Raw genomic sequence first — 1,138,341 nt, forward strand, 5'->3', positions numbered from 1 at the left:
GTTTGCGTTATGCATCCACTAGATGTGCTAAAGGGAATGCAGCGAGTGCGCGGCGTCGGAGGTGAGGCGTTTATTTAGTAAGCGTGAGCGCGCTGGGGCGGGCACGTAACTTACATTAGCAACCTGACTAGCAGACAGCAACAGCTGTTGAATGAGACGACCCCGTTACTGTGAACGGGGAGCGCTTTATGCACATTCTGTGACGCCGGGGACAGTGTGTCTGTTCGTGTGTGTGTAAGAGTGAGCGCTCGTGAGCGGGAGACACACATAACCTGATTTATACGAGGTTAAACTGGCCATGTGACAAAGCGGGCATAAGATGGACACGAGCGCGAGCAATTGATCCAGATATAATGCGCTCCGGATTATAAGGTTTGAGAAAAGGCCGGATTGAGAAAATTAAAGGCTTTTAAGTGCGCCTTATAGTGTGGAAAATACGAGTATTACTACTTTCGCTTTTAGACCAGCATGCGACGTGTTTAATATAGACGCATTTTACACCAGATTTTCTCTCAAATGTTTGCTTTCACTTTAGACACAGCCAATTCTGTTAAATGTAAACATTGTGTGTATTTAACAGTATTAGCATAATAAGACTCGAAAGATAACTTAGTCCAGTATTCAGGCGCTGTTTGAAAGGCGCCTGTGAGCGTCGGGGGTTTGCCGCGCGCTCAGGAAAGCGCACGTTAGAACAGCGCATGAATTAATGTTTAACCGGCGAGGCTTATGCAAATAATGAACTTTTGTGAATTGCAGTGTCCCGTATCTATTCCTTAACGTGTGATGTGTAGGGTACGTCGCGTTGTACAGTTGAGACAGAGGCGCCAGAACTGATCGAATGCAAACACGATAGCCTACCATATTTCTTCAAAAGCAGATCGTGGAGACATTTACTATTCGTGATATCGCACACCCCTAGAATAAACCATGTAACGACTAGTCGACTAGTTGTCGACTGTTATGCAAAACTAGTCGACTAGCAAAAATCAGTAGTTGTGAAACCCCTAATGTCTACGCCATTAACGTCCGCGTCATTCCGCGTGTCTGTACATGCAGTCAAATCTCCAGTCATAAATGCCATTAACCCCAGTGACGGTTAGGTTTAGGGACGGGGTTGAGGTAAGTCATATATTTATATAACGTTAAGTCAACGGTGTTCATAAACACGCTGAAAGGCGATTATGCGTGGCGATTATTACGCCATTTATTATTGGCGATTATTACGCCAAAAATGGAAATACGAATTGGCGTGGCATACACACGCTACTTCATGAGATCAGTCTGGGTATTCTGATAGATTCAGCAGATGGGCACGAGCACTGTTTTGATGTGTTTGTGCTCCGATCGCGTTCATACAGCGCTCGATGTGTCATGTTCTCCCAGCAGGAACGTGACCATCGCAATGTAACGGTCGAGACCCGATGAGCTTAATAGAGCGAGAGTCACCTCATCCACACCCGATCTATTTTTCTCCACGTGAGATAATACTTCGGCTGGTGGCCAGGGTGACCTAAGACGGCAGGTCTGGAACTAAACCGGCTGATGAAGTCATATAAATCGCCGCATCACAAGGTGAGCTGGAGTTCTCTGGAGATGATGGTGATGATGATGTGCTAGCATAGCGAGTCTGATGCAGAGTTGACAGCTATGCTTTCCTGGCCCGCCGCGAGTGTCGGGCTTGTGTGGAACCATCCGTCATATCCCGAGCACTTAAAGCTGATGATTGGTTTTTGGGGGAGGCGAACCCAAATCCTTTCTACCCGGACGTGCATGAAGAGGTCATGAGATCGTGGGAGTCTCCTTGACTGTTCGGTCTCCTTGACTGCTTAGCGGCCTCTTCCGCCTTCTCTACCCTCGCAGTGTCGCAAGGGTACACTGGGGTGGAGTGTTCTGTGGCAACACATATGTGTCCCCACAGCGCCTCCACCTGGCGTGGTGACCCTAAGCACCCCTCTAATACCTGCAGGTTTTTGTCTTTTTTGGTGGCAAGGACCTATAGAGCTGTGGGGCAGGATGCCATCCTTCTGGGTGCTCAATGACAAACTCTTCCGCCAGATACAGGTGGTGAGCATGCAAGCACTGCCCCAAGGGAAGGCACATCCAGCCTTGGCATTGCTCTGTCCAGTATGCGCTCTCTGTGCCTACATAGACAGGACGCAGTGTTTCAGGACCTCAGACCAGCTCTTTGTCTGTTATAGTGGAACGCTGAAGGGAAAGGCACTGGATAGTGGACGCCATTGCTTTGGCATACCAGCAGCAAGGTTGACCGTGCCCCCTTGGTGTGACTGCCCACTCCACCCGGAGTGTGGCGTCCTCTTGGGCTCTAGCACATGTCGCCTTGCTAACAGATATCTGCAGAGCTGCAGGTTGGGTGACACCTAGTCTCATGTAGCCAGACCTTCAGACTGACGGCTGAAGGTCTGTAATTAATAGCAGCTTTCTTTGGCCAAGGCCCGCCCATTAGGCCGTTTGACAACATGTCAAACAACCAATTACAGTTCGTTTTGTTCAGCGTCCCGTTTCAGAGCGTGGAAATGTCCTCACAACAACAAAAGTCAGTCAGCAGCAGTCACTGGAGGTGCTCCGCCTCATATATGGATCAATTGGTTAACAACGCTCCACGTTATTAAATTCACCCACAAACTCGCGCTCATGTCCATCGTCACACGGCCAGTTCAACCTCGTATAAATCAGGTTATGTGTGTAACACATAACATATATATATATTATATATAATATATATATATATATATATATATATATATATATATATATTATTCTATATTGTATATAATAATATAATATATATAATATATTATTATATATATTATTTTATTTCTTTTATTCTTTTTATTTATTTGCACCTTAGAATTAGAACAACAAAAAAAGACAATGATAATAATAACAATACAAAATATATAAACAAAAAATTAGATAAATATTATAAAATTAATGATGTGCAGGAAGAGGCAAAAAAACCTAACTGGGCTTATTTAACGCCTCTACCCATAGACAAAATAACAATAAAGTCGGAAAAAACAACCAAAAAAAACATTAAAAACAAAAAAACAACAACATTTTACTGCATAAAGTAGCAACAAACTAGTGAGATACATATATCTATAACACACACACAATACACGCATGCACATATATGTGTACACACACATGACATCAACAAAATTTAATAACAATATAGTAATAGATACAAATAAAATAAAAATAAAAAATATACATAATCAGAACATAAAAATAAAATAATTTCTATATTAAAAAATTTAGAACAGCAGTTAAATGGGCTTTTAAATATCTTTTGTAACATTTATTTATATATATATATATATATATATATATATATATATATACAGTTCAATATTTCTTTAATATGATCCTCCATGAAATCCTCAACCGCTGACCCGAGGGCCGACCCTCGTTACACACGGCAGTGGAGGTGAGAGACACAACACACACACACCTGAGAGCATTACTCATCAGCACTGTGACGTCATGCTGGGGTGAAGAGGAGCTGTTCTCACACACAGGTGCTTCACTCACACTCCAACACCATCATGAAGGTCACGGAGACAGCTTTTCTCATCGGTGAGTACAGGAACTATATGAAGGATTAGTGAGCTTTCACTTCTGTGCTTCATTGACCCTGGAAGATCTTTTGATGGAGTTATTGACTTTTCACGTGCTTGTGTCTGAACATTTGTGTTTCTCTGTATTGAGCTTGAAACTTAATTTAAAATGAGAAAGAAAGAAAGAAAGAAAGAAAGAAAGAAAGAAAGAAAGAAAGAAAGAAAGAAAGAAAGAAAGAAAGAAAGAAAGAAAGAAAGAAAAGTTTTAGCAGAAAATATAAGAAAGTTTGACAGTGAAAACATCTGATTCCCTTTCTTCTACATTGTAAAGTTTATTGGAATACGTCTTTCTCCTTCAAAAAGTCGTGTTTAATTCAAAGTTTTACTTGCCTTTTCTTTGTAATTATTTATTAAATTTACAAGCAGTTTCTGAAGTGATTTCTAAATCCCACACTTTTTTCCTCAGTGCACCAAAGAGAAAGATGCTTTTATGACGTTCTCAAATTAAAATGGATGATAAGGATCATGAGCTTTTGTGTTTTTTGTGCACGCATCAAATACAAGCACACTCTGAAAGTCAGTTTGTCATGCATATATCTATAGCTGATATTGCTTTCAAAGGGAACATTATTTACGTTACCCCCGATGCCTCCAGAACAGATAGACGTTGTTTCTCGTTGCATTAAGGGTAAGGTACTAATTATGCATGCTATTTTCTGTTCCAGCGTGTCATCTGCTGTTCCAGCTAATTGCCATTAACTCATCAAGAACTACAGACTGCACTTCACATATGGCCGCTTGTGTTAAACGCATCTGCAGAAGTGAACAGGCTGTCCTCAGAGATGTCTGTAATTATAAAGGTACAGGTTTCTTATTTAAACTTCTGAAGCAAACAGAATGCCATCCATAATGCAAACACTTGTTTAATAGGATGGGACCGGGGCTGGGTGTCATAACAGTGTCAATCTTCTTGATTCATAGTTGATTTTGCATTAAAAATGAAAGGCTTCTGAGGTGAGAGGGGGAAATTGGGACACTGGTGTAACGATTGAGAGTAAGATTAATAAATCATTTATAGCACATTTTAACATTACTTCTACATACACACAACAACCAAACGTAAAAGTAAAACTATTTTAAAAAATTGTTTGTTTTTTTTTCAACTACTTGCCAAAGCAACATTTCTCATTTTAATTTAGTTTAACTGGGTGTACTAAAAAGAATGAAACTATATACACTGTAAAAATGAATATGCCTTATCTAATCAATAAAATTGTGGCAACAGATCACAAACAATATTATTAATTGCACTGAACAAATTACACTGTAAAAAAATATTGTTGGTTTAATTAAAAAAATTAAGTAACCTGCACTGTAACAAATGATTCTGTGGTGATGTAGATTTTAATTAATGTTTTTGGTTAAAATGTATTCAATATAATTGTGTTTTTGATTTTGAGGCAAATATTTAATTAAATTTCAAATAAAAATGTTTGGAATAAAAACCACCCATTGTTGTTAATTAAAACTTAAACATTTTTATTAATTTAATTCAAATAAAAATGTTTGGAATAAAAACCACCCATTGTAGTTAAATGAAACTTAAGCATTTTTATTAATTTAATTCCAAATGGAGAGAATATTGAGTGAATTCAAATTAATGTAATCAGGCAAAAGCACTTCCTGTCAAAGTGCACCAGACGGCAGAAGAGATACGTTAAGCTGCCTACAGACGGTGAATGTTCGTCGTCTTCCACTTGCTCATCTTGCAGCTGGTTGACTAAGGTAAGAAAACTTATTTTGTTTTCACTGGACTAGTAAAAAGAACGCATGTAGTGGTTATATGTAAGGGATAATGTCGAGCGAGGCGTTGTTATGGCAAATAAAAAACCTGACAGGCTGATTTATGACCGACGCGAAGCGGAGATGAAGACGGGGTTGTATTCGCTATAACAACCACCTTGCTCTATATTTTCCTGCTTATTACATGGCTACTTACCAAATAAATAAATAATTTGACACGATTTACTGATTTAAAAAGGAGTTTATTGATTTAAAAACGATTGTATTGCTTCCGCTAAAGAAAATAGTCCGTTCCGTCTCTACGGTTAAACTCCATATGGCGCCGCCATATTGAGGAGATGAACTTTCCCATGCCTCTCATACAGGGAATTGAGAAAAATGCCTCTTTTGTGCGCTGCTTGGGGCTGTAAAAATCGCCACACAACTGAAAACAGCTTTCGAGGAAGTACCTTTCACAAGCAAGACTGAACGTTTGTTTTTGGTTGTATTTGGTCATGATATAATTAGTAAGTAACGTTTAGAGATTAAATACTACTGTTATTGTGTCACGCAATGTAGTTTTAATAGTTTTTCAGTCCACAATGTAGTTGTTTAAAGCTCAAATATGTGGTTTGTTTATAAAGATAGAGCCTATTTAAAAATTTGATCTGAAGTTTTCGGAGTTGCCGCGCCCCCGCCCAGCGCTCGTCTCCCCCGCCTGGAACAGCCGTACCACGGCCAGTGCTTCTGACGGTTGCCGCTGGCTCGGATGTCTCTAGTCAAGAGGTTAAAATGAGACATAATTCGTATAATTTGTGTTTATCTTTGGTCTCATTAATCTATTAAAGTCCCCGTGAAATCAAAATTGAACCTATTTACTTTGTTAGCGCATATTACTAGTCTTGTGGTGAACAATTAATCCGTGCAAGTGAATATATATTTAAAAAAATGTTTTACCTTAGTAATCTTTAATCAAAATCTGAAAAGTTACTTCCGGTCTGGAACGGTTTCTTTTTCTGATGACGTAGGCTTCACAGTTTGGGTGGGGAAACGCTTAACCACTCCCCTCAAACCGTTAGTTTGCTATGAGCGAGAGATGGAGAGGAGGAGCGCTAGAGTAAAATCCTGCCCTCTGTTCAATATTCCGTTTCACTTGGAAATACGTCACTGCACTGGAGAAAAATCGTTTGCAACTTCCGGTTCACGGGGACTTTAATGGTTCCCTGGTAAATAGTTTTGGCTGAAGGCAAAGTAAAGTTTCATAACTTTATATTTAGGCTATTTTAACAGTATGTTTGACTGAAGCTACTTCTGTTATAATGGCTAGCCTATTACTGATCAATAAAACTGAAATTTAGCACAAAGAGCTAAATATTAAATATATTTTTTGTGTGTGTTTATTCTGTAGAAATGTCTTATTCTATTGCTATTATTATAGAATTATTAATAAACTATTATCAATATGTTTACATGTATTCATTACCATTTTATTTGCTGTATACTATTTGTTTATTTTATTGACTAAACTATTTACTAGTACTTTTCACTTTATAATTACTATTTGCATTGCACTACAGTTGTACCACAACATATGTATTATCATAAATGATCCATCAGTTATCAATGTTATTGCTAAAATCTGGTTAATCATATAAAATGCTTTTTCCACAATGAGCAAACTTAAATATCTCAGTATGGGGATCTTCACCATTCTTATCCAAGAATGTTTTTATCCAGAAAAACGCAGCTCACCCGTTTACTTACATTTAATTACAATGCAGTCTTGACCTCCGCAAAATGGCGGACCCGTTGACGTATCGCAGCAACGTTCCAAAGCGGCCAATAGGGCGTCTATGTATATATTATGTCTATGGATACTGTAGCCTACATAGAGAGGGATATAATAGTAGTAGAACACCATAAATCCCTCATTACAATGGAAGAACATTTGTAGACTACAACAAACATAAAAAAAATAGAGAAAAAAACATCAAAATAGAGAAGAAAACAATTTGAGACCAAGGCCTGAGAAAATAAAATGTAATAAAATAGATTTAAAAGCTATGAAAACCATAATGAATGTATTGTCTAGTTCTGCTATATGCTTGCAATATACTTCTGACAGTTTTATACTAAGACACTACAATTTTATGTTGCAGGACACTGAGAACTTGAAGGAACAGTTCATAATGGCCATTACTCTGACCCCAAAACCTGAAGCTTCTACAAGCAACTACCCAAAGAACATTGGAATCGTCATCACAGGACTTGGAAATATTGCAGCGGCCTTGCTCTGTCCTCCTTGGCGTGACCTACGCGCTGAATCTCGATTATCACCTTTGTACACCTTTGAGGTATTCCAAAAATGTTTCTTGGAACTGGATCAACAAAGTCCAATCCCTCAAGAGCAAACTTCAGGCTTGAAATGAGACTGTATTGCAGTGCAGACTTTTGTGCTACACAATGTCTTACTTGAGAATTGCACATTGATGTTTGTAAGTTAGTACTGATTTTTCCCACGAATGTCATGACATTTCAATTGTTGTAAGTTCAAAGTACAAATGTATTTTACTCTGTACAAATTGCACTTTAAAGGTCCCATTCTTCTCGATTCCATTTTTTAAACTTTAGTTAGTGTGTAATGTTGCTGTTAGAGCATAAATAATACCTGTAAAATGATAAACTTCATAGAACAAGTAAGTCAATCGGGCCGTTTTTTGGACAGTGAAAACAGCAGTATACAGATAAGTAAATTGTGTGAAAAATACAGTGTTTTTTACACGCGAAACAAACACAATCAAAGCTTAAAAAAAAACATGGAGAACGGGACCTTTAAGGATTTATGGAGTATTTTTATTTTAAGATCTTTATTGACCCAATTTAGTGGCTATGTGAGGTGAAAAGGCATGGAAACGGGTTTATGGACACGTGTATGGCATTTATTTTTGTTTTTACTAAATAGTTTGAAGTCAGTATTATGTCCTTTTTAAATGTCTGGTTTGAAATGCAAGATCCTACTTTTGTCTTGAAATGAAACTGTGAATGCAGTGTACAATGATGTGCTACAATGCGTTGAAAGCACAAAAGTGAATTGTTAATAAAATTGTCATTTGAGTATTTGTTAAGTTCTGTACTTTCTGGGCCATTATTTCTAGGAAAGGAATATTTAGATTTAATTAATTGCATTGATTAACTCAAATTAACTCAACATTTTTGTTTAGATTATAATTAATTCTGTTCTGTTTTCTATTCGAATCTACTCATTTTAAATGGATAACTTTTAAGAGTCTCGTTTAATTAATATTTACTCAATACCAAACCTTGTAAAATTTAATTAATAATATTGCTTGTAATCTGTTGCCTCATTTTTATTGAGTAGATTTGGTGTATCTTTTTTTACAGTGTGGTTGCCTTAAAATTTTAAGTTGATTGAACTGTAAAAAGTGAGTTAATACAATGAAGGAGATTAATTTAATCATCAGAAACTCAAAATAATAAGTTATCTCAACTAAATAAGTTATTTAAGTTGATTTGACGAAAGAAAAAGTGTTGTGATAACAATTCTTGAAAATATATTTTTTTTTACAGTGTAGAATTGATAATTTATCGTTAACCATTTACAATGAGTAAAGTTTACACTAAAAAAAAAAAACTAAAATATCTGAATAACAGACAGACGTCAAAGATTAATTAGGAACTGTTTATTTTATATTTTTAACATTGAAGACACCTGATGTTAACAAGCAGAATCACTGAAGGAGAAAACAAACACCGATCACCATAATGGTGACTTAAATGTATGTTTTTTTTTATACATTTCACTCAATTTAAATGGTTAACTTTTAAGGAATTAATTTAATTAATTATTACTCGATTCTATTGTTAAATTGAATTAATAATATTGTTTTTTTTCACATTTTTTTGATTAGATAAAACACATTAATTTTTACAGTGTATCTTTTTTATAAACTAAAATCAAGAGCTACATTCATTCGAAAAACATACAAAAGTTCAAAATATTAATTAGAAACTATACTTTAGTATCTCAGTTATACTAAAATAACCCTGCAGAGCTATACAGGATTAACTATAAATCTATTATTCCAACTGAGTTGGGTTATTCTGAGATATTCATCTAGCAGAACACTTTACGATAAAGTCCTATTTGCTAACATTAATGCATTTGTTTACCTGAACTAACTATTCTATGAGAAATATATTATTACAACATTTGTTAACCTGTGTTAACGCCAATCCCTGTCTCCTCTTGTGAAACGTCCCGTCACTGTGTTGGCAGTAACTGGATTAAAGCGCAATAGCCGTGAGCAAACTGAGGCCGTATGTGCACCGAGGAAAGGGGAAAGGACTGGCTTGAGGGCACGTTTAAGTTGTTTGTTGGTTGTGCTTGAGTGTGTGTGTGTGTGTGTTGAGAGAGAAAGAATATTGGCCTCAGGGAAGCAAACGGAATAACAATGTATGAGATCATCAGTTCATTCTCACATCATGTGATATTGACTGTGATGTTGATACATTTTAACATCTGACGTAATGATAGTTTTGGACACTTTAGAAATCATATAGATAATTATTCAGCTCAATTAAAGGATTAAAGGCTTGATAAACAATCAGTACCGCAGCTGTTAAAAATTGATGAGCGCATTGATCCAGATGAATAGAGTTCACTGGTGTGAAAGTGCGTCTGCTTGTGTCCGTGTGTAAAGATGGAGGCTGCCACACGACTGACGCAAAGCTCTGTAACGCCACCCTTCAGATGATGTTGAGCCGCTCGCCGGCGCTGGGAGAGTGTGTGTGTTCTGGGCCGGATCCGTGCCGAGCTCTACAACAGCTGTCCTCTCAGTGCCAGCATCGCTTGGGTATACACACGAACACACACATTACACACTGCAACATTAATCATGGAAATATGAAACAAGCTAAGCTCTACACAGACAGTTAGGAAAAACAAAAAATGTCATGTGTAGTAATGCACTTCAGTCTAAAACAATGTGTATTGTGTAAATCTATAATGTGTAAAACAAAGCAAATTTACCGAAATTAATTTTTTTTTACACCACTTTAATGCCCTATTGTTGACATTGAGCAGTTATGGTATGCAATCTCAGTGAAATGTGCATCTATTGTAAGTGCATTAATGTAAATGTGATTTTTACTAATTGAACTTTCAAAGAACTCTTTAGATCTCAGACAATCTTTTTGCAGTTTTTCAGCATTCAGCTCTTCTCCATACGAATCAAAGTGACTATATGGCTGTCAAGCCCCAAAATGGACACAAAGGAAATTAAAAATAAAAAGTAATCATGAAAGTATCATAAAGGTATTGCTAGTCACTATGACTTTTGCACTATCCCAGCTAACAAAAGCATGTTCTAAGATAGTTTTGTTAACATTCCCATTAAGTTATGAAAAGTTAGTTCTATTCAAATGTTTTTAAACTTTCAAAACGTCCCATGTTTTTTTTTTTTTTATTAATTAAGAACATTTCTTCTTTAAGTTTGAGAAACATTCCATTCTATAATTTTGAAAACATTCTGAGAAGATGATCCTTCTAATGATTAAATGACTTTCTGAGAATAATGGTAAAAAAACAGGAATATTTCACAAACATCATATGGGTTTTCCATGCACTTTATTGTCACAATGCTTTCTGCTAACATTACAAGAACATTCAGCGAATATTAATAACATCATAAGGACATTTCTGAGAACATTATTTAAGAACATTTCTTCTCAAAACTGCTATATTATCTGTCATAACATTGTTCGAAAACATAATTTTAAGAATGTTTTGTCCTACTCTGTAAAAAAAAAAAAAAAATGAATTCAATTTACGATAAAATACTGGCAGCTGTGGTTGCCAGAAATTTACCGTATAAAATTTTGTGTAGCAAGACTTTACGGTAACAAGGTTTTACAGTCTTAACTTAAAATTTACAGAAATAAACCGTATTTATTATCTGATATAATGTTAAATTAACATCCAATTGAAGTATTAATATCTGTTTTGTACCATTGTAATAATTGAACCAATCATCAAATTAAGTTCTTCCACAAGAAACTTAATATTAATATATAGAAAGCTGCACAGTGTCGTTCACTCAAACATTAAACACCATCATGGTAACACACCTGGAATTTTCAATAAACATTAATTTAACAACATTAAATGTCACATAAAACCCTAATGTACATAACTGATTAGAAAACGAGAATTGTGGGAATGTCAATTTGCGTTTTTTTCGCTGTAAATTATACAATGAGTTTTTCTTTATTTACTCTAAAAACTGTAAATTTAACGGTATTTTACAGAAAAATGACATGAAATTTACCACTAGATCTATCACAGTAATTTACCGTATATAGTAAGGAAAGTTTCTGTTAACCTATTAACAGTTTTTCACTGTAGCATTTTGCAGTCTTTTACCATTAAAATCACGATAATTTTTTACAGTGTAACATTTTCATACATTATAAATACTTAAGTTATAATTTATAATTTATATTTATAATTTATAGTACATTTATAATTTAGAAGATTTCTGAGCTTTTTTTTTTTGTAAATTAGGACTTACATACATGTTTTAATGGCATGAGGGCAAGTAAATGCTACTCTAAGGTTTACTTTAATGTTTTCCAGCTCAAAAAAACAAGAAACTGGAGACAGAATGGAAAGCCAGTGGTAAGATATCAATCTGTACACAGAGCATCAATGCCTTCTGATCTCCTCATTGGACACTCTCATAAAGTGTTGTCAAAAGTACTGACTTCGGTACCAAGTTGGGACTGAAACTCTTTGAGCGGAATCATGAACACCTCTGATTCCGTTCACAAGCTCATCGGATATGTCTGCGATTGGCTACAATGATCAGACAAACCCTCTGGCCAATCAGAGGTGTTCATGATTCCGCTCAAAGAGCCACATTTTTTTAAATTTCAGTGCGAACTTGGTACCGAAATCAGTTCTTTTGACAATATACTCTCATCCAGTGCACCACACGAGCAGATCCTGTCTTGAGGAGACGATGGCTTGTCTCGGGGAGGAGTCCTGCAACAGACGGATGGTGCCGTTTGTCCAGGAGTGTAACGCATACCAATGCAACCTCAGCCGCTGCAGACAGGCAACGAGGCAGTTTTACTCGGCTCTTCCTCACGGTGTGGCGGAGAGACTGGTGTTCTGTGAGTGTGATGGAGAAGACCAGGAGTGCCAGCAGATGAAGGCCTCTCTACACTCTGGATCCTGCGCCAGCGACCCGTCACACACTCCCTGGACCTGCCTGGAGGCGCTGGACACATGTTCTGGAGATGCATCGTGCCGGTGAGTCCTGAACACTGATGGCAAATCAACGTGATTTACACTTGGACATAACTAGGGATGTAACGAGACCCTCATGTCACGATTCGATACATATCACGATACTGAGCTCACGATATGATATTATTGCCATACTAGCGAAGATATATGGTAAAAGGTTAATTAATGTTGATTAAAATGCTAATTTTGATATTACACTGTTTGTGTAAATGAATAGACTTGGATTTGGTGCTGAAACCCAAAGCACAGACAATAGAGACACCAGAATAACAATATTCATGATCATGAAGCTGAAAATACACAAGTATTTTAGACGAATTGCTTTCACTGTCACTGACTAGATATATTTAAAATAATGTTGGCCACTACAGACATCTGGCATTATCAGGACACACAAATATTTCCCCATTGCATTATTACACATTATATTCAACATTATATATAATAGTTTAAAGGGGTGATGAACTGAGAGATCTAATTTTCCTTGAGCTTTTGACATCTAAGAGGTCGTCATATTATAAGAATATCCTGTAAGTTTCAGAACTGAAAACGTCCTTGTTAGTCCATCAAAAGCTTTTATTGACACCAGGCTCAGCAAACGACTCGTTTTTCAAAGTAGGGAACTATGAGGTCAAAGAGGATAAAACCACACCCCCGCAGAAGATGATCAACGCCTACTTCAACTCGGCCGGTCCTTAGCTTTGTGCATTACACGCATAGCTAAATAACATAGATGCCTACCTCGTACCTCGTGATGACAAACCGGATCGATCTACCGAGCGATACAGAATATTGTGCAGCGCCTGGTTGTGGAAGAAGACAGTCGCTGCATAAGCTTCCTCTGGACTCCAATAGGACTAAACTTTATTTTTAATGACGTTCAGCTGATGAAGTAAAACATTGTCCCTCTGCTCGCTTCATTTCACTGGATTTCTATTAAGAGTAAAGAACGGTGCTGTGCCGTCTATATTGGATCTGACAGGAATGGTGCAACACACGGACTCTGGGTCCAACATGTATGGGCCAATCACTCCGGTCGCCATTTTACAAAATTAGACGTTTTCAAAACAATTTCCCCCCAAGTGCATCGACAGGTGAGTCGAAACTCATTATAATATGCAAAACTGTTCTCCAATCACAGCAGTGGGCGTTTACTTCCAAGTCTTCAGTGCGAGACGCCCATAAAAACCCAGCGTTTCTCAGCTAGGCTCAAAACTAGGCTAGAAAATAGCTTATTACTTGTTCATTTGGATGTTTTTGAATGCAAAAACCAAGCGAACGTCATAAGTCGACCTCAGACAACAATATAATACAATTTAAAAAGCCAGTTCATGACCCCTTTAAAATTGTCCCATTCGTTTATGGTTGATTCTTTTCATAGTTGTGTATGTAATCATGTTTCTTTGCTGAAAAAACCAACATGGATTTACATTCTGGCCTGGGCTAGGATTCAAACATACAACATGTAGATAAAACGTGACTCTTCGTACATGAGCAGAGACGAGTTTCTAAAGATATGCCACAAATTTGGAAAATCGTGAAATATTCACAGATTAGTGTTGGTATAGATGTGGTTGACAAGCATGGTTGACTGGAGAACTTTTAGGTAAGATTGATGACGCTGCTGATAAAAAGCACCTCTTTGCTATTCACAGGCAGATATTTAACAGGTACCTGTCCAAGTGTTTTGGGGAAGAAGACGCTGCATATGATTCGCCCAGTGAATGGCTAAACCATATAAACCCTGACCTCTTTCTTGGGGAAGACCTCCAATGCAGGGTGGCATTTGTGGAAACAATGGGTTCAGTACTTCATCACCCATGCACTTGTGATGGATTACATCATCATGACCAATATAAGTGCAATGAGCTGAAACAAATTTTCCAAGACAAGTCCTTCTTCAGTAAGTACTCCCAGAGGTCGTTGGCTAGTTTAACACTGCAGTTGTATTCAACATAGTCTCGTTGTGATTGATGTGTCCTCTCAAATCGCAGAGCTCTCAAAAACCAGACGTGGAGAATCAAAGACGAAGCGACAACCAACCAATGAGCCAAGCGCTGACCAGCAATGGTTAGAAACTGTCCGACGTGGGCAAACCGACGATTTAAGCAACGGGCAACAACCAACCAATGAATCAAGGGTTGAGCAGCAGTGGTTGAGCGGTGAGATGATTCACTTAAAAAGTGGGATTTCGCCTTAAACATGCACTTTTCCTTTTATGTAATCAACCATATTGTTTGTGTTTACACCAGATCAACTGTTGCACCTACTCATATACGTCTCTGCATTAACGGTAGTGGTGTTGCTCGTTGTCAGCCTGCTTTTGTTCAGGCTGAGGTAAGTTGTTATTATTTTTTGTGCATTATAACGCATTAAACTAAATAAAAATTTTGTATGACATAGTAATTATTAATTATTATTTTTTTTGCCTTTATTTTAAGGAGAATACACCAAGCTGCTGGTAAACCAAAGTCAAAGTCTCTAACGCTGTCATCTGTTATTATTTGAGAGCTTTTATACATTTCTGGTAGTGATATTCCTGATACTTTGCACACTGTAGTACTTCCAACGCTGACTTTATCACTTCCGTAACTTAAAGGAAACATACCGTAGAACCAAAAAAAAACGCTAAATTAAGTGCATCATGAGCTTTTAAATGAGTTGCACTCTCGAGTAATAAACAAGTTATGCTTGCTTTGTGTAATTCAATATTGCAAAATATTCTTCAGCATAGCCAATTGTTTGTTTCTCTGGTTCGGTTTCAGGGCATAAATAAAGTGTTAATGAGCAACATTTAGAGTCTCTCATTCAACTTTATTAAGTTATGGAAGATGAATGAGGTCATATATGTTCCAGTCCATCTGATATTCATCAGGGTACATCAGTCTGTCTTGTCTCCTTTCCTGCCGACACTCGACACCTCGATCCAGATGTGTTTGAGTCTAATGATGTGTTTCCTGAACCCCAGTGTCAGGAGCACACTAAATCAGCATTAGGAACTTCACCACAGACATTAATGAGGCCTTTCACCAAAGCCGTTGTCTTACCCCTCGTGGTTAAACTTTTATCCCAAACAGTGTTGAAGATGAACATGCTTAACTCATTTACTTGCATATACTGAAATAAACACACGTGTTGCAATAAACTAAAAAAATGCTGGGTTGGTTTTACCCAATTTTGGGTCAAATATGGACTAACCCAGCCGTTGGGTTACATTTAAATTTAAATTAAATTGCATTTTTAATCCAACCTTTGGGTTTGTCCATTAACCCAAAATTGAGTTAAAACAACCCAGCATTTTTTAAGTCTGTATGCTTTTATAAAGATTTTATTTTTAATAATACACGTTAATGACTTATATGGTTAACATTTAAGATTACATTTCTATTATCTATTCATGGTTACAACTTTTAATTAATGCAGTATAATATATACACTCTAAAAATGCTGGGTTGTTTTAACCCAATTTTGGGTCAAATATGGACTAACCCAGCCGTTGGGTTACATTTTTAAATTGCATTTTTAATCCAACCTTTGGGTTTGTCCATATTTAACCCAAAATTGAGTTAAAACAACCCAGCATTTTTTAAGTCTGTATGCTTTTATAAAGATTCTATTTTTAATAATACACGGTAATGACTTATATGGTTAACATTTAAGATTACATTTCTATTATCTATTCATGGTTACAACTTTTAATTAATGCAGTATAATATATACACTCTAAAAATGCTGGGTTGTTTTATCCCAACTTTGGGTCAAATATTGGAAAACCCAAACATTGGGTTAAAAATATAATTAAAAAAATGTAACCCAATGGCTGGGTTTGTCCATATTTGACCCAAAGTTGGGTCAAAACCCAGCAATTTTTAGAATGTAACTAATGAAATGTGTTTTGTGCTGTTCAAAGTTATAGGCAAAGGCAAAAATAACAATTGTATTCATGATAACATTAATACACTGGGATGTATCTTTTGAAATGCATTATAGATGCAGGCTGCGAGTAAACTCTTACTCTTCCACATTATCTCTTTGTGTCGTTCCCATTAACTCCGTGTGCCTAAAACTAAATTGCCCCTCAGGGATTACTAAAGGTTAGAACAAAAGTTCAGGAATGAAATTGAGATATGCAATTTAAAATAACAGGACATAGTTTTATTTTATTAATAAAATTTAGATTAATCTTTAATAAATGTAAAAAAGTTATTTAGTCAAGAACAGGGAGTGGTTTTCTTTTTCTTTTGTTCTTTGATTCAAATTCATGGATTATGGTTTAGGATTAGGCTGCTGTCACTTTAAGACTGAATGCACTGATCCAATGTACTGTTACACATGCGTTTCCCTTCCACTTTTCACGTTTACTTAAGAAAAAACCGACTGTGTTTATGATATTTTGTCGATAATTTTGTGCATACACTCTAAAAAATGCTGTTTTTTTTAAACCCAAATTTGGGTCAAATATGGACAAACCCAAATGTTGGGTTAAAAATTTAATAAAAAAATTACAGTTGAAAGTGAAAGTTGAAATTAAATTTTTAACCCAATATTTGGCTTTGTCCATATTTGACCCAACCCAGCATTTTTTAGAGTGTATGTGTCTGTTTGATCACAAGAAGATGCGAAGGAGAACTCAATGCGAGCTAGTGCCAAACTGTTCTCAAACAAAATGCAAATATGGGAATTGTTAAACAAAATTAAAACGTGCATGTCTTATCAAATCCCCAGTTATTGGAAATTTGTAACCGGTTCTTGATACCCAACCCTACACTTGGGCAGAAAATTAAGGTGTAAAAAAAAAAAAAAAAAAAAAAAAAAAAAGAAGGAATGCAGAAGAAATAAATGAAATTTACACATCAATTTGCTAAGTCAATAATCTTCTCTTGTTAAATCAGGCGGGGATCAAGTTATGGCAGTGTGCTGTAATAAACTGCTGTGTCCATATGTTTGCTTTCGCTTGTATACAGCTGAGAGTGAAAAGGGCTGAATATCTATTACCTTGGCAGATATGAGCATTATACAGGCAAAGAGAGCTGGTTTAACACTCACACAAAACAATTAAAGCCCTTGATAAACATGGCAAGGAGAGAAGAGTTAATTATAGGCCGCGAGAGATCAAGTCAAACATGTTTGCTCAGAGTACACCCACCTGTATTTAAACCAGATCTAAAGAAATAAAGAGATGCAAACCGTCAGTCAAATAGGCCGACTCATGAATGTTTTAAAAACTGGTTTATTCACCAAATGCAGCATTTACTAACAAGAAACGATGGCTTCCAAACGCGTCCAACTACAACAAGACAGGTTAAAAAGTTGGAAAAGACATTGGTAAAGATATGTGGTGTTAGTACAAAGACAGGAATATGATATTAGAGTAAATCAGACATTGTTAAAGCTCAAATGATTTGCACTATATATTTATAAAGTGACTTTTACAGTTCATCACAAAGTGCTGATATAGCTGCACATTAATGTGATTTAAATATAAAAAGCAGCATATGCAGGCTATATTACTTGGTGGAAGAATTCATTATTATAAGTATTAATATTAATAAACATACAGATTTAATACTTATGTCTTATCATACTGCTGCAGGCAGAGTTTTTGCTAATACTTTGAACATGACAGTATACATGATAAGGAAGATAATAAGAAAACTCCTACTGCTTTAATAACACTTGTGGTAACCAATCTCACTCTCTCTCTCTCTCTCTCTCTCTGCAGAACTATTACAGTATTAAGCAGGATATGAATCATGAAAAAAAATGATTACTCGTAGAGTGGGTAATGAGCCTCTGATTATGTATAAACGGGGGATATTATCTTGGCTATCTATTTTCTTTTTGACAGAAAAGGCAGTGGCTCATTTCTTTGGTGTAAAATACACACACACACACACACAGAGATATTATTAATTTGAATACTGCATCAGCAGCTCTTAAAGGGAAAAAAATATTTTGTTTTGTTAATATACCCATTCAAATCATTAGCATCTGAATGTTATATATATATATATATATATATATATATATATATATATATTATTTAAGTGTTTTTTTATTTATATTTTTTATTTATATATATATATTATTTAAGTGTTTAACTACTAACTAAGGGAACATTCCATTTAGTTAGTATTTAACACTTATTATATATATATATATATATATATAATTTAAGTGTTTTTTATTTATATTTTTATTTATATATATATATATATATATATATATATATATATATATTATTTAAGTGTTTAACTACTAACTAAGGGAACATTCAATTTAGTTAGTATTAAACACTTAAATTATATATATATATATATATATTATTTAAGTGTTTTTTATTTATATTTTTATTTATATATATATATATATATATATTATTTAAGTGTTTTTTATTTATATTTTTATTTATATATATATATATATATTATTTAAGTGTTTAACTAAGGGAACATTTTCCATTTTCTTACAAACTTTAAGGGAAAGTTAATTTTGAATGATCTCTGAACATAATCTGTAAAAAAATATTTTCATGAATTGTAATCACAACATTTTTTCTTTTGTCAAATCAACTTAAATAATTTATGTAGTTCAGATAACATAATATTTTGAGTTTCTGATGATTAAATCAATTTCTTTCATCGCATTAACTCACTTTTTCCATTTCAATGAACTTAAAATTTTAAGGCAACCAGGTTACTTCATGTTTTACGTTAAACCAACAATATTTTTTTACAGTGTAGTAACATTTAAGAAACGTTAGACAAAAGTCCAATTAAATCGTTTCTGAAAAAACAACAAAAAACAACAACATTCAAGCCATTTATAAATAATGATTTGTGTGAACCTTATTAAAGAGCAGATAACTTTGGACGAACATGCTATAACTTTGAGCAAACCCGTTTTTGGCGTATAAATGCCACGAGAAAAGACAATCGTGGTATAGATACACTCTAAAAAATGCTGGGTTGTTTTAACCCAACTTTGGGTCAAATATGGACTAACCCAGCCGTTGGGTTAAATTTTTACATTACATTTTTAACCCAACATTTCGGGTTTGTCCATATTTGACCCAAAATTGGGTTAAAACAACCCAGCATTTTTTAGAGTGTACACACTTTCATGAGCGGAATATCAACGATTTCTTCAACATTTCACTTTTCTTTTTCTTTCAAAATGTTTGTTGTTGTTTAATAGGGTCTTGGATGTTTGGGCTTCACTGTATGTATTTGTCCTCAGAATAAAGAGGCTAGATGTTTATAGCGGCTCGGCTGACCTTGGAGTTACTGGTTCGCTTCAAGGCTCGGCAGATGAAATCTCCTGCTTCCATCACCTTCAGCAGGTCCACCCCCTGCATCACAAACACAAACAGGCTCAGCTGAGCTGGCGTACACACCAGGGGGCGCAACAGCAAAAGAAACTGCAAGTCAGAGGTTAGTGTCGCTGAGATGTTATCTGTGAGAGGATTAAAAAGAGGAGGCAGTTAAAGGGTGTGGATAAAACATGTGAGAGAAACTGTAGAACATAATTACGGCCACCAGAATATCAGGTATATCAGGACTGTTACCCACAATTTTACCAAATAATGCCCTCCGGACACACTCTCACACACCCATGCATATATACTATGACAGAAACAATTTTCCACATTCTGTTCAAATGTTCTTGAGACAACAGGGAAAACTGAGTAATGGAAAAACTGGGAGTGTAGTCAAAGTGTGTGTATAAACATATAGTGTGGTCTCAGAAAGTATGTGGATACAAAAGCCAAACATAGAACACATGCATGTCTTTGCATGATGTAACGAGACGTCAGACCAAGTGGTATTTATTTAAAAAAGAAAAATGTCTCACAGTTATACAATATGCATGCCATAAAATGATGCCAAAACGTATCAGGACACTTTCTAATTGTAGAAATGTGTAGAACTTCTTGATTAAAGTGCTGAACTCCACCTGTGGTTTCTCTGCTTACACATGCATCCGCCTGACTCATACGTCCACAAAGAAGATCACCATTACTAAAATAGCTCAGGAGAGTAAAAGCTTGTGGAAACCATTTGTTTGATTCCAGTTTGATGCCAGCATTTGATTGACACCAGTTGTTTGGTTATTCTAAATATAATGATATTCAGACATTTTTGGGGCATATACTTCAACACTGGCCAAATGGGCTTTCAATAAAACTATCTGTCGAGAGAAAACGGAGAAATAGGCTGTTGTCTTCCCTTTTGCCAAATATGTTGGAAAACATCAATACCCATAATGCACTGGGCACGTTGCCGTCCAAGGCTACTCCCACCAATCTGCCATGGATACGAGAGTCAAACACTGCCTTTATTTAATAGAAATGACCTCTTAGCAAACTTTTAATCATAATGGTGTCGACTTGTATTATTCCCGGGTGTTGGGAGCGAGTTACTCTCAGTTTCAGTGAAGGATCCAGCGTAGGTGGATAAGACACATGCCTTTGGTGTGAGAGACCCGGGTTCGAATCCACTGTGAGACACCAATGCGTCTTAACCCCTAGTTGCTCCAGAGGCGTGCGACCTCTGACATATAGAGCAATTGTAAGTCGCTTCGGATAAAAGCGTCAGCTAAATGCATAAATGTAAATGTAAAGGCTGCAAAGACTCGAAATACGGAGAGAACGCCCCGATAGGAAATATGAAATCTGATTTCTCAAAATTGCGATTTTATATCACTCAATTCTGAGGCAAAAAGTCAAAATTGAGAGATATAAAGTCACAATTAACTTTTTAATTTTTTATTCTGCGGCAGAAACAAGATTCCATAGTTTAAGGCCAAACGGCGGGGAAAACGTTCTGTCAGTTCCGCCAATCAAAACGCATGTTGTGTTTGTACGCATGGAAAGGCCCTTGCTCACCGAGTCCAAAATTCAAACACACGTTAAAAAATATATACGACCTCACGTTGTCAATCACGCTTGCACACTGCCTCCGAAACTCACGTCCGTCATTAAAAAAATCAGATCGGGTTCGATTTTCTGTGTTTTTCGCATCTGTAGCAAGCAGTTTGAATGGTGTTTTGACAATTCAGAGCCACCGAATCACGGAAACGGTAAAACACTTACGAAAATTTCAGACTCAGGGCACCCCTTGCTAATGAATTCATACACTGACGCATGTATCATTCCTATTTTGCACGCGCGCAAATCGGGCTTTTCCCTCCACAGACGCACGACGGTAAACTAGGAAATGAACTTGCGCTCCCTGGGCGGATCGGCACAGAAAGGAGGCGTGTTTCGGCGCAAACATTCCCTGGTGCTATTTTACACTTCCAGAAAACAACTCCGCCACTGACCAGAAAAATCCCGGTCTAAAGTCAGAATGTTCAAAATGCTATTTTAAGCGCGCGTGCTTGGCCATAATGTAGACTACACTTTGATTCTCTCATCAACACAGATGCAGCAGTTTTTATTTTTGCAAATCATACATTATAACAAGGAAAAATATTAACACATGAGGGAAATCATTGTGGTTTACATGAAGACGTAAAAACATGTAGGCTTAAATCTAGCTTACACATTTACTCAAATTTTTCAGGCTAATTGGAGTAATGACGTATTAGACCTGTTTGCCCAATAGTGGCAAGACACGTGTATATAATGTTTAACCGATGCTGATGTGCGAGGGTTTATCCGTCCCCATATAACGTCACTTCTGTCTTTCACGGCCCTGACGAGAGCGCCGGTCTCCTCGGCTGTGAACGCTCCAGGTAAATTCGCCATTATAATTACAATCCGCCATGCAACGTGCACACCTGCTCTTAAAGGGTACGATTGGTTTATTTCACGTTACGCCTAAACCACACCTATGAATAATGAAGCTATTTCAGACCAACCCCTTTTAATCTTGCGTCGGGCGCTAGAGTCATTTCTCCCGCCGGTAAAATAGCGACAGCGCCCAAGACCCGCCCACAAAGTTACTTGCGCTTCGCGATTGATACTTGCGTTTCAGATCGTTAAAATAGGGCCCTCGGTGTTCAAGGACCTTCATTTTTTTGCCATAGGGCTGTTTAAGGAGTAGACAAAGATGATAAACCTACTCTTATAATAACGGTTCTGTTAATAACCCTCTGCTGATCCGACTCGCCTGGTGCTGGGATACAAACATGCGGAAGTATGATCTACAATTTTCACGAAAGACACAGAGCTGTCAGCCCAGAACATAAAGTATATCCATGTACATATAGAACATAAGCAGGTTGAATATTGGCGACTGTACACTTTTTTAATAACGTAACATTCTTGATGATCAATATAGAAAACCAAGACTCACGGTTTCAATTCCAAGACCATGTAGCATATATAAAACATCCTCTGTAGAAACATTGCCAGACGCTCCCTTGGCATACGGGCATCCTCCGAGGCCGGCGACCGAGGAGTCGACCACAGAAACCCCCATCTGCCAAACAAATGAAGAAGGCCAGTTAAAACCAACCGACGAGTACAATAGTGTCCATTATCGCAAGGCATTTACGTGTTACTCAGTTTCCTGGAGATTGGCACATCTGGTACATTATAGAGCACCTGTACCTTCTACTGGACTGCATTTTTCTTGGAAGTCCCCTTTAACCAGGCATTACTTGAACCAGGATATGATGCTATGGTAATTCAACCCTGGGTATTAATCACATATTAAAGAAAACATGAGGGTGAATGAGGAGATTTATTTTAATGTAATAAATGTGTTCTTTCAGGGTCGAAAGTGAGCACAAAATGGGAAATAACAATCGTAAATGACCTCTGGTGGGACAGCACTCCCTTTTCCAAAACCAGATTTGCTAATGTGAAAGATACTTGTTTTTGGCAAACGGGAGATCCGTTTGAACCCAAGGCGAAAAAAATAATTCAACGTTAATCACGCAGAGGCACTATGGTTTAACCTTGAGTACAATGCCTCAGTCTTCAGTGGTCCTGAATAAATACAGCTCGTACATATGAAAAAATAATCACCTGTAAATGCGTCCACTGTCTCCGTGAACTTGCACAATGTTCATAATCAGAGTAATTGTAGATTTTCAACGGGGTGTGGAAAAAAGGCATTTTTTACACTGGACCACAAGTGTCTGGCCTCCATATGAGAATTAATGATGCGTTTTGGGCCAGTTTTGCACGTCTGCGCTTTTGTTGGAGCGCTTAGCCAAACACCCAGAAGATGTTGCTAAGCAAAGGATTAGACATGGGCCTACTACTAAACTGCAGTGAACTTCACTGAACTCTGTCAAGCTGCTGATACGACTCCCTCAGTTTATGAAACATGAGTTAAAGTCCTCCTTATAAGAACCAAACTGGACTCTGATCACATTTGGGTTCACTTGAGTTGTGACCGGGTCTCAGTCCGTTGTCTTTTACACTTTCACTGTTGTATTTGAGTACAATTAGGGTTGTTGAATTGTTGGACTAAGGCAATGGCAAACTAAGAACTCTGAATATGTTGCTTAACTTACAGTACATACTCTACTAACACACTTTTTTTGTGCTAAATGTTTTCCAGTGATCCTGAAGACATTGATTGTCTCTTCAGGTCTTGGATTAGGATAAACTTGCAGGATAGTGGCCCTCCATAACCGAAGTTGCCCATTCCTGAGGCATATTTAGTCATGATAAACTAGTTATGGCATTAACTATTAATGTCAGAACTAAAGCTGTTATTAGTGCTGAATACATTTCTGTGTTTTCGACAATAATGAAAATCTTCATAGAAATAAAATAAGCGAGTGATCTCTTTCTCTGTACGCCATCATTACCTAACCTGTAACCTGTTTTTGTTTTGTTTTGTTGCCTCTACCTACATTTTTGCAAAACATTAATGAAATAAACCTGAAAATAAACTCTAGTGCCAGTAAAACTTTTATTTCTTTTTGGTAACACTTTATTTAACAGTTACGTGTACGTACTTATAAATGATGCATAATTGCATGCAACTGACCCAAACCCTTTAACCCTGCAGTGAGAACGTGTTGTTAATTGCAAGTTATTAAATACTTAAATATAATTATACTCCAACATAGACACCTTAAAAAAGACACCTTTTTACACAAATAATGATTGCATGGTCAGATAAAAGACTAAAAAAAAAGATTTTCAGCAGTTTCTTGCACAATACTGTTACACATTTACCATAGTGCATGGTTTGTTTTAAAACACTAAAACACACAAAAAAAACCCATCCATGAACAGTCCTGTTCCCATGTACACACTATACTTATTATAGTAATTGCAATAACTACTAACCCTGAACCTGTTCCTAAACCTAACCTGAACCCACGTGATTACCCAGTTCTTTCTTAGTTAAGTACACTGGAAGTACACATGAGTGCATGTACTGTAAAATAAAGTACAACCAGATAATGCTTATGTGCTTATGTTTTGAGAACATTATTAAAGACCCGATCATTTTTGAACTAACAATCTGTTAATGTTAATGGAAGAACGTTCATTCATAACTTGCTAGAATGTTAAGTAAGTTCTGAGAACGTTCCCTGTGAGCTTGGACAATATTTTTAAGCGTGACAGAGCATTAACCTTTTAGTGTCACCTGTCCCTGTTACATACAACAACCAACATAGTAAAAAGGTGCACGTCTATATGTTTTGAATAAAACTGAACCAGCTTTTAGCACCACTGACTGGACATTTCACTTTGAAAATGCTGTAAAACATGCAAAATGTAACCCCTCCACCCGGGTCCTACTCGACCCGCTCCGAGTGGGCCTCGAACTCGGGACTCCGGCATGAGAATCAGGCGCTTTAACAAGGGGGCTAAAGACTAGAGCGCCTATTGAGATCAGAGGAGTGAGGTTTACTTGCACAGCAACTACTAGCTGGCCTCCGTTACACTCACCCCCCTAAACCTCACTCCCATCCGGGTCACGGCACCAACGTAACCCCTCCACCCGGGTCCTACTCGACCCGCTCTGAGCGGGCCTCGAACCCGGGTCTCCGACATGAGACTCAGGGGCTCTAACAAGGATGCTAATGACTGTCCCTAGAGTACCTATTGTGATCAGAGGAGTGAGGTTTACTTGCACAGCAACTACTAGCTGACCTCCGTTATATTCACCCCCTAAACCTCACTCTCATCCGGGTCACGGCACCAACGTAACCCCTCCACCCGGGTCCTACTCGACCCGATCCGAGTGGGCCTCGAACTCGGGACTCCAGCATGAGAATCAGGTGCTCTAACAAGGGGGCTAAAGACTAGAGCACCTATTGAGATCAGGGGAGTGAGGTTTACTTGCACAGCAACTACTAGCTGGCCTCCGTTACACTCACCCCCCTAAACCTCACTCTCATCCGGGTCACGGCACCAACATAACCCCTCCACCCGGGTCCTACTCGACCCACTCCGAGCGGGCCTCGAACTCGGGACTCTGGCATGAGAGTCAGGCTCTCTAACAAGGAGGCTAATGACTGTCCCTGCCTATTGAGATCAGAGGAGTGAGGTTTACTTTCACAGCAACTACTAGCTGGCCTCCGTTACACTCACCCCCCTAAACCTCACTCCCATCCGGGTCACGGCACCAACGTAACCCCTCCACCCGGGTCCTACTCGACCCGCTCTGAGCGGGCCTCGAACCCGGATGGGAGTCAGGCGCTCTAACAAGGATGCTAATGACTGTCCCTAGAGTACCTATTGTGATAAGAGGAGTGAGGTTTACTTGCACAACAACTACTAGCTGGCCTCTGTTACAATCACCCCCTAAATCTCACTCCCATCCGGGTCACAGCACCAACGTAACGCCTCCACCCGGGTCCTACTCGACCCGCTCTGAGCGGGCCTCGAACCCGGGTCTCCGACATGAGAGTCAGGCGCTCTAACAAGGATGCTAATGACTGTCCCTAGAGTACCTATTGAGATCAGAGGAGTGAGGTTTACTTGCACAGCAACTACTAGCTGGCCTCCGTTACATAAGCAACACAACATCATTGTGCAGAAATGTCCACCACAAGTTTTCCCAATGAGCCTGGGTTGGGAAATGGATTTAACGTAGATCACTTTGTGTTTACAATGCATGATTTAAAATTAAATTAAGCAAAGCATTGACCTGCTGTACAGTAAACAGTACGCCCAGGACACAAAACAACCTCTTGCTGTGCTGTCGAGCAGAAATTGACAAAAAAGCAACAACAGCCCCAAATAATTAAGTTACCGTATGGCTTCAGAAGATTTAGAATATAGAGCACAAGCGGTATGGATATTTCAGGACATGGCAAAGAAATGAAATTCACCTTTTTTTTTTGTTCCAAGGGAAGTTTGGAACAACATGTAGGTGTGTTAATGACAGAATTTAGATTTTGGTCTGATCTCCCTCTTTAAATCTGTAGACAGCGTATTCCCCGCTGGAGCAAAGATTGGCAGGTGTGTGATGTATATCGAAGAGTCTTGGGTACTCAGAAGAGCTTCTGAAAACTACAAATTAGAAAGCCAAGCATCTATCCGCCAGCCGCTCTCTTTCTGTTTTAGAAGCATTGCAGATTAAGGTATTACAATGTTTTCCATATGTCGTCCTGACTGTCATGAGAATATTAAAGACGTTTTCCAGCTTCCCAGGCAAAGCCAGATGTCGGGAAGGGGGGTGAATGGGGACGGTATCCAACAGAGCGCTGAAATTAACGCTCCTATCCTGCTTTTGACCTTGATATAGCATCGGTGGACATCAATAAGTTGTTGTATTCCGTTCAGGCCTTTGGGGCATGGCGAGCTGACCAAGAAAATAATAAAAGCTGCTTTCCTTTGCTGAACAATGCTCCCTAATCGCTAGCTTTTCTCAGCAACAAGGCCCTATTTCATAGCTGGGCCGTCTGAGTCGCTAGTAATTGTTGTTTTTGTTGGCGAGAGGAAAGGGACCCATGCCGCTTTGCGCCGTACTTCAGATTTCCAGACACGGGCTTTTGATTTTTTGCGCCAGGGCAAGATATTCTGCAGTAAACACGGAGTGGTAATTTGCTACGTCGCCAGTCCTTTCTGCATGTGTGATGGCAGACCAAAACGTACTCGCTCCAGATTTGCTGAATACTGTGCATGGACATGATGTTCAGCAAACAGCGGTCAGGAACTGCAAATTGATGCCGCTCAATTAGTTTAGCTTGGCTGAAATAATCCCAGCTCATGCCTTGGTGTTGCTCTCGCTCAGACCTGCGTACGGCTGGGAGGAAAGAAGACGAGGAACTTTGGAGGAAGCCAGACACGAACAATGACCACCTCAGTTGACACGTTCTTGCGAGTAGGAATGGGAAGTCTGACAGGCACAATGCAGGACGCTCTGTTTTCTGTGAGTTAACTCTGACATTTCCACAAGAGATTACGTTTGGTGGGAGATCCAGAGTGCCGACAGCTTGCCGGATTTACGCGGTAAATAAAGAAAGCGGTCTCTATGAAACCAAGACACAGCTTTTCCCTGGTAACATATTTCTCAGCAATCTCATAGCAAGACAAAACAGAAAACAAATGACTTATTTTAAAGTGAAGATGGAAATTATATTTCATAGCGGCCTACAGCATGAATGCCCTCTATGGTTTAGGATCACGGTCTCAATGCCAAGGTAAAGAACTTCCCACCTGCATATATGTGACTCATGTAAACACCTCTATGACAATAGTGACAATAGTTTCTTTGTACGATGAGCTTGCATATATCCACATACAGGCCAAGAGAGAGAGTATTTGCCTTTAATGACCCTACAAGTTCAATTAAACCAGCAAAATATGAGGAGGAAAGAACAAAACCCTAAACTTGGTATTGATCTGACAGAATTATTTGGCATAAGAAGGCAAACTACAGCTATAGGTTTTATTTTACTATGCAAAAAAGAAAATGCATAGAAAAGCAAAAAGCTCACAGGATTGACCATAACATAATCAGTTATTAATATTTTGTCGGTTCTCTCTTGTTTTTGCACGTGTTCATCATTTTTTTGTGTGACAATCTAGACAAAAACAAAAACTTGACTTCAAGCACAACTGCAATATGCTTACAAAGTCTTGAAAACATTTTTGATAATATTTGAATAATGGATGAAAATGTCGATTTTCCTAGGTCGGACATCACTTTTGGCCATACTGTTGGAGAGTCCAATTCAATCTATTGGTATTGATAAAAAAAATATATATATATATATATATATATATATATATATATATATATATATATATATATATATATATATATATATATATATAATAAAAAAAGCATAAAAGAAGAATTCAGATAATCTGAAGTCTAAAAGACACTGCAATGTTTGTAAAATAAAATGTTTCTGAAAGTATAGTCTTTATAACTGTAAACTCTAGTGCATTGCTTTAGAGAATTTCCCAGCAGCTTTGGAGAAAAACAATGATTGCTGAATGTGGTTCCATAAACTAGAATATCTTTCAGATTTGTTCATTTTGTTTTGAACTGTCCAGAGAAATGTGTCCCCTCACTGACCAAGGCATTATTGTCCTGACATGACCTTTCACGAGAGAGAGTTGACCTGCCCTCGGGCCTGTGGGGAACGAACATTTCAAGCTCTAGCCAATGACCTCTTGCTATGGGACACGACCTCCACAAGCTTTTGGGACCAACAAAAATTATTTTTATGAAAAATAACATTTTCTTTCCGAAGTCTCATATTTAAAATTTTATAAAACTAAATTTGAATTGTAGTTCCACCATAGTCTATGACATGAAAAAGTCTAATTTGCTCGATCTTTTGACATATTAGAGGTCTTTAAAACTATCTGTGAATTTCATAGCATAAAACATTCTCCTCATTATAAACAAAGCATTTATTTAATCAAGCCTCAAAAATGGCTCGTTTGGATATGATGTGTTCTGGCGCAAACATTCCCTAGTGCTATTTTACAGTTCCGACCAGAAAACAACGCTCTGATTGGTTTATTTCACGTTACGCCCAAACCACACCTATGAATAATGAAGCTACTTTAGACCAACCCCTTTTAAACTTGCGTCGGGTGCAAGAGTCATTTAGACACGCACAAGACCCGCCCACAAACTTACTTGCGTTTCAGATCGTTAAAATAGGGCCCTTACTCACTTCAATAGTTTTTCCACTTATATATATTTGGACGTTTGTGCAAAAAAAAAAAAAACAAAAAAAAACTTGTAAAGTGAATCTCAAGGAACAACTTTTGTGTCTCAAGGAACAACAAAAAAAATAAACTTCTGAGTTTTTTTTAATTTGTAATTGAAAAAAAAAATTCAATTACACATTTATTTATTTCTTTATTATTTATCATTTTTTTTAAAGGTTATCTTTAAATGTTATGTTAAAAGTTATATTTTTCGTTTTTAGTAAGATATAACAAATACACACAATTTTACTTACAATTTAAATAATATATTAATAAATCTTTGCATTAAAGAATAATTTCTTGAATAGAGCAGACATCATTGTATGACCTGGATCTCCAATGCCGTGAGCAGATTCAATTGCATTTAATCAAACAACTTAATAAATAAAAAAAAATGTGCACACAATATTACATAAATGTAGTGTTGGTTTGTCCATAATAATGTAATCTGTGTCACTCACAGCATCATATAAACTAAATGAGCCAGTCTTTGTAAAAACCGCTCAAAAATCAGAAAAACATTGCATCTCAAAAGACACATCGTGATTTTTTGTTTTGTTGCGAGGAACAGAATACATATTTTGGAAAAAAATCCCTTTAGGCATCCTAGTTCTGATAGAAATTGTTAAATGAATATAAAGTTAGAGAACACACAAGTCGCAGCAGATGTTTTATAATTAGATAGTTTGAATTGATTTGCATCGCTCAGTTCACTTACAACAATTATTGGATTATATGTTGAATTGGTTACATTTTTCAGTTCTCCTTCAACCACTTATGTTGCAGCTGCTACCAGCCAGTTGGCAAGTCACTTTTTTTCACATGCATTTGGCGAGTGTGAATTTTGGACTCTTCTAGACGTCGTTCCCGGAATGGCTGTGTGAAAAGCGTGTGCGTTTCCCAATCTGTGGGGTTATGCTTCATTTACTGCACTCTAGATGACAAAAGGCTGGCTTTCATTCTGATGTATGTCTCTAGTTGAGTTCTGATGTATGTCTTGAGTATCCTCCAGATGCTTCTGGAGGACATTAAATAAGTCATTTTAACATGGAAGATGGTCGAAGCATCCTTCCGTGGTTAAGTGTCATGATCTCCTTCATATTAGGTTGAAGGAGAGGGAAAGTGCGTTTGTTTGTTTCCCAGCCACAACCACAGGACCTCTGGGACGGCTCCGAGTCTGTGTGCTGACCTTCCACACTTCAGACCATGGCTGTATAAACACAGGTCAACGCTTCATGCTCAGGTCAGACACTTCCTGAGAGAACAGGCACCCTACCAGCTGAGATATATGTGCGTCTCCACAGGAGTCAAAGCTGTGACGAGTTTGTCAAAACCTCCCCTGTGTTTTCATGCATGTTTTCACAGTAATGGGAGCTGTGCTAATCACTCATCAGAGTCTATTACAAAGATCTCCCAGTGACACTGAGCCTCATAAAACCCATGCAAACAGTAAACGGCGTCGAATTTCATTATATAACGTGGTGACCTAGGGAAATTGTATTTTGAGTTCTCTGTAATTATTCATTATACTAATATAAACTTTATTTATGATGTTTCTCATGAAATAGACAACTGAGAATTTTTTTAGACATCAAAGAAGAATGTGTGTGTGCATGTAAAAGAAATATTCTTAAATCCAAAATTGATATTGGCAAATGTTGAAAGTAAAAAAGTAAAAATCTAAATAATCATCTTAAAAATTTTTTCCCTTAAATTTGTTCTTAGAACATTTTTAAAATATTCATGGGACAATGTTATGGAACATTAACAATGTTTTAAAACCTTTGTTTCTTGGTTAAACAAACATTCCATTTTATCACTTTGCGAACTTTATGGGAATGTTACTTTTAAAAGTTCACTGAACATTCCAAAAGTAGTAACATTCAAAAATGTCCAACTAAAATGTTTCAGAAAAAAAAAAAACATCAGAAAACGAACCGGTAACACTTTACAATACGGGTGCACTAATAAGCATTAGTTCATGCTTAATTAATGCACAGATAATACTGAATTAATGTGTAACTAATGATTATCTAAGCTATTAATTAGTGATTACCACATTAGGAACTAATTAAAAGTCTGTAAGGTTAATGTATTAGTTAAATATGTAATTGTGGATTAATTCCATAATAACAAATTTTTTAACTACTACTGTTAATTAATATGTTAAATACCAGAATGAGCCAAAACCGTGTATTTCAGTATCCAGATAATATGACAGGCACACTAATTATGCATTAATACATGATTAATCACTTCATTGTTAGTGCAAATTCATGTGCAAATTACTAAATGACTAGTTAATAATGATGTGCCCCAACAAGTAAAGTCATAACATAATGATGCCTTTGCAAATCATTAGCTGATGATTAATTAAAGCAGACAACTGGAAGTTGAAGTGCATAGCTTTGACCAATTGTGTTAATTAACACATTAATTTACACTATTAGTTAATAACATAAGTTATTAAGGAATTAATACACAATGACACATTGAATTAATAGCAATTCATGTATTACTTCATCTATTAATCATATAGACTCTTTATTAGTTGCTGATGCAGTGATCATGAATTAATGGTTTAGTTCTTCATTAGTTATACATTAACTCATGATTGTCTGTGCATGAATTAATGCATATTAGTGCACCCGTATTGTAAAGTGTTACCAACGAACCTCCTGTAAACATTACTGGAATAATGTTTGTTCATAATTGCGACAACATCTCCAAGATGCTTGAAACAAGTCAAAGACGACTGCTTTATCAACCAGCCAGACATAAACAAGAGTGCACCTTTAACATCACATCTTAGAAAATACGATGTTCTTGTACCTAATGATTTATTTAGATTTAGGACAACTTCTTCCTCATAAATTACAGGTTTCCTGAGGTTTTGACTTGATTTATGATAGGAATAGATATATCATGGCATGCTGTGTCAGGAAGGAACACTCGTTCTGGCTTTGACCATCAGTAAAACTGTCAGACTGGCGTTAGTACGGCACAAATCTGCCTATCTGGAGCAGTCTGAGCCAGAATAGGAGAACTGCAGTCCATATCACCATCTCTCGAAACCCAATAAATAACCAGAGCAAACCTATTTGAGCTACTATCTGAGGGAGTTCATTTTTTTTTCACCCTCAAGTCCCTGAGAAAAGCCATACAAAGTGTTATAACGTCTTTATCGTGAACAAAAGCTGGGGTGACTGTGAGCTGACAGGGTTAGCGAAATTCATTTCTGGCTCAGCTGGTGGCGGAGACGACTGGCGAGCCCTAATGAAAAACTATGATAAAATCTTTCATTTCCACTATGTTGTGCTAGGGGGTCAGTGGAGAAGGACAAATGACAGAACGTTATTATTTGCTCTCGGGGTGTCTGTGAGATATCGCTTCAATGCTGATTCACCTTCAGGAATTTCAGTCTCCTCTCGTTGTTGTCAAAGTTACTTAACTTGACGTTAAAACAGCTGCTGCGGCCTACACAATTGTTCCCCTGTTGGAATTTTAAACCGGTCGAAATTTCGTTTAGCAAGTACTGTTAATTGTTTGTGAAAACAAATGCATAAAGGTTTGGAAAAAGAGGAAAAAGAGATTCCCAGACAAAGATTATCCCAGTCTCACATCAAATAAGCCTGCAATCTCTATATTACTGTACAAAAATATTGTATCGTTGGTTCTCGCAGAACCTTAAACGTGCTGCGTGACACGTGAATGAACCTCATTGGTTCTTGCTGAAGCTCAAATGTGCTGCGCAACACGAGAATGAACCTCATTGGTTCTCGCAGAACCTTAAAAGTACTGCCTAACACTAGAATGAAACTCATTGGTTCTTTCAGAAGCTAAAATGTGCTGTGTAACATGAGAATGAACCTCATTGGTTCTCGTAGAACCTTAAATATGCTGCATAATACAAGAATGAACCTCATTGGTTCTTGCAGAACCTTAAACAGGTTGTGGGGACTACTAATTATCTCTGTGGGAACCACTAATTATTTGGATCCGTATTATCCGTATTACTAATTAAACTCTATGGGAATTACTAATTATTTGGATCCGTATTATAAAGTGAAGATCATTGGAACTAACTAGTAATAACTCAAGTGTTACTACATGATCTAGTCATGATTTGTGCAAACATTTGAGATTTTTGGTGAGCTTTAGTATACTTTTAGAAAATGTCTTTAGTAACACTTGAGTCATTACTAGTTAGTTCCCATGGTCTTCACTTTATAATACGTAGGGTTGGGTATCGTTTGAATTTGAACGATTCTGATTCCGATTCCGATTCCTTGTTTCGATTCCGGTTCCTAACGATTCTCGATTCCGATTCTTTTAAGAGGCAGGGTCAAAAAAGTTGAGCTAACCTTGCTAACCAACGGCCTTTCTGAAGGAAATACTCCTTCTGTAAAAATACTCCTTTTGTCACAAATTTTGCATTTTGCCGAGATTTCGTTATTTTTAGAAAAGTGAAGCCACACTTTGGACCGCCGACGTAAGCTACTCATGTTCGACTCGCGCGGTCATGTCAACACTTCCGGTAGACGCTTCTTCGTTGGTGTTGTTCAGCGGTTTCTTCTTCCGCTCGGCGGACTGTGAATATCGAAACTAGGAATCGAAATTTTTACTTTTGAACGATTCCGGGAAAAACGAAAAGTTAGTCCCGGTTCCAATCGATACTCGATTCTCGATACCCAACCCTAATAATACGAATCCAAATAATTAGTAATTCCCACAGAAGTATCTAGTAACACTTTCATCTGTGAGCTATTACTTACTAATTCGTTAATAAGAGTTTCTTTTAGTTAATAGTTGTTACTAGATTGTCAATAAGCTTTTTCAGTAGTTCTCTGGGAAGTATTAAAACAAATAGTAGTTATTGATTACTTAATAGTGAACTACCACTTTCGTCTGTGCGCTATTACTTACTAGTTCGTTAATCAGAGTTTCTTGTTAGTTAACAATAGTTACTAGATTGTTAATATTGTGTTACTCACTGTAGTTATTCATTAACGAAGGAAGCGTATTCTAAAGTGTTACCGAAAACTACGTCCATAACATTAAGTAAAACGAGTTTATTTTATATTATTAATTTAAAAAAAGGAAAATTAGTTTGAATTCCGTCCTCTTTTCTACAACACATTAAAAACAAACAGACAGCCAGAGAGTTAAAGAGTCAATCAAGTGTGGGTTTCGGCAGTGGTGGGATGTAACGAAGTACAAATACTTTGTTACTTTACTTAAGTACATTTTTCACGTATCTTTACTTTACTTAAGTAGAATAAATAGTGCATACTTTTTACTTTTACTTCGTTACATTTTGCCGCAATTATTCTACTTTCTACTCCACTACATTTCTACAACTTCTGTTACATTTTCATTACATTTTCTGATCAGTTTTTTCCCTGCCAAAACGTAATCTGACCGTCCGTCCGTTGCACGTTTGTCTCACCAGTGACGTTTGGTTGCCATAGATAAATCAACCCGGTCACACTAAATGCGTCTTGTACGCAGTGCGTTTATCGTGCAATTTATACGCGACAATTAGTTTTTACATGCATAGGAAACGCACTTTGTGTAATATACATTTGGTTAGGATTATGGCAAGCCAAGAGGTTCAGAATAACACCATAAATTAATCGCGTTTACTGCCAAAAATAGTTATTAACATTTAGTAAGGATAAGCATGATGTGTAGCTATATTGCCTAATTGCAAGCTTGTTTCAGAAATGGTGACAACAATTTCTTTCCATCATTATTGAACATCATTATAGGAGTATTAGGTTGAATGAGTTAGAATGTTTTAGAATGTTTTATTAATCATTAGAAAATATACATTATGAGAATAAATTGTTATGCAAGTACTTTTACTTTTAATACTTAAAGTACATTTAAAATCAGGTACTTTTTACTTTTTACTTAAGTATGACTGTCTTTGTGTTACTTCTACTTTAACTAAAGTAAATATTTATCTAGATATTTGTACTTTTACTTAAGTACTGAGATTCAGTACTTCCTCCACCACTGGGTTTCGGAGTGCTTTGTTTTCAGTCGGTGGGGTTTCATCGCTCATTTTCATGTCTTTTGAAAAAGGACCCCTGTCATGCCACACAATTCACAGAGAAAAAGTGAAGGGAATTCATGGCCATTTCTGTGGCGCACCGACCTCAGTTAGGATTACACCGTTACAGCTGGAAAGAGACGGATAAACAGTCAGGCTAAAAAGGGGTGGGAGCCGAGGATGGAATATACTAGAGCATGGGGTTTTCCTTTTCCCCAGTCTGCCTCTGTTTAGTAGCGAGTGATGAAAGGATAATTTTCCCCTTGCCCTTTAAGCGCAGCATTGTCACAGAGTTCAACGGCCCTAGCGACAGATGAGTTCGAGCCCCCGAGGGCCCCGCTCTAGCCTCACATCTCGTGGGCTTTGTCAAGGGCCAAGCCACTGTCATATGAAACAGACATCTAATAGGTAAGCCTTTGTGTCCACCCCTTCACATCTGCTGACCCGCCCAGCCCCCAAAGAGCATTGGCGTTCTGCGAGGGAAGACAAACTCACATCAGAGTTCACAAAGAGCTGATAAAGCCATGCCAGTGTTATTTCTGAATTGCGACCGCGCTCTGTGGTTTAAGGTTCATGAAAATTAAACCACAGGAAGCAATTGTCTCATAAAAGCGTATAGTCGACACATTCAAATACGCCTGGCAGTGTTGTGTAAGCATATTTTGGGTGGTATCTGTTGTTGTTGTTGTTCTGTGCTTTTTTTAGGTGAAAGTACAAAAAAAAAGCGTTTAATCGCTGCATGGTGTTTCAGTAGTTTTTGTTATGCTCCCTGGAGTGCTGTGTGTGTGTATGTGAGGGAAGGTGGTGAGAGACTGTGAACTTGCGGTTTAAGTTTCTTTATTACTTCCCAACTAACATGGAACGTTCTCTGAACTCTGGCAAACGGGCTGCAAGGTTCTCTATGAACAGTTATGAAGGTTAATAAAATGTTTAGTCGATTATAGATTGCGTTTCAGGGAACATTCAATAGTAACGTTCTCATGATGTTCGCTAAATTATAAAATTGAACGTTTTTGAAACAGTACGATTTGAACGTTCAGAGAACATTCGGAAATAACGTTTTCATAATTTAATGGGAACATCAGAACTCATTCTCATGCATAGACCCGAATGCATGCCTTGAGATTTGTTTTGTATTTAAGCCTGAAATGATATGCTCCGACAGTTATTTTAAATAGTTGTGATTACACGAGTACTGCACGAGTACACAAAGGCAGATGTGAATGTGTTCACATGCATATTTTGTGATGCTTTCATTTTTGTGGCACTAACAAATTCAGTACTCGTAGGGCAACAGAGTTACCTTCAAATGCCTGTGCTATTAAACTGTATGTTTTATTGGGGAGTATAACATCCCTTGCGGCAACATTAATATTGCAATGTGTACTTGTGTTGCGTTCTCAAACTGACAATAGAAGAAAACAATTTCCTTCTATATTGCCCATGGCATGTTTATAATGTGATTTGTGATTGTTGCATTATGAATTGTGTTCAAACTGGGTGAAATCGTGCTTGCGTAGCAGGATATGTATGCATTCAAAGTCTGATATCAGGCTTATAACATATGCTGTTTTATTGTGATGTACACTGTAAAAAGGTTGCTGTAAATTTTACAGTAACAGTAAGTTACTGTAAAAGTGTTTACAGTATCGCTACTGTAATTTCATTTACAGTATGAGAACAGTATATTTATTTACTGTACAAGTACCATATTTGAATTTACAGGAGTAATACTGTATATTGTATTCATTAGTACAACTACTGTATTTGTATTTACAGTATAGGAGTTGATTTCTTATTTACGATTTACAGTAGAAAAATAATTACAGTAGTAAACACATATTTCCCATAATCCTTGGCTAGTTACAGTTGGCACATTTAACAGTATTATACTGTACATATTACAGTATAATACTGTTCAAATGACAAAAATCCGCTAGAGTGTACAATCAAAGCAAAAATTATTCAGACACCAGATATAATTTTTGATATGTTTGCTAGTGGGGTGGGTGCAGGACACTATAGTTAATTTAAGTGAGGATAGTAAAAATGAAATAAACTGTGACATTATTATAAACTGTACATTATATATTATACCCAGAAATTCTTCATAGAGTGACTACCAGTAAAAATGATAAAAATCGGCACTTTGAGCTGATCAATTGCTAATGCTCTTTTTACACACAGACTGAACAAGCTTGGTCACTGGTTGAGCTAAACTGGTATTAACTAATTGTGTAGTTAAATTTACCAGCTGACAGATTTTCAACATAACTCATGTGTGAGACAGTCTAACAGAATAACCATATACTGTAGCCAATAAACTGTGATAATGTGAGAATTTGGAAATTTTGTTTGACTGTATATGATGTTTTTTCTAACACAGACCACCATACGTCAATATCCGCCTTTTTAGGGCCCCCTCAAACGTCGGGCCGGGCCGTCATACAACTGACGCTTTACCTTTAACGTCAGTTAGGTGACGGGTTAGGTTTAGGGTTAGGTTTAGGTCTGGGGTAGGGTTAGGATCCCATAACCTCATCTACCGACGTTTAAGGGGGCCCTAAAAAGGCGAATATTGACGTATGGTAAAAAGACGTCCCAAAACGTCAGTTATATGACGTCTTGGGATGAGACCGGGTTGTTTTTTCACAATATCCCCTTCTCCCAAAACCCTTGTGCATGCATGAAGAAGGCAGCGCATGATTGTGCGCACCTCACCTGCAGAGCAATGAGAATATTGGGCAGCGCCTGACCGTAAGTGTCGTGGCAGTGCACCGCCAGTGCGTCGACGGGCACCTCTGTCAACACATCGCTCAGCATCTTGGCCATGGAGCCCGCGGTTCCTACGCCAATGGTGTCCCCCAGGGATACCTCATAACAGCCCAGCTCAAACAACCGCTTCGCCACCTGGGCCGGAACAGAGGAAAGCCATGAAAACACTATCCCCTCTGGAAATATAAACAACATGAAGGCCTGCACACAGAGAGCTCATTCTGAGCACTGCCGTGTTTCAAGCGTCATGCAGGTTTTTTAGCAAACATCGTAATAAGGGCCTTGTGGGACTATGAAAATTGTGGGAAGGAAAAAAAATATGCGGAGAGCTCAACACCCAGAGAGATTTATCACGTACTGGAAGGCCTATTTAATTTCGCTTCGGGCTAATTCTATTCGGACTGAACGATGCACCGTCAATACCTTTGTGACTTGTGACGGTTTTACTTGTCCCTCATACGGACAGCCGAGAGCACAGGAAACGTACCTGGAAAGAAGAAAAAGAGTTGTGGGGATGTACTTTGACAGTACAAACAGTCATGCAACATATGGGAAATAAGGTCTCACTGCAACCACAAGTAGAAGAGTCCACAGCGGCCTGAACTGCTCTTGCAACGGATTACATCTATCACGGAATAGAAGCAGCAGGCTAAACATTTGTGAAACGGTTGTGACAAATAGTACCAATAGCGTTGACAGTAGGAATGAGAAATGGTGGAGAGCAAACGTACAAGCTATATGTGCTTTCCATATGTGACGGAAACAGTGAACAAATAAGTGAAAAGTTGAAAACGTTCCTCTCGGGCTTGTGGTCGTCAGACGATACTTCCGTGTGCTACCAGGATTTCCGTGGTGTGGAGTCTCTTCTTGAACGATAGGTGTCGAGTCACATTTGCCAGAATGAGTTCGTCAGACTGAAGCGTTTGTTTTTGATTGGGTAAAAAGCAGAGGCTAAAAACTCTGCGCACATCTGGACTTGTACTTGAAACTGATACAAAGCACCACGCTGCATGCACATCTGGAACTTGAATTATTTACTCATTAATTCTGGAATAATTTCATGCTGCTCTGGTGCCCCATCTCAAAACCTCAAAGGAGAACAGTCCAAAAATATAAGTACAACAATAAAAGAAACCGCAGGTTAAACCAAAGGAACTTGCTTATATAACGAATGGCTCCTGAAAATGTGTCTGAGACAGAGACAATCATCTGAATCAAGTGACTCACTCAGTGTCATTGTATTTTGCCTAATTTATGAAGCATTCAGTTACTAGTTGGAATTATGATTTAACGATCAGCATTGCAGAACATACAATCAAGTGAGCTTGGGTCAAACCTACAGCCATCCAGTAACTACTGCACCCCTTTAATTAATGGTGTATGCAAAAATCTCTGCCAGTTTTGAAAACATGCCATTTTCAAAGTTCCTCCAATGGGGTTTTCAAAACCTGCTGACAAATCCAGCATTAATTCCATGTTGGTCCCTAGTTTATGCTGGTTAGAGCTGGTATATTGCTGGTTTAGGTGATGGATCAGTATAGTCATGCTGTTCTCAATCAACACTGGGCTGGTGTAGCTGCTCTGCCAATGGTCCCACTTCCCATGCTGGAAACCAGCAAATCGGCATCCCATGCCAAACATACCTTGTGATGGTGTCTTGCCTACAATCATTCCTATACCAGTCCAGATCATTGTTTGCTTTGAGTAACTATAGACCTCTTTTCAGTTGGTAAACATGGGGACGTTTTTTGTGGGCGGAGCTTAGGTGGAGGCAGAGCCCCCACTTCACTAACGCTAGTTAGCAAGGATTGTTAGCTTGTTTTTTTAACAATGACTGGAGAAAATCTGATATTATCTTAATGTGTAAGGTCACTCAGTGTCCAGGACCGCGATTGTTATTTCCAAAAGTTACCACATTGGCCGACCCGTAGCCGCCTACACGCTCACTCAATGCATGGACGATCTGACAGGATTATAACGTTACGTTACCTCGGGTGAGTCGCCTGACTTCTACAAATAAAGAAATCTAGAAATAGTGGAGGTGATTGGGTCAAGGAGGGATGCTAGTAGGATTGTCGCTTGGACGGAGCAATAATTTTATTCTTGTAATCATGATTGACAGAACTGAATTATTTTAACCAACATTTGGAACTAATTTAAACACAGTCTTGGATCATTACCTGGATCGGAATCAGTACCTGACAAATGCTGACCAGGGGTGTGTTTCCCAAAATCAGCGTTAACCAACTATGGTCGCAAGTTCCGTCCTTATCAGCATAGTTCAACGAGACGGTCCCAAAACCATAGTTCTAACAAACATTCACAAACAATATCGCAAATTTGTCAAAATAAAAGTCACAACAATGAGTGCGGCTTACGTCACTTCAGAGGTCCTACTGGCGGTGCGAATACAATAGGAAAAGTTTCCTATGGGAACTTTTGGGTCACCTGATGGAGTTTTAGGACACCATAGGGTAACCTGATGGAGTTTAGGACATCATTGGGTCACCTGATTGAGTTTAGGACACCATTGGGTCACTTGATGGACTTTTAGGACACCATAGGGTAACCTGATGGAGTTTAGGACACCATTGGGTAACCTGGTGGAGTTTAGGATATCATTGGGTCACCTGATGGAGTTTTAGGACACCATTAGGTCACCAGATGGAGTTTTAGGACACCTTTGGGTCACCTGATGGACTTTTAGGACACCATAGGGTAACCTGATGGAGTTTAGGACATTATTGGGTCACCTGATGGAGTTTTGGACACCATAGGGTCACTTGATGGACTTTTAGGACACCATAGGGTAACCTGATGGAGTTTTAGGACACCATAGGGTAACCTGATGGAGTTTAGGACATTATTGGGTCACCTGATGGAGTTTTGGACACCATAGGGTCACTTGATGGACTTTTAGGACACCATAGGGTAACCTGATGGAGTTTTAGGACATCATTGGGTCACCTGATGGAGTTTTAGGACACCTTTAGATCACCAGATGGAGTTTTAGGACACCTTTGTTCACCTGATGGAGTTTTAGGACACCATTAGGTCACCTGATGGAGTTTTGGGACACCATAGGGTCACCTGATGGAGTTTTAGGACACCTTTTGGTCACTTGATGGACTTTTAGGACACCATAGGGTAACCTGATGGAGTTTAGGACATCATTGGGTCACCTGATGGAGTTTAGGACACCATAGGGTCACCTGATGGAGTTTTAGGACACCTTTTGGTCACTTGATGGACTTTTAGGACACCATAGGGTAACCTGATGGAGTTTTAGGACATCATTGGGTCACCTGATGGAGTTTTAGGACACCATAGGGTAACCTGATGGAGTTTTGGGACACCATAGGGTCACCTGATGGAGTTTTAGGACACCTTTTGGTCACTTGATGGACTTTTAGGACACCATAGGGTAACCTGATGGAGTTTAGGACATCATTGGGTCACCTGATGGAGTTTAGGACACCATAGGGTCACCTGATGGAGTTTTAGGACACCTTTAGGTCACCTGATGGAGTTTTAGGACACCATAGGGTCACCTGATGGAGTTTTAGGACACCTTTAGGTCACTTGATGGAGTTTTAGGACACCATTGGGTCACCTGATTGAGCTTTAGGACATCATTGGGTCACCTGATGGAGTTTTAGGACACCATTGGTTCACCTGATTGAGTTTTAGGACACCATTGGGTCACCTGATTGAGTTTTAGGACACCATTGGGTCACCTGATTGAGTTTTAGGACATCATTGGGTCAACTGATTGAGTTTTAGGGCGCCATTGGGTCACTCGATGGAGTTTTTCATTTCCTTGCCACTGTTGCCTTTGGCTTGCTCAGTTGGGGATATTCAAATTAATTAACCAATCATTAATACCATTGATCAGCTCTACCAAATGTTGATGTTTTTCCAATAAGAAACAAACATTGTTATTATGTTTTGATCGATACTGTGAAGCTGCTTTAATGCAGTCTATACTGCGAAAAGCGGTAAATATACTTGACTTGACGTCACGGCTCTCGCCCTCTGTTCGTTGATTGGCCGGCTGTTTTCAGGTTGGAGGAAAACTGAGAGATAGGACGCTATCTCAGACTGAGTACAGAAGCGAACTGAAATTGAGCGGAAGTATGAAGTCTGGCGTAATCAGGCTCATGGTAGTGAGTTATGTCATTTTACGGGAAACACACCCCTGATTTGCTTTCGATGTTAGTGTCAAAGTGGAAGCGCACATAATGAGCACTGGTCTAAACACTTAGAAGGAAGCTGGTTTCCACTGAACACACCCGCGCACTGGAATGCCTTCGTGTTTGGCTGCAGAGATGACCTGCTCGAACCTCAGCAGACTCTCCTCTATAGAGCAGTTGATGTTCTTCCAGCTGAACGTCTCCGAGGCAGAACCGAACACTGCCACTTCAGTAGCTCCTGCTGCAACCTTTAACAGGAAACATTTCATCAAGTCTGTGCTTATAGATGTTGGCTTGTGAGTACAACCTGCTTGATTAGCAAGGAAAGCAATTAACAGAAATGAGCTAAACATTTACAAGATGCAAAGGTTGCTTACTTATGCAAGGTAAAGGGGCAGTGGACGCGTAGGCAGAACGCACGCATAAATAAAGTGGTTTATTATACACTAAAAACATCATTGACCTGGCATGGAAGGCTAATTGGAAATGTCACTTGTAAATAAATGTAAATGATGCAAATATTTACTTACAGCTGCCTGGAAGCCCTGAATATTGGGAGTCAGAACCGGGTATCTTACGTCAGGAGACCTTTTAATCCCTTTCAACACTGCACTGTGGTCTGCCATCTGAAAAACAAAATTATGCTCAAACTTTATCCCACAGATCCCGCAGTGTTTTTGAGCACCAAACCCAGGGCTTTTGTGCGGATAGAAAAGCCAAAATGCCAACACGTCCCGAGGATCACAGTTGCACCTTATTACCTGAGCAACCCACTTTGAAGACACAAAGCTAGTGGCTTCGATGACAGGCAGACCGGTCTGAGAGAGCATGTCTATCAGCTGGATTTTGACTTCTGTCGGCACTATTTCCTGCAGAAACACAATGACACAAAAGTCTTGGGTTTCTATGAACACATCCATCTGTGAGCCTCAACAGCACCACACTATTGAGATGAATCATTTATTTGCCACTGTTACTGAATGAATCGTTTTCCTGTGAATATGTACAATAGGACAGTACCTACTAAACTCAGAGCAGGCTCAATGGAAAAACATGCAACATTTTTGAAAAATGATACTTCATTGCTTCATGCCCATTCACAACACTTTCACAGTGAAATGTCCTGTGAGGGATGTTTATAAGCGTATTCATTTTTATAAATGCACTTACAAACACCAACATACATTCACAGCAGTTTAGAAATGAAATGTTAATGCTTTATCGCATTTAAAAAGAGACAACCTACATTAAACCCTACACTCTTAAAAATAAAAGTTCTATATTTGCATCCATGGTTCCCAGTGTTGGCGGTATCGCATTACAAGTAACTTGAGTCACGTAAATTGGGGAACTTGAGAGATGAAACCTGGTCTGTGGTGGAGTAGTGAGTTTGATGATATTAATCTCGAGGTTCTGGGGTTCGGACTGGATCGAATCCGTTCCTAGAGCTGTCGAACAAATGGGTTTTTAGGGGTTCGGACTGATGGGGAAGTGAACCGAGGTTACCCCGTGAGCCAGTCCTAGAGCTCCTCCGGTCCGATTTTAGGGGGAAATCGGGTCCATCGGAGACGTCCAATAGATTTATTATAGGCGTGCCGAAAGAACACCACAGACACAGTGTGATCGTCCAGCGCAGTCTCACCCCAAAAAGTCATATAACTGACGTTTTGGGACGTCTTTTGACCATACGTCAATTTTCGCCTTTTTAGGGCCCCCTTAAACGTCGGTAGATGAGGTTATGGGATCCTAACCCTACCCCAGACCTAAACCTAACCCTAAACCTAACCCGTCACACGTTAAAGGTAAAGCGCCATCTACCGACGTTTAAGGGGGCCCTAAAAAGGCGAATATTGACATATGGTCAAAAGACGTCCCAAAACGTCAGTTATATGACTTTTTGGGATGAGAATGTGTTGGATCGCCATGGGGAAATCTCAGAACTGGGAGTTGTGAAAAATATGACACACCATTTTGCCTGATGAGAACTATCTATCGATCGACCGATCTATCTATCTATCTATCTATCTATCTATCTATCTATCTATCTATCTATCTATCTATCTATCTATCTATCTATCTATCTATCTATCTATCTATCTATCTATCTATAACTGTTTTCATTTTCCTTGCTTTTATTTTGTGACTATTTTAATTCCTTTCTGTCCATTCCTTCTTTGAATTGCCATATGAAATGTGCAAAAAAATAAAATGTATGACACAACTGCTCAATATATTTATGTCTTTGGGTTTACATTTCGATTTTTCTTTTATTTGAAAGGAGAATGCTAAAATAAAACACATGCAAGCATTTTAGAATTGTGAAATGTCTACCTTCTCATTTTGAAGCCCATCTCTTGGTCCAACCTCCACAATTTTGACGTGAAGTGGAAGCTTGGGCAGTTCTGAACACTGTGAATTGAAAAACAATGAGGAAGGAAGGACCATATAACAATTTCACAGAGCTGTGCGGAAAATCTGAGATGTGGATTAAGATACTTCCTTTGTCAAACGATGCGTTCAACATCATGTTTTCAAACTGCTCTGCAGATCCTTGGCAGGTCATTTATGACATAATGCGCACTGGACGCAAGCGTTTCCTCTCTTTCAATAGTAAAACCAAAGCTTAACCTTTGATTTCAGTGAGTAGCATAACCAAGGGCCAATGCTGTGTTTATAGAAGATTTGAATGGCTATAAAAGCTCAGCCTCTTGATACTGAAACGCTCGCTTTGAGGAACCGCACAGTTTCTTCAGAGTCGAGGTTGATTTAATTGTGCTGTCGAGGAGGGAGGAAATGGATGTGTGAAAGAAATGATAAAAAAGTTCTTTGTAAGAAGTTTCTGTTGGCGGAGGAGGACCGGTGAGGTTTGTCCCGTTATCACTCCAGGCCTGCCGTTACGACAGCCTATTACATTCACTCATAAATCAAACTCGCTCTCTTTTAACTCGCCGCTCAAGACCGAAATGCAGAAATGGATTAAGCTTTTTCTTCTTATCATCTAAATAAATTAGATAATTAAAAAATTAAAAATCATTTTTATATTTGTCTAATCGAAATTTTGGTTTAAACCTGTTTTATTAAGTTTGTATTCAAAAAATAGGAACACTCCCTATATGTAGAAATATTTTTTAAAAAATGAAAATATTCTGTTTAAATAGTATTTTTGTTTGATATCATGCAGAACAATTACTGACTGTGCATCATATTTTAATTTGTTTATTGAATTATCTTTTTAGTACATAAAAGAAATTATGATGCATAATAAAAAAGACATCACAATAAACATGAAGTTCTTTCTAAGAGAATACCACTCTCTATGTATAAATAGTGCACTAAATCAGTCATTTATTAACAGTGTGTGTCTGTGTGCGTATTCAATCATGTTTTGATTGCAGAGTTTTCATGCCATAAAGAATATGTTATTGTGCACTATAGTACTATTAGTGTGTGCTATTGCATGTAAACCATCAATTATTAATGAAATCGAATTATATTTGAAATCGAATTAATGAAATCCTGCTTGGGGACCTGCAGACTATACTTCATTTGATGATGTGAAGTTATATAACAGACTGTGATTATTTAAATACTGTAAATCCAACACACTTTTTTCCCACTGTATAGCCTTTATATATATATATATATTAAATGTTGGTGTTAAATTAGTGTTAAATTAATACTGAATCAAAATGTAAGGTTCGAACAAATACAACTTGAGAAAAAAAAACAATCAAAAATCTTGCTTGAAAAAAAAAATCAGTGTTTCAATCCCAGATGAACCGTGCAAGTGACATCTAGACCTGCCACTGTGTCATTATACAGTGAAAATTCACAATTTTTGAAGTGGGAAACAATGCCATTGGACATAAATAACATTCACATTGCACCGACTTGTGGAAAAGCACCATTTTATAATTAAACACAAGTACAAAGAAAATGTGAGAGCTCATCTGGAGATGAGAAGTGAATAAAAATGATATATGCACAAATAACTTTCTGCCTAACACTGTGTTTCACATCATTTTCAGCTGCTCCTCCATTGCAATATTTCCATGTATAAATCTTGCACATGCATAAACAGACCCCCACCTTCTCTTCCCACAGGAGCCGTGGCAACCAGGGATGATCCCGCAGGAAAGTCTCATAGCTCAGACAGTGCTTGACCGCAGCGGAGACGTTACCCATCCGGCTAGCTCGACCCGCTAGCCCAGCGCTGACACCTGTGGAGATCAGAGCGCAGATGCCTCTCAGGATGACTCAGCTGTTACCATGGCGACCGCATCCCTGCCTCCTGCGCACAGTGATGTCAGGAGGGGGCGTTTCGTTGGCTTTAGACTGACAGCTCCATGCGAAGCACGAGCCCCGCTGGGATTCTCGGCTCTAACCACAAGCTGCTTATGTTCCTGCGCTCGGCTCCCCTTCCCAGCGGAAATCTCCCGCTCCGGGGAAATAGGCTCTCTGCATTGATCTCCTGTGACCGCGGAGCTCATGCTTCTCAATGGCCGGCCGTGGCTCTCCTGCCAACGTCAACTGGGCTCTGTTATAAAATCTCCCTGTAAAGCCCGGCCGCAATTTACTTGTGAAAGAGCCATTCTTCCTGGCCCAGGTGCTCACACTGTAAAAAATTTACTGTAAAATTTACAGTAACTTACTGGCAACGATTAGCCAGTAAGTTACTGTGAATTCTCTTTACAGTAAGGGTACTGTACTTCCATTTACAGTATTTTATGTTTATACTGTGAATTCAAAAACAATTAAATACTGTGATTTTAGTTGTATTTACAGTAACTTACTGGCTAATCGTTGCCAGTAAGTTACTGTGAATATGTTTTACAGTAAGGGTAGTGTACTTTTCACAGTATTTTATGTAAACACTGTGAAATCAAAAACATTGAAATATTTTGATTTTAGTTGTATTTACAGCATTGATTGTTTTACTGTAGAAGAAAATTTCAATTTAATTTACATACAAAAAACATTAAGCACTGTTTTTTATGTATTGTATGCAACACAGTACTATAAACAGTAGATAACGGTTAAGCACTGTAAATTCAGTTTCTCACTGTACAATTTAAATACTATATCACTATCATTTAATATCAGCCATCATTAAAAGAAACACCCATTTTTCTAAAACATTGCAATCAACTGCAGACAATAAGAAAATTGTTAACAGTTATTTATTTAAAAAGATTTGGTGAACAGAAATGACAAAACAGGTACAACAAAGGGATAATGGACATTGGACAACATGCCATTATACCATCCAAAGTTAATGCACGTTCTATGCAAGTAATGTGGCCACAACACCCAGCGGAGTGTTAACTTTAGATAGTCTAATGGCGTGAAGTCTATTATCATGCTTATTCTACTGTTGCTATATTCAAAGGAACACTCCGACTTTTTGGGACTTTAGCTTTTTCACCGTATCCCCCAGAGTTAGATAAATCCTTACATACCTTTTTCATCTCCATGCGTGCTGTAACTCTGTCTGACACACCCACCGCTAGCCTATAGCTTAGCACAAAGACTGGATGTAAATGGCTCCAGCTAGCATACTAATCCCAATAAGTAACAAAATAACGCAAACATTTTCCTATTTATGTTGTGATTTGTATAAATCAGAGTGTACAAATAACAAGGTCATATGAGACACAGCCATCATTTAACCGCATATTGGGAACTATAGTCTCAGAAGGCGAACCACTGCTAGTGATAACCGCAGCACCTGAGACGCGCCGTGGAGAGGAGCAGAGAGTTCGTTCAGAGTTGGATTAATAGAGTCAGCAATTACTAGATAGTGAAAGCATAGTTTACAATCATGGGTGTTCGCTGTATTTTAAAAGAGCTGCGACAATAAATGGGAGACCAGGTAATGCCATGATGTTTCATAGAATTCCAAACAAAAATGCTGACCTGTGATATTTATTAGTCAGGATGCATTTTTGTTCGGAATTCTTTGAAACATCATGGCATGACCTTGTTTTTTGTACACTCTGTGACTATACAAATCACAACATGTAAATAGGAAAATGTTTGCGTTATTTTGTCACTTATTGGGATTAGTATGCTAGTTGGAGCAATTTAGACCCAGTCTTTGTGCTAAGCTAGGCTAGCGGTGGGTGTGTCAGACAGAGTTACAGCATGCACGAGATATATCTAACTCTGGGGGATACAGTGAATATGCTAAAGTCCTAACAAGTTGTCGTGTTCCTTTAATTTACAACTGAAGAAAATTTTACAAAACGTTTTTTTAAAGTTACAGAGCAAATTGTTATTAGTTCATTCAATAGTTCTGTATGACAGGTTGCTATGACGGAACAATAGGCTAATACAAATTGATACAACGAGCCTATTTCATTACAAGATTTGTAAAGTTACAGAGCAAACTGTTACTAGTTCATTCACTAGTTCCGTATGACTAGTTGCTATAATGGAACAATAATGCAAATTGATACAATACAGTCAAAAAATTTAACTACTTTGAAGTTGTGCAAATAACTGATTACCCCATTCTAAAGAGCAATAAATAACATTATGGCAATATTGAAATAAAATAAAACATTGAACATTAAAAAAATATATATTTAACATTTGCATGAACATTTAAAACAGAAAGGAAAATAAACTTCCCCTGCCACTTGGCAAAGGTCTATGGCCTCTTGCATGCCTTGACCTTGGAGACAGAGAATCCTATTTGGAGCCCTGAAATTAAAGAAGAAACATTAAATCGACTGAATGGTTTCGAAAACGGTAAAACTCAACTGTTTAACTCTGGGAGAGTTGTAGAGCCAATAAAAAACAAAAGTGGAGTGTTCCTTTAACAAATACAACTTATTTAAATAATTTAGGCTACTAGTAAATGGTGAAATTAACATTTAGAAAGTTTAATAAATGCTGTAGAAGTGCAGTTTATTAATAGTTAATGTTAACTAATGTAGTTAACTAGAGTTTAATAAATGTAACCATATTGTAAAGTGTTACCAATTTGTTATACACCGATTCAGACGTCTCGTGACCGATCAGTTATTTTAACTAGAGCCCGACTGATAAAGGATTTTGAAGGCCGATACCGCTACAAATATTTGTTGGTTTTAAAATCTGATATTCCTATATATCGGCCGATATATATATATATATATATATTAAGAAACACGCAACAAAACATAACAGATTACCCTAACATTAGTTATTTGTAGTTATTTATGAGTTTTAACTAGTATAGATGGTATAGCATGGTAAACGTGCGTGCCAGTGATGCAGAATTGACCACGCATGGTCAAGATCAACCTCTTGAAAGCAGATGGACTCTGACACAGTGGGCATCGCAATTCAACAGCCATACTGACACCTGTTAGCATTTCAAACCCGCTCTTCGCCCCAAACCACCACCGGTGGTGGTTACATAGCAACGTAACTTACATGGTGTTGCTCTACATAGCAACGTAACTTACATGGTGTTGACGAGACGGGAATATGATGGCAGACATCGTGAACAATGTTTGAACACGTGAACACAGTGCAGATTGTCAACATAACATTAGACATTGTCTTTTTGTCTAATAACTGTACCTAACATTAGTCGTCCGCGGTCAAAACACTGTGGTGTAAACAGTTTGATGTTGGGATATTCACTGCCCAAAGCCTATTAACTAAAGCCAACTAACCCCGTTACGTCACATGTTAGAATACTGCGCAATGGCGCCACCCTGGTGGCGAAAGATATTAAGTTTTTACTTTTTTTCTTTTATATGTTTACATTTGTCATGTGTCTTATATAATTGTTGATTATAGTGGAAATCCATCTAGTAAATCTTGTAAACTTGATTGACTGCTTAATTTTCCCTTTAAAGGATTAGTTCTTAAAGGAGAACTCCAGTGCAAAATTAACCTTTGGTCTAATAACATATTGGTACCTAGTCGACCATTCTCTGAGATTTGTTTTTATGATAATCGAATGTAAAGAGTTTTATCTCTAAAAACTGTTTAGTGTATAACGCTAGTATATGGGGGCATTGACTTAGTAAAAAGAAATCGCTAGTTAATACCACTAACAAGGCTCAAAATAGCCCCACACTAACATAGTAACATAATGAGGGTCCCTACATCCAAAACGAAGCATTGAGAACTTTGTAAGTGTACAGACAGTATAATAAGAAGATATTTTATCAAGACAGTCCACTTCGCGTATACAGGCAGGAGCCATCTTGGGAAAACAGTCTCGACAAGTCGAACCACGAATGCCGTTTGGTGTTAGTGTGGGGCTATTTTGAGCCTTGTTAGTGGTATTAACTAGCGATAGATCTTACTTATTATATGTCCCCATATACTAGCGTTATAATCTAAACAGTTTTTAGAGATAAAACTCTTTACATTCGATTATCATGAAAACAAATATCAGAGAACGGCTGACTAGGTAAAAATGTGTTATTAGACCAACGGTTCATTTTACGCTGGAGTTCTCCTTTAAATTCTTTTCCACTGAAGAAAGAAAGAGATGGATTTCTTGGATGCCATTGGGGTGAGTTAATTATAAGGAAATTTACATTTTAAGGTGAACTAATCCTTTAGGTTTAAAATAAAAATGTTTAAATGTAATATATTTTTCTCATGGTCCTTATTTTAAATAGGTCATAAAAATATCAATAATTGTCGATATCAACCAATATGAAACACTTATATCGTGATACAGTTTTCAGACATATCGCCCAGCCCTATTTAGAGCCCTATGATTTCCGCGATAACGAAATCGCGGACGGAATCGCGGAATTGGCCAATTAACGCGGAATCTAGTGTTAACACGGAATTTCGTGGATTTTTACATATTTGGTTTGAAATTCTGTTTTTGTGTGGGAGAAGAACGTATGTCTGTTGAAAATGCAGACCGGGGGAAGCAAATCTGGGCGACTCAACCCCCCAACCCATCATTTCAGCTCCAATGACGAAATCAAAACAATGAAAGCATGGCGAAGCGGCTCTCCTTTCGTCGACTAAAAGTTAAGAAACTCAACGGTATAAGCCGTCAGTGCCGAGCAGTTCGCACGTGACTTATGCAGTGTTTCCCACACTTAATTCGCCGCCACATACTGCGTTTCGGTTTTTAACACTATTTAAAACACGCAGCGTATTCATTCAGTTGTATTTCCCCGCTCTCCCTCCGTCTCTCTCTCACTCACGCGTCTCTCACACACACACACACACACACGACGTGCACACCACGTCTGTCTGAGGCGCCGGACTGGACAAAGGCGAAGCGAACTCCATGAGAGACAGAGTGTGACTTTATTTAAACTTATAAACTAATATAATTTATATTACTGGACAGTTTAAAGCTCATAACCATATTTTGTTGTTACTTGAAGAGTGCAGTGTTATGTTGCATCATGCAGTATTTGTCCTGAAAAGGCTACTGAGTAATTGTCTGTATTACCTCAATAAATTTAAGGTCATTCCTAATTTATTTTTATTTTTTTAATAGATTTTTATCATTAACTTTAAAAGCATACTATTTTTTACAACTAAAATAACAGTCAAGGGTAAAAAAAAACCTAATTCCCTAAAATTAAAACGGAAAAAACGAAATTTGGGAAAAAATAAAACGGAATTTGGGAAAAAATAAAATGGATTTCATAGGGCCCTACCTATTACATAACATTTTAAAGGGAGAAGATGATTTTGAACAGCTTTTCAATTGTCAATGTGCTTTTACATTGCAATCAAATTATTTAATATAAAAATACCTCTGATCAAACTCCAGTGTTGTGCTGGCTTCCACCTAATACTGTAGGTTGAATACGTAACAGGCGAAGAGAGCGGCCAAGGCAGTGGTGAAGTCCACCATGTGAGCACCAGGTGGGGTTACGACCCTCCCCTTGATCGACAGCATCCATTTTTTTGCAGTCTCTCCTTAGTAAAGACAAGAGTCATCACAAAAATTATATTTCATAGCGATACATTCAATAAAAGATTTTTTCCACATAAATTATTGTAAAAACAGGGCAGGGAGCATACATATCTTTGAAGCAGTGGATTAAAGGATTGATTAGTTCACCTCAAAATGAAAATCTCCTAATAATTTACTCACCCTAATGCCATCCAAGATATCCATGTCTTTCTTTCCTCAGTGGAAGAGAAATTAAGTTTGAGGAAAACATTTCTTGATTTTTCTTTGGATAATGGGCTTCAATTGTAAACAACGTTTTAAAGTCCAAATGAATGCAGTTTCAAAGGTCTTTGAAGTACTTCAACGCACTATACAGGTTCCCAGCTGAGGATTAGGGTCTTATCTAGCGAAATGATCAGTCATTTTCTGAAAAAAAAATTATAATTTATATACTTTTTATCTACAATTGTTGGACTACTGGAGCCCATTATTCAAAGAAAAATCTAGAAATGTTTTCCTACAAAAATGTCATTTCTCTTTCATTGAGGAAGGAAAGAAAGACATGGATATCTTGTAAATTATTCGGAAACTTTCATTTTGAGGTGAATTTTAAGGATTTTAAGGATTTTAAATAGCAGTTACTGGTTTGGTGATAGAAAAACAATGAGTGACACAGGCATAGCAAGCAATCTGAAATAGTAATCACAACATTATAGGTGGCTACTAAAAATAAGAGAGTAACTTACTCCACATAACTTAAGTTTTTGAAGTGACTGCTGACTAGTGCAGAGAATGGCACGACACAAACTCTGCATTCACTAGTGTTTTCCAGAAACGTTGCTTTGCTTGTGCATAAAGTTAATACATTAAGGATTTGTTAACAGTGAATGTGAAACTTACCAAGCATGATAATCCTTGGAGTGATAGGGAGGAGACAGCTGGGCCTCTTCTACATCTGAGGGAGTGGTAGCTACCGTTAGTCTCCTATGCCAGCAAAGATAAAGAGTCACTCGAAAGAAGGTAACTAACTAGGATAGAAAAAGCTTTATAAAAATTGTTGATAAGAAAGCAATGAGCCTTTTTTTTCTCTTTAGGTTTGTGCATGTTTACTCATAAAAAAACTAAGTAACTTACCACAATAACTTTATCAATTACCACTCTAAGTTACATCAATTTTCTCTTAATTAAAATATTGTTCACACAGTGGACAACAGTGACTTTAACTGTTAAGTTACCCAGCATTTAACCAATAATTGAGATAGACGTTAGCACCATGTTATAACTTAACGTTATTATTGTGAGGTGAGGTCTATTAAAGAAAAAATGCTCAACCACCAAAACCTGACACAAACAAACCTGTATTTACTTGAACAATTGGAGGCTTGTCAACCTGCATTATGTTGGGGGGTGTAAAATGGTACGTAAAGTTAACGTTACTTACTGATTTTCTGGAAGTCCCGAATCCCCATTAGCAGTTGGTGAAGGATCCGCGATCCCAAGATGGAAACTCCGGCTGAGGCAACGGGTGGGGGAAAAATATTCTCCTGGCTAGCTAGCTACCGATAACTAGGTAAACTGTTGGCTAACTAATACTAATAACGTTTAAAGGCTGTAAAAACGTCTCCGTCGGCGCTCTCACGGAAACGTTTTCGCTGAATTCCTCTCAGGCAAAAAGTGAAAGATATCAACACAAAGACGAAAACAAAATAAATAACGTTACAACCACAAGACAAAGCCGTGTATAAAGAAACGCACATTTGAAAAATACTAGACTTATTAACGGAGCTTAACGTTAAAGGCTGTTACGAAAACGTAAATTCGACTATTAACTTAGCTTTTCTGTCACTGACGACGAAACAGAAATTCAAATGCTTCTTTCGCGCTTTTTTCTAACAGACTCTAGCTTTGACTGCCTAAACCCCGCCCACTCTGACGGCGTTTTGATTTCGCCTTGCAGCTCAGAAACAGCTCTGGAAACTTGCACATTTATCTCTCCTGCTTTCGAAAATATATATATACATATAAAAACACTGATTTTTGTAAAATAAAAATCCCATGTTACGTATTTATGAGTTAACCAGGCAGCCCCAATTTTGGAAAGTAATGCACACATAACCTACACATAATAAAAAGGTTTCTTCATTCTGAATAGATACATTAATCAAAACATACTTAGAAAGCTTGAGAGTTTTGGCTCAAATTCAAAACTCATGATTAATCAAATGTTATTAATATTGAAGTATATAACGTTAAGCTAAAAGATAAAAACAACCAACATTAAGAATATATTTATTAAATGTATATGTTAATATTTATAGAAAAGTGTGAATACTATTGCAACTTATAACCAATGGTCATGCTTCATTTCAAATCAGAGGATGATATGATATCTCAAAAAATTATGCATTTATGAAGCCTATATTGTTAGGGGAGACTTTGGAGAAGTTTAAGATAAGGATTAAATATGTTTATGCCCTGTTAACACCCATTTACAGTCACAAATACAAACAAACAAAAGATATTTAAATTATTTATATATAGTATATATATATATATATATATATATATATATATATATATATATATATATATATATATAGAAAGCTCATGCAGCAGGTGCATCAGAGTACAAGTTACAACACAAGGGTTACAAAGAAAGATATGATAAAAAAAGGAAAATTACAGTAGTTTACTTTACTATTTACAGTACTTTAGTGGCTGTATTGTGATTTTTTACAGTAATGCTTTGACTACTGTGATTTCCACTGTAATGCTTGAACTACTGTGATTTTTAAGGTCTTACTGTAAACTTTACAATATTCTACTGTAAAAATCTTTTACAGTATTGTTACTGTGACATCTACAGTAAATAACTGTAGATTTCACAGGCATTTTTTACAGTGCACAATAGAGAGGTTTAAGGAAGCTCTTGTGCTGAACTCGTCCTCAGTCAGACGCTGTTGTGTGTCGTGAGAGGGTCTGGCCTCTCTCTCAAGGGGGGGAATGAATCGGACGCATTTATTAAGTATCAGCATTTCTCACGTGGCAGAAGCTGATAAATCATAAAGAATATCAAAACATGTTCAGGGTTGAACACCTCTTGGACGATGAATAGCCATGACTTTTCCATGACCTCTGAAGTCATTTCATGAAGTATTTTTTTTATAAATATCTAATTTTCGAGTCGCTGCGACCTGTAAACCACTTCGAAGACTTTGAATAGTTGCAAAAACAAGCTCAACCTGTGCTTATAGTTAAATGTCCACTTCATATATTTTTTTTTAAAACTTCAGATAACTTGCGGATCAGATGATATTATCAAAAAAACGTAAGAGATTATACTTTTACAACTTTTTCTTAGCAAACAAAGTGCACTTAATGTCAATTTTTTCAGTTCATTTTAAATTATTGTTTTAATAATAATTTATCTTGCTATAAAAAAGTACACTTTAAAATCAGTTTTGATTTGTTGTCTAACTAAAGCACAAGTTAATATATTTGAAATCTTCATCACAAATGCATAAAACATAAAAAAAACACTGAGTTTCAGCTAATTGCATTTAATATAAATATAAACGGTTACAATTGCTATGAAGTCCATGCTTATAACGAATTATAGCCCCATTTATACTTGAAGAGTTCAGATGCAAAAGTCTCTAAATGCCATTTGAAATTTTCTTCTAAAATGACCATTTTTATCAAGCTTGTATATTCAAGTTCAGTAATTTCACTTAAATGACAATTAATAGGTAATCTTCATTGCCATTTAAGTGAAATTTATGAACTTTAATTTACAAGCTTGATAAAAATTATCATTTTAGAAGAAAATTTTGCATCTGAACTCTTCACTTATTAAGAAGCAGTATTACCATTCTATACTTTTATAATACTTATTAACAAAAGTTTATAATACTTGAAAACAAGTTTAAAGGGATCTATAATTCTTTATAAGCATGGACTTCATAAAAAAGTGTTACCATATAAACTATAATACATTTTAATTGAACTTGCCAAAACACACCGCATTCAGCTCGCAGTGAAGGGCATTATTTTATAATATATCTGTAATAAGGACTTTTTAAAAACTTCTTTTACACATGTGGTTTCTTTGGGTACATGTACATGAAAATGTTGTACTATGCATTTTTCACGTACGCTATTGAAAGCATGAACCCATAAAGACGCTGTATTACACATGCCAGGCCAGTAGATGGCGATGCCACTTTGTACACAAACACTACACATCTGTAGACTGAACCCGTGATACGCATGCGCATGACGTCCCTGTTTTCACTAATCCATGTTTTTGTAGTTTAGACAGAGACAACAGCCGTATCTTGTACTTTGAAACCATCGAGCACCCAGAAAATTGCTATATACATGTAACAGATTATTAGTAAAAACCCATCTTCAAAAGTTAGCATTTTCAGGCCCCCAAAACGACATTGTGGTGTAAATCAACGGCCAAGCGCGTAAAAAGTTGAACGTGTTGAGTGTCGTGTAAACGGCCCCTTTGAGTGTCAAAGTTACGTTGGTACGTAATGCATTACAATATTGCGTTACTCCCTTAAAAAGTAACTGATTGCGTTACTTAGTTACTTTTTTAGAAAAGTAATGCATTATTACTCCATTACTTCCATAGAAGGAAATGCAGGTTCACACCTGTACAGTAGAGGGCGCCGCTCAAACAAACCTTTCAGCAGCAGTCATTCTGAGAAGAAATGTAACACTTTAACAACATTTTATTTTTTTCATTTTTGCTAATGGTTTATATGAATCATCAAAGGTCAGAAGCAAGTACATTGGTCAATAAAGTGAGATTAAATGCATAAAAATATGATTTATTTAACATATTTAGGTATTGGAGGTTTGCATAGTATTCCGATCCTGCATTTCACTGATTTGATTCATTTTGAGGAATACTGAATCTTTCGTTTCGTGCAAGTGAGATGAGTAAATGCACGCTCACATTTAGTCCAGAACTACTATAGCCATCCTCTGCACTTCGATTTCTCAACATGAGGACAAGAGAGCTGTCAGTCAAAATACGGGAAAAAAACTTGCATTACTTATTTTAAAAGTAATGCATTACTTTACTAGTTACTTTAAAAAGTAATCTGATTACATAACTTAAGTTACCTGTAATGAGTTACTCCCAACGCTGGTCACAACAATATTTGCTTTTCCTATGATATGAGTTTTAGGCGGGAAAATCTGTTTGTCTGACATCACATGTTGGACAGTTATCTGATATGTTAGCCAAATTAAATGCAAGGACAAACCATTAATCTTCTTAATTGCATTTACATCCATAGTCTACATACTAATTTGCACAGACTTTCCTACTTATCTCTGAAAGCATGTGATCCTGGAGCTGCCGGGTGTGTGTGTGTGTGTTCAGAATTGCCCCCAGCTGGAGTTTGCCGTATTAGATCTGTGTCCCTACCGAACCATTTAGCGTTTCCTTTCTTTGAATGCTCTCTAACTAAAAGGACCAAAAATGGACATTCATCTTGACAAATACCAGCTGTCGGGGTTTACATCAAAGAGGTGAGCTGCACCTTCAGGGCATGCTGGGTAATGTAAAGTAACACAGCACAGGTGAGCGAGTGTGGGGGTTTCCCGACTTCTTTTATCATCCCAAATGTGCTCTTGTCAACATTTAGCCAGTGACAGCAGGATGAAATGTTAAATAAAGCACGATTTCATTAGCCATTACCTGAGAGCACGGGTTATTTGGCCGTACCAGATGTCCGTCTCTTTTTACCGTATTCCTCTAGCAATCGCAGATGATTTAGGAGCGGACTCCTATGCGTTCTGCACAAACAAATCCTGCTGGGTTAGCTTCGGGCCTCTCGCGAATTAACCTTTGCCTCTGTGAACTTAAATAGGTAAAATATTTATGCTTTGCTGTCTCTTGTAGAGTAATCACTGGTGGACCATCTATGGGGCGCGCCGTGCGTTTTCCCCGCGGGCCGCTAGATTTGTGGGCTGGTTGTAGACACCGAATTTAGATGCAAAGTAAATATGTAAAGATTTTAAAGGGATAAAAGGTCAGACATCATCTGAAACCACAGTAGCGGATCCACAATCACAATCCACAAACATTCGTGGCGGTTTTACAGGATTGTAAGGTTTGAATTTATGGATATTTTATTGCTTTTGTACACTGTAAAAGTTGTACTATGTTGGATCCACATTAAAGAGGTGATGATATGCATTTTTTATTGTTTTTAAATGTTTCTTTGGGGTTCACTTATAAGTTTAAATAAATATATATGCATTTTCAACTCTCATGATCGTCTGTCCGGAATGATCCGTTTTTAAGGCGCGGCTCCTTTAAGGCTTGTCAGTGAACGCACTGTTGTGATTGGCTAACATCAAAAACACTATAAACTTCCACTCTCTGTTGCAGTCAGAAAGTGATTGGGATATATTATCCATTTAAATTTTTCATTTATAGATAAAGAATCATTTATCATTGACTTACAATTTGTGATCCAATACATTTGGCTGCTTCATCTTTCAATAAATGTTCAAATTAAAGCATTGCTTAACTAATGCACAGATAATACTGAATTAATGTGTAACTAATGATTATTTAAGCTATTCATTAATGATTACCACATTAGGGACTAATTAAGAGTCTGTAAGGTTAATGTATTAGTTCATACATGAATTGTTATTAATTAAATATGTAATTGTGGATTAATTCCATAATAACACATTTTTTTAACTAATAGTGTTAATTAATATGTTAATTACCAGACTGAGCCAAAGTCTTGTATTTTAACTTTCAGATAATATGACAGGTACACTAATATGCATTAATACATGATTAATTACTTCATTGTTAGTGCAAATTCATGTGCAAATTACTAAATGACTAGTTAATAATGATGTGCCCCAACAAGTAAAGTCATAACATAATGATACCTTTGCAAATCATGAGCTAATGATTAATTAAAGCAGACAACTGGAAGGTGAAGTGCATAGCTTTGACTAATTGTGGTAATTAACACATTAATTTACACTATTAGTTCATAAAATATGTTATTAAGGATGATTTCTCATGAAAATTAAAATCTGTCAATCAAAACCACTAAAGCACTGGGTAAGAGGGCTGTTGGCGGGTCTCTGGTCTTTTAATGAGGAGGAACGTAGAATTGAAGCAATGGTTTTTGTTCGCAGTCGGCAGTCCATCGCTGTGTGTAACTGATGACATCATCGTGAGTCACACACTCTCAGTCACTCTGAGAAATAAATCTCACTCAAAGATCAAAGTGGCATTTAGAAAATACCTGAAGGGGTGAGTGGGACACAAACTAACACGCGGATAGTTGTCATACTTCCACACATGCAAGCATGATGAAACTTAGTGTATTTACTGGATGCCATGTCAAAACTATATAGAGAAAAAATTGTGCCAAAATTCAGAACTCTTTGGAAGATATCACTGATCATTTATTTAACCATAGCAAAAGTATATGGAATTTTCAAATCTGATTTTTGTGTTTGTTTAAAATAGACACATCTGATGTTATTTTAATCTCCAATTGAGATCTTTCTCTAATGCTGATCTAACCAGCAGACGACACTAATTGGGGTTAAATCCCAGTTACGCCGGCGGGGCATGTTGTCACACTGTGTTACAATGAGCCCCTATTTGAACTATGATATTATGAATTCTATTGAGAAACCATGAGAAAAAGGTGAATAAAGACTTGAGAGTCAATGTTCAGAAATGATTATTATCATGTTTTGTACTATGTTGTATGGCTGTGTTTTCCGGTGTGTTCGTTGTCAAACCGAAACATTTTAAAGTTTATTTTTTTATTATTAAAAATTGCCAATATTTTATATATGAAAAAGTTAATTGAGAAATATTTTAGTTTGTCATTTATACTATAATTAGCTCAGATAACACAGTTTAATCTGTCATGTGGTCATGTGACAATGAACTTCCCCACTTCCATTCTTTCAGAGTAAATCAAGAAAAAAGTATACACTAAAAGAAAGCCACATAATTGTTCTAGACATGTGCCAAAATTAATGTGGGAAAAAATAAATGCTAAAAGAGAAACTCGCTATTTACAACTTTAAAAATCTATTTTTTTTTTACTGTGGAGCGTGCGAGACACTTCCAGGTTTGGGTGCTGGATCTCCAGCTAAAAATAAAATCTCACGGACAAAACACTTTGATTGTCTCCCAGAGCATTAGTTCCAGTGAAATCTATAGTACACAACACCATAACAGACTTTCCCCATGACTGACACTGGCGCACACATCCGTCCGATGACTTTAATGAGGGAAGAAATGGAGCCGTGGATGAATTAAAAAGATAGATGGCAGATGCGACGAAGCCTTCCTCGGATGTTTTATTTGGAGGTCTGGTGTAATCTGTGCCGTCATGTCAGTGAAAGAGTTTAGTTCTTCCCTTAGCATGGAAACACATGTGAGAAATATGCTTCACGGGGAACAGGTTTAGATGAAGCATCAAAGAGGTTTATAAATCCTGAAAACATAGTGGACTGCTCAAAACTCGAGTCAGATTTGATCAATTTTCGTCCATACGATTTCAATTGTCCCATAGAAGCTGCTAGAATAGATTCAAGCTTTGATTGTGACTTCAAACGCTCAGTGGGAAGTGCGTACACGGTGAACACGGCAAGCTTCGGATGAGTTCATAATGACACAAGTGTTGCTCAGACCTGAAGCAATGAAGAGTGTTTCTGGCAGGTGTGTTTAGAATGATATGAAGCGAAACAAATATTGTATTATTTATTATTCCTGAGGGTGAATCTGTAACTCAGTTAGTGTGTGAGATTCAATTTGAAATCATTAACACTTATATGTGCACCAATATTGCATTGGAAATATTATCCATTTAAATTTTTCATTTATAGATAAAGAATCATTTATCATTGACTTACAATTTGTGATCCAATACATTTGGCTGCTTCATCTTTCAATAAATGTTAAAATTAAAGCATTGCTTAACTAATGCACATATAATACTGAATTAATGTGTAACTAATGATTATTTAAGCTATTCATTAATGATTACCACATTAGGGACTAATTAAGAGTCTGTAAGGTTAACGTATTAGTTCATACATTCATTGTAATTAATTAAATATGTAATTGTGGATTAATTCCATAATAACTCATTTTTTAACTAATAGTGTTAATTAATATGTTAATTACCAGAATGAGACAAAGCCTTGTATTTCAACTTCCAGATACACTAATATGCATTAATACATGATTAATTACTTCATTGTTAGTGCAAATTCATGTGCAAATTACTAAATGACTAGTTAATAATGATGTGCCCCAACAAGTAAAGTCATAACATAATGATACCTTTGCAAATCGTTAGCTAATGATTAATTAAAGCAGACAACTGGAAGGTGAAGTGCTTAGCTTTGCCTAATTGTGGTAATTAACACATTAATTTACTCTGTTAGTTAATAAAATATGTTATTAAGGAATTAATACACAATGACACATTGAATTAATAGCCATTCATGTATTACTTAATCTATTAATCATATAGACTCTTTATTAGTTGCTTTAATGGTTTATTTCTTCATGAGTTATACATTAACTCATGATTATCTGTGATTTAAGCTTGAATTAATGCATATTAGTGCACCCGTATTGTAATACACCCGTCTGTATTACAGTACAATATGTTCACCTGTTGGTTTACCTCTCCAAAAAAGCTCTTTTTCGATCCTGTCAAGCATGTGTGGAAGTCCAAAACCTTTCTGCGTCCACCACATCACAGATTGACCATAACATTCAGCGTAGTTTGCTTTCGGATTGTTGGATTACTTCGCTAGAACGCTATGTTAACACACACTGACATTGATACATGTGGACAGATGTTTTAATGTGCTCCTAGATGTATCGGTTGGAACTTTTAATTGCACCATTGAGAGATCCTGCTGGCTCGCTGCACAAAAGTACAAATTCAATGAGTTCAGAAAGGTTTCAGATATATTTCAGCACTCCATTTAAAGGAGCAAAACGAAAAACGAAAGAAGAAAAAAAAAACAGCTGCCAACGGCTAAAGTGTGAAAAAGTAACTCTCTACAGAAAAGGTCTTTTCCTGATCATGCTAAAGTATTTAGACCAAATATTAATCAACTTCAAAATAATATACAGCCCTCTTGGAATGAAATGTAGTGTGAACCACCAAATTCAATGGAGTTTGCGTGAACTAAAGAAGACAAGTTTGAAAGAATGACACGGAGAATCCATGGAAAGTCCCTGCTCAACCGCAGTGTGCAGTGAACACATACAAGCATGAGAGGGAAAGTAAACAATGCGGAAAACGTGAGCCCTTCCACATGGGATGTGAGGTAATATTTGTGTCTGCTGGCCTTTCTGAAAGGACTCTTGTCTGCGCTGCCATGCCTTTACTCTTTACATACACACATAGGCCTGGTTCCACAGACAGGGCTTAGATTAAGTCAGGATTAGGCCTTAGTTCAATTTAAGTAGCTTTTATAAACGTGCCTTAGAAGTAAAGAAAACATTACAGGTGTAACATGGGACTAAAACTTAAAACTACTTACCTCAAGCTCCATTCCCAATCCATAACCTCGTCCATCTATATATATTCCTTTTTCACGTTGTCCTCTTTTTTTCAGTGCACATGAATTGCCGAAGCACCTTGCATTTGTTTACCACTAGTACATGCTGATAACATTTTATTCCTCTATACTAACCTGTCACCAGTCAAAAAATAAAACCGTAAAATGTTTACGGTAAAAAAACAGCAGCTGTGGTTGCCAGAACTTTACCGTCAAAAATACGGTAGCAACGTTATTGGTTTAAAAGGATAGTTCACTTTGAAATTAATTTTTGATATGTTTTATCTCACGTCAAGGGCATCCAAGACGTAGGTGTTTTTGTTTCCACAGTATTTTCAATTTTAATATTTTTAGGTCAAACCGTTCTTGTCTGTCAGTCGTATAATCCAGGTCTATGATCACCACCTCAAAGAGCATGCACAGAGAAGTCCAAATTAAACATGATTTAAATACTATATTAAGAGAGTCACGTTATACTGTATTTCCAAGCTCGTCACAAGCACTCTTCCACAAGAAGATTTATACTTATTTATTGGCACAAACATTAAACACCATCATGCTAAAACACCTGAAATTTAAAAAATTCAATAAACAACATTAAATGTGACATAAAACCCTAACGTACATACATACATACAGTTTGTTTTGAAATGTGCTGGGTACAAATGACGCATTCATTCTTTTTTCTCTTTCGCGAAGGTCATGTTTTCAAAGACGATTTCCTGTAGCTTACTGATGTAAATAAATTAAATGTGTTGTGGTAAAATGTTATGGTACTTTGGGTTTAATTGGTTATATGAGATCGGTTGTAGAAATTGGTTTGGTTTAGATTGGTTGTATGAGTTGTATGAGTTTTAACATAAATAAATAAACAGACTCGTCTATACTGTTTGTAATGGTCCAGTGGCAGAATTTTTGCCAAGCGTGTCGGAGGTTCTGGGTTATAATCCGCACTCGTATAGGTTTTTTTTCCCTCATCAAACCCGTATGTATATTGATATACAACCACTGAAAAACATTATTATTTGTATTGGTACATCCGTGCCGCGAGATGTTTCAAAAGTGGTGGGGATAATATCGACCCTGGCAAAAAGTGATGGGGACATGTCCCACCCGTCCCCCCATAAATGACGCCTATGCGTACATAACTGATTAGAAAAAAAAGAAGAAAACTGAAGAAACAGTTATTTCAACAAAAATACAAAAAATGTGAAGTGTCACGCAGGGAATTGTGGGAATGTCAATTTACGGTTTTTCACTGTAAATTATACAATGAGTTGTTCTTTTTTCACTTTCAAAAACGGTAAATTTAACGGTATTGTACAGTAAAATTCCAACACTATCTCACGACCAATTCGTCCGAATTCGTACGAGTAATTAAAAAGTGGCTAATTTGTACTAATTCAGACGACCTCACTCGTACGAATTCGTATGATTTGTCTAAACCCACGTGATGTGTAGGTTTAGGGGCGGGGTCAGGGGTAGGCCATTCGTACGAATTCATACGAATTGGCCAACTCGTAAAATATGTACGATTTAGCAAAAATTGCTCTAATTCGTACGAGTGAGGTCGTACGAACTGTTACGAATTAGCCACCTCGTAAAATTCGTACGAATTGCTGTGAGATCGGGTTGAAAATTCCATTAAACCTTTCACAGTTATTTACCGTATTTAGTACAGAAACTTTCTGTTAACCAATGAACAGTTTTGCACTGTAGCATTTTTACCTCTCTTACTGTTAAAATCACGATTATTTTTTACAGTGTACGATTCAATAGGTGTCATCTTCGTATGCGTACATGTTGTACCCAAGTTTATTTGATTCATGTCGTACAGAGTGATTTGTAACGATCTTATACAGTAAAATTGGGAATGAAAGGCTGGCGAACACAGGTGTTCCTTCTTACACAGATTGAATGAGACGTCTGGGGTCAAATCTAGTCGTCTCACGCCTCTCTCACACACATACAAATAACACTGGACTCAGAACACATCCTCTGTACTCTGACCGTGACCTTGTCCTGTAACTAGCGTGTAAGAAATGTGCCCCAGATGCTTGACTTGCTCAGGGACGTCTGATTGAGCTGTAATAAGGGTCCAGCCCACCCACTGACGCCAAATTAGAAAAAGGGTATGTGGAAAGATGAAGAAAGTAAACTGGAAAACATTTTGATTAGATCGAGTTTCGGCAGCGCTGTGGGCCGACTGCAAGCGGACACTTTCAAAATAAACCATGAGGCCAGAGAAAAGAAAAATGTCCTAGCGTAGGATAATGGGAGAAGAATTTCACAAATAAATATGACAACGTTGATACTTTACGATAGTGATTGACGTTTTATTTATTTGTGTCAGCAGTGTGTTTGTTTTCATTAATTGTCCACAAACAGAACAAGAAAAAAGTCGTGGGTTTTTTAACGTGTAAAATCACAAAACAAACTCTCCCCTGCCTTTAGGTGTTTCACATCTTCTACTAATGTCACACGGGTTAAGAATCATGTGTTTTCCATTCATTTAAACAAAGATTTGCACGTGTGGAGATTGTGTTCTCTTGGGGTGTAGTGTCCTAAATATTTACCTAACAAGATAAAACACATCCCTAATCATTTTAATGTGTACGGAACAACACAACTGTGTTTCGCGTGTAGTCCACTGTAGGCTGTGGTTTCATTTCAAGCATACCAACGTGTTTTTTTGCAGTGTAACATAGATATGAGTGACAATCGCACACAAAACAACACGCATATGAAGTTCATTACTACAATGAACTCCAAAAGCAGGAACAGCGTGGCTATTTGAGTAAGAATCGAAGCGTATAAGCCGGCACAGGTTTGTGGTGCGGTGTGGGTTCAAAAAACATAAAATCCAATCCCTGAACAATTTCATCACGCACAGCATTTTCCGATTAACTTCCATAGTCGGGTTAAACCTTTTTTTTTTAACTAATAGGGTCAATTAATATGTTAATTACCAGAATGAGCAAAAGCCTTGTATTTTAACTTCCAAAATAATATGACAGGTACACTAATATGCATTAATACATGATTAATCACTTCATTGTTAGTGCAAATTCATGTGCAAATTACTAAATGACTAGTTAATAATGATGTGCCCCAACAAGTAAAGTCATAACATAATGATGCCTTTGCAAATCATTAGCTAATGATTAATTAAAGCAGACAACTGGAAGGTGAAGTGCATAGCTTTGACTAATTGTGGTAATTAACACATTAATTTACACTATTAGTTAATAAAATATGTTATTAAGGAATTAATACACAATGACACATTGAATTAATTGCAATTCATGTATTACTTCATCTATTAATCATATAGACTCTTTATTAGTTGCTGATGCAGTAATCATTAATTAATGGTTTAGTTCTTCATGAGTTCTACATTATCTCATGATTATCTGACCATTACTTAAGCATGAATTCATGCATATTAGTGCACCCGTATTGTAAAGTGTTACCGGAAAGTGTTTTAAAAAATGGCTCCGCACTCATAATTACTTTCATTTGGACATTCACAGATTTAAATAAACAGCTGATTTTCTGCTAACACTTCAGGGACTCGTTTGTTAACAGGTAATGCATTAGCTAAAATGAATTAAACATGAGCAATATATTTGGTAACACTTTATTTGGATTGTCCGCTTTAGATATATTCTACTAGTAGAAGTCCTGCTGAAAGGGATAGTTCACTTTGAAATTAATTTTTGATATGTTTTATCTCACCTCAAGGGCATCCAAGATGTAGGTGTCTTTGTTTCCACAGTATTTTGAATTTTGATATTTTTAGGTCAAACCGTTCGTGTCTGTCAGTCATATAATGGAGGTCTATGGTCACCACCTCAAAGAGCAGCACAGAGAAGTCCAGATTAAACATGATTTAATGACTCGTTAATGGCCTAAGACACGAAACGAGCAGTTTGTGTGAGAAAACGAACAGTATTTATATCGTTTTACCTCGAAAAGCATTTATAAATCTTTGTTAATGTTAGTAAAAAAAAATATTATGCTAGTTCACAGTGAATTAATTTTTAAACAACTTTTAATTTTAATAATGCATTAGTAAATGTTAATATTAATAAGATTAATAAATACTGTAGAAGTATTGTTCACTGTAACTTCATGTCAATTGTTACCACAATATCCATTGTTTATAGAAATCTGTGCATGTCCAAATGAAAGTAATTATACGAGCTACGACCCGAGGCACAGGCAGCTGTGAAAAATCATACAGCCAGGGCATTTTTTATAGAAATAATGAGACAGAATTTGTTATTTTATGTGTTCCACTAGTTATTGATATGCATTCACAATGTATACATGACCCGACATGATTACACAACAGCTGGGTTAATGTGTTTCAAGCATTACCGCTCTCAGAGTGAATTATTTAACCAGCTTTTATTGGCAAATGATATTGGCATGCGAGATCTGTAACTTGTAGGACTTTTATGTTGTAGTTTATTCATTGTTTCTGTGTTCACTTCCATGTTGTCACCATAGTTAGCTTAAATAGCCTACATATCACCAACACCCGGTATGTTTAAAGCTCAGTACTTCAGTTGTTGTTTGTCAGTCGTTATTGCTGTTTGCTGTTCCATGTTTCTTTGTTTGCCCTGGAGTATTGTTTGTATTATTATTATAACAATCAAAGTAGTGCTTGCATGTGGATTCTCTCTGCTTCGTCCCTGCCAACTCGTTACACAGAAGCACAATAACTTGTGAGTTTGTATTAAGAATTAAATAGCATGCACAAACGCTTCTGCGTGAAGATATTAAACCCCAGTGCAGATCTACAGGTGGTGCTGGGGAGGAGGAGGGTCAAAGGATGCAGCTAGCGAACGTTCGTACATCTGGTTAGCTAATCCACTCCAATAGAGGAAACAATCAGTGCTAGGTTACTGAAAGTATACAATATTAATCATGTAAACGTTGTTATTCATGTCGAGCGTGAAGATCAGTGTGCAAACCCAGTCTGATCAATTGTGTGCACGTGTGCTGCTCTCTGCACGGACAGTAAATTCATCTCTGTCCCCTTTCATGTGGCCACGGGGCTTATACTGAGAGAGCCTGCTCACCGGCACAGGACTCCCTAAAATAGCAGCGTTCATACTGGGCCTGCTGTTGTGGAAAGGAAGACATTTAGTGGAATTGGACGGAATCCATGATATTAAACAGTAGATGGGATTGTGAAGCCGCGGGAGTAACCGTGCCGCAGGAATGCAGATCATCCACACCGCTAGCAGTGAGGTTAGCAGGTGGCCTCCGCTATTCATGGGACGTCAACACTCTTCTTAGATCGGGACCACATAACGTCTGCGCACCCGGAGCACTGGTTTCAATTAAGTCCAGCACAGTCATTCCGTTTCTGGCATTCAGCAAAAAATGTACTTCAAAAAACCTTCGTGATCAGATAAGGTCAGCGTAGATTTGCATGCAAAGGTCTGTCTAAATGAAGCAATTTGTTTGCTAATGTTTTTCAAACACATTTTTGCCACAGAATACAAAATACAAAAGGCAACTGCACCTTCTGCATGGTTTCTCACGTAAATGCTTCTATGCATGTTCGTTTTTACATGCATATGAGATGCAGTTTTACGCGTGCATTTGATACGCAGTTCATTTGCGTGTAATACACGCACCCCACACCACTAATTCCACCCAAACGTATAACACACACACCTAAACCTACCCTAACCAACCAATGCGTATCATATGCACGTAAAAACTCACTTAAGCGTATAAATTACACAACAATACACATGCGTGCTATAAAGACACATTTAGTGTGATCGGGTTTGATCGGGTTTTATCCAACCCGATCTCACGGGAATTCGAACGAATTTTACGAGGTGGCTAATTCGACCTCACTCGTACGAATTAGTACGATTTTTGCTAAATCGGACATATTTTACGAGTTGGCCAACTCGTATGAATTCGTACGAATGACCTACCCCTGACCCCGCCCCATAAACCAGCCCATCACGTGGATTTAGACAAATCGTACAAATTCGTTCGAGTGAGGTCGTATGAATTAGCCACTTTTTAATCACTTGTCACTGTAAAAAATAAGCCGTAAATTTTACGGTAAAAAACCGACAGCTGTGGTTGCCAGAACTTTACCGTTAAAAATACGGTAGGAACGTTAATGGTTTTACAGACTTAACTTGAAATTTACGGTAATAAACCGTATTTTATTTTCTGATCAAATGTGGATTTACCGACTTATTGATGTATTGATACCTGTTTTAGACCATTGTAATACACTGACTACCAACAATCATCACAGCAGTGATGAGAGTTACATGAGCAATCACAGCTCATCACAAGTGAATACTTAATTAAAGAAGCTGCACAATGTCATTCACACAAACATCATGGTAACACACATGAAATTTAAAAAAATGCAATAAACATTAATTTAACAACATTAAATGTAACATATAACCCTAATGTACATAACTGATTAGAAGAAAAAAAACAATAAAACTATGAGGAACCATAGTTATTTCAACAAAAATACATAAAATGTGAAGTGTCACACAGGGAATTGTGGGAATGCCAATTTACGGTTTTTCACTGTAAATTATACAATGTTTTGTTCTTTTTCACTTTCAAAAACTGTAAATTTAACGGTATTTTACTGTAAAATTATATCACAGTAATTTACCGTGTATAGTACGGAAACTTTCTGTTTACCAATTAACAGTTTTGCACTGTAGCATTTTTACAGTATTTTACGGTTAAAATCACGGTTATTTTTTACAGTGTACGAATTCGTATGAATTGTTCTCACAATTCTGACTTTTTACTTTTTTTGTGAGATATGGTATAAAGATACAGATATAATTTTATTGTATTTATTTTAAGTTTATTTGAATAGGGACAAGTATGTTACATAAGCTCATGTTCCATACTACAACATTTTAGCCGAGGCTAATTCTCAATGTTAGAAAAGAATAAACTCGCAATTGCGAGGGGAAAAGTCAGAATTGTGAGATAAAAAGTCAGAATTAACTTTACATTTTTTTTATTTGTTTACTCGGTGATCCCAAATGCAATAATGGAGCAAAAAAAAAAAATCAGTAATTGTTTATTTTATTTTTATTTTTTTCAGCAAATTCATGTAAATCCTGCAACAAACATGATTGATCACCTGTGGTAGAGAAAGACACCGAAAATAGATTTAAAAATAGATTTAATGACATACAAACATGGTTCTACAATAATTATGCAATTATTTTCCCACAAAAAAATATATATTACTCAGAATACTAATACAAGTGTACGTATATAAGGAGGAAGAATATTTGCTCAGAAAACCTTAATTTTGCATATCCGCGCACTGATATCTAAAGCAAACTCATATAAACCAGCAGTCGTGGGCTGCAATACTCTGGGCTATTTTAGACATACAACACTACACTCATTTTATTAACAAAGAATTATTGTTTATTGATTTATTTTTGCTAAATCAATATGGCTGTTCTCTTTTTTCCACATCAAAAGAAAAAAAAACAGTAAAAACGTGATTAGCGTTTCAGGCCTTTCGATTTCTTTTATAAAATAGCAGCAGTTCTGTTTTGGAGTGGTTGCTTATGAATTTATGACATAATTGATCCTCTAGTCTATGACTCTCTCTAACTGGTCTAACTCATTAACATATTCGCAGAGAAAGACCAATCAGCCACGGATCTACGGTAAGAGTGGTAACTTTTAACTGATCTACATCACACATTTAAAAAGTTATTACAAAACAAAGCCAAATAAATAAGAGGAATTGTGAGCTAATATATACATAATACTGTACATCAAATGTCAAAAAACTATTTCTCTTGATAGGTTATTTATTCCAGCAATATGACACAGACGCTCCTCTGGCCTCAATGACATCCGCAGGACCTCACCACCATATTCCTGTACTTTTTCAGAATTACGTTTGAGCTGTCGTCAAAATACAGCACTGATATGGCATTGAGTTTGGTTGGTGCACAGCAAGGCTTTGGCACATTATCAGGAAACATTAGATGGACCTGTGAAGGAAAAATGAAAGAGATCTATAATATGTCGGATGAAAACTGGACAAAAAATTGTTTATTATACAGCAAGTAAACAAGAATATCCTGACTGTGCGTTCACACCAACGCGAATAGCGCGTCAAATTCGCATCTACCGAGTCTAGTTTGACGCTTGATCACTTTGTGTTAATTCGTGCGTCAAGAGCGAAACTGACGCGTGTAAAAACAAAAGTTTAAAGCGAAATTTACGCGCGTCAGAATCGAAACCCGTTGGCGGCCATCTTTTTTATATTTATTGAGCATTCATCGAGAGAGTCACCGCTCTGTATTTGCTCTGGAGAGTGGCGTGGGGATCATCCTCGCCGTATTTGTGTCCACCGGACCCTTCCGAGGCGAACCGTTTGGCGAGTTTCACCATTTGCTCGCTCCAGGAGCTGCGCTGGATGACGGTACTTCCGCCTGTCCCGCGGCCAGTTTGATGACCTGTTGTCCCGCATCGGATCGAGGATCACCCTCGCCCTCATCCATCTAATCTGTCATTCATTTTTGTTTTGATGATAAATAGAGCCAGCCTACAAAAGTTATTAAACTGTCCTGTGATTTTTTTCTCTCTCACGTCCAGACACGAACTTATGCACATGTATTTTGGTTGTCTTTACATCAAAATAATATTTCATATAATCTAGATATGGAATAAATAACATTCAATGCAAAATGAACATGTCTCGTATATTGAAATAAAGTTTTAAGTGATAAAATATTTGCTTTGTTGTGCATTTAGTCATATTACAAAATAATTAATTGAAGCATCCAGATCCTTCACCACGTGAGCAAGCAGCTAGGCTCCTGATTGGATAACGCGGATTGGATCTTGTGTTTAGATCCCATTCCCTTTGTTCCCATTAGTGGTTTCCATGGTTACTCATTGGTTAATTGATTATGTTAACCTGAGTCTTGTTTGGTTCCTCATTTATGCATGTATTTAAAGTCCTCAGTTTGGTTCTTCTCTTGGTCCTGCATCGTCGTCTTCACACGTGTGAACCTGTTACTCTGATTTTTGCCTTCTGGAGTGCCTTTTTTTTTGTAAATAAACTAAATTTTCTGCAATTTAGAAGATGTTCTTACTCCGTGTCTGCGCCGTGACAGTTAGTTCATGTATTAAGCAACATTATTTAGTGGGATCTTATTGTAAATCGTCACTTTTAAGCCTTATTTGCACAAAACTGTGACTAATTTGTTGAACCACTACTACAAACAATTCTAGAAGTGGAACGACTTTTCCCGATTTGTTATTGACAACATTGATAAGGAATTTTCTTTACGTTGGGAAAATGTTTTGTTTGGATTTGTTAACGGGGGGGAAAAAAAGAATTACACAAAAACAAAATATTTCTTCTTAATCTTCTTTTTTTGTTGACAAAATGTTCTATTCATAAATGTAAATTTTCAGGTCAGAGACCACTTTTCAATGTTTTACCTATTGAAATACAACACTACTTTGGGACTATCTTTGACTCTTGTCACAAGAAGGCTTTAAAAACTGTTGAAATATGCAAGTCTTTTAATCTTTTCCTTTGATATGTATTTTTTTTCTGATTAGTTATATACCCCTCTCTTGTAGTCTTGTTTTGTTTTGTTTTCTGTTTATTTGTTCTATATTGTGATTGTTTTCTTTGAAAATTTTTCAATTAAAAAAATAAAAAATTCGAGAAATATTAACTCCTTCCTCGCCATTTCTGTTTTTTCACTGTTATACGGTAGGGGGCGCTATTACACATCTACTGAAAGAGTGCAGAATCTCCTGATCAAAACACAGGAGAAGAAGATAGCATACGTAAGCAGATGTACATGTAAAATTTAATGTTTAAATCCAGGACTGTGAAGCTTTGGTGTGTTGATGGACTCGATCTGTGTTTTGATCGTCATTCTGAATCCAATTCAGACAAAAACACGATTTTCTCAGCTTTTTGCTCAAAATTCCCCACTTCTAAGTGTTGATTAAAAAGCTTCTTTTTTTTAATCAGGGGATCTGTTCTTTCTTTTGACACATTGCATGTTCAGATATTCCAACAACAACATATTCTGGGGGCCATAAAACTTTTGTGAAAATGTCTAAAAATGTTGGCGCTGGCTGAAAGAGTTAAAGGGTTAGTTCACCCAAAAATGAAAATTCTGTCAGTATTTACTCACCCTCATGTTGTTCCAACCCCGTAAGACCTTCGTTCATCTTCGGAACAAAAATTAAGATATTTAGGATATTAAAATCGCTCCTGCATACAGTCCATAGGCTTCCTGAGGGACTGGCTCTTGCTGTCCTCGAAAAGTAATTGAAGACATCGTTAAAATAGTCCAAGTGACTACAGGGGCTCAATCTTAAGTTTATCAAACGACGAGAACACTTTTGTGCGCAAAAAAACAACAAAAATAACGACTTTATTTCAACTATTCACTTCCTTCTCCATAAGCCTATAGTCCGTTAACGTAGTGTGATTGCGTAGAGCTACGTCACACGTAGGCTCACTATTGGTCGACGCTGGTCATGTGTGTGTGATGCGTGTGACGTACAATAACAGAAGCTTACGCTATTAAACTAGTTAGCTGACTCGCGCAGAGGGAGAAATAAACGAATAGTTGAAATAAAGTCGTTATTTTTGTTGTTTTTTTGCGCACAAAAGTGTTCTCGTCGTTTGATAAACTTAAGATTGAGCCCCTGTAGTCACTTGGACTATTTAACGATGTCTTTTATGACTTTTCGGGGACGGCAAGAGCCAGTCCCTCAAGAAGCCTATGGACTGTATGCAGGAGCGATTTTAATATCTTAAATATCTTAATTCGTTTTCCGAAGATGAACGAAGGTCTTACGGGGTTGGAACAACATGAGGATGAGTAAATACTGACAGAATTTTCATTTTTGGGTGAACTAACCCTTTAAATAATGCAAAAACGGACACTTACCAAGGTCTGCACAATCGCATGGTTTGTCGCGTTCATATGTGCGTTCAGTGGAAATGAACATTCTCCATCACAATAAAAGGCTGCGTATCCCTCGGGAGCGATAATCCAGTCCTGAAACGAGACGGAGACAGTGATGTGTGTTTTTTCCGGAGGCTTGGAGAAACCACATGCGAGTCGCCACATGCGCTTACCTGCCATCCTAAGTCGCGGAAGCTCACGTAAAGTTCATGCTTCTTGCAGGCTTGCCTCTGTTCACTGGTGTTCAGATCTAGATAACAGCAACAAAACAGACGTTGAGCCTACAAACACTGAAGTCGTCGTGTTGTTTAGTCTAGGAGTGTGTGTGGGCTCAATGTGCTCTACGTTTGCAGCTGGCAGAACGTCTTTGTATATAGACTGTAAATGCAGTAAATACTCAGTGATTTGATCGCATTAAAGAGCCCTACATTCGGAAAACATCAGGTAAGCTCAACATGCACTCATCTATGAAGGACGGAAATGTTGACAACTGCTGCTTATTAAAGGTGCAGTAGGTGATTTTCTTTTCATAGAATAGTTTGCAGAAAATATCACTCGAATCTCTGAAGCCTAAGGCCTTGGCTCTGTAAATGGCAAACTAAATGACAGTGGGCTGATATTGCTGAGCTTCTTCAAGATTGTGGAGTGCAATATAGAGCCACAAGCTTTAATCGTTGAGTTTTCGCCGATATCGGGAACACACTACCAACTAACATTAGAAAGTGTCCCACTTTTCGACAATGTGTTGCCTCTGAAAAATAAGGCTAAAGATGAGCCAAAACATTTAATAATTTAACAACTTGCATTCTAGTGACGTGTTATATTGTTGAGCACTTTTTAATTGTCTTTCAGATCATAGTGCAACTTACTTGTAATTGTATTATTATTACTAGAATTGTATGTTTTTAAATTGTATGCGTATTATTTATCGATGAAAACCTTCAGTTTTAGCCTGGGAAAACCCAGACAACTTCCGGCAAATTTAGCTTTGCTCTGAAAGTTACGGTCCTTTCACACTGGACGCGATTTTGACGCACGAATAATTCGCGCGATGGTTTTATTTTTTGATCAGCTGTTTGTATAATGAGTGCTTCCACACTGAACACGAATGTGCTGCGGTAAAAAAACGACTTTTATTTTTTTTCGCTTCGATGTCGATTTTTTTTTTTTTTACTTTTGAGGCGAAAGAAAAGGCTTCAGCCAATCATATACAAGGAAACAAAAGTGACGTGACCGCAACAATGACGGATCCTCTGATTGCTTGTGTGTCGAGTCGTCTGTGAATGAAAATCTGAAACAAGGACTGGTGGGACGTTGTGCTCGTTCGTTCGTATCGAGCCCAACCGGGTGTTTACAAGGCTTTTCAGTCCATTAGAGCCTTCAATCCGTTTACTTAAAGTGTTTATTTGATTGCATGTAAACGTAGCCCCTGATGAATGGGACGGCTCACCTTCTGCCATTATGTTTCTAGCTCCGGTAGCTCTGTGGGTGCCCCAAACCTTCGTTTCTGCTTTTAAATAAAAATGAAAAGCTTGTCTTCACTGGATGATAATGATGGTGATGAAGAAGCTATACGACCCACAAGTCATAGTATTGTCCCGCATTTAATTTTTGTCTTCATCCTTTTATTTAATCGTCCTTTAAATTACAATTCTACAATAAAAAAATGTAATAAGAAAACATAGAAAATGCGCTTCACAGACGTTACTGGAACAAACAAACTCTTCATGGAGATGGTGTTTGCTTTGATAAACACTGTGGACCTCTTCTAAAAAAAGTGAACTGGTGAAAGTGAGCTACACCTGCCAGTAGTTACTGACATATGTCCATAATTTATGAGAGGGCCCTATCGAAGCTGCCAGATCAGACAAACAATATCAATTCAAGATGCACTGATCGAATCCGGTACATCACTGCAAAAAGACATCTAATATAAAATCTATATTTATTCACCTAGTAGGCTATAATAATAAGTGTATAGTACGTTTTCTCCCTATCCACAAGTTTCCGAGGGGCGCTCCTGTGAAAAATAAAGTGGGTGAAACTTCCGGTGAGGCGGCGGAAGTAGCATTCCAATGGTGTTTTGTGTGTTAGTTAGCGAAGAGGCTAGCTGTTTTTCGGAGAATTATTTTACTATTTAAAGACGCAAATCTTTATGAGAGATGTCGTTGCGGAGCTCAGGGACAACATGTGCTGTTCACGGTTGTATGTATAACCGGACTAAACTAATTTAGTGGCTTAAACGGGATTGTTTTGAACATAAGCTGAAAACGAAATCAGAGTGATCCTGCCAGAGCCCGTCTCTGATCCTGCCAACGACTGTAGTTTCCATCACCTCCCAAAAGACGACGAATCTTCCTGTGTACATTTGTTTAAATTCTTAATATTCTATAAACTCTATCAGCATGTGATTGGCTGTTCGCTACTGATGTTACACCTAAACTCAGGATCAAAGCCTGTGGTGACAGAATACCAAATGTGCCAGTTAATGTATTCAAGCAGCACATTCATTTATAATTTTGAATAAACTCCAAAGCACAATGACTAAGTGTGTATTTTTTAATTGAATTGTTTGTCAGCTCGCACAACTGTCTGTCACCATGCCTTGATGAGTATTGATTATTAATAATGTTATTATAATACTCCCAACCAACTACTGCAGAGGGTAAAGGTACTGTTATTTCACCCTTTTGAATTTCGTTGAGGTTGTGTTCCCACATCGTTATCTAGTTTGGATCGCTATAACTTGAATGACTGTCAACTGTTGAATGAACGAGTGTGAAGTATGTCAAGTTGCGCTTTGTTTACTTCCAACCGGAAGTCGCGCCCACTTTTGACGCAAGGCCTCATGGGGCGTAGGAAACTTGTGGATAGTGTCCGTTAAAATCAGGTCTGCTTTCCTGCAACAGAGCAATAGCCAGATGTTCACCCTCGGCGCGAATGTTGAAGCTCTGAACGTCGCAAATTCGCGTCGCGGCTGATGTGAATGGTTTTGACGCGAACTATTCTGACGCGAACTATTCGCTTTTTCGTCACGCGTTCGGTGTGAAAGGGCCTTAAGTCTGGCAAAGAGCTCATTCAAGACGATTTCCAGTCCGAAGACATCGCGGCACCAATCAGAAACGTTGGGGCGGGCTTTACACGAAGCACTGGGATTGTGAAGCAGATTTTGTAGCCTACATTACAAAGATGGACGCCGCCGTCGAACATCAGTCGCTCGAATCAGCAATCGCGTCTGTTTTTAAGCGATTTGAACGTTTTCTTTTTGTTAAAAACCGAGCAAAGAACAACACTTGGAAATGTTTCTCTGTTTCTCCGCCGGCCGCCGCCGCTCTGCAAACGTCATCTCCTTCATCGCTCTGGGGTGCGTTTCCCGAAAGCATCGTTAGCCAACTATGGTCGCAAGTTCCGTCGTTATCAGCATAGTTCAACGATTCGGTGTTTCCCGAAACCATCGTTCCAACGAACATTCGCAAACAGCATCGCAAAGTTGTGTGGTTTGAACGACAGCTCTCGAGCTGTGGTTAGAGGCATCGTTTCTATATTGCAACACATTTGGAGGTATTAAATCCTTATCTTGAGCATAATGAGCAAGCTGACATTCAGTACAACCGGTGCCTTTTATTTAGAATACTTACAAATAGAATTTACGTCTTTTAGTTTGTCAAAATATTCGAAGTAACGTGTTTGAAAAGTGTGCATGTACGAACGCGCTCCATGTATAAGAACGAGCCAAATATTGAGTCTGGTAATAAAGCAGAACAACTGAGAACAATTAGAAATAGTCCTCAGATGACATGTCTGTAATTTATATAAAACAAATCTAGCGTTAATTGGTTCTCAAACAGTTTCATTAGAAGTAGTTATTACTCCACCACGTGCGAAACCAACAAACGATACTTTGCGACAGTGGGTTTCGGGAAACAGTCGTGACTAGCTAGTTGATTTTTCCAACGATGCATCGTACTATGGTAGTGAAACGGCGAACTACGTCATTGTATGGGAAACGCACCCCTGATTGGTTCTAGGTCTACCCACGACGTCCGCTGGTGACGCCCCTCTGGAAATGAAGCTTTGCCAGACCACATCTCCGTTACAACTGAGAATGGTCTGGTTTAAACCAGGCTACTTCAGTTTGACACCTGACTGAAAGGGTAGATGTTTTGATCAGAATATCAGTTCATCCAGAAATAACACCGATTATTTCACAGACCGCTAAAAAAAACAATGGTATTTCTAGTTGAATTGATGTTTGTTTAAAGCCACTATCCTGACAAATTTAGAAAATCCATAGATTTTTTGCACTTTAGTGTCCTTACTAGGAGTTGCACGACCACAGATTTTTAATATTAGTCGATATCGACTATGACGTCATTAATAAAAACGTAAGAGATGGGAATGCTTTGCAACATGCCAGAATTTGCTAAAGTACTAAATGCTAAAGTTTGTGAACAACTTAATGTTGGCTGGGGTAACCTGAACCTCGAGCCGAGACTCAAACTCGGGTCACCAAACGTCAGAACGCTATTGCTCCTTCATAACAGCTGATTTTTCAGTTGTTTTGTCTATGGGTCATTATATTTCTCACAGATTTCTGATTGCCTGTGTGAATGAATCCTGTGTGTACAGCGCCTCTAATGGTAAAGCTGTGGGTTTTAGGTCGTTCACCTGATCAATATTGATTATCCCTTAACAAACATAACAAGTGGAGTGCTGTGGGAGTGTGCTTTTATTTGTCATTTTAAAGGGGTGATGAACTGAGAAATTCAATTTTCCTTGAGCTTTTGACATCTAAGAGGTCATCGTATTATAAGAATATCCTGCAAGTTTCAGAACTGAAAACGTTCTTGTTAGTCCATTAAAAGCTTTTATTGACACCAGCCTCAGTAAACAACTTTTTCAAAGTGGGGAACTATGACGACAAAGAGGATAAAACCACACCCCCGCAGAAGAAGATCAACGCGGCTGGTTTAGCCCCGCCCACCGATTTGTGCATTACACGCATAGCTAAATAACATAGATGCCTACCTCGTGATGACAAACCGGATCGATCTACCGAGCGATACAGAATATTGTGCAGCGCCTGGTTGTGGAAGAAGACAGTCGCTGCATAAGCTTCCTCTGGACTCCAATAGGACTAAACTTTATTTTTAATGACGTTCAGCTGATGAGGTAAAACATCGTCCGTCTGTTCGCTTCATTTCACTGAGGATTGTTTTGTACTCAAGACTGGATTTGCAGAGCGATTAAGAGTAAAGAACGGTGCTGTGCCGTCTATATTGGATCTGACAGGAATGGTGAACACACGGACTCTGGGTCCAACATGTATGGGCCAATCACTCCGGTCGCCATTTTACAACATTGGACGTTTTCGAAACAATTTCCCCCACGTGCACCGACGGGTGAGTCGAAACTCATTATAATATGCAAAACTGTTCTCCAATCACAGCAGTGGGCGTTTACTTCCAAGTCTTCAGTGGGAGACGCCCATAAAAACCCAGCGTTTCTCAGCTAGGCTCAAAACTAGGGTACAAAATAGCCTATTACTTGTTCATTTGGATGTTTTTGAATGTAAAAACCAAGACCAACAATATAAAAAAATTTAAAAAGTCAGTTCATGACCCCTTAAAGTGACAAGCAAAGATTTCTTATCCTGCATTGGCATTACAGCCGGTGTAAATCAACGGGATTTCAGTCAGAAAGATTTAACACAGTCTTAAGGTCTTCTGCGTTATTAGAGTCAAAATCACACGATCAGCGACTAGTCGACGCCAAGTTTACGGCGTGATGTTGACTACTCTGTGCAACCCCTTGTCCTTACCTAAGGAAGCAATGGGTAATATAAAGTGACTACATGGGTTAAGGGGTAGTACTTAGTTTGCTTTCTTAGGTAAGGAATATAATAAGTACAATAAGCACATGCTGAACAGAACTGTAAAATAAAGTGTTATCATATTAATCTTACTTGCTCTTTCTTGGGTAAAGCTATCAGACAATAAGAAACAAGAGATTGAAAAGCCGCTTTCCAGTTTTTTGTGTCCATGTATCGGACGTAAGTGAACGTTCGCTGGTTTGTTAACATTTCTTACAGCAACTCTGCACTCTAAAGAAATAAAGAGTTGTTTTAACCCAATTTTGGGTCAAATATGGACAAACCCAAGCATTGGGTTAAAAAAGTTATTTTAAAATGTAACCCAACGGCTGGGTTTGTCCATGTTTGGACAACAACCCATTATTTTCCAGTGTGAATGTCTTGAAGTTTGTAAAACTGTACCTCCACTTTTAAGAGCTGGTGAAGATTTCGGTTGTGCTTTGCTTTTGTTTCGGTTGTGACTCTTCCGCTTTCCTCCCGCCGCTCTCACAGACCGAAGCAGAACCTCGCTGGCTTTGAAGAACGCGACCAGGAACGGCTGTTTGGACTGAGGTCCGTTCCTCCCGATGATCCCGGCTGATTTCATGTTGATGCTTCTACCTGATAATCCAACAGATGCATGCGATTAACGTTAGACAAACAGCCATGATCAAGACACGAAAACCTCGTCCTGGGTGGCTAAATCACCACAACGATGTATGACATCTTCTATGATGCTGTAGTGATTGTCTGAACGTCAAACTGAGTGAAACTGATCCTAAAAAGCTGTAACTTCGTGGCATCAGGTTCCCATTTAAGAAAGAGGAAAAACTGGGTGTAGTCGTGACTCAAAGATGATCCTTCTGTGGAGTCTCACGTTGGTAAACCTGTCTGTTAAGAAGCTAATGACTCTGTGAATGAAAGTTAAACCATCTGCATTTCATGGTCCTTATTTCCAGTAAAAAGGGAACGCAACAATAATTGAAAACAACAAAAGGCCGTCTGCAGGAGAGAACACATAGAGATGACAGCGCTATTAAAGTGACCAGTGATGGTTATTATTCAACAAATGAGGAACAGCATTAACCTGGCAGACATCCATTGTAAAGTACCACTAGATGCGAAACACATCCCACATTCACAGTGTGTGTTTAACCACCGCAGTATAACTCATCGCTGTAGCTTTATTGCACATCTGTCATTCGAACCACTAGAGCTGTAGTTAATGATTAATTACAACGGTAAATAAGATTTAATTCATGTCAGATTATGTCCTCTGATGGCCTTTTGATCTTCATGGTTTTGCTTTATTTCCAGATGTTTGATTCGGTTGCAGGTCTCTCTTCATAAAAGGCATTTTAATTCTATTGACAACTAAAGGACGTGTAGTGAAGTTTATATGTGGAAGGACGGAGCTTTCTTATTATGGCCAATATCGTGATCCATTCAAGTCACAAACTATGTTTCTGTATCTGTATTACCAGTAACACTTTATTTAAAATGATGTATTTACTAAGTTTTTTACATGTAATAATAGGAAATGATGGATAATTACCAGTAACTAACCCTAACTGGAACTCTACAAAGTACTTTAAAATAAAGTGTCTCCGTAGTTTACCGCACTCAGAACATTTGCATTTGCGCGACACATAATTTTTAATAATTAACTAGGGCTGTCAAACGATTAATCGCGATTAATCGCATGCAAAATAAAAGTTTGTGTTTACAAAATATATGTGGGTGCACTGTGTATAATTATTTTGTATATATATATATATATATATATATATATAAAAATACACACAAACACACATGCATGTATATTTAAGAAAAAAAACATAATTTATATATCAAAATATTTATAATTTATATATAAATCTATATGCAGTATATGCATGAAAATATGTCTTAAATATATACAAGCATGTGTGTGTTTATTTATATATATATATATATATATATATATATATATATATATATATATATATATATATATATATAATACACAGTGCACCCACATGTATTATGTAAACACAGACTTTTATTTTTGGATGCGATTAATCGCGATTAATCGTTTGACTGCCCTACTTTTGTCTATAGAGTCGCTTTATAAGTAAATCAAATTTTTTTCATATTTGACCAATTTTTGGCAACATCGACACTGAATTGACTCGAGATGAATAATGAGGTAATAACGAAGTAAATAAGTCTCATATTTGATGAAGCTTGCAGCATTGATTACTGTGAAGCGGCTTTGAAACAATGTATTATATAAAGCACTCATTAACAAATTGCGATTATTTTAATTTGTTTTGCATTGACCATGTGACAATTTCATGAGCATTTGTAAAGATGCTTAAAGTATTGGAATTTGACTTTTTGAAATATCAGTTGAAAAACGGTCATTTTTATGAAGAAGTGCTTGAATTATTGAAAGATAATATATGGGAAATTTATTTTAAATATTTTAATGATAAAAAAAAAAACAAATAAAGCCGCAATCCGTCTGATATAGAGGCATTTCATATGCGTGATATTACACTTATAAATATCCAAGTATATGATACAGCTTTTATTCTTCAATTTGATCATATATTCATGGGAGAAATAAATCAGATTGAATAAGGAAAGCGATATCTTTGTCATAATGTCATTGCATGTGCTGCACCATTTTGTTTTATTAGATTATTTTTATTCATCTATTTTAGAATTTAAAGTATTTTTCGTGGAAGCATGAACTCCATCAAAAATCAAGTTAAAACTCATTTTTATTCATTGAGCATTTGATTTGCCATTTTTGATGTTGGTTTGAGCATTTGATTTATACTTTGAGCATTGACTTTATTTATGACAGATTTATACTGGGTTGAGAGTGAAAATTAAAAATCAAATCAGATTGAGAAATTGAGTTTTTTTACTTGATTGATGCTTCCACGAATGAGGAAATAAAATTGCATTCGAGCATTTGATTTATCATTTGAGCAGACGTTGATTTATAATTTGATTTTTAAAGTATTTTAAATTTCATTTGAATCATGTCAGTAAAAAACTTCCATAAAAGATCATAAATAAAGATAGTGTTTGATAAATGAGATCTCTGATTGTAGTTTTTAAGCGACGTTAGTTAGATCCGAAAGTATTTTTTCCACTTATTTCTCCCACAGGGGTTTCAGAAAAGTCTTTGTTATGAGCCAATCAGCTGTGAGGACAATCATAACATTACAAACTTTGATTTGAAGTTTGACGATTGTGAAGAACTACAAAAAGCAGTGCTTGAAAGTCCTGGACTTGATTTTACAGTATGGTGTGTGAAGCTGTAAGGTGAGGAGTGTGTGCGTCCTATACCGTCAGTGGTCTCCACACACAGCTGAAGGCCCATGTTCTGCTGAGGGTTCAGGAGCCAGTGATTGCTGGTGGCCGTGATGTCGAACACCAGCCAGCCTCCGTCAGTGGCTCGCACCTTTTTCCAGTCCAGGAGAAACGTTTCAGGATCCCTAAAGAGACAGGAAGAACGCACTGTGATTTACATTACATTCTCACCCTCCCACGCAAAGAGATAAATGTTAAACAGTGTTGACATGTTTAAAATCCCAGACGAATGAGTTGGATCTTGCTAATTGCAGTCATTCTGCATGTTAATTAGCAGTGTTGATTATACCATACAAAAACAAATCTTGAAATGTGTGCGACTGAGGTCTCTCTCAACTCCTCCTTTTCATCTCGACCACAGCTTTGTCAACAAGCCATTCCTGTTCATCTACTTAACTGATGTTGTACTGAAACAGGGCCACACAGTGAGACAGCGGCCCTGATCACACACACACACACACAGAGACAGTGTCGTGTCCCAGCATGCCACAGTGCGGGCGAGCGCCACACCACAGTCTCCTGCGTGCCGGGGACATCTCAGTGTTCTCGTGTGCCTTTAACTTCATGAGCGATTGAATACAACTGACACAGAGCTGACTCTGTAAAAGCAGATTTTAACAGATGTTATCAAAACTTTCCAAAAAGTACCCTGGTATCCTTTGAAGAGCCCTGGAGTGCCATGGATAATGCTAAATCATTCAGATCCATCAAAGTGAGCATCTGAAAAGCATCTGAGCATCTTTTAATACTTTAGTAAGAGCAATCCCAAGCCATGTTAATTTGTCTTCGACCAAATATTCTAAACCAATACAAAAGACGTTTTTTTTCTGTATTTAATTTATTAAAGCACCATCTGCTGTCAAAAACATTGTTCTAAATGTTGTTGTTTTTTCTGAGACGTTGGTTCTGAAAGCATTTTTTCCACTCATTTCTCCCATAGGGGTTTCAGAAAGGTCTTTGTTATAAGCCATGAAGCAAGCCAATCAGCTGTGAGAGGACAATCATAACATTACAAACTTTGATTTGAAGCAAAAGCTTTTGAAAAGGTACAAGATTGTGAACCGGCTTTAGTGAGGGGAAGAACTACAATCCCATGTGTGTGTGTGTAATATATACTATATATACTGTATATGTGTGTGTGAATACGTTTTTGTGTTGTTTTTTACTCTATAATGTACAGAAGGCACGGAACAACAAAGGAAAGGAAAAAGACAAGGAACAAGGAAAGGAAAGGAAAGGAAAAGGAACAGGAAAATGAAAAAGGAAAGGGAAAAGGGAAAAAGGAAAGGAAAAGGAAAAAGGAAAGGAAATGGAAAAAGGAAAGGAAAGAGAAAAGGAAAGGAAAGGAAAGGGAAAGGGAAAAAGGAAAGGAAAGGAAAAAGGAAAAGAAATTAGGAAAAAGGAAAGGGAAAGAGGAAAGAGGAAAGAGGAAAGAGGAAAGGAAAGGAAAAATGAAATGAAAGGGAAAAGGAAAAGAAATTAGGAAAAAGGAAAGGAAAGGAAAGGAAAAAGGAAATGAAAGGGAAAAGGAAAAGAAATTAGGGAAAAGGAAAGAGGAAAAAGGAAAGAGAAATGGAAAGGAAAGGAAAGGAAAGGAAAGGAAAGGAAAAAGAAAAAGAAATTAGGAAAAGGAAAGGAAAAAAGGAAAGGTAAGGAAAAAGGAAAAGAAAGGGAAAAATGAAAAGAAATTAGGAAAAGGAAAGGAAAGGAAAAAGGAAAGGTAAGGAAAAAGGAAAAGAAATTAGGAAAAGGAAAGGAAAGGAAAAAAGGAAAGGTAAGGAAAAAGGAAAGGAAAGGGAAAAATGAAAGAGGAAAAAGGAAAGAAAAGGAAAGGAAAAGGAAAGGAAATGTTTTTTACTCATTTATCAAAATTAACTCGTTTATCAAAACTTGTTTAACAAAATGAACGAATCTTTTTTCGTGTCATTTGGATGATTCAACGAACAAAATGAACAAGTTGACTCAGAAAAAGATTAGTTAATTTTGATGAACGGGTTTGAACAGGAGAGTCACGAACGCTCATCACAGAACAGAGCAAGGCGAGCATTTGAGCTTATAAAACTTAAACTTTGTTATTTATTTATTAAATGAGCGATCGTTTCGCTTGATAAGACCCTTATTCATCGTCTGGAGTCGTTTAAAGCCCTTTGAACAGTTTGCACTGAAACTGTCTTTTGGACCTTGAACCGTTTGGTTCCCATTGAAGTCCATTATATGGAGAAAATCCTGGAATGTTTTCATCAAAAACCTTCATTTCTTTTCGACTGAAGAAAGAAAGACATGGACATCTTGGATGACACGGGGGCGAGTAAATTATCAGAAAAAGTGTTTTTTCAAAAGTGAACTACTCCTTTAAGCTTGCACAGTAGCATCACAGCACAAAACTGAATAAGTATTGGTTCTCTGTTCCCAATCCCATTCCGTTATCCCGTTCCCTCCACAGTAGCGTTTGAGGTGTCGTTTACCACCGTGTCATTAACACTGGCAGTGGGCAGGCTATATGAAGCCCGTGCTAAACTGTGAAACACTGAATTACATTAATCACAGGTGGGAACGTGAGAAGCTGTCGGACGCGGCTGGCTCGTAAACACGGTCACGAGGTCCAGAGCTTCTGATGGCAGGATCCGTTTTAAACCCTTGTTTCATTGCCCCGGGAGAGCCGTATCTCAGCCGCATTCATTCATGCTCCTGTGTGGGACTCAAGATAAGTCACGGGTCTCCATCTAGATTAGAGGACCATTAGAGCCGTGGAGAGGCAGGTGGGCACGCTTTTAGGAAGCGTTGGAAGTCTATTAAGGCCAGATGGCCCTGTCTGGGGTGCAAGCGCTCTGACAAGCTGGCGAGATATGCAAGGAGTGATAACTGATGGACTTTCAAGACTTTCATAAGTGCTGGAACTTGCAAATGAGCTGTTAATGGAAAGCTTTATCCATGGCCATTACCAGCCAGTCTATCTGGTGAGACTGAGGAAGAACAGGTTTGCTTTGGTTCGGGTGGGAGAACATTTTGAGGTGGTCTCAACGTCACGGAACGAAGCTGACCCGATGTCATGGAGCTTTAGTGGAGCCCGGCTGGCTATATCCTGGAGAATCAGCAAAGCTGGGGTCGTTTTCCTAGGAAAACTGTTCCCATACATCATTCCACAACGGCTGTGCAATCTTCCACATCTGCATTAACTGCGCAGGTTTGAAGATGTCGAGAAGGACTCGAGTTACTATTCTAACTCAAACCTTATTGAGCCACGCTGGCATGAGCAGTGCAACACTGGAAAATATCTCAATTAAGTCAGAAATATTAGTTAACATCACTGAACCAAAATATAGATATTCGATTAATCGCATCCAAAATAACAGTTTGTGTTTACATAATATATGTGGGTGCACTGTGTATTATTTTGTATATATATAAATACACACACATGCATGTATATTTAAGAAAAAAATATTTATATATAAAATATAAATTATATATATAAATCTATATACATGAAAATATTTCTTAAATATATACAAGCATGTGTGTGTGTATTTATATATATAAAATAATTATACACAGTGCACCCACATATATTATGTAAACACAAACTTTTATTTTGGATGCGATTAATCGTTTGACATTAACTCTTTCCCCGCCGGCGCCAATTTTCACATTTTCACAAAACTCTCATGTCCCCCAGAATATTTTATATCTGAAAATTCAACTTATCAAGAGAAAGAACAGAGTTTTTGTTTTTACACAAACATACTAAGACACAAAACTTTTATCAAGACTTGAATGGGGGGAAGTTTCATTAAAAAAGGCAACATTTTGAACATTTGCATTTGTTGTCAAAGACTTCATATGGATGGGATTCAGAAGTATGAGGGAGTCGTTACCGTCACAGTCGTTTGCTCTTCATGGGTTCAAGATTTCACTCAGTGACGTTCGTCAGTTTTGATTTATATGCTGTTGAATGCTTAATGATTGTGTTATTTTACTTGGGTGTCTATCGCTTGTTTCTGCTTCTTCTTTACTTGTTTTGTTGATGTGTAATAGCGCCCCCTACCGTATGACACTGAAAACCCAACCCCATCTCACGACAATTCGTACGAATTTTACGAGGTGGCTAATTCGTAACAATTAGTACGACCTCACTTGCACGAATTAGTGCGATTTTTGCTAAATCGTACATATTTTACGAGTTGGCCAACTCGTATGAATTTGTATAAATGACCCATCACGTGGGTTTAGACAAATCATACAAATTCGTACGAGTGAGGTCGTATTAAGTAGTACGAATTAGCCACTTTTTAATCACCTGAACTGGGAAGCCTGAAAATTCCAGCAATGACGGGAAAATGTTCATTTATAGCAACAAAACTAATTTTAACACTGTAAAAAACTTAAAAAAGTAAGTAACCTGGTTGCCTTAAAAAAATTTAAGTTGATTGAACTGGAAAAGGTGAGTTAATACAATGAAGGAGATTAATTTAACCATCAGAAACTCAAAATTATATGTTATCTGAACTAAATAAATTATTTAAGTTGATTGGACAAAAGAAAAATGTTGTGATTATTACAATGTAAAAAAATATATTGTTGGTTTAACTTAAAGTAAGTCACCTGGTTGCCTTAAAATTTTAAGTTGATTGAACTGGAAAAAGTGAGTTAATACAATGAAGTAGATTAATTTATCCATCAGAAACTCAAAATAATAAGTTATCTCAACTAAATAAATTATTATAAAGTTGATTTGACAAAAGAAAATATGTTGTGATAACAAATCTTGAAAACATTTTTTACAGTGAATGGGTTAAATCAGGTGGAATTCGCAGTATGGTTACCACATTTTACATTGCATTTTAAATGTCTACGATAATTAATAATAATTGGTAAAACTTTGCAAGAAGGTTCCATTCATTAACATTATTTAATGCACTAACATGAACTGACAATGAGCAATACATTTGTTACAGTTTTTATTAATCTTTGTTAATGTTAGTTAATAAAAAATACAACTGTTCATTTTAGTATACATTCGCTCCATTAAATAATATTAGCAAATACAACTTTTATATTTGAATAATGTTTTATTAAATGTTGAAATTAACATTAACAAAGATTAACTAAGCACTGTAAAAAATATTGTTGGTTTAACTTAAAAAAATAAGTAACCTGGTTGCCTTTAAATGTTAAGTTGATTGAACTGGAAAAAGTGAGTTAATACAATGAAGGAGATTGATTTAATCATCAGAAACTCGAAATAATAAGTTATCTCAACTAAATAAATTATTTAAGTTGATTTAACAAAAGAAAAAAATGTTGTGATAACAAATCTTGAAAAAAAAAATTATAGTGAGTATTTGAATTGTTAATAACAATTAATTTCCATGACAAATGTTTATGAAAGATAATTATAAAAATATTATAAAACATAATATTTTAGAGCTGAGATCTGAAACTAAGTCATCTTCATGATATTTCAAAAGTTCATACTCTAAACAATGCTGGGTTGTTTTAACCCAAATTTGGGTCAAATATGGACAAACCCAAATGTTGGGTTAGAAATGTAATTTCAAATTTGATCCCAACTTCAACTTTCACTTTCAACTGCACATTTTTAAATTGCATGTTTAACCCAACATTTGAGTTTGTCCATACTTGACCCAAAATTGGCTTCAAACAACCCAGCATTGTTTAGAGTGTATAATACACTCTAAAAAATGCTGGGTTGTTTTAACCCAACTTTGGGTCAAATATGGACTAACCCAGCCGTTGGGTTAAATTTTTACATTACATTTTTAACCCAACATTTCAGGTTTGTCCATATTTGACCCAAAATTGGGTTAAAACAACCCAGCATTTTTTAGAGTGTACTCCAGTATGATAAAGATGAACAGAACTGGCTGCCTCAACTGGACTTTATTAAAGTATTAACATTAAGATTAATAAATGCTATTTTATTCTGCTAAGTATTTTTCATTATGAGTATATTTTAACTGTTAACAAATGGAATCTTATGGTAAAGTGTTACACACCTTTTACAATAAACACGATGGCAATCGTTTGATTAATGGGTGTTAATTAGTTTATGATTAATATTTAGTCAATCAAGTCATTTTTCCGAGCCGATGAAGATGAGCAGAACGGGTTGTAGACCCGGACTGTGTAACACCAGATTTAAGGCAGGAGACGGGGTGATGCTGGAAGAATCATCATGGATGAGCAGCGCAGATGTTTATACACTCTCCTGTAATGATTGACAGGATCCGATGAACGAGATCCTCCTCAGCCTTGCTTTTAAAACTCCATAAAGTAAATCTTCTTAGTGGAATACTCAGAACGATAAAGTCTTGCATCTGGATGTTTTACATTCGGTTACATATTAATAGATCCTGTAGTAAATATGTAGTTGTAAAAGCATTGTGTTCCTGAATAACGTCTCACGTATTTAACGTCCTCCATCATGTCCTGAAACTGCGTGATGGATCACCCGAGGCGGTGTGTGATATCATCAGCTCTTCGATGGTGACAGACGACAGTCTCCACAGATCCTGACGCATGCGGTTTCATCGTCACGAGGGAAACCTCCAGACAGACTCCAGACGCGCTCGCGTAAACAGGATGTGCTTTTATTTTCCGCTTGATTTCCTGCCTAAAGTGTTTCCCAGACCAGGCCCGGCTTTAAGAGACTTTCCTACAGGTTTAATTGGAAGTCAGGTTTCATTTAAACTCAGCGTGTTGCTCTATGGTAAAAACAGCTTTAAACGTGTTTTATCGTCATCTCATCTCATTAGTATGCATGAAGCAAGATTCATTTTATATGCAGTATTTCCTTTTATGACTTTTAAAGACAAATGCTTACAAATCCCAGTTAGTTTGTGCCATTTGGATTCAGTTCATTGAAAGTGTCTTTTTTCTGATAACATTTCTCCATCATTTAAAGATTAAAGCTTGCATATAATATAATATAATATAAGTTTAATGTTAACTGTAAATGAATCTAATAATTGTGTTGTATATTATAAAAACAGAGTTTGTTCAAACGTATCCATTGCAGTTTTGGTATACCATGGTAATAATAAACTACAGTTTTATATGAAATGTATCATTTTTTCCAGCAAGGACATGTTAAATTAATCTAGAGTGTCAGTAAAGACATTTATGATGTTATATTTTTAGTCATTTACTGCTGTTCTTTTCAACTTTAGGGATCCACAAAACTATTAAGCAGCACAACTGTTAAAGCCTGCTAACATGAAAAATATTATATTTATTTCTAATAAAAGACTTCAAATTGAATAATATTTCACAAATCTGATACTTTGATGGTATTTTTAAACAAATAAAAGCACAAGAAACTTTACATAACATTTTTGAACATTATGATGTATTTCATCGTTCTTTGTGTTTGGAGTGTGAAAATACAGGCGGATTATTTTTGGAAAGCCAGCGCTTGCAACATGATCATTCTTTGACCATTCCACGCCACCTGTCAAAATACACGTCTAAATCTTTATTTTTACTATTTTCTACATTTAAGAATAACAATAAAGTAACAATGGAACTGACACGGGGCGGCTGCTGTGATGAGAGTAGTTGCAGGATCTATAGCAGTCACTTTATTTCACAACTATAGTCGAAATAACAAACACATGAAGAAGAAAAAGAGAAACCAACAAAAAAACCAACTCAAGGAGTAGCTCACTTTTGAAAAAAAAACTTTTGCTGATAATTCACTCACCCCCATGAACAAATCATTTCCCGAGTCATTCAGTTCATTCAACGAACGAAACGAACGAGTTGACTCAAAAAAAGATTTGTTCATTTTGATGAACGAGTTCGAACAGGAGAGTCACGAACACGCGTCACAGAACAGAGCAGGCGAGCATTTGACCTTCTAAAAGTTAAACTTTGTTATTTATTTATTAAATGAGCGATCGTTTCTCTTGATAAGACCCTTATTTATCGTCTGGAGTCGTTTAAAGCCCTTTGAACAGTTTGCACTGAAACTGTCTTTTGGACCTTGAACCGTTTGGTTCCCATTGAAGTCCATTATATGGAGAAAATCCTGGAATGTTTTCATCAAAAACCTTAATTTCTTTTCGACCGAAGAAAGAAAGACATGGACATCTTGGATGACATGGGGGTGAGGAAATTATCAGCAAAAGTTTTTTTTAAAAGTGAACTACTCCTTTAACACCCACACAAACTGACAAAGAGCAACTCAAACAGAGGACTATACACACACAAGTTAACTGAGGGAGAAAACAAGCGGCAGGTGGGGCTAATCAATCAAACAATGTAACTATGACAACAAAAGAGAAGCAGGAACATAGGAAACAAAGACAATACAAACATAGATCTAACAGAAACACAACTCTTTGCCATGTTCTCGCTCTACAAACAGATCCGTCTCACTCTTTAACAGATCTGAAGAATGCACTCATTTGCAGCTTTTCTTCACTACTCATCCAAACACTGAATATATCTTGTGGGAAATTCCCCGAGAATGAATTATTTAGAGCTCAAAGGAGGGCAGAATCTGTGATGCTGAATGCCATCTCAATTACAATTGTTACTCATACATTTTCTAACCCCCATATCTTGTGATAATTCTCATGCATTCATACAGTACATACATTTTAGGGTCTTGATGTTTGTCAATAATATGAAATATTTAATTCAGAAAGGACAAAACAAATGGTAATGAACACACTCAGAAAAAAAAAGTACTAAAGCTGTCACTGGGGCTGTACCTTTTTAAAAGGTAAACTTTTGTCCATTTTACGTAGGTGCTAATATGTCCATTTTAGGTGTTAATATGTATATTTTAGGTGCTAATTTTTACATTTTAGGTGCTAATATGTACATTTTAAGTGCTAATTTGTACATTTTAGTTGTTAATATTTACATTTTAGGTCCTAATAAGTACATTCTAGGTGTTAATATGTACATTTTAAGTGCTAATTTGTACATTTTAGTTGTTAATATTTAAATTTTAGGTCCTAATATGTACATTCTAGGTGTTAATATGTACATTTTAGGTGCTAATTTGTAAATTTTAGGTGCTAATATGTACATTTTAGGTGCTAATTTGTACATTTTAGGTGCTAATTTGTACATTTTAGTTGTTAATATTTACATTTTAGGTCCTAATATGTACATTCTAGGTGTTAATATGTATATTTTAGGTGCTAATTTGTCAATTTTAGGTGCTAATATGTACATTTTAGGTGCTAATTTGTACATTTTAGGTGCTAATTTGTACATTTTAGGTGCTAATATTTACATTTTAGGTCCTAATATGTACATTCTAGGTGTTAATATGTACATTTTAGGTGCTAATTTGTCAATTTTAGGTGCTAACATGTACATTTTAGGTGCTAATTTGTACATTTTAGGTGCTAATTTGTACATTTTAGTTGTTAATATTTACATTTTAGGTCCTAATATGTACATTCTAGGTGTTAATATGTACATTTTAGGTGCTAATTTGTCAATTTTAGGTGCTAATATGAACATTTTAGGTGCTAATTTGTACATTTTAGGTGCTAATTTGTACATTTTAGTTGTTAATATTTACATTTTAGGTGCTAATTTGTACATTTTAGGTGCTAATATTTACATTTTAGGTCCTAATGTACATTCTAGGTGTTAATATGTACATTTTAGGTGCTAATATGTACATTTTAAGTGCGTAAATGTACCATTAAGGTACAAAAGTGTACCTTTTGAAAAGGTACAGCCCCAGTGACAGCTTTTGTACCTTTTTTTCTGAGAGTGAATGAACCCAAGGGGTTCCATATAGAACCTTTTTCCTGGTTACAAAGAATTACAAACAAGTTCTTATTATTGAAGGGTTCTGTATAGAACCTCTTAGTGGTTCCAAACACGTAGCGCTGTTAGAACGTTTTAAGGTTCTATATAGAACCTTTTCTTCCGAGAGTGTAGGTGTAAATGCACACAGGTATCCATTTTAATTTAGTTCAGTGAAGAAATCCAGACATTCTACGAAAGTAACTTTAGGAACAGGATCATGCGAAACTGGTGACCAGTGTAGTGTACATGTGGAAAGCTCTCACCTGTTTGGATATTCTTTGATGACTTGGTATATGGTGACCTTGAGCGTGATGTTCTCATATCTGACGGGACTTTGATCCTTATAAATCCTGAACTCGGCGGCGGTCACCGCCTCACCCTCGGGAATCTGAGTGAGGTCGAAGCGAAACTCCCGGTAGTGTCGTCTGTGATGGGAGAAATCCTTATCCCTCTCCACTGCACGGAAACACAAAGCGCACAATGAGAAGCGCAGCCACACTGTAGGACTATCACACACACGCTAAGCGTCAAGAACTGCTTTCTTTAAAAAGTCATTCATCAAAACGGTCAACATTCCTCGCCTAATCCAAACATTTGGACGACCAACAAAAGCAATATCCAGTCCATTACAGCAGGCGTCTGAGCACAGGTAGCAGCCGCACAGGCCTTTCCCTGTCCGTGATGAATGAGCTGTCAGGGAAGAAAAACAGCCCGCCGCTAATAACACACTGCGCTCGCAGAGGACACAAATTCCATGTTTTTGTGAACAATGTCTCACAAGCTTTCTGACCTCCCAAGATTCTCATTTGTAATCTGCAGAAAAGAGCATGTGTGTGAGAGGTTATCACTGTCGGAGATGTAGTGCTACCTCTTAAACATGTCCTAATGGTGGAGACCTTAACGACATATTTGATATATAGGAAGTGCTTTCTTCATATATCTGGAAACTGCTGTGCCAGAGGACTATCACACACTGCATTCCCTCGAACAGACCCGAGAGCGTTCAGGAAAACACAGTATTCATCTCTGAATCACCGAATAATCGCTAATTATCAAGATTACATCATTCTCATCCATCAGTCATTACATGATCAATTTCTTGATTTATTTAAAGTAAATTAGTTTTATTTTGGTTGAAACTATGGAAACTATGGTACATTTTTCTAATGGTGCGTTCACACCGGATGCGAATAGCGCGTCAGGCGTGAATGATTTCGATGTTAAGTCAATGCAAAGACGCGTTACGCGCGGAAAAATTCCCGCGGCGTGAATGAGGCGTAGAGCGCGGTGCGGAATACGCCTTATTTCGAATACGCCTTATTTTTGACCGCACACGCCGCGGTCAAAGTTCAAAATAGTTTAACTTTTGCCGCTGCACTCTGTGACGATTATCAGCGTGGCCAATAGAAACGGGACATGGAAACAAACACGGAAATCAAAATGGATGAAAAGCTTGTACTGTCGGAATTTCCTGAGCCGTACGATACAATTTTGACATCGTCAAAAAAGCTGTCAGGTGTGTTTTAATATATGTAACGTTATAATTTCTTCGTTTGTTTTTTGAATAAATGTTTTATTCTAAAAAAGAACTGAGCTCATGATTCATGTGTTGATTTCGATGTTATATGTGTACACGCACACACACATATATATATATATATATATATATATATATATATATATGATCATACGGCATAGCGCAGCGCAAATCACGTTGTATCTGAAGGGCAACTGTGTGAAAGGCCCATAACACGTCAACTTCGAATGGCGCAAATTGAGCATCTGGCGCGTTAAGCGCGAAAGATTTAATTAGTGTTTTTTGTGTATTCACGGGTTTGACGCGAATTCGCGTCTGCCGCCCGAAAAAATCTGAACTTTGGCATTAACCAATCAGGAGCCTAGCTGCTTGCTCACATGGTGAAGGATCTAGATGCTTCAATACATTATGTTGTAATATGACTAAATGCCTGGTGTGGTTCTAATGCACAACAAAGCAAGTATTTTATCACTTAAAACTTTATTTCACTATACGAGACATGTTCATTTAGTATTAAATGTTATTTATTCCATATCTAGATTATCTGAAATATTATTATGATGTAAAGACAACCAACATACTGTACATGTGCATGGACGTGAGAGAGAAAATATCACAGGACAGGTTAATAACTTTTGTAGGCTGGCTCTATTTATCATCAAAACTAAATTAAATGACAGATTAGATGGATGAGGGCGAGGGTGCGGGACAACAGGTCATCAAACTGGACGCGGGACAGGCGGAAGTACCGCCTTTATTAAAAATAAAACAGAGCAAATACAGAGCGGCGACTCTCTCGATGAATGCTCGATCAACATAAAAAAGATGGCCGCCAACGGTTTTGGATTCTGACGTGCGTGAATTTCGTTTCAAACGTTTGTTTTTACTCTTGACGCGCGAATCAACACAAAGTGGTCAAGCGTCAAACTAGCCGCGAATTTGACGTGCGGTGTGAACGCACAGTAAGGGAATACACTAAATTTCTCTGGTTACATCATTTATTGAAACGTACATGTGTGATTCTGAGTAAATAGACTCGTCTCTGGGGGGTTTTCCAGATATAATGAACTGTGACACTGGAGAACTTTCCTGAGGGAAACGCAACATTGTTCACAAGCTGTTTTATTGGCGTCTTTCTGCGGTTGAAACACAGATTGAGAGATTACATGAGACAGTAAGTTGTACTGTATATTTCAACACACTTTTTGATGCTCATGCATTTGTTTCATGCTGTAACTTGTAATAAAGTGGAAGAAAAGGCTTGAGCTCCGCTCATACTGCAATCTCACGTCACATTTAAGAGAACAAAACGCCATTTATTGCTTGAATTTCAAGATAAAATGGACAGAATTTGAAAGATGAGACTTTGTTTCTTATCAGAAGTAACGCACACAAAGCTCCTGTGATTATGTGATGTGGGAAACCCTGAAGGTGATTCACAGGGTCAAATAGAGCCTGTTTTCTGTGTGTTATTGTCACATTAACTTGCCATTTTCTTCACACACACACACACAGTATGAGTTGTGGTCTCGTTCTTCCACTCGCTTTTGATTGACAGGATATCACCAGCCCTGATCATCAGCTGGTTTTAAACAATCGAGGATTTTTAAATACTTGTTTTTATTGACCTATTTTAATTAAAAGATAGCCTACATGTTTAAGGGGGGAGGCATTTTATTTTGAAAAACACACTTTTAAAATGATTGGACATCTCAGTTTGGAAGAGATGAAACTGAAACTGAACACTAATTGTTGTTGTTACTGGACTAACTCGTGTATCCGTTGCCTAAAGCCTTGCATTCGTGCGATGTACATGAAGCGCAGTGTGTGTGTGTGCGTCCTGATAGTTTATCTACAGTGAAAGTCTGCAGTTACTTAACACGCAGAGGTCAGAGGTCAGGCCACAGTTACAGCAGCTGGCCAGACTCAACTCCAGCATCCTGAACGCTAATGAACAACAGAGGACGATGGGGATATAGAGCTTTCCAGCCAAAACACAGATATTCTTTCATTAATTCAGTGGATTTATTTCAAGAGATTGTTTAAAGTAAAAGTATATTTGAGTGCATGGCAATGATCCAGCTGTGGACAGAGGCTTACGCTCTACTCATAGTTGGGTTGTTTGTCTTCTTATCATTGTTTCCTACAGTTGCACTTTTTGATAACTATACAAGCTATTTTTATAAACCCATACTACAACATCAACACATTGGGTCCTGAAATGCAAGGCCGCAGTTACTATACACTCTAAAAAATGCTGGGTTGTTTGAACCCAAATTTGGGTCAAATATGGACAAACCCAATTATGGGGTAAAAATGCAATCAAAAAAATTTAAGTTGAAATGGAAAGTTGAAGTTGGGGTAAATTTTAAATTACATTTCACCGTATTCACTTTATAGCCCTTAATCCTGTAATGGTGGACAAAAGTGGAGGACTCAGGTGTGATCCTAATTTTTATTTATTATAAATGTTACTGTATATCACTGTCTTCGATAAAGTTTTGTCTATCCATTTATGGTGTTTTTTTTATTTTTGGGGGTATTTTTGAATTTATTTACCATATTTTCTATGTAAATTATGCTTATTTTTATGTTTTAATTTTTTTTAAACTACATTAAAATATCATTCCAATAAGTTCTTAGAGCTAAAACCTAAAGATGAAGTGACTTTGCTGTCACCTGGTGTCTTATTTTGGCTTATTTTAAATTACAGTTTTTCCCATTCATTTCTTTGGGTGCCCATTTTTGACCCAAATACAAGATTAAGGAGTTATAAAAAAAAAAAAAAAAATATGTGTGTTCAGGAGGCAAACTTAGGAAAAGTAGCCAAGTCTTGTACCCCTCAGATCAAGGGAAGTGTTTTTTAAAAATAAATCAAAACTATTTTGCCCACATTTGTCCAGAATACAGTTTTAGGGTTAAACCAACATTTGGGTTTGTCCATATTTGACACACATTTGGGTTCAAACAACCCAGCATTGTTTAGAGTGTACTAGCCACTAGAATTTTATATATAATGCATAAACTCAAAAAAAAAAAATACAGGGTTATTTTAACCCAAGTGTGGGTCAAATATGGACAAACCCAACCGTTGGGTTACAAATTAGCAAATGAAACCCAATGACTGGGTTTGTCCATATTTGACCCAAATTTGGGTTGAAACAACCAAGCATTTTTTAGAGTGTACATTCTTCAATTGTAGTCTTTTAAAAATGCAAGCCTAATGTGGTGTTGACAAAAATATAAAAACATGTCTGATACATATCAACACTTCCAGCACTCATTTTCCTCAGAATCAACACTGAGATCAGCTGCTCTCTCTCTCTCTCTGACAGCGAGTTACACACAAACCCGCCTCCACTCACTCACTCATTTCAATCGCTCCGGATTAGTATTGTTGCAGTTACAGGGTTTGGGATTGTGTGTATTGCGTATACTTTTACTCATTCAAAGTGCACACACACACACACACAGCTGCTTATTTTTTGCTTCTTATTGCACTTAAACATTCAAACACACAAAACAATGACAAAATGCCGGTCTTAATGAGTATTATTCACGTAAACACAGTCAGTTATGTTTTAACATGAAGTTGAGAAAGAAAACGCATGTGTAGGCTAACAGAATAATGCATCGGTGCGTCAGCTCTTAAAGTGACGGCAGACTAATACACCGACTGCAAAATTATGAGATAATATTAAAAATATCTAAGATTTCCTCCATGGTATCGATGCCAGAATCGTGGCCAGTGAAGATGCTGAGTAACTTTTATCACTCAAAAACTCAATATGAAGCCTTTTCCTTTACTTATAGATATAAACGTACAAGTTTACTGAAGTTTAACCTTGCCAGTAGCCTGTACTACAGTTGATTTTAAAGCATTGTCCTGGTCTCATCTACTTATTGTGTGTCTTATGTTGTATTGTGTATTTTTGTATGATATTTTGGTCATGTGACTGGTGTTTAGTTGAAGTATTTGTATGTAGTGCATTACTTTAATATGTCTCAGGCTCCCTATTATAAGCTTTGGAGACCTGATTCACACATGACTATATGTGCCAATTGGTTTGTACCATTTGTCTTGAATTTATGTGTGGGTAAATAAATTGAATTGAATTGAATTGAATTGAATTGAAGCCCTGGCTGATTGTAGATGGAAAGAGCCGAAGCGCTTTAAAAGCAGACGCCGTACAAGCCCTGATGAGTGGAAACACATGGAGCGCACTTCAGGTGATGATGGGGACTACCTAAACACACACACACCGACATATCTGAGCCTCAAACTTTGTTTATACTGAACGTCTGACATATCCATAAAAACAGCATATCCGTTTTTTTTTTTTTTTTTTTGTGATTCATCCGGGTATGAATTTCTATGCTGTGAATAAATCACCTTCAGTGGAAGAACCAACAAAAATATGTCAAAACCAGCGTCTAAGGCGTAAATTAGGTCTGCAAACTGCAAGAGAACGAAAGGCAGGAGCCACTGGCTCCAGATTAGCAGATTTAGAGGAAAAGCGGCCTTTCTTCAAGCTCTTTCCTCTGCTTAACAACAGGAAGTAATTAAGGCAAATTATCCTCAGGTCAGACAGTCACTCGATAAGTTTCCGCGGACTGTGAGGTGAGAGGTCACAGCCACTGAAGTTGTATACAGTTCAATCTTATCACAGCATTCTTCAAATAACAGCAAACGCAGTTATTACTAACGACGGGATATTAGCAGACCCTGCATGTAGACGTCGCGCGCGATTTGCTTCACTACGGCACCGTGCATGCGAGTGTGTTCAGATATAATAACACTCTTTATAGCCACATTTTTATTTTCCCTCTAGAACCTGCAATTGCCTCCGAGTTTCCAGTAACCATACAGTCCTATATATACTGTATATAAATACGCCGTTTATAGGGATTTCAAGGACAGGGTAAATGTGGACGACTATATTCCAGTAATATGAAAAAAAGCACCTGCTATTTTAACATTCTTAGAAATTCATTCAATAACATGATGAATAGCTTTGGAAGGGACCATGTGTTTAATAACTTAAAAACAAACTTGTTGTAATATTGTAATATACATGCACAATCACTTCAGTGCACTATATATATAATCAGATGAAGTCTGAGTGCTAAATTTTATTTTTCAGATAATTCATTCTAGCATTTTTTTTATTTTTTCAATAAGCCGTTTTCACTTCAAAATCATCCAGCAAATGAACATCATCTGAAGGTGTATTTCTTAGTTTGTTAAGTGTGTTTACTCTTAGACTCCAGTGTGTCTGCTGCATCCAACAGGTTATAATTTTACATTTTCTAAACTTGGTGAAGCTCTAAATCTGTAATAGTGCGACGAACCAAACGGTAGCTGGCAATTATCAATAATGAGCATTTAACATCAGGAGCCGGGCTGTAATTGCATTCCTTAAGTCTGTGTTGGTCTGAGAGACCCGAGGCCCGATCTGTCACACACACACACACACACACACACACGCATCACATTGCTATTTCCTAATGTTCTTACTTTTATATAAAAAAAAAGTTTATAAACAAAACATAAGACCCCACCCAGATATAAAACGAATTCTCTGACTGGTATTAGCGCTGTAGAAATGTTTATTTGCATTTGTTTAATTGTGTGACACAACATTCACATTTCTGATAAGCACACAAACACATTTATAGAAATAAGGGGTACACTTTATTTGAACGTGTCTTTGTTACAGTGTATAAGTAATGAGTTATATTAAGTAACTGGTTTAGGGTTGCGTGTAATTATGCGAATGTATATGTTATATAAATGTATAACAGTGTGACAATGACAGAAAATAAAGTATACCGAAATATGGGGATACATATTAAAATTTTAATATGTTTTAATTAGATCAGAGGAACAAATTATGGTAACGCTATGTTTTGCTGGTCCGTTGACTATATAATAGGGTGACCAACTGTCCTGTTTTCCCAGGACAAGTCCTGTTATCAAATAACAATATAACAATTTTCTATCCATACAGAGGAGGCATAACCTACTTTAAATGTATTGAAATTAATAAGGTATCTTTGAGTAAACTTCGAGTATCGAGACTGTGTTGGTTTGCCGGGCCGAGTGTCCTGGTTTTTGGTAATCAAAATATGTTCACCCTACTATATAAGTAACTTTGCAACGACATGTCAACTTATACCAGTCTACTAACACCCTAGTCGACAGAATGTGTTAAAGGGACCATCAAATTAAAGTGAACCCTATTTTAATTGGGAGTAAGTATCGACACACTTCAATAGCAGTTCTACCTACCTAGATTGACAAAGCTCATCACCATGTCCGCGTCATTCAGAAAGTTGTTGTCGTGCGCGCTGGCCAGCGGCGGGCTCTGACTGGTCAGTGGCGTCGCGCGGTACGGCTGATGCGCGGCGCGCGAGTATCCATGTGGAACTCCAGACGCGCTTTTACGCGGCTTCCCCGCGAGCGCCTTCCCGAGTACAGCGTCCTCCTCGTCGGTCGTCATCGCGTTGTATAGGTCCAGCATGAAGAGCGGTGCCGACGACGCCTGTTTCCCCGGGGAGAAGGGCCGGGGACGGTGCGGCAAGCCCAGGATGGAGAGGATTTCTCTCTGGATCTCGCGCCGCTCGTGGTTGCGCAACCGCCTGTAAATAAAGCTCGAATGCACATGGTTGTCTCCTAAACCGCACTGAACCCCGTGAAGAAAACCGAGACAGCTCCACAGAAGTCCAAACGTTGGCGCTCTCATCTTTCTCTCTCAGGATGATGCGTTCACCAAGCGAGAGCTGGATTGATGATGGCGCTCTCCATGGTGCACCATTAATAACTTTGTTTCACTTGCCAAGTCTTTTACTCCGTGGATTTAGATTTCACCCCAGGTCATGCCTATTGCCACTGTTAGGCAACATGTTCTTCTCTAATGCCCTTCGGTTGCATTCTCGATTGAATTATTTAACAAACACGAGAGAGGAAGAACAACTTACGAGGACTCTCTTTCCCCCTGTGTGAGCCGAAGCGCGCGCGCACTCTCAGGAGTCAGTGCATGAACTGGTGGAGTGGAGCGCGCATCCCTGAAGAAGTGCTGGAAGCAGGAGTCCGTCCCACACACTCTGGAGGGTTTGCATCAACCTCTAGCGGTCGTGTATAAAACGTCGCTGACCTGGGGCATGAATGCAGCTCACCGTGAAATGAGAGACACTTGATATATGAGACCTTTCGTGATTAGTCAAAGGAGAAGTCCAGGCGGGCAAACACCTGTCAGCTTTATTTCAGCGTTGCTCGGGCTGTGGCTGATATTAAAGCTATCGACAGCTATCGAGTGCACTTAGTAGTTCGCTATGGCAGAGCCATTCTCTGTAAAAGGGCTTTTGGGAGACTTGTGCGCGTTTGCAATCTCAAATCTTGGAAACGCTGGCTTTAATACTGAAGGATCATGACAGGACTATACAACCAAGCATTCATTTCTTTACTAAACTAAAATTGCTAAAATTATATTTTTACTTTGAGTTTTTAGTGAAGGACGATAATTTAGTATTTTTTCTTCACTGTAAAAAATACTTTCAAGATTTGTTATCACAACATATTTTCTTTTGTCAAATCAACTTTATAATAATTTATTTAGTTGAGATAACTTTTTATTTTGAGTTTCTGATGGTTAAATTAACCTACTTCATTGTATTAACTCACTTTTTCCAGTTCAATCAATTTAAAATTTTAAGGCAACCCAGATTACTTACTTTTTTAAGTTAAACCAACAATATTTTTTTTACAGTGTTAGTAATTACAACATATTTTCTTTTGTCAAATCAATTTTATAATAATTTATTTAGTTGAGATAACTTTTTATTTTGAATTTCTGATGGTTAAACTAATCTCCTTCATTGTATTAACTCTTTTCCAGTTCAATGAACTTAAATTTTTAAGGCAACCAGGTTACTTACTTTTTTAAGTTAAACCATCATTTTTACAGTGTTGTTTTTAGAACATAAAAACGTGGAGAGTTATTGTTGTTGGTGTTAAAGTAGTTCACTTTTCAAAAAAAACTTTTGCTGATAATTTACTCACCCCCATGTCATCCAAGATGTCCATGTCTTTCTTTCTTCAGTCGAAAAGAAATGAAGGTTTTTGTTGAAAACATTCCAGGATTTTCTCCATATAATGGACTTCAATGGGAACCAAACGGTTCAAGGTCCAAAAGACAGTTTCAGTGCAAACTGTTCAAAGGGCTTTAAACGACTCCAGACGATGAATAAGGGTCTTATCAAGCGAAACGATCGTTCATTTATTAAATAAATAACAAAGTTTAAGTTTTACAAGCTCAAATGCTCGCCTTGCTCTGTTCTGTGATGCGCGTTCGTGACTCTCCTGTACGAACTCGTTCATCAAAATGAACAAATCTTTTTTTTGAGTCATGACTAGATAAGACCCTTATTCATCGACTGGAATCGTTTAAAGCCCTTTGAACAGTTTGCACTGAAACTCTCATTGGACCTTTAAACCGTTTGGTCCCCATTGAAGTCCATTATATGGAGAAAATCCTGGAATGTTTTCATCAAAAACCTTCATTTCTTTTCGACCGAAGAAAGAAAGACATGGACATCTTGGATGACATGGGGGTGAGTAAATTATCAGCTAAAGTTTTTTTTTTTAAAGTGAACTACTCCTTTAAGTCCACTCTATAGTGAACAATGACACATAGACAAAACAATGCGATTTTTTTTCATTCACCAATCAATTTTTAGGTTTCATGATCTAAAAAAATGAATGAATTGATATACAATTTAGCTTTATGCTTTAGTTATTGCATATTATTATGTTCTTGGGGCACCGTAATAGAAGTAAGATTTGGCAATAAAACTAATATCTCATAGGAATATAGTTTATTTCCCTATTCAATGGTCGTGTCTCTAAAATGCCTGATTAAACACGCTGTAACTCCACATGTATGAATCAATGCCCTGTTTTGTAACAGAAACGCATATTTTGATTGGAAACTTAGAACATTTTCCTTAGATGTTGATTTATGGCGAGCAATTTGAAAAATTGTCAGATATAAATTGCCATGATAATTACAAAATATTATCACATTTCCATAAGAGTGCTAAATTTGATCACTAAATTAATGTCAGTCATTTTTAAAGACCAAGAGATCATGGTGAAACCTACAAACATCTCTGAAAATGTCCTGTAACTAAATATATATAATCTCCATGCACTATTCCTGGTCCAATGCAAAGCAATGAGAGCAATGAGCGTTTACCTGTGTATTAAATACGAAGCATATTAAGAGTGAGTGAGCCCAAAATTTTGACCGCTGGTCAAAACATGCAGGGAAATCTCGTCATGAACATCCTAACTGTGAGAAAGAGCAACAGCGCCATCTAGGACTGGATTTCAGCGTTTCAACGGGAACAGGTTTGAATATTATTTCATTCAACAAGTACACTCCATAATCTCAGACTAGTTTGATTAGACTGCCTGCTACCTAGAAAATTAATTAACCATAAATATAATTAATGCTACTATATATTAGAGTAGAACTTTAAGAAACATTTCACTTACAATAAAAAAAAAGTGATCAATCCATTGCAGGGCATATATAGATGGAAGTCCAACAGTGTATTTGTGATCTGTGTATCTGTTTTTCTGGTTTCATTTATGAGTTGTGACATAAGAAATAGGGATAATCGGCCAGCACACATTCACAACATCATAAATAATACTGCTATTAAAAGAACATGAAGCAACAACAACACCAACAAAAAATAATAAAAAAAAGGTTTTAATTAATATTATTAAAAGTCATTCAAACACATGAATGTTATAAAAAAATAATCACTGCAAAAATAAGAAAGCGCTCTCACAGGAGAAGCTGTAACTGATATCAGTTCTTATAAATAACAAAAAAATTATACATTTATTGGAAGGTGTGCTTTATTACACTCTTCTACACACCCTTTATCGACCAAGGGTTAAAGAAAGAAAATCACAATTGTGTCTCATTTGCTGTAGAGAAAGGTGGATTAAAAGGTACCATTTCAACATTTAATACAGATATCGAACCACACTCACAAGTGTAATCTGGAAAATGTGTGGAAAAACACTCATGGACATTTCTATAGTGAAGAATATATACTTTTTCTGCTCTAAAATAGGCTAGAAATTACCATTTTTTTAAATAGATTTTTTTTAAATGTTTCCTGCAAATCACAAATACCAGGAAAAGTCATGAAAATCGATGTGGGAACCCTATAAGGGATGAGGACTAGAGAGAGAGACGGAGAAGGCATCATAGACACACACGACGAGACGCTGGTGACGAGTGAGAGCGACGATCTCTCCTCACACACACCGGATGCTTTTCACAAGCTGATGCGTTTCGTTCCTCGTGACAAACATCATGGCACAGTAAGACGAGTGTCGAATGGAGTCGTCGCTGGTGTTAATGTATTATCTACACTTTAAGAGGTACTTCATGTGCCCGTGAGTGCGAGACACTCTTGATCGTCCTGAGATTGGAAAGATTCGCTGTTTTCTCTCATTCACTGACTGTCTGCCTCTTTCAATAGTTTGGGCCTTTACTGTAAGGGTCTCTTCTCATCATTGCAGCGTAGCACATGTTGGGATGGCACACTCCGGGCTGGCCGGGCTCCCCGGGGTGTCCTCTCTTCCCCTCCTCTCCGCCGTGACCCGGTGACCCCGGTTTCCCTGGCGCTCCTGGTTTCCCCACTCCGGCCGGACCCATCGGACCTGCCGTCAAAGAGACGTTCGGTGTCAAAGTGGCTCACTTTAAACTACTGTCCACCATGTAAATAATTATGCCTGCTTATAACATCCACCCTGATTATTGAACTTTTTCCCGGCCAGTGTCTTTGAAAATACACAACAAAAAATAATTTTCACAAAAGTCACATGGCCCCTAGAATTTTTTGTTGCATGAATATCTGAACACGCGATACTTAATCGTAACACTTTACAATACGGGTGCACTAATAAGCATTAATTCATGCTTAACTAATGCACAGATAATACAAAATTAATGTGTAACTAATGATTATTTAAGCTATTCGTTAATGATTACCACATTAGGAGTCTGTAAGGTTAATGTATTAGTTCATGCTATTAAATATGTAATTGTGGATTAATTCCATAATCACTATTTTTTTTAACTAATAGTGTTAAATAATATGTTAATTACCAGAATGAGCCAAAACCTTGTATTTCAACTTCCAGATAATATGACAGGAACACTAATATGCATTAATACACGATTAATTACTGCAAATTCATGTGCAAATTACTAAATGACTAGTTAATAATGATGTGCCCCAACAAGTAAAGTCATAACATAATGATACCTTTGCAAATCATGAGCTAATGATTAATTAAAGCAGACAACTAGAAGTTGAAGTGCATAGCTTTGACTAATTGTGGTTATTAACACATTAATTTACACTATTAGTTAATAAAATATGTTCTTAAGGAATTAATACACAATGACACATTGAATTAATAGCAATTCATGTATTACTTCATCTATTAATCATATAGACTCTTTATTAGTTGCTTTAATGGTTTAGTTCTTCATGAGTTATACATTAACTCATGATTATCTGTGCATTAGTGAAGTATGAATTAATGCATATTAGTGCACCCGTATTGTAAAGTGTTGCCACAACGCCTCTGGCTTTAAAAAAAAAAGAAAGAGACACGATTCTTTTATCAACATTTGAATGAGGGGAAGTTTCATAAAAAAAATGCAGAGCAAAAATCACAGAAAATCTTGTTTTTGTCACAGACTACATCTGAATCAGATGGACGCTTGTTTCCGCCATGGAATAAAATATAAAAAAAGGTAATTGTGACTTTATTTCACAATTCTGACTATAACATTCAATTCTGAGATAAAAATTCAGATTTTTTTTTTGACATTTTCACACTTTTTGGGCTTGTCAAAGAGTTGGTTGCAAAGTAAGCAAGTTTGCACACATCGTTAAGATAGTGTGCGTGTGTGTGTGTGTGTTGTGTATGAATGAGTGTCTAAAGTTGTATTGTGCTATAATGTGCTTAAGATGATGCGATATTGTCTGTGTGTTTGTTGGGGAGCAGTGAAACAGAGAGTAAATAGGCTGATGGTAGACCTGTTATTTACGATGGACGTCACTCTTTTCATAATCAATTATTATTTTAAAATCATTTTAAATTTGTTATACCTGCCCAGGGACTACAGCTGGAAATTAGCAATTGTTGCTACAATCTGGCCTAAGACATATTCTCTTGTTTAACAAGTTTAATGTTTATTTGTGGATTGTCCCTGTTTCAAATAAAATAATTTCCATTCCATTCCATACAAACTCCCAATTCTGCAAGTTTATGCATTGTGGATATTAAAAATTAATCACAAGAAGATGCATTTTTCAGTGATCCAATCACAAAATGTCAGCCGAGGTGCATTACTGTTTCCATCCGGTTGTAAGAGCCATGTTTCATATTTCAGAATTTATATGTTCACATTTTTATAATGTCAATTTAGTTTAATAATTATGTTTGAATATTTTTGAATATATTTCTTTGGTTTATATTTGTTCATAGTGCACGTTCGGTGACGTAATTGCACATGCACAAGTTCAGCATCGTTCAGAACTCAACGTTTTTGACCGTTTATCATAATTAATATAGCATAAATTGGCTCACTTTAGTAAGTTATTGTGTGCAAGAGTATTGTGCATATATAATATATTTATTACAGGATATATATATATATATATATATATATATATATATATATAAGTTTTATTTTGGATGCAATTAATCTTTGAACACACACACACACACACACACACACACATATATATATATATATATATATATATGTGTGTGTGTGTGTGTGTGTGTGTGTGTGTGTGTGTGCAAAGATTAATTGCATCCAAAATAAAAGTTTGTGTTTACATAATATATTTGTGTGTGCTGTTTATACTTATTTTGTATATATAAATACACACACACACACACACACACATATATATATATATATACAGTATTTAAGTGCAAATAATTCATAAATGTATACCATGTACTTACGTATATACAATAATTATACACAGCTGAGCACACACACACATATATTATGTAAACACAAACTTTTATTTTGGATGCGATTAATCTCAATTAATCTTTGCACAGCCCTAATATACATACATATATAATGCTGAATATATTGTATGATAAAAGGTTGGGAACTTAATATTCCAGTGTATTAATAATAATAAAGCATATTATCATTCCAGTAATATTTAACTGGAAAATCATGCTCTGATATTAAATAATTGTCAATACTTTTTAATATTTAAAATGCTTAAATGCATGTCATCAGCGACTCAGCATCCGGTATGTGTCTGCTACTGACAGCTGGATGTGGAGCGTTGTTGCTCATTTCATGGCAGTTAAGGCAAGAAAATGAAAAAAAAATATTTGGAATTGTAAAACGATTCCAAATAAAACTCAAATGTGATCTCAGGGAAAAACTAAAATCATAAAAAAAGCATATGACCCTTTTAATCCACACATGAATGGTCTGTTCAATAATTAGGGTTAGTGGTGGTCAGTGTCTGCTCACCTGGTGGTCCCGGGAGACCTGGGTCTCCGATTAGTGATCGTCCTTGATTTCCTTTGTCACCCTTTTCTCCTGGATCACCTAAACATAGCCAGAAAAAATCATTTTGTGTGCTTCAAAACAGACAAACTAAATGAATATGTAAATGTGCAGGTACAGATTTCAAGGGTTAGTTCAACCAAAAATGAAAGTTATTCACTCTCATGTGGTTACAAACCTGTACGAGTTTCGTTCATCTTAGAATGTAGTAATATCTTCATTTGTGTTTCAGAGACATTTCTGTCCCTCCATTGACAGCTACAACTACCACTCATCATAAAAAGCGATCGTGTCTCTTCAGAAAATTTGGTCTAAACCGCTCAATTCACAAGGATTTGTTTTATAATCTCTTTATGAACTTTGTAAAGCATCAAAATAATTATTGGAGGGACAGAAATCTCTCAGAACATCAGAGGCGGAACCAGAAAACTATAAAGCCTGCCCAAAACCAAGCAGCACTAGCTTCGTAAAAGTCGGAAGTAAGTCGGTGACCGGCACGTAGGAGATAGACGTAGACACAGTGTGATGTGTTGAGCATGTCTGTACCTTGCATGCCAGGAACTCCAGGCCGCCCAGGTAAACCCCGCTGCCCTTGCAGCCCGTTAGAGCCAGATAAACCTGGGAATCCTCGAGAGCCGTGAGGGCCCGGTGGCCCCGGAGGCCCCGGGGGTCCCACGCGTGTGTAGCAGTGCTCGCAGCTTCTGTGGTGATTGTGCTGGCTACTCAACAGAAGACCGGGAATCTCAGCTGGAAACACAAAACAGAATCAGCCTCTGTCAAAACTCATCAATAAATCACATTCAGCGTTTAAAATGAACTGCTAACTCCAGTTTAGGGTCCAATTCTCACTATTAACAAGCTGCGTATTTGGGCTGTTCATATTAATGCCTTATTCTGCATGATATTCGACATACCTTAAATCCACCCAATACATAAACTTAACCTTACTAACGATTAATAAGCAGTCATTAGGAGTTTATTGAGGCAAAATGTTATGGAATGCACACGAGAGAATAGGTAAGATCCAAGTGCAGTTTATTAGGGCAATCTGTATCCAGGCAAAAGGTCAAAATCCATAAAAGACAGTCCGAAAAACAAGAACAGGGACGACAGAAAACAAGGAATCCACAATGAACACAGAAACAGACAGGGTATATACACAGAAATAACAGGGTAATGGGAAACGGCTGTCTGCAATGATCAAATGATGAGTACAGACAAGGATTAAGGGAATTGTAGTTCATAGTGAGTAGGTGAGGAAATGGGGAAGAGTCCTCTAGTGGACACCCAGGGGAACACATACTAGACGCTGACACAAAAGTCATACCCTGCGTCCCAATTCGCTTACTTATACTACGCCCTAAAAGTATGAACTCTTTTTGTGAGGAAAAAGTACGTACTTTTCAGTGTGTAGCAAAAAAGTAGGCAAGCTTTGGGACGTACTATCACGTCATCTTTAACGGACAGCTCACTGTCACCGTAAACTGCCCTGTCAATCATCTCGTCACAGTTAAAATCCTCCATTCAGTATAATTTGATTTCCTACCGTATCGGAGCACGTTAATCTGCCAGTCGTGGGTCTTTCATGCGGATACTTTCCTCGTGTTTTGCAATTTGAATATAATGATGCATTTAAAAAGTAATGGCTAAACGTATCCTTACAAAAGTTCACAATGCTGCTGCAGATGCAATATAATGTGAAGAACATTGATTAAATTAATATTCGTTAGTTTAGATGGTGATAATTAATCACTCAAACAAACTCCTTTATCTAAACCTCTCAACATAACCGCGGGACTCGCGCGTCCTCTGTGTCTGTAGTTTTTTTAACACTTTTTACTCGTGTTTGTAGTTCTAACCGAATCCTCGTCCAACGCGCAATGGGTTGTGGGCAAAATCAGCCTTTAGAGTGTGCATCGGATTCTGACCAAAGTTGGAGTGCTTTTGAATGATAAAAACTTAGATTTTTGATAAACAATCTGATTGTTTTACTTCATTCACAGATGTAGCCTAAATTTGTAAAGATCAAACCCCATTTCAATGGTTGGAAGAATGACTTGAAGTTATTTGTAAAATCTCTTCTTTGGATGACGGACTCAAAAGCCCTGAAATTTCTCTCTGTTTTGGAAATGTTTAGGTTATTGGAATAAGACCCTCACCCTTTTTTTTATTTTTTATTATTATTATTATTATTTATTTTTTTATATGTTTTTTTTTTCTTCTCTCTGTTCTATGTATTTTTTCTTCTCTAAGTGATATATCAGCACGAATGTAACTGTATGATTGTTGATCTATGCCTTAATTGTTTGTACTTGAATTCTATATGGCAATAAAAATAAAAAAAATTAAAAAAAAAACTTCGGATTCTGACCGGAAAAAGTAGACCATCCGGGTATCTTTGAAACACTCATTTCAACATGCTACGATTTGGGACGCACTAATTCTATTTTCGAATACTATTTAGGACGGATAGTATGCGAATTGGCACGCAGCAATAGTTAATAGCAAAGTCCTTTTAGGCAAGTCATGCCACTCGGCCACCATCTTGGCAACTGCAGTTTCACTGGTAACCAGGACATGTATAGAAACAGCAGTAAAATAGGATAAAAATCCCTGAAAAAGCTTGATCACTTTGCCCAAAAAATAAACGCCTTTACCCCCACAGGTTATACTTTTATTATGCATGCGCTCCGCTGTCTCAGACATCAACTGTGCGCATGCGTCGCTGGAAACAGACGATAGGCTTAATTGTTTCCAGGCTTTATTGTTAAAAGCAGACGATTGGGTTTCCGACGGGAGGGGCGGGGCATGTGCATACAACCGCCATATTTGGCGTTAAGGGTTTACTTGTATTGAGGATTCAGGAAGTGGCATGTGTCTATATAAATTGTCTCTGTTAAAAGTTAGTTAAAATTGGACCCTAAACTAAATTACTGGCCATTCAGAACTTCTATAGCAAAAAACAAAAATATCAGAAACAAACTATACCAAAATTACTGCTTAGATTTAAATGTATTTATTATTCTGGATGGCGACCTGAAGAGGATTTCTCACTTGTTTACAATAGATTAAAAATGCCAGATGATTTTGGATACTCACATCGAAGGATGTCTCTGCAAATCTGCTGAATGTGTTGCTCAGAAAACTCTCTGCCCTGCAAAAACACTATATATTAATCTTTCTTCATGTTAGTTCATATAAATCCAGCTGTTCATTGTGTGTTCAGGTTAGTTCACAGTGCATTAACTAATGTTAACAAATACAACCGTTGATTTTAAAAACGTATTAGTAAGTGATTTAAATTAATATTAACCAAGATTAAAGGAGTAGTTCACTTTAAAAAAAAAAAATTGCTGATGATTTACTCGCCCCCATGTCTTCCAAGATGTCCATGTCTTTCTTTCTTCAGTCGAAAAGAAATGAAGGTTTTTGATGAAAACATTCCAGGATTTTCTCCATATTATGGACTTCAATGGGAACCAAACGGTTCAAGGTCCAAATGAGAGTTTCAGTGCAAACTGTTCAAAGGGCTTTAAACGACTCCAGACGATGAATAAGGGTGTTATCAAGCGAAACGATCGCTCATTTAATAAATAAATAACAAAGTTTAAGTTTTATAAGCTCAAATGCTCGCCTTGCTCTGTTCTGTGACGCGCGTTCGTGACTCTCCTGTTCGAACTCGTTCATCAAAACGAACAAATCTTTTTCCGAGTCAATTTGTTCATTTGGTCGTTGAATCAACCAAATGACACAAAAAAAGATTTGTTTTTGGACGCTAGACTCCCTTATTCATCGTCTGGAATCTTTTAAAGCCCTTTGAACAGTTTGCACTGAAACTCTCTTTTGGACCTTGAACCGTTTGGTCCCCATTGAAGTCCATTATATGGAGAAAATCCTGGAATGTTTTCATCAAAAACCTTCATTTCTTTTCGACCGAAGAAAGAAAGACATGGACATCTTGGATGACACGGGGGCGAGTAAATTATCAGCAGAAGTTTTTTTAAAAGTGAACTACTCCTTTAATAAATGCTGTAGGCTACAAGTATTGTTCATTCTTAGTTCATGTTAACTAAAATTAACTTTATTGTAAAGTGTTATCGTAATATTATTGACTACATGATCTTACAGGAGAGGAAGGCATACACACACACACACACACACAGAGTTATTAGGAAAGCTAACACATACAGGTCGTCCCTCAGGTCCCGGTGTTCCCGCGGGCCCGGTTTCTCCGCTCTGTCCCCTGGGCCCCGAGGGTCCCGTCTGTCCTGGCTGTCCCGGGGGCCCCTGGTGTCCGATCGGGCCCCTCTGACCGGGCTCTCCTGCTGGCCCTTTCTGACATGCACACAAACACAGCTCAACACACTCGCACTGGAGCTCATGCTGTTCTCAGATCAGAGATGTGCTCACCTCTCCTTTCTGCCCAGCCGGCCCAGTCAAACCCTGTGTGGAGACCAGTCACACACCAACTGTGTTACAACACAACTACAGCTTTACAGACACACACGTGTGATTTGGCATAGATGTGATGCCAGTTCTTGTTCAAACAGACAGGAAATTAATCTGTGATTAAACACCACCATAAAAATGCAGCAAAATCACCTGAAAATCTAAATGCTTTGTAGTAAATCCATAAAAACTGTATAGGATATTTTTGCTGTCACTGTATTTCCCTATACCTGTTTGAAAAATGAGCCACAGTGGAAAAAGTCCAGACTATTTGGACAATTAAGCCACACTTTTTTAGCTATAAAATAAAAACATAAAATCTTAAGTTCTACTTAGTTATTTGTTTTCTTTTTTTTAATGCAAAATACTACTGTATCACGCAATAAAACTGTTAGAAAATGTCTTGTCTTGCAAACGAGCCAGAGGAACTACTCCACCTTGTGGATGGTTGTGTAATTTCAGATCCAGAAATTGTTACGTATTATTTAAATGTTTATTTTTATTTGTTTAATCTCTTCATCCAGTCCTGTAATTCCTAAATGTATACAATTGAATGCGCTGTAGGTTTTATTTTTTTTTAAATGGTCAAAGTAAAATTTTTCCATTAATATAACATAATAATATGAGAGTGTGTTTATATATATATATATATTACACACACGCATACATGCAAACTTACATGAACACCAGGTCTCCCAGAGTCTCCTCTTTCACCTTTCATCCCCTGTTCAAATGCATAATTGTTTTTTTAGTAACATATTCATATAAATATGTGGAGCTATTCGACTTGTGAATATCTATAGATAAGCATGTCCAATGAAATCACTCATATTGAATGCAACATGAGCTACTTCTGTGTGCATTTGAGTACTTGACATCTTGACAAATTAAACTTGTTTGTTTCATATATTATCAAAAACTTTTATCAAGATCGGATCATGCCATTGATCAGCGTAAAGTCTAAATTCTATTTTTTTTTTGTAATGTTTAAAAATGAATTAGAATACTTGAATTTTTTTTACTTTTTATTCATTTAAATTTCACAGAGTATTTTTATTTTATGCTGCAATAATGTTCTATTTTACACTGTATGCATCCTATAGGGACAGAAACATTCTGCTTGAAGAATCCTCCATGAAGTGAATGAATATGACTGAATCTGAAATAAATGACAATCCTTCTCATCACAGAGATTTTTATTTAAAATATATAAAATATACCCAAAATATATAAGGGCCCTAAAAAATTAGTTTAATTTTTCGCAAATTCCATATTTCCCATCTTTTCTTTTTTAATGGGTTGATAATTATTATTATTTTTTTTTAATCAAAAAGGATTTCTAAATCAACTAAAACTTTGACACATTTATTATTTATTGAAATGTTACCAGAGCCCTTTTCCCAGAAATCCTGTTTGTCTTTTACAATTTTTCTGGATTCTGTATTGTATAATACAAATCCATCAACAAAAAAAGTGGAAATTAAAAGGATGCATACATCTTTAAAAATGTAATTAATCTCTTCATAGTCATATTTAAATATCAGTCTTTATGATTTGATGAAGTCTGCAGCCCTACATTTGATTTATTCATCCAAATTCTGCCAAATTCCATTCTGTGTTATGCAGTAAAATCAAATAGTGACAAAAGCAACATCTTACATGTCATTGTAAGTATACTGTAATTAAATCTGAAAAACGTTTAGTAGAACCCGCAAAGCAGCCACATTTCCACTGGAATCCGAGCCAAAAGACTTTTGCCAATATTTACTAGTGATCAAATGTAAGAAATGTTTTTTTTTTTTTTTTTTTTTTTTTATAAGCAAAAATCGAGTTGGGGAACCATCTCTTCTAACTAAAATGCTTTCAGTCCTTCTATTGCCTAATAACTGAGAGATAAAAAAAAATCCTTATCCTGTAAATGGTGAACTTACATCAGCTCCTCTTTCACCAGCATCTCCTCTTTGACCCTATAAAAAACATTCATGGTAAGGTTAGTCGGAAAAACATGCAAATATATTGTAAGACTTAAAAGTAGCACATTATATTTAAAATATTAATCCTGGTGTTTTATTTGAATATTTCAATGTAAATTCATCAGTATATTGTGTTAAAGTGGATGTTGTTGGAGGGACTTTTATTATGAAGGGGGTACAGAGAGCGGAAGTAAAAGGAGTTAATAAAAAGTGAGAAAAGAGCTCGTCCGTGTCCGATGGTTTATTTGATATATTCATAAAGATATCTTTATATTAAAGCCCCGAAAACACCCACAATCAAATATTACAATATGAACACGTTAAATTTCAATTTCTAACTACATAAAAAAATCAAAATAAAAGCTTTCTATAATTTCACATATTTATTGACAAAAATGTCTTTGTTGGAGAAAACCTCTAGGTCATCAATGGTGATTAAACTGGTAATTCGAGTCTGAAGTTCTGATTGATGGGATAAAAGTCAGGAGTGTGTTTATCAAGCTCAGCCCGACGGAAAGAACAGAAACCTAATAGTCAGGTTTCCCTCAGTGTCTGTCCTGTATCTGTTTTCCCTCGTCATAGTGTTTTTGGTTTAGTCCTGCCAGTTTTCCCGCTCCTTGTTAGTGTTCAGTTCATTCACCTGTGTTTAGTTAATTTGCCCCAGCTGTGCCTTGTTTCCCTAATCTGTTCTCTGTGTATTTAAACCCGGTGTTCTCCCTCACTCCTTGTCCGTTCTCGTTTAAGTCAAGCGTGTGTTAATGATCCTGAGCTCGTCAGTATTAAATATCCTGGTCTTTTCGTGATTCCTAGTATACCACGTATTGTAACAGAAGAACGGACCATAAATATGGATTCGGCAGCAGTGGAGATCAGGAGGACCAGTCCCTCGAGGCCCACAGACAGAGGTATTTGGACATGTTCATTATGATGACACCAGCCTCTGTGTGTTCTTCCGGGCAGGTCTCAACGCTGAGACCAAAGCACGCCCGGAGATGGGCCTCGGGGGAACTTCGAGGCTTTTGTGGAGTGGATGCTGTGGCATAATGGTTCTCCGTTTACCATTGGGCACTGTGACAACCTGCCGTGCCAGAGCTTCACTTCAGGTCCCGTCCAGCCTCCTGAGCACGTTCCTAAGCCTGTCACTCTCCCCAAGAAAATTTTGGGGAGGGATATGGGTCTCATAGGACATCATGACTTTTGCGTAAACATACACGCCACTTTCAAGTCAAGTGAGCTATCCGCGTGTATGCGTGTCGCCGTTAAATGTCCGAGTGATTCCGCGTGGATGTACACGCCATCAAATGTCAGAGCGAAACAAAGCAAAATGTAGATCTACATCTGGGGAGCGCTATTTCTTTTTTCCTAGAATGGTAGGGGAAGACTCATAAATGCCATTAACCCCAGTGACGGGTAGGTTTAGGGACGGGGTTGGGGTAGGTCATATATTTATATACACAGTACTGTAACGTTAAGTCAACGGCGTTCATAAACGCGCTGAAAAGCGATAATGCGTGTTGATAGCACACCAAAAATGGAAATACGAATTAGCGTGCCATACATACACCATTTCATGAGATCAGTCTGTTGGTTTAGTCCTGCCAGTTTTCCCTCAGTATTTCTGAGAACTTCCCAAAAATCATGCTGAAAAAATAAAAATTTCCCATTGTGTTTTTTTTTTATATTCATCATCCTAAAAAATTTGTTAAGCAAAGAAACCTTGCACACAGAGTCGGATGCGTATTAATGAATCCGTTGCGAAAAACTTTACAAAATGGAGTCTTCAAGAAGTGAGGATGATTTTGTTGTCCTCTCTTCTTAAAATATTTGGGTCCTTCCAATCCTGAGGTTGCGTAGAGAGGAAGGAGAGTTCGCCGCGGGATTATCCCGAGAGATTCAAAGTTTACTTTGAAATCAAGACCACCAATTTCCATGAACCTATTGATCTTAAACCGTTCTGGATTTTGGTGTATTTTATTAACAACAACTCGAGTGGACTCGGGAATAAGTCCGAGTCCTAAAAATAAAATGTTAGAGTACGAGTCAATTCCGAGGCCAAATGCACACGAGTCCATGACAAGACCAAGACCATTAAAATATGGTCTCGAGACGAGTACTACAACACTGAATAGGAAGAATCTCCAACGACTCTGTCTAGCACGCTGCGCGTAAACTACGTATACGTTTCCCACGGACTTCTCACGTGAGACTTTTTTTTTTCGACCCGGTTGTGGTCCAGCTCAGATGAAACGTCAAACAGACACGGGTGCTCCTGCCAAACTATTTTTTCTTCCATATCTTGGGTCCAAATAGACCGAAAAGAAGCCTTTTTCTGAAACAACGTCATGCTTGTTTATATGTGATCTATAACTCCTCCCCGAACTCCCCGCTGCTGTATCTTGCTCTCTCATTGGCTGTCGGTAATCGCCGATGTAGTTTTCAGTCAGAACACTTTTCACACAGCAGGATTTTGATTCGATTCTCTCAGATTGCTTCTTTGCTCATTCACACTGCGTGATTGTCCCTCGCTTGAACGAGCGCCGACTTGCCTGTGATTTCAGGCATATGTCGGCGATTTCTCAACCTGTCGGCGAGCCAAAATCGTGCGGTCTGAACTCGGCATAAGGTGAAGTACTGTATGTAGTTTCTGTGACACTATTGGCATCTAGAAGAATTACAAAATAAAGCATATTTTCAAACAACCTTAAAAACGACACGAATGTCTCGCTGTTAATAAACCCATCCAACGTATCTGTTTGCGGCGGTTGACACTGGCCACATCCAAGTAAACATTATAAACGGGTACATTTGTCTTTCTGAACAGGAGAATGATATGCGGTGTGGTACTGAAGCATCCAATGTAGCGCGTTGTTCCCCTTGATCTAATCAAATCAATCCAAGATTTCTAATTTCTCTCATTTCAAGCCCATATTAACTCCCAACGCATTCTCACCCCAAGGCTTCACCTTTGACCATGCTTCAATATTTGACGTTTTAGGCGCCCTTTAGCGTCACTTACATGACGCGATCCTACGGCGTCATCTAACTGACGCTAAAGGAAAGCGTCAGTTAGAGGACGCGGTTAGGTTTAGGTGTGGGGTGGGGGTAGGGTACGCGCGATCCTAGGGCGTCATCTAACTGACGCTAAAGGGCGCCTAAAGCGTCAGATATTGAAGCATGTCCAAATGCTTCCCAAGGCGTCAGTTAGGTGACGCCTTGGGAGTGAGAATGGGCTGTAACTCCCTTGTCCTCCGCCGTTTACTGTGCTCTTCCACCCTCACAACATTACCCATCACTCACCGACCACTTTTAAGCCCAAAAGACACGCAACTCTGCTCCATGTATTCATAAGCTCTTCAACTAATAAAGCAATTCTTATATGCACCATAAGAAAACCCACACAGGAGAACATGCAAAATCCACATGGAAAGACCTCCTGACAACAACCATTGAGCTGCTGAACTGTGTGTGTGTGTGAGAGAGAGATTCCCAAAACACTGAGACATTCTAAAATAATAATAATAATAATAATAATAATTAATTCCATTTATATACTGTAGCGCCTTAAGTTCTTCACATAGAGGGGGGAATCTCCTCAACCACCACCAATGTTAACATATATTTACATTTAAATTACTATGCTGGTAATTTGTAATAAAATTGCAAAATTGCATACCAAACTATACATTATTTATGTATAATGTATCTCTAAACTTGCATCATAAATCACTGAACTTAACTAAAACGAAACGAAAACCTTCTCCAAAGATGAAATAAGTTTCTGAGAAGAGCATCACGTGTAAAGTACCACGTGTGAGGCAGTCACTGAGATTATATTCACAAGACGATGCAAAAATTTTGAATCATAAATTCATAACAAAAATTGCCACTTCTAACAGAGGGCAAACCCATAGTAATTAAGATTTAGCTCTAAATTTAAAAACAGCTGTCAATAATTCATGTTTCACTGAAAGCGGCCAATGCTTGTAAACCACAAGCAACATTTTCTTGAATGCTTTTCTTGTTTGCCACGTTAGATCATTACCTTACTGAAGTTAATAGAGCTACACTTGGAAAATATGCTCACCATAAAGTGGGCTTTCGCCTCCAAGACTGACCAAAAATGCAACGTCAGAGTTTTCTTTCTCATTAAAATCAGAAGAAATAAATGCAATTTGGATGCAGTAACAAAATCATTTTCAGAAAGTTTCATAAATGTATGAGACATCCAAACCCCAGATGTAATGTGATGAGGAATCTTTATGAAGTTGATATTGATTATTCACCTTCTGTCCCTGGGATCCTGGCATTCCTGGATGTCCTGGCTGGCCAGCGGTCCCGGGCTCTCCAGGCTTACCCTTCATTAAAAAGCACAATAAATAAAGTTAAAACATATAAAGATGCAGTTCATAGAGTATGTTTCCTCTTCTTTCAACCACCCGATAAGGTTTGATTTGAATATAATATTTTACCTCGTGCCCTGGAGGTCCTGGTTGACCGGGTCCTCCAATTCCCCCTTTAGTGCCCTAATAATGGAAATTCAAGTTTGGGTGTCAAAGTTAATCAGTAAAAACTTTTGGTAACACTTTACAATACGGGTGCGCCAATATGCATTAATTCACGCTTAACTAATGCACAGATAATCATGAGTTAATGTATAGCTCATGAAGAATTAAACCATTAATTAATGATTACTGCATCAGCAAATAATAAAGAGTCTATATGATTAATAGATTAAGTAATACATGAATTGCTATTAATTCAATGTGTCATTGTGTATTAATTCCTTAATAACATATTTTATTAACTAATAGTGTAAATTAATGTGTTAATTACCACAATTAGTCAAAGCTATGCACTTCAACTTCCAGTTGTCTGCTTTAATTAATCATTAGCTAATGATTTGCAAAGGAATCATTATGTTATGACTTTACTTGTTGGGGCACATCATTATTAACTAGTCATTTAGTAATTTGCACATGAATTTGCAGTAATTAATGATGTATTAATGCATATTAGTGTACCTGTCATATTATCTGGAAGTTGAAATACAAGGCTTTGGCTCATTCTGGTAATTAACATTAATTAACGCCATTAGTTAAAAAATTTGTTATTATGGAATTAATCCACAATTACATATTTAATTAATTTCAATTCATGTATGAACTAATACATTAACCTTACAGACTCTTAATTAGTTCCTAATGTGGTAATCATTAATGAATAGCTTAGATAATCATTACTTACACATTAATTAAGTATTATGTGTATTAGTTAAGCATGAATTAATGCTTATTAGTGCACCCATATTGTAAAGTGTTACCAAACTTTTATTAAATATCCCAAAGGCTTGAGGAGAGGCTTGGGGAGTGGAAAGGGTGTTCATATGTTGGAATGAACCTCATTGGTCCTTGCTGAATAAATGCTGCCTTAATAATGTCTTAAAACATTAACAAATCTTACCGACCCCAAACCGTTTTAAAAGTTGACAGGCCTCAAGTGTTCAGGATATATAGTAAACAATGGAACAGTGTTCACATATGTCTTTCCTCTGCACTCATTTTCTTTTAAATGAAAAATGTCCATTTTGTGTCAAAGTGTTCAATAAGTCATGAAGAAAAGCGTTGTTGGCCTGCATTCTGAAGTTTGACGGTAACCGCACGAGGGATTTGAAATCTGGACACGCTTTGATTTCTCTCTCCTTGGACACAATCTAAAAAACGTGATTTGAAGCGGAACAAGTTTGAAGTATCATACCCATTTATAATCTATGGCTTTTGTTTTGCACAATTACACATCACATGTAGCAATCCACATGCATGTCTATACAAATGATGAAAGGCCACTGAGAAAAACTGTGCAAACGGAACAAAGGGATTTCGCAACTGTCTAGTAATTGCTTTGAAATCACAATAATAATGTAATAGTGACTCCAACTCTGTAATCAATAATGTTTTCCATATGAATTACAACATTACTAAGGCAAACACATGCATTGTGACCTTAGGGCCAGGTTGTCCACTTGAACCAGGCATCCCAGCCAATCCCATCTCGCCCTGCAGAAAGACAAACACAATCAAATACACGGTCTTAACTTTACAGCAGTTAACTTGCGATCAGAATTCACTATTTTGTGTTTTTTTGTTTGTTTTTGAGTTATTTTCTTTTCCAATCGCTATATACGCCCACTTTTCATGATCCGATCAATTCCTGATTGATAAAACCCAGGGAGTCCTGGCCTGATTTTCTTCTCGTTGAATATCCTGTTTCACTCAAAAAGGGTCAGATCGGTGGATTTTATTAATGTCCCCATCAAACAATATGACATATTTTATGTAAACTTTCATGCCACATGGTTTCCCCATGCATAAATGTACCCCATTAACAAAAATCGCTAACATTTTAGTTTAGGGTCCTTAATGAATACTCAAGTTCATGCAGAATAAGGCATATGTGCTTATATAATACATCCCTGAATCCTACCCAATACCTAAACTTAACAACTACCTTACTAACTATTAATAAGCAGTAATTAGGAGTTTATTGAGTCATAGTTAATAGTGAGAATAGGACCCTAATCTAAAGTCTGAAGTTTGAATAGACTGGAAAACTATGTAGGTATTAGTGTAATTTTATTGGCATGGTTTAAATCATACTTATCTGACCGTATAAGTTAATAACATCAGTTAGGTCATTTCCAAACTTACACTGTTTTCACACTCGGGTCTAAATATAAGAATGATTATTGACCGCTAATGATTGGTCAAGGGCTTCGAGTGTGTTTGGGAAATGTCCCGCCCCTTTCCATAACTGCCAGTTTAACACGCTACTGACTAACTCAACCAGGCCCCGCCCCTTTATTATGCGTATTGCTTATTTAAATGAGGAATATTTGACTTGAGACTACAATGGAGGCGTTTCAGGAGTTCAGAAACACTGACACTGATATAGAGGAGAACTCAGAGATTGTTCTTGATCAAACAGCAACATCACACACTAAAGAGAGATGAACATGGGAAAAACCACAATAGGTCCTCTTTAAATATTAGGTGCAGGCACACTAGCTTTGAGCATGGATCAGACACAGGACATGACGACATTATCTAGGACTTCTGTTTTTAATAACTACTCGATCACAAATTACAGGCAAATTCAAAATGTCAAATGTTCGCTGTATTGAGCCAAGAGATCAATAAGTGACGTTGACATTTACATCAATTTGTAAAACATGTTTTCATCAAATACTGTATGAATTCACAGGTTCACAAACATTGAGTACAATCTAAATCTCTTCACGTGTGCGAGTGTTTCCTCTCTCTCATGTTTGCACGAATGGAAGTGAAAGGAAAACACAATTGTATTGCATTATGATTGGATATGACATGATCAGTGGACTTGCATTGGACGTGATCACAAACATATTAAAAGTTACACTCACTTTTGCATTGTGATTTTTCAAGTGTTTACTATATTTTTAGATTTACTTACAGAGTCTCCAGGTATACCTTTGGCTCCTTTTGGTCCTGGCAGGCCATCTTCACCCTTTCAAGAAACCAACAGATGTACATTTTCTATATGTTTAGGATAGCTTAATTTATAGTGAGACTACTAAAAAATACACTGGTATATACAATACACAAAAATACACAAAATTATATTTGGAGACTTTAAGAAAAAGTTAAATGGGTTTTGGATGAAAAAAAATATTGAGAACATGCCACTTAATTATGTTTACCATTAATAGAATTAAGTTGCCTACACTCTCAGAAAAAAGGTACAAAAGCTGTCACTTGGGCTGTACCTTTTCAAAAGGTACACTTTTGTACCTAAATGGTACATATTACCACTTAAAATGTACATATTAGCACCTAGAATGTACATATGAACACATAAAATGTACATATTAACCCCTAAAATGTACATATTAGCACCTAAAATGTATTAGCACCTAGAATGTACATATTAGCACCTAACATGTACATATTAATACCTAAAATGTACATATTAGCACTTAAAATGTATACATATTAGCACCTAGAATGTACATATTAACACCTAAATGTACATATTATAGCACCTAAAATGTATTAGCACCTAGAATGTACATATTAGCACCCAACATGTACATATTAATACCTAAAATGTACATATTAGCAACTAAAATGTACATATTAGGACCTACAATGTACATATTAACACCTAAAATGTACATATTAGCACCTAAAATGTATTAGCACCTACAATGTACATATTAGCACCTAACATGTACATATTAATACCTAAAATGTACATATTAGCAACTAAAATGTACATATTAGGACCTACAATGTACATATTAGCACCTAAAATGTACATATTAACACCTAAAATGTACATATGAAGAGTTCAGATGCAAAAGCCTCTAAATGCCATTTGAAATTTTCTTCTTTAATGATGATTTTTATCAAACTTGTATATTTAAGTTCAGTAACTTCACTTAAATAACAATTAATAGGTAATTATCATTGCCACTTAAGTGAAATCACTTAACTTAAATATACAAGCTTGATAAAAATCATCATTAAAGAAGAAAATTTCAAATGGCATTTAGAGGCTTTTGCATCTGAACTCTTCATATTAACACCTAAAATGTACATATTAGCACATAAAATGTACATTAACACCTAAAATGTACATATTAACACCAAAAATGTACATATAAACACCTAAAATGTACATTAACGCCTAAAATGTACATATTAGCACCTAAAATGTACATATTAACACCTAAAATGTACATATTAGGACCTACAATGTACATATTAACACCTAAAATGTACATATTAGGACCTACAATGTACATATTAGCACCTAAAATCAGTAGCACCTCAATTCAGAACATGAGATCCGGGGAGGAGTTGGATCAAGATCCAAGGGGTGGAGATGGGTATGATTAAGGTTGGGTTTAGGGATCAGGGGGCGGGGTTGGGTAGGATTAGGATTGGGTTTAGGGATCAGGGGGCGGAGTTGGGTAGGTTTAGGTGTATGTAAGGTGGGAGGAGTTGGATCTGGATCCGACTCCTCCTCCCCGTGGATTTCAAGTTCCGCAGTGAGAACCATCTCCCTAAAATGGACAAAAGTTTACCTTTTGAAAAGGTACAGCCCCTTTCAACAGTACTTTTTTTCTGAGAGTGTAGGTACAATAAAACTGTTGCCTGAATATATTGCCTGTGCATGCAACACTAAGTTTGAAATATTGTCCACATGAGCAAAGAAAAGGGGAAAAACATCACCTTAATTCCCATCTGACCATCATTTCCAGGTATACCAGGCATGCCCTGTTAAAAAACAAACTTGCTCAATTCTTGTTTAACTACTTAGAAAACCCCCAGGAGACTTATAACATTCATTAACAGCTCTAAGCACTAGAGACTGAGTCGTTACACTAATGAGTGCATTTGAGAACCTGAGGTCCATGGTGAACGCAGTGGGCTTTCCTGGCCTCTGATGAAGCTAACATGCACGGGATGTCTGGATTAATCACTTATGAAATGCATCCCTCCTGGCATCTTGAAGCTTTGTCAGCCAGAGAAAGTAATAGTTTTAACAGGACGTTGTTAAATTCGGATACTACTGTAATACAGGGAGCAGCTCCACCGGAGATAACATCCGGCCAACCTACACAATCTGTAGGAGGATTAAGATTAAGATCTCAAGGTACTGCAACTTTATCTGTCCTGTTATAATAATTAAAGTGCTATAACATTACAATAATATATAATAAACAACAATGTTTTCAAACATAGATCTAGTAACACATGGGTATTTGTTGGCTATAACACACATGTTCAAACTCTTCCTAATCAAACACGCCTGACTCACTCGGTAGTAGAGACTGAAGACGGGGATTCAGATAAGAGAGACATCCAACATGTGTGCCTCTAGGGACAGGATTAGGTGTTTCAATCGGAATAAAAACAGAGTTTCCTGGTGTTTGTTCATACTTAGCCAGGCTACACTGCTTATTTACTTTGTTTTAAAAAGCAGACTTAATATTTACCTACAGTATTTAGGAGATGACCAGCACAAAGCCATTGGTTTTATTTATCGAGCAGTAAAAACGCTCCGTCCTGCGGCCAAAACAAACCATCTGGATGAGTCTGAAACAACGTCTTGCAAACTCACCATGAGTGAGAACTTTAGAAAAATCTTTCCTTCAACAACAACAAAAGCTTGATCTGTGTGTCAAACATCTAGACACCATTTCTCCAACTTCTCAATCTGATCAAGTGTTTAAATGTCTTTTCAAACAGATTAGAGAAAGGTTTACATCACCCCTCACAATAAATCGAATCTGTTCAATTTATTCCAATTGACATGGTAACATTTGTTTTTTATTCTGACAATGCCAAATGTCTAATCACAAACAGATTATCAGAGTCCAAGTAAACACAGCTACTGATGTAACCCAAAGTATTACAAACAGGCATGAAACTCTTCAACAGGTCAAGCACCTTGTTAAAGGGATCCTTCACCTCTGGAAAGATTTAAAATGTAGTTGATTTGATCGTGATGCGCTCACGGCCATAAACGATATTGGCTTGGAACAGTTATAATGTTATAATGAGACATTCCCACAACGATTACAGGACTCAATGACAGTCAATCTGTTTTGGGATAACGTGCGCTTCTTAGTAATCTATCTGCTTTATGTAAAACTTCAAATTATAATTTGGTACTTTTAGATAATATATTAATCATTATCAACTCCATTTACCATTTATCCATTTATTTAACCAACTCCATCTATATTATCAACTCCAGAGAGCAATCTGACGGAAATCATATTCATGGATGAGCAAATGTATTCAAATGTTATTAACATTACTGTGGTATTTTACACGGCTGATTTTATTGAGTCCTTGGTGTATTAATATATGATTTTGATATATGTATGAATATAGGATTTTGGGCCTATTTGTCAAGATAATATTTCATAGGACTGACTCAATTCAGCCAGCAACCAAATTATAATTTGAAGTTTTAGTTTCCAAGCCAATATCTGTGCTTCTTCATGTATGGCCATGAGCGCGTCACGATCCAATCAACTACAACGGATACACTTGACTTGGTTTATAGACCATAAACCAGTGGTTCCCAAACTTTTTTTGTCTGTGACCCCCTTTTTCCCAAGAAAATATTTTAGGGCCCCCCTTCACATTTAATGATATTATCGCTATTGTAAGCTTGCAGCAAGGATAACAAAATATGTTTTTTTTTCAAACAAACGGTATGTTTATGCACAAATAAAAGCCTATAATATTGAAAATACAATGACTAAAACATCAGTAGGCCCTTTGTAATTTAACAAGGTAAGCCTAGGAGAAGCCTATTAATTGGCCCTATTTGAAATGCAAAAATGAAAATATTCACACTGCTGTTTAGGTTAAAAAAAAGAATATCTGCTATTAAATGACTGTTGTCTGGGGCCTCAATACTTGCATGTTATCTGTGAGGCTTTATCAATGTGAGGCTTTATTTTTACGCTTTTGGTCCAATAGCGAGCGATAATAAACGTGCATTTATTAACAGAATAATGCGTCTTTCGGAAAGAATAGTGTAGCCGGAACTACTTCTCTCTGTGTACGTCTATGACGAGTCACGCAGGTACTGTAGTACTCCGCAGCGGCAGCGATCCGAACCAGTGTAAAATAGTCCCAATGTAAACACTTATATAGGTTCAGGATAAGACAAAAACACGGATTGGAAAATGGATTCATGATGAACTCACTCATTATATACATTTTGTAAATTTTGAACAGAAAAAAGTTAAGGACTTTTATTTAATGCTCATTGCTCAAACCTTCAAAATATGCCGCGACCCCCCACAGAGCTCGCTGAGGCCCCCTTGTGGGCCGCGAGCCCCCTGTTGGGAACCGATGCCATAAACCATTGCTATTGAATGGAATGGTCTAAATGTCCTACATGGTCAAAGGCTCTCGTTAATTTACAAAGGGTTCAGTTGATCGTACACTGTAAAAAAAAAAAAAAAAAAAAAAATCCTGTTGTTTTTACAGATAAAAATTGGCAGCTGTGGTTAGCAGAACTTTGCCGTCAAAAATACGGTATCTCAATGTTATTGGTTTAACAAACTTACAGTAATAAATAATATTTCATTGTCAGATATAATGTAAATTTACCATCCTATTAAAATATAAATATATGTTTTGATTCATTGTTATTCACTAGCGTTCAACATTCATCACCACTTTAACAGATTCACATGAAACTGGGGTTCTGAAACTGGTGGTGCTGCGGGTCTGCAGCTGGATATATCTCTCACAAACAGGCTTCCACAATAATACTCATATAGAAGCTGCACATTGTTATTCGCACAAACATTAAACACCATCATGGTAACACACATCAAATTTTAAAAATGCTAAACATTAATTTAACAACATTAAATGCAATTGGAGTTAGGTAATCTGGCAAGTCCATTTTTAAATAAAATTCTTAACTTGAACAATTCTGCAATAATTATTTTAAATGTGATTTGTTTTGTCTTGCATTAGAACTGTCCTAGTTCCCATAGTTCCCCTCACCTGGGGGTTCTAAGCATGCGTCAAAACCGCCGCCATCTTGGAACAGGGGTTTTGTCATAGGAAGTAGCTAGGTAACGCTGCTATCTCTGCCTTTACTTCGAATTCATTGATGGTGGCGGACTTTTGTGCAGCGTATGGTGTTCACGGATGAAATCTGAACTAGGAAGAATGTTTTTTTTTTTTAAATAATAATTTCTTTCTGGAATTAATGATAAATACATGTCTGACCGTTGGAACAAACCAAAAAAACAAGAAAAATCGCATTCATGATGATTTATGGTGATTTTATTTCCGTTATACCTGTGTCTACTACATAGACGCTGATGCATTAAAGTGGAGGGGCTCCCCTGTTTCAAGATGGCGGTTCTATTGACGCATTCGTTCCAATGAACTGCCGTATCCAAGATGACGTCTAGTGTAAATGTCTATGCCTAGTTCCCACATGACGTCACAACATACGGGTATTTGCCGACCCGGCGCCATTGCTGAGGGCAAAACATTAGAAGAAGCAATACGAGTTGAACGAAGTGAAATGAGTTTCGTCCTATAAAGTGAAAATGGTCATCTCCTGCTGCCATGGATGATAAAATCGTGCCGGAGGTTCAGTTAAATCGGGATTTTACCCGTCATTAGACTCCATGGATGTGAGACTAAGCTTTTGTCCGAACAATGACGGAGATTATGGCAGGCGAGCATAAACAGGAAAGAAACTCACTCGAAACACGCAAGAATTTGTTTGACAAAAGCACAATGTTGTGTTTTATTGCGAGTGTAAACAAATATAAGTTAACACATTGCAGTTTGAATAATGTCCTGTATGAACAAAATAAACAAAATGACGAGGTATTAAAAACATACAAAACAACATTGCTTCCACTGTTTGATCTCACATTCCAGCATTGCAATCTCAGATTATGTCCCTAAAGATCCCGCGTATAATGTAGTTCCGCATTACATTAATTAAATTGCACGCGAGTTATTTATTTTTATCTTCATGCACCGAACCATAACGCCTGCAAGTACATATATATATATATTACAGAAAGCACCGGTGACTGTTTTAAGGGGTACATAGGAATTAAGTTGTACAGGCTATGGCTTTTTATAAGACAGATTATCATCATGCTACTTCGCTATGATGACTAAGTTACTTTTCAATTGATTGCACTTGAGCAAACGTCACCAAACCAACCCCACGTCAATCTGATCGTACACCTCCAGTGATTTCCAGGCTTGGAATTGCTCACATGTGTGAAAACTCCTCACCAATACCAGATAATGGGACACATGAAAATACTGTATCTGAGGCATAATCAGTGCTCAGTGCTTCCTTCGTTACTGCATACGGATCCACACCATTTATGAATGAAATGTTCGCATTGTACCTCTCTCTGTCTTGTTTTAATAGTCTCTTTATAATCTATTTCACTTTGTCTTTTCATGATTTGCATAACAATATAAACAGAAATAAATATTTGTTTGTAAAACGACATTCTCAGATAAAACTTTGTAAACGCCTATGGTAAACACAGCGGTTTTGCCCTCAAAGATGGCGTCTCCGGGGAGGTCACGTGACATTAATTCGCCTGTGGGAACTATTATGTATATTAATAAGAATATGCCAATTCGTCTCTTCAGTTACGTCACGTCCGTTATGTTCTTCTTCGCCCCAATAATATTCGGATTCCAACTAACAGGTAGCAGAGCCCTTTTTATGTTAAAATGGCTTAATCATATAAGTTTATTAATAAATAAACACATCCAGATACAGTTGAAACGACGCCTTAACTTGACACTTTTGTATTTTGATAACAGATCATTTGGATTACGACGATATTATCAACATCTTAAATTCAAAGCCCAGCCGACTCCGACGTGTTTAGAACAGACATCAACCATACAAGGTAAGCTATGGGTATTTTGTTTTTGTTTTTTTGTCTGGCCCGCCGTGGCATGATATTTCCGTTTAATATGTGATCAAGGGGAATGTTTCTGGAAATGTATAAGCCATGAGTTGCTACGGATTAGCAATAGCATAGCAGAGAGTGTATTCCAGAAAGCAGGGTTACTGTCAAACACCCCGAACTGTCGGTTGATTAAACCAAACCTTGCATTTTCGAGATATGCTGGTCCCCAAAACATGACGGGGAGTTCATGCAACACACCAGACATTCCCAACAGAGCGACGACTCGACGAGTCACCATGGAAACAAACGTTAAGCGCGCCATACTAGGCTACTTCTTTCGTTATGGAGCTTACACTTAGCTAGCCACCTATTTGGTAACGTTAGTTGTTCAATCATTTTGAAATATTTTCGTTTAATTATCTTTAATCACTGTGATTAAGAACTGTCGTTTGTTTGCTAATTATATAATAAACAGCGAGACTGATTAAACTTAATACAGTCTGTGCTTGCAAAAGATAACACGTTTGATAAGTTTATTTTTGTCAATTTGCTTCCACATTTCATGAAAGGTAAGATGTATAGCCTATATTTTATTATAGAAATACATTATAGCATAGAAAACGTCCTGAAAAAAAAAAATGTCTGCGTTGTATGGTGATATGCCATTTTGAACAGGGCTTCCATATCAATTTTAGTGTTCTTGGGTTGCATTTAGCAGATGCTGGAAAATACTCATAGACATATACACTAGACTTCACCTTGGGGTTCTAAGCATGCGTCAAAACCGCCGCCATCTTGGAACAGGGGTCTTGTCATAGGAAGTATATAGGTAACCCTGCTATCTCTGCCTTTACTTCGAATTAATTGATAGTGGCGGACTTTTGTGCAGCGTATGATGTTCACGGATGAAATCTGAACTAGGAAGAATGTTTAAAAAAAAAAAAAAATTTCTTTCTGGAATCAATGATAAATGCATGTCTGACCGTTGGAACAAACCAAAAAAACAAGAAAAATCGCATTCATGATGATTTATGGTGATTTTATTTCCGTTAGACCTGTGTCTACTACATAGACGCTGATGCATTAAAGTGGAGGGGATCCCCTGTTTCAAGATGGCGGCTCTATTGACGCATTTGTTCCAATGAACTGCCGTAGCCAAGGTGAGGTCTAGTGTATATGTCTATGGAATATACTTAGGTCATCCAGGTATTCCATGTTTAACCCCTCCGGTTGTACTCGCCCTGATCCAAACGGGTTACAACGGGAGCACACTATACTTAATACTGCAGAAATAGAGTAGTATGCCATTTTGAAGACAGCCATTGAGAAATACTGCACTAAGGGAAGTATACAGGGTACTTCTACTACAGAATTTCAGAGACTTGGGTATGAAATCTTTTTAACTTGGCCTAATAAGCAACCACAGAGTAATGATCTGGCAACCACCTATTCACCCTAGCATTGTATTGCCAAGATGGGCCAACATAAATGTTATAGTGCAAGTGGCCCCACCAATAAAATTCAGTGCAAATAAACTATTGTTCCTGGCAGGAGAGCCCCTGATTGCCCTTCTTTGTGTAAAGCATGCACCTTGTTACTTACGACTGACTCACATCAATTCACAAATGGACAGATTTTATGTTAACACACATCTGAATTGTCCTGTTTCTCCATTGTATAATATTTTACTGGCTAATTTGTTTGCATGATAAAAAAAAGATCAAAAATGAAGAGCATCAAACTTTTTCTCAAAATGCAAAATGCAGATCATTGCACAGATTGATGGCTGTATAAACTGCTTTTAGAAAGCGTGACATTTTAGATCTCTGGAAAGTTAAAGTTGACTGCAGAACATGCAAAGATTGGCCAAGATTCGTCATTCTGTTTTTTTTATAAAGCATCTCTGTGGTCAAGCACATTTCCTCTTTGAATGGTCCATCTTCATGATGTATGAGCGCTTCCATGTAATCTGTAGAAAACATTTCCTTCATGTCCAAGTTTTACAGCTGTTCAAGCTCTGCGTTCTATTTTTATATTAGTGCAAAAAAAATAAAAAATCAGCAATGTGCCTTAAATAATAATCAGGACAGTAAACAAGTAGACTTGTATTTGCAAGAAGTCAATAAACTATTCAAATCAGGACTAGAAATGCCTTATTCACAAAAACATGCAAAGGAGAGTACGTGTTATGAGAAGTTTTACTGTGAGGAATCACCAATAATCTCATTCTGTCATGAGAACTCGGGAGAATAGAGATTGGCATGGTAATGGAAATGGCAATGTTAATGTTAGGGCTGGGTATTGAGACAAATTTCTCAATTCGATTCGATTTCGATTCACAAGCTTGCAATTCGATTCGATTTCGATTTGATTCAATATCGATTATTTTAAATATCAGTTACAATAAATGGCAATTTTGCTCAGTTTGTGTAACAAACTGCCAGTCACGTGATTTCAGTAAATGAGGCTTTAGAACCGACCACTTCGAAATTTCAATGGTTAATCGCCCATTATTCATGAGGAGTTACTGAGAACCAATGAACAAGTATCTGTGGGTTTTACCTGATCTCTGATCAGTTTTGTACGTTTGTAGATGTTTTAATTAGACATTAGTATAATTTAAATGAATAATGGTAGTTAATAGTCATTAATAGAACAAACAAATCAAATTCTGACGCATGATAAAAGAACATATAGACACTTGATAATCTTATTTGATCTTATAATGCCACGTTTGGCCTGGGTTTCAGGTCTGTCCACTAGGGGTCGCCGTGGATTGTTTTGAAGCCTTGACATAATAGGGCACATTTGCTTCAACTGTTTCAGTTCCACGTGCCACGATCTGCTCACCACTAATATAAAACAGCAATGACATACAAGACCTCTGCTGCATAAACACGAACTGCTACTTATACAATATGCTTCAGTGATTCGCTTGTGCACTGTTGACATGATGCTTGTTTAAAACATTTCTAACATGAAGCTAGTTTAAAACTTTTAAAGATTGCTCCATTTAGGAATTAATAACCGGACCAAACAATATGTGCAGACATTTGGGTTGTGACGGTGAGGATATTTTCTCACCGGTTAATCGACACGTGACAACACCGCTAATACCGGTGTCACCGGCGGGGGCTTTTAAATCGCTAATTTAAAGGCAAACGTAAAATGTGCACGTTTTCACGGGCATACATACCGGTGCGGTAGTGCGGGAAAGAACTGTTTTGTTATTGTGCCTTGAATATGCGCAAGTTTGAAAACGAAACTAACTTTTGATTGACAGGTATGTGATCTGACTAGGGTTGAGTATCGTTTGAATTTGAACGATTCTGATTCCGATTCCGATTTCTTGTTTCAATTCCGGTTCCTAACGATTCTCGATTCCGATTCTTTTAAGAGGCAGGGTCAAAAAAGTTTAGCTAACCTTGCTAACCAATGCTCTTTCTGAAGGAAATAATCCTTTCTGAAGGAAATACTCCTGTCACAAATACTCCTTTTGTCACAAATTTTGCATTTTGCCGAGATTTCGTTATTTTTAGAAAAGTGAAGCCACACTTTGGACCGCCGACGTAAGCTACTCATGTTCGACTCGCGCGGTTATGCCAACACTTCCGGTAGACTCTTCTCCGTTGGTGTTGTTCAGCGGTTTCTTCTTCCGCTCGGCGAACTGTGAATATCGAAACTAGGAATCGAAATTTTAACTTTTGAACGATTCCGGGAAAAACGAAAAGTTAGTCTCGGTTCCAATCGATACTCGATTCTCGATACCCAACCCTAGATCCGACCAATCAAAATCCACCATTTTTGTCCGACAAAGCAGTCAGAAGAGTTAGTAGATTAACGTCGTGAGCAACGTCGTAAGTAATAACGAGTGAGCGAATTCGGACAGCTGTTGCTGACAGAGACGCGATCTGACACGCGTCCCATTTTCTCACAAATCTCTACGTTCGTTCAAGACTGCTCTTATGGACATTTTGGCATAATTTGTGTGTTATGGTCTATTCAAGCCTGAAGGAGAACTCTATACCGACGCACGTCTTTTCTGTGGGTCGTGTGTGTGTTAATAGGCAGGATTTAACGACTACTGCGTAATTGCGTTCAATATTTTTAAGGCTTTAAACTTGCGACTGAACACCGGTAACACCGACGACCGTAGCAAGCCTAGCAGACATGTGTAATATAAGACCATTTTGATGCTGATTCCAGATGCGTTCTGAAAGAGCGCTGCAGACAGTAACATCAAACTATGGCAAGTATTTGAATATTTGAGCAGCAAGCTCATTGGCCGTGGATTCAATAGCAACCAATCAGTTGTGCTATGTAGATAATGACATGATTGCTACCAATCAGTTTAAGGTGCCTGGTGTAATGTCCGCCAAAACATCAATTCATACTCCACATTCCATACCAGATGGGGGCAGTATACCAAGTGAGTTGGTCTACTTTAGCATAACAAACGAGAATCAGCATAGTCTCCATGCTCCGCCCCTATCTTCACAACGACCCTAGAGCCATAGCCAAAGCCGAGCCAACTCCTAATTGGTTTTATGCACAGCTGCACTACTTCCTGAACTTCAGCCAACTCCTTGTTTCCTGTCTGCCATTATTGGGCAAACTTGATTAATTCAGGTGTGTCTGATTATTGTTGCCATGACTACTGACGTCAGAGACACCTGAATTAATCAATTTGACTTATATAATGCCAGACAGGAAACAAGGAGTTGGCTGAAGTTCAGGAAGTAGTGCAGCTGTGCATAAAGCCAATTGAGGACATTTTGACTCCAGAGGCACGTTGGTTGATGTCAAGTGATTTTTAAATATGAAATCTTCAAGCTACTCTCATTCACCTTTACCTATGTTCATATTCATTTTGTTCATATTACATTTTTATTGTTAGTTTGAATTACATTAATTTTGACAGACAGCATTCGCTGATGTTGACCAAGCTAGTGCCATTAATAACGCTATTTGAATATAGCGAATTCACCGTGAGACACACGCAATTGACACTTTTCACACACTCTCACTAGTGGAGACTTCTAAATCGGTAGATATAGGCAGGCAATCCAAAACAAAATCTCACAAGTTATTGCTTAGCTTCACACACTAGTCTGTTTTTTCCCCTCCGGTCTCGACTTGGTCTCGGTCTTGGTCTCAACTTGGTCTCGGTCTTGGTCTTGACTTGGTAGCGGTCTCGGTCTCGACTTGGTCTCGGCCTCGACTTGGTCTCGGCCTTGGTCTTGACTTGGTCTCGGCCTTAGTCTCGACTTGGTCTCGGTCTTGGTCTTGACTTGGTCTCGGCCTTAGTCTCGACTTGGTCTCGGTCTTGGTCTTGGTCTCGACTTGGCCTTGGTCTCGGTCTTGGTCTCGACTTGGTCTCGGCCACGACTTGGTCTCGGCCACGACTTGGTCTCGGCCACGACTTGGTCTCGGTCTCGACTTGGTCTCGGCCACGACTTGGTCTCGGTCTCGACTTGGTCTCGGCCTTGGTCTTGACTTGGTCTCGGCCTTAGTCTCGACTTGGTCTTGGTCTCGACTTGGTCTCGGCCTTGGTCTCGACTTGATCTCAGTCTCGGCCTTGGTCTCGACTTGGTCTTGGTCTCGACTTGGTCTCAGTCTCGGTCTTGGTCTCGACTTGGTCTCAGTCTCGGTCTTGGTCTCGACTTGGTCTCGGTCTCGACTTGGTCTCAGTCTCGGTCTTGGTCTCGACTTGGTCTCAGTCTCGGTCTTGGTCTCGACTTGGTCTCGGTCTCGACTTGGTCTTGGCCTTGGTTTCGACTCGGTCTCGACTTGGTCTCGGTCTTGGTCTCGACTTGGTCTCGACTTGGTCTTGGTCTTGGCCTGGTCTCGACTTGGTCTTGGTCTCGACTTGGTCTCAGTCTCGGTCTTGGTCTCGACTTGGTCTCAGTCTCGGTCTTGGTTTTGACTTGGTCTCGGTCTCGACTTGGTCTTGGCCTTGGTCTCGACTTGGTCTCGGCCATGACTTGGTCTTGGTCTCGACTTGGTCTCGGCCTTGGTCTCGACTTGGTCTCGGCCTTGGTCTCGACTTGGTCTCGGTCTTGGTCTTGGTCTCGACTTGGTCTCAGTCTTGGTCTTGGTCTCGACTTGGTCTCAGTCTTGGTCTCGACTTGGTCTCAGTCTCGGTCTTGGTCTCGACTTGGTCTCGGTCTCGACTTGGTCTTGGCCTTGGTCTCGACTTGGTCTCAGTCTTGGTCTCGGTCTTGGTTTTGACTTGGTCTTGGTCTCAGTCTTGGTTTCGGTCTCGACTTGGTCTTGGCTTGGTCTCGACTTGGTCTCGGCCTTGGTCTCGACTTGGTCTCGGTCTCGACTTGGTCTTGGTCTCGATACCCTCTCGTCTGGGTAGTGTCTCGGTTTAGGTGGTCTTGAATACAAGTCTAGCTCTGCACGCCACACATCAATTTTTCACTCAGATTTCTCTCAGATTCTGTCAATTTTATTACACAATTCAAACAATAAATAGAATAAATCTACTAGCTAATGGTAAAAAACAAGAACACTGTTGAAAGACACACTACAACTTACCAAAATGTATTCCTCATACATAATATCGACCAATCGTTTTTTTGCACTCAGTGCAAATTTATCACCGTACATTGCCATTCTTGTTATGATGGAGCCATTGCTTGCTTACATATACATCTGCACTTTACTAGAGTACCCTTTCTAATTTCAGAAGCACCCTTGATTGATTCTTAATTGTCCACCTGACTGTAAAATTAAAATATGATTTTTTTTGTAAATTTGAAACTCAAGTTCTAGTAAATGTCTAAATGTCCACCAGACAGTAAAATTAAAATGTATGAAAAATAAAACCGATTTACATACTTGTGATTTATATCAATGGTGAACAATGGATTGTGATTTTTATCACATGTGTATTTGTTATGATGTATAAATCTCAATTTTAGCAACGAAAAATAATATACAGACAATGATGCATGTGCAACAACAATATAAAAATCACAATGGTTGGTTTCTATTTATATCGAAAGATATATGCTTCATAGATCTGTTTGGCATTCCGGACGGAGTCCCTGCTCTGTTTCTCTATCGCCTAAGGGTCCTTGCCCTGAAAAATGTTGAAGACCCCTGCTATATGTGCATCTTGTAAAATAACTCTTTTAAACGATGTTCTGATTATCTGCATCTCTTTCTTGCTGTTCCTATGTGCTGTAGGTCTGTAAGAAACTTAGAAACAGCTGTCTTGATTTCATCATCTGCCAGGATTTTGGCAGTGCCTTCTGAACATCGTCGTACTGAAGTGAAACGAGAATCAATGTATAAATGTTTTAAGCAACTATTGCCAAGTACAATGTTTAGACGTCAGTGCCACAAATGTTATGTTGTAAATTGTTATTGGCAGACCCTTCTTGAGCAGGGCATAAAACATTATCCACTGAGGGAAAATATAACATAAACAGTGAAGTGGCCCCAAACGTATTTTGACCAACACATGAAACTACAAGTGCCATTTATATAAAACTAAGACAACAACACTTTTCAAAGTTTTTCAAATATATCAAAGTAGTAGGTTTTAATATTTGGACTTTTTTTGTTTGGTAGAAGTTAGTGAAACATGTTTAGAGTTAATATGATGAACTACACCTGTCATTACCCGTTACCCCGCTAGGACACCTGTGTGAACTTGAGGGGAACTGCATTCATGCATGGGGTGTGTCCAAAATCACCCCTATACCCTTAAATATGGCAGTATTTGAGGGGACAGCCATTTGTAGTAGTGTCCGAAACCATAGTGAATGTTATTGAGTGTAGGGATGGCGAAAACTAAAAAATGTTCTTGAGCGACCACCGAGCCTCATTAGCCGGTTGAAACCGGATAACCGATTGGTTTAAAATATGCGACACTATTTGAAATAACAGCCATTTTGAGCCGCGCCTGCAATTTCACACTCACACAAACACACACACACACACACACATACTGCACCGTCCTTCCACTCATGTCACTTTTTTACAAGGAGCTTGTATGTAATCAGAGGACAAATGGCTCCTTTTTAGTTTCGAAATGGTTTGGGTACAAGGTGATCGCGTCGAAAATAAAGGCTAGGTCTAGCGTTACACACCACATGTCCCACTGTTTCTGTAAAAATAAACCAACACACATAACGTTACAGTCAGCTCTGGCCGACGGTGTTTTCAGTGCACAGACATGATTCACTCACAGACATGATAAGCCCCACGGGGCTCACCCCACTCGCTCTCTCTCCGCCTGCAAGCACACACAATCTAAAGACACAGGAGACTGACCAGTTGACTGTTTGTTGATGACTTTAATTTTCGACAGTGCTGCGGAGCTTGTGGCCTCTAGGGACGCTAGACATGAAAGTTACAGGTCGAGCGCCTCTAGTGGCCAAAAGTTCTGCAGTGTGGCTTTAATTATCCTTTAACAATTTCCAATTATGTTCAATTAGTTAAAGCATAAGATATCATAAACAGACAATAAGTGTTACCAATTTTGATAATTCTTTTTGGGGCCATTGCATGTTTATGATTCATTGTTTAAGGTCTGAAGGTTGTATTCATTTAAATAGCCTCAGTATAAACAGTAATAAACAGTTGGTGGTTTATGAATGAACGGCAAAATAAACAATGTTTTACAATTTTAGCATAACCAACAAAGCCACCTTGGGCATTTTCCATGATAAGCGGAAGCAGATGTTTGGTCTGAGTTTGCTCTGCAGGGGCCAGTAAAAGAACATGGAAACTTGTTGCAAAAAGTACCTTCCATTGCTTTGAGGACGTAAATTCTCATGTCCCTGAAAATGACCTTGGAAAAGAATAGTCCAAGAGGTAAAAACTAAACTTGCCTAACAGCGACTATTAATGAATATACTGTATATAGTGGATGACACCCCCCCCCCAAAAAACAATAGTTAAGCACCAATTATCAATTACCAATTACCCGTGCAATGCCCAAGCTTTGACAACATATTTTTGTTTCTGTACTGCCAGTAAAGTACAAAAATTAAACTGAAACTCAACTAAATTAATTGGAATATAATCTCACTAATTACTGTAGGTACAGTAGGACTGGCAAGTAATGTCCACCAAAATTTTGCGGTATTATACGTATAGTTGTGCTTGGGGTGTAAAACTAATGTACGTGGTACGCTTCATTTCAATTGTGTGGATATCACTTTTTCTCTACTTGATAATTTTTTTTAAATATGTATATAGACTTTGTGATGAGTAGTGCAACTGCTCATTGATTATAGGAAACAATTTGTTTTTACTTTTTAGTAAAACTGGCCAAGAGGAAGGAGCCATGTCTAAACCTGGTCAATTCACTTTGGATATTGCTTGTTTTCTGGATGGTCACAATGTCCGTCTGATACCATTTATTCGATGTTTGTAGTATGTTTAGCCACATGATGTTCAATGTAAAATCTGGTTCCTGAAGCAAATGCTGAGGATGAACTAAATCATCTAAAATGAGAGACATTGTATGCATTTAGTCCCAAGACCAGCTAGATGGTTCCAGTTAGTAGACTTTCATTATGCCCAGTAGAGCCACAAAGCTATGGCTCTTAGACCCCATTTCCCTAAAGAAGAGTTCAACTGCCAGCGCTAGTCTGCTGAACTGCCTTGCTGAGTCACTCATGGTTTTTCTCAGGCTATATAGAAATCTTCTTCTGCCCTGTCCAGGTGCAAAGATTTAAACACCAATAAGACTTCAAATCATGTCAATTCAGACAGCCAAACTGGAAAATTGTATTAGATGCAGTAAAAAGAGTGTATTTCTCATGGGTTTCTATGCTCAAATGCAGCCTGGTATTATTTAACAGCTTGCACTTCAATGCGGTCCACCCACTAAAACACCTGGCAATGATCTTAGCTGTTTTAAGATTTACTCACAGGATGTCCCTCTCTTCCATCCACTCCAGGAATTCCAGGCGGTCCTGGATCTCCCTGAAGAGACAAAGATCACATGGTCAGAATAAAAGTGCAACTTTGCAGGTGGATTGGACTGGAGTGTTTGACATTTATTGGAAAGTAGTCATTATTTTTGTCTTTCAGTTTGGTGATGCAGACAATAGGCTACACACACTGAATTCGGGAGAAATAATTTTTTGAGCACATTTTTTCATGCATACGATATGGGGAACATTATAACATATATTTCACAAGCATCCTTTTTCATTATAAACAAGATGCTGGACAAAATGGCACTGAATTTGGGGAATCAAATCAAGAAAGCGACCGTGTGTTTTGCAGATACGTCAATCGTCAAATCTTGGCTTCTCATGACTTTGAGAATGTGTGGCACTGAAAGCGTTATTAATGTCTCTGAAAGCAAGGAGTATGATAGACAAGAAGGTGTCTAAGCAAGGAGTACTTAATCATGGCAATTTTGTCAACATAATGATTATAAATATAAGACATTGACAAGCTGCCCATTGGTGCGTGTATTACTTTTCTAGCTCCATTTTAATGGAGTAGTGCATGTTTATAAAATGTCTGAAACCAAGCATATAATCCAGGATTTATCATATAGGCAACCAACAACATGTTGACGAACAGCTTGGTTTAATGTAAGCCATCTGGAAGCCTGGAAAAAGACGGTGTAGATCAGCATGAAAGAGGAAACGATGGTGCAAACCTTTTTATAGCTTTCCATAAGGAGATTCATGCAATTCATGCAATTCTGTCAAATAATACAGCATTTTAGGGTCTTGCGTAGCCTCCTCGAAGTGGGCTTGCCAAACATTCGCAATGGTCCATGTTCACAGTTCAATGAAGCCAATAAACATGTTCAGTTTTCTTTTTTACTGTGAGAAGAACTAGATCAGTACAGACCTTTAGACCAATTCCTCCTGGAAGTCCGTCTTTTCCATCCCTTCCAGGTATCCCCTTGATAAACACACACACACAAATGGCATTAAAGCATAATTTTTGACCACTCACAAAAATTAAGAGAAATTGAGCGATATACATACAGGCTCTCCTGGATATCCAAGTGGGCCAGAAGGGCCTATACTCCCCTTTTCTCCCTAAGAAAGACAGTACGTCAGTTTATGCAATAGAGAATTAGAACACAACAAACGAATGAGTATGCAGTGACTTGAACATCATTAACAGATTTGTTTTGTGAAAGATATTGTTACATTTTCCAATACATCATGTTTCATTCCAACACTATATCAGCAATTTTCAGGACAGGGACTTATTCAATAACAAGATGATGCAAGAAATGCCCCAGCTGTTCATTAGCTAGTATCCCAGAAGGATTATAGATATGAGGATGGCTAAGGAAATGTCCAATGAAGAGCTGAGGCATAGTACAAATCCAAAGTGAGTGTTTCAGTCTTAGAACAAGAGCACAGAGCATTACTGGACAGAAAATTATTTACCAAATGTATCCTAAATGACATTCTCATGTCAACAGGCAACAGGCATACTTAAAACTGTGTTTGCGAGCTGGAAATAAAAAGGGGAAGCTCTATGCTCTGTTTGGAGTTAAAAAAAATTACCATACCACTTGCCCATCTTTGCCTGGTAGTCCTTGTATGCCTTGAGTACCAGAAGATCCCTTGTAAGAAAACATAACATAATGTAAAACATTTATTTTTAGTGTAAATATACATTAAAAAAAAATGATCTGGGTGACTGTAATTTAAAATTTAGTTCAAAGTCAAACCGGTACATAGTTAAACAATGACCGGATCTAGTATTTTAATAGGGGTGTAATAATTTTCGAACCGAACTGAAAAACCGCGATACTGAACTCACGATTCGAATCGCGATACTGTCATTGCGTACCGAACACGCCCCGCCCCCTGCTCCGCCCAGCCCGGCTTAATGGACCTCATATCTTATGTGTACAGTACACTACGAATTCAGTTTTGTAGTCTAACCACCATTAACAGCGCAGTCTCATCCTAAGACGTCATATAACTGACGCTTTTGACCATACGTCAACATCCGCCGTTTTAGGGTACCCTTTAACGTCAGTTAGATGACGTTATCTAATCCTAACCCTACCCCAGACCTAAACCAACCCCGTCACCTAACTGACGTTAAAGGTAAAGCGTCAGTTGGATGACGCCCCAGGATCGTTAAAAGGTACCCTAAAACGGCGGATGTTGACGTATGGTCAGTTGTATGACGTCTTGGGATGAGACCATGTTACCTCGGATAATGACCTGAGAGAGCAGAGCTACCGGGGGAAAGGGATACAGGCACAGATTGGGTTGTGGGAGTTCTCCTCCAAGGCTCACTTTTCCGCAAGGTCCACTTCTGCTCGCCTGAAGATACTCAGAATGATCTAAACCATCTGGGGCTGGAGTCTTCATTCCCCTGGAGATACCCTGCTAACCCAAACCACAATCCGGGATCAGCCTGCCCAGCACATGCACTGTCCTCACCGAAAGGAGGTTGTGCTGAGCCCACAGCAGGAGACGTCTCCCAAGACTAGGGTTGGGTATCGTTTGAATTTGAACGATTCTGATTCCGATTCCGATTCCTTGTTTCGATTCCGGTTCCTAACGATTCTCGATTCAGATTCTTTTAAGAGGCAGGGTCAAAAAAGTTTAGCTAACCTTGCTAACCAACGGTCTTTCTGAAGGAAATAATCCTTTCTGAAGGAAATACTCCTTTTGTCACAAATTTTGCATTTTGCCGAGATTTCGTTATTTTTAGAAAAGTGAAGCCACACTTTGGATCGCCGACGTAAGCTACTCATGTTCGACTCGCGCGGTTATGCCAACACTTCCGGTAGACGCTTCTTCGTTGGTGTTGTTCAGCGGTTTCTTCTTCTGCTCGGCGGACTGTGAATATCGAAACTAGGAATCGAAATTTTAACTTTTGAACAATTCCGGGAAAAACGAAAAGTTAGTCCCGATTCCAATCGATAATCGATTCTCGATACCCAACCCTACCCAAGACCCAATCTGGCACACCCGGGATGGCTTGCCAAGTCTGACTTCGGGTGGCATGTGCCTGCTGGAGTTTCATGAGCGGCAAGTTGTTGCACTGGGGCGGGAAGATCATGCTTGTGTTGTTGTGAAGAAGAGAAGTGCTCTTTTTTTGAAGTTCTATGCTATAACGCACACATCCGGTGGGGCAAACCCAGCACTGGCCATCACCATCACATCCCTAATCTGGGTAATTCTGAATCTTGAGCTGTAAAAGTGTCAGCTCTCTCAATATATGTTTATTATGTGTCTATCCAGTAGGACAGCATTAGGGGTATGTCATTATGCACCACATGCCACAATTGGGGGTGTCTAGTAAGAGGTTAAAACTGACCTTTTCACCTGGTTTGCCAGGTGGCCCGGCTAAGCCTGGAATACCGCTCTCACCCTAAAGACAAAGACACACACACTGAAAAAATTCATTTCAATAAATTCTACAAAAAGGTTGTACAGCCATTGCCAAAAGCATTGGCAGTGACAAATGTTTGTGTTTCGCAAAGTCCTCTCCTTATCTCCTAATAAGTTTGAAAGACTTTTATTGGCCAAAAATTCTCTGCAATATGGCATGCTGGATATCAGCATCTGGGCCAAATCCTGACTGATGGCGATTTATTCTTGCCTTATTAGTGCTCATACTGGATCACAATTTGTGGACTTCTGCTTGTCCACTTGTCTTTGAGGACTGAACACAGTTTGGAATTAAGATTCGGGAAGTTGCCTGGCCACGGATCCAAAATTCCAACAGTTCATTAGCACTCTTGGCTTGTGACATGGTGCTCCATCATGCTTGAAAATGCAGAAAAAAATGCTCCTGGATTGTTGGGAGAAGTTGCCCTTGCAGGACGTTTTGATAATATTCTTTATTCATGGCAGTGTTTTGGGGCAGAATTTTGAGAGTGCCCACTCCCTTGGATGGAAAGCAACCCCACACATGGATCTCATGGTCTCAGGCTGCTCCACTGTTGGCACAACACAGGACTAGATGGTAGAGTTCACTTTTTCTTTTCTGGACAATCGATTTTCCAGACGCACTTGTGGTAACACGATTCTGTAGCCGACTCCTTAGGAGGAGACGGTCATGGTGCTTCTGGACACTCTGGGACCGCCTTCACTGCAGCTGAACTTCTGAACATGGTTCTTTGGTTTCCAATATTCTTTGCAATTTTCTTGCACGTTGAGGCCAAAGTGATTATGGCTGCACCTCTTTCTTTGGAGGTAACCATTGCGAAGACAAGTCTGCTCTTATAATCCAATCAGAATGATAGTGATTTCACCTGACTAGTACTCATTCACATGATTAGTGAAATTACAGTGAAATGTGTGTTTAAAGCTTTTTGCAATTATTTCAAATGCATCTAATCACTCTGCACAACAATGTCAATCAACCCCACAGTAACTGAAGCAGCAAACTTTGCGAAACACAAAATGTATGACACTCCCAATACTTTTGGCCACATACAAAAGTATGTGTGCATTAAACGTGAACTTAAATGTCAGTCACAATTCACAAATATTGACTACAACATGCAAAAAAAAACCCTTGCAATATACATGAGGTTTCTGGGAGAAACTGACTTTGTTCAGGCAAGAAGGTGAAAGATTTGAACCTAATCTTTTGAGATTTTGGATAGCTAATTTTTCCTGAGCTGTCAGTTTGTTTTAGATATCACTTGTTTATGCCATAGGTATTAGATTAATTTGATGTATTTCATTTTAATCTTGAAGTAGGTTTTATGAAATTTTATCCTTGTGATGTTTTGTAAACTAATCTGCATGCAAAAACTTGTAAAACAGGGCTGCCAACTCTCACGCAATTGAGCCAATTCTCACGCTCTCACGCCACACAACCGATTTCTCACGCTGAAGTGTCAACCCGGTCAGTGAAATGCCTGAAAGATGAGTTTATCTATAGATCTACCTGTTGAGCCTGTTGTAGTTATACGGCAAGTTAGTTAGAATATCCGTAATCTAGAGCGAGCGTGCATGCGAGACAGATGTTGTGCTCGAAACCTCGCTGGCAGAGAGGTAAGCATAGGCGTCAATTTCGGTGGGGATGGTGGGTACGCGTCCCCACCAGATTTCGTCATTTTTGTACCCTCTACTTTTGGAAACATTGAGGCACAGATGTACCTAATACAAATAAAACATTTCCAGTTTACTAGCAGAGCAGAGCAACCCCCTCGTTGGAGAAGTCTCACGCCAAGCTAAACTCAAAAGTTGGCAGCTACGTGCCAAAAAAGTAAGCTTATGAAAGCAAATCTGAATATGTGATGACTAGATATGTTGCCATAATGAAAATGGTACATTTAAGGATAAAAGGGACAAAAATCCGTAGTTCCTTACTGCTTCCCCTGGACTTCCCTTTTCTCCCTGATATCCATCAGCTCCACGAGGGCCCTGCTCAAACAGAGATTGAAGAGTAGCGTGATCAAGTGTAGAGGGAAGTTTATAGGGTACGTCTATGACACATATACACATATACACTCATACCTCCATGCCGGGAAGACCTTGAATGCCAGGACTTCCTCTAGAACCTGGGACACCCTTTAATAAAAAAAGAGTCTTATATTAGTCTGACCCAGTCATACAAATGATTATTAAGCTCAAATTGAAAGAAAAAAAGAAATCATAGCTAATGATCTTTTTCGTCCCAATTCCAAGATGTGCATTTATTGAAACTACTATAAGCTTCAAAAGTGACTTGTGTTAAACTTTGTGATGGCCAGTGTTGGGTAAGTTACTCTAAAAAAAGTAATTAATTAATTCAACAGTGTAATTAGATTACTGTACTAATTACTCTCTTTAAAAAGTATTTAATTACTAATTACTTTCAAAATCCCATATCAATCTCAACCAGCTGAATAATACAAGGATAGACATGAATCTGTTTTAATTCTTTCAAATAAATACTATAAAATTGCTTGAATTATCCTTAAACAGACCAAGGTGGAGAAGGTTACATTATAAAAACTGATGTATAAATACTTTTTAACATCAGATAATACATTTTGATGTTAAACCCACTATTGTTTTATGTCTGATCTCGTGACATTTCACACTTTTTTCATACATATTTTACAATAATTCATACGAATTTGTACGCGTGCGGTCGTACAATTTAGACACCTCATAAAATGCATACGAATCGCTGTGAGATCGGATTGATCTATACACAGTATTTACCTCAATTACATCAGAAGTAACGGTAATTAAATTACAGATAAATGAAGAGTAATCCCTTACTTTACATTTTCAAGGGAAAAGTAATTAAATTACAGTAACTAATTACTTAGTACCCAACACTGGTGATGGCAGACGTTAGTGCATCAACACGTGACTTAACTAAATAACAATTTAAAACTAAGTTTTTTTATTTTTTTTATCAATACCTTTAGCTGACTATGTGAATGAATGGCTTTTCCAGCTTGAATAGCATTTCCCATCCACCGCTATTTTAAGGAACAGGTTTATTGTTGCTAGCATGTTACCAAATGTTTGCTTACATCACGTTTAAAAAGAACCAAAGGCTGACGAAAGTAAAACTTTCGTTCTAGTGAGTCAGGTTAACTGATCCGAGAACTGTTTCCCATACAACAATCTAATTTGCGTCTTGTGCAATGCATAATTGGATAAATGGTCACATGTGTTCCCCAAAACCTTAAGAATAAGAATACTGTCAAAGAGTTCAGGACGCAAGTGGTGACGACTTAACTTTGACCAGTTAATCAGTTTGAGATTAAATTAATTTTGGATTATTGCTATTAATAATGAACATCGCATCTGAGGACTTCTTTGTTCTGTTTTGCTTTATTTTTAGATGTCTGATTCAATTGCAGATTCCTTCTTATTACATCATACTTCGGGGTTTCCCCAGGCCTGTACACTAACCCTCATACATAATCTTCAATAATGGTGTTTTCATTCTCCCTCGCATAGAATGACAGATGAAGATTGTACTACATGTTAGCTTGCTTATTTTGGTTAAAGTTATTTACAGTTAGAAATACAGTGTAATCTGTATCACACGAACAAAAAAATATGCTTATAACCACAGATTGAGAACTGTAGTTTGAACCACACAACTTGTTTGCGAATGTTCCTTGAAACTACGGTTTCTGGAAACATAAAACTATTTTGGTAACATGTGAACTTGCGATCTTTGTGTGTACAGTATGTCCTTTTCAAAATACATTTCACAGCGAGCAAAGACCAGAACTAAAACAGCAAGTTCAAAAGATTGAAAATTTCAGATGTTTTATGTCATGAGTATTATTTATTATTAGTGTGTGCAGTCTGAATGCGCCTACGTGAAACATTTGTGCAGACTCCAGCTGGACGATGACACTCATGTCTTTGTTTTTGAGACATAAAATAAACCCCACGGTTTTTAGTTTTAGTTTTGTTTTTTGTTTTTTTTAATTTTGAAACAATATTGTTGACTTGTGTGAGAATATTGCACGCTTCTCTGAGAAGACTGTACACAATTGACATGGCTAAAAGGGAAATATATTCATACGATTATTCCCAATATAATTATTGTATTGATTTAAACAGCTTTACAGTGACTTGACAATAGACATTTTCACAAAAGAGGGTGGAAAAGGTTTTACTTTAACATTGTATTAGGTACATTAACTGTTGGTTGTCTGCAAATGCTATACGTATAATGAAAATATATGAGGTGAAATATGCTTTACTTCAATAAAAACCTGCTGTTTATTGACTAAACATGCAGGCATATGTGCATAATGTGGACATGTGTTCATAAAGATATGAAGACTTGCAAGTATGGCATCCAGGTGTTGTTATTGCACATTCACCTAATTTTCAGAGCTCTTCCGAGGGTCGTTCGTCATTCATGCACAACAATTTTTTTCAGTCAAACTAGCCTAAATCATGCTGAGAAAAACTGCAGCTGCAGTAAAAATTGCAACCCTACAAATGCCCATTAACTAGAGGCGTTTCCTTCGAGGAGGCAAGGGAGGCAGAGCCTCCTCAAAAAATTGGATGAGAAAATAATCTATATTACAAAAATAGAACAAAGATAAAATGACAACTGAACTGAGAGCCCAGTATTGACAATAAATGCAAAGAACCCGTTTGTAATATTAACTTATCCTATTTATTCATGAGATAAAAAAAAAAATAATCACTTCATAAAACTATTAGAACTATTTAAAAATCTTCAAATCATTCACTCATATATTTAAAAAATTTCAAATCGTTCACTCAAAGTTACATTCAAATTGCATATAAATTATATATTATTGCAACTAGTGGCAATGCTGTTTTGTAAATATAAATGACTACACTGCTTTGTTTTCTAAGGCTATGTTCAAAATCTGATTATTTGTGTATCCGATTGGAAATGATTGACTGTTCACATTGTGTATCAACTGTTCGGATCTGATTCGTGAGTTTGCAATACAGATGTTGTCTTGTTTACAACATGACAATGTGTAGCTGCCGCGCTGGACTACTGCGTCTTCTGAGGCAGAAAAAAATATCATGAAATTAAAGCTGCAAGCAGCGATGAAAAGGGCCCTCGCACCCGTGCCGCCACCTCCCGGGGGATTTTAGGAAGTCAGAGCACGGTGGGCAGTATGTAATGATAATAAATATAGGAGGACTATGTCAAAGGCTTTGTATTTGCACACTTCCTGCTACCAGTAGGTGGCGCTATTGCTATAACCAAATATGAGCATGGTCATGTGTTCAGGACAGGACTCTTATCAAACATGTGAAGTTTGGGGCAGATCGGACATTGCGTGCCTGAGTTACTGCAGGCCGTCTGTGGTTGCCTAGCAACATCGGAACTGCAAGCAATATTGACCTATATGACGCATTCATGCACAAATCACCAAAAGGCTGAAATTAGGTGTACGTTTGTCAGGCCGCCAAGGGCACACCTTTCAACGAAAACTCAAGATCTTCGCAATTTAATGTCGCAAAGGCCTTAAGATTACACACACCAAATTTGAAGAGGATCAGATCAAAACTGTAGGAGGAGTTTGTTAAAGTACAACATCAGGAAATTACGAAAAAATGCACAAAATCTAGGAGGAAGTTAAAAATAGTGTTTAGGGCTATGCTTCAAGAGACTTTTTTGTAGGTATTGGGTCCTTACATGTATGTACCAAATTTCATACCTGTACGTGAAACGTAGAGCCGGGCAAAATGTGGGGCCAATAATTTATAGAATTTGCCCCACCCAATGTTAAAAATAGAGCGAACAAAAGCGATAAAAGCGTTTCTTTTAAGAGAAGAAGAAGAAGAATAAACAGAGCAAAAACAATAGGGTCCTCTCACCATTGGTGCTCGGGCCCTAAAAAAAAACCTCATTATTGATCTCTACTTTTGGAACTCATTGTATATTTACTGACACATTTTAGCTCAAATTACCCGACATACTGTATCCTCTTACATTCCGAGCGAATGAGAATACCAGATTTCTTGTAAGGTGAATTTTGTCTTTGACAATTCTATCCAAACAAACTTGTGGGGATGTTCTGGATACTGCATTGAACACGACACGTGCTCAAGTTAATGTGAGGTTGTATTAAACTGTGTAGTACTCACAGGCTTACCATCAGCACCAGCTGGACCAGTTTGACCCGGATCTCCTGTTATGCCCTGCTCTCCCTAGAGAATGTACAAGTGATGCATTGTAAATAGTATTTACATAATTTCATTACACAATATTGATCAAGAACATAGAGGCGTATCTAAATATTTGTATCTTTGCCAATGGGTAACTTTTTTTTAATTAAATAACTTTTCGAGGCCACCATTAAAACCAGTTAACATAGTTTATTATTTCAGGTGCCTTTATAAAAGACTACAATTGAAAAGCGTAAACATATTATATATATAAAATTCAACCTTCCAAAGTGGCTAGTTAGTTAGTTACTCCTGAAATACACATACATTTGATTGGTTAGCGGAAGTTAATGTAAACCCCTGTATATTTATTTATAAATACTTTGCTTTATATAATAATATGTAATGATCTCTTGAATGTGAAAATGATAAACAGTAGGTTATATTTATAATATTGAATAAATGAATCCATATAAATTATAGTAAAGTTATGTAGTAAATCTGTCTGTAATTTCGGGGTATTTTATGGTGATCAGCAGCATGTGTTTTCAAGCATAGGCTTGACCTTATAAACTTCAGACTTGCCTTTTGGAGACTTTTATGTGCAATGCAATGACTTGATGCAATGAAGAGATTATATAAGTTGTTCTGTTGTATAAGTCTGCCAGAGGGGTTGAGGGATAGGCTATATCGTACCTTCATTCCTGGGGTACCTGGCGGCCCAGGTGGACAGATGCAGGGCTCTGGGGTCGGATCAATGTCACCTGGTACATTATCACACTAAGAAAATAGAAAAAAACATTGTTTACTATGCAGCATTTCATAAAACATAAAGCGTCAGACATTTCCTGTTTGTGGCATAAGCTAAACTTGCAGTTTTCAGCAGGACATTCAGCAGTACGGCCCAGTAGCCAAACGACAATAACAGAGACAGCCTACAGCACAACACTGTTGAACCCGTTTCACGACATTAGCCATTTTAAAGTCACCATGAAATCAAAATTGACAAATCTTATTTTTATGGAATATTTCCATGTTTATTTTGAAATGATTTAACTTATATAGTGTTTTTTTTTTTTCATTCATGTACCCTTGTAATCTGTAATAAAAATGGCTTCCCCTCGCGAGGACTCGATCTGTTCTGATGGCATGATGACGGTACAATAATCCCTCCCCTCCAGCAACCTGTTACTCACATCAATCGCATAACGACATCAGCTAACGACAATGAACCCTAATGGCCTCACCCTACATGTATTCTTGTTGGAGAAGCCAACATAGGTTACAATAGGGAGGAAAATACAGTTGCAACTTTCATTTCATGCTGACTTTAAGTGACCACGTGATACACTAAAAGATTTAGACATGATACCATGACAATGACACAATCCCCCTGTGGCGAAAATCCAGCTTTTAATGTTGTCTATGTGACGCTTTTAATATGGTAACCATGTGTAAGTTCATAAGTTGACCGCATTGCTGAGTATTTTTTGCTTAAAACAAAAGACAGTCTCAAAAATCGCTGGTGTTTCTGACGACTTTATCACAAATGACCTTGTAACCAATCAGATCAACGTGTGATCCTCAACCAATGGATCTCTGAGGGAGTGAGTAAATGGAGGCGTGGCTCATTTGCATATGCGTAGAACCGCGTATACTAAATGAGGCAAGGGTGTCGAGTTACACCGAGCCCGTACACACCGGGACGAATATCAGCGCGCGTTATTCGTCAGCGTTTTTCAACGCGTTTTTTGTGTTCACACCCAAGCGATTTTCGCTGACGATGAGCCGAGTGAACTTGCAAATTCATTCCGTGACACTAGATGGCGCCCATTTGCTCTGCAATACCACTCCATATCAGTTCTCTTTTATCAAGATGTTTGTAGTCGCAGTCGCGTTTGTCACATAATTCTGTATGTTCTAACACCAACGAGAACAGCAGCTCTACTGTACATTCATCTGACGCTACTTGGCGTAGATCTTCCGTATGTGTGCTCGGCAAGACCGTTTTGTGTTTGAGCGCCCCCAAGTTGTTTTTTGCTGTAACTTCAGAAGCTCCAAACACGTGAGCAAAAGCGGCAATCTTATTGGTCTGATAGTTTTTGACGCAGCGCGTCAAACTAAAAAAACGAACCCGAGGCGTTTTTTTTTTATGACGCTTTTACGCGTGGCATTTTTCGCGCCGGTGTGCACACTCACATTGACGCCCATTGTTTAGTAACGAGCCGTTAAACGCTGGCGAATATCGCGTGCGAAATTCGTCCTGGTGTGAGCAGGCCTTTATATTCAAGATATTTTAAGGCACAAAGAAAAAAATGTCAAGGAAAAAACATTTAAATGTGTAATTTTGTTTGAGTTTTAAGGGATGAGTTTGACTACAGGGGGACTTTAAAGTACGGTGGAGAACCATGGCACTTTATAAGCAGTTTTACTTTTTTTTTTTTTTAGCTTTTGTGAGTGAGAAGGTTCACACCAGCATCCTTCAGCTGTACATTCTCAAAGCTGCTGACAGTCCTTTGAAAGATTTTTCCAGCTATGACAATACTTAGAGACTCCGAAAGAACATGAGGCAAATCTTACCTCTGCAATTCAAAACGAGATAAGCAGTAACTTGTGAAAGCGAGCAAAGCCATCTTCAAAAGTACATACCTCTCCATCCTAAAAAATGAAAGGAGTGAAAATACATGAAGGGGCCAGGGCAAAAAACATAATTTCGCTTAAGAGGTGCAAGCCATTACATGCGCAAGCAGAACAGGAAAATAATGTGAAATAAAGTGTTTGTCACAATGTTTATAAATGCCCTAAATCTCTAAACAGTGAGTCTGAAGTCAGGCAAACAACAATGACAAAGCAGGCGATTGACTTTCTAATAAACATTTCTGAGCAAATGTCATGCTCTGTTTGAAGCAAAAGTGCTTTTATCTTGTTAGTATAATTGAACAGATTAGATCAGATTGAACACATTCCAAAACATGGTGGACTGGAATGACTGGAATTAACAAAAATAAATATAAAATGAACAAAGTCCTTTGTGTTTTACTTGTCAGTTTTTAAAGACTTTTTAAAGAATGGTCTGGTAATAAGATGAAATATTTCAAATATCAAGTCACTCCTAATCTGATATGACATTAATAGGTGGAATTTATTTGAATGGGCCAAAACCGAAACATCCAAGAGTCTGGTACTTACAACTCCAGGTATTTCACAGGCTGTTTCCCTGTTATTCTGCTCAGGGTCGCAGTAGATTCTGAGTTTCTGAATTTCAAACTGTTTAGGAAGAGGGAGAGAGTACAAAATACAGGTAGTTTTAGAAAAGTCAAGGCCTGGGGGAAAGGTGCTCCCTGTTGCATATAAAACACATTTGGTGTCAACATGGCATGGTGTCTCCTTTTCCACAAGAACACTGCTGTGTTGCACATGTTGAAAATGTTCCATGATATGTTTATCCTTTGGCAAAAGATCACAAACACACACACACACACACAATCCAATAACCTCCAATATTCCTTCATACAATTATATATTAAGCTTTGTCTTAATTTTGTTTGTAGTCCAAAAAAAGAGTAGTCGAATAATCAAAGTAGAGTTGAGACATATGACACACAAAAAATTAATTTTAAAGGGGCTATATGTAGAATTCAGAAACTCTTGTTACTAGCGACACCAGTGGCTGATAAGTGAACTGCAGCCAGCATCTTATTACTAACATACCGTACAAGCGAGTATGTGATTCAAGGCCCGATATACTCAGTCAAGTTTTTTTTTGTTCTTTACTTAGAAGTAAACCCAAGTTAGAAATACATTTGCAGTAATATATGTTTAGTTGAGGTAAATATGTGCTTCGCACTTTCCTCTCAATAACAAACACAAAAAAATGACTGTGGTGAGAAAACAGCAGTTAAGAAAGCATCTGATCAAAATAATGTGAATATGCTTGCACCAGCTCATGGCGACGGATGAGGTAATTAAAATTACACTGTTATGGTAGTTTGATTATAAAGACTATATATCTGGCTATATGATACTGGTTTGAATTAATATATTTTCTTTGCATGACAAAGTAGCTGCGTTTCCATTTCAGATTTGCGCAAAACTTTTGCCATATTTTCGAAATAGGTTTATTTATATCCTGACTAGCCGTTAGTTTTTAATCAAAGGAGACATAGGCGTGTTATCCAAACATTAATGGCAAGGAAATATAAACTTAAGACGGCACGTATGAGATGTTTCTCTCTCCTATCTGCTCCAAGGTCTTGATAAATTGTGGCATTTCTTTGTTGTCTAGAATCCAGTATTCCTGCAATAGAAGAACTGTCTTGTGTTTTGTCCAAAAATACACGTCATCTTTAAAGAATGATCAACTTTTACGTACGTCAGGTGACCTGTAAATGCGGAAAAGCTGTTTCAAATGCAGTTTTCGTGAAATATTCCTTTTTCGAATTGCATGAATACCATCTCATGCAAGCATAAAAACTTTTTTGCAATATATCAGAATTTTTGCGAAATTGATGAGTTTCCATTGGGCGTATTTTTAATTCGCAGAATTTGAAGGGTAATAGAAACGTGGCTAATGATATTACAGTAAAAAATAGCTGTTTCTGCATTATCCTGAACATTGTATAAGCATTCGTTTCATGCGTCATTAAACGGAAGAGAGGCTCTCGGGGGCGCACCTAAATGTAACTTCCTTTTAATTTTTTTGGCCAAAACATCCTTAAAAATGTTTGGCCAGAACTTAAAAATCAGTCCACAGGCTTTTAAAGACCAGCTAGGAAGTCGGGGAAAGTCTCATGTTTTAAATTTTGTTACAAACTGGTCAAGTACCGGCAATAAAAAAGTGACAAAAACATTACAATTCTTATATATAGCCCCTTTAATGTTAGGTTTCCCTTATAACAGTGTTACAATAAGCTAACTTCAACAATCAAAATACAAAAAATAAAACTCATATATTCATTAAGAAAACAGATATTCATTAAGAAAGTATATTTTATTGGCGCTTATAGCAGGCACTAACTCACACTTTGAGTAAGATATTGAGTGATTATTTGTCATTGATAAAAATGAATATAATGTAATACAATATATACAAGTTTAAGCAAGTCTAACATAACCATAGAGTGCTTTACTAACAAAAATAATATAATAACAGGAACTACAGAGTAAGAACATAACATAATGAGATCCAAGAAGTCATTAACATACTTACAGGTACAGTTGTTTCTTTGCTGACGTACTTCCCAACCTGCGTTTTTCCATTAATAAAAATACCATCAGGAGGCTCGAGTGCCAAGGTTTCAATTTCCAGATCATCGACGTACAGAGTGACGTCTTCCTCTGTTACTAGAAGACGCAGCTGATGCCATTTTTCATCAAATAGTTTCTGTAAAATACATAAAACATAGAAGAATGCAGTTGATGCTGTTTTACATTATATTGTAATAGTTTATATACCATAAAAATGACTATGAGGAAGATAAGAACGTCTTAGTAAACTGTTATTCAGTAGCATTGGCACCATAAAAGAAGGATTTATGTAAATGTTAAATTATAAACATACTAGGGCTCTGTGTCACTCAACTTTGGGTGCTCATGTTTTAAATACTAAGGAATCATTCCATAAAGTGTATCAGAGAATATAAACTAAACGGAAAAGACCAAGTTTATGATGTATAAAAATGATTTCAGTATTTCTTTTCCAAATTCCACCAACGTTTTATCCATATGGGACTAGTGAGTCTGGTATCCAATTTATTTAGCTGCCATGGGCAGTGAGTCCACAGTTAAGGGATGTTCTGTGTGAAATTGTAGTGTCCCTGCTAAAACCAGCTTTGGCACACATTGATTTTAAGGCTGGATAAGTGCTGATATTGCTCATGGACCAAACAATCAACCAGAATGGTCTTTTTGGTGAAGCTAGTGAAGCAGAACCATTGAGACATAGGACATCAATTGAGGTTCCCAAGCATCCAAAACACACAAATGTAGTATGCTGGTGATGATCAGCATGGATTTTCTAGGTGTATGCCTTGGAAATTTGAACTGATGGAGAATGAACGATTACACTTTATTTCGATGGTCCACTTTAGACATCTACTCACTATAATTAACTTTGGAACTTAAAGTCAAATAACATTCGGAACTACATGTTGGGTATCGGTTGGGTTTTATCCGATACCAGTACCTACTCGTTATTTTTTAAACGGTTCCGGTGATTAAACGGTTCTTGAAGCGGTACTTAAAGGGGTGATGAACTGAGAAATCCAATTTTCCTTGATCTTTTGACATCTAAGAGGTCGTCATGTTATAAGATATCCTATAAGTTTCAGAACTGAAAACGTCCTTGTTAGTCCATTAAAAGCTTTTATTGACACCAGGCTCAGCAAACGACTCGTTTTTCAAAGTGGGGAACTATGACATCAAAGAGGATAAAACACCACCCCCGCAGAAGAAGATCAACGCCTACTTCAACACGACTGGTCCTTAGCTTCGCGCATTACACGCATAGCTAAATAACATAGATGCCTACCTCATGATGACAAACCGGGTCGAGAGTGAAACTCATTATAATATGCAAAACTGTTATCCACTCACAGCAGTGGGCGTTTACTTCCATGTATTCAGTGCGAGACGCCCATAAAAACAAAGCGTTTTTGAGCTAGGCTCAAAACTAGGGTAGAAAATAGCCTATTACTTATTTTGATGGGGTTTTTTTATGTAAAAACCAAGCGAACATCATAAGTTGACCTCAGTCAACAATATAAAAATTTTTAAAAAGCCAGTTCATGACCCCTTTAAGAAAATGAAACCGCACACACTTTGTCAAAAAATAATACCCTTTTATTTACAGGGCCAAACTGGACACAACATTAACTTAAATCTTTAAACAATATAAATACAAGTAAAATATGGTAATAATAAACCAATATAAAATAAAAATTCACATTTACATACTATTAAATAAAACAATAATGTATCAACGAATAATACTGGAGATTAATAGAGAGTACTACCAGGTTAATCTAATATCGACATGGCTACAGGTTCCCATGTTTTGTCTGCTTGAACCAGTCATGGAAGTTATCTGGTCATTTTACTACACTCTTAGAAAAAAGGGTTCTATATATGTAGCATAGGGTTCTTTACTCGACTCCAAAGGACATTTTATGCTAAAAAAGGTTCTAAAATGACAAGAAAGAACAAAAGTTCTTTTGGCACAAAAGTTCTTCATAAGCTATTATTCATTCATATATTTCATTATTCTGCAACATTTTGTAGTTGTAATTAAATTATTGTTCATTAAACTGTTGTAGTACTTAATATCACATTTTAATCATGCAGATTTTTGGAGGATTAAAACTGAAATGGCACTCTTCGTGTGATATTGATTAATTACATTTTTTAACCCCCATATCTTGAATTTTGTGATCATTCACATGCATTGCATTTTAGGGGTTTCAAATACGTAGCGTTTTAGAACCTTTTAAGGTTCTATAGAACCTTTCCTTCTAAGAGTGTAGTTACGCAGCACTTAGCTTGTTGAGTTTATTTCGTTCCCTTTGAGTAAACCTATGAAAGAGAACGTCTCTGGATACTAGTGTAACCCATGTTCTCTGAATAGGGAACGTGATGCGACGTGCGCTGCCGACAAGATTTCTTTTACGGCATAAAAATCTGAGGAGCAGATGATGTGCGCGCTAATATAATATGATGACGCAAGAGCATCAAGGCGGCGCCCACTTCATCAGCCAATGGATTGGTGTGATTCTACAGTATATGGGCTTCAGACAATCACCACACTTACTCTGATGTGTAATTTTACACATGAAATGCAGCCAAACCTTGGAGCGCTTTGTCGTTCCGGGACGTTCCAGGAGTCTCCCGCATATTGATAATGGCTACCTGGTGCCCGCAAATTAGTTAAAATCTCCCGGAATCTAGAGCGAGCGAGCGAGAGCGCGCATATGAGATGGAACAGACTGTGCTTCAAACTGTATAGTGCGTGCATGGCAGAGAGGGAGAGACTTTGCGTGTGTGCGCCTCATTACATAGAGACTCGAAAATTCCATTCTTATTCTGTCTGGTTAATACCGTTTAGGTCGGATCCGGTTCCTTATTGACACCGTGTTTCGATACCCAACCCTATTGTCAACTTACATTCATTAAAGTATTTGTAGACTGTTTTGACTGTTAGATTAAGGTTAGGTATAAAGGTTCAGGAATGTAGAATAAGTTGACATGTCTTTACTTGTAGTCAGTAGAATGTCCGTTTGGGGAGCATCAAAATAAAGTGTTAGCAGATATCAAGCAGACTGTCTACGAATACTCTAATGAGAGTTAGCTAAGTTACTTAAAGGGTTAGTTCACCCAAAAAAGAAAAAATAAGTCACCCCCGTTACTTACTCACCCCCGAGACGAGACTTCAAGAGATTTCCACGACGTATGCGCGAGAATTGCGATCTCCTTCAACTACTTCAGTTCAGTTCTCGCGCGTGCATTGTGGAAATCTCTTGAAGTCTCGTTTCAGGCCTACAAGGAAGAAAAGGAATAGTCGAATAAAGTCGTTATTTTTGTTTGTTCACACAAAAAGTAGTCTTGTCGCTTGATAAACGTATTGTTAAACCACTGTAGTCACATGGAATCTGGGCCGTCAAGTTTCGATCCCTTAAGCAGCCTATGTGGTAGTGATACAGCTCTCAAATTTAATCAAAAATATCTTCATTTGTGTTCCGAAGACGAACGAAGGTCTTACGGGGTTGGAACAGCATGGGGGTGAGTAATTAATGACTTAATTTTCATTTTTGGGTGAACTAACCCTTTAAAGGTTAGTGTCTAAAGTAAAGTGTTTCTGAATTAACTGATGGATTTGACTAATTAGCACACAGAGTTCATGATTTTGTTTCAGAGTTATTTTCTCATGCTCTGGATGTACCTTAGCAGGTGTTTTAGTGAAGACCACAGTTTGAATTCCACTCGGTGTACTGCTGGTGGTGGTGGTGAACATCACTGTTCTGTCCAGACCATTTAGAGTAACAGCCATTTGAGGCTTTTCATCCTTAGTCTGTATACGCCACAGATCCCAGTCCTCCATAACCACAGAGCCTCTGTACTTCAGCGTGGCCACAAAAACATAGGATGGAGGAAGTCCGCCTGGAAATAACATCCTACGGACATTAAGGGGAACATGATGTTTCAAATCAAACAGAGTATTCTTGCAAGGATAGAGAAGCTTGATACTGTAAATACCTTTACCTAGTGCTCTCACTCAGGTCAACTCGGGATGTCACCTGGTAGGCTTTGCTGCCATAAAATGATCCTTGCGTCTTTTTGGCTTTTTTAGCCAAGTTGAGATTGAGGAGAATGTCAAATCCTTTCGCATCCCGAGAATTAAATGGAATCTTTGCTGGACACACAGTCTCTATGGTACATTAAATAGAGAAAACAAGGACAACAAATAAGGCCTTCATCGGAATTACGCTACCTAAGCAATACCCTATCATTCCTCTGCCTTGAATTTGCTTTGATATTAATATCCCAACAATATGTGCACGGTGAGATAAAATGGCTGAAAAGGGTTAAATACTTATGGAATGAGGTGGTTTATTTTATTTGGCTTGAAGAATAGTCTAAAAAAAATCATAGGAATACCTTGGAGTGGGACACTGCCTGGACATCGTGCAAATATGCAGTCCGACTGAAGAATGTCCCCGCCATTGCAAATACCAGACAAAAGATGACCTCTTCTATCACAAACTGTCTTAATCATTAACTTTTCCAGTGTCCGGAAAGACTTTCTGTCATGAGCTTAGCAAACTTTTATGGAGGCCTGATTTCCAACCTAATGGCTATATTGCACTCCAGTTTTTAACAAGTCTGTCTGGAGTTGTTGCTGAGTAATCCATCGTAAGAACAGAAAAGCGCCTTGGGAAATATGCTTCCTCCCCATTTCGAGAATTGCGGTTGATCACTTCTTTTCCACCACTGTTACACTTAATATTGTGCTACTTCTGCAAATCCAAATGCAAAATAATTTTGGTTGGAGGGAACTAGATACAAACTTGACATTTGCATCTGCCAAAATAGGATTAACTGTATACATGCATCTCAGAATTACTGGCCGTTTGTAGAACTTTCAAACAATCAAACTGGCTTGTTTTCTTGCTAGAAATTGATGTCACAATCTCTGAAACGTGCTCAGAAATGCATGATTTTAATTTCACACTTTTAGACGATTTATAGCCCTCTCGGTGAACTCGTAACACCTGGATGTTGTAGGACATAAATCAAACTGTAATTCGTGCATTGAGGCGAGAGGCACCAAATTATGCATGCAGCTCAAACATGGAGATGCCATAAACCTGTCTCCACGCGTACATGACATGCTAAAGCAACAAAGTCTTGCTCCCCTGCTGAAGCTCGTGCCATTTAAACTGTATAACTTCAATGTGACACCTGTGAAAAATATTACACAAATGAGTGAGATATGAAAGCCTAGAGACATAGAGGAACATGAAGGCTTACCTTCGCACAGCTTCTGCCTGATAATTTCACGGATCTTTGAGATAGCTTTATAGTCTTCCACAGAAAAAACATAGGCCGAGGATGGTTTGTTGGCAATGGCCCTGAGCTCTGCCTCCTCGGTCTCAGACCCAACGCCAATTGCGAAGAGAATTATCCCCTTTTTCCTTGCAGCTTCTGCAGCTGCCAGCACTTCATCTTGTGACTTCCCATCCGTCAGAACCACAGCAATTTTTGCGATGCCATTCGGACCTCGCTCGGACAGGGCAAAGAGTTTGTCGTTGGCAAACTTGATAGCCTTCCCTGTGTTTGTGTTTCCACCCATGTATTCTATGGACTCCATGGCCTTGATGAGGTTATTGCTCGAGAAATGTTTTCCCAGGGGTATATGTAAGAAGGGGTCGTCGCTATATTGCACCACCCCAACCTGGGTGAACTTCTGACCGATGTTGAAGCTCATGGTGATATTCATCAGCCACCGTTTGACAATCTCAAAGTTTGTGTCATCCACGCTCCATGATCCATCGAGTATGAATACTAAATCACTTGGCGCTGTCCTACAACCTGAAATCGAGGAACGAATACAAGATATTTTGGACACTTGACTCCAAAGTTCTATCGTTATTGTTTCTATGTTTGGGGTAATGGTTATTTTATGAAAGAATTGTCTAGTGTTTCCAATTGGATGACCAAATTGCTCTAAAGAAGTTGCAAAATGGTTGCATTTGCTCTGCATTAAGACAGCCACAATTAGGTCATGTTATTATCTGAGTCAATAGTCTCCATGCAACATTCACTAATGAAGATGAAAGAAGCACGCTTACTTAATCTCATGTCCTCATCTTGTGCTGTGCAAAACAAGTGAAGGAGCATGAAGTAAAGACACCAAAACACAAAATGCATGGATCTCATTTTGCAACCCATGTTCCTGAAGTACCAAGCTCCAGTTTAGCACCTGAAGAGAAATGAAGATAAGACATGCATTTTTTAGATGTCTTCACACGAATGCCATTGGATTTGCAGATGTTTAGTTTTATAGTTTTGTTAAATGAATAACATGCTTTTTGTAATCAATGTAAACATCACAACCAAAACAATTGAAAAGATGCAGTTGCCGTTGCATTTGTTGCGCACAGACTATAATGCGGTTAATTCGGTACATGCTAACAAAGATGGTTGTGCATTTCTAGGCCTGGCTATGAAAACCACAGAATGGAAATGATGGAAGTGTGTAACCTGTTTGTGCAACTGGAATGAGAAACAGGCATATTTTGCAATACTTCTCTATCATTTGAGCATCTAAATTCAAGTAATGACCTCAAGCAAAAATCAAGCTTATGGTGAGACACTTAAAAATGGATTTTTGGAGCAAATGTGAAGTTTGTGGAGCTTGTATTTTATAAAAGAAAGTTTCCTCCATTAACCTGTTCCAATGTATGACTTGAGTTATAAGGTTTGTGTCCCTTTCGGGTTCGTTTTACTAAAAGTAACTGAAAATCTCACTACATTCACTTCAAAATTGACTAGATTTGTAATAATCAACTTTATGGCACAGGTTCTGTCGATTGAGCTTAGCTTGTATTGAGCACTAAATAGTCCAGTTGGGTGAATTTATTATTAGTGCTGCTATTATTTTAGCCTAACAATCTCACCAAGTAGGATCATGTCATGTTTTGAAACATTTCTAACTCTGGCTGCTGGAAACTGTGTGCTGTTTCCAGCAAGAGAAAGAACTGCAGACATTATAAAAAACACCGTAATAAATGAAGACCAGATATGCTCCCTTTGGAAGGGGTGGGGGTGTTTTTTGGCCTACTGATTGCTGCGGTCCAACAAAGATTCCCAATGCAAGTTACCATCCTCACCAGTTGAGAGATCATGAGCATGACTGGAACACGAGTCAAACTTTTATACATCCTTCAACCTTGACTAGTTACGTGACTGGGGTTTTCCAGTCTTTGACCTGGAGGTGGCCAGGGTTGAAAAAGTCTTAACACACCTACGGATTTTTTGTGCAAAGACGCACTTTTAGGAGTTTTGAAAGTCGTCAACTGATTGGTTGAATTGTCTGTCATGTTATTTACGGTCCGCCTGGACACCAAAGCCGTTGTGTTGACAAGAACACCATAGTTTTTATGCCTGACAATGAGGATAAACTGAACTCTGGATTTTCAGACGTATGTGAAGTTTGTGGCTCCATACTTGCAGGAAACTTGCACAACGTTCTTGAATGAATAATTTATTATTCATGCACACTGGTCCGTTATCCTTGGGATATTCATACCCATAAACATGCCATGGAACAAAACAAACTGTGATTGGTTGCTTTACATGTCAGTCAGACATCTTCTTGGGCAGTCCTTGGCCAATCGAAGCTGCGATGGAGTCCAGACCTTCTACTGTCAGTCTGAAGGTCTAGTGACGAGAGACTATGGTAGATCTAGCCCTCACTGCAGTGCTTTGCAGAGCCCAGCACAAGGGGAGGTGTGTGGAATGCTCCATTATTTTCATGAGCATGTCTGCATGCTAAGCACAAGCCCACGCCTCCCCACACACTGTTCCTTGGAACTGGTTATCTTTCTGCCAGAGAAATTATTACTCTGGACAATGACCAAGCTCAAGTTCATGTGACAACTTTGGACCAAAAAAGAAGCCGAATTTGGAATTGACCATTTGGTAATGCACCATTACTCTCACGGAATTAATGGCCATAAGTCTTGCACAAAAACTGGAAAGACGTGTGTCTGCCAGTCTCAACCTCTAACCATATGGCTTTTCTCTGCACCATGACCTACTCATTGACCTTGGAAGTTATTGGGGACCTCCAGACAGTTTATGGTTCCCCAGGTCAAGGATGAAGGAGGCTTTGGAACGGTAACGTAGCTGGAATGCAACGTGTTTAAACATTCTCTGCTACCAAAAGGAATTTCCCCTTAAATTTAGCCGAATGTATCCTTCCAAAACATGACATTTAAATCCCAGTGGAATCTTAGCACACGTAATTCATCGTAGTGATACTCGTTTAAGATTTATTTCACGTCGATGGGTTTTGTCCAACTGGATGTGGGAGGCAGGAAACTCTCGTTGAACAGCTGATTCCTCCCTGTCCTCCAGATTAGGCGTCAACCTCTCCGTATTTTAAGTGGGAAAGCTGCCAGATACGCATGCTTTATTTAGTCGGTTTCCCAGGAAAGGCATGTTTCATGTAGCTCTAATTTCACTCCACATCTGTAGTTACTCTCGATTTATTGTGTATGGCTTGTCTTGGATCGGTTATCTTCATGTTTTCTAACTGGCAGCCATTGTCTTGGTAAAACCTTTCTGCCTGTTTTCCATTGCACAGCTATAAATGTGCTATTGTAATCCAGTGGGTTTCAATACCAAAATCAACAACTGCTGCAAGGCATGTTCAATTAGTCTGCCAACACGAGGGGAAAATAAATGGGGGGCCAAGTTCCTCAGGCTCCAATGAAATAGCCAAAACATTATATCAGAGAGACCGCTGAAACGATTTCACATAATCAAGAACGTAAAGGCAACGGTCTACCGAGGACAGAGCTGTTACGAGGGAGTTTCCACCAAGTTACGTACGTGGTCAAAATACTTGTCTTACGGTTTGTTAGAGAATCTCCCTTTTGAGCCCTTTCCAGCTCTTCTGTGCTGCCTTTTTTTAATCATAGCTGTTACCCGAACCCAAAAAGAAGGCTATATTGTTTCTTAACTTAACTATCTGGACATAGCGTGTCGGCTTTTACCCGTGAACCGGCCGCCGGACAAAGCCCTGTTAAATAATTCCATTCATTCTTCACTTGTGACAGTGACACAAGCCAGAAACTGATAACCATTTCACTATCCATGATCAAAGATGTGCAACGCTGTCAGAAAGGACAAAGCATGGGAGGTTCTATCTTTTTTTAGATGTTTCAAAAGGAAACACATAAACTCAACCCTCCACACACACCAGCATCAAATGAAAAAAAAAAAAAAGCTTTCAAGAAGCCCTGGATCACTTTCAAACAAGCATTTTTTTAATGACCTAACCTGTTGGGGTAGCCTTCACATAATGAGATGTGAAATGCTGGTTGCAGCCTGAGGAAAATTTGCTAATCCCACAACAATAAAGAGAATCAATGCATCGTAACAGTTAAAGAAAGAAAAGACAAAGATTTACCAGAATTGGATGTGCACGGAGCTGGAGTCTTATTGAATAAAATCCCCCTCACTCACTCTGTCTGGTGTCCCATGGTCAGGGTTGTGCGAAGCACAGGGTTGGAGGAGGAGGAGGTGGGTTTGAGGAGGCTGCAGAGTTGCAGATGTGAGCCGGCCCTCTCCATTCACCTTCCAACTCACTCTGTCTCTCCCTCTTGGTTACAGAGGTTGAAATAAGACTCAGATAAGGAGAACTTCACTAAATAGAAGAGAGGACTCAGCCCCCTTTTTTTGTGGAAGCAAAAGGAAAATTATAGTAATTCCAATATTCTTCCAAGGTTTGAATTGTGCACGACAGCAGAGAGGATAACTTTAGCCTGAAGATTAGATAAGGGAACATGCTTTCACATTCTCTGAGTCTAATTTGTGCGGTGAAAGGTTGTACATTCTGGACAATTTTGTGTGATCTGCGTGAATGAAGTAATTCCATGCTTTTGACTGTAAACTACATTTCTTGATGTTTTGGTAAATTTGCAGTTTGCAGTGCATCAGGACCCACATCTTGTCCACTCTAACAACATTTAGACATCACAAGCAGTGTTATGCATAAGACATTACAATTTATTCTCTCCAAAATGCCAGATTTTTTTGAGGTAGATATATTTTTGGAAACAAGAAACGTCTAATATTGAATATTGATGATGTGGTTTTGGCCCGATGTGATTTTTCCAGAACATCTTAATGTTCTTCTCTACTATATTGTGCACAACATTCTGTTGGCCTAATCTTTTAAATACTCTCTTAAATTGGATCATTTCAACCATGTTATTGGTATTTTATGTGGAACAGTGCAGGACTGTAAATCAAATGTAGTCAGTCATTTTAGATTCAAAATCAGAAATATTTGGACACTCATCTACAGTTATTATTATGTAATTGTGACCAATCCTTAATAAATGCTTTTTAGTGTCAGGGTTGAGGAATAAAATCGAATGAATGCAATGCATACTGACTTTATATAGTTACCTCATGAATAGTTCACCCAAATGAAAATGTAATGTCAAACCCGTTTACTTTCTTTATTCTCTGGAATAGTGCATAGAATATACTTTTGAATATCCCATACTCAGCGACTTCAGCAGGTTATAGTACCCAAACTGCAAAACAACGAGGTTGGCTATATTCCAATTTTTCTGAAGCTATGTGATGTTGTTGGAACGGACCGTTATTGTTACTTGCCAGCCTGGTTTCATTGTTAATAATTCTAAGATAGAAAACTTACTTTTTAGTACGTTTGGATAGATGCTGAAACATATAATATAGACGTATCTGCAACATTTAAACGTAACATTATTACGTTTTTACAGCTACAAAACGTAAATTATTTACGTATATTCTATATCATAAAGATATCTATTTCCCTTTTTACCATTTTATAGATAAATGTAAGATCCTGTAACCCTAATCCCAAACCTAAACATACCCATTTTATACTTAATATAAAAAAGGATAAAACGTAACGGACAGATTTGTTGGGAAATAGCAGTTTTATTAACAATAGAGCATTAAATCTATTTTGAGCCACCAATCCTACTCCTACCCCTAAACCTACCCATAACAATTCCTTAAAACTACGTAACAAACTACAATTATGAAGAAAAACATAACTAACAGACAAGTATAATCACAATAATTTATTTTTTTTGCGAAAATGTCAAAACCGATTCCAAAAGCCGTTCACATGACAAGCGTTGCAGTCGCAGTCTTCTCTCTGGCAGTATTGTAATAGTTTTGTATGAAGTACAGAGCAGAAATTAAATTACTAATGAAAATGTTAATCTGGCTTCGGTTCGCGCTTCTCCATTTCAAATGAACTAAACTAACCAACCGTCACAGTCCTTCATGTCGCAAACTGTGACGAAGCAGGGAAGAGCCAATGAACGTTTGATATCACTGCCGTAAAACATGACGTAACAATTTTTGAATTTGAATTGATCACCAGCGCGGGGTTTGACATGTACGGTCTCTGCTGAGAATGGAGAGACTGGATAAGAGGCTGAATTAGGAGTTGTTTCTTCAAACAACTTTAGATTCTAAAGATTTGGATTACATCAAACTAATAAAATTGATGTCTTTTGTGAATTTTTGTTGTGTTTTATAGGAGAAAACGCTTTATGTGTCTCAAGGTAAATAAACTATTACAAAATGGTTGAACGAGTAACGTTAAAGAATGTATTTGTAAGGTTTTATAGTGAATTGTTTAACACCATTCAGGCGAAACGAGCAAAATGTTAATATTTATGAGTATTATATCAATAAATGCGACTGAAAACTTCATTAATAAGACAGTGGAATGCAATTGAGTCAAAACATAATGCTACGATATTAATAGGCATAAAGTGATACGTACAGATGTGTACGTCAGTGGATTTGTTCATACGTGAATAAATACCGTATTGTGCTGTCAATACGTAAATATTTTACATTTTCGTACTCTAAATACGTCAGTATTATACGTTTCTGCGAATATAAAACGTAATTTTATATACGTATGATAGAACGACACTTTACGTACACATACATACGTATTCTCATGAGATCACATTGTACTTGCTGAAGCCACTGTCTAAGTGAGTCACCTTGAAAACTTGACTCATGACAGATCGGTTCGGTTCTTAAAACATAGCTGGACTACATTTATGAGTATTTTTGTAATTTTTGAGCTCGACGCTATGAGCTGTGCCTGTGAGGAAAAGTAGTCTGTGCATGCGTGAAAATTCTTAATATTATTTTATTCATTTATTGCACAGAAGGAAGAAAGCAAATAATGACTGTTGTGTGAACAAGTCCTTTTAAATTTGGTAGATAATTAGTTTTAACAATGGACAAGTTTTATTCTTCTCCCTCCAAAAGGAGAGATACAGAGTTTCCAACATCTGAATTTTGAAGAAATATACGCCCACATCCTCTTGGATTCATTCCCGTCACTGTCAGCATGTTCTTCAAACCCACCTAAGCTTTGCAGGAAGCAAATTAAACACGTCTCCTTTATCAACACCCTCAGAGTAATCAAACTTAAGAGAAGAAAATTTGATCTTGGACTAGGTATTCAACTTCAGCCAATTTTGGGGGGAACACTGTGCAGACTAAGCCCACCTGCTGAAAATCACCTGCCAGAACAGCTCCAGTCTTGACAAATTCTACATCTGGGAATCCTGTGGCCACAACTGATGCGTTAACAAATGGAAGACTGGGGGAATCCTGCTGTGAGTAATGGGTATCCTCCCACTGGGCTTCTTGTAATTGAAAGGTACAGCTGGGCTCCTAATATTCTGTTGGGTTTGGAAAATGGCAACAAAGGCACGACCGTGAAGCGAGGGCCATGTCGGTTCCCTGAGCAGTGAGGTGTCATTGCAAGAATGATGAATTGCAGTGTGGTTATGTAGTTTGGAATGTTTAAGCCAACTATTATCAAATGAGGAAATCGCGGAAAACACTGAGAAGCACACATCACCAAATTATACCACATCATTCATAATAAAAAAAGTAAAAATGTTTTACTGTATGGAACAAAAAATAGCAGTCTAGCAAGTGAAATAGACCTTCATGCTGTGCACTGTAAAAAAATATTGATGGTTTAACTTAAAAAAGTAAGTAACCTGGTTGCCTTAAAAATTTAAGTTCACTGAACTGGAAAAAGTGAGTTAATACAATGAAGGAGATTAATTTAACCATCAGAAACTCAAAATTATGTTATCTGAACTAAATAAATGATTTAAGTTGATTTGACAAAAGAAAAAAATGTTGTGATTACTACACTGTGAAAAAAATATTGTTGGTTTAACTTAAAAAAGTAAGTAACCTGGTTGCCTTAAAATTTTAAGTTGATTGAACTGGAAAAAGTGAGTTAATACAATGAAGGAGATTGATTTAACCATCAGAAACTCAAAATTATATGTTATATGAACTAAAAAAATGATTTAAGTTGATTTGACAAAAGAAAAAATGTTGTGATTACTACACTGTGAAAAAATATTGTTGATTTAACCATCAGAAACTCAAAATTATATGTTATATGAACTAAAAAAATGATTTAAGTTGATTTGACAAAAGAAAAAATGTTGTGATTACTACACTGTGAAAAAATATTGTTGGTTTAACTTAAAAAAGTAAGTAACCTGGTTGCCTTAAAATTTTAAGTTGATTGAACTGGAAAAAGTGAGTTAATACAATGAAGGAGAATGATTTAATCATCAAAAACTCAAAACAATAAGTTATCTCAACTAAATAAATTATTCTTAAGTTGATTTGACAAAAGAAAATATGTTGTGATAACAAGTCTTGAAAATATTTTTTTGGCGTGCAACAATTCTCAAATCCAAGATCATGTCTGCTTAATAGTATGATAAAGACATTTTATACCACTAAAGCAAAGAGACAATACAGTCTGCTTGTTATGTTTTAGCCTAGTTTTAGTTGAACTTTTGGCTAAATAAATAAGCCCTCTTTTTTTTGGCTGGGTTTGTCGGTAGCGCTGTAATGGTTTATAATTCCATGCAATAAATGGCAATTAACGTGATCACTTCTGCGGTGTGCCTGGGAGATTAGTGTGGTGTGTGTGTATAGCAGCAATAAGTTATTATGCTGACAGAAAGACAGAGGAAATAAGAGTTTCCATGGAATCAATTGGTGAAATGTTTTGAGAACACCATCTAGCCATATGAACATGTCGAGTCTCGGGGCAAAGGATCACGACTAGAGGACAACCATAGACTCCGTCACATAGGCTGAGAAATGACTGTTGTGGAAAGCGAACAGCCAGCTTTGTTCTTGGAAAATGTTTGTCATTCTAGTCGTTTCCAGTGTATTATTGCTTCACAGCTATTTCATTAAAAATTTTGGTGGCAGACAGGATAAAGGAGTAGTTCACTTTTAAAAAAAAAAACTTTTGCTGATAATTTACTCGCCCCCATGTCATCCAAGATGTCCGTGTCTTTCTTTCTTCAGTCGAAAAGAAATGAAGGTTTTTGATGAAAACATTCCAGGATTTTTTTTCCATATAATGGACTTCAATGGGGTCAAAACGACAGTTTCAGTACAAACTGTTCAAAGGGCTTTAAACGATTCCAGACGATGAATAAGGGTCTTATCAAGCGAAACGATCACTCATTTAAGAAAAAAAGTTTAAGTTTTATAAGCTCAAATGGTCACCTTGATTTGTTCTGTGATGCGCGTTCATGACTCTCCTGTTCGAACTCGTTCATCAAAATGAATCTTTTTCCAAAGTCATTTGGTTGATTCAACGAACGAAATGGGTCACTTGATGGAGTTTAGTACACCATTGGGTCACCTGATGGAATCTTAGGACACCATTTGGTCACCTGATTGAGTTTTAGGACACCATTGGGTCACTTGATTGAGTTTTAGGACACCATTGGGTCACTTGATTGAGTTTTAGGACACCATTGGGTCACTTGATGGAGTTTTAGGACACCATTGGGTCACCTGATTGAGTTTTAGGACACCATTGGGTCACCTGATTGAGTTTTAGGACACCATTGGGTCACCTGATTGAGTTTAGGACACCATAGGGTCACCTGATTGAGTTTTAGGACACCATTGGGTCACCTGATTGAGTTTTAGGACACCATTGGGTCACCTGATTGAGTTTTAGGACACCATAGGGTCACCTGATTGAGTTTAGGACACCATAGGGTCACCTGATTGAGTTTTAGGACACCATTGGGTCACCTGATGGAGTTTTAGGACACCATAGGGTCACTTGATGGAGTTTAGTACACCATAGGGTCACCTGATGGAATCTTAGGACACCATTGGGTCACCTGATGGAGTTTTAGGACACCTTAGGGTCACTTGATTGAGTTTTAGGACACCATTGGGTCACCTTATTGAGTTTTAGGACACCACTGTGTCACTCGATGGAGTTTTTTTTCAGTTCCTTGCCACTGTTGCCTTTGGCTTGCTCAGTTGGGGATATTCAAATTAATTAACCAATCATTAATACCGTTGATCAGTTCTACCAAATGTGGATGTTTTTCCACTGAGAAACGAACATTATGTTTTGATTGATACTGTGAAGCTGCTTTGATGCAATCTATATTGTGAAAAGGGCTATATAAAAATACTTGATTTGATGTAAAAACTACCTAAAATGGTAGAAAACATCTTTGGAAAAAATGTATTTATAGTGTACTTTGATTTTTGCCTTATGTCCCATTGGAGGGGGCGGGGTTGATGACCTATTCTTGGACCAACCACCGGGGGGTGATCGAGACGCGTTGGCTTCAAGTTCACTTTTCAGGACTTGTGCAGGACGCTTGGTTTATACATACACAAACTGTTCCTTTCACAGCCGTCAGAGGTCATTATATGGAAAGCCATGGACTTGATATTAATGTGATAAGATTTAGATTTAAGATTAAGATTTATGCTCTCACATGTGTGCATAGGTAACACTGGGTCATGATGCCTGTGCCACAATGAAGCCGGAAAGTTTTACATGCACTGGTCAACCGGCCATAAATCGGATCCAGACAGATCCATTTTTTGCTTCAAATGCACGGTCAGCAACCAGTTTTTAATTTACTTTGGCTGATCTCCATTCCGGACCTGCTCACAAACTGCATTGCACTCATTTCCCAAAATGTCAAATGTGTGCAATTGGGGATGGAGGTTTAATTGAGTATTTCGCTGACTGTCTTCAAAAATGTTTCAATGGCATTTTCTTTCTTCTTATCTCTGTATAAAGTAGCGTTTATGACTGCAGGTAACAAAGAAAGCGAGATCGCTGCTGTTCTATAAGTACCACCTACTGTCAGAGAGTGACAATTGATCATGCTGCATGTGTGCACCATCTTCCTTTGGATCGTTATTAAAATGCAGTGGTTTCGTGTAATTTCAAAAGGCTGCAGGTCTTTTTTTTAAGTCAAGTTTTGCTGTTATAGACCAAATAAAACATTTGCTTAAAGAAAAAAAAATTCTGCATATCGTAATTGACCGATTTGCTTGTAAAGCAAATGTAGTTCCCCTTCAAAAGCGAACTCGTGCCGCATCCCCTAGAGGGCTCTGTGGGGATTCAGCATGACTGGTATCATAGTATATGTCAGGGCCAGTTCGTAGTAGTAGCTTGCTCTTTTTGAGCTTTTTTGTTGTTGTTGTTGGCTACTGCCTTTTGGTAAGAACGTTGCTAGGCCTCTTATTGCCTACCTGAATAGAGAACGTAGTTAGGCCTCCTCTTTTTTAGAGTCATTCTGTTGAGGCATCCATTCTTGAGAAGCTCCGTTCTGTCACATTTTTCCCTCAAAGGTGTTTGTAGAAATACCAAGCTCTTGATCTTCCCTTTAAGGGGTCTTATAGCTTAGGAAATGTTTTCAGATTCACACTCTGTGTTCACGTCAAAGCAAATATGATGCCCAGTTCACTGTAACATCCTTTAAATGTGTTTTTTTTTATATCACAAAAGTCTGGGAGCAAGATAGATATACTGATTCAAAAAATATATAAACAGTACTTGGAGAAAAGTCTTATGCTTTATTGAAACACTAACATTAGCCTGTTAACATGTGTTTTGCACGTGATGGAATGGTATTAGAGTGATTTTGGAGTGTGAGAAAACACAGACGCTCAGACTTGCCTGGCTTCTACTTCACACCACTCATGTTCTCTGGCCTCTTTTTGTGCCGCGATTGTACTGCTTTTAAAGATGTACCCATTTAAAGATGTTATGGACATGTTAAGGTTGAGAGTCTCTGATTAAACTCACTGTAATGGTCTAGGTGTATGTTACTTTAAGAGTGTAAATAGCTAGAAATGTCATCTTATTTATTCTAAGTGCAGGCTTAGAATAAAATTCTTGTCATAAATTTAAATCATGCCATGTTATATATATTTTTTTAATTGTATGTTTCCTGAGATGCATTTATAATGTGATATAAAATTGTTCATTCACATATCAAAAATCGCTGTTTAGGCAATATAATTAAAACGTACATGTTGTCGCATGAAAGTCCGTTTGTAAAGCCTATATCGAATTACCAAAGAAATCACTGTGAAATTAAACAATCAAACAAATAATGCCCTACTTTACATCATTGAAAATAAACAGCCACTAGCCTTTCTCTGCGCATGCAGATGTATATTACCCAACAAACTGGAGGAGTCAATTTATCAGCTTGGTTTAAATATATATATATATATATATATATATATATATATATATATATATATATATATATATATATTTGTTTGTTTGTTTGTTTGTTTTTTTACAGAATTTGTTATAGTATGATATCAAAAGAATTTCTTAATTATTTTATTGGCCCCTTTAATGTTTAATGTATTTCAAATCAAGACTAAAAATGTACAACAGTAATACACGTCCAGCTAGATTAAGCAAAAATTAAACCTATTGATGCAAAAAATGCACGTAGTACGTTGCAAGTCGATCGAGAGAGAGAGAGAGAGAGAGGAGGGTTTAGATATTGTTTCATTTTTATTATAAACAGCATTCATTGAAAATAAAACTGAGAAATGTGCAGATCACTTTGAAACTACATACATTGGTTAAAATATGCTAACTTTATCTGTATCTTTAAATTACCTTAATTTGTATTATTATTAAAAGTTGGTCAACTTGTCTTGCAGTTTGTGATAGCTTTGCATTTTTCAGTTTTTGATCAGTGTTTAAGTCTTTGAATGGATTTCATATTTACAGTAATTGCCCTTCACCTCACAATTTCGGTTTCCTTCGGCCATACTACTAAACACACACTGCCATCCAAATGTCACTATGTTTCCTTCAATGGTGCATTCATTGGCGTCCTCTGAACCTCGAAGTTGCCCGTTGAGGTGCCCGTTGAGGTGCCTGCAGAGGTACTTGTGGCGATCCATTAGAAGTAGCATTGAGTAAGGCACACCCAGATGTCAGACAGACTCCAGGAACTCCACGTAGTCCAGGGTGACCCCTCAAACCAAGCTGGCCAACATGGCCTCTCTCTCCCATCCGACCTGGTTGCCCATCAAATGCCTGGCCAGGTCGCCCACGCTTACCTTGTTATATCGAAGAAAAAGTCAAATAAATACTAGTCGTCATGGAAAAGAGAGGTTAATTATTTGGTCGTTATTATGTTACCCTTTGGTCCCTGCTCCCCAATGTGTCCGGGAAGGCCGTAGCCTTTGGCTCCCTTGTCTCCTGGTTCTCCCCTGTCACCTGCGGCAAACATATGTTATTAAAATGAACAACCATCTAATTCCGGCAGGAGCACCTCAAATAGACGTTCTTTATACTGATTAACAGCCATGTGTGTGCTGAGGTCATTACTGAATAAATATATAAAAATTACTTTATTTTTGGCTGGAAACTGATTTTTGACTAAATAACAATGCAAAATAATGCCTTGTCATTTACACTCACCTAAAGGATTATTAGGAACACCATACTAATACTGTGTTTGAACCGCCTAATTGTACGTGACGTTGATTCAACAAGGTGCTGAAAGCATTCTTTAGAAATGTTGGCCCATATTGATAGGATCGCATCTTGCAGTTGATGGAGATTTGTGGGATGAAGCTCCCGTTCCACCACATCCCAAAGATGCTCTATTGGGTTGAGATCTGGTGACTGTGGCGGCCATTTTACTACAGTCAACTCATTGTTATGTTCAAGAAACCAATCTGAAAATATAGCTGCGAGCAGCGATGGCGGGCCCAAGCCGGTGGCACCGCAACCCCGGTTCCTTTAGTTACCTAAAGGCACCCGGGTGGCGGTGCCGAAGGCTTTGGCCCTTTTATGATTAAATGTTAAAACGGCTTGCCATACTTTGTCATTTCGACTAGTTACAATTATGTTACTGATATCTTAAATGATAATACAAACTATCCAAAATGTAATTACGAATAGACAGAAAGACGTTGTTGATATCTACAATGTTAATTCCGGATAGGCAAACTTTGCTTTTAAATTTTAAAAGGGCTTGCCATACAGGGACGTAGGCTCAGAGAGAGGCTCACCATATTCAAACCAAAATATCTGACTTCCTCTTGGTCCGAGCTAATGACTATGTAATAGAAAGTTGTCCGGCTTGAGGAGTACAATGTATATAACGATTTTTGTAACTGTAGATAAAACTAACAACCCCACTTTTGTCAAAAGGTGGCGCTATTTAGTCCTTGCACCATGCCCGTTTCTGAAACTTTGCACATGTCTACTGGCTAATAAATGTGATGTATCTGTTGAGTTTCAAGCAATTTCAATTTCAATTTGACTGTTGAAAAGAAGTGCGCCGATTAGATACTCAGGATCGGTATCGGCTCTGACACTGCCATCTTTGACGAGGCTGATTCAAATTCTATATTGTGCATATATACTATTCTATGTTAGGCACAAAGGCACAAAAACTTTCTAAAGTACCATAAAGTGTTTGTGTACTGTATTATTAGTGTTCTGAAGCTATTATGTGATATAGAAATTAATATTTAAGTCATTAAATTCAAGAACACAAACTTTTCCCTCTCTGCGCCTGTCAGTCATTCTCCATTCAGCATTCAAACAGCACGTCGCATTCGGTTACAGTCAATGATGAAACGATCTTCAATGATTGAATGTTAATCCTATTATACTGGATCTTTAAGATAAAGGTCTAAAGGTCTATATTTTCGAATGAAGAAACTTTTTCTTGCTGGACTTTATTGCTGTAACTTAACCGTGTTACTTTCTACCGGGTGTCGGACGCTGTCGGTTAGATCACAACACTAGAGTCAGAGCACTATAATTGTTCTTCACGCACACAGTAACTGAAATTTAAAACCTTTAAAAGAAAAGGCTCAATAAACTATTGCATAGATAGATAATGTATAATACACTGTTCATAAATATGTATTTCCTTTGTGCTTTGAACTTTTCAATACGGACTCAACGCGCTGTAACTTCATGTGGCTTCAATCACATCATTCTCCGCTCGGGATGCACATAAGTGCTTTGTGCTGCACCGTATTAGAGCCGTAATATCATAATGCAGTGACGTAATGACAGATTATTAATTGCCTTTCAATTATATGTTGCTGCGTCATTAAACATCTGTCCTATGCATTTCAAACATTTATAGCAACCATGGCTATATCTTTTTATGATTTTTGTCATCTTGTTTTTCATGAATGTATTTTTTAAAAATAAGAGCAATGTGTATTATCTATTATTAATATAGTTTATAATAGCATTTTTGTCATAGATTATGACAAAGTAATCATATGATCCACCAGCGAGGAACCAGCAGAACAGAGTGAACATTCTTTCTGTTTAGTTCAATCCTACTTAATAGGAATTTATTTAAAATGCTCGCTCTACTCCACACCATTAATGTCTTGTGCGGACATCCGTATTTTGACTTTTGGTTTTAAGTAAGCGATTTAAAAGCTCCCAAGTCCCAGCGGAGTCACACGTTGATTAACCAGTGGGAATATACACAATAGGCCTACCTGATATTGAACACAAGAGGGCAGTATAGCACTACGTATGACTCAGATTATTATTTTTTTATGAATTTTACAACAATTCTGGCTGTTTTTGAACGTAAACATAATTCTTAAATGAAAAAAGGGAAAAATTGGGGAAGTTATAATATTTGTATAATTTAATTTAGAAACAAATGATGTATAATTACATTTTTAGAAGATATGAGGCTTTTAGTGTTTACTTTTTTGACATTACTTTAATCTTTTGCCATAGTTGCACATGTCTACTGGCTAATAAATGTGATGTATCTGTTGAGTTTCAAGCAATTTCAAGCATGCTAAGAGTCCCAAAAGCATCAAAAAAGAATGTTAAAGTTTGATTCGTTGCCACGGCAACAGTATCAAAGATATCAAAAATTCATTCACAGGTCTATATCTGCCGTGTATTTACATTATACAGATGAAGTTTGAAGCAAATCGGTTAAAAATAAGAGAGTGGTTTCAAAGCATTTTGAAAGTGACACACTTCCTGCTGCCAGTTGGTGGCGCTATAATTTTGACTCACAATAGTCACATCCATGTGATCGGTCTCTTACAGCGAAAACACTGCTGAAGTTTCATCAAGATCAGTTAATGTATGCTGAAGTTATAACACACATCCTGTTTCATGTTTCTCGCCATAATTTCGTTTTCTCGCCACGGCCAAACCGTTCGAGATATAAAAAATCCCTTGGCACCTTTTCATCCTTAATGTCTTGACTTCACGCTGATCGAGTTTTGTCGAATTTGGTTCAGTGCTCTAGGAGCAATACTTTAAATTCCATTGCATGTGTTTTAAACACAACCCTAAATAGCCGTCTTCCTGTTGGGCTGGGGTAAAAAGTAAGAGTGTGAAGTAGGCTATATATGAAACGATGAGATCTATATGTGTACCAAGTTTCATATTATTACATGCAAGTGTGTTTGATTTATGGACCAAATTTTCAGACCAAGTTTATTGACCAAGTTAATCTGATTAATAAACTAATTATATAAAACTATTGTCAATGCACTACAATTAAACTAGTTATATGTCTTTACTTATAAAAAATAAAAATAAAAACTTATTTAAAAAATACCAGGCTTGAGAAATGTATTTTCTTTATGCAGGCCATACACACAGCAGTGAAATGGTTAAGCCCCCTCCCCCTGCACACTCACACACACACAGACAGGCAAAGACAGAGATGTAAGCTCAGATTAAGCAAGACCACATTCAAACAAACACATCTGACTTTCTGTGGGTCCTAGCTAATAAGTTTAAATTAGAAAGTTGTCCGGCTCGAGGAGTACAATATACATACCAATTTTTGTAACTCTAGTTAAAACTAACAACCCCACTTTTGTCAAAAGGTGGCGCTACTGAGCCCTCACCACGCCCGTTTCTGAAACTTTGCACATGTCTACTGGCTAATAAATGTGATGTGTCTGTCGAGTTTCATGCATTTTGAAGCATGCTAAGGGTCTCAAAAGCATCCTAAAAGCATCCTAAAAGAAGGGTAAAGTTTGATGCGTCGCCACGGCAACAGTTTCAAAGATATCAAGAATCCATTCACAGGTCTACATCTGCCGTATGTTTACATTATACATATGAAGTTTGAAGCAAATCGGGTAAAAATAAAAGGGTGATATCAAAGCATTTTGAAAGTGACACACTTCCTGCTGCCAGTTGGTGGCGCTATAACTTTGACTCACAATAGTCACATCCATGTGATCGTCCTCTTACAGCGAACACACTGCTGAAGTTTCATCAAGATCAGTTAATGTATGCTGAAGTTATAACACACTTCCTGTTTCACGTTTCTCGCCATGATTGCGTTTCCTCGCCACGGACAAACCGTTCGAGATATAAAAAATCCCCTCGCAAACTTTCATCCTCAATGTCTTGACTTCACGCTGACCGAGTTTCGTCGAATTTGGATCAAAGCTCTAGGAGGAGTATTTGACATTCCATTGCGAGCGTTTTACAAACAAACCTCAATAGCCGACTTCCTGTTGGGCTGGGGTAAAAAGTAAGAGTGTGAGGTATAGATGAAACGATGAGATCAACATGTGTACCGAGTTTCATATTATTACATACAAGCGTGTTTGAGTTATGGACCAAGTGTTCGGACCCCGTTCCAGGGGGCGCTGACGAGCCGCCCTACCACGCCCGGGTACCAGCTTCAGCCCGGCTCTGATGGCCGCGGGTTCTGACCCGTGTGCAAAGTTTCAAGAGTTTTCGAGCACGTTAAGGGCCCCAAAAGTGCCCAAAAGGTAGTAAAATAATAATTATTATAATAATAATAGTGAAGAAAAATAATCCCAAGGAAAACAATAGGGCCTTCGCCCTTTCAGGGCTTGGGCCCTAATGATTCCAGCTTTGTGACATGGTGCATTATCCTGCTGGAAGTAGCCATCAGAGGATGGGGACATGGTGGCCATAAAGGGATGGACATGGTCAGAAACAATGCTCAGGTAGGCCGTGGCATTTAAACGATGCCCAATTGGCACTAAGGAGCCTAAAGTGTGTCAAGAAAACATCCCCACACCATTACACCACCACCACCAGCCTGCACAGTGGGAACAAGGCATGATGGATCCATGTTCTCAATGAATTCTGCCTCTACCATCTGAATGTCTCAACAGAAATCGAGACTCATCAGACCAGGAAACATTTTTCCAGTCTTCAACGGTCCAATTTTGGTGAGCTCTTGCAAATTGTGGCCTCTTTGTCCTGTTTGTAGTGGAGATGAGTGGTACCCGGTGGGGTCTTCTGCTGTTGTAGCCCATCCGCCTCAAGGTTGTGTGTGTTGTGTCTTCACTGCATACCTCGGTTGTAACGAGTGGTTATTTCAGTCAAAGTTGCTCTTCTATCAGCTTGAATCAGTCGGCCCATTCTCCTCTGACCTCTCGCATCAACAAGGCATTTTGGCCCACAGGACTGCCGCATACTGGATGTTCATTCTTTGTAAACCCTAGAAATGGTTGTGTGTGAAAATCCCAGTAACTGAGCAGATTGTGAAATACTCAGACCATGCCACGCTCAAAATTGCTTAAATCACATCACCTTTCTTTCCCATCCTGACCAGTTTGGAGTTCAGGAGATTGTCTTGACCAGGACTACACCCCTAAATGCATTGAAGACACTGCCATGTGATTTGTTGATTAGATAATTGCATTAATGAGAAATTGAACAGGTGTTCCTAATAATCCTTTAGGTGAATGTATACCTGCAACATGTCTACCAAGCTTTTGAAATGACGTGCAATGCAAGCGGTACTGTTGAACAGCACATGCTGATTCAGTAAAATATGAACAACTAGTGCTATAGTTACATTTCGTTTAGCTGCTTTTCATAGATTCAGTTGTGAACCATCTATACATCCATGCATTTTCCAAAACCATTTCCTATGTCCTATGTGGAGTTGTGGGGGCCCTGAAGCCTATCCCAGCATCTCAGGCCATAGGGCAAATTAAACAGTTTGTTAGTATTTTTTTTTAATTATAACTAGTGCTGTCAAACGATTAAAATATTTAATCGCGATTAATCACATTAATGTCATTGTTAACTCGCGATTAATCGCACATGTCCCATTTTTTTTTCTCATTTAATGCTCTTGTCAACATGGAAAAGTTGATTGGCTTGCTTTGCGCAAACGTTGGCATATACTGTGTTCAATTTCACATCACTTAGAGCAAATAATCTCTCACACAATGTAACTCTGTCCATCAATAAAAAAGTGAAAGAAATACTGACGAGGTCCTGATATTGACGAGGGGGCGGAGAATTCGCATCAGCTGTGTGTGTGTGTGCTTGGCCATCAGCTGGTGTTTCAGACTGGATGTGCTGCGATGATGATCGCTTAGTTCACAACGACAAAACACACAGATCGCTTTGGTCTTGTCAATGGAACCATTTGGCAACTTTTAAAAGTAAACTTTGCATTCAGAATCTTATTGGCATCCATTTCGGCGTCTCGCGCTCGTCATCCACTCAAAACGTAACGTTAACCAACTATTTGGCCAGCTTGCAAGCCCAAACAAACTGCGGCGTCGTGCCTGTTGTTTAGTTTCCGGTCTAGCTAGATCCGCTTGTGCTTTGGTCAACAAAGCAACAAAGCGTCCTGTTGCAAAAGCAAGTGAAAAAAACGACAAAGTTTCCTAGGCCAAAAAGACCGTTAATCGCGCGATAAAAAATTGACGTTGTTAAAATTGGTTTGCGTTAACGCCGTTAATAACGCGTTTAACTGACAGCCCTAATTATTACTATTAAAAAAAATGGTTAAAAAATAAAGTTGTCTTCTGGGAAACATGTAGCTTCTGAAGACCAATAAACAAAAGAAATAAAAAAAATATTCCGACTAAGAACAATTTAAACGGTTCATCCTGTTCAAAAGTTTACACCCCCCTGACTCTGAATTTATCATGTCGCCTTCATGGGCTTCAAATACATGTTTGCAGCTTTTGTAATAGTTGTGTATTAGTCCCTCAATTGTCCTCAGTGTGAAAATCATTCAGTCCCTTCAAAGTAGCTTCCTAAGATACACTTGCAAGCAAGTCATTGTCTATTTTCTTGACATTGTTAACTTTAACATTATTTGATACTGTCAAAACAAGGTAATATGGGTAATCCTTTCTTTAAACACTTTGTTTGAACTATTGCACCTGTATACTCATTTGCCTCATCAATGCTGTTTGGCAGAGTCGCCGCACATCTGCTCATGTTTAATAAAGCTATTACTTTCCCTCCGCTGATGCTTGCAGACTGACATTATTTATGAATTTATTTCATGACACATCCCTTTCCAAAAGACAACAGTTCCTTGTGAAGGTGAATCCGTCATATGGTCTGCTTACTTGGGCAGCTTTTCCAGCTGAGAAGTATTTGTTATGATAGTTAATCATGCATTCACACAGCCAAGAGCAACACTGACAGAGACCCTTCAGAGCATTATTGTTTCTCTATATCTGGGCACATTCCTTATTTGTACCTTTTTACGCTATCTGACATTAAGGCAACCACATATGATTGATGTGAAGGCTCCAACATGGAGGACCACCCCTGTATTGGTGTATGTCCAATAAGCCACTATTTGTACGAGATGCAGTGCAGTGTGAAGATGGTTTACTGTACCTGTTGGGCCCTGTCTGCCCAGGTCACCGGGTTCTCCGTAGAATCCCTGCTGTCCGATTTCTCCTTTAAGACCATCAATGCCAGGATCACCCTATTATAATGGTTTTTACAGAAATAGTTGCACAGTTATTTGTTAGTAATTAGTCATTTAGCAGACAAGCGACAGTATCCTTATTGCAACATGACATCATGACTTTTGCGTAAACATACACGCCACTTTCGAGTCAAGTGGCGTGTTATCTCTACGTATTTTGAGGTATCTGCGTGTATGCGTGTATGTCTACGCCATTAATGTCCGAGTGGTTCCGCGTGTCTGTACACGCCGTCAAATGTCCGAGGGAAACGAAGCAAAATGTAGATCTATATCTGGGGAGCGATATATATTTTTTTTTCCTAGGATGGTGAGGGAACAGTCATAAATGCCATTAACCCCAGTGATGGTTTAGGGACAGGGTTGAGGTAAGTCATATATTTACAGTAATAACGTTAAGTCAACGGCGTTCATAAACACGCTGAAAAGCGATTATGTGTGTTGATAGCACGGCAAACCCCAACCCCCTTGGAACTTGACTTGATCAAGGGTACAATCATGGTAGCTGTGGGAATCAAACCAGCAATTTACCAATTACCAGCTCTGCGCTATATCACATTGAGGTCTGTTCTTTACACAATGCTATTTGATGGCTTCAGGAGACTTTTTGTTGCTTAAAGGCGTAGTTCACTTTTAAAACAAAACTTTTGCTGATAATTTACTCACCCCCATTTCATCTAAGATGTCCATGTCTTCAGTCGAAAAGAAATTAAGGTTTTTGATGAAAACATTCCAGGACTTCAATGGGAACCAAACGGTTCAAGGTCCAGATGAGAGTTTCAGTGCAAACTGTTCAAGGGGCTTTAAATGACTCCAGACGATGAATAAGGGTCTTATCAAGCGAAACGATCACTTGTTTTGAAAAAATAAATAACAAAGTTTCAGTTTTATAAGCTCAAATGCTCGCCTTGCTCTGTTCTGTGATGCGCATTCGTGACTCTCCTGTTCGAACTCGTTGAACAAAATGAACAAATCTTTTTTCGAGTCATGACTAGATAAGACCCTTATTCGTCGTCTGGAATCGTTTAAAGCCCTTTGAAGCTTCACTTAAACTCTCATTTGGACCTTGAACCGTTTGGTTCCCATTGAAGTCCTGGAATGTTTTCATCAAAAACCTTAATTTCTTTTCGACTGAAGCTTTGCTTTTGCTTTTCGCCTTGCTTTTGGCTTGCTTTGAGCTTGCTCAGTTGGGGTTATTTAGTGTTTAGCAATGTTGTTGATCTGTGTTGTGCTACTTTCATGTTATCAGTGTGAAGCTGCTTTGATACAATCTGTATTGTGAAAAGCGCTATATAAATAAATGTGACTTGACTTGACTTGACTTATGTAAAATAGTAGCTTAGACATTCTGCAAAACATGAGGTGTGGTACAGGTTTGGAACAACAAGAGGGTGAGTAAATAATAGTGGTTTCAATAATAACTAAGAGACTCTTTTTTTTTCCTGTAGACTCTTTGCTATGCTGATTCTGAAGTTTACGTTGTGTGCAGGTTTTCACAACTCTCACTTTTACAACCCTTTACATGTTTGAATTTGAGGCTCAGTGAACTTTTATCGGCCTTTGGGCCCCTTGGGTTAAAATGTTCGAGAAGTCTGAAAAAAAGATCTGCCGGAGAAATATGGAAAGGCTTTCCACTCCAGTGAAGGTGGGATTCTCTCCAAAAAACATTCAACACAGAGCAAGTCTGTGACTTCCTATTTGTCTTCACGGGGACTTGGACATTCTGGATGTTTTAATTCCAACCTATACTGCCAAACACTGCTGCACGCTCTCCTGAGGCCTTCACACTATGTGCATATCAAACTTGGCCTGCAGGACAGTTGATGTATGGCGCATGTTCTTCCTTACTTTACTATGGCAAAAACAGGTTTAACATGTGTAAAACAAACCTCTAATCTAAATGCTTTTGTTTCCAAGGCCTACCGTAGCAAATATGAGACTGTTCCAGAGTTGTAGTGGGGTAATTTTTCTCAGGGGTGGGAAACTTACTGGAGGTCCAGGTGGTCCTTTCGATCCTGGGGGACCTGGGGCGCCCATTGGCACGTCTCCATAGAGCGGGCACACGGCTGCACAAGTTCTTTTCACGGAGTTGGCGAATGTGGACATCTGCTCCAGCACCACCTGCTTGCAGACCTCAACAACATGTTGAGCAGGGAGAGGGGGGCCCTACGAGAGAGATCATTACCACTGAAACATGGAGCTCGGTCCACAGCACCAGTAGTCTGAAAATGTGTGGCTGCGTAATGAAGGAGAAATAAATACGGCCAACAATATTTCACCAGCCTCATTATGGATTTACAGCCACACTAAATGAAAACCTTGCCCCGAGCTGCAGAGAAAGCTGCACTAATGAGAAAGCGTTTACTAGCGATCTTGACACCAAAATGGTTACCACATATTTCATGCATGTTACGCCAAGTGCCACAAGGACTGAATCTCCCAGAAGTTTTGAAAGCTTTGTCTAAAGGTGAAGATTGTCAGTCGGCAGATGAAATGCAAAACACTTAAAGGGCGCATATCATGCAAAATCCACTTTTTTAGCCCTTAAATGCATTTTGTTGTATATTTGGAGTGTTTATAAGTACAGAAAAGATGAAATTATTCTCTTCAGGTGCTTCGTTTATATCTTTATATTCTGTTTTGGTCATATTTTTCAACCTGTTCAGATTTTTCTGTTTTCTATGACGTTTTTTGAGCAAGTGCGTCACCGTATTTGCAGCGGAACTGCCAAATAAGGACATCGACTACCGGCCCAACACTTCGAGCAATCCGCCATTATTATTTCTCGCTCCGATTTTGTAGTCCGAGCTCAATGATGCAGAAGTTACGAGAGGGCAAGTCAAAATGTTCGATTGTTGGATGTACGTTAGTGACCTGAAGCACTTCAAGGATTCCCACTTCAACAACCTCCGCCAGTAACGTTATACAGAAGGGTTTGCCGATTGACTTCGTCTGAATGAGGGGTAAATTCCTTCTATCATTTAGCTGCTGTGTTTTCTGACGCTTTCTAAACGTAAGTTATCATATTATTATTATCAATACAGATTGTTTGTGGTAAGATTAGAGCGTAGTCAGTTATCTTGTTTGTGTGCTTGTTTTAACAAGAGAAATAGTCGACTTTCACTAATAACACAACATAGTTAACTACACACCACTGCATCCATATGAAGACGTTGTTCTGCAGGTTCGTCGTCGTCTTTATCGACTCGCTCGCTCTGGCTCGAATATGTAAGGCTTGATGGACGAGTCTTCTGTTGTTGACATTTTGTTAACGTGTGAATAAAAATGTTCTTTGAAGCTATAGTAATCGTATATCTCTAATCAAACTACAATAATGGCCGAACGTGGGGAGTTGAACTGACCGTGAACTCATCGACCTGGAAAGCGGGCGGGGAAAGACGCAACTCCTTTTTGTTTAAAGGGGCCGCTTTGAAACGGGTCGCTCACAGACGCACATCAGAAAAGGGGCCTGTGGAGCTATAATAATGAGGAATTCAGACCCAAGCATTGCAGTTATGCTTTATATAGACCACAAATAAGTAAAAATGAATGATTTAAAAGCATGATATGTGCCCTTTAAAGCCCTAAACCAGGGGTAGGCAAGTTCGGTCCTAGAGAGCCGCTGTCCTGCAGAGTTTGGCTCCAACACTGAACAAAATCTCACCTGCCTATAGCCTTAGTAATCCTGAAGACATTGATTAGCTTGTTCAGGTGTGTTTGATTAGGGTTTGAACTAAATTCTGCAGGACAACGGCTCCCTAGGACCGAACTTGTCTACCCCTGCCCTAAACAGACATTTATTTAAGCTTAACTAGGAAAGTGTGAATTTCAGCTTTCTTATGGACCCTCGGTTGCTTATGGACCATAACAAAAAGTCCATAAAGTCCCTCAGGCAGGTGGCAGCTGTTTGGTCAACATGTCCAGACAGCTATTGTCTATCTAGGTAATAGGACTAGGAGCACAGCTTTTACAAACATATGTCAGTACATCATAATATTTTGGCCAGAGAATTATATTAATACTTAATGATACACTATGTAGCTTTTGGCTCTCTAGCGGTTAAAAAAATTGTGAAAGAACATTGTTTTGGTTGTGCTTTGGCTTTGCTTGACTGTGTGGAAGAAACATGGTTCTTACTCATCATAAACCCAAAAAAGACAGAGATTACACTACTGCTCATAAAACATTCACGACTAGGATTAAGAGATAAAACTGGTTTAGATGGAAAGTATCTCAAGCTGACAAGCTGAAGACATTACTGTTGAACACAGTGCTTCCCTCAAAATAAATTGCAGCGCAGTGCTACAACAACCATAACGAAATGAGCCTTCACAATAGAATATGCTTTACTGTGCGTTCACACAAATTCGCGCCTACCTCGTGTAGTTATACGCTTGAACACTTTGAATCCCTTCGCGTGTAAAGATTGAAATTGACACGTTTAAAAACTAAAATTTGAAGCGGAATTTACGCGCGTCAGAATCAAAACCAGTTGGCGGCCATCTTTTTTATGTTGATGGAGCATTCATCGAGAGAGTCACCGCTCTGTATTTGCTCTGGAGAGTGGCGTGGGGATCATCCTCGCCGTATTTGTGTCCACCGGACCCTTCGGAGGCGAACTGTTTGGCTAGTTTCACCATTTGCTCGCTCCAGGAGCTGCGCTGGATGACGGCCGCCTGACCCGCGCCCAGTTTGATGACCTGTTGTCCCGCATCGGATCGAGGATCACCCTCGCCCTCATCCACCTAATCTAGCTGTCATTTATTTTTGTTTTGATGACAAATAGAGCCCGCCTCCAATAGTTATTAACCTGTCCTGTGATATTTTCTCTCTCACGTCCAGACACGAACTTATGCACATGTATGTTGGTTGTCTTTACATTATAATAATATTTCAGATAATCTAGATATGGAATAAATAATTCAATAAAAAAATAAACATGTCTTGTATATTGAAATTAAGTTTCAAGTGATAAAATATTTGCTTTGTTGTGCATTAGACCCACACCAGGCATTTAGTCATATTACAACATAATTTATTGAAGCATCAAAACACATCACCACATGAGCAAGCAGCTAGGCTCCTGATTGGTTAACGCAGTGCAAATTGTCGTCAAAGTTCAGATTTTTCAACGTGGACAGCAGGCGCGAATTCGCGCCAAACGCGTGAATGCACAAATAGCACTAGCTAAATCATTCGCACTTAACACGCCAGACGCTCCAGAAGCCCGTTCTCATCCTTTGGCGTCATATAGGTGCCGTTATATGACATTTTGTCAACACTACGCTCAAGCGGGACTGAAATATCTGACGCAGGTCTCTAGCCGTGCCTTTAGCAATAATGGCGACTGGCTCTTTGAACTGAAAACATTTTGTACATCCAGCATAGTGAGCCTTATGATTTCTCCAGTTGCCAGTCTCTTCCTCTTTATACTATTTCCAACCAACACGAAAACGAAAGTTATGAGTTTCAGACTTACTGGTGGGCCTGGAGGGCCCTGAAAGCCCACTGGACCGCCGTCTCCTATCACTCCCTTGGAGCCTACACGGCCTTTTCTACCCGGCTCTCCAGCAGGGCCTCGCTTTCCTCTGCTTCCCTGTTGCCCTGGCACACCGGCATCTCCTGTCTGGAAAACAAACAAATACAAACACACCCATAAACAAGCAAGTGCACTTTTGTGTACATATTTCTCAGTGATATCTCGACAGCAACCCTGGAAAGAAATACGAAACGGAAACCCAAAAAAGTATGCTCATGTGGCCATCGCTCGGTTCTTTGCAATCCTGCTGTTGCTGTGAGAGTGGACAGATTAAACCCATCGCTGCTAATGCTTCTACGAAAAAAGCTCCATGGTGATAAAGTAAAATTACAGTCTTACCCTGCCTTTAGGTCCTTTGACTCCCTTTGCACCCTGTGGAAACAATGTGGTGTTGTGAGAAACTAGAACCATGTGATAATGGAAATGTGTCAATGAACTGCATTTGAGTCGATTATTACCTTCTGCCCTGTGCTTCCCTTGATCCCTTGAATGCCGGCGTCACCCTGGAAGATACAAAAGCAAAGTTTGCGATCGCATTCAGGATTTGATGCAACAAATGTGATTTGTAGTTCAAAATAAGTGGTCAAGGTGTTGTGAGAGGAAACCCAGAAATGGTGGTGACGCTTTTCATTCCTTTGTGTTTGTGTGAAAAGCAAACCGAGAAACCATTTGGCGTAATGTGCCCTAATCAGAACATTACCCTGGAATCTAACACATTAGCCTGAGATCTAATTTTGTTTACTCGGACTCTCAACTCCTCTACGATGTTTGCCTCAGTGTTTCTGCAAACAACTACTTTCATAATTCTTCCTGGATGTGTGTGCATTTGACTTCTAGACCAAAGACCCCTTTTCAGGAACAAACCCAATATTTTCCATTGTCTAACTCTTGAATGCTTTCCATTTTCTAAAATGTCCTAACCATGCATTTTACATAACATCAGGAAGACCTGTCATTCGTTGTTCTGGTAAATGTGTCTTTACACTAGCTAAGGAGTCATCAGCACTTATGTCAATATCCACGCGATGCTGAAATAATGTTTAGTTAACAGATGGCCACAAAAGGGAAAAGACGGAGCTCTATTAACACCATGTGATGCTTCATCATCTAACACTGGAGTCCCTGTGGAAATTTGATTAATTTCAAATATGTGGATGACATGTCTTGTCTGCAGTGACATGTTTAAATGAAGTGTGGCGATCTTCTCAGAAGTTTTAGCGTTTGGTTGATGCTGGAGTGAGAACAGAGCAGTCATCAGTTTCTCTGCAGTGTGACTGTATTTGCAGCCAAGATCTGCAGCGCTAACCAGCGAAGAGCTGCGCTGCTCAGACATGACTCCAGTGTGAAAACATGCTGAGGTTCTCTAGGCTTTCAGATGACGGCCGGTGTGTTCTGGCTTACCTCCATTCACTTTTTTTTGTGAATGGGTCAGTTCCCACTTCTCAAGAAGATATTGCAGCAGTGTGTCAAGGCTTCAATGAATCTGATGACAGGTTGTATTAGTATGCATTTCACAAATGTTTAAAGGGGTGATGTTTAAATGTTTTCCTTGAGCTTTTGACATCGAAGAGGTCGTCATATTATAAGATATCCTGTAAGTTTCAGAACTGAAAACGCACTTGTTAGTCCATTAAAAGCTTTTATTGACACCAGGCTCAGCAAACGACTTGTTTTTCAAAGTGGGGAACTATGACGACAAAGAGGATAAACCCCACCCCCGCAGATGAAGATCAACGCGGCTGGTTAAGCCCCGCCCACCGATTTACGCATTACACGCATAGCTAAATAACATAGATGCCTACCTCGTGATGTCAAACCGGATCGATCTACCGAGCGATACAGAATATTGTGCAGCGCCTGGTTGTGGAAGAAGACAGTCGCTGCATAAGCTTCCTCTGGACTCCAATAGGACTAAACATTATTTTTAATGACGTTCAGCTGATGAGGTAAAACATCGTCCGTCTGTTCGCTTCATTTCACTGAGGATTGTTTTGTACTCAAGACTGGATTTGCAGAGCGATTAAGAGTAAAGAACGGTGCTGTGCCGTCTATATTGGATCTGACAGGAATGGTGCAACACACGGACTCTGGGTCCAACATGTATGGGCCAATCACTCCGGTCGCCATTTTACAACATTAGACGTTATCAGAACAATTTCCCCCAAGTGCACCGACGGGTGAGTCGAAACTCATTATAAACTGCAAAACTGTTCTCCACCCACAGTGGGTGTTTACTTCCAAGTCTTCAGTGCGAGACGCCCATAAAAACCCAGCGTTTCTCAGCTAGGCTCAAAACTAGGGTACAAAATAGCCTATTACTTGTTCATTTTGATGTTTTTGAATGCAAAAACCAAGCGAATGTCATAAGTCGACCTCAGACAACAATATAATACAATTTAAATAGCCAGTTCATGACCCCTTTAATTAAATGGTTGCCTATCACAGCAGTTTAGCCCATTGGTTTGCTGCTGCTTACTGTAAATGCTCATTGTAATGATTCAGTGTGTATAGATGCCAAAAGCACAACACAAAAAAAATGTTGGCCTCAGTTTTTTATGGATCCCGGGATATCTGGTTTCAGTAAGGCACATGATCTTATACATCTGTATAAAGATTGATGAACTGATATAGACATGTACTATATTTACAACTAGACAATGATTTGCAGGAGATTTATTTTATGATATACATAATGCCCTGTCTAGCCATTGTGGTGTCTCGCAAGATTCAAAATGCCCACTTTTTTGTCTCAACAAGTTAGTGTTAAATTTGCGCTTCATAAATGAGAGGAGGTCATTACCTTGGGGCCTGGTCTGCCGGGGATTCCCATATGCCCCTATGAAGAGACATGGCATGTTTTAGCATTTTGGAAGATATGAACTTCTATTTCAAAAGTTTTGGAAAATGGCTCACCGTTCTTCCAGGGGGCCCGATAAATCCCGGTCTTCCTGGCTTTGCAGCAGAGCCCTTGTAACCTTGCGGCCCCTGGAGAATATAGCACTTTATAAATCTACCAGAAGGCAGGGTGTATTTCTATGTCGTAAACGTCCAAGGTAAATTTTTTTAGGTGGAATTTACAGAAGTCACATATATAGATCAGTGTGGATCTGAAATAGATCAGCACTTACTGTGAGTCCTGGAAGGCCCATGTTCCCTGGAGGCCCTTGTTCACCTTTCTCACCCTGTGTTAAATATGCAAGCACATTACATAAGCACACACAACAATACCCAATCAGACAGATGCTTCTTTAGAAATGGATTTCAGAGAGTAATTTAGCAATAGTGCACTCTAAAAAATGCTGGGTTGTTTCAACCCAAATTTGGGTAAAATATGGACAAACCCAAATGTTGGGTTGAAAATGAAGAGCTCTTTTCCAAAACGCGTTAAACGACATTTTTTAAAAAAATGAGTTTGTCGTGTCATTCTGCTGCGGACAGAACCCTTTCACTGCTCTATCAACGTTTCATGCCGAATCGCTATATTTCCTTGTTTAAAATGTACTGCAAGATACAGTTTCTTTCCAAACCACGATAAGCGCCAGCCCTGTTTTTAGCCTAAACACGATAAATCCTCAAATTCAATGAGCGCTCTACACAATCCAGCACGGCGGCACTCTGAACAGAGGTTTATTATGTTCATTCATTCCTCAAAATGAGTCCTAGTTTTCTAGTCGACTAGTAGTAGATCATTTAAGCCATTTGTATTATCAGTAATCACATATATTGATTTAATTAAATGGGAGAGAAACCATATGAGCGTTTTTAATTGCATATTCCGCATCTCAACGTATGCATAAAGCTTGCCACAAAGAACCGGCAAAAGTAATGATGGATGAAACATTTGAATTGTTTATTAATAAACTAGTGTTTTCTGTCAGACCCCGTTTACACCTGGTATTAAAATGCGATCTGTATCCAGATAAGTTATCCGGATAATAAAAAACGCATGTTAATGCAAGGTGTAAACGCGTTGTGATCGGATCGCGATCGAATCTGCCTGACCACATCTGGAGGTAGTCTGGCTCGCATTGTGTCCGGATCTTTATAGGTGTAAACGCAATCTGGTTGTTGAAACCACATATGTATATTTTACTCCTCCCAAAAATGCTAAAAAATAAACGAGTGAGAGCGTGTTATATAGGCTATATGTCATGTTATAGCCTAGTCAGATGCGACACGCATCACCGCAGATGAGCAGCTGAGCGTCTATTCAACGTGCAAACATCGAAAAGTAAGTCACAGACGCAGTTAACACATCTTCAAGTAAAGAAACGAAATTATCTTACCAGGCCTGTTGCCACTCTCTCTTATTGATGTCTCTGATTTGGAAATTAGCTGATGATCAATAAAATGCCGCTCAGATCTGTTGCTTTTGGTGGCGTGCAATCCAATAAATCTGCATATAACGCAGGAGGTGAAGATCGGATTTATATCCGTTTTGCAAAAACACATTTATGTGGCCAGGTGTAAATGGAATCAGTACTTATTATCCGGATAACTTATCTGGATACAGATCGCATTTTAATACCAGGTGTAAACGGGGTCTCAGTGTCAGCAACAAAGATAAAGTTGATGATGCTTACTCGCCATCTTCGCAGTGAACGCGCATAGAGAAACGCATACTTCGAATTAGCCTACATACGCAGAGAGTTGCCAATTTATTTTAGTTTTTAATTGTTTTGTTTAAAAGTAGATATTTAAAGCTTTCTGTAGCTTAGTTCTCAGGCCTGTGTGAGGCAAGCATCGCGGTGTTTCGGTTCATATTATGAGACGCGCTCCGGTTCACCTGCGCGCCTCTGTGTCCTGATTATATTGTCTGATATTTACTTCTAATGTATTAATCCAGTCAATTTGTCGATGAAACATTTATTAAAATGAAGATACAATTTATATGAAACGAAATTTACAAGCTTTCTACAAAACAAAACTTAATAAGTGGTCAAAATCATGTCTGACGCACTCCAAATATTTTCCGATATTGGGCAGCTTTTGAATTTTGATCCTATCTTACTAATCTCATGCGGTTCCCTTTTCATAGCCTACTCAACATAGATGAAATAATAAAAATAAGTAATGTAATATTATTAAAAACAAATGTGAAATGTTTATTTTGTTTTTTTGTTTTTTTTAACTTATATTTAAGCGTCATGCTGCTCTGCTTTGCTCACATGTTATGTAGCCTGTGTGTGTGTGCATGTGCTGGAGGGGTGCCCATCCCTTTTTTGAATATCGTTATCATATATTGATCATTTTTAATAATTCGCTTTTTTCATGCATATGTTGAAATTGGTATTAATAATTTGTTTTTTTCATGCATATGCTGAAATTGGTACTATTTGTTTGAGGTTTATTTCGATTTATAGCGTTTTGGAAAAAAATAAAATTAACTTTTAAATTATCATTAACAATATTGTTGTTTGATTTAATAATTATTGTTCAAAATGTTCAGACTGAACCAATAAAACATTTAAACAGGATAATTTGAATATTCACAAAATGTGTGGGTCTAGGTAAAAAATGTAGTTTTCCTGAAAACTATTGAAATGGATTTATAGCGTTTTGGAAAAGAGCTCTTCAAATGTAACTTCAACTCTCACTTTCAACAGTACATTTTTAACCCAACATTTGGGTTTGTCCATATTTTACCCAAATTTGGGTTGAAACAACGCAACATTTTTTAGAGTGTGGTTCTGATTCAGATTTTCACTTACAATTCTGATTCGTTAACCATTGTTTTAGGATTTTTAGTAAATTGAATCAATCAAAACACAAAGCATAAAACAGTCCACACCACAACTATAGCGAAAATATCGTTGGAATCACTTTCAGAACGATTTACTCAGCTGATGAACAATAAAAACATTGACAGCCAATCAAAATCCATCCTACTTTAAAGAGCTTAGATGACAAAATTGCAGCACGTACTTGATACTCAAAAACAAGGACTTCAGTACTATTACTTAAATAGACATCTGACTGTAGTACCTTTACTTGTATTTGAGTCAAATTTAGCAAGGGGTATCTGTACTTTTACTCCAGAAATAAAGCTGTGTACTCAGTCATTCTCTGGTTATAGACTTTCTAGGAGTGAACAGGTCTTTACATTTGTCAGATTATGTTGAGTTCGATGAGTGATTCACTGGAAAGAACTGTTATAGTTTGCTTTACATTCACTTGCTGGATGGCAGATTTTAATCAGTAGTTTAGTGTGTAAAAATTACAGTATTTAGGTGTGCATCAGGGGGAAAATACAGGTCAAGAAATGTTATCAAATGTCATGAAAATCATTCTTTTCCTCTATACTTTTTTTTACAAGAATCGTTGAACTCTTAGGTTTCTGAGGAAGTGTTAGGTTACCCTTTCGCCAACTTGTCCATGTCTTCCCTCGGGTCCCTGTGGTCCTTGATAAGCCTGCATGCCATGACATTTTAAGCAAGCTAGTGAGCATGAAAGCATTGGAAAATATTATTTCTGAACTTTATATGAAACCGCAATCTATACCTCAATTCCAGGGTCTCCGTCTCGGCCTTGCAAACCTGGATCACCAACTATACCCTGATATATTCAAATGAATTATGATTTCAATGATTTCACTTAGTGGTCAACAAATGATTTGTCATTATAACCGGTCGTCAAGTTACCAACCTTTTCCCCCATTCCACCAACTCTTCCTTTTTGGCCTAGAACACCCTGTGGAGAGTTAAAAAGATAGATGTGTGCCAAATAAAAATGTTTTCCATCATTCAACTGACTGGTTAAAGTTTTTGATGAAAACATTCCAGGATTTTTCTCCATATAATGGACTTCAATGGGAACCAAACGGTTCAAGGTCCAAATGAGAGTTTAAGTGCAAACTCGATTCCAGGCGATGAATAAGGGTCTTATCAAGCGAAACGATCGCTCATTTAATAAATAAATAACAAAGTTTAAGTTTTATAAGCTCAAATGCTCGCCTTGCTCTGTTCTGTGATGCGCGTTCGTGACTGAACAAATCTTTTTCCGAGTCAATTGTTCGTTGAATGAACCAAATGACTCAAAAAAAAAACATACGTTCATTTTGATATCGTTTCACTTGATAAGACCCTTATTCATCATCTGGAATCGTTTAAAGCCCTTTGAACAGTTTGCACTGAAACTGTCTTTTGGACCTTGAACCGTTTGGTTCCCATTGAAGTCCATTATATGGAGAAAATCCTGGAATGTTTTCATCAAAAACCTTCATTTCTTTTCGACTGAAGAAAGAAAGACATGGACATCTTGGATGACATGGGGGCGAGTAAATTTTCAGCAAAGTTTTTTTTTTAAAGTGAACTACTCTTTTAAGCACAGCAGCATTATTTTTGGGAATGTAATAACTAGTATACATACTGGCTTTCCCTTTTCTCCAGGTGTTCCTCGCTCCCCGGGATCTCCCACAATCCCCTGTGACCGAGAAGAGACAGTTTATAAACATCAAGTCAGATTCCTATGACATTTGCATCATTTCAAAAAGACTACATGCTTTACTGCTTGGGATGTCAACGGATTGAATTTGGCAGGACGTCCACACAAGCCGGGTCAGAATCTGTATACAAATACTGAATTGAGCTTTAATATTCCCCCAAACCACCATATTTTCAGAGATGACATTTGCAAACAATTTTGTTGATGGTTAAAGATTCCCTGCAGACAATCTCATTCCTCTTCAAACCCCAAAAGATCAGGAATTTGAAGCTTGTGGGTTTTCTTGAAGCTTTGCATTCCTGTTTTCTAATTGTCCCAAAGCAAAAAAAAAAAAAAAGTCTAATAATAGGCATTATGCTTTTTCATCATAATAAAGTTTGTTCTTTTAATTTTGGGGTCCCAAAATTATTCTTTTTATTGAGATTCACCCCCAGAATCCTAAAACGTTTCCACCTAGTCCTCCATGAGATGTGCACATGCAGTAGATAATCCAACAAGGTGTCCGATTTTCAATTTAAGATCGACCCATGGCTTTCAAATGTCATGCAGAAGGTCTTTATACCGTTTGACCCCGTGGTCCTCGAGATCCTTCGGCTCCGGGTAAGCCTTCGTTTCCCTGTTTCAAGAAAGAATGTGAATTGTGAGATTTCCAACCAAACACAGCAACAAATGTTTTCGAGACAAAAACAAAGCAGAGTGAGGGAAGAAAACATACCTTCACTCCTTGATAGCCCACAATCCCCTCGTATCCCCGTTCTCCTGCTGCACCCTGGGAGATGTGGTGGGGAGCAAATGAGTCATTCATATCCCCAATAACACTATCCATCTCGCGTATATTTTATCGAAGCAAAGTGTTTTAGAGGAGAACGTACAACTTCGCCCTGCTGGCCGGTTTCACCCCTCTCTCCAGGTGTCCCTCGCACTCCCTGTGATCAGATGCATACCATTTTAGCACAAAAACCACAATCGACAAAGTTGCATTAGATAAAAACGTCAACCATATTGGCTGTTTTTGCAACCAGTTGGTGTCTAAATGGGATTCTGTGTTTACCTTATGGCCTGAAGCTCCTTTTAGCCCTTTCAGGCCTTTGGGTCCTCTGTCACCCTGTGTGAGAGAAGACCATTCGTCAATGTTAACCTACAAGGCTGTCAAAGTGGGCTTTGCATTTGTTTAATGTATTACCTCCTGGCCTCGAAGTCCTCGCATGCCCTTTTCTCCTTTGATACCCTCTTCACCCTGTGGGACACAAGTTGACCCCCGTGAGTGGGTCTGTACAACAGTGCCAACCCAGATATTGTTCAATATAGCCACTCACCTTAGGCCCAGGTTCTCCTACGTGTCCATAATCTCCAGTCTTCCCACGTATCCCCTGCAATGAGATGAATGCCTTGTAATAGTAAATCGAATGTAATAACGGCAACAGATGCAGACTTTAATTGGCCAATAAGGTTGGCCAAAGACGTAAAGAACTTTGTTTACAGTGCTGGAAAAAGGCTATATGACAGCCTGGAGCTACAGAACGGCTGGAAACGCTTCCCTCCATGTTGGTATAAAAATGCACTTGACCAAACAGGATCCCTACTCACATAATTGAACGACTGCCAGTAGCTTTCTGGGTTATAATGAGAAAAACCTACTCTAAATGGCAAGCGGTGGATGTCTTAACTTCTTATGGTTTTGTTTTCTTGCAAATGTATTTCTTAAAACGTAAATGCATTAACAGTATGTTGGTGATTTAATGCTTCAGAACACTAAACAGGGATTTAACGTGCTCTTGGACCACTGAGGTCAAATTTGTCATTTGGTTGAATCATGTAATGTCTTTCTTCCCTTCATTTGTAAGCCATTATCATGCAGATTTTTATCTGTGAAGTTCTCCAAAATAAATGTAAAAATGTTAAAGGAAAAAAAAACACTTTTGCTGATAATTTATTCACCCCCATGTCATCCAAGATGTCCATGTCTTTCTTTCTTCAGTCGGTTTTGTCGGCGCGTATGGTCGGCGCGTATGGTTGGGTTGCGGAGAGTTCAGGTTAGGGAGAGTTTGTGAGTTATAACGGAAATCATTATGAACATCAGCTATGCTAATTATTTCCCATCTGCCTTTCTGCTGTTATCTCGGGACGCTTGTCCCGAGAAAAATGCCGTTCGTCAGGTCCAGTTTTGTGTCCAGCCTCTCACGGGGATTTCGGATGCCCCAGACGACTCAACGCCTGCGATATGTTATGGCGCCGTTTTATTCATAAACAATATTTATATTTAATATTTATATTTAAACAATATGAATGTAAGCCAGAGGAGAACTGGCCCCCGACTGAGCCTGGGTTCTCCCAAGGTTTTTTCTCCATCCAATCTGATGGAGTTTTGGTTCCTTGCCACTGTCGCCTTGCTTTTGGCTTGCTTTGAGCTTGCTCAGTTGGGGTTATTTAGTGTTTAGCAATGTTGTTGATCTGTGTTGTACTACTTTCATGTTATCAGTGTGAAGCTGCTTTGATACAATCTGTATTGTGAAAAGCGCTATATAAATAAATGTGACTTGACTTGACTTGACTTTTGGATGTAAACACTCCAGGATTTTCTCCATATAATGGACTTCAATGGGAACCAAACGGTTCAAGGTCCAAAAGACAGTTTCAGTGCAAACTGTTCAAAGGGCTTTAAACGATTCCAGACGATGAATAAGGGTCTTATCAAGCGAAACAATCACTTATTTAAAAAAAAAAAAAAGTTTACGTTTTATGATGTCAAATGCTCGCCTTGCTCTGTTCTGTGATGCTTGTTCAAGACTCTCCTGTTCAAACTCGTAAATGAACGAATCTTTTCCAGAGTCAACTCATTCATTTCGTTCGTTGAATCAACCAAATGTCTCGAAAAAGATTCTTTTATTTTAATAAACGAGTTTGAACAGGAGAGTCATGAACGTGCGTCACAGAAGGCGGCGAGCCTAAAAAACGTTATTTATTTATAAAATGAGGGATCGTTTCGCTTGATAAGACCCTTATTCATCGTCTGGAATCGTTTAAAGCCCTTTGAACAGTTTGCACTGAAACTGTCTTTTGGATCTTGAACCGTTTGGTTCCCATTGAAGTCCATTATATGGAGAAAATCCTGGAATGTTTTCATCAAAAACCTTAATTTCTTTTCGACTAAAGAAAGAAAGACGTGGACATCTTGTATATTACTTGGCTAACCTTAAAGTAAATCCATGGTAGGCTAAATGGATTCAGTATCAATACAGATTCTGACTGGATCATTGCACACAGTGTTTCTCCTTTTTGTCAGCGGTGTTTTATCTGCCCTAAACTGATTTAAACTTGACATCTGTGTTCTTCGCTGAACTCAAGCGCTTTTCGCTGGATGTCTTGAGCGAGACGATCAAAGCAATCGCGTCTGCTCTACCGAGCTCGTGCTGCGCTCACTGCCGTTTGGACTTTGAGCCGAGCAGATAAATGCTCCGTGTGGCGCACGCAGTTCAAATGAGTTTCGTTCCGCTTTCGGCGCATAAACATTATCGAACATTTATCGACCTCTTGATATCGTTTTATCGAGAGAAATTATATCGCGATAATTATCGTTATCGTTTTATCGCCCAGCCCTAACGTTATGTGACATAATTGTTCTCCCGCTGTTTTTTGACCTCTTTCCATGGTTTAAAAACACTAATTGGTCGATATTATGTATACTTTCTAGCTGTAACGTTACCTTACCCTTGCCCGTTGCAATGTGCAAATGAGATAAATAATGGACACAAATGAAAAACATGAATTTGTTTATTTGATTTCATTCATTTATTTATTGTTGCCAAATGGACAGATCTTTTTATAGTTTCCTCGTTACCAAACGTTAGCCTAGCTAGCTTGCCAAGCTATTTTCATAAATAATCTGTAAGATCGTTTGTACCTTCATCTGTGGCTGGAGGCCACTGTCTAACATCATCAACCCAACAAGTCATTCTGCCTGGCTGTAGCTGTCATCGAGGGTGCGTTCACGTTATCACCGAGGTTTGTTTACATACCGGTGCATATGTCTATGCCGGTGTAACAGCTCGGTAATGGCGTCGCCACAAGATGGCAGCCTACACAGAATGCTCGTCGGATTCGTCTATAAGGGCAAACCAGGAAACATTATAAAATATTAAACTAATCCCATGTCAGGGGACCTTTAAAGTCCCCGTGAACCGGAAGTTGCAAACGACTTTTCTCCAGTGTTGTGACGTATTTGCGAGAGAAACGGAAAACTAAATGAGGCAAAATAGTGGGCGTGGCCAGAGCCCGTCTAACGGAGAGCCTTGGCACTTCCTATTAGCCCCGTTGTGTATTATCTTGGTTGCAGTTCCATTAGAATTCCACTGGAGGTGATCACGGGCGAGAGCAGAATGAATGGGAGTCTATGGGGCTATAAACGGCTAAAAGTGTCTCTTTCATCTGCTTGTCGTTAAATCAACATACAGTAGATTTTATTGTTGATTCCGCAAGTTCAATATAGATAATAGGCCAAAAGTCGAATGAACGAGTGCTTATGTCCTTTCGATGTCTTACAGGTTAGGCCGTTGTTGGCCGGAGCACGCTAGCATTCTGCTATTGTGTGACGTCATCACATCTTTGAACGGATTTTTAGAACAGATAAGTGAACTTAAAAATGCAATTTTCAGCTGATTGTATTTTCTTAGCCCTCCCTTTTGAATGCAACTTTCAAATTACTTGACAAAAAAATTACATCCTGAGAAAAGTGGATTTCTGGGGGTGAAACCCCCTTGACTCCCATTCATTCTGCACTCGACCGTGAGCGCCCCCGCATGGACAGAGACGCGTTACTGCAGCCAGTCCAGAACCCGGAAGTAACCAGCCAGTGCCAATTCTCTTCAATTAGACATTCTCTGGCGTGGCTTTTTTTCCAACTAGTACCTGATTGGATCTAGAAAAATGGGTGTTTCATTCTGAAGTGGAGGATGACGCAAGTTTACACACGCTGTCAATCAATGCTCGCTCGGCGTTCACAAACACACAGCAGCTGTCAGTTGGAGGGGCGTGGTTATAGATGTTAAGGAAACACCCAAACCGTAAAGCCAACGTCATTGGGCAAGGTCCTCCAATGCAGAGTGGAAGGGCATTTTCAAAATTTAATTAAAGATTACGAAGCCAAATATTTTTTTTTTGTGTGTGGATTGACTTGCATGTATGAATTGTTCACCACAAAACGATCAATTTAGGCAAACAAAGTAAGTATGGTCAATTTTGATTTCATGGGGACCTTTGGTTTCTTCTGGACTGCAGTTTCCAGTGGTGGATCCCATTGCTCCTCTGCATAAGGTTGAACTCTGCTCAACTTTGTGGCATTTAAGTTGCTTTGTTCAAGAAAATGACTAGCCATTATCAAACACTGAGCACAGTTAGCTAACAGCTTCCTCAGTGCATTAAATTCTGTGCTACAGCCACACTTTGCAATTAGTGGAGTAACCTTTGGGAAAAGGGGTTCACAAAACATAGTAAAGACTTTTACAGACTCTTCCAGGTACAAAAGAGACCACACACGGCAGCAGATACACAGTGTGTTTGCACTCAGTCGGGACTAAACACCACATGGCCCCTCCATCAGGCAGATCCTCTCATACCCAGATTATCAAAGTACTGTTTTTGGGAAGATCGTATAGATTCTATGACTGATTATCAGTCTTCAAGTTCAGTAATGGGAAAAGAGCACGTTCACTCCGTCACATGCTCCCGGGGCTGACTTTTAAAGATATTATTCCAGCACACCACAGAGAACTGGAGTCGGATCAAAGAGGTAAATTAGTCATAACTCTGGGGTGGAAAGAATCGAGTGTTCCCCCCAAGGTTGCTCACGAACATGAGCTGTGCTTGCAGACACGTAATTGGATCCTGATGCACTGTGGCATGTCCTTTAATTAAGCTGATCGGCAGACATTGTCTTGTATGTTTGCAGGACCTGTTTAGACTCTAATGGTTTTGCTCCCTTTGACTTCTTCTCAGAGACTGATTTTTTTTCTTCCATTTATTTATTTATTTATACCCGTGCAACTCAAAAGGAAGTGGTGTACCGTAAATATAATGATTCTGGAAGCATTTTAAATAGTCACATTTCTCACGGTGTCTCAGAACATTTCCGACAGGGCAACCATACCGGACGTTGTTTTAATGATGATAATGTGTAAACCTTTCAAGACCTGCCATGAACTATGAAGCTGTTAAGTGCTGATATAGTTTTGTTGGTAACACTTTACAATACGGGTGCACTAATGAGCATTTATTCATGCTTAACTAATGCACAGATAATACTGAATTAATGTGTAACTTATGATTGTTTAAGCTATTCATTAATGATTACCACAAATAAGGTAAGGTTAATGTATAAATATGTAATTGTGGATTAATTCCATAATAACTCATTTTTTAACTAATAGTGTTAATTAATATGTTAATTACCAGAATGAGCCAAAGCCTTGTATTTCAACTTCCAGGTACACTAATATGCATTAATACATGATTAATTACTTCATTGTTAGTGCAAATTCATGTGCAAATTACTAAATGACTAGTTAATAATGATGTGCCCCATCAAGTAAAGTCATAACATAACGATACCTTTGCAAATCATTAGCTAATGATTAATTAAAGCAGACAACTGGAAGGTGAAGTGCATAGTTTTGACTAATTGTGGTAATTAACACATTAACTTACAGTATTAGTAAATAAAATATGTTATTAAGGAATTAATACACATTGACACGTTGAATTAATAGCAATTCATGCATTACTTCATCTATTAATCATATAGACTCTTTATTAGTTGCTGATGCAGTGATCATTAATTAATGGTTTAGTTCTTCATGAGTTATACATTAACTCATGATTATCTGTGCATTAGTTAAGTGTGAATTAATGCATATTAGTGCACCCGTAAAGTGTTGCCATTTCTAGTTTTTGTTTTTTTTTGGAAGCCACAAGTCACTATTATTACAAAATCATGGTATGAGTAGTTCATGTTTTTTTTCCTCCTTTTTTATGTTGAACATGTTGCAAAAAATGTTAGTTCAGACAGTGTTGTTACTGTATAAATCTATATCCATCACCGGTTGCCATTGTAATGAGATAAGAGAGTAGCTGTCAATGTGGAAAGATAAAGAAAACCTGTAAATTTTGCCTCACTCATATACATTAATTTATATACTATTCAAAACTGCTCACGTCACACATTGACCTCTCGATTGAATGCTGCATCCGAGTGTAAATGAGTGAGTCAGACAGGTAGACTCCACTGCACTGTCGGCATAACCATCATGTCGCATCCCGAATGAAGAAAAAAAAAACTACTTGAAATCTGATCTGACCATTAAGACTTTAACGCATTTCTAAAAGTCTGTCTTTAATTAGATTTCAAACCACATATGGATGTGGTGTGGATTGGGTTTGTAAAATTTGGAATCATGTGGGTTTTTTTGCTGTTCGGTACAAACAACTAAAGGGATTTTACAACCACTACAGTAAGTCAAAAAATGCTTGTCTGAACAAAACCAAGACAATCGCCTCGAAACCTTCCAAGAATGCAAGATATTTTGAATTTATATAATTTAGTCAAGTCAAGTCACATGTATTTATATAGCGCTTTTCACAATACAGATTGTATCAAAGCAGCTTCACAGCGGTGATAACATGAAAGTAGTACAACACAGATCAATAATATTGTTAAATATTAAATATCCCCAACTAAGCAAGGCGACAGTGGCAAGGAACCAAAACTCCATCAGATTGGATGGAGAAAAAACCTTGGGAGAACCCAGGCTCAGTCGGGGGCCAGTTCTCCTCTGGCTTACATTCATATTGTTTATATATATAAATATTAAATATAAATATTGTTTATATATAAAACAAGGGCCATAACATATCGCCGGCGTTGAGTCGTCTCTTCACATAATATAATGTAATATAGTTAATATTATATATATGTTTACCATTACCTTTTTTGTGTAGAGTTCTTAAAAACATGAAACAGACTTCTTGTGTCATCAGCCAAACAGCATTATGATGAAGTAAATCTTATTGTGAGTAATCGCATTTACAGCTTAGATTATTGCCTGAAAATCCTTATGGTTTCATGAATTGCAAATCTCATACTTCCAAGGATTACTGCCCCAGCCATTGAGCGATTATTGACCTTCTTGGTTTGTCCTTTGCAATTTTATTCAACACTGCTTTACACAGGTTTTTCTTAATTGTTACGAACGCCACATGCTTCTGACAGGCTTTAGCTATTAGAATAGTTTTAGCCCATCTCTGACAGTGATTACTGCTGCTGTCAGTGAATAAAAACCTCCCACAGGATGAGAGAAGCCACAGTGTTTACCATTTTCCCAAAGCGAGTCGTGACTCTTGTTTCCATCATGCTGTACTTCAGTAATGCTTACCACAACTTCACTTCCCAGAGAGGATCTATTCCAGATTAATTCCCTCTTTCATCGATCTCTTCCTTCCTGAGTGTCCTAAGACCTTAATGACCAGCGGCTACTGTTTGTTGTTTGACCAACTCAAACACACACTATGGTGAGAGATTTCAGACAGGACTCTTACCCAGTTTCCCAGTCTGCCGGGCTCTCCCGTATTCCCCGGCAGGCCTCTGTGACCCTACGGAAGGAGGATACAGCTGTAGAGTTTGCATTGCAGAGTTTATTGTGTCGGAAGAGGTTTCGGCTACGACGTACCTTGGGTCCTGGCCGTCCCTGGACACCCGGCTGTCCATGCACACATTTACAGGTTGCTCTTCCTCTTCCTGCTGTTAAACCAATCTCAGCGTATCCTCCGCACTGTTGAGGATCAAGCCGATGAGAACAGGCTGACCAACAGCTGAAAGCTCAAGCAGAAGAAGCCGACTCACCACGCTGGAGAGCTCACAGCAGCCTTCAGAGGAGGCCTGATCCGCATCACAGGACACTTGCATCTTCTGGAGATCCACCTGCGCAAGAAACAAATACTTACTACATCTATACTGGGCTCATAGACCTGATCCTCCAGAGAAACATGCACTTCTGTTTTTGCAGTAGCGCTGTATATTTCTCTCGCTGGTGAAGTACATTTACTTAATGTAGAGTTAACGGGTTGTTATAAGCCTTGCAAGCCTTTTTAAAAAAAAAAAAAAAAACTTTTGCTGATAATTTACTAACCCCCATGTCATCCAAGATGTCCATGACTTTCTTTCTTCAGTCGGCTTTTGATGAAAACATTCCAGGATTTTCTCCATATAATGGACTTCAATGGGAACCAAACGGTTCAAGGTCCAAAAGACAGTTTCAGTGAAAACTGTTCAAAGGGCTTTAAAACATTCCAGATGATGAATAAGGGTCTTATCTAGTCATCATGACTCGAAAAAAGATTCATTCATTTTGATGAACAGGAGAGTCACGAACGCTCATCACAGAACAGAGCAAGGCGAGCATTTGAGCTTATAAAACTTAAACTTTGTTATTTATTTATTAAATGAGCGATCGTTTCGCTTGATAAGACCCTTATTCATCACCTGGAACCGTTTAACGCCCTTTGAACAGTTTGCACTGAAACTGTCTTTTGGACCTTGAACCGTTTGGTTCCCATTGAAGTCCATTATATGGAGAAAATCCTGGAATGTTTTCATCAAAAACCTTAATTTCTTTTCAACTGAAGAAAGAAAGACGTGGACATCTTGGATGACATGGGGGTGAGTAAATTATCAGCAAAAGTTTTTTCAAAAGTGAACTACTCCTTTAAGTCTCTATGGCGTTTGACTAGCACTAAAACCCAGCCGATAGTGAGACGGGTGATAAACACATTTGCTGAAGTAATCCAGCTTTGAGCTCTTTTATCGTGACTCGTGTTTCACTGGACTCGTACCGCTGCGCTCCACATCGCAATTTTACAATGAAAGCCAAACATGGAGCTGGTCATGTGATGGAGACATCAAAATGTATTTGTTTTTAAATCATGCACTATGGTAAAAGTGTCCTGACGTCATGCTATAGTATTGTGCACGGCACCATAGGCGGATCGTGTGTAAGGCCTAGCCTTCCACTGACCCTGGGTCGAACAATGGCTTCAACGCATTAGCAGTGGCTTCGGCCAAATATGCACCTGCACATTTAAACTAAATCTAGTAATAAAGTGAAAATTAAAATAAATAAAAAGTGTCGACCTGCTCATGTTGCATCATACTTTACGCATTTTACAGAGTTGCACATTATAACCAATCCAGCCCGTTCTCATCCCAAGGCGTCATATACTGACGCTATTGACATTTTGTCTACATCCAACGCACTTGGCACCCTTTACCTCCCAGATACTGTATATATGGGCCAGACGGTGCCTCCTAGTGGTCTAACCCTAACCCCTGACCTAAGCCTACCCATAACCCAACAAAGCTCTGTGCGGGTTATATTGACGCTAAAGGGTGCCATGTGCGTTGGATTTAGACGAAATTTCAAAAGTGTCACTATATGACGCCCTAGGATGAACTAATCACACACGACTCTGCTGAGTTTATGAATGCAACGGCCAATCGGAGGCATTAAGATTATTAATCGCTGAAACGCCAGAGCTTTGATCCGTGCACGAGCTGAACTCTGAACTCTGCACTCTCACGAATACTCTCATAATAATCGGATAAACAAACAGATTTGGTGATTGTGCTCTTGAAAGCGTTGAAACTAATATAGGTTGTTCCATTTACACAAACACTATTACACTTAAAGTACACTAAAATAAAGTGCTACAAACATATCTGATCGTTTTAACAGTCCTGTTCCCCCATGGACACTATGTAGCCTACTTATAGTAATTACAATAACTGGATAATAACATTCTTAGTAAGTGTTAAATAAAGTTTAACAAATATGTTTATAAACTTGTGTGTGGGCAAATTTAATCTAAAACTACTGAATAGTGAACTTAAAAATATATTAATACACTCGGAACAATAAAGTATACTCGGAAAATATGGAAAAGTTTACTTAAAAATATAGCCCTTTTTAATTACTTATCTGCAATTTCATTAAAATTATTAAGTACACTTGACTTAATTAGGAAGCGTCTATAACGCCAACTCTAAAATTGGGCTTTCTCATGCTTGCGTACAGTAATGGTCCGATTATGATATTATTCATCGCAATGTATTGAATCATGATATGTATTTCATTAGTCAGTTACCCATCCCTCACTACTAAACACAGGCCAAGTATACGTTATTGGAATAAAAAAACAAAAACAAACCAACCATAACCATTATTGACCCAAAATTGTAATTGTCATCATTCACTCATACTCATATGACTAACTCATGCCGATGTTTTCCATAAAACAAAAGTGAATGAGTGCTCGAGTTTCAAAAAATGCATTATAAAGTTAAAGTTATAAGTCTAAATCTCATTTGCTACTCATATTCATATGTAGCATGGCGCATTAAGTCATCATGAGTAGGGTTGGGTATCGTTTGAATTTGAACGATTCTGATTCCGATTCCTTGTTTCGATTCCGGTTCCTAACGATTCTCGATTCCGATTCTTTTAAGAGGCAGGGTCAAAAAAGTTTAGCTAACCTTGCTAACCAACGGTCTTTCTGAAGGAAATACTCCTTCTGTAAAAATACTCCTTTTGTCACAAATTTTGCATTTTGCCGAGATTTCGTTATTTTTAGAAAAGTGAAGCCACACTTTGGACCGCCGACGTAAGCTACTCATGTTCGACTCGCGCGGTTATGCCAACACTTCCGGTAGACGCTTCTTCGTTGGTGTTGTTCAGCGGTTTCTTCTTCCGCTCGGCGGACTGTGAATATCGAAACTAGGAATCGAAATTTTTACTTCTGAACGATTCCGGGAAAAACTAAAAGTTAGTCTCGGTTCCAATCGATACTCGATTCTCGATACCCAACCCTAATCATGAGCCTAACAAGAAGTTAGAAAGAAAAAAATCAACTTTTGAGTATACAACATAAACCACATGCTGGTGAGTAAAGGATGACAGCACTCCTGGTAAATCTCTACTGGAGTCTGTCCGTGGTACTCACCGAGACCGAGCGGTCCCCTACAGCCCTCTTGGCGATGGAGGTAAAGCCTTGCCGGATGACCGGCCGCGGCTCGTCCAGAGGCTCCACGCTGACCTCCTCACAGTCCACCAGGAGCTTCACCTGCTCTCCTTTCACACTCAGGGCCAGCTTGTGCCACTCTCCGTCAAAGAGTTTCTCCACCCTCTGGAAGGTCCGCAGCATCTGTGTGCCTTGTGGGCTGGTGTAGAAGAAGTCCAGGGTTTTGGTGTCGCCCTGAAAACGAAGGCCCACCTGGTCCCGTCCTTCGGGGTCACTGACTTGCCACATATTCCAGGATGTTTTAGCAGTGTCCTTGGTTACTTTGAAGGTGGCGATGATAGAGTAGTCTGACGGTAGACCTCCTGGGTAGATGTCGCTGGATGGAGGGATATGTGCCGTTCACGGGGAAAAGAGACGGGAAGAAAATTTCAGCCAAATCAGCAGCTCCAGGCTACACAAAGTACTGGTGTTTTGTTCCTGAATGAATCAGTGACTTCGCCAATACATTGGCTACATGCAGCGTTCAAAACCGGGATATTAGCAATAACCCGGTCGCGAACGGCCATCTAAACACCGGCAAAACTTTAAAACGATTTTAAAAACCGGGATATTATACCTGGGGTACCCCTTTTCTAACCCGAATTTTTGTTCATGTAAACGTGTATCGGCATTAGGGTTGGGTACCGAAACTCGGTTCCAATAGGGAACCGGTTCTGACGTAAACGGTAGTAACCAGACCGAATAAGAATGAAAACTTTGGTGCCTGATTTCGATTCCTGAGTCTATGGCGTGAGGCGCACACATGCAGTCTCTCGCTGTCTCCCTCTCCAACATGCGCGCACTATACGGTTTATTGAAGCACTGTCTGATCTGTCTTGCACGCGCGCTCTAGATTCCGGGAGATTTGAACTAATTTGCGATCATCCGGGAGCCGTTATCAATATGCGGGAGACTCCCGTTCCGGGAGTTATCTGCTGATAGCGAGGAGATTAAACACATGTGAAATGTTTGGCTGCATTTCACATGTAAAATTACGCGTCAGAATAACGATTGTCTATGGATGTAGAAGAATCACCATTCACGCCGCGTTGATGCGCCGTCGTCATATTACATTAGCGCGTGCATCATCTGCTCCTCAGAGTTCTCTGCCGATAAAGGAAGCTTGTCGGCAGCGCGAGATATTTGGCAGCGAACTCAGCGTTTCGTTCTCTATCCAGAGAACATGGGTTACACAGAGACGTTCTCTTTCATATGTTTACTCAAAGCTGCGTATAAGACGCAGTGGGAACGAAATATCAAACTGGCTAAGAGCTTAACTTGTAAATGACAAGATAACTTACATGACTAGTTAAAGCAGACAAAACATGGGAACCTGTAGCCATGTCGATATTATATTACCCTGGTAGTAATCTCCAGTATAATTACATTGTTTGATATAATATTGTTTTATTTGATACTATGTACATATGAACTTTTATTTTATGTTGGTTTATTTATTATTACCATGTTACTTGTATTTATATTATATTGTAAGTTAATATTGCGTCCAGTTTGGCCCTATAAATAAAGGAGTATTATTTTTTTTGACAAAGTGTGAAGTACCGTTTTCTTAAGTACCGTTTCAGGAACCGTTTAGGCACCGGAACCGTTTAAAAAATACCGAGTAAGTACTGGTATCGGATAACCCAACCGATACCCAACCCTAATGGGCATATCCCCATAGTGATTTGTGTTCTGCGCATGTTCTATTCGCAAGGAATCTTGGTCTTTTGAGTAGAGAAACTTCTCGGCGCATACAAAAATCCGCGTTCAGTATACCGGAAGTAAACATGGCGAGACGCAGCACAGGGAACAATCAGTGGCTGACTAAATAGTTTTTGGCCCCACTGTATGTGTAAAACGATGAGATGAAGAAAGATGATTGAAGAAAGTTGGGTTTGTTTTAGGAGCATACACTCTTGGAGCGTTGAAGATTTTCTTATGGAGATTAAGATAAGCAGGGCTTGACATTAACACTCACCGACCCACTAAACGTGTGTGTATTTCAGCAGTGGTGTGTAACGCAGTCACTGTTACTACTTTCCACTTTGGCAGGCTGAATTTTATATATATTTTTGTATTGCAGTCTTAAAAAGGCATCTGAAATAATAAACTAAGTGCAACGTAGTGTTGTCAAAATTATTGATTTTTCGATACGTCAATACTGAAATATTTGAAACGCTTCCAATACTTTCCTCCGAATAGATACTCTCTCATCTCTCTGACATTGAGTTACACACAAACCCGCCTCCACTCACTCGTTTAATTCGCTCCGGATAAATATTGTTATTATTTTTTATTGGGCTTAAATTTCGGTGTGTGATTACACAAATAGAATGTCATTTTATTAATTCCTGCAAATTTGGGCTTACACCTCTTCTTTTTCACTGCTTATTGCACTTAAAGGGGTGATGAACTGAGAGATCTAATTTTCCTTGAGCTTTTGACATCTAAGAGGTCGTCATATTATAAGAATATCCTGTAAGTTTCAGAACTGAAAACGCACTTGTTAGTCCATTAAAAGCTTTTATTGACACCAGGCTCAGCAAACGACTCGTTTTTCAAAGTGGGGAACTATGACGTCAAAGAGGATAAACCCCACCCCCGCAGAAGAAGATCAACGCGGCTGGTTTAGCCCCGCCCACCGATTTGCGCATTACACGCATAGCTAAATAACATAGATGCCTACCTCGTGATGTCAAACCGGATCGATCTACCGAGCGATACAGAATATTGTGCAGCGCCTGGTTGTGGAAGAAGACAGTCGCTGCAGAAGCTTCCTCTGGACTCCAATAGGACTAAACTTTATTTTTAATGACGTTCAGCTGATGAGGTAAAACATCGTCCGTCTGTTCGCTTCATTTCACTGAGGATTGTTTTGTACTCAAGACTGGATTTGCAGAGCGATTAAGAGTAAAGAACGGTGCTGTGCCGTCTATATTGGATCTGACAGGAATGGTGCAACACACGGACTCTGGGTCCAACATGTATGGGCCAATCACTCCGGTCACCATTTTACAACATTGAACGATTTCAAAACAATTTCCCCCCAAGTGCATCGACGGGTGAGTCGAAACTCATTATAATATGCAAAAATGTTCTCCAATCACAGCAGTGGGCGTTTACTTCCAAGTCTTCAGTGGGAGACGCCCATAAAAACCCAGCGTTTCTCAGCAAGGCTCAAAACTAGGGTACAAAATAGCCTATTACTTATTCATTTTGATGTTTTTGAATGCAAAAACCAAGCGAACGTCATAAGTCGACCTCAGACAACAATATAATACAATTTTAAAAGCCAGTTCATGACCCCTTTAAACGGTCAAACACACACACAAAACAATGTCAAAATTGTTTTGGTGAGAATTCACGTAAACAGTCAGTTTTTTTGTTTTAAGTGAACGTAAACAGTGGAGAAAGAAAACACGTGCAACAGTATAACAGATCTGTGCATCAGGTCTTAAAGTGACAGCAGACTTAAATACTATATTAATAATAATAATAATAATAATATAAAAAAATATCCTATGGTACTATTGATGTCAAAATTGTGGCCAGTGAAGATGCAAAGAGGCTGGTAACTTTGAAAAAAAACACTAGCCAGAGCAGCCGTTGAGCAAAGAAGTAGAAATATTATGTCAATATTAGTAATATTTCTAGTTTACTTCAAAATGAAAATTCTGTCATCATTTACTCCCCCTCAAGTTTTTTCAAACCTGTATAAATTTTGTGAAACTCACACAAGTTTGAAATAAGTTGAGGGTGAGTAAATGATGACATAATTTTCAGAATATACTGTCATAATGATGGGTTACCATTTCCAAAAACATGCTTATGTTTGTGCTCAACACTGGTCTTTCACAGTGACCTTACGTGACGTTTTGCATTAATCTAAACCAAATGCTTCCCAATTCCCATTTATGCTCCTGTTTGTTTGTTTGTTTTTTAAGAGAGCCATTTTGTTGAAATTAGCCGTTCATGTTTCCAAGAACAATGCTCATTTACGCACTGTGTGGTAGCACAGCTCTCTTGTTTCCTATTTTGATGTTGTTGATCGCGTTTGGGGGCTGTTTAACAGTCATGTACTCTTTGCTCAAGCAGGGGATGTTAGTGGGAGGTGGTTGTGGACCCACGCACACAAAAGGAAAGACCCAGCATGTGCCATAACCACAGCTGACACCAACAAACAGCTGCTGATGCTTGAGAAAAACATCAGAATATAATACCAACATTTCAGGATGATGACTGTGCTGTTCTGTGATCTGTGCTACACATGATTTGATCAAATCAGATACAAACGCGTGGAAGATTCTGAGAAGCAGGAGCAGGAAATGAGAGATATTGTTTGGAGGCGAGCATGATTACACTCAGTGGAAAAGCAGAAAGAGTGGAAAAGTATTATGTCAGAAGGACGATATAAATACCTCATGCTCTTCTTGAGGTGGAGGGACGGGTTAACGCGGTACGCCACCGCATCGGGTCCGGACCCATTGACCCTTCTCACCCCGCTCGACTCGGACAAGCCGAACTCTTCCAACAGGTCATACGCTGAAGATGAGAGCAAATGGAGCGATCAGAAGGGGGAAAGTCAAGTAAATGGACTTAAGCTTCAAGATTTGCAGTATAAATTAGGTCTGTCACGTTTTATTCACTAGTAAATGAAAGAATAGAAATGATCTGGAGATTGAATTAAGCTGACACATCAGTTTCCAAAAAAAAAAAAAAAAAAAAGCCATGACAGAGTTCAATCTTCATCAAGTAACCCTACGGCACATACTGGCCAGAAACCACTTAAAGTGGTCCGTGCTTCCCTCTACTGGTCAATAAGAGGAGCAAATGTACGCTTTCATAGCTAGATTGACTTTCTGCCTGATCCATTTCATTTACATTGAAACAATAATCCTCATATGAAACTGCATTTTGTGGCCAGTTCGATTCTTACTTAGTAATTCCTGACATCTGACCAGGCCAAAGACAGCCAGGAGGATTGTGAAAACCAGCATTTTGTTCAAAGCTGGAAGTTTGGAAATCAAGACGGTCAGGATTTAAATGTGCCTGGAAAAGAGAGAAAGATAAGATTGAACGAACTGCGAAAACTTCATAGCATTGACATGTAGAGCCTGTATAATCGAACCACAGAAGTGTATAATATGCAGTAAATGTCCGGAAAATGGTAGATAAATGCTTCTATTAACAAAAACAATTGAAACAATGCATTTGAAATGGGAAGGAGGTAAAACATTCACTTCACAAACATTAAATTGCTTGCATCTAATCACATTGTGAACAACTATTTATTTTTAAGGAAAATATTTCCGATTTTTCTATTACTACACTGTAAAAATGAATATGCCTTATCTAATCAATACAATTGTGGCAACAGATTACAAACAATATTATTATTTAAATTCAACAAATTAGAATTGAGTAATAATTAATCAAATTATTTAAAATGAGTAAAGTTTACACTAAAAAATTAAACTAGAATATCTGAATAACAGACAGACGTCAAAGATTAATTAGGATCTCTTTATTTTAAATTTCCAACATTGAAGACACCTGATGTTAACAAGCGGAATCACTGAAGGAGAAAACAAACACCGATCACCATAATGATGACTTAAATGTACTTTTTTTTTTGGTACGTTTTACTCACACTGAAAAAAAATAATATGCTTTATCTAATCAATAAAATCGTGGCAACATATTACAAGCAATATTATTAGTTAAATTGTACAAATTAGAACTAATTAGAATGTTAATTTGATTAACTATTACTCAATTCTAATTTGTTCAATATTACTTGTAATCTGTTGGCACAATTTTATTGATTAGATAAGGCATATTCATTTTTACAGTGCATGTTAAGGAATTAATTTGATTAATTTTTACTCAATTCTATTGCTTATAATCTGTTGCAGCAATTTTTTTTGATTAGATAAAGCGCATTAATTACAGTGTATTTTAGTGAGTTTAGAATACTAGGACAATCAATATATAAAAATAAACAAAAACACACTAATTGATGCAAGAAACAGTACAATAAATTTACTATCAACTTTACAGTATAAAGATTTGAACTGGAATTGCAGCTCACATTTTAAACGAACTAAAGAGTATAAGCTATAAAACACACAGTGTACTTACATATTCCTGTGACGCTGTTCACTGCAGATTGGTCCTGGGCTGTTCCAGCAGTGATCATAAAGGCATTTTTAAAGCAGCATCTCTGGTCCCGATGTGACTGAGATGAACCTCCACTCGAGGCCTTCATGCCTCCAGCACATTATCCTATGCAAACACTGACCTTCACATTCTTCACACAGCCATTCTGCAGTCAAACGTTGCATTTGGGGACGTTTTTATCCATGCTGGTGTGTTTATGCACATTCATAGAGCCTTCGTGCAGTTCGGCACATATTCTATGGCCTCTGATCCCCCAAAATGACATGAAATGCTTTCATAACAAGCCGATTATATTTATTTTCTTCCACTTTGGGCAGACCAAGCATTAATTAATTGAGCATTAATTTGAACTAACTCTGCTAGCTGAACTTTCAGACACCAAGAACAAGAAAAGTCCAACTGTATCTCTGTTAAGCTTTGGGCAGACAGTGCATCACTGTGCAGATAGCGCACTAGGAGATAGATGTAGTATGTCACAGATAGGCACTAGCAGAGCTCTGCAAACATTCTCTAGGCCACAAACTGACCTATTAACCAGACCTCAGTATATGTTTCATAATGTTGCATATATAACAGCAACAGAAAACACTAAGTCAAGCCTTTTTAGTTGTTCACATTTTAAATCCAGGAAGGCTACTATACAAATAGCATTTACTAATTACTTTCAGAGTTGTTTTGCCTTTCTTTTATTTTCTCTTCAGCGATGGCGTTTCTCAGGAGCGATTACCCCAGCTCCTCCTGTCTCAGTCAGGGTTTGGCCTTCTCATTCCCCTCCAATCAGAATACATTCTCCAGTTATGTTGTACTTAAAATATTGACATAGTTATTGAGTAGTTCACTTTTGAAAACACTTTTGCTGATAATTTACTCGCCCCCATGTCATCCAAGATGTCCACGTCTTTCTTTCTTCAGTCGAAAAGAAATTAAGGTTTTTGATGAAAACATTCCAGGATTTTCTCCATATAATGGACTTCAATGGGAACCAAACGGTTCAAGGTCCAAAAGACAGTTTCAGTGCAAACTGTTCAAAGGGCTTTAAACGACTCCAGACGATGAATAAGGGTCTTATCAAGCGAAACGAGCGCTCATTTAATAAATAAATAACAAAGTTTAAGTTTTATAGGCTCAAATGCTCACCTTGCTCTGTTCTGTGATGCTCGTTCGTGACTCTCCTGTTCGAACTCGTTCATCAAAATGAACAAATCTTTCCCCGAGTCAACTCGTTCGCTTCGTTCGTTGAATGAACCAAATGACAAGAAAAAAGATTCATTCATTTTGATGAATGAGTTCGAACAGGAGAGTCACGAACGCGCATTACAGAACAGAGCAAGGCGAGCATTTGAGCTTATAAAACTTAAACTTTGTTATTTATTTATTAAATGAGCGCTCGTTTCGCTTGATAAGACCCTTATTCATCGTCTGGAGTCGTTTAAAGCCCTTTGAACTGTTTGTACTCAAACTGTCTTTGACCTTGAACCGTTTGTTCCCTATCAGGGAACTTGGAGCTGCGTGTAACCGCTATGGGAACGCCCCTGCGTTGTGCGTCCTGAAGCACGTATGGAATCAGTCCAATGGAGAGACGCAACATCCTAGGCGGGTGATGTCATCGACCAGGAAACTATAAATCACCCCGAAAACATCAGCGCAACAGCTTCTGTGCCTTCAGTCACGCTATGCGTGTAAACACTGTGTCTGTCCTTAGTATTTGCTAGGCAGGAGTTCTCCCCGCGGTTCGGGCGACGCTTATCATGGGGATCGCAAATGGATCTTTCAGCGGGGTTAGAGACGGGCTCTGCCTCTCTGCCTTTACCTGTTAGATCCAGTGTCTCAGCCCCGGTTCGGAAGCACGCTCTGCGGTTTCTTTCGTCTCTCCATTGGACTGATTCCACACGTGCTTCAGGACGCACAACGCAGGGGCGTTCCCATAGCGGTTACACGCAGCGTCTCATTCCCTTCAGGGAACTACTCCTTTAATGATATCTGCAATACGTACATGTTGGTTCTGTTCTGGCCACTATCTTCAAATATGATTGGCAATTAGCATACAGTTTGCAGTCTGTTCTGTTGCTCTTATCCATGCTAGGCTAAAGGGACTTATTGGCCAATTTATCGTAGTCCTGACCGAATGATGACTCTAGTAATTACTGAAGGTTTTTGTAAGGTTTTGAATAGTATTTCCTTCTGATGGATTTGGTAACACTTGAGTCTTATAAGTAATTATACATTATTAACATTAATGAATTGGGATGCAACTCGACTCTAAAAAGTAAAATGGTTTCCATTGGGTATGACACCTGCTCCTTGGGATGACCTAAAATCTCAGCTTTATTTATTTATTTGATGGAAAGTGTGTGGTTCCTCCACCTGACCACTGCCTTCTTTACCTTAATAAAACCATTTAACTTAACTTCCCTAAACATTTTCTCATCTGTTGTCATTTCAAGTTGTCCACTTTTTGTGCTTCTATGCATTTCCATCTGCTTTGGCTTTGAGCACATTCTGTCAAGTGACGCCAGTTTTTATTTATTTTTCTCCCAGGGTCCACTTGTGATGGATGTATCAATTGACGGTCTTTAAAGATTCAACCCTTTTGAATAACGCTATTGAAGCCGCCAACCACTCTGCCGGGTTCCTAGGCAATCGTTGCGGATCCCATCAGTCCGTCCCCTAAGACTTGAGTAATCAACATAAGTCGAACCCACCGGATGTGGTGAGAACATCTTTACTGTACTTGAGAAACAGCTGGTAATGCTTTCTGGGACATTGGTGACATAATTAGGCCAGCCTGTGTTCCCCATAATGAATCACCATTTGCAGCACTGTATCTTCTTTTGAACGTGGACCGTTTCGGATGGAACATGGGCCTTGACGGATGTGTTGAGTCATTATGGGCCTCATTGTCATTTTTGGAGGCTTTTGTGGTCCACTGCGAACCTAAAACACAAACTACTGCCAGTGAACTTTACCAAATCCAGTGATTCACTCTTCCCTTGAGCACTCATTATAGATCAACCCGATGCCTTCCACTTCAGCTGTTGGAAAGGGCAAAAGAAGCCAGCAAATCAGGCACTTTTTACTTAGCTACTCAAAGTAGAATAGATTTTATTCATCTATCACTGGGTGGAAGAACTGATCATTCCAATTATACTAATTATTAAAGTAGTTCACTTTTGAAAAAAACTTTTGCTGATAATTTACTCGCCCCCATGTCATCCGAGATGTCCATGTCTTTCTTTCTTCAGTCGAAAAGAAATGAAGGTTTTTGATGAAAACATTCCAGGATTTGATCCATATAATGGACTTCAATGGGGTCCAAACGGTTCAAGGTTTCAGTGCAAACTGTTCAAAGGGCTTTAAACGATTCCAGACGATGAATAAGGGTCTTACCTAGGACCATTTAAGCTTATAAAACGTAAACTTTGTTATTTATTTATTAAATGAGCGATCGTTTCGCTTGATAAGACCCTTATTCATCGTCTGGAATCGTTTAAAGCCCTTTGAACAGTTTGCACTGAAACTCTCATTTGGACCTTGAACCGTTTGGTTCCCATTGAAGTCCATTATATGGAGAAAATCCTGGAATGTTTTCATCAAAAACCTTAAATTCTTTTCGACTGAAGAAAGAAAGACATGGACATCTTGGGATATCAGATTTGGTTATCTTGAGAAGAGACACATTTCTGAGAGAATATATACGTTGACGAGAATTAGCTGATCAAACGCTAGTATTTGGTGCAGAACTCACTTTTTTCCCTTCTCTCTGATGTTGTGGAAGGCTAGGTTGTCCATATCCTATGTTGAGGATTAATTGACCTCACTATAGCTCATCTGATTACACTCTGACATACTAACATTAATCCCAAAACATTAAAGGCCATCTGGCATCTACACAAGATTGTTTTGGTTCTGTTCACGAGGACTGCCAGAGGCTACAAGGCTGATATGGCATTTTATTCCAATAAAACATTTTATTTTCTTCTGAAGACTTGTTAATCTCAGGCCCGAGACATTATTTTGTAAATGTTCAGAAGTCAGATAGTTTGGGGTGAATGAAAACAAGCGAGTCTGTGATTGTTGTGTATATTGTTGAGCTTTCTGCAAGCATATTTATTACAAAAAGTTGAGTAATTTGCATCACTCAGGCAAAAAGAAACCATAAATACACACAGGCATGATTGCACTTAATGAATGTTTTTTAGTCAGAAAGTTTGTGATTTGATGAAATGAACAATAGAGCGGACGCTAGAGACGAGTGTTATAAGTTTAAAGGCCATGATCAGGTTAGTTGTAGTGTATGATTGCAGTGGTTACAGTATTGTATTGCCCTTTAAATGCATAACAGCAGCTTGTCATTGCACTTTAAATAGATGAATAAATAACGGCGGTGTCCTGGCAGAATACAGGGGCATATTATCACCAACAGGAGGAAACGACTGTACATTCAGCTTCTCCCTCGACACGGACATGTGGAAAAGTGTTTGGTAGCCTAACAACGTACAGTCTTGTGTTCGCTGATCTTTCCCAGCGATCAAACTAAATATTAATGACGTTCACATAGAGTACAGGACAAATACACAAAGCCGTTGCATTCCACACACACACACTTCCTTTTTCACCTTCACAACAGAATAATTTACATCTCGCTACGCTTTTTAAAAATGAGAACACTTCGCAGCCTTTAGTGTGGATGTACGCGTGTCCAGTCTGACCAGTGCTGCCAGAACGAGGGCTTGTACCGTGGACTGGACTCTTGACTATCTCTTGCTGGTCTTGGCCAGTTTGCTAGTAGGGGTGCTCCTCCTTTGGGGAGTTGGGATCTTGGAGGGCTTCCCCCCGTGTTGGCGAGAGGATGAGCGCGGCCGTCCTGAGTCTGTCACGTTCTCCGACGCGTCCGAGCAAACTGACTGGATGTCCGAGATATCGAAGTCTGAGGCGTCGCTGCCGCGCCGACTGCTCCCTCGGCTTCCCGCTTTACTGCCAGGCCTGCTCGAGATCTTACTCAACCCTGAGGAGAACGTTTAAAGCCAGTTACAGATCAGTGTTATGATACTCAAATTAACACGACGGCTTGTGACTATTAAGATATTGATATATCTATATGTTGATCCCCCCCCCCAACCCCCAAAGGAACCAGAATCATTTCATCCAAACTACCACTGATGACAAAATGTAGATTCAAAATCATGATTTTCAACACTGCTGTTCGCAAAAAAAATCATATGATTGATTTAATTATTCACAAAACAATACATGGTAATAGACGGGAATATTTAAAGCCGCAAGGGCCCTCCCACCCGGTGGCTTTAGGAAGACAGAGCATGGTGGGCATTGTGCTTTTAGTTAGGTAAATATAGGTGAACTATGTCAATGTCAGTTAAAAAATGTCCTTTATTATGTGGATATTAGTCAGACAAGTGTTGCTAGCATGTTTCTAGCATGTTTAGAAGTCAATGGCATATTTAATATGTTGGTACTACTACATAACGCTGTTAAATATGTCACTTCTTGTTGCCAGTAGGTGGCGCTATAACTATATTTTGGAATTTAGATGTCTTCAGAGTTCAGACTAGGACACTTATAAAACATGCTAAATTTGGAGCACATTGGAAATTGCATGCTTAAGTTACAATTTGCATGTATAGTATGTGTTAAAGTGTTTGCTAGCATTCTAGTATGTTGTTAGCATGTTTGGCATTTGGTGGCACTTTTTTATATGTTTATTAGGAGTCCATAACAGTGTTAAACATGTCACTTCTTGTTGCCAGTAGGTGGCGCTATTGCTATAACTGAATATTGTCATGTAGATGTGTTCAGGCCATGACTCTTATCAAACGTGTGAAGTTTGGGGCAGATTGGACATACCATGCCTGAGTTACAGCAAATTCCTATTTAATTGCAGTTATAGCATGCTTTAGCACTTAGCTAAGTGTTTGCTAGCATGTTTTAGCACGTTCCAAGCATGTTTGGCATTTGGTGGCACTTTTTTTATATGTTATTAGGAGTCCACAACAGTGTTAAACATGTCACTTCCTGTTGCCAGCAGGTGGCGCTGTGACTGTAACTGAATATGAGCATGGTCATGTGTTCAGGACAGAACTCTTATCAAATGTGGGAAGTTTGGGGCAGATTGGACATTGTTTGCCTGAGTTACAGCAACTTCCTGTTTCATGGCGAAACATCGAAATTTGTCAGGCCGCTGAGGACACGCCCTTCGACGAAAACTCAAGATTTTCGCAATTTAACATCGCAAAGTCCTTAAGATTACACACACCAAATTTGTAAAGTCTTTTATAGCCAATATTTTATATTTGTTATCCCCAATCACTCTCTCGTTTTCTTTAAACGTGAGATTAGTAGGATCTAGTGGTGTCGGGATGAAAATCATTTTAGGCAGATAGTGGGTGAACCGTGCAAAAAACAAGTTCTATAGATTCTCATAATAACATGAGACAAGGAAGCAGAGTATAACCAGTCTGTCAATATCAACAGCAAGAAAAGTTTACTGAAGAGCAAAAGGTTTGTCCGCCTCACCCATGGCTTGACCTCTGGCCTTCATGACGGCAGCGTTGATCAGGCTTCCATCCTCTCCCGACTGAAAGCCTTTTCCTGACAAATATCCTGGAAGACGAAGCTTGCTGCCCTGAATGGGGGTGTTCTGAAAGATGATTTAGAAACAAATGGGCCATTTAGAAGAGGATAATGAGGACGTAATTGTTAGTTCACTGTTCGTTGAGAAGAGCAGATGTCTATACCTAACATGCTGGCAATAAGGACTTTTGCACCGGAGGAACGTTTTCATACTTCCTATCATGTTGCTGAAAGTACCCGCTTTTTGGCGTGTTCACACCGCAGGGACTTTAGACTAAACAATGATTTTAGACTAAACTAGAATGTACATTTCCAGAAGAAAATGTTAAGTGGTGCTTGCAGTGGCAAAACTCACCTCTCGGTTGCTAGGGTGTTGTGCATGATTGCATATGAGCTAAAAACGATGTCTGTATGATGTTCTGGTGCTGAGATATGGCTTAATCATGTGTTCCGGTGGTTGCTAGGATGTACTTGGTGGTTGCTAGGGTGTTCTGGGTGGTTGCTATGGTGTTGCTAAGGTGTTCTGGGTGGTTGCTATGGTGTTTCTCGGTGGTTGCTATGGTGTTCTGGTTGGTTGCTAGGCAGTTGCTAGGGTTTTCTGCTGGTTGCTGGTGTGTTGCTTAGCTCCTAGAGCTGGGGTGGGCAAACTTTTTGGCTCAAGGGCCACACTGGGTTTTAAAATTTGACAGAGGGCCGGCCCAGTGGCAGATTATACCAACAAACACATTTACGTGGATCACGTAATTTACGTGGTATATTAATTATGCTATAGATATCCCCATTTAGCAGTGTTATATTTTGGGGTTATTTTTTTATTTAATTTTATATTTATTTTAATTTTATATACATTTATGTTCTTTTTAAATATTGTTTATCCTTAGAATTATTTAATGAGCCTAACAGTAAATTAGAAACAAAACACCAGCAAGTGTACAATTAGTAGAGTACCTTATGGAGTTTTAATAAAGTTGAATTAATGTAACCTTCTCCAATTTTTAATCAAATTGCACTTAATACACAAACGTCATAGATTTGTGAAAAAATAAAATAAAAATAAACAAATTAACCAATTTATTTTAAAAATGATAAATAAAACTTAAAAATCAAAAGCAGATAAGAACATTTATTGAACAAAACCGGTTTCTGTACATGGCAGAGACGGGAGAGTAGTCGAAAGCCGGGCGATAAAGGTCGGTAACCGGAAGCAGTCCAAGAGAGAAATACAGAGGAGCAAAGAAACTAAATATCAAATGAAAAATAAAAAAATCAAATGAAAACTAATCAGGCGTACAAGTGGTTACTAACATTGTTTTTTTTTTTTCTCTGTGAGTTTCCAAAAAAGGAAAAAACATTAATAAGGAGGCTTGTTGCGCTTAAGTCACTGTCTGAAGGAGTGCTGAAATGTCAATGATTCAATCGTGTCAACGTTCTGTTTCCTGGGAAAAAATACACAAAAATACACTGTTTTCCTTTCCATTAGTTATAAAATGCATATAAAAAATTACAAAATAACGGTCTGACTCTGCAGCGTGAGCTTTGCAATGCAACCGTTATTTATTCACTGTATGGTTTCCATGGTGACGCGTTGCTTCACACGTGGCACACCGCAGCACAGCCACAACAGCTCTGAATGAAATATGATCTGATTTATTCAAGTATTGTAGGAAAAAGGCAAAATGAATGTGTGAGGGGAGGTTGGTTCGGTGAATGGGTGATGGAAGGAGACACAGGGTCGGCGAATACTGGGGCTCGTGCACTTTATTGAGTTACTTTCTCTCCCCACAGAGCTTACTCGCGCTCACAAAATTAATTCAGAATATTTCAAAAATAAATCACATATAAAACAGTACTCTTCCCGCTGGATACAGCTTCTCAGGTCACAAATGCAGCAACACTCTTTCCACTGAATACGGCTTGCAGCCCAGCGTTTTCTCTCTCTAGACAGAGTGCACGAGCAGTCTCTCGCTCCCCACTCTGTCAGCACGGCCCGCTTACCGCTCGGCTCCGCTCCCTCGCTCTCCCGCTACAGACATCGCTGAACCATGCCCCCTCGCCATCGAATGCAATCTTTATGACAATATTTTAAATAATCGACGGGCTGGATTAAACAGCCTAACGGGCCGTATGTGGCCTGCGGGCCGTAGTTTGCCCACCCCTGGTCTAGAGAGTCCATTTTTGCACTCAGGTCTAAGTCTCATGGCCCTCTAGCAGAATCCAGAGTTTTGAGAAGATTGGAGAAACTCAAAATTCCCCCCCCCCCCCCGAAAAAAAACAAAAGCGAAATTTTGAGTTTCTCCAGTGTTACCCCTTTTGTTTTTTTTCAGGTCGAAATTTTGAGTTTCTCTGATCTTCTTGAAACTCTGGATTCTGATAGAGGGCCATGAGACTTAGACCTGAGTGCAAAAATGGAGTCTCTAGACCCTTCCTGAGCTGAGATATTGATATCCCACGTGGCACTTATCCCATTATAAAAACAGTGGGTTCGCGGACGGTGGAATTTCGGGATGGCCCTTGGTGCCACAGACTCAGGGGGCCTCCCTGAGTGCAGTAAAATGTTTTTTATCCCAAAATTTTGAAAGCTAAGCTTAAAAACCATGTGTCCACAAACCCACTATTTGTCCAATAACTCACTATTTTTATAATGGCATAAATGGTAAATGGACTGCATTTATATAGCACTTTCATAGACCTAATGGCCACCAAAGTGCACCAAATGGCCATATTGCCTCACATTCACCCATTCATACACTCATTCATACACCGACGGCGGTGTCAGCCATACAAGGCGCCGTCCAGCTCGTCGGGAGCAGCTGGGGTTAGGTGTCTTGCTCATGGACACCTCAACACTTGGTCAGGTGGAACCGGGGATTGAACCACCAACCTTTCGGTTTGTAGACAACCTACATGAACGACTGAGCCACTGCCACCCCTAAATGTTATGTGGGATCTCAATATCTCAGCTCAGGAAGGGTCTAGAGACTCCATTTTTGCACTCAGGTTTAAGTCTCATGGCCCTCTATCAGAATCCAGAGTTTTGAGAAGATTGGAGAAACTTAATTTTTCGCCCGAAGAAAAAAAAAAAACGAAAGGGGTACCACTGTCGTTTTTTTTTTCCGGGTGGAATTTTTGAGTTTCGATATCTCAGCTCTAGAAGGGGCTAGAGACTCCATTTTTGCACTCAGGTTTAAGTCTCATGGCCCTCTATCAGAATCCAGAGTTTTGGGAAGATTGGAGAAAGTTAATTTTTCGCCCGAAAAAAAAAATACGAAAGGGGTACCACTGTCGTTTTTTTTTTTCGGGTGGAATTTTTGAGTTTCCATATCTCAGCTCTGGAAGGGTCTAGAGCCTCTATTTTTGCACTCTAGTTTAAGTCTCATGGCCCTCTATCAGAATCCAGAGTTTTGAGAAGATTGGAGAAACTTAATTTTTCGCCCGAAAAAAAAAAAAACGTAAGGGGTACCACTGTCGTTTTTTTTTCGGGCCGAATTTTTGAGTTTCGATATCTCAGCTCTGGAAGAGGATAGAACCTCAATTTTTGCACTCAGGTCTAAGTCTCATGGCCCTCTATCAGAATCCAGAGTTTTGGGAAGATTGGAGAAAGTTAATTTTTCGCCCGAAAAAAAAAATACGAAAGGGGTACCACTGTCGTTTTTTTTTTCGGGCCGAATTTTTGAGTTTCGATATCTCAGCTCTAGAAGGGGCTAGAGACTCCATTTTTGCACTCAGGTTTAAGTCTCATGGCCCTCTATCAGAATCCAGAGTTTTGGGAAGATTGGAGAAAGTTAATTTTTCACCCGAAAAAAAAAATACGAAAGGGGTACCACTGTCGTTTTTTTTTTTCGGGTGGAATTTTTGAGTTTCCATATCTCAGCTCTGGAAGGGTCTAGAGCCTCTATTTTTGCACTCTAGTTTAAGTCTCATGGCCCTTTATCAGAATCCAGAGTTTTGAGAAGATTGGAGAAACTTAATTTTTCGCCCGAAAAAAAAAAACGTAAGGGGTACCACTGTCGTTTTTTTTTCGGGCCGAATTTTTGAGTTTCGATATCTCAGCTCTGGAAGGGGACAGAACCTCAATTTTTGCACTCAGGTCTAAGTCTCATGGCCCTCTATCAGAATCCAGAGTTTTGGGAAGATTGGAGAAACTTAATTTTTCGCCCAAAAAAAAAAATCCGTAAGGGGTACCACTGTCGTTTTTTTTTCGGGACGAATTTTTGAGTTTCGATATCTCAGCTCTGGAAGGGGCTAGAGCCTCCATTTTTGCACTCAGGTCTAAGTCTCATGGCCCTCTATCAGAATCCAGAGTTTTGGGAAGATTGGAGAAACTTAATTTTTCGCCCAAAAAAAAACAAAACGTAAGGGGTACCACTGTCGTTTTTTTTTTTCGGGCCGAATTTTTGAGTTTCGATATCTCAGCTCTGGAAGGGGCTAGAGCCTCCATTTTTGCACTCAGGTCTAAGTCTCATGGCCCTCTATCAGAATCCAGAGTTTTGGGAAGATTGGAGAAACGTAATTTTTCGCCCAAAAAAAAAAAAACGTAAGGGGTACCACTGTCGTTTTTTTTTTCGGGCCGATTTTTTGAGTTTCGATATCTCAGCTCTGGAAGGGGCTAGAGACTCCATTTTTGCACTCAGGTCTAAGTCTCATGGCCCTCTATCAGAATCCAGAGTTTTGGGAAGATTGGAGAAACTTAATTTTTCGCCCGAAAAACAAAAAAAACGTAAGGGGTACCACTGTCGTTTTTTTTTTCCGGGTGGAATTTTTGAGTTTCCATATCTCAGCTCTGGAAGGGTCTAGAGCCTCTATTTTTGCACTCTAGTTTAAGTCTCATGGCCCTCTATCAGAATCCAGAGTTTTGGGAAGATTGGAGAAACTTAATTTTTCGCCCCAAAAAAAAAAAACGTAAGGGGTACCACTGTCGTTTTTTTTTCGGGCCGAATTTTTGAGTTTCGATATCTCAGCTCTGGAAGGGGCTAGAGCCTCCATTTTTGCACTCAGGTCTAAGTCTCATGGCCCTCTATCAGAATTTGGGAAGATTGGAGAAACTTAATTTTTCGCCCAAAAAAAAAACGTAAGGGGTACCACTGTCGTTTTTTTTTTCGGGCCGAATTTTTGAGTTTCGATATCTCAGCTCTGGAAGGGGCTAGAGCCTCCATTTGTGCACTCAGGTCTAAGTCTCATGGCCCTCTATCAGAATTTGGGAAGATTGGAGAAACTTAATTTTTCGCCCAAAAAAAAAAACGTAAGGGGTACCACTGTCGTTTTTTTTTCGGGCCGAATTTTTGAGTTTCGATATCTCAGCTCTGGAAGGGGATAGAACCTCAATTTTTGCACTCAGGTCTAAGTCTCATGGCCCTCTATCAGAATCCAGAGTTTTGGGAAGATTGGAGAAAGTTAATTTTTCGCCCGAAAAAAAAAATACGAAAGGGGTACCACTGTCGTTTTTTTTTCGGGCCGAATTTTTGAGTTTCGATATCTCAGCTCTGGAAGGGGCTAGAGCCTCCATTTTTGCACTCAGGTCTAAGTCTCATGGCCCTCTATCAGAATTTGGGAAGATTGGAGAAACTTAATTTTTCGCCCAAAAAAAAAACGTAAGGGGTACCACTGTCGTTTTTTTTTTCGGGCCGAATTTTTGAGTTTCGATATCTCAGCTCTGGAAGGGGCTAGAGCCTCCATTTGTGCACTCAGGTCTAAGTCTCATGGCCCTCTATCAGAATTTGGGAAGATTGGAGAAACTTAATTTTTCGCCCAAAAAAAAAAACGTAAGGGGTACCACTGTCGTTTTTTTTTCGGGCCGAATTTTTGAGTTTCGATATCTCAGCTCTGGAAGGGGATAGAACCTCAATTTTTGCACTCAGGTCTAAGTCTCATGGCCCTCTATCAGAATCCAGAGTTTTGGGAAGATTGGAGAAAGTTAATTTTTCGCCCGAAAAAAAAAATACGAAAGGGGTACCACTGTCGTTTTTTTTTTTCGGGTGGAATTTTTGAGTTTCCATATCTCAGCTCTGGAAGGGTCTAGAGCCTCTATTTTTGCACTCTAGTTTAAGTCTCATGGCCCTCTATCAGAATCCAGAGTTTTGAGAAGATTGGAGAAACTTAATTTTTCGCCCGAAAAAAAAAAACGTAAGGGGTACCACTGTCGTTTTTTTTTCGGGCCGAATTTTTGAGTTTCGATATCTCAGCTCTGGAAGGGGATAGAACCTCAATTTTTGCACTCAGGTCTAAGTCTCATGGCCCTCTATCAGAATCCAGAGTTTTGGGAAGATTGGAGAAACTTAATTTTTCGCCCAAAAAAAAACAAAACGTAAGGGGTACCACTGTCGTTTTTTTTTTTCGGGCCGAATTTTTGAGTTTCGATATCTCAGCTCTGGAAGGGGCTAGAGCCTCCATTTTTGCACTCAGGTCTAAGTCTCATGGCCCTCTATCAGAATCCAGAGTTTTGGGAAGATTGGAGAAACGTAATTTTTCGCCCAAAAAAAAAAAACGTAAGGGGTACCACTGTCGTTTTTTTTTTCGGGCCGATTTTTTGAGTTTCGATATCTCAGCTCTGGAAGGGGCTAGAGACTCCATTTTTGCACTCAGGTCTAAGTCTCATGGCCCTCTATCAGAATCCAGAGTTTTGGGAAGATTGGAGAAACTTAATTTTTCGCCCGAAAAACAAAAAAAACGTAAGGGGTACCACTGTCGTTTTTTTTTTCCGGGTGGAATTTTTGAGTTTCCATATCTCAGCTCTGGAAGGGTCTAGAGCCTCTATTTTTGCACTCTAGTTTAAGTCTCATGGCCCTCTATCAGAATCCAGAGTTTTGGGAAGATTGGAGAAACTTAATTTTTCGCCCAAAAAAAAAAAAACGTAAGGGGTACCACTGTCGTTTTTTTTTCGGGCCGAATTTTTGAGTTTCGATATCTCAGCTCTGGAAGGGGCTAGAGCCTCCATTTTTGCACTCAGGTCTAAGTCTCATGGCCCTCTATCAGAATTTGGGAAGATTGGAGAAACTTAATTTTTCGCCCAAAAAAAAAACGTAAGGGGTACCACTGTCGTTTTTTTTTTCGGGCCGAATTTTTGAGTTTCGATATCTCAGCTCTGGAAGGGGCTAGAGCCTCCATTTGTGCACTCAGGTCTAAGTCTCATGGCCCTCTATCAGAATTTGGGAAGATTGGAGAAACTTAATTTTTCGCCCAAAAAAAAAAACGTAAGGGGTACCACTGTCGTTTTTTTTTTCGGGCCGAATTTTTGAGTTTCGATATCTCAGCTCTGGAAGGGGCTAGAGCCTCCATTTTTGCACTCAGGTCTAAGTCTCATGGCCCTCTATCAGAATTTGGGAAGATTGGAGAAACTTAATTTTTCGCCCAAAAAAAAAACGTAAGGGGTACCACTGTCGTTTTTTTTTTCGGGCCGAATTTTTGAGTTTCAATATCTCAGCTCTGGAAGGGGCTAGAGCCTCCATTTTTGCACTCAGGTCTAAGTGTCATGGCCCTCTATCAGAATTTGGGAAGATTGGAGAAACCTAATTTTTCACCCAAAAAAAAAAACGTAAGGGGTACCACTGTCGTTTTTTTTTCGGGCCGAATTTTTGAGTTTCGATATCTCAGCTCTGGAAGGGGCTAGAGCCTCCATTTTTGCACTCAGGTCTAAGTCTCATGACCCTCTACCAGAATTTGGGAAGATTGGAGAAACTTAATTTTTCGCCCAAAAAAAAAAAACGTAAGGGGTACCACTGTCGTTTTTTTTTCGGGCCGAATTTTTGAGTTTCGATATCTCAGCTCTGGAAGGGGCTAGAGCCTCCATTTTTGCACTCAGGTCTAAGTCTCATGGCCCTCTATCAGAATTTGGGAAGATTGGAGAAACTTAATTTTTCGCCCAAAAAAAAAACGTAAGGGGTACCACTGTCGTTTTTTTTTTTCGGGCCGAATTTTTGAGATTCGATATCTCAGCTCTGGAAGGGGCTAGAGCCTCCATTTTTGCACTCAGGTCTAAGTCTCATGGCCCTCTATCAGAATTTGGGAAGATTGGAGAAACTTAATTTTTCGCCCAAAAAAAAAACGTAAGGGGTACCACTGTCGTTTTTTTTTTTCGGGCCGAATTTTTGAGATTCGATATCTCAGCTCTGGAAGGGGCTAGAGCCTCCATTTTTGCACTCAGGTCTAAGTCTCATGACCCTCTACCAGAATTTGGGAAGATTGGAGAAACTTAATTTTTCGCCCAAAAAAAAAAAACGTAAGGGGTACCACTGTCGGTTTTTTTTCGGGCCGAATTTTTGAGTTTCGATATCTCAGCTTTGGAAGGGGCTAGAGCCTCCATTTTTGCATTTAGGTCTAAGTCTCATGGCCCTCTATCAGAATTTGGGAAGATTGGAGAAACTTAATTTTTCGCCCAAAAAAAAAAACGTAAGGGGTACCACTGTCGTTTTTTTTTCGGGCCGAATTTTTGAGTTTCGATATCTCAGCTCTGGAAGGGGCTAGAGCCTCCATTTTTGCACTCAGGTCTAAGTCTCATGGCCCTCTATCAGAATTTGGGAAGATTGGAGAAACTTAATTTTTCGCCCAAAAAAAAAACGTAAGGGGTACCACTGTCATTTTTTTTTTTTCGGGCCGAATTTTTGAGTTTCGATATCTCAGCTCTGGAAGGGGCTAGAGCCTCCATTTTTGCACTCAGGTCTAAGTCTTATGGCCCTCTATCAGAATTTGGGAAGATTGGAGAAACTTAATTTTTCGCGCAAAAAAAAACGTAAGGGGTACCACTGTCATTTTTTTTTCGGGCCGAATTTTTGAGTTTCAATATCTCAGCTCTGGAAGGGGCTAGAGCCTCCATTTTTGCACTCAGGTCTAAGTGTCATGGCCCTCTATCAGAATTTGGGAAGATTGGAGAAACCTAATTTTTCACCCAAAAAAAAAAACGTAAGGGGTACCACTGTCGTTTTTTTTTCGGGCCGAATTTTTGAGTTTCGATATCTCAGCTCTGGAAGGGGCTAGAGCCTCCATTTTTGCACTCAGGTCTAAGTCTTATGGCCCTCTATCAGAATTTGGGAAGATTGGAGAAACTTAATTTTTCGCCCAAAAAAAAAAAACGTAAGGGGTACCACTGTCGTTTTTTTTTTTCGGGCCGAATTTTTGAGATTCGATATCTCAGCTCTGGAAGGGGCTAGAGCCTCCATTTTTGCACTCAGGTCTAAGTCTCATGGCCCTCTATCAGAATTTGGGAAGATTGGAGAAACTTAATTTTTCGCCCAAAAAAAAAAACGTAAGGGGTACCACTGTCGTTTTTTTTTTCGGGCCCAATTTTTGAGTTTCGATATCTCAGCTCTGGAAGGGGCTAGAGCCTCCATTTTTGCACTCAGGTCTAAGTCTCATGGCCCTCTATTAGAATTTGGGAAGATTGGAGAAACTTAATTTTTCGCCCAAAAAAAAAAACGTAAGGGGTACCACTGTCGTTTTTTTTTTTTCGGGCCGAATTTTTGAGTTTCGATGTCTCAGCTCTGGAAGGGGCTAGAGCCTCCATTTTTGCACTCAGGTCTAAGTCTTATGGCCCTCTATCAGAATCCAGAGTTTTGGGAAGATTGGAGAAACTTAATTTTTCACCCAAAAAAAAAAAACGTAAGGGGTACCACTGTCGTTTTTTTTTTCGGGCCGAATTTTTGAGTTTCGATATCTCAGCTCTGGAAGGGGCTAGAGCCTCCATTTTTGCACTCAGGTCTAAGTCTCATGGCCCTCTATCAGAATTTGGGAAGATTGGAGGAACTTAATTTTTCGCCCAAAAAAAAAACGTAAGGGGTACCACTGTCGTTTTTTTTTCGGGCCGAATTTTTGAGTTTCGATATCTCAGCTCTGGAAGGGGCTAGAGCCTCCATTTTTGCACTCAGGTCCAAGTCTCATGACCCTCTACCAGAATTTGGGAAGATTGGAGAAACTTAATTTTTCGCCCAAAAAAAAAAAACGTAAGGGGTACCACTGTCGTTTTTTTTTCGGGCCGAATTTTTGAGTTTCGATATCTCAGCTCTGGAAGGGGCTAGAGCCTCCATTTTTGCACTCAGGTCTAAGTCTCATGGCCCTCTATCAGAATTTGGGAAGATTGGAGAAACTTAATTTTTCACCCAAAAAAAAAAAACGTAAGGGGTACCACTGTCGTTTTTTTTTCGGGCCGAATTTTTGAGTTTCGATATCTCAGCTCTGGAAGGGGCTAGAGCCTCCATTTTTGCACTCAGGTCTAAGTCTTATGGCCCTCTATCAGAATTTGGGAAGATTGGAGAAACTTAATTTTTCGCCCAAAACAAAAACGTAAGGTGTATCACTGTCGTTTTTTTTTCGGGCCGAATTTTTGAGTTTCGATATCTCAGCTCTGGAAGGGGCTAGAGCCTCCATTTTTGCACTCAGGTCTAAGTCTCATGGCCCTCTATCAGAATTTGGGAAGATTGGAGAAACTTAATTTTTCACCCAAAAAAAAAAACGTAAGGGGTACCACTGTCGTTTTTTTTTCGGGCCGAATTTTTGAGTTTCGATATCTCAGCTCTGGAAGGGGCTAGAGCCTCCATTTTTGCACTCAGGTCTAAGTCTCATGGCCCTCTATCAGAATCCAGAGTTTTGGGAAGATTGGAGAAACTTAATTTTTCGCCCGAAAAACAAAAAAAACGCAAGGGGTACCACTGTCGTTTTTTTTTTCGGGACGAATTTTTGAGTTTCGATATCTCAGCTCTGGAAGGGGCTAGAGCCTTCATTTTTGCACTCAGGTCTAAGTCTCATGGCCCTCTATCAGAATCCAGAGTTTTGGGAAGATTGGAGAAACTTAATTTTTCGCCCGAAAAACAAAAAAAACGTAAGGGGTACCACTGTCGTTTTTTTTTTCCGGGTGGAATTTTTGAGTTTCCATATCTCAGCTCTGGAAGGGTCTAGAGCCTCTATTTTTGCACTCTAGTTTAAGTCTCATGGCCCTCTATCAGAATCCAGAGTTTTGGGAAGATTGGAGAAACTTAATTTTTCGCCCAAAAAAAAAAAACGTAAGGGGTACCACTGTCGTTTTTTTTTTTCGGGCCGAATTTTTGAGTTTCGATATCTCAGCTCTGGAAGGGGCTAGAGCCTCCATTTTTGCATTCAGGTCTAAGTCTCATGGCCCTCTATCAGAATTTGGGAAGATTGGAGAAACTTAATTTTTCGCCCAAAAAAAAAAACGTAAGGGGTACCACTGTCGTTTTTTTTTCGGGCCGAATTTTTGAGTTTCGATATCTCAGCTCTGGAAGGGGCTAGAGCCTCAATTTTTGCACTCAGGTCTAAGTCTTATGGCCCTCTATCAGAATTTGGGAAGATTGGAGAAACTTAATTTTTCGCCCAAAAAAAAACGTAAGGGGTACCACTGTCGTTTTTTTTTTTCGGGCCGAATTTTTGAGTTTCGATATCTCAGCTCTGGAAGGGGCTAGAGCCTCCATTTTTGCACTCAGGTCTAAGTCTCATGACCCTCTACCAGAATTTGGTAAGATTGGAGAAACTTAATTTTTCGCCCAAAAAAAAAAAACGTAAGGGGTACCACTGTCGTTTTTTTTTCGGGCCGAATTTTTGAGTTTCGATATCTCAGCTCTGGAAGGGGCTAGAGCGTCCATTTTTGCATTTAGGTCTAAGTCTCATGGCCCTCTATCAGAATTTGGGAAGATTGGAGAAACTTAATTTTTCGCCCAAAAAAAAACGTAAGGGGTACCACTGTCGTTTTTTTTTCGGGCCGAATTTTTGAGTTTCGATATCTCAGCTCTGGAAGGGGCTAGAGCCTCCATTTTTGCACTCAGGTCTAAGTCTCATGGCCCTCTATCAGAATTTGGGAAGATTGGAGAAACTTAATTTTTCGCCCAAAAAAAAAAACGTAAGGGGTACCACTGTCGTATTTTTTTCGGGCCGAATTTTTGAGTTTCGATATCTCAGCTCTGGAAGGGGCTAGAGCCTCCATTTTTGCACTCAGGTCTAAGTCTCATGGCCCTCTATCAGAATGTGGGAAGATTGGAGAAACTTAATTTTTCGCCCAAAAAAAAAACGTAAGGGGTACCACTGTCGTTTTTTTTCGGGCCGAATTTTTGAGTTTCGATATCTCAGCTCTGGAAGGGGCTAGAGCCTCCATTTTTGCACTCAGGTCTAAGTCTCATGGCCCTCTATCAGAATTTGGGAAGATTGGAGAAACTTAATTTTTCGCCCAAAAAAAAAAACGTAAGGGGTACCACTGTCGTTTTTTTTTCGGGCCGAATTTTTGAGTTTCGATATCTCAGCTCTGGAAGGGGATAGAACCTCAATTTTTGCACTCAGGTCTAAGTCTCATGGCCCTCTATCAGAATCCAGAGTTTTGGGAAGATTGGAGAAACTTAATTTTTCGCCCAAAAAAAAACAAAACGTAAGGGGTACCACTGTCGTTTTTTTTTTTCGGGCCGAATTTTTGAGTTTCGATATCTCAGCTCTGGAAGGGGCTAGAGCCTCCATTTTTGCACTCAGGTCTAAGTCTCATGGCCCTCTATCAGAATCCAGAGTTTTGGGAAGATTGGAGAAACGTAATTTTTCGCCCAAAAAAAAAAAAACGTAAGGGGTACCACTGTCGTTTTTTTTTTCGGGCCGATTTTTTGAGTTTCGATATCTCAGCTCTGGAAGGGGCTAGAGACTCCATTTTTGCACTCAGGTCTAAGTCTCATGGCCCTCTATCAGAATCCAGAGTTTTGGGAAGATTGGAGAAACTTAATTTTTCGCCCGAAAAACAAAAAAAACGTAAGGGGTACCACTGTCGTTTTTTTTTTCCGGGTGGAATTTTTGAGTTTCCATATCTCAGCTCTGGAAGGGTCTAGAGCCTCTATTTTTGCACTCTAGTTTAAGTCTCATGGCCCTCTATCAGAATCCAGAGTTTTGGGAAGATTGGAGAAACTTAATTTTTCGCCCAAAAAAAAAAAACGTAAGGGGTACCACTGTCGTTTTTTTTTCGGGCCGAATTTTTGAGTTTCGATATCTCAGCTCTGGAAGGGGCTAGAGCCTCCATTTGTGCACTCAGGTCTAAGTCTCATGGCCCTCTATCAGAATTTGGGAAGATTGGAGAAACTTAATTTTTCGCCCAAAAAAAAAAACGTAAGGGGTACCACTGTCGTTTTTTTTTCAGGCCGAATTTTTGAGTTTCGATATCTCAGCTCTGGAAGGGGCTAGAGCCTCCATTTTTGCACTCAGGTCTAAGTCTTATGGCCCTCTATCAGAATTTGGGAAGATTGGAGAAACTTAATTTTTCGCCCCAAAAAAAAAAACGTAAGGGGTACCACTGTCATTTTTTTTTCGGGCCGAATTTTTGAGTTTCGATATCTCAGCTCTGGAAGGGGCTAGAGCCTCCATTTTTGCACTCAGGTCTAAAGGCCATTGCACACCGAGTCCGAAATTCGCATCCGAAATTTTCGCACGTTAAAAAAAAAATTCGACCTCACGTTATGTCAGTCACGCTTGCACACCGCCTCCGAAACTTTCGTCCGTCATAAAATTAATCGGATCGGGTTCGATTTTCTGCGTTTTTCGCATCCAGAGCCAGCATTTTGAGAGGTCTTTTGACAATTCAGGGCCGGGGGGAGCTCGTCCTCAAATCATTGCACATATGCGCCGTGCTTTCAGTTTCGGTTTTCAATTCGATCAAGTGTTTATGTTCTCTTCTCTATATTGGATTATGAAATTAATAAACCTCCCCTTTCAATCAGATTGAAATTTAGGATCGAATAAGCTGTGATCGAGCAGCCTATTCGATAACTAATGTATTATTTGGGCACAATATACTTAATAACAGCCTAGCTGTTCTGTCTGCCCAGCGCTTCCACCGGGCCGCGCGCGGGTGTGTGTTTGTCCGTGTGTGTGTCCATACCTGGTCCATTTCAGACACACTGCCAGTCTCCGTTCAGAATCGATTGGTTCACGGAAATTGGTGGTCTTGTTTTTAATATGTGGCTCCAGAATCGCTAGCAAAGCATCAAACTGTCCCACTGACATTCTGAGGTAATAATTTTGAATCGCTTAGGATAAATTCGCAACTCCTTGATAAGGAACTCTCCTTCCTCTCGGCGCAATTTCAGGATTGGATGGACGCAATATTTTCTCTTTCTTCCCTTTTCAATAAGAGAGAGGGCAAAAATCATCCTCACTGCTTGACGAATCCATTTGGTATTTTTGCGTTTTTTCCCGCAAAGGTTTAAGAAATACGCAACGGACTCGGTGTGCAAGGTTTCTATGCGTGACGAATTTTTAAGCTGACGAACACGAAAATACGCATACGAATATTTCGTGCTCGGTGTGCAATGGCCTTAAGTCTTATGGCCCTCTATCAGAATTTGGGAAGATTGGACAAACTTAAATTTTCACCCAAAAAAAAAACGTAAGGGGTACCACTGTCGTTTTTTTTTCGGGCCGAATTTTTGAGTTTCAATATCTCAGCTCTGGAAGGGGCTAGAGCCTCCATTTTTGCACTCAGGTCTAAGTCTCATGGCCCTCTATCAGAATTTGGGAAGATTGGAGAAACTTAATTTTTCGCCCAAAAAAAAAAACGTAAGGGGTACCACTGTCGTTTTTTTTTTTCGGGCCGAATTTTTGAGTTTCGATATCTCAGCTCTGGAAGGGGCTAGAGCCTCCATTTTTGCACTCAGGTCTAAGTCTCATGACCCTCTACCAGAATTTGGGAAGATTGGAGAAACGTAATTTTTCGCCCAAAAAAAAAAAAAACGTAAGGGGTACCACTGTCGTTTTTTTTTCGGGCCGAATTTTTGAGTTTCGATATCTCAGCTCTGGAAGGGGCTAGAGCCTCCATTTTTGCACTCAGGTCTAAGTCTCATGGCCCTCTATCAGAATCCAGAGTTTTGGGAAGATTGGAGAAACTTAATTTTTCACCCAAAAAAAAAAAACGTAAGGGGTACCACTGTCGTTTTTTTTTTCGGGCCGAATTTTTGAGTTTCGATATCTCAGCTCTGGAAGGGGCTAGAGCCTCCATTTTTGCACTCAGGTCTAAGTCTCATGGCCCTCTGTCAGAATTTGGGAAGATTGGAGGAACTTAATTTTTCGCCCAAAAAAAAAACGTAAGGGGTACCACTGTCGTTTTTTTTTCGGGCCGAATTTTTGAGTTTCGATATCTCAGCTCTGGAAGGGGCTAGAGCCTCCATTTTTGCACTCAGGTCTAAGTCTTATGGCCCTCTATCAGAATTTGGGAAGATTGGAGAAACTTAATTTTTCGCCCAAAAAAAAAAACGTAAGGGGTACCACTGTCGTTTTTTTTTTTCGGGCCGAATTTTTGAGTTTCGATATCTCAGCTCTGGAAGGGGCTAGAGCCTCCATTTTTGCACTCAGGTCTAAGTCTTATGGCCCTCTATCAGAATTTGGGAAGATTGGAGAAACTTAATTTTTCGCCCAAAAAAAAAACGTAAGGGGTACCACTGTCGTTTTTTTTTCGGGCCGAATTTTTGAGTTTCGATATCTCAGCTCTGGAAGGGGCTAGATTCTCCATTTTTGCACTCAGGTCTAAGTCTTATGGCCCTCTATCAGAATTTGGGAAGATTGGAGAAACTTAATTTTTCACCCAAAAAAAAAAAACGTAAGGGGTACCACTGTCGTTTTTTTTTTCGGGCCGAATTTTTGAGTTTCGATATCTCAGCTCTGGAAGGGGCTAGAGCCTCCATTTTTGCACTCAGGTCTAAGTCTTATGGCCCTCTATCAGAATTTGGGAAGATTGGAGAAACTTAATTTTTCGCCCAAAAAAAAAACGTAAGGGGTACCACTGTCGTTTTTTTTTCGGGCCGAATTTTTGAGTTTCGATATCTCAGCTCTGGAAGGGGCTAGAGCCTCCATTTTTGCACTCAGGTCTAAGTCTCATGGCCCTCTATCAGAATTTGGGAAGATTGGAGAAACTTAATTTTTCACCCAAAAAAAAAACGTAAGGGGTACCACTGTCGTTTTTTTTTTCGGGCCGAATTTTTGAGTTTCGATATCTCAGCTCTGGAAGGGGCTAGAGCCTCCATTTTTGCACTCAGGTCTAAGTCTCATGGCCCTCTATCAGAATTTGGGAAGATTGGAGAAACTTAATTTTTCACCCAAAAAAAAAAACGTAAGGGGTACCACTGTCGTTTTTTTTTTCGGGCCGAATTTTTGAGTTTCGATATCTCAGCTCTGGAAGGGGCTAGAGCCTCCATTTTTGCACTCAGGTCTAAGTCTTATGGCCCTCTATCAGAATTTGGGAAGATTGGAGAAACTTAATTTTTCGCCCAAAAAAAAAAAACGTAAGGGGTACCACTGTCGTTTTTTTTTCGGGCCGAATTTTTGAGTTTCGATATCTCAGCTCTGGAAGGGGCTAGAGCCTCCATTTTTGCACTCAGGTCTAAGTCTCATGGCCCTCTATCAGAATTTGGGAAGATTGGAGAAACTTAATTTTTCACCCAAAAAAAAAAACGTAAGGGGTACCACTGTCGTTTTTTTTTCGGGCCGATTTTTTGAGTTTCGATATCTCAGCTCTGGAAGGGGCTAGAGCCTCCATTTTTGCACTCAGGTCTAAGTCTTATGGCCCTCTATTAGAATTTGGGAAGATTGGAGAAACTTAATTTTTCACCCAAAAAAAAAAAACGTAAGGGGTACCACTGTCGTTTTTTTTTTCGGGCCGAATTTTTGAGTTTCGATATCTCAGCTCTGGAAGGGGCTAGAGCCTCCATTTTTGCACTCAGGTCTAAGTCTTATGGCCCTCTATCAGAATTTGGGAAGATTGGAGAAACTTAATTTTTCGCCCAAAAAAAAAAACGTAAGGGGTACCACTGTCGTTTTTTTTTCCGGGCCGAATTTTTGAGTTTTGATATCTCAGCTCTGAAAGGGGCTAGAGCCTCCATTTTTGCACTCAGGTCTAAGTCTCATGACCCTCTACCAGAATTTGGGAAGATTAGAGAAACTTAATTTTTCGCCCAAAAAAAAAAACGTAAGGGGTACCACTGTCGTTTTTTTTTCGGGCCGAATTTTTGAGTTTCGATATCTCAGCTCTGGAAGGGGCTAGAGCCTCCATTTTTGCACTCAGGTCTAAGTCTCATGGCCCTCTATCAGAATTTGGGAAGATTGGATTAACTTAATTTTTCGCCCAAAAAAGAAACGTAAGGGGTACCACTGTCGTTTTTTTTTCGGGCCGAATTTTTGAGTTTCGATATCTCAGCTCTGGAAGGGGCTAGAGCCTCCATTTTTGCACTCAGGTCTAAGTCTCATGGCCCTCTATCAGAATTTGGGAAGATTGGAGAAACTTAATTTTTTGCCCAAAAAAAAAACGTAAGGGGTATCACTGTCGTTTTTTTTTCGGGCCGAATTTTTGAGTTTCGATATCTCAGCTCTGGAAGGGGCTAGAGCCTCCATTTTTGCACTCAGGTCTAAGTCTCATGGCCCTCTATCAGAATTTGGGAAGATTGGAGAAACTTAATTTTTCACCCAAAAAAAAAAAACGTAAGGGGTACCACTGTCGTTTTTTTTTCGGGCCGAATTTTTGAGTTTCGATATCTCAGCTCTGGAAGGGGCTAGAGCCTCCATTTTTGCACTCAGGTCTAAGTCTCATGACCCTCTACCAGAATTTGGGAAGATTGGAGAAACGTAATTTTTCGCCCAAAAAAAAAAAAACGTAAGAGGTACCACTGTCGTTTTTTTTTCGGGCCGAATTTTTGAGTTTCGATATCTCAGCTTTGGAAGGGGCTAGAGCCTCCATTTTTGCACTCAGGTCTAAGTCTCATGGCCCTCTATCAGAATTTGGGAAGATTGGAGAAACTTAATTTTTCGCCCAAAAAAAAAAAACGTAAGGGGTACCACTGTCGTTTTTTTTTCGGGCCGAATTTTTGAGTTTCGATATCTCAGCTCTGGAAGGGGCTAGAGCCTCCATTTTTGCACTCAGGTCTAAGTCTCATGGCCCTCTATCAGAATCCAGAGTTTTGGGAAGATTGGAGAAACTTAATTTTTCACCCAAAAAAAAAAAACGTAAGGGGTACCACTGTCGTTTTTTTTTTCGGGCCGAATTTTTGAGTTTCGATATCTCAGCTTTGGAAGGGGCTAGAGCCTCCATTTTTGCACTCAGGTCTAAGTCTCATGGCCCTCTATCAGAATTTGGGAAGATTGGAGAAACTTAATTTTTCGCCCAAAAAAAAAAAACGTAAGGGGTACCACTGTCGTTTTTTTTTCGGGCCGAATTTTTGAGTTTCGATATCTCAGCTCTGGAAGGGGCTAGAGCCTCCATTTTTGCACTCAGGTCTAAGTCTCATGGCCCTCTATCAGAATCCAGAGTTTTGGGAAGATTGGAGAAACTTAATTTTTCACCCAAAAAAAAAAAACGTAAGGGGTACCACTGTCGTTTTTTTTTTCGGGCCGAATTTTTGAGTTTCGATATCTCAGCTCTGGAAGGGGCTAGAGCCTCCATTTTTGCACTCAGGTCTAAGTCTCATGGCCCTCTATCAGAATTTGGGAAGATTGGAGGAACTTAATTTTTCGCCCAAAAAAAAAACGTAAGGGGTACCACTGTCGTTTTTTTTTCGGGCCGAATTTTTGAGTTTCGATATCTCAGCTCTGGAAGGGGCTAGAGCCTCCATTTTTGCACTCAGGTCTAAGTCTCATGGTTCTCTATCAGAATTTGGGAAGATTGGAGAAACTTAATTTTTCGCCCAAAAAAAAAACGTAAGGGGTACCACTGTCGTTTTTTTTTCGGGCCGAATTTTTGAGTTTCGATATCTCAGCTCTGGAAGGGGCTAGATTCTCCATTTTTGCACTCAGGTCTAAGTCTCATGGCCCTCTATCAGAATTTGGGAAGATTGGAGAAACTTAATTTTTCACCCAAAAAAAAAAACGTAAGGGGTACCACTGTCGTTTTTTTTTCGGGCCGAATTTTTGAGTTTCGATATCTCAGCTCTGGAAGGGGCTAGAGCCTCCATTTTTGCACTCAGGTCTAAGTCTTATGGCCCTCTATCAGAATTTGGGAAGATTGGAGAAACTTAATTTTTCGCCCAAAACAAAAACGTAAGGTGTATCACTGTCGTTTTTTTTTTCGGGCCGAATTTTTGAGTTTCGATATCTCAGCTCTGGAAGGGGCTAGAGCCTCCATTTTTGCACTCAGGTCTAAGTCTCATGGCCCTCTATCAGAATTTGGGAAGATTGGAGAAACTTAATTTTTCACCCAAAAAAAAAAACGTAAGGGGTACCACTGTCGTTTTTTTTTCGGGCCGAATTTTTGAGTTTCGATATCTCAGCTCTGGAAGGGGCTAGAGCCTCCATTTTTGCACTCAGGTCTAAGTCTCATGGCCCTCTATCAGAATTTGGGAAGATTGGAGAAACTTAATTTTTCACCCAAAAAAAAAACGTAAGGGGTACCACTGTCGTTTTTTTTTCGGGCCGAATTTTTGAGTTTCGATATCTCAGCTCTGGAAGGGGCTAGAGCCTCCATTTTTGCACTCAGGTCTAGGTCTTATGGCCCTCTATCAGAATTTGGGAAGATTGGAGAAACTTAATTTTTCGCCCAAAAAAAAAAAACGTAAGGGGTACCACTGTCGTTTTTTTTTCGGGCCGAATTTTTGAGTTTCGATATCTCAGCTCTGGAAGGGGCTAGAGCCTCCATTTTTGCACTCAGGTCTAAGTCTCATGGCCCTCTATCAGAATTTGGGAAGATTGGAGAAACTTAATTTTTCACCCAAAAAAAAAAAACGTAAGGGGTACCACTGTCGTTTTTTTTTCGGGCCGATTTTTTGAGTTTCGATATCTCAGCTCTGGAAGGGGCTAGAGCCTCCATTTTTGCACTCAGGTCTAAGTCTTATGGCCCTCTATCAGAATTTGGGAAGATTGGAGATACTTAATTTTTCGCCCAAAAAAAAAACGTAAGGGGTACCACTGTCGTTTTTTTTTCCGGGCCGAATTTTTGAGTTTCGATATCTCAGCTCTGGAAGGGGCTAGAGCCTCTATTTTTGCACTCAGGTCTAAGTCTCATGGCCCTCTATCAGAATTTGGGAAGATTGGAGAAACTTAATTTTTCACCCAAAAAAAAAAACGTAAGGGGTACCACTGTCGTTTTTTTTTTCGGGCCGAATTTTTGAGTTTCGATATCTCAGCTCTGGAAGGGGCTAGAGCCTCCATTTTTGCACTCAGGTCTAAGTCTTATGGCCCTCTATCAGAATTTGGGAAGATTGGAGAAACTTAATTTTTCGCCCCAAAAAAAAAACGTAAGGGGTACCACTGTCGTTTTTTTTTTCCGGGCCGAATTTTTGAGTTTCGATATCTCAGCTCTGGAAGGGGCTAGAGCCTCCATTTTTGCACTCAGGTCTAAGTCTCATGGCCCTCTATCAGAATTTGGGAAGATTGGAGAAACTTAATTTTTCACCCAAAAAAAAAAACGTAAGGGGTACCACTGTCGTTTTTTTTTCGGGCCGAATTTTTGAGTTTCGATATCTCAGCTCTGGAAGGGGCTAGAGCCTCCATTTTTGCACTCAGGTCTAAGTCTTATGGCCCTCTATCAGAATTTGGGAAGATTGGAGAAACTTAATTTTTCGCCCAAAACAAAAACGTAAGGTGTATCACTGTCGTTTTTTTTTCGGGCCGAATTTTTGAGTTTCGATATCTCAGCTCTGGAAGGGGCTAGAGCCTCCATTTTTGCACTCAGGTCTAAGTCTCATGGCCCTCTATCAGAATTTGGGAAGATTGGAGAAACTTAATTTTTCACCCAAAAAAAAAACGTAAGGGGTACCACTGTCGTTTTTTTTTCGGGCCGAATTTTTGAGTTTCGATATCTCAGCTCTGCAAGGGGCTAGAGCCTCCATTTTTGCACTCAGGTCTAAGTCTCATGGCCCTCTATCAGAATTTGGGAAGATTGGAGAAACTTAATTTTTCACCCAAAAAAAAAAAACGTAAGGGGTACCACTGTCGTTTTTTTTTCGGGCCGAATTTTTGAGTTTCGATATCTCAGCTCTGGAAGGGGCTAGAGCCTCCATTTTTGCACTCAGGTCTAAGTCTCATGACCCTCTACCAGAATTTGGGAAGATTGGAGAAACGTAATTTTTCGCCCAAAAAAAAAAAAAACGTAAGGGGTACCACTGTCGTTTTTTTTTCGGGCCGAATTTTTGAGTTTCGATATCTCAGCTCTGGAAGGGGCTAGAGCCTCCATTTTTGCACTCAGGTCTAAGTCTCATGGCCCTCTATCAGAATTTGGGAACATTGGAGAAACTTAATTTTTCGCCCAAAAAAAAAAAACGTAAGGGGTACCACTGTCGTTTTTTTTTTCGGGCCGAATTTTTGAGTTTCGATATCTCAGCTCTGGAAGGGGCTAGAGCCTCCATTTTTGCACTCAGGTCTAAGTCTCATGGCCCTCTATCAGAATCCAGAGTTTTGGGAAGATTGGAGAAACTTAATTTTTCACCCAAAAAAAAAAACGTAAGGGGTACCACTGTCGTTTTTTTTTTCGGGCCGAATTTTTGAGTTTCGATATCTCAGCTCTGGAAGGGGCTAGAGCCTCCATTTTTGCACTCAGGTCTAAGTCTCATGGCCCTCTATCAGAATTTGGGAAGATTGGAGAAACTTAATTTTTCACCCAAAAAAAAAAACGTAAGGGGTACCACTGTCGTTTTTTTTTCGGGCCGAATTTTTGAGTTTCGATATCTCAGCTCTGGAAGGGGCTAGAGCCTCCATTTTTGCACTCAGGTCTAAGTCTTATGGCCCTCTATCAGAATTTGGGAAGATTGGAGAAACTTAATTTTTCGCCCAAAACAAAAACGTAAGGTGTATCACTGTCGTTTTTTTTTTCGGGCCGAATTTTTGAGTTTCGATATCTCAGCTCTGGAAGGGGCTAGAGCCTCCATTTTTGCACTCAGGTCTAAGTCTCATGGCCCTCTATCAGAATTTGGGAAGATTGGAGAAACTTAATTTTTCACCCAAAAAAAAAACGTAAGGGGTACCACTGTCGTTTTTTTTTTCGGGCCGAATTTTTGAGTTTCGATATCTCAGCTCTGGAAGGGGCTAGAGCCTCCATTTTTGCACTCAGGTCTAAGTCTTATGGCCCTCTATCAGAATTTGGGAAGATTGGAGAAACTTAATTTTTCGCCCAAAACAAAAACGTAAGGTGTATCACTGTCGTTTTTTTTTCGGGCCGAATTTTTGAGTTTCGATATCTCAGCTCTGGAAGGGGCTAGAGCCTCCATTTTTGCACTCAGGTCTAAGTCTCATGGCCCTCTATCAGAATTTGGGAAGATTGGAGAAACTTAATTTTTCACCCAAAAAAAAAAAACGTAAGGGGTACCACTGTCGTTTTTTTTTCGGGCCGAATTTTTGAGTTTCGATATCTCAGCTCTGGAAGGGGCTAGAGCCTCCATTTTTGCACTCAGGTCTAAGTCTCATGGCCCTCTATCAGAATTTGGGAAGATTGGAGAAACTTAATTTTTCACCCAAAAAAAAAAACGTAAGGGGTACCACTGTCGTTTTTTTTTCGGGCCGAATTTTTTAGTTTCGATATCTCAGCTCTGGAAGGGGCTAGAGCCTCCATTTTTGCACTCAGGTCTAAGTCTTATGGCCCTCTATCAGAATTTGGGAAGATTGGAGAAACTTAATTTTTCGCCCAAAAAAAAAAACGTAAGGGGTACCACTGTCGTTTTTTTTTCGGGCCGAATTTTTGAGTTTCGATATCTCAGCTCTGGAAGGGGCTAGAGCCTCCATTTTTGCACTCAGGTCTAAGTCTCATGGCCCTCTATCAGAATTTGGGAAGATTGGAGAAACTTAATTTTTTGCCCAAAAAAAAAACGTAAGGGGTACCACTGTCGTTTTTTTTTCGGGCCGAATTTTTGAGTTTCGATATCTCAGCTCTGGAAGGGGCTAGAGCCTCCATTTTTGCACTCAGGTCTAAGTCTCATGGCCCTCTATCAGAATTTGGGAAGATTGGAGAAACTTAATTTTTCACCCAAAAAAAAAAAACGTAAGGGGTACCACTGTCGTTTTTTTTTCGGGCCGAATTTTTGAGTTTCGATATCTCAGCTCTGGAAGGGGCTAGAGCCTCCATTTTTGCACTCAGGTCTAAGTCTCATGACCCTCTACCAGAATTTGGGAAGATTGGAGAAACGTAATTTTTCGCCCAAAAAAAAAAAAACGTAAGGGGTACCACTGTCGTTTTTTTTTCGGGCCGAATTTTTGAGTTTCGATATCTCAGCTCTGGAAGGGGCTAGAGCCTCCATTTTTGCACTCAGGTCTAAGTCTCATGGCCCTCTATCAGAATTTGGGAACATTGGAGAAACTTAATTTTTCGCCCAAAAAAAAAAAACGTAAGGGGTACCACTGTCGTTTTTTTTTTCGGGCCGAATTTTTGAGTTTCGATATCTCAGCTCTGGAAGGGGCTAGAGCCTCCATTTTTGCACTCAGGTCTAAGTCTCATGGCCCTCTATCAGAATCCAGAGTTTTGGGAAGATTGGAGAAACTTAATTTTTCACCCAAAAAAAAAAACCGTAAGGGGTACCACTGTCGTTTTTTTTTTCGGGCCGAATTTTTGAGTTTCGATATCTCAGCTCTGGAAGGGGCTAGAGCCTCCATTTTTGCACTCAGGTCTAAGTCTCATGGCCCTCTATCAGAATTTGGGAAGATTGGAGGAACTTAATTTTTCGCCCAAAAAAAAAACGTAAGGGGTACCACTGTCGTTTTTTTTTCGGGCCGGATTTTTGAGTTTCGATATCTCAGCTCTGGAAGGGGCTAGAGCCTCCATTTTTGCACTCAGGTCTAAGTCTCATGGCCCTCTATCAGAATCCAGAGTTTTGGGAAGATTGGAGAAACTTAATTTTTCACCCAAAAAAAAAAACGTAAGGGGTACCACTGTCGTTTTTTTTTTCGGGCCGAATTTTTGAGTTTCGATATCTCAGCTCTGGAAGGGGCTAGAACCTCCATTTTTGCACTCAGGTCTAAGTCTCATGGTTCTCTATCAGAATTTGGGAAGATTGGAGAAACTTAATTTTTCGCCCAAAAAAAAAACGTAAGGGGTACCACTGTCGTTTTTTTTTCGGGCCGAATTTTTGAGTTTCGATATCTCAGCTCTGGAAGGGGCTAGATTCTCCATTTTTGCACTCAGGTCTAAGTCTCATGGCCCTCTATCAGAATTTGGGAAGATTGGAGAAACTTAATTTTTCACCCAAAAAAAAAAACGTAAGGGGTACCACTGTCGTTTTTTTTTCGGGCCGAATTTTTGAGTTTCGATATCTCAGCTCTGGAAGGGGCTAGAGCCTCCATTTTTGCACTCAGGTCTAAGTCTCATGGCCCTCTATCAGAATTTGGGAAGATTGGAGAAACTTAATTTTTCGCCCAAAAAAAAAAACGTAAGGGGTACCACTGTCGTTTTTTTTTCAGGCCGAATTTTTGAGTTTCGATATCTCAGCTCTGGAAGGGGCTAGAGCCTCCATTTTTGCACTCAGGTCTAAGTCTTATGGCCCTCTATCAGAATTTGGGAAGATTGGAGAAACTTAATTTTTCACCCAAAAAAAAAAAACGTAAGGGGTACCACTGTCGTTTTTTTTTTCGGGCCGATTTTTTGAGTTTCGATATCTCAGCTCTGGAAGGGGCTAGAGCCTCCATTTTTGCACTCAGGTCTAAGTCTTATGGCCCTCTATCAGAATTTGGGAAGATTGGAGAAACTTAATTTTTCGCCCAAAAAAAAAACGTAAGGGGTACCACTGTCGTTTTTTTTTCCGGGCCGAATTTTTGAGTTTCGATATCTCAGCTCTGGAAGGGGCTAGAGCCTCCATTTTTGCACTCAGGTCTAAGTCTCATGGCCCTCTATCAGAATTTGGGAAGATTGGAGAAACTTAATTTTTCACCCAAAAAAAAAAACGTAAGGGGTACCACTGTCGTTTTTTTTTTCGGGCCGAATTTTTGAGTTTCGATATCTCAGCTCTGGAAGGGGCTAGAGCCTCCATTTTTGCACTCAGGTCTAAGTCTTATGGCCCTCTATCAGAATTTGGGAAGATTGGAGAAACTTAATTTTTCGCCCCAAAAAAAAAACGTAAGGGGTACCACTGTCGTTTTTTTTTTCCGGGCCGAATTTTTGAGTTTCGATATCTCAGCTCTGGAAGGGGCTAGAGCCTCCATTTTTGCACTCAGGTCTAAGTCTCATGGCCCTCTATCAGAATTTGGGAAGATTGGAGAAACTTAATTTTTCGCCCCAAAAAAAAAACGTAAGGGGTACCACTGTCGTTTTTTTTTTCGGGCCGAATTTTTGAGTTTCGATATCTCAGCTCTGGAAGGGGCTAGAGCCTCCATTTTTGCACTCAGGTCTAAGTCTTATGGCCCTCTATCAGAATTTGGGAAGATTGGAGAAACTTAATTTTTCGCCCAAAACAAAAACGTAAGGTGTATCACTGTCGTTTTTTTTTCGGGCCGAATTTTTGAGTTTCGATATCTCAGCTCTGGAAGGGGCTAGAGCCTCCATTTTTGCACTCAGGTCTAAGTCTTATGGCCCTCTATCAGAATTTGGGAAGATTGGAGAAACTTAATTTTTCGCCCAAAAAAAAAACGTAAGGGGTACCACTGTCGTTTTTTTTTCCGGGCCGAATTTTTGAGTTTCGATATCTCAGCTCTGGAAGGGGCTAGAGCCTCTATTTTTGCACTCAGGTCTAAGTCTCATGGCCCTCTATCAGAATTTGGGAAGATTGGAGAAACTTAATTTTTCACCCAAAAAAAAAAACGTAAGGGGTACCACTGTCGTTTTTTTTTTCGGGCCGAATTTTTGAGTTTCGATATCTCAGCTCTGGAAGGGGCTAGAGCCTCCATTTTTGCACTCAGGTCTAAGTCTTATGGCCCTCTATCAGAATTTGGGAAGATTGGAGAAACTTAATTTTTCGCCCCAAAAAAAAAACGTAAGGGGTACCACTGTCGTTTTTTTTTTCCGGGCCGAATTTTTGAGTTTCGATATCTCAGCTCTGGAAGGGGCTAGAGCCTCCATTTTTGCACTCAGGTCTAAGTCTCATGGCCCTCTATCAGAATTTGGGAAGATTGGAGAAACTTAATTTTTCACCCAAAAAAAAAAACGTAAGGGGTACCACTGTCGTTTTTTTTTCGGGCCGAATTTTTGAGTTTCGATATCTCAGCTCTGGAAGGGGCTAGAGCCTCCATTTTTGCACTCAGGTCTAAGTCTTATGGCCCTCTATCAGAATTTGGGAAGATTGGAGAAACTTAATTTTTCGCCCAAAACAAAAACGTAAGGTGTATCACTGTCGTTTTTTTTTCGGGCCGAATTTTTGAGTTTCGATATCTCAGCTCTGGAAGGGGCTAGAGCCTCCATTTTTGCACTCAGGTCTAAGTCTCATGGCCCTCTATCAGAATTTGGGAAGATTGGAGAAACTTAATTTTTCACCCAAAAAAAAAACGTAAGGGGTACCACTGTCGTTTTTTTTTCGGGCCGAATTTTTGAGTTTCGATATCTCAGCTCTGCAAGGGGCTAGAGCCTCCATTTTTGCACTCAGGTCTAAGTCTCATGGCCCTCTATCAGAATTTGGGAAGATTGGAGAAACTTAATTTTTCACCCAAAAAAAAAAAACGTAAGGGGTACCACTGTCGTTTTTTTTTCGGGCCGAATTTTTGAGTTTCGATATCTCAGCTCTGGAAGGGGCTAGAGCCTCCATTTTTGCACTCAGGTCTAAGTCTCATGACCCTCTACCAGAATTTGGGAAGATTGGAGAAACGTAATTTTTCGCCCAAAAAAAAAAAAAACGTAAGGGGTACCACTGTCGTTTTTTTTTTCGGGCCGAATTTTTGAGTTTCGATATCTCAGCTCTGGAAGGGGCTAGAGCCTCCATTTTTGCACTCAGGTCTAAGTCTCATGGCCCTCTATCAGAATTTGGGAACATTGGAGAAACTTAATTTTTCGCCCAAAAAAAAAAAACGTAAGGGGTACCACTGTCGTTTTTTTTTCGGGCCGAATTTTTGAGTTTCGATATCTCAGCTCTGGAAGGGGCTAGAGCCTCCATTTTTGCACTCAGGTCTAAGTCTCATGGCCCTCTATCAGAATCCAGAGTTTTGGGAAGATTGGAGAAACTTAATTTTTCACCCAAAAAAAAAAACGTAAGGGGTACCACTGTCGTTTTTTTTTTCGGGCCGAATTTTTGAGTTTCGATATCTCAGCTCTGGAAGGGGCTAGAGCCTCCATTTTTGCACTCAGGTCTAAGTCTCATGGCCCTCTATCAGAATTTGGGAAGATTGGAGAAACTTAATTTTTCACCCAAAAAAAAAAACGTAAGGGGTACCACTGTCGTTTTTTTTTCGGGCCGAATTTTTGAGTTTCGATATCTCAGCTCTGGAAGGGGCTAGAGCCTCCATTTTTGCACTCAGGTCTAAGTCTTATGGCCCTCTATCAGAATTTGGGAAGATTGGAGAAACTTAATTTTTCGCCCAAAACAAAAACGTAAGGTGTATCACTGTCGTTTTTTTTTTCGGGCCGAATTTTTGAGTTTCGATATCTCAGCTCTGGAAGGGGCTAGAGCCTCCATTTTTGCACTCAGGTCTAAGTCTTATGGCCCTCTATCAGAATTTGGGAAGATTGGAGAAACTTAATTTTTCACCCAAAAAAAAAAACGTAAGGGGTACCACTGTCGTTTTTTTTTTCGGGCCGAATTTTTGAGTTTCGATATCTCAGCTCTGGAAGGGGCTAGAGCCTCCATTTTTGCACTCAGGTCTAAGTCTCATGGCCCTCTATCAGAATTTGGGAAGATTGGAGAAACTTAATTTTTCACCCAAAAAAAAAACGTAAGGGGTACCACTGTCGTTTTTTTTTTCGGGCCGAATTTTTGAGTTTCGATATCTCAGCTCTGGAAGGGGCTAGAGCCTCCATTTTTGCACTCAGGTCTAAGTCTTATGGCCCTCTATCAGAATTTGGGAAGATTGGAGAAACTTAATTTTTCGCCCAAAACAAAAACGTAAGGTGTATCACTGTCGTTTTTTTTTCGGGCCGAATTTTTGAGTTTCGATATCTCAGCTCTGGAAGGGGCTAGAGCCTCCATTTTTGCACTCAGGTCTAAGTCTCATGGCCCTCTATCAGAATTTGGGAAGATTGGAGAAACTTAATTTTTCACCCAAAAAAAAAAACGTAAGGGGTACCACTGTCGTTTTTTTTTCGGGCCGAATTTTTGAGTTTCGATATCTCAGCTCTGGAAGGGGCTAGAGCCTCCATTTTTGCACTCAGGTCTAAGTCTCATGGCCCTCTATCAGAATTTGGGAAGATTGGAGAAACTTAATTTTTCACCCAAAAAAAAAAACGTAAGGGGTACCACTGTCGTTTTTTTTTCGGGCCGAATTTTTTAGTTTCGATATCTCAGCTCTGGAAGGGGCTAGAGCCTCCATTTTTGCACTCAGGTCTAAGTCTTATGGCCCTCTATCAGAATTTGGGAAGATTGGAGAAACTTAATTTTTCGCCCAAAAAAAAAAAACGTAAGGGGTACCACTGTCGTTTTTTTTTCGGGCCGAATTTTTGAGTTTCGATATCTCAGCTCTGGAAGGGGCTAGAGCCTCCATTTTTGCACTCAGGTCTAAGTCTCATGGCCCTCTATCAGAATTTGGGAAGATTGGAGAAACTTAATTTTTTGCCCAAAAAAAAAACGTAAGGGGTACCACTGTCGTTTTTTTTTCGGGCCGAATTTTTGAGTTTCGATATCTCAGCTCTGGAAGGGGCTAGAGCCTCCATTTTTGCACTCAGGTCTAAGTCTCATGGCCCTCTATCAGAATTTGGGAAGATTGGAGAAACTTAATTTTTCACCCAAAAAAAAAAAACGTAAGGGGTACCACTGTCGTTTTTTTTTCGGGCCGAATTTTTGAGTTTCGATATCTCAGCTCTGGAAGGGGCTAGAGCCTCCATTTTTGCACTCAGGTCTAAGTCTCATGACCCTCTACCAGAATTTGGGAAGATTGGAGAAACGTAATTTTTCGCCCAAAAAAAAAAAAAACGTAAGGGGTACCACTGTCGTTTTTTTTTCGGGCCGAATTTTTGAGTTTCGATATCTCAGCTCTGGAAGGGGCTAGAGCCTCCATTTTTGCACTCAGGTCTAAGTCTCATGGCCCTCTATCAGAATTTGGGAACATTGGAGAAACTTAATTTTTCGCCCAAAAAAAAAAAACGTAAGGGGTACCACTGTCGTTTTTTTTTTCGGGCCGAATTTTTGAGTTTCGATATCTCAGCTCTGGAAGGGGCTAGAGCCTCCATTTTTGCACTCAGGTCTAAGTCTCATGGCCCTCTATCAGAATCCAGAGTTTTGGGAAGATTGGAGAAACTTAATTTTTCACCCAAAAAAAAAAACCGTAAGGGGTACCACTGTCGTTTTTTTTTTCGGGCCGAATTTTTGAGTTTCGATATCTCAGCTCTGGAAGGGGCTAGAACCTCCATTTTTGCACTCAGGTCTAAGTCTCATGGCCCTCTATCAGAATCCAGAGTTTTGGGAAGATTGGAGAAACTTAATTTTTCACCCAAAAAAAAAAACGTAAGGGGTACCACTGTCGTTTTTTTTTTCAGGCCGAATTTTTGAGTTTCGATATCTCAGCTCTGGAAGGGGCTAGAACCTCCATTTTTGCACTCAGGTCTAAGTCTCATGGTTCTCTATCAGAATTTGGGAAGATTGGAGAAACTTAATTTTTCGCCCAAAAAAAAAACGTAAGGGGTACCACTGTCGTTTTTTTTTCGGGCCGAATTTTTGAGTTTCGATATCTCAGCTCTGGAAGGGGCTAGATTCTCCATTTTTGCACTCAGGTCTAAGTCTCATGGCCCTCTATCAGAATTTGGGAAGATTGGAGAAACTTAATTTTTCACCCAAAAAAAAAAACGTAAGGGGTACCACTGTCGTTTTTTTTTCGGGCCGAATTTTTGAGTTTCGATATCTCAGCTCTGGAAGGGGCTAGAGCCTCCATTTTTGCACTCAGGTCTAAGTCTCATGGCCCTCTATCAGAATTTGGGAAGATTGGAGAAACTTAATTTTTCGCCCAAAAAAAAAAACGTAAGGGGTACCACTGTCGTTTTTTTTTCAGGCCGAATTTTTGAGTTTCGATATCTCAGCTCTGGAAGGGGCTAGAGCCTCCATTTTTGCACTCAGGTCTAAGTCTTATGGCCCTCTATCAGAATTTGGGAAGATTGGAGAAACTTAATTTTTCACCCAAAAAAAAAAAACGTAAGGGGTACCACTGTCGTTTTTTTTTTCGGGCCGATTTTTTGAGTTTCGATATCTCAGCTCTGGAAGGGGCTAGAGCCTCCATTTTTGCACTCAGGTCTAAGTCTTATGGCCCTCTATCAGAATTTGGGAAGATTGGAGAAACTTAATTTTTCGCCCAAAAAAAAAACGTAAGGGGTACCACTGTCGTTTTTTTTTCCGGGCCGAATTTTTGAGTTTCGATATCTCAGCTCTGGAAGGGGCTAGAGCCTCCATTTTTGCACTCAGGTCTAAGTCTCATGGCCCTCTATCAGAATTTGGGAAGATTGGAGAAACTTAATTTTTCACCCAAAAAAAAAAACGTAAGGGGTACCACTGTCGTTTTTTTTTTCGGGCCGAATTTTTGAGTTTCGATATCTCAGCTCTGGAAGGGGCTAGAGCCTCCATTTTTGCACTCAGGTCTAAGTCTTATGGCCCTCTATCAGAATTTGGGAAGATTGGAGAAACTTAATTTTTCGCCCCAAAAAAAAAACGTAAGGGGTACCACTGTCGTTTTTTTTTTCCGGGCCGAATTTTTGAGTTTCGATATCTCAGCTCTGGAAGGGGCTAGAGCCTCCATTTTTGCACTCAGGTCTAAGTCTCATGGCCCTCTATCAGAATTTGGGAAGATTGGAGAAACTTAATTTTTCACCCAAAAAAAAAAACGTAAGGGGTACCACTGTCGTTTTTTTTTTCGGGCCGAATTTTTGAGTTTCGATATCTCAGCTCTGGAAGGGGCTAGAGCCTCCATTTTTGCACTCAGGTCTAAGTCTTATGGCCCTCTATCAGAATTTGGGAAGATTGGAGAAACTTAATTTTTCGCCCAAAACAAAAACGTAAGGTGTATCACTGTCGTTTTTTTTTCGGGCCGAATTTTTGAGTTTCGATATCTCAGCTCTGGAAGGGGCTAGAGCCTCCATTTTTGCACTCAGGTCTAAGTCTCATGGCCCTCTATCAGAATTTGGGAAGATTGGAGAAACTTAATTTTTCACCCAAAAAAAAAAACGTAAGGGGTACCACTGTCGTTTTTTTTTCGGGCCGAATTTTTGAGTTTCGATATCTCAGCTCTGGAAGGGGCTAGAGCCTCCATTTTTGCACTCAGGTCTAAGTCTCATGGCCCTCTATCAGAATTTGGGAAGATTGGAGAAACTTAATTTTTCACCCAAAAAAAAAAACGTAAGGGGTACCACTGTCGTTTTTTTTTCGGGCCGAATTTTTTAGTTTCGATATCTCAGCTCTGGAAGGGGCTAGAGCCTCCATTTTTGCACTCAGGTCTAAGTCTCATGGCCCTCTATCAGAATTTGGGAAGATTGGAGAAACTTAATTTTTCGCCCAAAAAAAAAAAACGTAAGGGGTACCACTGTCGTTTTTTTTTCGGGCCGAATTTTTGAGTTTCGATATCTCAGCTCTGGAAGGGGCTAGAGCCTCCATTTTTGCACTCAGGTCTAAGTCTCATGGCCCTCTATCAGAATTTGGGAAGATTGGAGAAACTTAATTTTTCACCCAAAAAAAAAAACGTAAGGGGTACCACTGTCGTTTTTTTTTTCGGGCCGAATTTTTGAGTTTCGATATCTCAGCTCTGGAAGGGGCTAGAGCCTCCATTTTTGCACTCAGGTCTAAGTCTTATGGCCCTCTATCAGAATTTGGGAAGATTGGAGAAACTTAATTTTTCGCCCAAAAAAAAAACGTAAGGGGTACCACTGTCGTTTTTTTTTTCCGGGCCGAATTTTTGAGTTTCGATATCTCAGCTCTGGAAGGGGCTAGAGCCTCCATTTTTGCACTCAGGTCTAAGTCTCATGGCCCTCTATCAGAATTTGGGAAGATTGGAGAAACTTAATTTTTCACCCAAAAAAAAAAAACGTAAGGGGTACCACTGTCGTTTTTTTTTCGGGCCGAATTTTTGAGTTTCGATATCTCAGCTCTGGAAGGGGCTAGAGCCTCCATTTTTGCACTCAGGTCTAAGTCTTATGGCCCTCTATCAGAATTTGGGAAGATTGGAGAAACTTAATTTTTCGCCCAAAAAAAAAACGTAAGGGGTACCACTGTCGTTTTTTTTTCGGGCCGAATTTTTGAGTTTCGATATCTCAGCTCTGGAAGGGGCTAGAGCCTCCATTTTTGCACTCAGGTCTAAGTCTCATGGCCCTCTATCAGAATCCAGAGTTTTGGGAAGATTGGAGAAACTTAATTTTTTACCCAAAAAAAAAAAACGTAAGGGGTACCACTGTCGTTTTTTTTTTCGGGCCGAATTTTTGAGTTTCGATATCTCAGCTCTGGAAGGGGCTAGAGCCTCCATTTTTGCACTCAGGTCTAAGTCTCATGGCCCTCTATCAGAATTTGGGAAGATTGGAGGAACTTAATTTTTCGCCCAAAAAAAAAACGTAAGGGGTACCACTGTCGTTTTTTTTTCGGGCCGAATTTTTGAGTTTCGATATCTCAGCTCTGGAAGGGGCTAGAGCCTCCATTTTTGCACTCAGGTCTAAGTCTCATGGCCCTCTATCAGAATTTGGGAAGATTGGAGAAACTTAATTTTTCGCCCAAAAAAAAAACGTAAGGGGTACCACTGTCGTTTTTTTTTCGGGCCGAATTTTTGAGTTTCGATATCTCAGCTCTGGAAGGGGCTAGAGCCTCCATTTTTGCACTCAGGTCTAAGTCTTATGGCCCTCTATCAGAATTTGGGAAGATTGGAGAAACTTAATTTTTCGCCCAAAAAAAAAACGTAAGGGGTACCACTGTCGTTTTTTTTTTCGGGCCGAATTTTTGAGTTTCGATATCTCAGCTCTGGAAGGGGCTAGAGCCTCCATTTTTGCACTCAGGTCTAAGTCTCATGGCCCTCTATCAGAATTTGGGAAGATTGGAGAAACTTAATTTTTCACCCCAAAAAAAAAACGTAAGGGGTACCACTGTCGTTTTTTTTTTCGGGCCGAATTTTTGAGTTTCGATATCTCAGCTCTGGAAGGGGCTAGAGCCTCAATTTTTGCACTCAGGTCTAAGTCTCATGGCCCTCTATCAGAATTTGGGAAGATTGGAGAAACTTAATTTTTCACCCCAAAAAAAAACGTAAGGGGTACCACTGTCGTTTTTTTTTTGGGCGAAAAATTAAGTTTCTCCAATCTTCCCAAATTCTGATAGAGGGCCATGAGACTTAGACCTGAGTGCAAAAATGGAGGCTCTAGCCCCTTCCAGAGCTGAGATATCGAAACTCAAAAATTCGGCCCGGAAAAAAAAACGACAGTGGTACCCCTTACGTTTTTTTTTTTGGGCGAAAAATTAAGTTTCTCCAATCTTCCCAAATTCTGATAGAGAGCCATACGACTTAGACCTGAGTGCAAAAATGGAGGCTCTAGCCCCTTCCAGAGCTGAGATATCGAAACTCAAAAATTCGGCCCGAAAAAAAAACGACAGTGGTACCCCTTACGTTTTTTTTTTTGGGTGAAAAATTAAGTTTCTCCAATCTACCCAAATTCTGATAGAGGGCCATGAGACTTAGACCTGAGTGCAAAAATGGAGGCTCTAGCCCCTTCCAGAGCTGAGATATCGAAACTCAAAAATTCGGCCCGAAAAAAAAACGACAGTGGTACCCCTTACGTTTTTTTTTTTGGGCGAAAAATTAAGTTTCTCCAATCTTCCCAAATTCTGATAGAGGGCCATGAGACTTAGACCTGAGTGCAAAAATGGAGGCTCTAGCCCCTTCCAGAGCTGAGATATCGAAACTCAAAAATTCGGCCCGAAAAAAAAACGACAGTGGTACCCCTTACGTTTTTTTTTTTTGGGCAAAAAATTAAGTTTCTCCAATCTTCCCAAATTCTGGTAGAGGGTCATGAGACTTAGACCTGAGTGCAAAAATGGAGGCTCTAGCCCCTTTCAGAGCTGAGATATCGAAACTCAAAAATTCGGCCCGAAAAAAAAACGACAGTGGTACCCCTTACGTTTTTTTTTTTGGGTGAAAAATTAAGTTTCTCCAATCTTCCCAAATTCTGATAGAGGGCCATGAGACTTAGACCTGAGTGCAAAAATGGAGGCTCTAGCCCCTTCCAGAGCTGAGATATCGAAACTCAAAAATTCGGCCCGAAAAAAAAACGACAGTGGTACCCCTTACGTTTTTTTTTTTGGGTGAAAAATTAAGTTTCTCCAATCTTCCCAAATTCTGATAGAGGGCCATGAGACTTAGACCTGAGTGCAAAAATGGAGGCTCTAGCCCCTTCCAGAGCTGAGATATCGAAACTCAAAAATTCGGCCCGAAAAAAAAACGACAGTGGTACCCCTTACGTTTTTTTTTGGGTGAAAAATTAAGTTTCTCCAATCTTCCCAAATTCTGATAGAGGGCCATGAGACTTAGACCTGAGTGCAAAAATGGAGGCTCTAGCCCCTTCCAGAGCTGAGATATCGAAACTCAAAAATTCGGCCCGAAAAAAAAACGACAGTGGTACCCCTTACGTTTTTTTTTTTGGGTGAAAAATTAAGTTTCTCCAATCTTCCCAAATTCTGATAGAGGGCCATGAGACTTAGATCTGAGTGCAAAAATGGAGGCTCTAGCCCCTTCCAGAGCTGAGATATCGAAACTCAAAAATTCGGCCCGAAAAAAAAAACGACAGTGGTACCCCTTACGTTTTTTTTTTGGGCGAAAAATTAAGTTCCTCCAATCTTCCCAAATTCTGATAGAGGGCCATGAGACTTAGACCTGAGTGCAAAAATGGAGGCTCTAGCCCCTTCCAGAGCTGAGATATCGAAACTCAAAAATTCGGCCCGAAAAAAAAAACGACAGTGGTACCCCTTACGTTTTTTTTTTTGGGCGAAAAATTAAGTTTCTCCAATCTTCCCAAATTCTGGTAGAGGGTCATGAGACTTAGACCTGAGTGCAAAAATGGAGGCTCTAGCCCCTTCCAGAGCTGAGATATCGAAACTCAAAAATTCGGCCCGAAAAAAAAACGACAGTGGTACCCCTTACGTTTTTTTTTTTGGGTGAAAAATTAAGTTTCTCCAATCTTCCCAAATTCTGATAGAGGGCCATGAGACTTAGACCTGAGTGCAAAAATGGAGGCTCTAGCCCCTTCCAGAGCTGAGATATCGAAACTCAAAAATTCGGCCCGAAAAAAAAAACGACAGTGGTACCCCTTACGTTTTTTTTTTGGGTGAAAAATTAAGTTTCTCCAATCTTCCCAAATTCTGATAGAGGGTCATGAGACTTAGACCTGAGTGCAAAAATGGAGGCTCTAGCCCCTTCCAGAGCTGAGATATCGAAACTCAAAAATTCGTCCCGAAAAAAAAACGACAGTGGTACCCCTTACGTTTTTTTTTTTTGGGCGAAAAATTAAGTTTCTCCAATCTTCCCAAATTCTGATAGAGGGCCATGAGACTTAGACCTGAGTGCAAAAATGGAGGCTCTAGCCCCTTCCAGAGCAGAGATATCGAAACTCAAAAATTCGGCCCGGAAAAAAAAAACGACAGTGGTACCCCTTACGTTTTTTTTTTGGGCGAAAAATTAAGTTTCTCCAATCTTCCCAAATTCTGATAGAGGGCCATGAGACTTAGACCTGAGTGCAAAAATGGAGGCTCTAGCCCCTTCCAGAGCTGAGATATCGAAACTCAAAAATTCGGCCCGAAAAAAAAACGACAGTGGTACCCCTTACGTTTTTTTTTTTTGGGCGAAAAATTAAGTTTCTCCAATCTTCCCAAATTCTGATAGAGGGCCATGAGACTTAGACCTGAGTGCAAAAATGGAGGCTCTAGCCCCTTCCAGAGCTGAGATATCGAAACTCAAAAATTCGGCCCGAAAAAAAAACGACAGTGGTACCCCTTACGTTTTTTTTTTTTTGGGTGAAAAATTAAGTTTCTCCAATCTTCCCGAATTCTGATAGAGGGCCATAAGACTTATACCTGAGTGCAAAAATGGAGGCTCTAGCCCCTTCCAGAGCTGAGATATCGAAACTCAAAAATTCGGCCCGAAAAAAAAACGACAGTGGTACCCCTTACGTTTTTTTTTTGGGGCGAAAAATTAAGTTTCTCCAATCTTCCCAAATTCTGATAGAGGGCCATAAGACTTATACCTGAGTGCAAAAATGGAGGCTCTAGCCCCTTCCAGAGCTGAGATATCGAAACTCAAAAATTCGGCCCGAAAAAAAAACGACAGTGGTACCCCTTACGTTTTTTTTTTTGGGCGAAAAATTAAGTTTCTCCAATCTTCCCAAATTCTGATAGAGGGCCATGAGACTTAGACCTGAGTGCAAAAATGGAGGCTCTAGCCCCTTCCAGAGCTGAGATATCGAAACTCAAAAATTCGGCCCGAAAAAAAAACGACAGTGGTACCCCTTACGTTTTTTTTTTTGGGTGAAAAATTAAGTTTCTCCAATCTTCCCAAATTCTGATAGAGGGCCATGAGACTTAGACCTGAGTGCAAAAATGGAGGCTCTAGCCCCTTCCAGAGCTGAGATATCGAAACTCAAAAATTCGGCCCGAAAAAAAAACGACAGTGGTACCCCTTACGTTTTTTTTTTTGGGTGAAAAATTAAGTTTCTCCAATCTTCCCAAATTCTGATAGAGGGCCATGAGACTTAGACCTGAGTGCAAAAATGGAGAATCTAGCCCCTTCCAGAGCTGAGATATCGAAACTCAAAAATTCGGACCGAAAAAAAAAACGACAGTGGTACCCCTTACGTTTTTTTTTTTGGGTGAAAAATTAAGTTTCTCCAATCTTCCCAAATTCTGATAGAGGGCCATGAGACTTAGACCTGAGTGCAAAAATGGAGGCTCTAGCCCCTTCCAGAGCTGAGATATCGAAACTCAAAAATTCGGCCCGGAAAAAAAAACGACAGTGGTACCCCTTACGTTTTTTTTTTGGGCGAAAAATTAAGTTTCTCCAATCTTCCCAAATTCTGATAGAGGGCCATAAGACTTAGACCTGAGTGCAAAAATGGAGGCTCTAGCCCCTTCCAGAGCTGAGATATCGAAACTCAAAAATTCGGCCCGAAAAAAAAAACGACAGTGGTACCCCTTACGTTTTTTTTTTTTGGGTGAAAAATTAAGTTTCTCCAATCTTCCCAAATTCTGATAGAGGGCCATGAGACTTAGACCTGAGTGCAAAAATGGAGGCTCTAGCCCCTTCCAGAGCTGAGATATCGAAACTCAAAAATTCGGCCCGAAAAAAAAACACGACAGTGGTACCCCTTATGTTTTTTTTTGGGGGGGGGGGGGGGGGGGGGAATTAAGTTTCTCCAATCTTCCCAAATTCTGATAGAGGGCCATGAGACTAAGACCTGAGTGCAAAAATGGAGGCTCTAGCCCCTTCCAGAGCTGAGATATCGAAACTCAAAAATTCGGCCCGAAAAAAAAAACGACAGTGGTACCCCTTACGTTTTTTTTTTGGGCGAAAAATTAAGTTTCTCCAATCTTCCCAAATTCTGATAGAGGGCCATGAGACTTAGACCTGAGTGCAAAAATGGAGGCTCTAGCCCCTTCCAGAGCTGAGATATCGAAACTCAAAAATTCGGCCCGAAAAAAAAACGACAGTGGTACCCCTTACGTTTTTTTTTTTGGGCGAAAAATTAAGTTTCTCCAATCTTCCCAAATTCTGATAGAGGGCCATGAGACTTAGACCTGAGTGCAAAAATGGAGGCTCTAGCCCCTTCCAGAGCTGAGATATCGAAACTCAAAAATTCGGCCCGAAAAAAAAACGACAGTGGTACCCCTTACGTTTTTTTTTTGGGCGAAAAATTAAGTTTCTCCAATCTTCCCAAATTCTGATAGAGGGCCATAAGACTTAGACCTGAGTGCAAAAATGGAGGCTCTAGCCCCTTCCAGAGCTGAGATATCGAAACTCAAAAATTCGGCCCGAAAAAAAAACGACAGTGGTACCCCTTACGTTTTTTTTTTTGGGCGAAAAATTAAGTTTCTCCAATCTTCCCAAATTCTGATAGAGGGCCATGAGACTTAGACCTGAGTGCAAAAATGGAGGCTCTAGCCCCTTCCAGAGCTGAGATATCGAAACTCAAAAATTCGGCCCGAAAAAAAAAACGACAGTGGTACCCCTTACGTTTTTTTTTGGGCGAAAAATTAAGTTTCTCCAATCTTCCCAAATTCTGATAGAAGGCCATGAGACTTAGACCTAAATGCAAAAATGGAGGCTCTAGTCCCTTCCAGAGCTGAGATATCGAAACTCAAAAATTCGGCCCGAAAAAAAAACGACAGTGGTACCCCTTACGTTTTTTTTTTTTTGGGCGAAAAATTAAGTTTCTCCAATCTTACCAAATTCTGGTAGAGGGTCATGAGACTTAGACCTGAGTGCAAAAATGGAGGCTCTAGCCCCTTCCAGAGCTGAGATATCGAAACTCAAAAATTCGGCCCGAAAAAAAAAACGACAGTGGTACCCCTTACGTTTTTTTTTTGGGCGAAAAATTAAGTTTCTCCAATCTTCCCAAATTCTGATAGAGGGCCATAAGACTTAGACCTGAGTGCAAAAATGGAGGCTCTAGCCCCTTCCAGAGCTGAGATATCGAAACTCAAAAATTCGGCCCGAAAAAAAACCGACAGTGGTACCCCTTACGTTTTTTTTTTTGGGCGAAAAATTAAGTTTCTCCAATCTTCCCAAATTCTGATAGAGGGCCATGAGACTTAGACCTGAGTGCAAAAATGGAGGCTCTAGCCCCTTCCAGAGCTGAGATATCGAAACTCAAAAATTCGGCCCGAAAAAAAAAACGACAGTGGTACCCCTTACGTTTTTTTTTTGGGCGAAAAATTAAGTTTCTCCAATCTTCCCAAATTCTGATAGAGGGCCATGAGACTTAGACCTGAGTGCAAAAATGGAGGCTCTAGCCCCTTCCAGAGCTGAGATATCGAAACTCAAAAATTCGGCCCGAAAAAAAACGACAGTGGTACCCCTTACGTTTTTTTTTGGGCGAAAAATTAAGTTTCTCCAATCTTCCCAAATTCTGATAGAGGGCCATAAGACTTAGACCTGAGTGCAAAAATGGAGGCTCTAGCCCCTTCCAGAGCTGAGATATCGAAACTCAAAAATTCAGCCCGAAAAAAAAACGACAGTGGTACCCCTTACGTTTTTTTTTTTTGGGCGAAAAATTAAGTTTCTCCAATCTTCCCAAATTCTGATAGAGGGCCATGAGACTTAGACCTGAGTGCAAAAATGGAGGCTCTAGCCCCTTCCAGAGCTGAGATATCGAAACTCAAAAATTCGGCCCGAAAAATAAACGACAGTGGTACCCCTTACGTTTTTTTTTTCGGTGAAAAATTAAGTTTCTCCAATCTTCCCAAATTCTGATAGAGGGCCATGAGACTTAGACCTGAGTGCAAAAATGGAGGCTCTAGCCCCTTCCAGCGCTGAGATATCGAAACTCAAAAATTCGGCCCGAAAAAAAAACGACAGTGGTACCCCTTACGTTTTTTTTTTGGGCGAAAAATTAAGTTTCTCCAATCTTCCCAAATTCTGATAGAGGGCCATGAGACTTAGACCTGAGTGCAAAAATGGAGGCTCTAGCCCCTTCCAGAGTTGAGATATTGAAACTCAAAAATTCGGCCCGAAAAAAAAAACGACAGTGGTACCCCTTACGTTTTTTTTTTTGGGTGAAAAATTAAGTTTCTCCAATCTTCCCAAATTCTGGTAGAGGGCCATGAGACTTAGACCTGAGTGCAAAAATGGAGGCTCTAGCCCCTTCCAGAGCTGAGATATCGAAACTCAAAAATTCGGCCCGAAAAAAAACCGACAGTGGTACCCCTTACGTTTTTTTTTTGGGCGAAAAATTAAGTTTCTCCAATCTTCCCAAATTCTGATAGAGGGCCATGAGACTTAGACCTGAGTGCAAAAATGGAGGCTCTAGCCCCTTCCAGAGCTGAGATATCGAAACTCAAAAATTCGGCCCGAAAAAAAAACGACAGTGGTACCCCTTACGTTTTTTTTGGGGGGGCGAAAAATTAAGTTTCTCCAATCTTCCCAAATTCTGATAGAGGGCCATGAGACTTAGACCTGAGTGCATAAATGGAGGCTCTAGCCCCTTCCAGAGCTGAGATATCGAAACTCAAAAATTCGGCCCGAAAAAAAAACGACAGTGGTACCCCTTACGTTTTTTTTTTTGGGCGAAAAATTAAGTTTCTCCAATCTTCCCAAATTCTGATAGAGGGCCATGAGACTTAGACCTGAGTGCAAAAATGGAGGCTCTAGCCCCTTCCAGAGCTGAGATATCGAAACTCAAAAATTCGGCCCGAAAAAAAAAACGACAGTGGTACCCCTTACGTTTTTTTTTTTTTGGGCGAAAAATTAAGTTTCTCCAATCTTCCCAAATTCTGGTAGAGGGTCATGAGACTTAGACCTGAGTGCAAAAATGGAGGCTCTAGCCCCTTCCAGAGCTGAGATATCGAAACTCAAAAATTCGGCCCGAAAAAAAAAACGACAGTGGTACCCCTTACGTTTTTTTTTTGGGCGAAAAATTAAGTTTCTCCAATCTTCCCAAATTCTGATAGAGGGCCATGAGACTTAGACCTGAGTGCAAAAATGGAGGCTCTAGCCCCTTCCAGAGCTGAGATATCGAAACTCAAAAATTCGGCCCGAAAAAAAAACGACAGTGGTACCCCTTACGTTTTTTTTTTTGGGGCGAAAAATTAAGTTTCTCCAATCTTACCAAATTCTGATAGAGGGCCATGAGACTTAGACCTGAGTGCAAAAATGGAGGCTCTAGCCCCTTCCAGAGCTGAGATATCGAAACTCAAAAATTCGGCCCGAAAAAAAAAACGACAGTGGTACCCCTTACGTTTTTTTTTTGGGCGAAAAATTAAGTTTCTCCAATCTTCTCAAATTCTGATAGAGGGCCATGAGACTTAGACCTGAGTGCAAAAATGGAGGCTCTAGCCCCTTCCAGAGCTGAGATATCGAAACTCAAAAATTCGGCCCGAAAAAAAAAACGACAGTGGTACCCCTTACGTTTTTTTTTTTGGGCGAAAAATTAAGTTTCTCCAATCTTCCCAAATTCTGATAGAGGGCCATAAGACTTAGACCTGAGTGCAAAAATGGAGGCTCTAGCCCCTTCCAGAGCTGAGATATCGAAACTCAAAAATTCGGCCCGAAAAAAAACCGACAGTGGTACCCCTTACGTTTTTTTTTTTGGGCGAAAAATTAAGTTTCTCCAATCTTCTCAAATTCTGATAGAGGGCCATGAGACTTAGACCTGAGTGCAAAAATGGAGGCTCTAGCCCCTTCCAGAGCTGAGATATCGAAACTCAAAAATTCGGCCCGAAAAAAAAAACGACAGTGGTACCCCTTACGTTTTTTTTTTGGGCGAAAAATTAAGTTTCTCCAATCTTCTCAAATTCTGATAGAGGGCCATGAGACTTAGACCTGAGTGCAAAAATGGAGGCTCTAGCCCCTTCCAGAGCTGAGATATCGAAACTCAAAAATTCGGCCCGAAAAAAAAAACGACAGTGGTACCCCTTACGTTTTTTTTTTGGGCGAAAAATTAAGTTTCTCCAATCTTCCCAAATTCTGATAGAGGGCCATAAGACTTAGACCTGAGTGCAAAAATGGAGGCTCTAGCCCCTTCCAGAGCTGAGATATCGAAACTCAAAAATTCAGCCCGAAAAAAAAACGACAGTGGTACCCCTTACGTTTTTTTTTTTTGGGCGAAAAATTAAGTTTCTCCAATCTTCCCAAATTCTGATAGAGGGCCATGAGACTTAGACCTGAGTGCAAAAATGGAGGCTCTAGCCCCTTCCAGAGCTGAGATATCGAAACTCAAAAATTCGGCCCGAAAAATAAACGACAGTGGTACCCCTTACGTTTTTTTTTTCGGTGAAAAATTAAGTTTCTCCAATCTTCCCAAATTCTGATAGAGGGCCATGAGACTTAGACCTGAGTGCAAAAATGGAGGCTCTAGCCCCTTCCAGCGCTGAGATATCGAAACTCAAAAATTCGGCCCGAAAAAAAAACGACAGTGGTACCCCTTACGTTTTTTTTTTGGGCGAAAAATTAAGTTTCTCCAATCTTCCCAAATTCTGATAGAGGGCCATGAGACTTAGACCTGAGTGCAAAAATGGAGGCTCTAGCCCCTTCCAGAGTTGAGATATTGAAACTCAAAAATTCGGCCCGAAAAAAAAAACGACAGTGGTACCCCTTACGTTTTTTTTTTTGGGTGAAAAATTAAGTTTCTCCAATCTTCCCAAATTCTGATAGAGGGCCATGAGACTTAGACCTGAGTGCAAAAATGGAGGCTCTAGCCCCTTCCAGAGCTGAGATATCGAAACTCAAAAATTCGGCCCGAAAAAAAACCGACAGTGGTACCCCTTACGTTTTTTTTTTGGGCGAAAAATTAAGTTTCTCCAATCTTCCCAAATTCTGATAGAGGGCCATGAGACTTAGACCTGAGTGCAAAAATGGAGGCTCTAGCCCCTTCCAGAGCTGAGATATCGAAACTCAAAAATTCGGCCCGAAAAAAAAACGACAGTGGTACCCCTTACGTTTTTTTTGGGGGGGCGAAAAATTAAGTTTCTCCAATCTTCCCAAATTCTGATAGAGGGCCATGAGACTTAGACCTGAGTGCATAAATGGAGGCTCTAGCCCCTTCCAGAGCTGAGATATCGAAACTCAAAAATTCGGCCCGAAAAAAAAACGACAGTGGTACCCCTTACGTTTTTTTTTTGGGCGAAAAATTAAGTTTCTCCAATCTTCCCAAATTCTGATAGAGGGCCATGAGACTTAGACCTGAGTGCAAAAATGGAGGCTCTAGCCCCTTCCAGAGCTGAGATATCGAAACTCAAAAATTCGGCCCGAAAAAAAAAACGACAGTGGTACCCCTTACGTTTTTTTTTTTTTGGGCGAAAAATTAAGTTTCTCCAATCTTCCCAAATTCTGGTAGAGGGTCATGAGACTTAGACCTGAGTGCAAAAATGGAGGCTCTAGCCCCTTCCAGAGCTGAGATATCGAAACTCAAAAATTCGGCCCGAAAAAAAAAACGACAGTGGTACCCCTTACGTTTTTTTTTTGGGCGAAAAATTAAGTTTCTCCAATCTTCCCAAATTCTGATAGAGGGCCATGAGACTTAGACCTGAGTGCAAAAATGGAGGCTCTAGCCCCTTCCAGAGCTGAGATATCGAAACTCAAAAATTCGGCCCGAAAAAAAAAACGACAGTGGTACCCCTTACGTTTTTTTTTTTGGGTGAAAAATTAAGTTTCTCCAATCTTCCCAAAACTCTGGATTCTGATAGAGGGCCATGAGACTTAGACCTGAGTGCAAAAATGGAGGCTCTAGCCCCTTCCAGAGCTGAGATATCGAAACTCAAAAATTCGGCCCGAAAAAAAAACGACAGTGGTACCCCTTACGTTTTTTTTGGGGGGGCGAAAAATTAAGTTTCTCCAATCTTCCCAAATTCTGATAGAGGGCCATGAGACTTAGACCTGAGTGCATAAATGGAGGCTCTAGCCCCTTCCAGAGCTGAGATATCGAAACTCAAAAATTCGGCCCGAAAAAAAAACGACAGTGGTACCCCTTACGTTTTTTTTTTGGGCGAAAAATTAAGTTTCTCCAATCTTCCCAAATTCTGATAGAGGGCCATGAGACTTAGACCTGAGTGCAAAAATGGAGGCTCTAGCCCCTTCCAGAGCTGAGATATCGAAACTCAAAAATTCGGCCCGAAAAAAAAAACGACAGTGGTACCCCTTACGTTTTTTTTTTTTTGGGCGAAAAATTAAGTTTCTCCAATCTTCCCAAATTCTGGTAGAGGGTCATGAGACTTAGACCTGAGTGCAAAAATGGAGGCTCTAGCCCCTTCCAGAGCTGAGATATCGAAACTCAAAAATTCGGCCCGAAAAAAAAAACGACAGTGGTACCCCTTACGTTTTTTTTTTGGGCGAAAAATTAAGTTTCTCCAATCTTCCCAAATTCTGATAGAGGGCCATGAGACTTAGACCTGAGTGCAAAAATGGAGGCTCTAGCCCCTTCCAGAGCTGAGATATCGAAACTCAAAAATTCGGCCCGAAAAAAAAACGACAGTGGTACCCCTTACGTTTTTTTTTTTGGGGCGAAAAATTAAGTTTCTCCAATCTTACCAAATTCTGATAGAGGGCCATGAGACTTAGACCTGAGTGCAAAAATGGAGGCTCTAGCCCCTTCCAGAGCTGAGATATCGAAACTCAAAAATTCGGCCCGAAAAAAAAAACGACAGTGGTACCCCTTACGTTTTTTTTTTGGGCGAAAAATTAAGTTTCTCCAATCTTCTCAAATTCTGATAGAGGGCCATGAGACTTAGACCTGAGTGCAAAAATGGAGGCTCTAGCCCCTTCCAGAGCTGAGATATCGAAACTCAAAAATTCGGCCCGAAAAAAAAAACGACAGTGGTACCCCTTACGTTTTTTTTTTTGGGCGAAAAATTAAGTTTCTCCAATCTTCCCAAATTCTGATAGAGGGCCATAAGACTTAGACCTGAGTGCAAAAATGGAGGCTCTAGCCCCTTCCAGAGCTGAGATATCGAAACTCAAAAATTCGGCCCGAAAAAAAACCGACAGTGGTACCCCTTACGTTTTTTTTTTTGGGCGAAAAATTAAGTTTCTCCAATCTTCTCAAATTCTGATAGAGGGCCATGAGACTTAGACCTGAGTGCAAAAATGGAGGCTCTAGCCCCTTCCAGAGCTGAGATATCGAAACTCAAAAATTCGGCCCGAAAAAAAAAACGACAGTGGTACCCCTTACGTTTTTTTTTTGGGCGAAAAATTAAGTTTCTCCAATCTTCTCAAATTCTGATAGAGGGCCATGAGACTTAGACCTGAGTGCAAAAATGGAGGCTCTAGCCCCTTCCAGAGCTGAGATATCGAAACTCAAAAATTCGGCCCGAAAAAAAAAACGACAGTGGTACCCCTTACGTTTTTTTTTTGGGCGAAAAATTAAGTTTCTCCAATCTTCCCAAATTCTGATAGAGGGCCATAAGACTTAGACCTGAGTGCAAAAATGGAGGCTCTAGCCCCTTCCAGAGCTGAGATATCGAAACTCAAAAATTCAGCCCGAAAAAAAAACGACAGTGGTACCCCTTACGTTTTTTTTTTTGGGCGAAAAATTAAGTTTCTCCAATCTTAACAAATTCTGATAGAGGGCCATGAGACTTAGACCTGAGTGCAAAAATGGAGGCTCTAGCCCCTTCCAGAGCTGAGATATCGAAACTCAAAAATTCGGCCCGAAAAAAAAACGACAGTGGTACCCCTTACGTTTTTTTTTTGGGCGAAAAATTAAGTTTCTCCAATCTTCCCAAATTCTGATAGAGGGCCATGAGACTTAGACCTAAATGCAAAAATGGAGGCTCTAGCCCCTTCCAGAGCTGAGATATCGAAACTCAAAAATTCGGCCCGAAAAAAAAACGACAGTGGTACCCCTTACGTTTTTTTTTTGGGCGAAAAATTAAGTTTCTCCAATCTTCCCAAATTCTGATAGAGGGCCATAAGACTTAGACCTGAGTGCAAAAATGGAGGCTCTAGCCCCTTCCAGAGCTGAGATATCGAAACTCAAAAATTCGGCCCGAAAAAAAAAACGACAGTGGTACCCCTTACGTTTTTTTTTTGGGCGAAAAATTAAGTTTCTCCAATCTTCCCAAATTCTGATAGAGGGCCATGAGACTTAGACCTGAGTGCAAAAATGGAGGCTCTAGCCCCTTCCAGAGCTGAGATATCGAAACTCAAAAATTCGGCCCGAAAAAAAACCGACAGTGGTACCCCTTACGTTTTTTTTTTTGGGCGAAAAATTAAGTTTCTCCAATCTTCACAAATTCTGATAGAGGGCCATGAGACTTAGACCTGAGTGCAAAAATGGAGGCTCTAGCCCCTTCCAGAGCTGAGATATCGAAACTCAAAAATTCGGCCCGAAAAAAAAACGACAGTGGTACCCCTTACGTTTTTTTTTTGGGCGAAAAATTAAGTTTCTCCAATCTTCCCAAATTCTGATAGAGGGCCATGAGACTTAGACCTGAGTGCAAAAATGGAGGCTCTAGCCCCTTCCAGAGCTGAGATATCGAAACTCAAAAATTCGGCCCGAAAAAAAAAACGACAGTGGTACCCCTTACGTTTTTTTTTTTTGGGCGAAAAATTAAGTTTCTCCAATCTTCCCAAAACTCTGGATTCTGATAGAGGGCCATGAGACTTAGACCAGAATCCAGAGTTTTGAGAAGATTGGAGAAACTCAAAATTTCGCCCCCCCCCCCCGAAAAAAAATGACAGTGTTACCCCTTTTGTTTTTTTTCGGGGGGGGCAAAATTTTGAGTTTCTCTGATCTTCTTGAAACTCTGGATTCTGATAGAGGGCCATGAGACTTAAACCTGAGTGCAAAAATTGAGTCTCTAGACCAGGGGTGGGCAAACTACGGCCCGTTAGTCTGTTTAATCCGGCCCGTCGAGTATTTAAAAAATTGTCATAAAGATTGCATTCTGTGGCGAGGGGAGCGTGGTTCAGCGATGTCTGTAGCGGGAGAGCGAGGGAGCGGAGCCGAGCGGTAAGCCGGCCGTGCTGACAGAGTGGGGAGAGAGAGACTGCTCGTGCACACTGTGGAAAGAGTGTTGCTGCATTTGTGACCTGAGAAGCTGTATCCAGCGGGAAGAGTACTGTTTTATATGTGATTTATTTTTGAAATATTCTGAATTAATTTTGTGAGCGCGAGTAAGCGCTGTGGGGAGAGAAAGTAACTCAATAAAGTGCACGAGCCCCAGTATTCGCCGACCCTGTGTCTCCTTCCATCACCCATTCACCGAACCAACCTCCCCTCACACATTCATTTTGCCTTTTTCCTACAATACTTGAATAAATCAGATCATATTTCATTCAGAGCTGTTGTGGCTGTGCTGCGGTGTGCCACGTGTGAAGCAACGCGTCACCATGGAAACCATTCAGTGACTAAATATCGGTTGCATTGCAAAGCTCACGCTGCAGAGTCTGACCGTTTTTTTATTTATTTTATGTACGTGTAAAATTAACAATGAGTGGACCAAAGAAAAGAAAAGTGGACAGTGAGTGCCGCGTTTTTAATAAGGAGTGGACAGCTAAATATTTTTTCACCGAAGTCCGATCAAAGGCCGTATGTCTTATTTGCCAAGAAACCATTGCAGTTTTCAAAGAATACAACATCAGCCGCCACTTTTCCACCAAGCATGCTAATTATGCTAGCAACCAGTCAGAGCAAGAAAGGAAGGCTACTACTCAGAGGTTAGCAGCCAATTTACAGGCTCAGCAAAATATTTTTCTACTATTCAGGAGTCAAGTACCAAGGCAAGTTATTTTCTGGCATTCAAATTAGCAAAGGCCAACAAGCCTTTCTCCGAAGGGGAGTTTTTGAAAGAATGCATGGTAGAGACTGCGAGTCTCTTGTGTCCAGAGAGCAAAAACAAATTTGAACAAATTAGTTTATCACGGAGAACAGTGACCCGCCGTATACAACTCATTGACGAGGATTTGACCAGCGACTTGAACAAAAAAGCCGAGTCATTTAAGTTCTATTCGTTAGCACTGGAGGAAAGTAACGACATAAAAGACACCGCGCAGCTCTTAATTTTTATCAGAGGGATTGATGATAATTTTGAGATCACGGAGGAGTTTTTGGCCATGGAGTCCATAAAGGGGACAACACGCGGAGTGGACTTGTATGACAGCTTGAATGGTGTCATCGAGAGGCTTAAGTTACCATGGTGTAAACTTGTGAATGTCACCACAGATGGATCGCCAAATTTGACAGGAAAAAACGTCGGGCTTCTGAAAAGAATCCAGGATAAGGTGAAAGAAGAAAACCCAGAGTTGGATGTAATTTTCCTGCACTGCATAATCCACCAGGAAGTCCTGTGCAAGTCTGTATTGCAGTGAAGGTAGTCGTAAAGCTCATAAACTTCATTCGAGCAAGAGGACTTAACCATCGTCAGTTCATTCAATTCCTCGAAGAAACTGATGCTGATCACCAGGACTTACTGTACCACTCCGTTGGTTAAGTTTGGGGAAAGCATGTCAGCGAGTGTGGGAGCTCAAAGGGGAGATAAGAGATTGGAGTTAATGGGGAAGGCTGGGGATTTTCCCGAGCTGAGCGACATCGACTGGCTTTGTGATTTTGCATTCGCTGTGGACACATTGGCACACATGAAAGTGCTGAACGAGAATCTACAAGGGAAAGATCAATTTGTGCATGACATGCATGCAAATGTGAAAGCCTTCAAAACCAAATTGACTTTATTCTCAAGGCAAATTTCAAACAACACGTTCGCTCATTTCCCCACACTAGCGACATCTCAACATGCGAAGAAATACAGCAAATCACTGGATGTCCTGCACAGAGAATTTTGCCGTCAATTCTCTGATTTTGAAAAAATCGAGAAGTCACTTCAGCTGGTGTCATGTCCCCTGTCACTGGACTCTGAAACAGCACCGAATCCTTGAAAGTGGATAAGTTTTATGCTTCACTTAATGAAAACAAGTTTCCAAACATCCGACAGTTGGCACAGAAGATGCTGGTGTTGTTTGGCTCTACTTACGTGTGTGAGCAGACGTTCAGCGTGATGAACATCAACAAAGCATGCCACAGATCCCAGTTAACTGATGATCACCTGAGATCGGTCCTGAGAATTGCCACAACGAAACTGACACCAAACTTCGATTCGCTGGCAAAAAAGGGTGATCAACAGCACTGTTCTCACTGAAACTAGGTAGGTAGGTTGGCTAATCTTTACTTTTTAGGTATTGAGTTTCATATGTAATTTATAACTAATATCCCAGCGTTGGCACGATTGAATCATTGACATTTCAGCACTCCTTGAAAAGACAGCGACTTAAGCGCTAGAAGGCTCCTTGTTGCACGTTAATGGTTTTTTTTTCCTTTTTTGGAAACTCACAGAGAAAAAAAAAATGTTTGTAACCACTTGTATGCCTGATTAGTTTTCAATTGATTTTTTTTTAGTTTTTCATTTGATATTTAGTTTCTTTGCTCCTCTGTATTTGTAGATGTCTCTTGGACTGCTTCCGGTTACCGACCTATCGCCTGGCTTTCGACTACGCTCCGGACCAACGACTACGCTCTGGACCAACGCATGATATCATTCTGTTATACTAAGTTTATACTAATCATGCTGCAGTTTTGTTGTTTGTCACTTTACATGCTCAAACTCTTTAAAGCAGAACTGATTCTGATTGTCTGTCAATGTTTTTATCATTTTTTATTGTTTTTTATCTGCTGGAAAAAAAGAATTCTGAAAGTGATTCAAGCGATATCGTTCCTCTGTGCCGTTATCATGGACTGCTATTCTTTTACATTAAGAATGATTGTTTACAACTATATCTTTATGGTTACAGATACCGTCCTTAGTGTGAATGGGCCTTTATTCTGCAATATTGCATGTTGTACTTTCTTCTGTTCGTAGTAATTTAAGTAACAAACACAGATGTGACCACAGCATCCTCTAGTTGTTTACATCACATCAGAGTTCCTTCTGGCGGTGCAAATGCGAGCAGAAAAATGTCCCTAGGGGAAATGTAGTTCTTGTGGAACCGTCCTAGAACTACTGTACCTGGTGCAAAAGTCCCAAATAAAACTGCACCGAAAAACACAAAATCAGAAATCCTGACTGAAACATTTAAAGAGTAGTTCACTTTAAAAAAAAAACTTTTGCGGATAATTTACTCACCCCCATGTCATCCAAGATGTCCATGTCTTTCTTTCTTCAGTCGAAAAGAAATGAAGGTTTTTGATGAAAACATTCCAGGATTTTCTCCATATAATGGACTTCAATGGGAACCAAACGGTTCAAGGTCCAAAAGGCAGTTTCAGTGCAAACTGTTCAAAGGGCTTTAAACGATTCCAGACGATGAATAAGGGTCTTATCTAGCGAAACGATCACTCATTTAATAAATAAATAACAGTTTAAGTTTTATAAGCTCAAATGCTCGCCTTGCTCTGTTCTGTGACACACGTTCGTGACTCTCCTGTTCATCAAAATGAACAAATCTTTTTGTGTCATTTGGTTGATTCAACGAACGAAATGAACGACTTGACTCGGAAAAAGATTTGTTCATTCTGATAAACAAGTTCGAACAAAACGATAACGATAATTATCGCGATATAATTTTTCTTGATAAAACGATATCAAGAGGTCGATAAATGTTCGATAATGTTTATGCTCCAAAAGCTGAACGAAACTCATTTAAACCGCGCGCCACACAGAACATTTATCCGCTCGGCTCAAAGTCCAAACGGCAGCGCGAACTCGCGCAGACGCGCAATCTGATCGTCTCCCTCACGAGATTCAGATTCTGACTATGGGTGCAACGATACAGTCAGAATCTGAACTGATACTGAATCCATTTAGCCTACCATGGATTTACTGTAAGGTTAGCCTAGTAATATTAACTGCACCATGAAATGTGGGATATACAGTACATATTGAATTGTATAATATTATTAATGTAGACAATGTATTGAATGACTAATGGAATATAAGTACAGTATTTAATAATGTATTTAACAGTTAGGCTACTGTTTTTCATACAAATACCACAGAAACCATAAAGTTATGCCATGATAGTGAGGTGCTAAGTTATAGTCTATGCCTGGTTTTATCAGTGGTTATCATGATCTGAATACATGATACTGACCAATGGTTTATTTTAATAAAACTCAAACAGTCAGAATATTACATTTTACCAAATAAAAATGTGGTCGTTATATTTAAAAAAAAAAACAACAACAACAAAAAACAGATGTTACTGTTTTTGTTAATGAACATAAATTTAACATTAGCTTAGTATTAGCTGCAGATGTACTGTCCACTCACTGTCAAATATGCACTTTGAGACAAAACATGAATATTTTGAATATTGAATTTTTGAATTTGACAAATTTTGAATATTTGACCATTTTAAAATTGCAGCCTGCACTGCAAACTGTGCTGATAAAATATTTTTCTATTCAAATATTTATTTTAAGGAATAATGAAAAATGTTTGAATGTTCTACCTCATATTTGTGAAATGTTCTCTTGTTTGGCAAGTGTCTGTCATGATATGTTCTGACAATAAAGAATAGTCTAAAACCACAATTAACTTTCACTTAGGAGCAAAAAATCTGCCTTTAAACTTGAAATAAATAAAGATTTGACATTTATCATGATAATTATCGATATTGACTGATATAAAAAAAAATTATCGTGATCATTTTTTTGGGCCATATCGCCCAGCCCTACCGTTTGGTTCCCATTGAAGTCCATTATATGGAGAAAAATCCTGGAATGTTTTCATCAAAAACCTTAATTTCTTTTCGACTGAAGAAAGAAAGACATGGACATCTTGGATGACATGGGGGCGAGTAAATTATCAGCAAAAGGTTTTTTTAAAGTGAACTACTCCTTTAACTGGACAGACAGTTTTAGGAGTGATCCCCGTATTTCACAAACATGCACGTCACAATCATGTGGGGAATCACTTCTGAATGTGTTAATTCCCAAACTTTGCAGTGTGTACATAACATGGCCAGCATGATGGAATTAATGCATGAAAGACACAAAAAATTAAAGTTTACACTGCTTACACTGAATCAAATTCAGCCATTCACACAAGAAGAAATAGGGAGAGTTTAGAGTGAGTTCTGGATGTAGAAAAGATCTCACAAGCATCAAGTTTTAGTGGCAACAGTTAGAGAAGGCCCAGTTTGATCAAGCTGATTTAAATGAATTCGAGACAATCACACCAGATGTAGAGAGATTAGAATTATAGGACTTAAATAGCGGAGTCCCGTCCATGCATCACCGCAAAGCCAGAGATAGAGACTGAACTCAATCACAAACCCACACAGGAAGTGATTAGATCAGAAACAGAGGTCAGGAGCAGGAGACGGAGATTAGACGGGGGTTTGCCACTCATTTCTTAAGCACTATACCTCATTGGACGACCCTTGGCTGTCAAAGGAGTCGGATGATTTAAGGGGAGTAGCTGATTTGCTGTTTGTCAGCCAGGGTTTATCATAATTTCGGATTAAATGTTGGGGAGTCTGTGAGAAACAATCGCACATGGGGTAGCAATAGAAACCAAGAAAAGAAAGACAATACAGGAAACAATTATATATCGACAAATGATGATGGGATAGTCAATGGCTCTGTTCCAAATCCTAGTGAGCTCCCTTTGTAGGCAGCACTTTATGATGTCATAGATGCAGATGTTTACGCTGCCTTTCTGAAATATTGTTACATTCCATATCAACAATGAAGTGAGATAAATATGAACGTAATTCATTCACTTCTGAAAAAAATTGATAAAATTTTTTTTTTTAACAACATTTTTGTGTGTGCTATGTATTTTGTCTTAGAAGCTTAGAAAAATACTAACAGCAAACCAAAGTGTCTTTCAAGGAAAGTCTGTTCACTCGTAGGGCTGCAACAAACGATTATTTTGATAATCGATTAATCTAACGATTATTAGAACGATTAATCGATTATTTTGCCAGTTAATCATTAAGTTTGGAACGATTATTCAGCTTTTTCAATTAGTTAAAACATTGAGTTATATATATTCTTACTATGATCAGTTCAGCTTTTGAAATAGTTGTTTTAATGAAGTTTGAGCCAACTAAACAGGTCATTCTCTTTAAGTTTTCAGATTTCAGTCCAACTCAAATCACACACATGCTCTCTAAGCATTGTTTAATAGGACCACTGCTTTTCTTAGATTTGAAACAGGAAAAGGGTCATTACTTCAGGAAACAAAGAATGGTAAAATATTAATCTGCAAACCATTATTATAAATATAAAATTGCAATCTTTTTTTTCATGACAACTGAGCTGACCAAGACGTTCTCACTCAGCTTTTAATTTACAGAATGAAAAAGAAAAAGTAAATGCCATGATATTCTTCCTAACAACTCCTTTTGTAAGTCTTCATGATTATGGAACAAAATACAGGCGAGTGATACGACTATAATAGTGTTACAATAATGAAAACAGCACTGACTCCTAAGCTCGATCAAGCTTTATTCTATGCAAAATAAATCATCACATTACTTTAATTATATTATTATCGATAATATTGTTACTATTATTAGTAGTATTGCATTATCTAATAAAGAGATTTACGTTACCACTCCATCTGGAGAACACTCAGTTCGGATTCATGCAAAATGATTGAAGCGTGTTTCGGTATTTGACAAAACTCACTTGAAATGAGCTGTGACTTTGATCCGTGTGCTGTATGTATTATGTATTAATCATTGTAGAGCGTTCTGAACCAATCAGCAAGGCAGCTCACTAGGTTCTGGAACCGAGCTTAATGATTGGCGACAGGAAATTGTGACAAAAACATGGAGCAGTTTCGGGGTTCCTCTGCAACCCTATCATGGATAAGCGTACCTTGGGTGTGCTGGCGCCCGATGGGTTGGGTTGTGCGGGGCAGCTGTGGCTGGAGTTGGATCTGTTAGGGGAGGGGCCTCTTGAGGAAGGCCGTGACCTTCGACCTCTGTAGCGGAAACTGGCCATCACCTGGGTGGTGCCTTCTGGGAGAATAAACTTCTCGCGCAGCTCCACGTTGGTTCTGCCCTTTGCTGGAGGAAGAGCACGCAGTTTAGTGAGGAGAGACGCGTGACCACACCAAAACCTTCAGCGCCAGTTTAAAGAAACAAGCTCTTCATCTGAACATCTGGGGTTCAGTCCAACTTACGGTCTATGTACAACATATGTGGTACACTCTTAAAAATGAAAGGTTTGGCATTGATAGTACAGAAGAGCTTTAGTTCCCCAAATAACTAAAATAACCAGTTCCCAGTTTTCCTTAAATAACCATTTTTTTTAGTGTGAATGACATTAAAAAAATCAGTTTTCCTTAAATAACCATTTTTTTTAGTGTGAATGACATTAAAAAAATCTGAAGAACATTTTTCCACTATAAAGAACCTTTTGTGAAATGGAAAGATTCCTCGTAGGACTGTAGATGCCAATTAAAAACCTTCATTTTTAAGAGTGTATCGTCGATTGAAAAAAAAATCTGTAAAATGATCTATATCAATTTAATCACCGTACCATATAGTACTGTGAAAAATTTTTGGTTTGTTTGAAATTATTCAAGTCAAAATTATTATTATTTGTAATCAACAATCAAGCCATCATTTATGTTGTTCATAGAGCTCTAAATCAACTTTAACTTTAGTTTCAAGTTTCAGGAACTTATTTCTGAAAGCCAAAGGTTCTGATCTTAGTTATGAAGGTATCATTGACCAGGTTGGGGATTGATGAGCAAAACACACTTCAGTGTTTGATGTAGGGAATGACTTACATGCATTTCACATCACTGGCAAAATAATAATGATAAAAAGATGATGAAAACTGCACACAAATATACAAATAATGCTGCAAACAAATATATTATTGTATAGGGTTAAAGGAGTAGTTCACTTCTAAAAAAAAAAACATTTGCGCTGATGATTTACTCGCCCCCATGTCATCCAAGATGTCCATGTCTTTCTTTCTTCAGTCGAAAAGAAATGAAGGTTTTTGATGAAAACATTCCAGGATTTTCTCCATATAATGGACTTCAATGGGGACCAAACGGTTCAAGGTCCAAAAGACAGTTTCAGTGCAAACTGTTCAAAGGGCTTTAAAAGATTCCAGACGATGAATAAGGGTCATTTGGTTCATTAATCGAACGAAATGAACGAATTGACTCGGAAAAATATTCGTTCATTTTGATGAACAGGAGAGTCACGAACGCGCATCACAGAACAGAGCAAGGCGAGCATTTGAGCTTATAAAACTTAAACTTTGTTATTTATTTATTAAATGAGCGATCGTTTCGCTTGATAAGACCCTTATTCATCGTCTGGAATCGTTTAAAGCCCTTTGAACAGTTTGAAACTGTCTTTTGGACCTTGAACCGTTTGGTCCCCATTGAAGTCCATTATATGAAGAAAATCCTGGAATGTTTTCATCAAAAACCTTAATTTCTTTTCAACTGAAGAAAAAAATACATGGACATCTTGGATGACATGGGGGTGAGTAAATTATCAGCAAAAGTTTTTTTTTTGAAGTGAACTACTCCTTTAAGTCCTACACAACGCATTTTAGAAAAAAAACGTTAAGTTTCAAGTTCATCGTGTATTTTTCACTTCGATGAGTTAATCATATCTTGCATAGATGAGATTGTCAAGCAAGTTTCACAGAGCTCCAGTAAACACATGCAGAGAAAGCGAGAGAGGACACATGACTCAAGACCTCATGCTAAACAGTCCCAGACAGCACGATGGAAAGGGAAGCGTGAGATTAATGTTAATGAGAATACCATTCAAGGATCACTGCAGCACACACACACACACACACAGGGATGCACACATACCACTGGGATTGAGCAAGGAGAGAAAGTGTGAGAGTTGCCAACCTATAGGAGACTGAGTAATTGAAGAGTTTGATTCCGAGCGCAACATTTTACTCCCGTGGTGGTGAACTAGAAGAAACCATAATTGGGTTCACTAACAAAGCAGCAGGAAAAGGGAAATTCTGAAAGAAAAGCTTCATGGGAAGAAACCGGCAAGCTTTAAGAATCTCAGAAACAGCCAATCAGAGTGCAGGAAGAAAAGATTCAGCCAAACACATTATTGCACCCTATCAGCATGTAAATATAAATGGACACTTAACTCTGGATTTACTATGCATACCCAGACAGCAACATAGATGCGTTGAATCCACATGCACCAGATGTGGGCCGGATCTGGGCCGACACTACGTTGGTGTCTGGGTGGGTTCTGTTCCAAAGCCTCGTGAGCTGTTGTGCTTTCTACGGCCTACACTGGCAGTCTTGACTGAGATCAACCTCACAAGTTACTAGATCCCGACCGATAAAGGATTTTGAAGGCCGATACCGATACAAATATTTTTTGGTTTTAAAATCCGATATGCCGATATATCGGACGATATATATATTTTTTTTTTTTCGAAACGCGCAACAAAACATTAACAGATTTCCCTAACATTAGTTATTTGTAGTTATTTATGAGTTTTAACTAAAATATTATGATCATGTATTTTAAAAAGAAACTTTTTTTCTTTTATTGTCATGACAGAACAGACTGATGATAGTGGCATTAGCTAGCTTTGTTATTAGCTAGTCTATAATGAGCCATAATTTAGCAATGGATGACGTCATACTGCAAAGTGTTAAACATACATTTTCAATATAACAGGCCAAGGAGAGATGATGCGTCTCATTGCTATAACTGTCACGCGCTATTAAAGAAATACTTCAGTCACATTGTTAAAAGTTAAAAGGACACTCAGTCAACTACACTGTAACAACGTAACGTAATTATTACAAGCTAATTCCGCTTCACTCTCGGCTTATTTAACTGCAGCGGAACTGGACATGACAAACCTGCCGGAACTACTTTCCCTGAAAATAATTGCACACCTTTAGAACGTTCTCAACCAATCAGAATCAAGCATTCAACAGCCCTGTAGTATAAAACAAGGTCTCTTGGCAGTATTGATAATAAAACTACCTTCGCGTGGGAATGCGTCTATGATGTGTTAAAGCTGCATACGTAGGAAACTCAACTAGGTTTTGGAACAGAACTGTTGGAGCAAAACACTTTACAAATAAATTGAAGAATTGAGTTATTCATGATGTCAATGCCATTAAATCACCCGTCTGAACACCACGGGCTGAAGTTACCTCTGCACGGGTCATTTTTCACCAGGAACTCATCCAGGGCCATCCAGCCCCCGCCGACCCGCACCATCACCGTACTGCGCAGGATCCGCACCAGCCGGAGCTGCTGGGAGTCTCCAAACTGGACACGGACAGAAAGCAGTCATTCCTCCGTGATACGGTCATGTTTATCAGTGACACACACACACACACAGCAGAGCAACGTCAGAAACCTCGGCACCATAACACGGTTAAATGTGGGTGATTAAAACCTCAACAATCTCAGTCCAGTTAGACTATACTTTGGTTTATCGCCTCGTTTCCTTTGTTGCCCTGCTGAGCGATTTGATTTAGACAAAACTATTTTTGATATCGACACAACATTGGTTTCATTCCAGGAGATGTGAAATGAATGGTCAATCCAACTGGGTTCATGTGTGGCTTTGTGCTAATTTAAGACTCACCGTGAGAGAATATTGAGTGTGGTGGTGCTGGTCACTGTATGTCAATAAAAGTGCATAAAGTCAGTCTTTCTGTGTTTTGTTGGCTGATACTATGGTAGTTCTAGACCATATACTGCCCCCTGCAGGCGTGGAGGAAGCATGACGTGAAAGATTTCCATCATAAACACTATTATTCACTAGAATAGATATACTTGATTTGTAGATATATTTATCACCTGTGATTACTTCTAAATTCAAAAGTCTAAATTCTTATGAAAATTCTAAATTCTTATGTCTTTATTACATTTCTCTCTCTAGTTTTTAAGCATAAACAAATATTTTATTTTAACAACATTATATACAAATTTTTATTATGGCTGTCAAACGATTAATCACGATTGATGTGTTTACATAATATATGTGGGTGCACTGTGTATAATTATTTTGTATATATATATATATATATATATAAACACACACACACATGCATGTATATTTAAGAAAACAAATATTATTTATATTTATATATAATATAAATTATATATAAATCTATAGACTATATACATGAAAAATATTTCTTAAATATATACAAGCATGTGTGTGTGTGTGTATTTATATATATAAAATAATTATACACAGTGCACCCACATATATTATGCAAACACAAACTTTTATTTTGGATGCACAGACCTAATTTTTATATAATTGTTTATTTTAAAATTAGGTGGGTATTACTGATATTATACTGAGTCTTCATCTCATATGAGCAATGTTGGCTAAGTTACTCTAAAAAAATAATTTAATTACATATTCAACAGTGTAATTAGATTACTGTACTAATTGCTCTCTAAAAAGTATTGCATTATAACACTAATTACACTGTCCCATATCGACCTCCACCAGTTAAACAATACAGGGATAGACATGAAATTGCTCTTCTAATTATTTCAGATAAATAATATAAAATTGCATAAATTATTCCTGAACAGAACAAAGTATTTAAAGGGAGATGTTTAAATTAAAAACATACATTTTTACATTAGACGTTAACGTTTGATGTTAAATCCACAATTGTTTTGTATTTGATTTGTCCCATAGTCTATACAGTATTTAACCCTCAATCGGGTCTCGACTTTTACTTAATAAAAAAAAGGTTCCCTTCATCTCAGTGTAATAAGATTTTGTGACTTTTCATACATTATCTATCTATACACACAAAAAACTGGGCTTAATTCAGTTGTTCTGAAGGTATGTAAAAAAAAAAAAATGTTTACACTTCTGGTCTTCGGGGTCAATATGACCCCACATTGAAATGAATGGGAAATGTGAAACTAAATATATTTTCTTCATGCGTCAAAAAAAAAAAAAAAAAATCCAGCATAAATCTGAACATTTTTACACAGAAATGAAGGCCTAGAACTAGAGCATAAATGCAATGCATCATAGAAAAATAATATTTCATATGCAAGCTAATGGTGTAGTTGAGTAATTGTGTGGTATATAGATACAAAAGTACTTTATATCTCCAAAAACACAGCATTAATGAATAGATGAGAAGCAAACAAAAAAATTATTTATTATTTGTTTAATTAAAAATGTATATTTTTTTGTACTATTACTCAATCAATTGTTGGGGTCGTATAGACCCCGAAGCCCAGAAGTGCCCAGAACTACATCAGAAGTAACTGTAATTAAATTACAGAACATTAAGAGTAATCCCAGAGAAAAGTAATAACACTGCATGCGAGTGAACATCATTTGTCAGACATATTGCCAATTTCTTTTTTTTTTCTGTAACTTTACTACGCTCTAAAAAGTGACTTAGTGCACATTTAAGACAGTACAGTACAGTGATCAGTGTGTCCACTAGGGTGCGCTCTACACCTCTGTTCTCATACCAATAAGGGCACTGGAGCGTAGGGAACCCTACACAAGCTAAAGAAAACATCCAGCCAGATCATTTGATTGCAAATGATTGTTGCCAGTTGGATTTGGCCAAGGCATACAGATTTCACAGCACAGAAAATTATGACCTCATGCTTTCTGTAAAAAAAAAAAAAAAAAAAAAAGAGAACTTTTTCCACAATCCAACAATACATAAGTTGCACTGTCTAAAACTACAAACTAACATTCTCATAGAGGATGCGTGTTCACACTGATGCTCGACTCCACCCACACACAATATGGAGTAATGGCTGAAATCGACTCGACATGACCTCTCCGGCCTGACAGCCCGCCGTTATTCAAGTGATACCCAGAATGAATCGATACCATTGGTGAATTTGGTGATTGGGAAGATGAATTTTGAAGCATGATCAGGAAAAATCAATAAGGATGACCATTACCAGGATACAGCTTTCCAAAACCGCAACGTGTAGATGGGGGGTTAGATTTTGATTGTCCCTGTTTGTTATAGTCTCGTCGGCGATTAAGGGATCATGTAAGCAGTGAACGAGACCAAACTGTCAAAAGAATGGTTTCAGTTGATGTGATATAAAGTTCTCAATACAAAGGAAGAAAAACGATAAAACCAGCTAAGAGTCACGGATCTTCCCCGAGAAAGCATGTAGCTCATGATTTTATGTGATTTATGTCGGGAAAACCATGCATCTTTCAGCTCAACATTTTTCCTGAAGCTTTAGCTTGTTTGAACATCAGCCACAACATGTGGTTAAAAGCATTGAAGGGGATTAGGCAGGTAGCAGAAGGCAAGCAGACTGTGCTGTGTTGCAAAGCTCTCGCAAATAATAAAGAGAAGCAGAAAGCAGCGCTGCGGGGAGAAATGCGTTTCAACTCAGAAGCAGATAGGGTCATATAATAGTTGACTATAACATTAGCAACCTTTTCCTTTCTGGATTAAACACTGGCAAGATTTTAAAATGACTGCACTATACAGTTACCTAAATAAGGCCTGAATATGCGGATAAACACACACATGTGACCACATTTCAATGTGCTACAGCATGTTGACTGGAAACTATAAACAGCTGCAATTATTAATGTCATCGACCATATTGTTATTGGTCTTATCCACGCAAAAATCACTATTATCGAAAGGCCTCTCGTGGGGTATCGCTTTTGAAAAAGCTTTGGTTGTTCATTTTAATTTTAATTTCAAAAATGAAAATGCTGTCATCATTTACTCATTCCAAAGCTGTAAGACTTCCATTCATCTTCGAAACACAAATGAAGATGTTTTAATAAAATCGGAGAGATTTCTGTCCCACCATTGACAGTCTATGCAACTACCACTTTAAAGCAGTAGTTCACTTTTCAAAAAACTATAAAAAAAAAACTATATTTTCAACATATAAAAAACTATATTTTCAATATATAATGGACTTCAATGGGAACCAAACGGTTCAAGGTCCAAATGAGAGTTTCAGTGCAAACTGTTCAAAGGGCTTTAAACGATTCCAGACGATAAATAAGGGTCTTATCAAGCGAAACGATCGCTCATTTAATAAATAAATAACAAAGTTTAAGTTTTATAAGCTCAAATGAACAAATCTTTTCAACGAGTCAATTTGTTTCGTTCGTTGAATGACCCAAATGACTCGGAAAAAGATTTGTTCATTTTGATGAACGAGTTCGAACAGGAGAGTCACGAACGCGCATCACAGAACAGAGCAAGGCGAGCATTTGAGCTTATAAAACTTAAACTTTGTTATTTATTTTTTAAATGAGTGATCGTTTCGCTTGATAAGACTCTTATTCATCGTCTGGAGTCGTTTAAAGCCCTTTGAACAGTTTGCACTGAAACTGTCTTTTGGACCTTGAACCGTTTGGTTCCCATTGAAGTCCATTATATGGAGAAAATCCTGGAATGTTTTCATCAAAAACCTTAATTTCTTTTCGACTGAATAAAGAAAGACATGGACATCTTGGATGACATGGGGGCGAGTAAATCATCAGCAAAAGTTTTTGAAAAAGTGAACTACTCCTTTAATGCTTCAAAAAGTTCATCAGAAATATCTCAGATTCATTAAAATATGTTAATTTGTTTTCAAAAGATAAACTCTTTTCTTACAGTCTTACAGGTTTGGAACGACATGAGGGCGAGTAAGTGATTTTTTGGGGGGGTCAACAATCCCTTTAAGGTGTAATCCCTGAGACATTAATTAACTACATGTTTAGGGTTTGTTTTATGGTTCGTTGCTTGCAATTATACACAATCTACTATTACTATGGTACTGTATGTACATGTAAGATGTATAACGGGGACACTGTGTTTTTTGAATTACACTCGAATTACACTTGAAACTACTCCCAAACATTTAACTTGCTTTAATTAATCGGTCTAATAATTACTCGCAACACAAAGGACATTAAGGACATATCTGAACTAGACACCATTTTTGGTGTCATTTATTATCAGGGAAGTAGATGTTTCACTCTCTATTTCTAGGTTACTTTCCCTGAATCCCAGTGGAGATTTGCACAGCGCCAAGTCTCAAACTAAACAGCTGGCTTTGGGAAAAGGGTTGAAAACGAGCTTAAATTTGCTTATCGGCTTGTGAGTTTAAGACAGCCTTAAATATTAGGGATCAGATAAAACAAAAAGGGCAGCACCGCAAATCTTTTAAAAGCTCAATGCATATATACCTGGTTTCCGAGGTAGAACTGATGTGGAGAAAAAAAAACAATGAAAAGACAAACATTAGTAAATATCAGTTCACTTAACAATCAATTCTTTTTGAAATCCATCTATCCAGCTTGTCTCCAGACTGGCACAGAAGAACTGTGTTTTTATGAACACCTTCATTATTCCCTCAGATTATGGGCGGTACCAGTGTGACCAAACGGTACGGGATCTGTTTATTAGGAGTGTCGGAGAGAAGTGGACCGCTGGAAAACCCTCACACTTAGAGACTGAGAAATGCAACGGCACATAAAAATGTCATGAAGTCATTCTCTTTGGCATCCACAGCGTCGGGACAAAGAGGTTTGTTTTGGGGACCGGTTTTAACGTGGGCCTGAGGAACACTGCCAACTTTCCAGTATTCATGTTTCCATCTTGTCCTCAAAACATTCCTTATATCGGCTTTCATACTTTTCATTTCAATACAGCCTTTACTATATTGTTTACATCCAATTATGTATTTACTACCAGATAAACAACATATTTTTTACTAGCATCGAGGTAATTTTTTACGATCACTTTGTTGTAAAATGATACTTTCACAGCCATAGTCCAGTGATCGTTTTGGGGATTGACTGACACAATGCACAGGTTTCTATATTTCTCTTGGCTTAGGGATCCATACTGAATCAAGTTTCATAAATATAAAGCTTTTTCTTGACTCATCTCCAAAGCATGAAAAACACGTCACTTACCCGATATTTGTTGGCGCCAATCTGCTCTACTTGGAAGCGCTTGGGACACTTGCACTTTGCAACTTGGCGAGTCACCTAAACACATGAAGTCATAAATCAGAGTGAAAACGACTTCATGAAAGGTCATCTCTAACACTTCCAGTTGCTAGGTTTCCAGAACGCAAGCTGGTAACGTTTACCTCATCTTCAATTTTGTCAGCATCGGTTAAGGGTTTGTAGGCGTCTTTGTTGGGATGTAAAGCAGCCACAAACTCATAGTAGTCAATGTAACCATCGCCGTCCCGATCAAAGATGTCCGCCACGGCGCTCATCTCCAGACGACTGGTGGGAAACTCTACAGGAACAGAGAAGAGTGAGGGTAACGCCCCAAAGACTTAAAGGAGTAGTTCACTTTTGAAAAACACTTTTGCTGATAATTTACTCGCCCCCATGTCATCCAAGATGTCCACGTCTTTCTTTCTTCAGTCGAAAAGAAATGAAGGTTTTTGATGAAAACATTCCAGGATTTTCTCCATATAATGGACTTCAATGGGAACCAAACGGTTCAAGGTCCAAAAGACAGTTTCAGTGCAAACTGTTCAAAGGGCTTTAAACGACTCCAGACGATGAATAAGTTTGCGTTCGTGACTCTCCTGTTCAAACTCGTTCATCAAAATGAACAAATCTATCTTCGTGTCATTTGGTTCATTCAACGAACGAAATGAACGAATTGACTCGGGATAAGATTTGTTCATTTTGATGAACGAGTTCAAACAGGAGAGTCACGAACGCGCATCACAGAACAGAGCAAGGCGAGCATTTGAGCTTATAAAACTTAAACTTTGTTATTTATTTATTAAATGAGCGATCGTTTCGCTTGATAAGACCCTTATTCATCGTCTGGAGTCGTTTAAAGCCCTTTGAACACTTTGCACTGAAACTGTCTTTTTGGACCTTGAACCGTTTGGTTCCCATTGAAGTCCATTATATGGAGAAAATTCTGGAATGTTTTCATCAAAATTCTTAATTTCTTTTCGACTGAAGAAAGAAAGACATGGACATCTTGGATGACATGGGTAAATTGAGTAAATTATCAGCAAAAGTTTTTTTTTTTTTACAAGTGAACTACTCCTTTAAAGAAGACACTGTTTGAAGTCTTTCCTTACTTGAGGACAGGATGCCATCGATGAATTCCTGCCTCGTGACTTTGCCATCCTGGTCTTTATCAATACGACGGAAGAAGTCCATGACGCGTGATTTCTTGTGGTTCATCCAGCGCATGTAGCGTTTCCTCCATACGTCAAAGTCGAAGTTGGCAAACTCTTTCAGCTTAGAGCAGAAGATTGACATAACTGTTACTCAGAGAGTTACTCTGCTGGGTTTTTAAATAAAATATATAGAATTTTTTTGATTAGTTTCTTTTTAATCCACTTGCTGGCACTTATAGAACAGCAGAAATATGGCAGTGACCCTGGTAAACCCTCTATACAACGCAGCTGTGCTGAGTTAGCAGACATGATAAAGACACCGTAATGTAAACATTGTCATAATTCATCAAGGCCGCATCACCATTCCTGTTTTCTGTCCACAAAATGAAGTCAGATTTAATAGCTTCTAAGGATGACTACATTTGACACGGCTCAGATCTGAGGTCAGGTGTGCATGTTCGACTGACCTCCTCTAGTCTGTCCAGAGCATCGTTGAGCTTCCTTCTCCTGTCCAGAGCCAGAAGCCACACTTGCTGCCACTTACTGACCAGCAGGTTCACTCTGGGGTTCTTGGTCTCGATTTGAGCCTGTGATGCTGCGGCGTACATGGTTTGTGTAGGAGATCTCTTTCCTGATGACCAAAAACAAAGGACTTAAACAAACAATCCTGAGAGAGTATGTGATTTTAACACAGCCAAGGTGTTTGTATTAACCCCCTGAGGACCAAAAACGTGTCCCCGAGTTTTGATCGTTTTTTTTTTTTTTTCCACATAGCTGCAACATAGACTTAAAATAATGGTCATATAAATCAATACATGATTATAAACTATAGAGGGTCTTCTTTTTTTGTGTACACTCTTATTAACATCAAAAACTTGTGTTTTTTTAAAATAAATAAATTAAACAGGGTGCGCTTTGAGCTCACTCATGTCTCTGCAAAAATCGTTCTGAAATGCGCCCGAAAAATGAACTGTAGCCTAACTTAGTGAATACTTGTCTCAGAGACATGAAAGATTTCTCTTTATGAAGCTGAAATTCTCTTCTTTTAAATGAAGTAATTTATATAAAAAAGTAGGGCTGTCAAACAATAAATCGCGATTAATCGCATCCAAAATAAAAGTTTGTGTTTACATAATATATTTGGGTGCACTGTGTATAATCATTTTATATATTTAAATACACACACATGCATTTGAGAAATATTTTCATTGATATACTGTATATAGATTTATAAATAATTTATATTATATATAAATATAAATATTTTATATATAAATAATATTTTTTTTCCTAAATATACAAGCATGTGTGTGTATTTATATATATATATATATATACAATAATAATTATACACAGTGCACCCAGATATATTATGTAAACACAAACTTTTATATTGGATGCGATTAATCACGATTTATCGTTTGACAGCCCTATAAAAAAGCAACTTTTCTCAGTTGATGTAATCTGTTTGAAAATGGAGAGATATAAGTCTTTTTCCTTTCACCTAATTATATAGCGTATGACGTGTTAAAGTCTTGTGGACGCATATTTCGTATGTTTTTTGTGGCCTTATTTCAGAAACTTTCTTTTTTAGCTTTTCAATAACCACACATAAAGAATATTCTCTCAAAAATACAAACATGTACATACATGTTGCTCACATATTATGGTAGCCCTGTTTGTGCTAAATATAGTGTAATTTCACCTGTGCCATTAATATGTTTAAGCAACTTAAAAAAACACAAATGTCAGCCATGTCAGAACATCTCAAGGACCCCAAATACACCTTGGACCCCCTCTTAACGCACCTCCATATTTTTAAACATCAACCCTTACCCAAACCTAGATACCAAATCATGCTAAAACAATAGTATTGTTCAAGGAAGGCCAGCTTGGCTGCATGCACATTTATAGTAATGTGATTCAAAGACCACGTGATGCCTGTGCCAAACTGAATTGAAACGCTGTACTCACTGACTGATCGTCCTTTGTGTAGAACAGGGATCTGAGACTGCACCGGTGGGTCTGCTGTGGCTTTCCTTTTATGAGTCTTGGTGATTTTGTCCACATCCGGCTGTTTTCTGGTCATCTCTTCCATGAATGTCTTGTACATAGCAAAGACATACAGTTTGTTTCTACAATTCACACTAATAAACCTTTTGATGTAATGACGCTATACTGAGCTCTTGATGGTACCTGGTGCTCAGCGATGAGGGACTTGACTTGCTCAAGCTCCTGAGGAAGAGGTTCCTTGTCTTTCTCTCCGAGTGTGGTCTCGGCCCACTGGAGCCAGTTCAGGAGGTTCTCCAGCAGTTCCTGAGTGGCCAGCAGGTCGGCCAGAGCACTGGAGAGTCTCTGCTGGTGCTGTCGAGCCCAGGCCGTCACCTGACATGGACACAGAGATCTGATGAGCCTACGCACACTGTGGACCGTGTAGGCCCTGTTTACACCTGGCATGCATTATGTTCTAACCATGACATATTTTTGCAAATGAGTTTTAATCACATGAAATAGCTTCAATCATACAAATAAAAAACTTTTTAACCACAATAGAAAAGAAAATCATAATTTTATAGAAAAGCAACTACTTTTTTTTACCATTTAATTGCACATTTCTTTTCGAAATTTGATAGATGTATATACTTGGAACTCATGCAAACCAATATTAAGTAGATCCCTATCATTCCCAATCATTAGGCTAACTCATCCTCACTCTCATCCCATGGAAGAGCTAACTCTGCACTCTTTCAATCAGAGCTCGACCGATATTGGATTTTACCGATACCGATATTTAGGCCGATAACCGATTATTCAACCGATATTTTTGGGATATTAAATTGGATACTGGATTTAAAACAAACATAACACTCCAAGTAAAACAGTGCTGAACTGAAATGTGCTAAATTAAATAAATAAATAAATAAAAATCAATATATTAAAATGAGAACTTCTACAGAACGAACTAATAATAAAAAAAACGATAGAAAATAATTTAAACATTAAAATATTACAGGTCAAATATGTGTTGTTTTAGCTATACGTATGCTATAAACATTTGTAAATTTAATTTGTTAAATAAAGCTTTCATGAACTAACCATTATGCAATATACGATATAAAGTTTTATGCATTATTATTTGAGAAATACAATTGTAACGTGATTGTTCATTTTAGTTTATAGTACATTATAGGTAATAACAGAAAACTCAATTTAAAATGTATTACTAAATGTTGAAATTAACAAACAGTGAATAATACTAACCCTAGTTAATGCTAAAAATGGAATCTTATTGTAAAGTGTAACCATTTCATATAAATCCAACGAGTCATGCTTAAAGATGGCCATATTTAAATAACTGCAAAGGCCATAGCATTAAAATTACATAAATGTAGACCAATAACCAATAATAAGTAGATCCCTATCATTCCCAATCATAACGCTAACTCATCCCATCCCATCCCATCCAATCAGAGCTCGACCGATATTGGATTTTACCGATACCGATATTTAGGCCGATAACCGATTATTCAACCGATATTTTTTAAATTGGATACTGGATTTAAAACAAACATATAGGCTGTTAGATGTACAGTCTCTCGCTTTATTTGCTTCTCTTTTAGAACACTTGATGATTATCTAATCAAAATAATAATATTGAAGCGATGCGTTTCTAATTTCTGATTTCTGATTTTCTAAACTAATGTAAATATAAGGTAACAATTGCACCATAAAACATTTGGGTCAGGTCTGCGTGTGTTTTTGTCACTATCAAAAATGATCGGTGTGGATTTTTGCCGATAACGATAGTTCCACCAATCAACTATCGGTGCCGATTAATCGGCAAAACCGATAAAGATAGTTTTTTTTTTAGATAGTTTTGGAGGAACATTCAAATGTCGTTGGCTACCTTAACGCCTGCCCTTTTAATTCCCATAAAGCAATGCATTGTATTTTTTTCTGAATGAGAAGGAAACTAGAAGAAATTAATTGTTGCCAAAGGGTTAAGATGTGTTTTGGCTGAGAAATACTTCCAGAAGGAGTGGAAAACGCTTTCGACCGGATTGCTTTCCTAGTCTAAACGCTCATGTGGACAAAGTGTTCTCATCAAACGTATCTGAAACTAGTAGAGATAGACCGACCTCCTCAAAGCGCGCTTTAATGATGGTGTTCCAGTGTTTGATGGTGGTGATGGAGTCTGGGTGGCAGATGGACAGGATTGCCTCTCCCAAACTGGTGGCTTTATTCAGGCCCAGTCTCTTCTCTTCCAGATTCTTCATAAAGTCCTGCATGAATCAGAAGATATTGCATTAGTAAGTGGTCATGGTTCCACACAGAGAAGCCCTTCACAATCTGAGGACATGAACGATTCCTCAGGACCAATGTTGTTCTTGCTCGCCATGATCAGTCCAAGTTCAGACGTTATCCACAATGAACTTGTGCTTTCATTATAATCTAATGACATAATTCAACAAAACTGTCTAGACTGCAAGTGATGCCTATGGGAAATTTAAGCGTATTTGTCAATAAAACAAAACAAAACAAAAAGTTACGGCTAATGTAAAGCTATTATAAACCCCAGTCAAAATAGACCGAGAGGAGATCATTTTAATGACTGTTAGAGGCCTTCTGATTTTGAAGGCCGATACGATACAAATATTTGTTGGTTTTAAAATCCGATATTCCGATATATCGGCCGATATTTTTTATTTTATTTTTTTTTTCAGGAACGCACACCAAAACATTAACAGATTTCCCTAACATTAGTTATTTGTAGTTATGTATGAGTTTTAATTAAAAATAATATGATAATGCATTTTAAAAAGAAACTTGTTTCTTTTACTGTCGCAACAGAACAGAGGAGGAACCAAAGCTCATTAATTAATTAACAAAGTTCATTAAATTCCACTGATGATAGTGGCATTAGCAAGCTTTGTGGTTAGCTAGAATGTGTTACACGTAATAAACGAGTGTTGCCAACAGGGACGGTGTAGAGTGCCCTCTGGTGGACAAACTATACAACTCCATTTTATTTTTGAAATATTAATTTATCGGTCAGTTTGGAAAATGCCTAATATCGGCCGATAATATCGGCCTACCGATATATTGGTTTGGCTCTAATGACTGTATATTATTATTCTGCTTATTACACGGCTACTCACCAAATGAAATAAATAAACATTAAATGAAATATTACGATTATTTTATCAGATATTGATTTACTTGTTATTTAAAAAAAGTTACTATCAAAATCTGTGAATATTTAGTCAAATGTTGGCATCAAGCACAGTTTGTTAGCAACTGATGGTTTTAAAGCCCATCATCATCATCATCATCATCATCATCACCCAGGACGTGTGCTTCCTCCACTTTGGACATGAATAATGTCTCGGTTGTGAATATGAGATCACACTACAAGGGAATAAGGGTTGAACTCTTTCCTGGCAAGCAAAGTTAATAAAGATTTGAAGCCATGTATGGCTTTTGTTACGGAGAGAGACTGTCAAAATGAACCTGGCTTTACATTATTAGAGCTAATAAAAGAAGAATGTCAAAGTTGTGGAAAACACAGACACAGAAAGATTATGATCCCTCTGGCAAACGCTCTGTAGTGCAGAACAGATAAAAGTGTGTGTTTTGTGTGTACTGTTGCCAGTAAATGCTGATATCCTAATGCCATTGAGGTTTTGGGGAGGTAAACATCACCCTGGTTAAATGGTTTGTGGGAAACGTGCCTTGTGCTGCTGGATGAGCGCGCGGAGGGCTTCCTCGTCGTCCGGCAGCGCACCGTGAAACCGAAGACTCTGCTCCGCTTCTGCGAGCCACTCCAGTAAGATATGAACGGTGGAGTGAAACTCCTCAGCCTGAGGAACACAGGACAGACAACTGATTCTAGGTGCCAATAGTTATTGTTTAAAAATCAAAAATCAAACATTTTGGTCATTTTAAGCTTGTTGCTTTTATCAGCATGAATATTTCTAGAATATCCGCTGTTTTTTAGTACTTATACAGCACATATCAATGCCTTATTCTACATGATCATATTCTACATCCCTCAATCCACCCAAAACTTACAGGAGTAGTTCAATGATAATTTACTCACCCCCATGTCATCCAAGATGTCTATGTCTTTCTTTCTTCAGTCAAAAAAAGAAATTAAGGTTTTTGACGAAAACATTCCAGGATTTTTCTCCATATAATGGACTTCAATGGGAACCAAACGGTTCAAGGTCCAAAAGACAGTTTCAGTGCAAACTGTTCAAAGGGCTTTAAACGACTCCTCGTTCATCAAAATGAACAAATCTTTTCCCGAGTCAACTCGTTCATTTCGTTCGTTGAATCAACCAAATGACACGAAAAAAGATTCATTCATTTTGATGAACGAGTTCGAACAGGAGAGTCACGAACGCGCATCACAGAACAGAGCAAGGCGAGCATTTGAGCTTATAAAACTTAAACTTTGTTATTTATTTATTAAATGAGGGATCGTTTCGCTTGATAAGACCCTTATTCATCGTCTGGAATCGTTTAAAGCCCTTTGAACAGTTTGCACTGAAACTGTCTTTTGTTCATCAAAATGAACAAATTCTGTTCATCAAAATGAACAAATCTTTTCCCGAGTCAACCCGTTCATTTCGTTCGTTGAATCAACCAAATGACACGAAAAAAGATTCATTCATTTTGATGAACGAGTTCGAACAGGAGAGTCACGAACGCGCATTACAGAACAGAGCAAGGCGAGCATTTGAGCTTATAAAACTGAAACTTTGTTATTTATTTATTAAATGAGGGATCGTTTCGCTTGATAAGACCCTTATTCATCGTCTGGAATCGTTTAAAGCCCTTTGAACAGTTTGCACTGAAACTGTCTTTTGGACCTTGAACCGTTTGGTCCCCATTGAAGTCCATTATATGGAGAAAATCCTGGAATGTTTTCATCAAAAACCTTTATTTCTTTTCGACCGAAGAAAGAAAGACATGGACATCTTGGATGACATGGGGGCAAGTAAATTATCAGCAAAAATTTTTTTTAAAAATGAACTACTCCTTTAACTATTAATAGCAGTCATTAGGAGTTTGAGGCAAAAGTTGTAGTTAACAGTGATTTGGACCCTAATCTAATCTAAAGTGTGACCGATTGTTTTCCCATGCCTGGTAATCAGCATTTAAATTTCCCTGATATCAGTTTCCCATATAAAGGAACAGTATGTCTTTGGTTCACTGCAGTTTTAAGGAGAAGATACTCAGCGATGGTGTTGATTTATGAAGTTACACATGGTTTGTCTTAAAGCGTATTAAACACACCACAAAGACACATAAACAACTTTAAAAGCTGTATCTTCACCACAGGGGGACTTTAAAAGACATTTACAGACAATATACATTGAAGGGTCATGAAGACTGATGTGTGTGTGATCTGGCCGTACCTGACACAGCGCCTGCTCCAGCCGAGTCTGTTTGGACACAGAGAGGCTACACACCGTCTCCCAGCGAGTGCTCAGCTCTTGCATCTGAACTTTGACCCAGGAAGAGTCATCGTGTGTGTTCTCGATCAGCTCTCGGGCCGAACGCTTCAAGGCCTGCACGCTGCCGGTCCTCTTGCCCAACTCTTTCTGGAACACCTGCAGGTCACGGGACACACGTTTGATCACATCACCACAGGACCGACAACCGCATTCTAGTGTATATACTGTGTGTGTTTATATATTACAGACATGGAGATATGAGCTGTGTGTCAAGATCCGGTCACTGTTCTGCTCCAGTTTTGTGTTCAATGCGTGACTTCATTTTTTCCAGCCAGACTTTAGGACATTAGCATGCAACAGCAGTCACGTCAGCGCTAAGCCATGACTTCTAATCAGCATCGGCCATTACAAAAGAAATGAATATGTTGGCTCTGTGTTTTTTACGATGTGGTGTGAGAAATATGGATCACTTAGGGGATCCGTCCGTGTCTCAAGACTACATAAATGTTGAGATATTTAGAGAATGTTGTCAAAAAGCTGGATTGAGTTCAGCTCTAGATTGCATCGACAGAAATCCGGCGTTAACAGCACCAAACATAGTCAAAGACCGCTGGTGACCGAAGCTCACATTATGATCATGAATGAGGTCATCAGCTCCAGTGTGCTCTCATCTAAACATGTGATTGAGTTTGGACTCGCCAGGACTCCCTCACCCCTAATGGAAACCAGTGCGTTCTGTCATATCACTCTCCCTCTGATCAAACTACAGCATAATTATATTTTATTCTTGCCATAAACTCCAAATACAGAACCAACAGGCTGAAAACACAGGGACTGATATTTTGAGAAAGTTGCTCAATGCTTGAAAAATGCACAGAATGCTTTGGAATATAGACATATAATTGATCTTGTTTTAAAGAAGACATTTTGTCAAAGTGAAATAAATTAAGAAAGTGAAACAGAAAAAAAAGTTATAGAAGTTTGTACAATGTAAAAATATTAATTATTCATATTTTACATAAAATATATATTTTCAAAACCTGGGCTACTCTAAAACTGCAGAACATACAAAGCTAAAAAAGTTGTGTTTAAAATTTTAGGTTGATATCTCAAAAAATGAGCTTTCTGTGAGATTTTGTTTGGGCGCAGTACCGAACGCTTCCACTAGGGCACAACCAGACCATCACTGCCAAGGGCAAGGGCGCCTCTATTTCCATATGTGTTTTGAGTGATATCAACCATCATTTTTCATACAATTTATGAAGTAGAGATCCTATTCAGAAGTAGTATGGGAAGTTTGGCAGATTTTGATATGAATTCAACCTCTAAGAAACATACAAAGAACACGCATGTGCGTTATAGCTTCCTGTCACATCACAAATGGTGAATTTATTATTTTTTCGTAATATTTAAAACATTTTCAGACCTTTTTTTCTAAAATAACTGAATGGATGCAATCTTTTGAACTCTTGGCATGAAAACAAACTGAGGTTTCTACCTTTTTTTCATGATTTTTCATGTTCATTGCTATTTCAAAATAACACGCTTTATGAGTATGAAAATATTCTTGTTGCAAATTGATAAATTATGGCTCCTCTGTAATTTATTTTGAAAATCACCAAATATGGGAACTAAAGATTGTAAGCTTTCAAATGATATATAGATTGTCAATATTACTTAACGTATTTACTAAGATATTATTGTTTTAAAAATATAATGACAAGCGTTCCACCTGTGGTACGGTGACAGTCAAGGACAGCCAAAACAATCATATAATAATACGTATCATCACGTTACAGTAGGTCTTTGTATCAGATTATTACTTCATTCCTTAATATCCCATGTTGTGTAAATCAGTGTAAAGTACCTTATGGCTGTCGATGAGGTTCAGGACGAGGTCTATGTCCCCGTGAACCGGCTGGTCTTCTGCTAGCTGTGGTTCCACTCGATACAGCCAGTCGATGAGGGCCTGCAGCGCGTCTGTGAACTGACCTGAGAACAGCAGAGCCTCCTCAAGCTTGTTCTGCCTGCACACAACACAGCCCATACGGTGTCACTTCAGTCTGTACTGATTACTCGAAAACATTCAGAATTTACACTTCAACTGAAATGCAGAAAGAAAAATATGCATTTTACTGTCACCCTTAACTTTTGTGTCCATTTCACTAAAACGGCACTTTGATATGACAGAGAATAACTAAATTACAAATATAGTAACACAAAATGTAGTTCATTGTCATGATTCCAAAACAGGCTTAATTTTGATATTGCAACACCCATTTATGAATGGATGGACCTATTGTGCTTTTCTCCATGCTCGTCTGTCTTTAGGGTGTGATGTTGCTGTTTGAGTATGAACAATCTCTGAGTGTCAGTGTTTCGAACACGTCACAATATTCCTCATTATAATAATTAATGCGCAGAATAAAGGGGCGGGGCCTGGTTGAGTTAGTCAGTGGCGTGTTAAACTGGCAGTTATGGAAAGGGGCGGGAAATTTCCCAAACACACTCAAAGCGCTCGACCAATCACAACACACTGCTCCAGCCGACCAATCAGAGCACAGTGTGCTTTTCAGAAGGAGGGGCTTCATAGAGACAGGAAGTGAACAGAGCGTTACTGACAGACGCAAAACAATGGAGAATATGAGGAGAATAATCAACCAAAAACAACATCAAGACTGTAAAAGGCTTTTTAAAAGAGGACGGGGGATAAACGTATGTACCTCTCCACAGATTTCCCGCAGACTGTGTCCCATTTGTCCCTGAGCTCACTGAGCATGTCGTCCAGTTTCTGGTTGTCATCTTTCAAGGAAGTCTTGTCCTTTAAAGCTCGGCCCGTGCGACTGGTGGTGTCGTACACTGAATGCTTGCTGCCCAGTGCTTTCTGGAAGTCCTACACAAGACAAACACAGGTGTGAGGTCATCCACATGCAGCTCAAGGGCACACGTCATCCCGCGAGGCCTTCCGGGACGCCTGAGGTCATCGGTGTGACTGACTCATCTGAACGTCTGAGGCACTGCTGAGCTGTTAATTACACACACACTCATCCGCCCACTCGTGTCCTGCTTTAAACATCAAACATGCTCAGTGCATTTACTTCCATTATTCGGCGTTGTGGACCTCGTTAACCCATTTCCTGTCTCCCCCCTTTTTGAGAATGGGGGTTAAAATGCACTATTTGAACTTAAATGGTTGTAATTCAAGTATGCCAAGTTTGGTCTTGTTTTAAAGGAAACACTCAGCAGATTCTTGCTGAAGTGAAAACACTTCAAAAAATGAAAGTAGGAAAAAGTTATGGAAGTTTAAATTTAGGGTGAATCAAATATACTGTCCTATATATTTTTTATTTTATATAAAATACATATTTTACAAAATATTTTTAACTCTAAAATTACTATAAAATCAAAGCCATAAATCTAACCAAGTTATGTTCCAAATTTGAAGTTGATATCACAAAAATTGAAGTTCCAATGAGATTTTGTTTAGGCGCAGTACCAAAAATAGCCACTGGGTGCCATTGAATTTTTTATACTAATATAGTGAAGTAAATTTAGGTTGCCCGTATACAGGCAGGTGACAAGGTAAGGGGTTAAACCTCTAAAAATATCATGTAAAATATCATGGTTATTTCCAATCGAATTATACAGGAGCATAACAGGATGACACTTATAACCCACATTCAGTGAGAGAAACACACCTGGTATTGTGATTCACACACTCCGTTCACCAGCACGTCAGACGCTCCGCACACACACACACACAAAAAAACAGAGCAGCTAATGGTGTGAACAGGAAGTCTACATGACCCCCTTCACACCTGGCATTAACATCCATTTTCTGTTTTTGTGACTGAAGCACAAGCGTCCAGCGCTAAACATGGGTGTAAAAACAGGTTTTATTCGATTCCCTTCCATAAAATGGGTCCGTTCATTTAACGTTTGCTCCCATGGAAGTGATGTCGAGTGTGACAAGATAATATTAAATCAGAAAGCTTTCTCTGTCATTTGTGCTTTTTTCTGTTACTTGTGACATGTTCATGGCTATAGTATTATTACACTGTATTCAGCACAAACTCTGCTACAATAATATGTCAGCAGCATGTATGTAAAATTTAGTAGTTTTGAGATAATGACGTTTATGCGTGGTTTGTGAAAAACAAAAAATTGTGAGCTGGTATCAACGGCAATACCGTGGGCCCAAGGGGGTTAAAGGGTTAAGTTCACCCAAAAAAGAAAATTCTGTCATCATTTACCCAATCTCATGTCGTTCCACAAGACTTTCTAAACACAAATGAAGAGATTTCTGTCCCTCCATTGTAAGTCTATTCACCCAAACACTCTGACGCTTCGACACTCAAGTCTTCTCAACGGTCACTTTATACGCAGAGAAGATTTTATTCATATATAAACTATGATCATATATAAACCATAATCTGAAAATCTCTCAGATTTCAGTCAAATATCTCCGTTTGTGTTCCCGCAGATGAATGAAAGTCTTATTGATTTGTGCCGATATGAGGGTGAGTAAATGATGACAGCATTTCATTTTTGGATGAACTAACCCTTTACTAGCAGCTTAGTCCAGTCTTACTTACAAACTTAAAGTCTTTTTAAGACTAGTCATACATTTTAAGTCAGTTAAAAACATAGATCTGAATCTGACGCTAATTGGCTAGACTAGTTGAGGTGGAAATGGTAATGCACTGGAGTGAACACTGGGTAATGGACTGGGCCAGTCACCTTGTGCTGGGTCAACTGTGTCTTGATCCTGTCCGGATCATTGGCGATCTCCAACTCAGAGTCCAGCGACCTCTCGGACTCGTCCAGCCACTCCATCAGTTTGTTCCAGGTCTCGTGGAACTGCAAAAGACAAGAGTGCGGTCATCCATTTGTGTGGTTAGTCGTATATCACAGCATTTTCTTTTCCCAGCCTATAAATGTTGGGTTGTTTGAGCTCAAATTTGGGTCAAATATGGACAAACCCAAATGTTGGGTTAAAAATGCAAGTACAGTGGAAAGTGGAAGTTGAAGTTGGGTTAAAAATTTAATTTCCAATTTTAACCCAATTTCAACTTCCACTTTTAACTGTACTTGCATTTTTAACCCAACATTTGGGCTCAAACAACCCAGCATTGTTTAGAGTGATACAGTTGCTTTACGGCACTGAACCACAGAGGACTTAATTTGGCTTTTTTTCATTCTAAACAACAAAATATTATTTCATGTCCAACAAGTTTGCTCAGAATCAATTACAGTTGTTTCCATATATATTCACCCCCTCGCCCCAGGACATTTTTTTAATTAGATGTGCCTTCCAGAAGTGTGTATAAAAGGTATAGTATAAAATAGTTCACTTTTAGAAAAACTTTTGCTGATAATTTACTCGCCCCCATGTCGTCCAAGATGTCCATGTCTTTCTTTATTCAGTCGAAAAGAAATGAAGGTTTTTGATGAAAACATTCCAGGATTTTCTCCATATAATGGACTTCAATGGGAACCAAACGGTTCAAGGTCCAAAAGACAGTTTCAGTGCAAACTGTTCAAAGGGCTTTAAACGACTCCAGACGATGAATAAGGGTCTTATCAAGCGAAACGATCGCTCATTTAATAAATAAATAACAAAGTTTAAGTTTTATAAGCTCAAATGCTCGCCTTGCTCTGTTCTGTGACGCGCATTCGAGACTCTCCTGTTCGAACTCGTTCATCAAAATGAACAAATCTTTTTTCTGTCATTTGGTTCATTCAACGAACAAAATTAACGAGTCAACTCTGGAAAAGATTCGTTCATTTTGATGAACGAGTTTGGAGTTAAACGAGTTAAACAACTTTGTTATTTATTTATTAAATGAGCGATCGTTTCGCATGATAAGACCCTTATTCATCGTCTGGAGTCGTTTAAAGCCCTTTGAACAGTTTGCACTGAAACTGTCTTTTGGACCTTGAACCGTTTGGTCCCCATTGAAGTCCATTATATGGAGAAAATCCTGGAATGTTTTCATCAAAAACCTTCATTTCTTTTCGACTGAAGAAAGAAAGACACAGACATCTTGGATGACATGGTGGCGAGTAAATTATCAGCTAAAGTTTTTTGAAAAGTGAACTAACGAGTCTCGCTTTGATGATCAGTGGAACAAAAAGTCCCATTAAGTGGACTGTGATTCACGCTCGCCTCCAGTGACCGCATGCTCGAGTTCGGCGCACCTGCTTGGCCCGTTTCCTGGCGTCGTCCAGCTGGCGTCCTCTCTCCACCGAGCGCTGAACCACCTTCTCCCAGCGGCCCTGAACGCTCAGCAGGAGGTTTTTGATCAACACCACATCTTGTTTCTGACTGAAGTACTTCAGGTGTGTCCCGGTCTTATCCAGCTCGATGATTTGATCCCGATGAGAGTTCACCTCAATCACAAACACCTGCAGAAATACAGCAGATCCAGTTAAAGAAACTGACTATGTCTATCAACTGCAACAACATGGTTGATTAGTCACAATGACTACGTTTACATGCAGCCAATAACCGCTTCAAAAGCAGGATATTAGCAATAACCCGGTCGCGAACGGCCATGTAAACACCGGCAAAACCCCGAATATGCTCATATCCTGGATTTTAAAAACCGGGATATTATTATTAATATATATATTATTATTATTATTAAAGGCGATCGCTATCTGCCCCGAACTATTCATTATGCGCGTGCTGCTGCTGCTGTTGTTGTCTTTGGATACAGGAAGAAGAATCGGAAATGACGCATGTTACGTCTTTAGGTTGTCCGTACGTCTAGACGCTAACCGCGCGTCGCCGTTTACATCGGGAAATTGCAATTCCATGTATACAGGAGAAGCTCTCTCTGCTCACGCATGTAAACGGGTTATTCCTAATGTTTCAGAAACCCGAATAGTGGCTTAACCCGACCATAACCTGAGAATTGGCTGCATGTAAACGTAGTCAGTGAAACCGATGCGACGGATCTTTTCTATGTTATGATGCACATCTGTTTAACATATAAAAACTTAAGGCGTAAGTGATTGGATTTTGATTGGATGTTGATATGTGGGTGTGGCCTCAGCGTGTAACAGATGAGGGTGATGGGCGGAGTTTGAGCACACTAAGGGTACGATTACATGACTACGATGTACTTTGTTGTGTTTTCCGCTCACAGACGACATTCCTACGGATCTGCAGAAATCAGTAAAATCTCTGGTATAAAGTAGTTGGTGATGTCACTTCATAAAGAAACACTACGTAAAATGCTTTACGACCAGAGATGTATAGTAATGAAGTAGAACTACTTAAGTACTAAAATGCTGCATCTGTACTCTACTAGAGTATTGGTTTTTTTCTCATACTTCTACTTTTACTTCAGTAGATACAGTATTTTCGATGAATTTAATACTTTTACTTTGATATTTTTTTAATGTTCTGCTAGTTACTCGTTACAATTATAAAACATTTATGAATCATTCGTTGCAAGTTGGCTTTCATGCTGCCTAAATCACACGCCAGTTTTATAGGGTAATGGTATTTTAAGCCATTCCACCGAAAGGGTGACATTTCTGTCCCCAGGACATTTTATGAATAAAATTGCATGAAAATTATCTCTAAAATACATTTTAATGTCATGCACATTTAATTAACTACAAATTTAAAACGTATAATTAAAAACATTAACAAAAACGACACAGAACACTAAAAAATAGCATTTTCTGCATGTCCCAACTCTATATCTCTAAACTTTACCATGAAATATTATGATTAAAATCCTTCAGAAATCTGATTTTTCTTGCATTGTTGTGTGACTTTATATCCAAACTGCTTTAAAATGAAAAAAGAAAAAACATTTTATCTAATAATTTAGATAAAATACACATTTTAATCATGTCCCCAGGTCAAAACAAAAGCAAATTTGTATCCCGCCAAAGTGCCTTATTTGATTGCTAGTTCAAACTTTTGACTGCTTTCTTTAATAATTACATGACACAATACTTGTACTTTTACAGTAGTACTTAAGTAGTGAATTTTAATAAAAATGTTGAATACTTTAGTACTTCTACTTAAGTGTGGTGCTTAAAGAGCACTTCAACTTCTACTCAAGTTAGAGCACTTGTACTTTTACTCAAGTCCGGGTTTCTAGTACTTTATACATCTCTGTTTACAACACACCATGCACTTTGAAACCTGTTTTCAAAAGTTTTTGTTTTAAGGCCCCAAAAATACAGACGTCATGTAAATAAACGTCCAAAATTTATAAAAAGTCCATTTTTTGTTGAAAATAGGCCCTAAAACCTTACAGAGTCCTGCATTCGTCATCAGAGAGAAAGAGAAGTCTGTCATTTCAAGGTCAAAATATATTTAAATGAAACATATGCATACGCATTTATAAAATAGAAGTGTGTGTTGACATGAAGTGTAATGTGTCGGAGAGCGCCGACCTTATGCTCGTCTATCTGGAACAGGATGGTCTCCAGGATGAGCGAGGCGGGAGATATCATGGTGAGCGTCTGTTCGGCCTGGGTCAGCCAGTTGATGAAATCCTGCAGCGAGTTATGGAAGTCTGTGGCCATCGCCAGAGCTTCCTCCAGTTTCACCTATGGGCAATCACACACAGATTATACATGTGTTTTGCATTTTTAAAATGCTCAGTTTGTCCACCAGATGGCATCCATCTCATTTTAAAAATTGCTTTTATGAGGCCTAGGCTTGACTCTAAAATGAAATACAGCTTTAAAAAAAATTAACAAAAAATTTTTTTTAAATATTTTTCTATTATGTACAATGGGGGAAATTTTGTCATAATTATTGCATTAATACTAATTATATATATTTTTTTTTTTAAATTTTCTCAAAACACCAAAAAAGAAAAGAAAAAATATTAGAAAAAAACGAGTAAAAAAAAAAAATCATGATTTTATTTTTAAATATGAATCCCGCCCTTTGAGTCCATTTGGACCCGAACACCCCGAGTGTGACTCTGAAACGAACAACCCCAGAGGGTTAAGCGGCCTGACATTAACCCTTGTTTGCCAATAGAGGAAGACACTTCTTGAAATGTTGTGAAATATGATGTTAACTATTGGAGCATTTCCCTCCATCGTGGCACTGATAGGCGGAGCAGGATCTGAGACAGGAACTGCAGTGATGTCATCAACACCAACAGCATGTGACTCAGCGAGTGTAAAGCGATGTCTGGTTAGCATCACCTGTCAGGATGTATTCTGCTGGAAGGATGACTTCACTATGTTACAGACGACAAGAACTTGTGTGGTCAAAGTCCTGATGTAAACAGACGTCTGTGCCAATCCCTGACCCAAATCAAACTTACATTAATCAGCCAACAGCCACATCTGATTCGGATATTTAAGAAGCCTTTTGTTTTCTATTAAATATATGATAATTTTGAACTTTGAGAAATTGTACCCTCAAAAACTAAACATTTGCTCATCACTTACTCACCCTTGCTATATGATTTAGCATTTACTCGCATGTGTGTTATAGACCATTTCAAAAGATGTAAACAACACTGGCCCAGAAGCACTTCCTGTTTCAGTTTGTAACCGTTTTCTTTATTTCACATGTAAAGAAAACATCTTAAAGATGTTTGTTTAAATTTTTGATTCAGTTTTAAATGTTCTGTTGGTTGTATTTTATCCCAGCTTTTATGTAATGTTAAAAAACTGAAACAGGAAGTGCTTCTGGACCAGTGTTGTTTACATCTTGTGAAATGGTCTATAAGTCTTATTTTTACTGTACCTTACTTTCTTAAAGTTGTGTTTATGGTGTTTTTGGTCTGTTTTATAACATATGCCTTTACTGTGTGGAAAAGAGTGAATATTCTTTAATACTTTTGTGTGGCACAGAAGACAAAAAACAAATCATACAGGTTTGGAACGACGACAAGGGTGAGCAAACGATGACAGAATTTGTGTTTTTGGCTCATCTATTCCACCTTTATTTCAGACCACAGAAAACTCGACTTTGTTCTGCAAAGATCTGATATCACAGCTACACTTTAAACCAACACCCCACTGATGATGATGATGATGATGATGATGATGATGAAGATGAGTCAAACTGACAGGAAGAACACAGTGAGTAAATCAGACCGTCCTCACCTTCCTCTCCATCACTTTGGCCTGAACACACTCCCACTTGTCCTGCAGGTTGCGTAGGTCCAGTTCAGTGGTGCTGTCCTGACCCTCAGGGGTCAAGGCCAAAATCTGCTGCCCTCGCTCTAGAAGTTGCTTGTATATTTCCTCCTTCACTTCCATTGCACTGCAGAGCTCCTACACACACACACACACACACACACACACACGTTTACTATTCAAAGAGTGTACTATACATATATTCTTTATATTTCAGCAGATATCCTCTTAAATCACTCCATTAAGTTGTGTTTTCATCCCCGTGTTAGATTAAAACTGTTTAAGACTTTTTTTTTTGTTATAATCTCCTAGCTGTTCTTTTCCACACAAAGAAATCATTGACCAGTCCAGCTCTAAAAAGAATCATAAGTGTATTTCAGAAAAATCACACTCTATGTTTCAATATTCATATATTGCTTTTGTTATTGTTAGAGCTCAATTCTGCTCACTATATGCTTCTGTGCATTAAAGACACTTTTGCTGATAATTTACTCGCCCCCATGTCATCCAAGATGTCCACGTCTTTCTTTCTTCAGTAGAAAAGAAATGAAGGTTTTTGATGAAAACATTCCAGGATTTTCTCCATATAATGGACTTCAATGGGAACCAAACGGTTCAAGGTCCAAAAGACAGTTTCAGTGCAAACTGTTCAAAGGGCTTTAAACGATTCCAGACGATTCAAGGGTCTTATGAAGCGAAACGAGCAGCCATTTTCATCAAAATGAACAAATCTTTTTCTGAGTCATTTGATTCATTCAACGAACAAAACAAACGAATTGACTCGGAAAAAGATTCGGACAGGAGAGTCACGAACGCACATCACAGAACAGAGCAAGGCGAGCATTTGAGCTTATAAAACTTAATCTTTGTTATTTATTTATTAAATGAGCGATCGTTTCACTTGATAAGACCCTTATTCATCGTCTGGAATCGTTGAACAATTTGCACTGAAACTGTCTTTTGGACCTTGAACCGTTTGGTTCCCATTGAAGTCCATTATATGGAGAAAATCCTGGAATGTTTTCATCAAAAACCTTCATTTCTTTTCGACTGAAGAAAGAAAGACGTGGACATCTTGGATGACATGGGGGTGAGTAAATTATCAGCAAAAGTTTTTTTTAAAAAGTGAACTACTCCTTTAAGTCATGTTGGTTTGTGTTGTCATGAGGTTGTCAATGTTCAATTTTGGGAGAATGATTCCTCTAAACAAGGCTTTTATGATAAACACTCTCTAATAGCAAACTGTTTTCAATAACAAATGCACATATCTATGAATTGTAAAAGAAACGCTGAGTCCAAGTAAGCTTGCCCTGCGTGTGCAGATGTGTTAAACTCGTACCAGATGTGTGTGTAGCTGCTCTCGGGCCGTGTCTGGTAATCCGCCCAGGGCTTTGGAGGCTAACAGCTGACGCTCCGTGACTTTCAGCCACTGCTGCACGTCTTCAATCTCACCGTGGAAACCTTGAGCCTAGAAAGCAGATCAGCCAGCGTCACAACAATAGAGTTCACACACTCATCACCCGAAGATTGACGAGCGCAGATTATTAGCCTTAAACATGGCCAGTTTGCAGGAATCCTGAAACCAGAACAATGGTGTCTGGAGAGAAAGACTCAACACAATACATGTTTCGGGTTGAAATCTATGAAGCAGGAGTGCAAAAATATACATTGTAAGCAAAAAAAAATTTTTTTGCAATTCATTAAAATTAGGGCGGTCAAAATTAAAGGGATTTACTCTCCCTCAACCTGTGTGAGTTTCTTTCTGCTGAACCCTGCTCGCTCACATCTATAACCTCTTTTTATGTTTTTAAATCATCACTTTTTACTTATCTTTAAACATTATGTTCTTGTTTTTGCCTCCTTTCTTATTCTATTTAGAGATCTGTATAGGTTTATGATGTTCGTAAGCATCTTGATTGTGTATTTCTATTTTCCGCAGATGGTTTATTGACCTGTTTTTGAGTGTGTGTGTGTGTGTTTATGAATGAGAATGTAATGTATCTAAATGTTTGTAATAGTCCAGTGTTGTATTTAATGTAACTATGAATTTCTATTATGATCCTGTTTGTTGTAAAGAAGTGACCCCTTCGAAATGAGATGGTTCATCTCAAGGGGCTATCCTTGAAATAAATAAATTAGGGCTGTGCAAAAATAAAATAAAAGTCTGTGTTTACAAGATATATTTGTGTGTGCTGTATATAATTATTTTGTATATATAAATACAGACATATATGCATGTATATATTTAAGAAAATGTGTTATTCATATATAAAATATTTATATTTATATAATATAGATTATGTATTTATATATAAATACAGAATTTAAGCGCAAATAATTCTTAAATATATACATGCATGCATAGGTATTTATATATACAAAATAATTATATACAGCACACACAAATATATTATGTAAACACAGACTTTTATTTTGGATGCGATTAATCGCAATTAATTTTTGCACAGCCCTAAAATAAATACATAAAAATTTGGGCTGTCAAACGATTAATCGCATCCAAAATAAAAGTTTATGTTTACATAATATCTGTGGGTGCACTGTGTATAATTATTTTATATATATAAACACACAAACATGCTTGTATATTTAAGAAAAAAATATTATTTATATATAAAATATTTATATTTATATATAATATAAATTATGTATAAATCTATATAGAGTATATACATGAAAATATTTATTAAATATATATATATATATATATATATATATATACAAGCATGTGTGTGTATTTATATATATAATTATACACAGTGCACCCACAGATATTATGTAAACACAAACTTTTATTTTGGATGCGATTAATCGCGATTTATCGTTTGACAGCCCTAATAAAAATGAATAAAGCAATATATTTTGAAGAACGAGAGGAACTTTGGCACCATTGACTTTCATAGTATTTTTTGTTTCTTCTACAATGGAAGTCAATGATGCCAAACAACTGTTTGTTCCACTCGTTCTTCAAAATATCCTCCTTTGTGTTCAGCAGACGTTAGAAACTCATACAGGTTTGCAACAACTTGAGGGACAGTAAATGATGACAGAATTTTCATTTTTGGGTGGAGTCTCCCTTTAACGTGTTAAACATGCGATTCATTTGTTCGATTTGCCCTGTTGGCAAGCGTTACATTATACTGTATGATCAGACTCTTAATCATGCAATTCACACACGATAAACATAACAGAGAAGGCAGTGCGGTACTAGCACCCATCTGTGACACACACAGCTTAAACGGACAAAAACACACACAACTATGCCAACATGCCTGTTTTGTCGAGAATCCTTGCAAGCACAGTTAAATAAAGATGCACAATATCTAACATATAGGCTACTGTCTTTTTGTGGTTTCTACATGAATCATTACAATATAAAAACATATTCAAAACTTTAATTAATCACACCTAACTTACTGTATCAATTGACCGGGCTAATTAAAACAAAACAAACTTAGTTGCCATTTAGTTATTATTAATTATTATTAGTAGTAGTAGAGTAGTTCTCTTTAAAAAAAAAAACTTTAATGGGAAGCAAACGGTTCAAGGTCCAAATGAGAGTTTCAGTGCAAACTGTTCAAAGGGCTTTAAACTATTCCAGACGATGAATAAGGGTCTTATCAAGCGAAACGATCGCTCATTTAATAAATAAATAAAATTAAAAAAATACGTTTTATAAGCTTGTTCGTGACTCGTTCGAACTCGTTCATCAAAATGAACGAATCTTTTTCCGAGTCAATTCGTTCATTTCGTTCGATTAATGAACCAAATGACCCTTATTCATCGTCTGGAATCGTTTAAAGCCCTTTGAACAGTTTGCACTGAAACTGTCTTTTGGACCTTGAACCGTTTGGTTCCCATTGAAGTCCATTATATGGAGAAAATCCTGGAATGTTTTCATCAAAAACCTTAATTTCTTTTCGACTGAAGAAAGAAAGACATGGACATCTTGGATGACATGGGGGTGAGTAAATTATCAGCAAAAGTTTTTTTAAAGTGAACTACTCCTTTAAGTCAAAATTAGGAACTTTATGTTCTTTGTATTTTAGTTTTTTGGACGTTCAGGCGTTCACACATTAAAGCAAACTCTTAGACTGAGAGCATGTGGACATCGAACTCTTTACGGCTTCTCTTTCACATTCTTTAAGATTAAGTGAGGGCATTTTTGGCCTCATGTTGAGAACATCATCAATCATATCTCCATTTTAGGAAGCGCTGTGCCTGTGAGAGGCCTGGCTGGTGTTCGCTCCTGACCTGCAGTAAAGCGCTGTCCAGAAGCTGCCATCTCTGCTCCGTCTTCTCCAGGACAGTCTTCCAGCGCTGGTTGAGGTTCTCCAGCTTGATCTGAAGTCCACGGGCCTCCTCTCCAGCGCTGGAGTCCACCAGCTCCCGGCCCGCCGTGTTCACAGCCTCCACCGTGGTCTTATGGGCCAGCACGTCGTTCTGCAACACCTGGAGAACGCAAACACACGACAGATCGTGAGATCCACTATGCTTATTGTTCAATTTACATTTATTTGTATAGTGCTTTACACAATACACATCATTTCAAAGCAGCTTTACAGAAGTCCATGTTACAATTTAGAGAGTGTTAAAGGAGTAGTGCACTTGTCATCACCCCCATGTCATCCAAGATGTCCACGTCTTTCTTTCTTCAGTCAAAAAGAAATGAAGGTTTTTGATTTCAGGATTTTCTCCATATAATGGACTTCAATGGGAACCAAACGGTTCAAGGTCCAAAAGACAGTTTCAGTGCAAACTGTTCAAAGGGCTTTAAACGACTCCAGACGATGAATAAGGGTCTTATCAAGAGAAACGATCGCTCATTTAATAAATAAATAACAAAGTTTAAGTTTTATAAGCTCAAATGCTCGCCTTGCTCTGTTCTGTGATGCGCGTTCGTGACTCTCCTGTACGAACTCGTTCATCAAAATGAAAAAATCTTTTTTACGAGTCATTTTGTTCATCCAACGAACGAAAGGACTCGAAAAAAGATTCATTTATTTTCATACTTTCGTTGAATGAACCAATTGACTCAGAAAAAGATTCGTTCATTTTGATGAACGAGTTTGAACAGGAGAGCTTATAAAAGTTCAACTTTGTTATTTATTTATTAAACGAGCGATCGTTTCGCTTGATAAGACCCTTATTCATCGTCTGGAATCGTTTAAAGCCCTTTGAACAATTTGCACTGAAACTGTCTTTTGGACCTTGAACCGTTTGGTTCCCATTGAAGTCCATTATATGGAGAAAATCCTTAATTTCTTTTCGACTGAAGAAAGAGAGACATGGACATCTTGGATGACATGGGGGTGAGTAAATTATCAGCAAAAGGGTTTTTTTAAAGTGAACTACTCCTTTAAATGTACATAACCACACAGTTAGTGAAAAGGGTATTCATTTAAACAATGTAATAATGTAAGTAATGAATACTAGTTTGTTAACAAATGATTATGATGTTCAGAAAGTGGCGAGTTGTTTAGTCGGGACGTACGTGGTGCTTTGCGAGCTCGATCTCGATGGCTTTGGGGTCGCCACAGCTCTTCTTCTGTTCCCCGAGCAGATCTTCGGTGTGTGTGAGCCAAGCCAGAAGTTCATCCAGAGCGTGCTGGAACTGCCCGAGAGCCAACAGCGCGCCCTCCAGCTTGTGCTACAACAGATCACACACACACACAACAGCATGAGTGTGTAGTGTAGTGAAACACAGGATTGACGTGACAGCATCGGCACATTTGGGGCTGGACTATGTGTTTAGTACCTTGTGTTTCAATGTCTACAATATTGCAAGAAAAAATTCAAGTTTTAAGTGGACATGAGCAGGCCTGCCTTTTTTTTACTTCCTTTTATTCTTTTCTACTCATGCATTTGATGACTTTTCTTCAAACGCTTAAATGTATTTATAAAAAGGACAATCTGATTGATTTAAACTTTAAACTAAAATTAACCATGATCAAACGATTAATCAATAAATGATTTGCTTTCATAATTACAATCCAATCCATTCCCGACGGATCAAATCTGTTCCTTGTTTTCATGAACACACAGACTGAAGTGTAGAGGCGTCCCGGTGTCTGACCTGTCTGTTGATGATCTTCTTGTCCAGGTTTTCCCAGAGCATCTTCAGCTCGTTCATGGGCTCCAGGATGGAGGTTCGGTCGTCTTCCCCACACACCTTCTTCAGCAGGAGCCCGGCCTGATGGTTCAGTCTCTCCATCTCAATCTGAAGCTGGTATGCGTCGCCTTTGAACTCCTTCACACACACAAACACACAATACATGATGAGATCACTCTCACTGTGGTGTGTTTCTGATTTTTGTCCTCCAATCTACAATGACACACGGTCTAGGGAACTGCATACAAATGAAATCTTCACTTGTTCACCATTTACAAAACATTAACGGCTGAACATGTGCAGGCGAGTGAATGTCTCCGTGTAAACACAGCTGCTGTGTGTGGTCTGTCTGCTCTATTATATTCATCAAACTATCCCAAATGAAAGGGACTGGAGATAAATAGCTCTAAACTTTGATCTGGATGCACTATGACTAACATAAAGCAATGCGTCATGGGTATGAGAACGTCTCCCACACACGAACAATACGTGATACCTTCAGCTCCTCGATCTGCTGTTTCACCGTCTCCAGGTCAGTGCCAACGGGCGACATCGAATCCAGTTTGCTTTCCATAATGTCCACAGAGTCGAACATGTTCTGCAGAGAAAGGGAAACTGTTTTTACATCGAGTCGAGTTTCACTCACAGAACAAAAGTCACAGCTAAACCAATAGTTTTTGGAAAACAAGTCCCACTGGTTAATATTCACTTTAATTCCTTTATAAGAGACACTTAAAGGGCTATACGTATATTACTGTCTTGTATTAATCACTTGTCAATGTGTGAACAGCTTGTAACAGAAAACAGCGAGAGCTTCACCAATTTTTTAAGTTATCTATGAAAGCCTCAAGACTGATTTTTATATGAAGGACTTGGGTCGGTTTCACTGGGAAAATTCAGAGATGTTCACGAGCTCCCGAAAGCCTTTCTTCCCTTCAATGACACATGATGAATGCTTATGTTCAGGATAATGCCTAAAGAGCTTCTGTGCTGTAATATCAGTGTCATGCAAACAAAAGGGTTTCATTCAAACTATAAGTGAACTGTTAAGTGAACAGTTCACTTAACGGCCACCGGTGTCACTAATAGCTGTACGTTTCTGTCTCCAGTTCATTTAACGGCCACCGGTGTCACTAATAACTGTGTGTTTATGTCTGCAGTTCATTTAACGGCCACCGGTGTCACTAATAACTGTGTGTTTATGTCTGCAGTTCACTTAACGGCCACCGGTGTCATTATTAGCTGTACGTTTCTGTCTGCAGTTCATTTAACGGCCACCGGTGTCACTAATGACTGTACGTTTCAGTCTGCAGTTCACTTTACGGCCACCAGTGTCACTAATAACTGTGTGTTTATGTCTACAGTTCACTTTACGGCCACCGGTGTCACTAATAACTGTGTGTTTATGTCTGCAGTTCACTTAACGGCCACCGGTGTCATTATTAGCTGTACGTTTCTGTCTGCAGTTCATTTAACGGCCACCGGTGTCACTAATGACTGTACGTTTCAGTCTGCAGTTCACTTTACGGCCACCAGTGTCACTAATAACTGTGTGTTTATGTCTACAGTTCACTTTACGGCCACCGGTGTCACTAATAACTGTACGTTTCTGTCTGCAGACAGAAAAACCACATCACATGATTAATTCATGGCTCACACTTTATTTGGTTACACTTTATTTTAACGTATCGTTGTTACAGTATAATTATATATGTAAGCACATATTATAATATAATATATGTAAGCACATATCATAATGAGTAATATTATTAAAGTACATGTACTTACTATATGATTTGGTCGAGGGTTAGTTGCATGTAATTATGCATAATTTATTATTATTATTATGGTAAGTGCATGTAACATATGTAACAAGGACACTGTAAAATTAAGTGTTACCCTTTATTTTAAGGTGGTGTAGTTACATGTGGTCACTATAGTATTAACAGTTAATTATGCATAATTATAAGCAATTAACTCTAAACCAAACCCTAACGCTATAGTAAGTACACTCTAATAAAGTGTGACCAATCATGTAATACTTGATTTCCTTTAGGAACATTTTCAGGCGATCAGACAGTGCTGACTCAAGAAGTTTCCGACAGCGTGTGTGTGTGTGTGTGTGTGTGTGTGTGTGTGTGTGAGATATTAACCTGGAGACTGTCCTGGAACTGAACCGCAGCCTGCATGGCTTCCTCTAGAGTCTCCACTCTCTCCTTCCATGTCTTGTTCAGGGTTTCCCAGGCGGAGTTCACCTGTGGGCGAGCGAGATGTGGTCAGACAGTGTGACTCGTCCGGCTCCAGCGACACCAACACTTACAGCAGAGTTATCTATTCATTCATAAACTCCATGGAAAATTACACCATAACAAAAGTGAAGAACATTTCTCATGCTTTGTGTGAGTGGAGTGTCACAGAGAGACTAATGTTGGTTCACTCTTAATTATTTATTTAATAATTAGAGCCAGACCGATATATCGGCCGATTTTAGGCATTTTCCAAACTATCGGTATCGGCAGTAATAATGGCCGATAAATGAATATTTCAAAAATAAAATAAAAACGGTCGAAACACGCTTGAACCGTGTCATGAGTGTTGGAGTTGTATAGTTTGTCCACCAGAGGGCACTCTACACCGTCCCTGTTGGCAACACTCGTTGAGTTGGTCACGAGACATACATTGCTTGAATAACAATTAAAAGAACATCCCATCTGTTCTCTTAACTCAAATAAGCAGGACAAAATTTGTGACTATCATTACCAATTTTGCTGCGTAATAGTATCAGCTAGTAATAATCAGCTAGTAATAGTTAAGTTACGTTGTTGCAGTGTAGTTGACTGACTGTCCTTTTAACTTTTGACAATGTAACTGAAGTATTCCTTTAATAGCGCGAGACAGTTATAGCAATGAGACGTGTCATCTCTCCTTGGCCTGTTATATTAAAAAAAATGTATGTTTTACAATTTGCAGTATGACCTAATCCATTGCTAAATTATGGCTCATCATAGACTAGCTAACCAAAAAGAGTGGCTAAACCACTCTTTTTAAAATGCATTATCATATTTTAGTTAAAACTCATACATAACTACAAATAACTAATGTTAGGGAAATCTGTTAATGTTTTGTTGCGTGTTTCTGAAAAAAAATTAAAAAAAATATCGGCAAATATCGGCAGATATATCGGAATATCGGATTTTAAAACCAAAAAATATTTGTATCGTATCGGCCTTCAAAATCCTTTATCAGTCGGGCTCTATTAATAATATAATATAAAAATAATATTTTATTATTTTTATAATAAACATAATTAGGGTTAACCTAAAGTCTAACCTAGTGTTGTCAAAAAACTCGGTACTTCGGTACCAAGTCGGTACTAAAAAAAAAAAAATGTTACGGTACCAGCTTTTCTAGGTACCGAGTACCAGGTTAATCCAGTTCTGTTCTAGACGCGCTGTCTGAAACGTGCACAGTTGCGTCTTCTTCATAACGCTGATATGGCTCTCTCTCTCTGAATCCACTTGTTGAAACGAAAGGAGGAAAGAGCCACATATGGAAATATTTTGGATTAGGCCAATGTCACGTTGCCATAAGAGGCCGATTACATGAAAATTTGCGATTTCAAATATAGGCGCGAGGCAAGCGCGCTCCTAATAAAAACTCGTTGGCGTTGGCGTTGCATAGCAACGACAGACGCCGCGTGAGAGCAAGCGCTTTGGAAAGAATAAGCACGCGCAAAAATATAATTAAAAAACACGCGCGACATGTGAACGGCCTCTAAAGTGCTTTCGGGGTAGTTTTACGAGTAGGTTACATGAGCACAGTAGTATCTACCCGACACCAGAGTACTATGGTATTAGTATTATCATTTAATGTCAATGCCAGTTCTAGGCGTATTCTTGCCTTTATAACTCAGCAGGTTTAAAAAGCCTTTTTAAAATTAAATATGAATGCAGTTTTAGATTAACTAGAAAAAAAAGTTTGATGACACAAACTTTAAGTTGGCTTGAGAAAGCCGGACCAGAGCGTTTGAAGAATCTTGAAGTTTGAATGAAGTTTTAATGATGGCATTAGATAGAAAGAAAGAAAGAAAGAAAGAAAGAAAGAAAGAAAGAAAGAAAGAAAGAAAGAAAGAAAGATGGATAGATTAGTTAGAAAGATAGATTAGTTAGAAAGAAAGAAAGAAAGATAGATAGATAGATAGATAGATAGATAGATAGATAGATGTTTTTGGCAAGAAGCTAACATGATTAGCATGTAGCTAGCTTGATGCTAATATGATTAGCATGTAGTTAAGATGATTAGCATGTTGCTAGCAACATAATAGCATGATTAGCATGTTACTAGCATCATGCTAATATGTTTTTAGCAAGAAGCTAGCATGATAAGCATGTAGCTAGCATCATGCTAGCATGATTAGCATGTTGCTAGCATCATGCTAGCATGTTTTTAGCAAGAAGCTAACATGATTAGCATGTAGCTAGCATCATGCTAGCATGATTAGCATTTTGCTAGCATCATGCTAGCATGATTAGCATGTTGCTAGCATCATGCTAACATGTTTTTAGCAAGAAGCTAGCATGATTAGTATGTAGCTAGCATCATGCTAGCATGATTAGCATGTAGCTAGCATCATGCTAGCATGTTTTTAGCAAGAAGCTAGCATGATTAGCATGTTGTTAGCAAGAAGCTAGCATGATTAACATGTAGCTAGCATCATGCTAGCATGATTAGCATGTTGCTAGCATCATGCTAGCATGTTTTAGCAAGAAGCTAGCATGATTAGCATGTAGCTAGCATCATGCTAGCATGATTAGCATGTAGCTAGCATCATGCTAGCATGATTAGCATGTAGCTAGCATCATGCTAACATGTTTTTAGCGAGAAGCTAGCATGATTAGCATGTAGCTAGCATCATGCTAGCATGTTTTTAGCAAAAAGCTAGCATGATTAGCATGTCGCTAGCAAGAAGCTAGCATGATTAACATGTAGCTAGCATCATGCTAGCATGATTAGCATGTTGCTAGCATCATGCTAGCATGTTTTTAGCAAGAAGCTAACATGATTAGCATGTAGCTAGCATCATGCTAGCATGATTAGCATTTTGCTAGCATCATGCTAACATGTTTTTAGCAAGAAGCTAGCATGATTAGTATGTAGCTAGCATCATGCTAGCATGATTAGCATGTAGCTAGCATCATGCTAGCATGTTTTTAGCAAGAAGCTAGCATGATTAGCATGTTGTTAGCAAGAAGCTAGCATGATTAACATGTAGCTAGCATCATGCTAGCATGATTAGCATGTTGCTAGCATCATGCTAGCATGTTTTTAGCAAGAAGCTAGCATGATTAGCATGTAGCTAGCATCATGCTAGCATGATTAACATGTAGCTAGCATCATGCTAGCATGTTTTTAGCAAGAAGCTAGCATGATTAGCATGTTGCTAGCAAGAAGCTAGCATGATTAACATGTAGCTAGCATCATGCTAGCATGATTAGCATGTAGCTAGCATCATGCTAGCATGTTTTTAACAAGAAGCTAGCATGATTAGCATGTAGCTAGCATGTTTTTAGCAAGAAGCTAGCATGATTAGCATGTTATTAGCATCAAGAAAGAAAGAAAGAAAGAAAGAAAGAAAGAAAGAAAGAAAGAAAGAAAGAAAAAGATTTGTTTGGAAGAATGATGGAATTGTTAAAAAGAAAGAAAGAAAGAAAGAAAGCAAGAAAGAATGAAAGAAAGAAAGAAAGAAAGAAAGAGTAAGGAAAGAATTGTTAGAAAGAAAGATGGATAGATTTGTTAGAAAGAAAGATGGATAGATTTGTTAGAAAGAAAGAAAGATGGATAGATTAGTTAGAAAGAAAGATGGGTAGATTAGTTAGAAAGAAAGATGGATAGATTTGTTAGAAAGAAAGATGGATAGATTAGTTAGAAAGAAAGATGTGTAGATTTGTTAGAAAGAAAGATGGATAGATTAGTTAAAAAGAAAGATGGATAGATTAGTTAGTTAGAAAGAAAGAAAGATGGATAGATTTGCTAGAAAGAAAGATGGATAGATTAGTTAGAAAGAAAGATGGATAGATTAGTTAAGTAGAAAGAAAGATGGATAGATTTGCTAGAAAGAAAGATGGATAGATTAGTTAGAAAGAAAGATGGATAGATTTGCTAGAAAGAAAGATGGATAGATTAGTTAGAAAGAAAGATGGATAGATTTGTTAGAAAGAAAGATGGATAGATTAGTTAGTTAGAAAGAAAGAAAGATGGATAGATTAGTTAAGTAGAAAGAAAGATGGATAGATTAGTTAGAAAGAAAGATGGATAGATTAGTTAAGTAGAAAGAAAGATGGATAGATTTGTTAGAAAGAAAGATGGATAGATTTGTTTGGTAGAAAGAAAGATGGATAGATTTGTTAGAAAGAAAGATGGATAGATTTGTTAGAAAGAAAGATGGATAGATTAGTTAGAAAGAAAGATGGATAGATTAGTTAGAAAGAAAGATGGATAGATTTGTTAGAAAGAAAGATGGATAGATTAGTTAGAAAGAAAGATGGATAGATTAGTTAGAAAGAAAGATGGATAGATTAGTTAGAAAGAAAGATGGATAGATTAGTTAGAAAGAAAGATGGATAGATTTGTTAGAAAGAAAGATGGATAGATTTGTTAGAAAGAAAGATGGATAGATTAGTTAGAAAGAAAGATGGATAGATTTGTTAGAAAGAAAGATGGATAGATTAGTTAGAAAGAAAGATGGATAGATTTGTTAGAAAGAAAGAAAGATTAGGTAGAAAGAAAGAAAGAAAGAAAGACAGATAGATAGATAGATAGATAGATAGATAGATAGATAGATAGATGGATAGATGGATAGATAGATAGATAGATAGATAGATAGATAGATAGATAGATAGATAGATAGATAGATAGATAGATAGATAGATAGTTCATTAGCTCATATAGAATGGTAGTTTAATTGAGTCTAGGGCTTCAGGGAATTTAGATTTGAGTTTTTGTTGTACGCTATTGGGCCACCGTAGTCTTGGCTCATTTTGACCATGCTGCAATGAAAGTCAATGGGATTTTTATGGTTTTTAATATTAATTTTTAAGAAATCTGAAAGTCGAATCAGTCTAAAAAGATATAGCAACTCGAGTCAGAACAGTCTGAAGGTCTGACCCGAGTTTGGAGTTTGTAGAGTTAAAGCTCTAGGAGGAGTAGCAGTCAGAAAATTTTGAGTAAGAAGAATAATAATAACTAGAAAAAAAAGTTTGATGACAAACTTTAAGTTGGCTTGAGAAAGCCGGACCAGAGCGTTTGAAGTTTTGAAGTTTGAATGAAGTTTTAAAGATAGATTAGAAAGAAAGAAAGAAAGAAAGATGGATAGATTAGTTAGAAAGAAATATAGATAGATAGATAGATAGATAGATAGATGTTTTTGGCAAGAAGCTAACATGATTATTATGTAGCTAGCTTGATGCTAATTTGATTAGCATGTAGTTAAGATGATTAACATGTTGTTAGCATGATTAGCATGTAGCTAGCATCATAATAGCATGATTAGCATGTTGCTAGCATCATGCTAACGTGTTTTTATCAAGAAGCTAGCATGACTAGCATGTAGCTAGCATCATGCTAACATGATTAGCATGTTGCTAGCATCATGCTAGCATGTTTTAGCAAGAAGCTAGAATGATTAGCATGTAGCTAGCATCATGCTAGCATGATTAGCATGTTGCTAGCATCATGTTAACATGTTTTTAGCAAGAAGCTAGCATGATTAGCATGTAGCTAGCATCATGCTACCATGATTAGCATGTAGCTAGCATCATAATAACATTATTAGCATGTTGTTAGCATCATGCTAACATGTTTTTAGCAAGAAGCTAACATCATTAGCATGTAGCTAGCATCAAGCTAGCATGATTAGCATGTTTTTAGCAAGAAGCTAGCATGACTAGCATGTAGCTAACATCATAATAGCATGATTAGCATGTTGCTAGCATCATGCTAACATGTTTTTAGGAAGAAGCTAACATGATTAGCATGTAGCTAACATCATAATAGCATGATTAGCATGTTGCTAGCATTATGCTAGCATGTTTTTAGCAAGAAGCTAACATGATTAGCATGTAGCTAGCATCAAGCTAGCATGATTAGCATGTTTTTAGCAAGAAGCTAGCATTACTAGCATGTAGCTAACATCATAATAGCATGATTAGCATGTTGCTAGCATCATGCTAACATGTTTTTAGGAAGAAGCTAGCATGATTAGCATGTAGCTAGCATCATGCTAGCATGATTAGCATGTTGCTAGCAAGAAGCTAGCATGATTAACATGTAGCTAGCATCATGCTAGCATGATTAGCATGTAGCTAGCATCATAATAACATGATTAGCATGTTGCTAGCATCATGCTAGCATGTTTTTAGCAAGAAGCTAGCATGATTAGCATGTAGCTAGCATCATGCTAGCATGATTAGCATGTTGCTAGCATCATGCTAGCATGTTTTTAGCAAGAAGCTAGCATGATTAGCATGTAGCTAGCATCATGCTAGCATGATTAGCATGTAGCTAGCATCAAAATAACATGATTAGCATGTAGCTAGCATCATGCTAGCATGTTTTTAGCAAGAAGCTAGCATGATTAGCATGTAGCTAGCATCATGCTAGCATGATTAGCATGTTGCTAGCATCATGCTAGCATGTTTTTAGCAAGAAGCTAGCATGATTAGCATGTAGCTAGCATCATGCTAGCATGATTAGCATGTTGCTAGCATCATGCTAGCATGTTTTTAGCAAGAAGCTAGCATGATTAGCATGTAGCTAGCATCATGAAAGATGTTAGAAAGATGGATAGATTTGTTAGAAAGAAAGATGGATAGATTAGTTAAGTAGAAAGAAAGACTGATAGATTAGTTAGGTAGAAAGAAAGATGGATAGATTTGTTAGGTAGAAAGAAAGATGGATAGACTAGTTAGAAAGAAAGATGGATAGATTTGTTAGAAAGAAAGACTGATAGATTAGTTAGGTAGAAAGAAAGATGGATAGATTAGTTAGGTAGAAAGAAAGATGGATAGACTAGTTAGAAAGAAAGATGGATAGATTTGTTAGAAAGAAAGAAAGATGGATAGATTTGTTAGAAAGAAAGATGGATAGATTTGTTAGAAAGAAAGAAAGATGGATAGATTTGTTAGAAAGAAAGATGGATAGATTAGTTAGGTAGAAAGAAAGATGGATAGATTTGATAGAAAGAAAGATGGATAGATTTGTTAGAAAGAAAGATGGATAGATTTGTTAAAAAGAAAGATGGATAGATTAGTTAGAAAGAAAGATGGATAGATTAGTTAGAAAGAAAGATGGATAGATAAGTTAGAAAGAAAGATGGATAGATTAGTTAGGTAGAAAGAAAGATGGATAGATTTGATAGAAAGAAAGATGGATAGATTAGTTAGAAAGAAAGATGGATAGATTTGTTAGGTAGAAAGAAAGATGGATAGATTAGTTAGAAAGAAAGATGGATAGATTTGCTAGAAAGAAAGATGGATAGATTTGTTAGAAAGAAAGATGGATAGATTAGTTAGAAAGAAAGATGGATAGATTTGTTAGGTAGAAAGAAAGATGGATAGATTAGTTAGAAAGAAAGATGGATAGATTTGCTAGAAAGAAAGATGGATAGATTTGTTAGAAAGAAAGATGGATAGATTATTTAGGAACAAAGAAAGATGGATAGATTTGTTAGAAAGAAAGAAAGATGGATAGATTAGTTAGAAAGAAAGAAAGAAAGATTAGGTAGATAGATAGATAGATAGATAGATAGATAGATAGATAGATAGATAGATAGATAGATAGATAGATAGATAGATAGATAGATAGATAGATAGATAGATAGATAGATAGATCATTAGTACATATAGAATGGTAGTTTAATTGAGTCTAGGGCTTCAGGGAATTTAGATTTGAGTTTTTGTTGTACGCTATTGGGCCACCGTAGTCTTGGCTCAATTTGACCATGCTGCAATGAAAGTCAATGGGATTTTTATGATTTTTAATATTAATTTTTAAGAAATCTGAAAGTCGAATCAGTCTAAAAAGATATAGCAACTCGAGTCAGAACAGTCTGAAGGTCTGACCCGAGTTTGGAGTTTGTAGAGTTAAAGCTCTAGGAGGAGTAGCAGTCAGAAAATTTTGAGTAAGAAGAATAATAATAATAATAATAATAATAAGTTTAAATAGGATTTCAGTAAGTTGGCTTTCTCAAGCCAACTTAATAAGTTTAAATAGGATTTCAGTAAGTTGGCTTTCTCAAGCCAACTTAATAAAAGGACAGTCAAGTCAAATAAAACATGTTTTATGGTAATGCTACAAAGATACCATTCATAAACATTACTTAGTTATCCACACATTGAGTGAACAATATATTTTTACAACATTAATTAATGTTTGAAAATGTTATTTATTACAAACACCTGATTGTTCATGTTTGTTCACTTAATTCATTGTGCATTAAATAAATAATGGATTAAAACTTTACAAACAACTTTAAAAATGTGTTAGTGTCATTTTATCTAATCTTTTTCTAAAGTGTTTATAATACGAATGTACAGTTTCCATACTTGTAACCGTGATAAACACTTAAATATATGTAAATTTAAACTAAGCTTTGGTACCGAAATTGGTACCGAGAACCGTGAATTTTAACTGGTATCGGTACCGAATACTGAAATTTTGGTACCGTGACAACACTAGTCTAACCTGCTTACACATTTGATGCTGGATAGACTTTTTGAAGTTCCTCATTTTTACGCATTAATAAACACGTAACGGTAACACTTTACAATAAGGTTTCCTTTGTTAATATTAGTTGTTAATATTCTTGTTGTAACTAATGTTAACCAATACAACCTTTGATTTTAATAATATATTAGTAAATGCTGAAATTAACATTAACTAAGATTAATAAATGCTGTAGAAGTGCAGTTCAAAGTTCCCAAAACACTTTTAAAACATGTAAAAGGAAAGCTTATACATATTTACCAATGATAACCATAATATAAAGCGTAGTTATTACAGTTTTTACTATAACAAACTCTTGATACCTGTAACGGTCACCAGGTGGAGTGCCCTTGAGAGTCACCAGAGGGCACTCCACACCAGATGTTCATGTTTCCCTCACAACTACGTTTCCCAGAACTCACTGCCCGGACTCATCATCACTGATCACATCCACCTGTACCTCATTCACTGATTGCATTCACCTGTCTCATCATCCTGTTAGTCTGGCTATATATACCTTGTTCATTCAGTCACTCACCGCGAAGTCTTGTTTAAGTGTTACACTGCATTTCTGAGCGTTTTCCGTGTTTGTTTTCTGGTTTTTGACGTTGGATTGTTCTTGGATTTTGATTTCTGCTGCCTGCCCTGACCTCTGCCTGTTTCCCGGATTCCCACTGTGTATTCTCCATTGTCCTGTCTGCTAATTCTCGACCCTGCCTGTACGACTAATCTTAAATAAAGCTGCATTTGGATCTACATCTCCCAGTCTCGGAGCAGATCGTAACAGAAGACTTCGCCACAGATGAATCCAGCAGCACAAATCCGGGAGTTTGCTGGTCAGATCGCGGCCTTGGCCCTGGATAGCCGTGATCTGTTCCAGTATACCTGGGGGTTTGTTCCTCTCGCTGCCTCCTGCTCTCTCGGTGATGAGGCTATTAAGCTGTGTTACCAGCTAGGGGCTAAGGAGGTCAACCCGAGGGAGCTCCCCAATCTCTCGGGTCTGAACTGGAGAGAGGCCGTCTCCGTTTGTGAAGAGAGTTTCATTCCTAAGCCTCATCACGTCTCAGCAGAGCTTCCAGAGCCTTGTCACGTCTCAGCAGAGCTTCCACAGCCCGCGCTCACCGTCAGCCCTGCCGAGCCCCCGCTCACCGTCAGCCCTACCGAGCCCGCGCTCACCGTCAGCCCTGCCAAGCCCCCGCTCACGGTCAGCCCTGCCGAGCCCCCGCTCACCGTCAGCCCTACCGAGCCCGCGCTCACGGTCAGCCCTGCCGAGCCCCCGCTCACGGTCAGCCCTGCCGAGCCCCCGCTCACCGTCAGCCCTGCCGAGCCCGCGCTCACCGTCAGCCCTGCCGAGCCCGCGCTCACGGTCAGCCCTGCCGAGCCCCCGCTCACGGTCAGCCCTGCCGAGCCCCCGCTCACCGTCAGCCCTGCCGAGCCCGCGCTCACCGTCAGCCCTGCCGAGCCCGCGCTCACCGTCAGCCCTGCCGAGCCCGCGCTCACCGTCAGCCCTGCCGAGCCCGCGCTCACCGTCAGCCCTGCCGAGCCCCCGCTCACCGTCAGCCCTGCCGAGCCCCCGCTCACCTTCCAGCCAGAGACCGTCAAACCAGAGTCTCGTCCCGCCGAGACAGCCCAGCCAGAGTCTCGTCCCGCCGAGACAGCCCAGCCAGAGTCTCGTCCCGCCGAGACAGCCCAGCCAGAGTCTCGTCCCGCCGAGACAGCCCAGCCAGAGTTCCATGTCAGCCCTGCCGAGTCTGAGCCTGTTCACGTCACTTCTGCCGAGCCAGAGACGCTCCACGTCACTTCTGCCGAGCCAGAGACGCTCCACGTCACTTCTGCCGAGCCAGAGACGCTTCACGTCACTTCTGCAGAGCCAGAGACGCTCCACGTCACTTCTGCCGAGCCAGAGACGCTTCACGTCACTTCTGCCGAGCCAGAGACGCTTCACGTCACTTCTGCAGAGCCAGAGACGCTCCACGTCACTTCTGCCGAGCCAGAGACGCTCCACGTCACTTCTGCCGAGTCAGAGACGCTTCACGTCACTTCTGCCGAGTCAGAGACGCTTCACGTCACTTCTGCCGAGCCAGTGTCTCCGGACAAGATGGCCGCCTCCGAGCCAGTGTCTCCGGACAAGATGGCCGCCTCCGAGCCAGTGTCTCCGGACAAGATGGCCGCCTCCGAGCCAGTGTCTCCGGACAAGATGGCCGCCTTCGAGCCAGTGTCTCCGGACAAGATGGCCGCCTCCGAGCCAGTGTCTCCGGACAAGATGGCCGCCTCCGAGCCAGTGTCTCCGGACAAGATGGCCGCCTCCGAGCCAGTGTCTCCGGACAAGATGGCCGCCTCCAAGCCAGTGTCTCCGGACAAGATGGCCGCCTCCAAGCCAGTGTCTCCGGACAAGATGGCCGACCCAGTGTCTCCGGACAAGATGGCCGACCCAGTGTCTCCGGACAAGATGGCCGACCCAGTGTCTCCGGACAAGATGGCCGACCCAGTGTCTCCGGACAAGATGGCCGACCCAGTGTCTGCTCCCGAGCCAGTGTTTGTTTCTGTGTTTGTGACCATCTCTGTTCTAGTGTCTGTTCCTGAGCTGGTGTCTGGTCCCGAGCCGGTGTCTGGTCCTGAGAGGTCTTCTCCGCCGTGGCCGCCCGAAGGGTCTTCTCCGCCGTGGCCGCCCGAAGGGTCTTCTCCGCCGTGGCCGCCCGAGGGGTCTTCGCCGCCGTGGCCGCCCGAGGGGTCTTCGCCGCCGTGGCCGCCCGAGGGGTCTCCACCGCTTTGGCCGCCCTCAAAGCCTGCTCCGCCCTGGCCGCCCGCACAGCCTGCTCCACCCTGGTCTTCCGTCCTAGTCTCCAGGCCCTATTCTGCTCCACAGGCCTGGCCCTCCATCCCTCCCCCGGATCCGCCTCCGCTCCACCTCCCTCCTGAACTGTTTTTGGAGCGTCTGGAAGCCGCTCTTTGGGGGGGGGCTATGTAACGGTCACCAGGTGGAGTGCCCTTGAGAGTCACCAGAGGGCACTCCACACCAGATGTTCATGTTTCCCTCACAACTACGTTTCCCAGAACTCACTGCCCGGACTCATCATCACTGATCACATCCACCTGTACCTCATTCACTGATTGCATTCACCTGTCTCATCATCCTGTTAGTCTGGCTATATATACCTTGTTCATTCAGTCACTCACCGCGAAGTCTTGTTTAAGTGTTACACTGCATTTCTGAGCGTTTTCCGTGTTTGTTTTCTGGTTTTTGACGTTGGATTGTTCTTGGATTTTGATTTCTGCTGCCTGCCCTGACCTCTGCCTGTTTCCCGGATTCCCACTGTGTATTCTCCATTGTCCTGTCTGCTAATTCTCGACCCTGCCTGTACGACTAATCTTAAATAAAGCTGCATTTGGATCTACATCTCCCAGTCTCGGAGCAGATCGTAACAATACCTTATTTTTAGCAAATATAAATAAATAAAGAATCTGAGAGCATACATAAATACATTATGATTTTACAATAGTAACAATGAACTGGTGTTTTGGCAGAAACTGTGAATACTTCGGGAGAAAGTAATGACTTGTGTCCTCCCGCAAAATACACTTATCTAATAACAACAGCATGCAGAAGTCTGTAGTGTGTGTGAGTGTGTGTAAAAATGGAAAAAATAGCCTATAGACGCCCGGAACGAGACTGAATCTAACCAGACTGGGCCTAAACATCGGTGTAAAACACACTCAAGTATCGAGGATACCTTAGAGATTGAGATTGGGGAAACAGGTTATATTCTATATGGTGGAAATATACCAGATTCAGTTCAAAATAGGAATACATATTTACTAGCAGCCGCGATTCCTTGGCGTTAATAAGCAGAACTCAGGGAACAAATCTCACAGAAATGTGTAAAATGGGAAGACTGACATTCAAGTTAAAGGGATAGTCCACTTTTTTATTATGATTACCTCATCTATACTCTTCTTGATCACCGGTTTATCAGGTTCTCCACACGCGGTCATGAGCTCGGCCCCCAGGTTCTGGACCACGTTGAGTTCGTCCTGCAGCCCGTCGATCTCCTCCCTGAAGCTCTGTGGAGCAAACACACGAGTGTGAAGATGTGGAAAGCGTGTCCGGCTGTGATATGAGCTGTACCGTGAGTCGTCCAGACCTCCACAGACTCCTGCTGCTGCTTGACCACCGACGGGTCCACTCCGGGCTCCTCCAGCTCTCTCAGGAGGTCCTGCGAGTCCTTGATGGTGACGATGAGCGCGCAGTGATCGCACCAGAACTTCTCCGCTAAGTCCATGACGTCCAGCAGCTTGGCCTCTCTCTCCTCCAGGAGCGCTTGGATGTCCGTCCACAGGAACACCATCTGGTCCAGCTTATCTTGGACAGCTTCAGATCAAACCACAGAAGAGAGGCATCAGCATGTGCAAAACCACAGCTAACTAAAACTAACCCCAGAAAAAGAAAATGTGTTTAAAAAAAATATCAAGCATTTTAATCCAGTTTAACTTGATCGAAAAAAAAACATTCTGGGCTGAAAATAAAATCGAAAACTTGATTTTTGCATAATTTTACTAATCTTACACATTTTCTTTAAAGGTCCCGGAATATTCTTCGTGATCCCAGTTATGTGTGTGTAATGTTGTTGTTTGACCAGTGTTGTAGTCGAGACCACCTCACTCGAGTCCGAGTTGACACCGAGACCAGAGAGAGTCGAGTCCGAGTCAAGACCGAGTCCATAGAGAGTCGAGTCCGAGTCGAGTCCGAGACCAGAGACGGTCGAGTCCGAGTCGAGACCGAGACCAGAGAGGGTTGATTACCTAATTTACTTTTATTTATTTAGAGAAATACTATATAATAATTTTTTAAATTTTTTTTTTTACTGAATTTACTTAGAGTTTAAAAAATATGATCAGTTTAGGGTAAAAAGGCCACATAGTAGGTGGTGTTAAAAGTAATTTTATTCAAATTTGTCATGCGCAGTTGCGCACTAGAAAATCACCAATCACTGGGCGTTTCAATCAATTTAAAGAAATATTTTATTAACATACATTAATAATCATGAAAAATATTTTTAATTGAACTCGAGTGGACTCGGGAATAATTCCGAGTCCTAAAAAAAAAATGTTCGAGTACGAGTCAATTCCGAGTCCAAATGGACACGAGTCCATGACAAGACCAAGACCATTAAAATATGGTCTCGAGACCGAGTCGAGTCCGAGTCTCGAGTACTACAACACTGTGTTTGACTATAAATAATATCTGTAAAATTATAAAGCTCAACGTTCAATGCCAAGCGAGATATTTTATTTAACAGAAGTGGCCTACATGGAACGGCCCGTTTGGACTACAATATCCCTCTACTTTAATGACGTCAGTAGAACAGTTTTTTGACTAGCGTCGTCGTCCTCCCACAGGAACGCTCCCTCTCCCTCAACTTAACTTACTGTGTTTACTCAGCTCTTACAGTGATTTTCTGAAGTAAAACTGGCGCTTCATCTTTTGTGTGATGTACAATAAACTTATTAAACTCATCACAGTATATGTTTGATCATCATTTGGACCTGGTCCGAAACAGCAGACTTGTAGGCTATTAATAAATAATGGATACATACAAGCAGATGACAAATACGTTATAATAACCGTAATTAAACTAGTAAACTATACCTGTTCCATCTCTATACAGCACTCTGACTCTGTAGGCATTATTGTCCGACTGGAAATGAACACCGTTACTGAGAGTTTCTGAAGAAATTGTCCTGAGAGACTGAGCGCGAGCTCATGAAGCTCCGCCCCCTGTGCCGACGGCAGCAGCTCATTTGCATTTAAAGGGCCACACACTCACACAGTGTGTTTATCTGAGCCCCAAAAAATGACAATTTAAACAAGCTGTAAAAAATGATCTGAGCTGAAACTTCACATACACATTCTGGGGACATCAGAGACTAATGAAAAGGGGCATAATACGGGACCTTTAAATGAAAAATATAACAAATAAAAACGAATTGAAGATTTGCATAACAGCTCACAGTCACCTTTGGCGGAGAGGTCCTTGTGTGCTCCCTCCGAGCGCGCGATCATCTCCTCTCCTCGCTCGCGGAGCGTCTCGTACGACGGCTGGAGCTTCTCCAGGTCCACAGTCACGGCTCGGGTCTCGGAGATCTGCTCTCGGATCTTCTCCACCTCCACAGAGATGGACGGCGGCTGGCGCAGGCGTTCAGAGATGCGCTCCAGAGACTCCAGCATCGGCTCGATCTTATCGTGGAACTGTGGAGAGCGTTCATTACCTTTACACACTTACACCACCGCTCAACAGCTTGGAGTCACGAGGCGTTTTATGATTTTGAAGGACGCCTCTTTATGCCGTATTTATGTAACCCTTAAACAGGCAAGAGTGGAAAATGCTAATTTCATTTTTTATATAATCTGGACTTAAATAAAATATCTACAAAATATATGTTTTTTTAAATTTAAAATATATTTGGGATATATCAAATTATATCCAAAATATATCCCATTCTTCACCTGATCTAATGTTGACTCATTATATATCATTTGAAAGCTTACGAACTCAAGATTCAGCCTGTTTGAAATTGGACATTGTGTTACCGTAGAAACGGTACTCTAAATTCTTTTAATGGGCTCCTCCCCTTTTGGGCATCGTCATGTTTCATAATTGATAACCTTTTTTTAAATATTGACAAAACACATATTGTTAGAAAGGTCTGAGTCTCAAGGTTCCATATTTTGTGACAGAAGTGATATTTGGACAGAAGGTTATTAATTTGTTATGGCAGAATGCATACAATTAAATTCAAAGGAATGTAAGTCACCCGGTGGCTATTTTTGGTATTACGCCTAAACAAAATTTCAATTTTTGTGATGTCAACTTCAAATTTGGAACACAACTTGGTTAGATATATGGCTTTGATTCTATAGTACAAAATATTTTGTAAAATACATATTTTATAAAAAAAAAGAATAAATATTAAGTACAGTATATTTGATTTAATGTAAGTTTTAAACTGCCTTAACTTTTTTATATTTTTTTATTTATTTTTTTAGAACTTGGGTCTATTTTCCAAAGCATTCTTGAATTACAATCATTTAAGTTTGAATAGTGCATTTTAAATAGAGCTAGTTTAATCCCTTTTGTATTCCCTAAAAAGGCAACGTGACTCAGGAGACACATACAATTCACATAAAACATATTTCTTAATTTTCTCCTTCAGCACCTTAAGACAATGTTCACATTTAATGTAAGTATTATTATTTTTTTATTTTATTTTTTTTCAGAAGAAAAGTAAGTTTAATATATATTTACTTATCTAAATATCGCAATGTTCTACGCCATGTTGGATTTAGGTCAGGCTGACTAATTGATCACAAGAATCATTTGAAGCAAATCATGTGACCAGCATACTCAAGACAGACCAAGCTGTCATAAGTGATAAAATACAATAAAAACTATGTATCTCGTGGGATACGCTGCCTGAAATATTTCTGTTTATATTATATTTGTATTATATTTGTATTTTCTCTGTGATTTATAGAGTAAAGTGCAATTTAATCCTGTGATTTCCTTCAGAAAACATGATGATGATTTGCCACTCAAGAAACATTTTTGCTGTGGAAACCATGAATAACTACTTTTCAAAAGTGAAAGATATTCAAAATATCACAAAAGATTTATATGAATGCTGTGCATGGATGCGTCATGAGGACAGAGTAAAGTGAGGCGTACCTGTGTGGATTTGGAGATGGCCTCGTCCAGCACAGCGGCTCGGACCCTGACGTCCACTTTGAGCTGGCCGTACAGGCTGTCGGTGGTCTGGTACTTCTCTCGGATGGCCGTGGCTTCTGTGGGACTCAGCTCCACCAGCTGAGGTCCGGTCTTATTCATCTTGTCGATGTGCGGCTTGTGCTCTGCTATCAGCTCCCTCATTTGCTGAAGGTATGAATAAGCAGAATAAACATGTACAACAGTATCATCAAAAAACTGTTAAGGATCAAAAACAATTCATTCTTTGCACGTGACGCCACAAGCACTGGCTGGCGGACAACAAAACCCAGTAAACTAGTCAAGGATCTTGCCAGGAGGTCGCCAGTTTTTATACAAAAGTTGTTTTTTCGAGGTGTAAATGACACGCCAGATGGTTGTTGTGCGATTGGTTGCCCTAACCAGATAAGTATAACGTTACACGTCCGTGCAGTGATCATTTCAACATTTGTTTGAATACAATGGGTGTATGATCACGTGATTAATCATGTCTTTAAGTTAACCTGTAGTTTCGTCAATCAACGCCGCCAGCTTCAGTGAGTCAGCTGTGTGTGTTATGAGGCTAATGCAATGAAATTCATTGAAAAATAAATGACTTTGGGCACTTTGACACTCTCGCGGAGGCGGTGTAAACGCAGCTGTCGTATTTTGCTAACAACAACAAAAGTGTGTGATAGGTCGTTTTTTAAGGTTTGAGATATCTATGGTTTTCAGTGGAGCTAGATTATTTACGGAGGAATTATTACTGCTCGATTATCTAAAAAAAACTTTACACAATTGAATGCAAATTATGCAGCTAGTTTGCTAACAGACTTGATAGCTATTAGAAAGACCTGGAACTACAGGACTCTACGTAGAAAATACTCGTTTGCTGCCCGCCAGGCAACCATGGTAGTCACGTGACTGCAAAGTGTGAATTAGACAACATTTCACACAGATCTGTCAGGACACTGATGTACAGAATACTTTATCCTCTTAACCCTTCTAATAACGCACTAAGGCGCTGCATTACAGGGATTTTGTGACGAGGCGAAACAGTAAACCATGTGAAATCAGTCTGGAATTGCATTTTGCTTTGATAAAACGCCAGCGACTGCACATCAGCATCTCTACACTGGAAGGATGACCTCATCACCACATTAGGTATGTTCACATGCACTCATTTCAGATTTCAACGTCTGAAAGTTCTGTTTAAATGAAGCTTGCAATCTGATTCATATATTACATGTGTTCTGGACCAAAATCCAGTCAACACGTTGTGAACCTGAGAAAGCTACTGTGAGTGAAACTGTCATCATCGAAAAAGAAAGCTAACGTTTATGTCAGAAGTGACACTATGACCAGTTCATAAGACTTGAGACATTAATAAACGTATGCAGGTTTGCATGATGTAACGAATATGATGTAACGCAAATCAAACCAGCTATTAGGCTAACTGTAGTAAAACCATGCCAATCTCTAGGTGTGGTGAATGGTGTGTGATGATGTGGGGATATTTTAATCCCAAAGGCCAAGGGAACTTTATCAGGATGCATATTATCCTGAATCCATGAAATAACTGGCTTTTAAAAAAAAATCTGCCTGACTCTATGGGAATTTAACATAGGGGTGCCTTGACTTATGCACCCTGTATTTTAAGGAAAAACATTTATTTATTTATGATACATTATTCATTCACAAAGAAAATTGGTGACCTTAAAGGTTGGAGTTTTTCTAATTTTTCTAATTAAGGCATTAAGATCAATATCCAAAAGATGATTTTTTATTCCTCTTTTTAGGCAACTTTTCATGGGTGTCCAAACGTATTCACACCACTGTATCTCATAATTCTGAGATAATTAACTCGTTAATTCAGAAAAAAAACAGATCAAAAAAATTTTTTCATGAAAAAATATCCTGTAATTCTGAGATATTAAACTCATTAATTCAGAAAAACAGAGCAAAAACTTTTTTTCATGAAAAAATACCTCGTATTTTTTTCAAAAATTTTTTTCATGAAAAAAATATCTTGTAATTTTGAGATAATTAACTCATTAATTCAGAAAAACAGATCAAAAAATTTTTTTCATGAAAAAATATCTTGTAATTCTGAGATATTAAACTCATTAATTCAGAAAAACAGAGCAAAAACTTTTTTTCATGAAAAAAATACCTTGTATTTTTTTCCAATTTTTTTTTTCATGAAAAAAATATCTTGTAATTCTGAGATAATTAACTCGTTAATTCATAAAAACAGAGTAATATTTTTTTCGTAAAAAAATATCTCGTAATTCTGAGATAATTAACTCGTTAATTCATAAAAACAGAGTAATATTTTTTTTCATGAAAAAATATCTCGTAATTCTGAGATAATTAACTCGTTAATTCATAAAAACAGAGTAATATGTTTTTTCGTAAAAAAATATCTCGTAATTCTGAGATAATTAACTCGTTAATTCATAAAAACAGAGTAATATTTTTTTTCGTAAAAAAATATCTCGTAATTCTGAGATAATTAACTCGTTAATTCATAAAAACAGAGTAATATTTTTTTTCGTAAAAAAATATCTCGTAATTCTGCGATATTAACCGATGAAAACAGAGTAGCTTTTTTTCCCTCAAGTGAATGTAGTACGCTTCCATAGGATGACTTGACTATATATAATTAAACTGGTACCACTTTATTTTGACGGCCCACTTTAGGCATTCTGTTGACAGTAAGTAACGTTGCCCAACCACTAGCAACTCAACTGAGAGCTAATTGACATGTAGGTGCAACATTACTTGTCTAAAGAGAACTATCAAAAGAAAACGCAACCAAATGATTTGATTTCAGACAGATGATGAGTGTGTGAGTGTGTGTAAGCGTCCTGCTGTTGGTCGTACCCTCAGCTCCTCCTGCTGCTGTCTCAGGGCCTCGTACTCGATGGCTGGTTTGGACAGCTGAGTGAAGCTGGTTCTGGTCTCCTGAAGCCATGGCCAGAGCTCGTCGTGCGTCTCCCAGAACTGGCAGACGAGGGAGTGGGCTCTCTCCAGCTGCAGACAGCGCTCCGAGTTCAGCTGACTGACCACAGCGTACTTCTCCGACAACACCTGGAGCTTCACCTGTACGGGACACAGGGGTTTCAGCCGAGCTGGACAGCGTACGCTCCGGGTCTCTACACATGTACTGTTACTCACCCTCAACGCCTGCCTCTCTGCTTCATCTTTGCTGCTCATAATCGCCTCGCCGGTCTTTACAATGTCATCCACAGCATCTTTATGTCTCATGATGTCCATGGAGAAGCTCTGGAGGAAAGACAATGTGGACTTTATTACCAGGGCTTGACATTAACACCCACCAACCTGAACAACGTGTGTATTTCAGGAGTCATTTTATACATACAATACATACATTTTTCAATTGTAGCCTTTTATGTAATGTATAGATTTTTCGATACATTTTGAAGGTGAAATATCTGAAACGTTCCAGTACTCATTTTCCTAAGAATAGACACATCTCTCCGACAGCAAATTACACACACCCGCCTCCATTCACTCACTCATTTCATTCGCTCCGGATGAATATAGTTTGTGTAACGGCTTGAATTTCAGCGTGGGATTATGCATCATTTCACTCATTCCTGCAGATTTTGAGCTTAAACCCAAAGTGCGGCACATAAAGATGGCTCTCAGTTCTATATTGAGCTGTTTTTTTGCTTAAGGTGGACCAAGGTGTATTTGGGGTCCTTGAGATGTTCTGACATGGCTGACATTTGTGCTTTTTTCAGTTGCTTATAAACATATTAATGGCACAGGTAAAATTACACTCTATTTAGCTCAAAGAGGGCTACCATAATATGTGAACAACATGTATGTAAATGTTTGTATTTTTGAGAGAATATTGTTTATGCGTGGTTATTGAAAAAACTAAAAATGAAAGTTTCTGAAATAAGGCCACAAAACACGTACGAAATATGCGTCCACAAGACTTGACTAATGGATGTTGTGGCCTAGAGTTTTTTCTTCACAATGATCTGAAAATCATCCTCCTAATCGTTCACATAAAACTGTGAATTGGGTTATATTGGGAAAAACATATTTTTTGTTTGCCAAGACAATATGCGAATGGGCGTGAACAGGCCAGCCCACATAAAGATGGCTATCATTTCTACATTGAGCTCTTTTTTCGCTTAAACAGTCAAATACACACAAAATAATCTCAAGTTGCTGGTCTTGGTAAGTTTTCACGTTATGTTTTAAGTGAATGTAAAGAGTAGAGAAAGAAAACACATCTGTAACAGTATAATGAGTTGGTGCGTTAGCTTTTAACCCTCTGGGGTTGTTCGTTTCAGAGTCACACTCGGGGTGTTCGGGTCCAAATGGACCCAAAGGGCGGGATTCATATTTAAAAAAAAAAAAATCATGATATTTTTTTTTACTCGTTTTTTTATATTTTTTCTTTTCTTTTTTGGTGTTTTGAGAAAATTTCAAAAATAAAAAAAAAATTATAATTAGTATTAATGCAATAATTATTACAAAATTTCCCCCCATTGAACATAATAGAAAAAAAAATATTTTTTTTTTAAAGCTGTATTTCATTTTAGAGTCAAGCCTAGGCCTCATAAAAGCAATTTTTGAAATGAGATGGATGCCATCTGGTGGACAAACTGAGCATTTTAAAAATGCAAAACACATGTATAATCTGATTTTTTTGATGTGTTTGTGTATAAAAGTGTGTGTGTGTGTGTGTGTGTGTGTGTGTGTGTGTCTGGATGTGTCTGTTTTGCACTCTTGATGTTTTATAGATTCACCCCTTCACTGTTGTGTGCTTTTTTTCAAGATCGTGGCTGATTTGTAGATTGTACGCACAAAAAAAACTCAGTTTTTTCACATTTTTGCCAATTTCCCATTCATTTACCATAAATGGACCCGAGCACCCAAAGTGTGACTATTTTTTTTACAACCACTTAGACTACTCACATCCTGTCCCCAATTTTTTTGTTTGTTCAAATACCAAATACCAACACAGTCACCAAATTTCGGACCATCCCGAGGAAGCTGTGATTTTTTTTGAAAAAAATTATTTAAATTCTTCGGGTCCATTTGGGCCGAACAACCCCAGAGGGTTAAAGTGACAGCAGCCAAATTATAAGATAATATTAAAATTAATAATCCACATGGCAGTTTTCCCCAATGGTATCGGTGTGGCCAGTGGAGATGCAGACAGGCTGGTAGCTTTGTAAAACCACTATGAGCAAAAAACGTTTCCGTCAAGCCCTGATTATAACGTACGGGTGAGAGACGACCACGCAAACGCCCGACTGACCTTCTGAGCCTGTAGCTGAGCTGCGGTCTGCTCCGGTTCAAGCCTGACGTCTCCAAGACAGGACAACTTCTTCTCTGCCTTCGACAGCCACTCCAGCTCAGTGGCGGCCGCCTCATCCAACTGCACAAAAAACAAGAAAACGCTGATGTGTGACCGTCATATCAGATGTCCATGCGCTTCTAACAGAATGCATTAATATTAATATTCAATTAAAGCGAGATTCATTGAGTTTGATGTACTATGCATACACATGTCCATAATGCACAGCTTCTTCTCCAGTAAACCCTGAGCATTATTGGAAACAAAGCTGCAAAATCAGGCCATTCACACGAGCTCATTAACATATCATTTACATAACAACACAGTGAATATTCAGCAAATGTAGACCGGTTGTTACTTGTTTTACAAGGAAAGAGATAAGCCAATCAGGTCATTTGTATATAAGTCTAAAAACAGTGTGTTTTAGTGTCAGACATAGAGTGTCTGATATTATAATAGTCTAAAATGCATAACATTCCCCTTTATAAAAGCCGGATAACCCACATTAATAATTATATTTATCAAAAATAATTTTAAATGTATTCCTTGTGTTTAAAAAACCCAGGCGAGTCAGCTATGCATAAACTACTCAGTAATAAACCATATAAACACACTAATGTAATGCAAATGTAATCAATGTGGGTCACACTCCATTAGTGTATTATGTAAATCCCATCAAGGCGACTAAAAACTGTGAAGCATTCAGAATTAACACCACAATGAGGCAGCAATCACAGGCGCTTCATTGTTTGGGCCTTTCGTTGTGATGAAGGCTGAGCCTCTGAGGACACCGTACCTGCTGGGATTTTAAGATGGCGGCTCCAGTCTGGTCCACGTGTTGCGTGATGGCATCGCTGGCCGATCGGTAGCGCTCGTTGTGATCTGTGACCATCCTGTCCAAGCCTTCTCTCGCTCGCCAGGGGACCAGTTCCAGCAGAGCACTGGTTACTTCATTCAGAGAGTCCACCAGTGGCTTCTGGTCCTTCACCTCCTTCAGCAGCGTCTGAACGCGACACATACAGATATATAAACCAATTCTGACTATACTTGAAAACAAACATTTTCCATTTTCAAGAATTTGTATGTATTAAGTAGATGTTTCTTTTGGGTTTTAGAGTTTTTGGTGTCTCTTCATATTACAGTGTCCTTGTTAAACAGGTTGCCTGTACTTACTAGAGCAATACCAGTAAGTCATGCATACTTACAGGAGTAGTTCACTTTTCAAAAAACTTTTGCTGATAATTTACTCGCCCCCATGTCATCCAAGATGTCCATGTCTTTCTTTCTTCAGTCGGAAAGAAATGAAGGTTTTTGATGAAAACATTCCAGGATTTTCTCCATATAATGGACTTCAATGGGAACCAAACGGTTCAAGGTCCAGAAGACAGTTTCAGTGCAAACTGTTCAAAGGGATTTAAACGACTCCAGACGATGAATAAGGGTCTTATCATGCGAAACGATCGCTCATTTAATAAATAAATAACAAAGTTTAAGTTTTATAAGCTCAAATGCTCGCCTTGCTCTGTTCTGTGACGCGCGTTCGTGACTCTCCTGTTCGAACTCGTTCATCAAAATGAACAAATCTTTTTCCGGGTTATTTGTTTCATTCAACCAATGAATCGAATGAATTGACTCGGAAAAAGATTCGTTCATTTTGATGAATGAGTTCGAACAGAAGGCGAGCATTTGAGCTTATAAAACTTAAACTTTGTTATTTATTAATTAAACGAGTGATCGTTTCGCTTGATAAGACCCTTATTCATCGTCTGGAGTCGTTTAAAGCCCTTTGAACAGTTTGCACTGAAACTCTCATTTGGACCTTGAACCGTTTGGTCCCCATTGAAGTCCATTATATGGAGAAAATCCTGGAATGTTTTCATCAAAAACCTTAATTTCTTTTCGACTGAAGAAAGAAAGACATGGACATCTTGGATGACATGGGGGCGAGTAAATCATCAGCAGAAGTTTTTCTAAAAGTGAACTACTCCTTTACAAGCAACTAAACCTATAGTAAGTACGTGTCACCTGATGCACCTTAAAATGAACAGATTTTATTCAAAAACATCTTGTATGTTTCTCCTAAATGTTGGACATCATAAATCTGAGAACAGTTTGAGATATTATCGAGTTTATGAAGGAAACCAATGAGGGGGAGACTAGGGGAACATTTACAAGACAATGATGTAGTAAAAACTAAAAACGATGTAAGAATCTGCAAAAACGAGTAAAATGCAGTATTATTCATGCCAGGCCAGTGTATATTTACAAATGCGCATGACGTCACTGTTATTTGTATTTTACTCAGAGATGATAACGATAAAACTCGCACTTTGAAACTCCTTTTTAAAAGTTTGTATTTGCAGGCCCCAAAAAGCAGCTGTCGTGGCCAATAAGTTTTTCCCCATTTTTAGTTGAAAACAGTGTTGTGTGATAGCCACTGAGTTCGATTGGTATTCGAGTTGTCTAGCATTAACACTTTTGTAAATTCTCTTTCCTAAGGATTAAAATGCATCTCCACCATCATCACTTACTTTCTGCCTCTCTTGCAAGCCGGTGAGCTGTTCCCCGACTGGCTCTTCAGCTTTAAACGAAGCCAGCTCAGACTCCACCTTCTCCAGCCAGGAGTCCAGCTCCTCGTGTGTGTTGTGCAGCTTGGTGGCGAGAGACAGGGCTTTGTCCAGAGTCTTTGAAACATCGCCGCTCATTGTGTTGATCTCTGAATACCTCGTCTTTATCCCATCCAGTTTACCTTGGATGACCACAACCTCATCGCCTGAATGACAGTGAACACACACACATGATTCACAGAACATCAAACAGAAAACCTTCCAAATATTAATCTTCTTTAACCCTTGTGCATCCTTATGGACATTTTTGTCCTTTTCAGTTTTGTTGTTAAAGCTAACTTCAAAAAACTTGGCACAGGTGTGTATTTTTATTGGAATTTTACCATTTGACCGTCATTTTCTTAAAAAAAACATTTTTTTTGCATTAGGTACAAAAAATACTCCCTCTCAGCACCTTTTGGACAAAAATGTCCCCATTAAAACTGCCATTTTTAATCCCCGGTTCAGTTAACTATAAAATTATGCAATCTTTGTTAAGAGGCTTTCATTCTGATGGCAAGGCTTCAAAATTTTATTTTTTACTATTTTTTATCAGATGGTGCCATTTTTTTTTTTTTTAAGTTTGGCCTATAAAACAAATATCGCTTTATTCCTGTTTTCTGCTTCGGCATATTATAGAGCCAACTGGATAAATTATGCAATGATATTTGTGTGGGTGTGTTGGTATGGATGTCAGAGTGTGGTTAGTATGTGTGTTATAAAAAATATATGTGTGTGTTTGTAATACTGAGAGAGAAAAACTGTAAATTCAAATCCAATAACATATTTTCAATGGGGAAAATATGTCACTACGCCCAAACAAACTGTTACCCAAAGCTCATTTTTTGAGATATCATCCTCAAATTTGGAACACAACCTATTTAGATTTATGGCTTTGATTTTATTGCAGTTTTGAGTTCAACCTGATTTATAAAATCTATATTTTATATAAAATCTATATTTTCATAAACTTATACCTATATAACTTTTTTTTCGGATTGACTTATTATTATTTTTTCCTTCAGCAATAATCTGCAAAGGGTCTTCTTTAAAATGATACCAAACTTAAGTCTGTGCTCCAAAGCGTCACATTTTTATGACAGTTTTTTGACATGGACATTTTTGTCCTCTTTTTACCCATGTGTATCTTTTTCTAATTGATGCAAAAGGGTTAATCATGAATCTCACCTGTGGACTGTTTCAGCAGTTCTAACCCGTTTAGGACGGCCTGTTCAATATCCTGTTTCCTCAACTCAATGTCTTCATGAAGAGTCTAGACATTGAAACATACATCAGTCGACAGCAATTTCGAACAGAGCGATACAAAATCACAGAAAATGAAAATGAAATGATGAAAACAAGGGAAGGAAGCCTTGAGAGGAGGAGCTTGTGAAGTACCAGCTGTTCAGCGCGCTGTTTCACGAGCACGGCCACGCTGTGGTCTTGGACCGAGACTTCGCTCAGTTTGCAGTGCACCTCATCCAGCCAGGTCATGAGGGACACTTCGTCCTCCCCAAAGAGCTGCGCATTAGCCAGGGCCTGTCGCAGGAGCTCGGCCTTCTGACGGCACTGCTCCTGCAGCTCCATGTATCTGCTGTTGGTGTTGTCCAGCTTTGCCTGAACCAGCTCCTTGTCATCCACACAGCCCACCGCCCGAAGAGACTGGCCCAGACTCATGGCCTGGTACAAGACCTTACCACGGCCCAAAACCTCCTCCTCTAAGGCCTGTTTACCAGGGAAGCCACAAAACCAAGGGAGCGGAAACCAAAATAACAAATGAGAACATAAATGCAGGGAATGGATAAAGTAAAACATGGGAAACAAACTCATAATGGTGACGGGACTATCCGTCTCTACAGACGGCGCCGCACCTTCTGCTGGGAGATCTGCTCCTCTAACTTGGCCGTCTGGGTCCCGATGGGCTCTGAGTTGGCGAGTCTTTTTTCGGTAGCCGTCAGCCACTCCGTCAACGGCTCGAGGGTCTCGTGAAACTGCTGCGCCACCACCAATATATTCTCCAGCTGCTTGTGTCTGTCAAGAACAGGCCGTTAGTTGTATCGCTGGACATGATTGGGTTTGATTATATTGTACAAACACAGTCCTTTACCCATGAAACAAGTAGTTATTGTGATTAGTACAGCTGGAAAATGAGAACTGACTCTTATTTATTTAGATTTGTCCACCAAACTTTAAACTCATTTAAAGCCATTGTAAAATGCTGGTAAAAACATAACAATATAACTTATTAATGACAGAGTAAATTTCATAAAGAATTACAAAGGAGTGCAAAGAAACACATTAAATTAAAAGCTGCACTTTTTTTTTAAATTACGTGCACTTAGGCGTAAGGTAACTACATGGGTTAAAGTTCGGTTCAGGGTTAGTGAAGTTATAGTTATTGTAATTACTATAATAAGTACATAGTATTTACATGGGGAACAGGACTGTCAAATAAAGTGCTGCCAAATTAAACATGACATTTGTTGTGGAAACACTGAAATTTAGCGCTGTCAAACGATTAATCGCGATTAATCGCATCCAAAATAAAAGTTTGTGTTTACATAATATATGTGGGCGCACTGTGTATAATTATTTTGTATATACAGTATATAAATGCACACACAAGCAAAATAATTATACACAGTGCACCCATATATATTATGTAAACACAAACTTTTATTTTGGATGCGATTAATCGTTTGACAGCCCTACTGAAATAAAAGTTTGAGTTTACATAATATATGTGGGTGCACTGTGTATAATTATTTTGTATATACAGTATATAAATACACACACATGCATATATATTTAAGAAAAAATATTATTTATATATAAAATATTTATATATAATATAAATTATAAATAAATCTATATACTGTACAATATATACATGAAAATATTTCTTAAATATATACGAGCATGTGTGTGTATATATATAAAATAATTATACACAGTGCACCCACATATATTATGTAAACACAAACTTTTATTTTGGATGTGATTAATCGCGATTAAACGTTTGACAGCCCTACTGAAATTGTATTTTTAGTACTCAAGGGAATCTACACTTTTTTTTTGTCTGTAGCCCTCAAACCTTATTCACTTTATAGCCCTTAATCCAGTAATTGTGGACAAATGTGGGCACAGAGGACTCAGGTGTGATCCTAATTTTTATCTATTATAAATGTTAAATCACTGTCTTCGATAAAGTTTTGTCTATCCATTTATGGTGTTTTTTTTTTTTTTAAGGTATTTTTGAATTTATTTACTTTAAAAAGTACCATATTTTCTATGTAAAATATTTCTATGTAAATTAATTAATTTTACTACATTAAAATATCATTCCGATAAGTTCTTAGAGCCAAAACCTAAAGATGAAGTGACTTTGCTGTCACCTGGTGTCTTATTTTGGCTTATTTTAAATGACAGTTTTTCCCATTCATTTCTATGGGTGCCACTTAACAAGGTAGAATTGAGTTAAAAGGGAAGGGGTTATCAAGGGAAGTGTTTTTTAAAAATAAATCTCAAAACTATTTTGCCCACATTTGTCCATAATAAGGTTTTAGGGTTAAAGCATTATTTCAGCCAATGGCTATTTGACATGCCAGCTATAGACACTTTATTCCTAGAATTTAAGATGTGTCAATAGATGTACCTGTTCTCCGCTTTCTTCAGCAGGGCATCCCACCGTTGCCCCAGGCATTCAATCTCTCTCGCAATCTTCTCCTTATCAACAGTGTCAGCTAAAGCCGTCATCTTCCGTCCCTCCGTCTTAATCAGCTCCACTGTGGCTCTTCGCTCATCCAGCAGTCTCTGCAGGAGCTACACAGAGCCAATGGGAAAACCAAACGGACATCACCATACGGAAAACCAAAAGATTTCACATCAGCGAAGTGATTCTCATTGAGATAGGGGCGTCACACCTTCTGCTCTTGTATCTGTGCTTTGACCACTTTGAATTCTGCTGACGGAGGCTTCTGATTGGCCACCAGCTCCTCTGTGTCCGTGAGCCAGCTGAGAAGAGACTCCAGTGCATCCTGGAAGCGGCCACAGTGCAGCAGGGCTTCGTGAAGCTGTGCCGATCGCTCCGCAACCTGTGGAGGAGATCACACATGGGAACAACCTTAAAACTGTAGCTTGGCATGATAAAAATGACAACATTTGTTGGTGTAGCATCTAACACTACCGCTACTTGTCCTAAACCATGGATACTGGAAAGGCTACACTCGACTATAGACCATTTCAACGGCTATTTGTTGGTTAAAGGGTTCGTTCACCCAAAAATGAAAATTCTGTCAGTATTTACTCACCCTCATGTTGTTCCAACCCCGTAAGACCTTCGTTCATCTTCGCAACACAAATTAAGATATTTAAGATATTAAGATCGCTCCTGCATACTAGTCCATAGGCTTCTTGAGGGAATGACACTTGCCGGCCTCGAAAAGTCATTAAAGACATCGTTAAAATAGTCCAAGTGACTACAGTGGCTCAATCTTACCACTTTTTGTGCGCAAAAACAAACATAAATAACGACTTTATTTCAACTATTCACTTCCTTCTCCATGGGCCTGTAGTCAGTTAACGTAGTGTGATTGCGTAGAGCTACGTCACACGTAGGCTCACTATTGGCCGACGCTGGTCATGTGTGTGATGCGTGTGACGTACAATAACAGAAGCTTACGCTATTAAACTAGTAACCTGACTCGCGCAGAGGGAGAAATAAACCAATAGTTGAAATAAAATCGTTATTTTTGTTTGTTTTTGCGCATAAAAAAGTGTTCTCGTCGTTTGATAAAGTTAAGATTGAGCCACTGTAGTCACTTGGACTATTTTAACGATGTCTTTAATAACTTTTCTGGGTCGGCAAGTTTCAATCCCTCAAGAAGCCTATGGACTAGTATGCAGGAGCGATCTTAATATCTTAAATATCTTAATTTGTGTTCTGAAGATGAACGAAGGTCTTACGGGTAAACTATCGCATTCAAAATTTCGGTGGGAAATTAAATGTATAAATCAAACACCAGCGCATTTGTTATTGTTTACATCCTTGAAATGGTCTATTCTCAAAGTACTGAAGATTACAGCTAAGGTAGTGGCGTCAGTACTCGTTAGTTACTCACCAACACTGGCAAACATTACGATTGCTATCAAAAGATTATGAGCAATCCAGAATGCAGTAGATAAAGAAATTGAACAATTCATCCATGATATCATTGTAAATCTTCAATTGAAATGTACACATTTTGTGAAACTAGCTGAAGAGTGGGTCGTACTTTTTTGTTGAGGGTGTTCCACCTGGTGTTGACCTCTTCGAGATCACGATCAAGGCTTTTGGTGCTGGTGCCTTTGCCGGCGTTCTGAATCAGTGAATGGCCCAGAGTGTTCAACTCATGCAATTGGCTCTGCAGCGACTCAATGACGTCTTTCTGGAAAACCTGTAAGTGATAGATAATGAAGAACACTAAAAACCAATGAAAGCTATATAGAGTTTCAGATTGAACATAATATCCAATCTTTGAAGTTACACTTTTGGCTATCCAGCTATCCAATGTTTGCTTGAATATTATGAAGTTCAATGAATCTTCAATTATTAATAATAGTCCAATATTTTAAGTTACACTTAAACACTGCATAATGTTCTCAGTTGCGGGTCAATGTTAATGGAGTAGTTCACTTTTGAAAAAAACTTTTGCTGAAAATTCACCCATGTCATCCAAGATGTCCATGTCTTTCTTTCTTGGGTTAAAGTGAATAAGGGTCTTATCAAGCGAAACGATCGCTCATTTAATAAATAAATTACAAAGTTTAAGTTTTATGAGCTCAAATGCTCGCCATGCTCTGTGATGCGCGTTCGTGACTCTCGTTTATCAAAATGAACAAATCTTTTTTCCGAGGCATTTGGTTGATTCAACGAACGAAACAAACGAATTGACTCAGAAAAAAGATTCGTTCATTTTGATGAACGAGTTCGAACAGGAGAGTCACGAACGCGCATCACAGAACAAGGCGAGCGTTTGAGCTTATAAAACTTAAACGTTGTTATTTATTTATTAAATGAGTGATCATTTCGCTTGATAAGACCCTTATTCGTCGTCTGGAGTCGTTTAAAGCCCTTTGAACAGTTTGCACTGAAACTGTCTTTTGGACCTTGAACCGTTTGGTTCCCATTGAAGTCCATTATATGGAGAAAATCCTGGAATGTTTTCATCAAAAACCTTCATTTCTTTTCGACTGAAGAAAGAAAGACATGGACATCTTGGATGACATGGGGGTGAGTAAATCATAAGCAAAGGTTTTTTTTTTTCAAAAGTGAACTACTCCTTTAAGAATCAAATGTATCTTTGATGTTTCTTCTTAGGAGGTTTTACCAAAACCAAAAGAGACAACATGAACAACTACAATCACATTTTGGGAATCAGCATCAAAAACATAAGCTAGTGGCCAGTTACGCTGGTCTTTTACTAGATATGTCTAGCCAGCATCCTTATAAGGTGACGTTCTTCCACTAAAATGGGCACGATGTGCTCCAGCACCAGCCAACTGGTTGTTGTAAGAGGCTTCTCCTCGGTTATAACCAGCTGTGCACCATCACAACATCTGAGTCACTGACAAGCAAATAACGATAAACCCAATTCAGCCGCCTCCTAATCTGATAAAGGCCAAGCGTTTCCCTCCCAGGAAACGCTAATCAAACAATCAACATTATCCAGCTATTTTGGGGTACCTGGGTGGAAGGCAAGGCCGCAAGGTCCATCTGCGAACATTCAGCTATGGATGTTAATAGACTCTCTATGTCTTCATCCTCCATGTGTTTTAGTCCATTGCTGAAACCTGCCTCCCTTTCGACCAACAACAAGAAATCCTCCAAATCTGCCATTTTGGAGTCTGTAGCTCTTTGCTCGTATTCATAACTCTTTTCGTCCTTAGTGGCGTATTGTCCTATACTCGGCAGGCGATGTGAAAGAGTCTTTGGTTCAGTCACCACAACACTGAGAAGCTCACAGTCCTCCTGTGAACAAGCGTCTTCAAGAAGTTCAGCGGTGGGCAATTCCTCGTATCCTGACAAGTTGCTCGGCGTCCTGACATCGCTATTACAAACTGCGTGTCGAGCCACACTGAGGTCCGAGTTGTTATGTTGTTGGCTTCCGAGCGTTGATGCGTCCGTGTAATACAGCGGAGTTGGAAACCTGTCCTTCTTTGGGGAGAAGGGGAAGTCTTCCTGACCGGAGCTGAGGGAATGCCCTGGCTTTAGGTCTCCAGATACGTGCAGTCCCTCGGCAGATGAAAGGCTTCTTGTACCAGGCCCGGGTCTCCTCTGACCTTGTGGGTTTTGTTGTTCTCTTTCCACCGTGGGACTACAAAGGCCCGAGTCGTCCTCTGAGGTAAGAGAGTTGGTCATACTGCGCCCTCTTCCCACTCGACCTGACCCGTCATGGCACAGCATCCCGCTGGAGCTGCCGAACTCGCTGAGGTTGGTGGGAGCGAAGGTCCGCCAGGAGCGCCGGTGCTCCCTCCTCTCTCCCGCTGCCCGGGGCTTACACAGCATGGTGTCTGGACCCCGGATAATATCCCCGTTAAGCTTCAAGCCGTCGAACGCAACCCGCTCATCCAAACGCGCCGCCTCCCTGCTACGGAGCTCAAAGGCACTGGAGGAGGCCAAGACGCCATTCCCACAGAGCGCGTTTATGTCCAGTGTGCGATGGCTATATGGCAAAGTCCCAACGAAGTGTCTCGAGGCCAGGCTGCCCTTCGAGCCCGAGTCGATCTGCTCGTTCAGACGCACGGTGTCATATATGGACCTCTGGGGAACGTAACAGTCGTCGATGTTGAGGTCCTCTTCCTCGCCTTTGCCCACACAAGACGGGTTCTGCCGCAGACAGTCCGGTCTACTCAGAGGTTTCCCCATTATGGCAATGACTTGAGGTAAAAGTTTTCAGTGCAACAATCCCTGACGGACTTTAAATTAAGCCAAACGGGAGTCTCTAGTACCCCTTTTCCACCGAAAAAAGAACTGGTTGGGAACTGGTGCTGGTTCAAAGTTGGTTCGGAGTCGGTTCAACTTGCGAACCCGTTCAGAACCTGTTTGTTTTTCCACTGACTAGAGCGCCCAGGGAACGACGTCGTTACGTCACTGTGCACGTCGCTAGAAACGCTTGCAAGTATTGCTTTGGGATTATCTCTAACTCGTGTACCGAGACATCTTTAAAAACAATTGAAATACGCAAGTCTTTTAATCTTTTCGTTCGATATGTAATCTTTTCTGATAAGTTATGTACCCCTTTTTCTTTCCATTTACTTGTTCTATATCGTGATAGTTTTCTTCTTTGCTTATGTTTCAAATTAAAAAAAATAAAATAAAAACGCTTGCGTGTTTCTGCAGTTTCTCCTGGCTTTGCGATGGTCAGAAAAGATGTTTAGAGCACATCTAAACCCGGCCTAGCCCCCGACGTAAACATGACGTGCTAAAAGAACGGTTCTAGTCCAGCAAAGAGTTGGTGAACCCGTTTTCCCGGCCGAGAACCGGTTCTTTGGCTGTCGAAACAAAAAGAACTGGTTCACGCGCGGGCACCGGCTCCGAACCGGCTCTCAAAATGCTTTAGTGGAAAAGGGGCTTAGGTAAATAAATACAGCAGTACGAGTAAATTATTGACTTAATATGAAAAATACTATGAATTTGTTTAAGTTACTTTTATAGAGATTGGTGAAAATAAAGCTATATATATATATTTGAAAAATAATTCTCTAATACATCACTTCTTCCTCTTAAACATCCTTTTCCAAGATGACAATCCTGCCGGTTTCCATTTCTCCCCATTGTCACAACTTGTCATTGTTGCTTGTTTCCTTAGTTCTGTATAACTCCAACATGCAGTCCTTTTAGAGTTTCCTGAGAGTCATCCACACAGGGGTATCCCGTACACATACTGCTGGCATATCCTGATACAAATCCTCAAATCTGGGAAAACAAAGCCATAAGCTCCAGGAGGAACAAAAAGCCGCTCCTGCCTCTCTTGTGGTCCAACCGGCTATGACAGACACCCTCCTGGCACAGGACTCAAAGCCCCGCCCCCTTCACGTTATTCAGCCAACATCTGCCACCGCCGGCTCATGCTGATTGGTAGACGTTTGACCCTCTTTTAATTCTCCCCTTCTGTCTCCGTGTCCCATTTGACTTAACTTCTTAGTGTGCTTCTGCTCTTGTCAGGGTAGGGCAGAGAGAGAGAGAGAGAAAGCGGTCGGCACCCTTTCAGATGACATCACACAAGGCAGAAATAGATCCGCTCTCTGCTCTCTTGCCCTCTCCGTCCCTTGTTTCTCTTCTCGGGTGTTTTGGAGCCACTGAAGAGCCTGTAGTGTCTCATAATTACAGAGGAATGCTGAGGGAGGAACTAGACGTGGGTAATGAAACACCGTCCGTAACCTCTGCCAAATGCATGACAGGTCCTTTTTCATGGCAAGTGGACAAGGTGGGAGAAGCGATGGATTAAAGGCTAGTCTGCATAAAGAATGCAGCTTTGTTTCTGGTACTTGTCAACGTTACGTCAGCGAGATAATCTCTGGATAAGTTCTAATCGCCTGGCCGTAGTGCATTTTTTACACAAGGGAGTTTCCAAATTGTAGAGAGAGTATATGCTCAGATTTAAAGGGAACGAGTATTTTTTCACCTTTATCCGGGTGGTACTGCATAAAGTGAAAATGATCTCTCACCGACTTGACGTGAAAGCCCTAATCGTGGAGATTCGAGTGTTGCCTGAGCGTATTTCAAGTAAATGACACACTTTCCCTGCTAAGTGTGCGGGGGGAAATGAACGCCAGGCGAAAAGAGGAAACTGTGAAGGTGAAGAGGGTAAAGAGATATGAAGAAATAATCCAGGCAGTGAATTAAGAAAGACATTTGTTTTCATAGTCCACGTCTCTAATGTCTCCGAGACGTGTTTACTGCCGTCGACGTCTCATGAAGCAAATAAAAGGGATTTATCTTTCTATGACGCCACGAATTTCTTTTATAAATGCATTCTTATGAAAAATGTGATAAATCACGTATGAATGATTTTACAAACAATTTTAAGCATCCATTTGCAGGTGGCAAAACTTTGCAGTGAGCCTTTTAAAGGAGTAGTTCACTTTTGAAAAACACTTTTGCTGATAATTTACTCGCCCCCATGTCATCCAAGATGTCCATGTCTTTCTTTCTTCAGTCGAAAAGAAATTAAGGTTTTTGATGAAAACATTCCAGGATTTTCTCCATATAATGGACTTCAATGGGAACCAAACGGTTCAAGGTCCAAAAGACAGTTTCAGTGCAAACTGTTCAAAGGGCTTTAAACGATTCCAGACGATGAATAAGAGTCTTATCAAGCGAAACGATCTCTCATTTAAAAAATAAATAACAAAGTTTAAGTTGTATAAGCTCAAATGCTCGCCTTGATTCGTTCATCAAATCAAACCCTAACGAGTTCGAACAGGAGAGTCACGAACGGGCGTCACAGAACAGAGCAAGGCGAGCGTTTGAGCTTATAAAACTTAAACTTTGTTATTTATTTATTAAATGAGCGATCGTTTCGCTTGATAAGACCCTTATTCATCGTCTGGAATCGTTTAAAGCCCTTTGAACAGTTTGCACTGAAAGTGTCTTTTGGACCTTGAACCGTTTGGTACCCATTGAAGTCCATTATATGGAGAAAATCCTGGATCGTTTTCATCAAAAACCTTAATTTCTTTTCGACTGAAGAAAGAAAGACATGGACATCTTAGATGACATGGGGGCGAGTAAATAGATTTTTTCAAAAGTGAACTACTCCTTTAAATGTGGATGAACAAATTATATAAGCTCTGATGTGACATGCATTAAACCATTCATTTAAAACCAGACATGATGGTAAACAATGCAAGTCTGTGCACAGAAACAGGGCAGGGATGTTTCCCCATCTGAAAACCTCTCACCATTCACACGAACAATACCCACAGGCACTGAAACGCAGAACTATTATTTAGACGAGAACAAAGGTTTGGTTGAGGAAAAAAAAAATCTCACAGTATGCACGGGCTGAGATCCGCCGGGCCAAAAACGTTATCTCTCTCCCTCTTTGTTACCGTCCCATGCAACATGATCACAGTGAAATAACAACTTCATCATAATGCAACAATGTGCATAAGTTCTGGTGAGGGTTTCAGGTTCCCGGCTGGGCGTCTGTACGGTGAGTCAGGCTGATGATTCAGCCAACACAGACCCTTTTCCAATCATCACCTACGGGATTACAAAGAGCCCCCATGATTCAAGAGTCAGAGTTTGCATGAGACATTACCGTCATGTCCAAGTAGTGGAAAAGAAGACAAACAATTCCTTCATTTCTAAACAACTCAATGTGTCTGCTTAGGTATTCTGGGTGGGTTGATTCTTGCTGGCTTTAGTCAAATTAATGAACCCACCTCAAGGTCTCTAATAATATTCTGGTCCAGAATCCATTGAATTGAAATGATAAGGATAAACAAGCAACACATGCATATTCTCATATTTTTAAATGACAAAGCAGATTTCCTCTTTGTGCATCATGATCTGGGTAATTTCCCCGTGTTTAATGGCCGTGTCAGTGAGAACAAAGCAGGTTTTCCAGCAGCAGCTGATGTAGCAGTGATCATCCATCCAGAGATTGAAAAGAACACAAAGCCTGAACAACAAGGGGCCGCGCGGCCGGCTGAACGGCGCAGCGAGTGGATGTCCATACTCGATTCATATCACATGCAAATATAGGTTAAGCTTCTTTCAAGCATTTAAAGGCTTTCTGGACGATGTTTTATCCCACTTTAAGTCTTGACAATGGCTTTATCTAGGACTGAAATTTTAAATCACATGGTTGTGTTTACATGGTTTTCTATCAGTGTTGTGATAATATTACAATCTTATCCATCCTGATATTTTCTATGATATCTCAAAGTAGTATATAAACCAGGGCTGTCGGTTAAACGCGTTATTAACGGCGTTAACGCAAAAAATGTATAAGGGCGTCAATGTTTTTTTAATGGTGCGATTAACGGTCTTTTTGGCCTAGCAAACTAGTTGTTTTGAGTGGATGACGAGCGCGAGAAACCGAAATGGGCAGTGGTGGAATGTAATGAAGTACTTTGTTACTTTACTTAAGTACATTTTTCACGTATCTTTACTTTACTTAAGTAGAATAAATAGTGCATACTTTTTACTTTTACTTCGTTACATTTTGCAGCAATTATTATACTTTCTACTCCACTACATTTCTACAACTTCTGTTACATTTTCTGATCAGTTTTTTCCCTGCCAAAACGTAATCTGACCGTCCGTTCGTCCGTTGCACGTTTGTCTCACCGGTTGCCATAGATACACCAACTAAATGCGTCTCGCACGCAGTGCGTTTATCGTGCTATTTATACGCGACAATTAGTTTTTACGTGCATAGGAAACGCACCGTGTGTAATATACGTTTGGTTAGGATTATGGCAAGCCAAGAGGTTCATAATTACACCATAAATAAATCGTGTTTACTGCCAAACATAGTTATTAACATATATATAGTAAGGATAAGTATGATGTGTAGCTATATTGCCTAATTGCAAGCTTGTTTTAGAAATGGTGACAACAAATTTTTTCCATCATTATTGAACATCATTGGAGTATTAGGTTGAATGAGCTAGAATTAAATGTTTTATTAATCATTAGAAAATAGACATTAAGAGAATAAATTGTTATGCAAGTACTTTTGCTTTTAATACTTAAAGTACATTTAAAATCAGGTACTTTTTACTTTTTACTTAAGTATGGTTGTCATTGTGTTACTTCTACTTTTACTAAAGTAAATATTTATCTGGTTATTTGTACTTTTACTTAAGTACTGAAATTAAGTACTTCCTCCACCACTGGAAATGGACGCCAATAAGATTCTGAATGCAAAGTTTACTTTTAAAAGTTGCCAAATGGTTCCATTGACAAGACCAAAGCGATCTGTGTGTTTTGTCGTTGTGAACTGAGCTATCATCATCGCAGCACATCCAGTCTGAAATACCACTTGATGATGACCAAGCACACACACACACACACACACACACACAGCTGATGCAAATTCTCCGCCCCCTCGTCAATATCAGGACCTCGTCAGTATTTCTTTCACCCTTTTATTGATGGACAGAGTTACATTGTGTGAGAGATTATTTGCTCTAAGTGATGTGAAATTGAACACAGTATATGCCAACGTTGTTTTCAATATAAAACATTTGCACAAAGCAAGCCGATCCACTTTTCCATGTTGATAAGAGCATTAAAATAATAACGGGACAAAAAGAAATCAAGAGACATTTAGAAAAGAGAAAAATGTGCGATTAATCGCAAGTTAACTAGGACATTAATGTGATTAATCGCAATTAAATATTTTAATCGTTTGACAGTACTAAAATAAACTGTAACAAACCCTGAGAAATCTACATCTATTGTTTAAAAAACACACTCTGTTGCCATAACAAAAGAGCAGAAAGAAGGCTTTTTTGAGGATCTGAACAATCCAAAAATTCCTGCAGCCGCACTTGTCCAAATGATGGACCACTTGAAATATGGAGTCAAAAAACATCCAGGAATCTAAACTGACAGGCCAAAACAAATATGTAATTTTTGAGGAATGAAGTCAACTTTTCTAAAAATATCCCCTGGTGAAGTACAAGTCTGGCTTTTTCAACTGCACCGGTGGGACAGAAAACATTTTCGACTCCCTTCAGTTTGGAAAAAATTGAACAAAAATCGCTGTACAAACATACAAAGAGAAATTGTTGTGCATTACATACTTAACTGTCAACATGCATAAAAAAGTAACACTGACAATATAGTTGTATTTTACTGAAACATCCTTTAAAGGAGTAGTTCACTTTTGAAAAAAAACTTTTGCTGATAATTTACTCGCCCCCATGTCATCCAAGATGTCCATGTCTTTCTTTCTTCAGTCGAAAAGAAATTAAGGTTTTTGATAAAAACATTCCAGGATTTTCTCCATATAATGGACTTCAATGGGAACCAAACGGTTCAAGGTCCAAAAGACAGTTTCAGTGCAAACTGTTTTAAAGGGCTTTAAACGATTCCAGACGATGAATAAGGGTCTTATCAAGCGAAACGACCACTTATTTAATAAATAAATAACAAGTTTAAGTTTTATAAGCTCAAACGCTCGCCTTGCTCTGTTCTGTAACGCACTCCTGTTTGAACTTGTTCATCTTTTTTCCGAGTCATTTGGTTAATTCGGCGAAAGAAATGAACAAATTGATTCGGAAAAAGATTTGTTCATTTTGTTGAACGAGTTCGAACAGGAGAGTCACGAACGCGCACCACAGAACAGAGCAAGGCGAGCATTTGATCTTATAAAACTTAAACTTTATTTTATTTTTTTTAAATGAGCGATCGTTTCGCTTGATAAACCGTTATTTATTGTCTGGAGTCGTTTAAAGCCCTTTGAACAGTTTGCACTGAAACTGTCTTTTGGACCTTGAACCGTTTGGTTCCCATTGAAGTCCGTTATATGGAGAAAATCCTGGAATGTTTTCATCAAAAACCTTCATTTCTTTTCGACTGAAGAAAGAAAGACATGGACATCTTGGATGACATGGGGGCGAGTAAATTATCAGCAAAAGTTTTTTCAAAAGTGAACTAATCCTTTAATGCTTTGAAACTAGCTCATAAATATGTATTAAAAGCAACCAGATGCTATAACAAAAAAAGGCTGAGCTGATTTTTTTTTTAAATATAAGTATAATCAAGGTTTTACCAACAGAATCCTTAACTATAGCAGGTTAAAATGCAGAAAAACCTGAATTAGCAAGTTTCTATAAATAAGACATCTATTGTTTGAAGTGAATGGAGAAGGCTGCCCTAGCACTCGCTAACAGGTCAAGGAGCAGAAGTCAGAGCCCGCGAGCTTTCACGTGCACCCCACTGGCCCCCAGCTGGCCCACTGCACCTTCAACAATGCCCCATCAGCTGACAGCCTTTTGTTAGCACCAGATGCTCACAGAACTATCCAGAGAAAGATCTAACACATGGCTAACAGACCAAAACCATCAGGGAGCAAAAATCCTCATGTAAAACTCTGCAGATACTTCACTAAACATTAGCCCCTAAAATGAACACAGTATTTTTTATTTAAAAAAAAAAAAAAAAAAAAAAAAACTAAATATTTTTTGTGAAAAGTTTTGGCATTTGCTTGAGTTAATTATACCATAATTTACTCACCCTCAAGCCATCCTAACTGTATGTGACTTTCTTCTATCAGATTTAAGCCAAAAAAAAGTGCATCCATCCATCATAAAAGTAATTTATACAACTTCTGGGAGTTGATCAAGGCTTTCTGAAAGTATTTATTAAATTCTAATTACTGGCTTCCAGTAACGGCCGTATGAGAGTCGAGTTCTGGAGGAAGAGTGACCTCTGACCCGACGCATGAGCTTAGCTGAGAGTAGACGCCTCTCACGGTTCAAACTAACTCAAGCTCCTCCCACTCTCACTTATTATTATATTTAAAAATTCTTGTTTTAGACATTATTTTTAATAGTTCTTGACCAGTGTTTTGTTTTGCTCTATCCTCGGCGCTTCCGAGGTTTGTCAATACGTCATGTGTCGGGTCAGAGGTCACTAGACTCACGTATGGCCGTTACTGGAAGCCATGATTACAGTTTCTAAAGTAAATATGGATATATTTTTTTTACAAAAATGCATGGCTTCGCTTCTGAAGGCCTTTATTAACCGTTGGGGCCGTAAGGATTGCTTTTAATGATGGGTGGATGTGGATTTGGGGCTTCAAAATCTAAGGTACCATTCACTCCCATTATAAAGCTTGGAAGAGGCAGGGTCTTTTTTAATACAACTACGACTGTGTTTGGCTAAAAGAAGAAAGTCTTACACACCTAGGACGGCTTGAGGGTGAGTAAATTATGGGATTGTTTTCATTTTTGGGTGAAAAACCCTTTAAGTCTGACATAATTTCTGTGCTGCCAATCCAGTCTATTTGATTGAACTGGAAACATAAACAATGGTGTGAGTTTGTCCAAAAAAGGAAACACTGGTACTGAGTGAAACTTGTTTGATGACAGTAAATATTTCTGAAACTCTTTTTCGTGCAACTAGTGGTGTATATATATGACACATTTCACCTGTTCAAATACTGTTCGGGTCCACTGTAGATATAGATCGTGTTCACTAGCTCACATTTGCCTCGTGATCTTTAATGTGTGAGACATCACAGTATATCAATTGTTTAACCCTCTGGGGTTGTTCGTTACAGAGTCACACTCAGGGTGTTTGGGTCCAAATGGACCCAAAGGGCGGGATTTATATTTATATTTATATTTTTACTCGTTTTTTATAATATCTTTTATTATATATATATATATATATATATATATATATATATATATATATATATAATTAGTATTAATGCAATAATTATGACAAAATTTCCCCCCATTGAACATAATAGAAAAAATATATTTTTTTAAAATATATATATATTTTTTTTTTTAAAGCTGTATTTCATTTTAGAGTCAAGCCTAGGCCTCATAAAAGCAATTTTTGAAATGAGATGGATGCCATCTGGTGGACAAACTGAGCATTTTAAAAATGCAAAACACATGTATAATCTGAATTTTTTGGTGTGTTTGTGTATAAAAGTGTTTACGTGTGTCTGGATGTGTCTGTTTTGCACTCTTGATGTTTTATAGATTCACCCCTTCACTGTTGTGTGCTTTTTTTCAAGATCGTGGCTGATTTGTAGATTGTACGCACAAAAAAACTCACATTTTTGCCAATTTCCCATTCATTTTCCATGCGGGTCCATTTGGACCCGAACACCCCAAGTGTGACTATTTTTTTTACAACCACTTAGACTACTCACATCCTGTCCCCAATTTTTGGGGGTGTTCAAATACCAAATACCAACAAAGTCACCGAATTTCGGACCATTCCGAGGAAGCTGTGATTTTTAAAAAAGAATGTATTTAAATTCTTCGGGTCCATTTGGGCCGAACAACCCCAGAGGGTTAAAATGTCAGTGGACTGCTATAGAAGGAGAACAGAACAAGGTAATGAATCTTGATTTTACCTTGAAGGACTCCAGTTGTTGGTTAATGACTTCTGTTTCCAATCCAACAGACCCTTGGGACTCCTCTTGCTTCTCGGCACTGCTTAGTTTGCGGGTAAACTCTTGCGCCTTGCTGCAGAACTCCTCCAGATGACCGAGGGTCTCCTCGACCAGTTCCCTTCTCGAGGTGGCTCTGTCCATCAGCTTTCCACATTGCTTGCCCAGGGCGTCCAAGTCTCTCTTTAGACCCAGGAGATCCGGCGAGGCCTCTGACTCCAGCATCTTCTTGCAACTGTCTCTCCCATTGGCTGTGTTGGTCATCAGATCCTGAAGTTTAGCAACAAAGTCTTGGATAGTGCTTTGCTGATCCCGTAAGGTGTCAAGATCCCTGCCCACTGAGGCCATACCATCCAACTCGTCATCCAGGTCTGCAAAGTTGGCAAACATTTCGCGGATGCTGTTCTGGAATTGCCCGATGCCCTGGAGCTTGTTCTCCAGGGTGGAGCAAGCGTCCTCTACCTTTTTGGTAATTGACATGTGGTCTTTTTCCAAGCTATCTGCCTGAAGGAGAAGGTCTGTCACACCTTCAACCTCAGAGGCATCTACTACAAGACTTTGTGCAAGACTTTTAAGATGCTCAATCTGGTTGTGGACACCCTCTAAGCTGTTCTGCTGGGCCTTCATGTTGGTCAGGTTCTTGTTGCTGTAGGCCTGGACACCCAGGGAAGAGTGCGAATCGAGCTGTTTCCTGGCACCCTCCAGTTGGCCTTTGGCTTCTTTCTGTAAGTCATTGAACTCTTTCAGTTTCTGCGAGATATTTTCTAATGTTTCTCTTTTGAGCATTAAATCTTCCGTCAGCTTATCCAGTCGTTTACCAATGGTCGCCTTCTCCTCCCTAACCATATCGCCATCTGAAGTGACGACCTCCAGGAGGCTATCTGCAGCTGCGTTCGTTATCACGACTTGCCCTCGATGCTTGTCAACATCCTTCTGGATGGCCTTCAACTGCAAGAGGGAACCCTCGATCTCCACCGAGTTCACGCTGAGCTTTACATTCTTCCCCCTGTCTTCAAACTCTTGCAACCACGAGCTCAGTTGCTCTGAATGTTCCTTGTACTTCAACGCCCTCTGCATGGCCCCTTGAAGCTTCTCTGCTTGATCAGCATTGCTTTTCTTCACATCGTCCCAGCTGGACTTTAGAGCAGAGAGCTGTCCCTGAAGGGCCACCTTTTCTGCCCCCTCTGTTCTCTGAAGGAGAGTTTCACCCTCTTTCATGATGGTGTTATAAGGTCCCTCATGGTCACTAATGGCCTTCTGAACTGCACTGTTCTCCTTGAGACTCTGTTTTAGCCTCTCTGCGTATGCGGAGATGGGCTGTGTCTTGCTCTGCTCCTGGAGAGTTTGATTCAGCCAGGCTTGGAAGTCCTTAGAGGTCTGATGGAACTGCTGGGAGCTGGCAAAGGCCGAGTTGAGCTGCTCAATCCGCTTTCCTGGTTAAACACAAGGTACGACATAAGAATGTTAGATAAGAAGTCTCCACGGTTGTCACAATTATGTAATGCTGTGTCTGAGCAGAGCATAACATGACAAGAGTCAGGCATCAAGCACTCTTTCTACCATGACAGAATGCAAAAATGCTGTGTGAAGTGACAAAATCACAGTCAGTTGGGAACTGATGTTTGCTATTGTAACGGAGGCCAGCTAGTAGTTGCTGTGCGAGTAAACCTCACTGCCCTGATCTCAATAAGCGCTCTAGCAACAGGCTGCAGTCTTTAGCCTCTTTGTTAGGGCGCCCGACTCTCACGCAGGAGACCCGGATTCGAGGCCCGCTCGGAGCGGGTCGAGTAGGACCCGGGTGGAGGGGTTACGTTGGTGCCGTGACCCGGATGGGAGTGAGGTTTAGGGGGTGAGTGTAACGGAGGCCAGCTAGTAGTTGCTGTGCGAGTAAACCTCACTCCTCTGATCTCAATAGGCTGCAGTCTTTAGCCTCCTTGTTAGAGCGCCCGACTCTCACGCCGGAGACCCGGGTTCGAGGCCCGCTCGGAGGCACTAAATCTATGTCGCTAACACTCACCAAGCGTCAAATAAGAGTAATGAATCCTAACAATGCATGAATGTGAACAAACGTACATATTCTCTGAGCAGTTAAAGGGCCAGCGCTGCATCGTCATTCGTCACGAAAGTTTAAGCCTTGCCAATTTAAAGCTACACTGCGTGATTTTTACCCCCATCTAGTGGTGAAAAGGTATATGACCATCCAGTTAATATTAGTTTCTGTTCCTCTCAATTCCGATTTCGTTTTAACTCCTACGGTGGCCAAGGTAGTTCAAGATTAACATGGCTTCCAGTTCGACCTCGTCCATGAGTGTTAACTCAAACGTAAACGCGAAAGGCGAAGCTTGAATTAACACGTATGTCCCTCTTTGGCTAATGTACATTCAAGATGGAGGGGCAACATGGCGACTCACGAGAATACTTTATTACTTGAACGAAGTAAATATACATTAATGTGCACATATATTTTTGAAAGAACTAAGTGTTTTTAGCTAAGAATAAACTAAAAGGGTTACACAGTGTAGCTTTAAATATTCATGAGCAAGAAGATGTGAAAGGGAGCTCATTTGTGTAACTACTGTCAGACCGACCAGAAAAACCTAAAAAGCACTGTTTATTTAATTTTTTTTGTTACATTGTATTTATTTGTGCTTTTGCTTGTAATTTGATCATTTGTTCTTATTTTATTGTATCTAGTTTTTAACTATGTTAGGCTAGTAGTTTCAGAATTGGAATAGTGAATAGTTCATGTTCACTTTAAAAAAAAAAAAAAACTTTTGCTGATAATTTACTCACCCCCATGTCATCCAAGATGTCCATGTCTTTCTTTCTTCAGTCGAAAAGAAATTAAGGTTTTTGATGAAAACATTCCAACATTCTCCATATAATGGACTTCAATGGGAACCAAACGGTTCAAGGTCCACAAGACAGTTTCAGTGCAAACTGTTCAAAGGGCTTTAAACCATTTCAGACGATGAATAAGGGTCTTATCAAGCGAAACGATCGCTCATTTGAACCAAATGACACAAAAAAAGATTCGTTCATTTTGATGAACTAGTTCGAACAGGAAGTCATAAGACCCTTATTCATCGTCTGGAGTCGTTTAAAGCCCTTTGAACAGTTTGCACTGAAACTGTCTTTTGGACCTTGAACCGTTTGGTCCCCATTGAAGTCCATTATATGGAGAAAAATCCTGGAATGTTTTCATCAAAAACCTTCATTTCTTTTCGACTGAAGAAAGATAGACATGGACATCTTGGATGACATGGGGGCGAGTAAATTATAAGCAAAAGTTTTTTTCAAAAGTGAACTACTCCTTTAAACATAGCAAAGTGTTCAAATCTGCCATGGTTACGTGCGTGCAATGGTGATGTTGCAGAGGGAAGTAGTAGTTGACGTTAACTGCAATACCTGCTTTGTCCTCAAGTTGTCTGAACGGTTTAGTGACGGCCTCCAGCTGTTTGGTCAAGTCTGCTCTGAGATATTCCTCAGTCACCATTGCAGAGAGCTCAGAGCAAATGTTTTCTGCATCTTTCAGCCTCTTCTTCTCCTCTCGTAGCTGAGCCAGTATTGCATTGGTGGCTTCGATCTGTTTCTTGACTTCGTCAGGTTGGGTGCTGAGAGCCTGCTGGTTATTTAGTTCAGTCTCCAGGCAGGTGGCACTTTTGCTGAGTCTTTGCAAAATCTCCTGGAATTGAGCGGTCTTACCGACGGCCTGCTCGATGAGGGCATGTCTTTGAGACAGCTGACCCGTCAAGGCCTGCCACTTCTGGGAAATAGACGCCAGCTGTTCCTGAACCGGCTCGACAGCAGGGTCCTGCTTCTCGGAGGCACTGGCGATGGCCGCGGCGGCCTCGGTTAACTTCTCATACTGAGGCTTGCGGCTGTCAAACTCCTTGAGGAGAATCTAATCAAAGGAATGACATATGACATTAAGCAATGGGCATTAAAGGATAAGCGTTCTTCAGTGGCATTAGACATAGTACAGTATGTCACTATGTAACTTGAACAGAAATAATTGGTTTGACCATGTAACAAAAACATGTTTGGCAGAATGTTTATAATGCTCTTTTCGATATAATGGAAACTGTTGAGCTCCAAAACCAACAAAAATGCTTATATTAGGTCCATATTTCCAGTGTATTATATTCCAAGTCTTCTGAAGAGAAAAGATCACTTTAAATCACTTATTATTACTAAACATCACATCAAATGTCAAAAGTGTGATGTACAAATATGAGCTACTGCTGCTTTTCAGAGATGACTTAAATGACTTCAGTTTTGATGTGTTCTTCACACAAAGCCATCTAACCCAGCAGGCAATTTTGTGTTGAAAATAAGTCTAATAGCTGTCCAAACCTAGCCCTGAAGTATAGGCTGAAACGAGGCTAAATTTGGGCTGTCAGTGAAAACTTAGTAGACGTCTAGTAACTACTAGACAACATGTCAAATAAATGAAAACAAACACCTTGTAATCAAAATTTTTGTTCTAGAATATTTATTCTTTTTAATTTAGTATTTTGAGACAATTTAATTGAATTAATTTATTAATAATTATTTTTTTCAAAAAAATATGAATGCAGTATTTTAGTTTAATATAGAGTCTAGGCCTTCAGAAAAAAAAAAAATTTTTGAAGAAAATTAGCACCATCTGGTTACAGTATAGAGAAAAAGCGTAGAATCATGGTGTAACCACTATATGGCATGTACAGCTCTCTATGGAGAGGCATGTGAATTCCCCAGCTGTTTATGAACACATTTTTTTTTGTTGTTGGTGGATTTGAATATATGGTTGAAACAATCTTAAAAAGCTATTTCTTATAAAAAAAAAATGGCAAAAAACAAATATTCACAATTTTTTTTTCTTTTTTTTTTTACAATTTCCCATTCATTTCCTATGGGGGTCATTTTTGACCAAAGACCACAAGTGTGACTATTTTTTAAGACCACTTAGCATGCTCAACTCATGACCTCAATTTTTTTGTGTGTTCACATACATAATGCCATAAAAGTCACCAAGTTTCGTAACATTGCGATGAAGCTGTGATTTTTAAAAATTCAAAACATACTTTTTGTAATCAAAATTTATTGGTGTGTATGTGTATAAAAGAGTGTTTGTATGTGTGTGTGTGTGTTGGAGGGTGTGCCTGTTTTCCACTCTTGATGTTGTAGAGTGTCATCCCTTTCCTGCGGTGTACTTTTTTTTATAATTGTGGCCGATTTGTAGATTGTACATACAAAAATTCAGAGAACATTTTTTTTGTCAATTTCCCATTCATTTCCCATGGTCGGTCATTTTTGACAGAAGAGAACTCATTTTTTTACGACCACTTAGCCTGCTCGAATCATGACCTCATTTTTTTTTTGTGTTCACATACCCAATGCAATAAAAGTCACCAAGTTTCGTAACATTCCGATGAAGCTGTGATTTTTAATAATTCAAAGCATAAAGTTTTTTCGGTCAGAAATGACCGAAGAGCATCAGAGGGTTAACTTCAGATAACTTTTAATATTTCTTTCACATGAATTACAGTTCTTATCTATGTTTACGGCATAACTGCCCGTACCTGGACTTGTTGTTTTTGTGTGTTGAGCATGTTGGGATCCATAGACACAGAGCCCAGGACGCCCATCATCAGCTCCTTCTCCTGCAGCCACTGTGAGAGTTGTGGTTGGGTCGTCTGGAAGAGCTCCAGCATCCGGCACGACTCCTCCAGGTGCTGCTTCCCCATCTCCACGCATCCCCTGACCTCCTCCCATCCCGCATCTGTGTGTGGAGCAGAACACACATCGCTTTATCACTTTCGGCCCAACCCCTCCACTATCAGCTTGAGCTTTCACAGCAGCAAAAATGCCCCAGCACAAATCAATTCATTTAAATATATTTTGACTGCGGTGCTTAAAAGTAAATGTAAAAATGACCGATAAGTGGAGATTACAGCATTACATTTAGATCAAAGATCGCCTTTAGCGTTTCTGTTGAGTGCATGAATGCAACGGCCAATCAGAGGCGTTTAAAACAGTCACCAGTGCAGAAGAAATCAGCTGACACGCTTGTTTTGATAAAGCGCGCTGGCCTTATACACTCTAAAAATGCTGGGCTGTTTTAACCCAACTTTGGGTCAAATATGGACAACCCCAAACGTCGGGTTAAAAATGTAATTAAAAATTTTAACCCAATAGCTAGGTTTGTCCATATTTGACCCAAAGTTGGGTTAAAACAACCCAGCATTTTTAGAGTGTAATAAAAAAACGAGTGTACAATGCAAATAAGAGATTCACTGTAGAGCCCGACCGATAAAGGATTTTGAAGGCCGATACCGATACAATCCGATATTCCGATATATATCGGCCGATATTATTATTTTTTTTTTCCAGAAACGCACAACAAAATACTAACAGATTTTCCTAACATTAGTTATTTGTAGTTAATTATGAGTTTTAAGTAAAATATTATGATAATGCATAACTGGCTCTCTCTGCCCGACTCCGGCTGGATCAGCAGGTTGCAGGATGTGTGGCGCGTTATACACGAGTGTTGCCGACAGGGACGGTGTAGAGCGCCCTCTGGTGGACAACCTATACAACTCCAACACTCATGACATGGTTGAAGCGTGTTTCGTCCGTTTTTTTTTTTTTAAATATTCATTTATCGGCCATTATAACTGCCGATATATCGGTCTGGATCTAATTCACTGCACTCTGATTATAACAGTGTTTTTAGAGAAAAGCTGACTCAGTTTTGTTGTTCATGCTACTATGAGTACATTTACACGAAAACGATGTACACATTTGTTTCCTTTGCGTTTTTCGCAGTCACACACTGTCAAAACAATCCCCATTCACACGGACGCCGCGGACATGACCAACTCGCTGTGTTCTACTGCCAGGCCAGTAGAGGGCGATGTCCCTCTGTAAAGAAACACTACGCGACTATAGACTGAAAACGTAATACACATGCACATGACGTCACCGTTATCACAAATTCATGTTTTCACAAGTGTGCACTTTCAGGCCCCCAATACGCCGTTATCGTGAAGTGTTCAGCTGGAAACGGTGTGTTGTAAACAGGCCCTGAGAGATCCAGTGGGACGTCTCGATTTGAGCAATAAACTAAATCATAAACAGCTCTCAGCTTGTTTTGTCTGTTTGTGTGCTATTAATATACATTATTAATGGTGATTACAATATCAAGATTGTTGTTTTAATCTCGCAGCTGTCTGTAATGAGTGCATGTTTTTATATTTATAACATCTTCTGACCCACATCCGTTTAAAGACTCTAAGAGGCATCAGCCTTACACCTTGTTTTTGACCTTATCAGATACAAAGGAAATGTTTAATACATTTAAAATTGAAGAGTTCAGATGCAAAAGCAAAAGTGCCATTTGAAATTTTCTTCTAGAATGATCATTTTTATCAAGCTTGTATATTTAAGTTCAGTGATTTCACTTAAATGGCAATGATAATTACCTATTAATTTTTATTTAAGTGAAATTACTGAACTTAAATATACAAGTTTGATAAAAATCATCATTAAAGAAGACAATTTCAAATGGCATTTAGAGGCTTTTGCATCTGAACTCTTCAATTACATTAATATGTAACATCACATTCGAGGAGCATTAAACAGCTCGTGTAAATAATCATAAATGCCATGTGTGAAAATATAACATTTTACTGGTAACAGCCAAGCCAACATGGCATGCCATTCTTCAGATCGGTTCAATTAATTGATTCATTTTAAGTATTTGGCATAAAAAAGAGTGTATACATACACTAAATAAGGTGAAAACTGCCCGGTTCGCAGTGAGTGAGGGAGATGTGTGTGTGTGCTGGCAGTCCACACCGCAGATGAAAGTAGATTGATGGATGCATACCTATCTGTGCCAGCATGTGCTTCCACTGTTCTGCCTCGGGCCGATCCGGGTTCTCCTCCATTAAACTGAGCAAACTCTCCCTGAGCTGCTGGAGCTCAGCTTGCTTTCCTTTCATATTCTCTTCAAAAACCTGCAAGACAGACATAATAATCAGCTTTTTCAGAGCGTACAGTTTAAAGAATGTTCTTACAGTGGGAAACTCTCAAGGTTTTCATGTAGAATTGCGAGCATGACACAAAGTTTGAGCACTTTTTTCAGAATTTGTGTGCTGATTGTTGAGGAAAATCTGCAAAATTACTGAAGTATGGCAAAAAGTTCTTACTGTAACTCCTCAAACTTCACCAAACTTGCCTTGCAACAGCTTAGCAACCCCTTATATTAGCACATTAGCCAGCATCTAAAGCAGGGTTCCCCTGGGGGTTCGTGAGGGAAGTGCAGGGGTTTGATGAAAAGCTAATAATTAAATTGGATGCAAAATAGATGTGGCCGCACAATTAAGCAAAATAAAACTCAACTCGCGATATAGATTACTGCTATTATCAATCAAAGGCATGAAATAAGTGTATAGTTTATGGAGTGGCACTGTCTTCATCATCTCAGAATCTCTTCACTTCATGTACACGTTTGCATAATTATCAACATTTCTGTGCATTGAAACATATTCCACCAAAATGAACATGTGTGGATTTAAACAGTCGAAAGTGAAGAATTTAAGACATAAATACATTGTTACTTGCGGTGTAAACTAAAGACTTAATTTAAATAATATTATATATATATATATATATGAAGAGTTCAGATGCAAAAGCCTCTAAATGCCATTTGAAATTTTCTTCTTTAATGATGATTTTTATCAAACTTGTATATTTAAGTTCAGTAATTTCACTTAAATAACAATTAATAGGTAATTATCATTGCCATTTAAGTGAAATTACTGAACTTAAATATACAAGTTTGATAAAAATCATCATTAAAGAAGAAAATTTCAAATGGCATTTAGAGGCTTTTGCATCTGAACTCTTCATATATATATAAACATAATTTAGAAATACTATATATAAATTAGGGCTGTCAAATGATTAATCGCATCCAAAATAAAAGTTTGTGTTTACATAATATATGTGGGTGCACTGTGTATAATTATTTTATATATATATATATATGAAGAGTTCAGATGCAAAAGCCTCTAAGTGCCATTTGAAATTTTCTTCTTTAATGATGATTTTTATCAAGCTTGTATATTTAAGTTCAGTAATTTCACTTAAATGGCAATGATAATTACCTATTAATTGTTATTTAAGTGAAATTACTGAACTTAAATATACAAGTTTGATAAAAATCATCATTCAAGAAGAAAATTTCAAATGGCATTTAGAGGCTTTTGCATCTGAACTCTTCATATATATATATAAATACACACACATGCATGTATATTGAAGAAAAAAAATATTTATATATAAAATATTGATATTTAAATAAATTATAAATAAATCTATATACATGAAAATATTTCTTAAATATATACAAGCATGTGTGTGTGTATTTATATATTTATATATATATAAAATAATTATACACAGTGCACCCACATATATAATGTAAACACAAACTTGTATTTTGGATGCGATTAATTACGATTAATCGTTTCACAGCCCTAATATAAATAAAAATAAATCTAAAATTATGAATTAACTATTAAAATTAAATATTTGATGTTTACTTGTCATGTGACCATTAATCAACCAGAGAACCATGAATATAGACCATTTTGCAAGATGTAAACAACACTGGTCCAGAAGCACTTCCTGTTTCAGTTTGTAACTGATTTCTCTATTTCACATGTTAAGAAAACATCTTAAAGATGTTTGTTTAACTTTTTGATTCAGTTTTACATGTTCTGTTGGTTGTAATTTATCCCAGCTTTTATGTAGTGTTAAAAAACTGAAACAGGAAGTGCTTCCGGACCAGTGTTGTTCACATCTCGCGAAATGGTCTATATGTGAATAAACATGTTGTTAAATTGTTGAAATATTAACTTAAAATATGACAGGGTACTTCAAGTCAATATTTTAAGTGCAAAAATTACAAGCCATTCGACATAAAGCACATTAACGTCTTTCCTTCACCTTCTGTTGCTCGATCTGTGATTTGACGGTGTGTTTGGCAGACGGATGCTGACTCCATGATGCCGCCGTGTTCTTCGCGTCGTCCATCCACTGGCGCAGAGACTCGGCCTGTTCACGGACCGCTTGCACTCTCTTCAACACGGCGCTGAGCTGCGAGGATCGGGCCTTCAGGAGCTCCCCGAGATGCCCATAACCGCTGTTAATGCAGGACATCTTCTGCTGCACCAGCGCCAACTCTGACGGCAAACACAGATCATAGAGGTTTACATTAGCCATCATTATAGTTATTTATATCAGCAAAAACTGATGTATGAACTTTCACCTTGGTTTGTTAGATAGGCATGGCTTCCTGGACCAGAACCATTACTGACAGCTGATCCTACAGAAAAATAAATGATATATATATGGAGTTCACTGAGTGATCATGCTGGACTGAGACACGCGATAGATGTTTGTGTAAAATCTTAAAATAGTCCTTGGCAATACCTGAGTTGTGATGTATCTTGGCTTTGGCCGGTGATGTCAAAACACTGATTATGCTACATAGAGCAGATCCTTTGCTATTTATATCCTGGACGGCGGGAGCTTTGGAGGTCCACTCGTCCAGCAAGCCCTGCAGAAACAGTCATGTAGAGTTAGGAGACAATTTGACATTTTCATGATTCTGCGTTGACCTTTTGGATCATGACACACACATTCTTGAATGCTGAGCAATGCTGGAGTAACAAGGGTTAAATCACTGAAATAAACACTTTAAAACACACACACACATGATCCGCTGTGTATCCTCCTTATATGGGTGATTCTTCACAGAAATGCTTTACGAACATTTTTATTCGGGAAAAAAAGGATGGTTCATTTTTGTTTTTAATTACTTGTCAATGTTGATCAGTGTGACTGAATATTTGCTTGAATGATTCTATTTTGGGCTTAAACTTCTACTTTTCTATTTTTATAATACTGTTATGGAAAAAAATACAGACTGGTTGTATTTTTGGACTGGTTTATTGAGTAATTATATTTCTATATGCTCTGTAGCACTGTGAGATTGCCGAAATGTAAAGTGTATTACACACTAATACTCCACTGATACTCCACTGATACTCCACTAATACTCCACTGATACTCCACTGATACTCCACTGATACTCCACTGATACTCCACTGACACTCCACTAATACTCCACTGACACTCCAATGATACTCAACTGATACTCCACTAATACTCCACTGACACTCCACTGATACTCCACTAATACTCCACTGATACTCAACTGACACTCCACTGACACTCCACTGATACTCCACTGATACTCCACTGATACTCCACTGACACTCCACTGATACTCAACTGATACTCCACTAATACTCCACTGACACTCCACTGATACTCCACTGATACTCCACTGATACTCCACTGATACTCCACTGACACTCCACTGATACTCCACTGATACTCCACTGACACTCCACTGATACTCCACTGATACTCCAATGATACTCCACTGATACTCCACTGACACTCCACTGATACTCCACTGATACTCCACTGACACTCCACTGATACTCCACTGATACTCCAATGATACTCCACTGATACTCCACTGACACTCCACTGATACTCCACTGATACTCCACTGATACTCCACTAATACTCCACTGACACTCCAATGATACTCCACTGACACTCCAATGATACTCCACTGATACTAGGGTTGCCGCGGTGAGGAAAATTTCCCACCGGTTAATCGACGTGTGACAACACCGGTAATCCTGGTGTCACCGTGGAGGGCAGGGCGGGGGGGGGTTAAATAGCTTTTAAATGCGTGCGCGTTATACTTTCACTTTCGAAATAAGCGTCAATTGCTTGAATGGACAAAAAAAACAACTCGCTGATAATAAAACTTTTATTTATAGACTTTTATTACTATTAGCATAACGAACGAATAAAAATAGCCCCATGCATAGGCTGAAAAAAGTGAAAATCGGCAAAATGTGGGCCCAAACAAATAAGAACCATAAAACGTTTATTAACGAATAAGAAAATAAAATAGGCCTAAATAAATTACACAAAGTTTAAATGAGATAAAACCAATTAAAAAGAGACGAATATAAAACAAAAACTTCAAAACGGACCTTAGCCTACATAAATGACATACTTTCACTTTCGAAATAAGCGTCAATTGCAATTCAGCGTCAATTGCTGGAATGGGAAAAAAAAAAAAAAAAAAAAACTCGCTGACAATAAACTTTTATTTAGACAGCACTTTTATTAGAATAATAAACGAATAAAATATAGACAGAACTTTTATTAGCATAACGAACGAATAAAAATAACCCCATGCATAGGCTGAAAAAAGTGAAAATCGGCAAACTGTGGGCCCAAAAAAAAAAAAATAAAACGTTTATTAACGAATAAGAAAACAAAATAGGCCTAAATAAATTAAACAAAGTTTAAATAAGATAAAACCAAATAAAAAGAGACGAATATAAAATAAAAACTTTAAAAAGGACCTTAGCCTACATAAATGACAGCACTCTAAAAAAAAGTAAAACACTATAAATTGGCATTTATTAACATTAATATATATTGGCCAAAATATTGCCAAACAGGCGCTTTTGCATTGCGTTTTGACACCAAATCTTCCGCCATTATCTTGCTTTTCTGTAATTTGACTCGTTCTCGTCTCCACACGTGCTAAATGGAATCCTGATGCTTGCTGATCTGTGACGTGACGGCACGCGTTGCGCAGTTCATTTTTAATTATAATGCTCTCTTCAGAACTAAATAATTGAAAATTATTATTTTTAATTAATTCAAATAAATATTTTAGCAAAAACGAATACTTTAAAAAAAAAAAGTCAAGACATCGCGGTGTCACGGTGGGAAAGTGATGTCACCGGTGATGGGGCTTAAAACCGGTAACACCGTCAACACCGTCTATCGCGGCAAGCCTAACTGATACTCCACTAATAATCCACTGATAGTCCACTGATACTCCACTGATACTCCACTGATACTCCACTAATACTCCACTGACACTCCAATGATACTCCACTGACACTCCAATGATACTCCAATGATACTCCAATGATACTCCACTGATACTCCACTGATACTCCACTGATACTCCACTAATACTCCACTAATACTCCACTGATACTCCACTAATACTCCACTGATACTCCACTGATACTCCACTAATACTCCACTGATACTCCACTGATACTCCACTAATACTCTATTAATGCTCCACTGATACTCCACTGACACTCCACTGATACTCCACTGACACTCCAATGATACTCCACTGACACTCCAATGATACTCCAATGATACTCCACTGATACTCCACTGACACTCCAATGATACTCCACTGACACTCCAATGATACTCCACTGACACTCCAATGATACTCCAATGATACTCCACTGATACTCCACTGATACTCCAGTGATACTCCACTGATACTCCAATGATACTCCACTGATACTCCACTAATACTCCACTGATACTCCACTGATACTCCACTAATACTCTATTAATGCTCCACTGATACTCCACTGATACTCCACTGATACTCCACTGATACTAATACTCCACTAATACTCCACTGATACTCCACTGATACTCCACTAATACTCCACTGATACTCCACTGATACTCCACTGATACTCCACTGATACTCCACTGATAATCCACTGACACTCCACTAATACTCCACTGACACTCCAATGATACTCCACTGATACTCCACTGATACTCCACTGATACTCCACTAATACTCCACTGATACTCCACTAATACTCCACTGACACTCCACTAATACTCCACTGATACTCCACTAATACTCCACTGATACTCCACTGATACTCCACTGACACTCCACTAATACTCCACTGATACTCCACTGATACTCCACTGATACTCCACTGATACTCCACTAATACTCCACTGATACTCCACTAATACTCCACTGATACTCCACTGATACTCCACTAATACTCTATTAATGCTCCACTGATACTCCACTGACACTCCACTGATACTCCACTGACACTCCAATGATACTCCACTAATACTCCACTGATACTCCACTGATACTCCACTAATACTCTATTAATGCTCCACTGATACTCCACTGATACTCCACTGATACTCCACTGATACTAATACTCCACTGATACTCCACTAATACTCCACTGATACTCCACTAATACTCCACTAATACTCCACTGATACTCCACTGATACTCCACTGATACTCCACTAATACTCCACTAATACTCTATTAATGCTCCACTGATACTCCACTGATACTCCACTGATACTCCACTGATACTCCACTAATACTCCACTGATACTCCACTAATACTCCACTGATACTCCACTAATACTTGACTAATATTTGACTAATACTCTAATGAGATTTAGTTGACATGTACAAAGTAGGTGCAGTGTTACTTATAGTTAGTATTCATGTCAAAAGTGCAATTAAGTCCATTTAAAAATAAAGTGTAATGTGATAAATGTTTCAACAAAAATTGATTAGAATATATTTCGAGTACCATGAAACTTCAAATAATAACCGAGTCCCAAATAGAACTCTGCTATTTGCATCGTTATCTCAATGAACAACATCTCAACACTAAATTAAAGACCTGTAGACCTGTCTCAAATACGAGCCGGTGCAGTGCAGCGATTGGGGAAAATGAAGTTTGAAGTTTTACGGTAGTCCAGACGAATGTGTGCATGTCGGATGAGTCTCAGTGAGATGTGTGTGGACTCACAGTGATGTTGCGCAGGTGTTTCCCCAGGCCCTGTTCACTGCAGTCGGCCTCACACACCGGCACCTGCTCTTCGGTGTCCTCCAGCCACTTCATTAACACCCCTGCGTCCGCTCCGAACTCCTGCAGCTGCTTCTGGCACGACCCAACCTCCTGCTTCCTAACACACACACACACACACACACACAGCGTTATCAAATAGTCTGACATCTGGTAAAAAGCATTACTAACATTGCACGTATTGTAGCACTGTTTTTTACAGCACATGGTTTCTATAGCAGTCCTAGCTAATCAAAACCCTCACTTTACACAATGAAATTAAAAACAGAGACACGTTACTGTTCAAAATGTTGAGTTCAGAAAGAAAGAGTTAATTTTCTACACTGATAATAATCAGAAATGTTTCTTGAGCAGAAAATCATCATATTAAAGTGATTTCTGACGGATAATGTGACACTGAAGACTGGAGTAATGATGCTGGAAATTCAGGAATAAATTACACTTTACTATATATTCACATAGAGAACAGTAATTTTAATTTGCATTAATATTTCATATTTTTTCTGCATTTTTGATCAAATAATGCAGCCAGGGTGAGCAGAAGACTGGACAGTTTTCTTGCAAAAACATAAAGAAATCTTGCCGACTAGTACACTTTAACAGTAGTGTATGTCAGAGCCAAGAGAAGATTAAACATAAATGAATAAGATCACACTATGATTTGAGGTTAGGGTTGCCAGCCGTTCCATAAAATGAGGAATCGTCCCGTATTTAAGGCATCAGTTTGTCCTGTACACACAGGCATATGCTCTAAATTGAGAATTTATCATTCTTTTGAGACAAATCATTTTGGTGGAGGGCATAGAGAGCCTAAGTCCCTCCCCTTCCGGTCGACCACCATGGGACCTTATTTCGGAAAAATATTGAATGGAAGTCAATGGCGAGAGACAACAAATATTTTGATCTGGTTTGAATTGTGCCCTGAATTACACATATGATGTTTGTCAATTTAAAAAATACATTTTAAAGTAAAGAAAGTCGCCGTTTGATGTAAAACCGTTGGACTGTGAAAATACGTTATTACAAAGACTACAAACCCCAAAGGCGCACATTTTCTCCCAATGAATGAAGCTAACTTTACTGAGGCTGATGTCTGTCATTGTTTCTACAGTCTTACGTTATAATCGTAACGTTACGCCGTCATACCTGAGTGTGTTGTACCAAACGAGCAGCGGATCTCACTCGTTGTTTCTCTTCCAGGGAGATGTAGTTCACAGAGTGATTTTCACATAAAACTAAATGTTACTCTTCTGTTGTATGACAAACTGCGACGTTTTTGACTTTCATAATTATCTTTTAAATTGACAAACATCATATGTGTATTTGAGGGCACAGTTCAGACGGAATAAAAAGAAAAGTTGTCTCTCGCCATTGACTACCATTCATATTTTTCCCGAAATAAGGTCCCATGAGCCGGAAGCGGAGGGGCGGGACTTATGACCCAGGAGAATCCTCTGCCGCTGGTCATTCACATCGAGCGGGACAAATCCCTTTCACTGTCCGTGAATACTCAGTACCTTTCCAACGGGATGACGTAATGCCTCAGACCAGCACAAGACGAACTTATTGTGGTTAAAAACTATATACATTTTTTTTTTTTTCGCTAGATAAGACCCTATTCCTCAGATGGGATCGAAAAGCCCTTTGAGACTGCATTGATTTGGACTTTGGAAGTCCATTGTGTGGAGAAAAATCCTGAAATGTTTCCCTCAAAAAACGTAATTTTTTTTTCCACTGAAGATCTCGGATGAGTAAATTATCCGCAAGTTTTCATTTTGAGCTGAACTAATCCTATAATCACTTACTTCTCCATGAGTGTGTCTTTAAAAGCATTGAAGCTGTCGCAGATGTTCTGCATCTTGCTCTGGAGAAGATCTGCGCTTCCTTCAGGACCGGATCGGCCCAGTTCCTCACACAGTTTCCGTAGGGTTTCCACGTCCTCCGCACGCTCACACAACTCCGCATCTGTGTCCTACACATAAAGACTTTATTATTACAACTTAAACAGATTACAGGACACGCACAGAGAGCTGCCATCTAGAAAATAACCCTTTCATCACTTCACAGCCGTAAACCATGATTTATATCATAGACGAGTGCAAAATGAGCCGTCAATATCTTAATGAGAGAATCTAATGTTAACAAAGAATAATAACTTCAGTAACACTTCACAATAAAGTTCATTAGTGAACAAGAACTAATAATGAGCTGCACTTATTAATCTTAGTTTATGTTAATTTCAACATTTACTAACACTAACATACAATGAATGACTGTATTTAAGTAATGTTAACAAAGATGAACCAATACATGAACAAATGTATTGCTCACGGTTAGTTCATAACTAATGTTAACTAACGTAAAGTGTTAGCATAACTTCTGTAACACGCATTGTTAGCTCATGTTTGCTAATGCATTAAAGGAGTAGTTCACTTTTAAAAAAACTTTAGCTGATAATTTACTCGCCCCCATGTCATCCAAGATGTCCATGTCTTTCTTTCTTCAGTCGAAAAGAAATGAAGGTTTTTGATGAAAACATTCCAGGATTTTCTCCATATAATGGACTTCAATGGGAACCAAACGGTTCAAGGTCCAAAAGAGAGTTTCAGTGCAAACTGTTCAAAGGGCTTTAAACGACTCCAGACGATGAATAAGGGTCTTATCAAGCGAAACGATCGACCATTTAATAAATAAATAACAAGGTTTAAGTTTTATAAGCTCAAATGCTCGCCTTCTGTTCGAACTCATTCATCAAAATGAACGAATCTTTTTCCGAGTCAATTGATTCGATTCGTTGGTTGAATGAACCAAATGACTTGGAAAAAGATTTGTTCATTTTGATGAATGAGTTCGAACAGAAGGCGAGCATTTGAGCTTATAAAACTTAAACTTTGTTATTTATTTATTAAATGAGCGATCGTTTCGCTTGATAAGACCCTTATTCATCGTCTGGAGTCGTTTAAAGCCCTTTGAACAGTTTGCACTGAAACTGTCTTTTGGACCTTGAACCGTTTGGTCCCCATTGAAGTCCATTATATGGAGAAAATCCTGGAATGTTTTCATCAAAAACCTTCATTTCTTTTCGACTGAAGAAATAAAGACATGGACATCTTAGATGACATGGGGGCGAGTAAATTATCAGCTAAAGTTTTTTGAAAAGTGAACTACTCCTTTAACACTGGGACGTTACAGTAAAGTGTGTCCTATATCCACTATAGGCTAATAGAAGTAATATAACTGAAGCAAAGGCTTGACCTGTGTGTGTTTCAGCTCACCTGTACGAGCTGTGAGAGTTCAGCGACGCTCTTCCCGGGTCCGTCGCTCTCCGCCAGAGCCTGTGAGCTCTTCATCACGAACTGCTGCAGCTTCTCGGAGGTCTTCTCCACCCGCTCCACCCGCTCTCTGAGCTCCTCCATCTGAGACAGCTTCCGCTTGTGGCGCTCAGAGGCGTCCGTGAAGCGCTGGGACAGGCTCTCCATCCGACCGCGGAGCAGGCTAGCGGCGGCGGGATCCGCGCTCTCCACAAACGCCTGCACCTTCAGCTTCATGGCGGAGATGCTGCTCTGCCGGATGGACATGTCCTGCTCCACAGCCTGAAACACACACACACACACACACCTTCCATCAACATGCATCCCTTGAGAACAAGTAAAAAGGAATATCCAAATTTGGAGAAATCCAATTTTCCTTGAGCTTTTGACATCTAAGAGGTCGTCATATTATAAGAATATCCTGTGTGTTTCAGAACTGAAAACGTCCTTGTTAGTCCATTAAAAGCTTTTATTGACACCAGCCTCAGCAAACGACTCGTTTTTCAAAGTGGGGAACTATGACGTCAAAGAGGATAAAACCCCACCCCCGCAGAAGAAGATCAACGCGGCTGGTTTAGCCCCGCCCACCGATTCGCGCATTACACGCATAGCTAAATAACATAGATGCCTACCTCGTGATGTCAAACCGGATCGATCTACCGAGCGATACAGAATATTGTGCAGCGCCTGGTTGTGGAAGAAGACAGTCGCTGCATAAGCTTCCTCTGGACTCCAATAGGACTAAACTTTATTTTTAATGACGTTCAGCTGATGAGGTAAAACATCGTCCGTCTGTTCGCTTCATTTCACTGAGGATTGTTTTGTACTCAAGACTGGATTTGCAGAGCGATTAAGAGTAAAGAACGGTGCTGTGCCGTCTATATTGGATCTGACAGGAATGGTGCAACACACGGACTCTGGGTCCAACATGTATGGGCCAATCACTCCGGTCACCATTTTACAACATTGGACGTTTTCAGAACAATTTTCCCCAAGTGCACCGACGGGTGAGTCGAAACTCATTATAATATGCAAAACTGTTCTCCAATCACAGCAGTGGGCGTTCACTTCCAAGTCTTCAGTGCGAGACGCCCATAAAAACCCAGCGTTTCTCAGCTAGGCTCAAAACTAGGGTACAAAATAGCCTATTATTTATTCATTTTGATGTTTTTGAATGCAAAAACCAAGCGAACGTCATAAGTCGACCTCAGACAACAATATAATACAATTTAAAAAGCCACTTCATGACCCCTTTAAGGTAAGATATTATCAAGCTATTATTTCGATACATATTTTGTAACGATGTTTTAAAGTGGTGTTTACTAAGTTAAGATGAAATCTCTTCTAGTCTTTTTAACCCCAAAATCATTTTCGGATGGAGCGGTCCAAGACTTAAAGACTTTTGTTGCACTTGAAATACACATAAAAGAACTGAGGAGTTTATGTGGTTGTAATCAAAATAGTAACAAATCCTTTTTTAACACTTTAACCCTCATAGGAACGAATGGGAAATGGGGAATTATTTATTTATTTATTCTGAATTAAAATCAACATTTTCAAAGAAATATTCTTCAAGGTTTTGATGTTTTTTCCCCCTGCTTTCCAACTTACAAACTTCAGTATAATTACATACACTTCAGAATAAATATATACCTTAAAAATGCTAAAACAAAAAATGATTATATAATCTCTAAATATATCCCCGAAAACACACAGAAGAAAACATTGACTTATGATATATATATATATATATATATAATATTGTTATAATGTGGGTTTTGTGTCTTGTTATTTTGTTATCAGTTGTTCCCTGTCTATTAATTATCCCAGGTGTTTATTATTTCTCACGCCCCCCTCGTTATCTGGTTTAGCTTGTTTTCAATAGCTTTTAATCAGTGACAGTTTTATTGTGTGTCGCCTACGTGATGCTCTTTTCTCTCAAAAATGAGCCAAAACAGTGGCATCTGAAAATGTCATCCAAATCCATCAGTTAAGCCCAATTAAATATGGATATTAGGGTAAGATCATAAGTTTTATCAAGCTGTTATTATTTTACATTTAGATACACATGTGTGTTCAGGGTTGAAGTCTGGAGCATTTATACAGTATTTCACTTAAATAAGTATCTAGTAAAAATAAACAATGTACAATAATAATCAAAACGCTTTCATCATGAGCAGAACACAAAGTTAACTAGTCGTCTCAAAGTTTATGTAATTCCTTGCCATTTACTAATAACCCTGGTTTGAAGGGTCAGTCAGATACGTTTGAATATGCCTGAAAGGTGAAAGGTCACGTACTGCCTGTTTGCTGAGAGCACTTGTGATGGAGTGTGAGTCGAGTGGCACGTGCGGCGTCTCCTTCACGCTCTCCTCCACCTTCTCCATCCAGGACATCATCTCGTCCAGCCCGTCCTGGACACTCAGAGAGCGGGTCAGGGTCACCTGCAGCTTCTCGTGGCGGTCGCTCACACACTTACACAGGTTATCGTATCTCTCCGCCACGTCGTCTACAAACACAAGCAGGTTCACACATGCTTTATTCACGTGTTGTTCAAGCGGCCTAAGCTCTGAAAACTAAAAATACAAATAGAAGGAACTGCAAAAAATACAGGCGAAACTCCAATAATGAGAAGATCCTGCTAAAGTTCAGTAATTCAACTTAAAAGATGAAACTAATATATTATATAGACAAAGTGAGATATTTCAAGCCTTTATTTCTTATAATTGTGATGATTATAGATTACAGCTTACGAAAACTAGAATATTGTGAAAAGGTTTTCATATCTGTAAGACATAATCTTCACAATTATAACAAATAAACAAATAATGGCTTGAAATATCTCACTTTGCACATAATATATTAGTTTTCACCTGTAAATATGATGGAAATAGCTAAATAAATCCTGGTAAGCAATAGTAATTTACATAAACTGAGTATAAATGAATTTCAGGTTGTATAAAGAGGCAGAGCATGCTGGAGTGATGAATGAGGAAGAGGAGTCCACTGTCCTACATCAGCACTGAGAGGAAGCAGAGCAGGCTTGTGTGAATGTGAATGTGCAAATGTTGGTCAAATAAGATGTTTTTCTGCTATTGGCAACGAGATTAATAAAAATGGTTTGGTTTGGTTATAACTCTGATGTGTTTTAGCTTCTAAATGTGTAATTTTATCATGCATAGTTTAAACTGTAACATGTTTAAATATCATGTTTGCACTTAATTTTACAGATTTTGTATGTGTTTTTTTTTTTGTATTCGTGATTCGGGGCTCTGAATTGTGAAGCACCATTGAAACGGCTTGCTACGGATGCGAAAAACGCAGAAAATCGAACCCGATGCGATTTTTTTTAATGCCGGACAAGAGTTTCGGAAGTCTTTAAATATTTCGACTTTAATCTTGAAATTTTTCAACTTTAATCTTGAAACTTTTCGACTTTAATCTTGAATGTTTCGACTTTAATCTCTTAATTTTTCGACTTTAATCTTAATTTTTTTTTCGACTTTAATCTTGAAATTTTTCGACTTTAATCTTGAAATTTTTCAACTTTAATCTTGAAATATTTTGACTTTAATCTTGAAATATTTTGACTTTAATCTTGAATGTTTCGACTTTAATCTAAAAAAAATTCGACTTTAATCTTGAAATTTTTCGACTTTAATCTTGAAATTTTTCGACTTTAATCTTGAAATGTTTCGACTTTAATTTTGAATGTTTCGACTTTAATCTTGAAATGTTTCGACTTTATTCTCGAAATGTTTTGACTTTAATTTTGAATGTTTCGACTTTAATCTCGAAATGTTCCGACTTTAATCTTGAAATGTTTAGACTTTATTCTCGAAATGTTTAGACTTTAATCTCGAAATGTTTTGACTTTATTCTCGAAATGTTCCGACTTTAATCTTGAAATGTTTCAACTTTAATCTAGAAATTTTTCGACTTTATTCTCGAAATGTTTCGACTTTAATCTTGAAATGTTTTGACTTTAATTTTGAATGTTTCGACTTTAATCTCGAAATGTTCCGACTTTAATCTTGAAATGTTTAGACTTTATTCTCGAAATGTTTAGACTTTAATCTCGAAATGTTTTGACTTTATTCTCAAAATGTTTCGACTTTAATCTCTAAATGTTTCGACTTTAATCTTGAAATGTTTCGACTTTATTCTCGAAATGTTCCGACTTTAATCTCGAAATGTTCCGACTTTAATCTTGAAATGTTTCGACTTTATTCTCGAAATGTTCCGACTTTAATCTCGAAATGTTCCGACTTTAATCTTGAAATTTTTCGACTTTAATCTTGAAATGTTTAGACTTTATTCTCGAAATGTTCTGACTTTAATCTCAAAATGTTTCGACTTTAATCTCGAAATTTTTCGACTATAATCTTGAAATGTTTCGACTTTAATCTTGAAATGCTAGATTTGTTTGTTTTGTTTTTTACGTTTCGGTTCAGGGCTTCCGTAATTTATAGTGCTATCACTCTCATGGTAGTATATAATGATGCTTATTTACAGCGTGCTGATTTAAAAAAAAATACTTAATGAAGAAATTAATAATAAAAAAAAACATACTTTGACACCAGAACATATGACGCATATTTTAAAAACACATCGCAAACACTAAAACGTCTTTTAAAGGCGTTTTATAGTGCACTGAAAATAAATGGTAACCTAGTGAAAAACCTAGTGATATTACAGTAATGGCATTTTACATTAAGAGATTGGAGATTTTGCGTTATTGTCTTCACGATCTTAACTTTGGTTTTAGGCCTTTCTGCTTGTGGTGTGTTTTTGCGAGACTTAATGTGGACTCACCAACGGCCTCCTGAATCTCCTCAGGATTGGACAGCAGTTCTCCCTCCGCAGAGATCAGGGCGTCACATGACCTCCTCAGCGTATCCAGCACAGCCTGATGGGATGCCGTTTGCCCTTGAAGACTCTGGAACAGACCAATGCTTATTACAATCCACTAATAAGAGTGCAGTCAATAGCCTGGTTATCTTAAAGCACAGCATCAGTGGTGTGTGTTCGTTGTGTTCACGTGAGACAGTGGCATTATAAAAGGTTGAGAAGGTCAGAAGACAGTCGTACTGCACATTCCTAGAGAAAGTAATGACACATCTCTCTGCGTATCTGATCTCGCTGGATGTGGTCTGAGTGCATCATGGGAGACGAAATCTATTTAAGTGTGATTAGCTTTCTCTGCTTCTCTATTTACCTTCGCAAGAACAACTAGCTTTAGTGCGTCACAAGTAAATTAAATCTGTGCTAAGTCTTCAGAGCTATAAATACACAGAAAAAGAGAAACGACCATGCATTTTTATAATGTTCTACTGGAAAATTATGATTTTGTTCAGTTTATCTAAAAGCATATAACACTCCACAGATACATTTTGTTTAGATGGTATTTTTGATTGACGCATATTTTAAAAACACATCGCAAACACTAAAACGTCTTTCAAAGGCATTTTATAGTGCACTGAAAATAAATGGTAAATGGTTTTCAAGTCAAAAATGTTATTAAATATAGCTGAATCAACCTAAATGCATTCATTTATACAAACAAAATAAATTGAGGCTTTTAAGCTCAAAATTGCTGGTTACCACTTTTTACAGTTTGAGGATGACCTAAAGTTAATACTCTGCAAGTATATGAAATTATACCCATAATATTTAGTTTGAACTCATAATATTTTTATGAGTTCAAACATGATATGTGAACGACACTCAGGTCAGTCAATGGGCCAATGAATGCTGGATCGTCAATAAAGTTTAAGCCTTGCCACTTGAAATATTCCAGTGCAACTGGGTTATCATAATTTACCCGGGGTTAACAAATGACCCTGGGTGTTCATACTCTGGGTTACCCAGGGTTAACGTTCTTATTTGCATATTTGCAGTGTCAGTATCATTGATTGGCACTGAATTCGTACTGGCTCTAGCATTTGTTTCCTCGTATTTCAGACTAGAGCCCGATCGATAAAGGATTTTGAAGGCCGATACGATACAAATATTTTTTGGTTTTAAAATCCGATATTCCGATATATCGGCCGATATATATATATATATATATATATATATATATGTATATATTTAATATATAATATATAAAATATATAAAATATATTTTATTTTATTTTTTTTCAGAAACGCGCAACAAAACATTAACAGATTTCCCTAACGTAGTTATATATGAGTTTTAACTAAAATAATATGATAAAGCATTTTAAAAAGAAACTTGTTTCTTTTATTGTCACAACAGAACAGAGGAACATCAAAATATATTAAAGTTCTGATAAATAAAATAATAATTAGTCCCTACATTGCCTTATAAGCTACCTTATAATTACAATGTCAGGTTAGCTAGTCTATGATGAGCCATAATTTAGCAATAGATAACGTCATACTGCAAATTGTAAAACATACATTTTCAATATAACAGGCCAAGGAGAGATGATTAAAGCGTGTTTCGTCCGTTTTTATTTTATTTTTGAAATATTCATTTATCGGCCATTATAACTGCCGATACCGATAGTTTGGAAAATGTCTAATATCGGCCGATATATCGGTCTGGCTCTATTTCAGACTATCAAGTTTACACTGAATCGTCCTTTCAGACTATAAAGGCAAGAATGAAACGGTCTATTCTTCACTCCAAATGACGTGTTTCCAGTCACCATTTGACATTTTCAATTCGAACACTGAAACGACGGTTTATATTCAAAGCACTGTGTTTTTCATGACTGTCTAAAGCTTGTGAATATGAGGCACGTGATTGGCTGTCAGTGGCTAAGCACTGCATCATTGCGCACTGTATAAGTTTAGCAACACAATGTGGAGATAACAGCACAGAAGAGATGCTACTCCTCATCAGGAGCAGGGTTTCATCACCTGACCCGCTTTTAAATCACCAATGTGAAATGCTCTACGACAGTGTGTTCATGCCTTGGTCTCCTCCAGCTGTCTCTGCAGGGTTTGTGGGTCTCCGGCGATGGGCTCGGACTGCTGTCTTCGGGACTCGTCCTCAGAGACGCTGAGCCACTTCACCAGAACACCACTGGCATCTTCATACTTCTTGAACTTGTCCACCACGTCTTTGAGATTGTTTCCGAGCTGATTACACTGAAACGCACAAGTTTACAGTTTATCATCTCAAACATTTTCATTTTTAATTATTTATATCAAAAACATTGGAAGGAATAGGTCACTTAAAAATGCTAATTCTGACATCTTTTACTCACACTCAAAAGAATGAATTTATTTCTTCTGCTGAACACAAAGGAAGATATTAAGAAGCTGACGACCCCATTGATCTCCACAGTATTTATTTTTCTCCTATTGAAGTCAATGGGGTCCAACTGTAAGGTTACCAACATTTTTCTCTTCTTTATCTTCCTTTGTGTTCAGCAGAAAAAAGAAACTCATACAGGTTTGAAACCACTTGAGGGTGATTTTTTATTTATTTTTATTTTTAAGTAAACTTTTCCTTTAATAATGTAATGACAGGATATGTTTGCTGAATTACAACCATTGAGAGACAAATGCTGCCATCTATTGGTTGTAATTATAAAGTGGTTAATTTCCCATACAGCTAAACTAACTTAAATGTGTGTCTGGAAAATGTGATATTTTTGCAATGTTCCTGAGATAAAAATGGTCTTTTTTAAAGGAGTAGTTCACTTTTAAAAAAACTTTTGCTGATGATTTACTCGCCCCCATGTCATCCAAGATGTCCATGTCTTTCTTTCTTCAGTCAAAAAGAAATTAAGGTTTTTGATGAAAACATTCCAGGATTTTCTCCATATAATGGACTTCAATGGGGACCAAACGGTTCAAGGTCCAAATGAGAGTTTCAGTGCAAACTGTTCAAAGGGCTTTAAACGACTCCAGACGATGAATAAGGGTCTTATCAAGCGAAACGATTCACTCATTTAATAAATAAATAACAAAGTTTAAGTTTTATAAGCTCAAATGCTCGCCTTGCTCTGTCCTGTGATGCGCGTTCGTGACTCTCCTGTTCATCAAAATGAACGAAATGACTCGGAAAAAGATTTGTTTTTTTGATAAACGAATAAAACCCCTTATTCATCGTCTAGAATCGTTTAAAGCCCTTTGAACAGTTTGCACTGAAACTGTCTTTTGGACCTTGAACCGTTTGGTTCCCATTGAAGTCCATTATATGGAGAAAATCCTGGAATGTTTTCATCAAAAACCTTCATTTCTTTTCGACTGAAGACCATCTTGGATGACATGGGGGTGAGTAAATTATCAGCAAAAGTTTTTTTTTAAACTGAACTACTCCTTTAAGTTTAATGGTGGGGTACCTGGACAGAATCTGCCACTGACTCTACATAAGATGGAAAAGAGCATTACCTGTGAGTGCAAGGCTTTGTATCGAGCGGCAGCAGAATCCAGCTTTTCTGTGACTGCAGAGCAAGTCCCGGACATATCAACCACCGCCAGGCCGTCCGTCCCCCCAGATCCCCCGCGGTCGCAGGCCTTCGCCGCGTCCAGCACCTTCTGGCCCGAGATGGTAATGAAGCGCAGGTCTCCTTTATGAGAGATGACGTCTTCAGAGAAACTCTTCTGTCTCTGTAGATGATTCCTCAGAGTGTCCAGACTGGCCGCGGGCGTCCTCAGCTCCTCCACCTGCCCGTGGGCCTGCTGGAGCCACGTCTCGAACTCCTCACAGTCCCCCTGAAACTTCTGCAGCTCCTCCTGAACCGTCTGCATGTGCTTCATCTGCTGCTCGGCCTGCGTGAGAGAGGACTCGTAGCGGCCCTTCAGCTCTTTGATGTCCCTCTGTAGCTTGTCTTTTTCCGCAGGGGACAGGACCTGCGCCTGTTTGTCCAGTAACGCCTGCGCTGACTGTGTGGCGATGATCAAGTCCTGCTGTTGGGACAAGATCTCCTGGTGGTGAGCCTGTGGAGAATGGAGGGCTTAGTAAGTATTAAAAAGTACTGTTGAGTTCAGATATTTGCATTTAAAAAAAAGTAAACTATGATACATTTTCAATATATTACAATTATGGTCACACATGCTGGCTGGTTGATTCAAGGCTTAAAGGTTCACTTTGAAATTAATTTTTGGTATGTTTTATCTGACCTCAAGGGCATCCAAGATGTAGGTGTCTTTATTTCCGCAGTAGTTTCAATTTTGATATTTTTAGGTCAAACCATATAATGGAGGTCTATGGTCACCACCTCAAAGAGCATGCACAGAGAAGTCCAGATTAAACATGATTTAATGACTCGTAAATGAAAGTACACATTAATGGCCTAAGACACGCAACGAAAGGTTTGTGTGAGAAAACCAACAGTATTTATATCGTTTTACCTCTTGTAACCACAGCCACGTCCAACTGATCTCTCGCGCGGTTGCAAAAGAAATTCAACGTTGTCTGTTGATAAATCGAAATCGTCTTCCATTGCGATTTCCTGTCTAAATATGTTCGGATCTTCACAGTGAAGGGCAACACTTCTGAAATCTCTGTGTAAACAATGAGTGACGTACACGCGCGAGAGAGACCACTTCCAGCGCTTGTGCAGACCGAAGCGCCCTCAGATCAGTTGGACGTGGCTGTGGTTACAAGAGGTAAAAACGATATAAACACTGTTGGTTTTCTCACACAAACCGCTCGTTTCGTGTCTTAGGCCATCAATGTGTACTTACATTTACGAGTCATTAAATCATGTTTAATCTGGACTTCTCTGTGCATGCTCTTTGAGGTGGTGACCATAGACCTCCATTATATGACTGACAGACAAGAACGGTTTGACCTAAAAATATCAAAATTGAAACTACTGCGGAAACAAAGACACCTACATCTTGGATGCCCTTTAGGTAAGATAAAATATATCAAAAATTAATTTCAAAGTGAACTATCCCTTTAAAGATCACTTCAAAGAAAGAATCAAGAAGCAAACAGAGATAATCCAATAAACAGACGACAATAACATCCAGGCAGCAACATTAACACAACACAAAGAACAGAAGCTAACTGAGGATATAAACACACAGTCAAACAAAGAGCAAATGAGAAAAGGTGATTATCAAGGCACAGGTCAATGGGATCAAACACACACACACACACGGGGAAAACTGGGTCAAAGGGTCAGAAAATAAACAAGATTCATGACAACTACATTTAGTTTAGTATTTAAATAAAATCAGTAATAATTACACTTGTATGCTGAAGTGTGCTTCTGTTTCACAAGGGTATGAGAAGGAACTAGGGTAAATAAATACTGAAGTGCTCACTTGAACTCGATCATACTGCTGGTCCAGGTCCAAGGCTTTACCGTCTTGCTTTTCGCCGGTATGTAGACTTGTGTTATCTGTAGCGTCTAAGGCATTTCCATTAGGATCATCTCCCTCGCCGATAATCCTCTTCACGGACGTGTACTCGGGCATGTTCCCGTTCTGTTTACCCGTCCGGTCCTTTTGTATTCCACCCATTTCTTTCTCTTTCCCAATGTTGGAGATCCAGCCTAGAAGACCTTCAATTTTGGTTTTACTCTCCTCGAGTTGTTCAACAGCTGCTACCTGTATTGTTGCAAAATCGAAGAAGAAATAACTATGATTTACTGAGAATAGTCACAAAAATCCAAACACACCTTGAAATAGTTAAACTACCACTTGAGTAGTGTTTGGGAAAGTGTTTTCCCCCTAACCTTCTCAGTCTCCTGCTTGATAGCACTTGTCAAAACCTTCTCCAGATCCTTCCTGGACTCTTCTGCCTTCTGGTTGAGCATGTTCGCCTTGCTCTTCAGCTCTTCCAGTTTGTCCTCGAGAGCCGATATCTGCTCTGGAGTGAGTTTACTGCGATTCTCCTCCAGAAACTTCTTCGTGCTGCTGATGACTTCATTGAGGGCACTGGCATTAGCCTGCAGGTCTTTCTGTAGAGCCTGAGAGACCAGCATAGAGAAAGAATCTTTAATATTCAACAGATAAAAACAATATAATACGTAATGAATTGCAACAAGCCACTGTGTTAAAGTAATTTATCCTCGGGTAAAGGGTTAAAGGAGTAGTTCACTTTTAAAAAAAACTTTTGCTGATAATTTACTCAACCCCGTGTCATCCAAGATGTCCATGTCTTTCTTTCTTCAGTCGAAAAGAAATGAAGGTTTTTGATGAAAACATTCCAGGATTTTTCTCCATATAATGGACTTCAATGGGAACCAAACGGTTTAAGGTCCAAAAGACAGTTTCAGTGCAAACTGTTCAAAGGGCTTTAAACGATTCCAGACGATGAAAAAAAAGGGCTTATCAAGCGAAACGATTTTCCGAGTCATTTGGTTAATTCAACGAACAAAACGAACGAATTGACTCGGAAAAAGATTTGTTCATTTTGATGAACAGGAGAGTCACGAACGCGCATCACAGAATAGAGCAAGGCGAGCGTTTGAGCTTATAAAACTTAAACTTTGTTATTTATTTATTAAATGAGTGATCGTTTCGCTTGATAAGACCCTTATTCGTCGTCTGGAATCGTTGAACAGTTTGCACTGAAACTGCCTTTTGGACCTTGAACCGTTTGGTTCCCATTGAAGTCTGTTATATGGAGAAAATCCTGGAATGTTTTCATCAAAAACCTTAATTTCTTTTCAACTGAAGAAAGAAAGACATGGACATCTTGGATGACATGGGGGTGAGTAAATTATCAGCAAAAGTTTTTTTTTAAAAGTGAACTACTCCTTTAAAATCAATAATCGCCACAAATTTAGTTGATTCATCTGCCTCCATTGGAGACGCCATTGGTTGCTATGTATAGCAACGCCCAACTTCCTGCATTCCAATCAATTCCCGATGGGTGAAATCAAGACCCACTTTACTTTTTTTCTCATTTATGTTTCACTTTTGCAATTGGGAAGCAAAGACTTCAATTGCATGCCAACTTTAACAAAGACCTCTAATAACTTCTTTAACTGTGTGTAATATAAGTACAAGTGTGAGCAGGTTGTACCTGATGCTCTTGCTGGTATTGCTGGAGGTCTCCCACACTCTTGGCACTGACCGCCTGCTGCTGGTGGCCAATCAGTCGGTTCTCCGTCTGTGTTAGATCATCAAACAGCTCCTGCAGCTTTTCTGAAAACTCCCTCTGCTTCTCCACAGCGGCCTAGCACATCAGCGTTCAGTTAGAGAAGAAACCACAGCATCAAAGCAAACACAGAGCATTCAACCATTAGCAGGGACTGAGTATGCTGTAAACATGCCAGCCATTCAAAGAGAATTTGGCAATGGTAAAGAGATGTTGGTTAGTGCCGCCTTTACTGCTAGAAAGCATATCCACATGTAATGAAGTTTAGGTCCTTTGGTAGTAAGAGCTGAACAGGGTCAGGCAGCCTGAACAATGCGAAGAAGGTAAGTTGGTGGCAGTGATCAAGCCATGGCTTTCTGTGTTGTACATAAACAAATAGATTCTGATTAAAATCTGCAAAACACAGAGCAACAATTTGAGCATCACACACACACACACACACACAATGTATTCATGATTTGTCTTGACAATATCATAATGAAACTCTTTTGAAAGACCCCATGAAGAAAGAAAAAAATAACAAACAATATTCATTACTCATCTAAAAGGGTGTATCCATGTTTTGGTCAAAAGAATGACATTTTTTAATTTAAATTGGCTCTAGCATAGCAAGTAGCAGTTCATAGTTCATAGCATAAACTAAACACTATCTTTATTTTACAAGAATGGCAAATTATTTAAGATTTCCTCTACCAATTTCTTATTTCAAAATGAAATATATTGGCGCAGGAAAGAAAACTGAACACATGTCACTTTTTGGGTTAACCCTCTGAGGTCGGCTTTATGCGAACGATTAGGAGGATGATTTTCAGAAAAAACTCAAGGCCACAACATCAATTAGTCAAGTCTTGTGGACGCATATTTCGTACGTGTTTTGTGGCCTTATTTCAGAAACTTTCATTTTTAGTTTTTTCAATAACCACACAAACAATATTCTCTCAAAAATACATTTACATACATGTTGCTCACATATTATGGTAGCCCTGTTTGTACTAAATAGAGTGTAATTTCACCTGTGCCATTAATATGTTTGAAAAAGCACAAATGTCAGGCATGTCAAAACATCTCAAGCACCCCAAAAACACCTTGGACCCCAGAGGGTTCACGTCAAAACACACCACACATCAAATCAACCACTTTTAGAAGCATCTCCATGCATTTTCATGTGAAACGTCAACGGTCAGTGTGATCTCTCTCAAACCTGCTGCCGACTCTCATCCTCACGGATCTCCAAGTGGACCTCCAGAGTTTGTCTCCGAGTGAACACTCTGTCCGTGAGGTCTTTGAAAGATCTCTGGGTAGTGCTGAGAGCCCTTAGAAGGTGTCTGCTGTGAGCAGGACTCAGGAACTGAGCATGCTCAGAAATGAAGTTTTGGATATCAAAAGCAGCATCTTCCAGGAGCTGTCGGGTTCCTGACAAGTCCTTCTCTGTGTCCTGAATCAGGAACAATAAAGAACACTAAGTAAAACTGTTCAGATGATGACTTCATTTGATGTGGAAGGATATAATGTCACCCTTGTATTTTGGGCAACTTTATTAATACGTTCCAAGACAACTTACCTTAATTTGCTGAATCTTGATCTTAATTCTTTCTGTGTCATCAGTATCCATGATATCAAGCTTAGACACCCTCGCAGAATCATCTTGTATACAAGCTGATATCTTATCAAGAGAGCTTACCAAATCCTGATAGGAGCTTTCCAATTGGATCTGTAACCCATATGTGAAAAAGTGTAAGATAATCTAATTTGCATTATTCTATATTTACTCTTAAGCCTTCACTAACCTTCACTGTGTCAATGGCTAGTAGAATAGCATTATTTCGCTCAGCTGACAAGTAGCAAACATCTCTGTAAGCATTCTGTATATCTACATAGACCGCAGCCAAATCTTGGTGGATTTGCATGGAAATGAGTTCATCAGCAGAATTCAGAAGTTGCTCTGCTACGATCAAATCTGCTGTTAGTACGTCAGGGAGAGCAGCAATCTGTCTTTCCAGAGACTAGAAACAGAGTGTGTGGAAGTAGTTGAGGAACAAGAGAAAGCAATTGTGAAGAAGAGTGACAGAATAAGAGGAATAGGCAACAGGCTACAGTCTAGAAAGAGAGTATTAGTAAAAAGCAGGAGTATCTGGGGTCTGCAAGTCATGAGAAAGTGAAGAGATAGCCTGTTTATTATTTTATAAGTGACAAACCTGAACTTCCTCAAACTGACAATGCAAGCCCTCAATATTTTCTGCTAAGGAACCACTGGCCAGCAGGTCGCTTCTTATATCTTCAAGAGTATCGCAATGATCCTGAAGTCTCCCGACCCATTCCAAGTAATTCTGGGTGGAATATCTCTGCAAAAAGTGCATCATTATACTTACACCTTGATATCCAAACATGCACTTGGATGATAATGCTTTGGAAATTAGCATTAGTAGCAACACTCACTCTGGGTTTGACTTCTTCTGCCTGCCTTATGTTTGGACAATCGGCCACAGAGACCTGGTAGTTAGAGTTGGTTGAGTTGGTGGTATCATCTGTGGTTGGGATCTTGTTTTTATCATCCATTCTTTCATCTGCAAGGACAGTGTCTCCCAAAAGACCCACATCCTTGAGCACTTCTTGACCTCTACGTGTGGAGATCCCCTGAATCATATCCAGTACATCAGTCTGACGCTTTGATTCATCATAACTCTCAACTTCTTCTCTTGGATCGAGTCCTTCGTGTGCTTTCAAATCCAGGAGGATATCTGGATCCCTGATTCTCTCATTTGAGCTGGGATGATTGGCTGGAAAGGATCCAGAGGGATGCTGAATAATTTCATTAACGCTATTAATGGCTTGGCCTTGTTTTTGAGTTTCGTTCACACTTGCTCCATCCACGAGCTCATTTAAGAAATCACTGCTTCCCATTGATTCTGGTGCACTTTCATCTTTGGCTCTTACCATTTGAGGTAAATGTTTATCTTGGAGTTCAGCTTCAGCAAGCACTGTATCTCTACCCTGAGACTGTTTGAAGATGTCCTCACTATTCTGATCAAGAATGGCTCTGACAGTAGGACTCGGCTTTTGGGGGTCAGTCTGCAATTCATTGGATTCTGTGTGCATCTCTTCTGAACAATGACCTGAAGTTTCTACGAAGTCTTTTACATGTTTACAATTGTCACTTGTAAAGTCAGAATCAGCTGATCTGGCCATTGGAGTGTCCTTTGAGGCTACTTCATAACAACACTTGCTTTGCTCGCTTGGGTGTTGTGTGTTATGCGTACCTCCGCTTGAATCATCTTGACTAGAGTTAATAGCAATTTCAAGAGGTAATGGCTTGGGATTTACTGTTGATCCAGCTAAATCCTTCAAGTTGAGTTGAAGTGTGTTCTCTGATCCTTTGAAACCTATAGAGTTGTCAATGTCGCCATTTTGCTCTACATTACAGTCAATACTGCTTTCTGTACAGATCCCTCTAGGCTCAGGTGTTGTTATTGGTGCATTTCTGAACATTTCGGACATGTCCTCATAACTAGCCGAGACATTTACTCTGTTCTCTGTGCAAAATGGTCCTGGATCCTCATCAGAATGCTCATGATTTGTATTATTGGAGTATTCAGCTTCATATGATTTATTGGTCTGAAATGATACGTTCTCATTCAGCAAATTTTGAGCTAGTACGCAGTGACCATCAGTACTTAAATTCACCTCGGTTGCAATCTCCATTGGTGATGGGACATTTGCTCCATATAAATGTGTTTCTGCAAGAGTTTTAACATTTGGTAGCAAAGTGCTCAAGCTCCCCGAGAGTCCTTTGTCCAAAAGTGTGTTTGTTATCGCAGACTCCACCTTGGACCTCTTGAATTCCGGTTCAGGATTAAGTACACTCTCTGATTTTCTTTGATCAGAGCAAACATCACTTTGTGACGAACATGATCTCCCAGAGCCACTCTGTACAGGGATAACAACTTGACTGGCTATAGTCTCAAGATATGCCCCCTCCCCGACACACGATGAAGGACTTCCAGTTTCACAAGAAACACCAACGACAAAAGTGTCATTTGACCTTTTTGATTCATTTCCTTCCAAAGTGAAAATGCTTTTTCTTTCATTTGTGGTGCTCATCTCATTGTTAGTATCCATAGTCTTGAAACGTACACCACAATCCCCCCCTATTCCAAGAGTCTCAGCTACATCATCATACACAGTATCTTTAGACGGACCGTCACAAATGCTGGATAACAGAAGATCCTGACTACTGCTCACACCTGATATGTCTGTAGATTCCTGCATGGTTTCATCTGATCTTGAGCTTATTTGACCTCCTTTTGCTGAGTCAAGCGCCATAATGTCTAGCCTTTCGTCCTGCTGTGAATGTTGCATTATCTCAGGCTCTTCATCATCCAACATTCCCGACTGGAGGGCATCATTTACACCGAGCACGCACTTTGCCTCTGGATCAATGCTGATTGCCTCTGAACAGGGAACACTTCTGCTAATATCATCAGTAATCAGACCCCTCTCTAAAGCATCACAAACGCTAATGGTTTTTCCAACTGCTGCATCATAGAAACCACGCTTTTCCATGATCTGTAGGGCTATTTTACTTGAGCCTTTGTTGACAAAAGTGTTCAAAACTGACAATAAATCACTTTTGTTATCTTTCAAACCATCCCCTTTAAGCTGCAACGCAAGTATCTCGAAGACAGTCTCTTCATCAATAAGGCCTTTATCAAGAGCACCTTGAAGGTCATACCGTTTTCCAGAGGTGACATCTAAAATCCCATCTTCCTCTACTTGTGCCCTAAGAAGATGGACGGCGTAATCTCTGTCACCCCACACATCGTCTGTATGAGGGAATTCAGAGGGTATATCACTATATTTGGTTGTTTCACTGGCACTCAAATGTTTTTCTCGGCCGTTAACGACATCATCACATTCAGAATCAGCTACTATCGAGCACACACTTGTGGCAGTTGCTGCTATAGAAAAGGCTGTATGTGGTAACTCTGAACATGAACATGCAGAAACCTCAGGCAGTTTGTTCATTTCAATTACAGTCCCATGTTGGAAACCATTCTGATCTGTTGCTAAGGTGTTTCCACCAGAGTCAACGGGTAGAGTAGGCTCAAGGTAATTGTGTAATACGTTTACATTCACTACTTTATGTTCTTCTTCTGTTGGGTTTTCCAAAGGTTCACAAATTTGCAATTCTCCCAACACATCATAATCAGTTTCCAGACAATCGTTGTCAGTCTGGCGAAACTCATGCGAAATATTATCCACATGAAGGCCGCTAATATCATCTGATGCTTCAAAGAGTAATTTAGCCATTTTATTTAACTGGTGGTCCAAGATCAACAGCCTTTGGCCTGACGTTGGATCCATATAGCTATTCATCATGAGGTAGGAAATAAACAACTGTTTGGCCTCAGAGAGAGATGGCGCATCTGTGCTGTTTTTGTCACTCGTTTCTTCACCGGATGTACAAGATCCTTCCGTTTGTAGCTCCCGCATTACCAGCCATGATGAGAATCTGTTATTCAGTTCAGGTAAAACATCTGGGATTTCTATTGTCTTCAACAACTCTTTTGTAAACGTCTCAATCAAGTTATTCTCCACGGCAGAGTCAACATCAACTACCTCAGAGGTTTCAGGTACGTACAAGGCGGTTATGTTCTGCCGGTTATGCAGCAGTTCCCATGCAAGTTTTTCCGTGATTATATTTTGCTGAAGAGAGGTGGAGAAAGAGAGGATTTCACCAGCGTTGGGCCAAAGGAGACCCATGAATGCTTTCTGTCTCTCCAAAACTAACAACGCACTGCTCGAGCTAATTAAGTCACACTGGACGGCCTCGTCGACTGTAAGTCTCGCCCCGTTGCAAGGATTAACGATGCCACCATTTTGGGTCTGATGGCTTAATATCTCACTTGCAGTGTCCAGATCAATCAGACCCTCAGATAAGGCTTCCTCAACGGTCAGCTTTTGGCCGGTGTTGGGTTCAACTATGCCTCCTGCAAACTCGTGCATAGCTTTCATAACATTAATCTCTCCCCCAGATATAGTTCCATCTTTTCCACATTTCAGCGGAAGCAGGCGAAGTCTCGTCGGGTCGTGAATCAGGCTCCTCTTCACGAGCTGACTAAGTGTGACTCTTTCTGCAGTGTTGGGGTCAATCAAGTCCTGCCAAGTGTCCTTTCTCTCTGACATCTGGGTAAAGAGTGAGTCGGGTATCAGGCCAAGTTGAAAAGCCCTTTCCAGATGTAGGATATCACCGGTGTATCTTAACCCTCCAGTCACCAGCTGGATTTCAATGATCTTTATAGCTGTTTGCACAGATATAGCCCCATTTTCCAGGGCTGCAACAACTGGCAATGGTTCTAACGCAAACTGGGGGTCCTGAACACGTTTTTTAGCTTTATCCAAGTCTTCCAGTTGCTTGAACATTGTGTAATCCACAAGATTGTTCTCAAATGCATCCTCCAAGCCCATGCACAAGTGCTGTTCAGGCCAAATGATCCCATTGGTTATAAGTTGAGCCTCTAGTAGACCAAGTCCTGTGTTTTGGTCAATAAGGCCATTGATGACCGAGCAACACACAGACATGACAGCTCCACTTTCAACATCCAGAATCCCTTGAATGACCTGCAGTGCCTGGAAAGAGATTAAACAATGTTCAAAGGATGTTCAAACATAATCATTTTGATAACAATATTGGTTGGAAATAGCATCAAACATACTCACCCATCAGTCATTGTACAAGTCATCAGAAAGAGAAATGGGATGCAATAAAAGCTTACATGCATCTGTGAACAGAACTCTCAGTATTTTGTAGAACAACACAGTTAGAGAAAACACGCAGAGCATTATGTTCTAGTGTGCAGTGTGGTGAACCTCATGTAGACAGGATAAAGAGTATCCTGCTGTGAAGAAAGAGTGAGACTGGCTGACATGCAAGGTATGTTTACAGCATACTCAGTTTTAAAACACACAAAACGAGTATTTTTGCAGTAGTTTTTGGAAACGGTCTTACCATAAGCTGTCAAAACAAATATTAGTCATGCAGCTGGAGAGTTTTTACACACAATAAACGCAGAATATCCCACCTGATCAGCTGAAGACGTCGCATCCGCACACTGTTGCGAGAGCTCGCTGTAGGCCTGATGAAGTGATCTGAGCTGCTCTTTTGCCTCTTGCTTTTCTTCTTCTGTCATTCTAGTAAAAGAGCACATGAAAATGAAAAAAATAAGTTAAACAAAACAAATAAACAATGCCACAATGAAGCCCTGTCGACATTATAACGTACTTGTCACTGTGTTTGGTTAGGATCAGCTGGGTCGTTTTCAACGCTTCTCCAATTTGTTCCTTCTTTGTCACCATCTCCTCCATTGACATCTATAATGTAATATAATAATGCACAGTATGCATTAGATTAGCTGCACTTTGAAAGCCACTTCATCCAACATCTACTGTAGGATATTCAAACATCTGATATCAGATCAATGTTTTTAAGCAACCTCTCGCTATATGATTTGCAGGAAAAAATGAGGATATGCCGAGTTCCATGATTTAATGTTATAATGGGTTTCAGAAGTTTGAGACCACACTCAAAAAACTGGGATTCAAAATCCAAATTAACACAGAAAACAGACGTTTTGGGATTTTGAATATGTTAAAAAATTATGTAATTTCCATCCATTCGCTCTTTTATCCTCTTTAGGATGCTGGAGACTATCCCACACACACCTACGGACAATTTAGTGTCTCCAGTTCACCTGTGGTGCTTGGACTGTGGGGGAAACCAGAGCATGAAACCCATGCAAACACACGGAGAACATGCACACTTCACGGATAAATGCATACAATTTAAATGTAATCATTTATACGTATTGTGACACTGACCATGTAGTATAAATGTATTGTTCCTACTGAAGCACAAAATTCTCTTAATAGCATTCACAAATCATGCTCGTGTAACGGTGTGGTATTCTCAGGAACAGGCTGAAGATGAAATCAAAACGCTTTAATAATAATAATAATAAGAAGAAGAATCATGTAACCTTCAGGGAAACTCACATTAACACAACAGTGTAGATACTAGGTGACCAGACAAGGAGTGAACGCAACAAGGATAATTACTAAACACAGCTGACACACATGAACTAATAATGGCGGTAACCAAGGAGACGGACGAGTAGCGGGAAAGTGAACAAAGAAACATGTGACAGATGAAAACATACTGAACGTGACAGCTGGATATCAAGAGCAACGTGTTTTACACAACCCTGTGGAGTCAGCTTGTGTGCATGACGTTATTAAAGCAAATTTTAAAATCAGAAAATACGAGATACAGGAATTTTCACATTTGGCCTCAAACTTCTGGATCCCACTGTATTTTTAAAAGACATTTTGCCATGTTTATATCAACATCAAGGTTGAGTAATCAATCTTTTGTTAGGAGAATTATATATTCTGTCGTAAGGGATGTGACATTAGGTAGATGAATGGTAATTTTTTACACAACTTTCTAACTTGGGAAACAATATATTTTAAATGGCATTTAAATTGTTCTCTGCTCTTGGTCAATCAACAGCACATTTACCAACTAAACGACTTGGCTCTGACTCCAAAATGATTGGTGTGCAAGATTGTGTTTGATGAAGTGTAGAGATATAGCAACATCAATACTCTATACTGCTGTGATTTAAGCCAGAGTGTAATTTGTACAGTTTATCACACTGTACATGCACATATGATGGAGCTTATGGATACATTTTCATTGGATTATTATTGTTGCCCCATGTGTAAAATGGGACATGACCTCATGGCTGCTCCAGATGTGATATAACAAAAAAGTGATTAGGGTGATTATGTAAATCACAATTTGAAATGAAAGGGTAGATGTATTATGGGTAAATATTTGATGTGAAATGTGGGTGGATAATAAGTATGTGAACAACAAGCAAATGAAGAGATACAAAATAATAATCTTTATTCAGAACAACAACAATGTAATTGTGTTTTGATGTTTTTGACATATTAGCAAAGTTTGGAATTGTCAAAAAATTCAGTTCCCTGTAATGTTGACAAGATGCGGACATTAAAACAGCTACAGGTAGACAAAAACAATGGGATGGTTTGCCTTGTTTACCTGGGGTTTGCTAGTGCTCTCAGTGCTGGGTTTACAATCACTTTGAGCTTTTCCATCTTTGTTCAGATTCGTTTTCATACTGGACAATAACTTGTTAACTTTATCGCCATGTTCTTTCTTCTGGTCCTCAACAGACCTCTAAAATCATTGGAAAGAAATTGTAGTGTAGATTAGAAAACAATTTAGCACATTCATTATTAGCGCAAAGAAATACACAATATACTGTACAGAAAGGAATGAGCAGGTCTATTGAGCTCCCAGCCATTTTACATGGAATCATGCTTGGCAATAAATTAAAAATGCCATTAAAAAGAGAGAAAAAAAATGGATCACATAAGATATGAGACAATTTTAAACAATATCTTACAGTGGAAAAAAATGCCATACAGTGGTGTGAATAAGTTTTGACCCCCATGCTAAAGTTGCCTAAAAAGAGGAATAAAAAAATCATCTTTTTGATGTTGATCTTAATGCCTCAATTAGAAAAATGAGGAAAACTCCAACCTTTAAGGACACCAATTTTCTTTGTGAATGAATAATGTATCATAAAATAATATTAAAATATCCCCACATCATCACACACCATCCACCACACCTAGAGATTGGCATGGGGTACTTTCCATAAGATCATCTTTCAATGCAAATCAAACCAGCTGTTAGGCTAACTGAAGTAAAACCATGCCAATCTCTAGGTGTGGTGGAAGGTGTGTGATGATGTGGGGATATTTTAATCCCAAAGGCCAAGGGAACTTTATCAGGATGCATATTATCCTGGATCCACGAAATAACTGGCTTTTAAAAATAAAAATCTGCCTGACTCTATGGGAATTGTCCTGACTTATGCACTCTATATTTTAAGGAAAAACATTTATTTGTTTATGATACATTATTCATTCACAAAGAAAATTGGTGTCCGTAAAGGTTGGAGTTTTCCTCATTTTTCTAATTAAGGCATTAAGATCAACATCCAAAAGATGATTTTTTATTCCTCTTTTTAGGCAACTTTAGCATGGGGGTCAAAACTTATTCACACCACTGTATTTTAAAGAATCCCATTTTCACCATTTTGACCACTATGTTTTTTTTCTTTCAGGATTAAAATATATATTCTTCTATACTAGATAATGCTCCACCACAAAGGGTTGCTAATATACTAGCTATGCCAATTTACAAAACATTCAGCAAAAAATGGCCCGGTTTTAGCACATCAGAAGTGCCGATAGGTCCAGAAGTATTGGAAAGAAGTATTGCCAGTGCTATGGGGCTTTGTTACTTCAAGAAGGACAAACCCAGTGTGGCTGTCAAAGACACTCTTTTCTAGAGCGTCCTTAAAAGACATTTTTCGCTTGGTTTTGGGGCAAGTGATACATTTCAAATGGGAATTGTAATGTTGAAGATGTGCAGCAGTTGCTTTGTCAATCAAGCAATTCTGTATGCCATCCTCCAATGAGACTCTCTCTTGGCTCTCTGGGTTTATGAGCCCACCGGTTGCCAGTTGAAACTCAAGACACCTCACGGCAACATCCTTTGGGAAAAGGTTCTCTTGCATTGCCTGAGCCACAGTCAAAGTCTTTCCATTTTGAGGGTGAATGATACCATAGTAGGCTTGCTCACATTGCTGGATCTGTCTGGCGAAACCTTCATCCAAGAGTCCTCGATGTAGCGCTTCTGTAATCAGAACCCTTTCGCCAGATGCCGGGTCGCAGATGCCTCCAGTGCAAGCCTGGGCTTCTAGTAACCTCAACGCGGTGAGTCGGTCCACAAGATTCAGCTGGTGCCCTTTAAAAACCGGGAGTCGTTTCTTCAAAGAAACATCCCAGAGTCCAGCGACAGGACCGTTTGAAACCTTAAAGACAACTCTTCTGGAAATCAGAAGATCAGCAAACTCTGAAATGCTGAGCTGACCACTCCGGTAGCTACTGAGCTCTTCCGTTTGGAGGATTTTCAGACTAAGGGCATTTTCAATGGAAAGCTGCCGCCCAGTCTTAGGGTCAGTTAGGATGTGTAGAAGATTCCTACTTGAGTCCATGATTGTTATCTCTTGCCATTCGCTCTCTTGTCTTGAGAGAAACAGGTAAGTTCTCTTGTCAATGTGACCGGCCTTAAAAGCTTCATAGGCTGACATCTGCGCACCATTAGAAGTGTTGATGACCGATATTCTGTGTTTGCTGGAAGGTGAGAGGGTGAAGAGATGCTGGTCACCAAAAGGAAGAAGGTATACTCCACCATTGACATCATATACACAGATTCGGAGCAGTTCGCTGTAGTATGCCTTCTGCCCTGTGTCTGGGTAGTGGAAATCTTTTGGGTTACTAACTGGATCATAGAGACTTTGCAGGGTGCTTTGATTTACGAGCCCCTGCTCTAGTGCGCAATCCATGGGTACTCTACTTCCAATCAATGGATGGATCAAGCCTCCAGTAGCGATTTGAGTTTCTATGATCGCTTTCCCTCTATGCCTATCTAGAATTCTCTCCTCCATAGCCTGAAACACTGACAGAATCTTCCCAGCATGAGGAAAGCCACTGACTGCTTTGTAAGCATCACTTATTTTGTCTTTGAGATCCTCGGTAATGATACCTTTCTCAAAAGCATCTGAAGGAGAGTAACCTTCACCTGTCATAGGATCAATAATGTATCCCGTGGCCGCTTGAGCTTCCAAAAACTCAGTGGCATATGTTCTAGATAGTAACCCTTCTGAAACAGCATCGAGGAAGGACAGCTTTTTCTTGCTCGACTCCATGTACACACCTGCAATTGAGGACGGTTTACCAACAAACGGAGCAAGTGATGCTTCTATCTCCTCCATAGTGATGAGGCCTGTTTGCAACTTGAGTGCAATCTCCTGAGTAATCATTTTAGTTTTTATTAACTTCTTAATACTTATCCGTCCTCTGAGACCTTGAATTTTGTAGGAGGAAGACTCCATTTTTAGCCCTTTCGATTTACTTGCTATAGGCGAGACAGAAGCGGGATCGATGGAGGACTCGGAATCATTGATATTGAACGTAACAGTCTGGCTTTTACCAGACCTGCCTTTATCAATCGAGCTTCTCCTGAGTATTGGGTCAGTGATGTCACTCATCATTTGATGTGTGTGTATTTCAAATGCATTCGAATTCTGGACTGTTTTCTTGGTAGCAAATTCCAGAGTTCCCTCGTTTCCAGAGATCACTTGCATTTTCGTTTGCTTGACCTTTTGTAGCTCCTCCAGCACTTTTTCCTTTTCCAGTGTAGCTATCTGCAAGCATGAGATCATTTATGCAATTAGAGCATGGACTGTAACATCCTATCTACTATATTTTCAGATCTTTACAACTATGATACTGATTCTAAATTGAAATCCAGACTCTATGATGATGATAACACCGTACTGTACACTTATATGCATACATAATTATGTAAGAGTTAAGGTGAAGTGTGTGATTTCTGAACTAATATAACTGCAATGTATAGCTTCCTCTCTACCTCATCTTTTCCTTTCCTGATTTTTATTTACAAAACTGAGGACTATTTGCCGCATGCACTATTACTGTCTGGGCTATATAGGTGGTGAACAGAATTTAAATTAATATAATTTATAGTACCTGTGGCAATAATAATTTTTCAATTGATGATCAAATTATGGAGAAAAGCAGGGAGGTCGACTATCAAATGAACTATGGTGCTTTCAAACTATTGGTGCACACTTGACGTCAGAATTTAGTTTATTTGGATAATCGGAACACTGTTTTTAGATCTTGGATGCACACCCGGAACCCACGACTGAGTCCACCTAAAAAGGTGGTCAGAGGCGAGTTGCATAAACTTAGCTATTTTATTAAGATGTTCTCTTAAGGTCTAGTATGACCCACTAGCAGTTGGTCAAGGGACAAGCCATCTTTGGAAAACAGTCTTGACAAGTCGAACCACGAACGACGTGCTGAGTGAGCTGAACTGTATGAAGTTCAGCGAACTTCTGAACTGTATGAACGGTGTTCGGGGATCGACTTATCGAGACTATTTTCTAAGATGGCTCCTGTCTCTATACACAAAGTGAACTGTCTTTATAAAGTATCTTCTTATTAAACGGTCTGTACACTTACACAGTTCTCAATGCTTCGTTTTGCATGTATGGAGCCTCATTATGTTACTGCGTTAGTGTGGGGCTGTTTTGAGCCTTGTTAGTGATACTAACTAGCGATTTCTTTTTACTTAGTAAATGCCCCCATTACTAGCGTTATACGCTAAACCGTTTTTAGAGACAAAACTAATCTCAGAGAACGGTTGACTAGTTCATTTTGCGCAGGAGTTCTCCTTTAAGCTCCTATCATATGGCCATTGCGCTAAGGACAGACCAGACCCGTCTCTCTCAATGGCTCTGTAACAGATCAGGCTCGGTGATTGTGTAAAGACAGAACTTCAAGCGTTGCTGACTTTGTTGTCCTTTTTAGCAGCCATTGTGCAGTTAAACTCTGCACATTATAATACTGCAACTGCCTATATGCGCAAGAGGCGAGCTATTATTAGAGTAATCGGCAACAATCAATAACTGCTAACACTTGTACGTGCATGCACAGTGTGGTCATGTTACATACGAATGGTGAGTAATGTATCCTGTGGCATAAATAAATGAATGGTCATGTTACATACGTTTTCGGTCGTGTAGTGTGGGCCGAGATCTTTTCTGAAAAGCGGTGGAAACGCCAGTATGGACGAGGATCGTTTTCATTTTCAAAATGCTATGTTAAAACGATAACACACTAGTGTAAACAGGGCCTAAATGTGAGGTGAGTAAACTTTTCTATTTTGCTGCCTTGTCGTTACCATTGGGTAACAAGGGTAAACACCTGCCACTTTAATGATGGAAGCATACTTGGGATCTGACCCACAAAATACCAGTGTGAATAGAAAAGAGGAGGTGCAACTGACTAAACAATGGAACCAAGTGTGAAAGCCGCTTTACTTATAGACCCCTTTTGCGCCGACGTCACAGTTACGTCACGGCGCTAGCTGGAGGTAAAACAAAGTGAAAACTGGAGGCGGCCAATACAAACCAGCACAGATTCGGCTACATAATAAGGAGCTTAAATTATTGTAACTATTATTAAATGTCATCTTGTTGTGTTGTTTGGTGCAAGAATTGATGAAAAATGAATATGCTCATCATTAAAATATTCACATCATTAAAATCGCACTGTAATGTCACTCTTTACATTGTCGTGGTCTCGGCGCTGACTCGGCAGAACTGCGGATCGTACACACAAGTCTTGTACAGGACCATATAGGCATCTAAAGATTTATATGCCCTCAGTTTCTCTTTACGATCAGTTTCTCTATAAGGTAGGTGTAGAAGTCAGGCCACTCACCCGAGGTAACGTACGTTAATCCTGTCAGATCGTCCATGCATTGAGTGAGCGTGTAGGCGGCTACGGGTCGGCCAATCTGGTTCTGCCCGTTAAAAATAACTTTTGTAAATAACAATCGCGGTCCTGACACTGAGTGACCGTACACATTAAGATAAAATCAGATTTTCTCCAGTCATTGTTAAAAAACAAGCTAACAATCCTTGCTAACTAGCGTTAGTGAAGCGGCCAGAGGGATCTTTCTGCCTCCACCTAAGCTCCGCCCACATAAAAACGTCCCCATGTTTACCAACTGTAAAGGGGTCTATAGTTGAAAGAAATCAGACACTTCACCTTTTAATTAAAGTTTTACAAAACTGCGAATGCACCTGAAGTCGTACCTCAGAGCTCATTTTCATTTTCTTTAGTTCCTCCTCCAGGTTCTGTTTCGCTTCTTCGTACGACGCAACGATGTTCTGAGTCAGCTGCAATTCAGTCTTCAGCTTTGCCAGCTCTTCGTCTTTGGCACAGTGATGATTGGCCTGTCCAAGTGCCTCCAATTCTTTTAGATGCTTCTGCTCAGAAATGACGGCCACCTCAAGCTTCAGATTCTTCTCCTGTAGAGACTTCACGTCCTGGATGTATGAGACAATCTGTTCTTTTAGAGATTTGCCTTCCCTTTCCGAGATGCTCAATTTCTGCTCAGTCTCTGCCAACATTTGCTTTAACCTTGATATCTCGTTTGAGCTGTCTTTGTGAATATTGTCAAGTTGAAAGATACTAGACTTCACCCTGATTTGATCAGTTTCCAACTCGGAAATCTTTGATTTTGCTTTGAGAAGTTCAAGGTCAAGAATTCCCCTCTGTCTGTCAGATTCGTCCAACTGGGTGCGAACATTGCAGAGATGTTGTTCAGCCTCCTGTTTGGCGTTTGTTGCATTAGCAATCAATGCCTTCAGCTTCTCCACTTCTTGAGACAGGTGCTTGTTATCTCTCTCTGCCGTTTCCACAGAATGCGAGTGCTCCGTTGATTTCCTCTCATGCTCCAATTTTAAGCGTGATTCTTGCAGCGAAAGCTTTTGCTCCATTTCAGCCTGCACTATCTTCAGTTGAGTCTCATAGCCTTTCTTTTGCAAGTCGAGCTTAACTTTGAGATCGTCAAGCATCTTTTTACAGTTGTCCAGTTGTTCGCCGAGCTTTTGCGACCTCAACTCGGCAGCTGCCGTTTGACTTTGCTTCTGCTTAAGCTCTTCACTGGTCTGTCTCAACTTCTGCTTCAGTTCTGATGTTTGGAGAGATAAACTTGTAATTTTGTCCTCTGCGGCATTCCTATCCTTTTGAAAAGTGACTAGCTCTTGTTTTAAATTCAGTACAGATTTATCTGCGCTCGAGCTCATTTCTCGAATAGCAGAACTTTTCCTTTGGAGTTCAGCCTCAAGTTCTTTGAGTTTGGACTGGCTTAACCTGTTTTCTTCAGTCACCCGCTGTAGCTCATCTTTAGTTCTTTTTAGAGTGGTACTCAGATTATCAAATTCACATTTCAAAGCCTGTAACTTCTGGTCAGCGGTTTGCTTATCCCTCTGAAGAGATGAAATGTCCATTTTCAGGCTTACTGTGGCTTTCTCTGAGCTTCCACTGATCCTGCTAATCGTCTGCTTACATTTCAAAAGCTCATTTTCAAGTTCTCGGACCTTTGTAATACTCTTCTTACCTTCAGATGACTCTCCAATGGATTTTTTCAATGCCACGTTCAGGTTATTTATCTCGACTTTATGTTCCTGAACCTTCTGATTCGCCAGATTCCTCTCGGTGGTTATGGTGCTTAGCTCGGCTTTGAGATTTGAAATATCTTTTTCATAGTTGGCGATGGTCAACGTGAGAGACTTGATCTTCTGCTGTAGCTCGGTGGTCTTCTTGGCTTCTTCGTTGTAGTCTTTAAGTTTGATTTGAAGCTCATGAGATATCTGGGTTTTATTCAGAAGTTCCTCTTCAAATATTTTTACCTGAGATTTCGCACTTTCTGTCTGGGATCTGAGGATATTAATTTGCTGTTCCTTACTGTCAATCTCAATGGACGCTCTATCGAGTTCTGCTTTCACATTTTTAAAGGCACGCTCAGTGTCCATGCTAATCTTCTTGAGTTCTTCTACTTTATTAGCAAGCTGCGTCACATGCAAGGAACTTTTCTGAAGCTCTAAATCGAGGTTTTTGATTTTGAGTTGAGCTTCCTTCTCTGTTCTTGTCTTCATATTGATCTCTTCTTTGGCTCTCTGCAGTTGCTCCTTCAAAACCTCGGCCTCGCCTTTCAGGGTTTTAATCTTTTGGTCGGCATGTGATTTGTCTTGCTGAATCGACTCGATACTTACCTTGAGATGTCGGGTATCACTTTCCAATAACTGATTCTTTCTATTAAGTTCATTGACCTTGAATGCCATCTCCTCTACTTCAGTCTGTTTGGAAGACAACTCATCTTCCATGCACCTCAACTTATGAGCACTCTCCTGTTCCAAGGAGGTCCGCTGTAGAAGTTTCCCTTGGTTGACCTTGAGTTGCTCCTTTATCCCATCAACCTCGGTCTTCTGGAAGAGCACTCTCTGCTCCAGAGCCGATTTGTCCCTTTGGAGAGACTTGATTTGTTCTTGATACACATAGACAGACTTTTTCAGTTCAGAAGATTCTTGTCTCAATTCTTCTGCTTTCTGTCTCATGTTGGACCTATCGGCGTCCATTTCCACTTGAAGCTTCTTCAGCCTGTTGTTTGCCTCGTCTAAGAGCTCTTTGAAACGTTGGGCTTTCTCCTCAGCCACAGTTTTGTGGACAATTAATGAGTTTAACTCAGACTTCAAGGTCTTGATCTCAGTCTCGGCTCGTTTCTTGCCCATAACGAGCTCTTCCATTTTGCGTTGCAGGACATCTGCCTCAGATTCAGAATGGATCATCGAAGAACCGCTTGTAAAAGTGGACAGTTGTCCACCTTCTATGGAGTAACCCAACAAGGATTCACCTTGCTTCATTCTGACTTCGGACTTGTGTGACAGATCCATTTCCATGATTCTCACTTGGCTAAGGAGCTCTGTCTCGGCATCTTCCTTAGCCCTCAGTTCTCGCTCTAACGTACGACTGTGCTCCTCCAGGCCCTGTACGTCACTGTCCTTGCGACGTAAGTGATCTTCCAGCTTCTTACGGGCTAACGTACTTTCCTCAATGCTCTTTTTAAGGTTGCGGAGGCTCTCTTCCAGGGAGGCCTGTTTGGCCTCCGACTGCTGGACCTGTTGCCGAGCACGATTCAGCTCTTGCTCGATGGAGCCTTTGCTTTTGATCACACCTTCCAGTTCAACACGATATTTCTGGGCCTCGAACTCCGCCTTTGACCTCTGTAAGGTCAAGTCCTCAATTGACTTTTTATGCATCTCAAGGTCTGCTCCCAAGATGTCCAGCTGCTGTTGCCTGTTCGACAGTGACGCCTCGAGCTCCAGTACCTGACGGCGGAGCCGGGCGACCTCCTCTTCACTTGCAGCTTTCTGCAGCTCCATGTTCTCAGTCCAGCTTAAGTACTCTGCATTTTCCAACGATTTCCTCCTCTGTAATGAAAGATACAGTCATCTTCCAGTCAGCCACTTGGAAGAGAATAGGCGGTTCTTGCCCACTTACCAACACCACCACCAAGTGTTTCAGTGTGTTTCCAAGACATGCTTTCCCAAGAGACAAGGTCAAACGCAATGATACAAAATACAGCATCATGTGCTATTTTGTATCAAAAATATATTTCCAAGCACAGACCAACATTTTGAATTGCAGGAAAGAGTGTAACAAATATGTGTGCAGCATGTTTGTGTGTGTGATTGCTCTTATGGAACATGGCTGGGAGCAAAGCATTGACAAAAACATGCAAAGAAGCTGCTACATAGTAAAAAACAAGAAATAAAAGGAAACTATAATGCAAATTCTAACTCTATTCGATAAAGAAAAATTCAACAATCGCCTTACCTCATCCTCTTCCGCCCTCTTCAGCGTTTCACCTGCAAACTTAACATACTGTGTCATGAGAGTAACCAGGGCTGTGTAACGTGTACGAAGGTCCATGAACTGAGGAGGGAAACGAAGACATACATACTCAAATGTAGAAAATCAAAAGGATAGCGCTGTAAGCCTATAGAAATGGGTTATATTTCTCTCGTACCTCCTGCTGGATGACATCAGAGGAACTCTGCATCTTCCTCCTCTTCACTGGGGACTTATGCTGAGAGTCAACCATGGCTCTATACGTCATCAACTGCAGTTCATAGTCCTTAAAGAAAGACACGTATGGAAAAAAACACTATAAATAAAAAACACTTTTCTTTGCTATCTGCTTAATTGTTTTTATTTTATTGTTTCCTTGGGGATGAAGAACCTGTTAACCTGTTAACTGTCACCCCCTTTTTTTAAATGCACATTTCGAACTTAAATGGTTGTAATTCAAGAATGCTTTGGAATATAGACGTAAGATTGGTTTTGTTTTAAAGAAGACATTTGGCAGATTTTTGTCTAAGTGAAATACATTAAGAAAGTGAAACAGAAAAAAAAGTTATAGAAGTTTGAGTTTATGGAAATGTACAATGTAAAAAAAAATATTCATACTTTATATAAAATATATATTTTCAAAACCTGGGCTACTCTAAAACTGCAGAAAATACAAAGCTAAAAAAGTTTAGGCTGATATCTCTAAAAAACATTTGCTTTCTGTGAGATTTTGTTTGGGCGCAGTACCGAACGCTTCCACTAGGGCACAACCAGACTCCATCACTGCCCATATAAGGGCGCATCCATTTCCATATGTGTTTGAGTTATCTGAACCATTATTTCCACAATTTTCATACAATTTATGAAGTAGAGATCCTATTCAGAAGTAGTATGGGAAGTTTGGCAGATTTTGATATGAATTCAACCTCTAAGAAACACATACAAAGAACACACATGTGCGTTATAGCTTCCTGCCACATCACAAATGGTGAATTTATTATTTTTTATTAATACTTAAAACATTTTCAGACCTTTTTTTCTAAAATAATTGAATGGATGCAATCGTTTGAGCATGAAAACAAACTGATGATATTGCTATTTCAAAATAAAGGTCTGAACACGCTTCATGAGTTTAAAAATATTCTTGATGCAAATTAATAAATTATGGCTCCTGTGTAATTTATTTTGAAAATCACCAAATATGGGAACTAAAGATTGTAAGCTTTCAAATGAGATATAGTTTGTCAATATTACTTAAGGTCTTTTCTAAGATATTATTGTTTTAAAAATATAATGGCAATGTGACAGTTAAGGGGTTAAGGGTATCCCATTTACACATAACATTACTATAATGGTACTGTAATAAAGTATTGGTGTCACATATGATAAAGTAGTGGTGTCACATGGTAATACCGATGTATTTGGTAGCACTTTACTTTACAGTTCTGTTCCAAATGTACATACATCTATAGTAATTATAATAACTAGATACTAACCTTCAACCTCCCCCTAAACCTAACCATGTAGTTAGTTTTAGGTAAGTACACAATAAAGTGCAACCCAATAATCACATGTGACAGTATACCTCAGTGCCCGAAGACAAAAAAATCGTATTACCATGTTACCATATATTTTTTGTTAACAATTTTGGCTTACTTTCACTCCAACTGCATAATGCTCCGAATACTTCTGGCACTCCTCAATTTTGCTCTGTTTTTGCTCGATTTCTGCAACCAAAACCTAGAAATAAAGCAAATTATTAGGATTTGATGCTAGTAAACTATATGGATATATACATGTTTTGTTTTTGTTTTTTTCGTCATACTTTCTGCTGGTTCAGGAACTCGGCCAATGCCTTGCTGTCCTCAGGTTGATTCTCTTGGGCCTTGAGTTGCTTGACCTCCATTTCTTTGCTCCATTCATCCAGGCTGTTGTATGTGTCTTTGTAATACTTCAGAGATTTGCTGATGCCTTCGAGGTCTCGGAGCCTGAATACAAAGGAACACAAATACATCATCCATAATGAACAAGATAAATTGTCCATTATCAAAACAAATGATCATGATGCTAGCAACCCCTAGTAATGGATTGATTCCAGATGAAATGTATACCCTGCCAAATGCATAAATGTATATGTAGTAAATAAATGAAAAACACAATAATCCCTAAACTTAAAGACCTGTTTTCAATCTGAGAGTGGATGTTCTGCCATCGTTCTTTGAGCTGGTCGGCCTTCTCCTTGTGCCAATCCAAATCAAAGTCTCTCTCGTTGTGCGTTTTGAACATCCGCTCGCTGACCACTCGTGCCTTTTGCAGCTCGTCCTCCAGGTCATGGAAAACCTCGCGTCTTTCGTCGATCTCAGACCTCCATTGCTAAAAAGTACGATCGAAAGTGTTAAATCAAAGACGTTCCATGACTAAACCATCATCGAGTTACAATGAGAGTGTTTTACCTTGAGAGTGCTCACAACACCATCGATAGATTTGATGTTAGCATTGATCGTATCCTCCTCACACAACTTGGCTTCATAAAGTTTGACCAGAGCTTCGGCACTCTGACTGTGTTTCACCACCAAGCTCACCGTCTTCAGCCTGAGTGTAGAAGATGATCAAGTCAAACAAGATCAGCCCTTACTAGTTGATTAAACGCTTCATATTCATCTTTCTTAGTGAGTAATGTTGCTGTTTGAGCATTTCCAAAGTCCCTCCAGTGGGAGTTATTCTCTATATCAGTGTCACTGTTTTTCTTCGGGGGAGCGAACGTCACAATATTCCTCATTATAATAATTAATGCGCAGAATAAAGGGGCGGGGCCTGGTTGAGTTAGTTAGTAGTGTGCTAAACTGGTGGTTATGGAAAGTGGCCGGACATTTCCCAAACACACTAGACCAATCAGAGGACAGTGTGCGTTTCAGAAGGAGGGGCTTCATAGAGACAGGAAGTGAACAGAGCGTTACTGACAGACTGGGAAGAGAGGAGCCGCAACAATGGAGAATATGAGGAGAATTAGGTGTTTTTTGAACATTCAAGCATAAAACCCCCCAAAAATGTATCAAGACTCAAGGAAATGGGCATAACGTAAAACTTCAAATAATAGCCGAGTCCCAAATAGCCGTCTGTCTCTTTTACACCCCTGGTGTGACTGCAGGTTTGGGTGAATAAAAGCCGGTCTCAAATAGAGGCCGGGTCTGCTTTTTAGTTTCGGGTTGTTAATCTTCTAAAACCGTCAGACTGTCTCATAAAGGCCGGTTTCATATAGACGCCTGTCTCAAATACAAGCCTGCACCAGTTTGGGAAAATAAAAGGCTGGGCTGTTATTTGAAGTTTTACGGTAATGGGTATTTTTTTAATAGAGATCGCTAGAATCTTAGCATGTGATCGTTGTTTGATAATAATTATCTTTCTTTCTAAGTAATCTATCTTTTGTTCTTTCTAACTAATGTATCTTTCTTTATTTCTAACTAATCTATCTATCTTTCTAACTTATCTTTCTAACTAATATATCTATCATTCTTTCTTTCTTTCTAACTAATCCTTTCTTTCTTTCTCTTTATTTCTATCTATCTATCTATCTATCTATCTATCTATCTATCTATCTATCTATCTATCTATCTATCTATCTATCTATCTATCTATCTATCTTCTTTCTAACTAAACTCTTTCTTTCTAACTAAGCTTTCTTTCTAACTAATCTATCTATCTATCTATCTATCTATCTATCTATCTATCTTTATTTCTAACTAACTAACTAATCTATCTAACTAACTAACTAACTAACTAACTAACTAACTAATCTATCTATCTATCTATGTTCTTTCTAACTAAACTCTTTCTTTCTAACTAAGCTTTCTTTCTAACTAATCTATCTATCTATCTTTATTTCTAACTAACTAATCTATCTAACTAACTAATCTATCTAACTAACTAACTAACTAACTAACTAATCGATCTATCTATCTATCTATCTATCTATCTATCTATCTATCTATATTTCTCTGTCTGTCTGTCTATCTATCTATCTATCTATCTATCTATCTATCTATCTATTCTTTCTTTCTTGCTAATGTTTCTTTCTTTCTAACTAATCTATCTTTCTTTCTAAATAATCTTTCTTTCATTGAAACAAACAAATCTTTCTATCTATCTATTATTTATCTATCTTTCTACCAAATCTTTCCTTTCTTTCTAACCAATCATTTTCTTTCTTTCTGTCTAATCCATCTTAAAAACTTCAAACTACTTTAAACTTCTTCAAACTCTCTGGTCCGGCTTTCTCAAGCCAACTTAAAGTTTGTCTCATCAAACTGTTTTTTCTAGTTGTATCTTGGAATCATGTCAAGATCCTTTTCGAAGAGAGCAAACAGAGAGCAGAGGAAGAGTCAGATTAAAACAATGCTTGCATGAGCAGCTGAAGCACATCTTGAATCATACGAGGACTCACTTCTCCAGGTAGATGCAGCACATGGAGTACACCTGGTTGGTGCTCTGCGTGAGGATGCTGAGCTCGGAGGAGAGCGTGGGGACGGATGGAGACGCGGACGCTTGCCTGAGGAAAACCTCACACTTCTCCCTCAGGGTCTCCAGGTCTTCCTTCAACCTATCCAGCTCCACCTTCTTTTTCTGGAACGAGTGAGAAGGAGAGGCCAGACGTATTACAGAAATAGTTTTTGTTTCAGCGTCCACATTTTACACCGGACATCCAAAAAACGAAGCTGGAGATCGAACCTCCTGTTCGGTGATGCGCAGAAGACACTCCTGCAGGTCATCTCTGTCCAGCGGCGTCCGGATCTTCCTGATCAGCTGTTCCTCGTGACCCTCCACACGCATGCGGAAGTTACGCACCTCCGTTATGAACAGGTTGTACACGGACTCCTCGTGTTCCTCTGTTGACCACCAGAGGGCATTACGTCAGTGACACATCATGGTCATACAATAACTGCCTGTTTCTGTTTCTTTGAGAAAATGTAGCTAGTGACGACACATCTAAGCCGAACTGATCGAATACTTAAAATATTTAAATAATAAATATTTAAAGTGCACTGTAGATGCATTACAAATGATCAATAATGTAGTTCATCTGTCTGTTGAAACTCAAATGCATACCCTCAAACACTCTCTTTTCTAATATTGATGAGGAGATCTGTGCATGGATAATACAGCATTCAGCCTAATAGGCTTAGGAGAACATGTGCTTCTGGTCCCTTTGTTGTGCAGTCAAACCAAAGTTTATTCAGACTCCTTCAACATTTCTCACATTATCTCAGTTTATTCACTATAGTTTAGAAAATGGTAATAAATATGAGCAGAACTCAGTGGATATTTGACTGGTTTTGTCCGTCCTTCTGTTGGACTCTCACACATGAATTATGTTGAATATCTGTTAAATTTAACTAGACAATTAGATAATACCAGTTTAGCTCAACCAGTGACCAAGCAATGCTTCATGTTGTTCAGTGTGTGTGTGTAATGGGAACCAAACGGTTCAAGGTCCAAAAGACAGTTTCAGTGCAAAGTGTTCAAAGGGCTTTAAACGACTCCAGACGATGAATCAAGCGAAACGATCGCTCATGAACAAATCTTTTTTCGTGTCATTTGGTTGATTCAACGAACAAAATTAACGAAATGACTTTTCGTTAATTTCGTTAATGACTTTTTCTAAGTGAGATTCGTTCATTTTGATAAACGAGTTCGTACAGGAGAGTCACGAACGCGCATCACAGAACAGAGCAAGGCGAGCATTTGAGCTTATAAAACTTAAACTGTGTTATTTATTTATTAAATGAGCGATCGTTTCGCTTGATAAGACCCTTATTCATCGTCTGGAGTCGTTTAAAGCCCTTTGAACAGTTTGCACTGAAACTGTATTTTGGACCTTGAGCCGTTTGGTCCCCATTGAAGTCCATTATATGGAGAAAATCCTGGAATGTTTTCATCAAAAACCTTCATTTCTTTTCGACTGAAGAAAGAAAGACATGGACATCTTGGATGACATGGGGGCGAGTAAATTATCAGCAAAAGTTGTTTTTAAAAGTAAACTAAAACATGGTCAGCTCAAAGTGTCGGAATCATTTCTGGTCCTTTATTTATGTCACTGGTAGATATGTTTACAGTGTATTTTGCTCTCCTCACTTATATAAATGAGCTATAGTTTCCTGCACACACTAGTAAATAAACACTTTTATCAGGTTTGTCTGTATGTGTGTGTGTGTGTGTGTGTGTGTGTGTGTACAGTAACGTGCCTCTCTCTGCAGATTTGAGGAGTTCCTCATAATACTCCTTACAAGCCAGAACCTCCTTCTCCAGCTGAGCACAATCAGCCACGGTGAAGACATCGGACTCATCGCTGTCCCTCAGGAAGTCCTCGAAGTGGGACGTCAGGCTGCCCAGCGCCTGCTCGTGATCCCCAGGCAGTAGGGTCTTGATCTAGGCAGGAGAATGGCCATAAGTTCACTGGGTTTAAAACATGACTGTAGTCTCCAGGCACACACAGACAGAAGACTCGTACCGAGGCGACGGTGCTCTTGCGGATGGCACGGATGTCCGTCATCAGATAGTGCCAGGACACCACGCTCTTCATGTTAACGTGAGAGTGATGCCACAGAGCCAGAACATTCTGGTACAGCTGCTCAATCCTGAAAGAGAACACACTATAACATATTAATAATGGGAATGATAAAGGACAAATATAACGGGCTTTCACAGCCATCAGGGTGTTTCCTCGAGGACTCATGGTTGCGTTCGCACCGTCAGTAGGAACACACGGCTTTTTAAAAATGGCGGGTGCTGGTGTTTCGTGTGCGTTCGGTCGATCAGCGAACACTAACGTCACTGTAGATCCTATAGCGCTGGTTTAGCCAATGACAAAACCAACCACATGATAGTTTAATGTAGTGTTAACCCATAAAGGGTTATGCGATGTCATGTTTATGACATATTTATGCCAATTTATGTTGTATTGGTTATGTCAAGATGTCATAACAAAGACATCTCAAACAATGTCACATTTGCCTTAAAAATGCATTAAACACTTAAAAGGAGTAGTTCACTTTAAAAAAAAACTTTTGCTGATAATTTACTCGCCCCCGTGTCATCCAAGATGTCCATGTCTTTCTTTCTTCAGTCGAAAAGAAATGAAGGTTTTTGATGAAAACATTCCAGGATTTTCTCCATATAATGGACTTCAATGGGAACCAAACAGTTCAAGGTCCAAAGGACAGTTTCAGTGCAAACTGTTCAAAGGGCTTTAAACGATTCCAGACGATGACCCTTCGAGTCATGACTCGAAAAAAGATTCGTTCATTTTGATGAACAGGAGAGTCACGAACGCGTATCACAGAACAGAGCAAGGTGAGCATTTGAGCTTATAAAACTTAAACTTTGTTATTTATTTATTAAATGGTCGATCGTTTCGCTTGATAAGACCCTTATTCATCGTCTGGAGTCGTTTAAAGCCCTTTGAACAGTTTGCACTGAAACTGTCTTTTGGGCCTTGAACCGTTTGGTTCCCATTGAAGTCCATTATATGGAGAAAATCATCAAAAACCTTCATTTCTTTTCGACTGAAGAAAGAAAGACATGGACATCTTGGATTACATGGGGGCGAGTAAATCATCAGCAAAAGTTTTTTTTTTTAAAGTGAACTACTCCTTTAATGTCAGTAGTCATAAACATGCATGAAACCTCCTTCATATTCATGACATGTGTCCTGTCAGTCTTATGCACACCTCTTCAAATAAAGCGTTACCATATTTAAACATAAATTGGTACGCTTCACTCTAAAGTTGGCATGAAATGAAAATTCTGTTCTCTAATGCATGTTATACGTCTTATTGTTAACAATTAATCAGTGCTTATGGTTAATATTATAAAATGACCTCGTAATATTTAATCAAAATGCCATGATCAGACTTCTCTCTCGTGGCGTATGCAGGATTCTCCAATCACTGAGTGCGCTTTAACTCCGCCCCTGCATCTGCATAGGCGTTTGTGTGCCACGCCCACATCTGCGTCAACCAATCAACAACCAATGCACAAAACCAAGTCGTCGCCCTTTATTTCTTTTGGATAATCTGTTATACTCGTATGCAAAGAACACAAGATCCGTCAGTACTTCCGTCTCCCAAAGTAAATAAAGAATGAGATGAAAAGCTCCCAGAATGCCCTCACCTGCTGGACATGTCAACGGCCTCCTTGTTGGGTGGAGGAACGCTAAAGCAGACCGAAGGCACCATGGCCTCGTTTCCCGACGGACTGATCACTTTCCACTTCGCCCGGTGAGAATTACTCACCAGAACACACTCGTCCTCTTTGCCGATGGTGATCTGAGGAGAGACGGGTCACCGAGTGTTTAATGGCAGACACTGATGTCACGGTTCTTTCAAATCACTTCAGACTTCAGATTAATCATCAACTACAAGCACTTTATACGCTTTACAAACTCTAAACACAGTTCTCTACAAATGCCAAATCATTCCCCATTACTTACACCCAATGATCATGTGTGAAAACACTTAGAAATCAAAACTCAGTGTTTTAGAAAGAAAGAAATTATTTTTACCCCCTTTAATTTCTGTTTATAGTGTAAATATATACAGTATATATATATATATATATATATGAAGAGTTCAGATGCAAAAGCTTCTAAATGCCATTTGAAATTTTCTTCTTTAATGATGATTTTTATCAAGCTTGTATATTTAAGTTCAATAATTTCACTTAAATAACAATTAATAGGTAATTATCATTGCCATTTAAATGAAATTACTGAACTTAAATATACAAGCTTGATAAAAATGATCATTCTAGAAGAAAATTTCAAATGGCATTTAGAAGCTTTTGCATCTGAACTCTTCATATATATATATATATATTAAGGCTGGGCAATGATTAATCGTGATTAAAAGTAAAAGTTTGTGTTTACATAATATATGTGTGCGTAGTGTGTATAATTATTTTGTATATATAAATACACACACATGCATGTATATATATTTAATAAATATTTGCAGGTATATACTTTATATTTATTCATTTATACATAATTAATATTATGTCTATAAATAAATATTTTATATATTAAGAACAAATTTTTCTTAAATATATACATACGTGTGTTTGTATTTATATATACACAATAATTATACACACTACGCACACATATATTATGTAAACAACACAAACTTTTATTTTGGATGCGATTAATCGCGATTAATCGTTTGACAGCGCTAATATTTATATACATCCATACATATTACATACACACAGACGGACACACACACACACACAAAGCGCTTTAGAAATAAAGTCGACTTTCTGACTTCTATATATATATATATATATATATATATATATATATTATACATACAAGATAAGATATAGATAGTTTTGATTGTTTCCGCACACTAAACAAGAAAAAGACACTGATGCGTTCGCAGTTTGGTGTGAGTGTGGATAGTCATCTGATGTTTGTGTGTAGAGACTACGTAAAACACCATTTGAAGAGTTCAAATAGTTTTGAATAAAGTTTTTCTGATGTTGTGTGTGTATTTTGTGTTTGAAGAAATGGAGTCATATTTTCATAAATTGTGTGCCGCACCTCGATCTGCCGGTAGTCACAGATGGCTTTGACGGGGATGGAGGATCTGACGGGGTTCTCTGGGTTGCGCGCCTTGAGCTGAACGACGGCCTTGGCCCGACCCACTAACCCGCCCACAGTGCCGCTGTACTTCAGGAGCTGCTCTTTCTCCTCCTGTGAAGAGGAAACGTCCATCATGCACACACATCTACACATCGATGAGGAACTCTCCAGATAACAGTGTGTGAGCGGACTAACCATGGACTCCTGGATCAGGTCCTCGAGCCGGTGTAGACTGCTGCTTCGGTCGCAGCTGTACTTCCTGTGGATGGCGTCTTGGAGGCTCTTCAGGTAATCCAACGACTCTTTGGCGTCGCTGAAGAACTACAAGGAGAGGAACTGTCATGAGCTGTCACGTGTCACGTCACTGTGTCATGCTAAAGCTAGCGGTGTCACTCACGTCGAAGTAGACCGCGTTGTCTTTGAGATGTTGCTCCACACAGTGACAGAGTTGCAGGATCCAGCTCCACTGAGTCTGCATCGCCGCTCGGTACGCCTGACACACACACACACACACACACACACACACACACGCTTACCGGAAAATCCAGGCATTTACTCTTACTTCAGTTCATTTCAGAACGGAGTAGTCAAATAAAAAATAGAACGTTGACAAAATGTTTCAATACAGTTAATTTTATTTATTTATTTGTTTATTTATTTTATTTTGGAATGGTAAAAAAAGAAAGAAAAAAACTGTAATAAAATGTTTTGATTCAGTTAGTGAGAAAAAATGTATTTACATATTTTTTAATGTTTAATTTAATTTAATAAAAAATATATTTTATTTTATTTTATTTTGGTAGAATGGAAACACAAATGTAATAAAATGTTTCCATTCAGTTAGTGAGAAAATCTGTGTTTACATATTTTTAATTTTTAATTTAATAAAAAATATATCTTATTTTATTTTGGGGTGGTAAAAAAAAAGAAAAAAAATGTGATAAAATGTTTCCATTCAGTTAGTGAGAAAAATGTATTTACATATTTTTTTAAATTTAATTTAATAAAAAATATATTTATTTTATTTTGGAATGGTAAAAAAACAAACAAAAAAAATTAAATAATTTTTTTTCCCATTCAGTTAGTGAAAAAATCTGTATTTTCATATTTTTTATTTTTTATTTATTTTATTTTGGAATGGTAAAAAAAAAAAAAAAATGTAATAAAACTTTTCCATTCCGTTTTTTTTTTTTTTTTATATAAATTTAATTTAATAAAAAATATATTTTATTTTATTTTGGAATGGTAGAAAAAAGAAAAAGAAAATTGTAATGAAATGTTTCCATTCAAATCAGTATTTACATATTTTTAATTTTTAATTTAATTTATATTTTATTTCATTTTGTAAAATATAAAAAAACACAATTGTAATACAATTTTAATCAAATGTTTCCATAAAGTTAGAGGGGGCATTTATGTATTTACTCTACTAAATTGTAATTTATTTGATGTTCATTTTATTTTATTTTATAATGGAATGTTAAAATTAAAAATAAAATAGTAATAAAATGTTACCATACAGTTAGAGTGAATATAGGTATTTACTCTTTTTTAATCTTAACTTATTTTATTATTTTATTTTATATCACTCTCATAAAAACTTTATTTTATTAAACAGAAGTTTCACAGAATGCTCTTTTCCATACAATAATTGGAGATAGAAACTGCCAAGCTCCAAAAATACATAAAAGCCTCCTGAAAATATCATAAAGTTGGCCCGTGTGCTGCTGCTATTTATTCTCATACAAGCGAAAGATGTCCAAGATGTTGGCCTAAGCATAACTCCTCTCACCATATTCTGCTAAACTCCTCATCAGTGCTGATGAGCTTCAGATATGAGCTTCACGTTACCTCGATGGTCAGTCTGGCCGGATGGTTCTCCAGCAAGAGGCTCTCCGCCTTCTCCTGCACTGCCCTGATCACCTCTTCCTTGTCATCCAGTTCTCTCATGAGATCCTGTGGAAACACACACACACACACACATGTATCGAGCCTCTTTTACACGATCCTGCACAGGCAATGCAAAACTCCTGCGATTAACACAACATCTGATGTTTACATCCAAGAAGAGGACGAGTTAAAGAGAGTTTCTAGAGCAGCTCGTGCGGATTCATATAATCATGGGCGGATTGTCATATCACTATAATGAAGCATCAAAGCAAAACGCTGTTTATCATCGCTAACCCATCTGATGCAAGTCTGACCCATACTGCCAACAAAATGATATATATAGCATTTTAACATTCAGTTGATTCATTCTTGAAATCTTGGCAGTTGTATTTTGTTTTATTATGTGTTTGATTGGTCTTTTCCTCGCTGTGTTTTGTAACTATTGTGTTCTGTTTAATTATTATTGGCTATAATCTGCAGACTGCTTTTAAAGGAGTAGTTCACTTTTTTAAAAAAAACATTTGCTGATAATTTACTCTGTGAGACCTTATCAACGTAACTGCGTATTACGTGACGTCACGAACACGCATCACAGAAGGCGAGCATTCGAGCTTATAAAACTTAAACTTTGTCATTTATTTATTAAATGGTCGATCGTTTCGCTTGATAAGACCCTTATTCATCGTCTGGAGTCGTTTAAAGCCCTTTGAACAGTTTGCACTGAAACTGTCTTTTGGACCTTGAACCGTTTGGTTCCCATTGAAGTCCATTATAAGTAGAAAATCCTGGAATGTTTTCATCAAAAACCTTCATTTCTTTTCGACTGAAGAAAGAAAGTCATGGACATCTTGGATGACATGGGGGCGAGTAAATTATCAGCAAAAGTGTTTTTTAAAGTGAACTACTCCTTTAATCTAGCTTCCTGCATTATTTTTTGTTATTAGTTTATAACAAAAAATAATTTTGTTATGTATGAGGCAGAGATGGGGACTCGAGTCGCACTTGAGTCACACAAACAGCTGACTTCATACTTGACTCGTGACTCGACCCAAAAGACTTGTCAGCGACCTGTTTTCATGCAATTATTGCTTTTCAAATATAAATTCATTTTAATGTATTTCTATTTTCTTTTATTGGTGCAAACGTTGGGGGAAGCGTATGATAAGCTGCGTGTCCCCGCCCTTTGTCATACTGTGCATGAGACAGAGCGTATTTAGGCCACACCCACTCCGGGGGAAAACAATCAACCGTCTCCATGGACTTTGCGTCTGTAGATTTCTCATAATTTCAACAAAAGTTGGCATTGTAAATCATCTCGCTGCTCCGCGATCTGCACCGTCATGACAGACAAGAAAGCGCTCTCTCTCTCTCTCTCTTTCTCTCCAGTTCAATGTTGTCGGATCCAAATATGGTCATTTCCTTTTAATCAGGAACCAATCGCGAAAGTAAATAGGGGGATTTAACTCTAAATAAGCAATCTCATTGGCCTGATGCAAATCTTTAGATCCCGTTTTGCGTTTTCTCAAAATGACTTTTCTCTCAAACTCCACGTCTGAAATCTCCACTATATACCAAACCTAATACACCAAACTGTCCAGTCTTGTACCTAGTTTTATTATGAAGACTTTTACAGATGGATTTGTAAATATATTATTCCTAGCTTGATTTATATAACATTGTTTTTCTAAAAACGTGGCGAAAATCTATTTAAGGCTATCTGATAACATGCAGGATAACAAAAGTAGATATCCATAAATATCTATTTTCCCCCATCTGTTACTGTATGTGAACACAATGAAAAAAAGATTATTTATTATTTTTCGCACATATTTAATTAGACAATGCCTAATAATTTAAGACTTGAGACTTGACTTGGACTTCCAAAAAATGACTTGTGATCATCTCTGGTATGAGGTATTTATGTTCTGCAGAAGTCAGGCCAGATTGTTCTTAATCTTTTCCTGTTTAAATAAATAAATAAAATAGACTCGAGACTTTGGACTTACTGCGTGATAATCCCTCTTCCGGGACACGTTGCTGTTTCGTTCGCTCCAGTCGAAGGCCACTTCCTCTTCCTCCTTCTCGTTGAGCCAGATCAGCTCCTGAGTGGCCCGGGACACGAAGTCATGCAGGCTCTCCAGGTGCTTCTGCCTCTCGCTGGAGCATCTCTGCAAACACCAGAGCACAGGGACTCAGACGCTCGGCTCTGACGGACGGGCCGGATCTTACCCACGCTCACTCACCAGCAGCCTCCGGTACTGGCTCTCCAACAGGCTCAGCTTCTCCGAGTAACTCGGCTTCCACGGCGGGGTCATCTGACTCTGTGGGGGTCACACGGGAAGTTCATCTTTAAAGACAATTATTTGCATGTATAGTAGAGACACTTTACATGAAGGGGAGTGCATTAGACTGATATGACATGCATGTTTATGACAACTGTCATTAAGTGCTCAATTATGACATTTTTAATGCAAATATGACATTGTTTGAGATGTCTTTGTCATGACACCTCATCATAACCTGTCAGTGTCGTTGTCATGACAACTTGACATTACTAAGACAACACAACCTGTCATAAACATGACTTAGCAGATTAACGATAGCTTTATGGGTTAACATTACATTAAACTGTCAGGTGGTTGGTTTTGACATTGGCTGTCATGAGGCCGTTATGTAGTCGAGGTCACGAAAAATATTCATGACCAAGGCTGGACTTACCATTGGGCTCGACTGGTCCCGTTTACGTTAGATTTTTTCAATAATATGTCAGTCATTTAATTTTTCATTTAAAGTTTGTTGATTGGTCTAGTATTGTTACCTGGCCATTTAAGTGGCTTATGTTTCAGGTCTGTGGTGTAGTAGGCTATACGCTGAGTTTCGGTGTATTTATGAGATCGTGTCGTGATTATCTATAATTGTCTGCTTTTACTTCTTATTTATGAAATCCAAGCAATGGGTTGATGAAACATTAATTAAAAGCAAGATAAAATTAATACAAACGAAATTCGCTTTAAAGAAGGCGTTGCGCTTTTCTGTTTGAGGTCCGTGACGGTTTTAAAGCAGTCTTTGAGCACTCGCGTCCGTAACGCAGAACTGGCACGTCTGTAACTTTGTTTTTTCCTCATGAATGCATAAAACACTTACCAGGAACAGTTTTTTTAAAAAAAAAAACATCTATACACTTATATTTAATACAAATTATTTGTTATGATTGCAGCCTTACAGGGTTTTCCAGGTAAATGAGTGTTTTATTCTCATTCTGACAAAAGACGTTTTTGTACATTGCAATAAACACATGATCACTTTGAACTTTTTTAATCATTATTTATTTATTGAAAAAAAGCTTCAATCAAATAAATTATTAAGTAATAATTTTTAACATGTAACACTGTCTGTCTATGGTAGCAGTCGGTCACCTGTTGAAAGTAGCTTTGCACTTATATTGATTATATTGATACGCCACCAGATGGCGCTCTCACTGAATCGTTCATTCAAGAGATTCGTTCAAAGCTGCTGATTCATCTATGAATCTAGTGTAGTTGATTGAGGAATTGAATCATTTTTTTTTTTTAAATAATTCAGATTAATTAAACATTTTTAATAAACTTTAGCAATTAACATAAATTATGTTATTTTGTTAAGTTGTTGAAAGTGACTCCTGCCCTGTTCATGACACAGTTATAATGGCCTCAGGCTCATAACATCATATTTCACCCCAAAAAATGACAATTTTCCACAGAAAGTACTTTGGGTTTGTAACATTATGAGGATGAGTTTATAACGACTGAATGATTTGCCTTACCTCGCTCATTTTGGCTTCTTTAATGCTCATCTGGAATTCTTCGATGGCTTTGTGGAAGTCTTTATGATTCCCTAAGTTTGATTCGACACTCGGTAGATCCGATCCCCAATCCGCTTGATCCAGCTGAACCTTTCAGAGACAAAACACATTCATTCATAACCTCACCCCACACGCATTGGACTTGCAGTACAATATAAGCATGATTACACAGTTTTGCTTCTCAAGCTAATTATTGTATAATTGTTTTAAAACACAAAAAGGGCCAGATTTACTAAACAGGGCAAATTAGTGTGAGACCGAAATCCCATAAAAGCAATCATGGCAGTGTAAAGTTCAGCGGGTGTTTTAATACACACATTAAAGAACGTTTTCCATAATGATCGGATCATAAACTAGCAGAGCTGCTGAGAATCTGCTAACACACTCGCAAAATGGCTTAAGACGTGCTATTTTTGGCGGTAAATAATGACGTAATAACGAAATAATGATGCTTTAAAACAGTGTAGAAAACATGATTGACAAATGGACAAAAATACTGAATAAAGCCCGTTCACACCAAGAACGATGACTATATTAAAGTCCCCCTGTGGTGTAAATCCAGCATTTAATGTTGTTTTATGTGTGTATGTGGTGTATTTAATACGCTTTAAGACAAACCGTGTGTAAGTTGATAAGTGGACTGACTGAGTATTTCCTCCTTAAAACTGCAGTGAATCAAAGACAGTCTCAAAAACACGCTGTGAAATCGCTGGTGTTTCTGACATCACAAACCACCTTGTAACCAATCAGATCAGTGGAGGCGGGGATCATTTGCATATTCATAGAACCGCGCATACTAAATGAGGCAAGGGTGTCGAATTACATTTAAGCTATTATAAAGCATAAAAATGTAATTTTGGTGATGAAAGATTACTTTTAAGGGATAAAATTATTGACAACAGGGGGACGTTAACGCTAACTATAATGATAAGAATATTAGTATCCACACCAGCGGATACTATATTCTTCTGTCTGTCAGTTTTGTCCTCAGCCGCTTTAAATGCTCAACATCGTTAAAGCAGGATCGATTCTGATTGGCTGCCAATGTTTTTATCATTCATCAGCTGGAAATGAATCGTTCAGAAAGTGATTGTTTCCGTGTGTCGTTATCGTTACAGTTGTGTTGTGGACTCTATGGAAGCTTGTTTCCGCCACAGAATGAAAAATAAAAAGGGTAATTGCGACTTTTTATCTCACAATTCTGACTTTTTTTCTCACAATTGCGAGATATAAAGTCACAATTGCGAGATATAGTCAGAATTGCGTGATATAAAGTTGCAATTGCGTGTTATAAAGTCAAAATAACGAGATATAAAGTCAGAAATGTGAGATTGAAACTATTGAGGGGGAAAAAAGTTAGTCTTTTTTCCACAGAATTGGCCTGATAACTCGCAATTGCGAGTTAATATCTCACAATTGTGAGAAAAGATGTCAAAATTTCGACATATAAACTCGCAATTATGTGATATAAAGTCAGAATTGCGAGATGTAAACTCGCAATTGTGAGAAAAAAAGTCAGAATTGTGAGATAAAAAGTCGCACTTCTGTCTTTTTTTCTCGGAATTGCGACTTTATATCTCACAATCCTGACTTTATAACGCAATTGCTACTTTATATCTCGCAATTCTGACTTTATATCTCACAATTCAGACTTTATAACGCAATTGCTACTTTATTTCTTACAATTCTGACTTCATATCTTGCAATAAATTTGCAATTATTTGTAAAAAAAACATTTTATTGAGGGGCGGAAACAAGCTTCCATACTTTTACGTCTAGAGCGATTTTTTGAATTAAATCGTTATCGTTGTGGCGTGAACGGGCCTTGAGAATGATTACGAGTCCTGAGTCCGGAACACACCTGCATTTCCTCCACCCAGTTGAGGAGATCCTGCACGAACTTCAGATTGACCTCATCCTCGGATAGGTTGGGATCCAGGAATGAGGATTTGAGCATGGGCTTGCGGATCTGCATGTGTTTGAGCTGCTGAAGAACCCCGGGCTCCATGCCTCCTCCTCCTCCTCCTCCTCCTCCACCTGTGCTGAGGTAAGTCTGGACCGAGGCAGGGGTCATGGATGGGGTCATCGCAGGGCACGTACTGACCAGGCCTCCGTGATTGAGCGCAGGAGACAGCCCGGCGCTGAAGCTGGAGTTCAAGCTCTGCGTGATGCCGGAGATCATCCTCTTGGTCTGTTCTGAGGTCAGTGTGTGTCCTTTGCTGTAGACGGTGGAGCACTCGGTTCTCAAAGCCAACAGGTCGTCACGCAGCTTCGAGACCCTGAGGGACCACAGAGAGCGGTTTCCATCAACACGTCACACACACATTAATGTCATTACACTGCTCTAGTCACAGAACAAATAATAAGTTTGATCTAATGTAATTGTTACTTCCTGTCATTCCAATTCCAATTCCAATTCAACTTCTTGGGGGGCGGAGTCAATTCAATTCAAATTCCAATTCATGAATTGAATGGAGGCCAATTCTGAATTTTTCACAAACATGACTCGAGGAGGTCCCTCAAATCAGGGACTATTAGTGGTCCAACGACCAAATTAAAACTAAAAAGCTGCGCCAAAATTGTGGAATAGTCTGCCGGTCAGCACTGCGAAATCTTAATCCTGAATGATACAGTGGCATGTTATGTGTTTATTGTCCATTATTTGTTTATGTTTAACCCTCTAAGCCCGTTTTGGTCCTTTTTCTCTATTTTTACATTTGGGCTTATAAATCATATGTAATGGAGATGGAACACCATTGGTATGGTGTTTGGTATCTATGGACTCAGAAGACCCTAAGCTAGCATGTAATGTGTTTATAAAGGAAGTATGAGTGAAATAAATGTACAATAAACTAGAGAATTTCCAGAATGGAATTCTTGTTTAGTCTTTTATTACTGAAAATCACACCTCACACAACAAAAGAAAAAATATATTGTTCAAACCCTTTTTAATTGTTCAATCAAAAGTAAAATATTTCATCATCTGTGGAAAAGCTGTTCGCTTCGGATTTCTCCTCGTCACTTTCCAGTAATTGTTTCTGAGGTAAATCTTTTACTGCTTGCCATCATAAATGTGCTAAAACAATAAGATAATAACTCTATAATTGCTATTATACCATATATATGTATATAATAGGGCTGTGCAAAAATTAATTGCGATTAATCGCGTCCAAAATAAAAGTCTGTGTTTACATAATATATTTGTGTGTGCTGTATATAATTATTTTGTATATATAAATACACACACATGCATGCATATATTGAAGAAAATGTGTTATTCATATATAAAATATTTATATTTATAAAATATAGATTATGTATTTATATATATATATATATATATATATACAGAATTTAAGTGCAAATAATTCCTAAATATATACATGCATGCATAGGTATTTATATTTACAAAATAATCATATACAGCACACACAAATATATTATGTAAACACAGACTTTTATTTTGGATGCGATTAATCGCGATAAATCGTTTGACAGCCCTAATATATAATCGTTCTGTCTCTTTCTCATATAAATCTCAATTCTCTAATGATATCTGCAATGCATTCATGTTGGTTCTGTTGCTCTTCTTCATGCTAGACTGCCCAGAACAGAACCAGACCAATCCTAACCATATGCTAATGGTCAATCATATTTGACGATAGTGGTCCTGACAGAAATGAAGTGGATTGATTGACTTTCTGACCTTTGAACGAGCTGGTCAGCCAAGTAGAATTTGCCGTCGAGCAGAAGCTGGATGTCCACGACCTGTTGCCTCAGCAGAGCCTCACACTCCAGGAGACAGCCGGCGATCTCCGCCTCCTTCTGGAACTGGATTCCGGACTCCAAGCGCTTCGCGTCCTGGAGGACATATTCCCATTGGGAGAAAGTCATAAACGACACGATAAATTTTCAATAATTAATTGTTCTTAAAATGTATATTTGTATATATTGTATATATATGTTAAAATGTTTTTGCTGCTTGATGTTTTTGTGGAAACAATGATAACATTCAAACATTTGTTTTATTCATCAAGGATGCACTAAATTGATGAAAAGTGACAGTGAAGTATAATGCTACAAAAGATTTTGTATTTAATAAATGTAATAAATGCAAATGAATGTTGCTCATTGAACTTTCTATTCTAAGGGGGGAAAAATCATCACGGTTTCCACAAAAATACACTGATAATAATCAGAAATGTTTCAAATCATCATTTTAGAGTGATTTCTGAAGGCTCATGTGACTGAAGACTGGAGTAATGATGCTGGAAATACAGGAATAAATGACACTTTACAACATCTTCACATAGAAAATGGCTATTTTAATTTGTAACAATATTTCACAATATTACACAAATAAATGCAGTCTTGGTGAGCAGAAGAGACTCCGTGAATGTACATTAAAAGATGATAATGTCTCCTCCTAAAACTTTTAACAGGTTGTTTAATAACATCTGTGCACCACAGATTCGTTTTATTTTATGCACAGATATGACTGTGCAATCCAAAAACATGACATCTAAACATACAAAAAACATTATATATTAGGGCTGTGCAAAAATTAATTGCGATTAATCGCATCCAAAATAAAAGTCTGTGTTTACATGATATATTTGTGTGTGCTGTGTATAATTATTTTGTATATATAAACACACACACATGCATGTATATATTCAAGAATTATTTGCGCTTAAATTCTGTATATATATATAAATACATAATCTATATTATATAAATATACATATTTTATATATGAATAACTTGTATAACATTAACCTATTTTGATTAATTTATTTAAAACCTATAATTTATTTTAAAACCTATAATGAATTTATTTAAACTAGGGCTGTGCAAAAATTAATTGCGATTAATCGCATCCAAAATAAAAGTCTGTGTTTACATGATATATTTGTGTGTGCTGTGTATAATTATTTTGTATATATAAACACACACACATGCATGTATATATTCAAGAATTATTTGCGCTTAAATTCTGTATATATATATAAATACATAATCTATATTATATAAATATACATATTTTATATATGAATAACTTGTATAACATTAACCTATTTTGATTAATTTATTTAAAACCTATAATTTATTTTAAAACCTATAATGAATTTATTTAAACTAGGGCTGTGCAAAAATTAATTGCGATTAATCGCATCCAAAATAAAAGTCTGTGTTTACATAAAATATTTGTGTGTGCTGTGTATAATTATTTTGTATATATAAATACCTATGCATGTATATATTTAAGAATTATTTAAACACATTATATAAATACTATAAAATTATATAAATTATATAATTATATAAATACATTATATAAATACTTAAATTATATAAATACATAATCTATATTATATAAATATAAATATTTTATATATGAATAACACATTTTCTTAAATACATGCATGTGTGTGTATTTATATATACAAAATAATAATACACAGCACACACACATATATTATGCAAACACAGACTTTTATTTTGGACGCGATTAATCGCAATTAATTTTTGCACAGCCCTATTATAAATATAAATTTGTTTGACGTGTTACAATTTAATATTTCCAACTCCACCGGCCTAATTACAGGTCATATGCCAATTACATGAATGCATTTATCAAATCCCCCCCGACTAACGCAAGACAAAGCCGAACGGTTGTCCAGTATTCGTGAACTCACCGACTGCAGAGCCGTCCTCGCGAGCGCTAGTTTGTCCTCTCCGGATACGCAGTCTCGCTGAACTCGGTTGGCAATCTGCTGGAGCATCTCGAGCCTACGAACAGAAGAACACACAGACGGTCAGACAGCAGGTGGAGCGCTGGACGTCCTCTCGGTGAAGAGTGTGTGTCCCGCTCACCGGGGTCCATACACACTGCTGTTGTTGAGGTAAAGCGGGGTGCTGGACAGGGGCTCGTGTGCTCCCGACAGCAGGTTCTCGGCAGAGCCCAGGCTGGCTAAAGTGCTGTCGCTCACGGACGAGGTGCTGCTGCCGTACACCAGGCTGCTGTGCATCATAACAGAACCACTGTGTGTGTGTGTGTGTGTGTGTCGGGCGTTCAGCAGCCCTCCGTCACGAGCAGACGCCCCATCTAAACAGCGCACGCTTGCAGCCGCTGCTACTTATAGGCTCATCCCGCGGGTATCAGAGCCAGCCCACACTAACATCAGCCCCGGGTCAAACACTGACGAGACAGCTGAGATGTGTGTGTGTGTGTGTGTGTGTGTGTGTGTGCAATCATTTAACCATTTAAGGCTGTTGTTATATAATCACGTATTGTGATTATAAATATTAAAAGCATGAGTGATTTCCGTTTATTTCCAGGTGATTTCCAACTCCATGTTTTCACATAAATATCATCATACAGTGTGACAGTCATATCTGTGCATTAAGCATAACTAAGCTCAATATAATAATGTAGTTTCACTTTTACAACTATGTTTATTTAATCAAAGAAAATGTATAGTGTGAAATATTATTTCAATTTGAAATAAGTGTTTTTTATGTGAATATATGAAGAGTTCAGATGCAAAAGCCTCTAAATGCCATTTGAAATTTTCTTCTTTAATGATGATTTTTATCAAGCTTGTATATTTGAGTTCAGTGATTTCACTTAAATGGCAATGATAATTACCTATTAATTGTTATTTAAGTGAAATTACTGAACTTAAATATACAAGTTTGATAAAAATCATCATTAAAGAAGAAAATTTCAAACGGCATTTAGAGGCTTTTGCATCTGAACTCTTCATATATTTAATATGCACAGTAATTTATTCCTGTGATCAGTGTCTTTAGTGTCACATGACCCTTCACATCACTCTGATATGAGGATCTGATGATCGATTATTATTATTATCTATTACAGGCAAAAATAACCTGCATCACCAATATAAAAATAGAATATATAGAGCCAAACTTATGTCTCCAGTGCAAACCCTATTTTGGTGTTGAAAAACTATGGTCAGGATTCACTAAAGACGCGCAGCACTGGAACGGAGTGGACAGGGTTTTATATATATATATATATATGGCTGAACTTATTGCACATGCATTTGTAGGAAGTTTCCCTTTCATTTTCCCTTCTTTTGTTGAGGAATTGCACTCTCACACTACTTTACCCTGTTTAGTAAATCTGACCCTTAAGAAATTAAAAAATCACTTTGAAAAGAAAACAGTCACAAATTACAAAACAGACCCTTATAAATGAACGATACAAAAAAAAATCTAAAATTTGGTCAAAATTTGTATTATTGCTATTTTGATATGATAAAAATGATTAAAAATGTGAAGTGAATTCCTCATGTGGTCCACGCCCATGTTCTTTCATTAAGAAATAGCGATGGAGAGATATAGCGTGTGTAAATCATACCTGTCCACCTCCGGCCTCAGGCTCTTCTCCCGCTCCAGCATGGCCACGATCAGCTTGCCCCATTCCTTCTCCACGTCATTGGGGTGGAGACCCGGAGCGAGCTGGATACGGCCGAACTCCATCCACACCTGAACACACAGCGGAGATGAGACACCGCTACACCCGTCCACGGCTCCACATGAACCATACCAACCTCTAGCATTTTGTAGAGATGCTTGATTTTGGCCTTTTCATTCTCTTTCGGTGGGATTTCGTTCTCTTTAAACTGTTGATACTGAGTATAAAGTGCCTGTGAAGGGAGAAACAGTGAGACGACGTGATTTCAGAAGAACACAGCAGAACACCTGAACTCCGGCCTTTAATAGTGTTTAACCTGTGTGTGTGTGTGTGTGTGTGTGAGGGCACTCTGCCTCAGGCTCCATTACACTGAGCAATGTTTAATGAGTCTCAGCAGCTGCCGATCTCTGAAAATACATGTCTGATACATCTTCAAATATATCTCAGAAATCAAAATGTAATATGGTTTACCACAAAACTCGTTTCCAAATAATAATAATACAAATAATAATAAATAGGACATAAAGCAGGTCTGTTTATAAGGATGAATATGATTTATTTTTTGCATCTTGGCATTATTTTCATGAAAAGAACTAGGCATTCAGATATTAAAGCTCATTTTTCGCCACATAAGGGGGGAAAATCATGCTTTGGTAAATAGTAATTATGAGATGAATAGTTAGATGAGATAATGCCATAGTGAGATAAAAATTTAAAGTATGACATTAAAAGTCAAAATGTTAACACACTACATAATAATTAAGAAATAAAAATTGATTAAAAATAATTGTAATTATGACATACCAGGTCAAAATTCTTGACTATGTTAATTATGAGAAAGGATCAATCATGACACATGAGATACTAATTGAAATTTTGACGTGTCATAATTGACACTCGAAAATACCAGATAAAGTCGACATTATGACCTGCTGTGTCAAGTGGAAATTATGACAAAAGAAGTATACTATATTATAATTATAAGACATTATGGCATGCTAAGTTATAATTGTCACCAGGGTTGGGAAAAGTTACTTTTAAATGTAATGTGTTACTCCTTAAAAAATTGTCAAGACTTTCTATATAATTATTTCGATTTGTATGGCATAAATATGATGTGCAAAAGCATGTTTTTTTCTTATGTGGTTGAAATGGGCTTTCATATTCAGATCAGGACACCCACAGAGTCGTAGTCAGTTTTGAAAATATAGAAATTCTTAAAGCATGATAACATCGTGAGGCTCTCTCTCACCTTAAGTTCCACAGGATTGCTGGGGAAATTTCTGTCCGCCATCACAGTGACGTTGTGTTTGATCCACTGGCTGAGGTACATCACCATGTTCTGGTACTCCACCCATTTAATATCCACATCCTGTTTCAGGAACAACATCGACCATCTTAGTCTTTTGAGCCACTGCGATTCCATGAAATATGAATATACACAGCCATACATCTGACACTATGAGGTTATAGTGTGTGAAATTTCCATCATTCTGTGTTCATTTGCTCATTTATTTAAAGGGATAGTTCACTTTGAAATACGTTTTTGGTATATTTTATCTGACCTCAAGGGCATCCAAGATGTAGGTGTGTTTGTTTCTGCAGTATTTTCAATTTTGATATTTTTAGGTCAAACCGTTGTTGTCTATCAGTCATATAATGGAGGTCTATGGTCACCACCTCAAAGAGCATGCACAGAGAAGTCCAGATTAAACATGATTTAATGACTCGTAAATATAAGTACGCATTGATGACCTAAGACACGAAACGAGCGGTTTGTGTGAGAAAACGAACAATATTTATATCGTTTTTTACCTCTTGTAATCACAGCCACGTCCAACTGATCTGAGGGCACGGGCGCTTTGTGGCGGGTAAAAACGATATAAATACTGTTGGTTTTCTCACACAAACCGCTCGTTTCGTGTCTTAGGCCATCAATGCGTACTTACATTTACGAGTCATTAAATCATGTTTAATTTGGACTTCTCTGTGCATGCTTTTTGAGGTGGTGACCATAGACCTCCATTATATGACTGACAGACAAGAACGGTTTGACCTAAAAATATCAAAATTGAAAATACTGCGGAAACAAAAACACCTACATCTTGGATGCCCTTGAGGTAAGATAAAATATATCAAAAATGTATTTCAAAGTGGACTATCCCTTTAAGAATAGCAAGCATGTTGGATTGAAGGTTAACGTGACTTAAATGGCACACTGGTTCTCTTCCTCAGACGGCATTATCCAATGCTCTGGGAATGAATCCAAATAATCAACAGATTCCTTAGCGTCCAACTTAGTTTAATTTCATGCATAACAAGCCTCCAAGAAACATGGAATGATTACATAATTAAAAAATGTAGACAAAGTATATTTGCAAATACAAATTCATCAGTCCACCCAGCGGGAAAACGTCCTATAGTCCGTGCATTTTAAAGCATTGTTTTAATAAACTTTTGTCATGCTTTAAAGATGCGTTGGCAAACATGTAACATACTTGATTATAATTATAATTAAACTGTAGTTTGTTATTTAAAGTTAATATATTTTAAATGCACTAAATTGCAACTTATTTGTCAATACATTCAGTTGTATTTATGAAATTACATACACAGTTGTTCTTAAGTCCTATTTACATTTATTATTATTATTATATCACATATTTTAGTAGTTATCAATTAAATTAAATTAGGTATCATTTGAAAGCTTACGAACTCAGAATTCATCCTGTGAAAACCGTTTTGAAATTGGACGTTGCGTTACCATAGAAACGGTATTTTTTATTAGGCCCCTCCCCTTTTGGGCATCATCTTTCATAATTTATTATGAAAACCTTTTCTAATCTTGACAAAACACATATTGTCAGAAAGGTCTGAGTATCAAGGTTCCATATTTAGTGACAGAAGTGATATTTGAATAGAAATGTATTAATTTGTTATGGCAAAATGTATACAATTAAATTCAATGGATTTCAATGGCACCCGGTGGCTATTTTTGGTACTACGCCTAAACAAAATCTCATGGGAACTTCAATTTTTGTGATATCAACTTCAAATTTGGAAAACAACTTGGTTAGATATATAGCTTTCATTTTATAGTAAAACATATTTTGTAAAATATGTATTTCATATTAAAAAATATATTAATAAATTATATTTGATTTACTGTAAATTATAACTTCCATAACTTTTTCATACTTTAATTTTTTGAAGTGCTTTCACTTTAGTAAACTTAGGTCTATATTCCAAAGCATTCTTGAATTACAACCATTTAAGTTTTTATAGTGCATTGTCAATGTCAATGTCAATTATCAAAAAGGGGCACCCCCTAGGTAAAGGGTTAAAATCACTCTAAAGTTCAGCTAATTGCATTTAATATACATTTAAACTATCATACTCTTTAATTAACATGCAGCTAAGAGTCTGAAAACATTATATTTTACATTCAGATTGCACTTCACTATTTTATTTCCGTATGCTGAAGAGTAATATTTTTCATAAGGGTTGTTATGTAATAAATCTGTGATTGTACTTACATTTGCACTGATGCCCTCCATACCTTCCGGTACTTTCGGGAAGACATCGTATAATGTTGAAACATAAGTAATGACCGACTTCTCATCCGGAGATGACACGTCAACATCTGCTCGAAAGAGGAAACATTTGCTTAGTTAGAATGCTACTTTATAAACCATCTGAACAGTTGAGCAACAAATGCTTGTAACCTTTCCTTTCAGAGCAATTCACTCCAGACAAAACAGTTTCCGGTTTCTATGAAGTGTTGAATTGGATGTTTATTCTGCTATTCTTAGATCCCAGTGTTGTTTTACAAATGACCATGAACCCCAGTGTAAGTGCAGACGCACGGCTCTGGAGACTCTACACCTCGAGCTGAACCCGTGACGGCTCACTGCAGTCATTTGGTGGAGTTGTGTTAACCAGAAGCTCATTCTCACTCAATCACATCTCTGAAGTTTCACACTTCACCAAAAGCAATAGAGATAGTTTTTGACCTCACTGTTTTGAAATGCTGGGTAATCCGTCTTCAGTGAGAAAACGTTGGCATAATAAGGATGATGGAAAATTGTTTTTTAATGACATTACTTTCAAACCATGTAATTGTTTACATTTATATTCATGCATTTAGCAGACACTTTCATGTACACTGTGTGTGTAACCATAGCGACAAAACGACCAACTTTCGGATCCTGCACTTCAGCTTATAATTTCGTTTTTAAAAATATAATTAAGTATTTAAATGTTGCAGAATGGATTCATTTGGAGACTTCGAAGGTCTCGACTTGGTCTCCATCACGACTTGGTCTCGATCACGACTCGGTCTCGATCACGACTCGGTCTCGGTCTCGACTTGGTCTCGGTCTCAGTCTCGACTTGGTCTCGTTCTTGATCTCGACTTGGTCTCGGTCACAACTTGGTCTCGGTCTTGATCTCGACTTGGTCTCGGTCTCGGTCTTGATCTCGACTTGGTCTCGGTTTTGATCTCGACTTGGTCTCGGCCTTGACCTCGACTTGGTCTCAGTCTCGACTTGGTCTCGTTCTTGATCTCGACTTGGTCTCGGTCTTGATCTCGACTTGGTCTCGGTCTTGATCTCGACTTGGTCTCGGTCACGGTCACGACTTGGTCTAGATCTCGACTTGGTCTCGGTCTCGACTTGGTCTCAGTCTCGACTTGGTCTCGGTCTTGGTCTTGACTTGGTCTGTCTCGGTCTTGATCTCGGTCACGACTTGGTCTCGGTCTTGATCTCGGTCTTGATCTCGACTTGGTCTCGGTCACGGTCACGACTTGGTCTCGGTCTTGACTTGGTCTCGGTCACGGGTCTTGGTCTCGGTCTCGACTTGGTCTCAGTCTCGACTTGGTCTCGGTCTTGGTCTCGTCTTGGTCTCGATACACTCTGGTCTTGGTAGTGTCTTGGTCTCTGTTTAAACAAGTCTAGTCACAGTACTAAAAATATTAATAGTGTACAATTGTAGGTTTAATAGAAAGCCAGACTAGGAAACAAGCAAGATCTGGGCTCACACTACAGGAGTCTTGGGATGATTTGTGCCAATTTTGATTTTCCCCTCCTGACAATCTAAGAAAAAATCTTGTCCAGGACATTCGTCGGTTCTGATGTTCGTGTTTTTAGACATAATTACTAACTTGCATTAGGTTTCCCATTTGGATATATATATAGAGATTTAAAGACTAGTTTTTGTCAGTTTAATTGTTGTTTTAAATGTTGATATGAAGTGATTACAGTCAAACCAGAAGACAGTGGGAGTTCAGTTTCCTGGTGTTCAGTTTTGGATCTTGTGTTCCCCGTTTTGACTCTTATTATCATTAAATCTTACTCTGCATTTGGATCGTTTTTGAGTTTCACCAATGTTACATTCACACATGAGAGCAGCCAATAAACGTCTTTAACAATGACTTATTAATGAATTATTTTACTTTTACAGAACCTACATTTTGCCAAGGGATTTTGTGTGTCTCAGCCCAAACATTAACATTTGACATCTTGGAGTTGGACAGTTGTGCTCCATCAGGTCAACATGTATTAGGACAGGAGAAACTCACCCTCTGGGTCCAGCAGTCGGGCCACCCCGAGCTGCTCGGCCACACCAAACGCTTGCTCTAAGTTGGATCTGCTACTTTGTGCTGAAACTCTGCTCATATCCACCAGATCAGGCCTGAATGAAGACAAAATGATTTCAAAATCTCTGCATGTCTAATATCTTTCAGATATGTTTGGTATTACATTCCAAGATTTAGCTTTAATCAAAATTTTGTTTGATTGATGGTGACAGGCATTTTCAATTATGCAAATTGGCCCAATGTCAAAAACTCGTACAGTACTCACTCGCAATCAAGAGACGTCATTCATTTGAAGGAGCATTTAAGCAACAATTATATTTTGCATTAAGTTTATTTAAGGACCGCTATGAAATCTTGGTCCCAAAGTCTTGGTCTTCATATTCTTTAATAGAAACAGGTTTTCATCTTTTTGATTTTGGGGTGAAATATGACCCAGATACGCTCTTGACAGGTTTCGTGAGATTCACTCAAAAGGATTATTATCACTACCAATCCTTCCCTGACTGACAGGAATAGGGATGGCTAGAAATATCTTTGCACAAAGAAGTAATTATTCAGAATCTAGGTCATCTGTACGTCTGTTAGGTAAAATGACATTTCATCAGATTATGACTATGGGGCATAACAGATCACTCCAAGAATAGAGATGAGAGATACACATACTGTACAAGTGTAAGAAACAGCTCTCGTAACTTATTTAAAATCCACAATGTAACATTTTATTTGAGAGTGAAACGGGATATTCAGTTTGAAGGAAGTCCAAGACTGTGGTTGTTACGGTATCAAAATTTCAGAAGTCGGTAGGCTTGCCGCGATAAGACGGTGTTGACGGTGTTACCGGTTTTAAGCCCCATCACCGGTGACATCACTTTCCCACCGTGAAACCGCGATGTCTTGACTTTTTTTTTTAAAGTATTCGTTTTTGCTAAAATATTTATTTGAATTAATTAAAAATAATAATTTTCAATTATTTAGTTCTGAAGAGAGCATTATAATTAAAAATGAGCTGCGCAACGCGTGCCGTCACGTCACAGATCAGCAAGCATCAGGATTCCATTTAGCACGTGTGGAGACGAGAACGAGTCAAATTACAGAAAAGCAAGATAATGGCGGAAGATTTGGTGTCAAAACGCAATGCAAAAGCGCCTGTTTGGCAATATTTTGGCCAATATATATTAATGTTAATAATAAATGCCAATTTATAGTGTTTTACTTTTTTTTAGAGTGCTGTCATTTATGTAGGCTAAGGTCCTTTTTAAAGTTTTTATTTTATATTCGTCTCTTTTTATTTGGTTTTATCTTATTTAAACTTTGTTTAATTTATTTAGGCCTATTTTGTTTTCTTATTCGTTAATAAACGTTTTATTTTTTTTGGGCCCACAGTTTGCCGATTTTCACTTTTTTCAGCCTATTCGTTCGTTATGCTAATAAAAGTTCTGTCTATATTTTATTCGTTTATTATTCTAATAAAAGTGCCGTCTAAATAAAAGTTTATTGTCAGCGAGTTGTTTTTTTTTTTTTGTCCATTCCAGCAATTGACGCTGAATTGCAATTGACGCTTATTTCGAAAGTGAAAGTATGTCATTTATGTAGGCTAAGGTCCGTTTTGAAGATTTTATTTTATATTCGTCTCTTTTTAATTGGTTTTATCTCATTTAAACTTTGTGTAATTTATTTAGGCCTATTTTATTTTCTTATTCGTTAATAAACGTTTTATGGTTCTTATTTGTTTGGGCCCACATTTTGCCGATTTTCACTTTTTTCAGCCTATGCATGGGGTTATTTTTATTCGTTCGTTATGCTAATAAAAGTCTATAAATAAAAGTTTTATTATCAGCGAGTTGTTTTTTTTTGTCCATTCAAGCAATTGACGCTTATTTCGAAAGTGAAAGTATAACGCGCACGCATTTAAAAGCTATTTAACCCCCCCGCCCTGCCCTCCACGGTGACACCGGGATTACCGGTGTTGTCACACGTCGATTAACCGGTGGGAAATTTTCCTCACCGCGGCAACCCTAGAAGTCGGTATCATACCAATACTTGTCAAAGTCTGCGGTTTTCGGTACCAATTTTAGTACCAGAGCAAAAACTTTTGAATTATGTACTTTAAAAAAATATTGTCCTGTTTGTCTGATCCATCACAGTTTCTTATTTAATCACACATTTGAATAATCCGTAATTTCAGGACTCACTCCTGTAAGGAGATACGGATGTCAATCCCCAAAACTGACAATCTAGCATCATTTACAGCACATCGTGCAGCTTGCATAAAATAAAAACAAAACCTTGTGCGTTTGCAGTAGTGTTAGGTTAGGTAGTGTAATCTGTACACAATTTGACAAAGAAGCTGGTAGATATTGATGTAATGTTGCCTTTTCTGCCAATGTGGACAGCTGACAGTCTGAGAGTCTCCAAGCGGGCTTTACATGGGTCACCAAAAACTGAAATTCTGTCATTTATTTACTCAACCTCTAAAACACGAAATCAGATGCAAACAGATGAAAAAGGCATGAGGCTCTGGACATTGACATTACCTGTACTTATGAATAATAGCATTGAACAGTCGTCCATCCCTCCACGAGGTAGTGAAGTTGTCGCAGCGAACGCCTACGTAGCCTTCGGTCATCTGCTTGGACCACAGCAGAAGCCTCTCCTTGGCTGTCATGTCCTCGGACTCTCCCGTCACATGGATGTCTGAGATCTGCGGGCAGGAAAGATGACAAGAATATGTGCTATAAACCTTTTCAAACCCAGTCATATTCAGCAATCTGTAAAGAAATGGTCATTTTGTAACACATAGTCAATAATTGTATCCCTTAAAACTCATCTTTGATCACCAAAATTGCATCAAAAATGACATATTTGAACAAGAAAAGGATATATTTGAACATTTTCCTTGAAAAGGATATTTAGAATTGTAAGTCGTGTCTGCTAAATGAATAAATGTAAAAGAAATGTCTTCATGCCTTAAAATATCTTGACTGTAACTCGACACCCCTGTCTCATTTAGTATGCGAGGTTCTATGAATATGCAAATGAGCTCCGCCTCCACTCACTCAGCTCAGAGATCCACTGGTTGACGATCACACGTTGATCTGATTGGTTACAAGTTTGTGATGTCAGAAACACCAGCGATTTCAAACAGTGTCTTTGGTTCACTGCTAAATACTCATATAGATGCTACATATAAATAACATTAAAAGCTTGATTTGTTTACCACAGGGGGACTTTAAACTGTTTTCAAAACCAAAATCACAGAATTACACCTTATTAAATTAATGTGCATGACTTCACATCTATGTGAATAATGTAGCCATAATTATCAATCTGTCCTGCAAATAATCTAGCAAAAGGTGAGTTTAGAATTAAGAATAAATAAAGATGCATATATCATGCACATACAGAGATTTTTGTGCACCTTATGATTGACCGTGAACACAAAGCATGGCAAGACTTCATCAGCGAAGAAGAATAGAGGGCAAAAACTGAAAGTGAATGACAAAGACTGTTGAACACTAAGAAGGATTGTGTCCAAACAACACACAGAAAAACGCTTCCACAAAACCTGACCACAGAAAACTTCACAAAACCAACATCAATTAAAGTTTAACCTCAGACACCACTGCTAGAATGTGAGAATAATGGAGTTAAGATCATAAAACAGGGACCGTTAGGTCAGTTTAATCACCTGACGTTAATATTATTGAGTGAGAAGCAGAGTCACTCCTTCAACATGTTCTGATAGACCACATTCAAAAGTTGTATTAATCTACTCTAATAAAGTTTGAAGTTAAATTGTTAAAATATTGCCTATTTCCAGGTGTTCATATTATTTTGCCCAACTCCTGTAGATTGTGTTACAGTACCATAAAAGGGCTGTGTTTGTTATCCTATCAATATAACATTAGCAAATGTCTGTCATTTGGCCTTTTCTAAATGTCAGTTTCAGCATTGAGGCTCAAGTAGAAAGACTGAATCATGTGACATTTGATCAGTGGTTCCCCAGAACTGGTTGGTTGATCTGTTTCTTCAATCCTACTAAATACATTTTCAATATAGCATCGCAAAACACTGATGGTGAACAGAGAACGTCTTACGCGACTTCACGTCAGAAAGGATTTTCAGCTCTAAAAGCAAATGCCTGGAGCAAAAGTTAAGCCAACACCTTCTGATTTAAGGAAACACATTATACCACAACAGCTTAACAATCATTTACAGATCGGTAAGTGTGTAATATGTCTACGTGCTGACACTGAAGTAAACGCAAAGGAATCTGCCGGCCGGCCACAGGGTAATTATAGCTTGTAGGAAGAGAGACGAGCACATGGTGTTTAGACTGTGGGTGTGGAAAGACTGAGCTATTGAACCAAACACACCAAAACATGCCAACTCTGACTAATCACTGCAGTGAATGAGAATATTATGGAAACTCTGTGTCATTCATTAAAAAATGTCTAGATTCTAGTATCTAGGATGAAATTTTTGGAAAATGCTTAAAAAGGCTAATGTGGATAGAGAGCGTTTTGTAATGAAAAATCAGTTTTCATATTTTACATTTACATTTATTCATTTAGCTGACGCTTTTATCCAAAGCGACTTACAATTGCTATATATGTCAGAGGTCGCACGCCTCTGGAGCAACTAGGGGTTAAGTGTCTTGCTCATTGGTGTCTCACAATGGATGAGTCTTTAGACAGTCTTTACACGCATCCTGTAGGCTGATGTCTTTACACGCATCCCAGTCTTTACACGCGTCCTAGTCTTTACACGCGTCCTGTAGGCTGATGTCTTTACACACGTCCCAGTCTTTACACGCATTCCAGTCTTTACACGCGTCCTGTAGGCTGATGTCTTTACACGCGTCCTAGTCTTTACACGCGTTCCAGTCTTTACACGCATCCCAGTCTTTACACGCGTCCCAGTCTTTACACGCGTCCTGTAGGCTGATGTCTTTACACACGTCCCAGTCTTTACACGCGTCCCAGTCTTTACACACGTCCTGTAGTCTGATGTCTTTACACGCGTCCCGGTCTTTACACGCGTCCCAGTCTTTACACGCGTCCCAGTCTTTACACACGTCCTGTAGTCTGATGTCTTTACACACGTCCCAGTCTTTACACGCGTCCCAGTCTTTACACGCGTCCCAGTCTTTACACACGTCCTGTAGTCTGATGTCTTTACACACGTCCCAGTCTTTACACATGTCCCAGTCTTTACACGCGTCCCAGTCTTTACACGCGTCCCAGTCTTTACACGCGTCCCAGTCTTTACACACGTCCTGTAGTCTGATGTCTTTACACACGTCCCAGTCTTTACACGTGTCCCAGTCTTTACACGCGTCCCAGTCTTTACACGCGTCCCAGTCTTTACACACGTCCTGTAGTCTGATGTCTTTACACACGTCCCAGTCTTTACACGCGTCCCAGTCTTTACACGCGTCCCAGTCTTTACACACGTCCTGTAGTCTGATGTCTTTACACGCGTCCCAGTCTTTACACACGTCCTGTAGTCTGATGTCTTTACACACGTCCCAGTCTTTACACGCGTCCCAGTCTTTACACACGTCCCAGTCTTTACACACGTCCTGTAGTCTGATGTCTTTACACACGTCCCAGTCTTTACACATGTCCCAGTCTTTACACACGTCCTGTAGTCTGATGTCTTTACACACGTCCCAGTCTTTACACATGTCCCAGTCTTTACACGCGTCCCAGTCTTTACACGCGTCCCGGTCTTTACACACGTCCTGTAGTCTGATGTCTTTACACACGTCCCAGTCTTTACACGCGTCCCAGTCTTTACACGCGTCCCAGTCTTTACACGCGTCCCAGTCTTTACACACGTCCTGTAGTCTGATGTCTTTACACACGTCCCAGTCTTTACACGCGTCCCAGTCTTTACACGCGTCCCAGTCTTTACACACGTCCTGTAGTCTGATGTCTTTACACACGTCCCAGTCTTTACACGCGTCCCAGTCTTTACACGCGTCCCAGTCTTTACACACGTCCTGTAGTCTGATGTCTTTACACGCGTCCCAGTCTTTACACGGGTCCCGGTCTTTACACGCGTCCTGTAGGCTGATGTCTTTACACGCGTCCCGGTCTTTACACGCGTCCCGGCCTTTACACGCGTCCCGGTCTTTACACGAGTCCCGGTCTTTACACGAGTCCCGGTCTTTACACGCGTCTCGGTCTTTACATGCGTCCCAGTCTTTACACGCGTCCCAGTCTTTACGGGCATCCATTTACATTTATTCGTACAGCTGACGCTTTTATCCAAAGCGACTTACAATTGCTATATGTGTCAGAGGTCGCACGCCTCTGGAGCAACTAGGGGTTAAGTGTTTGCTCAGGGACACATTGGTGTCTCACGGTGGATTCGAAACCTGGTCTCTCACACCAAAGGCATGTGTCTTATCCACTGCGCCATCACCATCCGGATTAATGTAAACGCAGCCTGAGAGTCGAATGTTCCAGGTTGTCATCTAATAATTCTAGCAATGAAGACCTGGTGTGAATGCAACATTGTGTATATCACAAATTAACCGTGTATTGCATCGTTTTAAGAAATGTCATGTGCATCATGTCATTGCATCATAAATGGCATCTCAAATGTTGACAGATGCTGAGATTACCTCCTGGTGTTTAGTAGAGCCGAGTTTAAGATCTTGCTGGACAGTATCCAAAGAAGCCTGGGAAACTAAATCTCCCGAGCAAGTGTGGGCCCTCCTCCGCTTCCTGTGCACTTGTGTGTCCCATATCATTTTGGAGAACCCTTCCATGTGTCCATGTGTCTGGAGCATATGCTCCACCGCTCCAAAACTAGCCGCCCTCCCCAATTGTCTCCGCAAAAGTTTCTTGTCCACAAGCCTGTCCTTTGCAGTGATGCTTCCGGAGCTCTTGGTGACCCCGTGTAGAGTATGGTCGGCATTACGCCTGCTTGTGTCCTTATTTATCTGATAAGAACCCAATTTTCTACCAGTTTTACCTCGGAGGACTGGGACTTCTCCAACGTAGACCCCTTGGCTGATACTGTGCTGCCTGGGCCTCGGAAACTCGTCTTGCTCTGAGTTCAATGTACCCACCAGATCAGATGTGGCATAATCCAGGTCATCAGTCTTACAGCTTCCATGGCTTCTTAAAGAGTCAGTGGGATTAAAATCAGCTGATTTTCTCTTTTTTCTCCTTTGAAAGTATCGGCGTCCATGGAGCTGCTTTGGTGAGGCGCTGATCGGGGCTTTCGTGGGATCAACATAACACTCCTCCTTAGAGTCCCTAACGCATCCGCACATATTACCCATGGTGGTTGCTCATGCTAATACGGCTGCAAATTAAGAAAGCTTCACTCCGTCCAGCCAGCTTTAAACAAGATCAGCAAGTTCAAGCGTTTCTTATCCCAGGAAGTACCCGCCATCGTTTTCCTAGCAAGTATTTAGGGAGGACAAATCAGCAGTAGTCCAATTTCCAGAGAAGTACGGATGATGTGAATCCCTCTCGGTAAAGGACCGAGGCACTCCAAACAAACTTCTGTTTCGTGTATCGCAAGTTCACCAGGCTCGCCGCACAGCCCGGCCCTTTCTTCTCATGCTGCCAACACACTGAAGACTCAGTGACCTTTGAAACTGCACCCTTTGCCCTGATCCTCCAGAACAAACACTACAAATCAAGGTGACACACACTAACACAGCTCTGTCACAGCTGAGGAAACGTCACCGTCCTCATGTGATGTGTAAACACAGCCACCCCCAGATCCCTGCTGGTGTTTAGTTTCCAGAGGATGAATGTCCTCAGTGGTGGGAGGCTGGAGAGAGAGAGAGAGGGAGGGAGAGAGAGACTCTCATCTGTTCCCTCATGGCTTCTGGGCCGCGTGTGAAACCTCTGCTCAGCAAGTTGAGCCATTCAAATAGGACTTACCAGGCTGAGAGAGTCATGGGCCTTTTAAAAAAACAGGACAACGTGACTGGATCTACAACACGGCAAACTGCGCTGCCCCACACAACAAAGCTCTCTATTTGCTCTTTAATCTAGCTCAAAACAAGAGCAAAGCATTGGAAAGGATCAAGTCCAACATTTAAAGCAAACAAATATAACCAGCAGTCATAGACTTATATTGGCTATATAAACTTGTTTGGGTGTATAATATATAATCTGTTTTATAGTTATAAATTCTAACTAGAAAAAAAAGTTTGATGACACAAACTTTAAGTTGGCTTGAGAAAGCCGGACCAGAGCGTTTGAAGAATCTTGAAGTTTGAATTAAGTTGGAAAAAGATGGAATTAGAAAGAAAGAAAGAAAGAAAGAAAGATGGATAGATTAGTTAGAAAGATAGATTAGTTAGAAAGATAGATAGATAGATAGATAGATAGATAGATAGATAGATAGATAGATAGATAGATAGATAGATAGATAGATAGATAGATCGATAGATAGATGTTATTGGCAAGAAGCTAGCATGATTAACATGTAACTAGCATCATGCTAGCATGATTAACATGTAGCTAGCATCATGCTAGCATGATTAACATGTAGCTAGCATAATAATAACACGATTAGCATGTTGCTAGCTCATGCTAGCATGTTTTCAGCAAGAAGCTAGCATGATTAGCATGTAGCTAGCATCATGCTAGCATGTTTTTAGCAAGAAGCTAGCATGATTAGCATGTAGCTAGCATCATGCTAGCATGATTAGCATCATGCTAGCATGATTAGCATGTTGCTAGCAAGAAGCTAGCATGTTTTTAGCATCATGCTAACATGATTAGCATGTAGCTAGCATCATGTTAGCATGATTAGCATTATGCTAGCATCATGCTAGCATGTTTTTAACATCATGCTAGCATGATTAGCATGTAGCTAGCATCATGCTAGCATGATTAGCATGTAGCTAGCATCATGCTAGCATGATTAGCATGTAGCTAGCATCATGCTAGCATGATTAGCATGTAGCTAGCATCATGCTAGCATGTTTTTAGCAAGAAGCTAGCATGATTAGCATGTTGCTAGCAAGAAGCTAGCATGATTAGCATGTAGCTATCATCATGCTAGCATGATTAGCATGTAGCTAGCATCATGCTAGCATGTTTTTAGCAAGAAGCTAGCATGATTAGCATGTAGCTAACATCATGCTAGCATGTTTTTAGCAAGAAGCTAGCATGATTAGCATGTAGCTATCATCATGCTAGCATTATTAACATGTAGCTAGCATCATGCTAGCATGTTTTTAGCAAGAAGCTAGCATGATTAGCATGTAGCTAGCATCATGCTAGCATGATTAACATGTTGCCAGCATCATGCTAGCATGATTAGCATGTTGCTAGCATCATGTTAGCATGTTTTTAACAAGAAGCTAGCATGATTAGCATGTAGCTAGCATCATGCTAACATGATTGGCATGTTGCTAGCATCATGCTAGCATGATTGGCATGTTGCTAGCATCATGCTAGCATGTTTTCGCAAGAAGCTTGCATGATTAGCATGTAGCTAGCATCATGCTAGCATGTTTTTAGCAAGAAGCTAACATGATTAGCATAAAGCAAGAAAGCAAGAAAGAAAGAAAGAAAGAAAGAAAGAAAGATGGAATTGTTAGAAAGAAAGAAAGAAAGAAAGAAAGAAAGATAGAATTGTTAGAAAGAAAGAAAAAAGAAAGAAAGAAAGAAAGTGAAAAAAAGAATAGTTAGAAAGAAAGATGGATAGATTTGTTAGAAAGAAAGATGGATAGATTAGTTAGAAAAAAAGATGGATAGATTTGCTAGAAAGAAAGATGGATAGATTAGTTAGAAAGAAAGATGGATAGATTAGTTAGGTAGAAAGAAAGATGGATAGATTAGGTAGAAAGAAAGATGGATAGATTAGGTAGAAAGAAAGATGGATAGATTTGTTAGAAAGAAAGATGGATAGATTAGTTAGAAAGAAAGATGGATAGATTAGTTAGAAAGAAAGATGGATAGATTAGTTAGGTAGAAAGAAAGATGGATAGATTAGGTAGAAAGAAAGATGGATAGATTAGGTAGAAAGAAAGATGGATAGATTTGTTAGAAAGAAAGATGGATAGATTAGTTAGAAAGAAAGATGGGTAGATTATGTAGAAAGAAAGATGGATAGATTTGTTAGAAAGAAAGATGGATAGATTTGTTAGAAAGAAAGATGGATAGATTAGTTAGAAAGAAAGATGGATAGATTAGTTAGGTAGAAAGAAAGATGGATAGATTAGGTAGAAAGAAAGATGGATAGATTAGGTAGAAAGAAAGATGGATAGATTTGTTAGAAAGAAAGATGGATAGATTAGTTAGAAAGAAAGATGGATAGATTAGTTAGGTAGAAAGAAAGATGGATAGATTAGGTAGAAAGAAAGATGGATAGATTAGGTAGAAAGAAAGATGGATAGATTTGTTAGAAAGAAAGATGGATAGATTAGTTAGAAAGAAAGATGGATAGATTAGTTAGAAAGAAAGATGGATAGATTATGTAGAAAGAAAGATGGATAGATTTGTTAGAAAGAAAGATGGATAGATTTGTTAGAAAGAAAGATGGATAGATTAGTTAGGTAGAAAGAAAGAATGATAGATTAGGTAGAAAGAAAGATGGATAGATTTGTTAAAAAGAAAGAACGATAGATTAGTTAGAAAGAAAGATGGATAGATTAGTTAGAAAGAAAGAACGATAGATTAGTTAGAAAGAAAGATGGATAGATTTGTTAGAAAGAAAGATGAATAGATTTGTTAGAAAGAAAGAAAGATGGATAGATTAGTTAGGTAGAAAGAAAGATGGATAGATTAGTTAGAAAGAAAGATGGATAGATTAGTTAGAAAGAAAGATGGATAGATTTGTTAGAAAGAAAGAACGATAGATTAGTTAGAAAGAAAGATGGATAGATTAGTTAGAAAGAAAGAACGATAGATTAGTTAGAAAGAAAGATGGATAGATTTGTTAGAAAGAAAGATGGATAGATTTGTTAGAAAGAAAGAAAGATGGATAGATTAGTTAGAAAGAAAGATGGATAGATTAGTTAGAAAGAAAGATGGATAGATTAGTTAGGTAGAAAGAAAGAACGAAAGATTAGTTAGAAAGAAAGATGGATAGATTTGTTAGAAAGAAAGAAAGAAAGATTAGGTAGAAGGATAGATAGATAGATAGATAGATAGATAGATAGATAGATAGATAGATACCATTAGTTCATATAGAATGGTAGTTTAATTGAGTCTAGGGCTTCAGGGAATTTAGATTTGAGTTTTTGCTGTACGCTATTGGGCCACCGTAGTCTTGGCTCATTTTGACCATGCTGCAATGAAAGTCAATGGGATTTTTATGATTTTTAATATTAATTTTTAAGAAATCTGAAAGTCGAATCAGTCTAAAAAGATATAGCAACTCGAGTCAGAACAGTCTGAAGGTCTGACCCGAGTTTGGAGTTTGTAGAGTTAAAGCTCTAGGAGGAGTAGCAGTCAGAATATTTTGGGTAAGAAAAATAAGAAGAAGAAGAATAACTAGAATGTACATTTCCAGAGGAAAATGTGAAGTGGTGCTTGCAGTGGCAAAACTCACCACCCGGTTGCTAGGGTGTGTTACAGAATTGCATACGAGCCAACAATCATGTGTGTACGATGTTCTGGGGCTGAGATATGGCTTATTCGTGTGTTAGTGTGGTTACTAGGGTACCCTACATGGTTGCTATGGTGTGCTTATACAGTTTATAAGATGATATTTAAAGACTAGTTGACAGTTTGAGTCAAAAAAAGGCAAAATCCATGTTTCTTCTATTTTCTGGAGCTGAGATATGTCTTGAATATGTTGTTTTATGGTTGCTAGGCTGCCCTAAGTGGTTGCTAGGGCATTAATATGAAGTTATTATGTCACTATTTGTTAGCTGCATGATAGGCCGAGTCAAAAGAGCCCAACCCCAAGTTTCTACGACCTTCTGGTCAAAAGATATGATCTCACAAATTTGGTGCCAATGTTAAGTCTATGGGACTTTTTTCGGCCGATTTATCGCCCGCCAGACGAACATCGTACAACCGATCGCTTAGAAAAGTCATAGCACACCTCTTCTAAATGAGCCGGTCGATTTGACACCTCATTCATGGGTCTACGACAAAAAATACGGGAGGAGTAGCGTGCCAAAGTTTTGTCTTGGAGAATAGTATTCACAACACTAGAATGTACATTTCCAGAGGAAAATGTGAAGTGGTGCTTGCAGTGGCAAAAAGCTCGCTCGGTTGCTAGAGTGTGGCACATTTTTGCATATGAGACACCAAACACGTCTGTACGATGTTTTTGTGATGATAAATTGTTTATTCAGCTGAGAAATGGCTTATTCATGTGTTCAGGTGGTTACTAGGGTACTCTATATGGTTGCTATGGTGTGATTATACAGTGTATGAGATTATATTTAAACACTAGTTGACAGTCTAAATCAAAAAAGGCAAAATCCATGTTTCTTCTATTTTCTGAAGCTGATAAATGACTTGAATATGTTGATTTATGGTTGCTAGGCTGCCCTAAGTGGTTGCTAGGGCGTAAATATGAAGTTATTATGTCTCTACTTGTTGGCTGCATGATAGGCCGAGTAAAAAGAGCCCAACCCCAAGTCTCTATGACCTTCTGTTCAAAAGATATGATCTCACCAATTTTGTGCCAATGTTAAGTCTATGGGACTTTTTCTGTCCGATTTATCGCCCGCCAGACAAACATCGTACAACCGATCGCTTAGAAAAGTCATAGCACACCTCTCCTCAATGACCGGGTCGATTTGACACCACATTCATGGATCTACGACAATAAATGCGGGAGGAGTAGCGTGCCAAAGTTTTGTCTTGGAGAATAGTATTCACAACACTAGAATGTACATTTCCAGAGGAAAATGTGAAGTGGTGCTTGCAGTGGCAAAAAGCTCGATCGGTTGCTAGAGGGTGGCACATGATTGCATACAAGACACCAAACACGTCTGTACAATGTTTTTTGTGATGAGATATGGCTTATTCAGCTGAGATATGGCTCATTCATGTGTTCAGGTGGTTACTAGGGTACTCTATATGGTTGCTATGGTTTGCTTATACAGTGGATGAGATTATATTTAAAGACTAGTTGACAGTCTGAGTCAAAAAAGTCAAAATCCATGTTTCTTCTATTTTGTAGAGCTGAGATATGGCTTATTCATGTCTTCGGGTGGTTACTAGGGTACTCTATATGGTTGCTATGGTGTGATTATACAGTGTATGAGATTATATTTAAAGACTAGTTGACAGTCTAAGTCAAAAAAGTCAAAATCCATGTTTCTTCTATTTTCTGGAGCTGAGATATGGCTTGTATATGTTGTTTTATGGTTGCTAGGCTGCCCTAAGTGGTTGCTAGGGCGTGAATATTAAGTTACTATGTCACTACTTGTTGGCTGTATGATAGGCCGAGTCAAATGAGCCCAACCCCAAGTCTCTATGACCTTCTATTCAAAAGATATGATCTCACAAATTTGGTGCCAATGTTAAGTCTATGGGAGATTTTTCGGCCGATTTATCGCCCGCTAGACAAGCATCGTACACCCGATCTCTTAGAAAAGTCATAGCACACCTCTCCTTAACGAGCTGGTCGATTTGACACCTCATTTATGTGTCTGTGACAAAAAATGCGGGAGGAGTAGCGTGCCAAAGTTTTGTCTTGGAGAATAGTATTCACAACACTAGAATGTACATTTCCAGAGGAAAATGTGAAGTGGTGCTTGCAGTGGCAAAACTCACCACCCGGTTGCTAGGGTGTGTTACAGAATTGCATACGAGCCAACAATCATGTGTGTACGATGTTCTGGGGCTGAGATATGGCTTATTCGTGTGTTAGTGTGGTTACTAGGGTACCCTACATGGTTGCTATGGTGTGCTTATACAGTTTATAAGATGATATTTAAAGACTAGTTGACAGTTTGAGTCAAAAAAAGGCAAAATCCATGTATCTTCTATTTTCTGGAGCTGAGATATGTCTTGAATATGTTGTTTTATGGTTGCTAGGCTGCCCTAAGTGGTTGCTAGGGCATTAATATGAAGTTATTATGTCACTATTTGTTAGCTGCATGATAGGCCGAGTCAAAAGAGCCCAACCCCAAGTTTCTACGACCTTCTGGTCAAAAGATATGATCTCACAAATTTGGTGCCAATGTTAAGTCTATGGGACTTTTTTCGGCCGATTTATCGCCCGCCAGACGAACATCGTACAACCGATCGCTTAGAAAAGTCATAGCACACCTCTTCTAAATGAGCCGGTCGATTTGACACCTCATTCATGGGTCTACGACAAAAAATACGGGAGGAGTAGCGTGCCAAAGTTTTGTCTTGGAGAATAGTATTCACAACACTAGAATGTACATTTCCAGAGGAAAATGTGAAGTGGTGCTTGCAGTGGCAAAAAGCTCGCTCGGTTGCTAGGGTGTTCTGGGTGGTTGCTAGGGTGTTCTGGGTGGTTGCTAGGGTGTTGCTAGGCGGTTGCTAGGGTGTTCTGGGTGGTTGCTAGGTGGTTGCTATGGTGTTCTGGGTGGTTGCTAGGGTGTTGTTAGGCGGTTGCTATGGCGTTCTGAGTGGTTGCTAGGGTGTTGCAAGATGGTTGCTAGCATGTGGCTAGGTGGTTGCTAGGGTGTTCTGAGTGGTTGCTAGGGTGTTGCTAGGGTGTTGCTAGGGTGTTGCTAAGGTGTTCTGGATGGTTGCTAGGTGGTTGCTAGGGTGTTGCTAGGTGATTGCTAGGGTGTTCTGGGTGGTTGCTATGGTGTTGCTATGCGGTTGCTAGGGTATTGTGGGTGGTTGCTAAGGTGTTCTGGGTGGTTGCTAGGGTGTTGCTAGGCGGTTGCTAGGGTGTTGCTAAGGTATTCTGGATGGTTGCTAGGGTGTTGCTAGGGTGTTCTGGGTGGTTGCTATGGTGTTGCTAGGTGGTTGCTAGGGTATTCTGGGTGGTTGCTAAGGTGTTGCTAGGTGGTTGCTAGGGTGTTCTGGGTGGTTTCTTGGGTGTTGCTAGGTGGTTGCTAGGGTGTTGCTAAGGTGTTCTGGATGGTTGCTAGACGGTTGCTAGGGTGTTGCTAGGCGGTTGCTAGGGTGTTCTGGGTGGTTGCTATGGTGTTGCTAGGTGGTTGCTAGGGTCTTCTGGGTGGTTGCTATGGTGTTACTAGGTGGTTAGTAGTGTTCACATATGGTTACTATAGAGTTTTTATAATGTTCATGGCATGATTTAACACTTAGCTAATCAATATTAGCATGTAGCTATTCACTGCTAGCATGCTTAACATGTAGCAAGTCCTTTTTGCTAGCATGAGTAAAAAGAGGCAACCCCCATCTCTATACGATGTTTTGATGCAGAGATATAGGTCTTGCAAAATGGTTGCTAGGGTACTCTGTTTGGTTGCTAGGGAGTGGCTTGGCAGCTGCCAATCATGAACCTCAAAAGTCAATGTGAATGTATAAACCAACCCCCATCTCTATACGATGTTTTGGTGCAGAGATATAGGTCTTACAAAATGGTTGCTAGGGTACTGTTTTTGGTTGCTAGGGAGTGGCTTGGCAGCTGCCAATCATGAAACTCCAAAGGCTGCTTGTCAGTATGAATGATATAAACCAACCCCCATCTCTATACGATGTTCTGATGTAGAGATGTAGTTCTTGTAAAATGGTTGCTAGGGTACTCTGTTTGGTTGCTAGGGAGTGGCTTGGCAGCTGCCAATCATGAATCTCCAAAGGCTGCTTGTCAGTTTGATTGATATAATACAACTACCATGCCTCTGTGACATTCAGAATGGAAGATATCCCTCTTTGAAATTTGGTTGCTAAGGTCCTCGATAATGGTTGCTAGGGCGTGGCCAGTAAGTGTTGAGGTGATTCAGGATTGGCTGTTTGCTGGCCCAAATCAAACGAGCCCACCCTTATGTTTCTATGACACTTATATCCTGAGATATCCCTTTGATCTTTTTTAATGGAAGTCTATGGGAGTTGTTGCTAAGGTGTGCTAAATGGTTGCTAGGGCGTGGCTTAATAGCTTCACAATGATCTTGAGAGACTGATTGGTCGTCTGAGTAAAATGAGCCCGCCCCCTTGTCTCTATGACACTGTAATCCAGAGCTATGTTCAATACAAAATCCCTATGCAATTTACCATAGTAGGAAAAACACATGCATTTGATGGGACGTCCTTCACCATAGTAAGTCAATGGGGCAACTTTGGGCCCCTCTTGTACCCCAGGGGTGCAACTTTTACCCCATTGTGAGGTATGTTCTTACAGAGGCTGCCAGCCTCTTCAAATGTGGTAAATTACACGTTTCTGCGACATCCTCGTTTTGAGCTACGATTCGTCAAAGTTTGACGCAATGTTAAGTCTATGGGATTTTTCGGCTGGTTTTTCGCCCCTGGGGCGAACATCGTATCCCCAATCTCTTAGAAAAGTCATAGCACACCATTCCCGAATAAGCCGCACGTTTTGACACCTCATTCATGGGTCTGTGACAAAAACTGCGGGAGGAGTAGCGCGTCAAAATTTGTACGGAATAATAAGAAGAAGAATAATAAGTATGGAGGATAACAATAGTGTTGCTTTGCAAGCACCACTAACTAGAATGTACATTTCCAGAGGAAAATGTGAAGTGGTGCTTGCAGTGGCAAAACTCACCACCCGGTTGCTAGGGTGTTCTGGGTGGTTTCTATGGTGTTCTGAGTGGTTGCTAGGGTGTTGCTAGGTGGTTGCTAGGGTGTTCTGGGTGGTTGCTAGGGTGTTGCTAGGTGTTTGCTAGGGTGTTATGGGTGGTTGCTAGGGTGTTGCTCGGCGGTTGCTAGGGTGTTCTAGGTGGTTGCTAGGGTGTTGATAGGTGGTTGATAGGGTGTTCTGGGTGGTTGGTAGGGTGTTTCTACATGGTTGCTAGGGTGTTCTAGGTGGTTTCTAGGGTGTTGCTAGGTGGTTGCTAGGGTATTCTGGGTGGTTGCTAGGGTGTTGCTAGGTGGTTGCTAGGGTGTTGCTAAGGTGTTCTGGATGGTTGCTAGGCGGTTGCTAGGGTGTTGCTAGGCGGTTGCTAGGGTGTTCTGGGTGGTTGCTATGGTGTTTCTAGGTGGTTGCTAGGGTGTTTTAGTTGGTTGCTATGGTATTTTGGGTGGTTGCTATGGTGTTACTAAGTGTTTGGTAGTGTTCATATATGGTTACTATAGAGTTTTTATAATGTTCATGGCATGATTTAACACTTAGCTAATCAATATTAGCATGTAGCTATTCACTGCTAGCATGTGTAGCATGTAGCAAGTCCTGTTTGCTAGCATGAGTAAAAAGAGCCAAACCCCATCTCTATATGATGTTTTGATGCAGAGATATAGGTCTTGCAAAACGGTTGCTAGGGTACTCTGTTTGGTTGCTAAGGAGTGGCTTGGCAGCTGCCAAACATGAAGCTCCAAAGTCAAAGTGAATGTATAAACCAACCCCCATTTCTATAGAATGTTTTAATGCAGAGATATAGGTCTTACAAAATGGTTGCTAGGGTACTCTGCTTGGTTGCTAGGGAGTGGCTTGGCAGCTGCCAATCATGAAGCTCCAAAGTCAAAGTGAATGTATAAACCAACCCCCATCTCTATACAATGTTCTGATGCAGAGATGTAGGCCTTGCAAAATGGTTGCTAGGGTACTCTGTTTGGTTGCTAGGGAGTGGCTTGGCAGCTGCCAATCATGAATCTCCAAAGGCTGCTTGTCAGTTTGATTGATATAATACAACTCCCATGCCTCTGTGACATTCAGAATGGAAGATATCCCTCTTTAAAATTTGGTTGCTAAGGTCCTCGATAATGGTTGCTAGGGCGTGGCCAGTAAGTGTTGAGGTGATTCAGGATTGGCTGTTTGCCAGCCCAAATCAAACGAGCCCACCCTTATGTTTCTATGACACTTATATCCTGAGATATCCCTTTGATCTTTTTTAATGGAAGTCTATGGGAGTTGTTGCTAAGGTGTGCTAAATGGTTGCTAGGGCGTGGCTTAATAGCTTCACAATGATCTTGAGAGAATGATTGGTCGTTTGAGTAAAATGAGCCCGCCCCCTTGTCTCTATGACACTGTGATCCAGAGCTATGTTCAATACAAAATCCCTATGCAATTTACCATAGTAGGAAAAACACATGCATTTGATGGGACGTCCTTCACCATAGTAAGTCAATGGGGCAACTTTGGGCCCCTCCTGTACCCCAGGGGTGCAACTTTTACCCCATTGTGAGGTATGTTCTTACAGAGCCTGTCAGCCTCTTCAAATGTGGTAAATTACACGTTTCTGCGACATCCTCGTTTTGAGCTACGATTCGTCAAAGTTTGACGCAATGTTAAGTCTATGGGATTTTTTCGGCCGGTTTTTTGCCCCTGGGGCGAACATCGTACACCCGATCTCTTAGAAAAGTCATAGCACACCTCTCCTAAATGAGCCGGTCGATTTGACGCCTCACCCATGGGTCTGTGACAAAAGCTGCGGGAGGAGTAGCGTGCCAAAAAAAGGGCGGAAGTTGAATAAGAATAATAAGTATGCAGGATAACAATAGTGTTGCTTTGCAAGCACCACTAATAAATAACATGGGGGTCTATGGGGGAATATTTGGGCAGCTCCTGCCCCCCAGGGGTGCAACTTTTACCCCATTGTGAGGTATGTTCTTACAGAGCCTGTCAGCCTCTTCAAATGTGGTAAATCGCAGGCTTCTGTGAAATCCTCGCTCGGAGCTATGAGTCGTCAAAGTTTGTCGCAATGTTAAGTCTATGGGATTTTTGGGAAATTTGTTCGCCCTTCGGGCGAACATCGTACCCCCGATCGCTTAGAAAAGTCATAGCACACCATTCCCGAATATTCCGCACGTTTTGAGACCTCATTCATGGGTGTGTGACAAAAACTGCGGGAGGAGTAGCGTGCCAAACTTTTGGGCCGGCTCAAAAAACACAATAGTAATAGTGTTGCCTTGCTTTCAGCAAGCACCACTAACTAGAATGTACATTTCCAGAGGAAAATGTGAAGTGGTGCTTGCAGTGGCAAAAAGCTCGCTCGGTTGCTAGGGTGTTCTGGGTGGTTGCTAGGGTGTTCTGGGTGGTTGCTAGGGTGTTGCTAGGCGGTTGCTAGGGTGTTCTGGGTGGTTGCTATGGTGTTGCTAGGTGGTTGCTAGGGTGTTCTGAGTGGTTGCTAGGTGGTTGCTAAGGTGTTCTAGGTGGTTGCTAGGGTGTTATAGATGGTTGCCAGGGTGTTGCTAGGTGGTTGCTAGGGTGTTCTGGGTGGTTGCTAGGGTGTTGCTATGTGGTTGCTAGGGTGTTCTATATGGTTGCTAGGGTGTTACTAGGCGGTTGCTAGGGTGTTCTGTGTGGTTGCTAGGCTGTTGCTAGGTGGTTGCTAGGGTATTCTTGGTGGTTGCTAGGGTGTTGCTAGGTGGTTGCTATGGTATTCTGGGTGGTTGCTATGGTGTTACTAGGTGGTTGGTAGTGTTCACATATGGTTACTATAGAGTTTTTATAACATTCATGGCATGATTTAGCACTTAGCTAATCAATATTAGCATGTAGCTATTCACTGCTAGCATGTGTAGCATGTAGCAAGTCATGTTTGCTAACATGAGTAAAAAGAGCCAAACCCCATCTCTATACGATGTTTTGATGCAGAGATATAGGTCTTGAAAAACGGTTGCTAGGGTACTCTGTTTGGTTGCTAGGGAGTGGCTTGGCAGCTGCCAATCATGAAGCTCCAAAGTCAATGTGAATGTATAAACCAACCCCCATCTCTATACGATGTTTTGATGCAGAGATAAAGTCTTGCAAAATGGTTGCTAGGGTACTCTGTTTGGTTGCTAGGGAGTGGCTTGGTAGCTGTCAATCATGAAACTCCAAAGGCTGCTTGTCAGTATGAATGATATAAACCAACTCCCATGCCTCTATGACATTCAGAATGGAAGATATCCCTCTTTGGATTTTGGTTGCTAAGGTGCTCTACAATGGTTGCTAGGGCATGGCCAGAAATTGTTGAGGTGATTCATAATTGGCTGTTTGCTGGCCCAAGTCAAACGAGCCCACCCTCATGTTTCTATGACACTTCTATCCTGAGATATCCCTTTGATCTCTTTTAATGGAAGTCTATGGGAGTTGTTGCTAAGGTGCTCTAAATGGTTGCTAGGGCGTGGCTTAATAGCTTCACAATGATCCTGAGAGACTGATTGGCCGTCTGAGTAAAATGAGCCCGCCCCCTTGTCTCTATGACACTGTGATCCAGAGCTATGTTCAATACAAAATCCCTATGCAATTTACCATAGTAGGAAAAACACATGCATTTGATGGGACGTCCTTCACCATAGTAAGTCAATGGGGAAACTTTGGGCAGCTCCTGCCCCCCAGGGGTGCAACTTTTACCCCATTGTGTGGTATGTTCTTAAAGAGCCTGCCAGCCTCTTTAAATGTGGAAAATCTCACATTTGTCCGAAATCCTTGTTTGGAGCTACGAGTCGTCAAAGTTTGTCTCAATGTTAAGTCTATGGGATTTTTTGGAAATTTGTTCGCCCCTGGGTCGAACACCGTACCCCCGATCTCTGATAAAAGTGATAGGACTCTTCTCTTCAATAGGCCGCACGATTTGATGCCTCATTCATGGGTCTGTGACAAAAACTGTGGACGTAGGAGTGCTCCAAACTTTTTCCTGGAATAGTAAAATGCTATACTAGAAATTTTTCAATGGGAAAAATTTGGGGAGCTCCTGCCCCCAAGGGGTGCAACTTTTACCCCATTGTGAGGTATTTTCTTAAAGAACCTAACATGAGTAAAAAGAGCCAAACCCCATCTCTATACGATGTTTTGATGCAGAGATATAGGTCTTGAAAAACGGTTGCTAGGGTACTCTGTTTGGTTGCTAGGGAGTGGCTTGGCAGCTGCCAATCATGAAGCTCCAAAGTCAATGTGAATGGATAAACCAACCCCCATCTCTATACGATGTTTTGATGCAGAGATATAGGTCTTGCAAAACGGTTGCTAGGGTACTCTGTTTGGTTGCTAGGGAGTGGCTTGGCAGCTTCCAATCATGAAGCTCCAAAGTCAATGTGAATGTAAAAACCAACCCCCATCTCTATACGATGTTCTGATGCAGAGATGTAGGCCTTGCAAAATGGTTGCTAGGGTACTCTTTTTGGTTGCTAGGGAGTGGCTTGGCAGCTGCCAATCATGAATCTCCAAAGGCTGCTTGTCAGTATAATTGATATAATACAACTCCCAAGCCTGTATGACATTCACAATGGAAGATATCCCTCTTTAAAATTTGGTTGCTAAGGTGCTCGATAATGGTTGCTAGGGTGTGGCCAGAAATTGTTGAGGTGATTCCTGATTGGCTGTTTGCTACCCCGATTCAAACAAGACCACCCTTGTGTTTCTATGACACTTCTATCCGGAGATATCCCTTTGATCTCTTTCAATGGAAGTCTATGGGAGTTGTTGCTAAGGTGCTCTATATGGTTGCTAGGGCGTGGCTTGATAGCATCACAATGATCCTGAGAGACTGATTGGTCGTCTGAGTAAAATGAGCCCGCCCCCTTGTCTCTATGACACTGTGATCCAGAGCTATGTTCAATACAAAATCCCTATGCAATTTACCATAGTAGGAAAAACACATGCATTTGATGGGACGTACTTCACCATAGTAAGTCAATGGGGAAAAATTTTGGGCAGCTCCTGCCCCCCAGGGGTGCAACTTTTACCCCATTGTGAGGTATATTCTTACAGAGCCTGCAAGCCTCTTCAAATGTGGAAAATCACACATTTTTCCGAAATCGTTGTTCGGAGCTATGAGTCGTCAAAGTTTGTCTCAATGTTAAGTCTATGGGATTTTTTGGAAATTTGTTCGCCCCTGGGGCGAGCACCGTACCCCTGATCTCTTATAAAATTCATTTGACACTTCTCCTCAATAGGCCGCACGATTTGATGCCTCATTCATGGGTTTGTGACAAAAAATGTGGACGTAGGAGTGCTCCAAACTTTTTCCTGGAATAGTAAAATGCTATACTAGAAAATTTCAATGGGAAAAATATTTGGGGAGCTCCTGCCCCCCAGGGGTGCAACCTTTACCCCATTGTGAGGTATTTTCTTAAAGAGCCTGTCAGCCTCTTCAAATGTGGTAAATTGCAAGTTTCTGCGAAATCCTCGCTCAGAGCTATGACTCGTCAAATTTTTTCGCCATGTTAAGTCTATGGGTTTTTTTTTGGCCGTTTTTCGCCCCTGGGGCGAACATCGTACCCCCGATCTCTTAGAAAAGTCATAGCACACCTCTCCTAAATGAGCCGGTCGATTTGACACCTCACCCATGGGTCTGTGACAAAATCTGCGGGAGGAGTAGCGAACCAAAAAGTGGCCAGAATAATAAGAAGAAGAATAATAAATAACATGGGAGTCAATGGGGGAAAATTTGGGCAGCTCCTGCCCCCCAGGGGTGCAACTTTTACCCCATTGTGAGGTATGTTCTTACAGAGCCTGTCAGCCTCTTCAAATGTGGTAAATCGCAGGCTTCTGTGAAATTCTCGCTCGGAGCTATGAGTCGTCAAAGTTTGTCGCAATGTTAAGTCTATGGGATTTTTGGGAAATTTGTTCGCCCTTCAGGCGAACATCGTACCCCCGATCGCTTAGAAAAGTCATAGCACACCATTCCCGAATATTCCGCACGTTTTGAGACCTCATTCATGGGTGTGTGACAAAAACTGCGGGAGGAGTAGCGTGCCAAACTTTTGGGCCGACTCAAAAAACACAATAGTAATAGTGTTGCCTTGCTTTCAGCAAGCACCACTAATAAGTTTAAATAGGATTTCAGTAAGTTGGCTTTCTCAAGCCAACTTAATTAGTTTACACAAAAACTATTGAACAAACATTCATTTATAGTTAATTAAGGGTGTTAGCTAAGGTAAAATCTCTATTACTATTGAGTTCAATTGTTTTAGGCCGGGTACTTATACAAAATGTGCTGCTACTTTTGCCACATCTCACCACCATAAAGCCAAACACACTTGAGGACAGATCCCTAGAAACTTCCTCGAAATTTATAGTAACCATGCGGCAAAATGCTACAAACGGCTTTATAAAGTTAAGGGTGTTTTAATACACAAAAAAGGAAAACAAGTCTGAAATGCACACACATCTGACAAGAAGGAAAGTTCTTTAAACGCTATGCTTATGAGTTAGTTTGTAGCGTATAGTATACAGCACGGCTGGAATAGTGCTGGTCAAGACTGGCTAGTGCTGGTCCAGACTGGTTAATGCTGATATAGGCTGGTATAGTGCTGTTCCGGGCTGGTTAATGCTGATAATGACTGGTATAGTGCTGGTCCAGGATGGGTAATGCTGGTTAGTGCTGGTATGGTTCTGGTCCAGGATGGGTGCTGGTTAGGGCTGGTATAGTGTTGATTAGTGATGGTATAGTGCTGGTCCAGACTGGTTAATGCTGGTTAGGGCTGGTATAGTGCTGATTAATGTTGGCATAGCGCTGGTCCAGACTGGTTAATGCTGATATAGGCTGGTATAGACCATTTCAAAAGATGTAAACAACACTGGTCCAGAAGCACTTCCTGTTTCAGTTTGTAACTGTTTTCTTTATTTCACATGTAAAGAAAACATCTTAAAGATGTTTGTTTAACTTTTTGATTCAGTTTTAAATGTTCTGTTGGTTGTATTTTATCCCAGCTTTTATGTAGTGTTAAAAAACTGAAACAGGAAGTGCTTCTGGACCAGTGTTGTTTACATCTTTTGAAATGGTCTATAGTGCTGTTCTGGGCTGGTTAATGCTGATAAAGGCTGGTATAGTGCTGGTCCAGGATGGGTAATGCTGGTTAGTGCTGGTATGGTTCTGGTCCAGGATGGGTAATGCTGGTTAGGGCTGGTATAGTGCTGATTAGTGATGGTATAGTGCTGGTCCAGACTGGTTAATGCTGGTTAGGGCTGGAATAGTGCTGATTAATGTTGGTATAGTGCTGGTCCAGGATGGGTAATGCTGGTGTTAGTGCTGGTATAGTGATGGTTTATGCTGGTATAGGGCTGATTAGTGCTGGTACAGTGCTGGTCCGGGATGGGTAATACTGGTTAGTGTTGGTATAGTGATGGTTATTGCTGGTATAGGGCTGATTAGTGCTGGTATAATGCTGGTCCAGGATGGGTAATACTGGTTAGTGCTCGTATAGTGATGGTTAATGCTGGTATAGGGCTGATCAGTGCTGTATAATGTTGGTCCAGGAAGTGTTATGCTGGTTAGTGCTGGTATAGTGATGGTTAATGCTGGTATAGGGCTGATTAGTGCTGGTCCACGATGGGCAATGTTGGTTAATGCTGGTATAGGGCTGATTAGTGCTGGTCCAGGATGGGTAATGCTGGTTAATGCTGGTATAGTGATGGTTAATGCTGGTATAGGGCTGATTAGTGCTGGTCCAGGATGGGTAATACTGGTTAATGCTGGTATAGGGCTGATTAGTGCTGGTATAGTGCTGGTCCAGGATGGGTAATGCTGGTTAGTGCTGGTATAGTGATGGTTAATGCTGGTATAGGGCTGAATAGTGCTGGTTCAGGATGGGTAATACTGGTTAATGCTGGTATAGGGCTGATTTGTGCTGGTATAGCGCTGGTCCGGGATGGGTAATGCTGGTTAGTGCTGGTATAGTGATGGTTAATGCTGGTATAGGGCTGATTAGTGCTGGTATAGTGCTGGTCCAGGATGGGTAATGCTGGTTAGTGCTGGTATAGTGATGGTTAATGCTGGTATAGTGCTGGCTCAGGATGGGTAATGCTGGTTAGTGCTGGTATAGGGCTGATTAGTGCCGGTCCAGGATGGGTAATACTGGTTAATGCTGGTATAGGGCTGATTAGTGCTGGTATAGTGCTGGTCCAGGATGGGTAATGCTGGTTAGTGCTGGTATAGTGATGGTTAGTGAATTTGAGAATTAATTCAACCAAAGTCAATGACAAAGTGGCAGTGCCCAACTAAATGGAACACTAATCACCATAATGGTGACTTCAAACAGACCTCAACAACCTTTGTACACACAACCATATGAAAAAATAGTTGGAGTTGATTTCATCTAAGGCTGTGTGGCTGTGAGTCAGTTGTAGTTGTGTTTCAGCCTATCTCTTCTCTTTTTCTGTTCTTGTTGTTGCTCTTAGCTTCAGTGTTATCTTGTTAATAGCAGGTAAATAATTTATTAGAATTAATTTGGAAAATCGTCGTGTTCTTTAAATACAAACACACACTAAAAACATTATATGTAACACATAAAAGTTTTTATTATGGTCTTGTTATGGTCTTTATTATTATGGGATCATACCAGCACCCAAAAGACAACATATGCTGGTCCCAGCATGCAAAACATGCCTTATGCTGACTGTTTCAGCAGGGTGAGCAAGTATCATATCTGATCTTGTTTTGGCACAAGCTCTCCCACTTTCCCTTTATGGCTTCAGACTCTTCACAGATTTTTAGTTTTGACAATGAGTGATTCCCCAAGGTCAGGGGCCGGGGCTGCTGTTTAAAACTGCCCGTGTTAAATGGTAGCAAGCTGACTAGTTCAAATTCTCCTCAGCCCCCAGCATGATGGACTGTATATGTAGTAGTCGGGTTTTCTTCTGTGCAGACATGACATAAACGAACAAACAAATAAAGCAAACCTGGAATTTCCCATCAAATCTAAACTCAATATTCTGCACTGTCTTAACATACACTCTTTATTCAAGGACTTCAAAGCATGATTATAAGGCAAAAACGACAAGCAAAAGCTTAACGGCAAACGCCAGCTTGATTCAGAACTAAATGCCTCGGAACGCATGTTCAAAGAGACCGTATTCAGATGCCAGCGGTTAATATTGTATAAATGAATAACAGCGTTATTCCTAAAGTTATTGCCTAAAGAGCATCTACAGTGAATTGTGATAGTGTTTTAATCAGGATCTTTTTCAAAACTAGATACTTCCAAAGAAGAGACCACAGGGCAAAAAAATGAACATAGTTAAAAAAAAATCAGCCCTGAGAGACTAATGTCTGAGCAGAGCCATCAAAAACAACTCTACTGTAGATCATGAGGGAACAGGCTTCATGCCCAACGGCTCGCGTGAGAGTGACAGCGGCAGGTGCTTCTGCACGTCCCCACGCTACCTGTCAGCAAGTTTTATGAACCCAAGCATTATTTAACACATTCTTTGGATATGCCTCAGAAATGCATTTTTCTGCCTTCAGCCGACTGAGGGCCGTCAGGGAGGCTGGGCCAGCGTGGTTTGCCAGAACGAGGTGTCTTTCTCGCACTCTGGAGATGTGAATTAGGAAGAGCTGTGATGGTTTGGGTTTTTAACTGAGACTCGGGTCGACTTCTGCGTCAGGCTAACATTCTTCCCTCATAACATCATCTCAAAACGAGCCAAGGATATTAATAATCCGCCGCTTTGAAAGTGGGACAGTGTGTTCAAATTGAGCAGGGGATATTCATCCCAGGATGCACTGGTGTTGGTCGAGGAATGAAACCAAACACAGGAGCCCAGGGACGCAGTTTACAATTTTGAACAGTTTTTTTTTTTACTTAAAGGTGCTATATGTATTTTTTAGCCGCCTCTATCGGTGATGTTTCAGATTGCAACCAATTTACACGGCCACACTGAGACTTTACACACACCGGAGAAAGCATCACACAACATGCAGGAAACATTACAGTAATAGGCTACTTTAATCAACTCGACGTTGAACTAATGCTCCTTGAAAAATATAAAATATAGTAATAGGCAGTTGCAAGGGCGTTCAGAACTTACTAGGGTGCTGATAGGCAGTTGCTAGGGTGGTTGTTAAGGTGTAACTAGGCAGTTGCAAGGGGGTTCAGAACTTACCAGGGCGTTGATAGGCAGTTGCTAATATGTTCTAGGTGGTTGTTAAGGTGTTGCTAGGTAGTTGCTAAGGTGTCAGAGTGCTTTCTAAGTGGTTCAAAGCATTACTAGGTAGTCGCTAGGCAGTTACTGAGATGTTCTGAGTGGTTGATAGGGTGTTGCTAGGTGGTTGTTGGTGTGTTTTGGTTTCTATGCAGTTGCAAATGTGTTCTGGGTAGTTTCTAGGACATTATAAGACAGTTGGTAAGAAGTTGTAAGTGTTTTAAGACATGCTCGGTGGTTCCTCAGTGGTTGATAGGCACAATGGTTGCTAGGGTGTTATGGGTGGTTGTAGCTTAAAAGCTCCAGGAGTAACTGTTAAAAATGAAAACGTTGATGTTTGTATGTTAGGGATTTTATACAATAACACCATGTTTGCCTTCTCACGCCAACATACATCTACTGTCTGTATCTGCTGAAATACAGCAGCCAAATAAAGCAATGCTGGTTACGGATCACAGACCACAGACTGAAGTAAATACTGTACATTTGTCTCATTTCACTGAATATCTGCACACCCTCGAGCAAATACATGTCCGACCTCTTGTGGTCAGAGAATGAACTGCAAAATGAGAGCGGTTTTTGCTGAAACATTGTACAAGAATGCTAGTCATGCAACAGAATGAGACTCAGACAAAACAATTGGCATATCCTCATCGTTTCACCTTGTGAGGAATAAACATGGCGGACATCCCGCACACAACTTTAACTGGACAAATGACCAACACAACAATAGTTGACTCACCTGAAAGTGCAGAATTATGGTCCATATTAACCCCAATGTCAGTTTTGGGTTTCCATCCGTTATGTCATCGTTCCTGATGTTCACCAGTTTCACCTGAGGACACGTTATGATGAGTGATAAAACATAATCTTACAGTGCTCTGAAAGCATTCCATGAAGACATGAAACACATGACTGCATATATAAAGACATTTTAGTTTAAATCAATAAATGTTTATAGACTCATACAAAACCATATGCAATTTAACTGTAAATGCCAAAAAACATCAATATTGCAATATGCAAGGCTATATTTTGGATTCAGTAAGATTTAATTTAATTTAATATTATTTGTACATGTTGATGGCAACAAGTCTTTTTTATAACACTGCAATTAAAAATGCATTTTTTTTCCAGAACTAATCTTTGGTTATATGGCTTGATTATAAACATAATTCTAAGAGCAATAAAGCTGTGACAAAAGACATGTTGCTTATGACATTGATGTGCTCACCACACGAGGGCAGTACAGTACAGAACTGATATTGGAGTAATGGGGACTCTTGATTAGATTGCAAATTGCATGCTTAGTTTTAGATTTTCTGATTAAAACGGTCACATTTAAAGTGAACTTTCTACAATAATGGGCCAAGTTGTCAGACTGGTATTGCTGATTTCAGTTTGTATTGTATTATTATTAATTATTTATTAATATTATTATTATTAGTTGCATTTAGAAGAGTTACCAAAACATCTCCTTACCCATGATCAAATCACAGGTACGCACTTATGTATGACTTGTAGCTTATTGGTTAATATTCATTGGTTGTAATGCAAATAATGAAAACAAAACAATGAATTAGGATTATGTGTATCATAATAATAATAGCCTGCAGTGATGACTATATCACAGCTTTCCCACAACTGTAACCATGCTTGTTCTTGGATAAGTAATGATTTCTTAATGCATATTTTACAGAAATATATGTACTGAAGCAAAACAAATGAGACGTCGTGCTATAGTGTATGTGCAGTCACAGCTAAAGGGTTTATGATTTATGATGTCATCTTGAGTAAAACTAGAACTTAGAATAGAACTTATTTCTATTGAAGGTTTTAAAGTTTACAGAACTGATCGGGTTGGCAAAGGAGGTGGGGTTGCCATATATGTGAAATCTAAGTTTACAAGCTCTGTAACCCTGTCATTAACTAAAGCTAAACAGTTTGAAATTCTGACCGTGAAAGTGAATATCTCAAAAGACGCTGCTATTACAGTAGTTGGGTGCTATAGACCTCCGTCTGCGTCAAAGGATGCTTTCCAAACTATATCCAAAATATTACATAAAATTAATGACTCTGAATTTATTCTTATGGGTGATATGAATTGGGACTGGCTTTCTGGGAGCTCTGATTGTTTTAAAGACTTGTGTAATGACTTAAACTTAGTGCAACTTATTAATGAACCAACAAGAATAAATCCCAAAGCAGAAATAAAATCTACTCTCCTTGATTTAATCATAACAAATTCAGTTCATAAATATACCTCAACTGCCGTATTTTGTAATGACGTCAGTGACCATTGTGCAGTCGCTTGTGTAAGAAATACAAAAGTCCCCAAGGCAAAACCACGCATCATCCTAAAAAGACATTTTAAAAACTTTGAACAACAGGCTTTTCTGCATGATCTGTATCACAGTGATCTTAATAGGGTGTCTTTGTTTTCAGATGCTGAAATGGCATGGGATTTTTTTCATTCAATTTTCATTTCCATTGTAAATAAATATGCACCAATCAAAAAGTTTAGGATCAGTGGTAAGGACAACCATTGGTTCTCAGACAGCCTATCAGAGTTAATCTGTTTGAGAAATAAAATGTGGGCACAAGCTAGATTCTCCAACTCTTCTGCTGATTGGACTGCATTTAGAACTGTAAGAAACAAGTGTACTTTGATGATTAGAAAGTCTAAATCTGACTTTTATCTGAAATCAATCACAGAAAACTTAAACAACCCTTTAAAGTTTTGGAAAACAGTTAAATCTTTGTCGGGTACATGTGTGACCTCAAACCTCCCTGAACAGATTCTCAGTGGTCCAGAGGAAATAAAAGACAAAGCAGCCATAGTCAATCAGTTTAATAAACACTTTATTCAAGCTGGATTCTTATTTGATCAAACCGTAAATAAATCTGTCCCATGCCCTGCCATGTCAGCATCTGAAAATGTAAATCGGGAATTTTTTAATTTTAAACCAATTTCAGTATCAGAAGTTTATAAAGCCCTCAGAGATCTTGATCACAAAAAGTCAGCAGGTCCAGATAATTTGGATCCCTTTCTGTTAAAAGTAGCAGCTGATATTATTGCTGAGCCTATAGCGCATATTTTTAATCTGAGTCTTCTTTCCAACTCTATTCCCAAAAGTTGGAAAGCAGCCTATGTCCTCCCTTTACATAAAGGTGGAGACCCATCAGAACTGAATAATTACCGTCCAATATCAAAACTCTCTGCTTTGTCAAAGACCTTGGAATCATTTGTGAATGTACAGTTAAAACACTATTTAGCTGACCAAAACATTTTAAATAATTTTCAGTCAGGGTTCAGAAGTGGCCATAGCACTATCACTGCTGCTACATTAGTGATAAATGATATTATTGGGGCCTTAGATAAGAAGCAACATGCTGCTGCATTATTTGTTGATCTTTCTAAGGCATTTGATTCAGTAGATCATGGATTGCTATTGACAAAATTACGGTCAATTGGTTTAAGTGAGAAGGCTGTTGCATGGTTCCAAAATTACTTTGTTGATCGTACTCAATGTGTTTACGCTGAAGGTTATAAATCAGATTTTCTTCAGATAACCAAAGGTGTCCCTCAAGGATCAATCTTAGGACCCATTCTGTTTTCAATTTTTATAAATGACTTGGATAGAGATGTTCAAGCCAAATTACATTTGTACGCTGATGATACAGTGGTTTATACTCAGGCTTCCACCATTTTAGCAGCAGTGCAGGAACTTCAGACTGCATTTCAGGCATTGCAAAGCACATTATTCAGTCTAAAACTGGTTTTAAATACACAGAAGACAAAGTTTATGGTCTTCTCAAAAGCTCGAACACAACTACCTGACAACTGTGGCCTCTTGTCCTTAGATGGGAAATCAATTGAGAGAGTGTCTTCATACAAATACTTGGGGATATGGATAGATGAAAAGCTTTCCTTTAATGAACATATTTCTGTTTTAGTCAAGAAACTTAAAGTCAAGCTTGGCTTCTATTTTAGAAACAAATCTTGTTTTACTTTTAGTGCTAAGAAGAAACTTGTGGAAGCTACTTTTCTGTCTGTAATTGATTATGGAGATATATTGTACATGCATGCTGCATCTTCCATCTTGCGCCATGTAGATTCAGTTTACCATGCATCACTACGATTCATAACAAATACAAAGTCCCTCACCCATCACTGCATTCTTTATGATTTAGTTGGTTGGACATCACTTAAAATTCGTCGACAACAGCACTGGTATATCTTTATTTATAAAGCTATACTTGGCAAACTTCCACTGTACCTCTGTAACCTTCTCTCTGTCTGCTCTGGTACCTATCAGCTACGCTCCTCAAAACTGCTCGGGTTTGTATTTTTAGAAATAGCCAAATTTAGATTTGTTGTCGGCCCTCGGCACATTATCTATTGCAGATTTGATCTATTTTCTTTGGAAGAGACTGACAATTTTGTAAATAGTTATTCCATTTAAACGTATAGAACTATAAAGTGAATAAGCATTGTTTATCAAAAACTATTAATAGAAAAGCAATATTTGTGAATGTTTACCCAAGTGGAAACATGCGTCTATAAATGATGTCACACACGTGCAACATTAGATGAGATTTACAATCATTCAGTTGAAACGTATGAAAAACAGTCAGATATCGCTGTGCATCGTTTGAATTGCAAATGTAACGTACAGTAGCATTACTGCCTATTATTCACATGATCAGGATAACTCCAACATCTACAGTGAGTTTTGCTTGTAAATGAAATTTCATTTTTGTTAAGCTTTACAAAGACTGCAAATGACTCCACATTTCTATATTTCACATTAAGTGCTGCAGAAAAATATAAACTTATTTAATCACAAAATTGGTCATCTGCATGACAAGGCCATGTCTTGAACATTAGGGGACGAAAGTTGTTTTTTTTGTGTGTTAAGGAATTAAATAATTAGAGAACTTATTATATGTATCAATCTTATTTTTTTATTCCCTTATAATTGTGAGGTAATCAAACTGTTCAAAGGGCTTTAAACGACTCCAGACGATGAATAAGGGTCTTATCAAGCGAAACGATCGCTCGTTTAATAAATAAATAACAAAGTTTAAGTTTTATAAGCTCAAATGCTCGCCTTCTGTTCGAACTCATTCATCAAAATGAACAAATCTTTTTCCGAGTCATTTGGGTCATTCAACGAACGAAACGAACGAATTGACTCGGAAAAAGATTTGTTCATTTTGATGAACGAGTTCGAACAGGAGAGTCACGAACGCAGAACAGAGCAAGGCGACCATTTGAGCTTATAAAACTTAAACTTTGTTATTTATTTATTAAATGAGCGATCGTTTCGCTTGATAAGACCCTTATTCATCGTCTGGAATCGTTTAAAGCCCTTTGAACAGTTTGCACTGAAACTGTCTTCTGGACCTTGAACCGTTTGGTTCCCATTGAAGTCCATTATATGGAGAAAATCCTGGAATGTTTTCATCAAAAACCTTCATTTCTTTCCGACTGAAGAAAGAAAGACATGGACATCTTGGATGACATGGGGGTGAGTAAATTATCAGCTAAAGTTTACTCCTTTAACTAATGAAACCTTATTGTAAAGTGTTTCCAGAATATCAAATATTAAGTGGCACAATTTGGCCATTTCAATTTCTCAATGTCCATGAAATGAACTGCATAACTACTCGTGTGGTTCTTGTTGTCACTGGTCTTACCTGTCGTCTTTTTAAATAGTCGAGTGCGATCTGTACATTCTGGAGTCTGTGGAAGCGCATGCGACCCTTCTCTCGCGGCTGTGAGGGAGAGAGAGAGGAGAAGACATCAGTACATGTGTGATCACACACACACACACACACACACACACACTCACCGTACCGACACAGGTGGAGGAGAGAGAAACTCACACAGAGAACTACTGCACCTCTCTGAACGCCCGACTAAAGCAGATGATGCTTCTAGCTAACTTCACACACGTGTACATGACAGGTTTATGAGAAACACAAAGCCAAACGCATAAGGCCAAAGACGCAGAGTGGGCCGAGACTGATGCGGGAAGCAAAAGAAATGGGAATTAAGCAGGTGTAAAGATGGAGGATATCTCCACTGTCCGGCTGAAACGAAAAAGCCTCAATTCAGATGTTCGTATCAAACTTAATGTACAGAGAAATGAGATCCGCGGAGCAGATGATGGATGACTTTTAGCGAGTCATCGTTTGCTTTGCCCTAACAGAGTCTGGAAGTAAAGGACTGGCATTAGTTCCTGGTGTTTTGCTCACAGAATAGTCAGACATGACTAAACGTTCTATCAATCAAAACCAAAAGGTTTCCGTCACATGAAATGACACTTTTGATTGAAGACAAGTATGTGTAATTTTCTAAAATCATGATGAACATTAAAGCACCCCATGCTTTGACAAATACAGACGGCAAATATCCCTCTGATGGTCTTCCTTTGTGAGTCACGTCCTGGGCCTTCCCGGTCAGAAGTGTCCGGAGGCCTAAAAATGAAACTTCTTCCATCCCAGTAAAACCAATACAATTTATTTTTGTTCTATAATATTTATTCTTTTTAAATTAGTATTTTGAGACAATTTGATTGAATTTATTAATATTTATGCAATATTTATGGTCTATTTTTTCAATTGAAATATATATATTTTTTTCTATATACTGTATATGTTATGTATTTTAAAAAAATTATTAATGCAGTATTTTAGTTTAATATAGAGTCTAGGCCTTCAGAAAAAAAATATTTTTTGAAGAAAATTAGCACCATCTGGTTACAGTATAGAGAAAAAGCGTAGAATCATGGTGTCACCACTAGATGGCATGTACAGCTCTCTATGGAGAGGCATGTGAATTACCCAGCTGTTTATGAACACATTTTTTTGTGTGTGTGTGTGTGTGTGTGTGGATTTGAATATATAATTGAAACAATCTCAAAAACTGTTTCTTATTAAAAAAAATAAAATAAAAAAAAATTGTGTTTTTGTCAATTTCCCATTCATTTCCTATGGGGGTCATTTTTGACCAAAGACCAAAATCGTGACTAATTTTTTTACGACCACTTAGCATGCTCGGATCATGAACTCAATTTTTATTGTGTGTTCACATAGCTAATGTGTGTCACAGCCTTCCGATGAAGCTGTGATTTTTAATAATTCAAAACAGAAAATTATTCGGTCCGAAGTGACCGAGGACCATCAGAGGGATATTAAAACCACAGCAAAAATGAATACTAGGCTAACTAATGTGTGTAAAAAGTCCTCAAACAATAGCAATAAAATAACAAATAATCAATTTACGAGCAATAGAGCGCTGCAGTGATGACGTAGTTTATGTTTTTCACGTCACCCTGATTTTTTCCATTGGCTTTTGGATTATTGCAGAAAATAAGCTTTGTGACCAACAAAAGTTTTACATATGAGTATTTTTGTGATTGTGATTGGTGGTCCAGCTGTGAAGATACCAAGCAGTAGCAAGTCAATGAGAGACTAATTTTAAATGACAGGAAAATCAACCAATCACATTGTCCCTCTAAATGGGTGGGGCTTGTTATCATTATGTTTATGATGCGTAAAAAAAAAATGATGAGGAAATCGTTGCTAATTTATTATCCATGCCGTTTTCAAGATTAATTTTTAGCTTAAATTAAGCTTAATTTGTGCAGAAAGCCAAGGCTTTTTAAAGCATTTCAACCCCAGATATTATAAGCAAATCTAGCCCTGGATGACAGCATCAATCTAGAGGCTAAAGCTTTCCTGCAAACTTTAAATAAAAATATTTAAAATCTATTAAGTTACGTGACTGATTTTATTCTGGCCACCGCTGCCACTGTTTTATCCATGTTAAGCTTTATTCGAGAAAACTGGATTTACTGGTCAGTCTGTAAATTTACTAACTCAGTGACCATGCTGTAATTCTGCATAATAGTTACAGTTTTCCAAATTCATAAGTTTAATATGGTCCGTAACATACATTCCCATCCCTACTAGCGACGCAGTACGAGTAAAGTATCGAAAGGGAACTTTGATTTCATGGGGTCTTTAACGCACTCTTGAAGCGAAAGGAACTTGAATCAGGCCTTTAGTTCACAGCTCAAGCTTCTGTGTTGAGAAATGACCAAGCTGGCATCCTAGAGCTCTCCACAGAAACCCCAGAAGGCCATATTTAGTGATTATGAACATGATATTGGGTGAATTTGTAAATATGGGGAAAGTTCTAGATGCCTACAGTCCACTAATGAGAAGCCAAGCTTCTCTGGGTTCAGCAGCACTCCAGTTAATATTACAGCACTCGCTACATTAGTCCTGTTACTGAGGGGGCAGGAGGACACGTGTCCACACATACCCCCTTATCCTCATCATCATCATCATCATCATCATCGTGGTCACGTCCATGCCGCTCAACCGTGCATGCGTCAGCCGCACTCACCAACCGCAACGTCTTCAGAAAATCACGCTCCCTTGGCTTACCGTGAGAACGTGAGCACGAGAGAGAGACACAGAAACAGGTGGACACATAAGAGATGGACAGAAGAAGACAATGAGAAGGACAGAAGACAAGGAGGAAAAGAAACAGGGTGTCAACAAAAGAAAGGGGGCACTCCTCTACCGGTCTATCCGCAGCCAAACTAAAGACTCACATCACAACATGACTGGGCTTAAAGGGATACTCCACTTTTTTTTTTTTTTTGTTAAACAGTTGGGTTGTACCGTCTTCAAATCCATTCAGCCAATTTTCTGATATTAGGAAGAATATATGAAGAGTTCAGATGCAAAAGCCTCTAAGTGCCATTTGAAATTTTCTTCTTTAATGATGATTTTTATCAAACTTGTATATTTAAGTTCAGTGATTTCACTTAAATAACAATTAATAGGTAATTATCATTGCCATTTAAGTGAAATTACTGAACTTAAATATACAAGCTTGATAAAAATGATCATTCTAGAAGAAATTTTCAAATGGCACTTAGAGGCTTTTGCATCTGAACTCTTCAAGTGAAGTCAAGTCAAATATATTTATATAGCGCTTTTCACAATACAGATTGTATCAAAGCTGCTTCACAGCATCAATCAAGACAACAACACAGTGTTTGTTTATTCATGAAAAAAGACATCCATGTTTGGTAGAGATGATCAATGGTATGATGGGTCATTTAATTTGAATATCCCCAACTGAGCAAGCCAAAGGCAACGAAAAACTCCATCAAGTGACCCGACGGTGTCCTAAAACTCCATCAGATGACCCAATGGAGAAAAAAAAACCTTGGGAGGACCCAGGCTCAGTCGGGGGCCAGTTCTCCTCTGGCGTTTATGAAATTTATATTAATGCCTGGCTAAATAAATGCGTCTTTAGTCTAGTTTTAAACTGGGAGAGCCAGTCTGAGCAACGAACAATATCAGGAAGGCTATTTCTGAGCTTCGGAGCTAAACGTGAAAACGCTCTCCCTCCTTTGGTGGATCTGGATATCCTAGGAATCACCAGAAGCCTCGAATTTAGTGATCTTAAAGAGCGCGATGGATTGTAGGTTGATAGAAGATCTGTTAAATAGACTAGAGCTAAACCAATTACCAGACAGTATCTGGTCCCTTTGACTTCCAGTAGGAAAAAATATATACTATGGAAGTCAATGGGACCAGAAACTGTCTGCTTACTGATATTCTTCTAAATCTCAGAAAATCGGCTGGATGGATTCGAAAATGGTAAAACTCAACTGTTTAACTCTGGGGGAGTTTTAAAATGAGCTTATTTCCAAAAAAAAAGTGGAGTATCCCTTTAACAGTAAAAGCTTTTGGAGGAATTCTCAGTCAAATTAAACTCAATCCCTCAGAGTTTATGGTTTCTAAGATCTAAATGAATACATGTAGGTGTAATGTCAATCATTTGATCCAGACTGAAACAAATATGTATATTTAACTAAATATAGCTGCGAGCAACAATTACTGAGCTGAGTTTAGATTATATCAATTAATATCATAACTTTTGGTTGAACTGTTTAGAAGTTATAAGCAGACATAGCCAGTGTTCATATCACTGGACTAGTGGGAGGCGCTGCTCCAAAACTGTGCAAGTACCCTCAAGTCATGTTTCTGATGACAGGTACACAGTTTCATCCCAAAAAGCCAAAGCGGTGCAGAGATACGCGCTCACTTTGGGGCATTCGTCATCGAATTTGTAAGACAATTTGTCAGGAATGATTTTGTATCTTGCAAAAAAAGTGATATTTGTTTTTCCCCAAAATTTTGGGAAGGTTGGTCACAATTTGTTTAAGTTAAAATGTTGGACTAATTTTTAGGGGCGGTAGTTGTAAACATGGGGGAACAAGCATTCTGTTTCTAGGCCTTATTAGTGCAAACATCAGTGCATCTTTGGCCCATTGGTGGAGGTGGAAGAGAGATAGAAACTCAAAATGTCTAAAGGTTAAAGTTTAGACTCTCCTCTATCTATGTGCCAATTTTCACGTGTTTTGACCGAACAGGTCTTTATAAAAAACATTTTCTGCTAGATAAATAATAGTGAACTATTTTCTAAAATGGAAGATCTCGAAGCAATGTGTTCTGTTTTTTTTTTTTTTTTTAAGTTTCCATAACTCGAGTCGAGTCATTGTTTTGGATGACTTGAATTGTGAGCTTGTAAACTTTTGATACACTTCTTCACTGAGCCTTCAGAAGCCTGCGGATGCTCTCCCGAAGGTGTCCATGTGACGTGTGCAGGCATTAATCTTAGGCACTGACCCAGATGTTTGACACACTGCTGTCCTTGAGTTGTAATGCCTCCATTAAACGGGTTGAATACAGTTGTTCTTTCTGTCATCATGGCGTATTTACAATTAGACAGGAAGTTGGTGATGGACTTGCTGTGGTTTGTCTGTATAATTGTTTGTTTTAAGTCATTAAGTTTAAGTCACAGCCCAGTCAAATATGGCTAGACCAGTATACTATCTTTGCCAGCTAACAGGCATTGACTAAAAGCCACAAAATGATTTCATGAGGTCTTAAAGGAGTAGTTCACTTTTGAAAAAAATTGTGCTGATAATTTATTTACCCCCATGTCATCCAAGATGTCCATGTCTTTCTTTCTTCAGTCGAAAAGAAATAAAGGTTTTTGATGAAAACATTCCAGGATTTTCTCCATATAATGGACTTCAATGAGAACCAAACGGTTCAAGGTCCAAAAGACAGTTTCAGTGCAAACTGTTCAAAGGGTTTTAAACGACTCCAGACGATGAATAAGGGTCTTATCAAGCGAAACGATCGCTTATTTCAAAACTTATTCCAAAAATGTAACTTTTCTAAGGACAAATGCTAGCCTTGCTCTATTCTGTGAGGCGCGTTTGTAACGTCACGTAATACGTAATTACGTTCAAAAGGTCACGGGCGACGTAGCCGGAAGTACAGAATCAAAATCGTCCGACATCTTTGTTTTACCTTTTAATTCCTTTTTTGTAAACGGCGTTTGAGTTAGTCAACCTATGCGTTCAACTTGTAAACACTGACTCTGTACTTCTGGCTACGTCGCCCGTGACCTTATGAACGTAATTATGTATTACGTGACGTTACAAACACGCCTCACAGAATAGAGCAAGGCTAGCATTTGTCCTTAGAAAAGTTACATTTTTGGAATAACTGATCGTTTCGCTTGATAAGACCCTTATTCATCGTCTGGAGTCGTTTAAAGACATTTGAACAGTTTGCACTGAAACTCTCATTTGGACCTTGAACCGTTTGGTTCCCATTGAAGTCCATTATATGGAGAAAATCCTGGAATGTTTTCATCATAAACCTTCATTTCTTTCCGACTGAAGAAAGAAAGACATGGACATCTTGGATGACATGGGGGTGAGTAAATTATCAGCAAAAGTTTTTTCAAAAGTGAACTACTCCTTTAAGAATATATTACACACAATCCCAGACCTGTCACATATAATCTGCTAGTGTACAGTACAGCACGTCTGATGCTGAATGAGGATTCCTCCAAAGCTGACACAACACACAACTGGACCAGAATGAATGTAAAACTGCTATAATAGTGTGACTATGAAGGGTTTGTTGAACACTAGTGTGTAAATATGCAAAAGCATGTTCACATATTACACTATTAACACAGACTGTAAGCGTGAGTGTGCAGGAACTGGTTACGTCACTTTTAGCAAAGCTTTTCAGTGTGTGAGCGCACATTTAATCCGCCTGCTGTATTAGTAACACACACACACACACACACACGTGGACTGGTGTGGATGGTGAATCTAAGATGCCCCCTTCAAAAACAGCGAGTGACTGCACACGTGTTCAAGTATTCGCTTCAAGACTGCTTTTCGAGTGTTTCAGTGATTATTGAGCAATACTCACGAGTGTCTCGCCGGACAACACCTCCAGAAGGGAGATCAGGTTATGTCCATCTCGCAGATCCTCGTACAGGTCGTTCACGTGCTTTCGGACCTGCCACACAGTGAGAAGAGCATCATCTGTTAGGGGTGGAGCAATTCAGATGTTCTGGTGCATCGGTTATAAATCTTGCCAACGCATGTGCATAGATCTGGAAACATGGGGTTTTAAATCATGAATTTATTTGATTTGGTCAATAATTGATTTCAGATGCTAAAAATTAAATGATAAGCAGGAAAGAATCATTCAATATTTAACATTTTATTAGTTACAAGTGTGAAATAATGAGTCTGTCTATCTATCTGTCTATCTGTCTATCTATCTATATTTCTGTCTGTCTGTCTATCTGTCTGTCTGTCTATCTATCTATCTATCTATCTATCTATCTATCTATCTATCTATATTTCTATCTGTCTGTCTGTCTATCTATCTATCTATCTATCTATCCATCTATCTATCTATCTATCTATATTTCTGTCTGTCTGTCTATCTGTCTGTCTGTCTGTCTGTCTGTCTGTCTGTCTGTCTGTCTGTCTGTCTATCTATCTATCTATCTATCTATCTATCTATCTATCTATCTATCTATCTATCTATCTATATTTCTATCTGTCTGTCTGTCTATCTATCTATCTATCTATCTATCCATCTATCTATCTATCTATCTATATTTCTGTCTGTCTGTCTGTCTGTCTGTCTGTCTGTCTGTCTGTCTGTCTGTCTATCTATCTATCTATCTATATTTCTGTCTGTCTGTCTATCTGTCTGTCTGTCTGTCTATCTATCTATCTATCTATCTATCTGTGATGGATTTAGAGAGGACTCAGAAGCGAGGATGACAATCACAGCTCTTTTAATAACAAATGGCAGGATGACCACAGGTACGTGTAACAGAGGAATTATAATAAACAGCAACAGAAGGTTCCTGTAGAACAGGCAGTCGAACTTGAACAGAAACTCCCTCTGTGGTCCAGGCAAAGATGAGCCGAGAGCTGGAGCAGTAGGGACCCAGAAACCCTCAGGGCCGGGATAGCGAGCAATGAAGAAGGAACACAGCCTCAGACTCCTAGCAGGTATGGTTCTGGAAGTATATCGTATGGACACAGAATAATACTCGAAGTAATCAGAGATATGATTCTAGACAGGACTGGACTGGACTCAGACAGATGCACGCATCGAAACTTACGAACAAACTGACAACACGACAAGAAAGAGAAGGTAAGAAAAAGCCAAGATAATGAGGGGGGAACGAGAGACAGGTGGAGAGAGATGAGCCTAATGAAAAGTGATAACAGCTGTCAGTAATGAAAGTGAAAGCGGCAAGTGGGTGAGTGAGTGAACGAATAACCAGCAGGGGGGGACAGAGAACGAGCCAGGATCATGACAGTACCCCCTCCTCAAGGAGCGCCACCTGGCGCTCCCTAGGATGAACCCTGGCGAGACCGGAGGAAATCATCAATGAGCGAGGGGTCCAGGATGTCCCGGGGGGAAACCCAGCTTCTCTCCTCAGGCCCGTACCCCTCCCAATCGACCAGGTACTGATGTCCTCGACCCCGACGACGCATATCCAAGATCTTACGGACAGTATAGACAGGAGAATCCTCCACACGGACTGCCGAGAACGCGGTACGAGAAGTCGAGCGATTGACGGGCTTAACGCAGGAGACGTGGAAAACCGGGTGGATGCGACGAAGGTTAGGAGGTAAATGAAGCTTGACGGCGACAGGATTAATAATCTTGACTATACGGAATGGCCCGATAAAACGGGGAGCCAACTTGCGAGAATCGGATTGAAGAGGTAAATTGGAAGTGGAGAGCCACACTCTCTGGCCAACACAATAGCGGGGACTCTTAATGCGATACTTATTGGCCGAGATGCTCATGCGTCTCCTAGCACGACAAAGGGACGATCTCACTCTCCTCCAAGTACGCTTGCAGCGACTGATGAACGTCTGAACGGAGGGACAGTTCGACTCTGTCTCTTGCGAGGGAAAAAGCGGAGGTTGGTAGCCGAGACAACAGTGAAAGGGTGAGAGCCCCGTGGCAGAAGATGGGAGAGAGTTGTGTGAGTATTCTGCCCAGGGAAGCTGCTCAGCCCAAGACGCAGGATTACGGAACGCCAGACTGCGGAGAATGCGGGCCACAATCTGATTGGCACGTTCGGCCTGACCGTTAGTCTGGGGATGAAACCCTGAAGAGAGGCTGACGGTGGCACCAATAAGACGACAAAATTCTTTCCAGAATTGTGATGAGAATTGCGGGCCCCTATCAGAAACGACGTCGGTGGGCAAACCGTGTAATCTGAAAACATGATTAACCATTATCTGGGCGGTCTCCTTGGCAGAGGGAAGCTTGGCGAGAGGAATGAAGTGCGCGGACTTCGAAAAACGGTCGACCACAGTAAGAATGACGGTATTACCGGCCGACGCAGGGAGACCCGTGATAAAGTCGAGCGCTATATGAGACCACGGACGAGTAGGAACTGGTAGCGGTCGTAACAGACCAGCGGGCGGAGAATTACCAGCCTTGGTCTGGGCACAGACAGAACAAGAAGCGATAAAGCGACGCGCGTCATGAACTAAGGTGGGCCACCAAAAGCGTTGGCGAATAAGCGCGATAGTGCCCCGAACGCCGGGATGGGCTGACAATCTGGAAGAATGTCCCCACTGGAGGACGGCTAGGCGAGTGGGCACCGGAACGAATAAGGAGCCTCTAGGGCAGTCGCGCGGAGTGACGGCATGGGCAAGAGCACGCTTCACCTGTCTCTCGATTCCCCAAATCGCCGCTCCCACCACACGACCAGGAGGAATAATCTCCTCCCGGGTGGAAGAAGAGGAGGAGGAACCAAAGAGGCGAGACAGCGCGTCCGGTTTAACATTCTTGGACCCGGGCCGATAAGAGATGGAGAAGTCGAAGCGCGTAAAAAACAGCGACCAGCGAGCCTGGCGTGCGTTCAGTCTCTTTGCGGAACGGATGTATTCCAAATTTCGATGGTCGGTCCAGACGACAAAAGGAACGGAGGAACCCTCCAACCACTGGCGCCACTCGCCTAAAGCCAGGCGAATGGCGAGCAGTTCCCGATTGCCGACATCGTAATTACGTTCCGCGGAAGACAGACGGTGCGAAAAAAAAGCGCAAGGATGTACCTTGTTATCGGAGGCTGACCGCTGAGAAAGAACGGCGCCTACCCCTACCTCCGACGCGTCGACCTCGACAATAAACTGTCTAGTGATATCCGGCATGATCAGAATGGGTGCGGTGGTAAAGAGAACCTTTAGACGGTCAAAAGCCTCTTGAGCGGATTCTGACCACCTAAAACAGGACTTAACTGAGGTCAGGGCGGTGAGCGGCGCGGCTACTTGACTGAAATTGCGTATAAAGCGGCGATAAAAATTAGCAAATCCAAGAAAGCGCTGTAACGCGACACGAGAATCAGGAACGGGCCAGTCAACTACCGCCTGGACCTTAGACGAATCCATACTGATTCCCTCAGCCGAGATGACCGAACCTAAGAATGTAACGGAAGGCACGTGAAAAGAGCATTTCTCAGCCTTTACAAAGAGGCGATTCTCGAGTAAGCGCTGAAGTACGCGGCGTACATGCTGCACATGGACTTGGAGGGAGGGTGAGAAAATCAATATGTCATCGAGATATACAAACACGAATACGTTTAGCATATCCCGAAGGACGTCGTTGACAAGGGCTTGAAAGATGGCGGGGGCGTTGACCAAACCGAACGGAAGGACCCGGTATTCAAAGTGCCCGAGGGGTGTATTAAAAGCGGTCTTCCACTCGTCCCCTTCTTTAATTCGTACGAGATGGTAAGCATTGCGAAGATCAAGCTTAGAAAAAATCGTTGCTCCCTGCAGGATCTCGAAAGCTGAAGACATCAGTGGTAAGGGATAGCGGTTCTTAACCGTGATGTCATTCAGCCCCCGATAATCTATGCAGGGACGCAAAGAGCCGTCTTTCTTCTTGACGAAGAAAAAACCCGCACCGGCCGGAGACGAGGACGGGACAATAGTGCCAGCCCTGAGAGAGTCAGACAAATAATTCTCTAACGCCTCCCGTTCAGGAACCGAGAGAGAATAAAGTCTTCCCCGAGGGGGTGTGGTACCCGGGAGAAGCTCAATACCACAATCGTAGGGGCGGTGAGGAGGGAGAGAAGTGGCCCGGGAACGACTGAATACCTCCCGCAAATCGTGATACTCCTCCGGTACTCCAGACAAATCCCCTGCCTCTTCCTGAAACACAGAAACAGAAGACACAGGAGGAACAGCAGACACAAGACAATCAACATGACACGATAACTTCCAAGACAAGATAGAGCCAAGGGACCAATCGATATGGGGATTATGACGTTTAAGCCAGGGATGACCTAATACTACTGGAATAAAGGGCCAACGAAAAACAAGAAAAGAAATAGTCTCTCGATGATTACCAGAAACGGTAAGAGTCAGTGGAACGGTCTCTCTTAGCACCCTAGGAAGGGAACTACCGTCTAGGGCGAGAAGGGGGGTTGAATGCTTTAAATAGGTGAGGGGAATACCTTGCTGCCGGGCCCACTCCTCATCCACGAAATTTCCCTCGGCCCCAGAGTCGATCATGGCAGAGCAGGAGACAGATGAACTGGACCACTGAAGATGCACAGGTAGAGTAGTGCAAGAGTCTGAAGGGATCTCTCTAGAGATTGCGCTCGCCAGTAACCCTCCGCCTACTGACGAGCGCTGGCTTTTACTGGGCACGACAGAGCAAAGTGGTCGGGAGCAGCACAGTACATGCAAAGACGATTAACCAGTCTCCTCTCCCGTTCCTTAGGGGAGATTCGCAGACCTCCAAGCTGCATGGGCTCAGGATCCGGACTCGGAGCGGGTATAACGGAACCAGCAGTGGGCGTGGACCCCAGGACAGGCTCCATGCGGCGAGCTCGGCGTCGTAAGTCGAATCTCTTCTCCACTCGAATAGCCAGTTGAATGAGCTCGTCGAGCCGAGCGGGGACCTCTCGGATAAGGATCTCTTCTCTCAGCTCGGAGCTGAGACCCTCCAGAAAACGAGCGACCAACGCGGGTTGGTTCCAGCCGCAGGTGGTAGCTAGAGTCTGAAATTCTATGGAGAAATCAGAAACCGAGCGCCTCCCCTGCCGGAGAGAAGACAGCAACCGTGAAGCCTCCTCGCCGTGAGCAGAACGGTCGAAAACCCGGATCATCTCGTCCTTAAACAATGCGAAGCTGAAGACGCAATCCCTCTCCGCCTCCCAGTTAGCCGCTGCCCATTCCCGTGCCCGGCCGGCGAGAAGGGAGATAACGTACGCCACCTTAGTGCGTTCCTTCGCGTACGTCAATGGTTGTAGGGAGAAGATTACCTCACATTGGGTCAAAAACGACCGACACTGTGTGGCCTCACCCAGGTACACGGGCGGATTATTTATCCGGGGCTCCGGAGAATCATGAGACCCCAGCGAAACGGGAGGCTGGAGACGCAGGTTGTGGACCTGACAAGAAAGATCCGACATCTGGGCGGCCAAAGTCTCAACCGCGTGTCTGGCTGCGGAGATGTCCTCCTCATGCTTGCCCAGGAGAACACCCTGATGTTCGACAGCGGACTGGAACGCGTTGCCATTCGCTGAGTCCATTCTTGGTCAGTTTGTTCTGTGATGGATTTAGAGAGGACTCAGAAGCGAGGATGACAATCACAGCTCTTTTAATAACAAATGGCAGGATGACCACAGGTACGTGTAACAGAGGAATTATAATAAACAGCAACAGAAGGTTCCTGTAGAACAGGCAGTCGAACTTGAACAGAAACTCCCTCTGTGGTCCAGGCAAAGATGAGCCGAGAGCTGGAGCAGTAGGGACCCAGAAACCCTCAGGGCCGGGATAGCGAGCAATGAAGAAGGAACACAGCCTCAGACTCCTAGCAGGTATGGTTCTGGAAGTATATCGTATGGACACAGAATAATACTCGAAGTAATCAGAGATATGATTCTAGACAGGACTGGACTGGACTCAGACAGATGCACGCATCGAAACTTACGAACAAACTGACAACACGACAAGAAAGAGAAGGTAAGAAAAAGCCAAGATAATGAGGGGGGAACGAGAGACAGGTGGAGAGAGATGAGCCTAATGAAAAGTGATAACAGCTGTCAGTAATGAAAGTGAAAGCGGCAAGTGGGTGAGTGAGTGAACGAATAACCAGCAGGGGGGGACAGAGAACGAGCCAGGATCATGACACTATCTATCTATCTATCTATATTTCTATCTGTCTGTCTGTCTGTCTGTCTATCTATCATCTATCTATCTATTTTTCTATCTGTCTGTCTGTCTATCTATCTATCTATCTATATTTCTGTCTGTCTGTCTGTCTGTCTGTCTGTCTGTCTGTCTGTCTGTCTGTCTGTCTGTCTGTCTGTCTATCTATCTATCTATATTTCTGTCTGTCTGTCTATCTGTCTGTCTGTCTGTCTATCTATCTATCTATCTATCTATCTATCTATCTATCTATCTATCTATCTATCTATCTATCTATCTATCTATATTTCTATCTGTCTGTCTGTCTGTCTGTCTATCTATCATCTATCTATCTATTTTTCTATCTGTCTGTCTGTCTATCTATCTATCTATCTATATTTCTGTCTGTCTGTCTATCTATCTATCTATCATCTATCATCTATCTATCTATTTTTCTATCTATCTATCTATCTATCTATCTATCTATCTATCTATCTATCTATCTATCTATCTATCTATCTATCTATCTATCTATCTATCTATCTATATTTCTGTCTGTCTGTCTATCTATCTATCTATCTATATTTCTGTCTGTCTGTCTGTCTATCTATCTATCTTACAGGATAATTTATGACAATCATGTCATAAATAAGTGTCCTCTAAGGACTCGCAGGGGATCTTTCACTGGGAATGATATTTGAAAATTTGAACATATTTGACAAGCCAAATGCATTTGGTCATTGTGGAAATTGTAGACAATTTTACTTACTCTTTTGCACACGTGACAAAGCACATGCAATTTGCTTAAATCAATAAAAAATGCAAATCTGAAGTGAATAAGAAACTAATTGTTCAGAGATCTGAACTGAAAAAGTCTCACTTGAGAATTGAGCCGAAGCGATTAATAAAAACTTGGACCTGATCAAACACTCGTTTTATGACTGAGACACCAGTGCGCTTGGAAAAGGCCCGTTTAAGATCATCAGCAAACGCCAAACCAGTTCATATCTGCACTAACAGTAACAAGAACAGATGTTAATCATTTACTCATAGTCAAACGAGTCCTCAGGAATGATGTTTGAGCATTGTAAGAGGATGTGTTTCACAATGAATCATCCCTTCTGCTGTGTTGAAAGCTCTTTTATCCCTCACACACACATTCAGGATTGTAGCGTTTCCCACTAGCGCTCCCGTGAGACGCTGGCTAACGACAGACGAGTTATCCTGAACACCACACACTCCCTGCCTTACTGACCTGCTTTCACCCAGGTCCTCCTCGCGTTCATAATTCCCAGCATCCACAGCTGCATGACTAAAATAGATGTTTAAACTCGGGATCTGGGTCAGTCCGTCACACTTTACCATGAGCTGCTAGTCAGCATAACAAATATCAGTAGTAGAGGTGACTCCAATACTGTAAAATCTGTAATAATACTGATGTCTGTGCTGGAAAAACTTACAAAATCTTTTTAACTTAGCTTTTAGTTAAGGGTATTTGTCGGGGCATGTCTAAGAGTGTGTAGTCATGCCTTCATCTGCCAGGCTTGACACGTGTTTTTATACAATATTTGTATTGGTTTTAGTTACAGTAACTGTGAAGCACTTTGGGCAACAACATTGCTATTAAATGTGCTATATAAATAAATAAAAGTGGAAGAAAAATATTGATATGATTTTTTGTCTGGTCAGCTGCAACTGGTCGATGTCTGTCGTCATCACCGGCGGCGGCCATCTTGTCACAGGCAAGCGTTCTGGTGGGCTCTGTGGTTCCTGATGTAAGATGAGTGAACAGCACGAACACAAACACTCTTATCTCGCTGAAATCTTGATGGATTTACAAACGGTTTGGTTTTTTACAAACATTATCAGCGTGGCTATAATTCTGGATGCTTGAACGTGTTGAAATTGTAGTTTTTCTTTTCGAAAAACGACTTAATCGTGCAGCGTAGTTGTGTATCACGGCTAATCGAGCTGTTCAATTATGTAGGTTTTACTGACACCAATAACGATTTTATGACAACTGATCTTTTGTCTAAATTACAATCTTTGTGGATGTGGTTGTAGTTATTATCTGGCTAATAACAAGAAGCTGTGAGTGTTAATGTTGCAACCCAGCAATCTTACATGAGAGGCAGAAGTTTTAGTAGCCTACATATTGATTTAACATAAATTACATAAAAACACGCACATTAGCTGCTACTAGATCTCACTCACAGCTTCTTGTTATTAGCCAGATAATAACTACAACCACATCCACAAAGATTGTAATTTAAACAAAAGATCAGTTGTCATAAAATCACTGTATATATTCATATTGTGTATATTCATTGGACCTATCTGTTCTGTTCAATGTAATTTTCATATGGAAGTCCATGGTTATAATTATTGATAAGTGTGCAGTGTCATAACTACATCTCTGACGTTTATAACAAACCAAACCGTTTAAAAATCGGTATAAAATCGAGCAAGTTATGGCAATTTAAAAAGTGCATGCACCATTAAAACCCAGTGTTACGAGTGAGCGAGCTGACTGTGGCAAGATGGCCGCCAATGTGGACGCCAGCAGCGGATATCTATGCTCTTGTGTGCCATCTAAACGTGGATCATCTCTTCTTCTTCTGCTCGTTGTGGCGGTTAGCAAACAGCGTTGCATTACCGCGCACGCCCCCTTCTGGACTGGAGTGTGTATCGCCTGTGACTGACAGCATTCATCATCTGACTGTATGAATCGGACCGTGATGTCAGTACCGAGACGAATACATGTGCCATTACACCTCTAATATATAATAATCCTCTCTGAACACTTTACTCAAGTCATGCAGAACTATAATAATCATCATATCAAATTATCCAACATGTTATTACTTGTTTTTTTCTTTATGGTGAATTATCTTGCTACCTTATTGACAGTAATTATGATGACAGTAATAAAAACAAAGCTCTCTATGTAGTCTATTCTGTCTGACTGCAGATGTGTGTTAAATTGAAAATCGCCGGACATGCCGTCACTTGCCATCTTGGATAAGTTTGTTGCCTAGAAATAAAGTCTAAATGAATACCAAACATTTTGCAGACAGTTGAAAAGGTAGTATGGAAAACACTGAAAGTAAAACAGGTTTGAGTAATATTATACCTGTTATAGAAGAAAAGGTATATTCTGCATATTATGGGATGTTCAGGCATGTGCTTCACGCTTAATAAACTGATCATATGATCTAACATTTATTATGGGTTGTCCTGTAAATGTCCTGAAGACTTCGGCACACCTGAAGAACTAATGAAGTGTTACTAAAGCAACTTATGTTAACCCCTTCCTTCTCCAAGTTCATTGTTCGTACATTTCTAATTGTTTGTTTACACCACCCGATGCCATATACACACACGAGAAGCAGACGTACCTTAAAGAGGTGCTGATTAATCCATTTTGTAAAAGTCTTTTTCTGGACTCGGTCTCTTTCATCTGAAAAACAAGAGGATTAATGTTAGGACTGCTTTCAGAATAAATGTAGCATTGACATTATATCCAGTTGTAGTGATGTTCATTTTTTTTTTTTGTTTATTTATTAAGGAACAATGCACATTAACCCTTGTGCTGCATTAGATTTTTAACACCGTTGAGTGCATTAAGGACCAAAAATGGCCACATATTAAACATTGCCTAAAATATTATATATTATTATAATTTTCCACTTTTGCCAAGTTAAATCTTTTAATCAGCATCAGTCCTCATCATAACTACCAAAAATGTATTCAATTTCAGGATTTTAACCCTTTAATTACCAGTTTTGTTTGCGAAACCATCGATTTGTATAAGAGGAAAAAACACAAAAATTAAATTATTTTCAATAAACTAAATGCAAAGAGAAAACTTTAGATTTGGATTATCACAGTCCCACTTTGCAAAAAATCCCACTTAGCGCGTTAGAGACCAAAAATGGCCACCTATTAAACATTGCCTATTGCCTAAAATAAGGTGCATTTCCACCCATAGGGAATAAATATGTAGTGACGTCATCACTATATAATGCAAATATAATGCTTTTGCTTCAAAATGAAAGGATGTTTGTGCAAAAATCATGTTTTAATGTATTACTGACAGCCTCAGATTTAAACAACGTTTTAATGGGTTTCAATGGGCCATTTTTGGTCTTTATGGTGCTGAGTGTTACTATTTGATCTACACAGTGTGTGTTATACATATTTTGCAAAATGGGATCACATTTTTTACATGTATCCAAAAAGTCACAATTTTGCCAAATTTCATACCATTTGCATTAAAACAGCCAAAATGGTCAAAGAAATTAAACTGCAAAAGACCAAAAATGTCCCTAATGCAGCGTAAGGGTTAATGAACATACGGACAATGTCCAAATGTAAATGTGCCAGATTTAGCCGTACAGAGTAAGATTTGACACTGAATCTTCAAAGCGCAACGCAATTCCTCGTGAAGCGCGTGTTGTTTTCAGAGACACATGTGATCATGAAAAACGAAGCCTCACTTTCTTTCCAGTCACTTGAAGGCTTCACTTTACGTGTCTTTACTGTCACTTTTGATTCATTTAATGCGTTCTTGCTGAATAATGGGCTATTATTTCTTTAATTTATTTCAAATGCAGTGCATAATGTTACAAAAGCTTTCTATTTCAGATAAACGCTGTTATTTTTAACTATGGTTTGTGTGTGTTGTGAGCTTAAATTAATTTTAGAATTAAATTGAACATATATAGTTTAAGCAAAACAAATGTGTTTAATATCTTTTAAACACATATGAACCTGAAAGGACATGTATGATACAGTACAAATATATTGAGTGTCCCTAATTTTCCTGTAAAGAACCACGGTTGTCCCATATTTGTGTTTTCTGAAGTTGTGATGTTTCTAATAGAGTTCTGGAAAGCTAAATACAGAGAAAGACTGAATCCCGGGCAACTCCTGCTTCCATTACACAGCCCTCCCGACCACAGTGTTGTGTTTGCTGTGTCCATGGCAACAGACGGCCGCATCACAGACCGCTCATCTGTGAGAGGACTCGTCTCTTAAAGGGATAGTTCACTTTGAAATTCATTTTTGGTATGTTTTATCTGCCCTCAAGGGCATCCAAGATGTAGGTGTCTTTGTTTCCACAGTATTTTCAATTTTGATATTTTTAGGTCAAACCGTTGTTGTCTGTCAGTCATATAATGGAGGTCTATGGTCACCACCTCAAAGAGCAGCACAGAGAAGTCCAGATTAAACATGATTTAATGACTCGTAAATGTAAGTACACATTGATGGCCTAAGACACGAAACGAGCGGTTTGTGTGAGAAAACGAACAATATTTATATCGTTTTTACCTCTTGTAACCACAGCCACGTCCAACTGATCACTTGTACGTGGCGAGGTAGAGGTAAAACACTATAAATACTGTTGGTTTTCTCACACAAACCGCTCGTTTCGTGTCTTAGGCCATCAATGTGTTCTTTCATTTACGAGTCATTAAATCATGTTTAATCTAGACTTCTCTGTGCTGCTCTTTGAGGTGGTGACCATAGACCTCCATTATATGATAGACAGACAAGAACGGTTTGACCTAAAAATATAAAAATTGAAAATACTGTGGAAACAAAGACACCTACATCTTGGATGCCCTTGAGGTCAGATAAAACACACCAAGGTCTGTGATGTTTTGGTCTGAAAGGTCTGATTTACGCACTGTTACTTAAAACAGTCATTGATGTTGTTTTTCACAATGTCATGCAAGTTCATGATTTTAATGTTGTTTTTGTGGCAGACTAAAGACTAATGACAGACTGTTGATCTTTGAATAATATCAGAGTAGGCCCACCCTATGCAGATACCGCGCGATGTGACATGTCATGTTTATTTCACAGCTACGTCATCTGGGATTTGGTGTCCACCCCAGTGAGACTTAAAAGGATATTTTTCCATTCAAAACCTGTTTAAAAAGGACCAGAATGCATAACAAGCTGAATTTGAGAATTTTATTATCAGAACATAGCTGATGTGCAAATATGGGCAACAATAAATGCTATACTGTGTGCAGTGATATTTTGGTGTTAGATTTACTATTATACACTCTAAAAAATGCTGGGTTGTTTTAACCCAATTTTGGGTCAAATATGGACAAACCCGAAATGTTGGGTTAAAAATGTAATGTAAAAATTTAACCCAACAGCTGGGTTAGTCCATATTTGACCCAAAGTTGGGTTAAAACAACCCAGCATTTTTTAGAGTGTAGTATTAACTAAACATTTTAATTTGCTTTTATTTTGCATTAAATTTTAGTAATTTTGTTATGGATTTTGGTAATTTTACACCAAAATAGACCATTTCACTTATTTTTATTTCTAATTTTCATTTATTTTAGTTTTTCAACTACATTTTAAGTTTTATGTAAATTAATGAAATAAACGTAACAACAACAACAACACTAATTTGTCATCTAATAAATAAAAAATATAAATATTTCAAATCATTTAAAATTAATTTAGGCATGAAAACATCATTATGTACAGTGTCAACAAATTACCTCTATTTCTGTTCTGCTAAATATTACATTTAACACAGTGTCGCTAAATTTGAGCTATACGATTCTAGATAAATTGAGAATCATAATTTTCTTTTTTTTTTTTGATTCAGAAAACTAAACAAAATAACATGTAATTTACTAGAGGTTCTGGCAAAATTTTAAAACATTTAAATCAACTAAATGAATCAGGGACCACAATGGAAATAAGTCTTCGGGCTTTATTGCGTTATCCCTGACTACTTTTGTATTTGATTTTAATGTATGAAACAGTTTCCTTTTTAATATTTTTATATTTAAGTGGTCAAATAAAATCAATCAATCAATCATTTTTTCAAAACGGCTGAGTAAATGATTCAAAAACTCACTCATAAACACTTGTTTCATTACTGTATGAATCAGCGTTTTTGAAGGATCTCTTCTTGAATGAATGATTCAATGACAAATACAGTTTTGACAGTCACGTGTCGCCACCTACTGGTGTAACGATGTAGTCGATTCAGTCATTATTTAAAGCATCAAGTTACTTTCAAAATGTGATTTGCTCTATTTATTTGCTCTGTTTACACACAGGGTTTACATCTGAACTTTAAACTTTTATCTCAGTACTTCTGTGATAATTTGAATATTTGTAAGACAGAAATAACGATACAGTGCGGCTGAAAAGAGTGTTTGTGAAGCCGTTTCATCCCTATACATGACAACTGCTCTCTCTGGATCAGATTTTGTCAATGGTTTAATAGACACAAGCATATCGAAAAAAAAAATTCTGTCAGTAAACAAAAAACGTCAACGTTGTACGTCACACATATCACACACACAAGACCAGCGCCGGCCAATAGTGAGCCTGCTGCGCTGTTACACTCGAGGCCCACACAGAAGGACATGAAGAACTGAATAATGTTGTTATTTTTGTTTGTTTTTTGCGCACAAAAAGTATTCTCATCGCTTGATAATCTTAAGGTTGATCCACTGACTATTTTAACAATGTCTTTAATAACTTTTCTGTGCCGGCAAGTTTCGATCCCTTAGAAGCCTATGGAGGAGTGATCCAGCTCTCAGATTTAAATCACAAATATCTTAATTTGTGCGAAAGTCGTACGAGGAACAACGTGAGGGCAGACTTTTCATTTTGGGGTGATATTTTTTTGGCATTCAAAATGTAATCATCAAGGAGAAAAGCAAGCACAATCAAGCATAAGCCAATATATATCCAACATGGATCAACACCACTGAATTAAAGTAGTCTCTAAAATCCGCCAATTAATCAATATGGTAAAACCTCGACATCCATGTAAAGCGCAGCCCTTGTCAAACCTCAAGGACAAATTGGGGTTTGTTCTAATCTTTAATCCCAAGCATGAGCAACAGCCACACCTCTAATAACCAGAGAGCAAAGCATGAGCGTGTCCGAGTCCCACCGGCAGCCAAACATGCGCACTTTGAACCCGTCAGCGCCGACAGAGATAAACTCTGAGATGTGGAAAAAAAGCTAAAACCTGCGGACTTCAGCAAAGCCCGGAGGAACACTGACCCATGCAGCACATGAGCGTCGCCAGCAGAGCGCCTCTCCTCATCCGCCCCGGCTCAGGTGTTTCCAGCATGTCTACACACACCAGAGTGTGTGTGAGTCGGGACTCTTCCAGCAGAGCGCTGTGCATGTCTACAGAGGCGAGAGTGTGTGTGAGTCCTCCAGTATTCCTTCACAGCGTCTGGAACGAGTCCCGTCAGGTTTTCCAGCGCAGGCTCCGCTTTACGTAAGGACGGCTCCCTGCGGTGAGTTTCCCAAAGCTGAGCCTCTGAGGACACGATGAGCAACACACACACGCTCTACACAGCAATGAACGGGCCTGTTTCTTTAAGGGAATAATGAGCGGTTCGTTCCTTCACAGTGTTTAACCCTGTTTCGTACACGCAGAGTTCAGTTATTTATGGGAATGACGATCAAATTGAATATCAATGCCAGTGGCGTTTGCATTAAAGGGATCTGTCATCATTTACAAACCTGTCTGACTTTCTTTCGTCTCCATACAATCCAATTCATTTTGTATTTTTTTTTTGTATGTCGCTTTTCACATCACACATCGTTTCATACGGAAGACATTTTTATGCCAAAATGAAATAAATCAATTAAATGATAAAAATTAAAACTAAAACCAGATTTGCCATTTCATTACAGAAAACTGGACACACACAGACAACAACAATGAGAGAAAATGTACCTATGCTTGCAATTCCTAAACTTTGCCGTTTGTATTAACTGTAGTCATATTGCTTAAGAATTCATCTATGTGTCGATGTTTACTCTACAAAAAATAATAAGCAGTTATTTGGGGCATTTTACAAGTTTTATTTCTGCAAACCTTTTACCAGTTGTTTGGAGCAGCACACTATCCCACCACTTCAAGTTCTGCACTTTTGAGTCTTTCTTAACACATATTTTTATTATTTATTAGATATCTGAAAGATATCCTGAATGAATAACAACATAGACAAACACAACTATAGACAAAGCCACAGTTTGTAATTTTTATAATTCTATAATTCATACTTTTTTCTTTAAAAAAAGAATCTGAGGCAGTTTACAGTGTGCAGTCAGTATTTCAGTGCCATCAGTCCATGTGAGACTGGGTGTGTAAAAACATCAGACTACAGGACGTGTGTAAAGTCTGGGACGTGTGTAAAGACTAGGACGTGTGTAAAGACTGGGATGTGTGTAAAGACTGGGATGTGTGTAAAGTCTGGGACGTGTGTAAAGACTGGGACATGAGTAAAGACTGGGACGTGAGTAAAGACTGGGACGTGTGTAAAGTCTGGGACGTGTGTAAAGTCTGGGACGTGAGTAAAGTCTGCGATGCGTGTAAAGTCTGGGACGTGTGTAAAGTCTGGGACGTGTGTAAAGTCTGGGACGTGTGTAAAGTCTGGGACGTGTGTAAAGACTGGGACGTGAGTAAAGACTGGGGCTTGTGTAAAGTCTGGGACGCATGTAAAGACTGGGACATGAGTAAAGACTGGGACGTGAGTAAAGACTGGGGCTTGTGTAAAGTCTGGGATGCGTGTAAAGTTTGGGACGTGTGTAAAGTCTGGGACGTGTGTAAAGTCTGGGACGTGTGTAAAGACTGGGACGTGAGTAAAGACTGGGACGTGTGTAAAGACTGGGGCTTGTGTAAAGTCTGGGACGTGTGTAAAGTCTGGGATGTGTGTAAAGACTAGGACGTGTGTAAAGACTGGGACATGAGTAAAGACTGGGACGTGAGTAAAGACTGGGACGTGTGTAAAGTCTGGGACGTGTGTAAAGTCTGGGACGTGAGTAGAGTCTGCGATGCGTGTAAAGTCTGGGACGTGTGTAAAGTCTGGGACGCGTGTAAAGTCTGGGACGTGTGTAAAGTCTGGGACGTGTGTAAAGTCTGGGACGTGTGTAAAGTCTGGGACGTGAGTAAAGTCTGCGATGCGTGTAAAGTCTGGGACGTGTGTAAAGTCTGGGACGTGTGTAAAGTCTGGGACGTGTGTAAAGTCTGGGACGTGTGTAAAGACTGGGACGTGAGTAAAGACTGGGGCTTGTGTAAAGTCTGGGACGCATGTAAAGACTGGGACATGAGTAAAGACTGGGACGTGAGTAAAGACTGGGGCTTGTGTAAAGTCTGGGATGCGTGTAAAGTTTGGGACGTGTGTAAAGTCTGGGACGCGTGTAAAGTCTGGGACGTGTGTAAAGACTGGGACGTGAGTAAAGACTGGGACGTGTGTAAAGACTGGGGCTTGTGTAAAGTCTGGGACGTGTGTAAAGTCTGGGATGTGTGTAAAGTCTGGGACGTGTGTAAAGACTGGGGCTTGTGTAAAGTCTGGGACGTGTGTAAAGTCTGGGATGTGTGTAAAGTCTGGGACGTGTGTAAAGACTGGGGCTTGTGTAAAGTCTGGGACGTGTGTAAAGTCTGGGATGTGTGTAAAGTCTGGGACGTGTGTAAAGACTGGGGCTTGTGTAAAGTCTGGGACGTGTGTAAAGTCTTGGATGTGTGTAAAGTCTGGGACGCGTGTAAAGACTGGGGCTTGTGTAAAGTCTGGGACGCGTGTAAAGTCTGGGACGTGTGTAAAGTCTGGGATGTGTGTAAAGTCTGGGACGTGTGTAAAGACTGGGACGTGAGTAAAGACTGGGACGTGAGTAAAGACTGGGGCTTGTGTAAAGTCTGGGACGCGTGTAAAGTCTGGGACGTGTGTAAAGTCTGGGACGTGTGTAAAGACATCAGACTGGGACTTGTGTAAAGACTGGGACACATGTAAAGACTGGGATGTGAGTAAAGACATCACACTGGGAAGTGTGTAAAGACTGGGACGCATGTAAAGACTGGAATGTGTGTAAAGACATCAGACTGGGACTTGTGTAAAGACTGGGACGCATGTAAAGACTGGGATGTGTGTAAAGACATCAGACTGGGACTTGTGTAAAGACTGGGATGCATGTAAAGACTAGGATGTGTGTAAAGACTGGGATGTGTGTAAAGACATCAGACTGGGACTTGTGTAAAGACTGGGATGCATGTAAAGACTAGGATGTGTGTAAAGACTGGGATGTGTGTAAAGACATCAGACTGGGACGTGTGTAAAGACTGGGACGTGTGTAAAGTCTGGGACATGTGTAAAGACATAAGACTGGGACGTGTGTAAAGACTGGGACGGGTCCTGATCTCATCGATGAGGAGATGTCTAGACGTAATGCTCTTTAAAATATGGAAGCACTACAGATGAATGACCGCAAGATCATCAGAACAATTGTGTGTATTATTCCAGTGTCATTAAAGTTAACATGAAATGACACTCGCAACGTGTCTAATGTGACATTTAGACTATTGTACATCACAGCCGACAACACTAGGAAAACATAATGGCAGTTTCCAAACAGGTTTGCCAAGCAATGCCCCGTCTGCTTAATGATTTTACTCATTAAAAAAGTTGAACATAAAATTAACATCAATTTACAAGAAAAAAAAAAGAAAGAAAATCTGTTCAATGTCATGAGGTCAGCATGTTCAGATCACATGACCAGCCGAACACTTGCTTCATCAGAGTTAATAAATAAATCATCAATGAGAATCAAGCATTAGTAACTGGTTATAATAATCATTGATGAGAAAGTTCTTTTAACACATAAATCATCAACTTTACACAAGAAACGTTACACTTACAGTGTATTCTTATTGTGATCTTCCATGATTCAATTGTTCGTTGGTCTCGCATTTAAATAAACTAGTGGCACACACACACATCTTGAGGCAGAGGCGTTCTTGAAGAACGAGGTAGTGATGTAACCAGCAGGGGAACGGCGCCCCCTTCAGGAGGACAGAGACATGTGCTCTCCAATCACAGCATTCTTCCACACACTGTCCCAATGAGTCAACTCTCCATAAAACTCAGATAAACTTACTGAGACCATATCTAGGCTAAATTGGAGTTAAAGGTCACTCGCACTCATAAATAGCTCATTTTACAACTCGGCGCTTCATGACTCTTTACAGTTTATTTAATACTTCCCAACTCAGAGTCTGTGCGAAAGTAAACAAGCCCGTGCCTGATGACACGCAATAATCAAGAGTGACTAAAGCGGTTTTATTGCCATACCTCAGATCACTTAGAAACACATTACGCTTCATAAATCACAGAGGCGTATGAGGTGTTCCTGGTGTGTGTGTGTGTGTGTGTACAGGAGTGCACAGAAAGTGTTGCTGAATAGCTTGTTTGAAGGTTTCTTTTGTATTTTTTAATATATGTATCAGTAAAATGTCTTTCAAAAGCCTTTGTGGTGCAGAAAGGACACGCTTCACTGACGAAGAGATGTGTTTGACATGCCTGATACGCATCCCACATCAAATCAGACGCTTATCGCATGATATCTGCAAAAGCCTTGAGTATTCAAGTTACAATATCCAGTAAAGCTTTTAAACAACAATCTATAGCATCAGGACGCAGCATGTGTGCCTTGAAAAGTGAAGCGATGCAGTAATCATAGATAAACAACATATTCAGTTGACCGCCACTGACCTTTTCATTCAGAGGAAAAGATTAAGTTGAAAAGCATGTTGTTATATGATGTATAAGTGTGTATATGATGTATCTCCATCTCCACTTACAGCTTAAGCGATTAGTCAACTATCCAGCTAAATCTAAATTCTACATTTTGCATAAAGAAAATGAAAACTATTTAGATGAACATACATTTTTTTAGCAATTAAAGGAGTAGTTCATTTTTAAAAAACTTTTGCTGATAATTTACTCACCCCCGTGTCATCCAAGATGTCCATGTCTTTCTTTCTTCGGTCGAAAAGAAATGAAGGTTTTTGATGAAAACATTCCAGGATTTTCTCCATATAATGAACTTCAATGGGAACCAAACGGTTCAAGGTCCAAAAGACAGTTTCAGTGCAAACTGTTCAAAGGGCTTTAAACGACTCCAGACGATGAATAAGGGTCTTATCAAGCGAAACGATCGCTCATTTAATAAATAAATAACAAAGTTTTAAGTTTTATAAGCTCAAATACTCGCCTTGCTCGGTTCTGTGACGCGCGTTCGTGACTCTCCTGTTCGAACTCGTTTATCAAAATGAACGATTCTTTTTTCGAGTCAATTCGTTCGTTTCGAAAGACCCATAAAGAAAGACATGGACATCTTGGATGACATGGGGGTGAGTAAATTATCAGCAAAGGTTATTTTAAAAGTGAACTACTCCTTTAAGCACTTTTATAGCGTTTAGACATTTTAGTTTTTTTAATTTAATCTTAATTTCCATTCCTTTCAGTGACTGCAATGAAAAAAAATATCTATAAATTATTCTAAAAATAAGATCACAATGCAAAAAAGAGATTTTAGATTTTATTTAGATTTGCTTTCATTTTATTTTAAAGTTTAATTGTGTTGCATTTTGTTGACATTGTGTCTATATATTTTTTATACATTTTTATTTTAGTTATATATTATATTATATTTAGTTATATTACATCTATTATTGTAGTTTTAGCTATTTTAGTCCAAGTTAAACTAAATGAAAGTAAGAAATATTGCCTTGGCAAGTAGTTGAGATTTTATTTTATTTCAGTTAACATTCATTTTACAGTTTTTCTCAATTATTTACACACAAATTCCGGTACTTGAGACACAATAAGCACAACATGTAACGCATGCACAACCCCTGAACCAGTTCTGCTTTACACTCACATTGCACTTCTAAAGCACACTTTTTTTAAAACACTACACACACTTCTCTGCATTTGGCACAATTTTCATGCAGAAAATCTTGTTTTCACAAGGGGTTTCTGAGGTTTACAGTAATGTGTAACCTGAAGGTTTCCGCCTGGTTAAGCACATGTTCTGTCCTCGGTCAGTGTGTGAGGACTTTGCATGCAGTTCAGCAGTGCCATGTACAGAACAACACACACATCTGCTGTCATCACCTGCTGTCTGGTGTGTGTGTGCCAGTTATTGTGCCAATGTTCATCAGGGCGCCGTGAAATATCTGGAAACCTCATGATCAAAGCTCACAATACACAGGTTTGAGCACATTCAGTGTCATTACAGATGATCAGGGGTGTGTCACGATATGACTTGACGCAATTGTCAAATAGCAAACGCTGCGATTGAAGTAAATAAATATATGCACTGTGTGTTTCAGAGTGAAGCGTGAAATATTATCATCATTTCACAGCCATAATGATATGCAATTAGTTTTGGCCAAATTATTCAGTCCTCCAAACAAGCACAGCAAATCTTGATGTGTGTGTGTGTGTGTGTGTAAATTGCATTTTATCTTGCAATTCTTTCAGAAAAATTGCAATAGTTTTTTTCCCTCTATAATAAGCGTGACCTCTGGACATTCACCAAGTGTTTTCCACTCTTGCACAACACTACTTGCAGGGGCCGTCCGTCTGATCTCAGAGCCCATCGCTCCTCGCCCTGGGAGTGGGATATGCTGATCCGGTCCAGTAAACCTCATCCACCCACACCTGAGAACCAGTCAAAGCTCCCACACCAAACCCATGTCAGCAAACCTGTTCCCGTTTGCTCATAATTACTGGTGTGTTACACCTTTCCGAAGATCAGAGTCAAAATCTGCTGACGGGCGATTAAACGGAGCAAAGAAGTTAAAGGGTACATATCATGCTTTTAAATCATTCATTTTTCCATATAAATCATACCGTTGTGGTCTATATAAAGCGAAACTGCAATGCTTGGGTCTGAATTCCTCATTATTATAGCTCCACAGGCCCCTTTTCTGATGAGCGACCCGTTTCAAAGCGGCCCCTTTAAATAAAAAGGAGACGGTGACGCACTTGCTCAAAAAACGTCATAGAAAACAGAAAAATCTCAACAGGTTGAAAAATATGACCAAAACAGAATATGAAGATATAAACAAATCACCTGAAGAGAATAATTTCATCTTTTCTGTACTTATAAAACACAAATATACAACAAAATGCATTTAAGGGCTAAAAAAGTGGATTTTGCATGATATGCGCCCTTTAAGTGTTTCTCATCTTTTATTGGATTTTTTTAGTTATACTATTCCAAACGAACGCCAGCCTCAGTTTTTGACGGACGTGATAACGTGCGTGAAGGGGGAAGTTGAACTATGGTCATTATAAAATGCATTGTTTATTATATTTAGTTGATTTTGTGGCTTAAATACTGGTATGTTTAGCTAGGCAAAAATGTTACATTCAGCTGTCGCAAATTCATTGACCTTTGAAAATCAAGTTTATTTTTTACCAGGAAAGAAGTGGTTTTGATGCACAGAGGGTTTTTTATTGTATCTTATAACAACATTTTATTTAAACCCATGAAAATGCAGATCCTGTTGTATATATTAGTGAAAAATCACTTTCTATCATATTGGTCCTTCCAAACTGAGACTGAAATTCACGTCAGAAATTTCCCCACGTTAAAAAATAAATACGGCCTCACGTTGTGTCAATCAGGTGTGCACACTGCCTCAAAAAACATCAGATCGGGTTGGATTTTCTGCGTTTTTCGATTTCCGCATCCGCATCTCAAGCAGTTCGAATGGAGTTTGACAATTCAGAGCCACCGAATCACGAATGCCAGAAAATGCATACGAACATTTCAGACTCAAGTGTGCAAGGCCCTTAAAGGAGTAGTTCACTTTAAAAAAAAAATTTGCTGATAATTTACTCACCCCCATGTCATCCAAGATGTCCACGTCTTTCTTTCTTCAGTCGAAAAGAAATGAAGGTTTTTGATGAAAACATTCCAGGATTTTCTCCATATAATGGACTTCAATGGGAACCAAACGGCTCAAGGTCCAAAAGACAGTTTCAGTAAAAACTGCAAACTTGTTCAAAGGGCTTTAAACGATTCCAGACGATGAATAAGGGTCTTATCAAGCGAAACGATCGCTCATTTTTTTTTAAATAACAAAGTTTAAGTTTTATAAGCTCAAATGCTCGCCTTGCTCTGTTCTGTGATGCACGTTCGTGACTCTCCTGTTCGAACTCGTTCAACAAAATGAACAAATCTTTTTCCGAATCAATTCGTTAGTTTCTTTCGCCGAATGAACCAAATGACTCGGAAAAAGATTTTTTAATTTTGATGAACGAGTTCGAACAGGAGTGCGTTACAGAACAGAGCAAGGCGAGCATTTGAGCTTATAAAACTTAAACTTTGTTATTTATTTATTAAATGAGCGATCGTTTCGCTTGATAAGACCCTTATTCATCGTCTGAAATCGTTTAAAGCCCTTTGAACAGTTTGCACTGAAACTGCCTTGTGGACCTTGAACCGTTTGGTTCCCATTGAAGTCCATTATATGGAGAAAATCCTGGAATGTTTTCATCAAAAACCTTAATTTCTTTTCGACTGAAGAAAGAAAGACACGGACATCTTGGATGACATGGGGGCGAGTAAATTATCAGCAAAAGTTATTTTTTTTAAAGTGAACTACTCCTTTAACACTGCAATTCACTATACATAGCTTAAAGGAGCTAAACGCAAGTCTCTGAGTTTTTGCAGAACTACGCCCCCTCTGGCGACAAGCGAAACTGCAACCAGAGCTGTGCGCGTTCATGGAGGAACACACACACACACACACATACGCACGTTTGCACGAGCTGTTTATAACCTAGGGAGCACACTGTGCGGCACACATCTTTTGTTACAGTCATAATGAGGTAATCCAGTAATAAATCTGCAAGTCATTTAAAATATATGAAAGGAAAGGCATTCGAGTAAATTACACACTTATGTGTGTGAGAGGGGGAAACGGGGATAGTAGAAAACTTCGGTTTTTGTTTCCATCGATCTCCATGTGCTTACTGTATCCACTTATGAAAGAATTATTATGGAAACACGTTCAGTTATCACTTTGTACAGGACCCGTTTGAGCCCTAGAGCCGACCGGAGATCTCTCCGTTTGTTGAAAGCTTCCCGATGTCGACTCTCGTCTTATTCCGACGCCTGGCACTGGACAGACAGAAGTTTTATTTTCTGTCTCACGTGGAGTTTGCGTTGGGGTTTGTAATGAGCTACAAGCCGGTCTCTTTCCGCGCCATATACAGATTAAATGAAGTGCACGTCACCGAAAGCAACAGATATGAGCTGGATTTTATTTATCATCGGCTAATTTCGAAATCAGCAAAGACGGCAAGAGAGATCGGCAACAGGCCTGCAAGATCAGTTCATTTCTTTACTTTTAATGAAGATGGTAGTGTTAAGCGTCTGCGACTTACTTTCACTTTGATTTGCGATAGATTTCGGCGCTGACTTGATGAAGGGGCTCAGCTGCTCATCTCAGGTGATGCGCGTCGTCATATATGACTAAAATAACATGACATAACCTATAGCTTGGTTTCAACAGCCAGATGCATTTACACTTGTCCAGTTTCGTCTGGAATGCGGCCCAGACCACGTCCTCAAGAGCGATCGGATTCAAATCCGTCTCGAATGCGTTTCGGAGGGCATTTACAGCTATCCGATCACAGAAAACGCATGAAGTGACCAGGTGTAAACAGCCCCTTTGAATCCATCGTCTACTTTTGTGGAAAGCTGACTAGAGTTGTGTCGCTCGAGTGGTCTTCTCTGATACGGAGAACGGCGGCGAATAGCTACACGAACCTGCCAGACATAGCCAGGCGAGCGTGAACGCGCATGACGTCACGCCCAGTCTCCGATTCGAGCCCGAATCCCTCTTATATATTTCACTGTACAGGATTATAGAGGCGATCGCAGTGATCAGAGAAGGGCTCATTCAGCCCATCAGGCGATTGTTTAAGCATGTATGGGTTAGAAAACGGCTATTTTTAACATGAAAAGTTGCGCAATGCACCTTTAAAGGTGAGCAATTGATTTTCCTTTTAAGATTCACTTTTAAGCAAAACACATGTCTCATAAACGTCTGCACTGCATGATGATAAATGCACTTTAGCAAATGCTGGAATTACAACACACTTTAAAAATCTTTGTTTACTGAGCAACTGCTAAACAAGTGATAGATCTGCGGACATCATCCATATGTCTGGCAATCGCGGCTGCGTTGTTGCGAATGCCTCGCGAAATGAAGCACATCTGCCTTTCAATGGAATGAAATGGACCATGCCACGAGATTTAAAAACGTTAGAGATAAACACACAAGGCCATGCCATTGACGTTCTCCTCATTCCACAGCAGTGAGACGGCCAGGTCAGTGTGTGAAACACATCATCATCAGCCTGAAGAACTCAAACTACTGGAGTATCCCATGATCCCGCATCAGCACGCCATTAGAAGAGCTGCATCTTTATCAGGTTAACCGTCAGCATTAGCTGCAGGATGTTCTCCGGGGTCACATGACTGTGATGTGTATTGATCACCGCCTCAGTCTCTCTGTCTGATGAGGTGAAGGAACTACTGTGCGTTACTGTCACAGGTATAAAAGAGCACGATTAATTACTATTTTATTCTGTATGAATATTGCAGTATTTATTATTAATGGTTAATCTGTGCAAATCTTGCATCAGAATCACTTCCTCTTGCAGCATCTCGTCTGTGGTGACGAGGGCGGGGCTATAACCTGTCACTCACATCAGATCCACCAATAGCAGACCACAACCCATCCAATCCAAATCAAGCCCCGCCCACATTCACTCTTGTTCCGCAGAGAAGAAAAGAGCTAAAATAAATCCTCATTTGATCAAACTATTCACTGCTAAACGAGTCTCTCCATACTGAAGGAGAGGCTTTTAGAAATCTTTCTGTATCTGCTTGTTCGGGATTAAGGGGGTTTATGCAGGTATACTGCATACTGTGCATTATATTTGAATTGCATCTATGGAAAGAATGCCCAGATTTCCCAAAATGTGCAACTAGATCACACTGGTTGAGATACTGTATCCCACAATGCAACATGCTCAACTTGACCTTTCATTTCCAGTGTGGCATATAAACTGATCAGCAAGATATTTCAGTTCAGATATTTATACACAAAATTGCACTTAATTAAGAGCAAAATGACAGTTTATGATAACGGGCTCACTGAATTTAATGTGTACGTAATGAGTTAGTTCATAATACATTTATTTATACACTTAGAATGTTAAAAAAAATATGTTGTGTGTGTAAATTAAAATAAACCTAAATTAATAAATGTGTTAAAAGTAGAGTTAATTGTTATTTAATTTTAGCTATTGCATTAAGTATAATAACCCAATATTACATGTACATTATTACATTATAATATTGCATTAAAAACAGTCACCCTTTGGCATACAAATTATAAAAGGTGTAGCATGGTTATTATTGCTTATTAAAACTATTAAAACAGTTCCGTTAATTTGAATAAATCTCAAATCAAATAAAATGAAAAAATTTGTTTAAAATGTAAATGTTGCCTTAACCTAAAATTTGAAGTTGAATCACTAAAATTAAATAAAATAAATGTTAACTGGAAATATATGAAAACTAAAATAAATAACAATATAAATTAAACCTAAAAATAAGAATAATAATAAAATTACAAAAGCACATAAAGAAATTCCTAAACTAAATTTAACATTAAAAAATTGATAATAAAATAAAAAAAATTCAATTGTAGAGGGGAAAGTGTTTTGCATGACAACAACAGGTTTTCCCTTTTGCCCCATTGTATCGTGGGAAATGTACATTATTTGAAATATATCAATGATCATTTTAATCTTAAAGCGCATCTCATGTCCGTCCTCCGGCTGATCCTGCAGCACTGGGTGTGTTCCCGCATCCCAGTCCCGAGGGGCGGAGCTTGCGGATCACATGACCTCACTCAGACAGAGCTGAGCTGTGTGGAGCAGGGAGCGGCTCGCATGCTGAGACACACACACACACACACACACACACACACTCCAGGGAGCGTTATCATCCCAATCACTGCTCACTCACTCTCTGTCCTGCTGCAACTGTTCCCATTTATAATCTGGGATAGTCATCATTTTGATCAATAGCCAATGCATTCTTCAGACCAGACGTTTGCTCTCTAAGACGTAGTTTTTGTTTTCAGTGTTGGTGAGTGACGAAACAGACGAAATATGTTACAAACTAACATTTAAATGAGGTTCATTCATAACAACAACTTCCGATGTTTGAATGACATTTGTTCTTGTATTGTTTGTTTGTTTTTCGGTGGCCGCTTGCTTTAGCTTTTGTAAAGTCTGCTGTTGTGCCGGGAACAGCATCTGCAGACCCGCCGATGACATCATCACCCGCGCACAGCTGCCGCCTGCTCCCCCGGGAAATGACATCAGACTTGGGAAACGCTGGGAGAATCAGGAAACGGAGACGCTCTCTTTCTTTATTTTACCTCCCTACATTTACAATTATCCTAATAATTAGAATTAATATAGATATTTTAATTAAATATTTAATATGAATAACATTTTCCTTTTTTCTACAAAACACCACACTGTTCCTAAAACACATTATCAGCTCCAGTAAACACAATGAAGACCGCATCTGATTCCTGGATTAGCGTTTTATCAGTGCACCAGTTTATAAGGGGTACAATGGAGGCACTTTAATCAACTGATGCTTATAATTAATAATAAATGGATGCATAAATCGATTATTAAGATATCAGCACTTTTGCTGTTTCTAATGAGGCCTTGAAAATATAAATGTGTTTCTTTTAATGCTGAATGCAGCTGATTTGATCCGCCTGTTCAGTTTCTGTCTGAGTTTAGTATGACTTTAAACGAGTCACCGGTCAGTTTTGAAAGAGCCACAGCATGGCGTACTTATAGCTGCGTCTGCATCTTAATCTCAGATCAGAGAAGGTGTAGGCCGGATGAATGATGTAAATGATGTCCGTGTCCTCATCATGCGCTCGTGTCTCCTCAGCGGTTGCATAACTCCTCTCCTGACAGAAACACAGACCAATCCCCCTCTTCATGGACGACAGAGACGTGTGTGTGTGTGTGTGTGTGTGTGGGACTCGCTGTGGGCATGTTAGTGTTAAATTCTGTAAACGCCCCGTAAAGATCATTCCAGGACACCCCATTATTCTGTTCACACACACCAGAAGCACACACACACACACACACACAGCTCGTTACCACTCACAGTTATTACAGAAACCAGGATTATCTGACCTAGATGGAGGGATACACTTCAGCACTGTGACCCAATGGATGGATGGATGGATGGATGGATGAATGGATGGATGAATATATGGCGGATGTAAGGATGGATGGATGGATGGATGGATGGATGGATGGATGGATGGATGGATGGATGGATGGATGGAAGGAGGGAGGGATGGAGGGAGGGATGGATGGATGAATTGATGGATAAATGAATATATGGATGGATGTAAAGATGGATAGATGGAAGGAGGGATGGATGATGGATGGATGGATAAATAGATGGATGGATGAATAAATGGATGGAAGGGTGGATGAATAGATGGATGGATGAATATATGGATGGATGTAAAGATTGATGTAAAGATGGATAGATGGATGGATGGATGAATGAATGGATGGAGGGATGGATGTAAAGATGGAGGGAGGGATGGATGAATTGATGGATGAATGAATATATGGATGGATGTAAAGATGGATAAATGGAAGGAGGGAGGGATGGATGGATGGATAAATAGATGGATGGATGAATAAATGGATGGAAGGAGGGATGAATAGATGGATGGATGGATGAACTGATAGATGGATGAATATATAGATGGATGTAAAGATTGATGTAAAGATGGATGGATGGATGGATAAATAGATGGATGGAAGGAGGTATGAATAGATGGAGGGATGGATGGAGGGAGGGATAGATGAATAAATTGGAGGGATGTAAAGATTGATGTAAAGATGGATGGATGGATGGATGGATGGATGGATGGATGGATGGATGTAAAGATGGATGGATGGATGGATGGATGGATGGATGGATGGATGGATGAATATATGGATGGATGTAAAGATTGATGGATGGATGGATGGATGGATGAATATATGGATGGATGTAAAGATTGATGTAAAGATGGATGGATGAATAAATGGATAGATAGATAGATAGATAGATAGATAGATAGATAGATAGATAGATAGATAGATAGATAGATAGATGGATGGATGGATGGATGGATGGATGGATGGATGGATGGATGGATGGATGGATGGATGGATGGATGGATGGATGGATGGATGGATGGATGGATGGATGGATGGATGGATGGATGGATGGATGGATGGATGGATGGATGGATGGATGGATGGATGGATGGATGGATGGATGGATGGAGCGAGTGATAATGTGGTGAGCAGGGGCTGATGGGAGGAGGATGAACACAAAGACAGGCTTCATGCCTTGTGGTCATGTGATTAATCCAGTGTAAAATCCTCATAAGAGTGGCAATGCCTCCACTGTCAGAGGAATGAGGGGAATGTTCTGTCACTCTTCTTGTCCTCTATCTGAATGATGTAATGATGTTGAAGAGGATTATGGAGTTCATCTCTCTTCAGTGTTGATTTATTTCATCACCTTTGCTAATTGATAATGACACTAAGCCATATTCCTATTTTCGTTTTTTCCTATTAATCCTGCAGCCTTACACATATACTGCAATCTCATAATATCTGCCAGTCGGTAAAATGATGTCAAGGAGAAGATTGTGGCTGTGATGATTTTATAGCCGTGTGTTCAGACAACACACACGTCACGTGCACTGCATTAGACGTGAACACATGAATATACGCTTTATCAGCATTTCCTCATTTTATTTGAGAAAAAAAAAGTCAAAAACACTCTCTAACTTGAAGAAATTATGACAGATATATAATATTACTATAGAATAGAATGTCCTTAATAATAATGTAATTAGGGTGTGCAGAAACAGACTGAAGTTCACTGTTAATTATTAATAATCCACACAACAGTAACACACACAGGGCAGAGGAGAAACATCGTAACGCAAACATGACCGGACAACAAGAGGAGGAACTTAAATACTGACACAATTAAAGATAATTAATGAAACACACCTGAAACAAACAAACTAATCGCGGTTACCATGGTAACAAAGGAGTGGCGGGAAAATCAAACAAAGGAAGACATGTGACTTATGAAAACTGAACATAACTGTAACAAATAACAACAAATATAATATAATTTATCTAAACATTAAGGATTACGAGTTTTTGTCCATAAAGCCCAGAGCTGCGCTTCGCTCTGAAACACGCAGCGCATATATTTATTTCATTAAATCACAGCTTTTGCAATTTGATACTGACACAAAGTCATATTTCTATTACATACTATAATCTCGCAATATTTGCTAATCCGTGATGCGTCAAGAAAGAGACGTTGCATTGATTTGAGAGATATAATATTGTGCTCTTTATACTGCATATTCAGAACAATAGTGTAAAGTTATCCAGACATAGACACTGCCTTTGTGCACACATGCCTTTTTACCCAAAGAAATAGAAACCAGTCAATAAATGAAATAGCCAGAAGAAACAAATGTCCAAAACACTCATCTACACACAGCTGATCCCCATTAACATCACCGAAGGCCATGTGGACTCTTAGAGACTGTCTGATAAACAACAACACAGTGCGGATCTGTTTTAGAAAACCTTTAGAAAGTCTATTGGTAACACTTTACAATAAGGTTCATTAATTAACATTAGTAAATGCATTAACTAACATGAACTAACGATGAAAAAATGCATTAGTTACAGTGTTTATTAATCTTTGTTAAAGTTAGTTAATACAAAATCCAGCTGTTCATTGTGCATTCATGTTAGTTCACAGTCCAATGTTAACTAATACAACCTTTGATTTTAATAACGTATTAGTAAATGTTGGAATTAATATTAACTAAGATTAATAAAGGCTGAAGAACTATTGTTCACATATTGTACATGTTAACTAATGAACTTTATTGTAAAGTGTTACCGTGTTATTAGTGGTGTTTCCTAAGGCAAGCGGCACATTATTATTGCTCATATTCAATATTAGAGAACAGACCCCTAACCCTGTATATTGAACTTGACATGTAGTGTGACTTTAATATTGCTACTGCTCAGATATCAAGGCATAAAAATCGACTGCATCATTAGCCCCAGGTGTTATTTAATCAGTCTTATTTAAAGTGGGACAATATTGTGATTGTGATTTTATTGAATTGTATAGCTTGTTTGCACTTTTCTAAGCCATTGAAGTTGAACTTTTGCCTGCAGACGGGCAAAAAAGCCCACAGATTCACCATGAATGAGCGACCCAAATTCAACAGCGCAGGGTACAATAGAGACGGGGAGGTGGGCTCTTCTGAGCCAGTAAGCAACCAGCCTGAACACCCTAGCAACCGCATAGCAATGCCTTAGCAACCACACAGAACAAATGACTTTTGAACAGGCAAACTCCACTGACACTTCCTTCAGAGCGGGAAAAGCGCAGTTAGTGATTCACTGCAACATTACCCATAAATAATATATAATATATATTAGGGCTGTGCAAAAATTAATTGCGATTAATCGCATCCAAAATAAAAGTCTGTGTTTACATAATATATTTGTGTGTGCTGTATATGATTATTTTGTATATATAAATACCTATGCATGCATGTATATATTTAAGAATTATTTGCACTTAAATTCTGTATATATATATATATATATATATAAATACATAATCTATATTTTAGAAATATAAATATTTTATATATGAATAACACATTTTCTTCAATATATTCATGCATGTTTGTGTATTTATATATACAAAATAATTATATACAGCACACACAAATATATTATGTAAACACAGACTTTTATTTTGGATGCGATTAATCGCAATTAATTTTTGCACAGCCCTAATATATATAATATATAATATAACAACGCCTGCTGTATCATATTCATAATAATCAACGCGATCAACATCAACCTGCTGCTACTACACACCTTCTGTAATCTGATTGATAGTTATTAGCAAGTAAAAGATTGATTTACAGTATAAGTGATACGAATTTCGTATTAATATCAGCTTTTGCACAAAATTGAATTGAAATTTTTACTTCTTTGAGTATGAGCTCCATATTCTTATTATATCGTATTACATAGGCCTAATAAATGGGCCTGAGCTATCAAATATGAAACTCACCTCAACATAAAACACACATGCAAACCTTTTTTTTTCCAGAGATCAAATAAATAATTTGATTTTTATTCATATGTCAGGGATAAAAACTTCTAATATTCTAATAAAATCTTAATAAAAGGTAATAAACGCTAAAAATACATCATGGTTTCCAGAGCATAAATACAAATCTGAAACCTTTCTGAATCTGAGATAGTGTATTAGAAACACACACACACACACATTGAAACGCTCCTAGACCATGTTTGACTGTGTCATTCAGTGGTGGACGGTGGGTCATGTGACAGGTCATGTGACAGTGGACCCTTTGGCATTTGCTGTGCCAGTGTTTCAGTCTCCGTGACCCGGCGCCTCATCACAGGTGTGGTATTACACATTCCCGGCTGGACAGCTATTTATAAGCGTTACTTCAAGAGTTTACACTCGCTATGCGGAAAGAAACACTTTCCTCAGAAATAACACAACCATGACTATGAGGCAGCGGATATGAAGAGGGATTTAGAGGGTCATGGCATGAATTTAAATTTTACATTTTAATATGTTTTACTTATAATGTTAATAAAGTGTTTTGTACACATAAAAAAACATATATGATTGTTTTTTAAAAACGTGATTTACAGAGAAAGCATTATGAAATCGTTTGCTTCTGGTTTGTGATAAAGCTGCTGTCAGATCCTATCCTATACATTCAGACCGCAAGCAAAAGTGGCTCAAATCCTACGGTTTGCTCATTTGCGACTTTTTTATATATATATATATATATATATATATATATATATATATATATAAAAGTGCGAACACAAACTATGCAAACACAGGAATCGATAAGTATAAATTTTAATTTTATAACAAGTATCCGATTCCTGACCTTAAAGGAGTAGTTCACTTTTGAAAAAGCTTTTGCTGATAATTTACTCGCCCCCGTGTCATCCAAGATGTCCATGTCTTTCTTTCTTCAGTCGAAAAGAAATGAAGGTTTTTGATGAAAACATTCCAGGATTTTCTCCATATAATGGACTTCAATGGGAACCAAACGGTTCAAGGTCCAAAAGACAGTTAATAACAGATTCAGATGCAGCTTCAAATGTCTTTAAACGACACCAGACGATGAATAAGGGTCTTATCAAGCGAAACGATCGGTTATTTCAAAACTTATTCCAAAAATGTAACTTTTCTAAGGACAAATGCTAGCCTTGCTCTATTCTGTGAGGCGCGTTTGTAACGTCACGTAATACGTAATTACGTTCAAAAGGTCACAGAGTCAGTGTTTACAAGTTGAACGTGCAAACTAACTCAAACGCCGTTTACAAAAAAAGGAATTAAAAGGTAAAACAACGATGTCGGACGATTTTGATTCTGTACTTCCGGCTACGTCGCCCGTGACCTTTTGAACGTAATTACGTATTACGTGACGTTACAAACGCGCCTCACAGAATAGAGCAAGGCTAGCATTTGTCCTTAGAAAAGTTACATTTTTGGAATAAGTTTTGAAATAACCGATCGTTACGCTAGATAAGACCCTTATTCATCGTCTGGTGTCGTTTAAAGCCCTTTGAACAGTTTGCACTGAAACTGTCTTTTGGACCTTGAACCGTTTGGTTCCCATTGAAGTCCATTATATGGAGAAAATCCTGGAATGTTTTCATCAAAAACCTTAATTTCTTTTCGACTGAAGAAAGAAAGACATGGACATCTTGGATGACATGGGGGCGAGTAAATTATCAGCAAAAGTTTTTTCAAAAGTGAACTACTCCTTTCAGTATCAGATTCCAGAATGAAAAAATAAACTTTAAAGCAGAGATTTTATTCTTCCAACAACAAAGACTCTGGGATATCAAACATAGCAGCCAGAAATAGATCGATGCAAAAACTCCCCCAGATGAAGGCACTCTCATAGACGGGACACTGGATTTTGACGTGCCTTGATGTCTTTTTTAGGTTTTTGGACTCTTGTTGTGTCTCAGAGAGGCATTTAACACATCATTTCACACCAAGACACCCTCGAACACCACAAAACTCACTACAGCGAGTCTAAAACCTGAGAAAGATGTGCATGAAAGTAGCAAAATATGTGACGGCAGATGAATTAAATCCATCTGACCCGGTTAAACGCAACGTGTCTGAGCGTATGAACTAAATATATCACGGCCCTGTATTTTACTACAGCTAATAAGTACAAACACTACTGGCTCTTTTATGCAAATTAGCTCTCTGGAAATCCCGATTTTCTGCAATACCCTAATCCTCATAGTACTGTGCTTTACACAGACAAAACAACATGCAATCACCAGAAAGGGCTAATATTTCAAATCCCCAGGTTGCTTTTCTTCTCTGCCGTTCACACACATAACAACTCGGTCTCATAAATCACAAAAGCAGTCGAACGGATGTAAGACGTGTTGGTTCTGTGTAGTATGCATGAAAAGAGCTTCTCATCTGAGGAGAGACGCACCCACTCCTAAGCACACCTTGAGCTTTCTTAATAAGACAAAGGCTTATGCAATTTATGACGGAGACCTGTTCGTACGTCTCCAGGCCTGAGCGATGGTAACGTGCATGAGCTGAAGAAGGATCCAGTCTCGAATGTACAGGACTATTTAAACGTGCGGATCAAAAGTACAACATTAAGACGTTTTGAAAGGAAGCGATTTAATCTCATCTTGGATGAAACGCCTCTGATTTACAACAATGCCACTCCAAGAAAACCCAATTATCCAGGTATTGTACCACACATATTCAGTGCTACTTATCTCGAAACCAAAAACCAACTCAATTCCATACAGTAACAAGACACGAACCGTCAAATCTACCAAAAGCCAGTCTCTCTTGCTCAAATCCAAAGTAAATGTCAGTGAACATGAACATGTCAGTGCATCAGAAGGACAAGTGCTGACTCAACACGACTCAAAATGCTTAGTCATGTTCTCAATACAACAGTGAACTATGGAGAAAGTTTTGATGTAAACTCTGGAGAAAGTTTTGATGACAATTGTAGGTTACACACCTTAGTGTGTGTGGGAGTTTGAATGGATTTTTGGATTTTTCTCCATATAATGGACTTCAATGGGGACCAAACGGTTCAAGGTCCAAATGAGAGTTTCAGTGCAAACTGTTCAAATGGCTTTAAACGATTCCACACATTGAATAAGGGTCTTATCAAGGACCATTTGAGCTTATAAAACTTAAACTTTGTTATTTATTTATTAAATGAGCGATCGTTTCGCTTGATAAGACCCTTGTTCATCGTCTGGACTCGTTTAAAGCCCTTTGAACAGTTTGCACTGAAACTGTCTTTTGGACCTTGAACCGTTTGGTTCCCATTGAAGTCCATTATATGGAGAAAATCCTGGAATGTTTTCATCAAAAACCTTCATTTCTTTTCGACTGAAGAAAGAAAGACATGGACATCTTGGACGACATGGGGGCGAGTAAATCATTTTTTTAAAAGTGAACTACTCCTTTAAGGAAACCTGTACATGCATATTATGTTCAACTTGTTCAACCATTTAGCATATAGATTTCTGTGATGAACTAATGTTGTGTGCGTGAGACTATTCAACAGAGACTCATTATGATCAATAAGACATGAGCAGCAGATCATGTAGGAACAGCAGAGAGCTGACATAATCATTTGCAAATCTGCAAAACTGCTTTTGTGATGTGTACGAATCACACGATGATGTGAAGATTGAACAGGCCGTTTTGAGAATTTCAGTTCTGATCTGAGAAATGCACCAAAGCGACTGAGAAAATGTACACAATAAATAAATCATCACTGCAACAATGAAAACATTGTGAGAATAAATAGAGATGCACCGATATAATCGATGTGGTCTGATGATCAGGGCTGATTATCTCCGCCAATCAGAAGCGAGGCAAACGAGACCGCAACTCATACTGTGTGTGAAGAAAATCTCTCTCATGTTGAATTTAGGGCAAGTTAACGTGACAATAACGCATTAAGAGTTTAAAAATAGCTTCATAAAAGCAGGGTTTCAGTTCAGGGTTGTCGGTCCGTGTTTTTCCCTTCATCAAACATGACTTTGAACGCCTCGCATCCAATAATCACAGGAGCTTTGTGTGCGTTACTTCTGATAAGCCTTATCTTTCATATTCGGTCCATTTTATCTTGAAATTCAAACAATAAAAGGCGTTTTGTTCTCTTAAATGTGACGTGAGATCGCAGTATACTTAAGTTTGACAAGATACAGGCCAATAGATCCTTATGGACCACACCCATAAACATTTCGGACCATATTTGCTAAAAGATTAAATTAATCTAAACTTCATTTGATAAAATTTTGCCAGGAGCATCTTAAAGGGATAGTTCACTTTGAAATTGATTTTTGGTATGAGCGGAGCTCAAGCCTTTTCTTCCACTTTATTACAAGTTATAGCATGAAACAAATGCATGAGCATCAGAAAGTGTGTTGAAATATACAGTACAACTTACTGTCTCATGTAATCTCTCAATCTGTGTTTCAACCGCAGAAAGACGCCAATAAAACAGCTTGTGAACAATGTTGCGTTTCCCTCAGGAAAGTTCTCCAGTGTTCATTAGTTATCTGGAAAAACCCCAGAGACGAGTCTATTTACTCAGAATCACACATGTACGTTTCAATAAATTATGTTAAACTAATTTTATCTGAAAATAAACAGCAGTTGAGTGTAATAGTTTGGGCTTTGTTGTTTATAATAATAAAATCTTTCCTGTGTAGTTTACAGCATTAGTTGTGAGAGCTTTTTTTCAGATCATTTTTGCCAAATATCATATATATACATATATATTGCTAGATGTAGTTACCCTCTCCACACACTCTTAGAAGAAAAGGTTCTATATAGAACCTTAAAAGGTTCTATCAGCGCTACATATATGGAACCCCTAAAAGGTTCTATACACTCTTAAAAAAAGGGTTCCTCTGGGTAGAACCCTTGGCCAATAGAACCTTTTACCAAAGAAAAAATGATTCTATATAGAACCATTTTGGAGTTCCATATATGAAGCGGGGGATGGAACCATTTATGGTTCTAAATAGAACCATTTCTTCTAACATATGAAGTGTACATTGACTGTAGATCACATTATGCTTGACAGCTTCGCCAACACTGACCCGTCCTGCCCACGTCGAGCTGCACAACACACACACACACGAGTGTTCACAGTACGGCTAAAGAGAGACATTTAGCGCGCGAGAAAGGGCCAGACAGTGCATGTGAACATCTTTTGTTCTGAGAACAGCTCCATCAGTGTTCCCGCACAACTTCACGACGTCACGTCCAGGAATGTTTCCATTAAACATCAATTTTATCATTGTCAGTGTTTCCCACTCTCTGGAGAACTCAGACTGCATGAACAGATCCTGACCAGCGGACTGAAGGGGAAACTCAGCATTGCTGAATGACATTCATATTCACATTTTATGCACTTCATTAAAAAATGAAGCTGTGATGAACTCACTTCACAGTTTTTTCAAATATGGGATTTTCTGGTGATGATTTTAGAGGAAGAGCATCACAGTTTCCAGTGTGTCTTAAGCGTCGCTCACGTGGTTTAGAAGTCATTGTTACTGGAAGAAGAGCTAAAACTGGATTCAACGTGAGGAAAATCGTGTCATTAATGCCTTAACTAAGAATAAAGCACAATGTCTAATTAAAATGAAATGTGCTTTTCTTCAATGTACTGCATTTATTATCGTTTTTGCGACTGGTTTGTCATTAAAATCACAACTGACATCGCCAAGAAAGAGTTACAGTAAACAAGTGAGGCTATTATGTGTTTAATCTTCCTTAAAGCAAAAAGATTTGTTTATGAAAGATTTCTTTCAGGAAACACCACAACCTCATTGCAGCTATAGCATAAACTAAAGCACATGATACACCAGTATTCAATATTCACACAATAAATCATTGTGTTGATCATAGTTTTAAACGTCCATAGAAAATGTTATTATGATTCATCTCTCAATTTCCACAGAGAAGGGTTAAAACGTTTTACTAATAGGCACATTTTGCATTATTGAATGAAATGATTGTATTTTCAAATACATGCCATCAAAAGCAATATATAGATAAGGCAAAAGCCTCTAAATGCCATTTGAAATTTTCTTCTTTAATGATGATTTTTATCAAGCTTGTATATTTAAGTTCAGTGATTTCACTTAAATGGCAATGATAATCACCTATTAATTGTTATTTAAGTGAAATTACTGAACTTAAATATACAAGTTTGATAAAAATCATCATTAAAGAAGAAAATTTCAAATAGCATTTAGAGGCTTGCATCTGAACTCTTCATATATTCATTTGTTATCCCTCAATATGGTCTGCCTCTGCTTCCCCAGCACTAGTCGACAGCCAGGCTTGTTAACGGCGACCAATAAACTAGCTCTGATAACCTCTGACCTCTAGTCACACACTTCTGACACACAAAAAAAGAGGACTTTTAACATCGCTGATTTGTGATTCCAGAAAATCAGGAATTTTTGGGTGTTTTCAACACTGTTCGTGTCTGTCAACCAACACAAAAACAGCTCAAATACAGAAAAACTAAAGATAAAGAAGACAAATAATAAAGATAAAAATGTATTTGTCAAGAATATTGCCTGCAGAAAGCAAAACTCCCAGAATCAATGACCCTTAATCATATGACTGCAGCAGCCTCACACACACACACACACACACACACAGCTGACTGTGAGCTTATGTCCTCAACAGCTGATAGACTCTCTTCTGCTACAAATCACCAGAAACAGACACTCAATAATCATCATATTCCTGATGTGTGTGTGTTAGCTCGACCTAAACACACGACTAATGATCATAAGGCCATTGTAAATGCATGAAGCATTCAGAGACAACACAACACGCCGATCAATAATCACAATTTCACAATGGGCTTAAATTACAAACATCAGGAGCAATTTACTATTTAGGTTTCATTTATTACCATGAACTAACAATTATAATACTTCTAATACATTTATTAATCTAAATTTCAGCATTTAATAATACATGATTTAAAAAAAAATATATGTTAATGTTATTTAATGATCAATAGTGTAACAAATGCATTGCTCATTGTAGGTAAATATTTAACCTGTAGTGTTACCCAAAAGTCTATAATACATAAACAGAGTGATATCTGTAACTAATATATATTTGTAATAAAATTTCTGCCAAACAGAAATGCTTTGTGTTATATACATTATACAAAGTAACCGGTTTCTGCATTTGCACTTAGGCTATAGAAGAAAAATAAGGACAAATGTAGGCTATTTGAAACAAAATAAGCATGCTGACTTGCACTAATTGAACATTTTCAATGTTTAATATTCTGCCAAATTTGGATTTATGTCGAATATTATATATTTTCAATATATACTGAATATTTTAGAAGTGTAGGATTGATGATTTTTTTATTAATGAAAATGAGTGAAAATGAACGCCTGAAAATTATTTATTATTTTTTATTTATTATTATTATTATTATTTATTCATTTAGTGCAATTCAACATGCTTTGTAAACAACGACCCTCACATGCTGGCGTTCTGACACCGTTAACTCTCGCGCTGCCCATCGGGAACGACAGGGTTATTAGGCAAAATCCCCCCCGTTTCTTTCACAAACTGAACTGATTCTTTACCTTTATACTTCTCGAGCACATCCTCGTACGCCTGGAGATACTCCAACTCGTCGGCGAGCATGTACGGACCCGGTCCGTAACGGGCCATTACCGGAGCGGTCGAGACTGGTCATTTACCGAACTGAAGCCCTGCCCGAGTGACCGAGCGAGGGAGCGATCAGCGCGGTGACCGGCGACGCCCCTGCCGCCCGCCTACATCCACAACCCGGCCAATGAACGGGCTTCCTCCCTTCAGCCGGTCTCTCCGCGTGCGCCCGGTACGAGGACGAGCTGTGTGTTATATCAGTCACTGTCGTTTACTGTGTGTGTATCATCACTCCCAGAAATAACAAAAATCTGTATGATATGAGATTTTGCAGGCTCATTTTTTTTTACAAATTATAGCTATTCTTTTTGACACTGTGCAACGTGTTGTTCAGCATTCATCCGGAATGCTATATATATCAAATATGCGTAATATGCACTTGATAATGTGTCATCATCATGCTCATGCACAGTCATCCTCTATTTTCGACGCGCGCTCCTGTTCACTGGCTGCCATGTGTCTGTGCGCGTGCACGTGCTCTCCAAGGTCCTAGAACCAGAAGATTCATGATTCCCGTCCTCGGCTTCACACTGGCCCAGGTGAAAAAGACGTTGTATTAAATGTATTAAAAATATATTTGAAATACAAATAGTGTGTTTATAATACATTTGTATTTACAACATGCTTATTTAAAGTGTACTAAAAATGTATTTTATTGCATTTTAGTATATTTCTAAAAAGTATACTAGAAGTACATTGGTAATAAATATATATTTAATTACACTTTTAAGAAATATACTATAGAAAAGCATACTTTTAATGTATTTATAAAAAGTATATTAGTAATATATTGGTAATAAATGTATGCTTTATTATATTTTTAATAAATATGCTAATGATAATTATACTTTAAATGTATTTCTAAAAAGTATATTAGAACTACATTGGTAATAAATATATGTTTAAATACACTTTTAAGAAATACACTATAGAAAAGCATACTTTTAATGTATTTCTAAAAAAGTATATTATTAGTACATTGGTAATAAATGTATGCTTAATTATATTTTTAATAAATATGCTAATGACAATCATGCTTTAAATATGTTTCTAAAAAGTGTACTAGAAGTACATTGGTATTTAATTACATTTTTAAGAAATATGCTAAATACAAACATTTTAATTGTATTTAAAATGTTTTACTAGAAACGCAATGCTAATAAATATACACTTAATTACACTTTTAGAAATATGCTAAAAACAAACATAGTTTTAGTGAAATTTTAGTGTATTTGCAGAAAGCATACTTGTTGCTAAATTAAAGTAATTTTTGTGTTTACTTTGTGTGTATAGCAATTTGTAACCTTATAACTTATTTAACCTTGTATAGGACTAGAGCAATATATTTTTAATATTTATGTTATACTGTACAGTAGCATGTGCTTCAGCCCTGCTTTAAAAAAATATTGTGAAAAACAAATGAGACATATATATATATATATATATATATATATATATATATATATATAAAGTTTAAAAATTAAGTAATGCACTTCTATACTTCTGCATTAATTAATCAAATAGTCTTTTCCACAAAACAAGTGAATACCAGTACTTGCACACATCAACATAAAAGATCAGGTACATACTAGAAAAACAAAACAAATTTGTTAAAGCTTGACTCTTACATTTGTTTAGCCAAAATGAATAAAAAACCTGTTTATAAAGCATGTTATGTTTATATTAACAGAGTTGTTTCTTTTTTTGTGGCCGTTAGTTAGTTAGTATTTCCAGCTGCATTCATTTGGACCAATCAGAGCCAATCTTTTCAAAACAAGCTTGCCGGCAATTGTCCAATCACACACTGCTATTTGAACTTACATGTTGGGCGGGGCGCGGACAGCGGATACTGACTGTCTGTGGTATTCCGTTATAGCTTCGGATATTTCAACAGAAATCATGTATTTTCCAAATTTTGCTTTGTTATTTCACTGACTCGGACCTAGTGAATGTGGATAGCACCGATCTAATATTAAGAGAACACACGAGCAGATTACCAGGTCGTCAGCTCCCGCGAACAATTTAGCAGTGAAGAGGACAACGCAGAGCTGCGCCGCCACGACATGGACAGAGCAAACTACTGCTAGAAAAGATCTTACTTCTTGGTGGTAAGTTTATTTGTTTAAGTGATTAGTATAATTGGCTTTATTCTCACTTTGGGTTTAGAAAATATTTTCAGAAGTTGATGTCGGTGGATTACTGCGTTTCTGTTGATTTGACACTAAAGCGAGTTATCGTCTATCCATTGACGTCTATCAACTTAATGTTATAGATCTAGACAGTGACATAAAACAACTATAAAAACATTGCACACTGTGTTTGCAGAAAAAAAGGTTATTTAGGTGATTACACAACAGGCTTGATTGTCCCTAAGTAACGTCTTGTGTTTTAAATATTATAATATATTTTAAGCTCTAATAAAACTTACACATTTGTGATATTTAATTCATAGTAAAATCGAATTAATTATTAGTAGGCTGTCAGTTTTCATGTCAATTCAATAAATAAATAAAGTTGTAATCACCAACTATAAGCTTTCACAAAACCAATTATTAAATATCTTGCACTGAGAAATTAAAACGATGTTAAATAATGAAATGAGAGATTTTATATTTAATATTTAGCCTAGCCAAGGAATTTGCACATTGCAAAGACATTTTTTTATTAAACCTGTGAGTAGATGAGGAGTAAGTAGTAGTTGATCCTCTTGATTTGTAACTTTTTGTTGGTGAAAAACAACAAAAACAGTCAATATAGTGTGTCATGTAGCAGCTAGTTAAGTGACCTATTATATATTAACACGTATTTGAAAAATGAATATGTATTTTGCCTGATTATGCATTGAATTATGCAATCGCATAATCGTGTTTTTCTCGAGGTACTGATTTATATGATTTTATGTGTGGTATTCAGCTTTTTTACATTTAATCAAGTCGTTATCAGCTGTCACCAACTTGTAACTTTCAATAGAATGTTCTGTCTTTATTAATAATGAATAATTACTTTAACAATAGCGTGGAAGTTACAGTAATGGTTCGTTAAATCATTTAAACAAAATACAAATTATATATGAAGAACACAAACTAGTGTTTGTTCTGCCCTAACTTTGTATAACATGCAACTTTATTTTTTCTTGTAGAGCTTCCAGGGATATTATCATCTCTCAAAGAGGCCCTGGAGTCCATGAAACGAGGTTCATTCAGCTCAAGCCCAAGATCATCTGAGCTGTGTCTTCCTGAAACCTCAGAAATGGTTAGAAAATTCTTTATGATAAAGAAAAATCCTATTTGTTATAATAATTATATCTGACTTTTTGTGCACTAATACTTCAGTAAGTGTTCTGAATTAAGTAACAAAGTGACAGCTTTTTATTAGAATTATAAATGAACAAGTTTATACTAATGCTTGTTTTTTTTATTCTTTCCAGATTTCCCTCTGTGTTTCTGATGTCCCCAAAAGAGTCTATGGCAGACTGAACAAGTCACGAACTTCTCTTTTTACTCACGACTTGGCCACTTTACTTTTTGCTATTGTATTTCACTTTGTTTGACTTAAAGGATTAGTTCACTTAAAAAAAAAAACTTTTGCTGATAACTTACTCACCCCCATGCCAAGATATCCATGTCATTCTTTCTTCAGTTGAAAAGAAATTAAGGTTTTTGATGAAAACATTTCAGGATTTTCTCCATATGGACTTCATTGGGAACCAAACGGTTCAAGGTCCAAAAGACAGTTTCTGTGCAAACTGTTCAAAGGGCTTTAAACGATTCCAGACGATGAATAAGGGTCTTATCAAGCGAAACGATCGGTCATTTAAAAAAAAAAAAAACAACGTTTAAGTTTTATAAGCTCAAATGGTCGCCTTGCTCTGTTCTGTTATGCATGTTCATAACTCTCCTATTCAAACTCGTTCATCAAAATTAACAAATCTTTTTCTGAGTCATTAGGTTCATTCAACGAACGAAATGAATGAATTGACTTGAAAAAAGATTTGTCAGGGCTGCCAACTCTCAAGCATTCAGCACGAGACTCTCGCAATTGAGCAATTCTCATGCTTTCACGACAAATTGACTGTTAGCCATTGGACCTTGAACCGTTTTGTTCCTAGTGAAGTCCATTATATGGAGAAAAATGCTGGAATGTTTTCATCAAAAACCTTAATTCCTTTTCGACTGAAGAAAGAAAGACATGGACATCTTGGAAGACATGGGGGTGAGTAAATTATCAGCAAAAGTTTTTTTTAAAAAAGTGAACTACTCCTTTCAGTTAGTTTATTTATTTATTTATTTATTTATTTTTTGTTCTGTTTAATACCTCTGCAAATCAATGCATTTTATGTTAATGTATTTTGTTTAGTTTTCATAATGCTTTACTGATGTAGTGCAATAAAGTTTATCTTTCAAAGAGTGTTTGTGTGTTTTGTAGAAATATTTTTTTACTGGGTTTTGTTGAATTAAAATGTTTAACTGTATTTTTAATACATTAAAATATATTATTTTTATATTAAATGGTTTTTGGAAAAAATATATTTTTAATATGTTAATACTGGGTCCTATAGTGTTCTACTAATACATTATTAATAAGCTGAAATTATATTTAAAATATACTTAGAACGCATTAATGTGAAGCTAAAATATACTAATGCTGTATTTCTAAAGTCGATTTAAAGTGTATTAAAATACACTTTAAATAAGTGCTATTATATTACATTAAATGTACTTAAAATGGTTCCATTTTAGCACAATTTAATATAATAAAATATATTACTATTACCTTAAAATTGAACTTAAATACATATTAAAGTACACTTAATATACTTGAAGTTGTTTCAATTTAGCACATTTAATACATATTTAATACGGTGCACTTAAAATACATTAAGTATATCAAAATAAGTACAATTTAAATACATTTCCTTTTCACCTGGGGGGAACATGATGAGCCTCAAATACTGTCTTTACAACATCTCTTCCAGCAGAAGCAGAGCAATCCGAACTCCCATAACACTTCAGCCCATGCAGCTCTCTTTCTAATCTCACAACAATGCATGTTATTTTATCTGTCTATTTATTATTTCTCATAGAAATACCAAATGATGAACTGCAGACTGTTTGTATAGGCTATGTTTTTAGATAGATAGATAGATAGATAGATAGATAGATAGATAGATAGATAGATAGATAGATAGATAGATAGATAGATAGATAGATAGATAGATAGATAGACAGACAGACAGACAGACAGACAGACAGACAGACAGACAGACAGACAGACAGACAGACAGACAGACAGACAGACAGACAGACAGACAGACAGACAGACAGACAGACAGACAGATAGATAGATAGATAGATAGATAGATAGATAGATAGGACAGACGGTTAGACGGATGGATGGATGGATGGATGGATGGATGGATAGATAGATAGAACAGACGGACAGACGGATAGACGGATAGATAGATAGATAGATAGATAGATAGATAGATAGATAGATAGATAGATAGATAGATAGATAGATAGATAGATAGATAGATAGATAGATAGATAGATAGATAGATAGATAGGACAGACGGACAGACGGTTAGACGGATGGATGGATGGATAGATAGATAGATAGATAGATAGATAGATAGATAGATAGATAGATAGATAGATAGATAGATAGATAGATAGATAGATAGATAGATAGATAGATAGATAGGACGGACGGACGGATGGACGGACGGACAGATAGATAGATAGATAGATAGGACAGACGGATAGACTGATGGATGGATGGATAGATAGATAGATAGATAGATAGATAGATAGATAGATAGATAGATAGATAGATAGATAGATAGATAGATAGATAGATAGATAGATAGATAGATAGATAGATAGATAGATAGATAGGACAGACGGATAGACTGATGGATGGATGGATAGATAGATAGATAGATAGATAGATAGATAGATAGATAGATAGATAGATAGATAGATAGATAGATAGATAGATAGATAGATAGATAGATAGATAGATAGATAGATAGATAGATAGATAGTGTCATCGCTGTTAAAATTGAAGGTTCTTTATTGGCATTGATGGTTCCATGAAGAATTTTAATGAAATCTTTTAATTCCACAAAAGGTTCTTATTAAAAGGTTCTTCTGGTCTTTTAAGAACTTTTCTCCAGTGTTCTTTGAGTAAACCCCAGAGCACTGAAAACCCTCTAGTTGTGTTTGAGGAGAACACTGCAATGATCCCAGTCTGTCTACAGGAGAGCATGATGTCCTCTCATTCCACACACACACACACACACACACACACACTCCAGATCGCTGAATCATCTCTCTTTAAAAACAACACAGGCGTCCAGCTACCAAAATACTTTCAGAGCCCATTACGTTCCACTTATTATATTCTCTTATGATGATGTCATGATGATGATGATGACCTGTGGATTTGATCCCGATCACACCCATAACCAGCTAAAGCTCCAGTGCGTTAAAACCCAAACATTTGCAATCGTGTGTAATTGTTTCTCCAGCTCTTGACTGATCAAACAGCACAATGACAGCAGGCCTCGTGATGTTGGATGGATGTGTATGGGATGTTTTGTTTCCTACCCGCGATCCGGAGCACAGCTCTCTCCGCGGGGTCCAGCACGGATCCTCCCTGGATCTTCCGCTTCGACCGCTCGTGTCTCGGTAAATTCCACGGTAACGTGTCTCCCGGTGCCGGTGACACCGAGCCAGACTTCACACTGTACTCTTCATCATCTGAGAAATCCGCCGATGAAGACATGGAGCAGCGCAGGGACGCGTTCCCGGATCCGGAGCTCTGTGTGGAGAGACAATGGAGCAACAATAAATCGCGTGATCGCGAGTAAACCAAACCAACGCGGTGCGCGTAATCTCACCATCACTGATCACAATACACGGACACACACACACACATCGGCTCCAAATCATCAGATCGACAATAAAACAAAACCCAGACCAGGATCAATCGCATGTGGCTCCCCCAGCAGGACAACAACACTCACCGCTGTGTACATCTCTAAATGATGGGAGAAATCCTACTTCCACTTGCCACTCACACACGGCGATGTCATTTTGGGGTGAACCACACCCTTGTGACGGTATTCCGTCTCGCGTCGAACGGGCTGACCCAAAGCATGAAACAGTACGAAACCTCAGAGACAGATAGCTACACACAGAGAGCGAGAGAGCAGATTGGAGAGCAGCACACACACTCACACACACCGCGTCATCCACTGACACACACACGGACAGAAGCGAGTCTGGTGTTACAGCGCCATCACGGGACGCGCGCGCACTGACGCTGCTCTCACCACCAGTGGCTCATGTCATTCAGTGTTGATCAAAAATTAATAACTTTATTTAGTTGTCTTTCAACAAATAGACTATATACAACAAAACATTATTTATGACATAATTTACATGTCGACACCATGGAACACAAAAGGAGAAATTGCGCAGAATTTGACTCTTATGAGCTGAAACAACGATCTTCACTGAGAGCTGCTGTCAAGCTCCGACATTATTAACAACAATTGGATTTTTCAGTGAAATATCTCGTTAATAAATTTGTTTTTGCTGCAATCTTCAATATATTTTCTATGTTTATCCAGCTAAATCATTTTGCATGTAATCTTCTCTGTTTTTGATCTTTGTGAAATCATGTTTTTTATAAGTGTCTAAATTTTGTGAAAAGGCATCAAATAACCTACATTGCGAAAATTGGTGTAGAAATAATTTTCACAAAAATAGTAAAATAGTAAAAAAAAAAAAAAGTAAAATAATTACAAACTTACACATAAAAAAAAAACTATAAATTAAATGTGCGTGTGTGTGTGTCCACAAACATGGCGATATCTAACATCCTTGTCCTTGTTGGGACATTTTTTGGTCCCCATGAGGAAAACAGCTTTTTAATCAGATTAATAGATGTTTATTGAAAATGTAAAAATGCTGAATGTTTTGAGTGATGATTAGGTTTATGGTTAGGGAGAATATACCGTTTGTACAGTATAAAAGCCATTATGTCTATGGGAATCCCCCATAAAGCATGAAAACACAACATGTGTAAATATCCACAGAATTAAAAGGTCGGGCACTCTCTCTGGTCTCTTCAATCTGCAACTTTAAGAATGGAGACCGCATGTCAAAGTGTGACTGTGAGTGAACAGGTGTGCGGCTCGCTGTCAGAGAGCTGCTGTAGGGCCCGACAGCATGTGCTCGCTGGGGTTTGGAGAAAGAAACACAATACAAATGGTAAAATATTTAAAACAATTCGATATTGACATGTTCCCAAGTTTAACAGAAATGCTTGGGTTTTCCCTGAAGAAGCATTGAAAGACTGCTGTAATATGCAAGGCAACTAATTTCTATAAACTGTTTCAGCAAGGACATATACAATGTTTAATGAATAAAAACACACAGTATATCATATACATTTGGTTTGTGTCTCTCACCGGGTTAAAAGAATGTAGGACCATTAAAGATAGTGGTCCAGTAAGTCCTTATACTTAAAACTCACAGATTTACACGTACAAATATCATAAAGTCAGACTACTTTCACTACATTTGAGCGGGAAAGAGAATTGGAACTGACTGGTGCATGAGACTGGTGCATGAGACTGGTGCATGAGACTGGTTTATGAGTAATATAGCGGCTGTTTGAGAATGTAAAAGCTCTGCAAAGTTTCAAAGATCAAAGTGCACGACAAATAAAGTTACTGTTTCAAAAGCAAGAAGTGATTCTGCTGAAAGGAGTCGTCTAACTCCAGTCTCACTTCATGCATGTGTAATGATTTAACTAATTTGCATAATGCCATAAAATAGTTTGAATGTGTAAATTGGCAAGATAAAACACTTCCAAATTAAATTCAAATCAAATGAAACGTTAACTTTATGATGGTTAAATTTAGCAGTTAATCCGTGAATGCGTGCCGAGCCGTGGGTCAACTGGTCTGTACGGGTCACAGATCAGCTGCGATCCGCTCCACCGTGTATCAAGCGCTGAGGAAGATTCAGAATTCAGAAATGATAACGGGATTTTCATTTCCGACACGCATATAAGCGGTCGACCAATCACAACAGACTGAGCCATCCAACCAATCAGAGCAGAGCAGGCCCTCAGAAAGACAGACTGAATCTGCGAGCGAACCGTTTTCAGCCTCTTTGAGAAATGAGGTGATACTGCATTGTATTTTTTATCATGGATGCATGTAAACTTGTTGCAGGAGACAAAAACACTATAGCATAACATGTACTTTAACATACTCGAATGTGTATAATGCATTGCTTCAGAGGAAGCAAGAAAATCTGATGTAATGCACAAAAAGAAAGCTAGACATTTTAAAGTAGACATTCAAACTCCAAAATCGTTCTGTATATTTCTGGGACAAAATGGGGGAAAAAATCCCAGATTTGAAAAAAAGTTTTTGACTTTGTACTGTAAGTAAGTATACATTTCTGCTGTATATACTTTCACATACTGTTGCGCAACACTTTGTGTAATATTGAGCATTCATATGTTCTTCTGATTGAGCATCCAAAGACAAAGATCAAGTTCTGTCGTAAGGTCACACAGATCAGTGTAAGCAGCTTTACAGTATTCCTGGGAATATGTTTAGTCACGCTCAATGCCACTCCGCTGCACGCCATTATCAAACTAGCAGTGCACAGCAGAGCTGAGATGTGCACTGTTCAATATCAATTATACATTATGTAAAGCTGTTTAAAAGGAAGGGCCTGTTTCAAGATGACAGCCTGAATTCTCATATGCAAAATCACTCTCATCTACATCCTGTTTTTCCAAGTATAAATATCACTTACAAAAGGCCTTTGATCGTCTTCCTGCCTTTCACACGAGTCCTGCCGGTCTCAAGCTGACAGCACACATTCCTGCTGTGTATAATTACATTCAATTTCTCTTCCTTTAATTTACACAAAAATGCAATTACAGAGTTTGTTTTTTGTATCTGGCATATCCTAAACATTATGTGTCAGTACTAAAAGATCATGCAAGCAAAACTACAGACATTGTAGTTCATCATGACTGATGTCAAAAATAAGACATAACTGAAAACCCTTAAATCTCTCTAAGTTTTTATCTAAAATATCTTTATTTGAGTTTCTAAAATGACCACAAAAGTCTCACAGGTTCAGAGTGCAAAATGCAATTCCATCCAAAAGTGAAAGTTGGTGCAGATATGCAGATTAGCAGATGACGAATTATGCATAATAAAAGCAGGGTTGTGTGATAACATGGATTTTTTCAAGCTGAAGTACGTGGAGTAAAGTGAACCTGCCTCTGTGTAGACTGCATCAGGCATTATAATCTCATTAATCTTTTGACGTGACACGAAGTCAGCCGTTAATCGACTGAACGCCGGTGGGGCAATAGCCAGGCTTTCATAATCACTGAGGTCCCAAATTTGATCTAATTAGGGGGGTTCGGACACACTGATCAGAAGCATTGATTTCTTGATCTACATCTGTCCATTTTGAGACATTTGAAAGCAAAATGGTTAAGAAATAGCTTTAAAAACCATATTATTAGTCAATTCCTGCTCTCTCCGCATCTCCATCACTCTTTAGTTTTTCTCTCTGTCTCCTTCTCTTCCCCGTCTTTGACTTGATTTTCATATGTGGGACAAATGATGTATTTAGCCTACTTAGCCATGGGGTGCCTCAGGGCTCAGTGCTTGGACCACTTCTCTTCTCCATCTACATAACATCACGAGGATCTGCCATTCAGAAACAGGGCTTTTCCTATCACTGCACACAACCGTACCTCTATAAAAAAAACTGCCAGCCCAACACTTCATCACGACTTCTCCATCCAGCTAGGCTCATCAACAATAACATTCAGGACGACCAAGAACCTTATGATACATATGGACTGCGTTAGATAGCACTTACATATTGTTGTCCTATATTGTTCTCATTTGTAAGTCGCTTTGGATAAAAGCCTCTGCTAAATTAATACATATATATGAAGAGTTCAGATGCAAAAGCCTCTAAGTGCCATTTGAAATGTTGTTCTAAAATGAGCATTTTTATCAAGCTTGTGTATTTAAGTTCAGTGATTTCACTTAAATGACAATTAATAGGTAATCTTCATTGCCATTTAAGTGAAATTACTGAACTTAAATATACAAAAGCTTGATAAAAATGCTCATTTTAGAACAAAATTTCAAATGGCACTTAGAGGCTTTTGCATCTGAACTCTACATGTATAGATACCTGTGTGAAGTCAAAAATCCTGCATTATCCAAACAAAATGTTTTGGGGGCTTGATTAAATAATTTTTTGGATGTTTTAAGACTCTGAAACTTGCAGGATGTTTTAATGGCACATAGACCTCTAATATGTCAAAAGATCAAGCAAATTTGATTTGCCATGTCATGACCCCTTTAAGAAAAAAAAAATAAGGTACATATCTCTGCTCACTTTTGCAGAGGGTGCAATCAAACAGTCAAAACTATTTTTTTTTTATAATGAAAAGTAACTAGACCTATTAGAAAATATACTTTTTAACATATTACTAATACCCAGCTAACAGGGGCGGTTTCCATAGTGTTATGTAAAAGTTATGTAGGCCTACATGTTAGTTAAAAAAAAAAAAACATTATTGAATGGAATTTTCCTTTAACGTTCACAAGAAAAAATGTTCTAAAAAAGACATTTTCAACACTTAAAAAACATTCATAAGTAACGTCTTCATAATGGGAATGTTAGCAAAACATTCTAAGAACATATTTTTATTGGCTGGGAATGATGTCTGAGGTAATGTAATCAGGTTTTAGTGATTTATATTTACAGGTCAGTGTTTTCGCTTGCTGTGAGTAAATGTCTTGTAAGTCAGCATATACCTACTGGTTTGCGTGTGGGCGTGAGTTGCACGGAGTGGTAAAACTCAGGCTGGACTCTCTTCTTCACCCTCCTCTTCCTCACGCTCGCGCTCGAGTCAGGCTCGCTCTCGACCAGCGGCTTCTCCTCAGACACTCGCGGGCGCGCGCTTCTCCTCGCATGACGTGGACTGTGACGACATACCTGTCAAACAATGACCATAATATTACTGCATGTCGACTCTGAGTATTGTTGTATTATGTTATGACAATGACGATAATTGTTGTTAATGATTTTGTTAGTTTATTTTCTCGAAGCCTTTAGCAAAAAATAAGGTTCAGGAAAAACAAATCACTGCATCTCACAAAAACTATGAAATAGCTTATTAAAGAGTCCTAAAATGTTAAAAATGTCTCTCTAATTTAATTTTTTATTTACTTCTTGGTAACATGACATGTTTAGGCCTGTAAATAAAAAGTAGCATATTGATCTGTCACACATGCGCAATGCGCATTTCACGCAGTTTCTTAGGATACAATTTCTCCATCAAGATGAAAGTGACTAGATATCTATCAAACAAAAGGGAACATTTAGTGACACTCTCACTGTTTTTTTTTTTTTGAAGGATTTGCTCTACTTTTCTGCTTTGTATGACCTTGACAGATGGAGCAAGAGAAAGATTTACCTCAGAGCGAAAATGATGCGGCCGGAAACCAGCTTCTAGAACAAATGGGAATGATTGAAACAAACCCCACATGCATTCAGTCACAATTGTGTCTTAGAGATGCTCTTCAAATAACTTTGTCTGGTCTTGAAATAAAGCACACTTTATTAAGTACACAACAACAACAACAACAACCAACGATGATAAATGAAGGCTCGCGCACTCGCATGAAGCACTGGCGCGCATCGACGACAGTCTCTCTTTAAAACCCATACGAAGCGAAGAATGAATGTAAATGTCTAATACACACTGAGGTTGTGCATGCAGCATGCATGTTAACGCAATGACATGCTAGAGAAACACGTATGCGACGCGTCTACTCACCACGACTCCTTGAACGCCTCGTTAGCACAGATTTTATGGGAATTTTCTCATTACGGAGTTTCCGATGCCAGCAACAGAGAAACAGAATCGTGGCGACAGTTCCTAGCAAAAGCAATAACAGCAATAATACACACTGAATACTTAAGGGTCTCAATAAGACCAAAAAAGCCGCAGCAATCATTGCGATGTAAGACAGCCACTCCTACACGTAGGATAGCTTAGGCTACTCTCCTTATGGAAATACTATGAAAGGCTATTTCATGCTGTGATGCCTCACTTGCAGGTCCCCGACATATAATCTATCTCATGGTGTCTGTACTTCAGTAATGGACCAAAACAAGCCATGACTCAGCAGGAGCCGCTGTTTTTACAGCTCATGCAGGGCATCATCAGCATCAGCATCTGAGCTCAGCAAAGCTCAACACAGCGCCTCTCTGCCACACTACACCACCAACATCTGCATGCGTCTGCTAATGCCCACGTCATGTGTCACTCTTTATGCACTCTTTACATAGGCTATAAGGGTCTTTATTGGCACGAGGTTCCATATAAATCAGGCTATAATCAGAGGTATCTTCCGTCCATTTCATTTCCGATTTGAAATGATATAGGCTAAGCAAAAACGCGACTTTATTCGTTTTTTCGTTTTTTTATATATATAAAAAAAACGAGAAGACGAGATTGCGGATTGATTTTTCTTTTCCTTTTTTTTTGGTTAACTGGTCAAAAACGAATAAAAGACTTCAAAATCCGTTTTGTACATGTGGGCCGTCATGACACGGCCCTTTCAGCTGATTGGTCAAGGAAATCTGAGCCTGTGACGTCATCATCAATATTTTTTTAGAGGGGGTTCAGCGACAAATCTGCCGCTGACAGCAAACCGTTGTGGTGAGGAGATTATTTCCCACTGAAGACATGGAGAAGATATCTTATCTTGCACATAGCAGCGGGATAGCATTCAAGCTACACATAACGCAAAATATACTGGCATACTAATGGGGTCCTAAGCTGGGACCCATCACTTCAGTGGAACTCATCTATGGGATCAAAATCCCATATATAACGTTATGGCCGGGGTGTTTAATAAGTAAAAAGAAATCACTAGTTAATACCACTAACAAGGCTCAAAATAGCCCCACACTAAAACAGTATATAGTGTTTCGACTTTTCGAGACTGTTTTCCAAAGATGGCGCCGCCACACGAAGTGGACTGTCTTTATAAAATATCTTACGGCCACATCGTCTGGAATCGTTTAAAGCCCTTTGAACAGTTTGCACTGAAACTGTGTTTTGAACCTTGATCCATTTGGTTCCCATTGAAGTCCATTATATGGAGAAAAATCCTGGAATGTTTTCATCAAAAACCCTAATTTCTTTTCGACTGAAGACCATGTATTTTTTCCTTGATTTTTCCACGTTCACAGTCAGTGATGCAGGGAGTCTCAAACAAGCCTCTTGCTGGCATCTGGCAACCCTGAGAGCTCTGAAACACTGCAAGCGGGACTTTGAACAGCAAGTGTCTGTCTGAGCTCACAACAGGTTTCTCGAGGCAGGCACGCAAAAGATTAACCCTAAAACCGTATTCTGGACAAATGTGGGCAAAATAGTTTTGATTTATTTTAAAAAAAAATACTTCCCTTGATCTGAGCGGTAAGACTTGGCTACTTTTCCTAAGTTTGCCTCCTGAGTCCTGAACACCGAATTGATGACGTCACTTTGTAGGACAACCCGGAAGCTAGCGGCGCATGGGTTCCCTCGGTCGAAAAGCAATGCGTTTTCCCCATAGACTTTTGGAAAATCGCAAAAAATAAGATCTGTGTTTATGACCCTTACACGTTTTGTCTAGCAAGATAATCTTTACCAGTTAATCCAAAATTTATACATTTTGAAAGCCTAGGCCCTATATAAAGATTTTAAAAAACACAATCAGACACAAGTTTAAAAAACCACAAGCAGGTTATAACTGTGTGTTCTGTGTCAAAGATCAAAACGAGAAAATATTTAGAGGCTTTGTTCACCACAGACCTTATTTCAGGCGATTTAGCAACAACCCATTCATAAATCCCATAGGCTTTAGAGCGAGGGAACCTTAATGCTAAAATGCTAACTCACTTCCGCGTTTTAGCCTAAAGAGTGACGTCGTAACTTCGGCACTCTATGGGCTCTATGCACGGCGGTATTTCCGGTGAAAGTGTAAGGATGCTCGATAACTTCCGCCGATCGTAGAGTCCAATGCAATACCGAGAATTTATATTGAATTTTATACTCCATGGTTATACTAAAGAAACGTAGTCACAAAAACAGATAAAACAGACACCCCTCGTTGTGTTTATGCTTCTTTTTAAAAATACATTAAATAAACATAACTATATATAAAATTACATCTAAATGTATCTATGTTATTTCGTTTCAAAGACGGGAGGACATGCAGTCAATTTTGAAGACTCTGCCATAATCCCGTTTTCCTCGGTTTTCCTCCGCTTTAATCTCCACAATTGGAAATGGACGAGCATCCTTGTGTCAAATGCGGAACTCATGCGTCCTAAATAGTATTCGAAAATAGTAGTACGTCCCAAACCGTAGCATGTTAAAATGACTGTCAAAGATACCCGGATGGTCTACTTTTTCCGGTCAGAATCCGAAGTGTAGATCGATGCACACTCTAACGGCTGATATTACCCACAACCCATTGCGCGTTGGACGAGGATTCGGTTAGAACTACAAACACGAGTAAAAAGTGTTAAAAAAAAACTACAGACACGGAGGATGCGCGAGTCCCACGGTTATGTTGAGAGGTTTAGATAAAGAGGTTTGAGTGATTAATTATCACCCTCTAAACTAACGAATATTAATTTATTCAATGTTCTCCACATTATATTGCATCGCAGCATTGTGAACTTTTGTAAGGATAGGCTACGTCTAGCCATTACTTTTTAAATGCATCATTATATTCAAATTGCAAAACACGAGGAAAGTATCCGCATGAAAGACCCATTAACGTGCTCCGATACGGTAGGAAATCAAATTATAGACGAATCCGACGAGCGTTCTTGTGTAGGCTGCCATCTTGTGGCGACGCCATTACTGAGCTGTTACACCGGCATAGACATATGCACCGGTATGTAAACAAACCTCGGAGATAAGGTGATAACGCACCCTTGATGACAGCTACAGCCAGGCAGACTTGTTGGGTTGATGATGTTAGACATTGGCCTCCAGTCACAGATGAAGGTACAAACGATCTTACAGATTATTTATGAAAATAGCTTGGCAAGCAAGCTAGGCTAACGTTTGCTACCGAGGAAACTAAAAAAAGATCTGTCCATTTGGCAACAATAAATAAATAAATGAAATCAAATAAACAATTTCATGTTTTTCATTTGTGTCCATTATTTATCTCATTTTTACATTGCAACGGGCATGGGTAAGGTAACGTTACAGCTAGAAAGTATACATAATATCGACCAACTACTGTTTTTAAACCATGGAAAGAGGTCAATATAACAGCAGGAGAACAATTATGTCACATAACGTTACATTTAGCTCAGGAAAGCCATTTAATGACCATAGCATGTAAATTGAATAGAAAAAATAACAAGAGAGGAGATTTTGCTGATCACTATATCACACATTTATTATATTTTTTTATTTATGTCATTAAATAATTGTTATTATACGCGAATGTCCGCGTCTTGTACTCGCCCAGGAAATCTTTGTAAACCGTACGGCTCCAGACAGGGGCAGTCGACCCCGGGTATTCACAATGTTTTCTCTTCAAAATTGAAATTTTACTGCCACCATTGAAACAATTTATAACGGAAACTGTTTACCCACTCGACATTATACAAGGGCTAACGTTGTAACGTTAGTGACAGTCGTAAATCGCGAGCTGTTTATTCCAGTGGACGCAAGTTGCAACTAAAACAATAGAAGGCAATGGCACAACGCTACCCAGCAACAGCTCAGTAATGGCGCCCGCTTACTTCCGGTAGTTTCGCCGGATTCGTCTATACTGAATGGAGGATTTTAACTGTGACGAGATGATTGACAGGGCAGTTTATGGTGATAAACTGATAAACGTGATAGTAGGCTATGTCCCAGACTGTGGTCCCAAAGCTTTAATACACCAATCCCAAATACACCCAACCACTTTTTATTTTACAAAAGAGAGCTTTACGTATTATTACAAAATTACAATATAGAGATCATACTAATGATTTATTTTTAAAATTGATAATTCTAAAATTTTATGATTTAATGGATGCAAGGTTACATTGATAATATATATGGTAGCTATACTGGGCCTATAAAATGCTGCCTGATAAAGTTTTGAGTATGTTTGAGAAACGTTATTGTAAGCATGAGTTAAAAGGAACATGTTTGTTTAAAAAACTGAAGGTAAGAACAAATACTAGATACTATCTCTGTAAGAGGAGTGAATTTATGTAATTGTTTGCATATAGATCTAAAATTGACACAAACAATAAATGGATTTAAACGGCTCCTATACTTTCATATAGATAGGTGTGGGTAATTAATATCTATGACTTTGTTGTTTCAAGTGTTGCAAGAAGAGAATAGAGCACTGTTTGACTGTTGTAAAAATTGAGAGGGATAGACGTCAATAAGCCTTGAGCTTCAGACTATACCCTTTGGTTTAATCAAAAGTTATGTTTATGATGGGTTGAATATTTGTTATTGTATATTTGTTAATGATAAACCAAATAAAATTAAATGAATGAATGAATGAAAAGCTTGCCTATCTTTTGCTTCACACTCAATGTACTTTTTCTTTTGCTACACACTCAAAAGTATGTACTTTTTCTTCACAAAAAGAGTACATACTTTTTAGGGCGTAGTATAAGTAAGCGAATTGGGACGCAGGGCTATTATACAATGTTAAGTGGGTGAAAAAAAAAAAACTCCTTAATCTTGTATTTGGGTCAAAAATGGGCACCCATAGAAATGAATGGGTAAAAACTAATTTAAAGCATTCTAAAATAAGCCAAAATAAGAAACCAGGTGACAGCAAAGTCACCTTTAGGTTTTAGCTGTAAGAACTTATTGGAATGATATTTTAATGTAGTTACAAAAAATAAATAAAATAAAACATAAAAATAAGCATAATTTACATTACTTTTTGAAGTAAATAAATAAAAAAATACCCCCAAAATAAAATAAAAACACCATAAATGGATAGACAAAACTTTATCAAAGACATATAACATTTATAATAAATAAAAATTAGGATCACACCTGAGTCCTCTGCCCACATTTGTCCACAATTACAGGATCAAGGGCTATAAAGTGAATACGGTTTGAGGGCTACAAATAAATAAATAACTTCCCATCTTTATTTTATTCCCACCTCCGTACTCCAGATATCAGCATATTCCTGAAAAGCTTGCTGTATCTGGCAACCCTGGCAGGCACCTCACGCGAATTACATAACACAGTCCACAAAAGTGCACACACCCACACCCACACACCGCAGAAAAGGGTTTTGGACTGAACTGTCGCTTTATTTTGTGAAAATGTCTGAGAAAGTTGTGCTGCATTATATCGATGGAAGAGGGAAAATGGAGCCGATCCGATGGCTCTTGGCCGCGGCTGGAGTCGAGGTTTGTTCAGATTCTCCACGGATATCCAAAACAAAAAGTGGGAATCGATTAACACTTTACATATATGTACCTTTTTCCTAATAAATGTAGTTTAAAATACCTGCTTTAGAAATTGAATGTGTGCATTAACTTTATCTCGAGATCAGTACTTTTTTCGCTTGGACTTAATTTTGTTCTTGTGTTCACGGCTTGAGGAGGTGACTACGTGACGTCTAACGTTATACAAAAAAAATGCAGTTGCACTTTGCAAAAAGTGGAAATCGATGAACACTTTACATATATGTAACTTTTTCCTAAAGCTGTGCAATAAATTTAGTTTGTTTGCATATGACGATAATGCTTTAGATGAACGTGCATTGTAACGTGATCTTGAAATCAATGCGTTCATTGTGTTCACAGTTTGAGGAAGTGTTTATGACCAAGAGGGAGCATTATGAAAAACTGGTGAATGGTAAGTTCAGTAAATCTCTAGTTGTTTTATGAATATATTATATGATGATGACTGATATTGCTTTGGTTGTAGAGGGATCCCTGATGTTCCAGCAGGTTCCTCTGGTTGAGATAGATGGGATGCAGCTTGTGCAGTCGAGGGCTATCCTGAATTACATCGCTGGAAAATACAACCTCTACGGGAAAGACCTTAAAGAACGGGCTTTGTGAATATCAACTTTTGATGAAATTGAAATTTTTAAATTAGATTCCTTGTTTTTCCACCACATCTAAGCAGTTATCTTTGTATTTTTGTCCCTTAGGATTGACATGTATGTAGAGGGCATTAGTGATTTAATGGAGCTTATCATGATGTCTCCTTTCATACCTCCTGAAAACAAGCAGAAAAGTCTCAGTAATATAGAGCAAAAGGCAAAAGAGCGCTTCCTCCCTGTGTTTGAGAAGGTATAGACCATTTCAGAAGATGTAAACAACACTGGTCCAGAAGCACTTCCTGTTTCAGTTTTTTAACACTACATAAGCTGGGATAAAATACAACCAACAGAACATATAAAACTGAATCAAAAAGTTAAACAAACATCTTTAAGATGTTTTCTTAACATGTGAAATAAAGAAAACAGGTACAAACTGAAACAGGAAGTGTTTCTGGACCAGTGTTGTTTACATCTTGTGAAATGGTCTAAGTTCATCACATTTTGAAGCGTTTATTATCCACGTAATCATGCCGTTTCTGATGGCTTTTTTAGGGTCTCGCGAACTCTCATTTCCTGGTGGGAAACCAGTTGAGCCGCGCTGACGTTCATCTTCTGGAAGTCTCTCTGATGCTGGAGGAGTTGTTCCCTACAATACTGTCAACCTTTCCCAAAGTCCAGGTGATCTGCTCCACGCTTTCCACACAATTGCACTAAACAATACCGGCATTATTGGTCACACTTTACATTAGGTATCTACGGAGGCGTATTGCATTCACTTGAAGAAAAAAATCTACTCTGTTTTTCTGAATTAACGAGTTGATTTTTCATGGATTTTTTTTTTTTTTTGCTCTGTTTTTCTGAATTAACGAGTTAATTTTTCATGGAATTTTTTTTGCTCTGTTTTTCTGAATTAACTCTTTAATTCAAAAAAACAGAGCAAAAACTTTTTTTCTCATGAAAAATTAACTCATTAATTCAGAAAAACAGCAAAATATTTTTTCTCATGAAAAATGAACTCGTTAATTCAGAAAAACAGAGCAAAATATTTTTTTCTCATGAAAAATTAACTCGTTAATTCAGAAAAACAGAGCAATTTTTTTTTCTCATGAAAAATTAACTCATTAATTCAGAAAAACAGAGCAAAAAAAAATTTTCTCATGAAAAATTAACTCGTTAATTCAGAAAAACAGAGCAAAATATTTTTTTCTCATGAAAAATTAACTTGTTAATTCAGAAAAACAGAGCAATTTTTTTTTCTCATGAAAAATTAACTCGTTAATTCAGAAAAACAGAGCAAAAAAATTCTCATGAAAAATTAACTCATTAATTCAGAAAAACAGAGCAAAAAAATTTTTCTCATGAAAAATTAACTCGTTAATTCAGAAAAACAGAGCAAAATATTTTGTTCACATGAAAAATTAACTCGTTAATTCAGAAAAACAGAGCAATTTTTTTCTCATGAAAAATTAACTCGTTAATTCAGAAAAACAGAGTAGCTTTTTTTTCTTCAAGTGAATGCAATACGCCTCCGTAGGTATCTATGTATTTGCATCAAAAAAGTAATTTTTAAGTACAGTGCTCTTATTGTGTGGATGTATTGAAAACACTTTCAAGAGTTCAACAGATGCTATTAATTACAGCTGTAATTAAATGCAGGTATTTTAAAATATAAATATAAGTTTAAAATGCATGTACACAGTAAGTGGATTGCATCAAATGATTCATACGTCACCATACGTTTTTGTTATTTTTGTGAGCATGTCTGTATCTTTAAACGGTGGCAGTCAAACATTCAGAACAGAGTGAAGTTAAGTTTCATTAAACCTTCAAATTTATATTTAACACATATAAAAAACACAGTATTGATTGTCAGATATACAGTAATAAGTTTAGTGAGTTGCCTGACCAATTCGGTCCATGAATCAAACCGATAATTCCTGTGATCTGTCTCTCTTTTAGCAGCATGATTATGATTTTAGGGCTGGGTATTGACACAACTTTCACAATTCGATTCAATTTCGATTCACAAGCTTGCAATTCGATTCGATTTCGATTCAATATTGATTATTTGGGATATCAGTTACAATAAATGGCAAATTTTCTCAAGGAAATCAAATCTCTTAACTAAGGCTTCATTAGCCTAATATGAATGAACTGTTTTGTAGCTATGCAAACACTTAAATTACACTTTTATTTATTTTTATAATAAGAAGATTATGTGAAATATAAACATTTAAATGGTGACTGTCATAAAAACTTTCCAGATTTATTCAAATATGCATTAAATATTACAGAACATTAAGATTATACTGCATATGTAATATGGTGTATATATTTAGCAAAATGCTCCTCTCTAGAGTTATTTTTCTAGCTGACTATAACGAGTTTATGTGGGTTTTCTGAGGTAAATATGACGATACATTGATTACAAGCTGTTTAACTGACGTCTTTCCACGGTTGAAACGCTGATTGAGCGAATCAATGTGACATGATCCGGATTTGGATAAGTTGTACTCTATCTTTAACACACTTTCAGACGCTCATTCATGTTTATTTGGCGCTGTGACTGGTATTATTAAGCCGGAAGAGAGATCAGCGATGCTGCTTCTCCAGAGCGATCTCACGCCACAGCGACAAAACACTATTTATGTTTTTGAATTTCTAAAGAAAATGGACGTAATTTGAAAATTGAGACTTTGTTTCATATCAATAGTAACAAAGGACAAAGATTATTGCGATTTTTTGGATGCGCGCAGCCGCGATACAGTGATCCATTCATTCAAAAGAAACAGGATGACTAATCGATTCTTGAGATTTAAGAATCGATATCGGTTCGTAAAAATGAGAATCGATTTATATCGAGAAATCGATATTTATTACCCAGCCCTATATGATTTTATATAATTTTTCATTTGTTTCACAGGCGTTCCAGGGAAAAATGAAGGCCTTACCCAGAATCAGCAAATTCCTGAAGCCGGGCAGTGCGAGAAAGCCTCCGCCCAACGAGGCGTACGTGAACGTGGTGAAGGAGGTGTTCAGCCACGTCTTTAAGGAGAAGTGAACTAACTTACAAGCTCCTTTATTAAAACTGAGACGCGAACATAGACAGATTTATTTGGAATGTACAAGACACAGTTGTAATAGTGTTAAATGAACATCGCAGCTGTTCAGGACATCACTTAGAAGATCAGAATTCGGAAAACCATTAGGAGGCTGAAATAAAAACAGACATACTAATAAATCTCGTGTTCATTTCACATGTTTTTTCTCTAGTAATAATATTGATCTTAATTATTATGAAGCATATACTGTCAATAAACTACATATTCAATCAGTCTTCCTTGTGTTCATGTGGTAAACAGTGTGGGGAAAACATGGTATTTTCAAGTAGATTTTTACTTCTTGCATAAATGTAGAAAAAAGTCAAATGTAAAGTTCATATTGATACTGTAAAATGAAATTTTACAGAGGAACTATTTTTTGGGGTTTGAGGACTACAATCAGAGATGTCACTTATCAAACAATATCATCTTTCAAATTCTAAAAAAGGTAAACAGATAAATAACTATATATTAATAAAGCAAAATGGTGCAAATAAAGTGCAGCAGATGCAATAACCATTGACAGGATATCGCTTTCCTTATTCAAACTGATTTTTCCCCTCATGAATATATGATGGACCCGAAGAATGAAAGCTGTATCATATACTTGGATATTTATAAGCAATATTACGCTCATAGCCATGTGAAATGTCTTTATACATCTATATCAGTCAGGCTGCAGCATTCATTTTGCATGAAAATATCAAGAAAATTAAACACCAATTTTTTCATATAGGCTATTTTTCAATAATTCGAGACTTTTCATGAATAAAACTTTACAAGAGCCATATTTTGATACGTCAGGACACAAGACTATAGTATATTTGTAAGTGTACCTCAGCGCTGCCATGATCCCTGCTGGCATGAATTTCCCAGATTTCCTGAACCTCATTCCCATCACAACTGCAAGCACGCCAGCAGATACTGAAAGGAAAAGCAATGAAAGAGAAAGTTCAAAGCTGTGAAGCACATTTGCTGAGTATTTCTAAAAAAGGGGGATTTTTATACGTACTCAAAGAGGTCCAGTAATCCTGTGGATCATTTGATATCCGATAGGCTCCGTATGCAGACACACTTCCAAAGAAGAGTCCAGCGATTAAAGACACCACACTTCCTGTGGGAGTCCAGCACTGGATTCAACATCTCCCCATCTTCAATATTAAACTGCACATGTTCAATTTGAAAACAACAGCAGCACAAGTCATACCTTTTCTTTTATATCCCATGAATCCCCCCAGAGCAAGAGCTGCAGCATAAGCGAAGCCCCACCAGTCCACTGCCATCCTCTACACATGAGAATCACATCATCACTTATAATAACATCACTCAAGAACACAATAAAGGTATATAATCCAAAACAAGGTCAGCGAAATCTTTACCAAATATCGCGGGTGAGCTGCGGGTATGCTTTAATAGCGGTAAATGTGTTGTGGAAGTGCTGTAGTGCAGCTGTGCTGAGCAGAGTCTGAAGTCTGCGCTGAAGTTCATAACACGGAAATGACGTCACGATGACGCGCGACAGGGAAGTGAGTGTGTGAAACGCTCTTTTTATTTTATTTTTTTATTTTTATTTTATTTATTTTTTCCTGTTTATCGTTGTCTAATTTCTTTTTTTGTGCTATTATGTTGTTGATGTTATTATTATGTTGTTTTACTCTGTAAACTGAATGTTTAAATAAAGCATTTAAAAAAAAAAAAAAATTTTAAAAAAGTGTGTGAAACGCAAGAGCGCCAAATCCATAGACAGTCAAATCAGTCAAATGCCTGTCTATGGTCAAATCAGACACCGGAATATTTTAAACGACACGTTGAGCTTGGCAAATTTACATATAAAGATAGATTCATCAAAACGAACTGTTTTCTTTTTTACTGTACGCGCGCGCGCGTGTGTTTTTCCTTTAATGTAACGCTAACGCCCGTGGCGCGCGCAGGCTAATTTTCTAATTTGTATTTTGTTCATAATCTAATAAAACAAGCGGTGTGACTATAAGGAATGATCACCTTAAAAATGTAAATACATGCAGGTGCGAATGGGGGAAACGGAGCTCAAAATGAGTTTGCATGAAGCACATGCTGATATGAAATCAAAATAGACCCATTTTTTTTTTGCAGTATTTATCATGAATTATTTACCCGAGCACATCATTGTTTTTTCATTCATGTGCCTCAAAATCTTGAAGTAAAATAACCTCTTGCCGCGACTTTTCTTCTCGGTGCGAAGGCGGGGCAACCTGTCACTCACATGATATCAACCAAACACAAGCATCCCGCACAAGCCCCGCCCTACATTTGTTCTTGTTTGTGAAAAGCAGTTACACTCAAATATTTAGGTTGACTCTAAATTGAACATATGCACGCTTACTTCCTTGTTTCCACATAAGGCATTTACATTTGTATTCCAATGCAGTTATCACACTTAGGCCTACCTATTAGACAATAAACCAGGTTTATTGATTATATAGAATTGAATCGAATGGGAACATTGGAATAAGAAACACAATTAACATGCACACTGAGATTGTCTCCTTTTGTAAAACGGGATGTTTCAAGATGAAGTAAATCCAACATTTAAAAAGAAAAAAAAAGACATGAATTACGACTATAACAAGTAGCTAGATGGCGGCAGAGAAGCATTTATTGGCTCATATTAACGTAGGATATTATTCACACATTTTGCTTTTGACTAAATATGAAACATAGGTCACTATAAAAAAGCACTATAAAATCACTAGGTTTATGTTTTACTCACAAAGTCTCATGAAAAACAATAAAGCGAACACGCGCACTCTTTATAATCACTAAAGCGCGTGCTCGGGATTTCTGCACACTTGAGAAAACTCCTATTTTGTTCAATAAATCTATAAGTGCCCAATAAATCTTTCATTTACAGTGTTTATGTTTTTTCCACATGAAAGTGTGAAAATTTATGGTCAAATTGAATTTTTCTGAGAAAGAACACTGAGGAACAGGTCTCTTTTATGTCATATTTGAATACCTAAATTAATGCTATAGGCTTGACTAAGTCACTTCTGATTATAAACACACCAACAAGTGACATATATCATATATATAGTGGTTTAGCTATATTGCACAAGTTCTCAAGCACATTCCGGTTCCATGTGGTCAGTTAGCCACGAATGGGGACAAACAATCAGTGATCGCCTACTGTACTCTTACTAGTTCACTATTAAGTAGCCTAATCAATAACTACTATTTTTTAATAGGCTAGTTCCCAGAGAACTACTGAAAAAGTTTGTAACTATTAACTAAAAGAAACTCTTATTAACGAATTAGTAAGTAATAGCTCACAGATGAAAGTGTTAGATACTTCTGTGGGAATTAGGCCTACTAATTATTTGGATTCGTATTATAAAGTGAAGATCATTGGAACTAACTAGTAATGACTCAAGTGTTACTACATGATTTAGTCATGATTTGTGCAAATGTTTGAGATTTTTGGTGAACTTTAGTAACTTTTAGAAAATGTCTTTGAGTAATTACTAGTTAGTTCCAATGATCTTCACTTTATAATACGGATCCAAATAATTAGTAAGTAATAGCTCATATGAAAGTGTTACTAGATATTTATGTGGGAATTACTAATTATTTGGATCCGTATTATAAAGTGAAGATCATTGGAACTAACTAGTAATTACTCAAGTGTTACTACATGATCTAGTCATGATTTGTGCAAATGTTTGAGATTTTTTGGTGAACTTTAGTAACTTTTAGAAAATGTCTAAAAGTAACACTTGAGTAATTACTAGTTAGTTCCAATGATCTTCACTTTATAATACGAATCCAAATAATTAATTCCCACAGAAGTATCTAGTAACACTTTCATCTGTGAGCTACTTACTAATTCGTTAATAAGAGTTTCTTTTAGTTAATAGTAATTACTAGATTGTTAATAAACTTTTTCAGTAGTTCTCTGGGAAGTATTAAAAAATAGTAGTTATTGATTACTTAATAGTGAACTACCACTTTCGTCTGTGCGCTATTACTTAGTTCGTTAATCAGAGTTTCTTGTTAGTTAATAATAGTTAGGCTACTAGATTGTTAATATTGTGTTACTCATTAGTTCTTGTGTAGTTATTCATTAACTAAGGAACCGTATTCTAAAGTGTTACCGAAAATCAAATACTATAGAAGTGGCTGCTGTGCTGTTAACTCACTAAAACATTCTTCAAGAGATTAGACTGTATAAAGGATCACTTTTCACTTCACATTCACTCACGGAAGGGGGCGGTATGCGCCTACAGCTGGTGTGCGACCCGCCATTAAACCCACAGAAGAAGAAGCCGTTCTCTTCCTATCGTTCTTCACAAAAATACACTATCCCGCGGTTGCTTTCATAACGACATTGGCATTTTCATTTACTTTATAACGTTTAAAATAAACGTTAGGTTTTTGTTATTGTTTCAACCCCAACCACTGGGTAACACAGACTGGGTCACTGCTGGGTTAACTTTACATTGTTGGGTTATATTTAGTAACAACCCAGCTTTTGGGTTAAATAGTGTTCCCGCGGCGACGGTTCGAATTTCAACGGTCGAGTGACAGTTAACGATATATATGAATGTAAAAGGTAAGTCGTATCGTTTTGTGATGTATAACTAGTATAACATCAAGTACCGTCTATTGAGACTTACATTTTGTATGATTAAGTTGTCAGTTTTGTTGTCCTCTATCGATTGAGTTATCACAGTTATAGCTCGCTCGCAGTAATAATAGAGTAAAAAGACAATTTTAATGTATTACTTAACGTTTACAATAATAATGGCTGCTTACATGAATGTCGATAAACTAAGTAGGTCAATAAAATCATTGTTTAGCATTCCGCCATATTTACTATATTCCGGACTGCTATTTTTTCCGTACTCTGGTGCCACTACAATTGATATATTGTTATGCATGTAACTTTAATAAATATGTTTTACAGATGTGGAATATAGCCTTAATATTTTTTTCTTTTAAAACTACTGCTGTTTTTGCATTTATAATGCGTTAATATAATATATAATTATAATGTTGCACTAAATGCGTGTACTTTTTGTACTAATTTTAGAGAAATGGATTCCTATGTGAAGGAAAGACTACAAGAGTGGAACCTCTGCCATTTAATTGAAACATTTCAAGGTAAGCTATTTAAATTAGTCATAAATGGGTCATTGACATGTAAAGCTTAAAAAATATTAAAAATATATATTTTCAAAACAGATCTGCATATTATTGAGTCATGAACAATGTGTTTAAACAAGTTAAATAACATTTCATTAAGGAAATAATCATTAAGTATTATTTAAATGCACTAAAAATGATTTCAAACCAAATAAGTTTTATAGGATAAAGTGATATATGACATGATTTTATCAAATTATTTAAAAAATGATGCACTCTTTCTTGTTGATCTTAACACAGAGGAAGGAGTGGACAAGGAAAGCTTCATGCTCCTGGACGACGCCAGCATCGCCGCTCTAATTCCAAGAATTGGTTTCAGGGTTAAATTCAAGAAATATCATTCAGAACTTCTGGAAGTAAGTTCACACACTTACTAAACAACGATAGCTTTTTTGATCACATGTTTCAAGTGCAGTCAGTCAGGTTATACGAATGCACAACATTCAATTTCTTATGATCATAGAGGAGACGCATATTAAAATGTCAAACAGTCATCATCCTCAACACATCATTTGCACAATCAACATATTCCAACACTATTTCAACACAATCAACATATTCTAGCCACTAATTAATTACATGGTGAAGCAAACCGCTACTTAGATCACTGATATTGTAAATAGCTCTTTTACATCGACTTGCTAATAAGGGCCCGTTCACACCTACCTTGTTTGGTCCGAATCAAAATAATAGATGTTAAAGCTCCCCCGGACTACGGTCCGTACCAAACAGATGAAATTTGGTCTGACGAATAGAAGGTAGTCTCGGCCTGGATCAAACTGAACAAAGGTTTGGTTCGTTTCTAGTGTGAAAGCATTTCTGTATGGTTCAGACATTCAGACCTTTTACAGGAAGTTCTGGTGGTTCCCGCATAGCCGAAAAAACATAATGTGGCAGGAAAAATGAGGCGTGTAGCACATGGAGAGAGGAGGAGACGAGGTTTTTAATTGAAGTGGTCCGATTACATACCCAGCAAACAAATTTAGGTTCTGGGAACGTTCTAGTTTTTGGTTCCCAGAACGTTCCTAGAACTTTCCCTTAAGGTTAAGGGAACATTCCCGGAACATTCTCCTCACGTTATAAAAATGGCACCTAAAAATAACCTACATTAAACGTTCCTATAACGTTCTTGTTTGGTTCCAAAAAAATAACCTCATGGGACCATTCGGGAACGTTAGGGGAACGTTCTGTGTTTGCTGGGTAATAAGAAGTCAAATGGAAAAAAATGCAGACCAAATATTTTTTGGACCCAAAAAAATTTTCCAAATATTTTTGGAGATAATGAGAGAACGGGAGAACAATGCCACCTGAAGATAAAGATACTGCGGCAGCAATATACAAAGGCGTGCGATCCCATGAAAATAAAATAAAAATAACAATATAGTTGCAACGATATGCGTCTGTTCATCATGTTGTCAAAGTTACCCGCCGAATTGACAACACGCTGAGTCAGATGCACGTCCATTTACTAAACCAATCAATGTCGAGATGCAACCCACATAGATGATGACGACAGGACGCAAGTATGTCACGTAAAGTTCTTTAGTGCGCTCGCATAATTACAGTGTGAAACAAAACCAAAACTTTCGGACTTTCCGGTGTGAAATCGCCCTTAGTTGTCTACATCAGCTGTCGTATGGGTCACACACAAGTTTGACCCAGTATCAAATATTTCTCTTATCTGTCAAACATATTTTATTTGGTTGTCCTGGACTTGCTCTTTTATGATGTTACTTCACTTGAGAACATATTTAATGAGATTATCCTGAAAATGTTAATTTAAAAAAATCTTGTATAATATGATTTGCTGTTTTTGTATTTGTTTTTTATTGTATAATATGATATTTGTTTTTTGTAATTGATTTTTTTTGCCATGAAAATAGCTTTGAATGCTGACATCGCATTAAATAAAATAATGTGAATCTGCTCACTCGGATCATCCTGATGTCAGTGCCATAAACAATCAGTTTGAGGGAGCATTTCATCGTCGAGCGTTCGGATGCATTAACTGGCAGCGAGAGACAGATGGCAGTCCAGGACAGCTTTCAATATGTTCCACTGCGGCCCGTCCTTAAAAATAAATGCTAGAATACCAGTGCCCTCGAATGACCAGCGCCCGTGTCTAAACAACTCTCCGTTCTGCGTGTCCTGTGGGCATACAGGCCCCAATTATGCTGTGCCTTCAGCTGTAGTTCCTGAACAAGTTTTGGAAGCACTTGGCTGTTGGTGGATTAGGGGTGGGCGATGTGATCAAAATCTTAGATCAAAATTTTCATAATTATCACAATTTTCAATATATATATATATATATATGAAGAGTTCAGATGCAAAACCCTCTAAGTGCAATTTGAAATTTTCCTCTAGAATGATAATTTTTATCAAGCTTATTTCAGTGATTTCACTTAAATGACAATGATAATTACCTATTAATTGTTATTTAAGTGAAATTACTGAACTTAAATATACAAGTTTGATAAAAAATCATCATTAAAGAAGAAAATTTCAAATGCCATTTAGAGGCTTTTGCATCTGAACTCTTCATATATATATACTCGCCTGAAAAAGACAAGCTAACACTGATAAAGAAAGAGCAAAAAAAAAAAAAAAAAAAAAAAACTACAATAGAACATATTAAATGCATGAAAAGACATACCTGACAAACTTCAAGAACTAGAAATACTACATAAAAATTAGGCTAATCAAATATATATATGTTCTTATTAAAGTTACTAAAGTGATAAAGTCAAGAGCAGTAAGACAGTTTCTCTTTCTTTTTGTTTAACATTAATAAACAACAGAAGGTACATTTGGAAGCTGTCACTTTAAGACCGACTTCACGGATCCATTATACTCGTGTAATTTCTTTCTCAACTGTTTACATTCACTTACATAGACATAAATGTTTACTTGCAAATACATGGTCACTTTGACACAAGTAAAGTATGTGTATTTAACCGTTCAAGCCCAATTTGGCGGCAGCGCTGTTTTTAAACCACAATGCTTAAAAACACAAGCAAACTACAAATGGAATAGCTAATACATTTTATAGCTGATAATGTCTGATATTTACATTCTTTTCCCCTTTTTAAACAGTCTCTGGGCCATAGCCCTGTCAACAATCAAGCATGTCCCAGTCAATCGCCTGTGAGGAATGACCCCGCGACCCCAGCACAGATAATACTGGAAAGCTGCCAAACAAGATCAAGCAACTCAACCTTTGTAATAGCACGTCTTTTGATAATCTTGAACTTGAATTTCAGGCTGATATTTTATTGTTTAAGAACAAATTGAGTGTTCTTCTTTTCACAGGATATACGAGAAATCCTGAGCAATTCTGGAGGATCGGCGTTAATATCGTCTTTAGACAGAGACGGGCACCTAAGCCTCAAGGACCGATGTCAGATGGTGCGGTTGTTGGTTTCACATTTGATGGGAAGGTTTGGGGAAAAGTGAGTAGAGGTATTATTAATCATTATTAAATGATAAAATCACTCGACTAGTGCACATGAATTAATAAACTGGCCTATATGAACGTTTCATATGCATGTTTCTTTGTATAGCCCGACAGCTGAGATCAAGAAGGAGATGGCTTTGGCAATAACTGCCCAGTTTCCTTGTCTGAAAAGCAATGAGGGATACGGATATGTAAGTTGTGCTGACACATTCTGATTATAAGATAATCAAGGGCTGATAAAGAGAATTAGTCCCCGCTTTATCATGACGGTGGTTTTGTTGCAGGAGGTGTGGTATACACCTTGTCGCTATCGTCACCCTGCAACCGGGTATCTCGAAGAAAGACTCCGCAACGTGAGGAAACGTCTGAGGAAACAGCCATCCCAGAATTCATCTTCCCAAACCAGTTTTCCACTGCCAGGTACGAACTAGGAATGGGTGATTATATGTATGTATATACATATAATTATATTATTGCCAGGAACATAAATTGAATAAATGAATCAAAAGTAAAATAGCATTGCATATTTGACTGTATAAATTAATCCTCATTAAAGTTACAAAGGCTATTCAATGAAGAGAAGTGAGTGATTTGCTTTTATTTTGTTAACATTAAAAACATAGCCCGCAGGAATATTAGGCTGTTGTCACTTTAATGCACAATGCACTGATCCAGGACACCGATACTGTTACACATGCGTTATCTTTCTCAGCTGTTTATGTTCACTAAAGACATACTTAAGGTTTGCTTGGATACTCGCCAAGACTGGCATGTCGACACAATTTTTGTGTTAATTTTTTTTTGCACTTAAAGGGTTAGTTCACCCAAAAATGAAAATTAAGTCATAAATTACTCACCCTCATGCTGTACCAACCCCGTAAGACCTTCGTTCATCTTCGGAACACAAATGAAGATATTTTTGATTAAATCTGAGAGCTGGATCACTCCTCCATAGGCTGCCTAAGGGATCGAAACTTGACGGCCCAGTAAGTCATTGCAGAAAATGTTTAAATATTCCATGTGACTACAAAGTTTATCAAGCGACGAGAATACTTTTTGTGCGAAAAAACAAACAAAAACAACAACTTTATTTGACTATTTCTTTTCTTCCTTGTAGGCCTGAGACGAGAGTTCAAGAGATTTCCACGACGCATGCGCGAGAACTGAACTGAAGTAGTTGAAGGAGATCGCAGTTCTCGCGCATGCGTCGTGGGAAGTCTCGTTTCAGGCCTACACTCCAAATGTACAAAAAAAATAGCTCAATGTTAAAATTGACTGGAGTTCTCCTTTAATAGGCCTCCACTATCGTTCCTGCTTGTGGTTTCCAGACGTTCATGGTTTTATATTGATGTATTTTAACTTCAATAGAGTCAGCGTTGTCTTCAACTGATATTCACACAATGCTTGAGTGGCTGAAGAACAATAGAGGCCCTCACAGTCAAATCATGGAGCCCATGGGACACACAGCACCTCATCGAGCCGCATGGATTCGATCCCCTGGATCGGAAACCGTAGAAGAAATCAATGCAGAATATCCCAAACTTCATGACTTTCCTGGAATGGTGAGGATAATGATGTGCTAGATAGGGGATTTTCAGATGGGTTTTAGTCTAGATTTAAATTTACAGAGTACGTCTGCTTCCCAAACAGTGTTAGGAAGACTATTCCAAAGTTTATGTGCTAAATAGGAAAAGGATCTACCAATCTGCAGTTGATTTGATATTATTATATCTATTATTATAAACTGGACAGAATTTTGAGGACGTGAAAGACGATAATACAAGAGCTCACTCAAGTACTGGGGAGCTAAACCATTTAGTGCTTTGTAAGTAATTAGCAAGTGTCTATAGTGTGTAATTGAGAGCCAATGCAGTGTTGGCAGAACATATGACGGCTAATATGGTCATGATTCCTGGTTCTGGTCAGAACTCAAGCTGCTGCATTTTGGCCCAGCTGGAGTTTGTTTATTATGTATGCAGGGCAGCCACCCAGCCTCTACTCTACATTACAATAATCTAGCCTTGAGGTCAGGAACGCAAGAGTGAACTTTCCTGCATTTGTCACTGAGTGCAAATGTTGTATTTTTTAAGATGGAAGAATGTGGTTTTACAGATGCTAGCAATATGGCTTTCAAATATAAGATTGGTATCAAAGAGCACACATACACACACCCAGGTTCCTAACATACGACGAAGACTTGATAGAGCAGCCGTCAAGTATTCTTGGGTATAACATGCAGAGGTTTTTGGTCCAATCATTAGAATTTTTCAGAATTATGTACTAATTTTACTAATTTTTCACTAATTTTTTTTTATTTTTTATCAGCGCCTAATTTTGTGAATTGGAAGTTTCGTCTGGGCACAAATAAATTTAGAGCTGAGTTTCATCAGCATGAAAGCTAATGGCATGCTTCCTAATGATATCTCCTAAGGGTAGCATGTACAGCAACGGTCCTAGTACTGAGCCTTGAGGTACTCCATACTGAACTTGTGTTTGATATATGATATGATATTATAAGTAGCTTGGAAGATTGGATAGAGTGAGACTAATTCTGCATAGCTGTGCTAAAGAATCTTCATTACTCATTGCTGATAACGTCGGATATTTACTTTATTTTTCTTTTCTTTTAAACAGTCTCTGGGCAATAGCTCTATCAACAATCAATCGCCTGTGAGGAATGACCCCGCGACCCCAGCACAGATAATACTGGAAAGCTGCCAAACAAGATCAAGCAATAGCTTTGTAATAGCTCGTCTTTTGATACACTTGAACTTAAATTTTGTAATTTTTTTATCAGAACAAATTGAGTGTTCTTCTTTTCACAGGATATACGAGAAATCCTGAGCAATTCTGGAGGATCGGCGTTAATATCGTCTTTAGACAGAGACAGACACCTAAGCCTCAAGGAGCGACGTCAGATGGTGCGGTTGTTGGTTTCACATTTGATGGGAAGGTTTGGGGAAAAGTGAGTAGAGGTATTATTAATCATTATTAAATCATAAAATCACTCGACTAGTGCACATGAATTAATAAACTGGCCTGTATGAACGTTTCATATGCATGTTTCTTTGTATAGCCCGACAGCTGAGATCAAGAAGGAGATGGCTTTGGCAATAACTGCCCAGTTTCCTTGTCTGAAAAGCAATGAGGGATACGGATATGTAAGTTGTGCTGACACATTCTGATTATAAGATAATCAAGGGCTGATGAAGAGAATTAGTCCCCGCTTTATTATGACGGTGGTTTTGTTGCAGGAGGTGTGGTATACACCTTGTCGCTATCGTCACCCTGCAACCGGGTATCTCGAAGAAAGACTCCGCAACGTGAGGAAACGCCTGAGAGGCCAGAGACAGCAAAGCAATCCACAGCCATCCCAGTATTCCTCTTCCCGACCCAGTTTTCCACTGCCAGGTTGGTGCTAGGGATAGGCGTTTATGTGCAAAGGGTTTTAGTATGCAAAGGGAATGTTGTACGTTTGCTCTTTAGACAATTTGCACGGCAAAATATTGCTGTGAAATGAAAGGGATAGTTACATTTACATTTATGCATTTGGCTGACGCTTTTATCCAAAGTGACTTGCATTGCATTTCCAGGGACACATTTACTTTCTTATCAGTTCTTGCTTTCCCTGGGAATCGAACCCATGACCAACGCTCTACTATTTTAGATACTTCTATGTCCTATGCCATTCCAACAAGTGTTATTTCTTACTCTAGAAATGATGTCTTTAGTGAGAAACGACACCAGATCTTAGGCAGAATATCTGATCTGTATTCCAGGTCGTCTGCAGTCATAAGGGAGCTTTATGTAAGGGACACACTGATAATCTTCACCTTAGTTTTCAAATATCATGTTTTTAAAATAGATTTAAATTGTTTATCATTTTTAATTTAGGGATTTTAACCTCAAGATGGAAAGTAATTGTCTGTTTTTTTGGTTAAAAACGTAATGTTTATATTTTTTTTAATCTTTTTTAGATGCATTCACTATATACACTATATTGATTTATGACGTCTGCCTTTACATGCACATGATCTTTAATGACATCCCATTCTTAATCAGTAGGGTTTAATATGGAGATGGTCAAACCCTTTGCAGCTAAAACAACTTCAACTCTTCTGGGAAGCTTTTCCTCAACGTTTAGGATTAGGGTTGGGTATCGTTTGAATTTGAACGATTCTGATTCCGATTCCTTGTTTCGATTCCGGTTCCTAACGATTCTCGATTCTGATTCTTTTAAGAGGCGGGGTCAAAAAAGTTTAGCTAACCTTGCTAACCAACGGCCTTTCTGAAGGAAATACTCCTTCTGTAAAAATACTCCTTTAGTCACAAACTTTGCATTTTGCCGAGATTTCGTTATTTTTAGAAAAGTGAAGCCAGACTTTGGATCGCTGACGTAAACTACTCATGTTTGACTCGTGCGGTTATGCCAACACTTCCGCTAGACGCTTCTTCGTTGGTGTTGTTCAGCGGTTTCTTCTTCCGCTCGGCGGACTGTGAATATCGAAACTAGGAATCGAAATTTTTACTTTTGAACGATTCCGGGAAAAACGAAAAGTTAGTCTCGGTTCCAAACGATACTCGAGTCTCGATACCCAACCCTATTTAGGAGTGTTTATGGGACTTTTTTTGACCATTCATGTTGGCCTGGTTCGCAGTCTCCGCTCTAAATCATTCCCAAAGCTGTTATATCGGGTCAAGGTCAGGACTCTGCAGGCCTGTCCAGTTCCTCCACACCAAACTCACTCATCCATGTCTTTATGGACCTCGCTTTGTGCACTGAAGCGCAGTCATACTGGACTTGTTGGGCCAGTGTATTGTTGTAAATTAAGTGGTATATGTCAGCATACTAAGACACATTCCTATCAACTGTACTGTTGAAATGGCTAACTAAATCTTTGACTTTGACTTGACTTTGGAACACGAACATCCCCAAACTGTTCCCGCAATGTTGGGAGCATGAAGTTATCCAAAATGTATTAAGAGTCAACCCATCTCCACCAATCTTTACTCTTGGCACAATGCAGTCAGACAAGTACCCTTTTCCCCTCATTGTAATGTGATTTACCTTTAACAGAGTCACAGTTATCTTCAGATGTCATTCAAAAAATGATTGAGTGGCTGAAGAACAATAGAAGCCCTCACAGTCAAGTCATGGAGTTCATGAGACACACAGCCCCTCATCGAGCCGCATGGATTCGATCACTTGGAACAAAAACCGTAGAAGAAATCAATGCAGAATATCCCAGACTTCACGACTCTCCTGGAATGGTGAGAATAATTTACTGAAGCCTGTAGTAGAAATCCTACATTAATTTAGAAAACAAAAATGCTTCAACTTTATTCATTATATTGTTACTTGCAATCTTGCATTACTATTATTGTTTTTATTTAGATATTACAGGACTTTGAAGTTGTGTTCCCTGACCATGCTGACCGCCTTTATGAATTTTGGGCTCCTGTCTTCACTGACCGGATTTTACTTTTCACAAAAAAAGAACCAAAGGCTTCTGACGTCCTTCCAGAAAATCTGGAAGCACTGCCAATAGGTAGGACGTCCTATTAAAATCACACACAGAAGTGCCATTGTTGTGACTGGTTGACTGAGGGTCTAAGTGGTTGAATTTTCAGTAACTGCACGTTAGGGTTAAGGGATTAGTTCAGTTCAGAATTAAAATTTCCTGATAATTTACTCTCCCCCACATCATCCAAGATGCTCATGTCTTTCTTTCTTCAGTCAAAAAGAAATGTAAGGTTTTTTAGGAAAATATTCCGAGATGTTTCTCCATATAGTGAATTCAATGGGGTCCAACGGGTCGAAGGTCCAGATGTGAGTTTCATTGTTAGTGGTGGAAATTTTGATTCTTTCCAGAGACAGTTAGTTCACCAAAATGATTAGTTCAGATTTGTTCTCTAATTCGTTCGGTGACAATTTCTTCATATAACATAAATACTCCAGCTCGGGGTGAAAAAGAGTGTCTTTTGTGCCGTCTTAAGTCAATGGACGTATTTACTTGTTAAAAAAAAAAAATATTGGACATTGTTAAAAATTAATAAAATAAGTGGTTCAGATGACCAAAGAACAAGGTTTTCTTGCATAATTAACATTTTAATTGTTAAGTCAGACGTACACATTCATAAATCTGGGATAATATTAAACGTTGAGTTATGTTAAATCTGAATATAAACTATCGTATGTGCACACGATAATGGTGCTTTCATCCACTTTCTGCTGATTGCTGAATGAGATTGAATCACATGCTAAATGTTCGATCTACCCGGTACTCTCATTCATTTAATTCACGAACGAAATGTACCAGTTCGTTCAATTCGTTCAAGAATGAGATCTCTCTTGGTTTAAAATTTTTAGGGAAGTGCATGACATGAATAAAATATATCAAAAATATCGATAATACAAAATGAACACAAAACACCAGCCCTTACAGTATAGTAAATTGTTCAAAGTGCAAAATACCACAAAACTTAGTCTAAAACACACGAATAAAATATAAGAGAGACCGGTAAAGAGAAGTGTACGTTTAAATCAAGTAAACAGTCACAAAATGGCAATGTTAATTTGTCTTTGTTAGCCTACATTTAACCATCAGCTTGCGTTTTTAAACTGTTTTTATTTTACTATGGTAAAGTGTACATTTCTTTCTTTGACCCAAATATGCCAACTACACGAGCTGTTCGCCATCATTATCGTACTGGTTATTTTCATTCACGAAAGACATGTACCAGTTCGTTCAACTCGTTCACGAACTAGGGCTGGGCGATATGGCCAAAAAAATGATCACGATAATATTTTTTATATCAGTTGATATCGATAATTATCACGATATATGTCAAATCTTTATTTCTTTCAAGTTTAAAGGCAGATTTTGCTCCTAAGTGAAAGTTGTAGAAACCAGAGCATTAATTGTGTTTTTAAACTACTCTTTAACAAAAACATCTGTTTTTTTTTTTGGTTTTTTTTGGTTTTTAATGTAACGACCACATTTTTAGTGAGCTCGCGCTGCGCTGCCGTTTGGTCTTTGAGCCGAGCGGATAAATGCTCCGTGTGGCGCGCGCGGTTCAAATGAGTTTCGTTCCGCTTTTGGCGCATAAACATTATTGAACATTTATTGACCTCTTGATATCGTTTTATCAAGAAAAATTATATTGCGATAATTATCGTTATCGTTTAATCGCCCAGCCCTAGTTCAGACTCAAAGCAGCTCGGTCACGGTCAGTGAAGGGCGTATTCGTTCACTACATTCAACAAATCACATGCTCTGCCACATCACACTCGAAGGCTATCGGCTCGAGGTTTAAGTCCACAGAGAGACCCGGTTCATTTGTTCACCTAAAAGACTTGTTCAAAAAGAATGATTCGTTCACGAACATAACATCACTTACACAGTTACTCACTCATCACAGTTTCAGTGCAGCTTCAAAGTCTCGAGGAATAAGAGTCTCATCTAGACAAACCGGTGGACAGTTATAACAAAATACACATTTATATACTTTAACCACTAATGTTCTTCTATCGGTGACAACTGCAAGCTTAACTTTTTTCTGATGTGTTTGCTCTGCAATCTTCTCGTTTAAAGATGTCCGTGGAGAAATTGCCTTGAATTGCCTTCCTGTCATCCTGCCGTCATCGCCATATCGCACAAATGAGAAAATTGTGCGTCCAACATATGCGGAAATGAAGCGCAGCTTCATCGACATTCAGCCCGTGAGTAAAAGCAACACCTCAACATCAGCTGTAGTGAATTACCCTGGATCCATTCCTCCTGTTCAATCCTCACTCTTAGGGGTGTTTACACAACACTGCTTTTAGCTAAAAACTTTTTATTTTTTATTTATTTACATTTAATTCCACGGCTGACTTTGCTTCGATTCATTCGTAGGGCTGTCACTTTAGTGAAAAATCCTGTTCGATGTCTGAGACACTAGTGTTCATTGAATCGATTGTAAAATCTGAAGACGTTTCCAATTCCAACAGCAGATACAGGCGAATCCACGGACACCTATCAGGCGTTAGGACGAGCGTAAAGAGGCTTGAGACGCACAAGTCAGGAGCGCAACATTCAGGGATTGAGATTAACACACTCGACCCGCCAGATGCGCTACAGATGAACTTTGGCGGGAAACGCTGTCCAATCACGAGCCAATCAGGCGTGTTTCTGTGTTTACTCACTTTCTTTGCTGGGGAAGTTCGTGTAAGACAAATCTGCGCAAATACACAACTCGTGATCCTCATGGTGCTCATTTCTGACCGAAAAATTTTCTGTTTTGAATTTTTAAAAATCACAGCTTCATCGCAATGTTACGAAACTTGGTGACTTTTATGGCATTGGGTATGTGAACACACAAAAAAATTGAGGTCATGATCCGAACATGCTAAGTGGTCGTAAAAAAATAGTCACACTTGTGCTCTTCGGTCAAAAATGACCGACACTAGGAAATGAATGGGAAATTGTAAAAAAAAAAAAAAAAATTTTTGTCTATTTTTTATTCTAAATTTTTTTTAGCCTTTTCTCTTTACTGTAACCAGATGGTGCTAATTTTCTTCAAAAAATATTTTTTTTTCCTGAAGGCCTAGACTCTATATTAGACTAAAATACTGCATTAATATTTTTTTGAAAAAAATAATATATATATATATATATATATATATATATATATATATAGAAAAATATATATATTTTTCCATGGCAAACATAAACCATAAATATTGCATAAATGTTAATAATTTCAATTAAATTGTCTTAAAAATACTAAATTAAAAAGAATAAATATTATAGAACAAAAATAAATTGCATTGGTTTTACTGGGATGGAGAAAGTTTCATTTTTAGGTGTCCGGTCACTTTTGACCGGGAAGATAACAAGTGTGACTCCGAAACGAAGAGCACCTGAGGGTTAATACAGCGTATCGCAGAATCTGCTCGTTTCTGGCTTACTTGAACACACACGTCACTACATGTTCACTTGCGTTGAAGTAATAGCGAATATTAAAAAGCATTTGGTGAACAGAAAAGACTGTTATTTCCCAGCATCCCACATGTTCTGTGTTGATCTGTCCGACTAACACACATTTTTGGTTAAAAAACAATAAAGGCTGTTTAAATCGATTCCCTATTTTCGTTTTCCGAACTCGCGTTGGTCCGATCGATTGTGCAGTCGATTTCCGCACGTAAAGTGACAGCCGTATTTATTTGTACACATGTATTATAGTCACATGTCAACTGAACTGCATTCATTGTTTTAAGGTTGGAACTGATATGGTTCATTACCTGGACAGCGAGACGAGCCCGGATCCACATGTGCTGGTGCTCGGGGACAAAGGGAACTTCTCCGAAGTGTTCGTCATTTTCAACGGGGAGGCGATCGAACAGGAGACTTTAGTTCAGGCTGTGGATTTATGTTTCAAAATCTTTTATGTCTACGCCATAAACTATCCAAAGCCGTCTGCTCCCATTTGGGAGTTCTTGCAGTACGCCATCTTTAAAATCCCCGGAGGAGTGCCGTCAACACACTGCTGCCTCCTTAAGAACTTCGTTTTCAATGTCACTGATCATCAGTAGTCCACAGATGCTCTTGTAGATTAGCACTATGTGTTTATAACCCCGTCACCCGTCATCACCCGCTGGAGCCCCGCCGTCCTCATCCTTCATCTTTAGAAATATAGAATGAACAACTTGTGAATAACCGAAACATAATCATGAGAATTCTGGATTTATCTTTAAACAACATTAAATAAATTAGCTTAATGATGTTCATTCCTCAATTGAATTTTACTTATCGTCAGTGTTGAAGATCAAAAGCTTTCTGGAAATCACATTTGTATGAAGAGAAATAATTGTTATAAAAACTACAAAATTGTTCTTTATGAAACGGACCTTATCTTTTATAAATACTGGGAGATATTTTATTCTAAGGGTGTTATGGTGCTAAAAGGAAAATACGGTCTTGAAAAACTGTTAGTGTTACTGGTAAAAATATAAAAATATATCGTATATTACAAATATTTGACATGCATAAACAAATAAATGAATCAGAATCCATATTAAGATAAAAAACTGTCGCCCACACTTATCCAAGACCGCACACATTTATACATTACTGTCAAGGAAATGATTTACTTTGGGTAATATTTTATTTGCTTGATTACGTTTTCAAAAGCATATTAATACATACATTTTGAAAGTCTCAGAAATGAAATAAAATACTGTATAAAAAATACTACAGGTCTAAAAAGTCAAATGAATTTGTAACGGTTGTGTTTAGTTCGCTGTCAGTTTTCCCGTCCCTTCTAAAAGTAGGACATGAGACACACACACACACACACACACAAGACAAAATGTGATCGTTTCTGAGGGTGTGTCTGTGCAAATAAACATGTCATTATAGGCTGAGAATAATTCAGGTATATTGGTAGTGATATTATATCTCCGAATGGATCATGTGATCACATCATTGGTTTGCATGTCTTTCACACACACATACACACACACACACTCATTTCGAACAATTTGTGGGTGACATGATGAAAAAACATGGTGCATAAAAAAAATGCTATCATTGATCTCATCTATAAATTCATATACAGAGGAAACTTGAAAAAATTAAATATGGTGCAAAAGTTCATTTCAGTTATTCAAACTAATATATAGACTCATTACTTGAAAAGTGAGATATTTCAAGCATTTATTTGTTATAATGTTGATGATTATGGATTACAGCTTATGAAAACCCCAAATTCATAATTAGAATATCGTGAAAAGGTTTTCATATCTGTAATCCATAATCATCACAATTATAACAAATAAATGCATGAAATATCTCACTTTGCAATAAACAATATATTAATTTCACCTTCTAAGTTGAATTCAACACGATATTCAATTTTTTTGAGTTTCGAGTTTCACCTGTAATTATTAATGACATTCATAAATCTTTCAAAGTCTTTTCTGCAAGGAGTAGATAAAGTTTGCATTTTTTATGCAACCGCTTATAAAACACAAATTTGTCAGTCCAGAAAAGCACACATTTGAAACGTATGGAAACATTAAATAAGATGTTCACTGAGACGTCCATGTCTGCCAAGATGATGTGTGATCTTTCCACTTCTAGCATCAGCCGTCCAAATCAGATCAAGGACACACACTGAGACTTTCCTTTCTTCAGCGATGCTTTGAGACATTTATCAGCTTTTTCATCATTGCAAAGTTCCCAGCAACACAAACAGGCAAAAAAAAAAAAGATATAATTTGTCAGTTCATTACTTGCTCTTCATTCTCCTTGCATTTGTTTAAAAAAAAAAAAAAAATCTCATTTACAAAGTACGCGAGTACAGAGTACCGGTCGAGATGGATTTGGCGATCTCTCCATCACTTACGGGTCAGTTTGGGTTTTTTAATCAGCTTGTCTTTCTCCAGCTGGACAAGTGGCAATCATCCCGTTCTTTCATCCATTCCAATGTGAAGAAACGATTAAATATTGAAGATGTTCGCTGACTGCTTTTCCACAGGTTTTGTTATCTTGCTTATGTTTGACGTTTGTGCTAGAACTTAAAAGAGAAAGAAGGTCCCGTAAGGACCGGGAACAACAGAATCACACATAATACTCCTTGTTTTTCTTGGTCTTACTGACGCGACTGGTGTCGTCCACTGGTTTCTCCTTTACGATTGATCCGTTGGACTGGGCTGAGTTGCAGATGTAGTTGCGGCTCTCGTCCACATGGTACGAGCCCTCGTCGCGGTTGCGGTATTTGAACATGGCGTAGAGGAGGATGAGGATGCAGAGAGCGGCGGCGGCGACGATGCCCACCACCATGCCCGTGGTGCTGCTGTCCTCGCGGAACACCTCGGACGGACCCGGATAGCTCTTCGGCATCGGGACGGTGGGGTCAGCTGCGGAAACACATTTACAGATCAGCAATACACCCCTTTTCAGTTGGTAAACATGCTGACGTTTTTTTGTGGGCGGAGCTTAGGTGGAGGCAGAACGATCCCTCTGGCCGCTTCACTAACGCTAGTTAGCAAGTATTGTTAGCTTGTTTTATAACAATGACTGGAGAAAATCCGATTTTATCTTAATGTATAAGGTCACAGGACCACGATTGTTATTTCTGAAAGCTATTTAACGGACGGAACCAGATTGGCTGACCCGTAGCCGCCTACACGCTCACTCAATGCATGGACGATCGGACAGGATTAACGTACGTTACCTCGGTTGACTTCTACACCTACCTTATAGAGAAACTGATCGTAAATAGAAACTGAGGGCATATAAAACCCAGGCTACAGTCGCAAAATGGCTGGCAAAGAGAAAAAGGAGACCCATAAATGTAAGTATTTGTGGCTTTAATAAGTATTGTAACGACAAATAATAATTTGCTTTAAGTTACATTCAATATTATGTTCATATTTACGGTCAGTTTCTTCACAGAAACGTTTGTAAAAAAATAAATAAATAAATCGCTAAAATTACTGTAGTTTGCTAACGATAGTCCCGCAACATATTTTCGTCGTCTCCGTTGTTTCCTGCGAACTTCACAAGATAAATGCAAGAAAATAGCTGTAACCCACGCGACTGAGATAACTGCAGCTGTCGACGGCATCTTGGAAGTTGTGATAAACATCGGCGCATCTCCTGTGACGTAGGCGCTAGCGACGACTTATTATGACGTTTAACGGAGGCGTAGTGGTGTCCCATTTCTTAGGGGAATATTTTCACCCCTACGCATTGCCACTCTGTTTCAAGGGTCAAGGGGAAGGCCAAGGGGTAGGGCTAGGGGAAAGTGAAGGGGTAAGGGGTAGAATTGGGATTGGCCCTAATGACACTTCTCATACCCCTTCGTTTGAAGTGTGCTCCCGAAAAATCTTCGTTTAAAGGGCTATCTGGCCCTTCCCCCTAGCCCTCCCCCTCCAACCAAAAGAGAATTGGGACAGCCCTACCCCTTCACGTGGACGCGCAAAACGGAGGGGAAGGGGAAAGTAAAGGGGTAGAATTGGGATTGGCCCTAAATCTTTAGATGCCTATATGGTCCTGTACAAGACTTGTGTGTACGATCCGCAGTTCTGCCGAGCCAGCGCCGAGACCACGACAATGTAAAGAGTGACATTACAGTGCGATTTTAACGATGTGAATATTTTCTAGAAATAAAAGTTCCAGATACAGCATATTCATTTTTCATCAATTCTTGCACCAAACAACACAACAAGACAACATTTAATGATAGCAACAATAATTTAAGCTCCTTATTATGTAGCCGAATCTGTGCTGGTTTGTATTGGCCGCCTCCAGTTTTCACTTTGTTTTGCCTCCAGCTAACGCCGTGACGTAACTGTGACGTCGGCGCAAAAGGGGGCTAAAACCAACAGCCATTTATGAAAGAAATACGAGCAAACTCTTCCTTTTCCCAATGACTCGAATTCCAGATTTGTTTAGCGGCGAAATTAAGTCCAAGAGTCTTCTAGTATCTCAGCCCGTTCTCATCCCAAGGCGTCATATACTGACGCTTTTGCCAATGCGTATACATCCAACGCACATGGCACCCTTTAGCGTCAATATGAGACGCAGATATATATGGGTCAGAAGGCGCCTCCTAGTGGTCTAACCCTAAAACTACCCATAACCGAAGCGTGTTATATTGATGCTAAAGGGTGCCATGTGTGTTGGATGTCTACGCATTGGCAAAAGCGTCAGTATATGACACGTGGGGATGAGAATGCGTTCACGTTTGCAGCCTCAAAGCTCCCTCTAACTAACCCTCAACCCTCTTAACTTCCCAACAACGTTAAAGCACAACTCTGCCGAACGCTGCGAGAGAGTTAGAAATCAGGGGTGGTGAGAACATTGCGCTCCTCTTCAAACCAAATCTCCAGCTGATAACATTTAAACCCTGTCTGGCTATCACTCTTCCCATAATGTTTAGTCAAGAAGCGTAGACTGTCTTCTGTGGCTGTTTGAATGCTTTCGACCACATGAGTGTTTAAACTACGAAAGCAATCCGGTCTAATGCATTTTCAACATTTTTAGATCCCGTTTTCAGTGGTATTTAACATCGTCCACTTGCGATCCGACCGACTGAAATGCTTCAAACACCAGGTGGAAACGGGCGTAAACCAATGTGTAAAAAAACAAAACAATCACAAACGAAACTCCACTAAATATGCCTATTACCACTGGATGATACGGAATATAAACCACCAGAATTGTATAAAGTACAATAGAGTTAAAGTAAATGTTGAGTTTGAAAATGGAGGAACTTCAGGGCAAGGTTCTTAAATGAAACATGGCAAATTTACAAAGCAAAATAAGAGTTTGACTGAACAGCTTGTCTTCATAAACCTGAATCTGAGTCTCAAGCTCAATTACAGTTTACAAATAACATCACTTGACCTCGTGTAAAACATAAAACAGCTCCACATGTTCTTGGGGAGCAAAACCAAAACTGCTGAGGTGAAACACGAGCAGCGTTTCCATCACAGATCTGAGCACAACTTTTGGGATGTGTTCTGAATGTCAATATGATAAATGTCGATTGCAAAATGACGACGTTGCCATTAACCCTCTGGGGTTGTTCGGCCCAAATGGACCCGAAGAATTTAAATAATTTTTTTTTTGTTTAAATCACAGCTTCCTCGGAATGGTCCGAAATTTTGTGACTTTGTTGGTATTTGGTATTTGAAGACCCAAAAAAATTGGGGACAGGATGTGAATAGTCTGAGTGGTTGTAAAAAAAATAGTCACACTTGGGGTGTTCGGGTCCAAATGGACCCGCATGGAAAATGAATGGGAAATTGGCAAAAATGTGAGTTTTTTTGTGCGTACAATCTACAAATCAGCCACGATCTTGAAAAAAAGCACACAACAGTGAAGGGGTGAATCTATAACACATCAAGAGTGCAAAACAGACACATCCAGACACACATACACACTTTTATACACAAACACACCAAAAAATTTAGATTATACATGTGTTTTGCATTTTTAAAATGCTCAGTTTGTCCACCAGATGGCATTCATCTCATTTCAAAAATTGCTTTTATGAGGCCTAGGCTTGACTCTAAAATGAAATACAGCTTTAAAAAAAAAAAAAAAAAAAAATGTTTTTAAATATTTTTTCTATTATGTTCAATGGGGGGGAAATTTTGTTATAATTATTGCATTAATACTAATTATAATTTTTTTTTATTTTTGAAATTTTCTCAAAACACCAAAAAAGAAAAGAAAAAATATTATAAAAAACGAGTAAAAAAAAAATCATGATTTTTGTTTTTTTTAAATATGAATCCCGCCCTTTGGGTCCATTTGGACCCGAACACCCCGAGTGTGACTCTGAAACGAACAACCCCAGAGGGTTAACTGATTTTGTCCACTGAAATGTAATTTTTTCCTCTCGTGATGGTGACGGATGTTAGTCGGTTTGTGTGTCTCAGCCACCGCACTAGACATTTTTATTATCGGATGGAGACGTGTGTGTGTGTGTGTGTGTGTTATTCAGCATTACTGTGAAGGAGAGACTCTTATCCTGAGAGCGGCTCGTGTGAGGACTTCTGGGAGATTCTCCTCAGTTCTGCTTCAAGCTCTTGATAAACTGGTGTTTCTGTGGTTTCCTGTAATACTGCTGTCTTTAACGAGTTTAATAAAGAACTCGATCTCCAAACACACACACATCATCTACGTACATGCGCAAAAACTGTTTCCACTGCAGGTTTTTATATTCCTGTTTCCAAGTTTCTGAAACCCCTCATGCGAGCGTGAAACTGTTTTGAGATATATGGGAGTTTTTGGGGAAGTTGATGTGTTTGCAATTTAAATTTGCACAATTTGACGGGTAATGGAAACACGGTCAGAAAAAGAAGTAATAATGAAGAGAAGACTAACCTAACCCACCTGAGTTCGGCTCGCATGGGTCGATGTCCTCATCGTCGCTCGGGCACTCGGCAGACGCCACCAGCAGATCATCAGTAGTCTGCCAAACATGAAGGAAAGAGAGGTTGAATTTAAACAAACCATTCCCAGATCTAACACTACATTACACATGAAACCAGTCGAGGACCTCACATCACATCACTGAAATATAGAGACTTTGTGTCCAGTTTTGAAGAGCAGCCGCGGCCGCTCGTTCAGGGACCGTAACGAACACTCAATGGCTTATTACAAAACATAAATCAGAAGCCACTGCTAAAATCAGTCTTGTCCGTGTCAAAAGATGAAACTAATGCCATGCATGTTAGTGTGTGTTATTTATTCATTTCTCTAGTGTTAAAGACGTACTTTTCTCAATGATTTGTACTCATTCTTTTAGATGCAATTACAGCCTTCTCCTTTCTAATCATATTTCTGTCAGGACCGCAATCGTCAAATACGATTGACCATTAGCCTACGGTACGGTTAGGATTGGCGGTCTGGTTCTGTTCTGGACAGACTGGATTTCCTGTATATGTAAATATGGTCACTTCCAGCGCTTGCAGATCAGTTGGACGTGGCTGTGGTTACAAAAGGTAAAAACGCTATAAATACTGTTGGTTTTCTCACACAAACCGCTCGTTTCGTGTCTTAGGCCATCAATGTGTACTTACGTTTACGAGTCATTAAATCATGTTTAATCTGGACTTCTCTGTGCTGCTCTTTGAGGTGGTGACCATAGACCTCCATTATATGACTGACAGACAAGAACGGCTTGACCTAAAAATATAAAAAATGAAAATACTGCGGAAACAAAAGACAGCTACATCTTGGATGCCCTTGAAGTACCGAAAAATTAATTTCAAAGTGAAAGACTGCAACCCTGAGGGCTTTCAACTGTACACACTCGTCAAGGCTAACCGTTTACATGACTGACTTTTCTTTATTCTGTATATATGCTTCGGTTAGTTTAGTTGTGTGTATCCTTAGACGCATTTATTAAAAAATCAACACATTTTTTAGGAAAGCCGCAATTTTGGGCTACAAAAATCTGAAAAAGTCCTGTGAAATCCTAACGGGACTGGCAGAGCATACATGTGAAACTCGAATATCGTGTTGAATTCAACTTAAAAGGTGAAATTAATATGTTATAAAGACTCGAAAGATATTTCATGCATTTATTTGTTATAATTGCAATGATTATGGATTACAGCTATGAAAACCTTTTCACGATATTCTAATTATGAATTTGGGGTTTTCATATCTGTAAGCCATAATTATAACAAATAAAGGCTTGAAATATCTCACTGTGCATGTAATGAGTCTATATAATATATTAGTTTCATCTTTTAAGTTGAATTACTGAACTTTATCAGGATATTTAGCAGGAACTTTATTTAGGACAGGAGAGTGCGAGGAGCTTCTGACCTGCTGGGGTTCTCCCGCTGAGGTGTGTGTGGTCTGGTGGGTGGAGGTGGAGGTCTCCATCACTGAGGTAGAGGTCTCAGAGCGAGGAACCGTAGCACTGGACTGCGGTGTCATGGAGGAAGACTGCGACTCCCCAACCAGCCTCACGCTGCCTTCCATCCGGATGTTGGGATCTCCTTCCACAGCCATGTTGAAAACCTTCAAGCCATTGTAATAGAAACCAGACATCTGTCCCTGAAAGGAGCGGCTGTGGTCTCGCTCCCAGCCGCCGATCTGGATGGTCATCTGGCTGTTGAAGATCGTGAGCTGGCGGCCTGTGGGAGAACACCGTCACTGACATAAACAACACTCGGTGCGGATCCACCAGACAAACAACAGTCAATGCGGATCCATGAGATAAACAATGGACTGATGGAAATAATCACGCCTGAGAAAAGGTGGATTATTCAGGTATCATCGCCGTCATGGAGGGATGCTTATGAAAACAGACATAACACAACAGAAAACAGTACATTTAAGCAGTGGTGCTTTGCTAAAAGGCCTCTTTAACCCTCTGGGGTTGTTCGTTTCAGAGTCACACTCGGGGTGTTCGGGTTCGGCAAAGTGCGAGATTCATATTTAAAAAAAAAAATTTTTACTTGTTTTTTATAACATTTTTTCTTTTCTTTTTTGGTGTTTTGAGAAAATTTAAAAAATAAAAAAATAAATTATAATTAGTATTAATGCAATAATTATGACAAAATTTCCCCCCATTGAACATAATAGAAAAAATATTTTGAAAAAAATATATTTTTTTTAAATTTTTTAAAGCTGTTTTTCATTTTAGAGTCAAGCCTAGGCCTCATAAAAGCAATTTTTAAAATGAGATGGATGCCATCTGGTGGACAAACTGAGCATTTTAAAAATGCAAAACATGTATAATCAGAATTTTTTGGTGTGTTTGTATATAAAAGTGTGTGTGTGTGTATCTGGATGTGTCTGTTTTGCACTTTTGATGTTTTATAGATTCACCCCTTCACTGTTGTGTGCTTTTTTTCAAGATCGTGGCTGATTTGTAGATTTTACGCACAAAAAAACTCAGTATTTTCACATTTTTGCCAATTTCCCATTCATTTTCCATGCGGGTCCATTTGGACCCGAACACCCCAAGTGTGACTATTTTTTTTACAACCACTTAGACTATTCACATCCATTTTTTTTTTGGGTGTTCAAATACCAAATACCAACAAAATCACCGAATTTCAGACCATTTCGAGGAAGCTGTGATTTTTAAAAACATTTTATTTAAATTCTTCGGGTCCATTTGGGCCGAACAACCCCAGAGGGTTAATAAATATCATCTGGGAACAGTTGGTTTAGCATGTACAGTACATATTCAGCCAGAGGAAGAGGGGAAAGATTATTTAATGGCCTCTGTCATCATAGAGATGAAAATATATCCATCATGGCAGATAACTGTCCATCTGAAGGCAGCTTGCTAACTTTATACCCTTATAAATGACTGGTTTTAATGTCGTGTGGGTGTTCGAGCACAACAATAACAGATATGCCTTTTAGCAAGAGGAGTGGGTCGGATGCAAAGGTATGGTCATGAAACAAAAGAAAACTGAAGAATAACTCAATTCAAATCAACAACAGAGGCACATTTCATCTAAAAGATCAAATGATTAAACATGCACTTCAGAATTATTGTACATCAATGGAGAGTCATTTTCATAACTGCATGTAACATTTTGTTAAAGGGACTCGTGCTAATTTATATTACATAATTATTATCTAAATACTATCTATTTATCTAATGTGTACACATATATGACAATTAAAAATAGTTACACAATCAGAATTATTGTTTTAATTTGAACATTTTATCATTTAAAAGTTTAAATTACATTAAAAACATTTTCTTTTGTTTATATATCAAGGTTATTCAAACTTCAGTCCCTTTAACCGAAAGGTATGATATAAACTAGTTAATACAGTGTCCAATATAATTACAAGCTACATTTATCTATTTAAATTGCTTTCATTTATTGTTTAAATGGTTTATTTTACATACAACATACTAAAAATTATTCTAAGTTTTATCAGTGTTTTTACCTTTGTCGAGTAGCCATTCGTCAACTACTCGACCGAGCCGAAATGGGAATCGCTGTCTGGCGATCGCCAGCCGTTCGCTATCAATGCTTCCTTTAAAGTTTAAAGAGACATTTCATTGGTTACAATCCAAGATCATGGGAGATTTAAAACTGATTATTCGAGCTGTTCAGTTTTTAAGTTGACATATTATATTTTACACTCCATTTTAGTTTATATAAACAGTTGACCTCATATGTTTGTTTTTAAACCCCATGCAGAATTTATACAAACATTAGAAATATACATTAAGATTTTTTTATTTTATTTATTTATTTAGTATTGCCCTTCAGAAGCAGCATAAGTTATTGTCATGTTTTCTACAAGACAGCGTTTCCACTACATTAGCTCCTAATATAACATGCTGGTGATATAGCGTGATGTCCACCAGAGGGCACTCATTCCCATCATGCCAACTACATTTCCCATAACCCATTGCCTGTGAGCCGCGTTTCCATTACCCTTCAAATTGCACAAATTGAAATTGCGAATTGACAATAAACACGTCAGTTTCTCAAAAACTCACATATCGCAAAAAAAGTACAAAAAAAAAAAAAACTGCAATGGAAACAGTTTTTGTGCATTTACAGGTCACCTGACCTAAAGTAGTAAAGGTCGATCGCTCTTTAAAGAACATTAAGGGGTGTATAAGTATAATTTTCTCTCTTTGCCGTTAATTCTTGGATAACACACCTGCGTCTTTTTCGGCAGTGACTGTGATATACGTACGGGTTGGAAAATCAAGCGTAGCGTAGCGTCAGTTTTCTCATTCCCCTCCAATCAGAATACACATTCATTTATGTTAGGATTACTTTATTACTAATTTGTGTTCAAGGATATTATCCTAGGTCTTTATGACCATTTAATGCTGGCTTTCATTTTAATTTGGAATTCCAATTAAAAGTTGTTTACTAAAATGATGCTAACGGTAGGGTTGACAATTCAAGAGAACAAACAGTGAGAGCTGAGCTGACAATTGCTTTTCATTTTTTAAGTGATTATTTAGACATATCTTGTTAGCACAAAAGCACATACAGTTTCCTGAAAATTCACATAACATTCACATAACATTTCCTGAATATGTATTGAACGTTTATTGTACCTAAACAACGGTGTAAAGGCAAACTTTGTTTGAAATTCCTAATTAAAACGGTCTTGCTAAAGAAACACAACTCATGTGACACAGAAATACTGCCGACACAATATGATTAGAAACACTTCATCTCATAATGTGGCTGTTGCCTGGCTATGAATCGGACTGATTAAGTCCATCTTTACATTTAATTATGAGCAAGTTAAAGTATAAATGAATCCAACACCTCTAAACAGTGCTGTTGTCAAAACCTTTTATCTTGTTAAAGGGTTTGTTCATCCACAAATGAAATTTCTGTCATTAATTACTTTATTATTAATATAATATCTACTACATTAATTGTGTCGTTCCAAACCAGTAAGAAATCATGTTTTTGATAGCAACGTCATTGCAAATTTTAAAGCCCAGAGAGCTAGTAAAGACATCATTAAAATAGTCTGTGTGACTCCAGTGGTTCAAAGCGACGAGAATACTTTTGTGCACGCAAAAAATCAAACAAAAACAATGACTTTATTCAACAATTTCTTCTCTTCCGTGTCAGATCTCCTACACTATTCGGGTCGTAAACAAAGTTCAGAGCTTCCGGGTTCTACGCCAGAATGGTGCCTCGCTATTGGCCGACGCTGGTCACATGATCACCGCGACACAACCATGTGATGCTGACGCAGGAGCAGCCAATAGTGAGCCGGCGTTCTGCTGTAGGAGCGAATGAGGCTGACGTGGAAGAGAACAGATTGTTGAATAAAGTCTTTATTTTTTTTAAAAGTCACATGGACTATTTTAACAATGTCTTTACTATCTTTCTGGACCTTGAAAGTGGCAATGATTTTGCAGTCTATGGAGGGATCAGAAAGCTCTCGGATTTCATCAAAAATGTCTTAATTTGTGTTTCGAAGATGAACGATGGTCTTACGGGTTTGGAACAACATGAGGACGAGTAATCACTTAGAGAATTTAAATGTTTTAAATGGCCAAAATGACCCAGTGAGCATTAACCTAGTTAACTAACATGTGGAAAAGAGCCTAATTCTGCTTTCATGTTCAGAATTCAATAGAATTCAATGCAAACACAAAGTAAGCGTGTTCATCTCAGACAGGTGTAGTCGAGGTGTTTCTCACCTGTGGGGAATCGCTCAATAACAGGAAGATCGTCCACCTGCAGTGTCGCGTTGCCGCCACTTCTTGTAAACTTCACTATGTGGTATTTTCCATCATTCACAAACTTTGATTTCTCCTCTATGTTGATGTCATCTGTGCCCACATTAAATATAGCCGTAACGTAACCTTTTACCTGGAGAAAAACACAGAGAAACAGGTTGCAGCATTAGTAACATTATAATCCATCCCACACTCTTCAGGTCACGCCGAAGCGTCTCAATGAGGTTACGGTCAACTGGCCATCCCAGAATATTGACCTTCTTCTTTTTAAGCCCTTGTTTTGTTGATTTCTTGTGTGCTTTGGATCACGGTGTTGTTTAATGCACTGGAGATGTGTGTGTGTGCCTTTCCCAATCAATTCCAATCCACGACTCATAGGAACATCTCAAAGAAGATCCAGAGAAATGGGATGCATTTGTGCAGAAATGGGGAAGGTTTCCTGGAACCACGTTGCATTTTAATTACAGTAAAATTAACCCCAAACTCTGGGGTTAACTGAGTTTGCTGAGTTTGTGTTTACTGAGTTTAATGAATTAACTGAGTTTGTGTAACATCTGTTTTCTCTCGCTCAAAGATCAGTCAGATATTGGGCCCTATCTTTAATCATTCCTATTTTGCACCCACGCAAAGCAGGCTTTTTTCCTCCAAAGACGCACGTCGGTAAACTAGGAAATGAACTTGCGCTCCTAACCCTAACCTAACCCATTACATCCAGAGAGGGGGAGCTAGAGGTCAAGCCCCGCCCGAATGATAACTGAGGGCAAATTTGGCTAGTAGTATGGAGAAAACATAAAGCATGTTGACAGAAAGTGTCAAATGTGTCGAAAGACTAGAAGTCAAGCTCCATCCATTACATCCAGAGAGCGGGAGCTAGAGGTCAAGCCCCGCCCATTACATCCAGAGAGGGGGGCTAGAAGTCAAGCTCCGCCCATTACATTTAGAGAGTGGGAGCTAGAGGTCAAGCGCCGCCCATTACATCCAGAGAGGGGGAGCTAGAGGTCAAACTCCGCCCATTACATCCAGAGAGGGGGAGCTAGAGGTCAAGCTCCGCCCATTACATTTAGAGAGTGGGAGCTAGAGGTCAAGCTCCGCCCATTACATCCAGAGAGGGGGAGCTAGAGGTCAAGCGCCGCCCATTACATCCAGAGAGGGGGAACTAGAGGTCAAGCTCCACCCATTACATCCAGAGAGGGGGAGCTAGAGGTCAAGCTCCGCCCATTACATCCAGAAAGTAGGAGCTAGAGGTCAAGCTCCGCCCATTACATCCAGAGAGGGGGAGCTAGAGGTCAAGCGCCGCCCATTACATCCAGAGAGGGGGAACTAGAGGTCAAGCTCCACCCATTACATCCAGAGAGCGGGAGCTAGAGGTCAAGCCCCACCCATTACATCCAGAAAGTAGGAGCTAGAGGTCAAGCTCCGCCCATTACATCCAGAGAATGGGAGCTAGAGGTCAAGCTCCGCCCATTACATCCAGAGAGGGGGGCTAGAAGTCAAGCTCCGCCCATTACATTTAGAGAGTGGAAGCTAGAAGTCAAGCTCCGCCCATTACATACAGAGAGGGGGAGCTAGAGGTCAAGCTCCACCCATTACATCCAGAGAGGGGGAGCTAGAGGTCAAGCTCCGCCCATTACATCCAGAGAGGGGGAGCTAGAGGTCAAGCTCCGCCCATTACATCCAGAGAGGGGGAGCTAGAGGTCAAGCTCCGCACATAGCTCCTGCCCAAAACTTGTGTGTGTATGGCAATATCTGAAATCATTGCCCTTGTGAGGACATTTTTAGTCCCTGTGAGGAAAACAGCTTATAAATCATACTACCAGTATGTAATGTTTTTTGAAAATGTAAAAATGCAGAAAGTTGTTGTAAGGGGAGAGAATATACAGTTTTACTGTCTAAAAATCATTATGTCTATGGAAAGCTTGGTCTTGTGGGGACATTTATTTCTGGTTCATATGGATGTATTATTTTTAAATCTACCTGAGAATTTGATCCAGTGAGGATGTTGAAATGTTCTCTTGTGATACAGGTTTGTTCTTCAGGACACAGAGTGTATAAACACACACAGGTGATACAACGTCTAAAAGCAATTTTGAGAACAGACTTGCACAGTTACTATGGAAACAGCAGTGACAGTGATGAGAGAGGGAGGGGAGGCTCTAACAGTGGACACACACACACACACACACACACACGATTAATAATGTCGAGTGTATGTATGATAGCATAATCACCGTATCTCATGAGCCCAGAGTAATCTGAGTGTGACACGGGGGGGTGAACGAGGCAGTGGCGTGCCAGAGTCGCTGTGCTGTTCGGGGCTCGGGGGTTCATGTGCGTGTGTGTGAGATGCGCAGCAGCGGCGGGTCTAATCTCTAAGTTCGTGTCAATGGGCAGGTGTTTAATTGGTGTGCTGGGAATCGCGTGCGACAGACTTCCCAGCGGAGACACGGCAAGAATAAACATACGCACAGTAGCTCTGGAAAAACAAGGATGGCAGACACGCAGAAAACAACAGCAATGAGCTTTCAGATGAGTTAGCAATCACAGATGAACACACACTGAAAGTCAGTCACAGGACAGAAAGCAAAAAGCATTCACCTTGACTTCTCAAACTGTCTCTTGTTTAGTGTTCCTGAAGGGAATTCAAGGTTCAGGAGCTTGTGGATCAAATCTACACTTCACAACCTGACCATCCTTATTCCACTCCAACACACAGACCTGCAGATCATCTCATAGATCCAAGATCTCACACTCCCTGAAGGACGCTGTCCTCACCGCTGATCTGATCCAGGGTCAGCACACCTGACGGATGAGGCAAACCCCTGGATTCCCCAATTCTGTTAAAAACATTTTTTATATCTCCTCGGCCATATGCATGGAATTGCATACAGTTTGAAATTATACTTAAAATATTGTTGGATTGTTTCGCTAGTATGTAACATTAAAAAAAAATACATTTTTTAAAATTAGTTTGTATTAATGATTTCTGTGTTTTTCCATTATTTTACTACAGGAATTATTGTTCATTACTTGCATTTACAAGTTAACAACTTAAAATGTATAATGAGCACATCTTCATTAAAAAATGCTGGGTTGTTTTAACCCAATTTTGGGTCAAATATGGACAAACCCAGCCAATTGGGTTAAAAATATAATTTAAAAATTTAACCCAATGGCTGGGTTTGTCCATATTTTACCCAAAATTGGGTTAAAACAACCCAGCATTTTTTAGAGTGTAACATTTGCTTTAGGAACATTGCATCCGATGTGTTCACTTTACTTAAAGACATCAACGCTGCAAGTAACTGTATTATTACTCACAATAAGTATTCATAAGAACACAACACGGTTATTAATAACAATGTATGCACTTCTTTGACTGATATAAATCTAAATGACTAAAAACTAATTGTAACTATGGTAAAGCTTCATCCTGAAGTATCCCTTTAATGTAAATGCCCTCCCCAATTCAATGTTATATTTTTCTTCCTATATTTCGAGCAGTAATCTTGCTGTGATCTCGCTCTCTTCTTCACGTTCGTCTTCAGCGCGTCCCATATCTCTGGCTTGTATAAACGTGCTGTTAACAAGCTTCGTAATATTTGACACAAATTTCATTTCGGGAAATGATTGCAATGAAGTTTGTGTGCAAGTCCAGGCTAGAGATTAGCCAAAATGAAACTTAAAAACTGTGTGTTTCCGAAGCACAAACCGGCAGTTTACAGTGCATTTATTGGCAAATATTGGCACTTGCACTTGCACTTGAGGTTGTACAGATTCTATTTTCAGAATCTATGTGTAAAGCACATCAGGGGTACCCCAAGGCTCTGTTCTGGGACCCCTCCTTTTCTCCACATTCACTACATCACTGGGACTCATTCCACAGAACATGGTTTCTCATGCAGTTCCTTTGCTTTTCATTTCAACCACACAATCTCAAAATAGCTGCACAGATCTCAGACTGCCAAGCAGACATCTCAGCATGGGTGAAAGAACATCACCTGCAACTCAATCTAGCGAAGGAGGAGCGGTACAGCAGTTCACTATCCACATAGACTCACCTACACTGCTGTTCAAAAGACTTTTTAATGTTTTTAAAAGATGTCTCTTGTGCTCACCGAGGCTGCATTTATTTGATTCAAAATACAAAAAAAAAAACATTAATATTGTGAAATATTTTTAGAATATAAAATGTTCACATTTTCTATGTGAATATCTAGTCAAGTGTAATTTATTCCTGTGATCAAAGCTGAATTTTCAGCATCATTACTTCAGTCTTCAGTGTCACATGATCCTTCAGAAATCACTCACTCTAATATGATGATTTGATGCTCAAGAAACATTTATGTTTATTATCAGTTAAAAAAAAAAAAAAAAAAAAAATCAAGATTCTTTGATTAACTGAAAGTTAAAAGGAACCGCATTTATCTGAAATAGAAAGGTTTTTTAACATTGTACCCTGTGTTCAAAGGTTAGGGGTCAGAAGGGGGGAATAACTCAGCAAGGAAAGTTACTATAAATTACATTTATAATGAGAAATGAAATATGATAAAAAAAATAAACATTTCATAGGGCGCAATTATTGTATCCAAATTAATAAATTAGGGTTGTTTTATGAATTCAATTACTGAGACGTTTTTGATTAATCTACTAAAACGGAATATGTGCAATAATTTGGAAAAAACTTTTTGTTCAACTGTAAATAAGTTGCTGTTAAATTGAACAAGTTTCATGATTTCAATTAATTACACATGCTTTTTGATGAATACAATTTTACTATTGTCTTCTGCATTTTGTTTTCATAAGTGATGCATTTTACACCGGTTATGTTACACCTGCTAGCACTTCTTTTGTCATTGCCTCCTTAAGATGTAAGAATCGAGTGTTGATTTCCACATTGTAAGTTTCTGTAAATAATATCATCTGCTAAATAAATACATATAAATGTTATAAGCAGCTGAAATGTTCAGCAGAAAGCTTCTTTGCAGAATTGAACTCTGCCTCACTGATTATTATCACTGTAAAGCGTAATTTAAAATGAAAATCCAGCGTTTAATCGCTGGTGTTTCTGAGGTCACAAACGAGCTTGTAACCAATCAGATCAACGTGTGATCGTCAACCAGTGGATCTCTGAGTGGAGGCAGGGCTCATTTGCATATTCATAGAACCGCACATACTAAATAAGGCGAGGGTGTCGAGTTACATTCAAGATATTTAAAGGCATCAAAGAAAACACATTTAAATGAGTCATTTTGATGATCAAATATGAGATGGATAAAATTATTGACCACATGGAGACTTAAGTAATGGTGGCTTGACTTCTTTTGTTTCTGTTTTGCCACCTTTTTTGCAGTGTAAGGAAAGTCAAATGTGTTTAATAAATGTTTGATATGTATATATGTACTGTATGTGTTTAATCTCTTTGGTCTGCATTTGTGCTGCTGCATGCAGTCTGTTGCATTGTGCCTAAAAAGTGTGTTATTTAATGCATCTTTTCTCATGTGAGATGAATATACACTTCAAGTGATGAGTATATACTTCTGCTGCCATCTGACACACATATGGCAGAGGAGAAACTGGAAACTCATGTTCACCCATGGGCCATAGTTGAGCTGACACTGCACCAGTAATGCTGAATGTGCACGGGGAACACTGAACGACTGAATGCAGACACTATACGCATGAAAGAGTAAAAACTCCTGCTTCTGTTTCAAACTTTCATGTAGATCTGTAGACCAGTAGATGGCAATGCTTCTATATGCCTCGCTTCCTTGTGTAAATGACCATTTTTTACAGTACAGTGGTACTTAGCTAGAGAGTACTGCATAATATAAGGTAAGTACATGAGTTAGGGGTAGGTTAAGACCTAGTTATTACCCAGTAACTGTAATTACTATAGTATGAGTACATGGGTAACAAGACTGTAAAAGGAAGTGTTACCAATGGATCAATAAATCATTGTAAATGCAATAATAATGGAATATACTTTTTTAATTTTCCATAGAAAATTCTGCTACAGATAATTGTTGTACTTACGATGTGTAGTTTGAGATAGTCCCCTAGCCCAGACGAGCTGTTGACTCGCACCAGTACGGCTTCTGTCAGCTGAGTGCTGAAGCCCATGGCCAGCCGGTCCGCTCGCGTGCTCGGACGCTCGTTCGTTGGCCATGTGTATGTGATCAGACCTCCATCTCTCCCGAATATATACGTGATGCCGGCTGCAGGACACACAGATGTGCAAACACACAGAGAGATTAGGCTAAATCTGTGAGCGGGTGGGTGGGTGGGTGGGTGGGTGGATGGGTGGGTGGATGGATGGGTGGGTGGTTGGGTGGGTGGGTGGGTGGGTGGGTGGGTGGATGGGTGGGTGGTTGGGTGGGTGGGTGGGTGGATGGGTGGGTGGTTGGGTGGGTGGGTGGGTGGGTGGGTGGGTGGTTGGGTGGGTGGATGGATGGTTGGGTCGGTGGGTGGATGGATGGGTGGGTTGGTGGATGGATGGATGGATGGATGGATGGATGGATGGATGGATGGATGGATGGATGGGTGGGTGGATGGATGGATGGGTGGGTGGATGGGTGGTTGGGTGGGTGGGTTGATGGGTGGATGGATGGGTGGGTGGTTGGGTGGATGGATGGATGGATGGATGGGTGGGTGGATGGGTGGGTGGATGGGTGGGGGGATGGATGGTTGGGTGGATGGGTGGGTGGATGGATGGGTGGTTGGGTGGGTGGTTGGTTGGGTGGATGGATGGATGGATGGATGGGTGGGTGGGTGGTTGGGTGGGTGGATGGATGGATGGATGGGTGGGTGGATGGATGGATGGGTGGTTGGGTGGGTGGTTGGGTGGATGGATGGATGGGTGGATGGGTGGGTGGTTGGGTGGTTGGGTGGGTGGTTGGTTGGTTGGGTGGGTGGATGGGTGGGTGGATGGATGGGTGGATGGATGGTTGGGTGGGTGGTTGGGTGGTTGGGTGGGTGGTTGGTTGGGTGGGTGGTTGGGTGGGTGGATGGATGGATGGATGGATGGATGGGTGGGTGGTTGGGTGGGTGGATGGGTGGGTGGTTGGGTGGTTGGGTGGGTGGATGGATGGATGGGTGGGTGGTTGGGTGGGTGGGTGGGTGGGTGGGTGGGTGGATGGATGGATGGGTGGGTGGTTGGATGGATGGTTGGGTGGGTGGTTGGGTGGGTGGGTGGATGGATGGATGGTTGGGTGGGTGGTTGGGTGGATGGATGGATGGGTGGGTGGGTGGGTGCTTGGGTGGTTGGGTGCACTCTCTTAGTGGGCACTTACCTTTTCTATTATATACTATTTGAATTGTTGTTTTGCAGATAAAATAAAACCTGACTATCTGTACTGTGCTAGACTGAGACTTGTTACAGCATTGTTGTTCTTCTCATTTGCAAGTCGCTTTGGACAAAAGTGTCTGCTAAATGATTCATTGTAAATGTAAAATAGTTAATTAAAGTGTTTTTGACCTTGGACGCATGTAAATATGCCTGTAGGAGATTCCGAAACAACATCTGCAGTCATTAAAACAGCATAATAGGGGTATTTTAATGGAGAAAATAATCCAAAATTCACATCCTGCCAGGTCAAGTTGTCCTACTCAGTATGTCCTACTTCATTCTAGGGTTAATCCGTCAAACAAAAACATAAAGTCTTTCACTCTGTATTTTGTCTAATAAGCATTTATTAATGTAGATAAAAATATTTAGCTTCTATTATTTGTTCTTTTCTCTCTTTTCTTCAAAGTCGACAACTTTGTTATTCAACAGTCGCACCGGTTGCTCCAGACGAGCACAGAGGAAGGAAGGAATAATCACACAGAAGGCAAGTCCCTGAATTTCAAGACAACTGGGTGGAAAAAATATTGCAAGAATCAATCCTGCTATTACTAACAGAAAGATAACAGATTTCTCTGCATTGTTTGATTTATTTTTGTAGGATTTAAGGTAAAGTTATCTGATTCTTTGTTAAAACCCTCGCTTTCTTTCCAAAAAGGCAATGTGGGTCTACAGTTTGCACAGGGAGCGCAGCTATAGTCAGGTGATTGGTCGGATTAATCTGGTCATGTGGGTGAGGACTGAATAAAAGAAGATTATAGTAAAGCTTTTCTCTTTTCTCTGAGGTCTGCTTTTTGATTCTCCTTTTGTGCTTCTGCCTTCTGGGCAACTGGCTTAAAGGCCTTTAGATCCGAATCAAGCTCTCAATGTAATCTCTCGCATCGCTTCTCAATCACTTTTAAAGAAGAATCTCACCAAGACACCATGAACATGCCCTGCTCAGAAGAACGGGAAAACGAAACTGCTATAAGGTAATAATATGATGTGAATCGTACAAAATGTGCAATTATTTGAAAAAAGCATGAAGGTCCACCCCTAAACATACCCATCACTGGGGTTGTAGCAGATTGAGATTGTGTGAATACATACAAATTATAATTTATAAATTATAGCTTCCTTGCCATAATCAACATGCCCCAGTCCTCAGAAAACCTTCAACCAGCCCTAAAACCAGTTCTCTTCAAAGGCCAATATTACAATCTCACCAAGAGACTGAGTCTGCAAACCTAGAAGACCTGCACTAGCCATTTGCTCAAAGACTATCGAGACAAACTTCCACACAAGAATATTCATACCCACACACTTTCTCAAATGTTTATAGTATTTCTCCTGTGTTTTATGCATGTCCTTATGTTTTATTAGCCTGGTTATGATTCTTTTGTTATGTTAGAGTAACTTCAAATATCCAAATATCCACATATCTCTGGTTGATATCCAAAGATGATGCATCAGTGCTTTAATGTCTTCAAACCCCCTCTTTCTCAATATCAAAAGAATCCTCTTTTGATTTTATAATCAATTTGTACAATATATTCTCCACCAAATCTGTAACGAATTACAGTTTAAAACATCTGTTTATATATATAATTAATTTGAATGAATTATAATAAATTATAAATACTTAAAGGAACACTTTTCGGGTCTTATTCTATGAAACATCTTGGTATTACCCCTGTTGATTGTCGCAGCTCTTTACAATACAACAAACACCCATGACTGTACATTACGCTTTTACTATCTAGTAATTGCTGAATCTATACTCCTACTCTGAGCGAACTCTCTGCTCCTCATGATGGCTGTGTCTCATAAGACCTTGTTATGTGTACACTCTGTGACTATACAAATCACAACATGTAAATAGGAAAATTTAATGTTTGTTATTTTTGTCACTTAGTTGGGATTAGTATGCTAGCTGTAGCCTTATATCTCACAATTCTGACTTTATATCTCGCAATTCTGACTTTATATCTCGCAATTCTGACTTTATATCTCGCAATTCTGACTTTATATCTCACAAATTTGACTTTATATCTCACAATTCTGACTTTATATCTCGCAATTCTGACTTTATATCTCGCAATTCTGACTTTATATCTCGCAATTCTGACTTTATATCTCACAATTCTGACTTTATATCTCGCAATTCTGACTTTATATCTCACAAATTTGACTTTATATCTCACAATTCTGACTTTATATCTCGCAATTCTGACTTTATATCTCACAATTCTGACTTTATATCTCACAATTCTGACTTTATATCACACAAATTTGACTTTATATCTCGCAATTCTGACTTTATATCTCTCAATTCTGACTTTATATCTCGCAATTCTGACTTTATATCCCACAATAGCAACTTTATATCTCACAAATTTGACTTTATATCTCACAATTCTGACTTTATATCTCAAAATTCTGACTTTATATCTCACAATAGCAACTTTATATCTCACAAATTTGACTTTATATCTCACAATTCTGACTTTATATCTTACAATAGCAACTTTATATCTCACAATAGCAACTTTATATCTCGCAATTCTGACTATATCTCACAATTCTGACTTTATATCTCACAATTCTGACTTTATATCTCACAATTCTGACTTTATATCTCACAATTCTGACTTTATATCTTACAATAGCAACTTTATCTCACAATAGCAACTTTATATCTCACAATAGCAACTTTACATCTCACAATTCTGACTTTATAACTCGCAATTATGAGATAAATTATTTTTATCTTTAATTATTATTTTATTCAGTGGCAGAAACAAGCTTCCATGCATCAGTGTTGATCCAGGATTCAACAACTTGACCCAACCTAATGAATGACAGTGTGAACTATTTGTGAGCCTTATTAATCTATATACTTATAGAATGAAATCTGAGCCACAATCATAAGATGTGTCTCGGAAATATTGTCAAGTCTCCTGAAGCCAACAATCACAATCACAAAAACAATCCAAGTTTGACTTAAAATGAGAACCACTGTACTACAGCAACAATCTTCAACTCGTCAATGCAGTGCAAGCTGTAAAAGTAAGTGAACCTTTGACTGTAGTGACATTTAACTCCTCCTTTAGCGGCACAACCGCGCTTCGCTACCTATAAGACTCACACAAAGTCGAGGATGAACTTTCGACCATTCCTCTTTACAAATTCGCAATGCCTTTACCAGATTAATGCATCTCTGTAATGTATCTGTGAAAGTTGTGGGGAGAGAGGCATGATTCACACTAATCAATCTCTCTCGAGCAGAACAGATTAGTCCGTAACCAGACTTTGTGGGCCAGAAATAAACACATCACACACAACATCAGAGGAAATATGTAGATTTAGGAGAGATTTAGTTGGCATTTATACAGCTAAAGTCATAAATATTGCTCAGTTTCAGGGGTGTTTTTGACATTTGTATATTTTATCAGTGTTTTCCAGCAGTTGCGAGGGCTTGCAGACATGTGTCGAGGAGACTCGGGGTGGGTGAATCTACACAATCCTATTAGTGTGGATTAGCGCTTGGCTTTCTCACGCACCGCTGCACAGCTCAAGGAGCCGGATTGTGCATCAGCAGAAAAAAGAGCAGTGACATCGCTGACCTTTTTTTTCTTTTCTATTTGCTAATGGATAAGGCTGTCTCACAGAGGATTTATTAGCTTGTAAACCTTTCTAGCGGTGTCTTAACATATCCTTCTGAAGGATCCAAACATTAGAAAGCAGTGACAATTGTTTTTTTTACAGTGCACCTGATCATTTTCATCTGCACATCTCAGCTCCAGTGGCTTTGTCCATCTGTCATGAATGATGTGATTATTTCCAGTTACACAATCAAACCTCTTCCCTTCACTCACACACTGTTTCAATCAGGTGTAAAACACATTTCTATGCGTGTATTGGGTTTTTCAGTGATAAGTGTCTTCATTTGGATGTTTTTGCATTAATAACTGCATTATATTCATGTTGCACTACATTGCACAAACCGGCGCATGAAATCGGCACCATCCGTGTTCGTCACACACACACACGCCAGAGAGCAGCAGAGGCCATTAAACTCTATACATGTTTATTGTGATTAAAGTCGGCATGCGTCACACAGTCAATAGTTTGATTTTGAAATTGGTGGGGACAGGGACATCAATGTATAAATATATTTTAAGTTTTGATCGAAATTATTGCAAGGGATATATGAGCGTCGCTGGATGTTGGACACGTCCCTAGCACCCCTATTAAATTCTACACCCCTGCGTATGTGAAATGTTTTACTGTGATTATGATTGTGAGCGTAATTGCATTAAAGAATTGTTTATATCAGGTAAAGTTTAATCACAATTCTGCCTAAATCTCATTATATCACACTATGAGAGTAGATTACAGTCCCGGAAAGTACTGCATATTTGAAGTGATTTTACAGTGTAACTTTTGGTAATTATAGTGCACCTATATAAAGTACTGTAATGTAATTAAAGTTTTTTTTTTAATCATAAGGTACATATCTGTGCATTTATACAGTCATCTTTTTAACAAAAGTGCACTGAAAACTAATATTGCATAATACTCTGTTGATATTTTGTTCATGCTCTCTGGTCATGTTTTGTTCTGTTTTGTGAAAAAAAGAAAATAATAATAAAAAAATAAAATATATATATAAAAAAAGAAAACTAATATTGCAACTTTTTCTTAAATATTGGGAAAAATAACTACATAGTTACTGGCAAAAAAAAAAAAAAACATGGAACACAATCTTACATTACTGACTCTGAAACCTTTATTTGAAAAACAACTTAATTCAAAACAAACACTTCTTTTTCGTTTAAAACTGTTTTTTATCAATTATTTTCAAATGCTTAAGTCTCGACAGAAAGTAGCTCGTTTTGTCCCCCTTTTGTTCCTCTTCTGTTTTTTCTTTCTTTCCACTGATGAATCTGAAGGAGAAATCATGTCTTTGCTATTCTGTATTAAAAGAAATGCAGTCCACCCAGAAATACGTCGTCACCATTTACTCAACTTTTACTCTAATGCCATCCGAGAATGTCTACGACTTTCCTTCATCAGATTAACACAAATTACGTTTTTTGGAAAAAAATAAAGCATCTCTGGGAATATACATAATGCAAACTCATGTGTTCCTAAAATTTGGAGCATTTCACGGCACATACTGCAATAACTGCATTCGACCCCAATGGAGGGACCAATGTCTTCTTAAGTCAAATGAAAGTGTTTCTAAGAAAAATACCAATATTTTAAACTTTTTAAACAGTAGACTACCGCTTCAGACCAGCTGTCAGCGTGTGCGTGAGAGGGTTTAGTTCACTCTTGACCTGACACACCGAAAAACTCAGATTTTTAAATATAATATAACTGATATCAATGAGAAACAAACAAGACAGGAGGAAAGAGACTCCAGTTCTCGAGTTTCACAGTGTGCTTACGCATCCGTGACAGTTTGTTGAGAGCGAAAAGATGAGTAAATAATGAGAACATTTCTGGGTGAACTGTATTTTCTTTTAATACATAATGAAGAATCACAAAAGACATGGTATTCCTCAAGATTAATCTTTGGAAAGACCAAGCAACAAAATGTTCTTGTCTCTGTATTTGAAATAAAAGTTGATTTAAAAAAAAAGAAGTGTTTTCAAATAATGGTTTCCGGGTCAGCGACATAATATTTTGTGTATGTATGTTTAATACTTACCCTCACTGTAAAAAAATATTGATGGTTTAACTTAAAAGTAAGTAACCTGGGTTGCCTTAGAATTTTAAGTTGATTGAACTGGAAAAAGTGAGTTAATACAATAAAGGAGATTAATTTAACCATCAGAAACTCAAAATTAAATATGTTATCTCAACTAAATAAATTATTTAAGTTGATTTGACAAAAGAAAAAATGTTGTGATTACTACACTGTAAAAAAATATTGTTGGTTTAACTTAAAAAAGTAAGTAACCTGGGTTGCCTTAAAATTTTAAGTTGATTGAACTCTTGAAAATATTTTTTACAGTGTGGAACAAGAGTTTATTTCCCAGTATTTGAAAAAATTGCAATAGTTTTAGTTTCACTGTCTTGCCTTAACTTGTAAGCCCAAACTAAAACATACACTTTTGATATAAAAAAACGTATAAATTCATGGATATGCATATATGCAGTATGTATTGTATGTATGCAAGTACACCATTATTTCAAAAAGGTACGTGGTTATGTTCTCGTTAAATTGCTCCCAAATGTAAGATTGTTATATCATAATTGTGTCATAGAATAAGTATTCTATAATACTTACAGAAGTTATATTTATCATTTTATCGTCATAAAACATTACATATTGTTCCCTTATTCTTACATGTAAGTACTTTATACACTATAATTACAGAAAGTTACACTGTAAATGTGTCTTAATTACTCTGAGCTGTACACTACTGTAGTTCGTGTGGAAAAATCACGTCCTTGGAGGAAGGTTATGACAATTCATCGTTTATTTATTACTTCTGTTGTAGTATATGCACTACTTAATAAGTATTGACTGTTCTGGGATTTAACAATCGGAAGTGCTTCAAGACCAGACGTGCACAGTGCACTTTTGCTGTAGTTTTGGTCCCTGAAAGGGTCTATGATGGGAACAGAAACAACAGAAATAGTATTTGTTTTGTACGTGTAATTGACACAACATTCAGCCTTTATGTTCTCACAAAAGCAGTATAGTTTCAGTGCATTAACAGCACAGTTTATTATTCTTGGTGATCACTTCATAAAAGAAACCCACAAAGATTGCTCTGGATTGTATTGATTTTTTGAAAATCAAAAAGAAGCCACAAGGTATCTCAGATGGTTAGGGATGGACGGGTTAGAGGATAGAAAATATGATTAGCTCAGTATAAAAACCATTATGTGAAACAGACTCCAGTGGAGTGACTCAATGCCATTTCAGCCTTCTGTCCAATCAGCTTACACTCTCAGAAAAAAAGGTACAAAAGCTGTCACTGGGGCTATACCTTTTCAAAAGGTACACTTTTGTACCCAAAGGCTGCATATTGGTACCTTAGTGGTACATATTAGCACCTAAAATGTACATATTAGGACCTAAAATGTACATATTAACACCTAAAATGTACATATTAGGACCTAAAATGGACATATTAGCTCCTGAAATGGACATATTAGCACCGCAAATGTACATAGTAGTACCTAAAATGTACATATTAGTACCTAAGTGTACATATTAGCACCTAAAATGTACATATTAGCACCGAAAATGTACATATTAGCACCTAAATGTACATATTAGCACCTAAAATGTACATATTAGTACCTAAGTGTACATATTAGCACCTAAAATGTACATATTAGCACTAAAAATGTACACATTAGGACCTAAAATGGACATATTAGCTCCTGAAATGGGCATATTAGCACCGAAAATGTACATATTAGTACCTAAAATGTAGATATTAGTACCTAAGTGTACATATTAGTAATTAAGTGTACATATTAGCACCTAAAATGTACATATCCGCACCTAAAATGTACATATTAACACTTAAAATGTACATATTAGCCCCTAAAATGGACAAAAGTTTACCTTTTGAAAAGGTACAGCCCCAGTGACAGCTTTTGTACCTTTTTTTCTGAGAGTGTGTACAGCATGTCTAACACACTCCCAGGTATATAACAGAGATGTGTGCGAGTATCAGTCCCGTGTAAACAGGTTTAGTACACGCGCAATCTGACAGTCACAATCAAATCATGAGTTATAATGCATGAAAACATCAAACTAATGACACAGCACATACTGAACTGCATGTAATAATATGTCCATAATTAATGTGGAAAACTATAGGGAACGTCATAGCTTGGCCTAAAAATCCCTAAAAAACACCAGCAAGCAAAGCTCAGAATTACTGTAGATTGAGAAGTGTTTGCAGACGCCAATTAGTTTAATATGTAATGCAACAGTCTAAGCTCTTTACTTCCACTGTAAGAGAAGTCGAAACATCAAAACACAGCTCAAATACTCCTAGAACTGATAGCCTGTGTGACGCTATAGATGTGCTATAATCCGATCCAGAGAGAAATGTGCTGATGCAGATACTGAGAGATGAGGCTAATCCCAATGAGATCAACGGTGGGAGATGCTGAAACAAATATAGCATTGCAAATGCCCTTGAGTTTCATTGTGTGTTTGTGCTTTATAATGCTTTACCGCTACCCACCATGTCCTGCCCGCAGAGACCCAGGTGATCTATTAATAGTGAGAGGCTGGTTCTTGTGTGTGTGATGTGTCCTGGCGAGTGTGTCCGATGTGGCTGCGATGCCCAGCGAGAGAGCTGTGAGGTACAAGGCGAGGCAGGTTGAGGAGGCCAGACCCCGGGGAAGGGTTTCTGAGGAGTCCGCTAGCCTCCAGCCACACAACATCTTCCCCGAACCAGATAATGCAAAGATCACGGGCTCTTCAGCGCACCTGCCTGCCCATACTCTCCCACACACACCTGCTTAAAGAGGAAGCACTCAATCTCTTTGTCCTCGTGGTTTAGCCGTTTAAGATAAAATCCAACTTTCGATAAAGCACGAAAGAGTGTTTTCATAAAATCAGAATGAGCAAATTCATTCCCCGTAGGCGGATATCACGAAAATGACTTAAAATCCCGGGGAAAAGAGGCAGATATCAACACACGCCAGGCATCAGGCGATTTCTGAATTCGAAGGCGTTTTCTGAAATCCGAATTTCTGCTGTTTTTCGTCTGAACGTTGTCTTCAAGAGGAGAAATCCCCAGAAATCCATCCACAGCTGGCTGAGAGCCTCCAACAGATGGTGAGAGCTTCATTTACACTCTTTCCTGAGGACAATGTTAACTGTTCTCCATGGAGAGAGAGAGAGAGATCTCCCCACACACCTGCGTTTCAAGCCATAAGACATCCACAGAGCAGCTCGCGAGAGAGAGAGAGAGGAAGGGAAGAAAAGAGAGGGAGGGGGAGCTCTAGCTCTAGCAGTGAAATCAGGGCGCGAGAGCACTGCAAATGTTCAGCCTAAACACAGCAACTCGAGTCAGAGTGCATTGCAGAGATGGATGTTTTTTTTTCCCCTTCTCGGATTGAAACCATAAATATCTGCAACATCTAAAGGTTATTTTATCTTTCCAAGTCTGGATTCATCCCTCTGTCTCCCTGAAAGTAAAGCAAGGATTTTGTGTGGAGGCACTTCTTGCTCGCACCAGCTTTGAAAGTTGACTGCCATACGTCTCCAGATGCTGCCCAACGCCCGGTGACGTCAGTAGCAGAAGAGCACCCTGCATCTGCACTGCACATAAAGAGCGGTCTGTGCAGGAGGACTTGGCCCTCGACCGTCGTCCTTTGGGAGGAAGTTGCTCTTTCAACCACCACAGAAGAGAAGCACACACAGAGAAAAGAGCGCATAAATGTGTATCTGTGTGCAAGCATGTGTCCCTGTGCAGATGTGACTGGTGCTGATGAAAGCAAAGCTCACAGTTGCAGTTATATGCATGATTTTTAAAGGGATAGAGTAAAAAACTGTCATCATTTACTCACCCTCACGTCGTTCCAAACCAGTAAAACTTTCGTTATTATCACTATGACGATTCAAAAAGTTCATCATAAATCTGTATGAATTGAGCGGTTAAGAGATATTATTATATGATGAAACGGTTAAATGAACCAGGACATGCTTGACCACAAGAATGAACCTCATTGGTTCTTGCAGAAGCTCAAACGTGCTGCATACACTCTTAGAAAAAAGGCTTCTATATATGAAGAGTTCAGATGCAAAAGCCTCTAAATGCCATTTGAAATTTTCTTCTTTAATGATGATTTTTATCAAACTTGTATATTTAAGTTCAGTAATTTCACTTAAATAACAATTAATAGGTAATTATCATTGCCATTTAAGTGAAATCACTGAACTTAAATATACAAGCTTGATAAAAATGATCATTCTAGAAGAAAATTTCAAATGGCACTTAGAGGCTTTTGCATCTGAACTCTTCAAATGTAGCATAGGGTTCTTTACTCGACTCCAAAGGACATTTAATGCTAAAAAAGGTTCTATAATGAGAAGAAAGAACCCTTTTGGCACAAAGGCTCCTTAAAAGCTGTTATTCATTTATATATTACATTATTCGGTAACACTTTACAATACGGGTGCACTAATAAGCATTAATTCATGCTTAACTAATGCAGAGATAATACTGAATTAATGTGTAACTAATGATTGTCTAAGCTATTCATTAATGATTACCACATTGGGAACTAATTAAGAGTCTGTAAGGTTAATGTATTAGTTCATACATGAATTGTTATTAATAAAATATAATGTAATTGTGGATTAATTCCATTATAACTCATTTTTTTAACTAATAGTGTTAATTAATAATGTTAATTACCAGAATGAGCCAAAGCCTTGTATTTCAACTTCCAGGTACACTAATATGCATTAATACATGATTAATTACTTCATTGTTAGTGCAAATTCATGTGCCAATCACTAAATGACTAGTTAATAATGATGTGCCCCATCAAGTAAAGTCATAACATAATGATACCTTTGCAAATCATTAGCTAATGAATAATTAAAGCAGACAACTGGAAGTTGAAGTGCATAGCTTTGACTAATTTTGGTAATTAACACATTAATTTACACCATTAGTTAATCAAATATGTTAAGGAACTAATACTCAATGACACATTGAATTAATAGTAATTCATGTATTACTTAATCTATTAATCATATAGACTCTTTATTAGTTGCTGATGCAGTAATCATTAATTAATGGTTTAGTTCTTCATGAGTTATAAATTAACTCATGATTATCTGTGTATTAGTTAAGCATGAATTAATGCATATTAGTGCACCCGTATTGTAAAGTGTTACCCATTATTCTGCAATATTTTGTAGTATGTAATTAAATGATTGTTTATTAAACTGTTTTAGATTTAATCATGCTGATTTTGGAGGATAAAAACTGAAATGTCACTCTTCGTCTGATATTGATTAATTACATTTTTTAACCCACATATCTTGAATTTTGTGATCATTCACATGCATTGCATTTTAGGGGTTCCAAATACGTAGCGCTTTAGAACCTTTTAAGGTTCTATATAGAACCTTTCCTTCTAAGAGTAAACACGAGAATGAACCTCATTGGTTCTTGCTGAAGCTCAAATGTAGATAAACGAAAGTCTTACGGGTTCAGAACGACGTAAGTGTGAGTAAATAATGACAGAATTTTCATTTTGGGCTGAGCTATCCCTTTAAGATTCAATTAAGACACTTCAATCAGATCTAAATTTTATTACGATCAAGCTCAGTTGTTCTGATTTAGGTGTTTACCAGTAGACTTTTCAGTCCGATTGAGCCATAAATCTTAAAAAAATGATTGCATGTAAACATACCCTTACGAAAAAGAAGTTTATTCAAGTGTGCCATTAGTATACTTCTTTTAAACTAAAAATAAGAAAGTATACTTTCAGTTTATTTTTCCTGTACTTCTCAGAAGTATACTTCAAATTACACTTTAGTGTACTTGACTTATACTGAGAGAAAAGCAAGTATATTTGTCCTGTTCTTGTACTCAATCTTTTGATCCAGAAATACTTAAAAGTATAATTAAGTATTCAAAGTATACTTGTATAAGTATTACAGTAAAAAATAAACTACTAGTATACCCATAAATTCACTTGCAGTACACATGAGATACATAATTATGAACTAGTTCTGTTCTTACTGTTACACTTATAGTACACTTAAACATATACTTTTATGTACTAAAAGTGCGCCAATTAGCAGTATTAAAATAGTACACTTACAAGTTTACTACTAGTACATAGTGACATACTTACTACATAATGTATACTTAAATAAAACTTAAATATACTTGACCATTACTTAAGTATACTACATAAAATGAACTTGAAATATACTTCTTTTTCGTAAGGGTAATTAGTGTGAGGGACTCTACAACTCTTCTCACATTGTGCTTGACCCCAGTTTATCTTAATTTTAAACATTGTTTACAATCCCAGGTAAGGGAAATTGTGAGAAATGTGACACATGAAGCAAGGATAACCTAGGATTATAGAAACACCCAGGTTAACTATTTCTAATGTGAAAAGTTTTTTTTTTGAAGAACTATCACCCATCCTGAATGAGAAGAAATATGATGAACATAATTCCCTCTTTTCTGAACACACATCCTTCAGTACAGTTCATAACTACTAAAAGTGATTAAATCTACCGCTGATTAGCTGCATTTCAACAGTGTTGATGCTCATTTCATGTTTTCATTTCAGGCTACAAGCTGAAATCAACGTTTAAGGTGTTTAAATTCATTTCCTACGCTCAAAACTCTCAAGCGCCAGCGAGTATATGAACCCTGAGTGAAACCGGGAGTTTTCCGAGATGGTGTGATTCAGTAAGTGTTTGTGCTTCATGTGAGTGCCCTCAAGTGGTGACAGACAACACAGGAGAGCTTCGTCACACTGAGACCAGCAGAAAATCAGTGTTTACTGCATGAAATGTTAATTCTAGTTAATAGCGTGTCTGTAAAGCTGCTTTGAAACATACAAATGGTGTATACATTTGAAATATACCAGAAATACCTATTTCTTTTGTTTAAATTACAGCACATTTGAGTTTTGTTTTGTGATTTTGTATTGTGAAATGCTCTCAAAAACGAATAATTTTTAAAGGTAGAATCTTTGTAAATGGATGACATGAACTATTATAAAAACAATTAAAGCTGCAAGCAGCATTTATCGGTGTTCAAGCAGTTCGGGCCTTTAAGCACAAAAGCATCAAAAGGCATTCAATTTTATTTAACATGCATTTATCCACCAACATAATAGATGTAAAACACCATTTACAATCAATACAGAAAATTTAACATTGGAAATGCATGGTTTTAAAGCTTTTTAACAGTTATAGCGCCACCTATGGTCCGATCTCCATGAAACTGTGCAATCATCAATTTTTGTGAAAATTTTGAGTTTTCCTTTAGGATTTATATGATTTTGGGTGCATTTTGTCCCATCCCTTTTGTAAACGACCCTGTTATAGCCAATCAAAAGCAAAGTTCTACTTTTTTTTTCTCTAAAGTACTATCTAGAGAGTCCAGAGAATAGTATTGGGCAAAAAACCAGGGACTAGTTCGCAAAAGTGCTGCACAATGCGTTTTAGGGGATTTTTTTTTTCTCTCTAGCAAATACAATATGGTTTTCAACACTTCGTGCTTGAACACCTAATTATGAGAGACCTTTTTGACGATTATGGCGCCACCTATGATCCGATCCTCACGAAACTTTGCATGCTTCCTAACCATGTAAGGACACATATGCTCATCGATTTTTGTGAAGTTGTGACTTTTTTGGGGGGGATTTAGGGGCTTTTGACTGAATTTTGCCACAGACCACTATCTAAATGACCCTGTTACAGCCAACCAAATGCAAAATTTCAACTTTTTTTCGATAATTATTGATAGAGAGAGTCCAGAGAATAGGCCTAGACTGGTTTGGTCCCGATTGGGCAAAAAACCAGGGACTAGTTCGCAAAAGTGGGTTTTGGACAAAAACCGAAATAACAAATTTTCCAAATGCTCCAAATGGAAATCCAATCATCTTGTCCGTCTTGAGCCAGGGATTACAGTGGTGTAAAAACATTGAAGTCAAACGGTCTAGGAGTTATGAGCAATTTAGTACTTTTGGTTGCTGTAGCGCCACCTATGGGCCAATCGGGCTCATACTCTGATAGCTTCTCCACAATTTGAGGCCCTACCATCTGACAAAGTTTCAGAGCTCCAGCCCTTACGGTTTGGGCTGCACGATGCGTTTTAGGGGATTTTTTTTTTCTTTCTAACAAATAAAATGCTTGAACACCTAATTATGCCACTTTTTTACAACTGTGCAAGCAGATTTCTTTTTTAATCTCAAATGAATTTAATGCATTGCTGTTTTTGATTTGTTTAATCATCAATTTCATCAAATTAATTTGTCATACCACCATGAATTACTGTAGCAATTGCAAAAGTTTTAAACTTTGCTCTCGCTCGTGTTCAGCAGTGAAAACCCAATGGTGATTTGCAGCACAGAACACTTTGTCTACACCAGCTACCATATTTGACATGACTCGTCACAGTTGCAGCTGTCTACACCGAACATGTCAAAGCGCCCACACAAATATATGGGTGTGCTTACCTCATCATTATTACCCTGGATATGATTTCAGTGTTACAACACCACATATCAAGCAGGCATCTGTTGAAATATGATGCAAAACATTCTCACTAACCATCATTACACAAAGGTCCTCCGTAAGTGGTCATACTGCAGTCGCAGGTGAAGCCCTCCCACTGCTGGAGACAAGCGCCCTGGTTCCCACAGGAGTCCTCCTGACAGGTGGTGCTGGGCCCTACATCAGAGATCAGGCACAGAAAAACACATATTCATTATGTCATTTTTACAAGATGGTGAAGAAGATAAAGACGGATGACAGTATTACAAAACATAAACAAGGTTTTATTAAATGAGAACAGCGTGCTCTAACACACAAAACAACTGAAGCGTGACCAAGGAATAAGTGAAACACACACTGGTGATAAACTGAACGATGAGATCATGAGTGGCGGGAAACAAAGACAAAGAACACATGTTACTGATGAATACTTACACATAGTTTGTCTTAAAGCATATTAAACACACCACATACACACATAAACAACATTAAACACTGGATTTTAACCAGAGGGGGACTTTAGTAAGTGCTCTTGAAGCTCTGATTGGCTGCCAGCATCTGATACCAGCCAGCATCCCAGTTATAATAACTGGGATCTGATAAGTGAGCAGGTGTAAACAGGCTCTCAGAATAAAAGAGCCTGTTTACACCTGCTCACTTCATGTGGCTGATAGGACAGCTATCTGATTTGTCTGATTTGCCTCATCCATCACCAAAAAAGCATTGAATCCAGTAACTGGGACCTGTGAATGGTTTTTCCCACGTTTTGGTCACATCTAAGACGCAATCCTGGAATACTGGAGTGGAAACCTTTGGCAAAGAGGGATGTTTTGGGCAGAAAGTTCCCAACCAGTCATTTAATGTTGCAGCTCAGGCAAAACTCTGAAGATTCGATGGTACCAACCTTTGGAAAACCCAATTATTATTTCATCCTCAAAAGCGCTCCTGGTTCCTTGATCCCAGATGGACCAATAAAAAAACACTTGTGCCCTAATGCATGGAGTGCTTCTCAATACCCTAATGAAATTTCATCTTAATTAACATTTAACAACATACGGGCATACGGCTCCCTTGTGCGCAACGTCTTCCTCCACCTTGTTTCCTTTCCTTACATGCTGCCCTTGAATCTTAAGAGAGAGGAGCAAGGACGCAAGGAAAGGAAATGAGAATTCATCAATAATGAATTGTGAAGCACCCAGATACAGCACGAGCACTTTCCAAGCAGCTGACATGAAAAGGCCAATGTGTCATTTATGTAAAAGAGGAATATAATGAAAACTGAATGAAATATGCATGTTGTTTGTGGTATATCTCTGTGTATGTAAAGTAGATTTCATTCAGCAACTCAGCAGAAATCATTCTATCCATTTAAGAGTGTTTCCACTATAAACTTCTGCATTTGCATGAGACACAATGAACATCTATAGCATGACAAATACAGCAAATCTTTTGACAACAGCAGTAATACTGAGAGTGTCGAATGCTTACTAACTAACACCCTTATCTCTGTGTAAACTACAAAAACGCGAATCTGTGAAAAACGTTACGTCGTGCACATGAGCATTACTTATTTAGTCTATAGGCTTTTTTTTGGTGAAAATGGATACAGATATTAACAGTATTAACTTGTAATGTAAGATTTAAACATTTAGGGTGCTATCTTGCACTCAGCGCAATTGACTTTGTACACTGACTCGTGTATCGTTCCTATTTTGCACCCGCGCAAAACAAACTTTTCCCTTCACTGACGCACGTCTGTAAATAGGGAATGAACTTGCGCTCCCTGGGCGGGTCGACGCAAAAAGGAGGCGTGTTTCGGCGCAAACATTCCCTGGTGTTTCTGCAGTTCCAGAAAACAATTGCGCCACTGACCAGAAAAAATTAGCACTACTGGGCCACCATACCTAAGGGTTATATTTTGAAGGTCCGCTGAGGGCATTCAAATAATAATGTACCTACATGTCAACTCACTTATCTAGAGTCAGCAGGCCATGGCTGCAAAATAAACCCTGAGAGGGTGATCAGAATTATTGCATTACTCCGTATATTAAACAGAAAGAAAAAAGATGTTTTCACCTTCACATCCTCTCTCAATCTGTCCAACACAGGCCAGCGCTTCTGACATCAGGTCTGGCAAACGGCCGTTGAGATCCACAGATGCCAAACAGCCTTGAAATCCTTCCTTTGCGTGAACTAACTTGGGCAAATCTTTGTACATCTCCTCGGGAACACCACCAATATAAAGATCACCTGCAAAGAGCCAAAAAAGAGAGTGCATAATGTTCATAATTATATAGTTAAATATCATATATTCCCATCAGCTGTCTCTCTGTTAAATTTAAAATGACATCAGTTCACAAAGGAACATAGTATATTATACATTTATTACATATAACATTTATTTGTGGATCTAAAAAAAATATTTTTAAGCAATAAAACCGTTTGTCACAGCGGCTGTATGAATTGACAAGTTACAATAACACTACAGTGAAATCTACCTTTTAAGTCAAGGTTTTTGGCCCCCACGGTGGTCTGGGTGGTGATTTTGGTGTCGATTTTGACAGTGTGCAGGTTATTGGTGTCTCTGGAGATAATGACATTGTGCCACTGGTTGTCATTGAGAGGTTTGTTTGAGTTTCCTTTCATCAGATGAGCACCGTTTCCCAGATCTGAGATGTAATGCAGGTAGCTAAACAGAGATTTAAGATCCATTATCAGGTGAATACAGTTTACCAATATGGAAAAGAAAAATCACAAACAAGATCTCTGTAATATCTCGATTGTTTATCTTAGATAGAGATGTAATTACATGGAGACATTTAGCTGAAGAAAAGTTTTACACATGAGATAAAGACCCTAAACTGACATGTTTGCTCGAGTCGAGAGTATCAGAAGAAATCTAAATAATCCCTCAAGTTGTCTGCAATGAAAAGTCAGACATCTCAATAAGAACTTAAACATTTTTGTCAAATTCTTTCAGGATTGAATGATTTGAGCTAAGCTTTTACATTTGTAATGCACCTTATAATGCATTGTATGGTCTCATGAGTGATTGTGTTTTGGTAATAAGTAATGCACCTTTAGAAAGTATAACGCATGACAATCAACCAATCTCGGATGCAACATGGAATCTGCAAATATTATAATGCATTTTAACTTTGGTTATGAAAATGAAAATAATAATGCATTATAACGTACATTATGAGTAGCTTTATAATGCATTGGACATAAAGTCTTTATATAACATTTATGTTTCGTTCTGTTTAGTTTCAGTGTGTTTTAGTTTGGTTCTCCCTGTTTCTGTTTGCCTGTGTCCCTAGTTAGTCTCCATAGTTGTTAATTTAATTTACGCACATGTTCTGTTTTACGTCGATTACTCACCCTTGTATTTAAAACCCTCAGTTTCGTTTGTTCAGTTTTCCGATGTTGTTTATGGTTATGTGTTTCTGTGACTTCTCCAGTGCTTTCCTAAATGCTTATTCATTATCGTGCTTTCATTACAGCCACTCATACATAACAGAATATCGCACCAAGAATAGACTATTTTAGCTGTTTCTTTCTTTACACCCCCCACCACCTCTCACTTTAGATTTGTGGACCGTTCACCTCAGGTGTGCATCACAGAGCGAGTGGTCCACAAGGGGATTTCGTCACATTTGTTCAGTGGGTGCTGGCAAATATTGGATCTCCATCTGCCCCACTCCAGACCCAGAGCCCAGCCAGCCAATGCCCACACACTGCATGGAGCTAATGCCAGAGCCCACCACAGACTGAGACCCCGAGCCTACCGTGATGCACAAGCCAGTAAAGAGGACCGAGACCACCACCGCCCTAGAGCCGAGCCAAAGGAAAAGTCTGACCAGGTACGTGAGATGGCTACGTCGTCAGTACCAGTGGGAGTGTATTGGAGCACAAGGTCATGGAATGGAGCCCTGCCCACACTCCTGATTCTGAAGGTGAGCTGCATAAGACCTCTGGGAATTATTACGAGGAATGTGAGGGGGGTCTCCAATCCCTGCTGTTCCTGCCCAGGTCCAAGTCTCCTGTGTCTCTACTGGTCCTGCCCAGGTTCAAGTATCCTGAGTCTCTTCTGGTCCTGCCCAGGTCCAAGTCTCCTGTGTCTCTACTGGTCCTGCCCAGTTCCAAATCTCCTGTGTCTCTTCTGGTCCTACCCAGCTCCAAGTCTCCTGTGTCTCTACTGGTCCTGCCCAGGTCCAAGTCTCATGTGTCTCTACTGGTCCTGCCCAGGTCCAAGTCTCATGTGTCTCTACTGGTCCTGCCCAGGTCCAAGTCTCCTGTGTCTCTACTGCTCCGTCTCTACTTGTCCTGCCCAGGTCCAAGTATCCTGAGTCTCTTCTGGTCCTGCCCAGGTCCAAGTATCCTGAGTCTCTTCTGGTCCTGCCCAGGTCCAAGTATCCTGAGTCTCTTCTGGTCCTGCCCAGGTCCAAGTCTCCTGTGTCTCTACTGGTCCTGCCCAGTTCCAAGTCTCCTGTGTCTCTTCTGGTCCTACCCAGCTCCAAGTCTCCTGTGTCTCTACTGGTCCTGCCCAGGTTCAAGTATCCTGAGTCTCTTCTGGTCCTGCCCAGGTCCAAGTCTCCTGTGTCTCTACTGGTCCTGCCCAGTTCCAAGTCTCCTGTGTCTCTTCTGGTCCTACCCAGCTCCAAGTCTCCTGTGTCTCTACTGGTCCCGTCCAGCTCCAAGTCTCCTGTGTCTCTACTGCTCCGTCTCTACTTGTCCTGCCCAGGTCCAAGTCTCCTGTGTCTCTATTGGTCCGTCTCTACTGGTCCTTCCCAGGTCTAAGTCTCCTGTGTCTCTACTGGTCCTGCCCAGGTCCAAGTCTCCTGTGTCTCTACTGGTCCTACCCAGGTCCAAGTCTCCTGTGTCTCTATTGGTCCTGCCCAGGTCCAAGTCTCCTGTGTCTCTTCTGGTCCTGCCCAGGTCCAAGTCTCCTGTGTCTCTTCTGATCCTGTCCAGCTCCAAGTCTCCTGTGTCTCTACTGGTCCTACCCAGGTCCAAGTCTCCTGTGTCTCTACTGGTCCTGCCCAGGTCCAAGTCTCCTGTGTCTCTTCTGGTCCTGCCCAGGTCCAAATCTCCTGTGTCTCTACTGGTCCTGCCCAGGTCCAAGTCTCCTGTGTCTCTACTGGTCCTGTCCAGCTCCAAGTCTCCTGTGTCTGTACTGGTCCTACCCAGCTCCAAGTCTCCTGTGTCTCTACTGGTTCTGCCCAGGTCCAAGTCTCCTGTGTCTCTACTGGTCCTGCCCAGGTCCAAGTCCCCTGTGTCTCTACTGGTCCTGCCCAGGTCCAAGTCTCCTGTGTTTCTTCTGATCCTGCCCAGGTCCAAGTCTCCTGTGTCTCTACTGCTCCATCTCTACTTGTCCTGCCCAGGTCCAAGTCTCCTGTGTCTCTACTGGTCCTACCCAGCTCCAAGTCTCCTGTGTCTCTACTGGTCCTGCCCAGGTCCAAGTCTCCTGTGTCTCTACTGCTCCATCTCTACTTGTCCTACCCAGGTCCAAGTCTCCTGTGTCTCTACTGGTCCTGCCCAGGTCCAAGTCTCCTGTGTCTCTACTGGTCCTACCCAGCTCCAAGTCTCCTGTGTCTCTACTGGTCCTGCCCAGGTCCAAGTCTCCTGTGTCTCTACTGCTCCATCTCTACTTGTCCTACCCAGGTCCAAGTCTCCTGTGTCTCTACTGGTCCTGCCCAGGTCCAAGTCTCCTGTGTCTGTTCTGATCCTGCCCAGGTCCAAGTCTCCTGTGTCTCTACTGCTCCGTCTCTACTTGTCCTACCCAGGTCCAATTCTCCTGTGTCTCTACTGGTCCTGCCCAGGTCCAAGTCTCCTGTGTCTCTTCTGATCCTGTCCAGCTCCAAGTCTCCTGTGTCTCTACTGGTCCTGCCCAGGTCCAAGTCTCCTGTGTCTCTTCTGATCCTGTCCAGCTCCAATTCTCCTGTGTCTCTACTGGTCCTGCCCAGGTCCAAGTCTCCTGTGTCTCTTCTGATCCTGTCCAGCTCCAAGTCTCCTGTGTCTCTATTGGTCCGTCTCTACTGGTCCTTCCCAGGTCTAAGTCTCCTGTGTCTCTATTGGTCCTGCCCAGGTCCAAGTCTCCTGTGTCTCTTCTGGTCCTGCCCAGGTCCAAGTCTCCTGTGTCTCTACTGGTCCTGCCCAGGTCCAAGTCTCCTGTGTCTCTACTGGTCCTGCCCAGGTCCAAGTCTCCTGTGTCTCTACTGGTCCTGCCCAGGTCCAAGTCTACTGTGTCTCTACTGGTCCTGCCCAGGTCCAAGTATCCTGTGTCTCTTCTGATCCTGTCCAGCTCCAAGTCTCATGTGTCTCTACTGGTCCTACCCAGGTCCAAGTCTCCTGTGTCTCTTCTGGTCCTGCCCAGGTCCAAATCTCCTGTGTCTCTACTGGTCCTACCCAGCTCCAAGTCTCCTGTGTCTCTACTGGTCCTTCCCAGGTCTAAGTCTCCTGTGTCTCTATTGGTCCTGCCCAGGTCCAAGTCTCCTGTGTCTCTTCTGGTCCTACCCAGGTCCAAGTCTCCTGTGTCTCTACTGGTCCTTCCCAGGTCTAAGTCTCCTGTGTCTCTATTGGTCCTGCCCAGGTCCAAGTCTCCTGTGTCTCTACTGGTCCTGCCCAGGTCCAAGTCTCCTGTGTCTCTACTGGTCCTGCCCAGGTCCAAGTCTACTGTGTCTCTACTGGTCCTGCCCAGGTCCAAGTTTCCTGTGTCTCTGCCAGTCCCGCACAGTGATCCCACCCAACCTCCCTCTCCCACCTTCCCTTCCAATAACTGCCAGTTCCTCTGCCCCAACTCTGCTGTTTGCCTAAAGTCCCTCGGCTTCTCCTCTGTTTGTTACACTCGGGCCTCTGGCTTTCCAGTCTCCAGCTCCACATCAGCACAAGATTCCTCTGGTTCCCCCCCATCAATCCTACCAGCTCTGCCTCAGTCCTCTGGCACCCTGACTCTACCTCAGATGCTCATCGCTGCTGCCTGAACCTTCACCATCCTTAAGTCCCATCAGCTCTTGGCTCATGGCTCCTCCCTCCATCGAATCCACTATGGGCCATCATCCTGGCTGTGGTCTGGGTCCGAGCCTGGCTCCTCCTGCTTCTGACTTCTCTAGCACTCTCCTGCATGTTAGTTTGTTAAATAAAGACAGTTTCTGTTTATTCATCGTTGTGCATTCATTACAGCCACTCACAAGTGACACTTTAATTAAGTGTTATCATATTTTTCTATACACTGTCAGCTCAATATCTCTGTCTCAATGCCTCCTGACTTACTGAAGGGTAAATCTGTGAAAAATAAAATCACTGGTTCGGAATGAATATTTTCAATTCTGACACCTGTGCACATACACCTATAAAGACCTTCTTCTTTTTTTTTCATTTGCAAGGATTATAAAATATTTTGGAAAGGAATATGTTGAATGAATGATTGGATTGATAAATTAATTATTAATGCACATTTTCACTTAAACCATGTACAGCACTAAGAGTGTCAAACTGTAATGCTCATGTCTGTTTCTCCATAACGTACCCCTTAACCAGCTCTACAGCTATGAAATCATTTCCATCTCCACTATTAAACAGGATGAGTCCATCTGATGAAGTGGTCTTGAACTGGAAGAACAGGTGCATGGAGTAGTACGCCTGCAGGGTGCTCAGAGTCACATAGCTTGAGCAGGACTTGAAGGTCACTGGATCTGCAATGATGTTCTTAAATCCGATCACAGCGTTGACTTCACAGTAGTCGATGTCTCCATTCCTGCAGAGGTCGATGTATGGCTTGCCATTAAATGTCAAACTCTGGAGATGCCCAATGAAGTTGGATGGAATGACGGGTTGGTAACGTTTCTCTGTTATGATCCCCGTCTCTATGTTATGAAACTCCAGCTGTGTGTGGTCACCTGGTATCTCTCCTGTTTCAATGCAGAGTGTTGAGAAAAATTAAAGCTTTTATTTCATGTGGATCATAAAAAGGCCAACAAACTACAACTAGGACTATCATGATGATTAGTTTATCAACTTATCATGCAATATATGGACGCGACCTTGATCACTTTTGCGGACCTCAATAATCCCTATTGTAGAGCTTTTCACAGTTGAAATATTTAACACTTAATCACTGTAAACCCTGGGTTATCTAGCTTCATGTTTCACATTGCTTATGATTTACTCAGGGGTTAACAATAAATCCTGGATGTTCATTCGCTGCAGTTTCAAACTACATTCCTAAACCCAGGGTTAAAGTCCTTATTTGCAAATTTGCATATTTAGTGTGGGTAACACTTTATTTTGATGGTGCCTATTTAACATGCTCAATATCTGCTAACTCTTTATTAAAAGTCTCCCAAAAAACATTCTACTGACTATAAGTAACTTTGCAAGCGAGCATCAAAATAAGGTGAAACTCGTAGTGTGAAACGTTCCTTTACAAGGGGTTAAAAGAGGCTTTAGAATGCCAATAACCCGGTGTTAATCACAATGTGAAAAGCCTTTAAGTAGATATATAATATGTGTTTTCCAGAAAGAAAATTTGGAAGATTAAGTCCAAATGGACTTGATTTCGAAGCCTCATTCCATCCGCGTCATGATGAGACAATGAACCAACGTTAATTAAAATGTTCAAGAAAATATGATAAGAATAACATTGCTAGATTATTAGTAATGTACTGCCAATTTCTTTGAAAAAAAATAATAATAATCTAATATGACTTGCACAAGCAAACTAAATAGTCAAAATGTGTAACTCCCATTGTGACAGTGAGTATAAAGCAAATGAACAGGAGGAAACAGAATAGGATACCTTCCACAGTGGGCAAATCATCCACAGTCAGCTTCAGACTCTTCCCTCTCCGAATCACTCGCACTGTGTGCCATTCATTATCATTCAGATTCTGACCAGCAAACATGGTCTCAGGTCCCTTGCCTGTGGGACAGCCCATATCACAGTTAAACACACACTCATAAAGCACTGGGAAAAAAGAACAGAAACTCAAAATAGCACAGGTGGACAACACTGACTTTTAGTTATAATGATATCACCTTGGTAAAAATGACCCCAAAATATTAAACATGTAAAACAGTGCTGAGTTAATACCACACCGTCATACATCCCTGAAATCTTCATCAGTAATGATGATGAAGAAATAAATCGCATATATGAGCCATCTTGCACAACTTTCTGGGATATGTAAGCAATAATAAGCGAGACTGCATTCACAAACTGCACACATGGAGTAGCTTATTGAATGAATGAATGATTTAATGAAAGAGGCATTTATATTGCACTTTAATATGTACCACTGTACACCCGAAGCGCTTTACACGTGGATAATGCGACGGCAGCCACAGAACAATGCCAGTGTGCTCGAGTGATCAAGCCAATTCAGTGGATGGGGATGATTGGCAAGGGCCAATGAGTGTTATGTTGCCGTTACGAGAAGTGCATTTTTAATGACCACTGAGAGTCGGGACCTCGATTTTACGTCTCATCCGAAGGACGGTGCTCTATGAAAGTATAGTGTCTCCCTCACTATACTGGGGCGTTCGGAGCCACACAGACCACAGGGTGAGCGCCCCCTGCTGGTCTCACTAACACCTCTACCAGCAGCAATTATAACAAATGGAAAAACAAACCCAAATAACTATGGTATCAAATGGGTGGGAACATGGGGAACAAATAAAAAAGAAACAGAACACATAAAAACAGGCATTTACACTGCCACATCCGATATCTACGTTCACTATACACTTGGCAAAACAACCCGTGGTAGATGCACTGACCCAGAAAAGCGAGGGCTTGAGCCTTTCCCTTCCATTGCACCATTGAAAAGAGTCATGTGACCGCGGTTGGTGTCCACCTGTATAGGAATGATCGCTTCACCGAACAGATCTGTGCGTCACTGCACAACACCATTGGCAACATACATGTAAACAATCCAATTTACTGTCAAAATTGTTTCATGTATAATGAATTTCAGCAAGTAACTTGTACCTTGTAAGTAGCCTTGATAAAAGTGACGTTGATATTTGCATGTGTGTGGAAGCCGACGCAAAGTACAGAGGGAATACTATTTTAAAAGTTTTCTGTTTCAGGTGGGGTTGAGTTAGCCACGTCGACACCGTGTAACGTTTTTATACACTCTTTGTTTTTTAGTTTGTTGGTTCTTTATTGCTGAAGTTCTGTCATTAATTTAGTTGAACCCCTGACTTATTTGAGAAAATAATTGGCAACAATAATACTCACAATAAACTCACTTAATTAGACTAGACTAGAAAACTAGAATTCATTCAAATATGTATATTAGCAATGACTCCACAGTTCCAAGTGTCTCAAATGAACAAAACCTAGTTCACAAGGTTGTTCCACCACAAAGAAACAAAATGAGCTCAAGTCCCACGATCAGCAGTAATTCCAACAGTTCAGTTCATATAGTTCAATAATCCACATAGTCAGAAAGGGAAAGAGTATATAAATACATTTCCCCAATCAAAAACAGTCAACAGTCAAAACAGTCATCCAGAACTGGCCTAGTGTACTCACGAATCCTTCTTCCTTGAAGAGTCCGGTCCACGTTTTACTGGAATTTCCCAGACGTGAGTACAGACCTTATGCACCAGAGAAACGTGGATGCCGTCATCTTTAGAATATTGTCTTTGAACTTCCGGTTTTGCGGTCGCTCTGTATATTTCTATGGCATCGCTGTCCAGGAGTAATTAGCTGGTGAAGTGGATTTACTTATTGTAGAGTTAACAAAAGTTATCATGAGCATTGTAATGTTTATCATAAGCATTGTAATGCAGATGTCTTAACAAATGTCGACCGGGAATTTTTTTTTACGAGCAGTTCATTCATTCAGTCAAAAGACAACGAGTGCAGAGCTGAAAAGGGGCGGGGCTACATAAAAGCCCCTAATCCATCAATTCCACCCAGATTTTAGAACTGCTCACTCATACTGTTGCAGAGTCTCAACGACCATGCGCTAATCCACCATGAAGAGGATACAATGCTTCACTTTTAATGATCCAGAGCGCGATTGATTAGATCGCAGCCGTAACACTCTTTTTACCCGTATAAAACAATGAATCAAGGGAGTCTTCAAGCGGAGCTCCGCGAGGTACTCACTGGCTGACTTCCGACCGCCGACCTCAACTTCCTTGAACGACGCACGTCATCCAGATGAAGGTAACTGGCTGGGCTCCACCTCGTCATCATCTTCGTCGCTATCGTATGACGACCGCAGATTCACATACTATATACATTGTTTTGATTTTTGTGGATAATGAACTCGGATTATATGATGAAAGATGACGGATAAATCTAGGATAAATAAACATTTAACTGCTTATTTTATGACGACATCGTCACAACAGCACCAATCATCACCCAATCACCAGAACCCTCCCACTCGTTCACAATCACTAGATAACTGACTCGGTGCACCCACAGCCTATATATTCACAGTTCACCATCCACTCTCGACGTGGTTACCATTGCTTACCATTAGCAACCTTACCATTCTACTTACCTGTAATCGTCTCGTCAAGTGTCCAGTCTTCTGACTGTCCTGATCTAGATCTCCAGTCTTCATGTTCACTTGTCACCTGCACAGAGAATCCACTTCAGTCATTGCCAGCTATGTCACCACCATTATTCAGCAAGTCACCATTCTCTCACCATCCACTTTAAGGAAGTCTTTGGTCAAACTGAATCAGTACTATCCGTTCGCAAGCAGCTCTGCTCTTCAGTTCCGCACTTTAGCCGCATCTAGAGGGTGGAATGAGACGGGCCTTTCGACGGGGTCTCAACCCGGAAGTGCACCAACAGATGGTCATTTGTGACGGCACTTATATCTGTACTGTGGGGGAGAAGGTCACATCATCACAAACTGCCCAATTCGAGCACCACGCCCAACGGGGAGTACCATCTAGTTCCTGCCTAAGGTCGCACCAATCACTTACACACCTGTCCAAATTCTCACCTATTAACTTCTCGTTTCCGTGCAAGCGTTTGACTCCGGTTCCTCAGGAAACTTCATCTCTCATCAACTTCTCCAAACACTCAACCTGCAGAAGAAACACTTCTCCCTGACACTAACCATCCACACCATTCTCTGCAAACCACTGGGCAGTGGTCACATTGGTCATTTCTCCTCCACAGTAGCGCTCCACATTGACTTTCTGCATGAGGAGAAGATCACGTGCATGGTGCTGGAAGGATCAACCGCTGACCTCATCCTGGGATGCCCCTGGATGAACCAACATGAACCCACATCAATTGCTCCAGGATATGTTCTGTAAGCGGTTGGTGACCCGTCTACCACCTCATCGGCCATGGGACTGCGCTATCGACCTGCTGCCTGGGGTCACTTCACAGAAAGGTAAGGTCTACCCAGTTTCAATCCCGGAGTAGAAGGCCATGGAGGACAACTACGTTTCATCAGACCCCTGCCGCTTCCAGCTTCAGCAAGAAGGACTGAGGCTTGCGGCCGTGGATCGACTACTGTGCATTCAACTCTCAGACCGTCAAATTCAGTTACCATCTTCCTCTGTTCCCTGCCACGTTGGAACAGCTCCGTGGGACTCGCATCTTCTCCAAACTTGACCTGTGGAGTGCCTACAACTTCATTCGAATACGCAAGGGGGGTAAATGGAAGATGCCGTTCATCGCCATGACAGGCAACTACCAGTAGCAGGTGATGCTGTATGGCCTGTCCAACTCCCCTGCCATATTCCAGAGGTATAGGAATGAGATTTTCCGGGAATACCTCCAACGCATCGTCATCATCTACATTGACGACATTCGGATCTACTTCCTGAACCTGGCTGGAATTTCCCCAACACGTGACACAGGTCCTCAAAAAGCTGAGAGAACAACACCTCTTATTATATCTCAAGTTGTTTATAGCTATATTTATAAACTGCTAATTAATGTATATTAATGCTTTATATATGATGAATTAACGGTTTACTAATGCTCAACTAATGATTAATAGCGTGCAGTTATTATAAAATGTTACCTCATATTTTGCAAAACTTTATTAACAATATGGGGCGATCCACATTTTCACTGTTATATGGTAGGTGGCACTATAAAGCATTTTTAAAAGAGTACAGAATCTCTCAAACAAAACAGGAGGAGAAGAAGCAGAAACAATGATAGAAGCATTGCTGAAATAAAAAATAATACAAATCAAACATTCAACAGAACATAAATTTAAACTGACTAATGTCACTCAATGAAATTTTGAACCCATGAAGAGGAAATGACTGTAAAGCTTTGGGGATGTTGATAGACTCGATTTGTGTTTTGATCATCGTTCTGAATTCCATCCGGATGAAGTCTTTGACAAAAACATGTTCAGAATGTTTTATTTTATTTTTACCCATATTTGTGTTGATGAAAAATTAAAAAAAAAAATAATGCATAAAGCTAGATATAATGTTTTTGTTCTGTTCTTTCTTTTGATTTTTTGTATGTTCAGATAGTCACACAACAACAATCTTTCACTGTAATCTATTGCACAGGTTAAAGGAGTATTTGATAAATGGAAGCTATGAAAGAAGAGAAAGTGTCACTTACTCGTGGTACAGTTTATCCTCTCACAGTCTAGATAGGGAAGAATAAAATACATGTAAATTCTGCCTTCAAAGTAACATCTGCAGACATAGAAGCACATAACCCACTTCTCTGGGGACAGACACACAAGAACACCAATGACCCTGATGCTCACGCATGCCATTCACCCAAATACACTCCAGTGACATTGACGTCTAACTGGAAATATTGTCCAAACTATACCTCTGAATGGGAATATTGCCCTTTGTATTGCCACTTTCCACAAATAGGGTACAAAATATTATGTCACTCCCTGTCTAGCCTCTGCTCTTATAGACAATGTTTGAAGATGTGCATTTTTAGCACTCAAGATGAATGTCTTGGTTACTGTGATAACCCTCATTCCCTGATGGAGGGAATGGAGATGTTATGTGAGATATTATGCACTTGAGATTTGCATGCCGAACCACTCCCCCATACATACGGGTATACAAGCTGGTCGGCAGTTCCCTCATTCAGGTTTACGCTGAGGAGCCGAGATGGTGTCCTGGCCATTCAGCCGGATGGTTCAGGGTTGTGGTAGGAGGGATATAACGGCTCCATTTTCATCCATCGAGGAAAGAGGGTTACAACAGTAACCAACAACATTATGTCACTGACTGACTTTTAGGGTCCATATGGAAAGAGCCACAACCACTAAACTATTTTATGCATATTTTGGAGATGCAGATGCTGGCAAGCTGAACGTGCCTTATTGGCAACTGCTCTTTTTAAGTTCAGCGCTGTACGTAAGCCCAAAACCTCAGTCCTTCATGCCAGCCAGGGTGGAAGGGACAGGGCTTACCATGGAGACATTCATAGCTGTTGTTCCTTTTGTATATTTGCTTTACAGGAAGATTACTTCGGCTCTTTTTTTTGTGCGATGACCAGAGTGTTAGCGCTGGGGAAGCATAGCTAGTCCAGATGGACAAGAATGCTACAGAGGCAACCTCCTACCAGTAGGGAGATACGTGGATGTGGAGATAGACATATGGACTACCCGTGGAGCAGTGCCTACATATGGAAAGATCTCAGTGGTAGGTCCTACCTAGAAAGGGATGGAACTACAACAAATGCAAAGATGGGGCAGAGCAGAATCTGCCAAGGGAAAGACATGGGTTTACAGAACAGGGATACCATACCATGGAAGTATATATATATATATATACACATATGGGTTTACGGGAGGGGAAACACAATGTATTGGGCATCCAGCCCAGTACAGGGGCTGACTGATGGGGCATGCATCTCAGGTACTGTGGCTGGCGCCGGACGCCTCAGCCGCATCTGACTGGAAGTTAGTCCAGGGTTCGCCGATTGGCGAACTCACATGGAGAGCATAGAAGGCTCAATATCGAGTCTCAATACCAGCAGGAAATGACGGGTATGTGTGCACTAACTTTAAGGGTTAGTTCACCCAAAAATGAAAATTGTCAGTATTTACTCACCCTCATGTTGTTCCAACCCATCGAAAAGTCATTAAAGACATCGCTAAAATAGTCCAAGTGACTACAGTGGCTCAATTTTAACTTTATCAAACGACGAGAACACTTTTTGTGCACAAACAGAAATAACGACTTTATTTAAACTATTCACTTCCTTCTCCATGAGCCTGTAGTCAGTTAACGTAGTGTGATTGCGTAGAGCTACGTCACACGAAGGCTCACTATTGGCCGACGCTGGTCATGTGTGTGATGCGTGTGACGTACAATAACAGAAGCTTACGCTATTAAACTAGTAACCTGACTCGCGCAGAGGGAGAAATAAACGAATAGTTGAAATAAAGTCGTTATTTTTGTTGTTTTTGCGCACAAAAGTGTTCTCGTCGTTTGATAAACTAAAGATTGAGCCACTGTAGTCACTTGGACTATTTTAACGATGTCTTTAATGACTTTTCGAGGCCAGTAAGAGTCATTCCCTCAAGAAGCCTATGGACTAGTATGCAGGAGCGATCTTAATATCATAAATATCTTAATTTGTGTTGCTAAGATGAACGAAGGTTTTACGGGGTTGGAACAACATGAGGGTGAGTAAATACTGACAGAATTTTCATTTTTGGGTGAACTAACCCTTTAAATTCCGAGTATGGGTTGTCATCCATGGCCTTCACGTCATGTCAATTAGAGGGGAATGGTACTGCAAGCAAGACACCAAGCCAGCCTTCCACAGATTACATGTTTGTACATAACACATGGGGAGAAAGAGACAGGTTGAAGAACCTTGCGTAAGGTATCACCCAGCCCGAAGATCTACAGATGTCTACTAGAGGTGCCGTATGCCAATGCCCCAGAGTAGGCAACTCTCCGAGTGGAGTGAGCCCTCACCCTGACGGGGCACAGCACACCTTAGGTTTGGTATCCAGTGGGATACTGCCTCGACAGTGGCAGCCCGGGCAAACATGGCCGTTTAGTCTGAATCGATTCATCCGGAGTAGTCACTCCTGAGTAGGGGAGAGTTCAGTGTCATCTTCCTCTCCAGAGCCCACTCTCCAATGGAGCTATCGACATCTGATCTGTGAGAAGAGATGTGAGAAGGACCCATGCCATCACCCGGGAGCTCGGCGGCACGACATTCTAGAGGTGCAGGAGGTTGTGGGAATTTGGTCCAGCCGAAACACTCCCACTGTAACCCTCAGTTCTCCCAGAGTGTTAACCATACTCGGGGCAGGCCGGGTAACATCAGAGTAGACTTTAGCCTTCACAAGGAAGGAGAGACGTGACCACAGTGTCGACATGATCATGTTCTCGCAGTCTGATAGGCATCTATAAAAAGACGTTCGCTGCCCATGCTTTCTGTTTCTGAGGAAATCTGCGCTTTTGTGCTCTTTTAAGAATCGCAAAACACGCTGAATGAGCCTTTTCACTGGGAAGAGAAATCTCCTTTGTTGCATTTCCTCTCCCCTCTTTTTCTTGAATGCTTCTTTGGGTGATCGCTATTTGCACCCACCCGGCTCCAAAGCAACAATCTAAATGAGTGAGCTGTACATACGGGGAGTGGCTCGGTGTGTAAATCACACTCGTTTTTCTACTTCTCAGAGGTGATTGGGGCTCCCAAGTGACATCCCATTTGTCAGTCAGCGACATAACGTTGGACGTGACAGACAGATAGGGAACTGCTGTTGTACATTATGGGTCATTTTGGATAAGTGAATACATTTAAATTGTATATCTTCTTGTTCATTTCAGATACATTTATATTGGGCCAGTGGGTCATCTTGAAGCCAGAATCTTCCAGTTGCTTCAATATAAAATAGCTGAAGAAGTGGTCTTTCCCTTAGTTGCTTATTGCATCCTAGTCCACCCTATTCATGGAAAGTTCCAAGTGGTTTAGCATAATATTATATGCATAATACATAATATGGCATGTTCTATAGAGCATCATAACATTGGTTAGGCTGTGACAACTGGATGGTAAACTGCTTGCCAGTGCAAAAAAAACAGCAAGTTTGAATGCAGGCAGTTGATGAATTAGTTGTAGGCTTTTTTGGACTGAAATAGAGATTGCTTACATGTTTACTGAATCCCTGAATATAAAGTAGGGAGGAATGTTTCTCGAGTTTCCATTGAAATCAGTATGTCAGTTTTTAGGTACAAATTCATAGAGATATTTAATCTAAGTTCACCAGGAGCAGGTCTCAGCCTATAGTGTACCATCAACCTCAGCAGAGAAGTGGCCGCACACAGACAAAGACCAAAGCTGGCTGATCATGCAAGGAAATGCTCTTACTAAACTGACACAGTAAAACCTTTAAATCATTTCATTTAGGTGAATTGTAGACTCTGTCTATATATCAGAGATAGTTCACCCAAATTCTCTCATCATTTCCTCACCCTCATGCCATCCCCTATGTACAGTCCTGGTCATAATTATTGGCACCCTTGGTAAATATGAACAAAGAAGCCTTTGAAAATAAATCGACATTGTTAATCCATTGTTAAACCTCCTTTTCCACAGATAACAACTCCGACTCTGACAAGAGATCAGAGACAATTCCTCTATACAAAATCTCTCCAGATCCTTCAAATTCCCAAGTCCAAGTCCTCTTCAGTTTCCAATATGGTTCAGGTAAAGGGACTAGGGTGGACATGGCAGAAGCTTCATTTTGTGGTCAGTGACCCATCTTTGTGTTGATTTTGATGTTTGTTTTGGATAATTATCCTGATTGAAGATCCAACCATGGCCCATTATTTTTCTGATGGTAGAATCTATGATGCCATGTATCTGAACAAGATGTCCAGCAGAAAAATAGACCCATCTGTATACTTGATCATGCACAGGGATGCTTTTTTCTCAGTATTTGAAACCCACCTTGAGTTTTTGCTGCCGAAAAGCTCTAATTTTAGTTTCATCTGTTCAATTTCAGTAGTGTCTGGCAACTGAATATGCTGAAGTTTGTTTTGAGGATGAGAGTAGATTACTTTTCTTCCCTCCCACACAACTTATCTTATCTTATCTTAAAATAGACTTATCTATTTTCTGCAATTCTCCAGATGTGATTCTTGGAGAGTCTTTGTCCACTCAAACTGTCCTACTTGCCATGCATGCAGACAATATAAACACACATCCTCTTCCAGGCAGATTTGTTACATCTTTAGTTGATCTTTAGTTAGGAACCTTTTAATTATTGCTCTGGAAAACGGGAATTTTCAATACTTCAGCTATTTTCTGCCAGTCACTTTTTATGAAGCTCAACAATCTTTTTCTAAATATATATATGTATTTATCATTGACCTGAATCCTATAGAAAACTGAAGAGGAGAGTGTATTAACTTGGACTTGGGAATTTGAAGGATCTGAAGAGGAATGTATGAAGGAATGATCTCTGATCTTTTGTCAGGTGTTCTCCAAACTCATCAGGTATTATTGGAGAAAGCTCAGAGCTGTTATCTAGGTAAAAGGATGTTGCAAAAAAAAAAGTATGGAAGGTTATCATTAATTGTGGCCAATGTGTATTGGAGAAAAACATTTATTTTATAAAGAGATTTCCACAACCCATTTACATTTTAATTCAATGAATTTTTTAAACAAAAAGTCAAATTATTAACATTGCAGATTTATTTTCACAGGGATCTTTGTTCACATTTACCAAGGGTGGCAAATAATTCTGACCACGACTGGATATCTTGTAATTCTGACCTGATTACAAGAATCAGATCTGTGGAATCTGGATCAGATCTTTTTTATATATTAAATCTTTTGGTTTAGCTGTATTCTTGCAGAATGAAGCCGACACCCCAGTGCCGATCTATGAATGCAAACAGCCATGTAGGTCACAGCGTAGAGGCTACAGCATAGGTATAAATCAGGATTTAGACATGGCTAAATCATGTGGAAAAATTTTGATCTCCAAAGTTCACCGCTTTCCCATGTGAATGTATAACTCAAAGCAAAATTGAAACGGCACAGAGTGTTCATGCTCTAAAAACGGGTGGTTTTCTGATAGGAAAGCCAACAAAGAGGGTTGCTATCCAACACAGAGCATTATCCTTCAACACAGAGCACAGCTGAGGTGTTTGAGTGTGTATGGAGAGCTGCAGACTCTGAGCATTGAAGGGCACTTTATGTCCACCTTAAAGACAACCGTGTTTGTGTGTGTGATGCTGCAAGTAGTGTGTCCATGACAGCACAGAGGAAAAATATAAGTCAAGTTCTGGTTAACTTTGTGTGTATTCGGTCACAGTTGTGTGATAGGATGCGTTTGGCATTGTTACCTAGATTAACCGTGAGTCGGACACGACTTGTCTCCAGCTCCAGACGCAGTGTGTCTGTGGAATCTCGAGAAGTGGTTGCCATGAGAACGCCATATGCCCGCTGGGATCGGAACCGTAGTGATACATCTTCAGCCTCTGTATGCATAGCTACAGATAACTGGACCTTCATGAACTTACTGCCATCGTAACTGAGAATGGTGGATTCTGTGGATGAGAGGCAAAGAGGTACTTTAATGTCATTGATCACAAATAGTTTTTTTCCTTTTCTATAAAATAAAAAATAATAGCTTTTTTTAGGTAAAAAATAGACAAATAATTTATCTTTCCAGAATAGAACTGGAACTGAAAATGCTGCATGCAGACAATTGACATATGGAGTGATATGAGGAAAAGGGTTGGACACCCCTGAAAAATGTGTTGTGTTCGTTCATGTTCATGAGAGTTCACAGTGCATTAAAAAGTGCAACTTGTGATCTTAAAAATGTATCAATGTAACAGTGATTAGATGGGTAATGTTTATGTGCTGAGATCCGATGATCAGATCATTTCAGTTTTCCTAGGGAATACAAACTTGGTGACACAGTATGGGATACGATTCGTCTCAAAATTTCTTGCAATTCCATTGAATTGATAAATGTTGCAAACAAATCTTACCACCCACAAACATATGCCATTCAACTTGAAGAAGCATAAGAAGAATGGATTCGCATGAGAAGAATCTGATTGACACGGGTCGTGCGAGACAAGTCTTGGGGGCGCAGGTGTCCGAGCTCACCCAGCAGGTCCAACTTCTTCGAGCTCGCACTGCGCCACCCACACCAGCCGTTCCTCCCGCACTACCGGAGACCTCTGCACCCTCTGAGCCACGCCTACCGGTCCTGGAACCCTACGCGGGTGAGTCAGCCTACTGCAGAGCCTTCTTGAGGCGGAGTTATGGGGGAGTTATGGTGGTGTGGGAGGATCAAGATACTTGCTGCACCTCGTTCCAGAATCTCTCTGCGGAAATGGGGAGGGTATTTGATAGAGCCGTCTAGGGGAGAGAGGCCGCTAGGGTGCTGGTCGACCTACATCAAGGTGAGAGGTCGGTCTTGGATTTTTACATCGAGTTCCGAACCCTGGCGGCCGAATGCCAATGGAACGAGGAGGCGCAGAGGGACATGTTCCGGCATGGGTTGGCAGAGGGAATTCTACGCCCTGGACCTTCCAGCATCCTTGAACAGACTTATTGAGTTGGCTCTACGAGTGGATGCTCGACTCACCAGAGCTGGAGGTAGAGTCTCGTCCACCCGACCTCCAGGAGGACTGGACGGTCAACAGTACAGCGGCAGGGATGTGGTCGGCCCAGTCTTCGATCACGAACCCATGCAGGTGGGTTGAGCTCGGCTTTCCCGGGAGGAGAGGGAGAGGCGGAGGTCCCAGGGCCTTTGCCTATATAATTGCCTGGTAAAATGTCAAGCCCGATAGTAAGTATGAGGCTACTATCGGGTGGGATCTCTGCTGAGAAGACCTCATTCACATCTACACTCCTTGTGGTAAGACTGAGATGGTCAGTTTACCAGCATGATTGTCAAGCACTTCTGGACTCCAGGGCTAAGGGTAATTTTATGGACAGCACTTTTGCACACAGATTTCAGATTCCCCTTAAACCACTCACACAGAAGATTGCAGTACAAGCATTAAACGGTCAAGGACTTCCCACCATTTCATTCACCACTGAAGACATCACCCTCATCACTTCAGGCAATCACTCAGAGACAAATTTTTTTACATACTGGATTCACCCCTGGCACCCATCATTCTTGGACATCCCTGGCTCATCCATCACAACCCTCAAGTGGACTGGCATCAAAAGGAGTGGAGCAAGGAATGTATAAGTCTTGTCTCGAGTCTGCTTGTCCGTCTGTTCCTGTTTGTGTGTTTCAGGAGGAAGTGGGGGATTTGTCTAACGTGCCTGAGGAGTACCACGATCTGAAGGAACTGTTCAGTAAGTCTCGTGCTGCTTCTTTTCCTCCACTTCGTCTCTATGACTGTGCCATAGATTTACTGCCAGGTAAGTCTCCGCCTAAAGGCAAGTTATACTTGCTTTTTGTCCCAGAAAGGGAGGCTATGGAGAAATATATTTCTGATTCTCTGGCAACCAAGTTCATCCGCCCGTCCTCTTCTCCAGCGGGGATGGGGTTCTTTTTTGTGGGGAAAAAGAACGGCTCTCTGCGACCTTGTGTTGATTACCGGGGGTTGAATAACATCACGGTAAAGAATACTTATCCTTTGCCGTTGATGTCTTCAGCTTTCGAGAGGTTGCAGGGAGTGTCCGTCTTCACGAAACTGGACTTGTGTAACGCTTATCATTTGGTTCGCATTAGGGAGGGGGATGAAAGGAAGACTGCTTTTAAAGGGTTAGTTCACCCAAAAATCTAAATGAAGTCATTAATTACTCACCCCCATGCTGTTCCAACCCCGTAAGACCTTCGTTCATCTTCGGAACACAAATAAAGATATTTTTGATTGAATCTGAGAGCTAGATCAGTCCTAGATAGAATGCCTAAGGGACTGGCTCTTGACGGCCCATAAGGTTTAAATATTCCATGTGCCTACAGCGGCTCAATTATAAGTTTATCAAGCGACGAGAATACTTTTTGTGCGAAAAAAACATAAATAACGACTTAATTCGACTATTCCATTACTTCCTTATGGGCGCATGCGTGAGAACTGAGACAAGGACGTAAAAAAAAAAAAAAAGAAAAAGTAACAAGAAATCTCCGTCTAATGAAATCATATTACAATACAAAGTTTCATCAATATATAATAAGAAATAATAAGTATTAGGCATTTAAAACAAGCACCAAGCCTCACCTCTCTCACAGGAGCGGCCAAGATAGCCCGTCCCAGAGCAGTCACACACATACCGGTTCCATCCTTCCCTGCAGACTCCATTGTTCTGGCAGGGGTTACTGAGACACTGCTTGGGTGCCTCTTTACCGCAGGAGGGCTTTACGCCTGCTGCTTTCTGAACCTCTGCTAAGCGGCGGATATCTTTGCTCTGACCATTGATGAATAGGTCACGAATGCAGCCTACGTAACCATAATTCAGCAGAGCGGTCCACACCTCAGTGGGAAACACCATATCAGCTGTATTTTCCGGTAGTCCTCCTAGATACAGGTTATCATCCAGGTCAAGAATCTCACTGTCTCCTGGTGCTTGGTATGGTGTGCGAATTGCGTTGATAGAGATAGTACCTGCAATTCAACAAAGCCAGAGAAAAAAAATGTGAGACTGTGTGAAGAAAATCCTGTTATGTAAAGAATGATTTAAAGCATCAGTAAGACAAGTCAAGTCAGCTTTATTTATAAAGCACTTTTTACAATACAGATTGTTTTAAAGCAGTATTAAAGGGGGAATCTGCCAGTATAAGCAGCTCTTCTCGCTATAGGATTCAGGTTAATTCAACTGAAGAGATGAACGCCATGTCATGTAACACCATAGCAAGGCCATGCCTCTGGTGGAGTGTGCTCTGATGCCGATGGAGCATTTGAGGCCTATCAAAACGTAAGCCGATGCGAAGGCATCCACTATCCAGCGGGATAATCTGTACTTCGTGACGGGAAGCCCCTTGGTTCGGCCACCGAAGCAAACAAAGAGCTGCTCTAAATGCCTAAACAGGACAGAGCGCTTTATTTATACTCTTAGGGACCGGACAGGGCGTAGAGTTAGTGTTATTGTCGCTCTTCTTCCGAAGCGTGCCTTGCCTTGAGGACCACCTTGGAGTTGTTAGGCCCAAACTCAAGGCCTCACTTGACCAATGCTAACGCTAGCAGGAGTGCGGTCTTAAGCGAAAGTGGCCATAGCTCGGCTGACTGTAGCGGCTCAAAGTGGAGCCCTTTGAGGGCCTAAGGACCATCGATAGGTCCCAATAAGGTAAGGTAGGAAGATGAGGCGGGTTGAGCCTCCTTGCCACTTTCAAGAACCGATCAACCAGGTTGTTTCTACCCAGCGATTGGTAGGCCACAGGAGCGTGATATGCAGCTATAGCCGCTACATAGACTTTGAGCATGGAGGGGGTGTTACTATCTATTAGCTCCTGTAGGAAGGACAGCACCAGCAGGACTTCACATGAAATAGGGTCTTGGTTCGAGACTGAACACCAGTCAGAGAAAACAGACGACTTTAGGCGTAGAGGCGTCTCATGGACAGGGCTCTATCTTCAGAGATAGTATTCAAGACTCTTGCTGGGAGGTCCGTAAGTTCCAATTAAAAATTAGGTCTTTCCTCAGGGGAATTGGCCATGGGGCTAACTGCTATAGCAGCTGAAAATCGCTGTGAGAGCATCCATTTATGATGATCGCAGCTTGCATGGGCGCAGCCCTAGCAAATGACATGCTCATTGTCGCTGAGTTGTGAAACAATCACAGGCGAAAGATGCTCTTTAGAAAATGGATAAGCTCAATGAGTTTCACCTGATAGCCACAGGGGAGAGACATCATTTTTAGTTGCAGAGCTGTCAGCGCTGTGCTTGCTCTAGCAAAGGAGGAATCCCCTTGCTGCAGGGAGAGTGCGATATGCAGGATATAGGCTGGCACTGGGCTCACTTTCCCTGGTTGTCTCAGCCCTGTGACTCCATTGTTTCTCCATATTAAGCTTCTGAGAAGGAGAGAATAGTGGGAGAGGTGCGCTTCCTCAGGGGAAGCGGTCCATGAATGCATTGAGCCGAGGCTCGTGCAATCCCAGCAAGGAATCCCCTCGCTGCAGATAGAGTGAGACGCGAGGGGAAATAGACCGGTGTGAGCTCACTTAGTCCCGTTCATTCAGACCGGAGGCTCCATTGTTTCCTCGTCTCATGATCGAGAGAGATGGACAACATTGGAGACCGAGGGGAGGAGTAGCATTCTTTAAAGAAAGCGGTCTGTGAACACCGCTTTCTCAGTGAGAGTATCAGTCTAAGGCGCAGTTCGCAGTTTAAGGCGCGGTTTAGACCGGTGTGAGCTCACTAAAGCCGGGGACACACTTACCGACTGTAAGATTATTTTATTTTCATTCAAATGATATTATGCATGTAATTTGATATTACGAATGATCATGCCTAAACGCTTAGAGTCGCGTTCAGTCAGTGTCCACAGTCGTGTTTAAAATCTGCTGCAGTCGATGGAAACGGTTTGTTCGGCTAGTCGTTAGGTGTGTCCCCAGCATTAGTCCTGTTTGATCAGCCCAATCGAATAGGACTAATGCCCGGGAGTATAAAAGGAGTTTTCCCCCATAACGTCTAGCAGACGCGACAGAATGAACGTTTCAAACGGGAACAGTCATGTCACCGTCCCGCTCAGTTCAGATCACATATAATGGTGTCAATGCAGGCAGATCAATAATATTGTTGAATATTATCTGGTAAGAGAAGCTGGGAAAAAGCAGAGAAGGAATCCAGATGCAAGCACACTTCCACAAAGAGAAGGCAGGAGAACAACAACAGAAATACACAAACAGCATTAGCAACCGACAAACAACAACTGATGCACAGAGGTTTAAATAGACAGGCTAACAAGTGGCTAATAAGGGACAGGTGTTGGTTACTGATGGCATGGGAACTAATAAGGGTAACGATGGTGACAAACAGGCAAAACAGGAACCAAACATAGGAAGTGAACACAGAAACAATGGGGAAATAAGAGTCCACTTTAACATAAAAGTCCTATAAAACTCAAGACAGTGCAGGGATCGTGACAATAGTATGTAGGACGCAGAGACTAAGGACAAACCATGCTTCTAATCCAATGGTTCTCAAACTTTTTCAGGAGGAGGCCCCCTTGTGTAGGGTGAATCCTTTTGTGGCCCCCCAAAAGAAAACTCATAACGAAAACATCCTCAAACGTACAATTTTACTTACAAATTTTAGATTGTACCAAAAACAAATGAATTTGTACAATGCTGGAACAACAGTTCTGTTTTTAGCTTTATGTCTTTGAATATACAAAATTAGTTAAATTGTACATTTCATTAAATATAAAAATTTTTTAGTAAAAAATTGTTTTTTTGACAGTTAACAGTAATATTGTCTGAAAAGTGCAACAAAAGTATTGAATACTGAACATTTGTGATGTTCATAGTAAAAGATAAACACTGAAAAATTAATTTGCTGATTGTAAAAAAGTGCATTAAACTTCTTACATTAAGGTAGTAAATGACAGTGGCTCAAGTTTGGTTTGCAAATTTGAACAGCAATCTGTTTTTTCAGCAAGAAACAAAAAAAAAATTCTACTCTACTTAAAGAAATACTTTTTCAATATAGAAGACATACAATTTTATACAAGTTTTACAATATAAAAGAAATCATGCAATGCAGATTTCACATAGGACAATCCAAACTTACATACAGGTAAAATAATTTTTTAAAATAATTTCATATTCTAGAATTTCTTCGCGGCCCCCCTAGCGTCATCTAGTGGCCCCCCAGGGGGCCACGGCCCCCAGTTTGAGAACCGCTGTTCTAATCACAGGTGAAGAACTGTTGATGCAACCACACAAGCTTGTGATGTTTGTGAATGGTTGTTGAAAAGGTATATTCAAGAAAGACCAAATTGCTCAACTACCATCGCAAACAATGGGACAAATGACCACAGTTGGCTAACAATGGGAAACACTCCTGTTAAGCAGTCATCTCATACACAAACTCTAGTAAAATCTTACCTGATTTTCCATCCCTCTGGAAATCCACATGATACCACTCCCCATCATTCACTTTTTTGTTCACAGCCAGTGTCTTGGTTGTGCCTGATCCCATATCCAAAAGCAGGTACAAAAGACCATCCAGTATCTCAATGGCAAAGAAGTCCACCTTCAGTGTGTGAGGGCTCTTGGTTTCTTTGGTCTGTTGCTTAGGTTTGCCATGGTTAAAGAGCAGAAGTCCATTGGGCTCAGTGGTGCGGAAGTCAAAGGAAATAGAGCCGGTCTTCTTAGTGGTCCATTGCAGAAGTGTGATGAAGGATTCTGGTGTCTCAAACGTGATGGGATCTAATGCCACAACAGTCTCACACTTGAAGGAAACAACTCCATGTATCTTTATGTTGGGGTCTCCTTTAAAGGCCAGTCTCGACAGCTCCAGCCGAACGTCATTGTTTTTATATACAACCTACAGATATACAACAATGTGAGTTCAACAGAAATAATCTGAGAAACTTCTGATCTAAACTGTTTGCAGAACCCTTTTATGAATAGGTGGAAAGATAAGTTGATTGATTGTACATAGTGGGCCCTATCATTTTACTATTTATATATTAATACATATGTGACCTGATCCAGCAAAATGAGTCACAGTGATTCAAATTTAAAAATTGAGATTTTGGTATTAATGGAAAGAGGACACCATAAGCTTTCAAATGATATCTTAGTCAAAGTCATACCTTGAATGGTTGTTGAAACCGTTAAAAGATATACACATTTAAATTCTGGTCGTCTGACCTTTTTTTCCAATTGAAAACCTGAGAAAAATCGCTTTTAAAGTTTTTTAGCCTGTTTTTTTTGTTGATATCTTTCAAAATCCATTGCATTTTAAAAGATAAACTATTTATTTTATAGCTTAATTTGACCAAATACATTAATATTGTAACCCTTCTTCATCCGGTGGGTATTACTTTTGGTTTGTGCAGTGTGGTTCACATAGGCCTATTTATTAAAAGATTTAATTATCTGGGAATTACTGTATCTCCTTCTCGGCGCTTTTTTCATTGTTTATTTGTTTTCTTTATTTATAAACAGATGAACATTTACAGTTAAAAGTTGATGCTGATATCTAACAATGCACATACTTCAGAAAATATAATGAATAAAGAAGGCATAACTACTTATTACAATAGTTCAAGTTTTTCACAGTCACAGGTTGTCCCTTTAAAATAACTGTTTTATATACAGTTTATGTATATTGATTGCTTTTGGATATTGATCTTAATGCCTTAATTAGAAAAATGAGGAAAACTCCAACCTTTAAGGACACCAATTTTCTTTGTGAATGAATAATGTATCATAAATAAATAAATGTTTTTCCTTAAAATACAGGGTGCATAAGTCAGGACACCCCTATGTTAAATTCCCATAGAGTCAGGCAGATTTTTATTTTTAAAAGCCAGTTATTTCATGGATTCAGGATAAAATGCATCCTGATAAAGTTCCCTTGGCCTTTGGGATTAAAATATCCCCACATCATCACACACCTTCCACCACACCTAGAGATTGGCACGGTTTTACTTCAGTTAGCCTAACAGCTGGTTTGATTTGCATTGAAAGATGATCTTATGGAAAGTACCCCATGCCAATCTCTAGGTGTGGTGGAAGGTGTGTGATGATGTGGGGATATTTTAATTCCAAAGGCCAAGGGAACTTTATCAGGATGCATATTATCCTGGATCCATGAAATAACTGGCTTTTAAAAATAAAAATCTGCCTGACTCTATGGGAATTTAACATAGGGGTGTCCTGACTTATGCACCCTGTATTTTAAGGAAAAACATTTATTTATTAATGATACATTATTCATTCACAAAGAAAATTGGTGTCCTTAAAGGTTGGAGTTTTCCTCATTTTTCTAATTAAGGCATTAAGATCAATATCCAAAAGATGATTTTTTATTCCTCTTTTTAGGCAACTTTAGCATGGGGGCCAAAACTTATTCACACCACTGTATCTGTAATTAATGATATTATAATTTAAATATGTAAATATTTCAGGGGCGTTCCTTATCTTTAAAACTACTTTAATTAAATGAAAAATAAGTCTAAATACATTTTAAAAATTTGAATAGAACTTGAATGTTCGTGGCGGACATGTTGTTGACATAGAAACCACGACAACTGCCAGTCTGTCAATTGACAAGCGAGGCAGTGTCGGTATATTATCCATGGTATAATCGCTGTATTTTTTTTTTTTTTTTTAACAAAGTCAATTGCTTACAAAACATGTCATGGTTAATTAAAGGCTCTTTGAACCCATTTTGTTCTGCAAACACAATTTAGGTCATAACAGAAACAGAAGCTTCTATAAAGCTCTCTATAAAGCTTCATCTGCACTGATATCTTGTAGTAGGTATTTTACCTCCCTCAGACAACCCATAAAGTTGTTGCTGACAGGTGATCCAGGCAGGTCGGCTGTACCAGGACTTCCTCCAACATAGAAAAAGTCATCAGAGCCAAGTATAGTGTAGTCCTCTTGAGTATATCCCGTGGTGGTCAGTATTCCGTCCACAGATATTGTTACCTAAAGAACAAAAAAATAAAATATTAAATACAGGTACGACTTTGCAACTGTCTAGATTTTGGTTTCTTCAGTCACTAAGATGCACTGAACACTTCATAATGACACAATGGAGAACATGCCAGTGGTCACATGATCAGAAGCTCTATAGAAACACCAGTTCATTGGCTGATGGTGCTGAAGTGCCACCCATAAGGAGCTGCATAACCTGGCACCATCACCTCTGATTTTCTTATCGTCAGTGCACTGTAGTTTCAGCCCCTTTTGTCAAGCCACTCGCCTTTAAGTTGATTATTCCCTTTTTGAGTGACAAGATGGCATTTCTGGAGTGTCTAACCTTAATGAACGCGCATCATCGTCTTGTTTGAAAATGAAAATGATGTCATTAATGACTCACCCTCATGTCTTCCAAGCAAAATGTATGCACGGTATACTTGTCAAGAAAGGTTAGAAAGACATCAAAGTAGTCCATGTGACATCAGTGGGTTAGTTAGAATGTTTTGAAGCATCGCAAATACATTTTGGTCCAAAAATAACAAAAACTACTACTTTATTCAGCATTGTATTGTGTTCCGGTTCTGTTGTGGATCCGCGTTCAGTGCCGCTGCTGACGTAAGATGCGGCTGACGTGTGTCTGAGCTTCGGTTACAGTCTGAGCTTAAAAATATTGTAACTAAGCCACTGATGTCACATGGACTACTTTGATGATGTCTTTATTTCCTTTCTGGACAAGGACAGTCCCAGTACATGCATGTTCAATGGAGGGACAGAAAACTCTCTAACTAAATCTAAAATATCTTAAACTGTGTTTCGAAGATGATCTTATGGGATAACGGGTTTGGGACGACATAAGGGAGAGTCATTAATAACATAATTTTCATTTTTGGATGAACTAACCCTTTAAACATACAATTTGGTGTTGATGTATTAAACAAACAACAGCATTAGTATTAAGGCCGAGCGATTTTATCGATTCTGCGATATAAATTGATATTTTTTCCCCAAAAAAGTATTGATTTTTAAGCCGCGAATATCGATACATAAGTCCCATTCAAATCCCTGAGTAATTTACCTCGTCAAGGGGCCGTTCACATGTCGTGTCTTTGCGCACTCAAGTTTGTTAGCTCAAATGAAGGTCCATAATTGAAGATCATGTTTTCCGGCGCTGCGAGATGAAAACACCTCAGCTTTTCAGAATGCCGCAAGCATACGTTCATGTGACAAGAACCAACCATCAACTTCACCCTTTCCGTGACAGCATTGAAAGCTCGGTCCACAAGGATGGAGGATGGAGGCGCACACAAACACCACGGGTGTTTTTCTCTTCTCTGTAAATAAATCTTGTAACTTAGCAGAGCTTTCAGTGGTGGAAATCTATTAGCTACTAAAAATTCTTTGTCGTTGTGGAAAGCGCGGTGCAGAGTTGCTTAGCAACGGCAGACGCCACGGGAAAATCGGATCTTCGGATTTGCAATACTGCACTTTATTTACTTTTCAAAGGCTTGTAAGCTACAGTTTGCACTGTTTCTATAAATGGAACCAATTTTCTCAGCACATCTTTGATTCAGTTTGTCCAGCATTTGCAAGCTGTAGAGACTCTGTTCAGTCAGAGACATATTGTGTAATTGATGCTTTTAGTTTTTAGTTAAATTAATTCAATCCAAGTAAATTGAACACTCAAAAGATGTCACCAAAATCACTCTGTCCCCTTTAAATCTTTCAGAAAATGATTTAAGTGTATTGAATTATATTGGCTGAATATCGTGATATATATCGTATCGTCAGCGGAATATCGTGTATCGTATCGTTTCGTGAGATTAGTGTATTGCTACAGCCCTAATCAGTATTGCCCCATTACAACTTAAAATTAATTGACAGACACAAAAATTGTGTTAGTAACTAAGATAGTCTTGTTAGGATATTTAATTCAAATAAAAATGGGGTATTTAAAAGAAAACCATGCAACAGGGTTAAAACTGAAAGCGTAATATTTCTAGCAGTGCCCAAATTTAGTCAAGAAATCAAAATCTCATGCAGTTTTCTTTTAGTGCATTCACATGAATTATGTGAATTTTATGTGTATACAGATACAGAGCATATATTAAAATATGACAACTAAACTAGGGATGCACGATATATCGGCCACCATATCGGTATCGGCCGATATATGTTCAATTTACTGTTATCGTTATCGGCCGGATAAGAAAATTTAGCCAATATATTAAAGCCGATAAATAATGTATTATTTCCTTCATCTGAGACACTTAAGATGCGCACTGTTCAACATGATGGATTTGAATTGCTTGAGTACAGTAAATTGCAACATGTAAGGCTGTCATATCCGCTACATAAAATTATAACGAGAACGTCATTGTAATTGTGTGTTTTGGACGTGGATTTTAATGGTGAGACTACTGTTTTTGTAATCAGGTTCTCAAAAATTATATAAAAATTTGGGTTTAGATTTATCGGCCAATATATCGGTTATCGGCTTTCAAATATAAAGAATTATCGGTTATCGTATCGGCCAAAATTTTCATATCGGTGCATCCCTAAACTAAACGTTTAAAAATTGTGACACACGGAGGGGCTAGAGTAAAAAAAAGTGAGCCAAAGACAAATATATTATGCGTGACTTTATCAGCACAGCATTTTCAATGCAGACCATGCAGAATGGAAGGGAATAGAGCTGACTATGGCAGTCAGGACATGTTTCAAACCACAGGGATTAACATTAACCAAGGGTGATCCTTCTGTAAAGGGAGTGGGGAGGGTGAACTAAAGGAATAAGATTGACCAGTAAAATCGAAAACAGCAAAGTGTACCAACCAGTTTAAAGGATGTTTACAACTAAAGAAAAAGGAAACACACAACACCCGTCCAAAAAAAATAAATAAATTGAATAATATCTAAAGAACAAGGTAGTTTCTTTACCATAGCATATCCAATGCCTGAGTGCTTTGTGGAATAAGAGGAGAAAGGAAATTTAAAAAAGGCAGTGAATAAAATAACAAATGATACTTAAAATAATAAACATATGATTACCAATGTTGGAAATTAGTTTGTGAAACATTAAAAGGAAAGTTTAGTAGAATGACACATTCCATGATTGACGTTAGTTTTTCAAAGCATATTAGTAGCTGCATATAATCAAACAAAATAAATTATATGCAGTGACACTTTAATTCGATGTCTTCTTTAAGCCCGGAACACACCAAGCCGGCGGTCGGCCGTCGGGCAATTTTTGTGCGTCGGCCGACTAAGTTTCCTCGGTGTGATACGCACGGTTCCGTGTCGTCGGCTGAAATGAGTCCTCGTCGGCTTTGTTTCGCCCGATTCGACATGTTGAATCAGCGTCGGGCCGTCGGGGAAAGAGAGAACTCTGATTGGCTGTTCAGCTTAGTGATATAAGCAAAAAGCAAAACAGCAAGCAAAAAAGTAAAAACGGTAAAGATAGAAGGCTGTTCTTATGTTCTTATGTTACGTCATCTAACTGAGTGTTCCTTGGCGAATATTTCAATATTAACATGAGCGGAGTGGAATAAAGAAAGCGCAAGCATGCGCTGCTTTGTTTACGGTATGTGTATAGCATCGGTTTTCCTTTTTGAATGACGAATATAGACTAATATATCTGCAGAAATGGACAGTTGGCTCATTACTAGGGTTGGGTATCGAGAATCGAGTATCGATTGGAACCGGGACTAACTTTTCGTTTTTCCCGGAATCGTTCAAAAGTTAAAATTTCGATTCCTAGTTTCGATATTCACAGTCCGCCGAGCAGAAGAAGAAACCGCTGAACAACACCAACGAAGAAGCGTCTACCGGAAAAGTTGGCATAACCACGCGAGTCGAACATGAGTACCTTACGTTGGCGATCCAAAGTGTGGCTTCACTTTTCTAAAAATAACGAAATTTTTGCAAAATTTGTGACAAAAGGAGTATTTCCTTCAGAAAGGATTATTTCCTTCAGAAAGGCCGTTGGTTAGCAAGGTTAGCTAAACTTTTTTGACCCCGCCTCTTAAAAGAATCGGAATCGAGAATCGTTAGGAACCGGAATCAAAACAAGGAATCGGAATCAGAATCGTTCAAATTCAAACGATACCCAACCCTACTCATTACACGCACATTATAGCTGACAGTCGCCTGTAGTTCTCTCGGTGTGTTCAAGTGCAGCTTTTACCCCGACGAGAGGCGACAACACAGTCGGCTTTCATCAGCGCTAGTTCGTCGGCGTTGGCTTGGTGTGTTCCGGGCTTTAGACATTCTACTAACAATAAGTAACTTTGCAACTACATATCAACTAACTAAGGAATTATTTCTATTGTAATGTCACTCTTAACTGAATCATTGGTCTGTTTGGCTCCTTCGAAGCTCCTGTAGCTCTATTACCTGACGCAAATTCCGTGTCACTTTCACATCATGCCATTCATTGTCATTAAATTTCCCATTGACCAACTCCACCAGAGCTTCAAACGCCCCGGAGCCCAAATTTATGACGAGCGACACCGCCCCGTTTATCAGCGCCAGGTTGACGTAGTCAGCGGATTTTCCTGTGTGCAGCAACAGTCCGTTTCTCTGAAGTGTTTTGAACGACAGTGTGATTTCTTCGCTGCTGCCTTGGATCGGGTTCAAAGAAAGGTCGTACCAGAGGTATTCTGAACCTTTGAATGTCGCCACATATTCTTCTTCTATTCCTGAAAACAAAGAAGAAATGATGGGTTAAAAACCTGACAAGGATGTTGTAGCGAGGGTGGCGTGGTTATGCGAAGTCTACAACGGGGGATCGAGTGCGGAGACGAGCGGTGATTAGGAGGCAAGTGAATGATGGCTAACAACACCTTGTACTGGAGCAGTTTGTCGCTCAGCTACCTTGAGGAGCATCCGAGTGGGTCCAGCGCCACCACCCGGCCTCGCTGGGTCAGGCCATCCAGCTGACTGAGGACCATCTGGTGGCGTGGGATGGATTATTCTTAAGTAACTGTCACTGGAGTAACTGGAGAAAAGCATAAGTTAAGGTGGCGGATAATCCCCACCTTGGGTGTCCACTAATTTGGGGTACAGATTGACCAGCATTTACACAATTATTGGGTTTTTTTATCCAGATGCCTCTTGGAGGACATGGCAAGGGACCTGTGGCTCAGACTTGGGAAGCTGTTCCAGGATATGAGAACAAGGGCAGACCTAAAGTCGAGATTGAGGTTAGATGACTTCTCTCAAGCAGTCTTGTGATGAAACGCTTAAAGGGTTAGTTCACCCAAAAATGAAAATTCTGTCAGTCTCACCCTCATGTTGTTCCAACCCCGTAAGACCTTCGTTCATCTTCGCAACACAAATTAAGATATTTAAGATATTAAGATCGCTCCTGCATACTAGTCCATAGGCTTCTTGAGGGAATGACTCTTGCTGGCCTCGAAAAGTCATTAAAGACATCGTTAAAATAGTCCAAGTGACTACAGTGGTTCAATTTTAACTTTATCAAACGACGAGAATACTTTTTGTGCGCAAAAACAAACAAAAATAACGACTTGACAATTATGGCTGTTACAAGCACAACAGAAAAAAACCCTCATTGCTTACACGTCAGGCTGTGAGTAGCACTACTCCCTACGGCCACAGCCCGAACTTTATATTAAGCGAGGAAGTGACACGAAGGACTTGACCCAGAACCAACTTAAGGGCATGGACACCACAACCCAACTTTAGAGGGGAGTTCCTATGGCCCAGAGCTTATGCTGCTGCTTCCGGGTGAAACCAACGTCAACCCCCATTCAAGGGAGGCTATCATTTTTGACACTGAAGCCAACAACCTGTTTGGGTTTACTTTATTCAACCACAGTCTCTAGCCAGAGACGATAGCTCCTTCACAGTGCTATGGGAAGTGGAGGCCTCGGCAGGATAACTCTGAGAGCAGAGGAGGCCTACCATACTTACACCAACGTGGTCTAGAGTTTTTTTTTTTTTATTCATAGAGTGAATCAAGTTCATAATGCAGAACTCAGAAAGTAAAGGGCCTAAAACAACTCTTCGTTAGTGAGAGGGCTCTTTTACTACTACCTGCACATCTGTTTGCATGGAGGCCTACACATGCTAGAGGACAGCTAGCTCATCTATCGCAGTGCTCAGGGAGCGAGGGGGCCTAACTGTTCTCCTTTTTGTGGAGAGAGACAACTGAGTCCCGCTAGCCCTGTCTGTGATCTTCAGAACAAGACAGGCCCCTGCGGTATGCATGATCTGTATGCCGCTGAGCGTGTCTTCGCTTCCCTGGACTTTCCGCCAACCGCCTTAACGGAGGTCCCAAAAAGCTCAGAGGGCGAAACTGGGGCATTGAGGGAAAAAAGCCTTCTTTTTCTCCCCGATGCCTGCCAAGTTCACCCACAGATGCCTCTCTGTGGCCACCATGGCCGCTAACGATAGTCCGATTGCGCCAGCCATCTGTTTGGTGGCCCGGAGAGCCAGGTCTGTGATGCAGCGCAACTCAGCCATCGCGCATTGGGCTAAACAGTTTGCCCACCCCTCTCCCTCAAGGACTGAGCATGTGTGCTCTTCACCCAAACAAAGCACACATACAGGCGTTGGACAATGAAACTGAAACACTGGCCAATGTTGGAGGTTTCACATCTATATGCCTGGCGGCCAATCTTCAGAGTGAAGCACGGGTGGATCAGTGATGGTTTGAGCTCCAATATCATGACAATCCTGATTGTATTTGATGGACACGACACTGCCGAGGACTACCAAACCCTTCTGGAGGATCATGAGCACCTGATGCTCAAACTGTGTATCAGCATGATCATGCACCAACACACACAGCAAGACTTGTGACAGAAGGGTTTGATGAAGATGAAAGTGACGTTGAACATGCACAGTCTAAATATTATTGAGGTGTTTGAGGAGCGAGTCCACCAGCATCATATAGTGACCTGGACACTGTTCTGGAAGAGGAACGGCTCATAATCCCTCTGGTCACTGTGAAGGACTTCTATCTGTCATTCCCAAGATGAATTGGTGCTGTATTTGGATGCAAAATTAGGCCCTCACCATACTAACAAATTATTGTGTTGTAAAACCAGGTGTTTCAGTTTCATTGTCCAACCCCTGTAGGTTATGAGTGTCACCAGGTGTGAGAAACCTCTCACACAGGTTGGCATACTTCCTAAAGCGCTTGCTACTTGCCATAATTGTCACTCACAGTGTCAGTGAAACAGTCCCTGAAGACAAAAAGAGGATGACATGTTCTCTAGGATCACCTTTTATACTTACGGGTATGAGGACACTGGCCAATTCGAATGTCGTGGTTATACAGTGTTTCAGTCATCAGTCACGCTGAGGCGTTCCCTACAGCACTTGACGCAGTGCGAGTTCCCTTTAACTCGATTTTCCTAAAAAATTTACTCTGCTGACTATCGACTTCAAACAGGCCATATTTCTGTCTGATTCCAACCAATCATACATCATTTTGAAGGTTTTTTAATAGAGAATGTGAAAATAACAACAATAATACATTTTAGAACATTTGCTCGATGCGACTCATTTGCCAGCGTGGGTCACTGTAAGAAATAAGAAGTATTAGGCCTCACCTCTCTCACAGGAGCGACCAAGATAGCCCGTCCCAGAGCAGTCACACACATAACGGTTCCATCCTTCCCTGCAGACTCCATTGTTTTGGCAGGGGTTACTGAGACACTGCTTGGGCGCCTCTTTACCGCAGGAGGGCTTTACGCCTGCTGCTTTCTGAACCTCTGCTAAGCGGCGGATATCTTTGCTCTGACCATTGATGAATAGGTCACGAATGCAGCCTACGTAACCATAATTCAGCAGAGCGGTCCACACCTCAGTGGGAAACACCATATCAGCTGTATTTTCCGGCAGTCCTCCTAGATACAGGTTATCATCCAGGTCAAGGATCTCACTGTCTCCTGGTGCTTGGTATGGTGTGCGAATTCCGTTGATAGAGATAGTACCTGCAATTCAACAAAGCCAGAGAAAAAAAATGTGCGAAGAAAATCCTGTTTTTTAGAGAATGATTTAAAGCATCAGTAAGACAAGTCAAGTCACTTTTAGTTACATAGACATTTTACAATACGGATTGTTTTTAAAAGCCGCTTTACAGCAATAACAGGAAAAGAATGCAACAAAGTTTGTTTCGGTTGTTCAGCAGATCTAGAAGAAAATAGTGTCACAGTCCAGATTAAGTAAGTTCAGTGATGGCTAATTTTTGATCAGATCAATAATATCGTTGAATAATATCTGTAAACATTTCCAGTAAATACATATGTATTCTTGCAAATATTTAAATACTCATGACAAACAACACTGTCACTCATATCTCGCTCACAGTGCAAGGCCTGGGTGTCTGTAATTACCAGCTCTCAGGAGGGATTGGAAAACACAGCTGGAGGCCAAATCTAATTTTCAGCTTGACATTTTGGCCAAAAACACATGCCAATAATAAGCAAATCAAAAACAAGCTTCCTTAAGCTGTTGTGTTGTGTCACTGTGTTGCAGATAGGTGAATCAGGTGACACAAATGGGGAGTTTTCTAAAGACGCTTTACTGTCTGCTTGCTGCAGACGGTAAACAAAATTTGACTGTGGTGGGGAGACGCTGCGGAGTATACAAGGCCTGAAAGATCTGAATTTCACTCTGCAAATCTGTGCATTCAGACAGTAGAGAAAGTTTGTCTTTGAAATGTTCTTAATAATAGCTTATTCAAACCATTTTTACATTTTACTGCCATGATTGTCTTTTAAGCAATATTTTTTCTTGTGCTTTTTATGGTCTGCATTCAAAAAAATATATCAAAGTTCAATGATGGATTTTCTTATTGACAAATATAAAGTAAAATGCTAACTAATGATAAACCATGCATGTAACACAGGTGAAGATCTGTTGTTCCAACCACACAAGCTTGTGATGCTGTTTGTGAACTACCATCACAACAATGGGACAAGTGACCACAGTTGGCTAACAATGGGAAACACTCCTGTTAAGCAGTCATCTCATACACAAACTCTAGTAAAATCTTACCTGATTTTCCATCCCTCTGGAAATCCACATGATACCACTCCCCATCATTCACTTTTTTGTTCACAGCCAGTGTCTTGGTTGTGCCTGATCCCATATCCAAAAGCAGGTACAAAAGACCATCCAGTATCTCAATGGCAAAGAAGTCCACCTTCAGTGTGTGAGGGCTCTTGGTTTCTTTGGTCTGTTGCTTAGGTTTGCCATGGTTAAAGAGCAGAAGTCCATTGGGCTCAGTGGTGCGGAAGTCAAAGGAAATAGAGCCGGTCTTCTTAGTGGTCCATTGCAGAAGTGTGATGAAGGACTCCGGTGTCTCAAACGTGATGGGATCTAATGCCACAACAGTCTCACACTTGAAGGAAACAACTCCATGTATCTTTATGTTGGGGTCTCCTTTAAAGGCCAGTCTCGACAGCTCCAGCCGAACGTCATTGTTTTTATATACAACCTACAGATATACAACAATGTGAGTTCAACAGAAATAATCTGAGAAACGTCTGATCTAAACTGTGTTTGCAGAACCCTTTTATGAATAGGTGGAAAGATAAGTTGATTGATTGTGCATAGTGGGCCCTTTCATTTAACTATTTATATATTAATACATATCATATTACTAGCAAAAAAAAAAGCATTTTTTTTTGCTAGTTTCAGCCTGACGCAGTTATCATTTTCACTTGCTGCGCCTTGTTATTTAAATAGCAAATGGGTGGTTGACGTGACGCTCCATTTTTGTGTACAAATATAAATAAAAATGTGTAATATTTAATTAAAGGAACAATGTGTTCTTTTTATGTATTTTATTATTTAAAATCAATATTTTTATTCATAAATATGCCCTCAATGGTATACAAATACGTCTGCCAATTATCTGACTTATCCTCGTAAATGAAGAATTTATTATCTTTATATATATGGGATGGGTAGGTCCACGGAGGCTTCTATGTAGATCCGCCATCTTAAAAAAAAACTATAATATCAGAGAGGGACAAAAACTGCCAGGCCAACGCGTTTCCACAGCGTTTTCGTTCAGAGCCGTCGTGACGAGCAGTGAGAGGCGCTTTTTTCATTGTTTATTTGTTTTCTTTATTTATAAACAGATGAACATTTACAGTTAAAAGTTGATGCTGATATCTAACAATGCACATACTTCAGAAAATATGATGAATAAAGAAGGCATAACTACTTATTACAATAGTTCATGTTTTTCACAGTCACAGGTTGTCCCTTTAAAATAACTGTTTTATATACACTTTCACAACGATCTGTAATTAATGAGTATTATAATTTAAATAAGTAAATATTTCGTTTTAAACATGACATTTGTCCACTGGCGTGACTGTCCGGGGTAGCGTTCCTTATCTTTAAAACTACTTTAATTAAATGAAAAATAAGTCTAAATACATTTTAAAAACTTGAATGATGATGTAGATCGAATAACATCTATAATATCTAATGTTCGTGGCGGCCATGTTGTTGACATAGAAACCACGACAACTGCCAGTCTGTCAATTGACATGCGAGGCAGTGTCGGTATTATCCATGGTATAATTGCTGTATTTTATTTTTTTTAACAAAGTCAATTGCTTACAAAACATGTCATGGTTAATTAAAGGCTCTTTGAACCCATTTTGTTCTGCAAACACAATTAAGGTCATTACAGAAACTTCTATAAAGCTTTATTTATTATTTATTGTATTTTACCTCCCTCAGACAACCCATAAAGTTGTTGCTGACAGGTGATCCAGGCAGGTCAGCTGTACCAGGACTTCCTCCAACATAGAAAAAGTCATCAGATCCAAGTAAAGTGAAGTCCTCTTGAGTATATTCTTTGGTGGTCAGTATTTCGTCCACAGATATTGTTACCTAAAGAACAAACGAACAAAAAATAGATACGACTTTGCTACTGTCTAGATTTTGGTTTCTTCAGTCACTAAGATGCACTGAACACTTCATAATGACACAATGGAGAACACGCCAGTGGTCACATGATCAGAAGCCCTATAGAAACACCAATTCATTGGCTGATGGTGCTGAAGTGCCACCCATAAGGAGCTGCATAACCTGGCACCATCACCTCTGATTTTCTTATCTTCAGTGCACTGTAGTTTCAGCCCCTTTTGTCAAGCCACTCGACTTTAAGTTGATTATTCCCATTTTTGAGTGACAAGATGGCATTTCTGGAGTGTCTAACCTTAATGAACGTGCATCATCGTCTTGTTTGGGGGTTTGTCATGCGGAGTCATGTTGGAAGGATATGGATTTCCAAACTTCAAGATCTTGAGCAATCATGAGCTTAGGACAATGCTTTCACTGTGAGAGACTTTCAGGCCGCATTCTGAATGCTTTTTACGCATTAGAAAATGACTTTTACGTGCATCCAATAAACACTTTTTAGAGTACAGATATGACTCACAATTTGTGCATACAAAATGATACGAAATATACACAACCCAGCCAATTCTACACTTCTGGTAAATTTTGTGTACCAGATACAAGTAAAAGATTACTTTTACGTATAAAGAGCACGCTAAAAAAAAGTGCAGTGCCAGCCCGAACTCCGCCCACAACATTTTTTGGTTGGGAAATTCGGTCTGGACTCGATCCATTGAGGAGTAATTATGATCAAAAAATGAACGGGCCAATCAGATTGCCAGGGCGGGCTTTATACGATGATGGACAGATGATCTACAGGGACGTAATCATCACGTTATCAAAGAGCGCTTGTCAAAGATGACTGCAGCTGGAGAATTGAGATGTACAGATTCCACTGTCGCGTCTGTTTTTAAAATTAATCGACAGCGCACTAATTTTAATAGACAAACAGAAAACTGCAATCAAGGCATTTGTCGATCGGAAAGATATTGGGGAAAAGTGTAACTTATCAGCTGGCTCTGACGGTCGCTAAGATAAGAAGATGGGACGTAATGAAAAGCCCGTGATCGTTGTGGTTTCTCTTTTGGTCGCACTGATGAAGGACCAAGTGAAAGAAGCAACACTCGTTATTTTACTTCTAAAATACAGTAAGTAAGCTCTGTTGTTGACAGCCATGCTATGCAAATTATTTGACTTACTGCGTTGCTCTGATTGGTTGTAGGTCTGTCCTATCCAATTGAGTGCAGAGTTTTTTTTCCCCCTGGTTCGGTTAAGACACGCCTCAAAATCAAAGCCCGTACAGAGTGGTCTCAGACTCATTTTCTCAATAGAAAATGAGTATGACGAAGTCAGGCTAGGGACGATGGTGAGGCTGTCCATAACTTTGGTCTAGCGTGAGTTTAATCACTCATTAAACTCCCACTAAAATCATGGAAACTGACAACACTGCGAAAAGAATCTCTTACATCAAATCTGCACGTTGTTGTTTATGATTGGAGAATTCACGAGTTTCAGTCAGAGAGAGCGCCAACTGAACAAAACTCTTCGTTTCAGAAATAATCTGAAACGCCTCTGATTGGCTGATCTGATTTTAGGAAGAAATAATTTTAGGCAGGAATTCGGGAAGAATCGCATCCCTCGTAACTCCGTATGGGCGGATCTTCAGCGCCACCAGCCAATGAATTAGTGTGATTCTATAGGGCTTCTGAGTCTGACCTTGTGAACACTGACAGTGTTTTGTTCCCACTCTGGAAAACAGGGTTACGTCCAGGAAAAACTTTCCTCTATTGTATATTGCATTCCTCTATCTTTATATTGCATGACTTATATATGCACAAGATATATTTTGAAGACTTAATTTACTTGAATACAATTGGGTGTTGATGTACTAAACAAATAATAGCATCAGTAATTGCCCCATAGCAACTAGACTCAAAAATGGCGTTAGAAACTAAGATAGTCTTGTTAGGATATTTCATTGTAAGTAAGTTAAAAGAAAACCATGCAAAAAGGGTAAAAACTGAAAATGCACTATATATTTTTTTAGCAGCGTCACAACTTAGTCAAGAAATCAAAATCTCACGCAGTTTTCTTTTTTGTGCATTTACAATAATTATAATCAGATATTGTGCGGATTTTATGTGTATACAGAGCATATGACAACTAAACATTTAAAAATGTGGCACATGGGGGCTAGAGTAAAAAAAATAGATTATGGGTGACTTCATCAGCACAGTATTTTCAATGCAGACCATGTTGAATGGGAGAGAATAGAGCTGACTGTGGCAGTCAGGACATGTTTCAAACCACTGCCGTGTAAAGGGGTGATCCTTCTAATGGTAGTAAGTTGAAAGTGAACTAGAAATTCTATTACCTGACGCAAATTCCGTGTCACTTTCACATCATGCCATTCATTGTCATTAAATTTCCCGTTGACCTGCTCCACCAGAGCTTCAAACGCCCCGGAGCCCAAATTTATGACGAGCGACACCGCCCCGTTTATCAGCGCCAGGTTGACATAGTCAGCGGATTTTCCTGTGTGCAGCAACAGTCCGTTTCTCTGAAGTGTTTTGAACGACAGTGTGATTTCTTCGCTGCTGCCTTGGATCGGGTTCAAAGAAAGGTCGTACCAGAGGTATTCTGAACCTTTGAATGTCGCCACATATTCTTCTTCTATTCCTGAAAACAAAGAAGAAATGATGGGTTAAAAACCTGACAAGGATGTTGTAGCGAGGGTGGCGTGGTTATGCGAAGTCTACAACGGGGGATCGAGTGCGCAGACGAGCGGTGATTAGGAGGCAAGTGAATGATGGCTAACACCTGTCTCTATTCTTAGTGATTAGCAGAGAGACAGCTATAAGCAAACCAAGCATCTAGGGGGGGAGAAAGAGACTGCATTGTTAGACTTTTCATTTTTTATGGACAAGGCAGAGTGCCCGACTGCGTTTATTTTCTGCTTGATTTTGAGTTAATAAAAGACTAGGATAACTTGCCACCCCGGCTTCTTCGTCATTGCCATCTTTGAACCTTTAACACTGCAAAAACAAGGGACAAAATTGTCAGCATGCCCCGGATGCAGCCCCCACCATTGCCCCCAAAATGGGTCCACCAGACGACCCAGAGGCGTTTGTGTACCAGCGGAGGCGTGTGACTGGGTGCACCTGATCCCGCTGCTGTCCGGAGAAGCACAGGTGGAGAACCTCATGGCTTATGATAATCTGAAGCGGGCCATTCTTCAACGAGTTGGCAACTCACCGACCATTCGTGATGGCCAAACAGAACGAGACACTGCGTCGTTCAAAACGACTCTTTGGGGACGCTCCCTTAGCGTTCTGAAGTATGAATGAAACTAATCCAATCCTGATTGGTGTTGCGTCATAACGTGACGGCATAACCGGATGCATAAAAGTAACGCTGACACACACATACACAAAAGGCTGGGTTCACCAATCTCGGTCCTGGAGGACCACTGTCCCTGCAGAGTTTAGCTCCAACCCTGATCAAACACACCTGAGCAAGCTAATCAAGGTCTTCAGGATCAGTAGAAACTCACAGCTAGGCGTGTTTGATCAGGGTTGGAGCTAAACTCTGCAGGGACAGTGGTCCTCCAGGACCGAGATTGGTGAACCCTGCTCTAAGGCCTTGAGGGGCGTGGCAGGATGACGCAGTGTCTCGTTTCCTTCTCAGGGAGCAAGTGTTAGTCATAACCCGAGACGTTCCCTTTCGAGGGAACTCGCACTGCGTCGTTGAAAAAGACTCTTTGGGGAACGAATGCCTACTAGTCCACACACTGAAATAGGCCTGCCCTGGAGTGAAACTGATTCAGGCACTCAGCTAGGACGATAGCACATGTGCGCCAGGCGTACTAACAAAAGTACGAACCTAATAAAACTGTGCGGGGTAGCCCAACCGGGTGCCTCACAGATCTCCTGTAGGGGTACTCCTGAAAGGACGCCATGCCTCTAGTTGAATGAGCCCTTATAGCCAAAGGTGAAGGCAAATTGTGCACCTTGTAAGCCGAGGCAATAGCCTGAACAATCCAATTACAATTACTTTGCTTGGATGCCGGGAGCCCCTTCTTAGGTGACCCAAAACACACTAACAGTTGGTCCGACCTCCTCCAAGAACAGGACCTCTCGAGATAAATACTCAAAGCTCTGACGGGCAGAGCAAATGGAGCTTCTCTTCTTCTGCCGACACATGAGGTGGAGGATGAAATGCTTGCAGGACTGTAGACCGTGCCGTAACAGAAGGCACCTTAGGCACATAGCCCGGTCTCGGGTACAAAAAGGCCTTAACTAAGCAAGCTGGTGTCACTGCCAGGGCTTTGAGATCTCCCACCCTCTCAAGAGGTAATAGCTAAAAGAAAAAACAATTTAAACGTCAGATCATTGGGCAAAGCCGACTGAAGGGGTTCGAAGGGGGCCAGGGATAACCATTTGAGAACCACCGCCTGGTGGTTTTATGCATCTAGTTATGCCGTCACATTTTAAGTCACGACGCAACACCAATCAGGATTGGATTAGTTTCGTTCTTACTTCAGAAGCGCACGCTAAGGGAGCGTCCCCAAAGAGTTGTTTTCAACAACGCAGTGCGAGTTCCCTCGAAAGGGAACCAAACTTAAACACTGAACCTAAACAGAAATAAACACAAATGTTACAAATATGGGCTTGCCTCCCGTTGCACAGACAGAATTCGAGACGCTACTGTAAGTGTGAACGGGACATTGAGACTCACACCTGTCAGTAAATGTGGTTGTCTGTCAATCCTAAAAACTGACAGTGTGAACGTAGCTAATTGCTGGAATTTTTTTGCACAGCATCATGTTAAACACACTTTTGTCTATCTTGTCTACACAGTTAAGCCAATTACAACACACCACCCCAACCAACCAATCTGAGCCCATTGCCTGTATCTGAGGGAGTGGTTTCATAGAATCAGGATGTCAACCGGTCGTTCAAATGACAGGGGAGAAAGCGGCTTACAATAAAGGTGAAATTTAGAAAAAAATTAAATTAATTAATTAAGTAGCTGAAGGTAGACTTCAGGACAGGACTAAGATAGACAAAAGTGTAAAAGAAACAGAGACCCTACCTTGGTCGCCCATCATGAGGTGTGCCAGACCTGAAAGGAAAACAAGAGCACAGTCAGCAAAGCATTTGACCAGGAGTAAACAGAGACATCATGATGCTTGAGGATGTGATTGAGATAATGCATGAATTAAACACAAAACACAGTTTTATACTAAGAAATAAGCAGTAGCTTCTAACAGCAGTCTCTCCTGAGTGAGGTGTTTGGTAATCTATAGCTATGTTTCCATCCGAAAGTTGTAAAATTAACCTGTGTGCAAAATTGGAACATTGCATAAAATATTTGTGAATAAAGCACCATTTCAATCCAGTGAGCCAAAGAGAACAAAATCGCCACTTCTTGATAAACGCAACACTGGCACAAGAATAATGGAAGTTGCTTCAGTAGGAGAAGCCACTGTACATAATTACTTTGTAAATAAATTGCTCGATCTTGCTGTCGGAGGCTCATGCGTGCTGGTCTGGGGGTTATTATACTGAACCACTTTGACGACAGACTTTGCTCAGGTATTTCAGAACAACCAAAACAGTATTTCGGGCCTTGTCCACACTAATACGTTTTCATAAAACCTTTGGCCTTCCGTCCACACTGAAACGCTGTTTTTCCCCAACACTTTTTCCCAAGTGGATACATTTGAAAAAGGCGTTTTCACGTTGTAGTGTGGACTGTGAAAACGGAGGTATTTTGAAAACAATAGATATTAATGTTTATCTGGATTAATGTAGACGTAGCCTACAGATTCTGTGCAATGAGATTGGTCCACTGTTCAGTCCAGTTATGGACATCCATCCATCCTTCCATCCATTCATCCTTCCATCCATCCATCATCCATGCAGCCAGCCATCCATCCATTCATCCTTGCATCCATTCATCCATCCATCATCCATCCATCCATCCAGCCAGCCATCCATTCATCCATCATCCATCCAGCCAGCCAGCCATCCATTCATCCATTCATTCATCCTTCCATCCAGCCATCCATCCGTCAAAATAGGGCCATCCATCCATCCTTCAATCCATCCATCCATTCATTGAAATATGGCCATCCATCCATTCATCCGTCAAAATAGAGCCACCCATCCATCCATCGAAATAGGGCCATCCATCCATTCATCCTTCCATCCAGCCATCCATCCATTCATGTAATAATAATAATAATAATAATTCGTTACATTTATATAGCGCTTTTCTGGACACTCAAAGCGCTTCACATCTCCTCAACCACCACCAATGTGCAGCATTCACCTGGATGATGCGACGGCAGCCATATTGCGCCAGAACGCTCACCACACACCAGCTTACTGGTGGAGAGGAGACGGTGATGAAGCCAATTGGTGTATATGGGGATGATTAGGAGGCCATGATGGACAGAGGCTACTGGGCAAATTTGGCCAGGATGCCGGGGTTACACCCCTACTCTTTCGAAAGACATCCTGGGATTTTTTTATGACCACAGAGAGTCAGGACCTCGGTTTAACGTCTCATCCGAAGGACGGTGCTCTTTTTGACAGCATAGTGTCCACATCACTTTACTGGGGCGTTAGGACCCACACAGACCACAGGGTGAGCACCCCCTGCTGGCCTCACTAACACCTCTACCAGCAGCAACCTGGCTTTCTCAGGAGGTCTCCCATCCAGGTACTAACCAGCCTCAGCCCTGCTTAGCTTTAAATGGGCAACCAGTCTTGGGCTACAGGGTGATATGGCTGCTGGCCATTCATGTGTCAAAATAGGGCCATCCATCCATTCATCCATCCATCATCCATGCAGCCAGCCATCCATTCATCCTTGCATCCATTCATCCATCCATCATCCATCCATCCAGCCAGCCAGCCAGCCATCCATCCTTCCATCCAGCCATCCATTCAGCCGTTGAAATATGGCCACCCATCCATCCATCAATCCTTCCATCCATCCAGCCAGCCATCCATTCATCCATCATCCATCCAGCCAGCCATCCATCCATACATCCATCAATCCTTCCATCCAGCCATCCATCCATTCATCCGTCAAAATAGGGCCATCCATCCATCCATTCATTGAAATATGGCCATCCATCCATTCATCCGTCAAAATAGAGCCACCCATCCATCCTTCCATACATTCATCAAAATAGGGCCATCCATCCATTCATCCTTCCATCCAGCCATCCATCCATCCATTCATCAGTCGAAATAGGGCCATACATCCATTCATCCTTCATCCATCAAAAAATATAGCCATCCATCCATCCATTCCATCCCATCCTCTGTAGGATCCTCCGCAGGGATTCTGGAGTTAATTCTTCCAAATGTTGCTAAATAACTACATTGTTTGTTGGAAGGATAATGATTTGTTATCAATAAATGATTACGTTGTTATTGAAATCGAAACTGTACTCTGCTATGATGTAGAAATAGCTACAGTACAGTCAGTACAGATGCCCTGAAATAAATTCATTCAAATGAATAACAACATATCAAATAACATTTCTGCAGCATAGAGTAAAAGATAAAAAATATAAATCATTGATGCATAAAATTAATCAGAAAGATAGATGTTGAGTAAAAGTCGCCATATTGTGATGTTTGATATCGAGAATTACAGCACAGATCTGTGCATCAGAGTAATTATTTTCCAAAGCAAAGTGATTTGTGTGTGAGAGATGGAGACCGAGCCCAAATCCTGTAATCCTTCCGCCTGATCAAAGTAATGAAAAAAGCTTTTTAAATAATTTAATGGAAAGTTCGAATTTCAAATAATAAGCTGCTTTCTGAGCTTTATATATATATATATATATATACACTAGATACAGCAGGGTGATAAACAGACTTCAAGCTCACTGATTTATGGTGAAAGATGTAGCTACTGATCTAACTTTATAAACTGTTAAGTAAAATAACACCTCAGATTTTTACAACATGAAAAGCACACATAATCCCTGTATTATTTCATATGAGCTTGAACCAAATGCTTTGAAGAAAAGAAGCTGTTATATATAACCCCATGTTGTGACGTGATAAGGCAACAAGCAAACGAAAAGGTGATTTTTCATGTAAATCTGACAGGAGATTTTGTCGATCGCTTGGTTTGCTTCTGCAATGCTATAATGGCACAATCTGTTTGTCCCATTTGTGTTGCATGTTTATATCAGATGAGGTAAACAAAGATATTCGTGGCTTTCTATTTTTATTTAGAGCTGAAAAATCGGATTCATTCTAGTGAATCAGTTCATTCACTAAGGAAATAAAACATCTTTGATAAAATTATAAATGATATTACTGGATAGCTATATATTTCAAAAGATATTGATCCATAGTTATACATAACAAGGAATATTAAGCATTTACTAAGGCCGTTTCACGCCGCGAGCGAGAGCAGCACTTGAGAAGCGCGTCAGCGTAACTACACCGTTACTGCAGACGCGCGAGAGGATTCACACTGGAAGCGTTTGTACAGTGTCACAGCAGCGACTCCAAGGCTACATATATAAGCGAGAAATTATTTACAAAGACGATACATTTGTTTTTAGAAGTTGGTCATTTATAACATTGTCTTGAAAGTCTTGAAAGTTTGTAATGGGGTGTACAACATTCACATATAAATGTTAAACAACAAAACAACACAGAAAATGGCTCCAATCTATTAGTTTCAGTCATAATTTCGATAGGTTTACTCCACGGATAAAAAACAAAACGCACAAATAAACCACACACTCGGGTTTGATTTGGGTTATGCTAGCCTATGTAGCTGTCTGTGTGTTACATAAACTAAAAGAACGTTTATATATAGTATTTTCTTGTTTACTTTAGCTTTTTTTTAATATATACCTACCTCGATTAGCTTGTTCGGCTGTGTTTGATTAGCTTTGTAGCTAAAATCTCCAGGACAGTGACACTTGAGCACCAGAGTTGAGGTTTTATTTATGCCAAAAACGTGTCCCCGCATTTTGATAATTTTTTTTTCACATAGCTGCAACATAGACTTAAAATACTACATTATGAAATAAATACATTAATGGTCATATAAATAAATTCAATACATGATCATAAACTATAGATGTTATTTGATCTGCGTCATCAATGTTTGCGGCGGCCATATTGTTGACGTAGAAACCACGGAAACTGTCAGTCTGTCAATGGACAAGCGAGGTAGCGTTGGGATTATCCATGGTATTATCACTGTTTTTTGTTTTGTAAACAGCGTGATGGTGTTGTGTAATACACGGCTGTTCTAACAACAGCAATAAGAACCTCAGAGTTCGTTTTTATGCGAGAAGTTACCGACTGTCAGAAAACGTGAAGGGAAGGAGACAGGGTTGAGACAGTGCAGGAGAGGCTAGCTAGGATAAATAGGCTACTTTATATGGAAAAGGATTTTTCTTTTCAAGATGTTTCCAAATCTAACTTTGAACCAATTCTACACAATTGCCCATATAACCTATGTATGTATGTATGTATGTTGTCCTTTCAGTTTTTTTCTTGTCCGACTCTCCTGAATGAAAGGCTCATTATTATGCGTGTCTTTGTCTCTCTCGGGTGAGAATCAGCTAATTATACATGATGTGGGCTGGCCTGTTGTTCACGCCCATTCGCATATTGCCTTGGCAAACAGAAAATGTTTTTCCCAATATAACCCAATTCACAGTTTTATGTGAACGATTAGGAGGATGATTTTCAGATCATTGAGAAGAAAAAAACTCTAGGCCACAACATACATTAGTCAAAAGTCTTGTGGACGCATATTTCGTATGTGTTTTGTGCCCTTATTTCAGAAACTTTCATTTTTTGTTTTTTTCAATAATCACACAAACAATATTCTCTCAAAAATACAAACTTGTACATACATGTTGCTCACATATTATGGTTGCCCTGTTTGTGCTAAATATAGAGTAATTTCACCTGTGCCATTAATATGTTTAAGCAACTTTAAAAAAAACACAAATGTCAGGGCATGTCAGAACATCTCAAGCACCCCAAAAACACCTTGGACCCCAGAGGGTTAATCAATACAATAATGTCTAAGGCTGTTAATTTAATGTAATTAAAGTGACGATTACCAGAGTACATTTGCACATATTGCCTGAACTACATATATGTTTTATATTCTAAAAATGTAAATGGCAGGGTTGTGTTTTATATTATGCACTGTTATCTAGTAGTAGTTACACTTGAGTATTTATTTTTTTCACCATTCTTTTTTCATTCAATTTCTTCTATCTATTTTATGCTGTTCAACTGATTGTAGGCAACTGGGCACTGGAATGCAATAAATGTTTTCATCTGATATTTCATGATGAATACTTTTGTGTAATACAATGTGTGTAAAGCCATCTCGACTGACAGAGAAATGACTGACAGCAGGCGGATGTACATGTAATAATCATATGACTGCATTCCCAGAAAATACAGGAGGGGATCAAAATTGCATGTATTACCACATACTACTCATCTAAAATAAACTAAGCCTGAGCATCTTTTTGAAATGCAATTGTTATATGTATACTAAACCAGTTAGACTTCACTGCTATACTGAGCTGTTCTCAGTCTGAATATTAAAATTAGGGGTGAGAACTCCCAAAAGTATGACGATTCAATTGTATTGCGATATTTGAGCCCCCAATAAACGGCTCTGGGCATTCGTGAACCACGCCTCAAATACGAGAAAATGAACATGCGGTTCCCAGACCTAATTAATTAAATCACTAATTAAATAATCTAACTAATTAAAATCACTTTTATCATGTTCATTAAAGGTAACTTAGAATAAGGCTGTTTTCATTAACACTACATTATGCATTATCCACCGAACGCCTTTACAGCATTGATTAATCTAATTACGGTAATCTAATCTATTAACATTAAATTGTGCATTAAAGGGATAGTTCACTTTGAAATTAATTTTTGATATGTTTTATCTTACCTCAAGGGCATCCAAGATGTAGGTGTCTTTGTTTCCGCAGTATTTTCAATTTTGATATTTTTAGGTCAAACCGTTGTTGTCTGTCAGTCATATAACGCAGGTCTATGGATCTCCTAAAAGAGCAGCACAGAGAAGTCAAAATTAAACATGATTTAATGACTCGTAAATGTAAGAACACATTGATGGCCTAAGACACGAAACGAGCGGTTTGTGTGAGAAAACCAACAGTATTTATATCGTTTTACCTCTTGTAATCATAGCCATAACAAAATGATCTGACGGCACGGGCGCTTCAGTCTGATTCAGATCACTGTGATTACACGAGGTAAAACCGATATAAATACTGTTGGTTTTCTCACACAAACCGCTCGTTTCGTGTCTTAGGCCATCAATGTGTACTTACATTTACGAGTCATTAAATCATGTTTAATTTGGACTTCTCGTTTTTTCCGTTGAAACGTTTCGTTGCTATGATACAGAATATCCGCAGCAGTTTGAATGTTGTGACAGTTGGTCGGTGTGGTATTAGTCCCGCCCCTCCTCCACTGTGATTGGAAGGCTGGGTAAGAAGTGACAGTGATGAGCGCTGCGTTTTATCCAAAGTTGAATATTCAACTCCCAGCGACCAGTAAAAACGCCGGGCGCTCTGCGCTTCAGCGTGAAAAAAATGCTCAGCGCCTCGGTACGCTCATGGCGTTTAAAAAACGCGGCGCTCCCATTGAAAACAATTGAAAACATACGCCAGGCGCGTGGAAAAACGCTTTGGTGGACCCCCTTAGCCTCCAGTGTATGACTGATAGACAACAAAGGTTTGACTGAAAAATATCAAAATTGAAAATACTGTGGAAACAAAGACACCTACATCTTGGATGCCCTTGAGGTAAGATAAAACATACCAAAAATTTATTTCAAAGTGAACTATCCCTGTAACATTATATGATGCATTAGTTAAAGGGTTAGTTCACCTAAAAATGAAAATTCTGTCAGTATTTACTCACCCTCATGTTGTTCAACCCCATAAGACCTTCGTTCATCTTCGAGACACAAATTAAGATATTTAAGATATTAAGATCGCTCCTGCATACTAGTCCATAGGCTTCTTGAGGGAATGACTCTTGCTGGCCTCGAAAAGTCATTAAAGACATCGTTAAAATAGTCCAAGTGACTACAGTGGCTCAATCTTAACTTTATCAAACGACGAGAACACTTTTTGTGCGCAAAAACAAACAAAAATAACGACTTTATTTCAACTATTCACTTCCTTCTCCATGGGCCTGTAGTCAGTTAGCGTAGTGTGATTGCGTAAAGCTACGTCACACGTAGGCTCACTATTGGCCGACGCTGGTCATGTGTGTGATGCGTGTGACGTACAATAACAGAAGCTTACGCTATTAAACTAGTAACCTGACTCGCGCAGAGGGAGAAATAAACGAATAGTTGAAATAAAGTCCTTATTTTAGTTGTTTTTGCACACAAACGTATTCTCGTCGTTTGATAAAGTTAAGATTGAGCCACTGTAGTCACTTGGACTATTTTAACGATGTCTTTAATGACTTTTCGAGTCATTCCCTCAAGAAGCCTATGGACTAGTATGCAGGAGCGATCTTAATATCTTAAATATCTTAATTTGTGTTGCGAAGATGAACGAAGGTCTTACGGGGTTGGAACAACATGAGGGCGAGTAAATACTGACAGAATTGTCATTTTTGGGTGAACTAACCCTTTAACATGTAGGTGATGATTAACCCCTCTTTATAATATTTATTAACTCAAATACAAATATATTAGCCGTTTCTTCCTCCTGAGAAATATTGTTTGAGGTGAGATCAAGCTTCAGGAGGTTTCTGAATGCAGATTTCCTACCTTCACTGCAGTCCGCTCCCCGATAGCCGGTTCCCGAGCAGTCGCATGTCGGCTGTCCGTCCTCAAGCCTGCACACGCCTCCGTTCAGGCACGTGTTGTCGGATCCGCAGAGCTCCGCGTCGACCCCGGCGCTGTTCATGAGGACCGGTTCAGACCCGTTCACCTCCAGCGCTGCTATCCAGCCCGTGAAGGGAGCGTGATCCTTCACCGTGTCCGAAGTCAGCGGTAACGACTCGGGAGGAATCCCGCCTAAAAACAAGTGACTGAAGACGGTCATATCCCGGCGTTTGGACTTAACCTCCACACACTTCCTCTCCTCATCAACGGCGAGGGTCGTGTTTCTGAAGTTCCTCCTGATCGTGACCGAATGCCACTGGTTGTCGCTGATGGGAACATCTGAGAGCACGCAAGCCGGCTCGGCACAGAAAATGGAAAAGCACAGTCGGAGTTTCCCCGCGTGTATGTGCAGCTCGAGGAAATCGCAGAAGCCTTCGTCGTCAAAGTACACCAGAAGGCCCGTTAGACTCTTGGTTTTGACGCTGAAGCTCATCTGACTCTCACAGCAGGCGTTCCACATGGGAAACGAGGCCCACTGTCCGTCTGACCCCGTGAACCTGAGCACGGCCCCGGCGTCCAGCGCACACACCAGCAGCCCGACCCACAGAACACCAGCGATCAGAACCATGATCAGGGTGTGTTCACACTTGGACCCGTCTGTCTAATCGTTTTGTAAACAAGTCTTTAATGCATGTGTCCATACAAAGAAGGGAAAATAAACCTTCCTAACCTGAGAAAAACGTGACAACTACACTGTAAAAAATATTGTTGGTTTAACTAAAAAAAAGTAAGTAACCTGGGTTGCCTTAAAATTTTAAGTTGATTGAACTGGAAAAAGTGAGTTAATATGATGAAGGAGATTAATTTAACCATCAGAAACTCAAAATTATATGTTTTCTGAACTAAATAAATTATTTAAGTTGATTTGACAAAAGAAAAAAAATGTTGTGATTACTACACTGTAAAAAAATATGGTTGGTTTAACTTAAAAAAGTAAGTAACCTGGTTGCCTTAAAATTTTAAGTCCATTGAACTGGAAAAAGTGAGTTAATACAATGAAGTAGATTAATTTAACCATCAGAAACTCAAAATAATAAGTTATCTCAACTAAATAAATTATTATAAAGTTGATTTGACAAAAGAAAATATGCTGTGCTAACAAATCTTGAAAATATTTTTTACAGTGTAGCCAAATCTCTTTTACATATTCCAGCAAAACTCATCACGGATGAGAACATATTCCACATTATTGTCCACATCAAGTGTCTCAAAGATTCTGTGTAAAGCCGCAGTCTGGATAATGGTGTCGGGTTTCGTTTCTTATGTTTGCGTGTAATCTTACATACTTCATAAAGCACAAACACACTAGCTCATCCTTCGATTTCAAAACAGAAAACGGTCCGGGTTACATCGCGTTCACACTGACTAAACAAAATCCGAACATCCAAAGCAAGGTTGTGTGCTGGGTTCAATGTGTACATATGGTGTTGTTACCAGGAGGAGACGCGGTTCGGTCCGCTAGTGTGGTTCGGATGGCAGCGTTCACATTTATTCAAATGAACCAAAGATCGCTTTAATTCAACAAAACCTGCCAAGTGTGAACACAGCCTTAGAAAGACTGTTTCTGGGACATATCGTGACCACAATCTCCAAATCCAGAAGCAAACAGTTGTTTAGAGACATGTTCTGGTCCTCGTGTTATGATGTGCCATCACTGTTCGTGGGCTAGGTCCTGTTGTAGATGAGGCAGGCGGACGTCATCTCTGATCCATCAACACTGGAGAGAAACACAACAACAGTTCAGCTGATAATCAGGGCTGTGTTTCCCAGAAGCAACGTTAGACAGTCGAGATTTACGTCATTATCAGCAGTTTAACGAGTCGCTGTTTCCCGAAACCATCGTTCAAATGAACATTCGCAAACATCATCGCAGAGTTGTGTGAGATCTCGATCTACAGTTAGAAGCAGTTTCATGTTGCATGTGGACTCAATTAAATCCTGATCTTGAGCAAAATCACTGCAATCAGTATCTTTAATTAAGAATACATACAAACGTGTTTTACGTCTTTCAGTTTGTCGAGAGATCTAAAGTGTCGTGTTTGAAGAGTGTGCGTGTGTTAACGAGCTCTAGTGCGCAAGAACAGGCGAATCTGGATATAAAGGAAAATAACTGAGAAATAATCCTCAGATGCATTTCTGTAATTTATAGAAAAACATCTAGCGTTAATTAGATCTCAAACAGATTCATAAAAAGTAGTTATTTCTCCACCACGTGCGTGACATCATTAACCAGCGTTTGCGATAATATGGTTTCGGGAAACGGTCGTGACTATATGCATCGTCCTACAGTAGTGAAGCTGTACGGGACACACACCCCAGACTGACAGTGCTCGATCGTTTACGACGGATCCAGCTAATTAGTGGAATCGGGAAAGTTAACGGATCATGAACCGGATTTCAGAATGATCAGACTCATAGTAAGGTTTCAAACGCGAAGCTTATGGATCATTTATTCAGTTATATATACTTCTTTATTATTATTTTAATTCCAAATAAATTCAGGAGTTTCTTGAGCAAATGTGTCCATTACAGTTAATGTGCATTTCTTTTTGTATAATAAAAGAGAGAATGATCCACGTGGAGATGTTGTTCACATAAAGGCGTTTACAGTACATGCGCACATAGCTTTTCATGAAATAACCAAAGATGTAAAACCAATGCAAGCCAGGGGCGGAGCGAGGGGTGGCTAATTGGGCTAATTTTGTTGTTATTCATTAATGAAGGAACAGTGTGATAAACTGTTACCCAAGTTATTCACAACATTATCGTTATTATACTTAATTTTTCTGAACATGTACAAATGTCTTAACATAAATAACTTTCAGTGGTGTATGAGATAAATAATAAGCTTTTATGTTATTTGTCTTGTTTTCATGCTTGTTTTGAGGTGAGAAGAGCTCTATCTCATCTATTAACCAGATGATGAATTTAGTTGGAAAATACCAAACCGGTCTCATCCCAAGACGTCGTTTTGGGACGTCTTTTGACCATACGTCAATATTCGCCTTTTTAGGGCCCCCTTAAACGTCGGTAGATGAGGTTATGGGATCCTAACTCTACCCCAGACCTAAACCTAACCCGTCACCTAACTGACGTTAAAGGTAAAGCGTCAGTTGTATGACGGCCCGGGATCGCCATCTACCGACGTTTAAGGGGGCCCTAAAAAGGCGGATATTGACGTATGGTCAAAATACGTCCCAAAACGTCAGTTATATGACTTTTTGGGATGAGACTGTGTTAAAAATACTGACGACAAACATGAGTTTTACTGTTGTTTTCACCACCGCCTTCACTAAAGCGTGTGTGTTTGCGGTAACGGTTTACAATAAGGTGCCATTAATGCATTACCGGACATTAACTAACAACAAGCAATATGTTTGACACAATATTTAATAATCTGTGTTTACGTTAATAGAATAGCTGTTCATTTTAAGTTCATAAAAATGCGGGTTTATTAAATAATATTAACAGATACAACTTTTGATTTTAATAAGGCATTTAAATTAACACCAATATTAATATGTACTTTAAAAGCATTTTATTCTTAGTTCATGTGACCTAATGTAGTTAACTAACTGAACCTTATTGTAAAGTGTTACCAAAGATTTAAGGAAACACTTCATTTTTACAGTGTCGTTGCTACACATGCTACATGTAGGCCTACTGTAGTAATTAATTAAAAAGTAATTAATAACAATATCAATTATGCTTAAATAACATGCAATTAACCCAGAACCAAACCAAACCCAAAACCTGACCCTATCGTAGTACATGTAGATACTTATTATTACTCAGTACTTAAATGTATAATTACACTGTAATACCTTAAAATAAAGTGCAACAACACATTTATATGACAGAAATGGTCACAGATTTGATTTGTTGTCATTTCATTAAGTACACTTGTTTAATTTTTTGTGAACGTTTTTCCTCATAAATGTTCTGCTTTGTTTATTTAGTGGTAATTAATGGATATATTTTAGAAGTTGTTTTTTCATTTAATTATTTAGCTGATGCTTTTATCCAAAGCGATTTACAATTGCTCTATATGTCAGAGGTCGCACGCCTCTGGAGCAACTAGGGGTTAAGTGTCTTGCTCAGGGACACATTGGTGTCTCACAGTGGATTCGAACCAGGGTCTCTCACACCAAATGTGTCTTCTCCACTGCGCCATCACCACCCCACATGTTTTTCCATGTTTCATACAAACCTATTAGTCAATAAACACCAGATGACCACTGTGACAACATGCCCCACTACAGTTCCTGTAAGTGTTACATAGTTTTGTAAACAAATCTTTAATGCATCCGTCGGAAAATAAACCTGATATTTACTGGAGAAAAACGTGACAACTAGCCAAATTTCTTTTACATATTGTAAATCATCACGGAGAACATATTCCACATTATTGTCCATATCAAGTGTCAAGTGATTATATGTAAAGCCTAAATCAATAACGCAGTCTGGTGTCGGGTTTCGTTTCTTATGTTTGCGTGTAATCTTATATACTTCATGAAGCACAAACACACCAGTTCATCCTTTCAATTCCAGATGTATAATAATAATACAGATGCGCAGTGTTTATTAGCCTTGAATGGAGATCCAGATGCGATAGAAACGCCCCATACGCAGCAAAACTCCGACACGAGCTCATATTCCTCAAGACAACATATATATTCATGTTGAATGTATGTTATAAAGCGTATGCCATCATCAAACAGCTTTAATCGGGCTCATCCGAGTCCATTCGAGACAGAAAGCTATTAAGCATTTCGCACAAAACCGAAACTATATTAATCGTGGCACAAGCGCATCTGTTTCGGTCACTAAACATATATGGGATCCCTGCAGAATATAGACGCACATCATTTACATAAAGATCGTTCAAATGACGTAAAAATTGGCTTATTACCCAGGACTCCGTGGCTCTCGTCGGGCGGTGAAGACGATAGTTTTGCAAAGTTACAGTTGAGGTGAAGCTGTGAGGAGAAAATGTCTGCTAAATAAAGCCCTCGATGATGTGGACCCTTACCTCAGACTGTGATGACGCGTTTGACCTGGTTTAACGGTCATCAACATCGTAAATCCTGCAAAGTTTAGTTATATTTTCTTTTTATGTATAAATTTATATACTTTAACTGCTGTGACGTGTGAGGGTGTTTAACGGACCCTTTGCCCAGGCTGTGATGATGCGTTGTGGTTTTAACGGTGATCAGCATCCTAATTCCTGTAAAGTTTATATAGCCTATATATATATAAATTCATGTACATAATTTATAATGCTACAACTTGTATTATATTATCTTTGCAACAAATGGTAGCCTACAAAAAAACTGCTTAACGATGCCGTGAGTGTTTCTAACACAGCGGCTGCGAGTGACGGAAAAAAAATAACATTTTATCCGACTGTCATTTCTATACATTTTTTTCTCTTTTAACAAAGTTGTGGAAACACTATTGTGGAGTTTTTCTTTTGCTATTTGAGCAAATTGGAACACACAAAAATATATATTTATCGTAATCTTTTACACACTTCGGGTCACGTGACGCGACTCTGGTTCGGCAGCACCTCGGACAGCGCACGCTTGAAGCTTGGTGACGTTTGGATAAAAATGACGTAACCGCGGTGCGGGGGGTCGTATTCACCTTATTTTTCACCGCCCACACCTCGATGACGTAATTCTTTGCTGATTTTAACCCTAAATCAGGATAAATGATAACTCCAAATCCACCTTGCTGCCTGGTGTCCAGTTGTTTCTGTGAATTGCAGCAATGGATTTGCTTCTGTTCCGTAGCTTTCTGCAGTCTGTAAAAATATACCTCAGATTTCTAGTCTAATCTAGTTGTTCAGTCAATCGCAAAGCTCTTTCCCGTTAACAAGATAACAAATCAAAAAGCATAACGAGAAATCGGAAAAACAAAATAGCAAATCAGAAAACACAACAACAGGTTAGACAAAACGGAAAATAGTGGCGAATGGAATACTGACCTCTGATTGGACGAGACATGCAGAAGTAGTACAGCAGACTGCGGCAGGAGAAAGTCGAATCGCGTCATCAACATCAACAAATCCAGAGGAGCAAAGAAACGAATGACACTAATAGCAGAAAAATCAAAGGATTAAGTAAACAGGTTACTTTTTTTTTTTTCTCAGCGCGTTTTCGGAAAAAGTACAGTACAGTGGCTGTCTGTTCAGGGTGTGCTGAAATTAGTAAATTAACTCATAGAATCTTTACGGCTTATAATTTTAGAATAAAGTTAAAATATAAATATACCTGACCAGATATCCAACACTTTTCCAAACGGCAGAATTAGGATGAAATTGAATAGGCTACTTGTCACTCTGAAGTGTGCTGCGTGAGAAAGCCATGGGAGACAGAATGCAGATTAACAGTCTTTAATTGAAACAACAAGGCAGGACCACATAGGCCGATCAACAGAGAAAACTCTTCTTAATTCTCTTGAAGGTTTAGAGAAGCAGTTCTTAATTATAAACAAGGCTGAGCCGCAACGGCAGATCGAGATAAATTTCAATTCAATCTTGAGGAATTGAGACAGACTCCCAGCAGAGTTTGCGAGTAGCTGATGGATTAGCAGAGGAGAAGGTGAAGCGCAGACTTCTCACGTCTTCTCTGGATCTTTAGCTGGTAACCGCTCAGGACTGGTAGGTGCAGTCAGATCTCAGACGACTGGACTGAAAAGAATCAAAAGCAGTATCTTACATGACGGTCAACAATAATCGGACAAACTACACTGAAACACATGACTAGAAATAGAGAGTAGCTAATGAAGAAAGATGGAGAACACCGGTGTGATTAATTAATTAGAGAACCAGCTGGGAAAGAAGTAGTAAATGAGGAGAGCGAGCGATAGAGAACTGAGACAGAAAGCAACCACAAGAGGGAGAGAGACCGACAAAACAAGAGAAGAGAGCCAGGATCATGACACTACTTAAAGAAATATAACGTTAGCTAACGTTAGCATGTTCTGTAATTTACACAAGATTGCAAACGCCATGAACTATCGGTTATTCTAACGTTATTCTGTCCCTTCAGTTAGACAGAACAAATAAATATCGCATTAGACATTAAGGAAATAGTAAATGCGTTTGTATAATTACGTGTCTTATTTTGCTGAGGTAAATTAAACCCAATTCTCTCCTTCCTCGATGAAGAATGAGACGGTCCAACGGTCGGTTGAAATTTAAAAGGCTGCGTTTCGCGCTTCAGGGCAGTGACGACGAGTTCATAATATGTCGTCCAGTGGTTGTCCAGACACTCTCGGCACAACCTGAAATGACCCGCCTAAACGGTGGTTCAATGTTAATATTGTGACAACGTTGTAACAACCACCTTCACCACACAACGCAATTAGAGCAACCTTTTGGCCATGTTGTTGTAAACGTTATGCCAACAACGTGTTTGCTGCTGGGATTCTTCTGGAACAAGAACAAATGTGGGCGGGGCTTGATTGTGTATGTGGGGAGTTGATTGGATCCTTTGTTGTTTGCTATTGGTGGATCTTATATGAGTGACAGGTTGCCCCGCCCACATCATCAGAGAAGAGATTCTACAAGAGGAAGATTCAAGATTACCAGGAACATCAATTTACAAACACAGACAAATCATTTATAATAAACCCTGCAATATATTACATTAAAAAAAAGATTTATCCATTTTGATTTCATGCTAAATTTGAAACCCTAATGACCCAAAATGACAGATCAGTTTTAGAGTAACAACTTGCGTGAGTAATCACTTAGTTTATTATTATTATTATGATAATTGACATTTCATTTAAATTACCATAAATGTAATGCAAGTCATTACAACAAACCAAAAGTAGAGTTCTTGTGTTTTATAATAGATATTACAATCACTCCATGTGAGATGAATGTCCTCATAAAAGCACTGAAGAAAACAGATGATCGTTTTATTTTAGTTGAAAAAAAGCAGTCATACAGTACAATCTCTTTTTTTATATAAACAAAACATGTACAATTATTTTAAAAGAAATTGAAACAGTTATGAATTGCACACTTACACCTTGTGTTTGGTTTATAAGCACTTCATATAAACCCATACAAAAGAAAAGAATCGAGAGGCCACGGCAGCCTAAAGCACACTTCAATAATAAATATGTTCTGACAGCAGGAAGTGTGATCCGACTCTACTTGACAGCCTTGCGCAGCTCGGCCAGGACCCAGATGGCGAAGCTGAGCAGCGCCACGGACCCGGACTGGTGTGTCGCGGCGAGTGGAGTGGGGACGTACAGCAGGAGAGTGCTAATGCCCAGAGCCACCTGAGGAACACACACACACACATCAGATCCACACCTAGACGCCGCTTTAATAATGAAAACACTCTCCAAAGTGGATACATCTGAAATGCCTTTTACGCGTTGCATATGGACTGTCAAAACGGAGGCATTTAAAAACGACGACGTAAGTTTAGTCATGTGACGCGTATTGAAACAGATATTCATGTTTATACCGGTATTGTGCCTGTTATGTGCCGTTCACTTTCAATCTGTTGCTAAAATATGTAACTTCACACACTCTTCATATCAGAGTCCTGCACAGATGACAGAATATCCACACACACCTGCTGTCCTGCGGTGAAACACGAGCAGTTTCAGACCAAACATATCATGGTGAGTGTGTGTCAGGATCATGGTGGATCAGTGAGTCAGGAGATATTTTGCTAAATAAAATTAGTCTATTTTGGAATATTATGCAATATTTTGGAAAACGCTAGTGTGGACGCAGGAGAGTGTTTTGAAATCAAAATTGAATGTGTGTGTGAGTGTGCAAGTGAGTGAGTGTGTAAGTGAGTGTGTGAGTGAGTGAGTGAGTGAGTGAGTAAGTGAGTGAGTGAGTGAGTGAGTGAGTAAGTGTGTGAGTGAGTAAGTGAGTGTGTGAGTGAGTGAGTGAGTGTGTAAGTGAGTGAGTGAGTGAGTGAGTGAGTGAGTGTGTGAGTGAGTGAGTAAGTGAGTGAGTGAGTGAGTAAGTGTGTGAGTGAGTGTGTGAGTGAGTGACTGAGTGAATGAGTAAGTAAGTGTGTGAGTGAGTGTGTGAGTGAGTGTGTAAGTGAGTGAGTGTGTGTGTGAGTGAGTAAGTGTGTAAGTGAGTGAGTGACTGACTGACTGAGTGAGTGAGTGAGTGTGTAAGTGAGTGTGTGAGTGAGTGAGTGAGTGAATAAGCGAGTGAGTAAGTGAGTGAGTGAGTGAGTGTGTGAGTGAGTGAGTGACTGAGTGAATGAGTAAGTAAGTGTGTGTGTGAGTGAGTGTGTAAGTGAGTGTGTAAGTGAGTGAGTGTGTGAGTGAGTAAGTGTGTAAGTGAGTGAGTGACTGACTGAGTGAGTGAGTAAGTGTGTAAGTGAGTGAGTGTGTGAGTGAGTGTGTAAGTGAGTGAGTGAGTGAGTGAGTGAGTGAGTGAGTGAGTGTGTAAGTGAGTGTGTGAGTGAGTGAGTGAGTGAGTGAGTGGCTTATTTACCTGTGTGTAGGCCATGGCGGTGAGACAGCCGATGGCGATCTTTGCTCTGCGCGGTAAATGTGTGCGTCTGGATAACAGGTAGAGTCCTGTGATGGCCGTCAGCGAGCCGATGGCCTGCACACATACACACACATCAGCTAAATCACATGCACTTCAACACACACACACTCACTCTCACACACACAGTACCAGAATGCGGTGGTCGAACTGCACAGTTGTGGGATTCTCGAACATGTTCTTGATGGTGGGGGAGAAGGCCAGCAGATCGTCAGGGATCCAGCACTCGCCCATCTTCGGGAACGAGTTATAAACCAAACCTGCGTCCAGTCCAGCGACAAAAGCCCCTGTGAGATACACACACTCAGCATTACTAGCGTTACACACACTCAGCATCAAGAGTTACACCTTTACATCAGAGTAAACTGCTCCTCCTGACGTCACTGCTTAAAGGAAAGATGCAAGTCGCTTTTCCTCAAATTTCCTCCATGTAAACAGTGCTTTACTGAACAATACGAATACCAAATATTTAAAAATATTAAAGATTAAATAGGTGTACATAAGATAAAACTATAGTATTTAGTGTGTTTCCTCAGTAAACGTCAAAACAGCTGGTTAACATGTGGGAGGGGCTTTAACTAACCAACTCCTGCACTAATCAAACATTGGAATAAATTCAAGTACATATACATAAATATATATGCAAATGAGCTGCTGCATATCGGAAGCACAAGCTGTAAAGGCTCCGCCCACTTCTGGAAAGGGGGCGGAGCCTTTTTTTAAGCTTGTGCCTTCGATACTCTGCCAAATACTAAAATATCTGTTTGATTTTGATTATCATCTGTATCACAGTCACGGTTTGAAATCACTGGTGTTTCTGACGTCACAAACGACCTTGTAACCAATCAGATCAACGTGTGATCGTCAAACAGTGGATCTCTGAGTGAGTGAGTGAGTGAGTGAGTAAGTGAGTGGAGGTGGGGCTCATTTGCATATTAACAGAACCATGCATACTAAATGAGGTGAGGGTGTCGAGTTACATTCAAGATATTTTAGGCATGAAAGAAATTAAAGGAAAAAACTTTTAAAAGTGTAATTTTGGTGATTAAAGATCTTAAGGTATACAGTGATTGACAACTGAGGGACTTTAAGGTCGTCATGATACAAAAATGATGTCCGTCTTCTCTGATGTTACAGTGAAACGGCGTCTCAAAAGCAGAAATAAACTTGATTTTGTCAATCTATAATTCATTGGATCGTTAAAAGTGTTGTCGAGCTGTCGAGTGCCAAGCTGCAACATGATTTAAAAAAATATATTCAGAAATTAATCCTTTATAATAAACACTGCAACATACAAGTCAGGTGATGCATTTGCTGGTACCTGAGAGAGCCGTGAGGAACACCAGACCGCCTGTAGCCTTAGCAAACCTCCTCAGATGAAGCATCTGCCGGCTGTCAGGAATCTGCAGCGAACAAGAGCAGAGTAAGAGCTGAGTAAGAGCTGAGAAAGAGGTGAGGAAGAGCTGAGGAAGAGCTGAGGAAGAGCAGAGTATGAGCAGAGTAAGATCAGAGTAAGAGCAGAGTCAGAGCTGAGGATGAGCAGAGTAAGAGCTGAGGAAGAGCAGAGTAAGAGCAGAGTATGAGCAGAGTAAGAGCTGAGGAAGAGCAGAGTAAGAGCAGAGTATGAGCAGAGTAAGAGCAGAGTAAGAGCAGAGTAAGAGCTGAGGAAGAGCAGAGTAAGAGCAGAGTCAGAGCAGAGTCAGAGCTGAGGAAGAGCAGAGTAAGAGCAGAGTATGAGCAGAGTAAGAGCTGAGGAAGAGCAGAGTCAGAGCAGAGTAAGAGCAGAGTATGAGCAGAGTAAGAGCAGAGTAAGTGCTGAGGAAGAGCAGAGTAAGAGCAGAGTAAGAGCAGAGTAAGAGCTGAGTAAGAGCTGAGGAAGAGCTGAGGAAGAGCAGAGTATGAGCAGAGTAAGTGCAGAGTCAGAGCTGAGGAAGAGCAGAGTAAGAGCAGAGTATGAGCAGAGTAAGAGCAGAGTATGAGCAGAGTAAGTGCTGAGTAAGAGCTGAGTAAGAGCTGAGGAAGAGCAGAGTAAGAGCAGAGTATGAGCAGAGTAAGTGCAGAGTAAGAGCAGAGTAAGAGCTGAGGAAGAGCTGAGGAAGAGCAGAGTCAGAGCTGAGGAAGAGCAGAGTAAGAGCAGAGTATGAGCAGAGTAAGAGCTGAGTAAGAGCTGAGTAAGAGCAGAGTAAGAGCAGAGTCAGAGCAGAGTAAGAGCTGAGGAAGAGCAGAGTCAGAGCTGAGGAAGAGCAGAGTAAGAGCAGAGTATGAGCAGAGTAAGAGCTGAGTAAGAGCTGAGGAAGAGCAGAGTCAGAGCTGAGGAAGAGCAGAGTAAGAGCAGAGTATGAGCAGAGTAAGAGCTGAGTAAGTGCAGAGTAAGAGCAGAGTATGAGCAGAGTAAGAGCTGAGGAAGAGCAGAGTCAGAGCTGAGGAAGAGCAGAGTAAGAGCAGAGTATGAGCAGAGTAAGAGCTGAGTAAGAGCTGAGTAAGTGCAGAGTAAGAGCAGAGTATGAGCAGAGTAAGAGCTGAGGAAGAGCAGAGTCAGAGCTGAGGAAGAGCAGAGTAAGAGCAGAGTATGAGCAGAGTAAGAGCTGAGTAAGAGCTGAGTAAGAGCAGAGTAAGAGCAGAGTCAGAGCAGAGTAAGAGCAGAGTAAGAGCAGAGTAAGAGCTGAGTAAGAGCTGAGGAAGAGCAGAGTAAGAGCAGAGTAAGAGCAGAGTAAGAGCTGAGTAAGAGCTGAGGAAGAGCTGAGGAAGAGCAGAGTATGAGCAGAGTAAGTGCAGAGTCAGAGCTGAGGAAGAGCAGAGTAAGAGCAGAGTATGAGCAGAGTATGAGCAGAGTAAGAGCAGAGTAAGAGTGGTAACATGTTTATGTAACACCGTCAGCAGGGTTTGAAATGAACTTTTTCACTCACCATCCAATTTGGCTACTGAATTTTTTTCAGAACTTACATTAGCCCAAAACAAGGAGGAAGAAACCACTCTGTCACAGCTTTTATATACAATAATCATTTGGCAAGTTTACGACCATTCAGAACTTCTACTGGCAAAAAAATAAAATTAATAAACTAGATTAACTACACCACATTTAGTGTATTTATGATCAAATTTAATTTGGCTTTCATACTATTATTTCTTACTCAAACACAATCCTCATCCAGCATCTCCTCTTCCTCTTTCCTCCTCATCAGCACAAACGTGTTTTATGTGCACAGATCAATACAGGACAGAGAACATGGAGGATGCTGGGAAATAGCAGTGTCTTTTCTGTTAAGCAAATGCTTTTTAATCTTTTCTATAGCTTTAATGCAAATGAACAAGCGAGACGTTATTAGTCGTGTAGTGACGTGTGTGTGTGTGTGTGTGTGTTCAAATAATCCAGATATGAGCAGATCTGTGTAATACGCAGTTTTTAATATATCACTCAGTGTTTGTTCTTTCTGTGCAGATTTGTCTTACTAAAACTTCTGTTCAGCAAAGTGAGTACACATAATAAGTATCCCACCAAACTGGCTCGTGATTTGACCGCGAAAGCCGCCAACCGTCACATTAGGCAAGTGTTAATCTCAAACCCTGAGCGTCAGACCAGCAGAACCAGCATGTGGAGGCTCATCTTTACCCTGTTGTGGGGCAGCATGAGAGTGAGGCCGGTCCAGAGACTGGCGCAGTACAGCAGCAGAGCCGAGCCCAGGTGAGCCGCCAGCCGGTACTGACTGACCCGGGGGACATCGAACGACTCCGGCTTCTCCTCAAGCCCGCTCTTCACCATAAACCAGCCCAGGAGACCCTGAACATGAGACCCGGTCACTCAGCACAATCTCAACTGACTGACACAGGGAACTGCTACAGCATCATACATATAACGTGTGCATATAATACATTTTAAAAATCTTAAAGGAGTAGTTCTCTTTTGAAAAAACTTTTGCTGATAATTTACTCGCCCCCATGTCATCCAAGATGTCCATGTCTTTCTTTCCTCAGTCGAAAAGAAATTAAGGTTTTTGATGAAAACATTCCAGGATTTTTCTCCATATAATGGACTTCAATGGGGTCCAAACAGTTCAAGGTCCAAAAGACAGTTTCAGTGCAAACTGTTCAAAGGGCTTTAAACGACACCAGACGATGAATAAGGGTCTTATCATGCGAAACGATCGCTTATTTCAAAACTTATTCCAAAAATGTAACTTTTCTAAGGACAAATGCTAGCCTTGCTCTATTCTGTGAGGCGCGTTTGTAACGTCACGTAATACGTAATTACGTTCAAAAGGTCACGGGCGACGTAGCCGGAAGTACAGAATCAAAATCGTCCGACATCGTTGTTTTACCTTTTAATTCCTTTTTTTGTAAACGGCGTTTGAGTTAGTTTGCACGTTCAACCTATGCGTTCAACTTGTAAACACTGACTCTGTACTTCCGGCTACGTCGTTCGTGACCTTTTGAACGTAATTACGTATTACGAGACGTTACAAACGCGCCTTACAGAATATGAATGAAACCTTTATTGCCCCAAGGGGGAATTTGTTTTACACTCATGGGAACCACAATAAACATAACCACAAAAAACATAGAATAAAGATAAATAAAAAAAGAATAAAGGCAAAAGTGACATGGAATATATCAATTTGACAACTTAAGAAATCAATAAATAAATATATATATTCAGTAATACCCTTTTAAAAAAACCTCTAAAATATTCCGCAGCTTAAAGGAATCAATAAATAGATATATATTCAATAATGCACATTCAAAATAAATCTATGTGCCCATAGATGATTTGTTAAGTAGTTGAATGCTCCTAGGCACAAATGAAGTGATGTGTCGTTTAGTTTCATCACAGAATAGAGCAAGGCTAGCATTTGTCCTTATAAAAGTTACATTTTTGGAATAAGTTTTGAAATAAGTGATCGTTTCGCATGATAAGACCCTTATTCATCGTCTGGTGTCGTTTACAGACATTTGAAGCTGCACTGAAACTGTTATTAACTGTCTTTTGGACCTCGGACCGTTTGGTTCCCATTGAAGTCCATTATATGGAGAAAAATCCTGGAATGTTTTCATCAAAAACCTTCATTTCTTTTCGACTGAAGAAAGAAAGACATGGACATCTTGGATGACATGGGGGCGAGTAAATTATCAGCAAAGGTTTTTTAAAAGTGAACTACTCCTTTAACTCAGAATTATAAAACCAAACGTCACAATCTGCACCTTTGTATTTGTAATTCTGTGGCGTAATCGAGCTTGCATTGATATTTCATAGCATGACTGGTTACCTGGAAGACGACAAAGCCACAAAGACCCAGAACTCGCGGCTTCATGGAGCGGCTGAAGAAGCCTCTCCTCCAGAAATACGCCGCGGGGAGAATGTACGCCAACCCCACCAGCCGGCCCCACATGCGGTGACCCCACTCCATGTAGAAGATGAACTTAAACTCCGTCAGGGTCATGTCGTGGTTCATGCTGTTGAAAACAGGCAGCGATGTGTGAAGGCAATCTGCACGTTATCAAACACACTTCAGTTCACTTCAGAATTTAAATTACTGATAATTTACTCTCAAACTATTATTATAGTTTATATACTTTTAAATGCTCGTCTTGCACTAGATGTGATCCGAACCTTAATCGTGTGACATTGTTGTTTTACCTTTTTTTTGTTGTAAAGGGTGTTTGATGTTGTCTTTGCATGTTGCTTTGTAAACACTGGGTCGGTTCTTTTGCCTATGTCCCGCTTGACCTTTCACCCTGATTATGCATCGCAGAGCTAGTGCAAGATGAGCATTTGTGGTTTTAAGTATATAAATGTGTATTTTGTTGTAAATGCCGCTGGTTTGTCTAGATCAGACTCTTATTCCTCGGCTGGATCGTGTCGAGACTTTGAAGCTGCACTGAAACTCACATCTGTAGGGCCCTATAAAATCCGTTTAATTTTTTCCCAAATTCCGTTTTATTTTTTCACAAATTCCGTTTTTTCCGTTTTAATTTTTGGGAATTCAGTTTTTTTTACCCTTTACCGTTATTTTTGTTGTAAAAAGAGTGTGCTTTTAATGTTAATGATTAAATGTACACAAATAAAATAGGCATTTACTTCTAAAATGACAAATACTGCATGATGCAACAGAACACTGCACTCTAAGGTCTTCAAGTAACAACAAAATATGCTTATGAGCTTTAAACTGTCCTGTAAAAATAAATTATATTAGTTTATATAAGTTAAAATAAAAGTCAAACTCTAGCTGTGCCGTAATGTGCATACTATCCATCCTAAATAGTATGTGACATTAGTAACTGTCAGCACTGTTGAGCGTGCTGTCTCGTCTCGGCTCTCGACTCGGACACACACACTCGGTCCGGCACCTCATAGACAGACGTGCACGGAGGGGACTTGTGTGTGTGTGTGTGCGACGAGTTTCTTAACTTTTTCGCCGACGAAAGCAGAGCCGTGGAGAGCCGCCTCGCCGTGCTTTCAGTGGAAACACGGCTATTGTTTTGATGCTCATGAGCTGAGATGACGGGAGGGGTTGTGTCGCACAGATTTGCTTCCCCGTCTCTCTGCATACGCTCTTCTCACACACAAAAAAACAATTTCATTCCAAATATGTAAAATGCCACGAAATTCCACGTTAATACTAGATTCCGTGTTAATTGGCCAATTCCGCGATTCCGTGATCACGGAAATTATAGGGCCCTACATCTGGACCTTTGACCCGTTGGACCCCATTGGAGAAACATCCTGTTCCTCAAAAACCATAATTTCTATCCCACTGAAGGAAGAGAGACGTGATCATCTTGGAGGACGAGGGGGAGAGTGAATCATCGTTCTGAAGTGAACTCCTCCTGTAAGCCTGATCCCAGTACAGCACCAGTGTGAGTGTTCCTCTAGTGAGAGAGAAATATACTCACATCTTGAACTCTGGGAACTGTTGGTACTTGGAGAACTCGTTTTCCCACTCGGCTGGAGTCTGTGGCGGCTTCATCTCTTTCACCAGATGCCAGTCAACCATCGACAGACCAGACTCCGTCAACCTGAGCGAGCAGAAACATGTTTCACACACACACACACACACACACACACACGCATGTTAACCTGTTATCAGCCATGACAGTCACATTGAACCACGATCTTCTGCTATAGATGATCCTTTTCAATATTCTGTCTGTCGACACGTAATAATCGATCTCTTGCTCATGAAAATATGAAAGAGATTCCGATCTCATAAGCCCAAACTCAGGCAATTATATACAGTCAAACCAAAAATTATTCAGACACCAGATTTAATTTTTTAAATCTAATCTTTACTAGTGTGATCAGGACACTATAGTTCATTTATATAAGTGAGGAGAGCAGAATAAACTAAACTGTGACCTAATAAAAACTGTGGGCGAGTCAGGGTGTTCACTATTGGAATGTGGGCGGAGTCAGTGTGTTCGTTCACTATTGAAATGTGGGCAGGGTCATGGTGTTCACTACTGGAATGTGGGCGGAGTCAGGGTGTTCACTACTGGAATGTGGGCGAGTCAGGGTGTTCACTACTGGAATGTGGGCGAGTCAGGGTGTTCACTACTGGAATGTGGGCGAGTCAGGGTGTTCACTACTGGAATGTGGGCGGAGTCAGTGTGTTCGTTCGCTATTGAAATGTGGGCAGGGTCAGGGTGTTCACTACTGGAATGTGGGCGGAGTCAGGGTGTTCAGTACTGAAATGTGGGCGGAGTCAGTGTGTTCGTTCGCTATTGAAATGTGGGCGGAGTCAGGGTGTTCACTACTGGAATGTGGGCGGAGTCAGGGTGTTCAGTACTGAAATGTGGGCGGAGTCAGGGTGTTCACTACTGGAATGTGGGCGGAGTCAGGGTGTTCAGTACTGAAATGTGGGTGGAGTCAGGGTGTTCGCTAACAGTTTATCGCTGCAAAGGTGTTTCAAATACCTTTCAAAGAACGACAAAGAACTTCACCATGAGAATATCTGAGCCTGTAATCAACTAAATAATAAACGACTTAATACAATCACTGTTTGAGTTTATAAAGAATGTTTGGGATGAGATAAAGTAATAATTGTTAGTTCTGTGTTTTTACCTGGTAACGCCTCCCAGAACCACAGCGCCCAAAACCAGTCCACTGCATCCCAGCAGCCAGCGGCCAATCACACGATCCGACGCCGCGTTGGGGAGCGCCGCGCTTCTGACCGACACACTCTCTGTGGTCACGGTGGTCTGTCTTCTCTTCACCAGCCATTGCCTCAAAGGGGTTCGCTATCGACAATAAGCATACATTTCAATGAATGACTGACATACGGTGGTGCATAAAAGTATCCAATCGTCATGCTTAAGGAAACTTAGACATCTTTAAAAAAGATGTTTTATTCCCCTTTATAGTGTTTCAGGCTCTACTAGAACAGGTTTTCCTGCTTGAATGTTGATTATTCTCCTCATATTCTCCATTGTTGCGGCTCCTCTCTTCCCAGTCTGTCAGTAACGCTCTGTTTACTTCCTGTCTCTATGAAGCCCCTCCTACAGAAAGGCACACTGTGCTCTGATTGGTCAGCTGGAGCAGTGTGCTGTGATTGGTCAAGCGCTTTGTGTGTGTTAAACTGGCAACCACTGTCTCTATGAAGCCCCTCCTACAGAAAGGCACACTGTGCTCTGATTGGTCAGCTGGAGCAGTGTGCTGTGATTGGTCAAGCGCTTTGCGTGTGTTAAACTGGCAACCACCAGTTTAACACATTAACTAATTCAACCAGGCCCCGCCCCTTTATTGCGCTATTTATTATTATAATGAGGAATATTGTGACGTGTTCATTCCCGGAAAAACTCAAGACTACAATGGAGGCGTTTCAAGAGTTCAAAATAACTCCCACTGGAGGGACACTGAAACACTGACATAGTGTCAACTTTAAAATGTGTTATTTTAAAGTTATTTGATTTTATTTACTCAAAACTGCTCTATGTCAGTGTCAGTGTTTCAGTGTCCCTCCAGTGGGAGTTATTTTGAACTCCTGAAACGCCTCCATTGTAGTCTTAAGTTTATATATATATATACAGAATTCATCTTCATATTACTTTATTTTAAAGAATTTTAGTACTTCGGGTCATTTTGTATACTTCTACATAATGTTACTAATTTTCTAAAATAATCGAGCAATGTCTGATATGTGCATACCGAGGGACATTTCTGAAATGTGTACAGTAGTTAAGTTAAATTGAGCTGGATCTCCATTCAGAGCATCGAGGTCATCATCATGATGATATGTAATTCGCTGCTGTCATAATAAATATATCCATGTGTCTTACTTGTATCTGCTGCCAGTTCCTCCACGCAGTTTGACAGCGACACGACACGGCAAGCCTGAGGACTGGGAGCACCATGATCTCGAGCTCCGATAAACGCGTCTTCTTATGATTATTTATTATTACAAAACTAGTCACGTAACATATCGGTAACTCACTGCTCGCTCTCTTCTTCTTCTTCTTCAGGTTGTGTTGACCGCTTCCTCCTCAGAGGAGTTAGCGCCCCCTGCTGTACAGAAGGGAGAATCACGCGCTTCTCCTTGTAGGAAAAAAGGGGGAGAGAGAGAGAGAGAGAGAGAGAGAGAGAGAGTTTATTATTATTGTTTTATGATATCAGTTTTAATATTTGGTGTACTAAATGTTCCAAATCATTTTCTATGTTGTTTTGACGCTTTGGCAATACAAAATGTATTTTTTGTCATGCCAATAAAGAGAGGCTCTCTCCCGTGAGGACAGACTCTGCCCGCACTGCACCCTGGGAGTGACGGAGACCGAGCTGCACTTCCTCACAGAATGCACAAAATATAAACACATCAGAGACCATTATTACCCCAAAATTAATAACATATTTCCCCAATTTAACACCTGTAACCCAACCCAATTTCATTCTTGGCGAAGAAGCCAAATGCTCAAATTTAGCTGCAAAATTTGTAGCATCCTGTCACACCCTAAGGGACGACCAGAAACCAGCAAACACCCAATAAACACACTCTCACTCGCAGCAGTCAACCTACGCACATGTATAATGTTCAATATTGTTTGTTTTTAATATAGATGATTTCTAAATCCTTTATATTTTATTAATTAATCTTTGTTTATTTTATAATTATTGTTTATGATATCAGTATTATTATTTTTGTGTACTACATGTTCTAAATCATTTTATACCATGGTCTGGGTGAATACTCGATTCTGATTGGCTGCAGGGTGTCCGTTAAAAAGTGATAGAGGACACCTTGTAAAGTAGTTCTGGTGAAACTGCCTGTTTACCATTCGAAATTAATAAATAAATGCGCTGCCTACAACGGCTGTGAGTAACCATAGCAACAGGCAATCACATGATCTAACGTTAGATATTATAGCCTAATACAACAATGAGCGACTTCGTGCTATTTCTTTTAACATTTATGGAGAATATGGCAACTTTGACGACTGGTATGCTGCTGAAGAAAGAAAAAATGTAAATAAAACGGAGGAAATTACACCGCTGCTGCGCTGCTCCATTGAACTCTATTGGTAACGACGTAACTTGCGACCATATTGGATAACGATGCTTTCGGGAAACGCACCCCTGAATGAGACCCTGCGGGAGTTTTACGCAGCTGTCCAGACAACCAAGGCAGGAGAAGGCTGAACGTTACAGCGTTTCAAGCCTAAGGAGCCTGAGGCAAATGACCCTCTCTTTGATCTGATTAATTTATTGCCCTCTATAACGTTAAGCGCAAATCGCTGGAGCTCAGAGCTAATTGTTTTTTATTGTTGTTTGATTAATTGTTTTATGTGTAATAAAAAAAACTATGCCTACCTTTGTGTTTCATGAAAAAAAAAAATGCATTTGTGAACCTGAAGGGATACGAGCTAAGCGGACTATAAATATCTCCGGTTGCTAGATAAACAGTCAGTCAAGTTATTATTTGTAAAAACTAGATTTAGCCTAATTAAAATATAAACTAATGTTTTATTTGGCAAGTGACCATGGTATAAGCGGGTTAATGCCCTCCGAGGTGTCCATTGTCAGGTTTTAATGGACTTCGGCGGAGGCAACCGTCCTCCGCTGCGCGTCGGCCGGTTTACGCCTCGCCGTCGTCCATTAAAACCTGACAATGGACACCTCGTCGGGCATTAACCCTTACTTGTATGTTGATTTGATGCTTTGGCAATACAAAATGATTTTTTTTTGTCATGCCAATAAAGCATTCTGAATTGAATTGTGTGTTTGTGTGTGTTCATGTTTATATTACATTGTGTGGATCTAATGTCCCCACATAGTAAAAACTGAAATCACCTATTGTGGGGTCCAGCCAGCAGTCCCCATGAGGAAAACAGTGTAAATGGGGATAGAATATACAGTTAGTAGGCTACAGTATAAAAACCATTACGCCTGTGTGTGTGTGTGTGTGTGTGTGTGTGTGTGTGTGTGTGTGTGTGTGTGATGTAGAAAGAAATCCTCAATCACTCCACTGTTACACAAACACTATGGGAATAAGTGGTAAATGTGGTTCTAATTCTTGACTCAATTTTGAAGAACATTTTATGTTAAAAACCTTTTTTATTTATTTAAAAAAAATTGTAGCATTCATAACATAAAAATGAATTCAAACTAAATACATAAAATGATCCCATGATGAGAACCCTTAAAATGATTTATATACAAAGATCCTAATCTGATTCATGTTCTCTCTTTTTATTTGAAAACAGCAAAACTGACATGGGCTTTATATAAATATACAGGCATACACAAAATGCAAAATTTAATAAACTTTATTGGCACAGCATAAACCCATGTCAAACAACACATTAGCAAAAAACAACAACAGGATAACAAACAAACAGTGCTAAAAATCTTTCACATTCAGAGGTCTGAAGAGACGCGTTCAGATCCCAGCATCCTTCGCCATCGAGTAGAAGTGTCCCTGTTTGTGGAGCAGAGTACTGGGCGAATCAAACTCCACGATCTTCCCAGAGTCCAGGACCATCACCCTAAACACACACCAGAGGAGATTGTGCGTCTTTAGTTTAGATTTCACATGCATTTAATGTATTTAAAATATATAGATATAATCCATTTATATCAGATACAGTCAAACCAAAAATTATTCAGACACCAGATTTTATTTTTATATTTGTTTTACTAGTGTGTGATCAGGACACTATACTTCATTTATGTAAGTGAGGAGAGCAAAATAAATCAAACTGTGACATATTACGCCCAAATATTCTTCATACAGTGACTACCAGTGACATTTATAAACATTTGGGAGCAAAAATCGAATGCATCCGTCCTGGGACTGGCTTGCAGCGATCGACCTGAAGGACGCGTACTTTCATGTCTCGACTCTCCCTCGACACAGTGCTGTGGTGACAGATGCCTCTGCCATCGGCTCGGGTGCCACGTACAACGGGCATGCAGTGACATTACTGAATGAATCAGTGTTTTTGAACGAATCTCTTGAACTAATCATTCAATGACTGACTCAATAAGTCTTCACTTGCTTCATTACTGGATGAATCTGTGTTTTAGAACGAATCTCTTGACTGAATTATTCAATGACTGACTCAATAAATCTTCACTTCCTTCATTACTGAAAGAATCTGTGTTTTTTCGAACAAATCTCTTGAATGAATTATTCAATGACTCACTCAATGTCTTTCTTTGCTTCATTACTGGATGAATCAGTGTTTTTGAATTAATCTCTTGAATTAATTATTCAATGACTCACTCAATATGTCTTCACTTCCTTCATTACTGGATGAATCAGTGTTTTTGAACAAATCTCTTGAATGAATTATTCAATGACCACTCAAGTCTTTATTTGCTTCATTACTGGATGAATCTGTTTCTGAACGAATTTCTTGAATTAATTATTCAATGACTCATTTAATAAGTCTTCACTTGCTTCATTACTGGATGAATCTGTGTTTTTGAACGAATCGCTTGAATTAATTATTTAATGACTCATTTAATAAGTCTTCACTTGCTTCATTACTGGATGAATCTGTGTTTTTAACAAATCGCTTGAATGAATCATTCAATGACTCACTCAAGTATTCACTTGCTTCCTTACTGGATGAATCTGTGTTTTTGAACAAATCTCTTGAATGAATCATTCAATAACTCACTCAATACAACTTCACTTGCTTCCTTACTGGATGAATCTGTGTTTTTGAACAAATCTCTTAATGAATGAATGACTCTATAAATAAAATGGACTCACCGTGAACTGTCCAGAATGGTGTTGAGCCGGTGTGCGATGGTGAGCACAGTACAGTGGGAAAACTCCCTGCGGATGGTGCTCTGGATGAGATCGTCCGTCTCCAGATCCACGGCTGCGGTGGCTTCATCCAGGATGAGTATACGGGATTTCCTGAGCAAGGCTCGGGCTAAACACAGCAGCTGTCTCTGACCAAGACTAGTGGAAATACATAAACATGGCAAGATCAGAAACTAGACTTAACAGGTTTTCCTGCTTGAATGTTGATTCTTCATTGTTGCGGCTCCTCTCTTCCCAGTCTGTCAGTAACGCTCTGTTTACTTCCTGTCTCTATGAAGCCCCTCCTTCTGAAAAGCAACCAGGTCCCGCTCCTTTATTCTGCGTATGAATTATTATAATGAGGAAAATTGTGACGTGTTCGTTCCCGGAAGAAACTCAAGCCTACAGTGGTAGTAGTACAGTAGTATAATACAATCTATAATAGGATGAGCTACTTCTACTTCAAAAGGCCTGACCAAAGAAGACACACTAGGATGAGCTGTAGCTGACTCGTGCTACGACTTCTATAATCTAAACAAACTGAAAAGTATCAGTATTACTATGAATCACCACATTTTTGAATTACCTCAAGATGCACTCATTTGAATGACTGTATGTACATTCAAAGCACGTGTTCGATGCATATGAACATGTTAATCCAGCTCACGAACCTTAAGTTCTCTCCCCCCTCCGAGACCTCGTGCTGAAGTCCTGCCGGCAATCCCCGCACATAATCTTTCAGATGAGCCAACTCCAGAACGCTCCATATTTCCTCATCGCTGAACTTCAGGAACGGGTCCAGGTTCATCCGCAGAGTTCCAGAGAACAGAACTGGGTCCTAGAATAAAGCATTCGTTTGTTAGCATTGCGGGACAATCTCAGATGCTGTTTTCCAATAAATGTATTTGTTTGTTTGTCCCAAATGCTTTTTTTTAGCGTTCATGTCAACATTTACGTTTAAAATTCACCAATCAGTTTGATTTAAATGATTCAGTAATTCCGACTGAAACCAAAGGTGTGCATGTAAACGTAGGTACTAGATTCCACAATGATTTTGCAAATTTAAGCCAAGATACGATTTATGAACAACAGCAATGCAGATATTTTTGTAATGTTAGTAAAGTACTTTTCAACATACCTGTGGAATGATGGTAAGTCTACTCCTGAGATCATGAAGCCCCAGGGTGGAGATGTCGATGCCGTCGATGATGATTCGACCTTCACTGGCTTCAATGATGCGAAACAAACAGTTGGTCAGACTGGATTTGCCTGCACCAGTTCGACCAACAATGCCAATCTGGGAAAAGAAGGGAAACAGGAAAAAATATATGGTTACCAACATTCTTTAAAATATCTTTATTTGTGTTCAACAGAAGAAAGAAACTCGTACAGGTTTGGAACAACTCGAGGGCGTGTAAATGACGACAGAAGTGACATTTTTGGGTGACTTTTAACTGAGTAATGTGCAACTGTTCACTGCAGTTGGATTTGTTTGACCTTTTCTGAAACTCCGGGTACGTTTACATGATAACGATACGCTTAAAATGGAGAAGTGTTTCCCGTATAGACGACACCATCGTCAAAACGATCCCCATTCACTCGGACCCGCGAAAACGACTAAAAACACTGTAGACTGTATTCTGCTGCCAGTCCTGCAGATGGCCATGAAACACTATAGACTGAACACTAATACGCTGTACATGACATCATCGTCTTCGTTTTAGTTGTTTACATGGAGACTGTTTTCAAAAACTGGGAGAGAGAGAGAGAGAGTGAACCAATCAGCAGTAGGGCGTGTGAGGTTTGGATAGAGGGTTGAGTGATTAATCAAAGTTTAACTTAATAAAAATATATATATTCCATGTTAAACCGTGTTATATTTCATCTGCAATAACAATGTTGACAGTAGGTCAGCAGTAGGGGGCGTGTCTACTCATGATGGGGGAGGAGATAGTGAAGCAATCAGCAGTAGGGGGTGTGTCCACTCATGATGGGGGAGGAGATAGTGAAGCAATCAGCAGTAGGGGGCGTGTCCCTCATGATGGGGGAGGAGATAGTGAACCAATCAGCAGTAGGGGGCGTGTCCCTCATGATGGGGGAGGAGATAGTGAACCAATCAGAAGTAGGGGGCGTGTCCCTCATGATGGGGGAGGAGATAGTGAACCAATCAGAAGTAGGGGGTGACTCCACTCATGATGGGGGAGGAGATAGTGAACCAATCAGCAGTAGGGGGCGTGTCCCTCATGATGGGGGAGGAGATAGTGAACCAATCAGCAGTAGGGGGCATGTCCCTCATGATGGGGGAGGAGATAGTGAACCAATCAGAAGAAGGGGGTGATTTCACTCATGATGGGGGAGGAGATAGTGAACCAATCAGCAGTAGGGGGCGTGTCCCTCATGATGGGGGAGGAGATAGTGAACCAATCAGCAGTAGGGGGCGTGTCCCTCATGATGGGGGAGGAGATAGTGAACCAATCAGCAGTAGGGGGCGTGTCCCTCATGATGGGGGAGGAGATAGTGAACCAATCAGCAGTAGGGGGCGTGTCCCTCATGATGGGGGAGGAGATAGTGAACCAATCAGCAGTAGGGGGCGTGTCCCTCATGATTGGGGAAGAGATAGTGAACCAATCAGCAGTAGGGGACATGTCCCTCATGATGGGGGAGGAGATAGTGAACCAATCAGAAGTAGGGGGCGTGTCCACTCATGATGGGGGAGGAGAGAGAGTGAGGAAGAGGAGATCTAAGGAAAGACTGTAGAAAGTGTTGACTGAGAGACATTACAATATTAGAAAAGCTTTCCAGCGCTGGAGAGAGCCAAGCAGGAAAGCCTGAAAGCAGACGCCGAGGTTACGTTGTTTCTGTTCCATACATGATAACATTGTTTTATGTGCTGTATGTTCAGATTTGTGTTCTTCCGCATCGTTCGTTCGCCATCATTGCTTTTTCCAGAATGCTTCACTTCAGCTATTTGAGTCATCATTTCACCCAAAAACCCAACTGTCTCAAACACAACCAGGGTAGATACAAAACTAGAGCCTTTTAAGTCTTGTATAATAATGATCAGTGTATTAATTAAACCATTTATCACTCCACATTGGCATTTTCGATTTAAAAATTAAGAATCTGATGCGTCTCCTCACCTTTTCTGTGGATTCAATGTCACACGTGATTCCATGGAGAATGAGCTCCAATTCCGGCCGGTATCGAACTTTGTAGTTTTCAAAGCGAATCTTCCCGCCGGAGGGCCAGTCGTCAGGAGGACGATTACTAGTGACCCACGGAGCCTGGGGACACAGATATTCTCAACCTAAATTAACTGAATTAAGAAAAACACCTCTCCAATTCCATGTAAAGTTTTCAAAATCACTGGATCTGTTCATAAATGGTAAAACTAGTGAAGAATGTCTGTGCAAATATTCGCTTACACGGGTATTTATGAAGTATGATGTACTCATTTTCTAATGCTCTTTGAAGTGACTTTTCATATAATAATTAACTAATCACATAAATATTCTTACATTACTGCTTGTCATGGGAAATGTAATCATACTATTTGAGCAAAGACATCATCCAGTCAACCTTTTGTCAACCAATTACAGGGTTTGACTGTTATAATGTAACACTATAAGAATGTGTTTTTTAAATCGTCTATAGTTCATAATGTTTGAAAGATTGAAATGATTTAATTCTCTACCTCATTTTTGATCTCTGTGTATTCGCTCACTCTTTCCACAGCGACGATGTTGGTCTCCAATTCTGATGTCATTCTCACAAGCCAGTTCAAAGTTTGCGTCACCTAATAAGAAGCAATGTTACTTAATGGCAAGGTCATTTAACTCATAATTACCTCAAAATCAAAGAAAACAAATTACATTTAAGGCGTATGAGATGGACAGTCCAACCAATCCACTATTCAAAGAGTCTCGAGAGATTACAGCAAACAACGCTGAGAAAAACACCACCAGATTCCCCAGAGACTCCAACCGCATGGCCAACCACCTGCAACCCAACCGGCAACATTAGAAGCTGAAGGAGCAAACACCCTTCAGAAAAGCTCGGTATATACTGCCAATTCTGACCTATTAGATACAATCCAAGGATAGACACTTTTGAGATTCTGATCAATGGTGTCCTCGTTTTGCTTCAGGAAGCGCTGCTGATGCCCATACGCCCGTATCACAGAGAGGCCTGAGACCGTTTCTCCAAAGTGGGAGTAAATGGGAGATCGAGACACAGAGTCCAGTCGTCGGAGTTGCCTCGATGTAGCAACGTAGAACCTCTGAAATACAGGACGCAGGTTTAGACAATTTTTTAAATCATTTTACTTTTTTAAATCCCAGAGTCCACAGAGTACAGCTTGTGGAGTATACCTGCACAAAGTAGTAGATAACAGCCATTGGTACAACGACTGCAGTGAAGATTGGTGTAGCCAGACAGATGACAAACAAGGTCCCGAGAACCCCGAGAAGACAGAGAATCCAGGATCTGAAGGACATCGGGATCATCTCGTCCACGGTGAAGATATCCTAAGTATAAGCCAATATTTCAGAACAGGCATAGGGGGAATTTTTTATTCGATTTCGTCATTTTCATAGTCTTGGGATGCGTTTACACTCAAATCAGATTGCTATGTTTATATGAATCTGTAAAATACTTTTTGAGCGTAGAAAATGTCATTTCCAACTTAAACTGTGCTAAATCTTGGATGCTTTGGAGCAGTTTGGTCTTAATTAAAGATGAAACTTGGCAGATTATTGCTGAAGTAAAGTAAGTTTGTTGTCATGAAAAATGCACAAAATAACTATTAAATTCGACAAGAAATACATATTTTCCAACTCTAAAAGTGTGAGAACATCTAAATAAGCTGTGTTCCAAATTTGAGGTTGATCTCTCAAAGAAATGAGCTTTCAGTAAGATTTTGTTGGGGCGGAGAATGTTTCCAATGGATTAGTTTGATTTTTTATGCACTCGTTTTTTTATGTGTGTGTGTGTCTATATGTCTCTGGCCTTCGAACAGACCAACTAATTATAAAACTCAATGCAATTTGTAGATCTTTGTTTTGGCTTTACAGCAAACATCACCAAAATTGTGTTGAGTGTTAAAAGTGGGCCTGTATATACCTTAGCGAAACGATTGACTATTCGTCCTGAAGGCGTGGTATCAAAGAACACCATGGGTACTTTCAGAATATTAGACAGCAGATTTGTGTGTAGAGTCCTGGATGCACAGATGGATCCATCAGCTAGGAGTATAGTGCCTAAAAACACCAGAATTCCTGCCAGAGAAAGACAACGTCACTAAGTCATAATAACTCTTATACTTCTTCCACTGTCCATGTCATCCCTAAGAGCTAAAACTCCTATTTTCCAACAACAGCTCACTCTATATGGTCTAAACCAAGAATCGCTTTGATAATGATGCCAATATGACTGGCCTTCACTTATGTTCTACACCATGGCTATGACCCACAATTGTATTATTATGCTTTTGATAATTTAATACGTAGATCATCATGACTAGCAAGTATATGGAGGGGTGGGGGAGGGGGGATCTCTAGCACCACCATGACAAAGGTGCTGAGGTTAGTTGTGTACAGAGCCATCAAACTCAGACAACACACTTGTTCTCATCGAGCCTGACAACTTATTAAATTACAATCATTGGCTCCGAGCAACAGAAAGTCAGCCATTTTGGATTTAATGTGATTTTTTTCGTTCATGGGTCTCCACGTGATTCTCAAACACACTGGAGATGCTAATTGCGACCTGATGTTTGATACATCAAACATTGTCAAAATGTAAACAGATTTTGTAAGTTCTTTATCTGATTTGGATCAAACTGTGGATGTGTGCTTGGAGGCTGATCACATGGATATGACTATTGTGGTTCATGGTCGTAGAGTCGCAAAGTCTTGCACAAAGGGATTTATTCTATCAAACAGAGAACCAGAGATCACTAATTCAGGCCAATCACAACGCACTAGTTCAGCTGGCCAATCAGAGCACTCTCTGCATTTCAGAAGGCGGGGCTTTGTAGAAATCAGCTCGTTTCAGACAGACTGGGAAGAGGTGCTGCAATAATACTGTACTTTGTGTAAAATAATGTGCTTTTTCCACAAAAGCATGTTAACCTATTCTAGTACAGCCAAAATAATGAACTAGCTTCTTTTTCTAATCACACAAATATCATGTTTTTATTATAAAAAGTATTTATTAAACCTCTTTCTGCTCATACCTTGAGCAATTCCCAGGGCTCCAAAGACACCTATTCTCGTGTCTCTAATATGATTTGGGTAGGTTTCGTTGAAATACTTTTCGGCATCATTAGTCCAGTCACTGAGCCACAGATTTTGACCAATGATGGCCACATTCTGGATGAAGTAGATGAGGAAACTCCAGGTGACGTAACACCATCCCATCGCCCTCAGATACTGAAGATACACGGAGAACTTCACCTGCACATGGATCCAAACATAATTTACTCAATTACTAAGGGGAAAAATAGATGACAAAACGTGGAGAATCAAAATAGCTTATTATGTACCCTTCCGGTCTCCATCGTCTCTTTCTCAATCAGTCGCTGTCCTTTCTTATCGTCCGAGTCTTTTTTACTTCGAAGAGAGCTGCTCTTCCTTACTCTCACACTAAAGACAAAAAACATCAATATAAATCTTGGTGAGCACAAAACTGCACTCTTCCAATGAAGTCTGTTGTTGCATTTGTGAAGATCATGATGACTAAAGAGTGCATTATACTTGAAAATACACTTAAATAGTGCATGTCTGGAGTAAAATCTTTTGTTGTCCGATAGTGTGTTTAGTTTACCTTCCGTTCCGTTGAGAGTGACGGAGGCTGTTTTCTCTCTTCAGTGTGTTTGAGACGATGTCCTCCGGAGAGACGTCGGCCTGAGGCTCCAAACCCTCCGGCAGGGTGTCGATGTCTTCAAAGTCGGACCCCCGAGCTGCTGCTGTCGGACCACACAATCACATCGTTTATGAGCATGACGACTTGTGCACATGATATTGCAAAAACATACTGCATTTGTTTCTAAGTAATGCTTTAGAGATCGTTTATTGTTCATACATCCCAAATCTATAAACACACACACAACCTTTCAAAATGAACACTTTTATTCAGCAAGGATGCATTGAATTGATCAAAAGTGGCAGTAAAGACATTTATAATGTTATAAAATATAGCCTAAATAAAAATTAAAACTAAATCAGTTAAATTGTCACAACCACCAGCTGGAGTGTGTCACGGCGCACACACAAAAGGTAGATCGAAGCGCAGTTTTATTATAGGGTAATCCGTAGTCTGCCAGGCAAGGGTCAAAATCCATACAAACAGTCCAATAAACAAGACACAAAACAAAGTAGAACCGGGAAGTGCAGCACAACAGAAAACAAGGAATCCGCAATGAACACAGAAACATTGATCAGAGGATGAGTGCAGACAAAGGATTATGGGAACTGCAGTTCATGATGAGTGGGAAGAGGGACACTGTGATGGAGTGCCCATGATCTCCACCAGAGGGCGCTCCTTCCACCTGCTTAATCACATCATGGACTGCATTTCCCATAATCCTTTGCCTGGACTCATCAAGTTCTTGTCAATCATCAATAACTCATCAATAACCTGTGTGTTATTATCCCGTTTACTCTTGCCTAAAGCCCTGTGTTTTTAGTCATTCTTTGCGAAGTCTTGTTTGTTGTTGCACTGTATTTCTTAGCGTTTTCCTGATTTCCTGTCTTGTTTTTTTTTTTTTTTTTTTTTTTTTTTGTGTTTGTGTTTTCTGCCCTGTTCCTCATTTGTGCTGCTTGACCATTTGCTCGTTATATTGATTAGGATTCTAGACTGTCCCAATAAAGCTGCTTTTGGATCTTCAACACAAGTCTCTGAGCAGTTTGTAACAAAATGTAATGTGAGGTAAATGTATCTGTTGCACTCTGTTTGACAGATTTGGGGCATTCACAATCAGATAGCATGAGGAAAGGGTTACTTCAATGGTCTACTAACTGTGAGTAACTTTGCAACTACAAGTCTACTAACTCTGAAGTTGACTTGTAGTTGCAAAGTTACTTAGCTAGTAGAAGTGGACCATCGAAATAAAGTGTTACTGAGGAAAGACCACTCGCACCAAGAAATAAATAAAGCATCAATCATGTAGACAGTGTTCAGATGGTTATTTTAGAATTAAGGACAATATCTGAAGCTCAGCAGAAAATGCAAATGTTTGATGGTAGACAAACCTTTATTGCCATTCGCTTTGTTTTCCTCTTTGCCGTAAGTTTCCATGAATTCATTGAAAGCGCCTTTACTGGCTCGAAGAGCGTCGTATGAGCCCACCTCGGACACGACCCCATTCACCAACACCACGATCTCATCTACAAACGGCAAGAAGCTAATCCCGTGTGTCACCAGGATACGAGTCTACAAGGACCGAGAAGAGAAGGGGAAAAACTGAACAGCAATCCAGAGTTCACATGTTTCATAATATAGAACATCCAACGTTTTTGATTGGCTAAATGAGCGCGAGGGGAACATTCCGTTCATCGTTCTTTAAACATTTTAAGAATGTTACTTTTTAAATGTTCTCTGAAAGTTCTAAAAACAAGTACTACATTATAAAATGTTACAGTGTTCCTGAAATAAAACATTCCATTAATGATTTATAAATAACGTCTTGTGCTAATGTTTTGAGACCAGATCACTTTCAACATTCTATTAAAGGAGCAGTTCTCTTCAGAATTACAATTTCCTGACAATTAATGCTGCGTTCAAGTCATCTCGTATAGATCGTAATTACGAGTTGAACGCACTTGAACGCCACCTCAACGTCGTAAATACCAGTGGGGAGCTCGGGATTTTCTTTAAGCCCGGATCTGTACAAGTTGGGGGCGTGTCAGTGAGAAACGTTCATTCAACGCCTGTTGACGGTAAATTTTAATTGAATTTCAATGTTTACTCATTGACATTGTAAGGCTTTTTCATTTATAAAGCAAGCTCTCTGCACAAAATATGATATCATTATTAATATAAATTATTAATATAAAAAGTATCATGATAGAGTTTACATTGGCTTCATAAGCTAATAAAAGAAAAACACGTGATGCGCATTCTTTGTTCTTCATTTTTTTTATCAGCAGAGTTGACAAACCTTGCTGTATTTTCGTGTAATTCATTAAAAGAAGGTACAACGCCATTTTGCTCCGACGAAACTGACTTGAACGCACCTCACATCGTAAACAAGACTTCCCACCTCGTACGTACGAACTCCCCAGGAGGACTTGAACGCAGCATTACTCTCCCCCACATCATCCAAGATGTTCATGTCTTTCTTTCATACTTTTTGGTTAAAAGTATATAAATGTGTGTTTTGTTGTAAATGTCGCTGGTTTGTCTAGATCAGACTCTCTTTCCTCGGCTGGATCGTGTCGAGACTTTGAAGTTGCACTGAAACTCACATCTGGACCTCGTTGAAGTCACTATATGGAGAAACATCCTGCATCCTATATAAAACATCATTTACTCAAAAACATTTCTTTTTGACTGAAGAAAGAAAAACATGAACATCTTGGAGGACGAGAGTAAATTATCAGGACATTTTAATTCTGAAGTGAACTACTCCTTCAATGTTACTGGAAGAACGTTTCTCAGAACTAAAGTTCTAGCCTCAACAAAACCAGACAAATTAGCCTATAATTTGTAAGCTTTTTAGCCTTGGATTTGCTATTTTTGGTCCAAGAAACTATGGCAGCCTGAGTCTTGACTTTGACATTAGGTCTCCTACCTTATTTCTGAGCAGTCCGTTGGGTCCGATCACCCGTTCAAACAGATGTTTCCCCACATGTGAGTCGACAGCAGACAGCGGGTCATCCAGAAAGAACACGTCAGCGGAGCTGTACACCGCCCGGGCCAAACTCACCCGCTGTTTCTGTCCGCCGCTCAGATTGATGCCCTGCGGCACATCAAACATCAAACCTTTAAAATCAGTGTTTCCCGTTCCACACATGTGGGAACTCTTCCTGGGCGAGAGAATGTCTAAATACAGTGAATATGCACTATTGCAGTTGTATTGTCAGGACCAACAGCCAGCGGTGTAAAGTATTGGACTGGTGTTATTGGTAACTGTATTTCATTTTAAGTGCTAAAATGTTCCATTAAGGTACAAAAGTGTACCTTTTGAAAAGGTACATCTCCAGTGACAGCTTTTGTACCTTTTTTTTCTGAGAGAATCATGACAGAAACACACCAAGTACACTTAATGAGTAATGGGTGTGTTTTGGGCTTTAGAAATGAAATGAAAGCTGCATTGAGCTGAAAGTGACATTGCACCGGGTGCATGATGGGTTTATGTTCGCTAGTCTCAGTTTCCTGATAAGTGAAGACTCAAGGACTAACGGTTGGATTGGGAAGCAGTGCTCTTCACCTTCTCTCCGATCTCGGTCTGATCTCTCCCGGGCAGCAGGTCCAGGTCGGGTCCGAGAGCACAGGCGTCCACCGCGGACCGGTACCGTTCTTCATCCAGCTCAGAGCCGAAGAGGACGTTATCCTTCAGCGAGGCGTTCTGGATCCAGGCCTGCTGAGGGACATACGCCACCGACCCCTGACACACACACACACAAAACTAACGTCAAGCCGGCAGAGAAGAGACAGCAAACTGACATTGAATCAACGTGGAAACGACGTCTCTCATGACATTGAAACAACGTTGATTTTGCTCATCGAATTAACGTTGAACCAACGTCAGACGCGGCATTCTTCAAAGCTAAATGAACATCGAAAATTGGTTTGCTTTCATAACGTTGAAACAACGTTGATTTTAAGTTGATTTTCCGTTAGTTTTGAAAGAATGACGCGTCTGACGTTGGTTCAACGTTAATTCGATGAGCAAAACTATGTCAGATCAACGTTGTTTCGATGTCATATTTCCACGTTGATTCAATGTCAGTTTGCTATCTGGGGAGATACAGGAATCTTTCCTAATGAGATGCGTTTGATTACGTTTATGTTAATTTGTCCCTTGAGGCAGTGCAGTTCTCCCAGCAGAGCCGATATCAGAGAAGTCTTCCCCGATCCCACAGCTCCCACCACTGCCACCAGACGACCCGGGGGAATGTCCAGAGACACACTGAACACACACACACACATTCATTAAGAACCGCTAGATAAAACACACACACTCATGCAAACACACACACTGCTGACTAAAGTTTGTGTTTTTGGTTCTGCCCTGTGATTGTATTGTCTATTTGTCTGAAAATGTACAATAAATATAATAATTAAAAAAAAAAACTGCTGACTAAAGCTAATCATAGCATCATGTCGGCCCAAATTATGTTGGACTTGGCCAGTCGGAGATCACCGAAATTAACGTTAAAGAGGTGTGATGAGATTATACTCAGTGGCTGTCTGAGTATATAATAGGGTTCATAGACAATTGGAAAAGATTTTGGGGCAGACCCGACCTGTTGAAAAGAGATCATATTCCTTCTCTCTAGTAATGTGTAAGAATTAGTAATGTCTAGTAATGTAAGAATTAGAGTTTCTAATTATTGGACAAAAAACTTATTGGACAAAATCTCCTGCAAAACTAAACTGAGCTGGACGATAACACACACACACACACACCAGAGCAATCCCATATCACAATGTACTCATCATCGTATATAGCATCTGTTTTATCGTGTGACGCTGTAGAGATATGGAGAGTGGACGGGCCAGACTCACTGTTTCAGCACTGGTTCTGTTTCTCTCTCCCAGGCAAACGTGCCGTCCGTCATGCTCACCGCAGCTTCTGTTAATCACAACAGCACAAAAACATGATCTGTACATCAGTCGCTGGATCACAGATAAGAAAAACATGTTCTAAGACTGCTCTGATAACGTCTCGTTACGTTCTGGAAACATGCTGGAAATCGACTGTGCATAAGACTGACATGACACATCATCAATATGTTGTGTTGTCTTAGTAATGTCAAGTTGTCATGACAACGACACAGACAGGTTATGATGTGTTGGTTTATGTCAAGGTGTCATGACAAAGACATCTCAAACAATGTCATATTTGCATTAGAAATGTCATAATTGAGCGAAAGACACTTAATGACATTTATCATAAACATGCATAAAATCTCCTTCATATTAATAACATATGTCACCATGTCATGATTATGAAGGTGTCATGTTAGTCTTATGCACACCTCTTCAAATAAAGTCCTACCAGAATGGTATTAAAAACCAGATAACTACGTTCTATTAATGTTCCTGGAAGAACGTTTGTTCATAACTTTGAGAAATGTTACTACTCATTTTCATAACTTAAAGTTGCCCTGTAGTGAAAATCCAGCGTTTAATGTTTATGTGTGTATGTGGTGTTTTTAATCCGCTTTAACACACACCATGTGTGCGTTGATAAGTGGACAGCATTGCTGAGTATTTCCTCCTTAAAACTGCAGTGAACCAAAGACAGTCTCAAAAACACGCTGGTGTTTCTGACGTCACAAACCACCTTGTAACCAATCAGATCAGTGGAGGCGGGGCTCATTTGCATATTCATAGAAACACGTATACTAAATGAGGCAAGGGTGTCGAATTACATTAAAGATATTTTAAAACACGCTTAAATGTCATTTTGGTGATTAAAGATGAGTTTTAAAGGATGCAATTATTGACTACAGGGGACTTTAACTTTTGTATAATTAAGAAAAAACATTTTTAGAGAACATTCAGAAATAACGTTTTTCATAACCATGTGAACGTTAGCAAAACATTCTTAGAACGTAATATGCTGGCTGGAAACTTGGACTTGAACTATTCAAGAACACATAATTACTGCATTAATGAGTCAGCTTCACTACAACCATCCAAAACAAACACTACAAACAAACAAATCCTGAGAAGAGTTCCCGACTCACTGTTGCTGTCGTCGTGCTTTATGGCCGTCGTGTCCAGATCGCCGCCGCTCAGAAACTTCTCAAGTCTTTTCTTAGATACAGTGGTCTGAACATTGGAAATGTATTGTTAGATTTCGAAAAAAGTTAAAAATACTTTTATAACCACAATTGAAATGTAGTAACAAAATGCTTCGGTAACACTTTACAATAAGGTTCATTAGTTAACATTAATTAATCTATTAACTAACAGTGAGAATTACATTTGTTACAATATTTAATAATCTTTGTTTATGTTAGCTAATAAAAATACAACTGTTTGTTGTTTGTTCATGTTAGTTCACAGTGCATTAAATAATGTTAACAATATTTTAAGTATTAGTAAATGTTGAAATTAACATTAATAAATGCTTTATAGACCATTTCGCGAGATGTAAACAACACTGGTCCAGAAGCACTTCCTGTTTCAGTTTTTTAACACTACATAAAAGCTGGGATAAAATACAACCAACAGAACATTTAAAACTCTGAATCAAAAAGTTAAACAAACATCTTTAAGATATTTTCTTTACATTTGAAATTAAGAAACCATTTACAAACTGAAACAGAAAGTGTTTCTGAACCAGTTGTTTACATCTCGCGAAACGGTCTATACGTGCTTTTCAGTATTAGTTGATGCTAACTAATACAGTTAACTAATGTTAAAAAACAAACCTTATTGTAAAGTGTTTCCAATGCTTCCGTATAGATAACAATATAAATATATACACTTTAAAAATAATATGATCAATAAGTAATCAAAATCAAAAATAGGTTTTATATAAAGGTTTTATAGGTTTAAATTAGGGCTGTGCAAAAATTAATTGCGATTAATCGCATCCAAAATAAAAGTCTGCGTTTACATAAAATATTTGTGTGTGCTGTATATAATTATTTTGTATATATAAATACAAACACATGCATGTATATATTTAAGAAAATGTGTTATTCATATATAAAATATTTATATTTATATAATATAGATTATGTATTTGTATATATATACAGAATTTAAGCGCAAATAATTATTAAATATATACATACATGCATGCATAGGTATTTATATATACAAAATAATTATACACAGCACACACAAATATATTATGTAAACACAGATTTTTATTTTGGATGCGATTAATCGCAATTATTTTTTGCACAGCCCTAGTTTAAATAAATTAATTATAGGTTTTAAAATAAATTATAGGTTTTAAATAAATTAATCAAAATAGGTTAATGTTATACAAGTTATTCATATATACAATATTTATATTTATATAATATAGATTATGTATTTATATATATATATATATATATATATATATATATATACAGAATTTAAGCACAAATACTTCTTAAATATATACATGCATGCATAGGTATTTATATATGCAAAATAATTATACACAGCACACACAAATATATTATGTAAACACAGACTTTTATTTTGGATGCGATTAATCGCAATTAATTTTTGCACAGCCCTAGTTTAAATAAATTAATTATAGGTTTTAAAATAAATTATAGGTTTTAAATAAATTAATCAAAATAGGTTAATGTTATACAAGATTCAACATTTTATTTTAAGTTGAAACTAATTAAACATTCAAGTTTATTGTACTTAAAATTTTAAGGCAGCAACTTTTTTTTACATTGTACACTGTAAAAAATGTTCAGTTCACTAACTTAAAGAAAATTAGCGAACACGTTTCCTTAAACTTTTTAAGTAGATCATTTTAATGCTTAATTGAAAAAAATAAGTTATGTGAACTTGACAATCACACATTACTTATTTTTTCGAGTTATTTACTTAATAATTGCACTATATAATTTTAAGGCATTGTGTTTGCTAAACAATTGTGAAAAAAGTCAACTGATCACTTTAGGGTGTAATGATGGCTGACAGCGCAGTACCTGGACCATGATGGAGATGAGCTGAGGGAGCATGGCGAGGGGGAAGCGCAGGATGTTGAAGAGAGAGATCGAGGTGAAAGCTTTCCCCGCATCCAAGATGTTATCCGGACTCACAGACACAAACACAGCGAAGGTGGCGAGAGAAACCTGGACAGGACCACACATGACCTCAGTGTCTGTCATGGGCCGCTTGCTTTCTGACATTCATTCACGATTTCATCAATTTTCAACTTTGCTGTCAATCCACTGTTGACTGAGGGGCAACACTTTATAACACTGTTCCTTCATTAAGAAAAAACTCTTGCTGATAATTTACTCACCCCCGTGTCATCCAAGATGTCCATGTCTTTCTTTCTTCAGTCGAAAAGAAATGAAGGTTCTTGATGAAAACATTCCAGGATTTTCTCCATATAATGGACTTCAATGGGAACCAAACGGTTCAAGGTCCAAAAGACAGTTTCAGTGCAAACTGTTCAAAGGGCTTTAAACGATTCCAGACGATGAATAAGGGTCTTATCAAGCGAAACGATCGCTCATTTAATAAATAAATAACAAAGTTTAAGTTTTATAAGCTCAAATGCTCGCCTTGCTCTGTTCTGTGATACGCGTTCGTGACTCTCCTGTTCGAACTCGTTCATCAAAATAAACGAATCTTATTTTCGTGTCATTTGGTTGATTCAACGAACAAAATGAATGAGTTGACTCGGGAAAAGATCCGTTCATTTTGATGAACGAGTTTGAACAGGAGAGTCATAAGCGAGCATTTGAGCTTATAAAACTTAAACTTTGTTATTCATTTATTAAATGAGCGATCGTTTCGCTTTATAAGACCCTTATTCATCGTCTGGAATCGTTTAAAGCCCTTTGAACAGTTTGCACTGAAACTGTCTTCTGGACCTTGAACCGTTTGGTTCCCATTGAAGTCCATTATATGGAGAAAATCCTGGAATGTTTTCATCAAAAACCTTCATTTCTTTTCGACTGAAGAAAGAAAGACATGGACATCTTGGATGACATGGGGGCGAGTAAATTACCAGCTTTTTTTAAAGTGAACTAATCCTTGAACACTCTAGTAACTGCGATTAACTAACAAGAAGCTCAGATTAATGAGTTAGTAAGTAATAGCGCTCAGATTAATGTGGAAGTTCACTATTAGATAATCAATCACTGTTATTCATACTTCCTAGAGGACAACAACAGGTTCATAATTTACATGAATAATGCATCATTTATAATAAAAGGTAACGGTAACCCACTAGTAAAGACTTTCTACATCCTTCTAAAGGAACTACTTATTATTTGGATCAGTCTCTAACGTGAAAAACATGATTACTCTCTAATATTGACTGAAGCTTTTGAGTTTTTTGTAGTCTTTAGCAAGGTATGAATAACAGCAGTGATTAATTATCTGATAGTGAACTTCCACATTCATCTGAGTGCTACTACTTACTAACTCATTAATAGTTAGTCATAATAATAAATGTAGTTATTCATTAATGAAGGAACAGTGTTCTGAAGTGTTATCGACTGAGGGGTGCCTTGAAACAGAAAATCATGCTGTATATAAAACATTATTATTATACTCACAAGAGCTGGAGCGCATGAGAATATGAATGTGGAGACAGAAGAGAGGTAGGCGAACTTCCTCATCACCTTCAGCTCCTTCTCTCGAATCCCCTGAACCTGAGACTCGAACGAGGATTCCCAGGCGTAATACTTGAGGATCTACCAAACAAATGAGGAGATGCACGTCAAAAAACACATTTCATTTGTCCTGCGTGATAGAGGCGTGTAGGAAAACACTTACTTTGATCCCATTCAATATGTCATTCACAATTTTCATGCGCGAGTCTTTAAATTTCATGTTTTCCACCTGAAAGAAAGCATGTTGCGCTTAGTGGATAATGATGCAGAACATTATATTTCTATTGTGTTTTCGGTAGCACTTTCTATAAATGTCACTGTAACTATAATATAATATCATTCAGGCTGCATCTTTACATATACATTCATGGAACCGTACGACTGACTGACTGACTAAGGAGTAGTTCACTTTTGAAAAAACTTTTGCTGATCATTTACTGACCCCCATGTCATCCAAGATGTCCATGTCTTTCTTTCTTCAGTCGAAAAGAAATGAAGGTTTTTGATGAAAACATTCCAGGATTTTCTCCATATAATGGACTTCAATGGGAACCAAACGGTTCAAGGGCCAAAAGACAGTTTCAGTGCAAACTGTTCAAAGGGCTTTAAACGATTGCAGACGATGAATAAGGGTCTTATCAAGCGAAACGATCTCTCATTTAATAAATAAATAACATAGTTTAAGTTTTATAAGCTCAAATGCTCGCCTTGCTCTGTTCTGTGATGCGCGTTCGTGACTCTCCTGTTCGAACTCGTTCATCAAAATGAACAAATCTTTTTCAGAGTCAATTCGTTCGTTTCGTTCGTTGAATGAACCAAATGACTTGGAAAAAGATTCGTTCATTTTGATGTCTTTTGGACCTTGAACCGTTTGGTTCCCATTGAAGTCCATTATATGGAGAAAATCCTGGAATGTCTTCATCAAAAACCTTAATTTCTTTTCGACTGAAGAAAGAAAGATATGGACATCTTGAATGACATGGGGGCGAGTAAATTATCATAAAAAGTTTTTTTTCAAAAGTGAACTACTTCTTTAATACTCATAAATCAGTGTATTATGGATTATGAGCATGTAACTATATAATGGAGCTATAATTCATTAATTACTTCATAGAAAGTGTCACATGTTTTCTTTTGTCTTTCCTAACACACGAGTGACGGTTGAAGCGTGATCACCTGGAAGGCCCTGGATTTAGTGGCCAGCCAGCCGTTAATGGGAACCATCAGCACCATCACCAACAGGCCGGCCAGCACGGACGGGCCCAGCTCGATCCAGAGGAACACTATGGACAGGGCGATCTGCAGCGGACACGACCACAGCAGATGGATGAAGTTGGTGACGTCGTTGAACCGTTGAGCATCCGCTGACATCAGGTTCACGATCTCTCCAGCGGTCGACTCTTTCCTAGAGTCGTTAGACACAACCAACGCCTGAGGGGAATCACAAAATCATCCACTGGTTAAAATACCCCTCTTATGCCACTCTAATGTTGTTTCAGAGTCTCCTACAACACGTTTAAACACATCTAAGGTCAAAAACACTTTATTTAACGTCAGAGTCAACTCTTTCTCTCAGTGTCTGAAACGCTTCGTTTGGAGATTCAGTCTCTCTAAGCCCCGCCTCTCTGAGAGCTGCTCTGCTCTGATTGGTCAGAAAGCAAACGCTCATTATCACATCTGAACCTCAGCTTTTGATCACAGTAATATGAACAGGAACGATTACGTAAGAGTATGGTCACATAACGGTTACGTTCACGATCAAGTAACGATTACGTAACAGTACAGTCACATAACGGTTACGTTCACGATCAAGTAACGATTACATAACAATACAGTCACATAACGGTTACGTTCACGATCAAGTAACGATTACATAACAATACAGTCACATAACGGTTACGTTCACGATCAAGTAACGATTACATAACAATACAGTCACATAACGGTTACGTTCACGATCAAGTAACAATTACGTAACAGTACAGTCACATAACGATTACGTCCACGACCAAGTAACGATTACATAACAATACAGTCACATAACGGTTACGTTCACGATCAAGTAACGATTACGTAACAGTAAAGTCACATAACGATTACGTTCACGATCAAGTAACGATTACGTAACAGTACAGTCACATAACGATTACGTCCACGATCAAGTAACGATTACGTAACAGTACAGTCACATAACGATTACGTTCACGATCAAGTAAAGATTACGTAACAGTACAGTCACATAAAGATTACGTTCACGATCAAGTAACGATTACGTAACAGTACAGTCACATAAAGATTAGGTTCACGATCAAGTAACGATTACGTAACAGTACAGTCACATAACGATTACGTCCACAATCACGTAACGATTACGTAACAGTACAGTCACATAACGATTACGTCCACGATCAAGTAACGATTAGGTAACAGTAAAGTCACATAACGATTACGTTCACGTTCAAGTAACGATTACGTAACAGTACAGTCACATAACGATTACGTCCACGATCAAGTAACGATTACGTAACAGTACAGTCACATAACGATTACGTTCACGATCAAGTAAAGATTACGTAACAGTACAGTCACATAACGATTACGTCCACGATCAAGTAACGATTAGGTAACAGTACAGTCACATAACGATTACGTTCACGTTCAAGTAACGATTACATAACAGTACAGTCACATAACGATTACGTTCACGATCAAGTAACGATTACGTAACATTACAGTCACATAATGGTTACGTTCACGTTCAAGTAACGATTACGTAACAGTACAGTCACATAACGATTACGTTCACGATCAAGTAAAGATTACGTAACAGTACAGTCACATAACGATTACGTCCACGATCAAGTAACGATTAGGTAACAGTACAGTCACATAACGATTACGTTCACGTTCAAGTAACGATTACATAACAGTACAGTCACATAACGATTACGTTCATGATCAAGTATAGATTAGGTAACAGTACAGTCACATAACGATTACGTTCACGTTCAAGTAACGATTACATAACAGTACAGTCACATAACGATTACGTTCACGATCAAGTAACGATTACGTAACAGTACAGTCACATAATGGTTACGTTCACGTTCAAGTAACGATTACGTAACAGTACAGTCACATAACGATTACGTTCACGTTCAAGTAACGATTACATAACAGTACAGTCACATAACGATTACGTTCATGATCAAGTATAGATTAGGTAACAGTACAGTCACATAACGATTACGTTCACGTTCAAGTAACGATTACATAACAGTACAGTCACATAACGATTACGTTCACGATCAAGTAACGATTACGTAACAGTACAGTCACATAATGGTTACGTTCACGTTCAAGTAACGATTACGTAACAGTACAGTCACATAACGATTACGTTCACGATCAAGTAAAGATTACGTAACAGTACAGTCACATAACGATTACGTCCACGATCAAGTAACGATTACGTAACAGTACAGTCACATAACGATTACGTTCACGATCAAGTAAAGATTACGTAACAGTACAGTCACATAACGATTACGTCCACGATCAAGTAACGATTAGGTAACAGTACAGTCACATAACGATTACGTTCACGTTCAAGTAACGATTACATAACAGTACAGTCACATAACGATTACGTTCACGATCAAGTAACGATTACGTAACATTACAGTCACATAATGGTTACGTTCACGTTCAAGTAACGATTACGTAACAGTACAGTCACATAACGATTACGTTCACGATCAAGTAAAGATTACGTAACAGTACAGTCACATAACGATTACGTCCACGATCAAGTAACGATTAGGTAACAGTACAGTCACATAACGATTACGTTCACGTTCAAGTAACGATTACATAACAGTACAGTCACATAACGATTACGTTCACGATCAAGTAACGATTACGTAACATTACAGTCACATAATGGTTACGTTCACGTTCAAGTAACGATTACGTAACAGTACAGTCACATAACGATTACGTTCACGATCAAGTAAAGATTACGTAACAGTACAGTCACATAACGATTACGTCCACGATCAAGTAACGATTAGGTAACAGTACAGTCACATAACGATTACGTTCACGTTCAAGTAACGATTACATAACAGTACAGTCACATAACGATTACGTTCACGATCAAGTAACGATTACGTAACAGTACAGTCACATAAAGATTAGGTTCACGATCAAGTAACGATTACGTAACAGTACAGTCACATAACGATTACGTCCACAATCACGTAACGGTTACGTAACAGTACAGTCACATAACGATTACGTCCACGATCAAGTAACGATTAGGTAACAGTAAAGTCACATAACGATTACGTTCACGTTCAAGTAACGATTACGTAACAGTACAGTCACATAACGATTACGTCCACGATCAAGTAACGATTACGTAACAGTACAGTCACATAACGATTACGTTCACGATCAAGTAAAGATTACGTAACAGTACAGTCACATAACGATTACGTCCACGATCAAGTAACGATTAGGTAACAGTACAGTCACATAACGATTACGTTCACGTTCAAGTAACGATTACATAACAGTACAGTCACATAACGATTACGTTCACGATCAAGTAACGATTACGTAACATTACAGTCACATAATGGTTACGTTCACGTTCAAGTAACGATTACGTAACAGTACAGTCACATAACGATTACGTTCACGATCAAGTAAAGATTACGTAACAGTACAGTCACATAACGATTACGTCCACGATCAAGTAACGATTAGGTAACAGTACAGTCACATAACGATTACGTTCACGTTCAAGTAACGATTACATAACAGTACAGTCACATAACGATTACGTTCATGATCAAGTATAGATTAGGTAACAGTACAGTCACATAACGATTACGTTCACGTTCAAGTAACGATTACATAACAGTACAGTCACATAACGATTACGTTCACGATCAAGTAACGATTACGTAACAGTACAGTCACATAATGGTTACGTTCACGTTCAAGTAACGATTACGTAACAGTACAGTCACATAACGATTACGTTCACGTTCAAGTAACGACTACATAACAGTACAGTCACATAACGATTACGTTCATGATCAAGTATAGATTAGGTAACAGTACAGTCACATAACGATTACGTTCACGTTCAAGTAACGATTACATAACAGTACAGTCACATAATGGTTACGTTCACGTTCAAGTAACGATTACGTAACAGTACAGTCACATAACGATTACGTTCACGATCAAGTAAAGATTACGTAACAGTACAGTCACATAACGATTACGTCCACGATCAAGTAACGATTAGGTAACAGTACAGTCACATAACGATTACGTCCACGATCAAGTAACGATTAGGTAACAGTACAGTCACATAACGATTACGTTCACGTTCAAGTAACGATTACATAACAGTACAGTCACATAACGATTACGTTCACGATCAAGTAACGATTACGTAACATTACAGTCACATAATGGTTACGTTCACGTTCAAGTAACGATTACGTAACAGTACAGTCACATAACGATTACGTTCACGATCAAGTAAAGATTACGTAACAGTACAGTCACATAACGATTACGTCCACGATCAAGTAACGATTAGGTAACAGTACAGTCACATAACGATTACGTTCACGTTCAAGTAACGATTACATAACAGTACAGTCACATAACGATTACGTTCACGATCAAGTAACGATTAGGTAACAGTACAGTCACATAACGATTACGTTCACGTTCAAGTAACGATTACATAACAGTACAGTCACATAATGGTTACGTTCACGTTCAAGTAACGATTACGTAACAGTACAGTCACATAACAATTACGTCCACGATCAAGTAACGATTACGTAACAGTAACTGTACGGTTTTACTGTATCGAAAGAATACTGTATAGAAAACAGCGTCTTCTCGACAAGAACAACACGAACCGAACTATCCAGTCTCAGATACACTACAGTGTTTGAGGGCGGGGCTAAGAGACGCTGATCAGCAAATCAAGACCAAAGGCTGTCATTATGCAAATTAGTCGAAAACCTACACAAGTCCATCCGGAAGTGAGACTGAATTACGTTTCAGTTCAGAATCACTTCTTTCTTTTAGGAGTCAAAAACATAATTTATCTCACATTCACACTACACCAGAACATCAGAAATAGCATAATAGTGGCACTTATAAGATTATAAATTGGAGTAAAACAGAGATCTTACAGCGTACCTTCTTGTAAACGGCTGCCATGATGGCGGTGCGAACCTTCATGCCGAGGACAAAGCATCGCTGGAAATACTGTTGCAGAATGACGGACTGTACGAACGCCACGAGCAGAAGCAGCACGGCGTACAGGTATCCGGTCCACGCGAAGCTCGAACTGTCCTGAACGAAGGCTATCATTAACCTGTCGCAAAACACATCATATTGATCCACCAGATTCAGAAACAACTCATCAGAACTGATAAAACTGCCCAGCTAACAAAAATAATGCTCTAAGAACAATTTGCTAAGCAATTAAGTTATAAAAGCTTTGTTGTCAGGCCAGTTTTTTAATGTTTTTCTTGGTTATGTGAATGTTAAGGAACATTTCATTGAATCATTCTTCAAACATTATGCAAATATATTAAATCAATGTTTTCTGAATGTTTTGAAACAAACAAAAAAAAACAATTGACGAACGCCCAACTAAACTCTGATATTTAACATTTAAATTAATGTACAAATAATGTTTTGTGCAAATGTTTTAAGAACATTATTAAAGGCCAGAAAACTTTTAACAAACGTTCTGAACGTTTGAGAGAACGTTTCATGTTCGCGTGGCAAGAGCGCATACTTGAGCAGCTGTGGACTAGCAAACGACAGCAGGTCCTGGATCAGCTTGAAGAAGGCCGACTCCAGAAGAACACCTTTGAAGGACTTCCCGATGGTGGGAATCAGCCAGGACTGAGGATAGTCGGATTCAGAATCCTTCTTCGCTTTCTTTTTCTCTTTCTTTTTCCCCGTCTCCTCCTAATAAGAAACATTGTGAGTGTGTCAGTTAGTCTTCAGATTATCTTGGTTTTGAGAGATTAGTAGTACAGTAGTACACTCATTAAAGGGATAGTTCACCCAAAACTGTAAACTCTGTCAGTAATGACTCTCCCTCGTGTTGTTCAACCCCGTAAGACTTTCGTTCATCATCAGAACACTAATTAAGAGAAATTTTAAAAAATGGCATGTTGGCTTTTTTTTATATATGTAAACAGATTCCACATAACTGGGTTACGTTAAACAAACATAATTTGTATATGTAACTTCAACATGGAATTAAGTCATTATAAGGGACCCGATTAAACTCTGAGCAGAGTGTTAAATGAACACTGAAGCAGTGTTGAATCTCAGCAATGGTGACAAACAGAACACCTAAGCTCATTATTTATTCATGCAGCAATGCATGATGGGAGCCATGAATGAGTTTTGATTGGTGGCACCCAGAATGAACTGCAACATGCTTTATAATTGTCATCATTGTTGAGATACACAGGCTGATTCTTGATGTTTGTGTGTGCCTACATACTTCTTTTTTTACTTTAGAAGTTCCTTTTTGTTTACTTTTTATTGATTTGATCATGTGGATTTCATTGAAAAGGTTAAAAATGGTATGCTCTACAATGACAGTGCGGCTATAATCCATAAGGTAAACGTAACTTAGAAATTGAGTTCTAGGTGATTCAGGTCAACTGATTGTAATATAATGATCATGTGATGATGTCTGTGTTCCCCCCGTCTTTGTGCACTTGGTTCGGTCCTGTTCCCTGTTTTCCCGCTCCTTGTTTGTGTTCATTTATACCATGCCCCTTGTTATATCATTTAGCTTGTTAGTCTCTGTATTTAGACCATCTGTCTTGTCACAGTGTCTGGTTGTGTTCCCTTGTTTGTCACTAGAGGTCCTCGTTATCACTGTGTCCTTCACTATTGACTTCATTTCCCAGCATTCTGTCCGTCACTGTCACTCATCAGTTCATTGCACTAAGCTGTTCCCCGTAATCATTGTTCTCAGCTGTTCTGTGTTAGTCTTGTTAGTTCTGTGTATATATTCCCTGTCTGTGTTAGTTTGTGTACGGATTCGTTGCTGAATGTCACTAACACTTCTGAGGTTTGTTTTCTTGCCGGTTCTTGTTTTGTTTCTTGTTTATTTGTTTATTGGACTGGCTAAAATGGATTTTGACCCCTGCATGGATGACTATGAGTTGGATTTCCCTGATAATAAATATCCACCTGTTTCCCTGTGTGTTCCCGTGACAGTTCTTGTTGATGTCGACGATGATGTTAGATGTTGATCTGGTTCTCTGTGTCTTAGTTTTTGGAGTATGTCTAGTTTTTGGTTAATTTAATAAAAGTACTACTACTGCTGCTGCATTTGGATCCACTTCCCGTCGATGTTCCTACCTGCTACGTGACAGATTATGTTAAAACACAACCAACACCATCAGATCACCTTTTCTATTTGACCATCTAGCTGTTCTAACTCACGTACAGCAGCCAAACAAAATCTAAAGGCAACGGTTTAAGGGTCAAGAGCCCAACTAAAGCAAACACTGATCACCATAATGGTGACTTAAAATTCAGGTTTTAAATTTTGCTTGTTAATATCAGGTGTCTTCAATAATGCTCAACCATCACTAAATTATTTACTTAATTATCTCATTAACTTCAACACTGCTTCAGTGTTCATTTAACACTCTGCTCAGATTTTAATTGGGTCGCTTAAAATTACTTAATTCCATGTTGAAGTTACATGAACAAATTATGTTTGTTTAACATAACACAGTTATGTGGAACCAGCTGACATAAAAAAGTACATTTATAGAACCTGGTTACATAAAAAAAGTTAAGTAAAGCCAACATATATATATTTTTTTGAGTGTATTTGTGATTAAATCTGAGAGCTGGATCACTCCTCCATAGGCTTCTAAGGGACTGAAACTGGCCGGCCCAAAATTTATCAAAGATATCACACAAATTTTTCTGAAACGTACCATAACTAGAACATCCTGACTGACTCCTTTGGCCAGGCCGTTCTGAGCCTCGCCGCGCGTCGGCCGCTTGCGTCTCTTCTTCTCTAAGACGCCGCGAGCCTTCCTCAGCTCTCTCGCCATCACGTCCTCGAACCGCTGGCAGATCCAGCGAGTGGAGTCGTCCTCGTTCAGATCCCACATGTCCTCCTGAACCAGAGGCCTCTTATAGCCTTTGAAGACCATGCTGACGGAAAACATTCACAACGCTGTTATGCAGAACACACACACACACACACACACACACAGTCAAACCTAAATGTATTCAGACCCCTTGCTTTCCTCTCACTTACATAAATGAACTATAATGTCCTGCACACACAAGTCAAGTGAAGTTGAAGAGTTCAGATGCAAAAGCCTCTAAGTGCCATTTGAAATTTTCTTCTAGAATGATCATTTTTGTCAAACTTGTAAATTTAAGTTCAGTGATTTCACTTAAATGGCAATGATAATTACTTATTAATTGTTATTTAAGTGAGATTACTGAACTTAAATATACAAGTTTGTTAAAAATCATCATTAAAGAAGAACATTTCAAATGGCATTTAGAGGCTTTTGCATCTGAACTCTTCAGTTATAGAGCGCTTTTAACAGTGTAGATTGTTTCAACGCAGCTTTACAGAGATAAACATGTAATTTAAAATAACAGAGATTGGTTTGTTTTTATAGCGGTTCTTGAATAATGTTATTTTCCAGCTAAAGTTAGTTTTGATTGATTCACTTCCGTTGAAATGATCCACTAAGATGACAGCGTTCTCTCTTTAAACTGAACCTGTGATAAACGCTGACGGCGTTCACATGCGCATTAAAGGGATAGTTCACCCAAAAATGAAAGTTCTGTCAGTATTTACTCACCCTCATGTTGTTCCAACCCCGTAAGACCTTTGTTCATCTTCGGAACACAAATTAAGATATTTAAGATATTAAGATCGCTCCTGCATACTAGTCCATAGGCTTCTTGAGGGAATGACACTTGCTGGCCTCGAAAAGTCATTAAAGACATCGTTAAAATAGTCCAAGTGACTACAGTGGCTCAATCTTAACTTTTGAGAACACTTTCGTGCGCAAAAACAAACAAAAATAATGACTTTATTTCAACTATTGGTTTATTTCTCCCTCTGCGCGAGTCAGGTTACTAGTTTAATAGCGTAAGCTTCTGTTATTGTACGTCACACGCATCACACACATGACCAGCGTCGGCCAATAGTGAGCCTACGTGTGACGTAGCTTTACGCAATCACACTACGTTAACTGACTACAGGCTCATGGAGAAGGAAGTGAATAGTTTAAATAAAGTCGTTATTTATGTTTGTTTTTGTGCACAAAAAGTGTTCTCGTCGCTTGATAAAGTTAAGATTGAGCCCCTGTAGTCACTTGGACTATTTTAACGATGTCTTTAATGACTTTTCGGGGACAGCAAGAGTCATTCCCTCAAGAAGCCTATGGACTAGTATGCAGGAGCGATCTTAATATCTTAAATATCTTAATTTGTGTTCCGAAGATGAACGAAGGTCTTACGGGGTTGGAACAACATGAGGGTGAGTAAATACTGACAGAATTTTCATTTTTGGGTGAACTAACCCTTTAAGAACTGATTCTATATGTGCGTTTGAATATATGTGCGTTATTCCCTATAAACCATGACTAAACAAACTACTTTTCTTCTCTATAAATTTTGATACAGAATTTTAATTTACACTTCGGGGTTGGTACGTGAACCGTAAAATACATCAACGATTATATCTGGTGTCTGAATAATTTCTGGTTTGACTGTGTGTGTGTGTATACAGTAATATACACATCATTTGTGTGTAGTACAGGCACAACAGCGACTCGCAGAAAGTCATCGTCACACGGTCTTATCAGTCAAAATACCAATAAAAAGCAAGATAAGGAACACAAAGAACTCATATCCACCTGTTAAACCAGTTAAAGGTGATTCTGCTGAGAAACACTGCTTTTGCTTCGGGATTCTGTGAAGAATTAGAGAAAGTCCATTGGAGAAATATACGTTTATTACAAGTGACATCACAAGTGATTTTCTCGAATGCTTTCTGTACCTTTTGTGAGCGTTTCTTAACTTCAGGTGAGACGTCAGCGATGGCTGATAACACCAGAGCGATGATCTGCAGTCCATAACCGATGTAGAAGAGGGAGAACCGCGGCACGTCCGGCACTTCACCCTGCGGGACGACATTTCAGGAGCCATCAGACATGTGTTGATGCTTTAATCACACTGTGTCATGCACTTTTACTGAGCAACAATGTTCATTAATGTCACAGCATTTCTCAATATTACCGTCAATTTAAAAAACATGAAATCAAGTCATGTCAATTTTGATTATTTAGCTCTTTTTATTATACACACAGTTTCAAAGTGGCTTTACAGAAATGTATAATGTTTGTTTGAGAGCTGGACAAAATAATGAGTACATTTGACGACAATACAAACACAATCAACCAGATTAAAGCTGCAAGCAACAATGAAAGGGCCCTCGCACCCGTGTTACTGCCACCCGGTGGCTTTAGGAAGACAGAGCACGGTGGGCATTGTGCTTTTAGTTAGGTAAATATAGGTGGAGTACGTCACGCCAATTCGTGTTTCCATTTTTGGCGTGCTAGTATCAACACGCATAATCGCTTTCAGTGTGTTTATGAACACCGTTGACTTAACGTTACATTACTGTATATATAAATATATGACCTACCCCAACCCCGTCCCTAAACCTACCCGCCACTGGGGTTAATAGCATTTATGAGTCTTCCCCTACCATCTTAGGAAAAAAAAATATCGCTCCCCAGATGTAGATCTACATTTTGCTTCGTTTCGTTCGGACATTAAACGTCAAGTACATACACGCGGAATCATTCAGAGATTTAACGGCATAGACAGACACGCAAAAGATGACGGTTCGTTTCGGTGTGGACACACACGTGGATAGCTCAAAATGCGTAGAGATAACACGCCACATGACTTGAAAGCGGTGTGTATGTTTACGCAAAGTCATGATGCCATGTTGTAAAGTATTATGTCACTAATTAACAAGGTAGCATTTTTTTAATTAGCTGGTTAAATGTCTACAATAAAAATATTTAAATTGAGATTACATGATAATTCTAAATTGTGTATGAATTACCTCACTCAAATATTTCAAGTTAAGAGCGATTTAAACGCTGATTATGAAATAGAAATCAGCAAGTTCTGCTCACTTAAACGTTAAATTTCTTAACTTAAAAAAAAAAAAAAAAAAAAAAAAAAAAATCGATGTAACTGATAACCTCAAATTATTTGAGTTTTGCCAACTAATTCGGGTTTACAGTTTATTGTACCTTTATTACGCACCCTAAAACCCGTTTCAAGGTTTGCGTTCACTCTCTGAACTGAGTTTTCTGTAGAGCGGTGTCGTGTTAAAGGGATACTCCACTTTTTTGGGGGAAATAGGCTCATTTTACAACTACCTCAGGGTTAAACGTTTACGTTTTACAGTTTTCGAATCCATCCAGCCGATTTTCGGATATTTAGAAGAATATCAGTAAACACACAGTTTCTGGTCTCATTGACTTCCATAGTATATATTTTTTCCTACTATGGAAGTCAATGAGACCAGAAACTGTGTGTTTACTGATATTCTTCTAAATATCAGAAAATCGACTGAATGGATTCGAAAACGGTAAAACTGAACTGTTTAACTCTGGGGGAGTGGTAAAATGAGCCTATTTCCCCAAAAAAAGTGGAGTATCCCTTTAATGAAATGAAACGTTAATGAAAACTGACTTTACCTGGACAATAACTTTATTCTAGAGCTGCAGTAAAGCCTGAACAATCTGTGAATCTGCTGCTTTGAAACAGTCCACATTGTTAAAAGCGCTGTATAAATGAAGATGACTTGACCACAGTGTAGCCATGCAGTCTCCAGTCCAGTCTGTGTGTGTGTGTGTGTGTGTGTGTGTGTGTACCTGTGCTAGCGCTTCCCTCAGTAACGTCTGGAACTGGAAAACCGCACACAGCACCTGAAGGACCCAGAAGAGGAACAGGCTCCCGGAGTCCACAGACTTCTCCCTGCGCCGCATCGACTCCTGGCACAACATCACCACTATCTGCACACACACACACACACACACTGATCTGAGCATCCAGGGCATTCAGCTCTGTGTGTTCTTGCTCGCCCGCAGGATCGATGAACGTACCCATGAAACTGCGAAGAGAACCGGGTTGGTGTAAAACACAGCTGGGTGTTTCTGCGCGGCGGGTTCACTCGACGGCCCATAATCCTCTCCCAGAGTGAGCGCTAACTCGGCCAGCGCCGTCAGGAGCAGCAGCCCACACACAACCTGGAGGAGCCGAGGACAAACGAGTTTGAGAGAACAGCGTGGCGTTCATACACAAACCTAAACGGCGTCCATCCAAACGTCAGACGGATCTGCACTCAACAATGTGCTCAAAACCTCACAGAAATGATGATATTCCAAAAAAGTATGAATGAGTAAAAGATCATGAATGTCAAATGTTTTTGTGGCTTGATATATAAACTGATTCACTATTATTTTAAAAGGTCATAAAAGATAGATTTATTTATGATAAGAATGTTAGATAATGGGTTGTAAAGATGCACTTAAACATATAACATCATGTCCTTTGTTTGTAGTAACATTTGTTGTATGTTTACATCAGTAGGATTACGGTAATGTCCTGGCTCTTGATAGACTTGAAATCGAACAGGTTTCCGCCCCAGTGGACATGTACTGCCTATTCACATTAAGAACGCTAACTATAACTACATTAGCATCAACAGCAGCACACAATATCTTTCTGTTGATTTTAAGCGCGGTGTCTCTTTAACTGCTCGAGCTCGTTAAAGCAACATGGATCCTGATTGGCTGTTCTTAAAGTGAATCCAGCATTATAGAGTGCCGAAGTGATGACGTCACTCGGAAGCTAGCAGCTAGCGGCGCATGGGTTCCCTCGGTCAAAAAGCAATGCGTTTTCCCCATAGACTTTTGGAAAATCGCAAAAAATAAGATCTGTGTTTAACAAAGGGTTGTGACCCTTACACGTTTTGTCTAGCAAGATAATCTTTACAAGTTAATCCAAAATTTATACATTTTGAAAGCCTATATAAAGATTTTAAAAAACACAATAAAGTTTAAAAAACACAAGCAGGTTATAACTGTGTGTTCTGTGTCAAAGATCAAAACGTGAAAATATTCACCACAGAACTTATTTCAGGCGATTTAGCAAAAACCCATTCAAAAATCACATAGGCTTTAGAGCGAGGGAACCGTAATGCTAAAATGCTAACTCACTTCCGCGTTTTAGCCTACAGAGTGACGTCGTAATAACATGTTATTATTATTCTTATAGACCCTTTTACAGTTGGTGAACATGGGGACGTTTTTATGTGGGCGGAGCTTAGGTGGAGGCAGAACGATCCCTCTGGCCGCTTCACTAACGCTAGTTAGCAAGGATTGTTAGCTTGTTTTTTAACAATGACTGGAGAAAATCTGATTTTATCTTAATGTGTACGGTCACTCAGTGTCCAGGACCGCGATTGTTATTTCTAAAAGTTATTTATAACGGACGGACCCAGATTGGCCGACCCGTAGCCGCCTACACGCTCACTCAATGATGGACGATCTGACAGGATTAACGTACGTTACCTCCGGTGAGTGGCCTGACTTCTACAACTACCTTATAGAGAAACTGATCGTAAAGAGAAACTGAGGACATATAAATCTTTAGATGCCTATATGGTCCTGTACAAGACTTGTGTGTACGATCCGCAGTTCTGCCGAGTCAGCGCCGAGACCACGACAATGTAAAGAGTGACATTACAGTGCGATTTTAATGATGTGAATATTTTAATGATGTAGCCGAATTTATTATGTAGCCGAATCTGTGCTGGTTTGTATTGGCCGCCTCCAGTTTTCACTTTGTTTTGCCTCCAGCTAACGCCGTGACGTAACTGTGACGTCGGCGCAAAAGGGGTCTATACTGACTATTATTACAGTAAGAAGTTTCCACTTGATATTTATTCGACTGTGTTTTAAATTTTATTTTAAGGTGTCATTGTTACAGTGTATTTACATATTTAAGTATTGAGTAATATTAAGCGACTACATGGACTTACTATATACACTGAGCCAAATTATGAACGCAACACTTTTGTTTTTGCCAATATCCAGCAACTTCACACAGCCGTTGAAGAGGACCGGGCCGACATTCGACAGGCCACAATCAACAACCTATGCGAAGGAGATGTGTCTGGACAGGGGACTGGACACATCTCTTGATTTCACCTGTTTGCAGATGTAGAGTCGTGAGGCCGGAGCTTTGGCAGATTTCTTGCAGAAACTGGTGAAGTGCCACGGAGCGCAGAGCCAGAGGAAGAACAAGGGGAACCAGACCAGAACCGTCCTCTCCACACACACCGGCAGATCCGGGTCCGGCCGCTGCACGTACGAGGCATTCTGACACACACACACACACACACACGTGAGTGAATGAACGGCATGACAATCTGGCCAGAGTTCAACTCAGAGGAGACATGTTGATGTTGCTGGGTGTGTGTGTGTGTGTCAATGATTAAATCTGTTATTGTACTAAACACTTATAAAAGTGATAGCCTCCCCATATAGCTTTTATGACTATCATATGCAATGTCATGATCTAACACACCATGTTTTTTGTTTTGTTTTCATAAATTACCCTGCCGCTTAAGATCATACATTAATTCACAGTTTTTATCTGTCACACACGTTTAGGTTTTCTTATCTTTTGAACATGAAGTATAAATTAAGAATACTGGGTAAACATCGCTTAATCTGCTTCAATTGATTCATTTCAAAATGTTGATAGTCAGCTACATTAATAAATGGAGATGTAATTCTAGATATTAGTCTATTAAATTTGTATTTAAAAAAAATCACTTTCATTAAAACAACTTTAATTTACAATAATTATGCGTAAGACTTTATTCGTTTCACATATATTGAAATAACTTGCATCAATACTGATCAGAACCAGTGTTGATTTACGTTTCGTGAATAGGCTAAAGAATTAGCTTTTATTTTATATTTTTTAAGTTTTACATTAATAATTCTAGTTTAAATTTTAGCCATTTTGTCATGTGCTTTGCTTATTTATAGTTATGTATTAGTATTTTTTTTTAAATATTGTTATTTAGGTTTAATTTGTTTTTATTTTTATTTGTAGTTAATAATTTGAGTGCTTCAACTTCAACTTATTTCAGTGTATTGCCAAGGCAACATTTCTAATTTTCGTTTAGTTTTTAAGTTTTTTAAACAAGATTTATATTTTTATATTCATGAATGTTCAGAAATGTTTTGAGCAGTTTTATTTAACAATAATCCTGCTCAGAACCAACGTCAGTTGTCTTGGAAAATATCTTTTACAAAATAATGATAAAGTAAAAATGTTTAATTTGTAGCATTTTGTGTAGAACGGTCAAATTGTGGTATGTTCCAGCAACATAATTTGACCCTGAGCGAAGTTTCACATTCATAAAATGAAATGGTCTGATTCCAAACCTAATTTTTCTTGCTTTAAAAATGATGTTAAGCTTTATTGTTCTCTTTTGTGTAACTGCACAAGTAAAAAGGGAATTAGAGCTTATAGCATTGTAAGCAGATATGCTATATAATGTAGCACCCCTTTTCTGTTTGTAATACTGTATATTTTTTTTATCCTCTGGCACTGTTCTTTTTTTTATTTTTATTTTATTTTATTTACTTTGTTTTTTTGTTTCACTTTGAAGGATTATGTCTCATTGTATTGTTCTGTTCATGGCATTAATAAAAAAATAAATTAAAAATAAAAAAATCACAACGCAAAATACACGTTTTTGGAATAAAAAAAAAAAAAAAAAAAAAAGGACCCTGAGCTGGATCCAATGTAATTTCGATCCTCTTTTCCTGAATTCCCTACGACTTTATCCTGTTGTATTGTGGACTGTATTATCATTCAGAACTTAGAAATCGGAAGATTAGAGACACAAAACTCACCCAGAAAACAGAGCCGCAGTATTTCTCTAAAGCAACAGACATGTTTCTTCCATCCCTCTGCCCAGCAGCAAACACAGAAGATGCTTTTCTTCCACTGAACACCACAACGATCCTCTCAGCGCTGGAGTTATTACTCTTGCGGACACGTCACAAACCTCGAGGTGATCCTAGCCTGAACTCTGGTCTTCTGAGAGATGTCCCCCACATCGGCTCCTCTAACTGAGGGACAGTGTCGTCTCAGAGCTCACAAATGCACACAAATATAACCTTTCCCCACTTATTATAACAGCCCAGAGATTACTACTCAGTTTTCATTACTCACCAGTCTAAAGTCCAGGTGCACCATGGTTATGTAGACGTGTGGAGGCGGAGGGATGGACACTGACACACACACACACACACACACACACACACACACACACACACACAATGGGAAACAGCTATTTTCCGTTTTCTTTTCTCTTGCTTGTGTTGTTGTAGGTAGGGTTTCCTGCCATTATAAAATCATTAAAGAAAGATAAACAAAGGATGGCTACTTATGGTCAGTCTTGTGTAAGAAACATATTATAGTTATAATCATGGAATTATTATCAATATATTTGATTTAAAACATTGCCACACTTTATTTCCAATTATTTTCCAATTCAAACACTTTACTTAAATTCAAAATAGCAAACAGGAACGGGTACAGGCAGGAAAACATTAACATCGACCGACCAAGACTCAAGGAATCAAACATAATGAGGTGCAAACAGGTGAAAATGATGAAACAATACGAGGAACAGGTGGCTAATGAGTTCAGGAGAGGAGACAAGAGGATCCTGGGGAGTGTAGTGCAGACGACGGACTGTGACACCTGAGAGCTAGTTGACATTATTTATAATCAAAAGAATGTCCAATGGCAGAATATCAAAATAAAGTATAAGCAAAACATTTATTTAAATGATATAAAAAAACAAATGTAATGTAATTTATTTAGGATGTTTTTAATCCCGCAAAAAAATGCAACACACACAAATAAATTAATAATTATCTGCACATTCTTGCTTTATAGATTAGATTAGGTTATTGTTGTGCAACGAAAACATCACACTAAATGCTGTCTATTCAAAAGCTGATACATACCAACCAAGGGTTAGGGTATGAAGAAGAATATATAGGTAGTGTATATGTATAAAATACAACTTAAATTCTTCAAAATACTGTAAGACAGGTGTTTTTTCACATTGCGATCTTCTGCCTACTGATAATGTTTACAGTTAATCATTACATCTGTCAGGATAAGACACAGTGTGTGTTGTGAGTCAATGAACATTCAAGGACACATCAGCATGACAGGCAAAAAGACAATTACACAGCATTTTGCTGCATAATTGCTTTTTTTCATGAAAAAGATTTTTTTTGTCCCACGTGGCTTTAAGTACGATCCACTTACAATGAAATTAATAATTTGGTACAATGGATGTTTTTACATTGTACTTACATTTTAAAAAACAGCGGTAGTTTATGTAATTACTTGCTGAATCTTCCCTTACACCGTAGCCCACCCTTAACCCAACCTATACAGGCACACCTGTCCCTAACCTTACCCGTATCACATCTCAATAGCAGCAAAGATGTTTTACAATACGACATGAACACAGTAAGTACATTGTACAGTTTGTCGATGTATGTATAGTAGTTAATAAAGTGAGATCAAAACACCTTACGTTACGTTAGGCATTTAACCCGGTTCCCAGAGAAAGGGAAGGAGACTATGGGGACGCCACGCTTGCTACGCCATGCTAACCAATGCTAGCTTGTTCTCGAAATAAACAATCTAAGCACTAAAGCTCAGAGGCGACTACGCCATGCTAACCAATGCTAGCTTGTTCTCGAAATAACAAGCAATCTAAGCACTAAAGCTCAGAGGCGACTACGCCATGCCGACTACGCCATGCTAACCAATGCTTGCTTGTTTTCGAAATAAACAATCTAAGCACTAAATCTCAGAGGCGACTACGCCATGCTAACCAATGCTAGCTTGTTCTCGAAATAACAATCTAAGCACTAAAGCTCATATAGGCGACTACGCCATGCCGACTACACCATGCTAACCAATGCAAGGTGACCTGAACCATGACAGTACCCTTCCAACTAAGATCGCCTCCTGGACAATTTACATGTTGATCGTAATCATCAATCAGAGTGTGATCCAATATAGACGCTTTTCCACCGTCGGTCCGAACGGTTCTTATAAATGTTGAGGAACCGTTCCTGATGTGTTCCAGTTCATTGTTCGTAGTCAATATTTTCTAGGTAACAACCCAGATAGCAAACTGACATTGAATCAACGTGGAAATATGACATCGAAACAACGTTGATCTGACATGGTTTTGCTCATCGAATTAACGTTGAACCAACGTCAGACGCGTTATTCTTTCAAAACTAACGGAAAATCAACTTGAAATCAACGTTGTTTCAACGTTATGAAAGCAAACCAATTTTCGATTTTCATTTAGCTTTGAAGAATGCCGCGTCTGACGTTGGTTCAACGTTAATTCGATGAGCAAAATCAACGTTGTTTCAATGTCACGAGAGACGTCGTTTCCACGTTGATTCAATGTCAGTTTGCTGTCTGGGAACCAAAAAAAGTTGAAAAAGTGAGTTGAAAAGTTATTGTCATCATCAAGAGTAAAAAAAGTTCCATTTACAAAGAGAATCAAAAGTATCGGGAGATTTTATTTCACTCCTGAAATCATCTCATGATGTTGACATCTACAACTGTGGCTTTAAATCGTCACAGAGCAGTTTCACAGTAATTTCCTTATTGAAGAAGAAGAAGAAGAGTTTGTACAGGAGTGTTGCAGGATGCTAGAGTGTGTTCCTCGCGATGGCGTTCAGCGTCCGTACTTTGGTCACGTCGGCCACTTTCACTGCATACTCCGGTACAGACAGAGAGCCTCCCATACTGACGTTATAGTTCCTACAGAAGAACAACACACAAAGAGTCCTTACAAACGCATTCAAATAAGTTAAAACAACTAAAATTCAAGATATGATGCGTCAAGGCGTCATCAGTCTTATGGACAGCGAGAGTAGAGTTGAGCACCTGAACTTCATGCTGGAGTCTTTGCTGGAGCGAGCGGAGCAGTGAAACTCCTGAGCGCCCGAGCCCTCGAGGATCCTCTGAAGGTTTCTCTCGGTGATTCCCCCGCCTGTACACACACACACACACACACACCAGCAAGAGCTCGTCTGGACACTAGGTGTTATTACATTAACGAGGATCTAGATTCAAACATACCTGGCATTATTGCTATTCTGTCTTTTGCCTATTAGAGCGAAGAGAGAAAATGCATAACAGTTGGAATGTTTTGTCATAAAAGCAAAAATAATACACTCTAAAAAATGCTGGGTTGTTTTAACCCAATTTTGGGTCAAATATGGACAAACACGAAATGTTGGGTTAAAAATGTAATGTAAAAATTTAACCCAACGGCTGGGTTAGTCCATATTTGACCCAAAGTTGGGTTAAAACAACCCAGCATTTTTTAGAGTGTATGACGCCAACAAGTCAAAATATCCATTCATAACATCTGTGCACAACATTTTCAGCGCACTTGTCATAAAGCTACTCTGTGATTGTCGCATGTGTTTCGGGACAGCCTTCGATGCTCTGCTCAATCGCCACTGAAGGATGAAACTGAACTGATGCAGAACATCATACCTTCTAATGAACGTCTTTATTAGGGCTGTCCAATTAAAAGTTGAAATTCGAATATTCATCGAATTAAAAAAACTGCACATTCGAATGCAAAAAGCATCCATTCAAATTTTTGTATGTCAAGAATCGTGTGTGACATGATAATGGGTTAGGGTACGACTTTTTCTATGTCCACAAAAGGCCTATTCCTGTCCAATATTGTTCACAAATCTGTCTAAATCTGTGTTAGTGAGCACTTCTCCTTTGCCGAGATCATCCGTCCCCCTCACAGGTGTGGCACCTCAAGATCCGGATTATCAGAGAATGTCTAATTGAAGAGAATTGGCACTGGCTGGTTACTTCCGGGTTCTGGACTGGCTGCAGTAACGCGTCTCTGTCCATGCGGGGGCGCTCGCGGTCGAGTGCAGAATGAATGGGAGTCAATGGGGTTTCACCCCCAGAAATCAACTTTTCTCAGGATGTAATTTTTTGTCAAGTAATTTGAAAGTTGTATTCAAAAGGGAGGGCTAAGATAATACAATCAGCTGAAAATTGCATTTTTAAGTTCACTTATCTGTAATAAAAATCCGTTCAAAAATGTCATGACGTCACACAATAGCAGAATGCTAGCGTGCTCCGGTCAACAACGGCCTAACCTGTAAGAAATCAAAAGGATATAAGTACTCGTTCAATCGACTTTTGGCCTATTATCTATATTGAACTTGCGGAATCAACAATAAAATCTAATGTATGTTAATTTAACGACAAGCAGGTGAAAGAGACACATTTCGCCGTTTAGCCCCATAGACTCCCATTCATTCTGCTCTCGCCCGTGATCACCTCCAGTGGAATTCTAATGGAACTGCAACCAAGATGATCCACAATAGGGCTAATAGGAAGTGCCAAGGCTCTCCGTTAGACGGGCTCTGGGATTACACAGCAGGATTATTGCACAGGTGTGCCTTAGGCTGGCTACAATAAAAGGTCACTCTAAAGCTGAGAGTAGTCCAGATGTCACCTGACCTGTTCCACCAGTCGTTTGATCACAGGCAAGCCTTCCAGTGCAGAGCTGTCACAGCCACTGGTCAGAACCCTCTCGAAGCCCAGCGAGACCAGAGCCTCCAGCGCAGCCACTGGATCCTGGACCATATCGAAGGCTGAAGGACACAGGACTCCTTCAGAGAACGACCCCTCATCACACACTCATCGTCATGTTCAGTAAGAGCCGCTTACCTCTGTGGAATGTGACCGGTAGAGGTCGACAAGCCGCTGTGGAGAACAGAGATAAAGCATCCGGCTGTTAGATAAATATATGCATTACTAAAACATGATGTGTTCACATTCCCACTTATAACAATTTACTTTGGGAGCAAAAAATTAAAAATAATTGGTAAAGGACAATTGAAGATAACACTTGGCAATTTTGCAAGAGATTTGGAACTCTGTAATCATACAATTCATTCATCACCCATCATTCATCATTCATGATCCATTCACTCACTCATTCATTCATCCATCCTTCCATCCATCCATCCATTCTTTTTATCCATCCATCCTTCCTTCCATCATCTATCCATCTTTCCATCCATCCATCCATCCATTGATTCCTTCCATCCTTCCATCATCCATCCATCCATTCTTTTTATCCATCCATCCATCCATTTATCAGTACTTCCATCCATCCATCCTTCCATCCATTCATCCATCCATCAATCCTTCCTTCTATCCTTTCTTCCATCCATCCATTCATCAGTCCTTCCATCTATTCATCCATCCATCCATCCATCCATTTCTCAGTCCTTCCATCCATCCTTCCATCCATTCATCCATCCATCCTTCCACCCATCCATCAATCTATCCTTCTATCCTTTCTTCCATCCATCCATCCATCCATCCATCCATTTCTCAGTCCATCCATCCATCCATCCATCCATCAGTCCTTTCATCCATCCATCCATCCATCCATCCTTCCATCCATCCATCCATCCATCCATCAGTCCTTCCATCCATCCATCCATCCTTCCTTCCATCCATCCATCCATCCATCCTTTCACCTCCATCCATCCTTCTATCCTTCCATCCATCCATCCATCCATCCTTCCATCCATCCATCCATCCATCAGTCCTTCCATCCATCCATCCATCCTTCTATTCATCCATCCATCCATCCTTCCTTCCATCCATCCATCCATCCTTCCTTCCATCCATCCATCCATCCATCCATCCATCCTTCCATCCATCCATCCATCCATCCATCCTTCCTTCCATCCATCCATCCATCCATCCATCCATCCATCCTTCCATCCATCCATCCATCCATCCATCCATCCATCCTTCCTTCCATCCATCCATCCATCCTTCCTTCCATCCATCCATCCATCCATCCATCCTTCTATCCTTTCTTCCATCCATCCTTCCATCCATCCATCCATCCATCCATTTATCCATAAATTCAATCATTCATCCTTAAAAAACGACTTTTCCTCTTTGGCCCAGAGCTGTAGGCGTCAGTGAGACTGCGGTGATGTTTTACCCATCAGCTCGACGCAGAGCTCAGTGTCCACTCGGCCGTCCCCCGTCAGCGCCCCGAACACCAGCCCGTCGGCCCGGTGACTCTTCATCAGCTCTATGTCCCTCTTCATCACCTCCACCTCCCAGTGCGAGTACATGAAGTCTCCTCCACGGGGCCGGATCATCACGTACACCGGGACCCGCACGCTCTCCTTCACCACCTGCAGCAGACCTGAGCACACACACACACACGCTACTAACTAACTCAACCAGACCCCGCCCATTTATTCTGCGTATGAATTATTATAATGAAGGAATATTGTGACGTGTTCGTTCCCGGAAGACACTCAAGACTGCAATGGAGGCGTTTCAGAAACACTGACACTCATATAGAGAAGAACTGGAGCTTCTTCATGATCAAACAACATCACACACTTTATCGTCTGTGGATGACAGAAAGTGTGTGTGTGTGTGTGTGTGTGTTGACCTGTGCTGGGCGTCGTCCCTCCCTCCAGCAGGTTACCGCACAGCTCGATACGACCCGCTCCTAAACACACACACACACGCGCAATAACACATGAGAGCTGCCAAAAAAAAACAATTACAAAACACTCAACAGAAATATGTAATGTTCAACGCCACCAATCTGAGGATATATATAATTTTCACTAAACTATATTCAAGAATGCTTGTGAACTTGTACCTCCCCTCTCTGCGTTTACGGCTGACTCGACTGAGTCCACACACACCTCCATCAGGAGACCGTCACACATCTGAAACACACACACACCTGCTTGGTTTACACTGCAAAACTGACACACAAGCTGCATATTACAACACTAGAGCCAGACCGATATATCGGCCGATATTAGGCATTTTCCAAACTATCGGTATCGGCAGTTATAATGCCCGATAAATGAATATTTCAAAAATAAAATAAAAACGGACGGAACACACTTGAACCATGTCATGAGTGTTGGAGTTGTATGGTTTGTCCACCAGAGGGCGCTCTACACCGTCCCTATTGGCAACACTCGTTGAGTTGGTCACGAGACATACATTGCTTGAATAACAATTAAAAGAACATCCCCATCAGTTCTCTTAACTCAAATAAGCATGACAACATTTGTGACTATCATGTCCAGTTTTGCTGCAGTTAAATAAGCCGAGAGTGAAGCAGAATTAGCTTGTAATAATTACGTTATGTTGCTACAGTGTAGTTGACTGACTGTCCTTTTAACTTTTAACAATGTGACTGAAGTATTTCTTTAATAGCATGTGACAGTTATAGCAATGAGACGTACATCTCTCCTTGGCCTGTTATATTGAAAATGTATGTTTTACAATTTGCAGTAGGCTATGACGTAATCCATTGCTAAATTATGGCTCATCATAGACTAGCTAACCATAAAGCTAGCTAATGCCACTATCATCAGTCTGTTCGGTTTGACAATAAAAGAAACAAATTTCTTTTTAAAAGGCATTATCATATTATTTTTTATTTAAAACTAAATAACTACAAAATAACTAATGTTAGGGAAATCTGTTGTTTTGTTTCGCGTTTCTGAAATAAAAAAATAAATATAAATATCGGCCGATATATCGGAATATCGGATTTTAAAATAAAATAAAAAAATTGTATCGGTATCGGCCTTCAAAATCCTTTATCGGTCGGGCTCTATACAACACATAAACATATACACAAACTGAGAAGAGTTGGCATTTACACTGAAACCAAAAATTATTCAGACTACCAGTAAAATGACTCCTCCACTTAGATCTGACCATGTTCTGCTGAAGTGTGTTTTCTGTAATCGCTAATGCTCTTTTTACACACACACTGAACAACATGAAGCATTGCTTGCTCACTGGTTGAGCTAAACTGGTATAATCTAATTGTCTAGTTAAATTTAACATCTGACAGATATTCAACATAATTCATGTGTGAGAATCCAACAGAAGGACCGGACAAAACCAGTCAAATATCCACTGAGTTCTGCTCATATTTATTACCATTTTCTAAACTATAGCGATTAAACTGTGATAACGTGAGAAATGTTGAAGATAAATTTTGGTTTGACTGTGTGTATTCACACAGGAACTGTTATAGAAGTCATGTTTGAAGCAAGAAACAATATGGAAACATAAAATTGTAAAAAGGATTCTAAATAAAATATGACAATATAATAAAATGCTTTGTAATAATGACAGCCACTGACGCTGCAACATTACCCAGCTAACAGGGAACGTTCCCACAATGCATGTTATATGAAGCGTTCTTTACATTAAATTTATAGAACATTCTTATCATTAATATTTGATATGCATTTTCATGGTGCTGAGAGAAATCGTTCTTATAACAACATTCTTGAAACATGTTAATGGTGTTTGCTCTTAAATATTCTCTATGTTAACAGGAAATGTCCTTAAAACAACAATATTAATTATTATGTTGTTGACTTTTGCTATTCCTTGAACATTCTTGGAATGTTACAAATAAACATTCAAAGAACGTCGAACTGCGAGTAAAAATACTAACATGAACGTATGAAAGACATTTCAGAAACACTGTCAATCACTCACTACTATTCACGCTTTCAGAACATGAAGTGTTAGCTGGTTTAGACACAAACAAACACAAAGACTCGGACTTTATAATGTCAGTTCAGTCTTGGGGTTCACAGAGCGTGTTCACCAGAGGGGTTTAGTGGTCCACAGTCGCTCGGTACCATCAGACCAGTGCCACTGAAACCACTTTATTATGCTTTAGCTGTCTGCCATACTGCGCGGCTTTATTTATGGGGGTTTGGAGCATTTGGAGAATCAAATAAAAGCAAATGATAGAAGCGTGTTAAAATGTCATACATACTACAATGCCTCCTTAAATGTCACGTTTATGTATTATTACTGAAATCGTGAAATGGTCGTGTTTGTTTTCACATGTAATGACCGATCGTGTTCTCTGTTACCTCGCGTGAGCGTCCAGCGCCGGAAGCGTTTCTCACTGTCAAACTCTCGCGAGACTCACACATGCCGATATGCATCAAATACTGGATACGTCCTGCAGAGACTTGTAAATTGAAGTAGTTTGCTACTTTGCTGAAGAGGTCGGGTAAAATCAACTGACGTTATGCTGCTACGTCTGTGTGTGTGTGTGTGGACAACTCTGTTTAGGCACGTCGATCGCGTTGGGCGTCAAAGGCACAAGAAGTGACGCCTTTAACAGTTGTTAACAAAATACATAACTTCCCAGTTAACAACATGTTCGTAGAACTAATTATTAACGTTCCCATAATAACACGTTATTTTTTAATGTTCTTTTCTTTGTGTTTAATGTTTAAAAACGTTCTTGGTTGTGCAATGAACAACTGACGTTTTGGGAACACCATTAGATACTATAAATAAAGACTAAGACCATTTCACAAGATGTAAACAACACTGGTCCAGAAGCGCTTCCTGTTTCAGTTTTTTAACACTACATAAAAGCTGGGATAAAATACAACCAACAGAACATTTAAAACTGAATCAAAAAGTTAAACAAACGTCTTTAAGATGTTTTCTTTACATGTGAAATAAAGAAAACAGTTACAAACTGAAACAGGAAGTGTCTCTGGACCAGTGTTGTTTACATCTTGTGAAATGGTCTATAGAGACTATAAAGAAGTGGGCAAGTCTGAAGAAGACCCTCATCAGATTTTAAACCAGGTGTAAATGTCTCATAGTCTTGTAAATCCTCTGTATGTCAGATGTCTGCAATCTCAGAAGGCTTGTGCTCATGCAAGAGTCTGGAGAACTCTTAGAACATTTGAATAACATTTGCCTCAACAAAATTCAAATAAGTTTGTGTTGCTTGATGATAATGTCCGCCTCACGAGCCCGCAGCATCGACAGGCAGCCCTCCTCACTTCCGGCCCGCGAGCTTAGCTGTGTGTCGTCACGTCCTGTGTCCTGGAGCTCAGAGAAGATGGCGGCTGTTGCAGTGAGCTCTGACGGAGGCGTCGCGTCGCTGGACTCGGACTCGCTGTCGCCGCGCGTTCCCTCTCCGCCACCGGACCAGCCGCACCAGAACAACGCGCTGCTGGGACTCCCGATCGTGGCCATCGACACCATCCTCAACTTCCTCTCGTACGACGAGATCAGTCTCCTGCGGCTGGTGAGGAAAACAATGAGCTGGACTGCAGTGGAACGGGCTGCGTCTCAACACTCGGCCAGTGCACTGCAGTCTCACTGCCTAGTGAGCGAACGTGCGCGCTCCCTACAATCACGGCATTTATGGAAGATTGTTCCCGCCACGGAATTAAAAAAAATACGACTTTTAAATTGCACAATTTTGACTTTTTTTTTTTTTTTACCCCCCTCACAAATTTGTTTATCTCGCAACTCTGATTCTCACAACTGCGAGATATACACTCATAATTGCGAGATACAAACAAGGCAGAATTGTGTGAGAGAAACGTTTTCAATTGCAAGAAAAATTTAATTGTGAGAATAGAACTTTTTTCATCCGTGGCCGCTAAAAAAGAAAAGGAAAAAAATATTTGTGAGATGTGTGTTCAGAACTAACGTTATAGGCCTAAACTCGCAATTATGAGTTAAAGTAAAACCTTTTCCGTGTCGGAAAGCTTCCATGTGATAGTCTTGAACATTATCATATAGAGATGTCTATGGTCTTGAAGACAACAATCGTTGTTATTGTAAAAAATAGTACAACATCAGTGGAACGGGCTGTGTCTCAACACTCGGCTAGTGCACTGCAGTCCCGCTGCCTGTAGTGAGCGAGTGAGCGCGCGCTCCCTAGAGGCATTACCGGCCGCGTAATCTGGTTCCTGCTACATATATTTTTATTTTTTTTTTTCAAAACAATATTACTTTTTCCCCCTCTACATAATTTATTGGTCAAATCTGTTTTCCCTCTCCGAATTGCGAGATATAAACTCATAATTGTGAGGTAAAATCAAGTCCGACTCTGAATTGTGTGAGAGAAACGTTTTCAGTTGGAAGAAAAATAATTAAGAGCTAATATAATAAAGAACTTTGAGATCTAAGTTCAGTTTAAGATCGTATGATATTTGCAATTGTGATATCAAAATGTACAATAACATTTGTAAAAAATAAATAAATAAATGTCTAATTTTTTTAAAATTGTAAATTCAGTTTATGATTTAGGTTGCAATTATCTTTTTATATCGTTTGGCCGCAAAAAAAAAAAAAAAAAAAACAATAATTGTGAGATTTAGGTTAAGATCAGTTTAATAGGCTCAATATTAACTCAATTGTTAAATTAAAGTATTTTTTTTTTAAATCCGTGGCAGAAACAAGCTTCCATGTGAAGTCAACGATCATTGTTTTTGAAAAATATTATCGCGTATACATGTATTAGATGTATGACTGACTATTAATTATAAAATGATGCAGATTTGATTTTCCTGTTTTATGGATAAGCTTTATATGGATTTATTATTTATTATTATTATTTAAAAAAAAAAGTCTCAAGATGAAATCTCGTGTCACACGACTGCGTTCCCAAACGCCAGCATCCGAACGTTCATTAATGTTTATTAGAAGACTGGCTGAACATTTAAAGGAATAGTTTGCCGGGAAGGTCTTCAGCTTGAGGTCCTCTCCATCTAAACTGGTCATATCTCTGAAGCCTTACAGTGAATGTTAAATGAGCAGCAGAATAACATCTCTCTTTTAGTTATGAGAGAGAACCATGTTCATCCGCAGAGCCAAACACGACCGAAACAATGTTCTTCCACAAAAAGCATGCAGTTTCCTTTTTTAACCATTAGAGGGACAATGTTTAGAGGGTCTTCTGCACGTCAGCTTTTAACGAGGAGGGTGTTTGGATTTGGCGCTCAGCCATCGCGTCTCTGTTATGTGCACGCCACAGATGCTCCGGCCACTGCCGGACTTCCACCTTTCAGAGTTACGTCTTTAGCATTTTGTCAACATTACGTTTTTATTAAAAAAAATGTTTTTTTTTAATTAAAATTTTTGATGTTTGTGATTCGATTCAAAATCGTCCACGTCCGCATCGCAATGCATCTAAGAATCGATTCCCCCCGTTTTTATGCCACATTTGCTTTTGTTAACACTCTCGAGTAGGTTTAGGGTTTAATGTAAGGTTTAGCATTGGAGAATGCATTAATATTATCCACTGATATGATTGTGAAGCGCTTTGTGTGTACAGTAGCACATGTATGAAAGCGCTGTATAAATGCCTCAGTCATTCATGCATATTAAGTGTGTATGTGTCATCATTTGAGACTGTTTTCTTTTTGCAGGTGTGCAAACGCATGGATGTGATCTGTCAGCGCATGCTCAATCAAGGCTTCCTGAAGGTGGAGCGATATCACAGTCTGTGCCAGAAGCAGGTGAAGGCTCAGCTGCCCAGGTGAGACCACTATCCCCGCGAGCGCTCGCCTCTACACTAGCTAGCCCCGCTATCGCTTGCCACTACACCCGCTAGCCCCGCGATCGCTCGCTTCTACACTCGCTAGCCCCGCTATCGCTTGCCACTACACCCGCTAGCCCCGCGATCGCTCGCTTCTACACTCGCTAGCCCCGCTATCGCTTGCCACTACACTAGCTAGCTCTGCAATCACTCGCCTCTACACTAGCTAGCCCCACGATCGCTCGCTTCTACACCCTCCATCCCCGCGATTGCTTGCCTCTACACTAGCTAGCCTCACGATCGCTCGCCTCTACACTTGCTAGCCCCGCGATCACTCGCCTCTACACTAGCTAGCCCCGCGATCGCTCGCCTCTACACTAGCTAGCCCCGCGATCGCTCGCCTCTACACTAGCTAGCCCCGCGATCGCTCGCCTCTACACTTGCTATCCCAGCGATCGCTCGCCTCTACACTAGCTAGCCCCGCGATCGCTCGCCTCTACACTTGCTATCCCAGCGATCGCTCGCCTCTACACTAGCTAGCCTCACGATCGCTCGCCTCTACACTTGCTAGCCCCGCGATCACTCGCCTCTACACTAGCTAGCCCCGCGATCGCTCGCCTCTACACTAGCTAGCCCCGCGATCGCTCGCCTCTACACTAGCTAGCCCCGCGATCGCTCGCCTCTACACTTGCTATCCCAGCGATCGCTCGCCTCTACACTAGCTAGCCCCGCGATCGCTCGCCTCTACACTTGCTATCCCAGCGATCGCTCGCCTCTACACTAGCTAGCCTCACGATCGCTCGCCTCTACACTTGCTAGCCCCGCGATCACTCGCCTCTACACTAGCTAGCCCCGCGATCGCTCGCCTCTACACTAGCTAGCCCCGCGATCGCTCGCCTCTACACTAGCTAGCCCCGCGATCGCTCGCCTCTACACTTGCTATCCCAGCGATCGCTCGCCTCTACACTTGCTATCCCAGCGATCGCTCGCCTCTACACTAGCTAGCCCCGCGATCGCTCGCCTCTACACTTGCTATCCCAGCGATCGCTCGCCTCTACACTAGCTAGCCTCACGATCGCTCGCCTCTACACTTGCTAGCCCCGCGATCACTCGCCTCTACACTAGCTAGCCCCGCGATCGCTCGCCTCTACACTAGCTAGCCCCGCGATCGCTCGCCTCTACACTAGCTAGCCCCGCGATCGCTCGCCTCTACACTTGCTATCCCAGCGATCGCTCGCCTCTACACTAGCTAGCCCCGCGATCGCTCGCCTCTACACTTGCTATCCCAGCGATCGCTCGCCTCTACACTAGCTAGCCCCGCGATCGCTCGCCTCTACACTTGCTATCCCAGCGATCGCTCGCCTCTACACTAGCTAGCCTCACGATCGCTCGCCTCTACACTTGCTAGCCCCGCGATCACTCGCCTCTACACTAGCTAGCCCCGCGATCGCTCGCCTCTACACTAGCTAGCCCCGCGATCGCTCGCCTCTACACTAGCTAGCCCCGCGATCGCTCGCCTCTACACTTGCTATCCCAGCGATCGCTCGCCTCTACACTTGCTATCCCAGCGATCGCTCGCCTCTACACTTGCTATCCCAGCGATCGCTCGCCTCTACACTAGCTAGCCCCGCGATCGCTCGCCTCTACACTTGCTATCCCAGCGATCGCTCGCCTCTACACTAGCTAGCCTCACGATCGCTCGCCTCTACACTTGCTATCCCAGCGATCACTCGCCTCTACACTAGCTAGCCCCGCGATCGCTCACTTCTACACTTGCTAGCCCCGCGATCGCTCGCCTCTACACTAGCTAGCCCCGCGATCGCTCACTTCTACACTTGCTAGCCCCGCGATCGCTCGCCTCTACACTTGCTATCCCAGCGATCACTCGCCTCTACACTAGCTAGCCCCGCGATCGCTCACTTCTACACTCGCTAGCCCCGCTATCGCTCGCCTCTACACTCTACACTCGCGATCGCTCGCCTCTACACGAGCTAGCCCCGCGATCGCTCACTTCTACACTCGCTAGCCCCGCTATCGCTCGCCTCTACACTCTACACTCGCGATCGCTCGCCTCTACACTAGCTAGCCCCGCGATCGCTCACTTCTACACTTGCTAGCCCCGCGATCGCTCGCCTCTACACTAGCTAGCCCCGCGATCGCTCACTTCTACACTTGCTAGCCCCGCGATCGCTCGCCTCTACACTTGCTATCCCAGCGATCACTCGCCTCTACACTAGCTAGCCCCGCGATCGCTCACTTCTACACTCGCTAGCCCCGCTATCGCTCGCCTCTACACTCTACACTCGCGATCGCTCGCCTCTACACGAGCTAGCCCCGCGATCGCTCACTTCTACACTCGCTAGCCCCGCTATCGCTCGCCTCTACACTCTACACTCGCGATCGCTCGCCTCTACACTAGCTAGCCCCGCGATCGCTCGCTTCTACACCCGCTATCCCCGCGATCGCTCGCTTCTACACTTGCTAGCCCCGCGATCGCTCGCTGGAAAAAAACGTGATGTCATCATCCAGCTGAGTTCAGTTCTCATATAATGGTGTCAATGCATGAGATCAATAATATTGTTGAATATTAAATTAAATTTAAGTGTGTTCATGTGAGTTATCGGTAAAGTGGAGCCACGTCCCACGTCCAGTATCAGTTCTTGATGATGTTTGCTAATGAAAGCTGTGCATGTGTGACTGTTCTCCCTCAGGAGGGAATCTGAGCGCAGGAATCACTCGCTGGCTCGGCATGCAGACATCCTGGCGGCGGTGGAGACCCGCCTGTCCCTGCTCAACATGACCTTCATGAAATACGTCGACTCCAACCTCTGCTGCTTCATTCCTGGAAAGGTACATGTGCATCTCTGTTTCGTCAGCTTGTGCAGTTAGAGTAGAGCTGGACAGGTGAAGGGTTCGTTCAAACTAAACTGTAAACTCTGTCAGTAATTACTCGCCCTCATGTTGTTCAACCCCGTAAGACATTCGTTCATCTTCGGAACACAAATTAAGATGTTTGTGATTAAATCTGAGAGCTGGATCACTCCTCCGTAGGCTTCTAAGGGATCGAAACTGGCCGGCCCAGAAAGTTATGAAAGACAAATTCAAATTTTACAAATTTTAAAATAGTCCGAGTGACTACAGCGGCTCAACCTTAAGTTTATCAAGTGACGAGAATACTTTCTGTGCGCAAACAAACAAACAAAAATAACGACTTTATTCTTTATTAACTCTATCTTCTTCTGTGTCTTTACTAACTTTCTGAGCTGGCAAGTTTCAATTACAGAGAGGCCTATGGAGGAGAGATCCAGCTTTCAGATTTAATCAGAAATATCTTAATGTGTGTCCTGAAGATGAACGGAAGTCTTACAGCGTGTCCTAACTACAACGTAGTTAATCAGAGTGTATGTGCTAGCCAGCTGCGACACGCGACTCTATTTTAGAAACGGTTTCTATTTTTCTGCGACGTCGCGCTGGAACTACAAACAAAAGTGGCGATGATGATCTCAGGTGCTGTTCATGTGCTTTATTAAATGTTAAAGCGTGTCATGTGACTGTAAAAGCAACAGTGGATAATTCACCTCAGATCTTGCAATTAAATAAATGGAAACAAGAACGTTGAATCGGTGAACAAGCAAGTGTATTCTTTGACACACATTGTGTAGTAACTCGGTAGCATGTGTTTGAATAACGTTCAAATAGGGTAATATTTGTGAATTTGATGTACTTCATGTTCAGTTCTGCGAGACTCCGCCCACACACTGCTCTGATTGGCTGGAATCTTATCTTATCGCGTCGGGTTATGGGCATGAGAAGAGTAGTTACTGACAGTTTTCATTGTTGGGTGAACAAACCCTTTAATCATCTCGATTCAAACACTTATGTGATAACGGCGATTCAGCTGTCTATTAAACCTTCGATAAGTCGATCACAGGAACTTCTAGATCTCTGATCCAGAGAGCCGTTGTCATGAATAGCTATCAAACCGAGAAGATATGACATTTCTGTCTGACTATCGTTCAGATTATGACTGTTCATAACACTAAAAAGTTCAAATGTGTTTCGTGAGAGCAGCAGTGCCGCATAACGAGTGTGTCTCTATATCTATAGACGTTTTTAGCAACGGAATTGTCAGACATCCATTAACCTCAGTGCATGCGAGGAAACCAATTGGAAATGCAGCGCTGGTTGTTCTCTCCATACTCGACAACGACGGAGTCCAGCGGCGCGGGTGAAGGTATAATTCGTGTATTAAATTGTATGAAATAATCCTGAAAAAGCACAAACACGGCAGAGATGACAAGTACAGCAGCGGGAGGGTGACGCTAACGCTAATCCACCTGTCACTCAAGTGGCCACGCCCTTAATTATGCAGGCTTAATATAATTTAAACGGATGAGTTTTGTGAAGGGCAAACTAAGCAATAAAGACCAAAACCACTTTTTGCTTCAGGCTGTAAACATGTTTTTTTCTGCTGTGATGTTGGGCAACTTTTACTGATAATTTACTCGCCCCCATGTCATCCAAGATGTCCATGTCTTTCTTTCTTCAGTCGAAAAGAAATGAAGGTTTTTGATGAAAACATTCCAGGATTTTCTCCATATAATGGACTTCAATGGGAACCAAACGTTTCAAGGTCCAAAAGACAGTTTCAGTGCAAACTGTTCAAAGGGCTTTAAACGACTCCAGACGATGAATAAGGGTCTTATCAAGCGAAACGATCGCTCATTTAAAAAATAAACAACAAAGTTTAAGTTTTATAAGCTCAAACGCTCGCCTTGCTCTGTTCTGTGACGCACGTTCGTGACTCTCCTGTTCGACTCGTTCATCAAATTGAACAAATCTTTTCCCGAGTCATTTGGTTAATTCAACGAACGAAATTAACGAATTGACTCAGGAAAAGATTTGGTAATTTCAGGGTGTCGTTTAAAGCCCTTTGAACAGTTTGCACTGAAACTGTCTTTTGGACCTTGAACCGTTTGGTTCCCATTGAAGTCCATTATATGGAGAAAATCCTGTAATGTTTATCAAAAACCTTCATTTCTTTTCGACTGAAGAAAGAAAGACATGGACATCTTCGATGACATGGGGGCGAGTAAATTATCAGCTAAAGTTTTTTTTTAGTTTTTTTTTTTAAAGTGAACTACTCCTTTAACATGTGAGAGATGCAGGTTTGACTCACTTCTACAGCATGAATTACAGTTTAATTCACTTCCGTGTTGGTTTCAAGAGACAGACGGGGAGGTTGCCGCTTGGTTAAAACAGTTTTTTTTTATAATTTAAATCAACATTAAACATTTTTAAATAGACTGCAGCCATATACATGTTGTCACTTTGTCAAAAAGCTCTTGTAAATTACTTAATTTTGTTTAGTTTTTCATTCTGAAGCGTGATCTATATTTTGAAACAAAAAAAACAATTATGATTGTGAATTTATCCAGTCATTAAACGAGCCGAATGTGTTTGGAGACATCTGAGCGTGTGTGTTGCTAACAGTGAGCCTTAGGGTTAACTCACACGAGGATGAAGGGCTCATGGTCTGAAACAATCAGCCTTTAGTTGAGCATCTTTAGTCATCTGACAGTGATCAGGGTCATGAAGAACGCATGCTAATCTTGGGGTGTGTCGTAGCTCAGAAACCTTTCTTGAGGAAGTGCAGAAGGGATTATGCAAAAGTCTTCAAAGCACGAATGGCATTAGCCTGAAGCAGTGAATGCAAATCAAGTGTTTGTCTTCTGTGTGACAGAGATTATGTGATTTGCTGTCATCAGGTTCAAGAGATTTCATTGAAACGAAACCGAAAACGTTTTTATTGGTAGCAAGGTGTGATTGCTTTTGTTCTGTCTGGATGTCTAACAACAGCAGTATGTTAAACGTTTTATTGAAAAAAATGTCTATTTGTGTCTCAAATATTTTTGTTTTGACGGCGACGCCCACATCAGCGCCATGATTGCATTGATGAAGGCTATTTTTACAACATGCTAAAACAGACTAGCAACATGGTAAAATATGCTAACAAATTAGCTAAAACTTGCTAGACGCATGCTGACAATGTTAGCAACATTAAACATGTAAGAAACAGGTTAACAATATCTTGAATCATTGTGAAGCATGTCATCAACGTCATGCTAGCAACACGTTAACAATGTGCTAATTCATGCTAGGGCACGTGTTAGCACATTGGTAACAAGACGTAACAAAGCCAAGTCATGTTAGAAATGTTTATTCACAATAGAAACGTGAGAAATGTATTAAATCACCCCAGCAACACGTTAACAATGTGCTAATGGATGTTAAGGCACTAAATCATGTCAGAAACATGCTAGCAATGTGTTAATTGTTGCTAGCATAAATTAGCACCGTGTTAAGATGATTTAACACGGTTAAGTTATGATAGAAACATGTTTATTCATGATAGAAACATGTTATATGTATTAAATCATGCAAGCAACATGCTATGTGTTAATTCAGGTTAGAAACGAGCTTCCCTAGCAACCACACAATACTCTAGCAAAACTTGGTGATTCGCTCTGAGTGAGTTATTTGACTGTTGTTTTCTGCCCCCTGGAGGTGATCGATGAGATTTACCGTGTTTTGCGGTATGTCAACTCCACGCGTGCGCCGCAGCGAGCGCACGAGGTGCTTCAGGAGCTGCGCGACATCTCCTCCATGGCCATGGAGTACTTCGATGAGAAGATCGTCCCCATCCTGAAGAAGAGGCTTCCCGGTGCCGATCTCTCCGGCCGCCTGATCGGATCCGCTCCGGGTACGGCTGCGTTTAAAGACTTGCAACTAACTAATCTTGACATTTGTATTTATTTATCCAAAACTCAAATGATTAGCAGAGCATGAAGTGGCTTTCTTCTGGATCATTGTCCAAAAACAGCACTAGTTTTTTTTTCTTTCAGGAACTGTCAGTGTTGCAGGTAGCGCTTTTTCTCCCAAATCTCATATATTCGTAATCATTATAAATTAGGTCTCATTGGAAAGCTTAAACGCTCAGTTTTTAAATTGGACACCGCATTATCATGCTTAAAAATATTTTAGCAGGCTCCTCCCCCTGTGGGCGGTGTCATATTTCAAATTTAACTGCACTATTTAAACTTGACAGAACACATTGATGGAAAGATCTGAGACTTGCTGTTTCGTGATCGAAGTGGCAGAAATACTTAAATTTGTTTTTTGGTAAAACGCCTAAACAAAATCCCATAGGAACATCAATTTTTGTGATGTCAACTTCAAATTTGGAACTCAGCTTGGTTAGACAAATCTTTGATTTTCCACCAATTTTAGAGTCTAAGTTTTTTTTTTTTTACATTTTCATTTGCTTTACAAAAGAATTCTACAACGTTTTTACACTTTCATTTTTTGAGGTGCTTCAAATATTTCCGTTTATGCTCAAAAAGTGAGATTAAACGGTTAAACCATTTTAAATGGCAGTGTTTTAGTCCAAACTGTTTCTAAACTTGACGGAACGCATATTTGTGACTTGAGGCTCCATATTTGGCCGCTGTTTCGTGATAGAAGTGGCAAAAATGCTTTAATTTATTTTTTGGTAAAACGCCTAAACAAAATCCAATAGGAACCTCAATTTTTGTGATGTCAACTTCAAATTTGGAACTCAGCTTGGTTAGACAAATCTTTCATTTTCCACCAATTTTAGAGTCTTAAGTTCGTTTTTTAAATATCTATTTAGTATAAAATATTTTTTCTTTTTACGTTTTCATTTGCATTACAAAAAAATTCTACAACGTTTTTACACTTTCATTTTTTGAGGTGCTTCAAATATTTCCGTTTATGCTCAAAAAGTGAGATTAAATGGTTAAACCATTTTAAATGGCAGTGTTTTAATCCAAACTGTTTCTAAACTTGACAGAACGCATATTTGTGACTTGAGGCTCCACATTTGGCCGCTGTTTCGTGATAGAAGTGGCAGAAATGCTTTAATTTATTTTTTGGTAAAACGCCTAAACAAAATCCCATAGGAACCTCAATTTTTGTGATGTCAACTTCAAATTTGGAACTCAGCTTGGTTAGACAAATCTTTGATTTTCCACCAATTTTAGAGTCTAAGTTTATTTTTTTAAATACCTATTTAGTATAAAATATATATTTTTTTTTTACATTTTCATTTGCTTTACAAAATAATTCTACAACGTTTTTACACTTTCATTTTTTGAGGTGCTTCAAATATTTCCGTTTATGCTCAAAAAGTGAGATTAAATGGTTAAACCATTTTAAATGTCAGTGTTTTAATCCAAACTGTTTCTAAACTTGACGGAACGCATATTTGTGACTTGAGGCTCCATATTTGGCCGCTGTTTCGTGATAGAAGTGGCAGAAATGCTTTAATTTATTTTTTGGTAAAACGCCTAAACAAAATCCAATAGGAACCTCAATTTTTGTGATGTCAACTTCAAATTTGGAACTCAGCTTGGTTGGACAAATCTTTCATTTTCCCCCAATTTTAGAGTCTTAAGTTCGTTTTTTAAATATCTATTTAGTATAATATATATACATATATATATAAATACACTGCTCAAAAAAAATAAAGGGAACACTTAAACAACAATGTAAAGAAAAAAGTATTTAATAAGATTATTTAATTCATTCAGATCTATGATGTGTTATTTTAGTGTTCCCTTTATTTTTTTGAGCAGTGTATTTTTTGTACATTTTCATTTGCTTTACAAAAAAATTCTACGTTTTTACACTTTCATTTTTTGAGATGCTTCAAATATTTCTGTTTATGCTCAAAAAGTGAGTTTAAAATGGTTTAACCGTTTAATTGGTAGTGTTTTAATCCAAACTGTTCCTAAACTTGACAAAACACATATTTGTGACTTGAGGCTCCAAATTTCATGATAGAAGTGGCAGAAATACTTTATTTTTTGGTAAAACGCCTAAACAAAATCCCACTGGAACCTCAATTTTTGTGATATCAACTTCAAATTTGGAACCCAGCTTGGTTAGACATATCTTTGATTTTCCACCAATTTTAGGCCAATTTCTTCTTTAAAATATGTATTAAATATAAAAATAAAATTGTATTTTTTTTTGTATATTCTTTAGTGCATTTTTTTTTTCTTTTAATTTGCTTTAAAACTTTTTCCTGCGTTCATTTTTCAAATACTCACATGTACACCGTTTTACCTGTCAGTGTTTGTAACCCGTCTGTCTCTGTCCCGCAGTGGCCGGTCCCTCCACCTCTCTGACCACCATGTCCCTGTTGGCCAAAAACACCCCGTCGCGGTCGGAGATGACGAAGGTGCAGCAGCAGGTGAAGGTGAACGGGGCGTCGGTGGCGGCCCTGCGGCGGGAGATGCAGGAGGTGCGCGTGAAGCAGCTGGAGCAGCAGAAGCAGCTGCAGGACCAGGAGCAGAAGCTGCAGGAGCAGTCGCAGGTGATCGGGGAGCAGAACGCCCGGCTGGCCGAGCTGGAGCACAAGCTCAGGGAACTGATGGACAGTGCGGTGGGCTCCACCTCCTCCTCCTCCGCCGCCGCTGCCCCAGCCGTGTCCTCTTCATCCGGCGTGGGTCCGGTGTCGGCCGAGGGCGAGAGCGCCCTGTGTCTCAAACGCCCCCGGAAGTGCTCGGACCTCCCACGCCACTCCAAACGCCTGCGCAGCAAGAAATAGAGGGTTTCGTCTGTACTTGTGTTTTTTTCTTTTTTTGCTTCCTTAAAGCTATATACTTTTTTTTTTCTCGACCTACGATGACGCACGCGAGTATGACGCGGAGATGAAAAGCTCATTGGGGGGGGTATCTTTTTGTTTTATCAGACACGTATTACACTAATATGCGTTGACTTCTGTTTCTAAAGGTCGAGGATTTGCCTTTAATGTTTACCCAACCTTCATGCCAACATTGAGACATTGCAAGAAGCTTTAGTCAATCAACCGTAAGAACGTTTCGAGGAAAGGGTGAACCTGAAGAGACGGCCGTAGCTTCAACCATAAAGTCATTCGTTTAACTGTGTACGAAGTGAAGACTTTAGACCCCCTTCTTGAAATGGAGAACGCGAGGTGCTCGACACCTGACTGCTAAGTTATATTGTTATATAAATGGTAAATATCAGCTTGGTTCTGTGTTCTGAGAGGGAAGGACTTCCTCTGAGATGTGCCTGGACGTGTGAGCGAGTCGTGGTCTTGCAGACGTCTGCAGCTGTAGCATACATGAGTATATTGTTTGTCTGAAGATCGTCCATCACTGAGAATGGTGTCTTGTAGGTGTCAATGCCATGTTGTACCTGCCACTGTTTGTAGGTGTATAATTTACTGCAAATAGATCTGTGTCAGTGCAATAAAAATTGTGGAAAGCCTTGTTACTAGGAAAGTAAATGATTGATTGTTCAAGTTCGTTTATGCCTCCAAGGCACTTTTTTTACTAACCTGATGCTTTTACTTGGTCATTCCAGCGGCGAAGATTCAGTGTGTTCCCGAAGCACGATATCGCCTTTCCTTCTTAATTCCTCGAGGACTTTAGGCCAGATCTCTCTTACTTGGGTCTGGGTCATCTTTGAGGCTTTTACTTCAACAACCGTTTAGACTTTAGAAACGGGCCGACTGGAGGAACTGCAGGGCAAATTGACCAGATTGGTGGGAAGTTAGAGGGAGATAAATTGGGAGTTTTGTGATCGGGATGATACAGGGCAGATTATTATAGAAGCTTGCTTTTGCCACGGAATGAAAAATAACTCTTACAATTCTGACTTTTCATTTTCAAGTTTATATCTCTCAATAATAAAAGCCTGAATTGCGAGATAAACTCTCGTTTAAAAGGGTAATTGCTAATTATCTCACAATTCAGATTTTGTTCTTGTAATTCTGAGTTTCTCACTATTTTCTCAAAATATAAACTCCATTAAAGGTAATTCTGACTTTTATTCAATAGCAAGTTTCTCACAATTCTTTTTGACCAGATTTTTCTTAGAATAAAAACTCAAAAAATGGAAATTTCAAGATATATATATATTTGGTAACACTTTACAATAAGGTTCATTAGTTACTACATTAGTTAACATTGACAAAGAATGAACAATACTTCTTCAGCATTTGTTAATCTTTGGTAATGTTAATTTCAACATTTACTAATACGTTATTAAAATCTTGTTAACATTAGTTAATGCACTGTGAACTAACATGAACAATGAACAGCTAGATTTGTATTAACTAACGTTAACAAAGAATAACAAATACAGTAACAAATGGTTAGTTCATGTTAGTTAATGAATGAACTAATGTTTAATAAACGAACCTTATTGTAAAGTGTTACCATATATTCTTTTAAGGTCAGATTTGCATTAAACTGTTGTAAAAAAAGTATGAATTGCAAGAAAGTCAGATTTGTGAAATAAACTTAAAATTCCAAGGAAAAGGTCTGAATTGAGATTTATGTATATATGAAGAGTTCAGATGCAAAAGCCTCTAAGTGCCATTTGAAATTTTCTTCTAGAATGATAATTTTTATCAAGCTTGTATATTTAAGTTGAGTGATTTCACTTAAATGGCAATGATAATTATCTATTAATTGTTATTTAAGTGAAATTACTGAACTTAAATATACAAGTTTGATAAAAAATCATCGTTAAAGAAGAAAATTTCAAATGGCATTTAGAGGCTTTTGCATCTGAACTCTTCATATATATATATATATATATATATTAGGGGTTTCATCAACTAGTCACAACCACTAGTTGGCGCTGTTGGCCTTAGTCGACTTGTCGGAAACAAAATGATGACATACATATACATACATATATATACATAAATATATAAATGGACAATTACAAGAAAAAGTCAGAATTATCTTTTCATTGCTGGTTTATATCATGCAATTCAAACTTTTTTCTTTCGAAGAAACTCAGAATTGCGAGATATAAACTTAATTCTGAATTTTCTGGCAATTCTGACTTGTATCTCAGAATATGAACTCACAATTGGCTTTATGCACAGTTGCACTACTTCCTGAACTTCAGCCAGCTCCTTGTTTCCCGTCTGCCATTATTGGGTAAAATTGATTAATTCAGGTGTGTCTGATTATTGTTGCCATGACTACTGAGGTCAAGCACACCTGAATTAATCAATTTGACCAATAATGACACAGGAAACAAGGAGCTGGCTGAAGTTCAGGAAGTAGTGCAGCTGTGCATAAAGCCCATTGGGAGAAGAGTTATAACTCCATTTTTCTTTTTCTTTTTTTATTCTGTGGCATAGACAAGCTTCTATAGATCAGACCCTGCAGATCTGAACTTCTTGCCAAATCTCATACTGAGTATGTTGTAAATGTTTGCCTGTATCATTGCAAGCTGTTCTGGTGTGTGTTTCTGCCATTAGACACCAAACTGAATTGCAAGATGATGGTTTTAATAATGAACAGCTTTCTTCATTGTTTGGTCAAACCGGCTCAAACTCCCCGTCAGCCTGTGCATGCTTTCCTTTACTCTTTAAACTTGGAGACGAGGAAGTGTTTCAACACTGGGGGAAAATACTAAACCATGACACTTTACCTGAAAGTAAACATCAGAATGCATTGTTTGCATATTTCTCTGACGCTCAGGGATGGACTGCACTTACCTACCCGTCTCTATTATACAGAGTGAATCTGCAGTATTGTGTAATGGAAGCCACGCTTTGCAGTGAATGAATGAAAGGAACTGACATTAAAAATAAAGTAATTGCAAGATAATACACTATAACAAAACACGATTGCAAAATATAAAGCCGTAATGACAAGAAATAGTTAAAATAATGAGATAAAATCACGGCATTGTCAGTTCGTCCCCTTTAAGTCTGGGTATTCAGACAACAGAGGCACTGAACACAATAATATTAATAATGCATTTCATTTATTTCGCTACAAAAACAAGAAACGAAGGTTAAAAAAAGAGAAATACAGACCTAATACAATAAATATAGTAAAATTACAATGGATGACGCAACACCCTACAGAAATGCTAGATCGGATGAATCAGGATACGCTATTTTAAAAAGATGGGGTTTTAACAGTGCTTAATGTGGGAACATTTCTGACAGAAACAGGAAGTGCATTTCTGACAGAAACAGGAAGTGCATTTCATAGCCTAGGGGTTGCAGAAGAAACGCACAGATGTTATTCTGCTAGTGCTGACGAGAGAGAGAACTTGATTTAACTGAAGTTAACAATGCAAATTTCAAGTGATTACATTGAGAAATCTCCTGCTAGTGTTTCTCAGGACTGTGTTCGCTCATTAAAACGATTCGGTTTTTCCTGTGATATCCGTCCCTCCCTGCATCTCCACATCCCAGAAAGTCAACATGAGGAGTTCAGATAACGCTGATGAAAGGTTTGGTAGTTTACGGCATGACAACACAGGAGACCGCTAGAGAAATGGTGACTACTTCCATTATAATATAATAATAACTCGGAGAGGAACATCGATCTGCGGCGAGGACTTGTAAACCTCTATATTCAACGATCACACACAAATAAACTCATGCACTCCTGTGAATGAAAGAAGAAGAGATTGACACCAAATGAAGAAACTAGCTTCCTGTCTTTGATCCCGTGGATAGATGGTTTGTCTCAATTTTATTTTAGTTGTGTTTTTTCACACACACAAACTGATTTCGCTTCTGCCATTGGTTTGTCTTGAGATGCACAACCAGTAATAATATTTTCTATTCTGTTGCGGTTTTTACGCCATCAGACCAACAGCATTGACCCTTCTCATAGGGTACATATCATGCTTTTAAATCATTCATTTTTACCTATAAATCATACCGTTGTGGTCTATATAAAGCATAACTGCAATGCTTGGGTCTGAATTCCTCATTATTATAGCTCCACAGGCCCCTTTTCTGATGTGCGTCTGTGAGCGACCCGTTTCAAAGCGGCCCCTTTAAATAAAAAGGAGATGCGTCACACCCCGCCCGCTCTCCAGGTCGATGAGTTCACGGTCGGTTCAACTCCCCACGTTCGGCCATTATTGTAGTTTGATTAGAGATATACGATTATATACGATCCCTTCAAAGAACATTTTTATTCACACGTTAATAAAATGTCAACAACAGAAGACTTGTCCATCAAGCCTTACATATTCGAGCCAGAGCGAGCGAGTCGATAAAGACCACGACGAACCTGCAGAACAACCTCTTTTCCATATGGATGTATTGGTATGCGAGTTAACTGTTTTGTGTTATTAGTGAAAGTCGACTATTTCTCTGGTAAAACAAGCACACTGACAAGATAAATGACTACGGTCTAATATTACCACAAACAATCTGTATTGATAATATGATACGTTTAGAAAAGCAGCTAAATGAGCATTGATGAAACTCAAGAACAATAATACTGCAGACGTGTAACGTTACTTCAAAACTAAAACAAAGAAAGACAAAGGTACTGCTAAACCACGACCACCATGTGTTTTAAGAAAGTGAAGTACTTTATTTGTATTAACGATATTTACAGCTTATCGAAACGCTCTGTTCATCGTCTCCAAAGATAGAAGGAATTTACCTCTCATTCAGACGAAGTCGATCGGCGAACCCTTCTTTATACTGGCGGAGGTTGTTGAAGTGGGAATCCTTGAAGTGCTTCAGGTCACTAACGTACATCCAACAACCGAACATTTTGACTTGCCCTCTCGTAACTTCTGCATCATTGAGCTCGGACTACAAAATCGGAGCGAGAAATAATAATGGCGGATTGCTGGAAGTGTTGGGCCGGTAGTCGATGTCCTTATTCGTCAGTTCCGATGCAAATACGGTGACGTGATAGTTCAAAAAACGTCATAGAAAACAGAAAAATCTGAACAGGTTGAAAAATATGACCAAAACAGAATATAAAGATATAAACAAATCACCTGAAGAGAATAATTTCATCTTTTCTGTACTTATAAACACTCCAAATATACAACAAAATGCATTTAAGGGCTAAAAAAGTGGATTTTGCATGATATGTCCCCTTTAATCTAAGCCTTGTCTGTGAAACCGGGCCTCGGTAAACCAGTTTAAATTCCACGAATCAAACCTACAGGCGCATTTGAAAGTCAGCTTTTTGGTCCACTTTTTGAGTCGGTTCTTTGATTCATTTATTTGAAGAGTTATATTCAGGTCGATTCTGAGAACATGGATCAAATAACGATGGCGGTTGAGTTGGATTTCCTTCAGGGGATTTTGCTGAATGCTTTGGGTGTGGCAGTTCTCTCCTGGATCGACACAATGGAGGAGCACATGGGAGACTACGGGAAACAACAACGCCTCAGTGCTTCCAGGAAAACTTCATAACCCCTCCAGCATTATAGACTGCTCTGGGACAACACAGCTAAAAGCTCAACTAGTCACTATTATTAAAGCAATACTCTTAAGTATATAGTTGCTATTGACATATTTTCTTTACAAGAGATGTTAGAAGAGATTCTTAGCCTCTGCAGTCACCATTCATTTTCATTGTATATTTTGTCCATCGAGAGGTGACCGAGGCTAACTTCATGCAATCAGATTATCAGTAGCCTACTAACAGTACTTACAAGTCTTTCACAATCAAATTTATCTACAATTTTGTAAACCATGTGGGTAACACAGAAAGATTTCAGATTAGATTTAAGCAGCTTGCATTGCTTGCCAGAGTACAGTTCTGCCAAATGTGTGCAGTTTTTGCTCAAAAAAGGACACCAGCATCTCTGAAGAGTTTAAATCAGCAATATTCTGCCCTTTCTCAGTCTTGATGTGTTCAGGCTCTCCTAGAACAGGTTTTCCTGCTTGAATGTTGATTATTCTCCTCATATTCTCCATTATTGCGGCTCCTCTCTTCCCAGTCTGTCAGTAACGCTCTGTTCACTTCCTGTCATTATGAAGCCCCTCCTTCTGAAAAGCACACTGTGCTCTGATTGGCCGGCTGGAGCAGTGTGTTGTGATTGGTCGAGCTCTTCGATTGTGTTTGGGAAATGTCCCGCCTCTTACCATAACCGCCAGTTTAACACACTACTACCTAACTCACCCAGGCCCCACCCCTTTATTCTGCGTATAGAGGAATATTATGACGTGTTCGCTCCCGGAAGAAACTCACGACTACAATTGAGGCGTTTCAGGAGTTCAGAAACACTGACACTCATGTAGAGAATAACTCTCGCTGGAGGGACTTTGTGTACCCGGTCCAACTCGGTCCACACCAAGCGGGGTTCAAACCAGCGTAGAAGACAGGCACGCTAACAAAGACACTAAAGACCGCTGTGACTAGCATCAGTTACTAACGCGCCTCTTGAGTCCAGGGGAGTGATGTTTAAACGCACTGGCCCCTCTGTTACACTCACCCCTGAACCTCACTCCCATCCGGGTCACGGCACCAAATGTAGCCGGTCCTACTTGACCCGCTCCAAGCGAGATTTGAACCAAGTCTCTTGCGTAGGATGTATGGATGTAGTATGAAACAATCCAAAGCTAAAGATGACTTAAAGGTGGGATCAGTAGTTTTTGATAAACACTTTTGAAAACTGTGTGGGACCGACTATCAAAACAATATCGGAGAAGCTTCCCAGCGCTGTAGAGAACTCGAGGAGCAAGGCCTAACATCGGACGCAGAGGTTGGTTTATTTCTTCTTGATAGGTGAGTAACATTGTTTATCTTTGTTTCACAGAGCTAATATGCTGGCCATTGTTCGTGTGCTATCTTTTCATTTGCGATCTTATCGTCGTTCGATTCAACGTTATCTGTTTCAGGCATCAGCTCCCAAAGTGTGTCTGAAATGTAAGATAATATACTCCTAAAGTTCCTCATTTAGTGATCGACATAATCCTCTAATCTTCTTATAGTTGTAATATATTTGTAACTATGTTGTGCTATCGAGTTGATCATGATAACTTTCTGGGTGTTTAGCATCGTCTTCCATGTGAAACAGAGCTGGACCATTGACGCGTTAAAACACACATTACTACTAAAACACATTCGACATGGATTACCATAGCAACACACTGGTTTCACTTACCCTCGGCCGGCAGGTACAGCAGATTACGCCATACTCGTTGCCTGGGTTGTGGTCGTGTACGTAAGTGTGGGACGGAGCTCAAATTAGGGGGAGATCATCTTTGGCAAGATCATCACATGTTTTGGTGATTTCAAATATCAACATTGCCCAAAAGTGCTTTTCAAAAACTACTGATCCAATCACTAGCGTTCTCCACTGCCGGATCTGTGCCGTTACGGTTAACTCTTACGCTGCTGAACTTCAGGGCATTATAAGGTATTATGGGTATTACAGCTATGTGTGAAATAACCACAGCACACCAACATCAAAACCTCATACCATCTATATAATGCTTTGTAGCCTCAGGGCCAGGACAGCTTGCTATGATTAGCAAGTTGTTTCCACAGTGAGCGTGAGAGTGCGAGTGCATTCAAGACTTTAAAAAACCAGCAAGACTTTTTAAAAAATGACATCCGTTTGCAATCTGATGTGGATTCTGATCACAGTATGATTTACATGCAATGCTAGGTCCTATGCATGTTAACCATTTCCATAATAAATGCACATTATTTTTAGCGATAATGCAACCAGAAACATCTCAAAGAACATTGTCATTGCCATTGTTATTGGGAGCTTAAAGACGATTCATATTCAGTCTACGCTGTCCTCAAGACGACCCCTCTGAATCTGAGAGTCTAGGAAGTCTTTCTTTCGACACTTTCTGGGGTGTATGCCATCAACTAGAGCTCGCCGGGCATCTCTATCTTGGGCTTTCCTTTGGACATCGCTCCAGGTGCAACCTTTCTTTCTGCAATCCAATTCAAGGTCTCAGCGCCAGGTGTTTCTTTGCCTTCTGCTTTTCCTACCCTTACTACCTCCTCTTTTCTTTTTTCTCTAGCTAGTTTAGGAAGTCCCGACCAAAATACACCCAACCCATTTCTGAGCTGATCAACCAATTTGGGTTGTTTTTAACCCAGGGACTGGGTAAATATAGGCAGAAACCAGAATGTTGGGTTAATTGTACCCAGAAAGTTGTGTTGTTTATTTAACCCAGCATATTGGGTTAAATTAACCCAGTATAGTTGATCCATTTTGACTATAATACTAAAACAACACTGGGTTGGAGCCGCTAGGTAACACAAAAACTACCCAAATACTGAAAAAAATTAAAAGATCACGAAGGAGAAGAGCGTTGAGGTTTTAAAAGGGAAACATGCAAGGTTGGATTGATTCTGTGTTGGGAAGGTAACTGTCGCCGGTAAGCATCATGGTTAACTTGTTCTCTAATCATGAATGGACCAATGAAACGAGGACTTGGCTTCTTACAGGGCTTCCCCAGCCTAGGGGAATTGGCTGATTTGCAGTGGTTTGGCAGGTTTGGAAGGAAGCGGATCGAACTGTTTTGCTGGTGTTGGCTAGACTGCGTAAATCCAGCCTGACACACCTTGGGGGGAGAAGAACCCTGGACACAAACTGTGGACCCAGTATCGGGCCTTCTAACATGTCTCAGGCCTGGATGCCATGTTGGACCAGTGTTTCCATGATCTCTAGGGCAGTGGGTAGGGCTTTGAGTGGCATCACACCACATGCCCAGGGATTCCTGTCGACTGCCACTAACACACAGAAACCACCCGTAGGTTGGTGTTACAAGAAACAGACAGAAGCAGGAGTTTCCAGCATAAACATCAAGAGGATTTGGCCATGGCACAGTTGGGGCATGCTTGAACAAATGGACGTCCCGGGAGATACAGGGCCACCAGTAGTGGTCGCAAAGGTGAAAGAGGGTGTGAGTGATCCCTTTACGAATCTCTGTGGGTTTTGCAAATACGTAAACAATGAGAAATATTAAAAAGAACTTGTGACCAAATCTCATAACTTCACTGGCCTCTCAATACTGTCAGTCAGACCTCATAACTCCGCCCATCTCTATCATGATTGCACAGGCAGTTTGGAGCATCTCTGCTTATTTACCATGCAAGGGTAAATAAAGAATTGGCTCTTTGAATAAGTACAATGATTTCTTTTCTTAAAGGGTGGTCAGAGCTTGACTCCACCCACTGGCAATATTTGAAAATGCTAGACGAAAGACGAAATAGATGCTAAAACACTCTATCCTGATCGTTTTCGATACTCAAAATTCCAATTTCTGACTCCCTACAGTGGTTTTGACGACACAAGATGGTTTTTATACTGCCAAGGGCGTAGCTCGCGTGGTGAGCTGAAACCTGCGTACTTCACGAAGTGCGGAACATCCAATAGGAGAATTCAACTGCAGTAGCCACCGTTCAACCTGAAGAGGGCAGCACTAAGACGCTTTTACACCATATATTGTAGAAATAGAACACTTTATAAACAAATGTCAAAAAAGTTACTCGAACCAATGACTGGTATTAATAAAGATCCATTCTTACAGGTCATTAACTAAAAAAAGTTGGTTAAGTGTTTAGGTACTCTTTAAGAAACACTTTAAATGTGAAGGGTAATCTTTAATCCATTTACACCTGGTGTTTTACTCCGTCTCTATTGTCCACTTTAAAGCACTTCTTTCTTGATTTCTTCGAGGGGAGGGTCTATGGCTGGGGAAATGTATGGGCTTTTTCAGATCTATTGATCTAGTGGACAAAATAAGCTCATGCAATTTACATATGAACGCGACTGGAGACAAGAGGTAACCAGAGGCTCAACCAGGGGTAACGTCTTAAGCCCAATTCTGACGGGATTAGTTTAACGTGGGGAGGTGGGGCAAAGTAAATATTAGCAGAGATTCTCAGTGATTTTAGTCCCGACTGGAAAAGTTCTGGAAAAGTCACCTCAGGTAATACTAATCGCGTGCCAATAGACCCACTGTAAATATACGTAAAATATTGTCATTTCATATTTTAGGCGCTTGAAGACTTGAAGAAGCATTCAGTTGTGTTTTAGACGCCAGGATCATTCAGATCAGAAAGAAGGCCGAAAGCACTTGTTAGAGGCACGAAACTTCTTTTAGCGTTAGGTAAGTGCCTATTACCAACATAATCCAATCTAAAGTTAATTAATTCATCATTTGGCAGGACATAACTGTTTTATAAATAGAAATAGGTTATACTGTATGTGTTTGCCCACATGACGACAGAAGGGTGACGGCGGTGTGTAAATCGAGTTACTCACTTCTGCTAGTTTTACTGAGATCTCTTATTATCTAATTGGCCATTATTATTACAGACGTCCTGAGGTAAAATCTCCCCTTGTTATGCTAATACGTCCGAAAAGGAGTTTAAAGCAGGAACACAGATCTCCTGGAGCGTCCCCAGCTCGTGAGGGGGTAACTGGGTTGCTCGCTGAGGGCTGAACACGCCGGATGGGTATATTCGGATAAGTAGGACAGATTTCACTCATGTGCCGCACACACACTCACTGCTCAGCGCCTGATTATTGTTATTATCTCTTACAAATGTGAAATGGACTTACATTTCCATCTGTTTGCTGCCTTAGACATGTAGTAACGGGAGCTTTTAGTGAAAGCATTGTAAGAATATCAGGAAGAGTTTTGATTTACTTACATTATGTTATATGATCTGCTATTACTTTCACATGAGGCTTTTCTCTTTTCAGTAGATTTTAAGAAGCTTTTGCATTGATGTGCATAGTTTTGCAGCCTGGAATTTAATGACACAAAGTCATACGAGCTAACAAGTTAAACTGCATTCCCTTTTAAACAATTACTAGAAGCCAACTCGTTTCATAACTATTCGACTAGTATGTTATTGTGTTATGTTATTCTGAAGGCAATTTTAAAGATTTAATCTTTGTCGTCAAGTAGAAGTCATAATTGTAAGATGAGAAGTTTGAAATTATTACTTAAAAACTAAAGACATACAAAGTTGTGACAAAAAGTAAAAAAAGCATGACTTAAACCCTTATAGACATTAAAGGTGCATTGCGCAACTTTTCATGTTAAAAATAGCCGTTTTCTAACCCATACATGCTTAAACAATCGCCTGGTGGGCTGAATGAGCCCTTCTTTGATCACTGCGATCGCCTCTATAACCCTGTACAGTGAAATATATAAGAGGGATTCGGGCTCGAATCTGAGACTGGGCGTGACGTCATGCGCGTTCACGCTCGCCTGGCTATGTCTGGCAGGTTCGTGTAGCTATTCGCCGCCGTTCTCCGTATCAGAGATGACAACTCGAGCGACACAACTCTAGTCAGCTTTCCACAAAAGTAGACGATGGATTCAAAGGGGCTGTTTACACCTGGTCACTTCATGTGTCTTCTGTGATCGGATAGCTATTCGATCGTGAAAAGACCAGGGTGTAAATGCCCTCCGAAACGCATTCGAGACGGATTTGAATTCGATCGCTCAAACCACTTGAGGACGTGGTCTGTGCCGTATTCCAGACGAAACTGGACAAGTTGCATCTGGTTGTTGAAACCAAGCTATATGTCATGATATTTTAGTCATATATGACGACGCGCATCACCTGAGCAGCTGAGCTGAGCCCCTTCATCAAGCGCCGCAATCTATCGCAAATCAAAGTGAATTAGTGAAAGTAAGTCGCAGACGCTTAACACTACCATCTTCATTAAAAGTAAAGAAATGAAATGATCTTACCAGGCCTGTTGCCGATCTCTCCTATTGCTGTCTTTGCTGATTTTGAAATTAGCCGATGATTAATAAAATCCAGCTCATATCTGTTGCTTTCGGTGACGTGCACTTCATTAAATCTGTATATGGCGCGGAAAGAGACCGGCTTGTAGCTCATTACAAACCCCAACGCAAACTCCACGTGAGACAGAAAATAAAACTTCTGTCTGTCCAGTGCCATGCGTCGGGATAAGACGAGAGTCAACATCGGGAAGCTTTCAACAAACGGAGAGATCTCCGGTCTGCTCTAGGGCTCAAACGGGTAATAGCCTATACAAAGTGATAACTGAACGTGTTTCCATAATAATTCAATCATAAGTGGATACAGTAAGCACAGGGAGATAGATGGAAACAAAAACCGAAGTTTTCTACTACCCCCGTTTCCCCCTCTCACACAAGTGTGTAATTTACTCGAATGCCTTTCCTTTCATATATTTTAAATGACTTGCAGATTTATTACTGTATTACCTCATTATGACTGTAACAAAAGATGTGTGCCGCACAGTGTGCGGCTGATGCTCCTTAGTTATGAACAGCTCGTGCAAACGTGCGTATGTGTGTGTGTGTTCCTCCATGAACGCGCACAGCTCTGGTTGCAGTTTCGCTTGTCGCCAGAGGGGGCGTAGTTCTGCAAAAACTCAGAGACTTGCGTTTAGCTCCTTTAAGTTTAAAGTTTAAACTGAAAGGAGTAGTTCACTTTAAAAAAAAACCTTTTGCTGATAATTTACTCGCCCCCATGTCATCCAAGATGTCCATGTCTTTCTTTCTTCAGTCGAAAAGAAATTAAGGTTTTTGATGAAAACATTCCAGGATTTTCTCCATATAATGGACTTCAATGGGAACGGTTCAAGGTCCAAAAGACAGTTTCAGTGCAAACTGTTCAAAGGGCTTTAAATGATTCCAGACGATGAATAAGGGTCTTATCAAGCGAAACGATCGCTCATTTAATAAATAAATAAATAACAAAGTTTAAGTTTTATAAGCTCAAATGGTCGCCTTGCTCTGTTCTGTGATGCGCGTTCGTGACTCTCCAGTTCGAACTCGTTCATCAAAATGAACAAATCTTTTTCAGAGTGAATTCGTTCATTTCGTTCGTTGAATGAAGCAAATGACACGAGAAAAAAAAGATTAGTTCATTTTGATAAACGAGTTTGAACAGGAGAGTCACGAACGCGCGTCACAGAACAGAGCTTAAAAGTCATAATTATGATAAAGAATTATGATATAAGTGAAAATTGTGACAATGTCATAATGAAGACTTTCATCTCATAAATATCAAAATTATGACATACAAAGTCAAAGTTATGTGATGGTTGGGTTGTATATTAAATTGTATTTGGTATCCTTTCTGATCATTCAATAAAATCAATTGTTCACAAAAAATAAAATAAAAACAAAAAGTCAGTTATGACAGAATACTAGTCAAATTTATGAGATGAAACATGAAATTTGACATAGTTATGCTGCGTTCCAGGCAGGTTTTTGAGCACGTAAATCACGACTTCAAACCACAACTTTGTAGCATTCCAAGTCATTCACGCCAGATGTAAACACACCGGCATGGCAGACCTTATGCGCATTTGTAATAATTTCTAACGCCAAAGGTGCTTACTCCTTGTTTATTTGTGGGAAACTGAGGAGGAAAAATAGCGCATAAGGCAAGATAAGCTGTTATACCTTTTATTTGTATATTTGGAAAATGTATTTGGTATTAATCTATCCTTGCTCTCAATGGACTGAAAACTAGTTAACGTTATTGTCCTAAAGTGTATTCTCACAGTGAACATTGTTTTGTATGGTTTTGCGGACTATGTGACGTCAGATCTCGTAACTGGGAGCATATTGATCTAGTACGAGTTCACGGGTGGGAAGTTACGGGTTTGACTGCTGTTACAGTGCACTTTCACGGGTATAAGGTTGGAAAAACACGGGTTACAGGTTGCCTGGAACGCGGCATAAGTCATAATTATGATGAAAAGTATGGAATGAAGTCATACGACAAAAAAGTCAACAGAATGATTAAAAAGTCATAATTATAAATCTATTATGACATAAAAACACCAAATTATGACATAAAATTTACTAATTTTTAGCACATCATAACTTCGACTTTTTATGTAATCATAATCATGACCAAAGCATGATTTTCCCCACTTGTGGGGCACATGGCCTTCCATACCAGTCTCTTCTTCTGAAAATGCCACAGAAAAGCACCATAACGGTAATGTTAATGGGTAGGTGTTCAAAGCTGGCGTTTTCTCATAGGAAGAGAGAGAGAGAGAGAGAGAGAGAGAGAGAGAGAGAGAGAGAGAGAGAGAGAGAGAGAGAGAGAAAGAGAGAGAGACTCCGCCCTCCGCGTCACAGTTTAAGAATCGAAAGATCTCTCTAGCCAGAAGAAGGAGGGCTGATGTGAGTCGGAATGAGAAAGAGAGGGATGTGAGACGGTCGCGAATGCTGGACAGGACCCGTGTGTGAATAACCCGAGGAGCAAACACACTTTCCGCAAGCCAACCACCGAACCAGAGCGTTAACATGGGGAATCGCGTAGTTCGTGAAGATTTCGAGTGGGTTTACACAGACCAGCCTCACGCCGACCGGAGGAAAGAGATTCTCGGTGAGTCGGTTCCCTGACACGATCACTGACTCTGAAATACACTAAATAGCGCCTATATTGTACATGTTAGCGTTGTTTTAGTCTGTTTCTTTGTTTGACATGATTTCCTTATTGTCTGCCTGTCTTTAGTTGTAATTATAGACGGGTATGTATTGTGAAGTGTTTGGGCAGAGATGAATTAGCTCGAGCTGACCGACCGTTATGTGATGGCCGCTCCCAACATGCACTTCGCCACTGAACTACAATACATTACATATTCGCACGGCTCCTATAATATTACTTTATTATTAATATTATTTAATGTAGGCCTATTGTATTATGTGATGTTTGTCGAACAATCGTATTACAGCTAACTAAGTTAGTTAAACCTCGTCCTATTTTTAACGATTAGCCGCTAGCTGGTTTCATAACTGGTCGAATATAGTAAGTAAGGGTAGACTATCGTGCGATTCTGTGATTATTTTAAAGATTTACTCTGGTTTCTGTTTATTCAGTCATCAATGATTTATTATTTAGCGGTAAAACAGTGAGTTTGCTGGTGAAGTGATAGAATGACTGTGATGGTCACATGAGGAAAAGTTAGGTAATGCTCGCCATCCTGTTCTCACTTCAGTCACTAGCTATGGCTTTTAGTACATTGGCCAACTCAAGATCGATCGATCTATCTATCTATCTATCTATCTATCTATCTATCTATCTATCTATCTATCTATCTATCTATCTATCTATCGATCTATCTATCTATCTATCTATCTATCTATCTATCTATCTATCTATCTATCTATCTATCTATCTATCTATCTATCTATTCAAACCTCAAGCTATTAAAACTAATTCAAACTTTCTGGTCGGGCATTGTTTTTTTTAATTTATTTTACCTAGTTATGAATATAAACGAACACTCATGATATTCTGATGGTACTGAAATCCATATGCTGTGTTAATAGTAAAATATGACTCGAGGGTGTGCAGTTACTCATAAACCTGCTTATGAATAAATTTGGAAAGAGTTTATGATCCAGCGTTATCCCTTCCATACAGTTTGGATGAACATTACAGTGGGTTTATGGATCACGTTTCACCTCAAGCATTCTGTGTTTTATATGAAACGTCAAATAATGAATTATTCATAATACACACACACACACACAACAGTCATCTGTAAATTATTCTGTAGTTTCTTAATTATAGGCTTCAACGTGGCCTAAAGGAAAATGTGCTTTTCACTGCTCTCATAGTGAATGACTGCAGAACAAAATGTTTCTTTTATTGAACATTGATGGATCATCACATTTTGTAGGAGGAAATTAAGTCATGCAAGTAGTATAAATCGTATAAATAAACGAGGTGACGCCCACCAAAAATAGAAAAAAATTACAGAAAGAAATCATTAAAAAAAAATTAAAGATGTGATGGAGATCCCATAATCATTTAATATAACTTTACGGAAGTACCAATAAATAGGCCTATATTTTCATATATGATTAATTATAATATTTTGAATATGATGGAACTTTCAATATGACTATGGTTATCTCTAAGTTGGACACCCATCTGAATAAATCATTAACCATCTGAAAGGCAGCAAGTCAACAAATGTAAAGTCAGCCGGCTGTTCATTATGTTAATTATTGTGCCTCCACAAACACCACACTCTCACATACTCTCTAGTTATTGAAAAGGCTGTTCATTTAAGTACCGTGTGCAAAACTGAAAATCATTAACAAGACCTTTGTCTCAAAATATATTTATTAACTTTGATTTGCTGTAGCCTATAACATTAAAAAAAAAACATTAAATATTAGGCCAAACTAATCGTGTTTGTATTGCTTGAGATTGAGTCCAGAATCATGCAAATTGCGAAGTGAAACGAGGATGTTTCTGCACCATCTACTGGTTTAAAGGAGAATAAAACCAAACGTGCCTTTTATCCCGCTGCACCTTTAGCCCCGTTGTACCGTTTCCATGCTTTTAGTTCACGTTGGTTCTGGCACATATAGACACTGAAGAATAAACATGCATAATTAAACGCACAACACACTGTGCTGTTCACACAACACGTCACCGCCTCACATGTTGAGCAAACGGTCTCTTTATGCGAGTGTGTGTTTGTCAGCATTGGGGATGTTCCCAGTTTGCAGACCTGTGCTGACATGTAGCGTGTGTTATTGCTAACCCCGAAGATGGCTCGATCCAGACGTGTCGAGGACTGTCGGTTCCTCTGCTTGATTTCGTTATATAAACCCTGGAAGAGCCTTAAAAGTGGAGCTCTTGCATTATGAAATGCCTTGAAGGAAAAGTGCACACATTTCAATTATACTATTTGGTTTGCAGTGTGTTTTCTTGGGAGTTTTAGGCAAACGACGAATGCTTCAAAGGTTACCATATAAAGCATTCGCACGAGGAGAGGCCGGCGCTACACGCCACAGACACAGATCCTGATGGTGTCGAGTTGCATTGTCATGGACATCATTTGACTAAACTTATCTTCCACATCACTCTGTTTATCAATGTTGTCTTTTGTTTTATTTTGGCAGCTAAATACCCACAGATTAAGTCTCTAATGGGACCTGATCACCGGCTGAAATGGATCGTCTGTACGATGGTTGCCGTCCAGTTTCTGGCCTTCTATTTGGTGAAGGACCTGTCCTGGAAATGGGTCTTGTTCTGGACATATGCATTTGGGAGTTGCATGAACCATTCAATGACATTAGCGATTCACGAGATCTCTCACAACACCGCTTTCGGGAACATCCGCGCCAAGTGGAACCGCTGGTTCGCCATTTTCGCCAATCTGCCCATCGGCTTGCCCTACTCGGCTTCGTTTAAGCGCTACCACCTGGACCACCATCGATATTTGGGTGGAGACGGCGTGGACGTTGACATCCCCACTGACTTCGAGGGCTGGTTCTTTTGCACCCGTTTCCGTAAGCTCATCTGGATAATGTTCCAGCCGCTGTTTTACGCCATTCGCCCCCTTTACATCAACCCCAAACCCATCAGTCACCTCGAGATCATGAACACGGCCATACAGCTCGCGTTCAACGCCCTCCTCTACTGGTTCTGGGGCGCCAAGCCCTTGGTCTACATGATGATGGGCTCTTTGTTAGGAATGGGTCTCCATCCCATCTCAGGACACTTCATCGCAGAGCATTACATGTTCCTCAAAGGCCACGAGACCTACTCCTACTACGGATCCCTCAACCTGCTGACGTTCAACGTCGGCTACCACAACGAGCACCATGACTTCCCTAGCATTCCAGGACGCCGACTACCGATGGTAAGCTACGACACAATATATCGCAATACACTAGTGCACCAATACGTGTCGTGATGGTTCACCCAAAATGAACATTTCTGTGTGAGAAAACAAATCATGTTTTCAGAGTTTTAGTGTCAGGACTACATTAAACTACTATAATGTTGAATATATTGTTAGTAATAATGCAATGAGGGAATATGTGACTGAAGAGTTTTAAGGGATAAATGATTGGCGAAAATTTTAATATATACTGGGGTATTAAAAATGTACAGCGTGTCCGCGGAGTCATAAAATGTCATAAAACGTCTTAAGGCCATAAAAACGTCCGGATTTTCCATACTAGGTCATAAATTACATTTAGCCACGTCTTATATATTGATATGCTCATTCATTCATTATTGCGATGTAATTTTTTCTCTATGAAACGATATCAAGAGTTCAATAAATGTTCGATTATGTTTATGCGCCAAAAGCGTACCGAAACTCGTTTGAAGCGCGCGTGCCTCACGGACTGTTTATCCGCTCGGCTCAGAGTCCAAACGGCAGCGCGAGCTCGCTAGCAGACGCGTTTACTCTGATCGGCCTCGAAGCGCTTCAATTCAGCGAAGAACACTAATGTCTGAGTGATTTAAACTAGTTTAAAGGCAGATGAAAAAGCGCTGACGAACAGGAGAAACACTGTGCGTAACTATACAGTCAGAAGGCTTTTCCGTCTACAAATTCCCATCATTTACCATGGATTTACTGTAACATTAGCCTAGTATATTAAAGGAGTAGTTCAGTTTTAAATAAAACTTTTGCTTATAATTTACTCACCCCCATGTCATCCAAGATGTCCATGTCTTTCTTTCTTCAGTCGAAAAGAAATTAAGGTTTTTGATGAAAACATTCCAGGATTTTCTCCATATAATGGACTTCAATGGGGACCAAACGGTTCAAGGTCCAAAAGACAGTTTCAGTGCAAACTGTTCAAAGGGCTTTAAACGACTCCAGACGATGAATAAGGACCGAAAATGAACAAATCAAAAGGAACAAATCTTTTTCCGAGTCATTTGGTTCATTCAATGAACAAAACGAACGAATTGACTCAGAAAAAGATTTGTTCATTTTGATGAACAGGAGAGTCACGAACGCGCATCACAGAACAGAGCAAGGTGAGCATTTGAGCTTATAAAACTTATTTAATTTAATTTATTTATTAAATGAGCGATCGTTTCGCATGATAAGACCCTTATTCATCGTCTGGAATCGTTTAAAGCCCTTTGAACAGTTTGCACTGAAACTGTCTTTTGGACCTTGGACCGTTTGGTTCCCGTTGAAGTTGAAGAAAATCCTGGAATGTTTTCATCAAAAACCTTAATTTCTTTTCGACTGAAGAAAGAAAGACATGAACGTGTCGAGAAAAAAAAACAGCAACGAGACTGAACATTTTAATAGTTCCTTTGTAAACTAATGTTGTTCAGTTTGCTATCATTTGAGGCATTTATATGATCTTTATCTGTAATTGTTGTAGACAAGAATCACCAAATGGCTCATAGTCTACTGGACTAATCTAGTCTGAAGTAAAGATTAACCAGCTGAAGACATGCTAACAATGCAGTTAATCGTTCACATCAGATGACACTGACGAGAGCACTTCTCACGGGTGTTTAGTCTAAGATTTATTTCTGTACGTTGTTTCCTCAGGTGAAGGAGATCGCGGGCGAGTACTACAAAGATCTTCCCTGTTACACGTCCTGGGTCAAAGTGCTTTACGACTTTATCATGGACGATGAGCTGAGTCCGTACTCCCGTGTGAAAAGACGACTGATAGGAGAGGTCAAACAAGAGTGACCTAGAGTTCACCCATCCCTGACCACACACTGTCTCCAGAGTCCAGAAGCTTCCCGGCCGCTTCGTTTTTTGAAGAATTTTAATTGTGAACCAAAACGTCTATTGCACATGGTCTAAACATTCAGACTCTTTTATTCTAGTTTAGTGGAATTTTCCTTTTTTACATTTCAATGCTAATGTTTCTCTGCGCGGCAGATTTTAAACATTGTGAGATTCGATAGGTCAGCAGTTGATGTAGCGCTACATGCTGATTCAGTGTTCTGCTTATCTGTCCGCTCTCCTGTCATATTTAATGAATAACGCAGAGCGCACCTATAGATATGTTCTTCCTGTTATGGTAATGCATCATATCACAGTCTGCAGATCTGCACCATCAGATCATGGTCCAGTTCCTGTAACGCTGAGAGCCACTATTGTAACTCAACTCTTTTTAATAGACGTGTGTTTGTGCCTCCATTATAGGATATTATTTCAATTACAGTTTTTCTCCGTCGCTTTGGTGCATTTCTCACATCACTATTTACATTTGCACAACAGTTAATGCAGTTCTCAAAACAATTAGTACAAACTGCAAAACTTAGTTGATAACCTGCTAAAGTGTGTCACTTGCTCAAAATGGATAACTCATTCCTCAAAAGCAAGTCATCATGTCATTGAAAGTGTCAGTGTGGTCAAGATGAAAAGTCCTGACACCAGTGTTTATGAACAAGATAGTCAAATGGCTTTGTCATGTTTTCATTATGACAGTTTACTCTGTAAGTGTTTGCCAATGCAAAAAAAGTCAGATCTTGGTGACACTACCTGAAAATGCTCAAGACAGTCCGATAAACTATTTGCACAGCCATTTGAAAACTACAGTGAAGTTTCACATTACTGTATTTAGTGAGGTACAGTAACTGAGTGCAAGATGTATGTTTATGTAAGATTTTTACTGCATGCTCTTTGCAATTCTAATTTGTTCAGAGCATTGTGCAAAAGAAAAAACACACCCTTATTTACAACAAACATAAACTCCCTTTGGGTGGATCGGTGCACAACTGTAAAGTAAACAATATCACAGTGCATATTGGAACATACAACATACATATACTGTAAATCATTCATGCACATCTCTTCTCATCAGTGAAAGCTGAGATTCACCTGCGAGAAATTGTTCAATTTAGGATAAAAAAGGGGGGGTTTTTTAAAGATAAAAAAAAATTTCTTGACAGATTTTGACAACTAGTTTAACATTTTTGTATGTGATGACTCAAGCAATGAAATGCGGACTATTAGTTTTATATGGAATGACTATTCAGCATTCACAAGTATAGTTAATTTGGACTGATATGACATAAGCATATGATAATGCTATAAAACAGCAGAGAGTTGTATGAAAGCAATTGATGCATGTCCAAAAGCATTTGCAATTTGTTGGAAGGAATGAGAAACTGCTACTATGATGTGCACAAATGATTACATGTTGTGGAGGCTGAACTAACTGTTGTGCAAATGTAAATAGTGATGTGAGAAATGCACCAAAGCGACTGAGAAAAACTGTAAACAGGAAAACCGTTGCAATGCACACTTTGGCTAACAGTGAAGTACAGAGCTGTCTGTAAACATTTATATGTTTTTATATATATATATATATATATATATCAAATTAACTAAAATGCCTTAATAAATTAGACGCCTGTCAAACTAATTATTGTTGTTATTATTATTATTAATCTAACACACACACACACACACACAAACATATATATATATATATATATATATATACACATATACACAGACACATAATTAGAAGATGTTACCTTCTAATTTTCCTTTCCTTCCCAATTTTCAGGAAATGACATAACATTATATGGTAAACCGTACGTGTGAGAGCAAACCCTCTTTGGTTCGTATGGAGCTAGAATTGGTACTTTATTACATAGAGACACAAAAGTTTGAGAGAAAAGGTTATCACACAGATAGCAAAAAAAGCTTTTAATTAGAGAGAAAAAAATATTTGAGAGTACGATTTTGGCTAAATTCATAATCGCGATTAATCGAACAAGTTACCTCGATTACGATTATTGAACGATTATTTTAATTTTTTTCTCGTATGTCACTGGCAAGGCTTATGCCGTAAATATGTTCACGGATATATGAAAGAGTGCATAATCCTATGTTTGTGATTCTAAAATAAGGAAACACACAGATAGCTTTAAATGCTTATTTATAAAACATAAAAAGAAAGTTTCCAACAAAAAAAAAATTATTGTAAGTATTAACATCTTAAAAGTAAAATATAACTTGTATAAAAGTACAAAACTAGTATAAAACTGATCTTTTTTATATCGTGTAGCATTAGTAATGCTTGTGTTGTGGAAAGCAGCACTTGTTGCTGGGCGTTTGTTTTTTTGGTACACGCGGCTCCTGTTGCGGAGATGACTCAGTGTTTGAGTTCCCTTTCACACACAGATTCCGGAAAATACACGAATAATGTGACCCGGGATTTGACCCGGGTTCGTTTGACATTGGTTCATTCACACTACTACCAGTGATTTTCCTGAATCAGAGAAACAACCCGCACACTGTCACACTGGCGTTTCCCGCTCGCTACGGTGCTCTTAGATAGTTCACTTTGAAATTAATTTTTGGTATATTTTATCTTACCTCAAGGGCATCCAAGATGTAGGTGTCTTTGTTTCCACAGTGTTTTCAATTTTGACATTTTTTGGTCAAGCCGTTGTTGTCTGTCAGTCATATAACGCAGGTCTATGGATCTCCTAAAAGAGCAGCACAGAGAAGTCCAGATTAAACATGATTTAATGACTCGTAAATGTAAGTAGGCTACACATTGATGGCCTAAGACACGAAACAAGCAGTTTGTGTGAGAAAACCAACAGTATTTATTATAGTTTTTACCTCTTGTTAACAGCCGTCGAACCGATCTGAATCAGAAGTCCAACTGAACCGAACCAACCGTCTCCAGACGTTACGCCGGAAGTGATCTCTCGCGCGTATACATCACGCATTGTTTACACGGAGATTTCAGAAGTTTTACCTTTCACTAAACATATTTATATTCATATTTGGGAGACGATTTCAAAATATCTAAATATGTTAAGTGAAAGGTAAAACTTCCGAAATCTCAGTGTAAACATGCGTGACGTAGATCACTTCCGGCGTAAAGTTGGAGACCAGTTTTTTTTTTTTTTTTAAACACTTATTTACAAAAAAACAATTTTTACAAAATCTCTCGTTGGGATACTCGTGTGCATAACATAAACAGTTAGTTGGAGACAATAGATATCATATTGGCTGCTGGAAACATAGATATCTATATAAAGGCTAGACATCTCGTCCACGCTGCTGGCCAATGGAGGTCGACGTCTGCACCTGGCGGCCATCTTGTCACAGGCAGCTCGCTCACTCGTAACATTGTGTTAAAGGGTTAGTTCACCCAAAAATGAAAATTCTGTCAGTGTTTACTCACCCTCATGTTGTTCCAAACCTCTATGTGTTTATTTGTTCTGCGGAACACAAAGGAAGATATTTGGAAGCATGTTTTAATCAAACTCATTCCCCATTGACTACCATAGTATGTATTTTTTCCTACTTTTTTCCTTCCTTCCTTGGAACTTGAGGGTGAATAAATGTGAACTAACCCTTTAATGGCACATGTCTTTACTTTCTTTTTTGCTCGCAATAAACTTAAATCAATCAATCAATTAATTGATTTAAGTCAAATAAACTTAATTAAATCAATCAATAAATCAACGTTTGTTTTGAAACACAGTTTGTTGTTTATTTACAATCCAATGTTTTTCAACTAACCAAAAACATTAATTTCTATCTTCATTAATTCCCTCTGTCTGAAATGATGAGTGTTTAAGGCGCAGCTCCTTTAAGGCTTGTCTGTAAACAGCCACTGTTATGATTAGCTAATATAATTGCATAGGAAACAGTATCAACACCCACTCGCTAGAGCACGCGAATAAGTGTTTTGAAAGCATTATCATATAAAAATGTAATTTACAGGCAAAGCCTAATGAAATCATGACTTATGGTTTGTGATGCTGCTGCTGTCAGATCCAATGCAGTCGCTGCTTCATCTTTCAACCAAAGATGGTAACGCTTTACCTGAAGGGATACGCATAAGACTGACATGACACACGTTATGAACATGAACGAGGGTTTATGCATAGTAGTTAAAAGTTTGGACAATTGGCTATTTTTCCAACTTCTCTGTTTGGGAAGAAAAGACAGGATCTATATTTCTGAACAAAAGCAATTAAAAGAACAAGCTTTTAGATCAAAAGTGTTTGTTTTTTTTTAAAAATGAAAAGTTTATTTGACTGTCAAAACTTTTATACACACACAATATCTTTCTCTGCCTCATCAAGTGTGTCGAACTAGAGACTAATGTATTTTCTGCTGAGTGTGTGTAAGATTCGTGTCCAAATTCAATCTATTGTTGAAAATCAACAACAACAACAAGATTAAAATGAAGTTGTGTAATCCAGCCATCATCTTCTCGTGTAATGTTCTGGTTAAAACACTTTCTGAACCTTCCCTTCATATTCAGTTTATTGCATTTATGATTTGGCTAAATCTTTGATTGTGTAAAGATGTTGGTCCTCCGTGAGCTGAATCTCCAGTGGCTGCGTGAGTTTATCAGCGCCGTGTTCATCAGCGCTCGTCATCTCGTGAGAGTGTCCTTCAGCTTCTCATACATTAACTGCTCCTGCGAGGAGGAGATAATAACCACGATTACAGCAGCCGACATGAGAACAAGAGCTGGATTTATGGATATTCATATTCACGATTACAGCAACCAACATGAGAACAAGAGCTGGGTTTATGGATATTCATATTCACGATTACAGCGGCCAACATGAGTATTTTAAGCAGTATTCCAATTTTGCCCACAAGTTAAATTTGCACGTTTGTATGTAAACCGCTAGCGAAGCACTAAACACACACTAACTACACCAACGTTTTGTTGGATTTTGTAGCTAATGCAATTTTTATACAAAATGACTCAAAGCCGAGTCTGGCCAATCACAGTCTGAGAGCTCATTTCACTCGTCACTTTGACATGCAGTCGTGTGTGAGAGTGTGTGGAGTGTTATTGGTGTAAAAGTGAGTCTGGTCTTGTTCTCGTCACTCACCTTCTTGGACACGGACGGCCGCACTTTCTTGAAGGCGTCTTCGAAGTGAACTCGACTCACTCTGATGTCCTTCACTGGCTCTGTGACACAACACACACAGGCTCAAACTCAGCTTCTGCTTCAGGTGTGTGTGTGTTTGAGCTGGTGCTGTGTTCAGGTGTGTGTGTGTGTGTTACCTGTGTGTGTTTGAGCTGGTCCAGTGTTCAGGTGAACTCTCAGAGCGTTAACACTCGCCTCTCGCACCAGCGCCGACAGATCTGCACCTCTAGAACAAACACACACACACACCAGCAGACGTCATGCTACGGAGAGCAGAGATGCACGATGCACTGGCCATTTCCGTATTGGCGGATAGCTCTTCATTTTTCATGATTTCGGTTCGATACGAAAATAAGGGCATTATGAAATACTATTTATTTTTCCCTAATTTCAGTTTCCACTCATTTATTTTTTTTTTATATCTGGACTCTGATTTAATGCTTAAATGTTAGTTATCAAAATAGCATGTCTAATTAATCATGAAACTTAAACACTTAATAAATTGTTCTTAAAATTATGACAAAAATATATATATTTTATTTATGTATATCTTTTTTATTTTTGTTTTCCATTTATATTTTTCTGGATTCCAGTTTAATGGTTAAATTAAACTCTAAACAGATTAATTCATTAACTTTTTTTTTTAAACAGAGGCACATGAAATGTTTTCTATATTTTCTTTAACATCAAAAACAATAGTAATCAAATTAAGGCATAAAACATGAACAATTTATTAAATCTTTTAAAATTTAAATCAAATAATAGTTACACATTTTCTTTTATTTTTTGGCAAACAATGTGAGTGAGATTTTTTAATAATTTAGTTTAATAATTATTATTCACTTATATAGTATTATTATTATTAAAGAACTATATGAAAGCCAATAAAGTACTGACTAAATACAATTATTGGTTCAAGTAAAAGCAGTTGTCCACTGTATTTGTTTGCATTTTGTTTTGTAATCAGGCAATCAATTTATATCAAGATTTAGATTTATCGGCCAATATATCGTTTATCAACTACCAAATCTAAAGGATTAATAGTAATCGGAATATCGGTTATAGGCTACTAAATATAAAGGGTTATCGGCAACGAAATATAAAGGAATATCGGTTTTCGGCAACAATATATAAAGGAATATCGATTATCGGCTACCAAATATAAAGGAATATCGGTTATCGGCAATCAAATATAAAGGAATATCGGTTTTCGGCAATCAAGTATAAAGGAATATCGGTTATCGGCAATCAAATATAAAGGAATATCGGTTATCGGCAATCAAGTATAAAGGAATATCGGTTATCGGCAATCAAGTATAAAGGAATATCGGTTATCGGCAATCAAGTATAAAGGATTATCGGTTATCGGCAACAACATATAAAGGAATATTGGTCATCGGCAATCAAATATAAAGGAATATCGGTTATTGGCTACCAAATATAAAGGAATATTGGTTATCGGCAATCAAATATAAAGGATTATCGGTTATCGGCAATCAAATATAAAGGATTATCGGTTATCGGCAATCAAATATAAAGGAATATCGGTTATCGGACAAACTCATGAGATGTCCAGCGTGTCAGCAAGGGAACGCACCTCAATCTCTCGGATCATTAAGAACAATTTACAAACTTACGTAAAACTCTCACAACGTGCATCATGGGCAATTTCCTCAAGATTGACATCTGGATCTAGATGTGGTTTGGTGCCTCCCTAAAACACAAAAGAGTTAATAATAAACCTAAAGATTATGCAGATCACATGACTACAGTGGCACATACGCCGCATGAGCGTCACCTTAGTGATGGTGAGTAATATGGCGTGTCTGTCCGCGGCTGGCGGCAAACCCACATACAGGGTTTTATCCAGCCGTCCAGGTCTCAGCACCGCCGGGTCAATGATATCTGCACACACACATGACGTCAATAATATGTGCACACACACACGAGGTCATGTAAGCATTACAGAAAGCTGACTAATAACATCTCAAAACTTTTAAAAACAGTCCTCTTTATGACCTGGTCTGTTGGTGGCGGCCATCATGAAAACCTGTCGGCGGTTCTCCATGCCGTCCATCTCGGTGAGCAACTGGTTCACCACACGAACACTGGCTCCGGACTGACACACACACACGCCATGATTATTGAAATGATCACAAGAGGAAAAAAAATGTCACATAACATCGGAACGCTGTCATTTTGCAATCGTTTTTCATCGACACTTAGAAAATATTGCAAAATTTTACACAAATCTGTAATGGAAACCAGGCCACCGACTGAGTCGTGCTATTAGAGAAGTGATAATTACATTGCTGAAGTGCATCACTGCATCACACACACACTCACCTCATGCTCTGAGCGACGAGGACACAGCGCATCGATCTCATCAAAGAAGATCACACACGGCGCCGAGTTACGGGCTCTCTGGAAGACCTGACGAACCGCTCGCTCGCTCTCTCCCACGTACTGCACACACACACACACACACAATGGCTCAACATGTAAACAATGTAAACATCCAGAAAGTAAATCAACAGTACCATTAATATTTTTGCTAACACTTCACTAAAGCCTTTATATTTAATGCATTATAAACATGCGTTAATTATGCCTGTAATGCATCTTCTAATGCTCTGTATGATCTCGTAAATAATTGTAACCACAGTTTTTATACACCTTTACAAAGGATAATGCAGTAAAACGCGATCAATAACCAATTTCAGATGCAACAAGGAATCTGTGAATATTATAATGCCATTCAACTTTGGTTACAATTATTTATGTAAAGATTACGGATACCTTTGCATTATAGATAAAGGCTTGAAGTTCTTTATTTATTTTTTTTTGCATTGTGACATTCAAACTCTGCAAAATTACATATTTACTTCTGAATTTCAAAATATAATCTGATGTTGAAAAGTGATCAGGACATGCTCTCATCTGATCTCACCATGTTCAGCAGCTCTGGACCCTTGACGGAGATGAAGTTCAAGCCGGACTCGTTAGCGACCGCCTGTAACGAGAGCGAGACACTGATGAGGAGAGATGGACGTCTGTGAGTCTCTGGTTTCATTTAAAGATCCGCATTTCAGACCAACGACACGAGTAAATGAGGGCCAACCCATTCATTTATGAAGATTATGATGAACAAAATGCTTAAGAATCATAAACTTTTGTCACAGAGAAAAATCATTTTGGGTTTTTGTCGGAGGAACCAGGATGATGTGAACTTAAAATATATGTCTTAATATATAAATATTTGCAGAAAAAAACTATTATTTTCAACCTTCATTTTGACCCTCTGTCTGAACTGATCTGTTTTAAGGCTTGTTATGATTGGCTAATGTCACTGCATGGGAAACAGCATCATGCCCACTCGCGAGTGTTTTGAAAACATGATCCATATAAAACTGTCATTTAGAGGCATTATGAGATCATTTCCTTATGGTTTGCGATGCAGCTGCTGTCAGACGCTTCATCGGTTTCTCTCTTCATTACACTGTACCTTGACTACTAACCAATCAGCATTCAGACGCTCAGAACAAACACACAGTTCTCCGACGGATCCGGGACGCCATTAAAACAAACTACTGACTTGTTTTCCGACGCTGGGATCCTTCTGAAGTCTGTGCGAAACACGCCGTTTAACCTGGACAATCAGCGAACGCTCATTCGCTCTTCCATCAGTCCTGTTGTGGACAGACTCGAGTGTGTCAGAAGCTGAACACACATCTCTATACTGTCTCAGCGTAGACAGCGGCACTCATTATAATGGGTTCTGAATGAGCCAAGTGGGCGGAGCCTATGGTATGACGATGTAAAACTATTGGTCGACGTCTTGCTTTGGAGGCGGGCATATGCAAATGTATTTGCCAGTGTGATGTCACACATCCGATAATATGAAAACGAGCTGTTTCTGAGCTTAATTAAACAAACGGTTTGTTTATAACGAAGACGACGTTTTAAGCTATGAAACTTTTAAGTTTTAATGGTACAAACACCTCATTTGTCAATAGATCGAGACACTTTAATTTGGTTAGGACGCGAGTGCGAGACATGAGGTCACACGGAGGTCATGCAAACTGAAGTAAGAGTTCACAGACTTTGGCTAAGAGGGTCTTCCCGCAGCCGGGCGGTCCGGCGAGCAGCACTCCAGCCGGCGCACTCAGACCCAGAGCTCGGAAATACTCCGGGTTATTGATGGGAGCCTGAGAACAGACAAACACAACACTCAGATCTGGCCTTCCTCGTCAGCTTCATCTTTATTAGGCAGCAGAGTCAGGAGAAACCAGTCAGGTTATTCAACAAGACTACACACACATTAAAGGGACAGTTCACCCAGAAATGAAAATGAGTTTATGATTAACTCACCTTGAAGTCATCCTAGGTGTGTGTGACATTCTTCCTTCAGATGAATACAATCAAGAGTTATATTAAAAAATATCCAAGACTTCTGGATCACTTTTATGATGACAGATGCACTTTTATGATGGACAGATGCACTTTTATGATGGACAGATGCACTTTTATGATGGACAGATGCACTTTTATGATGGATAGATGCACTTTTATGATGGACAGATGCACTTTTATGATGGATAGATGCACTTTTATGATGGACAGATGCACTTTTATGATGGACAGATTCACTTTTATGATGGATAGATGCACTTTTATGATGGACAGATGCATTTTTATGATGGACAGACGCACTTTTATGATGGATAGATGCACTTTTATGATGGACAGATGCACTTTTATGATGGACAGATGCACTTTTATGATGGACAGATGCACTTTTATGATGGACAGATTCACTTTTATGATGGATAGATGCACTTTTATGATGGACAGATGCATTTTTATGATGGACAGACGCACTTTTATGATGGATAGATGCACTTTTATGATGGACAGATGCACTTTTATGATGGACAGATGCATTTTTATGATGGACAGATGCATTTTTATGATGGACAGATGCACTTTTATGATGGACAGATGCACTTTTATGATGGACAGATTCACTTTTATGATGGATAGATGCACTTTTATGATGAATAGATGTGCTTTTATGATGGATAGATGCACTTTTATGATGGATAGATGTACTTTTATGATGGATAGATGTACTTTTATGATGGACAGATGCACTTTTATGATGGATAGATGCACTTTTATGATGGACAGATGCACTTTTATGATGGATAGATGCACTTTTATGATGGACAGATGCACTTTTATGATGGACAGATGCATTTTTATGATGGACAGATGCACTTTTATGATGATAGATGCACTTTTATGATGGACAGATGCACTTTTATGATGGACAGATGCACTTTTATGATGGATAGATGCACTTTTATGATGGACAGATGCACTTTTATGATGGACAGATGCACTTTTATGATGGATAGATGCACTTTTATGATGGACAGATGCACTTTTATGATGGATAGATGTACTTTTATGATGGATAGATGCACTTTTATGATGGATAGATGTACTTTTATGATGGATAGATGTACTTTTATGATGGACAGATGCACTTTTATGATGGATAGATGCACTTTTATGATGGACAGATGCACTTTTATGATGGACAGATGCATTTTTATGATGGACAGATGCACTTTTATGATGATAGATGCACTTTTATGATGGACAGATGCACTTTTATGATGGATAGATGCACTTTTATGATGGACAGATGCACTTTTATGATGGACAGATGCATTTTTATGATGGACAGATGCACTTTTATGATGATAGATGCACTTTTATGATGGACAGATGCACTTTTATGATGGACAGATGCACTTTTATGATGGATAGATGCACTTTTATGATGGACAGATGCACTTTTATGATGGATAGATGTACTTTTATGATGGATAGATGCACTTTTATGATGGATAGATGTACTTTTATGATGGATAGATGCACTTTTATGATGGATAGATGCACTTTTATGATGGACAGATGCACTTTTATGATGGACAGATGCACTTTTATGATGGATAGATGCACTTTTATGATGGACAGATGCACTTTTATGATGGACAGATGCACTTTTATGATGGATAGATGCACTTTTATGATGGACAGATGCACTTTTATGATGGACAGATGCACTTTTATGATGGATAGATGCACTTTTATGATGGACAGATGCACTTTTATGATGGATAGATGTACTTTTATGATGGATAGATGCACTTTTATGATGGATAGATGTACTTTTATGATGGATAGATGTACTTTTATGATGGACAGATGCACTTTTATGATGGATAGATGCACTTTTATGATGGACAGATGCACTTTTATGATGGACAGATGCATTTTTATGATGGACAGATGCACTTTTATGATGATAGATGCACTTTTATGATGGACAGATGCACTTTTATGATGGATAGATGCACTTTTATGATGGACAGATTCACTTTTATGATGGATAGATGCACTTTTATGATGGACAGATGCACTTTTATGATGGATAGATGCACTTTTATGATGGACAGATGCACTTTTATGATGGACAGATGCATTTTTATGATGGACAGACGCACTTTTATGATGGATAGATGCACTTTTATGATGGACAGATGCATTTTTATGATGGACAGACGCACTTTTATGATGGATAGATGCACTTTTATGATGGACAGATGCATTTTTATGATGGACAGATGCATTTTTATGATGGACAGATTCACTTGTATGATGGATAGATGCACTTTTATGATGGACAGATGCACTTTTATGATGGACAGATGCGCTTTTATGATGGACAGATCCGCTTTTATGATGGATAGATGTACTTTTATGATGGATAGATGTACTTTTATGATGGATAGATGCACTTTTATGATGGATAGATGTACTTTTATGATGGATAGATGTACTTTTATGATGGATAGATGTACTTTTATGATGGACAGATGCATTTTTATGATGGACAGATGCATTTTTATGATGGACAGATGCATTTTTATGATGGATAGATGCACTTTTATGATGGATAGATGCATTTTTATGATGGATAGATGCACTTTTATGACGGACAGATTCACTTTTATGATGGATAGATGCACTTTTATGATGGATAGATGTACTTTTATGATGGATAGATGTACTTTTATGATGGACAGATCCGCTTTTATGATGGATAGATGCACTTTTATGATGGATAGATGTACTTTTATGATGGATAGATGTACTTTTATGATGGACAGATGCATTTTTATGATGGACAGATGCACTTTTATGATGGACAGACGCACTTTTATCATGGATAGATGCACTTTTATGATGGATAGATGCACTTTTATGATGGGTAGATGCACTTTTATGATGGATAGATGCACTTTTATGATGACAGATGTGCTTTTATGATGGATAGATGCACTTTTATGATGGACAGATGCACTTTTATGATGGGTAGATGTACTTTTATGGACTTCAAAACAGAAAAGGCCATTCACTGCCATTTCAAAGCTTGGAAGAGTCAGGATATTTTTATATAACGCAGATTGTATTCGTCTGAAAGAAGAATGTCATATACACCTAGGATGACTTCAAGGTGAATAAATCATGAATAAACCATGTTTAGGTGATATACTCCTTTAAGACTGAACAAAGAACATGAACAGATGCAATGCTTAAAGTATTATCAATAATCTTCAGTACCATGATGGCCATGTTGAGCTCCTCGCGGATGTCGTGCAGGGCGCCCACGTCTTCCCAGGTCACGTCCGGCACGGTGGCGAAACCCTCGCGCTTCGCGGACGGCTGGACACTGGCTAACGACGACTTGAAGTCCGACATGAGGACACAGAGTCCAGAGAGCTGCTCCTCGCTCAGAGACTCGTTGGTCTTCAGCAAAGACAACAGCTGCTCCAGCTCACATTTCTGCCAGGAACACACAGAGGCCGGACATTATAAGATCTGCGTGTTATTGCTGTACATTACCATTTCAAACGGCTAAATATTTAAAGATGCCATATTCTGCTCTTTTTCAAAGTCTTGATGTTGTTTTTGGGATTTACTAGAACAGGTTTTCTGCTTGAATGTTGACTATTTTCCTCGTATGACCCTCAAAGTTCAGAGCAAAGGGAGAGATTTGCTTTTACAGAAATCGCTTTTCAAGGACTACAACAAACGGCTGGTGGAACTACACGAGCTTCCTCCCGGGTTAGTGACATCACAAACCCTAGAATTTACATAAACCCCGCCCCCAGAACACGATTTATAGATTATCATGACAGAATATGCTAATCATAGACTAGAAGATCGTTATCTCCACATCAGCTGCATCGCTCATCAACTAACCATTCAGAAACATCGTCACTTCTTACTGAGTCTCACATCTTTCTGACTCTGGTTTGAACATTAAAGGCTAAAAGTTCTTGAAATGTTCAGTGTGTGTGTGAGAGATAAAAGGACACAAGCTCTTGAAGCTCCGCCCCCTGCGCCGGGAGCAGCAGCTCATTTGCATTTAAAGGGACAGACACAGAAACGGTGCGTTTTTGCTCGCCCTCAAAAACTTTAACATGCTATATAAATATCTGTGGGTATTTTGAGCTAAAACTTCACACACACACAAACACACTCTCGGGGGACATCAGAGGGCATCTGAACGTGTGTGTTACCGGTGGAGTGTCGTCTTCACTGCGGGATGTCAGCAGGATTCGGTTGACGGTGGTCATGGCCGCCTCGCGACACAGCGCCATCAAATCTGCGCCCACATAACCTGGCGTGAGTCGTGCCAGCTGTCTGTAGTCGAAGTCCTCCGGCAGCCTGATCTTACGGCAGAGCGTCCGCAGAATCCTGCAATGGGACAAATGAAGGATACATCTGTCTCGGACAGCAACACTGAAGAAACGTGGACGACACTTTCTATGAAGCCCATGCTTATAATGAATTATAGCCCCATTAATACTAACTATTCTATAAAATATGTTTATAAAGACTCATTAAGACCTATACTGCATTATAACAACATTTATAATTACATTTATCAATTTTTTATATAATTACTTATAAGTTACGCATTTGCCTTTTTAACGTACATGTTAATAATCCATGATACACTGATTTATAAATGACCAAATATAAAATAAATCCAGAAACACTTCATTGCTGCACCAATTAGCTAATATTTGCATTCGAGCTCATGAATATGGTAATTTATGGTAATGTCTGCTGAGCCATATGTGTGGTATTGCTTATTGCAGTTTGAAAAGATATTTAAAAAAAATAGTTCCAGTGTTTTGATAGTTTGTATCATTTTTTTCCATTGTTTGTATTACTGATTTCTGTTTTCAATTATTTTAAAATATATATTTTATTTTATTTTTGTTCATTAGTTACATTTATAAATAACTTAAAATGTATACTGAGCAAATCTTCATGAATTCTTCATAATGTTCACTTTACTTAAATCCATCATTTATGGACGTTATTAACTGTATTACTACTCACAATAAGTATTTATAAGAACACAACACGGCTATTAATAACAAAATATTCACTTATTTGACAGATATAAGTCTGAATGCCTAAAAACTCACTACAAATGCGCTTGTTCTGCCATTTCTGACGGCTAACTTCACAATTAATGCAAATGTCCAGTTTAATTTAAATCAAGAATATAGTCCTATCAGTAATCAATAAAAAATGAAACTGATTATAGGCCTATAAATAGATCGATAGTCCTGCTGCATTATTATTTCAGATAATATAACAAATAAATGAATAATGATAGGCCTTACTCATTAAAAGGGCTTTGTGTTTAATTTATCAGACTAGCCTACGGTCAATAATAGAAAAAATAGAATTAATGAATGAATTAAAACAAATTATTAATAAATAAATTAAATATTTTTGACGCAAATGCTTTTCTGTCTCATTATTGCAAATTTCTCTCTTTAATACCTGCATTAGTGGCTCAAACCAGGGATTACATGAGTGAGAAATTAGTCCTACATACGACAGCGTTTTTATGACAAAAACTTGTCAGTGAGTGTTTACTTATAAATCAGTGTTTAATGGATTATGAGCATGCACGTAAAAAAAAAGCAAATGCGTAACTTAAGTTATTATAAAAATAATATAAATGTAACCATAACTGTTGTTATAATGCAATATAGGTCTAGAACAGTAATACTCATAAATGAGCTATAATTGATTATAAGCGTCTCCACAGCTGAGGCGAGTCGTGATGGACACGTACTTCAGTCGCGCGCCCTCGTCAGGAATCCCCAGACAGATCTCCCGGTCGAACCTGCCGGCTCGGCGCAGGGCCGGGTCCAGCGAGTCCGGCCGGTTCGTGGCTCCGATCACCAACACCTGAGCCGGCTCCGATAACGAATTGAGGTCTAAAGACGACAGGAAACAGCGGAGTATAAAAACACTTGAATGAAAACACAGTCAGTCAGTTCGTTACAGAACAGAGTAGGTGTGCAACGGGTCGCAGGTGATCTGTACGGGTCGGCGCGCATGCGGTCCGCGGATCAACGGATACATGAACCCGGCATAGAGCGAAAGGTTATCATTTGGACATGTTTTGTCTTGCCAATTTACACATTCAAATCATTTTCGAGAGAGAGAGACTTTCGCGTTCTCTTGTCCTTGAACACACACGTAATTATTAGGGCTGGGTAATAAATATCAATTTCTCGATATTAATCGATTCTCATTTTTATGAACCGATATCGATTCTTAAATCTCAAGAATCGATTAGTCATCCTGTTTCTTTTGAATGAATGGATCATTGTATCGCGGCTGCGCGCATCCAAAAAATCGCAATAATCTTTGTCCTTTGTTACTATTGATATGAAACAAAGTCTCAATTTTCAAATTACGTCCATTTTCTTTAGAAATTCAAAAACATAAATAGCGTTTTGTCGCTGTGGCGTGAGATCGCTCTGGAGAAGCAGCAGCGCTGATCTCTCTTCCGGCTTAATAATACCAGTCACAGAATGAATGAGCATCTGAAAGTGTGTTAAATATAGAGGACAACTTATCCAAATCCGAATCATGTCACATTGATTCGCTCAATCAGCGTTTCAACCGTGGAAAGACGTCAGTTAAACAGCTTGTAATCAATGTCATCGTCATATTTACCTCAGAAAACCCACATAAACTCGTTAGTCAGCTAGAAAAATAACTCTAAAGAGGAGCATTTTGTTAAATATATACACCATATTACATATGCATTATAATCTTAATGTTCTTCAATATTTAATGCATATTTGAATAAATCTGGCAAGTTTTTATGACAGCCGCCATTTAAATGTTTATATTTCATATAATATTCTTATTATAAAAATAAATAAAAGTGTAATTTAAGTGTTTGTATAGCTACAAAACAGTTCATTATTACCTTCATATTAGGCTAATGAAGTCTATAGGCTACAACTAGACTCCCATAGTTTACAGCATTAGTTAAGAGATTTGATTTCCTTGAGAAACATTGCCATTTATTGTAACTGATATCCAAAATAATCAATATTGAATCGAATCGAAATCGAATCGAAATGCAAGCTTGTGAATCGAAATTGAATCTCAATCTCGAATTTGTCTCAATACCCAGCCCTAGTAATTATGTCTAAACCCTCGTCTCGGCAAGTGTTGTCTCGGTTCTGCCTGTGTTTCTTTATTCGATCTTAAAGTGACAGTAGCCTAATATCCCTGCTGTCGTCTGTGTCATTAATGCTAATAAAACAACAAAATACAGCTTTAACACATGAACCTGTATTTAAGTTCTACAGTGAACAGTGTTATTTCACATTTAGGTTTAATTATGAATTTCTGCACGTGATACACTACTGTTAAGAGTTTGTCACTTTGTTATTTAGTTTCATCTCTGCTTGTAATTTGTGTAATTTGAACTTATTTTATAATTGACTGTTCACTTGTTTGTAATAAAGTTTGAACTTTATCAGGTAAGCTAGTAGTTTTAGATTACGTAGTTACATTTAAGCCCCGCCCCATAAAATGTATATAGATTTTATTTTTGCTGAAACGAAGAACGATCCGATCCGTGGCTCAAAAACCATAAATGAACCGAGCCGTGAGTTTTGTGATCCGTTGCACCACTAGAACACACACACACACACACCGTCCAAGCAGGTGAGAAGCTGAGCAACAATCCTTCGCTCCATGTCTTTGGAGGCGATCTCTCGTTTGGGAGTGATGGCGTCGATCTCGTCGATGAACAGGATACAGGGGGCGCTGCTCTACAGGAACAACACACACTGACAGTTACACAAACACCAGTGGAGACGAGGTTATGGCCTTCCTTTCGGTTCAGAGGCATACTTGTCTTCCTGTTTCCTTCCTAATGCCAGTGTTCTAGTCACTAGTTTGTTACCATGGTTACTGATTATGTTGCGCATGAAATAGATCGTAATCTCCGCTTACGTGCTTGCTGACAATATCAATTTATTTTATTTTTATCAATCTTCAATTTGATGAACTGATAAACCCCAAGAATCGATCGTTTGGTCTGTGCTGCTTTCAAACCTCACTTCACATCATCTGTAGCTCCTGCCTATAGCGGTAAGCTTTGATACTTCTGATGTGAAACAAAGTCTCTCTCAAATCCTGTCAGTTTCATCACTAAATTCAGTCCATAAATGTGTGTGTGTGTTTAATTACTACTAGTTACAGCAGTAAATAAGCATCAGTGGACATCCGCAGGAGTGGAACATCTGAATATGACACACACTGAAGCTCAAACCTCCCTGAGCTGAAGCTGTTCAGGAGTGTGTATCTTACTATGGTGTGTGTATCTTACTATAGTGTGTGTATCTTACTATGGTGTGTGTATCTTACTATGGCCTGCTCGAACAGTTCCCGCATCTTCTGCTCAGACTCTCCAGAGACTCCAGACACCAGCTCCGGCGCAGAGACCTTCAGCATGGGCAAACCCGTCTCCTGCACACACATCAGACACACTCGCTTAGTAGTGGAAAACACACACATACACACACACTCACTCGTCTCCTGCAAACACATCAGACTCACTCACACCCATCTCCTGCACACTCACTCACACTCACTCGCTCACACACACACACACACACACACACACAGTTTCAGTGACTCACTCCGGCCACAGCTTGAGCGAGCAGTGTTTTCCCGCACCCCGGCGGCCCGTGCAGGAGGAATCCCCGCGGAGGAACGACTCCGAGCCGCTGGTACACTTCCGGATGCCTCATGTGGATCAGCAGCTTACACACATCCTGAAGAACACAGGAAACCGGAGGCCGTTAGTGTGTGTGTGTGAGCAGTTAGACATCATTGTGTGTGTGTGAGTGAACAGTAGAGGCGGACCGATATTATCGGCCGATATTAGGCATTTTCCATAATATCGGTATCGGCAGTTATAATGGCCGATAAATTAATATTTCAAAAATAAAATAAAAACGGACGAAACACGCTTTAATCATCTCTCCTTGGCCTGTTATATTGAAAATGTATGTTTCACAATTTGCAGTATGATGTTATCTATTGCTAAATTATGGCTCATCATAGACTAAAGCTAGCTAATGCCACTATCATCAGTGGAAGACCGCTAACGTTAACATTAATGAGCTTGGAAACCACAATGAACTTTTTTTGCCTGAATAAAGTAATGATTACTGTATTTATATCTCTAGTTACAGTCCCTGCATTGTAAAATGTAAGAACATTTTAGACATAGGGAAAAGTATCAAACGTATCTTGTGCAGAAAAGTTAGCTTTTCTCTTACACGTGTGTGAAATCCAACAATATTTAATAAAAAAGAAATATCGGCCGATATATCGGAATATCGGATTTTAAAACACAAAAATATTTGTATCGGTATCGGCCTTCAAAATCCTTTATCGGTCGGGCTCTAATGAGCAGTTAGACATCAGTGTGTGTGTGTGTGTGTGGCGGATGAACACCTGCAGAGTTTCATCACTGCCTCCGAAGTCCTCAAACTTGACAGGAGAGTGCTGCAGCTCGTGGGCCGTGATCTTCCCTGGAGTCAGAAGACACTTTCATTACAGACACGACGCCCGGACCGGAGAACATCACCAAAGCATGTCAAGGGTCTCACCGAATAAACTACACACTAATGTTTGGCATCACGAAAATAAAGCTTACTTAAAAAACAAAAAGCATCACATTTGACTGATTTTTCCCATTTAAAAACACTATCCTGATGTATAAACACTTTACAAGGAGATTTCATGAGTTAACATGAACTAACAATGAAAAATAATTCTAAAGCATGACATTTTCAACATTTACTGAACCAAAAGTTGATCCGTTGATGGTAATTTCTACTAATGAACAACTATGGTGACACTCTACAATACGGTCCCATTAGTGAACATTACCTAATGCATTAACTAACATTAACAATTATTATTACCGCATTTACTAAACTTCATTTATAAAAATCTTAGTTCACAGTGAAACCATGTTAACAGATACAACTTTAGATCTTAAACATATTCAAGTAAATGTTGTAGTATTTTTTATTGTTAGTTCATATTAACTAAATGTTAACAACAAAATAAACCTTATTGCAAAGTGGGTCACATTAGTGTAGGGTCCAACTCTCATTTTTAACTCCAGCTAATTACTGCTTATTAATAGTTAGTAAGGTAGTTGTTAAGTTTAGATATTGTAGAATATGGTCATGCAGAATAAGGCATTAATATGTGCTTTATAAGTGCTAATAAACACCCAATACCCCAGTAATATGCATCATAATGAGCAATTAGTTAAAGTAACACCAGGGAGGTTTTGCTCTCGGGGTCCCCCTACAGTTGGGAAACAGTATTGTCCTCTACTTCTGTCGTAATCTCTGTCATCCTACATGTATATATATAATATATACATTATATAATTTTTTCTAAAGATAAATTATCGCGATGCTCACGTTTACAAGCCAGCGTCATTATAGTAGCCTAGTCTATCGGTTACCGTTTTACTGAATCTATATGATGCTTCAGTGCAATGTTTGAGTGGTAGATAATAACCATATATCATCCATATTATAATATCAAGATACCATAAATGAATCAGCAAAATCGATTTGCATTACAGCTTGAGGCAAGAAAAATAAACGAATATCACAGACATGTTGGGTATCCTAAAATATGATTTTGTACATCTTATATATTTAACTTGTACACGCCGTTTAGACGATAGCTAACCATTAAAAACTAGAATATCGTTTATATAGCTACCAGATTGATAATTCGCTACTCTACTATCATTACTTGATTCATGAAGATAAACGGAGGATAAGATAGCTTCCGTAACATAGTCAGGCAGACAAAACAAAACAAAGAGATAGTATGCAAGCAATATAACGTACTTACTAGTCCATAAGCATGATCGCCAAGTCCAGCGAGACAACGCTGGCCCAATGTTGATCCTTTAACGCGATCACGTCCTCTTTTTCTCTTTTTGCTTTCGTCCGATAAAACCTTTGCTTTCTCGTTTTTCTGTGCTGCTTCGGCCATGACTATAACATTTAGCTCGCACGTCCGATTTTAAAAAAGTGAGGGTGGTGGTGGAAGTGACGTATATGCCGTCAAGCAGTCGAATTTTGTAGTTTTTTTTGTTCGCCGAAAGCCGAAGTTTAAAAGTACGATTAAAAACGCTACAGACCCCGTCAGGCTATGGCAGACGTCTCATTCGAACTATTGTAAGTCGATATACCATCACTAGAGACTTGGAAATATATTATGAAGGCTGAAAAGTTCCCTGGTGTTTCTTTAAAAGTGAGAGTCCAAAATAAAGTGTCACTGAAAGATAAAACTGCAACCGATTGCTTATTTTTAGTTAAACTAAAACGTAAACTAATTGAACCTTATTTTAAGCGTTTCCACAATTTCAATAATGACATCATTGTTTCTCACACAGCCCTAAAAACTCTCTTTATGCAAAACACACGTCGTTTTTTCACGCACGAACACACACACGTGTGATGCGGTTCACTGACTCTTCTTCTGCAGGATCGCGTCACTGATCTCCTCGTCCTCCTCATGCTTGTTCTTCTTCATCCTCTTCATCTTTCCGCTCTTCGGTCTGCGTGTCTTCCCAGGGTTCCTCTGCGTCTGTGAACACACCGAGAGGAGACGGACATGTGACGCTGCCCTTGACTGGACATTTATGGACAATGAAGAGGATGTAATTTAACTTTTATATGTGTAGCGTATTTATCAACCAAGCAGCAAACTTAACAAACCTGAAAAATCACTTATTTTTAGCCTACTTTTTAAACCATGTGACTGATGGCATTAGCCGATCACAGTTTATCATCCCGCTGGCCCAGCTTCAGACCCGCTCAGGGACTGCTGGGTAACATGGGATCAGTGTAAAAGCTTGTTTCCGCCACAGAATAAAACATTTAAAAGACAATTTGGACTTTTAATCTCACAATTGCAAGTTTATGAGAAATAAAGTCAGAATTGCGAGATATAAACCTGCCATTGCTTGTTTTTCCGTTCAGGGCGGACACAAGCTCCCATGGGTCATACTGGTTCCACTGTCTGACAGGAAATATGCAAATGAGGCACACTTTATTGGACATTCGGCTATATAGAGTACAGTATATGAGCCTGGATTAAGGGAAGAGCCGGTCAAGATGACTATATGAGACTTCATTCTCTTACATCTTTTAAGAGTGACCATATCCAATATCAGTGGTGGAGGAAGTACTGAATCTCAGTACTGAAGTAAAAGTATAAATAACCAGATAAATATTTACTTCAGTAAAAGTAGAAGTAACACAATGACAACCTTACTTAAGTAAAAAGTACCTGATTTTAAATGTACTTTAAGTATTAAAAGTAATGTCTTTTTTCTAATGATTAATAAAACATTTAATTCTAACTCATTCAACCTAATACTCCTATAATGATGGAAAAAAATTGTTGACACCATTTCTGAAACAAGCTTGCAAGTAGGCAATATGCACATCATGCTTATCCTTATTATATATTAATAACTATGTTTGGCAGTAAACGCGATTCATTTATGGTGTAATTCTGAACCTCTTGGCTTGCCATAATCCTAACCAAACGTATATTACACACAGTGTGTTTCCTATGCACGTAAAAACTAATTTTCGCCTATAAATTGCACGATAAACACACTGCGTGCGAGACGCGTTTAGTTGATGTATCTATGGCAACCAAACGTCACTGACGAGACAAACGTCTATAAACGAACGGTCAGATTGCGTTTTGGCCGGGGAAAAACTGATCAGAAAATGTAATGAAAAAGTAACAGAAGTTGTAGAAATATAGTGGAGTAGAAAGTAAAATAATTGCTGCAAAATGTAACGAAGTAAAAGTAAAAAGTATGCACTATTTATTTTAATTAAGTAAAGTAAAGATACCTGAAAAATGTACTGAAGTAAAGTAACAAAGTACTTCGTTACATTCCACCACTGTCCAATATCTGTGTGTTCTGAGTGTGTGTTCTAGGTGTGTGTGTGTGTGTTCTGGGTGTGTGTACCGCAGTGCTGGTGGAAGTCTGTGTGTGTTCTGAGTGTGTTTTCTGGGTGTGTGTGTTCCAGGTGTGTGTACCGCGGTGCTGGTGGCCTCGTCCTCACACAGGTCGATGCAGATGTTGTCCTGTGGTTCCCCCGTGCGGTCCAGGATCCAGCCCTCGCCCCTCTGAGGCGTCGAGCCACTCGCGCCGCTCTGGTACAGGGACGTCAGAGAGCTGTTCATCAGGTTCGTGTGCTGTCGAGAAACACACACACACACACACGCTTACCAGGAGCCGTGCTACATTACAGAGCTAAGCTAAACAGAGCGTATTTTCCCTTTGCTCAATCTGAGGGGTGTGTGAGCGCGGCTGCGTCCCGCCGGAGTGAGATGTGTGTGTGTAGGGCCCTATAAAATCTGTTTTATTTTTTCCCAAATTCCGTTTTTTCCGTTTTAATTTTTGGGAATTCAGTTTTTTTTTTTAGCCTTTACCGTTATTTTAGTTGTAAAAAGAGTGTGCTTTTAATGCTAATGATTAAAATGTACACAAATAAAATAGGCATTTACTCTTAAAATGACAAATACTGCATGATGCAACATAACACTGCACTCTAAGTACTTCAAGTAACTACAAAATATGGTTATGAGCTTTAAACTGTCCTGTAAAAATAAATTATATTAGTTTATATAAGTTAAAATAAAAGTCACACTCTAGCTGTGCCGTAATGTGCATACTAGCCATCCTAAATAGTATGTGACATTAGTAACTGTCTCGCGCTCTCGACTCGGACACACACACTCGGTCCGGCACCTCATAGACAGACGTGCACGGAGGGGACTTGTGTGTGTGTGTGTGCGACGAGTTTCTTAACTTTTTCGCCGACGAAAGCAGAGCCGTGGAGAGCCGCTTCGCCGTGCTTTCAGTGGAAACGCGGCTATTGTTTTGATGCCGTCATAAGCTGAGATGACGGGAGGGGTTGAGTCGCACAGATTTGCTTCCCCGTCTCTCTGCATACGCTCTTCTCCCACACAAAAAAACAATTTTGTTCCAAATATGTGAAATTCCCCGTTAACACTAGATTCCACCTTAATTGGCCGATTCCATCTGCGATTCCGTGATCGCGGAAATTATAGGGCCCTATGTGTGTGTGGCGTGGATGTGCGGTTACCTCGTGTTCGGGGACCTCGTCCTCGCTGTCGGTGCTGCCCTCGCTGGCGTCCCTGAAACACAGAGCAGCGTTAGAAGCGCGCAGCAGAACATGCGGACCACGGAGAGTGTGTGTGTGTGTGTGTGTGTGCTGGCGTACCCGTCCTCTCCGCTGCGCCGCGCTCGCTTGGCCAGGTGTGTGTTCTCCAGGACACAGATGTCAGACTCGCTGCATATCACTGCATACACTACACACACACACAAACACACTTTACCACCAACAGCTCAAAGCGTTTCCTTAGCATGCACACACTGACTTTGCTCACACACACGTTATGCCCTCTTTGATTTTACGTTGGTTAAGTTAATGAAATGTTAGGTTATATACTCGGTTGATTATTATTATTTATAATAGATTTAAAATACATTTTTTTAAACACATTTTTACTAATTTATTTGAATCTAATGTAATTATTTACATCTAGTCACTAAAGAGATGTACTGTTAAATGTATTTTGTCTATTTATTACATTTTAATCAAATTTGTATCTACTTATATAATTCAAAAAGTTATTGATCTACTTTAATCGATTCATATACTTATAAACTCTATAAATCTGAATTGCTCCTTTTGATATTTTATTTAAAAATTAAATTGAACCAAAATCGAACCTTTCATTGAGGTAAAATAAAGGTAAATCACAATATGAAATAAACGTTTTCCCCAAAACACATTGGCCACAATAACTCTGGCCACAACTGTTATAGAATAATAATTACTTTTTTAATCAAATTTCTTCATTTATTTTGATCTAATTTAATCAATTTAATAGATAACTAAGATGTTATTTTAATCACATTTTATTTATTTTATTGTAATATATTTAATTTACTTCTACTAATTTCTACTATTTATTTATTTAATAAAACCATTTATTTATAAAATTCAATTTTTTTATCTAATTTATTCAATATAATTTAATAATTTTAAAATAATTTAATAGAACTTTATATTTATTTTAGTCTGATTTTATTAATTTATTTTAATTTAATCTATTTAATTGCCAACAAAATTTATATTTTAATGACATTTTTTCAGTCTTATTTTTTTGTTTGTAGTCTCCTGCACGGCCGGTGTCCCTCCCGGATCGGAAACCCCTGCTCAAACACAGTTTTCATATAATAATAATACAAAAATTTCAAGTAATTTGGACCTTTTTCCACTTGAATCCTGAAGGCGGTCCTGTTCCTGCGCCCGTACTCCGTCCTGCTCGAACACAAACACATCTCAGACTCCAACACATCTCAGACTCCGACACATCTCAGACTCCGACACATCTCAGACTCCAACACATCTCAGACTCCGACACATCTCAGACTCCGACACATCTCAGACTCCGACACATCTCAGACTCCGACACATCTCAGACTCCGACACATCTCAGACTCCATCACATCTCAGACTCCGACACATCTCAGACTCCGACACATCTCAGACTCCGACACATCTCAGACTCCGACACATCTCAGACTCCGACACATCTCAGACTCCAACACATCTCAGACTCCATCACATCTCAGACTCCGACACATCTCAGACTCCGACACATCTCAGACTCCGACACATCTCAGACTCCGACACATCTCAGACTCCGACACATCTCAGACTCCAACACATCTCAGACTCCGACACATCTCAGACTCCGACACATCTCAGACTCCATCACATCTCAGACTCCGACACATCTCAGACTCCGACACATCTCAGACTCCGACACATCTCAGACTCCGACACATCTCAGACTCCATCACATCTCAGACTCCGACACATCTCAGACTCCGACACATCTCAGACTCCGACACATCTCAGACTCAGACATATCTCAGACTCCAACACATCTCAGACTCCGACACATCTCAGACTCCAACACATCTCAGACTCCAACACATCTCAGACTCCGACACATCTCAGACTCCGACACATCTCAGACTCCATCACATCTCAGACTCCGACACATCTCAGACTCCGACACATCTCAGACTCCGACACATCTCAGACTCAGACATATCTCAGACTCCATCACATCTCAGACTCCGACACATCTCAGACTCCGACACATCTCAGACTCCAACACATCTCAGACTCAGACATATCTCAGACTCCAACACATCTCAGACTCCGACACATCTCAGACTCCGACACATCTCAGACTCCAACACATCTCAGACTCCGACACATCTCAGACTCCGACACATCTCAGACTCCATCACATCTCAGACTCCGACACATCTCAGACTCCGACACATCTCAGACTCCGACACATCTCAGACTCAGACATATCTCAGACTCCAACACATCTCAGACTCCGACACATCTCAGACTCCAACACATCTCAGACTCCGACACATCTCAGACTCCGACACATCTCAGACTCCATCACATCTCAGACTCCGACACATCTCAGACTCCGACACATCTCAGACTCCGACACATCTCAGACTCCGACACATCTCAGACTCCGACACATCTCAGACTCCGACACATCTCAGACTCCGACACATCTCAGACTCCGACACATCTCAGACTCCGACACATCTCAGACTCCATCACATCTCAGACTCCGACACATCTCAGACTCCCGACACATCTCAGACTCCCGACACATCTCAGACTCCGACACATCTCAGACTCCATCACATCTCAGACTCCGACACATCTCAGACTCCGACACATCTCAGACTCCGACACATCTCAGACTCAGACATATCTCAGACTCCAACACATCTCAGACTCCGACACATCTCAGACTCCGACACATCTCAGACTCCAACACATCTCAGACTCCGACACATCTCAGACTCCGACACATCTCAGACTCCGACACATCTCAGACTCCGACACATCTCAGACTCCGACACATCTCAGACTCCGACACATCTCAGACTCCGACACATCTCAGACTCCATCACATCTCAGACTCCGACACATCTCAGACTCCGACACATCTCAGACTCCGACACATCTCAGACTCCGACACATCTCAGACTCAGACACATCTCAGACTCCGACACATCTCAGACTCCAACACATCTCAGACTCCGACACATCTCAGACTCCGACACATCTCAGACTCCAACACATCTCAGACTCCGACACATCTCAGACTCCGACACATCTCAGACTCCGACACATCTCAGACTCCGACACATCTCAGACTCCGACACATCTCAGACTCCAACACATCTCAGACTCCGACACATCTCAGACTCCGACACATCTCACAGACTCCGACACATCTCAGACTCCGACACATCTCAGACTCCGACACATCTCAGACTCCGACACATCTCAGACTCCGACACATCTCAGACTCCAACACATCTCAGACTCCAACAGATCCAACACATCTCAGACGCCGACACATCTCAGACTCCGACACATCTCAGACTCCAACACATCTCAGACTCCAACAGATCCAACACATCTCAGACTCCGACACATCTCAGACTCCGACACATCTCACAGACTCCGACACATCTCAGACTCCGACACATCTCAGACTCCAACACATCTCAGACTCCGACACATCTCAGACTCCAACACATCTCAGACTCCAACACATCTCAGACTCCAACAGATCCAACACATCTCAGACGCCGACACATCTCAGACTCCGACACATCTCACAGACTCCGACACATCTCAGACTCCAACACATCTCAGACTCCGACACATCTCAGACTCCAACACATCTCAGACTCCAACACATCTCAGACTCCGACACATCTCAGACTCCAACACATCTCAGACTCCGACACATCTCAGACTCCAACACATCTCAGACTCCAACACATCTCAGACTCCGACACATCTCAGACTCCAACACATCTCAGACTCCAACACATCTCAGACTCCGACACATCTCAGACTCCGACACATCTCAGACTCCGACACATCTCAGACTCCGACACATCTCAGACTCCAACAGATCCAACACATCTCAGACTCCAACACATCTCAGACTCCGACACATCTCACAGACTCCGACACATCTCAGACTCCAACACATCTCAGACTCCGACACATCTCACAGACTCCGACACATCTCAGACTCCAACACATCTCAGACTCCAACACATCTCAGACTCCAACACATCTCAGACTCCAACACATTCAACACATCTCAGACTCCAACACATCTCAGACTCCAACACATCTCAGACTCCAACACATCTCAGACTCCAACACATCTCAGACTCCGACACATCTCAGACTCCGACACATCTCAGACTCCGACACATCTCAGACTCCAACAGATCCAACACATCTCAGACTCCAACACATCTCAGACTCCAACACATTCAACACATCTCAGACTCCAACACATCTCAGACTCCAACACATCTCAGACTCCAACACATCTCAGACTCCAACACATCTCAGACTCCGACACATCTCAGACTCCGACACATCTCAGACTCCGACACATCTCAGACTCCAACAGATCCAACACATCTCAGACTCCAACACATCTCAGACTCCGACACATCTCACAGACTCCGACACATCTCAGACTCCAACACATCTCAGACTCCAACACATCTCACAGACTCCGACACATCTCAGACTCCAACACATCTCAGACTCCAACACATTCAACACATCTCAGACTCCAACACATCTCAGACTCCAACACATCTCAGACTCAGACTTCAACACATCTCAGACTTCAACACATCACAGAGTCAGAGACATCTCAGACTCAGACACATCTCAGACTCAAACACATGTCAGACTCAGACACATGTCAGTCTCAGACACATCTCAGACTCAAACACATGTCAGACTCAGACACATGTCAGACTCAGACACATCTCAGACTCCGACACATCTCAGACTTCAACACATCTCAGACTTCAACACATCACAGAGTCAGAGACATCTCAGACTCAGACACATCTCAGACTCAAACACATGTCAGACTCAGACACATGTCAGACTCAGACACATCTCAGACTCAGACACATCTCAGACTCAAACACATGTCAGACTCAGACACATCTCAGACTCCAACACATCTCAGACTCCGACACATCTCAGACTCAAACACATGTCAGTCTCAGACACATCTCAGACTCCGACACATGTTAGACTCCAACACATCTCAGAGTCACCGCTGAAGGAAACTCTGCTGTTCTAGATTGATAAGGAAACGCACCTGAACTGTTGCTGAAGCTCAGAGGCCATGGCTGAAATATCCACATACTGATCATCATGTGTCTTCAGGAACTGAAACAGGCAGATGTGGAAAAGACCATTGAAAATACATCATACATACACACAGTGGTGCAAAGTGGGCCAAAACTATTAGAAGGGTAAGAGTTTTAAAAGAAGTCTCTTCTGCTCACCAAGGCTTCATTTATGTGATCTAATTATAGAAAAAACAGTAATATATTGTGAAATATTTTTCCTATGTGAATATACAGTAAAGTGTAATTCATTTCTGTATTTTCAGCATCATGACTCCAGTCTTCAGTGCCTCCAGAAATCAAATTGATGTTCAAGACACATTTATGATTATTATCAATGTTGAAAACAGTAGTGTAAAATTATTTTCAGGATTCTTTGATGAATAGAAAGTAAAAAAAAAAAACAGAATTGTATTCTCCAATGCAATGATGCATTAAATTGATCAAAAGTGACAGTATAGACATTATGTTGAAAAAGCTTAAAGTTGTAAAAATATTTCTGTTTGCTATATTTTGGATCACATAAATGAATCATTGTTGAGCAGAAGAGACTTCTGTTAAAACATAAAAAAAAATATCTAACCGTTTGATAATTTTGGCCATACACACACACACTTTTGAATGTACAATGTTTATATGGGAAGGAAGCATGAGAAGGAATATCATGTTATACAGGCATTCACACTACCATTTGATGTTTAAACTTTGATACATAGACAAGCCAATTTTTATGTCACTAACTTAAAATCAATAAGAATCTCATTAAAATCATTACAGACTCTTTGGAGAACAAATATTTTTCTTCGTATTTTTACTTATTGTACTGTATGTTTAGTTTCCCCTGGCTGTCTTCGCGTACGTAGCTTTTCTTTAGATTACTTCATTATTCGCTATTGTACAGTATGGTATTATCTGAATGATAATAAATAATAAAGCTTTCATTTTACCTGATGGACTCGATGTTTGAGTCTCGGGTCTATATTATAAGCGCCGCGGTTCCTCATGGTTTATCGCACATGAAGCAATTTCGCGAATGAAATTACATTAATGTAGAGTTTAAACGAGGAGGAGAGAAACTCTCTTAAAGACAGTTTAAGAAGTTTACAGAACCATCTTTAGCATCACGCTTCTGTAACGTTACATGTGGGAACAACTGAACACACACACACACAACACACACGCTGCTGATGGCTGCTATTTAACACACGCCAGCGCCACCTGTTGGCCTGGAGATGCCAGCCAGTATCACTGAAATGATATTACAGAGATATTAACCAAAAATGTGCTAGTTTTTTCTCCTAATGATCTCACGAAGTGGTAATATAATAATAATTTCTGCACGACTATAGTTGTCAATCGCAGAAAAAGAGGGCGGGTGCGTTATGACGTCAAAGCGACACGTATGTGCGCTATCAGTGAACGTGCGCGTTCACGTGATCACTCACAGTAGAAAATGGCGAGTCCGTGCACGAAGCGGTTGTGCACGAATGAAAGGTTTGTTTCTCGCCAGGACGCGGATTGCTGGAGGTCTGAATTCATTCACTGTGTGGGTAAGATCAGCACTCCCCGCAGAACACTCTGTTTTCATTGTTTCTTCACGGTAGTTTAATAGAAATGTGGGCACTAGTTCCTGCAGTTAGCATGCTAACGCTAACCGTCAGGATCGGATCAAACCCCGTTAATCTTTGGCTTTCGGTGCTCGACTCATAGACAGGACGAACTTCCGTTTACCTGTGATCCACTCGGTCGGGATATTTCTCGTCGGGATATTAATATTCATGTAACGTTAGTGTTATGTGTATTCCTTGCTCTCTGCGCGCTCACGTTCGTCTGAAACTTGTTTTTTAAATGCGCGTTCATGTGCATGAGCGTGATTGACAGATAAGCAAATGTCAGTCAGCACTGCAGAAGTGAAACTTCAACAAACGAAAATAGCTGTGTGTTTACGTGTGTGTGTCTAAACGTTTGTTTTATTCAGACTATTTATTTTGCTAAAGAACTGCCTTTTTCAAGGTTCACCTTTGGAATTTTTTTTAAATATTACTGAAACATAAACATTGACACCCCCCCTTTTAAAAACCCTGCAGATGCCCTATTTTCTATTTATTTAGTAGTGCCTATTTATACATCATAAATAATAAACCCCACACCTGGCCGCTGCTACTGGCAGGTCATGTGACTCATTGTGCATTGTGTACTGGCAGGTCATGTGACTCAATGATTGTGTACTGGTAGGTCATGTGACTCATTGTGTACTGGCAGATTTGCACTGAATCGCAGGACGCATCATGCACTCGTCCGTCATGTGAAGTTTCTTCTAGGGCTGGTCCGTCCGAATACCATTTTTTGAGCTTCAAAGCTTCGGTAGTGATGAACACCGAATATTCGAAGCTTCGTAATCTCTATATATCGGTTTGCATTTTGATTATTTCGAGAACCGTTCATCCAAACGTCTTCACAATGGACTGCAGTGTCGTATTTGGTGCAATATAGAGACCGGCGAGACGCGACACGTTCAGAATTAATAAACTACAGAACAGCGTGTGCGGGAAGCCTCATGCGAGCAGAGCTTGTGCTCCGAGAACGGACACTGCAAAACACGCACACAGGTCTGTTAACTTAAGTAATGTTTTTAATTTTTAATTTTTTTTTAAAAAGCAATGTTTTTAATAAGGTATAGTCTTCTCAGACTGATCTCATGAAGTAGCGTGTGTATGCCACGCCAATTTGTATTTCCATTTTTGGCGTGCTATCAAGACGCATAATCGCCTTTCAGCGTGTTTATGAACGCCGTTGACTTAACGTTATATAAATATATGACTAACCTCAACCCCATCCCTAAACCTAACCGTCACTGGGGTTAATGGCATTTATGACTGTTCCCTTACCATCCTAGGGAAAAAAAAGATATGACTTACCTCAACCCCATCCCTAAACTTAACCGTCACTGGGGTTAATGGCATTTATGACTGGAGATTTGACTGCGTGTTCAGACGCGCGGAATGACGCGGACGTTAATGGCGTAGACAAAATGAAAAATGAAATTTAAATTAATAAAAAACGAAATTTAAATTAATAAAACATAAAAAACGAAACATAAATGAATAAAAACGAAATAAAAAAAAAAACGATAATAATAAAAAACGAAAAACTTATGAAAAAATATGGACAAAGCGTCTGTGACGTCACCCATAGACTCTCTGAAGAACGGGTTTGAGGCTGTTTATGGGGGGTATGGGCGGCGCCATACTGGAAAATCTTGGGAAATACAAAATACAAATGTTCAGAAAGGATTCAGAGGTGGTATGATGTGTTGGGTCAGATCATGGCCGAGACGTCAAATTCCACTCGGCGCAGCCCGTCATCAGCTGTCAATCAAAGTTATCCGCCCTTATTTGTCATGCATTTTATATCTAAATACGATCTAAACTGTGTTGGGGACAGTGGACAGGACTTGAACACTCCTCTGTTCTCCCACAGGTCTGGACAGTATCTCGGCCGTGTTGTGGAGGACCTCGGTGGTGGAGGACCTCGGGCGTCTGACAGGTGTGTTTCTCAGAACCGGGAATATATAAAGAGTCATGCGTAGTCTTTAGTGTTGTTATAAAGTATTATTAGCCTAACCTTATTCAGTCCCTCTTGTCGTGTGATTAACATTAATGACAGACAGCAGCAGGATTATTATGTTAAGACATTCCTTTACAGAGACCACATGCTGACTGAGGGACACAGCTTTCTGTATTTTTTAATAACTCTGTTTAACATCAAGCACGTCCCGCACTTTATTTTCCCATTCATGCATGTTCTTTTTGCTTTGCTTACGAAGGACTGTGTAACTTTCATTATTAATATAGCCTACAATAACAACAAAACTACATTAACGCAGTTAACACCAATGAATCGACGTTGTCATGTCTGTAGCGTCAGTGTTGGTCAGTTTCGGTAGCGCAGCTTTTGGAGCGTAGACTAAGATTCACACAGTGTCACGGGTGCTTGTTTCTTGTTTTCCATTGTAAAAGTTCATATGAATTCTTGTTTGCTGATTGGCTGCCGTGTGGGATAATCTACGTACTTAAAAATCCAATGCCAAATTTCTAGTGTTAACTTATTTTTGCTCCTTAGGAAAATAATGATATTTTAACTGTCCAATCAGATCTGAAATGTTGTTATTGTTATATCGCGATATAAAAATGCACCGTTATGTATCGTTGATGTGAACGACATGATTTGCAATAGTTAGTTTTGTTCAAGACTCGCCACACTGTATTTATAAACTATTCTTTCTGTCACAGACTGATCTCATGAAGTAGCGTGTGTATGTCACGCCAATTCGTATTTCCATTTTTGTCGTGCTATCAACAGGCATAATCGAAATTTCAGTGTGTTTATGAACGCTGTTGACTTAACGTTAGATTACTATATAAATATATGCCCATCCTAGGAAAAAAAATATCGCTCCCCAGATGTAGATCTACATTTTGCTTCGTTTCGCTCGTACATTTGACGGCGTGTACATACACGCGGATAGCTCAAAATGCAAATAGATAACACGCCACTTGACTTATGTTTACGCAAAAGTCATGATGTCATGTTGTCTGTCATGTGGTTTCAAACCAGTGAGGTTTTCATTCATCTTCCAAACAATAATGAAGATATTATGAAACCTGAGAGACTCGTATATCAAGCTTCAGGCTAGTTTTAGTTTTGAGGTCTTGGAAAGGAAGAGTTTTGGAAGGCTGTGGATCTGCCGTTCTCACAAGTCGCAAAACATGTGATGCAAACTGCCTTGCGGAGTCTTTCACAGATGTGCTTTATTCACAAATGTGTTCAAGAGAACAAAATCATCACTTCCTATGAAACTGGTGCACAATATCAGAAATAAAACTGAATTTCTGCAAACGGCTGTTTTCCCTCCATCATAAACAGTAAACGCTGTCGTGTTTAGATGCTGGTGTTCGGGAACACACTTGTGTGTGTGTGTGAGACGCTTCTGGAGTGTTTCAGTTTTAAATTGACCGTCATGCTAACTAAAATAGACTGCTAGTTAGTCTGTAAACCTGCTAGTTGTGTTTTAGCAGTAGCAGCACTCTGTGTTCGGTACAGTTTGGTCTTTCCCTGCAAACACACGGTTGAATTTTGCCTCTTCTTTTGGATCCACAGATTGTAAGCCTGCAAGTGTGTCAAATTGGTCATTTGATGAAAGTTGTCTTTACTGCTGCTTAAGACGAGAAAAAGTGAAGGTAGTTTTTTTTTGTTCATTTACATCCCCTCCTTCCCTCTTTCCTGATATGTCAAGACACCTTGGAAGAACCGTTCCGATTTTTTTACCTATCTGTCTCTCTTGCACTAGCTGTATTATGGACTCTACAGTTATTTCAAGTAATGTTCAAAGGACACAATGGTTTCAATGCTAGCTTTTTACATGTTAAGTTCATTTTCCATTTTCCATGGTTTTGAATACATTAAGTACATGTCTCCACCTTGTGCACAGCTCCACCCTTATTCTTATTCCACCCTCTTTTTAACCTCATGAACAGGAACATGTAGTTGCACTCAACAAACAGATTGTGGAAAGTGGAGGGAAACCTTTATTAGGTAAAGATCCTTCTAATATCAACAGACTCGAGTGGCAATCAGAGGAGTTCCTGAATGCAGTGCTGCAGAGGAAAAGTGAGTACACCTGTTGAATAATGCATGATCCGAGATGGTTCATTAATGGGAATGACTGCAACTTTTTCTCTCTCGACAAAATCAAGACTTTGTAAAGGGCATAAAAGGACCCCTTTAAATGAGTTTTAGCATATCCCTATGAAGCATTTCATAACAAGGTCACATCAACGCTGATTTCACTTTTCTTATGTTGCCAAATCATTTGTGTTCATTTTAACACATGTAATCGAACTATCAACAGAATACACCCCAAGGATTCCTGATCCACACATCCCTGTGGTGGCCTGTGGGATCGTTCAGCAGATGATTAATGAGTTGGCTACGTATTATACCTCAAGAAAAAAGTGTTCTCAGGACTCACTTCAAAACAATGGAGAAAAGGACCTTATGAAAACTAGCTGTGTCATTTCCCCCACTGCTGTCAATATAACTTCTGCTCTGAACAAGTTCATCATGGTGGACCAAGATGCCCCGCTGGACCTCTCTGTGAAAAAGGTCAAAGTAGAGGACATAGAGCAAGGTGCAGTATAGAATAATGAATACATAAAGAGCTACTCGTTTAAAAGAATTTTTCATTTCAGCTTTGAATTATGTCTCTCTTTAGATGGAGTTCTTGACCTCTCGACTAGAAAGAGTTCCAACAAAAGCCATACTTCTTTAAGGAATTCTAATAGCCTGGCTACACATTTGGTCAAAAGGTAAAGGAAATCAGGACTCCATTGAAATTGTATTATTTGCTCATCACATAAAGACATGTTTTGTAGTATTATCCAGTTGAGACTGTGTCTAATATACTTCTAATTTCTTTGCATGTCCTTCAGGGACTCTGTCGACCCGAGTCTCGCCCGAGAAGGAGATCTACAGTCGGTGTCCACTTTGGAACAGTTCATGTCTAAGCTGTGTTTGCATCACCAGCGCCAGATAGTCGATGCATTAGGCTTCTTGCAAAGTGAAGTCAAGACTGTGGCTTCTTCCAACCCTTTCCAAGCACCCACTCCAAATTTGACCGAGAAGAAAGCGACAACCAGCTGCAGTCGTGCTTCCTTTGAAACAAGGTCTGAAAGAACATGCACTGTGGATGCTGCGGTGAGCATTACCAACTCTCAAGAGGCATCTGTTGTTTGGACTGGAGAGGTTTTAAATGCAGGTGTTGCACGTGTAATGACTGAAAAACCGGTAGACCTTTGCAAGATAGAAGTTTTGTCGTCTTCATCTTGTGGAACAGATGTCGAGTGTGGAAAAGAAAGTTCTCCAAACAAAATTTTCGTCATGACAAAGACGACTACTGATCATCAGGAAGCAAAAAAATTATTAGGGTCAAGCGTTCAGCAAATTCAACATAGCGATTCGGTATGCAGTGCTGAGCGATGCTTGCCGACATGCACTGCAGAGTCTGATCATCCGTTATCACAATGCACACAGAAAAGCTCATTTGCACAAAGCAAAGATGCGGTTGTAAAGCCCTCCACAATTCACAAGACATCAAATGTAGTTTTACCAATATCTCTAAGAACAGCGAGGAAAAGCAGAAAAGGTTCTTGCCTTGGGCAAAGTAATGGCTCTTTAAGTTGTATCATAAATGATACCGATAGCCATTGTGACTTGGTGTATATTAGAAAATCAATAACAGAATGTCAGCTTCAATCTCGTAACCGACTGCATCCACGACATAATGCTCGGAAGAGCATAAGAGGGCACAAGTACGTTGAGGAGTACTTGGAACTAAAAACTGTCCGTACGCTAGCTCGTAAATCTGCTGGTAATTCCAGTGGGAATTGTCCAGCTCGTATGCCAGATGTGCACACCTCAGTGGCTCCAAAGCAGGCCCTTTCAATGTCTGGCAGTGTTCCTCTCATAAATGCACCTTTTGCAGGGGACTGCATGGAAAATGTTATTCATAAATTTGCATCGGAGCAGATAGCGGAGAACGAAATGCCAGGAGTTAAAGTAACTGGTCTCGGTCTGGTGGTTGAAACCAGTCAGACTGGAAAAGTTGAAAGTAATGGGCAAATTTCCCATGAACCAACTTGTAAACCGAGTGAATTGACCATGCAACCAGATTTGATCACTGAAGCTCTCATTAATCCTAATTCAGAAGTGCAAGGAGACATGTGCATGGTAGAAATCAAAGAAACCACATCAGAACTCGCTGTACAGAAAGAAGGATGCGAGTCCCAAATTGAACCCATGCTGGAAGATGTGGAATGTGGTACAGAAAGTGAGGATAAATCTTTGGAGCCATCACTGATCCCTGCATCCCCTAACATGGCCGTAGAGTCATCTGATGGAGTCGACGTGGAACCGAGAAATGAGAGCGAAATGACAAATCCCACAGAGGTCGAGACTGCAGCAGATGTCCACAAACAGTCTGAGACCTCAGAAATAAAGGCAAACACTGAGGAGGATAAAAGTTCTCAAGAGCAAGTTTCGCATGACACTGAAGGTAATCTCCAAACGACGAACTCTTCCAAACTACCAGTGAAGGATCAAGGGGATTCAGTGGTGTCCAGCCTAACTGAAGTCTCTACTGGACAACCACTTTTAAAATGCAAGGAGAAGGATACGGAGCAACATAGTCCAAAGGTTGTGAATGCAAAACCTACAGTGTCCTCAGACAGATGCTTGCGTAGTAGAGTTTCAAAAGGCAGCGCTGACCTAGTGAAAGACTCTGTAAAGTGTGTTACATCTGAACGTGAGCGTGCCAATGACACAAAGACTCAATCTACTGAAACAAAAGCACGTATTGAGGAAGAGTGTGATTTGAAAGCTCTAGAGATTCTTGAAACTGCACAGGAGCTCCCAGCCACCAAACCTTGTAGCAGTCTGGTTGTGGATCGTGCGGTCAAAACAAGACCAAAATTAAGAAATGCAAAAGAAAGAGATGAACAAACGAGTCCAAGCATTAAAATGAATGAGGAGTTGCCAAGTGTGTTGCCACCTGAGGTTCTTCCAGAAACTGTTAGCACCCCCTCCACCTCCACACAGAATGGGAAACACCACAAACGGAATAATCAAGCCTCTGAAAGCTCTGAAAAGATGGCAATTAAAACTGAAAGTAGTCCTATTAAACTGTCCGATAGTGGAGATTGGACGCCCATTAAAAAGTCCCCACCAAGCTCTGAAAATATGCTTTTGAGAAGCAGAAGTAACACTGAACGGACTTTTGGTTGCAAATCCGGTAATCCAACAGAAGGCCTTTCAGAAAAGCAAGGGCAGATGCCTTTAAGGAGCAGCAGCTCTGCTAGTGATTCGTGTACGTCTTCCGAGGGGGTTACGCGCATGCCCCTACGAAGCAGGACTATCAGCACAACTAAACAGACTGTTACTAAAGATACTCCTCTTAAAAGTTCCATCAAAAGTTGCGCCAGTGAACATCCTATCAGTTCACAATCCAGTACAACCTGTAGAAAAACAGAGGCCAATGCGCACATGCCCTTAAGAAGTAGTGCCAGTTTAATTGCAGAACCCCCCCATGACAAATCCGCTATCGTAGATGCATTAGAGAGCCCAGGGCGCATGTCGTTGAGAAGAGGGAATGCATCCAATACTGAAAAGTCGGTTGGCTCGACAACACCCCATAGTAAAAGTAAGCGTCCTTTGAGACCTCAACGGGTTTCAGCATCCTCAAGTGGGGAAGCTGAAGAGAGCCCATTGAGCTCAAAACCTAAAACCCAAACCCGGAAGCATATGGAGCCCCAAATAAGAGGCCCTTTGAATCTCCCAGGTGAGTCCTTATGCATAACTGGCTTTCAGAGAACTGAACCAGTTGTTTGTAGTGCCTCCAAATTCTTTGAGGCGCTAAGGGGAGAAGAACACCAGCAGATAATTTCAAATTTAAATACAACGTTTGAGAAAATGCACAAAGGTTGGGTACAAATGGACAAGGAGGGTCAGCCTGCATCTAAACCCAAAAACAAGGCAGATAGACTCAAGGAAATCTGGAAAAGCAAACGCAGGGCACGAAAGTCAAGACCATTGGAACCACAGAAGTTTTCCCCTGTGCAAATGCTTTTCATGAAGCCTTTTGACTTGCCCAGTATCTGCAGGTGGTTCCTACAATCAACCGAAACAAAATCCCTTGTAATTGTTAAGAAGGTGAACACCAGACTTCCGTCAGAAACACAATTGTGCTTTCACTCTTCATCAGCAGGAGCAGGGTCATCTCAAGGCTTATTTCCGAGCCTCCAGGCGGAACGGTTAAAGAAGCATCTGAAGAAGTTTGCTATGGCATCACCGGTGAAGAGTAACCCCAAAAATCAAAGGCTAATCTCAAAAGCGTTAGGTCAGGGTATCTCCGTAATGAAGAGTAAAGAGAAGCACGAACCGACAACTGCCACGCGGATCTCTACAAAGGCACAGAGTCTTAATGGAGTGGCACTGGCACTGGCTCCGGAGAGCCTCGGTGCGATCGCAGGCGTTGCGAAGAACCCAGCAAGTGCGCGCATCCTTAGGAAATACTCTAACATGCGTGAGAAACTTCAGGTTCAGCAAAACAAGAAATGCAAAGAGAAAGGGGCTCGTTTGAAGGCGGCATTAATTCCAAAGAAAGTCGACAAACCGAAATTACAGACGCCCAAAGGACCAAAGTCTGTGGTTGTCCAAAGGATCAAATCGTTCACCAAGAAGCCGAAAGCAAACTCTGCCCTCAAAGAACAGGCTTTGAAAAAGAACCAATGTGTCAAACACGGTGCCTCTCCGAAGAGGTTGCAGGCTCTCAAAAAAATGACGAAAGCCATTGGTGAGAATGCTTCGGGTAAACAACGGATACTGCTCAAATCCGGGACTAAGGCACAGCAAATTAAAACAAGTGGGACTAAAGCTGACATAAAGAAATCGGTGCTCCAAAAAGGCTCTAATAGTTCTGAACCACATTCGTTAGATGTGGACATTAAGCCTCTGGCATTGGAAGACCAAGTGTTAACTAGGTCTCAAAGAAAGATGGAGGTCTCCTCTGCACAGACGGGCTCTCCTAAAGCCTCCACGAAGCGAGGCTTGGAACCACTGGTCACTCCAACTAAACGCACACGGACCTCGAAACCCTGAGGAGTGTGTGCCGGCCTAGTGAGCTCGTGTTGTTTCTCAAGAACAAGGGGTGCTGATGCCTTTCAAAATGCTCCTTTTTTGGAAGGACATTTATTTTTTTAAATATTTTTGATGCTTGGCAGTACATTTTCAGAGTTTTGAATATATTGAGAGAGATTTGTCTTGAAAAGAAGGAACTTTGACCGCTCTACCTAACAGTGTCAAACCTTTCCAAATATGCTTTAAGAAATATACTTGTTTTAGAAAATGTTTATCTTTTTTTTCCCTTGACGGAGCCATTAATGTAAAAACAAGTCAATAAAGGTTCCGATTCCCTTTACTGGGGCATTTTAAATATGGGTTATGAAAAACTCTTTTGACCGTTTGTTTGTTTGTTTGACCGTTACATTGTATAGCTTATTACAACAACTTGTAATATTGAACCAGATATTATTTAAGGAGTGATCCGCAGTTCTAAACCCATTAATAATTGTAGTGAATTAAAGTGGCTTTGTAACCTGAATAATGTGCCTTTTTTTCTTATCTGTATTTATAAATAATTGAGTTTGCCTCATGAAATAAAGCCTCACTCTTTTTGCACATAGATATGAGAAATTTGTCCAAAAATTATTTTTGTTTCTTGTATTCATAATTAGTAATTTCTCTCTTAGAGCACTGAAGTTTAAATGTTGTATTTTCATAGTCTTACCTCCTCATTTTGTCCGTTTAGTGAGATGATTTATGCTTAGAAACTTGTGTGCATCACTGTTGTTCTCATGTAGATTTTCTATAGATGAGGGTAATTTTTGCATTATGGTCTTGAATGTACTAAAACCGCTGTATTTATGATGCTAAAAAGGAAACTATGCAAGATTACAGGTTTTCTAAAATATTTCTGCTTTAATCCAGTTTGTTACTTGGCATTTAGTTTTATTTCAGCTTACTTTGTTTTGTAATTGCGTTGTTTTATTTTATTTTATTATTATTATTATTATTTTTTTTTGTAAAATGTAGCTTACATATACCAGGCTGGAAGACCCCGTTTATATGGTTTTGGTGTGTCATGAGGAAAAAAAATTATAAAAATGTAAATGAACTTGGTTTATGAGATGTGTGTATTCTGTCTTTTGTCACTTTATCATGCATTTTGTTGGGATATTTATTTTTTTGTCGCCCAAAGTAAATAAGTGATGAGGAAAGTAAAGAATGTGCAGTGAAATTTTGTAATTTTGTACAGAATTTGCTAAACACATGAGCTACGTTTGTTTAGTGAACCATTAATAATTCAGTTTTGCTTCTTAATGTTATTTCCCGAATACAAATGACAAGCAGATTCTCATGTTTGCTTTGATTTAACGTATGCCAGGAACCAGATATTTTGCTGCTCGAAGCTTTGGTTGTGGTTGTGATTAAGCAGACATAGACACTGATATAATCACACATTTTAATGAATGAAAAAGGAAGTTCAGTAAACATTTTGGTGGCGCTACTTACATTCGGAGTAACTGCAGTTAGTCAATGTAACTATCAACGTAACATCAGAAGAATAAACAGCAAGAGCTCTTAAATGTTCTATATGCAACAGCGACAGTATCTTTCACAAAGTTTCTGGAGTTCATGATGCAATGGTTGTGATTGGCACAAGGTTAAGCTCAGACCATGACATCTACAGGAAAAGTCGGAAACCCTTTCCAATGATTTGTGTGCACTGAAGCGATCACATCTTTAGCGATGACATTCATCAGCTTTCATTCCCAGTACCTCAATGTACAATAAGAGCAATAAGTATCCACCGTAGAGTAGGAAACCGGTTAATGTTTGCATTATGGAAACATCAACATGTGGTTCAATGAATGTATGGAAAATTGAATTCTCAAATAGTGGCACTTCACAAAAGAAGAGTTAACTAAAACATGACTGCATTTCTCTGAGCAATCGGGGCTGGTGACTTGCTCTTTATTACGAGGACTGGATGGTAATTACACTATTAAAAATGCCTTAATAACCTCTTTTTCCTCTGGGCTTTATTCACAACTCAAAATCAGCTTTCTATCTGGACAGGTCTTAAAATAAATAATTACAAAAATCAAGCACAAAGATATTTAAAATGAATTAAATGTGGTATTCACATGGAAGACAACATTTACAATATAAAAGAAAGAAAAAAAAAAACCTTCCGAAACAATCAACACTGGCTCATATTACAATAAGGCTAATAGGCTAATTATTATCTATGCTTGTGGCCAGTTTCGAACCACCGTGGCCTGTATACGCAAGTGAAATAAATGACCGAATAAAACACCAAAAAGTCACCAAATTTCACACTGCTGTTTTGATAATAAAATCCTGAAAACAAATTTATTCTTTAACATATAAAAATACTATACCAAAATGAAATACAAATATATATTAGAATCTGTTAAGCATTTCTGTATAAAGTGAAGGTCTAGGGAAGTTAGGAAAAGGAAATCAAAGCGAAAACAAACACCCACCGAAATTAAATGAAGTAAGCCAAACTGCACTTGTTTGCGTTTTTAACTCTAGGACGATGTTCATGGCGATTTGCAAACCTTGGTGAACGCAGAAGCTTGCCGAGGTAATACTGTAGGAGTCGTTACGGCTGCGTCAGCGGATGGGAATCGGTGTGTACAGTGTTGTGGTCATAACCCATAGTCATATTGTACCCCTCAAACAGCTCCAACACTGACCCATATTAAACTGCAGTGGTTTGGCGTAGTCGGCAGGGTTTCCATAAGCGATGGTCTATTTTCTGCTCGGCAGTGCTAATATTAACCACGATCCAGACATCACATGACAATGAGCATGCATCTTAGAAAACGGTGTGATGAGATCTATCTAGCGCTTGATTTCAGCTCTCCCTTACATTCGGTCAAGGCTCTGTTTGAGGTAATGGAATGACAAAACACTATGGAATAGATCCTTCTTTCTGACTCGCTCCTCGATCTACTGAAAGTCGAAATATTATAAAGAAGCTCCCGAAGGGTAACTCTACGTTATGGCACCAGGAGTGTCTCTTCATGTTCAGATGGAAGGCTTCTGGGTGATTTCGGCCCCCATGTCTTTTAATAATGAATGGAAGAGTCCCATAACACACAAAACCATTGGAAATATCTGGTTTGACAGCATGTGGTTCCATGCAAAATCTCCCGCCGTACTTGTGATTCACATGCTCTATCTTACCAGCATGTCGCTGAGGATGTATTTTCCCACACAGGTATATCATACATATAGTGCATGTTCCTTTCATCACCATTTCGGAGCGTAATCTGCTCAAATACACGTCCAGCACTGCAGAGAGAGTCATCGTTTTCTTCTAATACATGGCCTGAAACAAGCCTCTGCTTGCCCTTCTGTCAGCAGAGTTGGTGTTATTTGACCCCTTTACGGGTGGAAATGTCAGGTTGTGGTGGGAATATAAAGGTTGTGTGGGGTGGGGCGGGGTATGTCTATATTTTTCTGTTGTTGTGTTGTTGTGATGGCTCTTTCTGTGGTGTTGTGGTGTTGTGGCTCTACATGCACCCCGCGCAGCCACACTTGACGGTCTTCTCCACCTCCTCGCTGAAGGACGAGCCGTCGCTGCACTCGAAGGTGTGTGTTCTCCTCTTCATGCGTTGGCTGGCACAGCAGGAGCCGGACTCGCAGACACCACTGCACTCCACCCACGACACCATGCGTGTGGTCTGACAGATGGCGTAACCCCGCTGGACCTGGTAGAAGTCCCGCACCGGCTCCCCGTGGCACTCGGACTCTACAGCAGAACAAACAGCATTCAAGAGACACATTTAACTCTTTCCCTGCCAGTCACATAAGTTTCATGGCCCCCATAATACTTGGTATGGATACTTTTTTTAAAAAAAAGAAAAAATTTTAAAGAAAAAGCTGAGAAAATCACAGTGATGGCCGCTTTCTAACCACTGCTTTGTGAAGCTTCCGAAACCTTTGCAAATCATTTGTTTCAGAGCATGTATCAAACTGCTAAAGTCATGTGATTTCAGTAAAAAAAAGTTTTGTCGTAACCGTTTCAAAATTCAATGAGGGTTTCCGATCTCTTTAAATTGGTTCATTTATGACGCTAGGCTTCCCCGCGTTGACACGTTGTTCCACCAATGACTGTTTTGGCTATTATACGGTAGAAGGCGCCGTTACGCATCTTCTAAAGATCTTCATCTGTGTTTCAGTCATTGTTTTGAATCCCATCTGAAAGCAGGGGCTTTGTTCTTTTTTTGTTATATTGATTGCAGAGTTGGCAAAGAGAAATTGATTCAATTAATTCAAAGTTTTGCCAAGCTTAGTTTCTCCTATTACTTGCTACCCATGCTTTGTCATCTCATCAGAAACAGATTACTTCACATACGTTGTGCATTAGTTCTCTTACCCTTGTCGCATAACTCCCCGCTGTAGCCCACCTCGCAGTGACAGTAGGCATCTCCGGTGTCAGAGATCTGACAGTGGCCGTGTTTGCACTGCAGTTTTCTGCATGGGTTGAAGAGTTCTTCCAGCTGGTTACACAGCGCTCCATGAAAACCCTCCTGGCATTCACAACGGTACGACTGCATGTCCATTGGAATACACCTTCCATGAACACACCTGTGCAAAGCCAATGACAGAATTAGAGCATTACGTGTTGCGTGTCAGTCCGATCGGCATATTTCACTCCAAGAATTGGACTGACTTGCTGCCCAGGCAGGGGTTGGCTGAAGGCTGGTCGCAGTGTTGCCCGCTCCACCCAGGCTGGCAGTGGCACACGGGGCCCGTGGCAGTGTTGGGCTGGCAGATGCCGTGCAGGCAGTATATCTTTCGGCAGGGCTCACATCCGGGCACCACACCAGGTTTCATCTGGGTTTTGGTGAAGTCTTGTAGCTCATTATTGATGTAAAGGTTCTGAATGCAACCGTGGAAACTGGAGCCGTTTTGGATCTGCCATACACGAGGAGCTGTGGGGTGGACGCTGACCGGCATGCCTTATTAAGAGAGAAAGTGCTGTAAGAGCAGAGTTGGGAAGAAGTAACACACATGCAGAAGAACACTGATGCCAGGTACGGCTAATGCTGTGCGGTATGGTCCCAGACAGAAACATAGTGTCGGCCCAGATCCGGCCCACATCTAGTTCACGTGGATTCCCCACATGGATTGCCCACTGAAGCTAAGCAGGGCTGAGTCTGGTCAGTACCTGGATAGGAGACCCCCTGAGGAAACTAGGTTGCTGCAGGAAGAGGTGTTAGTGAAACCAGTAGGGGGCGCTGCTCACCCTGTGGCCTGTGTGGTTCCTAACGCCCCAGTGTAGTGACGAGGACACCATACCATCAAAGACCATCGTCCTTCAGATGAGATGTTAAACTGAGGTCTCAGCTCTCTGTGGTCATTAAAAATCCCAAAATGGACAAATTTGCCCAATGGCCTCTCCCCAATCATCCCCATATACACTGATTGGCTTCATCACTGTGTCTCCTCTCCACCAGTAAGCTGGTGTGTGGTGGGCGTTCTGGCGCACTATGGCTGCCGTCGCATCATCCACATGGACACTGGTGGAGACTGAAGAGATTCCCTGCTTACATGTATAAAGTGCTTTAGGACACAGAAAAGCACTACATAAATGTAACTAACTATTATTAATTAATATTTTACCAGATGTGGGCCAGATCTGGCCCCACTCCATGTTGCTGTCTGGGTCAGCACTCATGGATAGCCTCTCATCTATCAAATTTGAGTATAGGTGATGATACACATGGCAACTTTTTAAGCAATGTTGCTGGGCAGTCTTGCCGAGCGATTGTTCCTTGGGCACTTTCCCATTGAAAATGGAATATAAATTTCTATCTGGATAATTTAGATCGGTCATGGGCCCTGTTTCTCATCTGGTTGCCCGTTGAGTATACCAAGGTTCTTCACATCCGGTCCTGGCGGGTTGCTGTCCAGCAGAGTTTAGCTCCAACCCTGCCCAAACCCACTTACCTATAGATTTCTAAAAAACCTGAAGACCTTAAGTAGAGTTGCAGCTAAACTCTGCATGACACTTGACCTCCAGAAGCTGGATTGAAGAACCCCAGACAGCAACATCTGCCCAGATCCGGCCCACATCTGGTGCGGATCTGGGCCAACACTATGTTGGTGTCTGGGGATCTCAACCATGACCACGACTAGAACTTTTCAGCTTTTGTTTTACTCCACTTGTGCATCCTAAACATCCAGAACAACGGAACGGAGAGCATGTGTCATGTCTAGGTGCTGTCATTGGTGATTGACACTATTGGGCGGCAGTGGATCAGTGGTACAAACCAGAAGGTTGGTGGTTCAATCCCCGGTTCCACATGACCAAGTGTCAAGGTGTCCATGAGCAAGACACCTAACCCCAGACGAGCTGGATGGCGCCTTGTATGGCTGACACCGCCGTCAGTGTATGAATGAGTGTATGTATGGGTGAATGTGAGGCAATATGTAAAGCGCTTTGGTGGCCATTGGGTCAGTGAAAGCTCTATATAAATGCAGTCCATTTACCATTTATTGTATAGTCACAATGGCTGTGATGGAGACAGATGGTGCACTCCTACCTCCCACATATAGTGGAGCTTCTCCCCTCAAGGGCTGCACTTTACCAAAGCTGTCCATGGTTGTTGGGATGCCACCATCTATGGAAAGGTTCACCATCTGGTCAAAGGTCACCAGTTCTACAGTGTGGAACTGACCATCGTTGATGGTCTCAGTACTGAGTGTAAAACAAACATAAAAGATTATTGATTCCATATTTAATTTGTGGAAATTTAAAATTGACATCAATGGTCAAAAAATAAATAAGTGGTGCATCTTATTCCATCCTACCTTTTATTCTCAAATAATATTTATCATGGATTTATCAGTTTCGTGCACATCTTCATAATTAATAATGTCCCTGCATGCCAACATTTGATTTGAATTTAAAAAACTCTAGCTCACCTGTAGATTGCATGACTTTTTTGGCTGCCAGGGTCATAGCTGACTTTAACATGACCTTCATCAATCTCCACAGCAATGTGGTCATTGTCTCCATTGTACAGAAGAATGCCATTATCTTCTGCAGTGGACACCTGTAGACACAACCAAAAAGCTATCATCAAAAGATAAATCTGACGTGTTATTTTGATGTTCCCTTTTAAACATTCTGTTGACTATAAGTAGCTTTGGATCTGTATTAGTAGACTGCTAACTCTTTATTGTGATGGTACTCCAACAGACATTATACTGACTATATATTGAAGCAAGTATGTCTTCTTCTAACCCTAACCCTACCAGCCTACTAATACTCTACTAACACTCAATGAGAGATAGTAGATAGTAGGCAGAATTACTTCTATTCAATAGAATGTGTTAAAGGGACCATCAAAATAAAGTAAAACCAATCTGACTGCAGCGACCACCTAGTTCACCTATGGCGAGAAATGGACCATGTCACTAGACCGGTTACCTGTTATTAAGCACATTTGCTTACAAAACCACATTAAATTAGTTCTGTATACCTGAAGCCATGTGAAAAATGTTACACAATAACTCTGACAAATTTTATCCAGTGTTTGGGCTTGGTTGAATACCTGTAGTGTGATGTTGGCTTGAGGCCAGTTCTTCAGGTCACTCAGTAGCAGGTAGGAGTCTCGGTCCACAAAGTTGACACTGACCAACTTTTCACAGCGTGGTCCACCAAACCCTGCCAGGCACTGGCACAGTGGATGCCCGCCCCGCTCCACACAGGGGGCGTTGTTCTGGCAGTCGGCCAATTCGCAGAGAGAACGCGGAGTAGGTGGCACTTCACAAAGCTGTCCACTGCACACAAAATGTTCCAGATCACATTTGATTGTGATTTTCTCTGTCATGCGTGTTCGTTTGCTGGAGTGAGCATCTATTGGAAGCATGCATGAAACGGTAATTTGCTGATTAATTTGGGACCTTCTCGAGGGCTTGGAGCCAGAGGGGCGTAAGTGGCATTTTGGGCGAATATGAGTTCTTTATATCAAACTAAAGGTCTCGACGAGCTCTATCCAATGGTGCCAAAAATACCTATCTGAGATCAAACTGTATTGAAAAAGCAACAAAAAGGCGTATCTGATATATCTGACTTTTTTGTTTTGAAAATGTTTTAGAACATGTTCAATGTGTTAATATGCCATACAATTTTTTTACTTAAATACTCATTCATGTAAGTATGCCTGTGGTTGCAATGTTTGTGGTTTAAGGTTAATAATACAGGTGATTGAAGTGTGGACAAAATTTTGTTTTGTCTCTCCTGTAAAGTTTGTTAAAAGCCACTCACGCCTTTTGGCTCCAAGCCATCTTCTCTCACAAATCACATTTGTAGATAATAGCAGACACACAATCAATTAAATATCTTAAAGATGACAATGCACACCATTGGTACCCCAAAAGTGGTTATAGGGAGAAGTTGTGGACACCTGAAGCAGCACAACAAACATCCATCACCTAATAATCTTACCTGATAATCAGCAGCACTGCAAACCGCCAGTACACGCTCACTGTGACATAAATCATGACCACGGACTTAATTCAGCTGCATGTACCCGCGATCTCTCTCTTTCGGTCACTATCCAAAGATCATGACCATAGGTGAGGGTTAGGAACATTGATTCATTGGCCAATTGAGAGTTTTGCGCACATGCTGTTCAGCATCCATCAAGAGGCCCATCCATCCATCCACCTATGTTTTCCAAGTTCGTAGAGTTAGTTTCGCCAAAATCCGGGTACCTCCGCCAATTGTTCTAGGACCTATGAAAAGGTTCCTCCGCTGCGAAAGCCCTGTATGTTTCTGTCTGAGCTTTCACCATTACAGCCTGGTGCAATCCCCTCATTACTGCTGCCAATGCCCCCATCCATCCACCAATCTCAAGCTCTGACCAACCCTTGCTCGTGAACAAGACCGCGAGATATGTGCGAGGAACTGACTTACACAAAGAGGAGTATTAAGTATTAAGAGGCGTTTTCGGTCCATCGGATCACAAATAGACAAGTGAGACACATTTCATCCGTTTTAATCCGTCTCGTTTGTCCACTTTGGACCGCTTCTGTCCTGATTACGTTGAGGGGAGGGTCACTTCCCAATAACACATCCCGCAATGAATACGCATTCGTTCAGTAGGTGGAGAATAGACATCTTTAGTGGCTGTTTAAACTCATTCAACCACATGGCCGTTTACACTAAGAAAGCTTTTCCACTAAGAATGTTTTCCACTATCTCTGCAAGTGATGGAAAGGGGACAAGCTCAAAACGTCTTATATCCTGTTTTATACTCTGTTGATTAAGCGTTATCCACTTGTGATCCGATCAACCAAAATGCATCTTAATACCAGGTGGAATGATATGATACCATGGCCTCAGATATGGAGGTCCAGGATCTCAATGGCTTCACACTTGGCCACAAACAGCCAGAGAGTGATTGAAGGTCACGGTTCGCAAATGCCACTCCACTCCTCGGCTGGGCCTTAAGATCCCGTCCATAAATTTCACAAACAGAATAAGTGACAACGGACAGCCTTGGTGGAGTCCAATACCAGCGGAGAACAAGCTTGACTTGTTTCCGAGAATGCGGACACACCTCTGGCACGACCCCACGCCGTCAGCCGGAGGCACTGTGCTTTACACACACACTGAGTGGCAGCGTGAAAAACACACAAACACACATCTAAAACAGGAAAAAGCTTTGAGAATTGAGCAACTAGCTTTGACAAGATATTTGAGGTATGTTTTCACAGACTGCTGAAAGCAACAGAGCAGAGAAGGGAATGGATCGCGGCAATTCACAGAAACAACTGGATCCAGGCCGAGAAATGTGGATTTGCAGTAATCATTTTGTGTCAATACCCTATATATTGTATTGTTATATATTGTGTTGACAACACATCAATTAAATATTTACCATTGTATATTCTGCATAACTGGATTTTTTTAAATAAATACTGACAAAAAACTTTTATGGCTGGACGATATGATGATATACTGTATATATCACTGATATGAGTGATCAAATGGATTTAGGCCTATAAAGCGTTCACAGGCAAATCTGCTTCATGTATTTCTTCGGTGTTGAAATCAGGCTCATATAAATGTTAGTAAAACACGATGTTAATATCCACGATCACAGGAACTGTGGTGAGTTCTAGGATCACTATATGGAGTCCAACCTTTAGTTTAACCTGATAATGGTTTGTTTTACTGCCGTTTCCCCTGTTAAACCCAGTCTCGCAGCAGCTCTTCTGCCACTCAGGACCAGATGAAATGCAGAAGTGGAATCCATTCTTCCATAGTTCTCCCAACAAAACACCCCAGTGAACACCAGCACAGCCCAACCACGTCCAGCGCTTCTAGCATCTCAGGGTGATCTTCAACTAATTACAACAAGATGTTTTAGTTTGGTGTTTTCCGTACCATAGACAGAGTTTTTAAGTCCGCAGCTGATAGGATTCTTCTAGGTCAGGGGTGCCCAATCCTGCTCCTGGCGACCCAACCCTAATCAAACACACCTGAATGTGATCCTAAAGACCTTAATTGGTTGTTCAGGTGTGTTTGAGATGAATTGTTCAGCACAGTCGATGGGCAGGAGCAGGATTGGGCACCCCTGTTCTAGGTCATAACAAAAGTAATGTGAGGCACTCCAGCGCACCGATCCACATCAACACACACCATAACACATCCTCGACTCCTTCACTTATCCAGTCAGAAAAATGCAAACAGACAACACTGACATTAGCTTCAGTCTTTCAAAAGATGTCTTTCTGGATCCCTGGTGATGTTAGTATGTACAGATAGTGTTGTGTAGAACTGACCTGAAGCCCTTGGGACACACACAGGAGTATCCGTTGAGCTCATCCACACACTGCGCCCCGTTCTGACACCTGTGGTCCTGACAGTCATCATAGTTCACGCTGCAGTCGTCTCCCACATAACCAGGGGCACATATACACCTGAATCAAACACACGGGCACATGCTAAACAAAGCACTGGACACACACATTATGGAGCATTTTGAAAAGATTGGATTTTTTTTAGTTAAAGAGGAACTATTGTGTCCTTTCTCAAAGTCTTGATGTGTTTCAGGCTCGACTAGAACAGGTTGATTATTCTCCTCATATTCTTCATTGTTGCGGCTCCTCTCTTCCCAGTCTGTCAGTAACGCTCTGTTTACTTCCTGTCTCTATGAAGCCCCTCCTCCTGAAAATCACACTGTGCTCTGATTGGTCGGCTGGAGCGGTGTGTTGTGATTGTGTTTAGGGAAATGCCCCGCCCCTTTCCATAACCGCCAGTTTAATACACTACTGACTAACTCAACCAGACCCCGCCCCTTTATTCTGCATATTAATTATTATAATGAGAAAGTTCAGAAACACTGACACTGATATAGAGGAGAACTGGAGCTTCTCATGATCAAACAGCAACATCACACACTAAAGAGAGACGAACATGGAGAAAAGCTGAACAGATCCTCTTTAATTAAACGGCTGTCACTCATCTACTGGGTTAAAGAGAAGTGGTTACTTTGGGCCGGAGACGGTGATGAAGCAGGTGGACTGGTGCTTGCAGGGACTGCGGGTAGGAGCGCACATATCCTCCATATCCTCACACATCTCCCCTGAACACACACACACACACACATCTGTAAGTTTGGTGATACAACAATTTACTTACAGGAGTTTAAGACAAAAGACAGTAAAATTCTTTGATTTAAAGAAAATACAAATGTATACGTTCAGACAGTAATACTAAGGGCCCCAATACACTCATTTCAAACAAAATCAGGCCAATCCATCTCTGAACTTTCCGGAAAAAGTTCTCTCCGGCTGGCTAAACACCTTCAAACTCCCATTGGTCAGTGTGGTGATGATGTAATAAAAACACGAACACACTGGAGAGCCGCTTCATAGACCCTTTTACAGTTGGTAAACATGGTAACGTTTTTAACAGAAATGTGGGCGGAGCCAGGATGTTCTCTAACAGAAATGTGGGCGGAGCCAGGATGTTCTCTAACAGAAATGTGGGCGGAGTCAGAATGTTCTCTAACAGAAATGTGGGTGGAGCTAGAATGTTCTCTAACAGAAATGTGGGCAGAGTCAGGATGTTCTCTAACAGAAATGTGGGCGGAGTGTAACAGAAATGTGGGCGGAGTGTAACAGAAATGTGGGTGGAGCCAGGATGTTCTCTAACAGAAATGTGGGCGGAGCCAGGATGTTCTCTAACAGAAATGTGGGCGGAGTCAGAATGTTCTCTAACAGAAATGTGGGTGGAGCTAGAATGTTCTCTAACAGAAATGTGGGCGGAGTCAGGATGTTCTCTAACAGAAATGTGGGCGGAGTGTAACAGAAATGTGGGCGGAGTGTAACAGAAATGTGGGCGGAGTCAGGATGTTCTCTAACAGAAATGTGGGTGGAGCCAGGATTCTCTAACAGAAATGTGGGCGGAGTCAGGATGTTCTCTAACAGAAATGTGGGTGGAGTCAGGATGTTCTCTAACAGAAATGTGGGCGGAGTCAGGATGTTCTCTAACAGAAATGTGGGCGGAGTGTAACAGAAATGTGGGCGGAGTCAGGATGTTTTCTAACATGTTAACACTGCAAAGGTATTTCTAACTTTCTTTGTACCCCTTCGCAGTGAGTATATTGGGGCCTTAACATGTACCTGTGTAAAAAGGGGCACATAAACATGTGTAATTGTTGATCCCGTCTATGCAGGTCGCTCCGTTCTGACAGTCGTTATCGTTACACTCGTCAGTGTCGGTGTCACACGCGGGACCTTCAAAGCCTGCAGCACATGAACAGCTGAGGAAACACAGATGCATTGTTTTAAATGGGGATCAAGCTTTCTAAGCACCGTTGGAATGAATTTCATTAAGAATTCCTCGTCATATTTCAATATAAGACATCACAGTATGCTTTTGCAGCTTATTTTAGAAGCAAGAGGTGAAAAAGAGTCAATTCCTCGAGTGTGAAGAGCCCTACAGTCGAGCTCAACCCTACAGTATAATCGACTCACTCACATGAAATCGCTCACATGTTCACTCACTAAATAGACAACAGCAATTGAGTGCACTAGTGTGGAGTGAATGAAAGGATGCAGGGAATTATCCTACTTTCATTAACTGTAGATTGTAATTATAAATACCTCCATGCCGGATTTATCTTTTTTTTATGTTATATTAATGCTATAAATACTTATTTGGTTTAGGGTTCGAGTTAGTTGAATAAGTTGACATGTAGTTGCGAAGGTAGAAAGTCTCAGAGTTATCAGATATTAAGCAGACAGTCTACTAATACTCTACTGAGAGTTAGTTAGTTATAGTTAGTAGAATGTCTAAACTGGATTATTGAAATAAAGTGTTACCCAACTGGTTAAACATTGGTTGCTCATCATTTCACGGTAATGGCATTGTTAAATTGGAGCAATTCGGAAAGTCACGCTAAAAGGCTAAAATCTAAAGTCCTCCTGTAGTCAATCATTGTATATCTCAAAACTTATATTTGACCACTAAGATTGAATATTAAAGCATTTTTTTCTTTGAAAATGTCTTCATGTCTTAAAATATCTTGAATGTAACTCGACACCCTTGCCTCATTTAGAATGTGTGGTTCTATGAATATGCAAATGAGCCCCGCCTCCACTGCCTCACTCAGAGATCCACTGGTTGTCGATCACACGTTGATCTGATTGGTTACAAGGTGGTTTGTGACGTCAGAAACACCAGCGTGTGTTTTTGAGACTGTCTTTGGTTCACTGCAGTTTTAAGGAGGAAATACTCAGCAATGCTGTCCACTTATCAACGCACACACGGTGTGTGTTAAAGCGGATTAAATACACCACATACACACATAAACAACATTAAACACTAGATTTACACCACAGGGAAACTTTAAAAGGCTTAGTGTTGGAATTTTTTTTTTTAATACATTTTGCAATTGCAATCTTGTATTCAATTGCTGACCCAGTTTTGATGTAAAATCAATGGTTGATGAAGTCGAGGAATTGAGTCCATTGTTGAATTGAACACTACTGCTACGGACAATACAATTTTCAGAACAATTCATTTAGCTGTAATGCCTACGTACACAATTGTTTTCAAATGAAAATACGACGAATTTAGTACAAGAAATAATATATTGTTGCATGCATATTTTGAAAGGCTAATAAACGGCGATGCGGATAGTTCACCTATAGCCTTGCTCCTCTTCCCCGGACACGTGGCACGTCCCTCCGTTCTTACAGGGCTCGCTGACACAAGCGTTACTCACCGTCTCACAGTTCTTGCCCTGTACGTGAAAGCAAATGCATGAGCGCTTCACGTCCGCCTGTCAGAGATCACATGGTCCCGTGTTGTGTGTCTCACCTTGAACCCCTCAGGACAGATGCACCTGTATCCGTCCGCCGGATCCGCCTCGCAGCGGCCGTGGTTCAGGCAGGGGCTAGACATGCACGGGTTACACTTCGCTAGTATGGCAGTGTCCACTTCACCTGCGCACACACACAGATATCAACAACACCTGCATCCATTTCTCAAAGAGGCACAGTGAGAATCAGAGGGGGTCTGTCTCAGAACAAACACTGGTGTGAATGACAAATATTATGTAACACAAAGATTTTTACTTAACTCTTTCCCCGCCAAACACGGAATTTTCCGTGTTTAATGAAAAAACGCATCTGCGCCAAACACGGAATTTTCCGGGTATCCGTGTTTTAGGTGGTATACGGTAAGGAAGACCCGCGCGCATGTCCTGAATGATTGCGCAACTCTTTGATCAGAGAAACAGATTGCAATCGTCTCAAACAGTGGAGTAGTGAGAATGTATCAGACAGACAATGCAGAGGTATATGGCTGAAGTACTGGAGGTTAATGGACTCGGAGTCCGATCACTCTTTATTTGATCATTCTGAATCTGATCGGGACGAAGTAGTCAGTGAGAGAGATGCACATGTTGTCACAGAAAGTTCTAGCCATGGACGTGCCGCAGATAGATCGTATAATATTATGACACTATAATATGTATGTGTGTGTGCAGGCATTTATGTGTGGCTGTCTAAATATGAAGGTGTAATTGTCAAATTATTTCTCTCTTTGTGCACATTTACCACATTGTAATATGTATTTGTGTGTATGTGTGTGTGTGTGTGTGTCTAGGCCTGTTTATTGTAATTCCAATTATTCATTATTCACAGGTAGAACACAGAGAGGCAGAGGCAGAAGTTTTATTGCAAAAGTTACATTTCCCTTACATCCTGGGAAATTTGATATATTTTACATTTATTTTATGTTTTTAATTTATTTTGGAAAGTTTTATATATGAAGGAAACAACATCTGAATGTATTCTGCTTTTAAATGCACTTGTTTGATAAAAATACCCTTTTCTCAGTTTTTTGTCCAAAATGTTGTGTTTTTGACAAAACCTACCTCTGTTCAAGAGGCAATAAAAAAAGAACAGATGAAGATAAAATAAAAACGTTTTTTTTGCCTAAAAGTAGAGGCTCAGATCTTTATTTTTATATATATCATCTTCATATATTCATGGAAGAAAATATTCAGCGGGGCATTCAAATTTAGCGAAAATCGTCAAAAACCCTGGCGGTGGCTGGCAACTTTTTTTTAAAACGCTGGCGGGGAAAGAGTTAAAGAGGTCATATTATACACTTTTACTAAGTCTTGCTGTGTTTCAGGCTCTACTAGAACAGGTTTTCCTGCTTGAATGTTGATTATTCTCGTCATATTCTCCATTGTTGCGGCTCCTCTCTTCCCAGTCTGTCAGTAACGCTCTGTTTACTTCCTGTCTCTCCCTCAGCGGGCGAGCAAACCCCGTCAAACAAGGCATGGCGAGCCGATAAAGCGGCCACATACACACAGGAAGTCCAATCTGGCAGCACTTTTACCCCCTAGCACTGAGAATGGTCTCTGAGACATCAGCTGAACACACAGTGTCCGTCAGATGAAGATTACACAGCTCGGGCTGGGGGTATTATCCCCATCAGAGATAGCCTCTTCAGATTGGGGCATCATCATCATCATATAACCACACAGGGACACACACGTTAGTCCAATAAGTTACGTCGAGGGCACAAAGCCACACCGCAACACTGCCATGGTGTCCATAGACCAGCAGGCTGGGGTCAGGCTGGGGTCAGGCTGGTGCTGGTGCTTGTGTGGTCTCTTTATCGGCAAACATAAGGTTTTCCTCATGAACACGTTGACGTCATGGAGATCCTCAAAAAGGGTCTATCTTGCCATTGCACATATCACCGCCTCCAGTAACTTCTCACACACTTCATCATAATAGGAGGAGCGCTCGGAGTCAGCACTCTCGAAGTCCATCGTTTTTTTTTTTACTATTTAATTCCTCAGAATAAAAAAAAAAATAGTAAAAAGGAAAAAAATAAAATAAAACACTAACCCTAACCCTAGCCAAAATTCTATAGTAAATTACTAAACTCTTTTTCCTGAGCGGTGTAAAACTAGACAAAATAATCTGTTGTTCAATTTAAGTTCTGACAAAACTTTTAGTAAAAAAACATTATTGCCAGAAAAGAAACATGCTACCTGAAATTTTTCATTTTAAGTTGATATACTAAAATAAAGAGTGGGTTAAAGAAAATGAAATAAAAATGAATAAAAACTATTTAGAAAAAAATTATAAAAAAGGGCAAAACCACAACTAAAATTAATTGAAAACATGTCAATAATGGGGAGATATCCCCGCTCTCCTTCACTCATCTCACCTTGGCACTCGAACCTCTTGGCCGGTGTGGTGAGCAGCAGTTTTCCCAGCATGCCGTGCGGCCCGATACAGCGCGCGATCCCGGGCTCCTTATATCCGGTCTTCACCCAGTCGGAGAGCCAGCGCAGGCGGCAGTCGCAGTACAGGGGGTTCGCACCGATGGCCCTGAGGACACACACACACACACACACACAAGTCAAACCCAGTGCACAATCAGATGCTTTTGAAAGCGTGTATTTAAAGTGTATGAACGTACACAACCCCTCTTGTCATTGTTCTCGTCATTTTCATCAGTTCCCTGTCACCCGCCTTTCACAGCATTTGCATCAACGTTCATTTTCTTCATATGGAACTCGATTTTTACCTATAACTTATAATACTATAATATAAAGCCAGCCCTACTGTGAGCCGCAAGGCTGTTAATCGATGGAAGTCGCCAATCCGCATCATTTTAGCTAGTTTTTTTTTAAATAATCATATTTAATGGCAGGATTTGTGGGGAAAACTACATTACCCATGATGCTGTACAGATGATTCCACCAATCAGAGAGTCAAACTAATGAGGAGGGACTGGCATCTACTGTAATACTTTGGCTTTATACTTTAACATTTTAGCTTTATACTTCAACATTTTGATAAGAAAACCTTATTTGTATAAATAATTTCCACTTCTTTGGTAATTGGTCAAGCAGTCTCACTGGCTATATTATATATTTAATATACTACATATATTACATTTATTAATATTACATCTTTAATAAACCCCAGCATGTCTTCCATGAAAAAGAAAAATGTCTGAATGCAAGTTTCCTGGAGGGTGTATTACTGAATCATCACCGCTAGATGGCGCTGCGGGCCGGACCATAAACTGCTGCAATGGCCAGACAAAGAGTTTCAATTCTATTCAACTCCTCTAAATAAAGAAACATGTCCACAGAGGCTGTGTGACAGATTTAAAGGGACTGTTCACAAAAAATTAAAATAAAAAATCTAAATTCTGTCATCAATATCGTGACTAAATATAATATAAAAAAAATCGTAATTTGTGATCCAAAGATAAATGGATTTTAGTACAGGTTTTATGGGGTGAACTATATTTTATATATCTGATTTGTTATTTTAGTGACAGTTCATAGTATTTAAAGCAACAGAACTGTTATTTAAGTTTCAGCTGGCTAGGCTAACTTACTAGGCTATTTACCATTGCCAGCAATCAGATATCACCTATCGCCAGTCTTCAAGTGATGTGTGTCAGAGACGTGTGTGTGTGTATTGATTGCTTTCCATTCTATAAGATTTAAGAGCTGTTTTATAACAGCAAAGGTGCGGGAAGACGACGGACACGAAGGGTTACACTCATTATCTAGTCACACACAAGAGACGTGAAGATGTTTAATGGATCTAAAGACAGGCGGACCGAACCCTGATGTGTGTTTACACAGCTCTAAATTACAGCTTAAAGGGATAGTTCACTCAAAAATGAAAATTAGTCCATGATTTATTCACCCTGAATCATAATCATATCCATCATAAAAGCGCATCTGTCCATCATAAAAGCGCATCTATCCATGATAAAAGTGCATCTATCCATGATAAAAGTGCATCTATCCATCATAAAAGTGCATCTGTCTATCATAAAAGTGCATCTGTCCATCATAAAAGTGCATCTATCCATCATAAAAGTGCATCTGTCCATCATAAAAGTGCATCTGTCCATCATAAAAGTGCATCTATCCATGATAAAAGTGCATCCGTCCATCATAAAAGTGCATCTATCCATCATAAAAGTGCATCTATCCATCATAAAAGTGCATCCGTCCATCATAAAAGTGCATCTATCCATAATAAAAGTGCATCTGTCCATCATAAAAGTGCATCTGTCCATCATAAAAGTGCATCTATCCATCATAAAAGTGCATCTATCCATGATAAAAGTGCATCCGTCCATCATAAAAGTGCATCTGTCTATCATAAAAGTGCATCTATCCATGATAAAAGTGCATCCGTCCATCATAAAAGTGCATCTGTCTATCATAAAAGTGCATCTATCCATCATAAAAGTGCATCCGTCCATCATAAAAGTGCATCTATCTATCATAAAAGTGCATCTGTCCATCATAAAAGTGCATCTGTCCATCATAAAAGTGCATCTATCCATCATAAAAGTGCATCTATCCATGATAAAAGTGCATCTATCCATCATAAAAGTGCATCTGTCCATCATAAAAGTGCATCTATCCATCATAAAAGTGCATCTATCCATCATAAAAGCAGAAAACAGCCATTCACTGCCATTATAAAGCTTGGAAGAGCCAGGACATTTTTTTTAATATAACTCTGATTCGGCTTGAGGATGAGTAAATCATGGGCTAATTTTCATTTTAGGGTGAACTATCCCTTTAAGGCAAAGCATATGTAAAGGACTTGGTGTGCTGCTCGTTTTCGGCTCACTTTAAAGCCAGTGTGTTCAATACTCTCAGTGTTACAGTGCTCAGATCCATCAGATGAAGCAGTGTGTGTGTGTGTGTGTGTGTGTGTGTGTGTGTGTGTGTGTGTGTGTGTGTGTCTTTACTCACAGGTGTGACAGTGACGCAGCGTCGTTGAAGATGCCATCAGGCAGCTCTGAGATGTCATTGCCGTGCAGAGACCTGAGAAACACACGAGACAGAAAGCATCAGACACCTTACACTGCACTGGGAAAAATAAATCTGTTAAATTTACAGTAAAAAAATGTGACTACAGTGGACAAGTATAAGTTTATCAAGCGACGAGAATACTTTTGTGCGAAAAAAAAAAAAAAAAAGTCAGTTCAATGTAGATTAAATTCTATTCAAAGTTGATTCAATTCAGTTCAAATTTGATTTAGGTCCGTTCAATGTTGATTCAGTTCAGTTCAATAAAAGTGTTAATGTTACAAAATCATCAGTTTTGAAAAAAATATATATATTCAACTAAAAAACATAAGACAATAGAGTCGTTTTTCACTTTGAGTCAGATAAGTGTTGATTCAACTGCATTCAATGTAGATTAAGTTCAGTTCAAATTTGCTTCAATTCCGTTCAAAGTTGATTCAATTTAGTTAACTTTAAAAACAGGTTACAATAGTGAAACAATAGTGTCGTTATTCACTTTGAGTCAGATCAGTGTTGATTCAATTCAGTTCAATGTTGATTCAGTTTAGTTCAAATTTTTTTAAATTCAGTTCAAAGTTGATTAAATTCAGTTCAATGTTGATTCGATTCAGTTCAATTTGGATTCAGATCAGTACAAATTTGGTTCAATTCAGTTCAAAGTGGATTCAATTTAGTTGAAAGTTGGTTCAATTCAGTTCAATGTTGATTCAATTCAGTTCAATGTTGATTCAGTTTAGTTCAATAACACTGTTAATGTTACAAAATGCATCAGTTTTGAATACATTTGATTCAGCTATAAAACAGAAGACAACAGTGTCGTTATTCAGCTCAATTCAGTTCCAGTTGTTCTGTGTTCAGTGGGTTTAGGACGGTAACTGCTGCGTCACGATCCGCTTGAGAGGTTAGAGTGACTGACACTAGAGCTGTAGGTGAGGGTTGGAAGCCATGTAAAGTGTCTGTAGAGTTAGTAATAGAGATACGTACAGCAGGCGGAGAGAACGGAGACCCCTGAAGGCGAGAGTCGGGATACAGCGGAGAGCGTTATAGCTCAGGATCCTGCAGGACAAAAGCACAAACATCCTCTAGTGAGATTTCCCTTTCATAGATGAGACTCAGCATGACAGTACTGATCATGATTGTGACAGTAATGAGCGTGACAGTAATTAGCGTGACATTAATGATCGTGACAGTAATAAGCATGAGAGACAGTAATGAGCGTGACAGTAATGATTGTGACAGTAATGAGCGTGACAGTAATTATTGTGACAGTAATTAATGAGTGTGACAGTTATGATCATGACAGTAATGAGCGTGACAGTAATTAATGATCGTGACAGTAATGATTGTGACAGTAATTAATGATTGTGACAGTAATGAGCGTGACAGTAATGAGCATGACAGTAATGAGCGTGACGGTAATGAGCGTGACAGTAATGAGCATGACAGTAATGAGCGTAACAGTAATGATCGTGACAGTAATGGGCATGACAGTTATGATTGTGACAGTAATGAGCGTGACAGTAATGATTGTGACAGTAATGAGAGTGACAGTTATGATCATGACAGCAATGAGCGTGACAGTAATGATCATGACAGTAATGATTGTGACAGTAATGATCGTGGCAGTAATGAACATGACAATAATGAGCGTGAAAGTTATGATCGTGACTGTAATGATTGTGACAGTAATTAATGATCGTGACAGTAATGAACATGACAGTAATGAGCGTGACAGTAATTAATGATCGTGACAGTAATGATTGTGACAGTAATGATCGTGGCAGTAATGAACATGACAATAATGAGCGTGAAAGTTATGATCGTGACTGTAATGATTGTGACAGTAATTAATGATCGTGACAGTAATGAACATGACAGTAATGAGCGTGACAGTAATTAATGATCGTGACAGTAATGATTGTGACAGTAATTAATGATTGTGACAGTAATGAGCGTGACAGTAATTGATGATCGTGACAGTAATGAGCGTGACAGTAATGAGCGTGACAGTAATGAGCGTGACAGTAATGAGCATGACAGTAATGATCGTGACAGTAATGATCATGACAGTAATGATTTTGACGTACAGGGTCGTGAGCTGACTCATGTTGGAGAACGAAGAGTTGGTCAAGGAGCTGATTTTGTTGTTACTCAGGTCTCTGAAACGAAAGATCATCAAACCAGCTGATAAATGACGACAGCGTATATGATAATATTATCTTATAATGAGAGAGAGAGAGAGAGACATACACTAGCTGCAGGTTTTTGTAGTTGGACAGCTCCTTTGGCACTGCGCTGAATTGGTTTCCATCCAGGTACCTGCAGGAATTACATTCAAAGAACATAATTACAAAAAAGCTGTGTGTATGTGAGAGTGTGTGTGTGCGTGCATGAGTGTGTGTGTCAATAAGAACATTGTCACAGATTCAATGGAAGTCAATAAGATCATTGTCACGGATTCAACCATTACGGCATAGGGGACCATTGTAACTGGCGACAACATTCAACTCCTTGACACTCAAAATATCAGAAGGACAATAATCGATCACTTCCATTTGTGAATGATACAGCACTGGACAGGCCTACGCCTACAAGGACAACTGGCCTGCCTGCTCAGTGCGGACCAAAACGTGTCACACACAGTTCTGAAAAACACAGCCATGCAAGATGACATCCACAGATTTACAATTAAAGCGCACGAACAGTGCACGAGACAAACTGGCAAAAATCACTTTCCAAATACACCTGACATTGTTGAAATTAATGAACACACCAAAGCTGTTACAATATTAGAAACTGGTTGCTCTTTATGTTTACACGGACATCTGCTATGCTTCAAAACTGATGAAATATCAACCATTGTACAATGTCTTCAATAACTTTGGCTATTCTTGTAAAGTCATTCCCCTAATTTTTGGTAGTTTAGGCCATGTGCACAAGTTGTGTGTAAGAGGCTTGTAGATTTGCGGACTATATAAGAACAAGGCCAAAACACTGACAAGATATTGCTCTGTATCAGCAGTAATTGGTAGCCTCTACATATGGAGGCGTAGGTGCCACCTTTACCCTTAAATGTGCATAATGGACTGAGACATTGGCTACTGTTGTACAGCTTTTTGTCAAATTTGGATTATGCCATGATATATGCTTATCTTTTAATTCAAATAAAGAATTTAAATGTGTGTGTGTGTGAGAGTGAGACTCTGAGCAGCTGGAGCTGGAGGTTAATGACGGTCTGAGAGCAACACCTGGACTACGGTCAGTGAGAGCGGGAGTAATGACAGGTTTTCACGCTCTGATGTGTGTCACTCCCACTCGAAAACACACTCATTACACACACACACACACAGAACGCAAGCCTTAGGACCTCAAAACAGCTCTTTTCTGTTAAGGAAATCAGCATTGATGGAAGTCTAGTGAGGTTGGCCAACTGAAAATGTGGCTGCCTTCATCTCGGTGAAATTCCCGAGATGCACATGTCCACATAGTGGTGAGCTCCTCTTAAATGAGTGTGTGCTCCCGCTTAGGCGTTGACACAGAGTGCTTCGCTGACAGATATTCTAGAGTTGAGGGCTGGGTGACACCTTAGTAGAACCGCTGCTTCCCATGGGCTCCCTTCACAAGAAGCCAGTTTCACTGTAAGCCCGGTTCGTTCCCATCCATATATTGTACTGCCTGGTCATTCACCTAGTTCATATGTGTATTCTTCACATGTTACCTCCCTTCAGGCAGGATGTGGCTTCTGCAGCGTCCCTTCCTTCCTTGAGCAGGGAATGCTTTCCCAGTGGTCCTGTAGAACAGTAGTGACTGCCCTGGCCTAAGCCCTGTCCCTTCCCACCTTAAATTGTGGGGGGATCTAGAGGCTTTTTTCTAGGCACTGGCTTTTTTCTTCTCCCCATTCAGGCGACTACGTCTGATGTTCCTGACTGAAAGGGAACGTCCTGGCTGCGTATGCATCCCACCATTCCCTGAAGGAGGGACGTAGTCCCCTTGCCACTACCACTGGTAATCCGCCATGCTGCACATTTTCGTTTATCCGGGAGTGACGCTGCCAAGATGGCGACAGCCCGCTCCGGCCACTTTGACCTTCAGAAATGCTCTTCAGAAGCACTCAGGTGATGTCACACACTATGTCCATATTTTTTTACAGCCTATGGTTAGGACGAGGGTTTGAGATTAACATTCGCCATATGCGGATAAAGATCAGCTGTGGCGGGTTACACTTTCAAATCATGAACCAGTTTGCCGTTACTTATTATGTTTACTCAATTTGTTGGGGAAGTTCGAGTACGACAAATCTGCACAGATTAAGTGCAAACACTGAGTCATCCTGATATATTAAATACAGTATACTGCACAGATCTGGCTTACTTGAACACACACATCACTACACAACAAACAACGGCACGCTTCTTCATTTGCATTGAAGCAATGGCGAAGATTAAAAGGCATTGTTATTTTCTAACGTCCTACTTTTTTGATGTTCTTTGTCCTGTATTGATCTGTAGAAGTTCTGGATGGCCGGTAAATTGCCAAATTGGCCGGTGATTGAAAAAGTTAATTCCAAACCCTGATCAGGACACACAGCTAATAGCTATTTGAGACTCACAGCTCGGTGACGTTGCGAGGAATGCCTTTGGGCAGGAGGTGCAGGTGTTTGTTGCTGCAGCGCACCACCGCCTCCTGACAGGAGCACTCGCTGGGACACTGGGCCGGCGGGGAGCAGCTCGCCTCCTCGCGATCTGAGGAGACATTAGTGTTAGCACTTGCACAACACTGGGCATACACACATGCAGCTCGCTGAATAAGTGTCAAACCAACTATTATTCAGACGCCAGATATGATATTTGATATTTTTACTAGTGTGTGATCAGGACACTATAGTCAATTTATTTATGCAAACTGTGACATATTATACCCAAATATTCTTCATACAGTGTAAAATGTATAAAAATTTGACACCAAATATTATTCGGACACTTTGACCTGACCGTGTTTTGCTGACATTTATCAGGGTTAAATTGTCTGCATTTTTTGCATCTGTAGCAAGCAGTTTGAATGGTGTTTGACGAATCACGAATACGAAAAACGCATATGAAAATTTCGGACCCAGTGGGCAAGAACCTTAAATTGCTAATGCTATTTTTACACACACACTGAACAACATGAAGCATTGCTTGGTCACTGCTTGAGCTAAACTGGTAACTGGTAAACAGTTGACAGATATTCAACATAATTCATGTGTGTCCAACAGAAGGACGGACAAAATCTGATAACTCTGAGCTCTGCTCATATTTATAGCTTTAGCGAATAAACTGTGATGATGTGAGCAATGTTGACGGTGTCTGAATGAATGTTGTTTTGACTGTCGATCCCACCGTCTCCGCATTGGAAGTCTGGAAGAGCGACGTCCTGCAGGGGGATCTCTTTGAGGAAGGCGGGCCGCTGGCAGCGAGGGTTCCCCGTCACGATCTTACGGCTCCTCAGCCAGACGCTCAGCCAGGACAGGTGGCAGTCGCAGTTGAACGGGTTGGCCAGCAGGTTTCTGCCACACACACGTACATATTAATTAGCCTCGTCTGCATGACCAAACGCAGGCACGTCATTTTACTCGGCGGCCATCTTTGAAACACCTCTTAGAATTGAATTTCTTTGAATGGGGAAGTATTCAAGCTGCAGTGATGCAATAACTTTACCAATTGGCGATTGGCTCTTTCATTTAGAAGGCGGGGCTACAGGGGTATACGTGTTGTTTTTGTGTGTGCCTTTCTTAAAATAAGTTAGCTAACTTTGGCATTTTTGCAAGATTACTGGCTAATTTTGGGAATGGAATTAACAAAATTCCATTATATAGCTAACCTGAAAACAAAGGTTCAAAGTGTCGACAGAGTCTGGGTCTGTTCTTCGTCCTACGTCACGCTTAACCTTTCAGTGTGATTACGAATTGCAAAACTAGTATAGGATGAGTATTTGTAGTTGTCGGATTTCTAAATGTCGGCTGGTTTGTCTAGATCAGACTCTTATTCCTCAGCTGGATCGTGTCGAGACTTTGAAGCTGCACTGAAACTCAAATCTGAAGTGAAATACTCCTTTAAAGGAACATTTCGTTTTGCAAATATTAGGGGAATGTTACTTTTGAATCTCTGAACGGTCTGAAACAAGAAGTAACATAAAACATTTCAGAAAACACTCTTTTAATGTTCCTGTAAGAAGGTTTGTTCATAAGGTTCTGAGATGGTTCAGTTATTGTTCCCAGCTGGAGTTACAGGTTAGAGGAAACATGTCTGAGTGTCCGTACAGGGTGGAGAGGCTCTGCAGTGTGTCGAAGGCTCCCGGGGTGATGCTGGTCAGCGTGTTGTCGTACAGGGACAGCAGACGCACGTTGTGTAAGCCTGTGAAGCTGTCGTTGTGAATGCAGCTGATGCGATTGTTCCGCAGCATTCTGGAAAACACAGAGCGTGAGGATGAACTCAGATAAAGAAAATGCTACATTCTCGCACTTAAACTGATTTGGCTCGTCACGATTTGCAATGGCAAAGTCTGTGATTATTAGTTGTGTGCAGCGTGTCAGTGAAGCACGGCTCAGTAAACGCGGCTCACGCTGAAAGATCTGCGAGTTTGAGTCCCTTATAATGTGCATTTGAAAAAGCGACACGCGTCAAATATCTTTCCAAACGTGAGGTGCATTAATGAACCTCTTGTCCAACAAACGACAACATTTCAAAACATGCTTTTACTCCAAACTCACACACACACACATCGGGACAGCTGAGCTCGTTTTTCAGTGAGACGATGCGCTTCTCACACAGAATAAGGCAATCGTGAGTTTATTAGTCATGTTTCATCCAAGCGTTTCAATCTTCTGTTTATTCAGATACAGCGATAGCGGTTTCCTGGAATGATGTGTGTTACCGTACTTCTGCGGCGTGGTGTGTGTGTGACGCCCTCTGGTGTTCAGATGGATATGTGGTGTGTGTGTGTATGACGCCCTCTGGTGTTCAGATGGATATGTGGTGTGTGTGTGACGCCCTCTGGTGTTCAGATGGATATGTGGTGTGTGTGTGACGCCCTCTGGTGTTCAGATGGATATGTGGTGTGTGTGTGACGCCCTCTAGTGTTCAGATGGATATGTGGTGTGTGTGTGTGACGCCCTCTGGTGTTCAGATGGATATGTGGTGTGTGTGTGACGCCCTCTGGTGTTCAGATGGATATGTGGTGTGTGTGTGACGCCCTCTGGTGTTCAGATGGATATGTGGTGTGTGTGACGCCCTCTGGTGTTCAGATGGATATGTGGTGTGTGTGTGACGCCCTCTGGTGTTCAGATGGATATGTGGTGTGTGTGTGACGCCCTCTGGTGTTCAGATGGATATGTGGTGTGTGTGTGACGCCCTCTGGTGTTCAGATGGATATGTGGTGTGTGTGTGACGCCCTCTGGTGTTCAGATGGATATGTGGTGTGTGTGTGATGCCCTCTGGTGTTCAGATGGATATGTGGTGTGTGTATGTGTGTGTGTGACGCCCTCTGGTGTTCAGATGGATATGTGGTGTGTGTGTGTATGACGCCCTCTGGTGTTCAGATGGATATGTGGTGTGTGTGTGTGTGTGTATGACACCCTCTGGTGTTCAGATGGATATGTGGTGTGTGTGTGTGACGCCCTCTGGTGTTCAGATGGATATGTGGAGTGTGTGTGACGCCCTCTGGTGTTCAGATGGATATGTGGTGTGTGTGTGTGACGCCCTCTGGTGTTCAGATGGATATGTGGTGTGTGTGTGACGCCCTCTGTTGTTCAGATGGATATGTGGTGTGTGTGTGTGACGCCCTCTGGTGTTCAGATGGATATGTGGTGTGTGTGTGTGACGCCCTCTGGTGTTCAGATGGATATGTGGTGTGTGTGTGACGCCCTCTGGTGTTCAGATGGATATGTGGTGTGTGTGTGACGCCCTCTGGTGTTCAGATGGATATGTGGTGTGTGTGTGTGTATGACGCCCTCTGGTGTTCAGATGGATATGTGGTGTGTGTGTGACGCCCTCTGGTGTTCAGATGGATATGTGGTGTGTGTGTGTGACACCCTCTGGTGTTCAGATGGATATGTGGTGTGTGTGTGACGTCCTCTGGTGTTCAGATGGATATGTGGTGTGTGTGTGTGACGCCCTCTGGTGTTCAGATGGATATGTGGTGTGTGACGCCCTCTGGTGTTCAGATGGATATGTGGTGTGTGTGTGACGCCCTCTGGTGTTCAGATGGATATGTGGTGTGTGTGTGTGACGCCCTCTGGTGTTCAGATGGATATGTGGTGTGTGACGCCCTCTGGTGTTCAGATGGATATGTGGTGTGTGTGTGTATGACGCCCTCTGGTGTTCAGATGGATATGTGGTGTGTGTGTGTATGACGCCCTCTGGTGTTCAGATGGATATGTGGTGTGTGTGTGTGACGCCCTCTGGTGTTCAGATGGATATGTGGTGTGTGTGTGTGTGACGCCCTCTGGTGTTCAGATGGATATGTGGTGTGTGTGTGTGACGCCCTCTGGTGTTCAGATGGATATGTGGTGTGTCTGTGTGTGTGTGTATGACGCCCTCTGGTGTTCAGATGGATATGTGGTGTGTGTGTGTGACGCCCTCTGGTGTTCAGATGGATATGTGGAGTGTGTGTGACGCCCTCTGGTGTTCAGATGGATATGTGGTGTGTGTGTGTGACGCCCTCTGTTGTTCAGATGGATATGTGGTGTGTGTGTGTGACGCCCTCTGGTGTTCAGATGGATATGTGGTGTGTGTATGTGGGTGTGTGACGCCCTCTGGTGTTCAGATGGAGTATCTACTACCACTCAGCCGCTGCACTGACAAACTGCGCATTAAAAATAATCACAGCCTTTGATAAATCGCGTGTGGTTTCATTTCGACTAACTGAGCTGCTCTACTACATGATCTAACTGTGCGGCTCTACTACATCATGACGGTTTTTGACAGAGAGTGCATGAGCTCACAGCATGCGCAGGCCGTCCAGACCCCGAAACATCCCACTGTGAGCCGAGTCCAGCTGGTTCGCCGTCAGGTGCAGTTCACTGACCGAAGACGCCCCTTCAAACGCCCCGTCCTCGATCTCAGAGATCTTATTGTTGCTCAGGTTTCTGCGGATCGAAGGGAAACGTTGGTGAAGAATCACAACCAGTCACACGGACAGACATGAGAGCGGTAGGGTGGGGAATCGGATACTTGTTATAAAAATAACATTTCGATTCCTCTTATCGATTCCTTTGTGAGCATTTCAATATGATCTTGCTCTCGCTGTGTCGTGTGTATATCGGACTCGTGCGGCTCTTAAAGTGACAGCGCTCATATTCCTGCCGTCTCTAAAATAACACTAATCACACAACACAACAAGACACAGAAAATTCACTCGTTCTTCACTAAATAACTTTTGTAACTATACTTGTAATGTATCTTTTATAAAGTGCAGTGTTATTTTACAGTTGACTACAGTTTCTGAACCTGAATATCTTAAAACACTGTTTATTTCATCGTATCTTTGTTCAGTTGAATCTATTTGTTGGGATTGCTAATTTTTTAATAACTAGTTTAATTACTAGTCTAAAGTGTTCATGAGTCTTTAATAATGCTTGAAATTTATTTTACTTAGGCTAGTTGTTTGTCTATGGTAATTTTAAACCTTTTAAACGTGCAATAAGACTAAATGTGAATGATATCTAAGTTTTTTTTACCTTTAAATTAGGAATCGATTAGAATCAGAATCGATGTAATTAAAACGATACCAACACTAAGCGGGACTTACATCTTCTTCAGGTGAGACAGCGTCTTGAAAACACCCGTGGCTTCGATCGTCGTGATCTCGTTATTGTTGAGACGGCTTGTGAAAACATATGAAAGTAAGATTAAACCAAACGGACGTCTGGGATCCGTTCTCATCAGAAACATTAGCTGACGGCGTCTTACAGTTCAGTGGTGGATGCTGGGATGTGTTCGGGGATGCGGTTCAGTCTCAGGTTGGAGCAGTCCACTACGTTCGCCTCGCAGCGGCACTTGGCGGGACAGACCGGGTCATTATTACAGTCGGTGTTCAGACGCGTGTCCTCGGTTCCTGCAGCAAAAACAACTCCGTCAACAGGAAACGCTCTCTCAAGGTTACAAACAAACGTTCTTCTAGTCATCAGGTGCTCTTGGGTCATTTTTGACCGGAAAACTGTACATCCGTTTTTTAAATAATTGTATTCTTCATTGGAATGGTATGAAGCTTGGTAAAGGTTTTGGCACTTGCTGTGTGAACACACAATGATTTGAAAAGGTTAAATGGTCCTGATAACAATAGTCACACTTGAGCTCGTCTCGGTCAGAAATGAGCGCATTAGAAGTTAATGAGAGACGAGTTTCCTCTAGTGGAAGCGTTTGGTACTGCAGCCAAATCTCACCGAACGCTCGTTTACTGAGAAATCAAGATCACAAATTGTTTAAATTTACGGCTTTGATTTTCAGAAAATATTTTTTTTGCACATTTTTCATAACAACACACGTAAAATTCTGTAACTTTTTGAAGTTCGCTTTTTAAAACAAGGAGTCAAGTTACATTCAAGATATTTTAAGACGTATTTGAAGGAAATAAAAACATTTAAAAATGTAATTTTGGCGATCAAAGATGAGTTTTAAGGGATAAAATGATTAACTACAGGTCAACTTATCCTACTAGCCCTAACTTTCTTCAAATACTCTACTGAGAGTTAGCTGACATGCAGTTATTTGTAAGCAGGGGACTATCACAATAAAGTGTTACCGCAGTTGTTAGACAATTTCACAAACGTTTACAAGGAAACGGCAAGTAACACGTTGAACGTGAAATTGTGAAGTTGAAAAGCTGAAATAGTATTTTCTTCTTTGAAAGACGTGTACTATTGTACTGTGAGAAGCGTGTGTGTGATGTACAGTGGACGGGACACACACTCACCCGGGATGACGTACTGCTCTTTGGCTGTGATGGAGACACAATAGGACAAGAATCAGCAATCAGCATCTCACAATACACACACATGATGGGAAATGGATCCCAGCGATGTTGGAAGACAGCAGAGAGTTGCACGTGTTGTTACAGGCTCTTTCTGTGTGTAGTGTGTATGTTTAGCATAAAACGTTAATTTTACTGTGGTACTGCCATATGTTGGGTGACGGGTGTACATAAGACTGACATAACATCTTCATAATCATGACATGACACATGAAGAAGGGTTTGTGCATGTTTATGACAGCTGTCATTAAGTGTCATTCGCTCAATTATGACATTTTTTATTGCAATTATGACAGATGTCTTTGTTATGACACCTTGACATTGTTACACAACCTGTCATAAACATGACATAGCAGATTCTCAAACTTAAGAAACCACCTAGCTTTATGGGTTAACATTACATTAAACTGTCAGGTGGTTGGTTTGACATTGGCTGTCATGAGGCCGTTATAACATTTTAATGACAATTTCAATGTGTACCACTGTAGTTGAGGACATATTCATGACACAGTTATAATGCCTCATGACAGCCAATGTCAAAACCAACGACATGACAGTTTAATGTAATGTTAACCCATAAAGCTAAAGTTTCTTAAGTTTGATCATTAATCTGCTATGTCGTGTTTATGACAGGTTGTGTTGTCTTAGTAATGTCAAGTTGTCATGACAACGACACGAATATGATGTATTGGTTTATGTCAAGGTGTCATAACAAAGACATCTCAAACAATGTCATATTTGCATTAAAAATGTCATAATTGAGCAAATGACACTTAATGACGGCTGTCATAAACATGCATAAACCCTCCTTCATATTCATAACGTGTGTCCTGTCCTGTCATGATTATGAAGGCGTCATGTCCCCTTCAAGTGTTACCAAATGTTGCCATGAAGCTTTCCTGGAGCTCAACAGTAGAGTGCTGGCGCTTGCAACACCAAGGTCATGGGTTCGATTCCCAGGGAAAGCAAGAACTGATAAGAATGTAAATGTGTAGTTTGAAATGCAATGTAAGATAAAAGCCACGTGCATAAATGCAAGATACAGTAGACGTACGCAACGGCATTGAATAAAATAATCAGTGTGTGTGTAGAGTGTGTGTAGTGTGTGTGCTTCACCGGAGCAGCGGAACTTCTTGCTCTTGATCTGGCCGATGCGCTTGTTGGCGAGCCGGCGAGGGCTGGTACAGCGGGCGCCGCTGGTCTCGATGGGGTTCGATCGCAGGTAATCCGCCAGCCACTTCAGGTTACAGTCACAGATGAACGGGTTCTGCGCCAGATGACTGACGACACACACACACATTCACCACACACTGCTGAAAATGCTTCTCGTACTTGTCTTGTTTCCAAATATCAAACAAATCTTAAATCAAGATGCATTTACTACATGAGTAAAATGAAATAAGATATTAACTCTTGTTTTCTGGGGAAATAAATAAAAATTAAGTGAGTTTTTGCTTAAAACAAGCAAAATGATCTGCCAATGGCGTAAGAAAAGTAATCTTGTTTCTGTTTGAATTAATTAAGATTATTTTTAATTAGCCCCATTGGCAGATGATTACAAGATAGTAACTTGAAGCCACGAGATAGTTATAATTATTTTTTTGGACAAAGTGGGAAATGTATTACTGTGTGACAGAAGAACGCATCAGTGTGTGTGTGTTTGGGAAAGCGCCTAAACGAAACCTCACACAAAGCTCAATTTCTGCGATACCAACCTCAAATTTGGAGCTCGATTAGAATAGATATGGCTTCGATTTCAGAGCAAATTATTTTGTAAAATATATGTTTGGTAAAACATATAATCAAGTATAAAATCAAGTTTAATATAATCAAGTTTAGTACAGCACATCTGCTTTACAAACTTAAACTTCTATACTTTAGAAGTACTTTAGAAGCGCTTTCCCTTCTGCAATAATCTGACGGGAGAACTTTAGGCCAACAGTCATCATGACTACATCAACAACACACTCTTTAGCATGCTTTTATGAGAATATAACCACTAAATTTAACTGCATTAGATATCAATAAGCATACGTGTCTTGAGGGCTGGGTATTGACACAAATTTCACAATTCGATTCGATTTCGATTCACAAGCTTGCAATTTGATTCGATTTCGATTCCAATTCGATTTGATTCAATATTGATTATTTGGGATATCAGTTACAATAAATGGCAAACTTTCTCAAGGAAATCAAATCTCTTAACTAATGCTGTAAACTATGGGAGTCTAGTTGTAGCCTATAGACTTCATTAGCCTAATATGAAGGTAATAATGAACTGTTTTGTAGCTATACAAACACTTAAATTACACTTTTATTTATTTTTATAATAAGATTATGTGAAATATAAACATTTAGACATGTTAATACATTTAAACATCAAATATATAAGCAACCCTTGAGCTGCGCCAGAGCGATCTCACGCCACAGCGCCAAAACGTTATTTATGCTTTTGAGTTTCTAAAGAAAATGGACGTAATTTGAAAATTGAGACTTTGTTTCATATCAATAGTAACAAAGGACAAAGATTATTGCGATTTGTTGGATGCGCGCAGCCGCGATACAATGATCCATTCATTCAAAAGAAACAGGATGACTAATCGATTCTTGAGATTTAAGAATCGATATCGGTTCGTAAAAATGAGAATCGATTAATATCGAGAAATCGATATTTATTACCCAGCCCTAGTGTCCTGTATTGATGTGATAAGAGTGCACAGGTGTGTGTGTGTGTGTGTGTGTGTGCTCACAGTGTCTGTATCACGCGCAGCGAGGAGAAGGTGCCCTTGGCCAGCGTCTGGATCTTGTTGTCGTATAAAGAAAGCAGCGAGAGATTCTGCAGGTCCGTGAAGGTGTTTGCACGAAGACAGTGGATCTCGTTTGCATTCAAAAGCCTGAAAACACACGAGGAAGAGAGAGAGAGAGAGTGAGAGAGACGCTGATGAACATCACACACACCAGTGTTCACACACATCACGTGACACTCACAGCAGCTGGAGGGCGTAGAGTCCGTCAAACACTCCTCTGGGAAGATCCGTGATCTTGTTCCCGTACAGAACCCTGAACATCACAGACACAGTCAGCGCTAGACCACCGCGAGCACGTGTCATCATCCGCGCTCAACCCTAACGCTCGAGTACAGCCAACTCAAATTATACAAATTAACTTTTAGAAGTAATTAAAAACCTTTTTTCTTTTGAGTTTCACAAAACGGACACATTCAGTGAGCTGAATTGTTTTGAGTTCTCTGAACTTGTTTCATTTAATTTAGACAAACTTAATTTAGACACTGCAAAGGGAGAGTAAACGCCAAAATGAAGTGTTACGTATATAATATTTTTTTGTGCAAGTGTGAGATTTAGTCGTGTTTAATGTTTAGTCGTGCTCGTTCAGAAGAGTTTCATCATGTGACGAGTGGAGCGTGAGCTTGCTTTGAGAACTGTGTATGTTACATGTTTTAAATTGCTGAACTCATTCATCGAGTGCTATGCTATGCTAATGCTATCAAAGCATTTTGTTACTAATTAGCAAGGTAGCATTTATTTAATTAGCTGGTTAAAGCTAGTCAAGTTTCCATTACTAAAAATATTTAAATTGAGATTACATGATAATCTTAAATTGTGTCTGAATTAGTTTACTCAAATATTTCGAGTTAAGAGCGATTCAAATCTGCAAGTTCTGCTTACTTAAACGTTAAATTTCTTAACTTAAAAAAATGATGTAACTGATTATCTCAAATTATTTGAGTTTTGCCAACTAATTTACAATGCGGTGAAGAGTATTGGAATGCATAAATTATGTATATCAATTTTAACCATTTTATTACAGTTCTTTTCATAGTTACACCCTTTGAAAGGATAATGTTCAAACGTTTTAGAAAATGACCAATTTCAGATGTAACAAGAAATATGCTAATATAATGCATTTCAACTAGAGTCACAATTATTTATGAAAAGACGCATCATAACATATATTAGGTTCTCAAAACTTTATTTATACTTTGTTTTTTTCTGTAATGATTCAGTAAGATGTTCGTCTTATGTTTTTAAATGTTTCTTGTTTCGAAAGTAACATGTCTGAAGAATGATACAATGGAAAGTTCCAAGAAAAAACGTTTTTTAAAACATTTAAAAACTTTTTGAACGTTCAGAGAAATAACGTTTTCATAACTTTATGGTCTGAAATTAATTCAAACAAAAAAGGTGAATTATTTGCATTGCATTTGCGATGAAACTGTAGTAGAGACTGTAGTATATTTTCTTATATTGTTAACATACATCTGAGTGTACACACATGGGTCACATACACACACATACAGTACACACTCACACACACACTCACAGTGAGTTCAGCGAGCGCAGACCCAGGAAGGCGTCGGGAGCGATCTCCGAGATCTGGTTGTTGCTGAGATCTCTGCAGAAAGAAACAGAAACACAGGTGAGGAACACGCGGGTCAGATGAGGAACACGCGGGTCAGATGAGGAACACGCGGGTCAGATGAGGAACACGCGGGTCAGATGAGGAACACGCGGGTCAGATGAGGAACACACGGGTCAGGTGAGGAACACGCGGGTCAGATGAGGAACACACGGGTCAGGTGAGGAACACGCGGGTCAGGTGAGGAACACACGGGTCAGGTGAGGAACACACGGGTCAGATGAGGAACACACGGGTCAGGTGAGGAACACACGGGTCAGATGAGGAACACGCGGGTCAGGTGAGGAACACACGGGTCAGATGAGGAACACACGGGTCAGGTGAGGAACACACGGGTCAGGTGAGGAACACACGGGTCAGATGAGGAACACGCGGGTCAGATGAGGAACACACGGGTCAGATGAGGAACACACGGGTCAGGTGAGGAACACACGGGTCAGGTGAGGAACACACGGGTCAGATGAGGAACACACGGGTCAGATGAGGAACACACGGGTCAGATGAGGAACACGCGGGTCAGATGAGGAACACGCGGGTCAGGTGAGGAACACACGGGTCAGGTGAGGAACACACGGGTCAGGTGAGGAACACACGGGTCAGATGAGGAACACGCGGGTCAGGTGAGGAACACGCGGGTCAGATGAGGAACACACGGGTCAGGTGAGGAACACGCGGGTCAGGTGAGGAACACACGGGTCAGGTGAGGAACACACGGGTCAGATGAGGAACACACGGGTCAGGTGAGGAACACACGGGTCAGATGAGGAACACACGGGTCAGGTGAGGAACACGCGGGTCAGGTGAGGAACACACGGGTCAGATGAGGAACACGCGGGTCAGGTGAGGAACACGCGGGTCAGGTGAGGAACACACGGGTCAGATGAGGAACACGCGGGTCAGATGAGGAACACACGGGTCAGGTGAGGAACACACGGGTCAGGTGAGGAACACACGGGTCAGATGAGGAACACACGGGTCAGGTGAGGAACACACGGGTCAGATGAGGAACACACGGGTCAGGTGAGGAACACACGGGTCAGATGAGGAACACACGGGTCAGGTGAGGAACACGCGGGTCAGATGAGGAACACACGGGTCAGATGAGGAGCACGCGGGTCAGATGAGGAACACGCGGGTCAGATGAGGAACACACGGGTCAGATGAGGAACACACGGGTCAGGTGAGGAACACACGGGTCAGATGAGGAACACACGGGTCAGGTGAGGAACACGCGGGTCAGGTGAGGAACACACGGGTCAGGTGAGGAACACACGGGTCAGATGAGGAACACACGGGTCAGGTGAGGAACACACGGGTCAGATGAGGAACACACGGGTCAGGTGAGGAACACGCGGGTCAGGTGAGGAACACACGGGTCAGATGAGGAACACGCGGGTCAGGTGAGGAACACGCGGGTCAGGTGAGGAACACACGGGTCAGATGAGGAACACGCGGGTCAGATGAGGAACACACGGGTCAGGTGAGGAACACACGGGTCAGGTGAGGAACACACGGGTCAGATGAGGAACACGCGGGTCAGGTGAGGAACACGCGGGTCAGATGAGGAACACGCGGGTCAGGTGAGGAACACGCGGGTCAGATGAGGAACACGCGGGTCAGATGAGGAACACACGGGTCAGATGAGGAACACGCGGGTCAGGTGAGGAACACGCGGGTCAGGTGAGGAACACGCGGGTCAGATGAGGAACACACGGGTCAGATGAGGAACACGCGGGTCAGGTGAGGAACACGCGGGTCAGATGAGGAACACGCGGGTCAGATGAGGAACACACGGGTCAGATGAGGAACACGCGGGTCAGGTGAGGAACACGCGGGTCAGGTGAGGAACACGCGGGTCAGATGAGGAACACACGGGTCAGATGAGGAACACGCGGGTCAGATGAGGAACACGCGGGTCAGATGAGGAACACACGGGTCAGATGAGGAACACGCGGGTCAGATGAGGAACACGCGGGTCAGGTGAGGAACACGCGGGTCAGATGAGGAGCACACGGGTCAGATGAGGAACACGCGGGTCAGATGAGGAACACGCGGGTCAGATGTGGAACACGCGGGTCAGATGAGGAACACGCGGGTCAGATGAGGAACATGCGGGTCAGATGAGGAACACGCGGGTCAGGTGAGGAACACGCGGGTCAGATGAGGAACACGCGGGTCAGATGAGGAACACACGGGTCAGATGAGGAACACACGGGTCAGATGAGGAACACACGGGTCAGGTGAGGAACACACGGGTCAGATGAGGAACACACGGGTCAGGTGAGGAACACGCGGGTCAGGTGAGGAACACACGGGTCAGGTGAGGAACACACGGGTCAGATGAGGAACACACGGGTCAGGTGAGGAACACACGGGTCAGATGAGGAACACACGGGTCAGGTGAGGAACACGCGGGTCAGGTGAGGAACACACGGGTCAGATGAGGAACACGCGGGTCAGGTGAGGAACACGCGGGTCAGATGAGGAACACACGGGTCAGGTGAGGAACACACGGGTCAGGTGAGGAACACACGGGTCAGATGAGGAACACACGGGTCAGGTGAGGAACACACGGGTCAGATGAGGAACACACGGGTCAGGTGAGGAACACACGGGTCAGATGAGGAACACGCGGGTCAGGTGAGGAACACGCGGGTCAGATGAGGAACACGCGGGTCAGATGAGGAACACACGGGTCAGGTGAGGAACACACGGGTCAGATGAGGAACACACGGGTCAGATGAGGAACACACGGGTCAGATGAGGAACACACGGGTCAGATGAGGAACACACGGGTCAGATGAGGAACACGCGGGTCAGATGAGGAACACACGGGTCAGGTGAGGAACACACGGGTCAGATGAGGAACACACGGGTCAGATGAGGAACACACGGGTCAGATGAGGAACACGCGGGTCAGGTGAGGAACACGCGGGTCAGATGAGGAACACACGGGTCAGATGAGGAACACGCGGGTCAGGTGAGGAACACGCGGGTCAGGTGAGGAACACACGGGTCAGATGAGGAACACGCGGGTCAGATGAGGAGCACACGGGTCAGATGAGGAACACGCGGGTCAGATGAGGAACACGCGGGTCAGATGAGGAACACGCGGGTCAGATGAGGAACACGCGGGTCAGATGAGGAACACGCGGGTCAGATGAGGAACACGCGGGTCAGGTGAGGAACACGCGGGTCAGATGAGGAACACGCGGGTCAGGTGAGGAACACGCGGGTCAGATGAGGAACATGCGGGTCAGGTGAGGAACACACGGGTCAGATGAGGAACACGCGCGTCAGATGAGGAACATGCGGGTCAGATGAGGAACACGCGGGTCAGGTGAGGAACACGCGGGTCAGATGAGGAACACGCGGGTCAGATGAGGAACATGCGGGTCAGATGAGGAACACGCGGGTCAGATGAGGAACACGCGGGTCAGATGAGGAACATGCGGGTCAGATGAGGAACACGCGGGTCAGATGAGGAACACGCGGGTCAGATGAGGAACACGCGGGTCAGGTGAGGAACACGCGGGTCAGGTGAGGAACACGCGGGTCAGGTGAGGAACACGCGGGTCAGGTGAGGAACACGCGGGTCAGATGAGGAACACGCGGGTCAGGTGAGGAACACGCGGGTCAGATGAGGAACACGCGGGTCAGGTGAGGAACACGCGGGTCAGATAAGGAAGTGTCCCGCTGAGTCTGCGGTTCTGGCTCAGTCGGTGTGTACACCAGCAGGTCTGAGCCTCAGCAGCTGCGGTGATGAGCATTAGTGAACGCCAGCATTACAGGCCATGGAGAAGACTTTAATAAGCCTGAGGTCTAACCATCAAACCACACTCCGGCTCAGCCAGAGAGAGAGAGAGAGAGAGAGAGAGAGAGAGAGAGAGAGAGAGAGAGAGCTCCTGACACAAGTGGATCTGCAGAGCGCCAGCTCAGCTCAGCGCACGTCTACTCATAAAACACACACTGTTTCAAAGCAGCTTCACAGTAATACACTGGGAAATAACAGAATCAATCCAAACTTTGTCAAATATGAGACAAATTCATATTCAGCAAAAAAAGCAGCTCATGATGCCGAACAAACAGGATGTTTCAGAATAAACAAGTTCTTAATATCAAATGAATATACACTGATATTATCCTCATGCCAGAGTATGTTCTCTTAGGAAGTTATATGGGTCAGCAACATTATTAATACTGAATCCATTAAGAGTTTTTAATCTAAACTTATTATAGGTTTTTTAATTGCTAATTTAACTTGTTACTCACCATGAAAATAGCCAAGGAAGTTCAAGCACCAATTGACCAACTTATAGTTATCGTAAAATCAAACATCTTGATATATTGTAGGCTACTATTAAATCAGTGCACATCATTATTGTGTTATATTCCTCTCTTCTCGTCTCTGATGATGTGGGCGGGGGAACCTGTCACTCACATGAGATTAGCCAATAGCAAACCACAACCATCCAATCAATTCCCCGCAGACACAATCAAGCCCCGCCCACATTGTTTCGCTCAGATATACGGCACAATAGGGAAGAAAAGACCAACACAACTTCCCTTTCATGACGACTTTAACTAACCACAGAACATACTGTATTACCGCTGTATATCACTGCCATACTGACACACTCATCTTACTTACTTCCCGTTCATACTGTAAAGCTGCTTTGAAACAATATGAATCGTGAAAAGCGCTATATAAATAAACTTGAATTAAATATGAAAGATTGAACTGGACGAATAAGTTACATGTTGCACACATGACGGAAGCGCTGAGTTTTCTCAGCTGTGTTACAAACTCACATTCGGCGCAGTTTCTTATAAGGAGAGAAGGCTCCAGGAGGAATGGACTTGATGCCGTTCTGTTCCAGTCGTCTGCAAAAAGAGAAATAGAGAAACACGCAAGCGTTATTGCAACGTTTACATTTCAATGCATCTGTAATAGGCACTCTCCCACTCCATGTCACCCGCAATCATGTCGTCAGTCTTGAGTTTAGTCTTCACTAATACTGTACTCTCTGCCATCAATATTCTCTCTGGATTCTGTATTGGACATCACACAGCGCAAATGACTTTCTAGCCACTTAAATGCCAACAAGGCATCATAACATCAGGGCACAACTAATGCATCAACTTCTACAAACATGTCATTCAGATATTGTCTTTCCCAGTCATGTTTGTTGGTAAATGAGACCTTTTAGCAGTACTCGCACTTTAAAGCGGGAGTTGGCAGGCACGTAGCAGGGTAAGTCACCTGTAGCATCAGACGAGTTCAGACAGTGTGTGTGCTCTATATACTGCTGGTGATGAGGGCTATGTGTGTGTGCATAAGTGCCAGGGAGGATGATGGGAAAATCAGACCGTGACCTTCCTCCCTTCTCCTGTACGGCGGCTCCCGACTGACAGAGCAGTCCCAGGGGAGGGAGTGGAGAGAGGGAAGATCCAGAGAGGAGATGAAGGACTGCGGGGTCATAGTGTGATCAAGAGCAGTGCCAAGAAGAAAGGCCCACGGGGGAAACCGATGGAGGGAAGGTGGAGCCAGGAGCCTGTCCGACTGAGGTGGAGACCCAGGTGGAGCCGAAGATCTGGGTAGACACCGATGGACTGGAGGGCCGAGGCGGGACCGAATCGGAGATGGCGGACTGGTATCGCTTGTTCTATTCTAATGTTCCAATGCCTGAATCATAATCAAACACTGTTGGTTCGTTGGCCAGAGGACAACTGGGCGACTGAGTCTGGAGGTTTTTTTTCTCCATTCGGTCATTGATGGAGTTCGGTTCCTTGACACTGTTGGCTTTGTCGCCTTTGGCTTTTGGCTTGCTTAGTTGGGGACACTTAATATTCAACAATAAGTTTGATCTGCCTGCATTGACACCATAATATGAGAACTGAACTGAACTGGATGATGATATCACATTATTCTCCAGAGCGGCTATATATATACTGTATATAAATGAACAAAATTAATAATTTTTTACAAAAAAAAGTGACCATCCCTGAACTTACTTAAGATGGACTATGACGCTATTTTCTTCAAGAAACAAACTTTGTTGCATTATTTTCATGTTATCACTGTAAAGCTGCTATGAAACAATCTGTATTGTAAAAGGTTCTATATAAATAAAAGTGACTTGACTTGGTATGGATCCAGTGGGAGTAAGGACAATGGGGGAGCCAGAGGGAAAGAGCCCAGTGGTGCCGAAGGGGTGGAGGAAAGAGGTGTAGCCTGAGGACCGGAAATCCATGGAGTAACCAGGGTGATGACTGACCAAGGTGAAGCCAGAGGGACGAGGGAGCCTGGCGAAGCCTGTAGGATGATGAAGTCAGGTGGAGTCGAATGGTTGGAGAAGCTAGAAGATACTCCCCCCTCCTGACAGAACAGCCCAAGGGAGGGAGTGGAGGGAGGGAAGAGCCAGGGAGGAAATGATGGGAGTGCGTGCCATAGTGCGACCCCGAGCAGCGCCAAGAAGAAGGCCCACGGGAGGAACTGATGGAGGGAAGGTGGAGTCAGCAGCCTGTCCGACTGAGGTGGAGCAGAGGAGCCGAATGTCTGGAGTGACACTAATGGACTTGAGAGCCGAGGCGAAGACAGCAGACCAGGGTTGAGCCAGAGGGAGTAAGGACAATGGTGGAGCCAGAGGGAAAGAAGAGCCCAGTGGAGCTGAGGGGGTGGAGGGAAGAGGTGTAGCCCGAGGACCGGATATCCATGGCACAACCAGGGTGATGACTGACCAAGGTGAAGGCGGAGGGATGAGGGAACCTGGGGGATGATGGACTAGGTGGAGCTGAGGGAGCATTGAGCCAAGGTGGAGCCGATGGGTTGAATGAATGAACGAATGAATGAGGCATTTATATAGCGCCTTCATATGGACTTCTGTACACCCAAAGCGCTTCACAATCATGTCAGGGGATCTCTTCTCAATCCACCACCAGTGTGCAGAAACGGCGCGAGTGCGCTAACCACACACCAGCAATAGGTGGAGGACAGAGAGTGACAGAGCCAATTCAGTGGATGAGGATTATCTCATCCATTGAATGAGTGAATAAATGGGGGTTCAGAGGCTAGAGGTGTAGCTGAGGGGTCCACACACCAAGCGGAGCTGACGACTGCGTAACCCAAGGCGAATCCGAGCAGGGCTGTGTTTGGCAGTGGAGGAGGGAGAGGGAGGTGGGATCGTCCGTGAACAAGGAGACTTGGGGCTGGGGTTGACCAGGGATAACTTAAATGACTTGGAACTGGGCAGAACCAATGGCAGTGAAGATGACTTGGGGCTGAACGGGACCAATGGTGGAGAAAGGGCTCAAAGTGAACTCAGAGTTCAGGGGCGTGAGGGTGAAAGGAACTCCCCTTAACTATGTGCAACTCCCCCAGCACTGGTCAGACTGGGCAGGCTTTGGCTCTGGGTCAGTGCTGGGTGGGTCTGGGTCTCGTAGCAACAAGGCACATGTTTCTGCCTTAACATATCCATCTTATTTCGCAACACAAATGTAAGCTGTTTATCTGTGTTTTTAACATTAAAATATTATGGTAAAAATGCCAGTTTGCAATATAAAGCAGCATAACAAACTGTTTTGGACATCTAAGCGAATGACACACGACTTTCGCTGTGTTTAAATTAAATGAGTAATTTTAGTGTATAAATCCTGGATACAGTAATCCTTCCAAAAATAAATGTCTCATGAGTGTATGATTTCTGTGGCCTGGCTGTAACGATCTGTTCATGGCAATGCAGTCATTCTGTTGTGGCAGAACCTTCGAGAACACGTTAAAGGTGCGACGCGCTCGTCTTTTCGTCTGGTTTTGGATGTCATTAGTGTCTGTGCCGGCTGGTTGTGTTTTTAAGGGTCTGTTTTAATGGCACACCCTGCGGCTTCAGTCCACAGTTCTGTGAAGAAAGCAGTTGTTTTCAGTCTAAACAGCCTCATTTAAAACAGGAAAGTCATTTGTCAGGGTCATTTGGAGCCTTCAGAGCCAGAGGCACTAACAGCTCGACTTAAACACTAGCAGAATTTCCCTTCTCTTCAAACGCAGGAAATATAGAAACACAATTTACATTCTTTGGATTGCAGTGATTCCAGATAGCACATTCCTGTGGTCTGTTCAGTCTCTGTCCAAATACATCTGTCGTAGATCATGTGAGACTGCAACACTGCACTGCGAAAATCATGTTCTTTCTCAGCGTTTCCAGTAAATTGTAAACTGGCACCAGTATGAATATCTAAACATTATAAAATTGGCCCATTGGAAGATTTTTGTTCTAGTTTTAACTTCATTTTGAAACATTTTTCAGAAAACAAGATGTTGAGTAATTATAATCTTGCCTCTCAAGTAAATGTATCTTGCTTTAAGAATGTGTAAATGTAAGACAAACCTACATTTAAACTGATGCATTTTATCCAAAGTGACTTGCATTGCAAGTGTGTTTTCACAGTTCCCTGGGAATTGAACCCTTAACCTTGGCGTTGCTTGCGTCGTGCTCGACTGTTTGCGCTTCAGGAACTTACATCTCCGTCATGCTGTCGGGCAGGTTAGCCGGGATCGCCGTCAGTCCTTTCCCTCGGCAGTCCACGATGTTATTAGTGCAGGTGCAGACGGCCGGACACGAGCCCGTGGCCAAACTACACGACTGGCCCACCGCGCTCTCAGACTGACCTGAGGACAGGCCAAACCAACCAGAACAGGTGGTGAGTAATGGAAATTAACTGTGCAGAAGGCAGTCAGGAACAGCACTAAATTAGGTTTCAGTATTCGAACAATGAAAGAACTAACATTCACTAAAACATCATCGATATACAAAGTTATATCTGTTGACCTCAGTGTCCTTAACAACTATGTACTGACATAAATATAATTCTGCTGATACGGGTACGGTTAGGATAGGTTTGAGAGGTCAACACGGTATTTATAGATGTTATGTACAGAAATGAATTACAGCTGTAATGACAGCAGGTATTTTTTTAAATGTAAGTATAACATAAAAACAATGTATGTAGACAATAAGTGCGCTGTATCCAAAGATTCATTTAAATGTTCGTACATACTTCAGTACTTAAAGACACCTAATTTAAGTGGGACTGCGTTAGTTAATGGACCTCAGCTATCATGAACTGCTGTACTTTATATTAACAAAGATCAATACATACTGTAATAAATCCATTTATTGATAACTAATGCATTAACCAGTGCTAAATAACTGGACCTTAAGGCCCCGATATACTTCAGAGTGAAACTGAAGAGCGAACTGAAAATCAGGCCAAGTAGTGAGTTATCTTGGTAATATATTAATTCAGATCAGTGAATACAATAGGGGAAGGCAGATTGGTCTTACCTGAACAGCTGAACTCGTGTTTCTGGATCTCGGCTACGTTAATCCCTCGCAGCGGAGCGGGAGAAGTGCACTGGGTGAACAGGCCGATGGTCGGACGCTCACGCAACCACTGCGACAACCAGGCCAGATTGCAGTCACAGTTCAGGTTGTTGGAATGTAAACGGCTGAAGGAGGAAACATGCAGAAGTCATTACGGCATGATCTGGAGGAAACGAACATCTGTTGCGGCTCCTCTCTTCCCAGTCTGACAGTAACGCTCTGTTCACTTCCTGTCTCTATGAAGCCCCTCCTCTTGAAAAGCACACTGTGTTCTGATTGGTCGGCTGGAGCAGTGTGTTGTGATTGGTCAGTGCTTAGAGTGTGTTTGGGAAATGTCCCGTCCCTTTCCATAACCGCCAGTTTAACACACTACTAACTAACTCAACAAGGCCCCGCCCCTTTATTCTGCGTACGAATTATTATAATGAGGAATATTTTGACGTGTTCCCGGAAGAAACTCGAGACTACAATGGAGGCGTTTCAGGAGTTCAGAAACACTGACACTGAACTGGAGCTTCTCATGATCACACAGCAACATCCCACACTGAAGAAAGCATAAAAAAACAGCAGAATTTGTCTCATATTTGATGAAGTTTATATTATTGATCATTAATTCCCTGTTTATTACTGTGAGGTTGCTTTAGAATATTAAAGTGATTGACTTGATTTGGCCAATACACACTATCTTTAACTCTATTATCTGATTAGTAGGGTCTTTTTCTGCGAGGTAAAGCAAGAGCGTGTGCTGCGAGATGACGGGACACAAGCTTCAGAATGAACTACAAAAAAGTTCTGTTTTACTGCTGCAAACGGATCAAATTATTAAACAGGGAGCGTACAAACTGACTGCAGTCACGTGGATCTGGCTTTCACTCTCTGAAACCTCTAAAACTTTAATCATGCTCTTTACATTCTTTAATGGAAACCTGTAATGTCAGTTTCAAACCATAAATCTGTAACCGTATAAAAGAAATAAATAAATAAACCAGAACATCATGAGAAAGAAAATCCATGTGGTAAACCGGTTGAGAAATTCCACAGAAATACCAGAATATACATTTCATAAAAACAGTGTGTGGGGTGTTTATTTCTGGGGGAATTTGCTGTATGTGTGTGAATTACGGACTGTGGCTTCTGGCCGAGTCATGTGGCCTGAGCAGTCCCACCAAAACTGCATGGAATGACACTGTGTGTGCGGGTGTGTGTGCAAGTGTGTGTGTGTGCATGCATGGTTTGTGTTTTCTGTGCATGTGTGTGTTACTCACAAGGTCCTGAGCTTGGGCATGTGGTTGAAGCTCGACACTGGAATGCCGCTGATGTTGTTGTTGTTCAGTGTTCTGCAAAATATCAAGACAATTAAACCCCCTGGTGCTCCTCATTTAGGCTCTCACTCACTCATACTCCGGTCAAAAGTGGCCAAACACATGTCACCTTTTAGTGTAACATTTTATTTTCTTTCTTTTCAGTAAAAATCAATTAAATAAAAATATTTGAATGTGCAATTTTTTTTTGGATGAATATTTTTATTTGACAGCCCTAGTGAGGACCATGGTGGAACCGGAGGAAAGGAGGAGCCCGGAGGGGCCCGAGAAGTGAACGGTGGAGGTGCAGAAGCTGACTCTGAGGTACGAGGTGGAGCCAGAGAGACAGAGGACCAAGGTGGAGCCGGAGTGATGAGGGAGCCGGCAAAGCCTTAGGAATGGCAGTCCATATTGGAGCCAGAGGAGCGTTGAGTCTGGGGCTCGGTGGCTTAAGGTGGAGCCAGAGAGACAGAGGACCAAGGTGGAGCCGGAGGGATGAGGGAGCTGGCGAAGCCTTAGGAATGGCAGCCTATAGTGGAGCCAGAGGAGCATTGAGTCCAGGGCTTGGAGGCTTGAGGTGGAGCCAGAGAGACAGAGGACCAAGGTGGAGCCAGAGGGATGAGGGAGCTGGCAAAGCCTTAGGGATGGCAGCCCATAGTGGAGCTGGAGGAGCGTTGAGTCCAGGGCTTGGAGGCTTGAGGTGGAGCCAGAGAGGCAGAGGACTAAGGTGAAGCCAGAGGGATGAGGGAGCCTGCCAAACCTTAGGGATGGCAGCCCATAGTGGAGCCAGAGGAGCGTTGAGTCTGGGGCTCAGAGGCTTGAGGTGGAGCCAGAGGGACAGAGGACCAAGGTGGAGCTGGAGGGATGGGGGAGCCTGCCAAACCTTAGGGATGGCAGTCCATATTGGAGTCAGAGGAGCATTGAGTCCGGGGCTCGGAGGCTTGAGGTGCAGCCAGAGAGACAGAGGACCAAGGTGGAGCTGGAGGGATGGGGGAGCCGGCAAAGCCTTAGGGATGGCAGTCCATAATGGAGTCAGAGGAGCATTGAGTCCGGGGCTCGGAGGCTTGAGGTGGAGCCAGAGAGACAGAGGACCAAGGTGGAGCTGGAGGGATGGGGGAGCCGGTGAAGCCTTAGGGATGGCAGCCCATAGTGGAGCCGGAGGAGCATTGAGTCCGGGGCTCGGAGGCTTGAGGTGCAGACAGAGAGACAGAGGACTAAGGTGGAGCTGGAGGGATGGGGGAGCCGGCGAAGCCTTAGGGATGGCAGTCCATAATGGAGCCGGAGGAGCATTGAGTCCGGGGCTCGGAGGCTTGAGGTGAAGCCAGAGAGACAGAGGACCAAGGTGGAGCTGGAGGGATGGGGGAGCCAGTGAAGCCTTAGGGATGGCAGTCCATAATGGAGTCAGAGGAGTCCGGGGCTCGGAGGCTTGAGGTGGATCCGGAGAGACAGAGGACCAAGGTGGAGCTGGAGGGATGGGGGAGCCGGCGAAGCCGTAGGGATGGCAGTCCATAATGGAGCCGGAGGAGCGTTGAGTCCGGGGCTCAGAGGCTTCCCATGGACTGAGGGATTCACGTGTCCTCAATGACCTCAACAGACTACAGTTAATCAGCCTCCGGCTCTGTTGTCATGCCGACTCGGGCTCAGAGTCAGCAGTTCCATGGGTGACCTCTGGCTGACCGCTGGCTGGACTCTGGGGCTGGAGCAGTCTTCCTCAACAGGGCAGAAGGTGAATGGTGAGATATTGCATGCCTCTGTGGTAGAATATACACAGCTAGCCGTCAGGGTAGTGAATAAGGCATGCCAGGTTGAGGAAGTTCCTCATGTGGTCCTCGAGGGAGCGACCCCCAGCTCCAGCCGTAAAAAATCCCTTTTTATGTCTCTCATTATGTAAGGAGTTGGCTGTGTTGACAATCCAAAGATGATGCGTGACACAGAATGAACGAATAATTGTAATAGTTTTTCTGAACATGAAGAGAACACTACACATGCACAACGTAACATTAACACAAGACAGAATACAAGATTACGTCACATTTCCACACAGCATCACACAGATTAATCCTGGATGGTAAAGACTCGCTCTTGTTCGTGCCATAGATTCTGTTCAGCTTCTAATCAGTCTTTAGTTAATGAGATGCAGTCGGCATGTTTAACGGTGTATGTTTTTATACTCACAGAACTTCGACTCCACGTAACGCACGGAAAGCGCCGTCCTCGATGCAGCTGATGTGATTCTTGTCTAACTGACTGTTAAAACAGAAGGAAATGCTGTTTAGGACATGCTGGAGTCTGATCTGCTGTTCTGTGTCGTGTCGTGAGTCTCACAGGTTCTTGATGTCCGTCGCTCCTCTGAACGCCTTTCGGGGAATCGCCTGGATGAAGTTCTCACTCAAGTCTCTGTAAAAAGACAAAAATGTAGGATTAACTAGATGAGAAGAGTTTGATGTTGGCTTATTTGAAAGTTTGAAATAAAGTTGTAAACACTTTTGTTAACATGAAGAAGCAGCTTAAACAGTAGATCCGTATGTTGCCGTTGTCAAGCGAACATAACTACCTTACATAACACACATACATAATGGCATTTCATACACGACACGCAGCAGTCAGTGCACTTGAGTTAACCGTTTCTAAATTTACGTCTCAAAATGTTCATGAGAGACTTATAATTAATGCATCAATGGAATATGGAGATTACCCATTATCCACGCACGCTCTGTTCTGACATCAGGTGTTCAAATGAATGATTTATAGAAGGCTATCTTTACTCATTGTTCGTTGAACATTTTGCCAGTTAGTGACGATCAATGTAAGAACTCCCCAAATGCCCTGCAAGCCTGGGCAGATCGTACACACTTGGTGCCAATACAGCGGCTTTGGGGAAATGCAGCTTTATATATATATATATGCCCAGTATGCAAAAAAACATAGCACCTACTGTACACTAAATAAAACCCTAAACACACCGATAGTGTAATCAAAAGCATTTCCTGAAGCAACCATGCCATTTTACTTTGCTTCTATGAGTCTCTGAGCTCTTGTATGGTGATCGTGCCATAAGTGCAGTGCTGTACCAGCTGACAAGGTTCTACATCAGAAAAGCCAGACTAGTGAAGATGCAAATGCCATAAAGTATTATCTTACAAATCATGCACTATTGTAAAAGTCTTTTGAGCTCAGATAGTATTGAGCTCTATATCTCCTCCTGCAATCATAATGGACGTCCTTCCCATTCTATGCATGATTGAGCGCCCCCAAGTTGTGTTTTACGGTAACTTCAGAAGCTCCAAACACGTGAGCAAAAGCGCCAATCTCATTGGTCGGATAGTTTTTGACGTGGCGCGTCAAACTAAAACAACAAGGCGTTTTTAAAAAAAATGACGCTTTTACGCATGCCGTTTTACGCATCGGTGTGCACACTCACATTGGCGCCCTATTGTTTAGTCACAAGGCGTTATACGACGGCGAAATTCGTCCCGGTGTGAACAGGCCTTAACACCCCTGTAAAACGAGCCTGAGTGTAACAACATACAAGACTTTGCAAAGAATGACTGAAAACACAGGGCTTCAATAGACAAGAGTAAACGGGATAATAACACACAGGTGGAAGTAATCAGAACATGATGAGTTCAGGCAATGGATTATGGGAAATGCAGTCCATGATGTGATAAAGCAGGTCAAAGGAGCGCCCTCTGGTGGAGATCATGGGCACTCAACGCGACACACGTTTTCAAGAATATAAAGGTGACGCGTTTTTATTTTCCAAGGAAAAAACTTTAAATATGTGTCATATTGGTGATTAAAGATGAGTTTTAAGTTATAAAATTATTGACTAAAGGGGGACTTTAACTAAAGAAAACTGCAGATATCTTTTGCGTAAGATGTTTTCCGTTCGCATGGAAAGAGCCGCCAGCGTTCTCCTGCTGTGCCACAACTCATGAAGACATGCAGTCGTGTGGGTTTGAAGTGACACGAGGGCCAGTTAATGATGTTTGTGGAAGACATAAAACCGCAGCAAAGATAATCAGCCTGAGAAATAAGAAGAGCACCAGTCTCTGTGTTTGAGACGATCAGGAACACGAGGCGTTTCTCCACATCCACGTCGTAGCAGGACACATCCCAAATCCTGTTTAATGCTTTAAAGTGATCGCCTGCCGAGCACAAAGCTCTCTGGGTAATCTGAGCGGATTACACGCTTGTGTTTAACAGGCTAATTGCAAATCTCTAAACAGAGTAATGAGAGGAAACTCTCTCTCAGCTGTTCACTGAGCTTCTTCTGGCTGTACATTAAGGGTTGTGTGTGTGTGTGTGTGTGAGCGATTAAAGCAGGCAGAACTAATGAGTGTTTGTCCGAGTGTCTGGCTGTAAACGGATACGGGCCACACAGGATCCAGCAGATTCTTTACTCTCTCGCTCGGCAAACACTTTTACTGTTTTTGAGTCTCTTCTGCTCACAAACGCTGCATATATTTGATCAATACAGTAAAAACAGTGAAATATTATTATAATGTAAATCATCTGTTTTCGATGTGAATATACAGTCAAGTGTCATTTATTCCTGTGATCATTACCGTCACATGATCCTTCAGAAATCACTCTAATATGATGATCTGATGATTATTATCATGAAATCAGTCATATTTGAGTGGAAATTTTCTCATTTTATTTTTCAAGATTCTTTGATGAACAGAAAGTTTTATTTGTCACATGATCTGCATGTCTTTACTGTCTCTTGAATGAGTCATTGATGAATAAAAGGTTTGTTTATTAACGTAACATTTATAACACAAGCCACTGTTTGATTCACAGCGTATTGATCAAATGTCTTTTGTGTCACACGGCAAACCAAATAAATATTACACTGAGTAACGGCTTAATGTAATTGTTTTAAACGAGTTTTCGCCAGAATTCACGCATGTGTGTGTGTGTGTGTGAGAGAGAGAGAGAGAGAGAGTGTGTGAGTGTATCTATATTTATTTATTTAGTCCTCATGCTCTCCTCTCTGCTCCCTAAAGTGTGTCAGAAGAGGGACACACATAACAGCCCACACACACACACACAGTGCGCTCGTCTCTATAGGCCTGCAGTGCACCATGGGTAATGATGCGCTGTATTGCGGTCAGAGGCCAGTGATTGGCTGTTTTTCGGTTCGTAAAGCTTCACAGGCCTTTATCTTCGGAAACACACTCGTTCTTCAGAGAAACACAACCGTGGACGAGTGACACTCACGAGGAGGTCCGGCTTCATGTGAACTGAGAAACACAGTAATGTTGAGTCACACACACACGCGTTTAAGCTGTGCTTGCGCTCACACAGGGTCAGCTCGTCTGCTGCCATATTGATATCTTTAATATTATCTCATATTTTGGCAGCAGGTTTATCAAGCGCTGTCACTTTAAGAGCTGATACACACGTGTGTTTCCTGAGTTTTTGAGTTCACACACTCATCACTTTCACTCAAACCCCAGATCTGAGAAACCGTACACTAATTCCCAGCCTTCGACTCAGTTTTCAATGTCAGAAAATACTTTTTGCAAAACACAACACACACTTCTCTGTAACACACAGATTTCCTTTTTCAAACAACCAATTAAAACACCACAGTAATTCATCACACACACACAACTCGCCGTTTCCACATGATCTGTGTGTATCAGACCGATTGACCGCAGAAATTACTCGATTTAGACTATAACTAAGTATATTGAGAACACGTCACAAGGACACAAATATAATGTTACCCAATATTGTCTTATAACTGTGACTTGGTGGGTTAATAATAAACATGTAATAGACCAATAACACATTTTAATAACTGAAAATACAGACGAGTAAACATGTGAATAAAGGGGCGGGGCCTGGTTGAGTTAGTCAGTAGTGTGTTAAACTGGCGGTTATGGGAAGGGGCGGGGCATTTCCCAAACACACTCAAAGCGCTCGATCACAATACACTTCTCCAGCCGACCAATCAGAGCACAGTGTGCTTTCAGGAGGAGGGGCTTCATAGAGACAGGAAGTGAACAGAGCGTTACTGTCAGACTGGGAAGAGAGGAGCCGCAACAATGGAGAATATGAGGAGAATAATCAACCTGTTCTAGTCGAGCCTGAAACACATCAAGACTTTGAGAAAGGGCAGAACAGGTTCACTTTATTAATATACCATATTTCACATTTTTGATAGTTCACATTACTTGTGTACAACATAAGTCTGTATTTTTATCTAGGCAGAATCGTGAATGTTTGTTCATGGGGATTCATGATCTCACACCACATTTTGTATTTAAACGAACAGTACTTCTTATTAAATGTTAATCATGTGTCCTAGAAGTAATGAAGAAAAAAACAAACCCTATTCTGGCTTTGTCTGAATGATGATGGAATCCTGCACGCGATCATGACTGTATTGTTCCCGCCGCTATAAACGTCACCGTTATCTGGCGTTCAGTGTCTCTCGCTCATGTTGACACACAGCCAAGCAAATAATGTGATGTCGGCCTGAAATACAGCAGCGATTTATTCACGGCCCACAGAAATCTAAAGGTCTCGCCTCTGCGCCCGATTCTGCGGGTGTAATATAAATGTCCCGAGGCTTTGTGAATCAATGATTCCTCACCGTAGGTGCCGCCAGTCAAATTACTGAGGTGAAGGTTGCTAGGAGACCAAGGTACCCAGCTGGAACTGAGTGTGTGTGTGTGTGTGTGTGTGTGTGTGTGTTCAGGAACAATGGAGCAGGAACAGACAGGAGTCAGTATGAGAGAGTCTCTCATGAACACTTTTTTTTTTTTTAGCAATGTTAATGTTTTCCAAACTCCCACAAACCTCATCCTCCCGAATGTGAACAATCAGAGTTAACAAACTATTAAAGACATTTCTGATCATTGAAACTAAGCTAAAATAAAATGTAAATATTACTTGAAAAAAATGTAAAGTAGAAATGCACAAAAATTATTAACAAGAAAAAAATTAAATAAAAATTAAATTACATTAAACTTATCAACTAAAATAAAAATAAACATAATTAGCAATATTATAAAAGCTAACTAATAAAATGAGAAAAACATATAAACTAAAAACACACTAAAAAATGAAAGTAAATTTGACATGAAAAAATATATAAAATGAAAAATGATAAAAAATAAAAGGTCATTTAAAATGTTAATAAAAAGCACATAAAATAAATAAATACAAAAAAAATGTAAGTAAAATATCATGAAAACTAAAAATACAAAACTAAAAGCTAATTTAAAATACTACTAAAAAACGTTCATGTATCTAATAGCAGCTTTAAAAACTTAAAACTTAAATAAATTACCTAAATGTAAATTAAAAAAAGACAAATTGAAAAGCACAAAGTGAACTTCAAAATTTAACTAAAATGAAAATGAAAACTATATATATATATATATATATATATATATATATATGCTAATTAAAAATATTATTAAAACTAAAAAATTAAACTAAAAACTAAAATAACACTATATATTTTATATTTTTTCTATAAGGGCATCTTCCCATCATGGGATCATTTCATGGATTTAGGGTTATTTCATTCTTTCAGTTTAATTGATTTAAATTTTTAATGAACTTTTATGAATTAAACAGCTCATTAACACTTTACCAGTAAAAAAAAAACTATTACGCGATCAAAGACACTTAGCCTTACATTGAAGCTCTCTGGCATTAAGGGTTCTCTAAACTCGACTCAAGAACCCTGAGTTCTATATGGACCCCCCGGAGTGAAGATAGAGTTCTATATAGAGATACGTTTCTATTCAAAGCACCAGCGTCAGCAGAGAAAGCCTCCCAACACGATCAATACAAGCCAATCTCAGCGAGAGCGCCATCGGGGATGGGCGTCGGGTTATCTTTGTTTCCTTCAGGCATTTACAACCTTCAGTGCTGGTGTGTGTGAAAAGCTCTCAATAAAGCGTGGCCATCATCTGCCCCCCCGCTGTCACACACACACACACACACACACACACACACACACACTGACCCCTGCACCTCAGGACTTCCTCAGGCAAACACATCTGACCCATCCATCTCCAGCCGACAGCCGATGGGAACGGCATCTACACCCCGGGCCAAGGGTGACAGGCTAAATAAAGAGGACGGGGCTCGCGTCTCAAGCACAATGGGTGCACATTTCTCTCCGGGGTTATTGGAAAACTGCTGTGTGAATGTGTCACTGTCCACCTTACCAAGAGGACAACCCCTGGAAGATCATCTGCAGGACTACAGCCTTCCGTCAGAAGTTACAAGGTCATTTAGACTACACAGCGCAAGACTCTACGCACCAATACATACAAATCAGTGCAGTTTACAGCCGAAATAAACACTAGAGGGAGTAAAACGCCAACCACTTTTATTCCTTTACATGCAAACTGGGAAAATTATTGATTAATAAATCACGCTTTTCCTTGTCCAATACTATATGATGCCCTCAAAACACTTGTACAACAATAGTGTTCAGGGAAGGAGGAGGGAAACGTTCAAACACACGTTATGGGGTCCGATTACGCCCTTTAAAGAAGTCTTGATTTAGTTTTTTGGGTGTAGAAGAATACATTTTCAGGATTGATTGTTCAAAAAACACATGCTTTCACATATTTTTCATTGTCACAGTAGTTTTCGATGAAGCCCCTCCTTCTGGAATATGAAACGTGCTGTGATTGGTTGGCTGGCCCAGTGTGTGGTGATTGACAGCTTACCACATGTTCAGGAAATGCCCAGAAAATTCATAACCGCCAGATCTACTGAGATGTAAAAATTAACAATGGCATCAATTTCAAACCCTTTTGATCCCGATTCAGACCCTGACAATGTTAACGAACGAGAGGACCGTGCTGACTCAAGCACAGATTTCACAGGACGTTTCAGAGTGGTATATATATATATATATATATTTAAATATTTATACATTTATTAATATTTGTTGGAAAACTATGGTAATACAAACAGTAATCGATCACAGAATCGTGGATTCCCTAATGCCGAGTTCAGACTGCACGATTTCTACAGTAGTCGCTGTTCTTTTCACACCGCATGACTTTACAATAGGATGAATCACCGCAAACTACATTTCAAAACAAACACACGTGAGATGTGACAAAGAAACAACGCGACACCACACGTGCAAGACCAGAGATCTCACGTGAGACTTTTTTCTTTTTCGACCTGGTTGTGGTCCAGCTCAGATGAAACGTCAAACAGACACGGATGCTCCTGCCAAATTTCTACTAATTTATCTTCCATTACTTGTGTCTAAATAGACCGAGCAGAAGCCTTTTTCTGAAACAATGCCATGCATGTTGATGCGTGATCTATAACTCCTCCCCGCTGCTCTGCATCTTGCTCTCTCATTGGATGTCGCTAATCGCCGACGTAGTTTTCAGTCAGAACACTTTTCAGGATTTTGAATCGCCGACAGGTCCAGATATGTTCGAGTCTTTGCTCATTCGCACTGCGTGATTGTCACTAGCTCGTCGATTTGGCCGTGATTTCGGGCATTTGTCGGCGATTTCTCAAAAACTCTATCTTTCTTTGAAATCTTTCTTACCCTGATGACTTTCTACTTCTTGCACACTTTTGAAGTGATTTATGGACACCTGCAAGATTGGACTATGTTGTCTATGGACTGATTGGACTATCTCTATGTTGCTAATGCTGATATATATCTGCCCATCTGCTCACTTATTTAACTATTTTTACCTTTATTATTATTATTTAAAAGGTTACTTTTATCTTTATTATGAAATATTACTTGTACTAATCCACGGGCCTTGCAATTGCCCCATGGGGATAAATACAGTTTTTTGAAATTGAAATTGAAATTGAAACTGTCGGCGAGCCAAAATCGTGCAGTCTGAACTCGGCATGAAGGGTGGTGATCAATCTTACATAAGCTCCAGTAAACTGTAATGTTCAATCTTCAGGAACAGTGTTAAAAATTCATTTTAACCTCTTTAAGTTCGTCAGCCTTCGGACAAACAGTTTTCAGAGTGTAAAAAACAGTGACAACACTCTTCCTCTTATCTAGAGAACATTTTAGGTTTCGTGATGTCACCAACCCGGGAAGTAGCTCGTTGTAGTCCATACCACTCGTTTGTTTTAGTCCTTAAAAATCCCAAACACAATCACGGACACATCTGATGCGCGCGTGAGCACACCGGCCAATCAGAGGTGTTCGCGGTTCCGCTCAGAGTCACATTTTTAAAACTTCAGACCACTTTTTGACAACTCTGTCCATTGGCAATCGCACTCCGCTCTCAAGGCTCTCGGCCCCGCCCTGCTCGCCACATAGCGCGTGATTGGTAAACATTGGATGATCACCTGGCACAGCATCACTCTTGTGTACGAGTCCCGTGAAACACAAGCTCAAAAAAGCTTTAAAATGCCACGGTTGCCTCAGCAAATAGCATATGTCACATTTACTTTTGTTAATGCTAACCAGAGCCGGACAGTAACGGAGTACAATTTTGAGGGATCTGTACTTTACTCGAGTATCATTTTTGGGGAGTACTCATGACTTTACTCAAGTACATTTGAGAGGGAAATGTACCCGTTACTACTTCAAAAAAAAAAAAAAAAATGAAAATAGAGAAATGTCGGAAATCCTCAATTTGTTGTTTTCCTCTCAAACGTGATTGGATTGTGCAGGCGCCACTGATTGGGACAGCCTATCAGCAATCACCTTCAGCTTTCCCCCAAAGTCAACTCCATGGTCAGATCTAGATAAGAGACGAAACAATGGATGAAGACGCAGCCGGTCCATCCCGGGAATGCGCCGACCCGTGGCCCCACCTCGCCAGACTATTTCAATTTTCTGAACTTTAGAAAATAAGGACATTTCTGCACATAAATGTAAGTATTGTGGCAGTAGTAATGCAATGTACTCTTGTACTATTGATACTAAAGTACTTTTAAAAACGAGTACTTCAGTACTTTTACTCAAGTAGACATCTGACTGTAGTACTTTTACTTGTACTTGAGTCAAATTTAGCAAGGGGTATCTGTACTTTTACTCAAGTATTAAAGCTGTGTACTCGTCTGTTCCCTCGGCTTCAGTGTTTTCCAACACAATACAGCATTAAGGTTTTAGCGCCACTCAGCGGATGCGTATTTAAAGCTGCATTACGTACAACAACCGATGTAATTAAACATGGCCAGATTCATGTTCATCTGTTTCAGGTAAAGCAGAACGTGCGATACGCAATGCAACAGGCACGCTTTTCCAGTGAGCTCGGGCTGCATTTAGAAGCAGTGAACCTGCTTTCAGACGTACAAACGCTTCGAATATCTGCAATGTTTTTAGCCGGCGTGAAGGTTTAAATAAGGTAACGGTGCTTCACACGCATCCCTCTGAGAACGACGTTGAGAAGGGTTAAGGATGAGTCAGGGAGCCGCTCAGGAATGCCTTTGTGTCGCTTGGCTAATATTTGCACATGGATTTGCCTTTTTCCTCTTTAGCTTTCAATGTTTGCAGAGGCGAATGAAAGGGCGAGAAGGCAACGGGCTACGGAGCAGCATGGGATGGGGAACACTGGATAATTGGAGGGTAGACGTTTTTGGGAATGTGTTTGTCCGTCTCCCGTTAATTCACACATTCTTGCACTCGCATGAACATATAAAAGCACGCAGGTTAATGCACCATCACACACTTCACTGCTTCCCGTATGTTTGGGACTGCGGATGGTCTCTCTGAATATGAATTAGGCTGTTTTGTGGTGAAAGTGGTCCCATCCAGTGAGAGTCTGATGGTGTCTGAAGTGGAGCTCAGATAATAATAGGTGCCATTAGTGGAAAAGCAGAAATAACAGCATTCGAGCACTGAAAACGGCCGTGCAATTACATCAAAAGTCAATGATAATGCAATCTGCGCTGCTTCCAGGGCAAATCTGAGTGTCTGGATATCGTCAGTCACGTGATCTACCCCATCAAGGCTTCACCCGTCTCCGTTTGGACTGTAACGTAGCCCGTTTACTGTGGATCAGCCCAACCGTGACAGCAACATTCACCATTCTCTTTGGTCATCTGGCTGTTGTGTCTCGCTGGGATTCCTCAGCCTTAACGCTCCAAACAGAGTCTCTAAATATTTGAAGACTTTCCTTTCTGTGTAATTAATATCACTGGAGCGTGTTGGCGGTTTGATCAAGGTTAAGTCTGTAAGACTTTCAGAGAAGTGGAACATTAGGACTAGCAGCTCGTGTCCTTGTCCTCTCTCGAACACTTCAGAAGTAGGGCAGAATCACTCGTGTGTTTGCAGAGGGGAAACTGCAGCAAAATGGTCATTACCGAAAGCACTGCTGAACGTGCAATGATGCGCAATGAGACGCTTTTAATATTTGTTGTGTACATGACATGCATGTGAGTTCTCTATTTGGTTGCCAACTTAATTAACACAGTATCACATTAAAAGAAAATGTAAGAGACATAAACAGTGGGAGGGGAAATAAGTATGAAGGCTTGTTTCTGCGATGGAACTGGAAAAAAAATCATTAAAAAGGTAGTTGCAACTACATCTGACAATATTACCCACAATTCCAAGCTTATATCTCACAATTCGGACTTTCTCACATTTCGGACTTTTCTCTCGCAATTCTGACTTTTTGGGGCAATTCCGAATTTATATGTCGCAACTTTTTTCTTACAATTATGAGTTTATATTTCGCAATTCAGACTTTTTTCTTGCAATTACAAGTTTATGTCTCAATTCTGACTTTTTTCTTTCAAATCTAATTTGTCGCAATTTCTCGCAATTCTGACTTTCTTCTTTCAGTTGTGAGTTTATCACAATTGTGACTTTTGTTCTTGCAATTGGGAGTTTATTCCTCGCAATTCTGACTTTTTTTTGCAATTCCGAATTTATTTCGCACATCTAACTTTTTTCTTACAATTATGAGTTTATATTTCGCAATTCAGACTTTTTTCTTGCAATTACAAGTTTATGTCTCAATTCTGACTTTTTTCTTTCAAATCTAATTTGTCGCAATTTCTCGCAATTCTGACTTTCTTCTTTCAGTTGTGAGTTTATCACAATTGTGACTTTTGTTCTTGCAATTGGGAGTTTATTCCTCGCAATTCTGACTTTTTTTTGCAATTCCGAATTTATTTCGCACATCTAACTTTTTTCTTACAATTATGAGTTTATATTTCGCAATTCAGACTTTTTTTTGCAATTACAAGTTTGTCACAATTCTGACTACTGACTTTTTTCTCGCAATTTTGACTTTTTTTTTTGCAATTCCAAATTTATATGGCGCACATCTAACTTTTTTGTTATAATTATGAGTTTATATTTCGCAATTTAGACTTTTTTCTTGCAATTACAAGTTTATGTCAAAATTCTGACTTTTTTCTTTCAACTCTGATTTGTCGCAATTCTGATTTTTTGGGCAATTCCGAATTTATATGTCGCAACTTTTTTTCTTACAATTATGAGTTTATATTTTGCAATTCAGTCTTTTTTCTTGCAATTACAAGTTTGTCTCAATTCTGACTTTTTTCTTTCAATTCTAATTTGTCGCAATTCTGACTATTGACTTTTTTCTCGTAATTCTGACTTTCTTCTTTCAGTTGTGAGTTTATCACAACTGTGAATTTTCTTCTCGCAATTGGGAGTTTATTCCTCGCAATTCTGACTTTTTTTTGCAATTTCGAATTTATGTCACAATTCTGACTATTGACTTTTTTCTCGCAATTCTGACTTTTTTCTTTCAGTTCTGAGTTTATCGCTATTTACTTTTTTCTCGCAATTGGGAGTTTGTTCCTCGCAATTCTGACATTTTTCTCACAATTTTGAATTTACATCTTGTACTTTCCTGTATTGTTTTCTTACAATTATGAGTTTAAATTTCACAATTCAGACCTTTTTTCTCTCACAATTCTGACTTTCTTGCAATTCTTGATTTTATGACTCGCAATTTTCAGATTTTTCTCAGCCTTAAAAAGACTGACTTGTATCTTATAAATTATTATATATTAGAGATATAAAGTCGCAATTCCATTTTTACGTTTTATTCCGTGGCAGAAACAAGCTTCCATAAATAAGAGATTTTCAATAATATTGATGTGAAATCACCTCTAGGTCTGTCACGTCTCCAGCATCCACTGATGCAGCCCTAGATTAGCCGGTCTCAAAGCAAACCTACAGAGAGCTGCTCTCGTTTCCAAACACAGTTTATTTATTAAGCGAAGCTTCATCCGCCTCTCGAGTGCAGATGAGCGACAGAAACTCCACCAGCCACACTGCCACCGTGACTCCACTTCTCCACTTATCTTTGCAGAATCAGTGATGTGTTGGAAGAACACTTAAAGGGATATTTCACTCATAAATATAAATTCTGTCATCTCTTACTCACCCTCATGCCCCTCCAAACCCACAAGGCTTTCGTTTATCTTCAGATCACAAATAAAGATATTTTTATTATTCTCTCATCATTTTTGTACGCCAATTGAAAGTAAATTTCTCAGTCAGGAAGCAGTCTAATCTGCGTTAGAATTGGCTCTGTCAGCCAAGGTAGTGTCATAAAATTCAAAGATTTTTATTTTATTATATTAGTGTAGTAATATATCTCAGAAAGCTCCTAAACAGCACATGAACAGAATAAATTACATTTTTGTGACTAAATATGTGTCTCTTTACCAAAATAAGCTGCATTCAGTACACTTTATTAATCATATCATTTTATTTCTCAAACCATGACTGCAACCTTTTGCATACATATTATTATTTGTTGATGACATTATGTGTGAGAAGATCAGTTCATATGACAGAAATCTCCCACCTTTCCTGGAGAACTGTTCATATTTGTACACTCTAAAAAATGCTGGGTTCTTTTAACCCAATTTTGGGTCAAATATGGACAAACCTGAAATGTTGGGTTAAAAATGTAATGTAAAAATTTAACCCAACGGCTGGGTTAGTCCATATTTGACCCAAAGTTGGGTTAAAACAACCCAGCATTTTTAGAGTGTAATATTTAGCAGATCGTAGTTGATCTAATATTTATTGTTCGGTAGTCCATGTAATATTGTTACTTTACATTCAAGCCATTTGTTTTAACAAGCTGTGAATCTGTAATGACTTTAACAGCTTAACAACTCATTTGACCTTAACCCTTTAAGGTTAAAGGAGTTAAACCTAACAGTTTAAACATTTGGCATAGGGTTAGGGTTCAGCTGAATGAAACTGACACAGGCATTAACACTGGCTGCAGGAATAAACATAATCCTCAAGTATCTTTGATCTACACTGACGTTTATTAACAAACAGACATGGTATCCCTCAAGGTTCTGTCCTAGGACCGTCATTATATTTCTCAGAGTAAAAACAAAGATATACACAGAAGTAAACATATGTGACAGACCAGGTGAAGTGAACAGACTTCAGGATAATAAGAGGCCAGAGAGCAACAGAAAATGAATGTCTGATGTCTGTATGTCATAAAACTGGTAAGCATTTACTGTGACCTGGCTTGAGCACATCAGTAACATCTGTAGAACAGCTTCATCTCACACAGGGAGCAACTCAAAGTTTAGGGGCGTATTTCTGAACATAATAGAGTGCAGAATATAAAACCCCTCAAATGTAATACTTTGATGGCAGGATGTTCCTCTGCATCAAGCCTTTCTGTAACAAATCCAAAGTCAATGAAGCAGGCGCTCACAGACCAGCATATTCTACACAGATGTCACACAAGAATGGAAAGCTGGAAGCTCAGAATTGAGAAATATAAAGTCAGAATTGGGAAATATAAAGTCAGAATTGCATGTTATAAAGTCATAATTGTGATATAAAGTCAGAATTAGGAAATATAAAGTCAGAATTGTGAGTTATAAAGTCAGAATTGTGAAATATAAAGTCAGAATTGTGATATAAAGTTAGAATTGGAAAATATAAAGTCAGAATTGTGATATAAATTCAGAATTAGGAAATATAAAGTCAGAATTGTGAGTTATAAAGTCAGAATTGTGAAATATAAAGTCAGAATTGGGAAATATAAAGTCAGAATTGTATGTTATAAAGTCAGAATTGTGATATAAAGTCAGAGTTGGAAAATATAAAGTCAGAATTCTGATATAAAGTCAGAATTTTGAAATTTAAAGTCAGAATTGGGAAATATAAAGTCAGAATTGCATGTTATAAAGTCAGAATTGTGATATAAAGTCAGAACAGAATTGGGAAATATAAAGTCAGAGTTGGAAAATATAGTCAGAATTGGGAGATATATACTCGACTTTTCTTCTCGCAATTGCTTTAACTTTATATTTTGCAATTCTGACTTAATATTTCCCAATTCTGACTTTATATTTTAAAATTCTGACTTTATATCTTCCAATTGCGTGTTATTATGTCATAATTGTGAGACATAAACATGTAATTGTGAGAAAAAAATAGCTCTTAAATCCGATGGAACGTTTCCCCAAAGCACTGCAATTAAAGATGTACTGTACCAGGTCCGTAAGTCCATTACGCGCATCAATACGCCTTATTCACGGCAGCGCCATCTTTGATTTTTAATGAGAATGAAAGCGAGGCTGTGAGGGATAAACTTGCATCTCTTCAATGGGCTGTACTGTTATTTAATGTGTTTTCGGATTGTTCTGCTCATGAAACACTGGAAAAATATCTTTCCAAGAAATGTCAGTTGACAAAAAAATTGTAAGTAATCTAGCCGCTTTATTCAGCTTTTTACAGCGAATGCCATTGGAAACACATCATGCTTTTGTACATTATTTCACTATTTCAGAGAATAAAAATGTGTTGGTAAAAAACAACAATAGCTTCTCCGCAGTGCCACATGATCGGTCTAATCCAATGGGGTTAGTAGAAATAGTTGACAAGCGCTTGATATAGTCAGTCAAAAGTATGTTGGAGGAGCATTAAAATCAAGAGTTAGCAGCAGATATTAGGAAAAGCCCAGTGATGCTATAATGACTGCTAGCTATTTACAGTCAGTCGAGTGTCTAAAGTGGACTATCCAAATACATTTGGCTCAGAGAATGTCAGTTTTTCTGTAGTCCAGTATAAATACATAAATATTGGCCACGATTTAATACAAAGTCATATTTTCCTTCTGTGCTATTTCGGGTGATATGCATGACCTGTGTTAGCATGAGCTTCTGTATGTCCATATACAGACAATAACAGAAGCCTGAGATCCCAAACGGGGATTTATATGACAGTTACAGAGGTCACCCCAACTGACATTGCACAGGCTTTTACAACGACGCTTCTCTACCCAGACCCTTCATTAGTTGTGTTTCTGGGAGCGGACGCCTCAGGCTGGATCGTGTCGAGACTTTGAAGCTGCACTGAAACTCACATCTGGACCTTCGACCCGTTGGACCCCATTGAACTCACTGTATGGAGAAACATCCTGTGTTTTCCTCAAAATCCTTCATTTCTTTTCCACTGAAGAAAGAAAGACATGAACATCGTCGATAACATGCGGGGGAGTGAACTATCAGGAGATTTTAATTCTGAATGTCCAACTAATGAACCTTTCTTGTAAAGTTCACCCAGTTATGTTGGAAAGAGAGCCCAGTCCGGCTTCTCACGTGTGATGGTGTAACCCGTCTTCCTCAAGTCTGGCGCTGTTTGCTGGTCTTCATAGGGGAAGAATGGCTCCTAAATGGCGGAGGAGTTTCGGGACATGCCAGGCCTCATTGTGCCATTCTTTATCACGCCTGACCCGAAATCAAACATGCAGGTCCGCCATCTCCTTGGAGACACCGCGAGGTCTATCACTTGGAGACGGAGAACAATGGCAGCCTGGGAAAGCCCACGGCGCGAGGAACGGCCTTGTCTTTCACTCACACTGACTCGAGTGGCATTGAGAAGCTCTCCCTCCGCTAACGCTGGGTTCTCTTATAGTTATGAAGAGGCGATTTTCAGTTACACATGTTTGTTCAAAGTAATCTGGGCTTTAATAATATTCTCAAAATGTTTATACATCGTTCATGGAACTGGACAGGTTGGTGGAGTTGGACAGGGTCTTTTAAATGTAACTTGTTTCGGAACGTTGAGAGAACATTCAAAAGTAACAATGTTTGCAGAACGGAACCTTTGTATGAGCAAGAACGCTTTTACAACGTGATAAACTGAACATTCCGAATTCCGTTTGCAGAACTCAATGGTTTATTGAACTTTCCCTCGTATAGAAATAAACAAATGTAACCTAAAATAATTTTTTTACCAATATGAAAATACGAAAGCATTCATGGACATGCTATATTTCACTGTACCCAGAGTGTGTGTGTGTTGTGTCCTTCATGAACAGCTCCACCTCCTTCACTTGGAAAAGTTCCTGTTTTTAAATTTAATTAAACTCCTTCTGTGCGAGTAACATTTGACAAATCATCTTTGAGAATATCAGGTTTTAAAACATTTTTTAAATAGATGTCTGAACTGCCTTCCAATAAAGTTATTATTAAAGCAAAGATTTTTTTTACCTTTTCAAAACTGTAAACAAGAAAAGTCTGAAGTGGCTTCTACCTGTGTATCTTTTATATTGTTATACTGCCATGATTTTATGTTTGTCTTGTTTATTAAACACATTTGTTGTGAAGCCAAAGACATTTAAGCACATTATGGACAACACTGAACTCATCGTGTTTCTCTCGAGGACCTTCTCCACTTCTTGCATCCTTTGCTCCATAAAATCTGTCGATAAATATAAACTGGCTGTGCACACAAGCTCTAATTATGCAAAAATATACAATTAATAGCTGAAATAACATTACTTGTGTATTAACAGTAAAATACACTTTATTTCAATAGTCTGCATTGCATATTCCATTAATTATAGGTAACTTTGCAACTTCATGTCAACTATCTTTCATTACTTTACAACTTTACAAAGTCAAGTTTAGTCAAGTTGACCTTGACAACATCAGTCCAGTGAGTTACGGGGCCGTGTAAGAAGTCTTGATGATCTAACACACATTGGACATCGACTGAAAGAAGGTTCTTGAGCTGAAGTAAGAATACGACTGTTCGGACACCAAATCACGAGTCATCTATGCAAATGAACCCGTTGATAAAACGGACACAGATGTGATGGACAAGCAATCAATTATTCTTCTAAAAGTTCTGGGAAATTCAACACTAACTTCCAAAAGAACCTCAGACACAAACAACAACTGCAACATCTCATACGCACAACATGCACATTCAGCCGAATCTCAGACGGATCTTAGACGGATCTCAGACTCTCAGCCGGATCTCAGACGGATCTCAGCCAAATCTCAGACGGATCTTAGACAGATCTAAGACTCTCAGATGGATCTCAGACGGATCTCAGACTCTCAGACGGATCTCAGCCGGATCTCAGACTCTCAGACGGATCTCAGCCGGATCTCAGACTCTCAGACGGATCTCAGACTGATCTCAGCCAAATCTCAGAGGGATCTTAGACCGATCTAAGACTCTCAGATGGATCTCAGACGGATCTCAGAAGTATCTCAGCCGGATCTCAGATGGATCTCAGACTCTCATACGGATCTCAGCCGGATCTCAGACTCTCAAACGGATCTCAGCCGGATCTCAGAATCTCAGACGGATCTCAGACTCTCAGAAAGATCTCAGCCGGATCTCAGACTCTCAGCCGGATCTCAGCCGGATCTCAGACTCTCAGACGGATCTCAGACTGATCTCAGACTCTCAGACGGATCTCAGACTGATCTCAGACTCTCAGACGGATCTCAGACTGATCTCAGCCAAATCTCAGAGGGATCTTAGACCGATCTAAGACTCTCAGATGGATCTCAGACGGATCTCAGAAGTATCTCAGCCGGATCTCAGACGGATCTCAGACTCTCACACGGATCTCAGAAGTATCTCAGCCGGATATCAGTCGGATCTCAGACTCTCAGACGGATCTCAGACTCTCAGACAGATCTCAGCCGGATCTCAGCCGGATCTCAGACTCTCAGACGGATCTCAGCCGGATCTCAGACTCTCAACCGGATCTCAGACTCTCAAGACGGATCTCAGCCAGATCTTAGACGGATCTCAGCTGGATCTCAGACGGATCTCAGCCGGATCTCAGACTCTCAGACGGACCTCAGACGGATCTCAGCTGGATCTCAGACTCTCATCCGGATCTCAGACTCTCAGACGGATCTCAGACTCTCAGACTGATCTCAGCCGGATCTCAGACTCTCAGACGGATCTCAGCTGGATCTCAGACTCTCAGACGGATCTCAGCTGGATCTCAGATGGATCTCAGACTGATCTCAGCCGGATCTCAGACTCTCAGACGGTTCTCAGACTCTCAGACTGATCTCAGCTGGATCTCAGACTCTCAGACGGATCTCAGCTGGATCTCAGACGGATCTCAGACTCTCAGACTGATCTCAGCCAGATCTCAGACTCTCAGACGGATCTCGGACGGATCTCAGACTCTCAGACTGATCTCAGCTGGATCTCAGACTCTCAGACGGATCTCAGACTCTTAGCCGGATCTCATCCGGATCTCAGACGGATCTCAGCTGGATCTCAGCCGGATCTCAGCCTTCTGTTGTTGTCTGTATATGGATATATACCAGAAGCTGGTCCAGGAAAGGCATGTTCACACAGTTCATGCATATATGTGTGTGTGTGTGTGTGTGTGTGTGTGTGTGTGTGTGTGTGTGTGTGTGTGTGTGTGTGTGTGTGTGTGTGTGTTGGGACCGTTTGGACTATATTAGACCTCATTGTCTGTAAATCCGGCGAATTGTTTCAATTTAAATCTAGTGTTTCCACTGGTTATTAAAAATAGCAATAGTCTGGTAGAAAAAAAAATAACTATGAATATGCAAATGAGCCCCGCCTCCACTCACTCCCTCACTCAGAGATCCACTGGTTGACGATCACACGTTGATCTGATTGGTTACAAGGTGGTTTGTGACGTCAGAAACACCAGCGTGTTTTTGAGACTGTCTTTGGTTCACTGCAGTTTTAAGGAGGAAATACTCAGCAATGCTGTCCACTTATCAACTTACACATGGTGTGTGTTAAAGCGGATTAAATACACCACATACACACATAAACAACATTAAACGCTAGATTTACACCACAACAAACCCTTCTATGCCATTCCCGTAGGATAAACCACACACACGCTTTTTGCAATCAGTGCAGATCTACATACTAATGTGTAACACAGAGACGTGTTTTGTGCCGCTCGGAAGGAATGATTTTTTATAACTGGATTCTTGCCATAATTTCTGCCATAAAGTCTCAGCCAAGAAGGCAGACTCAATCGTTTCTCCAGTATCTTTTACCTTTGGAGATTTCTGAAAGCGAGTCGCCCGTGGAAACTTTCCCCTGGATTGGTTCCAGCTCCACATGAACAGTGTGTGAGTATGAATAGCACACATCTAACCTCTCGAACACGTCGATCATCTCCGAGCCGCGGGGGCCGCGAGCGCTTCGGGCTCTTACATCACAATATCCGGACCGAACACATTCAGTCTGTCGGGGAGAATAGCGTGCGTTCTTCATCTCTGCTGTACATTCACAGCCGAGCATTGAGTCGAAGCCACTGCTTTCCAGTGTAACTGGGCCAAGAACAAGGGCACGTTATTCCAGCCGCGGGAAGATGTGTGTGTGTGTGTGTGTGTGTGTGTGTGTGTGTGTGTGGCTGCCAGAGACCGCAGTGATATGCCATCACAACATGATAACAACCACAAACACCTTGTTCTTTGTGTCACAGTGTCTTTTCCTCTGCTATCATGAGCTCTAACTCAAGAATGCTCTCTATTAATGCTCTGCCAGCTCAGGGTGTGTGACTTCATGTTATTTAACACACTTATACTTAATAAGTGTAAGTTCGTAAGTCTTTAAGTATTTCCTCCTTCAAACTGCAGTAAACCAAAGACAGTCTCAAAAACACGCTTTGAAATCGGTGGTGTTTCACAAACCATCTTGAAGCCAATCAACCAGTGGATCTCTGAGTGAGGGAGTGGAGGCGGGGCTCATTTGCATATTCATAGAACCGCACATAATAAATGAGGCAAGGGTGTCGAGTTGCATTCAAGATATTTTAAGCCATGAAGACATTTTTTTTTTGTCATTTTGGTGATCAAAGATGCGTTTTGAGGGATAACTAGATCACTAGAATATGATTTGGTCGTAAACACAGATAAACAACAACAAACCAGTGAAAGAGATCCGCATCTGAGACTCGGCAACACCTCCTCGCCGCTATGAGGACATTAGGAGGAGATTCTCACAAAGTCTAACAAATAATTTGCCCTGAATTTAGAAACAATAGAGTTTATAGATATAATAGTTCCCCTAACGTTCCTGAATGGTTATTTTTTGGGGGGAACCAAACAAGAACGTTATAGGAACGTTCCATGTAGGTTATTTTTAGGTTCCATTACACGAGGTAAAAACCATATAAATACTGTTGGTTTTCTCACACAAACCGCTCGTTTCGTGTCTTAGGCCATCAATGTGTACTTACATTTACGAGTCATTAAATCATGTTTAATTTGGACTTCTCTGTGCTGCTCTTTGGTGGACCCCCTTAGCCTCAGTGTATGACTGATAGACAACAACGGTTTGACTGAAAAATGTCAAAATTGAAAATACTGTGGAAACAAAGACACCTACATCTTGGATGCCCTTGAGGTAAGATAAAACATATCAAAAATTAATTTCAAAGTGAACTATCCCTTTAACCTTAAGGGAAAGTTCTAGGAACGTTCTGGGAACCAAAAACTAACGTTGCCGGAACGTTCCCAGAACCTAAATTTGTTCGCTGGGCATACTTTTACAGCGTTATTTGTAATTTTTCCCATTGGCATTTAAAAAAAAAGTGTTCATTATAAGCAATGAATCAATCTAACCTGCTACGAGGAGAATCACAACATTACAGAATTAGAAAATTTGAAAATCAGACAAAAATGCAAAGGTTCGAGACTCAATGACTTCAGTGAGGAAACGTATTTTTGTTCTGTTTGTTCTGACAAATGCTTTATCAATACACTGAAACGATTGTCACGAGTTCTCCTCTATATCAGTGTCAGTGTTTCCGCCTCCATTGTAGTCTCGAGTCACGAACACGTCACAATATTCCTCATTATAATAATTCATGCGCAGAATAAAGGGGCGGGGCCTGGCTGAGTTAGTCAGTAGTGTGTTAAACTGGCGGTTATGGAAAGGGGCGGGACATTTCCCAAACACACTCGACCAATCACAGTGCACTGCTCCAGCCGACCAATCAGAGCACAGTGTGCTTTTCAGAATGAGGGGCTTCATAGAGACAGGAAGTGAACAGAGCGTTACTGACAGACTGGGAAGAGAGGAGCCGCAACAATGGAGAATATGAGGAGAATAATCAACCTGTTCTAGTCGAGCCTGAACACATCAAGATTGGATATGATAGATCCTCTATAAACACCACAGATGTTTTTGAAAAGGCAGCTGAAAGAAAATATCTTGACTATATTAATGCAAGTGAATCTATGTAATGAATAATTTAAATGTGTATAATCTAAAGCTTGTATTATGCATTCAAGTTTGTTTTTAATTCAAACTCCAAAATATAATATTAATATCAGTTCAGAATATGCGGAGTAAGCGGAGCCGTCTCTGTCCGGATACAGATGTTCGGTTGACTTCTGCATCCATCATTCCTGGAGGAGTGTGTGTAACGGGACAGGTTATTATGAGGAAGAGCGTTTGTGCCGCTCTGAGGGAACGTCACTCGGCTGACGCTCTTCATTGTGAATATTTCACACAGCTTCTCCCGTATGAATAATGGATGACAGCGAAATATAGAATCGCTTGTACATACATGGAGAATTCTGTCTGTGTTTGTCCTCTTTTCATCCCTCTCTCTCTCTCTCTCTCTCCCAGTTGTTCATTTCCACGTCCCACTCGCTCTGAATATTTCAGCATGTTTTTAGAAATGTCTCTCTGGCTTCCCTCAGATGGAGTCTCTGCGGCGGAAATCATTGAAAAACACCAAAGATCCACCTTGAACGTCTGGAAGCGGGAACAGAGATGCGGATCCGACTCGGGTTAAACACATCCGTGCAGAATCGCTCTCATACACACACTAACAGTGCTGTGACGACACGGCAAACACACACACATTATTCTCTCTGGACTGATGTACACGATTCATACACTAAACCTTAAAGCTGATGTAAAAGGCTCGACTCTGCTCATTTGGATGAAGTCTGTGCATATGGACATGGTTTTAGACTCTCACATCTCATGTTTTGTTCTCGTTCTTGTTCGGACAAACACAGAACGTCCCCCTAACATTACCGAATGGTCTCATGAGGTTATTTTTTTGGGAACCAAACAAGAACATTGCGGTTTGAACATTCTTGAACGGTGCGTTTTTGCAAACCCTCAAAAAGTGACAACTTTAACATGTTTTATAAAAATATCTGTGGGGTATTTTGTGCTAAAACTTCACACAAACACACTTTCGGGACATCAGAGATATATTTGATATATTTTTGGTATATTTGACCACCCCTTTAAATCCAACCTAACATGATGACAGAAAAATCACTCATCCTTCAACCAAAATCCCTCACAACACAATCCCAACGCCAGACGCCGAGAGTCCGAGAACAGGTTTTGAATCTCACAGCACAAGAACGGCCTAAAACCAAAAGCCTAAATGTGAATGTGACTCATTGTGTGATTCTCCCAACGCATCACAGCAAATCCAAGACAAGCAAGCCAGAATCAGTCACTTACAGTCGGGACAGAGCGGCGTTCTTCTGGAACAGGAGCTCTGGAAGCTGGTGGAGCTGGTTCCTGTTCAGACGTCTGAGAGGAGACACACACACACACACACACACACATGAGATCAGAAAACTGTTTAAGCCTGGGAATCTCTGCCTAATAATGCTAGTAAATAAGTGAAACAACATCTAGAGTTATCTGTGTGTGTCAGACATTTATGCGAAATAAATTAGCTTGGTTCAAATTCATAGAAACTTGAGTCGCAGCTGATTAACCATTGGGGAGATGTGGGCAGAGATGCACAATACTCAACTCGGCGTCATATCGAATCGCCTTATTGAATGAGAGTAAAAAGTTAATTAATTATGGGTCTAAAAAAATTAGGGTGATAATTAAAAATCATTATTAAAAAAGAAAATTGTGGTTTAGTGTTGTATAGAAAATATTGAGAGCATTTCACTAATAAAACCAAGAGAAACCATATTTCCTCTCGTTTTAAGGAAACACAGTTTTGAGGAACTGATTAACTGATAAAATCAAAAGCCTAGCAATTCATTTCAAGACAATGCGGTTTTATTTCGGTACACCACTGTTAGTTCCCAGCATGCTTTGCACATCACAGGAAACGGAGAGTAAATGTTGAAATTAAGTGTAAATTATATGTGTTTTTTGAGTAAATGGAAACATCTGTTAAAGTTTAATGTTCAGTAATGTTTGACATTTGAAAGAGAGACATTTATAATACAAATAAATGTGGTAACACTTTACAATAAGGTTCGTTAGTTAACATTAGTTAACTACATTAGTTAATATGAACTAATAATGAATAGCACTTATACAGCATTTGTTAATGTTATTTTCAACATTTACTAATACTTGATTAAAATCACGCACCGTGAACTAACATGAACAAACAATGAACAGCTGTGTTTTCATGAACTAACATTAACACAGATGAACAAATGCCGTAAAAAATGTATTGCTCATGGCTAGTGCATGTTAGTAAGTACATTAACTAATGTTAACTAATGAACCTTATTGTAAAGTGTTACCATAAATGATGTATTAAGAATCTGAAGCATGTTGCTTTGATCAATAAACAATTATTTTGCTCACAAACTATAACTAGCATCATATAACTAGTGCAGTAAAAGGTTTTGCTAACAATATAGTTTTTTTTAGGTAATTTCTAAAATTTCTAAAAGTTTCAGACTTTTAAGAAAAAAAAAAAAAACATTCAACTAAAAATATTCAATTCATTGTGCCATAGACTAAATAATTTAGGGGTTTTACATGATTTACTCAGGTAATTTATTCAGATTCCATGAAAGAAATGTCATCAAAAATATCATGTGTATGTCTCCGCATTTGTTTTTAGTAAAGAGCGCATGGCATTAGCAGATGATGCAGTGTTGCACACTCACAGTCTCTCCAGCTCTCTCATGTCATCGAACGCTCCTCGCTCCACCGTTCCTATCTGGTTCTCCATCAGCTGCCTGTTCACAAACACCAACAGCACGTCACACACAAACACACACCCGCCTAAATACTGATTCTGGAAACTAAAAATGGTCAACGTTGAGCACCAGAAAAATCCTGTAACGTTTCCCTCCAAAAGCTTCATTTCTCTTTTTCCGAGGACAGAAAGGCGTACACATCTTAGATGGCCTCGGGGGGAGTAAATAAACAGGACATTAGTGTGTGAACTATTCCTTTAAAACGAGATCTGAGGACAGCTTTGAGGGAGGTGAGCGTGTGCATGAAAACGTCATAACTTGAGGAGATTCACAGCACATTTACACCCAAATGATAAATTTACACAGAACTGACCCAAAACCTCACTGTAAACGGCTTCAGTCGTCTTCATAGAGTTGACTTAAAGTGCCATTTGTGGCATTGTTTTTCAAACAGTGAGTGAGTAGTTCATGCTTTTATAATCCCAAAATATTTTAAAATTTCATGCGAGTTATCTATATATCTGAGTATGAAATCTGTAATCTCGGTGAAGAGTTTTCTCTTGGAAAGCTGTAATGAAATGTCAATATATTTGTCGGCCTATGAGATTTTGAGGATGATTATTAATGTAAAACCGACAGTTAAATAACGTTAAAAATATATGGGACTTTACTGTAAAATGCACAACAACCGGAGTCTCCACTCTTAAGATGATTATCACATATTTAATGCAGAACTCACAAAACTCGAAGATACTTGAGTCCAGAAAAGTCATTTCTGTTGATGCGTGTGAGGTTGTTTCCATTCAGTTCCCTAGAAAAAGAAACAAGAGTTATGGGTAAGTTTATGAATATAGCATTGCTGTAATGACTTATTTAGCTCAACAAGTGTCATATATATATATATATATATATATATATATATATATATATATATATATATATATATATATATATATATATGGCCCTCTATAACCAGGTGGATAATGTGCTGCTGTAAAATACTGTGTGGGTTCTTCGCAAACGTCTGCTCATTATTGCGAACATGTGTTTCTTTTTCGTCCCCAACACTGAGAGAAACACACCTACACACACAAATCTCCCATGAATACTGGATACAAAGTCATGCACTTTCTGTTGTTTGTAATGAGCACCCGTGGGAGCCCAGCGCACAGAGACGGGGATCGCAGACAGATGTTCACACAGGTGCACACACAGAAATAATGCACTGCTATTCATCAGACACCACCTGTAGATGCGCCGTGCGGATGAAGACGTTGGTGACAGATGTTCTTAAGAGAATCTCTTGATCAGTAACACTTTATTTTTTTGCATGTGAACTAGCACTCATTATAGCATTAGACTGTTTTATTAATATCAGCTAACGCTTTATTTTGATTCTCCACCACAAACATACATGGGAATATATTGCAAAATATAATGCAATATATGTAAACGTCTCAGGTTACGACTGTAACCTATGTTCCCTGAGAACGCGGACTCGCAATGCGCCGAATAACGCTAGGGGAACGCCTCAGGTGTCTGAAATCACTATCAAATCACAGCAATCACATTGACCGGCGACAGCCTGTGAATCATTAATGTGCAACCTGGAAGTACAAAAGGGTGCCTTGCAAACAAGACAGTCATCCTTTCGTCTGAAGGGACTGTTTGGTAGGAAGGCCCCGAGGCACAGCAAGGAGACGCAGTCCTGCCTGTCCGAAGACAGAGACTCTGGACACTTGCCTTTAGGTAAGGCAGTCCCTCCAGGATTTCACGATTTTTTTTTTGTGATTTTTGCGATCAAAATGACTGATTTTGTGGTGGTAATTTCCAAAAATTTGTGAAAAAAATTGCGATTTATATATAACATTTACCATAATAGTATTCAGTCCTTCAAGAAAAACGCGGAGCTTTTTTGTGATTGTTGCGGGCAAAAATTGATTGATTAGCCTGCTCGGCCCGTTTTCTTTAAAAATGCGATGGAATATGCGGGATATTTATGCAATTTTATGCGATGAAATTGCAGGAATTTGCAAAAATTGAGAGAACTTGCAAAAATTGTGGTTTGATAAAAAAGATTTCTCTTTTTCAGTGATTCCCCCAACATCCTGTTCTCACTAGGCTAATGTAAGAGTCATTTCTTATTACTTCCTTTGATAAGCAAGCATACTACATCATAGAAAGTGCTGGGAATATTTAATTTCTCATCTTGTTTTATTTCAGACTATAACGAGTGTAAATAAGGTGTGGCCCCTTTAAGAGCTGCGTGCTCCCTGTTGAACTCTCTGCAGTGTTATATTATATGTGCGCCTCGAACACCCCATGTGTGCGGGTAATTTCTGTTTGATGCTACTTCTTTTATCTTATGTTGTTTATTAAGTAACGATGTGACGGTAGAACGTGTGACAGACAGTTATACGAGTTCGATTTGTGAGACGTCAATCGCCTCGTGAGTCTGTCCGGCGTCGCGTAATTGCGTCACTTCATAACGTTCCCATGGAAACAGGGGGAAATGGCTGCTCTTGTGTGAAGCAAACGGAACATTTTTTAACTTTCTACTAAAATACACGTGACTTTTTTTGCAACGAAAATGCGAGGATTATGAAATTATGCAAACCCCACATATTTTGCAAGGAAATCGGCAATTTATGCGGCGAAAGTGCGGCGTATTTTAAAAAATGCGGCCCCCGCATAAATATGCGGACTTTGGCTGATTTTGCATTGAATTCAGCGATCGCATAATCGCGTTTTTCTGGAGGGACTGGTAAGGCATCCAACCTGAAGGACTGCGAAGCTGGCATTGAACCACTCGGCCTGGATCTCAGAGACGGGGTATCCCGGAGAGCATCCCTCAGCATAGTGCTTACAAACCTTGCTAGCGAGGGGAGTTTCTCTGCTCGATCCACTGATCTACCCAGTGCGTATGTTTCAAAGAGAAGGCCAAAGGACTGATCTAACTGGGGGGCCTAAGACCATCTAACCAAACTCAGGAGTCTGAGTACTCATAGGCACCCTCGGCGAGGGGAGCACATGGTCCGCTAGGCAAACCAGACTGTAGACAGGAAAGTGTCTGAGAGACACACTTTTTTTTTTCCTGAAAGCCCGCTGGGAACCAGTAGAAGAGAAAGAACACTTTAATCGAGCCAGGGCGCAAGCTCACCTTCAGCAACTGAGGCCAGCCGATCTGATAGTAAGAGGCCACTAGCTTCCTGAACCCAGCACCACTGGGAAGCCACTCACAGGGAGGCCTAGTACCTGATAACCACCATATGTGGAAACTCGCCTACAGGGAGGCCTGGTGAGGCCTAGTACCCGATAGCAAGTCAGGCTAGCTGTCCAGTTGCCTGTCCTTGGGGCTTTGCCTTCAGGGAGGCCTGGTGAGGCCTAGTACCTGATGACCATCCTAAGTGGGAATTCACCTTCAATCTAAGCAACTGGTTACTATGAGCCCTGAATTCGGGTGAGCCAGCCAGTCTCGGAGTGGCCTGTCTAAGCCAGCCTCCTGAAAGTCTTCTTATGAGGGAGACTAACTACCACAGACCAGAGAGGTCAGGGACTGAGATATATGATAGCCTGAAAAGGCCAAACGCTGCTGGAATCAGGGAGGTGTGGTTGGGTCTACTAGCTGACAGCAAGTCTGTTCTGCTACAACATACACTGTTGGGAACCATACTATTTTAACATAACTATTGAGCACACCCACAGGAGGCCTAATAAGGCTAGCTACCTGGTCGCGGCCATAATGTATGTCCCACAATGTTGGGACCCACCTCCGAGGAGGCCATAATAATCCAAACACTTTTTACCTTATCTTTGACATTGACATTGACATGACCCCCTAGCGCTATACAGGGAACAAGGTCTGTGGAGCTTTTCTTTTAGATACATTTCAAAAGCAATCAGCTCACCTGCGGCGTGAAGACCGACCGGATAGTTCTCTATGTCACTCTACATGCCTGGAAGAGGCGCTCGCACGAAGCAAGCCGAGGCGGGCCATCAGAACACAGTTCTCATCAAAAACCGCACCATACAGTGCCTTTCATAATAATTCTCTTACAGTTAATCCTCTTTAGCGTGTGTTTAATGATTCATGGGCTGTCGCTGGTCAATGTGACTGCAGTGATTTCAGACACTCGTCACGCCTGAGGTGTTCCCCTCGCGTCATTCGACGCAGTGCGAGTTCCCTTTCGGAAGTATTCCACATACTGTACATGTTCCCATAAAAATGTGAATGTATGTTCACACACACATATATAAATATATACACACACACACATTCCAGAATGAGTTAAATCTGATTTCTAGTTCCCAGCATGCTTTGCTTCTGACTGTTAAAAGTAAGGGTTAGTGCCCGACGAGGTGTCCATTGTCAGGTTTTAATGGACGACGGCGAGGCGTGAACCGGCCGACGCGGAGCGGAGTCGAAGTCCATTAAAACCTGACAATGGACACCTCGTCGGGCACTAACCCGCTTATACCATGGTCACTTGCCAAATAAAACATTTTTAAAACATTAGTTTATATTTTAATTAGGCAAAATCTAGATTTACAAATAATAACTTGCCTGACGGTTTATTTAGCAACCGGAGATATTTATAGTCCGCTCAGCTTGTAGAACACTTCAGGTTTTTTCATGAAACGCATTTTTTTTCTAAGGTAGGCATAGTTTTTTTTTTTTATTATTACACATAAAACAATTAATCAAACAGGCTCCTTAGGCTTGAAACGCTGTACTCTCCTCCTGCCTTGGTTGACCCTCCCGCAGGGTCCCATTCAGAGCAGCAGCGGTGTCATTTTCAAAGCTGGAGTTAGTCCATTTTTTATTTTATTTTTTTTTTATTTTTTATTTTGCGCATTTATTTATTGATTTCGAATGGTAAACAGGCAGTTTCACCAGAACTACTTTACTAGGTGTCCTCTATCACTTTTTAACGGACACCCTGCAGCCAATCAGAATCGAGTATTCACCCAGACCATGGTATAAAGGAGAGTAAATGTCTGTAAATGTGTTTGTCGTCTGAAGCTGAAATGCCGAACATCAGTCAGTGCTTCCGTTAGTTTTAACCCCTCGTCTCCTGCACTGTAGAGAAGCAAGTCTAATATTTATTTAATATTTAATCTAATAATTAATTATTTTTATTTACAGAAACCAAATTTCCATGCACACTTTCTACATTTATAAAACATGAAAGTTATTTTAATCAAAATATTTTAGGGTTAAGCATTATTTGTGTTGTGGCTGGATTCTTTTGAACTTGCCTTTTGTTTTAAAATATGAAATGACTGCTTCTCTATGATCTGTACATTAAAGGAACGTGTGCGACAGCTGTGTATGTTCTAACGAACCCGGTAAAACATAAAGCTCGTTACAGCTCGCTCAGCCCGCTGAAACCCGACTGTGATGTGAGTTTAAAGAGCAAACTCTACTCCTGGCAAAGTGCCACAACCCTTTCTGCCCGAACACAGTTGAGTTAGGGGGAAACCTCCACTCATTAACCAGCTAATGAATTAAAAGAGAAAAAGCAGATTTCAGGGAAACCCTTTGATGCTGTGAGCAGGGCTTGGTGGGCCGTTAACGAGTCTGATCCATCAAGAAGCCGACGTAAGTTCACAAACGCGAGGTCAAGAAGCGGTTAATCAATGAGGGGTTAATAAACAGCTCCTTACCCTGCTGTCATTAGATTATTCCCATTATCATTTATCATAATGTTTGCATTGTATAGCCCAAATCTTGTTCATCCTTTCCTCACTACTTACTTAGACTTGATGAGCATTTAAATCGGAGGAAGCCAAAGCATTTAAACATGCCGTTTCAAACACACGAGGCTTATTTGCTCCAATGCATCTGCGGGCGTTTGTTTTGGCCCGTTTTCTCCCTTAGTTTGGTCCATTGAGCCATATACCGTATGAATCCATGCTCAGATCCACACCATATTTGGTCTATTAACATTTTTTGTGGAAGCGAACTGAACCAAGAAGAAATTGCAACATCATAACAGTTTTGTGAACAAAGCAAACAATCTGAAAACGCTTAGTTTAAGACATTTAAGCACTGCATGTCTACTTTAAAGTCCCCCTGTAGTCAATAATTTTATCCCCTAAAACTCATCTCATCAACAAACGTTCTTCCATCAAAATGTCTTCATGGCTTAAAATATCTTGAATGTAACTCGACACCCTTGCCTCATTTAGTATGCACGGTTCTATGAATATGCAAATGAGCCCCGCCTCCACTCAGAGATCCACTGGTTGGCGATCACACGTTGATCTGATTGGTTACAAGGTGGTTTGTGACGTCAGAAACACCAGCGTGTTTTTGAGACCGTCTTTGGTTCACTGCAGGAAATACTCAGCAATGCTGTCCACTTATCAACGCACACACGGTGTGCCTTAAAGCACATTAAAAACACACATAAACAACATTTAAATGTACACTTTAACACACACATACAAATGCTCATCTGTACTGCTATGTGACTGTCATCCCAAAGAGCTCTAACAGCTCTACGTTCACAAGCTAATCTTCTATTGGTGTTTATGAGATTTATCACTGGGATCCAGCTCTGAGCCGCCGTCCACTTTCCAGACAATCAATAAGCAATCAGTGGAAGCTCACGGGGACGTTTGGCCTGCGAGAGGAATTCTTGAGTACATGCGAGCGGGAGTTCACAGCGCGAGCGGCCCGATCCTCCGAGTTTAAAGAGAATTCTCAATCAGATCCTCATCAGCGGCGTTTGATCTGCGGCTCAGCGGCTTCCGGAGACAGTATAAATAGATGCACTAGCATAGATAAAATAAGAAGGGTCGAGTCTCTGGACGTCTGAAGATGAACGCCGGGTACATACGAAATGACTGAGATTATTCATTTAAAGAACAGAGAGCCTCAGAGCGCATTAAATAATCTGTCTGCTTGAAACCGTTACGATATCTGCACATCAGAGAGCAGAGAAGGGGGCGTTTACTTTTGCACAACTCACTTCAGATGCATAGTCTTTAAAGGGGGCTTTAGCTTAAAATACCCCACAGATATTTTTTACAGCATGTTAAAATCATCACTATTTGAGGGTGAGCAAAAACGTGTGTCCCTTTAAATGCAAATGAGCTGCTGCTCCCGGAACAGGGGGCGGAGCTTCAAGAGCTGGCGTGTGTTTGAGTGTGTTAGCAGATCCGATTATCACGCACTGAACTTTTAAAAACTTGTCAGAAAGATGAGAGACTCAGTAAGAAGTGACGGTGAGTGACAGTGAATGGTTAGTTGATGAACGATGCAGCTGATGCGGAGATAACGATCTTCTAGTCTATGATTAGCATATTCTGTCATGATAATCTATAAATCGTGTTTTGGGGGCGTGGTTTATGTAAATTTTAGGGTTTGTGATGTCACTAACCCAGGCTCATGTAGTTCCACCAGCCGTTTGTTGTAGTCCTTAAAGGGATACTCCACTTTTTTTGGGAAATAGGCTCATTTTACCACTCCCCCAGAGTTAAACAGTTGAGTTTTACCGTTTTCGAATCCATTCAGCCGATTTTCTGATATTTAGAAGAATATCAGTAACCAGACAGTTTCTGGTCTCATTGACTTCCATAGTATATTTTTTTCCTACTATGGAAGTCAATGAGACCAGAAACTGTCCGGTTACTGATATTCTTCTTAATATCAGAAAATCAACTGAATGGATTCGAAAACGGTAAAACTGAACTGTTTAACTCTGGGGGAGTGGTCAAATGAGCCTATTTCCCAAAAAAAGTGGAGTATTCCTTTAAAAAGCGATTTCTGCAAAACCTTTGCTCTGAACTTTAAGCGTCGTAACTTTGCGGATTTTGTTTATGCTCAAACAGCAACATTACACACTCACTACAGCTGGAAAAGTGAAATCATACTCAAGGACAGTATTAAAAACGTTTGCATACGGCAGATTCTCAGGCAGAAGCACAGAAACGTTGTTCTGTGAGCGAGTGTGTCAGGTCTGAACCGTGGGTTAATGGGGAAAGCTGGAGGGAATGGGGGGGGTGTGTGTGTGATTTTCACACTTACTGAACACACAGTCATTACAGAATCCATCAAAGACATCCTGAAGCCTGGATGTGATAGAAATGCCCTTTGACAAGTGCAAAGAGATTGGTTTTGTTCAACCACCACCCCCCCATGATCAGCCGGTGTGGAGACGGTACACACACACTCCTGAGACTTCCGTCTGGATGCGACTGTGTGCAAGTGAAGTTCGAAACAATGAACCCCTGATAGCAAACTCCCCTACCGCTGATGTAGTTTGCATAATATATTAAACTAGCTGGGGCTTGAAATCAATATAAAACATGAATTCCTTCAAATCTCAAGACCAGAGACGCCCTCATTCAAATCTATTCACATTTATTTGTACAGCACTTTTCCCAATACACATCGTTCCAAAGCAGCTTTACAGAAAATACACGAGTCCACATTACAATGTAGAGTGATCTGGTCTCAGAGGACACGGTCTAACTCAGGAATGTACAAAACACAGTTAGATAAAAACGTATGACTGTAATAATTTAAGGCAGAAACAATGAGCTCATTAGAGTAATGAATACTTGAATGATGATTTGCAGGACTATAGAGAACGATGCTCTCGTCTTGGGCTGTGGAGTGGGCTTTACTTCATTTTATATCGTTGATACTCGCGCTTTCATTTCTACAAGCTTTAATCGAGGAGGATTTACTTTGTTTTTTTATTTAATTCTTGCCTGAACTAACTTTTTCATGTAGAAATTGCATTTGTTTTTTCTGTAGCATTTACTTCACCACTAAATGATTTTTTTATCAGTGTATAATAATAAACTAGCTGATTTGAAACATGAATTCCTTCAAATCTCAAGGCCGTTCTGACATGTATAATTCATCAGAGGGAACTGTCTAAGTTATGTATTTCAGAAATGGTCATATACAAATTTCACAGTTAGATGTGAAAAAATGTATAAACAATTCAATAATTTCGGCAAACAAAATTGCATTTAAAAAATGTAGTAATTTAAGGCAGAAACAATGAGCTCATCATTGAAGTAATGACTTGTTAACAAATGATTACAAGTATTGCATTTAAGAGAATGACTATACAAAATTCAATAGTGGGATTAACATCAAAATGCATTGTCTAATGTTAAAAGTATGTTTATTATGTAACCTTCTCCCTTTAAGTAGTTTGGCCATTTTAAGCATAATTCATGCAATTTTATAGTATTTATTTTCAAGAATTAAAAGAGCAGTTTCGAGTTTATCCTTGTATTGTTCAACTGATGGATGTTGATGTGGGATTTAGAAAGTAATTAGTAATAAGTAATTAAATACTTTTTAGAGAGAGTAATTAGTACAGGAATGTAATTACACTGCTGAAGATGTAATTAACGCATTTTTATAGGGAGTAAAGGTCGGAAATTTCCGCACGTTAAAAAACTAAGTACGACCTCACGTTGTGTCAATCACGCCTACAAACTTTCGTCCGTCATGAAAATATTCGGATGCGTAGCTCAAGCGTTTTGAGAGGTTTTTGACAACACAGAGCCACCGAATGACGGATACGAAAAAATGCATACGGACATTTCAGACTCGGTGTGCAAGAACCTTAACCTACCCAACACTGGAACTAATGAATGCTTGTTTGTGCACAAATTTGAGTTCATTTGCAGAACTCTAGAGATGGTCTCGTCTGGACGTGACCGGAGAGAGGGAAAGTTGTGAAGAGCGAGCTGAAGGAGTGATAGAGGAAGTTTCTCCTCATGTCAACATCACGTCTGACTGTACCTGTCCAGGACGGCAGTGCCTCATTCAGCTATTGTTCTCATTGAATTCCTCCCTTTAATGATGCACACACACACACACACACCCCCTCCTCCCCAACACCTACACCCACAGATGGACGTGAAGTGTGTACTCACAGCCTCTCCGCGTTTCGGGGGATGTTCCTGGGCATGGTTCTGAGCCCGAGCCCGTGGCAGTCCACAGTGGTGCCGCTGCACGTGCAGAGCGCCGGACACGCCGCGGCCGCTTCACACGCCAGCAGGATCCACACACACACCTCCACCAGCCGCGCGGAGTATCCGTATCCTCCACTCATGATCTCTGAGACCGTTTCCGGAGGGAGAAAAAAAGCGGCCGCTCAAACTCTCCTTTTCCTCTTCTTCTTGGAGGAGTTGCTTGGTCGCTTGTGTGCGTAACGCGCTCCACGACTAAAGAAAGGGGATACGGGGAACAAAAAATCTCTATCCTCTCTCACTCACACACACGGCAGTAATCCATCACAAGGATCTACAAATAGCAGTTCCCGGACTCCTCCCACTCTCTCTCTCTTGTACCCCTCCCAATCCTTACTCGCCCCCACCCCTGGCAGAACCTTAAACTCCTCTCTCTCTCTCTTTCTCTCTCTCTCAGACGGCACATGGCACGCCGCCGCCCGTCCTCAGGCAAAGGCCCCTGTGAAGAGAAGGGTCCGAACCCCCACGGCCCTCCCCTCCCCAAAACAGCCCTGTATAATCATGCTTCGGGATGGGGGAAGGTTAGCAATGCAGAGAGCAAAATGACACAGCCTTTGTGAAAAGCATGTGGACTTTTTTTTTTTTTGTCGCTTGACTTCTTTATTGAAATCCAAACCTTGGCTGAAGAGAGCAAGAGAAAAAAATCTGAATCTTGTTTGTTTGCACAGTCGTTTCTCTGCCTCCGATGAAGACGTAGATTGTCTCGGCACTGTACTTTGATTGAAGTTTTCTCAATTTTGTCACAAGGACTAATCAACAGCCATTCTTTTTGAGAAATTCATAGTTAATTAAATGGTGTTTTGCAACATTAAACTTGGAATGCAATCATCCAGCATTTAACACAACACACCAGCAAAACGTTTAATATCAGGGAGTAACAATGAAAATATGCAGCCTTCACCACAGTGAATATGAATTCCTACAATGTTTGCAAACAAAACCATTAAAATTAAAATATATATAGCGCATTAAGCATGTTAAAAGGTCATGCATTCCAACCATGTTTTTTGTATTGGGTTTTATTGGTGTTCTTGTGCGCAACCAAATATATATTTTTTACAGTGCAAAGATGAATTTCATAATGACAGAATGTTGCGTATCCTTCCAGTGTAAAGTGTCAGCAACAATAACAATGTGTCCATCTTAATGAAAGCTTTTTTTGGACAAAAGGATATGCTGAAAAGACTTCTCCACACTTGGCATCTGATTTACTTCACACACATTCCTCCACTGCTCCCCCTTGTGGATAAAATGACATTGCAAAAGTTTGTTACATGCATTTCTCTATACAAAATCTAACTCAAAACAAGCCGCTAAACAATGACATCCACCTGATTTCATTGAATCTAAAACCACCAAAAGGCCTCGGTTCCAACTGTACCCTCAGTTCCCTGAAGAGGGAACAAGACGTTGCGTCGGTTGACGCTGTGGGAACGCTCTGTGTGATTGCGTCGTGAAGCTCAAATAAAATCAGTCTAATAGTGTGACGCGACATCAGAGGCGGGTGACATCACAGACTGAAAACTATAAAGCCTGCCCAAACAGTGTAACACTAGCTTCTAATAGGCTGAAGCAAGTCGAGTATGGCAGGGCTACGCAACAACTTGTTCCTTCTTCAGGGAACCGAGGTTACAGGCTGAACCGAGGCGTTCCCTTAGAGCGAACTCGCGTTGGGTCGATTGACGCTGTGTGAACGTCTATACCCATGCCACCATAATGACCAGTGACTGTATAGTGTGAATCGAGAATGCACTAAGATGAGAGTACCTGAGCCCCAGGTGTGGAGCCCAAGTCTAGGTCGGAAAACCTCACGAATGTCTGTGGTGAGGACCAGCCCGCCGCATCACAAACATGTTGAAGTGAAACTCCTGACACAAAGTCCTTAGAGGCAGCCATACTCCAAGTCGAATGAACCCGTTCTGCCAAATGGGTAGGCAGTCTGGCCGATTCATAGGTAATAGAGATAGCCTTAGATGCTGGTGACCCTTTATTAGGTTGTTGCAAATTAGCTTTAGCTACAAACACGCATTGGATGGCTATTGTAACAGTTTTATCTATGTTTATTGTATCTGTCCCTATATAAATAAAACATTAAATAAATAAATAAATAAATAGGTGGTCCAAAACTTACGAACAGTTGTTCTGCTCTACGCTGTGGACGTAAGCATCCAATGTCCTACCTGGGCAAAATAAATGATTTCTTTCCTGGTCTGCATCCTGGAATGGAGGAGGAAAGAAGGCCTGCAGAATAATGGATCTGGCCACATTAGTGGAAACTTTTGGGTTACCCTGATCTAGGGTGAAGGAATGCCTTTACCATGCCTGGCGCCTATCTCCTATCCTTTTTAGAGAGGTGACAGCCAGGAGGAACAAGGGGTTTCTCCCTAAAGACATCCCACCCAAAGGAATGTGGTAAGCAGCTTTGGCCGCCACATAGACCTTAAAAGTTGACAGGGGATAGACCTGCAGGAAATCGCTCTTGCTGGAACTTGAACTGGGTTAAGTGGGTCTAGCTGATGACCACTGCACCAAGAGGTGAAAACTCCCCACTTCAATACATACAGTTTTCTCATGGAGGGAGCTCTGGAGTGAAGAATGGTCTCAACAACCTCGGTTGAGAGACCAGCATCTATGAGCTGGGCCCCCTCAGAGGCTAAGCCCACAGCTTCCACAGTTCTGGGAGGGGGTGTAATATTGAGCCCCCTGCCTGGGCCAGTAGGTCCCTCCTGATCGTAATTTTCCAGGGAGAGCCGTCAAGGACTTTAATCATGGATGGACGCACTTTAATCATGGATGGATGCACGTTTATCATGGATGGATGCACGTTTATCATGGATGGATGCACTTTTATCATGGATGGATGCATGTTTATCATGGATGGATGCACTTTTATCATGGATGGATGCATGTTTATCATGGATGGATGCACTTTTATCATGGATGGATGCATGTTTATCATGGATGAATGCACTTTTATCATGGATGGACACACTTTTATCATGGATAGACGCACTTTAATCATAGATGGATGCACGTTTATCATGGATGGATGCACTTTTATCATGGATGGATGCAGGTTTATCATGGATGGATGCACTTTTATCATGGATGGATGCACGTTTATCATGGATGGACACTTATCATTGGTGGATGCACTTTTATGGATAGATGCACTTTTATCATGGATGGACACACTTTTATCATGGATGGATGCACGTTTATCATGGATAAACACTTATTAATGGATGGATGCACTTTTATCATGGATAGATGCACTTTTATCATGGATAGATGCACTTTTATCATGGATAGATGCACTTTTATCATGGATGGACACACTTTTATCATGGATAGATGCACTTTTATCATGGATGGACACACTTTTATCATGGATGGATGCACTTTTATGATAATATATGCACTTTTATCATGGATGGACGCATTTTTCTTATGATAGATGCACTTTTATCATGAATGGATGCACTTTTATGATGGATAGATGCACTTTTATGATGGATAGATGCACATTTATCATGGATGGACACACTTTTATCATGGATGTATTCACTTTTATCATGGATGGAGTGGATGGACACACTTTTATCATGGATGGATGGACTTTTATTATGGATGGACACACTTTAACCATGAATAGATGCACTTTTATCATGGATGGACACACTTTTATGGACTTCAAAACAGAAACCAGACATTTACTGACATTATAAAGCTTGGAAGAGCCAGGAAATATTTAAATATAGCCTAACTCCGATTGTATTCGTCTGAAAGAAGAATGTCATATACCTAGGATGGCTTAAGAGTGGGTAAATCATGGGCTGATTTTAATTTGTGTGAACTATACCTTTAAGGTCTACTAACATTTCTGCCTGGTAGACCTGCCTCACCCCCATAGTGTGGAGACATGACCAGAGGCAGCATAAGCCTTGCCCACCAACGTTGATGTTGTTCTGACCGGTTTGGTGGGCAGCACCGGGGTCTTTAGGAACGATGAAATGTGTTCAATGTGAACGATGAAAACGATGATGCGTGCAAATGATGAGCACTAAACCCTTTGGGTAGGATAAGGGGTGTGGAGTGCGTGTGTATTACATGCAAAAACTGTGTATAATACGCAGACAACAACTATTTTTGGTATATAAATGGTACGAGAAATAAAATTTGTGCTTTAGATAGGCTACGCACATTAATGAGATCAGGTGAAAGCAGATTTTAAACAGAGAACACTTATTCACACACGCAATTGAATTGTTCTCTCACTAATGCATTACATTCAAACAAATGTAATCTTTCAGTGCTGTCTGTATTTGATTTGGGATGAGCAGAAATAGGTAAGAAATGTAGCGACCTGTAGATAAAATAACTGATAACTAACATTACACAAAATGTGCATTGCAAAAAGCTGATTTAAATATTGGTTCATTTAAATTCAAAGATTGCAGAGTTTGAAGGCAGGATTTTGAGTCACTAAACTATGGTTCAAAGAATAGGCCTACGGTAGGCCTAACGTTATGTGTAAAAACAAACAAGAAAACATAACCTAACGTTACATTAATGATGATAGGCTATACCTTCTGAATAGACATTGAAGTAATATCAAGTTCTGTGCTCTCTTGTTTATTTTAGTTTGGAAAACAAAATAAGTTTAGTCAATTTAGTTTGAAAATGCGTTTACCTGAGTCATTCACAAACTGCAGGCTGATGGTAATAAACATCTTCTTCATCGCTGGAAAACCTCACGCGTTTCAGGCTCGTTTCAATGGATTGCAGTTTTTCCAATTTATAATGTTATAATTTTCCCATTTATCCAGCGTTTTTGTACTTTGTGTTCGTTACAATGACTCACATGATTCATTCCGCTCATGACATGAACTGCCCGAACAAATCAAGAACCGATTTAAACCGTTTTGACCGATTCATTGAATAGAACCGACTCAAACAAGTGAATCATTGACCCATCAGGCTCTGCAGTTCACATACTTTACAGTAAACACACGGTGAATTGCGCCACCGTCTGGCTACGCTTGACATGACAAGAGCTCTTAAAAAATATTAGTTGGAAAACTTAAATTAAACCAAAAAAATTGAAAAGATTGCCTTGGAAATAAACTGCAATAAATAGCAGTAACTAATAAAATGACAAAAGCACATAATGGGTCAAAATTACACTAAAATTAACATAAAAACAAAAAATATAAAAATAAAAGCTAGTTCTAAATATTAATAAAACAACGATAAAACTAAAATAACACTGCTATAAATAGCATCCAATCATAACATTTTTACATATAATCTGTAGGGTGAAAGCTATTTGAAATGTATATTTATTTATTTTAATTGAGTTCATGTGTAATAAAATCTTGCCATGTAATTTTTAACAATATACAATTTTAAAAATGGTGAACATTGGGTTGTCAAAAAAATCACTCTTTACCATATTTTAAGTGTGATCTGGGGTCTTTGTTATGATTGTGATTTAATTAACTAATTTCTGACAATTTCATGTGTCACTTTACACTGTTAATTAGCTGATTTTCCTCTAAATTAAATAGACATAGCAGTTAACACCAGTGAACAAAAATTTGTTAATTTTTTTTTTTTTTTTTTTTGCTGGCTATGGCATGGCATGCCTATTAAACACCTGCAACTGTGATTTTGGCAAAGCAATAAACACACTAACCCAGTGCCTAGTTTTCAGGTTTGTTTTGAATGACAAAGGTGCAACCAAAAATTATCAGTGGAGGCAGAATCTGAACTCTATAGAAACTCTCAGATTCTACAAAAAGCTATGTTGAACAGCCTATATGTAGAATTAATGAACATGTTAAAAGTGTGTGGGAAACACATGTGGGTTTGTGGCGCAGTTGCACGTCTTCGCCAGCGGATGGCGACAGCGCGGCAGTGTCGAGCCCTTCCAAACGTTTTGCAAGTGATTCAACTGCAAAAAAAAATCCCCTCTTCTCCCATTAACTATTGTATTCTTACATTACATACTATTGAACTGGCATACAACAAAAATATATATATGTCAAAGGACAAAAAACAACCTTCCGCCATCTTGGCTCGAGTTTTCCAGTGGGATGAGCTTCCTGTGCGTGACGTCACGCGCTCCTCAGCAGCAACAGGCGTCAGCGCAAGAGCGGAGAGCGAGAGAAACATCGCAAGCAACAAATAAACACTTTGAACTGTAATAAGAGACACTGGAAAGTCTCTTCCGCGTGAACATTTGATCGCTTCTGTGGGAAATAAAACAATATTTGACATTCGTGATCGGTCGTCCGATGTTCGCCAACAGAAACTCTCGCCGATGGAAAGTTTGGGAAGGCCTCTGACGTCACACGCCTGGGCACTTGCTGTATCTGATAGGAACCTGGTGTTTGTCTCTTAAAATCTTCCTAGATTTATAACTTTAGTAAAACAATCAGCGAACAATCACACATTCCGATCCGGCTGGCGAAGATCCTCAGACGACGCGAAAATGATGCCGGTGAGTGAACGTGTTTGTGTTCATTTACTTCATAAAACCTCAGTCTGTTTTCTTCTTTAATATCTCATCTGTCATGTATTACATGACAGATGAGATATTAAAGAAGAAAACAGATATATATATATGTGTGTGTGTGTGTGTGTGTGTGTGTGTATATAAATATAGTTTTATATATAGTTTTATTATATATGTAATTATATGAAGAGTTCAGATGCAAAAGCCTCTAAGTGCCATTTGAAATTTTCTTCTAAAATGATCATTTTTATCAAGCTTGTATATTTAAGTTCAGTAATTTCACTTAAATGGCAATGAAGATGACCTATTAATTGTCATTTAAGTGAAATTACTGAACTTAAATATACAAGCTTGATAAAAATTATCATTTTAGAAGAAAATTTCAAATGGCATTTAGAGGCTTTTGCATCTGAACTCTTCATATATATATATATATATATATATATACTATGTTTTATTATATATTATTTTTTTATTTTATTATGCGCATGTGACTGTAATAGGTTAATGTTCATCGAGCTCTCATAGTTAATATAAGCATAATCTTTTTGATCTCTGATGTCATTATATTCGGCACAAAAATCGTAATTTTATGAGATAATATGACGTAAAAGTCAGTCACAATTTCGACTTTTTAATCTCGATTCTACGATTTAGTAGGCATATTTATGAAATGTGTATGTCATAGATTTGACAAAAAAAAAAAAGAGAAAAAGGAACAGGTATTTTCACCATCAACTTCTTCTGTTCCATTGGTGGTTTTTACAAGATTAGTAATTAAGTTGGCTTGAGAAAGCCAACTTACTGAAATCCTATTTAAACTTATTAAGTTGGCTTGAGAAAGCCAACTTACTGAAATCCTATTTAAACTTATTATTAAGTTGGCTTGTGAGAGCCAACTTACTGAAATTCTATTTAAACTTATTATTATTATTATTAGTGGTGCTTGCAAAGCAACACTATTGTTATCCTCCATACTTATTATTCTTATTTTTATTATTCCGGACACTTCTTCGGCGCGCTACTCCTCCCGCAGCTTTCGTCACAGACCCATGAATGAGGTGTCAAATCGACCGGCTCGTTTAGGAGAGGTGTGCTATGACTTTTCTAAGAGATCGGATGTACGATGTTCGCACAGCGGACCAAAAAGCGGCCAAAAAAAGGCCCATTGACTTACATTGAAACATTTTCAAAAATTCAAATCCCAACTGTCACTTTCTCACAGACACAAAAGGGCCTGACAGCCCTGCTGTCAGGCAGACGTCTCTCTCTCCCTAGGAGGATTTATTTTATCAGGCAACCAATAAATAATGGCCTAAAATCTTCATGGTCACACCATAGCAACCAGTTACAGCACCCTAGCAACCGTGGGCGATAGGCACGAGGCCGTAGGCCTCGTGCCATACTAAAAAACTCTATAAAAACTCTATAAAAACTAATTTTAGAGACTAAATATTAATCATCTGTTAAAAAATACACGCCGACATCACAGACCCCTGATTGAGGCGTCAAATTTTGCGGATTATTGAGGAGAGGTGTGCTGTGAATTTTCGTAGCGATCGGGGGTACGGTGTTCGTCCCAGGGGCAAATCATTGGGTAAAAAAGTCCCATAGACTTTTAGTGTTTTTCCTACTATGGTAAATTGCATAGGGATTTTTTTTATTGAACATAGCTCTGGATCACAGTGTCATAGAGACAAGGGGGCGGGCTCATTTTACTCAGACGACCAATCAGTCTCTCAGGATCATTGTGAAGCTATTAAGCCACGCCCTAGCAACCATTTAGAGCACCTTAGCAACAACTCCCATAGACTTCCATTAAAAGAGATCAAAGGGATATCTCAGGATATAAGTGTCATAGAAACATGAGGGTGGGCTCGTTTGACTTGGGCCAGCAAACAGCCAATCATGAATCACCTCAACAATTTCTGGCCATGCTCTAGCAACCATTATAGAGCACCTTAGCAACCAAAATCCAAAGAGGGATATCTTCCGTTATGAATGTCATAGAGGCATGGGAGTTGGTTTATATCATTCATACTGACAAGCAGCCTTTGGAGTTTCATGATTGGCAGCTGCCAAGCCACTCCCTAGCAACCAAAAACAGTACCCTAGCAACCATTTTGTAAGACCTATATCTCTGCACCAAAACATCGTATAGAGATGGGGGTTGGTTTATACATTCACATTGACTTTTGAGCTTCATGATTGGCAGATGCCATGCCACTCCCTAGCAACCAAACAGAGTACCCTAGCAACCATTTTGTAAGACCTACATCTCTGCATCAAAACATCGTATATAGATGGGGGTTGGCTCTTTTTACTCATGCTAGCAAACATGACTTGCTACATGCTACACATGCTAGCAGAGAATAGCTACATGCTAATATTGATTAGCTAAGTGCTAAATCATGCCAAGAAAATGCTACAAACTTCATAGTAACCATCTGTGACAACTACCAACCACCTATACCAGAACATCCTAGCAACCCCCTAGCAACCACCAAGAACACGCTAGCAACACCCTAGCAACCACCCAGAATACCCTAGCAACCACCAAGAACACGCTAGCAACACCCTAGCAACCACCCAGAATACCCTAGCAACCACCAAGAACACCCTAGCAACCACCCAGAATACCCTAGCAACCGCCTAACAACACCATAGCAACCACCCAGAACACCCTAGCAACCACCTAGCAACACCCTAGCAACCACCCAGAACACCCTAGCAACCGCCTAGCAACACCCTAGCAACCACACAGAACACCCTAGCAACCACCTAGCAACACCCTAGCAACCAGCCAGAACACCCTAGCAACCACCCAGAACACCCTAGCAACCGAGCGAGCTTTTTGCCACTGCAAGCACCACTTCACATTTTCCTCTGGAAATGTACATTCTAGTTATTATTATTATTCTTTTTCTGAGCGGAAAATTTTCTGACTCTATCTCCTCCTAGAGCTTTAACTCCACATACTCCAAACTCGGCACGGACACTCAAACTGTTCTGACTTAGTGTGCTATATCTTTTCTAACTGATCGGACTTACGGTTCTCCTAAAAATGACGATCAAAGTCGGAAAAAACTCCCATTGACTCCCATTGAGAAATTCAAACTGCCCAACTGTCAAAATTTCAAATCTAAATACCTTGAAGCCCCAGACTCAATCAAACTGTCATTCTATACACTATATGAGCCATTGAAACTCATTCAAACTAATGAACTCATCAATCTATGACACTTATCTATCTAATCTTAAACTCTTAAACTCACAATAAATTAATAAACTCTAAACTTAAACTTTCTAAGACTCATTTAATCTTATAAACTCATAAACTCTCAATTCATAAACTCATACTCTTATAAACTCTCATAAAACTATTAAACTCATAAATGAATAAACTCTGGACACTTACTCAATTAAACTTATAAACTCTAAACTCATTAACTCTAAATTCACACCATAGCAACCAGTTACAGCACCCTAGCAACCGTAGGCCATAGGCACGAGGCCGCAGGCCTCGTGCAATACTAAATATTGCTGATTTCTTAGAAACTTGTAATGTACCACATTTGAAGAGGCTGACAGGCTCTGTAAGAAAATACCTCACAGTGGGGGAATAGTTGCACCCCTGGGGGACAGGAGCTGCCCAAAATTGCCCCATTGACTTACATGAAATGGGCCGTCCTACACATTGCATTAGGATTTTATATTGAACATAGCTCTGGATCACAGTGTCATAGAGACAAGGGGGCGGGCTCATTTTACTCAGACGACCAATCAGTCTCTCAGGATTACTGTGAAGCTATCAAGCCACGCCCTAGCAACCATTTAGAGCACCTTAGCAACAACTCCCATAGACTTCCATTGAAAGAGATTGAAGGGATATCTCAGGATATAAGTGTCATATAAACATGAGGGTGGTCTCATTTGACTATGGGTAGCAAACAGCCAACCATGCATCACCTCAACAAATTCTGACCACGCCCTAGCAACAATTAACGAGCACCTTAGCAACCAAATTCTAAAGAGGGATATCTTCCATTCTGAATGTCATAGAGTCATGAGAGTTGATTTATATCATTTATAGTGACAAGCAGCCTTTGGAGATTCATCGCTGCCAGCTGCCAAGCCACTCCCTAGCAACTAAACAGAGTACCCTAGCAACCATTAAGCAAGATTTGTATCTCTGCATCAGAACAACGTATAGAGATGGGGGTTGGTTTAAATCATTCATACTGACAAGCAGCCTTTGGAGTTTCATGATTGGCAGCTGTCAAGCCAATCCCTAGCAACCAAACAGAGTACCCTAGCAACCATTTTTTAACAGCTATATCTCAGAATCAGAACATTGTATCGCGATGGGGGTTGGGTCTTTTGACTCATGCTAGCACATAGGACTTTCAATATGCTAAACATGCTAGCTGTGAATAGCTAAATGCTAATATGGATACTTTATAGTAACCATATGTGAACACTACCAACCAAGTAGCAATACCATATCAACCACCCAGGACACCCTAGCAACCACCTAGCAACACCATAGCAACCACCCAGAATACCCTAGCAACCACCTAGCAACACCATAGCAACCATCCAGAACACCTTAGCAACTACCTAGCAACACCCTAGCAACCACCAGATCACCCTAGCAACACCATAGCAACCACCCAGAACACCCTAGCAACCACCAAGAACACCTTAGCAACTGCCTAGCAACACCCTAGCAACTGCCTAACAACACCATAGCAACCACCCAGAACACCCTAGCAACCGCCTAGCAACACCATAGCAACCACCCAGAACACCCTAGCAACCACCTAACAACACCATAGCAACCACCCAGAACACCCTAGCAACCGCCTAGCAACACCATAGCAACCACCCAGCACACCCTAACAACCACCTAGCAACACCCTAGCAACCACCAAGAACACTCTAGCAACTGCCTAACAACACCATATCAACCACCCAGAACACCCTAGCAACCGCCTAGCAACACCATAGCAACCTCCCAGAACACCCTAGCAACCACCTAGCAACACTATAGCAACCCCCCAGAACACCCTAGCAACTGCCTAGCAACACCCTAGCAACCACCAAGAACACCCTAACAACCACCTAGCAACACCATAGCAACCACCCAGAATACCCTAGAATCTATATCTATCTATCTATCTATCTATCTATCTATCTATCTATCTATCTATCTATCTATCTATCTATCTATCTATCTATCTATCTATCTATCTATCTATCTATCTATCTATCTATCTCTATCTGTCTCTTTCTAACTCTATCTATCTATCTCTCTAACTATCTCTATCTATCTATCTGTCTGTCTGTCTGTCTGTCTGTCTGTCTGTCTGTCTATCTATCTATCTATCTATCTATCTATCTATCTATCTTTAAACTAAGTTAAACTTAATTTAAACTTTTAGACTAATTTAAACTTCAAACTACTTTAAACTTCTTCAAACTATTTTAAACTTCTTCAAACTTTTTGTTCCAAACTTTCACAAGCCAACTTAAAGTTTGTCTCGACGAACTTTTTAATCTAGTTATTATTATTCTTCTTACTCAAAATTTTCTGACTGCTACTCCTCCTAGAGCTTTAACTCTACAAACTCCAAACTCGGGTCAGACCTTCAGACTGTTCTGACTCGAGTTGCTATATCTTTTTAGACTGATTCGACTTTCAGATTTCTTAAAAATTAATATTAAAAATCATAAAAATCCCATTGACTTTCATTGCAGCATGGTCAAATTGAGCCAAGACTACGGTGGCCCAATAGCGTACAACAAAAACTCAAATCTAAATTCCCTGAAGCCCTAGACTCAATTAAACTACCATTCTATATGAACTAATGAACTTATCTATCTATCTATCTATCTATCTATCTATCTATCTATCTATCTATCTATCTATCTATCTATCTATCTATCTATCTTTCTAACAAATCTATCCATCTTTCTTTCTACCTAACTAATCTATCCATCTTTCTTTCTAACAAATCTATCCATCTTTCTTTCTACCTAATCTATCCATCTTTCTTTCTAACAAATCTATCCATCTTTCTTTCTAACAAATCTATCCATCTTTCTTTCTAACTAATCTATCCATCTTTCTTTCTAACTAATCTATCCATCTTTCTTTCTACCTAACTAATCTATCCATCTTTCTTTCTAACAAATCTATCCATCTTTCTTTCTACCTAATCTATCCATCTTTCTTTCTACCTAACTAATCTATCCATCTTTCTTTCTACCTAACTAATCTATCCATCTTTCTTTCTAACTAATCTATCCATCTTTCTTTCTAACAAATCTATCCATCTTTCTTTCTAACTAATCTATCCATCTTTCTTTCTAACTAATCTATCCATCTTTCTTTCTAACAAATCTATCCATCTTTCTTTCTACCTAACTAATCTATCCATCTTTCTTTCTACCTAACTAATCTATCCATCTTTCTTTCTAACAAATCTATCCATCTTTCTTTCTAACTAATCTATCCATCTTTCTTTCTAACAAATCTATCCATCTTTCTTTCTACCTAATCTATCCATCTTTCTTTCTAACTAATCTATCCATCGTTCTTTCTAACTAATCTATCCATCTTTCTTTCTAACTAATCTATCCATCTTTCTTTCTAACAAATCTATCCATCTTTCTTTCTAACTAATCTATCCATCTTTCTTTCTAACAAATCTATCCATCGTTCTTTCTAACTAATCTATCCATCTTTCTTTCTAACTAATCTATCCATCTTTCTTTCTAACAAATCTATCCATCTTTCTTTCTACCTAACTAATCTATCCATCTTTCTTTCTACCTAACTAATCTATCCATCTTTCTTTCTAACAAATCTATCCATCTTTCTTTCTACTTAACTAATCTATCCATCTTTCTTTCTACCTAACTAATCTATCCATCTTTCTTTCTAACAAATCTATCCATCTTTCTTTCTAACAAATCTATCCATCTTTCTTTCTAACTAATCTATCCATCTTTCTTTCTAACAAATCTATCCATCTTTCTTTCTACCTAATCTATCCATCTTTCTTTCTACCTAATCTATCCATCTTTCTTTCTACCTAATCTATCCATCTTTCTTTCTAACAAATCTATCCATCTTTCTTTCTAACAAATCTATCCATCTTTCTTTCTACCTAATCTATCCATCTTTCTTTCTACCTAATCTATCCATCTTTCTTTCTACCTAATCTATCCATCTTTCTTTCTACCTAATCTATCCATCTTTCTTTCTAACAAATCTATCCATCTTTCTTTCTACTTAACTAATCTATCCATCTTTCTTTCTACCTAACTAATCTATCCATCTTTCTTTCTAACAAATCTATCCATCTTTCTTTCTAGCAAATCTATCCATCTTTTTTTCTAACTAATCTATCCATCTTTCTTTCTAACTAATCTATCCATCTTTCTTTCTAACTAATCTATCCATCTTTCTTTCTAACAAATCTATCCATCTTTCTTTCTAGCAAATCTATCCATCTTTCTTTCTAACTAATCTATCCATCTTTCTTTCTAACAAATCTATCAATCTTTCTTTCTAACTAATCTATCCATCTTTCTTTCTTACTAATCTATCCATCTTTCTTTCTAACTAATCTATCCATCTTTCTTTCTAAAAAATCTATCGTTCTTTCTTTCTACCTAACTAATCTATCCATCTTTCTTTCTAACAATTCTATCCATCTTTCTTTCTAACAAATCTATCCATCTTTCTTTCTAACTAATCTATCCATCTTTCTTTCTAACAAATCTATCGTTCTTTCTTTCTACCCAAGTAATCTATCCATCTTTCTTTCTAACAATACTTTCTTTCTTTCTTTCTTTCTTTCTTTCTTTCTTTCTTTCTTTCTTTCTTTCTTTCTTTCTTTCTTTCTTTCTAACAAATCTATCCATCTTTCTTTCTAACTAATCTATCCAGCTTTCTTTCTAACAAATCTATCCATCTTTCTTTCTAACTAATCTATGCATCTTTCTTTCTAAAAATTCTTTCTTTCTCTTTCGTTCTTTCTTTCTTTCTTGATGCTAATAACATGCTAATCATGCTAGCTTTCTGCTAATCATGTTAGCTTCTTGTTAAAAACATGCTAGCATGATGCTAGCTACATGCTAATCATGCTAGCATGATGCTAGCTACATGCTAATCATGCTAGCTTCTTGCTAAAAACATGCTAGCATGATGCTAGCTACATGCTAATCATGCTAGCATGATGCTAGCTACATGCTAATCATGCTAGCTTCTTGCTAAAAACATGCTAGCATGATGCTAGCAACATGCTAATCATGCTAGCTTCTTGCTAAAAACATGCTAGCATGATGCTAGCTACATGCTAATCATGCTAGCATGATGCTAGCTACATGCTAATCATGCTAGCTTCTTGCTAAAAACATGCTAGCATGATGCTAGCAACATGCTAATCATGCTAGCATGATGCTAGCTACATGCTAATCCTGCTAGCTTCTTGCTAAAAACATGCTAGCATGATGCTAGCAACATGCTAATTATGTTATTATGATGCTAGCTACATGTTAATCATGCTAGCATGATGCTAGCTACATGTTAATCATGCTAGCTTCTTGCTAGCAACATGCTAATCATGGTAGCATGATGCTAGCTACATGCTAATCATGCTAGCTTCTTCCTAAAAACATGTTAGCATGATGCTAGCAACATGCTAATCATGCTATTATGATGTTAGCTACATGCTAGTCATGCTAGCTTCTTGCTAAAAACATGCTAATCATGCTAGCTTGATGCTAGCTACATGCTAATCATGTTAGCTTCTTGCTAAAAACATGCTAGCATAATGCTAGCAACATGCTAATCATGCTATTATGATGTTAGCTACATGCTAATCATGCTAGCTTCTTGCTAAAAACATGCTAGCATGATGCTAGTAACATGCTAATCATGCTATTATGATGTTAGCTACATGCTAGTCATGCTAACTTCTTGCTAAAAACATGCTAATCATGCTAGCTTGATGCTAGCTACATACTAATGATGTTAGCTTCTTGCTAAAAACATGTTAGCATGATGCTAACAACATGCTAATAATGTTATTATGATGCTAGCTACATGCTAATCATGGTAGCATGATGCTAGCTACATGCTAATCATGCTAGCTTCTTGCTAAAAACATGCTAACATGATGCTAGCAACATGCTAATCATGCTAGCATGATGCTAGCTACATGCTTATCATTCTAGCTTCTTGCTAAAACATGCTAGCATGATGCTAGCAACATGCTAATCATGTTAGCATGATGCTAGCTACATGCTAGTCATGCTAGCTTCTTGATAAAAACACGTTAGCATGATGCTAGCAACATGCTAATCATGCTATTATGATTCTAGCTACATGCTAATCATGCTAACAACATGCTAATCATCTTAACTACATGCTAATCAAATTAGCATCAAGCTAGCTACATGCTAATCATGTTAGCTTCTTGCCAAAAACATCTATCTATCTATCTATCTATATTTCTTTCTAACTAATCTATCTTTCTAACTAATCTATCCATCTTTCTTTCTTTCTTTCTTTCTTTCTTTCTTTCTTTCTAATCTATCTTTAAAACTTCATTCAAACTTCAAACGCTCTGGTCCGGCTTTCTCAAGCCAACTTAAAGTTTGTCATCAAACTTTTTTTTCTAGTTATTATTCTTCTTATTTTTCTGACCCAAAATTTTCTGACTGCTACTCCTCCTAGAGCTTTAACTCTACAAACTCCAAACTCGGGTCAGACCTTCAGACTGTTCTGACTCGAGTTGCTATATCTTTTTAGACTGATTCGACTTTCAGATTTCTTAAAAATTAATATTAAAAATCATAAAAATCCCATTGACTTTCATTGCAGCATGGTCAAATTGAGCCAAGACTACGGTGGCCCAATAGCGTACAACAAAAACTCAAATCTAAATTCCCTGAAGCCCTAGACTCAATTAAACTACCATTCTATATGTACTAATGAACTTATCTATCTATCTATCTATCTATCTATCTATCTATCTATCTATCTATCTATCTATCTATCTATCTATCTATCTATCTATCTATCTATCTAACTAATCTATCCATCTTTCTTTCTAACAAATCTATCCATCTTTCTTTCTAACAAATCTATCCATCTTTCTTTCTAACTAATCTATCCATCTTTCTTTCTAACTAATCTATCCATCTTTCTTTCTAACAAATCTATCCATCTTTCTTTCTAACTAATCTATCCATCTTTCTTTCTACCTAACTAATCTATCCATCTTTCTTTCTAACTAATCTATCCATCTTTCTTTCTACCTAACTAATCTATCCATCTTTCTTTCTAACAAATCTATCCATCTTTCTTTCTAACAAATCTATCCATGTTTCTTTCTAACTAATCTATCCATCTTTCTTTTTAACTAATCTATCGTTCTTTCTTTCAAACTAATCTATCCATCTTTCTTTCTAACAAATCTATCCATCTTTCTTTCTAACAAATCTATCCATCTTTCTTTCTAACAAATCTATCCATGTTTCTTTCTAACAAATCTATCCATCTTTCTTTCTAACTAATCTATCCTTCTTTCTTTCTAACTAATCTATCCATCTTTCTTTCTAACAAATCTATCCATCTTTCTTTCTAGCAAATCTATCCATCTTTCTTTCTAACAAATCTATCCATCTTTCTTTCTAACTAATCTATCCATCTTTCTTTTTAACTAATCTATCGTTCTTTCTTTCTAACAAATCTATCGTTCTTTCTTTCTACCTAACTAATCTATCCATCTTTCTTTCTAACAAATCTATCCATCTTTCTTTCTAACAAATCTATCCATCTTTCTTTCTAACAAATCTATCCATCTTTCTTTCTAACAAATCTATCCATCTTTCTTTCTAACAAATCTATCCATCTTTCTTTCTAACAAATCTATCCATCTTTCTTTCTAACAAATCTATCCATCTTTCTTTCTAACTAATCTATCCATCTTTCTTTCTAACTAATCTATCCATCTTTCTTTCTAACAAATCTATCCATCTTTCTTTCTAACAAATCTATCCATCTTTCTTTCTAACTAATCTATCCATCTTTCTTTCTACCTAACTAATCTATCCATCTTTCTTTCTAACAAATCTATCCATCTTTCTTTCTAACTAATCTATCCATCTTTCTTTCTAACAAATCTATCCATCTTTCTTTCTAACTAATCTATCCATCTTTCTTTCTAACTAATCTAGCCATCTTTCTTTCTAACTAATCTAGCCATCTTTCTTTCTAACTAATCTATCCATCTTTCTTTCTAACTAATCTATCCATCTTTCTTTCTAACAAATCTATCCATCTTTCTTTCTAGCAAATCTATCCATCTTTCTTTCTAGCAAATCTATCCATCTTTCTTTCTAACAAATCTATCCATCTTTCTTTCTAACTAATCTATCCATCTTTCTTTCTAACAAATCTACCCATCTTTCTTTCTAGCAAATCTATCCATCTTTCTTTCTAACAAATCTATCCATCTTTCTTTCTAACTAATCTATCCATCTTTCTTTCTAACTAATCTATCCATCTTTCTTTCTAACTAATCTATCCATCTTTCTTTCTAACTAATCTATCCATCTTTCTTTCTACTTAACTAATCTATCCATCTTTCTTTCTAACAAATCTATCGTTCTTTCTTTCTAACTAATCTATCCATCTTTCTTTCTAACAAATCTATCCATCTTTCTTTCTAACAAATCTATCCATGTTTCTTTCTAACTAATCTATCCATCTTTCTTTTTAACTAATCTATCGTTCTTTCTTTCAAACTAATCTATCCATCTTTCTTTCTAACAAATCTATCCATCTTTCTTTCTAACAAATCTATCCATCTTTCTTTCTAACAAATCTATCCATGTTTCTTTCTAACAAATCTATCCATCTTTCTTTCTAACTAATCTATCCTTCTTTCTTTCAAACTAATCTATCCATCTTTCTTTCTAGCAAATCTATCCATCTTTCTTTCTAACTAATCTATCCTTCTTTCTTTCTAACTAATCTATCCATCTTTCTTTCTAACAAATCTATCCATCTTTCTTTCTAGCAAATCTATCCATCTTTCTTTCTAACAAATCTATCCATCTTTCTTTTTAACTAATCTATCGTTCTTTCTTTCTAACAAATCTATCGTTCTTTCTTTCTAACTAATCTATCGTTCTTTCTTTCTACCTAACTAATCTATCCATCTTTCTTTCTAACAAATCTATCCATCTTTCTTTCTAACAAATCTATCCATCTTTCTTTCTAACAAATCTATCCATCTTTCTTTCTAACAAATCTGTCCATCTTTCTTTCTAACAAATCTATCCATCTTTCTTTCTAACAAATCTATCCATCTTTCTTTCTAACAAATCTATCCATCTTTCTTTCTAACAAATCTATCCATCTTTCTTTCTAACAAATCTATCCATCTTTCTTTCTAACAAATCTATCCATCTTTCTTTCTAACAAATCTATCCATCTTTCTTTCTAACTAATCTATCCATCTTTCTTTCTAACTAATCTATCCATCTTTCTTTCTAACTAATCTATCCATCTTTCTTTCTAACTAATCTATCCATCTTTCTTTCTAACAAATCTATCCATCTTTCTTTCTAACAAATCTATCCATCTTTCTTTCTAACTAATCTATCCATCTTTCTTTCTACCTAACTAATCTATCCATCTTTCTTTCTAACAAATCTATCCATCTTTCTTTCTAACAAATCTATCCATCTTTCTTTCTAACTAATCTATCCATCTTTCTTTCTAACAAATCTATCCACCTTTCTTTCTAACTAATCTATCCATCTTTCTTTCTAACTAATCTATCCATCTTTCTTTCTAACTAATCTATCCATCTTTCTTTCTAACTAATCTATCCATCTTTCTTTCTAACAAATCTATCCATCTTTCTTTCTAGCAAATCTATCCATCTTTCTTTCTAGCAAATCTATCCATCTTTCTTTCTAACAAATCTATCCATCTTTCTTTCTAACTAATCTATCCATCTTTCTTTCTAACAAATCTACCCATCTTTCTTTCTAGCAAATCTATCCATCTTTCTTTCTAACTAATCTATCCATCTTTCTTTCTAACTAATCTATCCATCTTTCTTTCTACTTAACTAATCTATCCATCTTTCTTTCTAACAAATCTATCGTTCTTTCTTTCTAACAAATCTATCCATCTTTCTTTCTAACAAATTTATCCATCTTTCTTTCTAACAAATATATCCATCTTTCTTTCTAACTAATCTATCCATCTTTCTTTCTAACAAATCTATCCATCTTTCTTTCTAACTAATCTATCGTTCTTTCTTTCTACCTAAGCAATCTATCCAGCTTTCTTTCTAACAAATCTATCCATCTTTCTTTCTAACTAATCTATGCATCTTTCTTTCTAACAATTCTTTCTTTCACTTTCTTTCTTTGTTTCTTTCTTTCTTTCTTTCTAACAATTCCATCTTTCTTTCTTTCTTTCTTTTAAGCAAATCTTTTTCTTTCTTTCTTTCTTTCTTTCTTTCTTTCTTTCTTTCTTTCTGATGCTAATAACATGTTAATCATGTTAGCTTTATGCTAATCATGTTAGCTTCTTGCTAAAAACATGCTAGCATGATGCTAGCTACATGCTAATCATGCTAGCTTCTTGTTAAAAACATGCTAGCATGATGCTAGCAACATGCTAATCATGTTATTATGATGTTAGCTACATGCTAATCATGCTAGCTTCTTGTTAAAAACATGCTAGCATGATGCTAGCAACATGCTAATCATGTTATTATGATGCTAGCTACATGCTTAGCATGATGCTAGCTACATGCTAATCATGCTAGCATGATGCTAGCTACATGCTAATCATGCTAGCATGATGCTAACTACATGCTAATCATGCTAGCTTCTTGCTAAAAACATGCTAGCATGATGCTAGCAACATGCTAATCATGCTAGCATGATGCTAGCTACATGCTAATCATGCTAGCTTCTTGCTAAAAACATGCTAGCATGATGCTAGCTACATGCTAATCATGCGAACATGATGATAGCTACATGCTAATCATGCTAGCTTCTTGCTAGCAACATGCTAATCATGCTAGCATGATGCTAGCTACATGCTAATCATGCTAGCTTCTTGCTAAAAACATGCTAGCATGATGCTAGCTACATGCTAATCATGCTAGCTTCTTGCTAAAAACATGCTAGCATGATGCTAACAACATGCTAATCATGCTAGCATGATGCTAACTACATGCTAATCATGCTAGCTTCTTGCTAAAAACACGCTAGCATGATGCTAGCTACATGCTAATCATGCTAGCATGATGATAGCTACATGTTAATCATGCTAGCTTCTTGCTAGCAACATGGTAATCATGCTAGCATGATGCTAGCTACATGCTAATCATGCTAGCATGATGCTAGCTACATGCTAATCATGCTAACTTCTTGCTAAAAACATGCTAGCATGATGCTAGCTACATGCTAATCATGCTAGCTTCTTGCTAAAAACATGCTAGCATGATGCTAGCAACATGCTAATCATGTTAGCATGATGCTAGCTACATGGTAATCATGCTAGCATGATGTTAGCTACATGCTAATCATGCTAGCTTCTTGCTAAAAACATGCTAGCATGATGCTAGCAACATGCTAATCATGCTAGCATGATGCTAGCTACATGCTAATCATGCTAGCTTCTTGCTAGCAACATGTTAATCATGCTAGCATGATGCTAGCTACATGTTAATCATGCTAGCTTCTTGCTAAAAACATGCTAGCATGATGCTAGCTACATGTTAATCATGCTAGCTTCTTGCTAAAAACATGCTAGCATGATGCTAGCAACATGCTAATCATGTTATTATGATGCTAGCTACATGTTAATCATGCTAGCATGATGCTAGCTACATGCTAATTATGCTAGCATGATGCTAGCTACATGTTAATCATGTTAGCTTCTTGTCAATAACATCTATCTATCTATCTTTCTATCTATCTTTCGAACTAATCTATCTTTCTAACTAATCTATCCATCTTTCTTTCTTTCTTTATTTCTAATTCCATCTTTTTCCAACTTAATTCAAACTTCAAAATTCTTCAAACGCTCTGGTCCGGCTTTCTCAAGCCAACTTAAAGTTTGTGTCATCAAACTTTTTTTTCTAGTTTGAATATAATGTACCAATTCAAAACATGATCTTTCAATTTTAATTTGAGTTGTTTACCAACATTTTGGGTAATAGAACTAATAATAATAATGATTATTTTAATAATGAATATGTTGTTGTAACAGTAAAAAAAAAAAATTATTTAGTGCAATATTTTTATTTATAGCTATAATAATATTAATAACAAGTATGCACTATCAAAAACCGAGTCAATGACTTTAATATGAAATATGAGCCACATATGAATCCACTGCGGATACACTGTGGATCACGGAGCCGCTCCTCACTAGCAGATATTATTAGCAGATATTTATTTCATTAAAAATGTAAATAAATCGCACTAAGCCGAGTCGTGATTGCGGGTCGATTCGGATGAATCGCAGCCCTATTAAACACAGCAGGAATATTAGGCTGCTGTCACTTTAAGACTGAATGCACTGATACACGCGCGCTTTCTTTCTCCGCTGTTTACGTTAATGACATAACCAACGTGTTAACTAGGAGACGTGTGTGTGTGTGTGTCCGCTGGGGTGCCAGAAGACGCGAGAGAGCTCAGTGTAGTGTCTGGATGTTTGAACAAACTTCCTTTCATGTCTTGTTAATTATTGTCAAGGCTTAAACTTTGGTGACGAGGACGCACTGTCACGAGCCTCGTTCATGCGTCGGCAGAAACGCCACAGTTTATCAAGAGCTTGAAGCAGAACTGAGGAGAATCTCCCAGAAGTCCTCACACGAGCCGCTCGCAGTATAAGAGTCTTTACTTCGCAGTAATGCTGAATAACACACACACACACACACACGTCTCCATCCGATAATATATCATAATATCATAGTATAAGAGTCTTTACTTCGCAGTAATGCTGAATAACACACACACACACACACACACACACGTCTCCATCTGGTAATAATAATGTCTCGGCCTTTAGTTTGTCGCATAACATCGGAAAATGGAAACACTTTCATTTCGCAATAGATTTTTATCAACATTTAGAAATTAGTGTGTGTAACCGTGCCTGTGCTGTGTGTGTGGTGTGTGTATAACCGTGCCTGTGTGTAACTGTGCATGTGGTGTGTGTGTTCCAGATGTTCCTGACGGTGTTCCTCAGTAATAACGACCAGCACTTCAGCGAGGTGCCGATCACGCCGGAGACGCTGTGTGCCGATGTGCTGGAGCTGTGCCGCGGCCCCGGGGACAGCAGCTGCTATCTGGCCGAGGTGTGGCGAGGCTCCGGTGAGAACCGCTGCACACACACACACACACACACACACACAGGGGTTGAGATCAGCTGGCGGGTTACGCTGTCAAATCATGATGATACTTATTATGTGTACTCACTTTGCTGAACAAAAGTTCGAGTTAGACAAATCTGCACAGATTAAACACAAACACAAACATCGTGATATATTAAATACAGCGTATTACACAGATCTGCTCATATCTGGATTACTTGAACACACACACACGTCACTACACAACTAATAACGTCTCGCTTGTTCATTTGCATTAAAGCTATAGAAAAGATTAATAAGCATTTGCTTAACAGAAAAGACACTGTTGTTTCCCAGCATCCTCCATGTTCTCTGTCCTGTATTGATCTGTCCACATAAAACACATTTGTGCTGATGAGGAGGAAAGAGGAAGAGGAGACGCTGGATGAGGATTGTGTTTGAGTAAGAAATTAATGTATGAAATCGAAATGTTATTATATATAGGCCTATATTTTATAAATGCTCTTTTTTGGCTAGCAGAAGCTCTGAATGGCTGGAATAACTTAAAGAGTAACTAAACGCTTAACCAACTTTTTTTAGTTAATGACCTGTAAGAATGGATCTTTATTAATACCAGTCATTGATTCGAGTAACTTTTTTGACATTTGTTTATAAAGTGTTTTATTTCTACAATATATGGTGTAAAAGCGTCTTAGTGCTGCCCTCTTCAGGTTGAACGGTGGCTACTGCAGTTGAATTCTCCTATTGGATGTTTGCGGTGGTATGTTGTTGGTGACGTAGGCAAGTTTCATACAAAGAGATGCGTCTCAGGTGCACGCCCCCCTCCGCTGGGCTCCGCCCACTTTTCCAGCATTTTCCAAATATTGCCAGTGGGTGGAGTCAGGCTCTGACCAGGGGTTTAGTTACCCTTTAAAAATGTAGTTGCTTACCAAAAAAAATGTCTGAGGCTGTAAAACCCTTAGGAACTGAAATCATTTGGTGAACTGATATTAAACTGTAATGCGGTCAAGACTTGCTGGATCTACTTCCATGGAAATAACGTGTGTGTGTGTGTGTGTGTGCTCAGAGCGTGCCGTAGGGGAGAGTGAGAAGATGATGGATCTGCTGATGCAGTGGGGTCAGACGAGACCTGAGGTTCGGTTCTTCCTCCGTCACGGCAGAGCATCATCAGGTACGCCACGCTTCACACCACTGACCTGACAGCAGTCGTGCACTTCACAATCACAACTTCCTGATCGTTCACTCTCCTCCAAGATGATCACGTCTCTCTTCATTCAGTGGGAAAGAATTGAAGGTTTTTGAGGAACACACTCCAGGATGTTTCTCCATATAGTGAGGTCAATGGGGTCCAACGGGTCGAAGGTCAGATGTGAGTTTCAGTGCAGCTTCAAAGTCTCGACACGATCCAGCCGAGGAATAAGAGTCTGATCTAGACAAACCAGCGACATTTACAACAAAACACACATTTATATACTTTATAATATTATTTATGGGTTGTGTAATAGGAGTTAGGATAGCATGGGTTGTGTAAAAGGGGTCTGTGCAATATGTTGTGATCACTGTTATTGTCCTTGCTTCTCTGTATATGTGCATAGTGTGTCTGTAAGTATTTGTGTAACATCGACCTGCTTGGGGGTCTGCAGATGGAAATTAGCCTATGGCTATAATCTGGCATATTTACATTTGTGAAAAATGTTCATTAATATGTATTGTCCCTTTTGTCTTTTTCTACAAATTAAAAAAAAAATAATAATAATATATATATAACTTTATACATAGACGTGATCATCTTGGAGGACGAGGGGGAGAGTAAACGATCAGGAAGTTTTAATTATGAACCTCCTGAAAGAGTGTTGAGGAGTTCACAGATCAGATCTCAAGCTGTGTTTAAGTGTGTGTGTGTGTGTGTGTGTTTCAGACTCCAGGAGTCAGAAGAGGACCGGTGTGAAGAAACCCTCCGACAGACGTGCGGAGAACGGGGTGAGTTTCACTGGCTTTCAAACTCGATCCGGCGCCCTGTGACGAGCTCTTACGGATGAAACTATGAGAGGAATGCAGTCGAGCAGGAAACGGAGGAGTGTTTACTGAGGTGTGTGTGTGTGTGTGCAGGTGAGCGGCCCGCGGATGGACCTGACGCTAGCGGAGCTGCAGGAGATGGCGGCTAAACAACAGCGTCAGATCGACGCGCAGCAGCAGCTCCTGGCCTCAAAGGTACACGGTATACGGACACGACTGATTTCAGGAGCACTTCTGTTCAAGATCCAGTCAGAAGTTTGGGATCGGGAACATTTAAAACAAGTCTCTTCTGCTCATCAAGCCGCATTTATTTACTTAAAATATCAGTAATAGACAATAAACAGCAACTTTCTATTCATTAAAGTATCGTGACATTAATACAGGACTGTTTTCAACACTGATAATAATCATAAGTGTTTCTTGAGCATCAGATCATCATATTTGAGTGATTTCTGAAGGATCATGTGACACCTTTGATCACAGGAATAAATTACACTTTACTGTATATTCACCTAGAAAACAGCTGATTCACATTGGAATAATATATCACAATATTATTATTCTTTTTTTGCATTTTAATTTAATAAATTAAGCCTTGGTGAGCAGAAGAGACTAATTTAAAAAAAAAAAATAATAATAATCTTACCGATCCCAAACCTGATAAAATGCACAAAAAAGAGATTGTTTTCATTGTTAGTAACCTTGTGAAGAGTCAGGTGACCCACGCTTCTGTGCTTGACATTCAGACATGTTGATTCAAGGACTGGAAAGTCTGTAAAAACAAACACCTCGAAAGTGCTTGAATTAAACATGAACTAAACTTTGGTAGAGCATTACGGTGCTATTTACCAACACTGGCCTTTGTGCCCTGCCAAAGCCTGAGCGAAACGGTGCTACTGATCAGAGGGACAGTGGGATAAAACAAAACAATGGTTAAAGTAATTATTCCAAGGATTAATGCCTAATAAAGCAGTTTTTATAACTGTACGTTACTTTGTTACAGAGGAAACCAATTTATTTCTGCTGTTCCATAAGCGCCACCTACTGACAGAGATTCGCGTTTCACTCAGAACTTCAAACCCATGCTTTTGCTGATCATACACTTAGTGCTGTAAATGATAACTGCTGGGTTAATAAGAAGCTAATGTGCTTTCAAAAAATCCAGAACTGAGTTATCTTGAATACGCATAATGGTTTATAATAGATTAACTGATTTCTCCAGAGCGGTTCTATATATAAATATAAATGAACTAAATAACTTTTTTACAACAAAAATGTTCCATCACTGAACTTACTTTAGCTGGACTGTGACGCTATTTTCTTCTAGGAACAAACTATGTTGCATTAATTTCCTGTTCTGACTGTAAAGCTGCTCTGAAACACTCTCTACTGTATAAAAGCGCAATATAAACAAATGTGACTTTACTATAAATTTGACTCATCCCTTTTCTTGAAAAATAAAAGGTTTTATAGCCTGAAATGTGAGATCGATCGTTTTCTAAAACTTTTCATTTTTGTTGAAGCCTGTATTTGAGCTGTTGTTCATTGTAAAAAAAAAAAAACCCGTCAATTTTACGGTAGAAACCAGCAGCTGTGGTTGCCAGAACTTTACCGATAAAAATACGGTAGGAACATTAATGATATTACAGACTTAGCTTAAAATTTACAGTAATAAACCGTATTTTATTTTCTGATAAATTGTGGATTTACAAACTTATTGATGTATTAATATCTGTTTTAGACCATTGTAACACACTGACAACCAACAATCATCACAGCAGTGATGAGAGTTACATGAGCAATCCCAGTTCATCACAAGTGAACACTTGCATAAAGCAATACTTATTTAAAGAAGCTGCACAGTGTCATTCACACACACATTAAGAACCATCATGGTAACACACATGAAATAAACATTAATTTAACAACATTAAATGTAACATAAAACCCTAATGTACATAACCGATTAGAAAAATAAAACTATGAAAAAACAGTTATTGCAACAAAAATACATAAAATGTGAAGTGTCACACAGGGAATTGTGGGAATGTCAATTTGCGGTTTTTCACTGTAAATTATAAAATGATTTGTTCTAAAACTGTAAATTTAACGGTATTTTACTGTAAAATTATATCACAGTTATTTATCGTGTATAGTACGGAAACTTTCTGTTTACTAATTAACAGTTTTGCACTGTAGCATTTTACAGTATTTTACCGTTAAAATCACGGTTATTTTTTACAGTGTGATGATTTTTACATGAATTGTCTGATTTGGATGTATAGATCTGGTCTCTGATGTCCCGTGTGTGTGTTGCAGGAGCAGCGTGTGGCTCTCCTGAGGCAGCAGGAGCTCCGGCGTCAGCAGGCGAGGTCTGAGCAGCAGAAGCTCCAGCACCTGAGGAGCGCGGTGGAGAAGCAGGAGGAGCAGCTGAAGGCGGTGCGGGCGCTGAAGGGCCAGGTCGAGCAGAAGCGCATCAGCAACGGCAAACTGGGTGAGCCTCGCGGATCACGCTTCTCCAGAATCTAAATATTAACTCTTATCTGTTATATCTGAATATTCATGTGGAAATGAATGTGGTGGATCATGTACTTATTCAAAAAGCTCAGGATCTGGAGTCATACTCTGTGTGTGTGTGTGGTTCAGTGGAGCAGGTGGAGCAGATGAACGCGCTGCTCCTCCAGAAGCAGAAGGAGCTGGTGATGGCCGTGTCCAGAGTGGAGGATCTGAGTAAACAGCTGGAGAGCCTGAAACTGGGGCCGACGGACTCGCTCCACAGAGACCCGAGCTCCGGGGCCGAGCTGGACCGACTCTACAGGGACCTGCAGGTACTGCCCGACAGACGGCTCCGTGTGCGTCCATGAAGAGTCCCCACAAACGTGTGTGTGTGTGTGTGTGTTCACCAGATGAGGAAGAACATGAACCTGGAGCAGAACAGCAGACTACAGCAGCAGAGAGAGAACCTGAACAAGAGGAACCACGAGGTGGCCAACATGGACAAGCGAGTGAACGAACTGCGAGACCGCCTGTGGAAGAAGAAGGCGGCGCTACAGCAGAAGGAGAACCTTCCTGTGAGTGAACACACTCGTCACACTCGTCACTGAGCAGCTATTCTGTCTGAAAAACTCAGTTTGAATTTCTTTCTTAAATATTAGCAAAATTCTAATTATATTCAAATTCTAAAGGCAATGATTAAAAGAGTAGTTCACTTTTGCTGATAATTTACTCGCCCCCGTGTCATCCAAGATGTCCATGTCTTTCTTTCTTCAGTCGAAAAGAAATGAAGGTTTTTGATGAAAACATTCCAGGATTTTCTCCATATAATGGACTTCAATGGGAACCAACTCGTTCATCAAAATGAACGTATCTTTTTCTGAGTCATTTGGTTCTTTCAACAAACCAAACGAACAAATTGACTCGGAAAAAGATTCGTTCATTTCGATGAACGAGTTCAAACAGGAGAGTCACGAACGCGCATCACAGAACAGAGCAAGGCGAGCATTTAAGCTTATAAAACTTAAACTTTGTTATTTATTTATTAAATGAGCGATCGTTTCGCTTGATAAGACCCTTATTCATCGTCTGCAATCGTTTAAAGCCCTTTGAACAGTTTGCACTGAAACTCTCATTTGGACCTTGAACCGTTTGGTCCCCATTGAAGTCCATTATATGGAGAAAAATCCTGGAATGTTTTCATCAAAAACCTTAATTTCTTTTCCACTGAAGAAAGAAAGACATGGACATCTTGGATGACACGGGGGTGAGGAAATTATCAACAAAAGTTTTTTCAAAAGTGAACTACTCGGATAAAAGAACTGTAGTGTCTCCTGTGCCCACAAGAGGGCGCAATAAGCAAAGTAGATGTGTATCTCACTGAAGTCAGTACACCCCTCACAGTTCAGCAAACATTTTAGTACATCTACTCAAGGGAGAACACTATAGAAATGAAACGTGGATATATGTAGAGTAGTCAGTGTGCTGCTTGTTTAGCAGTGTAGATCTACTGTCCTCTCCACACAAAGCCATTATGGTCAACATCACTGGCAACAAAAGTGAGGACACCTGGGGCCTGTACCATGATGGTAGTTGAACAATCTCAGGGTTTCGAATTGACAAAACCAAACCAATCCAACCAGGCTTTGTTGGTACCATGATGCTGATCTTCAACTTTCTCTGTCAACTCAGGCTTTGATCCTGAGTTTAGGTGTGACATCAGTAGCAAACAGCCAATCACATGGTAAGAAAGAGTGAAACTCTTTCAAAACTAATTGAAATTAATTTCTCACGAGAGAAGTAGCGCAATTCATTTATTAAATAAAAGTATTAAAATATTACGAATTTTAAAAAATGTACACAGCAAGAAGAAAATAGCTGTTTGTGAAAGAGGACAACTAAAAGAAAGTCTCGCTACTGTATATCAGTGCAAGTAAAAGTTGTGAAGTTAGTTCATACAGTTGGTAAAGATATAGAACATTTAAGCTCACATGTAGTCATTTTATAGCTTCATTTATCGATTCTATGTTTATATTACCTTTATATACTGTATGTGTCCATTTAAAATCTGTGTAATAATAATTGATGAACTGAAATTGTACGTGTGAGATGGTTTTAGGGTATAATAATTACAGAAATAATTTATAAATCATACTAAAAGCCATGATTTTGTTTTTTAAAATCATTTGCTGTGGAGTGACTATCACGTCACACATGTGTCACTTTGCTCACAGCTGATTGGTCCAAGTTCGGTTTGCAACCTCTTATCTGGAACATAACCTGCCTCGGACCAGGTTAGCCGTGGAGTGTCAGTTACTATGGCGATGAACACTGGTAAAAGCCAAACCACTTTCATGTTTCATGGTACCTAAAACCCATGGTTGGCACAAACTAAACTGCAACATAGCTGGCTAGCCACCTAAACCGGCTTCATGGTATAGGCCCCTGAAGTGGACGTGTCAAAGCTGTGTCCAAAGTGTCAATATTTACTAGTTACTTGAGAAAGTAATCTGATTACGTAACTCAAGTTACTTGTAATGATTTACCCCCAACACTGCTGCTGATGCTCATAGATGTTATATCATAGGGATAGTGTCAGGACCGGATCTGACTAATCCATCAAGTCATTTGCTTTTGTTTAAAAAAACGAATATTTTTTTCATAAACTTTAAAGATAAGAGCTGTGTCCTAAATGTGACACACTATACAGTTATGCACTATGTACTCAACCATGTAGTGTATGAACTTGTCTCCATGTACATCTGCTAGCCCGTATCTAAAGCGGCGCGAGTGCAGGAAGTGTCCAGCGCTCCACTCTTAGTTATTGCGCTTAAATGAGGGCATCGTCCGGGAGCGTAAAGTGCACTTGTTCTCTTTCAGTGTGAACGCACTACTTGCACTATTGATACTACCAAATGTCATAGACTAGTGCACTTGTATGTGTGTGTGACGCACCTAAGGTGTGTGTGTGTGTGTGTGATGTTCTCCAGTGTCCTCCCGACGGCCAGCCGACTCCGCCGACAGGAGTGTCCCGTGTGGCGGCCGTGGGCCCCTACATCCAGTCCTCCACGATGCCCCGGGGCTCCAGCAAACAGGACCTGCTCATCAAACACGCTTACCCAGAAGGCAGTGCAACGGTCCCGCATCAGGAGAAGAGCGCTCATCCCGCAGCAGGTTTGCACACACTTTCACATCTGAAACCCTGGACCACAAAATTCATTTATATTAATAAATAATACGCTTTCCATTGATGTGTGGTGTGTTAGGATAGGACGATATGTGGCCGAGACGCAATCTGGAATCTGTTGGTGCAAAAAAATCAATAAATCAAAATCATTTATGTTTGCGATTTTTTTTTTTTTTTTTTTTTTTTTTTTTTTTGCTGCATCCACTCACAAAATATATATTTTTGTATGTATTTACATTATGAAATTTACAAAATATCTTCATTGAACATGATCTTTATTTAATATCTTAGTTATTTTTGGCATAAAATAAAATGTTTGCCACAGATATCCCCGTGCGCCTCTAGCATTTTACAGCGAGAAGTACTATATGCAAATAATGTTTCATTTTTTCATAAAAAATCCAATTAAATGCTAAAAAAATACATTCTTATATAATGCATTCATGAAAAACAATATATATTAGATTTAAAGTTCTATTCACTACCGTTCAAAAGTTGAAGATCTCCTCCGCTCATCAAGGCTGCTTTAATCTGATCACAAATACAGCAAAAACTGAAATATTCAGAAATATTTTTACAGTTTAAATTAGCTTATGTGTATTTGCAAATATTTATTCCTGTGATCGAACTCTCAGCATCATTACTCTTCAGCGAAAACCTCTAAAACCTTCACGTCTAAACAATTTATAAGATTTATATTTAAATATAACCCTTATATGAATTGTTTACATTTATACATAAATATAAAAATAGTGCGGATGAAAAATAGTCTTTAGGCTAATTCTGGCATATTGACAGAAATGTTTATGAATATGCACTGTCCCTGTACTAAATAAATAAATAAAATATTATCCAAAATAAAAGTTTAAGAAACGTTTATTTTAAATGTATCTTGCAGCTTTTTAGATATGGTATATATGATATTAGATATGATATATATATGAAGAGTTCAGATGCAAAAGCCTCTAAGTGACATTTGAAATTTTCTTCTAAAATGACCATTTTTATCAAGCTTGTATATTTAAGTTCAGTAATTTCACTTAAATAACAATTAATAGGTAATTATAATTGCCATTTAAGTGAAATCACTGAACTTAAATATACAAGCTTGATAAAAATCATCATTTTAGAAGAAAATTTCAAATGGCATTTAGAGGCTTTTGCATCTGAACTCTTCATATATATATATATATAGTCAACAAGATAATGATAGATGCGACAGAACAACACTTTAATAGCTTTTCGTGTGTAAAATATGGTAATATTAAAGTCACGGATGCACTGCATATCACAGAGAGAAGAGATCTTGTACACACACTCCCCGTGTGTTTTATGTGTTGTGTTGGGTTTGTGTGTCGTCAGCTGATGCCAGGATCCGCAGCCGGAGAGAGAGCGGCGCCCGCACCGGTGAGATCCTCTCGCCTCACATCTGCGTTTGGCACAATAATAGTGCACACAAACATTTACTGTGCTTTATAGTGTGTTAATAAGTGCCTTTCGTGGAGCTGAACCGTAACCACCGTAGGCAAGCACTGGGTATGCCAACTTACGTAAAGTTCTATAATTCACCGCTGTTTAAATTAACGATAATCGATTCATTGTTAAGCTTAACCTCTTGCCACTACGAAGTTATCTTACTTAACCAGCACTTGCTTAACACACACACACTTTTACAGTGAATATGACCATCACTTAACTAGTGCTTTTATACTTCCTGATGTATTATTAGTGCTCTATTTTCATAGCATGAGAACATTTCAGTGAGACACTCGTGTAGAGGAGAAGTGGAGCCTCTCATGCTCTCAACAACTCCACACACGAGAGAGATGAACATGAGCGCTGCTTTGTGTCTGCAGGTCTGCCCTCAGCTAAAGTGTCCTCGAAGGGGTCGAACTGGAGTTCGGCGAAGTCCTCCATTAATAACGGGTCCACCAGTCTCCCCCGCTCGCTGACCCAGGCATCTAATAACCCAGGTGACCCCACACACACCCCGTCGCTTCTGTGTCGTAGAGTTAGCGTCATGCGTTTGCTCAGATCGGAGAGCTCTCTGATTTATCAAAACCATTTCACACACACCTGCTCACAAACATGTTTTCACAATATGGATCCGATCTTCAATTGACCGTTCAAAGCCCCGCCCCCTTTAGTTACTGTTGCTATGTCCGACAAGCCACGCCTCTCTCACACACACCATGTTCGCAGTGAAACACATCGCAGAGCAGGGGACACCGACACAGGACACACCAGCTTACTTTTTATATGAAGCAGTCTCAACTTTCAAATTTGGCAATTTTTTTAAAGAGATTTAAACAATTAATACCGTTTTGTGTCTCTTTAATGTGTCTGACGGATCGCTCGTGAACGATCATCTCTTCCTTCTAGTATCAAATCAACATGAGTGGACATCAGAAGGAAAGACGTCAGCGCACCGTTATTCCAGTTCTAGTCCTCCAACGTTAATCTCCTGACTGCTGATTATGATTGGTCAGTCAGATCACCTGTCAATCAAACTCCCTGCGAAGGGTCAATTCCCATGCTATATGCAGATTTAGCGACAGATAAGCAAGAGATATGATCTGTGTTTTATTGATCACCAGCAGACCGCGATAGGAGAGAGCAACAACAGCCCTGATAGATCATTCAGTTTCTTCACTTTTAATGAAGATGATTGTGTGTTCACTTTGATTTGGGATGGTTTGCGCGTTGGCTTTATGAATAGATGCTCATCTGTGTTGATGTGTGTTGCAGTAGCGTGTCATATCTGGCTATAACATGAAAACATGACGCATCCTATAACACGCTCACACGTTTGTTTTGTAGCATTGTTGAGAGGAATAACATTTACATATGTGCTTCGTTTACACTCGTCCAGTTTTACCTCCTCCTGAAGTGGATTTAAATCTGTCTCGAATGCGTGTATTTATTCAAGATATGTTTAATTGAATGCGTTTCGGAGGGCATTTACACTGATCAGATAGCTATTAGATCACAGAACACACACACTGCTGAAAATGCTTCTCTTGCTTAGTATTTTTGTCTTGTTTCCAGTCCAAATATCAAACGTTTCTTAAATCTGATGCATTTACTAAAGTAGTAAAATGACATATGATATTCAGTCTTGTTTTCCCTGGGAATAAATAAAAATTAAGTGAGTTTTTGCTTAAAACAAGCAAAATTATCTGCCAATGGGGTAAGACAATAAATCGTGTTTCTGTTTGAATTAATATTATTTTTCTTTCCCAATTGGCAGATAATTTAGCCTCTTTTAAGCATCAACTCTCACTTAATTTTGATTTATTCACTTGGAAAACAGGACGTTAGGGTTTTACTCATCTAGTAAATGCATCTTGAAATTTCTAGGTATTTGGACTAAGTAATATTTAAAATAAATGAATAAAGTATAAGTAAGAGGTGTACAGTGTAGACGGCCCGTTGGACGTGTGTATTGTGAGTTGAGACCCGTGTTTTGTTCTCCAGATAAAGCCGAGGTGCAGAAGCGGGACCCCAGGGTGCGGCCGGCCTCCATGTTCGAGTCCATCGAAGCGCCTGCAGCTTCTCTACGCAAGAACCAGAGCAGCGAAGACCTCGCCAGAGACGCACAGGTACAAGTTTGGCCTGTAGTGCACATGTTCTCGTCATCTCAGTATGCCGACGCCGTCAGGTCGATGTTTAAAAAGTGACACTGATGTTTCTCGACTCTCAGAACGCCGTCAAGAACACGGTCAAGGTTCCTCCTCCGGTTCCCAGTAAACCCAAGACGGGCCTGAACGCCGGGACCTTCCCAGGCAAGAGTAAGCCCAGCCCGCAGCCGCCCACCGGTTCCCAGCATGCTTTAGCACAGGGCAGTACTCTACCCCTCCCCTCGAAGCCCGAGGCTCCCCCGGCCGCCACCGTACACCCCTTCACCCCCGACCCTCCCGGGGTCAAAGAGGTCCTGCTGAAGCCCCAGATGCTGGCCACCAGCTCCATCTACAGCATGTACACGCAGCAGGGCGTGACGGGAGCGCTGGGCCGAGCGCAGACCCGCGGCAGCAACTTCATCAGCGGTGAGTACACTTTTGAAAAAAACATTTGCTTATAATTTACTCGCCCCCATGTCATCCAAGATGTCTTTCTTTCTTCAGTCGAAAAGAAATGAAGGTTTTTGATGAAAACATTCCAGGATTTTCTCCATATAATGGACTTCAATGGGAACCAAACGGTTCAAGGTCCAAAAGACAGTTAATAACAGTTTCAGTGCAGCTTCAAATGTCTTTAAACGACACCAGATGATGAATAAGGGTCTTATCATGCGAAACGATCGCTTATTTCAAAACTTATTCCAAAAATGTCACTTTTCTAAGGACAAATGCTAGCCTTGCTCTATTCTGTGAGGCGCGTTTGTAACGTCTCGTAATACGTAATTACGTTCAAAAGGTCACGGGCGACGTAGCCGGAAGTACAGAGTCAGTGTTTACAAGTTGAACGCATAGGTTGAACGTGCAAACTAACTCAAACGCCGTTTACAAAAAAAAAGGAATTAAAAGGTAAAACAACGATGTCGGACGATTTTGATTCTGTACTTCCGGCTACGTCGCCCGTTACCTTTTGAACGTAATTACGTATTACGTGACGTTACAAACGCGCCTCACAGAATAGAGCAAGGCTAGCATTTGTCCTTAGAAAAGTTACATTTTTGGAATAAGCTTTGAAATAAGCGATCGTTTCGCATGATAAGACCCTTATTCATCGTCTGGTGTTGTTTAAAGCCCTTTGAACAGTTGGCACTGAAACTGTCTTTTGGACCTTGAACTGTTTGGACCCCATTGAAGTCCATTATATGGAGAAAAATCCTGGAATGTTTTCATCAAAAACCTTAATTTCTTTTCGACTGAGGAAAGAAAGACATGGACATCTTGGATGACATGGGGGTGAGTAAATTATCAGCAAAAGTTTTTTCAAAAGTGAACTACTCCTTTAAGAGCTGCACGCATCCATCATACTGACACACATGAGAACAGACGACAGAGTCTCTCACGCTGGAATTGTCATATTGAAATGTTAACAAAGGAATCGACATTTCAGTTTTACACAAGTATCCGATTCCTGTTGTCAAGTATATTTTAGATTCCCAGCCCTAGTCAGGCCTGTTTTCAACCAGGACGTCATTTAGCAGTTAATCCAGTGTGTTCGTGATTTCACTCGCGTCTGAGCTGAAGAAATGGAGATTTACAGCTTAGAGCCACACCCACCTATTACATCATCAACACACTGACCAATGGGAGTTCATATGCGTTTACCCGCCAAAGCGAACTTTACCATAAAGATCTGGATATGAACTCCCAATTTGAACTTTGTTTTGGCCTGATTTGTTCAAAATGACATCACACGGGTTAATTCAAGATTTCGCTTGAAGCATATCAAAGCGTTCATCTAGCTTGCCATTATACACTATGAATATTATGATTTTATCCAGCTGATGAACGAAAAACATGGACAGCCAATTGACAGTCCGCTTACATCCACATGTTCCGTAACGCCTGTTGGGTGTAATTCACAACCTCACCACTAGATGCTGCTAAAACTTACACACTGCACCTTTAACACTGTTAATTTATTTATTTATTTTTCATCGTATTCCTGTTCATGTAGTTTACGGGAAGCCAATGACGTCCACAGGCCAGCCGTCTCAAAACCAGCTCCCCGAGAACCCGTACCTGGACCCGCCCAGTGCCCCCGAGGTGGAGAAGGACCACAGTCCCGCTCCCGAAACCCAGGAGCCCGAGCGCACTCCCAGACCCCTCAGTCCCACCAAGCTCCTGCCCTTCATCTCGAACCCCTACCGCCACCAGAGCGACGTGGACCTGGAGGCTCTCCGCAAGAGACTGTACAACGCGCCGCGACCCCTGAAGAAGCGCAGCTCCATCACGGAGCCCGAGGGCCCCGGCGGCCCCAACATTCAGAAGCTCCTGTACCAGAAGACCACTCTGGCCGCGATGGAGACCACAGCGAGTCCTGTGGGAGACGAGGAGAAGGAGGCGCCAGCAGGAGCTGAGGGAGCGTCACTCCAGGGGCCGAAACCGTCAGAAACCGAAGCAGAGAACGTCCCTCCTCCTCCGCCGCCGCCGCCTCCACACCCGGCTCCACAACCCCACGCTGCGATCCCCCCTCCACCTCCGGCTCCACAACCCCTCGACGCGATCTCCCCTCCACCTCCTCAGCCGGCCAGCCCTCCTCCTCCTCCTCCTCCTGCTGAGATCCCCATTGAAGACTTCCCTCCGTATCCTCCTCCTCCCTATCCCAGCGGAGCCGAGCAGGAGCCCCCAGAAGACACCTTCAGCATGAAGCCCCCGGAGGTCACCGGACAGGTTCGCTTTCCACCCGTAAGTCTTGTCCAGCGAACACTTGATATTGGCACACATTTCAATTCAGTTACAAAGATTTCGATTCACAGGTTTGCAGTGAAATTCAATCCCAATCGATTCAGTTAATTGTGTTTGAGCTGCAGCCTTTCCTGGATAACTTCCGGACCTGCAATGCAATGCATGTTAGTTTGAGACTTGTGTGTGTTGTGTGTGCAGGGGAAGAGGACGAACCTGCGCAAGGCCGGATCGGAGCGCATCGAGCACAGCATGAGAGTGCACTTCAATCCTCTGGCTCTCCTGCTGGACTCGTCTCTGGAGGGAGAGCTGGATCTGGTGCAGCGCATCATTCACGAGGAAAGTTGCATTTCACACTTTAAACCTGAAGATGGACGGTGTGTCTGATTGATTATTAGTGTTTTATTATACATTGCTGGTCAAACGTGTGGAATCATTAAAATCCCCCTGTAGTCAATCATTAAACCCTTAAAACTTTAATTTCTTTGAAATAATGTTATCTTGAATGTAACTCGACACCCTCGCCTTATTTAGTATGTGCAGCTCTATGAATATGCAAATCAGCCCCACCTCCGCTCACTCATTCACTCAGAGATCCACTGGTTGTCGATCACACGTTGATCTGATTGGTTACAAGGTGGTTTGTGACGTCAGAAACACCAGCGATTTCACAGCGTGTTTTTGAGACTGTCTTTGGTTCACTGCAGTTTTAAGTAGGCTTGCCGCGATAGACGGTGTTGACGGTGTTACCGGTTTTAAGCCCCATCACCGGTGACATCACTTTCCCACCGTGACACCGCGATGTCTTGACTTTTTTTTTTTAAAGTATTCGTTTTTGCTAAAATATTTATTTGAATTAATTAAAAATAATAATTTTCAATTATTTAGTTCTGAAGAGAGCATTATAATTAAAAATGAACTGCGCAACGCGTGCCGTCACGTCACAGATCAGCAAGCATCAGGATTCCATTTAGCACGTGTGGAGACGAGAACGAGTCAAATTACAGAAAAGCAAGATAATGGCGGAAGATTTGGTGTCAAAACGCAATGCAAAAGCGCCTGTTTGGCAATATTTTGGCCAATATATATTAATGTTAATAAATGCCAATTTATAGTGTTTTACTTTTTTTTAGAGTGCTGTCATTTATGTAGGCTAAGGTCCTTTTTAAAGTTTTTATTTTATATTCGTCTCTTTTGTATTTGGTTTTATCTTATTTAAACTTTGTTTAATTTATTTAGGCCTGTTTTGTTTTTTTTTATTCGTTAATAAACGTTTTATTTTTTTTGGGCCCACAGTTTGCCGATTTTCACTTTTTTCAGCCTATGCATGGGGTTATTTTTATTCGTTCGTTATACTAATAAAAGTTCTGTCTATATTTTATTCGTTTATTATTCTAATAAAAGTGCTGTCTAAATAAAAGTTTATTGTCAGCGAGTTGTTTTTTTTTTGTCCATTCCAGCAATTGACGCTGAATTGCAATTGACGCTTATTTCGAAAGTGAAAGTATGTCATTTATGTAGGCTAAGGTCCGTTTTGAAGTTTTTATTTTATATTCGTCTCTTTTTAATTGGTTTTATCTCATTTAAACTTTGTGTAATTTATTTAGGCCTATTTTATTTTCTTATTCGTTAATAAACGTTTTATGGTTCTTATTTGTTTGGGCCCACATTTTGCCGATTTTCACTTTTTTCAGCCTATGCATGGGGTTATTTTTATTCGTTCGTTATGCTAATAAAAGTCTATAAATAAAAGTTTTATTATCGGCGAGTTGTTTTTTTTTGTCCATTCAAGCAATTGACGCTTATTTCGAAAGTGAAAGTATAACGCGCACGCATTTAAAAGCTATTTAACCCCCCCCGCCCCGCCCTCCACGGTGACACCGGGATTACCGGTGTTGTCACACGTCGATTAACCGGTGGGAAATTTTCCTCACCGCGGCAACCCTGGTTTTAAGGAGGAAATACTCAGCAATGCTGTCCACTTATCAACGCACATGGTGTGTGTTAAAGCGTATTAACAGGACGCGTGGTGCGTTCAAACAGGATGCGAATAGCGTGTCAGGCACGAGTGATTTCAATGTTAAGTCAATGCAAAGACGCGTTACGTTCGTAAAAAATTCCTGCGGTGCGAATAGTGCGAATTGAGCGTCTGGCACGTTAAGCGCGAATGATTTCGTTAGTGCTATTTGTGCATTCACGCGTTTGACACCCGAGTTGAAAAATCTGAACTTTGACGTCAAATTCATGCCGCGTTAACCAATCAGGAGCCTGCTGCTTGCTCACCTGGTGAAGGATCTGGATGCTTCAATTAATTATTTTGTAATATGACTACATACCTGTGTGGTTCTAACGCACAACAAAGCAAATATTTTATCACTCAAAACTTTATTTTAATATACGAGAAATTACGTTTGTTTTACGCGCGTCAGTTTCACTCTTGACGCGTGAATTAACACAAAGTGGTCAAGCGTCAAACTAGATGCGGTAGACGCGAATTTGACGCGCTATTCGCGTCCGGTGTGTAAGAACTGTCCTGTTGTGATAACACGGATGTAAACCTTTATAAACAGACGTTGATTAGCATGAAGGAGGCCGTAGCGTCTGAACATGTTCGTTCATGTCCGTTTGTTGCACTCTGAAGTGGGCCGCCGGTTACCATGCCAACCATCTGGTCCATCTCCAGTTTAACCGTGTCTGCTAATACCCGGCCGGATCCTGAAATAGCGAGCTCACCTGGCAGCGGCACAGAGAGGTCATCAGCCAATGATAGACATCATTGAGTCGCCTACGCGAGTGATTTACTGGTGTTGTAGAGGGTTGCCGTAGTGACAGAACCTGACAGTAATGTGTGTGTGTGTGTGTGTCGCCCCATCAGGTGGAGGACCCGAGTCAGCCGAACGACGAGGGCATCACTGCGCTCCACAACGCTGTGTGTGCCGGTCACACCGAGATCGTGAGGTTCCTGGTTCAGTACGGAGTCAGTGTGAACGCGGCGGACAGCGACGGATGGTGAGACACGCTTCACACACACACACACCGGCCTGTGCGATGGAGATCCTGATTGTTGTTTTTACGATGTGCAATCTGAGTATATCCCTCACACACACCCAGAGAGAGTACACACAGACTCTACGTGACCGTGTGTGTGTGAGAGTGTGTTTCAGCCATAACTTTGTGTGTGAGAGTGTGTTCATGCCGTAACCCTGCGTGTGTGTGTGTGTGTGTGTGTGTGTGTGTGTGTGTGTGTGTTCCAGGACTCCCCTGCACTGCGCGGCCTCCTGTAATAACGTGTCGGTGTGTAAGTTCCTGGTGGAGTCTGGGGCCGCAGTGTTCGCCATGACCTACAGCGACATGCAGACGGCAGCGGACAAGTGTGAGGAGATGGAGGAGGGATACACACAGTGCTCGCAGTTCCTCTACGGTGCGTTACACACACACACACACACACACACTCAGGCACTGCGGGTCGACCTGCACCACTCATGGGCTCATTTACAGTGGAGTTACAGGAGGAGTTTGCTTCAGAATTAACACTTCTTGATCATTTACTCCAAGATGTTCATGACGTTCATCCTTCAGTGGGAAAGAAACAGGTTTTTGAGGAACACACTCCAGGATGTTTCTCCATATAGTGACTTCAATGGGGTCGAAGGTCAAATGTGAGTTTCAGTGCAGCTTCAAAGTCTCGACACGATCCAGCCGAGGAATAAGAGTCTGATCTAGACAAACCATTTACAACAAAACACACATTTACACCGCGTTCCAAATTATTATGCAAATTGGAAATAAGTGTCATAAAAATGTAATATTTAGTTTTATAATCAAACTCATGGATAGTATTGTGTCTCCAAGTTCTTTGGATCACGGAAAAAAATCTCAGACACCTGTGATAAGTAGTTTGCAAAGTGAGCCCAATTAAAGGAAAACTACTTAAGAAGGATGTTCCACATTATTAAGCAGGCCACAGGTTTCAAGCAATATGGGAAAGAAAAAGGATCTCTTTGTTGCGGAAAAGAGTTAAATAGTGCAGTGCCTTGGACAAGGTATGAAAACTTTAGATAGTTCACGAAAATGTAAGCATGATCAATGTACTGTGAAGAGATTTGTGGCTGATTCAGAGTACAGATGGGTTTGTACAGAAAAAGGCATAATGAGGAAGGTTACTGCCAGACAAATGCATCGGATTTAGGAGAGCACTGCTATAATGCCATTACAAAGCAGCAAACAGGTATTTGAAGATGCTGGGGCCTCTGGAGTCCCGCAAACCTCAAGGTGTAGGATCCTCCAGGGCTTGCAGTTGTACATAAACCTACTATTCTGCCACCCCTAACCAATACTTACAAGCCGAAACGTTGCAGTGGGCCCAGAAATACATGAAGACTAATTTTTAAATAGTCTTGCTTACTGATGAGTGCCGTGCAACCCTGGATGGCGCAGATGGATGGAGTAGTGGATGGTTGGTGGATGGCCACCATGTCCCAATAAGGCTGCGACGTCAGCAAGGAGGAGGCGGAGTCATGTTTTGGGTCGGAATCATGGGGAGAGAGCTGGTAGGTCCCTTTAGCGTCCCTGAAGGTGTGAAAATGCCCTCTGCAATGCATCCAGAGTTTCTGACTTTCTTCTTCTCACTTTCTTCCATGGTACAAAAAGAAGAACCATGCCTTCCGTAGCAAAATTATTGTCATTCATGACAATGCACCATCTCATGCAGCAAAAAATAATTCTGTGTTATTGGCTGCTATGGGCAAAAAAGGAGATAAACTCTTGGAGTGGCCCCCACACTGACCTCAACCCTATTGAGAACCTTTGGAGCATCCTCAAGCAAAAGACCTCTGGAAGGCTATTCTGACATCGTGAAAAGATTTTCAAGCAGAAATCTCCATAAACTCCCAACTTCAATGGATACAGGAATTGTGAAGGTCATATCAAAGGAGGGGTCCAAGGTTAACATGTAACTTGCCCTGTTAAGATGAGTTTGATTGAAATAGCTTTTGATTTCATTAAATTTGACCTCCTAATGCTGCAAATTCATCATATTACCATTCTCAGTTCTTTACAACCAATAAAATGTTTTCAAACTCTTTTGTGCATAATAATTTGGAACAGTGCATTTTGAGTTTTTTATTTTTTCAAAAAATACTGTTTTCGTTGGGTGTTTTGTTCTATGAAATTCAACTTATACCCTAGTGGTTGGTGACTGGAAAATTATACTGACTGTCATTTGCATTGACTATTTAGGAAAATCAGTGTAAAATATCATTTGCATAATAATTTGGAACGCGGTGTATATACTTTAACCGCTAATGCTGGTCTTGCTTGAGCTGTGATGCGACGCACGTTACGCAATCAGGGTGAAAGGTCAAGCGGGATGTCCTCCGAAGGGGAATGTGCAAAAACTAAGTCAAACGCCCTTTACAAAAAAGAAACAGCGATGTAGGAGGAGAAAATTAGATGGAGAAACACAAAATACGCTTTTAATATATTACGTGTTTTATTAGGCAAGTGAGCAACTGTTTGGATACATTCATCGACAAAAACAAATTGTTGTTATATACACTGTTAGTCTTATTGAATCTCTTGTTTTTCTTGATTTTCTGCAAGTAACATGAGACAACACTATTTTATCAAGTGCTGCATATTAAAAGTAACAAAGCACAAAGATTATTGTGATTATTGAATGGCAGGCGTGCAACAAATGTTTCATGAAGTTTTGTTCATGCATCGACAGAAAACAGATCTTAGATGTAGGAGCCCGCTCTGAGTCTGTAATAGCTGATTTCAGAGACTCGTACCACAATACCAGCACAACTCAGGGTCTGAGAAAACCCCTCAAATCCAGCCTGATTACATGGAGGCTAAACTTCTGTTTGTTGCTAGTATATGACGCTTATAAACTCAACTCAAGCGTCCTCAGCGATGTGTGTGTGACCGCTGTGTTCTCGTGTGTTCTCAGGCGTGCAGGAGAAGATGGGCATCATGAACCGAGGCGTGGTGTACGGCCTGTGGGACTACGAGAGCGAGGAGGAGGACGAGCTGAGCTTCAGAGAGGGCGACAGCATGAGTGTGGTCCGCAGGGAGGACGAGGACGAGACCGAGTGGTGGTGGGTGCGCATGGGCAACAGAGAGGGGTACGCACCCCGAAACCTGCTGGGGGTGAGTGACACCACACACACACTCACTCACACACACACACACTCTCCCACGCTGGAGTAGAGAACATAGACTGTACAACAATAAGGTCTGTGACGTCACCAGAATGTTTCTGAAGAGCATTTCTGAAGCCTTTTCGTCACTCCCGGATTAATGAAAATGTGCAGCGAGGCGGAATAGCTGAGGTGGCGCTAATGCTAGCAGACAAATGGCTAGTAGTGACATCAGCTACAATCCACCTGTCATTCGAGTGGCCACGCCCTTAATTATGCACAACTTTAAGGCTTTATATAATTTAAACATGAGTTATATCATGTTTTAGGGCAAAATTAGCTATATAGAGCTAAACCACTTATTGCATAGGCTGTAAACGTGTTTTTCTGCTGTAAAGTTGGGCATTTTAACATGAGGGTTTATGGGATTGACTCTTTTTTGCAGCCTGTCTCTAGTGGCCAGTCGATGAACCGCAGTTTAATGCAGTTCAATAGTTCTCTTTCAAGCATACGTTTCGGTGTCTCACTATGGGATAGTCTAACTCCCGTATTCCCTGATAACCTGCCTCAAAGTCTCCTGCCATCCACACCACCGCCTCCAGGCTGGACTACTACGCTCATTACTGCATGTGCTACAGTTTGAGCTGTAACATCCAGCATATAAAACCTCGCCAACTCGCCACTCCGCGAATCTCCTGTATCGTGACTCTTTTAAAGAGAACCCACGAAGTTGACATCCCCCTTGTTGAGTGTGCATGTAAACAGCTGGGGGCGCATGACCCTTAGCCAGGGAAATCGCCTCCACTATCAGTGCGACAAACTCTGCTTAGTAATCGTCTTCCCCGTTTGTGGTTTCGCCCAATTATGAACAGCTGATCACTCTCCCTGAACCCACTCTCCTGTGATGGCGCAGTGGGTAAGACACATGCCTTTGGTGTGAGAGACTCAGGTTCGAATCCACTGTGAGACACCAATGTGACCCTGAGCAAGACACTTGACCCCTAGTTGCTCCAGAGGCATGTGACCTCTGACATATAGAGCAATTGTAAGTCGCTTTGGATAAAAGCGTCAGCTAAATGTAAATGTAAACCTTGGTTGTTTCCGTGTAAATGCGTAAGGCACACACTGGGAACAACACATTTAACGCCTCGTGACTAAACAAAGGGCGCCAATGTGACTGTGCACACCAACGTAGAAAACGCCATGCTTAAAACCGTAATTTTTAAAAAAACGCCTTCTGAAGCTTCTGAAGTTACAGTAAAATACAACCAAGTAGCGTCGCCGTCTACACTGCCAGGAAGAAATAAGACGAGGAAGATGCGAGGCGAGATGAATGTAGATCTGCTGTTCTCGTTGGTGTGATAGGTGTTCTAGAACTGATATAGAGTTGTATTGCAGAGCAAATTGGCGCCATCTAATGTCAGGGAATGAAATTGCATGTTCACTCGGCTCATCGTCAGCGAAAATCTCTTGGGTGCGAACACAAAAAACGTGTTGAAAAACGCTGACGAATAACGCGCGCTGATATTCGTCCCGGTGTGTGCGGGCCTTAAAGCCAAAGAAACTGTTATAATCGTTTTCTCGTCTCCCTCAACAGTTGTATCCCAGAATCAAACCTCGGCACAGGAGTCTGGCGTAACTGAGCGAAGACTTCATCAATCATCATCAGCGCTAGTGAACCTCTTCATCAATCATCATCATCATCAGTGCTAGTGAACCTCTTCATCACGCTTTTACTTCAGTCCTGTTGGATGTTACTGTGATTCTCATTCTTTCTGTCTCTTTGCACAATATGATTGAGTAGAATTAGCTGAATAGAATGAACTTTATATTTGTATATCAAGACTTTTTTCACTTAAATATATTTTCACAGGCTATTTTGGCCTGTATATTTTGTATTCCGTGCTTTATTGAAGGATTTTTGGAGACAAGCCGATCTTGGACAATATTTTGATGTTTTTGTCATATGAACTGAAATGTAAATGTATTTGTTGAAGCATGCTGGGAAAGTGGGGTTATTACCGTGAATTTCTGTCTTGACTATGAAAGTTAATCGAGACTTAAGATTTTATTATGCATTCCTTTCTTCTGTTCAGCAAACAACCATGTTTTTTTACATCTTTAGACTCTGTTATTTGACAAACCAGCTGGAGGTGAATTTTAACGTGATCAAAGAATAAAAAGCCACTGAACAGTTGTCGTGAGTGAAGTGTGTAACTGTGTCTGTGTCCACACCGAGAGCTCAGACTCAACACTGTTTCTCTGATTATCAGAGTGTGACTGTCATTTTGTGCAAAATTAAGACATTTCAAAACAAACTTCCTGGTTAAATATTAAAGCGCACTAGAGATAAACAGTGAAAAAAAATTTCATCATTTTCAAAATAACACTTTTCACTCCAAAACTGAGGTGTGTTCGCTCAGATAAATAAGGCCTACGATTGATAATTTCCAAAAAATAAATATAAAAGCGGTCCTAATTGAAAGAAAACAACTTGTCTAAAAGACTGAATCCAATATTTGGTGATGATGAAGCATAACGAGAGATTTATAAGCGTGAACATCACAAGTGTTGCAATGTGGGCAAAAACGTATCAGTAAAACGATTGGACAATCCTCTCTGTGTCATCATGCCCCGAACACAACCAGAGGGTTAAACAGCCATGAAATCAAACCTGGAGTGTTAAGATACTGACAAATGTGATGAATCCGTGTATTTATACAGTACATATGAAGAGTTCAGATGCAAAAGCCTCTAAATGCCATTTGAAATTTTCTTCTTTAATGATGATTTTTATCAAACTTGTAAATTTAAGTTCAGTGATTTCACTTAAATGGCAATGATAATTACCTATTAATTGTCATTTAAGTGAAATTACTGAACTTAAATATACAAGTTTGATAAAAATCATCATTAAAGAAGAAAATTTCAAATGGCATTTAGAGGCTTTTGCATCTGAACTCTTCATATATATATATATATATATATATATATATTTATATATATATATATATATATATATATATATATATATATATATATATGTTTGTTATGTAGCCTTTTCCACATCTGTGAGTCCTGTATGTTCAGGTGTGAGTTCAGTCTCACTCCAGTATGAAGGTAATTGGACTCAATAATACTGTATTCTGTAAAACACACTTTTATCGATTTTTGATATTTTCCTTAGAATACACACCAACCACACTACTTTGTTTCGATGCATGCTGGGATGGCGGCTGGTTTTGAGTATTTCTCAGTGGAAGTAGTCAATGTTTACACATGATCACGATGATAACGGACGGCCAGAAGGCGACTGTGTTCTCCAGTCCTGTGTGACTGTGAAAACAGCTGATGAATTACTAATGCAGGCTTTTGTTGCTCTACAAGCGTCATGATGTAAAGAAAGAGCCGTGGAAAGCGGTTGGAGTGTGTGGGTGTGCTTTTGGAAGGGAGGCTCACACACACACAGGTTGAGGACAGCATGGCACAGGGACACACAGGCTTGGATCTCCTGCTGCCCGAGGAGAAAGGAGGACCGCTGTATGTGCTGATGCTGCTCTCCTTCTTCCCGCTCTACTGCTGGCTTCGTGGAGGAGGTGAGAGGCGGAAGTCTGTGTTTGTTCAAGTTTGAAATAATTTAAGTCGTGTTTTTGAAAGACTTACCAAAGTAAAAAAAACTGTAAAATCAGTGTAATATTACTCCAGTGTGAATCATCTGTTCTCTATGTGAATATACAGTAAATGTAATTTATTCCTGTGATCATTACTCCAGTCTTCAGTGTCACATGACCCTCCAGAAATCACTCTAATATGAGGATCTGATGATTAAGACACATTTATGGTCATTATCAGTGTTATATTTATTGTGGAATCTGTGATACACTATCATGCAAGTGAAACAGGTTGTGTGTGCATGCATTGAGTTTAGATCAAACTTGAGCTGTATGTTTGGTCACATAGACTGTCTGATGTGACTATTGTAATTCACAGTCATAGCGCCACCAACTGGCAGCAGGAAATCGTCCTCTTCACTTCAGACTTGGTCAGAATAACGTCAAGACATGGCTGATGACATGGCTGAAACTATATATATATATATATATATATATATATATATATATAAAAATATATTGATTTCATCAAGCTTGATCATTTTCAAAATTTAAGGCATTAGCTCCGACCAACAGGAAGTCGGACAATTTGTCTCTAATTGAGCCATTTGAGAATTTGAAAATTACAGTCTATGTATTTTTTAAAATACTCCTCCAAGGGGATTCATGCGATTCTCATCAAACTTGGTACAGATAACCCCAAGACATTGAAGATGTAATATTGCAAACACATTTTTGATATCTTAAATGGTTTTGCCATGGCGATGGATTAAATTAATGGCAAAAATGGGAAACTGGAAGAGTCACACATCTTCTGAGAGCATTGTCTGATTTGGATCAGATTGGTGTTGTGTGTTTGCTCATAAAGGCTGATCACATGGATGTTACTGTTGTGGTTCACAGTCATAGCGCCACCAGCTGGCAGCAAGGAGTTATTATGCTATTATTTACATGTTATTATTATATTATTAACTAATAACTATACTAGTTATTATGTTTTATACATGAATTACTTTGCACCTAATATTGCATATTTTGAAAGTAAGATTGATTTATCACTAAAGCACTAGGCGCCACACTATAACTATATATATATATATATATATATATATATATATATATATATATATATATATGTATTAAAATTAACGAGAGGTTGTTTTTCTCACAGAGAGCAGAGAGGAAGAGGTGGAAAGCACCTTTGTTTGCCATCGACCCGAGGGTCTGGAAGCGCTGCAGGAAGAGACCCGATTCAGCAAGACGGAGCTGCAGTTCCTCTACAGGGCCTTCAAAAATGTGAGCGTTCCTCTTCTTAAATAATATAATGTGGAAAGCCAGTTCATCAGCTGGGAATATCACCATCATATGGAACAAATAATGGTTACTATTTGGTCTACGTTTCGATTCTATTCTTAATTCACTGTATATTGTATAATGTTGGAGTTGGTTTGTGGTGTTGTGTGTCTCAGGAATGTCCCAGTGGAGTGGTGGACGAGGACATCTTTAAACTCATTTACTCGCAGTTCTTCCCACAGGGAGGTGAGACAGCATTGCTCCAATATACCTTCTGATTACATCTATATATTCATATTTTTGTTAATAATATAATGTTAATCTTTTTTATTTCAGTGAATAATCAATTAATGCATATGTTTATAACAATCAATTAATGTCACAGAGGATCAAAATTGCAGCAGATTTACTTTCAATTTATAAAACAAAGGCTTTTCAGCGGGCGAGAATCCACATAACAGCTTTGCTGAAGTACAGACCATAGCAGAGGAGAACTAAACACAAGTGCACATCATTACCGTAATTTCCAGACAACCACACGTGACGTTTTACTCCGAACTTTTCACGTCCTTGAACTGGAAACTATGTGTTTACCATCGGCCGACTGAATCTGGTGATACGTACATGGTACAAGGTACATTGATCATGGCACAAGTAATGAGTGCTCAGAAAATTCCCAGTTTACAAGCTGCAATTATGAGTTCAATGAGGATGTAAATGCTTTATACAAGTTGGAATATCATAATAATGATAATTAAGTCATGGTGTAAATTCAGCTAAGAAACAGGTGCGCAAAGCAATCAGTAACCATAGCAACAAACAATGGCATAATCAGTAACCATAGCAACAAACAATGGCATAATCAGTAACCATAGCAACAAACAATGGCATAATCAGTAACCATAGCAACAAACAATGGCATGAACAGTAACCATAGCAACAAACAATGGCATTATCAGTAACCATAGCAACAAACAATGGCATAATCAGTAACCATAGCAACAAACAATGGCATAATCAGTAACCATAGCAACAAACAATGGCATAATCAGTAACCATAGCAACAAACAATGGCTTAATCAGTAACCATAGCAACAAACAATGGCATAATCAGTAACCATAGCAACAAACAATGGCATAATCAGTAACCATAGCAACAAACAATGGCATAATCAGTAACAATAGCAACAAACAATGGCATAAACAGTAACCATAGCAACAATCAATGGCATAATCAGTAACCATAGCAACAAACAATGGCATAATCAGTAACCATAGCAACAAACAATGGCATAATCAGTAACCATAGCAACAAACAATGGCATATTCAGCAACGTTGGAATCAGAAGAGAAACCTGATCATCTACTGGAGGTCTAGATCCTCGGCTCTGATCTTTAGGCCTCCAGGCTCTGACATCACTGACACACAATCGTTTTTGCTTTCATTTTTATTTTTACTTCCCTAAAAATGTGTTTGGAATAAAAAACGTAAATCACAAAGATCTCAAACTTGGCTGGAGGATTCACTAATCATGTGCAAAACAATAAATAAGTATATCTTCACAAAAATATGGGCTAGAATCAAAATGATTTCGCTAAGTCTCTCTCTCGCTCTCTCTCTCTCTCTCTCTCTCTCTCTCTCTCTCTCTCTCTCTCTCCCTCCCTCTCCCTCTCCCTCTCCCTCTCCCTCTCCCTCCCTCTCTCTCTCTCTCTCTCTCTCTCTCTCTCTCTCTCTCTCTCAGATTCAACCAGTTATGCACATTTCCTATTCGAGGCATTTGATACTAACAAGAACGGCTGTTTGAGTTTTCAGGTGAGCTGTAGCCTTTCGTTGAGACACTGGAATGATAATTCGAGAGCCAGGTTTTTCTTCCTGGTCCTGTTTGTCTTCACACTTGATTCAGATCATCATCTGGGTGAAAACTCTCCATGAACTCAACTAAGAGAGACAGAGAACATTTGAAGAACCTCAAACACTCTCTAATACAGATGTATTTTTCTTCATTTTACAGGAGTTTGTTGCCGGACTGTCACTCATCCTTAGAGGCTCAATGTATGACCGGCTAAATTGGGCATTTAACTTCTATGACAATGATAAAGATGGATTCATCACAAAAGAGGTTTGTTGGTGGGGTCATGAGCATTCACATGAATATAAATCGCATCGGTGCCTATAGAACGACCAGTGTATAAATATCTGTGTGCATGTGGTTTCTGTCTCTCAGGAGATGACAAAAATCCTAAAGTCGATCTATGATATGATGGGGAAGTACGTGTATCCATCCATGCATGACGATGTTCCCAGAGAACATGTGGAACACTTCTTTCAGGTGAACTCAAACACACCGGAAGTTCATTTCAATTCAAAGGGGGCTTAGGCAGGTGACACAGAGCAGGAACAGAGGACAGACAGGGCCGAGCCAGGGTGGATTATCCAGCAGGATGGAGACCCACAGTGGAGTCAAGGGGTGGAGCCATGGTGGAGGCTTACCAGCTGAACCCAGAGGGACGACTGACTGCGGGTGCCTGAGGACTGAGATAACAGCTGAAGGGTCCAAGTCCATGGCACAGGTAGAGCGACAACTGGCTCCACTTCATCCCCTCAAAGTCCACCGAGATGCCCTCTGGGACTGCCGATGTGGCATGCTCAGACATTTCTTCGGCTCTGGCTCCAGGATGATCCGTGGCACAGTCTCCTCCCTAACTGGCGCTGATACCGTGGTGGGCTCAGACTCGTCCATCGCTGGTAGCCGTTTTCCTCCTCATCTCTCAGATGTTGAACCCTTGAGGAGGAGTAGCCACACCACTCCTTAAAGTCCCCGTGAAATCAAAATTGAACTTATTTACTTTGTTAGCGCATATTACTAGTCTTGTGGTGAACAATTAATCCGTGCAAGTAAAAATATATTTAAAAAATGTTTTACCTTGGTAATCTTTAATCAAAATCTGAAAAGTTTCTTTTTCTGATGACGTAGGCTTCACAGTTTGGGTGGGGAAACGCTTAACCACTCCCCTCAAACCGTTAGTTTGCTATGAGCGAGAGATGGAGAGGAGGAGCGCTAGAGTCAAACCCTGCCCTCTGTTCAATATTCCCTTTCACTTGGAAATACGTCACAGCACTGGAGAAAAATCGTTTGCAACTTCCGGTTCACGGGGACTTTAACACTTCCTGGAGAATCGACTCCTGGCGACCGCACTCACAGGCGTCATCATAGTGGAAACGGTGGTGGAGATCCAAACAAGCCAGTGTGTTCAGTTCTGTCTCCATCCAGTTGAAATAAAAGACGAGGAAATGATCTGAGCACAGGAGCATAAAGTTTTAATCAAACAATTAAAAAAACGAAACACTCAGCGCACACGAACAGAACAGACAGGGTAGGCTATACCGCAACGAGACCTGAACGAAACACAGGGCTTAAATACACTACTCAGTTAAACGAACCACAGGAGGAACTGCACCAGCAACCATAGTTATTAACACAGGGTGGAAAACTGAACATAACTCTGACATATAAATACAAACATCTGATTCTTTATTCAATTTTAAAGAAAAGTTATTTTGGGTACATTTATTTGAAGGGGTGTGCATAAGGCTGACATGACACTGTCATAAACATGACGTAACACCTGTCGTGAAAATGAAGGAGTCTTTATGAATGTTTATGACTGTTGTCATTAAGTGTCATTCGGTAAATTATGACACTTTTAATGCAAAGTTGACATTGTTTAAAATGTCTTTGTTATGACAACTTGACATTAACCAAGAAATCATTACCTGTCAACCTGACATCTTTATAACTAGTGCAATGTGTTGCACTTTACTTGAGGTAAGGGGAAATATTAATGACACTGTTGTTAAAGCATTTGACAGTGTAATAACCCTTAATAACAACTTTATAACTAGTACAATGTGTTCCACTTTACTTGAGGACAAGTAAAATATTTATGTCACAGTTATAATGGTGTCATGACAACCAAAGTTAAAACCAACCATAACACATGACAGGGTAATGTAATGTTAACACACTACAGGTTAACAGGTTATGATTTCTTGGTTAATGTCAAGTCGTCATAACAAAGACATTTTAAACAATGTCAATTTTGCATTTAAAGTGTCATAATTTACCGAATGACACTTAATGACAACAGTCATAAACATTCATAAACACTCCTTCAGGTGAAATGTCTTAAATTGTTGCATAATACTTTCATGTTTAAGGGATTGTTTTAATTCTCTCTAGTGGTAAAGTATTTTTACGAGCTGTTTAATTCATAAAATGTATTCAAAATAAAAAAGTGACTGTAAGATTATGACTTTGACAAACTGCTTTTGCGCTAAATGCTTGATTGTGAATGTAAGATTCAAGAAGTCATCCTGAAGTTGATCATTTTTTTTCCAGAAAATGGACAGAAACCGTGATGGAGTGGTCACCATTGAGGAGTTCATGGAGTCGTGTCAGAAGGTTCACCTCTATCACTCATTTCTGTCATCCGAATGCAAAACAAACAAATTCAGACATAAAATACTGCAAACCAGAAAGCAGGTTTAACTTACTGTGATTGTTAGTTCATTAAACAGCATCCATTGTATAATAACCAGTATACTGCAAGCCTATGCTCCACACTTTGTTTGTAAATTGCATTTTTTTAATGAATTAAATGTATGCAGAAAACTAAGACGACACTGAACCATAAACAAAGGAAACTTTGGGCCTTAATACACACAAAGTAATAAACGTAACTAAGAACAGGTGTAAAACTAATGAGTAACTATGGAAACGCACTAGCCAGCAGAACTAACTACTCGACCAAAAACAAACAAGAACGAGACTGTTGATTATTACTAACACACCCTGGAAGTTCCCACAGTTTTGAGGTTTACAGCTTACACCAGGATAACTAACCCAGTTCAGATGTTAATCTGTAATATCCCACAGGAGAACGCGACTCTTGCCAATTACTCGTCTGTCTTTTCTGTTTATTTAAGGATGAGAACATCATGCGGTCGATGCGTCTGTTTGACAGCGTCTTTTAGGAGTTTGTGCCCGGCTGTGGATGCAGAACCTCTTCTCTCTCCATCAAGAAGTTCCACATATAGACCTGCTGTATGTGTATTTCTTTTCTTAGAGACACAAGGTTTTGACTCCCTAGAGAAACTCATTTGTGTGACCATCTTCCCTGAAGACAGAGACACTAATGTAAAGAAGAGCAGCGAAATATTGAAAGTTATTGTCGTTCATAAACATTCACACATGTCCACTGTCTCATCACCGTCATGATTTCAGACAGATGGAGGAGTGTGTCTGTTGTGTACAGTACAAATAAAGAATGAATGGTGAATTGCATCTGTGTTCATTCTGTATTATTCATTGATATAATAATGAAAAAAAGTCTCGATAAGTCGATCCCCGAACGGCGCTCATACAGTTCAGAAGTTCGTTGAACTTCATAGAGTTCAGATCACTCAGCACGACGTTCGTGGTTTGACTTATCGAGACTATTTTCTAAGATGGCTCCTGTATAAGCGAAGTGAACTGTCTTCTTATTAAACGGTCTGTACACTTACACAGTTCTCAATGCATCGTTTTGCATGTATGGAGCCTCATTATGTTACTGTGTTAGTGTGGGGCTATTTTGAGCCTTGTTAGTGGTATAAACTAGCGATTTCTCTTTACTTAGTAAATGCCCCCAGTACTAGTGTTATACACTAAACAGTTTTTAGAGATAAAACTCTTTACATTCGATTATCTTGAAAACAAATCTCAGAGAACGGTTGACTAGGTACCGATGTTTTATTAGACCAAAGGTTCATTTAGCGCCAGAGTTCTCCTTTAAAAAATAATTGTTCCTATTCCAATGATGTGTTACAAAAAGTACATGTATCACAAAAAAGTTTATATGAATATATCTGGCTGCATGCATTTATATGATAACATCTATGAATAATTTTTCACTTTCTTAGAAATAACATATTAATATGGTAATGTCCAAATACTGTGCCAAGATACACAAAGAGGTTTAGGCCTTTCTGGATCTGACAATAAAGGAATTTCTTATAAAGTTATTTTGCAAAAACTTCTGGCATAATCATTATTTAATAGGTGTCCAATTTTTTAATAATAGTTTATCTTTTGTCTGAGTGTTGTCAGTAAGGATGTTGATGGCCTCCTCATTTAACAGTAATATCGTCTATACACACGTTATATAATTCTAATGGACGACCATCATTTCCAGGGGATTTGTTTGTGGGTTTTTTTATGTGATGTTATATATTTACTCCATTTAATTTTTAGGAAGGTTTAGGAAGGTTTTAGGAACATTCAACTTTCCAAAGATGTCATTTTTTTTATATAATTGCTTTAAAAAATAATAGAATTATTGTGATCTAGAATTACAGTTTAGCTGTGCATTTACTGGATGAGCACTGTGCCACTGTTCGTCCGACTGTTACTGCACTTCTTTTTATTTTTTATTCTAAACTGTTTTAATTATTCTGATTTCTTTTGATTATTTTAATTTCTTCTATGTAAAGCACTTTGAATTGCCATTGTGTATGAAATGTGCTATATAAATAAACTTGCCTTGCCTTGTACTGTCATTAAAACTCCATATCACTTGCTAATTTAGTTATTATTATATATAGTTATATATTACAATAAATGACAGCAACACCTCCCCCTTTGCCTTTCAGATGAGGTTCATGTTTATAACTGTAATCTTGCGGGGTGGACTCATTTAAAGTAATGTAATCGTTTGTTTTTAGCCAGGTCTCTGTCAAACTCAGCACATCTAGATTATAATCTGAAATCATATCATTAACTGTAAGTGCTTTTGAATTAAGGTATCTAATATTCAGCAACCCAAGCTTTATCATTTGCTCATTTGTATTAAATCTGTTTTTTATTTGCTGAACATCACATTAGATGTGTTTGGAAGTTTTTGTATTTCCTAATTCGGCCATGACGTGTACTGTTTGCCCCCTTCATTTTCTCTCATCATCATCTTTCATCTTTCTCATCTCCCCTGCTTTGCTTCTGTAACCTCTACTGTCTACATTACTGTCTGCCTATGTGGTTTATCTGTTCTGTTTACTGTAGAGAATGTATTTCCAGCCTTAACATTATAACTCAAAAGGATTTTTGGTAGCAGTTTTGAAAAAGCTGATCTCTACTGCTCGCTTCAAGTGTGCTATTAGAGAACTAAAAAAAGAGAGGATTTTTATGTACCTTTTAGAGATATATTTGACAAAAATGATACTTTTCTTATACTGATAAGAAAGTTTTAAGCATATTTGCCCTACACTAAGACTCCTGCGTCCCTCAGAAGGCCTGTGGTTGATTGACAGATATATGACAAGTCATTCTTGCAACATTCTCCAGACTGGTCCAATAATCCTCCTTTGTCTCCTGAAGAAAATGAATACATTTTGGCTTGGATCCTGACCATTTCTTCTTGTGTAGAAATTTTCCCAAAAGAATAAAAAGTTGTACAATAAAAGTTAAATTAGTTTTATTGTTGCTTTCGTTGGAATAATACATGAAAATTATTTTATTTAATCACATTTGCTTTACTTCTAATGAAATTTTACTGTCTATGCCATCGTCACGCCCCAGAATGACGATGTCACGTGGCCTCTGTTACTTTTCTCAGCGCTGTCGGGAGAATCTAATGACACTTGTATGCGATTACAGTGTAGGGACTTCCTTATAAATAATTGCAGTTATCGCTGGGCGGATTTTCATGTTGGAAATAACCTGTGGAAACGATTCTGTTTCAATTAAATACAATACACTATAATATACAATGCAACATAAAATACATTTGAATGTCCATACATCAGCGCGCCCCCTGGAGAAAGTTAACGTCCACTTCCACGCACGTGACAGCATTCTCTCCATTCATTGGCTGTGAAGGCGGAAGTGAATCGCATTAACCCTTCCGCCAACATAAATACAAACACACAACATCACCGCTAGAAAACAGGTAAGATAAACGATTATTTCATAAACTAAATCTAGTTTATTATGTCAGTCCGCCGCGTGTCATAATTCACAATCTGCTCTCGATTAGTGTATGCCTCATTTCCCGGTGTTTAGTTGTGAATGTATGTCATATTAGCTGCCCAGTTTAGCATGTCATTCATATGATGTTTGTTGTTCACTATCTGACATATTTTCATTTTATAATATTAGGACAGGGTGTTCAATCATTTACATGCCACTTATGATCATTCTCGCGCGAGGGACCCCATTTAAAGGGCGTTTGATATGTGTAAAGACTCAATTTATAACTGTGACAGATACATATTAGCCTATAAATATGTAAAATGTTATTTGGAATAGACTATTTTTTACTCGCTGTAGCACTGTGCTGGGTATTGTGTATTTGTTTATATAATGTTTTGTTATTTATTTTAATCTATTTATTTTTTAATGTAACTTTTTTAATTCATTTGAATCAATTATTTACTCATTTCCTAATATGAGAATATTTTAATATTTTTTACTGTATCTTATTTTTTATTTTAATATTATTACTTTATTTCTTTTTACAATGTTTGTGTGTGTCAGTATTATGTATTCGATGTTTCAATCTATTTTTATTATTTATTTGAATGTGTCATTTGTTGTTTTATTCAGTTATGAATCTCTGTGTTTCCTCTTCTCTCTCTCTGTGTGTGTGTGTGTGTGTGTGTGTGTGTGTGTGTGTGTGTGTGTGTGTGTGTGTGTGTGTGTGTGTGTGTGTGTGTGTGTGTGTGTGTGGTTAGGATGGAGCTGGCCCACAGTCTGCTGCTGAATGAAGAAGCGCTGGCTCACGTCACCGAGGCCAAGAGAGCCGTCTTCATCTTCGAGTGGCTCCGCTTCCTGGATAAAGTGCTGATCGCTGCTAACAAGGTAAACCATCATGGAGAGCGCATGCGTTTGCACTAAATAATGCGTAATATTTAGCCATTGAAGTGATTTTCAGGGCCATTTTCAGTAATATTCAGTTTTCATCAGTAAATTAATTTGACTAAATTGTCATCTGAACAACTATGGCTGTAATTATAAAATCTAATCAACATACATGCACAAACGTGTTTGTAAAAGCACAATTTATATATAAACAAACAAATACATTTTAAATAGCTGACACTGCAGATTTGATGAGTTGTACGTGTTTAGTGTCTTCAGATCCGAGGCCGTTGATCACGTTTATTCCCTACACACTCGTTCAGGATGTGTGTTTCTGTCGTGTGTTCTGCGCTGTTGTTGCAGTTTCTGATGATCTGATTTGAGCTCAGTGTAAACATCCTAATTTTTATCTAGTGAAAGAAACACAAATGAAGATGAAAGCCAACATATCAAACGTAATGGATGGATATTTATTGATAAATTCACTATTTTTAAAGGGGGTCAAAATTACAATTTTGATTGTCAAGATTGTGTGTGTGTGAGTGCAGGTGAATGTGAAGGAGAAGCAGCTGACGGGGTTGATCAGCTGTGTGTGTGTGTGTGTGTGTGTGAGCGCAGGTGGATGTGAAGGAGAAGCAGAAGCAGCTGGTGGAGCAGCTGACGGGGTTGATCAGCAGTTCCCCCGGGCCGCCCACTCGTAAGCTGCTCTCCAAGAACCTGGCGGTGCTTTACTCCATCGGCGACACCTTCACCGTCTTCCAGACACTCGACCGGTGCAACGACATCATCAGGAGCAAAGATGACACCGCGGCTTACTTACCCACCAAACTGTGAGTACACACACACACACACACACACACTCTCTCACTCACATATACTCACACTGATGTGTGTGTGCAGCGCCGCGGTGGCGTGTGTCGGGGCGTTCTACGAGCGGATGGGCCGAATGCTGGGCAGCTCTTTCCCGGACACCATCAGCAACCTCCTGAAAGCCCTGAAGAGTGCAGAGGTGAGTGAGTGAGTGAGTGAGTGAGTGAGTGAGTGGGTGAGTGAGTGAGTGAGTGAGTGAGTGAGTGAGTGAGTGTGTGAGTGAGTAGTGAGTGAGTGTGTGTGTGTGAGTAAGTGAGTAAGTGAGTGAGTGAGTGAGTGAGTGAGTGAGTGAGTAGTGAGTGAGAGAGAGAGTGAGTAGTGAGTGAGTGAGCGAGTAGTGAGTGAGTGAACGAGCGAAGAGTGAGCGAACCTCTTGCCTGTTACTCTCGCTCGTTCAGTTTGTCAAGCTGTGGTGTGTGTGTGTGTGTGTGTGAGTAAGTGAGTGAGTGAGTGAGTGAGTGAGTGAGTGAGTAGTGAGTGAGTGTGTGTGTGAGTAAGTGAGTAAGTGAGTGAGTGAGTGAGTAGTGAGTGAGTGTGTGTGTGTGAGTGAGTGAGTGAGTGAGTGAGTGAGTGAGTGAGTGAGTGAGTGAGTAGTGAGTGAGAGAGAGAGTGAGTAGTGAGTGAGTGAGTGAGTGAGTAGTGAGTGAGTGAGTAGTGAGTGAGAGAGAGAGTGAGTAGTGAGTGAGTGAGTAGTGAGTGAGTGAGTGAGTGAGTAGTGAGTGAGTGAGTAGTGAGTGAGAGAGAGAGAGAGTGAGTAGTGAGTGAGTGAGTGAGTAGTGAGTGAGTGAGTGAGTGAGTGAGTGAGTGAGTAGTGAGTGAGAGAGAGAGTGAGTAGTGAGTGAGTGAGCGAGTAGTGAGTGAGTGAACGAGCGAAGAGTGAGCGAACCTCTTGCCTGTTACTCTCGCTCGTTCAGTTTGTCAAGCTGTGGTGTGTGTGTGTGTGAGTAAGTGAGTGAGTGAGTGAGTGAGTGAGTGAGTGAGTAGTGAGTGAGTGTGTGTGTGTGAGTAAGTGAGTAAGTGAGTGAGTGAGTGAGTAGTGAGTGAGTGTGTGTGTGTGAGTGAGTGAGTGAGTGAGTGAGTAGTGAGTGAGAGAGAGAGTGAGTAGTGAGTGAGTGAGTGAGTGAGTAGTGAGTGAGTGAGTAGTGAGTGAGAGAGAGAGTGAGTAGTGAGTGAGTGAGTAGTGAGTGAGTGAGTGAGTGAGTGAGTGAGTAGTGAGTGAGAGAGAGAGTGAGTAGTGAGTGAGTGAGTGAGTGAGTAGTGAGTGAGTGAGTAGTGAGTGAGAGAGAGAGTGAGTAGTGAGTGAGTGAGTGAGTGAGTGAGTAGTGAGTGAGTGAGTGAGTGAGTAGTGAGTGAGTGAGTAGTGAGTGAGAGAGAGAGTGAGTAGTGAGTGAGTGAGTGAGTAGTGAGTGAGTGAGTGAGTGAGTAGTGAGTGAGTGAGTGAGTGAGTAGTGAGTGAGTGAGTAGTGAGTGAGAGAGAGAGTGAGTAGTGAGTGAGTGAGCGAGTAGTGAGTGAGTGAACGAGCGAAGAGTGAGCGAACCTCTTGCCTGTTACTCTCGCTCGTTCAGTTTGTCAAGCTGTGGTGTGTGTGTGTGTGTGTGTGTGTTTCAGGCTCAGGGTCGAGGCGAGATCCTGCTGAGTCTGCAGAAAGTTCTCAGTGGTCTCGGTGGAGCGGCGGCCTCGTGTCACAGAGACATCTATAAGAACACGCGCTCGATGCTCACCGACAGATCCATGGCCGTCCGCTGCGCCGTCGCCAAGGTGAGGAGGAGGTTCACACACACACACACACAAACACACTCATACACTCCCACAAAACAGTCCCACAAAAACATGAACCAGCACGACTGATTTCTACACTGATAATAATCCTAAATGTGTCTTGATCATCAGATCCTCATATTAGAGTGATTTCTGAAGGGTCATGTGACACTGAAGACTGGAGTAATGATCACAGGAATAAATGACACTTTACTGTATATTCACATAGAGAACAGATGATTCACACTGGAGTAATATTACACTGCTTTACTGTATTTTAGATGAAATAAATGCAGCTTTGAGCAGAAGAGACTCTTTATCAAGTCGAATATCCCCAGATCTTGTGAAGTGATGTTTGTTAGAGCTGGCTGTGATTGGGCCAGATGATGATGATGATGTGGTTGGTCAGTGTCTGCTAGAGCTGCAGAACGAGGCGGTGTTCATCTGGACCACTGAGCTGGAGAGCGTGGCCACTCTGTGTTTCAAGGCTCTGGAGGGCTCGACGTACGGTGTGCGGGTCGCTGTGTCCTCGCTGCTGGGAACCGCCATGGCCACCGCGCTCATGCCCAAACAGGCCACCGGTGAGACACACACACACACACACACACACACACCTGCCCGGACGCACCATCCTTCTGTCTCACACATGACTTATGTTGAATATCTGTCAGCTGTTACATTGAACTACACAATTAGATAATACCAGTTTAGCTCAACCAGTGACCAAGCAATGCTTCATGTTGTTCAGTGTGTGTGTAAAAAGAGCATTAGCGATTACAGAAAACACACTTCAGCAGAACATGATCAGATCAAAGTGTCTGTAATGTGTGTAAATGTCACTGTATGAAGAATATTTTGGTATAATATGTCACAGTTTAGTTTATTCTGCTCTCCTCACTTACATAAATGAACTATAGTGTCCTGATCACACACTAGAAAAAATATCAATCAAAATGCTGTCTGAATAATGGATAACGAAACTCGACACAATGGGCTAACAATGATGTCAATTATTTCCTCACTGTATGTAATATAACAACTTTGTGATTCTGTTTTTCCCTTTTTTTATTTTTATAAATATTTTTTATAAATTTAATTATTTATTTATTTGTTCAGTGGGTGGGTTGTGGGGTAAGGGAGAAAATGTAAAAAAAAAAAAAAACAAGGAACATTGTTAACTTTTTCTGTAAATCATACATCATTCTGTTCTTCCTTTAATAAAAATATTATAAAAAAAAAATGCTGTCTGAATAACGTTTGGTTGTGTGTGTGTGTGTGTGTGTGTGTCAGTGATGCGGCAGAACGTGAAGCGAGCGACTCTGGAGGAGGTTCTGGAGCTGATGTCCACCGGGTTCCTACGTGGAGGATCAGGGTTCCTGAAGAGTGGAGGAGAGATGCTGAAAGGAGCCTCGGTCAGTCGAGAGGTGCGCGTCGGGGTCACTCAGGTGAGACTGAAGCCAACACACACACACACACACACACACACACACTCACTCGTTTGGTCTGTCCCTATCATTTTGTTTCTTATTAAAACAGTTAAACACAGATTCCTATTTAGACCTTTAACCAATCAGATCAACATGTGATCGTCAACCAGTGGATCTCTGAGTGAGTGAGTGAGTGGAGGCGGAGCTCATTTACATATTCATAGAACCACACATACTAAATGAGGCAAGGGTGTCGAGTTGCATTCAAATATTTTAAAACATGAAGACAATATTTTCAGGGAATAAACATTGAAATATGTAATTTCGATGATCAAAGATGAGTTGTAAGGGATTAAGTGATTCACCACAGGGTAGGGTTAAGAGTTTCTACTTTAAACAGAAAAGATGATCTGCCCTGCGTGATGGTTTGTTGGGCTGGTGTTTGGCATCATAACTCCTACAATGCTGTGGGTTTATCTCAGCCATGACCAAACTCTGTTTTACTTTAAACTCTTGATGCAGGCGTATGTGGTGTTCGTCACGACTCTGGGCGGCCAGTGGCTGGAGCGTAACTTCGCAGTGTTTCTGTCTCATCTGCTGGAGCTGGTGGCTCACCCGCGCGCCACACAGACGCACGTGGAGGCCGTGTACTCCCGCCGCTGCGTGTCCTTCGCCTTGCGGGCGACGCTGGGGGGGCTGCTGGGGGAGAAGGCTCAGATCGCGGCCGCCAAGGAGATCTGCCTGGCCATCAGCAAACAGATGAGAGCCGTGGGTAAGATGGAGATCACATGGTGCAGATTAGAGGAGGATCAGTGATCCTCATGTCTGAAATCATTTTTGTCCTCGGCTATCGGGCTTTTTTTTCTAGGGCCGTGCAGCGATTAATCACGATCCAAAATAAAAGTTTGTGTTTACAAAATATATGTGTGTGTGTACTCTGTATAATTATTTCGTACATATAAATACACACACATGCATGTATATACTTGAGAAAAATGTTATTTTATATGTTATTAAAATATTTATATACAATATGAATTATATTGTATTATATATATATATACATGCAAATACTTCTCAAATATATACATGCGTGTGTGTACAAAATAATTATTCACAGTACACACAAATATATTATGGAAACAAACTTTTATTTTGGATCACAATTAATCGCTGCACAGCCTTATTATATCCCTCAGGTGCTCTTCGTTTCGGAGTCACACTGGTTATCTTCTCGGTCAAAAGTGACCGAACACCTAAAAATTTAATTTCCTCCATCCCAGTAAAACCAATGCAATATATTTTTGTTCTATAATATTTATTCTTTGTAATTTAGTATTTTGAGACAATTTGATTGAATTTATTAATATTTATGCAATATTTATGGTCTATTTTTGCCATGGAAAAAATATTTTTTTTCAAAGAATTAGTATTAGTATTTTAGTTTAATATAATTTTAAACTAATTTTTTTTTGTCGATTTCCCATTCATTTCCTATGGGTTGGTCATTTTTGACCAAAGACCACAAGTGTGACTATTTTTTTTACGACCACTTAGCCTGCTCAGATCATGACCTTTTTTTGTATTCACATACATAATGCCATAAAAGTCACCAAGTTTCGTAACATTCCGATGAAGCTGTGATTTTTTTTTAAATTTCAAAATTTCTTACTTTCGGTCAGAAATGACCGAAGAGCACCTGAATCGTCTTTTATGTAAAATTATTACATATAATCAATACATTTTATAAGAATAATAGGATGTTGCACTCCAAATGGGTGTTTTTGCCATTTTTGGTTCCTTAAAGAACTTTTCATTGATCAGTTCTTTAAAAGAACCATGTTTTTCTTTGTGTGAAAAACATTTTAAGATTTTCAAGAACCTTCTGTTTACCTTTTAGTAGATGGCAGCAAGTCACTGTCTTAATATGTGAGTCATTGAATCATTTATACAACCGAACTGCTCAAAAGCCTGATTTATAAATAACCTTTTTCCACTCTAAAAAAACCTTTTATGCAACGGAAAGATTCCATGGATGTTAAAGGTTGTTCATGGAACTATCGATGCTAATAAAGAACTTTTATTTTTGTGAGTCATTGAATCGTTCATACAGCCATTTTACTCAAAAGCCTGATTCGTTAAAGATTGAAGCAAGTGAGCGATTGGAATTAATACAGTTATTTACTTTTATTAGGGAGTAACGCAATCTTGTAACGCATAACTTTTAAGTGCGGTTGACCGCGAGGAGGGGTGTGCATGCCGACACTCATGACTGTGCTCTCTCCCACAGAAGCGGTGGTGAACGACCCGAGCAGCGAGAGCCGCGCCGGAGCCGCGGACGTGTCGGCTAGTCAGCATGTGATGGTGTGCGCGCTGAAGGAGCTGGGCAGTTTGGTCCAGAGTCTGAGCGCCACGGCCTCGCCGCTGATCCTGGAGCCGTCCGTCGGTAGGAGACATACACATAACATGTAGCACTCGGGAACAAAACCAGACACACATCCCAGGTGGCACGCTTATCAAAAGCCTCTGTACATTTATTTTTCATTAACATGTATGCTCAAGCTAAATTACACCCTGAAACCTCATTTTAACAGCACTTTTCTAGTGCCATTTTCAGCAGAAATACTGTATTTTAGGCACGTGTAATTATCATTGTCTGAGAAGCCATGCGTCCCAACATGATCCATTTCTTCTTTCTTCTGAGCCGTTCCCTTTCCTGGTTTCCTTGTTGCTTGCATACTTTGGGTTATTATCATTTTGAAAGGTCCATTTATGATTCATTCACAGTTATAAATAGAGATGGCTATACTATTCAGTATATCAGTAAATATGGAATTTGTAGTTCTGATGACAAGTTTGTCACAAGTCTTTCCTCATATATTTAAACATTACAAATATTTAAAATATTGTTCCAAACCCTTAAAACTTTTTTTCATCTTCTAAACTTGAAACTCGTCTTCGGTATTTCTGTCCCTGGAGTGACAGTATTCACCCAAAACCCTGATGCTTCAAAACGAGATGGTAAAATACATCCAAATGAATGAAACCTTTTAATCCAAGTCTTATCCAAGACCGATTTAATTAAGGCTTCTATTCACATATAAACATAATGTACATAAAGCTCATAAAATATATGGTAAACAAAAGCTTGGGAACCTATGAGGACTGTTGAAGCCAAAAACGCTTGAGCTTCCTTTGTCCATATTTGATGTGGAGTTCTTTTACAATCTCTTTGGACAAAGGCGTCTGCTAAATGACTAAATGTAAATGTCTTTTTGAACTTTTATAGCTTGAAAGTTTTGATTACATGGACTTTCAATGGAGGGACAGAAGTGTTTTGGATTTTATCAAGTCCCCCTGTAGTCAGTAATTGTATTTTTTAAAACTCATCTTTTATCACCAAAATTACATATTTTTAAGGGTTTTTTTCTTGTGTTTTTTTTTTATTTTTTATAGCTTGAACGTAACTCGACACCCTTGTCTCATTTAGGACACGCGGTTGTATGAATATGTAAATAACTCCCGCCTCCACTCACTCATAGCAGCTCAAAGATCCACTTGGCCAACTTACTGAGTTAAATGCTTATCAAACAGTTAATAATGTGTTACTGTTACACAAACTATGTTCCCATTCGCCATCTCAGTCCACATCATACACCCACTATATTGCTAAATGTACCTGATTCTTTTTATATTAACAGAAATATATATACTGGGATAACCTGGCGTTTTTTGAGACTCCCCAGCTAGTTTGCTGTTAATGATATGTGAAAGCCTGCCCCCCTCGTGACATGATTGGCTACAATGTGGTTTGTGACATCAGAAACACCAGCGATTTCAAAGCGTGTTTTTGAGACGGTCTTTGGTTCACTGCAGTTTTAAGGAGGAAATACTCCAATGCTTTAAGGAGGCAATGCTGTCGACTACACATGGTTTGTCTTAAAGCGTATTTGAAACACCACATACACACATAAACAATGCTGGATTTTCACCACAGGAGGTACACAATAAAGACTCTTGTGAAGACTCTATCCCTTTAATTCATTCATGCCGACACCGTTAGCAGCTTAATCTGCTCACTATCTGGACGCCTGTGATGATGTGTGCAGGTTTTCTGGAGACGGTGACGTCTGTGCTGCTGCACCCGAGTATGGCGGCTCGTCTGTCGGCTGCCTGGTGTCTGCGCTGCGTCTCGGTCGCTCTTCCACACCAGCTCACGCCTCTGCTGGACCGCTGCGCTGAGTGCATCAACAACCTGAAGAACTCGCCCGAGGCCGTGAGCGGGTACAGCTTCGCCATGGCGGCCCTGCTGGGAGGAGTCCATCAGTGTCCTCTGGGCATCCCACACTCCAAGGGCAAGGTCTGAGTCCACTGCCTCCCCTCCCAATCCCAGTCTGAGTCTCCACTGTCTCCCCTCCCGATCCCACATTTAATAACTCTGAGTTCTTGTCATATTTTATTACCATTTTCTAAACTATAATTGATAAACTGATAATGTGAGATATTTTGAAGGTGTCTGAATTTAGTTTTGACTGTACAATGAAACAATGACACATGTACAGCATTAGGAGAAGGTGTATTCTTGGTGAAATACGAGACTCCTGCAGAGAAGCACGTGTATCTGAATGCTGTCACAGAGCTGACTGTGAGTGGTGTGTTTCAGATGGTGGTGAGTATAGCTGAGGATCTGCTGCGATCGGCAGCGCAGAACAGCCGTATGTCTCTCCAGCGGACTCAAGCCGGCTGGCTGCTGTTAGGAGCGCTCATGACTTTAGGTGAGTCCATCCACATGGGTCCTGGCATTAAGTCAAGTCACCTTTATTCATAGCGCTGTATAACAATAAGCAGCTTAACAGAGATAACGGGAAAATAATGCAACAATGTTTGTTTCCAGAAGAAACTAGTGTCACAGTCTAGCGTAAGTTCAGTGATGTTTCATTTTTGTTGTAAAAATGTTCTCTAGAGAGAAACTGTGATGTCATCGTCCAGCTCAGTTCAGTTCTCACATAATGGTGTCAATGAAGGCAGATCAATAAAATTGGTAATTATAATAATGAATTACAGGAATAAATTACACTTTACTTTATATTCACATAGAAAACAGCTGTTTTACATTTATAATATGTCACTGTTTTTACAGTATTTTTGATCAAATAAATGCAGCCTTGGTGAGCAGAAGAGACATCTTTTAAAAACAGTAAAATCTTACCGATCCCAAACTTTTGAACGGCAGTTTATATATTTTTTAATTTTTGAGCTAAATTATTTGGCAAAGGTAGCAAACTACAGCTACAGATTTTATTGTACTATGCAAAAAAAAAAAACTGCATAGAAGAACGAAAAGCTGACAGGAAAAAGCAAACATTGACTATGACATAATCTATTATTAGTATTTGGTTGGTTCTCTCTTGTTTGTGCTTTTGTTCACAATTTGTCATGTTTCATTGTGTTATCACAAATAAAAAAGTCGACTTAAAGCACAACTACGCAATATGCTTGCTAAATCTTGTACACATTTTTTATAATATCTGAAAAAGGGTGAAGATGTCAAGTTTTCCTAGGCCGGACATTTCTTTTCCCCACTACTGTATGAGAATTATACATGAAAGCTATTTTATTAGCTTACTACAAGTCTGAAGAAAAAGTTTTGAGCTTTGAGCCTAGAGAATGAACAACTTCAAACAAGATGGAGATTTAAAGGATAATTTACAGTCTTGACTCTTATTACATGCCACATGAATAATGATGCGTACAATATTGATTAAGAAATGGTTTTCAGATCACACCGTTAATTCTCTTATAATCCATTATAGTGTACACATAACAATCATTCTAGTAACAAGACGAACAGTATGTTTTAATCATATCTACATAGTGTAATATTTATGAATTTGATTGTGCTTATCCATTTGGTTGTGAGTGCAGTATGCTTGCAGAGAGACTCCGCCCACAAGCTCTTCTAATTGGCTGATTTATGATTGATTTGGTTGCGAAAGCAGTGTACCTGCAGAGAGACTCCGCCCACACGTTCTTCTGATTGGCTGTGATTTATGATTGATTTGGTTGCGAAAGCAGTGTACCTGCAGAGAGACTCCGCCCACATGCTCTTCTGATTGGCTTTGATTTATTTTCTCCCATCTTGAAGTCGTGTTGTATCTGGACACACGGATGTGACTGGAGTCTGATTAGAGTCAGGAGTGAAGCACCTCTCCTGAAAAAAGAAGAGGCTCAGATATACAGTGTGTTTCTGGCCTAAAAGCGTTCTCACGATGGCAGTAATATTAGCAGTCGTGTTGTTTCATCTCCCCAGGACCGTCTTTAGTGCGTTACCACCTGCCCAAGATGCTGCTGCTGTGGCGTAACGTGTTCCCTCGCTCCCAGAAGGAGCTGGAGGCGGAGAAGGCCCGAGGAGACTCCTTCAGCTGGCAGGTGATGCTGGAGGGCCGCGCCGGAGCCCTGTGCGGTAAAACAGCTCACGTCAACATCCCTGATGGCTTTCTCTGCTCTGTTTATCACACGCATCATGAAGACCCCATGTTTCTTCTTCCTCACAGCCATGCGCAGCTTTGTGGCCCATTGTCCAGAGCTGCTGACGGAGGACGTGATCCGCAGACTGATGACGCCCATCGAGTGTGCCATGACCATGATGTCCCAGTGAGTGTTACAGTAAAGACATGCCGGTGCCTGTGCTCAGCTCTATGTCTGTTAGTTTGAAGGAAAATCAGCAAGGCTGTGTGTTGAATTGATCAAAAGTGACTGTTTATAATGTCACAAAAGATTATTTTTAAATTTAATGCTGTTCTCTTGAATATTCTATTCATCAAAGAATCCTGAAATATAACAATGACTGTTTTCACACAAATCTGTTGTCAAAACTATTTTCAACATTGAAAATTGCAGAGACTCCGCCCACACACTCTTCTGATTGGCTGTGATTATGTATTTTTGAGTGAGGACTGATAAGTGACTGATAGTACTGAGTTTGAGTGTAGTGTTGTGTGTCAGTGTCCCTGCAGTGATCAAGGTTCACGGAGCACACCTGAAGGCCAGCGCTGCCATGGTGCGCCTGCGACTCTACGATATCCTGGCTCTGCTGCCGCCCAAGACGTACGAAGGCAGCTTTAACGCTCTCCTGCGCGAGCTGGTGGCCGAGTTCACGCTCACGGATAACTCCGCCAACACCACCACGTCTCTGCTGCGCTCGCTCTGCCATTACGACGACAGTGTGCTGATGGGCTCCTGGCTTCAGGAAACCGACCACAAGTCCATCGAGGATCAGGTGAGATGCGCAGAGGTTTGGGGAACTTCCATTCAAAAAACACCGAAACCAATCATTTTAAATCATAAGGAAAGCTGATCCGTCAGTTTCCCTTCATGCTTTATTTTCAGACATCATGAAAATAATGTAACATTTTAATTTGAAAGGGTTAGTTCACCCAAAAATGAAAATTCTGTCAGTATTTACTCACCCTCATGTTGTTCCAACGCCGTAAGACCTTTGTTCATCTTCGGAACACAAATTAAGATATTTAAGATATTAAGATCGCTCCTGCATACTAGTCCATAGGCTTCTTGAGGGAATGACTCTTGCTGGCCTCGAAAAGTCATTAAGGACATCGTTAAAATAGTCCAAGTGACTACAGGGGCTCAATCTTAACTTTATCAAACGACGAGAACACTTTTGTGCGCAAAAAATCAACAAAAATAACGACTTTATTTCAACTATTCGTTTATTTCTCCCTCTGCGCGAGTCAGGTTACTAGTTTAATAGCGTAAGCTTCTGTTATTGTACGTCACACGCATCACACACATGACCAGCGTCGGCCAATAGTGAGCCTACGTGTCGCGTAGCTTTACGCAATCACACTACGTTAACTGACTAGAGGCCCATGGAGAAGGAAGTTAATAGTTGAAATAAAGTCGTTATTTTTGTTATTTTTGCGCACAAAAGTGTTCTCGTTGTTTGATAAAGTTAAGATTGAGCCACTGTAGTCACTTGGACTATTTTAACGATGTCTTTAATGACTTTTCGAGGCCAGCAAGAGTCATTCCCTCAAGAAGCCTATGGACTAGTATACAGGAGCGATCTTAATATCTTAAATATCTTAATTTGTGTTGCGAAGATGAACGAAGGTCTTACGGGGTTGGAACAACATGAGGGTGAGTAAATACTGACAGAATTTTCATTTTTGGGTGAACTAACCCTTTAACGTGTCATGTTGTAAGGAGAATATCTATGGCAGTCGCTGCATTCTCATGATTATTTAGTTTCTTCCCTCTTGCATCCGCTGTAATAGTGTGAAAAGGACAACATCACCTGCACATCTGTGCTCTGTTCTCATGATTTAAACTACGATATATCCCACTAATAAATCACTGGAACGCTCAAAGGATCTCTCGTGTTTCTCCTCGAATTCTCACGTCTCTTTCGCACTTTTGGGATTATTCAAGGTCTGTTGAAAGTTCCTTGTTGATGCTTTTACACTTTTAAATGTCCTTTAATGCCCAATGGTTGAAGGGTGAGTAGAATAATGTCATTTCATTGAGACAAAGTTTAAATAGAAAACGTATTATTGCGTTCATAGAGCGAGCCTTTCACTGATTGTTAACAGCTTAACACAAGTTTCACCCATAATTCACGCAGTGCATCATGGGCCGCAGGAGTAAGCTGGATAAGTCTGAATATTTTTTGCCTTTCGGGTGCTCGTCCAGATTTAGCGGATCCTACACGGTTTCTAACTGGTGTGTGTGTGTGTGTGTCCCTCAGCTCCAGCCGAACAGTGCGTCGGGCAGCGGTGCGCTGGAACACGACCCGTCCTCCATATACCTGCGTGTGCCCGTGGGCGAGGCCGTGCCCGGGCCGCTGCCGCTCGGCGTGTCCGTGATCGACGCCTCCGTCGCCCTGTTCGGGGTCGTGTTCCCTCACGTCTCCTTCAAGCACAGGTGCGCTCACACACACTTATATACAGTACTCATACTTGAGTAATATTAAGCAACTCTACATGTGCTTACTATACGGTTAGGGGAGGATTAGGGATTGGTTGAGGGTTAGTTGCATATAATTATGCATAATATTGTTACGTGTAACATATGTAACAAGGACACTGTAAAATAAAATGTTACCAAGTGTGCTATTTTGGAACAAGTATATTTTAATTGTAATTAGATTGTATAAAAGCATAAATTTGAGTGTATTTAGTGTACTTTTGTGTGCTAAATTGGAACATATAGTATATAACTATGTAGGGACAAATTACATGGTTGATTAGTGATATTAAATTGTACTTTATTTGTGTTACAAGTACATTACAAATTCATTACGAGTGTCTTCGAAACATACAAGCAATATTGCATAAGTGTATTATTTTTGAGTAAAAAGTAAATAATACCATAAGCTCAGTAATACCTACTGCACACTTTGTCTTCAATAGAAAATGCACATTCATAAAAAGATACTTAGATTATACTTAGTTTGTACAATATATTATTGAATACTATAATGGATTTTGAATGTGTACTTTCAAAGGATCATTTTCAGCACACAGTTATAAAATACCTGAAATATATTTAATGGGTGTTAATTGGGAACATTTTTTGTCCTTAAAGGGATACTCCACTTTTTTTGGAAATAGGCTCATTTACCACGTCCCCAGAGTTAAACAGTTGGGTTTTACCGTTTTCAGATGTATTCAGACGAATTTTCTGATATTTAGAAGAATATCAGTAACCAGACTGGTTTCTGGTCTCATTGACTTCCATAGTATATTTTTTTTCAATGAGACCAGAAACTGTCTGGTCACTGATATTCTTCTAAATATCAAAAAATCGTCTGAATGGATTCAAAAACGGTAAAACTCAACAGTTTAACTCTGGGGGAGTAATAAAATGAGCCTATTTCCAAAAAAAGTGAAGTATCCCTTTAAGGTTCTCAGAGGAACTGTTTTGTGTTGTAAAATTGATTTATTAAAGGAAATGGGGGTGAAATAGTAGAATTTCAATAAAAATACACACCTGTGCCTAAATGTATGAGGTTAGCAATATGATAAAAAAACAAATTGAAAAGAACTGAAAAAGACAAAAGGTCCATGAGGTCCATAAGGGTTCAGATCTTCAAAGTAAAAGCGCCACATTTCTTCGTTTTTGTCTTTTACCTTCTCTTTCTTTCTGTGTTTCATGTGACATTTTGGGTAACGTGAATATTATATATGTCTATATATACTGTACATCCAGCTGAATATTAAAGATCAGACACACTACCATTCAATAGTTTGTGGTCAGTAAGATTATTTGTTTTAGAATAAATGAATCAAGAGCACATTAAATTGATCAAAAGACATTTATAATATTACAAAACATTCAATTTTAAATAAATGCTATTCTATTAATCAAAGAACCGTAACCGGCTGTGTTGGTCGGGTGAGATCGTAGCTTTAGCAAAGCTTGTCTTTATTTCATGTCCTGTTGTTTCTTCCAGGTTACAAATGCTGGATCACTTTGCCGAATGCATCAAACAAGCTAAAGGAGTCCGTCAACAGGCCGTCCAGCTGAACATATTCACCGCCGTGCTGAGCGCTCTGAAGGTGTCGGACGTGTTGTGCGGTTCACTGTAGAGTAGTTCACGAGTCGTAATAATGACCGTTGACGGGCGTCTGTGTGTGTGTGTGTGTGTGTGTGCAGGGTCTGGCAGAGAACAAGAGCAGTCTGGGTCCAGAAGAGGTGCGTAAGTCGGCTCTGGCGCTGGTGATGGGCGCGCTGGACAACCCAAACCCCATCCTGCGCTGCGCCGCGGGCGAGGCTCTGGGACGCATGGCACAGGTCGTCGGGGAGGCGTCCTTCATCGCCCGCATGGCACAGCACAGCTTCGACAAGTACGCACACATCATCACAAACGGAAAAGTTTGGTCACTTCAGCAATAATCTATCATGTAATGAGATCCACAATAATTCTGTTGCTCTAAAACATTCATTTACGACAGTTCTGGACAAAACTTTAGAAGTTGGAAATTTTTTTCCTTGAAATATCTTGAATGTAACTCGACACCCTCGCCTCATGTATGTGTGGTTCTATGAATATGCAAATGAGCCCCGCCTCCACTCCCTCACTCAGAGATCCACTAGTTGACGATCACACGTTGATCTGATTGGTTACAAGGTGGTTTGTGACGTCAGAAACACCAGCGATTTCACAGTGTGTTTTTGAGACTGTCTTTGGTTCACTGCAGTTTTAAGGAGGAAATACTCAGCAATGCTGTCCACTTATCAACTTACACACGGTGTGTGTTAAAGCGGATTAAACACACCACATACACACATAAACTACATTAAAAAATCTTTTGTTTACAGAAGGAACTGAGGTCAGCGCTGTATCTCTGCTGTTCCGTGTGTGTGTTTGTGTGTTTGTGTGTGTGTGCTGCGGTTCCCTCATGTTGTGTGTGTGTGTGTGCTCCTCTGCACAGGCTGAAGTCCGCGCGGGACGTGGTGTCCAGGACGGGCCACTCTCTGGCGTTAGGATGCCTGCACCGGTACGTGGGCGGCATTGGGTCGGGCCAGCACCTGAAGACTAGCGTTAGCATCCTGCTAGCCTTAGCTCAAGACGCCACGTGCCACGAGGTCCAGGTGAGCGTCGGCCGGCAGTGCGGTTTAGTGCGGCTCTGATGAGCAGTGTTGGGGGAACTCGTTACCAGTAACTTGAGTTACGGAAGCAGATTACTTTTCAAGAAACTAGTAAAGTAACGCATTACTTATAAATTTACAACAAAATCTGATACTTTCTGAAATAAGTAACGCTAGTTACCTTGTTTTCCCATTTATTGACTCAAAGCTCTCCTGTCCTTATGACAAATCGAAGTGCGAGTAAACATGATGGTTATTGTAGTTCTAGACTAATTGTGAGCATTTCCTCGTCTCACTTACACAAAAAAGATGAAATATTCCTCAAAATGAATAAAATCTGTGAAACAGAATCAGAATACTATTCAAACCTCCAATAACTAGATATGTTAAGTAAAATATTAGTTTTTATGAATTTAATCCCACTTAATTGACCAATGTACTTGCTTCTGACCTTCAATGATTCAGTTAAAGCGCAAGTGAAAATGACTAGATTTTAGTTTTGTTTTATTGGTGTAGTAAGTGTTTAACTCTCTTCTCCTGCATCTATTGTTCTGAATAACCGCCGCTGCTGAAAGGTTTGTTTGAGCGATAATTAGCTGCTCTTTGCTGTGGTGTTTCAGACGTGGGCGCTGCACTCGCTGGCTCTGATCGTGGACTCCAGCGGGCCCATGTACCGCGGCTATGTGGAGCCCACGCTGTCTCTGGTGCTGACGCTGCTGCTCACGGTGCCGCCCTCACACACAGAGGTGCATCAGTGTCTGGGCCGCTGTCTCGGGGCGCTCATCACCACCGTCGGCCCAGAGCTACAGGGTACACGCTTGTGCTTGAAACATGTCAGGGTTTTCTTTTCCTTTCTATGCTTAGGGGTAAAATATATGTTTGAAATTCCTTTGCAACTCCGCCCACTAATCTGTTAGCGAACAACATGACTCCGCCCACAATTCTTTTAGCAAACACCCTGACTCTGCCCACTAATCTGTTAGCGAACATCATGACTCCGCCCACTGTTCTTTTAGCAAACACCATGACTCCGCCCACTGTTCTTTTAGCAAACACCATGACTCCGCCCACTAATCTGTTAGCGAACATCATGACTCCGCCCACTGTTCTTTTAGCAAACACCATGACTCCGCCCACTGTTCTTTTAGCAAACACCATGACTCCGCCCACTAATCTGTTAGCGAACATCATGACTCCGCCCACTGTTCTTTTAGCAAACAACATGACTCCGCCCACAATTCTTTTAGCAAACACCAAGACTCCGCCCACTAATCTGTTAGTGAACATCATGACTCCACCCACTGTTCTGATAGCGAACATCATCACACCGCCCACAATTCTTTTAGTGAACATCATGACTCTGCCCACAATTCTTTTAGCAAACACCCTGACTCCGCCCACAATTCTTTTAGCAAACACCATGACTCCGCCCACTATTCTGTTAGCATAACACCATGACTCCGCCCACTATTCTGTTAGCAAACACCATGACTCCGCCCACTATTCTGTTAGCAAACACCATGACTCCGCCCACTATTCTGTTAGCAAACACCATGACTCCGCCCACTATTCCGTTAGTGAACACCATGACTCCGCCCACTATTCTGTTAGCGAACACCATGACTCCGCCCACTATTCTGTTAGCGAACACCATGACTCCGCCCACAATTATGTTAGCGAACTCTAATCTGTTAACCTGCTGCTCAATATGATGACAAATGTTTGGAAGCAGGAGTCTGTTTGTTTATGTGTTTCTTAAATCTCTCTTTATATTATTTTGCCTCGATTAGCCTTCCATGGCATCTAACATCCATTACATTTACTTTCAGAATCTATCATTTATTCTCTGTCATGTACTGTTCTGATTGATTAATAGCCAGCTGATAGCCTATATCCATAGTCATAGTTAATATTATTAGGAATTTTAAGAAATTTAGTTGTGTATGCATGTTTTTTAGTATTATTATTATTATTATTATTTATATTGTATGAGTGATAGATGTGGAAATCTGTTGGCTAAGCTACTGGATGCCTTAAATTTCCCTTGGGATAAATAAAGTATCAAACAAACAAACAAACAAACAAACGAAGATTGTATGTATGCACCTCTAGCGCTGGGAAGAGTTGTCTCGTTCCTAACTCTGGCTATTCCTCAGGGAACGGCAGCAGCGTGTCGACGATCCGCTCGTCGTGTCTGGTGGGCTGTGCCATCATGCAGGATCACTCGGACTCTCTGGTGCAGGCGGCGGCCATCTCGTGTCTCCAGCAGCTGCATATGTTTGCGCCGCGACACGTCAACCTGTCCAGCCTCGTGCCCTGCCTCTGTGTAAGCCTGTGCAGCACACACACCTCCACATTCACATTCAACAGATACACAAATCATAACATTACAGTCGTTCAACTTCAGAATCACAACTTCCTGATAATTCACTCTCCCCCTCGTCCTCCAAGATCATCATGTCTTTCTTTCTTCAGTCGAAAAGAAATGAAGGTTTTTGAGGAACACACTCCAGAGTTTCAGTGCAGCTTCAAAGTCTCGACACGATCCAGCCGAGGAATAAGAGTCTGATCTAGACTATATGGAGAAACATCCTGCAGTGTGTTCCTCAAATGTCTTTTCCACTGAAGAAAGAAACACATGATGATCTTGGATGATGTGGGGAGAGTAAACTATCAGTGAACTCCTCCTTTAAATGTGCGAATATGAGTGTATGGAGTGTGTGTGTGTGTGTGTGCAGGTGCATCTGTGCAGCTCTCACCTACTGTTACGGCGGGCCGCTGTGGCGTGTCTCCGTCAGCTGGCTCAGCGAGAGGCTCCTGAGGTGTGTGAATACGCCATGAGTCTCGCCAGGAGGGCCGGCGACGCCAAAGACACCTCGAGCATCAGTGCGTGAGCTCTCGTAACGTCTGCTCCAATCACAGCACTGCACACCCTCATGGGGTCTTCTGTATGGGATGGATTAAGTTTAGTTAGTTTGTTTTCAGTTCATATGTTCAGGAAGTAAGCTATACTTTATTAAGCTGTGGACTAAATCAGTTTCTTCAGCCAATCACCGTGGGGTTTATTCTGAGATGACCGCCGGCTGGATGTGCGCTATCCCTTACACATGAAATATACGGAGTATTTGTTCTTCCAGATCTGAACATCACCGAGACCGGGCTGGAAGGTGTTCTGTTCGGGATGCTGGACCGCGAGACGGATCGGAAGCTGTGCTCGGACATTCACGACACGCTGGGTCACATGCTCTCGTCTCTGGCTGTGGGGAAACTTGCTCACTGGCTCAAGCTCTGCAAAGACGTGCTGGCAGCGACTACAGGTGACACACACACACACACACACACACACACTGACTGACTGGCCGTCGGTCCTCATGCGGTGGTGTTGTTGCAGAGGTCGGAGGGACGGTGGCGTCTCAGAGCCGACGGAAGGAGGAGGACGACGACTCCGAGAAGAAGGATGAGATGGATGATGACATCATGTTCACGTCTCTGGGTCAGGATGAGAAGGCCAAGCCGTCCGTGGCGCCGCGCTGGGTCACGCGAGTGTTCGCTGCCGACTGCCTGTGCCGGATCATCCATCTGTGTGAGAATGCAGACAAGGCCCACTTTGACCTGGCAGCTGCACGGGTCGCCAAGGCCAAGAACCCTGAAGGTAAACGTCTGAAGGTCTCGGTATACTCACGGCGAAGCTCTTTTACTCCGTTCCTTATGGGTAAAACTACATTTGAAATACCTTTGCCTAATAAACTGTTGGTGAACATCCTGACTCCGCCCACATTTCTTTTACTGAACATCCTGACTCCGCCCATATTTATGGTACTGAACTTCCCGACTCCGCCCACAATTTTGTTAGCGAACGTCTCGACTCTCTCTATAATTCTGTTAGTGAACATCCTGACTCCGCCTACGATTCTGTTAGTGAACATCCTGACTCCACCCACAGTTCTGTTAGTGAACATCCTGACTCCGCCCACAGTTCTGTTAGTGAACATCCTGACTCCGCCCACAGTTCTGTTAGTGAACATCCTGACTCCGCCCACAGTTCTGTTAGTGAACATCCTGACTCCGCCCACAGTTCTGTTAGTGAACATCCTGACTCCGCCCACAGTTCTGTTAGTGAACATCCTGACTCCGCCCACAGTTCTGTTAGTGAACATCCTGACTCCGCCCACAGTTCTGTTAGCGAACATCCTGACCCCGCCCACATTTCTGTTCAAAATAATTAATTTTCAAATATCTTGGGTCATTGCCAGCCCTACAGACTCTGTTGTCTTGCGCAGGGGACTTCCTCGTGCTGCACCTGTGTGATCTGATCCGCATGGCGTTCATGGCAGCGACGGACCACAGCCACCAGCTCCGCATGGCAGGACTGCAGGCGCTCGAGGACATCATCAAGAAGTTCGCCGCGGTGCCCGAGCCCGAGTTCCCTGGTCATGTGATCCTGGAGCAGTATCAGGCCAACGTTAGTTCAGTCATGTGACGTGTTCAAATGTGGCATGAGGTGATCAGTGGCACCCAGGGCTCATCAAACCTGTGTCCTGATGTTGTGTTGTGTTGTGTTCAGGTTGGTGCCGCGCTCCGCCCAGCCTTTTCCCCGGACACGCCTTCAGACATCACGGCTAAAGCCTGCCAGGTGAACCACACACACACCGACTAATGTTGCATTGGATTTTTTCTTTTTCGTCGAAACTTGGTAAATGCAAATGATTATGCAAAATGCAAATGAGCTGCTGCTCCTGGCACAGAGGGCGGAGCTACAACTGCAAGTAGTGTGTATCCCTTTAAATGCAAATGAGCTTCTTCTCCCGGCCTCCTTTCAAGAAGAGGGCGGAGCTTCAAGAGCTCATGCAACAGCGAAACAGGACAATCTCACACACTCATTTTCTTGCTCCTCGCAGCTGTGGTGTCCTGGCTCATGTGTGACTCAGACCTGTGTGTGTGTGTGTGCGCAGGTGTGCAGTGCGTGGATAGGCAGCGGTGTGGTCAGTGACCTGAACGACCTGCGGCGTGTACACACTCTGCTGGTGTCGTCGCTGGACAAGGTTCAGGCCGGCCGGTCCTCCAGCCAGCTGTACAGCGAGAGCGCCACCACCATGGAGAAACTGGCCGTGCTGAAGGCCTGGGCCGAGGTACATCATTGCTCTCAAGCCTCTCAATCATCAGCGAGATCTGATAAACCCGTCACACACACACTCCTCCGGTGTCTGACTGATGGTTTACACGAATCCTAAGTCTAAGTCTTTTAGGATTATTTTACAGACGTCCTTCAAACATGTATTTTTGCGGTTAAATCTTAGATTTTTATCAAGTAAATGTAAGAATAACTGGTAACTTTAAATTACAGTGTCCTTGTTACATGTTACATGTACTTACCATAGTAATAACAGTAAATTATACATAATTACATGCAACTAGCCCTCAACCAATCCCTAATCCTACCCTAACCCTATAGTAAGCACATGTATGGTTGCTCAGTACTTAAATATATAATTACACTGTAACAGTGACGCCTTAAAATAAAGTATAACCCAATAACTTTTATGTTGTTAATAATGTTTCAAGATGACTGATGCGACTTCCGTTTACTTGAATATCGTACATCTTTTCATAGATCATCAGGCTTTGAGGAAGGTTTACTTGTTCATCTCTGTATCGCACTGCATTGTGTTTTAAATCTACAGAGCTTTGATCATAAAACTAAGCTTTTAAATATCATCTCACAAAGACATATATGATATTTAAATGCATTTTATGCAAGTATCTGCTGTAATGCTATAAAAATCTCACTGATTTACATTATAAGCATTATAAATTCATCTTACTTTTTTTCTATATAAATATCAGAATCTGCAGAAAACTGCATATTTTTACTCAGCAAATGACCAGTTTTTTTTCTCACATTATATCCAATATGATAAAACACACATTTTACTTTAGATTTTGTCTGAAGGTTCAATGAACTGGTCCATTTTTTTCTGACTATTATTTTAAATGTCAGGCTTTACAGGGTTGAAATAAATCATTAAGATCATTATTGTCTCTCTCTCTCTCTGTGGTTCAGGTGTTTGTGGTGGCTATGAAGATAAAGCAGGAGTGTGAGTCTGGGCCAGCGTGGGCCGCTCCTCGGGGTGAGGATGAGGATGATGGTGGAGATGTTCTTCCTCCAGACAGTCTGATGACGCTCGTCCAGCCGGAGCTGCCGTCTCTGAGCCGTCTGTGGCTGTCGGTGTTGAGAGATTACGCTCTGCTCACTCTCCCTGCGGAGTTCTCCAGCCAGCTGCCGCCCGAGGGTACACTCACCAGCTCACTCAATACCCCGATCTAATAGGCTTTATGCCGAGTGTCACGTGACCAAACCGGAAAACAGGTCTCATCGTATCCGCTTGTCATAGAAAGTGTTAACGGCCGTAAGAACTGACTACGATATCTATGGATATTTAAGGTAATCAGGTAACCTACCTAGTTCACTTTGTTATTGGCGTTTTATTCCATTTAAATATCTAAACGTTACTGTGAAGAAGAAAAAATATAAACGTTTAAATATCAATCTGCACATGTGAGGGACATTGGTTATGCTAATCTTTGCTCGCTCCTTTTAAGTTATCTTGAGTAAAACCGCAAAAAATTTGATGAAGCACATACAAAAGACCTGGTCCGGAAGCGATGCGACCTGTTTCACAGAATGCGGAAGTGAGTTGTGCATAAAGCCTATTCAAGAGCTCAAACACCAGCTCACTCAATACCCCGACCTAATTCAAGAGCTCGAGTTTGCGTGCACTCAAATAACACTCTTACTCTTTCCTTCCCTTTTAAAGTCACCATGAAATCAAAATGGACACACACACAAGCTCTTGCATTTAAAGGGACACACAAAAACAGCACGTTAATATTTGCTCACCTTCAAAAAGTGACAACTTTAACATGCTATATAAAAAGATCTGTGGGGTATTTTGGGCTAAAGCTTCACACACACACACTCTGGGGACATCTGAGACTTATTTTACGTCTTGTGAAAAGGGCATTATAGGACCCCTTAAACTCTTTGTCATCTTGGTCTTTATTGGAATTGCGTTTATTGTTGTACTTGCTCAGTGTAAGCTTGTGATAACACTGATGTCTGGTTGACCAGGAGGGGCGTTTTACACTCCGGAGACGATAGACACGGCCAGGCTTCACTACCGTAGCTCGTGGGCCTCCATCTTGCATGCCGAGGCTCTGTGGCTCAGCAGCACCGGCTTCGGCACCGAGGACTCGTCTGAGAGCAAGGGTGCTTCCACCACGGCACCCTGTGGAAGCACTGATGATCTGGTGAAGGACCGATTGCACCTCCTTCTGGGTAAATGATAGTGCCAGTGCATGTGGATGCGTCACATTTGCTCCCCCAGTGTGTAAAGTGCCGTTTTCTCACACTGTTCCAGGCATCAGCATTGAGTTCCTGTGCTTCCCCCGGGCCGAGGAGCCCATAGAGGACGTGATGTCGTGTCTGCACGCGCTCTGCACGCTGATGGACTCGCCCAGCGCTCGCACACACATCGCAGAGGACCAGGTCAGCACCGACTCGTGTGTTTTACTTCAGACAGTGGGAAACAGGGATCGGTAACACTTGAATTTAATCAATTCCGATTTAGATTCCTGATTTCCATTCCAACACGGTTAAAAAAACATAGATATCAATCATATTTAGTCTTATTGCAGAACGTTTAATTGCAGTTGAATACCATAGAAAAACAACTAGCCTAACTAATATAAATTTCAAGCCTTATTAAAGACTAGTAAACAGTAAAAGAATTAAAAAGAACAAGAAGACACAACTGAACAAAGATACGATGAAATAAATGTATTAAGATTTTCAGGTGTTCAGGAACTGTAAGCAAATGTAAAATAACACTGCAGTTTATACATAAAATATATATTACAAGTATAGTTACAAAAGTTATTCAGTGAAGAACGGGTGAATTTTCTCTGTCTTCTGTTTGATTAGTGTTATTACAGGAATATTACTTCTGTCACTTTAAGAGCTGCACGGCTCCGATATACAGCGATTTGTCTCGCGCTTGAATGGTTTAAAATCACATTGTGGGTGGAAGGAAAAATGTAAAATGACGGGACACACATTGCCTTGTTTTCTTTTTTTAATTGAACTTTCAAAATTACAAAATTCAACAGCACGTTCTTGAAACTGAGGTCCTAAAACTGGGGTCCTGAAACTGGGGTCCTAAAACTGAGGTCCTAAAACTGGGGTCCTAAAACTGGTGTCCTAAAACTGAGGTCCTAAAACTGGGGTCCTGAAACTGGAGTCCTAAAACTGAGGTCCTAAAACTGGGGTCCTAAAACTGGTGTCCTAAAACTGAGGTCCTAAAACTGGGGTCCTGAAACTGGCATCCTGAAACTGGGGTCCTAAAACTGGGGTCCTAAAACTGGCGTCCTAAAACTGGGGTCCTGAAACTGGCGTCCTGAAACTGAGGTCCTAAAACTGGGGTCCTGAAACTGGGGTCCTAAAACTGAGGTCCTAAAACTGGGGTCCTGAAACTGAGGTCCTGAAACTGGGGTCCTGAAACTGGGGTCCTGAAACTGGCGTCCTGAAACTGGGGTCCTGAAACTGGCGTCCTGAAACTGGGGTCCTGAAACTGGCGTCCTGAAACTGAGGTCCTGAAACTGGCATCCTGAAACTGAGGTTCTAAAACTGAGGTCCTGAAACTGGGGTCCTGAAACTGAGGTCCTAAAACTGAGGTCCTAAAACTGAGGTCCTGAAACTGGGGTCCTGAAACTGAGGTCCTGAAACTGAGGTCCTAAAACTGGGGTCCTGAAACTGAGGTCCTGAAACTGGCATCCTGAAACTGGGGTCCTAAAACTGAGGTCCTGAAACTGGCATCCTGAAACTGAGGTCCTAAAACTGAGGTCCTAAAACTGGGGTCCTGAAACTGGCGTCCTGAAACTGAGGTCCTGAAACTGGCATCCTGAAACTGAGGTCCTAAAACTGAGGTCCTAAAACTGGGGTCCTGAAACTGGGGTCCTAAAACTGAGGTCCTAAAACTGGGGTCCTGAAACTGGGGCCCTAAAACTGATGTCCTAAAACTGGGGTCCTGAAACTGGCGTCCTGAAACTGAGGTCCTAAAACTGGGGTCCTGAAACTGGGGCCCTAAAACTGATGTCCTAAAACAGGGGTCCTGAAACTGGCGTCCTGAAACTGAGGTCCTAAAATTGGGGTCCTGAAACTGGGGCCCTAAAACTGAGGTCCTAAAACTGGGGTCCTGAAACTGGGGTCCTGAAACTGGGGTCCTGGAACTGGCGTCCTGAAACTGAGGCCCTGAAACAGGAGTCCTGAAACTGGGGTCCTGGAACTGGGGCCCTAAAACTGGGGTCCTAAAACTGGGGTCCTGAAACTGGGGTCCTGGAACTGGGGCCCTAAAACTGGGGTCCTAAAACTGGCGTCCTGAAACTGGGGTCCTGGAACTGGGGCCCTAAAACTGGGGTCCTAAAACTGGCGTCCTGACACTGGGGTCCTAAAACTGGGGTCCTGAAACCGGGGTCCTGGAACAGTGTTTTAAAAATGGGGTTCTGGAACTAGCGTCCTAGAACTGAGGTCATAAAACTGGGGTCCTGAAACTGGGGTCCTAAAACTGGGGTCCTGAAACCGGGGTCCTGGAACAGTGTTTTAAAAATGGGGTTCTGGAACTAGCGTCCTAAAACTGATGTCCTAAAACAGGGGTCCTGAAACTGGGGTCCTGAAACTGGGGTCCTGGAACTGGCGTCCTGAAACTGAGGCCCTGAAACAGGAGTCCTGAAACTGGGGTCCTGGAACTGGGGCCCTAAAACTGGGGTCCTAAAACTGGGGTCCTGAAACTGGGGTCCTGGAACTGGGGCCCTAAAACTGGGGTCCTAAAACTGGCGTCCTGACACTGGGGTCCTAAAACTGGGGTCCTGAAACCGGGGTCCTGGAACAGTGTTTTAAAAATGGGGTTCTGGAACTAGCGTCCTAGAACTGAGGTCATAAAACTGGGGTCCTGAAACTGGGGTCCTAAAACTGGGGTCCTGAAACCGGGGTCCTGGAACAGTGTTTTAAAAATGGGGTATTGGAACTAGCGTCCTAGAACTGAGGTCCTAGAACTGGGTCCTAAAACTGGGGTCCTGAAACTGGGGTCCTGAAACTGGGGTCCTGAAACTGGGGTCCTGGAACTGGGGCCCTAAAACTGGGGTCCTAAAACTGGGGTCCTGAAACTGGGGTCCTGAAACCCCATTTAATGTAAATGTGTAAGCACTAGAATATCGTGATGAAACGGACCGAAACTGAAGTCAAGTGTGTGTGACTGTGTTTTGAGGTGTGTGTGATGGTATTTAGAGGTGTGTGTGGTTGTTCTGAAGTATTTGTGACTGTGTTTGTGACTGTGTTTTGATCTGTGGTTGTGTTTTGGTTTAGTTGCTTGCTGTGGAGCTGCTGAACGTGCTTCACCGGCTCTTGCTGACCCGTGACCCACAGAGCATGCAGTTACAGGTGACGACGGTGGTGCAGAAAACCATCCGCGCCGCACAGGAGCACCTGCAGCACACCAGGGGTGAGTCGACATCACACACATGTTCAGCTAAACACAACCTGTGATGATTACCTGCAGGCGTTCGGACTGACCAGCTCATCTGAAGCGTTGAGAAGCAATCTAGAAAACAATCTGTTGCCGGACACTTCTATTCACCTTATTCCTGATCTAACTGTGTTTTGAATTATGGGTGGCGCTTCCAGTTTGGGGAACTTCATCATCCACTATAGCATCCACTGTAATAGTGTGAAAAGGACAACATCACCTGCACATCTGTGCTCTGTTCTCAATATATAACTTCATATCATGGTGTGTCTGAATGCGAGATCAATCGAGTGGTAGCTGATGATCATAACTGTGTGTGTGTTGTGGCAGCTGTGGAGGGGGACGAGGAGTGTGTGTCAGTGCTCGGGGAAGGAGGCGACACCGGCGAGCTTGTTCCAGGTAAATCTCTGGTGTTCGCTGCGATGGAGCTGCTGGTGTTTATCCTGGTGCGACACCTTCCTCAGCTGAAGGAGGACGAGAGGAAAGAGGAGGAGAAGGAGAGACGCACTCCTCAACACCTGAGTGACGACAGCAGTCGACTGGTGGCAGCGTCAGTTACAGCCCTCGCAGAACTGCCCTCACTCTGCTCACCCGCAGGTACACACACACAGAGGCTTTAGGATGTAACGTGTAAAACATGAAGTATCTCAGTGTGTGTGTGTGTGTGTAGGGAGCATGACGATCCTGCCGACGGTGCTGTTCCTGGTCACTGGAGTTCTGCGAGAGACGGCGGTTCAGACGAACGATCGCTCCGTCCCGGCGCCGGTGTCTGCGGCTCTACAGGCCATCAAGACCCTCCTCAGCCCTCGAGCGGCCCGGAGCCCTGCGCTGATCCGCAGCAGCCTGGCCTCTGTGCTGGAGTTCTCACAGCCCGGTGAGTGTGTGTGAGTGAGAGTTGTGAGAGTGAGTGTATGTGTGTCTGACCTGTTCTCTCTCTCCTGCAGAGTCGTGTGTGGCCGGTGTGGACGAGGTCAGTCTGCTGACGGCCATCACACTGTTCCTGCTGTCGGCCAGTGATGAGCTGATCGGCGTCTCCGTCCTGCAGAATGGCTGTATCGAGCGGTTCAGACACGGACTTGCTTCTGCAGACCCCTGGGTGAGTATTCATAGTGTCTGCAATAGTGCGTCACTGTAGAGTACTTTTGCACTGATAAGTAGCACATATTTAAAGTGCTTCTATAATGTGATTCTGAAGGTTTATAATGTGGTTTTTGAGGTATTCCTAAAAAACACTGTAACGTCCTCCTGATCTCCACTGCAGCTTCAGCTCTTTCCTGTCAGTGTCTGAAACGCTTCCATTGAGGATTCAGTCTCTCTAAGCCCCGCCTCTCTGAGAGCTGCTCTGCTCTGATTGCACTAAAACTGATAAACACTTGATTCACTACAGTGTTTGAGGGCGGGGCTAAGAGACACTGATCAGCCAATCAGGACTAGAGACTGGCATTATGCTAATTGGTTACAAACCTTAGTACACCACCATTTAAATGTTTTGGATCAGTACGATTTTTCATGTTTCTGAAAGAGTCTCTTCTGCTCATCAAAGCTGCATTTATTTGATCAAAAATACAGTAAAACAGTGTAATATTACTCCAGTGTAAATCATCTGTTTTCTTTGTGAATATACAGTAAAGTGTCATTTATTCCTATGATCAAAGCTGAATTTCCAGCATCATTACTCCAGTCTTCAGTGTCTCATGGTCCTTCAGAAATCACTCTAATATGATGATCAAGAAACACTTAAGATTATTATTAGTGTTGAATTGAGAATGTTGCGCAGAATTTAATTAATCCTTGCTGAATAAAAGTATTAATTTCTTTCTTCCCCCCCAAAAAAAAAAATTCTTACTGACGCCAAACCATTGAAAGGTTGTATTTAGTACTGTTCTTTTGAACTTTGTACAGAAGAATGTAAGAACTGTTTTCAACATTGATAATGATCAGAAATATTCATAATAAATCATCATTTTAGAGTGATTTCTGAAGGATCATGTGACACTGAAGACTGGAGTAATGATGCAGGAAACACAGGAATAAATTACACTTTACTGTATATTCCCTCTTTTTAATAAGGGGGACCGGAGGGTGTGTTCCAAATATAGGGGGGTCACACTTCTCAGCCTCCCTGGGAAAGTCTATGCCAGGGTACTGGAGAGGAGAATACGGCCGATAGTGGAACCTCGGATTCAGTAGGAACAGTGTGGTTTTCGTCCAGGCCGTGGAACACCGGACCAAGTCTATACTCTCTACAGGGTGCTGGAGGGTTCATGGGAGTTTGCCCAACCAGTCCAGTGTGTTTTGTGGATTTGGAGAGAGCATTCGACTGTGTCCCCCGAGGCGGCCTGTGGAGGGTGCTGCGGGAAAATGGGGTCCGGGGTCCTTTACTAAGGGCTGTCCGGTCCCTGTATGACTGAAGCAGGAGCTTGGTTCACACTGCCGGCAGTAAGTCAGGCTTCTTCCCGGTGCATGTTGGACTCCGGCAGGGCTGCCCTTTGTCGCCGGTTCTGTTCATGGTTTTTATGGACAGAATTTCTAGGCGCAGCCAGGGGCCGGAGGGTGTCCGGTTTGGGGACCACACGATTTCGTCTCTGCTCTTTGCGGATGATGTTGTCGTGTTGGACCCTTCGCACCAGGACCTTCAGCATGCACTGGGACGGTTTGCAGCCGAGTGTGAAGCGGCGGGGATGAGAATCAGCACCTCCATATCCAAGGCCATGGTCCTCAGTCGGAAAAGGGTGGCTTGCTCACTTCAGGTTGGTGGAGAGATCCTTCCTCAAGTGAAGGAGTTTAAGTATCTTGGGGTTTTGTTCACGAGTGAGGGAAGGATGGAACGGGAGATTGACAGACGGATCGGTGCAGCTTCTGCAGTAATGCGGTCGATGTACCGGTCTGTTGTGGTGAAGAAGGAGCTGAGCCGTAAGGCAAAGCTCTCGAATTACCGGTCAATCTACGTTCCTACTCTCACCTATGATCATGAGCTTTGGGTCATGACCGAAAGGACAAGATCCCGGATACAGGCGGCCGAAATGAGCTTTCTCCGCAGGGTGGCCGGGCGATCCCTTAGAGATAGGGTGAGAAGCTCAGTCACTCGGGAGGAGCTCAGAGTAGAGTCGCTGCTCCTCCACATCGAGAGGGGTCAGCTGAGGTGGCTCGGGCATCTGTTCCGGATGCCTCCTGGACGCCTTCCTGGGGAGGTGTTCCGGGCACGTCCCACTGCGAGGAGACCCCGGGGAAGACCTAGGACACGCTGGAGAGACTATGTCCCCCGGAAGAGCTGGAGGAAGTGTATATGGAGAGGGAAGTCTGGGCATCTCTGCTTAGACTGCTGCCCCCACGACCCGGCCCTAGATAAGCGGAAGAAGATGGATGGATTTATATTACAAAAATATTTAACTGTTTTTACTGTATTTTTTTTATTTTTAATCAAATAAAGGCAACTTTGGTGAGCAGGAGACTGTTTTAAAAACATTAAAAATCTTATTGATCCCCAACTTTTGAACGGCAGTGTGCGTTCATCAGGAAGTGAGACTGAATTACTGACAACTTGTTTCAGTTCAGAATCACTTCTTTCTTTTGAGAGACAAAACCTCCTTTTATCTGCACCTTACAACATTTATCCACTCTTATAACTTTTAAACTTTGCAGACCTTTTACACTCACAAACATCCCTATTACACACTCCATGAAAGGGGCTATCAGGAACAGCACAACAGAGGCACTTTAAAGCATGGATGTGTGTGTGTGTGTGTGCTTAGACTCAGGGGCGCTGCTGTCAGCTGCTGCTGTCGGTGTTCCAGCACCCGTGCCGAGCTCTCTCGGCTCCCTACATCCACTCGCTGGCCCCGGGGCTCGTGGAGCAGCTGAGGAGCGTGGAGCAGAACCGGCCCTCCACGCCTGCCCAACTACAGGCCGTACAGGACGGGGTTAAAGTGCTGGAGAGCCTCGTCGCCATGGCAGAGGAACACAGCCGTAAGTCCTCGCCAGTTACCGAATAAAGCCTACTGTATCATATTTGATACGCAAATACCTTTAAAGGGGACATAGCACTTAAACTTTTTCATGATTTCATAATTGGTCACGGTGCTTTCTACCAACCCATAAAACATAAAAACCCAGTAACTCTGATCTGGTGAGTCTTTCTCTGAGAGAATGTTATAAAATATAAAATTTCTTATTATAATACTCCCGACCCTTAATCTGCACGTTTACACGCACACCAACAGAGCCCAGTTCTAACGCACTGGAGAAGATCCAGCGACGCCTGAAACCACAATTAAAGTACAAAAATGAGCAGCTGCATGTCAAGTTCTTCCCTTAACCCGCTCTGTGTCCCGCAGGAGTTCAGTTGCTGGCTCTGCTGGTGCCGACGCTCATCTCATACCTGCTGGACGAGACGAGTGTCTCCACGGCCCCCAGCTGCTCCACAGGCCTGCACGAGTTCGCCCTGCAGAACCTGATGCACATCGGCCCGCTGTACCCCGCGGCCTTCAAGACCGTCATGGGGGCGGCGCCAGAACTCAAGACCCGGCTCGAGGCGGCCATCAGATCCACGCAGGCCAACAGCAAAGCCAAGGCGGCGGCCAGACAGGCTCAGCCCAGTGTGCAAGCGGCGCCCACCATCAAACTCAAGACCAGCTTCTTCTAGTCCATCACCTGGATGTCTGTAGAACGCTGACGTGAATAAAAGTTACAGTGACGCTGTCATAAATCATAAGGATCTGTTACAAGCTTTACATCTTGTTTGTTTTTATGGACACATTTGAAATGCACCTTCATTCAAACTTAATAACCTACTTTTGAAAGCTCACGTTACACTGGTGGAAATAGAGATTCCCATTTACCTGAATATTTCCATGAACACATTCCCATGTTGTTGTTGTTTTTTTAACTGTGTTGCTTTTATTATAATTTAAGCCTCATATCATATTTATAAATTTTCCAGAAATTTCACAAAAATGTGTGGTTTCTGGTCAGTAATGATCATTGTTTTAAAGATTCAAGTATAAACTACTTGACTTCTGCTGTGGTTGTCTATGAATTCGGCTGAATCGCTGTTTAAATGTTGTTGCGGTCTGGGAATCTATTGAATATTTTAGAGTTGCTCAATGCTGGAGTTCTTGTTTGAGCTTTTAATAACTTGATTATGTCTGCCTTTCATTGCCTGTCATTCATTAAGTAAAAATATGTAATATATGCACCATTGCCTGTCATTCATATACAAATAACCATCCCAAACCATCCATAAGAGATTAGATGGTTGATCTGCACAGTTGTTCTCATGTATCCAAGCTATCGGGTGTAAAACCTAAGATATAAGCTTGATTTGCCCGACCTGATGCAGATCTCACTGGTTAAGGCTGGGTAGGGTGAGGGATTAGCGTTTGTAGACGATCAGGAGTGCCTAAGCCTATAAAGATCGCTAATTTGGGCAAAAATACCAGGTTTAAATCGGATGAAGCGACACATCCTGGCAGTTGCAATAGTGCGGCAGGCTATGCAATACTCGTTCCCTTACTCTTAGGGAACCAAGGTTACGTTCCCTTTTGAGAACGGTCACTTCATATTGCATTGATAATACGAAGTGGGGACGAAATGTAAAACGCTGCATATTAGCAACTGGCTGAATTAACCAGAGCCTAGGTAAACAACACGAACATGCCATAATCAGTCTCCCAGTATAGTGACACTAACCGGACTGGGTCGGGTTCAGGATTAAAACTGGGACTCATAACCATCCTAGGCCTACTTGTGCTTATGGACAGTAACATGCACTCTGAGGGGACCCTGGCCTGCAGGCAAGGAACCTCCAGATTATAAAATCTGAGAAATGTTGACAGCGAGGACCAGCTGGCCGCTGCACAAATATCTTGAATTGGTACACCACCGGACCACGCCCACGATGATTCTATGCCTCTCGTGGAATGGGCTTTAGCACCTATGGGACAGACCTGGACCCAGCGAGATTGCGTCCACTATCCATCTGGATAGTCTCTGTTTTTTCGTGACCGCCTAACCGGTGCAGAACACTCCAAGTATATTTTTAGAGCCCTAGCGGGACACAGCTGATTAGTGCCACCACAATTTTCTGGAAGTGCTAGCAGAGTAATGACCTGAGCTCTGAACGGGGTTGACAGCACCTTAGGTACACACCCGTGCCTTGGCTTGAGAGTGACTCTGGAGTCATTTATCCCAAATTCCAGGCAGGATGGGCTCACAGAGAATCCCTCACTCTCTTGACTGATACCAAGCCAGCAGCAGAGCAGTCTTCAGTGAAAGTGGTTTGAGGTCGACCGTCTGTAGCGGGGTGGCCATACTAAGGACCCTTTCTAAGTAACCCCAAGGACCGTGGAAAAGACCCATTCTGGTATAGTGGGAGACCTGGGGGTTCAACCTCCTGGCTCCTTTGAGAAAACGAATGATAAGGTTGTTTCTCCCCAGCGACTGGCCAGCCAGAGGAGCATGGTGAACTGCCATGGCCATCACGTACACTTTGAGCATGGATGGGGAGCGGCACGCATCCAGGAGCTCTTGTAAGAAAGAGCACCACTGACACTTCACATGATTGGGGCTCAAAGTCTATGGCTGAGCACCAGCCAGCAAATACTGACCACTTTAAAGCAAAGAGGCATCTTGTAGATGTTGTTCTAGCCTCAGTGATGGTGTTTAAGACCTTTTCTGGAAGGTCCCTGAAAACCAGTTCAGGGGCCATACATGGAGTTGGGGCAAGGGTGCCAGATCGCCCTGCACAGGGGCCCCTGAGACTTGACACCCTGCACAGAGGCCCCAGAGACCCGACACCCTGCCCAGGGGGCCCAGAGACCCGACACCCTGCACAGGGGCCCCAGAGACCCGACACCCTTCTCAGGGACCCCAGAGACCCGACACCCTGCACAGGGGCCCCAGAGACCCGACACCCTTCTCAGGGACCCCAGAGACCCGACACCCTGCACAGGGGGCCCAGAGACCCGACACCCTGCCCAGGGGGCCCAGAGACCCGACACCCTGCACAGGGGCCCCAGAGACCCGACACCCTTCTCAGGGACCCCAGAGACCCGACACCCTGCACAGGGGCCCCAGAGACCCGACACCCTTCTCAGGGACCCCAGAGACCCGACACCCTGCACAGGGGCCCCAGAGACTCGACACCCTGCACAGGGGCCCCAGAGACTCGACACCCTGCACAGGGGCCCCAGAGACTCGACACCCTGCACAGGGGCCCCAGAGACTCGACACCCTGCACAGGGGCCCCAGAGACCCGACACCCTGCACAGGGGCCCCAGAGACCCTAGCTGTGTGCGTCAGTGTTCAGAAGAAAAGAGTGTGTGTTTGTTTGGACTCATTGAGACTCAATGGTTCTCACGGTCTCATTTCCAACACCTGCGCTTCATGTCCTGTTTGTATGCTCAAATAACCTGACGGTTCATTCAGTCTCATTAGCTGAGCTCCGTTTCCTGTGTTTCCTGGTATTGTGGGTTTGATTATGGCTCTATATGCAGTTCTTGTGTTTGATTACATTTTGGATTCGTTTATTGTTTTGTGGATTGTTGTCATGTGTTTTGACCAATTTAGATTATTTAGTGTATGAATCATAATATTTTAATATTGTTCATGTAATAAATACATGAATGAATATATTCAAATATGCCTTTTAAACAGTTTTTGAATGTAATATTGCAACATAAATGATCATGGAAAGTTGCACTTGCATGACAAAACCTTGTTACAGTTTTTTTGAATGCATTAAAAATAAAATCCAATGCAAAGTCAGGAAAAATCAGTTCTGTAATTGTGAGTTTAATCTGGAGAGGTGTTTGATCATAAAGTGATCATAAAGTGCATGGCGTAGTTTACTGCTCTTTCCATTGGATTAGATTTTTTTTAATCTATTTTAAAAAAACTAATGAGGTTTTGTGATGCATGAGCAACTTGCAAGATGCATGAACATGTGCAAATGCAAATGTAATGTGGAGGGATGCTTTCATAAAGTGATCAAGTGCATGTTATAGTTTACTGCTCAGATTCAACAGTAGAGGACATTTATGATTCATGCATTGAAACAATGTGGACTCGAATGACATTACAAACTGAGCACAATGCCTGGCATCAGTGAGTTTATTAAACAGCCTGTGGAGGGAGACACATCCTCGAGCCCGAGCAACAAACCCATCAAACCCATTAAACTCCCGCAGCGGGAAACGACGGTAACGACCTGTTCTCCGCTCCCACATTCCTCCGCGGCGGCGATGATGACGTCACGAAGTGTTCCTCAAACATCCCGACACCAGACCCTCCTCATCCTCTCCGGACTCCTCTGCGACTCACTGCCTCTCAGGACCCGACACCGGACCTCATCCTCACGGACTCACAGTCTCTCAGGTGAGTTTCAGCAACATGAAGTATTATATGAGCTTCGATAAAATCCAGTTTGTTCATTTTATAGAACAAACATTATTTATTAGAACATTTTTGAATAAAAGTGTGTTAAACAGTGATGTCTTTGCGTTTTGGATTTGAAGTGAATTCATAAAACAGACTATTGTGCAGAAACAGATCATATTAGCTACTAATATCGTACGGTAAGTATGCGACTGATTGATATGCACTGAACACACTGTTAAAGTGTTTTATGGCGGCGTGTTATTGCATTTTAAATGGTTGCTTTAACTTTTAAACACATTTCTAGAAGTATGCGCCTGGAGCTGAGCCAATGGAAGCAGAGGGAAGGGTTGTCACATGTTTTCTGTGATGATGTACTGGTGTGTTGTTCTGATGTGTTTAACCCATGTAGAACCAGTATGATGCTGGGAATGTTCCTGATAATGACAGCTGTTGCCTGTGCTGTTGCTCAAGAGGCAGAAGAGCCCGTCTCATATACGGCAAGTGCATTATTAACCTGTCACGATTATTAATTAATCATACATGATCCTGGATCAACATCTTTGTTGATCCTTGGAGAAACATTTCTATCTACCAATCAGATTTGTGATTTTCAGAAGTTTACAGTGTAGAAGTTTAATCTTACAACACGGTTTAGTGCTTCTACATCAGTGTGATTCACCATCAGCTCCCTCTGATTTTAGGGATAAGTTACAGTTATGTTAATGGATAAGTTACGGTTATGTTTATGGATAAGTTACGATTATGTTTATGGATAAGTTACAGTTAGGTTTATGGATTAGTTACGGTTATGTCAATGGATAAGTTATGGTCAGGGTTATGGATAATTTATGGTTATGTTCATGGATAAGTTACGGTCAGGGTTATTATAGAAATGTTACGGTTATGTTTATGGATAAGTTACGGTCAGGGTTAGCTTAATGGATAAGTTACGGTTATGTTAATGGATAAGTTACGGTTATGTTTATGGATAAGTTACGGTTATGTTAATGGATAAGTTACGGTTATGTTTATAAATAAGTTACGGTTATGTTTATGGATAAGTTACGGTTATGTTTATGGATAAGTTACGGTTATGTTAATGGATAAGTTACGGTTATGTTTATGGATAAGTTACGGTTATGTTAATGGATAAGTTACGGTTATGTTTATGGATAAGTTGCGGTTATGTTAATGGATAAGTTACGGTTATGTTTATGGATAAGTGATGGTTATGTTAATGGATAAGTTACGGTTATGTTTATGGATAAGTTACGGTTATGTTAATGGATAAGTTACGGTTATGTTAATGGATAAGTTACGGTTATGTTTATGGATAAGTTACGGTTATGTTCATGGATAAGTTATGGTCAGGGTTATGTTTTTTGAATACGGCTAAGACTACATTTTCAGACAGGAATGTTTTTCCAGGATCAACAAAATATGTTGATTTAGGAACTTGTCTTATTTGGCCAAATCACGTTACCATTACTCACGTTTATTCAATCTAATTACAATTATTTGAGATAACTGCAAAACTGACATTTTACATCTAAATAAGGGGATATTAAATGATCATGAAATGGCATCAGACGCCCACGCTGAACTACAGCTGAAAGACCCTGAGCTGGTCGGCCTGATGTCAGATGGTTTTATTAGAGGTTTGGACCAATCCTCTTTTTTTTACCTTCCAGGGGGTCAATCAGGGAGACCAGCTCAAACCAGCTCAGGATCTTTTATCTGTATATTCAGCGTTAACATCTGATGCCATTTCATGGGCTTATTTAGATGGCAAAGTGTAATGTTTGCGGTGATCTCTAATAAGGGGTGGAAAAACACTTCCTTCGTTTGAAATGATCGTGACAGGCCTGTTTACATACATGTGTGATTGTGTTGTTATTACAGCTCATATATGTGTTCAACTGACTGTTATTGTTCACAGTGCACAGAAGGCTATGAATATGATCCCGTTAAAGAGGTATGCACAGGTAATAACCTTCAGTGCGGTTGATATAACACTCTCTCTCTGGTCTTGTAAGCACAACTGTTGTGTTTCTGTGTTTGAGAAGGACACCGAAGGCCACAGTAACGGCGGTTTCTCTCCGTGTGTGTGAACAGATGTTGACGAGTGCGCCCTTGTTTCTGACGCCTGTAAAGGGGGCATGAGGTGCATAAACCACTACGGCGGATACCTCTGCCTCCCTCAGAACGCACAGATCTTCGTCAGCGACGGGGACGAGTCCTCACACTCATCAAACCCACCGAACCCTCGGACCCGCTCGGACCCCAGAGCCGGAGACGCGCGCTGCTCGCCCGGGTTCACGCGCGACGTGCAGAACGTCTGTCAAGGTACGGCGGAGAGCACACAGTAGGACATCGATGACTAGAACATCTGCACTCATACATGTACAGGGAGAAGCTTAATGAGCAGAAGAGATAAGAGTATAGTCGAGAAGGCCGTGTATCGTAGGGTTTAAAACAGTTCAGTGATGATGACGCTCGAACGGCAGCGAACAGGGAACGTTCTGGCAAGTCATGAACAAACGTTCTTCATTCAGAGCTGTCTGTTCTTTTTTTTAAAAACTACTTACTAATTGAGAGAACATTCCGAATGAATGTTCCATTATGTTTGCAAAATTATACAATGGAATGTTTCCTTAGTGTTCTCATATCTAAGAAAAATTAATAAGTAAATAAATATTTTTAAAACATTTTTAAAAGTTTGAAATAAAAGTCGAGAGAACATTCAAAAATAACGTTTTTATATCTAATGAGAACGTTAGCAAAACATTCTTAGAACATGTTGTTGTTGTGGGTGGGCTGAGCTTTAACTCTTGAGTTTTTACCGTGTGTGTGTGTGTGTGTGTGTGTGTGCAGATGTAGACGAATGCGCTCAGGACACACACACCTGCAGTGCAGAGCAGACCTGCTTCAACACCAGAGGCTCTTACACCTGCCAGTGTCCTCCTGGACTCCAGAAACACAGAGAGCAGTGTGTGGGTGAGTGCAGAACAGCACTGGTCTGGGGTCAGAGGTCAGCCAGAGTGCTCTTGTGATCTCACTGGTTAAGACAGGTTATTTTTCCTGTCCATGCATACCTGTGTATCTGTGTACTGTAGATATGCATCTGTGTAGATGTGTATATATGTAGAAGTGTATATGAAGAGTTCAGATGCAAAAGCCTCTAAATGCCATTTGAAATTTTCTTCTTTAATGATGATTTTTAACAAACTTGTATATTTAAGTTCAGTAATTTCACTTAAATAACAATTAATAGGTAATTATCATTGCCATTTTAGTGAAATTACTGAACTTAAATATACAAGCTTGATAAAAATCATCATTAAAGAAGAACATTTCAAATGGCACTTAGAGGCTTTTGCATCTGAACTCTTCATATGTGTATCTGTTGCGTGCATGTGTGGAAGGTTCAGTCATTATGTTTCTCATCCATGTGAACTACCGACTTTCAGACTTTTGAAACTGAGTCCCCTTCAGAAATCCCTGAAACCCCTGCAAATGTTTCATCAGATTTTGGTCTATCAAACAATAATCAAAAACAAAAAGGAGATGTTACCATTATCACCCTGCAAATCTGTCAAGAATCCCATCGGTTATATGAGCAGTGTTTGTGTTGACCTCTTTGCAGACAGAAACGAGTGTCTGCTGTCACACTTCTGCATGCACACGTGTGTGAACACCGCTGGCTCTTACTACTGCGAGTGCAATGATGGATACCAGCTCGCCAGCAACAACCACAGCTGTGTAGGTGAGTTAAGACCAGACCTGTGTGTGTGCGTGTGTGTGTGTGTGTGTGTGTGTGTGTGTGTGTGTCTGTTTTGGTGGACAAATCCTGTCCTTAACAACATGCATTTCTAACCTACTGCTCTTCCCTCTCTTAATACGAAATACATTTGATGGAGTCAGTGGATTAAAATAGCATGGTCAGTGCTTTTAAAGGAGTAGTTCACTTTTGAAAAAACTTGTGCTGATAATTTACTCACCCCCATGTCATCCAAGATGTCCATGTCTTTCTTTCTTCAGTCGAAAAGAAATTTAGATTTTTGATGAAAACATTCCAGGATTTTTCTCCATATAATGGACTTCAATGGGAACCAAACGGTTCAAGGTCCAAAAGACAGTGTTAATAACAGTTTCAGATGCAGCTTCAAATGTCTGTAAACGACACCAGACGATGAATAAGGGTCTTATCATGCGAAACGATCGCTTATTTCAAAGCTTATTCCAAAAATGTAACTTTTCTAAGGACAAATGCTAGTCTTGCTCTATTCTGTGAGGCGCGTTTGTAACGTCACGTAATACGTAATTACGTTCAAAAGGTCACGGGCGACGTAGCCGAAAGTACAGAGTCAGTGTTTACAAGTTGAACGCATAGGTTGAACGTGCAAACTAACTCAAACGCCGTTTACAAAAAAAGGAATTAAAAGGTAAAACAACGATGTCGGACGATTTTGATTCTGTACTTCCAGCTACGTCGCCCGTGACCTTTTGAACGTAATTACGTATTACGTGACGTTACAAACGCGCCTCACAGTATATTACAAGGCTAGCATTTGTCCTTAGAAAAGTTACATTTTTGGAATAAGTTTTGAAATAAGCGATCGTTTCGCATGATAAGACCCTTATTCATCGTCTGGTGTTGTTTAAAGACATTTGAAGCTGCATCTGAAACTGTTATTAACTGTCTTTTGGACCTTGAACCGTTTGGATCCTGGAATGTTTTCATCAAAAACCTACATTTCTTTTCGACTGAAGAAAGAAAGACATGGACATCTTGGATGACACGAGGGTGAGTAAATTATCAGCAAAAGTTTTTTCAAAAGTGAACTACTCCTTTAAGTGTTATATTCACAGTAGAATATTCAATATTGGGCAACATACAGGAAGCCTCCTATATTTTATAGTAATAGACAATAGACACAGTCTGTTACACTTATGATCACTGTGTCAATACCTTAAAGTGAAATAGATGTCCTTATGATAAATGGGCAAGAAGTCTCTCAGATTAGCTTGCTTCAGAGTTCTGCCAAGAATTTGACTTCAGATCTTTTACAAAGGAATTTAAAAGGCCTTGTGGAATGGACAGGAGCAAGAGGAGCTTCAAATTAAAGGTGAATTTGTTAGCACAACATCATTTAAAAGGAGAGAGAGTTTCAAGGTTTCAAAGCTGTCATTTGCAAATCAACATTGTTCAGTTCTTCTGAGAACAGCAAGGAATGTGAAACTTGAGAATGATGCCTCACTTGTCAAATCAAAGCATGAAGATCTTTGCCAATAAAATGTGTTCTTTGATCAACAACATGATAAGGAATTCCTTGGTGAGGAAAGGTTTCCTGCTAAAGCATTTATACATGGAAATCTTGCACCTCAGTGGAAACTGAAGAACATACTGTTAAGAATGGGTCTTAAGAGCAGTAAAAATACACCGAATGTGTCCAAGATCCTGCAGTCGTGACAGAAGAACAGAAGAATGTTTTATAATCATTTCAAAAGATGCATGTGTTGACCAACTGTAACTAAAAAACGAGGAATCACGGTGTGCTTAATTAAAATCTGCAGGGTTACGGCCTTCCAGGAACTGATGCTGCATCCCAATTCGTTTACTTATACTACGCCCTAAAAGTAAGCTTTGGGACGTACTATCACGTCATCTTTAACGGACAGCTCGTGCATCCTGTCACCGTAAACCGCCCTGTCAATCATCTCGTCACAGTTAAAATCCTCCATTCTATCTAATTTTATTTCCTACCGTTTCGGAGAGCACGTTCATCTGCCAGTTGTGGGTCTTTCATGCTCTCCTCGTGTTTGCAATTTGAATATAATGATGCATTTAAAACGTAATGGCTAAACGTGTCTTTACAAAAGTTCACAATGCTGCTGCAAATGCAATATAATGTGGACAACATTGAATAAATTCATTTTCATTAGGTTAGATACTGATAATGAATCACTCAAAGCTCTTTATCTAAACCTCTCTACACAACCGTCCTCCGTATCGACTACGTGTCTGTAGTTTTTTAACACTTTTTACTCGTGTTTGTAGTTCTAACCGAATCCTCGTCCACCGCGCAATGGTTTGTGGGTAATATCAGCCGTTAGAGTGTGCATCGATCTACACTTCGGATTCTGACCGGAAAAAGTTATCTTTGAACACTCATATCAACATACTACGGTTTGGGACGAACTAATTCTATTTTCGAAAACGATTTAGGACGGATAGTATGCGAATTGGGACGCAGCATGAGTTTGACCCCCCTGGCTTACTCAATATTAACTTTTTGTTTATTAAACGGTCATATAAAATATCACATTTGCAATTGTGCCCATATTCAGGAAAAACAGCACTCTTGCTCATACGATATTGCAAAACTATATTGTATCATATAAATGCAAGATGTTATAATGGTGTCATGGATCAGAAGATGAAGAAGATATGTAATCCGAAGGTAAGTAGTCTGGTGGAAGTTCAGTGTTGACCGACGAGACCAGATAACTGTGATGAGGAGCGTGACCCCCCCCCCCCCCCCCCTCGGTGGGCGGGGCTACACTGGCCGCCAGTGTTGTAGTACTCTAGACTCGGACTCGTCTCGGACTCGGTCTCGAGACCATATTTTAATGGTCTTGGTCTTGTCATGGACTCGTGTCCATTTGGACTCGGAATTGACTCGTACTCGAACATTTTTTTTTTTAGGACTCGGAATTATTCCCGAATCCACTCGAGTTCAATTAAAAATATTTTTCATGATTATTAATGTATATTAATAAAATATTTTTTTTAAATTGATTGACACGCCCAGTGATTGGTGATTTTCTAGTGCGCAACTGCGCATGACAAATTGTAATAAAATTGCTTTTAACACCACCTACTATGTGGCCTTTTTACCCTAAACTGATCATATTTTTTAAACTCCAAGTAAATTCAGTAAAAAAAAAAAAAAAAAGATTTCTCTAAGTAAATAAAAGTAAATTAGGTAATCAACCCTCACTGGTCTCAGTCTCGACTCGGACTCGACCGTCTCTGGTCTCGGTGTCGACTCGGACTCGACTCTCTATGGACTCGGTCTTGACTCGGAGTCGACTCTCTCTGGTCTCGGTGTCGACTCGGACTCGAGTGAGGTGGTCTCGACTACAACACTGCTGGCCGCGTTGATCTTCTTCAGCGGGGGTGGGGTTTTATCCTCTTTGACGTCATAGTTCCCCACTTTGACGAGTCGTTTGCTGAGGCTGGTGTCAATAAAAGCTTTTATTGGACTAACAAGGACATTTTCAGTTCTGAAACTTACAGGATATTCTTATACTATGATGACCTCTTAGATGTCAAAAACTCAAGGAAAATTAGATTTCTCAGTTCATCACCCCTTTAATTCATCTGCTACAGCAAAAAAAATGATTTATCAAAACTCGAACGGTAAATAATATGCTGTATTTTTTTTAGATCATGAATAGTACATATTTTGTACCATTCACGACTCTCACGTTGGTCTCCGCCATTTTAAAAAGGTCAAAGGTTATCTCAATAAATGTTATTGACATAATTGATAATATCAGCTCACACATCATTAAAACAACAAATGCAATATTATCCTAGACGATACATATCGCATACTCCTGCCTGATGCTTTGACTTGTTTTGGAATTTGTTTTTATTGTGGGAGAAGAAATTTATGAACCAACTGGCCAAATAATGTCTGAAATATATCTTACTATTAACTGACTTATTTCAGTTTTGGATTTGGCCTGTGTTTCAGATGTGAATGAGTGTGATCTGTCTCAGCCGTGCCAGCATCAGTGTTTCAACCTGCTGGGCTCGTACATCTGCCAGTGTGATCGGGGTTATGAACTCGCTCCGGATTCAGTCTCTTGTGTGGGTAAGTGTTCGTTCTGCATGATCTGACTACACTCCCTACTTTCTTGAAGGCATTAGTTAAAGCAGTGAAACACGCTCCGGGCTTATATAGGGATGAGAGCTGCCGAAAAGATCCTAAAGACAGGATTTCACTTAGATAAGTGTACACCACATTTTATATATCAGCAGTCCACAAGAGGGCGTTACAAATATTAGTTAACAAGAAAGTGCTAAATTAAACCAGACATTCAATCATTTTATATATTCATTTAAATATGCATCAATATTTAACTAAACAAAAACCTATTGTAATAAAATATAATGAATTCTTTATGGGCCGGTTGTTTAATGTCTGTGATTCATTGCATTGTTATGTGGAGATCACATTCACAACATGACATTCTGACTAGCACATAACATGCAGATTACATACAGTATTTGCTTTGTTTATTTGTGATTAATTTCACATGTTTGGATTGAGTTAACCTGCTTACACAGTCATTTACTCAACAAAACCAAAATGCGTTTGAATGTGCATTTTTATCTGAAATTCACCAAATCTTCGATATCCACATTTTAATTGGACCGCAGCACAAAATGTCATTCTTCATCATTAGCTAGATCGTGTCATCATGACAATATTGTCATCATTCAGATCATATCAGTTCAGTGTTGATTCAAGTTCAAGTTCATCAATGAAACAGTAGTGTGGTTATTAGCTCAAGTCAGTTTGCGTTTCGTTCTCATCTGACAGTGTCAGTGCAGTCACATCAGTATATAAATGTTATATGTGACGGCTGGTTGAGTTGGATGTTGTTCTGGTGTGTGTCCAGACGTCGATGAGTGTGCGTTCTCCAGCTACATGTGCCAGTATGTGTGTATGAACAGCCCGGGTGGATATTCCTGCTCCTGCCCAGACGGATATCAGCTGCAGAGAACAAGAATGTGTCAAGGTATCGGCCTCCTCCTTCATGAGATATTACGCTTGTCTTTTCTCTCCGTCCACACCCAGATATTTCACATCAGAGCAAGATGGCCAGGAATTCCCAAACACGTCATGGAAACAATGCAGGGCTCAAATGATGTGATCTTATTTCTTTAATCCATATGCATGAAACAAAAAGGCTGTTTATTTGTTCTAAACTGAGGGAAAGATATTAGCTTAAGGTTGTGTGTGTGTGTGTGTGTGTTGCTACAGTCTTGTCATGGTGCCCAACAATAGGTGTGCTCATGCAAATGGAATTTCCATTGGCAATTTTTACACTCTCAGGGAAAAAAAAGGTTAAATGGAGTTCTAAAAAGACTTTATGCCCAAAGGGTTCATTTTTTAAATGATGGCATTTCGGGTTATTTCAATTTTTGTAATTAAAACCAAAATGGACTAATTATGACTAAACAAAACAATATCATGATGGAAACCCCAAAAGGTTGTATATATGACGTGCCCTTTAACGTTCTAGAACCTTTTTTCCAAGAGTGTACTTCTGTAATTTGAGTTATTTCTCATAAAATACAAGACAGCAGTGCAATTAAAGCAACATCTGTTCTATATGCACATTAATCAGGAAAACCTCATTTAAAGAGATGAGTTTCAAGAAGAGATTTAAAACTACTAAGACAATTTAAAAGCTGGATAACGTACTAAACATGATATGTATAAGTAACTTATAGTGTAATTGATTAAGAACAGGAGATTAATTGTAATTGTAAGTGTTTTGGAGAAAAACATTTATTTTATAGTGTGATTTACCCCCCACTTTCAATTCTTTTGCTTCAATGAAAGGTTAGAATTTTGCCAATTTTTTGAATGGAAGATCAAAAGGAAAAACAATGCAGAATTATTTTTTACAGCCAGTTTTCATCATATTTATCAGGGGTCCCATTAATTCTGAGCACGACTGTATATTCTGTATATATATATATATGACACATCGCTAATCCGAATCTTTTCTCCGGTATGGAAGACATCAATGAGTGTGACACGGGCCATGAGTGCAGGGAAGATGAGATGTGCTGGAACTATTACGGAGGGCACCGCTGTTACCCGCAGAACCCGTGTCAGGAGCCGTACGTGCAGACGGCCCAAAAGTAAGTCGGGACCCTTTAAAGCTTTGAACTCATTTAAGCTTGGGGAATAAGAGTCATCTTCTTGCTTCGCTTCCCAGCCGGTGCTCGTGTCAGTCCGCGGCTGCGTGTCGAGGCCTGCCTCAGTCTATAGTGTACAAGTACATGAGCCTTCATTCAGAGCGCAGCGTACCGGCAGACATCTTTCAGATCCAAGCCACAAACATCTTCCCCAGCGCGCACTACACCTTCAGGATCAAAGCCGGCAACGATGGAGGAGCGTTCTTCCTGCGGGTGAGTAACAACACCGAACACGGTCCAATCAGCCACTTCAGTAGATATTACTCTCCGTCAAAACATGCTCTCGGCTGTTTTAAACACGCTTAACCCTTGTGCGACCGGATGGGCATTTGTGTCTTTTTTCAGTTTGTTTGTTTTTTGATCATTTTACCAATGCCAACTGCATATACTGTATTTTGGCACAGGTGTGTATTTTTATTGGAATTTTACTCTTTCACCGCCATTTCCTTTAAAAAACTATTTTGCACTTGTAACACAAAATTACGGAAGCCCTGAACCGCAACCTAAAAAAAAAAAAAAAGTCAGTAAAAAAAAAAAAAAAATCTGTAAAAAAAAAAAAAAATCTGTAAAAAAAAAAAAATCTAGCATTTCGAGATTAAAGTCGAAATGTTTCGAGATTAAAGTCGAAATGTTTCGAGATTAAAGTCGAAATGTTTCGAGATTAAAGTCGGAATGTTTCGAGATTAAAGTCGAAATGTTTCGAGATTAAAGTCGAAATGTTTCGAGATTAAAGTCAAAATGTTTCGAGATTAAAGTCGAAATGTTTCGAGATTAAAGTCGAAATGTTTCGAGATTAAAGTCGGAATGTTTCGAGATTAAAGTCGAAATGTTTCAAGATTAAAGTCGGAATGTTTTGAGATTAAAGTCGAAATGTTTCAAGAGTAAAGTCGAAATGTTTCGAGATTAAAGTCGGAATGTTTCGAGATTAAAGTCGAAACATTGTGCATTCATAACAGTGCGGGTCCACTGGCTCAGAGCGCGCGCGTGTGCGTGTGAAGTCGAACTGCCATGGAAAAACACAAAATAGTAGCTTTTTACTTTTATCTGAATTACTTAACTTACTTTATTGTAATAAAATATAATACGCCGGAATAGACTTTAGCCTATAGGAAAACCAACACGGAAAACACTTTTCAGACTGGATGGAGAAATTTAGCTTTATGAATGAATGAATGAATGAATAGGGCATTTATATAGCGCTTTCATATATGCCTACACTCAAAGTGCTTTACAATCATATCAGAGAATCTCTCCTCAACCATAAGTGGTTATTAAATCTTAGGAAATCACAGGATCCGGCCAAATGATTGGATACAGAATGATGCACTTAAAATGTATCCAGAGCGTATTTACGGTGAAGAGGGAGACCGAACAGTTACTGTTGTTTTCTCGACCCAGATAGTGTTGACTAGACGAGCACGAAAACACCTCAGAAACACTGCCACTAGCACGTGTGACGTGTGTAGAATTTTGTTGAAAGCCCAGATAAAAGTAAAAAGCTACTATTTTGTGTTTATCCATGGCAGTTCGACTTCACACACACACACACACACACACACACACGCGCGTGCGCTCTGAGCCAGTGGACGCGCACTGTTATGAATGCACAATGTTTCGACTTTAATCTCGAAACATTTCGACTTTAATCTCGAAACATTCCGACTTTAATCTCGAAACATTTCGACTTTAATCTCGAAACATTCCGACTTTAATCTCGAAACATTTCGACTTTAATCTCGAAACATTTCGACTTTACTCTTGAAACATTTCGACTTTAATCTCGAAACATTTCGACTTTACTCTTGAAACATTTCGACTTTAATCTCGAAACATTTCGACTTTACTCTTGAAACATTCCGACTTTAATCTCGAAACATTTCGACTTTAATCTCGAAACATTCCGACTTTAATCTCGAAACATTTCGACTTTAATCTCGAAACATTCCGACTTTAATCTCGAAACATTTCGACTTTAATCTCGAAACATTTCGACTTTACTCTTGAAACATTTCGACTTTAATCTCGAAACATTTCGACTTTACTCTTGAAACATTTCGACTTTAATCTCGAAACATTTCGACTTTAATCTCGAAACATTCCGACTTTAATCTCGAAACATTTCGACTTTAATCTCGAAACATTCCGACTTTAATCTCGAAACATTCCGACTTTAATCTCGAAACATTTCGACTTTAATCTCGAAACATTTCGACTTTAATCTCGAAACATTTCGACTTTAATCTCGAAACATTTCGACTTTACTCTTGAAACATTTCGACTTTAATCTCGAAACATTTCGACTTTAATCTTGAAACATTTCGACATTAATCTCGAAACATTCCGACTTTAATCTCGAAACATTTCGACTTTAATCTCGAAACATTTCGACTTTAATCTCGAAACATTTCGACTTTAATCTCGAAACATTTCGACTTTACTCTTGAAACATTTCGACTTTAATCTCGAAACATTTCAACTTTAATCTTGAAACATTTCGACATTAATCTCGAAACATTCCGACTTTAATCTCGAAACATTTCGACTTTGATCTCGAAATGCTAGATTTTTTTTTTTTTACAGATTTTTTTTTTTTTACTGACTTTTTTTTTTTTTAGGTTGCGGTTCAGGGCTTCCGTACAAAATAGTTCAACTCAAAAATGTCCGCATTGAAAAACTATTTTTAATCCCAGGGCCATTTAACTATAAGACGACCCAGTCTTTGTCATGAGATTTTCGAAATTTCAAGGCTTCAAAATAAAATAAAAAAATAAAATTTTTTACCAGATTGTGCCAATTTCTCCAGGTTTGGCCTTTAAAGCAAATACTCACTTTATTATTGAGTCCATTGGATACGTTATTCAGCTATAAATAAGTGTGGTGTGGTTTGAATGTGTGTAAACAAAAATGATGTGAGTGTGTGTGTTTGTGTACTCTACTGCAAATCACAAATCCAGTTTTAATCCGTGTTTCACAACACAAAGTTTTACTGTGTTTAATGGGGAAATCTGGCACTGAAAGCTCATTTTTATCAACCTCAAATTCGTAACACAGTAGTTTTAACACAGTCTGATAATTTTCATAAACTTAAACCTACAGTAGGTAGACAACCAGAATGTTGAGGTGAAAAGTTTTGAAAAGTTGAGGTGTATTTGCTGCCTTTGGCCGCTAAGAGGCTCAACAATCACAGACTTTGAAAAGTGTCCGTTTTTTGTGTAATCTTCAACTGCGCCGCGGCTCTTTCAGAGCGATTGAAAGATGGTAGCAGATTAATTCAAGTGAAACGTAGTTAAATTAATTAATTAATCACAATACTGAAATTAAATTGAAAAAATAATGAAACCTTAAAATATTGCAGTCAAAACATATTAGGCTACATCAATGAGGCTTTACAATCGTATAAGACGACAGCGCATTAGTGGTCCAGTGATAGCTGTGTGGATAACGCATCATCCGCAACCTCATAGACCTCCCAACGACGCAAGATCGAACCTCGTTACATGCTCTTGGCCGACAGCTTTATGTTTATCCTACCGTTCTTGAAGCTTAAATAGGTAGCTTTTGCAATCCGTCCCCTCAATTTATAAACTGTAGGCTACTCACGGATAAACTGTTCCCTCGGTTTAACAATTCGTGCCCACGGATTAATAAACCGTACCCACGAGTTCCTAATCCCTGCTCTCAGATTTGTAAACCGTGCCCTCAGTTTTTGAAATATGTACCCACAAATTCATAAATTTGTGGCTCGTCCCCGAGAATGTGCCGCATGATTCAACCAGGCCTCCTGTTTAGATGCGGGATGCATTGTTTTTAAAAGGACTTCACTTACAAAAATCAAAAATAAAATCAATATAGCCTAAGACAAACACAAAGTTATAGGTCTATAAAAATAAAACATTCATAAATTGTTTTACATATTCCTGTCTTAAGTGAACTCATTTAAAGTTATAAACGCAAATAATAGGCCTAATAATAATATGCTATTATTATTACATTTAGGCTACATATTTAGATATAAGACGCTTTTATAAAAAAAAAAAGAAACAAAGCAATTCGACAAATGTCAGTCATAATAGGCCTACTGGTTAGACAATAATAAAACAGGGCTGAGATTATCACAAATAGGCCTAAACACAAGATTTTGACGCATATTTGCCTTTATTAAACATTTAAAATATTCGCAAATTAATATGAAAAAAAAAAGATTTTGCTTTCTAAAAACTATATTTTTTTTGCCCGCAGTGCTAAATGAGAAGAGCATGTGAGAGATGATTTATAGGTGATTTATAGGCTTGTGTCTGAAAAATAACGACGTTTTCTTGTTATTGTGAGTTTACACAAATAAAAGTAGTTGCAAATAATGTATTATGTAGGCTATTATGTATTTTTTTTCCGTATGACCAGAAATGCTAGATTATTTTAAATTGTTCCACTGTTGATAGGAACATGCAACCCAGACAGCAAACTGACATTGAATCAACGTGGAAACGACGTCTCTCATGACATTGAAACAACGTTGATTTTGCTCATCGAATTAACGTTGAACCAACGTCAGACGCGGCATTCTTCAAAGCTAAATGAAAATCGAAAATTGGTTTGCTTTCATAACGTTGAAACAACGTTGATTTCAAGTTGATTTTCCGTTAGTTTTGAAAGAATGACGCGTCTGACGTTGGTTCAATGTTAATTCGATGAGCAAAACTATGTCAGATCAACGTTGTTTCGATGTCATATTTCCACGTTGATTCAATGTCAGTTTGCTATCTGGGAAGTGTTTGCGGCCGCGGCAGTGACATGCACACAAACAGTTGGATATACGTTAAAACCTGTGTTTGTTTGTTAGAATCGTAGCCTATTATTATTGTCTAAGACTGACATTTGACGAATTGCTTTGTTCTTTTTTGTGGATAAAAGCGTCTTCTAAATAGGCCTGTAGCCTAAATGCATTTTTATTTGCATTACTACTATGAATGAGTTCACCGACGACAGTAATATATTTAACATAAAAATAATTTATAACTTATAACCAAACCTTTTACAGTTTTTGAACTGTGTTATTATTAGGGCCCAAGCCCTGAAAGGGCGAAGGCCCTATTGTTTTCCTAAGGATTATTTTTCTTTACTATTATTATTATAATTAGGGCCCAAGCCCTGAAAGGGCGAAGGCCCTATTGTTTTCCTTGGGATTATTTTTCTTTAGTATTATTATTTTACTACCTTTTTGGCACTTTTGGAGCCCTTAACATGCTCAAAAACTCTTGAAACTTTGCACACGGGTCAGAACCCGCGGCCATCAGAGCCGGGCTAAAGCTGGTACCTGGGCGTGGCAGGGCGGCTCGTCAGCGCCCCCTGGAACGGGGTCCGAACACTTGGTCCATAACTCAAACACGCTTGTATGTAATAATATGAAATTCGGTACACATGTTGATCTCATCGTTTCATCTATACCTCGCGCTCTTACTTTTTACCCCAGCCCAACAGGAAGTCGGCTATTGAGGTTTGTTTGTAAAACGCTCGCAATGGAATGTCAAATACTCCTCCTAGAGCTTTGATCCAAATTCGACGAAACTCGGTCAGCGTGAAGTCAAGACATTGAGGATGAAAGTTTGCGAGGGGATTTTTGATATCTCGAACGGTTTGGCCGTGGCGAGGAAACGAAATCATGGCGAGAAACGTGAAACAGGAAGTGTGTTATAACTTCAGCATACATTAACTGATCTTGATGAAACTTCAGCAGTGTGTTCGCTGTAAGAGGACGATCACATGGATGTGACTATTGTGAGTCAAAGTTATAGCGCCACCAACTGGCAGCAGGAAGTGTGTCACTTTCAAAATGCTTTGATATCACCCTTTTATTTTTACCCGATTTGCTTCAAACTTCATATGTATAATGTAAACATACGGCAGATGTAGACCTGTGAATGGATTCTTGATATCTTTGAAACTGTTGCCGTGGTGACGCATCAAACTTTACCATTCTTTTTGGATGCTTTTGAGACCCTTAGCATGCTTGAAATTGCATGAAACTCAACAGACACATCACATTTATTAGCCAGTGGACACGTGCAAAGTTTCAGAAACGGGCGTGGTGAGGGCTCAGTAGCGCCACCTTTTGACAAAAGTGGGGTTGTTAGTTTTATCTACAGTTACAAAAATCGGTATGTATATTGTACTCCTCGAGCCGGACAACTTTCTAATTGACACTCATTAGCTAGGACCCACAGAAAGTCAGATATGTTTGTTTGAATGTAGAGAAAATCTCAGAATTTTGCCAGTGTCTCAGTGTCCCTCTGTGTGAGTGAGAGGAGGGGCGCCTGTCAGGTTAATTTTAACCCTTTATTTGCTGTGTGCGACTTCACTGGCATTTTCGGGGGCCTTAACATCCTCAAAAACTCTTGAAACTTTGCACACGGGTCAGAACCCATGGCCATCAGAGCTGGGCTGAAGCTGGTAACCGGGCGTGGCAGGGCGGCTCGACAGCGCCCCCTGGACTGGGATTCGAACATTTGTCCATAAATCAAACACACTTGCATGAATTAATATGAAACTCGGTACAATTATAGATCACATCAGGCCAAACAACTTTCGTGCTCTAAGTTTTATGACAGTTCAAATGGAAGTTATTTATGAATTATGAATTATGGGTTGTTTGAATAATTGTCCTAGGAGAAATACATCAAATCACAATGCATGTGTTTACCAATCACAACCAAACTCGGTGTGCATGAAGTCAAGACATTGAGGATGCTAAATTCCGGACGGATTTTTGATATCTCGAACGGTCTGGCCGTGGCGAGGAAATGAATTTTATGACTAAAGAAGGACACATAAAGTGTGTTATAACTTTGCTCAATTTACCTACAGTTACAAAACTTACCACGTATATTGTTCTCGTCAAGCCGATCAACTTTCCAATTTAAAGTCATTCGCTCTGAGCAACAGAAAGTCAGATATTGTAGTTTGAATGGATTTATTTCCCCTGCGATTTTCTCTCTCTCTCTCTCTCTCTCTCTCTCTCTGTGTGTGTGTGTGTGTGTGTGGGTGTGTGTGTCTGTGTGGGGAGGGGAGGGCTGTTGTCTGTGTTTATGTGTGTGTGTGTGTGGCTGGCTGCGATTTTTCCTACAAGTCCTTGTCTCTAAGTCCTTGTCTTTTTGCATAACAATTTTGCATAACAATATTTTTAAATGACAAAATAGGCATATAACCCCCATCTTTTAAATGTATAGTTTGCTTTAAATAAAAGTAAGATTCTATTTGTAATTGAAGTTGAATGAATTTAAAATTCATGTGCTATATTTCAATATATTTGTTTTCCTTAAGATTTTAAAACACTAACTTCATTCTTATCTGAATTACAAATATTTGTTTCTGTATAAAATAATACTCTGACTAAAAACACATTTGATGTTTTTTTTTTTTTTGGATTTTTATTTACATGTATTTATGTGTGTGTGTGTGTGTGTGTGTGCGTGTGTGTGTGTGTGTGTGTGTGTGTGTGTGTGTGTGTGTGTGTGTGTATAAAGTGAAGGGTTTTTTTTAGATAAAGTAGAATTTCTATAACTATGTGTTGAACTAATAAATCACTCTTGTGTGTGTTAAACACAATCTACTTAATACAGACAACTTCATTATAAAGATAAATAACAAATCCAAAAAATATATGATTATAATCTGACAAAAAAAGCCATTACAAACTATATTAATGGAAAATACACATTGCTCTTTGTATTGTTGTAAAATATTCATGAAAAACAAGATAACAAAAATCAAAAAGATAAATTATTTTAGATATAGCCATGTTTTAAATGTATAGCAGAGATGTTAATTGAGGCAGCAACATACAAACTTTCTAGAACAACATGGACCTGAATAGCTGGTTTTTATGGAGGACAGTGAAGAGGAAGAGGGTGCAAATCAAACAGCTCATTCTCAGACTACACAGCAAACAGCTTAAGTTTTTAGTGCTTTGTTTGAGGTTTTTAGTGCTCTGTCCTATCTATTATCAACATATAATAGATGGAACAGAACAAGAAAGGCAATTAATAATCTGTCATTGCGTCACTGCATTATGATATGAAAGGCTCAGTACAGTGTGGCACAAAACGCTTATGCGCATCCCGAGTGGAGAATGATGCGCTTAAAGCCACATGGAGTTACAGCGCACAGCGCATCGAGTCCGCATTGATGCAAGCTCTACAATACACTTCTTTTTGATAGTCAAAGCGGGGGTTACGTTTTTACACGTCGTACAGAATAACCCTAAAGGCACCAAGGTGGCGGTGCCACCGGCTTTATATTAAATAAAAATATAGCTGTGAGCAGCGATAAAGCGCCAAAGCCGGCGGTACCGCCATCCCGGTGCCTTTGGGTAACTAAAGGCATCAGGGTTGCGGTGCCACCGGCTTGGGCCCGCAATCGCTGCTCGCAGCTATATTTATTAGGGCCCAAGCCCTGAAAGGGCGAAGGCCCTATTGTTTTCCTTCCGATTATTTTTTTTTTTTTTTTCTTTTATTTTTCTAACGACTATTTGGGCACTTTTGGGGCCCTTAACATGCTCGAAAACTCTTGAAACTTTGCACACGGGTCAGAACCCGCGGCCATCAGGGCCGGGCTGAAGCTGGTACCCGGGCGTGGCAGGGGGGCTCGACAGCGCCCCCTGGAACGGGGTCCGAACACTTGGTCCATAAATCAAACACGCTTGCATGTAATAATATGAAACTCGGTACACATGTTGATCTCATCGTTTCATCTATACCTCGCGCTTTTACTTTTTACCCCAGCCCAACAGGAAGTCGGCTATTTAGGGTTGTTCGTAAAACACTCGCAATGGAATTTTTAATACTCCTCCTAGAGCTTTGATCCAAATTCGACGAAACTCGGTCAGCGTGAAGTCAAGACATTGAGGATGAAAGTTTGCGAGGGGATTTTTGATATTTCGAACGGTTTGGCCGTGGCGAGGAAACAAAATTATGGCAAGAAACGTGAAACAGGAAGTGTATCATAACTTCAGCACACATCAACCGATCTTGATGAAACTTCAGCAGTGTGTTCGCTGTAAGAGGACGATCACATGGATGTGACTATTGTGAGTCAAAGTTATAGCGCCACCAACTGGCAGCAGGAAGTGTGTCATTTTCAAAATGCTTTGAAATCACCCTCTAATTTTAACTCGATTTGCTTCAAACGTCATCTGTATAATGCAAATACATGGCAGATGAAGACCTGTAAATGGATTCTTGATATCTTTGAAACTGTTGCCGTGGCAACGCATCAAACTTTACCATTCTTTTAGGATGCTTTTGAGACTCTTAGCATGCTTCAAATTGCATGAAACTCGACAGACACATCACATTTATTAGCCAGTAGACATGTGCAAAGTTTCAGAAACGGGCATGGTGAGGGCTCAGTAGCGCCACCTTTTGACAAAAGTGGGGTTGTTAGTTTTATCTACAGTTACAAAAATCAGTATGTATATTGTACTCCTCGAGCCGGACAACTTTCTAATTGACACTCATTAGCTAGGACCCACAGAAAGTCAGATATGTTTGTTTGAATGTAGAGAAAGTCTCAGAATTTTGCCAGTCTCTCAGTGTCTCTCTGTGTGAGTGAGAGGAGGGGCGCCTGTCAGGTTAATTTTAACCCTTTATTTGCTGTGTGCGACTTCTCTGGCATTTTCGGGGGCCTTAACATCCTCTAAAACTCTTGAAACTTTGCACACGGGTCAGAACCCATGGCCATCAGGGCCAGGCAGAAGCTGGTAACCGGGCGTGGCAGGGCGGCTCGACAGCGCCCCCTGGACTGGGATTCGAAAATTTGTCCATAAATCAAACACACTTGCATGAATTAATATGAAACTCGGTACAATTAAAGATCACATCAGGCCAAACAACTTTCGTGCTCTAAGTTTTAAGAAGGAAGTTGGGAATTATGGGTTGTTTGAATAATTCTCCTAGGAGAAATACATCAAATTACAACGCATGTGTTTACCAATCACAACCAAACTCGGTGTGCATGAAGTCAAGACATTGAGGATGCTCAATTCCGGACGGATTTTTGATATCTCGAACGGTCTGGCCGTGACGAGGAAATGAATTTTATGACTAAAAAAGGACACATAAAGTGTGTTATAACTTTGCTCATTTTACCTACAGTTACAAAACTTTCCACGTATATTGTTCTCGTCAAGCCGATCAACTTTCCAATTTAAAGTCATTCGCTCTGAGCAACAGAAAGTCAGATATTGTAGTTTGAATGGATTTATTTCCCCTGCGATTCACTCTCTCTCTCTCTCTCTCTCTCTCTCTCTCTCTCTGTGTGGGTGTGTGTGTCTGTGTGGGGAGGGGAGGGCTGTTGTCTGTGTTTGTGTGTGTGTGTGTGTGTGCATGTGTGTGTGTGTGTGGGGGGAGGGGAGGGCTGTTGTCTGTGTTTATGTATGTTTGAACCACACAGTATGGCTGGCTGCGATTTTTCCTATAAGTCCTTGTCTCTAAGTCCTTGTCTTTTTGCATAACAATTTTGTATTTTTTTTAAATGACAAAATAGGCATATAACCCCCATCTTTTAAATGTATAGTTTGCTTTAAATAAAAGTAAGATTGTATTTGTAATTGAAGCTGAATGAATTTAAAATTCTTGTGCTATATTTCAATATATTTGTTTTCCTTAAGATTTTAAAACACTAACTTCATTCTTTTCTGAATTACAAATATTTGTTTCTGTATAAAATAATACTCTGACTAAAAACACATTTGATGTTTCTTTTTGTATTTTTATTTACATGTATTTATGTATGTGTGTGTGTGTGTGTGTGTGTGTGTGTGTGTGTGTGTGTGTGTGTGTGTGTGTGTGTGTGTGTATAAAGTGCAGGTTTTTTTAGATAAAGTAGAATTTCTATAACTATGTGTTGAACTGATAAATCACTGTGTGTTAAACACAATCTATTTAATACAGACAACTTCATTATAAAGATAAATAACAAATCCAAAAAAATATATGATTATAATCTATGACAAAAAAAGCCATTACAAACTATATTAGTGGTAAATACACATTGCTCTTTGTATTGTTGTAAAATACATTCATGAAAAACAAGATAACAAAAATCAAAAAGATAAATTATTTTAGATAATTATTTTAAATGTATAGCAGAGATGTTAAATGAGGCAGCAACATACAAACTTTCTAGAACAACATGGACCTGAATAGCTGGTTTTTATGGAGGACAGTGAATAGGAAGAGGGTGCAAATCAAACAGCTCATTCTCAGACTACACAGCAAACAGCTTAAGTTTTTAGTGCTTTGTTTGAGGTTTTTAGTGCTCTGTCCTATCTATTATCTACATATAATAGATAGAACAGAACAAGAAAGGCAATTAATAATCTGTCATTGCATTATGATATGAAAGGCTCAGTACAGTGTGGCACAAAACGCTTATGCGCATCCCGAGTGGAGAATGATGCGCTTAAAGCCACATGGAGTTACAGCGCACAGCGCATCGAGTCCGCATTGATGCAAGCTCTACAATACACTTCTTTTCGACAGTCAAAGTGGGGGTTACGTTTTTGCACGTCATACAGAATAACCCTAAAGGCACCAAGGTGGCGGTGCCACCGGCTTTATATTAAATATAAATATAGCTGTGAGCAGCGATAAAGGGCCAAAGCCGGCTGTACCACCATCCCGGTGCCTTTAGGTAACTAAAGGCATCGGGGTTGCGGTGCCACCGGCTTGGGCCCGCAATCGCTGCTCGCAGCTATATTTATTATTATTTTACTACCTTTTGGGCACTTTTGGGGCCCTTAACGTGCTCGAAAACTCTTGAAACTTTGCACACGGGTCAGAACCCGCGGCCATCAGAGCCGGGCTGAAGCTGGTACCCGGGCGTGGCAGGGCGGCTCGTCAGCGCCCCCTGGAACGGGGTCCGAACACTTGGTCCATAACTCAAACACGCTTGTATGTAATAATATGAAACTCGGTACACATGTTGATCTCATCGTTTCATCTATACCTCGCGCTCTTACTTTTTACCCCAGCCCAACAGGAAGTCGGCTATTGAGGTTTGTTTGTAAAACGATCGCAATGGAATGTCAAATACTCCTCCTAGAGCTTTGATCCAAATTCGACGAAACTCGGTCAGCATGAAGTCAAGACATTGAGGATGAAAGTTTGCGAGGGGATTTTTTATATCTCGAACGGTTTGTCCGTGGCGGGGAAACGAAATCATGGCGAGAAACGTGAAACAGGAAGTGTGTTATAACTTCAGCATACATTAACTGATCTTGATGAAACTTCAGCAGTGTGTTCGCTGTAAGAGGACGATCACATGGATGTGACTATTGTGAGTCAAAGTTATAGCGCCACCAACTGGCAGCAGGAAGTGTGTCACTTTCAAAATGCTTAGATATCACCCTTTTATTTTTACCCGATTTGCTTCAAACTTCATATGTATAATGGAAACATACGGCAGATGAAGACCTGTGAATGGATTCTTGATATCTTTGAAACTGTTGCCGTGGCGACGCATCAAACTTTACCCTTCTTTTAGGATGCTTTTAGGATGCTTTTGAGACCCTTAGCATGCTTCAAATTGCATGAAACTCGACAGACACATCACATTTATTAGCCAGTAGACATGTGCAAAGTTGCAGAAACGGGCGTGGTGAGGGCTCAGTAGCGCCACCTTTTGACAAAAGTGGGGTGGTTAGTTTTAACTAGAGTTACAAAAATTGGTATGTATATTGTACTCCTCGAGCCGGACAACTTTCTAATTGACACTTATTAGCTAGGACCCACGGAAAGTCAGATATTTTTGTTTGAATATGGCCACTCTGAGCCTACATGTGTCTTTGGCTGGCTGGCTGGCTGGCTGTCTGTGTGTGTGTGCAGGGGGAGGGGGCTTAACCATTTCACTGCTGTGTGTATGACCTGCATAAAGAAAATACATTTCTCAAGCCTGGTATTTTTTAAATAAGTTTTTATTTTTATTTTTTATAAGTAAAGGCATATAACTAGTTTAATTGTAGTGAATTGACAATAGTTTTATATAATTAGTTTATTAATCAGATTAACTTGGTCAATAAACTTGGTCTGAAAATTTGGTCCATAAATCAAACACACTTGCATGTAATAATATGAAACTTGGTACACATATAGATCTCATCGTTTCATATATAGCCTACTTCACACTCTTACTTTTTACCCCAGCCCAACAGGAAGTTGGCTATTTAGGGTTGTGTTTAAAACACATGCAATGGAATTTAAATTATTGCTCCTAGAGCACTGAACCAAATTCGACGAAACTCGATCAGCGTGAAGTCAAGACATTAAGGATGAAAAAGTGCCACGGGATTTTTGATATCTCGAACGGTTTGGCCGTGGCGAGGAAACGAAATTATGGCGAGAAACATGAAACAGGATGTCTGTTATAACTTCAGCATACATTAACTGATCTTGATGAAACTTCAGCAGTGTTTTCGCTGTAAGAGACCGATCACATGTATGTGACTATTGTGAGTCAAAGTTATAGCGCCACCAACTGGCAGCAGGAAGTGTGTCACTTTCAAAATGCTTTGAAATCACTCTCTTATTTTTAACCGATTTGCTTCAAACTTCATCTGTATAATGTAAATACACGGCAGATGTAGACCTGTGAATGAATTTTTGATATCTTTGATACTGTTGCCGTGGCAACGAAACAAACTTTAACATTCTTTTTTGATGCTTTTGGGACTCTTAGCATGCTTGAAATTGCTTGAAACTCAACAGATACATCACATTTATTAGCCAGTAGACATGTGCAACTATGGCAAAAGATTAAAGTAATGTCAAAAAAGTAAACACTAAAAGCCTCATATCTTCTAAAAATGTAATTATACATCATTTGTTTCTAAATTAAATTATACAAATATTATAACGTCCCCAATTTTTCCTTTTTTTCATTTAAGAATTATGTTTACGTTCAAAAACAGCCAGAATTGTTGTAAAATTCAGAAAAAAATAATAATCTGAGTCATACGTAGTGCTATACTGCCCTCTTGTGTTCAATATCAGGTAGGCCTATTGTGTATATTCCCACCGGTTAATCAACGTGTGACTCTGCTGGGACTTGGGAGCTTTTAAATCGCTTACTTAAAACCGAAAGTCAAAATACGGATGTCCGCACAAGACATTAATGGTGTGGAGTAGAGCGAGCATTTTAAATAAATTCCTATTAAGTAGGATTGAACTAAACAGAAAGAATGTTCACTCTGGTCTGCTGGTTCCTCGCTGGTGGATCATATGATTACTTTGTCATAATCTATGACAAAAATGCTATTATAAACTATATTAATAATAGATAATACACATTGCTCTTATTTTTAAAAAATACATTCATGAAAAACAAGATAACAAAAATCATAAAAAGATAAAGCCATGGCTGCTATAAATGTTTGAAATGCATAGGACAGATGTTTAATGACGCAGCAACATATAATTGAAAGGCAATTAATAATCTGTCATTACGTCACTGCATTATGATATTACGGCTCTAATACGGTGCAGCACAAAGCACTTATGTGCATCCCGAGCGGAGAATGTTGTGCTTGAAGCCACATGAAGTTACAGCGCATTGAGTCCGTATTGAAAAGTTCAAAGCACAAAGGAAATACATATTTATGAACAGTGTATTATACATTATCTATCTATGCAATAGTTTATTGAGCCTTTTCTTTTAAAGGTTTTAAATTTCAGTTACTGTGTGCGTGAAGAACAATTATAGTGCTCTGACTCTAGTGTTGTGATCTAACCGACAGCGTCTGACACCCGGTAGAAAGTAACACGATTAAGTTACAGCAATAAAGTCCAGCAAGAAAAAGTTTCTTCATTCGAAAATATAGACCTTTAGACCTTTATCTTAAAGACCCAGTATAATAGGATTAACATTGAATCATCTTGAAGATCGTTTCATCATTGACTGTAACCGAATGCGACGTGCTGTTTGAATGCTGAATGGAGAATGACTGACAGGCGCAGAGAGGGAAAAGTTTACGTGTTCTTGAATTTAATGACTTAAATATTAATTTCTATATCACATAATAGCTTCAGAACACTTATAATACAGTACACAAAAACTTTATGGTACTTTAGAAAGTTTTTGTGCCTTTGTGCCTTACATAGAATAGTATATGCACAATATGAATCAGCCTCGTCAAAGATGGCAGTGTCAGAGCCGATACCGATCCTGAGTATCTAATCGGCGCACTTCTTTTCAACAGTCAAATTGAAATTGAAATTGCTTGAAACTCAACAGATACATCACATTTATTAGCCAGTAGACGTGCAAAGTTTCAGAAACGGGCATGGTGCAAGGACTAAATAGCGCCACCTTTTGACAAAAGTGGGGTTGTTAGTTTTATCTACAGTTACAAAAATCGGTATATACATTGTACTCCTCAAGCCGGACAACTTTCTATTACATAGTCATTAGCTCGGACCAAGAGGAAGTCAGATATTTTGGTTTGAATATGGTGAGCCTCTCTCTGAGCCTACGTCCCTGTATGGCAAGCCCTTTTAACATTTAAAAGCTAAGTTTGCCTATCCGGAATTAACATTGTAGATATCAACAACGTCTTTCTGTCTAGTCGTAATTACATTTTGGATAGTTTGTATTATCATTTAAGATATCTGTAACATAATTTTGACTAGTCGAAATGACAGAGTATGGCAAGCCGTTTTAACATTTAATCATGAAAGGGCCAAAGCCTTCGGCACCGCCACCCGGGTGCCTTTAGGTAACTAAAGGAACCGGGGTTGCGGTGCCACCGGCTTGGGCCCGCCATCGCTGCTCGCAGCTATATTTATTATTATTTTCGCTTATTATAGTACTGAGCTTTTTCCTCTAAAAATGTACTTTAAAGATAAAAGTATCCTAAATGTATTTATTTTTTTAAATGCAAGAAATTATCCATTTTAAAAAAGGATTTTAAAAACAATGCAATGCATCCCGCATCTAAACAGGAGGTCTAGTTGAATCATGCGGCACACTCTGGGGGACGAGCCACAAACCCGTGAGTCCAGATTACAAACCCATACGGATTGCGAAAGCGTGGGCACGGTTTACAAATCTGAGAGCAAGGATTAGAAACTCGTGGGTACGGTTTATTAATCCGTTGTGATAAAGTGCAGTTATGTTTCTAACGTTAGTGTTTTTGGAGCAACTGAATGCCTTCAAACAAAAGCTACCGAGGAATCGTCAAGAAAAGTAAAGGCCAGTTTTAAAGTTTTACAAAAAATAAACCATGTTCAATTTGTAGCCTATAGCCTACATTGTTCTTGAATTGTTCGAAGAAAAAAAGGACATACTAAGGCCCCGTCCACACTACTGCGTTTTCGTTTAAAAACGGAGACCTTTTGCTACGTTTGCACCTCCCGTCCACACTCAAACGGGAAAAACGAAGACCTAAAACGGAGAAGTTTAGAAACGCTGCAGCTGCGTTTTGAAACTCCGGAGGGCGTTTTAGTGTGGACGAGACAAAACGGAGGAGTTTACAAACGATGACGCAGAGGCTCACGCTCGGCTCTATGATTGGGTGTCATCAGTCATGACGTTTCCTTCCCTGATTCGCCAACCAAACTTACACCGGCACGCGCATGTCCAGTGTTGGTGAATGGTCACGTGATCTGCGTTTTCAGTCGTTTTAATGTGGACGGAGATCAATTCTAATACGCAGACAAAACGCTGGTGTGGACGGAGATCGTATTCGTTTTAATTCTCCGTTTTTAAACGAAAACGCAGTTGTGTGGACGGGGCCTAAAACACGCCAGGCGTGTGGAAAAACGCTTTGGTGGACACACGGGCTTTCAAGTGGGGGAGGGCGCATATTTGCATTTGAATGTTGTGTTACGTTCTAAAACAGTTAACGTGTGACGCACACACACACAACTGCACATGCACACACACACACAGGGCTTACATTCTATTTGACTGTGTTATTGTTGCAAACATGCTGCTATAAAATCTAGTAAACGTGTTTTCTGTCGGTGTCAACAGCAAAGATAAAGTTGATGATGCTGACTCGCCTTCACAGTGAACACGCATAGGCCTAAACGCATAGGCTACTTCGAATTAGCCTACTTACGCAGAGAGTTGCCAATTTATTTTCGTTTTTAAATGTTTTGTTTAAAAGTAGACATTTAAAGCTTTCTAGTTCATATCGCGCCTCTGTGTCCTGATTATATTGTCTGATATTTACTTAATGTGTTAATCCAGTCAATTTGTTGATGAAACATTTATTACAATGAAGATAGAATTTATCCGAAACTAAATTTACAAGCTTTCTACAAAACAAAACTTAATTGGTGGTCAAAATCATGTCTGACCCACTCAAATATTTTCCGATATATTGGGTAGCTTTTGATCCTATCTTACTCATTTCATGCGGTTCACTTTTTATATAGCCTACTCAACATAGACGAAATAATAAAAACAAGTAACATAATATTATTAAACATAAATGTGAAACGTAGCCTATGTTTTTTTTTTTTTTTTTTTGTTTTTACTTATGTTTAAGCGTCACGCCGCTCCACTTTGCTCACATTCTATGTAGCCTATACATGCATGTGTGTGTGTGTGCATCTGCTGGAGGGAGGCCCATCCCTACTTTTGAATATCGTTATCATTATTGATCATTTGTAATAATTAGTTTTTTTCATGCATATGTAGAAATTATACTATTTTTTTCAGGTTTGACACTTTACTAAAAATGACTCTGAATGATGGCTATTACTAAATAACTTTACATAACATTACTATCATTACTTTTTTCAGGTTGTTTTACTAAATTTAATTTATATTAATTTATAGCATGAGCCCCTGATTATGTTGCATGTTCTCTTGTTTTTTTTTCTTCTTTTCTTTTAAAGACAAACCTTATTTTTACAAAAAAAATTGATGGATTTATATAGCGTTTTGAAAAAAAAAAAACCTTTTAATTTATCATTAACAATATTGTTGTTTGATTTAATAATCATTGCTCAACATGTTCAGACTGAACCAATAAAACGTTTAATTTGAATATTCACAAAATGTGTGGGTCTAGGTAAAAAATGTAGTTTTCCTGAAAACTATTGAAATGGATTTATAGCGTTTTGGAAAAGAACTCCTCGTATTTAAAAAAAAAAAAATTTACGGAACTGCTTTTGAAATTACGATTGGTATTATTATAGATGTAAAGAAGTCATTCTGTTGGATACTATTTTGTTCCTTCCTTAGTGTAAAATGGAAATATATATATATTTTTTATAAATACAAGCAAAAAAAACAAAAAAACAAACAAAAAAAAAACTAAATGGTGTAACAGTTTTAGAACTAGACAAATCTTTCTGCATAAATACCTAAAAATAAAATTTAACTACAGTTATCCATGTTGAATCGGGCTTCGAACCCATGTCATTATCATGTTCTAACCGTAAGTTCTACCACTCGGCCATGTGTTGACTTTTGTTTTGTTTCACTTCAACATTAATCTGTCAAGGGTCTTCTTTAACATGAGACCAAACTCTGCACTCCTAAGCTTAACATTTCTTTGTCCACGATGGACGTACGTATGTGTATCTGTTTTTAAATGGGTCTGTTTTATCAGTGTCAGTTTGTTTTAGTGGTTTTGAAGCAGAAAGGAAACATAAGCAAAGATTGCTTCAAAGCAGAGAACGATTCAGAGTTGACAACAGTGTGTGAGGTCAGTGTAACTGTTGTGGTCTGACCACTGGGTGGCGCTATAAGACAACACACCCTTCATTGGCAGACGAGTGTTACTGATCACACTGGGCACTCAGTCTCTCCTCCTTATCCCGCTCGAGCAGATCGGCAGTGTTTATCTGTGTGCTGCGTTTCACACACGTAATCGGGGTTGTTTTCCCCGGTCGCACAACATTGAATATTAATGTCTTCATCATGTTGAAATCATGTTCAGGAAACAGGAAGACATCAGGCCACACTTCACACTGGGGGAATACAGCTAGACTTGGGTTAGTTCAGAAGTGTGTGTAATTGAGATGGCGCTTGCTCCGTCGGGTTATGGGTTTATTTGAGCATTTGGTGAGTCTAAAAAGTACATCACCTTTTAAAAACACTCTTTAATTCAGGTGTGTGTGTGTGTGTGTGTGTGTGTGTGTGATGCTGCGTCTCACTCGAATAACTGGGATAATGCTTCAGAAAGCTGCAGTCTCTCTCTCTCTCACACACACACACCTCGTTTATTTGTTTGTTTTTGTGTCCAGTTTATATATTTCAACGTATTAATGAGAAGCAAGCTCACATGAGATGCAGTTTATCAAGCATAATATCTACCGTCAGATTCAGAGAAATAAACAAAGATTACGAGTCTCTTCAGTTAAAGAAAAAAAACTGGCTTTAAAGTTGATTTTCATAACTCTATGATCTAAATCTCTATAATCTTAGTAAATGTTTATAGATTTCTCTAAAAGCAATGTTACAATCTCAGAATTATATATATTTATATACACACAAATAAATGTCCTAAGAAACGTAAGAATACGGTTCCCGTTAATGCTTTATAATAAAGAGTATTACATTTGTTGCAGTATTTATTCATCTTTTCATGTGTGAACATTGAGGACCCGTGTGTTCGCCTCTCGCTGCTCCATATCCCACAATGCATCATGATTATGACGTGACAGCAGTCATGCTTCATTCACAACATCACTCATTAAATACACATCTCACCATTCCTGCGTTTCATTGGGCTAATATTGGTAAATAAATTAAAGTTTTATGAATGTACATCGTTTGTGATTATTAAAATGTAATTAAATCATTTTAACAGAATCCAGAAATTAAAATGGAAAGCAGAATTTGGGGGAAATAAACCTCTCACATGGTTAGGGTTATAACGTCTCGCACGGCCCTGCTCTGTTAACATGCTGTCAATACTGTCAAAACTTTATTACGGAGGCGTATTGCATTCACTTGAAGAAAAAAAATGTACTCTGTTTTTCTGAATTAACGAGTTAATTTTTCATGAGAAAAAAATATTTGCTCTGTTTTTCTGAATTAATGAGTTAATTTTTCATGAGAAAAAAATATTTGCTCTGTTTTTCTGAATTAATGAGTTAATTTTTCATGAGAAAATTTATTTTTGCTCTGTTTTTCTAAATTAACTTAGTTTTTAATTCAGAAAAACAGAGCAAAAAAATTTTTCTCATGAAAAATTAACTCATTAATTCAGAAAAACAGAGCAAAATTTTTTTTCTCATGAAAAACTAACTCGTTAATTCAGAAAAACAGAGCAAAAACTTTTTTTCTCATGAAAATTTAACTCGTTAATTCAGAAAAACAGAGCAAAATTTTTTTTCTCATGAAAAATTAACTCGTTAATTCAGAAAAACAGAGTAGATTTTTTTTCTTCAAATGAATGCAATACGCCTCCGTACGTTAATTCAGAAAAACAGAGCAAAACTTTTTTTTCTCATGAAAAACTAACTTGTTAATTCAGAAAAACAGAGTAGATTTTTTTTCTCATGAAAAATTAACTCATTAATTCAGAAAAACAGAGCAAAATTTTTTTTCTCATGAAAAACTAACTCGTTAATTCAGAAAAACAGAGCAAAAACTTTTTTTCTCATGAAAATTTAACTCGTTAATTCAGAAAAACAGAGCAAAATTTTTTTTTCTCATGAAAATTTAACTCGTTAATTCAGAAAAACAGAGCAAAACTTTTTTCTCATGAAAAACTAACTCGTTAATTCAGAAAAACAGAGCAATTTTTTTTCTCATGAAAAATTAACTCGTTAATTCAGAAAAACAGAGTAGATTTTTTTTCTTCAAGTGAATGCAATACGCCTCCGTACGTTAATTCAGAAAAACAGAGCAAAACTTTTTTTTCTCATGAAAAACTAACTCGTTAATTCAGAAAAACAGCAAAAACTTTTTTTTCTCATGAAAAACTAACTCGTTAATTCAGAAAAACAGAGCAAAACTTTTTTTTCTCATTAAAAACTAACTCGTTAATTCAGAAAAACAGAGCAAAAACTTTTTTTCTCATGAAAAACTAACTCGTTAATTCAGAAAAACAGAGCAAGAACTTTTTTTCTCATGAAAATTTAACTCATTAATTCAGAAAAACAGAGCAAAATTTTTTTTCTCATGAAAAACTAACTCGTTAATTCAGAAAAACAGAGCAAAACTTTTTTCTCATGAAAAACTAACTCGTTAATTCAGAAAAACAGAGCAAAACTTTTTTCTCATGAAAAATTAACTCGTTAATTCAGAAAAACAGAGTAGATTTTTTTTCTTCAAATGAATGCAATACGCCTCCGTACGTTAATTCAGAAAAACAGAGCAAAACTTTTTTTTCTCATGAAAAACTAACTTGTTAATTCAGAAAAACAGAGTAGATTTTTTTTCTCATGAAAAATTAACTCATTAATTCAGAAAAACAGAGCAAAATTTTTTTTCTCATGAAAAACTAACTCGTTAATTCAGAAAAACAGAGCAAAAACTTTTTTTTCTCATGAAAATTTAACTCGTTAATTCAGAAAAACAGAGCAAAATTTTTTTTTCTCATGAAAATTTAACTCGTTAATTCAGAAAAACAGAGCAAAACTTTTTTCTCATGAAAAACTAACTCGTTAATTCAGAAAAACAGAGCAATTTTTTTTCTCATGAAAAATTAACTCGTTAATTCAGAAAAACAGAGTAGATTTTTTTCTTCAAGTGAATGCAATACGCCTCCGTACGTTAATTCAGAAAAACAGAGCAAAACTTTTTTTTCTCATGAAAAACTAACTCGTTAATTCAGAAAAACAGAGCAAAAACTTTTTTTTCTCATGAAAAACTAACTCGTTAATTCAGAAAAACAGAGCAAAACTTTTTTTTCTCATGAAAAACTAACTCGTTAATTCAGAAAAACAGAGCAAAAACTTTTTTTTCTCATGAAAAACTAACTCGTTAATTCAGAAAAACAGAGCAAAAACTTTTTTTCTCATGAAAATTTAACTCGTTAATTCAGAAAAACAGAGTAGATTTTTTTTCTTCAAATGAATGCAATACGCCTCCGTACGTTAATTCAGAAAAACAGAGCAAAACTTTTTTTTCTCATGAAAAACTAACTTGTTAATTCAGAAAAACAGAGTAGATTTTTTTTCTCATGAAAAATTAACTCATTAATTCAGAAAAACAGAGCAAAATTTTTTTTCTCATGAAAAACTAACTCGTTAATTCAGAAAAACAGAGCAAAAACTTTTTTTTCTCATGAAAATTTAACTCGTTAATTCAGAAAAACAGAGCAAAATTTTTTTTTCTCATGAAAATTTAACTCGTTAATTCAGCAAAAACAGAGCAAAACTTTTTTCTCATGAAAAACTAACTCGTTAATTCAGAAAAACAGAGCAATTTTTTTTCTCATGAAAAATTAACTCGTTAATTCAGAAAAACAGAGTAGATTTTTTTTCTTCAAGTGAATGCAATACGCCTCCGTACGTTAATTCAGAAAAACAGAGCAAAACTTTTTTTTCTCATGAAAAACTAACTCGTTAATTCAGAAAAACAGAGCAAAAACTTTTTTTTCTCATGAAAATTTAACTCATTAATTCAGAAAAACAGAGCAAAATTTTTTTTCTCATGAAAAACTAACTCGTTAATTCAGAAAAACAGAGCAAAAACTTTTTTTCTCATGAAAATTTAACTCGTTAATTCAGAAAAACAGAGCAAAATTTTTTTTCTCATGAAAAATTAACTCGTTAATTCAGAAAAACAGAGTAGATTTTTTTTCTTCAAATGAATGCAATACGCCTCCGTACGTTAATTCAGAAAAACAGAGCAAAACTTTTTTTTCTCATGAAAAACTAACTTGTTAATTCAGAAAAACAGAGTAGATTTTTTTTCTCATGAAAAATTAACTCATTAATTCAGAAAAACAGAGCAAAATTTTTTTTCTCATGAAAAACTAACTCGTTAATTCAGAAAAACAGAGCAAAAACTTTTTTTTCTCATGAAAAACTAACTCGTTAATTCAGAAAAACAGAGCAAAAACTTTTTTTTCTCATGAAAATTTAACTCGTTAATTCAGAAAAACAGAGCAAAATTTTTTTTTCTCATGAAAATTTAACTCGTTAATTCAGAAAAACAGAGCAAAACTTTTTTCTCATAAAAAACTAACTCGTTAATTCAGAAAAACAGAGCAATTTTTTTTTCTCATGAAAAATTAACTCGTTAATTCAGAAAAACAGAGTAGATTTTTTTTCTCATGAAAAATTAACTCATTAATTCAGAAAAACAGAGCAATTTTTTTTTCTCATGAAAAATTAACTCGTTAATTCAGAAAAACAGAGTACATTTTTTTTGTGAATGCAATACGCCTCCGTACTTTATACACTCATCGTTTTTTTATTTATTTTTTCTGTTCTATGTTTATATCTCCAACAAGAAAAGTCTCTTGCATATATTACTCTTAGCAAATTAATGTCAGAATAAAATCCAAAGAAAATGTTTTATATTTGATGATGATTTTGTCTGATATGTCGAGACGTAATCTCTGCTCTGGAGATTCACAAACATAAAAGTGTAAGTGTGTCTGATGTGTGTGTGTGTGTGTGTGTGTGTGTGTGTGTTCAGCGCTTCAGCAGTGTGGGGGCGATGCTGGTGTTGACTCAGTCTCTGGAGGGTCCACTGGAACTGATCCTGGATCTGGAGATGATTACTCAACACACACTGATGAACTCTCGCTCCAGCTCTGTACTGCGCCTCACGCTCGTCGTGGGACCCTACGCCTTCTGACACTCCTGCTGCTTCACACACACACACACACACGCTGTATAGAACCGCCAGGAGTCCTCACACATGCTGACTCTTACTCAGCGCTCCACACACACTAACATGTTGCTAATGTGCCGATCATTTTAAATAAAACTGGTTAAATTAATATATCAATTTCTTCATATGACATCATCAGTCCTGATCGGCTGATATTTAGTTGAGCTCATATTTATATCTCCCTGATCTGGAATGTGTTCATAAACAGTGGAATATGAGCATGAAGCTTTTGAACAAAAATACACACTCACACACACACACACACACACACACACACTGCACGTTTAAAACCCTCCTGTTACCCTCAAATCTGATAACACTTTTTACCCTCTGGGGTCAATTTGACCTCAGTAATTTAAAGCTCCACAATATGTTTATTTTTTTTTACAAAGGTTTGTCTTAGTTAATTTATGTCTTTGTTGACTACTTAAGTAACATTTTAAGTTGACATCCACCCCCCCCCCCCCCCACCCCACCTAACCCCTTATACATCCAGAATGCCCATTGCACGACTATGGACAAATTTACAAATCAACATAAAATCTTACTGATTTGACCTAAAATTGGAAAAGTATAAATACAACTGGTGTCTTATAATATTTCTAAGTGTAGATTTTTGTAATCTATAACATTTGGAAAGAAAAACTATTTATTTTATCAAGGATAGTAACACGAGTTATGTTTGGGGTCAATCTCACAAAAATGATGTTTTCCCCTCCCCCATGGCACAAGAAAGAATTATTAGTTATCTTGAGAATTATGTCACATGTCATGTGAACTACTAGTGTTTCTCGCAATACTACAGATATGGTTCTGTTTTTGGTCAGAGCCCTAAAACAGAGGGACGTTTTTTGAAAATGATATTGAATATGTAAAATTAGAATGAACATTATAAATTCAAATTATAACATGTTATAATGACCTCAATATAAGTGTGAAATTTTAATATTTCGTCTGTTTTATTATACACCTAAAAGAGCCTGGGGTGCTCTTCTCCGATGCTACAAAATTTGTACAGGACTTTGAAAAAATATTAGCAGGTTAATTTTATGTTTACAGAGTTGTCCCCATTAAATTAGGAAAAGTCATTAAATTTGAAGCAAAAAAAAAATTATGTTTTTACAGACGTTAAACATTGAATGGGGTCAAATTGGGAACCCCAAGGATAATAGGAGGGTTAATCTGGTTGCAATTACAGACGGCAAACGTGTCCTCCAGTTCCCGTCGCGCTGGATCCTCTGACACATTAAATGATGATTATGGATCATAAAGCGCTGACTGACTCACGTGTTCTTCTGACACAATATCTCTTCATAATCCTGAGACTCTCCGGCTGTGTTTTAATGGTTTAAATGTTGTTGACAAACTCTAAAAGTTCATATGATTCATAATCGGTGATAATTCATAAGTGGAATTGTCAGCTAATGTCAGAAACCGAACACACACTCCTGCAGTTCTTGCTCATCTCTCACTGATGTGAAGGTTTACGTCACACTCTTGCTTTCGTTCGTTCAACATTTATCCATTGTTTAACAGTGTGTGTGTAAAACAGTGATCATATGTTAACACACACACACTTTAGATCGTGTGCTTGATCTGTGAAAGTTTCCAGCGTTTCACATGTTATATGATTTGCACTGATGACAATAACCTGAGTGTAGCTTTGCATTGCATTTTCGTATCATAATTCATCTGCTTTTTAATAAACACTTTAGTCAGCAATAACTCTCTGGCTGAAACACACAGATGTCCATATCCACATCTCAGAGCCTTCACAAAATACATAAAATATCTGTTAATAATAGAACTCTTTATTTGATTAAAATATATTTTAATTGTTGACCATGATTTGTATCTTGAACCAGAACAGTTCAAATAAAGGGGTAAAATATTTTTCATGAATTGTGTTTCTTCATGTAATGCTGTAATCTGTGTGTGTGTGTGTGTGTGAGTTCTGGTGATGATCAGGGTTCATTATATCATATGTCAATCAAAACCTCACACTTGGATTTAGTGCTGTCGAAGTTAATGCCACAATAATACATTAACACAAGCTAACTTTAACGCAGTTTATTGGTTTATTAACTGGTTTATTGTCTAAATACATCAGTTTCAGCCCTCGGGCTCTCAGCCACCGCAGGGATTGTTTTTAAATGTTTATATGGCGTAGATTTATTTCTAGAGACTGACGATGGAGCTTCAGATAGATGTTATTTCTTTACTCCATGTGCTGGCCCTCACCGCCTCTGTAGGCGTTCTGACATAAACCAATACATCATAACCTGTCAGTGTCTTTGTCATGACAACTTGATTACCAAAACAACATAAATATGTCATAATAGCAGATTAATGATCAAACTTAGGAAACCACTTCACTTTATGGGTTAACATTACATTAAACTGTCATGTGGTTGGTTTTGACATTGGCTGTCATGAGGCCGTTATAACCTTTTAATGACAAATTCAATGTGTACCACTGTCATTGAGGACACGAAAAATATTCATGACACAGTTATAATGCCTAATCACAGCCAATGTCAAAACCAACCACATGACAGTTTAATGTAATGTTAAAGCGAAGTGGTTTCCTAAGTTTGATCATTATGACAGGTTGTGCTGTCTTTATAACGTCAAGATGTCATGACAAAGACATCTCAAACTATTTCATATTTGCATTAAAAATGTCATAATTGAGCGAAAGACACTTAATGACAGTTGTCATAAACCCATAGGCTACTTCATATTCATAACCTGTCAGTCGTCTTATGCACACCCCTTTTCAAGCAAAGTGGCCTCCTTATGTTTGTGATTAATTTGATGTTTTTGAACTCTAAAATATGTTTCTGAACTCTTGTCTTGACCTTAAGATAAAGACTGCTTCAGACGGTTCAGTCCGGTCGGATGAACTGGTTCAGTTCACTAAAAGAACCGGTTCTAAAGAACGATTCTTTCCCGAACTGGACATCACTGTTAGTTTCGTTTCTCGAATAGCCTCGCCCTGAGGAGATTTAACTCAGGCTCACACACACAAGAGCTCATTGCGAGAGAAGATGGGTCTGTGTAAGTATCTTATCATATCACTGCAGAAGATTAATGTGTGTGTATCAGCATTACAGGAATCTAACCCGTATTTTCTCTTCTATATTAGTGACGACGATAATAGTAGCTGGCGTCGGAGGAGGTAACAAACAAAACACATCATTTAATGATCTATAATTATAATAATACTCTGTGAATGTCATACTTGTTAAAATACATTTTTGAGGTAGGGCCTATTTAAAACACTCTTGCGATGTTCATCACTTGAGAGCAGGGAATTTTTGACAAGCTGAGTTTGTGTAAATCTAGTTAGGGTTCAGAGTAACGTTTTGCTTATTTACTTTTTCCCACGTTAATATCACACATCTAGTACAATTATGTGGTTTTGTTTCATTGGCTAAATCGTTTTTTCTTGATTAACCTCGAAAGAATAAAAGTGTGACCTGAGGTCATATGACAGATTAAATGTTTTCTGAAAAAAATATACGAGACAAACTAAAATATTTTCTCAATAAAATACAATTAACCTTTTCATATAAAGTAATGCCATTTTTTATTTTAAAAATATACTAGTTTTTTCAGTTTGACAACGAACACACCGGAAAACACAGACAGCAGTTTTCAAAACATAATTACCGGTAATACTTTCATAATTATTGACTCAGTCTTTATTCACGTTTTTCTCAAGGTATCTCAAAAGAATTCATAAAAGTATAGAATAGAATAGAATAGAAATGGCGGCTCATTGTAGCGCAGTGTGACAACATGCCCCGCCTGAGCAACTGGAATTTAATCTAATAACTACAAAAAGAATCGTGTACAACCCAGGAAGCCCTAAGGAGATTACTTGTGACATTAAAACAAAATATATGGATATCACATGTATGTATATAACTAAATTAACAATCTCTTAAATATTTAAAAATTTTACTAAACATTTTTTACTAACAAGTTTTGTCAAATTTGTATTAAGCACTCTGTGATTAAGCATGGACCTTTATGATCATAAACTTTTGCTATTGTTATGCTATTGTAGGCTCATTTTGTTTAAGCAACTAAGTTAGACGTGCAAACTGGGTGCCGTTGTGATGAGACTGGCCAGATCCGGCGCCTCGAGTCGTTCATCTTCAGCCGCGCGCTGTTACAGAATCTGCCGTGCACACCGCAGCGCGAATTAGTTGCACACCCAACACAAATGACCACACACACCGCGATTACAGCATTTTTGCTGTGCTTCACGCTTGTACATACGCGGTGAGTATAAACCTAGCTTTACAGTGCGTATCATATGCACGTAAAAACTCATTTTTTGCTATAAATTGCACGATAAATACTATTCGTGCTATAGATACGCATTTTCATGAGATTGTGTAGTAGCGAGTGCAGTCGTAGGGTTCGTCAGTGCCGAATTTCACCCCTCTGCCAAATTATTACCCCCCTCGTTGAAGTCAGTATGCCTAATTCTAACCCCTCCCCTAATTCTAACCCCTCCCCTAATCCTAACCCCTCCCCTAATTCTAACCCCTCCCCTAATTCTAACCCCTCCCCTAATCCTAACCCCTCCCCTAATTCTAACCCCTCCCCTAATTCTAACCCCTCCCCTAATCCTAACCCCTCCCCTAATTCTAACCCCTCCCCTAATCCTAACCCCTCCCCTAATTCTAACCCCTCCCCTAATTCTAACCCCTCCCCTAATCCTAACCCCTCCCCTAATTCTAACCCCTCCCCTAATTCTAACCCCTCCCCTAATCCTAACCCCTCCCCTAATTCTAACCCCTCCCCTAATCCTAACCCCTCCCCTAATTCTAACCCCTCCCCTAATTCTAACCCCTCCCCTAATCCTAACCCCTCCCCTAATTCTAACCCCTCCCCTAATTCTAACCCCTCCCCTAATCCTAACTCCTCTCCCACAATTCTATACCAATTAGGGCGGTAATAATTGTGTGTGTGTGTGTGTGTGTTGCAGTGGGTGCAGTGGCGGCGGCTCCGCTGGTTCTGGGGGCGGTGGGCTTCACCAGTGCCGGGATCGCCGTAGGCTCGTACGCCGCCTCGATGATGAGCGCGGCCGCAGTGGCGAACGGAGGAGGAGTCGCTGCCGGGTCAATGGTTGCAGTCCTTCAAGCCGCTGGTAATGCAATCGTCATGATTGATCCATGATTGATCGCTTCATTTTCCTAATGAGTGGGTCTCTGAAACGTCTGTGTGTGTGTGTGCAGGTGCCGCTGGGATCCCGGTTGTGGCTCAGGCGGCTGTGGGCGCGACAGGGGCCGGTGTGGGGGCAGTTCTGGGCGTCCTCATCTGAGCCGAGTCACTAGAACATTCTGGTCAATATACAAATAAAATGATCTTCATTATCACACAGTCTTTTCAGTATCAAATGAAGCCAGTCTACAATTTTATGTAACTGATTAAAAACAGTTATGAATAGTCTTAAAGAAAAAAAAAATTGATGTCTAATTTGTTAGACTAGTCTTAGAGGTTTATGCAACCGCCTGAAGGTGCGCCTGTTTCACGTGTATTTATAGCCTCTCACAAATCCACATTCCAGTGACGTCATCGTCAGAGGTAAACGGGGTCTAAAGTCTTTCGAGCTTGTCCACTTTTGACCAGTTCATTCACTAGTCTCTTCTCTATTGTGACAAACATTCGAGGCAAACACTTCTGGAACAAGAACACCTGTGGGCGGGGCTTGATTGTAAACGTGGTTGGTGGATCTCATGTGAGTGACAGGTTATAGCCCCGCCCATATCACCAGAGAAGAGACGAGATGCTGCAAGAGGAAGTTATTCTGATTCAAGATTATTAACACAATAATGATGTGCACGGAAAAACACTGCAATATTCCTTAAAAACAAGAGTGGTCAATTTTCATTTCATGGTGACTTTAAAACTAGCTTTTTTTTAGTTTAAAAAACAACAAAAAATATCGTTCTTTCTTCAGATTTTAGAGTTAAATATGACCAGGACGTGTTCGTGAGATTCATCGAGACACTAATCATAGTTCTAGAGGTAGTCGAACGAGTACAAAAGACCGTCTACTGACCTAATGCGTAGAATTATCTAGCCAGACGGGATTTAAACTTTGTCGGCTGGAGACCCGAAGAGAAAACGCGTACCAAGCACGATGTTCTCTCACCATTCCTGATTTCTAACACACACTCACCGCCAGTATGTGGAGTGTGACGTAGATCAGCCTGTTCTCACGTAAATGCATCTCTATAACACGCATCATGAATTGTCGTGTAATTTAAACACGAAAATGAGTTTTTACGTGCATATGAGACGCAGTTTTTCGCGTGCATTTGATACGCAGTTCATTTGCTTATGTAACCAGGTCAAAAGTTATCAAACCAATTACTGTACTGGTTAACTAATGCTCTAGGATAAGGGAAGTTACACCACAGACTGTTCCAGGGTTTTCTCATTGATTGATGGAATAGTACGCTAGCCCTTTAAGAAACGTGATGTGTGACATTCTGGAAGAATCGCGAGATTCTGCTGTGTAGGCTGCAGCGCGTGGTCGCAACGTGATTTGAAGTGCGGCTCATGCGGTGGAGTCATTAGACGCCGTGTTACTGTTAAAATAACAACAAACGCACATATAGTGACTTGGAAGTCTCTCTTAGTGTGTTGTGAGGATTGTGTGTTGTGCTGAGGGAACTTTGAAATTCTGTGGACTCGAGATGCATACCTATGTGGAGAAATCCGATCGACAATAAATCTCGAAGCGTGAGTGATTAATCATAACTAATGTCAGTTTATCATTGAGAATATTTTGTTGTGTATGATGTAATCTGAACATTAAGTGATTGGTGATCATTTTGGTTAATTAAAGAGGGGAGAGGAGTATTCTAAATTTGATTATTTCTTTGTGCAATATTAAAATGTTAATTCACAGTGATTTATATTTAGTGAATGTTAACCAGTGTAATGATTAGAATGTATTAATGTTACTGGGAAATGTAACTTCTACATTTTTCATGCATCTTTTATGTAAGATAAGCAGCTTTATTTGGTATTCTGTGTTGACAAATCTTGTAACAATCTGTGTACGTGTTTTTCACAATACGAGTCCACTATCGTTGTCTATGTTAATTAGATTCCAGTAGTTTATTTGTTAACGTGGTGACTGAGAACAGAAAGACAAGAGAGACTAGAGTTGATAACGAAGTATCTTTATTGGTTCCAACCAATGTAACAAGCTTTCCTGTCTAGTATCACACATATTTGCATAGTTAACGCTGCGCTGTTTCAAGTTTAATTTAAATCCCTGTGTAGTGTTGTCACTAATATTCACACACCGGGCTACACTTATAATACACACGCACCCCACACCACTAATTCTACCCAAACGTATAACACACACGCACCCCAAACCACACCTTAACCTCGTCTTACCAACCAATGCGTACCATATGCACGTAAAAACTCACTTTAGCGAATAAATTACACGACAATACACATGGGTGCTATAAAGGCGCATTTAGTGTGATCGGTTTGCGTAGATCGTGACAACTTGTTGTTGTTGTATATCAGCGGTCGCCATTAAAGACTTGACTAAACTAGCCTCTCGTCTCGTGTCAGCGACTCATTGTACCTCATCCAAACACTGGCGTGGAGGCAGCGTTACCATACTCACTCCCCAAACAGTCTGGTGAGCTCATGTCAGATCAGTTCACACTGTAGTGCATAAACGAGCGGCGTTGTGGATTATCTCCGCTGATGAAACGCAAGACTTAAGCCATGGTCAATACGCACAGAGCAGCGAAACAGTGGTGCCTCACAAAGGGTGAGACTGTGAATTCATTTGAGAACTGGCGTCTACACTTTATCTCTGGTTCTAGTTGACGGCACGCTGGGTTTTACCAATGGTGATGCAGATGTTCCCGCGACACACACGCCAACAAAAGGTCAGCATGCTTGAGCTCATGCTGGTGCAGATCACTAACTTGTCCCAAAATACTATTGATGAGCTCTAAATCCATTGATCACATATTGCAGACCATCAAACTACATTATAGATTCCAGTCGACTGGTAAACATTTCATTGAATTTTCTGCTCTTAAACTAAAGTCTAATGAATGACCAGAGGAATTCTGTCAGAGATTAATGGCTTTTGTTGAGGATAATCTATTACGCAGAGACTCTGGCATTACTCACGGAGGTGAACTCATCGCGGTGGACATGATAGAAAACTTAGTTGTTCTCATTTGGCTTACACACAGCAAGTTGCCGAAGCTTGTAAAGCAGATGTATGGCACAGAGTTCGCAGACCGGACAATCCCTTTCTCACTAAGTGCCCCTTTCTGCCCCCTCCTGACAGAGCCCCTCGCCATTGAAGGTGTTGGGAGAGACACATACGTTTTCAGAGAGATGGGCACAAGCTCTTTTTCAACTGACTTGTAGAAAACCTGGATTCAGACATATTCGCTGGCATCCCCTTTATGGAATGTAATGACATCTCCATCCGCCCCTTGACATCAGGTCTGTGTGGGGTCAGACACATACGCGTGTGGTGCCAGTCGGATTTACCGAGACAGTTATGTTATTCGGCGAGCTCACATACTTCGTGCCACCTCATCACAAACTGTGTGGCTGGCGGATTCTGTCGAACGTGAGCTTCCAGCAGAACTAGCAAACATTAGCGACGAGCTTTCTGTCGAGACGCATGAGGGCCGTGCGCACTGGTTTGCCCCATCCTTCAGAATGTCACCCCTAACTGATGAAAATAGCCCTCATCTTTACCTTTCCAGTCAAGTATTGCGCTAAAAATATCCATAACAGCTTGGCCATGCTGGCAAGCATTGTATAAGTGGGATAATCCATGGTTTGCTGTGCATTCAAGGTTTAATGCACTCTGCTTCGCGTTGGGTGGTTCTTTGCCTCCATGTAAAATCGTTTAATGCACCAACATGGCAGCATGATTTTTGCGTAAACACACGCCACTTTCAAGTCAAGTGGCGTGTTATCTATACGCATTTTGAGCTATCCACGTGTATGTCTACGCCGTTAAATGTTTGAGCGAAACGAAGCAAAATGTAGATCTACATCTGGAGAGCGATATTTTTTTTCCTAGGATGGTCGGGAAAGACTCATGAATGGTATTAAACCCAGTGACGGGTGGGTTTAGGGATGGGGTTGAGGTAGGTTATATATTTATATAAACAGTAATGTAACGTTAAGTCAACGGTGTTCATAAACACGCTGAAAAGCGATTATGCGTGTTGATAGCACGCCAAAAATGAAAATACGAATTGGCATGTCATACATACGCTACTTCATGAGATCAGTCTGATGAGCACAGCTAGCCATGGATTATCTCTCATATGTCAAGCTTTTGGTTTAAATGAAATACAGCATATACTATAAACATGTACAGATAATATGTCATATCAACATGATTTGGACTCAATATATAAAGATTTTGAAATGTTTGAGTTATTATGAACTACCTATATACATTATCTAGTTTTACTTGTACTGTTTATCGCCCCATTGTTTTGAATGTGTTTAAATTCTTTTAAAGTCGTTCTCAAGATCACAAAGTCTTTATTTAAAGTTAGGATCAGTCTCCAAAAAAGTAGGCATGAAACTGCATGCACAAACCTATCCAGTAGAACAACACAGTTTCATCATTTGGTGATGCAGAATCTCCTCATCTCAACAAACGGTATCTTGTTAAAAAAGAAGTGCTGACATTGGTCGTCTGTTAGTGGTTAATACACTTCACTGTTAAAAAAAACAAGTCACATGACACACTACTCCAAAAGTCGAACTCTCAATGTATATTCTGCATATCAAATATTTCCCCCAGCTGCCACATAAAACACATTGTTTACAAGTTAAAAGAGAAGTAAACAAGTTGAGATATACATATTAATAAATAGAATAGCAAGTATTTCAATGAAAGTACATCAGTTAAAATGTAAAAATACAACAGAAATAAATGAGTGCACTGAGAAGATCATTTATATAAAAAAAACCACTAAAAAAACCAACATGAATAATTTCACTGGCGGTACCTAACTAAGGCACCATCATGCAAGTCATCTGCGAAGATTCTTCATGCTGTGAATCTGGTGAAAATATCCCCGTCATATTTCACCCCAAAAATCAAAAGAAAGAAAATATATGAAATTGTGTTTTGCATAAAGAAAATGAAGCCTATATTTCAATTATTACGATTTTTATGCATGGTGACATACTTTAATGACAATCAAGCAATGTTTACTGTATTACAGCAAAAAAACTACATTATGGTATGGAGAATTGAGGGGGTTAAAATTTTACACAGCTAAAAATCAGCATGAAACTGAACTTGCACTAGTCTCTTCTCTATTTTGACAAACATTCGAGGCAAACGCTTCTGGAACAAGAACACCTGTGGGCGGGGCTTGATTGTAAACGTGGTTGGAGGATCTCATGTGAGTGACAGGTTATAGCCCCGCCCATATCACCAGAGAAGAGACGAGATGCTGCAAGAGGAAGTTATTCTGATTCAAGATTATTAACACAATAATGATGTGCACGGAAAAACACTGCAATATTCCTTAAAAACAAGAATGGTCAATTTTGATTTCATGGTGACTTTAAAACTAGCTTTTTTTAGTTTAAAAAAAAAACAAAAAATATCGTTCTTTCTTCATATTTTAGAGTTAAATATGAGCAGGACGTGTTCGTGAGATTCATCGAGACACTAATCATCCTCAACTGTCCCGATGAAGCAAATCAGCTGCTCAAGTCAAGGACCAAATGTTCATAAATCCGCGTTTGCCCCTTAAAACTAGAGCCAAGAAGGAATTCCCTGTTGTCAATATACACCAGAGAAAAAGCCCTGGGTGCTTGAATGTTCATCTCCTGGAAGTGGATGAACTGTGTCTTCTGTGCGTCCCAGCGGTAGACGCGAGTAAAGGCGTAGTCGCTGCCCAGGATGGCGTACTGCCAGTTGGCTATGGAGAACGGCTGGAACACCATGGAGCCGCGAGAGGCCACGGTCTGGATCTCACTGAACATGCTGCCATCCCACTTCATCACCTTGGAGTCGCCGATGAAGCGGGTCAGACATATGTAGAGCTCGCTCTTCACAGCGAAGTGTTTGACCGCGTACACGTCCTCCATCTCCGGGATATCGGTACGCCGCTCGAACTGCTTGTTGCTTTTACTCCATTGGTAAATAACCGGCCGCTGAGAACTGCTGGACAAGATCAAGTGAGGTTTCCCCGAAATGTCTAGATACTCCACGTCAGTGTCGCGGTGCCAGGGGTGCAAGGACTGATGGGAGTAGAAGCCATTGCCGTTCCATTTATAAATAGTCGTGGAGCCGGCTTTGGAGCTATCGGCAATGATGAAGAAAGACTCTCCGTCCACGTGGAAAATCTCCACGTCATTTGGCTTTCGTATTTTCAGAATGTCGATGTCTTGGATTTTGATGAATTTGTTTGCGGAGACGTCTCTCTTGAAGATGTGCGAGCCGCCGAACAGCTGTGCTACGATGATGAAGAGTTGACTGTCAATGACTAGAGGTTTGCAGATGACTGATGAAGTGCCTACGGGGGGAGAGATTTGAAGAGTCGCTTTAACCCTACTGTATCTTATTTAATAATTAAAGGCCTCTAAATGATCAACATGATCTGGTAAACATGTCGCACATAATCTACTACCTTCTGTCATCTGACTGATAGTTTAGACTTTTTTTTATCACGTAGAAGGTATTTTAGTATAATTGTACAGAAGTCCACCTTCATGTGTCTAAAATCTTTACTGATTTTTATCAAATAAATGCAAGAATAACTTGTACATTGCTAGCATTATTTCAAGATGAACTTGATCATCCATATATATACACTCACCTAAAGGATTATTAGGAACACACACTAATACTGTGTTTGACCCCCTTTCGCCTCCAGAACTGCCTTAACTCTACGTGGCGTTGATTCAACAAGGTGCTGAAAGCATTCTTTAGAAATGTTGGCCCATATTGATAGGATAGCATCTTGCAGTTGATGGAGATTTGTGGGATGCACATCCACACCCAAAGATGCTCTATTGGGTTGAGATCTGGTGACTGTGGCGGCCATTTTAGTACAGTCAACTCATTGTCATGTTCAAGAAACCAATTTGAAATCATTGGAGCTTTGTGACATGGTGCATTATCCTGCTGGAAGTAGCCATCAGAGGATGGGGACATGGTGGCCATAAAGGGATGGACATGGTCAGAAACAATGCTCAGGTAGGCCGTGGCATTTAAACCATGCCCAATTGGCACTAAGGGGCCTAAAGTGTGCCAAGAAAACATCCTCACACCATTACACCACCACCACCAGCCTGCACAGTGGGAACAAGGCATGATGGATCCATGTTCTCATTCTGTTTACACCAAATTCTGACTCTACCAACAAAAAATCGAGACTCATCAGACCAGGCAACATTTTTCCAGTCTTCAACTGTCCAGTTTTGGTGAGCTCTTGCAGACTGTGGCCTCTTTTTGCTATGTGTAGTGGAGATGAGTGGTACCCGGTGGGGTCTTCTGCTGTTGTAGCCCATCCGCCTCAAGGTTGTGTGTGTTGTCTTCTTCACAAATGCTTTGCTGCATACCTCGGTTGTAACGAGTGGTTATTTCAGTCAAAGTTGCTCTTCTATCAGCTTGAATCAGTCGGCCCATTCTCCTCTGACCTCTCGCATCAACAAGGCATTTGCTCCCACAGGACTGCCGCATACTGGATGTTTTTCTTTGTAAACCCTAGAAATGGTTGTGTGTGAAAATCCCAGTAACTGAGCAGATTGTGAAATACTCAGACACCAACAACCATGCCACGCTCAAAATTGCTTAAATCACCTTTTTTCCCATTCTGACATTCGGTTTGGAGTTCAGGAGATCGTCTTGACCAGGACCACACCCCTAAATGCAGTGAAGCAACTGCCATGTGATTGGTTGATTAGATAATTGCATTAATGAGAAATTGAACAGGTGTTCCTGATAATCCTTTAGGGGAGTGTATATTACTATAATTTTATTTTTATGAAATCAAATGTGTAATTTACCTTTTACCTTTTAAGGTGTGTCACACCTTTTACAGGATTAAAGCTGTACGAAACAAAGGCTTGAAAAAACAGTTCATTGTCAACATTTTTGCCTGTTTAATGGAAAAATTACAACTAATGGAATGTTATAAATAATAATAAAAAACGTGTATAAAATAATTAACTACATAGGAGTCTATCAGCTTGGTAAATCTTAAGAATAATTTCACACTATGTAAAGCTGCTTTGAAACAATTTGTATTGTAAAAAGTGCTATATAAAAAAAGGTGACTTGACTTGACTATTATTTACAAAAACGTTTCAGATCTGTTAAATTGTGAGGGCATCTCCTGTGCACGGCCTTCTTCAGGTTCCCACACACATTTCACTAATTTTCCTTCACTTTTTATAACACAAAAACCAACTGTTTAAAAAAAGGGATGTGTAGACTTTTTAAATCCACTGTATTGTGTGTATTATTATCATTAATATTATGTGTAGAGTTTGAGATTAACTCCTTGCAACATTTCCATCACTATTTGCTTACTTGTGATGTTATCGAAATTTCTGAACTCCATTTGCACGTGATCCCATTCCATGAAACTACACCTGCCAATGAACGGCTGGGCGAATACAACAAACTGGTCTCCACCAAATTCAAACGCTTCGACTGAAATGGACTGAAATTCGAGAGACTTCAAGAGTGGAAAATCTGTAGAACAAAAAGACAAATGTTAAGCTCTTTTGATGTCAAGTAACACAAAGTGGTCTGTAAGGACTACGACCGACCTGTTGTTATGCAATCAAATGACTGCACCACAAGGTCGTTGATTTTCCTGTCCTGGTAAGATTCAGGCCCACTGCAATAGATCTCATCCACAGTTGCATTTGTGTGAAACATCCAGTCGACTAACCACTTTAATTTACAGTCGCAGCTGAAAAGATTTCCTCTCAGATCCCTGGACAAATGAATAAAAGTTTAAGTCTAGAAGTTTGTATATCATTGACAGTTATTCAAATGATATCACATTGCTGAAACATTGCACACTCGCATACATACACTTTAGTCAAAGCTTCCATCCCTTTGAAAAGATCTTTCGGTAGCGTCTCCAAATTATTGTGCGCCAGACTTCTGCAATAACATTTGTCAAAAACCAAATGGTAGTAAAGAGAAATGGACCAATTTTTAGTGTGCAAATTTTAAAAAAAAGAATAAAACCTGGTTTGCTGACTGCTTCTTCAAACATCACATAAATAACATGAATAATTAACTAATAAAATGCAGACAATTACAAATGCAGACTATGGAAACTGGTTTCTGCCACAGATTAAAAAATAAAACAAGGTAATTGCAAATTTTTATCTCACAATTCTGATTAAGTAATTTACAATTCGGACTGTTTTTCCTCAGAATTAATTAAGATATAAACTTGAGACATAAACTCACAATTGTCTAATTCTAATTATGATGGCAATGTTGTAAGGTGAAATGATCAACATTTCAATCGTATAATGCAGAAATGCTCACAAGTGTATTAAGGACTTGAGTCCTCTGAAGGCGAAAGGCGATATGGACTTGATTTGGTTATTTTCAATGAACCTAGAAAAAAACAAACATTAACGTGATGCAAAACATTTTAGCATTCAAAACAAGTCATTATACACAACGAAACACATGACTCATCAGATCAGCTGTTTTTCTGTCATTGAGTTCTTCATGCAGTGCTGATCACTCATATAATCACGCTCTGTGAGACACTTACAGATACTCCAGATGAGGAAGGCCAAGAAACGCATCTTCATTTATAGACTGAAAGACGTTTGCTGTGAAAAGACTAGAAGAGATAATAGGGTGAATACAGGACAGTAAAAGGTATTTGTCTTTATGTGTATGTGATTACATGAATAAAATCTGCATTAGGTTCCTTTGAAACAATGGGATCGCACAAAAAGTCATGCCACATTTGCACAGCAGTGCTTACAAAGGTTTATGTTAAAGTACTATGTTAATTAATTATGTTAATCATATTACTAGTGAAGTATGTAATTTCCCAAAAATGTTACATTTGTCTTTCTAAACATGTATTATGATGCTATGTGGTATTGAATCGTCCATTGTAGCATGTAGCATCACAATGTCCCCATTTTAATGTGTTTATGACCTGTTAAAAATCTCTGATAGTCTAAATGCAACGGATTTTGTCACCTGAGTCTAGTGGCCAGTCGATGAATTGCAGTTTAAGTCACTTGTTGGCTTCAGGAGAGACTGGAAGGTTGCTGCTCGATTTTAACATTAAAAAAATCATACATACCTCACCTTTAAGGTTACAAAGTATTTATACAAATTTATACTTGAAAATGTATATTATAGTGTAAAAAAAACTCTCACATTATTTTTTTCTACTGTGCTGTAAAGTAGATAGTTATTGTAGTTATGTATTTTTTCTTAAAATCAACGTTTTTATTTTATTCAATGTTTTATTTATTTTATTACATTTATTTATTTAGTTTAATCTCATTTTTATTATTTTATTTATTTTTACACTTTTTTACACTGTTTCTCTTTAGACTTCACCATTTTCCCAGTTAAACCCTTGTCATCATAAAGCATTATACGAACAAACTGCACTGATCAGACAGAGCACATGAAAAACATGCTCTCTCTCTCTCTCTCTCTCTCTCTCTCTCTCTCTCTCTCTCTCTCTCTCTCTCTCTGTATGTGTGTGATGAAGTGATGTTGAAGTCTTACAGCAGATGGAGGGCTGGTGTGTGAATGAAACTCTCTTTAGGGATTTCATTGAATCCGGACTTGACGAACGATCTGGAAAAAAAACCCCATCAATTTTTGATCACAGGTAGCGACATAATAATACTAATATCGACACATTATTATTACTGTTGTGATTGCTTACAGTGAGATGACATCTGGCGGGAAGCTCCTCGGTATTGATCCAGTATTGGCACATAAGGCGTTATCTTTACTGCATGTACATGATGCTGGACAGCGCGCGTGCCTCCTCCTGCTGCCGTGCACGAGCATCAACAAACACAACAAGCAGAAGAACACAGTCCGCCTGAAAGACATCATTAACCAAATATGGCCCTGAATGTTTAATGGTCACCGATTCAGTCCCGACGATTGCGCTGCAGCGAACCACGATCTCATAACGGAAAGGAATAATAACGATAACGAATATTTATATGTATTTTTCCCAGATCAGTGTTATATGCACATGCAGATAGAATCCATAGAAATCACGGTAACAGAGAATGGGCGGGGCTTAGTGGATCCACGGTAGTCTAACATTGGCCAGATATACTACGAATCTTTATTATTCACGAATTTTAAATGCTTCGATGTGTATCTTCAATTTTTTGTCTTTTAAAAATTGTCCGTGACTTCAAATAATTGATCCAGGCTGTACTGAGTTGTCACATGGTTCCTGCTTCTTTTCTCCGCGCTGTTCTTAAAGGACCAGTAACATTAGTTACAGTTATTTTTATTTAATAATTTCCTAGAGCTTTGAGACGCGGGTTCCCATTTGGATATCAGGTGAAACACCTTTAAATCGCAAGATTTAAAAGTACTATTTTATGTTTTAGTCTACAAATGTTTGTACTTGCAGAAATTAGACATTTGAATGCGACTCAATGGAGGATTCTGCCTTACTGCGCCCTCTGGAGAAAATGGTTAATATAAAGTCACCATGAAATCAAAATCCAAAAAATCCTAATTTAATGCAGCCTAAAATAATATATTGCAGTTTTATGATCCATGAACATCATTATTGTTTTAATCATCTTAAATCAGAATAACTTCCTTACTTTCTTCCTCCACAACCACTTTAAATTTAATTTTAGATACATTTTATGACGATACTTCAAATGTCGCGGACACTAGTTTGTAAAACCGTTATAGAGAAACATGACAGGATTAGCCCATATGCAACATCCATGCCCGTGGTTTTGTTCCCGTTAAAGCATCTGTAATGTTCAAAGGTGTGTTAAATATTTATACTAATATTATTAAATTGTATTTAAAATAATTTTACGATTATACAGCCATAAAGACAAAAAAAACCATGACGCCCAAGGAGAGGCGGGAACTGAATAAAGGAGCACGTGAATGAGGATAAACTATAAGTCCATGAAAACTAAACACACTGAACATAACGCTGACAAGTAGTAGGATCTGGCGTTTGTTACGTCTCAAATGCCACACACATAAAAAAAAGAGGCGCGTGCACGTGATACGAGTGATTGTGATTGGTCACTTCCACACCCAATTATCTTCTCATATTCCATTTACTTTAAATTTGCTACAAAAACATTTATACGCAGTGCAAGTTAGTTAAGGTCTGAGCTGTCGAAAACTGGGATTGGCCATTCACATGACTCCTTGTCCTTTAGGTAAAGTGCAAAGGGTCTTGTTGATGTTTTATTTCTTTTATTTTGCATTGAGTAGAAGTTCCCAAGCAGAATCATAACACAATAGGCTATGTGCACAACCGTAGTTTCGAACTTCCGCTTTTGTCAGAAGTCGGCGTATCAGTTTCCGGTCTACGACTGGTCATCCGCATCCACTAATAAACAAACAAAATGAGTGCTGCTGTTGTACGAAAAAACGAGTTCTTAAACACATATAAGTTTCTGTAGTGGATCTAACGTCCGTTTCACACCCGTTTGCAGTGTGTGTTGCGGTGCAGGATCGTGCTGTAAGTGCGTTCACATATTATGATGCGTTTTACACAGTGAATAACTGATCCGCGGTTGTACAACAAACACATACTTAATATTTTTATTTAAAGTCCAGAAGTTATGCTGCAACTTATTTTTAAAAACAAAAAGTTGTGTCAGCATTGCGATTCTTTGTATGCATGTTTAAACACAATCTAAACAATGTAAGTTAGGGCTATTACTCCATGCATTACAAGTTGCTCAGTCAAATATTTCCTATATTAAAATCGCAAATAATTTAAATTAAAACTTGAAATTGACAAAAGCAGCCGACTTGCCTTTTCGTTTGCATCTTAATTTTAAAACAATAGATCTTGCATGTCACAAAACTTATTTTTCCACCTCCACGATCGAGACGAGTGTTCATTCTGTCGCCTGGTTGAAGTAAATTGTAGTTTTCCTTGATTAAATGTGCATTTATGGTGAGATTACTTCATTTTATTTAATTAAACGCATTTATGGTGAAATTACTACATTTTTAGGTCAATCTTTATCATTTTGACCACCAGCGTTTGCAGCACAGCAGAAATAGATTCGGTGTGGAAACGATCGCTGTGCTGCTGTTATATGTACCACACCAGTGAAAAGTGAAAGCCCTAACCTGTTTAACATGGTGCGTAGGAGACTGCTGTGTGGCACTTCCCAGACAGCAAACTGACATTGAATCAACATGGAAACGACGTCTCTCATGACATTGAAACAACGTTGATTTTGCTCATCGAATTAACGTTGAACCAACGTCAGACGCGGCATTCTTCAAAGCTAAATGAAAATCGAAAATTGGTTTGCTTTCATAACGTTGAAACAACGCGTTGATTTCAAGTTGATTTTCCGTTAGTTTTGAAAGAATGACGCGTCTGACGTTGGTTCAACGTTAATTCGATGAGCAAAACAATGTCAGATCAACGTTGTTTCGATGTCATATTTCATTTTCCACGTTGATTCAATGTCAGTTTGCTATCTGGGTCAGTTATTCACTCTGCAAACGCATCATAATATGTGAACGCACTAACAGCACGCTCCTGCACCGCAACACACACTGCAAACGGGTGTGAAACGGACGTTAGATCCACTACAGAAACTTAGATGTGTTTAAGAACTCGTTTTTTCGTACAACAGCAGCACTCATTTTGTTTGTTTATTAGTGGATGCGGATGACCAGTCGTAGACCGGAAACTGATACGCCAACTTCTGACAAAAGCGGAAGTTCGAAACTACGGTTGTGCACATAGCCCATAAAGCAGAAGGGAGATTTTTTTTTCGAAAACTGAGGATTTTTTTTAAAGGTTCTATGTAACTTTTTTTTTATAAAATGAATCCTTTTTTTATTGCCTGTGTCTGAAGGGGTTGTAATCACACTGTAACTGCCTCTGTCGCCAATTTATTTCTGTATTAGCACTATTTACTATTTTTGTTTCTTCTGAATTTAATGTTAACAGCAAGACGGAACTAATTATTGGTTCCGCCCGGAGGTTTCCGGCCGGGCGCTTTTGAGCGACGCACTGAGAAAAACATTACCGCGAAAGAGACTGATGTATCCGCTGTTATCGTGTTTAAGTGCATACGTTTACAAGAAAATAGGCAGAAAGAAGATACAGAAGATCTGAAAGAATGTTTTAGCACCTCCATGTGATAAGCAGCAATGAGGTTTGTTGACCGTTCATTTTGCTGTGATGGTGTTTGTGTTTACATATGTTTTCATGTGTATTTTTGTGATGTCAAGTCAAATCAAGTCACATTTATTTATATAGCGCTTTTCACAATACAGATTGTATCAAAGCAGCTTCACACTGATAACATGAAAGTAGCACAACACAGATCAACAACGTTGCTAAACACTAAATAACCCCAACTGAGCAAGCTCAAAGCAAGCCAAAAGCAAGGCGACAGTGGCAAGGAACCAAACTCCATCAGATTGGATGGAGAAAAAACCTTGGGAGAACCCAGGCTCAGTCGGGGGCCAGTTCTCCTCTGGCTTACATTCATATTGTTTAAATATAAATATTAAATATAAATATTGTTTATGAATCAAACGGCGCCATAACATATCGCAGGCGTTGAGTCGTCTCATCACAGGCGTTGGGGCATCCGAAATCCCCGTGAGAGGCTGGACACAAAACTGGACCTGACGAACGCCATTTTTCTCGGGACAAGCGTCCCGAGATAACAGCAGAAAGGCAGATGGGAAATAATTAGCATAGCTGATGTTCATAATGATTTCCGTTATAACTCACAAACTCTCCGTAACCTGAACTCTCCGCAACCCAACCATACGCGCCGACCCGTTTGTCTAAAAGGCTGTCGAGCCCCACTGGTGCGTTAAGCAGTTTCAGTGGCAAACGGTTCCGTATGGCATAACAGAGGCATGATGTAACGTTATAACATATAAGGTGTCGAACGTTAGCTGTATATGGCCTTGATTATGACACAATATTTGTGAGACATGCATATAGCATTATTTTTTTGTTTATTTACATTTTATTTCTTCATCTTCAACAAGAGGGTTGTTCCATAAAACAAGATTAGAAAATAAGCCAGGCTTATTTTGGTTAGTCAAACTTATTGTAGGTGAATTCTGTTTCATAAAGCAAACTTAAAATAGTTCAAACTCAGTTACCCTGGAAACTTATGCTGGGAAACTAGCCTGGTCCGGGGCAGGCTAACTGTCAGGCTAAGTCTGAGTTCAGGCTTAACGAGCATACAATTTATACTCACCTGCTGGTATTTCGATGTCATTTTATTTTACTTAACCACTATTAATGCATCTTTTTTTTTAAAAAAATAAATAAGGAAATGTACTTTACTAATAAATGTAAGAAATTATATGGTATAAATGCACTAAGAAATGTTCAAAACTTGTGTATTTAATTGGTGAGTTTGTTTAATGAGTTTGGTAATTAATGAAGTATATAAATAGGGAGCTGAACTCGTTTCCAAACTTAACCATGGCGTGTCCTTTCATAGATGAGGTGTTGGATGAGGGAGCTATAGTCTTGCGGAGGGCATTTCAAAGAGAGAGAACTTTCAGAGACAGGTCAGACCCATTGGCATTAAATGACAGCTAACTATATGAACGATATATATATGTTCTCATATATTTGTAGATTACCAAGCCCACACATATACAAATAATTATTTTGTTTAATATGGTCTAAACCATGACTGTGTAGCCTTTAAAATTTTCCACTGGTCCCTCAACTTTCTCCTTAGTTGAACAAACACACAGAAGTCAAAGTATTTAATGTGATTTGTCTTTATTCAGAGTGAATCTGCCTGTTAGGGGTGAAAACACACAAATAAATGTTGTGAATGATCAAAAAGATAATGTTTTTTTTTTCTTTTCCTTTAAAAAAAAGGTAGTTCTACTTGCATTTTTCTGTAGCTGTTGAATTTCCAGCTCCAACTTCCTCATCTTTAGTTTTTTATACTCGATGTCGATATCAGTTGCTTCCATTTATTTAAGGCAGTATCGTTTATACTCTCCTTTTATGTTTTCTGGGTTATGTAGCAACATTTGAGTTATTTCATTACTCTTGTCACATTGTTTTAATTTCTTAATACTCTAGAACAGAACTCTAGGACAGTGTCAGCATCCTGAAAACACATTATGATCATTTTATCACACAAGTACACTTTTTAATATTCAATACATAGCATGGATGGAGTATCCCCTCCTTGAACATACAGACAGTCTCCTCATCCTCCTCAACTGATGGGCCTTCTCAAACTCAGTTAAACTCATTAGCTTACATAACTGATTTAAAAGGTCTCATACTCACAGGCAACATGATGTCTGGTGGATCCATTAAGCATACAGAATCTTGATAGAACATTTTTTTTTTTTTTTTACCAAAATGCACCATTACAATAGCACAAGTACCACATGACATTACTGCTATGATGTACTTAGGCCTACAATGTAAAATACACGCACACACACCTTTTATCTACTCACTCCTTATACTACATGATATGATTTTAGATGATCTGGGTTGGTTTTTACTTTGTGATAAGACCATTATTACACGTTTTTGAAAGATTAGTAGTTTAAATAATAGTAAAAGTTTTAAAGAAAAAAACTATATCTTTAATAATTCAAATGTAAACAGTGCAGTATTGTGCATGACATTTACTATACATATAAATAAACTTGCCTTGCTTTGCCTACCATTATGAAATACAGTATGACCATATACAACATGGACAAATGCAGAAATGCATACACGGGGCAAAGACTTTCACACTGTATATGTTTTTACTCAAACATCACACAAACACATATCTGAACATATTTATTTCAGTTCATCACAACAGAAAACATTGTGGCCACAATTTAAAAAATGTAAGATGCTTAACAATATGAGAATGTTAGAAAATGGATGCCATATGAAGTGTTTAGTTGATTCCTTTATTTCTGACCCATGTTTAAGTGTGATTTGCTGATCATCATACATTCCAGCATATTTTAAACACATTAAAACGGAGATAGCCTATCTCTTACAACTGACAGTTTGCAAAATGCCATTTGTTCGATTACAGATAATCTGACCTCATCAGTTCCCGACAGAAGAGGGCTCCATATTCAATAATAAACACTTTGTGTGAATAAACAGGCACTATTGGGAGACATGAACAGCCTTATAAATATATTATAAAAAATTACATATCTTATTATTTATTTACAGCTGCTGTTTTATAGTTTGTCTCACAATTGTATTTTGCATTGTCTTGTTTTCTTATAAAAAGATGACTGTATTTAAAGATAATGTTGTAGTTAATTTAGTCATGTAAGGCCTCCAAGAGAGCAAAAATGTTACTCACACATGTACATGTTCTCAATATACATACATAATAGGCAGAATATTTCAATTTTTCACAAACATCGGTGTTGCACAGATTCTGGTGTCATCTAATGTTTGATAAGGAAGTGTTTAACACAAGAACCCTAAATATTCCATTCATAGACAGATGGAAATTACATTTGTGCTTCATAAGAGTGTAAGTGATCATTTCTCTTCTGGGAACAGATTGAAGTATGCCGATGAAGGTTCACATATTTTCAGTGTCAAAATGTATTTTGCCGACACTCTGAACCATTGATAAAACATTGCATATATAAGTGGATTAATGCAGGAATTCATGCATACAATCCAATTCATTACGTCAATTATAAAAGTGTTATTTTCGTCATGCCCAAAAGAAAGAGTAACTATATAGTACGGTGTCCAGCAAAGAAGATAAACCAGTACTAGAATCCCTAAGGTTTTTGCAGCCTTTTTTTCTGATTTGGCCTTTTTGTCTGTGACTGAATTGAAATGCTTAGCTTGCCGTTTTGCTACAAAGCAGATTCTCACATATAAAGGAATAATTATACAACAAGGTGCCACTAAGCAAACAAAAACATCTAATACAAGATTTTCCCATTTAACAACAAGTATGCATTCTCCAATACATGTGTGGTTCCTCTCCGGATACAGGAAAATCTCATGCAACAGATAAAACGAATAAAAGAAGGAGAATAACCAGTTCAGAACAATAGCAACAACAGCTCTGTTATTATTGACTCTTATTGGATATCGCAAAGGGTCATTCACATTAATGTATCGATCCACAGATATAATAATCATATTACCAAGAGATGCCACAACAACCACATAAAGAATAAGAGTAAATATTGAGCAAAATATTTCTCCAAAGTACCAGCATGGCTCGATCAGTTTCATTCCCTGCACTGGCATGAGAATCAGTCCTGCGATCAGATCAGCCACTGCCAGAGAGAAGATCAGCACATTGGTGGGAGTGTGGAGCTGCTTGAAGTGTGAGATGGAGATGATCACCAACAGGTTCAGAAACACGGTGAACACTGATGTTACAGCGATGAAAATGTACACAATAATGTACTCTGCTTCAGGTCGGATACTTCTGGTACAAGACAAATTGTTGTTCGGAAAGCAGTTTTGGATTGTGGGATTATCCATGTTTGTCAGTCCCCAGTAGGGCAGATTCTGTGTGAGGATGCTTGTCAGTTCAGCCCCCTGGTCCTTGTCACTGACACAACTCAGTTTTATACGTACAGAAAGCACAGCGACCATCCCATTCAACAATACATCCTCTCAAATCCACCCACTAGTTACATATTCATAGACCTGATCAATCTGATCTATACAATATGGTGGATTAGCGAATCCAATAAAGCAAGTTTACTCTTACATTCTCAACAGTAGACAAGTGCACTACTGTTAGAGCAATAATCCAATCCATTACCTTTAATTCCACTAAAAATTAGATCCATGTTAACATACAATAAAAACTAAAGATGGAATCTGGATATTTTCACATTTCCAGTATTGGCCTACCACCAATGTATGTCCCTGGAAATAATCTCAAGAGAGGAGCCTTGAAATATTATTAGAGTGTTATGCAACATAGAATAACTCTTTTAGTCAAAATTGAATTGTGACCACAATTTGTCCTCATCAACTATGATCTTTCATTAGACAGCTTTGGTTAAACTATGCTTAGATTAAAACAGGGGTGTCCAATGCTGCTCCTGGAGGGCCACTGTCCTACAAAGTTTAGCTCCATGTTGCCTCAACTCTGTTTATATGGGGTTGGGGCTAAACTTTTCATGACTGAAGAACCCTAGATTAAGAGAAAATGGACTGACCAAGGCAGAGCCGGAGGGGCGAGGAGGCCCGGTGAAGCCATAAGGATGACGGTCCCAGGTGGAGCCGATGGGGAGGGGGCCAAGGTGGAGCCGACTGGTCGATGGGCCGAGGTGGAGTTATGGGCTCAGAGGCTTGAGGTAAAGCCAGGGGAATGACATCTTTTAGTGGAGCTTGTGAACTGGAATCCCCAGGCAGATCCGAGTTGCTTGGTGATGGATGGGAGGATCCGAGGGACTGAAAGGTGCCAGCAAAGACAAGACTGAAGAACTGTATGGCATAGGTAGAGGAGGTGGGAGTGGGAGGCTAAGTGGGAGCAGGTTTGGAAATAATCTCTTTATATTCCTTAATCCCACAAGGATTAAAGTTCATCATATCCACAGCAGTGACGGGAGTATGGACAGGGCTTCACTCCATGCTTGCATATTCTATTAAATTTCCCACTGGAACGTGTACAGGAATCGGATAACAAACCTGGTCAGACTGACTTGGCTCAGGTGACAGACATGGCTACAGGAATTGACTCTGTAGTGGGCATCGGCTCAGGCTCTTGGTCCATGGTGGGCATCAGCTCTGAGTCTCGGTCTATGGCGGGCTGTGGTTCCAGATCCATTTTGGGCATAGGCTTAGTGCAGATGATCAAGGACATTATGATGGAGGGAATGGACTGGAAGAGCTGCAGCGGAGTTGCTCCGTTGTCCTCCACCTCTCTGACAGTACAATGTCCTAATGTTATCCCGTATCATGCTGGAGGTGATAACAAGGAGGTGAGCGTGAACATAATTAACCAATGAGTTTACATGGCAACAAACTAGCAGCAAGAACCCAGGAAACAGGAACAGGAGAGGAAACACAGGAGCAAAAATAGGCAAAGTGTTACGTCAAAGTGACTGGTTCAGAGTATCTCTGAAATGGCAAGGATTGTGGGTAGCTCCCAGCCAGCAGTGGTGAGAATTTAGCAACAGTGTCTGAGGAGGGACAAACGCAAACTAGACAGGCAATTGGACACTCAAGGCACACCTGTCCACAAGGTCAATGAGGCTATACTGTCTGGTCTGAGGCAACAGAGGGATTACTGTGGCACAAGTCACATTGCACTTGCTACTTCTGAGTTCAAAGTATTCAAGAGGCTATTTCTGTTCCAGTTATTTCCCTGTTTCCTGTTTTCAATTCTGTATGGATCTCGAAGCTTTCTATGAGATCAGATATTGCAACAGGTGTATAAATAAAGTCTTTTAACCGTATTCCCTGTGTCTTCATCCTTCTAGTAGTATGACAGAAGTCCGGACCACACACGATGCAAGTATCCCCGGCTTCCAAAGATGAACAAAGAATGGAGGACTCCACCCGTGCATAGATTATTGCATACAGACATCAACTGCCTCTGGTACCCTCAGCCCTGGGACAGCTGTGTTTAGCTTGTATCTTCACCAAGCTCGACCTGAGAAGTGCTTATAACCTGGTTCGTATCCGTGAGGGAGATAAGTGGAAGACTGCCTTTATTATTCCTGCTGGACACTACGAATATCGGGTCACGTCTTTCGGCCTGTCAAACAGTTCAGCTGTCTTCCAAGGCTTCATGAATGAGATATTCCTAGATATCCTCTACAAGTTTGTCATCATCTACATCTATGATATCCTGATCTTCTCTACCAATCTCGAAGAACATGTCCAGCAGGTAAAGAAGGTCTTGAAATGTCTCAATGAGTACCAACTGTACTTGAAGCTAGAGAAATGTGAATTCCACCTGAAGACCATGCGCTTCCTGGGATGCGTGATTGGTCCAGACGGCATCTCAATGGATTGAAACAAAGTGGAAGCGGTACTCAACTGGTCCAAGCCTTTGACCTGAGAGAGTTGCAACGCTTCCTGGGCTTTGCCAAGTTTTATCGCCGATTCATCCACGACTACAGTAAGATCTGTGCTCCATTGACTTTTATGGTGAAAAAGGGTACCAAGCAGTTAAAATGGTCTGAAGAAGCCTCCGAAGCTTTTGAGTGTTTAAAGGAAGCCTTCTGTTCGGCCCCTATGCTAAAACATCCTGATCCTAATCTGCCCTTCATTGTGGAAGTGGACTCATCCACCAACGGAGTAGGAACTGTTCTTTTCCAGCGGCAAGGGACCCCCTCACGACTCCATCCATGTACCTTCTTTTCTCGTAAGATGTCCCTGGCAGAGCAGAATTATGATGTCGGAATCGAGGACTTCTGGCCATCAAACTAGCTCTGGAGGAGTTGAGACACTGGTTGAAGGGAGCCAATCATCCTTTCCAGGTCATTACTGACCATCGCAATCTTGAGTATCTCTGGTGAGCCAAAAGACTCGCCAGGCTCGTTGGGTATTCTTCTTCACACGCTTTGACTTCACAGTCACCTATCGACCTGATTCAAAGAATCTCAAAGCTGATGCTCTGTATCACCTTTACCAGATTGAAACCTCTGATGAGAATCCAGAGACCATACTCCCTCCTATCATGATTGTCATCCAGTGCAATTACTGACTCCACTTTGAACGAAGTGCTCTGCTGGGAGGTCCAGAGGGAAAATTGTTCGTACCACCTACTCTCCGCCTTTCCCTCTTGGATTCAGTGCACACCTCTCCTGGTTCGGGATGCCCAGGCAGCCAACAAACCCTCTCACTTCTCCAACAGCGCTATTGCTGGCCTGGGATGGCTCAAGATACCTCCCGGTTCGTACTAGGATGTGTAGTCTGCACCATGGCCAAAGTACCCTGACGTCTACCTGATGGGAAACTCATGCCACTACCCATTCCGAACAGACCATGGTCTCACATTGCTGTGGACTTTGTGACCGATCTATTACCCTCTGATTCCAAGACTTGCATCCTGGTCATAGTCGATAGATTTTCCAAGTCCTGTAAACTGATCTCTCTCTCTGGGCTTTCCACAGCCTTCAAGACCGCTGAAATGCTGTTAACTCGCCATTTGGGAATTCCAGAAGACATCGTATCAGATCGAGGACCACAGTTCATATCGAAAGTCTGAAGATCTTTCTTGAAGCTACTGGGAGTCTTGGTGAGCCTGATGTTGGGGTAGCATCCACAATCCAAAGGCCAGGATTGGGAGGGATTTGGACCGGAGGAGCACTGCTGGGTCCACCGGGATCTTAGACCCCACACTCCATGACTTCCACTGCAATACATCATGAATTTATCACGCTGCACACAGGATTTAAGCTTCAGTCTCTCCATTGTTCTCTGTCTGGTCTGGTCTAACTACGTGTGTGACTCGCCTGGTTCCTCATGCTTCTCTGGTTCCAGGATTCCCTTGTGCTCGCAGCAAGTATACTGAAGTTTATCACTAACCACTCTCCTGTGTGTATTTCCAAGCAGCAATTGTGTGCAGTGGTGCTTCAGGATTGTCCAGTCTGAATCTCTGAGTTCTTCTGTGCATCTACGGACCTTGTATCTCTTCTCTACATTCAAGTCCACTTTCAGCTTGTGTGTCTTCGGATCGTTATTTCCATTCAAGTGTCTACGTATCTGCATTCAAGTTCAAAGTACTTTTATGTCTGCCATCAAGCCCTGATTTATCATCAAGTCTACTTCTGAGTTCAAAGTATTCAAGAGACCATTTCTGTTCCAGTTATTTCCCTGTTTCCTGTTTTCAATTCTGTGTGGATCTCGAAGCCTTCTATGAGATTGGATATTGCAACAGGTGTATAAAGTCTGTTAACAATATTCCCTGTGTCTTCATCCTTTTAGTAGTGTGAAAATAGTGGATTAGCGAATCTAATAAAACTAATTTACTCTTACATTTTGCCCATGTAATACATTTTGAATGATCAGGGTTACTCGGCGATGCCTACGTACCCTGTTTATGTGGAAGAAACCTTGGTTACTGTCCCAGGTCCCCGTGTTGAGTGCTTCTTGTCGTCGCAGGATGCTAATGACTGATGCCTCCTTCATGGGCAGGGGGAGCGATCCTGGAAGGATGCTCAGTTCAGGGTAAGGGTTTTCCCAGAGGGGCAACCCCTTTCGCATGATTATTGTTACGCGGTGATGCCTACGTGCTCTGGTTATGTAAAAGAAACCTTCCTTTACAAGCCTTCTATGGAGCTTCCCGTCAGGAGAGACTTTATGTCCAAAGCAGGTTTTTCCCTGTCCACTTTAAAGGTTTACGTGGCATCCTTAGGTGCTTACCACACTCCTTTGGGTGGAATTTCTTTGGGTAAAGACCCCAAAGGTATCTCACTTCCTACGTGGCACTTTGAGGCTGAGGCCTGCTGCACGCACAAAGGTTCTGACTTGGGACCTGGCGATTGTCCTCCTAGGCCTTTTCCAAACTCCATTTGAGCCCCTGGAGGAGGTTCCTGCCAGATTTCTGACTTTGAAAACTCTGTTCCTCCTCGCTATTTCGTCTTTCAAAAGAATAGGAGATCTCCAGGCGCTGTCGGTAGCACTCTCATGCCTGGAATTAGCGCCTGGCATGGTTAAAGCGTTCCTTCATCCTAGGCCGTGTTATGTTCCCAAGGTCCCCACTAATGTGGCCCGATCTATAGTGCTGCAGGCCTTCTGTCCTCCTCCGTTCCAGGATGCAGACCAGGAAAAGCACAATTTGTCCGGTTAGGGCATTGGATGCTTATGTCCACAGCGCTGCCCTGTGTCATAAATCTAAACAATTGTTTGTCTGTTTTGGACCCCCTAACAAAGGGGTCACCAGCATCTAAGCAAAAAATGAGCAAGTGGTTGGTCGAGACTGTCTCACTTGCTAATGGGTCGACCTGACAGTCTTCAACTTTGGCGCTGTGGTGTCACTCAACCAGGAGTATGGCGGTCTCTAAGGCCTTATTGTCAGGAGTACCTCAACAAGACGTTTGTGATCGAGAAGGTGGGTCCTCACCTCACACATTCGTTAGGTTTTATTCTCTGGACTTGGCCTCTACACCAGGGTCCCGAGTGCTCTCGTCCTAGTGCTGCTCGCCCTGATTTCATACTAGATAGGCACTTCTCGTTATGGTGACGTTGGTATAGACATTCCCTTAGTGTCAATTGACGCAACGCGAGTTCCCTTGAAATGGAACTCCTCGGTTACGACTGCAATCTCGGTTCCCTGAAGAGGGAACGAGACGTTGCGTCACCTGCCATATCTCCTACGTGCCTGTAAGCGACTTGTTCAGAACTTACACAGCTGGAGCGGCTGGGTTTGAACAGGCTTATATAGTTCCTGGTTCATGACGCCACTCGCCTCTGACTTCCCGTCACACCATTGCACTGATTTTACATGTGCTTCAATACATGAACACGCAAAGCGTTTCCCTAAGCGTCAATCGACGCAACATCTCGTTCCTAACCCTAACCGAGGTTACAGTCTTAACCGAGGCGTTTTTGTGTGGTAATGTAAAAAGAAAAAAAGAGTGTTTTGTCTACTCTACCTGTTTTAGCAAAGGTTTCCATCCAATGATGATTTAGCCCTTACAATTTTTAACCAATAGCAGAAATACCTTTAATCGATGCAATTTCTAAAGTGTCGAATTTAAATTGAGATACATTTTATATATGTCGATACTTCAAATGTCGCAAAAACTAGTTTGGAACACTGTTATAGAGAAACATTACAGGATTAGCCAAAACGCAGCATCCATGCCCATGGTTTTGCTCCCGTTAAAACATCTGTAATGTTCAAAGGTGTGTTAAAATCCCGCACATGCTGAAATGGGCATAATCTCGTGGAATAATCCCATCAAGCCATTAAAGTTGCACGCCTGCTTTTTATGTGGGAAAGATTTGAGACTAAGGAAACGTCATAGATTTTGTTCTGGATTTTGAGAATTGTTTACAGAATGCTCTGACTATTATTTCTCACAATTGCATGTTTACATCACACATTTATGGAAAAGAAATCTGAATTGAGAGATAAATGTCACAATTGCCTTTCGTGTTTTTTATTCCATGGCAGAAACAAGCTTTTTTGGGCCGGGATGAGAAACAGAATGAGAAATACATGCTTCATTCAATTTATTCATTCATTTATTAAATTACCTAATTTTTTAAAGGTGGTGTTGATTAGGGATTAATCTAGGTGGGTTTTTACTTTGTGACAAGAACATTTATTATATGTTTTTCTTTTTGTGCTGAGTGTCATTGTTTAAACATGTTTTTTAAAGATTTTTAAATAAAGTAAAAGTAAAAAAAAAATATGTATATCTTTAATAATTCAGATGTAAACAGTGCAGTATTGTGCATGACATTTACTATAAATAAACTTGCCTTGCTTTGCCTACCATTATGAAATACAGTATGACCTTATGCAACATGGACAAATGCAGAAATGCAGACACGGGGCAAAGAATTTCACACTGTATATGTTTTTACTCAAACATATCACACAAACACATATCTGAACATATTTATTTCAGTTCATCACAACAGAAAACATTGTGGCCACAATTTAAAAAATGTAAGATGCTTAACAATATGAGAATGTTAGAAAATGGATGCCATATGAAGTGTTTAGTTGATTCCTTTATTTCTGACCCATGTTTAAGTGTGGTTTGCTGATCATCATACATTCCAGCATATTTTAAACACATTAAAACGGAGATAGCCTATCTCTTACAACTGACAGTTTGCAAAATGCCATTTGTTCGATTACAGATAATCTGACATCATCAGTTCCCGACAGAAGAGGACTCCATATTCAATAATAAACACTTTGTGTTAATAAACAGGCACGATTGGGAGGCATGAACAGCCTTATAAATATATTATAAAAAATTACATATCTTATTATTCATTTACAGCTGCTGTTTTATAGTTTGTCACACAACTGTATTTTGCATTGTCTTGTTTTCTTATAAAAATATTACTTTGTATATAAAGATAATGTTGTAGTTGATTTAGTCATTGTATTCCTCCAAGAGAGCAAAAATGTTACTCACACATGTACATGTTCTCAATATACATACATAATAGGCAGAATATTTCAATTTTTCACAAACATCGGTGTTGCACAGATTCTGGTGTCATCTAATGTTTGATAAGGAAGTGTTTAACACAAGAACCCTAAATATTCCATTCATAGACAGATGGAAATTACATTTGTGCTTCATAAGAGTGTAAGGGATCATTTCTCTTCTGGGAACAGATTGAAGTATGCCGATGAAGGTTCACATATTTTCAGTGTCAAAATGTATTTTGCCGACACTCTGAACCATTGATAAAACATTGCATATATAAGTGGATTCATACAGGAATTCATGCATATAATCCAATTCATTACGTCAATTATAAAAGTGTTATTTTCGTCATGCCCAAAAGAAAGAGTAACTATATAGTACGGTGTCCAGCAAAGAAGATAAACCAGTACTACAATCCCTAAGGTTCTTGCAGCCTTTTTTTCTGATTTGGCCTTTTTTTCTGATTTGGCCTTTTTGTCTGTGACTGAATTGAAATGCTTAGCTTGCTGTTTTGCTACAAAGCAGATTTTCACATATAAAGGAATAATTATACAACAAGGTGCCACTAAACAAACAAAAACATCTAATACAAGATTTTCCAATGTAACAACAAGTAAGCATTCTCCAATACATCTGTGGTTACTCTCCGGATACAGTAAAAACTCATACAACAGATAAAACGAATAAAAGAAGGAGAATAACCAGTTCACAACAATAGCAACAACAGCTCTGTTATTATTGACTCTTATCGGATATCGCAAAGGGTCATTCACAGCAATGAGTCGATCCACAGATATAATAATCATATTACCAAGAGATGCTGTGAGAACCACATAAAGAATAAGAGTAAATATTAAGCAAAATATTTCTCCAAAGTACCAGCATGGCTCAATCAGTTTCATTCCCTGCACTGGCATGAGAATCAGTCCTGCGATCAGATCAGCCACTGCCAGAGAGAAGATCAGCACATTGGTGGGAGTGTGGAGCTGCTTGAAGTGTGAGATGGAGATGATCACCAACAGGTTCAGAAACACGGTGAACACTGATGTTACAGCGATGAAAATGTACACAATAATGTACTCTGCTTCAGGTCGGATACTTCTGGTACAAGACAAATTGTTGTTCGGAAAGCAGTTTTGGATTGTTTGATTGTCCATGTTTGTCAGTCCCCAGTAGGGCAGATTCTGTGTGAGGATGCTTGTCAGTTCAGCCCCCTGGTTCTTGTCACTGACACAACTCAGTTTTATACGTACAGAAAGCACAGCGACCATCCCATTCAACAATACATCCTCTCAAATCCACCCACTACTTACATATTCATAGACCTGATCAATCTGATCTATACAACATACAGTATACTCATCCTTCTAATAGTGCGAAAATAGTGGATTAGCGAATCTAATAAAGCTAGATTACTCTTACATTTTGCCCATGTAAGACAGCATCCGTACTAACCAAGAGCAGACAAATGCTCTACTGTTAGTGCAATAATTCAATCCATGGATCTCGAAGCCTTCTATGAGATCAGATATTGCAACAGGTGTATAAATAAAGTCTGTTAACCATATTCCCTGTGTCTTCATCCTTCTAGTAGTGTGACAGAATTCCGGACCACACACGATGCAAGTATCTCCGGCTTCCGTATTTTAGACGTATTTTAAAGAGTGTTTGCTCATCTGCAAGACGTCTATAGGACGTTTCCTGCAGATGTCAAATAGACTTTAGAAGAATGTCTCTAAGATGTAATGATTAGAATGCACGTTAAACTGACATCTTATAAACGTCTATTTGACATCTGACAGGAAATGTAGATGAGCAAACACTCTTTAAAATACGTCTTCCAGATGTAAATAGGACATCAAATACCCTTGTGCTATCTGGGTTAAGCATAACTACCAGAGGTACACGGTAAATATGGACTCACCTACTCCAGGGAAGTCCTGCTTTAACTCCGGTCCTCTGTGTCCCAGTGTATCAAACCATCAAGTGTCCTCCCCGCCGAAATAAGAATGAGGAAAAGGGGGGAGGGAGGTGGGGTAAAGCGACCCTTCAAACCCCCTCTCCCCTCAATCATCCTGTCTAATGTGCGGTCTCTCCGAAACAAAATGGACATACTCCACGCAAAATGTCTTGCGGAGAGAACCTTCAAAGAAGCATGCATCATCACCCTGACTGAAACCTGGCTTGACAAGGCTGTTCCAGACTCCGAGGTAGATCTCGAAAACTACGAAGGAGTCAGGCAAGGAGAGAGGCGGAGGGGTCTGCATGTTCATAAACAACAGGTGGTGGTGTAACAACATTAAGGTCCACAACAAGATCTGTACCTCCCACATGGAAATGCTGACATTGTCCCTACGTCCGATCCACCTTCCGAGGGAATTTCCGGCGGTTATCATTTTCAGTGTTTACATCTCTCCCAGTTTCAACACCCAGGCTGCAGCCGAGCTAGTGGCCAATAATACTAACCACATGCAAGAGAAATATCCGAAGCCCCAGTGTTCAGTGTTGGTGATTTTAACAGTTGCAGACTCGACAGTGTGCTGCCTTCGTTTCATCAGTCTCTCGAGACTGGCCTCTGGAATATTTTGAGTGGCAGACAGAGTGCCCTGTAACGGCACACCAGCAGGGAACAACTGGAGTAACAGCTCTACGTCACTCCTCGGAGCAAACGAGCGTCCTTCGGGAAAGCATTCGCTGGGACCATCTACGCCCCGAGACGCAGGCGGGATTGGCAGAATGGGCCTCTGAGGGCACCGAGAGAGAACGGGCGGCGTGTACTGCGGCGAACCCCTTTCGCTCTTGGCGGGGACCCCCCTCAGCACCAGCACCTTCTTTGACGAAGCCTTTCTAGCAACAGTGACCGTCCCTCAGATCAGCCTTGCCCTTGAAAGACCTCGCCTGGGAGTGCCGCGTCTCGCCCCAGATTTGCTGAGGAGGAGCACGAGACGCGACACTCCACTTTTGTTGCGCCTTATGTGAGGAGCTACTCGACGGCGGGGGCTGCTCCCGCCCAGCAGCCCCAGAGACATGAACATGGAGTGGGATAAATTTCTGGAGTGCCGCCACCTGCTTTTTTTCTTCTTGAAACGTTTCAATGACCGAATTCAAAGAGTCACCGAACAGGCCAACAGTCGAAAGCAGGGCGTCCAGAAGAAAAGATTTATCTTTATCCTTCATGTCAGATAAGTTTAATCATATGTGCCTCTCCGTGGCCACCATATGAGGCGCTGGATCTACCAGATAAGGGCTGAGATAGGGCAGAGCCCGTCTCAATCCCTGCTGATAGATCCATTTGCGATCCCCACGATTGAAGCCTCAGCAGCAGCGGTTCATTTGGTTCATTTCGTAATATGTAAAGAGTAAACAGTATTACATTTAGAATCTAAAAGTAAAACCACAGGCCGTATAAATAAGGGTAAAATACATATAGTCTAGAAAAGAAATAGGCCGTATGATCCTGCAGGGTGTAGAGTCACGATCGCGTTGCTGTGTTAATTTAGCTAGTGTCTAGTTCAGTTTACCTTAACCGGGCAACTCAACTGAGCGGTCACACAACTTTTCTGAGGCAACAGAGACAACAAAAATATAATCATTAGGAACGCAAGAACATGAAATCCAACCATCAGATTCAGCCACAGATGTTGCTGCCATAGAGCGGCCAATGGCACGGGCCGTCTCTTTGGTAGCACGGAAAGACAGGTCGACCGCTCTACGCATCTCATGAATATCGTCAAACACGACCTTCCCGCTATCGTCCACTTCCTTTAGAAGGTCGGCCTGGTACACCTGCAGAAGCCCCATTGGGTATAGGCACGCACCAGCCCCACCTGCCGCCATGCCTTTCCCAACCAAGGCAGATGTTGTGCGGCAGGGCTTGGAGGGAAGCGCTGGAGCCCTTAGGGACGATGCAGCATCGGGCGAGAGATGTGATGCAAAAGCCTCTTCGACCTGAGGCATCGTCCCATAGCCCTTCTCTTTTGCCCCCATAATAGATGAATATATATATATATGCACATTCAGGCTGGATAAACGGGAAGAGAAGGGCTTATTCCACAATCTCAACACCTCTGTGTGGAGATCAGTGAAAAATGGCAGACTCCGGAGTGAAGGTTGTGGCCGGGTTTGCAGGAAGCGCTCATCAAGCTTCTTTTCTTAGTCACTTCCTGCATTTCTGGGGGCCAGTTGATTTTGAATGAGCTACAGTGTTACTGTATAATTAGGGATGAATCTGAGTTGGTTTTCACTTTGTGACAAGACCATTATGATATGTTTTTCTTTTTATGCTAATTGTCATTGTTGAAACACGGTTTTTAAAGATTACTAGTTTAAATAAAATTAAAAGTTTAAAAGAAAAATCTATATCTTTAATAATTTAAATGTAAACAGAGCTGTATTACCATTGTGCATGACATTTACTATACATATAAATAAACTTGCCTTGCTTTGCCTACCATTATGAAATACAGTATGACCATATGCAACATGGACAAATGCAGAAATAAAGACACGGGGCAAAGAATTTCACGCTGTAAATGTTTTTACTCAAACATCACACAAACACATATCTGAACATATTTATTTCAGCTCATTACAACAGAAAACATTGTGGCCACAATTTAAAAAATGTAAGATGCTTAACAATATGAGAATGTTAGAAAATGGATGCCATATGAAGTGTTTAGTTGATTCCTTTATTTCCGACCCATGTTTAAGTGTGGTTTGCTGATCATCATACATTCCAGCATATTTTAAACACATTAAAACGGAGATAGCCTATCTCTTACAACTGACAGTTTGCAAAATGCCATTTGTTAGATTACAGATAATCTGATCTTATCAGTTCCCGACAGTCAAATATGAAGAGGACTCCATATTCAATAATAAACACTTTGTGTGAATAAACTATTGGGAGACATGAACAGCCTAATAACATATGAAAAATGACATACCACAGGCCTTATTATTCATTTACAGCTGCTGTTTTATAGTTTATCCCACAATTGTATTTTGCATTGTCTTGTTTTCTTATAAAGAGATGACTCTGTATATAAAGATAATGTTGTAGTTAATTTAGTCATGTAAGTCCTCCAAGAGAGCAAAAATGTTACTCACTGTTACTCACACATACATGTTCTCAATATACATACATAATAGGCAGAATATTTAAACTTTTCACAAACATCGGTGTTGCACAGATTCTGGTGTCATCTAATGTTTGATAAGGAAGTGTTTAACACAAGAACCCTAAATATTCCATTCATAGACAGATGGAAATTACATTTGTGCTTCATAAGAGTGTAAGTGATCATTTCTCTTCTGGGAACAGATTGAAGTATGCCGATGAAGGTTCACATATTTTCAGTGTCAAAATGTATTTTGCCGACACTCTGAACCATTGATAAAACATTGCATATATAAGTGGATTAATGCAGGAATTCATGCATACAATCCAATTCATTACGTCAATTATAAAAGTGTTATTTTCGTCATGCCCAAAAGAAAGAGTAACTATATAGTATGGTGTCCAGCAAAGAAGATAAACCAGTACTAGAATCCCTAAGGTTTTTGCAGCCTTTTTTTCTGATTTGGCCTTTTTTTCTGTGACTGAATTGAAATGCTTAGCTTGCCGTTTTGCTACAAAGCAGATTTTCACATATAAAGGAATAACTATGCAACAAGGTGCCACTAAACAAACAAAAGCATCTATTACACGATTTTCCAAAGTAATAACAAGTAAGCATTCTCCAATACATGTCTGGGTTCTCTCTGGATACAGGAACATCTCATACAACAGATAAAAAATATATATAATGGAGAATAACCAGTTTACAACAATAGAAACAACGGCTCTGTTATTATTGACTCTTACTGGATATCCCAAAGGGTCAGTCACAGTAATATATCGATCCACAGATATAATAATCATATTACCAAGAGATGCTGTGACAACCACATAAAGAATAAGAGTAAATATTAAGCAAAATATTTCTCCAAAGTACCAGCATGGCTCAATCAGTTTCATTCCCTGCACTGGCATGAGAATCAGTCCTGCGATCAGATCAGCCACTGCCAGAGAGAAGATCAGCACATTGGTGGGAGTGTGGAGCTGCTTGAAGTGTGAGATGGAGATGATCACCAACAGGTTCAGAAACACGGTGAACACTGATGTTACAGCGATGAAAATGTACACAATAATGTACTCTGCTTCAGGTCGGATACTTCTGGTACAAGACAAATTGTTGTTCGGAAAGCAGTTTTGGATTGTGGGATTATCCATGTTGGTCACTCCCCAGTAGGACAGATTCTGTGTGAGGATGCTTGTCAGTTCAGCCCCCTGGTCCTTGTCACTGGCACAACTCAGTTTTATACGTACAGAAAGCACAGCGACCATCCCATTCAACAATACATCCTCTCAAATCCACCCACTACTTACATATTCATAGACCTGATCAATCTGATCTATACAACATGGTGGATTAGCGAATCTAATAAAGTTACTTTGCTCTTACATTTTGCCCATGTAATACAGCTTCTGTACTAATAAACAGTAGACAAGTGCACTACTGTTAGAGCAATAATCCAATCCATTGCCTTCAATTCCACTAAAGAATATATCCATGTTAACATACAATAAAAACTAAAGATGGAATCTGGATATTTTCACATTTCCAGTATTGGGCTACCACCAATGTATGTACCTGGAAATAATCTCAAGAGAGGAGCCTTGAAATATTATCAGACCGTTATACAAAGGCAACATGGAATAACTTATTTAGTCAAAATTAAATTATGACCACAATTTGTCCTCATAAACTATTATTCCTTAGACAGCTTTGGTTAAACTATGTGTGATGAGGGGTGTGTGGTTTTGCGGAGTTTGCAGTGGGAGAGCAAGGAGGGAGCCGAGCGCTAAGTAGGTCCATTGCAAAAAGACAAACATCTGTTTCTGATTGCAGTAATTGGCGTGGGGAGACTGCATAAAAGTCGGCTGGTGTGAGAGAGTGGGGAGAGAAGGACTGGGGACTCGTACCAAGTTTCTGAATGGCACATAAGTCTGAAGTAATGAATTTAGGTAAGAGTGAAGAGTGCCAGTGGTTGTTCTGTAGGCAAACGTCAGTGCCTTGAATTTAATGTGAGCAGCAATTGGCAACCAGTGCAATTTTGTGAGGAGAGGAGTGACGTGTGCTCACTTTGGCTCATTTAAGACCACTCTGGCTGCAGCATTCTGGATCAATTGTAGAGGTTTGACAGCAAGCTGGAAGACCAGCCAGCAGAGCATTACAATAGTCCAGTCTGGATAGTGCTTGGACAAGTATTTGTGTAGCATGCTCTAGGAAGGACCTGATCTTCCTATTGTTGTGCAAGGCAAATTCTGCAGGACCAGGCAGTTCTAGCAGTGTGGTCTGTGAATTTCAACTGATCATCAATTACAACCGCAAGGTTCCTAGCTGACCTTGATGGAGTTATGGATAAGCCTAGCTGAATTAAGAAGTTGTGATGAAGTGTTGGGTTGGCTGGGATCACAAGTAGCTCTGTCTTCGCAAGGTTTAGTTGAAGATGATGGTCCTTCATCCAGCCAGAAATGTCTGTCAGGCAGGCTGACATACGAGCAGCTACCGTCGGATCGTCAGGCTGGAATGAGAGGTAGAGTTGCGTGTCATCAGCGTAGCAATGATAGGAAAAGCCATGTTTCTGAATCAGAGATCCTAGTGATGTCATGTAGATGGAGAAGAGGAGTGGTCCAAGCACTGAGCCCTGAGACATCCCAGTAGCTAGATGTTGGGTCTTAGATGCCACACATCTCCACGACACCTGAAAGGACCTACCTGAGAGGTAAGACTCAAACCATTGGAGTGCAGTTCCCGAGATGCCCTTCATCTTTAGGATTGACAGGAGGATCTGGTGGTTAACTGTGTCAAAGGCAGCAGACAGCTCCAGCAGGATGAGATCTGAGGATTTGGAAGCTTCTCTTGCCAGACACAGAGCTTCAATTTCTGAGAGCAGGGCAGTCTCGGTTGAGTGTCCGAACAGATGCCCAAGCCACCTCAGCAGGCCCCTCTCGATGTGGAGGAGCAGCGACTCTACTCTGAGCTCCTCCCGAGTGACCAAGCTCCTCACCATATCTCTAAGGGATCGCCCGCCAACCCTGCGGAGAAAACTCATTTCGGCCGCCTGTATCTGGGATCTTGTCCTTTCGGTCATGACCCACAGCTCATGATCATAAGTGAGAGTAGGAACGTAGATTGACCGGTAAATCGAGAGCTTCGCCTTGCGGCTCAGAAGAACTACGACAGACCGGTAGATCGACCGCAGTACTGCAGAAGCTGCACAAATCCGTCTGTCAATCTCCCGTTCCATCCTTCCCTCACTTGTGAACAAAACCCCAAGATAAATAAACTCCTCCACTTGAGGAAGGATCTCTCCACCAACCTGAAGTGATCAAGCCACCCTTTTCTGACTGAGGACCATGGCCTTGGATATGGAGGTGCTGATTCTCATCCCAGCCACTTCGCACTCGGCTGAAACCGTCCCAGTGCATGCTGAAGGTCCTGGTCTGTTGGGGCCAGCACGAAAACATCATCCACAAAAAGCAGAGACAAAATTGCATGGTCCCCAAACCAGACACCCTTCGGCCCCTGGCTGTGTCTAGAAATTCTGTCCATAAAAGTTATGAACAGAACCGGTGACAAAGGGCAGCCCTGCCGGAGTCCAACATGCACCGGGAACAAGTCTGACTTACTGCCGGCAATGTGAACCAAGCTCCTGCTCTGGTCGTACAAGGACCGGACAGCCCTTAGCAAAGGGCCCCTGACCCCATACTGCTAAAGACCGTCGTGAGGGACACAGTTGAATGCCTTCTCCAAATCCACAAAAAACACTTGGATTGGTTGGGCAAACTCCCATGAACCCTCCAGAAAGGGTATAGAGCTGGTCCAGTGTTCCAAGACCGGGATGAAAACCACACTGTTCCTCCCGAATCAGAGGTTCGACTATCGGCCGAATTCTCCTCTCCAGTACTCTGGTTTAGACTTTCCCGGGAAGGCTGAGAAGTGTGATCCCCCTATAGTTGGAACACACCATCCAGTCCGCCTTCTTAAAAAGAGGGACCACCACCCCGGTCTGCCAGCCAAAGGTACTGTCCCCAACCGCCACGTGATGTTGCAGAGGCGTGTCAACCAAGACAGCCCCACAACATCCAGAGACTTGAGGTACTCAGGGCGGATCTCATCCATCCACAGAGCCTTGCCACCGAGGAGCTACTTGACTACCTCGGTGACTTCAGCAAGGGTGATGGACGAGTCCACTTCCGAGCCCTCAGCCTCTGCTTTCTCAATGGAAGACTTGTCAGTGAGATTGAGGAGATCCACCAGCCGACGACATCCCCAGTAGAGGTCAACAACTGCCCGCCTCCACTGTAAACAGCGTTGGTAGTGCACTGCTTCCCTCCCCTGAGGCACCTAGATGGTTTGCCAGAATCTCTTCGAGGCCAACCAGTAGTCCTTCTCCACGGCCTCACCGAACTCCTCCCAGGCCCGATTTTTAGCCTCCACAACCACCCGGGCTACAGTCCGCTTGGCCTGCCGGTCTCCGTCAGCTGCCTCAGGAGTCCCACAAGCCAGCCAGGCCCGAAAGGACTCCTTCTTCAGCTTGACGGCATCCCTTACTTCCTGGGTCTCCCTGAATCTGGGTTGGTTTTTATTTTGTGACAAGACCATTATTATATGTTTTTCTTTTTGTGCTAATTGTCAATTGTCTTTTTGTGCTAATTGCTAATTGTTTAAACACGTTTTTTAGAGATTAGTAGTTTGAATAAAAGTAAAAGTAAAAAAAAAAATCTATATCTCTAATAATTCCAATGTAAACAGAGCAGGATTACCATTGTGCATGACATTTACTTTATATATTTATATAAATAAACTTGCCTTGCTTTGCCTACCATTATGAAATACTGTATGACCATATGCAACATGGAAAAAAATGCAGAAATGCATACACGGGGCAAAGAATTGCACACTGTATATGTTTTTACTCAAACATATCACACAAACACATATCTGAACATATTTATTTCAGCCCATTACAACAGAAAAAATTTACAATTTAAAAAATGTAAGATGCTTAACAATATGCGAATGTTAGAAAATGGATGCCATATGAAGTGTTTAGTTGATTCCTTTATTTCTGACCCATGTTTAAGTGTGATTTGCTGATCATCATACATTCCAGCATATTTTGAACACATTAAAACGGAGATAGCCTATCTCTTACAACTGACAGTTTGCAAAATGCCATTTGTTCGATTACAGATAATCTGACCTTATCAGTTCCCGACAGTCAAATGGAAGAGGGCTCCATATTCAATAATAAACATCGAAACACTGAACATAACATATTATGAAAAATTACATATCACAGACCTTATTATTCATTTACAGCTGCTGTTTTATTGTTTGTCCCACAATTGTATTTTGCATTGTCTTGTTTTCTTATAAAAAGATGACACTGTATTTAAAGATAATGTTGTAGTTAATTTAGTCATGTAAGGACTCCAAGAGAGCAAAAATGTTACTCACACATGTTCTCAATATACATACACAATAGGCAGAATATTTAAACTTTTCACAAACATCGGTGTTGCACAGATTCTGGTGTCATCTAATGTTTGATAAGGAAGTGTTTAACACAAGAACCCTAAATATTCCATTCATAGACAGATGGAAATTACATTTGTGCTTCATAAGAGTGTAAGTGATCATTTCTCTTCTGGGAACAGATTGAAGTATGCCGATGAAGGTTCACATATTTTCAGTGTCAAAATGTATTTTGCCGACACTCTGAACCATTGATAAAACATTGCATATATAAGTGGATTCATACAGGAATTCATGCATAACATCCAATACATTACGTTAATTATAAGAGTGTCATTTTCGTCATGCCCAAAAGAAAGAGTAACTATATAGTACGGTGTCCAAAAAAGAAGATAAACCAGTACTACAATCCCTAAGGTTCTTGCAGCCTTTTTTTCTGATTTGGCCTTCTTTTCTGTGACTGAATTGAAATGCTTAGCTTGCCGTTTTGCTACAAAGCAGATTTTCACATATAAAGGAATAATTATACAACAAGGTGCTGCTAAACAAACAAAAGCATCTATTAGAAGATTTTCCAATGTAACAACAAGTATGCATTCTCCAATACATGTGTGGTTCCTCTCTGGATATAGTAAAAACTCATACAACAGATAAAACGAATAAAAGAAGGAGAATAACCAGTTTACAACAATAGAAACAACAGCTCTGTTATTATTGACTCTTACTGGATATCGTAAAGGGTCAGTCACAGCAATGAATCGATCCACAGATATAATAATCATATTGCCAAGAGATGCCACAACAACCACATAAAGAATAAGAGGAAATATTGAGCAAAATATTTGTCCAAAGTACCAGCATGGCTCAATCAGTTTCATTCCCTGCACTGGCATGAGAATCAGTCCTGCGATCAGATCAGCCACTGCCAGAGAGAAGATCAGCACATTGGTGGGAGTGTGGAGCTGCTTGAAGTGTGAGATGGAGATGATCACCAACAGGTTCAGAAACACGGTGAACACTGATGTTACAGCGATGAAAATGTACACAACAATGTACTCTGCTTCAGGTCGGACACTTCTGGTACAAGACAAATTGTTGTTTGGAAAGCAGTATTGGATTGTTTGATTATCCATGTTTGTCACTCCCCAGTTGGATAGATTCTGTGTGAGGATGCTTGTCAGTTCAGCCCCCTGGTCCTTGTCACTGGCACAACTCAGTTTTATATGTACAGAAAGCACAGCGACCATCCCATTCAACAATACATCCTCTCAAATCCACCCACTAGTTAAATATTCATAGACCTGATCAATCTGATCTATACAATATGGTGGATTAGCGAATCTATTAAAGCTTGTTTACTCTTACATTCTGCCAATGCAAGACAGCATCTGTACTAACAAACAGTGGCAAGTGCACTACTGTTAGAGCAATAATCCAATCCATTACCTTCTATTCCTCTCAAAATGATATATTTTCACATTTCAAGTATTTGGCTACCACCACTTTACTATATGTCCCTGGAAATAATATCAAGATAGGAGCCTTGAAATATTATTATACTGTTATGAAAAGGAAAAATAGAATAACTAATTTAGTCAAAATTGAATTCTGACCACAATTTGTCCTAAAACACTATGATCTGTCCTTTGATAGCTTTGATTAAACTATGCTTTGATTAAAACAGGGATGTCCAATGCTGCTCCTGGAGAGCTGTCCTACACAGTTTAGCTCCAACTTGCCTAAACCCACTTGCTTGGATAGTGGGCCTCACTAGGCCACCCTAAAGGGAAGTTGCCAAATACGGGTACTAGGTAGCCAGCCCTCTGGTTGTCAGGTAGTAGGCCTCACCAGGCCTCCTTGTAAGTGGTTTTCCAGTGACACTGGGTTCTGGCAGCTAGTGGCCACTTGCTATCAGTTCAGCTGGCCTTCACAGGAAGCTTCTGAAGTTGAGCTTGTGCTCTAGCATGAATAATGGACATTTTCTGTTACTGTTTCTCTCTCAGAACCTCTTTTCTTTATCTTTATCTAGCCTAGCAGGCAGACCATGTGCTCCCCTCATTGGGTTCACTATGAGTACTCGGCCTTTCTGAGTCTGGTCAGACAGTCGTAGGCCTCTTGTGAGGCCTTCCAGTTAGATCAGGCCTCCTCAGTGTTTTGAAACACAAACGCTGGGTAGATCAGTGGATCGAGCAGAGAAACTCCCCTCTCTAGCAAGGGTTTTAAGCACTATGCTGAGTCATGTTCTCCGGGATACCCCATCTCTGAGATCTGGGCTGAGTGGTTCACTGTTAGCTTCGCAGTCCCTCAGGTTGGATGCCTTACCTAAAGGCAAGTGTCCAGAGCGTCTTCGGACAGACAGGAAGTTGGCCAGACTGAAGTGTTTAATATAAGTGACACCAGATCAGGCCTTCCTGGTGCCATTTCGGGAGAGTATGTTGCCCTGAGTAGTGATTGGCTGAGGCTCCTTCGGGTTCCCTAGCCGCATTCCTAGATGAGACACCTTCTGAATTTGAAGCTGTGGTCCTAGGCCCTTGAGCAGGCTTAGGTAGGCCTTTGATTAAACAAAGTTTATGGAGGGTGTTACGTCCCTGTGGTCGCGTATGTTTTTCTTTTGGTTTCTATTTCTCTTCTACCACTATCCCATTCTTAGGTTTGCGTCATCCCTTGTCCGCTGTTGGCTGAGAGAGATGTCAATCTTCATTTACATTGTGACATCATCTCCCTCCCGCAGCCTATCAAGTTCAATCTTCGAGTTTAAAGGGAAGTGGGAGAAGAATGCAAGAGAGCTTTTGTTTCTTTCTGTTGCTCTGCTCTATGTTTTTCTGTTACAGACATTACCCTGTTTTGTTCTGTCTGCCTTGTTGGCGTGTTCTGAGGTTACCAAGTGTAACGTGTTCTGCCTTTGACGGCGTGTTCTGAGGTTACCAAGTGTAACGTGTTCTGCCTTTGACGGCGTGTTCTGAGGTTACCAAGTGTAACGTGTTCTGCCTTTGACGGCGTGTTCTGAGATTACCAAGTGTAACGTGTTCTGCCTTTGACTGCGTGTTCTGAGGTTACCAAGTGTAATGTGTTCTGCCTTTGACGGCGTGTTCTGAGGTTACCAAGTGTAACGTGTTCTGCCTTTGACGGCGTGTTCTGAGGTTACCAAGTGTAATGTGTTCTGCCTTTGACGGCGTGTTCTGAGGTTACCAAGTGTAACGTGTTCTGCCTTTGACTGCGTGTTCTGAGGTTACCAAGTGTAATGTGTTCTGCCTTTGACAGCGTGTTCTGAGGTTACCAAGTGTAACGTGTTCTGCCTTTGACGGCGTGTTCTGAGGTTACCAAGTGTAACGTGTTCTGCCTTTGACTGCGTGTTCTGAGGTTACCAAGTGTAACGTGTTCTGCCTTTGACGGCGTGTTCTGAGGTTACCAAGTGTAACGTGTTCTGCCTTTGACGGCGTGTTGTGAGATTACCAAGTGTAACGTGTTCTGCCTTTGACGGCGTGTTCTGAGGTTACCAAGTGTAACGTGTTCTGCCTTTGACGGCGTGTTCTGAGATTACCAAGTGTAACGTGTTCTGCCTTTGACGGCGTGTTCTGAGGTTACCAAGTGTAACGTGTTCTGCCTTTGACGGCGTGTTCTGAGGTTACCAAGTGTAACGTGTTCTGCCTTTGACTGCGTGTTCTGAGGTTACCAAGTGTAACGTGTTCTGCCTTTGACGGCGTGTTGTGAGATTACCAAGTGTAACGTGTTCTGCCTTTGACGGCGTGTTCTGAGATTACCAAGTGTAACGTGTTCTGCCTTTGACGGCGTGTTCTGAGGTTACCAAGTGTAACGTGTTCTGCCTTTGACGGCGTGTTCTGAGGTTACCAAGTGTAACGTGTTCTGCCTTTGACGGCGTGTTCTGAGGTTACCAAGTGTAACGTGTTCTGCCTTTGACGGCGTGTTCTGAGATTACCAAGTGTAACGTGTTCTGCCTTTGACTGCGTGTTCTGAGGTTACCAAGTGTAACGTGTTCTGCCTTTGACGGCGTGTTCTGAGATTACCAAGTGTAACGTGTTCTGCCTTTGACTGCGTGTTCTGAGGTTACCAAGTGTAACGTGTTCTGCCTTTGACTGCGTGTTCTGAGGTTACCAAGTGTAACGTGTTCTGCCTTTGACGGCGTGTTCTGAGATTACCAAGTATAACGTGTTCTGCCTTTGACGGCGTGTTCTGAGGTTACCAAGTGTAACGTGTTCTGCCTTTGACGGCGTGTTCTGAGGTTACCAAGTGTAACGTGTTCTGCCTTTGACGGCGTGTTCTGAGATTACCAAGTGTAACGTGTTCTGCCTTTGACGGCGTGTTCTGAGATTACCAAGTATAACGTGTTCTGCCTTTGACGGCGTGTTCTGAGGTTACCAAGTGTAACGTGTTCTGCCTTTGACGGCGTGTTCTGAGGTTACCAAGTGTAACGTGTTCTGCCTTTGACGGCGTGTTCTGAGATTACCAAGTGTAACGTGTTCTGCCTTTGACGGCGTGTTCTGAGATTACCAAGTATAACGTGTTCTGCCTTTGACGGCGTGTTCTGAGGTTACCAAGTGTAACGTGTTCTGCCTTTGACGGCGTGTTTTGAGGTTACCAAGTGTAACGTGTTCTGCCTTTGACGGCGTGTTCTGAGGTTACCAAGTGTAACGTGTTCTGCCTTTGACGGCGTGTTCTGAGATTACCAAGAGTAATTTGTTCTGCCTTGATGGCGTGTTTTGAGGTTACCAAGAGTAATTTGGACAGGTAAAATGTCACGTGACGTACATAAAACAACCCCTAGTAAACTCGATGTATACTACACCAGGTAAGAGAGTGAATGCCACCTTTGTATGTTTTTTTATTAGTTAGTGTAGGTAAAGAGGGCGCTTTGCGCTGAAGATCTTTGTCTTTTATTTTCTTTTTGTTGTTAGTTAGCTAAGAGGTTGGGGTTTAGTTAATCGGTGTTTGTTTTGTTCCTTTCTTTTATTTGGCTTCACTTTATGTCCTTATACTCTTGAGTTATTTATATTTTGAACTCTAGATTTGGATAATCTTTATATTTTCGTTGCCCACAACAAGATTTGCTTATTATTACTATTATCTTTGTTTATTTTTGCATTAATATATCATCTCTAATAAATCATATTTTATTTTCTCACAATTCTGGTTATGTGTCGTCTCCATCTCCTGATCACAACCTCAATGTTGCCCCTTTAAAACAAACTTGTTTGAAGGTGCGTAACAGAGGGTTTCCTGTGGAACATATAGCTTGGGCTATGACTGTAGGGAATGCTGTCACAGTCAGCCCAGTGTGACCTGAGGGTCAGTGGTTCTGGCATTTCATTTGAATTTGCTTGAGAGTTATCCCTGCCAATGGGTATGCACTCTCCTTTGCATGGTGGCAATGGTATATTGTTCATCTAATTTCATCGTTTTGCAGTGTATTTTGAATGTGACTAGTTCAGACCCTGTCACATTTTACCTGCTCGAGCACCTGCCCTTTTGCCCCTTAGTGCCCAAAGTGCCCTTTTGTCAAGACAAAATTTCCTCTCCTTTTTTTTGTATTTAAAGGCACTTTTGTGGATGCCTGCCCAATCTAACTAGTAGTAAAATTAATGAATAATAATTTAGCCGTAAATAAAATGACCCACATGATGACCTTTCACCTGACGAACTCATCCGGGACGATTCCTCACGCTGCACACGCATTTTTTAATTTCGCGCGGCTACGCGCAATCGCGCATTCCCAGAGGATATCTTCAATTCTTGCGGCTGCTGGTAAGTGGTGTTTTATTCTCAGCGAAGTGATTTTGATGTTTGTTTACTTATTATTATTATTTTACTAGAACGACGTGAAGAGAGCATGCAGAGAGATGTTGTTTGTATTGCTGTGTGTAGGCTGTAGAAGTAACCTTAGCTTGCTGTTTGAGGGAGAAAAGTTTCACAGGCGTGGAGGGGTGTTATTTGACTAAAAACTATTAATTTTACTTTAAATTATTATTATTATTACAGTATTTATTTAAAAAAACGCGGAGTGCTATAAAAAATATTATCACAACTCTGGTAAGTTATCACATAGGCTTACCAGTTAGTATCTTATGTTTTGTGTGCAGAAGCCTCTGTGAACATCTGCCCTAGTAACGTTACTATTATATACCATTATTGTATTATTTTACTATAGCAGCCTGGGCAGAATCTGTAGCTTTAGCAGGTCAGTGAACTAGTGAGCCAGTTCCAAACACTGTCAGCAATCTTTACATCTTGTCATGGGCACATAAAAATGGTTTAATCAGCTAATTCCCTATATTTCTGTTTATTTTAATGTCTACAGTCTCAGATCAACTCAAGCAGTATCAGCAGCAGCAGCAGTAACAACAACAACAACAACATCAACAGCAAAGGCAGCAAACTCAGAACAGGTATAACATTAATGTTAAAAATCTTGTAAAGTATTAATTGCTGTTTCTGTTTGCTTTGTTTTTATTTTCATTGTATAAAATGTAACTCTTGTATTTTTGTAAATTAGTTTTTGCCATGAAAATAGCCACAGATGCTGATATGCCATTAAATAAAACTATACTGTACTGCAAGAAACATGGGCCAGGTTGATTTTGTCCTACACAGTTCACAATAACAGCTTTATTATTATGTTTAACAGAGAAGAAAAAGCCATCAGGTTGGTACAACTTAAGATGCTTCAGTTTCTAATCCCAGAGTTATATATAGAGCACATAAATTATTTTTTTTAATTTTAAACTTTAAATTTGTCTTTTCTGTTCTGTTTCTTTTTTAAAACTACATCAATGCATTTGCTGCTGTATCGATGCAGAATCATCTGTATTGATATATTACTGTATTGATATTTTGAGCACAGCCCTATTTAAAGCCTTGTTTCCATGTGCCCCATTTTATACTTTGAGCACCTGCCCCTCCAGAGGTCTTTGCACGGCCCTGACTATACCTGTTCCATCTCTTTACAGCACTCTGACTCTGTAGGCAGGATTGTCCGACTCGAAATGAACACTGTTACTGAGAGTTTCTGATATTATCATCAAATTGTCCTGAGAGACTGAGCGCGAGCGAGGTATTTTCAGCTGAAACTTCACATACACATTCTGGGGACATCAGAGACTTATTTTACATCTTGTGAAAAGGGGAAAAATTGGAAAATACGTAAGATTGGTCTCGTTTTACATTTGGCAGATTTTTGTAGAAGTGAAATAAATTAAGAAAGTGAAACAGAAAAAAAGTTATAGAACAGAAGTTTGAGTTAATGAAAAATGTACAATGTAAAAAAAATAATAATAATTCATATTTTATATAAAATATATATTTTCAAAACCTGGTGTGCCTTTGCACCTAAAAGTGCAAAAAAACCAAAGCCAAAAATCTGAACGAGTTGTGTTTAAAATTTTAGGTTGATATCCCAAAAAAATGAGCTTTCAGTAAGATTTTGTTTGGCGCAGTACCAAACTTTTTCACAACCAGACTCCATCACTGCCCATATAAGGGCGCCTCCGTTTCCATATGTATGTGGCAGATTTTGTTATGAATTCAACCTCTAAGAAACACATAAAAAGAACAAGTATGTGCGTTATAGCTTGTTGCCACAGCACAAATGGTGAATCTATATATTTTTTCTTTATATTTAAAAAAAATTCAATCTTTTTTTCTAAAATAATCGAATGGATGCTATCTTTTGAACTCTTGGCATGAAAACAAACTGAGGTTTCTGTCATTCTTTCATGATTTTTCATGATCTTCACTATTTCAAAATGAAGGTCTAAACATGCCTTAGGAGTATGAAAATATTCTTGTTGCAAATTGATAAATTACGGTTCCTCTGTAATTTGGAAATATGGAACCTAGAGATTGTAACCTTTCAAATGATACATAGTTTGTCGAGATTATTTTAGGTTTTAGTATAGGATATTACTGTTTTAAAAGATTATTGGATTTGGGCCCACCGGAGGGCCGGTGACACTGTTTTCTACAGAAGCAGTAAAGTATTTTTGGGTAATAATAACCTTCATCCAAGGGGAATGGATGTTGCATCAGCACATGTTCATGCATCTAACACCTTTAATTGCAAGGCTTCAACATCATGTTCAATGGGACATCATTACTGATGACAAATGTTTTCAGGTGCTAATAGACTCCATGGAGAGTTAAAGATTTTGTCTTGTAAACAGCTTGGTTCAGTTAAAAGTGCTGATTGGCCTCAAAAGGATTGAACCAAGAATCATTACATCATAAGAAAGCCCAGAGGACACTGGCGATCTGGGGCTGAATTCACTTCGAATTCTCTGAATAGTTTCTAATAAGGAAGCTTTTAAGATTTTTAAACCTATTCACAAAATTACTAAGATCAGGTTTTACTGAGGATTTGAGGAAAATGCTGTGTTTCAGAGCCATAGAAATACATCAATAAAACAATGTGCCCGGTTACATTTACCTCAGGAAAGTCATTCACTGCTAATTTTGTATGTCTAACTAATCAAACACACCTTCTTCAGGTAACCTGATTCAGAGGACCCGATATAGGCCATCAGCTCATTAATACAGACTCCCAAGACCTGAAATATCACTAAGTACTAAGAGAACATTACATTAAAAAGTAAATATATTGTTAAATAAGTGCACTAAATTACCAATACATTATTTTTATTTAATCTTGGCAACTCATCCATGTCTACATTAATGTGACAACTCCATGGGGTCAGAGTGAAGTTCAGGGTCAGCTTAGATTTCACAATTCACAGGATCTAAGTGGAAAATCAAAAAAAGAGATCAACACCATCTTGCAGGATATCAAGAAGAAATTTGAGTTGGCAGGTTAGGCTTATCATCTGCATTAAGTTAATTCACCACAACCAGACATGGAAATACTTTAAAGATAAAGCAGTGGTAAAAGAACTGACCAGGGTTTTTCTTTCTTTTCTTTTTATCTATGTTTGATTTGCCTAGAGGCCAAATTTACATCCAATGTGTTTGGGAAAATGCACTTATCACAAGGACTCTCACTCAGACTTTTCCCTTGTTATTGCGCACTATTGTGCAGATTCAGTCTAACAGTCTTCAGCTTTTAGTCTCTCCAAACTCGTTCTTAGTCACATGATTGGATATTAAGTGATTCTGAGATTTGTGATTTGAAGTGATTTGCCCTCTTATCTCTCTCAGACAGGAAGATTATTGCATTGTTGGGTATCCCTCCTGTTTTGGATATATACGAATGCCTTGACCATCCCCGGTGCGAACTCAAGTCATGGGAGGGACACCGAAAGGGCCTGAAGGTCTCCGACTATTTTGGGGGACGAAATAGCTAGCAGAGAGATGGTCTTAAAAGTAAGACAGTGAAAGAGCACTTTTCTTTTCTTTTCAAAAGAGCTTGGGCTTAATGCACGCTGAGGCAGCGTTTGTGGATGAGTCATGTTCTCATTGCAGGAATATGACTCTGGGTATGCTGCGTTCAAGACTGAGAAGCCTGAAACATGGGGGAGTCCCTTCAGAAAATCCCAGATCTAGTTTGTCTGCCGGTTCAGTTTCGGCAGGCGGCTACTTCTGTGATTCCTGTTGCCCTGAGCCCACTTGCCTTCCCTGCCGACTGCCACCCGGTGGAAGCAGGTCGGTGGCGAGCTCCACGCCCAGACCCCGCTTTCGGTAGCTACATTGCCACCGGAGCCGGGTCCCTGTCTTCCACCTCGCTGCCCCTCCGTGGGTTTGCCGGTGGTTCGGATGGGTCTATTGGGTCAGTACCTAGAAGCCTGGCTAGCGCTTCCGGGTCCGTCCCGATGGCTCATCTGCACCATTTGTGATCGAGCTGGTCCCTCCTGCCGAGATGAGGTCCGGGTTTTACAGCCCCCACTTCATTGTACCCAAGAAATGCTGTGCGTTACCGCCTATCCCGGACCTGCAAGTTTTGAATCGGGCCCTGGAGAAACTCCCGTTCAAAATGCTCTTGCAGAAGCGCATTTTCGAATGCATCCATTCCCAGGACTGGTTTGCAGCAATCGACCTGAAGAACGCATACTTTCACGTCTCGACTGTCCCTTGACACAGACCATTTCTACGGTTTGCTTTCGAGGATCGAGCATATCAGTACAAAGTCTTGCGCTTTAGGCTGGCCCTGTCGCCCGCGTCTTCACGAAAGTCGCGGAGCCGGCCATTGTTCCCATGAGAGAACAAGGCATTCACATTCTCAACTATCTCGACGACTGGCTCATTCTGGCTCACTTGCGAGATGTGTTGTGCGATCACAGGGACATGGTGCTATGGCACCTCAGCCGGTTGGGGCTCCAGGTCAACTGGGACAAAAGAAAACTCTGCCCCATGCAGAGGACTGGAGAGACTGGAGGAGACCCATGGAGGAGACTGTGTGCCCCTAGTCCAGGTTTCCATGCATGCTGTGGTTTTCACAGATGCTTCTGCCATGGGGTGGGGGTCCACGTACAAAGGTTATGCCGTCTCGGGTCTGTGGACGGGGCCCCAGCTGCATTGGCACATCAACTGCCTGGAGTTGCAAGCAGTACGCTCAGCCTTGTGTCGCCTCAAGGGGCTTCTCAAACACAAGCACGTATGGACAGCACTGCGAACATTGCGTACATAAACTGACAAGGTGGTCTACGCTCCTGCTGCATGTTGCGACTCGCCTCCCACCTCCTCCTATGGAGTCAGAAGGATTTGAGGTCACTTCGCGCCACTCATGATCCAGGGGAGCTCAACCGTGTGGCAGACAAGCTTTCACAGTTGCCTCCCCTGCCAGGAGAATGAGGACTCCATCCCCAGGCAGTTCAGCTGATTTTGAGTGTCTTCGGAGTCACACAGGTAGACATATTTGCCTCTCCGGACACGACCCATTGCCAGTGGTTTTACTGAGGGGACCCTCGGCACGGACGCCCTAGCTCAAAGCTAGCCCTGGGACCTGAGCAAGAATGCGTTTCCCCAGTGAGCCCTCTTGCACAGACTCTGTACAAGGTCAGGACGAGGAGCCGGTCCTGTTAGTGGCGCCGTATTGGCCCACCAGGACTTGCCCGATCAGAGTTGTGCTTTCCTTCCTGCAAGACGGGTTGGAGTGAAGGCTGTCTCCCTCCACCCTCAAAGTGTACGTCGCTGCATTAGCCGCGCATCATGATGCAGTAGAATGTAAGTCATTGGGGAAGCACGACCTGATCATCAGATTCCTAAAGGGTGCTAGGTGGTTAAATCCACCTTGTGTTTTGCACTCTGTACCCTCTTGGGAGCTTGCCCTGGTACTTAGGGCTCTTCAAAGTCCTCCCTTTGAGCCTTTGTTGACAGTAGAGCTTAATATCCTGTCCATTAAGACAGCGCTCCTGTTGGCATTGGCCTCTTTCAAGAGGGTTGGGGATCTGCAGGTTTTTCCGGTTTACGAATCGTGCCTAGAGTTCGGGCCAGGCCTTTCTCATGCGAAATTGAGACCCCGGCTCGGGTATGTGCCCAAGGTTTCTACCACTCCCTTCATGGATCAGGTAGTGAATCTACAAGTGCTGCCCCAGGAGGAAGCAGACCCAGCCCATGCTTTTCTCTGTCCCGTCTGTGCCCGGTGGGTTTATATTGACAGAACTCAAAGCTTCAGGACCTCAGTCTCCAAGCAGAGGTTAGCTCACTGGTTAGTGGATGCTATCACCCGATTGTATAAGGCTATGGGTCAGCCTTGTCCTCCCAGGTTGCACTCTCACTCTACTAGAGGTGTTGCCTCTTCCTGGGCTTTGGCTCAAGGCGCCTCGCTGATAGACATTTATAGAGCTGCGGGCTGGGGGACACGAACATGTTCGCTAGATTCTATAGCCTACGTGTACAACCTCTTTCCTCCCGGGTACTCGCTATGGCCAGTGGTGCAAGAGAATATGTTGTGTCAGCTTGCTACGCCACTCTGTGCCTCAGCCGGATATGTGCGTCTTTTTTGCTCCATTGGCGCCCTACATCGGTGAGCCTTGTGAGTTCCTCCATCACCCCTCCGGTGCCAGGCGTGATGGACCATCGGTGCCAGGTCTGCTACCTCTAAAGGAGTTGTTTGTAGACTGGATGTTTTTCCAGTGTCTTCCCCTTGACAGACTTGTTCTGTCGTCCCTGTTGAGTACGCTCCCACTTCCCTTGGATTGGGACTACCTCAGGGACTGCCATATGTGTTTATTCCAGGCCTTCATCAGACAGCTGGCTTCCACAGCTTTCCCTTCCCTTTTACGTTTCGGGCATGACGACACGTCGGAGTTCCCAGAACGAAAGGGAACGTCTCGGTTACGTATGTAACCCTCGTTCCCTGAGTACAGGGAACAGAGATGTGTCGTCCTTCGCCATGTTGCTGTACCTTCGTGGAGGACTGGACTCGGTTTGGTGTGTCTGTTTAGTGCGTCTGTTAGTCTCAACTTGAGATCCTTTTCAATGCCATCACCTCCTCTCTTTCCCACTTGACTTCTTGTCAACTCTTTGTAGCCTACTGTAGGATTGAGGCCCGGAAGCCCAAAAAGCACCCAGAACCTCATTTTTAGAGCCAGAGTCCTCATTATGAGATTTGCAGTCTTTGTCAAGGTCAGTTGATGGTCATGGATGGCATTGTTGGCATTGTCTCAGGAAAAAAAGGTACAAAAGCTGTAACTATAGTGATACCCTTTCAAAGGTATATCTCAAAACCTTTTTGCCCCTATAGGTATATATTGGTACTTAAAGTGTACATATTAATACCTAAATGATTTTAGTAACTTTTTGAAAGGCTTCCATCTCAGTAACAGCTTTTGTTACTTTGTTAGGAAAATTAGCTGATACTGAATATGATCATGAGTAGCAAGCAACAAAAAGTTGATTCAGGACTAATTTGATCTAATATGTTTGTATAACTTTGCTGAAGTGGTTGTTTTGAACAAGTATTAATATAGATTGTATTATGCAAAAAAAGTGCTTGTTTCAATTCTGGGTGCCTTTTACCTTGAGAGTGAGGTTTAGATTTAGGTGTGTTTGACACTCTGCAGGACAGCGGCCCTCCAGGAGCAGGATTGGACAGATCTGTCTTAGTAAACCCAGTTTTATTTTTTGTTTGTTGCATTTTGGTGTATTCAATGTTTCATAGTCTCCAGGACAGGTTTGAGAAGTACTGCTCTAGACAATAAAACTGTGTACTGCATCTAAAACAGAGGGGAATATGGAATGATGTAAGTAGGAGTTTGAGTGCCATTGTGTCCTGTGAAAGTGCCCTCCGGATTTATATTTGTTTGACCTCATATCACAGCTTGGTTTGGTGTGTAATATGAAGCAGATTAGATATGCCATTCATGCGTAATAGGCCTTTTTTTCTCTGTCACTCATAAAAACATAAATAAAGAAAGCTACAGGCACACTGGGTCCCACTTATTCCTGCAAAAAATACTTCTAGAGCTGTGAGCCTAAACACAGTTGGAATTGTTTGACGCGGTTCACTGAATCATAACATCTTCTCCCTCAGAACTTTATAAAATGAAATTTGAAATATTGTTCCAATATATATTTGTATTATTCAGGAAATGAATGCAATAGATTTCAAAAGAAACACAATTTATGAAAAAATTCCCAATTAAACATTTTTCCAGTTAATGCCATGCCACACTTTTTTAAAATTACATGTTTAACACTGTATAAATGCAAAATAAGTGTATTACACATTGGACATCATACTGGTTGATTGGTTCAGTCTTTTTTATAAGGCAAAAAAAAAACAGAGATATGAAGAGCTTAATAATACTTATCATTATAAGTATTAAACATAACTCATCAATCATAAGCACATTTTGTGAACTTTGTCTCAATTTGTCTCTTTTACTGGTGGTGCACAGTTGGTCAAACATCAAAATATATTGCACCTTGTTTTCTTCTAATAAAGTAGAATTCTTTAAACTAAAGATTATATTTGTAATAACTACTTTAGTGTGACGAATGTTAAATTTACTTACTAAATCTGCCTTCCAAGCAGCACCTCTACAATTTTGCTGTGCTTTCATGTTCAGATGGAGCAAATGGAGCAGACAGTGTCACACAAACATGCTCACAATATACACTTTAGAAAACAGCTGTTACATGACATCTAATGTTCTATAAAGAGGTGCTTAAAACAAAAACTATTTCATTTGGAGACACATTATCTTATTCACATTTTCATGAGAGTGTAAGTGATCATTTCTCTTCTGGGAACAGATTTAAGTATGCCGATGAAGGTTGAAATATTTTCAGTGTCAAAATGTATTTTGCTGACAGTCTGAACCATCGATAAAACATTGCATATATAAGTGGATTCATACCAGAATTCAAGCAAACAACCCAATACATGACATTAATTATAAGAGTGTCATTTTCGTCATGACCCAAAGACAGACTAGTTAAATAGTATGGCATCCAGCAAAGAAGATAAACCAGTACTACAATCCCTAAGGTTCTTGTGGCCTTTTTTTCTGATTTGGCCTTTTTGTCTGTGACTGAATTTAAATGCTTAGCTTGATAGTTTGCTACAATGCAGATTTTCACATATAAAGGAATAATTAAACAACAAGGTGCCACTAAACAAACAATGGAATCTATTATTATATTTTCCAACTTAACAAAAAGTATGCATTCTCCAATACATGTGTGGTTCCTCTCTGGATACAGTAAAAACTCATACAACAGATAAAAATTGTATATGAAGGAGAATAACCAGTTTACAACAATAGAAACAACAATTCTGTTATTATTGACTCTTATAGGATATCGCAAAGGGTCATTCACAGCAATGAATCGATCCACAGATATAATAATCATATTACCAAGAGATGCCACAACAACCACATAAAGAATAAGATTAAATATTAAGCAAAATATTTCTCCAAAGTACCAGCATGGCTCAATCAGTTTCATTCCCTGCACTGGCATGAGAATCAGTCCTGCGATCAGATCAGCCACTGCCAGAGAGAAGATCAGCACATTGGTGGGAGTGTGGAGCTGCTTGAAGTGTGAGATGGAGATGATCACCAACAGGTTCAGAAACACGGTGAACACTGATGTTACAGCAACGAAAATGTACACAACAATGTACTCTGCTTCAGGTAGGACACTTCTGGTACAAGACAAATTGTTGTTTGGAAAGCAGTATTGGATTGTTTGATTGTCCGTGTTGGTCACTCCCCCGTTAGACATTTCCATGATAGATCTATCTTGGAGAGTAGACTCCAAATGCTTGCCACTAATATGACTCAGTTTTATACTTAAGGAAACTCAGCGACCACCTCATTTTACTATGATGTTTGAATATTCAGTTATCAACCCACCCACACAATATTCAAAGACCTATCAGATCTAATCTGATCTATATTCAAAAAACCTCATGGTTATATAATACCAATTAAAGATGGAAGTTTAAAAGAAAATGTTTATCCCAGTATAAGACCAGTTGGAAACACTCCCTGCGTCCCAATTCGCATACTATCCGTCCTAAATAGTAGTCGAAAATAGAATTAGTACGTCCCAAATCGTAGTATGTTGAAATGAGTGTTTGAAAGATAACCGGATGGTCTACTTTTTCCAGTCAGAATCCGAAGTGTAGATCGATGCACACTCTAACGGCTGATATTACCCACAAACCATTGCGCGTTGGACGAGGATTCGGTTAGAACTACAAACACGAGTAAAAATTGTTAAAAAACTACAGACACGTAGTTGATACGGAGGACGCGCGAGTCCCCGCGGTTGTGTAGAGAGGTTTAGATAAAGAGCTTTGAGTGATTAATTATCAGTATCTAACCTGATGAAAATGAATTTATTCAATGTTGTCCACATTATATTGCATTTGCAGCAGCATTGTGAACTTTTGTTAAGACACGTTTAGCCATTACGTTTTAAATGCATCATTATATTCAAATTGCAAACACGAGGAGAGCATGAAAGACCCACAACTGGCAGATGAACGTGCTCTCCGAAACGGTAGGAAATAAAATTAGATTGAATGGATTTTAACTGTGACAAGATGATTGACAGGGCAGTTTACGGTGACAGGATGCACGCAGCACGCGACAGAGCCGTCCGTTAAAGATGACGTGATAGTATGTCCCAAAGCTTGCCTACTCTTTTGCTACACACTCAAAAGTATGTACTTTTTCCTCACAAAAAGAGTACATACTTTTAGGGCGTAGTATATGTAGCCGGGTGGTGTTTGAACTTGTAAAAAGTACTTCCCCTTTAAGAAAAGCGAGCCCCTGATGATGACGTGTTAATAGCGCGCAATGTAGAGAGAAACGGAAAACAGCAGTGCGTGAGATTAATCCAGCCGTGTGTCGAGTATCATCCTTGATTTAATTGATGCTCTATGTGAGTAAATGTGATGATTATCATTCAATCTAGTGTCATAGGATTTTGTTTCATCTTGTGTATGTGTATTTTGCGGATAGTTCGAGATGATCGAAGATGACTGCATTTTGAAATCTCTATAAAAGAGTTCGGTAAGTCAATTTTCAATGTAAAGTGCATAAGAAATGTGAATAACATATGCATAATATCCTGTGTATGTTATAGTTGATTCTTGTGACATGGTGTTTGAAAGCACATGATGAAAATGCTAACAGGGGTTTTGTGTTTGTGTAGGGTGCCACTACCGTGTTTGTGTTTGCTTTGAAAGTGTATTGTTTCACCCTGAAAGTGTGCCCTAACATTTGTAAAGATTAGACATTGAGAAAATTGACACTTTGAGACTTTACTAAATTATCTGTTAAGATATCTTTGATTAATTATTCATTTTGAGTTCATACTCTTTTCTTTGGTTAAAGCATTACAGCCCAGATAGCAATTACATTTGGCCCGGATCCGTTTTAAGCCCCTTGCCTCCGTTTCTATCTTAGAGACGTTTTCTGATTGTGAACCAGATCCGTACCAGATATAAGTTTCAGCTTAAACATTCTAACTGCCATCAGTTCAGTATTTATACCATTTTACAGATCTGGCCCAGATCACTTTTCCGATATGTAACCGAAAGAAAAGCTGTGTCTGACACTGATTTGGTCCAGAACTGCAATATGAATCTGAGCCGATACTGTTTTCACACTGGTGTGGCCCGAATCTGTGATACATATCTGAGCCGACTGCATTTTAAAAAGGGCTAAAAACTGTTCTGGCCCATATCTGCAAAACGAATTTGAGCCAACACTGTTTTGACAGAGACTACCTGATGTGGACCACATCCGAAATACTTTTCTCAAACTGTAAGAACTCCGTGCAATAAACATTTTCAAAACAACATGGTTGTCTGCATATTTTTTTCTATCTAGAGCATGAGATAAATGTATTGTCATTAAGCTGAGCAATATTATTAGTGTTTAAAAACTATACAGCAAAATTTTGTGATGCTGGTCCGTTACAGCACAGCAGTTTGAGCTCCGTTTTAGGTCCGTTTCACGACAGCGCCAAGTGAACGTTGGGTCTCGCTTGACTGTCGTCTTACAGATACGGTCCACATCCGTACTACGGACTTCAGCCAGAAGCGCCCAAAAAAAAAAAAAAAAAGATATCATCATCAAACCAAGCTCAACGCAGATTTAACTGACCTGCTAGGCTACCACACGTAAGTTTTTATGTGTTTATTCTATGTGTTTATTATGTACATCTATTTGTATGTGTTTATTCTAATTTACTGTCTATTACTTAAAAGTGCAAGTGAAATGCTGTTTGCTTTATAGATAGCAGTTACAGGCTTGTTATAGTATTTGCGAATCAAAGTGTGTTAAAGACGCATCTGCTATAGCCCTACTGCGCTATACAAATAGGGTGTAGCACAGAATAGACCCGATTAGGATAACCAAACCAACTTTTTAATGGCATATATTTGCGTTAATGTGCTGAATTTTAAAAGGTAAAGTTAGTCTTAGGATGCCCAGACGTCCCCGCGGTTGTCATTTTGGTTGCCTCCGGGAAAATTTTGGGAGTCCCCGGTTTTGGTCTCGGCCATTTGGTCTTAGCTTTAGCCGCTATGCCGTTAAAGCGCTGATAATTGCAGGCACACATTCGTGAAAATGACACCATTATGAGCTTAATTTTACACCTTGACCGACCATTTAAACACTCGCTTGATTTGTATGCTCCCAGCTAGCCATCATCTAGCAGTGTCAATCACTGATGCCACAACCTGCAGCTTATCTTTTTCATTTTTGAGCACCACTATTTGGATTGCTGAACATTGCAGTTGCTTGGCTGTTAACAATTAAGTTAGACACTCTCAGAAAAACTTATTTTTGTGTTTTAATGGCAGTTGGCAAACTTAACGGTGCATTAACGGTGCCACCTCTCAGAAAGACAAACCTAGCAATAACATTCGAGGACGTACGTTATATCAGAAAACGTCACGATGAGAAATAAAATGATTCGTCAGATTTCCCAGCAGGCCGTGCTTTTTTGTAAAAATGGAGAATAAAACACAGTCCAGGCAAACTAATTAACTCATTTTGGATCCAATTTTTTTTTCTGCATAGATAATTTCTATGAGGTGTCAGACACTGGCGTAGGAACCGGGGACGTGTCCCCCTCAATATGGAAAAATGCGGCATGTGTCCCACCCAAAAAAATCCATACCTAACCTACCACAGGAACAAAAACTGTACATTTGGAACTTTTATTTTTAAAGCGCGACAAAGAAGATATACAGTTTTGCCAGTCAAACCCAGAGTCATAGTTAGGTTAAACCATTAAACCTTCCCATTTCATGTTTGAATAATCACCATTCGCTTCATATATTTCACTCATCACCGGAGCATCTGATTGGTAGAGAGAAGTAACATTACACTAGAAACGCACCAGCTTTAAACTGGAACCTACATGATTTATCTAATCTGACAGTGTTATTTTTGTTATTAGCTCCATAATGTTACTTATAATATCACATACCTTTGTTTGCAGTTTGAATAAATAATAAACACAGCAGTTTGAACTCTTCTTCACTTTATTATTATACCACACATCAGATCTCCAAAATCCCGCGACCATACCAAGTGCGCATGACCCATCTACGGCAAGCCCCGAGGGGAAAAATACATTGCATACACACATACAACGAGCGCTAGTACATCATTACCGGTGTTAACAGACTTTGTTGGATTATGTCATTTACAACCCAAAAAAGTCTGTTACAATAATAATAATAAAAAAGATTTTGAGGACAGTTACACGTTGAGAAAGTTGAGAAATAATAATATTTTTAAACAATAATTGTCATTATTGAACCCTTGCTCTTATTTTGTTTCTGATTTCTGAGCTTTGTCATTATTTTAGCAAATAATTTATTTTTATATATTTTGACACGGTTTGTTTTAAGAAGTTTCAAAGAGTTAGTAAAAGAGTTAAGTAAAAGAAATAGAAAATAAAATTAATCCATTGTTTCAGAGGCTTGGACGAAGGAACTAAAAATACTTTTGTGTTCACGTGTACATCCGAACACTCAACGGCCATGCTTCGACTGCGCAGCTCCGTCTCGTCTGTCACTGAACATGGGCTGGCATGCAAATATTTGGAGTCATACATATTAATGATCCTGACTTTTACGTCAGAGTCGGTATTATGTGGAGATTCGCCTGTTTTTCAGGGGTGTTTTTCAAAAACGAAGTAAGAAGCAGAAAATAATGATGTTTGAGACTCACTGTATGTCCATGTAGCCTACTGAACTCTTGTTATTTAACTATGCCAACATAAATTCAATTTCACATTACAGGGCACCTTTAACGAGTAAAATATTACTGAAAATCGATTAGTAATGCCTTACACTACTGCGTTACAGCAAAAATTAATGTTACTATAATGTATTACTTTTGTAGCGCGTTACTCCCAACACTGCACAAGCACAACCCTGCTAATCAGTAATGCTGTTTTCCAGGTGCAGTGCGCAAATGTGCACTGACAACAACTGCAACAGAAGCAGAAATCTGGAGGCACGCAATTCGGTGGTTTGCACTTTCGGCAGGCAGGAGCGGAGGGCGCCAGGAGAGACTGGCGCGTCAGCAGCAAGAGCAGCAATTACAGCTGCCACTGCACCCACACATTGATTTTGTTTAAAGGAACACTCCGACTTTTTGGGACTTTAGCCTATTCACCTTACCCCCCAGAGTTAGGTAAGTCCATACATACCTTTTTCATCTCCGTGCGTGCTATAAGTCTGTTTGGCGCACCCACCGCTAGCCTAGCTTAGCACAAAGACTGGATGTGAATGGTTGCAGCTTTCATACTAATCCAAATGAGTGGCAAAATAACGCAAACGTTTTCCTATTTACATGTTGTGATTTGTATAGTCACAGAATGTACAAATAACAAAGTCAAATGAGACACAGACATCTTTTAACCGTATAAAACCTGGGAACTATTCTCTGAAGGCGAAGCACTGCTACTTTGGCGGAGTGAACCGCATCACCTGAGACACGCGGTGGTGAGGAGTGGATAGTTCGTTCAGTGTTTGGGTGACAGAGTCAGCAATTTATAAATAGTAAAAGCATAGTTTAGAGTCATGGGTTTTCGCTCTATTGTAAATAGCTGCGACAGTAAACAGAGGAGGTAACCATGTTTCACAGAATTCCAACTAAAAACGCTGACTGGATGAAGAAATGGCTAACTTACTCTGGATATTTATCCAAACACACCTAAGATTATCAAGGGACATTATGTTTGCTCGGTACATTTCAATGGACGACTATTCTGAAAAATGGAATTTGCCACACGGACCATAATGTGCTGAAGGATACGGCCATCCCATCGATAGCACAGACAGGACAAGTGGATCACCTGCGGCTGACGTTATGTTTTTAGATGACCTACTGTAACAGTGCCTTTAGCCAGAGCTAATGTAATGTTAGTGACACTATTATATGATTAGGGTATGAATATGTTTTTATCTTGATGCGGTGCGGACGCGCTTGGAAAAAAACGAGCGCGTTCACCGCGTTGAACTTGCACCCTGCGCGCGGCGCGCCTAGCCTAAATTTGAAATAACCATGGAAATCACGAACTTGAGCGTGCAAAAGGGTACGATAGGCTGTGAGTTCATTGTGCAAAAACAATTTGTGCTATTACTTTCCCCTTATTCTATCCTATAGTAATGCAATACTGTATTATATAGGCTAATGTTGAATACATTTGGTTCAGCTAATAAATTGCATTTAAAATATATTGATTCCTGTAATAATAATTATTTATTCATGTGATATTTATAAATCTGGGTGCGTTTTTGGTTGGAAATCAATGAAACATGGTACTGTATTACCTGGTCTCCCCTGTTTATTGTCACAGCTCATACAATAAAGCAAACAAACACCCATGATAAACTATGCTTTTCTATCTAACGTTAGTAATTGCTGACTCTCTTACCCAAACACTGAGCGAACTCTCTGCTCCTCGTCACGGTGCGTCTCAGGTGATGGTTATCACTCTGCCCAAGTAGCAGTGCTTCGCCTTCAGAAAATATAGTATTTATACGGTTAAAAGATGTCTGTGTCTCATATGGCCTTGATATTTGCACACTCTGTGACTATACAAACCACAACATGTAAATAGGAAAACGTTTGCGTTATTTTGTCACTCATTTGGATTAGTATGAAAGCTGCAACCATTCACATCCAGTCTTTGTGCTAAGCTAGGCTAGCGGTGGGTGCGTCAAACAGACTTATAGCACGCACGGAGATGAAAAAGGTATGTATGGACTTATCTAACTCTGGGGGGTAAGGTGAATAGGCTAAAGTCCCAAAAAGTCGGAGTGTTCCTTTAAGTGCATGTTTATTTGTTTTTTGTTTTTTTGTTAATAGCCTGTGCGTTTTTTACCCGTTAATTAGGCTATATGTTTGTTGTTGACTGTGTTCTTTGTTTATTGTTGACTTTGTTCATTGTTGTTCATTTTTATAATTAAATCTATGAATTCGTGGTCATTAATTCTGTGTTTCTTAACTGTGTTCAATTTGTTTTAGTATGCGTTTTAATCATTAAAATGATTTAGTTCAGCCATAGCCTAAGCCTGCATTTCTCCAACTAGCCTTTATCAAGTCAAGTTAAGCTTTTTATTATAGCCATAGCCTTGTAGTGAAATTTTTTTTTCTGGACATTCCACAGACTGTGAAAATGTAGGACTATGTATAGCATATAGGTTACTATAATACCCAAACTGACAATGCCGAAAATAAGGCAAAATGACAATCCAGTGGTGATTTAAGCAGAATCGTAACACATCCGGCACAGCTCCGGTAGGCGGAATCGCTTCACGCACCCGTTACGCATCTGTAACGGGATGATCAGGCGGTGCTGGATCGGCGCTGGCACATATCCGCAACAACCCCTAAAAACAGACCAGAAACGGCTTCGGCCCGATGTGCGTTTGGACTCAGGAACGAGTCCGTGAGGCGGAAGCGGGCCAGACCCGGCTTTATCGTTTTGCGGTTGCGGCCCTGTTCCGTTACAGCGTCCAGTGGCTATCTGGGAGTGACCCCGTGTGGGGAATTTGAGTAGTGTGGTTGAGTGATAAATTATCACCTGTGACTTGTTGAACTACTCAGTTTAAAGCATTGAAGATCTTAAAGAACATTTAAACAATTGATTGATTTAATAGAGGAAAAATAAAGCAAGTTGTAAAACGTGGTTCAGTGTCAATTGATTTGTTTGTTAACTGGCAACATATAAGTAAGCGAATTGGGACGCAGCAACTGTGTCAGGTAAATGACTCAGACATAGAGTCTATCCTAACGAGCTGAGGATCTGAATCAGGTGTGTTAAGAAAGGGAGACATACACAATATGCAGAGCAGTGGGTCGCGAGGACTGGAGTTGAGAACCCCTGTTTTAGGATATCTAACATGTCTGTGATATTCGTTTATTTTTCTTGCTTCAAGCTATAATGCAAATCGATTTGTAAAATTTGCAGATTCATTTATGGTAGCTTGATATTATAATATGGACGATATATGGTTATTATCTACCCCTCAAACATTGCATTGAAGCATCATATAGATTCAGTAAAACGGTAACCAATAGACTAGGCTACTATAATGACGCTGGCTTGGAAACGTGACCATCGCGATAATTTGTCGTTAGAAAAAAAAATAAAACCCATGAAATTATATTCATACGACATGCTAAAATATATGCCACTGTACCTGGGATGAAGACATTTCACACGCGACGCAAGCAGAACAACTGCATGTGACCTCCTCCTACAGTGTTGTTCAGGGCTATCAAGGATGTCAACAAATGCGCGTGCATGTAGGATGACAGAGATTACGACAGAAGTAGAGGACAATACTGTTTCCCAACTGTAGGGGGACCCCGAGAGCAAAAACTCCCTGGTTTTACTTTAAAAAAGTTTGAGGTTTACTGCCACTGGACTAAAGACTAAACTTACAGTGAACGGAGCAATACATTTTACATACAAACAAGCTAATTACAAAAGTTGCGGAGAGGAATGCTCTGAGTAGAAAGCCACACATTTTGACTCAGCAGGAGGCTTTGAAAAGTGGTGATCGGCTTAGTGCATTCCCGCACCCGAAGGAGAGCCCTTCTGGATGAAAGCATGAATTTGGGCACAAATTGTGGTCCCCTGTCAAAGACCACATCCATCGGGAGGCCATGCATGTGAAAAACATGGGCAATGACAGTAACAGCTGCCTCCCTGGCAGAAGGGAATTTAGGCAGTGGAATAAACTGGGCTGCCTTCGAGAACCGGTCCACCTTGGTTAAAACTACCGTGTTGCACTGGTAAGTGGAAGGCCTGTGACGAAATCTAGTGCAATGTGGGACTAAGGTCTCGAAAGGACAGACAGCACCTGAATTAGGCCCACCGGGGGCTGATTTGTTAGTCTTATCAACAGCACAACCTGAGTGGCCAAAACAAAATTATGAATGTCTCGAGCCACAGACTGCCACCAGAACTTCTTTTAACCAGGTAATGGTACAATTACCTCCTGAATGACAAGAGATCTTGGAACCCCAGCAGATAACATAGGACCGCAAAATCTTAGGCACAAGCAAACGACTTGGTGGGCAACTGGACGGACGCTTTACCCTTTATAAGGCATTTCGGACCTTTGATTGGATCTCCCACGTTACCGCAGAAATGAACAGTTTCTCCAGCATGATGGAATCGGGTGCTCATAACAATTGAAATTGTGAGACATAGCATCGGGCTTGATGTTTTTAGAGCCTGGATGGTACAAGAGAAATCAAAGTGACTGAAAAAAGCGCCCACTGAGCCTGCCTAAAGTTCAAGTGTGTAACTGTTACCAATATCATAATTATGTTCTGAGGGTGACAAACAATAATTAGGACCGTATATACAAAGTTAGGAATGGTTTTTCTGCGCATTTCGTGCGTATACCACCTCCTGAGCTGGCGTAGGATTTGAGCGTGCCGTATGCCATCGTCCGTACTGATGAATATCACCATGTTTTTTTGTATGCCAAGTGTACGCTGGAAATTTGGTGTACGCACTTTGATAAATGAGGGCCAATGTCTCTATATGAAGAGTATCTATGTGATGGGATTTATCCGACCTCAGTGACGTGAGACAGCTGGCAGACGGTCGGTTTAGGCAGTCTGTCTACTTCCTGACCTGAGAACCAGATTGTCATGTTTGAGCTCTAAGACTATGAGCCAAATTACTGGTGAGGAGAGTGGCACCATCCCTGGAGGGATGAATACAATCTCTCTTCAACAGGTCAGGTCTGCCCAAAAACTTTTCCAATTGTCTATGAACCCTACGTTATTCTACGGACACCACTTTGTCAGCCAGCCATTGAGTGATGACAGACTGCGAGTATCTCATCACTCCGGACCGGTAGGGGTGCAGAGCATATTAGCATCTGACATCGTACTTGTGAGTTCACACCCTCTTTAATGTTATATTTTGTGATCTCTGACTGTTAAACTTGGACTTCATTAGTGCCAATGTGAATAAAAATCTTAAAATACTTGCGTTTAGCATTAGCCAGACCTTTTTTTCCAGCAAAAAATTGCTTTGTTTTTACAGGTGCTCTGGCTCCCAGTATTTTCACATACCGTACAATACAATTGTCAATAACTAGGACACTTTCAACAGGCCCTCCACGGGGGCTCTTCAAATGGAAGGTAGTCACATTCAAAGAAGTATATATAGCCCTTGCATTCTTATGATCTTCGATTGAAGTTTGGATCTGTGTCTCTAGTTCTGCAATCCCCTGCATTTATCACATGAGTAACCCTCACCACTGACAGATAAGGCTATATAGCAGGTACTGCAACTGATAATAACATGAGAAGATGCCATGACTCACCATGTTTGTTGACTGATTTTGACTAACAACAGTTGTTTGATGGACTCGTAAAAAAGGAGAATGCAAGAGAGAAAAAAGATGGTAAGCACAGAGTTAACAGACTAGTGAAATCCAAACCGTTGTGCTAGTAATATCGGATTAATGTGATAGGCAATATTAGAATGTATCAGATATATGGTGATGGTGAAGTTATTTTTTATCTAAACAACAAGGAATGATAGAACATAGAGATTCAAACCAAAGGTGTATGGAGAGGTGTATGGAGCTACAAAAGTAAACTACGCAGCACAAGGCAGACAAGAACCTGAAGTGCATTATGAGAAAAAATAATTCTTATAATATGTCAGGTGCTGCAGCCTTATGCAGTGTTCCGAAGAAAGGCAAGATTATGCTTCAGGTGATCTAAGACAGAGTCCCAACTTGAGATCCTTTTCAATGCCATCACCTCCTCTCTCTCCCACTTCACTTCTTGTCAACTCTTTGTAGCCTACAGAAGGATTGAGGCCCTGAAGCCCAGAAAGCACCCAGAATCTCTTTTTTAGAGCCAGAGTCCTCGTTATGAGATTTGCACGCTGTAAAGCGCCGCAGGAGAGGAAAAAGAGCCGGGTCGCTTGTGCGTCTTCACCGGCGGGGATTTCGCACATCGCTACCGGCAATATTTCTCTCCAACATAATAATAATAATTCATTACATTTATATCGCGCCTTTCTGGACACTCAAAGCGCTTCACATAGAGAGGGGAATCTCCTGAACCACCACCAATGTGCAGCATCCACCTGGATGATGCGACGGCAGCCATATTGCACCAGAACGCCCACCACACACCAGCTTACTGGTGGAGAGGAGACAGTGATGAAGCCAATCAGTATATAGGGATGATTAATGATGGACAGAGGCCACTGGGCAAATTTGGCCAGGATGCTGGGGTTACACCCCTACTCTTTCGAAAGACATCCTGGGATTTTTTGTGACCACAGAGAGTTAAGACCTCGGTTTAACGTCTCATCTGAAGGACGGTGCTCTTTGACAGTATAGTGTCCCATCACTACACTGGGGCATTAGGACCCACAGAGACCACAGTGTGAGCACCCCCTTCTGGCCTCACTAACACCTCTACCAGCACCAACCTGGATTTCTCAGGAGGTCTCCCATCCAGGTACTAACCAGCCTCAGCCCTGCTTAGCTTCAGTGGGCGACCAGTCTTGGGCTACAGGGTGATATGGCTGCTGGCCAACATAGAGATTGCACAAAGAGCTAACATGCGCTCATTGTGCAACAAATTGGATGAACTTCCGCTTCTGGTGGGGAAAAACAGAGACTTTTATTCATCTTCTGTTCTGTGCTTCATGGAGACATGCCAGCACTTTTCTCCTGATCTGGAATATTTTATCATAAACTGTAAACCGTTTTACTCCCCCCGTGAGTTTACTTCATTCATTCTGATCGGTGTTTACATTTCACCCCAGGCCAACGTGCAGGACACACAGTGCATGCTGGCCGACCAGATACTCTGTTTGGAGCAGACAAACCTGGACTCCCTTGTTATTATCCTTGGTGACTTTAAAAGGGGATATCTCAGCCAAGAACTCCCCAAATACAGACAGTTTATAAAGTGTCCAACCAGAGAGGGGAAAACTTTGGACCACTGCTATACCACAGTTAGCTGTGCCTACCACGCTGTCACACGCGCTCCACTGGGACAATCTGATCACTTAATGGTCCATCTAATTCCTGCTTATAGACAAAAATAAAACTTAGTAAACATGTAGTGAGGACATCAAAGAAATGGACCAGTGAAGCTGTTGAGGATCTTTAGGTGTGTTTCAACTGCACTGACTGGAATGTTTTCAGGACTGCTACAAACAATCTAGATGAGTTTACAGAGGCTCTGACGTCCTATATCAGCTTCTGTGAAGACAGCTGTGCATCAACACGTACCAGGGTGAGTTATAACAATGACAAACCCTGGTTTGCAGCTAAACTCAGACAGCTAAGGTTGGAAAAAGAGGATGCTTTTAAGAGTGGTGACAGGGCCGAGTGTAGGGCGTTAAAATACAGGTTTAGCAAAGAGGAGCGAGAAGCTAAACGGCTGTACGCAGAGAGACTAAAGAACCAGTTCTCAGCAAACGACACCACTTCTATCTGGAGGGGGTTCAGACAGATCACAAACTATGAACCCAAAGTCCCCCACTCCAAAAGCGACTCTCACCTGGCAAATTAACTAAATCAGTTCTACTGCCACTTTGAGAGTCAATCGGACACAACCCCCGTGACCCCTCTGCTCAGCTTCTGCCCCAGTCCACCATTTCCTCCACCCCCTGTGCAGAGCGGGCCAGCTCTACCCCCTCCCCTCCTCTTGCCATCTCAGAGGGGGAAGTCAATAGGCTATTCAGGCCCTTTTTACACTACAATGAAGTAGGGGCTGTAAAACCCGGACCTCATCTCTGCAAGAGGGACCGGCTCGATCACGTCCTTCGCCAGCAGGATATCGATCTCTTTCCGCAAGACAGGGGCGTCCACTGACCGCACATGGGTAAAGTGGACGCCCCTGAACCTGGGAGGCCGGCATGCAAACTGAATTGCAAAGCCGAACCGAATGGTGCGGATGAGCCATCTGGACGGACCCAGAAGCGCTAGCAAGGCTTCCAGGTACCGACCCAATAGACCCACCCGAACCACCAACGTACCCGCGGAGGGGCAGCAAGGTGGAAGGCAGGGACCCAGCTTCAGTGGCAATGAAGTCACCGGGAGCGGGGTCTGGGCATGGAACTCGCCACCAACCTGCTTCCACCGGGGGGCAGACGGCAGGGAAGGCCTGTGGGCTTTCCGCTGTGGGCTGCCCTATGGTGAGGGGAGGGAAAGAGATGAGGCATGAGGCCCTGCCTCCTCATGAGCTGGTCTCTGCCCCTCTGGGCCCAGCCGCCAACAGGAGCGACGCAACCGAGGAAGCATCGCTGCTATCTGCAGACTGGGGAGATGGGAACCAGAGCGATGCTGCTCGGATACAACATTCACTGCCGTTCTGACCCTCTTGGGTGGAGGAGACTGTGTGCCCATCAGTCTCAACCAAGGATGACCTGAAGGAGAAGGTGGAAACTGCTCTTTTACTGACTTTTTGGGTACTAAAAAGTTTTTGGGGACTTTTTTGGGAACAGAAATAAAACGAAACAAAAGATTTTCCCGGCGGCCCTCTCACGAGGGAAGGAGGTGTGCAGAGGCACCCTCCTGGACAGCAGCCTCGCAGTTCTCTTCCAGGTCACCAGTCTCAGGGTCGCTTCCCTCCCTTCCTTTTACAGGAAGGGGCTGGGGGCACCTGAGCGGGCTGGGCTGCCCTCTTGCAACCAGACTTCCTCCCTCCAGAGTTGGACTGCGCTGGAGGTGGAGCTGGGGCTGGAGGACGGCCTCGGCGACGGGGAGCAGCCGGAAGCTCTAAAGCAACAGGAAAAGGAACCGCAGCAGCCCGCCTCCTGTGCAGGACATGCCGTATCTCCTCCAACTGCTCCTGGGCAGCGGAGAACTCCTGGGTCTAGCTCTCCACCGCGTCGCAGAAAGGGCCGCGCTTGGATAAGTGGAAGTTGAGAAGTTTGTTCTTCTCTGCTTCCCGCATATCGCCCAGGGTCAACCACAGGTTGTGCTCCTGGACTACCAAGGTAGACATCGCCTGTCCCAGCGAACGTGTGGTGACTTTCGTCGCCCGGAGGGCAAGGTCCGTCGTTCCACCCATGCAAGGCCAGGTCGGGACCACCCGCTTGCAAGTCATGGAGCTGATGTACTTGCAAAAGCACCATGGCATGCAGGGCGGAGTCTCCACATGCCATGTAGGCATCCCTGGTCAGCCCAGAGGAAAACCTACAGGCACAGGAAGGGGCACCCCGCCAAGTGGAGGTGGTCTTCGGACACAGCTGCATCGCGATAGACAGCTCCACTGTGGGGATTCCCTCTTACCCATGCGCCGCCCCGCTGCCCAATGTGGTGAGGAAGGAGGAGCGAGGTTGTGTCCCTCTGGTTGCCAGAGGGGCCACCCAAGACTTTCACAACTCCTCATGCACTTCGGGGAAGAAAGCGGGCTGGAGCGGGCCATGGGGCAACAGCACAACCCGCTCCGAGACACCAATCATCCAGCCATGAAGGTTTGGGACCCGGTGGAGGATTCCACATGAGCCCGACATTCGCGGCCGCCCGTTCAAGCATAACGGCCATCTCTGGATCTGGCTTAACCAGAGCCACCACACCCAAAGGGGGTAGTCCCACTGAGTCATCACCGGATGATGACCGCACTCCTTCCAATGACCGCTCGAGTTCCCCTACGTTACCTAGCAGCGAACATCTCCGTAAGTGAGACATTAATCAACTCGACATTAATTGAGTCATTAATCAAGCAATGATTAATATAGTGTTATTATGGCAAAATACAGATTGAATTAGTTTTAAATTAAGGAAATTGTATCCTGATTACATAACGCCATTACATGTATTACTACCCAACCCTGGATATGACTGACAGAGATTGTAAACTAATGAAGACGGAGAATGTAAGAGAACACTTTATGATCACTGATCAGGCACTGCGTTCTCTTCTCAGGCGCTGGTGTTTTTGGTGCCGCCCGTCAAAATAAAAGTCTGCAGTGCCGTCAAAATAAAACACTTTCAACACATCGGCCAATCAGAAAAACTTATCGGGTGAAGCCGATATTTTTAAAATACCAAATATCGGCCGATCGTGGTGATATATCGGTCGACCACTACTTAATAGGCCTTTTTTTTTGTCACTCATAAAAACAGAAGTAAAGAAAGCTACAGGCACACATGGGTTCCCACTCATTCCTGCAAAAAATGCTTTTATTGCAAGGACCCAACACATCACAGAGTGTTAGAGCTGTGAGCCTAAACACAGTTGGATTTGTTCAACGCGGCTCACTGAATCATAACATCTTCTCCCTCAGAACTTTATAAAATGAAACTTGAAATATTGTTCCAATATATATTTGTATTATTCAGGAACTGAATGCAATAGATTTCAAAAGAAACAGAATTTCTGAAAAATGTCCCAATTAAACATTCCTCCCATTAATGCCATGGATATTATAAAGTTATTTTTTAATTACATGCTTAACACTGTATACATGCAAAATAAGTGTATTACAAATTGGACATCTGGTTGATTGGTTCAGTCTTTTTTATAAGGCAAAAAACAGGCAGAAAACCAGAGATATGAAGAGCTTAATAATACTTATCATTATTATGATTAAACATAACTCATCAATCATTTAAGCTCATGTTGTGAAATTTGTCTCAATTGTTTTACTGGTAGTGCAAAGTTTCCATGGTCATGCATCAAAATATATTGTACCTTGTTTTCATCTAATGAAGTAGAATTCTTTAAACTAAAAAATATATTTTTAATAACTACTTTAGTGTGACGAATGTTAAATTTACTTAAACATCTGCCTTCAGCACCACTACAATTTTGCTGTGCTTTCATGTTCAGATGGAGCAAATGAAGCAGACAGTGTCACACACAAACACGCTCACAATATACATGTTAGACACCATATTTAGAAAACAGCTGTTACATGACATCTAATGTTCTATAAGGAGGTGCTTAAAACAAAAACTATTTCATTTGGAGACACATTATCTTATTCACATTTTCATGAGAGTGTAAGTGATCATTTCTCTTCTGGGAACAGATTCAAGTATGCCGATGAAGGTTGAAATATTTTCAGTGTCAAAATGTATTTTGCTGACAGTCTGAACCATCGATAAAACATTGCATATATAAGTGGATTCATACCAGAATTCATGCATACAATCCAATCCATTACATTAATTATAAGAGTGTCATTTTCGTCATGCTCCACAGACACACCAGTTAAATAGTATGGCATCCAGCAAAGAAGATAAACCAGTACTACAATCCCTAAGGTTCTTGTGGCCTTTTTTTCTGATTTGGCTTTTTTTGTCTGTGACTGAATTTAAATGCTTAGCTTGCCGTTTCGCTACAAAGCAGATTTTCACATATAAAGGAATAATTATACAACAAGGTGCCACTAAACAAACAATGGAATCTATAATTACATTTTCCAACTTAAGAGATAGTATGCATTCTCCAATACATGTGTGGTTCCTCTCTGGATACAGTAAAAACTCATACAACAGATAAAAATTATACATGAAGGAGAATAACCAGTTTACAACAATAGAAACAACAGCTCTGTTAATATTGACTCTTATTGGATATCGCAAAGGGTCATTCACAGCAATGAATCGATCCACAGATATAATAATCATATTACCAAGAGATGCCACAACAACCACATAAAGAATAAGATTAAATATTGAGCAAAATATTTCTCCAAAGTACCAGCATGGCTCAATCAGTTTCATTCCCTGCACTGGCATGAGAATCAGTCCTGCGATCAGATCAGCCACTGCCAGAGAGAAGATCAGCACATTGGTGGGAGTGTGGAGCTGCTTGAAGTGTGAGATGGAGATGATCACCAACAGGTTCAGAAACACGGTGAACACTGATGTTACAGCGATGAAAATGTACACAATAATGTACTCTGCTTCAGGTTGGACACTTCTGGTACAAGACAAATTGTTGTTTGGAAAGCAGTATTGGATTGTTTGATTGTCCGTGTTGGTCACTCCCCCGTTAGACATTTCCATGATAGATCTATCTTGGAGAGTAGACTCCAAATGCTTTGCCACTAATATGACTCAGTTTTATACTTAAGGAAACTCAGGGACCACCTCATTTTACTATGATGTTTGAATATTCAACCCACCCACACAATATTCAAAGACCTATCTGATCTATATTCCAAAAAAAAACTTTTATAAAAGACATGAAAGCTTTTATATAGTTATATACATAATACCAATTAAAGATGGAAGTTAAGTGGATTTAAAAAAAATGTTTATCCCAGTATAAGACCAGTTGGAAACACTGTGTCAGGTAAATGACTCAGGATTCAATTGCAAGTGCAATAAACAGTTTATTTCAGAAAGAACATGAAATAAACAGTAATGGTCGGAATGGATGAAGATGATGAACCTCGGCAACGGACCCTACGTTATATTTATGCCATCACCTCCTCTCTCTCCCACTTCACTTCTTGTCAGCTCTTTGTAGCCTACTGTAGGATTGAGGCCCTGAAGCCCAGAAAGCACCCAGAACCTCTTTTTTAGAGCCAGGATTCTCATTATGAGATTTGCAAAGGTAAAAAAGGTACAAAAGCTGTCACTTTAGCCATACCCTTTCAAAGGTATATCTCATTACCTTTTTACCCCTAAAGGTATATATTTGTACCTAAAGTGTACATATTAAAGGGTTAGTTCACCCAAAAATGAAAATTCTGTCAGTATTTACTCCCCCTCATGTTGTTCCAAACCTCTATGTGTTTATTTGTTCTGCTGTACACAAAAGAAGATATTTGGAAGAATGTTTTAATCAAACAAATCTAAATCCCCATTGACTTCCATAGTATCCTACTAAGGTAGTCAATGGGGATTGAGATCTGTTCATAAACGAAAATCTTTTAAAAAGTTGTAGTTGACCACTAGCAGTGTTTCATTATGATTATTCTTTTTTTTATATTTTTATTTTATGTGACTTTTATTTTGACATGCTATCTGCAGGGGGGACTATATTTTTTCTGTGTTCGCACACTCACACACTCACTCATGAACGGGGTAAACGCGGGAAGGTACGATATGAGACAATGCATGTCTGAGGTCGAAAAATATTAATGTAACCTTAAACTAAAATGTTATTCCTTTGTACTTATTTGTTTGGCAGTAAAGGTACTTCACGAAGTTTGTCCAAGTTAAGTTAATGGTGGCAGAAACCCCCCCTGGATCACTATTAGCAACCTTTGATATGCGGAGCGAGGTATGTGGTTCATTGTAATGTACATTTTCATACTAATTCATTTCATATGTTTATGTAAATGGAAATGAGATTCATTTTGTGATGGCTGTTGCCTGCTATGCTGTTATCTATCTGATGCTAGCTTTCTAGCATATGTGCATTTGTCAAAGGATTATTTTGTATTTAGCTAAATTGCCTTTGTTATTTTCCTTTTAAGTTTTCACGGTGTTAATGCTATGCACACTCGTCTGAAGAAAAGTACACCTGTATGGAAACACTCCCAAGCCTGTTTATTCCAAGTTGAAGGGCTGCTACAGTCAAAACTCATCACTGGATGTGGAGTGAAACTCAACTCGACGGACAAGACTGCCACCTTCTGTTCAAACGCCGTCACGTCAACTGGTAGCCAGGCAAGATCGGTCTATTTCGTTTGCTGATTGCTGCATAAAATCACAGGGACTCTTTGACTGCGAACAGTGATGTTTATTTAATGGACTGAAGTCCCCTTTATAGACCATATACTGTAAATGTTTGATGCTTTGATTTAACATTACATGGGAAAGGTGAATTTAAAGATACAGAAGGGTAATTTAATTAAAAGGAAAAAAAGGAGAACTATTGAACTAACTGAACCTGTTAAAAGTTACATTCATTCATGGGTCTTTATGATAGCATTCATTGCTAAGCTCTTTGTGTTTGCTTACATTTTTGTTAATGATAATTGCCCAGTGCATGTTTGATATTTAATATTGGTTGAGTTATTGAGCTATATTTCAGTAATTAAACTATAGATCAGTAGTTCAATATAACCAAACAGCATCACAACTTCAACAAGATGTCACTTAATGAAGAAGATGTAGCTAGCACACATGACCTACCCATGAAAACCAATAACCCACAGGCAGTCAGGTCTAGTTAACACGAAACAACATTTACAGAAAAGGGATTAGAGTTGCACAAACAGGAAGCTATTAAACACAATAAGGAATTCATGAGAGCTTATGGCTCCTGGAAAGAGGTGGCTGGAAAGGTTAGGACCACACTGAAATCATTCTGTTCTAAAGATGAACTAAATAAAATAAGAGAAGAAATCCAAATTCGACACAGTGCAGTAAGTGAATGTTATGAGCCCATACAATGCAACCACAATGCCACCCCGGACATTGTACCAAAAATAGATGCTTGTATAGCACTCACTGTAGAGATCAGCAAAATAATAGAGATGCGGCTACAAACTGTAGATGAGGTCTTCAATCCAGAACTTGAGAAACTACGAGTGAGGATGGCGCTTAAGAAGGATGAGTATGGATCTGTCTTCGGATACACAAAAACAGATACTGTGCTCTCTCCCGCAGAAAATTCAATCCACTCAAAGGGCTCAAGCAAACATGTAGATGTGGAGGCAGAACTCGCAGCTCAACAAGTGAAGGTTAAAGCAGTATACCAAATACAAGCTCAAGAGGAAGTTCTTAGCAAGTTAGAAGAAGAGAAGCAGCTGGTTCTTAAAAGGTTGGAAGAAGAAAAGCAAGTAGCTCTTAAAATTATAGAGATAAACATGCGTCAGGAGAAAAAGAGACTACAGCAAATTCAAAGTCAGAAGTAAGAATAGCAGAGGCTAGAGTAAACGCATACGAGAGCGTTGAACATGACTCCAGAGACTGGCCAAAAGAGACAGATCTCACAGTTGGATTCAAAAGCCAGCTTAATCCAAAGGCCATCGCATACCAGCCTCCTCAAGCACACGCTAATGTGCTAGCATCTCCTGAGAAAGATGACCTTACCCGAGCTCTCATTAACTCACTCAGTATGAACCGCCTGCCTGCTCCTGAGCCACCAAAGTTCTCTGGCGAAGCCCTAAAGTAGACTGGAAGATGTCCTTCATGGCCCTCATAGACCAACAGCCTCTCCCAGCTCATGAAAAAATTTTCAATTCAAAAAACTATCTGAGTGGAGAAGCACGTAAGGCTGTAGAGGGATTCTGCTTTAGAAACTCAGAAGAAGCATATCAGGGGGGCTTAAGGGTCCTGGAAGAAAGGTACGGAAACCACTTCATTGTGCAGAAAGCCTTTAGAGACAAGCTTATGAAATGGCCCAAGGTTGGTCCCAGTGATCCTGCTGCACTTCGAGAGTTTGCTGACTTCCTGCAAGGATGCGTTGAAGCGATGCCTCATGTGAAAGGATTGTCCATCTGGGATGACTGTGAAGAGAACCACAAATTGCTGAAGAAATTGCCAGACTGGATCACACAAAGATGGAGCAGAGTCGTCACGGAAAGTCTGGACGAATCCGGTGACTGCCCAATCTTTTCCTGTTTCACAAGGTTCATCCAGAATGAGGCTCGGATAGCCTGTAACTCTGTCGCCTCTCCACTTCTGATCAAGGCCACAGATGACAGACAGCCCAAGAGAGCTAGAGCACTTCACACAAACATTAAAGGGAGCTATCCCACAGAAAAGGTTGAGAAAGTGTTCAGCACCAAGTCAAGGCCACCTTGTCCTATCTGCAAAGATGAGATGCACGGCATCATTAGGTGCCCTACCTTTGCAGCATAATCTCTGGAAGATAAGAAGACTTTCATACTGGAAAACAATTTGTGCTACGCATGTTTGAGAAAGGGACAGAACATTAAGGATTGCAAAACGTGACACTCTTGTGGCATGCAGCAGACGTCACCCCACCTGTCTACATGAATAGAGAGAGAACCGATCTGTGGAAGCAAAGGAGAAACAGTACACCCCCACAGATAAAGGCACTAGTCAGGAGGAGATTAAGGTGACGTCCCATGCAGTGACGCAACGCATCTTTGCCACATCAAGCATCGTCCCTGTGTTCATGTCATCTGCAAATGAACCACAGAAAAAAGTTATAACGTATGCTCTTCTAGATACGCAGAGTGATTCGACATTCGTCTTGGAAGACCTACTAGAAGAACTGAACCTGGAGACCAAACCAGTACAACTCAAACTGAGCACCATGACAGCTGTTGAGACACCCATCGCAAGTAAAAGTGTCTATGGTCTACAAGTTCGAGGACTACAGTCTGGAAAACAGATTCAGCTACGCCAAGCCTACACTCGGTCGACAAGTCCTACATCCCAACTTCAGAAACAGCGGTGCTGTGGCCTCATCTAAAGCATTTAGCAAACAAACTCCCGCTGTTGAAGGACTGTGAGGTAGGACTGTTAATTGGAAGTGATTGCCATTTGGCGAAGTCATCATAGGAGGAGAAAACAATCCATTTGCTCAGAGAACGGAACTTGGCTGGAGCATCATAGGCTCATCCAATCCACATCTGGATCATCAGGGAAACCAGAGGTTCGTCCATCAAGTGACAGTGAAGGAAATACCAGTGCCATCAACCACTGACCTGCTGAAGGTCTTGGAATCAGACTTCAATGAAGGGAAGCATGCAGATGACAAGTATGTGTCACAAGACGACGTTCGCTTCATTCAGCTCCTGAGTAACAACATTGCTCAAAGGAAAGACGGACACTATGAAATGCCCCTCCCTTTCAAGAGCACAGAGCCTCCTCTGCTACCAGACAATAAGAAGCTTGCGAGATTTCGACTGCAGCATCTAAAGAAAAGATTGAAAAATAACGAGCGATATAAAGAACAGTACAAGGCCTTCATGAAAGATATGATAAAGAAAGGTGACGCTGAGCCAGCCTCTCCTGCAACAGGACAGCAGACTATGTGGTACATACCACACCATGGGGTGTTCCACCCCAAGAAGCCAGAGAAGCTAAGGGTTGTCTTTGATTGTTCAGCGAAGTTCCGTGACCTGATGAACTCTCTCCTTGGAGTGCTCTTTCGTTTCAGGAAGGAGTCTGTAGCCATCATATGTGACATAGAGAAAATGTTCCATCAGTTTTACGTTTCTCCTGAACAACAGAACTACTTACGGTTTCTATTGTGGGAGGATGGAGACCTCGAAGCAGAGCCTCAAGAGTATCAAATGGCTGTGCACCTATTTGGCGCCGCTTCATCATCCGGATGCGCCAACTTTGCTCTGAAGTACCTGGCACGCCAACACAGGGAAGACTATCCATCAGCATCAGCCTTCATTGAAAAGAACTTCTACGTCGATAATGGGCTTATCAGCATCCCCACCGTAGAAGAAGCATAGAAGTTGATTGCTGAAGCACGAGAGCTGTGCAAGAGAGGAGGTTTGCGTCTACATAAGTTCAATTCACTCTTTTCATAATCATGTGCAATTTTAATTTTAAATTTGTTATACCTGCCCAGGGACTACAGGTGGAAATTAGCAAATGTTGTTACAACCTGGCCCAAGACATATTCTCTTGTTTTAAAAAGTTTAATTTTTATTGTGCATTGTCCCCGTTTCAAATAAATAATTTCCATTCCAATTAAAACGAAAGGTCAGTTCTGGACTCTGTGGACCCAACTGAGAAAGCAGTCACATCTGAACCCCTCGATCTGGACCTAAATGCAGCTTCAGCTGAACGTGCTCTTGGTCTCCAGTGGTCCCTTGAACATGACACCTTCAGCTTCAATGTAAATCCACAGACCAGCCCCCCCACACGTCGCCGCATCTTATCTGCCATTGCTTCTTTGTACGATCCAGTCGGATTCGTGGCTCCGTTTATCTTAACCGGAAAGTGCATCCTCCAGGAGCTGTGCCGTCGAGACATTGGGTGGGATGACCCACTTACCGAAGACTTAAGTCCACGGTGGGAGATATGGAAGAGCGACCTACAACGGCTTAATGAAGTCTCAATACCAAGATGCTACCAACCGCAAGGTTTTTGCTGAATTGTCATGAGGGAACTAAACCACTTCTTTGATGCCAGCAATATAGGATATGGCTCGTGTTCCTATCTGAGGAGCAAGAATGGAGTTGGTGAAGTTCATTGCAGCCTTGTGATGGCTAGAGTTGCGCCTCACAAAACTCACAAGCATTCCAAGATTGGAACTTTCAGCAGCAGTGGTCACTGCAAGATCAAGTGTCATGCTGAGAAACAAGCTTGAAATGCCAATCAATGCAGAATTTTTCTGGACAGACTCGCAAGTTGTCCTGGCTTATATTAACAATGAAGCCAGAAGGTTCCATGTCTTCGCTGCCAATCGTGTGCAAATGATCAGAGAACACACCAGCCCATTCAGTGGCATTACATAAACACAACGGAAAACCCTGCTGACCATGCGTCGAGGGGTCTCAATGCAGTAGACATCTCCACAACAAACTGGCTACCAGGACCCAAATTCAGGGAACAAGAAATACATCCAGAGTCTCAGCTCACTCCTGAGTTGCTTGTTGGTAATCCTGAGGTCAGGTCAATGCAGGCGTTTACAACTAAAGTAGAACCTTCCAAGTCTGACTTTCTTAGCCGTCTAAATCGATTCTCCTCCTGGTTAAAACTCCTGAAAGTCATTGCAAGAATCAAGAGGCTGAATTCAAAGCAAACCCGTCCTGGCGAACTTGTAAGTGTGGAAGAGCGCAATAGAGCTGCTGAATCAGTAATGAGGCTTGTACAAGAAGAAGCATTCTCTCAAGAGATTAAGATACTTCAAAAGGGAAAGGGTCTTCAAAATTCCAGTCCTCTGTTTTGCTTGGATCCTGTCTTAGAAGGCGGAGCACTTCGTGTCGGTGGGAGACTAGGTCAGTCATCCTTAAGCCTTGAAGTCAAACACCCTTTGATTCTACTCTAAGGAGAACATATTACCAAGCTGATCTTGACTCAATACCACGAGAGGATCTGTCTCCAAGGACGGAATCAAACTCTAACAGAACTTTGAGCCAATGGGTTTTGGGTCATCGGAGGAAGTAAGTCAGTTGCTAAAATGATACACAGATGTGTGAAATGCAGAAGACTCAGACGGCCTGTAGAAGAAAAACGCATGGCAGAGCTTCCTAAGGAGCGTCTCTGCTCCTTCACATACTGTGGCATCGATTGCTTCAACCCATTAATCACTAAGAAAGCCCGCAAAGAGCAAAAGCGCTATGGCTTAATCTTCACTTGCCTTGCCTCTCGATCTGTTCACATTGAGATGGTTGAGGACTTATCCACAGATGCATTTATCAATGCCTTAAGATGCTTCATTAGCCTCAGAGGAGCCTTTCGTCAACTCCATTGCGATCATGGAACTAATTTTGTAGGAGCTAAAAATGAATTCAAAGAAGCACTGAAGCAATGTGACACCAAAACTATCGAGAGCTTCCTCGCAGAAAGGCAATGTGAGTTCATCTTCAATGCTCCCTCAGCAAGTCACGCTGGCGGCGCCTGGGAGCGCCAGATTCGGACTGTCCGTAATGTCCTAAATGTCACACTATGTCAATACTCAAACTCTGTTTTATGAAGCAATGGCCATTGTGAACAGCCGTCCATTAACCGTAAATGGGGTAAATGATCCTACCTCGCTCGAGCCATTAACTCATCATAACCATCTCATACTGATGAAGTCCAAGATTGCCCTTCCACCGCCTGGCAAATTTGAGAAGGAGGATGTCTATGCAGCTAAAAGGTGGTGAAGAGTCCAGTACCTCGTCAAACAGTTCTGGAGCCGGTGGAAAAGAGAATATCTCATGAACATCTCCACACGTCAAAAGTGACATACGACTCGACGCAACCTTAAGGTAGATGACTTAGTCATTATAAAGGAAGATACCCCTAGAAATCAGTGGCACCTGGGACGAGTGGTTGAAGCCACAAAGGAGAGGGATGGACTAGTGCGTCGTGTCAAGGTGTTAGTAGGAGAAAGGACGTCAGTGAAACAAGATCGCCCTACCAAACCTTTGATAATAGAAAGGCCCATTCAGAAACTAGTTCTCCTCCTTGAGAGTGATTGATCAGTCTTACTGTCTACAGCTTTATTCCCTCATGACAGAGGTTACTCTCAGAGTTATTAAGTAGTACTTACCTGCTTATATCTAGAAACACTGATACAGACTTAGTACTCAAGTATGAGCCGTTCAGCCAGGTTGATCCTTGTCTTCACTCTTCATAACATGAGTGGTGGGAGTGTAGTTGACCACTAGCAGTGTTTCATTATGATTATTCTGTTTTTTATATTTTTATTTTATGTGACTTTTATTTTGACATGCTATCTGCAGAGGGGGACTATATTTTCTCTGTGTTCGCACACTCACTCATGAACGGGGTAAACGCGGGAAGGTACGATATGAGACAATGCATGTCTGAGGTCGAAAAATATCAATGTAATTTTTTACATTAATATTTTACATTTAAAATTAAAAATATTGATGTAAGAAATATTAATCTTCATGAAAAAGGTTAAATATTATTATTTTAATGACATTCATGTGCAATGGGGAGAGTAATACAATATTTTCCTACCACATCGTGTTTTACACACAAAAGTTACATTCAGTTAAATTATGTGAAATTAACAGTTATGTTTTGACAGATGGTAGCTTTATTATGGTAGCTTTACCTGTTGAAGTTTATAGTTTGAATCGATCTCCCATGCATTTTTGTTTGTTTGCATCTTTTATCTGCTCTAGTTCACTGTCTGTTAATTTTTGTAAGTGTAGACAAAGCTTTCATGCAGTATCTGGGTGCTTGCTGTGAGAAAAAATCCATCGATAAACACATATGCAAAGGAAGTGCATTCAAACTCGCGTTTATGTGAGAGGCGCGTGCGCACGAAGGGGTTTGGAATTCGGTACAACACCTGTTTTAATACCAAAAAGACTTATGTTTTTCTTTTACACTACGCTGAACGGTCGGTTAAGTAAGCGAGTGCCATTGACAGAAGCAGTGACCGGAAGTGTTCCAGCCCACCACAGACAAACCGGAAATTCCATTTCCGTTGTCATGCAACTAGCGAATCAGAAAAACGTATCGGACGATGCCAATATTTTTAAAATGGCAAATATCGGCCGATCGTGACAATATATGGGTCGACCACTACTTAATAGGCCTTTTTTCTCTGTCACTCATAAAAACAGAAGTAAAGAAAGCTACAGGCACACATGGGTTTCCACTCATTCCTGCAAAAAAAAAAATGCCTTTGTTGCAAGGACCCGACACATCACAGAGTGTTAGAGCTGTGAGCCTAAACACAGTTGGATTTGATGCGTTTCAATCATAACATCTTCTCCCTCAGAACTTTATAAAATGAAACTTGAAATATTGTTCCAATATATATTTGTATTATTCAGGAACTGAATGCAATAGATTTCAAGAGAAACAGAGTTTATGAAAAATGTCCCAATTAAATATTCTTCCCATTAATGCCATGCATATAATAAACTTATTTTTTAATTACATGCTTAACACTGTATAAATGTAAAATAAGAGTATTACAAATTGGACATCATACTGGTTGATTGGTTCAGTCTTTTTTATAAGGCAAAAAACGGGGCAGAAAACCAGAGATATGAAGAGCTTAATAATACTTATCATTATTATGATTAAACATAACTCATCAATCATTTAAGCTCATGTTGTGAAAATTGTTTCCATGGTCATGCATCAAAATATATTGTACCTTGTTTTCTTCTAATAAAGTAGATTTGTTTACACTAAAGATTGTATTTGTAATAACTAGTTTAGTGTGAAAAATGTTAAATTTACTTAAACATCTGCCTTCAGCACCACTACAATTCTGCTGTGCTTCTATAGTATCCCTCCTGTGCTTTCATGTTCAGATAGAGCAAATGAAGCAGACAGTGTCACACACAAACACGCTCACAATATACATGTTAGACACCATATTTAGAAAACAGCTGTTACATGACATCTAATGTTCTATAAGGAGGTGCTTAAAACAAAAACTATTTCATTTGGAGACACATTATCTTATTCACATTTTCCTGAGAGTGTAAGTGATCATTTCTCTTCTGGGAACAGATTTAAGTATGCCGATGAAGGTTGAAATATTTTCAGTGTCAAAATGTATTTTGCTGACAGTCTGAACCATGGATAAAACATTGCATATATAAGTGGATTCATACCAGAATTCAAGCATACAATCCAATCCATTACATTAATTATAAGAGTGTCATTTTCGTCATGCTCCACAGACACACCAGTTAAATAGTATGGCATCCAGCAAAGAAGATAAACCATTACTACAATCCCTAAGGTTCTTGCAGCCTTTTTTTCTGATTTGGCCTTTTTGTCTGTGACTGAATTTAAATGCTTAGCTTGCCGTTTTGCTACAAAGCAGATTTTCACATATAAAGGAATAATTATACAACAAGGTGCCACTAAACAAACAATGGAATCTATTATTACATTTTCCAACTTAAGAGAAATTACGCATTCTCCAATACATGTGTGGTTCCTCTCTGGATACAGTAAAAACTCATACAAGAGATAAAAATTGTATATGAAGGAGAATAACCAGTTTACAACAATCGAAACAACAGCTCTGTTAATATTGACTCTTATCAGATATCGCAAAGGGTCATTCACAGCAATGTATCGATCCACAGATATAATAATCATATTACCAAGAGATGCCACAACAACCACATAAAGAATAAGATTAAATATTGAGCAAAATATTTGTCCAAAGTACCAGCATGGCTCAATCAGTTTCATTCCCTGCACTGGCATGAGAATCAGTCCTGCGATCAGATCAGCCACTGCCAGAGAGAAGATCAGCACATTGGTGGGAGTGTGGAGCTGCTTGAAGTGTGAGATGGAGATGATCACCAACAGGTTCAGAAACACGGTGAACACTGATGTTACAGCGATGAAAATGTACACAATAATGTACTCTGCTTCAGGTCGGACACTTCTGGTACAAGACAAATTGTTGTTCGGAAAGCAGTAATGTATTGTTTGATTGTCCGCATTGGTCACTCCCCAGTTAGACATTTCCATGATAGATCTATCTTGGAGAGTAGACTCAAAATGCTTGCCACTAATATGACTCAGTTTTATACTTAAGCGACCACCTCATTTTAATATGATGTTTGAATATTCAGCTATCAACCCACCCACACAATATTCAAAGACCTATCTGATCTATATTCAAAAAACCTTTCATAAGAGACTGGACCTTGAAAGCTTTCATATAGTTATATACATAATACCAATTAAAGATGGAAGTTAAGTGGATTTTTTTTAATGTTTATCCCAGTATAAGACCAATTGGAAACACTGTGTGAGGTAAATGACTCAGGATTCAATTGCAAGTGCAATAAACAGTTTATTTCAGAAAGAACATGAAGTAAACAGTACAATGGTCAGAAAGTCGTGGATGAAGATCATGAACATCAACAACGCAGGGACTACAATGGGCAGATGATGACAGAATATCCATGAAGGCAGAAGTCCAGTGAGAGAAATCCACAAGGAAGTTTCAAATAATACAGGAACTGGTGCATAGGACACAGAAGACAGGAGACACTGCACAGAGAACGAGTAGTGAACAAAACAACGATCCGACACGGAATGAACACACACAGGCCCAAGATATTGCGAGGCTGATGAGACGCAGCTGAGCCCGACGACTAATTTGCGATCATGGGTTTCCAAGCAACCCAGGTGACAAACACACAATCACAGAAGACAAGTAAGAATCCACAGACCTGCGAACCGTGACAGTACCCCTCCTCCTAGGTGTGCCTCTTGGTGCTCCCATTAGAGCTTACCTGTCAAATGTCATCATTGATCAAGGAGTGATTCAATATGTCTCTTACAAGAACCCAACTTCTCTCCTCCAGACCCTAACACCCTCCCAGTCCACCAAGTACTGGAATCCGCATCCCCTCCGTCTCGAGTCCAGAATACGTTTGATTGAATAGACTGGTTCGTATATACGGGACACGGCGGGGGATTAGATGCATTAAAAAAATGAAGTCTCCTGTACACCAGAGGAAGTTTGAGGTGTACTGCCACTGGACTACGGACTAAACTTACAGTGAACGGGGCAATATATTTGGAAATTATTACAAAAGGTGCGGAGAGGAATGCTCTGAGTAGAAAGCCACACATTTGACTCAGCATGATGCTTTGAAAAGGGGTGATCGGCCTGGGGCTTAGTGCATGCCTGCACCCGAAGGAGAGTCCTTCTGGATGAAAGCATGAACAAAGGGAACCGTGACCTCATATTGGGTAACCTAAACTACCTTCATATTCGGTAACCTAAACTACCTTCAATTGGAGAGAGGCTCGTTGACGATACTGTTAGCGAGTTATGCACGTACTTAACCCATGAGAGCTGCTGACTCCAAGAGGACGGATTCTGAGACACCAAACATTGCAACACCCATTCCATGTCTTGATTGGCCCTCTCAGTCTGACCGTTGCACTGAGGATAAAAACCAGAAGAAAGACTAACCTTTACCCCCAGCAAACGGCAAAACACTTTCCAAAATTTGGGCACAAATTGGGGTCTCCTGTCAAAGACCACATCCATCGGGAGGCCATGCATGCGAAAAACATGGTCAATGACAGTAACCGCTGCCTCCCTGGCAGAAGGGAATTTAGGCAGTGGAATAAACTGGGCTGCCTTCAAGAACCGGTCCACCGCGGTTAAAACTACCTTGTTGCACTGGTAAGTGGAAGGCCTGTGACGAAATCTAGTGCAATATGGGACTAAGGTCTCGAAAGGACAGACAGCGGCTGAATGAGACCCACCGGGGGCTGATTGGAAGTCTTATCAACAGCACAACCTGACCGGGCCAAAACAAAATTATGAATGTCTCGAGCCACAGACTGCCACCAGAACTTCTTTTTTAACCAGAAAAATGGTACGATTACCTCCGAAAAGAGATCTTGGAACCCCAGCAGATACCACTGGACCACAAAATCTCAGGCACAAGCAAATGACTCGGTGGGCAACTGGACACTCGGTGGGCATTTCGGACCTTTTATTCAATCTCCCACATTACCGCAGAAATAAACAGTTTCTCCAGCACGTTGGAATCAGGAGAGGATGGATGCTCATAACGATTGAAAATGTGAGACAAAGCATCGGGCTTGATGTTTTTAGAGCCTGGATGGTACAAGATCTACAAGAAGAAATCAAAGTGACTGAAAAAAAACACCCACCGAGCCTGCATAAAGTTCAAGTGTGTAGCTCATCTAATGTACTCAGTTCTTGTGATCGGTCAAGACGATGAAAGGCCCTCCTGAGCCTTCCAACCAATGACGCCACTCCTATAACACCAGGTTTGCTGCCAACAGCTCCCTGTTACCAGTATCATAGTTATGTTTTGGGGGTGACAAACAATAAGAATAAAACACGCAAGAGTGCATCTTGTCATCCGTGGAATAGTGCAGGGAAAGAACCTCAAACGCGTTGCCCAAACGACATGACCATATATTCAAAATCCGCCCTGGGGATATTAAAAGCGGTCTTCCATTCATCCCCTTCCCTGATGCGAACCAGAATAATAAGCTTTACGGAGATCCAGCTTTTTGAAAAAGGAAATCCCCTGCAACCGCTCGAAGGCCGAAGACATCAACAGTAAAGGATATTTATTCTTCGCCATGATGTTATTCAACCCCCGATAGTCAATACAAGGTCTTAGAGAACCTTCCTTCTTATCCATGAAGAAGAACCTCATGCTAGCAGTAGAGGAAGAAGGGCAGATGATCTTGGCTGCAAGTGTTGGAGAATTCTGCTTGTCCTATGTACATGTGAAAGAGGCGTGCATGTGATGTAATGCCAAGCAGAAAAAACTAGGGTCTTGGGGCACATGAGGACAGGGACAAGAGTGTGGAAAAGTACCCAAAAAACACTTGTAGCACAGATGCAGGTATTGGAAGGCATTGGGAGAGAAAGAAATTGTATACAATGTAACAATGTGCCACTGAGAAAAGCGTACTGAATTAAGGAGCCCATTCTGTAAAAAGACACTAATACAGATGTCCATTTTTTAAAGAAATGATACGCATGCGCAAAGAAGGTTGCCCCAATTAAAAATAAAATGATGATGCAGGTGTTTTTAATCTGGGAGGAGAAATAAGGAGGAGCAAGAAGAGAAAAGATAACAATTTGAGCGCTAATTGGCTACCACAAGGTATAAGAAATGAGTGCAGACCATTGTAAGATCAGATGGCCAGCAGGCGTCTCACTTTGTTGAACTGCTCAATAAAGTTGCTTTTCTGAGACCCAGAACCTCGACTCTGAGCAATTTCTTCAAGACCTGAACCAGACTTTGATGATTTGAATTGGGACTGGAAATCTGCCACAACACAAGAGAATCAGAAATATATTTCTCCATGGCCTCCCTTCCAGGACCTGCCCTTAGGCAGAGACGCACCTGACAAAAGATCTATAACACAGTCATAACGACGACTCAGAGGAAGAGAAGCAACTCGAGACCTACTGAACACTTCCTTCAGGTCCCGGTACTCTTCGAGGTCTTTAGGTAGTTCCATGGGTTCCTCCTGAAACACAGAACACGACACAGAAGAACAATTAATGCTCCAGGAACAAACAGTGTTCCATTGACAATTAATGTGTGGGTTATGACTGGACAGCCAAGGGTGGCCAATGACCATGGGGGCCAGAGGGGGGTCAATTAACAGGAACCGGATTTCTTCAGTGTGATGAGCTTGACTGAAACAGTAGACTGGGTGACCACTGAGTACATAGGCCGATATGGGACGGGGAAGGGGTTCAGAGCGCAGCGCGAAGACGTTTTGTGCCGCACACACTCGCTTCGGCTTGCGCAATATTATGAAGCTGCAGACTCGGAGCCTGCATCTACAGTCCCCCACCGAGAGTCCCGCATGCTGTTCAAAAGATCGAATAACACCCGCACACAGAGTACAGCGCACACTTATCCAAATGCAATTAAAAACAATATGATGCAATATTACGGTCTCCAAATAAATTATCCAATAAATATTTGCGTTCCCTGCTTAATGCATGTGCAAATAAAACTAATTGTTACTGATGGAAGGGATACAATTACAGATTGAACTATCTTCAGAAAAATAGTATATGATATTATATTGCTACAATGTTTTTTTATATTTTTTTATTCAAATTTCAATTTTTCTTTCAGTTCAACCTATAATGGTCTAATTAACATTACGATGCTAACATTACAAAATCTGTTTTTTGATATTTTGAATGTGAAGCAAAACAAATCAGAATAGACAAAACCAATAATCCAATAATAAACAATTCTATACTTTATTTAATGATCACCTAAACATCATCTTGCTGTAAAGAAAAAAGGAAGAAAAAACTGTGTTCGTGACTTTACTTTTCGTCTTCAATTGCATTAAAAAAACTCATTTATATGTCGCTTTGCATAATCATAAAATGATGTTGCTGGGTTCGGCAGGGGCAACTCCTTTGATGTATGGTGAAGGCCTACCCTGGAATAGCCTACAACATAGGACCGATAGCACGTCTTATGATGTTTCAAAGCTAAATAAATTATAAACGTTAGCTATCTAAATATTTTCTGGGGGAAGAGGGCGAAAAACATACATTAACGGCTCAAATCTTGTTACAAACTAACTTTACAAATATTCAATGGACTATTCATATGTTGTATCGATGAGATAAATTAGTTTTATTAAAAAATAAATCAAACGAGTAGGCTACTACGATTCTTGAAGACAGCCTACTCACGTTTTGGTTTAAGTTCTTCACATGTTCTTCACATGTTTATCCGATACAATTTGATAGGAGGCGCTGTCTCGAAAAACTACTCGGCTTGCGAGCCGGCCAAATAGTAACGTTACGTTTTGAGTGGATGACGAGCGCGAGACTTCGAAATGGATGCCCTTAGAAGATTCTGAATGGAAAGTTTACTTTTAAAAAGTTGCCAAATTATCCCATTGACAAGACCAAGTGATCTGTGTGTTTTGTCATTGTGAACTGAGCTATCATCATCGCAGCACGTCCAGTCTGAAACACCACTTGATGATGGCCAAGCAAACACACACACACACACACACACAGAGATGATGCGAATTCTCCACCCCCTCGTCAATATCAGGACCTTGTCAGTATTTCTTTCACCCTTTTATTGATAGACAGTGTTACATTGTGTGAGAGATTATTTATATGTTAGTGTGAATTGAACACTATTCCAATGTTATTTTCAATAATAATAATAAAAAACATTTGCACTAAACAAGCCGATCCACTTTTCCATGTTGACGAGCATTAAAATGAGAAAAAAATTATGTAACAAAAAGAAATCAAAAGACATTTAGAATAGATAAAAATGTGCGATTAATCGCGAGTTAACTATGACATTAATGTGATTAATCGCGATTAAACATTTTAATCATTTGACAGCACTAATATATATAAATATATACATATGTATTATTCAGGAATGGAATGCACAACATTTTAAGGAACCAGTGTTTATGGAAAATTGCACAAAATTAAATATTCTTAAGATTAATGCATATTGTAAAAACTTTGGTGGATGAAATGCTCAATTTAAATGTACATTATTAACACACTGTAGAAATTAAAAATTAGTAGTAATTGGACATCACACTGGTTTATTAGTTCATTCTTTTATAAGGCAAAAAACAGAGATATGAAGACCTTAATAATAATTATCATTATCACATCACTCTTACCCATCATCAATCAATTATGGTTTTGTCATTATGCATTATGAAAACAATATTGTACCTTGTTTTCTTCTAATAAAGTAGAATTCTTTAAACTAAAGATTATATTTGCAATAACTACTTTAGTGTGACAAATGTTAAATTTACTTACTAAATCTGCCTTCCAAGCAGCACCTCTACAATTTTGCTGTGCTTTCATGTTCAGATGGAGCAAATGGAGCAGACAGTGTCACACACAAACATGCTCACAATATACATGTTAGACATCATATTTAGAAAACAGCTGTTAAATGACATCTAATGTTCTATCAGGACGTGCTTAAAAAAACTATTTCATTTGGAGACACATTATCTCATTCACATTTTCCTGAGAGTGTAAATGATCATTTCTCTTCTGGGAACAGATTTAAGTATGCCGATGAAGGTCTATATATTTTCTGTGTCAAAATGTATTTTGCTGACAGTCTGAACCATGGATAAAACATTGCATATATAAGTGGATTCATACCAGAATTCAAGCAAACAACCCAATACATGACATTAATTAATAAAGAGTCATTTTCGTCATGCCCCACAGATAGACCAGTTAAATAGAATGGCATCCAGCAAAGAAGATAAACCAGTACTACAATCCCTAAGGTTCTTGCAGCCTTTTTTTCTGATTTGGCCTTTTTGTCTGTGACTGAATTTAAATGCTTAGCTTGATAGTTTGCTACAAAGCAGATTTTCACATCGTGAGCTTAGAATTATAAGGTTCTATCTCCGTTTCGGTTAGTTCTGAGATATTGAGCATCAAAGTTTTTACATCCCAGCTGGCAAAACTGTTATGTAGTATAATCTTCTATTATAGCTTTATCTATTAATCTTTTTTTACAAAAATAACACCACACAGGCATTAATAAACACCTAATGGATCAGATTATGTCAAAAACTCAATTTTGACCAAAAGTGGAGATAGAACCTTATAATTCTAAGCTCACGACATATAAAGGAATAATTATACAACAAGGTGCCACTAAACAAACAATAGAATCTATTATTATATTTTCCAACTTAACATTAAGTACGCATTCTCCAATACATGTGTGGTTCCTCTCTGGATACAGTAAAAACTCATACAACAGATAAAAATTGTATATGAAGGAGAATAACCAGTTTACAACAATTGAAACAACAATTCTGTTATTATTGACTTTCAATGGATATCGCAAAGGGTCATTCACAGCAATGTATCGATCCACAGATATAATAATCATATTACCAAGAGATGCTGTGAGAACCACATAAAAAATAAGTGGGAATATTGAGCAAAATATTTCTCCAAAGTACCAGCATGGCTCAATCAGTTTCATTCCCTGCACTGGCATGAGAATCAGTCCTGTGATCAGATCAGCCACTGCCAGAGAGAAGATCAGCACATTGGTGGGAGTGTGGAGCTGCTTGAAGTGCGAGATGGAGATGATCACCAACAGGTTCAGAAACACGGTGAACACTGATGTTACAGCGATGAAAATGTACACAATAATGTACTCTGCTTCAGGTCGGATACTTCTGGTACAAGACAAATTGTTGTTTGGAAAGCAGTATTGGATTGTTTGATTGTCCGCGTTGGTCACTCCCCAGTTAGACATTTCCATGATAGATCTATCTTGGAGAGTAGACTCCAAATGCTTGCCACTAATATGACTCAGTTTTATACTTAAGCGACCACCTCATTTTACCATGATGTTTGAATATTCAACTATCAACCAACCCACTACCTCAATATTCATAGAACACTTAGTTCTACCAGAAAGACCGGGGAGATAGAATGAAATAACAAAGCATTAATTTATTGACAGGCCAGCAAGCAATTATTTGTAAAGTTCTGTGACGTAGGCCCTGTCCGTAATGCATAATTCGAGGGTAGCGGAATTGCGTTTCCTGCCTGAAGACGAAAGCAGGGGCACAGCGACCCCCGAGAGGTTTGAACACGAAGGCAGGGCACAGCCTACCCCAGGAGGTATGGACACGAAGGCAGGGCCGCAGCCGACCCCCGGGAGGTAAGGACACGAAGGCAGGGCCGCAGCCGACCCCCGGGAGGTAAGGACACGAAGGCAGGGGAGCAGCCGACCCCTGGGAGGTATGGACACGAAGGCAGGGCCGCAGCCGACCCCCGGGAGGTAAGGACACGAAGGCAGGGGAGCAGCCGACCCCTGGGAGGTATGGACACGAAGGCAGGGGCGCAGAGAATGGCTCTAGCATTTATGTGTGTCTGGGCAACACACAGACCCACTCCAGAACCTGACCACTCACGTCACCCGACATCGCTTAGGCATACCGGCGTGGTTACTTAAACTTCCAAACAGATGGAAATGGACAAACACTCTGGCCAGAGGAGAACAGGCCCCCGACTGAGCCTGGGTTCTCCCAAGGTTTTTTTCTCCATTCTGTCACCTGATGGAGTTTTGGTTCCTTGCCACTGTTGCCTTGGCTTTTGGCTTGCTAATTTGACATTTAATATTCAACAATATTATTGATCTGTGAAGCTGCTTTGATACAATCTGTATTGTAAAAAGCGCTATATAAATAAAGGTAACTTGACTTGACTTGACCCAGATTCCAGCCAGCCATCAACCCTGGCCCACTGCTGAATCGGATGCCAAGCGCACCACGAAGTTTGGGCCAGAACAATCGCTGAATTAATTGGAACCCCAATTGAAATCTCTCACCGCTGAGGTACATACGCAGAGCTGGGTTACTGAGGAGTTATTTTGTGGTGAACTGGATGCAGAGATGTTTGCTTTATTGCAGTCACTGCTGTTCCAATACAGTTCCACATCATCCAAGTCATTGCTGGTTACGGCCATTACAAAGTCTTAATTGCCCCGCTCCAGGTATCGTTTGTTGCAGATGTTCCCCCCAGCCTACTTCTCCCTCCTCACCGCCAAAGCCGGATAACTCATCAGCAGTGAGAGTAACTCATCAGCCTCTTCTTCACTGTCTCCCTTCAGCCCCTCGGCTCCTCCAGTGGTACCGCTCTGCTGCATGGATCCGCTTGGGGCTTCCCAGTCATCAACTCATCCATGGCCCATGAATCCCTCAGCTCCACCTCAAGCCTCCAAGCCCCCGACTCTACCTCGGCCCTCTGGCCCATCAGTTCCACCTCAGCTAAAAGCACTCTCTGGATCCAGCTTGACCCATCGTCACCCTGGCTCTGCCCTGGACTTCCGAGTCAGCAGCTGTGCCTCGAACTGCCACTAATTTCCAATTGTCCAATTCTGATTTCACAGAAGGCTAAAGGCCCGAAGACTAGTAAAGTGTACCAGTTCTACCAGAAAGACTCGGGAGAGTTAATACTGTGACAATTAACATTTATTTAAGAGCTCAGCAAACAATCAAATTCTTTGGCCTTGGCCCCGTCCGTAACTCGCATTCCGAGGGTGCGTAATCTGCATATCATGCCTGAAAACGAAGGCAGGGGCGCAGGTCACCCCCTGTGAAGTAAGGAAGGGTGCCATCTGGTGGTGGGGTGGAAGGAGGAGAGGACATCCTGGCGTCTTCAGGTAGAGGGGAGAGCCCGTCTGGAGGTGGTGGGAAGGATGGAGGGGAGGACCCACCACATAGGGCCCACCACTTAGGGAGGTGAAGGAAAAGTCCCATCTGGTGGTGGATGGGGAGGATGGAGGTGGTTGAAGCGACAGCATCTGAGAACTCAGACATGTGTAAGTACCACCCTTTTTTACTGGCTATTAGGATATGATTGGATGACCATACTACAGTGCTTACAGTGTTTCTTCCATGGCATATTTGATTTACTGTTTTAGTATGGTGCCAATTTTATTGTTACCACCAAATATTTTACATATTCTTGAAGATATCTTTAGGTCCATCCTTAGGTTATTCAACCTCTATTGTCTCGGTCTTGACTCGGACTCGACCCTCTATGGTCTCGGCCTCGACTCGGACTTGACTCTCTTTGGTCTCGGCCTCGCCTCGGACTTGACTCTCTTTGGTCTCGGCCTCGACTCGGACTTGACTCTCTTTGGTCTCGGCCTCGACTCGGCCTTGACTCTCTTTGGTCTCGGCCTCGACTCGGCCTTGACTCTCTTTGGTCTCGGCCTCGCCTCGGACTTGACTCTCTTTGGTCTCGGCCTCGCCTCGGACTTGACTCTCTTTGGTCTCGGCCTCGACTCGGCCTTGACTCTCTTTGGTCTCGGCCTCGACTCGGCCTTGACTCTCTTTGGTCTCGGCCTCGCCTCGGACTTGACTCTCTTTGGTCTCGGCCTCGCCTCGGACTTGACTCTCTTTGGTCTCGGCCTCGACTCGGACTTGACTCTCTTTGGTCTCGGCCTCGACTCGGCCTTGACTCTCTTTGGTCTCGGCCTCGACTCGGCCTTGACTCTCTTTGGTCTCGGCCTCGCCTCGGCCTTGGCTCTCTTTGGTCTCGGCCTCGCCTCGGACTTGACTCTCTTTGGTCTCGGCCTCGACTCGGACTTGACTCTCTTTGGTCTCGGCCTCGCCTCGGACTTGACTCTCTTTGGTCTCGGCCTCGACTCGGCCTTGACTCTCTTTGGTCTCGGCCTCGACTCGGCCTTGACTCTCTTTGGTCTCGGCCTCGACTCGGCCTTGACTCTCTTTGGTCTCGGCCTCGCCTCGGACTTGACTCTCTTTGGTCTCGGCCTCGACTCGGACTTGACTCTCTTTGGTCTCGGCCTCGACTCTCTTTGGTCTCGGCCTCGACTCTGCCTTGACTCTCTTTGGTTGTGCCTTGATATTTGTTGTGGGTCTTTCAGTTTGGTACGTTTGTGTATCAGGCGGATACAGGGATTTTTGAACAAATGGAACTTTTCCGTGTGTGAGACACTGTTTCAAACTCTTTTAAATTTAGGATGAGTCAATATTGTTTATATCGATATACTTTGATGTTGCAAACACATCTAAAAATTAACAAAGGACACTGAGTGAGCTGCTGAATAACGGCACAATCCAAGTTGTCTTAAACATGAGACAGGCTTTATATTAAGCACTTCAAACTAAATCATGAACATACTTGGCTTGCACTGCTGTCAGCACGTTGTTTAATGCTTTTGAGATGTGTTTTTCTCAGTTCACAGTGAACGAGTGCCTACTTTTTAGCTTATAATCCAAAGCGCAGATCAGAGCTTCCGTTAAAGATGCGATTATGACAAAGAATTTGTCTCAAAGCTTGCGTACTCTTCTGCTACAAACTCAAAGTACTTTTTTCACTAAAATAGTGCATAGTTTAAGGCTGTGGTATAAGTAGGTGAATCGACACATATTACTCCTTTTGTGATTCTCCGCTTTCATTGTTAAAGAAACCGCACCTGTTTTCACTTTAAATTACTACAGACTCTTACAAAAGAGAGTTTTGGATACATTCATCTGCAAACTCTGACTTTATCAGTCTTGTCACAGATGCAACAAACATCATCCTCTGCCAGAAACAGACACTAAACTGAGACTGCAGTTAGGTTACCCCCCCCCCCACACACACACACACACACACACACACACACACACACACACAACAGTACTAGAATACTAGTTGTATAAAATGTATGTGCATTTATCAAAAAGAAGTCATAAGCACAACATGTTATTAAAGTGACACTCTTGTTTGTTTTACACAAAGTTCAGTGAAGTTGTAGGTGTTTTAGTCCGGTGTTTTCATGACCTTCTCCCAAGTGAATGGATCTAAGGTGCCATTGCATCAGCACAGTCTGTTTATCTAACACCTTTGATTGTTAGGCTATCAAACACATTTAATGAGACATCACTACCAGACAAATAAATGATAATAGACACTTTGGAGAGTTGAAGATTGCGTCAGATAAATATCATTGTTCAGTAAAAGAGCTGACGGGTCAGAAATGTTGATCAACACAGATGACACTGAGGACTCTTTCCCTGTTTTTCCTAACACTCACCTTCATGTTGAAATGTAACATAATTTGATTAACTACAGCACTCTTCATACAACATTCGCTTAGCCTAGCACATAAACGCCTACAGATTTAACAGAAAGTTCAAATGACGGACATGCAATGTTTCTGAATCTCACTAGAATGACCTTAAAGGAAATAGCCTACCTAAAATAAGTGTAGAGATATTCATATAGGCATCAGTTGTGTATTTTAATTTACAGAAGGTCAGGGGTGTAAAGTAACGAATTACAAATACTCACGTAATTAAGTAGTTTTTTTCAGAAATTGTACTTTTTTGAGTAAGTTTAAAATTGTGTAATTTTACTTTTACTTGAGTACATTTTAAGTGATGTAGGCCTATCGGTACTTTTTCTCCGCTATTTTCCTTCTGTTTGTGGCCGTTACTCGTTACTTGTTTTAATTTTATTTTTATCCATCAACGTGATTGGATCGAGTAATCGGTCTCGTGACTGTCATCAATTCAAATTCAGCATAGAAAACGCCTATTCCTGCTGTTACTCGTGACTGCTGTGGAAGTGCATTCATCACGCATCAATCCAGATATCAGCGTCTTCCTCTAATATGCTAAGGTACATTTCACATTTCTGCTTAATATGATATTTATATAGGCTGGTCTGTCTACATTGGTCTGAGGTTGGGGGAATTGCGAGACGAGTTCATAATGCGGTGAATTCCCGCTCCCGTTTACTTCACAATCACATTAAAGAGAGACGCACGTCACGATCTGTGCACTGCCGCGTCTCGCGCTCGCCATGCCGACAGATTCAGAATCAGTGCACATGCCGTTAACTTGAACTGCATTACTTAATAAGATATTAGCACAACTCGTTAATAAACAGCGTTTTTTGATTGATCCATTATATGATCCGTCTTCATTTGGCAAGTGCACTTCCGCAAAACTTCTGCAAAAACATTGTTCATGTTGAATTTTTTTTGTGTGTGCATGCTGCTGATAAAACAGCTTCGCCGAGACTTCAGAGACAAAGTGTGTGTTTGTTTGTTTCTTTTGTAAAAGTTTCCTGGATATAACTTCCCTATTTAATGCACATGCACTTTTCCTTACAAATTATATTATCAGCATTACAATGTGAGTAAATGTAGCCGTGTAAAATGTATTTACGTTTAAATTGTAACATATTTAATAGCATGGAATTAAAGTGTGTAATTAGTGTTAGCTCACTATCTTAGCCTTTTTCAGTGCATTAGTTGAGGTAATATGATAATATTAGTGATTCCCATTTATCAAAACACTAACATTGGTAGCCTACCGTTTTGGAGAGAAATTGGGTATTTTTTAATATCTCTATTTAACCCATCTCTTGGTGTGTGATGCTGAACTATCATATGAGTTTCTAAAGGTTTTTGAATTCTTTCCACAGTTATGAATATTGATATTTTATGTGCAACAATAGCATGCTCAGGCCCAGTGGTTTTTCGCCTAAATTTAAATGCTTCCCCCCAAATGATATGATTTAAATGGTGATGAGTGTACTGATTTGATGCATTTTAAAAAGATTAATAGATATTCTTCAATCTCTCTTACAAAGAACAAAATATAATGTGAATTACGTGCATTTTTTTCAATTTATAAATTGTAGTGCAGAGTGTTTATTATAAAGTTTAGAATCCGCACCTCAGTACTCACTACTCTTGAGTACTTTTAAATAAGCTACTTTTTTACTCTTACTCAAGTAGTTTTTTGGACAAGTACTTTTTACTCTACTCACACTATATTTTTTGGAATGTAATGGTACTTTTACTTGAGTATGTTTTTCAGTACTCTTTCCACCACTGCAGAAGGTATGTAATCAGATGATCTCTCCCTCTTTGTCTTAATAAGCACTGTGATTTCACCATCCACATTTACTTTATATCATGCTTTAGTACAAGGGTTCTCAACTCTCGAGGTCCACTTTAGAGTTCACTTCAACCCCGATCAAACTCACCTCGACCTGCCTGTGACGTTCCAGTAATCCTGAAGACCTTGATGCGCTTATTCAGGTGTGAATGATTAGGCTTAGAGATAAACACGGCAGGAGAGTCGAGTCCTGAACCCCTGCTTTAGTACATACAGAACATTTGAAAATAGTAATGATCAAGAAATAGTAAAATAGTAGGCTAATAGTTACGAAGGCCTCAGAATTTGGCAAATGAGCAGTAGTGATGAAAAGTCTGATTCATTTCAGCGAACAGTTCATTTCATAACACAGCTTTGACATTTGAGGGTCCATAAAGCATCGCTTACTGTACCCTTGTGTGGACATCAGTGTGTGGACGGTCAGTGTGTGGACATCAGTATAGTCAGTGTGTGTGTGTGTGTGTGTGTGTGCGTGTATAGATATATTGTCCTTGCATACTTTCTTGTGTGACACACCTGAATGACACACACACGCACGCACGCACACACACACACACACAAAGGTTTAACTGCAACATACAGCATTTTGAATCTCATTCAACAAACTGAGTCATTTCATCTCAGCAGAATATATGTAAAATGGTTCATGTTAGCCAAATTCCCCAAACATATCAAATGTTGATCGCATTTAGCATTTAGAATAAAATTGCAATGCAAGGAAAAGGTGTCAGCGTGTCCACAAAGACATGCACACACAAACACACAAACGACTGAACGGGAGAATATACGCTCAGGGTAAACGAGGGAAGGAACTGATGACGGTGAACTAATCGGGGAATAACAAGATCATGTGCAAACAAGAGCATTACTGTGACACCGATAATCTGACATCATGTTGCGTCCAGATCTGTCCAAGTTTCTCCGCATGTTGAACACTTGTTGAGGCTTGTGAAGCATTACTGAATGAGAACAGAGATATTGCATGACAGAACCGGAGCAGGGGTTGCCGAATCATTAACATCATATAATATTGTTAATGAATCAATTGCAACTGGTTGCTGATTTCCGTTATTTCCCTAATGAAAATCAGTTTAATTTCCATTATAATTTCGCATGGGACGTGAGCAACCGCGGCCAGACATGGAACTTCAGTTGTCCTGCTTAAAATTCAGGCAATTAAAAGCTTTTTAAGGTCTTTATAAATGGATGTTTACCACATATAATTGGTTTGTGAATAACTGGGTCCATCAGTTGTAAACACACCGGCATAATGCAAAGTCATAATAACACTGATAGATGTAGACAAGTGTAAAATGAGTTGAGAGATGTTTTTTTTTCCTTCCACTGAACGCCACATCCACACCGACTTCAGATGGCCACCAGAGGGCATCATTGACCCGCTACTGACCCAGGCATTTCTTAAAAACATCAACACGTGTTCACTTATTTTACACTGTACAGAATTAACAAGATGTAGAAAACTCTATTGTTTAATAAAGTCATTCAACTTTATTTAGTGTATACATGAGCCAGAAGAGTGTGTGCTGTCTGTGTGTGCTTGTGTTTGAGGGCTATGAATGACAGACTGACTAAACCATTGTAAAGATTAAGCATATAAATATATGTTGTATATATAAGCATAAGCAATACATTCCACTGAATTTAATTGTCTGCGTTCTGCCTTAACAAATTAATAAACCTCTGTCCAAATATCACTTCTGTCACAATATGGAACCTTGAGAGACTCAGACCTTTCTGACAATATGTGTTTTGTCAAGATTAGAAAAGGTTTTCAATCAAAATCAATCAATTTAAATAGGATCATAAATTATGTAATAATATGACGATGCCCAAAAGGGGAGGAGCTCGTTAAAATAATTTATACTACCGTTTATATGGTAACACAACATCCAATTTCAAAGCAGGTTTCACAGGCTGAATCTTGAGTTCGTAAGCTTTTGAATGATGTATAATATGTCAACATTAGATCAGGTGAAGAATGGGATATAATTGTTTTAAATATACAGTGGCAGGTTAACAGATTAATGACTTGGTCCTTTTTTATACCCTAATTAGCAACGTGACTCAGGAGAAACACCAAAATCCAAAATACATCCAATTTAAAAAATATATATATTTTGGATATGTTTTATTTAAGTCCAGATGATATAAAAAATGACATGAAATTAGTTTTTGCTTAGCATTTTCCACCCATTTTCCAGGATTAAATATCTTGAACTAAGGCTTAATCCTGGCTTAATCTAAACCCCGTCTGTGGAACCAGACCTTAGTTTTGTAAAGAACTGAGATCATAATATCAATATCACATTATGTAGATCTACAGGAGTCACGAAGACCCTTGTATGTAGAATGTTCCTCCGTTACAGTCGTTAAAGTGAGTGATTGGACTTTAGCGACAAGAAAGTTCAACAAAGCTTTGATTATAATACACATGTTTTTATCACCCTAGACAGGAATATGCATTTTACCAACTCATTATTTTGTACATGATTTTAATATAATATTGACTACATTTTTAACTTTCATAATGGAAATAATTTTTAAAACTTTTTTTTTTGTGCTAAATATCCCATCAACACACCAGCTTTATACACGCCGTCCTTTGGGACTCTCATCATTTTTGCTCATATTTGAGCACTACTTACATAAGTTACCAAGTTAAACAAACCACAGAGGCCTACAGATGAGACCTCCTCATGAAGAGAGCTGTAGGCCTGCAACAATATTTATATTATTATATTTATACAATAATATTTATACTCGCCTGCAGCTCTTGAGCAAACCTCTGCTGCTTTATTAGTGATGAGCGCAACACCAGAACAGAAACATATGACGAGACGTCAAATAATCCATGTGAAATAAACCTTGCCATGGTGTGTGTGTGTGTGTGTGTGTACTGAAACATGCATGCTGGGAATATTTGACCAGTTTGTCCAAACGTAGCAAAGGCATTGTACAAAAACAATATATTAATACTGTAAATATTTATGTTTTTTTTTTAATGATGAGAGAAATGGAGATATAGTTTTGTTGTTCATAAATTCCAGTAGTGTTGCACAGTGAGGATGTTGTCATGTGTCCTGACCAGTAGGGGTGTGCTAAACTAACAAAAAAACATATCTCAATATTTTCTGGGATTTTATCGAAGATTAGATATTTTGCGGAGTGCTTTTATTGTGTTGGTGACTGCCGTGGACGGCTCATTCCTTTTTCATATTCTTCATATTCTACATGAGGTCAGTTTACAGAAGTGACAGAAACCATCTTTTAATCAACAAGATTAAATTGATTTTTTAACTTTTATTGATTTTTTTTTTACTTTATAAAGCAATTTTTTACCTAATTAAATGCATGCATCGTAATTTTTTTCGTCAAATTCTTACACTAAATCAAATTCTAATGGAATAATACGACACAATAGGGCTGTTACCAATCAAATATCACGATTCCTGTGTTGTGTTGCCCTTGTGTTGTGTTATTTCCTGTTGTATGTCATTTCTTGTTTATGATTGTTCCATGTGTGTATTGTTCCCTATCTCCCCTTGAGTACCCCAGTGTTTCTCATGTTCTTGGTCTGCTATGGATGTTATGTGTGCGCTTGTTGTCAGTTTTGTTTGCCTTCCTCACCAGTGTCTGCATTTATCAGTTTGGTCTGGATTTACTTTTATTATGTTTGTTTGAGTAAATGTTTGCTGTATCTGGATCCTACTCTCGTTCCTGAACGGAAACAGCCACCGTTACTGAACATTAACTGAGTTTCAACCCATTCATTCAAACGGCTGAATCATTCAGGAACGAAGCATTTGACCGTCTTACTGAGTGAGTCGTTGAATCATTCAGGAACGAAGCATTTGACCGACTTAATGAGTGAGTCGTTGAATCATTCAGGAACAAAGCATTTGACCGTCTTAATGAGTGAGTCATTGAATCATTCAGGAACAAAGCATTTGACTGTCTGATGAGTGAATCATTGAATCATTCAGGAACAAAGCATTTGACCGTCTTAATGAGTGAGTCGTTGAATCATTCAGGAACGAAGCATTTGACTGTCTTAATGAGTGAGTCATTGAATCATTCAGGAATGAAGCATTTGACTGTCTGATGAGTGAGTCATTGAATCATTCAGGATAAAATCATTTGACTGTCTTAATGAGTGAGTCATTGAATCATTCAGGAACGAAGCATTTGACCGTCTTAATGAGTGAGTCATTGAATCATTCAGGAACGAAGCATTTGACTGTCTTAATGAGTGATTCATTGAATCATTCAGGATAAAATCATTTGACTGTCTTAATGAGTGAGTCATTGAATCATTCAGGATAAAATCATTTGACTGTCTTAATGAGGGAGTCATTGAATCATTCAGGAACGAAGCATTTGACCGTCTTAATGAGTGAGTCATTGAATCATTCAGGAACGAAGCATTTGACTGTCTTAATGAGTGAGTCATTGAATCATTCAGGATAAAATCATTTGACTGTCTTAATGAGTGAGTCATTGAATCATTCAGGAATGAAGCATTTGACTGACTTAATGAGTGAGTCGTTGAATCATTCAGGAACGAAGCATTTGACCGTCTTAATGAGTGAGTCATTGAATCATTCAGGAACGAAGCATTTGACTGTCTTAATGAGTGAGTCATTGAATCATTCAGGATAAAATCATTTGACTGTCTTAATGAGTGAGTCATTGAATCATTCAGGAATGAAGCATTTGACCATCTTAATGAGTGAGTCATTGAATCATTCAGGAACGAAGCATTTGACCGTCTTAATGAGTGAGTCATTGAATCATTCAGGAATGAAGCATTTGACCGTCTTAATGAGTGAGTCATTGAATCATTCAGGAACGAAGCATTTGACCGTCTTAATGAGGAAGTCATTGAATCATTCAGGAACGAAGCATTTGACTGTCTTAATGAGTGAGTCATTGAATCATTCAGGAACAAAGCATTTGACCGTCTTAATGAGTGAGTCATTGAATCATTCAGGAACGAAGCATTTGACCGTCTTAATGAGTGAGTCATTGAATCATTCAGGAACGAAGCATTTGACCGTCTTAATGAGTGAGTCATTGAATCATTCAGGAACGAAGCATTTGACCATCTTAATGAGTGAGTCATTGAATCATTCAGGAACGAAGCATATTTGACCGTCTTAATGAGTGAGTCGTTGAATCATTCAGGAACGAAGCATTTGACTGTCTTAATGAGTGAGTCATTGAATCATTCAGGAACAAAGCATTTGACCGTCTTAATGAGTGAGTCATTGAATCATTCAGGAACGAAGCATTTGACCGTCTTAATGAGTGAGTCATTGAATCATTCAGGAACGAAGCATTTGACCGTCTTAATGAGTGAGTCATTGAATCATTCAGGAACGAAGCATTTGACCATCTTAATGAGTGAGTCATTGAATCATTCAGGAACGAAGCATATTTGACCGTCTTAATGAGTGAGTCGTTGAATCATTCAGGAACGAAGCATTTGACTGTCTTAATGAGTGAGTCATTGAATCATTCAGGAACAAAGCATTTGACCGTCTTAATGAGTGAGTCATTGAATCATTCAGAAATGAAGCATTTGACTGGCTGCGTTCCAAACCGCATACTCAATGAGTAGGTACTTAATTTCAATAAGTACTTACTCATCGAGCGCTAAAAGAGTAGGTACTTTATAGCCAAATCTCGTTGAGTATGAATGCGAACCGGACATCTGCCATGTTGACGTTATCATGTGACCTACTACGCGTTATCACAAGCGCAACACCTTCATGCAATAAAAAAAAAATATGAACGATATGTAGCACTAAGCATATAAAATGGGACATATCAAAGCACCCCCCTTTAAATTTCAAACTGTTCATATTATTGTTAGTTACTTGTATGACTATTTTATTGTGTTCAATTTGGTGAGACTCGGAGTAGCCAGCAGGGGGCACTCGGGAGTTGCGCAGCGCATGAGTGGCTGACTAGTTAGCAGCGTAGAAGTAGTCCAGCACGAGATGAAGCGCGAATGTGCAGAGAAATGTGCTCCTTGTTTGAACATTGCATTTTCTTGTGTTTCATACAGGTAAGCTGACAATAACCTTACACTGGTATATGTATAACAGTATTATATTCTTATAGAGCCATAGTTTGTGCCTGAAACGTTAAGAAAAGTGAAGTTTTAACGGTGATTAAGAGTTATGTCGTGAAATGGCGGACGGGAGTGTTAACAATTCAATTAGTAGAAAACTAGTAACTCTTAACGTGAGCAAAACGGAGTAATAAAGGTTTAAAAAGATATATACTCGACGTGAGTGTGGGATGAGGCATAATTAACCGAATATATGTGTATGGACATTGATTAAAATGCGTGTAGAGACAAGTCTGGGCAATTGGAGTTAACGAGGCACACGTGACTGTTCTTAGCCCTCGTACACGTGACCCTCATTTAGCATTGCTTTGTCAGCCATTACATGTAAAAATAAAGGACGTTAATACTGTTAAATTAAGAACCACAGTCAGATTGAGAGGTAAAACAGTTCATTAATAATTTTGTGAGTTCATGGTGATAACACAGTAACTGTTAAATGGTTAACTTAGTTCATAATGTAGTCAGGTCATTAGCATATTTCATGGAAAAGTAAAAAAGATTAAAGACAAGTTAAACAGTGATATGAAAGAGTATTAGGAATACACGTGCAGTTATCAATGTTAGAGTAATGTGGCTGGGTATAGACTGAACTATTGCTGATACCTGAAAATCTATTTTAATTCCAAATATTTATTTATTTTGTGAATACATTTAGGGTTGATTTAAGTTGTTATATTTCAAACCCTACTAATGTGACCAACAGTGTTATTCTAACGATATATTTTTTTTTATTAAGAAACCCCAAAATCATCATCTCCTGATTATGTTGTTAATTTCTTTATTTTATACCCAAAAAGTTTCTCCTTTAAGTTTTCCTCTTTTTCTTCATGCATTTACCTCGTTTCATCCCTCAGATATAACAACTTTTTTATGTATTATGAAGAACTATAATGAAGATATTTAGCCTTTTTTATTGTTCTTATTTCTTGTGTATAAATATAATTTTATGTCATATTATAATGTACACAAACCAATGATCTTTATATTTTCTGTTTTGTCACTATGATTGTTACATAAACTATAGTATCTTTCCATGATCTTGCATATAATAAGTTTAAATTATATGAGCGACAGGTGCTCCAACACTTCATAACATCAGTAACTTCACAGCACAACCTAGACCACCGTTTGTAATGTCTGCACAAAAGAGACGGGCAGCTGCTTGAAGATCTCTTTTGGAGAAAACTGTTGATTTTATACTAAAAAAAATGTAAGTGTCACTGCTTAAAAATTAATATTACCTCAGAATGAATTTCATTGTTAGCCCACCCCAAAACTTAAACAAAATAATAATATTAAATGCTGACCAATACTTATATAACTTTTTATATACTAAAAATATAATTTAATAAAACAAGCGAAATGTAATTTGTTTTGTAATATGACAGTAATGCATGAATTCATTTATATTGCTAAATGCAGTGAAACATCTCAATTGTCAGTCAATCGATGAATTAATGCATAAATTAAATACATTTTATATACTGACAACAATAAGAAAAACATGAATAAATGAGTAAAAGAACAAATAAAAGTAACCATCACAATAAACAAATGCATATACAAGTCAACACATGAAACAGCTTTATTCAAACTACAAGCATGTATTTACAGGCACTGAACCCCAAACCCTACTGCCGACTCAACACAGCGGTTCCCATTCATTGATGACAGCATTCAGCATCATGAGCCTCTCTCCACCGGATAAACACACGCGTGTTCTTCTGTCCCTGTAACATACAGACAAGATTCACATTACGAGCCCAACACTGCATTTACATACTGAGGTTGATGTGTTAACTCCCTTTTAATCCAACTTAATTGTTCCTCAATATATCAACACTAATAAGGGACAAGTTAAATATATATCATGTTTAGGTACTTTATAGATGTTTTTATTGACAGCACATAATTTGTCTAATGTAAGCAACAGTGAATTATCCTACATAATAGCACACACATGTATTTTTCATGTTGGGATGTGCTCACCTGCAATACTTATACAATATTTTCCTTCCTGATGTAAATAGACATTTTAAATAAGCGTGTTTAAGATGTATGGTTATGTAAATACACGTTGGAAACGTAACTTTACGGTTACTGGAGCTCCCCTGTTAGCTATACATAATAAAACATGTGTTTACAGCAAAATCACAACTATACTATACCGTCTAACTCCTTTAGATGTTCAACAGTTAAAACGTTTACTCTATAGTAGTTTAACACATATGATTTAAACACAAGGAACCGTATTTACTCACATTTGAAAACCCCCGCGTCGCTTATCTCCGCGATGTTGATATTGACGTATCCTCTCGCGTGGCCTCCTGGGATAGATGAGTATCATAAGTAGCCGTGGAAAAGCACTCAAAAATCTGGGCGGAAGCAGTAAGCCATCCGGGAACTTCTCGCCTACTCTTTTTATGAAAACTGATGTTTCGAACGTACTGCTTCCTTCACGTACTGTTTTCGCCTACTATATAGTAGGAAAGTAGGCATATTGGAACGCACTTAAGTCCGAATCTCGCAACAGTTACTACGTCACTCAGGTAATTCTCGCCTACTCTTTTGGATTCATTCATACTTTTTTGCTCGCCTACTCTTTTTCCCATACTAAATAGTAGGGAAGTATGCGGTTTGGAACGCTGTCTTAATGAGTGAGTCGTTTAATCATTCAGGAATGAAGCATTTGACCGTCTTAAACGAGTGAGTCATTGAATCATTCAGGAACGAAGCATTTGACCGTCTTAATGAGTGAGTCGTTGAATCATTCAGGAACGAAGCATTTGACTGCCTTAATGAGTGAGTCATTGAATCATTCAGGATAAAAGCATTTGACTGTCTTAATGAGTGAGTCATTGAATCATTCAGGAATGAAGCATTTGACCATCTTAATGAGTGAGTCATTGAATCATTCAGGAACGAAGCATTTGACCGTCTTAATGAGTGAGTCATTGAATCATTCAGGAACGAAGCATTTGTCCATCTTAATGAGTGAGTCATTGAATCATTCAGGAACGAAGCATTTGACCGTCTTAATGAGTGAGTCATTGAATCATTCAGGAACGAAGCATTTGTCCATCTTAATGAGTGAGTCATTGAATCATTCAGGAACGAAGCATTTGACCGTCTTAATGAGTGAGTCATTGAATCATTCAGGAGCGAAGCATTTGACCGTCTTAATGAGTGAGTCATTGAATCATTCAGGATAAAAGCATTTGACCATCTTAATGAGTGAGTCATTGAATCATTCAGGAACGAAGCATATTTGACCGTCTTAATGAGTGAGTCGTTGAATCATTCATTCAACCAATTTGTTTATTCAGTAATGAAGCACGGCCTTGTGTTGCTCAGTGACCTGTGGCTTTGTTTGCAGCTATTTTTGTTGGTTAAAGTGAGCAAAAATAGGCAAAACTGTGTCAAAAATCACTTAATATTAAATTTGTGTTTATTGAACTCTAGTATAAAAAATCAATATCACATTTGTAATCATGCTGATATTTGGAGAAAAAAGTCACTCTTCGTATGATATTGATTATAGGCCTATATTAAATTATAAATATAGAAGAAATACAGAGAATTGTTTTTTCCATTATCTTGACTATTGAGAGCATTATAAATGCATTTTAATAAACTAAACCACGTAGTGAAAGTGTGCACTAGCACAAGCGCACTAGCACTAACTAGACTACATCATGTAGCATTTGCGTGCTGTACAGTGAGGGACAAACTCGATAATGCCAGATCACAAATCATTAAAACAACATTGACGATATATATCGCTCACCCCTACTTACCAGTGACCAAATTTGTGTAGACAATCCACTGATTCAGGAGCTAAGGAGATGATTGAGACGCACCCTTAATTAGCCAGCACCACAGAATGAACTCATGCTTTCAGGCATCGTATTGACAAAATGCATCATGTCACATGTGAGCTTCTATTTGTTGCAACACGCAGCAAAGGTAATGAATGCTCCCAGACATTTTGAGAGAAGCAGAGAAGAGTTGGATAGCAGATGAACGACAGCGGAGGTCAAGGGTTTATCCCCACAGCAGAGGCTGTCTGTGCTCAAAGGAAACGGTGGGTTTTGCACATTAAATCCAGAGAATTGCAGGAGTTGGGCTGCAGGCAAGTGTTAAAACAAGGGACATACTGTGAGCGTGTCGTCCACGCAGGGACTCGGGTTACTGACGGGTGGGGGTGCCTGAAATCATAGACCTTCTCCTCAACTTCAAGCCTAGAGCAGTGAAAGGATTTAAAGAGACTATTTTTGCCTTAAGATTTCCCAAACCCCTTTGTCGTACCTGACATTCTTGAAAACAGACATTTTGGATCGCCAGTGGCAAATTACAGTAATTTGTAGTACTGCCCTGGATTATTGAATTTTGAGATTATGACTGACAACTAAGAGATGATAGGAAATACCTTGCCTTGTATTCCTCAATAAACTCCATGTGCTCTGGCCTCATTACGAGAAAAAATAACTACCGTCATTACCAGGAAAACACACTTTCACCTCCATATTACCCCGCCAACTCTTACACAAGATGACTTTTGACTCTTCAGAATGAAGACTGGCCAGCAATGCATTATTCCACTTTCACCAACGTGTTTTCCAGGAAATCATGGCTTTTTCTGCACACAAGCGCCACTGAGCCGATGCTCCTAATGTTTAAAAACACCTGACCCTAACCCAGAATCACATATTTCAGTCTGATACAGATTGTTTCAATCCTAACACACAACTATGAGATCTAATATTGCCTTGACATTAGACTGCATGAGGATCAGTAATGTTGTGGCCCACACACTCACCAAAGCCTGGACATATAGAGTCATTGCATTCCTTATCAAAGAAGCCACCCAGATCATCATACAGATCGACACGGATGTCTCCAGAGTCCTTCATACAACCGGTCCTGAAATACTCCATCACATATTCTACCGCATCTCTTACAACTGACAACATTTACTTGTGCATTTAAGCTACTTTCTTTCAAATGAACTTAAAAAAAACCCTTAATCTATAAAAAAAAAAATAGCTGATCAAAAATGGATATTTCAAAACACGTCCCTGAAATTGAAATTGCCACTGAAATTCTGCAGCGGACGGTGTGCCTCAAGGTTCAATGCTAGGCCCTTTTCTGTTCTTGATATGCTCACCCTCGATGGGCACAACAGGCACACCACTCCTTCTACTACTGCTACATACCTGTCATTTCAACCTGATGACCCCATCATCATTTACTCAACTTTACCACACTTGCAAAAGATCAGGATTTTATGAAGCACCATGCAGATCATGCTTTTAAACACGAGAGAGGAAACAGGCCTGATTTTACGTTGTGATTTTATGTTCTGTTTTGTGTGCCAAGGGTCATCCGTGACGCGCTTCTGGCTCATACTTTCATTTTTTATTTGTTTATTCTTGAACATTCGCCTCCATCTTCCCATGAAAACTGAACCCTGTTAGAAATGTGCTAGCACTCCCTACTGCAGCTTTAAGACACAGTCAAGTCACATTTATTTATATAGCGCTTTTCACAATACAGATTGTATCAAAGCAGCTTCACAGTGATAACATGAAAATAGTACAACACAGATCAACAACATTGCTAAACACTAAATAACCCCAACTGAGCAAGCTCAAAGCAAGGCGACAGTGGCAAGGAACCATCAGATTGGATGGAGAAAAAACCTTGGGAGAACCCAGGCTCAGTCGGGGGCCAGTTCTCCTCTGGCTTACATTCATATTGTTTATATATAAATATTAAATATAAATATTGTTATGTATAAAACGGTGCCATAACATATCGCTGGCGTTGAGTCATCTCTTCACAGGCGTTGAGTCGTCTCATCACAGGCGTTGGGGCATCCGAAATCCCTGTGAGAGGCTGGATACAAAACTTGTAATCAAAATTATATACACTTGTAATCAAAATTATTCGAAGAACAGATCAAACAAAAGTAATTGAAATAGCTTAATACAACAAATGTTTCAACTGGTTTCCCCCAAATCAACAGAAAATCCCAATTTGAACGACTTCTGAAGTCTCAAAATCAATCAACCCTGTGAATAGAATTCCTCACAACAGCGCACATCTGCAAGACTGGTGTCGTCCCACTAATCAAGGGCTTCATTAAGCCAAGTTCACACTACATGATTTTAAGCCCGATTTATGCCCGATTTGCAAATCGTTTAATCGCCGACAGGTCAGGGTGTTATCGCGTGCAAATCGCGGGAGATTAGCGGACGATGAACGCTTGCCAATCTGTTAGTATGAAAGAGCCAACAACGCAGCGAAAACGCTCGCAGACGCGTCACAGACTCGTCGCCGAGCCCAGAAAAATATCTAGCCTGCTAGATATCCAGAGCAGTCGCGCGACTCAAACTCAGTGATGTCATGAGTACAGCCAATCATAGCAACGAGTGGGTTGAGGACACCAGGTAAATCTTAGTTTTTCTCTCTTTTTTTGCATTTTTTCCCTCAGAGCAGATCGTCGTGCAAACAGTGTGCAGCACTAGTTTGTGTTCTCTTCTTCGCTGGGTATTGTCGCAATATTTATTTATTTATTGCGTGTTTTTTTTGTGACAAAACGTGGTTTGTTGACAAGATAGAATCGTTGGGTGACAGAGTTGTTGTTAACTTGTTATTTATTTGATTATTTTCAGGATTTAGACCGTACCATAGTACTGAAACAGCTCTTATTGAGTCACAAATGATTTGCTCTTATCATCCGATCGTGGTTGTATCTCTATGCAGTGCGTTGTCAACTCGTGTAGTGCGTTACCTCCTGTTGTGGATCAATCACGTTGTGTTCTGTGGTGTGAACAGCTAAACAACTTGAACACTCCTGATTTCACTGAGAGCAAGTCATGTAGTGTGAACCGCACAGTTCAGCCCGACGTTTTAAAATCATGTAGTGTGAACAAGGCATTAGTTGCACTAGGTGTGCTTGAGCTAGAACACATGAAATATCTGAACTGGCGAGGCTTGTTGAGTGTCTCGTTCGACTGTCTTAATGCTAGAAATAAGACCAAGTTAAAAAAATGCTCCAAAAAGGAAAGCTAAGAGAAGATATTCACAAACAAGGAACAGGATACAGAAAGATAGTGAAGGCAATAAATGTTTCTAGAGACATAGTTGGATGCATAGTTTGCAAAGCTAAAGGAACCGTGGTTCAGAAAAGGGAAGCGATCAACGGCTGCAACCAGATTTCTGAGAAGGCCGGATCAGAGAAACGGCAGAAGAGCTGAAAAGCACAAGAAAACTGCTCAAAATCCTGTAAATAAGCCACAGAAGTTTTGGGATTCTGTTAAATGAACTTCTCGGCCCTCAGGATCAAGCGTTCCTCAGACTCCACCAAAGCTTGGTTGCAGAAGAAGTCCTGGAAGATTGTACAGGGACCAGCGACTCGAACCCCATAGAAAATCTCTGGTGGGATTTGAAGAAGGTGGTTGAGGCACCCAAACCCAAGAATATTACTGAACTGAAGGTTCAGGCTCATGCTCATGAGGAAAGGGCTACGATTCATTAATTGCAAACAGTTGAAAGTCTTTACATTTTGCCAAAAAACCTGATTTGCAATGGGTTGAATAATTTCGATTACATCTGTACCTTAAGAGAAATTAAAAAACGAACTGATGTGACAATTTCTAAAAAAAATTAAGCCAAAATGAAGTTTGCTTGGAGTTGGAACTTTACGGAAAAGTTTGCTATGACTGGTAAACACCCCTGTACTACCATTGGTCAGTGTGGTGATGACGTAAAACGTGGGTGTGCACGGAGGCTCCGCCTTCTTTAAGGTGGAAATCTGTTTTGTGGATAATGCACGATGGATGTCCTGATGTGGATAAATCATATCCACACCACTATGATCAGACGCTTTTTGAACTGATGTTTTCTCACCGCTGGAATTTTTGTTGTGTGTTTATTTTCTGTTAACGAGAGGAAAGCATGCAGAACATATTTGCATATGCGTTTAACTGTTTGGGCTGTTTTGGATGTTCATTTTACCCCTAAACGAAGAGCGAAAAAGAACTTCGCTGTGAGTATATCGGGGCCTTAATGGAGACCCACCCCTACAACGACCTCATCCAAATATTTTTTTAACATGAATACATAGAGGCAAATAATATAAAGTGGAACCATTTCAAGCAGAAAACACTTGTACTGGCAAACAAGGCAATGAATGGACGAGCACTACATCTGGAGCCCTACATCATTTTCCCATCATAAAGACAAAACTATATCCATTATATTCATTTTCTCCAATTTTATTGATATACTGTAGCATCACTAGCTAACTGCCATGCAGTGGCCGACAGTGTCTCTGACTTGTATGCTAACAATAGTGCAGTCTGCTGGAGTCTGCGAACTGTTAAAGGTCTCTGACAGGACTGCAATTTGTGGCAGTGGCCGTCCTCTCTGGAACGCTGTGACATACAAAAGCCTCTTTTACTGCTGTCGCCGTGACCTCAGAGGATGTGCCACCACCTCAGTTCGAGAAATATCTGCACTCGTGGGTTTTATTTGCCCTCTCTAGGATGTGCTTGCATTGAAGAAAGCAGACACAGCTTCATTGAGTGGTGCTTCGAGTCTCTGAGTCTCTTGGGATTACCAGTAAGTCTAGACATGACACGAGTTTGAAGTGGCCTTCATGAAGGATTTCTTTCTGTATATATCTTCACTAGTATCATCTAATCTAATATTCTCTGTGCTTAGCTCTTAAACGATTTCCCTTACTTGTTGTAAGAACACAACCGAGTGCTGGCCCTGGCCTGTCGCAGACGGTTGACCACTGCTTTGCTGATGTTTGGTATCACACTGTGCACTTCTCTGGCTTGAAAAGGCTTAGATATGTTCAAATGTGGATCTCGGAGTCCCACTAATTGAAGCCATGCCGAAGAGCTGTAACCAAACCTTTCTGTTTCCTTTGAAAAATCTGTCTGAGTTTGCTTTAGGGTGAAACGCTGCATACTGTCATTTATGAGCACAATGTTGCTTTCAGGTTGCATTAATGGCCTCTTTATCTTTAGGCCGGTTACAACTCTTTATTATTGCCTCTTTTATCAACAGTGAACATTGCCTGACTTTGGCTCACTGTGAGAAATGAGCATCAGTTTTCCAATATTATTATTTCATTTTTTAAATACAGGTTTGAAAACCGACACATCCCATGTTTTTGTTGCCATATTGTTATCTATTGATGATGATGCTCATACTCATAACTGTCCAGTGCCTGAAATTGCACTCCAAAAATATATATTTTGGCTTTAATTAAAATTTTATGTGAACAGAATCCATAAATGAACTTTTTTATGTCAACAGGTTCCACATACCCAGCTAACAAAGTTAGGTTCTGAGAACGTTTTTCTAACGTTCCATTTTGGTTGTGGGAACGTTAGCATAATGTTGTTAGGACGTTATCCTAAGGTTAGCATAATGTTGCTGGAATGTTATGAGAACGTTTATCAAACACAAATAACGTGATAAAGACGTTCCGATAACGTTGTTCTAAGAACGTTTTTTATCAACGTAATGAGAACGTTCATCAAATACAAATAACGTGATAAAGACGTTCCAAGAACGTTGTTCTAAGACGTTTTCTCTCAACGTTACAAGAACGTTAATAACGTTATATGATGGTTCCGAAAACATTATTTTAATAACGTTTTGTCCTAACATTTACACAACTTTTAAAGAACGTTAGTGAATGTTCTGGGAACGTTCCCTGTTAGCTGGGTAACTGGGTTACGGTAAACAAACGTAATTTGTTCTTCAAGAAATAAATCATTTTAAGCGACCCAATTAAGCTCTGAGCAGAGTGTTAAATGCACACTGAAGCAGTGTTAAAGTTGCCCAACTAAAAAACTGATCACCATAATGGTGACTTGCCAATTCCATCAGTCGTCTTCAAAAATGATCAATCATCCCTCAATTATTCACTTCATTATCTCATTAACTTCAGTGTTCATCGCTTAAAACTACAATTCCATTACGTTGAAGTTACATACATGTTTGTTTAACAGAACCCAGTTATGTGGAACCTGTTGACATAAAAAAGCTAATCAAAGCCAACATATCATTTTTTGTGTGTGTGTGTGTGTTCATCGTTCTCATCTGGCAGTGAAATTGTTAGCATTGTCTTCACACACAGCTTGGAATGTGGGCTGCTTTTGGCTTATTTTCTTGCTCAAAGCCTGTTCTGCCGTGGGATACGGTCGCCTTGTGTGAGAGGACTGTTTGCAGAACCTTAGAAAAACAGGGTGCGGGGAATAATAACAAGGCTATATCCTCCTGTTTCAGAGCGTGGGCCTTTATTTCTATCACACAATCAAAACAGTGAACGTTTCTTTGATGTGCTAAATTATGGCCGCTCTGGACAATTAAAACAAAATTAAAAACCTGTCCCTCGAATAAGCACACATTGTGTTGAAAACATTCTCCCTTTTGAAAGTGGAAGAGAGATGTGTGTGTGTGTGAGAGAGAGAGGCATGTAGGAAGCTTTAACAGGTTACTCTATCAACATGATGGGACACGACCAGCCTCACAAAAGCTGAATCCCATTGAAACCCTGCACCTGAGTGTCCATGTACTCCAGCGGGACGAGGCTTACGGGGAAACACACGGCCGTCGTGCGTATCAGTTAAAGGATCTAAAATAGAAACTTTGACCTTGTCACCATAGCTTTATCACAAGACTCAACATTGGACACTTCTAGATCGTATCGCTCCTTTGATTAGGGTTCAGTTCGAACAGAAATTAATCATGCACTGTCAACCCTGTTTAGTTACACTTACTTTAAAAAAGCATGCGAAGCTACTGCCTGAGTAAAGTGAAATAGGAATAGTGTGTTACTGACAAATGCATTTCACACACACACACACACACGCTTTAGTGACTAAAAAATAACTGAGCGTAATTTAATTTAATTTAATAATATACAAAATAATTGTTATCATTGTTGTGTTTTGCATGCTGAATGTGTGTGACTCAAGCATGGTCATTTGCAAGATATTGTTATGAATATAGAGGCATTGGTGTTTATGAAAAAAAGATCATTATTTGACTTGAAATTTATATATATTTTGTATTATGTCACTTACTTTAAAACCAAATAAATGTGATTTCTTGTTGCATCGCTGCATTAATTGGAAGAGAATTACAATAATATAAGTTCAAAGTGCCCAACCAAAAGGGAACAATGCAAAGACATTTGAAATCTGTTCAAGTCAGCTTATGTGATGTTTTTCTGCTGTATTGGCAATTAAACATTTAAGATGACTGTGGGAAATTACTGCAAATAGAGAATAATAACTGCAGAAGTGAAGCAAATGAGTGAAACGTCTTGGCACTGCCTCAAAACACTTGCCACTCAAACCAATCAGTTCATCTTAATTTGGGTTTTCTGAATATACCAGGTATAGCATGAGAATAATAAAGATTACTGTGACGTGTGTGTGCTTCCCAAGCTCTCAGAAACTCTCTGTTTCCAATGATAGGAGTTAGTTTTTGCTAGGCAGTGTGCAGAAAAATCTCTCTCTTTTTCCTCTATACTCTCTGAAAAATAAAGAGTGATGCACAAAACTAATGGCCTGTGCTTCCGTGTTCATGTCCTATGGCTGAATCGGACACACACACACCAGTGCTGGTTTGTTAGGACAGAGAGCATGCTGGTGATTGCGAACACTGTGGAATGATCACAGCTCACCAGTTCACTCTTTCAAATCAGTCGGATAGATTACATTGGTAAAATTGCTAGCAGAGCATCAAACTTTGCATTGCATAGGCCTTTCTGTTCTGTTTGTTTTATTCACAATACAGAAGTGTATATTTAGTGTTCTCTCCTAACTGTGTATTCAGAGATGAGGTTGTGTGAGTGTGTGGATTAGAGACACATGAGTGAGTCACTTCTGGACCCGCGGGTTGATTAGTTCCTGCTCTTCATGATACTGTAAGTCACTGCAGTAATCAGCTTCAGTCGGCTGGATTCAGCTGGAGCTGTTATTTATCAGAGACAAACTCTGACCCGCTTATTTACAAACCTCACTGTGAATCTTGCAGTCATATATTTAGCTTACACTAACCAGATGAATCTTTCAAATCTACTCCAAATATGAAAATGCAGTGAACCTCTTAAAGGCCCTGTGGTAAAAATGTAAGTTTTTGATGTAGTTTATGTGTGTATGTGGTGTTTTTAATCCTCTTTAACACACGCCATGTGTAAGTTGATAAGTGGACAGCATTGCTGAGTATTTCCTCCTACCAAAGACAGTCTCAAAAACACAGTGAGAAATCGCTGGTGTTTCTGACCTCTTCTCTTGCATATCAGAGGGGTCTCAAGATAAGCCACGCTATCCCGGGATATTTTTCTGATGATATGAAAAATCGGGAACGTTTAGCAACATAGCGGGTGACTGATGAATTACCGTAAAACTTCAAATAGTAGCCCAGGCTTTTATTTTCCCAAGTCGTCGAACTGCACCGGCTTGTATTTGCCTTGATAATTTAGTGTTGACATGTTGTTCATTGAGTGCAGTCTTTAATCTCTAGAAATCACAGTAATTCAGGAGAAAAAAAATCTCCAAATGCTCCACGAGAAACTACAGTCTTGCAAACCTTTTACTATTGCGTCAATTGATTTTGATTAACCCTCTGATGGTCCTCGGTCACTTCTGACCGAATAATTTCCTGTTTTGAATTATTAAAAATCACAGCTTCATCGGAAGGTTATGATACTTGGTGACTTTTTTGGCATTTGGTATGTGAATACAAAAAAAAATTGAGGTCATGATTTGAGCAGGCTAAGTGGTCGTAAAAAAATAGTCACACTCATGGTGTGAATCGACCCATAGGAAATGAATGTGAAATTTACAAAAAGAAAAAAAATCTCTGAATTTTTATTTGTACAATCTACAAATCAGCCACGATTCTTAAAAGAAGTATACCCGCAGTAAAGGGGTGACACTCTACAACATCAAGAGTGCAAAAAATGTACACACACAGACACACTTTTATACACATACACACAAATAAATTCAGACTACAAAAAATTTGTTTTGAATTTTTAAAAATCACAGTTTCATCTGAATGTTACAAAACTTGGTGACATTTCTGGCATTAGGGATGTGAACACATGATCCGAGCATGCTAAGTGGTTGTAAAAATTAATTAGTCACGATTTTGGTCTTTGGTCAAAAATGACCCCCATAGGAAATGAATGGGAAATTGACAAAAATTCAAAAAAAATTATAATAACTTTTTTTTATTTTTATTTTTTACAATTTTTTAATAAGAAATAGTTTTTGAGATTGTTTCAATTATAAATTCAAATCCACCAAAAAAAAAAAAAAAAATGTGTTCATAAACAGCTGGGGAATTCACATGCCTCTCCATAGAGAGCTGTACATGCCATCTAGTGGTTACACCACGATTCTACGCTTTTTCTCTATACTGGAACCAGATGGTGCTAATTTTCTTCAAAAAAATATATTTTTTTGAAGGCCTAGACTCTATATTAAACTAAAACACTGCACACTCTAAAAAATGCTGGGTTGTTTTAACCCAATTTTGGGTAAAATATGGACAAACCCAGCCATTGGGTTACATTTTTAAATTATATTTTTAACCCAATTGGCTGGGTTTGTCCATATTTTACCCAAAATTGGGTTAAAACAACCCAGCATTTTTTAGAGTGCATTAATATTTTTTTTTAAATGAATAAAAAATAGACCATAAATATTGCATAAATATTAATAAATTAAATCAAATTGTCTCAAAATACTAAATTAAAAAGAATAAATATTATAGAACAAAAATAAATTGCATTAGTTTTACTGGGATGGAAGAAGTTTCATTTTTAAGCCTCCGGTCACTTCTGACACTGAAGGCCCAGGACGTGACTCATAAAGGAAGACCATCAGAGGGTTAACATGCGCGATGAAGACACCACTCGTGTTGTTTGAAGGTGATCTGACGGGTTTAGAGGATTAAATCATTTATAAATCAAAAAACAGACCCGACCACTATTTGAGACTGGCCTTTATTTACCCGAACCTGCAGACACACCAGTCGTGTAAAAGAGAAATGTGTCTACTTGGGACTCGGTTTTACGGTATGCCTTTATCCCATAATGTTCAGAATTTTTCAAAGCGTTGATTGTTCGAATCTGAGATGGCAAACTATCAATTATATAATGATGTCCCTGTACATTCAGTCTTGTCTTCAACATAACCTGTATATTTCCCTCCAGGTGTGTATAGTGGTTAGAGCCCGTCTGCTGCGGTCCACACACACACTTCTCTCTCACACTCGGCCAGGCCGGCTCGTACACTCTCCTCGCATCCTTTAGCACGAGAATCATGTAGTGGAAAGAACTGGCATCTGCTTTCAGTGTTTCAAACTCCTCGAACTGTGTGTGTGTGTGTGTGTGTGTAGATTTATGTGCATTACATCAATGATGAAGCTTTAGCTGACACAGATCATAAACATCTCACGCCACCAGCTCATGCCCAGATGTTGACCGAATGCAGGGTCAGTAATGCAGCACAAGCTGTGTTTCCATCCAAAGTTGTGAATTTAACTCGTGCACAAAATTGGAATATCGCATAAAACATTTGTGAATAAAGCAGCGTTTCAAGAGAACAAAATCATCACTGGTGCAGAATATCAGAAATAAAACTGTGTGAGACGCTTCTGGAGGAATTACACACAATCATTCTGATCACACACTTCACAAACACCAAACCAACATTAGAGACGCTGCGACGCCATTGGTCCACTGGTTACTCCAGTTATCCAATCACGCTGAGGGAAAGCCACACGAGTGTTTGTTGCACATCGAGGAACTCACTTACTTGGTAAATGCGTTTACAAATTATTCGCCACAGTTGAGCACGTAAGTTTTGGTGTTTTCATCTAGTGTTTCTACACAATATCCCAGAATTAGCATGAACAGCTGGATGGAAAGAAGTTGTGTTTGTGTGAAAGCAACGACCCACAACACGGCTGATCATGTCCTCTATTATTTCCCCTGTGCGATTTACTGAACATTGGCAAATGCTTGTAGTTTTAATTCTGTACAACAGCAATAAGAGTCATGACATCAGTGAAGCAGCGGCTCCTGTTTAATGGGTTTCCTGAGTCAAGTGATCAGTACACACATCAGTGAACATGATCTAACAATAAAAACATATTTTAACATTTATGTATACTGTCACAGTCCTCCGTCTTGTCTTCAGCACTACACTTCCCAGGATCCTCGCGTCACCCTATCCCGTGTTCACTCCCTCATCAGCCACCTGTTCCTCATCTTGATCATCTGTTTCACCTGTTTTCACCCCATTATGTTTGATTCATCTGTGTATTTAGTTCCCTCAGTTTTACTCAGTCATTGTCGGTCGATGTTTGTTGTTAGCCCGTGTGGCGCCCGTGTTCCTGCCTGTTTTATATATATATATTAAAACTGATCTTTACTGATATTCCGGACTCCTCGTTCCTCTGCCTGAACCACACCGTGACATATTATTGAAATCAAAGTTAGCATCTCTTAATATTATTTAATGGACCTGAGCTGACATAAAGTTATAATTTTATTATCTATTTTGTCACTGTTGTTTGTACAGTGTTGGATTATAAAATACAAACAGGTGTGATTTAAAAATAGTTTAATCTGAAGTCTCCATAATTATTTATGTGGTGAAATGCTGTATAATTTGTGTTATGACTATCTCTTAAATGTCCATCTAGTTTGAACTTGCTTCTCTCTCCGCGAAGCTTTGCGTTTAAAAAGCTAATAGAGTCAAAATTACACACCAATACCGTGTGTCTGATTATTCGCCTTATTCACGGCAGCGCAATCTTTGATTTTTAATGAGAACGAAAGCGAGGCTGTGAGGGATAGACATGCATCTTCAATGGGCTGTACTGTTATTTAATGTGTTTTCCGATTGTTCTGCTCATGAAACACTGGAAAAATATCTTTCCAAGAAATGTCAGTTGACAAAAAACTCCCGACAATGTACGCTGTGGGAATTTGTAAGTAATAGACCTTTTTCACAAAAACCGGAAATACGTAATTGTTGTGGAAACGGAGTTCCCGTCAACTGTCGACACATTAGAAAAACCTACTCTGGGAGGAGAAAATTGATCAGAGAGTCTTCAAAACTTTGAAAAAATGTAAACTTTTCATGGTCCAGTTGTTGATGACTTTGTAAAATGCTGTGGTGATGCTTGTCTGCAGCTGATGTATCTAAGACCAAAGATGACTATTGATTTCAGAACTGAAGCTCATTCCCAATATACGTTCATTAAAGGTAAGAAGGTGGAGCGTGTGGAAAGTTATTCATATTTAGGGAGTATTATTTACAATAAACTGCATTTTGATGTAAATACCAGAAAGAAGTCTGTCAGTTTTATTCAACAGTTATCCTGAATTTTTTGCACTGCTGTTGCTATAGAACGATCAAAGATGAAGAAAAATTATACAAATATTAATTTATCCCTTGTACACTCAGATTGTTAAATACTCAGAATGGTATATATTAATATTTTAAATTTATATGTAGCCCACTGTTGTGTGTTCTTATTTATCTAGTTTTATATTGTGGTGTATTTTATGTGCTTCCACTGGATACAAATATCTTAATAAAGTTGAACATGAACTAACCTTACTTCAAAAACACACACAAAACATAAAAAATAAACAAACAATGACGGCTTATTAGTGAATGGTGACATGAGAAGTACAGAAGATCACAGGATCAATAACATCCCGCCAGATTGCCTGAATCCAGTTCCTTCGAACTTCATCGACAGGGAACTGACGAGGGAAGGAATGAAAACGACAGGTATGGCTGCTTTTGGGAATAACCAAAAAGATCGGTACGCAACAACTCTCACTAGTTACCTGCGGCGCTATCTGTTATGAATGGAGCGGTAGAAGATTACCACAACAATTGCGTATTTCCGGTCACAAATACGGAAGTTGTGAGAAAGTTCTAGCCGCTTTATTCAGATTTTTACAGCGGATGCCATTGGAAACACGGTAAGTCTATCCCTCACAGCCTCACATTCATACCTGTCATGGCGCTGCTCTGAATAAGGTCTATTTACTGATGTGTCAGGACAGGTGTCCGTGTGATAAGCGGATAATGTACATCCGGCCGGTTGTTATCTCAGAATAAACTCCCTCAGGTGTGTGTGTGTGTGTGTCTTATCTCAGAGCAAACCCCCTTTGTGTGTGTGTGTGTGTGTATGTGTGATCTCAGAACAAAGCCCCTTTAGGTGTGTGTGTGTGTGTGTTTGTGTGTGTGATCTCAAAACAAACCTCTTGAAAATCTGCTGAATCCTGCTGAAAGCAAGTGCGGGCTAATGCTAATCGCAAAAACTCTAAGATTTTTCACGTCGGCACTAACGGCACCAGTCGGAGAGAGAGAGAGTTACAGTAGTACATATGAAAGCGCTAGATGCCTCATTCATTCATTCATTCAAGAGGTGTGTGAATTCGCAAATACGATATTACACTGTAAATTGCTCTGGCCCCCGTCCCATAATGAGACACTTAGCCGATGGACTGTGCTCACTCAATGGCTGGGTGTCCGTGGAATAACGTAGGGTCCATAGACAATTGGAAAAGTTGTTGGGGCAGACCTGACCTGTTGAAGAGAGGTGGTATTCCAACGCAAACGTCTAATGAGACGCTTCGGTTATGGTTAAGTTTAGGTATGGTGTAGGGTAAGGGTTAGACCACTAGGGGGCGCCTTCTGCCCAAATATATCTGCGTCTCATTTGAAGTTAAAGGGTGCCATGTGCGTTGGATATTTACGCTTTTGCAAAAGCGTCGTATATGGCGCTTTGGGATGAGAACGGGCTCGGTATTCATCGCTCTCCTCTCAGTATGGCTCGTAGTCTTAGAGCTCAAACGTGACAGTCTGGGGCTCAGGTCAGGAAGCAGACAGACTGGCTAATCCGACCGTCTGCTAGCGGCATCGCGGCACCGAGGTCAGATAAATCCCATCACATAGATACTCTTTCACCTAGATATCATATAGAGCAGGGTTTCTCAAACTCGGTCCTCGGTTCTCAAACACACCTACCTGTGAGTTTCTACTGATCCTGAAGACCTTGATTAGCTTGCTCAGGTGAGTTTGATCAGAGATAAACTCTGCAGGACCGAGTTTGAGAACCCCTGATATAGGCTAGAGACTGTGTGTGTGTGTGTTCCCCAGACATACAAAATAGGACATTCGAAAAACTCCCAAACCCATTTAAGGGTAAACGGATGTGCCTTGTTGGCAGAGGCTATTTACACTAACTCCGCCCACTGATGTCTGATTGGGACAAACAAAATTACGCACGACTCTGAAAGGTCAACAGTAGCAACAGTGTAGAAGGAAGGCGTGATGCAGAAAGTTTCGACTCAAATCGTCCCGAGGTTTGAATCTGCCTTTTGCCGAACTCACTCCACTCCCTTTCCCATCAAATACTGGAGAGGCATTTATTTTCAATTTAAAAAACATTAAAAAATGAAAACAGTGGAAATAAAGTATCTAATGAGTGTTTAATAATCAAGTGCTTTATTGGTTGGGACAGGTGTAGGGAGGGCTTTGTTGATCCAATACTGAGGCATCCATTTCATTATTTTAATAAGTATAATCATTTACACTCTGCTATTATTGCAAACCATTTAATGTAGTAAAATATATTGTTATTTAAAATTAGTGTAAATCGATCACCACTTTGTTGTGTTTTGATCAGACTGGTGAGGAGGGTTAGCTGTTATAGACCAATCTGTTCTCACTCCTGCTCATCCAAGACTTCAGCGATATCATGATCTTATATCAGTCCTGGACTCCGTGAGCTGGCTTTTTTTGGCTGACAATGTTACTAGAAGGTTTGTTCAAAATTATCTGGTCTTTAATAATGTTCTCAAAACACACAAAAACACTATTGATACATCATTCATGAAGTGTTTTAGTTGGATGTTCGCCTAACATTTGTTAAATGTTACTATTTGTTTCAGATCGCTTTGATGATTTGATGTTCGATAACCAATTCAAAACGTATAAAAATAATGTTTTTTTTAAAGAACTTTTCACTGAACATTCGAAGATGTTTATGGAAATGTTAGAAAAACTTTTTTGGAACATATTTTGTTAGTTTGTGTCACTACTCTTAATTGACTGTCAATCTAAATCTTAATTTGGTTTAATTTGTCAAAATATATGTTTCTGTTATGTTTCTGTTTGGTACAGAAGGAATGAGTCATACTGCCAATATGACGGAGAGTTTAGATCGTGGCCTTGATGACTGTTCACAGCTGTGCGTGTGTTTAGGGTGGGACTGAAGGAGGCAGCGACTTTCACCCCTCCAACATCACACACACACACACACACACACACACACACTGACAGCAGCGCGCGACTGGAGATTATGTGCGCGTGAGCCGAGCAAAGGTAAGACCGGCGCTCATTACACTTTCATGTGGATTGAGAGAAAAAAAGGCAAAAACTTTTCTGTTTGTTTGAATAACCTGCAGGTTTGTGGTTCAGTGTTTTCTCCGCGTGTGTTCATCTGATGCTAATATCGTGCAGTGTCGCGTCACATTGAGTCGGTGTGTGTGTGTGTGGTTGGGAATGCACAGGGTTTTAGTGTTTATTTGGGCTCGGATGAGGATAAGTTCACTCTCAGGTAGAAGTGTGACGAGCTGAACCTGCAGCCTGAAGCCATCCTGCAGAATCTCTATTCTCTCTCATCCGCGTGCGCGTGCGCGTGTGTGTGTGTTTACAGTAGTATGTGAGGAATCGCTGTGAGCTTGATCAGGCTTGTATTGTGTGTGTGTGTGTGTGTGCGTGTGTGTGTGTGTGTGTGTGTGTGTGTGTGTGTGTGTGTGTGTGTGAAGGGAAGCTCTGTAGAGACATGTCTGCAGTTCGAGGACTGCTGTGGTTCTCCCGCTGCTCTTTGTTCAGCTGTCCCAACAGTGTGATCATATGTGTCAACTTTTATTATTACCATATACATATATATACACACTGCCCAGCCAAAAAGCTCACTGTTGGGATTTAAATAGGCAAATGTCTAAGAGTCTGTGATTGGATCAGTATTGCAGTGTTTCTTGGCAGTTCTTCTAACTCTAATGGAGTGTGTAGCTTTTCAACTCTTAAACAACCATGTAGGAAGAACATCATGGCCATATTCCAGCATGACAACGTGAAAATTCATAAGACTCAGACTGTGAGAGAATGGTTGTGAGGCGCATGAAGAATAATGTCCACGAGTCCAGATCTTGATATCAGTGAAAGTGTTCTGTGTGTTGGAGGAGGATCTGGACCAAGAAATGATGCACCTCCTGATGGAAATAACATCACAACATTTTTTTCCCTCAATGTTGAAGTATATGTATGCTAGTAAACTCCAAAGAAGTTGAGATTTTTTTTTCTTCCTCATCTGGGAAGAAAGATGACTATGAGGTCTATAGAAATGTTTGTCCAATCAAATGTTGTGTATAATGAGACCCTCCCCCTGAGTGAATTGAACACCCATACACAAGAGTAAACAACTTAAACTTTGAGATAAACCTCATAACACACTCAGAACTGCCTAGCAACCCTACACTGTAAGTGAGTTTTGTCATACTATAGTTAGAGAATCTAACCAATGAAGAGTGATGAGTTTTACCAACCCATATTAACATGTCCACCTCTGCTGTTCACAATCCTCCACTTGATGTACGCGGACGATTTGCTGATCTTCTGTCCATATAGTGCACATCTTCAACAGTTGCTGAGCGTTTGCTCTCAATATTGCTCAGACTTTGACATTATATGCAATGAAAAGAAGAGTAATATCATGAGTGTTAGGAGTAGCAGGACAGGACACGGTCATATCCTGAATTCTCTCGGTCTGGTAATCTCCTTAAATCGCAATAGCATGTACAGATGCATGTGTGGGTTATCTGGGATAATTTTAACAGTGACGAACCCGACTCTAACTCCAGTCTGGTTTTCCTGCAGTGTGTGGAACCGCTGGCTTTTGAGTCTATTCAGTATATATATGAAGAGTTCAGATGCAAAAGCCTCTAAATGCCATTTGAAATTTTCTTCTTTAATGATGATTTTTATCAAATTTGCATATTTAAGTTCAGTAATTTCACTTAAATAACAATTAATAGGTAATTATCATTGCCATTTAAGTGAAATCACTGAACTTAAATATACAAGCTTGATAAAAATCATCATTAAAGAAGAAAATTTCAAATGGCACTTAGAGGCTTTTGCATCTGAACTCTTCAAATATCAAAATATTTGTTGTGGATTTTTGTTTCTTTTGTATTTGTATTGGTATGTTTTATTGTTTGTGTTTGGACCATGTGTGTCTTGAATAAAGATGATGATGATGTGGATGAGGATGATGATGATGATGATGTGGATGATGATTTGGATGATGATGATGATGATGATGTGGATGATGACGATGAGGATGATGATGAGGATGATGAAGATGATGATAATGATGGTGGTGAGGATGAGGAAGATGATGATGATGATGATTTGAAGCACATATATCTTGTTTTAACATTGTTTTGGGGAAACAGAATTGTTGAACTGTTGCCAAAGACTGAACGTGTGACCATAGTTGGCTAACTGTATCAAATGATCGATTAAATGTTTAAGACATTAATATAAAGTGAGTTCAATGTAAATATGTTTATTCTTTGAGCTCAGTAATGCGTTCAGTTAGATGGGATTATGGGATATTAGTCTGTTTCTTAGAAGTGATTGTTCTGGAGATTTGTCGGCTCAAGGCACCAGTTGCCACCGATCTGAACATTAGTCTCGTGACTCAAAAAAACACTTCACCATTTTGCTATTGTTTCCTTATTTTTTCCGTATGGGGTGTAATTCATCTAAACCAGCTGTCATGAAGATCAGCTCTTTTATTCTCACAGTATTGGATCTACAGAGCACAAGCGCTTCTGAGGATGGACGGATGGATGGATAATCTGTATAGTTTCTTGATGTGAATGTGTCACAGGTTCTCTTTGATGTGTGGTCTGTCTGCTCAAAGAAGAGCTCAAGCTCATTGATCTCAGAATTCCTCTCTAATCTGTGTGTGATGATTGCACTCAACGATTACAGATCCTGAGAAAATAAAGCATATGTGGTGTAGCGCCTGAAACACAACGTGAGTTCACACGAGTTCAACTTGAGTTCAACGAGTACCTAGTCACAACTGTAGATGTGTTGAGGGGGTTAACGGAGACAGACTTGCTCAGTTTTGGGGCAGAAAGGCCTTTGCATGTCACAAACTGGCGCAATTTGGTTTTAATTAGGCATATACTTGTCTTTAAACAGTACAGTATTTAACACTCAATACGGTGAAGATGGGACGGGCAGTGTACAGTAATCTACTGCGTGCGGCACCAGTGTAACTGTACATGTCATTACTCATGTCCATGGCTCCGACATGCAGGAATGATGAAGTCTTCTTCTCACCCGTCTAATCCACAAATACTTCTATAGTCCGATTCAGATAAAATTGTTTCTTTTGAGCATGGCACCTCAGTGATAAACTCATGCGTTAGGATGGCGATTTATTGAGGGTGAAGGAGCGAGTTTTGTAATCGCACGAACCCACAGCTCACGTGGTCAGTCGCATGAGTGTCTGCTGTAAACACAATGTCATATGCTTGGAATAATACAAATAAAGTATTATTTAATTTAATAATGAGAAAATAATGTTCTTTTTATTATTTAATAATTCAATCCTCATTTTTTAAAATAGGGAGCTAGTTGCGTAAATAGTTCTTATCTCAAAATGATGTTATTTTAAAAATATGGAAATTAGCGGAAACAAATTAATGCAGCCTCTTATTTACATGAGTTAAATAAAGCTGCTTGCTTTGTATGTTCTGCATAATAGTCTACCTATTTCAAAATTGTATCATGCTGTCATAATAACCCCCCATTTCAAATGTTTACGTGATTTTTCTCTTTCTCCTTTATGTTCGCTGAGGTTTAGCATTGATGAAATATTGTTCTTGTAAAATGTTTCCATTATATCAGTAACAAAAGTGTACATCTTTAAATGCATGCAGATTACAGTGAAGCGCAACAGTTATCGTACGTACGGTGCTCGGCAGTGATCAAAAAGGATTTAAACAGCGAATTTTGAGGGGATCTCTTCATGTAAACTCAGAGATTAGGGGAGTTCGAAACTTCGGACGGGGATTAAATCACCACACAATCTTCCTGTTTGTCAAAAACAAACTTCAGCCTGGGAGAAAAACACATTCTGGATTCAGACGGCAATAAAATCTCAGACTAACCCTGTAAATGGTGAAAACACCTTACAACCCCATGAGAAAAAATCCATCTGAAAAGGGTCTCAAGGTTGTTTCAAAAATTGAGACCAAAAATAAATTTGGTTGTATAGTCTTTCAAATGGCAGGTAAACTTCATGAGTGTATTGAAGGTGATTTACTAAGAATTCATGAGTTCCTTTGCCCATATAATCTTTAAGCTAATAAGGTTAAGTGTGTTTCCTTGATGTCTGCAGTGGAGGGGCTCAAAAAAGCAGCTTCAACTCGAGCTGAGATAAACCCACCAGGAGGGAACACTGATGCTGGGATAAACCACCAGTGGGAACACCGATGCTGGGATAAACCACCAGTGGGAACACTGATGCTGGGATAAACCACCAGTGGGAACACCGATGCTGGGATAAACCCCCCAGTGGGAACACCGATGCTGGGATAAACCACCAGTGGGAACACTGATGCTGGGATAAACCCCCCAGTGGGAACACTAATGCTGGGATAAACCCCCCAGTGGGAACACTAATGCTGGGATAAACCCCCCAGTGGGAACACTAATGCTGGGATAAACCCCCCAGTGGGAACACTGATGCTGGGATAAACCCCCCAGTGGGAACACTAATGCTGGGATAAACCACCAGTGGGAACACTAATGCTGGGATAAACCCCCCAGTGGGAACACTGATGCTGGGATAAACCCCCCAGTGGGAACACTAATGCTGGGATAAACCCCCCAGTGGGAACACTAATGCTGGGATAAACCCCCCAGTGGGAACACTGATGCTGGGATAAACCCCCCAGTGGGAACACTGATGCTGGGATAAACCACCAGTGGGAACACTGATGCTGGGATAAACCCCCCAGTGGGAACACTGATGCTGGGATAAACCCCCCAGTGGGAACACCGATGCTGGGATAAACCACCCAGTGGGAACACCGATGCTGGGATAAACCCCCCAGTGGGAACACTGATGCTGGGATAAACCCCCCAGTGGGAACACTGATGCTGGGATAAACCACCAGTGGGAACACTGATGCTGGGATAAACCCCCCCCTAGTGGGAACACTGATGCTGGGATAAACCACCAGTGGGAACACTGATGCTGGGATAAACCCCCCAGTGGGAACACTGATGCTGGGATAAACCCCCCAGTGGGAACACTGATGCTGGGATAAACCCCCCAGTGGGAACACTGATGCTGGGATAAACCCCCCAGTGGGAACACTGATGCTGGGATAAACCACCAGTGGGAACACTGATGCTGGGATAAACCCCCCAGTGGGAACACTGATGCTGGGATAAACCACCAGTGGGAACACTGATGCTGGGATAAACCCCCCAGTGGGAACACTGATGCTGGGATAAACCACCAGTGGGAACACTGATGCTGGGATAAACCCCCCAGTGGGAACACTGATGCTGGGATAAACCCCCCAGTGGGAACACTGATGCTGGGATAAACCCCCCAGTGGGAACACTGATGCTGGGATAAACCCCCCAGTGGGAACACTGATGCTGGGATAAACCCCCCAGTGGGAACACTGATGCTGGGATAAACACCCCAGTGGGAACACTGATGCTGGGATAAACCCCCCAGTGGGAACACTGATGCTGGGATAAACACCCCAGTGGGAACACTGATGCTGGGATAAACACCCCAGTGGGAACACTGATGCTGGGATAAACCACCAGTGGGAACACTGATGCTGGGATAAACCCCCCAGTGGGAACACTGATGCTGGGATAAACCCCCCAGTGGGAACACCGATGCTGGGATAAACCCCCCAGTGGGAACACCGATGCTGGGATAAACCCCCCAGTGGGAACACTGATGCTGGGATAAACCCCCCAGTGGGAACACTGATGCTGGGATAAACCCCCCAGTGGGAACACTGATGCTGGGATAAACCCCCCAGTGGGAACACTTATGCTGGGATAAACCCCTCAGTGGGAACACTGATGCTGGGATAAACCCCCTTATGGGAACACTAATGCTGGGATAACTTCCATACACGATCAGAAATGATGTCTTCGGGAATACCAAAATGACGGAAGATGTGAGTGAAAAGAGCTTCTGCAGTTTCAAAGGCTGTAGGTAAACCCGGTAATGGAATAAGCTTGCATGCTTTAGAGAAATGATCAACCACGATCAAAACACAGGAGTGAGAATCAGATGAAGGGAGGTCGGTTTTGAAGTCTACCCCGAGATGAGACCAAGGTCTAGTGGGCACCGGAAGAGGAACGAGTTTACCTTCAGGGAGACGTCGAGGTACCTTGGCCATGGCGCAGGTAAGACAGCCTTTGACATATCGGGAGACATCCTGGGTCATATTGGGCCACCAGTAGCGTTGTTGAATGAACGAGAGGGTTTGGTGGCTGCCTGGGTGTCCAAAGCCCGGAGATGTATGTACTGAGTCCATGAGAGACGGACGTAAACAAGATGGCACATAGATACGTCCCTCAGGACCTCCCGGCGGAGCAGGTTCTGTCTGAGTGGCTTCCATAATGTGATCGTCGATGCTCCTCTGGATGGGACTGACTATCATGGCTGGAGGGGGAATGGATTCAGGTTTGGAAGAATTGGAGTCAGGTTGGTATAAACTAGAGAGTGAATCAGCATTAATATTCTTGTCCCCAGGGCGATAGGTTACCTTGAAATTGAAACGTGTAAAGAAGAGTGACCAGAGGGCTTGACGAGTATTGAGACGTTTTGCATCTCGAAGATATTCCAGGTTTCGATGATCTGTAATGACGTCAAAACGATGTTTTGCTCTCTCCAGCCAATGTCTCCACTCTTCTAAACCCAGCTTGATGGCAAGAAGTTCCCGGTTACCAATGTTGTAATTCTGCTCTGCCGGGGACAGTTTCTTGGAAAAGAAGGCACATGGATGGAGTCTGGGAGGCTTCCCCTGCCGCTGCGACAACACCGCTCCTACTCCAGTAGTAGAAGCATCCACCTCAACGACGAAAGGAAGCTCAGGGTTTGGATGAGCAAGAGTAGGAGTGGTGCAGAAGGATGTTGTAAGCTTCTTGAAGGTGTTGGTGGCTTCACTGGTCCAGCACAGAGACTTGGCCCCTTTACGCAAGATCAGACTGAAACCTTTGATGAATCGACGGTAGAAATTTGTAAAGCCCAGGAATCGCTGAAGTTCTTTGATGGTAGTTGGTAATGGCCAGTTGGAAACTGCTTCCACCTTCCTCTGGTCCATGGTAATCCCTTGTGGAGTGATCACATAACCCAGAAACTGAATGGATTCTTGGTGGAACTCACATTTTTCCAATTTCAGGAAAAGTTGATGTTCACGAAGACGTTGCAATACTACTTTGACATGTTGATGGTGCTCAGGTAGGCTGGAAGAATATATCAGGATGTCATCAATATAGACAATGACAAAACGATGAAGAAGATCTCTGAAGATTTCGTTCATGAAACCCTGGAAGACGGCGGGAACGTTGGACAGCCTGAAAGGCATAACGTTGTACTCATAATGGCCTGCTGGTGTGATGAACGCCGTCTTCCGTTCATCACCCTTTCGTATCCTGATCAGATTATGCGCACTCCGTAAGTCCAGTTTGGAGAAAACCTGAGCACCACGTAACTGTTCCAAAGCTGATGGGACCAGAAGAAGGGGATACCGGTATTTAATTGCAGATTCGTTGAGTGTCTGGTAATCAATACAGGGGCGCAAGCCTCCGTCCTTCTTACCGACAAAGAAGAAACTGGAAGCGGCAGGGGAGGTGGAAGGTCGGATGTAGTCTTGACGTAGAGCCTCCTTGATATACTCCTCCATGGCCTTCTGGTCGATCGCACAGTCCCATGGCCGATGATGTCGGAGTTTCGTCACCAGTTGTTTGACAAACACATCCTGGAACGCCCGTTATTGAGGTGGGATCTCAGGTTGGATGTCGGTTTCTTTTATTTTTTAAAATTTAAACAATAAATACTGTTTTGTGTTTTTCTGGCTTAATTACATTTTCTGTTAACACGACCTCTGGGTTCAATTTGTAATTAACCCATCTGGCATCCCTTTATTTGGTGCATGTTTGGAGGGGCTCCTGAAATTACAGTCTCACTCAAGGAAACCCTCAGAAACCACAAGACTTTTACAACCCATGACCCAATCTCAGTCTACCTGGATTGTTAATTACAGTATGTTTTGGTTTCATAAAAAAAAAATTTTACATGCAAACTCTTAGTAAATCTGGCCCGTGTCTCTGGCAGTGGACTTGAGTTCAGAGATAATGCCATCATTGAGATGAGAAATGACTGACCTGGCTTTTCTTTTTGCAGTCTTTGTTACCCTGATGAGGTTGGCAGCATGTGTGTTGAGCCTCAGAATATCCACAAGGCTTCATAAAGCCAGGGTTTTTGAAAGGGCTGCCATTAAAAAAACAGTTGTGTCCAAGACTAGAAAACAAAAATACACCATGAATGCAGTCTGGATCCCTGAGATGGGGAACTTAAAATATAACATGTCTGATGAGTTACAGTATTATTCACATTTCCTGTAACCAGACTGGTTTACTGGTTTAGAGAAAGCCATCTTAACATTCTGCTAGCTTCATGGCCAATACAAGGCTTTAAACTCTTAAAAATAGTAGTACATCATATTTTTGACACCAATGATTACTGTAAGGTCTGTGGAGGGTGTAATTCTACTGTTTCTATTCAGTGTCCTTTGTTCTAGTTCCTGCCAGTCTTCTGTTGTCATGGTATATGATTTTGTTATTCTGCTGTGTGTTGTTAATATACCTAGTCTGAGTATTTATCTACCTATGTTTTCAGTTCTCATTGTCGGGTGTCTTTAAAGCTTATGTTGAGTTTGGTGATGCATTTGTCTATTAAAGTCCCCCTGTAGTCAATCCTTGTATCCCTTAAAACTCATCTTTGATCACCAAAATGACATATTTAAACTCTTTTGCCTTAAAATATCTTGAATGTAACTCGACACCCTTGCCTCATTTAGTATACGTGATTGATTCTATGAATATGCGAATGAGCCCCGACTCCAGTCACTGGGTTCCACCACAGGGGGACTTTAAAAACGTATTGTTTTACCTTCATCTTCGTCATCGTATTGCTGTTTGACACCACGCTTTGCTTCAATGTGACATTTGCATTCATTCATTCACACATTTCATTTTTGTATTCGTCTTTAAAGTTTCCGAAGCCTTTCATCTGTTGGATTACAGGAAGACATACGGAGGCTAAAAACATTTGAGCAGATTTACACCATGGAGCTCAAGATGAGTAAATCGACTCTCACTGCTGTCTTTATCGGTAGGTGTTTTTTTAATGATTTTTTTAATATATATATATATATATATATATATATATATATATATATATATATATATATATATTAAAATAGTAGTACATCATATTTTTGACACCAATGCTATACCAATATGACACCAATATATATATATATATATATATACATTATATTTGTTTTTAATATATATATATATATAATTGTACTTCTTAAAACAGGTATATTTACTTAAAGGTGTTATTACATGAGTTTACAGCTCTGTAACCCTATTGTAATTGTTCAATTTTCCAAGGATCACCATTCTCCCCTAAAAGTGAGCGTTCAGACCAAACCGTTTATCATAGAGACTGGAAACTTTGAGGGCTAGTAGTACTCACACCGCCTACAACGTCACCAATGCTCGCCCCAATCGGCCTGACGGGGGCGCTACAGCGGTTAAAAGTACAAAATGGCTCATAACTCCTAAACCGTTTGGCGAAATTTTGGGGTATTTTGGATGGTTTTTTTTTGTTAGTTTTTTTTTTTTTAACTTTTTCGAGATCTAGGTTTTTGACCCAATTCGAACCAAACCAGAGCAGCAAGATTCTCTGGAGTCTGATTTTCAATAGCTCTCAATAAATATACCCCCTAAGGGCCACTTTTACTGAAATGTCTATAACTTGTGAATGGAATGAGATATTTTCACAAAACTCAGCACATCTTTGTAAAGGACATGGCACAATTCTCAGGACTCTCTAGGTGGTCCTGACAGAAATGATCAAAGTTGAATTTTTAGCATCAATTCTGTGGTCTCCTCTTTTTATTGCCACTGATTTTAATGTTAAATATAAATCTTACACAGGCTTTATAAGTGTTTATATACTTTTATAAACAGTAACTATAAAGAAAGAATTCCTTTTAGAGTCTCTTGATGTCTTTTTTTATTTCTACGCTGCTATAAGTGGTTTCACATGTTTGTGTTACGTCCACAAGACAAAACACTCGCTGAATTTACAGCCCGTTTAACGTCAGAGAGGTGGAAAAACGAGAATTAAGCAAAGAAAGCCCTCATGCTCTAAGTTCTGAAATTACGCCAGGAAAAGTCTTATTTTGGTCTTATTTGATTTCAGAGACTGTAATAACTTGGATAATGTTGTGTCATAATTTGCTTTTGCATTATGTTCTGTATATCCTAGCATTTCTGCTGACTTCCAGTGGAGCAAAGCCAAATGGAAAGAACAAAAAGCAAAAACAAGGTAGCTTAAATGGGTGCAACCTTTCAAAATGTACTCCTTTTTACCCTACACCCATGGTGGACATTAGCAACTCAAAGGCACACCTTAGTACCTAAATAGTATATATTAGTAGCTATTGAGAGGATGACAGTGACAACTTTTGATTTCTATTCTAATAGTAATTTGTTTGCCACATTCTTCTGACATTGATTCTGCTTTTCCAGTCGTTCCAGCAATTGAGTGTGAGATGCGGTCTGGGAAGATCAATCTCCCAGAGTTTATCGTGAAGTGTCCGGCTAACTGCAGGGAGAGCAAGGAGAAGGTCTACGGGACGGGTGTGTTTGCCTCTATATCCAGTATCTGCAATGCTGCTATTCACAGGTGAGCTATCCAGCTTGTGTTTCATGAGACCGGATGTTAAAGTTTGATCAGTATTAGGGTAAAAGACATTACTATGCGAAAGCTTGGGCTGCCCTGACCAAATTACAAGTTTCTAATCTAATCAAAAAGAAGCTAACACAAGCACAGGCAAACTAAAAAATACATACTATCAGTCTGTTCTTTGCTAAGAAAGAAGTTTTCAATGCTATTTTATTAATAAAAGTTCTTCGAAGGAGTCCTATGGTGTTGTTTCCCATGTTCATCTCTCTTTAGTGTATGATGTTGCTGTTTGATCATGAGAAGCTCCAGTTCTCCTCTATATCAGTATCAGTGTTTCTGAACTCCTGAAACGCCTCCATTGCAGTCTTGAGTTTCTCCCAGGAACGAACACGTCACAATATTCCTCATTATAATAATTCATGCGCATAATAAAGGGGCGGGGCCTGGTTGAGTTAGTCAGTAGTGTCTTAAACTGGCGTTTATGGTAAGAGGCGTGGCTTTCCTAACACACTCGAAGAGCTTGGCCAATCACAACACACTGCTCCAGCCGACCAATCCGAGAGGAGCCGCAACAATGGAGAATATGAGGAGAATAATCAACATTTGAGCATGGACACTTAGTACATCCCAAAAACAACATCAAGACATTGTACAAGGGCATAATATTACGTCATTTATGTTTTACCCCACATGATAGCAGACACTTGCTGCAGTTCTTGTTGTCCTTGGTAGTTATAGTGGTGTGAGGGACACCTTTAACCTTTTTATAGCATTCCTCACCTGCCTGAACCCTGTGTTTGAGCTCGAGAAGGGAGAAGATGTCTTTAGAGATCGCTTAAGGCCTTGTTTCGTGAGCATCTGATCCTCAGCCGCCTGTTCAGAGGGCCTCCTGAGAGCACATGCATTTATATTATGGCCTCAGTGGTCAAGTTCTGTGAAGGTTGATGAAAGAGCAGGATCACACAGGTGGATCAGGTTGCACAAACATGCTGTTTCAGATGGCTTGCTGTGGTGTATGGGTTAGTGCACATGTGGGCTCATTCCCCGCTCTCTCCTTGATCTCTACACCACATGCATTGAGTTTGGATTATCTCCAGAAGTCATCAAACCCTCTCTTTGCCATTGGATCTCAGTCAAACTTAAGTTGCAAGCTCTCAATTGAATTGCTTATCTAATTAAATGCATTTGCATAGCATTCTATAATTAGCTGGAAATGATGAAAAAGATATTTGCTGAAAGCTACCAACTTTACTAGCTCTCACGTGCAGTGTGTTTTGCTGTTTGCGGTTCTCAGTGGAGTCATCAGTAACTCTGGAGGAAAGGTAATAGTGATGAAGAGTGCCGGACAGCCCATCTACAAGGGCAGCTTTGCCAACGGCATCCGATCCCTGTCCTTACCCAACTGGAGGGAATCCTTCTCTGTCTCGGGTAGGCTTTACTCTGAGCAAACACTCCTACTGGACATGTAGGCTCGCTATAGCAATCAAATGAGAAACATGGAAAGACACTCTAATTTCATAAGAAACTTGCTTTCTCACATTGTTTAACTTGTTGGATTTATTTGTGTCAGTGGGTAAACCAAAAAAGGGAGTGATGTATCCATCCACTCTGACCTTTGTACACTCAAGACCCACCACAGTGAAAACAAGTAAGTGTTTCAGCCAGATAGTAATGCTAGTTTGACATATTTTCGTCTTTGAGCCTTTAGCTCAACCAATAATGCATGGCGCCAACAAGGCCACGATCAGAGGATTGCTAAACTCGCAGCAGTAGCAGCTCATCATCCATTCATGTTTCCTAAGGTGAATCCAAAGACCTGCCGTACTTCCCAGTGTCACCGGTGGCAGAGGCTCCAGAGGCGGAGCCAAGCTCCACCACAGCCCCGCCCACAACCACTCCTGTGACCACACCCACCTCCACAACTCCGCCCACAACCACATCAGCCAAGCCACGGGCCACCGTTCATAAAGTCCGCGAGGCGGGTGAGCCAATCTGTTTAAGCCTTGAATGAGTCATGGTGCCTTATAGTAAAATCAGTCCTATGCTTTTATCCATTTGTTCTTGGGTCAGTTTTTCAGTACCCCATTGAAATGAAGATCCTGACTGGACAATATCGATCAGGTTCCCTCTCAATCCGTTCTTTTTCCGCTCTCTGTTTCTAAAGCAAATCTTTCTTTCTGATCTAGGCAGCAGTCACCCGTATTTCAGCGCTGTTGCACGTAAGTCAAACGTCGAAGCCTCCCTCATGTGGGCCTTGTGTTCTCGCAGCTTTCTGCTGTCGGATCTTTTTATTCAGAGATCTCGGGGTGTTTTTGTGGGTCTTCACAGAGCTGATGGTCTCTTGCAGTTTTCCTTTAGTTCTTGTTATCGTCGTAACCGTCTTGACGTTTGGGGTGTAGATGGTGTTGGCCTGTGAAATCCCTTTTCTTTAATGTAATCCACTGTAAAGTACGCATGAAACAGCATTTCATTTCCACAACATGAAGAGTGACATTATAGGAGTATAAGATATTAAATTAGAAGGAAATTGTAAGGTGGAGTTTAATTTTATCCACTGATTGACAAATTGTAGTTGTTACTTTTAAAAATAATTTTACAATATTGCATTACTCCCTAAAAGTGAACTAATTACATAACTTTTAATGTAAAGTAATTTAAAGAAAATGTACATTTTATGTAAAGTAATGCATCACGTTACTTTTGCGTTTCATTTTCTCATCTGGCGTTACTTTACACATTATATAAAAAAAATATGTAATACACATTACTTTACTAGTTGCATTAAAAAGTAGTCTGATTACATAATGCATATTGTAAAGCATTACTTTACTTGTTATATCAAAAAGTAATCTGATTACATAATAAACGTTATGTCTAATGCATTACTTTACTTGTTATATCAAAAAGTAATCTGATTACATAATAAACGTTACTTATATCAAAAATTAATCGGATTACATAATACACGTTACTTCTAATGCGTTACTTGTTATATCAAAAATTCATCTGATTACATAATACATGGTACTTCTAATACATTACGTTACTTGTTATATCAAAAATTAATCTGATTACATAATAAATGGTACTTCTAATATCAAAAAGTAATCTGATTGCATAATACATGGTACTTCTAATATCAAAAAGTAATCTGATTACATAATACATGGTACTTCTAATATCAAAAAGTAATCTGATTACTTAATACACGTTACTTCTAATGCATTACTTGTTATACCAAAAAGTAATCTGATTACATAATACATGTTACTTCTAATACATTACGTTACTTGTTATATCAAAAATTAATCTGATTACATAATAAATGGTACTTCTAATATCAAAAAGTAATCTGATTGCATAATACATGGTACTTCTAATATCAAAAAGTAATCTGATTACATAATACATGGTACTTCTAATATCAAAAAGTAATCTGATTGCATAATAGATGGTACTTCTAATATCAAAAAGTAATCTGATTACATAATACATGGTACTTTTAATATCAAAAAGTAATCTGATTACATAATACACGGTACTTCTAATGCATTACTTGTTATATCAAAAAGTAATCTGTTTACATAATAAATGTTATGTCTAATGCATTACTTTACTTGTTATATCTAAAAGTAATCTGATTACATAAAGTACGTTACTTGTAATGCGTTACTCCAACACTGGATTGAGCACCAGTTGTGTCAAAGGCAAAGTGTATTAATACTAACATTTTGATAAAGGATAAAGATCTTTTCTCTTTAGAATAATATGCACTGATGAATCATGTACAGTAAGACCAGGATTTTGCTGGACTTTAAGATGAAACAGAAACACAATATACTGTATCTACTGCTTCAATATCTATGTTCTCTCTAAATGCGGCATGTAGGACAATCACAGAGCGTCCAAGGAAAGGGTCCCGCGCAAGGTACGTCCTACTGTATGTGTCCACTGTATTCTTCCTGTCAGTAACACAAGCTCTCAACTCTAACCATAACATTTGTCTAAAGCATTTAGAGGCAGCTCCGTCTATGCCAATAGGTTTTTACCACGCACCAACACAGGTAAACCACACTCCTATTACTCTGTCTGTGTCCCTTTATTGTGATGTTTGACTGTTGTGCTTCCTTGTCCTCTAATACGTTCTTGGAGTAAATGAAGAGTTCAGATGCAAAAGCCTCTAAATGCCATTTGAAATTTTCTTCTTTAATGATGATTTTTATCAAGCTTGTATATTTAAGTTCAGTAATTTCACTTAAATTGCAATGATAGTTACCTATTAATTGTTATTTAAGTGAAATTACTGAACTTAAATATATAAGTTTGATAAAAATCATCATTAAAGAAGAAAATTTCAAATGGCATTTAGAGGCTTTTGCATCTGAACTCTTCAAATAGTTTTATTGAGTTGTACTGCTGATTGTCTGTGTCCATTCTTGCTGTTTTCGCTATTGTACATCTATGTCTCTTTAATCCAAATGTAAATGTGTTTCAAAATCTGTTGTACGTGTCACTTCCTGCTGCCAGCTGGTGGCGCTATTACTGTGAACAACAATAGCAACATGAATGTGATCAGCCAGTTTAATCTGAATCAGAAAATGCACTAGTATATGAGACTCTTCCGGTTTCTCTCTTTTGGCATAAATTCCCTTTCCTCGTGTTAGATCATTTATCAAAAATCCATTCGCAGTTGAGCATCTTTAATGTCTCGGCATCATCTTTACCAAGTTCGGTGAGAATTGTACTAATCTCCTTGGAGGAGTTTTTAAAAAATCTAATTCTTCATTTTTTCTAAAGATCCTCAATTAAATCCAAGATGGCTGACTTCCTGTTGGTTGGAGCTAATGAAAAATGATGTCAAAAATCTATTCAAACATGTTATCTCAGTTTATTCGCTATAGTTTAGAAAATGGGGATAAAATATGAGCAGAACTCAGAGTTCTCAGATCAGTGGATATCTGACTGGTTTTGTTGGACTCTCACACATGAATTATGTTGAATATCTGTCAGCTGTTACATTGAAATACACAAAAATACCAGTTTAGCTCAACCAGTGACCAAGCAATGCTTCATGTTGTTCAGTGTGTGTGTAAAAAGAGCAATAAACACACTTCAGCTCACAGTGGAGGAATCAGTTTCGCTCCCAGACAGATGTGTGTAAATGTCACTGAAGAATCATTTTCTTGGTCTAGTTGGCCTTGTTCATGTAAGAGTAGTGTGTTGTGTCAGCGAGGTGCAGTCTTGTGTTGAACGTGTGTGTGTGTGTGTTGTGTTGGCAGGTGTGCACCGGCCGGAGATGAGCTCCACCATCCGGAGACAGCCGCACGTTCCCTCAGCTCCAGGTTTGCATGACGCTTCACTCATTGGCCGTCATCACTCATTCGCAGGCATGAACTCTTGCTTTCTTCTCTCTCGGGTACTGTTCGTCTGTGTCACGTTGATAAGCAGCTTTGAGTCGGGTGCAGCCGCAGTCTGAGAGAAAGCAGCACACGCCGCAGTCCAATCCCAGTAAGTGTGTGCAGATGCCATCTATCAGCGTGTGTGTGTGTGTCTTTCAGTGTGTGACAGGCAATTCAAGAAGTCCAGTGCTCTTTCTTGCATCTCGAGGGATCAGGTAAAGCATATTATACATTAGTCAGGCTCTCCAATAAACTAATCATACACTCCAGTAAAGAAATATTGAGCTTTCAACTTCACCAGTGTCATTGATGTCATCTAAGTTAAAGACCAGTAATAAACTAGATGCTAATGTACTAGCGCTGTCATGTGTTCCTCAGGATCTTTTCCCCTTTCACTGATTCCTGAGACTTATCTCTGGCACAAAATATCTGATGATTTTATTCTTCAGATCAATTAACAGGATGTTATTTCATTTTATTTTCACACACAATATTGTCACTAACAATAAGTCAAACCTGAATCAAGCAATCGAGTCTCTGAGCAACACAGTTGTAAAGTTTGTAAATGTGTTTGTTATGAGTTTGTCCCCAAAAAAAACTTCATGCGTTAAAATATCTTGAATGTAACTCGACACCCTCGCCTCATTTAGTATTCGCGGTTCTATGAATATGCAAATGAGCCCCGCCTCCCCTCCCTCACTCAGAGATCCACTGGTTGTCGATCACACGTTGATCTGATTGGTTATAAGGTGGTTTGTGACGTCAGAAACACCAGCGTGTGTTGGTTCACTGCAGTTTCAGCAATGCTGTCCACTTATCAACGCACACACGGTGTGTGTTAAAGCACATTAAAAACACCACATACACACATAAACAACATTAAACGCTGGATTTACACCACAGGGGGACTTTAACATTAAATAATAAATAATGTGTTTTTGAGCAAAGCGGTTGAGTGAATAATTCAATGACTCGTGTTGAAAGAGTCACAGTAATGGAATTAATATTTCCATTCTTCATAAACTTTAGCTTGTTTTGTCTTATGTCTCGAGAGAATCAGTTCAAGTCCATGTTATGTCTTTATATGTTGGTCATGTATTGTAAGCAGTTTCTAAATCTCCCCGTCTAGCGTTGGTACGCCGTGATTGGACGCACCCTGCGTACGCACGCCCTGATTGGTTCTCTGGCACCAGACGGCCAACAGGTATCAGAATCATTATGCTGGTCCATCCAGTTCAATAACATAACCCTCCAAAAGCAAACATTAAAGACGACATAAACGAAGGCTTTTAAATTCCAAGTGAATATCCATAAACTCATAATAATTCATGACATCATGACATGAGGCCCAACCATGGCTTTCTGTGTTCAGATCATAGCCCCTCAGTGCCGAACACAGGCCATCACTGGAGCAGGACGACCCCTGCCGACCCCGCAGGTAAGGCCTTCGTGTCCATATACTGTAAATCCACTGCAGTTCCACAGGAGGATAACGAACAAACACATAAATCTGCATTATGGCTTCATAGTGTGCGTCGCACATGCCTGCTCACGCACCGCAGCATCATATCAGTGTTCCTACAGGATCTGCTACTGATTTATACACTTCCTTCATGTGGTTTGAATAGATCATGACATAAGCTTTCAAGAACGTCCATCCCAATGTGCGGCCCATATGATATCATAAACATTCAGAGCGTGTGTTTCTGCCACATGACTTTATCTTTATCCTCCATGTCAGGAACATGCTCTTCATGTGCTTTTCAGCTTTTGAGTGTGTGGCTGGTTTTGCTAACACATTGACACAGGTATTATGGGTATGTTTTCTAACTAACCCCTCGTACACACACTGCCTCTGTCCTGCAGCGCTCGACCCGGCCTACCCCGAGCACCAGCACCCATATCACTTTGGACTCTTCTGTAAGTATTCTCCTTAGGGCTGTCAAATGATTAATCGCGATTAATCGCATCCAAAGTAAAAGTTTGTGTTTACATAATATATGTGGGTGCACTGTGTATAATTATTTAATATGTAAAAATACACACACATGCATGTATATTTAAGAAAAAAATATTATTTATATATAAAATATTGATATTTATATATAATATAAATCTATATACATGAAAATATTTCTTAAATATATACAAGCATGTGTGTGTATTTATATATTTAAAATAATTATACACAGTGCACCCACATATATTATGTAAACACAAACTTTTATTTTGGATGCGATTAATCGCGATTAATCATTTGACAGCCCTAATTCTCCTATTTTATTTTGGAGTAATGCAAAGTACAGGTGAAACTTGAAACATTAGAATATCGTGCAAAAGTTCATTTCTTTCAGTAATTCAACTAAAAAGGTGAAACTAATATATTATATTGACCCATTACATGCAAAGTGAGATATTTCAAGCCTTTACTTGTTATGATTTTGATGATTATATCATCACAATTATAACAAATCATCACAATTATAACAAATAAAGGCTTGAAATGTCTCATTTTGCATGTAATGTGTGAGTTGGATTCATGAGAAGAACTGTATGGGCCTGGGCTTTACTGTATGTGTAAGGCACGTGGCTGATCTGGAGTCTGTTACTGGTGTTACTGTAATGGCTCACTGTGTGTGTGTGTGTGTGAAACTGGAGACTCATGTGTAGATGATTTGTGTTTCCAGCTCCTGAGCCAGAAGACCACAAGCCTCCGCCTGAGACGGGCCACAGCAGAGGTGTGTCACAAACACAAGCACTTTTATATACAAAAGCCCACAGTTCACTCACAATGGACACTATAGCCCAGTGTCTGCTTAAAGTGCACCTATTATGCTATTTTAACGTTCCTAATGTTATTTTGGAAATTTACGATACGTTTACATGAATCCAAGGTAAAAAAAAACACACTAATGTCCTCGTGATCTCCACTGCAGCTTCAGCTCTTTCCTCTCAGTGTCTGAAACGCTTCGTTTGGAGATTCAGTCTCTCGAAGCCCTAATGCTCTGCTCTGATTGGTCAGAAAGCAAACGCTCATTATCATATCTGACTCTCAGCTCTTGATCACAGTGATACGAACAGTGACGATGGCGAGGGTTTCACCGTATCGATCTCAGAAAGCAGCATCTTCTCGACACGAGCCGAACTCCTCAGTCTCAGATACACTACAGTGTTTGAGGGCGGGGCTAAGAGACGCTGATCAGCCAATCAACACCAGAGGCTGAATTACTGACGACCCGAGACAAAAATCTATTTCCATTTATCTACAACTTTGATCTCTGAAGCGTTTACACTCACAAACATCTCTGTTACACACTCCAGGGAGGGAATGTCATAATGGGGCACTTTAAGAAACTGTGATTGGATATTGGATGATTGGAAAGATTGTGTGATTAATCATTAATTAGTGTGTATTCCTGTCCCAGAGGCGCTGGCGGAGTCAAACCCATTAGACTCAGGTGAGGAAACTATCCACTCACTGAAGCCTTTAAAGCAACACAAGCTCACTGGAAAAACTTATCTATCCTTACACTTCACTGCAGTTTCCAGCTGAAATCAACCCTAAACACAGCAAAACACCAACAAATTCAAAAAAAGATTATGATTACAGGGAAATATTACTGATTAATATAAACTTATTTTCATGCAATTCCTTCCACAATACTTTGTTATAGTGTGTGATTTGTAAACGAATACATTGTGATGTTTGAATCCCATAAATAGCTGCATTTGTGTGGGTTATTCATCTAAGTGAGCTTGCTGTATCTCGGCTGGTCCAGCGCTCAGAGAAGCCTTCAGCAAGTGTGTGTTTCTCTCGGCTCTGTTTCGGTACACACATCGGTTGTAGGTGCAGTGTTATTCCCAAGTGTGACAGCGCATTCATCTTTTAACGCTGCATTTCCGAACAATCACCATATATAAAGTTACAACATTCACAATCATCTGTTTGCGGGAATATTAAAGACTCTTTTGGACACTTCACTTTAAAAGTGCACTTTAAAAACATTATTTTGCAGAAATGTTTTTGCAATGAGTGTGTTGCTTTATTACATGTTTTGCATTGACGAGTTAAGTAACTTGATCGGCAGTTTCCAGTACCAGCTTCTAGTGGCCTTTCTCCTCAGGAATGTAGGCAAACTATTGATTTTAAATTTGGACTTGATAATATGGTCACACACATTGTTCTTCACAGTACTATGGGTAAGGTACAGGGTTGATGTGTAACAGCAGCATCCTCTGATTTCCCAGGATTCACCGCTCGAGGACACGACTCATCAGCCAGAGCTCCTGACCTCAGCGGCCGGACTCGCGGAGACCCAAGTACAGTCCTCGACCCGACACTGATGATAACACACTGATCGCTTCCTTTCATGGCTCTCATTCGATTCCCATCCGTGTCTGCAGGTTGTAAAGTGGATATTGCGTTCCTTATGGATGGCAGCTGGAGTATTGGAAAACGGCGATTCAAGATTCAGAAAGACTTCCTCGTGGAGGTTTCCCAGGCTCTCAATGTGGGCGTGGACGGAGCCATGATGGGCATCATCCAATACGGGTAATAATCATCCAATACGGTAATAATCATCCAATACGGTAATAATCATCCAATATGGGTAATAATCATCCAATATGGGTAATAATCATCCAATACGGGTAATAGTCATCCAATACGGTAATAATGGTAATAATCATCCAATACGGGTAATAGTCATCCAATACGGTAATAATCATCCAATACGGGTAATAATCATCCAATACGGGTAATAATCATCCAATACGGGTAATAATCATCCAATACGGTAATAATCATCCAATACGGGTAATAATCATCCAATACGGGTAATAATCATCCAATACAGGTAATAATCATTCAATACGGTAATAATCATCCAATACGGGTAATAATCATCCAATACGGGTAATAGTCATCCAATACGGTAATAATGGTAATAATCATCCAATACGGGTAATAATCATCCAAAACGGTAATATTCATCCAATACGGTAATAATCATCCAATACAGGTAATAATCATCCAATACGGTAATAATCATCCAATACGGGTAATAATCATTCAATACGGTAATTATCATCCAATACGGGTAATAGTCATCCAATACGGTAATAATCATCCAATACGGGTAATAATCATCCAATACGGGTAATAATCATCCAATACGGTAATAATCATCCAATACGGGTAATAATCATCCAATACGGGTAATAATCATCCAATACGGTAATAATCATCCAATACGGGTAATAATCATCCAATAAGGTAAAAATCATCCAATACGGTAATAATCATCCAATACGGTAATAATCATCCAATACGGGTAATAATCATCCAATACGGGTAATAATCATCCAATACGGGTAATAATCATCCAATACGGTAATAATCATCCAACACGGGTAATAATCATTCAATACGGTAATAATCATACAATACGGGTAATAGTCATCCAAGACGGTAATAATCATCCAATACGGGTAATAATCCTCCAAAACGGGTAATAATCATCCAATACGGGTAATAATCATCCAATACGGGTAATAATCATCCAATACGGTAATAATCATCCAATACGGGTAATAATTATCCAATAAGGGTAATAATCATCCAATACGGTAATAATCATCCAATACAGGTAATAATCATCCAATAAGGTAATAATCATCCAATACGGGTAATTATCATCCAATACGGTAATAATCATCCAATACGGGTAATAATCATCCAATACGGGTAATAATCATATAATCATCCAATACGGGTAATAATCATATAATCATCCAATACGGGTAATAATGTGTCTAATACGGGTAATAATGTGTCCAATACAGGTAATAATGTGTCCAATACGGGTTATAATCATCCAATACGGGTAATAATCATCCAATAAGGTAATAATCATCCAATACGGGTAATAATCATCCAATACGGTAATAATCATCCAATACGGGTAATAATTATCCAATAAGGGTAATAATCATCCAATACGGTAATAATCATCCAATACAGGTAATAATCATCCAATAAGGTAATAATCATCCAATACGGGTAATTATCATCCAATACGGTAATAATCATCCAATACGGGTAATAATCATCCAATACGGGTAATAATCATATAATCATCCAATACGGGTAATAATCATATAATCATCCAATACGGGTAATAATGTGTCTAATACGGGTAATAATGTGTCCAATACAGGTAATAATGTGTCCAATACGGGTTATAATCATCCAATACGGGTAATAATCATCCAATAAGGTAATAATCATCCAATACGGGTAATAATCATCCAATACGGTAATAATCATCCAATACGGGTAATAATTATCCAATAAGGGTAATAATCATCCAATACGGTAATAATCATCCAATACAGGTAATAATCATCCAATAAGGTAATAATCATCCAATACGGGTAATTATCATCCAATACGGTAATAATCATCCAATACGGGTAATAATCATCCAATACGGGTAATAATCATATAATCATCCAATACGGGTAATAATCATATAATCATCCAATACGGGTAATAATGTGTCTAATACGGGTAATAATGTGTCCAATACAGGTAATAATGTGTCCAATACGGGTTATAATCATCCAATACGGGTAATAATCATCCAATAAGGTAATAATCATCCAATACGGGTAATAATCATCCAATACGGTGTAAAAAGGGCCACGAAATCGGTCCAAATGGCGGAGTTCGATTCGTGGTGAAGGTTTCAAGCGCGTTCCGTCTTTTCCAAGCAAAGTTAATTTTAATTAAATGCAATACATTTAATCTTATGTATTAACTCGTTTCATCTGACTCCATAAAATGAAAAGGGTTTATCAATGATATCTGTGCATCATTTAATACATTAATGCTTGGCTATTCCTTTTAACTCTAATGAAAATAAAGTCAAAATCTGTTAGAATAGTCGTAACAATTTATTATGTCAGGTAAATGTATTATTACAGTTCCATAAGATAATCAGAGCAAACCATTAGATGTTTCAAATAACTTTACCCAACATATTACATGAATGCCGAGCCTCGAAGACCCAGCATCATGGGCTGATCTGATACAGAATAGCAGCCATGAACTCTTGTGCATTTTCCTTAAATAGAGCCAAACCTTACCTGATCGAATCACCAAATTTATCTGATCCAATCACCAAACTACAATGGACTGAAACCCCCACCATGTTTACTGGGGGAAGGAGAGTTTGCATTCAGACAAAAGGTAGAAAGTGATTAACTCAAAGACACACCCTTTTGTGTGCAAGATATTTCTATATTCTTAAAAACCTTATTACCTTTTCTTTAACTTCTTTGGAAATGAGACATTATTACCAGTCACCCTGAGACTTTTGAAATGATTCTAAACAGTCCTTAAAGATTATCACATTCACATTAAAAACACATATTCTTGTGTGAGCTTCCTCTGCAAGAGTGTGTGTGTGTTGTTCAAGCAAGGTCCTCTTGTCTTCAGAAGACACTGGTCACTGATTACATCAACCAGTTCCAGTTTTCTAGTCTTACAACGGTAATAATCATCCAATACGGGTAATAATCATCCAATACGGGTAATAATCATCCAATACGAGTAATAATCATATAATCATCCAATACGGGTAATAATGTGTCTAATACAGGTAATAATGTGTCCAATACAGGTAATAATGTGTCCAATACAGGTAATAATGTGTCCAATACGGGTTATAATCATCCAATACGGGTAATAATGTGTCCAATACGGGTTATAATCATCCAATACGGGTAATAATGTGTCCAATACAGGTAATAATGTGTCCAATACAGGTAATAATGTGTCTAATACGGGTTATAATCATCCAATACGGGTAATAATGTGTCCAATACGGGTAATAATCATCCAATACGGGTAATAATGTGTCCCTGTACCAGAAAACAAACAGATGCTGAAGGATTGTTAATGAGTAGAGTGAGGGACTGGTACTTAACCTACAGCTAACATGAGCCGGTTAGTATTCGCAAAATTACCAATAGAATGTGGATTTAGCATACATTAATTTCCCCTCAGAATCTGAATAAGAACAAGCTTTACTGCCATTTCTGTTCACGCACACAAGGCATTTTTCTTGGTAATGAAGCTTCCAGTTGTCACGAGCTGCTCCGACACAAGCAGGTTGAGGATCCAAACGCAGTATTTACTGAACAGATCCAATAACATAATCCAAAGCACAGGCGAGGTCAAACACAGGCAGTCGTCCACGCAAACACAACAAGGCAGGGAACACGGGAGAAAGAGCAATCCACAGGCAAACCAAGAGACGTGAAACCAAGGAGAATGCTGGGAATTGCAGTGTAACACTAAATAAGACTTTGCAGGGAATGCATGTGAAACGCCGGCTATTATAGTGTGAGTTGAAGAAGATAACGAGACACAGATGACTGTGGTAATGGACGAAGAGTCCGGGCGGTGTGTTATGGGAGATGTAGTTTGTGAGGGAATGACAGTAGTGTGATGTGCACACATAAACACAACAACACGACAAATAATACGATTAAAGAATACAAATATGGCTGTCTTAAGACACGGTTAGGTTAAGTCCGAATAGACTGTAATATTTACAGATTATTAACATATTACACACTTGTTTAGATAAAAGATCCACTACTGTTAGATACTGTTAGATTTTTGTGTTTTTTCTCATACAGTATAATCACCAAGGATGTATTTATTTGATAAAATACACAATACAAAAATACAGTAAAGCAGTGTAATATTACTCCAGTGTAAATCATCTGTTCTCTATGTGAATATACAGTAAAGTGTCATTTATTCCTGTGATCATTACTCCAGTCTTCAGTGTCACATGACCCTTCAGAATCACTCTAATATGAGGATCTGATGATCAAGAAGCACTTATGATTATTATCAGTCGTGCTGCTTCATATTTCGGTGGAAACCGTCAAACATTTTATTTTTGAAGTAGAATTTTTTGCAACATTATAAATGTCTTGACTGTAACTTCAATATGAATCTCTCTTGTTTTAAACCTTACTGATCCCAAAAGCCTGATTTGTTTTGAGTATAACGTGTCCTTTATTGAAGTCATCGACTCGGGGAGTTTCAGTTCTGACCAGTAATCAGGAGATTTGCAGATTTGTACATCTCTAAATGAACTTGCATGACGTCAAACACAATTGTACCAAAATATAACCTGCATGATGAATCATAAGCGTTTGATTTATGACCCAGGGACGATGCGGTCACAGAATTCAGCCTGAAACAGTACTCCAGCTCCAGCGACGTGAAGCCGGCCATCAGCAAGATCAACCAGAAGGGCGGCCTGTCACATGTAGGTGAGTGTGTGTGTATCCGAGATAACAGGGGGTTCACAACACACTTCCAAATAAGATCTAAATGTGAGCTGTGAAATTACAGGGCTGGTGCCACTCTGGTGTTTCTGACCAAATGCCTGAGGTTTATCCAACCTAGAGATTTGGTTGTATGGTTTGTGTTATAGATAGTGTCTCACTTTAATAAAACAGCAGCTGCCTGTAAAGTCAAAGATAGCCGAGGACACGGCATCATCTGCTTCGAGGAATCTGGGTGGATGAGGTTTAATCATCTTCTCTATATGATTGACTCAAACACGCTGGTTTGGACTCTGAAACCCCCGAGGACTGCAGTGACCACCAAACTCTCGGGACACTTACAGCACACACTCAATGTGTCGTATATCGAGTGAAACGCTACTGGAATGAGAACACATGTGGGCGGGGCTTGATTGTGGTTGTGGTTTGCTATTGGCTGATCTCATGTGAGTGACAGGTTATAGCCCCGCCCACATCATGAGAGAAGAGATGCTACAAGAGGAACTGATTCTGATTCAAGATTACCAGGGACATGAATTTAATACGCAGATAAATCATTTAGTATAAACACTGCAATACTCAATAATAAACAGGAATTGTCCATTTTGGTTTCATGGGGACTTTAATGTTTATCCTCAGGGTTAGCTTTCAGAGTCCACTGAGTGCAGCATTTCTAAAAAACATTTAATTAAATCCATGAGGTCAAAGTTTGAATATTCAATTAAAGTTAGTGTGAGTAACTGCTGCATTGATAGAGTTGTGCTGAGTCCACGGAGCGCCTGGGGCCGAGGCTGGGGGCGAACAGAGCTCGATTGAGACGCACAACTGTACATGTGTTGTGCTGACTCTGGCTCTGTGCTCTTTAAGGGAAGGCCCTCTCCTACATCAACAAGCACTTCTTCAGCGACGCCAATGGGAACCGGGGCGGGGCGCCCAATGTGGCGGTGGTGCTGGTGGACGGCTGGCCCACGGACCGGGTGGAGGAGGCGTCGCGGCTCGCCCGAGAGTCCGGCATCAACATCTTCTTCGTCACCATCGAGGGCCCAGATGACAATGAGAAACAGAACGTGGTGGAGCCCAACTTTGTTGACAAGGTATTAATATGGGGGGGGGGGGGTGCCTTGAGAAACGAGAAACGTTATCCCTCTGGTGTGTCGTTAGGGTTAGGCCTAGTATTGTGTTGTTCACGGTCACAACAGACCAGAATTAATGTACTATATTTCATTTCACTGTTTTTTCTTTAACATTTTGTTTTTTAAGGGGATTTTAAGTTACTAAATAATACAAAATTCTAAGTTATGTAACAAAACAATTTATAAAATATAAGAAAAAATTTGATGAAATTTTTTTAATTAATGCAGTATTTAAGGTTTAAATTGAGCAAAATCTGTTGAATGGAGGCAGATTAGTATCATGGCTTATTTCTGGCACCCGCCTCTGCACAGAATAAAACAATATAAAGATAATTGCAACTTTTTATCTCGCAAGTGAGTTTATAACTCGCAATTAAGAATTTATATTTCACAGTTCTGAGAAAAAAATCGAAATTGTGACAAAACTGCTCTTCATTTTTACTCATAAAAGTGCATCTATCCACTTTCTATGCACTTTAATGATGGCTATATTACACTTTTATGATGGACAGATGCACTTTTGTGATGGACAGATGCACTTTTATGATGGACAGATGCACTTTTATGATGATAGATGCACTTTTATGATGGATATATGCACTTTTATGATGGACAGATGCACTTTTATGATGGATAGATGCACTTTTATGATGGACAGATGCACTTTTATGATGATAGATGCACTTTTATGATGGACAGATGCACTTTTATGATGGACAAATGCACTTTTATGATGATAGATGCACTTTTATGATGGACAGATGCACTTTTATGATGATAGATGCACTTTTATGATGCACAGATGCACTTTTATGATGGATAGATGCACTTTTATGATGCACAGATGCACTTTTATGATGCACAGATGCACTTTTATGATGGATAGATGCACTTTTATGATGCACAGATGCACTTTTATGATGGATAGATGCACTTTTATGATGGACAGATGCACTTTTAGGATGGATAGATGCACTTTTATGATGGATAGATGCACTTTTATGATGGATATATGCACTTTTATGATGGACAGATGCACTTTTATGATGGATAGATGCACTTTTATGATGGACAGATGCACTTTTATGATGATAGATGCACTTTTATGATGGACAGATGCACTTTTATGATGGACAAATGCACTTTTATGATGATAGATGCACTTTTATGATGGACAGATGCACTTTTATGATGATAGATGCACTTTTATGATGCACAGATGCACTTTTATGATGGATAGATGCACTTTTATGATGGACAGATGCACTTTTATGATGGATAGATGCACTTTTATGATCGACAGATGCACTTTCATGATGGATAGATGCACTTTTATGATGGATAGATGCACTTTTATGATGGATATATGCACTTTTATGATGGACAGATGCACTTTTATGATGATAGATGCACTTTTATGATGGACAGATGCACTTGTATGATGGACAAATGCACTTTTATGATGATAGATGCACTTTTATGATGGACAGATGCACTTTTATGATGGATAGATGCACTTTTATGATGGAGAGATGCACTTTTATGATGGATAGATGCACTTTTATGATGGACAGATGCACTTTTATGATGGATAGATGCACTTTTATGATGGACAGATGCACTTTTATGATGGATAGATGCACTTTTATGATGGACAGATGCACTTTTAGGATGGAGAGATGCACTTTTATGATGGACAGATGCACTTTCATGATGGATAGATGCACTTTTATGATGGATAGATGCACTTTTATGATGGATATATGCACTTTTATGATGGACAGATGCACTTTTATGATGATAGATGCACTTTTATGATGGACAGATGCACTTTTATGATGGACAAATGCACTTTTATGATGATAGATGCACTTTTATGATGGACAGATGCACTTTTATGATGATAGATGCACTTTTATGATGGACAGATGCACTTTTATGATGGATATATGCACTTTTATGATGGACAGATGCACTTTTATGATGATAGATGCACTTTTATGATGGACAAATGCACTTTTATGATGATAGATGCACTTTTATGATGGACAGATGCACTTTTATGATGATAGATGCACTTTTATGATGGACAGATGCACTTTTATGATGACAGATGCACTTTTATGATGGACAGATGCACTTTTATGATGGACAGATGCACTTTTATGATGGATAGATGCACTTTTATGATGAACAGATGCACTTTTATGATGATAGATGCACTTTTATGATGGACAGATGCACTTTTATGATGGATATATGCACTTTTATGATGGACAGATGCACTTTTATGATGGACAGATGCACTTTTATGATGGATAGATACACTTTTATCATGGATAGATGAAGAAGAATGTCATACACACCTAGGATGGCTTGATGATGAGTAGAAAATGGGGTAATATTAATTTCGGGGTTAACTTTCTCTCTTGTTTTGTGCCGTAGGCTGTGTGCAGAACCAACGGCTTCTACTCGCTCCCGATCGCGAGCTGGTTCGCTCTGCGTAAAGCTGTTCAGCCTCTGGTGAAGCGTGTGTGTGACACCGACCGCCTGATGTGCAGCAAGACCTGTCTGAACGCCAACGACATCGCCTTCGTCATCGACGGCTCCAGCAGCGTGGGAACCGGGAACTTCCGCACCGTGCTCCAGTTCGTCGCCAACGTGACACGGGAGTTCGAGATCTCCGACACGGACACGCGCGTAGGAATCGTACAGTACACGTATGAGCAGAGGCTGGAGTTCGCTTTCGGACAGCACAACAACAAAGCCGACTTGCTGAACGCCATCAAGCGCATCAACTACTGGAGCGGAGGAACCAGTACGGGAGCCGCCATCACGTACGCCGCGGACCAGCTCTTCAGCAAATCCAAACCCAACAAGCGTAAGATCATGATCGTCATCACGGACGGACGCTCCTACGATGACGTGAGGGCCCCGGCGCTGGCGGTACATCGGAAAGGTGAGTGCGGCAAAACGCCTAGCGCGAGGTAGGACGGCGTAGGTTGACATTATCGAGTTTACAGACCAAAAAGGTGCAGAAAGTGATTTCTGATAAACGCTGTTGATATTCGAAATAACCAGAACAAACAAGCCCAGACCCAACAGGACCACACCCCTATCTTTCATAGCTCCGCCTCCACTTTCAGCTACTCGCTGCGTATCGAGAAGAAATAAAGCAACCTCGTGTCCGTTTTCAGGCCTTCAAGTTAACACCCGCAAACCCGCCAGATGTGTGTGTATTACAGCAGGGGTGTGTAACGCAGTCACTCCCACTAGACACATAATAAATAACATATACAGTTCTCAATTTTAGTCTTTTAAAAAGGCATCTCAAGTAATAAGGTGTAGAGTTGTCAAAAATATAGATTTTTCGATACATTTTGATACTGAAAGAAACGTTTCAATACTCATTTTGCGCAGAGTACTACACCAGTGTCTCTTTCTCTCTCTCTTTGTCATCTCTTTGACAGCGAGTGACACACAACCCCGCCTCTCCTCACTCACTCCTTTCATATGCTCCAGATGAATATTGTTGGTGTCACAGGACTTGAATTTCGGCGTGGGATATCACATTTTACCCAGTCACACATATTTTCTGCTCCCACCCAAAGTTTGTGCACATAAAGCCACCTCTCAGTACTACATTTTGTTATTTTTTCTCAGCTTATTGTGCTGTAAAATAGACACAAAATCATGTCAAAATACCAGTCATGGTGAGTATTCACTTAAGCACAGCCAGTTCTGCTTTGTGAACGTAAACAGTTGAGAAAAGAAACGCATGTTTAACAGTATAATGGTTTCTTGCAAAAGAGTTAGTCAAGCCAAGTGACTGATTTTTGGGAATGTTGTACCAGGACCAGCCAAGGATGTAGATCTAGAGTCACATTAAAAACGTCATAATTCACAGGCTGTTGCTAAAATTTAGGCCCTGAATAATGGAAGTGCCCATTTCCGAGCATGTATTTGCGGTGTGATGTGATGGAAGTTGAAGTGTTTTCCTCTGCTGTCTCTCCCGCTCCAGGTGTGATCGCGTACTCCATCGGGATCGCCTGGGCAGCGCAGGACGAGCTGGAATACATCGCCACTGACCCGGACAGAGAGCACTCTTTCTTTGTCGATGAGTTCGACAACCTCTACAAGTATGTATCAAAAATTATTCACAACATCTGCAACGAATTCAACTCCCAACCACGTAACTGAAACATTGAGGAATATCACCAGAAATCCAAGGAGCAAGTGCATTACCACACAGTTACAGTACCAGTGTTACTGGCTTAGTGCTGTTAGAAGCGGGCAGCATGTTTTGATAGTTTGCTATTTACACAAAATACAGAGTGGAAATGGTCATTTAACAATGGCAGTGAATGTGTGTTCAGTGACTTTGAATCACTGTGTGACGGACTTGAATTGGTATGAGAGAAAACACATGCTTACAGTATTTGCATAGATTGTTTCATTTAAAGATTATTTATATTTTACTTGCTAAACACAATAATATGAAAAATGACATAATAACAATAATATCTTTTTTTCAAAAGAACTGTCTGCATAAGATAGAAGTGCCAAGCAAAGAAAATGTTTGTTAATTGTAAATGAAAAATCTTTTTAAATGATGTGCTAAACCAATGGGATTTGGCAGATGTTCAGAAGACAGGATTGTTAATGCATGCATGAACTGACTGATGTTACTGTAATGTACAAGATATTTGTCAAGGCACAAAGATGACCAGTATTGGAGTATTATGACTGTTGTTAAAGGAAGTTACAAAAAAAGGAAGAAGAAAGGCAACATTCAGAAAGCTCCGGTTGTGTGGTTTGATGACTCTTATCCATTCGAACAGATGTTGATCATAGACCTAAAAAGTTTTTTACTTGTCATTTTAAATTCATATATTGTAATTTTTGTATTTGTATATAAAAATGCTTGTATTTTTGTTTAAGATGACACAATTTATCCAATATTTTAATGAAATTTTTAATAAAATGATTATTGAAACCCAGCTAATTCATGGATTTGGACTGAAATGTTAGGTGTCTGGGAGAGAATATCTTTAAACTCTTGATAATTATTTAGGGTAATAAATCTGTCAAGCCATAGTATGCAAGCAAATGTGTTTGTTTCTGTTGTTGTTGTTCTTAACACTGCAGGCACACATGATGAGTAGATTTATATGCTGAGATTTATTCCAAAGAATAAAGTCAAAAACATTCATGTAACTCATGGCCAATAGTGGTAAGTTAAATGAAGTTCAAAATGTAGGTTTGGGACAAGGGTAACGGTGGCCGTCCCAGAGCTCCAGACAAGGTAACGGTGGCCGTCCCAGAGCTGCCGGCTCTACCAGACAAGGTAACGGTGGCCGTCCCAGAGCTGCCGGCTCTACCAGACAAGGTAACGGTGGCCGTCCCAGAGCTCCAGACAAGGTAACGGTGGCCGTCCCAGAGCTCCAGACAAGGTAACGGTGGCCATCCCAGAGCTGCCGGCTCTCCCAGACAAGGTAACGGTGGCCGTCCCAGAGCTGCCGGCTCTCCCAGACAAGGTAACGGTGGCCGTCCCAGAGCTGCCGGCTCTCCCAGACAAGGTAACGGTGGCCGTCCCAGAGCTGCCTGCTCTCCCTGACAAGGTAACGGTGGCCGTCCCAGAGCTGCCGGCTCTCCCAGACAAGGTAACGGTGGCCATCCCAGAGCTGCCTGCTCTCCCAGACAAGGTAACGATGGCCGTCCCAGAGCTGCCTGCTCTCCCTGACAAGGTAACGGTGGCCGTCCCAGAGCTGCCTGCTCTCCCTGACAAGGTAACGGTGGCCGTCCCAGAGCTCCAGACAAGGTAACGGTGGCCGTCCCAGAGCTGCCGGCTCTCCCAGACAAGGTAACGGTGGCCGTCCCAGAGCTCCAGACAAGGTAACGGTGGCCGTCCCAGAGCTGCCGGCTCTCCCAGACAAGGTAACGGTGGCCGTCCCAGAGCTGCCTGCTCTCCCAGACAAGGTAACGATGGCCGTCCCAGAGCTCCAGACAAGGTAACGGTGGCCGTCCCAGAGCTGCCTGCTCTCCCAGACAAGGTAACGATGGCCGTCCCAGAGCTCCAGACAAGGTAACGGTGGCCGTCCCAGAGCTGCCGGCTCTCCCAGACAAGGTAACGGTGGCCGTCCCAGAGCTGCCGGCTCTACCAGACAAGGTAACGATGGCCGTCCCAGAGCTCCAGACAAGGTAACGGTGGCCGTCCCAGAGCTGCCGGCTCTCCCAGACAAGGTAACGGTGGCCGTCCCAGAGCTCCAGACAAGGTAACGGTGGCCGTCCCAGAGCTGCCGGCTCTCCCAGACAAGGTAACGGTGGCCGTCCCAGAGCTGCCTGCTCTCCCAGACAAGGTAACGATGGCCGTCCCAGAGCTCCAGACAAGGTAACGGTGGCCGTCCCAGAGCTGCCTGCTCTCCCAGACAAGGTAACGATGGCCGTCCCAGAGCTCCAGACAAGGTAACGGTGGCCGTCCCAGAGCTGCCTGCTCTCCCTGACAAGGTAACGATGGCCGTCCCAGAGCTCCAGACAAGGTAACGGTGGCCGTCCCAGAGCTGCCGGCTCTACCAGACAAGGTAACGATGGCCGTCCCAGAGCTCCAGACAAGGTAACGGTGGCCGTCCCAGAGCTGCCGGCTCTCCCAGACAAGGTAACGGTGGCCGTCCCAGAGCTGCCGGCTCTACCAGACAAGGTAACGATGGCCGTCCCAGAGCTCCAGACAAGGTAACGGTGGCCGTCCCAGAGCTGCCTGCTCTCCCAGACAAGGTAACGATGGCCGTCCCAGAGCTCCAGACAAGGTAACGATGGCCGTCCCAGAGCTCCAGACAAGGTAACGGTGGCCGTCCCAGAGCTGCCTGCTCTCCCTGACAAGGTAACGATGGCCGTCCCAGAGCTCCAGACAAGGTAACGATGGCCGTCCCAGAGCTCCAGACAAGGTAACGGTGGCCGTCCCAGAGCTGCCTGCTCTCCCAGACAAGGTAACGATGGCCGTCCCAGAGCTCCAGACAAGGTAACGATGGCCGTCCCAGAGCTCCAGACAAGGTAACGGTGGCCGTCCCAACGCTGCCTGCTCTCCCAGACAAGGTAACGGTGGCCATCCCAGAGCTGCCGGCTCTCCCAGACAAGGTAAAGGTGGCCGTCCCAGAGCTGCCTGCTCTCCCTGACAAGGTAACGATGGCCGTCCCAGAGCTCCAGACAAGGTAACGATGGCCGTCCCAGAGCTCCAGACAAGGTAACGGTGGCCGTCCCAGAGCTGCCGGCTCTCCCAGACAAGGTAACGGTGGCCGTCCCAGAGCTGCCTGCTCTCCCAGACAAGGTAACGGTGGCCGTTCCAGAGCTGCCGGCTCTCCCTGACAAGGTAACGGTGGCCGTCCCAGAGCTCCAGACAAGGTAACGGTGGCCATCCCAGAGCTGCTGGCTCTCCCAGACAAGGTAACGATGGCCGTCCCAGAGCTGCCGGCTCTCCCTGACAAGGTAAAGGTGGCCGTTCCAGAGCTGCCGGCTCTCCCTGACAAGGTAACGGTGGCCGTTCCAGAGCTGCCGGCTCTCCCTGACAAGGTAACGGTGGCCGTCCCAGAGCTCCAGACAAGGTAACGGTGGCCATCCCAGAGCTGCCGGCTCTCCCAGACAAGGTAACGGTGGCCGTCCCAGAGCTGCCGGCTCTCCCAGACAAGGTAACGGTGGCCGTCCCAGAGCTGCCTGCTTATATATTTGCCTTATACTTAAATATAAAATAAATAATAAGATGTTTTGTTGTCAATTAGTTGTCAAGTTTAAGTCAATTATATTTTGTGCTTCCACAATTCACATTGCCTCAATAAGTTGGGCTATTTAGAATAGAATAGAATAGAATAGAACAAATTAACATACTGGTTATACTTGCAGAACAATTAATAAAAGTCTTGCAAAACAATGTAAAAGCACAAAATGTAGCCTTGGCTTTCTTCATTCCATCAAAATTTTGCTCAATTTTTTTGCAATTTTAATATAAGATAAATAATGCCTTGCTGTAGAATTTTTACTGCCATTCCTTTTTTTAATGAATGTTAAAGTCAATTTTATTTAGTGCTTTCACGATTCACATTGGTTCAATATGCCGTGCTATTGGGAATAGAATAGAATAGTTGGGTAACAACTTATATACTGTTTAAGTTAGTTTTATAAAGTCAGTTTTATTTACAATTCATATTGCTGCAATAAGCTGTGCTAATGAGAATAGAATAGAATAGTTGGGCAACATCAATGATGTACTGCTTATAACAGACTCTCAGGACGTGACTGTCCTCTGGTGGCCTGGAAGATGAACTGCTCTGACCCTCAGGGGCAATACTAGCACATATTCAACACATGCTTATGCTTGTTCGTCCACAGGAGCCCTGTATAACTCTACAGTCGCATTAATGAAAGATGAATCCACTGAATACAACAATGAAGGGTTCGTCTATGTTCTTGTCTCTGGTACAAACGATATCTGTGAGTAATGCTTGTCGTGTCATTGGTGAGAGTGCAGAACATGAACCTCTGTGATTACACCACATTAATTGCCTGCTATAGTTTACAATAAAACGCCATTGTCAAAGGGTAGAGAGATGAATGTCCTGCCATTACTTACACTCAAAAACAAACCATCAAAATCAAATACTCACAGAAGAAAGATTCAATATGTGAAGCATGATGTATTTGTGATTAGTGGATTCAGACACTGGAAAAAGGCACTAAATGTGTTTCACAAACATGATCACACACAAAGATTGAGTTTGTCTCCTGGTGAAGGCTAATGCACTAGAAGCTGACTGAAGCAGCAAATCCTGATGAAATCACACAAGCAGGCGAGTACATGTAATGTGTTTTCATATCGAATTAAAGAAGTTTGAAATCTCCCATCATGCCTTGTCTCGTCTGGTCAGGACTCGGTGTACAGCGCCCCCTGGTGGACACAGTTGTGCTACACTCCTGATGCTCCTAAAGAGATAGTCACTGTTCTTCTAATTCTGTAGCTCTCATTTTTCTAACTTTTTAACTAAGTAGTTACATGTGAATATGTCATATTTGTCTATCATTGTATTTTGCTAAATGTCAAAAGCAAACAATAACAACAACAACAACAAAACACATCCATGTTAATATTATTTTCTAGACTTAGGCTATTTTAAAAATATAGGAATCATTTTTTTTCACAGCTTTTTTTTATTGGATCAATTCGAATACTTATGAACAATTATTTTAATATAGGCTACTTTTATTAAAACGTAAAATAATCACCTTCAATCTCATGTATGCAAATTCAAATCAGACCAAATATACACTAATGTAGCGTTAATCATCTTTCAGCAATAAGAAAGACAGCAGGGAAGGACCGAGAATGGGAACGGGAATGAATGCCATCCATGCAATAAAACATTCACGACCAGGGACGTGCACAGGAATTTTGAGGGGCAGTTGCTCTGACCTGAAAAAAGGGCACCCCCCCCCCTCCTCCCCCCTCACGGGCTATATGAAGGAATATATTCAGTTAAATTTGTCCCCTTCCAAATTGCCTTATCTGGCCGTGTTTATGTCCAAACGCAATGCCTCATCTTATGGTCTTATAATTATTTATAAAGATTGCAAAATGTCAGAGATGAGACAAATGAGCAAAAGAGTTCATCATATTGTTGTTTATTGTTTTTTAAATTATTATTTATTTATTTATTTGAAAAGAAATAATCTGGATTGAATGGAAAAAACTCGAAAAAATAAAAAACGCTTAGATTTCAGGAAAAAATACAATTCTTTTTTTTTTTTTTTTGCCAATCCTGACCTCCCCCTGGGGCCCTAAGCAAAATTCTGCTAAGGGGCCCTCTACCTGATCTGTGATGCCGTGAGCCATGTAAACCATTTGCCATTGCCACTTAATACCGCCCAATACAATCCTCCCTCCTTTAAACAAAACAGTCAAAGAATAAGTACAACAATATAGAACAGAATAAGGTTCAAACAAACAATATTTACTGAATAAAGCATTTTTATAGAATGTTAAGATAACAAGTGAATATTAACGTAAACAAACAAGAAGAAAATAATAAAGTACAACCCTGAACTTTGGCTTTTGGGATTAACTTTGGTTCTCTCTACAGCCCGGGTGTTTTCGGAATCAGTAGCCTATGATTTTTATTTATTTTATTTTTTTTTTATGCATGTTGAAGCAAATCTTGATTTATGGTTATTTACTGAGGGATTTGCATTCATATTGACCAGAATGTCCAGCTAATCATCATTTTAAATTCAATATAGCCTATAAATCAATAGTCAATCAATGTCAAATTGCCAATACATTGGTTTATATCTTGCATAATTAGTGCAGTTGTTTAGAGTTTTTAACTACACTGAGACTAGATAATCAGTGTCTTTATAATATGTACTTTGATTGGGAGTGCCATCATTCACGTATTGTACAGTATTTCTCTGGTCTCCACATTTCTGCTTGAAAAATGCGAGTTTCATTTCGTGCACGCGCATATGAACGCAACACACGCGACGCGGTTATGTTTTCCGAGCTGCAGTAAACAAACACTGTTGTTGCACTTTGTCGTTTATCAAAAACAAAACGTTATAAATAATGGTATTTTACTCTCACTTTTGTCAGGCAAAAAGTGATGCAAGAGATGCACTGCCTGCCCAGACAAACCATCAAACTTTGCTGACACTAGAGAGGAGAGAACACAATTTTACCTGACTGCTGTTCCCGCAATTCACTCTCATGTTTTTCTTCTTCCTCTTTTCGTGACGAGAAGGATAGTTTCGCTTCATTTTGTCATGGACTTCGTACACATTAATTAGCGCGCGACACGAGATGGAGGCGCGGCCTGAGTAATTTGCGGTGCCTTACCATACGCACCGGTCGCGTGCAGTCTATGGTCTCGTGGAAACAGTTTGACTTTCACTTTTTTTTAAGTGAATGAGGCTTTGCGATTTTTATATTATTTTTTTGTCTAGGCCTACATTCATTGTACGATTTTTTTTTTTCTTCAGAAGGGCAACCTGAGTCGAGAAGGGCATATGGGCAGTTGCCCGGGCAACCTGAGCAACCCCCCTGTGCACGTCCCTGTTCACGACATCACACTTATAAAGATCTTAAAATAATGCGACAAAGGTTTTAGAAGAAACATATGATATGGACGTTGAGGCGACCAAAATAATTCAAAATGTATTAAAATAAAATAAAAAATTACTTTCGAGCTGAAAATATCATTTATTTGTAAAACTATTTATTTGCAACGTTCCCACTAGCTACACTCATAATTTAAGCTATTTGCAAATATATAGGCTAGGCTACTTGTCTAATCTGCCGAAAACACTGGACGTGTAATACCGCG

The 1,138,341-nt window shown here is 39.7% G+C and overlaps 35 protein-coding genes, 5 long non-coding RNA genes and 1 pseudogene across 67 annotated transcripts; 16 read left to right on the forward strand and 25 right to left on the reverse strand.

Moving 5' to 3' along the window:
- The first annotated feature begins 3,524 nt into the window (after positions 1-3,524).
- Positions 3,525-15,485, forward strand: gfral (GDNF family receptor alpha like). The gene is made up of 9 exons (XM_039690586.2): positions 3,525-3,600; positions 4,307-4,441; positions 10,085-10,237; positions 12,019-12,060; positions 12,369-12,696; positions 14,349-14,596; positions 14,688-14,855; positions 14,946-15,030; positions 15,135-15,485. The coding sequence occupies exons 1-9, from the start codon at positions 3,570-3,572 to the stop codon at positions 15,199-15,201; spliced, it is 1,257 nt and encodes a 418-aa protein (XP_039546520.2). The 5' UTR covers positions 3,525-3,569; the 3' UTR covers positions 15,202-15,485.
- On the forward strand, positions 4,960-8,482 carry LOC120472117 (uncharacterized). The gene is made up of 2 exons (XR_016145616.1): positions 4,960-5,366; positions 7,523-8,482. It is a non-coding gene; the product is annotated as an uncharacterized LOC120472117 (long non-coding RNA).
- Positions 15,486-19,747: 4,262 nt separating the features above from the next.
- hmgcll1 (3-hydroxymethyl-3-methylglutaryl-CoA lyase like 1) lies at positions 19,748-47,429 on the reverse strand. 2 transcript variants are annotated; one of them, XM_089117348.1, is made up of 9 exons: positions 46,910-47,429; positions 45,152-45,229; positions 43,582-43,689; positions 43,351-43,446; positions 42,971-43,068; positions 39,051-39,114; positions 38,574-38,762; positions 22,995-23,120; positions 19,748-20,044 (listed from the first exon to the last, which is right to left on the reverse strand). In XM_089117348.1, the coding sequence occupies exons 1-9, from the start codon at positions 47,003-47,005 to the stop codon at positions 19,943-19,945; spliced, it is 957 nt and encodes a 318-aa protein (XP_088973474.1). In that variant the 5' UTR covers positions 47,006-47,429; the 3' UTR covers positions 19,748-19,942. The 2 variants fall into 2 exon arrangements, with proteins under 2 accessions (XP_088973474.1, XP_039546291.2); XM_039690357.2 differs by having other exon boundaries at positions 19,750-20,044; positions 42,920-43,068.
- A 555-nt stretch (positions 47,430-47,984) lies between these two features.
- Positions 47,985-55,225, reverse strand: LOC120478989 (uncharacterized). 3 transcript variants are annotated; one of them, XR_016145619.1, is made up of 5 exons: positions 54,145-55,225; positions 53,604-53,687; positions 52,905-53,129; positions 52,561-52,726; positions 47,985-49,525 (listed from the first exon to the last, which is right to left on the reverse strand). It is a non-coding gene; the product is annotated as an uncharacterized LOC120478989 (long non-coding RNA). The 3 variants fall into 3 exon arrangements; XR_016145618.1 differs by lacking the exon at positions 52,905-53,129; XR_016145617.1 differs by lacking the exon at positions 52,905-53,129 and having other exon boundaries at positions 53,604-53,658; positions 54,145-55,224.
- Positions 55,226-70,501: 15,276 nt separating this feature from the next.
- bmp5 (bone morphogenetic protein 5) lies at positions 70,502-102,000 on the reverse strand. Its single transcript, XM_039690346.2, has 7 exons — positions 101,162-102,000; positions 93,596-93,788; positions 83,508-83,656; positions 80,586-80,783; positions 74,485-74,561; positions 74,294-74,404; positions 70,502-71,353 (listed from the first exon to the last, which is right to left on the reverse strand). Exons 1-7 carry the CDS (start codon positions 101,613-101,615, stop codon positions 71,204-71,206), a joined length of 1,332 nt encoding a protein of 443 aa, XP_039546280.2. The 5' UTR covers positions 101,616-102,000; the 3' UTR covers positions 70,502-71,203.
- Positions 102,001-104,637: 2,637 nt separating this feature from the next.
- col21a1 (collagen, type XXI, alpha 1) lies at positions 104,638-163,868 on the reverse strand. The gene is made up of 29 exons (XM_039690459.2): positions 163,674-163,868; positions 160,327-160,457; positions 159,506-160,066; positions 158,237-158,402; positions 157,917-158,148; positions 154,194-154,367; positions 152,174-152,251; positions 149,681-149,764; positions 148,964-149,026; positions 144,875-144,928; positions 144,728-144,781; positions 142,719-142,772; positions 140,947-141,000; positions 140,408-140,461; positions 140,268-140,321; positions 139,326-139,379; positions 124,210-124,254; positions 122,426-122,479; positions 120,940-120,993; positions 119,410-119,463; positions 119,224-119,295; positions 114,899-114,934; positions 113,647-113,691; positions 112,929-112,961; positions 112,707-112,853; positions 111,618-111,672; positions 109,065-109,265; positions 108,483-108,560; positions 104,638-105,616 (listed from the first exon to the last, which is right to left on the reverse strand). Exons 2-29 carry the CDS (start codon positions 160,424-160,426, stop codon positions 105,429-105,431), a joined length of 2,898 nt encoding a protein of 965 aa, XP_039546393.2. The 5' UTR covers positions 160,427-160,457; positions 163,674-163,868; the 3' UTR covers positions 104,638-105,428.
- Positions 163,869-172,151: 8,283 nt separating this feature from the next.
- LOC120492264 (uncharacterized) lies at positions 172,152-210,447 on the reverse strand. The gene is made up of 26 exons (XM_039690460.2): positions 210,387-210,447; positions 209,869-209,992; positions 205,391-205,784; positions 202,239-202,316; positions 202,066-202,167; positions 201,935-201,988; positions 194,665-194,718; positions 194,532-194,585; positions 194,400-194,453; positions 194,221-194,274; positions 194,064-194,117; positions 193,911-193,964; positions 193,274-193,327; positions 192,551-192,595; positions 192,407-192,460; positions 192,263-192,316; positions 189,034-189,087; positions 188,819-188,890; positions 188,706-188,741; positions 186,364-186,408; positions 186,245-186,277; positions 185,846-185,992; positions 182,356-182,532; positions 180,276-180,366; positions 172,803-172,880; positions 172,152-172,720 (listed from the first exon to the last, which is right to left on the reverse strand). Exons 1-26 carry the CDS (start codon positions 210,445-210,447, stop codon positions 172,482-172,484), a joined length of 2,316 nt encoding a protein of 771 aa, XP_039546394.2. The 3' UTR covers positions 172,152-172,481.
- A 3,728-nt stretch (positions 210,448-214,175) lies between these two features.
- On the forward strand, positions 214,176-267,512 carry LOC120492266 (uncharacterized). Of its 2 annotated transcripts, none has more exons than XR_005625423.2 (2): positions 214,176-214,340; positions 267,290-267,512. It is a non-coding gene; the product is annotated as an uncharacterized LOC120492266 (long non-coding RNA). The 2 variants fall into 2 exon arrangements; XR_016145620.1 differs by lacking the exon at positions 214,176-214,340 and adding an exon at positions 266,308-266,994.
- On the reverse strand, positions 215,712-517,944 carry dst (dystonin). Of its 6 annotated transcripts, XM_089117354.1 has the most exons (103): positions 517,552-517,944; positions 517,189-517,220; positions 516,531-516,707; positions 511,248-511,461; positions 475,173-475,234; positions 465,512-465,601; positions 458,876-458,953; positions 453,915-454,007; positions 428,845-429,011; positions 426,293-426,405; positions 424,251-424,357; positions 421,967-422,086; positions 420,851-420,946; positions 420,658-420,785; positions 418,967-419,060; positions 416,974-417,128; positions 415,129-415,546; positions 413,229-413,357; positions 411,670-411,747; positions 411,433-411,594; positions 409,388-409,492; positions 407,934-408,029; positions 407,732-407,857; positions 407,495-407,647; positions 406,066-406,220; positions 404,405-404,531; positions 404,139-404,322; positions 402,625-402,782; positions 402,341-402,519; positions 400,353-400,491; positions 400,079-400,272; positions 399,725-399,887; positions 399,556-399,639; positions 398,078-398,185; positions 397,885-397,983; positions 397,377-397,478; positions 388,574-388,711; positions 386,729-386,817; positions 386,529-386,637; positions 381,886-386,076; positions 381,645-381,791; positions 381,011-381,160; positions 380,651-380,884; positions 379,375-379,527; positions 378,080-378,313; positions 377,667-377,951; positions 375,780-376,328; positions 374,352-374,528; positions 372,222-372,345; positions 369,707-369,915; positions 367,371-367,688; positions 365,901-366,067; positions 364,039-364,195; positions 359,736-359,862; positions 359,572-359,628; positions 359,250-359,485; positions 357,124-357,253; positions 354,812-355,011; positions 352,656-353,151; positions 349,212-350,680; positions 337,383-337,544; positions 336,033-336,203; positions 335,765-335,931; positions 333,981-334,140; positions 333,508-333,834; positions 333,298-333,382; positions 332,035-332,276; positions 330,300-330,506; positions 329,465-329,584; positions 327,337-327,444; positions 327,043-327,261; positions 324,142-324,345; positions 322,433-322,664; positions 320,560-320,786; positions 320,357-320,479; positions 307,810-307,911; positions 306,153-306,254; positions 305,621-305,794; positions 305,039-305,194; positions 303,799-303,996; positions 300,866-300,994; positions 299,494-299,664; positions 297,814-297,969; positions 295,591-295,797; positions 294,130-294,249; positions 292,113-292,282; positions 291,257-291,416; positions 289,351-289,545; positions 287,659-287,787; positions 286,066-286,209; positions 284,123-284,311; positions 283,901-284,030; positions 282,394-282,557; positions 281,885-282,047; positions 280,919-281,073; positions 280,740-280,814; positions 280,008-280,025; positions 274,984-275,101; positions 273,694-273,759; positions 271,677-271,867; positions 270,215-270,325; positions 218,162-218,285; positions 215,712-216,635 (listed from the first exon to the last, which is right to left on the reverse strand). In XM_089117354.1, the coding sequence occupies exons 1-103, from the start codon at positions 517,730-517,732 to the stop codon at positions 216,385-216,387; spliced, it is 21,834 nt and encodes a 7,277-aa protein (XP_088973480.1). In that variant the 5' UTR covers positions 517,733-517,944; the 3' UTR covers positions 215,712-216,384. The 6 variants fall into 6 exon arrangements, with proteins under 6 accessions (XP_088973480.1, XP_088973475.1, XP_088973476.1 ...); XM_089117349.1 differs by lacking the exons at positions 397,377-397,478; positions 516,531-516,707; positions 517,189-517,220; positions 517,552-517,944 and adding an exon at positions 511,667-511,861; XM_089117350.1 differs by lacking the exons at positions 397,377-397,478; positions 516,531-516,707; positions 517,189-517,220; positions 517,552-517,944 and adding an exon at positions 511,541-511,664.
- Positions 389,127-394,233, reverse strand: LOC120492265 (plectin-like). The gene has a single exon (XM_039690461.2). It carries the CDS (start codon positions 391,830-391,832, stop codon positions 389,781-389,783), a length of 2,052 nt encoding a protein of 683 aa, XP_039546395.2. The 5' UTR covers positions 391,833-394,233; the 3' UTR covers positions 389,127-389,780.
- Positions 506,302-508,735, forward strand: LOC148977257 (uncharacterized). The gene is made up of 3 exons (XR_016145658.1): positions 506,302-506,744; positions 507,776-507,888; positions 508,064-508,735. It is a non-coding gene; the product is annotated as an uncharacterized LOC148977257 (long non-coding RNA).
- A 5,052-nt stretch (positions 517,945-522,996) lies between the features above and the next one.
- On the forward strand, positions 522,997-527,152 carry LOC120492387 (glutathione S-transferase). The gene is made up of 6 exons (XM_039690637.2): positions 522,997-523,172; positions 523,572-523,623; positions 523,696-523,828; positions 523,925-524,066; positions 524,369-524,494; positions 526,740-527,152. The coding sequence occupies exons 1-6, from the start codon at positions 523,086-523,088 to the stop codon at positions 526,875-526,877; spliced, it is 678 nt and encodes a 225-aa protein (XP_039546571.2). The 5' UTR covers positions 522,997-523,085; the 3' UTR covers positions 526,878-527,152.
- On the reverse strand, positions 526,880-528,435 carry tmem14a (transmembrane protein 14A). The gene is made up of 5 exons (XM_039690639.2): positions 528,297-528,435; positions 528,125-528,203; positions 527,930-528,031; positions 527,754-527,841; positions 526,880-527,029 (listed from the first exon to the last, which is right to left on the reverse strand). The coding sequence occupies exons 2-5, from the start codon at positions 528,198-528,200 to the stop codon at positions 526,996-526,998; spliced, it is 300 nt and encodes a 99-aa protein (XP_039546573.1). The 5' UTR covers positions 528,201-528,203; positions 528,297-528,435; the 3' UTR covers positions 526,880-526,995.
- Positions 528,436-531,210: 2,775 nt separating this feature from the next.
- LOC120492402 (uncharacterized) lies at positions 531,211-545,320 on the forward strand. Its single transcript, XM_039690657.2, has 16 exons — positions 531,211-531,505; positions 531,986-532,056; positions 532,339-532,454; positions 535,192-535,317; positions 535,408-535,547; positions 535,659-535,743; positions 535,837-535,972; positions 536,921-537,114; positions 538,187-538,294; positions 538,378-538,517; positions 538,629-538,713; positions 538,807-538,963; positions 540,630-540,823; positions 540,948-541,101; positions 543,148-543,275; positions 544,815-545,320. The coding sequence occupies exons 2-16, from the start codon at positions 531,990-531,992 to the stop codon at positions 545,127-545,129; spliced, it is 2,145 nt and encodes a 714-aa protein (XP_039546591.2). The 5' UTR covers positions 531,211-531,505; positions 531,986-531,989; the 3' UTR covers positions 545,130-545,320.
- A 359-nt stretch (positions 545,321-545,679) lies between these two features.
- Positions 545,680-638,017, reverse strand: nrxn1b (neurexin 1b). 2 transcript variants are annotated; one of them, XM_089117356.1, is made up of 26 exons: positions 637,525-638,017; positions 637,239-637,346; positions 631,133-632,966; positions 623,372-623,401; positions 620,652-620,956; positions 618,107-618,268; positions 616,412-616,853; positions 614,962-615,345; positions 611,774-612,078; positions 610,319-610,342; positions 607,226-607,387; positions 604,829-605,270; positions 601,006-601,389; positions 598,153-598,356; positions 592,427-592,453; positions 587,648-587,770; positions 586,379-586,760; positions 581,349-581,539; positions 580,927-581,100; positions 578,908-579,027; positions 563,309-563,490; positions 557,237-557,408; positions 554,989-555,078; positions 552,892-553,205; positions 551,449-551,527; positions 545,680-547,457 (listed from the first exon to the last, which is right to left on the reverse strand). In XM_089117356.1, the coding sequence occupies exons 3-26, from the start codon at positions 631,815-631,817 to the stop codon at positions 547,159-547,161; spliced, it is 5,682 nt and encodes a 1,893-aa protein (XP_088973482.1). In that variant the 5' UTR covers positions 631,818-632,966; positions 637,239-637,346; positions 637,525-638,017; the 3' UTR covers positions 545,680-547,158. The 2 variants fall into 2 exon arrangements, with proteins under 2 accessions (XP_088973482.1, XP_088973481.1); XM_089117355.1 differs by lacking the exons at positions 637,239-637,346; positions 637,525-638,017 and adding an exon at positions 636,162-636,287 and having other exon boundaries at positions 545,680-547,114; positions 547,194-547,457; positions 551,440-551,527.
- On the reverse strand, positions 563,623-573,026 carry LOC148977258 (uncharacterized; the record flags this gene model as incomplete). Its single annotated transcript, XM_089117403.1, has 3 exons — positions 572,825-573,026; positions 565,823-565,876; positions 563,623-564,548 (listed from the first exon to the last, which is right to left on the reverse strand). Coding segments are annotated over exons 1-3 (1,182 nt in total), but the record flags the coding sequence as incomplete, so codon positions are not given.
- Positions 638,018-639,167: 1,150 nt separating the features above from the next.
- On the reverse strand, positions 639,168-650,282 carry cox15 (cytochrome c oxidase assembly factor COX15). The gene is made up of 9 exons (XM_039690641.2): positions 650,070-650,282; positions 648,856-649,031; positions 647,688-647,810; positions 646,061-646,247; positions 644,410-644,577; positions 642,121-642,202; positions 640,932-641,086; positions 640,743-640,856; positions 639,168-639,550 (listed from the first exon to the last, which is right to left on the reverse strand). The coding sequence occupies exons 1-9, from the start codon at positions 650,142-650,144 to the stop codon at positions 639,419-639,421; spliced, it is 1,212 nt and encodes a 403-aa protein (XP_039546575.2). The 5' UTR covers positions 650,145-650,282; the 3' UTR covers positions 639,168-639,418.
- A 2,249-nt stretch (positions 650,283-652,531) lies between these two features.
- On the reverse strand, positions 652,532-687,927 carry abcc2 (ATP binding cassette subfamily C member 2). 2 transcript variants are annotated; one of them, XM_039690440.2, is made up of 32 exons: positions 687,618-687,927; positions 685,893-686,063; positions 683,784-683,927; positions 683,553-683,693; positions 681,656-681,778; positions 681,513-681,568; positions 679,560-679,782; positions 677,375-677,550; positions 676,768-676,945; positions 671,704-671,958; positions 670,691-670,756; positions 670,471-670,608; positions 668,884-669,030; positions 666,958-667,042; positions 665,771-665,837; positions 665,045-665,171; positions 664,470-664,646; positions 663,831-663,998; positions 662,290-662,470; positions 660,863-661,001; positions 660,582-660,681; positions 660,273-660,492; positions 659,159-659,313; positions 658,408-658,563; positions 658,117-658,316; positions 657,910-658,036; positions 657,732-657,833; positions 657,178-657,321; positions 655,176-655,334; positions 654,709-654,875; positions 654,002-654,196; positions 652,532-652,766 (listed from the first exon to the last, which is right to left on the reverse strand). In XM_039690440.2, exons 1-32 carry the CDS (start codon positions 687,657-687,659, stop codon positions 652,661-652,663), a joined length of 4,635 nt encoding a protein of 1,544 aa, XP_039546374.2. In that variant the 5' UTR covers positions 687,660-687,927; the 3' UTR covers positions 652,532-652,660. The 2 variants fall into 2 exon arrangements, with proteins under 2 accessions (XP_039546374.2, XP_039546373.2); XM_039690439.2 differs by having other exon boundaries at positions 660,863-661,004; positions 687,618-687,926.
- Positions 687,928-690,318: 2,391 nt separating this feature from the next.
- On the reverse strand, positions 690,319-697,637 carry cutc (cutC copper transporter homolog (E. coli)). Of its 3 annotated transcripts, none has more exons than XM_039690441.2 (9): positions 696,783-697,637; positions 694,517-694,586; positions 694,301-694,360; positions 693,836-694,045; positions 692,536-692,571; positions 692,326-692,459; positions 690,904-690,931; positions 690,709-690,814; positions 690,319-690,582 (listed from the first exon to the last, which is right to left on the reverse strand). In XM_039690441.2, exons 1-9 carry the CDS (start codon positions 696,855-696,857, stop codon positions 690,471-690,473), a joined length of 831 nt encoding a protein of 276 aa, XP_039546375.1. In that variant the 5' UTR covers positions 696,858-697,637; the 3' UTR covers positions 690,319-690,470. The 3 variants fall into 3 exon arrangements, with proteins under 3 accessions (XP_039546375.1, XP_088973483.1, XP_088973484.1); XM_089117357.1 differs by having other exon boundaries at positions 694,517-694,603; XM_089117358.1 differs by lacking the exon at positions 690,904-690,931.
- Positions 697,638-697,734: 97 nt separating this feature from the next.
- fbxo28 (F-box protein 28) lies at positions 697,735-710,566 on the forward strand. The gene is made up of 5 exons (XM_039690583.2): positions 697,735-697,966; positions 700,101-700,210; positions 702,922-703,060; positions 706,778-706,973; positions 709,399-710,566. Exons 1-5 carry the CDS (start codon positions 697,778-697,780, stop codon positions 709,842-709,844), a joined length of 1,080 nt encoding a protein of 359 aa, XP_039546517.1. The 5' UTR covers positions 697,735-697,777; the 3' UTR covers positions 709,845-710,566.
- Positions 710,567-724,158: 13,592 nt separating this feature from the next.
- Positions 724,159-731,177, forward strand: degs1 (delta 4-desaturase, sphingolipid 1). Its single transcript, XM_039690536.2, has 3 exons — positions 724,159-724,395; positions 726,933-727,675; positions 729,344-731,177. Exons 1-3 carry the CDS (start codon positions 724,314-724,316, stop codon positions 729,488-729,490), a joined length of 972 nt encoding a protein of 323 aa, XP_039546470.2. The 5' UTR covers positions 724,159-724,313; the 3' UTR covers positions 729,491-731,177.
- A 2,617-nt stretch (positions 731,178-733,794) lies between these two features.
- Positions 733,795-759,929, reverse strand: nvl (nuclear VCP like). The gene is made up of 23 exons (XM_089117359.1): positions 759,523-759,929; positions 758,545-758,615; positions 754,540-754,592; positions 753,486-753,573; positions 753,348-753,399; positions 752,275-752,433; positions 750,684-750,798; positions 748,627-748,703; positions 747,804-747,938; positions 747,529-747,630; positions 746,813-746,930; positions 744,923-745,067; positions 743,340-743,517; positions 742,378-742,599; positions 738,783-738,887; positions 737,630-737,692; positions 737,026-737,145; positions 736,699-736,798; positions 736,478-736,584; positions 736,317-736,393; positions 734,817-734,905; positions 734,641-734,720; positions 733,795-734,213 (listed from the first exon to the last, which is right to left on the reverse strand). The coding sequence occupies exons 1-23, from the start codon at positions 759,577-759,579 to the stop codon at positions 734,169-734,171; spliced, it is 2,358 nt and encodes a 785-aa protein (XP_088973485.1). The 5' UTR covers positions 759,580-759,929; the 3' UTR covers positions 733,795-734,168.
- An 82-nt stretch (positions 759,930-760,011) lies between these two features.
- Positions 760,012-770,368, forward strand: LOC120492298 (uncharacterized). Of its 2 annotated transcripts, XM_039690515.2 has the most exons (7): positions 760,012-760,125; positions 762,056-762,121; positions 763,736-763,815; positions 764,113-764,245; positions 764,487-764,765; positions 764,850-764,943; positions 765,067-770,368. In XM_039690515.2, exons 1-7 carry the CDS (start codon positions 760,029-760,031, stop codon positions 769,286-769,288), a joined length of 4,971 nt encoding a protein of 1,656 aa, XP_039546449.2. In that variant the 5' UTR covers positions 760,012-760,028; the 3' UTR covers positions 769,289-770,368. The 2 variants fall into 2 exon arrangements, with proteins under 2 accessions (XP_039546449.2, XP_088973486.1); XM_089117360.1 differs by lacking the exon at positions 763,736-763,815 and having other exon boundaries at positions 760,054-760,125.
- A 329-nt stretch (positions 770,369-770,697) lies between these two features.
- Positions 770,698-855,804, reverse strand: slit1a (slit homolog 1a (Drosophila)). Of its 3 annotated transcripts, XM_089117361.1 has the most exons (38): positions 855,630-855,804; positions 850,841-851,131; positions 841,668-841,739; positions 840,896-840,967; positions 839,484-839,555; positions 817,094-817,165; positions 816,944-817,015; positions 814,733-814,804; positions 813,429-813,592; positions 812,605-812,752; positions 808,903-808,974; positions 803,995-804,066; positions 802,642-802,713; positions 802,404-802,547; positions 800,770-800,933; positions 799,597-799,620; positions 798,594-798,738; positions 798,433-798,507; positions 797,627-797,770; positions 794,945-795,088; positions 794,025-794,191; positions 793,256-793,388; positions 790,897-790,965; positions 790,734-790,805; positions 789,631-789,702; positions 788,590-788,661; positions 786,015-786,178; positions 783,639-783,763; positions 783,464-783,561; positions 781,937-782,076; positions 780,801-780,894; positions 780,092-780,229; positions 776,851-777,079; positions 776,219-776,349; positions 775,837-775,991; positions 773,961-774,249; positions 773,664-773,875; positions 770,698-773,036 (listed from the first exon to the last, which is right to left on the reverse strand). In XM_089117361.1, the coding sequence occupies exons 2-38, from the start codon at positions 851,017-851,019 to the stop codon at positions 772,798-772,800; spliced, it is 4,578 nt and encodes a 1,525-aa protein (XP_088973487.1). In that variant the 5' UTR covers positions 851,020-851,131; positions 855,630-855,804; the 3' UTR covers positions 770,698-772,797. The 3 variants fall into 3 exon arrangements, with proteins under 3 accessions (XP_088973487.1, XP_088973488.1, XP_039546443.2); XM_089117362.1 differs by lacking the exon at positions 850,841-851,131; XM_039690509.2 differs by lacking the exon at positions 855,630-855,804 and having other exon boundaries at positions 850,841-851,215.
- A 1,230-nt stretch (positions 855,805-857,034) lies between these two features.
- Positions 857,035-896,284, forward strand: tp53bp2a (tumor protein p53 binding protein, 2a). Of its 4 annotated transcripts, XM_089117364.1 has the most exons (20): positions 857,035-857,441; positions 873,743-873,890; positions 874,956-875,060; positions 875,808-875,869; positions 875,999-876,100; positions 878,225-878,399; positions 878,552-878,733; positions 878,812-878,976; positions 881,389-881,572; positions 882,948-882,992; positions 883,442-883,558; positions 885,063-885,187; positions 885,289-885,631; positions 887,217-887,947; positions 888,146-888,281; positions 890,818-890,953; positions 891,199-891,365; positions 893,898-894,097; positions 895,685-895,767; positions 895,806-896,284. In XM_089117364.1, the coding sequence occupies exons 1-19, from the start codon at positions 857,433-857,435 to the stop codon at positions 895,724-895,726; spliced, it is 3,174 nt and encodes a 1,057-aa protein (XP_088973490.1). In that variant the 5' UTR covers positions 857,035-857,432; the 3' UTR covers positions 895,727-895,767; positions 895,806-896,284. The 4 variants fall into 4 exon arrangements, with proteins under 4 accessions (XP_088973490.1, XP_088973489.1, XP_088973492.1 ...); XM_089117363.1 differs by having other exon boundaries at positions 895,685-896,284; XM_089117366.1 differs by having other exon boundaries at positions 885,289-885,376; positions 895,685-896,284.
- A 1,087-nt stretch (positions 896,285-897,371) lies between these two features.
- LOC120492297 (A-type potassium channel modulatory protein KCNIP2) lies at positions 897,372-904,499 on the forward strand. The gene is made up of 8 exons (XM_039690514.2): positions 897,372-897,683; positions 898,870-898,994; positions 899,168-899,237; positions 900,734-900,804; positions 901,004-901,111; positions 901,217-901,321; positions 903,392-903,454; positions 903,979-904,499. The coding sequence occupies exons 1-8, from the start codon at positions 897,569-897,571 to the stop codon at positions 904,024-904,026; spliced, it is 705 nt and encodes a 234-aa protein (XP_039546448.1). The 5' UTR covers positions 897,372-897,568; the 3' UTR covers positions 904,027-904,499.
- A 2,391-nt stretch (positions 904,500-906,890) lies between these two features.
- Positions 906,891-939,325, forward strand: heatr5b (HEAT repeat containing 5B). The gene is made up of 35 exons (XM_039690473.2): positions 906,891-906,974; positions 907,759-907,885; positions 908,504-908,715; positions 908,786-908,894; positions 910,365-910,514; positions 910,924-911,095; positions 911,805-911,959; positions 912,464-912,713; positions 914,232-914,387; positions 916,051-916,301; positions 916,605-916,716; positions 918,252-918,404; positions 918,496-918,595; positions 918,947-919,220; positions 920,709-920,884; positions 922,416-922,521; positions 922,619-922,809; positions 923,398-923,557; positions 924,175-924,364; positions 925,711-925,880; positions 926,293-926,440; positions 926,692-926,871; positions 926,946-927,206; positions 927,835-928,016; positions 928,119-928,187; positions 928,507-928,683; positions 929,616-929,844; positions 930,684-930,890; positions 930,973-931,100; positions 933,972-934,107; positions 934,462-934,728; positions 934,802-935,005; positions 935,076-935,227; positions 937,884-938,097; positions 938,466-939,325. Exons 2-35 carry the CDS (start codon positions 907,760-907,762, stop codon positions 938,771-938,773), a joined length of 6,075 nt encoding a protein of 2,024 aa, XP_039546407.2. The 5' UTR covers positions 906,891-906,974; position 907,759; the 3' UTR covers positions 938,774-939,325.
- A 3,059-nt stretch (positions 939,326-942,384) lies between these two features.
- efemp1 (EGF-like fibulin extracellular matrix protein 1) lies at positions 942,385-976,337 on the forward strand. Its single transcript, XM_089117367.1, has 11 exons — positions 942,385-942,504; positions 942,917-943,002; positions 944,442-944,492; positions 944,623-944,853; positions 945,382-945,504; positions 946,154-946,273; positions 950,274-950,393; positions 951,205-951,324; positions 952,336-952,459; positions 952,537-952,729; positions 976,124-976,337. Exons 2-11 carry the CDS (start codon positions 942,924-942,926, stop codon positions 976,283-976,285), a joined length of 1,323 nt encoding a protein of 440 aa, XP_088973493.1. The 5' UTR covers positions 942,385-942,504; positions 942,917-942,923; the 3' UTR covers positions 976,286-976,337.
- A 2,914-nt stretch (positions 976,338-979,251) lies between these two features.
- On the forward strand, positions 979,252-981,724 carry LOC120492192 (interferon alpha-inducible protein 27, mitochondrial). The gene is made up of 4 exons (XM_039690358.2): positions 979,252-979,381; positions 979,470-979,502; positions 981,327-981,488; positions 981,577-981,724. Exons 1-4 carry the CDS (start codon positions 979,372-979,374, stop codon positions 981,660-981,662), a joined length of 291 nt encoding a protein of 96 aa, XP_039546292.1. The 5' UTR covers positions 979,252-979,371; the 3' UTR covers positions 981,663-981,724.
- A 4,402-nt stretch (positions 981,725-986,126) lies between these two features.
- On the reverse strand, positions 986,127-992,650 carry lgi1a (leucine-rich, glioma inactivated 1a). Its single transcript, XM_039690591.2, has 8 exons — positions 992,293-992,650; positions 992,130-992,201; positions 991,144-991,215; positions 990,909-990,980; positions 990,441-990,512; positions 990,170-990,339; positions 989,928-990,092; positions 986,127-987,906 (listed from the first exon to the last, which is right to left on the reverse strand). The coding sequence occupies exons 1-8, from the start codon at positions 992,466-992,468 to the stop codon at positions 987,089-987,091; spliced, it is 1,617 nt and encodes a 538-aa protein (XP_039546525.2). The 5' UTR covers positions 992,469-992,650; the 3' UTR covers positions 986,127-987,088.
- Positions 992,651-999,123: 6,473 nt separating this feature from the next.
- On the reverse strand, positions 999,124-1,000,113 carry LOC120492219 (trace amine-associated receptor 7c-like). The gene has a single exon (XM_039690387.2). The coding sequence runs from the start codon at positions 1,000,093-1,000,095 to the stop codon at positions 999,124-999,126; it is 972 nt and encodes a 323-aa protein (XP_039546321.2). The 5' UTR covers positions 1,000,096-1,000,113.
- Positions 1,000,114-1,007,866: 7,753 nt separating this feature from the next.
- Positions 1,007,867-1,008,874, reverse strand: LOC120492218 (trace amine-associated receptor 13c-like). Its single transcript, XM_039690385.2, has one exon. The coding sequence runs from the start codon at positions 1,008,854-1,008,856 to the stop codon at positions 1,007,867-1,007,869; it is 990 nt and encodes a 329-aa protein (XP_039546319.2). The 5' UTR covers positions 1,008,857-1,008,874.
- A 4,130-nt stretch (positions 1,008,875-1,013,004) lies between these two features.
- On the reverse strand, positions 1,013,005-1,013,994 carry LOC120492217 (trace amine-associated receptor 13c-like). The gene has a single exon (XM_039690384.2). It carries the CDS (start codon positions 1,013,974-1,013,976, stop codon positions 1,013,005-1,013,007), a length of 972 nt encoding a protein of 323 aa, XP_039546318.2. The 5' UTR covers positions 1,013,977-1,013,994.
- A 4,458-nt stretch (positions 1,013,995-1,018,452) lies between these two features.
- On the reverse strand, positions 1,018,453-1,019,442 carry LOC120492216 (trace amine-associated receptor 7c-like). Its single transcript, XM_039690383.2, has one exon. It carries the CDS (start codon positions 1,019,422-1,019,424, stop codon positions 1,018,453-1,018,455), a length of 972 nt encoding a protein of 323 aa, XP_039546317.2. The 5' UTR covers positions 1,019,425-1,019,442.
- A 12,988-nt stretch (positions 1,019,443-1,032,430) lies between these two features.
- LOC120492401 (trace amine-associated receptor 13c-like) lies at positions 1,032,431-1,033,562 on the reverse strand. The gene has a single exon (XM_039690656.2). The coding sequence runs from the start codon at positions 1,033,430-1,033,432 to the stop codon at positions 1,032,431-1,032,433; it is 1,002 nt and encodes a 333-aa protein (XP_039546590.2). The 5' UTR covers positions 1,033,433-1,033,562.
- Positions 1,033,563-1,049,209: 15,647 nt separating this feature from the next.
- Positions 1,049,210-1,050,304, reverse strand: LOC120492211 (trace amine-associated receptor 13c-like; annotated as a pseudogene).
- Positions 1,050,305-1,051,100: 796 nt separating this feature from the next.
- LOC148977259 (uncharacterized) lies at positions 1,051,101-1,060,147 on the forward strand. Its single transcript, XM_089117369.1, has 3 exons — positions 1,051,101-1,051,252; positions 1,051,345-1,051,437; positions 1,051,634-1,060,147. Exon 3 carries the CDS (start codon positions 1,054,916-1,054,918, stop codon positions 1,055,543-1,055,545), a length of 630 nt encoding a protein of 209 aa, XP_088973495.1. The 5' UTR covers positions 1,051,101-1,051,252; positions 1,051,345-1,051,437; positions 1,051,634-1,054,915; the 3' UTR covers positions 1,055,546-1,060,147.
- Positions 1,060,148-1,060,193: 46 nt separating this feature from the next.
- Positions 1,060,194-1,061,234, reverse strand: LOC120492184 (trace amine-associated receptor 7c-like). The gene has a single exon (XM_039690343.2). It carries the CDS (start codon positions 1,061,232-1,061,234, stop codon positions 1,060,233-1,060,235), a length of 1,002 nt encoding a protein of 333 aa, XP_039546277.2. The 3' UTR covers positions 1,060,194-1,060,232.
- A 6,068-nt stretch (positions 1,061,235-1,067,302) lies between these two features.
- LOC120492182 (trace amine-associated receptor 7c-like) lies at positions 1,067,303-1,068,896 on the reverse strand. The gene is made up of 2 exons (XM_089117428.1): positions 1,067,905-1,068,896; positions 1,067,303-1,067,652 (listed from the first exon to the last, which is right to left on the reverse strand). Exons 1-2 carry the CDS (start codon positions 1,068,554-1,068,556, stop codon positions 1,067,303-1,067,305), a joined length of 1,002 nt encoding a protein of 333 aa, XP_088973554.1. The 5' UTR covers positions 1,068,557-1,068,896.
- Positions 1,068,897-1,082,443: 13,547 nt separating this feature from the next.
- Positions 1,082,444-1,083,403, reverse strand: LOC120463222 (uncharacterized). Its single transcript, XR_016145659.1, has 2 exons — positions 1,083,144-1,083,403; positions 1,082,444-1,082,612 (listed from the first exon to the last, which is right to left on the reverse strand). It is a non-coding gene; the product is annotated as an uncharacterized LOC120463222 (long non-coding RNA).
- A 16,724-nt stretch (positions 1,083,404-1,100,127) lies between these two features.
- vit (vitrin) lies at positions 1,100,128-1,131,981 on the forward strand. 9 transcript variants are annotated; one of them, XM_039690649.2, is made up of 23 exons: positions 1,100,128-1,100,345; positions 1,109,369-1,109,487; positions 1,110,658-1,110,717; positions 1,110,921-1,111,077; positions 1,112,372-1,112,505; positions 1,112,648-1,112,725; positions 1,112,880-1,113,059; positions 1,113,264-1,113,296; positions 1,114,967-1,115,005; positions 1,115,088-1,115,141; positions 1,116,357-1,116,419; positions 1,116,526-1,116,585; positions 1,117,606-1,117,680; positions 1,117,849-1,117,914; positions 1,118,343-1,118,396; positions 1,119,164-1,119,214; positions 1,119,902-1,119,934; positions 1,120,725-1,120,796; positions 1,120,881-1,121,028; positions 1,125,730-1,125,833; positions 1,126,716-1,126,942; positions 1,129,427-1,129,940; positions 1,131,003-1,131,981. In XM_039690649.2, exons 2-23 carry the CDS (start codon positions 1,109,442-1,109,444, stop codon positions 1,131,179-1,131,181), a joined length of 2,427 nt encoding a protein of 808 aa, XP_039546583.2. In that variant the 5' UTR covers positions 1,100,128-1,100,345; positions 1,109,369-1,109,441; the 3' UTR covers positions 1,131,182-1,131,981. The 9 variants fall into 9 exon arrangements, with proteins under 9 accessions (XP_039546583.2, XP_039546584.2, XP_039546585.2 ...); XM_039690650.2 differs by having other exon boundaries at positions 1,109,400-1,109,487; XM_039690651.2 differs by lacking the exon at positions 1,118,343-1,118,396.
- Positions 1,131,982-1,138,341: the final 6,360 nt, after the last annotated feature.

The sequence above is a fragment of the Pimephales promelas genome, chromosome 11, assembly GCF_988280905.1.
Source record: "Pimephales promelas chromosome 11, fPimPro1.hap1.1, whole genome shotgun sequence".
In the NCBI taxonomy this organism is placed as follows: domain Eukaryota; kingdom Metazoa; phylum Chordata; class Actinopteri; order Cypriniformes; family Leuciscidae; genus Pimephales; species Pimephales promelas.

Excerpts from the sequence above, each read along its gene's own strand:
- bmp5 (XM_039690346.2), bottom strand. The coding sequence starts at position 101,615 with ATGAGAGCGCCAACGTTTGGACTTCTGTGGAGCTGTCTCGGTTTTCTT. Across the intron at positions 93,789-101,161 it reads GATGAGCTTTGTCAATCTAG|TGGAGAGGGATAAGGATTTC; the intron begins GTAGGTAGAACT and ends GTTTCCGTGCAG. Across the intron at positions 74,405-74,484 it reads TCCGCGACTTAGGATGGCAG|GACTGGATTATCGCTCCCGA; the intron begins GTAAGCGCATGT and ends GTCTCGTTTCAG.
- LOC120492184 (XM_039690343.2), bottom strand. The coding sequence starts at position 1,061,234 with ATGGAAATGTCTAACTGGGGAGTGACCAATGCGGACAATCAAACAATA.
- degs1 (XM_039690536.2), top strand. The coding sequence starts at position 724,314 with ATGGGGAATCGCGTAGTTCGTGAAGATTTCGAGTGGGTTTACACAGAC. Across the intron at positions 724,396-726,932 it reads CCGGAGGAAAGAGATTCTCG|CTAAATACCCACAGATTAAG; the intron begins GTGAGTCGGTTC and ends TTATTTTGGCAG. Across the intron at positions 727,676-729,343 it reads CAGGACGCCGACTACCGATG|GTGAAGGAGATCGCGGGCGA; the intron begins GTAAGCTACGAC and ends TTGTTTCCTCAG.
- LOC148977259 (XM_089117369.1), top strand. The coding sequence starts at position 1,054,916 with ATGCCCCTCCCTTTCAAGAGCACAGAGCCTCCTCTGCTACCAGACAAT.
- LOC120492217 (XM_039690384.2), bottom strand. The coding sequence starts at position 1,013,976 with ATGGATAATCCCACAATCCAAAACTGCTTTCCGAACAACAATTTGTCT.
- cox15 (XM_039690641.2), bottom strand. The coding sequence starts at position 650,144 with ATGGTGCTCCCAGTCCTCAGGCTTGCCGTGTCGTGTCGCTGTCAAACT. Across the intron at positions 649,032-650,069 it reads GGAACTGGCAGCAGATACAA|CGAACCCCTTTGAGGCAATG; the intron begins GTAAGACACATG and ends TATTGTCGATAG. Across the intron at positions 644,578-646,060 it reads GTGGCTTTGTCGTCTTCCAG|GGTCTCCTGGGCTGGTTTAT; the intron begins GTAACCAGTCAT and ends TCTCATGTTCAG.
- dst (XM_089117354.1), bottom strand. The coding sequence starts at position 517,732 with ATGATTGCTGCGGCTTTTTTGGTCTTATTGAGACCCTTAAGTATTCAG. Across the intron at positions 330,507-332,034 it reads GCTTGCAAGAGAGGCAGAAA|ACGCTGCTGAAGGAGGTGAA; the intron begins GTAAGTGATGAT and ends TGTCGCGTTCAG. Across the intron at positions 216,636-218,161 it reads GGCCAGAGGTCAAGCCATGG|GGTTGAGTAAGATCTCGAGC; the intron begins GTGAGGCGGACA and ends CGTTCTCCTCAG.
- hmgcll1 (XM_039690357.2), bottom strand. The coding sequence starts at position 47,005 with ATGGGTAACGTCTCCGCTGCGGTCAAGCACTGTCTGAGCTATGAGACT. Across the intron at positions 43,690-45,151 it reads ATGGGCTTCAAAATGAGAAG|GAAATAGTGCCGACAGAAGT; the intron begins GTAGACATTTCA and ends GTGTTTCTGCAG. Across the intron at positions 43,069-43,350 it reads TTCAGGGCTTCCAGGCAGCT|GTTGCAGCAGGAGCTACTGA; the intron begins GTAAGTAAATAT and ends TTCCTGTTAAAG.
- tp53bp2a (XM_089117363.1), top strand. Across the intron at positions 873,891-874,955 it reads CGAGGTGTGGCGAGGCTCCG|AGCGTGCCGTAGGGGAGAGT; the intron begins GTGAGAACCGCT and ends GTGTGTGCTCAG. Across the intron at positions 882,993-883,441 it reads AGAGAGCGGCGCCCGCACCG|GTCTGCCCTCAGCTAAAGTG; the intron begins GTGAGATCCTCT and ends TTGTGTCTGCAG.
- LOC120492298 (XM_039690515.2), top strand. The coding sequence starts at position 760,029 with ATGGCGAGTCCGTGCACGAAGCGGTTGTGCACGAATGAAAGGTTTGTT. Across the intron at positions 762,122-763,735 it reads GGACCTCGGGCGTCTGACAG|ATTGTAAGCCTGCAAGTGTG; the intron begins GTGTGTTTCTCA and ends TTGGATCCACAG. Across the intron at positions 764,766-764,849 it reads AGTAGAGGACATAGAGCAAG|ATGGAGTTCTTGACCTCTCG; the intron begins GTGCAGTATAGA and ends GTCTCTCTTTAG.
- efemp1 (XM_089117367.1), top strand. The coding sequence starts at position 942,924 with ATGATGCTGGGAATGTTCCTGATAATGACAGCTGTTGCCTGTGCTGTT. Across the intron at positions 943,003-944,441 it reads AGAAGAGCCCGTCTCATATA|CACAGTGCACAGAAGGCTAT; the intron begins CGGCAAGTGCAT and ends ACTGTTATTGTT. Across the intron at positions 945,505-946,153 it reads ACACAGAGAGCAGTGTGTGG|ACAGAAACGAGTGTCTGCTG; the intron begins GTGAGTGCAGAA and ends ACCTCTTTGCAG.
- vit (XM_039690649.2), top strand. The coding sequence starts at position 1,109,442 with ATGGAGCTCAAGATGAGTAAATCGACTCTCACTGCTGTCTTTATCG. Across the intron at positions 1,115,006-1,115,087 it reads AGGAAAGGGTCCCGCGCAAG|CATTTAGAGGCAGCTCCGTC; the intron begins GTACGTCCTACT and ends ATTTGTCTAAAG. Across the intron at positions 1,119,215-1,119,901 it reads TGAGACGGGCCACAGCAGAG|AGGCGCTGGCGGAGTCAAAC; the intron begins GTGTGTCACAAA and ends TTCCTGTCCCAG.
- LOC120492182 (XM_089117428.1), bottom strand. The coding sequence starts at position 1,068,556 with ATGGAAATGTCTAACTGGGGAGTGACCAACGCGGACAATCAAACAATC. Across the intron at positions 1,067,653-1,067,904 it reads TTGTATAATTATTCCTTTAT|ATGTGAAAATCTGCTTTGTA; the intron begins ATGTCGTGAGCT and ends TCTAAGCTCACG.
- nrxn1b (XM_089117355.1), bottom strand. The coding sequence starts at position 631,817 with ATGGTTCTGATCGCTGGTGTTCTGTGGGTCGGGCTGCTGGTGTGTGCG. Across the intron at positions 623,402-631,132 it reads GGGAGCGGACTGCAGTGAAG|GTCTGGCACACCTCATGATG; the intron begins GTAGGAAATCTG and ends TTTTCCTTTCAG. Across the intron at positions 547,458-551,439 it reads GCCGAACTCAGGTGGGTTAG|CTGACCCCACCGTCCCGATG; the intron begins GTTAGTCTTCTC and ends GTGTTTCCGCAG.
- nvl (XM_089117359.1), bottom strand. The coding sequence starts at position 759,579 with ATGAGGAACCGCGGCGCTTATAATATAGACCCGAGACTCAAACATCGA. Across the intron at positions 737,146-737,629 it reads GTCCAGAGCTGCTGAACATG|TACGTGGGAGAGAGCGAGCG; the intron begins GTGAGATCAGAT and ends GTGTGTGTGCAG. Across the intron at positions 734,721-734,816 it reads ACCAGCTCAAACACACACAG|AGCCAGTGAAGGACATCAGA; the intron begins GTAACACACACA and ends GTTGTGTCACAG.
- LOC120492265 (XM_039690461.2), bottom strand. The coding sequence starts at position 391,832 with ATGATCTCATGCTTGCAGATAGCTACACTGGAAAAGGAAAAAGTGCTG.
- LOC120492192 (XM_039690358.2), top strand. Across the intron at positions 979,503-981,326 it reads AGTAGCTGGCGTCGGAGGAG|TGGGTGCAGTGGCGGCGGCT; the intron begins GTAACAAACAAA and ends TGTGTGTTGCAG. Across the intron at positions 981,489-981,576 it reads TGCAGTCCTTCAAGCCGCTG|GTGCCGCTGGGATCCCGGTT; the intron begins GTAATGCAATCG and ends GTGTGTGTGCAG.
- cutc (XM_039690441.2), bottom strand. The coding sequence starts at position 696,857 with ATGCATATCGGCATGTGTGAGTCTCGCGAGAGTTTGACAGTGAGAAAC. Across the intron at positions 694,361-694,516 it reads CGTAAACGCAGAGAGGGGAG|GAGCGGGTCGTATCGAGCTG; the intron begins GTACAAGTTCAC and ends GTGTGTGTTTAG. Across the intron at positions 690,583-690,708 it reads GACTCCAGCATGAAGTTCAG|GAACTATAACGTCAGTATGG; the intron begins GTGCTCAACTCT and ends GTTCTTCTGTAG.
- LOC120492219 (XM_039690387.2), bottom strand. The coding sequence starts at position 1,000,095 with ATGGATAATCCCACAATCCAAAACTGCTTTCCGAACAACAATTTGTCT.
- gfral (XM_039690586.2), top strand. The coding sequence starts at position 3,570 with ATGAAGGTCACGGAGACAGCTTTTCTCATCG. Across the intron at positions 14,856-14,945 it reads TGAGCAGCAGTGGTTGAGCG|ATCAACTGTTGCACCTACTC; the intron begins GTGAGATGATTC and ends TGTTTACACCAG. Across the intron at positions 15,031-15,134 it reads CTGCTTTTGTTCAGGCTGAG|GAGAATACACCAAGCTGCTG; the intron begins GTAAGTTGTTAT and ends CTTTATTTTAAG.
- LOC120492402 (XM_039690657.2), top strand. The coding sequence starts at position 531,990 with ATGGATTCCTATGTGAAGGAAAGACTACAAGAGTGGAACCTCTGCCAT. Across the intron at positions 537,115-538,186 it reads TTCATGACTTTCCTGGAATG|TCTCTGGGCAATAGCTCTAT; the intron begins GTGAGGATAATG and ends TCTTTTAAACAG. Across the intron at positions 538,964-540,629 it reads ACCCAGTTTTCCACTGCCAG|AGTCACAGTTATCTTCAGAT; the intron begins GTTGGTGCTAGG and ends TACCTTTAACAG.
- slit1a (XM_089117361.1), bottom strand. The coding sequence starts at position 851,019 with ATGAGTGGAGGATACGGATACTCCGCGCGGCTGGTGGAGGTGTGTGTG. Across the intron at positions 812,753-813,428 it reads ACACGAGTTCAGCTGTTCAG|GTCAGTCTGAGAGCGCGGTG; the intron begins GTAAGACCAATC and ends GCCTGTCCTCAG. Across the intron at positions 780,230-780,800 it reads ATCACCGTCTCCGGCCCAAA|GTGTATATGTGCCCCTGGTT; the intron begins GTAACCACTTCT and ends TGTTTGATTCAG.
- heatr5b (XM_039690473.2), top strand. The coding sequence starts at position 907,760 with ATGGAGCTGGCCCACAGTCTGCTGCTGAATGAAGAAGCGCTGGCTCAC. Across the intron at positions 907,886-908,503 it reads TGCTGATCGCTGCTAACAAG|GTGGATGTGAAGGAGAAGCA; the intron begins GTAAACCATCAT and ends GTGTGAGCGCAG. Across the intron at positions 930,891-930,972 it reads CCGATTGCACCTCCTTCTGG|GCATCAGCATTGAGTTCCTG; the intron begins GTAAATGATAGT and ends ACACTGTTCCAG.
- LOC120492401 (XM_039690656.2), bottom strand. The coding sequence starts at position 1,033,432 with ATGGAAATGTCTAACGGGGGAGTGACCAACACGGACAATCAAACAATC.
- fbxo28 (XM_039690583.2), top strand. The coding sequence starts at position 697,778 with ATGGCGGCTGTTGCAGTGAGCTCTGACGGAGGCGTCGCGTCGCTGGAC. Across the intron at positions 697,967-700,100 it reads AGATCAGTCTCCTGCGGCTG|GTGTGCAAACGCATGGATGT; the intron begins GTGAGGAAAACA and ends TTCTTTTTGCAG. Across the intron at positions 700,211-702,921 it reads GTGAAGGCTCAGCTGCCCAG|GAGGGAATCTGAGCGCAGGA; the intron begins GTGAGACCACTA and ends GTTCTCCCTCAG.
- LOC120492387 (XM_039690637.2), top strand. The coding sequence starts at position 523,086 with ATGTCTGAGAAAGTTGTGCTGCATTATATCGATGGAAGAGGGAAAATG. Across the intron at positions 523,829-523,924 it reads GACCTTAAAGAACGGGCTTT|GATTGACATGTATGTAGAGG; the intron begins GTGAATATCAAC and ends TTTGTCCCTTAG. Across the intron at positions 524,495-526,739 it reads CAACCTTTCCCAAAGTCCAG|GCGTTCCAGGGAAAAATGAA; the intron begins GTGATCTGCTCC and ends TTTGTTTCACAG.
- col21a1 (XM_039690459.2), bottom strand. The coding sequence starts at position 160,426 with ATGGGTTGCAAAATGAGATCCATGCATTTTGTGTTTTGGTGTCTTTAC. Across the intron at positions 152,252-154,193 it reads GCAAAGAAACAACTGTACCT|TTTGAAATTCAGAAACTCAG; the intron begins GTAAGTATGTTA and ends CTTCCTAAACAG. Across the intron at positions 114,935-119,223 it reads CAGGATCCCAGGGACAGAAG|GGTCAAAGAGGAGATGCTGG; the intron begins GTGAATAATCAA and ends TGTTTTTTATAG.
- abcc2 (XM_039690439.2), bottom strand. The coding sequence starts at position 687,659 with ATGTCTGTTGCTTTAGAGAAATACTGCGGCTCTGTTTTCTGG. Across the intron at positions 679,783-681,512 it reads ACCTTTAACTGGTTTAACAG|CATGGTCTTCAAAGGCTATA; the intron begins GTGGATATGAGT and ends GTTTTCCGTCAG. Across the intron at positions 662,471-663,830 it reads ACGGACTGCTCAGAAATAAG|ACTCGTATCCTGGTGACACA; the intron begins GTAGGAGACCTA and ends CGGTCCTTGTAG.
- LOC120492264 (XM_039690460.2), bottom strand. The coding sequence starts at position 210,447 with ATGCTGGTTTTCACAATCCTCCTGGCTGTCTTTGGCCTGGTCAGATGT. Across the intron at positions 194,586-194,664 it reads TAGGAGAACCTGGGCCTAAG|GGTGAAGAGGGTATCAAAGG; the intron begins GTGAGTGGCTAT and ends TGTGTCCCACAG. Across the intron at positions 192,317-192,406 it reads ACGGAGACCCTGGAATTGAG|GCTTATCAAGGACCACAGGG; the intron begins GTATAGATTGCG and ends CATGGCATGCAG.
- lgi1a (XM_039690591.2), bottom strand. The coding sequence starts at position 992,468 with ATGATGTCTTTCAGGCGGACTGTGTTCTTCTGCTTGTTGTGTTTGTTG. Across the intron at positions 990,981-991,143 it reads CTTCCTCATCTGGAGTATCT|GTTCATTGAAAATAACCAAA; the intron begins GTAAGTGTCTCA and ends GTTTTTTTCTAG. Across the intron at positions 987,907-989,927 it reads AAATTTCGATAACATCACAA|GCACTTCATCAGTCATCTGC; the intron begins GTAAGCAAATAG and ends CTCCCCCCGTAG.
- tmem14a (XM_039690639.2), bottom strand. The coding sequence starts at position 528,200 with ATGGCAGTGGACTGGTGGGGCTTCGCTTATGCTGCAGCTCTTGCTCTG. Across the intron at positions 527,842-527,929 it reads GGATTACTGGACCTCTTTGA|TATCTGCTGGCGTGCTTGCA; the intron begins GTACGTATAAAA and ends TTTTCCTTTCAG. Across the intron at positions 527,030-527,753 it reads GGGATCATGGCAGCGCTGAG|CCTCCTAATGGTTTTCCGAA; the intron begins GTACACTTACAA and ends TTTTTATTTCAG.
- LOC120492297 (XM_039690514.2), top strand. The coding sequence starts at position 897,569 with ATGGCACAGGGACACACAGGCTTGGATCTCCTGCTGCCCGAGGAGAAA. Across the intron at positions 897,684-898,869 it reads CTGCTGGCTTCGTGGAGGAG|AGAGCAGAGAGGAAGAGGTG; the intron begins GTGAGAGGCGGA and ends TTTTTCTCACAG. Across the intron at positions 899,238-900,733 it reads GCAGTTCTTCCCACAGGGAG|ATTCAACCAGTTATGCACAT; the intron begins GTGAGACAGCAT and ends TCTCTCTCTCAG.
- LOC120492218 (XM_039690385.2), bottom strand. The coding sequence starts at position 1,008,856 with ATGGACAATCAAACAATCCAAAACTGCTTTCCGAACAACAATTTGTCT.
- LOC120492216 (XM_039690383.2), bottom strand. The coding sequence starts at position 1,019,424 with ATGGATAATCAAACAATCCAATACTGCTTTCCAAACAACAATTTGTCT.